The sequence below is a fragment of the Urocitellus parryii genome, chromosome 11 (assembly GCF_045843805.1).
Source record: "Urocitellus parryii isolate mUroPar1 chromosome 11, mUroPar1.hap1, whole genome shotgun sequence".
NCBI lineage: Eukaryota > Metazoa > Chordata > Mammalia > Rodentia > Sciuridae > Urocitellus > Urocitellus parryii.
Genome location: NC_135541.1, coordinates 51193213 through 52346645, shown reverse-complemented (window position 1 = coordinate 52346645; position 1153433 = coordinate 51193213). Strand labels below are relative to the sequence as shown.

The window sequence follows — 1153433 nt, the reverse complement described above, 5'->3', positions numbered from 1 at the left end:
CTGCAAAACTTAACTTAGCCCCTGTGGAAAGCTGTTGGCTATGAGCTCTAAAACTTTTATAGAACTTTTAGATTTCAGTTTAGATGAAGCAAAATGAAATTATATTGCTATAATATAAATTTGCCTGTAATAGCTCAAGTATTGGATTGATTGTGGCTATTTTTAAAAAGTACATACTGTGCATAGGGGGTAAATAATACTTAAATAGAAACATGACTATGTAAGGCATCATTTTTATCAGCCAACACAGTGTTATAAATTTCACACCACTGTAAAACTTAGTCTTTCTCTTAGCCCTGATTAGGCTATGTAAAATGCCCACCTTTATTTCAGATCATGAAAGTGACTACCTTTATATCCAGCTGATGCCAGAGAAGGTAACATTTCCCCGAAGGGGTAAAAAAAAGCTATTGGCTACACTGGTAGTATGGCTGGTCCAGCTGTACATTCATAATCATCTTCAGTAATTGTTAAATGGAAAGGAAATAAGAAATTACCTTTTTAAAAGAGAATGGACACACAAACAGGGCCTCTTTTCCTGGCTTGGAGAGCTAGTATTTCAGAGGTTAACATTTCTCAGCATTCCCTAAAACTAAAAGAACTACATTAGAAAATACAAAGGAAGTTACTATGAGAACAAGCCCAAGTTTTCTTGACAAATATTTATTTAATCTTTTATTTTTTAAAACATGCAATAAAAATTTTTTTAAACAGAGAGAGAGAGAATTTTTTAATATTTATTTTTCAGTTTTCAGCGGACACAACATCTTTGTTTGTATGTGGTGCTGAGGATCGAACCTGGGCCGCACGCGTGCCAGGCGAGCGTGCTACCGCTTGAGCCACATCCCCAGCCCCAATAAAAAAATTTTTTAGATGCATTTAAAGTTGGGAATATGGCTCAGTGGTGCGGCACTTGCCTACCATGTGCAAAGCCCTGAGTTCAATTCTCTGTACTTCCAAAAAAGGGCATTTAAATTAAATTCACTTTAGTTAATACATGAAAACATAACACTGTGCATATTAGCCTTGTATTATGTGGTGATCTAATGTTTCTATACATGTACACATTGTGTAATGCTTAAATCAGATTAAATCTATCTTCTCAAAAATTTATCACTTCTTTATGATTAAAACTTTTAAAGTCCTTTCTCCTCGTTCTTTAAAAATTCACAGTATATTGTTGTTATCTATAGTCACCTATTATGCAATAGCCTACCTGAACTTTGTGCCACTAACTCACTCTAGCTTTGCACCCGTTGACAACTTTTGCCCATGTCTTCCTGCCACCTTTTCTCCCCTGCCTCTCGTCACTGCCACTCTTTCAACCTCTATGAGATCAACATTTTTAGATTCCACATATGAATGAGAGCATGTGCTATTTGTCTTTCTGTGCCTCACTTATTTCATTTAACATATTATTTCCGTTCCATCTATGTTTTCACAAATGACAGGTTTTTATTCTTTTTATGGTAGAATAGTATTCCATTGTGTATCTGTACAACATCTCCTTTGTCCATTCATCCATAATGAACATTTCTGTTGTTTCCATTTCTTAGCTATTATAATTAGTGCTAAGTGAACATGGGAGTGTGAATGTCTCTTCAGCATACTGATATAATTTCCTTTGAATATATTCCCAAGAGTGCAATTATTGGATCATGTGGTGTCTATTTTTAATTTTTTGAGGAACCTCCATATTGTTTTACATAATGGCTATACTAATTTACATTCCCACCAACACTATGCAAGTGTTCCCTTTTTTCCACATCCTTACCAGCACTTGTTGTCTTTAATCTTTTTGATAATAGCCATTCCTACTGGAGTGAGGTGATATCTGACTATGGTTCCCTCATTTGCATTAATCTAATGATCCTTGTCTTTGAGAAATTTTTTTAGAGATCTCTTAGCCATTTGTATATCTTCCTGTGATCAAATCAGGTGTGTGTGTGTGTGTGTGTGTGTGTGTGTACATGCTATTGAGTTTTTGGAGTTCCAAATACATTCTGTATCTCAATCCCTTATCAGATACATACTTTCCAAATATTTTCTCCCATTCTATAGGTTGACTCTTCACCCTGTTGATGGCTTTCATTGCTGTGCAGAAGCTTTTAAATGTAATCTCATTTGTCAATTTTTGCCTTTGTTTCCTGTTTTTAGTCTTGTCCAAAAATATCTTTGACCATTTCACTGTACTGAAATGCTTTCCTACAGAAGTTTCTTTTCTTTTTTGGGGGGGCGGGGGACAGGGATTGAACTCAGGGGCACTCAACCACTGAGCCACATCCCAGCCCTATTTTGCATTTTATTTAGAGACAGAGTCTCACTGAGTTGCTTAGTGCCTTGCTTTGGCTGAGACTGGCTTTGAACACGCTTTCCTCCTGCCTCAGCCTCCCAAACCACTGGGATTATAGGTGTGGGCCACCGGCCCAGCTTCCTATAGACGTTTCTTAATTTCATATTTTTTAAATCGGTTGTCTTCATTTAAATAGCTAAGTTAAATGTTTTTCACTCATCATTCAGCAAATAATTATCGATCAACTAGTATAGGTTCTTAAAAAAAATTTTTTTTCACTATTTAATAAGACCTTAATCATGAAATGGATAAGCCACAGTCCCTACCTTCAAGGAGTGTACTGTCTTAGGAAAAGAAAAATGCATTACCAGGCAATGAGAAAATAATAGGATTCTATAGCAAGTTTCTTCTAAACATTTCGTGAAAGAAGCAGCATTTAGTTTGAGTGTTAAAGGTTAAAGTAGATAATACTAAGATAGGGAGGGAGAGAGGAGGGAAGGAGGGAGAGAAATTTATTGTGAAAAAGCTTAGAATTCAGAATGTTAAAGAGTATGACATCAACAGGAGTCCAGCGGAGCTCGTCGCCAGTACACCCAGCAACGAGGAGGCGCAGTGCTCGCTGCCCGGCGGGGGCTGCTTCAGCCCCAGGTCCAGCTTCCCAGAGCCGCGCTCCCCAGCCAGGCGGCCACTCCTGCGGCGCGGATCCCGGCGCCCGGGGAGGGGAAGCGAAGAGGCCTCGCCAAGGGGCAGCGGCGAGCCCCGGAGACCTCGACCACATCACAACACCCACATGGTCACCAGAGTGTGCGCGGCCTACGAGGTGCACGATGGCACGTGTGACCAGTGCGATCCCGACCAGGCTCCGCGGGCCGACGAAGTGTGCCGAGAATGCGGCTTCTACTACTGCACCCGCCACGCCGACGAGCACAAGTGGAGGTTCCCCAGTCACCACCTGGTCAAGAACATGCAGGGCCTCCAGGCCAGGACCTGGAGAGCCTGCGGGGAGAGGCCCGGGAAGGAAGAGATCACGGTCAAGGTGGAGCCCCCGCGGCAGGAGCTAGAAAGCGCCTTGGAGGGCAGTGAGTCGGAAGGAGGGAGCGAGACCGGTGAGGAGAGTGAGGAGGAGGACAGTGAGCCAGAAAGCGAGATGATGGAAGAAGACATCCAAGGAAGGTGTGTGTCGGAAAGAGAAACTAAGGCAGAAAGCAAATTCGACCCAAAAAGAGCACTGGAAGAAAAGAGAACATCCAAGAGGAAGTATGCAGACCAAGGGCTTGATTTGAGCCCCTACTCCCAGAAAGACAGGCCAATCATCTGTGTCCTTGGGACTCAGCAGGGTCACCAGCTTTACACCTTAGATGAAGCCTTTGAAGAACTAATAAGCAAAGACTCCACTAGAGTGAAGGCAGCCATTCTAGAGTTGGTGGAAAAGTTAAAGCTCAAGAGTTCAGATCCTAAAGTAACTCAGAAAGAGATAAAGGAGTTCATACAAAAAGAATTTAAGAAAATTCAGCAAGTGCTTGCTGAAGAGGAGCATAAAGCTGTTCATCTAGTGGATATCCAGGAAGAAATGGACAGAGATCATCTAACTGAGATACTGGCAGACCTTCAGTCCCGTATGGATAAGCAGAGGACTCAGATGCCCCAGGCCAAGGAACAACTGGGTACCTCTAACAAATCAGCTAAGCCAAGGGCAGGGTGTGCTTAGGAAGGACCCAGTGGTGCCAGTGAATAAGAGAGCACACAAAGGCTTGCCATCAGAGTGGAAAACAACCCCTTCCCTTGTGTATATGTAACGGCTTCTGACTTCTCTGAAGCCTGCCCAGCAACAAATGTACTCCCACAGGATATACCTCTAGATCCACAGCAGGCACATATGTCTCCAAGGAATGACCAGTTTTATGCTTACTATGTACTTCTCATTCTCTTGTTGCAATAAGTCAAAGAAAGAGCCTCTTTGATCAACCAGGAGCAACTAAGAAGGGCCCTTCAGGTATCCCCTCAATTGGCTGCTTTGAACTTACTCAGGAAAGCAAGCCCCTATAATGTTGTGTAAGTCAACAGTAATACTTCATTAGTGATCTGAAATAATCATGAAAGGAAGTTAGAGGTTTTTTGCCTACCTGCAAACAAAAACTCTACTTTGTTCACTCTGAAGCATGAAACAAACAAGACAAAGTAGGGCTTTACTGACTCATGTCCACAGTCTCCAATAGTCCAGTTCTACCTTTGTGAAAATGTGATGCCGTGAATTAGGATGGATGACCTGAAAATGAGATTGGAGAAAGAGTTAAAAGCTAAAAAAAAAAAAAAAAAAAAAAAAAAAGATACTTTTAGCATATGAGGTCATTCAGGACTTCAGATTCATAATTCAGTGCTGTGGAAATGAAAAAAAAAAAAAACAATGAAGAGGTGGTGCAAAGGAAATGATCTGGTGGAGTGCAGAAAAGACGATCAAAGAAATCTGAATAAAAGTTGAATTTTTTTTTAAAAATGACATCTTCAGGAAATGACAAGTAATTCATTATACTCACCTGGATAATAATTTTGTCAGCAGAGACTGTCAACTGCAAACTATCTTAAGAAACCAGAACAATATCCCGTTAAATCAAGCAGAGACTTACTCCATCCAGGGAGGCCACTTACTACCTCAACATCATCCTAGTTGCATCTTGCAGGAGAGAAGAGGATTTGAAAAACACTGTTTTTAAGACTGTCGGACCTACTTTAAGGCATGCCATGACTTTCAGTGGTGTGATCTGCTTGGTACTGAACCAAGTTTATAATATAATAAGACTAATGGACACAGTAAGGGCAGGATTTGGAAGAGTCTTTGAGGAGTAAACCATCATTTTATGAACCCAGCTGCAAGATCTATTGTTCTGAGAGGAGGTTATTTACTTAATGAGAACAAATAGATTTTAAAGACAAACTCAGGAGGTTCTGAAATAAACGATAGTTACTTGCAGCTTCATCTTTCTGGGAAGAATTTCTGTGAAAATAAAGTCAAGTTAACACCGAGGTTGAAAGTAAAATCACCTTAATGTGGACAGTAGACTGGGTACAGATGGCTTCACGTGTCAACAACAGATGATGTTTGAAATAAAATGTGAGGATGAATATTGACAGTCCTTATATATCATTTTGAAGTGTTTGACATGGGGGGAAAGAGGGGATCAAGTTCAGTCCTGTGCCAAAGTGCTTTGCAAAAAAAAAAAAATCATCTGATTCTACTAGCAATCCTAAAAAATGTAATTATTTTACCCATATTTCAGATAATACTGAGAATTAGGGAGGCTATATTTTAAAAGTAATCCTTGCTTAGTATCTCTTAAGGAATGGGTGGAGCCAGATTTCAAATCCAGTAATTAAATCCTTTGCCACCTTCTTCATTGATCTGCTTATGAACAACTTTGGTTCTTTAAAATCTATGACATGTCAGGCACTGTTTTAGGCAATGGAGATATCTTGATTAACATGATATATATAGTCTGTAGCTTCTTGGTGTTTATAATTTAGAGGGGAAAAGAGATGGTATGGAGAAAAAAAGATTATTTCAGGAGTCTAAAAACTTCCCTGGTATCATTAACTATAGATATCTAGATTAGATGGTATTTTAAATCAGCACTTTGGTATAAAGTTGGCAAAATCAGGAAAGTTGAGCATCCTAACAAGTGTATGCATCCTGAGCCTTCTGATAAATCAATGTGTGGCAGGAGGGTGGGAAACAGGCTCAGAGAGGAGGGGAGAAGAGTGTTTCCTCCGCTGTGTGGACATTTGGCAACATTTTTCAATTTCTGGCCTACATCACTCTCTGTGTGAGTTCTGCACACAGAGGAAGGGACTCAAGCAATTTTTCCAACATTCTCAGCTATTGTCCAAAAATATCTCTTAGACAATTTTTTTCTGGGAAGTAGTCATGCTGTCAATATCTGTTCAGTCATTTACCTAAGATCCCAAGAAACATGGCTTGCTGTGTATGGTTCATTTCATTGGTGACAAATTTCTCCACTTTGGAAGCTTTGGTGAATCTTTATCCCAAAGTAGCCCAGTTGTTCATCTATGGCTGAGTGATGGGGGGTTTGTGATAAGACAAAGCTTCTAACCCACCTTTCTTAGGGCAGAAGTTTGTCACCTAGTTCTCTCTGGGAGTGTGAATAATGATAACTGGCATTTTTACACTGCATGACAGTTTACAAAGGCACTTCTCATGCAGTTATATTGTTTTAATATAACACAGATAAGAAAATGATGTACAAAGAGAATAAGTGTCCTTCTCTAACGTCTCTGTGCCCAGCAATAAACTATGATGTATTCTAATTCTAACCCCTCTGTTCTTCCCACTATTCCAATGCTAACATTCCATTTCAATCCTCTGTCGCCTTTCACCCCTCCCCCACTCCCTTTTGCTTTGCATATTTTCAAGGTTGAAAGGGGAAAGAAAGAAAGAAAAAAAAAACCTGCCAGGTGCAGTGGTGCTTGCCCATAATCCTAGCAACTTGGAAGACTGAGGCAGGAGGATAGCAAGTTAAAGGCCAAATTCAGCAACCTAGTGAGACTGGGTCTCAAAATATAATAAGTAAATAAAAATGGTTGGTGATGTGGCTCAGTGGTAGAATTCTACTTGGTGGAATAGTGGGGGGGGAAAAGCCACACTTAACTAAGCTCTTATTTTTAGTAACTTCACTCTTCCATCACTATTATTTATAAATATATTATTAGTGTTCCCGTCACAAATTACAGACAACACCTTTAGTCCTGTGGGCCTCCATATGGCTGGTTGACTGGTGACTGCAGATCTCAGACTTGGCCTTGTTTTGTTTTGTTTTGTTTTGTTTTTTTTACTTTTTTATTATGCACTACCTTTATTTGTTAAAGTTATAATCAGGAGATAAGATTTTGCATTAAGAAGAAAATACCCACACATTCCTCTCTGAGAGTTCACTAAAACTTACTTTGAAATGTATCTCCCATTCCCCTCAAAAAAAGATCATTAGAGAAAAAATCTATTCCTCCTCAGTAAACTTTACTTTGATATCTAAAATATTAACTTTTTTTTTTTTTGCTGTGGCAGGGGTGGTACCAGAGATTGAACTCAGGGGCACTCAACCAGTGAGCCACATGCCCAGTCCTATTTTGTATTTTATTTAGAGACACAGTCTCACTGAGTTGCTTAGTGCTTTGCTTTTGCTGAGGCTGGCTTTGAACTTGCTTTCCTCCTGCCTTAGCCTCTGGGATTACAGGTGTGCGCTACTGTGACCAGCTAAAGTATTAAATATTTAACCAATTATTGGACGTGATGTAAACTTTCCACTGAACTAGAAATAGCAAAATAAACAATAAAACCCAAATGTAGTAAGGATAAAAAAATAAAAATAGAAGCAGCAATCTTTGTTGTGATCTTAAAGAAAAGCCTTGTGAGCTTATCATTACCATTCATCTTTTTGGTCCCAATATGTTATTGAAGAAAGCAAACATTTGACTTTTTCTATAATTACTTCAGCCTAATTAATTTTGCACACCACAAGCAAACTTGGTAATGCCTCAGTATTAAAGTTTTACACTGATGCTCAAGTGTATTCAGTTCATAAATAATAATGTATCTGTCTCCTTAAAGTATTTACAAAAAAATTTAAGCAATAATATTGATGCCTGAATGAGAAGTATGTGGGTCTTATCTATGTTTTTTTTTTTTAAGCTCTACTCTACCCAATATACTCAGGAAAGAAGAAACAACTAAATATGGGAAAAAAAGAGCCTCTTTGTGTACACACACACACACACACACACACACACACACACACACACACACACCTGGCCCTCCTCTAGTTTATTAGCACCATGTTTGCTTTCCTCATCTAGACAAGAGCTTCCTACCACCATGCAACCGGCATCCAATCAACAAGATGCAGTTAACATGGGGATGCTACACCATAAAAGTAAATTTACAAGCTCTCTTCTATCTTTCCTTTCTGATCATTTTTCAAGTTTTGTATGTGTGTATGTGTGGTAAAATACCATAACAGAATTTACCAACTTCTTTTGAAGATCTTTCTAATTATTATTGCTGTTCTCCCATTACAGTATAATAATCCTCAGTGATTTTTTAAAAAAAATTTCCACTTGCAGATAGACTTTTCAATTTGTTGCTTCGAATATTTCTTCTAGAAAATGCTAAACTTTTTTTGAACAATAGAAATATATTATCTCAGATTTCTGTAGATTAGAAGTCTGAAATCAAGGTGTTGGAAAAGTCTGGAATCACAGGTATGAAGGCTGTGAGGGAAAATCTCCATGCCCCTCTCCTAGCTCCTGATGGCTTGCTGACCATCTTTGGCATTTCTTGCTTTCTGTTGCATCACTGATGTCTGCCTTCATCTTCACATGACTTTATGATCATGTGAAGTTTACTTCTACTCCTCTTTATGATCAAAACTTTGTTTCTTTATTCCTTCATCTACTGAAGGGCACCTAGGTTGGTTCCACAGTTTATCTAGTGTGAATTGTGCTGCTATAAATATTGATGTGGCTGAGTCCCTATAGTATGCTATTTTTAAGTCCTTTGAATATAGACTGAGGAGAAGGATAGCTGGGTCAAATGGTGGTTCCTTTCCCAAATTTCCAAGGAATCGCCATATATCTTTTCCATATGGGATGCACCAATTTGCAGTCCCATCAGCAGTGTATGGGTGGACCTTTTTCCCCACATCCTCGCCACACTTACTGTTGTTTGTATTCATAATAGCTGCAATCTGACTGGAGTGAGATGGTATCTTAGTTTTGATTTGTATTTCTCTAATTGCTAACAATGATGAACATTTTTCCATGTATTTGTTGATTGATTGTATATAATCTTCTGAGAAAGGTCTGTTCATGTCCTTGGCCCATTTATTGATTGGGTTATTTGGACTTTTTGGTGTTTAGCTTTTTGAATTCTTTATATACCCTAGAGATTATTGCTCTATCTGATGTGTGAGGGGTAAAAATTTGCTCCCAAGATATAGGCTCTCTATTGACCTCACAGATTGTTTCTTTTGCTGAGAAGAAACTTTTTAGTTTGAATCCATCACATTTATTGATTCTTGATTTCAATGGAATATTACTCAGCAATAAGAGAATAAAATCATGGCATTTGGAGGTAGATGAATGAAGTTAAAGAAGATAATACTAAGTGAAGTTAGCCAATCCCCAAAAACCAAATGCTGAATGTTTTCTCTGATATAAGGAGGCTGATTCATAGTGGAGTAGGGAGGAGGAGCATGGGAGAAACAGATGAACTCTAGATACGGGTGGGAGGGGAAAGGAGGGGGAATGGGGTTAGAAATGATGGTGGAATGTGATGGACATCATTATCCAAAGTACATGTATGAAGACACAATATACTTTGTAATAGAGATATGAAAATTGTATGCTCTATATGTGTAATATGATTGAAATGCATTCCACTGTCATCTATAAATTTAAAAATTAATTTTAAAAACTTGATTTCCATCACATTTTGTCTTGTGTTTATGGTTGTTTGTCAAATTTCTTAAACTTCAATGAGAGTTTGTGTCTTGTATTCTCAAATAATATGTGGCAAAGGGAAATCCCCCTTTACCATGTTTGCATGTATGTATATATCCACATATATGTGTATGTATGTTTCCCATCTATCACAGACCAATATTTTTATACATTATCATAAAAATGAAATTTAAAAACAAAGATACAAAATAAGCATCCCAATGTTTAGTTATTAAATTCAACAAATATAAAAGTACTTTGTTCAGATGCTGTACGATATCTGACGTTTACTTTCATTTTCTTTATTTAACCCCTTGAATACCAGTAACCAACTGAATACCAGTAACCAACGCTTTCCTGACTACCCCTGGTCTGTGGTCCACATTTTGGTTGACATGGCCTAGAACTTGATCTTCATATTGTGGCTCAGGATCAGCAGTTTCTAACCTTGAGCAGGTTAGAATGTGAAATCTTAGGTGTCTCCTCAGATCTCCTGAATCAGAACTTGCTCACTGAATTTTGAGAGGCCCTATCCTGCATCATTTTGGATTCCTTGAATTACTGAGTTCTGACTCTTCCATAAAGTAAGAGTTCAACCAAAATCTATTAAAACTGTCTGAGATTGGAGACCCCTTAAAAGGGTACTATTATTATTTGAACTATGAAGTGCCTCCCCAAAGCCCCTGCATTAATGCAAGAATATTCAGAGGCCATTAGGTAACCTAATTAGTCCATCCTAGTTTAAATGGCCCAACTGTAGACAGGTGGGCCTGGCTGGAAAAGATGCATCACTGGGAACATGCCCTGACAGAGTTCGACTTCCCTGCAGCCCATTCACACTTCTCTCTCTGCTTTGCAGAAGCATGAGCTGAGGAGTCTCTTCTCCTATGCCCTTTTGCCATGATGTTCTGCCTTACCTTGGGCTAGAGCAATGGAGTTGGCTTGCTATGGACTGAACCTCTGAAACTGTGAGCCCAAATAAATTTTTTCTCCTCTAAATTTTTATTGTCCAGTGTTTTTTAAATTTTTTTTAGTTGTAGTTGGACACAATACCTTTATTTCACTTCTTTATTTTTATGTGGTGCTGAGGATTGAACCCAGGGTTTCGCACGTGTGAAGCGAGCACTCTACCACTGAGCCACAACCCCAGCACTATTGTCCACTATTTTGATCACAGTGACAAAAAGCCTGCTAACACCAAAATCAGTGCCAGGAGTGGGGTTGTTGTTATGATTAACCTGATCATGTAGTTCAGAAGTTTTAGGGACTGGCTTTTGGAAAAGTTTGAAAAAAAAAATGGATATGCAGGATGGAGAATCCCTACAATATTAAATGCATAGTTGAATGAGTGACTCTGGTAGGAGGTAAGAAGAACAGAATGCTTACAAGAATGTTGACAGTAAAGACAGTGCTCATAATGTTTCAGAAGAGAATAAGAAAATTGGTATCACATTCTGGCAAAGACCATGTCTACTTTTTCCCATGTGCTGAGATTTCGTGTGAATTTGAAGGCGATGGATTAATTAATCTGGTGGAGAAAATTTTAAGGCAACACAGCATTCAGATGGTGACATGGGTGTTGCTACACGTTTTTAGCCAGTCTTGTTGTGAGAATTGGAAGCAAAGGGCAGGCAGGAAAGATTGGGAAAGCTCAAGAGCTTTGAAGAGCCCCCCAAAGCTCAGAGTTTAGCCATAGAAAAAGCACACATAAAATTGGGTCTGAGGAGGTTGTGGTTTTTAAAGAGATTATCATTACTAAAAAGAAGCTAAGTACTTTGCACAGATATAATTGAAAATATACCTTTTGTATATCTCATGAATCATCAAGATCACACCCATTGACGACTCAAGGGTGTAGAAGTAAAACTCATTTAAGAGAACTTGGGGGCACCCTGCCCACATGCCTAGAAAGCTGTTTCCCCAAAATTTGTTTCACCATGCTTAGTCACCCAAGTACTCAGAGGCCACTGAAGTCATGGTCCAAAAGGACTCAGCTTACTGCTTGAGCTGACTCAGACCTTGGTGTTATGCATATGATGCTGGTTCTGCTGGAATACAAGATGCTGGAGTTATGGGATCACGGGGACTTCTACTGAGATTTCAAAGGAAGGCCTGAAAGGTCAGGGAAATTATAGCATGGTGAGAATCCCTATAGGCTGTCCCTGAGAAGGCAGTGTGTGAAGCTATGAAGGTGAAGCCAAAACCAGAATGGAGAACCTAGAAACAAAAATATGCCAGTAATATGGACTGTCTGCCAAAGAAAGCTACTGGCTACAGAAAGAACTAGCATGAGAGCCCATGTGTGCTGCAACAGGCAAGGCCAAAGATGTAGGACTGCCCAAGTCCTTTGAAGAGAATATCTCATTTCCAGGTGCCCCAGATGCTAGATGTAGGGCTGTAGTACTTGTTAGCCAAGCACTGTTCTTTTTCTTGTTATGATTTCATCTTTCTCTGCCTTATTTTTCCTTTTTGGAATAGGACTATTTGCTCTGTGCCATTGTATTTATGTAATTTTATTTTGATTTTTACAGGGCTCATAGTCAAGAGTTTGACTTGAGTCATACATGTATGATGTTGTGAGGAGAAAAAAAATGTGTCACATTAGATTGGATAGAGGGAAGTGATGGGAGGGGAGGAGAGGGGAAGGAGTGATAGGAAGGGCAGCAGAATAAAATAGACATTATTATTGCTGTATGTATATACGTGACTATATGACCAATGTGATTCTGCAACCTGTACAATCAGAAAAATGAGAAATTATACCCCATTTGATTCAAATGTACGAAATGTCAAGATCATTGTACTGTCATGTGTAACTAATAAAAAAATTAATTAATTAATTTTAAAAAAAAGAACTCAGACTTGGACTTTTGTCAAGGCTGGAACTATTCAAACTATGGGACTGTTGGAGATGAACTAAATGCATTTTGCATTGTGTGTTAGACACAAACTTTTAGGTACCAAGAGCAGAATGTTACGGTTTGAATATGAGTGTTCCCCCAAGTCTGTGTTAATGCATGAGTATTCAGAAGTAAAATGATTAGATGGATAGATTAGGTAGAAACTGTAGGCAGACAAGGTGTGTCTAGAGAAGGTAGGTTACTGGGGGCATGCCCTGAAAGGCTTCGTCTGCCATGTGGCCCCTTCCCCACATGGCAGCCATAAGCTGAGAAACTTTCTGCTTCCTGGCAGCCATAAGCTGAGAAACTTTCTTCCACCACACATTTTAGCCATGATGATCATCAGCCTCAATTCCAGCCCAGAGCAATGGAGCTGGCTGGCCATGAATTAAACCTCAGACACTGTGAAGAGATTACCACCACTAAAACTGTGAACCCACATAAACTTTCCCTTTTCTTATTTGTCTTTGTTGGGTATTTTGGTCACAGCACTGAAAAACTGACTAACACAGGAATGACTATGTGACTTTCTGTGCCTCTAGTAGGGGTTTTCGTTTTATTGGGTCCTATAAAGTGTTAATGATAATTAAACAGTATTCATAGATGTACACCACTGACAGAAACAGCAGTTTTTATATGAATAGATAATTTTGCATTTTCCCAAGTATATTATTAAAATGTATATTCTTAACATCTGTATATTGTTCTGTGAACAATATAAAGGAGGAATGTAAATCAAACAGTGGATAATTGGCTCTTTTTGTATCATTAAATGAAGCAGACTAATGTAGATAGATTTCAAAACTGCTGTATATTATAGTAAAAGGGGATAAGCTTTGAAGTCATAAATGCCTCCATTAAATTGTGGATCTGTGTCTATTATTTTCTTCTTTTCTTGAGTCAAAATTTCCTCCCTTGTAAAATAGAAGATTATTCTGATTCTGTAGGTTTGAACTAGGATTAAAATAATTTACATCAGGCATTAGTATGAGGCATCTTATAAAACATTAATTAATTAATAATTATTATATAATTATTATTATGTAATAACAGATTACATAATAATCTGTTCTTCTGTAAAGAAGGAAATATAAAGTTTTTATTCCTTTTTTAATGAAGCTGCTTAAAGAACAGAAAGGCCTACCATAAAATTAATGACTGTAAAGTAGGTAAAATTTAACTTGAGAGTGGAAAATATTTAACACAATAAATATATAATAGCCTTTTCTTAACTTTATACAAGTTCTGAGTTTAAAATATCTGCTGTTATGTGTCACAAGCCACTTTCCTCCCCATGGTAAAACAGTATTTGTGGTCTAACATGGGTCTGTCATTTGCTTATAACACCTATTGTAGTGCCTCGCTCATAGAAGATACTCTACAAATGTTTTTGGAAGGAACTTTGAATTCTTTGCTGCTGGGCCGGGGTCTAGTGGACCCTCTTCAGTTTCCTCAGGTGCCTCTGTAGAACACCGTGAGGGAAATCTACTTCCTATGAGTTGTTGACTTGGTCTTTCTACTCTAAGCCTCCAAAACTTTATGGAAGCTATCCTTTGGGATTTGCCTGTTAACTTCAAACTAAAGCAACACTTGAGATTTATAGATTTGTGATTTTAAGATAATAACTAAATGTTGGATTTGAAATGATTGAATCTTTAGTATGAAAAGTAGACACAAGTGAGCACAACTGTTTACATATATCACATTTACAAGGATGGAATACATAGCAGAGTTCTGAAAGTGACTCAGATCCTTCCTCATTAGAAACTAGTGAGCTGCTAGGCATGAGTCTCATGCAGTGATAATTCAGGCTCTATCACCAGACAGAGCTGTGTTTATCTTGCCCATAATCACACAGCATGAACACAGAAATTTTAATTAGCAAATCTGTAGAGTGAGAAATAATAAAGTTTCATTTCCTAGAATGGTTTAAGAATTAAATAAGATAGCATACACAGTGCTTCATGAACTTTATTTCATTTAATCCTCACAGGAACGTTAAGATGTAGATGCTATTCTTTTGTTTTTGTTTCACAGACAAGAAAACTGACATTTTTAAGAAGTCACTTTTCCGAATGTTATGCTGTTCTAAGTATCAAAGGTATTTGCTTTTGACAACTACCTCAATTGTCGTATCTTTGTATTTTCTTAACATTAAAGATAAGGTAGCAAGTTTCTCTTTCTTGTTTCCACAAATACTCTGCGTTGTGTTAAATACAAACTAGAGTTTCTTGTAAAGCTGAACCAAAAAAAAAAAAAAAAAATGGCAGTGGGCTCAGTAAAGGGGAAGAATGGAAGGGGGATTTTTACAATTCCCCAAGAGATGGGGACTGAAAACTCAACTTTTAACAAGGTTGTAGAGATGTCCTTTTATGTGCCCACACAACACACATATTTTCCACAGGTTCTCTCTAATATGTTTTGGAATAGGGTTGAACATTTGTGACAGATACATGTAAATACTGGTTTATAGACTAAGTGAAAAATTATAAATAATCTTAAGAAAGGAGAAAAATGATTACCCCATAAAATGCTCTCACTGAAGCATCCTAGATGAAGGGTTTGAAGCAGCACAGGCTCACTCTGTTTTTATAGCTGGGTCGACTGCTGGGGCTGGACACCCTGGAACTGGACTTTCTATCCCCTTACTACTACAATGGAGATCCAGAGTAGCTACAAATGGATCCCAGATCTTACTTGTTGTTGTTGTTGTTGTTTTAAGTTATACATGAAGGTAGAATGTATTTTGACATATTATACATACATGGAGTTTAACTTCCCATTCTTGTGGTTGTACAGGATGTGAAGTTACACTGGTCATGTATTCATATATGAATATAGGAAAGTTATGTCCCATTCATCCTACTGTCTTTCCCATTCCCACTCCTCCTCCCTTTCCCTCATTCCCTCTGTCCAATCTGGTGAACTTCCACTTTCCCACCCCTCCCTTCTATAGTGAGTCAGCATCTGCATATAAGAACATTTGGCATTGGTTTTTTTGGGATTGGCTTATTTCACTTAGCATGAGCCTCCAGTTCCATCCATTTACCAGCCAATGCCATATTTTCATTTTTATTTATGGCTGAGTAATATTCCATTGTGTGTATATATTACATCTGGAAATGTGATATATATATATATATATATATATATATATATATATATATATATATATATCTCCAGATCTTACTTTTAAAGAAGCAATTCTATTTAGAATTCTATTTGTCTTATTTATGTACCAGATGGAAATCAAAAACAAAAAACTCAGTGCTTTTAAAAAAAATACTTATTGTAAATTTCTGCAGTTTGTTAGAATAAACTAGGTACTTCACAGATAATAATCTATGTATCTGTTTACATTATGTGGATGTGTGTAACCATGAATCATCATTTCTGGACTGGTGATCTAAAATTTATAAACATTTTTATTTTTAGTCTCTGTGGTTATTTTTCACTTTTCCTTCAGATACATAGTGGGAATTGTTTTCAACTCAAATCATCTGATATTTTCTGAAGATACTCCTCTTTCACATCCCCCCACTATTACAGTTGTAAATGTGGCTGCTGCATAAATTTATGGTGAACAAGACTGGCTCATGTTTTAACCTTACAGGAAGAGCTATAACTCAGGAATGAATCATGGCTCTTACCCATGAGTCAATTTCTTCCTCAGCACAGTAAACCATCATTGATAAAATATTACTTTCCACTGGGATAGAGATAAGAAAATTATATCTGTCCATGCAAAGTTGGTAGATTTTACTTAGTTTATTTACATATTTTAATTAAGCATATATGACAGCAGAATGCATTTTGATTCATTGTACACAAATGGAGCACAACTTTTCATTTCTCTGGTTGTACACGATGTAGTCACGCCATTCATGCAGTCATACATGTACCTAGGGTAATGATTTCCATCTCATTCCACCATCTTTCCTGCCCCCATGCCTCCTCCCCTCCCTTCCCTCCTCTTTACCTCATCAAAGCTTCTCCTTTTGTCCCATGTTTCCCCCATTATGGATCAGTATCCACTTATAATAGAGAACATTCAGACTTTGTTTTTTGGGATTGGCTTACCTCACTTAGCATGATATTCTCCAACTGCATTCATTTACCTGCAAGTGTCATAATTTTATTCTCTTTTAATGCTGAGTAATACTACATTGTGTATGCATACCACAGTTTCTTTATCCATTCATCTATTTAAGGACACTTCTCAGAAGAAGATATACATTCGGTCAACAAATATATGAAAAAATGTTCAACATCTCTAGTAATTACAGAAATGCAAATCAAAACTACTCTAAGATTTCATCTCACACCAGTCAGAATGGCAGTTATTAAGAATACAGACAACAATAAATGTTGGTGAAAATGTGAGGGGAAAGGCACACTCATTCATTGATGGTGGAACTGAAAATTGGTGCAACCAGCCTGGAAAGCAGTATGGGAAATTCCTTAGAAAACTTGGAATGGAACCACCATTACACCCAGCTATCCCACTCCTCGGTCTATACCCGAAGGACTTAAAATCAACATTCTATAGTAACGCAGCCACATCAATATTTATAGCAGCTCAATTCACAACAGCTAAACTGTGGAAAAGTTGGTAGATTTATGTTCACCTGCATACATTGATATTTGATACTGTCATGTGCCTCTTTTTATTCAAAGTTATTTCTGCTATTTGAATTGAACTGAAATTATTTATGGAACAGAAGAAGCCAGTTGCAATAAGCTCGACCTCATTTTCCCATTTGTATTCTGAGGACAGGATGGTCCATGGCTAAGGAAGTAATATGTCAATGCTATGCATTTCTTTAATTATAACCCTATATTAGTCAACCTCTCATTGCTATAACCAAAATATCTGACAAGAACAACTTAGAAGAGAAAAAAATTACCCAGGCTCACAGATTCAGAGGTTCAGTCCATGATTGGCTGACACCACTGCTCTGGGCCCAAGGTGAGGCAGAACATCGTGTTAGAAGGAGGTAGTGGAGGAAAGCTCAACTCATGACAACCAGGAGGAAGAGAGAAGTGGGGGATGGGGGAGGGAAAGTGCATGTAGGATATAAACCCAAAGGCACAACCCCAGTGACCTACTTTGATGATGCTCTCAAATCATAATCCACCTGCCTAGAGCACTCACCCAGTGAGTCCACTCAAATGATTAATTTATCAAATGGATTAAGCCACTGGTTAGGCTACAGTTCTCATAATCTAATCATCTTGATTCATATTAACAAAGGAGATTTTGAGGAACACCTTGTATCCAAACCATAATATATCCCTCAGTTAAGAGTTGACAATAACCCATCACCCTTTGACTTCATTTTTAAAGGTAAGAGAACTAAGACACCATGGTTTTTTTTCTAAGATCAGGTTTAAAATTATGACTTCACACTTTCTAGTTCATGCATATACTCTCTCCAGGAAAAAAAATAATTAAGATATTTTATTTTTATTTGTTTGTAACTCAAATATTTTTCAAGGTTAAAACAGCAGTAACAAAAGTTCCAAGATGTCATAAGTAGAATTCACCCATGAGAAATCTTTTCATAAATATGCTATTTGATACAACACTAAGAGTACTCTGAATATCTACACTGCACATCAAATGCCAATTACAAATTAAAACTTCAGCACTTTCTCACTTTCAGTACTTCAACTTGCTTTGTCTTATCCACTGACACTGTCTACTCTTGATATCCTACACAGCTCTACTGTTTTCATTTTCTGTTTTCAGAATTAACTCTTAAGATCATCTTCCCAGGTTCAAGCTTTCTTCCCTCTTGAACATGATTTTGATTTTGATTCTACTTCTGGCAATGTTTTCCCTGACACCTTGGTTAAATAAATCTCCCACTTCAATAGGATCCTATTTTTTGTTTTTAGACCATCCCTGTGGGTAGTAGTCCTCTTCAATTTGACTTTGTCTCTGATACTGACATAACTTCTCAAAATCGAGAAGGGAAGACAGAAAATGGAGAAAGGAAGGAAAGAAGGGAAATAAGATATCAAATATAAATGTATTGAATAACTGTGACTAAACTTAATTTAAAAAAATAAAAGTTTAGTTTTAAAATGAAACTGTATCACGGTCACTTTCATCTGATTTCATTAATGGAATTTCAACTCTACCATCACCACTAGTATTTATTTCTAATCCACATTTTGTCAGGTACCATTTCCTAATGTGTTGAAATATGATATCAACTGGGAAATCTTCTCAACTCCTTTCTCTTCCCACAGGACCTGACAACTTTGGTTGTCATTCTGTGATGAGATGTTCTGTCCATGCTTCATTATCCCACAAGCAAAAAGTACTTCTTCCCAAAATTCACAACAGGTCACTGTTAAAGACCATGCTCTCAAATATACATGATACATGTTCTATCACTTCTTGTTAATAGATAAAGTTTTAGAAAAATCTAGACCTGGATTCAAATTTCAGGCCTGATATGATATGGGGGACATTTCTTCATCTATAAAAACAATAACAATAATACGGTTATAAGATTGAAATAAGAAAAACATGCATAAATGCACACATTAAAGTGCTTGGCATTTAGTGTGTGCTAAATATATACAACATACTCCTTCCCTCAGTAAGTAAATGACAGACCAAGTTCACTGTCATTATGCTACTGATGTATTCCACATCCATATTTTATTAAACCAGTGCATCATCCTTGTATAGGATCAGAACAATCATTCCATCATTGAGGTAGCTGGGCACTCTCAAATGTGATAGGATGCAGAAATGAAGTACATCCAAACGCCCTAAAGGGACACTTAAATGGAAATGCTAGCATCTCTCATCAGCAGATGCCTCACTTCCCTTACTCGTGTATTAAATTAGAGAAACATTTTTATCTGCTCTATGTCCAGGATAGAAAGTATAATAATCCCAACAGAATTTCTCCTGGATGTGTTTCCTGCACTTTCAGCTCATACTTCATGGGTTTAACTGATCTGAGATCAAAAGCTTAATGCAAAAAAATATGATTTTTTTTCAGGGCTAAGTAAGCCAAAGAAAGTTTTTTTTTTTGCTAAACACATGATTAATCTTACAATGCTGCCTCTCTGGAATAAGACTAAGGGTGAACAAGATAGTACAAAGGGAAGAAAACATAAGTAAACCTTCATATTTCTCTCTTTTCTTTTGAGCAACTGCCAACAAGTGAGTCAGTCTTAACAACACAGTCCGCATTTCCATCTGTAGTGATTTAACTTTTTATATCTGCCAAACTCTTATTCAATAGGATTTGTCAGGGGAAAAAAATTTATTTGTGTAAGATCCCTTATTTCTTTTCACTCAAGTCATGAAATATTAATAGAATGATGACAGCAAATGTTCCTGGAATAAGGTATTCATGTGTATTTGTAATAAACAATTTATTTCAAAGAGAGAGTCATTCACTTTCCTTAATCATCTTTAAAGTTTCATACCTGAATTTCCATAGTCCATGCTGTAGGCATCTGTATTCTGCTTGGAATGCCTCTGAAGCCTTGAGATAGATATAAATATATATATATATATTTAATCACCATGACTCTTTTACAAAATTTTCCATAGCTTGGAATGTTACAATTTTGTGTCACTCATATTATCTCCTGCCATCTCTCCTGTACAATATTTCCAGATTTAATCCTAAAACACAGCTTAACAAGCTTTACTCCATAACTATATGTTTTTTAAAAAACTTTCCAATATACAATATTTTTCCTCAACACTCCAGTACACAAACTTCAGCCTAACTGTTCTTCTTCTCATTATTACCTAGTAGTTAGTAGAAAGTGAAGCTCCTGATAGATGTAGTCCACATGGGTTCTGAAACTAGACAGAGGAAAAATGTCTCTGGTGGTTTATTTAAGGGGATACATCAAAGGCAGGGATAGGGTTTTGAGGGCAGAGTCTGGCTCCATGATGTCTTGAAGTCAGCAGGTTGACTGACATCTAGGCAGGTCACACCCATCTCAGGTGCTGTGTGGGCCACAGCCAAGTAGGAAAGAGATTCACACTGTCCCTGGGCAATGGACCAGAGGAAATGTCCACAGGTAATTCCCAGACACTAGATATCTCTGTCCACTAAGCTTCCATGCACGATGACCCACATGCAGCCCATGGACAGCTCCTGACTGTTCAGTAGAATGTCTTTCCTCAGATATGTTGATTTAGGATTTATACTACAAAAAAGTGAAGAGTGATGTCAGCAAAATGGCAGAGTAGGCAGCCTCAGGCTACTCAAACATCACAAAGCAAGCAGTAGTTGTCAGAACCAACTTTGTAGAACTCTAGAAAATAGTCCTGAATTTGCTGCAAAGAAGCAAATGTCCAATCAGGAAAAAAGCAACTTGAAACACTAGAATTCTGTAGTGTTTTTACTTGTCTTTGCCCCATCCCCTCTCTGGTGGCAGTCCTGACGTTGCGAAGGCCTGTGTTTCCTCATTCTGGAGGGAGCAGAAGAGACCTTGTTTGCAAATTATTGTATAGGTCTGTTCTAATTTACCTGGGGGACAGATCCAAGGCTCTAAGCTGTCTCAGCTGTTTTGACTCAGAACTCAGGCCAGAAAAGCAGCAGGCATTGCTTGAAAATCATGAAAGGCAGCCTAACAATGCAAAGATGTATGGGGCAAAAGATAACAGTGAAGAAATAAAATAGATCACCCAAGAGCCAGGAGAAAAATGGGGAGAAATTCTGTTAAGCTAAAATTACAGAAGAGCCTGTGTAAATAGAGGATTTAGAAAGTCATGCCCTTGTCCAAGATAATTACATGATGTATAAATGTATAGAAATATGACATTATACTCCATAAATATCACATTATACTCTATAAATTATACTCCATATATGTCAATCAAAAAGAAAAATATATGTAGCAAACTTGTTGCCAGAAAATTTGAATGCCAGACAAAAATACAGTGACATTTTTTAAACGTTCAAAGAAAAAACTGTCAACTCTATAAATAATGGAAATATCATTCAGAAGTGAGGAAGAAATGAAGGCTTTCTGCAACAGCAACAAAAAACTCTTCATTAAGAATAGATCTGAAGTATAAGAAAGCAAAAGGAAATTCTTCAAGGTAGAGGAATAGAATAACAGAAAGAAACCTAGAAGTATCAAAAAAAAATGAGTATTCCTGGAAATGGCTAAAAGAAACATAAAATGCATTTATAATTATTTTCTTTTTTAATCTCACTAAATATCACTGACTATTGTGTTAGTAAGTTTTCATTGCTGTGACTGACCAAAGTACCCAACAGAAATAGTTAGGGCCCAGGCAATGTAGAGTATCATGGCAGAACGGCATGATGGGAAAAACTGCTCAGTCCATGATAGCCAGGAAAGAGAGAAGGAGGAGCCAGGAGGGACAAGATAAAAATCCCAAAAGTGTGTTCACAGTGACCTACTTCCTCCAGCCACACACCAACTCCCTAGAGTTACTGGCCAGTAACAGTAGTTCTTTCAAATTTTAATCCATCAAGTGGATTAATCCATTGGCTAAATTATAGCTCTCCTAATCTAGTTATTTTACTTGCTACATTAACACGGGAGTTTTGGGGGATACCTCATATGCAAGTCATAATAATTGTGAAAGTAAAAATAATGCATTGTGTGTTTAGAGCATTAGTGAAAGTAAAATGTGTGACAACAATCACACAAATAATGGACCAGAGATATTGTCAGTATATCACCATAAGTTTTTACCCAACATAGTAAAGTGGAATAATACCACTCGAAGGTAGATGTTGATTAAATTAAACCCATGACAAACCCAAGAACAGCTATTAAAGTGAATTAAAATGAAAAGTAGAAGTAATAGGACAAAAATGGAGATAAAATGTAATTATAAAAATGCTCAATTAAAATGCAGTCCAAAACAAAAGGGAAAACTAGAACAACAAAGAGATTGAAAATTAACAGTCTAGTAGTTATTGATAAAACCATGACAATACTTAGAGACTGAATACCTGGTCTAAGCACAAAATAGCCACACTGTCTACAAAAACAACAACAACAAAAAAAAAAAAACCTCTCTTTCAAATATGAAATCATCAGTAGGCTACCAGTAAAATATGTTAAGTGAAGCAGCAGACACACACTAACCAAAAAGAAGTTAGGGTTATTAGATTATTATCTGTTACTGCACAATTCCGAAAAAGAATACTACTAGAGTGAAGAGGGGTACCACATAGTGACAAAGGTCCAAGTCACTAAGAAGACAATCCTAAATGTTCGTGCACCTAGAAGGAGAGCTTCCAAATTAGTGGTGTAAAAATAACTGAGTAAAAGGAGAAATAGACAAGTATGTGTTTACTATTGGCTACATCAGCACTCTTCTCTAAATACTGATAACACAGGAAGACGGAAAAATCAGCAAGGATATAAAACATCTGAACAACTCTAAAAAATCAGCCTGACCTAATTGCCATTTATAGAACTTAGCCACCCAAATGTAACAGAAAACATGTTCTTTCCAAGTCCACACTGGATATTCACCATCACAGATCATAGTTAGAAAATAAAACAAACCTCAACAAATTTTAAAAGAATTTAAATCATACAAAAATGCTCTCTGATCATAATTAAATTAAATTAAAAGTCAATATTCTTGTAATGTTATGAACGACCAATAAAAAAAAAAAATACATACACTCAAAAAAAAAAATAAATAAATAAAATAAATAAATTAAAAGTCAATAATAGAAAAATATCTGGAAAATTCACAAACACTTGGAAATTAAATTTCATTCTTCAAAAAATTGACATGCCAAGGAATAATTCATAAATGAGACCAGAAAATATTTTGAAGTGGATAATAACAAAAACTCAATAATGACAGTTTTTGGAATGTGGCTAAAATTATAATTGCAAATATTTTATAGCATTAACATCTTATATTAAAAATTAGAAAGTTCTCAACTAATTGATGTACACTTCCCTCCTAATAAGCCAGTAAAAGTGTAAAAAAAAATCTAAATTAAGCAGAAGGAAATATTAAAGAGCACAAATAGGGCTGAGGATGTAGCTCAATGCTATAGCACTTGCCTAGCATGTGTGATGCTCTGGGTTCAATTCCTAGTACCCAAAATAAATAAATAAATAGGAAATAAAAACAATAGAGAAAATGTAACTAAACTCTGGTTTTCAGAAAATGTGAATAAAATTAATATACATCTAATTTGTTTCACCAAGAAAAGTATAAAGCACAAATCTGACTTGTATCTGGTGGCTTATATGTTTATTTAACCTAGTTTAAGTGGTTTTCTGTTCCTTGCAACCAAATATCCTTAATCAGAAAAGGACTAATCATATAAAACCACCAACCCTGAAAGATGAAATCCCACAGGCACAATTTAATCTTGTGTTTATTTTAAATATATGAATAAATTTTTTAATGAATTTGTTACATTTTGAATTAGTCTTGCTTAAGGTGATGTTTCCAGAAATTTGATTCTATTAATAACATTGAAGACTACCTTTCATTTGCACTGAGGATTTTTACTGTTCTCATCCATAATTTCTGGATATAATTGAATAAAAAGCCATTAAATTTATTTGATAAACTCTTAAGATTTAATTATTTTTATACAAAATGTTTTTTTCTTAAATTTAGAAAATTATATTTTTAATTATTAAATAGTGCTACAGGGAGAATACTCAAGTGAAGCGAAGAGAAAATGAGTATGGTGTTCAGAAAAGTGTCAGGGAAAGCTAAAGAAATTCTACTGCTAATCAGGCATCAAGATATGACAGTTATTGGACCATTTCTTATTAAGATATATTAACAAGTTTTTAAATGGTTTCTTCAATCTGGAGGTTCCAATGCACTGAAGAAGATCATAATTTTTCATGTACATAAAATCAATGTGAAAGACAGAAGGGATTTGTACAAAGAACGTAGATAATTTTAGATGGTTTTCTTGGAGCCAAAAAAAAAAAAAGCATAGACAAAACGTTGTAAAAAGAGATAAGACTGAAAGGTAGGTTAGTATCATAAATACTGACCTAATATTTAATAATATTCTGAATCTTAATAATATTCTGAAATAAGTATAATTCACTTTCTTTGTGCCAGACACTATAATTATCTCAATAATCCTATAATGTAGAGATTATAACTTTCCTGAGTTAAGTCAGTTTTAGATAGCATAATTTGCCCAAGATACAGATGGAATAATAATCCAAGGATTTCTGATACTAAAGTGCATGTTTTTATCCATTCAAATATATTTCCATATCTCTGCAAATATGCTCACTTATGCAAAATAAGAAAACTGATGACTCATATCTATAGGTAGTGGCATCTTGATTAATTTCTTTGTTTAACAAAGCATTTAGACATTCTGGCAAAATAGAAATTAATGTTAGCACAGAAATTCCTCTTTTACTGATTTCTGCAGTATCTGGTCTTCCCTACTTTTCTTGGGCTTTACACTCTGGGAGGTTTTTCCTTATCTATTTGACCACAGCTGAGATGTGTATTAAAGATATGCTTTCTGCTGTGAGTTTGAGGCTGGGGCAAGGGGCTTGTTTTGGAAGTTCAGAAGTCACAGACTGTGTGTAAATAGGCTTAGCATCCCTTCTTATGAAGATTTTTCTCAAAACACTGTAGTCTTCCCATCTATTATCTCTATTCATGTGAATAAGTGAGTGACTGCAGCCAGCCAGAGATCTTATCTAGAAACCTAAAAGTCTACAGACCAGTGTGGTTCAAGGACTGGTGATAGTGTTTTACTGCTTCAAGTCAAGCACAGAAATTAAGAATAAATATTAAAAACTGTTGTAGCACTTTGAAATAGTAATTTTATCTGTTAAATTTAATAATTAAAGTGGGTTTATGTTATGTCTTTTGTTTTTTATGTCATTTTTCTAAAATTTGATTTTTTACTACATTTACAAAGTACCAGTCTGTAATGAAGAGGTGAGTTGGGGTCAAGTCATTTACCATAGAAGAACTCTCTAACCCTGAAAATTCTAGACGCTTACCCGAGGGCCTCTTAACCTCATTTTCCTCTATTGCTATGGTTACTATTCTGAGTAAATTAAAAATAATAGACTCAGAAGAAAATACAGCACTCTCTAATCCAGTTTTGTCTGAGGTTCACTTCCAATGACTAAGAGTGAACACTTAAATAAATTTTTAGAAAGACCCGCTTCCAGTTATTGCTTAAATTGCCTCATGCTTTAGCTTGAGGTCCAAAGTAAACTAAAATTGCCATTTCCTTAGGTCCCAAATTACAAGACTCAATCAATTTCAATTTCAGAACTCTGGTGAAGGTCTCAGCCAAACCATGTATAGTAGAAGTACAAAAAAAAAAAAAAAGTCACAAATTCATGGATTTTATCATCAAAATGCTAATTAAATGACTAGTTTAAACTTGCAGAACTAGTGGTCTAGGAGTTCTAGGGTCCAGCTTCATAATATACATCAATCCAAGCCCTAGGTATGGTTTAATACTATGCTTTAAAAAATATACACTATGATTTTGGTGGCTAGCAGTGATTTTTCTGACAGCAGCAGTGGTAAAATTAGGCTCTAATGATACTGGGATGTAGGGATCCACCTTTCACTTCTCTGTTTCCCAAAAGAGGCCTGATTGGTAATATTCCATTTTTCCTTGCCTTCTGTCTATATCACTGTTCGTCCAAGAAGACAAGAGCTTTGTTCTACCTGTTTGGAAACATTTGTGAAAGTCAGGGGCCAAGTGCCAAAAACCTTATCTCTGAATTTATGTTACATCACAGATAAGTCAGCATATATGACAAGCAAGGGGCATCTAATCCAGTAATGCAAGACATATTTAATATTGGGCAAAAAAAATCCATCATGCTCATTACATTGAAATACTAAAATAAAATAAAACATGATGCAAAATGCTGTAATGGTTTAAAGTCCTTCAATCAAGTTGATTCCTATACATGATAAAACTTTAGGTAATTAAGGAGTGCCTAAGAAAAGAAATTCCAAAAATATAATACAATTATCATGTTACTGTAAACTATATCAAGCCCACTCCTTTATAACAACAGCAAGATAAGGGTACCATTTATATCTGAATGGATTAAATTATACTAAATGAATTAAATTACATCTGAATTGAATTAAATCTAAGAAAAGATCTGTAACACATTATTGGAGAAGATGATCAAACTTTTCTGCAGTGTGATAAAAGTCAACATTTGGGCTGGGATTGTAGTGCAGTGGTAGAGCACTTGCCTTGTACGCAGGAGGCCCTGGGTTTAATCCTCAGCACCACATAAAAATAAATAAATAAAAATAAAGATATTGTGTCCATCTACAAGTAAAAAAAAAAAATTTTTTAAAAGTCAACATAAATATACAGTGGTATTGTATGTGCATAGGTAAGAAAGACTGATATGTTAAAAAGTTAAGTGTTTGAAAATCACAATAATATTTTTAGCAAAATTAGCACTTTACGGATTAGAGATATATAGCTCCATGATAAAGTGCTTGCATAGCATATGCAAAGTCCTGGTTTTGATCCTCAGTACCGTGGGGGGAAAATAAATAAATGAATAACAAGCTGCTAATGAAATGCACACAGAGAAAGACAACAGACAGGGAATTCCTGAACAAAAAGACAAAGAGCAGTGAGGAGGTAGAAGAAGATTTGTAAAATCCAGATCAAGAAATATAATTACTATGATAATTAGAGCAGAATCATTTTGGTATAGGGATAGAAATATACAAAAGAGATCCCAAAATAGAACCAAGTGGAAATTTGAGATGTATTATAATTCAGTAGAGGAAAAGATGCAGATAGGTGGAGAAGGTGTCATGAATGAAAAAAATAAAGTGAAAGCATTACCAAATGTCCCCCATGAAAATAAAAGCCAGGTGGAATAACTAACTATATGCAGGAAGACAAACCTTTAAAATCATCATAAGAAAATTAAGTGAGAGCTTCAAGAACATCACTGGGATGCTGCTTAGTTTGACTTTCCATATTTCCCTACAAAACAGGTAGAGTGACTGTAATAACAAAATATGCTACCAAAATCTACAAATTCAAACAAGATATTTCCATGAAGGAATTTGAGGAATTAAGGTCAAACTAACTGGAACAGTCAATCATAACCTTGGCAACAGTGAGAAAGGAAGCAGAAAACAGGTAAAAGAAGAGCTGCAGGACTCAGAAATTACATTGCTCAAGGACTTAAATCTGAGATGGCCATTCTGGAAAGCTCGGAGGTCTGTTTTTTTTTTTTTTAAATATTTATTTATTTAAGTTTTCGGCGGACACAACATCTTTGTCGGTATGTGGTGCTGAGGATCGAACCCGGGTCGCACACATGCCAGGCGAGCGCGCTATGGCTTGAGCCACATCCTCAGCCCTGGAGGTCTGTTCTGTTCAGTACCCAAACTCGGCTAGTTTCCTGGGCTACAATTTATGAGTGTAAAGGTACAGCAAGAGCCAGATGGTGCAAGTCAGTTTGTACCCTATGAAAACTGAAGGAAAACAATTAAGTTTCCTTCTGGGACAAAAACCAGTCACTAGACAAATCTGCTGGGAGTGGAATGTGAACTGAGCAGGACAGAAACAAGAGGACCTAATGATAGAAAAGATCCATTGAAAATGGGGAAGAAAACAGAGAAGGTAGGTCACAGCACTTGTAGCTGAGTGCTTCACAATAATAAGAGGGAAGCTTCCTGTGAAGCTAAGGAAGCTCTGCTGGCCTTACACTCCTAAGAGTGTGAAAAACCTATCTCCCTCAGCATGAACAGAAGACTGTGGTCAAGTCATATAAGAGTCTTTTTAAGACAAAATATTGTACAGAATCATATAATAAAATATATGAAGAATTTATAATGAAACAGCATGATGCATGCGTATGAATAGATAGGTAGAAAAATTTAAAATCCAAAATAGAACCAATTTCATATGAAAGTTTAGTATATGTTAAAGGCAACCTCTCAAATATGTGGAAAAGATGTGGACTTTTCAGTAAGTGATATTAGAGTAACTAGAGATCCTTGTGATCGTTATTGATACCCAAAGATAAATTCTAAGTACAATAGAGATTTAAATTTTAAAAGATAAAACCACACAAATATTGGAAGGAATTCCAAAAAGAGTATACACACTTACAAAAATGAGAAACTCCAAATAACTGTGTCATATTTAACTATAATATATATTTTACATATACTTGTAATAAAAACTTTAAAATTTGTTTTATAATCCATAATTATAGAATCCTTTTATATTCACTACTTGCTGACACTTTAACACTGGTCCTTTGAGGTAAGTAAAGATATGTATGATACCAATCCCTTAAAAAATATAAAAAGTGAAATTTAGAAATGTCAAGGAACCTGAACCTGTCCCAGGCCAAACATCTAGGAAGTAATGGAACTGAAAAAAAAAAAAAATTCGTTTTAATCCAGATATCACATTTCTTTCATTTAATTGTGCTGTCCTTCTTCTCTCTCTCCCTCCTGCCTTCCTTCCTTCTTTCTCTTTCTGCCTTTGGATTTTATATTTTTATCTCTTTGCTTTCCTTCCCCTCCTTATTATCTATTTTTCTCTAACTAGAGAAAAGTATACCAGGAAAGAAAGATGGATGGATGCACAGACACATGTATGCATGGATAAATGGATGGTCAGATAGATGGATAAGTAAGTATGTGAGTGGGTCAACAGAAGAATGCATGTATCACTAGCTAGATATATGGACAGAGAATAGAAAGATGAGGGTCTTAAAGATGAGGTGTGTAAGAAAGGTGTCAAGTAGAAAAAACAATGTACTTTTCTGTTTGCAACCTGGACCACAAAGTCTTAAGAAGAGACTGACTTCAATACTACTGAATCTGAGAATATCACTATTAGAGCAAGAAACCCCAGGTCACCTTCATACTTCAATAATCTGCTCAGAAAATCTGATGAGAGAAGAAAAGTACATTTTCCAAGTAGTAGTTGTGTTATACCATGACTGTTAGTTCTCTAGGAAAACAGAAAACAATAATACTTCTTGTGTTATTCTATTTCTGGGGCTATTTTTTATGTTCAAAGTGTCACAGTTAATAAAGCATACCTTTGATTCTCATAGATGGGACTCTGGAGATGATTTGATTGGATATGGCCTACAAATAATTGTTTCTGGCAGTTACATAATATTGGCCATTTGCTGCTAAGAGTTATTTGCCATTTGTTGGAGTTTCCCATAATAATTATTTTTTACTAATAAATTTTAAGAAATTATGTTATTCTTTGATCTTGACCTTTTTAGTTCATATATTTAATCTGATGCTGCTATTTCCAGGAACCTTTTGATAAATTCATCGGGGCTCCATAAACAAATTCAATAACCCCTAGGATTGGCAGGATTATTGTGCCTTACAGCCTTATAATCAAGCAGCAATTTACTGTGACCTACAGAGGTAGAAAAAGTCTTTCTTCCATTTTTCAAAACATCAAATGTTGTCTCTGTCAATTGCATTTGAAATGCTGATTGTTATTACATAGAAATTACCTTGCTGCAAAATCGCTGCATCACAGCTTTTGGCAATATCAAGTTCAGAACATGACCTCCAGCTGGAATTGTGAAACTCAACTCTGTCTCAGAGAAGTTGAGGTAGTTCCTTCATAAAATAACTCCCTGAGCTGAAGATAACCTCAGTAATTCATCAGACACACAATTCAATAAAACTTACGTTTATAAAAGTGTAGAAATTAATAGGTGTCAGATTCACGGAGGTCTACTTTGTACTCTCCTAATTTGATTAGGTATGTAAACAATGAAGACAAACTAAATATCCAGGTAATGTATCTGTGTTAGGCAGCTTTTCATTTCTGTGGCCAAAATACCTGACAGGAACAACTAAGAAGAAGTGAGATTTATTTTGGGTTCATGGTTTCAGCAGTCTCAGGTCATTAAGGCAGAACATCATGGCTGAGGGGCATGGTAAAGGAAGGCTTTTCCACTCACGTCAGTCAAGAAGCAGAGGGAGGAGAGAAAGGAGCCAGGGACAGATAGAGTTCAAGGTCACACCCTATTGACCTACTTCCTCCAGCCACAAACCCCCTGCCTAGTTGTTCATTCATATTATAATCCACCAAGTTGTTCATTCATATTATAATCCATCAAATGGATTAACCCACTGATGAGGTCACAACTCCCATAATCCAATCTTTTCACCACTGAACAATCCTGCATTGCCAAACACAGGAGCTCTTTGGCAGGACAGTTTTAGATCCAAACTGTAACAATCTATGAAAGGAGTAAAGCATCACCTTCTTTACTTTTTTCCTCATGAAGAAAAATGCAACCTGAAAATGCCAATGGGTGACATAAAACCATTTAGAAAAAACTTGACCCTTTCCAACTATAGGATGGGCAGACAAGCAAGGCAGAAAACTTTTAGACAGTGACCGTTCTACTCCAGCCAAATACCACAGAAAACCTAGGGCCCCATTCACACTCATACCAACCCCGAGAGTAAAGAGAGCCTAGAGATCCCTTCCCACTTAGCTACAAGCAAAAGTCTCAACACGCCTACAGAAATGGTACCAAAAAAGATCATGAAGGGATCCAAGAATCTTATCTGTTGCAGGAATTAGCATGACTCCTCCCTCAGTGTCAGGGACCACAGAAGGAGCCAGAACTCCCATCCTCACCTCACACTAATGAGGTATAACTGGGGGCCAGGTGGAGAGCCTTTGTGTGATAGTAATGATGTGGAACTCCCTGTTTCCCCATTCCCCTGCTGGAACAACGAAGAGAAAGCCAGGGAAAACTGAAGGTTTAAACACACTCTAGAGCCTCATAGCATAACACAAAACATTCTGTTTCTAATAAAATATCTCCTGTCATACTAAGAAACAGAAAGATCTCAAACTAAATGAGAAAAGACAATCATTGGATGCCAATTGCATCCAGTAAGAGTGAAGGTTTTAAAGTAGTATGATAAAGATTATTAGTGAGCAATTAAGAACCCACTCAAAACAAGTGGAAGCATAGAAATCTCATAAAATAAATGAGATGGGCAGAATCAATTGGAAATTGTAGGTCTGAGAAGCACAGCACAGTCATACATCATTTAACCACAGGGTTATGCTCTAAGAAATGCTTCATTAGGCAGTTGCATCATTGTATGACCATTATGGAGTATATTTAGACAAACTAAAATGGTTAGGTGATGTAATCAGTAGGTGATGTAATCTTATGGGACCACTGTTTTATATGAGGTCTGAAGTCAACAAAAGAATGATGATAGAGAAATCACACACAAAAAAGAAAAAAGTAAGCTAAATAACTCATGCCTAAATAATCCATATTCCAAATGGGAATTTTCAAAGAAAATGAAAATGCGATATGTTAAAATTTTTGAGACACAGCTAAAGACTTGCTAACAGAGTAATATGCATAATTTAATGTAAACATTAGAAAAGAGAGAAAGCCTCAAAAATAAATCTTCTTCCTCCTCAAGAAGCAAAGAACAAAGATTAAATGAACCTAAAACAAGTGGGAGGAAGGATATAACAAAATAAGAGCAAAAAAATCAAGTAAGCTGAAAGTGGAAAAATAATAGAGAAAATCAATGAAATAAAAATGGCCTTGGGCAAGATCAATTAAACTGGCAAACTTCTAACAAATCCCAGAAAAAGAAAAGAGAAAAGAGAAATTGTGAATATCAAGTTCAAGAAATATATAATTAAGACTTTGAATATTGGTGAGGGATAAGTAAGCCTGTGGGTCAATGTAACAGAAGAGAAAATCCAGACATAGACCTACAGAAATATGTACAATGGATTTCTGCAAAGGAGCAAAAGCAATTTAATACAACTGAGGAAAGACAGCCTTTCAACAGATGGTGTTTGAGCAATCATACACTGTATGTGTCAACATGTGTCTCACACATTATACAAGCAATCCAAATGGATTATTGACTTAAATGTAAGGCATAAAATTATAAAAAGCTTAGAAAAATAGGAGAATCTAAAGCTAGTTAGAGATTTCTTAGACTTGATACCAAAAGCATGACACATAAAAGGAAAACCAATAAATTATATTTCATCAGAATTAAAAATTATTCCACAAAAGACTCTGCTAGAATGAAAAGACAAGCTGTATATGAAGAGGAAATATTTGCAATCCACACATCTCACAAAGGACTAGTTTCTAGAAAAATATAAAGAACTCTGCAAACACAACAATAAAAAATCCAATTATAAAATGAGAACAAAAGATTGGTTGAGACAATTCACTGAAGAGAATACGCAGACAGCAAGAGAACCTATGAAAAGATTCTCAGCATCATTAACCATTAGGGAAATGCAAATTAAAACCACAAAGAAACATTTCTGTAAACCTATTAAAACAGCTAAAATAAAAAATTTGTGATGAAAATGTTTTGGTAAGGATTCAGGAAAAAATGAATTACTCATACTTTGCTAGTGGGAATGTAAAATGTACAGTTTGGCAGTTTCTTAAACTAAACATGCAATTACCTGTACAACTCAGGAATTGCACTCTTTAGCATTCATTCATCCCAGAGAAACTGAGTCTTATGTTCACACAAAAAATCTGTATACACATGTTTGTGGCAGCTTTATTTATAATAACCAAAATTTTTAAACAACCCAGCTGTCCTTCAGTTCAGTAAATGGTTAAATAAAATATACCATGGAATATTAGTGGGTAATAAAAAGGAATTAACTATTGATATATGCAATGACCTGGGTGAATCTCTAGAGAATTATGCTGAGTGGAAAAAGCCAATCCCAAAATGTTATAAAAATGCTTTATGATTTCATTTGTATAACATTATGCAAAGGAAAAAACCTATCAAGATGAAGAAGAGATCAGTGGGTGCTGGAGGCTAAGGAATAGCCATTCCTTGATGAAAGAATTAGATATATAGGTATGATCGTATAAGGACAATTGTGGGAACTTTGTGGTGAGAGAAATGTTGTGTCCTTGGCTACATCAATGCCAATGTCCAAATTGTAATATTATACTGTATTGGCATTATGAGTAAGTGGTGATGTGTACATGGGTCTCTCTGTTATTTCTTACAACTGCATGTGACCTAAATGACCACAATTTTTTTTTTTAAGAGAGAGAGAGAGAATTTTTTTTAATATTTATTTTTCAGTTTTCGGTGGACACAACATCTTTATTTTTTTTTATTTTTATGTGGTGCTAAGGATCGAACCCAGAGCCCCGTGCATGCCAGGCAAGTGTGTTACCACTTGAGCCACATCCCCAGCCCAACCATAAAAATTTTTTAAATCACCTACAAAAAAACTGTAGGCAACTTTTTTTTCTGTTCCCATATTTTAAAATATTCTTACTGCATAAATAGTTAAAAGTAATTATTCTTCTCCCAACATAAATTATCAATTTTTTTATTTGGAATCAACAATTTTTTCCCATCTCAATATTAAAAGGCTGAAATTAAGACCTAGGAAAATATAAATACCTTAATCAATTTAACATCACCTCTTTACAGAATTGACAGATGTTCATGAAGTGAACTCATTCTTTGCACCAAAGTATTATGTTGAACTATATAAAAACATCAATATTAAACCATTGTTAGTTATAAAAGGTAGGTTTGATCCAGTATATGATTTGTCATTGTGAAAAGTATTTTGAATACTGCTGTGTTTTCTAATAAGCATGCATTTAGTACATACTTCATACTTAATAAAATATAGAATGTTTAATTCTAAGGAATATACCCTATAATTTTCCCTCAATCTGTGGTTACTAGCACTCTCCCAAAGACGTGGTCTCCCTCAGACTTTCCATGTCCCTAGTCTAGATTGAAGCCACCTTTATCTCTTGTGCCCTTCCATGTTGAGAAGTTTGATCTCACTAGATGGGATTCTCAAAACACCATGAGAAAAAGCTGGAGGAGCAGGAATTGGCCAAGACTCATCCAGAGGCTTGGACCCCTGGTCTAATCCCCCAAATTTCTCTCTCAGAACCACCTTCAGTTAGTAGGGGGGAAAAATGGCTAAGTCTAAAAGTATAGGATAACCACAAGGGTTCCAAGAGCCTTCTAGACTGAAAATGATTCCTAGTCCTTTTCTTCAGATTGCGATTGAATCTAAAAGGCCAGGAATAGGTAGATGAAAGGATAGAGACTACAGTATTAGCCTGTCCTGCCAGGTCTCTTCCACACTGAGAGTCACCTAGGGCATTATGCAACCTAAAGCCTCTCTTGTCTAGGCAGACCCAATGACACCTCAGCACATCACTCCATGGCACACGGGAGTACCTCCCTGCACATTCCTCTCTAAGTCTTCCTTTCAGTACCCTTCTTGGCAGGCACCTCCTCATGGGCCATAACAAATACCATACAAGAGCTGAGCCTGGGCACCCTCCCTGCTCAATAAGCAATGATTTGGTCATAAGCATCTGCTTAATTTTTTCTAGCTTTTCCTACCTAACCTATAAAATAATGAAAATACTAATAAAACAAATGAAATAATACCATATTTTCCAAACCCTAGTATGTATATCACTCACAATACGTGAGATGACTTAGATGATTTATGATCCGTATATTGATCTTAAGTACTTTTGTCTTCTTTTCCTATTTATATAAATTTTTCTTTAAAAAAAACACTTGTACATTTTTCAAGATACCAACTGATTTAAATAAAAATGTTAAGTACATAATATTATAGAAGGCACATGGATGTGACAAAAGAACTTGTGGAGCAGTTGCCAAGTTGATGGACGAGAGTGTCCATTGACCAATGAACATATTTTTTTGAAAATGTGCTAAATAACACAATGGAAATACTTTCCATCCAAAAAAGAGTGAAAATTCGTTATTTGCAACAACATAGTAGAACTGAAGATCATCATGTTAAATGAAATTAGCCAAGCACACAGAAAAGTACCACATGAGCTAACTCAAATGTGGAATAGAAGAATTGATCTCACAGAAGTTGAAAGTGGCATCGTGGTCACCAGAGTCTGGGGAGAAAAGGTCCACCAATGAGTACTATGCTAAATCTACATAGAAGTAAGAAGCTTTAGTGTGCTGCTGCATAATAGGGTGACCACAGATAACATTCATATGCTGAATATATCTAAAAAAAAAAGCTAGAAGAAAGTATTTTAATGTCTTAATGTTTAAATATATGTATATATTATTTAATGTTTAAACTGACTTAAACATTAAATAATATATACATATATTGAATCATTACACAATACCCCAACAACATGTATAATTTATATGTTTTTATGTGTTAAATTTTTTTAGTTTGTGAAGGAATTTGATGTATTGGGAACACTGAGTGAATATGATGTTTTCCTCAATATAATAATAATTTTAAAAAACTGTTAGTAAGGGTTGGAGATGCAGCTCTGTGGCAGACCCTTCTCCTAGCATGGACAAGGTTCATTCTCCAGCACCACAGGAGGAAAACAGGGGAAAGTGCAGGTTGGGCTGGAAAAGTATCTCAGTGGACAGCACTTACCTAGTGTGCATGAGACCCTGGGTTTGGTCCTCAACCTGGAGAGAAAGAGAGAAATTAGGTATTCATAGGTGCTCTGGTCATTCCAGAACTAAAATAGGAAGGCTATTTCAGGTGCATGCCTGAATTTTCCATATGTCCACTCACATTGAAAAAAAAAATTAGCAGTTAATTGCTTCACTTCCCTTTCTTGTTTGCCAGCATATACAGTCCCAGAGCATGCAAATCACTGCTACCACATGCCCCCCTACACTTCACAAGTCACATAACAACACCACCTTCCTATGGCATTCAGTCCCCAAACTTTTCCAATACAAACCCTTCCCTTTGCTGTCATCTGAGCTGTAACCACCTCCTCTCATCGCATTTAATCACTCAGAGCGGTGTCAGCCTGGTTAGCACTCTGCTCACAAAAACTGGTCTCCCCTGCCTCTGCTATTCTGCACAAGCCCAAGTCCTCTTTCAAGATTCATTTCGAAATTCATTTGTGTCTGGAAATCCAGCAGAACACAATGCTTTCTGAGGCTTTACTTACTTTTTAAGTCCCCAGCACTGAGTGCATAGAAGACTTGATTTTGTCTAGGCTTGCACTGCAGGACAAAAAAAAAAAAATAAACAGAAAATCACAATGATGAATAATGAGTGCTGTGGTGAAGATATTATGCCTTTTAATGGAGGCAGTCGTATAGGAAGTTCTTCAGAATACAATCTTTGGAGCCAGACCGTCTGGTTTGAATTCCAGAACACAATTTGCCACTTGGAGAAGTCACTCAGCCTCTCTGAATCTCTGGGTCTCGTCTGCAAGCTGGAGATAATAATAGTTTCTACTTTATAAGGTTATTGCAAGGATTAAAGGAGCTAGGATAGACAAGGGCTTAGAACAATGCCTGAAATATTAGTTACTGTTATAGCAGGGAGTACAAATGGCAACATATAAGAAGTGGTCCTAACACTAAGTCTTAACAAGAGGAAGCCTGGAGAAGACGGAGTCTTAGTTGCAGGACAGGTAAGAGTCAGTCAAGTACATATGTGTTTGGGAGGAAAGACCAGTCATCAGGTAAATCAATCACAAAGTCGTACTGTAAAAGTGGGAATGGGATCATAAGTGCATGGCATATTATAGAAGTACATCCAGCATCTCTACTGCAAGAGTACTGGGGTAGAAAGTAGTAAAAACCAAGGCTGCACATTTCAGGCATGTCACAGAAGGCTTTGCATGCTGCACTAAAAGGCTTGGGGGAAAAAAGTATTTGAGTGTATTCAATGTGCTAGATGCTGTTTTATTTTGAGGATTAGACACTTGGTTACAAAGTGGGGGTGGGGGGTAGGGGGGGAAGGGGACGGAAATGCAATTGTCTCTGCTATGGTTTGGAAGCATCCCTAGAGGCCTGTGTGTTCAAGGATTGGCAGCCAGCCTGTTTGGATGTGGGACCTAGTGGAGGAACTTTTAGGAGGTGGGGCCTAGTGGAAAGAAGGAAGGAAGGGAGGGAGGGAGGAAGGGAGGGAGGCAGGGAGGGAGGGAAGATGATTGTAGGTATGCCCTTGAAGAAGATATTGCCACCCCCATCTCTTTCCTGTTTGTTCTTTATTTCCCAGCCACCAAGAGGTAAACAGGCCTCCTTTATCCCTGGCTCCCACCAAGATGCAAGAGGACCAAACAACCATGAACTGAAACTTCCCATACTGTGATCCAAGCCAAATCTTTTCTCTTTATAAGTTGATCATCTCAGGTATTTGTTATAGCAATGAATGCTGATTAGCACAGCTTTTACCATTGACTTGGCCATTTATATGTATATATGTCTGTCCTCCCAAACACACATGTACTTGACTACTGCCTTCCTATGACATGCTTCACCATAGCCTTCCTATGACATGCCTGAAATGTGCAGCCTTGGTTTTTATTGTATATATGATAAACATTTAATTGAAGGATGTAACAAGTGCTGTGAAGCACAATGCCTAAGTATTTTTTACAGAAAGATGAGTAACATACTAACAGATGAGTTAGTGTTCAACAAAAAATAGGCAAGGAATCAAAAGGTTATGTTCATAAACACACAATAATTAATTATATAGCACTATGTGCAGAGCCCTTTCAGAAATATTATATCAATAATCAGTTTTGATTATTCCTATTTTATGGATGAGGATCCCAAAATGGTAAACTAGTTTTTCTGATTCTAAATATAATTTTCTTGAGAATACAATATTCTTTATGCAGTAGATGTTCTTTATGAACTATTTTTAGCAGCAAGATTCTTGCCTGTACGTGAAGTTTTAGTCCATGATCGTGAAAGCAGTCTTGAAAATCAGGATTGGATCCCCTTTCCTCTGGTGTTGAAGATTGAACAACCAAGAAACACTGAAATAAGAGCAAAAAGTTTTATTCAGAGGATAGAACAGAGAAAGAGAGTCCTCCAAAGAGGAGAACGTCCAGAACCGGTGCCCTGGGGAGTGGGAGTATCTTTTCCCTTTATGTCAGGTTTCCTTTCTTCTCATGCCCCCTCCCCACATCCTGCCCACATGGTGACCAAAAGGGCAGGAAAAGTGCCAGCCAGGGGGTGATTGCTTGTATTGGAAAGTGTGATCCTTCCCCTCCCCAGGAGGTTGTTAGCAACCAGGTGATGGGGGGTTCTCTCTACCCATTTCCTTTTCTTCCATAATTAGCTGCCTATCCTTTGTCCCAGTCTCATGCTCTGCTCCTTCTGATTCAGGGAACCCTTACTGTTGTAAGGGGAAATGGTTGAGGACTACTCTCTCTGCTTCAGGCTGGGAGAGGGCAATATGGGGCAAGCAGTTTGGGTTTCCCTTTTGGGAACTGGGTCGGTCAAGGTGTCCATGGTAAAAGCCTGATTCAGAAGCAACAGGTTGTAAGGTCATTTGAAAGGCAGGTGCCCTATGAGAGAAACAAGAAGACATGAGTACTGGAATGAAATTAATACAAAACAAATGTTGCTGCATCTGGAACATGTCAATGACTATCATGATTATAATGATAGAAACCAGTAATTTTTTATCAGGAGGTTCAAGAGCTAAGACATTATTCCCACGACAAGGCTAGTGAGGACATGGCCTCTACCTAAGAATGTAAATCTTTGAGCATATTAGTTACATTGCCAGAGTCATCAAAAATGTAAACACAACATTTAATTTTCATAATGTCATAGATGCCCACACAAGTTGTAGTTAAGATATCTAATGTCATCTGATTTTGTAAATAACTTTCTATTGGCATAACCTCTGTGTTTGGTAGAGATTCCTCTATTTTTGTTACTTAGAGCTAGATAATCATCCTAGCAAACACAGATTCTAAGTCTGCCTATGTATGAGGTTAGAAAGACTTGTAGGCCTTAAATTGACTAAGCTTTTGATTATTTAATAGTTATCATGCACTCCTGTCTAAGAATCCCTCTTTTACAGCCTCCAGTCTTACTCTTGGTGAGGCTGACAGGAGGGTATATCTTAAGTTACATTAAAAGAATTATTGTCTTATTTTTGAATGCCCAGGTATGGCTGTGCTTTGATTATAACTTGTTTGGTGTTTAAGACCAAGCTTGTCAAATTGACCATGATCCTATCTACTGTTAAGAGTCATTTGAGTTCCCTCAGTGTTCACTCTTGGGAACTTGTGAGCAGCCTCTTAGATTCTCTAGTACCATTTGCCAACATAGGTCAGGGTCTTGTTGACCACCTGGCTTCCCTTGGAAGCACTGGGGATATTTCCCTCTGCAATGACCTTCCTCTTTGCAGCATGCACACTGGTTGGTTTCTGCTCTCCAGAGTCTTATTGATCACCCTTCTTGAGAGATCATGTGGTCCAGAGTTGCAAAGCCCTCAGTGAAGCCCCCTTGCTCCCTGGGTTTAAGCTGACTCAGAAAGCAAGAGCCAAATATTGGCTCTTTTTCTTCCTTGGCCCTTTTACTTCCTTAAATTTAGCCTCCAGGTTTGGGTTTTAAACATTCAGCAAGCCAGTTTCACCAGTCTTAAAGGAAAAGCACTAGGTTTTACCTTTAATGTCTGCAATTTTACAATTATTTACCCCTTCTATTTAATTGGGGTCAGTATTAATACTGGAAATCAGCCTTCCATCTTGTTTATCCTATAGGTGATGGCTTATTGTGTCAAATTAACTCAGGTTGTTATATTAAAAGTTGTAATTTTGCAAGGCACTAACAGACAATAGTCATAAAGTTTACAAAGAAAATAAAAAATCAAATTAACAAGAATATAAACATATTTAGTTCATAGATAGCTATGAACCAACAAACATAATTTTTATGATCCCAAATCTTTACTTCAAACTTAAGTTTGAAGAATACCAGCTTGGTAAAATGCTCTTCTAAACCTTATATTTTGAAGACTTCCATACTTGGAAGATATAAATATATCTAGTATACAAAGAAGCCAGTAACAACACCACAATTGCACTAATGATCTTATATTAGCCAAGTTTATCTTTTAAGAAAAATTTAGAATCTGGAATGTAGTGTAATGCTCTAAAATAATAGTTGTTGTTTAACCAGAGTTGTACAAATCCTAATTCCTTTAAGACTAGTTTCTGAAAAGAATAAAACTTAACAGAAGAAATTATCTTGACAGATAAGGGCAGGTTAATGTTTTAAGAAATCTTTGTTACTTCAAGTCCATAGAAATTAAACTTTGGTTTATATCAGTACATTAATATTTGACCTTAGGAAAAAGCCTTAACTAACTAACTGATTATACTAATTATATATAACCAATTTAGTTAGACACAAACTTTTTGAAATTTATCCTCCACAAACTTTCTATAACTTACTTAGACATGCTACAACTTTTTGCTTTACCACACAAAAGACTTTCTCATCCAGAAACATTTATTTTTCCTTCTACTTTTATTCTAAAATATTTTTCCATACCTAGAACTTTCTTATATCTCTTTCTTAACTGTTGATCCATTTTTAAATTCGCATTCTGAAAAATCCTTATGAAATTTCTGAATTTAGACAAATTACTCCACTTTAAGATGAAATACTTTGTTTTTATAACACTTTAATTGAAACTCTATTGAAACCTCTTACACTCTTTGTATATAAAATTACACCTGACAGAATCTTAACTCTTGGGGCTGGGGATGTGGCTCAAGCGGTAGCGCGCTCGCCTGGCATGCGTGCGGCCCGGGTTCGATCCTCAGCACCACATACCAACAAAGATGTTGTGTCCGCCGAGAACTAAAAAAAATAAATATTAAAAAAAAAAAAGAATCTTAACTCTTAATAATCTTGTTTTTAGTGAAAACACAGAAACAAAGCAATGAAAAGTAAATTTTCATTTACCCATTTATGCAAACAAACACAATGTTTATATATATTAGCTTTTGGAATTTAAAGCAAGAGTAATTGATCTTATATTTAGAAGTTGATGCTTTAACACATTAACCTTGCAAATTAATCAGATATCTTCTCTAACAAACATTTTTATGACTAATCCCACTGATATTTTATTAGTCGGGTTCTCTAGAGGAACAGAATCATCAGGAAGTATAATTATAAAAAGCTAACTTATTAGGTTGGCTTACAGGACCAGAAGCTGAATATATTGTCCATAATGGCTATCTGCATGCTTGATAGCTGAAAAAACAAACAAACAAACAAAAAACAGTAGCTGCATAGTCCAAGAGGCTGAAACCCCAGAACAAGAGGGATCAATGGTGCTACCCTAGTCTGAGACCTAAGCCTTCTGGAGAATCACCGTCAAAGTCTGCTTTGGAAGAATGAAGAAACAAGAGTCTGATATCCTCAGATGACCACAGCAGCAATCAAGAACCCATTTAAGAAGAATCAAGCTTGTTTCTGCTGCTGTTTCTTTGTTCTTCCAACTTTTATTTCATCCAAGCCATCATCCTATTGGTCACTGCTGCCCACTCATAGGGAGGGTCTCCATTTCAGTTGATAATCCCAAATGTCAATCATTCCTAGACACACCCTCATTGACACACCCATAATTCTCTTAATCCTTGGCATCTCTTAATCCAATCAAGTCGAAAGTTCAAATTAATTCTAGCAGATGTTAAATCTGATTTATTCATTTTTAACTGTAAAACCCAAGCTATCAGACAAATATAGTTAGCCATCTCTTCCCTAATGAAAGAACAATCTTAGGAACAATGGATACTACATTTTACGCATTTATAGAAACCAACACTCTGTTAATTGTCTGACCACCTAGGAAAACTTGTGAGTTAGTAATTTTAAGTACATCTTTAGTCTCATCTGTTTGCTTAATTTAATTGAACCTCTTTTTTAAAGTCACATGAACCAAAAGGTATTTGGATCTATTTCTCATTTAAATTTTAATCTATGAACACTCATTTATCTATGTCAATTTTGATGCCATGTACATGATATATGGACACAGGCACATATGTAGACACAACAATACAATCCACAGGTATGCACACATACATAAAATATACAGGAAACAAAAATCTTGTATCTTTTTGTAGGTAGAGCTCCACAGGTAGGAGGCAACAATACAGATGTTTATTAAAGCCTCTATTAGATTTAACTTGTTAGGAATTAAAATACAGCCTTTTAGACTTTTACATTATGACTTAGATGTATGGCAGCCCTGTTTGGTTGGAAATGTTAAGTCCAAAAGCCTTTGTGGAAACTGAAATCAAAGGTTCAGGGGCCACTTGTCCTCAACAGCTATCAGATGTATTCCCAACATCACCCTATCTAAGTCCTTCTCTTTTGTGAAAAGAGATTTTTCCAATGTATTTGAGAGATAACTCTTGAAGATTGCCCTCTGAACAAAGAGTATAAAAACTGCTACAGTTAGATAAAATAAGACTGATCAGAAAAATATATTAATTTAGGCACTTAAAAATATATTAATTTAGGCACATTCACCATAAAACCACATGTTCACATAGAGAATTTCAAAAAAACAGGAGTCCTAAAAAATATGGCATGACCATAATTACTCTAGTAAAGGAACATGCAGAATATCTTTATCAGATCAGCATGTACCCTTGGGTCAGATTAGAGTCAGTTCAGATAGTCTAAGAATGTGACAGTGCTGAAATATTGAGGTAAAGATTCTCAAAGTAAACAACACTTGTATATATGAGACCACTTCATTTTCTCTCCCTGAGCTGTAGTATTTAGGGAGGAACTTGTTAAGAAAGCAGGTGGTAGAGTGTGAGAACAGATAAGATAGCCAGCCAAGTAAGTCTCATAGCAGCTTGAATTTAAAGTGACACCTTTTCCCCCTCTTTGGTCCTCTGCAAGCCTCCTAAGTCTTAAGTCTGTGAGCCTCTGAAATTTACATTTCAAATGCCAGCCTTGGAGAGCTACAGAAGCTAAGATCCTGCAGAAGCTAAGGAAGGGAAGCTGCTGTTTTGAACTCCAGAGGCAAAACCTCATGCATAGAGCATTTTAATAATTTTATTTATTTATTTATTTATTTATTTATTTATTTTACATACATGACGATAGTGGAATGCATTACACTCATTATTACCCATTTACAGCACAATTTTTTGTAACTCTGTATATAAAGTATGTTCACGCCAAAATATGCCGTTTTTCTTTTGAAAAATCCATCTCTTCAGATGTGATTCTATAGTTTGTTTCCTTCAGAGGCCATTTTTTTATTCCCCCAGTTGGTAATCAGGCAGGTTTAAATCCAGCAAATTATAAGACATCATTTCCCATCAGTACTTTTGAGGAGGAGTCTCCCTCTGAACCATGTGAAAATGAAAAGTACAGAAGGACAGAAAGCACTGAGGAACTGTCTCTTTGGTAGGGGATGTTTCCCCAATATTGGCCTCTAGCGGCCAGCAGTTTCCATCCCTTCTTCCATGCATGACCTCTGGATGTAACTGCTGCCTTAACAGTCTGGTCATAACTTCTGCTTTTTCATGAATGGCCATGAAAAAGATGCAAGCCTCTGGATTATCCACCCTTACCACGTGATTTATGATCCCTGGGAGAACATGGGTCCCTTTTTTGTAATGAATCTTAATCTGCCTGTGTTTAGCCTCCCATTAGTTAATGAACTTTTAAGAGGGTAGAATTTGGCCTCCCTTAGAATAAGGATCATGGTTGAATCTAATTTACATTTTTGGCACAATTTTTTTTTTTAAACAAGATCTGAGAAGTCCTTAAACTGCACATAGGAACCTCAAACTATTCCCTTCCGTTTTACAGAACAGGCTGAGCTGTAGAATGGTATTAAAATTTATATTTCCCGCTGATGGCCATGATTCTCTATCAGAGAGTGTGTACTGAGACCATGCTTGGCAGCAGCAGAACACTAGGTATAAAGCCTAGGAAAAGAGTTTACACCCACTGTGGGCCAAAGGAATCTTCAGAGGACTGTGGGTATAAATCTCCCTTTTTGCAGTCAAAGAAGCTTGCAGAGCACACATGTGCACAGAAATAACAATGGGGAGAATCCCCACAGGCTCAAGAAGCCTTAATGTGCAAACAAAGGGAACACAGACATTTCCTTACAAACCACTCCATGTAAAATGTCCCTTTCTCAATGGCTAGAGTCTGACTGATATGGGGCAGGGTGCTCAGGAGGAGCGAATACAGGAAGTGTAGTTTGGCTCCACAGAGGTACACGTCCCTGGGGCTTTGGATCACTGCCTTTTCATCAGTCTCCACAGGATATACTCTAAGGGTGGTTGGCAGAGAAGTCTGGGCAGAAACCTTTGAGATGCACCAGGGAGTGGCCCTATCCACAATCTCACAGTTGTTCCAACTCATGTCCATGGGGAAGGTGGGAAGACTGGACAGAGTGAAGCCACTGAGATTCCATATGGAAGATAGGAATCAAGGCAAGCAGTGTCAGCAATGCCCTTCACAGCACTCACTTTTCCAACAATGTTTGAAACCCTCTGAGGTTCACTTACTGTCCTTTTGGTTCAGATCACTATAACTAAACTGATACTGTGCACCATCTCACCTTAAATCAATGCAGCTCCTAGCAGGCAAGAGAGAATCTAGTTCTCTATGCAGCAGAAATGACCATTACATAGTGGCTCTTAATTCTTGGCTCAGCCAAGAAAGTTAGCAGCAAAGATCAAAGTTGTTTTGGAAAAGCAAGAAAAGTACTGAAATCTAAGATACTGCCCAGTCATTAATCAAGACTAAATGAAAACATTGCCTCTGTATCTAAAACACAGACATTTTCTATATAAACCAAAGATTTTTTTCCTGTGTACAAAACTTTCATTTTAGTGATTACATCATGTTTAAAAACCAGTAGAGTATTAAGGAAAAGGAGTGGAAGATAATTCAGAAAAAAAAAAAGCTTTCTATCAAAAATAAATAAGAATCGATAAAAGTAGAGTTGAGGATCATTTTTTAATTTAATAAACAAGCTCCTGCCAAATATCCTAAAATACTTTTCATATTTTTATAATCTTTTGCATCAACTATTAGAAATATCTAATTCCCTGTTAATAGACAACCCTAACTATACTTGGTAAGAAAAATTAAACTAAACTTTTAGGACAATAAAGCAGAAAACGATACTGTTTTAAATGTAATTTTTGTTGTTGTTGATGTCACTGGGGATTGGACCCAAGGTCACTTTACCACTGAGCTATAGTCCCAGTCCTTTTTATTTTTTATTTTTAGACAGGTACACACTAAGTTGCTAAGGGTCTTACTAAGTTACTGAGACTGGTCTCGAACTTGTGATCCTCCTGCCTCAGTCTCCCAAGTTGCTGGGATTACAGATGAGCACCATCACGCCCAGCTTCAAATACAATTTTTACCACTTGATAAACTACATATTTATGGTTGGGCCTCCTACATAGCTCATATTCAGGTTAGTGTAGACTGATTCAATGCTTGACTTTGGATGGGTTTTAGCAAATCCTGATGAATTTTTTCTTGAACTCTGAAAAAATTTATTTGCTTTAAATAATAATTAAAACACAAACATCCATCATCTGACTGTGTCTGAGTGAGGGCCACAATGCTAAAGTCAGATGTGGGAACTGGACCCCTGTGTTGTACTAGCAGGTTTCACATTGCACTACTTCCTGCTTTCCAGTTGGGCTGCCAGTCCTTGACAGCTAAAAGGGCCCAACTTCATCACTACCTGGTTATCTGGCACCCATGAAGTTCTCTGTTGCACATTTTTTTTTTAAATGAACAAATAAAAGTTGATGAATCAGTTACCCCTGAGAATGTCAAATTACATACGATTCACATGATGCTGCAGGTTAGTCTGAGAGAAAAGATATGCAAAGTTAAGTAACTATCCAAGAGCTGATGGCTAGACTTTCCAAGGGAAAAGTGCCTCCATGGCAATCACCATGGGTTGAGGAACGGCAGGAGAAAATGCTGGTTCCGTTTAGCTTCAGAAATCAGATGAAATTGGGTTTGTCACCACGTGGCTCTAGCATTTTTCCAGCTGCGTAGTTGGTTGAGTTACTGTCAAAGGACAATGAGACCATCACACAGTATCTGAAATAGAAAGACAACACTGAATATATCTTTTTCTTCAACCAGCAATGGTTTGGGTCAGGCAGAGCTCCACCAGAGGGGTCGATGGAAAGCATGCAATTCAAGGACACTGGCACAGGAGCTGGTTTGTTTGCATTAACTGTAGAAGCCTGATTCCTGGCCCTCGAGACTGCCTGATGGGTTGAAATTAAAAGATGTGTTTATTGGAGTGAGTCCTGACTGGGCAGCTTTCAGAAATGAAGTGCCAGCCCTGATTAGCTGGTTTGTGGAAGTGTGTTCACTGATGCAGATGTTGTTCAAGTGACTGGTGATAAACACAACTCCACTGATGACATCTTGTTAGGGCTACAGAACAATTAGTCTTTCCTTACATTTGTAGAGAGTTATTTAATCTTTCTAAATTTGGGTGGTTTTTTTTAATCTATAAACCTCACAGGAATTTTAGAAGGATTTTTAAGAGAAAATATTCATAAAGAACTTGGACTATGCTTGCCATGTAGTATTTAATAAAAAGCTATGTGTATATATTTAAGACATAAAGTATTTCTCTCTAAGGTTGAATAGAGTTCCTATGAATGATGACCTGAATGCTTTTGTCAGAACATCATAAAATATGATCATCCACATCCTCTCTTTTATAAATTGAGTTTAAACAGCCTTGTATTATCTAGGATTCTGCTTTCTTTTGTTCTTTCTAAACTTACCTTGGATTCATGTAATAAATAAGATGAAAGTGTTAGAGTGCCCTGAGAGAAGATGGGAGGTGTGACGACTGGATTATTGTCTCCGATTCTCCCTCCCTCCTTATGGAATTGTACATCCAACTCCATTATTATGTGACCTGTAATATCTTCCACTAGGAAAACAAAGTGCTTTATAAACCAACCAATGGACTAATAGATTAATCCACTGAAGAGGTCAAGGCCCTCATGATGCAGTCACCGCCTTAAAGCCCACCTCTGAACCTTGCTGCACTGGGAATCATACGTTAGACACAGACTTTGGGGGACATTTCAGATCCAAACCATAACATAGGAAAATCCCCTTACAAAGCTTTTTATCTCACTGTAGATTTAATTTAATGCAGGATTAAATTCCATTCCTCATGTACATATATGGGAACAGAAGAGTGACTATTAAAGCATGAAGAATTTCTAATGTACTACTATAAAACATGGACAAATCAAAATTAGATAGGAGGTAATAAAAATTATGAAACTAAGACTTGTCTGTTAAGAGCAAGTATAATTTTCTGGCAGAAACAGTGAACACAATCTAATACAGTATTCTATTATAACAAGGTTTTCCTAGAAACAGATCCCAAGACTTCTAAATATAAATTATGTAACACTTTCAGAGGGCCTACCAGTTCTCTCAGAGAGAAAGAACTTTGATTAAAAGTGGCAAATCAGTGGCCTGCCTGTAATCCCAGCAACTCAGGAGGCTGAGGCAGGAGGATCTCGAATTCAAAGCTTGCCTCAGTAAAAGCAAGGTGCTAAGCAACTCAGTGAGACCCTGTCTCTAAATAAAATACAAAATATAACTGGGAATGTGGCTCAGTGGTCAAGTGCCCTCAATTTCAGTCCCCAGTACCCACCAAAAAAAAAAAAAAAATAGCAAATCTGACATTGTTTAAACTAAGTAAAAAAAAAAATCTATTATGGAATGTGATCTATCTTATGGAATCACAAGGTGCAAGTTAAAGCAGCTCTGAGTAATTTACATGGACTAATGGAGAGTGTCATCAGAGTCAAATAAAAAATATTTTTTGTCCTAAATACATCCTGTTCTAAAAGTCTCCAAATTCCAAGCTAGTGAGTTTCATTGCCTTGGATTTTGTGATGTCATATGCACTACCATGGCTGCAAATAAAGAATGAGAAATAAGTTATTCTGTAAGAAATTTTAAATTGACAAAAACGTGAGGACTGGCTACAAATAGCAAAAAACAACCAAACTTTTGTTTTGGTTATTCTATTAATTTGTATCATGAGTACTCAGTACTTGACCTATGGAAAATAATATTCATTTATTAAGTGAGTATTGATTTTATGAACATTGAGTGAATAATCTCAGGTTCATTAGCAGTCTGCTCAACTTGGGGGGGCGGGTAGGTAACAGTGATTGAATTCAGGGGCACTCAGCCACTGAGCCACATCCCAAACCCTATTTTGTGCTTTATTTAGAGACAGGGTCTCATTGAGCTTCTTAGCACCCCGCTTTTACTGAGGCTGGCTTTGAATTCTCAATCCTCCTGCCTCAGCCTGCTGTGCCGCTGGGGATTACAGGCATGAGCCACCACATCTGCCATGCTCTTTTTAATCTTCTGTTAAAAAAAAAAAAAGAAAGAAAAGAAAAGGTGGTGTCAGTATCTGTTCTCTCTTTCTCCCATTGGCTCAAAATAAATTGGGATAGTGTGATAGCATTTAGAAAATGTAATGCTTTACATAAATATAAGAGAGTTGATTTTCATGTGTGTGTCAACAGTGATTTGAATTTGTTGTGCATTTCTAATAGACCACCCATCCTGCTAGGTACCTTACATAAATACTTTCACTCCATTTGATCTCCAAACCCAGTAAGTTAGATGTTGTTATACACCTTCCCCTGTTTCCATTTTACAGATGAGAAATGAAGGCTGGGGTTGTATGATTTAAGGTATCATAGTAGGAACTTGAATCCAGAAGTCATTGTTGTTGTTCTTTTTAGATATACATGACAGTAGAGTATATTTTGACATATTTATAACACTTCATTCAATAGCCACTCTGAGTTTCCCAATTCAGAATGATCTTAAAGATTTCAGAATCATCACTGTCAGCATAAATTATTTTTGAAATGATAGTGTAAAATATTGGGAAAGTGGCCAATCATATCACTAGAAACTTGTAGCTGAGATTACAAATAATTTAATTATTATAGCATAAAATCAAATATTTACCTTTTAAAAAATGTTATCTTTGATTAAACTACTATTAAAAGTCTACCTAAAACTGCCAAATAGCTTTGGTTATCTAGCTCAAACCAATTTCGTAAGAATCCTATTAATCTTTTTTTCATGAAAAATTTTATAAGTTCAAATCCCAACAGCTTGACAAAAGCCAAAACAAAGGTATCTCTTTGAAACCAATATATAACCTTGAAAGTATAAATTATGTACTCCAGATCATACCTAAAATATTTTGAATCCGCTTCTCCAAAGATTAGAATGTAATAAAATCAAACTGTTTATATTTGAATATTCTGAACTTTTATAAGAAAGACTAATGGGTTTCCCTCAGTTCATCACTATTTAAATTAATTCATATGCATTTCATGTTTTATTTTCCTTCCCTCGCCCTGTGCATTGTTCATGATAGTAACAAATTTGAAAAAATATATAATTTCTTCTCACTTAGGCCTTTATTTTTTATAGTATTGTCAGCTTATCTACATAGTTAAAGGAAAATTAAATTCAGGAAGCTTAGGGCCCTGACTTCTTTCCCCATTCAGACTGTTGTTTCAAAAGGAAGATTTTGAAACCTGAATTATTTAGATGTACTCTACATTATCTGAATTATTGCATAATAATTTAAACCTTTATTTTGTCTTTGCTAAATGGCTTTGAGAGATAAATGAATATGGCTTTCAAAGTTATAGAATTACTTTGACCTAGTAATTATTTATCACCCAGAATGCTTCCAGCCAGCTACAGTTAACAGAAACATAAGTACAATCTTTTCAAATAATGAGAACCTTTGAAATTCTTTTAGCAACAAGCTTAAAGGCAGCCAGAAACTGATATCAGCTGATGAAGCAATACAGAAAATGTGGCATATAACACAATGGAATACTTTTCAGCCAAAAAAAAAAAATGAAGTTCTGTCATTTGCAAAAACATTGGTGGAACTGGATGTCATTTTGTCAAATGAAATAAGCAAGGCTCAGAAAGAAAAGTACCACATGATCTCACTCACATGTGAAATACAAAAGAGTTGATCTCACAAGAAGTTAAGAATGGAATAGTGGCTACCAGAGATGGGCCCTCTTTCCCTAGCAGGAGGAAGGGAAGGATGAGGAAAGATAGATCAATGAACACTAAGTTATAGTTAAATATGATTAACAAGTTCTGGTGTGCTCTTGCACAGAAGGATGACTATAGATAATGATAATAAACTTTATATTTCTAAAAGCTAAACAAAATAATTTTGAATATTTTTACCATACAGAAATGATAAATATTTGAGGAGACAAAAATTTTTATCACGATTTAAACATTATACAATATATGCATGTATCAATATACATCAATATACCTCATAAGTGGTATCGCATTAGTATGTGTAATTTTTATATTTTTATGTGTTGGTTAAAAAATAAATTTAAGCAAATTAAAAAAAATCTGAAGAAGCAAAAATCCATTATAAGTGACTGACTTAAGATAAAGGCTTTATCCACATTGGAAATATTCATGATAAATCTCCTGGACAAGGACAAAAGTCATTCTCACACTCTTTATACTTCTTTGCAGGTAATGACTTTCTTCACTATTGCTTTGAGCATTGTATTATTTAGATTTTTCTTGGAAAGTCAATTCAAATATTTTCCTTAGATTATGTTATGAATATTATGTGAAATTTAAGGACTTGAGGAAACAAGGGAATATTTTAGAAAGACTGATTAAGCTCAAAGAATCAGCTCTTACAAAAAATATATAAATAGAATAAAGGAAAATTATTATTGGATAGATGATTGATGGCATCTGCCATACATTTTTAGCTATTTTTTTATACCACATTAAATGTTCCACACTCTTTTTAGATAACACAGTTTCATTTTCAAACCTATCTGGAAAGGTGAGGGTTGGGGAGCTATTCCTACTTTACAAAGCAGGTAAGTGATTTGCCCAATGTCCTAAAACTAGTAATAAGATCTTGAATGTATGCCCTGTGTTTTGTTTTGTTTTTAAATAACCATGTTAAGCAGCTTACAAATAACAGGAAATTATATTGATTAAATTTCCCTTTTAAAACATTCAAGCATGTATGTGTTATTTTTTCAATGGCAGAAAAATAGGAATCTCTCTGACCTTTTTTTTCCCCTTCTGACATAAATTTTCTTTGGTAGGCATAGAACGTACTTTAAGCTACTGTGAATTTGTGTAGCAGCCTCACCCAAAGAAAAAAGTCTTTATTCTTTAATGTGGTTAAAATAGTTGAAAGCTATTTCAAAGCAAGATGAACTAAGTGTGTTACAGCTTACCAAATCCCATTTCATATAAAGAAATGACACTAAATTTTCCTGACACAGAATTATACAAAATGTCACTGTCCTTAAACTCACTTACTGCAATAAAAGTCAGAAAAGGGACATTGTAGATCACCAGCCCAACATCTGCCTCTCAGCTGGGAGAATGATGAGATTCTAGCACACTGTGAAATATCTATCTGCAGGAAAACATCATCTGTAATAGCACTGGTTCTTTCCAAATTGATTTGACTTGGGTTTGTTTGGGTTTTGTTTGTTTGTTTTGTTTTGCTTTGTTTTTTGTACTATGGACTGAATTCAGGGGCACTCTGCCCACTGAGCCACATCCCCAGCCTTATTTTGCATTTTATTTAGAGACAGAGTTTCACTGAGTTGCTTAGCACCTCACCATTGTGGAGTCTGGCTTTGAACTTGGAGCCTCTTATCTTAGCCTCCTGAGCCATTGAGATTACAGGCATGTGTCACCCCATCCAGCTTCCAAATTGATTTGAAATGCTCCATGTGAGAAGCTGCTCCAGAGCTCATTCACCTTCCTGGTTGTGCTCACAAAAGGGCCTTCTCTTACCCTTCCTCAAGCAAGGGAGAGGCACTGCCATGAGGGGACCATCCTCTTAAGACCAGACTGAACCTTTCTGTGGCTTCTGAAGCTTCCTCTTTATTTAGGGGATTTTATTTATTTATTATTGTTTCTTTTTAGTTATACACAACAGTAGAATCAATTTTGACATAATTATGAAAGCAAGAAATATATCTTGTTCTCATTCAGTCCCCAGGGGCTTTCCTTACCCTTCCCTCCCCCCACCTCTACTTCCTTCCTTCTTTTATACATAATAAGCTCTTAGTTTATATGTTCTTCTTAGCTTTATTTTTAGAATGCAGCAGGCCAATTTTGGAAAAAGCAAATTAATGTGAATGATTCTTTAAATAAGCATTACCCATGGCACCAAAATAGACATGTAGACCAATGGTACAGAATGGAAGACACAGTGACAAACCCACATAATTACAGTTATCTCATACCAGACAAAGGCACCAAAAACATGCATTGGAGAAAAGATAGCTTCTTCAACAAATGGTATTGGGAGAACTGGAAATCCATATGCAGCAAAATGATCTATCTCTCACCATGCACAAAACTCAACCCAAAGTGGATCAAGGACCTAGGAATTATTCCAGAGATCCCGTGCCTAATAGAGGAAAAAGTATGCCCAAATCTTTATCACTTTGGATTAGGCCTTCCTTAACAAGACTCCTAAAAGTCTCCTAAAAGCGCAAGAAATAAAGTCAAGAATTAATAAATGGGATGAACTCAAACTAAAATGCTTCTCAGCAAAAGAAACAATCAATGAGATGAAGAGAGAGCCTGCATTTTGGGAGCAAATTTTTGCCAAACACACAGCAGATAGAGCACTAATCTCCAGGTTATATAAAGAACTCAAAAAACTTAACACCAAAAAAATAACCCATTCAGTAAATGGGCTAAGGAGCTGAACAGACACTTCTCAGAAGAAGATATACATTTGATCAACAAATATATGAAAAATGTTCAACATCTCTAGAGAAATGCAAATCAAAACTACTCTAAGATTTCATCTCATGCCAGTCAGAATGGCAGTTATCAAGAATACAGACAACAATAAATGTAGGAGAGAATGTGGGGAAAAAGGTACACACATACATTGCTGGTGGGACTGAAAATTAGTGTAACCACTCTGGAAAGCAGTATGGAGATTCCTTAGAAAACTTGGAATGAAACCATCATTTGACCCAGCTATCCCACTCCTCGGTCTGTACCCAAAGGACTTAAAATCACTATAGCATAGTAATGCAGCCACATCAATGTTCATATCAGCTCAATTCACAATAGCTAAACTGTGGAAGCAACCTAGATGCCCTTCAATAGGTGAATGGATAAAGAAACTATGGTATATATACACAATGGAATATTACTCAGCATTAAAAGAGAATAAAATTATGGCATTTGCAGGTAAATGGATAGAGTTGGAGAATATCATACTAAGTGAAGTAAGCCAATCCCCCCAAACCAAAGGCTGAATGTTCTCTCTGATAAGTGGATGCTGATTCATAATGAGAGGAGGAATGGGAAAAATGGAGAAACTTTGTTGGGGCAAAAGGGAGGGCAGGGGAGAAGGGTGCATAGGGGCAGGAAAGATGGTAAAATGAGATGAAAATCATTACCAAAGGTACATGTATGACTGCACATATGGTGCAATACTACATCGAGTACAACCAGAGAAATGAAAAGTTGTGCTGAAATTGTGTACAATGAATCAAAATACATTCTGCTGTTATATATACTTAATTAAAATAAAGAAATTAATAAAAAAGTATGTTACTTCTACTGATTTGTTCTATAGAAAGCCATGCACATGTACACTAAGGCACATATTCAGGGAAGTTCATTACTATGTTGTTGAAGTCATAAAAATTGGGGAATAAAATAAATGACCATCAGTGAAGAATAGTTAAATAAATCATTATATGTACATAAAATAGAACATTAGGCAGTTGCTTTTAATATGTAAACAATGTATTTTAATGTATTTTAAAATATACATAAGCTATATATAATTTTTATGTACTGATATCATGAATTGTTTTATAGAAAGCAAGGTGTGAAACAATATTTACCTCCTATTCCATTTTTGCTTCAGAAAACACCTGTATCATGAGCATTAAAAAATCCCCAAAAATCTCCTATAACTATTAACAGCAATCTGTTAATAGTTATAGAATAGTGTTTTAAAATAAATTGTCTTACTTTTAATCTTATATAATTCTCTAGTTAGCTAAGCATTATTTTTCTAATTTTTAAGTAAGTAAAAATTCAAATTTTAGAATATTAAACACATTATCCCTTTGGTTTTCCAGTAGGGTAAGTTGATAAATGAGAGTGCATGAAAGCAGAATGTGTAGTGCTGAGCAAGCTGCCCAGGTTTGGATACCCACTCTGCTACTTACTAACTGCACATGCTTAGGCAAGATACTTCATTTCTTTGTGCATCGATTTTCTCATCTAAAAAAAAAAAATCATAGCATCAATTCATACCATTGTAAAAAATAAAATATGTAAAAAATTCTAAATTACTATAGTACTTGAACTAATTCCAAGGTCTTTGATGCACTTTGAGGTGAATTTTGTGCAGGGTGAGAGATAGGGGTTCAATCTCATTCTACTACTTATTGATTTCCAGTTTTCCAAGCACCATTTTTTGAAGAGGCTATCCTTTCTCCATTGTATGTTTATGATGCCTTTGTCTAGTATGAAATAACCGTATTAATGTCATTTTATCTCTGTGTCTTTTATTCAGTTCCATTGGTCTTCATGTACGTTTTGGTGCCAGTACCATATTGTCTTTGTTACTATAACTCTGTAGTATAATTTAAGACTTGGTATTGTGATGTCTCCTGCTTTACTTTTCTTGCTAAGAGTTGCTTTGGTTTTTCTTGGTCTTTTATTTTTCCAAATGAATTTCCTAACTGCTTTTCTAGTTCTGTGAAGAGCATCATTGGAATTTTGATGGGGATTGTGTTGAATCTGCATAACACTTTTAGTAGTATAACCATTTTGACAATATTAATTCTGTCCTTCTGAGAGTATGGAAGATCTGTCTTTCTATCTTTTAAGGCCTTCTTCAATTTCTTTCTTTGGTGTTCTATAGTTTTTACTATAGACGTCCTTCGCCTCTTTTGTAAAATTGATTACCAAGGGTTTTTTGGTCTTTGTTGTTATTGTTGTCTTGTGTGTGTGTGTGTGTGTGTGTGTGTGTGTGTGTGTGGCTATTGTGAATGGGATAGATTTCTTAATATCTCTTTCAGCAGATTCATCATTGGAGTATAGGAACTCAATTAATTTATGAGTGTTGATCTTGAATCCTGCTACTTTGCTGAATTCCTTATGAGTTCTAGAAGTCTTCTGGTGGAGTTTTTTGAGTCTCCTAAATACAGGATCATGTCAACAGTAAAATGAAATAATTTGAGCTCTTCTTTTCCTATCCCTTTAATTTTCCTCTCTTACCTAAGTGTTCTGGCTAGAGTTTCAAGGACTATATTAAATAGGAGTGGTGAGAGTGGGCATCCTTGTCTTGTTCCTGTTTTCAGAGAAAATGTTTTCAGTTTTTCTCCATTCAGTATAATGTTTGCCTTGGGTTTGTTATATACAGCCTTTACAATATTGAGGTAAGTTTCTTCTATCCCTCATTTTTCAAGTGTTTTAAACACAAATGGGTGCTGTATTTTGTCAAATGCTTTTTCTGCATCTTTTGAAATAATCACGCAATTCTTGCCCTCAAGTCTATTTATGTGGTGAATTACATTTATTGATTTTTGTATGTTGACCCAACTTCAACTGTTCCAGAACATCACTTTTCCTCCCATTCAAAATACATCTACCAGGCACTGTTTTGTCTCTACCCAGGCCTGAGAGGATGTGCCTTCTTTCTCCCACGCTAGAAACAGGAGTTTTTGAGTGACTGGCCCTTTTATCTCCTCTCCTTACCCTGAAGAATAGAGCAGAGTGAGACATTTTTGTAAAAATCCTTTCAGCAAAATCCTACCATTTTTGCTGCACCATCTAGAAAATATCTGGAATTTCCATATAATCCTAAGGGATATGATTTGAAATTCCACAGGGGGAGGGAGGGAAACCTTTGTATATAGCTGCATTCCTGGTAGAAGGATTCAAAGTTAAGAGGAAAAAAGAAGAAACTATGAATATAGGACTGGAAGATACTCTTTCTGTAATTATTTGGTTTCTCAAATGTATTAATAAAGTATATTCAATGACTTGGCCTAGGCATTTTGTAATTTGCAGTGCTTTTTTCTCTGTTTTGTCAAGAGACTATCATTTCAGATGCACTCTAGGGTTGCCCCTGCATATCCCAGAGTAATACTTGCATGTATGAATTTACCATTTCAATATTTTTACATGTTTTGTTTAAATAACCACATTCTTCTATTTTTGGTCTTTTATATTTTAGTTTATTTTAAACTTATTCTCTATTTTAGGAGTGTTAACACCTTTGATTTAAAGCATTTAAGTTTTAATTGGCTTATAATGAACTGCATGTCTTGTCTTTAGAATGGGAACAAGAGGCTCTTTGGAATCTCAGTGCAGCATAGACTGCTCCTGAGAGCTATGACACCTGTTTGGGGGCACAATCTGCAGACCTACTACTTTCATCAGATTGTACTCAAAGCAAGTTGATTTTATTACATGCTTTGTTATCTTATTTGAAAGATAAATATTCTTGTTCACTACAAACTTCCTAGACCAATATTTATTTAAAAATACAATCTTGGGTGCATTTCAGTGTTCTTTTCCAAAAATTCTGAGAAGAGTGGAGACAGATATGGAACCAATAATGTTTTAGCCCAGCAAACCACTTAGATTCTTCTTCAATCAAAAATCTGCTTCAAACTATACTGTCATCAGACAAACAATATTATAGTGAGACGTTGGCCAGTGCAGACCCATGCTATTTCCCTAAACCAGTATTTTATTTACAAATTATATATAATTTATATATTGAACATGAGCTCTGGAGTTAAACAGGCCCAAATATGAGTTTGTCTCTATCATTAACTGGATATGTGGACTTAGACTCACAGAAGGTTGACTGGGAGAGAACTATCAGAGCAGCTGTACCGAGAAGAGAGGTGAAGCCACGGATAGAGAGGCAAGGTGGGAAAGTAGCAGCCTCTGGAATCTCAGCTCTCACTGTATCAGAGTATCTCAGCTCTCACTGACTCTGCAGCCTGCTTGTTCAGTCTTTCTTGGATTCTTCTAAGACATCCTTGTGTCTTTCTGATAGCCTCTTTTTTTGCATAAATTAATGTGAGCACATTTCTTTTTCTTCTAACCAAGAGAGCACATATTCCTGAAAATCAACTCTTTGCTAGGCACCTTTTCAAAGGAAATAATGAAGGCTCATAAAAATTAACCAATATTCCCAAACTTGAATGCCTATCAAATCAAAGATTTGAAATCTGAATCCAGGTCTATTCAAGTTCAAAGCTAATGGCTTTTATTCTATTCTGAATGGAATGAAATATGCTAAGGGAACATTTCACAATTATGAAAAACGGACTCCTTTGATGAAAGTACACAGTGAAAACTTCATTCAGGGAAGAAGGACTCACATCTTAAAAGATGAATAGAACTGAGAAGCAAGTAGAATTTATCTGGAGTAGTGAGGGAATGTCATTCTGGGTATAGGTACAATATGACCAAGTCATTATGATGACGATGAAGCATCAGGCAAGCCCAGGGAAAAAAAATATGCCTGCCATAAGTGAGGAAAGCTTGATTTTGCAGGATGATATGGAATCAAGTTAAGTAGTTGTCTCTGGTAAAATCTAAAGTCTTAAATATTTTTAAGTCTTAGGACAAAGTGTCTGCAAGTGGCCTTACTTCTTCAATTTAAAAGTGGCATTCTAAATAAAGATAGTATCTTAGAAGGAAACAAAGCCTCCCCACAGTGGTTTCATGTCTCTTCACTCCTCCCTTGAGCCAAAACCTCCCAAAATAGAAATCCTTCCATCCTGACTACAGGAAAACCATGACATTTCCAAGTTTGAAACTACTGATAATATCACCATAAAATTAAATCCCTTCGTTCACCCTGTGGTCACAAGATAGATTCTGCTATAACAACCAAGGACAGGTAGAATAGTTTATCCATGTACCCAACGTGCATTTGTAAATTCATTTGTTATAAAAATGAATTAAAACATAATAAAAGAGGAATAACTCTAAAAGTCATTTTGAAGAAACTAGATACAAAGTAATCAAATCCCTTCAGGGTAAATACTTGGTACATTATTCTTTTAAAAATCCATTACTTGGGCTGAAGTTGTAGCACAGTGGTAGATTGCTTGCCTGGCACATGTGAGGCACTGGGTTTGATCCTCAGCACCACATAAAAATAAACAAATAAAATAAAGATATTGTGTCCACCTACAACTAAAAAAATTATATATATATTTCAATCCATTACTTTCCCAATTGCTTCTAATTTTCTCACCACTGGCTCATCATTAACCCATTGTATCCTACCTTATCTACACTCTTTGAATGTAACAATGTGTATTAGTAATGTGAAATACAGTGTGTATTTGCTACCACAGCAGACTACCACAGACAAAGTGGCTTAAGGAATAGCGATGTATTTTCTCACGGTTCTGGAGACTGGAAATCCAAGATCAAGGTATTGGCAGATTTAGCTTCTTTGGAAGCCTCCCTCCAGTCCTGGTGTTTCCTTTTGTGTGTCCAAATTTCTTCTTCTTATAAGGACACCAGTCAAACTGGATTAGGAGCTACCCTAAAGGCTTCCACTGCTCTTAGGTAGTAGTAGTCAACATAGACATTTAGGGGTTGGGATGGGGCAAAATTGAGCCCATAACACAATGATTTCTTAATCAATAAATCCAGAAGTCTTCCTCTGTCTTCACCATCCTTAAATTAGGTGTCCACACTTCATTAAAGTAAGAGCCACTAAAGGGTTTCGGTGAAGGTGTGCACTTCTCCCTGGGAATTTTCCTCTTTGGCTTGAGAGAATATCACATCATCTCTCAAGCTTGGGCCATTCCCATGCTGCTGCTTCTCCTTCTCCTTCTCCTTCTCCTTCTAATAAATAGAGCAATGCCCATGCCATCTTTGCTTGCATTCCCACTTGACCATTAATCCTTTGGGATGCCTTACAAAACCACCCTTCTCACCTTACATATGCCCTCTATTTCCCTTATTATAGCAATAATAAAATGAGAAAAATAATAGAAAGAGAAAGAGGGGCTAACATTTACTGAGGGGTTTCTATACCTGGCACTCCAACGTGCCTTGCAATATTACCTCTACAATAATTTAGAACAATAGGCATTTTTATTATCCCCATGTTGCATATAATAATATTGAGGCATATAGAGGTTAGGGCACTTTGTTAAATAGTAAACAGGGTACATTTCACACTCCACTTTAATTGTGATTGTAATTATACTTTCTTTCCTATTGAGCTAAAACCTATGAGAATGCAAGGAAAGATCTGTCTTATTTGTGGTAGTACAGATGCTCCTAGTGCCTAACTTGTTTTCTAATTGGTAGCTGCCTGAAAAGAATTTTTTCCCACTCAATAGATTTTAGTTGGATTGTAAATTGTTCTTCTCTCTGTTTGGCAGTTTTTGCTCAAATGCTTTATTGAGTTTTTTTCCCTCTTTGCACCCTGTAAATGTAGATGTTTCCCTTAATAGTTGTTATTTCCTTCTTTCTCTGTATATATTTTTTCTGTGTATACTTTTTCAAAAAGATTTCATCTACTGGCAGCATCAACTCTCATATCGACTCAGATGATGTCTTCCTAAACGTACACCTACAGTTCTGAGCCCTCCCCTAAAGGCAACTGTCTCTCCACTCACCTACATGCTAACTCTGGTGATGTGTCCTATTGCAATTAGTTTCAGGGTTCTAACTGAAAACATCACACTCTCCTAAGCAACTTCTCTCATTTACTTTCTTTTTTATCTTAGTGGTTACAATAGTTTCTCAGTCATCCAACTAGGTATCTGAAAATCAATCTTGATTCTTCCCCGTGGCCTCCTCCTCCAGCCAATCAGCCACTAAGTCATGTGGGTGTTTTTTTTGGCAACACTTCTCATCAATCCCATTTTACTTTACTGGCTTATCTACACTCTTTGAGTGTAACAATGTGTATTAGTAATGTGAAATACAGTGTGTATTCACAGTGGTTTTCTGCCTGGACTTCCATCCTCCAGTTCACCCTTGAAAAACACTGCCAGATTCATCTTCCTAGAATATCACTTTGATTGTAACACAACTTAACTCAGTGCCTTTAGTGATCCTCCATGCTCACAAAATAAATTGTGGATGATTCTTGGACCTGGTTTCCAAAGGCTTCCCCATCAAATTTCCCTTTCCTTCATTCTTGTTCACTTGAAACTTTTGCATTCCCTCTGCTTCAACCCTCTAAACCCATTCTTTGCTTTCTCTCTCTGCTTCTCTTGCAGCCTAGAAAAAACCTGTATCCCACATCTCTACCAGCAAAATTCCATCAAACCACCAAATCTCATATACTAGCTCCTCAGTGCTACCAGATGAATGTGCTTTCTCCCTGTTTTCAAAGTCTGAACCAGAGGACCTATGGGTCTCTGTCATGGCAGAAGATACTAAACATCGCTTTGTATTGCATTAGGTTTCTTCATCCCATATTTTCTAAGAGGTCTGTATTTCAACCATTACTACTTGTAAAAGTCACTTCTCTTTTCTTGTGAAGAGTTAGTTGAAGCTGGGCTTCAATCATTTCATCATTACCAGCCAGAAAAATACAAAATCTCATTATGCTGTCTATAAAGTCACTCTTATCAGAGTTATTGGTAATTGTGCAGAAATAGAACAAAAGTAAAACACCAGGGTGCCCCAGAAAAACTGATTCTTGGACTTTTCTGCAAAATGATCTACCTTCAGTTTGAGGGGTATTCTGCTTTGGATGTTTAATTCTGAATTCCATGAAGGAAGTTAAAATATAAACTCTATGTGAGAAAATATTGCCCTCTCCTTGTCCCATCATATACATAAAGTATAATAAATCTTACTGAAGAAGTACTGCAAACAGAGGATCCAGAATAATAATAGTTTAGTTGTTTATGATTCTTTTAATATGTATTAGTGTTAGAAAGATATTCATAAGCTTCTTTGGAAAGATGACAGTTCTTGTCTCTTATGGTATATCTATGAAAATTTAACATACATATATTTTTGGTATTTCCCACTTACAAGGCATTTTGCTCAGATTTATAGTTGAGAAAAGCAAAACTCTTCCCCTTAAGAAGCCTATACTAGGCAGGAGAGTAAGATAATTTTGATGAATATAATTTTAGATTATGTTTTAAACATAACTCACTTTAAAATATTATCAAGGGGGCTAAACAAATGCCAGTCACAAGATGGTCCCATTATATCTTTCCCAAAGTATGTTTGAGTGAAATGTCATTTGGTTTATGATATAAGAAGATTCACGAAACTCATAAATACAAAATAAATTTTATTTTATTTATTTTTTTAAAGAAAATTACACATCTTTTATTGTCAGATGATACTAGATAATATTAAAAAATCACCATTAATTTTGTTGGCAACATATAACAGTAGTATTATTACATACCTTATGGTTATTAAGACCTTACAATATTTGAAGGAACCAACTATAACACTTTACATGGAAATATCTATACCTTCATATTGTTCTTTTGTGGAAAAGCAAGCTTTATTTCAAATTAACCCAAGAAGAGAAGAGGGGTCGGGGGAACACATTTACAAACTGCATGGGAGCACACAGATACTGTATCATTTGGCAAAGGCTCAGTCAGTCTAAGCAATTCCTGCTGAACCTCCAACACCTACTCAGTTTCCTCTTCAGGCTGAAACTAAAGAGTAGTCTTGAAGATGCCCATGATGTCTTTGTTATCCAAACACACTCCCATTTCAGGAAACAGGACACCTGGAGTCTACTTTCTGGGGAATCTGATTAATTATTAAAATAAATATTTACATTGAGAATATAGTTAAACTAGTAGCTTTCTTCACATCTTCACATTTTAAAAAGAACCAGAGGTTTCATGTTTTAAGCAGTTGAGTTGGTAAAGATCCGGTCTCCATTTTATAGGAGATGGATTACATTCAATTACTCCTTACAACTGAAAGATCATTCCATTGCTTTTGAAGTACTGGATGGGCTGGCATCTGCGATGGTAGCTAAATAAATGAGATTTCTATGTAATACATGCTGGTTCTGGACACACTGGTTCGCTCCACCCTTGTTCCACGATACAGCAGATCAGCTGGTCATTCTCCTCCAGGAGCTGCTGGATAGTCTCTTGATTGACTTCTGTCTTGCCCCCTCATCCAGTCAGGTACAAAGGCCACCGACATCGCTGGGGGCCCAGGTCGGCACCCCACCTCGGAAAAAGATGCCCACCATGCAGCCAGACAGACACTATCTCTGCGCCGAAGGCACAAAATAAATTTTAAAATGGCATCTATAACATTGCATCTATTTCTGATAATGTTTAAAAGTCTTCCATATATAAGAAAACTTGTATTGTTTGTGTCAAATTAATAATGGATGACAAAGAGATGTGTTGTCTATTAGCTCACTGGATAGAGTTCAAGTCATTCTGTTTCTTCTTTGCATAAATTGTACATTTTAGGTCCCATTATCACTGGCCCGTAACAAACTGTAATTCCTTTAAAGCGTACAACCAACATTTCTGATCTCTGTATCTGTATCGTCTGCGTAAAAATACTTCATCTGTTTCTATCCCACATTGAACTAATTTCCTCTTCATTGTCCATGAAACTGCTTTACCAAGAACCATTCAAACTAGATGGAAGGAGAACAGAAGGAATATAGGATGCAGGACACAGAGGAATAATTCAATCAAAGGAGAAGAAATATACAGGAGAAAAAAAAAAAGAAGAAAAGAAAATACTCTAACCTGGTCCTAGCAGAAAACAGAAAAGTAGGTGGAGTTGTTGCTGACACCCCCAGCTATGCCCTTGATGCTGTACTCATTTCTCTCTCTTGTCCTGTCACTTAACCCATCTCTTCACTGGGTGCCCTCAGATTGGTACATCTTTGCTACCTACAGACCACTCATCAGGGAACACTTGTCTGAGTTATTAATTCAAAATAATACTAGCATTTCAAGGAGAAGAGACAATGCTAAAATAAGAACTAGTTTTCTAAGCAGAAGTTTCAGGCATGTATGAGCAGAGTATGTTGCTAAGAACTCATATCAATATTACTTATCAACAGACATTGGGATTCCTAATTTTCCTATTCCCCTAAAACATTAAAATCAATTAATACAATGTTAAAGATGAAATGTTGAAACCGAAATATAACAGGGGAGAAAAACCTCACTAAGCATCTGTGATTTAGAAAAGCTATACAAGACAGAAAATAAATTTCAAATCTGAAGAAAGATGAAAAGATTAAACTCTAGTATTATTAGTAGTTATCTCTGGATGGTGGGACTAAAGATTTTCTTTTCCTTTCTTTTGATGACTTCCTATATTTTTTCCAATCCTTTTACAATAAATAATTCTATGGGGGAAAAATGTAGGAATGTAAGGAGGCATCTGAAGTTTTAAATTTTCTGTTTCTTGAATTGGGTCTCCATTAATGTTCAATTTATGAAAATATAAATGATTGTTTTTCTGAATGTATTTTGCTTGACAGATTACTTTTTTAAAAAATGCCCATGTTTTCTTAAATTCATTTTTTTATGATTGAAATAAGATCAGATAATTTAAGTCTAGTGGCATTTCATCTCATGATATTGTATACTGTGGTTAGTTCTTGACAACCAAGTGCATCCAAAATGAAAAACAACGTTATTTGGTTCAGTGCTGGTATAATTAGAAGATGTGGGCCTTGCAGTGATTTATTTGTTCCCTGTCAGAACTAGCAGCTCCTATAACTGATAAGGAGCTGGATCCAATTTTTATTTCTTGGTACTATTATGACAAATCCATTCACAGGTCAAAATCACATTTTAAATGAAGCCTCTGTCATCTTTCTTCTTGGAACAGGAGAGTTAGTCATTGGTGCAATTAAAGGCAGGTCTTCACTAAAGATGGAAAGAAATATGATGTAGGAAAAAAAATGGTATGTGTACTATTAAAGGTTATCTACGGGGCTGGGGATGTGGCTCAAGCGGTAGCGTGCTCGCCTGGCATGCGTGCGGCCCTGGTTCGATCCTCAGCACCACATACCAACAAAGACATTGTGTCCGCCAAAAAACAAAAAATAAATATTAAAAAAATATTCTCTCTCTCTCTCTCTCTCTCTCTCTCTCTCTCTCTCTCTCTCTCTCTCTCTTTCTCTCCCCCCTCCCCACCCCATGCTGCTGGATTCAGAACAAAGAGGACTGGTCTGAGTTTAGACCACTCACTGGGTCACCTGGCACTTGCCCTTTCCCATCATGTGTACAATGTTCTCGCCAGACTCAGTGTGTTTCTTTAGCCAGACATCCCCTTGCTTTTCTGGAGTTTAGTTGACTTTTTGAATACTGTTGTTTATACTGTAGGCATTTTGGTAGTTGATAATTGTTAATGAAATGAGGTGATTGTTTGAATTGAAATTAAAAAGCTTTAAGCAAGAGAAGATGAGACCTATTTAGATGCAGAAATCCCTGTCTCTGATTTCATTAAAAATATTTTTATAAAAAGTAAATATATGTGTTGTGTATAAAAGAACATATTTGGTCATGAAGCATAAAATGTCTAATTTAAGCTGTGATGTGTAAAAGTAAATGAACACCTATTACTTCACCACTGAGAATAGAATCAGAACATGTGCAGTGACGCAGCCTCTTATCTATGAGCTTTACCCTCTTTCCCCAGAAGGAAACAGGATCTGAGATTTTTCATTTATCATTTTCTTTGCTTTATTTTTCAATACTTTAATGTTTGTGTATATATCTCTAAATAATATGTTATCTCATTTTGCTTGTTTTTTAGTTGAGAAAATTTGAGCATACTAGAAATAATGTAATACTGCTGCCATTTTTTTAACATCCTGTTTCTAAGATCTGTGTTATTGTGGACAGGTGTAATTTATGTACTTCACAGTTACATACTGAAGTGTTTTAGTGTTTTCTTTTTATTGTGTGTGTGTGTGTGTTTTCTTAACATGTATTTACTATCCCTTCAAAATTGATTACATTCGTATTTGTACACCCTTTTTTCTTCTAATATTTTTGTTATATAGGATTCTTCAATCTCTGTCTCTCTCCTACTTTCTCTTCTTCCCTCCCTCTGTTTCTTTCAGAGGAAAGCTATTAACATGTTGGGTAACCATATGTGGCCAGGAACTATATGAGGAATCAGGGCAGCCTCAAATGAACACCTCACAAGAAACCTGAGCCCCCAATCTGCATTCACAAGGAACTGAACAATGCAGATAATCTGAGTGAATTTGGAAATGGACCATTCCCAAATCAAGTCTCAGATGGGAATGCATCCTGGCCAACACCTTGACCTAAGACACCCTAAAGAGGAGAACCCTACAGAGGAGTGCCAGGGCTTCTGTCCTCAGAAATGTGTGGTTTTAGCTGCTAGAAAAAGTGTTCATATTACATGTTAATAAGTGACTCCTTCCTATGTCTCTTGACTGACTTTTTTCTCTGCTCTGTTTCATTCTGATGCATTTTTCTGGTTCAACTCTACTATGTAATTCACAAATTCTTTATCTGTATCTAATATGCTGGGTTAAATTATGAACTTATAATTTCAATGGTGTGTGTAAGAGAGAGTATATGTGTAATGTAAGCATTTCTTGAGATTTTACTTGGTATCTATGGTAATTATAATTTTTTGGTTGCATTATGTATTTTCATGCTTTTTTCTTTAAAACATAATCGTTTTAAGTATTTTTCTAATAATTTCCTTATCGGAAGTCTCTTTATTCCCTCTTCCCAAGGCCTGTTATTTTTTTCTTGGGGTTAACTGCACTTTCTTTTATGCTTATTTATTCTTTATTTTGAATTGCTCATTTTCTTTGGAATTCATTTGTGAAATTTTTTTTTTTTTTTGAGAGCTGGGATAAGAGTAGTTCCTTCTAAGCAAATTGGCATTTATTTATGCCAAGCTGCTGGAACACTACAAATTTATAATTTAGTTTTTGGCTTGAAGTTTTCTAGAAGTCAAATAGGGTATTTTGATTTTGTATTGCAAATTCACATAAGGCTAACTCATAGTTCCAATTTCTCAGCAGTTCTGTTTCCTTCTCAGTTCAAAACTATTTTGAGAACATTGATTATCTTTGCCACTACCTAGTTATTTCTATTTCATCATGTTATTTAGGGCAAAGACCTTTGGGGTCCCAGCTTGATATAAGTATGATTTCCATGTAGGCTCCTATGGTGGGTCATTTTATGTGTCAACTTGACTGGTTCATGAGATGCCCAGATATTTGGTTAGACATCATTCTACAATGTGTCTGTGAAGGTGTTTCTGGATGATATCAACATTTGGATCCATATACTGAGTAAAGCAGGTGGCCCACACCAATGTGAATGAGCTTCACCAAATCCTTTGAAGGCAAAAGATGGAGTAGGGAACATTCACTCTCTGTCTGACCATTTTCAGGTTGGAACAAAGATCTTCTCCTGCATTTAAACTGGTACTATCATCAACTCTCCTGGTTCTGTGGCCTTCCAACTCACTGTCTCTCCTCAGGGTCCAGCTGATAAATGGAAGACCATAAAATTCTTCATCCTCCAAAACCATGTGAGCCAATTCTCCATGACAAATTATGTGGATATAGATAGACAAAGACAATACAAGTAACAATAAATGTTGGTGAGGATGTGGCGGGAGAAAGGTGCCAATTGGTACAACCACTCTAAAAAGCAGTATGGAAATTCCTCAGAAAACTTGACATGGAATCACTATTTGAACCAATTAGCCCACTTCTCCTGATTTTAAGTCCTAAGGGACTGAATACTACAGTGATGCAGTCACATCAATGTTTATAGCAGCTGAATTCACAATAGCTAACTATGGAACCAACCTAGGTGCATTCAACCAACAGACGAATGTTGCCTTCATGCCCTCAGGGCCAAATATTCTATCTGATACGCAGATGCTAACACACAATGAGGTGGGGTGAAAATAGAAGTTCAGTGGTTAGGAAAAAAGCAATAAAGTGGGAGAGAGGAGTGGAATAGGAAAGACAGTAGATTGAATTGGATATAACTTTCCTGTGTTCAAATGTGAATACACTACCAGTGAAACTACAAATCATGTCCAACCTCAAGAATGGGAGATTAAATAGAATAAGTTATACTCCATGTATGTACAATATGTCAAAATGCACTCTGCTTTCATGTATATCTAAAAAGAACAAATAATATTTTTTAAAAAAGAAGCAACTGAAATGACATAATGGAGCAGATATTCCCAGCATTAACAAACAAATAAACAAGATAGACAAAGACATTGTATTAGTCAGCTTCGTGGTATTACAAACACCTGAGGCATCTATTTGATTAAAAAAAAAAAAGGTTCATTTAGTTTACAGTTTTGAAAGCTGAAAGGCTAAACAACCTAGTGCAAGCTCAACAGCTGCCTTTGACTACATCACCTCATGGTGCAGGTGGCAAGGATGTGAGGAAGTAAGTGATTACATCTCCAACCAGGAGCAGAGAGGGAAAGGGTGAGGCCAAACTCAGGCTTTTATACCAACCCTGCTACAGGACCTTCTTTCCAAGGGCAGACCCTCAGTTACCCAAGGACCTCCCACTAGGCCCACCTCACAAAGTTCCATAGCATCACCAATACCACCACCCTGGAAACCAGACCTTTACCATAGGGACCTTTAAACAACACAAATACCATAGCAGACATAAGATGTAATTAATTAATTAATATATATTATTATGTATAAATAATATTTCATATCTATCTTATTTTTATCCCTATCTACATATCCTGTAGGTCCCATTTCTCCAAAGAACACTGACTAGTGAAACACCCCACTGTGAGCTGTGCTAGTTTTTTTCTTGTTCCCAGTACCTTGTAAGGGCATGTAAAATAAGGTACAAGTTACCCCATATCGCAAATCTTCTTGAGGTACAAGTCAACTTTGGAGATCTGTTTATCTTCACACAGCCACTGGTTTGAGAATTAACTTATTTATCAATTCATCCATGATTTTTATAAGATATTTTATATACTTTTCCATGAGTTTTAGAGATGTTCAGTGAATATGTAGACCACTACAGATCCACAGAGAGAAATCAAGAAGCACTTTTCATGTCTGCACTCTGATAGGACTCTTTTAATGAGTATTTATGTAAACAATGCATTGAGCAATGAAGAAATCAATTCCCCAAGTGCAATTATCTCTTTAAGGCAGCAAACTATCTTATATGCTTAAGCTATTAGTCAGTTAAAGCTAAGAGCATAAAGGTTTTTGTTTGCTTGTTTGTTTTTGTCTGGGGGGATACTGGGGGTTGAACTCAGGGGCACTTGACCACTGAACCACATCCTCAGCCTTATTTTTTATTTTATTTAGAGATAGGATCTCACTGAGTTGCTTAGAGCCTCACTTTTGCTGAAGCTGGCTTTTAACTCATGATCTTCCTGTCTCAGCCTCTGGGATTACAGGATTACATTATGCCCAGTGAGCATAATGTTTTAAGCCCAACATCGGGAATGAGATTCTCTACAATGCCAAAGGAAAGCTATATCTGGATATCATTTTAAGAAAACAAAGATGTAATCAGGATAATTAATTATATGTTTTATAAACAAATAAATTATAAATATAATTCAATATGCTTTATAATCAAAAGAACTTTGTCAGATACATTTAAAAGATAATGCATAATAGATTATCCAAACTATATTTTCTTAGAGATTCATAAAATATGCTAATATATTAAAGTTACAAGGAGTTCTAAATAAAAAAACCTGGCTTTATGAAATTTATTTGAACATGAAATTCTTTCTTTTTTTCTATAAAAGATGGAACTAGTATTCTATATAACATATTTTTTGAACCTTACCTTAAGATGTTCCAGCATCTTAGATGCTAAATCCCAGAGGATTTTCATAACTGAATATATAATATCTCCCACATACAACTTTTCCTGTGACATTTTTAGCAACATATGAATGCTAGAGAAATAAAGATTAGAAATAAAGGTTTCTAGAAAGAATCAAAGTGGAAGGTTTCTATGCTTCCCCTTACCTCCTTGAAACACCACCTTCCCTTAGCTTCCTGGACACGCTGCCCAGGTTTCCTTCTCCATTCCTATCTGATCCCTCTGAGGCTCCTCTGCTGGTTCCTGCTCATCTACTCACTGTCCTGAAGATCAGTCCTTAGGTACCTTCTCTACTTACTCATGCACCTTGTGATTTCATTTAGTCTTATAACTTCAAATGACATCGTTATCCTAAAGACTCCCAAATTTATATCTCCAAACCAGACTTCTCTCCTGACCTCCAGTCTTATTTGTCCAGCTGTCCACTTGACATATCCACTTGAATATGTGGGACTGAATGTTTCCAAAACTGAATTCTTAAACCTGAAACCTACTCTTCCTACACTCTTCGTTAGTCAAAGTCCATTTTTCCTGATGATAAAACTACTAAGTCATTGTAGTCAATTCCTTTCTTTCTCTAACAGCGCAAACCCAATCCACTAACATAATCTATCAATTCTTCTCTTAAATACATTCATATTAAAATCACTCTTCTTGGGGGCTGGGGATGTGGCTCAAGCGGTAGCGCGCTCGCCTGGCATGCGTGCGGCCCGGGTTCGATCCTCAGCACCACATACCAACCAAGATGTTGTGTCTGTCGAGAACTAGAAAATAAAAAAAAAATAAAATAAAATAAAAAAATAAATAAAATCACTCTTCTTTTTCTCCAGTCATCAAACCATAATTCAGGCCACCATCAGTTCTTGCCTTGATTGCTGCAATAGCTCCACATGAATCTCTGAGCTTGTGTCCTTCGATGCCCATTATAACTCATTTTTGTTACAGAAACATATGTGGCTCTGTTCAAACAAATCCAGATCATGTCACTGTCCAAACCCATCCTTTGCTTCCCATCTCCCTATGATGACTTATGAGACACAGCATGATCATTCCCTCCCCCACATGCACCTATTGCTGACTTCATTTCCTCAACTCCTCACATTGTTCTTTCAACTCAGGCCACACAGACACCCTCCTGTTTTTCCAGCTCCCGGCTCAGGACTCTCCACTTGTGTCCCTTCCCAGACTGCTCTTCCCCTTAGGTATTCACCTACCTCACTCAGCTCCAGAAAGTCTTTGCACAATGTTGCCATCTCAGAAAGACCTGACTGCCCTGCCCAAAGCAAACCTCGGGTTCCTGCACTCATTATCATATATTATTATTACAAACATAATAATATGCTATTATTATATGCTACTTATGACTCAGAGTAAATTTGCTCAGCTTTTGCTTTTTTGCTTAAGCTGTCCTTCCACAGGGGCCTACCACATAGGGTAATTGTCTTTATAGCCCAAATCAACAATAAGTGAAATTGTATAGTTTAGTAATTACAAATCCAAGAATTGATAATTCAGCCAAATAGTATAAAGGTGATTATTGTCAAAAGACCAACAAAGAAGGACCAATATTAATATCTACTGCCTTCTTATTTTGTGTCAATCACTATAGTGACTATGCAAATTGTGTATGTGTGAGTGCACGTGTTTGTATGTGTGTGTGTGTGTGTGTGTGTGTGTCCTTACAATGTCCTTAGAATGAGATGGGCAATATTATCTCTGTTTCCACAGGTGAGATCATTTGACCAAGGTAGCATAGCTAGTAAAGTGCAAAAAAAAAAAAAAAAAAAAAAGATTATAGGCAAGTTTAAAGCTAAGACTTGTTACCTTTTCTTGGTGTGGTATTTTCCCATAAGATTTATGGAGACAATATCTTCAGTTAGTACAGATTAACTCTTCAATGACCTGAAACAGAACCTTAACTTTCATATCCATGAACTCAAAAGAATCCATAGCGGTTCATGAGATGATGAATTTGTATCCTCCCTATCCCACTCCTCACTGCCAGCTTCCCTGAAACCTACCAACAGTAATAACAATGAGCACTTTAGAAGAGGAGACTTCAGCTAAAGATTGCAGCCAGAGTAATCTTTTTTAAAAGGTACATCCTGTAGTTTCTTGGCTCAAAATTCTCCTATAATTTCTTGGGTGGAGACAGAACTCCTTACAACGTCATTTCTAGAGATCTCACGTGATCCAGTGGATTCCTTTCATTCACCCCCATTCCTCCTGCTTCCCTATCCAGACTGTTCCCACCATAGGCATTCCTACCTTTCTCTCACTCCTCTACCTGAAAGGCTCTTCTTCCAAATAGTCACCTGACTCATTCCATTACCCTCTTCAAATCTTTATTCAAATATCATCTTTGGGAAATCTGTTTACCCGTGCCAGCTCGGCCATGTTTACCATCCCCCAGTGTATCTGCAATCCAGCACCCACCACACTCTGACCGCTACCTCCACTCATGTCTTCCTTTACTTTAACATGCCTTATATTTTACCTATTTACATTGATTATTATCTGTCTCTCCCTCCTCACAGTAGAGATTCAGAAGGGCAGGAATTTTTTTGTGCTTTGTTAACTGCAATGTCTATGCCCGTACTTGTCTATATAGTATATGTTCTATAAATATTGGTTTATAAATCAACTTAGTAAAGTTGCATTTTCACAACTTCTAAGTAGCAAAATAACTAATTTGACTCCTATAAATCCAGTTGTGCAAATTCAGATAGCATATAATACATTTTCACTTAAGAAATAGAGCATTTCAAATAGAAAATGAATCTTGGCTCTTAAGTTATAAGAACCCAAAGGTTTTATAATTTCATAACAAAGATTTTGCACTATCACCCTTCCAGGAAAAGGTGCCTCAGACATAATGTTATTCATATTTAATTTTTTAGTACTTGCTTTCTGTACCCTTGAGATTTCAACCTCTGGGCCAAGACTTCCTGATAATTGGCTTATCACTCAGTATACAAGCAAGAATTTCTTAGATATTCCTAAACAAAATTCAATTTAACAAGACGAAAATAGTTATGTGAATATTAGAATCTTCAACTATTCTCAAGACAAAGAAATTAGGCCTAGAAAGCTCCAAAATGTCTGTGTGACTTATTTAGAAAGATTTGAAGTCAATTTTTTAAAAAATATTAATTCAACTTAATATGTTAATGTGTAGATGTGTATTGATGCATGTGTTTCTCTAAGACCCTTATACTATTCTCTCTCCTGTTTTTTTCTAAAAATAGATGTATACTTAATTTTAACTAAAGACATCTTTAAATTAAAAGGTCTTTAAAATGGGAGAATTGCTTTAATTTTGCACCCATTCTCCTAGCATTCTGCTGAACTCCCCAAGGAAAAGAGATGGACAGCATTCAGTCTGCAGGATTAAGAGAAGGTACACAACCCTGGGGCATCTCCTTCAGAAAGAAGGAAGAGAAATGGGCCTGTGCTCATTCTTTCAGTACCTGAGTCTACTGCACAAGAGCGAAAAGGTGGGAGGTTGGTCATAGTCCAAATGGCTCTATGAAATGAGAAGATGCACAATCTGGACACTTCTCCCTCATGAGGAAGAAAGAAGATTGGCATGTGCACATCTACAGAAAGTGTTTGACAGGCTCTCAGAACCTCTAGTCAGGCTGATGAGTGAAGGAAAAATGTTGAAATGAAGACAGAGAAGTAGATGCTTCTTCAGATGCAGAAAGATCTCAGCAAACATACAAGGAACATGAAGAGTCTTGGAAATATGACACCACCCAAGGAACAAAATTAATCTCTGGATTTACTTTCCAAAGAAAAGAAAAGAAATGTTATTTGTTCCTCATCTCATGTCTCTGGATTTAAACCTTTAAGAATACAGGAGAATCTCAAAGTCTTTCAACACTTATTTAAAACCAAACAGGACAGGAATGATTCTTGAACTAAGTGAAAGTATTCTAAGCCTAAAAAAGAAAAGAAAAGAAAAAAGAAAGTATACAAATCATCATTGTTGTTTACAAAGATGCCAACTCTGTGGGAGAAGAAAGTGAAGGAAAAACTACAGATGAAAGTTCAGTGATAAAAAACAAACACATTGGGTTGGGGATGTGGTTCAAGAGGTAGCATGCTTGCCTGGCATGTGCGGGGCACTGGATTCGATCCTCAGCACCACATAAAAAGTAAAATAAAGATGTTGTGTCCACTGAAAACTAAAATTAAAAAAAAATATATTTAAACATTCTCTCTCTCTCTCTCTCTCTCTCTCTCTCTCTCTCTCTCTCTCTCATTTAAAAAAAAAATAGGAAACCCTTTCTAATGAGGAACTTCCTCCTGTTTGCAATCACTTTTGGAAATCAGTCCCTGCCAGTCATGGGTTCATAACAAATTTCAGCTTTGGATAATAAAGCAATTTTCCTGTTTTTTCTATTTCCTTGTTTCTAGAAGAACACAATCTCTTTTTATTTATACAACTTGATGTAAGAGAGTTGATCCAAATTGTTGTATATTCTGGGTTGCATGCATGCAATTATGAGCCTTTTTATTTCTCAAGAGATGTGAAACAAAGGTCATGTTCTAATTTCCAAAGTACATAATATTTTTAAGGAATGCATGCATTCCTTAAAATTGAGCATAAATGAAAATACCACAGATTTTACATATTGAGGGTAAAATGATCTACATGAGATAAAACTTCAATAAACAAAGATAAATTACTTTCATTCGAAGGGGAATCAGTTTTCTAACTTAGACGTACAATGTTTACCTATTATCACAGGTTGTGTACAAGAATCCAACCCTACATTGATAATTTCAGTAGAAGCACTTTTTTCTTGCTGAACATTTTCCTAATCTTTCATTTAAGCAAATCTACTTTGACTACCTAAATAGTTCTTGTTTTCTTCTGAATTGCTGTGAATTATCTCATAATATCTTGCCTAGATTAGAAAGCAATATTCCACATCAAAAATTCTCAGAGACATGAAAATAATTATTCTCCAACTTTAAACATATATAGAAACATACTGAGATTTTTTTGTGCATATTGGATTACTGAATAGTAGCTCATTTACTGCCAATGAATACTCTTATGGTCTATTTTAACAGTTTCTCAAAACTCTCTGCATCATCTGAATTTGTTCATTTCTATTTATTGCCTTTTTAAGATGTATTGGTTTTCATTTTTATAAAAAGGATTTTTTTGTTATTTATAGTTCATAGTGTTTACAAAGCCTCAGCACTAATTTATTTCCCTAATCATATATGGTGTTAAGGACTGAGTAAAATTCATTACAATATGCACATCCATATGTATGAGTCTGATAGCCACAAACTATTAAGTAAGTAACTGGACATGAACCAACATAAGAATATACAATAAATTTAAATAGGTGTCAGAGAAATCTAATCCTTGTGAAAAAGCATTTCCATCAGGAACATAAATCTTAGAAGTTTATGAACCAATCAATAGATTTTTCCAGGCAGAAAAGCAGTTCGTTGGGCAATTAGACCTTTATTCTATTTAGAGAATATACCTCAATGTGGATAGACCATAAGTGCAAAAATGTTCTGAATATTTCCCTCCTCATTTTTGTTTCTAATGATTCATTTGCTTTAACTCTGTTTCCTGTATACATGGCAACTGTACTTTTGCACATGAAATTCCATGAAAAAAAAATGCATGAAGTCAAGCTTAAAACATTGGCATTTGTCTCATTTTACCCTAACAAATAAAATAATCTAATACTCATCATGGTGAACTGCTCAGATTTACGTGTTTATTTGGATATTTGAAGCTATATGGGAATTGTTATTAATAATTGAAATCAAGTGACAAGTGTAGCATTCTAATGTTCTTTTACATGAATTCTTTGGAGTGAACTAATTTCTAAAATATTCTGTTCCTTTGCAATGTTTGAAATCCTTGAGAAACACTTTAGACTTCAGTGTTTCAGGTAAAACAAATATCTACAAGATTATCAAAGTGATGTTTCTAATTCTTACACTTGGTCTTTAAACAGTAATTGCAACATAAGGACTACCACTGAACAAGTGTCCACACACACTAGCAGTTTTTTTATACACAAATGCTAGCTGATCTCAAAGGTAAGTATAACTTACAGCCTGTTTTTACAAGTAAAGAAATTGAGGCTTAGAAAATTCTTTTTTATTTATAAATAATGTTCTTTAGTCAAATCTCATCCTGAAGATGTGCCAAAGTAAATGCCTCTGATATTTACAAGTACGGTCAATATTCTATTTAGCAGCATCATCTTTTTCTTCCCATTTACCTCCAAATGTCATCTGGCATAATTACCAATCTATATGAATTTATTTTTTTATAGTATCAAGAATTTCACTAGGAAATTGAAGACACTTTTCCATTTTTATAATAACTATAATTACTGATGTAAAGATATTAGTGTTTTCAAAAAATTAAGACTCTTTATACCAGGCACAGTGGTACATGCATATAACCTCAGTTACTTAGGAAACTGAGGGAGAAGGATTGCAAGTTGGAGGCCAGCTTGGGAGTTAGCAAGTCCCTGCCTCAAAATAAAAAGTAAAAAGGACTGGGATATAATTCAATGGAGTGCCTTGGTTCAATTCCAGTACCACTGAAATATAAAAACAAATTAGTGAAAATTAAATATTTTCTACTTCAGAAATTAGTATTTGGAGTGCATATACTTTTTGACTTAACAAAATAGTTTTATCCCCCCTCAATATTTCCCTGTGTCTCATATAGTAATGTCTTTAGCTAATCCAGATAGTAATTTTTTATTTATGATGTGTTTTTGTGATGTAGAATGTATTCATAAGTAATCAATATTCATAACTAATTTTTGAGAAAAAATGAACAGTATGTTTTTTCATATTTTAGTTTTTCAGGCTATAACATGCTTCCTTATAGGCTGTATAGGGATTTTTTAAGGTGCTTTTTCTGAAAGTAACAGTCCCTTATATTGTGTTGGATGCTTCACCAGTCACATTTTTCCTGTGGGAAAGTGTTCGTTTTTAGATTTGTTAAACGCCCAACATGAGCTCTAGAAAATCCACCCTGATCCCTGACCTTTGAGAGTTTACAACAGAAAGCAATACCACTCACTTTTTATTCATTGTATATACATCACTGAAATACACAATTAGGACATCATTTATCTCAACACCACAAGTGTCTGAAACAGAGCTGAAAACCAAAAGCCAAAAAAAAATCAAAACTGAAATCTAAAAAAAGAAAGGCTTAGCAAGTGATATTTTTTTGAGAAGCCAAAGTAGATGCTATAAGACTATGGCTCATGCTCTAGGTCTGTGTTCTATAATCATAGATGCTAAGCACCTTAGAGTCAATTCATTTAACAATACAAATTGATAACTAGCTTCTTCTAGTTCCTTCACCATCTCACTTCCCTCTCCTCTGGTGTATATACTTAAAGAGTCTTTCCGTATTACATTCCTGTATATATTTTCATCTTCGATGTGTCTGCTAAGTTCAGTTCTCTTTCCCTTCCTTCTGCCCATGCAACTACCTCTTCAGTGCCTCTGGTCTTATCTCCTCTCCAACAACTCTCCTTTACCAAGGAAGTCCTGCTATGAAGCTATTGGATTCATAATCACTCTGTTGCTCAAAATCATGAATAGATTTCCAGTTACCCAAGAATTACATAAGAGCTCCTGAGCATGGCATATGAGGAAGCACCCATTCACTGTACCATGCTACCTAGAAACATAGTGAGGAAGAGGAACTCACAGTGCTCAGAACTACGCTTAGGATTTCTCCACAAGTATTGTCAAGAGGAGATGACCACTGGCTTTCCACAGACATCCAATGTAGCAAGTAGCCTTCAGAGATCCCTCAAGGTCTGGTCTTTTCAGAACTCTGAGAAGGTTAAAAAGTTAGCAAAATTAGAGAAAGTTGTTCTTCCTTGGCCTAAGAGACTCCTACTATCAAAGGTTGAATATCTTTTTTTTACATCTACCTAATTTATTGTTACCTATTGTACTTGAAAAACATGAAAACAGTGAGCTTGAACAAAAATAGCTATCAGGTATCTGGTTGCTAGCCCATTCCTCTCCCTCTTTATCCTTTTCCTGCTGCCATGATGTGGGCCGCTGTGCTCTGTTCATCCACCATGATGTTGTAAGTCACCTCAGGCCAACCCAACATAGCCACCCAATTATGGACAGAAACCCGTGATCATCTTTCCTCCCATATATTGAATTTCTCATGTATTCTAACACAGCAATGGAAGGCTGAGTAACACGGGGAGAGAACTGGAATGCCGGAAGCCTTTATAATATTTATTACTTGCAAAGGGTTTTTTACCTTTCTAAATCTTTTTTGTGTCTTTCAAAGGGACTGGGAAAATGCAAGCTTTCCCACATTCCTCACATTCACAGGCCATTCTACATTATGAATTCTTTCATGCATAGAAAGGAAAATGAAATCTTATACATTCAAGGAGGGGTTATTTTACCAGGTGAGTGAAATACTTTGAAGGCAACAGAAAACACTCAATTTTAAGCATATATAAATATATTTTTTTTCTCAAAGTTTGAATATTTTTATCATTTCAAAGTACAAGCATTTTTCTATTAAGTAAATTCATGAAAGGAAGACAGAATCAGAAAATTATATTCTAAATACTCTATTCTAAAACATGCTCCGTATTTGATGTTTTACTCATTTTGTCATATTTCTAAGGCAGATTCTTTATATTGACTGTAGACATTTCATAGACTGAAAAATAAGTGATAAAGGAAGATACATGGCAACTCTATCGTCCTGCAGGTCACACAAGGCGGCCTAGGGGTAAATTTATACTTTAAAGGTTGAGAAAGGGATTAGGAGTGGCTTGAATTTTATGGAAATTTTACTTCAGAGTAAAATGAAAGGTCCTCCTCATAAGGCAGGTCAGCAGGCTAAGGAGCTCAATAACTTCACATTGGTGTTTTCTCTGTAGATCTCTCCGTTCCTCACTCCAGCACCTCCTTTATAGTACAAAGATAGTTAACACACAAAAATGACTGTATCAGCCAGAAAAGACATCAAGCATATCAAATTGTGGGAGGTTCTTCCACTGGCAATAGAGGAAGCCTGGAGCCTTCCACACCAGGATGTTTCAGCTACAAGTTGGCAAAATAACGGGCCAGAAGTGGCTCAGCAGTAGGGGTTTATGATATTATACAGAAGTCCAGTGGTAAAAAGTTTCAGCGGTAGTTCAGCAGCTTCAAAGAAGCTATCAGAGACCTAAGCTGGTCTCTTTTTTTCTTCACTGTCTTTGGTCTGTCTGAACTATTTCCCTTCATGGTTGAAAGGTGAAGTTATGCTTTTAACTATAATCACATACTAATACATGATAATGGTCAACATATTCAAAGAGAATGATGGCTATTTTCCAATATTTGTTCCCTCTTTTTCTCTCTCTATGTCTCTCTTTTTCTTTCTTCCTCTCTTACCAATATAGTGTAAAGTCTAAAATAAAGGCCAAATAGTGTGTGCTGGCTTGATATCTGCTAAAACTGAGAAAGCATCCTAAGGCATAAAAGTTTCCTTCCAACTCTGCTATCACAGATAAGGTCCCCAAGTCAAATGACTTCCTTTATCAAGATGACCAGATATCATTGAAAAGCTGGTTTCTGTTCCCTGACCTGTAGAATTATTCAAACAAACCCATCCCATCCTCTCACAGAAGCCATACCCTCATACTACAAAGCCTGCCTCCCACAGCTCCTGACTGTTCATTCTGTTAAAAAACAGTTCCCATGTGCCCTTCTGTGGCATGTACTGTCCTCCACTTGGGCTGAAAGTATCCATGACTGATAAAGTGCTATCAATCACATCTGTCCAGTGGCAGGGGTCATGTAACCATCCTTCTATGCCTAGACAGGGACTGCCTCACTCCCTTGCCAACAAGATGAATTAAAGACAATTAAAACAATCAGGAAAGGAAAATCTTCCCCCAAATTTCCTCAGAAAACTTTCCTTTTATTCCCTATCTTATCCCCCAGAAATAAATCACACAGTCACCCTTGAACTAACTATAGACAAAGAGGACAGTAACACTCACAGTGGCTTAGACTAGTCGGGCATCCTCCTCTGCAAGGTCACAGTACTACTGATGTCAGCACAAAATGAGGCTCTGTTAGGAAAGGAGAGGTGAATGGCTCTGGGGAAGTGTCACACACACTTTGTTGAAGCCCTGTCACTCCATCTTTAGCATTCCTAGGATGGTCTGTGCAAACTAGAGCAGCACCGTCAAGCCTCCTTCTGAACGTACCGCTTGCCACTCTAGTTGATGTGATGAAAGGTCAAAAGGTTCATGGTTGACAGGAAGATGTAAAGGAAGGTAACTGATAGCAATATGTGTTCTCTGCTTGCATTTAATCTGGTCAACTTCTGCATGCAAAAGATATTAGCATCATCTGCATTCTGCTGACAGATCCTTAAAGCACCATATTAAGTAGGAGAACACACCTATTAAGTGGTGAATTGGGGAATTCAAATGCAGATGTGTCAAGTTCTCCTTTCACTATACAATTCAGCCTGGCTGAGGCATGAGTCTCAAAGTCATTGGAGGAGGCTGACACTGAGAGAAAAAGCTGCTGACAGTAGGAATCTTGCTTTAGGAGCATGAGACCTAACCAAATGAGACTCTAGGGGCCTTTGACTGAAGGAAAATAAGGCCCCACAAGAGTAAATTGAGTTTTCCAACAGATGAGTTCTGGGATCTACAGCCAGCTCTCAGTCATCAGGGAACTAATTAAACAGCCTGAGGATTGGAGTTCCCCTCTCCTTTCTCTCCCGCCTGAGACCTACATTTTGGTCATTCTCCTAAACAGAAGGGAAGCAAATAAAAATATTCTACGCAAATCAGCCTAGTTGATAAAAGAGATCTGAGAAAACTTCCATGACGAGGAAGGTTTACCTTAGAGGCTTTCAGGATGTCTGTGGTGGTCAGACATAGCTTTTGGAAAGCAGATATAATTCTAGCTCAACAATTCCAGGTCTTTGGTTCCATATTTGTTCCAAATCACTCCTTCTTAAAGCTCTCCTTCTTAAAGCTTGAATCTATTTCACAATAGAATTCGAAAGATAAAGAAGAAAGTAAGGAAAAAGTAAAAACATTTGTGTAGTGAGGCTAAATGATGTATTCAAAAAACAAAACAAAAAAGACAAAAATGAGCATAGTGGACTGAATCAATGCTCACATCTTCATCCCTGAAACCGTGATTGTTACCAGATGTTATGGTTTGGATGTGATGTGTCCCCCAAAAGCTCATGTGTGAGGCGATGCAAGAAGGTGTAGAGATGAAATGATTGGGTTAACCAATCAGTGAATTAATCCTTTGATAGAGATTAACTGAGTGGTAGCTGAAGACAGGTAGGGTGTGACTGGAGAAGGTGGGTCATTGGGGACGTGCCTTTGGAGTATATATATTTTGTATTTGGAAAGTGGAATCAATCTCTCTCTTCTTTTCTCTCTCTCTCTCTCTCTCTCTCTCTCTCTCTCTCTCTCTCTCTCTCTCCTTCTCTCCTTCCTTCTGCCATACTCTTTCACCCCCATGATCTGCCTCACCTCCAACCCAATGGAGCCAGCTATCAGTGGACTGAGATCTCTGAAATGCTGAGCCTCCAAATAAATTTTTCCTTCTTAATTGTTCTTGTCAGGTCATTTAATCACAGTGACAAAAAAAGCTGACTAATACACCATATCTAAATCAATGTGAACACATGATTAATTTAAGGATCCCTTGAGTTGGTAGAAAAATCCTGGATTATCCAAGCGAGCCCTAAAATGTAATCACAAGTGTCCCCAGAAGAGGAGAGCAGAGGGAGTCTCGACTACAAAAGAGGGAAAGGTAGGTGGACAACGGAAGCAGAGACTGGGGTAACATGCTTTAAAGGTGGAGACAAGAGTCACAAGCCCAGGAACAGCAGCTACTAAAAGCTAAAAAGGGCAATGAACTGAATTCTCCCTGCAGAGTCTCAAGAAATCCTGAAAATACCTTGACTTTTGATGAGTAAAACTTCTGGATTTCTGACCTCCAGAACTGTGAGAGACTAAATCTGTGTTGTTTTAAGCCACCAGATTTGTAATTTATTACAGCAGTCACAGGCAACTAATAGACAACTTTACTATGTCTGAATTTTTTTTTTTTTAATGCTGGGGATTGAACCCAGAGATGCTTTGCCATTGAGCTACATCCCTAGTCCTTTTTATTTTTTATTTTCAGACAGGATCTCACTAAATAGCTGAGGCTGGCCTTGTATTTGCAATCTTCTTGCTTCAGTTCTCCTGAGTAACTGGGAAGTGGCATGCACTACCACACCTGACTGACTATGTATAATTTTTAAAGAATAGTTTCTAAAAAGGCATAAACATAGATTTGAAGACAAATGAAACTGTTTTTAACTATCAGGTCCTCCAATAGCTGTGTGATCTTGAGTACTTTGCAAGTTTAGAAGGAAAATTATTAAATCTTTCTGAACCTGCTCACTCATCTATAAAAAGGGTAATGATAATTACTGTATTCATCACCGTTCTTCAGAGGAACAGAACCAACAGGATGTGTATAGATTTATTTTAAGAAACTGGCTCATGCAATTATAAAGTCTTGTCCTGTCTAAAATCTACAGGTTAGACTAAAAGGCTGGAGGCTCAGAAAAGAGCTAATGTTGTAGTTCAAGCTCAAAGGTAGCCTGTGTCAGAATCCTCCCTTCTTTCAGGGAGATCAGTCTTCTATTAAGGCCTTCAACTGATTGGATAAAGTTTACTCACATTACAAAGGTTAATCTGGTTTACTCAAAGTCCACAAATTTAAATGCTAATATCATTGAAAACATGCTTTCATAGAAACATCTAGAATAATGTTTGACCAAATATGAGGGTACAATAATCTAGCTAAATATGGAGGTACCATGGTTCCTGTGAAACAAAATTCACCTTCACATCTGCCTTATGGGATTATTTTGAGAGTAAATGAAAGACACATGAAAAAATAAAAATAAAACATAGGATACTATTAGCATTACTATTTATGAAGAGATAAATGATAATTCTACAAGGCACATGAGTTTGGGAATCAAACCATTCAGAATTCAAATTCTAATTTGATTGTGTACTGCATCTATGACTGTAGATCTTTAGTTCTCTGACCAATGGCTTCTCATTTAAACAATATGATTAATGAGACCCAATCCATTCAGTATGTGAGGGTTAAATTAAATTATAATTAAGTGAAACAACTATATTTTGCTAAGTGGAAATATGAATGCTCCTAACATCTTTCTCTTCCAAACTCCCCATTCCTGCTCTTTTTGGTGTTCACTATATGTTGTACTCCTCTGGCTTCCAATAATGCTACTGTCCATTGGAAAGGATCTGAGGGAGAAGATGGATAGGGAGATAGACAAGGTCTAAATATCTATTTAGTGTTTCCACTAAATACATAACCCTTTGGGAAAATCCCATTTTGACATAAGATTCCATTTAGTAAAGTGATTCCCATATCCTGGCCAAAGGCCCATACTAGCAATGATTTGCTGATCTGGTTTCAAGAAATTTATTAAGAAAAAATGTTGTAGACAAATGTATTCCCAGGACTGTGCATGGTGGAGTCAGCCAATTTGGCAATTACATTGTAATTTTCTTTCCCTATTTATACTTCCTACCATAACTAAATGTGTCCACCAAAATGTCAGTGGAGGATAAAGAACAGGAAAAGTGGAAAGAACACTGGCCCTAGCTCCATTCTAAGGTTGGTTTGGATCCAAGCTCAGACTCTCTTGAACTGTGTAACCCTGAGTGAGGTTCCAGGGCTTGATTTCCTTTTTTTGAAAAAATAAAAAATATTATAATAGTACAACTGTTCCAGATGGTTGCGTGGGCTAGAAAAATAACTATGAGATATCTGGTGCATAAAACATAGATGTTTTGATAATATACTGTTGTGATTGCAGGTAGTTTTGTCTAAAGTTTGGAAGGGATTCTAAGAGATATGTTTGAGTATAAGGGATATCAGAAAGTCTCAGTGAGTTATAAAGAACAAGAAGTTGAACTAAAGAATGGGTGGATGAGCTCAGGGGACAGGGCCAACAAATGAAAATGAAATAAGCAATCTCTCTCCTGATCACAAATGTTCATCTAACTTAAAATCAAAAATCAGCAAAGCATCCATGAGTCTCTCACAACTATGTTGCAACCCAAAAATCCTTGGTATCAAATGAGCTAAAGAAGATTTCAGTAATTCTTGCCTTTCCCTCATTGGTTAGAGAAAGAACTTCCTTCTGCATCCACATTATCTACTTGAAAGATGGAAGCAGATCTGGACTAGAATTAAAGACCAGTGACTTTAGTATAAACTTTTGCCAGTAGGTTACTATGGAGTAGAACAAACAATTTCCCAAGAAGAGAGTAAACAAAAGACAATTGGAATCACTTGCCCAAGGACATATGTACCAGAATGAGTTTGGACCAAAGTAATAATAGAAAAGCAAGAAAGAAGAGGTCATTTGGGGGCTTGTTTGGTTGCTCTTTCATCATCATTCATTCTATTTCTGTTCTCTGCATATTTCACTCCCAAGACTATCTGTGGTCCAGGAGGCCCACTGGGGAGCCAGTCATCCTTTTCACATACAAAAGAGAAGGAAGAAGGGAAAAGCAGAGTATGGTAGATGTACACATCTTATAGAGTTACAGCCTCCCAGAACTTCATTACATGGTCAACCAAATTTAGACAGAAAATGTGATATATCAACTAGGCATATTGCACCTCCAAATAATATTGAAGTACAATTATCAAGAAAAATTGGTGAAGAGACCTTTGATAGTAGCCCAAAGAAAGAAAGGAGAAATAGGTATAGCTTTTTATTTTTTATTTATTTTTTTTTTGTAATTTTGGTTTTTTTATTAATTTTTTATTGTTGGTCGTTCAAAACATTACATAGTTCTTAATACATCATATTTCACAGTTTGATTCAAGTGGGTTATGAACTCCCAATTTTACCCCGTATACAGATTGCTGTATCACATCAGTTACCCTTCCATTGATTGACATATTGCCTTTCTAGTGTCTGATGTATTCTGCTGTCTGTCTTATTCTCTACTATCCCCCCTCCCCTCCCCTCCCCTCCCCTTTTCTCTCTCTACCCCTTCTACTGTAAATCATTTCTTCCATTTGTATTATCTTGTCTTACCCCTCCTTTCCTCTTATATGTCATTTTGTATAACCCTGAGGATCGCCTTCCATTTCCATGCAATTTCCCTTCTCACTTCCTTTCCCTCCCACCTCTCACCCCTGTTATTGTAAATCTTCTTCTCAAGCTCTTCGTCCCAACCCTGTCCTTGTTTCCTCCCCTTATATCAAAGGAGTCATTTGGTATTTGATTTTAAAGATTGACTAGCTTCACTTAGCATAATCTGCTCTAATGCCATCCATTTCCCTCCAAATTCTATGACTTTGTCATTTTTTAATGCAGAGTAATACTCCATTGTGTATAGATGCCACATTTTTTTAATCCATTCATCTATTGAAGGGCATCTAGGCTGATTCCACAATCTTGCTATCGTGAATTGTGCTGCTATGAACATCGATGTAGCAGTGTCCCTGTAGCATGCTCTTGTTAGGTCTTTAGGGAATAGACCGAGAAGGGGAATAGCTGGGTCAAATGGTGGTTCCATTCCCAGCTTTCCAAGAAATCTCCATACTGCTTTCCAAATTGGCTGCACCAATTTGCAGTCCCACCAGCAATGAACAAGAGTGCCCTTTTCCCCGCATCCTCTCCAGCACTTATTGTTGTTTGACTTCCTAATGGCTGCCAATCTTACTGGAGTGAGATGGTATCTTAGGGTAGTTTTGATTTGCATTTCTCTGACTGCTAGCGATGGTGAGCATTTTTTCATGTACTTATTGATTGATTGTATGTCCTCCTCTGAGAAGTGTCTGTTCAGGTCCTTTGCCCATTTATTGATTGGGTTATTTGTTATCTTATTGTCTAATTTTTTGAGTTCTTTATATATTCTGGTTATTAGGGCTCTATCTGAAGTGTGTGGAGTAAAGATTTGTTCCCAGGATGTAGGCTCCCTGTTTATCTCTCTTATTGTTTCTTTTGCTGAGAAAAAACTTTTTAGTTTGAGTAAGTCCCATTTGTTGATTCTATTTGTTAACTCTAGCGCTATGGGTGTCCTATTGAGGAATTTGGAGCCCGATCCCACAGCGTGTAGATCATAACCAACTTTTTCTTCTATCAGATGCCGTGTCTCTGATTTAATATCAAGCTCCTTGATCCATTTTGAGTTAACTTTTGTGCATGGCGAGAGATAGGGATTCAGATTCATTTTGATGCAAATGGATTTCCAGTTTTCCCAGCACCATTTGTTGAAGATGCTATCCTTCCTCCATTGCATGCTTTTAGCCCCTTTATCAAATATAAGATAGTTGTAGTTGTGTGGATTGGTTACTGTGTCCTCTATACTGTACCATTGGTCCACCCGCCTGTTTTGGTACCAGTACCATGCTGTTTTTGTTACTATTGCTCTGTAGTATAGTTTGAAGTCTGGTATCGCTATACCGCCTGATTCACACTTCCTGCTTAGTATTGTTTTTGCTATTCTGGGTCTTTTATTATTCCATATGAATTTCATGATTCTTTTATCTATTTCTACAAGAAATGCTGTTGGGATTTTGATTGGCATTGCATTGAACTTATAGAGAACTTTTGGTAATATCGCCATTTTGATGATGTTAGTTCTGCCTATCCATGAGCAGGGTATATTTTTCCATCTTCTAAGGTCTTCTTCTATATCTTTCTTTAGGGTTTTGTAATTTTCATTGTATAAATCTTTCACCTCTTTTGTTAGGTTGATTCCCAAGTATTTTATTTTTTGGGGGGATATTGTGAATGGAGTAGTTGTCCTCATTTCCGTTTCAGAGGGTTTCTCGCTGATATACAGGAATGCCTTTGATTTATGCGTGTTGATCTTATATCCTGCCACTTTGCTGAATTCATTTATTAGCTCTAATAGCTTCTTTGTGGACCCTTTTGGGTCTGCTAGGTATAGAATCATATCATCTGCAAATAGTGATAATTTAAGTTCTTCTTTTCCTATTTTTATGCCTTTAATTTCTTTCGTCTGTCTAATTGCTCTGGCCAGTGTTTCGAGGACTATGTTGAACAGAAGTGGTGAGAGAGGGCATCCCTGTCTTGTACCAGATCTTAGAGGGAATGCCTTCAATTTTTCTCCATTCAGAATGATGCTGGCCTGTGGCTTATCATAGATTGCTTTTACAATGTTGAGGTATGATCCAGTTATCCCTAATTTTTCTAGAGTTTTGAACATAAAGGGATGCTGTACTTTGTCGAATGCTTTTTCTGCATCTATCGAGATGATCATATGGTTCTTATTTTTAAGTCTATTGATGTGGTGAATAACATTTATTGATTTCCGTATATTGAACCAGCCTTGCATCCCAGGGATGAATCCTACTTGATCATGGTGTATAATTTTTTTGATATGTATTTGAATCCGATTCGCCAGAATTTTATTGAGGATTTTTGCGTCAAGGTTCATTAGAGATATTGGTCTGTAGTTTTCTTTCTTTGAAGTGTCTTTGTCTGGTTTCGGAATCAGGGTGATGTTGGCCTCGTAGAATGAATTTGGAAGTTCTCCCTCTTTTTCTATTTCCTGAAATAGCTTGAAAAGTATTGGTGTTAGTTCCTCTTTAAAGGTTTTGTAAAACTCTGCTGTATACCCATCCGGTCCTGGGCTTTTCTTAGTTGGTAATCTTTTGATGGTTTCTTCTATTTCTTCTATTGTTATTGGTCTGTTTAGGTTGTCTATATCTTCCTGACTCAATCTGGGCAGATCATAAGACTTAAGGAATTTATCTATGCCTTCACTATCTTCTATTTTATTGGAGTATAAGGATTCAAAATAATTTCTGATTATCTTCTGTATTTCTGAAGTGTCTGTTGTGATATTGCCTTTTTCATCCCGTATGCTAGTAATTTGGGTTCTCTCTCTTCTTCTCTTCGTTAGCATGGCTAAGGGTCTGTCAATTTTATTTATTTTTTCAAAGAACCAACTTTTAGTTTTGTCAATTTTTTCAATTGTTTCTTTTGTTTCAATTTCATTAATTTCAGCTCTGATTTTAATTATTTCTTGCCTTCTACTTCTTTTGCTGTTGTTTTGCTCTTCTTTTTCTAGGATTTTGAGGTGAAGTATGAGATCATTTATTTGTTGGTTTTTTCTTTTTTTGAGGAATGAACTCCAAGCAATGAATTTTCCTCTTAGAACTGCTTTCAATGTGTCCCATAGATTCCGATGTGTTGTGTCTGTGTTTTCATTTAACTCTAGGAAGTTTTTAATTTCCTCCTTGATGTCTTCTAATACCCATTGATCATTCAGCAACCTATTGTTCATTCTCCAAGTGATGCTTGATTTTTCCTTTCTTATTTTATCATTGATTTTCAGTTTCATTCCATTATGATCAGATAAGATGCATGGTATTATCTCTACCCCTTTATATTGTCTAAGAGTTGCCCTGTGACATAATATATGGTCTATTTTTGAGAAGGTTCCATGTGCTGCTGAGAAAAAAGTGTAACTACTTGATGTTGGGTGGTATAGTATATATATGTCAATTAAGTCTAGGTTATTAATTGTGTTGTTGAGTTCTATAGTTTCCTTATTTAACTTTTGTTTGGTAGATCTGTCGAGTGGTGAGAGAGGTGAGTTGAAGTCTCCCATGATTATTGTATGGTGGTCTATTAGACTCTTGAACTTGAGAAGAGTTTGCTTGATGAACACAGCTGCACCATTATTTGGGGCATATATATTTATGATTGTTATGTCTTGTTGGTGTATGGTTCCCTTGAGCAGTATGAAGTGTCCTTCTTTATCCCTTTTGATTAACTTTGGCTTGAAATCTATTTTATTAGATATGAGTATGGACACTCCTGCTTGTTTCCTCAGTCCATATGAGTGGTATGATTTTTCCCAACCTTTCACCTTCAGTCTATGAATATCTTTTCCTATCAGATGCGTCTCCTGTAGGCAGCATATTGTTGGGTCTTGTTTTGTGATCCATTCTACTAGCCTGTGTCTCTCAATTGGTGAGTTTAAGCCATTAACATTTAGGGTTATTATTGAGATATGGTTTGTTCTTCTAGCCATATTTGTTTACTAATGTTACTAAACCTGATTTGTTATCCTCTTTGACTACTTTCCCCACTTTACTGTCCTACCTCCCATAGTTGGTTTTCAATGTTATTTTCCATTTCCTCTTCCTGTAATGTTTTGCCAAGGATTTTTTGAAGAGATGGTTTTCTAGCTGCGAATTCTTTTAACTTTTGTTTATCGTGGAAGGTTTTAATTTCATCTTCTATCCTGAAGCTTAATTTCGCCGGATACACGATTCTTGGTTGGAACCCATTTTCTTTCAGTGTTTGAAATATGTTATTCCAGGATCTTCTAGCTTTCAGAGTCTGTGTTGAGAGATCAGCTGTTATCCTGATTGGTTTACCCCTAAATGTAATCTGCTTTCTTTCTCTTGCAGCTTTTAAAATTCTCTCCTTATTCTGTATGTTGGACATCTTCATTATAATGTGTCTAGGTGTGGATCTCTTATGATTTTGCACATTCGGCGTCCTGTAGGCTTCTAGGATTTGGGATTCTGTCTCATTCTTCAAGTCTGGGAAGTTTTCTCATATTATTTCACTGAATAGATTGCTTAATCCTTTGGTTTGGAGCTCTGTGCCTTCCTGTATCCCAATGACTCTTAAGTTTGGTCTTTTGATATTATCCCATAGTTCTTGAATGTTCTGCTCATGGTTTCTTAGTAGACTTGCTGAGCTGTCTATGTTCTTTTCAAGTTGAAATACTCTGTCTTCATTGTCTGATGTTCTATCTTCTAAGTGATCTACTCTGCTGGTAGTATTCTCAATTGAGTTTTTGAGTTGGTTTATTTTTTCCTGCATTTCTAGGATTTCTATTTGTTTGTTTTTTATTACCTCTATCTCCCTGTGAAATTGATCTTTTACTTCCTGGATTTGTTTGTCAATGTGATCTTTCATTATCTGATTTTGCTGTCTCATGTCTTTCTGGAGACTCCAGATCATCTGAAGCATGTATATCCTGACCTCTCTATCTGACATTCCATCTGTTGCAGCTATTACCTCTTCTAAAGTTGAGTTGACCTGCATTGCCTGTGGTCCTTTCTTTCCTTGTCTTTTCATACTGCTGGCGTTTCTTTCTGCTTGGTGAAACTGTTGTGTTTTGAGATTTTCTCTCTATTTATTTATATTGCTCTTGTATAGTTGAGAAATCACCCTTGCAGGGCAGGTAGTGGCTGAGATCCTCCTCCAATTGGTGTGATCCGTCTACCATGCTGGCAGGCCCTAGGTCTGCTCTGCTGGTCGGTCAAAGGTCCGCCTACCCAGCAGGCACGAGGGGCACCTCTGTCACTCCGCAGGTTGCTGGGCCTAACCTCCCGATGGGTCGAAGGTTCGCCTAGCTTGCAGGCACTGGGGGAGGGGCCGGTTCCGCCCCTCAGCAGGCCGCTCGGCCCATCTGCCGGTGGTCACAGCCCCGCCTACCTTGCAGACACTGGGGGAGGGGACGGGCCTGCCCCTCAGCAAGCCACCGGCCCTGTCCTACTTATGGGTCTTGTCCGCGTTCCCTGCAGGCACGTGTAGCTGTTCTGTCACTCGGCAGGTTGCTGGACCTGACCAGCCCGTGGGTTGCAGGTTTGCCTAGCTTGCAGGCACTGGGGAGGAGAGATATTAGAAGAGGAGGGAAGAAGTCACTAAAGAGAGTGAGTGTAGGCAGGTAGAATTCAAGGATGGGGGAATAGGAAAATTGAAAAGAAGTGAGAAGACAAAAGAAAAAAAAAAGTGAAAAGAAAGAAAGAAGAAACGAAAAGAATAAAAAATTTAAAACAAAAAAAAAGAAAAAATTTTATAATGATAGAAAAAAATGGAAATTAAAGTTTAAAAAATAATAGTAATACTAATAAAATAAAAAGAATTTAAAAAAATTGAAACCATTAATAAGAAAGTTAAAGAACAACAACTACATCAACAACAAAAAGTGAAAATAAAATAAAAAAAATACTAATAATAATCATTAAAAAAGAAATAATAATAATAATAAATGCAGTCATATAGCTCGATTAACTTCTCTTCCAGTTGGTGGAGCTATGCCCACTGGGCCAGGCTTCTCTTCTTGATAGGTGGGAACCAATCACTGTGCCTCAGCTCTTCTTCCCAGACTGTGCGGGTCTCCAATTCTGAGTGCCTAGGGCCTTCTCTTGTGGTTCCTCAAGCCAGGCCCCGCTCACCTGTGACACTCACCACAATACTGACTACACGCCAGGTCTGCTGCTCCTGGGAGCCCTGTTTTCATGGGTGCCTGGACACACCCTTTCTGTTTGCCTCCCTCAGACCCTAAGTTTGTAGGGCTTGGGGCTGAGGGCCCCCAGCGAATTTGTTTGCCCTCAGGTAGCAGCAACTCCCCTGATAGCTGGTGCAAGGGACCTGTTGTCAGCACTGGTGATAGCGATAGCTGGGAGTCCTGCGCCGCTAGTCCTGCGTCACTCCTGATTCCCTGGGTCTGGCTGTGGTGCTCAGTTGGCTTTTACCTCTTTGAGTTCAGGTGGGCCAACTAGTTATTTCAGTGGGATCATTAGTGCTGAATCACATGAAGCAGGCGAACCGGAGCTAGAATGCAGCCAATTCGGGCTCGGTGTGTTCTGAGAAGGCTAGACCTTTCGCCTGGGGTCCACTTCAGCTCATCCGTGCCTAGTGGTCCTGAGCGAACAGTATTTTGACAGTTTACTTCTCCCTATGCCCGTGCAGCTGAAGGGGTTAGAGACTTGATCTCTCCGCGTCCGCCGCCATGTTGGATCATTTAGATTTTAAATTGTCACTCATCTTATCAGCTGTTCCATTTTACTCGGTTAAGAGTCTGTTCTAAGGTGCTCCGCGGAAAGCGGTGGCGGCAGTGGCGGCGGCGGTGGCGGCAAAGCTGTGGCCTTCGGGACCCCCGTGGAGGGGGTGCGGGCTGGGGGAGGGGAGGCAGCGCCTCGGGGCCCGCGCGGGCCGGGTACTGGGCACGCGAGAGAGCGGGTGGGGTGGGGGAAAGAGATTGAGATCTAGATTTAGGGAGTGAGCGTGGGAGGAGAGATGGCGGGGGAGAAGCGAAGCGGAGAGGCGGAGAGGGGAGTGAGAAGGGGCCCAGGGAGCCGGGCAGCTCTGGGGCTGCAGCCTTACTGCTCGCGCTGAAGTCGTGGCGGATTCACTCCATCTAGGCCCTTTTCTTGACACGGTGCTGAATCCTTGTCGACAGATCTCCTTTAATGATCTTTACTTCTTCTTTTAAGAAGCAGCAACATACGCTGCGGTGGCGGTGGGGCGGAGCACAGAGCGGCTCACTCACTCCCCGCCACCATCTTCCGGCACAGTAATCAGGTGTAGCTTTTTATACTACATGTTTTAGACTCCTGGAGGTTTTAAAATATGTCCAGGGCTGAGGATGTGGCTTAGTGGTAGAGTACTTACCTAGCACAAATGAGGCCCTGAGTTCCATCTCCCAGCACCACAATTTTTTTAGAAAATTAATAAGTAAAATATTTCTAAAAATCATTTGACTTTTATCTCTTCAAAAGATGGAGACTGATGCCCTCCCTCCCCTTAGGTGTGGGAAGTACTTCGTGGTTCTAATGAGTAGAATGGGACTGAGACTAGGTTATGAAAGACATTTAGTATTCGCTGACTCTCTCTGATTCTCTCTCTGCCCCTCTGTCTCTGTGTCTCTTTCCCCCTGTCTCTGTACATGTAATTTTCTGTCTGTGTCTCTATATGTATCTTTCTTGACTGCCTCTGCTGTTTCTGTCTCTCATCACTTGCTCAGAAGAAGAAGCCAGCAGCCATGCCACAAGACACTGAAACTACCTTTAAAGAGGCTCACATGGCAAGGAACTGAGATCCCCTTCCAAATAGCCATATGAGTGCACCATCTTGGAATCAGAACTTCCAGCCCCAGGCCAACCTTCAGATGACCATAGTTGCTGCCTAGATTCTGACAGCAATCTCATAAGAAACCTTGAGCCAAATCCATCAACTAAACTGCCCCCACATGCTGAATTTGTAGTTAACTATGTGAAACTATTCATATTTGCTATTCTAAGCCATGAAAATTTGAGCCTGGTACAATGAAAGTATAATCCCAGCAACTCAGTAGGCTGAGGAAGGAGGATCACAAGTTTGAGGCCACTCTCAAGCCCTCAGCCACTTAGTGAGATCCTGTATAAAATAAAAAAAAAATTAAAAATCTGGGGATATAGTTCAGTGGTAAATCAGCCTTGGGTTCAATCCCCAGTGCCTAAAACAAAAAAAAAGAAATAAAAAGTTTTTAAGCTATGAAGATTTGGGATATTATATATCCAGAAATAATGAATATCAATTACTTTAATCTACAGGACAAAAGAGATCCTATCATATTTAGCCATTTTTCCAGTCATCAAACATTTATTGAGCACTTACTAGGAACCAAGAATAGTTCTAGATATCATGGATGTATTCTAGTACATAATAAGCAAAGAATCTATTATATGGGGAGCCATGAGGAAAGATAAATGCATGTTGTACCAGTCAAAGTCCTAAGTGCACACAATGGAATCCACAATGGAATCCACTGGTTGTCTCTACAGGAGGGGATTTAAGGGCTATCAGAAAGCTCACAGAAAAAAAAATAAACTCCAGAACTACCTTATAAGCTGGCCCAATAAGAAGGTGCACCTGTTGCAGTTGCTACCACTGACCTTTGCCCCACCATGCTGCCTATGCCAGTCAGGAGGGCTGCCTTGCTCCTCTCAGCCTGAAAGCCCCTGCTCCTGCTCCTGATGACTCTTGCATTAAGACAACTGATGCAGTTGTTCAGTCTGTTTGTCCTTCAGCAGGCCTCTAAATCCCATCCTTCCATCTAATTGGAAGCATCTGTCCTCACTGTCAAGAGAGGTTGAAGACACTAGACATTTTTTTTAAAATCTTCATTAGAGAAAGTAGCATTTACATTGGATTCACAGTATGGAAAACTACTAAAATGGGGAGAGGATGGGCAAAGTATTTGGGAAAATTGTGAGTGACAGACATCCACTCACTATATTGAATCGGGGGCTGGAGAATAAGGTGGCGTTGGCCTGATAGTGTGGTCAGGAAAGATTTCCCTAAGGAGACATGGTTTAAACAGAGACCTTGAGGAATAAAGGAGCAAAGGTCTTGAGTAAACAGCACATTTGGCCTGAGAAAAATAAATTAGGCCAGTGTGCCTGGAGCAGAGTGATAGGGTGGCTAGAGGGAGAACATAAAGTGGGAGAGCTAATGGGGGCAGCTTGGGCCTTGATGACTAACAAAGGGAACATTTAAAACCAGTTTCCCAATCCTTCTATTTGTTTAATACAGATTAATAAATTCTAAATTGGGGGGCAGGGAAAATAAATTATTTCTGAAATTAGGCTTAGTACTGGTGGCTTATAGGGGTTTGTCCTTCTTCCACTCCATCCCCAGCCTAAAGTAAGCGTGCTTATGCATTGTCTATATTAATCTCTTCATCTGTTCCTACCTTTTCTTTGAGGATTACTCTCCTCCCTGGGCTTTTCTTTTTCCCCCTTCTTCTTCTGTATCACAGGCCTGTGCTTGAATTTAAAAACTGGCTAAATTGAGACAGAATACCAAGAGGTTTCCAGGGGAAGAATTTATCCTAAGGAAAAAAGGAGAGTATCAAACACACTAGTTAGATTCAGAGAAACGTGAGCAAGATCGGAGGGAAGGTTTAATTTAAACACCATTATGTCTGACACATAGATTCTCCTTAGATTGATCAATCCAGGACTCACTGACACCCTAAAGAAAACAAGTACAATAAAAAAATAGTGAAATGCTCAGCGATCTATACGGGAACAAGATGGAAGCTCACTGGGCCCAGCAACTTGTGTAGGTGACCAAGGACAGAATGACCCCGGGGGAGACTGAAGATGTGTGCTTTAGGAAGAGACATTGTCAGTAATCATGTCTAACACATCATGTTAGAGCCACCTCTTTTGACATTATTGCAACAGAAGACATCACAGAAACCTGGTGCAGGAAATGGAAAATCTAGCCAACAAAGAGTAGCAAAAAGGACCAGCTTGTTACTCTAAAATGAGATCTGTGGACAGTCAGTCCTACTTGCAAAAAGTTGTTTTTATTGAATGAGGAAGAGAGAAGGCAAAGAGGTGACGATGTTCTTCAGACACTCTACAGGTTATTTTAGAGTCATGTCTAAAGAATTGGGCTGGGGTTGTAGCTCAGTAGGTAGAGCACTTGCTTAGCAAGTGTGAGGCACTGGGTTTGGTCCTCAGCACTACATAAAAGTAAAATAAAGATATTGTGTCCCTCTATTGTAAAAAATATTTTTGAAAAAGAAGTTAGGAAAATTGTTTTGTACTCTTGTTAATATAATTTGGATCTCTTTGAGGGAAGAAGAGGTTTGTGTAACACCAAAGCCTGCGCGGTACAGACGTGTTACTAATATCCTGTAGACAATCTCAGACGCTCTGCTTCTTTCTCAAAACAAAATTACTGAGAGCCCAAATCTATTCACAACTATGTAGAAATGTGAAACCTCCATGAACAGTGGTTCTTGTTGACCACTACATAAAGGCACTACTCCCAGAAGATATTTCACACCCAGCCCAGGATTAATTTGGTTTTTTGAGACTTTTCTTGCAGCAGTTAACACTGACATTCTTTGTGAGTAAAAGTCATTTTTCCCATGTCTAAAGATTTGGCTTATATATGTGACAGAGAAAAACAAACCAAAGCCAAATAGCCTTTAAGCTACCTTATACTGAGAAACAGTCCTTCAGAGCTTGAAGTGTTTTCAAATTAAAGAATGTATTTGGCCCTGTTTTCCCTCTTCAATTCGAGGAAAGAGTTGGCAACCAAACATCCCCACAGTGGACAGCTTGTGGCAGTGGGTTTTTAATTCTATCCAGTAAGCTACTCTCAGAAAAACCCCTTTTGCATTCCTTGCCACATTTGCTGCTCAGAACACCAGGATTTCTCTGCACCACACACTGCCAGGCAGCACTGGAAGCTAAGCAACAAGGATCTAGCCCATCCTCAGGCTCACGGGGGAACAACTCTGCCAAGGGCCACTCCTTCCCACTCCTTCCCAAATCCTCCCTGTGTCTTCTGTGACTCCATAAGGGTCCTTGACTTCTTAAAACCTTAGGTCCCTGTGAGTATCCTTGGCATGGGGGACGGATATGCTCATAATTTAGTCCCCTAAGGCGTGGACCTTCAAGACTATGTCAGCCATTCAGAAATGTATCATTTGAACACCAAACAAACTGGCACTGTTTGGGATGTTGGCCTCCTTAGGCCCCTTGAACCAGAAACAGACCATCAAATAATGTCCTTTCTCTGTGTCACCTTCAGGCCTTGGGTTAAAGCCCACATTCCAGACCACTGTGCTCTTACTCATCTGTGCCTGTGTTTCCTGTTCTTCCCCTCTAAGCCTTTTTCCCATCCTTGATTCTCAGCAACTTCAACATTTACATGGATTATCTACCCAACTGAACCTTAAGATTCTGCTTATCCTTAACTCTAATCATATCTTGCTACACCTTCTCTCATCTTCTCTCATCTTCTGATTTTACTGTACCTGGCTTTCAAAGCAATTCTTTTTCTAAAGTATCCATTTTGAGTATATGTATCTGTATTCTGCTAAAATGTTCTTATTCTACCCTCCATGTGTATTCTCATCATTACTTTCCATCTTCTAATCTTTCTGTGCCACAATCTGAGTAGTTTCTTCTCTCTTCCTCTGTATCTAATTTGATTTAATTCATCTAATGAGTTCAAAATTGTACTTTTTAATTCTAGAAAGTGTTTTATATTTGTTTTTTATATATACCTAATAATTGTTGATGATCTATTATTGTTTTCTCAACTACATGACTGTATTTTTACTGTTCTAGTTCATTCTAGAACTTTAGTTCTCAGAGTCCTCTACTTGGAATCCGTCAATGGAAAGCCATTGCACAAAATTTTGAAGATAGAATCAAAAGCGAAAGCCGTGTTCTTTGAAGGCGAGTGCAACCAGATGTTAGTACATCTAAGACTGACAGAAATTTCCTACCTCAGTTTCCTACTCTTGAGAGCCAACTCTTTCACTGCTGTGCATGGGCAGTTAATAGAGGTTCCCCAGAAAATTATGTCTTATGTACTCTGTGTCTCAGACTGAGAACATTGACAGTTGCTTTAATAAATGACAGTGCCCTAGTATTTCCAAGGTATAAAGCCTCTACTTTCATGTTTTTCCAAAGAGTAGAAGACATGGAGTAACTTTTGTTTATCTTACTGAACTTTTTAAAAATCTTTTATTTGTTCTAATCAGTTATACCTGATAGTAGAATGCACTTGATACATCATACATAGATGGAGTATAATTTCTCATTCTTCTGGTTTTACATGATGTAAAATCCCATAGTTATATATGTACATAGGGTAATAATGTCTGATTCATTCCACTATCTTTCCTACCCCCATATACCCTCCTCTCCCTTCACTCCCCTCTACCTAAAGTAAATTTATTCTTTTCTAGCTCCCCCGCCCCTTATTGTAAATTAGCATCCACATATCAGATAAACATTTGGCCTTTGGTTTTTAGGGATTGTCTTATTTCACTTAGCATGATATTCTCCAGTTCCATAGATTTACCAGCAAATGCTACAATTTTATTCTTGTTTTTAAGGCTGAAAATCATATATATATAATATATATACTCCATCATAAATATATATAATATATCTATAATAAATATAAAATATATATCTATATATAAATATATTATATATAATATATCTATATATAAATATATCTATCTATCTGTATATATATATATATATATATATATATATATATCACATTTTCTTTATCCACTCATCTGTTGAACCAACCTAGGTTGGTTCCATAGTTTAGCTATTGTGAGTTGAGCTGCTATAAACATTGATATGACTGCATCACTATAGTATGCTAATTTTAATTCCTTCCGGTATATATTGAGGAGTGGGATAATTGGTTCAAATAGTAGTTCTATTTCAAGTTTTCTGAGGAATCTCCATACCACTTTTCAGAATGATTGCCCCAATTTGTATTCCCACGAGCAATGAATGAGTATACCTCCCCCTCCCCATCCTTGACAACATTTATTGTTGTTTGTATTCTTGAAAATTGCCGTTCTGACTGGGGTAAGATGAAATCTTAGAGTAGTTTTGATTTGCATTTCTCTAATTGCCAAAAATGTTGAACATTTTTCATATATTTGTAAATGGATTTTATTTATTCTTCTGTGAAGTTTCTGTTCAGTTCCTTAGCATACTCATTGATTGGGTTATTTCTTCTTTTTGGTGTTAAGTTTTTTGAGTTCTTTCTATATCCTGGAGATTAATGCCCTATCTGGTGTGCATGTGATAAAGAACTTCTCCCATTCTGTAGGCTTCTTCTTCACATTATTGATTGTTTCCTTTGCTGAGAAAACACTTTTTAGTTTGAATGTATTCCATTTATTGATTTTTTTATTTTACTGCTTATGCTTTAGGAGTTTTATTAAGGAAGTCAGATCCTAGGCAGACATGGTGAACATCTGGGCCTAAGTTTTCTTCTATTAGGCATAGGATCTCTGTTCTAGTGCCTAAGTCTTTGATCCACTTTGAGTTTCCTGCAGGGTGAAAGATAGGAATTTAATTTCATTTTGTTACATCTGACTTTCCAATTTTCCCAGCAACATTTGTTGAATAGGCCATACTTTCTCCAGTGAATGTTTTTGGTGCCTTTGTCTAGTATGAAATAGCTGTATTATGTGGGTTTGTCTTTGTGTCTTCTATTCTGTACCATTGGTCTTTATGTCTGTTACTATGGCTCTGTAGTATACTTGGGAACCGATCTAATAAAAGAAGTGAAATATCTCTACAATGAAAACTACAGAACACTAAAGAAAGAAATTGAAGAAAATCTTAGAAGATGGAAAGATGCCCCATGCTCCTGGATAGGCAGAATTAAAATTGTCAAAATGGCCATACTGCCAAAAGTATAATACAGATTTAATGCAATTCCTATCGAAATCCAAATGACATTCTTCACAGATCTAGAAAAAGCAATCATGAAATTAGAATAGCTAAAGTAATCCTTACCAAGAAGAGTGAAGCAGGAGGCATCACAATACCAGACCTTAAACTATACTGATTGAACTTTGATAAACTCAAGAAGTGACCATTGCCATTTTTATGGCCACATGTTAGCATGTTCAGACATTGATTTGGGAGCTTACACAAGTTCACTATATTTATTTATTAAGGATTCTATTTACTTCATCTCACCCTCCGCCAGCACACTCTAGGAGTCATGCTCTTGAAGTGTTTCTCTCCCCAACATCTATCATGATCCACAGAATAACAGGACTAAAAAGAAACATTTTATTTTAACATCATGAACAATAATTATCATGATAATAAGCTGTAACTGTAAATTGGCTCAAAGATATCTTCTTTGAGATGCTGAATGAGTAGATGACAAGAAATTGCCCACTCCCACAGGTGACACAAGTGTTGTTTTTCAAAACTTCCTCATACCCAGAGAATCCTCTTCCCAGTGTTGGTCCTGTCTTCTACTCAGTAGCAAAAGGAAAAGGTAAACCTCCATCCTTTGGAGTAGCTGGGGAATCTCCCCCGCTTCCATACACATACAAATGTACAAACATGTCCACAGTTCACAGCAGTCAGACCTTTACGTTACTCAGGTCTACCACCCCAGATTTCAATTTATTGCCTTTCTACAGCAGTAAAATTTAAAACATGAATCTTTTACAAAAAAAAAATACTATTATAGGGAGTTTTTGTATTTTTTCCAATGCTAAGGATCAAACCCAGAAATTCACATATGTTCAATCAGTAAGCTACACCCTCAGCTATTTTAGCATTTTGTTGTTGTCAGCTTTTTATCTTTATGCCCAAAATACCTTCCAAAAACAACTTGGAGAAGAAAAAAGTTGAATTTGGGGTGTATGATTTCAGAGGTTCAATCCATGGTTGGCTGACTCCATTGCTCTGGGCCTAAGGTGAATCTTAGCAAAATGACAGAAGGGGCATTTAGGAGAAGAACTGCTTACCTCAAGGCAACAGGGAAACAGAGAGAGATGAGGAGGAGCCAAGGGACACAATGCAATGCCCAAAGCCAAGCCCCAGTGACCCACTTCCTCCAGCCAGACCCTACCTGCCCATAATTACCACCCAGGATTCCACTGACATTGTTAATCCATCAAATGGATTAATCCACTGATTAGGTCACAGTTCTGAAAGTCTAAGCATTTCACCTCTTGCAGTAACACAAGAGTCTTTGGGGGACACTTCATATCCAAACCACAACACATTTTTTAAATGTTAAAAGATCATACTCAGACTATCCCTTTAACATAGCCTCTAATAATGTATAAACTTTCTTGATCAGTCTTGTCAGTTGCCCTAATTTCTCCCACTGTTTGGTGGGAGGGGACTACTCAGTCCTGTTTGCCTGAACTCAATGACATTAATTCCCTAACTCTGAGGAGCTTGCCAGCCCTAATGCAAGTCACATTGCCTGAATAGGTCTCTGTGTAGTGTAGTCATTCAACTGTCTCAATGGGTTACCCAACAAAATTGTTTGTTGAAAAAATAAATAAGTGAATATATAAAAATCAAGTAGGTCCACATCTACTTTTTAAAACGCCCTCATTTTATCTTTGTGCCAATAAGAAAATGCACAGAAAAAATAAATCCTCCTGCTTTCTACTGAATAACAGGTGTTTTATCTACATTATTTCATCCAATCTCATTTAACCAATGAGGCATATGAGGTTCAGATGGATCATTTACACAGCAAATAAATAACAGAATTGGGATTTGAACCCAGACCTATCTGATTTAAAAACCCCAACTTTTTCTTTGACATCTGCTTGATGCTGATTCTTTAAGATTCTAAGTATAATTTTATGACTTTTAATTCTAGAATTTTTTAAGGAAGGATTACATTTCAAATAAAACATGTCATTTGTGTCTTCCAAGTTATAAAGGTAGATATACCCTATTTGCCAGTTAAAACTCAGAACTTTGAATGACAACCTGGTCCACAGTAAACACAGTAAATATTTATTGAATTTTCTGAAAGAAAATGTTTTGCTTTAACATATACCTGAAACCAAAGACCATAAAATGAAATAATAAAACACATTATATTCTTCTTTTTCAAGATCATTAAGTCACCATTGCAAATTGTGACTTCATATGTATTATAGCTTATTACTCAGAGTCCTTAGGTAACCATAGTAACAGCATGGTAGACACTCCGTGCAATCATAAAGTACCCTGCTGAGAAGTAACAACAAACAATCCAGTTAAGAGCACTAACTGTCTCCCTTAACATGTCAAGTAACAAAAAATGAAGTTTATTGGAGTTCCTTTCATCTATGAGAAATATATTCAACCTAAGTTTCTATAGTCAGATGTATGGATAATGTAATATGGAATATTTATACAGTGGAATATCATTCGGCTTTTTAAAAGAAATCCTATTGTATGCAACAACAATGGTGAACTTTGAACATACTAGAAATCAGACAGAAAAAGACAAATACTGCTTGATTCCAATTACATGAGGTATCTAAAGTAGACAAGTACCAATTCCATCGTGTAGTTTAGAAAACACCACTAAATGAATAGAATTATACAAAGGCACACACAGATAGCGACATGTCCCCTGGATGTTCTACAATACCACTTCTGCACCCTCCTTTCAAAACACACTTTCTCAACAAAATCCACCTCTTTGCTCACTTCCCCCTCCTCTAAAAGGAAGACAGTTGTCTCTTTCTCTTTCCTGCTTCATGCTGCCTGGTACTTACTTTTATGACAACTCTGACTAGGTATGCACCTAGCCTGTCTGTTTACAAAAACCACACTATGAGCTCCTTGAAGGGCAGAGATAACCTGATAGTCTCTTAGATTCTCCAAAAGTTAATGCCAACATCATCATTAACTGGAGCAGTATCTTAATAAATGTTGGCTGAGTGTGGGAATAAATATCTCATTTTCCTAGAAAAAAATGAAAAATTTTAAGCATAAATAGCCAAATTGATGTTTAAGTTTATACTTGCCAGGAACCTGGCCCACACAGTTTTCCAACCATGGCAAAATATACTTAATTTTAGCAGATTCTTTATTATCTAAGATATTTATATTTTCAATATAAGGCAAAGAGACCTTGAAGTATTTTTGAAATTAAAGAGTCAAACATCATTACTTTACTGATGAGGAAATGAAGGCCCAAGATGGTCGAAGTACAAAATCACTCACATAACTGAATGGATGATTTAGGGCCATAACCCACAACTCCAAACTCTCAGTCTAGTCTCTCTTCCACATTATTATTTTTAAACAATATGTGTATTGCTAGCCAATTATCTCCACCTAAAAATAATTCGGCCCTGATAGTTACAAAACAAATATGCTCTGCCTAGGTTAAATCCCTCCAGTATTATATTTTTAAACGTTAGTCATGCAGAGCCACAAATATCTCCACTAACATTCTTCCTGTTAAACCAATAGCACACATCAAAAATCTAAACCCCAAATAGACTTATTTTCTAGCATCTGGTGATATAGGCATGAAGGCAGAGATGTTTATTTTCAAGTTTAGTTAGATGTCAAACATTTCTACTCTATAGAAAACTGGGTTTTTTCCCAAAGTGGTACCTAATAAGATTTAACACATATTTTATTGTTTACTGTTATTTCAGGCAAATATTGCATTCATTGATAGGATTGTCAAAATTTGGGCAAAATTGGGGTCATATTTTTACTAAAATTTTATTTGCTATTGATCTGAAATTTAAATTTGTTTTTCGAAAATTTTTAATATTTATTTTTTAGTTCTCAGCGGACACAACATCTTTGTATGTGGTGCTGAGGATCGAACCCTGGCCACACGCATGCCAGGCAAATACGCTACCACTTGAGCCACATCCCCAGCCCTGAAATTTAAATTTAATTAGACATCCTATATACTTTATTGCTTAATCTGGCAACACTATTGTTTCATAAATATTATTTTATAAGTACCAGGCCCTTATAATATGCATTGATCCAAATAAAACCAGCACCTTCCCTCATAGACTTGTTTTCTACATGGAGAGCTTTATTACTGTCGAATAATGAGTAAAATGAAGAAAATGAGGAAGTAAGATGTGTCATCAGGACAGATGTTTATCATAAAGTAGGAGACATCACACACATTGCTTCCATGGGACATGGAACACTACAGGAAAATAGCTGAGAAAGAGTGATCCATTCAGATGGAAAGAGTGTGTATAATCTTGGGAATCTAGATGTAGGCAAATAATTGAGAGGAAATGAGGCTGGAGGGGTAATAAGAAGACAGATAGTGAAGATATTTATAGGTCACAGTAAAGCTCTTAGCTTTTAGTCTAAACACTGTGGGGAACTATTGAGTGGTTAGCACCGGAGAACAAGACAATGGTTAGCATGGAAACCAGTCAATGCAGATGTTCAATCATGAGATGACAGTAGTTTGGACATGAGATGTGGTTAGCTTTGGGACATCATTTGCTAATTGATTGAGACTAGGGCATCAAAGAAAGAAATGAGTAAGAGATGATTCCAAGATTTTTGAGCAACATTAGAAATTAAATGCCATTTAGTAGGATGGGAAACATTATAGGAGGGAAGAGAGTGAGAAATCAAAAGTTCACTTTTAGAAATTTTAAATCTAAGATATCTGTGAGATATCCATAGTCCAGGGGAAATTCTGGACTGGAGAAATAATTTTCTATAATCAGCATATAGATGCTATAAAAATCTTGAGATGAGATAACTGAGTGAATGGTAGGCAGACAAAAGACTTATATGTAAGTCCTGAGTCCTCCAACCTATTAAAGTCTAGAAGAGGAAGATAATACAGCAAAGGAGCTGAGTGATAGTGGTCCATGAAGGATTTCTATAGGATAACACCAAGGCCAGGTGAAGCTAGGACTTCAAAAAGGAAAAAGAAACTCTATGATGTGCTCTTGAAATGAATGTGAACATTGGCTTTGGCAACATGGAGGTCTTTGGTAGACTCAATAAGAGTTGTTTCAGCAGAATAACTCCAAGCAAGATTGTGAGGCAAGGAAGTCAAGATAGCATCTATAAACAACCTCTTCAGGGAGCTTTCTATAAAAGGAGGAACTATGGAATCTTAGCTAGAGGGAGATGTGGCATCTTGAGATGCTTTTTAAATTTAAGATTAGAAATGTTGTGTTATATTTTGATGCTAATGGGGAAAAAAAGTGACCATGTAGGAATGACAGTAGATAATTATAGAAGTAAACATCATAATATGCAAGAGGGGATTGGGTCCAGTGCCCAAGGGGTCAGCTTGATCTCAAATAGGCACATCATCAGCTCCTGAAAAATAATAGAAAAAGAGAGAGAAGGATATGCATTGCAAAGCATGCTGGCTAGTGGATTTGGTATAGGTAGTGCTTGGATCACTTCTACTTTCTCCATGAAGTAAACTCTACCTGCTCTCAGTTCTGAATAAGTTAAGAATAAGGTTCATGAGGGAATAGATTATTGTCTACTGTGCTCACAAGTAAATCACTGTGCTTAGAACATTGCCTATACATGGGATATGCTCAAGAAATACTCACTGAAGAAGGAGCCACTGTATCTTTACCCTTTTCTTGTTACGAATAGTTTTCTCACCCACAAATATGCAATCTTCTCACCTCAGCACATTTTTCGGAGCACTTTTCCCAATTGATTTTTAAAAAATACGTGGCCATTTAAGACAGCGATTTGTGGTTTGCATTCATCTATTTTTAATTTGTCAAAACATTGTTTTGCAGTATCTAATGGAGAGTCTAAAAGCTTCATGAACTAAAAGACACATTTTGCCAAAATTAAATGAGCTCAAAAGAATGAAAAGTTTGGGTTGAGTTCAAAACTTCTGAGTTCCCAAGGAAAAAAAGGAACAAAACTTGGAGTTTTTATTTCTTGTATTTGGATATTAAACATATGACATTTAAGGGTCCAATCTGGATTAAAGGAATAAAAATTTGGAGACAAACCCAACTGTGACATGTATTGAAAGACTTTTAAACCAAAATCACACTAAATGGCCTGCCTAGCAACCACATTTTTAAAATTTCAGATGTTTTCCTAAGCAACAACAATAGAAACTTTTTTTTTCTAAATCCTAAGCTGTTTCTAATCATGTAACAGAAATGGATGGCTTTGTATGTTTAATGAGAAGAGAAAATCAGAAGATCCACTACTCTTCCAGCAATTAAGGATATTAATCTGATTATTTCTCATAAAATTGATTAATGGAGTAAAAATATTTAATTTTGCTAGCAAGAAGAGAAATGCAAATAAAAATAATAAATCATCATTTCACCTATTAAGAAGCTAAAAAACAGCTGCCATTCTGATGCATGCCTATAATCTTGCAGCTCAGGAGACTGAGGCAGGAAGATCACAACTTCAAAGACAGCCTTAGCAACTTAGTGAGGCACTGTATCTAAATAAGATATAAAAGGGGCTCAGGATGTGGCTCCGTGGTTAAGCACTCTTGGGTTCAATCCAAGTACAAAAACAAGAAACTGAAAAACATCTCCATTGCATGCCCATAGGTTTTCCATATTTTTTAATGATTTTCAGATTTCATTAGGAAAAATTCTTCAGCATGAGATAATTGAATGAAAAGCTTATGAAATGCTTAGTTAAAATATTATATGTGACAAGTATCAAAAACACAAATCATATAGCATTCTACTAGCATTAATTTCTTGGCAATTAATTCTTTTAACTTAATATAAAGTAAAATTCACCCTTCTTGGTGCATGTTCTCTGAGTACTGTAATGTGACCATTCACAGACAGGTCCATCACCCTCAAACTGTTCCTTCATTATTAACCCCTTTCCCACCCCAATTCCTGGGAACCACTGATCTGTTCTCTGTACTTATAATCTGCTTTTTCCATAAAGACATATTTTTGGGCATCTACACCATGAAACCTTTGGAGTCTAGCTTATTTCACTTAACATAAAGCATTTGAAATTTTTCTATATTGTTACAGGAATCAACTGGTTTGGGTTTTTTTTTTTCTTTTTCTTTTTGAGTAGTGTTTCATGATGAGCAGTTACCACAGTTTGATTTTCCATTGATCCATTGTTCAGTTGCTTGAACTTTTCAGTATGGGTTTTTGTGTAAACTTAAAACTTTTTTGGGGCACCAGAGACTGAACCCAGGAGGGCATAACCCCTGAGCCACATTCCCAACCCTTTTTTGATATTTTTTATTTAGAGACATGTTCTTGCTAAATTGCTTAGGGCCTCACTAAGTTGCTGAGGCTGGCTTTGAAATCAAAATCCTCTTGCCTCAGTCTCCCGAGCTGCTGGGATTATCGGTATACACCACTGCAGTCAGCCTTTTTTCTTTTTTTCCCCCCCTTTTGATTAATCAACACGTTGGTTAATAAATATTATGTCATAATTATTCTGTAGTGTTTAAGTACCTGGTGAAAATTTAAGTTCTCCCAGGAAATATTGTTACCCAAGTTTGAAGAACACAGGCTTTGGTAAAACCATATCCAGAATAATGAATTTAAAGCTTTTGGCACCTAGTTTAAAATTTGGAAAGTACGAGGTATAAAAAGATACCCCCCAAATTAAAATTAATTGTGAAGCCTTAAAATACTCAGACCAGTTACTGACAGGGGCAGGGTTGTTGTTTTAATGATTCTAACTTTCAAAAGTTACTTTGAATGCTTTTGCTCCTTATGGAGGAACATGTAGGGGTTCTCAGATTTAAACTTCCCTTAATAAGTTAAAAATTGAATGATCAATATTAATGGCCAATAATATTTTTAATTGTAAAAATAAAATAATAATCGTCTCTACCTGCAAGGAGTTTACAGATTTGCTGTGGGTAGGTTGTCTTGTGACTAGAGATAAATGACAATCCAGGAAAGAAAATTACCAAATCCAGACGGACTTCAGAGTTGATACCAGTGGGAAAGACTAGTGGGAGAAAAAGGGAAGGGCAAATGTTGCTGTGTCCTGAAGGAGGGGTGAGATATTTCATTTAAAATCATAGTCATCTATAGCCCATACACCTCGAAATGTAAAGCAGGTAGTTAGACAGGCTCTTGAAACTGATATTTTTTCCTGTTCTCATGCAGCTACATGAGTCACAATACCACCCAAGATAATTAGAAAACCCTTTTAGCACCCAAATGGCAGGAAATAGTTGTCTGTGTATCCAGGGCACATCACTAAGTATCATCTTCAAATTTGCAGGATAACACCCATATGATCAATTACACAACACTACTATTAAATTAAGAGAACATTAACAGAGAGGGAGGAAGGACTAATGAGTCATTCCCAAATAAAACTGTCTGATTCCATTTGTACAACAAACTAATCAGAGTCAGATGTGGTAGCTAAATCTCAATTCACATATATTTCTATAGCCAGAAAATGTGTCTTTCTGTAATACCAACATTTATGTGGTTTTAATAAGTTTTTCAAACTGTGCCCATCTAACATTTCAAATTAAAAAATTACCATAGTTCATTTAGAAAATACTTTTTCACAAAAAGCACATAAAAAAGTACATATTCCTCTTCATTTTCCATTGCGCCCCTCCTTTCCCAGCTTTCTCCCTTCCCACTACTTTTTAACCCAACGATCTCACCCTCTTTTCTCATAAGCACATTCTAAAAATGTGAACAAAGTCATCAAGGAAGCATATTTATTTTTAAGCTTAGAATATTTGATTCCCAGACATTTAGTCATCAAGAACACAAAGCTACTGGATATTAATTAATGTTTTAATGTGAAATAAATATATATGAAACATATGTGAAAAATACAAGTATAGTTAATATATAAATATATTCCTTCATTAACCAAATCAGCAAATATTAATTACATGTCTCACATGAGCTGGGCTCTGAGATATTCTGTGAAATTCACACCCCCTGCCCTCACTGTGCTCAGAGTCTAAGAGTGCAGGCTGTAATCCAGGGCAGTGTACAATGAAAGAGGGAAAGTAATGTAGGGCACAAGAAAGGATCATCTTTCCCAGACTGAGTTAGGAAAATCTCTAAAGAATGTAATCTTTGAGTTGAGTCTTGAAAAGGCAAGTAGAAAGAAATCAGAAAAAAAAAAAATAAAAATAAAAAATAAAAGGGGGCATCCCAATCAGAGGATACAGCAAGTGAGAGATGTTTTGTGGAACTGCAGGTGGTTGATGCAAGGCCAGGCACTGAAGTTATGCTTGGAGATCTGTAATGAACTAGAAATCGTCACATTTTTAGTTTACAAGATTCTCACTTTCCAAAATGACATCTCTTTTCCTTTCCTATAAGTTAAGCATTTTTAAATGAACATGAAGTTAATGTAGTTTCTTTGGAGGGTACATTTGTGCATGTATTCTCTCTGTAGGTCCTAGTCATACAGTAGAGTTCCATCCAGGTTGAGTGTCCTCCCCCAAGTGGCCTTCTGTGGCCTGACTCTGCTAACCCTCCTTGGCCTCCTTGTTGATAATTTGGCACCATGTAACTAATTCTGAGAAAACTGATATGGACAAAAGTGATCCATGCTGCTTTCAAACCTGGCCATGAAAATCTTCCTCACGGGGCTGGGGATGTGGCTCAAGCGGTAGCATGCTCGCCTGGCTTGCGTGCGGCCCAGGTTCGATCCTCAGCACCACATACAAACAAAGATGTTGTGTCCACCAACTAAAAAAATAAATAAATATTAAAAATTCTCTCTCTCTCTCTCCTCTCTCACTCTCTCTTTAAAAAAAAAAAAAAAAGAAAAGAAAATCTTCCTCACTCAAAACTGTACTCTTACTCTTCCCATCCAGCAGTGATCTAAGACATTGTACATGGCAACATCATGAGATGGAAGCAAATTGTGCTCCTGAACTTGTAGACTTGTAGCAAAGTTTCTCTACTCTGGACTATGACATGAGCACAATATAAACCTTTATTGTGTTCAGCCACTGAGGTCTTAGTTTTAGTTTTGTGTCAGTAGTTAATTCAGAGGATTCATTCCAGCCTCTCAACTGACACTTTTCATTATTTTATATATATGTATATATATATATATATATATATATATATATATATATATATATATATAGAGAGAGAGAGAGAGAGAGAATATATATATATACACACTGACACACTGGGAATCAAATATATATATATTTGATTCCCAGACATTTAGCCACCAAGAACACAAAGCTATTGGATATTCATTAATGTTTTAATGTGAAATAAATATATGTATAAAACATATATGAAAAATACATCTATAGTTAAGATATAAATATATTCCTTCACTAACCAAATCAGCAAATATTAATTACATGTCTCACATGAGCTGAGCTCTGAGATATATATATATATATATATATATATATATATATATATACACACACACACATACATACATACACACACATACATACACACACACATACATAGTAAGACAATACAAAGATGTAAAATATAATAATCTTTTCCATATCCTCCTTCCAAACCTACCTCCTAGAATTAGCTATATGAACAGTGGTGTAAAGTCTTACACACTACTCCATGCTCAAACCACAGAATACATTTTTTTATTTAATAAAACATGCATTATACTTTCATTGCTTTCTCTTGTCTCTTAACTATTAGTGATAGATATCCCTGAAGGATAAAACATGTAGGTCTAAGGTTATTTTTAGTAGTGATCTAATATTCTATAATATGAATTAAATGTATATTCAATTCTTCCTGTTTTGATAGATATTTGATTTTTCTCATTTCTTAGTAGGAAAGGAGTCATTATTAAAAACAACACTGCCATAAACATACTGCACATAATGCAAAGAAATTATATCCCCAAAAATTTAATAGCTGGTATGGCAAAGAGACTGAATAATAAGAACTGATACCCAAACAACCATCGTGTGCACCACACATGACTTTATTACAAGCTTTCCTTTTTCATTCTTTCTTTGACATTGGTGCCTGTATTTTGCTAGTATATATTTCCCCAAATATTATAGTCTAGGTTCCAGTTATCTGTTGCCACATAGTAAATCACCCACATTCTGCAGCACAGCAAGGATTCAGATTGAAGTTTCTGACTTTGGATCTCTTATGAAGCTGCAGTTTTAAAAGAGACTAATGCTGAGACAATGAAGAGGTCTAAAAGAGTGGAGGGATGCTCAGACTCCCTTCTCTCTTTTGTGGTCTCGGGGCTTCCCCACATGGTCTCTAGCATAGGCTAACCTTAACTTCCTTATAACACACTGCCCTCAGAACAGTTGTTCGTGAGCTTACTGCCTCTAAACAAAGCATTTTCATGAACCAGGCATGGCCTTCTATGGCTTAGCCATGGAAGTCTGGCAGCCTTATTTCCCACATGATGTTGTTTACAGGTGATGACTCACAAGCCTTCCTGCATTTAAAGGGAAAGGATTATACTCCTTTTATTGGTGGAGGAGTAGCACATATCTAGAAGAACATTTGTGACCAGAAATCTTATTTTTGTGATTTTGGAGAGATAAAACATGCCATAGCTAACTCTCTGGCCACAATTTATGCCTTACCCACCCCTCTCACATACATACAAGAAACAGAAACTTATCTTCTCAAAAAAACTCTCAAAAGTTTAGTCCCACTTATGGGGTCAGACTCAGGATCAAGGATTTGTGTTTGTGTGTGTCTGTGTGCTGCTGGGAATTGAACCCAGGGCCTTGTACATGCGAGGCAAGCATTCTACCAACTGTGCTATAGCCCCAGCCCCCATGACCAAGAATCTTACCATCTAATCCAGATCCAGGTTCAAGTAAAACTACTTGCTGTAGTTTTTCAGGTTCTGTTTGTTTAGGAGTCTTCCACTCTATCTGAAGACCTATGATTTAAGGAGAAAAGCTGTCTGCTCCCTCCCCCACATACCTAACATACACAAATGGGGCCATAATAAAATAACCATTGTAAATTACTCATACAAAAAAAAGTGGGGGGAGAGGATGAGAGGTCCACAGTAGCTGTTGGTATACACCAACTTTGAAAGCCCTCCAGACACATGTTGTCATTTTCCTGATCAGTATCTAGTGCTGCTTTCTGAAACAGGTTTTCTGGATCTCTGGGCTTCCCCCATGGGTCTTAGTTCTTCCCTACAAGTTGTGATGGTATTGTTGGTTAATTAATTGGTTGGTTCATTAGTTGATTTTTTTTTTATGTTTTATTTTGTTTTTGAGATGGGAATCTCACTATGTTGCCCAGACTGGTCTTGACCCCATGTGCTCAAGTGATCCTTCCATTTTATCTTTCAAGTAAAATAATATACCTTTACCACTGCACCCAACTTGGTTCCCCACTCCCCCCACCTTAATAAGTTGCCTTTATCTTCAGCTAAATGGATGGTTTTCTCAGCCTACAGAAGTTCCTATATATAGAAACTCAAGAATGACAAGGTGTTTTTCATTTTGTAATGCTTCTGTTCCTTCAGTCTAAGCTGATACAATTCCATTAAAGTTTTTGTGGTTTTATTGTGTATTGATTTATAATCTACTGGAATAATTTAAATTTATGTGTCAATTTGACTGAGCCATATAGAATGCCCAGCTAGCTGGTTAAATCTTATTTCTGGATGTGTCTGTGAAAGTGTTTCTGGAAAAGTTTAGCATTTGAACTGATAGACTAAGTATAGAAGATTGTTCTAACTGATGTGGTGGGTCTCATCCAGTTCACTGAAGGCCTAAATAGAACAAAAAACAGTGAAGGAAGGAAGGTTGAATTCACTCTCTTTTTGAGCTGAAATATTGGTATATGTGCATATATCACATTGGTTCTGTTTCGTCAGAGACCCCTGATCAATAAATATACTTCATTACACAAAAATCATATCCCCAACATTATTGAGATTATTCCTTGGGTTCTCTGTGAAATTCTATAAAGCGTCACCTTTAAGATTCTTATAAGCCTTGTTGTTTAATGGAGAGAATCTGTGAGGCAATTCCTTAGAACATTCATAGAAGGCATTTTTCTGTTTTAATCCCAGCCTTAGTTTTTACTTCCTCTTTCTTCTTTTCAATCACCACCCGAATCCTTAAAGAACCATATGAGAATTTTCCTTCTTCCCTAAGTCTTTATCAGCTGTTTTGGTAATAATGGCGCACATATGCCAAGTAACAGGGAGGACCTGACAAAAGTCTTTTTTAAATATTTTTTTATTTGTTCTCTACATGACAGTAGAATGCATTTTGACACAACATACATAAATGGAGTGTAACTTCTCATTTGTCTGGTTGTACATGATGCAGAGTTACAAAGGTCATGTAATTATATATGTAAACAGAGTAATAATATCCAATTCATTCTACTATCATTCCTACACCCATGCCACCTCCCCTCCCTTCACTTTTTTTCTGTCTAGTCCAAATTACCTCTATTCTTTCCCCTCCCCATTGTGAATTATGGAAAACATTTGACCTTTGGTTCTTTGAGATTGGTTTATTGCACTTAGCATAATATTCTCTAGTTCCTTTCATTTACTGGCAAATGCCTTAATTTCATTCTTCTTTAAGGCTGAGTTATATTTCATTGTGTATATATACCACAGTTTCTTTAGCCATTCATCTGTTGAACGTAAATATCTAGGTTGGTTCCATAGTTTAGCTATTGTGAATTGAGCTTCTATTAACAGCTATGTATAAATGATGTGGCTGCATCATTGTAGCATGCTGATTTTAAGTCTGTAGATGTCCTTTTAGTAGAAAGCTGATTTACTAGAACATTAAGTTGTTTTACCAGGAAGTTTTTTTTTTTTTCATCCAACACAATTGGAATGCCCTGATGTCAAATTACTGCATGTGTTAGACCTGCCATCCTATGCCTTTTACGTGTGGCCACATAAAGATATTTGCTGATTTTCTTGATAGCAGATGTATATTTCTTTTAAGTACTGAAAAATGAAACCAGGGGTGCTCTACCACTGACTACATTCCCTGTCCTTTTTATTTTGAGATGGAATCTCAACTAAGTTGTTGAGACAGGCCTCGATCTTGCGATCCTCCCACCTCAGCCTCCCAGGTCATTGGTAGAATTGCAGGCATGTGCCACCATACCAAATAGAATATTACATGTTACCACAAATATTTTTCAAAAATTCAAAATGTGCATATTGCAAGTTAAACAGCTTAGATATAAATACAACTTGCATTGCACTTTATACTGCTATGTTACACATCTATTCAGCAGTTTGTCTCCAAGGAAAGTATTGCTTCTACCCTAATGTTGACAATCTCTGAGTACCATTATTACTTTATCCTGGAGTAGCTTTGGTTTTACCTTCCCACAGCACGAAGGGACAGCAAAGAGCCTCCACTAATAATAATGACTTATAAACATTGAATTGCTATGAACTTGAAATTCCATTATTCAATGTTGCACTCCTACTCTGCCTTACTATCAGAAAAAAAAAATCATAGTACTTTAGTGCATATAATCTAACACCCTACAATAACTTCCAAGAATCACTTCTAATATATGCCTGATTAGCATCTTTATCACCTTTTCTTAGGACACACAAAATCCATGCAATATTTACCTCCATCCATCTACAATGATCTTAAGTAAGGCAATTTAATATCTGGCTGAAGGGTGGGTGCAGTTTGAAATGACCTGCCTGGCCTCTGGCTATAACAAAAACCCTTTAAGCTATCAAGTATTTGATGAACTGGAGAACTCTATCAGGCATTATGAAAATGATAGGGGCCATCAGTTGCATAGCAATGAAGCAAGGTTAGTGAGCAGGAGTCAGAGCTGAAGAATATTTATATGCAATGGCCGCCTTCACTAACTTGAACACAGTACAGATGGGAAATCAACCCTTCAAGGATTATTTGCCACTTCTAAGGAGAACAAATGACCATCTCCAATTAACAGTAAGAGGTCATTTCTAGAGGTCAGCCATCATTACAGCTCTATCAGTCTTAGAAACTGGAGAGCTACATACCAAGCTTGGCTCTTCCTGAGTCTTCAGTGTTTACAGTGTTTATTTGAATGTCTTCAGAAAGACATGGACACTATCAAGTAATTGAAAATGTGAACTCATTTACATCTCACAATGATACTTAAAGAAGAAATTTAATAAATGAAAAGGAAAGTAAGCTTCAGTTTGAGAACCTCTTTCCAAACTACAACTCATACATAAATATAAATGAGTGAATGGAATAGGGCAATGGTGCGTTGTCTCTAAATCCAAGCTATTGCCCACAGAGTGTCAGGAAGTCACCTGTGGAAACCTCAGGCAATAAAGAGTGAAAGTATGGGCTGAGGATGTGGCTCAAGCAGTAGCGCGCTTGCCTGGCATGCGTGCGGCCCCGGTTCGATCCTCAGCACCACATACCAACAAAGATGTTGTGTTCGCCAAAACTAAAACATAAATATTAAAAATCTCTCTCTCTCTCTCTCTTAAAAAAAAAGAGTGAAAATAGAATGCATCCTCCTCCCATTTGTGCGGAAGACACAATACACCTTTGAACACTGTTGAACACCTTTCCCTCTGAACACTGTTGGCTTTTGCACTTATCTAAGCACCTGTTGCTGCCACGTGATGGCCCAGGGGCTACTACAGCAGAGATCCTGTCCCCCCAATAAAAACACACTTGATCTGGCTCCCCAGGGCCTGCTTTCTCCTTTCCTGAGTTACAACAAAAAAGGATTTCTTAGGGTTTAAAATTATCTCAAGCTCAATTATTATAATCATCCCTTCTCTTGTGCATGAGAAATATAAAATTTCTCCTTCCATAGAATATCAACTGATGGGTTTTTCCTTTATAAATAATGTTGTGTGCCCTTCCATTTCTGCAGTTTTTATTAACAAATTTTGTTTTCTATAGCAGTTTTTGGTCCACAGCAAAATTCGAGCAGAAAATTAAAGTTCCCTTATGCTCCCCATTTCTGCATAATTTTAATTTAATTTGATTCATTAACAAAGCAAATGCATTTGAGATGTTTTTCCTGTACTAGAGATTCTAGACATCTCTCTCAAATATTTTCTTTACTTTGTTTGAAATTCATCCTATCTATAAAATTAGTCTGAATGACTTTAGGAGAATAAAGTATATAATTTTCCTTTAAAATCAGAAAAAGCAAGTAAATGTAATGGAACCTTCCAGATAAATCTTAGTTTATGGATTAACATTTTTTTCAATCTCAATATAAATATACTAAAATATCTATCCATATTAGTTTCTTATTTTGGGCTTACATATAAATCGGTAAAACGTGTATAGTGGTAGTGGTGGTGGTGGTAATGGTGATGATGTTTTTCACAATAAAAATTAATTCTATCAAAATTAAGATGAATGCAATTTAATTATAATATAACAGAATTTCATCTGCTAATACTATAAATCTAGCAAAAAAAAATCTCAAGTCTATCTGCCACTAGTTATATAACTAGTTATATAGAAAGCCCAATCCAAGAGACTGCCAAAGCATATTTTGATTTTGGCTTGAATTCCTATTTTCTGTCTATATTGATCAAATTAGCTATACCCACGCCAGATCACCACTTATCCTAATGGTAGTTACACATAGTCAGTGAATACAGAGACATAGCTTTGAAGCACCTAAGCATATTTTTTAGTGAAAATTGACCTGGCCAGCAGCACTGGAGATATGACCTGGAAGCCAATGGTTCCCATTATAATTCCAGAGAGTTCACTCTCATTATTGCTGATAATGACCTGGAAGCTAAACTGTGATCAAATCAGAAATCAGAAGAATCCCACAGTTCTAGGAGTCATTTCAAGAACACACAGAAAACCCTCAGAAAATATCTCTTCAGGGAGCTGTTGTAAGTTTGACCTCCAAAATTTTCTCTCTGGGAAAGAAATTGGATTAAATTTTTTAAAATTGTTTTTAGAACATGATTTAGTAAGTCTTTTCTGGAAATAAACAAAGACCAACTTAATGAGAACACAAGAAGGCTATGTATTCAGTTTACTGTTGTAAAAGACTAAACCACTGTCACTTGTGTTGTGGCAAAGACTTAAAGATAAGCAGAGGAATGGAAAAGCTGTATAGAAGAAGAAAGAAGAGCCAGGCGTGCCTTGATTAGAGACTGTTGTGGAGAGAAGCTGAAGGCAGGATAACTAGATGCAGGCATGACTGGCTAATGGCATGCATATTTGATGTTCTCTGCTTTGTCCTAAGTTAAAAGTGAGAATGAAAATTAGAGACATTTTTATTTATTAATACAGTCTTGGGGAACTTGGATCCCTTGTCACAGACATATTTTCTGCCTGGATCATACCAGCTTCCTAGAAGTTTGATTTATAGCAGACTGGCTTCCATGTTTTACTGGGGTGTTTATAGCACAGAGGAAGTTGGTTTCATGGGCACATTGCTACAAGCTCTGGGTCAGAGTTCCATTTTTTCATTCCAGCAAAGTAAAGCATGGGAATAAATAATACTAAAAATTTCACAAAAATTCCATGTCCCAAACAGTGCTTTCTCACCATCTTAATGTTTCTATTAGAGTAAGGAAAGTACATAAGAAGAAATCTACTCCCTTGGATGTCAATTGAAGTAAAGAAATTGTAATGACATTCATTAGTTTTGTTACTACTAAGCTACAATAAGAGAAATAGAGAAAAATACAGAAATGCAAAAAAAAATTGAAGTGCTTCTATCTCATAATAATCTGAAGACTGATAGATAATCCAAGATATATCAGTAGCAGCAGCAGTATCAATCTTTTTACCTAAGATGGGGACTTCTGCTTCCAAAGCCATTCATGATTCAGGTTCCTTCTCTCTTACTATTGTATGTCCTTATAGGGTTTTTCTTTCACTTGCATGGCCACAGTTGGTTCTTCACCATCCTGTCTGTGTTCCAGCCCATGTAAATGGGGAAAGAGAGATAAAAGAAAGTGCTTCCTTTAAGATTATTGTAGAGCAGTTCCATTCACACATGGTCACATGGCCATATATAGATAAAGAACCTGAGAAATACAGTATTTAGCAGTGCCAACTTGACAAGGAACCATCATAACCAAAAGGAAAAAGGAGGACATACAGGGACATACAGACAAGGAAAATTAACATTTGGTGCCTGCCACAGATATAATAATGGTTACATATTTCAAATGTCAAGAAAGTTATAAAATAGATTAATATGTTCCCCCAATTCCTTTGAATCATTGTTCAGTAAAACAAATAATGAGTTGCAGACCAATTCATGTTTATCTGCTTCATCATTTTGGATATTCCAAGAATTCTTAGGCATTCAATATAGAAAGCTTAGCACAGAGGGTCGAGAAATTTTCGAATATTAAGATCCTCTCATATTTTATCAGATAGTACAAAGAAGACAGAAAAAAAAAAAAAAACAAACCTCTTTTCTTGCCTTTTTTCCCTTCAAATCTATTTTAGGGCAAGCTAAGAAAAGAGAAACATGCCATGTCTTGACAAAGTTCTAAATTATGCTTTTATCAAATATTTTAACAATAGTCATCTTTATGTCTGGATTACAAAATACCCCAAAAAATTAACTTAGTGGAGGAAAGACTTATTTTTGCTTACAGTTTCCAAAGTTTCCATCCATATTCCTTTGGTTCCATTGTTTCTAGGTCTGTGGTGAGGCAGAGCATCACAGCAGGGAGGGTGTGGCTGAGCAAAACTGCTCACCTCTTGGCATCCAGAAAACAGGGAGGGATTGGGGAAACCCTTCAAGTCAGGCCCCCAATGACTAATTTCCACCATCTAGTCCCCACCTCCAACAGTTTCCATGACCTTCCAATAGTCCACTTGATTATAAATCAACCCATTGATAAGACCAGAGCCCTCATGATCCAATCACTTCCCCAAAGCCCCACCAATGTTCAGAGTTCTCTTATTATTTTATTTTACTGCACTGGGGACCAACTCTTCAATATATGAGCTTTTAGGGAAACTTCCATACCAAAATTATAATGATATCTAAAAATCAAATAGTAACAACAACCTAATAAATTTTTGACTGTTTTAGAAAAGGAAAATGAAAAAGGACAAAGCACTAATACCTATCTATGTCAAAGAATTTGAATTTATTAAATCTGATTCATGGCTTATTAGGCTTCCCCGTAAGCAACAGCCTTCTGGAATCATGGATATCCCAAGGTTAAGATGATTTCACCTGTACAGTTTACATTTGCCTTTATGTTAAGTGTAGACCCCTCCACATCTATTATCCGAGAATGATTTTCATCTTTTGGTTATGTGACATACAAAATATATCACTTCAGGATGTAAGAGAGCATGAGTGAGAGAGCCCAGTGCCAATGTGTGAAGTAAAGCCCTGATCCTTCAGTGCCTCAGGAAGGAACCTGTTATGGGGAGATGGCTACAAGAGGATCAGTGTTCTGAGTCTCGCATGTATGAGAGGCCTTAACTTTAGACTTCTGAAATTTTCACCAAACAGAACTGTGCATGTAGATATTTTATTCCTATATGTGTTTTAGATATGTTTATTTTTCAGATAAACTACAATTTTTATAACTTTGACTCTTCTTATTTTTTTTATTTTTTAACCTCTGGGAGCCATCCATGTTTATGGGTGGAGTATAGGTAGTATCCTATAAGCAGGAGGGAGCCCCCAAGCCAGGACAAAGGGTGAAGTTTGCAAAGGCAAGTTGATTTCCCTTCTTCCTTGTAAAATGCTATAAGACACAGTCAAAAAGTATAAGTAGCCACAGTATTGTGTTTGAAGAATGTTGAAGATGGAGAAATATTTGTAATTCTGTATTAGCTGGAAGTTTGTTTAAAATTTTTTAAAGGATTTTTGTGTTTATCTCAGAGACAAATTTAAAACATCACATTGTTTTAATCTTATGTAGTTATAACAAAAAAAAATTTATTCTTATCACCTTTAAAAGAATTTTAGAAAACTAAAAGTCCATAAATGTTGCCATCAATGAGAATATTTGAGCAAAGGCCAGAGTTTTAGTGTCTTTGAAAGAAGGATTGGTTGACCTGGAAGGTGTCAGAAGGGAAAATCCATCATTTATCACATTGGGTTAACAAATTCCAGGCACAAATGTGTTTTTTAATCACAAATGTGTTTTAATCATAGCTTTTTCTCTTCCTCTTCCATCTATTCTCTCAGAGACCTGACATTTAGACTTCTGAAATTTTCTCCAAACAGAACTGTGCATGTAACAGATATTTTATTCCCATATGTGTTTTAGACATGTTATTTTTCAAATAAAGTACAATTTTTATAACTTTGACTCTTCTTATTTTCTTTATTTTTCAACCTCTGGGAGCCATTCATGTTTATGGGTGGAATACAGGTAGAATCCCATAAGCAGGAGGGGAACAAAACCTCACTATGTTCTTTTTCTCAGGAATAGGGTACTTCCCATGTCAATTCAGGGCCATGGGATCCTAAGGTAGCCATTCTTACTAGAAAAGAGATGTGGTAGCAATATGATTAATGAATGTGAAGACAAAATTAAGACAAGCAAATAAACAAAATAATCAAGGAAATCTGAATAATGTAATATTGTTTTTAGTTCTTGTGTAGCTAACAAGACTTTTGAATATGGCACAAGAACAATCTCAGGACAATTATGTATCAGAAAAGGGAAAATTTTATGTTTAAGATGAAAAGTTCTGAAAACTAGATAGGAACATGACAAAAAGGATGGTATAAATGAAAACATTATTTTGTAAAGTGAAAAGAAAAAATTAAAATGGGAAAAAGCAAAGGAAGGAAGAAGAGGAGGGAGGGAGAAAATCAAAGGAGGAAGGAAGATGTATAAAGGAACAATACTTTCAAATAACACTAAGCATGTATTTGGATCAAAAGGTTTCCTATTTTCAGGGCGTCTCATGTAAAACCAGTGTTCCTATATTGATAGGTAGATTAAAAACTCTGACCTTGTTTTCTAGACAACAGTTTTGTTTATTCCCAAAGTGACAAGTAGATTTTATACGTGCACCAATGTTTCCTGGGTTGTTATGTTAAATAAAATAGCAATCTTGAATTCTAGTTTGGTACATAACAGTGAGGGGGTGAAGCTGATGGCAATGTGCATTCCATTATCTTTGAGTTCTTCTTGTGATGAGACACAAATGCAAGATGACTGATGGAGGTCAGAAATGCATTCTGTAGTCATGGTTGGTGACTCTGTGTGAAGATAAATGATCTTCATAGGCATTTGACCCTTTAGCCTCCCGCACTGGTATTGAACTAGTGGCTTTCTTCCATAATGAAGAAGTGATTGACGAGGCAGGTTTAGAGAAATGTTGAGTCAGCCACCCATTTCAGAACAAATTCTTCTTCCTTATGTACACTAGAGCAGTGGTTCCCAACTTGGGATGACACAGGGGAGACACATCTGGAAGAATTACCTGGAGAGTTGTATAGAATTATACATTATCACCATGACCTACAGTTGAGAAATGGCTTCCAGCTCCCTAACTCCAAGAGATCAAGGCTCTTCCATTTTAATGACTGCATTAAGGCAGAGTGCACTGCAGGAAAATGCAAAACACAAGATTCATAGCAACAATTCTCTCAGTTTCAAAAATATAAAAGCAAAGGATATGCATTAGCTATATTGGATATTACAGGAAAGAAAGCCCTATAATTTAGTCAAAGAATCTGTCCTAGTTCATTTGTACTGCTTTAGCAGAATGACTGATATTAGGTAATTTATAACGAACATTAATTTATTGACTTACAGTTCTGGAGAGGTCAGCATCAGTCTTCTTACTGTGTCATTTAGTGGCAGAAGGACAAAGACAAGGTGAGCAAGAAAGGAAAAAGAGGCTGAACTTATCTTTTTATAAGAAAAGCTCTGCAATGATACTGGCACTTATCTGTTCATGAGGGCAGAAACCTCATGGCCTAATCACCTCTTACGAGCCCTACCTCTTAGCTGTCACAACAGCAATTAAGTTTCAACATGAGTTTTGGAGGGACAAACATTTGAATAATAAATCTTTCAACCCAGCTGCCTATTAGAATCCCTAGGAAGTTTTTAAAATATACTCATGCTCAGGCCTCATACCAATCCAATTTAATAAAATTTCTGGGGATGAACTGAGGTCTCCGTAGTTTAAAAAAAAAAACCTCCCCTGTAATTCTGACATAGACAAGAGGGAGAACCTCTAAATTAGAGCAACTAGCATAAAGAAATCAGCATTTGATTGCATACCCACTGCATAATCTAGTCCCACTTCCATTATGAATTCAATATGTGAGCTTTTAGTAAGTTACCTAACATTTTGGATTCTTAGTATTCTTAAAATTAGTGTGAGAGAAGAAGACTACATCATTCAACAAACGTTTTCTTTTTCAATAAACATTAGGCACACACCTTAACCTGCCTTATCAGACCTCTTCTCTCACTCTGGGCCATGTCCCTCACTCTCAGCTTCTCTCTCTTCACTCCCTCCCTGCAGAACCTGTTTTAGCTCCCTTCAAGCTCAAGTTCCCCTTGCTTCCCAGCTTTCACTCACTCTGGCCTGTCATTAGGGAATGCTACTGCTCCCTCTCCCTCCTCACTCCTCCAGTTGGTCTTATCTGTCTAAACACATACACTTTTTTCTTAAAGTCATAAAAAGTTTGACCACACAAGCTGAATCAACATGCTTCCTTGTTTATATCCAGTCTAGTTATTTTCCAGAAACCACAAGGAAGCTACTTCTCCATATTGGCCCACATACACTTAGGCCAGTTTGTGACTCTGTCAAGGGAGGATGGAGTTACTATGACTGATTTATACTGATCATTTGCAGTGAAGTAGATATTAGGTAGTCAACCATGAGGCCTGCTAAAAGGATTATTTAGCATGTGTTAAATAAATGTTAGAATGAACTGAGCTTGGATCCAGAGACAATATAAAAAGAAAAAACATGTGTTACCTGCCTTGTAGGTGCTCACAGTTCTGTGGAGGTGTTAGAGACGTGAACAGGTTGCAAGACAAATGGTAAGTTCCATAAGGAAGGTGTGAAAAAAGTGCTCTGAACCCAGAAAGGAAGGGAAACTAAGGGTTCCAGAAAAAGGAAGGACAGTATTTCAGAGGAGCTAGCATCTGGACTTGTGTCTAAGGTGACTTCTACTCTATGATTCTATTCCATAAAACCTTTGGACAGTTCTAAAACATGTAAATGAGACAGGTTAAATATATCCTGAATATTCTACACACAATATGTAGTATCAATATAGCATTTTCCTTCATATAACACTATTCTTGTTACCTATCACCTCTAAATAATATTAATAGAGAAAAATCTTTTATACTGGTAGTGCTGAGTCAATCATTGAAACCCAATGGCTTCTGTTACTATTAGCCAAAAAAGAAGCATATTACAGTGGCTTTTCAATGAAAGGAAAGAAAAAAAATTCAAGATTATGACAGTGAGAAGAGTATATGGGCATTTAGAACAATCTGTAAATTGTGCATCCATCATGGAAAAATGGACAGTTGACTATTCCAGAAATAGTGGCCAAACTTGTTATGAATCAAAATTATATGAAAACTTTTAAAAATACATGTCAGTATTTTTGGTTCCCTAGGTAAGTCAAATATATGGGATAAAGTTTTGTGTTTTTTTAAGACAGTAGATAAACAGTGATGAGTTGATCTCATAGAAATGAGTAGATGGTGACTATCAGAGGATGGGGAGAGCAGGGTGGAGAAAGGTCTGTCAATGGGTAGTAAGTTACAGTTACATAGAAGCAGGGAAGTCTGGTGGCTATTGCACATTAGGGTGACTACGTATAACAAGTGTGTACTGTACATTTCAAAAAGCTAGAAGAGAGCATTTTGAATGTTTTCACCATAAAGAAATGATAATTTTGAAGAGATAGATATGTTTAACATAATTTAAACATTATGTACTGTTCACATGCATTGAAACATTGCAGGGAACCTCATTAATATGTATTTTTTGTTTCCATGTATCACTTAATAAATAATTTCTTTTAAAAATGGAAGATGAACGTTAATGGATCCCTGCACAATACAGTAATGTAATCATGCAATAAAGAATAATCAAGCCAGGTGTGGTGATGGCACTCCTGTAATCCCAGCAGCTCAGAAGACTGAGGCAGGAAGATCACGAGTTCAAAGCTTGCCTCAGCAAAAGTGAGGCACTAAGCAACTCAGTGAAACCCTGTCTCTAAATAAAATACAAAATAGGGCTGGGGATGTGGCTCAGTGGTCACATGCTCCTGAGTTCAATCCCCAGTACAACCCTCACCCCCAAAAAAAGAATAATCAGAACTAAACTTTCCAAGATTTGGGTTCCATCACCAGGTTTTGCTGTAATTAGAAAGTTGCTCAAACTTATTCTGTTGACTTCGTTTAATCTAAGCCACAGTTATCCTTTCTATCTGATTCACAGTCACTTTCAGAATGAGAATGAAAAGTAGACAGAGATGAGAAAGCACTTTAATTTTTTTTAAATATGAACTAAAATATTTACACATCTTGGAGGAAATGAGATAGAAAGCAGACTTTTCTACGCACCACTTTGCAAGAAATTCTGGCAGCCATAATTCCCTAGGCGGAGGAACCTGTCAAAAAAAAAAAAAGAGTATTTTTGAAGGATGAGCAGGAGGTCAATTTTGAAACAGAATTTGGTTTAAAAAAAAAGTTTTTGAGTTGTCCATATTATTTCCCATTCCCAACAACTATTGCTTTTGAAAGTCATTTTTTGGAAAGGTCAGGAAATGGAAATACATGCATCAGAAGAGACTGAAAAGAGGACCTTCTTTCCCATAAACTCTACAAATGAGTGCTAAAAGGTCCCAGTGAGAAAAGACCTTTCACCTCTTTCTGCCTTCTACATTGGGATAATAACTGTGGGAAGGAGTGAAAGTACAGATCCCATTTTTAAAAGACAATAGGGGCTATAGGGACAAGGAGAAGCATCTTGTTATACTTTCCCACAAACACTAGATACTTTTATTAGGAAAGCAAGCTCTATGATCATAATGTAGATGCAGCATTGATTCTCAGAACATTTGAGAAGTAGAAAGACATTCTCATTCCCCCACATCCTTTACTGTCTGTCTTTCTCCTTATGGACCCTCCATAGGCCCAGAGAGACATTGGGTTACCCCCAGCTTCTCCAGGCAACATACTGTCATGCCCCATCCAGCAGCACCCTGTGCCTTCCCAAGTTCCTCAATCCTCTTCCTCTTGCTCTCTTCTACAAGGCAAGACATGGAGAAATAAAACAAACAAACAAACAAAAATCATGATACTGGTCTCAGCTGGAAAATTACAATCTGTTTGTGATTCAGAGGCCTAGATATGAAGGGCCAGTGTGGGAAACTTATGAAGGATACATCAGGTAGCAAGTGGAAGTCTCCTGTTCCTGCTGATGGGCAGAAGTCCCCTACTTTTGGGACAGGAGTCCCCTGTGTTTCTCCTTTGCTAGTAAAGCAATAAACCTTCTTTTTCCTTCTTCTCAAAATTGTGTCCTCATTATTGGATCGGCATGGGGACAAGGACCAAGCTTTGGGCAATAGGGTCTCCGGGTCAAAGAGGAAAGACAAACAGTATGAACAGCAGGGAGGCCTCCTGGTAGAGTGTGGGAGGTATGGGGGCCCAGGGGAGCAGCTTACACTGTACGTGGACAAGGAATTGAAGGGACATTTCGGGGTCATGAAGGATGCTTCAGCTAAGTATTATGAAAGGTAAACATGTGCTGTCAACTGTTGGCTTCCTAAGGGTCCACAGAAACACATGTAGGTCGAGCAAAGCCAAACATTAGACTTCCTACCTTAAGGGATAACACCACTTTGACAAAGCCTTAACAGTGTCTAAGGAGTGAAAGAAGGAAAGGGAGAGAATTTGGAGAGCTGGGCTTAGTGGCTTTAAGGAGGGACTCCCAAGATCGGCTGTAGGTGAGAATGGGCTGAGTTTATGCCATCATATTAGTGGACTAGTTTTGAAGTCAGTCTCAGTGATAAACATAAGACAACTCAGGTATATAAGGTGAACTTTCAATATTCAAATGAGAATGCATACACAATAAATGTATGGAATGGAATAAGAGTGTGACTGAGTGTCTGCATACTAAGAATATAAATATTAAACCCAAATACAAGTATTTGATTTAGTTACATAATTTTTTAAATGTTATTTTAATAATATACCATGTAAATTAATATGGTTGCATTTAAAATATTACTTTTTTCACTTTCAAATTTAATGAACTCATTTTGTTCAAACTCTTTCCATGCCTCTTCACATCAGTTTTATTGATCACAGAGCCACTTTTCTGAAACAAGTGATTTCTGAAAATATCATCTGTATTGATCAAGATTCTCTGGAGAAACAGTACTAATGGATGATCAGTCAGTTTCCCAAAAATCTACCAAAAATACATGTAGATCAAACAAAGCTCAGCATATTAATTTTCCTGCCATAAGGGATGACACCATAGGAGTGTCTAAGAAGAGTGAAGCAGGGGAAGAGAAGAATTGGATGCCCTGGGCTCAGGTCTCGAAAGATAGATAGGTAGGTAGGTAAGTAAATAGATAGAAAATGTTATGTTTAATACACACATTTATGTTTAATACATATGTTAGTATATCTTGTAGTTTAGGTCTAAATTGTGGGCAAACTTACTAAGAACTTATGTCTGAATGTTTTTTTTTTCTTTTTAGTTTATTTTTGAAAAAAAAAGTTTTTGCTGGATATAAATGTTGAGTTGATAGTTTTATGTTTTTTCCCAACACTAAAGATATTTCTTTAATATTTCTCTGACTTGCATAATTTCTGATAAGAAATCTGTGGTGAGTCTTCTTTGTTCCCCATGTTAATTTTCTCTGACTGCTTTAAATTTTCTATTTATCACTTATTTTCAGCAATTTGATGGTTATTATATTTAGTATGGATTTCTTTAGTTTTTTTAATCATTTAGTTCCAATAGGCTTCTCAGACCAGCAGGCTATATTGTGAAATTTGAAATTAGTACCACTATTTCTCCAGACATTTTTTTTGTGTTATGACCCTGTCATTCCTATGATTCCAACAACGTGAGTGTTAGACTGTTAATATTTTCTCCTCTAGTCAGAACCAGATATCATTTGCAGAGCCCAGTGCAAAACAAAAACGAGAAACCCTTACTCAAAAACAGCAGAACACTGAGCTAAGTAAGGGCCCTGCTGAGGGTAAGCTCATATGGCAGACAAAATTGCACATGTGTCAAGATTGCCCAGTGCACAGGTCACTAAGGCTTTTTTTTTCCATATTATTTCAGTCTTTTTGTTTGTTCATTTCATCCTTCATCTTTGATAGTTTCCATTGTTATAATTTTAAGATCATTTATCATTTCTTCTGTAGTGTTTATGCAGCTGTCAAGTTCATCCAGAGAATTTTTCATTTGGGGTTTTATATTTTTAGTTCTATGAGTATCATTTTGTTCTTTTTTGCATCTTTCTCCTATAGTCATGTTCATGTATAACTATATACAAGCAGTTTCTAAACATATATGCATATACAAACTGTTTTTAAATCCTAATCTAATAATTTCATCATCTCTTTTTTATATGTTTTTATTGACTGATTTTTCTATTTATTGTAGGTCATGTTTTCTTGCTTGGTTGCAATATTCATGATCTTTTGATGAATGCTGAACATTGCAAATGTTATTGCTATGGTCTGAATGCTTGTTCCCCCCCCAAAAAAAATTCATAGCTTCCAAGGGGATGGTAGTAGGAGATGGATCTATTGGTAGGTGATTAGACCATAAAAGTGAAGTGCTCATGATTAAGATCAGTGCCCTTAGAGAAAAGACCACATAGAACTAGCTAGTCCTTTGTACCATGTGAGGGCACAGATAGAAGAAACTATTCTATGAACCAGGAACAAGCCCCTTACTAGACATCAGATCTACTGGTGCCTTGATCTTGGACTTCTCAGCCTTCAAAACTGTGAGAAACAAGCTTCTGTTATTATAAACCACCCAGTTTGCAATATTGTATTATAGCAGCCTAAACAGACTACAACTGTTATGTTGCTGAGCAACTAAGTCATATTTTCTTACTTTAATGGGGTGTTGGACTGGTTTTGGGAAGCAGTTAATTTACTGACAAGTCAAATTGAACATGTTGAAGCTTTGTTTTGAGCTACATTTATATCAGATCTAAAGTAGCCCTTTTTATAGTGTTGGAATAAATATACTTCCAAAGTGTGAACTTCTGGAGTTTCAACTGAAATGTTTGGGGTGTTCTGGTTAGCTAGAAAACCAATGTCTTTCAGAACTGTTCAATTTCCAGAATCTAGAGGTTGCTCATTCAGACCATAGCAATAACATTTTCAACATCCAGCACCACAAAAATATCATTAAAATGCAAAGAACAGGAAATTGTGACCTACAATAAAAACAAGACAAAAACCTGTAGTTTCTCTTTGTAGACCTTCATGAGCCACTCTATGAGAGGGCGACTTAGCATTCAGACAAATGTCAAGGGACCCCTGAGAAGATTTAGAGCTGTTCTCCACACAGAGGACCTTCCTCTAGGATTCTCCACAAATTTCAGTCACATCAGCATTTCCAAACTCTGATTTCTGTTTTCTCTGTCCAGTAAGATTATTGTTTTTAGGATCCACTTCTTTTTGCCACAATTTAGAAAGGCAGAAAACCTGGATAAATGTCAAGATCCCCTTCATATGTTTTCCCATTTTCAAGGATGCCTACCCTGCTCTGCAGGTTGCTCCATGCCTAAAAACAATTACTATGTATATTCTGTCCAGTTCTGTATTTGTTTATTATGGGAAGGTAAGTCCTATTCAATTGCTCCACCCTAGACCCTCTTTTCATATACCATCCTCCAGTAGGATCACTTCACAATCCTTTCTTCTTCATCTTTATAGCCCAACTCTAGTACTTTCTACTCTTTGAAATATATGTGTCCCTTCTCCCCAAGATCACTTTGCTCTCTCTCTGAATACCTATAGCATTTGTTTTCTTTTTTATTATTATTAATTTTTTATTTATATAAGACAGCAGAATGCATTACAAATCTTATTACACATAGAGAACACAATTTTTCATATCTCTGGTTGTATACAAAGTATATTCACACCAATTCGTGTTTTCATACATGTACTTTGGATAATACTGTCCATCACATTACTTAGAAATAAAAGAGAATAAAATCATGGAATTTGCAGGTAAAATGGGTGGAGTTAGAGAAGATAATGCTAAGTGAAGTTAGCCAATCCCAAAAAAACAAATGCCGAATGTTTTCTCTGATATAAGCATTTGTTTTCTCATTTGACATTTATTATGAGTATCATGGACAGAAATCCATGGAATGAGCATAATGGCTAATAATACTGAAATTTTTTTTTAGAATACCCTTCTTTCAAACTTTCCCTCAAAGTTACAGAATCCAGAATAACTTATTGTGTTAGTCAGCTTTTTACCTTGGTGGCAAAATACCTGGCAAAACAATTTAAAGGAAAAAAGATTTATTTGACTCACAGTTTCCCAGGTTTTGGCCCATGACAGGCCGGCCCATTGCTGTGGGCCTGTGGCAAGGCAGAGCATCATGGAGGACTCAGTGCATGGGACAGAGCTGCACACCTCACAGTAGTAGGGAAAGGTCGGGGGTGAGAATATAAGAGTCTGGGTCCAGGAACAAGGTATACTCTGCCAGGGCACATACTCAGTAACATACTATTATAGTCTGGATATGGGGTATCCCCTGTGTTAATGCAGGTATGTTCAGAGGTGAAATGATTGGATATGAGAGCTACAACCTGATCAATCTGTCCTAGTTTGAACAGACTAGCTGGGTGGTAACTGTAGGCCATTGGGGTGTGGCTGGAGGAGGTGGATCACTGGTGGCATGCCCTAAAAGGGTTCATCTTTCCTGCAGCCTCTTCCCATCCCTGTCTTTCTGTTTCCCAGCTGCCATGAGCTGAGTAGCCCTCTTCCACTGTGACTTTACGCCATGATGCTCTGCCTCATCTCAGGCCCAAAGCAATTGGAACCAGCCAAACATGGACTGAAACTTCTAATCCTGTGAACCCAAAATAAACTTTTTCTCCTCTAAATTTTTCTTGTCAGGTATGGTTTTTCACAGTGATTAAAAGCTAACTAAAACATCTACTTCTGCCAACTAGACCCCACCTTCTACAGCTTCCACCACCTCCCAGTAATACCAGCAAATCATGAATCAATCAATGGATTGATCCACTCATGAGATTAGAGTCTATAGCCCAATCACCTCCTGAAGGCCCCACCTCTGAACACTGTTGTATTGAGGAACAAGCCTTCAATACATTGAGCCATTTGGTGATATTCCAAATTCAACCCCTAACACTCATCCACATCTTTCAAAATAATAAATATCACTCTTGGAAAAGCCAAACACAGCCTATATACCTATAGAAATAGAAGTTTGAATCAGGTATTATATATAACTATTTTGACTTTTAAGAAATATATATATATATATATACACACACATATGTGTGTGTGTTTGTGTGTATGTGTATTTCCCTAGATTTCAATTATATGTACAATATATGCATATGTTTTTAAAGGCCTACTCAAATGTGTGATTCAGCAAATTTCAAATATATTGGCAAATGCAATTTTATAAGAACTGCCAAGCTAACCTGCCTTTGTGTAATAGTGATAATACAGATAGTCTCACCAACTTTATGGACTATTTAGCCTTCTTTGAAATTTGTCCTTGATTAACTTTTATACTGTTCTTTTTATGAAATGCATATGTTTTCTCTTAGAAAGCTCTACAAACCTGTCACTACTATTCAACAGTATAATAGAGTTGCTTCACAGCCCAGATGCCCATCATTAGATTATGGATTAACAAAATTGTGCAATAGAGCTCTACTCAGCCATAAAAAAGAATGAAATTATGGTATTTGCCGATAAATGGATGGAAATGGAGAATATCATGCTAAGTGAAATTAGTCAAACTACGAATGTTTTCTCTCATAGGCAGAAGCTAGAGTAAAATAAAGGAAAGGAGAAGGAAAGATCAGATTACATAAGGAACCAATCAGATGAAAATTAATAGATGAGTAAAAGGAAGTCTAGTAGAGGAAGAAATGGGGGTGGAAGGAAAAGGGAGAGGAGCATAAGGGGTATCATGAACCAAAATCAATTTCTATACATGTTTGAGTATGTCCGGATGAACTCAACTACTTTGTATAACCATAAAGTTCTAATTTAGGAAAGGAAAAAAAAAAGGTTCCTTCATAGTACTCAGTCAAAACAAACTGAAAAACCAACAGATGATAAGGATAAGAGTAGATGGAAACTATCACCCATAAAATTCAGTTTCAAGTTATTTGAGTCCATCAATGCTCTCTAGTTGTTCTCATTAACTGGCTTATTCCAAGAGTCAATATTTTGATTTTTGTCAAATTAATTCTTATTAATAAAATACTTTTTGTATATAGTATAATTTGTAAGATTTATATATTGGGAGCCCAAGTAATATCTTATTTTCATTAAATAGATTTCCTCTTCCAAAAATAATTTTTGAAAACTACTATTTAATATTAAACAGAAAGCTTCAATGTTCAGAGCAATCCCAGTTTGATTGTGGCTTAGAAAATTTGTTCTTCCCTAAGTCTCTTTGTCTTTCCTTTTCCTCCTTTTTGTGGTTTCCTTTTCTCCATTTCTACTTCTGATGATATGCAGGAAAAACTTCTTCATGAAGTTTTCATAACAAACATGTCTAGTAACAGTATAGAAATAATAAAACTTAATTAATGTGTCTCCTACTGCTAAATATTTGCTGTTTCCCTTATTCATTATAATTAACGCTTTCATAAAGATGTTCAAAACTGTAAATTGTTTCATATTTTGGACTATTTTGATAGACAAAAGTAGCGAAGTATTGGAGTACTGGAGTTATTACATATTTCTGAAGAGATGTTTAGCAAATTACTTCAGGAGATAGGGAGAGCCAAACTTCAAATTGAAAAATAAATGCTGCCTATGATCATCTGCTCAAATTTAGTTGCAAGGAAAACTCTCCACTTTCAAGTCATAGACAATAACCTATTCAAAATTTACCTTGCATTACTTGCTCCAAAAAGTCTGCCCTCACCCCCAACAGTGGCACTGGATATCCTTTCTATGAGCCTTCAAGACTCCCTTTGCTTTTTCCTCTGATAGCCTTCATGATGCTGTTTCATGATTTTCTTGTTCATGTCTACCTGGTTTCTCAATTGTTATGTTCCTGCTAAGAGATTTGTCTTGTCCACAGATACATCTCCCACAATGTAGAACAGTGTCTGGCACATAGCAAGAATGTTACCATTTATTCTTAATTAATTTGTCCTCATTTGTAAGACGGTGGCTACATATCCTGAAAATTAAGTTTTTGATTTTATTTTAATTTTTGTTCCATTACATTCAGTGATGTTTAGCATACTTTGTGGTACATAGAGAACATAAGTTTTGAATGCAATAATTAGCTGATGAGTTCTTCGGTTTAAAACAAGAACACAATATTCCAGAACAAATCTAATATAATCAGGTGTACTGTTTGGGGAGCTGGAGATTGGAAGATGATCCAGCAGTTAGGTTATGTCTGCTGCCTTAATATGTCAATTTTACCATCCATATCCCTTGAGAGGTGGGCAGTAATCACTGCCAAGCTCACAGATTCTCTGGCCTATGTGGTGTCTCTTCTTCAATGTTACCACCTGAAGCAAGGGCTACCAGCAAGTACAACAGCTTACTGGTCATAATTCAGTTTTCTGCATGGAGTCCTACAGTTTAAGCGATGAGAAGATTTTTCAGAACACGAATCCTGACTAGTACTGCCTAGAATGTCAAAGGTCATCAAAGTTACAGAAAACAGGATTCAGGAGCTATAGGAGGGAAACCTGAGGTTAACACCCTCAAGAAAGGGTCCCTTCAAAAGGTAGGTCTTCTACACTTTTCTTGCCTCATAGTTACATGTTTAAATCCTATCTAAAATGTATTTCAAATATCAAAAGTAAATTAGCAGAATGCAAATAAACTTGAATGTGGAGGGCAATGGATCCTGATTACCAAGTACTTGGCTTAGTATCAGGATCCTTATCACTTTGGCTCTAACAGAATTTCTCAGGTTTACAACTGTCCTCCAACTTCAGTAAGTATACAGAATTCAAATGTAAATAAAAAAAAAACATGTCCCTGTGCAAAGGGAGAACTCCTATGGGAAAGACCAGTTTGGTTTATAGGCTGTCACGCCCACAGTATCACCACCCTATACAACACTCCTCATCACCCTCTAAGGAAGGACCATTAAAATGTGACCACTGGGCTGAGGTTGTAGCTCAGCGGTAGAGTGCTTGCCTCGCATGTATGAGGCACTGGGTTCCATCCCCAGCACTATATGAAAAAAATTAAATAAACAAAGTAAAGGTATTGTGTCCATCTACAACTAAAAATATTTTTTTTAATTTAAAAAAAATTACCACTTATGGGTCAAAATTTCCAGAATCGGAGAAGAAATTGTATGTTTGGTACATGTGTTTGTGCTAAATGCTTCTCTTTCAGTTTTACTCTTTCATAACTCTGTTTTGACATCACCTTGTTTGAGTGATCTCTTAAGAGTTACTACACTTTGATTTTTAAAGTGGTGCTAAAAAACACAAAAACCTATAGATACGGTTGTTGCTAAGGAAATAAAAACTCTTAAGTCTTTTATCCTTCTTACCTTCAAATTTCCTCATAAATAAAATTATATTGTTAGATCAAATGATTGGTGTGTTTTCTTCCATTTCATTCCAACTCTACTTTGGGAGGGAATTTATTGATTTATGATCAAGGCAATGTGAAGCACCAAGCTTTATAACTCTGTTCTTCTTCTGATTTATTTTGCTTAATTATAATTTCTTATCAAAACATTTCTTTAGAAAAACATGAACCACTTATGGTAGTCTGAGATAAAGTTAGATGACTATCCATTGACAAGAAACAATAAATTAGCGGTGCCCCTGGTTACTATCAAAGAAATTACTGGGGGGCCCTAAATATTTCTTTATTCTGCTATGGGTGGGTGGGTTCTGTTGTTATTGTTGCCTAAGTAACTGTCATGAAAGTTCATCATTCAAGATTCTGGTTGGCTTTTCAGGCAGAGGCAGGAAAGAAGTTCCAGGCACCTTTACAAAAATAAGGCTCACCTACTCCCAGAGCATGGCAAGGTCCTTACCAAACGGCAATATAATTCCTTTCTCAGTATTGATTTTTCTGGTCTGATCCTGGAAATTTTAGTGTTCTGTGCTTTGAAGACGTACTTTTTCTAATAAATTTCTAATTAAACACCCCAGAAGTTTCTCAAAGTCTTCCCTGGTGAGAATATTGAAAAGTATGCTTCAAACAGGAGGTTCCATGGCCATTCTTCCTACTCCTTCCCACCGTCTCTCACTCACAGAAGTCTGAGAGCAGAAGAATCGCACTGAAGATGCATATTCTTATTCAAGATTGTGTAGTACACATAGGAATGCCACTTGGGGAACTGAGCATAACATTCCCATTAAAATACAGTTATTCTCAAGAGAATGTGTGAATTTTCGATCGAATTGAACTAGCTCCTCTCCCCTCACCCCACCCAGACAAAAGGAAGAAATCTAATTTCAAGTAGGAAAATGCTTATACGATCTCCTTTTGAAGGGTCTAAGATTTTAGGTGCCTTTTAATACTCCAGGAATAACTCCAATTGTCCAGGAATTTAGCAATTTTGCTTCTATAGTATAGTTTCTTCTTGGAACTTCACTAATCCCTCAGAAGAGAATAGATAAGTATCTGCACAAATCAATTTGCTTGACTCGCAGATGCATAAAGAGTAATATTTCTCTGCTCATCTCTGGTTTCTCATTGACATGAGGCACATATATACCAAATGGAGTGCAAATCAGTGGTGGTGCAAATGCAAAGCCCAAATCAAAGTCAGGAATGATGGGATAGGTCCATGTGCTAGAGGAGTATTCAATAGAAGTCACAAGGAAGAAAAGAAAGGTAAGCATCCTGCTTATCATTGGTTAGAAAACCTTGACCTCTGAAAGGGAAAAAGAAGCTCACTATGTAAATGAACATTTTTACTGTTACTTTTAAAAACATATGATTATCAAAGATACCTCAAGCCTTGTTCCATATCTCTCCCCCTTTGCCTCCTGTTTATTATCATGCTTTCTTCCTTGTTCTCTGTGACCTTCTGACATATAAAGCTCAGATCATTGATTCAATTATGACTTTTGGACTTATTTTATCAGATTAAGAGCCTTGTTCACTATTTGTTATTTTATTGTAACTGATTGTTTCTATCATTGTATGTGCATTTAAAAACATTTTGTCTCATCTTTTCTAAGTAGTTTATATAAATTTGTAACCAGGAATTGCCATAATAAAGGAAAAAAAATTAATGACCTGTTCATGTATCAAGTAGCAAATAGTAAATGCCTTCTTTCTTCCAAGTTAACTCCTCAGAGTCACATATGACTTCAAAGCATCTCCAAGTCTGGTCTTAGATGGCATTTAAAAAAGCCCCCTAGGGAAGACTAATGTTTCATATTAAAGTATATTTTTGTATCAACTCCTAAAATTCAGATGTATTCCAGGTAAAATTTCTTTCCTAAGAAGTCATAGCAATCCCAAATTCTTGGAATTTCTAAAGCAGATTAACTTTTTCCAAGCTCTTCTTGGAAGTTCTCTGTTATTGCCTTCTTTAACATGGCTTTTTTTTTTTTTTTTTTTTTGAGACAGGATCTCTTCAGGATACTGAAATGCCTCAGTATCCCCAATACCTTCAAAAGTAGCAGTGCCTTGCAGCTTAGGTAAATATGTATTAAATTGATAAATAAATGGAGGAGTATAAAAAGCCTTTAATATAATTTACGATATTAATAGATCTAATGAGAAAAATTATGCAACCACTTATGTAGATTTCAAAAAAATTTTTTAAATGTCAGCATATTTTTGAGTATTAAAAAAGAAACTAGCATATTTTAACATTTTTTAGATAGATTGAGAGAAACCAACAAGCACACACATATTTAGTTCAAATCAAGTCAGGATCACAGTTAAAGATGAAGCTTTAGGGCTGGGGATGTGGCTCAAGCGGTAGCGCGCTCGCCTGGCATGCGTGCGGCCCGGGTTCGATCCTCAGCACCACATACAAACAAAGATGTTGTATCCACTGAGAACTGAAAAATAAATATTAAAATTCTCTCTCTCTCTCTCTCTCTCTCTCTCTCTCTCTCTCTTAAAAAAAAACAAAAAAGATGAAGCTTTAATGATTTCATATTAAAGTAATGAATAAAATAAGAATATTCCCTACTGTATCTATAATTAAATATTGAACCTAGATTCAGAGTATAATTTTATTCCTGAAAACCTCAAAAAACTCAACTAAAATATATTAAAATTAATGAGAAAATTCACAAAGATGCTACAACAATAGCATAAAGATCAATATTTTATAATATGTAAGAGACTACTAATTCTAAATACAATAAAAGTAAATATTCAATTCACAATAATGATGAAAAAACTGAAATGAAAACACCACTATCATACATTTGTTCAAGCCCACAGAACATAAAACACCCAAAATGAACCCGAAAGTCTACTAGGGACTCTGGGTGATAAGGATGTGTCTGTGTAGATTCATGAAGTGTAACCACATACCACTCTTGGGGAAAAATTAATATGGGGGAGACAAAGCATGTGCAGAGACAAGGGATGAGGGGAAAGTTCTGTACCTTCCACACAATTATGCTGTGAATCTAAAACTGCTTTGAAAAAAGTAAAAGTTTGTTTGTTGTTGGTTTTTTTTTTAAAGGATCAAATGCTTAAGAATGTCTTTAATAGATATTTTGGAGGATTTGTACACTTAAAAAATTTAGACAGGCACAGTGGAACATGACTGAAATCCCAGTGGTTCAGGAGGCTGACGCAGGAGGATTGCAAGTTCAAAGGCAGCCTCGGCAACCCTGTCTCAAAATAAAAAATAAAAAGGGATGGGGATGTAGTTTAGACATTAAATGCCCCTGTGTTCAATCCCCCCAGTTCCAAAAAAAGAAAAAGAAAAATTTAAATTTTTGCTAAGCAAACTTTCTAATAATTATTTTATTTTTATTAACATGTATAAATTATACATTTTAATTGGGCTCAGTGTGTATTTCAACATATTTATGGAGTGTACTGATCCAATCTGTTGTTCCCTCTCATGGACATCCTCCTTTCCAACCTTTATTAATCATTATTCTACATTCAGGTCATTTCCTCTTTTTTTTTTTTTTTAGCTTCAATGTTTAATAAAGAACACATGCTTTTTGTCTTTCTATGTCCAGTTTATTCCATATAATATAATATCCTCCAGTTACATTGCAAATGACAGGATTTCATTCTTCTTTATGGCTGAATAGTAGCACATTGTGTGTATATATATTACACCACATTTTCTTTATTCATTCCCCTGTTGATGGGTACCTAGGCTGTTTTCATATCTTAGGTATTGTGAATAATGTCACAATAAACATTGGTGTGCAGAAATCTCTTCAGTATGCTGGTTTCATGTCCTTGGGATACTTACACAGAAGTGGAATAACTAGATATATGGAAAATCTATTTTTAGTGTTTTTTATTTATGTGGTTTTTTTTTTCTTTTGAGTTATGTCCATATTATTCTCAATAGTGGTTTTTTGACTTGCATTTTTAACTAAGTCTTCTTCAGTTTGTTTGATTGATTGGTTGGTTGGATTTGGTTTCAGGGATCCATTCCAGGGCCTCATGTATGCTAAGACCCTGTTTTTACCACTGAACTATACCCCTAGTACTAAGGAATATTTTAAAATATTTAATAAACAGGAATATATATCCCATTTTTGAACAACAAATCTCATCATAATATTCTATAATTTTAAGTCAACCTAAGAAATTATAAATATATATAAATACCCCTACCCATATGTGTATCTGTGCGTGTAATTTCATTAGGAAATTAAAATTAAAAATTTAAATTTTTAAATCATTAAAAATTTAAATCATTAAAAATTAAAGATTTTGATGTTGAGATTTTCTGTTCAAAAACAAGATATGTATGTATGTGCATTTTATGCATATATCTGTACATATATATACATACACACACATATATGTGTGACATATATATACATATATATGTATTTGTGATGTATGTGTATGTAGGGTATAGGTGGTTGTGTTGTGTTGGTAAAAGGGATTTGGGGGACTACAATATGTTTCAAAACATATATAAAAATGTTATAGCAAGTCAGAAATTTTCTGGAAAAAAAAAGAATGATTAGGATATATCTTTATTAGATATTAAAATTTACCATTCAGTTACTATTGCAATAAAACAAACCCCTCTCATACCAGAGGTGTAAGATACCCATTTCTCTATGTTTGTGAAATCTGTGGGTGAGGCATTCTGTCAGAGCACAGAGGGTAGCTTGTTTCTAGGAAATTCTTAACAGGGGGTGATTTGAAGGTAAAGCTAGAATACAGACAGCTTCCCTCACATGTCTCAGCTGGAGCATCATCCATCCATGAGGCCAGGCTGGGATGATCCTAGAAGGAGACACCAAAAAAAGGAAGGAAGGAAGGAAGGAAGGAAGGAAGGAAGGAAGGAAGGAAGGAAAGAAGGGAGAAGGGAGGGAGGGAGAGGAAGGAAAGTAGAGGGGTTACCTATAGAGGAGGAACAAGGAAGATGGTAGAGATGGAAAGAATAGGAGAAAAGAGAGTAGATGAGGATGTGAATCTAGGATAAGATTGCCTCACTATGTGTGTATACTAACTTTTAAAGTTTAAAAGTGGTTAGTTAAAAAAAATAAAGTGAAATATTAATTCTATTCATGATATACTATAGAAAGCAGAAGGGCGTTTCCTCAGAAAATTTAAAATGGAACCACCATTTGACCCAGTCATCTCATTCCTAGATTTATACACAAAAGACTTAAAATCGAAAAGATGGCCGCTGGGTACGGGGGTCGCTGAAGTGCTGAGCGTGGGGCTCTGAGCAGCGGCTTTAATCGAGATTTCACGCAGCTTGTTAGAGCACCTTTCACCATTAATCTGTAGCGGACCACCTTGCCAAGCAGCAGAAAAAACAAAGAAATTGAAAGAGAGACGTTTTTCTGCTCAGAGCCGCGGGCGCTTTGCGCCCATCTGCTGCCTCTTTCACTTCGCTCCCGGCAGAGAAGCTGAATGCGTAATCAGCAGCGGATTGTAAGTACCTGAGACAAGAAAGCTCAGTACACTCCCTCCTTTTTTTCCTTTTTTTTGTTTTTGAATATTTTCTATACAGGGAGAGTTAGTGGATGGGTATTGTGGGCTGGGCTGTGGTTTCGGGGCTGAAAATCAACTCCGCGGGAGCTGCCATTTGCTTTATGCATGCTGTCTTAATGGCTCTGACTACATAGTCCAGCTGCCGCACCTAGAGACTGGAACTGGGCTGCCTGCCGAGTCCTGTCCTCCGAAGGCGGGACCACGACCGAGCGCCGCCGAGAGAGACCACGGTCGCTTGTTCCCTGCTGCACCTTTGAGCAGAGCCTGTTCTGGGGTCGTTCGGCATTCCCCTGCGAGGGGACCCGTGCTCCGGAGGTGGGAACTGGAGAGCCGCGGCGGCAGCAGCTCGGACTCCGGGAGCCAGGAGCCGCGGCGGCAGCAGCTTGGACCCCGGGAACCAGGCACCTAGCCAAGGAGCGGCGGAGGTCACGGCGGCGCTGCTAAGGCCGCGGACAAGCGCGGCGCCCGAGCGCGGCCCAGAGGTGGAGGCGATGACAGCAGGGTTTCAGTTCTAGAAAACTGGACGGGAAACAGAAGCAGCAGTTTGTATAATCCCAAGATCTTGCTTTTGCCAGGAAACTGTAAGGGCAACATGAATGTCACTGAGGTGGTCTAACATGGCGGCAGACGCGGAGAGATCAAGTCTCTGACCTCTTCAATTGTGCGGATATAGGGAGCTGTAAATTATCTAAAGTCTGCTTGCTCAGGATCACTAGGCAAAGTTGAGCTGAAGTGGAGCTAGGGCCCACAGCCTGGGCCCCTCAGAAAACGCACACTGAGCACGAATCAGCTGCATTCAAGCTCTGGTTCGCCTCCTTCTAGTGACTCAGCACTAACGATCCCACTGAAATAACTAGTCGGCCCACCTGAACTCACAGAGGTAAAAGCCAACTGAGCACCATAGCCGGACCCAGGGAATCAGGAGAGACGTGGGACCTGCAGTGCAGATCTCCCGGCTATTACTTCCACCAGTGCTGACAACAGAGGTCCCTTGCACCAGCTACCAGGGGAGTTGCTACCTGAGGGCAAACAAGTTCGCTGGGGGCCCTCAGCCCCAAACCCTACAAACTTGGGGTCTGAGGGAGGCAAACAGAAAGGGTGTGCCCAGGCACCCATGAAAACAGGGCTCCCAGGAGCAGCAGACCTGGCGTGTAGTCAGTATTGTGGTGAGTGTCACAGGTGAGCGGGGCCTGGCTTGAGGAACCACAAGAGAAGGTCCTAGGCACTCAGGATTGGAGACCCGCACAGTCTGGGAAGAAGAGCTGAGGCACAGTGATTGGCTCCCACCTATCAAGAAGAGAAGCCTGGCCCAGTGGGCATAGCTCCACCAACTGGAAGAGAAGCTAATCGAGCTATATGACTGCATTTATTATTATTTTTTTTTTTTTTTAATGATTATTATTAGTATTTTTTTTTCACTTTTTGTTGTTGTTGTAGTTGTTGTTCTTTAACTTTCTTATTAATGGTTTCAATTTTTTTAAACTCTTTTTATTTTATTAGTATTACTATTATTTTTTAAACTTTAATTTCCATTTTTTATTATCATTATAAATTTTTTTTTTTTTTTTTTGGTTTTAAAGTTTTATTTTTTTCGTTTCTTCTTTCTTTCTTTTCACTTTTTTTTTTCTTTTGTCTTCTCACTTCTTCTCAATTTTCCTATTCCCCCTTCCTTGAATTCTACCTGCCTATACTCATTCTCTTTAGTGACTTCTTCCCTCCCCTTCTAATATCTCTCCTCCCCAGTGCCTACAAGCTAGGCAAACCTGCAACCCACGGGCGGGTCAGGTCCAGCAACCTGCCGAGTGACAGAATAGCTACACGTGCCTGCAGGGAACGCGGACAGGACCCACAAGTAGGACAGGGCCGGTGGCTCGCTGAGGGGCAGGCCCGTCCCCTCCCCCAGTGTCTGCAGGTAGGCGGGACTGTGACCACCGGCAGATGGGCCGAGCGGCCTGCTGAGGGGCGGAACCGGCCCCTCCCCCAGTGACTGCAAGCTAGGCGAACCTTCGACCCATCGGGAGGTTAGGCCCAGCAACCTGCGGAGTGACAGAGGTGCTCCTCGTGCCTGCTGGGTAGGCGGACCTTTGACCGACCAGCAGAGCAGAACTAGGGCCTGCCAGCGTGGTAGACGGATCACACCAATTGGAGGAGGATCCCAGCCACTACCTGCCCTGCAAGGGTGATTTTTCAACTATTCAAGAGCAATATAAATAAATAGAGAGAAAATTTCAAAACACAACAGTTTCACCAAGCAGAAAGAAACGCCAGCAGTATGAAAAGACAAGGAAAGAAAGGATCACAGGCAATGCAGGTCAACTCAACTTTAGAAGAGGTAGTAGGTGCAACAGATGGAATGTCAGATAGAGAGGTCAGGATATACATGCTTCAGATGATCTGGAGTCTCAAGGAAGACATGAGACAGCAAAATCAGATAATGAAAGATCACATTGACAAACAAATCCAGGAAGTAAAAGATCAATTTCACAGGGAGATAGAGGTAATAAAAAACAAACAAATAGAAATCCTAGAAATGCAGGAAAAAATAAACCAACTTAAAAACTCAATTGAGAATACTACCAGCAGAGTGGATCACTTAGAAGACAGAACATCAGACAATGAAGACAGAGTATTTCAACTTGAAAAGAACATAGATAGCTCAGCAAGTCTACTAAGAAACCATGAGCAGAACATCCAAGAGCTATGGGATAATATCAAAAGACCAAACTTAAGAGTCATTGGGATACAGGAAGGCACAGAGCTCCAAACCAAAGGATTAAGCAATCTATTCAGTGAAATAATACGAGAAAACTTCCCAGACTTGAAGAATGAGACAGAATCCCAAATCCTAGAAGCCTACAGGACGCCGAATGTGCAAAATCATAAGAGATCCACACCTAGACACATTATAATGAAGATGTCCAACATACAGAATAAGGAGAGAATTTTAAAAGCTACAAGGGAAAGGAAGCAGATTACATTTAGGGGTAAACCAATCAGGATAACAGCTGATCTCTCAACACAGACTCTAAAAGCTAGAAGATCCTGGAATAACATATTTCAAACGCTTAAAGAAAATGGATTCCAACCAAGAATCGTGTATCCGGCGAAATTAAGCTTCAGGTTAGAAGATGAAATTAAAACCTTCCACGACAAACAAAAGTTAAAGGAATTCGCAGCTAGAAAACCATCTCTTCAAAAAATACTAGGCAAAACATTACAGGAAGAAGAAATGGAAAATAACATTGATAACCAACAATGGGAGGTAGGACAGTAAAGGGGGGAAAGTAGTCAAAGAGGATAACAAATCAGGTTCAGTAACATCAATAAACAAATATGGACAGAAGAACAAACCATATCTCAATAATAACCCTAAATGTTAATGGCTTAAACTCACCAATTAAGAGACACAGGCTAGTAGAATGGATCACAAAACAAGACCCAACAATATGCTGTTTACAGGAGACGCACTTGATAGGAAAAGATGTACATAGACTGAAGGTGAAAGGTTGGGAAAAATCATATCACTCATATGGACCACGGAAACAAGCAGGAGTGTCCATACTCATATCTAATAAAATAGATTTCAAGCCAAAGCTAATCAAAAGGGATAAAGAAGGACACTTCATACTGCTCAAGGGAACCATACACCAACAAGACATAACAATCATAAATATATATGCCCCAAATAATGGTGCAGCCGTGTTCATCAAGCAAACTCTTCTCAAGTTCAAGAGTCTAATAGACCACCATACAATAATCATGGGAGACTTCAACACACCTCTCTCACCACTGGACAGATCTTCCAAACAAAAGTTAAATAAGGAAACTATAGAACTGAATAACACAATTAACAACCTAGACTTAATTGACATATATAGACTATACCACCCAACATCAAGTAGCTACACTTTTTTCTCAGCAGCACATGGAACCTTCTCAAAAATAGACCATATACTATGTCACAGGGCAACTCTTAGACAATACAAAGAGGTAGAGATAATACCATGCATCTTGTCTGATCATAATGGAATGAAACTGAAAATCAATGATAAAATAAGAAAGGAAAAATCAAGCATCACCTGGAGAATGAACAATAGGTTGCTGAGTGATCAATGGGTTTTAGAAGACATCAAGGAGGAAATTAAAAAATTCCTAGAGTTAAATGAAAACACAGACACAACATATCGGAATCTATGGGACACATTGAAAGCAGTTCTAAGAGGAAAATTCATTGCTTGGAGTTCATTCCTCAAAAAAAGAAAAAACCAACAAATAAATGATCTCATACTTCATCTCAAAATCCTAGAAAAAGAAGAGCAAAACGACAGCAAAAGAAGTAGAAGGCAAGAAATAATTAAAATCAGAGCTGAAATTAATGAAATTGAAACAAAAGAAACAATTGAAAAAATTGACAAAACTAAAAGCTGGTTCTTTGAAAAAATAAATAAAATTGACAGACCCTTAGCCATGCTAACGAAGAGAAAAAGAGAGAGAACCCAAATTACTAGCATACGGGATGAAAAAGGCAATATCACAACAGACACTTCAGAAATACAGAAGATAATCAGAAATTACTTTGAATCCTTATACTCCAATAAAATAGAAGATAGTGAAGGCATAGATAAATTCCTTGAGTCTTATGATCTGCCCAGATTGAGCCAGGAGGATATAGACAACCTAAACAGACCAATAACAATAGAGGAAATAGAAGAAACCATCAAAAGACTACCATCTAAGAAAAGCCCAGGACCGGATGGGTATACAGCAGAGTTTTACAAAACCTTTAAAGAGGAACTAACACCAATACTTTTCAAGCTATTTCAGGAAATAGAAAAAGAGGGAGAACTTCCAAATTCATTCTACGAGGCCAACATCACCCTGATTCCGAAACCAGACAAAGACACTTCAAAGAAAGAAAACTACAGACCAATATCTCTAATGAACCTTGATGCAAAAATCCTCAATAAAATTCTGGCGAATCGGATTCAAATACATATCAAAAAAATTATACACCATGACCAAGTAGGATTCATCCCTGGTATGCAAGGTTGGTTCAATATACGGAAATCAATAAATGTTATCCACCACATCAATAGACTTAAAAATAAGAACCATATGATCATCTCGATAGATGCAGAAAAAGCTTTCGACAAAGTACAGCATCCCTTTATGTTCAAAACTCTAGAAAAATTAGGGATAACTGGATCATACCTCAACATTGTAAAAGCAATCTATGATAAGCCACAGGCCAGCATCATTCTGAATGGAGAAAAATTGAAGGCATTCCCTCTAAGATCTGGTACAAGACAGGGATGCCCTCTCTCACCACTTCTGTTCAACATAGTCCTCGAAACACTGGCCAGAGCAATCAGGCAGACGAAAGAAATTAAAGGCATAAAAATAGGAAAAGAAGAACTTAAATTATCACTATTTGCAGATGATATGATTCTATACCTAGCAGACCCAAAAGGGTCTACAAAGAAGCTATTAGAGCTAATAAATGAATTCAGCAAAGTGGCAGGATATAAGATCAACACGCATAAATCAAAGGCATTCCTGTATATCAGCGACAAATCCTCTGAAACGGAAATGAGGACAACTACTCCATTCACAATATCCCCCAAAAAAATAAAATACTTGGGAACCAACCTAACAAAAGAGGTGAAAGATTTATACAATGAAAATTACAGAACCCTAAAGAAAGACATAGAAGAAGACCTTAGAAGATGGAAAAATATACCCTGCTCATGGATAGGCAGAACTAACATCATCAAAATGGCGATATTACCAAAAGTCCTATATAAGTTCAATGCAATGCCAATCAAAATCCCAACAGCATATCTTGTAGAAATCGATAAAAGAATCATGAAATTCATATGGAATAATAAAAGACCCAGAATAGCAAAAACAATACTAAGCAGGAAGTGTGAATCAGGCGGTATAGCGATACCAGACTTCAAACTATACTACAGAGCAATAGTAACAAAAACAGCATGGTACTGGTACCAAAACAGGCGGGTGGACCAATGGTACAGAATAGAGGACACAGTAACCAATCCACAAAACTACAACTATCTTATTTTTGATAAAGGGGCTAAAAGCATGCAATGGAGGAAGGATAGCATCTTCAACAAATGGTGCTGGGAAAACTGGAAATCCATTTGCACCAAAATGAATCTGAATCCCTATCTCTCGCCGCGCACAAAAGTTAACTCAAAATGGATCAAGGAGCTTGATATTAAATCAGAGACATGGCATCTGATAGAAGAAAAAGTTGGTTATGATCTACACGCTGTGGGATCGGGCTCCAAATTCCTCAATAGGACACCCATAGCGCTAGAGTTAACAAATAGAATCAACAAATGGGACTTACTCAAACTAAAAAGTTTTTTCTCAGCAAAAGAAACAATAAGAGAGATAAACAGGGAACCTACATCCTGGGAACAAATCTTTACTCCACACACTTCAGATAGAGCCCTAATAACCAGAATATACAAAGAACTCAAAAAATTAGACAATAAGATAACAAATAACCCAATCAATAAATGGGCCAAGGACCTGAACAGACACTTCTCAGAGGAGGACATACAATCAATCAACAAGTACATGAAAAAATGCTCACCATCGCTAGCAGTCAGAGAAATGCAAATCAAAACTACCCTAAGATACCATCTCACTCCAGTAAGACTGGCAGCCATTAGGAAGTCAAACAACAATAAGTGCTGGAGAGGATGCGGGGAAAAGGGCACTCTTGTTCATTGCTGGTGGGACTGCAAATTAGTGCAGCCAATTTGGAAAGCAGTATGGAGATTTCTCGGAAAGCTGGGAATGGAACCACCATTCGACCCAGCTATTCCCCTTCTTGGTCTATTCCCTAAAGCCCTAACAAGAGCATGCTACAGGGACACTGCAACATCGATGTTCATAGCAGCTCAATTCACGATAGCAAGACTGTGGAACCAGCCTAGATGCCCTTCAATAGATGAATGGATAAAAAAAATGTGGCATTTATATACTATGGAGTATTATTCTGCATTAAAAAATGATAAAATCATAGAATTTGGAGGGAAATGGATGGCATTAGAGCAGATTATGCTAAGTGAAGCTAGTCAATCTTTAAAAAACAAATACCAAATGACTCCTTTGATATAAGGGGAGTAAACAAGGACAGGGTAGGGACGAAGAGCTTGAGAAGAAGATTTACATTAAACAGGGATGAGAGGTGGGAGGGAAAGGGAGTGAGAAGGGAAATCGCATGGTAATGGAAGGCGATCCTCAGGGTTATACAAAAATGACATATAAGAGGAAAGGAGGGGTAAGACAAATTAATACAAATGGAAGAAATGATTTACAGTAGAAGGGGTAGAGAGAGAAAAGGGGAAGGGAGGGGAGGGGAGGGGAGGGGAGGGGAGGGGAGGGGAGGGGGGATAGTAGAGAATAGGACAGACAGCAGAATACATCAGACAAGAGAAAGGCAATATGTCAATCAATGGAAGGGTAACTGATGTGATACAGCAATCTGTATACGGGGTAAAATTGGGAGTTCATAACCCACTTGAATCAAACTGTGAAATATGATGTATTAAGAACTATGTAATGTTTTGAATGACCAACAATAAAAAAATAAATAAATAAATAAATAAATAATAAAAAAAAAAAAAGACTTAAAATCAGCATACTACAGTGATGTAGCCACATCAATGTTTATAGCTGCTCAATTCACAATAGCTGAACTATGGAACCAACCTAGATGCCCTTCAATAAATGAATGGATAAAGAAAATGTGGTGTGTGTGTATATATGTATACTCATCTATAAAGAAGAACAAAATTATGGCATTTGCCAGTAAATGGATGGAACTGGAGAATATCATGCTAAGTAAAATAAGCCAATACCAAAAAAACCAAAGGCTAATTTTTTTTTCTAATATGTGTATGCCAATTCACATTAAGGGAGTGGGCATTAGGGAAGAATAGAAATACTTTGGATTAAAAAAAGGGGAATGAAGGGAAGGGAAGGGAATGGGGAAAGGGAATAGGAAGATAGTAGAATAAATCAGACGTTACTATCCTGTGCCCATATATGTAATTCTACATCATGTACAACCAGAAGAATGAGAAGTTATACTTTATATATGTATAATATATCAAAATTCATACTACTATCATGTGTAACTAATTAGAACAAGTTAAAAAAGAGAGAGAAAGTCAGGACTTTCTGTCCAATACAGAATCCAAGTCAAGATTGCTTTATCAACTAAAACAAAGCCAGAGAATAAGCAAAAGCCAAACAAATAGACTGAAGATGGTAAAGTCAGGGATGTTAAAGACAGAGGTTAAGTCATCAAACCTTTGGTCTCTACATAGGTCTTAGCTCAAGAAGGACACTGTTAACTTTATTGCCTCTGCTTGTGCTGGACATCACTTCTTTGCTATTAGTACTCTTTTTTTTTTTAAGAAAGAGAGAGAGAATTTTTTAATATTTATTTTTTAGTTTTTGGTGGACCCAACATCTTTATTTTTTATTTTTTTGTGGTGCTGAGGATCGAACCCAGCACCCCGCGCATGCCATGCGAGCACGCTACCGCTTGAGCCACATCCCCAGCCCCTGCTATTAGTACTCTTGATAAAAACTACCATCTACTGTAAAATTTGCCCCACCAGGTGTGCCACCTGTGCCAGTCCTTCTGGCTTTACCCAGTTGGACTCTACCTACTCTGCTTCACATCGTCTCTAGATGAGCAGCCCATTGAACAGAAGAGACCTTGCCATACATCAAACTCTATTAGGTTAAAGGAACCCAACGTGGTATTTGACAAACTTGAGTACTATTGAATAATTTGTACATGTCCTATGAGATTCATTTTAGATTGGCTTATCTCACAATTATTAGTTTAGTATTTCGGCCAAACAATGACATCCCAGTTCCTCTTGTGGTCCCTGCCTGTCAAGTTAGTATTTGCCAATTCAGCAGGGGTTTTTGAAGTTCTCTTGATTATCCAGCCACTGAGCCGGGTATTACAGGAGATATAAAAATGAACTAAACACAATCCCTGACCTTAGAAAGCTCAAAGTCAAGTGATAAGATAAAAAAATAAAATAAAGAAAAAAGTTCCAAGCAACTATAGTACAAATATAACACAATTGTTGTAATAAGCAGTATGCCTATGGAATATCCATTGACATTTTGAAAAATCTTAGGCAACAGTAAGCAGTCTTTGCATTTATTGGAGAGGCATTTAAGAAGGAGTAGAAAATTATCTTCCATTTTCCTGGAAAATTTGAGGAGCAGTTGAAAATAAATGAAGCAAGTAAGCAAGTAAGATAAGCTCAGTTGCTGGCAACCTATGAGTAGCAATAGATATATAAGTAAAATAACCCAAGAGAATAGCTATGTGAGACTCAGGAATGTAGCCAGTAGAATCAAAAGGAAATCCAAGTAGAAAACACACCACCACAGGTTCAGCTATGAGGTCAAACATACAAGACAAGAATTTGGAAGCAGGATGAAAAGATTAACATTAAACAGAGACATGAGATGGGAGGGAAAGGGAGAGAAAAGGGAAATTGCATGGAAATGAAGGGAGACCCTCATTGCTATACAATATTACATATAAGAGGTTGTGAGGGGAATGGGAAAATTAACAAGGAGAGAAATGAATTACAATAGATGAGGTAGAGAGAGAAGATGGGAGGGGAGGGGAGGGGGGATAGTAGGGGATAGGAAAAGTAGCAGAATACAACAATTACTAATTGGGCATTATGTAAAATTGTGGATGTGTAACCGACGTGATTCTGCAATCTGCATTTGGGGTAAAATTGGGAGTTCATAACCCACTTCAATCTAATGTATGAAATATGATATGTCATGAGCTTTGTAATGTTGTGAACAACCAATAAAAAAATAAATAAAAAAAAATAAAAAGAATTTGGTGTCATGGATTTGTCTAGTTTTATACATAAATACCACAGTCTTGTCAATTATCACTTAAATTTGTGAACATCATTCTGTAAATGAGTTTTATTCTGTATGTCAAGTTTCCATTAGGCATCAAAGAAAATTATCACAACAGTGACAGCTTTCCACAAAATGATTTCCTAGAAATGGCAAATAAGCATGGATATATCAGTTATGCAAGCTGAAATATAAATTCTAAGGCAATGAGTTAGATTGCAAAGTATCATGGAAGTCCAATAATAATTCTATTGAAAGGATGGGTCAAGACCAATCTTAGCCTGAACATACATAATTACATCATCCAAGAGATAAATAAAAGTCATATTCACTGGGCTCTTCTTGGAATAAGAAGAGAGTGAGTCACCCAGGAATTTTCAAACTCAGAGCCCCGCTCATAGTTCCCTTCCTTCATTCTTCCACATTGTGGTCATCTAGTCCAAGAGCCCTATTTCCATATTTTTCACTACCATATCCTGAAGCCAACTACAGTGCTTGACCCATACTAGTCACCAAAAGTAACTGGAATACTATGACAAAACTTAATTTCCTTAAGGACAAATCTAGCTAATTTATGATTTGCTATTGCCAGAAATTATTCTGAGCACTTTATATTTACCATCACAAGTTATTCTCAGAACAACCCTGGAAAGTACTTACTATCATTTCCATTAGACAACTGAGGAAAAATGAGGCTTAGAAAAGTTAAGTAACTTGCCCAAATATATACAACGAATGAAACCAAATTTGAAACCCTGCTCACATAGACTGCTTCTCCACTTGGGTCTGTATGGGATGATCTACTGTCCCACAGCCAGCCTTTCCCACTCCAAGTGCTTACAGAAAGAGACATGGAAAGATAACAAAAAAAAAATTACTAGATAAATTCACACAAAAGAAAACTCATCCAATTTAAAAAAAAAAGGAACCTCGTGAAGATACATTAAACCATTTAGATATGCTAACTCATTCTAAGAAGGCTTCTGTGTTATTTGGCATCATTCCATTAGTGATTATCTTTTTGCTTCTTAATCTCTACAAGGAAATAAACATGATGTCTCTGGAGTACTAGTATGAGCATCATCTCTGAAATGTGGCCCTGAAGAGGGAGGTCAGTTAAGGGTAAACTGTCTTCCAAATAGCTATGTGCTAGTCATTCTTATTTTACTGTTCCTAAACTAAATTAAGGAAAGAAAAATAAATTCTTAAAAATCAATATCAAATAACTCCAATGTACTTTTCTGCATCATTAAAGGTCAAGGGCTAAACTTGCCTTTTGACTGATACACTCCGTTAGATGCTTTGAACCAGAAAGTCACAGAAAGGGATTTCTGTGCCTACTCCTAAAGAAAAAGATAATAAAGTCCAGGGAAGTCCATTCTCTAATATAGTATTGAAAAGCAACTTCCAGGGGTTAGATTTGTTCTCTCATTACACTGAAGTTTCATCGGCATATGGTCTTTGGGTACAACAAAGAGTGGTCCAGGTCAGGAAAAAAAAATGAAAATCTGGGAATCAGTGCTAGGCAAAACTTTCTCTCATTTGATTCAGTTTATAACAACAACTAATCTTTTGCAAAAGACACTTCTGAGGTCTTCATTTGGAGTCACAAGCTATTCACAAAAACAAGTCTTTTATGTAATACGCACTAATGTTGTTGAAACAGAGTCTTACAAAGGAAGTGCTACGTGTTCCATTTTATATTAATAAGGGTTAGTGCATGTCTCAAGTTTCTTATCATAAAATATGCACAAAAATGAACTTGAATAAAATCAAGACAAACATTGGCTACCTTCAGGTCCATAAACATCAATTTTATAGCACCTTATATTTACCGATGAACTTATATTAAATGGTGAAATATCCATGTTCTTGGCTTTCACTTGCTTTCTATAATGGAGTGCTAAAGCGCCATGTCATTCAGTTTTCTTCCTTCTTCCAAATTCATTTCTCAGTTTTTTGCAGGGCTGAAAAAAAAAATGTACCACATCTAATTACTAATGTGTTAGATTATTTAAAATTAAGTTTCCCAGAGTTCTCTTTCACATTCATTTTCCAGGAGGATAGTCCAGTTCCCTTGACTTAAAAGCCACCTCCTTATCAACTTAACCTTGAAATGGCCTCATTCTGCAGGCTGAAGGCCTATCTCACAGTCTGGGAGTTTAATGGTGACATAAATTACTAAGTCTCAAAAGTAACCAATTTCACAAGAGATAGCTGGCTGAATCCTGTAATAAGTTAAGCTCAGTGTTAAAGACCTGTTAGCAGCCAGTCAGTATGACTCAGCATGGCTCTTCACATCACAGGCCTCATCCACAAAGTGTTTTTCATTGTGATAATTGGCCTACACTGAGTAAACAGATTTAAGGACAGATGGATAAAAAGTGTAACAAAACTAATGATAATTTGTGAAGCTGCCCTACACATAAACATCTGAAATTTGCCCTTTTGTTATGCCCTAGGAAAGGCAAAAGATCCCAGGATACATAGACAAAGATGTTGAGTAATCTTCTTCAATATTTATAGTAAGGACTGATGACTATAGTAGGAACTAGCAAACAAATCCTAGTTCCTGTTCTTACATTAATCAGGCGACCTTGAGGGAAGTTACTGAAGCTTTCTCTGGCCTACATGTATTTGGTTACAGAATTGGTGCATTTCATTATATCTTCTACATCTCCTTACATATTTAAAACTTCAAACTTGTAGAATAATTTTTTAAGCATGTAATATAGAACTTACTCTTATTCACAGTGAATTTCAGCCCCTGTAATAGTGTTCAACACATAGTAAATTTTCCATTACTATTTCTTGAAGGAATAAAGGCATCAAATGTGTGTTTATTGTGAAGAACCTACCGTTAATATCTTGTGAACATTTTTATTCATGTTGTTAATATATTGTGATTAATATATTATGAAATTTTTTTTAAATTCCCAGAGTAGCATGAGCTAAAATCCATGGTATACTACTGTCATGTATAACTAAAAAGAACAAATTAAAAATTTAAACCTTTTTTTAAATTAAAAACTTAAAAAATAAAATCTATGATACAAAAAAGTTATTAATGAATAAGAACAATATTCTTAAGTTTTTTACTCCATTATATATCTACAGATTAACACAGGCAGCCTAATAGACCAAGATCAGTGAAAACTGGTAAAGGTAGAAAAAGAAACATACAAAAGATTTTAAGTGTTTGAATCTTTTGAACAAACATTGTCCAGATATCTGAATTATAAAATGATGAAATTAACAAATTTTGAGACTAGATATTCATGCATCTAAACTGCAAAGGAATTTTACTGAGGCCTTGGGAATGTTTGATTGTTTTTTTGTTTGTTTGTTTGTAGATTCAGTGTGTACTTGCCTCAATATTATATGTATTCCATCATAAGAATATGATGACTGGAGAAGAAATGCATTTTTCAAGCTCACAGAATGAGTTGTTGGTTAATCGAGTTGGTTTTTTTAGAGACATCTTTTATGCTTGCCTATGTAAATCCTAGAGAATGTATTTCAAATGTTAAGTTTGAGTAGAATGAATGCCAAGCATTTGTTGCTGACATAACTAGTCATGCATCTAGCTCTTCCTCGTTTGTAATCATAAAACATGGTCTGTGTAAGAGAGAAGGAGATAAAAATAATCTAAGAGGGAAAAACATATAGAATTTCAGTGTGGAAAGAACTCATGGAGATTAGAAAACAGTATTAGTAATAGCTATTGTTTGTTGAGTACCCACTATGTGCATAATCCTCATAATCATTAAAATCCTCATTGTCATCATCTTATTGACGTGAAAAAGCTGAGGCTCAGAGAGATAAAATAACTTGCTTATGGGCAGACAGGAAGTCAGAATTTAAACTAAGATCCTTTGATCCAGTAGTCCACTCCTTTGACTACATCCAACTTATGAAAAACTTTTTGCTATATTTAAAACCTTTATGCTGAGAAACACTCAATTTAAATTTGATCCACATCTTTGGTTGTCAAACTTGATCCTTTCAGTATGATATATTATGCATGCTGAAAGGAAACTGAGCACAGGCAGGACTGACCACTCAGACACAACAAGGACAAAGCCAAAAGCAGATTTATCCTCAGAAACCCGAAGGCTATCTCAGCACAGAGAGAAAAGCAGCACTTCCCTTTGAGTATTGCTTATTATAAGCCAGAATCTAGGCTGTGCATTAGGGGCAGGCTTAGCCCTTGCTATTGCAAGTGGAGAGCACTTTCAAGACCCCCAAAACCACACAGGGAAAAAGAGGGGGCAGGAGGGACAAGCACACTGTCACCAAGTTCTTAGGACTGGCACCTGCTGTAAAGACTAACAGGCTAGCATCTGCAAGCATTGTGGTCAGGGCACACATAGGTAGTGGTGTCAGCTTCTACATGAGTGGCTGTTGCAGAAAGGAGGGTGGGGCAGGAGTGCAGGGTGAGATGTCTGAACAGAATTAGGTCAGCTTGACTTAATCTTCAAATCAGCCCATAGTACTGCCAACACATACTATACTTATGAGACCTTAAATTAAAACACGCGTAGGTTTTCATTTATTTCAAAGCAAGTAAAACTTAAGAACAAATTTCACTTTCCATAGTTAAGCTGAACATGTGCCTTTCACTCCCTTTTCTGACTTTTTGCTAGCCTTACTTACAATATCAAACCCATCCTTCTCAGAAGTAGTGAGCTCTCTCTTTCAACACAGCCCCACAGTTTGTTGGCATATACCACATTTCAGAAATTAAAATCGATTGTGTCTTTTTAAGAACCCATAGGTTCATAATTCAATTTGTCTTCTTTAATTTTATATCCTTCCAACAGAATCAGGGTCCGTAGACTCCTGGTTTGTCCATGTCCAGGTCCCTTCAGGTCCTACTATATACTAAGCATGTTCCCAGCAAAGGAGAAAAAAAATGGTGAATAAAATATGCCACTGTGTTTATGTAATTTGTCTTCTTTTTCAGTGGTACAGGTGTTAGGGAAGAGCTGACAATTAATAGGATTAACCCAAATGAATAGGCCACGTGCTGATAAGAGGAATAGGGAATGGGTGGGGCTGGGACAGAGGCAGCTGTGACTTTAAATTGGATGGTCAGGGAAGGCCTCACTGAGGAGGCCAGCTTTCAACAAAGACTGGACAGAAAGAGGGAATCTTCATATATTGAAAGGGATGGACATACCAAACAGATGAACCAGCAAGAGCCCTGGAGAAGAACTCTGTCAGGCATTTATTAAAAACAACAAGAAAGATTATGCAAAAGGAAAGGAGTGACTTAAGCAAAGGACATGTGATATAAAATCAGAGAAGTCACAAAGGCTAGATGGTGCAGCACCTTGTGGTTAAAGGAGTTTGTCTTTGAGTGAGATGGGAAGCCAAGAAGGATTTAAACCAAGGAAAGAGATGTTCAGATGATCTGAATTCTGTCTTAACAGGATCACTCTGGCTGCTTGTTAAGAATAAATTGTAGGAGGTCAAAGGCAGAAACAAAAAGACCAGTTAAAAAATTATCAGATACACACACACACACACACACACACACACACACACACACACACACACCCCTACTTGAAAGAGTTTCTTTCATTTTTATCATTTAATAAACATTTGTTGAGAATCCACCAGGTGCAAAGGACTCTAAATGATATCATATAAATCCTCCAGCCCACTGTCCACTCCCCACCAAGAATTTGAAAGGGGACAACTATTACATGGGCATCTTGCCTTCAGCAGAGACCTGACAAAGCCTACAATGTATTTTTGTATCTTTAATGCTTAACAAAGTAAAGAGGCACAGCAAAAGAGACCAACTTTCTAGGTTGCCACTCAATCAGCTCACTGCATTAGATATTATTGAAAGAATGGCTACCTGTTTCCAAAAGAAAAAAGAAAAAATTGTAGTGTCCATGGATGACTGCAGTCCTTAATATTAGTACTTAATAGAGATAATATTAGTATTTCTTTGAAAGGACATCTCCTTGGAATTCAAGAAAGAACTATAGTAATTTTCTCCATTAGAAACTATAAAAAAAATTCTTCAAATTTTCTACCTCCTAAGACTCCAAGAAAAGGAGCTTTGTTTTTAAATATCATTGAGATGATCCAAAGGTCTAAAGCTTCACAGTAGTTCTGATACTGCCTGGAGTTGAGGCTATGTAACAAAAGTTTCTAATCAGAAAGAAAGCAGATCAGAGAAACATGAGTCGGAGTTACTGACTTCTTAGCTTTAGTAGATTCCCTGTATTGAAACCTCATCCTAGAAGGACATTGACTTGGAAACTGTGTATATATGCTTGCTCCTCCTGGGATTTTAGGAAAGGGAACAGTTCACCATTCCTATTATGGTCTCCTCTGGCTTTGAAGTAAGAGGTTGGGAAAAGGAAATAAGCCAAATTTGGGGAAGAACTATGACTGAAGGTCAAATACCATCAGTTTTACACCTTGATGTTTTGTTGATGCAGTTTCATTTACCATCTATCCTCAGCTGACTCACCCTATTCATCCTTCAAGACTCCTCCTGTGTGCACCTCTCCTTTAGGAGTCTTCTGAACACTAATGCCCCAGAATCTCTGCACCATTTTGTGCATGCCTGTCTTATCATTTACCCATAAATTGTTTTACCCATGAGAGTATAAGCCCCCTGATGAAAGAGATCCTGTCTCATTGTACCCTTAGAAACCAAAATAGTACTGTTAAAAAAAAATTATTCTTGACACTTGTTAAACCGTGGAAAGGTAGACTTTACTTGGGACCATCACAGTAAGTGTAGGGGCCACTGCAACAAGGTTTTGCAGTATATGAGAAAGATTGGGAAGATTGGGCTCAACTACAAAATCAACAAGGAAATTATAGTCAAGGAACAACTTGGGTGAGGGAGTCAGTTGATGGAAGATTACTACAGAGAAAACATTAGGAGCAATGGGGTAACTCGGGCTAAATTTATCTGTCAAAACTCTTTTGTAGATAGGCAATGGCAGTCAGACATCACCTAGAGGATGGTGGTGGATGAGGAAACCAATCATATATGCAGGTGTTCCCATATCAAAGATGGAAGATTCTGGCTAAACAGACAATTAAATTGGACAATGTAAAGACAAACATGGAAGCCCAAAAGTCAGGACCTACTTGAAAAGCCAGTGCTGTGGAGCCTGATGACAGTTTGATGAACAAGAGAATCTTTGTCAGTCCCCACTCTTGCTCAAAGAAAGAAGAGACATTCTTCTTTTCTCTGTGTTCGTTTTCTTGTTTGGTTGCCTGTTGCTTATTACATATCAACTGAAGCATGTTGAAACTTGTCAATAGAGAATATTTGCTGAACAACAGGCAGGCAAGCATTTAATGAGGGCAATGTTTATGAAAAGAAAAGATTAGTGGTTGGAAACCCAGTTTCTGGACCCAGAGGGCAGCAAGTTGGGATTTGTAGGCGCTGGCCTTGAGCATTGAAGTGGCAATCTGGCCGATTTCCTGGTTTGCAGTTTGAACGTATTGGTGATGCACTATTTCCATGAGTTTGCTAAGTAGCCTACACGGCACCTGACACAAAATCTGCCCATACATGATCTATCATAGTGATTTCTTTGAAGCTTATTATCAAATGGCCCAGCTTCAGAATGCAAAGTTTTGGGAAAGTATAACTCTTATTCTTAATGATGCCAGATTATAGGATGAGAGAAAAATTGGGAGCATAAAAAGTTTGGAGAGCTAACCCAGGTATTGGAAGAAACCAAAACTGAGAACCCACAAGAGTACACTATTGTTTTCCACTGAAACAAACTTTCTATCTACAATCTCACCAATCCTTTTGTAGTAAAAAATAATGAATGCAAGGTTATAGTTATCCTTAACCAAATAATCTGAGTTCATTACACTCAGCCTTTACCTAAGTGCAGTAATAATGTTAATTGGCCATATAAGCCTTTTTAAGGTTGCTTTGCTAAACCTTTAAAAGAAAAATCTCAGATTAGACTTTTAAGAGCCTTTAAAGGCCACAGAGCCAAGACAAGAACTCATCACTACACTTCACCCTTAGTACCTATAGATTTGGGTGAATTCTCTCCTCAAGGTCTACAAGATATCCTGAGGTTCCTGGACCTGCCAGGAAATGAGCTTCCTTATTTACTTGTAAAGCAGAGAAGTTTATAAGCCAAGTATCAAGCCATGCTTTGTAAACATTGGATCTACAAAGTCAACCCTAGCTTCTTAAATCAGATTCTATGTATATTCTCAAACATAGTCATGTGCCACATAACTACATTCATATACAATTCCAAAATACAGTGGACCACATATACAACTGAGGTCCCACATCATAAAGAAGTTGGAAAAGTTCTAACCCTTAGAGACATGTTGGCTGTTTTAACATCATCACACATCCAGGTGATGATGTTAAATGTAAATGAATCTACTGTCCTGCCAGTTGTATAAAAGTATAGCACATAGAGTTATCTATAGTACATAAGACTATAGTAAATGACTAAATTACTGGTTTATATATTTATCTCTCTCCCTTTCTCTCTCTTTTTTTTCCTTTATTTTATACTTACTCCTACTTATTTAAAAAAAAAAAAAAGTTAACTGACAAACAGCCCCAGGAAGTTCTCTCAGGAGCTATTCCAGAAGAAGACATTGTTGTCACAGAGATGACAACACCATGCCTATTATTGCACCTAAACACCTTGCAGTGGGACAAGACATGGAGATGTACAACACAGAAATTGTTGATCTTGATCTTGCATAGGTGTAGGCTAGTGAGTGGATTTGGTCTTGATTTTTAACAAAAAAAAAAAAGATTCTTAAAAAGTAAAACAAAAAAAAATAGTATAAAAATAGAAAAAAGAGCTTATAGCATATGAATAAAAAGAAAGAAAATATTTTTATTCAGCTGTACAGTATGTTTATGCTTTAAGCTGTGTTATTATAAAGGAGTCAAAAGTTTATAAAGTACAAAAGTATAGTAAGCTAAATTTAATTTATTATTGAAGGAATAAAAATTTTTAGTGCAGCCTCAGCATATGGTGTTTATAAAGTCTTAAAGTAGTGTACAGTCACATCCTAGGCCTTCACCTTTACTCAGCACTCACTCAGTAATTCACCCAGAATAACTACAGGTTCTTCAAGATCAGCAGGAAATGTGAGCTCAAAGGTCTGGACCCAGCTAGTAGAAATGGAATGCTGGTCTTCAGATACTGAAGATGAAAGCAAAAGCAAGAGAAAAAAGGTACATGATATACCATCATCTTCAAGCACTTCTTCAGATAGCTGAACATACAGCCCAAAGAAAGGTAGAAGGAATCAAGATCGAAGATCTTGGTCTAGAGGTCTTCAGCTTCATTTACTTTGTTATGATAGAAGACACAGGGATCAGTCAAGTAACAGCTCTTTTTGATGATTGTGGGTTCTGTTTTGGAACACTGCTGATTATTTTTCTCTTTTCTGAATTTCAAGAATCCTTTTCCCTTTTCTCTTAAGCTATCTGTAACTCAAAAAACTTGAATGTTTAAACTTTTACCAGAACCAAAAACTTTCGTGTTTTCTCCCGGATTCCTTCAGAATTCAGAAACTCTTACAGCAGAGTCTTATTTTCATGGCAATAGAGTTATTTGCATAAATTTGAGAAGAATCTCTTCTACTTTTCACGGGATATAATTAGAAACACTGGTCATATTACCAAGGCTTTGAATGGAATGTCATACACTCATGTTGCTTAATAGGAATACATTCTGAGAAAATGCATCCAGGCAACTCTGTCATTGGGCAAATATTAGAGTGTACTTACATAAACCCAGATGGTCCAGCCTACTGCACATGGAGGCTATATGGTAGAGTCTATTGCTCTGAGGCTACAAAACTGCATAGCATTTTATGGTACTGAACACTATTGGCAATTGTAACACAGTGGTACTTGTGTAACTAAAAATACCCTAAACAGAAAACTTATGATAAAATAAGTTTTAAAAAAGTAAGAAATGAGCCAGGCGTGGTGGTGCACACCTGTAATCCCAGTGTCTTGGGAGGCTTAGGCAGGAGGACTGGGAGTTCAAAGCCAGCCTCAGTAACAGCAAAGTGCTAGCAACTCAGTGAGACCCTGTCTCTAAATGAAATACAAAATAGGGCTGGAGATGTGGCTCAGTGGTCTAGTGCATCTGAGTTCAATCCCCAGTACCAGCCACCCCCTGCCCCTGAAAAAAAAAAGTAAGAAATGGTACACACTGACCTTCATTTACCATGAATGGAGCTTGCAGAATTAAGTGATTCTTTTGTTCAGCAGACAGCCAGATGAAGTAAAGAAGTGAAAAAGTCAGTGGAACCTGAGAAACTAGTGAAGTGAAACAGTGGTTTATCTTATTTAGGAAAACTCAGATATTTAATGAATATTTATTAATTAATTTAATTTAGCATAACTGTAAGATTTTACAAACTTTGTTTTCAGACAGGCATACTTTGGCATAAAGCAAAGCTAACCGTTATCTCAAGTTATTTCCCTCTTAGCTATTTTCACAGCATGTGCAAAAAGTTAACTATATGGTTTTTTTGTTTTACTGCTATGCTCAGCATGAAATAGTAGATAGCGAACATTTCATTTTTGCTTACACATTTGTTTTTAGATTGGATTTATACTCCTAGAAATCCAATAGATAAAATATTATTTTTTCCAACTAATGAATCCAAGTAGAATAAAATTGTATGCTCATACTTAATGTTGATAATGTAGAAGAAGGTGTTTTTTATTAAACTAATAATTAATAACATTATAATGTTATTTACCAAAGATTTATCCAAGTCACGTAAACTTTAAAAGCATCTGGATTGGGCTGGGGATGTGGCTCAAGCAGTAGCGCGCTCGCCTGGCATGCGTGCGGCCCGGGTTCGATCCTCAGCGCCACATACCAACAAAGATGTTGTGTCCGCCAAAAACTAAAAATAAATAAATAAATATTTTTTTAAAAAAAAATTCTCTCTCTCTCTCTCTCTCTCTCAAAAATAAATAAATAAATAAATAAAAGCATCTGGATTAGTTTCTACATTTCTGGGGATTGTAAGAATATTTAACTTATGCAAACTACATATAGCATTCATTATCTCTAAGCCAACTTGAATAAAACTCCTTCAAAGAATTTTATAAGTAATTTGGTGATATTGTATGAATAAAACTTGTACAACATACACACATAAGCCTGTAGACAGACCCGAGAGCAAAGCTCTCATAGCTTCTATCTGTCGTGACTCAGGCAACACCATAATATAAAACACTCATTTATCATTACTTCATATTTTATCTGAATTGTGCTTCAGACAAAAATAGAATAAGTTGAGGTTACCTATTTATTAAGTGCCAAGGCTTTTTAGCTGGGGAGAAGTTTTTAAGATTCTCCCATTTGCTTTAATCTTATTATGAAGGTTATGGACACACTTTAGGTGAGTTATTGAGGAGGCTTCAGGAAGCAATTTGGATGTCCCCAAAGCCCATCTGAGTGGATATAATATTCAGTCTATTTCCAAGTATATTTTTTTTCTTCTTTTCTTTTCAGCCTCATGTTGCTTTGGGGGATCCCTGAGTCCCTTAAGAGTTTGGAAGGAGTCAGGAACCTGAAGTTCAAGTGATAAAGAGTATGAAGCAAGAGGTCTGTGAAGGATGCACAGGCTGGTGAGGGAGGTGGCACATGAAGGCAGAAATGTCACGGGAGCTGAAGGAAAGATGATGGTGAAAAAGGAGGAAGGAGGGACAGAGGTGATGGGAAGAGAGAGTTCTTAGAGGAGCCAGTCAGGGAGACTTTAAGTTTCTTGAAGAAATTACTTAAGTTCCAAGTTGTTCTATATAAAATTATTCCAAGAAAAAGAAGGTGGACAGATTGAGTGGAGCATAAAATATGAAGGGGTTCAAAAAAGGTGTACCTGTCAACTGAGAAGTTCCCATGAAAGATACGGGATCGAATAGAACAGAGAGGCCTCACTATGAGCTAGGAGAGATTTCTCACCTCAGTAGATCAGAATGTAAATTCTCACTCAAAATAAGGAGCCAATAACAGTCCTTCAGTTAAGCACATTCTTCAGACAAAGAAACCCAGACCATTAACTCAGCTTCTGCTTGACCAAGACTCTAACCAGCTTCTCAGAAACAATGAAACCTAAGACTCTAACCCTGTACTGGACTAATAATGCATATTCCATAAGTACTGATTAAAATTGGTCAAACTGATATGGCACTGATGGTCCCCAGTGTACACATAAAGATGCTCTAGGACATCCTAATACAGATCCTACAAAGGCTTATACTATTTTTGTTTTGGGGTCTCTTTCCCATTACCCTTTTATTTGTCATCCTTCATAGAACTGTTCTGAGGATTATATGCAGTAATTAATGTAAAAGAGTGAGAACAGTTGCTAAAATATTTCATAATTGCTCTTACTGCAACATCAAACACTAAATTATTGAAATATCCAAAAGAAGATTCAAGGTACAATAGACATTACTAGTGTCTCTGTAATATCTAGTATTTTTCCCTGAATTTGTCAGGGAAACAGAACTACCAGGAGATAGATAGATAGATACATACATACATACATACATACATACATAGAAAGAATATGTAGATATAGGTGATATAATACAGACATAGGTGACACAGACATCCATACAAGTTTGAAATTTATTATAGGAAATGGCTAAGAGGACCATGGAAGTCAAGAAGTTCCACAATCGGAGAACCAGGAAAGCAAATGGTGTGATTTGGTCCAAGTCCAAAGGCCCACAGCAGAGAGAAATAATTCACCCTTCCTCCACCTTTTCGTTCCATTCATGCCTTCAAAGATGGAATGAAGACCACCCACATTGGTACATCATTACTCAGTCAACTAACTCAATTCCTAATATTTTCCAAAAACACCTCGACAACACACCCAGATAGGATGTTTCACCAGCTGTCTGATCATCCCTTAGCCTGGTCAAGTTGACACATAAAATTAACCACCACACTGTCCTTACTTATTGTTATAAGAAGAACATACCTCTCAGTCCCTTGCAGTTGACTATAGTTTTAATCAGTGGGATGTATAAGTTCCAGCCTGGGGTAGTGAAAATCCTATGCATGATTTTGTAGTCTGTATGACAAGATTTACATAGAGGGGTTTCAAGTAGCTTAAATCTCTGAGTTAACACATGGAGGAAAACTATTCACCAGAAATTTTTCCCAAAAGTAAAACAAAACCCCATGTTGCATTGAAATTGAGAATTGAAAGCTTGCTTATTATCACAGCACAGTTTGACCTATCCTAACTAATATACATGGTCAGAAGATAATTCATTTTCTTGGATAGCCACAGGAAGTACTTCTTTGAAGCTCTGGGAACAGGAATTCATAAATTTTGTTTTTATCTTTGTTTTACCTTTCAAGTCTTAGAAGGGGACTACATGCACTTTATTATATGTGAATAGTCATGGCTGTGGGACCTCAAGGAAATAACAGAATGCAAATTTCATGACACATGGGATAGAAGATTGACCCAGATTATCTCCAGGCTCTTCTCAACTCTGAAATTAATGAGTCTTCAAATTCCTTTTTCAAGGATATTTGTCATACAGAGTATTTGCAGACAGTGTTATGGTTTAGATGTGGTGGCCCCCCAAAGCTTACATGTGAGACAATGCAAGAAGGTTTAGAGGAGAAAGTTTAGTGGATGAATCCCTGATGAGATTAACTGAGTGGTAAATGGAGGCGGCGGGGGGGAGGGGGGGGGTGTGACTAGAGGAAGTGGTTCACTGGGGGCGTGATTATGGGGTATACATTTTGTATGTGGAGAAGTCTCTCTCTGGCTTTCTGATCACCACATGAGCTGCTTTCCTCTGTCACACTCTTCTACCATGTTATTTCTGCCTCACCTGGAGCCCTAAGTAATGGACAGGACTGTCTATGGATTGAGACCTCTAAAACCATGAGTCCCCAAATAAACTTTTCCTCCTATACATTTTTTTCTGGTTAGGTTTTTTAGTCACAGCAGCAAAATAGCTAACTAAAACAGACAGTAATCAATGTGAAGATAACTACTGACAATTCGTTTTTATTAAATCACCTGTGTAGTGTAGACATATCAGTACTCCATGAACAGTGTCTTATATCTATAAATCAAAAACCTTTCCTATTCTTATAAAAAGCCATTACCTATATAATGTCAGAAAACTTATTTACCCCCTTGACATTAAATATTTGAGACTATATGACTTTTTGAGTTAAAATCTTTTTTTTTTTTTTTTTTAGAATTTTTAATATTTATTTTTTAGTTCTCGGCGGACACAACATCTTTGTTGGTATGTGGTGCTGAGGATCGAACCCGGGTCGCACGCATGCCAGGCGAGCGCGCTACCGCTTGAGCCACATCCCCAGCCCCGAGTTAAAATCTTAAAATCAGAATAATTCATAAAATAATCCTCCTTGAAACCAATGACTTCCCTAGTCTGTAAATTGTGTCTTTCATGAAAATCTTGAGGGACAAAAATTATTGCCCTTCACTGATCTCTAAAACATTCCACATTTTCCTCTCATGTTGGCCAGTGAGATATTTCTTCTCAATGAGGTATTAACTCTAATGACATTTCTTAAAAGGCTCTTTTACAATCTTAATATCCATATAACACTAGGGTTTTTAGCTGCATCTAACAAATGTCCTTAAAGATGTTTGTCACTAGCTAGGCACTGTGGCACATGCCTATATTCCCAGTGACTCGGAAGGCTGTACCAGGAAGATTTTAAATTCGAGACCAGGCTCAGCAATTTAGGAAGGCCCTAAGCAAAGAGCCTGTCTTAAAATAAAAATAAGAAATAAAATGGATGTAGCTCAGTGGTAAAGCATCTCTGGGTTCAATCTGTAGTACCAAAAGAAAAAAAAATTGTTACTATAAAAAATGTTGCACATTCTTCTAAATTGAATAAAATCCAAACAATTTTTTCCAAATCAATAGCCACTTAATTAAGAAAATTATTAAAAAAAATAATTCAATTACTCACTCCCTCACCTATTTGAGATCTTTGTGCAAATTCACCATTCTCTGTGAGTTTCCCCCCACCAACAATATGATGTAAAAATTAAATGCCCCAGCACACACAACCTCTTTTCTGATTTACTTTCTCCGTGACATTTACCACACTCGAAGAACACACTACAAATTTTATTTATTTGTCATCTGTGTCATTTCCCTAGAATGCAAATTGTATCTGCAGAACCCAGAATAATGCCTATCACATAGTAGGTGCTTAATAAATATTTGCTGAAAGCCGATCCCAGAAAACTAAAGGCCAGATGTTCTCTCTGATATGCAGATGCTAACACACAATGGGGGAGGAGGGGCTGGAATAGAAGTTCATTGGATTAGACAAAGGACAGTAAAGGAGGAGTGGGGAGGGGAATAGGAAAGACAGAATGAATCAGACATAACTTTCCTATGGTCATATATGAATATATAACCAGTATAACTCCACATCATGTTCAACCACAAGAATGGGATTCTGATTATAATAAGTTACACTCAATGCATGTATGATATATCAAAATACACTCTACTGTCACATATATCTAAAAAGAACAAATAAAAAGTTTTAAAAATAATTAAATAAATATTTGTTGATTAGAGGAATAAGAAAAGAAATTAACTCTCTGCCAAGAGACCATTAAAGAAGACCAGAGAAATCAGTTCTCTGCTGGTTCAATGAGATAAGGCCAGAAAACGAGGTAGCACATGTCTCAGTATGCTCTGGCTGTTCCATGCAAATGTGACAAGAAACAACACAGATTCCAGTAACCATAGGCTAACACTATCAGAGAACTGCTTCCATTTTGTCTATAAATGAATTATTCTTGGAATAAGGAAAGAAAGATAGTAGACTAGCCAAAGCCTCATCTGACCTTGTATATATTAAACACCAAATCACCAGAATTGGACAAGACCCATGGATTCAAAGGAGTGGCCGTTCTTTCCAAAAATAACTAAATGTAACATTTTCCCTGTCTATATTGGGTGGAAATTCTTTGGATATCTAATAAGGTTAATGTGTTAGAATTATTAATCTCATAGTCCCCCAGAAAAAAACAATTAAAAAAAAGCTAACCAATCTTGATCAAGCTTAAAACAACCTGCTCTCCTTAGCAATCTGAAGTTTCAAACAATTCAAGATGATTTGTATAAAAAAAAAAAAGGTGATTCCTGTGATATTAGCTATTACCAAAAGTTAGATTAGAAAAGACTAAGTATCTCATGGCTTGGGTTATTGCTTTGAGAGAACTAGAAGAAGGAAATTCATTTACTTAGAATTGCAAGGTTAGAAGTAGGAACTGAGTTCAAACAACAAAAGTAAAACACCTAAAACCAAGTGCAAAGACTTACTATACAAACATTGCAGTTTCAACAAACAAAATTGGAATTAACAAAGCATGGTCACAATCTGTTGTTCATTAGTCATTCAATAAGTATCTTTTTATTTCCTCCTATGTGCTTTGTCCTGGTAAAATAGAAATGAACAAGTCTCCTGGTCACCGGTGTCATAAAAAATAATCCATTCAGATAACCTTAACTAGGGGTCAAGTTCAAATCAGGTAGACAAATTCCAATCCAAAATCATAAGTTAAAAAAAAAGGATTAGATAAATTTCAGTCAATCAAAAAGATAAATAAACAGGAAAGAGATTAAATTGATTAAGACAAAATGAGAATCACCAAACTTGACCCTAAATCAAGTGAACATAATTCATAGCAAAATAAATCAAATTAGTATAAAAGTACTAGAAAATAACAGGACTGAATAAAAAAAAAAGAGTCTTTCACAGCAAACACAATATCATCCCTTATGGACCCTTGAAAGTATGTGTCTCAATCTCTATTTTGTTTCTCTCTTTCTCTTCTCTTTTCTCTTCTCTTCTCTTCTTCTCCTTCTTCTTCTTCTTCTTCTTCTTCTTCTTCTTCTTCTTCTTCTTCTTCTTCTTCTCTCTCTCTCTCTCTCTCTCTCTCTCTCTCTCTCTCTATATATATATATATATATATATATATATATAAAATTAATTCAAAACTCTCCACCTTTTCTCTACTGACATTCCATCAAGACCTCTAAAAAATAAAATTATTTTGATGTATATTATCTATTGTTATGACCTGGACATAAATGACATAAAATGTTCCCTAAAGACTTATATGTTGAAGGCTTTGTTCTCAATGCAGAAATGTTCAGAGAGAGGGATTTGGGGAATGATTGGATCATGAGGGCTATGATCTCATCAGTGAATTAACTCATCCATAATTGAATAGACTACTGTGAGGTGGTGAAAACTGTAGGCAAGTAGGGCATGGTTGGAGGAAGAAAGTCAGTAGGTCACATCCTGTATCTTGTGCTGGTTCCTTTCTCCTCCTACCCTCTCTATCTCTCTCTCTTCTCTCCCTCCCTCCCCCTTCCCAGCTGCCATGAGATAAGTCATGTTCCTCTGCCACTCCCTTTCACTATAATGATCTGCCTAACCTCAGGCCCACAGCAGCGGAGCCAGCCAACCATGAAGTGAAACCTCTGAAACTATGAGCCAAAATAAACCTTTTCTCCTCCAAGTTGTTTGTTTCAGGCATTTTGATCACAGTGATAATAATAATAAATAACACATATATCAAATCATTTTTTAATTACTTTTAGTGCTAGAATTGTAGTTCAATGGTAGAGCACTTGCCTACCATGTATGGGGCCCTGATTTTGATCCCCAAGACTGGGGGGGAATTTTTATATGCCTCTCATTTTTATACAGACATATAGGAGTCATCATAAACACCCATACCTCCCACTCCTTCTTTTGTCCCTCTTTAATTTATCACTAAGTTAGATCATATTCAACATGTGTGACAGGTATGTCCACTTCTCGTCTTCTCCATGGTCACCATTCTATCCAAAGTGAGATCACTATATGTGTTTCTTAATAGCTTATAATTTGATTCTCATCAAAATAATTTTCTTTTATTGCTGGGTATTAAACCCAGGGCCTCACACCTGTTAGGCAAGGGTTCTACCCATTGAGCAACATCCCATCCTTAGACATTCTTTAAGTATTTGTCAAATATTTGTTGAGAAGATGGCAGAGGCCTACGGGGGAAGTGGAAAACAACATCACTTCTTTTCTTTTTTCAAATGCAATTCAATTCTAGCCCCGCCCAGCAAAGCAAAAGGACTCATTCTTCTCCTTCTTATATGACAACTATCAATTAACACTGCAACAAGTTCCTTATTGGTAGGTTGGTGAGAGCGATTCACTCTTACCTCCAGTAGATTATCAAACCATGTGAGCATTCTCCCCAAGGAGAGATTTAATTACAATATTCTCCATGTTGATGCATTCACATGTATGTTTTAACACAACTTAGTGATCAACACTTTGCAAAGTTTCTGGGATGGTGTATCCCTTCATCAGGTTCTTACTTTCTTCCTAGTGACCCTTAAATAAACAACTAACTCCTGACTGGTCTTGTATCCATTCTTGAACCACTTTCATCTATTTTTTACGCTGAGAGCAAAGTGAGTTTTACAAAGTGCCTATGCCATGCCCACATATGTCTGATGTTCTGGCACTAAATGCCATATTCCTCCCATTCTCAAAACTTTTGCACATGTTGATATTTTGTTCTGGAATATGTCCCCTGACATAAGCACACACATTCTTGGCCTGTGAGCTATCTTCCCTAATTTCTCAGACTGGGTGAAATCCTTATAGTTTATTTCTCCAACCACACAGTGCTTCTTTTTCAAAGCACTTATCAAAATTACTTATTAAATTGTAATCCTCTATATCTGCCTAGTGCCTATATAGTCTCCTGGAATATATATTCGACAGTAGAAGAACTGTATCTATCTTGTTCATTATCAATCTCTAATATCTACTATGTCTTCTGCAATATTCATATCCAAGTTCCTGAGACTTGGACATGATTTTTCAAGATATCTTCTCTGCCTAGGATACTTTTCCCTTACTCCCTGCTCCCTTCCACATGGAACACTCCTGTATATTTTTCAAGATAAAACTCAAATATTAACTTGTCATTGTAATCATTTTAGTCTACCACCATGGAAATAAATAACAGATTTTTGCTCTTGATTATTAACAACTTTATGTAGAGCTCTATCACAGCATATGGCAATTTCTATTGCAGCTATTTCTATGTGTCCTAATTCTCATGCTATAAAGTGAAATCCTCAAGGGCATACTCATTGTTGAAGTCACTCTTTCTGGTCCTCAAATATTTTGGCTTTCCTTTTTTGGAATATGTGGTGAAATTGTATTTCCCCATAAGCTAAAATGTAGATGTGATCATGTAACTTGCTTTAGGCAATAAAATATGGGTGAAATTAATCTGCATTGTTTCCATCAGGTGCTTTCAGAAGTGGTGTGCAATTTTCCATATGCTTTTTCTTCCACGGTGACTAATAACACTCCAGAGTGGCAGCTCCAGCCTAGATCCAAGAAAAAGGACTATATGGAGCAAAAGTTTCATGATAAACCACAGTGTTTATGTTAGGTGAGCAAGAAGTAAAGCTTGCTTTAAACCACTGAGATTTTGGAGATGGTTCGTATTAGTGGAATCTAGTCTATTCTGACAGATGCACTTTTTTTTTTTACATCATTTTATATCCAGTACTGGATCCAACACTTGGCACACAGTAACGGCTCAATGAATGTCTTTTTTTTTTTTTTTTTAGAATTTAAACATTTATTTTTTAGTTATCTGCGGACACAACATCTTTGTTTGTATGTGGTGCTGAGGATCGAACCCTGGCCGCACGCAGGTCAGGCGAGCGCGCTACCGCTTGAGCCACATCCCCAGCCCTCAATGAATGTTTGATGAGTGACTTGAAATTGATCATTTCTATTCAATGTAGACTAATCACATGTGTATCTGAAAAGAACAACTTAGAAGAGGAAAAGTTTATTTTAGCTCACAGTTTCAGAGGTTTAATTTATGGTGGGTCAACTCCATTGCTCTAGGCCCAAAGTGAGACAGAACATCTTGGCAGAAAGACATGAGGGACATGGTGGAAGAGCACTGCTCCATTCATGGGGAACACCTAATATCCAAACAATGACAAGGGTGCTTTATGATGTTTTTCTGTTCTCAACATTACCAGCACTGTTATTTCCTTGGGAAAATCCAAGTCTAAATAAGCAGACTAAATTATTTATCTAAATAAAACAAAGGCATTTAGCCCAATTTTTGTTGAGTAGTCAGTGGCCTCATTCATTGGTTGTCAAACTTTGGTGTGCATTAGAATCACCCTACAATTGATTTGAAAATACAGATGGCTGGATTCCTTCCTCAGACATCCTGATTCAGGACGCTTGAATTAAAAGTTGGCCATATATATTAAGAAAAGGGCCAGGTGACTCTTACACATACAATGGTTGAGATTTACACATCTTGTCTTTTGTTTAAAAATTTTCTGAACACAATGCAGACCCAAAGTTTTTTGCCATTTCTTCAAAGGCAGACAAAAACTATTCATAAAAAAAAAAAAAAGAACAAATGAAAGAGCAAGAGTGGAACAAACCTTGGCCAAAACCGCTGGGTAAAGCCTCTGGTTTATATAGCAACTGGATAATATTTGTTCATAATTCATTTCCCGGCTTTCCTTCAAGATCCCCTTGAGCTAAAATGTCAAGTATCGGAAAGGATGTGGAGTGATTGGAGCTCTCACACACTCTTAACAGTCATATAAGTGGTACAACCACATTGAAAAAATATTTGGTGGCACTTAAAAAGTTGAGCATATGCAAGTCCTATGACTCAACAATTACAATTCTGATTATACAGCAAAAATAAAATCAAGCTTTATTTACAAAAAGATGTTCATAGTAGCATTGTTCATGATAGCCAAACACTGGAAACAATTCAAATGCCAGAATGAGGGGTGGAGGTGTGGCTCAGCGGTAGAGCACTCGCCTAGCACTTGCAAGGCCCCTGGGTTCAATCCTCGGCACCACATAAAAATAAATAAGTAAAATAAAGGTATTTTGTCCAACTACCACTAAAAAATAAATATTTTTTTTTTAAAAAAAGAATGGGAGAATGAATAAACTGTGATATATTTACATAAAGGAAGAATAAGCAATCCACAATCACATACAACAATATGAATAAAAGTTACAAATATAGTATTGAGCAAGAGAATTCAAACTCAAAGAACATAATATAAGCTTACTTTCAGATAAAGCAGAAAAAATGAGAAACTAATTGATATTGATAAAATCTAATACAGACTTCTTGGATAATAACTAAGAAGAAACAAAAAAAGACTTTATACATACTAGAAGTCTATTCCTTGATCTAAATGCTAACTTATGAGTGTGTTTAATCTCTGAAAACTCACTGATTATTTATGCTTCACTTATGGTATGTGCAATTTGCTTGTTTCCATATTTTTATTGGTACATTATAATTACATTTTGGTAGGATTCATTGTTACATATTCATATAAGCACACAAACTACATAACTTGATCAATATCATTCACCAGTATTTCCCCTTCCCTTTTCCTCCTCCTTCCCCCTGATCCCTTACCTCTACTCTGCTGATTTCTCTTTAATTTTCACAGGATTTCCACACACACACCTTTCTTTTCCTTTTTCCTCTGTAACTTCTGCATATGAGAAAAGACATATTACCCTTGAATTTCTGAGTTTGATTTGTTTCACTTAATAATGTTCTCAAATTCCACTCATTTTTCTACAAATGACATAATTTCCTTCTTCTTCATGGTTGAATAAAATTCAGTTGGTTACATAAACCACATTTTCTTAATCCATGCATCTGTTGATGGACATGTAGGCTGGTTCCATAGTTTGGCTATTGTGTGAATTGTGCTGCTATAAACATGGATATGCCTATATTGCTATAGTGTGCTTACTTTAATTCTTTAGGATAACTACTGAGGAGTGGTTTAGCTAGGTCATACATGGTTTCATGCCTAGTCTTTTGAGGAACTTCCATGTTGAATTCCATAATGGTTGTAGTAATTTACAATTGATATATGCAATTTTCTGTCTGTAAATTATTTTCCAGTAAAAAATATTTTAAAATCTCATTAAGAAATTAACTGAATGAAAATTGAAAGACCTCTGAAGACAGAAAGGGTGGACAAAAGTCGGGGAGAAATTTTGTTTTAAGTAACATTGCATTAAAAAATTAATCTATTAAACCATGAGCATTTTGATCTCTCAAACAGAGCTCTCCTAACTAGGAAAGTAGGTACAAAAGCAGCTGGGTTTTTTCCCACCACTTCCCACCAACTCAGACACAGAGATTCTATTCAAACCAGAAAACTGGGACGTCAGACCTTGTTATCTATTTATCAGTTAGCCTTCTCCCTCCCTACCAACAATCCTTCCATATCTAATGGAGACTACTTTCCACATTGCCTTTCCTCCCAACAACATAGGGGCACTATAGAATGTGTAATCATTTTCATAAAATTGTACACAAAAGTGAATATCCAATGCTAGTTGCCACCATTGAGATTTCCTCAGCCCAAGGACACAGCTTTTCCTTTGCTTGATAAAACACACACAGAGTCAAAGCACAAGAAAGCCTGTTTGCTAATACTTAATGCTTTCCAGATTTCAATTAACAGAAACCCAGTCACCTCAAATAAGATTGGCTAAAAGGGTGACTGGGCTGGGGGAAGCTTGCTGGAAAGATTCAAAGTTATTTCATGTAATTGAAATCGATTTTAAACAACTTCTCAACAAAATGGATAGAGATTATGTCAGGCCTCAGAAATTGTTAGGTAAGCATTATCAGAAAGAGATAAAAACAAACTCTGGTTCTAGACAATTTGGGTTTTGCACCTGACTGCACATAAGCCCTGTGCCTTTCCTTATTTAACCATTCTATATTTCATTCTGTTTTCTTATATGAAAAATAGGAAGAAATATAGTGCCTACTAGGGATTTTAAAGATAAATATAATAATGCAATTAGCACACATGAAACAGGGCCTAGCACAATGTAAGAAATCTGTAAACAAATCTTAGCTGTTATTATTAATACTTGAAGCCAGAAATTGTGTTTTCCAGAATCTCCTGTTCTACAGGGTTCTGAGTCAGAATTGACCAAAAGAGGAACTTGCATGAGATTTGAGAGTTGAAAATGAAGCAGTGACTATTATATTTGAAAAGTCTTTTGAAAATCAGATGGGGAGACATGGAGGTGCTCAGTGGATACCAGTAAGTCTTTTCTGTCCTTTATTCCATGTCCAGCTCTTTTCCCCAACTAAACATGATGACCACTAGCAGCTGCAAGGCTAACTCCAGACACTTAATATCCAATTGAAACATGGGGGTAGCTACAAGGAGGAAGGAGCTTTTCCTAGACTTCTCCAAGAATTCCCTCTTGATAGTTCTTCTTCATCTGCAAAATAAAACTTGTGTATAATCGGCACTGCTTCTGAAAGATTGATTAGTAACTTGTTTTCTGACCCAGTAACTCCACATCCTGGAATTTTATTTCCCCAAACACTTCCCATAATTGTGTAAGGATCTTCTAAAATGTTTTATGCAATATTATATATATTAAATAACCTTGTACATTATAAGATTCCTATAACAAACCCTTTATACTATAACATTTATAGATGGTGACTTTACTTCTTTTATTGAACCCCAACCAATACTATTTTTTGTGTAGGCTGTGGTTCCAGGGAAATAGAACTTTGATGATAAGAAATTGTAGTTGATTTTTTAATTAAACTTTTTTATTTTTACATAAATACACATTTACAGGGTCTGGGGATGTGGTTCAAGCGGTAGCGCGCTCGCCTGGCATGCGTGCGGCCCGGGTTCGATCCTCAGCACCACATACCAACAAAGATGTTGTGTCCGCCAAAAACTAAAAAATAAATATTAAAAAATTCTCTCAAAAAAAATACACATTTACATGCAATTGTAAGAAATAATACAGAAGGGTGCCTCTACCTAGTTTCTTCAATCATAATAACTTGCACAACTAGAGTTCAGTATCATAACCAGCATATTGGCATCAATATAGTCTATATAATACATATCCCATCTACATTGCCATCACCACAGCATTTATTAAGTTACTGTCATCTAGCAATAAATTTTTTGTCAAAAATTAATTGGATATATTTCTGGGTTCCTTTTCTGTTGCATTGATATACATGTCTGTCCTTCTCCCAATATCACACATTCTCGATTACCTTACCTATATGGTCTTGAAATTTGATGAACCAATTCCTCTCTCTGTATTCTTTATCAAAATTCTTTTTAGCTATTCATTTGCCTTTCACATAAATCTTAAAATAACATTGTCTATATCTAAAAATTTTTGCTGGGATGTTGACAGGTATTGTGTTAAACATCTATATCAATTTGGGAAAAAAATGACATTCTTACTATGTTGAGTCTTCCAATCCATGAACATAATATGTGTCTCCATATTTTAGGTACACTTTTATTTCTTTCATTAGCATTGTATAACTTTTAGCATATAATTCCTGTACATGTCTGTTAGGTTTACTCATTATTATTTAATTTTTGGTATTATTATAGATGGTAATTTTGGTGTCCATGTGCTCAGTGTTAGTATATAGAAATATAATTGATTTCTATGTTTATCTTGCATCATGCTCTCTTGTTAAACTCATTTATTAGTTCTAGGAGAGTCCTTATTAGGTAGAGTCATAAAATATTGTCAACTACAATTATGTAGAAAGCAAAATGTGTGCACTAGTCACCATGCTGTGATGAGAATCAAGTAGTCCCACAAGAAGAAACAAAGGGGTTCAGCTAAGATAAATCACTTCATTGAGGTAAATCATTTCACCATGAAAGAGAATGAGAAAGACTTTCTGTGACTTCAGACCCTGGCTTTCAAGTTACTACTTAACAAAGTATCTTCTCAGAGGTCCTATACATCATGAAATAGTGATATCATCCCTGTTGTACCCTGTCCAAATTCTTAATCCAAGAAATCAATGTGTATAATAAAATGTCATTTTACTAAATTTAAGGTGGCATGTTATACACCACTAGTAGCTGGAACACATTACATCATCAGAAATTGCAGTGGGCTGAAAAGCTGAGACCAAGGAAGATATCTCAGGGGAGGTCTTCCAGGATAAGGGACAGCATGTGGACCAGGCATCTTTCATTGGTGCTATGATGTCACTTGCATGAAAGTTTCTGATGAAAGCAGGTGCCATCCCTGGGAAATAAAGAGAAAAGTTCTTATAAGAAGAAAACCATCTTGACATAAATGTAAACTTTAATCTGATATAAATTATTGTACTAATTAAATAATTAGCCAAAATTCTCTATTTTATACTAGGAGTGATTGAGTCACTTGCAAGTGACAAGATTGAAAAATTTCCCTCCATCTGCAGAAAAGGAGATTCCAGACACAAAGTTAAGTTCACATATAAGAAATTAAACTTCCATTTCTTTATTCTTGAGTTGTGACTGTAATTTTTAAGTCTCTCACACTTAAAATTATTTATGCATTATAATATCTCTATTCTTTACCAAGGAAAAGTCCTGTTCACTGCTAAATTGCTAGATCCTTGAACAGTTTGTCACATAACAGAAACTCAGTTAATGTTTGTTGAATCAATACATGAATGAGTGAATGAATAAAAATACCGGCTAACTGACAATCATCCTAATCATTTTGGTAAAATTCTCTCATCAATCAATAAGCAATTTTATCAAGTAGATTTTTTATTCACAATCAAGTGTACTTAATTTCTCCAAAATTAATTTCACTTCTGAACTTCCTAGCTACTGGGCTATAAGGAATACCATCCTAGTTATTGACAGGGCTCTGTTTCCCATCCAACATCACACACTACTATTCAGAAGACTTATTTTGTGAACTGAAAGCTGATTCAGGTTGTCAGGTCCCAGATCATCATAATAGCCTCTGCCTTCCTCATGATTCAAGCTCAGAGCCATCTCTTGAAGTCTATCAGCTTGCTACATTCATCACTCGCTGTGAGCATAGGAATCTTGGCTGAAGCTGGACCATTTCCCTACTTAAATGCTTTGCAATCATTTCCCTCTGGATGCTGCACAGGGGTCTAGGGCTCTTCTCCCACAAGCCCAGATAAACTCCTGGTCTGGAGGAAAATTCTTTGCTCCCTGATGCCTTCATACCCACTTGCTTCTACCCTCAAACCAATTCTTTTCAATAAATTAAAACCTTGGAACAAAAGCCAAAGGTTATTTATGTTCCCCTCTTCGCCTTCCCATGTACTTTGCTCTAAGACAACAAAGCAAGAAAATCTGGCATTCGCTTAAAAGGGAGAAAGGGAAAGGCTCAAAATTGAGAAATAAAAGGCCATAAATGAGTAACTGCAAAAATTATCCTGTCTCTGAATCAATAGAGTAAATTGATTGTTGTTATTACAATGAAACTCAATAAACTACTGGTCCTTTGGCAAGGATCCTAAAGGATCTCCTCAGAGGCATATGGAGTGATATAAGCAGATAAAATCACTCAGGCTGGTTCCTTAGAGGAGTTATAATAGGATGGGTACAGGCTGCTTTCCCAAGAGGCCTCCAGACTTATGACCACAGTATTGCTCAATTGAAGCCAAAGTATCCAGCTCTTTTGTAATAAAGACAAAAGCACTCTGAAGACTACATAAATCCTTGCACAGAATCCACGTGACATCTTCAGTCAATTAGGAGCATACTTTGCAAAACTATATGCAGCAAAGAAAATCCATCCTATATATGCTACTAAAAGGCTATACCACCAGCACTTCATGTGGTAGGGGCTAGGATAGCTTGTCTAAGTTCTTCCTTTATAGTATTGCTGAAGCAAATGGGACTTATGATTTATCAGGTACCATTGAACACCCAGCCTATGTCCTGCTAGGCTGGGAACAAAGCTATAAAGTATATCTATTAGTGAATTTCCCTAGAGATACCATTTATAGTAATAGACAAAAGAACCCCACAGTCTTTTAATTTAATTATTTTTAAAATACAGTCTTTATCACTCAGATGATAAGTAGTTTAAATGGAATGGCTATTAGTTTTATGATTAAAATTATAACCAGCATGCTTGAATTTGTTCCATCTTCAGCAATAAGACTACAGATATCAAAGACCATTCTTTTTTTAACAAGAATCAAAGAGGAATTAGAAAAATCTCCTTTTATGAAGAAGAATTTTCCCCAGATTTATTAGTCTGAATTTATCTGCATGAGATGAAGCATCCCCACAGAAAAAAAAAAAAAGTTCAGCTAATTTTCCATTTAAAATTGACTACATTTTTCCCCTCTGCTTTTCATTTATTTGGCTCATGTGTTTATTCTAGAAACAGTCCTCCAAATATGTGAAAACTGAAGTTAAACAAAGAAATCCACTTTAGTACAATGAAGATGTAATACAACCACCCTTCCTGTTATTTGGTCTCAATAATTAACATTAAAGTATTTCAAAACAGATAATATTCATCCTAATAAATATTCTTATACCTTATTTTTAATTAATGAGAATGGCCATTAGGCAATATCCATAGAATGTAGCAAGTATGAAAACAGTGCTGAGGGGTGAGCCCGGGCAGGGGCAAGTTCTGGACAGGAATGGCTTGTTAAATCAATATCACCTACTACTCCAGCTATATTTGTCACATAAATATCCACATACTAGTCATTGCATTATCAATATTGTGATTTACCATATCCCTAGACTAAAAAGTTCAAACTATACTTGAAGTGGAAATGGACAAACCAATAGATTTCAAACTCTTTCTTGGTGATCCAAGGGATTTTGCTATCAGGCAAACTTCTCTAAGAGCCAATGATCATTGGAGAAATCATACATGATCTTTTGCATTTCAGTATGTCTTGCAAGAAAGATATGGGCTGCTCCTTGTTATATGCCCCATAAGCTCTCTGGAACTTAGACACAACTGAGGGAAACATACAGAAAGGTAAATACTCACGAAATGACTGAAATGACTAAGATTTAATCTTCGCCAGGAGAAAAAAAAAATGGGGATATAAAATAAACTTTTTTATGAAAAGCAAGGCAAGCTTTCTTCTTTCTATTTGTGAACTGTTTGTGACCTAAAATAGGTTCTCACCAGAAGTACATTCCTAAATCAATATAATTTTAAGAATGTGTTTACTGTGATTTGTCATTTTTAAGAAGGAAAACCAAGTCTTCTTTTATATTCTTGGCTAGAGTCTCCTGAATAATCCACTCTTGTTATTTATGGGCTCACAGAACTACAGGAAGATTTGCAATCATGATGCAGTCCACCTGATATTATTTCCACAGCAAAGGGATTTTTTAACCACCTCTAGCTAAACAATTGGAAATCATATAAATAATGGAAACTTTCCACTCTACCCTACCCTCCTCTGACCATCATTACCTTGAAGACACAGGGGAATTGGAATTTCAACTCGATATGAATTTCTCCTATATAAGCAAGAAAATTAAAGAGATTTGACTTTAAAGAGTCCAAATTTCACGTGTAAAATTAAAACCTGTATCATATTATTCAGATCCTAGAGAACTTTTAGATAATGTGTATTTTCTGAATCTCTCTGCATTCTTTTCAAAATTTTACCTTAAGGGGTCAATTTTTGTCCCAAAGTATTTTCAAAGCAAGAATGTTAAATGAAATTGAAAGCTAGATAAGTCTGCAATCTTACATACAGCTTTTTCTTCCAGAAAAGTTTAAGCAGTTTTTATAATAATCAAAAGCAGAAATTCCAAAAGTTAGAGTAAAAAAAAAAAAAGATTCCATTAAAATCTACTAAAAAAAAGATTCTACTAAAATTAAGGCATGCTAAAAAGCTTGCTTATTTAGCTATCCAAAAGAACTCAAGGTGACCGTGGAGAAAGTTACATGATATCAAGGGCACCCAATAGAAATTAGTCATCAATTCCAGGCACAGGTTATGTTGGAAGACAAAGAAGAAAATTGCCCAACACAAATTTTTATCAACACCAGCTTTGTATACAAAACTCTGCTTCAATATTTATTACCTTAAGATTTATCCCGGATTGCACACACAGGTCTCAGGGCCCTCAACATTAATTGATACCTCCCCACTGATAAACCCAAAAGACCTCTACAGCTCTCACCACCAAACCAATAACACCTTTTTTATTCTCTAATCTGTCACCTCTCTCTGACCTTTCCAATGGACCTTGATGCTCTTTGAGGTTTGGAACTGTGACTAATAATATTTTCTTAGTCTCATAGAGGCCAGGCCCTTATTTATACTCAATCAATTGCTTGTTGAATTGATGCACTCTGATTATCCTTTTTTAAAATATATGTTTTAGGTGTAGATGGACACAACACAATGCCTTTTATTTTTTTATGTGGTGCTGACTGACAAGAAATTGTGTTACAGTATTCCAGTGAGAAGAATTTATCAGAAGAATGACTGCAGTTTTAAGTTCTTTACTATGGGCATCAACTTTATAAAGGAGCTCTCTCGAAACAATATTCACATAGACCAATTATAACATTTTGTTTGGGGCTTTTGAATTCTGATTGCCAACATTTTCTATTTGGAGAGGTAAAAGAAAACTGAGTTTAGTTTCTCTTAAAGCCTTTTATTTCAGAGATAGTGCTGCAAATAACAGAGTAAGCTGACAAGTAAAGTGGAAATGAAGCAGAAACAGGTATTTCCCTCAACTTCAACATGATTTTCAGAGTTTAAAACTGAGGTGGTTGGCAAAAGAGCATTACGCTGTGTATAAAACTTTCCAGAAACTTGTACAAGATATCTTCATAGTTGAAAACCCTTTAGATTTATCCTCCCCGACAGAGTACATAAATATAGCCTTGATATCTTTCTTCTTTATTAGCCTTCAAGATGTTTCTCCTTGAGTAAGTGCACATCCCTCCTGTCTAATCTAATCTCCCCAACTCTTTCCCAATTGTGCATTTCTTATGCTTAGCATCATAACATCTTGGTAACCAGTTTTACAAAGGAAAGAAATAAAAGATTTTTTTTAAGCCAGAATTTTATTTTCCTTGCTTTATAATTTGATTTGAACTAAAGTTCTACACAGAAAACTATGTAAAAAGGTCAAGTCAATATACCTTGCCTTATTCTTGACTCCAGCTTTTGGGAAAAACAATTGTGTGTTCTCTTAATTTTAAAAAAAATACCAATTATAAGTAAAAACAAATATTCTTGGGTTTTTTTTTTGGTTTTGGTGCCAGGGTTTGAACCTAAGGGCACTTACCTACGAAGCCACATCCACTGCCTTTCTTTATATTTTATTTTGAGACAGGATCTCATTAGGTTACTCAGGGCCTTGTCAAGTTGCAAAAGCTGAATTTGAACTTTCAACCCTCCTGCCTCAGTCTCCCAAACTGTTGGGAAAATATTATCGTTTGCTGAATATTATGTTAAGATTATTCTTGGGGCTGGAGTTGTGGCTCAGCAGTAGAATGCTTGCCTAGTATGTGCAAGGTTCTGGGTTTAATCCTCAGCACCACATAAATATAAAATAAAGATATTGTGTCCAATTACAACTAAAACAATATATTTTAAAGAAAAAGATTATTCTCAATTGGTGAAGCACTTCTAGTGAAAACATGTTGATGAAACAAAAAAATAATGCTAACCCCATATATTGGGGGAGTTGGGGGGGGGCAAAGGCCAGGTTTCATAACTAAATCCCTCTATACAGCATACTAGCTGCAAAACGTTAGGTTAATTACATATTTCTGATTCTGGATTTCCTCAGGTTAAAAATATCATTATGAGAACTAAACCAAATATGTAAAATTTCTACAAGAGAATTGTTTATGGGCTGAGGATGTGGCTCAAGCGGTAGCGCGCTCGCCTGGTATGCATGCGACCCGGGTTCGAGCCTCAGCACCACATACCAACAAAGATGTTGTGTCCGCCAAATACTAAAAAATAAATATTAAAAAATTCTCTCTCTCTTAAAAAAATTTTTTAAAAAAATTGTTTATAATGTTTATTATACTTTCCACTAGACATTGCTTATGGTCATATGGTTTACCCACATAAAGGATTATTTTTATAACATAATAAGAAATCTGTAGACCTAAAACCCAGAGCTATAGTCGTAAAGAAGTCATCCAGGACTCCAACTCCTACCAACCTTAGAAAGTGGCCGTCAACCTCAGGACCACAAGGGGGCTGCTCTACCTACAGATAACATTTTGATTCATGTTAGTAGAGTTTATTTTTCTCCACCCCTTTACTTTTAATCTATCTGTGCCTTTATATTTAATGTAGGTTTCTTGTATACAACTTATAGCTGGGCTGTCTTGTAGACAAAACGTCACACTATTTTCTATCATGCTCCTGAGTGGTTTTGTTTTTTATGTGGTTGTTGTTATTGTTGTTTTCTTTGTTTTATTCGTTTTTGTCTTCAACTCTTACTGTCTTGTCTGGTTTTAACTGAGCATTTTATGTGGTTCCATCTTTCCTCTTCTCTTAGCACACCGACTATGTGGTTTTTATTTTTAATATATATTAAGTTAATATATATAATTATATATATTAAGTTCACAATATACATTTATGACTAAAACAAATCCTTTTCCAAATAACATAAATAACTTTTAACATTATTTCTAATTCTTTCTTGCTGTTCTTTACATTGTTGTCATTCATCTTACTTATTCATAAGCTATAATCACTGAACACATTGTTATTGCCATTTTAAACAAAATGTTATCCATTAGATCAAATCAGAATAATATAAATAAAAATTTTATTTCACCTTCATTTATTTCTTCTCTAATGCCTCTTCTTTCTTTATTAGATCAAAGTTTCTGATCTATATAATTTTTCTCCTTTCTGAAAAAAAAATGTCTTTTAGCCTTTCTTACAAAACAGATCTACTGGCAGCAAATTTCCTCAGTTTGTCTGTCTTTTATTTCTTCATCATTTTTGAAGGATAGTTTCATTGTGTACAACATCCTAAGTTGGTGGGTTTGGGTTTTATTTCGTTCTTACAAAACTTTAAATATTTCGCTTAGCTGTTTTCTTGTTTGCACATTATCTGAAGAACAGTCCAAAGTAATCCTTATCCTTGTTCATCTAGAGATAAGACAGGAATTTTTCCCCTGATTTATTGCAAGACTTTTTCTGCATTTGACTTTTTGCAGTTTGAATTTTACATGCCTCAGTGCCTAGTTTTAGGGATTTATTCTGTTTTGTGTTCTCTGAGCTTCCTGGATCTAAGGTTAGATGTCTATCACTAATTTTGGAAAATTCCCAGTCATTATTGTTTCAAATATTTCTTCTGCATCTTTCTTCCCTCTTCTGATACAGACATGCCTCGTGCTTTTTGCACTTTGTCTTATTGCACTTTGCAGTCAATATGCTTTTTAAAAATTAAAAGTTTGGGGCAATCATGCATTGAACAAGTCTATCAGTGCCATTTTTCCACCAGCAGGTGCTCACTTATTGTATTTGTGTCACATATTGGCAATTATTACAATATTTCAACCATTTAATTATTTTTCTGTCTGTTACGGTGATCTGTGATCAGTGATTTTGTATTTATTTATTGTAATTATTTGTCATAATTTGAGGGACACCACCATTCCCATAGAGGATGCCAAACTGAATCAATAAATGTTGTGTGCATTCTGACTCCTCCATTGTCCTGCCATTACCTGATCTTTACCCCTTTCTTTGGTCTCTGTATTCCCTGAGAAACAACAATATTCAAATTAGGCAATGAATAACCCCTTAATGACCCCCAAAATGTGAAAAGGAGAATCACGTATCTCTCACTTTGAACCAAAAACTGGAAATGAAAGAGTTAGTGGGAAAAGCATGCTGAAAGCTGAGGTCGGCTGCAATCTAGGCCTCTTGCATCAAACACCAAGTTGTAAATGCAAAGGAAAAGTCCTTAAAGGAAATTATAAGTGCTATTCCAGGGGACATACAAATAATAAAAAAGCCTTATTGGTGTTATGGAGAAAGCTTCAAAGGTCTGGATGTGTCAGACCAGCCAAAGCATTCCTTTAAACCAAAACCTAATCCAGAGCAGGGCCCTCAATCAAACTCTAGGAAGTCTGAGAAAGGTGATAAAGTGCAGAAGGAAAGTAAAAAGCAAATGTCGGTTCATGAAGATTAAGGAAAGAAACCATCAACATAACATAAAAGTACAAGGTAAAGCAGCAAATGCTGACATAGAAAATGCAGCAAGTTATCCAGAAGATCTAGCTAAGATAATCGAACAAGGTGGCTACTCTAAATAATGGATTTTCACTTCAGATGAAATAGCCTTATATTAGAAGTCTCATCTAGGACTTTCATAGCTAGAGATTTCACATCAATCTGGGATGTTCTTCAAAGAACATGACTAATTCTCTTGAGAAACTAATGCAACTGGTGACTTTAAGTTGAAGCCAATGCTCTTTTAACATTTAAAAAATTCTAGGGCCTTAAAAATAATACTAAATCTACTCTGCCTGTGCTCTGTAAATGGAAGAACAAAGTCCGGATGACAGTATACCTGCTAACAACATAATTTACTAAATATTTCAATCCCACTCTTGATAGCTATTGCTCAGAAGAAAAAAATCCTTCAAAATATTACTGCTCATATACCTGGCCCCTCAAGTGCTCTGATCAATATTAATGTTGTTTTCATGCCTGCTAACAAAGCATCCATTCTTTAGCCCACGAATCAAGGAATAATCTTGACTTTCAAGCCTTACAAAATATATATGTATTATATGTCAAAATACATTCTGCTGTCAAAAAAATAAAAATAAATCATATAGTAACAAAAAATTAAAAAAAGAAAAGCAAAATGAAATTAGACCCCTATCTCTCACCCTGCATAAAACTCAACTCCAAGTGGATCAAGGACCTAGACATTAGACCACAGACCCTGTACCTACCAGAAGAAAAAGGAGACAAACTCTCCCTCATATCAGTTCAGAAACCAATTTCCTCAACAAGATTTGAAAGCATATGAAGTAAAATCAAGAATCATTAAATGGGATCAAATTAAAAAGCTTCTTCAGAGTAAAGGAAACAATCAATAACATGAAGAGGAAGCCTACAGAATGGAAGAAAATCTTTGCCATCTGTACCTCAGTGGAGCATTAATTTCCAAAAACTCAATACCAGAAAAACAAAAACAAATCAATAAATGGGCCAAGGAACTGAACAGACTTCACAGAAGAAGAAATATGAATGATCAACAAATATATTTTAAAAATGTTCAATATCACTAGCAGTTAGAGAAACGCAAATTTCATCTCATTCTAGTCAGAATGGCAATTATCAAGAATACAAGTAACAATAAACATTGGAGAGGATGTGGGGAAAGGGTACACTTATAAATTGCCAGTGGGACTACAAATTGATGCAACTACTATGGCAAGCAGTATGGAGATTCCTAGGAAAACTTTGAATGGAACCACCATTTGACCCACTCATCCCATTCTTGGTTTATACTCAAAGGATACTATAGTGACAAAGCCACATCAGTGCTCATAGCAGCTCAATTTATAATGGCTAAACTATGGAACCAACCTGGATGACCTTCAATAGATGAATGGATAAAGAAAATGTGGTACATATACACAGTGCAATATTACTCAGCTATAAAAAAAATGAAATTATAGCATTTGTTGGAAAATGGATGGAACTGGAGGCTAACATGCTAAGTGAAATAAGCCAACCCCCCCCCAAAAAAAAAAGGCCAAATGTTCTCTCTGATATGTGGATGCTGACTCACAATAGACAAGGATGGGTAGAGGAAGGAGTGGAGGTTCACCAGATTGGACAGGAGTAAGTGGGGGGAAGAGAAGGGGGTGGAAGTGGGAAAGACAGTGGAATGAATTGGATATAACTTTCCTATGTTCATACATGAGTACATGACCAGCATAACTTCACATCATGTACAACCACAAGAACAGGAAGTTATGTTCCATGTATGTATGATATGTGAGTTACATATTTTCCTTCTAGAAAGACTTACCATTCTATATGGCATTCATGATCCATGTGAGGAGGTCAAAATATCTAACACCATCAAAAATTTGGAAGAAGCTGATTCAGTCCCTCAAGGATGATTTTGGTAACTCCAGGACTTCATCAGAGGAAGTAACTACAGGTGTGGTGGCAATGGCAAGAAAACTACAATTGGAGTAGAGTCTGAAGATATGACTGAACTACTGCCATTTCATGATGAAGCCAAGGAGCTGCCCCTTATAGGTGAACAAAGAAAGTGGTTTCTTGATATGGAATCTACTCGCGGTTAAGATGTGTGGACATTGACAAAATGACAACAAAAGACACATTATGTTATATAAACTTAGGTGATAAAGCAGCAGGGGTTGAGAGGATTCACTCTAATTTTGACAGATGTTCTACTTCTTCCAAAATCCTATCAAATGGCACCACATGCTACAAAGAAATCTTTCATGAAAGGAAGAGTGAGTTGATGTGGCAAACTTCACTGTTGTCTTATTTTGATAAGTTGCCACAGTCATTCCAACTTTCAGAAACCACCACCATGATCCATCAGCAGCCATCAACATTGAGGCCAGACCCTCTACCAGCAAAAGTATTACAACTCACTAATGTCTCAGATGATTGTTAGTAATTCTTTTTTTTGGCAATGAAGTATTTTTGATTAAGATATGCATGTTGCTTTTTTAGACATAATGCTATTGCACACTTACTAGACTATAGGGTAATATAGCCTTATGCACTGAGAAACCAAAAACTTTGCATGACTTACTTTATTGTAATATTCATTTACTGTAAAGGTCTGGAACAGAACATGCCATGTCTCCAAAATATGCTTGTTGTTTGCATTATGGGTATTTTATACTTTATGTAATTGTTCCTCATGCTTGAATATTTTCTATCTTTCATTCATTTTTTTCTCTTTGCATTTCAGTTTTGGACATTAATCTTGACATTTCTTCAGAGTCACTAATTCTTTGGCCATGTCTCATCTATCCATGAGCCCATTGAAGATGTTCTTCCTTTTTATTACAATGGTTTTTCATTTTCAGCATTTTCTTTTGATTTTTTTCTTGAGTGTCTATTTCTCTGCTTGTATTACCCATCTGTTCTTGCATTTTGTCCAGCTTTTCCATTAGCATCCTTAACATATGAATCATGGTCATTTTAAATTCCTGCTCTGATAATTCTCAAACCACTGCAACATATAAGTCTGGTTCTGATGCTTGCTCTGTCTCTTCAAACCACATTTTTTAGTATGACTTGCATTTTTTGTTGAAAGATGGATATAATGTACTAGGTGAAAGGAACCAGCATAAATATACCTTTAGTGTTGTGTTTGTCTAGCTAAAGATTTCACTGTGTTGATTATTTGCTATAGCTATAGGTTCCAAAAGCTAAAAAAAATTTCTGGTATACTTGGTTTTTTTTTTCCTCCTTTGTCTTTGGGTTCCTCTAGAGATTTCTTAGATAAGGTCTGAGATGTGTGGTTCTTTCAGTCACTGTTATTGCATAGGAGTTCTCCTGATATGGTGATTAGGTTTGGGTGGAGGGGGAGCATTCTCCAGTCCTATGATTAGGTCTGCCTTTGAGTGACACTGTAGCCCTAGGCAACAACTTTCATGTGAACTTCTCAGTGCCCACTGTAGGTGAGAGGAGAATGCTAGAGGGAGCTAGAGTTGATTATTCCTCTTCTGTCATGGGGAAGGCCAGAAGGGGCTTGTTATGGATTGAATTGTGTTCCACCAAAATTCATATATTAAATTCCCCTGTATCTCAGAATTCTTTAGATATAGAATCTTGACAGAGGTAATAAAGTTAAAGCAAGGTTATGAGGAGGAACTTTGCTCTAATGTAATATAACTGGTATCCACAGTTATATTTGAACAAAGAGATACACACTTAGATGAGATGATGTAAATTACCAGAGGGAAGGTGGCCATGTTTTTGGCTTGATTTATCTCCTACAGCCCTCAGAGAAAACAATATCCAGCCTCTATGAGACAAGAGATTTATGTCATTTAAACCACACATTCTGTGGTTCTCTGTTATTCTGGCCAGCAAAGAAAGTCAAAATGTCAATAACACCAGAAAATAAGACAAGCTCTGAGCTAAACCCCTATCCACCTCTCTCAATTTCACATTAAAGTCTCACCCTGTTACATATGATTAGTGACGTCTATGTCACAGGCTTGTGTGGTAGATACAGGAATTTCCAGGAGTCAGCCTCCTCCATTAGGGATAAAACATAGTATATGAATGCCTCCAATATGTGAAAAAATAATGATGCCCATGAATAAATCAGAGCACTTTGCTTACCTAAACACCATGATATAGAAAATGTGCACAGTTAACTGTGGACAATGCAATAAATTTAGATGCTAATGATAACAGAAACTATATCTGCCTAGTTAACATAGAATAAAATCTAGCAAATGCACAGTAGCCACTATTTGTTAAATGAAGGAATCAGTTATGGAATGTGGGCTGCATTTTGAAAATTTCTCATTCCAATGGATATTAGTATGATTCTCATATTAAGAAAAAAAGATTCTTAAAATATGTTAAAATGTATATATATATATATATTAGGGATCAAACCCAGGGCTTTGTGACTAATTTTGCTAGGTGAACACCCCACCACTGAGTGATATCTCCACTATATATATAATGACTCTCATGAAGTACAGATGGAGAAAATAGTAACAGCTTCTTAAGACTATAGATTAAATGGTTTAAGTGAAAACGGACACATAATAACTAATATAGTCTAGTTAAATTACAGAATCTATCAAGTTAAATCATATTTATTCAAAAAAGTAAGAGCCAAAACCATCTTCACCCACACAACTTATCATCTACCTTCACATGACTTCACTATTCCACTGCTGACATTAATATAACTTTACTATTCCTGAAAATTCTTGCCCAGGAAGATAGACGTTCAAAATGACTTTTCTGTTCATTCCAAGAATTTCATGTAAGACCATCAACTCTTCAATAAAAATAAGTAAATATATCTTCAGACTCTTTGAACCCATCACTTCAAAAATCTACCAACATTAAACTATTATACCATAATCTAGCCCAATTCTAATCAAGCCCTCCTATTGAAAGAGTAGGCTTAACCTGGACTTCAAAATGCCCAAACATATCCTGACTTTGTGTTACTCCCTTTGAGATGCTAGGACATCATCAAGGCAGTGATTTATAAGAATAAATTCAGCTTTGTCCTATCACTGCTCTGGTAATAATCCTGATGGAACCAGCATTCAACAGGACTCATGACTAGAAAGGAAAAACAACACAAATCAAGGCAAGAAAATACAACAAGAAAACCCAGGCATACCTTGGAAGGTCAGAATAGGGGACAGGAGGCACATGGTGCATAATAGCTGATAATATAAGAATGAAGACCAAGATTCCTTGTTAAGGAAGTGGATCTACCGTCCTTAAGAACAGGGTAGCTATTACATTCCTTCTTGGGAGACTGAGAAACAAAGACAACTTTGCCTTCTTGAGCAGTTATTTATATGAATGTAGATCAATGACTGCCTACTCAAAATTATATGAAAAGCTCAACAGAAACACACCTTCTTGGGCCCTTTCTTAACCAAAATCTCTGGGAGGAGCTCTGGAAACTGGCACATTTGGTAAATTTTGTCCCCTAATGAGCCTCTTTCATGTATGTTAGAAAATCACCTAGCAAAGGCTTCAATCATTATATTAAAATTATCCTTTTTAAATTTATGAGCCTTGACTAATAAAAACCTGAGAACTTCTGGGTGGAATAGATATTGGGAAGATAATTCAGTAAATCACATGGCCAAAACTCTTCCTTAATCCAACCTCTCTTCTCATCTCCATGTTTATACCCTCCACCTAATTACCCACCACTGATTGTGTAAATTGACTGGTACCTTAGGAGAAACATTCATAATCCATAGCAACCTAACTTCTCCCTTGAAGCAATTATCACAACTTTTCTGCCTTCCATCATTCAATTATTTGTTTAAAGTCTATTTTCTCTGCAGGATAGTCATCTCTGTAGCTCCAGGAACAAATCTGTTCTATAAACAACTCCAGATCCTAATACAGTGCTGAGACCTGGTAGATTTTCAATAAAATTTTGTTCAATTTGTTAATAAAATAATGGGAAATGTCAAGTCAGATGGAATGATTTTAATTTTAGTGAAATCGATGGCGATATATTCTAACAGTAATTGGCCAACAAGTTATATTGTTACCTAGGATCACTCCTCATTTGTGAAAATAACATAAAACAATCAGCATAAAGGAGAAAGTTGGAGACAGAATCAGAGTAATGGAAAGAGTGAAAGGTTTGGAGGAGTCTTACAGGAAATTTTAAAACCTAAGGTAATACATTGACTATCTGTGTGACCTCAGGCAAGCTAACCCTCTATAAGATCACAGTTATCCTTAAATTGAAGATTATGTTAGCTGCTTCCCTTACTTGTCAGCTAGAAGGGTTGATAAAATCTGTCTGGAAACCTGTTTTTTAATAACCTGGGAGCTAAGAATGGGTTTTACAGAGCTAAATAGATTCGGAAGAAGAAAAAAAGGAGGTGAGAGGAAGAGGAAGATAACAAGGAGACCTGTATGAGGTCTATAGAGGCAAAATTTTACCATCTATCTCTTCACAGAAACAGGTTTTTTGATTCAAATATTGATTAAAATAAAAACTAGAGAATTGATTAAAGTAGTTGAGGTAGGATATTAAAGGTGCTAACTCAAAGCAAATTGGTTTTGATTGTCTTTATTAATAAGTATAGAGAAGGGTTGGGGAGATAGCTCAGTTGGTAGAGTGCTTGCCTTACATGCACAAGGCCCTGGGTTCAATCTCCAGCACTACCAAAAAAAAAAAAAAAAAAAAAAAACCAGTATAGAGAAAAAGTATTCACTACATCAGTCATCACATGACAAGGACCAGAAGATGTTCTCTCTCCAGCAACAAACTCTCACCATGAAAAATGTCTATACCTGGAGTTGTTATCACACTAAATTTGCAATAATCTGTTTTTATTCTTCAAGCTCTGGCTGTTTTCTGAACAGGCCAAAGAGGTGAACTAAGTATAGGTGTGTTGGAAATCACAATCCCTGCATTTTCCAAGTTCTTGAAGGCACTGATTTCAGAAATTAAGTAAATGTTGTCATGGAACACTTCAGTGAATATAAGTAGTAACCAAATCATCCCAGTCCACATAGAACTCCCATGGTTTCAACATTTAAGGAACCCCCTTAGTCAAGAACAAGCTAAAGCTCACCCTAATATAAGGATAATAAAGTGGTGAGTTGGCTGCTTCTAAATAAGCTGGAGAACTTAGAGAATAAGAAAACCAGGATCTCAGAATTTTTTATTTATTTATTTATTTTGAGATCAGGATTTTATATATCCCACCTAAATTCTGAATAAAGGAACTGAATCTTATATACATATAGAGATATGAAAAATTGTGGTATATATGTATATTAATAATTGTAGTGCAAAAAAAAGAGTACATGTTTAATGGCATAATTTGGTGTGAACATACTTTATATACAGGATTACAAAAACTTGTGCTGTAAATGGGTAATAATGAGTGTAATGCATTCCACTATTGTCATGTATGTAATAAATAAATAAAAAAGACATGAATCTGTCAATACCTACTCAAAAAGGAAACTTTGCCTTGTATGCTTAGGCAGTAAATATCAGGTGTCCACAGGTGACCAAATTAAGTAACCATTTTGCCACTGCATGCCACAGACAACAAGTGTCCTCCTTACAAATGGAAATGAAGTTATGGCTGCCCATCAATCTAATCATGTTCAATGGAAAAATCCTAGAAAATTCATAGCCATTTCAGAATATCCATCCAAGGTTATAACCATGACTAAAACCAATTTCTAAAATAGTTTTAAGAACAGAAACTATATAACTGCCATGAGTGATGTGGACCAAACTTATTAAGAGATTAGGCCTTTCACAATTCTAAGAGGAGATGGTACTGCAGGCTGTATTTGTTTTACAACTTGAAGAGTAAATTCATTCGTCCCAGATTAAACTGTCAATGCAATTGTTCAAGTATGTCCCCAAAAAGTTCACATGAAGGAAACTTAATTTTTCAAGGAAACGGGGTTGGAAATTGGAGCTTAAGGGGAAGTGTTTGGGTCCTTGGGGGCAGGGGCCTCATAAGTAGACTAAAACCTTTCTCACAAGACTGGGTTAGTTTCTTCAAGAGAGGGTTGTAATACAGCAAGGCTACCTCCCATATATTGCCTCTTTCACAGGCTCCAACTTGTTCTTTCTCTTTCTGCCATGAGTTGAAACAATATGAATCCTTCATCAGAAGTGGCCATCTAATCTTGGACTTCCCAGTCTCCAGAAGAGTAAGCCAAAATAAACCTCTTTTCTTTATAAATTACCCAGTCTTGGGCACTCTCTTATAGCAACAGAAATAAGACTAAGATTGTCATTTGCTGCCTTTCTCTCAGGATAGCATTTAAGTTCCTGAAGAAGGGTCAAGGAAAGGAGCACTGGTGAAAAGTATGAACTTGGGAGTGAAAGGCAGGCAGTTAGTTATTCCTCCTTTCAATCTTGGGCCTGATGCTCTGCTGCCATCTAGTGAAGATATGATCTCAGGAGACATTCTCCATCTCTCTCCCCCCACCAACTCATAAAATCTGTGCCATCATCAAAAACACGGGGAAAATTAGAAGCTCTTCCATGTCACTCCAGGGTCATAAGAGCTCCATTAGACCCTCTGCCCTTGTTATGGGGACTCCAGATACTGTGATAAGGCTTCTTTGTGTGGTTCTAGACAGGTGACGGATGATGTTCATACTTTTATGAAATTCTATCCCTACTCCTATAGAGAGCACCCAGGGGTCCTCCTCAGAGACCTTCATTTAATTAACTCTCTTCCCAAATCTCCTTTCTCCAGCCCTCAAGAAAATATACAGTTTGTTTTTGCCAGATTCATGTTTCACAACTTTGATAGAATATTCTAACTCTTCTGGTCAAATTGATAAGACTGCATTATGTTGCAAATGTCTATTAAAGGGCTATACTGGTCACAGAACTGATGTAGTTGCTAGTATGCTGCTGATAGAGACCTGGTATGATAAACTTTGACATCCCGAATGTCAATCAAGAAATGAACTACCTCAGAGCCAGGGCTGTTAATACAAAGTAAAGAGTGGAGCCAAGAAAAGAGAATGTTAATGATAAATACAAGACCTTCTAGTATAAAATTGAAAATTTATGCTTTCCACTCCAAACTTGCCAGCACTTGTTGAGAAATTTTTAAAAATTAACAAAACCTATCCCTTTTTGCTACAATCCATTGAATCTTTAACTGAAAAATTCAGCCTGCAACTATAAAAACAATTCCTTATCTTCCATAACTATAGGCAAGAAAATGCAGTTTCTTTTACCAAGGCCCCTAGGAATGACTAATAGATATCACTTCTCTCTGGACTGTTACCAGACCTTTATCACAAACATAGCTTCAGACATTTAAGAAGTGAGCAATATAAGCCAAAGTACATACAAATAACATTTAAATACATGTGAAGATGTGCCCTCAAGTTAACATGCAAGCTAGTGCATCCCCTCCCCTCCACCCCACTCACAGGAGAAATAAAAAGAAAAAAAAATGTAGAATGCAAAAATGTAAGGAAAAAAATAAGCTTACTCTCCTTGGCCCTTCTCAGATCTGAAGCTGTTTTCACATAAAGCAGACTTCAGTGGTTAGAAACTATACATATATATATATACATATATATATGTATGTATATATATATATATATAGCAAAATTTTCCAAGTGCCTTTAAACCACATCATTATATCACTTTATTGTCTTCTCTATTGTCCCGTATATGCCCCACCAACCCCCCCCCTTGACCCCTTGTGGCCTTTGTTAGGCCCTCTCTAATGCAGGACCTGGAAAGATCACTGAGATGCTTAGAACCCAAACATGTGAAAAGTGCTATAATACTTTATTATTATTTATTGTATCCTTTAAGTTATAAGCTAAGCAAATATTTAAAAGGAAAAATGAAAGTCACTTGAAAACTAGTTATTTATAAACATTGTCAGTAAGAACTTTCTAGAATAATTACTGAATCTCTTACCCAGTGGGCCTGGGGCCCTGACACATCCATTACAATGTGTTCAAATTCATTAGAAAATTTTGCTTCTTAATTGCTGCATGTATTCAGCAGGTCAGTCAGCTTCTTTCTAGAAATGTATGAAAGATAAGACAAAAATTACAATTGGGTTCAACTTCAACATTGTCCAACTTTTTCCTTTTTCTACTTTTCTCCTTCCTTCACTTTCTTTAAAATTATCATCACAATGGCTGGGGATAAAATATAATTCAGTGGTAGAGTCCTTGCCTCATAGGCATGAGGACCTGGGTTCAAGCACCAGTACTGAAAAATTTAAAAAAAAAATAATTAATATCACATCCATAGTTTCTCCAGTAAAGAAAGTAATGCACAATACATAAAACTGTTTTCTACAAATGCCCAGTAGAAAAAATCAAAATCTGATACCGAATTGGAAACTTCCCAACACAAAAATGTAATGGTAAATTTTTTATAAGATGGAAATGTTTTTCCCTGATTTGATCTTTACACGTTGTACACGAGTATCAAATTATCACACTGTACCCTACAAATATCTACAATTATTACATTGCAATGAAAAAAAGGACAAAAATCTAATGTTAATGTGAATTCTGAACCTTCATACAGTAACTCTTCATTCCCAAATGCTATCGGTAGATTAAAGTTATAAACAACAAAAATGAGCCACTCTTATACTTATTTAGTAATCATTCTCGTTACAGTTCACCTGTAACTTTTTTCCTTTCTTCCAATCAATACCACGCTCATCACAATCAACTATTTTAGGACCTTCCAAGCAAAAGTGGTCTGCCTTCTCAGACTCTGATTTCATCTTGTAGTAATTTTATCAGAACTTTATCGGTAAAGCAATCATTGAGCTCAACATAGAAATCCAAAACAAAGCCCTAGATTGTCCAGAATCTGAAAGTTCTACTTTAATATTTTGCAGGTTTATCAAGACAGGTTGTCATAACTCTAATCTAATCCCCTTACCCATTGAGAGGCTGGGGGCTCTCCTACAAAAGAGGAACCAGAACCTTGGACTTGAATTGGGATCTGACTCCCCTTTTCCTGCTCTGGCTTAACCAATTGATGTCCTACTTTCTCTTCCCTGTGCTATTCTGATTCAGCTTCTGAAAGGCTCAATTTATCAGATATTTCCTTCCCATGGGAAGGAAAGATTTGAATAATACCTCATTCTTTATTTCCTAAGAATTTCTTCACAGAACTGGCTTCCAAATAAGCACATTCACCTGAAGTTATTTCAATGGATCAAACCTTCTTTTTATTGCTTAGATAAAATGTTAACGTAGCTAAAGGAATCTAATAGATTATTTAAGTCATTTCTATAAAGATACCAAAGTTCAAGTTTACTGCATCTACAGATAGGTGAGCACTTTTGTGGTAATTTGGACTTTTATTGGTTTCTAAGTAACATGTGAGTCGGCCATCTGAATTCCTGTCATCAGGGTGTGCCTAGTCCTCAACTCCTAGACAGAGCGACAGCAGTGGCTTCTCTCATCACCCTTTGGCCTTGGTCTCCAATAATATCACCTCCTGTGCCAAAAAAAGAGACTTTAATCATCTCCCAACTTAGTTGGCTTCCACATCCTCTCTTTTATACCCAGGATAGGGACTTTCATTCATTAAAAAGTTATAAAGGTGGGCTGGGGTTGTGGCTCAGCGGCAGAGCGTTCACCTAGCACGGGCAGGACCCGGTTCCGATCCTCAGCACCACATAAAAAAGATAAAAAGGCATTGTGTTGAGTCTATCTACAAAAAAGAAAAAAATCCCTCTCTCCTCCCTCTCTCTCTCTCTCTCTCTCTCTCTCTCTCTCTCTCTCTCTCTCTCTCCTTAAGAAAAAAAAAGGTATAAAGGTGTATTAAGAATTGTATGAAAAAAATGCGAGCTCATGTATAATGGCACAATTTGGTGTGAATATACTTTGTATACAGAGTTACAAAAAAAAATTGTGCTGTGAATGGATAACTATGAATGTAATGCACTCCACTATTGTCATGTATGTGAGAAAAAAATTTTTAAAAAAGAAAGAAAAAAAGGCAATAATCTTCATGTGTATGTGTGTTTTCAGGGAAGAATGGAGTCTGGAGGCATGACATTTGGTAGCACACAGAGAACATCATGGGTAAATGGGACAGGTTTGTGGAAGAAGGGGGACATAGGTGTCTATGTGTCACAGGATCAACCTGCCACAAGACCTGAAGTCCCATGTCCATCTGTCCAGCAGTCTCTATGCTCTGACCCCTCCAGTCATTCCAGGCTGGTTTCCCGTGGCTGCCAATATTTCCCTTCACACTTGTTCAAACCTCAGCCCCTTCAGTGCCTCGGGGGTGTTCTTGTTTCTTTCTTCTCCGCAGAACCCTCCAGGGGAAGGTGGACAAAGTGACACTATGACAAGGAAGGAAAGACTTGTCTGGCTCCATTAAAACTCAGGAGGCAAGTTGGTGAGCGAAAACAGGTTTTACTCAAAGCTAGCTCTGAGAAAGATAGAAGATATCCTTTCCTTTTCTCAAATTTTCATCTTCCTTGGGCCTAAGGGACACAGAAAGCTTTTATCAGCGGAGAGGAGGCCCAGTAGGACAAAGGATAGGAAATACACAGGTGTCAATTAGTTAGGCTGTGCCAATCCAAAACATGTCACGGTCTGAGGTTCCCTGGCACCTGTAAGGGCTAGAGGGTGTCCCTCAGGTTAAATAATTTGGAGTTTTTAATTTCAAGAGGGGTTCTGTTTCAGTACTCTCCACCCGCCCCTCCAATCTACTGCTACATACAGTAAGTACTCAGTTAACACGAACGAATGAATGAAAAAAATTGATGGGCACTTTTTTTTTCCACATACTAGATTTAATTTAACTACTACATACTGGACTCACCATCTGACAAATAGATGTCTACCCTCTTCCACCATGACCATCACCCCACCCCACTTCCATTGTCATCACTGAACTGAAATCTCTTTGAGGACCAAAAAAAAAAAAAAAAAGTCATTTGTTTATGTTCCCTGAATACATACTATATTGCCTAGAACAAATTTGACATTTTTATCTGAATTCACAATATTTTCTCAGGCTGGCTTCTGCACTTGGTATATCACAAAATAGACACCACTTTCATCCTGTATAACCAGCTTTAAAATTCATTTTAGTCTTTTTGCTTTATCTCCCAAGATTTGTGGCAAAGGAATTTCATTGTGAATGAGTGACTCAACACTTTAGCAACTATTGTGAAGATTTCAAAGGGTTTTAAAATTGACTCAACAGTTAAATATTTCTCCATTGCTCCTTGGAGAGCCTCTCTTCCTTCTCTCTGTGACTATTTTATTTTATTTTATTTTTAAGAGAGAGTGGGGGGAGAGAGAGAGAGAGAGAGAGAGAGAGAGAGAATTTTTAATATTTATTTTTTAGTTTTCGGCAGACACAACATCTTTGTTTGTATGTGGTGCTGAGGATCGAACCCGGGCTGCACGCATGCCAGGAGAGTGCGCTACCGCTTGAGCCACATCCCCAGCCCCTCTGTGACTATTTTATTTTGGTTTTAAAGGATATGAAAACAAACCACGGAGACAAATCTTTGAGGCAGTTTAAGGGAATTAGAATTTATGAGAACTTTCCTTCCTAATCTGGGACTCTAGGGACTAGTATGGACCACTTTTTGCTCTTGGAATTTAATTCCTTCTATTTTTTTTTTTTTTTTGTAAGGACACAATAGAGATTTCAGCATCACGGTTCATTATTTCAGCTTTCATTATTCAGGTTGCACACATTGAAAAGATGACTATCACCATGAGGAATGCAAAATGAGGAGCCTGGGGATCCATGACATAAAGGTGGAATTAAAGAATCAAACCTGAAAGCCAGATAACATCCCTGTTGGATGTCCCCTCCTCCAAATTTTATTAATTTCTCACACGGTATTTGGGTACATTGTCAAATCATTCCATGTTGTAGGTAGGTTTCCACCACCTTCTCTCTACCAGCAGTATCAGTAAGACACCTGATTTTTTAAAAGTGCCCCCTAGAAATCAAATAGTTTTAATTGAATATCAAAAGCTCCAAATTTTCCAGGTGCAATGGCACACACTTGTAATCCTAGTGGCTTGGAAGGCTGAGACAGAAGGAGAGCAAGGTCAAAGTCAGCCTCAGCAACTTAATGAGACCGTAAGCACTCAGCGAGACCCTGTCTCTAAATAAAATATATTGAAAAAAAGATGAGTGGCTGGTGATATGGCTCAATGATTAAGCAACCGTGGGTTTAATCCCCGAAACAAAAAAAAAAAAAAAGAAGAAAAAAGAAAGAAAAAAAAACCTCCAAATTCTTCATCTATAACAGCATTTCAATACTCTATTCAATACTCTGTGCACAGCACAATATGGTAAATTTACATGTAGACACTGTTTTCTTTCAAGTAAAAAGAATGATAGTTTTGTGAAAACAATCAACTTGAGCTTGTCTGTCCTAAAGACCAAAAAAAAAAAAAAAACTGACTCTATAATTAAGCTTCTTCTTGTCATATAACTAAGTCCCACTTCATTCCCGATATCAGACATACAAACAATAGGGGTAAATCAAATTATCAAATTTTGATTCATTCTTGAAGATGGCGGCGGGGAGTGAGTGAGCCGCTCTGTGCTCCGCCCCACCGCCACCGCAGCGTATGTTGCTGCTTCTTAAAAGAAGAAGTAAAGATCATTAAAGGAGATCTGTCGACAAGGATTCAGCACCGTGTCAAGAAAAGGGCCTAGATGGAGTGAATCCGCCACGGCTTTAGCGCCAGCAGTAAGGCTGCAGCCCCCCAGCTGCCCGGCTCCCTGGGCCCCTTCTCACTCCCCTCTCCGCCTCGCTTCTCCCCCGCCATCTCTCCTCCCACGCTTACTCCCTAAATCTAGATCTCAATCTCTTTCCCCCACCCCACCCGCTCTCTCGCGTGCCCAGTACCCGGCCCGCGCGGGCCCCGAGGCGCTGCCTCCCCTCCCCCAGCCCGCACCCCCTCCACGGGGGTCCCGAAGGCCACAGCTTGGCCGCTGCCGCTGCCGCCGCCGCCACTGCAGCCACCGCCGCTGCCGACACCGCTTTCCGCGGAGCACCTTAGAACAGACTCTTAACCGCGAGAGTGAGCTGCCAAGTAAAATGGAACAGCTGAAAAGATGAGTGACAATTTAAAATCTAAATGATCCAACATGGCGGCGGACGCGGAGAGATCAAGTCTCTAACCCCTTCAGCTGCACGGGCATAGGGAGAAGTAAACTGTCAAAATACTGTTCGCTCAGGACCACTAGGCACGGTTGAGCTGAAGTGGACCCCGGGCGAACGGTCTAGCCTTCTCAGAACACACCGAGCCCGAATTGGCTGCATTCTAGCTCCGGTTCGCCTGCTTCATGTGACTCAGCACTAATGATTCCACTGAAATAACTAGTCGGCCCACCTGAACTCAAAGAGGTAAAAGCCAACTGAGCACCACAGCCAGACCCAGGGAATCAGGAGTGACGCAGGACTAGTGGCGCAGAACTCCCAGCTATCCCTATCACCAGTGCTGACAACAGGTCCCTTGCACCAGCTATCAGGGGAGTTGCTGCTACCTGAGGGCAAACAAATTCACTGGGGGCCCTCAGCCCCAAGCCCTACAAACTTAGGGTCTGAGGGAGGCAAACAGAAAGGGTGTGCCCAGGCACCCATGAAAACAGGGCTCCCAGGAGCAGCAGACCTGGCGTGTAGTCAGTATTGTGAGTGTCACAGGTGAGCGGGGCCTGGCTTGAGGAACCACAAGAGAAGGCCCTAGGCACTCAGAATTGGAGACCCGCACAGTCTGGGAAGAAGAGCTGAGGCACAGTGATTGGTTCCCACCTATCAAGAAGAGAAGCCTGGCCCAGTGGGCATAGCTCCACCAACTGGAAGAGAAGTTAATCGAGCTATATGACTGCATGTATTATTATTATTTTTTTTTAATGATTATTATTAGTATTTTTTAAATTTTTTTTTATTTTATTTTCACTTTTTGTTGTTGATGTAGTTGTTGTTCTTTAACGTTCTTATTAATGGTTTCAATTTTTTTTAATTCTTTTTATTTTATTAGTATTACTATTATTTTTTAAACTTTAATTTCCATTTTTTTACTATCATTATAAAATTTTTTCTTTTTTTTGGTTTTAAATTTTTATTTTTTTCGTTTCTTCTTTCTTTCTTTTCACTTTTTTTTTCTTTTGTCTTCTCACTTCTTTTCAATTTTCCTATTCCCCCTTCCTTGAATTCTACCTGCCTACACTCATTCTCTTTAGTGACTTCTTCCCTCCCCTTCTAATATCTCTCCTCCCCAGTGCCTGCAAGCTAGGCAAACCTGCAACCCACGAGCGGGTCAGGTCCAGCAACCTGCCGAGTGACAGAACAGCTACACGTGTCTTCAGGGAACTCGGACAGGACCCACAAGTAGGACAGGGCCGGTGGCTTGCTGAGGGGCGGAACCGACCCCTCCCCCAGTGCCTGCAAGCTAGGCGAACCTTCGACCCATCGGGAGGTTAGGCCCAGCAACCTGCGGAGTGACAGAGGTGCCCCTCGTGCCTGCTGGGTAGGCAGACCTTTGACCGACCAGCAGAGCAGACCTAGGGCCTGCCAGCGTGGTAGACGGATCACACCAATTGGAGGAGGATCACAGCCACTACCTGCCCTGCAAGGGTGATTTTTCAACTATACAAGAGCAATATAAATAGAGAGAAAATTTCAAAACACAACAGTTTCACCAAGCAGAAAGAAACGCCAGCAGTATGAAAAGACAAGGAAAGAAAGGATCACAGGCAATGCAGGTCAACTCAACTTTAGAAGAGGTAATAGGTGCAACAGATGGAATGTCAGATAGAGAGGTCAGGATATACATGCTTCAGATGATCTGGAGTCTCAAGGAAGACATGAGACAGCAAAATCAGATAATGAAAGATCACATTGACAAACAAATCCAGGAAGTAAAAGATCAATTTCACAGGGAGATAGAGGTAATAAAAAACAAACAAATAGAAATCCTAGAAATGCAGGAAAAAATAAACCAACTCAAAAACTCAATTGAGAATACTACCAGCAGAGTAGATCACTTAGAAGAGAGAACATCAGACAATGAAGACAAAGTATTTCAACTGGAAAAGAACATAGACAGCTCAGCAAATCTGCTAAGAAACCATGAGCAGAACATCCAAGAATTATGGGACAATATCAAAAGACCAAATTTAAGAGTCATTGGGATACAGGAAGGCACAGAGCTCCATTCCAAAGGAATAAGCAGCCTATTCAGTGAAATAATACGAGAAAACTTCCCAGACTTGAAGAATGAGACAGAATCCCAAATCCTAGAAGCCTACAGGACGCCGAATGTGCAAAATCATAAGAGATCCACACCTAGACACATTATAATGAAGATGTCCAACATACAGAATAAGGAGAAAATTTTAAAAGCTGCAAGAGAAAGAAAGCAGATTACATTTAGGGGTAAACCAATCAGGATAACAGCTGATCTCTCAACACAGACTCTGAAAGCTAGAAGATCCTGGAATAACATATTTCAAAGACTGAAAGAAAATGGGTTCCAACCAAGAATCGTGTATCCGGCGAAATTAAGCTTCAGGATAGAAGATGAAATTAAAACCTTCCACGATAAACAAAAGTTAAAAGAATTCGCAGCTAGAAAACCATCTCTTCAAAAAATCCTTGGCAAAACATTACAGGAAGAGGAAATGGAAAATAACATTGAAAACCAACTATGGGAGGTAGGACAGTAAAGGGGGGAAAGTAGTCAAAGAGGATAACAAATCAGGTTTAGTAACATTAGTAAACAAATATGGCTAGAAGAACAAACCATATCTCAATAATAACCCTAAATGTTAATGGCTTAAACTCACCAATTAAGAGACACAGGCTAGTAGAATGGATCACAAAACAAGACCCAACAATATGCTGCCTACAGGAGACGCATCTGATAGGAAAAGATATTCATAGACTGAAGGTGAAAGGTTGGGAAAAATCATACCACTCATATGGACTGAGGAAACAAGCAGGAGTGTCCATACTCATATCTAATAAAATAGATTTCAAGCCAAAGTTAATCAAAAGGGATAAAGAAGGACACTTCATACTGCTCAAGGGAACCATACACCAACAAGACATAACAATCATAAATATATATGCCCCAAATAATGGTGCAGCTGTGTTCATCAAGCAAACTCTTCTCAAGTTCAAGAGTCTAATAGACCACCATACAATAATCATGGGAGACTTCAACTCACCTCTCTCACCACTCGACAGATCTACCAAACAAAAGTTAAATAAGGAAACTATAGAACTCAACAACACAATTAACAACCTAGACTTAATTGACATATATAGACTATACCACCCAACATCAAGTAGTTACACTTTTTTTTCAGCAGCACATGGAACCTTCTCAAAAACAGACCATATATTATGTCACAGGGCAACTCTTAGACAATATAAAGGGGTAGAGATAATACCATGCATCTTATCTGATCATAATGGAATGAAACTGAAAATCAATGATAAAAGAAGGAAGGAAAAATCAAGCATCACTTGGAGAATGAACAATAGGTTGCTGAATGATCAATGGGTTTTAGAAGACATCAAGGAGGAAATTAAAAACTTCCTAGAGTTAAATGAAAACACAGACACAACACATCGGAATCTATGGGACACATTGAAAGCAGTTCTAAGAGGAAAATTCATTGCTTGGAGTTCATTCCTCAAAAAAAGAAAAAACCAACAAATAAATGATCTCATACTTCACCTCAAAAGCCTAGAAAAAGAAGAGCAAAACAACAGCAAAAGAAGTAGAAGGCAAGAAATAATTAAAATCAGAGCTGAAATTAATGAAATTGAAACAAAAGAAACAATTGAAAAAATTGACAAAACTAAAAGTTGGTTCTTTGAAAAAATAAATAAAATTGACAGACCCTTAGCCATGCTAAGGAAGAGAAGAAGAGAGAGAACCCAAATTACTAGCATACGGGATGAAAAAGGCAATATCACAACAGACACTTCAGAAATACAGAAGATAATCAGAAATTATTTTGAATCCTTATACTCCAATAAAATAGAAGATAGTGAAGGCATAGATAAATTCCTTAAGTCTTATGATCTGCCCAGATTGAGTCAGGAGGATATAGACAACCTAAACAGACCAATAACAATAGAAGAAATAGAAGAAACCATCAAAAGATTACCAACTAAGAAAAGCCCAGGACCGGATGGGTATACAGCAGAGTTTTACAAAACCTTTAAAGAGGAACTAACACCAATACTTTTCAAGCTATTTCAGGAAATAGAAAAAGAGGGAGAACTTCCAAATTCATTCTACGAGGCCAACATCACCCTGATTCCGAAACCAGACAAAGACACTTCAAAGAAAGAAAACTACAGACCAATATCTCTAATGAACCTTGACGCAAAAATCCTCATTAAAATTCTGGCGAATCGGATTCAAATACATATCAAAAAAATTATACACCATGATCAAGTAGGATTCATCCCTGGGATGCAAGGCTGGTTCAATATACGGAAATCAATAAATGTTATTCACCACATCAATAGACTTAAAAATAAGAACCATATGATCATCTCGATAGATGCAGAAAAAGCATTCGACAAAGTACAGCATCCCTTTATGTTCAAAACTCTAGAAAAATTAGGGATAACTGGATCATACCTCAACATTGTAAAAGCAATCTATGATAAGCCACAGGCCAGCATCATTCTGAATGGAGAAAAATTGAAGGCATTCCCTCTAAGATCTGGTACAAGACAGGGATGCCCTCTCTCACCACTTCTGTTCAACATAGTCCTCGAAACACTGGCCAGAGCAATTAGACAGACGAAAGAAATTAAAGGCATAAAAATAGGAAAAGAAGAACTTAAATTATCACTATTTGCAGATGATATGATTCTATACCTAGCAGACCCAAAAGGGTCCACAAAGAAGCTATTAGAGCTAATAAATGAATTCAGCAAAGTGGCAGGATATAAGATCAACACGCATAAATCAAAGGCATTCCTGTATATCAGCGACAAACCCTCTGAAACGGAAATGAGGACAACTACTCCATTCACAATATCCCCCAAAAAAATAAAATACTTGGGAATCAACCTAACAAAAGAGGTGAAAGATTTATACAATGAAAATTACAGATCCCTAAAGAAAGACATAGAAGAAGACCTTAGAAGATGGAAAAATATACCCTGCTCATGGATAGGCAGAACTAACATCATCAAAATGGCGATATTACCAAAAGTTCTCTATAAGTTCAATGCAATGCCAATCAAAATCCCAACAGCATTTCTTGTAGAAATAGATAAAAGAATCATGAAATTCATATGGAATAATAAAAGACCCAGAATAGCAAAAACAATACTAAGCAGGAAGTGTGAATCAGGCGGTATAGCGATACCAGACTTCAAACTATACTCCAGAGCAATAGTAACAAAAACAGCATGGTACTGGTACCAAAACAGGCGGGTGGACCAATGGTACAGAATAGAGGACACAGTAACCAATCCACAAAACTACAACTATCTTATATTTGATAAAGGGGCTAAAAGCATGCAATGGAGGAAGGATAGCATCTTCAACAAATGGTGCTGGGAAAACTGGAAATCCATTTGCATCAAAATGAATCTGAATCCCTATCTCTCGCCATGCACAAAAGTTAACTCAAAATGGATCAAGGAGCTTGATATTAAATCAGAGACACGGCATCTGATAGAAGAAAAAGTTGGCTCCAATCTACATATTGTGGGATCAGGCTCCAAATTCCTCAATAGGACACCCCTAGCGCAAGAGTTAACAACTAGAATCAACAAATGGGACTTACTCAAACTAAAAAGTTTTTTCTCAGCAAAAGAAACAATAAGAGAGATAAACAGGGAGCCTACATCCTGGAAACAAATCTTTACTCCACACACTTCAGATAGAGCCCTAATAACCAGAATATATAAAGAACTCAAAAAATTAGACAATAAGATAACAAATAACCCAATCAATAAATGGGCAAAGGACCTGAACAGACACTTCTCAGAGGAGGACATACAATCAATCAATAAGTACATGAAAAAATGCTCATCATCGCTAGCAGTCAGAGAAATGCAAATCAAAACTACCCTAAGATACCATCTCACTCCAGTAAGATTGGCAGCCATTAGGAAGTCAAACAACAATAAGTGCTGGAGAGGATGCGGGGAAAAGGGCACTCTTGTTCATTGCTGGTGGGACTGCAAATTGGTGCAGCCAATTTGGAAAGCAGTATGGAGATTTCTTGGAAAGCTGGGAATGGAACCACCATTTGACCCAGCTATTCCCCTTCTCGGTCTATTCCCTAAAGACCTAACAAGAGCATGCTACAGGGACACTGCTACATCGATGTTCATAGCAGCACAATTCACGATAGCAAGATTGTGGAATCAGCCTAGATGCCCTTCAATAGATAAATGGATAAAAAAAATGTGGCATCTATACACAATGGAGTATTACTCTGCATTAAAAAATGACAAAATCATAGAATTTGGAGGGAAATGGATGGCACTAGAGCAGATTATGCTAAGTGAAGCTAGTCAATCTTTAAAAAACAAATACCAAATGACTCCTTTGATATAAGGGGAGGAAACAAGGACAGGGTAGGGAGGAAGAGCTTGAGAAGAAGATTTACATTAACAGGGGTGAGAGGTGGGAGGGAAAGGAAGTGAGAAGGGAAATCGCATGGAAATGGAAGGCGATCCTCAGGGTTATACAAAATGACATATAAGAGGAAAGGAGGGGTAAGACAGGATAATACAAATGGAAGAAATGATTTACAGTAGAAGGGGTAGAGAGAGAAAAGGGGAGGGGAGGGGAGGGGAGGGGAGGGGAGGGGAGGGGGGATAGTAGAGAATAAGACAGACAGCAGAATACATCAGACACTGGAAAGGCAATATGTCAATCAATGGAAGGGTAACTGATGTGATACAGCAATCTTTATACGGGGTAAAATTGGGAGTTCATAACCCACTTGAATCAAACTGTGAAATATGATGTATTAAGCACTATGTAATGTTTTGAACGACCAACAATAAAAAAAAAATTATTATAATAAAAAAAAACAAATTATCAAATTTTGTTAGAAAAAGAAATAAAAATTAAAAATGAAATAAAACATTCTGATTCAATGATGGTAAAGTTCTACTGTCTTAATTTTACTTATCAAATTCATCTATATTTAAACCTACTTCTCAAATTAAAAGACATACTCCTTTTTTTAGAGAGAGAATTTTTTAATTTTTTTTTTTTATTTAGTTCCCGGCGGGCACAACATCTTTGTATGTGGTGCTGAGGATCGAACCCGGGCCGCACGCATGCCAGGCAAGCGCGCTACCACTTGAGCCACATCCCCAGCCCCAAGATGTACTCTTAACACAAACACAGAAGGAATCCCATGAAGAAAGATTCCAACAGAAGCAGGCAGACATTAGCCTTGTTACTTAACTAAAGAAAGAAGTAACTTCAAGGTTTTGAGCCAAGTAATTGGTTGAGGCACCCAATATCCAAGGCTAAGATCAACCACTTCTCTGTCCTCTGGAACTCAGGGTCCTTCTTCCTCCCCAGGACTCACAGGTCAGGAGCTCTCATTAACATCCTTTATAGGAGACCAGAAGGACTGAACTTCTGTTCTCCTTTACATAAGAAAAAATGCTTGAAGAAGCTTCTCTGATTTTTTGTTTGTTGTTTTTTGATTTCAAGTTTTATTTGTTCTGAATTTTCTAAGTCCTGGTGGAAAGATTAAGAATCTTAGAGATTCATCTGGAATATTCATCTGTAATACTTTATATCCCCTTCAACTTTTTACTCCTTGATTACTTCCATGTTGTATAATCATTTAAAATAATGATAATAATAATAGTGTTTATCATTCCATAAACTAACATTCAATAGAGACAATCTGCCACAGAAGATCATGAAATTAACTTCCCCTGTTTGTTTGTTTGTTTTTATTTTTACAGCAGTTCTATTTAGTCTAACCTTTTCTGATTTGCCTTTTTTTGAAAGTGGGTAAGGGAAGGGCATTCTCACAGAAGGATGACACTGAAAAAAATACTTTTGAAAAATTATATAACAGAAGAAAAATTATCTTAAAAGAAAGTTTTAATCAACTAATTTTATCCTCTTGTTCACTGGAAAAGAACCTCCATGCCCCATGAGTAAGTTTTTGTTTAACAAGCAGATAAACAAAAGAATTCACAATTTATAATGTACAAATGATGGCAAATTAAAATGCCATCATTTATATTCCCTGTGGCATTTTTTATCTAACAGTTGAGTCCTCTGCCTTTATGAAGTGTCCAAGCAAAATTAAGTCTAAATGGTCTTCTTATAAATTATGACATATGTCTAAGGATCCTCAGCAATGCTGGAATTGGTGGCATACTATGCATAATGAGAAAATTATTAAATCCTGTAACTGTTAGAATTAAGTCACACTTATTTGAAAATCACCCCCCAAAAATCTAAAACTTTTCCAGTTGAATAACTGATCATAAATTCTAATTTTCGGGGCTGGGGATGTGGCTCAAGCGGTAGGGCGATGGCCTGGCATGCGTGCGGCCCGGGTTCGATCCTCAGCACCACATACAAACAAAAGATGTTGTGTCTGCCGAAATCTAAAAAATAAATGTCTATCTTTCTCTTAAAAAAAAAAAATAAAAAAAAAATAAATTCTAATTTTCTCTATTATTCTACTAATTTTAAAAATTAACTAATACTATGTTGCTGAACATCAATGGAGGTACTTTGAAATGTGTAGGAAAATACATGATATACAGTAGACATTTCACAAATATTGTTTAAAGAAATGAATGATGAATAAGATACTTCTGGTTTTTCTTTATCATTTACCTCCATGTCAATCGTTACCATAATATAATGCCTGAAATTTTGAAATAATCTGATTTCAACCATTGACCCTACATTAATATAATCTGAATCTTTTACTTTAGCCACTGTGATTTGCTCAGACTTACTACATGCTTATTCAACACTGACCGTGCAGTAAGTACATCAGACAGCCCCTGAAACCAAAGACCTTATAATATAGAAGACACAGCAAGTACATTAATAAGACAAGGGAATGTATAATTGTTAACTGAAAGATGAATCGTTAAAGAAGGATAACATATTTGACTGGGAGCTCAACAAGTGTCATGAAAGAGGGGCACCATCTGAAATTAAATGTGAAAAAAAAAATGTCAAGACTTTGACAGATGACATTAGAGCGATAGGATATTCCAAAGCAAGGAAAGCACAATGTATACTTTCATTTCTATTCAAAGAATTATGAATAGAGCAATATGACTGGAGCAAAAGGGTCAATGTAAGTATGAAGTCGAAAAATAGCTTGAAATGTAGTGTTCAACTGGGGGCTGTGGAGTCAATACTCATTTTAGTAGGTAATGGAAAGGTATTGAAGGTTTATGCCAATCAGGGTCTAAGCAAACAGCACATTCAAATGGGATGAATAGACTGGTAAAAAGACTACTTACAAAGCATGGGCAGAGTGAAAGACACCAGCCAGGGGTGATGAGCCACGTCCTGCCTCAGCAACACTAGGTAGGGATACCACCTCAAGTCTTAAAGTAGGAGAGGGGAGGAGACACCACTGGAACCTTCAGAGGGAAGCTAGAGCTGCAGGAAAGTGGGACCTGACCTGAAGTAACGCCTTTTGTAGAGGAGCACAGCCAGCCCATAGGGAGAGAAGCAAGGGAAAGCGTATTCAATCCCTCTCTACTAACCCCTTCCAATGTCCCACTAGCGTCCTCTACTGGCTGTAGCCAACTGGAAGCCAAAAGGCCAGGAGTCAGAAGGTAAGAAAGTGAAGGATGAAATTCAATCAGAGTCTCCTCCCCAGGCACAGAACAGATCAGAGAAAGCCAGAGAGCAGACCTGAAAGGGAAACAGGAAAATATCCAGCACAGGGCTTTCGAGCAAACAGGAAACATGCCTTTACTTAGGAAAATTAACCCAACAGGAAAGGATAGGATCAAGAGAAGAGTAGATGAATTGAAAATGTAATAGAAATGACTAATAAAATCAGAAATGGGACCATGGCAGTGGGAAAAAAAAATGTACAAAACATTACAGAGATAAATTTGGGGAGTTCTAAGGATTACATGTAGGAGAAAAAGAGTTATATTCAAAATTCCAAAAATTTTGAATCTTGATTCCTGGAAGAATACGGCCATTATTCTGTCTAATTCTGGCTTCATGGACATCCTCCAAATTTCTAGGAAGGATTAAGGGAATGAGCATCTAACCAGGCTGTGTTTCAATCCCTAATGTGCCACTCAAAGGCATTCCTTTTAAGTAGGAAGCATTAAACAACTGCTATATTTCTTTCAATCACTTTTTTTTTTTGAGAGAGAGAATTTTTTTAATACTTATTTTTCAGCTTTCGGTGGACACAATTTCTTTATTTTATTTTTATGTGGTGCTGAGGATTGAACCCAGCGCCCCGCGCATGCCAGGAGAGCATTACCGCTTGAGCCACATCCCATCAATCACTTTTCCATCCAAAATTGTGAGATTATATGCAATTCATGAAATAGAGCACCTTGTTACTTTCATGAAAGCTGTTTCTATTGCCACTCTAATATTAGATTGAACCTGTAAAGGCCAGTCACAGAAGAGAAGGGAGGAGAGAGAGGGAGAGAGAGGGGAGAGAGAGGGGGGGAGAGGGGGAGAGGGGGAGAGGGGGAGAGAGAGAGAGGAGGCGGGGCGGGGGGGGGGGAGAGAGGAGAAGGGGGAGAGAGAGAGGAGGGGGAGAGAGAGAGGAGAGGGGGGAGAGAGACAGGAGAGGGGGGAGAGAGAGAGGAGAGGGGGGAGAGAGAGAGAGGGGAGAGGGGGGAGAGAGAGAGAGGAGAGGGGGGAGAGAGAGAGGAGAGGGGGGAGAGAGAGAGAGGGGAGAGGGGGGAGAGAGAGAGAGGAGAGGGGGGAGAGAGAGAGAGGAGGGGGAGAGAGAGAGGAGGGGGGAGAGAAAGAGAGAGGAGAGAGGGGAGAGAGAGAGGAGAGGGGGAGAGAGAGAGAGGAGAGAGGGGAGAGAGAGAGGAGAGAGAGGAGAGAGAGAGGAGGGGGAGAGAGAAGAGAGAGAGGAGAGGGGGGAGAGAGGAGAGGGGGGAGAGAGGAGAGGGGGAGAGAGGAGAGGGGGAGAGAGGAGAGGGAGGAGAGGGAGTAAGAGAGAGTAAGAGAACGAACACGAACAGGGTATTGATATTTATGGGCTTAACACAGGCTGAGGAGGAGCAAGGCGAGTGGACTGTTACTTCTTCATTGGCCGAGAGTTGAGTTCGTGCCACTTCAGGGATTGGAGGTGTGCCATTTGAAGTTCGAGCCATTCACAGGGATTGGATATGACAGTTCGCGCACCTTTCAGTGCGTCATGGATCTGAGCTCCTGGAAGAGAAGCACTCCGGGCACCGTCTATACCAACATTACCCTATTTTACTACTCAGAAGGTTTGTGAGCTTTAGCCAGTAACTTAATCTTCCTGACCCTCAGTTTCCTCAAAATGCCTGTAAAATACAGGCCATTGTGAAAATTAAGAAACATTGATACCGCCAGTTACCATGTTGAAGTTTGAACCATTAGAGAAGCACGCAGAGGCAAGCATATAAAGCAGGGTTTATTTAAAAAGGGGTAACATAGATTTCTCCCACGAGGGAGAAGGAGGCCATAGCTGGTATCCTGGTACCCCAAAAGTGAGGTGTTCTGCCCTTTATTTATTTATTTTTTATTGTTGTTCTGCCCTTTCTATATGTCCTAGGCTTCCTTTGTTCTCCTGCCTTTTCCCCCTTATGTCTTTCCTGCTTAAGTGACTAGGCCCAGGAATGCTTGGTGAGATGGCCAAAAGCTGGGAAACAGGTGGGCTGAAGGGGGAAGGGCAGGATGTTGCAGCCCTGGACACATTGATTAACAACTATATAGTTCCCTGTAGAGAGGGGCAATTCCTGGGACAGGTGACCTTAGCAACAGGTTGGAGCTGGAGCAAGTTCTTGATGAGGGTGGAGGAAGGGCTCTGAAGGAGTTAACATTTCAGTCCCTCAGGGTACAGTCTCCAACTTCCAGACTCACTCAAAATTGACCTCCTTGATCCCATCTGAGTCGATTTACCTATCTATACTGACTGCCTGTTTAATTCTGGCTTCAACATCATGTTTCACTAATGACTTGCATATAATAAGCATTCAATATATTTTAGCTATTATACAAAATTACATATAAGAGGTTGTGAGGGGAATGGGAAAATAAACAAGGAGAGAAATGAATTACAGTAGGTGGGGTAGAGAGAGAAGATGTAAGGGAAGGGGAGGGGGATAGTAGGGGATAGGAAAGGTAGCAGAATACAACAATTACTAATTGGGAATTATGTACAATTGTGGGTGTGTAACCGACATGATTCTGCAATCTGTATTTGGGGTAAAATTGGGAGTTCATAACCCACTTCAATCTAATGTATGTAATATGATATGTCAAGAGCTTTGTAATGTTGTGAACAACTAATAAAAAAAAGAAAAAATATATATATATTTTAGCTATAAATCTACTATGCATTATATTATATAAATACTATTTGTTTCTCAGGTCTCTTACATTCTTACATAGCTTTTTCAACAAAACCATCACCCATGTAAGATAGTCTTTAGCAATCTACACTTGATGATCCCTTCTTATTTAATGACATTATCTGTATTATTTACTTGAAAAATATAATTACATTCCATCTTATAACACACAGCCTAGCTTTTCCATGTGTTCGTCCTTTGGGGTCAAAATAGGAGAACCATAAGGTGCAATCCAATAGTGTCTGCTCTGGGATTACTTTTGCATTCCATAGTTCGCCCAGATGGCTGAGCCCCACCTAACTTGCTTAACCGAGGAGCAGATTTTCCTTCTGGTTCAGGGCCCAGTTTCCTTGCACATGAACCCAGACGTCCCAAACCTGGCATCCTGCCCTGAACCCAACCTTCTCCTTGCCTCAAATCTGTCACTATTTCCTGCCAGTCTTCATCCCCCAAAACCACTGGGGTTACTTCTGCTCTCACTATCCCAGTAAAGACTATGTTAAAAATGGAATAATCACCTCATATCAAAATATATTTCCTAGCAGTGCTTATTCAAACTGTCCCTGGTTTCTATATTCTCTTTGTCATACACTCCCCTCCAGATTATACATCCCTTGTTATAGATGGCCTGTGACCTCGCTGTCATGACCTTTGGCCACTATATATTTAACTGGCCCACCAGCCCAAGGGAGACCAGGCCTACAGCCTGACAAGAGACTGTGACAAAGGACTGAGATTATACAGAGAAAATAATGAAGTTTATACTTTATCATAATGAGAAGCCCTTGAGGACTATATAAAGGGAAGTGACATGGTAAGATTTACCTTTTAGAAGATCGGTCCTGAGTGAGCACTAAGACAGCTGGACAGTATCTTTCTATTATAAACACATAACAGCTGTGAAGGAAGGAAAACTCTTACAGCAGGAAGGTCTGAAGAGGCTGAGAGACAAGGGCCTGATGCAGGTGAAGAGAAATGGAAGGAAAATGTTACTGAGGTAGAATCAACAGAGTTTGATGTCTATTTTTTGTTGTGGAGCAGGAAAAAAAAAAAAAAAAACTAAACTATTTAGCCCAGGTCAGACATCACATACATCGCAGACCTCGTCTACAAGGAATTTTTATGGAAATCTCAAACCTAAGCTCTTAGTTAATTTTAGCCAAATTTTTTCCCTGGTGCACTTGTAAAGCAACACTGAAAACAAATGTACAAATGCCTGAAAACTAGAAAACCTATGTACTCATCATTCTAGAAGGTGATAGGCTGACTTGATCCTTCTCTGTGTTATTAATAATCATAGAATCACCTTGGATAGGTACCAACTAAACTTACCTAACTTAAACCAAACTTAGATTATCTAATTTAAGACGTCTAGCTATGGTTCTTAAGCAATAGTGCACATTGAAATCACCTGGAGAGTTTTTAAAATTACAAATTGCTATACCCCGAGTTTTTGATTCAGTTGTTAGAATGAAACCCAAGAAATAACTTGGAGAACTACTGCCTTAGAACAAGGTTTCCGAAACATTGGATGATTTAAAAAATCCCCCACAGTGCTCATTGAAAACATAGAGTCTCAGGCCCTTCCCCTAATCTACTGAATCAGGATCCTGATGCACTGTGCCAGGGAGATGCATAGGAATCTGCATTTCTTACATGCTTCCTGTGGTTTTCATTATCAAGCAAGATTGGTAAACACCACCTTAAAGCAATTCTATTGATTTTGGTACTGTTATTTTTCTTATTTTACAAAGGCACAAAGACTTAATGGTAATCTTTAGTTTTGATAAATGTTCTTATGCCTTACACTATTGGGCTTATACCATGTTTCATACTCCAATATGAAATATTTCTAATATATATGCTAAGAGCATCTTGGTAACAGAGTCTTATTTATCTTACTATCTCTAGAGCCTGGCAAGATGCATACTGATTGGATAGTTAGAACCAAACCCTATGAAATGATGAACTGCCTACATAAATTTTAAAAAGCAAAACATCTAACAATAAACAGACAAAAAAATATCAGTTCAAACAACTAAGGAATAAAATGGAGGAAAGCAGGACAAAACCATCATTTCAATAAATTGGCTAGATAATGAAGTTCAAATTCTCAACTCAGCTATTCTTAGGAAGTAGAGAAAAAATAGTTGCTAATTTTGATGCCAGGAAAAGTATTTTACTATGTATAATTGGTTAGATGTTTATAATAAAAGAGATATTATCCAGATGTGAAGAACTTTAAAAGTGACTTGCAACTCATTTTACCAGATATTCCAGGATTATCAGAAAATGAAATACCATACCTAAAATTGTTACCTCCAAAAATATTCTACAGTGAGATTGACTTTTCAAATATACAACATTTAAATTATTTGATTGTAGACTTATGCAAATAATAATGGCTAACATTTATTAAGTATTGTAAATCTATTCATACATTTAATCCTCACGACAAACATTATAGGGAGCTAGCATTATTTTCATTATTTACAGATAAGGAAATATAGGCCCTCAACAGTACTACTTGCCCACAGTTTGCATGGCTAGCAAGTAGAAGAGCCAGGCAATAAAAAACCAAGCATCTGTGTCTAGAGGTCTCATGCTTAGCCATAATGCTATGCCATTCCCTATATCATTAAAAAAAATTTACATTCTCATTTTAATGAATTTATGCCTGCAATTGGTATTACCTGCAATAATAGAGGCAGATACTAGATAAAATTAGGACAAGAAGGAAGAAATGATAATGATCTCCCAGAGGAAGAGATGCTTCATTTGGGCCAAATCTAAGCAGACCAAGGAACAGGTGGTCTTTACAGTTATAAGGGACATAACACTGACTGCCAACTGCTTCTCAAAGAACAATTCTAAAGGGAAAAGCAAATGTTGTATTTGAAAATGTTCTCATTCTGTGGCTCAGTAAGCTGCTTTCCTCGAGGACCTAGTCAATATGCCTTTTTCCAAGCAGTTCACTAAGTAGATACACATTTGGGATGTTGAGTTCCATTGACATCCTTTGAGTCGCAAAACTGAAATCTAAGTTGAAACCACTGCCTTTCAGAACTGGAATGAAAAATGTGAGTGGATTCAGCTGAATCTAAGAACGTCAATGCCTACACCTCTGTGCTTTCCTTGCCAGGAATACAGCAGTTCCCTCCTAAGAAACCAGCCTTCTCTTGCTCAAAGACACTGAAATGATTTCACCCCGAGGACATCAGTTCCTGAGGATCCCATGTCCCAACTGAGAACATAGATAGAATAACACTTTTTTAAAAGTAATCTTTTAGTTGTAGTTGGACATAATACCTTTATTTTTTTAAGTTTTTTTTTAAGAGAGAATGAGAGAGAGAGAGAGAGAGAGAGAGACAGAGAGAGAGAGAGAGACAGAGAGAGAGAGAGAAAGAGAGAGAATTTTTTAATATTTATTTTTTAGTTCTCGGCGGACACAACATCTTTGTTTATATGTGGTGCTGAGGATCGAACCCGGGCCACTCCAGATTTCCTGGAGTTTATCATTGTTTTTCTTTTCTTCATACAGTGTATTTTTTATAATACTTTTTTCACAGAATACCAGGACCAGGCAAGCGCGCTACCGCTTGAGCCACATCCCCAGCCCATAATACCTTTATTTTATTTATTTTTATGTGGTGCTGAGGATCGAACCCAGTGCCTTGCACATGCTAGGTGAGCACTCTACCATTAAGCCACAACCCCAGGCCCTAGAATAACATTTTAATAATAAATTTTATTAGCTTTATGATAGCAAGTAAACAGTGCCCCCATAATAAGTATTTGTTGAATTTTTAAAAGTTAGGCAAAGCCTTAGCGAGGCCATGTAGCATCAAATTCTAGACTATGGGGAGGCAGGCATATTATAGCAAGGTTATAATAGGCCTCAGTATTTTTTTTCCTGACCTTATTTTTCTTAAGTCCACTCTGATTAAAGAAAAGATAATTACACTAAATTCATAAATGTCGATCTCTTTTCTGAACAAAAGAACTCTCCACTTTCCATTAACAGAGATAAAAAGGAAGGCAGATTTTCTTAATACAAAAAGAATCCTAAAGTAAAATTTATCAATTCCACCTACAAATGCTTTTTTTCTAAAACAAATTGTTTTTGCCAAAGTAATATATAAATACGGTGTTAAAATAAAATGACATCAAAGGTTCATAAAGAAAAGCAATTGTCTTCTGTCTAATCTCTCCCCAACTGTCTGTCTCACTCTCTACAGGGAAACACTTGTTGATTTCCTTATGTATCTTTGTAGTTCTCATCAACCCTTGAAGTGATATTTCTAGGCTGCTATTTTTTATAGAGCTATTTTAAATTTTATTTATTTTCTAGTATAGTGCCTGGATATTTAGATATCTTTCACCATCTTTCACCTATTTTCCATTTTCCTCCCAACACTGTTCTAATAAAGTTTTGTTAAAATCTTTAATTTCTGTTTACATTTTCAGGAATTTGTGGAGCCAAAAACTTTACAATGATTATATTTCCTTTCCTGCCCAGATTTCCTGGAGTTTATCATTGTTTTTCTTTTCTTCATACAGTGTATTTTTTATAATACTTTTTTCACAGAATACTAGGACCAGATGCTCAGAGAAGCCTGTTTTTCCAGAGACCTCCCTCCTGGAGTCATCTGTCTTCCTGCTGTAAGCCAGGCTGTTTCTCAGACTTACTGTGTGAGAAGTGCCCTAAGGACTTTCTCAGACTGTCCTTCTGGGTCTGTTCGTCTATTCATCTACTTCTTCATTTCTCTGGTATAAATTCTCATGAATCTTCATTAAACACTAGAGTCATGAGGGAAAGACACACTTTTGCCACCTAAAAATATATTTGACCTACCCCTTTCCTTCTCGGGCAAACTGAGTGTAGAATAATTAGTGGAAAGTCATTTTCCCTTAAACTTCTGAAGACTCATCACCGCTGTATTCTAGTGCCTCCTAGAACAACTTCTTGCACATATTTTTCCTCTTGACACATATTTGTTATATGTATGAATGAATGAGTGAAATATTTTAAGACCTCTTTTTAATTCCCTTCTCTCTCCTGCAATATATCTTTACCTTTATTTTCTTTCCTCTTTTGAAGGACTCAGATCCCCAAGCATATAGTAATCCTTTCTTGCCTGTTCCTTTTTAAGAAAGAAACTCTTAAAGGCTGATTGAGTTTCTCAAGTATTGATTTCCCCAACTAGCATCTCCAGTGTCGTTTGGCAACTTTTTAGAAATGCAAACTTTCTGCCCTCATTTGCCCAGGTTTAATGCATCACAAACACTGAGTGTGAGATGGAAAAATCAGTTTTAATAAACCTCTCCAAAAGCTTGAAAACACATAGGTAGGGCAAAACCTGGCAGTTTTTACCTTTAGGTGGCCTTGACGGTAGTGAGTATATTACACAGGGAGATCTTTTTTACAGGACTGTTTAATTTCTCCAGGGAATAAATCTTGGGCCTCTTGCCCTGACTGTAGATAGCCAACTGCTAATGCTGTGATAATGGTGGACAGCTGGACACAAGGACCCAGGCCTCTAATACAACGAACAAAATGACCTTAGATCACCAGACACACCAGAATTTTGAACAAGAAGGAATTTTTCCAGTTATCAACAAGGCCTGGCTCTTTGGCCAGACTTCAATTTCTGGCATCTCCTTTCTTAGATATGAATCCTTCCCACAAGTTCTCATCATCTCAAGTCATTTGAGTGTGTCTCCGCCTGCATGAATCTGAAAAGTACAGTCTGAAATTACACTGTGTTGTGATGGTCACTATGTGAATACTTTGCAACTCAAAAAAATTAAGTGTGGCATAAAACCTTAGAAAACAACAAAATATTCCAGCTCTTCACTTTACCAAAGACACTTTGAATTTTCCCTTAAAGACCACTAGGTGGCACTTTCTGCTCTGTTTATAATCACTACTCATCTCTTTCCTTTGGGATAAACCATTAATAGAGTGAAGTGCCTTGGCTTCCTGTGGAACCTCCTCAAGACACTGCAAGACAGATGATTATATTTTCATGACTCATTCAATTTGTATGGCTTTATTAGTAAAGAGTTGAATAATAGCTTGTGATTATTCACCACTCTGTCATAAGTTGCATCTATTTTTACTTTGCCCAGTGGGAAGTCTGATACTAACTTCAAAATCCAACAAAAATCCAACACAATTATTTTATTCTAGTGTCTAATAAAAGTAGCCAACCCTATTGCTTTAATGATATTTTCCCCCTTGCAACAGACCTGATAAAATGAAGTAAAAAGTTAAGCTTGGTTCTTGAAAATCAATATTTCAAGTGTCCAACAGAAAGTAATAATAATGATTCTTTGAGTTTTAAGGAAATTTTATTACCACCAATTATTAAAATCGATATTTTATTGATCATCAGGGATTTTTTTTTCTTCTTTGCAGATATTTCCTACAGATTTGTCTTCAAAATTTTCCTGTGTGTCTAACTTTTACTCATCCTTGAAGAATCAGTTCACTTTTTATCACCTCAACAAAGCCTTACCAAAAGTCCCTCTATTCCTAACTGAATCAAGGACCTTTCCTCGTGCTCCACATACCTTTCTCATGGCACTTACCACACTACTTTACATTAATTGTACCCTTTTTAAAGAGAAGAGTTGTGGCACATAATTTCAATAGCACACAGTGAAATATATGGCATATAGAAATAGGTATACAGTATATACTGAATGAAAGAATTAGGGTTATTTTTATCACTTTAAGTAAGGAGAAAACAAGATATTAAAAAAATAATGCACTTTATTTATTCCAAATCCTGGACTGCATGGTTCTTGATTGCCCAACTAATGCAGACTCAAGAAACCACTATGGCCCATGAATGTGTGAGAAGACTATGCTTCTTCTCAAGCAATTTTGGAAAGATAATCCTGGGTAGCAGATTCAGGTTCCAGGAAAAAGAGTATACCACAAATTCTAGCGACAAAATATTTTCCCATTGCCTTGTATCTTCCATGTGGATCATGAGCATGGCAAGATGGAAAGAATACATGACTGTCTAATTAAAGTGATAGGAACATACTGGGACTCATTTTCTCTTTTCATATTTTTATAATTCCATATCGTTAGTGTAATTTATAAATTCCACTTAGATAAAAGTGCTGAGAAAGCAGGTTCTTCAAGATGTTTTCAATTATTTGACCTTAATATAAAATAAAACTTTAGTAAAGGTTAGAAGAAGAAAATACTGTATATTTAAGTGAGAATGGAAAGAGTAGTAAATTTGACATTAGGAAAAAAGGAGAAGCTACAATGTCAAAGGAGAATATTTTTTATATCACACTTTTAACTAATTTCCAGTCATTCATGAAAAGCTGTAGGGACCTACTTAGTCAGGTTTAACTAATGAAACTGATAGTGTGTTAATCTGGGATGGGTGTATAAACTACTATCACTTGGTGTGCCACCCAGAATTCATGTGTTGGAAATTTAATTCCCAAGTTCATTTGTTAATGGTGTTTGGAGATGGGGCCTTTGAGAGGAAAAAGGATTAGATGAGATCATGAGGGTGGGACCCCCACGCTTGTGTTAGTGATTTTATAAGAAAAGGAAGAGTCTAGAAAGCTAGCAAGCTTGCTCTGACTCACCATGAGATGCTATCAGCCGTGCTGTGATGCAGGAAGAAAGCCCTCACCAGATGCCAGTGCTATGCCCTTGGGCTTCCCAACCTTCAAAAATATGAACCACATAAAACTACCCAATCTGTGGTATTCAGTTACAGAACACAAAGCAATGTACACCAAGCCAGTTTGCCTGGTTTAGCTAGTTAATCACTAGTTACCGAAAATTATTTTATCATCATTTTTGTATGTACCAACAAGTCTGAATGGTCTTCTATCTTATGGATAAAGATGCACTTGATTCCCATAGCCTGATAGGGATGCTGGGGCAGTCTGACCTATCATGAGAATTTCTTCAAATCAAGTTATTAATAGAAAGGGTTTTCTACCTACAACCATAGGGTTTTGTTGTTGTTGTTGTTGTTGTTGTTGTTTTTAGAGAAAGAGAGAAAGAATTTTTTAATATTTATTTTTTTAGTTTTCGGTGGACACACATCTTTATTTTATTTTTATGTGGTGCTGAGGATTGAACCCAGCGCCCCGAGCATGCCAGGTGAGTGCACTACCGCTTGAGCCACATCCCCAGCCCCAACCATAGGTGTTTGTAGCCAAAAGGTAGTATGCAACTGATCCTGACTTGGAAAAACCATATCCATTCAGAGACATGGATGGAATTGCTAACTTCAGAAATTCAAACACCTCTTTATAGATGGAACAAGCTTGTCCTTGGTTTGATTTGTAAAAGACCTTAAAATAGTCTGAAAGTTTCTTTTGGACAGCACCGTTCTAGAGTTCGAATTTCTAGTGTGTGAGCTTAGTGTTTTCTCTTTTGTAAAATGAGGATAATAATAATACTTTATTCTCATAGGGGTGTGAGAATCAATTAAGACAGTAGAGACAATGGGCTTAGTACAGTGCTTATGAAATAGAAAATCATGACTAATCAAATACTACATAAATTCTCATAGACTCAGGCATCATGATTGGCATTTATGGGAGTCCAGCATTATTTCTATGTCACAATCATATTTCTCACATTGGCTATTGGGGCCAAAATAAAGGGCTTCCAGTGATAAATGGAGACATGAGCGGAACAATTAAAGCCAGAAAATGAAAACCCTGAAGAGTGATTCCCAGCACACAACCAAGGCTATTATTAGTACATCAATTTCAGGAGATAATCCTATCTTTTACTTGGATACGCTCCTCAGCTCCTCAGAAGCAGCCAACAGAGAAGGCACTACCTTCCGGAACACTGAGGAGTTGCCCAGATCTAATGCCAAGAAGGAACCAACCATGGGGGAACCGGAGAAGAGGTTATGGGAAAATCACAGCAAAGAGAAACTGCCCAAGGCAGGAATGAGTTTGGCATGTATATTGAATAAAAACAATTCCATCTCAGCTAGAGTGCAGTGAGTGAGAGGGGAAGGAGTTGGAGAAGTGCCCAAGCGACAACAAACCATTAAGGCCATGAAGCCAAAGTTGTGAGTTTGGATTTTATTCCTAAGTACCATGAGAAAACTTCAGAGAGTTTTGAGCAGATGAATGACGTTATCTGACATTTCTAAGACTCTACCAGCTGTTAGGAGGAGAAAGGACTAGTGTGACCAGTGTGACAGCTGCAGCAATGGAGAGATGTAAATAGATTAAGGACATGTTTTGAAGGTTTTTACTGAGGAACTGGATATGGGGATTGAAAAGAAAAAAGGAAGCCAAAGGACAGTTGAGTTCTTCATTCTGTCAGGTCAAACTTATGTTTATGTCCATTTATGTCCTTCCTCATCCATCATCGCCATGTTGGTCATTCCCTAGTCTATCTGTACTTAGAGCACATTTCTGCCAGAACTTGCACCTATGGTCTTCACTGTCTTTCGGACTGCATTTCATATAAGTAGCCCCTTTCTATAACCTTGCCTTCCATTTTCCCCAAGTTTGCCTTGTCTGCTGCTCTGGCCTTCACTTCTGCCCAGGACAACTAACCCCATGTTGTGTTATCTGGTTATATTCACCCTAAGTTCCACCTTCCACGGTCCTCTAGCTGGAGAATGGCTTGCTGTCTTTGCTTAAGTTTGTATTTCTTACCAATCCAGCATTTATATCTGAATTCAAGAAAGGATAAAGTGGATTAGCTTCACCCCAAGTAATCCCAAACAAGTTAGATTTCCATTGGAAAAGCAGTAGAGGTCCTTAACCATTTCATCCTTCAATGTTCATTCTTTTTTCTTAGAAGCAATGTAATCCAATTACTTTTGAAGTATATTACAAAAAAATACTAGTTAATATAGGATGTAACTGAGTAAGAGCAGACAAGCTTACTGGAATGATAAAATAACCAGAAACACTCAGATCTTGCACAAGCGACAGGTTATTTGATTGCTTCCTATTTTCTAAAATGTGATAAAAGGCTCTTTAAAAATATATGTTATCCAAAGTTTCTATCCTTAATACCTTATATTACTAATTTATATCTTAAGTGACATGTATTTTTATAATATGAAACAGTGTAAAACACTCATAGAGTTGCTACAGTTCTTCAAAAATTCAATAGCACTGAAAGGTCAGGCATACTAATTATCATTCCAAATGTATTAATCATCACTTGCTGGCAGATTCATATGGTAAAATACAGATGCTCTTCCTTTGGACTTCAACAAGTTATTCAATATTGGACTTGTGGATCCTAGCTATTTTTAGGAAAATGTATAGAGAAATGAGGAATTTTGAAGGAATAATTTTTGGCATGTCAAAGGATACATCATTAAAAAAAAAACTGACCAGATATCTAACTTTGAAGAGACTCTATCAATGTTTTGTCAGATGAAAAATTCTGAGGCTGTCTGAAGGGACAATAAAAGAAGATAAGACAGTTACCAGTCTTCTTGCTTAGCCAAAAAAAAAAAAAAAAAAAAAAAAAATCCCTGCTTTCAGTATATAAAAATGTGTGAAAATGACCCAGGAAAGTCCCTTGCGCTGGAACACAGCCCAGAGTTCTGCCGTTCTGTGCTGTCTTCCAGGCAGCCTGACAACGTGAGAGAAGAACCAGAACGGAGCTGGGGAAAGAAGAGAATGACGAATGTGAGTGATTGGGACTCTGCTTCTATTTATGTAAAGCGTCCCTTTATCAAGTTCTTCCCAACAGTTTGTCTGGTATGAACCCACAAAGAGTAAAACTGTATAAAATAAAACTCCTTATTTGGTTTCAATCATGTCTTGCTAAGAGGCTTAAACAGGCAGATTTAAATATCATTTCATTTCCCTGAATCCTGCTGCTTGGAGGGAACTAAGGCACTGTTCCCATGGGGGGGGGGTGGACTTTGGTCCCTGAGTGACAGGGAAAACTGTCTTTTGCTTACATGATGTCCCACAGTTGACCAGGCCCTAGAGTTGGGTAAGCGGTGCTATCTCAAAAGCAGAGTGGGAAGAACAGCTTCATGGAACTCCTACGTGGGTCAGAAAAGCTAATATCAAAACAGCCAAAATCTTGGAGTAAATATCCAAAGAGAGTTGGAATTATGGACTGCTGTCATCGATCAGGTCAAAAGAACTCTTCAACAACAAATATTCCTTTTGGAGGTCAGGGGGAAAAAAAGGAGAGAAGAAAAAAAAAAACTTATTTGGACTGGGCCACATGCAAAAAAAGCAGACATAGCCACAGCATGAAAACAGCTGACACAAAAAGCTAACTTTCTATCGGGGGGAACAGGATAAACTGCGGATTTGGGCTTCTTGTTCAAAATGTAAACCAATGGATATACATTCCTGAAACCTGGCTTTTAAATTTTCTTCAGAAAGTCATAGGCAACACTCTCTATTGACATTTAACACTCAAAGTAAAGACTAATACTTTGCTTTGGATAAAGTGTAAAAAATAGAACACTGAGCCCTTCAGAATCTTTAGCCAACCAAAGATGGCTAAATGTGCAAGAAAACCAAGATCTTACTTAAGAGGACACGTAGCCAATACTGTATGAAGAGATGGACAGTACAGGTGCTGTTTCTGCCTCTCCCTCTACTTAACCGGTTTATACCTAAGTGGATCTGGATGAACCAACGTCTTTTATTTCCCTTCTTAACTTTCTCCTCCTGTTTCCAACAGTTTAACCAAAACGTCTGTCCTTTTTGTTGTTTGAAATAACCTGAAGTAAACTTACCAAACTAAATCCAGGATTCTCTATCAACTCAGCTGACATTCTTTCTGGGTAATTTCTGTACTATTCCAGAGGTGGTTGAACTGAACACTACATGAGTCACAATGGGGGACATATTTTTGTGAACAATAAGTTCTGTTTGGGAGTGTTTATTTCAGATGTTGCCAAGCGTTTTACACAAACTTTCATACTTTATTTTCCACAAGTTTACATAGTAAATATGATAATCACCATTTACCAAAGACAAAAAAAAAAATCAAAAACACAAAGAAGAAAAGCCCCTTGGCTAAAGTCAAACAGCTCACAAGTGGCATGGCTGAGATTTATGCTAGGTTTGCCTCCTTGTGAAACATTACTTTAAACTGCAATACATTAATAAGTTTTCTGTAATAGTACCAAAGATAGTTTTCTTATTTATGAAGTTTTTATTTGGTAATTGTAAAAATATTTTATTTTGGAAATGTATGTATGAAGAATTTTTCATCCATTCCTAATTTCACAATAGCGGGAACCCTCCCGGTCATGGCCTCTCTGATTTGAAACTCAGCCAATGAAACAGAGGGAAAGATAAATCCATTTTCTTCCTCCAAACCATCTCACATTCCGAGGTCAGTGATCAAATGACATTAAAACCAACTTCAGTGCAACCAATATAATAAATTCAGATAATGTGTTTTGTTGGTATGAAAATCTGAGAATTAACTGTTAACCTCTGAAAACTGCCCCTCCTCTATTCAATTTATTTACCCTCTTGCAATCTTCAGAAGTGAGCCATTTATTCCTACTGTTACCTGTGTGAGGATTGGTTTAGAATAAGGTAAAGAACTCCTTGTGCTTGGGCAGTTTCCCATCTCAATGTAACCTAAGGATGTGATACTGTCTACATGAAATATATCAATAACTCCTATCACCTTCAAATGCTGCAAGTTTATACCAGCATCCCTACAGGAATTTGAAAATCAGTTATCCGCTTATGAAAGACCTTGTGCAGGCACTATTTCAATTTACTTCTCATAGATTTTAAGGAAATTGAAATGTCACCAGGAGCCTCTTTTTTTATCACTTTTATCATTGATAAAAGATGAGGCATAAAGTACACAGTATTGACTAAAACAGCCTAAATCATACAGAACAGTGCCTCACACATCCAGTAATATATTCTTTAGTAGATTATATAGATGCAGTGATTCAAGGTACCAACTGCAATTCTGTCAAAAGTATTTGACACTTCAAAAAATAGAATCTGGGCAGTACTGTGGTACCATAGAAACATAATTGGGCTTTGTCCTGATTTCTGGCTCAGAGCTCCTAAAACCCTAGAATTTCGTGAGTGGTAAGGATGATAGGAGCATCTTGTGTTCTAACAAGGCAACTCTTGGCAGGCCCTAAATAGCTTCAGGATGGGAGCTGGTTGACAGAAAGATAAAACCTTGATTAGAAGCTTGGAAAATTCATCCACTTCTCTCCTCATGCAGAGAGGGGAGAAAGACAGGAGATTGAGCTCATTGCCAAAAGTCATTGTTTCAATCAATTGTGCCTATGCAGACGGGCCTGATTTATGATGGTAGATGATTCTTTGATATTACAGTGTTCTAAAAGCACACCCCTACGATCATTCAGTTTTTCATCCTCAAAAACAATGTTCAACGAATTACATGAGACATTCAACACTTGATTATAAAATAGGTTTGATGTTAGATGATTTTGCCCAACTGTCGGCTAATGTAAGGATCCTGAGTGTGTTTAATGTGGGCTAGGCTGGAATATAATATTCAGTAGGTTAGGTATATTCAGTGTTAATTCATAATATTTTCAACTTACAATGAATTTGTTAGGATGCAAAACCATTAAGTTGAGGAGCATCTATGTAATAAGACCTCTAGAAAAACTAACAAGGGCCAGGCACAGTGACACTTGCCTGTAATTCCAGGAGCTCAGGCAGCTGAGACAGGAGGATGGAAAGTTCAAAGCCAGCCTCAACAACTTAGTAAGGCCGTAAGCAACTTACAAGACCCTGCCTTAAAATAAAAAAGGACTGGGGGGCTGGGGATGTGACTCAAGCGGTAGCGCGCTTGCCTGGCATGCGTGCGGCCCGGGTTCGATCCTCAGCACCACATACCAACAAAGATGTTGTGTCCGCCGAGAACTAAAAAATAAAAATAAAAAATAAAAAAAATAAAAGGACTGGGGATGTGGCTCAATGGTTAAGTTCCCCTGAGTTCAATCCCCAGTACCAAAAAATGGGGGTGGGAGGGGCAGATCAGAGAGCTTCCAGACTGATGAACACATCAAGGTTGCCCAGAGAGGGCACAGAATCTCCACATGTCCTCTCCATGCTTCAACCCCTCCTGCCTTATGCACCTCTTCCATTTGGCTATTCCTAAGCAGAATCCTTCATAATAAACCAATAATAGTTATATAAGATGTCTTTTGAATTTTGTGATCCATTCTAGAAGATTAGCAAACCTTAGGAGGGAATCATTGGAAGCTCCAACATCAGTCAAGAGTATGAGTAGCTCTGGACTTGTGTTTGGCCTCTTGTGTGGGGCCAATATGGTGGGACTGAGCCTTAAATTTGTGGGTTTTGATGCTAATTCCATGTAGATTGTGTCAAAATTGAATTGTTAGATACCCAACAGGTGTCCAGAGAGTTGGAGAATTGGTTGTTGTGAATAAACACACACACACACACACACACACACACACACACATTTGGTGTTAGAAGTTTTGTAAGAAAATTTTGAAAGGAATGAATTTATAATAATCTGGATTTTTTGTTTTGTTGAGAGAGAGAGAGAGAGAGAGAGAGAGAGAGAGAACTTCAATATCTATTTTTTAGCTTTCGGCGGACACAACATCCTTGTTTGTATGTGGTGCTGAGGATGGAACCTGGGCTGCACACATGCCAGGCGAGCGCGCTACCGCTTGAGCCACATCCCCAGCCCTGGATTTTTTTTTAATATTTATTTTTTAGTTGTAGTTGTACACAACACCTTTATTTATTTATTTATTTAGTTAGTTAGTTTTTTATGTGGTGCTGAGGGTTGAACCCAGGGCCCCGTACTTGCTAGGCAAGCACTTTATCACTGCGCCACAATCCCAACCCAATAATCTAGATCTTAAAACTAAAGTTAGAGTTGAAAATTTATGTTTACATAAAAAACAAAAAACAATGTATGAATGTTCAAAAACCTTTATCTGTAATAGAAAATGCTGGCAACCTAAATACCCTTCAAAGGGTGAATGGTTAAACAAACTGACACACCCATATAATGGAGTACTTCTCAACAATTAGAAAGAATGAACTACTGACTCATATACCAATCTAAAAAATCCTCAAGGGCATTATTCTGAATGGAAAAAATAAATTCTTTATGACTCCATTTACACAATATTCTAAACATAACAAAAGTATAATGATGAGAAACAGATCAGAGGTTGCTAAGGGGACAGGAATAGAGATGAGGAGAGTTAACACAAGGAAGCAGCATGGTGGAGTTCTTCTACAGTGATGGAATGTTTCTGTATCTTGTTTGTGGTACTGGTTACATGAATCTGTACATGGGAATAAATTGCACAGAGCTCACACACACAGGTGCACATATGCACACAGAAATAAATGAAGGTTAAAATTGGTTATTGCTAAATAAAGTTGTAATCTAATTAACAATAATATACTACAATGTCGATTTTCTGGTTTTAATACTGTGCTACCTGATAAGATGTTAACACGTATTATAGTCCTATGGGTAACAAAATACTATAAAATGGATAATTTATAAATAATAAAAATTTATTTTTCACAGCTCTGAAGCCTGGGAAGTCCAAAAGGCATCAATAAGTTTTATGTCTGGTAATGGCTGCTCTCTACTTCCAAGATGGCGTCATCTTACTGTCCTCACATGGCAGAAGACAGAAAGGCAAGAGAACTCTCCCTTCAACCTTGAGCCCTTTTACAAGGGCACCTAATCCCATTCATTAGGGGCTATGCCCTCATGATTCAATCACCTCCTAAAGGCCATTCTCCTTAATACTATTGCGTTGGGGATCAAGTTTCAATATTAGTCTTGGATCGGACTTGAGCATTCAAACCATAGCATTGTGAAAGCTGGGAGAAGAAAGGTTTGTAAAACTAAATTATTTTGCAACTTCCCATGAGTCTTTAATTATTTCAAAATACGAAGTTTTTTAAAATGGTTAAAATATTTATATCAACATATCTAGGGGCTGGGGATGTGGCTCAAGCAGTAGCGTGTTTGCCTGGCATGCGTGTGGCCCGGGTTCGATCCTCAGCACCACATACCAACAAAGATGTTGTGTCCGCCGAGAACTAAAAAATAAATATTAAAAAAAATTCTCTCTCTCTCTCTCTCCTCTCTCACTCTCTCTTTAAAAAAAATTTATATCAACATATCTAAGTTTTTGTCTTCAGTTTGATATGTTTGCTTTGAATTTTATATCTAAGAAAACAGGAAATTTTCCCACATTTTATGCAGATATGACTGTCTTGCCATAAACTCTCTGATTTTACTTCATTTTGCTAATACTTTACCTTTAAAAAATTGAGTATAAAGGCTCATGTGTCTGGGGGGGAAGGCAGTATTTATTGTATAATGTAGGCTGTGTTAGATGCACTGATTTGTTTGACCATCGTCACCTGTTTTCATAAGAAATGTTCTCTCATCCACATGGTTGCTATGGGAACAGCCATTCTGGGTGCTGCTTTATATTATCTGATGAAAGCTGATTGTTAGTGCCTCTTCCAACACCACAAGCGGGGGTATCACCTTCTAAGCTGCAAATTAGTCATGGTGAGAGTATTTACACCACAGAGCTCCACCAGTACAAGAGATTGGCATCCCTCTCCCCCTCCTACCCAATAGTCAATTGAACATTACTGGCCCACCATTGCATTTCCTAGTGTGTCACTGTCCCTTTAGCTCTGGTCATTTACACAAAGGTGGGTACCTGACTCCAGCTGAACCAATTCATCCTTTTCCTGTAATTTGAGGAACAGAAGTTGAGAATAAAAACTAATTTCTCTCCAGTGGCTGAAGCAGTAATAAGAAAATCTTAGGACATGTTGGGAAAAAGGGGAAATATTTATTGTTATTTAGATTAGAGAACCAAAAACAAAGGACCTAGAAAGAGAGAAAGGAAAATAAGATAGATATATGGAGGTGAGCAAAGATGAGAAATGACAAGATAATTTGGAATATTTAAGCTCCTCCTTTGACTTATTCCTGAAATGCACCTGCATTTCTATTCATGGATTCTATTACACATTTCATTTTCATTATAACAAATTCCTCTTTGTGCTAATTTAATTCATCTAAGATTTCTGAACTTTACAATCTAAGAGAGTCCTAATTAACATGTGGGCCCTGGAAATTTGCTAATTTAATCAGAAAACCTCTTAAAGTCTCTCATATAAATGCTAGAAAAGGTCCCTTTTTGCACTGGAGGCTGTGATGTATTTCAACTGGAAATTTGACTGCAGTGCTGTTTCTATAAACCAGATGTAGCTAATCCTACTTCCCTGAAACTTGGTCTCTTATTTTTTTACAAAATAAAAAAATAATTTTTCCTTACTCAACAAACTTTCTGTTTTTAAAGCATTTTCAAAATTTCCAACATTTAAATAACCTTTCTTCTGTACTTGAAGTTATAATCTCCCCTATCATAAATATACCACTGTTAGGGTCTGTAAACAAGTCAAGATGGAGCCTGGCATTTTGCCAGAGGAAGTGGTTTGTGAAGTAATGCCTGCGAGCCATTAAGTGTGGAGATTCCTTATTGGTTGACTGCTGTATCTAGTTTATGTTAATTAAGATAAGCTGTGTGGAATGTATACATACCCCTCCTGTTCCTACAATAAATGGCTCCCACTCCTGCTGTATCAATCTACACAAGTTCCTCGTCACCCCCCAGCTATTTTGCCCAGCCAGCCAGACTGCGGTATACCACTAAATGAGAGAATAATTTTTATTAGTCCATTTTCTCAGCTCAAAACTGCTTTTTTTATAAAGCCACAGTTACTTCATCCCAAGCCAAGACTGCAGAGTACAATTGAGCCAGCCCTGCCCTAGAGGAGAGCATCTGGCCAAAAGTGGGGTCCCCCTATGGAGGTGAGGTACTCAAGCTCCCCAACTCTGATATGGACCTCACAACCTTCCTGACTCCAGCCAAGAAGGAACTTACTCTCCCATGAACCCCTGAGACTTATTTACCATCCTTTATATCACATTAATTGGCTAACTTTCTTTTCTCTTTTATGATATAATGAAATCTTTTGAAGATGAGAAATAGCATTTTATTATCATTCCAAGTGTCTAGAATTAATACATATGATTTGGCCAATGAATACCCAGTAAATAAGTGATTATAAACGTGCCAGTACAGCCCAGCACAGTGGCACACGCCTGTAATCCCATCTGCTCTCGAGGCTGAGGCAGTAGGATCGTTAGTTCAAAGTCAGCCTCAGCAATTTAGGGAGGCCTTAAGTAACTTGGTGAGACCCTGTCTCTAAATAAAATATTAAAGAAAGGGCTGAGGATATGGCTCAGTGGTTAAGTGCCCCTGGGTTCAATCCCCAGTACCCCCCCCCCAAAAAAAGTGCCAGTACACACCAAAGGAGCATAAAGCCTTAGATATGTTGTTTTGTTTAATATTTAAGCCCCACTTTAAATACAACTGAAAAAAATCTCTGTATTAGAACAATATCTATCTGCCAAAACTTTGGGCTAAATAGACCTATTATGTCATGAAAATGACGTAGGCAATATCCATTCACAAGAGTAAAGAAGGCACAGGTTAATCCCAAACTGAAACCAAAACATCATCAGTTATTTGTTGAGACACAAAGTACTTTGCCTCTTGAATGTACCTAACCAGATAAGGGAAATAAACATGTTTCATCAAATAGTGATGCAGAATTAAAACAAATAAAAAGGAAGAATAATAAATTGCAAAGAGAGGAAAATTAATTCCATAACATATGTCAGAAAAACTCCAGCATTCAGCAATGTTCTGTAAACTTAAAAGATATTTAGAACTATTGTTCTAAATAGAGACATAACCTAATTCTGTCTGGAGGCTCTATTAATAGGCCCATTTTCCCTAAGCTCTTATACTATGATTCAAATCAACAAATATTACGAAGCAGGAGAAGGAACCAATCTGTGGTCTACATTCAAACCAGGTGTACTGATCTAGCTCCAAAGATTAGACAACTGAAGCTTTATAGTCAATTACCTCTAGTGTCCCTCCTTTAGTATCTCAATCAACTTGTCTAATATCATTAGGAGCCATGTTCCTGGCACACTGTTCCTGCTTATTTGAAATATAAATTATTATAAATACATCTGGACCCTTGATATTGATTTTTAGAATTCTGGGATTTAATACCAGAAGAGCATGGGGATTAGAGAATGACCACATGAAAATTATTTTGATAGAAACTAACTCCCCATACTATTCCTTGGTCAAAATGTACTTGTCAATTAACTGCAACCTACTGATAATTAGAATCTTACTTGATGGTTAGTGAACTCTATTTCTTACTGGCAAGATCACCCAGGGAATGGGCTCAGAATTTCCAGATAATTTTATTCACCTTCTATAGTTTAAACTCAAGAACTAGCTTAAATCCAGGTACACAGAGATAAATTACCTAGTTTATATATTAAAGTAGTTCATCAAGAATTAAAGTCCTGGGCTGAGGATCTGGCTCAGTGGTATAGTGCTTAGCATTTACAAAGACCTGGGTTCAATCCCCAGCACCACAAAAAATAAATATCATCATCATCATCATCATCATCATCATCATCATCATCATCATCCTTGAAGGTATATCATACATTTTATTTTATTTGAAAGCAAATTAATATATAAAACAAAGAATTTTATAAGTAGAAATGTTAAATTTCCTGCAGGAAATCAGATATTACACTCAATTCCTTGGCATGTCAGTGTGACACAGGAGTAACCTGTGGCCCCTGGACTCCTGTCCTGCCTATAAAACCTCTGCACTTTTCCTTCTTTTCTCCTGTAATCTCACACTGCCCACCCCTCTCTAGAGACTTCCTTTTCCCAGGTGTCTGGATTGTGACACTTGCTACTTCCCAGAACATGAAGTAAATCAAAAGATGAAGTAATCCGCCTTAAGGTAGTACTAAGACAACTATATTCTTTCCGATGGTATCCCTGTTTTTTTTTTTTTTTCATTCTAACACTGACGACAATTCAATCTCTTTGCCATGTCTTTCCTAGGATCTCTGTGTTTCCCAAGACTTACCATTCTCACAGTCACTAGTCTTTCCAGTTTCTAATGCCAAGAAAATCTCAATCCACCTTCTAAGATTCTTCCTTTCTTTCTGCTCCCACACTAACCCACAGGTGGAATTCAGCCACTTGTCCTTGATTTCTTCTTGAAAGCATTTCTAAGCCTGATACTGTGATGCACACCTATATTCCCAGTGACTCTAGAGGTAGGAGGATGGCAAGGTCAAGATTAGCCTCAGATACTTTAAAGGACCCTGTTACAAAATGAAAAAAAAAAATTTTTAAGAGAGAGAGAGAGAAGGGGGGAGAGAATTTTTTAATATCCATTTTTTTAGTTTTCAGCAGACACAACATCTTTGTTTGTATGTGGTGCTGAGGATCCAACCCGGGCCACACGCATGGCAGGCAAGCGTACTGCTGCTTTAGCCACATCCCCAGCCCAAAAATGAAAAATTTAAAAGGCTGGGAATATAGTCAGTGATAGAGTGACCCTGGGTTCGATCCCAGTACCAGGAAAAAAAAAAAAAAAGGCATTTCTTATATAGCAGATTTACTGGAGGTTCTTTATACCAATGCAACATTAATGATTTAAAATTGAATATTAGTCTTATTTATTTTTAAAAATATTCCCTCAGCTTGTAATTACCAACTTGGGCTATAACCTCCTGTTGGCTTTCTCTCTCTAGCACCCCTGCTCAGTGGTTGTAAGTCATCCTCTGTTTCAGGGCCTCCGAAGTTTTCCCCTAAGTCCCCCTCTTTCATGTCCCAATGCTCATTCATACATTATGCTCTTCTTACCAGTGGGCCACCATCTTTCCTCCACCTACCTCTGTAAGGCAAATGGATCAGAGTGGAGATGACTTCCCTGCTAATATAAAGTATGGTACCCGTCTGCTAGAGCCTACTTCAGTTCCAGGTAACAAGTCACAAAAGCACTCAATAAATGTTGATAAAAGAAAAAGGAACATAGAGGAAGGAAGGAAGAGAAGGAGAGAGAGAAGGAAAGGAAGAAGGAAGGATAGGAGAGGGGGAGAAAAGTATTGAGAAGGTGTAATATTAGTACTTACAGGTAACATTTGAGCTGGGAGAGTTTGGGGGAAAAGCAGCTATATATATATATTATCATAGCTGCATCCCCCCATATATATGTGTGTATATATATATACACACATATATATGATTTTTCCCAGTGAATATATACATGATTTTTTCCAGTGAATGAAAAATATATATATATATATGAAAACCTTCCCCAGGGCAGACCATAGAAACAAGAATTGCTCTTCCTTAATTAAAGTGGGGGATAGAACCTCTAATTTTCCCCTACCTTTCTGTCTTAGAATTGGCCATAAAGAAATTCTTCAGCTACCTGGTCTGATCATAAGACCCTCATTTCAGAAGGAATCCTGCCCTATACCCAGAAGAAAGAATGCTACACAGAGAAGCCAAGAAGAATCTGAACAGACAGGCTTTGCTGGATTTTCCCCGCTCAGTCTGGCTACTATCATTAGATCATGCTCTTCTTGTCCACTCACATTCCTACATGGTTGTCCATGCTTCAGTCAAGCAATGAAGTTATGCAATGAAGTCTCTATAAAGAGACTAAAAGGATAGAATTAGGAGAGCTTCTGGACAACGGAACCCCCAGAAGCTTACAGGAAGGTGAGCAAAAACTCATGAACATCCTCTTATGGTTTAGATATTAGGTGTCCGCCAAAAGCTCATGTGTGAGAAAATGCAAGAAAGTTTAGATGTGAAATGAATGGGTTATGAGAGCTGTAACCCAATCCTGTATTAATCCACTGATACGGATGCACTGGGCAGTAACTGTAGTCATGTGGAGAGTGGCTGGAAGAGATTGCTCACTGGTTTTTGGAGTTTTTATTTTGTCTTTGGTGAGCAAAGCTCTCTCTGCTTCCTGGTTGCCTTGCTTTTGTCAGATCTTTTGTCATAGTAGTGAAAAAGCTGATTAAATCATGTACCAAGAAGTTAGCATGCCCAGCTCCACAAGGTCAGAAGCTCTTACACCCAGGACACTTCCAGTCCTCTTAAACACCATTTTCTAGTTAATATTAAAATTTTCCTCCAGTCTTATTATTGTTCTCCAACTCTAAAATCTTTAATGAGTAAAACTTCTTCATTGCATAAACTGTAACACTTAGCCTGGCATTCAAGATCTTCACTCTGAGGCCTTCAACTGCCATTCCACAGTTGTTACTAATACTCTTATGTGCTCTACGTGTGGCCCTTACCTATTTGCCCTTAATTTCTGTCTGTCTCCTTTGGGCAGGGGGTGTACCAGAAATTGAACTCAAGGGCACTCAACCCAGCCCTATTTTATACTTTATTTAGAGACAGGCTCTCACTGAGTTGCTTAGCACCTCACTGTTGCTGAGGCTGGCTTTGAACTTGTGATCCCCCTGCCTCAGCCTCCCTAGCTGCTGGGATTACAGGCATGCACCACCATGACTGGTCTGTCTGTCTCCATTTTTGCTCACTCTTATTATTTCAGTCAAATTTTTCACGACTGTGACCAAAAGCCCTGACAAGAGAAATTTTAGAGGAGGAAAAGTTTATTTGATGCTCAGGGTTTCAGGGGTCTCAGTCATAGGTGGCCCATTCCATTGCTGTGAGCCCACTTCATGACAGAAGGGAGGAAAGCAGCTCAGGGCAAGGCAACAAGGACAAAATATAAACCCCAAAGGAATGCCCCAGTGACCCACCTCTTCCTGCCACACCTACCTGCATACAATTACCACCCATTAATCATTATCAGTGGATTGATTCACTGATTGTGTTACAACTGATAAAAATCAAATTGTTTCACCTCTGAAAAATCCTTGCATTGTCTCCCACAGGAGCTTTTGGAGGACACCTCATATCTAAATCATAACACTTACCTTTTTATCAGGTATATCACCATTCCCACAAACCCTCATCTGCCTGTCAAAGTGTTGCTCATATCCCTTTTGCATCACTGCTGAAAAAACTATTAGGGCTTTAGTGCTTTAGTTTAAAAAACTTAAACAACACAAATTTATTATCTGCTACGGTTTGGGTATGGTTTGTTCCCCCAAAAGTTCATGTTCTGGAGGCTTGGTGCCCAGTGTGGCAATACTGAAGAGGTGAAACCTTTACTGGAAGGTAATTAAGTCACAGTGGCACCACCCTCATGAATGGATTAATGCTGGCCTTGCAGGAGTGAATTCTCACTAGAGCAGGTTGTTATAAAGCAAGGTCACTTTACATGCTAACCCCTTCTGTATAAGGTCATTCACTTTTCTGCTTCTGTTCCATCTTTCAGACCAGGGGCCTAGCTAGGATGTCAGTACCATGCAATTTGGACCCTCCAACCATCAGAATCATGAGCCACAGAAACTTCTATACTTTATAAGTTACCAGGTTTAGGTATTTTCTTATGACAAAACTGATCAACACATCATCTTTTAGTACTATAGAAATCTAATATGGTCTCACTAGACTAAAATGAAGGTATTGCAATCACTGTGGACACTCTAGAGGAGAATCTGTTTCCTTGCCTCATTTGCTGTCTAGATGCCTCCTGCGTTCCTTGGCTTATGGACCACATTTTCTATATTCAAAGCCAGCAAATCTTATCTTTGTTACCTTTTGGTCTTCTGTTTGTTAGACCAGGACACAAGAAAAGACCACTGACTCCAATTAAAATCAAATTTAAGCAAGCTTATTATTTCCACCGGCCTGGCTGCCTCTCCCTCCAAAACAAGACAGCCCCAGGGCTTCTTTGTGGCCCAGTTTTATAGCCCAAAAAGTTACACAAAGGGGGGTTAAAGATAACAACACTCTGAGGAGCATAACACAAGTTTACATTTTTGCTGGCCCCGGCATCAGAATTTATTGAGATCTTAGAGACTCAGAGAGGGTCGATATCTGGCCAGGGAAGGCAGAATTTATGAGGCGTCACTAAGGTTTAGGAAAGGGTTGTTATCTGGTCAGGGAAAACCGGACATGGGTGAGTTCAGGGCACGGGCAGGCATTCCAAGTAGGTTCAGAATTTGCAGTAATTTATAGTAAAGCCGAAATTATCTTTTCATGGTTTTATGGCGAGATGCCCAATTTTAAGAAAAGATCAGGTTGGGTCTATCACTGTTGTCACCTCCCTCTCTGTGAAAGGGTAAAGTTTCTAAACTGGAAAGCTTGAATGTAAAAGATTAGGTATTATTAAGTTCCTCTGTTACACCCAGATTCCTGAGATAGTTAAGACAACACCCTACTGGCCATTTAGCCTAGGGCCCTGTGCAGTTCGTCACAGGGCCCAAACCAATCAGTTTGAATGTGTAACCCACTTACGAATGACCAATCAACCCACTCCCATCTGTTCCCACCAATGAATGTGCCAATCACGTTTCAGAGTTGTTGTTCAATTTCCCCGCGCCTCATGATGATTTGTTCTGATGTATGCAAAGCCTCCTGCCCTCCCCAAAAAGTGTACTTAAGCTCTGTTTGAACCTCTGCTCGGGGCTCTGGGCTGCTCTCCCTTCTTGAGTAAGCACGGAGCCCCAGCGCGCTGGAATGGATCCCCAATAAATCCCCTTTTGCCAATTGCATGGAGTAAGTCTCTTGTGTGGTCTCTCCCTCCGACGTTCCACCGGACCCCCCCCCTTACATCTGAACACCATGTCTCTCTATCTCAAGGTCCATAACCCTAATCACAACTTCAATTTTTTTATTTGTTTGTTTGTTTGTTTTTGTGGTGCTGGGGATTGAACCCATGGCCTTGTGCATGTGAGGCAAGCACTCTACCAACTGAGCTATATCCCCAGCCCCTCAAATTTGTTTTCCTTAGTCAGATTTTTCAGGCATTAGAATATGTATATATTTGGGAGGAGGTCAATATTAAGCCTAACACACTCTTTGTTCATTTGCAGTCCTGACATTCTAATATGGTTAATGGAATTGAAGTTGGCAAATTGGTTTTTGAGGGTAGTTGCAAAAATATCAAAATTGACTTTATATAATACATTTTCTTGTGCTTATTTTTTTTAAGAGAGAGAGAGAGAGAATTTTTAATATTTATCTTTCAGTTCTCAGCGGACACAACATCCCCGTTTGTATGTGGTGCTGAGGATCGAACCCGGGCCGCACGCATGCCAGGCGAGTGCACTACCGCTTGAGCCACATCCCCAGCCCCTACATTTTCTTTAATTATATTTAATTCTAAATCAGTGAAATCTTTGCCACAGAAATACTCACACATTTATTCATTAAACAGATTACCTAATGAAAGTATCTTATACTCCAGGTATGTTTATAATTGCTAGGAATAAAGAGAAAGCTCTGGATTTCAAAACACAAGTCACAAATCCAGAAGATAATGAATAACAACAAATATGTATTATGTTAAATGATGTTAGAAACTTTTTTCAGCTGATTAAACCAAACTCTTCAGAATCTTTCTTCACCCTCTCTTTTCCTCCAACCCTATCTAATTCATCAGAAAATCCTATTAGTTCTAGTCTGAAAACATGACAAAATCCAACTATTTCATGTGCATCAATATGCATTTACAAAAATGTTTCCCAAAGTAAATCAAGGCACTATTACCAGATAAAGAGAGAATGAATGAGAAGGAAAAGTCAAATAAATAAGCAAGGTTATATATGTGTATATGTATATGTATATATATATATATATTATATATATATGTATATATATATATATTATATATATAAAATAGTCTAATGCAGTCTAGCCAAATAATTTGCAGCTATGACAATATACTGGCATATTATGAAGGCTTCCCAGCTATCTAGCAATTTTTTTTATTATCATATACTTTTATACTCTACCCTTAAGATGCATTCTGCTATTATGATACCTGTAGGACAGATCAGAGAGCTGAGTGAGGGTTGGACATCAGTATGTAGCAATATACATATTGTTTTAAGTACAAGTCAGAGTGACAATGTAACATTAAGATGACACCAAAGAATATCTCATATTTTCTGGAACATATATGAAACTTGTTCCTTGAACATGTAAGTGAATCCAGTCAGGACCTTACCCACATATGGGCAAACTTACCAACAACAAAATACTAACTATTTTAGGGCTTCCAGGCACAGGCAATTTGGAATCTGTCATGATTACTGAATTCTGTTATTATAACACAAAACTTGGTATAGATAAAACATAAACAATCAAGTATGGTGTTAGTTTTTTGTTACTGTGACAAAATATCTGAGACAATCAACTTATAAAGACAAAAATTTTATTTTGGCTCACAGTTTTGGAGGTTTCACTCTATGATCAGTTGGACCATTGCTCTGGCCTATGGTAAGGCAGCACATCATAGCAGGAATGTGTGGAGAAGCAAAACTACTTACCTCATGGTCAGAAGCAAAAAGAGGGAGGGAGGAAGGGACCAGAGTCCCACAATCCCATTCAAGGGAATGGCTACAATGACCTAGGCATCTCCCAGTAGGCCCCACCTCTTAAAGGTTCCACTCCCTCCCAATAGCACCACCCTGGGGTCAAGCTTTTAAAACACAGGCCTTTGGTGAGGGATGTATAAGATCCAAAGTACAGTATACAGCTGTGTTCTGATAAAATCACATATGCTACATAAATTTATCAGTAAAAATCTTAGTATGGATTTCTAAAACATTAAAAACATGCTTTTAAAAATGTAACCATATTCACAAAGACTGTGGACCAGGGGTTATAGTGCTCTGATCCTTTGTGACAACCAATTTTATTCAAACATAATACTAAAAGAGATAGTCCAACATAGATTAAATACAATTTAAAACATATCAAAGTCACCCTAAATCATTGCTACGTTTAAAAGGGTGCTGCAAATACCATTCAGCCTCACCCAAGTCCCCATGTGGCCTCTGCTGACATGACCTTTTTCATGAGTACTTGCTGCTATTATTCAGAACAGTAAATGTCACAAGACAGGAGACAGCTCTACTTTTTAGAATCTGTATTCTTGACATTAGGGGGTCAGGTGGTAGCTCTTGGGTACACCAGATCTGATAAAAATCACTTGGATAGAAGCTGAATTTTCACCTCACTCAATAGCTCAGGCCTATTTACTATGATGTACTAATTTCATTCAAACCCTCATGTGGCTGCCAAATTTGGGTCTATAATTTTTTTTTCTTTAGTGATAAGATTGCTGAGTTGAATATATTCAGAAATTTTATCGACCTCCACAATTTTGGCCTAAGAACCAGTTCAATAAACACAGATGCACAAAGCTAAATTACACAATTTTAAACATTGAAGTAGTTGGATAAGGGTCAAAATTCCTGGAGGGATTTCATATTGATTTCCTTTTACCTAAAGCAGACTTCAAAGCAAACAGGCATTGAAAGTAAATATCTCGACTAGATGGTAATTACAATTTTCTGAGAGGTCCTTGCTAGGCACTCAGAGTCAATAGTTTGTGTTTTTCTAATAAGATAAAATGAAGGCCAAGGCTGCAAGGTGTATCCTACTTTCAAGAAGTTCCCTCTTTCATCACCTACTCTTAAGCATTTTCTATCTTCCTGTCAGAAATATCCATACCCCTTTCTGAAGTTCTTCTTCTTCTTATGGTCATTTGGGACCTGGATTTGCCCCAGATCTTTACTCATCACTTTACAGAATAAAGCACAAGATAAAACTATTTCCAATGAAGCATTGGTGATTTAAATATATTAGCTTCATTATCCTTTTCTGACCCAGCCAATTCCAATTTTAACCACACGCCTGCATATCCAGCCTGGACCTCTTCCTTCCAGGATTTCTGTGCATTTCTTGGGTTAATTCTCTCACGTCACTAATGCTCCTGAGTTCTTGCTCCAAGAGTCCTTCAATCTTACCTCCTATGACTGTGTTGTTTTATCATGTGAGCATCAAGCTTATTTCTTTGTTTTCTGCAAAAAGGAAAAAAAGGAAAAGAAAAATCAAAGAAGCCAATTTATGTGGCAGCCGTTTGTGCATGTTTGGAGGCAATGGATGAGGGTACATAATAGTAACACACGCAAACATTTCAATATTATTGTCACCAACTTTATAGAAGTATCCATAATATCACTTGCCGAAGTCTGTCTGGGCACAAAATAACCGAGCCCCACAAAGCCTTGTAGGTTCAAACAGCAACCTTTATTCCCGAACTCTCACCGGCCCTCTACATACACTTCCCGGGAACACACCACCTCCACCGGGCTCCTCGTGCCAATTCTCTCAGAACCCCTGGAGAACTCAATAAGAACTCCAAAGTAGTGGGCTCCCGAGCAGGATCCGCCCTAATCCTGGCAGGATCCACCCTATTCCCAGCAGGATCCACCCTAATTCTGGAGCCGCCCTAATCCCGGAGCAGGGTCACCTTTCAACCATTCCCTCTGGCAAAAATGCCAGGCATCATTCTGACTAAACTGTGGCTCTCAACAATCACTCAATGCTCCTCTGTCTCTCTAATGCCATTTCTCCCTCCCTTCCTCCTTCTGAATACTGGCATTCCAAAGTATGCCCCTGGTATTCCCTTTATATATCCAACGACTTGTCCATATATTCTGATAAACAGGAGTAAACTTGTCTGAATGTAAATTTTCTCCTCTCCTCCCCAGGGTAAGAGAGCTGTATAGAAACAATTTTCTCATTGATGTGGATTACATCACACCCCCTACATAGTAGAAGCAGCTAGGGTTAATATTTATTTTGAAGAAGTATTCTTTGATTCTGTAATGTTATGCATCCTTTCATAGTGAATTATGAACTGGGTCTAAAGTGCTAAAAATATTTCCCAAGAGACTATGAGGTTCTCAAACACAGGAAACAAGTTTGATATTGTTTTTACTGTTTATTATGGAAAAGAGCCCCTGGTACTCCACCCAACTTCAACAAGCATCAGCTTATGGCCAATTTGGCCATCTACTTCTCACCGCCTTCTTCCATCCACCTATATTTTCTTTTAAATCTTAACTCTCATACAAATTTATCTTCATATATTTAGGGTCTGTGGATATAGCTCAGTGGTAGAGTACTTGCCTAGCATGTGTAAAGTCCTGGATTAGATAGACCCCAGCACTACACACACACACACACACACACACACACACACACACACACAATGGATCTCTAAGGACTCACTTTTTAGAAACATCATAATAACACTATCATACACACAAAAAAATTAATTTCTTCATTTAGCCAGGTGCAATGTCACATGCTTGTAATTCCAGCAGCTTGGAAGGCTAAGGCAGGAGGATCTTAAGTTCAAAGCCAGCCTCAGAAACTTAGCAACACCCTAAGAAACTTAGCAAGACCCTGTCTCAAAATAAAAATTTAAAAAAGGGCTGAGGATGTGGCTCAGTGGTTAAATGCCTCTGGGTTCAATCCTTGGTATGGAAAAAAATAAATTCTTCATTAGATCATAATTTGTTTTTAAGTCTCTACTTTAACATAGATTCTGGCACATGGAGATGTCCAATCACTGTGTCTTAAACTTCTGAGCTTGAAGTTTTCTTTTTGAAGCTGGGTGTGGTGGCACACACCTATAACACCAGTGACTCAGGAGGCTGAGGCTGGAGAATCCAGAGTTCAAAGTGAAAGGGTAAAGTTTCTAAGCTGCAAAGCCTGAGTTAAAATGTAAAAGACCTGGCATTGTAAAGTTTCTAAACTACAAAGCCTGAATTAAAAAGTGAAAGACCAAGTATTGTTAAGTTCCTCCACTACACCCAGAACCGGAAATTCCTGAGATAGTTAAGACAACGCCCTACTGGCCATTTAGCCTAAGGCCCTGTGCAGTTTGTCAGTAAGCATACAGGGCCCGAACCAATGGGTTTGAATGTGTACCCCGCTTGGGAGTGACCAATCACCCCTGCCTGACCTGTTCCTGCCAATGAATGTGCTAATCATGTATGAGAGTTGTTTTTCAATTTTCCCGTGCCTCATGCTGATTTGTTCTGATGTATGCAAAGCCCCCGCCCTCCCCCAAAAGTGTACTTAAGCACTGCTTAGCCTCTGCTCTGGGCTCTGGGCTGCTCTCGCTTCTTGAGTGAGCCTAGAGCCTCAGCGCGCTGAATTGGATCCTCAATAAATCCCCTTCTGCAATTGCATGAGTCAGTCTCTTGGTGGTCTCTTCCTCTGACTTTTCCCGGACCCTTACAAAAGTCAGTCTCAGCAACAGTGAGGTGCTAAGCAACTCAGTGAGACCCTGTCTCTAAATAAAATACAAAATAGGGCTGGGGATGTGGCTCAGGTGTTGAGTGCTCCCGGGTTCAATCCCCAGTACCAAAAAAAAAAAAAAAAAAAAAAAAAAGGTTTTCTTTTTGAGAAAGTAACATTCAATCTTTCCTTTTCTCCCTACAAATTTTCCAAACTCTTCAAAATTCTGTTTAGTATTATTCCCTAAATCTCTCAAACATAATTAATCATTTCCTCTTGAGGACTTTTGTAATATATCATTCCCATCTGTGATGTGGATCTAAATATTGGTTACTATAATTATTCATTTAACTGTCTTCATCCTCAAATTAAGGCATTTCTATAATGCAGGAATTACTTGCAAATTACAGTAGCCTTACTCTCAGAGATCCTGGTGATAGTAAGGATTGTACAAATATTTGAGGAAAAAGAAAAAGGGAAGTGCTGAGAGCCATAGCCAAGTAGGAATGATGCATAGCATTTTTGGTTGAAAGATGACCCTGCTCAGGGTTTAGGGTGGATCCTGCTGGATTAGGGTGTCTCCAGGTTTAGGGTGGATCCTGCTGGGAATAGGGCGGATCCAGGATTAGGGCGTATCCTGCTGCCTCAGGCGCCTGCTCTTGAAGTTCCCGTTGAGTTTCAAGGGCTTCTAAGAGAATTGGTATGCAGAGCCCGGTGAAGGGAGTGTAATTTTCCCAGAACGTGCGTGTTGAGTGTCAGTGAGAGTTCGGGAATAAAGAGTTGCTGTTTGAATCTACAAGGCTTTGTGGTGGCTCGGTTATTTTGTGCCCAGCCAGTCTGCGGCAGGGAAGGACGACAGGAACAAGAGACAGAGGCTCGATTATGCTCTCTTAGCAGGAAGGCTGAGGGAGCATCCCATGATTTCCACATGGCCCCAGTCTACTCCTGCTAAGTTTATACAGATAAGGAATTTTGTTTGTTTTACTTTCTGTTTTATTTATAGCAACTGGAATAATGCCTTGTATACAGTAAGAATCTAATAAATATTTATTGAGTGAATAACTTTTTTTTTTTAAAAAGGCCTTAGCCCTACACAGGTAAAATGTTAACTATATCATTATTTTTAATATTTGCCTGTTTTCTTTCACAAGCTATTTCAATAAATTTAGCATTTATGTAAGCAGCCATTGTTTGTGTTCAAATCAAGAAGCATTCCTCTGAGAAGGATATACTAAGCCTGGCACAGTGGTATATGCCTATAATCCCAGTAACTCATGAGACAGAGGCAGGAGGATCACAAGTTCAAATCCAGTCTGGGAAACTTGGACATTATCTCAAAATTTAAAAAGAAAACAGGCTGGGGATGTAGGTCAGTTGTAGTTGTGGATCATCCTTGGTTCAATCCCCAGTACCTCAAAAAAGGAATGAAGGAAGGAAGGAAGGAACGAAGGAAGAAAGGAAGGAAAGAAGAGCATGTATTATTTTCTGCCTTTTGAAAAACCTTACCAGTAACTGACAAGGAACTTTGTTTCATGCAAAAACTTCCAATGTAATCAGTGCCCTTGGTTACCCAATCCAAAGGCACAGGGCGTATCTGGGTATACTAAAGTTGGTGCAAATGGTGAATCATTGAACAGAATTCTTGCTCCTTCCCTCAGGGTAACTAGATACATTATGCAGATCTGATTGAGGAAGCATGTGGCAGGTAGGTCCAGCTGTTTAATTCAATTTACTGAGATGTGAATTATATTCTCTGCCTTATCCTTGGCTCAAAAACTGAGTTTAATTTACTCTGCCCTAGAGATGATATGTGTGTATTTCTTGTCAATGAGCTTTGGGCAATGAAATGGAAGACTAATGAATCCTATTCATTCCTTTTTTTTTTTTTAAAGAGAGAGAGATAGAGAGAGAGTTTTTTAATATTTATTTTTTAGTTTTCGGCAGACACAACATCTTTGTTTGTATGTGGTGCTGAGGATCGAACCCGGGCCGCACGCATGCCAGGTGAGCGCGCTACCGCTTGAGCCACATCCCCAGCCCCTTCATTCCTTCTTCATCTGGCTTAAGAGTCAGTAGCTCAAATAGATACTCAGAGGGAAATTGCCAGATCTACCTTTTAAGACAAATATCTATAACTTCCATAATGAAATTCCAAATTTTCATCATGTTGAGGTATTTATCTCTGGGCTAAAAACCTCAACAGCACAACAGTGAGACCCTGTCTCAAAATTTATTTATTTATTTATTTATTTATTTATTTATTTATTTATTTATTTTTAAAGAGAGAGTGAGAGAGGAGAGAGAGAGAGAGAGAGAGAATTTTTAATATTTATTTTTTAGTTCTCGGTGGACACAACATCTTTGTTGGTATGTGGTGCTGAGGATCGAACCCGGGTCGCATGCATGCCAGGCGAGCGCAATACCGCTGAGCCACATCTCCAGCCCCTCAAAATTTAAAAAAAAATAAAATTTTAAAAAAGGGCTGGAGATGTGGCTTAGCGATTAAGCATATTGCATATTACAGTAGCCTTACTCTCAGAGATCCTGGTGATAGTAAGGATTGTACAAATCCCTGGTACTCCTCCCACCCCCACCAAAAAAAAAAAAAAAAAATTACCTCTTTCTACCTGAGCTTAATTGCACACCAGTAATTCTGGCTACTAGGGAGGAGGATAACAAGTTCAAGGCCAGCCTGGCCAACTTAATGAGCCCCTATCTCAAAATGAAAAGGACTAGGGATATAGCTCAGTGGAAGAGTCTCTGTTGGTTCAGTCCCCAATACTGGAAAAAATTATCTGAATCTATAAATCTATACTTCTTTTTACTGTCAAGTCTAAATATAGAAGAAGAATAGAAAACTTTTTTTTTTAAAGAGAGAGTGAGAGAGGAGAGAGAGAGAGAGAGAGAGAGAGAATTTTTAATATTTATTTTCTAGTTCTCGGCAGACACAACATCTTTGTTGGTATGTGGTGCTGAGGATCGAACCCGGGCCGCGCGCATGCCAGGCGAGCGCGCTACTATTTGAGCCACATCCCCAGCCCCGAGAATAGAAAACTTTTGCCAAGCCATTTTGTAGCCATTAGCAAATTGGGCAAGAAAAGGCAGAATGTTGGTAGAAAAGGAAATATAAATGACCCTGAAATATATATTTGTACTAAATGCAAATGAAGAGCATAATATACATATATTTTTTCACCTATCAGGCAAAGATCAAAAAACTTAATAATTCACTGTGTTGGCAAGCGTTGAGGAAAAAAATCTCTTTCATTTCTTGCTGGTGGGAGTACAAATTAACAACATCCAGAGAAGATAATTAAACACTATCTCTCAAACTTAAAAATATCCCATAAATTCTACCTCTAAAAATATATGCTACAAACATTTCTACACTTATGCAAAATGTTTGGAACAAGATATAAATTACAACACTCTAAACAAAGTTTAGCAATAACCTAAAAGTTCTCCAACTAGACAAACAATTATGATATACCATAAAATTAAATTCTATAAAGCACTTGACAATTTTGTATGTAATGAAATCTCTACTTTATACTAAGTGGAAAAAAGCAGTGCATAGAGATTGTTATATTACTGTTAGGCTACCAGTTCTGTTATATAACAAAACCTTAACAAGGTTAATATTAATTTGTTTTCCTCACATAGTAGCCCAGAAATAAGTAACCTAGAGTTATTACAGGGACTTCAAGTATGAAATACCCAGCCTCTGACTCTTTCTTTGCAACATCAACTAGGAAGGCTCACTCGTTTCAGTCAAAAGGACTGGAAAGGGAAGGCAAAGAGGGAGACAGCATCTGCCTTACTAGGGTAGGAACTAGAGGCTGCACATCACTGTCACTCATATTCATTGACCAGAACTTCATCCCTTGATCACATCGAGCTTTAAGGGAAGCTGGAAATATTGTCTATTATATAGGCAATCGTGTAGCTATCAAAAATCAGGATTCTAGCTAACACAGAAGAAATGAGGAAAAAGAAATTTAAGAGACCACCAGCCATCTTTGTTACCTAGGACTTTGAGTTATAATTTAGTTTTTTGTTTTGTTGGTGTCAGGGATTGAACCCAGAGGTGCTTAACCACTGAACCACATCCTTAGCCCTTTTTAAATTTTTTATTTAGAGACAAGGTCTTGCTAAGTTGCTTAGAGCCTTGCTAAGTTGCTGAGGCTGGCTTTGAACTTAAGATCCTCCTGCCTCATCCTCCCTATAATTCAGTTTTTAAAAATAAAGATCTCTCTCTCTCTCTCTCTCTCTCTCTCTCTCTCTCTCTCTCTTTCTCTCTCTCTCTCTCAGACACACACACACACACACACACACACACACACACACACACACACATTTAATGGGTACAATAACATCATCTCTGAAAGATACTCCAGAATTTGTTAATAATGGCTATGGCCTTGTTTGGGAGACTGTGTAGCTAGGAAGAATTACTTTCAGTAGCATTTTCATTGTTACCTGATGAATGTTCTACCATGTGCACATACTGCTTATTCAACAAGTAAATTTAATCTAAAAGAAATATGTCCAACCCAAAGAAAAATCATGTTTCAAAATATTACTGATAATTATACTCAAGATGCTTCAGCTAACAATTTTAAAAGTGAGGTACAAAAAGGTTTGTTTACAGATCTCTAAAAATGTGACAAATTAATAAAATCTGACAACAGAAAATGTAAAAATGGAGAGTTTCCAAGAGAGCCTAGGAAGACATGCAGTTCTAAACACATAAATTCCTACCCTGATATGAGATTTCCTCAAGATCAGCCTGTCAGAATTCAGGCAGCTTAGATGTACCAGTTTACTTTTTCTCTTGCTCCCACACATACTCTGAGCTCCAACTTTGCCAACCAAACTCTGAGTAATACACAGATTACAGAACATTAAGCCTCGCCTAGTGAGCTGCCTTTGCATGTTCCCCAGCTCTGCACGCATCACTGGGTTCACTGGGAAATCTCACCACTCAATTCTCACCTCAGTGAGTCTTTCTCCCTGTCATCCTTCCTCTACTCCCAGATGTGTTTAAGTCCTTCAAGTGTACTTCTGATGGACCCTAGAAGTCCTTCTGCTTGGACTTTCTTGTGTCACATGGTTACACATGTTCTGTGAAACAATATCTTCACAAATAACTAAAGACAATGGCCTGGGGGGAGTATGGAACAAGGCTGCCATAGAGCCAGTCCTGGAGGCCTTTCCACTTACAAGGCATATGGCCTTGGGCAACTTATCTAATCTTCAAAGAGTAGGCTTCCATATCTGTCAAGGGGATTGCCCAATACCCAGTTTTTATTATTATTATTATTTTGTGTGTATGTGTGTGGTGCTGGGGATTGAACCCAGGGCCTTGTGCATGCAAGGCAAGCACACTCCCAACTGAGCTATGTCCCCAGCCCTCCAGTTCACGGTTTTTAAGTGCTTAATTTAACACTTAAAATTGATGTACACTGGGAATAAATGCTGCTCAGATAAATGTGCTTTTTCTTAATATATTGTTTTTCGTTGTTCTTCCCCAGTCTCTCACCTTTCTCCCGCATCTTCCTCCTCAATTCTATGGCTATACCTTCTTAGTATACTATTTTCTATTGATATAATTTTAACACTATGAGAAATCATCTAATGTAAAATTTGAACTATAACATAGAGTTGTAAGATTAAAGTCTTCACCATGTACTTTCTAATTTAGTGTATAAACTTGACCTTTTTTCTTTTTTCTTAAGTGATCTGGCAACTCTATCCGTAAAACAAAGGCAACACATACATATAGTTTCACAACATTAGACCCAAAATGTATTATTTATCTTTAGTCTTTCTGTGCTTAATACAGGCACAGCATTTCTGAATATTTTATTACAGATTTATTAAATCAATGTAATGATAGCACTAAAGAATCCCTTCCTAACAAGGGATTTTTAAAATCTCAGACATCTGTGTAGGGGCAGGAGGGTCTATATTCAATTCAGAGTCCAAGCAGAATTCTACCAAAGCATATTAAAAACATACCTTCATTAACACAGTGCATCAGTGAGACATTTTCATATATTAATGCAAATAAGTAAGCAGCCATGTTAGAAGGAAGCATACCCCTTCTAAAAGAGTATTTAAGAAGGGTTTGATATTTAAGGATGGTCCTTTTGAATTACTGCAGAATTTAATATTGGTCTTGAGCCCTAAAAGAGGAAGGTGGTAGATAATATTCTGTGGGATATACAGAACTAAATAAAGATAGGAGCAAATTGGAAAATAATTCAGTGCTACAATAGGAATGGTGTTATGAGACTTAGGAAAATTGGGAGTTATTTCTGAAATCACTATGAATCTTTTCAAATGATTGGCATCTGTTACATGTAAGTATGTGAGCTAAATAATTCTTGTTACAAAATCTGGGCTTATTTACTCTCAACAACTAATTGTATTATCTTTATTAAGTCTTTAGTTGGAGACACCAAAGTCTTGAAAGCCACCTGCTACGTGGCTGCAATCTGGGTATTCAGCTTGTTTTGTAGAATTCTCATGTAATGAAGCCTATTTCCATCCTGAAAGGAAATATATAACACTAATTCATATTTTTTCATAGTGTATTATTTAGACAATTGGGATAAAAACAAAATTAAGAATGGTTGTTACTCTTTTGGCTTTATGATAAAGGAGGTTAAAAAAGAAGATAGTTCCATTGTTTGAAAATGCTTACCATAAACTTCTCACGGCAATTGTGTACACTTGTTTATTAAAGATGGAGAATTGCTACAGTAAAGAGACCATATTTTAACAGTTATTTAACATAGTTTATCAAATGAACTTCATCCAGAAAAGCTTTTTTTCCACATAATATTAAACAATACACCCAAAGACCTAATATTTTCCAAAACAGATTTTGAAAAAGAGTGCACTATTTTGTGATAGAGATGTGGAGGAAGGTACCCAGAATACAAACAGACATCAATAATCAGGAACTATTTTCTCCTAGCTCAATTTTTAAACCTATTGATAACACAGACTGATGACTTAAAAGCCAATATCAGGAATTTGAGTCTAATTAGAAATATCTTGGCTAAAATATCTTTTTGAAAAAGTCCATCGTCAAGAGTTTGGGCAGGTAGAAACATCACCTAAATCTATTATTAAACTAATTAGAGGAATTGGAAGAGAATAAATTATGAGACATTTAATGTGGTTTTAGAAAGCACAATCTCAGTACCAAAAAAAAATAAATTTTAAAAAGAAAATGAGTTCATGCATCAGTAGGAAGATTTCTGAGATTAGAAAAGGTATAAAAGTTAAGAAATCCTGTTTAATATTTCCATTTAGCAAATATAAATAAAAAGACTCAATGTTTCAATTTGCACCTGTTGTCTCTGCATAGTTACCAATAGCATTCATTTTAGTTTCAAAACTGTCTTGATTTGGGTAATGTTATATTGGGGGACACACACTATATATTGAGCACTAAGCAGGTACCAGAATACTAATCAATAACAGAAAATTAAAAAGAAAAGTATATTGTCTCATTATAGAGGCAAGAATAATATGTCTTTTTAATGTACAGATTACAGCAATGTTCTGTGATTCAAAGATGTTAGAATCCTTGTTTTTCCATGATTTAGTCCCCTTAGTAAATGCCATGTAATTTAAGTTGAGCTCCCAAAGTGACAGACACCTGCAGAAATGAGCTTAGAACTGCAACACCCCCTGTTCTCCTTTCCCTTCTTGTCTTCACTCTCCTCCTTCTTTTCTCATGTGTTCCTTAACCTTGGACTCTTTGGTTAGTGTTCATTTAAATGTACTTTTAAATGTTAATTGGAAACCAGAGAAAACCCAAAATAGGAGAAGATTGAGAAAGGGATAGTAGAAACATTTTGAGGGAATGACAGAAGAAAGAATGTCAATCTCAACATTTTAAAGATAAAATAATTTCATTTACCTAAGGAAAAATTCTAAAAGAGGGGGTATTTTTAGATTAAAAAAATAATTGTATAACAATAAATATTTGATTGTAAATTTTTTTTTAAAAAAAAGAATAATAGCTCTGAAACAATCTGAAAACAATAAAATGCTTTCTAGTTGAAGGTCAATATCTGGTATAACAAATAATTTGCAGAAGAAAGTAGAAAGGAGAGATGGCAGAATGGACCAGAGGAACTGGGAAAAGTAGACTGATAAAACTTTAAACTGGTGCCCAGAACCCAAACTTCAATCACCGTATCAGTGACTGGATCCCAGCGTGTTATAGACATGACTAATTCCAAGCCTGTGACATTCAGATTGCCTTTCCGGCAGCAAGGTAGTTAGGAATATGTTCCTTAATGGAGTTGTCATTTTTTAAACCAATTTCTTCAGATCAGAAGATCAGGTATTGTTTTCAAATAAGATATAGTCCAAATTTAAGCCAGGACTTTTTTCTGTCTCTTTAAGACTTTTATTTATGTCCCTGCATCCCCCTAGAACCTTTAACTTCCAAGGGTCAAATTTTGCATCCCCAAAACCCAAAATTGTAAGGCTCCTTCATTTGCTGATTCTTACCAAGTCGAGGAGAGCATCTACCCCCTGCTTTCTGCTCATTCTCCTCGTTTTTCAGCAATTACATGCTTCATGTCAGTATCCTAAATTCAATTTGCCCCTCAGTGCTCTCAGGGGATAGAACTGTGCTGGTTTTCTAAAAAGTTTTTCATTTTTGCAGATCTTATGTCTGAATGAAGACACAAAAGAGCAGTTAGGTGTAGGTAAAAGCAGATGTTTATAATTCCATGAACTCTGGCAGCCTAGGAAAGAGATGTGTGTTGAACATGTCACAGAATCTCACAATCTGTTTCCAAGGAGAATAGAGACCAATGATCAGAGGTGAACATCGCCTCTGTGGGCCCAGACATCTTGAAGAAAAGAATCCTTTCATATGGGTGCTTCATGATGCTGTATATTTCACTCCACAGCTTCAAAGCACTTCTCTATTAAAAGTAATTCTCTCCAAATTGCAGAATATCACACACAAACTTTTCACAGATCTTACAATCCCTTTCAGCCCTTGAATCGGCTGGGTATGGACCAGAGAGAAAAATCATTTCTAGTACCAGAAACAACTTCTTGATTCAGCGTATGAGGCAGGAAGAGGAATATCTTCAATTGAAGTCTTTCCGAAGAGCTACATCTTTGGTGTAAGCACATACGCATGGTGACCTAAGAGCTCACGTAAATATAACTTAAATTAAAAGGCAGCCCTCATTCTCAGATCACTAAAATAGGACTCTCATATAAGAAACTCATAGGAGCAAGTCAATCCTGATGTTTTATCACATAGCATAAATGAACTCATAAAATACTGATCTGTGCCAGGCAGGGTGGCACAAGCCTGTAATCCCAGTGGCTAGGGAGGCTGAGGCAGGAGGATTGTGAGTTCAAAGCCAGCCTCAGCAATGATGAGGCACTAAGCAACTCAGACCATGTCTCTAAATAAAATACAAAATAAGGCTGGGGATGTGGCTCAGTGATTGAGTGCCCCTGAGTTCAATCCCTGGTACCCCCCCGCCAAAAAAATACTGATCTATGCAAACTCAACTATGCTACAACCATACTATTGTGTAACAAACCACCACTTGGTTCTCATATCATTAATTTTTGGCTGTGAAACAAAATATAATCCACATTTTCTTTAAGGCAATAGTACATTTCTTCAGTGTGAAGTGTCTTAAAAGAACAAATGTTAAAATATAAATTTCAAGAATCCCTTTTGATTATAATGTGCCATCTGTTATGTGAGGATCTTGATTATAAAGTGCATCCTGTTAAAAGCAAATGGAAATAATATGAAGGCACATGTGACTTTCCTTGGAGTGGCAGCAGACATTCATGTCATAAACAGCAGATGATCTCTTCCCTCTGAGTCTAATCAACGAAAGAAGAATTTGTACTCTGAGGGAGGAAAGCTCATCTTCAACAACAGAAATATTAATAAACATCAGCATAGGTGCCCCAACACACTAACTCATAAATTCACAATTTTACATATTATAAATTTCTTCTGTTTTATTTACTGCATTTGACACAAAATTCACCCCTTTGGCTTTTTTTTTTTTTAATGTGGAGTCTCAGCATTAATCATAGCATTTTAGATGATGTTGGTGAATGAAGTCAAGTAAATCAAACAGCAAAATTTATGTATTTCTATAAAGCTTAGAAGAGCACAGGCTGAAAAACATCAGGCAAGAAACTGTCAAAGGAACTGGAAGGAAGAGAGGCCAACAATGACACCAACAAAGCACTGAAAAATATACTGTATGAGTTTTCCTGGGGGAGAAGAAATAAAAACTGAAAGCTGCTAGTTCCATCTGAAAGTAACCAGGGCATCATTTGAAAGGAGAAGTGACGAACTTAACCAATCATCTATGTTTTGTTAGCTTAAATGTTTATTTAAAGTAATGCAAAATGGATTCACAATTGATTGAAGTTTATAAAACAAGACATACTTAGTGGTCTTTTTTCATAGTAGTGGTTTTCTCCACTGATGAAGTGAAGGTAGGAAGACTTGTACTTGAGTCATTTTGATGATTCTTAATACAAATATTTTCACTAACCAAACTTAAATTACATATTAATCATATACTAGTCTCCTGTTAGTAAATTATCTTCTAAGTCTGTCTCTGTTGGAAAGGACTATAATTACTGCTCCTCAGTGTATCTGAAGAAACTCTACCTTGGCCAGAGACAGCACCTGAAAGATTCAAATGGAAGGTGTGCATGGTGCAGGGAACACCCAAGACAACATTCTTTGCTACTGTGATATATTAATTGCCAAAAGTCCCTAGTGATCAACCTCCTAACAACATCTGTATCCTTTGCATTGTGACTTTCTGCTCTGGGGAATAGAGCAGATATGCTGAAAGATTTACCAATAAGTAAATTAGTAAGATGGATACAATAAGACTTTTGGAAAACATAGAAATAGGAAAATACATTACTCCAGTTCCCTAGAGGAAACAGTTGTAGGTCATTACCCCAACTATGGTGAGGGGTGATCCATCTAAAACATAATCAGCTTGATTCAGCAATTTGGAGAAAAGACCAGACAGGTTGTGAACCCCTCCAGAAGAACCTGCAGATCTAGCACTGAACCAGCCACCCCTACCCTCTCCCAGCTATATCTAGATTTGTAGAATACTTCCAGAGAGAGGGAGATCTTCAAGTATGTAGAAACAGTGGGGGCTGTTTTACATCATGACCCACCCTTTTGCTCAAAGAATTTTTTTCCTATAGGCATGGGCTAATGTAAAACTTGTTTTCCAAGCATAGAAAACAAGTCAATGCCTCTCTGAATCTCCACTGTCTTACTTTTGTTCAAAATTAGTTCTCATAAAATAATAAAATGCTAAAACTGGGAAGTACCTTTATGGTTTAGATATTATGTGTGTCCTCCAAAACCTCATCTGTGAAACCATGCAAGAATTTTCAGACGTGAAATGACTACATTATAAAAACCCGAACTTAATCAGTGGATTAATTCAGGGATATAGATTAATTGAGTGGACCCATAAGCAGCTAGGGTGTGGCAAGAGGAAGTAGGACATTGGGAGCATGGCTTTGGGGTTTCTTTTGTGCCCCTAGTAGGCAGAGCTCCCTCTCTGCTTCCTGATTGTCATGACCTGAGCTGTCTTCCTCTGCCCTTTCATTATGATGTTCTGCCTCACTCTCCTAGAGCTATGGAGTTGGCCATCTGTGGACTGAGACCTCTGAAAACATGAGCCCCAAATAAATTTGTTTTCCTCTAAAATTGTTCTTGTCAGATTTTTCAGTCACATTGATGATAAAACTGACTAAAACAGGTCCAACAAGGCTGAATAGTGACCCCACCCAAATACATCCACAGCCTAATCCTCAGAACCTATGAATACATTATATTACATGGCAAAAGGCACTTTGCAGATGTAATTAAGGTGAAGGATCTTGAGACTGAAAGTAATTTTTTATTATCCAAGTGGGCTCAATCCAAGTGGGCATATGAATCCTTAAAACTGGAAAATGTTTCCCGTTGGGGTCTGAAAGACAAAGGAGGAAGAGAGATACAAATTTTGAGAAAAACTCAAGTCACTGGGCTTAAAGATGGATGAAGGAGGCAGGAGCCAAGGAACATGGAGGCTTCTGGAAGCTGAGAACAGCCCTCAGAATTTGTGAGCAAAACATCCCACTCTTGTGGTTTAGATTTAGAACACTGCTGTTGTTGGTAACAGACAGTCAGGATGTACCTGAGGGGCTGGGTCTTCTGGGCACCGAGGTGTTGTATATCAGGATGGTGAGTCCACGTATACACATGTATCAGCATCCTTTAAGCTGTACACTGAAGAACTTCACTATAAATATATTAAACCTCACTTTAAAAACTTAAAAAAAAAAAATACTCTTCTCAACTTTGGTTGTTTTACCTTTCACAAAGGCTATTTTTTTTTTTTTTTTTTTTTAGAGAGAGTGAGAGAGGAGAGAGAGAGAGAGAGAGAGAGAGTTTTTTTAATATTTATTTTTTAGTTCTCGGCGGACACAACATCTTTGTTGGTATGTGGTGCTGAGGATCGAACCCGGGCCGCACGCATGCCAGGTGAGCGCGATACCGCTTGAGCCACATCCCCAGCCCGGCTATTTGGGTTTTGAGAATCAAAAACACAAGAGAATACCTGGCAATAATTTTGTTTTTTGAAAAATATTCCAGGCTAGCAGGATGGCACATACCTGTAATCCCAGCAGCTCGGCAGGTTGAGGCAGAAGGATCCAGAGTTCAAAACCCAGCCTCAGAAACTTAGCAAGGCACTTAGCAACTCAACGAGACCGACTCTAAATAAACTATTTTTTTAAATAAAGGCTGGAGATACGGCTCAGTTGTTAAGCACCCCTGGATTCAATCCTCAGTATCACACACACACAAAAAAAATCCAAGTTAAAAAATACATCAAGATGAAAAAAAAAAAAAAATCTGAACAGCAATTCCCCTTTTGTAACAACACAATTTCAAATATTTTCATAATGTTATAATGATCATTACTGCTATTTGGAGTTAAGTAAACTTTCAAAGTAGTCTTACCTTTTTAAAATGCTTCATTATTGCTTGTGATACTACACATGTGGACTGGGCACTTTCTTTATTAATTTTTTTAATCCAAAATTCAAATTGGAAAAAAAAAAAAAAACAGAAACAAATAAACAAAAAAACCCTTATACCAGTTGGTTACAGCTAAGCTAAAAGGAGAACCACCTTCTTTCCCATCAGGGTAATTAATCAATAACCAGTCTGTTACCAACAACAGCAGTGTTCTAAATCTAAATCACAAGAGTGGGATGAATAGCATTATTTGCCATGATTTCAATATTCATCTACATAATTTAGAGAAAGGACTAGAAGGCACATGAACAAATGTTGACAATGGTTATTGCTAAGCCATAGGGACAGATAACACTACTGAGCACCAACTTTAAGAAGCAAATATTATTCGCACGCTCATTTTACCTGAGGCAGGATATTGAAGCTTAGTTTAAGCTACTGAAACCAAGGTCAAAGGCTGCTAAGCTCCTGAGCTGGGCTTTGAACTCCATCTGATTTCTACTTTTATATAATGGAAGCCTGTAAAAAGACCTTCTTTTCCCTCTAACTCCCTAAATTCTCTAGGGGAAAAAAAAATCACTTTTGCAATAAAGAAAAATAGTATTAAGGAAAGAAAAGAGGGAGGAAGGAAGGAAGGGAATTTCATTACAGATCAATAACTACAACATTATAGCCATCATTATTTTTTTAGGCTAGCTTGGCAATTGCTGGATATAAATGGACGAGGCCCGTAGCATGCTAATTGGGACCTCTGCCAGATCAGGGGACCTGCTTCCCTTTCCCAAAGATTTGCCCTCAGCTGACTAGAGCTACTCCACAGAAGTTACCCATCCCTCCCGTCTCGACTTCCCTGTCCCTTCCCATCTTCAGTTCGTAACTAATGATTGAATAATACGGAACTATAAAGGCAGCCCTCTTGTTTCCAAATCTGCAGGGCATTTATTTCAGAGAGTGCCTGGAGGAGGAGTAGGCCAAGGCTAATACTTTGCTTTACTCTTCTACTCAAAATAAAATAAAGCATTTGAATTAAATACATGATTTGCCCTGTGTAATGGTGTATGCCTGTGATCCCAGCTGAATCCTATGCCTGTAATCTGGAGGCTGAAGCAGGAAGATGCAAGATCGTGGCTAGCCTCAGCAATTTAGAGAGACCCTATTTCAAAAACATGTAAAAAAAATTATATATATATATATAAAGGGCAGGGATGTAGCTCAGTGGTACAATGCCCCTGGGTTCAATCATTTTAATTAACCAAGTGATATGGCCCAATCACAGAAGCACACTGAACCTTTTCTCTGAAGAAGATTAATTATACTTATCCCTTCTTATTCAGTGGTAGGCGTGAAAACAATTGAGCTAATAAATGCAAAAAAAAAAAAAATCAGGTCTGATTTATTTTTCTAATTGAAAAAGCTGAGACAAAAAGTAATATAAAAATAGTTAAGTCTCTAGTCCCCAGAGACACTACAAATGCTGTTAGAGGTCAAAAGACCAGGAATGTCCACAGAATCTGATAGTGCTCACTGGAACAAATATAAAATTTAGTGAGAAATAACTCGACATCGAATTTGATTTTATTTTGTTTATTTAAGAAGAAAAAAACACAACAAACTTTTCTTCAAATAATCCTCAATTTCTCAAAAGCAATTTATTTTTAATATCTTTCTTAGTAAGTCTGTGGTTGCATCATAAAGCAAATGAAACCAGGGTTCCCTTTTTGTGGAAATTTATTTTTTTTATTACTTGCCTGTGACTAATTCCTAGGAGAACTTTTCTTGTGTTAAATAATAATTTTTTGTTTGTACTTGATAACTTTCGGTTTAATCATATTAACCACCCTTTGCTATTTCTTTCCGTATTGTCATCCTGAGAGATTTATTATTTGTATTTTCTTCTGTGTTTTTCTTTCTTTCTTATTTTATTTTGGCACTAAGAATTGAACCTGGAAGTACTTTATCTCTGAGATATATCCCAGCCCTTTTTATTTTGTTTTTTATTTCGAGACAGTCCCCCTAAATTGCCTTGGCTGGCTTTGAACTTGTGATCCTTCTACCCCAGTCTCCCAAATTGCTGGAATTACAGGTATGCACCACCACACTGGCTCCTTTGTGTTTTTCTAAAATGTATTGTAAACTTTATTTTTTTCTCTGAAAATGTCTTCAGGTGCCCCTGAGTAATTAAGTGATGATATATTTTTTTTTAAATTTTTTTAAATATTTATTTTTTAGTTTTCGGTGGACACAACATCTTTGTTTGTATGTGGTGCTGAGGATTGAACCCGGGCCGCACGCATGCCAGGCGAGCGCGCTACCGCTTGAGCCACATCCCCAGCCCCATGATATAATTTTCACTTCAAAAAAATATTGGAGATTTCATCTGTGCAAAATAAATTTGTAGTTTTATGCTGTTTCCTGTCTACTGAGATGAATCAGGTCATTTAAGACTAGTCAAAAAACAATGTCCTGTGGGCTGGGGGTGTAGCTCAGTGGTAGAATGCTTGCCTGGCATGTGTGAAGCACTGGGTTCGATTCTCAGCACCACATATAACTAAGTAAAATAAAGGTCCATTGACAACTAAAAAAATATTTTTAAAAGGGATGTCCTAATTAAAAAAAAACTCAGATCTCATTGTTACTTTCTTATTTACCCCTAACATCTGCAAGTAGTCTTTAGCACAAAATTCTAAAATAATGGGTCATTTTATCCACCCTACCCATAACATAATTCACTGAAAAAAAAAATGTTGAGGGACACTGTCGAAGGACTCTGTGATATTTATTCAATTAAGTTTATACCACTGAATAAGAAGGGATAAGTATAATTTATCTTCTTCAGAGAAAAGGTTCTGTGTGCTTCTGTGATTGTGCCATATCACTTGGTTAATAAAAATGATTGAATCCAGGGCATTGTACATTGTAAATTGTTTCTTTTATCATGTAAATTGAAAGTAGCTGAAAGTCAGTTATGAATAAGCTCTCAGATACAAGAAAAATAAATAAGCTTGTTTTACTTTACATGATGCTGTGTGCCTACTTTTGATAGAACCCACAGGCTTGGTGTGGTATTAATCTCACTCTCTGACTCATGGAATCCAGATTTTCCAGCCCTCAGGATCCCATGAGACACACCCCACCCGATGTGGGTTCTATTACCCTAGAAAACCCCTAACACAGTAGTAGTTACTCGGTACTCCCTGGACCCCTGAGACACTGAATATGCAGACAATGGCCAAACCATATGTGTCAAATGGAACTGTGGCCCACCTGCCCAAGGAATCAAACACATTAACACATTATCTACAATAAACAATCCAGAAAGTCAGCCTGGGGTAAACAGGATTGCTATCTCTAGCTACAATCCAGTAGGCTAAGCAATAATTGAATTAACAGACCCAAATGTCCAGGACATTGATAGTTTCTCTAATGGTTGTCCCTACATCCAGTTTAAGATCAACCAGAGAAAGTAAAAAATGCACCCCTAGCTAATCACAGTGATGCTTGCTTCTAGTTAGCCCCCTCCAGCTTCCACTCCTAGCAGCACACACCTGAAGCACTGCCTCTTTTGCACTGCCAAGCTTTCCTCTTTTGCACCTTCACACTTCTGCCTGCCTTTGAGTTTCTACCAAAACACAAGTGACATGACAGACTTCCTGTTTATTACAAGCTCTGAAGAAAAATGCCTTCGGTTTTTCTCATTGGGAGGTCTTTGTTTATTTCCACAGCCCTCACTCCTAAAGTGGCAGGAATCAGGTGTGCCAGAAACCACAGTGAGATATGATCTGCCTCAAATTCCTGCTGCCTTTAAAGACAGAATTTTCCAAGCTGTATAAACACAGTAATTCAGAATGTCGACAATACGGGAGAATGTGTGTTCTTATGTATTCTCCTCCTACCCAGCATTATTACTATTCATCAGGTTCTATGATACCCTTTCTCCAACTGAAACAAATGGTGAGAGAAATGAAAGCCCTCAGCATAAAAACAATTTTTAAAAATTTAATCTAATTGTTTGACTTATGGCCTATTGACAATAACTTGTTGACTCTGCACTTAATTGTAAGATATTGTTTTAAAACATACGTTTCTTTGGTTCAATAAATTTACTATTTCATATTAAAATATAAAAAAGAATAACAGTGGCCTTTAAGCTGCCACTTTTATGTACAGAATTTAATTATTACAGAATAAATGATATTTATTCTATTAAGTTTATAAAAATTAATGTAAGAGAACCTTTAAGAGCAGTCATTAAGGATTAAAAGGACCCTGGAATACAGATTGATATCACACAACACAGGAATATCACAATGGGATTTGATAATTAGATTTATTTTTAAAAAAATAAAGAGTAATAAGTACAACCTTAAATCAATAGATTTCACAGTAGACTTTTCAAGTATTTAATTTTTGGCTATGGCAATTAAATGTAAACCTTTGCTTAGAATGCTCTTTACAACAATATGCAAAAAAAAAAAAATCTTGCTTGATTTAAGAACATTCATTTAATAATTTCTTCATAAAACATCAAAAGTGAATTACCATTATATTGTAAACATGATCAAAATAAATCTTAGGCTATGAAAAGAAGAACATGATCCCCAAAAGCCCCACAAATCTCACTTCCTCCAGAGGCATATGTATAGCAATATTAACAAAATATGAACAGAATTGACCTGTTAGTTACAATAAGATGTATAGAAAACTGCTTTTAACAAGGAAGATTCCCTAAAAGGTTACAGTGAAAGATCATCCAGTACCTTAAAATTTCATTTAAACGTTCTGCAAAGGCACATTAATGGTCTGTTCAATTACTCAAAGGATTTGATCTTCTCAGCAAGCAGCTTCTAAATGCAGTTCTGGAATGTTAGTCACAATTTCCACTTGAAGGGTGCTATATTAAACAGTGCACAAGAAAAATACATTATTAAACCTATAGCAAAGACTTCTCCGTGAGAAATCTCTTCTGAATACTATCACCCTTTAAATCGGCACTTTGAGTTTTCCCCCCATTTATCCACCCTGTGTATTATAGGAAGAGAAAATATTTAGAATTCTGTGAACCCACTCTTGGTAAAGACAGTGACCACTGCTCCAAGATTAAACAAACACACACACACACACACACACACACACACATACACAGTCTCTCTCTCTCTCTTTCTAGTAAAACTTACTGCTGCCTTCAAAGCTTGATCTAGATCTTCTAGCAGGTCTTTTTCATCCTCTAAGCCCACAGAGAGTCGAATCAGTGTGTCACTAATCCCAAGGATATCCCTGTCACTCTTAGGCACTGATGCATGGGTCATGATTGCCCTGGAAGAAGACATGAGAAAAATTTTTGATCACTATATTGTATCAGTGGAAGTACATTTCTGTCTTTTTTTTTTCTTTCTTTTAAAACAAGCAAGCAAGAATTTTATTTTAAAAGGAAGGTGGAAAAAAGACTCAGAACTCCTGGCATAGTGCACCCGGGAGAAGTGAGAGTACCCATGTTTCTGTCTTATATATTGCAATTACCTTCAATTTTTTTTTCTGCTCCAAACATCAAATTTTTTATAACCTCATAACTTTCCACAGGCAAAGAAAAGGAGGAGGAGGAGGAGGGGGAGGAGGAGGAGGAGGGGGAGGAAGAGGAGGAGGAAAAGAAGAAAAATTATCAAGTGAAAATCGAGATTTCTAAATCCTATTTATACCATTGGTAAGCCACAGGCAAAATAGACGCTGAAAGAAGTACTAGTTAAGCACACCCATGCAGGAGGGAGATGCTAGCCTACAGCATGCAGATTTGAACACTGCCTGAACGAGATTTTGGCCACTAGTCCCATCCCCATATGCAACCTGCTACTTTTAAGAGGCCACCTGGACCAAGAGCCTACAAGAATTAATTCCTCCAGATCAATCAATGGATCAATCTAGAACTGGCCCTTCTGAGGCAGATCAGGGAAAGGCAATCATTGAGCATCAGGAATTTCAACAGGCAACCCAGGACATAGAGGACCTGAAGAATATTTCAAACTAACTAGAAACTCATCATCATTATCAATATGGGTACAATAAAGCATCTATTATGTGTCAAGCACTGTAGGAAGAATTGAAAACCAAGAACAATGAGTTATTTTCTTTATCTGAGATAATAAAGCAAGAGATAAAGACTATGATAATTCACAAAACAAAATAACCTACCAAGAACACCAAAAAAGTATAGACAAAAGGACTGCTGGAGTTCAGGAGGGAGAAATCCTTGTGGATTAGGTACCATGGAGGAGAGGAGAGACTTAGAGTCTTATTTGGTCCCAGTACAAATATTGCCACTGATACTCTTCCCTTGCTTAAACACCACCAGCAAAATCTGTGTCTAAGTTGCTTTCTCCTATCTCAGTTCAGACCCATGCAAACAAACACTTGTGAGTAAATGAAGTTCACTCTAACAAGCTTTGTACACACAAGCGTCATCCTTAAAATGTTCTGCCCTGGCAGGTTCTTAATTCCTTAGAAGGAAATACAGGTATGGAAATAAGAACTTAGGTCTCAGAGACCAGTAAACATGGGTATGAATATTATCCTCTCCATACACTGGCTTGACCCTGTAAGAGTTACCTGTATTCACCACTTATTTCTTTATCTGAAATAATAATAGATAGCACCTACTGTGTGTTTACCATGAGGTGAGTATGCATGGTAAGTCATTTTTTGTTTAAAAAAAAATGGATAAAACCTGAATATAATACCTATCTTAAAGCTCTATCTCAGACAATAAGTGACAGAATATCTATAAGTACCTGGAATGTAGTAGATGCCTAATAAAAAGAACTCATAGTAATCATTAATGTTTATTGGGTACTTAATATGAACTAAGACAACTAGCTTAGGGATTTTTTTCCCCCTATGTTCTCATAGCAACCCTAGGAACTAGGAAATTGAGATTTAGAGAGGAAGCATAACTTTTCTAAGGCCCCACAGTTAATAGTGTTGCTAGGATTAAAAAAAAAAAAAAGTGTTGCTAGGCTGGGAGACCAACCCAGCACACTGTGGCTCCTCTTCCTGAATTCCTGATTGCAATGCTGCTCTAGTCTCAGCAGTGTGGGGAGGCACAGAATGGGTTGGTAGGACAAGCCCTGACCTAAATTCACTTGTCCACTGGCATGCAGTTGTGGCCTAAGCTGCAGTGTCTGTGGGCCAAGCAACTTTAAACCGAATCCCTAAATAAATCAGGAAACATCTATTTTTAAGAAGGGAGCCTTAAAGTAATACACATTTTATTACTGTGAAAAATACACTAATTTTATGTGTGGAGTGTGCCCTCTTGTGCATCCAGACTTTCTAGCAGGCATCTTCTTAAAGTTGGGTTAACTGAATTATTTCAAATCGTTATCTGAGCATTTTCATTTTTTAATTTTGAGATTTTTTTTTAACTATTCCTCCAACAGTGAACTACCACAAGAAGGCAGGAAATATGTCTAAATGTTGGTAATCCCTGACATTTCTCAATATATATAAGTACATAATGCTTCCAGGCACAGTTATCCCACAAATGTGTATAAATATTAAAACACAAAAACCAACCACGTGCATTGAGAACAGCTGAAAATTGCTAGGTAATTTGACTTACCCTTGTAATAATTACAACATAAGGTCACAGCAATATATAATAAAGGTAAAATATAGCTTAGAAATGCTTGGTGGGACAGGTAATCAATAAATAAGAATCAATGCTTTAATTATTAACCCCTTACTTAAGTACTTTAATTATTTCACAGATGAAAAAAAAAAAAAAAAAGAAGACTCTTAATGGTTAAGTACCTGGTGAAAACAAATCTTAAATCCAGATGCTGACTCCTTCTACCTCCCTTCACTATTTTTGATGCAAAGTCTCAAGAGTGAAGTCGTCAACATATTCCTATGTGACATTTGAGGAAATTAGCTAAACTTAGTGGGTCTTTGTTTCCTAAGCTGTTGCACTGCAATATCTTAATCTACTTCCTACTCTAATTTCCTCAGGTACTTTGATAAAATAGATGAATTTTTTTTTATTTGCTCGGATGGTGACAGACCTGGACTATCAGGTCAGAATTTATATATATCCTACAGACTACATGGAACCATTAAAGGTTTACCCTACAGAGAGAAGAAAAGAAACAGATTTGGCAGTATCTAGCAGGGCTCTTCTCTGACAAACAAGGGTGTGGAGGAGTTTCAACAGAAACACATTCTATCTCCCAAGGAGCCTTGATAACAGCTTTTCCAGGACAAAGTTCCCAAACTCCCTTCCAAGGCAGGTGGGGTTAAAACAGGTGGCCCTCCCTTAGAGATCAACAATCCTTGGATAAAATGACTGCTGGAATCTCCTTCAGGAAAAACAGTGAAGGAAGCAATATTTGGGAGGACATATATAGCTCACTGATAAGTTGCCTATCATGAGATTTTGTCAGGGTCTCCATCCTGACCAAGGTACAGTTCATTCTGATTGGTGAGTGCTATACAATTCTTACTATTAAATATCTTTAATTTTATTCCTGATTTTGTTAAACTCCATTTCCAGACAACCATGAAAGCTGATTTAAATTTTAAATACTGAGAGCTGATCTCAGTGGCACATGCCTATAATCCCAGACTGAGATGGGAAGATCACTTGAGTTCAGAAGTTTAAGATCAGCCTGGGCAACATAGGTAAACCAAGTGTCAAACACTAAAATTAAATTAATTACTGAGAAAAATAAAAAATATACTTACGGAAGCTCAACAAGACTTTCGTATCCTCCCAAGCTTTCAGCAAGAGCAAATAACTTTAAAAAAAACAAATATAAATTTAGATCTTTCAAAATAAAAATACTAAAATATAATAGTTAACGTTTTTAATGAAATGGACCTAGTATAAGGAGGATGGGGAATGGCAGTGATTATGAATAAAATACATATTGGGTAAGAAACTTAGAGAAATAAATGAAAATAAAGTCTATAACAATGACTTCACGGATTAGATATATTATGTTTAAATTCTAAGACATTAAAAGCTGACTAAAGTGAATTTCCTATATTATATTAATTTAACATGAGCTCTAAAACTTCAGAATGATTACATTTGGATCCAGCTCTGAGACTACCCTTTAAATAAAAATCTCTAAAAGCCTGCCAAGGTATACACACTTGTTAATATGTATCACTTATTAAATGAATATATTCATTTAACTCCCTGTTGGAGTAGGGGAAAAACTCATATTTATGTTTGTGCATGGTTTGTTCCCAAAGGTTTATATATATTGGAGGCTTGGTCCCTGGTGTGGTTTTTCCCCCAAAGTTTAACTCATTGGAAGCATGGTCCTCAGTGTGTCAGTGGGACCTTTAAGAGGTTGGGCCGGGGGAAGGTATTAGGTCACTGAGGGCACTGCTAACTCACACAGTTGTCTGAGTTGGTTCTTGTAAGAGCAAATTACTTTAAGAGCAAGCCTGGGGGCTGGGGCGAGGCTCGGTGGTGGTAGAGAGCTTGCCTAGCACGCACAAGGCCCTGAGTTCGATCCTCAGCACCACATAAAAAATAAATAAATAAAGATATTTTAAATTTTTTTTTTTTTTTTTTTAAAAAGGAGCAAGCCTGATCCCTGAATGGCTTTTTGCTTCCCACCTGGCAATGTGATCTCTCACTCCCACACACAATATTATCTGCCACTAAGCCCTTACCCGAGGCCAAATCCAATGGGCCATCTGATTTGTACTTTCAGCCTTCATGACTATTAACTAAATCAACCTCTTTTCTTCATATCCAGCTTCAAGTATTTTGTTTTAGCAACACAAAATGGACTAAGTGTCAAAGTTTCATAGAGTTTTACAATTTTTTTCCTTTTTTGGAGATGGAGTTTTTGGTACATTGCCCAGGCTAGTCTCAAACTTGTGAGCTCCAATGATTCTCCCACTTCAGCCTCCTGAACAACTGGTACCAAAGTGAGAATCAACAAACCTGGCTTCATTTTACAAATATTTTTACTTTCATAACTATTAAATTCAAATTATCTTCTAATTTTAGAGATGGACAGATTTGAGACATCTGCAGAGCTTTGATTAATCTGGCTACAATCTGCTCAATAACTGTGGCATTAAACCATCAAAGTCCATTATTCCATGAGGTCAAGGTAAGCACAGTGCATTCATGACTCCTGAGAGACTCCTGTCTTTGTGAAAGTTAGACAAAGTCCTTCTCTTCCCTCACCTTAGGCATCCTCTTACCTCCAGCCTGGGAGGTGCAGGCCATTTGCAAGGGGGACTTCATAACAGCCTTTGTGTAATTGTCACAGAGTATTTCATTTGAAGAAGGGTTCACCTTTAAATACATTTGTAAACCAATGCATGGGAATATTCTATCCCTCTAGAATTAATGACAGGGTGTGCAGAGTTAAGGAAATGAATATATCCAGATGCTATGGACTAGATTGTCTACATCATTTTCAACCCTATGTATTTTGTGATAAAGAGGCTTGTGGGTGTGACCTACAGCTTCAAAACCTAAGGTAAAAGATAAAGACCTACTGTAAGGGGATCTTACCTCCCCATTTAAAAACCTACTTTGAAACTTTACCTTTAGGTTCTTAAGGAAAATCTCAACATGTTGAAGAGTGCCCTTAATAAAAAAGGTGATCATCCCTGAGCAACCTGTGCATTGGCGCTTTGCCAACTCATGCTGTGGGTGGGAGGGCAAACCTGTAATCACAAGGTATGAGAAAAGTCTTATTTTAGAGTCAAACATAATTTCAAAGGGAAAAAATTTTTCACTGACAATTTAGTAATCTGCAAGTAAGCGTTAATGCCATATTCACATCTGACTACTATTCTGGCCCGCATCCACCTTTCCACTTTGCACTGACATACATCTTTCTGCCCTATCCATGCTCTAGTCACACCAGCCCTCTCTACACCAGCACTCCCTTTAATCTCTAGACCTTTGTATATCCTATCACTTTAAACTGGACTTCCCTATTTAATTAAATCCTTCTGTAATTTCTTGATTAATATCTGTCTTATCCACCAGATTAGCTCCATGAAGGCAAATCCATTTCTTTTTTAATAATTGGATCCCATTTCTTAGCACAAATTGTGGATCATGGTTGGTAATTTAAAATAATTTGTCAACTGAATCTAAAATACCTTGTCCAAGCCCTTTTAATAAATGCTACCCATTTTTCAGGGCAAAATTCTTCTCCCTCTCTGAATTCAAGATGTACACAGTCAACAGCTCTTTACAAAAGTACAGAGGGGACATTTAATCTCACATATATATTTCTACCTTGGATTATCTGTCCTTGGGGACAAAATCTGAATTGTCCTGTATACCCATGACTACATTGCTAGATGCCTCAAAAATATCTTACAAAAACTATTTATTTAACAATACCACAGTTTAAAATCTGGTAAAATAAATTCAAAGATGACATTGTGACAATTCTACATGAGCTTTTCTAGATTCTGAAAAGGGTGAAAGAATTCAGAAAAAGAAGTAAGAAAATCTCAGGGGAATTGTGGTGCATAAGCATCAAGACTGAATGGGACAAACCTCTATCAGATGAAAGCTAAGCTGAGCTAGTGCTAAAGACTATACTGTCAAGTTTATGAATAAATCAATGAAAAAAGTACAATATTGTGATCTTGGAATAGTTACACACAAGCCCTAAAAGCTAAAGACCATAGCAGAACCATCTAGTCTGTAAGACTAATTTCTTAACGCCCAAGCATCACTAGAGTATAGGTAACTCATGGCCAGACGTCAAGTCTGTCTATTCCCTATCAGACCCACCACAGAGCCTGACACAGCAGCACTCAATAATAAACAACACAAAAATATACACAGGTACTAACTTACAAACAATTATTACATAAACAGGATACTAGTTCTGGCATAAACATATCTGCTTAGGAACCAGATTCACATACCAGGGTAAATAACTTTTTCTATTAGGGGATTAGATTCTAGGAATTGGGCAACAGCCATTCCATTTTTGAAATGCTTCTCCATTCGGATTTGTAGAGTCTTCAGGCCTCGAATGCAGAGGTAACAGTCCATAGGAGATGGAACAGCTCCAATAGCTAAAATGAACACATCTTGGATTAGCATGAAAGTAGGGTAGGGCCCAGAAAATTCTCTTTTCCTACTTTTCATTATAGTGAATCTGAGAAGTTAGCTATGAAGTTCAATGTTTGTGTTTTTAGGCAGAAAACTACAATGTTAAATTCAGAATCATGACAATGAAACATAAAATATACTTAGGGAAAGGTGCTTTATAATGAGAGGGGAAATAAATGTCCTATAAATTAAGTAAAACCACAATAATATAAACTTTTGAAAATATAAAGAAAAATTCCTGTGATTTTAATGACATGACATACTGTACATTGTTTACCCTTACATTGCTTTGAAAGATTATTACAACATATAGAAAAAATAGTTCAATTGTAATTTTTACTGAACATTCTACCAATATCCTCTTTAAGCTTCATGTAAAACAGCCTATAATATCACATGCCTACAGATTACACACCTCATTCCTACATTTTACAAATAAATGGCCATTTATCAAGTAATATCTTGGCTTCTCTCTTCAGTGCCCCTTTTGCCTATTTCCTAAAAGGACATTTTTATTCTTAATTATGTCTGTATCTCTCAAACTAACATGGTTAAACCCTCATTCATACTTGAGATAACTAAACACTATTCAACAGGAATTGGGATTTAGACCTATCTATTGAAAAATGTGAGCGTATACATGAATACCATTTAAAATTAACCATCCATTCCATATATATAAAAGGCATAGAACATAAAAGCCAATATTTCAAATATTTTGTTTTGCTTTGTTTAAGAAAATAAAATCCATTAACTCTTGAAACTAAAATTTACTTGGGCTTTAACAAATTATGATTAAAATTAACATGGATATGAAAATAACAAAATTCATTTTCTGTATCATGTTATACATACTATACATAGTATGCTATAATTATAGTATTTTTATTATTTTTTTTTAAAGAGAGAGTGAGAGAGGAGAGAGAGAAAGAGAGAATTTTTAATATTTATTGTTTAGTTCTCGGCAGACACAACATCTTTGTTGGTATGTGGTGCTGAGGATCGAACCCGGGCCGCACGCATGCCAGGCGAGCGCGCTACCGCTTGAGCCACATCCCCAGCCCATTATAGTATTTTTATAAACCCATTTTTTTCTTCTTTCCTGTAACAATCAGAATTTTTCTTTCTAAATGTTTCATAATATTTCATGGAAATGCAAACATACATCAAATGTAGTCACTGATAGCTTACAAGGAAATCCAGGTTTTCTTTTTTTTTTTTGGTATCAAAAAAAAAAAAACAAACCCAGGGATGCTCAACCCCAAGCCATATCCCCAACCCTTTTTTATACTTTATTAGAGACAGGGTCTCACTGAGTTGCTTCCGGCCTTGTTAAGTTGCTGAGGCTGGGTTTGAACTCATGATCCTCCTGCCTCAGCCTCCCACGTCTCTGGGATTCCAGGCATGCACCACTGCACCCAGCTCAGGCTTTTTAACACTTACCATTTTGCAAGAAACGAAGTCTATCATGGATGTCTTCAGAATTAACAGACACTATGCCCATTACAACATCACTGTGGCCTAAAACAAAACCAAAACTTTTATATAAAAATTTATGTCTATTTTTTTTATAATTTCCAAAATATAATTTTCCCTCGAAAAAACTCTCAAGGTTTTGTCCTATAAAATAAAAACAAAGTATTCTTTTCAATCTTCAAACAGGATAAAAGCATAATCTTATATAGTAAATCTTAATCCTTTCCTCATGAATCACAAACATAATTTTGTCTGTATAAATCCTATATCCAAGCAACACTTTTTTTTTTTCTTTCTACAGAAGTCACAGATAAAGCCTACATAGAGTGGAAAAAAACAGAGACCAACAGCCCTATGCTATTTTCATCTGCTAATGAAAATAAACAAGCAAATGTGAACTGCTTATCTTACCATTCATGTATTTTGTTGCAGAATACACACAAATATCAGCTCCCAGAGCCAAAGGCCGCTGAAAGAAACAGAAGTTTGCGTTTTTAAATTTTTAAATGAGAAACCATTTGAATATATTGTCTATTTACAATTGTTAATCCCAGTCTCATTCTAATCAATACTAACTTTGCAAAAATATGTACACCTTAAAATTTCCAGGATCTATGCTATTATTTTGCCTTTGACTCATTCACACCAAATACACATAAAATGGAACCTGAAGGCACAAGTTTCCTGCTAATAGCAGATAGACCCAGGTCAGCCTGTTTCTTCATAGCAGTTGCTGACTGACCCTTAAATTTATCACTTATAGTAGAGACATTGACAAACACATAAAATATGTGTATGTCAAGTAAATATAAACTAATCTAGTTAGATTTTTATTATAACCTTATGAGATATGCTGAGATTACTGACACTTGCTTTGTCATGATCTTGACTCCTAATTATTCTTTTATTATAGCAGTTTTACCAAAGAGAAAGTCACTTTATAAAGAAATTTGTTTGAATTTTCTTCTGACTAATCCAGATGCAAATTAATCAGGTAATCTTAAAATGCATTTTTTTATCAGTAAAATTATTTTTGACTTACTAATAAATAATGCATTATCAACATCTTTCCATGTACATTTTCTTTAACATAAAAGAGTATGAATGTGTTTTGACCTCATTAGAGTTGTTTGATGTTTGGGAGGTATCATTATGGGTAGATGTGGGATGTTTTCATTTAAAGTGATTCAAAAAAAAGAATGCAAGGTATCATTCAAAGCATTCTGTACTTGAGTTTGCTCATCTGTAGAGCGAAGAGATCAGAGATGATGTTAAGTTGTCTTCCAGTTCTAACATTCTATGATCATTATGGCCAACAAAGAAGAAAAAAATAAAAACAAATGCCTAATATCAATGTCACAAGATAAATACTTTATATAACCCAGTGAAATATTCTACAAAATACTTTACCTAACTTAATAAAATCAGTATCTTTATGGTTTTCATTGAACTTATGAGGAAAAGGGACTAAGAAAAAAAGATTGATCATTCAGATAAGATAATAGAGCCAGGACTCACTCCAGAGGTGCTATTCTGAAACTTCATACTGATACGTTCATTTTGCTTTATTTGAAACTTACAGAGTATCCAAAAGACAAAAAGCAAAGAAGAAAGGAACATATTCAGTTTTTGTGAAGGTAAGACAGGAAGAGGACCTTTTCAAAAAGAGATTTGCTTTATGGAACCAGTGTATGTGGCTACTTCAGGATGGTGCAATTTCTGAAAAATTCTACAATGAATCCAAAGTGCAATGAAGCAAAGGCCAATCCTTAGCATGAAGAATGTGATGTGGCCTTCAGAAAGGTAGAAAAATTGGACTTATTTTGGTGATTAGTCATAGGAGAAAGAGGGCTAGGTCTCATGAGTAACTTGGGCAGGGTCAGGCTAAAAAATTCATGCAATTTCTTTGAGAATACACAGGACATGCTGTGACTTAGCTAAAATGATCCCAGGGTGTATTAACTTGTCTAATGTAGAAGGCACATGTGTTGGGATAAACTAATGCAAGACTGAAAATCACTTGTGACAGATGATGCCAAGAGATTTATTAGGAACCAAAGGTAGAAGACCCATGAATCTATCTGAATGCAATGCAGCCAAATATATGTTTCAGGAAAGAAAAATAAAACATGGTAGCGACTTCAAATAAAACAATGAATTGGGGCTGGAGTTGTGGCTCAGCAGAAGAGTGCTCTCCTAGCACGTGCAAAGTGCTGGGTTCAATCCTCAGAACCACATAAAAATACATAAATAAAATAAAGATATTGTGTCCAACTACAACTAAAAAAAATTATATATATATAAAATACAATGAAGAACAGGTTTATGCAAACTGCTTAGGCAGCTAGCCAGTCACATGAAGGTAGCAGTCCAAGTCAATTGTGGGGACCAAAAGAATCAGTAGGAAATGTCATTAACAGTGGAAACTTATAAACAGCTGTCTAAGTACCATAAGGTACAAGCTGAAAGAGAACAAGGAAAAAGTCACTCTTTACAAGGACAGAAAATAGGTACTCACAGGAAAGGGAGGGAGAACACACGGGGAGAAGGCAGGCAAGTTGTCAGCAGAGAGACCCCAAGATGATCCAGCAAAAATAACAAAATACAAAAGAAAGAACCTGGGCAGAAGGAGGACAGAAAAAAGGGAAAGGAATGGAGGATGTATGAAGGATTGTACGGAGAGAAAGATAAATGAAAAGGGATTAGCAGGAAAAAAAAGATAATTTAAAAGGAGCTGCTATGGTCTGAATGTTTGTGACCCCACAAAAGTATGATGTTGAAACCTAATCACCAATGTGATGGGGAAGTGGGCTTTGGAAGGTGATTCGTTCTAAAGCCACACCATTTATGAACAGAATTAGTGTCTTCATGAGGTAAGCCCCAGAGAGCCGCCTGGGTTCTTTTATCCTGTGGGGATACAGAAGAAAGTGGGCCCTCACCACACACTGAATGTGCTGGTGCCTTGCTCTTGGACTTCCTGGCCTCCAGAACTATGATAAATAAATTTCTGTTTATAGGTCATCCAGTACAGTATTTTGTTATAACAGCCCAAATAGACTAAGACAGGAACACTATAAAATGTAAAACAGATAGAAATTTCTAACACAAGTAAATTTTCTTTTTTGAGAATTTTAATATTTATTTTTTAGTTTTTGGCGGACACAACATCTTTGTTGGTATGTGGTGCTGAGGATCGAACCCGGGCCGCACACATGCCAGGCGAGCGTGCTACTGCTTGAGCCACATCCCCAGCCCCTAACACAAGTAAATTAAAGATACACAGGTCTGGGCATAGTCTATATGACGCTGAGGGAAGAAACACAAGAAAGAAGAGGGAGAAATGTGACATACCAAGAAGTCATTGAGTATAGCTTTTCTTTTTATATACACATCCTGAGTTGGGAACATAGCTCAGTGATAGAGCTATTGCCTACCATGTAGGAGGCCCTGGTTCATTCCCCAACATTGCAAAAAACAAAGAGTTTACCCATCCTAAGAGACTCAGAAAGCTCTAATTAAGATAATTCTTTAAAAACACAGGTATAATACAAAGTTTGAAATGATATTAACTAATGGTAGAAAAGATCCAAATTTAATTCTTTGCCTAATCAATAATTGCAATTAGATTTCATAAATTTAATAATGATTTTAACGTCAACTCTTCCTTCCTTTGCTAACTACAGATATCAGTGTGATCTACTCATCAGGCCCAAAACACTGATTTTCATTTACCTGGAAATATGCCGACATGAAAGTGTTATCCACAACCAAAATAATGTTTCCATGCTTATGGACAGTATGTGCGCAGGCTTCAATGTCAATCAGCTTCATGATAGGGTTTGTGGGAGTTTCAATCCAAACCATCTAAAATAATTTGGTAAATAACAATAGTTTGTAAAAATACACTACCCAAACATACATCTCATATAACAATTGAGGAGTCTATATTAGATAATGGAAACACATGGACAATGAAGTTGGAAGGCTCAAATCTGAATCAGCTTCTCCTACAATTCTTGAAAGGCCAGAGCTAAGTAAAACTTACCCTGTACCTTAATCTTATATAGAATTTGTGAAAAGATCAAATGAGATAATATATATCTAAGCAGAAAAAAGCACTAAAGTTAATTATGATAATCATTTTTCATAAGAAGTAGGATTATTCCAAAGACATAGTTGAGTGTCTAGAAATTTTGTTCTTAATGACAAATAACAGATTCAGTAAGAATACATTCTAGAGCCAAGCATAGTGGCCTGTAATCCCAACTACTTAGGAGACTGAGGCAGGAAGATCTCAAGTTCGAGACCAACCTGGCCAACATAGAAAGACCATATCTCAAAATAAAATTTTAAAAAGGCTGGGGATATAGCTCAGTGCTTGCCTAACATGCTCAAGGCCATGGGTTCAATTCCTACTACTGCAAAAGTAAGAAAAAAATATATATATCCTAGAATTTTCATTAACAAGAATTATGCCTACAATGCCAAAAATATCCCTAATACTTAAATAATGCCATACACACTAGAAACTATACAAAATAAGTGCCTAAGACTGGAGGAACAGCATGGGCTTTAGACTAAAGGACAAAAGTGACAAAACAACAGACAATCTGGTCACAGCTCACTTAAGAAGGAGGCAATACGTTTATCTGGGTATCCTAAAACCTACCATAATTCAGGCACATTATAGACATTTGATAGTTCAATGGGGTAGAGGTCTGGTTAAATAGATTTTCTACTCCGAAACTCCACTACAGAAAATGTAAGGTAAATTAACGCATATTCTATTAAAAAAAAATCTTCATTTATTTAAATATCTATAAAAATGGTTTCTGGGTAAGAATTTTTTATTCCTACAGATAATTAAAAAACAAAACTAAAAAATGAAAACTAAGTAAATAAATGTATAAAGTAGGTTTTATATGGACTTTAAAATTCTACTTCAAATGACAAGTCTGATATTTCAGAAGGGAAAACGTATTAATTCAAGTCAGTAAAAAACCTTTATATATATAGTTGTAAACGAAACTGAATAACTCATAATTTGCTTTCCTCTCTTAGACTCAACCAGCTATTTAAATAAGTGTCTTTTCTCTCCAACAAGATTAAAAAAAAAAACAAGTTCCTTTAAAAAAAAAAAAAGCCTTGATTACCAAAAGATAAACTCCTAAGCTAAATGATAAAGAAATTATTTGTATGAAAAAGATTTTCATTTTTTATCATCAACTGCCACATAATCTTGGGTCCAATTCTAACCTTTTAATCCTTAGTAAAATGCTGGAAAAGACTGACTTATAAATAAAGGACACTGGTCCTTCTTTTATTCACACAGAATATAAATGAGGTCCCAAGAAAGAATATCACATCTGCCATTCATTCAGGCACAAAACACCTTCCGGTAGCACACAAGCTTCCCAGGATGGAGGCTAAAGATTGCTTGTGACCCATTCTCTACTTCTATTATTTGCAGAAAGTATCCTTTAGAGCCCTGAAAAATCACTGTGCTTAAGGGTTTGTGGTTTGACAAGCTCCTTTTCTTATAATCCAATCTCTCTGAATACTTGTTACCAATACTAGCTTAAGAACTGCATGCGTTTGCATTTTTTTTTTTTTTTTTTTTTTTTTTGCAGTGCTGAAAATGGAACTCAGGGCCTCATACATGCTAGGCAACTATTCTATCACTGTGTTACTTCCCCAGCTCATACAAAGAAAAACTTTAGTAATTACCACATATCCAGGTACTATACCAAGCATTGCATTATCTCATTTAATTTTCACAACTACCTTGCTATAAAGCAGATACAGTTATCTTCATTTTACAAATGAAGAAAGAGATTTTGATAAATAATCTTCCTAAATAATATACCAATTATGATAGAGAATCAGAATTAGAATTCCACTCTCGAATTTGTGTATGAATTCCTAATCATTATGCTATAGTGCCTGGGAGATGCCAGTCTATGCTGATTTTGTCAATTTATATATATATATATTTTTTTTTTTTTGTAGTCCTGGGGAATGAACCCAGGGCCTTGTACATGTGAGGCAAGCACTCTACCAGTTGAGTTATATCCCCAGCCCCCTTCTAATAAAATTTTTAATTCACCATACAAATATACTAGTTTTACTTTCAAAGAAAAAATTTTGAAATAAAGGACCTAGTTTGAAAAAACTTTTAATTCAGATTTAAATTATTTTCTCTAATAAACTGAAATGATGAAAACAGGACATCACAGAGAAAGCAGACAAAACTGAAAACTATGGGCTGAGGTTGTAGCTCAGTGGTAGAGCACTTGCCTAGCATGTGTGAAGCACTGGGTTCCATTCTCAGTACCACATATAAATAAGCAAAATAAAGGTCTATTGACAATTTAAAAAAAAAAATTTAAAAACTGAAAACTAGCTAAATTACCTTGGTTTCTGGTGTAATTGCTGCCTCTAGCAATTTGGTTTTGGAACAATCAACAAAAGAAAGCTTTAATCCAAATTTAGGAGCCACCTGCCTGAAGTACCTGTTTGTACCTGAGGCAGGAGAGAATCAGAAAAATTGAAAGAGCATTATATAAAGGAATTTCATTTCTTACAGGTATAATCACTAGAAAAATTTAAAGATCCTTTAATCACCAACAAAAATGCAACTAAAAGATATGTTAGGTAAGCATTTTGGCTATCCAATACAGCACCGAATATTAAGTTTGGACTTTGGAGGTTCCGGAGTCAGATAAAATATACTTGATACCTATAACAAAGGGCATGAAGCAGAAAACGTTCCTCAAAATATCCAATCTCTACTCTTCAAACATTAAGTGATTTTACCCCTGAACCATCAATATATTTTGTACAATTTCTTCTTAGTACTCAAATCTAAAAGAAATGAACCAAGGTCAATAAAATGTTCAAAATACATTTTCAATCTGGTTACACTTTAGTAATAGGAAGCAACTAGTTACTATTCTTTATACTTTCCCAATGTTTTTGTTATGTGATTCTAAAAGCTTTAACAGATAAATTTTTTAAAAATTTAAGACAAACTACTAGCTTTTTGTAGTACAACAAGAAAAATCATTCAGCTTAGAATAATTTATTTTATAAACACTGTTCTGGGTTTGATTTTTTTACATATGCAAAATTTAAAGAAAATGTGCTATTATTAATAGTCAACCAAAAAAAAATCAATGATAAATTGCATTTTTGTGTTATGACCCTAGAAATCTGAAAGAGAATGTAAAAAATTATTAAAAATTTAAGGATTTTGTACCTGTTTGCCATGCACTCTACTTTATTACCTGTTTGTAATGCACTACAATAGTAACCAAAGAAATCTCTACAATATCAGTTCAACATACTATTATAAGGACCCAAATTAAAATACAAAGCACTATGCAAATTTCTGAAAGATAAAATGATTACTCAGGGCAAGTCCCTCACTTCAAAGTCTCTTACTTTAAAAACTTAAATTTTTTGTTCAGCTAGGAGGTAGAGATAATGATAATAATATTCCAGAAGACATCTTCAAATATTTAGAAGCATTTGGAATTGTTTGCACATTTATAAAATTCTTTGCTACTGTTTTTAACACAGAAATCAGTCTTGAGGGCTGAGTATATAGCTCAGTTGGTAGAGTGCTTGACTCTCATGTACAAGACCCTGCGTTCAATCGAAAGAAAGAAGGAAGGAAGGAAGGAAGGAAGGAAGGAAGGAAGGAAGGAAGGAAGGAAGGAAGAAAATCAGTCTTGCTTAAATGTAAGAACAAAACTGTCTTCTCCTCCTACCCAGCACCACTTGAATAGTCAACATGCAAGCCCTTGGGAATTGGCCCATTCTAAGCATGGGCTTCAAGGTGTCCAAATCTGTGAGACACCCCCACCCCACCCCCTGCAAAGGTGTAGTTTTAAAGACTTTAAAAAAAAAAAAAAAGAGGTCCCTATCTTTCAACAAATTTTTCAAAAGATTCCCTAAAGCCAAAAGAAAATAAAAGGGGAAGAGGGTGGGTAGAGTTGAACTCTTTGAAATGACCTGGGTTATAGTTCACTTTCATTGCAGGTAAAAAAAAATTAAATAATGCTAGAACATTCTCTCTAGAAACTTTATCTTCTGCACAGCAAAGGAAACAATTAGGAATATGAAGAGAGAACACACAGAATGAGAGAAAATCTCTGCTAGCTATTTTTCTGCAAGAGGATTAATATCTAGAATATATAAGAAATTAAAAAACCTTTACAACAAAAAAAATCAAATAACCTGATTAATAAATGTACAAATAATTTAAAAGACACTTCAAAAGAAGAAATACAAATGGCCAACAAATACATGAAAAAATCTTCAACATCATTAGCAATTAAGGAAATGCAAATCAAAACTACACTAAGATTTCATCTCACACCAGTCAGGATGGCAGTCATCAAGAATGTAAATAATAAAAAATGCTGGAGAGGATGTGAAGAAAAAGGAACACTTTCATGCTGTTGGTGGGACTATAAATTAGAATAACCACTATAGAAATCAGTATGGAAGTTCCTCAAGACATGCAACCACCATATGACCCAGTGATCCCACTCCTTGGTATTAACCCAAAAGAACTAAAATCAGCATATCAACATGATACAGCCACATCAATGTTTATAACAGTGCAACTCACAGTAGCCAAGTTATGGAGCCAGCTTGGTGCTCATCAACAAATGAATAGATAAAGAAAATATATATATATATACATACACAATGAGTTTTATTAAACCATCAATAAAAAATAAAATCATGGCATTTGCAGGAATATGGATGGAACTACAGGTCATCAAGTTAAGCGAAACAAGTCAAACTCAGAAGCCAAGGGTTATATGTTTTCTCTCATGTGCAAAAATGAAAGAGAAAAAGCGAAAAGGAAGGTGGAGGTGGACCTCCTAAAAATCAAAGGGAGATAGATCATCAGAGAAAAGGGATGAGGGGGTAGGAGGTGGGGAAGGAAGGGAGAAATGCTGGGGGAATGATACTGGCCAAATTCTATTGTTATATTGTGTATTATAACAATATAACAGCATTTTTACAACAATGTAAAAATGTAACAACAAATCATATCAATATGTATCACTATAATGCACCAATAAAAAAGTGGGGAAAAAAACTATTATATCTAAGACAGAATATGTCTGAATGTTGATGAAATCATACATCCTCATTCTAGCAGCTTCAGTATAACTTTTATTAGACAATCTCTCTTATATTATTATATCACATATTTTAACAAATTATATTGTTATATTAATAAATAATGTCATTATTAGCTGATACTATATGAGATGGATTACCTACCTCCATACACATCATCCATGCAAATAATTTGGTCTCCTGCTTTTAAAAGATGAGTAATAGTCATAGTGGCTGCTAAACCCGAAGCAAAGGCCAAACCTTAAATAAAAATCAAGTTTGTGTAAGCCGACAACGCAGACTACAGGTTAAAAAAAAATCTACAGTATTTACTTGCATTATTCTATGTCCCTTTTTCTTCTGATAGAAGGCCAGCCACCACTGTTGAATCACCAGAGGTCCCCTGATTAATGCCATAACAAATCCCCTTTCCTATTTCAAGAACAAAATATCTTTTAAATTACATATATATTGGGCTGGGGCTGTAGTTCAGGTGCAGAGTTCTTGTCTAGCATGGGTTCAACCCTCAGCACCATATAAAAATAAACAAATAAAATAAAGGCATTCTGTCTATCTACAACTGCAAAAAATAATAATAATAAAATTTAAATTACACACATCTATATACAAATGGATGAATTATATTCAACTTATACATAAATTATATATAGATATATTATAGGTAATATGGTAATAATATTATAGGAGTCACATTCAAATATTTAGAAGCACTTGGAATTTATATATTTATAATAATATATCAATTATATATATTGTGTATATATATATATAATATATATATATATATATATATATATGGCGAGATACTTTTGTCTTACATCAATTCTATATTAATTAAAACATTTCTAAGAAGCATTTGAAGAAAATAATTCTTTTTTTTTTTGTACCAGGGATTGAACTCAGGGGCACTCGACCACAGAGCCATATCCCCAACCCTATTTTGTATTTTATTTAGAGGCAAGGTCTCACTTTGTAGAACCTTGCTTTTGTAGAGACCCTTTGAACTTGCAATCCTCCTGCCCCAGCTTCCTGAGCCACTGGGATTACAGGGGTGTGCCACTGTGCCCAGCCTTGAAGGAAATAATTTCTTACAGAAATCTGAGATGGCCGAGTGCAGTGGATACATGAGTATAATCCCAGCAGCTCAGGAGGCTGAGGCAAGAGGATTGAGGCAGGAGGATCTCAAGTTCAAAGCTAACCTCAGCAAGTTGGCAAGACCCTGTCTCCAAATATAATATTTTAAAAAGTGCTGGGGATGTTGCTCAGTGGTTAAAAGCCTCTGGGTTCAATCCCTGGTGCCAAAAAGAAAAAAAGAAAAAGAAAAGAAGGCCTATAGTCAATTAAATAGTGTTTTAGATTTTTTTTTGGTGGGGGGAGTACGAGGGTTTGAACTCAGGGGTACTCAACCACTGAACCATATCCCCAGCCCTTTTTTGTTGCTTAGCACCTTAGTTTTGCTGAGACTGGTTTTGAACTCATGATCCTCCTGCCTCAGCCTCTCGAGCCACTGGGATTACATATATGCACCACCAAGCCCAGTTCATTCATTAATTTATGAATATGCAATTCAGAAAATATTTTAATAAAACTCACATAGCTGTGTATGATAAATTTAATGATGAGAGATACATAAGACACGTATTTTCTATTTGCTATTCTGTTCTTTTTAAATTATAATTTATATAAAAAATACAAAGATAATTTAACAGTAATCTACTCCCCTCATGGGGGAAAAAAAAATCTCAGGGAGGGAATTCCAAGTCTCTGAGAGCATATTATCAAAAGTTATTGACCATTGCAAATGAACCTTGGTGCTACTCTCAGACACAAGTTGTCAGATGAATGAACCAGAATATAAGAAAGTTTCTCTTTTCATAGGTAGAGTTATATTTAATTTTTATCTATGTATACTGACTCTTCAGATGAAGAATGTTGTTCACATGAATACTAACCAATAGCTGCTGGCATTTTGCCTCTTTACATATTTATTACTACCCAATGGTTACACATATGCATATTAGATCAACTGAGACACGCAGACAAAAAATTCAATGTCTCTGACAAGAGTTTTGAACATGCAAATCTTTGTTTCCTTCCAGTTCTACATTCTGTGTCTCTGTGATTTTTCTGACATATTTTTAAAGGATTCTAGACTGCTGTGAAATGCAAGTCACTTACTGTACTTGGCCCCATCCAGGGCTGCCACTGCTTTTTCCAAGCAATTCCTTGTGGGATTTCCAGAACGGCTGTATTCAAAACCCTGAAGAAAAGAAATAAGAATTCATTCAAAGAGCTTTAAGTTTATTATTGGGGTCTAACGGAGATAGCTCCACAACCATGGGTTCACCCTACCATTATGACTTTCTATTATTTAGTTATGATATGTCTTGACATTGGACAGAAGTATGACAGTGTCATGGCATGATGGGTATGAAGATCTAAAGATGATCAGACTAAGTTAGAATTAGGCATCTGCCACTCATTAGCTGGGTGTCTGTCAGTAAGTAAATAACATTTCCAAGATTCAGTCTAAAAGGGGGAAGGGGATGGGATACTTAGTGCATAAAATTGCTATGAGACTAAAATGAGATATGTGTCCACTGCATATTTCCTTGCACATGTTAACCATGGTAAGTGGAAATGGGGGGGGGGCAGTTTGTAATATTACTAATATTATTATGTTCGACTCACCTTATGCATTAATCTGAAGACATGAAGAAAAAGAATTCCATGAGTTAACAAAGTAAACCTAATTCTAAACTGTATTACATTACCTAAGAAATAAGCAATGAACCAGGCACAGTGGTACATGCCTATAATCCCAGCTACTAAGGAGGCTGAGGAAGGAGGATCACAATTTTGAGGCCAGCCTGAAGAACTTAGCAAGTCCCTGTCTCAAAATAAAATAAAAAGAGCTGGGGATGTAGCTCAGTGGTAGAGCATTTGCCTAGCATGTGAGGGGCCCTGGGTTTAATCCCTAGTATGACAATAAATAACAAGATAGATAGATAGATAGATAGATAGATAGATAAATCTGAAATAAGTTCTAGTTATCATTAAACAAGAAGGTATAAACAGATCCTATAAGTGCTCAGAGTTCAGATCTCGGCTCTACAAGAATAACTCCAAAAATAGGAGTTAGCAAAGCACCTCCACATAATACATTGTTAAAAATTTGCATAATACTCCTTTTACACATATGGCACCACAGAATTCATCTTCATCTAGTCATTTTATTTAATCCTCAGGACTTACTTTGAGGAAAGTGAAATCAAATATTATAAGAACTCAGGAGCATCAAAACCAGAATTCAAACCTAAAATTTGAACATAGAATTTAATTAAGAAACCTATGTTTTCTTCTTTTTTCACCCAGTTCAGATAACACATAACAAAAAACTATCACTCTTCACACCTTTGTTTCTGATTTTGGAGTTCTCGTATTAGCAATAATCATTTTTTAAAGTTTTACTGTGTTTTTTTTTTTTCTTGTGTTTTTTTCTTTTAGTTTGTTTGTATATGGTGCTGGGGATTGAACCCAGAGCCTTGTGCATGCAAGGCAAGCACTCTATCAACTGAGCTATATCCCCAGCCCCTGTTTTCTTGTTTTTGATAAACCAAACAGATATATATTTTGTAGGGCTCCAAGATGTCATCACATCTCTACCATTACCTGAAGCTGTACCTGTCAGACAGGAAAAAAAAAAAAAAGATCCCCACACTTTCATTAATTTTCAAATATTTACCTTTGTAAGGGGAAAGAGGCATATTCTAGGGGCAAACTGCCTCACCTATTCAATGGCTTTTCAAATGTAACTAAAGAATCAGATGCTTCTCATTCTGCTCTTCAAATTCCCTTTAGTGCTCTTACCTGTTTTAAAGATATGAAGCAATCTTATGGATTTAACCACCCCTCTTTGTTTTCTAAGAATATTTAATTATTAATATATCTGAATGATTAGCTTTTATACTAGGTTCCAAAGCTTGAGAAGTCACTCATTTGGTAAACCTATACAAGGAACAAACCACATCTTGGAAGAGAAGTTGTATACACATTTTGATCAATATATAATTATTTTTGGTATCCTAAACCATTCTAAGTGCCTTTAGAACTCTATCTCACAAAGCAACTCTGTAAGACCTTTTCTTGACTAATGTAATACATGAAAATGGTTTTCAAAGTATAATCCAGGCTTGGGACCTTCAAAGTGTATTAACTATTTTCTTCTGAACTTCAGCAACTTCTAAATACCACAAGACACATCTAGTATGTCACTAAAAGTAAACAAGCTATGCAATTAGGAAAGAGTGCTCTCTAACAGGTTTATAAGCCATTTATGTACGAGTTTGTGTTAGTTCCTTTCCTATAAAATGTATACAATGTCCATCCAGCCCTCTGACCTGGTTGTTGTGATTGAAAAAAAAATGTAAATGCAAATATGTGAACCAAAATACTACTACTGAGTAATTATTGTGTAGTACACAGCTTCACAAACATTAACAATTTATGTGTAGGTACTATTATTATCTCCATTTATACAGGATCAGTCTGAGTGAATAGGTTAAATAACTTCCTTGATCAAGGTTACCCAGCTCAGAAGAGGTGATGTCAGAATACAAACCTATGTCCTTTGACTATATGACTTGTGCTCTTAATCACTAAGCCATACTGTTTAAATGATGCAATTAAGTAAATTGTTACTAGTATTGTTAGAGAATAGCACGAGGTAGCCCAGCACCTAAGAGGGATTCCAGAGCAACTCAGAATCCCAGCTCTACCACTTATGAGCTTATGCTCATTGCTCATCATCCCTAAATCTCAGAAAAATGGGAATTATTTGGACTGGGGTTGTTATTAGGATTAGAAAATTCACTATATGTAATACACATAATATAAGTATAAATTTGGCACATAGTACATAATAACTATTAGCTGAAAACAGCTTCTAGGAGTATTCTTAATTCTACATGATTTCTTAGACCCCTTAATTTTTTTTTTTTTTTTTTGGCAGAACTGGGAATTGACCCCAGAGGTGCTCTGCCACTGAGCTACATCCCCAGCCCTTTATATTGTTTCTTTTGAGACAGAATCTTGCTAACTTGCTGGAGCTAGCCTCTAACTTGCCATCCTCCTGCCTCTATGCCTCGGGTCTGGCCAGATCCTTAAATTTTTAAAGCTGACTTCTTACGGTGTCTTTAAAATTTTTGCTGCTGAAGTTTACTCAAACCTCATATTCGAAATGAAAATTTGCCAAACTTACACGAATTTCTATTCAAATCTACATGGCAAGTTGGACAAACTGCTCCTTCCAGTCCTGCTTATCAAAAGAATTATGATCACTGGACCAACTAACACAAAGCTTACTGCAAGGATTGCAGAATAGAAACACTTTTAATTTATAATCCATCTCTTTTTTCTTTTCTTTTCTTTCTTTTTTCTTTTCTTTTTTTTTTTTTTTTTTTGCCGCCCAGCTCTACCTGTACCGCCCCCAGACAAGCCCAGCTCACCAAGTGCTGGCCGGGCGCCTTCTGCTTGAACGTAGTGGAGAGTGAAATGGGAGGCACCACATCCTGGAAATTCCATTGCTCCGGTTCCTGTCCGGCATGGATGGCCTGCGTGGCGAAATGCTGGAAGCTAGGTAGGAAACCGTGTGAGGAGGCATCTTTTTTCTGCATGCTGAACTGCAAAGGAGAAAGCGTGGGGGCAGTGAGAAATATTTGACTAGGAAACCGAACGTTGGGACGGGAGAGAAACAGAGGAAGTAAAAGCGACCGAGAGCTAAAGCACGCTGGCTGAGCCAAACCCGGGTGCACAATAGCCGAGCTCTGGCTGGACGGGAGACTTTATTAGTACGCGATCACCTAAGGGCGGAGCCAGCACCGACTAATGAGCGTAAGCCCCGACGCAATCCCTGCTCCTCATTGGCTGGAAGCAGAGGCGTTGCCTAGAGCGTCTCCTCCACCGCCCTCCGGCTGCAAAAAGTGAGGTGTGGCGAGTCTGTGGGACCACGCGGTGTTGGGTCCTGCAGGCTGCAGGTGACATTCTTAAATGCCGGCGCTGGGGAAGCTGCCATGCTGTCTCCTGTGAGCCACCCGCAGTTCGTGTGACCTCGGGCCGGAGTTTTGCCCAAGACACGAAGAAAGACTAACTTGGTGTTGAAACCTAGTAACCTGTAAACACGTCACACAAATAGCCTACTCTTGCTAAACCCTGTGCCCCTGACACCCCCACCCTTTGTCCTGAGGATAGTGTCGAAAGACCCAAGTGATAACGTGAAGATTAGTTAAGAAAACAATGACCCAGGTCGTCACATTTGCAACTTGGATTCTCATTCTTTGTAGACACGCTGTCCCTTAAGACCCCCTGCTTACCGTGACTAAAACAGGAGGGTCAAATATTTAGGTAGTAGGGAAATTACTGTAATGAGGGTGATTAAATGGAACTCTGACAGCCCTCTCAAATTTACTCAACCTTGAGCTTTTCAAACATCATTATCTTCTGTTGAAAGGCTCAGAGAAGCTCCCACTGATGAGAAAGATAATATAGCTTTCTGAGAAACGCACTGAAACCTCAAATCTTTACACAAAATGCTTTCCTTGTTACACAAGTAACAGCCACACCCTAATAGAAAAAAAAATGGAAGCAATCTGGTGTCAGAATTTACTGCTCACCTGCATCCAGAGCCAGACTCTCACCAAGATCAGTCCTTAAAAACATACAAAAATTTCCTTATTTCCCCAAACAATACAGTCTCGATCTACTTCTATTGCAACTTTTTTTCTGCGACTAGTGAATTTAGGAATATTTATGTTCCCGCAAATTATTAGCTGAAGAACTGAAACTTTATCAGACTAATTAAGAAAGAATAAAGAATAAACAACTATTAAAAATATACAGTTTGAAAGAAAGATGTGAAGAGCGGGAATGAGTCAACTTGCTTTTCAAATTAGCTTCAGGGACAATTACTCATTAATCATTAGAGGGGCAGAACTAAGGGTGTATGACTTCTGAGGACTACCTCAATTTTTAAGATTGGGGGAAAATTAAACGGACTCCAAAATACTAATGAATAGTGATACATATTTAATTAATATTTTTCTTTTAAAAATATAATGTTATCAACTGCAATGTATTTCAAAAGTTATATATAACTATTTTTGGATATATTTTATATGATATGATATGTTACAGGAGGATCTAAAACAATCCCAGTTTTACCTCCTTAAGTAAATGTGGACATTTTATTTAGTGTAACTGCAATAAACGGTTCCTTTTGTTGTTGTTGTATTTGTGTTTTGGTTTTTTGGTTTTGGGTTTGTTTTTAAATGGAGTCACACTCCAACCTCTTTTTATTTATTTATTTATTTTTTAGAGAGTACTTTTTCTCTATTGTAACTTTATTTAAAAAAATAAAATTGTAAAAATGTTTTGTAAAAAAGTTTAAGCAATTAAGCAATTTATTTAGGAAAAACTTTTCAAATGATAGCCCCTTTAAATACAGCAAATGTTATATAGTTTGGGCTGTGCACTGCTTTTTCATGTAAATTTAGCTTGAAAAACACATAACAATATTATCATAACACTGAAAAACTATTAATTCCTCTTGAGCATTAATTCCTCTCAAGGGCAGATATTTCACATTAAATGGAGGACTTCTCATTTTTAAAACATAATTTCTTTACCGTGTAATCCTTTTATTAAAAGAGCACATTATTACCTTTATAATAAAATCATCTTAAGCTCTATGAAAATAGCATCATACTTCTTGTGTATGTGCACAGAGACTTCTATTGCTCCCATTAAAATCAGGCTATGGATAAAGGTACTGAATGGCAACAACGGCAAAGTATGGGCCTGGGAGAGATGTTCATATAATATTATAGTCATCATCATTATTATTATTGGATTGTTTTGTTTTTTGGTACCAGGGATTGAACCCAGAGGTGCTTAGCCACTGAGCCACATCCTCAGCCCATTTTAATTTTTATTTTCAGACAAGGTTTTACTAAGTTGCTTAGGGCCTTGCTAAGTTGCTGAGGTTGGCCTCAAACTTGTAATCCCCCTGCCTCAGCCTCCTGAGCTTCTGGGATTCAGGTGTGCACACTGCACCCGGCTTATCATTAGTGTTGTCAAACATAAATATAGCCATTTGATCTGATTTGTTTTAGCTCAAAGGACAAATATTTTGCTCTTCCTTAGGCTTTTGCCAATGAAATTGATGAGAATGATGAAGAGAATTTTGGGAAGGAGGAAGAAGAAGATGACATTGCAATACAAGTTCTTCATTTGGGGATTTGTAGATTGCTACAGGGGCTGAGACATCCAAAGAGCTCTTATCACTTTCACCTTTAGTTGTCAGTGTAAACCATTTTTCTTTTTTTGGAGATTGCATCATGTTTCATTTGAATTAGACATTAATATGCTAAAAGGGCAAGGATGAAGCAACATGATTCATACCACATATTTAAGAAGCTACTTTAAACTAAAGGGTTCCCAGAATATTTATTTAGATGGATAAACACATTCCATACTACAGCTGATCTTAAGACATATCACAACACTATTTTTTTATCTTTTATTGATTTTATTTTTTTTAAATACACGACAGCAGTGGAATGCATTATAATTCGTATTACATATATAGAGCACAATTTTTCATATCTCTGTATATAAAGTATGTTCACACCAATTTATGCCTTTATACATGTACTTTGTTTTGTTTTGCATTACAATTCTTAATACACATATATACCACAATTTTTTATCTCTGTTTGTATATAAAGTATGTTGACACCCAATTCAAGTCTTCATACATGTACTTTGTATAAGGATGTCTATCACATTCCACTATCCTTGATAATCCCCTGCCCCCTCCCTTTCCCTCCCACCAGTGTAAACCGTTTTTTAAAATGACAACAAAAAGAAACTGAATATGATTTTGATAGAACATAATTGTAAATGGTATCCATTGAGAATAAAAGTTTAATAATTTAAAAAAAATTTTTTAGTTGTAGTTGGACACAATACCTTTATTTTATTTATTTATTTATTTTTATGTGGTGTTGAGGATTGAATCCAGTGCCTTGCTGTGCTAGGGGAGTGCTCTACCACTGAGCCACAACTCCAGCCCCAAGAATTATTTTAATCAAACTATTAAATTTCATTTTGAAAGACCAGAAAGCAAACTAGCACACTTGCTTTATTTTAATAATAGACGCAAAAAAGATAAGTGATGTTGAAAAATTGGTCCACTTTATGCTTAAATATAGCCCTTGCTTCTCTGCCACTACAATTTATTTTTTAAATGGACATGTTTCTTTCTTTTCCTCTATCCTTGCTCCTGCCTAATCTCAGGGGAAACAAGATTACCTTTCTTCCCCATTTAAGCACATTTATCTATACCTGAATACACATACCCACTGCCAGGGTCCAGCCCTAGCTGGGATCCAGGGGTCCTGGAGGAGGAGTGGCTTCAGCAAAAGAAGAAGAGATTAGAAGACAGGTTGCAAGTTAAGACCAGCTTCCAGAAAAATCTGCTGCCCTTAGAGGGGCCTTATTTTTAATACCATTTTTACAAGTATTTTTCCTCCGTAGTTAATGAATAGCCTCCAAGCCCAAAACTTCTTTGATTTACATAATTTTAAAGAGTTACAGTATTTTCTGACACATATTGATTACCTAAGATTTGACTACATTGTTTAAAATATTTTCCTGTAACCTTTGCCAATCATGATTAAGCTTTTACGTTTTTACCTGAATCACTAGGTGCTAGGCTACGTAACTCTAACTACATGTCTCCTAACCTATTTTTAACTTTTTAACTTTAAAGCACACCTATTATTATTTCATTAACCTTTAACTTTAAAGCATGCATATGATTATTGGTAAGATTTTTTTACTTCTAAACTAAAATCCCAGCAAAACACACTTAAAGTAGTGAAAGTCGATTACTTAAAAGCCTACTACTCTGAAGTGCCCCTAAAATATATCTATATTAATTTTACATTTGCCAAGGTCTTGGCTTGGCACTGAATCACGAGCCACCACACACTTGTAGATTCAAACAGCAATTCTTTATTCCCGAACTCACACCGGCCTCCACACAGGTTCAGGGGCAATCTAAAATCTCCAGCACAATTCACCTACTCCACGAGGCTTTTTTTCCAAATCCCATCTGAATCTCACGAGAACTCAATGGGAACAAGCAGCAGGAACAATAATCTTCAACCTCCAACTTCCCTAAAAACCCCCATTGTCTTAAACCGGGAACACCCTAAACTTGTCTTCAACCTGGAACGCCTTAAACTCAAGGAGCGGGAAACTTCCTCAAACCTGATACTGAAGCATACATGCAATGTCCAAGGCAAGTCCATTTAACATGGGGTACGCTGGCAAGGAAATATCAATGCGTCATTCCTACTTGGCAATGGCCCTCAGCATACATTATTTTGTTTTTAATTTCCAAGGTAATTTCCTTTTTTTCACATGACCTATTTAACTGCTTTCTTGAAGAGTTTCCTTTATCCTTGGTCAAAGCACACCAATTCTTATGTCTTTGTAATCTTTAACCAAAGAGCAGACTTTGCACCTCTACCCATTTGTCATTAACTATGCATTTCCCATTCTCATTATGTACTCCTGTGTAAGGCAAAGGAGGGTCTGTTAGTGGCCGGGAATGTATGTTGCACAGGTTGTGGCTTTAGAATGGGGAGGGGGAGCTTAGTGTAAATTGTTAAGCTTTTCTCAGGAACCTCGATTTGCGATCTTTTTCGCATGAATTTCTTGAGGAATTGCACTATTGTTTGTATCTTGAGCACTATTGTTTGTATCCATACCCTTTCGTGATGATTATTCTTCATCTTGGGGCATGTCTTAATTGTATTCTAGTCTCATTCTAGGAATTCTCTTGCAATCTCAGGCAATATGTACTTTTATTATTGATTGACATATGCCCTGTTATTCATATCATGAGTATCATAAACAAAACACTTTAACATTCCCCATGGTTTCAGTTTCCAGATGGTGTGGCCCCAGCTCTGTGACCCTGTCAGACAGTGGGTGCAAGAATGCCTTCACCAACCCACTATAGGAATGAAGTAATCCAGACTTTTGAAGATGGTTCCAGAAGATCTCAGAAATAATTGTCTCCCAAACTAACAAGTAAATTACAACTCCAACAGAGAACATGTGGAATATAGCTTTTGAATCACCCCTTTAAAAGCCCCCTGTTCCTGCTGAAGGGCAAAATTACAGCCTTTGGGACAGGAGTCTCCTGTGTTTCTCTTTTGCTAGCAAAGCAATAAACCTTCTTTTTCCTTTTTCTCAAAATCATGTTCTCATTATTGAGTTGGCATCAGGGACAAAGACAGAGCTTTCAGCAACAATGTTCATTATAACATATAGAGTAGAATACCTAGGATTCTACTAGGATTGAACACAGACTTTCAGACATTTGGGATAAAAAAGTAATCCCCAAGGCCAAGTACAGTGGTGCACACCTATAATCCCAATGGCTCAGGAGGCTGAGGCAGGAGGACCATGAATTCAAAGCCAGCGTCAGTAAAAGCGAGGCACTAAGCAACTCAGCGAGACCCTGTCTCTAAATAAAATACAAAATAGGGCTGGGGATGTGACTCAGTGGTTAAGCGCCTCTGATACCTGCCCCCCCCAAAAAAAAAGTAATCCCCAAATAATTGAAATGTATTCCACAATGATGTAAAAGAAGCCAAATATAACTTGAAAACAACAAAGTACTGACTTAGGAATTTTTTGTGTAACAGTTAAGCAGCTGAGTTTTGGAGTCAGAATGTTTGAGTTTGAAATTCATCTATAGCATCTGCTATCTGTAACCTTGGGAGGGTAATTTACCTGACCACTGTAAGTTTCAGTTTCCTCTCCTAGAAATTGTGCAAAGCAATCATACTTGTCAGTTCTCAAAAATAGTCTTCAGAAAGTTTATAGCAGGCCAGGTAAAGGGTATGGAGTCAATAGACTTAGTGGGAAGCACTTAGGGCAGAGGTCTACTTTTGATATTTTGCCTCAAGATGCTGATATTTTCAGTATCTGAACAGTACACTACACAGAAGCAATGAAATTTAATGGAGAAAATAGGCAACATTTTTGGACTACTCATAAACTGAGTTTTTTTATACTCATAAACTGGCACAGAGATAAGATATGAGATGATGTTTGATTTAACTAACCAGATGTGCAGAAAACTTGCTCATCTACTAATGAGTAAGTAATGCAGGCATTGAAAAGTTCTGGTCTGGCCAACACTCTTACATCATAAAGAAAATATTTTTGAGGTGTGATGTCCCATGCTTTGGAACTATCTGGCCTCCCTAGTGGCTAGTGACACATCTCCACATATTTCCAACTGTAGAGTCAACCCTAGTTGAGAAGCATGACAGAAGGAATGAAGGGAGCTGCCCTCAGAGACTCAGGAGGCTGAGACAAGAGGATCACAAGCTCAAAGCCATCCTCAACAACTTAGTGAGACCCTAAGCAACTTAGCAAGACCCTGTCTCAAAATAAAAAGTACTGGGGATGTGGCTCAGAGATTAACCAACCCTTGGTTCATTCCCCGGTTTAAAAAAAAAAAAAAGATTGCCAACATCATTAAACATAATTCTTAAGCATTTATTCATCCATAAATGATTCCTCCATTTCAATTTTTTTGCAAGCATAATGGTTTTCCTTGGCTCAAGTTCTTTAGTCTTCTCTAGTTCTTCATTGCCATGATTCTGCTACCAGAAATCACTTTGAATAAAGTACAAACTAATTGTGATTCATTCTGGTTTAAAACTCTTCAGGAATTTCCCTAAGGTGAAGTTCACAATTCTTTTGCCTAAAACCCAAAACCCTCCATGATCATGCCCTTCCCTACCCTTCTCCAGTCACATCATGCTCTGTTCATTGGCATGTGACTATACCAATACCCTTTCATACATATTGTCATCTTGGAATCCCTTTCTCCTTTCCTCTGGATGAGCCATTTATCTGGGTCTCTACATTTCAACTCAAGTCCTACTTTTCTGGCAAAATTGATCTAAAACCACTATCCCAATAGCTGGTTTCCCTCCCACAGATATGGGCTTCATCACTTTTACTGTGTTAAATTCCTTTTTTAAATGTCTTTTGCTAAGTTATGTGTTCCTGGCAGAAGGAAGCAAAATTTTATCTTAGTGTTATTAGCACCTCGCTTTTAATCTGACATATAGAAAATGCTCAATAATTATCTGCTAACTGACTGAACAAATGTTATGCAATCAAGATGGTATGAAGACTTAGTCTTTTTCCTCAAAAACTCTGAAAAATAAATAGAAACATCAGTATTGCCATATCATTAACTGAATTTCTGTCTTTAAATAAAACTAACATTTTTAAAATAAGAAAATCTTATTCTTCAATGAATTATAAATGAGACGATTATAGCAAATCTCTTAATATAGCTATAGATCCTTTGAAGCCGCTGGTTGTTATTTTTCTTAACCATAAATCTGACCACAGGAAGAAATGAATATGAAAATATAGGAATACTCTTTGAGAAGCAGGGGAAAATAGGAAAGTAGAAAAGTCAAGCTAAGAGAAAAGCAAAGCAGTAGATAACACAATACCAGACCTTAAACTATACTACAGAGCTATAGCAACAAAAACAGCATGGTATTGGCACAAAAACAGCATGGTATTGGCACCAAAACAGACATGAAGACCAATGGAACAGAATAGAAGACACAGACACAAACCCACATAAATACAGTTAACTCATACTAGACAAAGGCACATAAACATACTTTGGAGAAAAGATAGCCTCTTCAAAAAATAGTGCTGGGAAAACTGGAAATCCATATGTTATCTCTCACCCTCCTCAAACTCCAACTCAAAGTTGGATCAAGGACCTAGGCATTAGATCAGAGACCCCGCACCTACTAGAAGGAAATGTAGGCCCAACTTTCCATCATGTCAGCTTAGTGACTGACTTCCTCAACAAGACTTCTAAGGTGCAAGAAGTAAAATCAAGAATCAATGAATGGGATGGATTCAAACTAAAAAGCTTCTTCACAGCAAAATAAACAATAAGGAGCTTGAAGATATATCTTTCAGAAGGGAGAAAATCTTTACTACTTACACCTGATAGAGCATTAATGTCCAGAATATTTAAAGAGCTCAAAAAGACTTAATACACAACACACACACACACACACACACACACACACACACACACACAAAAGCACCAATAATCCAATCAATAAATGGGCAAAGAAAATGAACAGGCATTTCACAGCAGAAGAAATATGAATGGTCAACAAATATCTGAAAAAATATTCAACTTCTCTAGCAACTAGAAAAAGGCAAATTAAACTACACTGAAATTTCATCTCACTCCAGTCAGAATTGTAATTATCAAGAATACAAGTAATAAGTAATGTTGGTGGGGATATGGGAAAAAAGGTACATTCATACATTGCTGGTGGGACTGCAGATTGGTGTAACCACTCTAGAAAGCACTATGGAGATTCCTCAGAAAACTTGGAATGGAAATAGTGTTTGACCCAGCTATCCCACTCCTTGGTATATATCCAAAGGACTTGAAATCAGCACACTACAGTGACACAACCACATCAGTGTTCATAGAAGCTCAATTCACAGTAGCTAAGCTATGGTACTAACTTAGGTGCCCTTCAACAAATAAGTGGATCAAGAAAATGTTCATATATATATATATTTATATATATGTATATATGAAATATATTATGTATATATATATTTCATCATATATATATATATATATATGATGAAATATCACTCAGCCATGAAAAAGAATGACTTTATGACACCTGCCAGTAAATGGATGGATTTGGAGACTGTCATGCTTAAGTGAAATAAGACAACTCCTCAAACCAAAGGCCAAATGTTCTCTCTGATATGTGTATGCTAACACACCATAAGATGGGGTGGGAGTGTGAAATGGAAGAATAGAAGTGCATTGGATTAATTGGATTAGACAAAGCGAAAATGAAGGGAAGAGGAGGGGTTGGGAATAGGAAAGACAGTAGAATGAATTGAATATAACATATGAATACCTTATTTAATTATCAATAAAACTAATTTTTCAATTTTAAAGATCATTGGATCACTTTATATAATTATATCTGAACATTGTTCGGTTCTTAGTAGAATAATTTTTATTATAACCAGTCTGAGATCACATTCCCCCACTTATAATTACTTATTTAGTAAAAAAACTCTTTAACCTTTTTTTGACTAGATACATTCCTTGAGATATTTCATTCATAAGCAGAAATTCTATGTCCATTTCCTTGTCTTTTACCAAACATTCACTTATGAACAAAACCTTAATCAAATTTTGAGTCACTAGCATTAGGGTGGATAAAATTACTCAATCATTCATTGCAAGTGTATTTATTGAATACTAATTTTATTCCAGACACTGTTCTAGGTGTTGGGCACATCTATAGATACAAACCTATAAAAAAGACAAGACAGTTGGAGGCAGGGTGGCATATCTGTCCTCCTGGCTACTCAGGAAGCTGAGGCAGGAGGTTCTTTTGAGCCCAAGAATTCAAGGCCAGCATGAACAACATCTCAGGAAAAAAAAAAAAAAAGACAAACCTAGTTTCCAAACTCAAGGAGCTTATAGAAGAGTGGAAAATTAGAAAACTTTATCACACAGAGACCTTTTAAAAAGAATTCTTATTCATTGTCTGATTACCTAATTGATGTGCTTGGTGCCTTCATTTAAACCTGCAGAGAGAAAAGTATATCCACTGTTTCTCCCAGGTCATTACTGGAACAGCCAACAGGCCTCCCTTCACCCCCACCCGCCACAGTCAGTCCATCCTCAATTCATTGGACTGAGCAGTCATTTCAATATATGAGTCAAATCCTGAGAGGTGTGCAGTGGTGCACACCTATAATCCCAGTGACTCAGGAATCTGAGGCAGGAGGATCACAAGTTCCAAGCCAACAACAGCAACTTAGCAATACCCTGTCTCAAAATAAAACACTAAAAAGATTGGGGTTAACTTAGTGGTAAAATAACCCTAGGTTTAATTCCCAGTACCATTAAAAAAAAAAAAAAGGAAAGAAAGTCACAAATCCTTGGTTTCAGGATTAGTTAGTATTTTAATAGATATAGAAAAGAGACAGTATTTTATTTAAAAGGATTAGAGAAAAGTTCAGAACTAGAAAACCAAAGGACATATTCAGCTATAGCAGATAACAGAGAGCCTTGGGGTAACAACCTGGCTCTGAAACATAAAAATAATTTTTTCTTTTTTCTTTTTTTGTTCTCTATAGTTATACATGACAATAGAGTATAATTTGGCTTATTTATACAAATATGTTATACATCTTATTCTAATTAGGATCCCAGTCTTGTGGTTGTAGATGATGTAGAGATTCACCATGGCATATTCATATATGTACATAGGAAAGTTATGTCAGAATCATTCCACGGTCTTTTCTGTTCCTGTCCCCCTCCCTTGCCTTCATTCCCCTTTGTCTAATCAACTGAACTTCTAATGTCCCCCCACCCATCCTTATTGTGTGATAGTACCCACATATCAGAAAGAACATTTGACATTTGGGTTTTGGGAATTGGCTTATTTTGCTTTGCATAATAGTCTCTAGATCCATCCATTTTCTGGCAAATACCATAATCTCATTCTTTTTTCTGGCTGAGTAATATTGTTTATATACCACATTTTCTTGATCCATTCATTTGTTGAAGGGCACCTAGGTTAGTTCCATAGCTTAGCTACTGTGAATTGAGCTGCTATGAACATTGATGTGGTTGTGTCACTGTAGCTAAGTTGATTTCCAGTCCTTTGGATACATACCATGGAGTGGGATAGCTGGGTCAAACACTGTTTCCACTCCAAGTTTTCTGAGGAATCTCCATAGTGCTTTCCATAGTGTTGGCACCAATTTGCAGTCCCACCAGAAATGAATGAGTGTAGCTTTTCCCACCCATCCTCACCAAGATTCATTGTTACTTGTATTTTTGATTGTTGCCATTATGAAACATTAAAATAATTTTCTATCCCTGTGCTGGATAGACACTATTGATATGTGAGTTGTTTACATTTAAATTAATTATTATGGAGTAAAATTTAAAATCCAATTCCTCAGCTGCATTAGCTATATTTCACAGCTCAAGAGCCACATGTGGGCAACGGCTGCTGTTTCAGACAACCCAGAGAATTAGTATTTCCATCATCAAAGAACGTTCTCTTGAAAGCTTTGTTCTAGAGGAAGTAACTCTGCTCCTCAGGAGGAAATACACAAAGGAGACATCATTTTTTTTCTAACATGCTTCCACATACTTCCAAAAGGACTTGAAAAAAGTTTATGCTATTAAATCGGAAATACATTTTCAAAGAAGAGAACTGGATTTTCACTTCTAGTAGTGACAGAGTAAATGGTACCTTACTTTCTCTCCTACATAAACAAGTAGAAAACTAGACAGAACTATTTTCAGACAACAGACAAAGCAGAGCTATGATACTTTAGAGAAATAAGGGAGAAAGAGGGGGGGGAAAGTAAGCCTTTACTGTTATCCTGGCTCTCTGAAGGAGCTTTCCAGAGAAGAGTGCAAGAAGAGGAATTCTAAGCAAAGAAGTTGGTATCATTTAGCTGAGAAGACAGTGATCAGAAAGCTGAATCAGAATTGTAGCAACAAAGAAGTTATCCAGAGGAAGAGCTCTAGAAATCTGCGTTAGTCATTCCCTTATGAGCCAAAGGACTGAAAACTAAGATTTACATGCACATCTGAGACTCCATAGGCCAGAAAAAAGAACAACTGCTGGGTGGGCTATGTAGACCAATGGTACAAATTAGAAGACACAGAGACAAACTCATATAAATACGGTTATCTCATCCTAGACAAAGGTACCAAAAGCATACATTAGAGAAAAGATAGCCTATTCAACAAATGGTTCTGGGAAAACTGGAAATCCATATGTAGCAAAATGAAATTAAATCTCTATCTCTCACCCTGCACAAAAATCAACTCAAAGTGGAACAAATTTAGATACTGGAACAGAGACCCTGTGCCTAATAGAAGAAAAAGGAGGCCCAAATCTTCATCACATTGGCTTAGGACCTGACTTCCTTAACAAGACTCCTAAAATGCAAGAAGTAAAATCAAGCATCAATAAATGGGAAAAGCTTCTTCTCACAAAGGAAACAATCAATAACATGATAAGAGAGTTTACAGAATGGGAAAAAATCTTTACCACATGCACCTCAGATAGAGTACTAATCTTCAGACTATATAAAGCAAAAAACTTAACTCCACAAAAACAAATAATGCAATCAATAAATGGGCTAAGATTCTGAACAGACACTTTGCAGAAGAAGTACAATTGATAAACAAACATGAAAAAATGTTCATCATCTCAAGCAATTAGAGAAATTTAAATCAAAACTGCTCTAAGATTTTATATCACTCCAGTCAGAATGGCAATTATTAAGAATACAAGCAATAATAAGTGTTGGTGAGGATGTGGAGAAAAAGGTACACTCACACATTGCTTGTGGGACTGCAAATTGGTGCAACCACTCTGGAAAGCACTATGGAGAGTCCCAGAAAACTTGGAATGAAACCACAATTTGACCCAGCTATCCCACTGTTAGGTTTAACCCAAAGGACTTAAAATCAGCATACTACTAGAGACACAGCCACATCAATGTTTATAGCAGCTCAATTCACAATAGCTAAACTATGAAACCAACCTAGATGCCCTTCAACAGATGAATGAATAAAGAAAATGTGGTATATATACACAATGGAATATTACTCAGCCTTAAAGAAGAATGAAATTAAGGCACTTGCAGGTAAATGGATGAAACTAGAGAATATCATGCTAAGTGAAATAAGCCAATCCCAAAAAAAAACAAAAGCCAAATATTTTCTCGGATAAGTGAATGCTGATCCACAGTGGGGCAAGGGTTAGGGAAGAATGAAGGAATTTTGGTTTGTGTAGAGGGGAGTGAGTGGGGCTATGGGGATGCAAAAGATGGTAGAATGAAACAGATATTATTACCCTATATACATATATGATTGCACTACTGGAGTGACTCTGTACCATGTACAGCCAGAGGAATGAGAAGTTGTGCTTCATTTGTGCACAATATGTCAAAAATACATTCTATTGTCAATTAAAAAATAAAAATATAGAAATTTAAAAAGAGAAAGAAAAAAGAAGATATGTCTAAAGAATGGAATATTGTGATCAAGAAAATGAATGGATTAGAGGATTAGAGGTATAACAATTGACTTTTAAAATTTCTTGAAAGTATTGTTGTATGAGAAAAGTAACATAAAGGTACATGTATGCATAATAAAAGTAATATCCCATATTCATAAAAATAGACATAAAATCTTTGTATGTATATGTGTAGCTGATAAATAGAATCATAGCTTTCTGGAGAAAAATCAAGATAGTCATAATAAAATAAGAGGATCTTAATTTAGAGTCAAACTTAATAGGTCCAAATATGATCTACTAGGTCACTTTAGGTAAGTTACTTAACTTGTATCTTAATTTTATTATCTGCAAAATGGGGATGTGGACTTCATGGGATTGTTGGGATGAATGAAGGAGTTAATATCCATAAAGCAAATGGTGTCAACACATGAGTCTCAATATAGGTTATTTATTAATTTGTTGTTGTTATTAATATTATTATTACTATTATAATAGATTGGTAGGAAAGACAACTACTGCTGATATACATTAAGAGAAAGGGGAGTAGCTGGGGATATAACTCAGCTGATAGGGTGTTTGCTCCCCATGCCCAAGGTCCTGGGTTCAATCCCCAGCATCACAAAAAAAGAGAGAGGATAAAAAGGGGAGAAGTCAACCAAAAGTGAATTTTTTAAAAAGGCTGACCAGGCTGGGCATGGCATCACACACCTGTAATCCCAGGCTGAGATAGGAGGATCATAATGCTTAGGCCAGCATCACCAATTTAGCAAGGCCCTAAGCAACTTAGTGAGGCACTATCTCTAAATAAAGAAAGGGTTGGCCATGTGGCTCAGTGGTAAAGTGTTCAATTCCTAGTTCAAAAAAAAAAAATCTGACCAAATATTTTCACACAATTGCATATATACAATGTTATATTGTATATTTTAAAATATTTTTTATGAATGTTTTTCTTTTTTGATGTTTTCATTAGTGCATTATAGTTATACACACTAGTGGAGTTCATTTTGACATAATCATGCATGCATGAAACATAATTTGCTCCATTTCATTCCCCAAGACTTCCTCTTTCCTTTCCCAACTCCCTTCCCCTGTTCCCTTTACTCTACTGGTCTTCCTACTATTTATCCTTTTTTAAATTGTAAAAAATTTAAATTAGGGCTGGGGTTGTGGCTCAGTGGTAGAATGCTTCTAGCATGTGTGAGGCACTGGGTTCGATTCTCAGCACCGCATATAAATAAATAAAATAAAAGTTCCATTGACAACTAAAAAATTTTTTTAAAAATTTAAATTATTAATTGTAGATATATATAAGGGTGAAATTCACTGGTACATTTATACATGTACATAGCATAACTTGGCCAATTTCACTCCATAGTTCCTCCTTTTTTCCTGTCCCTCTTCCCTCCCCCTCTATTCCCTTCCTCTCCTCTGCTGATCTCCCTATTATTTTCATGGAATTCCCTCCAAATTTTTCCTTATTTTGCTCTAGCTTCTGCGTATGAGAGAAAACATTCAATCCTTGACTTTCTGAGTCTGGCTTATTTAACTTAGCATGATGTTCTCTATTTCTATCCATTTACCAGTAAATGCCATCATTTCAGTCTTCTTTGTGTCTGAGTAAAACTCCATTGTGTATATGGGCATCCATGCATCTGTTGATGGGCTCGTTACATAATTTGGCTACTGTAAATTGCACTGCTGCAAACACTGATGAGGCTGTGTCACCACAGTATGCTGATTTTAGTTCTTTTGAATAAATACTAAGGAATAGAATAGTTGTGAGTCTTATGGTGGTTTCATTCCTGTCTTTTGAACAATCCCCTAAGCATTCCAAAGTGATTGTACTAACTGATGCAATAATTTTCAAGGATGATGTCATCTTTAAGTCTATTTGTTAAGAATTTTGTCTCTCACAAGCCATGGCAGCACAAGCCTTTAATCCCAGTGACTTGGAAAGCTGAGGCAGGAGGATTGCAAGTTCCAGGTCAGCCTCAGGTTCTAAGCCTCAGTCTTAGAAGCACGCTTAGCAATCCTGTCTCAATCTGAAAAATATAAAATAAAAAAAAAAGACTGGGGAATGTAGCACAGTGGTAAAGTGCCCCTGGGTTCAATCCCCAGTATCAAAAAAAAAAAAGAAAGAAAGAAAGAAAGAAAGAGAAAAAGAAAGAAAAAAAAAATTTTTCTCTCAAGCTACAAAAATTAAAGCATACTGTTTTGAGTTTCATAAATAATTCCAAATATTCATTAATTTTAGTCTAAAGATAAAGTCACCAGTTAGAGGGAAATTTATTCAAAATCATCCATTTATTCAAACTGGCTGTTTCTGGTTCATTCACTTCAAGTGGAAGATACTATGTGTGAATGACAAAAAGTTAAACTTATTTTTTCTCAACACTTACTAGAGTGAAAATGCAATGCGCATTTCGCATTTTTTAGTGGAGGAATAACTTAGTTCATTGCAGAACTCATTCCTTTCAATGAATTAGTATAAACGAATGCTAATTTACTTGAAAACATTTTTTTTAATTTTTTTATTTGTACATGGACACAATATCTTTATTTTGCTTATTTATTTTTATGTGGTGCTGAGGATCGAACCCAGGGTTTCACACGTGTGAGGTGAGGGTTCTACCTCTGAGCCACAACCCCAGCCCTACTTGAAAAAATTAATGTAGATTTGGAAAAAATGGCCTGATGTTCTATACTAATAAATGTATATGATACTTTCAGGTGCTGATAGTAGCACTAACAATTTTTACAACCTAGCCATTTATGTAGTACTTTCTCTCTCTCCTTCTGCTCCTCCTCATATCCCTCCCTCCTCCTCTTTCTCTCCTTTGCAGTGCTGGGGATTGATCCCAGATCCTTGTATATGCTAGGTAAGCACTCTTTCATCCACTGAGCTACATCCCTAGTCCTTGTGTAATACTTTCAAATTTTGAACACTTTTTATGTATATTGCATTATATTATGCTTTCACTAAACCTCTAGTATTATCATTATCCCATTGTATAGACAGGGTAGCTGAGGTTCAGGGCAGCTAAATAGCTTGCTTGAATTTATGCGACCAATAAGTAAATAAGTGTGTTCAGACCCACAATACTTGATTTGCCTCCAAAATATATAGAAAAAAATAAAAAACCTGAAGGAAAACATTCTTACCTGAAGTATATATGTAGAAAGTAAACATTTTCCATCTTCTTTCTGTCTTCAATGAAGACATCAAAAGAAAGTAGATGAGAAGAAGCAAGAGAACAATAGCTGAAAATACATCTAAAAATTATTTCATATTTCTCTCTTCAAGATTCGTAGTCTAATTCCCATCTCTTTTAGTGTGGAATGGATCAGTCTCCCTTTTTTTTCTTTCTGTCTTTGTGTACTGGGATGTAGCTCAGTGGTGAAGCTATCACTGAGGTGGAGCTCTATCACCGAGATATATTCCCTGACCTTTATTTTGAGACAGAGTCTGGCTAAATTGCCCGGGCTAGCCTCAAACTTATGATTCTCCTGCCTCAGATTTCCAGATAGTTGAGATTACAGGCTTGCACCTCTGAACCCAGAAGATTTAGTGCTTTCTAATTAATAGGATGAGGGTGTGTGACTTTGGAGACTGGGCCACCAGAGATACGACCTATTTCATTATCAAAGAGGAAGCCCCCTTTTTTCCTTGTTCTCTTTCTTGATTCTGTCACTCCAGGAGAAGCCAGCTGCCACATTGTGAGGATACTCCTGAGTCCTTTGTAGAAGTCTATAAGGAACTGAAGCCTACAGCCAACAATTAGCACTAATTTCCCAGACATGGAATGAGCCACTCTGGTAAAAAATCCTTCAGCCCAGTCAAGCATTCAGATGGTTGCAGCCCCACCAACAACTTGACTGTTAGGATATGAAAACCCTGAACCACAATCACCAATTTGGGAGCTAAATTGCTCCCAAATTCCTGACCCACAGAAACTGTGAGATATGCATATTTATTATTTTACAACACCACAACAGACAACTAATGCAGGGACCTTAGCATAAAAAAGAGGAACATATAAATTAGGACACTAAAGAGGGTATAGAAAATCAGAGTGTCCAGGGTGGGAGCCCAAAGCTATGTGATGAGGGGCTAGTTGCTTAGTGTTGGTTCCTACTTGTTTGGGTTAGGAGTCAGCCAATTTCATTTTTCGATGAGGTAGCTAGCTATTCACCACATTCCTTTCTGGTTGCACATTGAGTCACTGATCATTGGCCTCTCTCTACAATAGAAACAGAGCTCCAGAACCTGCTCCATATTTGCCCTTCTCGTCACCTCCAGCACATTGGTGGCTGGTACAAGACCATGGATTTGTTTCCATCTGTTCTCTATCTAGCTATCCAAATCATTCTGAAACAACAGAGCCACACTTTCAAAAAGTAGCAGAACCTTGGACTGCTGAATTTATTAACTTCTTTCTTGAAGAAGCTGAAGGAATGGTGAGACTTTCAGGGGTTCTTCCCAGTTTTCTAGCTTCTTTTTTAGGAGGGAAATGGGTACAGTTTCTTTTGGGGTGTCACAAAAAATGTTCTGATTCATTGTGGTGGTTTACAATTCTGTGAATGTAAAAAAGGAGGTTGGATATACAGTGAAATTTGATGAATTATATAGTATGTGAATTATATCTTTATAAAGTAGCTATAAAAAAAACCAAGAATGGAACTAAATCTGGAGGACACAATTTTGACTTATCAGTGATGAGAAACTCTACCTTAACTCCAGTGACTTCATTGTTGACCTATGGAGGCAGAGGTTTTAAAAAATATTTTTTAATTACTACAAAATAAGGGACCACTTGATTTATTTCTAGCTATTAGAAACAAATGCTGACACCTGAATGATGTTTATGCACTACTTAAAGGAAAGAAAGAAGTTAATAAATTCAGTGTCTGCCACTTTGACAGTTTTCACTTGATTCTTATACAATCTTGTAAGATAGGTATAGTTCTTTCTATTTTAAAACCAAGAAAACTAGAATTCATGAAGTATAGGCATTTCCTCAGGGTCATAAAGCAAGGGATAGAGTCTATTCAAATGCATGTTGTCTAATTATATGATTAGCATCTCTTCTACAGTATCATAAAGGTACCATGAATTTTTCATAGCTTTCACTTTGACTATCTTTAATGAACAAATGGTATTTTTCTTTTCAATGTACATATTTTATCTTTCTTAGGAAATTTTAAACATCTTACTGGCAAAAAAAAAAAACTTTTGGGGGGCATTAACTTTTGTATTAGTTTTTATTCTAATTAGTCTAATGCCTTGGCCATAAAAAATGTTTGTCTATAATGATGAAAATGCTAAGGTTAGGATAATAATAACTTTGTGTTGATGATTAATTCAAGATATTTTGGTTGATACTATAACCTCATGCATAACATATGCCTGTGAAAACCCTCACTATTTGCAAATCACAGAATAACAAAATAGACTAAGGCATAGCTGAGTGATAGAGTGCTTGCCTAGCATGCAGAGGACCCTGGGTTCAATCCCCAGTTTACTGAAAAAAAGTGGGGGATGGTTCAGACCACTCAAACCCATGTGAATCTATGGTTAAAGTGCTATAAAAAATATTAATTGATACCTCTAGAGGAATTTTATAAAGTCCAGAAAGGTAGCTTAATATGTCTGAATACTGATTTAGAAGATAGTAAAAATGCAAAAAAGCAGAATGAAATGCTGGCATGCAGATGTGACAACAATGTAGATGGAAGAACTCTGAGCTATAGGGTTTCTGTAAATGTGGACAGAGAAGATATTGAGCTCTGCTAGCTGAGAGCACAGCAAGGCTGGGCATGCATATCTCTGGGAAGGAGCTTTGGAACCACGCCCATGCTCATTTTTACATTTCTCCAAACATAACTGAAAGAGTTCCTGCCTGTGTAGCAACCAAGCTAGGGATATGTTTTTGTCTTCCTTTCGTAGTTTATTTCTTTCACTGCATCCACTTGCCCTGTCTATGAAGAATTCCCTATAGACTAACCCAACTTTCAAATTATACTTATAGGACTCCTATGCCAATGTGTATTCACTAACTAGTGTTAGATAAACACATGCTATAGCAGAGCAAACTGTATCTTGTGGTGTGGAAACAATGATAAGCACATGCTCTGAACCCAGACTATCTGGTTCCAACTCTGGTTCTACTATTTATATCATTTTGACCTTTAAATGATTTTTTTAATTTTATGGAGCCAAACTCAACTGGAAATGCGGCTAATCATATTGTCTAACTCATAGAGTTGTTGTAAGGAAGAAATGTGTTAATATATGCAAAGTCCATGGTGAGACCTCAATAAATGCTACTAGAAAACAGGAATAACTCACAAGACCTATAAAAGACATAGGAATAAAAATGTTCATAACTAAGACCTGGATGAAGGCAGGCTGCAGAAACAAAAGGAAAATGAGATTTTGATCTAACATGAAAGTTCTACCTTAAAAAACCTAGTTGATGGGAATAAGTATTTTTTTTAAAATTGATTTTATTTTTTAAATACATGACAGCAGAATGTATTACAATTCTTATTACACATATAGAGCACAACTTTTCATATCTCTGTTTGTATATAAAGTATGTTCTCACCAATTCATCTCTTCATACATGTACTTTGGATAATGAGGTCCATCACATTCCTCCATCATTGCTAACCCCCTACCCCCTCTCTTCCCCTCCCACTCCTCTGCTCTATCTAGAGTTCATCTATTTCTCCCATGCTCCCCCTCCCTTCCACACTATGAGTCAGTCATCTTATATCAGAGAAAACATTTGACATTTGATTTTGGGGGGATTGGCCAACTTCACTTACATTATCTTCTCCAATGCCATCCATTTACCTGCAAATGTCATGATTTTATTCTCTTTTATTGCTGAGTAATATTCCATTGTGTATATATGCCACATTTTTTCATCCATTCATCTACTGAAGGGCATCTAGGTTGGCTCCATGGTTTAGCTATTGGGAATTGTGCTGCTATAAACATTGATGTGGCTGTGTCCCTATAGTATGCTGTTTTTAAAGCCTTTGGGTATAGACCCAGGAGAGGGATAGCTGGGTCAAATGGTGGTTTCATTCCTAGTTTTCCAAAGAATCTCCATACTGCTTTCCATATTGGCTGCACCAATTTGCGGTCCCACCAGCAGTGTATGAGTGTACCTTTTCCCCCACATCCTTGCAACACTTATTGTTGTTTGTCTACATAATAGCTGCCGTTCTGACTGGAGTGAGATGATATCTTAGAGTAGCTTTGATTTGCATTTTTCTAATTGCTAGAGATGATGAACATTTTTTCATATATTTGTTGATTGAGTATATATCCTCTTCTGAGAAGTGTCTGTTCAGGTCCTTGGCCCATTTATTGACTGGGTTTTTTTTTTTGTGTGTGTGTGTGTGTGTGTGTGCTTAGCTTTTTGAGTTCTTTATATACCCTAGAGATTAGGCCCTAATCTCCATCATGTGGGATTAGGCCCCAAGTTCCTTAATAAAACTCCTATAGCACAAGAATTAAAACCAAGAATATATAAATGGGATGGACTCAACCTAAAAAGTTTCTTCTCGCAAAAGAAACAATCAGTGAGGTGAATAGAGCGCCTACATCTTGGGAGCAAGTATTTTAGGAGGCAGATCCTGGCAACATCCAACATTCCCAAAGGTATCAGTGGGATAAAAGACGAATCATTGGCAGGCAATGAACAATGACAGGAGGTTTTACTCCTAGTTAAAACTTGTATGTGTAGTTAGCACAGAATCCACAGTTCAAGTCCAGTGGGCACAAAGTTGTCAAGAACTAAATAAGTAATACGCATTTTAAAAGGAACAAAAAGATTATCTTATTAAGGAAGGTTCCATATCTATTTTTTAGGGTTCTATGATGTATGCCAAGGATTGCTACTATCCAGTCTTTCTGTTTCATTTCTCTCAGTAGTTACTGTCATTTTGTTTTCTGCAATTATATACCACTGTGTTTAGGATAAGGTTAACAGCAATAAAGAATTATTATAAAGTACAATAAAGAATTACTGTTAAGTACTCAGAGGTCCCTCAGTATGCTTTTATTTTGGAGGAAAAGAAGATGGAAAATAGGGAGGGTTAGGAGGGTAGGAAGAGCTGATTCCTTAGAAAGATAATGCAAGATGGAGAAAGACCTCCCTGAAAGGATAATCCACGGAAGGGCATATCAACAGCTTAAAAAATATATTTACCCTCCAGTTTATATTTGGCACTATTTTAGGACTGGTGGTTTGCCATCCAATGATTACATTCTGGCAACAGTATGTAAGATATTACTTTTGTTTTAAACCCAAACCAAAACAATAACCATGTGATGGAAATTATCATAACTCTCATTTTATAGGTAAGGAAACTGAGTTGCAGAAATATCAAATAACTTGCTAGAAGCAAATTATTCTTGTCCTGAACATACTGTCGCCCATGTCCCTGTTCATAACCATAAAACCACCTTGTTCTTTGAGATGAGGCCATTGTGATATATTGGATCTGATCTGACATGGATTTTGGAAATCTTTTAAGTCATATCAGAATCTCATTTTTAATTAATTGATGAGGGCCATCTAAAGGTGTTCTAAATGTTTTTATCTATGAGAAGATGAAAGATTGATTTTTAGTAAAATCTTACATTTGGAACAGTGCATTATTTTACTATTTTAGAACACATAGATAAATCTTCTTTAAATTGGTTGTTTTATTTATGGCTGCTAGTGTTAACCAATTACTGGATCTACTTTGTGCTCAGTTATCATATATTACACATGGGGTTGATCAGCCCATTTTGGTGTGTGGGGGTGTACTGGGAATTGAATTCAGGGGCACTCAACCATATCCCAGTCCTGTTTTGTATTTTATTTAGAGTCAGGGTCTCATTGAGCTGCTTAGCACCTCGATGCTGCTGAGGCTGGCTTTGAACTTCCTGTCTCAGCCTCCTGAGCCGCTGGGATTACAGATGTGTGTGTCCAGCCAATCAGCCCATTTGATTCAGACTTAGTATCAACTTTTTCTGGGAGCATTTGGCTCATTTATAGTACTCTATATATACAACATATTGCTGTTTGGGTTAGCTTTTCATTGCTGTGACCAAGATACCTGACAAGAAAAACTTAAGAAAAAATTTATTTGGGGTTCACAGTTTCAGAGGTCTTAGTCCACAGATGGCCAACTCCATTGCTCTGAGCCCAAGGTGAGGCAGGACGTCATGGGGAAGAGCCCTGTGGTGGAAAGCTGCTCAAGTCATGACAGGGTCAGGAAGCAGAGTGAAAGGAAGAAGGGACCACAGGGAAGGTGAACCCTTCTAGTACACATCCCTAATAACACACCTCCTCCAGGCCCTTATCCCAACACCTGCCTAGAGTTACCAGTCAAGTCAATCCATTTAAACTAAGATGGACTGAGTAGGTTACAGCTTTCATAATCTAATCACTTTACCTCTGAATGTTCCTGCATTAACACAGGAGCTTTGGGGTAACACCTCATATCCGAATCATAACAATTGCTTATACATATAGAAAAAATATCATATCTGTATTTTATAGACATATATATTAATAGAATAAAGAGAATATACTTGTATATTAATGTCTTCAATGTATATTAAAATAATCAAATATGTTCTGTCATATTCATCCTTTTATATTCAAAGTAACGTTTTGCACATAGTATATTGAACTTCCTTTTTTGTTTCAGTGTTGTTACCGAATTTGTGGGTTTTATATATTAACAATAATAATGAAATTGAAACAACTTAGTGTGTTGGAAATCCCTTTAAGATGGTTCCTTTGTTCCTTAAACACTGTAATATACATTCTTAAAATGATCTGTCCTTTCTGATAATAACAAATAGATAAAAAGGTAAACATACATAGATATAAATTTTTTTCTCGTCTGAGACTTAGAATCAGTCACCATCTATGATTTTTTTTTCCTTAAAATAACATTAGGGAAAAAAATCTGGGCAGCTAGGGTCAACATGACTTTCAAGGGTTGGCAAAAGTGCTATACTGCCATTACTGCTTCGTCACTTTTAATACAAAAATGAAAAATAGTAGTTGTTTGTGAGGCTATAAATTCCTGTTGATTTTTTCCACTCAATACTTTATTGTGTTGTAGACTACGATTCCTGTAGCAGAATGTTTGAGCAACTGCCAAGGCTTTTAACTATGTCCTAACACTATGTAGGTCTCATTTGCCTTAATTACCTCATTTGTAAAATTGATACATTCAAAAGGTTATTTGGACCTTTGGATGGAATCATGCATGCCAAATACCTTTAAACATTTTAGTAGCTAGTAAGTGCACACCCAATGTAAGCTAGAGATATAAAATTTACAACTGTGTCTTCTTCCTTGGCAAAAACCTTTCTCCAGCCCACAGAGCGCTACTAGCTGCCATATTGTTATAACTCAGACTTGCCTCTTGATTTATGGTTGTTTAAAATGGAGCTGGGTATTTAGTTGGAGTCTAGATCAAATTTCTCTTTACAAACCTTAATTAGTATTTCTTTTTCTCTTGGAAAATAATTTGGATTAGCAAACTATGAGTATTGATTTTTTTTCACCCATATAAGTCACTTTAAGATTAGTGTGAACCTTTATCTGGCTTGGCTTTAGTGAGTTGTTCACAGCTGGTCCAATCAGCAATAACTCATAAAGTGGGAGCAGACAGAGAAGGAAAATTTGCCTTGTTTTGTGGCACTGAGACAAAAGGGCAGTTTCTTAAGGAGGAATGTCATTGTGTGCTAGGCAGTTGACCTGAAAGTGTCTAATACTAACTTATAAATGATCTCTAAGAGGAATTATTGATATTTTAGAGCAGCACAGTTCAGTGGCACTTTCTGTGAAGATGCACATATTCTTTATCTGTCCTCTTCAATACGGTAGCTACTAGCCACTTGTGACTTTCAATACTTGAAATGTTACTGTACAACTAAAGAGCTGACTAAATAAAATTAATCTTATATGATTTAAATTAATATAAATTTAAATAGCAAAATGTTGCTAGTCACTTCTATATTGGAAAGAACAATTTTAGAATGTTATTTAAATCAAATGAATATTATACTTACTTAAAATTTCACAATTTGGAATTAATCCTGTATAGAAATTTGGTCTTATTATTGATTATCTGAATGAATCCAAGCAAGTTACTTTATTGATCCAAGTCTCAATTTTGTTTTTATTTTGTTTGTTTATTTGTTTGCTTTCCAACAAAAAGTGGAAATAGTAATTCTCATTTTTAGGACAATGCTACTCAAAGTGTGGTCTGTATATCAGTACTTATGAGTACTTATTAGTGCTTATTTATTTCTGGTCAGAAATAAAAGATAAGCACTTAGAAGCTTTCATAGAAATTCAACAGAATAATGTTATTCAACCTATACAATTTTATATGACATACAAAATTTTCATTTTCCCAGCAATTTGCAACAGATTGAAAATAGAACAAAATTGGTCTTTTACCACAGATGGTTTGCGAAATTCTATCAGAGATTCATTATAGGTGAAGAGAATGGAATGATAGTTGTTATACAGCATGTAACTGATGTATGGCTGTTATTCTAAATGTCAATCTCGAAATTTTTCAATATCTAAAATAATAAAATCAGTTCCTCCTTTGAAGTGCTCCAAACATAGTGCCATTGATTGATTTTGTGACTGGCTAACCATGTTCATGCCTATAAATCTTTGTTTCTTTCAATAGCCACAAGGCATAATAAATTAGAATTACTATAAGTTAATGGCAAATAATTTCACTCTAATGATTGCTGTACATTTTTAAATGTCTTGTTAATAATGTAAGAAATATAATTTGTTATTCCAAGTGCTTAAGGAATAATGTATTCAAGTGATTAAAAAGACTATTGTAATTGTATTTGAAATATTTCCAAGCAAAAATCTCAATCCAAAATGGTCATTCAGAAAGCCTATGTTCTTGATAAAAATGCTTCCGTGAAGAATCTTAGAAAATAAGGAGTAAGGGGCTGGGGATGTGGCTCAAGCGGTAGTGTGCTCGCCTGGCATGCGTGCAGCCCGGGTTCAATCCTCACCACCACATACCAACAAAGATGTTGTGTCTGCCGAGAACTAAAAAAAATAAATATTAAAAATTCTCTCTCTCTCTCCTCTATCATTCTCTCTTAAAAAAAATAAAATAAGGAGTACTGAAGTAATGTCAGTTAGACATTTAAAAATATATAGGGGGCTGGGGATATAGCTCAGTTAGTAGAGTGCTTGCCTCACATGCAAAAGGCCCTAGGTTCAATCCCCAGCACCACAAAAAATTAAAATAAAGAGGATTTATAGGTACAGCAAAAACAACACATGATTGATAGTCATAGCATTAAATTCAAACTATATTCAAAATGAAAAAATCTTTGTACAATAAATAATGGACTATCAAAAAAACCATATACAGTATCTAGGGCTTCATAAAAATTTAGGAACACAAAAGAGTAGAAAGTGCCTACAGTATGAACCTTAAAAAATTGATGAGATTTAAAAATTGGAGACTGATTCAACAAAACAAAGCTGACTGCATGCTGTAATATGTTTTGTTTAAAATTAATCGACATGATCAAGTTTCTTCTCCTTTCCTATTCCTTCCCTTTCTTTACTTTCTGCTTCTGCTATCTATGGTTATTTAACAACTCTCTAAGAACTAAGAGTAATTGTCAGAAATTGTGTGTGTGTGTGTGTGTGTAGACATGTGTATTCAGAAAGAGTAGTTTTGAAATGAATAATAAATACTTGAATTCATAGGTTACATCGGTTAACATCATTCCCAATTCCTATTTCCTGACATAAAATATTAAATATTTTGCTCTTAATTTTATGTATTTCAGTTTTTAGGTACCACAGTAAGATGCCTTTCCAAAATATAACAAAAATGAACAGAGTTACTTGAAAAATAAAATTTGAAATGATCACATAGAGCAGAGATGTACAAACTCGTTTCAGGACATGTAATGGCTTGCTTGGGCAAACTTGGCAGCAATCATGCTCAATGCCTAATATATCTGAAGAACAAAGTGGAGAGCAGATAAATATGTTGTTCATCCAGGAATGCAAAGAAAAAGAAGTCGCAGAGGTCTGAATTAGCGCTAACCATCCCCACAGGATGTTGGTGAGGAGGGGTCTGGTGCTCCCCTAGTCTCGGAATCTCCATCTGCCTCACAGACAGAAATTTTGCTCCTGTGGAACAGGACATGTCAGACTCTCAAGGCACCATGTCATTAAACATTAGAATCAAATAACTGACTCTTCTTATTCTCATTGCATGCTCACTAAGCTGCCTTCTGCTAGCTTGGCTTTGTATTTAGTTGGTCTACAGGGATGTACTGATGAGTAATTCTAGTCCACTCAACCATTAATTTTAGGTTGGAATTCTGATATGTTAGTCTTTTATCCTTGCCTATCTCAAGTCTACCCTGAAAAATATAACCATTGTTAGTATGCTGACAAAATTAGATTTATTTACTTGTTACAAACTGAGGACCATGTGAGCTCATGGACCATGAAGAATCCATTGTAATAAATGCCATCACATAAGATTTTGACTGTCAACCAGTATTTGCCAGACAATAACTTTTTGTATTCCTTGTGCCACATTTCATAACAGTCAAGGGACCACATTAGGTTTAGATTTTAGCAATAGGAGGTCTTCAATATTTAAATAATCTCTTGATTATTTTTCTTTCCTTGATATTACCTCAAAATTACCCAGATGATATTATTTGGAAGCTGTAAATGTAAACTGTGAGAATTAGAATCAATTGAGAGCTGCAATTAGTAAATTTGAGAAGTGAAAGTGAACAGAGTGCAGTTAGAGCAAAGAAGCAAATCTCTGTTTCATTAACCTGTTTTCCCTGTGCCAATTGCTCTAGTCTCAACTCTTTCCAAGTTGCCACCTTCTTTTGTACAAAGGAGAATGAGGAAATGCTGAAAGGCAAGGACTCAAAGAACATCTTAAAATTAGTTATTCTTGAAGGAAGAGCATTGGTTAATTTAATAATGATTTTCAGAAAACTACTAAATAGGAGACAGTAAACCCATAATAAAGTAAAGTTGTATTGTTTTATTAAAGTAAAATGAATTGTTGGATTTTACATACAGGGTTAGGAGTGTTAGTAAATTATAATCATCAGTTAACAGCATATGGACTCCAAGGAAAATGAAGGGAAAAAGCTAAGAAGAATATATAGATATTAATGAAATTTTTATTAGATTTCACAAATGCAAGTAGTATCAATATATAATACCTATGTATTTATCATGTTTGAATATATGAGTATAAAAAGAAATTTTTAGAAATTTACCATATATCTTCAGAATGTTTATATAAGCTGATGAAGATTTATGATGTGCTAATTGGAAATAACAAAAGGAAGACATGGTTTAGATAATAGATGATGTTGAAAATAAACATGTAATATGAATGACAGATAAGAACTGTATTCCAAGTTATGATTTCTAACACACTATGAGATGGTAAGACTTTATAGTTTTATCTAAATACTGATTATAAAACAGGGTTCACATTAGAAGTAATTTGCAGCCTGCCTCAAGAATGTCAGATAAGCCAGCCCATCATTAGTTAATTAAACCCTACAGTATATATTTATTAAGGCTCATTAGTGCAAGACATTGGGCAGGGTCCAAGTTTATTAAAGTAAATAAGATACAGTCTCTAAGCTTGGGAGTTTATCTTGTAATGCAAGATACAAAGAATTAAGTTAAGATTACAATATGCAACTGAGTTTAAAATGATGGTGAAAGTGATGAATGTTCTGGAAGAACACAAAGGAATTTAATCTAGACATCAATAAGATTCCAGAGAGGTTTTCTAAAACTTCTCTCAATGACAAGAAGAAGAGGGCAGAACTGAGTTCAGGAGAGAGGAAGTAACATGGGCAAAGTCTTAAGAAGCTTTTTGAAGAAAAATGCTCACTCAGTATGACCAGACCATAATGTATAAACTCAAAATGGCAAGATTAGAGAGGTAAGCAGGGTCAGTGAAACCTTGAAGGTGTTTGTAATTCATGTTAGGTTCTTTGGGTTTTACTTAGAAAGCTATTTAATTTTTTTAAAAAATATTTATTATTAATATTTCGACATACAAAAAGTATAGTAATATCAAAAAAGTCTGTATAAGTAATACTGAGCTTAAGGAATAAACTGTAAGGACTCTTTGAAAAAAGGAAAAAACCCCAGACAAAAAAAAAATAAATCTATATACGATACAAACATGCATATGATTGAATTTTTTTATGTATCCCTAAATGATAGTATTTTTCTACTTCATGTTTTATTGAAACCAGTATCTTGAGTTTAGTATATTTATTTCTACATGTTTGGCTTAGTACTCTACATATGTAATTCTAAATGACAAAACAAATGGTTGAGAGGTGAGGAAGCTTATCAGATTAAATATAAGATACCAATTAAATTTGAAATTCAGATAGACAACAAAAAAAACCCTTTAGAATGAATGCTAAATTGTATAACTGAAATGTCCCCAATAACAAAATTTTAATTGCAAAATGGTCACTCAGAAAACATATGTGTTATGAAATGGTTCTTTGAAGAAGCTTAGAAAAATATGAAATGTTGAGGTCATGTAACTTGCAAACATAGCAAAAATCCATGCAATATTTGAGATGTGCTTATAATAAAAATGTTTATTGATTATCTGAAATTCAGTTTTAACTGGGTGTCCTGTAACTTTGTTTGACAAACTCTGACAAAGCCAGGAGTGAGTAGATACATGGTTCTGTGTATTTAGGCACAGCTAGGAATAAAAGCCAGAGACACTTTGCAAGCAGTTTCAAACAATAGTAGTCTGAACCCAAGAATGGCCAATGGGAAAAACAGAAAAATTATTTCATTTTAGAGCTGTATGGGAGGTAGAAATGTCAGGACTTGGTATCTGGTTGAATGTGGGGTTGAGGGAAAGGAAAGAATTTGGGACAGTGAAAGTGAAGTATAGTTTTGGTCAATGAAATTGCTAATGAAGATGAGTTTCACTTTGGACATGGTGAGTTGGATATTCTTAAGGAATATTTAACCTACTCAATAGCAGAATGTAATTAGATAGATTCTGGGCAATAAACTAATTTAATAAAACAGATCCAAAATGTAGGCTCTCTATTCACCTCACTGATTGTTTCTTTGGCTGAGAAGAAGTTTTTTAGTTTGAATCCATCCCATTTATTGATTCTTGCTTTTAATTCTTGAGCTATAGGAGTCTTCTTAAAGAAGTCGGGAGCTAATCGGACATGATGAAGATTTGGGCCTACTTTTTCTTCTATTAGGCTCAGTGTCTCTGATTTAATTCCAAGGTCCTTGATCCACTTTGAGTTGAGTTTTATGCGTGGTGAGAGATAGGGTTTTAATTTCATTTTGTTGCATATGATTTCCAGTTTTCCCAGCACCATTTCTTAAGAAGCTATCTTTTCTCCAGTGTATGTTTTCTAAGGTCTTCTTTAATTTCTTTCTTTAGCATTCTGTAGTTTTTGTTGTAGAGATCTTTCACCTCTTTTGTTGATTCCCAAGTATTTTTTTTTTTTTGAGGCTACTGTAAATGGGGTAGTTTTCCTCATTTCCCTTTCAGAGGATTTGTCACTGATATACAGAAATGCCTTTGATTTATGGATGGTGATTTTATATCCTGCTACTTTGCTGAATTCATTTACTAGCTCTAGAAGTTTTCTGGTGGAATTTTGTGGGTCTTCTAGGTATAGAATCACATCATCAGCAAATAGCGCTAACTTGAGTTCTTTTTTTCCTATCAGTATCCCTTTAATTTCTTTAATCTGTCTAATTGCTCTGCCAGTATTTCAAGAACTATGTTAAATAAAAGTGGTGAAAGAGGGTGTCCCTGTCTTGTTCCAATTTTAGAGGAAATGCTTTCAACTTTTCTCCATTTAGAATGATGTTGGCCTGGAGCTTAGCATAGATAGCTTTTACAATGTTGAGATAGATTCCTGTTATCCCTAGTTTAGATTCTTCTCAGCAAAAGAAATAATCAGTGAGGTGAATAGAGAGCTTACATTTAGGGAGCAAATATTTACCACACACACATCAGATAGATCACTAATCTCTAGGATATATAAAGAATTAAAAAATATTAACACCAAAAACCCCCAAATAACTCAATCAATAAATGGGCCAAGGAACTCAACAGACAATTCTCAGAAGATGATATCTAATCAATCAACAAATATATGAAAAAATGTTCAACATCTCTAGTAATTAGAGAAATGCAAATCAAAACTACTCTAAGATATCATCTCACTCAATTCAGAATGGCAGCTATTAAGAACACAAACAAGGGGCTGGGGATGTGGCTCAAGTGGTAGCGCGCTCGCCTGGCATGCGTGCGGGCCAGGTTCGATCCTCAGCATCACATACAAACAAAGATGTTGTGTCTGCTGAACTAAAAAAATAAATTTTTTTTTTTTTTAAAAAAGAACACAAACAACAGTAAGTGTTGGCAAGGTTGTGGGGGAAAAGGCACACTCATACATTGCTGGTGGGTCTGCAAATTGGTGCAGCCGATATAAAAGCAGTATGGAAAAATCCTTGGAAAACTGGGAATGTAACCATCATTTGACTCAACTATTCCACTCCTCTGTCTATATCCAAAGGACTTTAAAACAGCATACTACAGGGACACAACCACATTAATGTTTAAAGCAGCACAATTCACTATAGCTAAAATATGGAAGCAACCTAGATGCCCCTGGTAGATGAACACATAAAGAAAACGTGGGATATATACACAATGGAATATTATTCAGCATTAAAAGAGAATAAAATCATGGCATTTGCAGGTAAATGGATGGAGTTAGAGAATATAATACTAAATGAAGTTAATGAAGTTAACCAATCCCCAAAAACCAAATGCTGAATTTTTTTCTCTGATTTAAGAATGCTGATTCATAATGGGGTTGGGGAGGTGAGTGGGAGGATTTGATGGACTCTAGATAGGGCAAAGGGGAGAGAGGGAAAGGGAAGGGGAATGGGGGTAGGAAAGACACTGGAATGAGGTGGACATCATTACCCTAAGTATATGTATGAAGACATGAATGGTGTGACTCTACTTTGTGTACAACCAGATATGAAAAATTGTGCTCTATGTGTATTGTATGAATTGTAATGCATTCTGCTGTCATATATAACAAATTAAAATTAAAAATAAATTTTGAAAAACAGATCCAAAGAGCCAATAAGCACATGTCTTGACCCTTATTTATTTATACCTTCTAATTCTTTATATACCAAATTGTTTTTCCTTATCTGTTCATTTTCTGGAAAATAAAAAAATTTTATTCTTGTTTTAAATCTCTTGCTCCAAGCCTTTGTTAGTGATCTAAAAATAGTTTCACTTATAAATACTGCATTTTATCTTTTCCTTTTCATCTCATTGACCTGGAATCTTCTGGCATCTTTTCTTCCTATCCTCTCAAATCAGACTGTGTGTTTTATCTGTCTCAGAGGAATTGCTTCCTTCAGGAACTTCCAGAGCTATTGGCTTTGGTATCCTTGACAACTCCTGCTTCTCAGATTTTCTTTTTCTGATTCCTTAAGAGAAATAAGACTAAATCACTGATAACAGTGGACAGAAATAGTAAAAGGCAAGAGCCCAGCATTGCCTCTGAAAAAAAATATGTATACAGATTTAGAGGAAAGAAAAAAAATGAAATGTAGAGAGATGGAAGTAAAACCTATGAAGTGTTGCTTTATGTGGTTTGTCAACTTGTATGTCTGGGAATTGTTGTGAGGGTTTTCAGGAGATTTTTAAGAGGATTACCTCATTGGAATCTGTTTTGCCTATCTAACCACACAATTATCCTAGGCCTGGCTCATAGAGTGTACAAAATAATATTCTTGGTCTAGGATGATTGTCAAAGTACAAATGTAAACCTTAAGAGAAGGAGAAAAAAAAGTGTAGACTAAACTTGCACTTATAGTCATATTAAAGACAGACAGTATGTGCTACAAAGAAAATTGAGTCAAATTAGTAACCACCAAACTTAATTACAGTTCTGATGCATTTATGAAATAAAACCAGTGAGATTTTATTGTTTTGTGCAGTACTGCTATCACATCACAGAAAGGCAGGAAGCTGAAACTCCAAACCTAGGTTCTTGTGTTTTAACAAAAGAAGATTTAAAGTCACTCACAAAAAGTCATGCAAGAGAAGTTTATTAGAAGTGAAAATTAACTTAATGAAAAGTGAGGCTTAGGAAAAAAGCACTCTGAGGAAAGAGTGTGGGTCCTCTTTAGGCAAAGACTGAAAAAGAAGATAATGCTGCCCCTCCTCAACTTCATTACTGTTTAATGTTTAATAGCAGAACTGGAGTACCTCTGTACTCTTTGCCAATCAGGTGTTCAATTACTCCTTCATGTCAGGCAGAGGAGTTTTTCACCTTAGTTGACAGTTCTCCAGAACTGTCATGGTGGCCATCCTATTTAGGGGGCTTCATCTACAAGTCCATGTTAATGTGGGCACTGTGGTTAATAGCTGGCCAGAAGTTACCTTAGTGCACCTAAGCTACTAAAGGAATCTTCCTTCCCACATAAAGGAGACACCTTTAGCCATTATTCTTAGCTTCATGTCAACATCAATGGACCTTATCAAGGTTAGCCCATTGATTCTTTATTCTTTATGTATTTCCCAATTAGCTCCTTTTTCTTCTGTTTATTTTCTACAAATTAACTACCAAACTTTGCTTTCTTATTTACTATAGAAGAAATTTAGAGAAGAATCCTAAAGTAATTTAAAGAACACTTGTGAAAAGGATATGTCCCTGATGCTTCCAAGGGAAGCCACATATGGTTGTCAAGGCCTTGACTTGGTAGAGGAAAGCTTAAGGAGCTAGAAGGCTTCTCACAAGTTCCTAAGAATAATTCCTGACACATCTCAGCTGACACTTAACAGCAAATCAAAAAATCAATTTTTGATCAAATTGGTCTTAAACACCTGACAGGAAAATATAACCAAAACACAGCCACAAAGAGAGAGACTTTTAAAAAATGTAACTTAACATGTAAATTTGTTTTAGTCTCCCCAAAGTAAGTAAAACTGGAAGGTGATTAAAAAATTGTTCTTATGCATTAATGTCTAATAAGTATAACAAAAGACACTGTCAGAGTCACAGTTTGTTCTGAGTCAATTTGAGACCTAAGAATTTTCCTAAATCTGTTTTTCACTGGTTTGATTGTATAACTCTGATATTTATTCCTCTGATTAGTCTATAGATCAGAATTTGACACATGGAAGCACTAACGAATTATACCCCAAAACTCTCTGTGATGCTGAAAGAGGTATTTTTCCTTCTTCCTTTTTAAATTTTTTATTCTAATTTGTTCTATATGACAGCAGAATGCATTACAATTCATATTACCCATTAGAAAACTGATGCCTTTGGATGTTTTCACTATAGCTCAGGGTGGCAATTGTGCCATTTTCCAGACTAAATGTTGTGTTTACATTCATGACCAGTTCCCTAATTGAGAGGTCAGGGAACTCCCCAGACTTTCAGGACATTTAGAGAAGTTCCATTATTCCCAGAGTTCCAGCTGACCTTAGAGGGCAACAGTCAAAATATTGGCTGAGTTTTCCTCGGCCCTTTTACTTCCTTCATTTTGGTCTCCAAGTTTGGATTTTAAGCATCCGGCAGGCCAGTTCCACCATTCTTGAAATGGGAGTGACATGCTACTATCAGTACTAGAAGTCAGCTTGTTATTCTATCTTTCCTGTAGGAGATAACTAATTGTCGTAAATTAACTCAGGTTGTTCTGTTGAAAGTAGTACTTGTGTGAAATACTAACAGGCAACAGTTGTAAATTTTTACAAGGAAAAGACAAAATGAAGTCAACAAGAGTAATAACATATTCAGACTGTATAATAACTTTGAACCAAGAAACATAATCTCTAATAGCACTAAGGTATATGTGATATCTAATTAGCCCCTAAAAGACCCATTAATTTGTGAACTCAATTAATTGTAAAATTCTTTACAAGTTTTATTTTTTAAAAAAACTCTCTTACAGAATCTGAGCAAGACACCACCCTTGTACCCCACTGACCACTCCTCTCCAGAATTTTCACAGAAAAACGTAATGCAGTAAGCCTTAGAGGCACTGTTGAAGAAGATAAAGAGACCCGACTATCCACATCCATGGAGTAAGCTCATCCAAAAAACCCTGAAGGCTACGTGGGATTTGCCAATCTCCCAAATCAAGTTTATAGAAAATCAGTGAAGAGAGGGTTTGAATTCACACTTATGGTAGTAGGTGAATCTGGACTGGGAAAATCAACATGAATCAACTCATTATTCCTCACAGAGTATTCTCCAGAGTATCCAGATCCTTCCCATAGAATAAAAAAGACTGTGCAGGAGGAACAATCCAATCAAAGAAGGTGGTGTTCAGTTGCTGCTCACAATAGTTGATACCCCAGGATTTGGAGATGCAGTGTATAATCGTAATTGCTGGCAGCCTGTTATTGACTACATTGATAGTAAATTTGAGGATTACCTAATCGCAGAATCTCGAGTGAAAAGATGTCAGATGCCTGATAACAGAGTGCAGTGTTGTTTATACTTCGTTGCTCCTTCAGGACATGGACTTAAACCATTGGACATTGAGTTTATGAAGCGTTTGCATGAAAAAGTGAATATCATCCCACTTATTGCCAACGCAGACACACTCACACGGGAGGAATGCCAACAGTTTCAAAAACAGATAATGAAAGAAATTCAAGAACATAAAATTAAAATATATGAATTTCCAGAAACAGAAAATGAAGAAGAAAATAAGCTGGTTAAAAAGATAAAGGACCGTTTACCTCTTGCTGTGGTAGGTAGTAATACTATCATTGAAGTTAATGGCAAGGGTCAGGGTGTGGCTGACCTTAAAAATGGTGAACATTGTGATTTTATAATTCTAAGAAATACGTTGATAAGAACACACATGTAGGACTTGAAAGATGTTACTAATAACGTACAGTATGAGAACTACAGAAACAGAAAACTGGCAGCTGTGACTTATAATGGAGTTCATAACAATAAGAATAAACGGCAGCTTACAAAGAGCCCTCTGGCACAAATGGAAGAAGAAAGGAGAGTGCATGTAGCCAAGATGAAGAAGATGGAAATGAAGATGGAGCAGGTGTTTGAAATGAAGGTCAAAGAAAAAGTTAAAAAAATTGAAGGACTCTGAAGCTGAGCTGCAGCAATGCCATGAGCAAATGAAAAAGAATTTAGAAGCCCAGCATAAGGAATTAGAAGAAAAATGTCATCAGTTTGAGGAGGACAAAGCAACCTGGGAAGCTCAACAACGTATTTTAGGATAACAGAACTCTTCGAAGACCTTGGGGAAAAAAGAAGGAGGAGGAGGAGGAGGAGAAGGAGGAGGAGGAGGAGGAGGAGGAGGAGGAGGAGGAGGAGGAGGAGGAGGAGGAAATTCTCTATTGACCACCAGTTACCTATTAGTTGCCAACATGCCAGCTTGGACATCAGTGTTTGTTGGATCTGTTTAACCAATTTGCACCAGTTTTATCCATAATGATGGATTTAACAGCATGACAAAAATTTTTTGCTGTTGTTGTTCTTGATGGAGATTAAGATGCCTTGAATTGTCTAGGATGTTGTATACTTAAAAAGTAACAGCCTTAAATACCTTTCTACATTTAAAAATTTTTTATTAAAAAGATGTCTTCAATTTAATGCAAGAGAACATTTTACTGTTGTACAATCATATTCTGACAGTTTGATTGTTTACAGGATATTCCAGAATAAAAGGACTCTGGAAGGTTTTCATGGAGGATAAATTGACATAATATGATGCTAACTATGCTTCTCTATGATAATTATAATATAAAGATTCCATTCAGTGCAGCCTATACAATAATGTAATTTAGTCTAACACAGTTGACCCTATTTTTTGACACTTTCATTGTTTAAAAATACACATGGGAAAAAAAAAAACCTATATGCTTACAGTGCACCTAGAGCTTTTTCATAACACCCTCTTTTTTGTTTGTTCTGGATTCTTTAAATATGTATTATTTTCATTTAGTGCCCTCTTTAGCCAGAATCTCATTACTGCTTCATTTTTGTAATAACATTTAATTTAGTTATTTTCCATATATTTGCCTTGCTAAAAATAGAATATAGCGTCTTTCATATGGTAGGATCAACAAGGAAACTTTCCTTTAACTCCCTTTTAACATTTTATGGTAAGTAGAAGGGGGAAATGCATTTATAGATCATTTCTAGGCAAATTGTGAAGCTAATGACCAACCTGTTTCTACCTATATGCAGTCTCTTTATTTTATTAGAAATGGGCATCATGGCCTCTTAAAGAAAAAAAAGTCACCATTCTGCATCTAGCTGTATCCATATAATGCATTTCTGTACTTTTTGATGTATTGTAAAAAATTCACATAATAAACAATATTATCATGTAAAAAAAACAGCAACAAAAAAACTCTCTTACAATCTTAAATACCTTTTATAATTTACCAAAATCAAATGTAATTTTGTATTATGTCCCTAATTTATTTGGGGATCACAGTTTACTTTACAACAAAAATTTATCCTTTGAACTCAACTTTAAATGAGCTTAAGTCTATCTACTTTGAAATTATCTTAATATGGAATAAGGTGAGAGGGGAATGTCCTACTAATGTCAAGGAGATACTCAGGGAGGCAATGAGAAAACACACCACCGTGGATCCTGAATCCACAGCAGGCTTCCTATTTTTTTTAAAGAGAGAGAGAGAGAGAGAGAGAGAGAGAGAGAGAGAGAATTTTTTATTTAATATTTATTTTTTAGTTTTCAGCGGACACAACATCTTTGTTGGTATGTGGTGCTGAGGATCGAACCCGGGCCGCATGCATGCCAGGTGAGCGTGCTACCGCTTGAGCCACATCCCCAGCCCCAGGCTTCCTATTTTAAAGAAGAAATTTAACATTCAATCAGCACCCGATAGTCATTGGAAATTGCAAACATTGGCATATGGCCCTGATCAATCCTTAGATGATATCCTCTGGCTTTCAACTTCCATTTTTTATAATAGAGACCAAGAAGAAAAGAAGGAAAGAAAGAATAAAGACAGAAAAAAGACTAATGTGCTGGCTTTGGTCCTAAAAGGAGTAAGCTTCCTAGGTGAGAAAAGAGGAAATGAAATGTGCCTTGAGCCACAAAGGGACTTGTTTCCATTGTGGAAAAGAGGGAGACTTTTCAAACAGGAATGCCCACAAGTCAAATAGCCACCTCTGGGGCCCTGCCCTAAATGTCAAGGCAATCATTGGAGTAGTGACTGTCCTCAAGTGCATAGATCCTCGAGGCCAGATTCCTCCACATAGGCCTGATGGGGCCCAGGGTTGATTCTACTGGCTCACATAACTCCTGTCACCATGCATGAGTCCAGGATATGCTTCTCCATGGGGAGACAAGAGGTCAGTTTCTCTTAGTCACTGGCACCAGTTTTTCTGTACTTACCTCTTATCTTGGACCTCTTTCCTCTAATACTATAATGGTGCAAGGGGTATCTGGATGGCCTATTACCGGAAAGTTTACTCCCCCACTGAGTTGTGAGTGGGATGGGATGATGTTTTCTCATACATTTCTGATGACCCTAGAGTGCCCTACCCCTTTTATGGGGAGAAATTTACTTTCAAAACTTCAGGCTTCCATCACGAGGAAGTTGGGACCACCAGGACCCACTGTCGACCTCTATGAGAATGTGATATAAACCCTAAAGTATGAGCCACTGAAGGGAAAATTGGATGGGTGAAAAGTGCAGTCCCAATTTAAATAATCTTAAAGGATCCCTCTCTCTTTTCACATAAGAGATAATACCCCCTATGTCCAGAGGCAATAAGAGCTTATTAAAGATCATTTGGGGGGTGGGGTAGGGTTGTGACTCAGTGGTAGAGTGCTTGCTTAGCATGCATGAGGCCCTGGGTTCGATCCCCAGTACCACATTAAAAAAAAAAAAAAAAAAAAAAACCCAAACCAAAAGACAAACAAACAAAAACTAAAAACTAAAAAATAAATAAATAAATAAATAAATAAATATAACGGTATTGTGTCCATCTACAACTAAAAATATTTTTTTAAAAAATTCATTCAGAACCTCAAACGGCAGAAACTTTTAGTGTCCTGTAACAGCCCAGGCAATACACCCATTTTAGAAGTTCAAAAGCCAAATGGGGAATGGCACCTAGTCCAGAACCTTTAAATAATTAATGAAGTAGCTATTTACTTCCACCTTGTAGTTCCTAATACATATACTCTGTTATCTGCGATTCCAGCTGCTGCTGCTTGGTTTACCATGTTAGATTTAAAATATGTCTTTTTCTGTACACCTCTAGACTCCCAATCACAATATCTATTTGCCTTTGAGGAACCAGATAGTGGATTTCAATTAACTTGGAGAGTGTTGCCTCAAGGATTTAGAGATAGCCCTCACTTGTTCAGACAAATCTTAGCTAAGGACTTAGCAGAATTCGGAGATAAAACATCTGTAATTATTCTCCAATATATGACATTCTTTTATGTGCCACCACCCAGGAAGAATGTCAAAAGGCCACTACAGAACTCCTAAACTTCTTAAACTGGTTATAACATCTCAAAGAAGAAAGCTCAGTTATGCCAACAACAGTTTCAATATTTAGGATTAGAGCTGTCTCAAGGAACCCACAAGCTAGGACAGGAAAGACTATATCCTCTACCGCTGACAGTAAGGCAACTTAGAAGCTTCTTAGGGATAACTGGAAACTGCAGGCTTTGAATTCCTGGGTATGGGGAATTAGTTAAGCCTCTTTAGAGCCTCATTCAATAAACTCTACACCAAGAAACAACTGCCCTGATATGGGAACCAGAAAATATTAAAGCCTTTAAGGCATTAAAAGGGAACTTACTTCAAGCCCTTGCCCTCAGTTAGCCTATTGAACAAAAATTCAACCTGTTGTTCAATAGGTTAACCCTCAGTTAACCTATTGAATAAAAATTTAACCAGGAATAGCCCTGGGAGTGATCACACACAAGAGTGGACCCACTCTCAGTAAGGAGCTTGACAGTGTCTCTGGCCCCACTGTTTGCAGGAGGTTGAAGCAGTAGTCCCTGCTGGTCCCTGAGACAGTCAAAATCACCCTGGGAAGAGATCTCATTGTCTGCACCCGCAATGATCTCTAGGGGATTTTAAATACAAAAGGGGGACTATGACTCTCTGACAGTCACCTTCTAAAATACCAGACTTTACTTCTAGAAGGACCTGTAACTCAAGTAAGGACTTGCTCTAATTTAAACACAGCTACTTTTCCTCCTAGAAATGTTGGAGGGGAATCCTGAACGTGACTGCCCACAAGTCCTAGCTGTAAATTTCTTAGTTTGAGGAGAACTTCAGAGCCTTCCAGTGTCTAATCCAGACCTCACCATCTTCACAGAAGGGAGTTTCTTTATGGAACAAGGAGAACACAAGGCTGGATAAGCTGTGGTCACTTTACTTGATACCTTAGAGGGACAATCTTTGTCCTCTGGTGCAAGCACACAGCTTGTAGAATTGATAGCCCTAATGAGAGCACTGGAGCTAGGGAAACAATAGAGAATTAACATTTACACTGACTCTAAATTCTTACCGAATCCTGCATGCACATACAGAGATTTGGAAAGAGAGAGGATTTCAAACAACAGGGGTAATGTCCATAAATATCTATGAGCAAATCTTAAAAAAACTGTTAGAAGCTGTTCATTTCCCCAAAGAGGTAGCAGTAATCTACTGTTAGGGACAGCAAAAGGGAATAGATGACATAGCAGAAGGCAATAGAGGATCAGATTAACATGCCAAAGAGGCTTCTAAGTGGCCTTGGCAGCGAACAACAACTTAACCCTGTGAGTATGGACAGGCCCTCCCCCAGAGAAAAGACCTAAATACACCCAGAAGGAGACACACCAGGCCTTATCTAGAGGAGGTATTCTCTTACATTCTGGGTGGATTCAGATGAAGATAACAAACTCTACTTACCTGCTAACTCTTGCAATGGAAGATATTACACACCCCACACCAATCTTTCCATTTAGGAGAAAAAACACTCTAAAATTAACTCAAGAGATATTTGAGGGAAGAAACATTTCAAAGACAATCTGTTAGCACAAAAGGACAGAGCAGGGTACAAACTTCACAAGTCCTCAGAGCCTTTATTCAGCAATAGAATTACACCTCCATGGACCCGATTTTCCTAGTGGAAAATGAACCACTGGCCATAGCAGGAGTCTGTGCTTATATAGGTTACACTGAGAGGTGACTTAATTACAGAGTGTGTCAGTTTGGGCACTCAGGAATTTGGGATTTGGGGCTGAGGGTATAGCTCAGTTGGTAGAGTGCTTGCCTCACATGCACAAGGCCCTGGGTTGAATTTGAGAAAAAGGAATTTGAGATTTGTTTTTACTAGACCAGATGAAGAATCTGGAGTCAGCAATCAGTATCTGGGAAGGGTTTATTTGGAGGAAAGAATCAATGTTTTGGCCTCCTCCCGGACACTGTCATTCTTGATAGATATCTCCTCCCCACGGTTTGTTTCATCAATGGAGAAGAATGTATTGGGAATGGATCAATGTTATCAGTATATCCTTCCTCAATCCCTCTTCCCAGGCCACATTATTTTGGGGTTTGTCATTTTCCATATCTAACACAATCCACCAAATCGTCAAAGCTTGTAAGACATGTCAGAGAAATAACTTGCTTAACTCTGCCAAGAAGCCCCCAGGTTTACAAAAGACAGGACAGTTTCCTGGGGAGGACTGGCAATTTGATTTGATTCATATGCATAAGAGTGGTAGTTCTGATATTTATTGGTTATGGTAGAAACCTTTATTGAGTGGACTGAGACCTAGCCCTCCCAATCAGAAGTAGTCAAAGACTTATTACAGGAAATAATTCCCCTATTTGGAATGTCTCACATCCTCCAGAGTGACAATGGAGCAGTTTTCAAGGCAGCTGTCACTAGGGAATATCCAAAATCCTAGGCACAAAATACCACCACGGACTCCAGTCTTCAGGAAGGGTAGAAAAATCTTATGATATCGTAAAGAGGCATTGAGAAAACTCACTCAAGAAGTCCACTACCCATGGCCTAAGGTGCTTCCCCTGATCCTACTCAGAGTCAAGAACAACCCCAAAACACTAGGGCTTAGCCCATTTGAACCATTCCCAAAGAATTATATTCTTAAAGGTCAGGAAACTGCAGATCTAGTGGCTCATATTCACAAAGCTGGCCAAGTTTCAAGCTGAAATCTGTACATATCCCATATCTGAGCCAATCACTGCTCCACCTTTTTATGAGCCTGGGGACCTAGTTATGATCAAGAACATACCTTCAAATCCCCCAAATTTTTACCATATTTGTAAAGGACATTTTCCTGTAATCTTATCTACCCCCTCTGCAGTGAAAGTGCTGGGACAGGAAAACTGGATCCACTACTCTTAGGTTAAAACCTGCCATCCTGAATCAATTCCAAATAAATTTCTCCTCCCCAGGAATTGAGGAACAATACTCCTGCTCTCCAATAGAAAACCTGAAATATCTCTTCCACAGAGACAATGGTGATATATAAACATTTTTTCCTCTCTTTCTTTATTATTGTAGACAGATCCACTGAAATTGAGCCAACAGTATGCCACTAGGTTACAAAAAGATAACTGTTGCATATGTGTACTATTACCCCTTTCCAGCACTTCTGGGCTACCTTGGTGGGTATCCCCCTTACAGGGCAGTGACTGGATAAATTTACAATTCTTTTTTTTTTTAAAGAGAGAGTGAGAGAGGAGAGAGAGAGAGAGAGAATTTTTAATATTTATTTTTTAGTTCTTGGCGGACACAACATCTTTGTTTGTATGTGGTGCTGAGGATCGAACCCGGGCCGCACGCATGCCAGGCGAGCGCGCTACCGCTTGAGCCACATCCCCAGCCCCCAAATTTACAATTCTTAATGTTAGAACAAAAGGAGGATAAACGCTCTTTTCAGACTGCTATTCATTACGGTATTAAATTATGGCCTATAACTGAAACTTTATCACAACCAGATCATAGGAAAACTTTCACTTTAAAGCAGACCAACCTTCAGACCTCTACAACTGTTAAGCCACATATAGGCCCATTCACTTCTTGCTTTCCACTATCACCACCAACATGTCAAAGGTATAAGGATGGTTACTATCAGATTTAGGATGAATATTTGTTCCTTATACCCACCATTGGGCATCTAAACCTAAAAGCCCCAATCTATTAGGAACAACGTAACCATACCTATGACAAATGGCCTAATGTTACTCGAGAATTAGGATGGACCCAAGACTCACTATGCCAACAATTGTGATTTTATAGGCCAGTGATTGGTTAGGGACTAATTAGATCTCTACACCTGAAATTAGCTGGCCAATACCCAATGGGACTCAATGGATGTATGAAACTAACTTATGGCCCTGGCTTCCCCCAGGTTGGATAGGAAGATGTACTATCGAGTACACCTGGATGCAAGGCAGATGGACCCCAAGTAAAGAACAGCCAGCAAATCTCCCCAATCTCAGACATAGATGGGGACAAACTGTTTTTTGTTGGTATTATCATCTAGCTTGTTTTTTATTCCACAAATTGGTTTAGAAGATGTAATGTGGCACATGAAGACCCTAAACAATTGTACTCAAACTGCCTTCCGTGACATTGAGGAAACTATTTCTCCTTAACACAGAAGTAACACTCATGAAGAAAGGCATCTTACAAATCAGGATGCCTTTAGATGGCCTCACTGCAGCCCAAGGTGGCACTTGTGCCATTATTAGAACTGAATGCTATGTTTATATCCCTGTCTGTGACAATGTGACTAACATCCTTAAAGATTTGCATTCCAAGATAGAGGCCATGTCCTTGCCAACCTTGTCATGGGGACAAATTCTTAGTTTTTGGTTCTTTGGTTACCTCCTGTTGGAAAACATTGTTAAATCTGTGGTCATCATCATACTCATCGGTGTGTTCATATGCTTCAGCATTTATTGTTGTATTAATCTTATTTCAGTATCATAATTTCTTGTTTCTCTTATAGACTTCCCATCTCTCATATGATCCTCTAGCCTATCGCTTCTCAACCAGACTTTTACTGAAAACCCTTCTACCAACCTGATTTCTAAAAGGGAACTTCAAACTGCTTGCCCCACCACCTCTTTAAGTTTGAAGCAGCCAGAGCTGTTGTCCCATTTCCTTACAGTGGACAGGAGTCCCTAAAATTAGAAGGGGGTGGGGTTGATGAAGCAAGAATTAAAGACAGGCAGTTAGTGTAGATAGGTGATCAGATTGGATTGAGAAAATGAAGGCAGATTCTGGTCCAGGAAGTTGGAGACCACCACTGGGAGATTGGAATGGTCATGTCTCCCAGCCCTTTGATGACCAAGATTACCTGCCTATACTAACCTCCCAAAAGATTGTTAATGAAACAACTCCTGAGCAGACAGGAAGCTGACAATTAATGCCTCCTGGGCTGCAGCTTCCTTCCTGCCCAGCACTCCACCTTGGCCCTTCCAGCCCACCTGCTCACCTTGTAGTCACCTCAAGGGCATCTCCTAATCATGCATGCAGGATGTGGGGAAAGGAACAAGATAAGGGAGAAGGGTGCAGGAGAGCAAAGGAAATTTAGGTGTATAAAAGGGACAGGACTTCCTCATCCTATGGATGTGACTTTGGGTTCCCTTCTTTCTCCCAGGAGAAGTCTGTATTACTATTCTTTGAATAAAAAATTTCTTGCTTTCTAAGCTTGCCTTGGTGCTTCTCTGATATTATACTTCAATATTTGAGGAAACAGAACTCATCAAAGGTAATTGGAGGTATCAGTTCCTCCTCCTCCTCCTCTTTCTTTCCTTCTTCTCCTCCTCCTCCCCTTCTCCTCCCCCTTCCTCCTCCTCCCCCTTCCTCCTCCTCCTCCCCTCCTCTCCTCCCCCTTCCCCTCCCCCTCCTCCTCTTCTGCCCCCTCCCCTTCCCTCCTCCTCCTCCTTTTTTTGGGGGTAGCTTTATAAGCCTGTCCTTATCCTTATCCTGGTGGAAGGTTGCAGAGGCAACTTGATTGGTGCCCTTCTGTCACATGGAGAATAAAGACCCATGTCCTGCTTCAAGACTGATCCGGTGACTTATTTCTAACGGGCCACAACAGCAATACTTTTGTATACAGACTGTTCTTGCCTTTGTCTTCCTAGCATCCATCCCACTGAAAACACTGTAATGAAATAGTTCAGCGGTTAGGGTTTGGCCCCACCTCTTTCTCAGAGGTGAGTTCTGATTGGCCAAACCGAATCAGGGTCATCGCCTCTTCCTCAGGGATTTGTTTACGTATCCTAAACGTGAGCCAATCATCGTTCCGTAGGATGCCACAAGTGGACAAGATTGTCGCCACTGTAAAATTTTTGTGGTCGCGGACCTCAGGACCCTGCAGGAGGAAGGGTCCCTGTTACCGCTGGCTGCCATCTTGGGTCCTCGAGGGAAACTGGCCTGAGGAGGGCGCTCCAAACACAGAGTGCCTGAGTGATCAAGAAACTGATGTGGGATTTGGAGGTGGCAGACTGCTCTTGAAGACTGTCTCCGCACTTCTCTATTATGTGAATACATCCCTTTAAGCCAGTTTCAGTTGAATTTGCTTTTAATTATGAATGAAAAATTTATAATTGATCCTAAATATTATATCCACTCTTGAGCTTTGCATAAGAATCCAGGAAAGCAATTGTCAATTTAAGATTGGGATTATTTATTTAGTATCTCATCACTGAGTTTATAGATGTCTTGGTGTTGTAGATACTTTCGCATTTATGTTTTAATTGATTGGTTAATGCAACAACTATTTATTGTTAATAGCAAGCATTCAGTATCTGTAAGACACTGTGCATATTGCAGTGATAAATCCTTCAGTACCCAGAGACCTCAAAGGACTAGTTGAGGAGGCAGTCAAAGGTACCAAGGACGCATATAGAAGTTATAATGGGAAATCAAAAGTTAAAAAAAAAAAAGAAGGAAAAAGGAGGGAATACCTAATTTAGAATTTTGGATTATTGGATAGAAGAAAAGGAGGGAAGGGCAGAAAGACCTCTAAGAAGGGCTTCCAACTTTTGGTTTTGTGCCATGGACCTCTTTGGTGGTGTGGTGAACTCTAGCGATCTATTTACAGAATAGTATTTCTGAATGCATAATCTTGGGATTACCAAGGAAATTTAGTGTATTGAAATTGCTATCAAGTATTAAGCTTTTGATTCAATATATTCACATCTTTATTATTTCATTAAAAAAGAAGATCTAACAGGGTAATAACATAATTTTAGGAATTAATAAGTATAAGTGATATTTTGATATTCCAAGTATAATGGAGTATGAAGATTTAGGTGGTTTCTTTTGGTTACAAAGTCACAGATATTGCTAATGCTTATACTGTTGAGGTTTGTGGCCTATGTTCAAAATAAAAGGACATGCTAAATTTTATTTAGTAGTTTAGTTCAATGTAAATTCTTGGGCCTGACTTCTATGTTGGGTAAAAACACAAAACAAAAACCCTCGAGAGAAAAAGAGAAAATTTGAACTAATTTTTGACAGACTGAAGGAGTTATCTAGTTGTGTAAAATGGAACTGAATTCTGGACATATAGTATAACATGTAGAAGTATGGAGACGTGAGAGGTTAAGGAAGTTAGAAGATTACTTTGGTTGATTGAAGAGTGAATTTGAAAGTGTAGTAGGAGGTGAAACTAGAAAGTTTGACAAAACCTATGGAATATGGGTACAAGAAGGGTTGATTGCACATTATGGTGATTAAATGTGATACTGTCTTTACTGTGTTTGAAAATCTTTATAAATTCTCTATTTACTTAGTATAGATAGCTGAAGTTTCCTACATTGCTCTTTGTGATCTTACCCCAACTTTCCTTTCTATTCTCATTTACCACTGTTTTTGCTGTCATCTAATTTGCTCCAATGATTCTCAAATATCATGCTACATTTATACATTCCATTCTCTTTAACTATACTCATTAGCTGAGTGATCCCTTCTTGTACCTTATTTTCCTACTCTGTAATATAGGGTTAGTGGGTAACTCATAGCAAGGATTAGATCAAATAGGTTATTTGGGTTTTTTTTGCCTTGCCCAATTCATACATATTGTTTAAAACCCAATTCAGACATTGCTGCCTTCAGAAAGATTTCTTGATCATCTGATTTATATTGCTTCCAGATAGAATTAATAACTATTCCATATCCTATTGGGGATTTTTGGGGGAGGGATTTCTGGGGATTGAACTCAGGGGTACTTGACCACTGAGGCACATCCCCAGCCCTATTTTGTATTTTATTTAGAGACAGGGTCTCCCTGAGTTGCCTAGCACCTTGATTTTGCTGAGGCTGGATTTGAACTCATGATCTTCCTGTCTCAGTCTTCCAAACTGCTGGGTTTATAGGCATGGACCACTGTACCCAGTTTCTATTGGGATCTCATATAATCTCAATAATATATTTTTCATAATGTAATTTTATACTTCTATGTCACTTTTTCACTGTTATATAATGAGCCCTTAAATGTAAGAGCTGAACATTTTTTATGTCTAAAGTGTTTGGTTTTACTGGATGGATAGTTAGGAGTTTTCACATTCAGCCAGGGATGGCAGCCATTAATAAAGTACTTTTAAATTCTGAATCCAGTGGTAAGATGCTTCACAGATAAATGGTAGAATATTCTGTTTTTTGTTTATAATAGTAGGTTTTGATAACAAGAGGTAGCACTGTTTGTATGCAGATCCTTTAAGTGTTTGTATTTTCAAGTTTTTTTTTTTTCCTATATTGGTTCCTCTTAATTTTTCACTATACACTCTCTCCCTCAGGGAACTCAGCCACCCTGGGGCATCAACTACTGTATAATGATAACTCCTGTATTTGGTCTGAACTCAGTTCTCTATCTCCTAAGATTCATTGCTGAATTTCCAAGATGTCTACCATCTAATTTCCTTTGGATAAGCAATAAGAATTTTTGACTCAGTATGCCAAGATTGAAAAAAAATTTTTTTAACTCTTAAAACTTCTGCAGCCTCATTCTTATTATTTTGTTTCATGCACTCATCCTCTCTCACCTGAATTATTGAACACTATTTTTTTTGGGGGGGGGTTACTGGGATTAAACTCAGGGGCACTCAACCACTGAGCCATGTAACCTGCCCTGTTTTGTATTTTATTTAGAGACAGGGTCTCACTGAGTTGCTTAGGGCCTCACCAAATTGCTGAGGCTGTCTTTGAACTTGAGATCCTCCTGCCTCAGCCTTCCAAGTCACTGGGATTACTGGCATGAGCCACCACACTCAGCAACTGCACACTTCTTTTAAAAATTAATTTATTTTTCCTATTAATATAAAGGAATACTTTTCCTTTGTACAAAGGAATTCAATCCAGGGAATATGATTTAGCAGTCCCATCTCCAGGAGATAACCATTGTTTACTACATGTGATATATAATATATAATATTCTACCAAACTTCTGCATGCATATATATATATTTTTTAAAGTAATGAGTTTTTTTTTTTTTTTTGAGAGAGAGAGAGAGAGAGAGAGAGGGAGAATTTTAATATTTATTTTTTAGTTATCGGTGGACACAACATCTTTGTTTGTATGTGGTGCTTAGGATCGAACCCCGGGCCGCACACATGCCAGGCGAGCGTGCTACCGCTTGAGCCATATCCCCAGCCCCTGCATGCATATATTAACACTTATTATTACTACTGTTTGGTTCATGCATAGCTTGTTAGTTTCCTTGTCTTTAGTGTAGCCCCTTGCAATTTTTTTGGGGGGGTGCTGGGGATTGAACCCATGGCCTTGTGCATGTGAGGCAAGTGCTTTACCAACTGAGCTATATCCCCAGCTTGCAATCTGTTCTTTATATATACTTTTCTTAAGTATGAGTGACTTTTCTAAAAACAAATCTCCTCTTGCTCTTTCTCTGTTTAAAATTTCTAAAAGACTATCCATTTTTTTTAAAGGATAAAATCTAATTTTTTTTTTTTTTGTACCAGGAATTGAACCCAAGGGCATTTAAACACTAAGCCACTGAGCCCTTTTTATTTTTTAATTTTGAGACAGGATCTGGCAAGGTTGCTTACAGTCTTGCTAAATTGCTGAGGCTGGCTTGAACTTGTGATCCTCCTACCTCAGGGTCCTGGGCCTATTGGATTACAAGTATGAGAGCCACTATGCTCAGCTTAAAATCTAAACTTTCAAGGCAACATACAAAGGCCTACATGGTGTAGCCTTTCTTATCTCTTTAGTCCTAAAATTGTGCCACATTCTAGCATTGAGGTATTGAGCAAGTTTTTTTCCAAGAGAAGATGATCATGCTTATCACAAGGACATAACAGTATATAAATGTCAAGTGTGTTGCCTGGCTTAGAGTTAAAAATAAATATTGGCTATTGTGAAAGCACTAAATATTATTGTATGTATATTATCAGTCTCTTGCTCTCTAAGGAGACTCCTTTGAGGTCTGAATGGGTAATATTTGAACGAAAGTGGCTCCCCCACAACATACACACCAAAAAAAAAAAAAAAAAAGTGTGTGGGAGAGACAGAAAGAAAGGGAGAAAGACTGATTTGAAAATATTTGGAAGCAGAAACAGACTAAAGGTGAAAACCTGAGTTACAGGGAAGGATGAAGAGAGACCCACAAGTTTTTGCAACCCTCTCCCCTTCGGAATGAACTCATGTCCTCAGGCATACTAGCAAAGCACTGCTGTACTACTGAGCCACATTCAGCCCTGTTTGTTTTCCCAGAGAAGGAGAAGATAGGGGTAGGAATAAAGAAAGAAGAGATTTGAGCGACACAGCTGTCAAAATGTAAATAGGACTTTGGAAAGAGAAATGGGTAAAGATCTTTAGAATGTTTCTGTAAACCCCACCCTCCACCAGTTTGGGTGACTTTGTCAAAGATTTATGGTTGTTAGATTTACCTTTCTTTAGAATTTGACAATATTGAGATTGGACATGAACTAATCCTATGATATTCTACTTGCACAATTATTTGACATTTATGAGCATCCACTACAGTAACTCCGGTATTTGCCCCAAATTAATTCATCTAACAAATATTTGAGAGGCCTCTCCTTAAGGTCAGTCCTTAAGTTCATCTAAGATGACTTTTGTGACATCCCAATACTAAAATCTGCCCTCTCCTTTTTGGTGTAACCCAGTTCCCCACATCTGCTTCATTCGTTGCACTATTAAACATTATATTTAACTGTCTTTCCTCCTCTAAGTGCTTTTTGTAGTTTCGAGAGGCGTTTTATAAATCTATTAGCTCGGCGCATGGCATCATGTAGGTGCTTAGTACTTGTTTATTGAATGGATGTCCTGTGGCATCTCAGTGACATCACATCCTGTGTGCAATGGCGTCATTCTGCACTCTGAGGGAGGCTCAGAGGTCTGAGGGTTTAATCATTGTGTATAACGTGCAGCAAACACCTCCAATGCTGGCTAAGGTTTCAGACCGCCCACAAGAAGCGTGGCCAGTAGGACGGCTAAGTTTGTGTCTTCCAGCTCCAGACTCCAGCTGAGGGCGGAGGCACGCTGCGGGCGAGAGAGACTGGGTCTCCGGAGGTGCGAGAGAGAGAAAGAGAGAGAGCGGGGGCCGCACACTTATCGCGGTGTTTCCTCCCTTTCGTTCCCGGGGGAGTTCTCGCGAGACAAGCAAAGGGAAGATGGCGGTGCCCTGGTTTTTGGTGTGAGGCAGTGGCGGCGGCTGCGGTGGCTGCTGCAGCTGCGGCGGCGGGGACTGGAATCCTGGTGTCGTGGGCACCAGAGTTGTGGCTCCCTTTAGCGAGCTTGCGTGCGTCTCTTGGTGCCTAGGCGAGAGCCGGATTTTCTTCCAGGAGATGCGTTTGCCCCGGGCTCGAAGGTGCTCTGGGAGTTCATGCTGCGCTGGACGCTCCTGGCCGCCGCTCTAATCACCTCGTGCCGCCGCAGCGCCCGCTCCGTCGCCCGCGGTGAGCCTGCCGGATCTACTCCCTGCCCCTGGCGGCGGTGATGACCGGGGAGAAGATCCGTTCATTGCGGAGGGACCACAAGCCCAGCAAAGAAGAGGGGGACCTGCTGGAGCCCGGAGATGAGGAAGCGGCAGCTGCTCTCGGCGGCACCTTTACCGGAGGCAGGATTGGCACTGGCAGCAGCGGCAAGGGCGGCAAAGCCTGTCATAAGATCTTCAGTAACCATCACCACCGGCTGCAGTTGAAGGCAGCTCCGGCTTCCTCCAATCCCCCTGGTGCCCCGGTCCTGCCGCTGCACAATTCCGTGACTACCACTTCTCAGTCCCCGGCTCTCCTAGCCGGCACCAATCCTATTGCAGTCGTCGCGGATGGAAGCAACTGCCCCGCACACTATCCGGTGCACGAGTGCGTCTTCAAGGGGGATGTGAGGAGACTCTCCTCTCTCATCCGAACACACAATATCGGGCAGAAAGATAATCACGGTGAGAAGTGCTAGCCCCTCTCCACCTTTCCTTCCGCGTTGGGTGTGTACCCCCAGGTCTCTGGAATTCTAGGCTCCCTGCCAGCCGACCCTTCTTTCCCGTACCTATAGTGCAGGGGCCAAATACCTGTAAATCATGTCGGATTCATGATTTAGCATACTAGTGGTAGGGAGGTTGGTTCCTGTGGGTGCAAAAAGAATGTTTCCTTGCCCACTTTGGAGTTTACCCTGAGAAGTTGTTTTGTATATCTTTGAGACAGGCATAAACTGATCCTTAGGTTTCTCCTTATCTAACCTGGCCTCCTTTCTTTGTTTATGAAATTATGTATTTTTTTTTTTTTGCTTTCTGTCCTTCCCATCCCAACGTTTAATTTATTTATTTATTTATTTTTTTAGTTGTTGATGAACCTTTATTTTACTTGCTTATTTAGATGTGGTGCTGGGAATCGAACTCAATGCCTCACACGTATGAGGCAAGCACTCTACCCCTGAGCTACAACTCCAGCCCCCCTCCCCGCAAGGTTTAATTTTAGACATATAAATTGCCCACCTTTTTTCATACTCAGATTCAGATCCCAACTTGACTGCATCTGGTTGTGATTTTGTAATTTCAACTGTCATTGGGCAGTCTGGTGTTTTCTTTTTTAGTTTGCTCTCAAGAAACTTAGGACGATTTTTTCTGAACGTCACACATTAGAAATTTGTTGCCTTTTTTCCCCCTAGAACAATTAAAGTGATTTCTCAGTAGTTTTTTATTGTCAGTTTTATGTATATAATTGCTATTAGCAACGTCTCATTTGACTGTGACTGGGAATAATATTCATAGTAATTTCATCATAGCCTATATGAGAAAGTAATTGTGTGTGTGTGTGTGTGTGTGTGTGTGTATGTTTTTTTTTTTTCCGAGGGGAGGGAGTGGTTTCCGGGGATTGAACTCAGGGCCACTCGACCATTGAGCCACATCTCCAGCTCCATTTTGTGTTTTATTTAGAGACAGGGTCTCACTAAATTGCTTAGCACCTTGCTTTTACTGAGACTGGGTTTGAACTCGTGATCCTCCTGCCTCAGCCTCTGGAGCCTTTGGGATTACAGGCGGGTGCCACTGTGCCGGCAGGAATAGTATATTTGTTATTGAAGAACTGTCTTTCTACCTTTTGCCTTATTTTGTCAGATGAAATTTTTTGTTTCTCTAAAGAGTAACGTGATTGGATTGATATTTGAGCATCAATAAATTTGTTTATTTTCTTGGTACAGGATTTGAACCCAGGGCCTTGTGCATCAGCAAAAGCAAATTTGTTAATGAAAACTAATGTGAATGCTGATACTGTTTTAATTTTTAATAAATGTCATTTTAAATTGAGTGGTTAGTAAATATTGTTGATAGTTCTGCTTTTAACATGACAATTATTGTATACATTTTGTTAGAATACACTCAGCTCTGTGCTAAAAATGACACAAAATTACATTAATGAATTATCTGCCTGTGAAATAAGCTCCCTTAATTCCACTGGATTCTGGGCTCCTTACTTAAAATTAAGACAAAAATTCAAATTAAAAAAGGAAATAAGTTTCCTACTGATTTTACAGCTCTCTAACAACATTTGTTTTTGGAACTTGCATTGTAATTGTTGTAATTTCACTATCTATCATTTATGAGAAGTCAGATCTCCCCCAAAAGTACCTTAAAGCTACCCTAGTTTTTAATTTCTACATTTTATTTATTTCATCATGTTAGTACTATAATAAGCATAATGTTTGCTGGAAAGAATTATATTCTAACATTTTGGGAAAGAGTTGTACTTTTAATTTATTAGTCATTCATTAGGAAGTTTTTCAGATTTGGGCCACTGCCTTTAAAATTTTACTATCTTGAAATATCTCTTAAAGCAGATTAGAGGTTCCTATTGAGTTAACTCCATTTACAAGAAGACATGGATTATGAATATTAGAAGGTTCTGAATTTACCTAATTGCTAGGTATTTGGGCTTTCGTATTGTTTAATCCAACATTTAGGAGTACATTTGTTAAAGCTCAAATTCCATTCAAAGTAATTAGTATTCTGTGTATCCTTAAACTCTTGTTCTTACTCTACTGAAATTCACTTTTTAAATGAAACTACCTTTATTTTGATATTTCTGATGAATGTAACTAGTTGTTCACGTACTTGTGAAAAGTGTAATTGGGCCTCCTCGCCCATATATGTTTCTTTTAATTCCTGGGAAGAGTAGCTTCTATTTAATGTGCTGCTGCTGCTTTAGTCTTTTTAAATTTTTCTTGTAATTTCATAATTTCCCTGTTATATTATTGCATTATTACTTGTATTCTTGATATTTTACTAATCAGAATTCTTTATTTAGATTTTAAGGGTGTTTTTTCCTTTCAAATTATAAGAGAAAAATGTCTTTTAAATTACCCAATCAAGTTCCATATTATATTTGGATTGCTGTAATATGATAGGTACATTGCAGAAAGATATACTCAGGCAGGTGCATAGCAGAGCCATCCAATTATACCATGTATCATATAGTTTATATTCTCTGAAGATATTCATGATGATGATGATGATGATCACTATTACATATGCAATTTATTGTGTCAGCACCATGCTAAATGTTTACATACAATGTCACATTTAATCCTCACAACAGCCTTCTCCTCATTTTAAAGGTGAGAAAAATGAAGCCAGAGAGACAAGGAGACTTAATAAAGTCACATACTTAGTATGAATTGCAGTTTCAAATTAAGAATAATTATACTCCTAAGCCCATGATTAGTTTCTTTGTAAATATTTCTCTTGATTGAGATCTACTCTTTTACAAGGAAGTTAATTCTAATAATGTGTACGTTTTGTTTCATAGCAGAAAAAGTTCTTTAATATATGTTTTCCCACTTAGCACTTAAAATTAAACTTCACAGATAGGTTTTGCTCTCAGGGTTTTTCTGTAGAACTCAAATCTCTTGTTATTTCTTGTTCACAGAATGGTAAAAGTAAGTGGGCTACTTCATCTATCCACGTGATAGACCCATAGATACTTGACAGGAGCTATCATACATCCCTTCCTTCAGATAAACATTCCTAATTTGTGCATTCATTCCTCATGTGACTTAATCTATAAAGTCTTTAAAATGGTCCCTGAAGCACAGTATATAATATATGTGTGCTAAGTAAAAGAAAGTCTTACTCATTCTCCTTTAGTAAAACTCAAATTTATTAATTCTTCCCTTTCTAGATGGTGCCTGGAAGAAACCTTAGTGCTAGAGCTATAGTGGGCCCCTAACCAAAGGGAACAAGGAGACTATATTTATTGTTCCAAAGCAAGACACACTTATTTATGCAGTTTAAGAGTATGATTTTTATTTTTCTGGTACGGGGGCTTGAACTCAGGGGCATTCAATCACTGAGCCACATCCCCAGCCCTATTTTGTATCTTATTTAGAGACAGGGTCTCACTGAGCTGCTGCTTAGCACCTTGCCATTTTTGAAGCTGGTTTTGAACTCAGGATCCTCCTGCCTCAGCTTCCAGAGCTGCTAAGATTATAGGTGTGCGCCGCTGCGCCTGGCTAGAGTATGATAATTTTTTTAAATATATTTTTTTTAGTTGTTGATAGACCTTTATTTATTTTTATGTGGTGCTGAGAATCTAACCCAGTGCCTCACACTGCCAGGCAAGTGTGCTACCGCTGAGCCCCAGCCCCAGCCCTCAAGTATGATAATTTTTAATATTGCTTTTTCTCAAGTGAGCTATTCTTTTTTTGTTGTAATATTGCTTCTTGAATTTATTTTTTTTTTACCCTCAACGCAGGACTTTACATTTATTAAATTATGTGTTGTTAGTTTTAGTCAGTTCCTTTATTAGATAGAGAGCTTGTTGAATTCTATTTTTTAGCCATTTTCAGTTTTACTGACCTCTGATCAGATAAACTTTTTTTGTATGTTGTTTTTTCATCTGTGATAAAGTGTTGGTTGAATAGGAGTTGTATTTTCTGAACCATCAGTTATTTTCAGAAATACTATATTCGGGGCTCAAACATGTGTTTTGAAATATAAGTTAAATACCGTGACTGTAGACCATGTATATATTGTGTTTAGATATGCCAAAAGATTGTGACTTATGATTTATTTGATTTTTTTTGAGGGAGGAGTGGGGAAAAGATACTACATTAAAAATACATAAAATTTAAATGTTGTATCTTTATTATATCTTTAGTTATATGCCACATTTTTCTTTAGTATAAAATTAAAGATTATATCTAAGCCTTTTTTCACATTGAGTGTTAGGATTTTTCTGAGTCACTTTTGCCCTTGGTAGTTTGGCACAGTATTATAGGAACAGGCCGTTTATTTTTATTTTAAACAATAATGATTTTACTTATTTATTACCTTTAAATTGAGAATGATATGAAACATACAGAAGACTCCCTGTTTGTTGAACTTTTAATTTTGATTTTTTCCTCTGAGTTAAATATCCTTGAGAAGTTAAGCGGATTCTGTTGGATTCTAGTCAGAAGCTTGAGAATCATTCAGTTGCCAGTGATGAGAAAGTCCTGGGTATATGAATTGCTCAAATCAGCCTTTCTAAGAAGCAAACCATTTCTGATCTATTTTGAGAGATTTGGCAATTTCACCTGCCTTTAATTACATTATGTGGCATGTAACAAGCCATCTTCTCTAAATAGTTAATTTTCATTTTTACTTAGTTGTAATATCTTGAAGCTATTAAAAAAAACACGATGATTAGGAATTTCAAATTTCACTTGAATTTCTGTTCCTTACTCAGTGAAGTGACAGTGAAATAGTTAAAAACATCTTTGCCTGGCAGCAGGCAGATTTCTTTAGACAGGGATTTGAAAATTTTAATTTCTGAAAGATTAAAAATATGCATTTGAGAATTGAGGAAGAATCTGGTGACCGTGTAAATGTTTATTTTGATTTATTCTGTATACATTCCTTATCTTCCTTTTGATATTATATTTTCTGCATTGTTTTTGCCAATAAAATCTTCATGATGGGTGAAAAGAATAATGCATAGTCATAAAAGGTCTCTTGAGAAGTGGCATCTGTAAATAAACATGACAAATCCTGAACTAAGTTACTGGTAAACAGTTTTAGCCAGGATAGGATTAAAGTGATGGCATATATTTAAAAGAATATTAGTAGTTCTATATTTTTTCTCTTCGTGTTTTGTAGTCTTTCAAAACTTTATTTTTTTAAATACAGACCTTGTTTTTCTTTATAAAAATGTGATGTTTAAATCCCAAGAAAATCCATTCAATTGTATTACTTATCTTCACTGGGTTTGAGGGTGACTTGGTTGTAAAATTTGATTTAGTTGTTCTTCATAACTAGATGAACATGACCATTCTCCTTTATCTCATGTGTATCTCCAACAAAATAGGACTATCATTGTCTTAAGTGGTTCTGTTTCCTGATGGCATTACCAGTGACACTATAAACTTGACCCACCACTTAACAATATTGTGGTGTGAACACATCTGCAGAGCTATCTCCACAAAGGGAGAGATGATCCTCTTCTCCCCTTTCTTGTCCTAATAAGAGTTGTAACCTTCCAGTTTTGGCAAAAATATTCAGTGGAAATCGGCATTTATTGGCAATGTTAGGTCTTGGGCATACTCAATGACACAAGAGAATTTTGGGGAACTCATTGGAGAATTGAGTTCTAGGTAGTATGGCTGCCCCCAAGTCAATACCATCTTAAGTCACAGAACTCTACTTTAATTAAGAGTTTACTATTAGGATGCTTGGAGTCTAGAAAACAAATACAATTCCTAGAGAATTGGGTGGGGGCTTGGCAAACATTTATTTCCTTGAGGGAGAAATGAGAAACCCATTTTAGAACAAAATTGAAATATGTAAAATGGGGGCTAAAAAAAAAAGGAAAAAGTCTTTTTTTTCTAATTGTTTGAAGATTATAGATGGTATTAGTTATCAGGGTATGTAAGGGTTTACTCTGTGATTTAACTGAATTCTACCTGTTCTAGAGCCTGTTATTCTTGTTGAAATCCTAAAGATTATCTGCAAAACTAGAGTGCCATTTCCATTTGGAATCAGATCCCTGTTTCTCTACAAACTGGTTTTTACAACATTGTGCTATTTATTTATTAGTTAACCTCTGAAAAAAAGTAAGTATAATATCATCTCCCTCTAAGGGCATTATAATCTCCAGTGGAAGAATGGACTTGAAAATATTTTAAATCTGAAGGCTCATACGATAGTAATGAGAACTGATATTAGTGTCTTGCTTTTACCTTTGGTTATAATTACCCTACAGCACAAGGAACTTTTGTTTTTAAGGTTTAGATAGGCTTTCAATTGAAGTTTTAATCTGATGCTTGAATTCATACTGCCTGTCAGTCTGTTAAAGGGTTACCATTGTCTGACTCACTTATACGTCACCTTTAGTCTACTATTGGTGTAGCTCAGTTTAGTGCATTTGGTTTCTTGGCTGCAGATATCTGGCAAGCAGTTAAAGCAGGCTTTATTTTTCTTAGTACTGAATTATTCTATAAAGCTGTCTGTACTGTGTGTTTTTCTTTGATGCATATATATCCTTTGGTTGTTTTCATAATCAGGAGGAGACCTGTGTTGTCCTAGGGCAAAGTGTGTTTTGTAGAGTGAAAACATTTTCTGACACTGCCCTTTTTGTTTTGAATTGTTTTTCTTTCTTTTGTTGGTTCATTCATTCATTCGTTCATTCATTCATTCGTTCATTCATTCATTCAGCAGATATATAGTGGGCTCCTAGTATGTGATAAATAGTGTTTGTCAGCTGCTTCTATAGACCTTCATTCTAATGGGAGAGCTGGAGAATGAACAAACCAGTACACATATGGTATAACTGTTAATAAGAGGTATTACAGAGTAAAATTAGAGTGAGGAGAGCAGAGAATGCTGGCAATACAGGGAAAAGGGATGTAGTAATTATTTCATTGAGGTTACGTTTAGGGAAGATACCAATAAGAATTTTAAGCAGTTACCTAAAGAAAATTAGGAAACATTATCTGGCATAGCAGTTTCAAGTAGAAAATAGTGATTGTAAAGGTCAGTTTCAAGGAATAAGTCAGCCAGTGTGTCTGGAACAAAGTGAGCAAAAGGGGATGAATAGGAGTTAGGTTGCTGGGGATGTAAGCATGTAGACTTTTTGTAGACAATTATTAAGGATTTGCTTTTATTCTGGCAACACTGGATGCAGTTAGATGTTTTGAGCTACGGAGTAACAATCTCATTTTAAAAGGCTCAAAGGCTCACTATCTGCTTTATGAAGCAGAATGAGGGGGTGGGAAGAGCAAGGATCAGTAACAAACTATTGTAGTTAAGTGGGGGTAATTGTGGAAGTGATAAGAAATTAGAGCTGGTAGGAGTTAATGACAGATTGGATATAATATTATGTGTTAGTTTTAGTTTTAGTATGCCATTTTTAAGAATTAATACAGAAATTCTCTGTTATGTTTGTTTGGGTGAGATTTGAACAATTAATTAGAAATTAGTAGAAATTCTCTGTTATGTTTGTTTGGGTGAGATTTGTAAAACCTGAAGCTAGGTTGGTTACTTGTAATTTCCTGCTCTGTATTAGGGACTGTACAAAATCAAAACTTTTTATAATGATGCCAAGTTATTGCTTGTCTCTTTGTGTTGATATATTCACTGATGGTACAAAAGCAAAAGTATCATTGAGTACATCCTTTTTAGCATTCTTGGTAACATAATAGGGATTGTGAAGGATGTTTTCTGTATACTGAAGGACAAGTAAGGGAAAAATGCTTGTAAAACTGAGTTGTAAGCTGAATTAGCCATTTTTTCATGAAATGCCATTTTTTCTTGAAAAATGACTTTCAGACAAACTGATTATTGCAATTGAGATTTGGCAGATGTTATCTGGAAAATGAATGAAGTAAGCTTATGACTTTAAGGGAAAAAAATGAAATTTTCAAATGAAAATTAGAATTTGGAGAACTTATCTCTGTCACTGTAAGCTTGACAGGTTCCCAATATTTAAAAAGACTGTTTTTGTCAGATTGAAAGTAATATTAAATATAATTTTTAAAATACAATATAGCAAAATGTGTCAACATTTAGAACATCTGCATAACTTCATCAACCAATATTTCTCCAATGTAACTCAGTGCTTGATGTTACAAAATCATTTGTCATAAAAGATCCCCTCAAAGTGCAAGAGACCAGAGTATTTCAGTGTTAATATAGTACAGACAACTAATTGATATGATTTTAGATTTCATATTGCAACTACCTTAAGAAGTGACTACTTAATAAGTTTTGTATAGTGTGAAAGAATACCCTGAACTTTGAAAAGGCTATTAAAATACTGTTAGCTTTTTCAACTGTGAGTCTCTTATACTTCTAACCAAAATAGCATTGTTTTGTTCTGTTCTGTTCTGTTCTGTTTTTGATGGTGCTGGGGATCAAACTCAGGATCTTGCTCATGCTATGGAAAAAAGCATTTAATACTTGAATAAATGCAGAATTAGATTTTTTAAAAATCTAGTTAGTTTCCATTAAGTCAGACATTAAAGAAATATATTTATATTTTTAAAGAATTTAAAATAGTACTGTTTTTGTCAGACATTTGTTTTGAACAATACAGTTAATTTCATTTTTAAAATAACTTTTATTTTTATGGGGTGCTGAGGATTGAACCCAGTGCCTCTCATGTGCTAGGTGAGCGCTGTACCACTGAGCCACAACCCAGCCCCTGCAGTTAATTTTTTGAGGCCCTATTCCTGTTTAGAAATAGTTTTTTTCTTTTCCTTTGACATATAGCATTTGTCTATATTTGGAGGGTACATTATTGTAAAATTTGATATATGTGTACCATTATAATGATTAAATCAGGGAAAGAATGTCTATATTCTCAAAGATGGTCATTGTCACATACTGGGAACCCTCAAACTCTTCCCCTTTAGTTACTTTGAAATGTATAACTAATTAAATATTGTCAGTGTCACATATTGGGAAACCTCAAACTCTTCCTTTTAGTTACTTTGAAATGTGTAACTAATTTCATGGACTGAAATTGCATTATTGTGGCATATACCATCAAAACTACTTCTCTGGTACCCAGCTATGTTTTGGTATCCATTATCCATTCTCTAACCTTCCCTTTCCTCTTCTAGACTCTGGTGGCCTCTCTAATGGTCTCTGTTTCTACATAAACAACTTTTTTTAACTCCCACAAATGAATGAAAGCATGTAGCATTGTCTTCCTGTTGTCTTATTTCCTTTAACATAATGTCCTCTAGTTCGTCCATTTTATAGCAAATGACAGGATTTCATCCTTTTAAATGGCCAAATAATACTACACTGTGAATATATACCAGTTTTTAGAAATCCGTCTGTCAATGAACATCTTATTTGAATTCGTATCTTCAGTTATAAAGAACTCTGTAATAAGCATGGGTATGCAGATATCACTTGGATAAAAGATTTCATTGCCTTTGGATATGTACCAGGTAGTGATATTGCTGGGTTATAAGGTATTTCTGTTTTCGATTTTTTTGAGGAAACTTCATACTGTTTTCCATAATGGCTGTAGTTATGTACATTTCTAGCAACAGTGTATAAGAAATCCCCTTTCTGCATTTTGCCAGCATTTTTTTTGTCTTTTTGATAATAGCTATTCTAACTATGATGAGAAAACAATTTTATATTAATTCAAAAGGTTTTATTGTAGCATTTAAGTAAAAGTTTAAAATTTTAATTTCTATTGTGATAAATATAAATAGATATATTCATAGATAAGTTTTTGGGATCTTTAATAATTCTTAGGAATTATAAAGGAGTCCTGAGTCCAAAGCTTGAAAACTGTTAGTATATTAAAAAGTATATAGATTTTTAAAGTCATGACTTCTTCAGTTTTTAGATAGGCAATTTCGGGAAATAATGCATTAACTCTATTATTCTTACCTGTGAAATATGATTAATATTTTTCTCAGAGGGTTTTTGAATGAATTAAATGAGATGAAGATGTTTGAAGTATATAGCATAGGGCCTGGCACATTTAGTATATGCCCGTTAAATTCTAGTTATTCAATTGGTTATTTGCATATTTTAAAACTAAAGTGGTTTTAATGTTACTGAAATTCTTTTCACTTATTTGATAAAATAAAATTTATTTACCAAGTTTGAAATAAACCATTCTCTTCCAGATTTAAAAATTATGAAAAGTTAATAGTAAATATGTTTTTAGTATCTCTTTTATAACACATTAGCTAAAACAGCAGGCCAAAGATGTAGAAAACTGAAAATTAGCTTGAGCCTTAGGTTGAGGACAGAAAGCCAAGGAGGATAGCAGATAGAGGTTAATGACTTTAATTTTTCTTTTTCTTTTTTTGTAGTATTGTAGGTTGAACCTCGAAGTGCTCTACCACTGACCAACACCCCCCGCCCCCGACCACCACCACCTTTTTTAAAAATTTTGAGACAGGGTCTTGCTGAATTGCCTAGGCCAGCCTTGAACTTGAGATCCTCTTCATTAGTTTCCCAGGTCACTGGAGTCAACAGGCATGTGCCACCATGTCTGGCATTACTAAAACATATGAGCTATTTCCTGACATGTTTGATAATAAATTCAGTTTAGGTGATGAAAATGTTAATAATGATTATTATTTTATCATTTAAAATATTGACAGCATGGTATTCATTCACAACTTCAATTGGTACTGTTGCTTTTACCGCCCCCCCCCCCCGTATTTTTCTAGAGGGTTTAAGAAAACAAAGTAATAATCTAGGAGAATGAACATCTGAATTTCTTGGTGCTCTTTCTAGATTCTGGTAGGCTGTCCTTTAATTTAATTTTTTAAATTACAGATTATACTCACATGTTATAGACCTCTAAAAAGATGCAGTAGTTTCCCATATGGGCAAAGGAATGGTGCTTGGGGAAGGTATGTTCTAAGACTTCCAATGGATGCTTTTTTCTCTTCCATCCCTGTGTATGTCCATTCACTTTCTCTTCTTGGCTGGAGTAATTATTACAGTTCCTTCTATTCATTTACCATATAAAGCATGATATTTCATTTTTCCTCTGAATGTAGAGAAGTGAAGAAAGATAACTATTATTACCTCTTATACTTTTAGGGCAAAAAGAGATATTCAAAAGTTTATATTTGACTTTAAATATTTCTCTTCATTTACTGCCAAATTTATTATCTCCAGCCTAGACTTTTCCTTTGAGTTCCAGATTTTGTATTCATATCTATCTACTTGAGATATTTAAAATTAACTTGTCCAAAATGGAGTTATCCTGTCCTCTTCCCTTCTACACGGCCACCCAGTCTTCTAAATTATATCAGTAGCTATCCATTATTCAAGCCTCAGTCATTGGTATTCATTCTAATTTCTTGTCTTTATACACATCTAATTAGCACATAATTTTGAATCAGTATGCCTGTGCCTGTGTCTTAACTGCTACCACTTTGGGACCAACTAATTTTTATTATCTTTTTCCAGGAATGCATTAGACTTATGCCTTATGTCTCTCTCCAATCCATTCTCTGTGGTTACAGGAGTAATCTTTTTTTTTTTTTTTTTTAGTGGTGCTGGGGATTGAACCCAGGATCTTGTGCATGCAAGGCAAGCACTCTACCAACTGAATTAGCTATGTATCCCCAGCCCTACAGGAGTAATCGTAAAATGTAAAATTTTCATCATGCCACTTCCCTGCCCAAGGTTTCTTAATACTATATTCACTTAAAAAGTTAAGTTGATGTTTCTTGCTATAAAGAACCCTACATTATGAGGACCTTGCTTCTACAATTTGATTTTGTACAAATTTCTTCCTTTTTTCTGTGTTCTGACCATACTCTCTTTCTTTGATTTCTTTGAATGCAAGGTTATTTCTGGCCTGTCTGCAGTGCTTTTCTTCTCATTCTGTGATTTCTTAGCTGCTGTTGCTTTCCTTCCTGAGTTAGGGATCACACCTAGGATCTCACACATGCTAGGCAAGCATTCTACCACTGAACTACACACTCCCTCAGCCTTTTTATTTTATTTTGTGATAGGTTTTATGATAAATGTCTGCTGGGGATATAGCTCAGTTGGTAGAGTGCTTGCCTTGCGTGCACAAGGCCCTGGGTTCAACCCCAGCACCATCACTGAACACAAAATAAAACCCAAAAAACCAAAAGAAGCTTGTTGTCCAGGCAGGCCTCAAACTTGATATCCTCCCCCCTCATCCTCCTGAGTAGCTGGGATTGCAGCATGTGCCCCCATGCCTGGCTCTTAGCTTTTCTTCATCTTTTATTTAAAGCATCTCTTGAGATTTTATTTAAAGCATCTCTTGAGAAAGATTTTTTTCCCCGGACTAAAATATCAAAAAGCATGTCGGCCTTTAATGTTTAGCTTTAACCTTTTGTTAGTTTTCTTAATGCTTATTATACTCTATTTTGTCTCACAATTTTTCTCCTTTTTGAATATGAGTTTAATGGTTGAATTTCCAGTGTCTGACACTATGCTTAGTACCTATAATGCTCAGGCATTATTTATTGAGTGACAATGAATGGATGTTACTTCTGGGTAAGATGGAAGAGAAATAACAGGACCCTTTAAGAACCCCTGTCCTGATTCTGCATTATAAGATAATGACTGTAGAATCAGGTACTAGATTATGAGATAACTTTTTCTTAATAGCAATGTAATGTGGTTATATATACAAACTATACAAACAAACTGATGAGTGATAGGTGTTGTGTCATGGAAGCAAGACTAAGAAGTGAAATCCTCCTGATTAGAACAGGGTCTGGAAACATTTAACTAAAGGACAAAACAGTAAATATTTTTAGGTCATATGGTTTCCTGTGAGCAGCCATGAACAATTCATAAGTGATTAGAACGTGGATATGTTCCAATAAAGCTTTATGTATATTATTGCTGACCTTGAGAGGATGAGAAAGTTCCTAACATGGAAAATACATGACAGGAACAAATATTTGTCTGAATACAAGCTACTTCTTTTTGCTTTTATTTATTGGTATCCTTAGTACCCACTAAAGCTATCTCTGGTACCTTATTTTCAAATAGAGAAACTAACATCCAAAGAAAAAAGTGGCCAGAAAAGCTTACTTGAGTCCAAAGCTGCACTAACCTGGGTGATGACCATTAAGGCAAAATAAGAGGGCTAGTTAAAAGGCCTTTCCAGCTGGGTGCAGTGGCGCACGCTTGTAATCCCAGCGACTACGAAAGTTAGACAGGAGGATCACGAGTTCAAAGCCAGCCTCAGGAATGGCGAGGTGCTAAGCAGTGAGATCCTGTTTCTAAATAAAATACAAAATAGGGCTGGGGATGTGACTCAGTGACTGAGTACCTCTGAGATCAACCCCTAGTACCAAAAAAGTAAAAAGGGGGGGGATTTCTAAAGAATGGTTGCTTTTCAAATTGTCAGGACCCTAAATTTTTACTGCATGCAGTTCTAACAACCTCACTTACCCTCTACTTTCCTTATTTTTAATTTATTTTTAAGCAGCTTTATTGAGATATAATTCATATACCACAAAATTGACCCATTTAAAGTATTCAGTTGTTTTTAGTATATTCATATTTTTGTAACTGTAACCATAATCAATTTGGAAACATTTTCATCATCCCCTAAAGAAACTCTAACCTTTAGCTAGCAATCCCCAATTATACACATTTTTCAGCCCTATATAGCCACTAAACTGCTTTATAGATTTGCCTATTCTGGACATGTCATATAAATAGAATTCCATGATATACAGACTTTGTTAACTGGCATCTTTTACTTAAGCACGGTATTGTCAAGGTTTATCCATAGAGCATGTGTCATTACTTTTTCTTTTTATTGCTACATAATATTCCTTGGAATGAATATACTCCTTTTTATTTATATATCCATCAGTAAACGGACATTTTTTTCCTACCCTTTGGCTATTAAGAATAATGCTGCTATAAACACCTGTACCCAAGATTCTGTGCATACATATTTTTGTTCTCTTGGACATATACATACTGCTGGGTCACATGGTAAATCCATGTTTGACCTTTTGAGGAACTGCAAAACTGTCTTCCGAAGCGGCTGTCCTTTTTTACTTCCCCGTAGCAATGTATGAGATCCAATTTCTTCCCTTTACCAGCCTTTTTTTTTTTTTTTTGTAAAGAGAGAGTGAGAGAGGAGAGAGAGAGAGAGAGAGAGAGAGAGAGAGAGAGAGAGAGAGAGAGAGAGAATTTTTAATATTTATTTTTTTAGTTCTCGGCGGACACAACATCTTTGTTGGTATGTGGTGCTGAGGATCGAACCCGGGCCGCACGCATGCCAGGTGAGCGCGCTACCGCTGAGCCACATCCCCAGCCACCCTTTACCAGCCTTTTGATTGATTATAGCTGTCATAGTAAAAAGGTAGTGTCTTATGGTTTTTTAAAATTCTAAATATTAGGGGCTCCGGATGTGGCTCAAATGGTAGCGAGCTCACCTGGCCTGCGTGCAGCCCGGGTTCGATCCTCAGCACCACATACAAAGAAAGATGTTGTGTCCGCTGAAAACTAAAAAATAAATATTAAAATTCTCTCTCTCTCTCTTTAAAAAAAAATCTAAATATTAATGGGTTTCATTGTGATATTCCATTCATGCATACAGCATGCTTTAATCATATCCACTCTTCCTCCCACATTCTCCCTCTGATCCCCTCTCCCTTCCCTTATAGTCAGTCCTTCTACTTTAGGCTATTTATTTATTTACTTACTTATTTATTTTAGTTTCCACGGATGAGATAAAACATGCTATACTTGTCTTTTTGTGTCTGGTTGGTTTGCTTAACATGATGACCTCCAGTTTCATGTGTTTTCCTAAAAATGACATGCCTTCATTCTTTTTTGAGAGAGAGAGAATTTTTATTTATTTATTTATTTTTTAGTTCTCGGGGGACACAACATCTTTGTTGGTATGTGGTGCTGAGGATCCAACCCGGGCTGCACGCATGCCAGGCGAGCACGCTATCGCTTGAGCCACATCCCCAGCCCCAACATGCTTTCATTCTTTACGACTAAATAATATCCCATTATCCATATATGTCATTTTATTATCGATTCATCTCTCTCTTTTTTTTTAAGAGAGAGAGAGGGAGAGAAAATATATCTTTTTTGTAGATGGACACAACACAATGCCTTTTTATTTTTATGTGGTGCTGAGAATCGAACCTGGGTCTCAGGTGCCCTAGGCGAGCGCTCTACCGCTGAGCCATAATCCCAGCCTGTCGATTCATCTCTTGATAGGCATCTCAGCTGATTTCATAACTTGATTATTGTGATTATTATCACAGTAAAGACATGCAGGTATTTCTTTTATATGATGATTTCATTTTCCTTGGGTTAGGGTTAGGGTTAGGAGTAGTATAGCTGGATCATATAGTAGTTTTATTTCTAGTTTTTTAAGTAACCTCCAAACTGTTTAACATAGTGGTTGTATTAGTTTACATTTCAACCAGCAGTGTATAAGAGTTCCAGTTTTTCCATATTCTCACAGCATTTGTTATTTTTGCTTTTTGATAATGGCCTCAATGACTGGGTTGAGATGGAATCTCAATGTAGTTTTGTTCTGGATTTCCCTGATGGCTAAAGATATTGAGCATTTTTTCACATACTTATTGGCAACTTGTTACTACTACTTTTGAGAAGCATTCTAAGTGGTTTTGATGAGTATTTTCCTAATGGTTGATGGCTTGTATTTATTTTCATGTGTTTATTAGCTAATTTGTATTTGTTCTTCAGAGAAATAGCTATTCAGATAATTTCCCATATTTAATTCGGGCTTTTTCACCCTTGACTTCTAAGGGTTTTTTTTTTTTTTTTTTGTACTAGGGATTGACCCAGGGTCACTCAGACATTGAGCCATATCACCAGCCCTTTTTTGTATTTTACTTAGAGTTGCTGTGGACCTTGCTAAGTTGCTGAGGTTGGCTTGAACCTGTGATCCTCCTGCCTCATCCTTCCAAGCAGCGGTGATTACAGGCAAGCACCACCCCATCTGGCCTATAAGAGTTCTTTATATATCCTGAGTACCCTTATCAAATTGATGATTTCGGAATATTTTCTTCCAGTCTATTGATTGTCTTTCCACCTTCTTGATGGCCTTCTTTGCAGCATAAAACATTTTAAGTATGATGAAGTGTATTTTTCTTTTATTGTTGTGCTTTTGGTGTAGTAGCTGAGAAATCAGCCTCACAAAGATTTACTTCCTTCTTTTCTGAGCTTATATTTGGTTTTATAACTGTTTTCAATTAACTTTGTTTGTAATGTGATTGATTCATTAATACGTATATCTCCTTAATGCCAGTGTGTACTATATTGATTATTATGGTTTTGTACAGGTTTTGAAATGTAAAAGGCAAATCTTCCAACTTTGTTCTTTTTCAAGATCATTTTGGATATTCTGAGTTCCTTGAATTATCATACAAATTTAGGATCATTATGTCAATTTCTATAAATAAAGGTATTGGGGATTTTCACGGAGATTCCTTTAACTTTCTAGACCTCTTTGGATAGCGTTGTCATTAATGATATTTAATCTTATTCTGAACTTGGGATGTCTTTCCTTATGTTTAGGTATTATTTAATTTCTTTCAACAGTATATTATAGTTTTTAGAATATAAGTTTTGTATCATTCTCTTTTCTTTGATTTCTGTGCAGCAAGTTCTCATTGTCTCAGCTGTTTGTTTTGTAAAGAGTACTAAAGCCTCAGAGGAAAGTACTATTGATATCAAATTCAGAGTACAGAGGGTGTTTCTGCTGTTCATTTTCTTGAATCAATTGAGAGGAAACTGGGGGAAATCTACTTGTCTTTTTCCCTTACTAGACTAGGATGAATCTGCATTCCAGGATGGATGAACAGAAAATAAATAAATAAATGTCCACTTAGGAACCACTCAGAAAAAAATATTCATTAGGGCTGGAGTTGTGGCTCAGTGGTATAGTCCTTGCTTGGCACATGTGGGGCCCTGGGTTCGATCCTCAGCACCACATATAAATCAATAAAATCAAGGTATTGTGTCCAACTACAACTAAAAAAAATAAATATTAAACAAAAAAAAATCATTATAATAGAAAAGACATTATTTCTGAAGATAATACTGAGAATGCTGGCAGAAATAGGAGAAAGATTTAGAAAATAATTCCTTGCTCCCGTATAAAATACACTGATCCTGTGGGGTAGAGTATATGCAGCCCCATACCCAAATATCAGTATACCCTGATTGTAATGGCAAGAGAGTTTTTCCCTCTAGCTTAAGTGCCCTCCCAGTTTTTACCTGCAAAAGGAGGCGGGGGAGATGCAGAAAGTCATCTGAATCCAGGTGGGTGTTGTGCCATTCCCTGAAACAACTTTCTGGCCAATTACTGGACTATTTTGGTTTGATTCATATACCCTCTCTGGTTCATGTATTTGAGTATGCGATTTGACACTAATAGAGAGAAGTACTGAAATAAAATGTATGGGACCAGAAAATAATAAGTACAACACTATTGGGAAAAGGGAGGTAAAGTACTTTCACAGACTTACCTGAAGGGGATTGATAAAAAAAAATGAAAATTTTATTCTGGTAAAGAAAAGTATTAATTTCTGATAACATTTGAATTTGAGGCAAATATGACTTAAAAAGTTGCTAAGAGAGTAATTATAATTTGATTGAAGGCATAATCATTAATGCTTATAAATTATTATCTTTTAACAGTATTAAAGACCAGAAGCAAAAATATTACAAACAAAGCCAAAACAGATTTCTGTTTCTAGTAATGTTAGGCTAGATAATTAGTACCCGTCCTCTTTAGAAGCAAGTAGGAATTAAATATTGTACTTGAAGGTCATGGAGAGCTGACAAGGTAGAAACAGGGCCAACAGCTGGCAGAAGATGAGAACCCAAGAATCTGAGCCTAGCATTTTAGGTTATTTTGCTTTAGTGTCCTTTGCAAATCCAAAAGATGTGGTTAAGAGGCTGAACTGCACTTTTGACAGCCTTGCCAAGTTAAGAGGACACAAAAATGGAGGTTAGGGCTTACCAGATAAGGGATATCTCATAAAGATACTGTTCTTTGGCTTGAGAACTTAAAGAGCATATGGAACTTAAAGAACTGCACCTTAGGAATAAATGTGAACTGAAAATATGTAAGTTCTAGTGCAGACTAAATTTATAGCCTTGAGTCATTTCTGAGGCCCAGAAAAAAATGTCAGTTCCTGGACTAGGTGATCCTAAATTCCAGTACACTTAGACACATGTCAGAAGCAAATGAAATTCTCTGAAGGATTTGTTTCTTAGGCTTCAAGATTTTTAACAGAGTTAATTCAGTACCATATACAGCATATAATTAAAGATGACCAGCATTATGAAGAAACTGGACAATATGCAAGAGAATCAGGAAGAAACAATAAAAGAAACAGCCCCAGAAGGACTCCATTAATTGTAACTGTGAATAACAATGCCTAATATGTTGTTGAGAAATAATAGATTGAATAATTTAGTGGAGAATTGAAAACTATAGGGATTAAAACCACAGATTTGAAAAAGAACCAAAAAGAAATTATCAAATGAAAAAATGTAATAACTGAAAGTCTAAATTAATGGTCTTAGGGTTAGTTGAGACCTGCAGAAGATAGATTGGAAGTGGGGCAGAAGAAAATATCTACTGTATAATGAAAAAGGGAGAGAAAAGACATTTTAAAAAAGAAAAACAAGCAGTAGGGGGAAGAGAAGTTCTGTGCTAATTAAACCTCCAGGAGAGAAGAAAAAGAAAGGGACTCACTAATAATCTGAAAAGAAAATTGCTCAGAATTTTCCAAAATAAATGAAAGTCACAAATCCAGAAATTCAAAAAGTCCAATCTAAGTACAACGAATGAAGAAAGGAATCAAGAGTCTGGGGTTATAACTCAGTGGTAGAGCGTTTGCTTTGCATGTGTGAAGCACTGGATTTGATCCTCAGTACCACACAATAAATAAATTAAAAATAAATAAATAAAATAAAGTTTTTTTATTGTTGTTGTTTTTAAAGAAAGGAATTAGAGTGATTTGGCTGAAACTTGAAAAGTAATTTTTTTTTTTTTTTTTCTGGTGCTGGGGAATGAACCCAGGGCCTTGTGCATGCAAGGCAAGCACTCTAACTTAGCCATATCCCCAGCCCCCCACATTACTTTCAAAGGAGTGAAAGATCTCTGTCTGACTTTTCAACATCAAAAAGGAAACTATAAGACCACACAGAATGTTGAAAAAAATCTTATCAAGCAAGAATTGTAGACCCAGTACAAAAAAAGAGTGAAGTTGAATAGACATTTACTGAAACCTCAATTTGTCACTAAAAGAAACCCTGAAAGATCTACCTCAAGTAGAAGGAAAATGATTCCCATGTAGAAAGGAATGATGGCAACAAAAAGGGGAAAAAAAAAAAAGATACTAAATGAATTAAGGTAAAGCCAGAAATTTATAGAACTAGATAACAACAGTAGCAGTTAAGTCAAGGAATAAAGTTAGTGTTCTGTGGTCATTGCATAGACCTTAGAACATTAATTTTATTTCATCCATTCCAGCCATTACATAGATTTTAAATAGGGGTAAAATACCAGTGGACTTTGAAAGATCAGTGATATATATTGTAAAGCCTAGGGCAGTAGAAATACAATGTGAGCTATGTATGTAATTGTAAATTTTTCTAGTAGCCACATTGAAAATTAAAAGAAATGAAATTGATTTTAATATTTAACCAAATATATCCAAATGTCAGTGTAAAAATCAGTGTAACATTATTTGAGATACTTTGCATTCTTGTTTTTCATACTAAGTCTTTAAAATTCCATTTGTGTCACATCTCAGGTTGGAATAGCTGTATTTCAAATGCTTGGTAACCATATCTACCTACCTTGGGCAGTGCAATTGTAGGATCACTAATAGACAAATAGTAAAATAAAATGTGTACATTCCATCCAGCACATGCAAAAATAAAATGGAATAATAAAAATAATCATTCTGGAAGACAGGAAGAGAAAAAGGAATGTAGAACAAGTGAAATAAATAGCGAACACAAGCATGTAGGTAGATTTTAAAACCCCAATATACCAGTAAGTATAGTAATAAAGACAAATATCATCTTACTTGAAATAATACCCAATTACTTGCAGCTGAAGACATAGCTAAAACAACAATACAGAGAAGTTGAAAGAAAAAGGACTGAAAAGTCTATCCATTGCAATCTAAAAAAATTGATGTAACTGTATTAATATCTGAATAGGTTTTAAAGCAAAAAATATATCTGAGAAAATGGTGGATGCCTTATAATGAAAAATGGTTCAGTTAGTCAAGAAAATTCAAGGATTTTAAGTTTTCAGTAACATGGCCTGAAAATAAATCAAATGAAAATTGGTAGAGTTAGAAGTCGTAGAAACCCCCAATGAATAGTTGGGGAATTTTAATATTTCTCTTTATAAGAGAAAAAGATATTAACATACACAAAAGAATCAATGATATAAAATATAAGAGTAACACAATTAAATTGGATCTAGTAGATTTATATGAAACATTGTACCCGGTAACTACAATATACATGTATTTTTCAAGGATGAAGCATTTACAAAAGGGTCAGATTTGTTTATAAAGCAAATCTTAGCATATTTCAAAGGACTGAAATTATAGTGAGTCTGTTCTCTGATTACAAAGCCAAATAAGTCAGAAATTATTAATTAAAAAATAAAGATATTAGGAAAAAGGCTAAAAAACCAATGATCAAATCCATTCTGAGAAACTAGAAAAAGAAGCACACACACCCTGTAATCCCAGTAGCCTCGCAATTTAGCAAGACCCTTTCTTAAAAAATACAAGGATTGGGAATGTAGTTTGGTGGTAGAGCAACCCTGGGTTCAATCCTTAGTACTGCCGAAAAAAGAAAAAGAACAACTTAATTTTTCAATTTTAGTTCATTTAGCCCAAATGAAATAGAAGAAAGTAAGTAATAATAGAGCAGGAATAATTTAATTAGAAAAACAAAGTACAGCACAACCAAGCCAAAATATTGCACTTTGAAAACATGAATAAAATTAATAAACTTTAGACTAAGATAAAAAGAAGGCTCAAATAACTTCAGGAATGAAAAGAGGAACCTTATAAGTATAACTTTTAATGTCATTAAGGCATCATACTGTGTATAAAATATGCCAATAAATGAAAATTTTGATAAATGATCCTTTTTTTCTGATAAATGAACCAAATTAAATTAGAGGGCTGGAATATAGCTCAATGATAGAAGTGCATGCCTAGCATGTACAATGGCCTGAGTTCAACACTCACCACTGGGAGGAAAAGGAATTAGGAAACACCAAGTGTGCTGTAATTATTAAGGAATGATTTCATAATAAAAATGTTCTCTAAAAGGAAACTCTGGACTCAGGTAGTTTTCTCAGAGTCTTTCTAAACATTAATGAAAAAAAACCCCACCCAACCTTTTGCATAATTACATAATTATGGAAATATTTGAGTTTGCAACTCTTGCCTAAGTTAATATCTGTCACATTTTAATTATCTGGTTCTGTAACATGATGTTACTAAGATTAATTGCTGTAGTGTTTTTTTTCTCATTCCTTCATTCACAAATTCTGGACAATCTTTTGAATGTTAGATGCTGTATGTGAAACATTTGCTATACACAGATCAAGAAAATATATATCTGGTCATCCTGAGATTTACACCTAATGAAGGAGACAGATGTTTACACAAAAATTGTTCAGTTTAGTATGAAAAGTATTATAGTAAATAGAAGTAGAGGTGTTTGGGAAAACAGAAGGTTATCTAACTGCTTAGGACAGGCCAAGAAAGGCTCTTCTGAAGACAGGTGATATTTGAGTGAGCCTTGAGTGGAAGGTGTTAATATATCAGGCAGAGGGAGATGTTACATTTAGGAGAGTTTAACAGTATGTATAAAAGCCATGAGAACCTTGCTTATTGAGGAATATATGTGTAGTTTAGATGATAGTATGGAAAATAAGAGAAGAAAAGAAGGTAAGGACTTATCATTAAGAAGCTTGTATATCATGTTAAAGATAAATGGAGTATTTATAGTCTTATAAGTGGAAATATAACATGGTCAAATTTTTATTTTATAATTATTATTCCAGTTTTGCTTTAGAGAGATTGAAATGATGTAAGACTGGAGGCAGGGAAACTGGTTACAAGGTTGTTGTTATAGATAGGCAGATAAAATGATGAGAGCCTAAAGAGGCAATAGAAATAATGAATGATTCTATGTAAAGGCTTTGATTTTTTGGCATAGTTGGCAAGCTTTTGTTTCTAGCACTAAATCGACAGTGTTGTTTATTTTTTATGATTATTTTTTATTCTTGGTAGATAGTCACAGATGTAAATGCAAATTTAGGAGGTTCAATATTTTGAAAAGGAGGAAGAGGAACTTATTCAAGATCACTCACATGGGAAATTGATACTCATGTTGATTATTTTTCTTATTGTGCATTATGCTGAAGGCCCTGAAGGCAAATAATAGTTATTAAGCTGACCCACAGATGAACCCCGATCTATTATGAATGGATGACTATATTTAAAATTGTTCATAAGCATTTTCATTTTCATTGAATGGAACATGTTAGTAGTAGAAAAATTGTGCTTTACTGAGTTCCTGATACAAAAAAATTCCCATCAAAAGTTCCTAACCTTATAGTTTTCTTGGGGAGGAGATTTAAAAAATTATAGATAGGGAGTTTCTTTAGTTTCTTGAGGAGATACATATTTGGTATCAACATGGGAAGACAAGGAAATCAGTTTTGCTAACTTTGTTTTTAAAAGTATCTGCAATTTGGGCTGGGGATGTGGCTCAAGCTGTAGCGTGCTTGCCTGGCATGCGTGGTGCCCACATTCGATCCTCAGCACAACATACAAACAAAGATGTTGTGTCCGCCAAAAACTAAAAAATAAATATTAAAAATTCTTTTTCTCTCTCTGTCTCTCTCTTTAAAAAAAGTATCTGCAATGAGTCTTTTCTTTATTGAATATTCTATATTAAGCTAGTAATCAACAGTACTTTTATAAAGCCAGGAATACTTTTTTATTTGCCTTGTCCTTTTTACTCTTACTCAATGTTCTGAACATTTACTCTTACTCATGTAAATTTTGTTAACATTATGACATGTTATTTTGAGGAGGTACCCAAAGCTCACTAAAAGAGCCTAAAATTTGTGGGGACCAATTTTTTTAAAAAAATGCAGCTTACACAAATAATTAAGCAACTATTAAGACTCATTGCGTAAGTAAAATCATGAACAAAACTTCCTTTCTGGAAACATTTTTCAATGTATGATTATTAACAGTATGTGTTATGGTGGTTTTCATATCTCGGCTAGGAAGAATTCTGAGGTGTGAATACTTGGCTTGGGAGTCAAATCCTGAAGAAGCAGAAGTTATCTTTTGCCTAGTCACTAATGGACATTTGAACTTATATCTAAAAAACATGAAGTGAATTATATTCCTGAATCTAATTTTAATTTGTTTATTCCTAAGAATTAAGATTAAGAGATTACTGTAATTCATGTAATTTCCATGTTTTGTTTATATAAAAAAACTTAGAATTTAAATTTAGTAAATTCATTTGTGTTGTTTTCTAAATTTCACTTGAAATGGTATCTTGTTGACTCTGCCAACAGTTCCCATTTCATTCTACCTTTATGGAACTAAGGTGTGTGTGTTAATCATTTTGGTAAGTTTAATCAAGCTAAGATATTGGTGTCAATCAATCACATGCATGTTACCTAGAAAAAGTAATTGTCTATTTCATCCTGTGTATGGTCCCTTTAAATGTTTAGCTTATTTTATTGGGCAGAATTCTTGATGATATGACTTCTATAAAATTGCTAATATCTGAAAATTCATATACATAAATTTAATTCAATAATTTTATTTTCAGTTATTACTATTGGTTTGTTTTCTTTTATAAAATCGAGAGCTTTTTATGCTGTGTTGTTTGGCATATCATTTTAAAATTAAATCAGTCATTTTATAATACCAACTATAGGGTATAGCATAGCTTTTAAGGCTTTGTCTTTTGCTCATCTAATTTCATTGTTTACTGTTCTTCAAACTGTTTTTGCATTTGTTTGTGATTTGGAGATTATTATTTTGTTTTAGACTGTAATGCTAGTTAATGTTACTTTTGCTCACGTACACATTCTAATTCATTCTTTAAGGCTTATTTTAGTGTGGTCCATCCTTCTATATTTAGTGTTCTGCATAGGGAAAGTTAGGAGCTCCGTCCTACGTTCCTTTGTCATGCTATACCTCCATCTATTCTGGTAAATAATAGCTATTATTTATTACCATATTAGTTTCTTAGTAGCAGTGTTCTGAACAATTTGAGGACTGGGTTTGTGTCTGAAGATTTCTATCCCCAAGAATGAGTAGATATTTAAATTGTTTCCAAAGAATAAAGAAAGCATGATAAATTAGCAGCAAAAAGAATCTGACATCTATTTGGAAAGATTGAAAGATTTCAAAGGTACCCCTTTTGGCCGGGTAGAGCAGGGTGCTTAGAAACCATGGCATTCTCTGACTTTTAATGTGCCATTTAAGCAGTATTTCGCAGATGGTTTATTTTTGTTCTGAAGATGCTGAAATCACTTTAATTGAAATTTCTTATGTTGTTACACCTTCTAATTTATTTATTTATTTTTTAATTTTAGGAAACACTCCTTTACATCTTGCTGTGATGTTAGGAAATAAAGGTTAGTAAATATTTTTCTTTTTATGTTTAACTTTCTTCACTTGTGAAGGCAGTTTAAAATTTTCAGTTTTGTCACTTGAGTTTTTAAAAAATTAACTTGATTTTCTTGTATTTGAGCTTAGGATTTAACATATTAAGGTTAATATTTTTTTTCCACTTTTTATAGTCCTTTTTAAAAAGAGAAGTCTTGTACTAACCTTCATGTCACTTAAATCTTTCTTTCTGCTGGGGATGTGGCTCAGTGACAGAGTGCTTGCCTAGCATGTGCAAGACCCCAGGTTAAATCCTCAACTCTGAAAAAAAACAAATAAAACTTTCTTTCCCTGAGTTACTTTATCAAGCAGGTATTTATAATTTTAGAAGACTCCTATTTCCAAATATTAAGGTTTATTAAATATTATAAAACTTTTAATGTCTTGAAATACCTAATAAAAGTACTAAGTATTTATAATTAGTAAAAACTAATAGTAATTTATAATTAGTATAAGTATTAATTTATATAATATGAAATATTAAATGTAATAGTAAATATTTTGAAAATTCATATTTAAGATAATAAAAATTAATATATTATAAAAACATTAATATGAAACATTTTATATATCTAAACTCCAGAAGTTGATTCTTCTTTATGATAGATAATTGTAAAAACTTGAGACATGTTTGTTTTTTAGTTAAAAAAAATACTTTGTAGGCAGGTGATTTAAAAAATCTACTTCTGTATATTATTCCTATACGCAATGCCATTTCCATTACCTGGATTCCCAGTTATTTTGGAAAGTGAGGATTCTAAATAGCCGATTGGCAATTTTCTGAATGCTAGGTTTAAAAACTTTAAATATTTGATGAAAATATTATTAAAAATACACTCTTGCATCTGGGCATGGTGGCACATGGTAAAACCCCAGCAATTTGTGAGTCTGAGGCATGAGGATCTTTAGTTTCAGGCTCGCCTAGGCAGCTTAGCAAGACCCTATCTAAAATTTTTAAACAGGGACTGGGGTGTAGCTTAATGGTAGAGTGCTCCTGGGTTCAATCTCCAGTACTGGAGGAAATTTTTTTCTGTATTTTTAAACAGACTAATGAATTTCTTTTAACATTTTTCCTTTTAATTATTTAGTAGTATCGTTATGAATATCTCTTATTGTCATATGGTGTAATGTAACTGTATAAACATTTGACCAATGCCCACTGACCTAAGGATTGTTATTAGAACCTGTTTTTTTAAATTGAAAATTAAAGTTCTTTTGTTAGTTTGTGTGTGTGTTTGTGTGTGTGTGTGTGTGTGTGTTTGTGAGACACACACACACACACACACACACACACTGGGGATTGAACCCAGGGCCATCTTATGCATGGTTCTTGGCAAGTGCTTTACCACTAGCTATATCTTCAGTCTATTAGTTTGGTTTTTTTTTTTTTGTTGTTGTTGTTAGTTTGGTTTTTAAGTTCATCACATGTTTAAGTGAATCATAAGATCTGTAGGATTATTTAATTTTGATTTTAATTCTATATTAATTGGTGATTTAAATATTTAACTTCAATATGACTTTTCTTATATGAGTTACAGATTCAGTTATAACTTCTCAGTAAAGAGATAATAATAAGATGCTATATATTATAGAAACTTAAGAAATGGGGACCAGCCAGGTCTCAGCAAGATAAAGAACCAAGGTGTTTTGGGGATCAGCCATTCTCCTATCTGCTCATTTCCCTGTTTATCATCTGTCTCTTATGGTGTATCTGCTGTCTTTACATATCTTATATCTTTCTTTCCTTGGATCCTAAGTTTTTTTTTTTTTTTTTTTAAGAGAGAGAGAGAGAGAGAATTTTAATATTTATTTTTTTTTTAGTTTTCGGCGGACACAACATCTTTGTTTGTATGTGGTGCTGAGGATCGAACCCGGGCCGCAAGCATGCCAGGCAAGCGTGCTACCGTTTAAGCCATATCCCCAGCCCCTGGATCCTAAGTTTTAATGACTTTTTAGGTTCAGTATTTACCACCAACTTGTTAGGTTTCTTAGGTTTCCAAATTTTTGAGCAAAGAGTTTGCTGGTCCAGTTCATCTGAAGCCAAGCTATTAAGAAATGGATGCTGGCAAACTCATGAATTATCTGGCTTTGAGATAGATATTCTGTGAATTTAGTTTTGGGTAGGCTCACTTGGAGTGAGAGATGGGGTAGGAGAGGAAATCAGGATAGTGTGTTTAATAGGAAAATGGGCAAAGCAGGCCATGGTAGACATCTCTAATATACCTACCTTGCTGAAAACACATCAGATGTAGTTGACTAAATTTGATCAATTAAAAACTTATGGTAGGCTGGGGTTGTAGCTCTATAGTAGAGAACTTGCCTCACACTGGGTTTGATCCTCAGCACCACATTTAAGAAAAAAAAAAAGGTTAAATTCTAAAAAAAAGAAAAGAAAACTTATACTTTTTTTTTTGAAAGAACATTGGATCAAAACTTTAGAAAATAACTAAAGTATATTTGTTATTTATAATATGCCAGATACTTTTTTCTAGTACTTTGTACATATTAACAACCCTTACACAACCATATCCCATGTTGCCTTATTTTCCAGGGGACAAATATTAGCCCTAAGAAATTAAGCAACTTGTATAGAATAAAGTAGCAGAATTTTGACTTCAGCTTGGAATGTTGAACCTTTATTTATGGTATACTGCATTGCCCTCGTTTCACTCAGAACCGCTGAAAAAGTGTATAGTTGGGCTGGGGATGTGGCTCAAGCGGTAATGCACTTGCCTAGCATGTGCCGGGCGCTGGGTTCAATCCTCAGCACCACATAAAAATAAAATAAAGATGTTGTGTCCACCGTTCTGAAAAATAAACATTAAAAAATTCTCTCTCTCTTTAAAAAAAGTATATAGTCTATGTCAATATTAGAATTTAGCTTTGGGAAGGCTCGCATGCAGCTTGCCAGTTCAGATGCTATTTTAGAATGTGAAATGAAACTTATCTACCATCCCTGGTATAGTTTTTCTACTTTTAGATGTATGTACTGTTATGCTCTATCATAGGTGTGTATGTATGTTAACCTTCTCTAAAATACATTTCATTAAACGTTAGTTTTTTGGGATATTACTAGGCAATTAGAGGAAAAGAGTTTCCAGGTCAGCTTGATTTGAAAAATATCAGGCTAATAAAAGTTTAGCATTTTTTGCTGGATATGGGGGTGCATGCCTATAAATCCAGTGGGTTGGGAGGCTCAGGCAGGAGGATCAAGACTCTTATTAAAAAAAAATGATAATAAAAAGGGTTGGAGATGTGGCTCAGTGGTTAAGTGCCTCTGGGTTCAATCCCTAGTACCAAAAAAAAAAAAAAAACCAAAAAGAAAGAGTTAAAAGTTAAGTTTTCTTTCTGGTAGAACTTGTTATAATTTTGATATGCTAATAGGCCAATAGTCATTGTGAAGTTCCAAGTTGGAGCAAGTATTAGTTATACTAGTCATTGTTTCCTAGTTATTTCATGTTTGTTCTTTTTCAGCATCTGGAGAAGACTAATGTTCTAAGGGATGTATTTTAGGAAGCACTTGGTTAGATGATTCAGGTTGTACAAATAATGTTGGTATTTATTCTTTCTGAGTCTTTTTCATGTAGGATAGGCACCACAAATAATATACAGATCCATTTACATTTTTTCAGTTGTGTGCCCCTTTGTGCTTTTTTTTTTAGTTGTTGATAGACTTTTATTTTATTTATTTATTTATATGCGGTACTGATAACCGAACCTAGTACCTCACACATGCCAGGAAAGTGTGCTATCACTGAGCCCCAACCCCTGCCTGCCCCCCCAGCCACCCCTCCTTCCCTTTGTGTCTTTATCTTTATTGCCTTTTTATGTTTTGGATATTGGGTTCTACAAGAATGAGGTTGGAATGTGTAATAGAGGATAAAACATCTACTTTCTTAGTTCTTTTATATTATACCACTTTTATTTTATTATACACTCTTATTTTTTAACACTCTTATTCTTTTATCTTCTCCTTTTGAGATATCACTTTTTGTTTATATACTTATTTGTAAATATAGCCCCCCAACCATTCAGATAATTATTTGTTGATTGAGGAAAGGAGAGATAGATACATTAGGGTTTTTACATTTTTATTTACTCCCCTTCTCTCGTTCACTTTGATATAATGAATAACCTTATTTTTTCACCATGGAAGTCTGATTTTTTAAAATTTCTGGGTCTTTAAAGTTGGCTGTGTTGTCTGGGAGGTTTCTAAATTATGAATTTGAGTGGAAATAAAGAACATATTTAATTAAGGAAGATTTCAGGAATCTTTAGGAGATAAAAATTGAAAACTAGTCTTTAATTCTTATCCTTTTGGTTAGAATCAAATTTCTAGGTCCATTGACTAAAGTTGGCTATATTGCCTGGGAGGTTTTTGAGCTATGGATTTGGGCGGAAATGAAAAAAATCACACATTAAATTTTTTTTTTTTTTTTTTAGTTGTAGATGGACACAGTATCTTTATTGTTTATTTATTTTCATGTGGTGCTGAGGATTGAACCCAGTGCCTCACATGTTCGAGGCAAGCTCTCCCTGAGCCACAACCCTAGCCCCAACATCATATTTTATTAGGGAAGATTTCAGAAATCTTTAGGAGATGAAATCAAAAACAAATCTTAAATTCTCATCCATCGGGTTAGAAACATCAGAAAATGTTTCTTTAAACCCATTGCTTCAACTTTTAATTCATTCTCAGACTTTTGTATAGTTTTAATTTTTTTAAATGTCTAGAATTAGAATAGCTTCTCACTTTCATGAGGATCTCTCTAGATCTTCTGTTATGTTTCCAACTATTCTATTCCATCTATCTATTCTTTGTATATTTTACCATCCTTATAGCTCTTGCTTGTTTCTGTGTGATTTCTATCATTAGTAATTTCAGTTTGTCTATATTCCTCAAATCCTGGATTCTTTCTGGCAGTATGCATTTCTTAAGCCCAGTTAGTTGCTAACTACCTGTTTTATCCAATTTTTTAAAAAAAAATGTGTAAGAATATTTTATAGGTAATTGGCATATCTATGGTTATCTGATTTCATTAGTTGCTCCTCAATTGGTTTATGGCTGGTGAGTGGAGGGCACTGCTTCTACAGGTTCTGTGGCATATTAGAAAACATAGTTGACATGTCTAGCATAATATATAAATCTTACACTAATCCTATACCTTAGTTTATACAACTGGGATGTTGCTTTAATTATTGTTGTGTATCCTGCTTTTTAATATTTTAAAATTAAAAATATTTTGCTAATAATTGTTTGGTTATTAACACACATATTGAAATAATTGAAATAATACAGTACAAAATTATAAGAGCATCTTCTTTTTCCAAGGTAATTAATATTTATGGCCTGAGGGTATCCTTCACACCCTACACTCCTTATTTATAACAAAGGGGTTTAGTTTGCATTCACTGAGAAAGAATCACTACATTAGAAACTTATTGTAATTTTTTTTTTACTCAGTTCTGTTATGAGCTGTCCCTACAAATCCATGGATATCTTCCATGTTTGCAGTCCCTTGTCTTTTTTTGATATTTTTAGATATATATGACAGTAGATTGTATTTTGATATATCATACATACATGAACCTTATCTTTTTCTGTAATACATATACACATGACTAAATAAAACCCAGTAGTAGGTCTGTTGTGGGGGGACCCTTTTATTTTTATTTTTTAAAATTCTTTTTAGTTTGACTCTTCATCATTCTTTTTCCTCACTAACCTACCCTTCTCCCAATTAAAATGATAACCCATGTTAAAACTTGTTATATATTCTTTCACTTTTTTTTGTTGTTGTTGGCCATGCTTACTGTTGTATGTGGTTAATGCATATGTGTTTGAATACACAAGGTGTGTAATTTTTGTTTATTTTAGTAAAATGGGATTATAAAATGCCCTTGTATTTAGTAGGTAAGTTGTATCATTTAGTAATACATTGTAAAAATCCTTTAATTCTGTTGGGATAGTTTTAATTCATTTCTTTTTGATTTTTTAAAAACCATTTTTTATGTCATTTTTCTCTTTCAACATTTTATTATGAAAAATCTTAAATGCAAAAAATTGAAAGATTATCACAATGAATAGTGAAACACTCTTTAATTGTCTCAATAATCATCAATATTATATCATATTTGATGAATCTTTCTTTGGGTTTCATATATTATTTATCTGTTTGAAAATTAAGTGTGGATATCATCTCATTTTATCCCTACATATGTTAGCATATGGAATAAGGACATTCTCTTTCATAATCATGTTATTACTATTACATGGAAGAAAATTAATAATATTGTTATAATATCGCATAGCCAATATGTATTCAAATTTCTCCAGTTGTTACCAGAATGACTTTTATAGATGTTTTATATTGAAATAAGACCCACTGAGGCTCACTCATTGCTATCATTCATTGTTTTTCTCCCTTTTGTGACTAACATTTTGAAAAGTCTTATACAGTAGACTTGTAGAGTGTTCTTAATCTTGAATTTGTCTGATTATCTTGTAGTGTTATTTAACTTGTGTCTGCCTTTTCTATAAATTGAAAATTAACTTTTGGGGGCATGTGTAGATTAAATGTTTCTGCAAAGAATACTTCACAGGTATGTAATCCACTTTATATTGTGTCACATTAGGACACACATAGTGTTAGATTATTCCACTATTAATGCTACTAAATTTGCCCACTTGTTTCATAGGGATCTCTAGATACATCCACTAGAAAAGAGCATTTTTCTTATTGTAATTATTAAATAGTCTTGGGGTGATACTTTAATACCATGTGAATATCTTATTTTGCAGCACATAATTTCTTACTTAGTTGCTTTAGAATTCATTGAGATTCTTTCCTAAATTAGTTATTATACTGGGTGCTCTAATATATTAATTTTCCACTTTTACCATTTATTAAGCTGGCATTACATTATTGTGTAAAGAAAAATTCATCACCTTTTAATTTTTTTTGTCAGTTTATTTTTCTTTCAATGTACTCTAAATAGTTAGTAGTTAGTATTGTTTTTGGTTCTCAGTTTCTCAAATCTGACCAGTAACTCACCATTCAAGCAATCTCCTCTGTTCTTTTGATATGACTTGATTCTTTAAAAATTACTGCATATTACTCTAGTATTATAACTGCAACATAGGTTTATTATTATCCCACAATGGAAATTTTTGTTTTCAGTATATTTACTACTACAAATATTAAAATAAACAAATAAACATTCTTATATGTATATTTTACTTAAAAAACACCTCTGAAAGTTCTGTATTTATTTTTATTTTATTCTAATGAAGTTTCTTGTTAGTATAGGTGTTATTTCTATTACTAGGAATAGTGCTAATGGAGTGCCATTCTTCTGAAATTCACCTTTTGCCCTCCTATACCACACTATCATAATGTTTTTATTTCCTTTGAAGCATTTTTTATCTTATATTCTTTTTCTTTTTCTTTTTAAATTTACTTATTTTCTGACATAGGATATAAGCTTTCTGATAGCAAAACCTTGTTTCCCTTCTTCATTGTTTATATCTAGAACCTTGTAATTAAAGATCGCCATATAGTAGGCACTTGATTGAATGAATGAGTATGGCTATACTACCTAAATTTACTATGAGTCTCAGTTTTAAATGTTTTTTTTTTTTTGCCTGTTAATACACTTTAATTTTTAATTTTTTTCCAGCTTTTGTAAAGATCTATGCTTAGACTTCTTTTGATTACTTAGAGAACTTTCCACATTTGTCCTTATGATCATGTAACATTTTGCCCTTTTTTGGGTGTTTTTTTCCAAACTAAAATATTTATAAAACTTGAAAAATAAGGCTTTATGGAAATGTTACTGATTACATTTTTTCAAGAGAACTTTTCCCCCCCTTGAAATAACGAGCTTTGCATTTGACATTATAGATGTACAAATCCTCTCTTTGGTCTTATACAGTAGTAGATACTTGGTTGTACTTTTGTACTTTATTCTTGAGGTTTGTAGTTTATATTTTAGAGGATGGAAACATTCTCAAAATATCCTGGGAAAAAATTATTAGGAAACATAATACTTGCTTTGTAGAGCAATCCAATTTATTTTTAGGTAGTAGAATGGTGCTTTTGAATCTGGAGATTTGAAATTATCTGGTTTAGATACATAGGATTTTTAAAAATTATTTAATTTTATAAAGTATACTATTTTACAGATTTATTCGTATTAATTTGACTTATTAAACTTCCACATGGTTTTTTATTTATCTTTAAAATTTATCTTTAAAATTACATGATGTTTGATTATTACCATTCTTTTATTGCAGAATGTGCCCATTTACTTTTGGCTCACAATGCTCCAGTAAAGGTGAAAAATGCTCAGGGATGGAGCCCTCTGGCAGAAGCCATCAGCTATGGAGATAGACAGATGAGTAAGCAATATGAATTACTGTTGTTGATAAATATTCCAAAAATACAAAGTGACGAATTTGAGATATTTTTCATTTAGTGTTATTTTTCCATACTACAAACCTTGAAGTTAAATCTGTAACATTATATGTGAATTATTCATGACTTAGGAACTTGAACATTGAAAACTATACAAAAAGAATTGAGGAACCATATTTAAAAGTATATTGTTTATAGATGGGCCTGGTGGCACCCACCTGTAATACCAGGAGTTTGGGAGACTGAGACTGGAGGGTCACAAGTTCGAGGCCAACCTGGGCAACTTAGTGAGACCCTGTCTCAAAAACAAAATAAAAACATCTGGGCATATATTTCAGTGTTAGAGTGCCTGTTGGTTCAATCCCCAGTGTTGTTATTCTGAATAAAAGAATCCTTGAAAGTCACAAAAACCTCACAGTGGGTAAGAAACCCAGGAACCCATAGAGTTTCTCTTCACTCTAAACTGGTTAGAAAAATCAGTATGTAAAATAAGCCAGTTGTGTTTTCTAGCCTGGCAAAAATTACTTTAATTTTTTTTTCCCCGTTTCAACTTTAGTTACAGCTCTTTTAAGAAAGCTTAAGCAGCAATCCAGGGAAAGTGTTGAAGAAAAACGACCTCGATTATTAAAAGCCCTGAAAGAGGTAAGCTGTATTTCTTTGCGGATTTTGCACCTAAAGAGTAATTGAGAGTGTGATTTTTAAGCATTTTTAATAAATTCTAAATTTTTACTACTGGTTAAGGATTAATAAAGGGTAAGAAGCATGTTCAAATTAAGCAGTAATTGGAATAACAAAATATTGTGATTATAAGTGTAAACTAAGAAGCACCTACTTTCTTTGAATTAAGAAAATAAAGATTTATTACTTTTTAGTAAATTAGATAAGTAAGCAAAAAGGAGATGCATCATAATTAATGGCAATAATTTTCCTTTGTGCTTTGGATTAGAAGATTCTATAATAGCTGAATATGATGCTGCTAAAAGGAGCAGTTTGTGTTTTATTTATGTAACAATAAAGTTTTGTCCATCCTGTCTCAGAGTGGTTAGAGTTGATTGTGCTGGCACAGAATAGAGAAATTTGTTTTCTGTTTTTGTTCTCTTCCTCTGTATTTTTTTTAATATCTTTGTTTTATTTATTTATTTTATGTAGTGTTGAGGATCAAACTCAGTGCCTCACGCATAGGAGGCAAGTGTTCAACCTCTTAAGTTACAACCCCAGCCCTTCTTCCTTTGTGTTTTTTTAACTTGTTTTAATTAGTTACACATGACCATACAATGATCTTGACATAGCATACATTTGAATCATATGGGGTATAATTTCTCATTTTTCTGAGTGTACAGGTTGCAGAATCATATTGGTCATACAGTCTCATATAGCAATAGTAATGTCTATTTTATTCTGCTGTCCTTTGCTTTCCCCCTTCCCCTCCCCTCCCCTTCCATCACTTCTCTCTACCCAATCTAATGTGACACACTTCTTTTTTTTTGTCCTCCTCACATCATCATACATGTATTCTGTATAACGATGAGAGTCTCCTTCCATCTTTAGTGCAATTCCCCTTCTCCCTCCCTTTCCTTCCCACGTCTCTTCCCTATTTGGTGGTAATCTTCTCATGCTCTTCCTCCCTACTCCATTTTGAGTCACCCCCCCCCCCCCATAGCAGAGAAGACATTCGGCATTTGTTTTTTAGGGATTGGCTAACTTCACTTAGCAAAATCTGCTCTAATGCCATCCATTGCCCTGCAGATGCCATGATCTTGTTATTTTTTAGTGCTGAGTAATATTCCATTGTGTATAAATGCCACATTTTTTTTTTTTTATCCATGCATCCATTGAAGGGCATATAGGTTGGTTCCACAGTCTACCTATTGTGAATTGTGCTGCTATAAACATTGATGTGGCTGTGTTCCTGTAGTATGCTGTTTTTAGGTCTTTTGGGTATAGTCCAAGAAGTTCCTTTGTATTTTTGATGTCTGACAGAACTGTGGGTGAAAGATAATGTGTGCTATTATGCTTTAAGTAATAATTATGTTTTGATAATGATGTGATAATGGCTTGTCTTCTCTTAGGTGATGCTAATTTTTTTTCTTTTTTTTGAGATCTGAAGAGTTATAGAAAGAGTCAGGAAAAATGTATTTAGGTTGCAATACTATCTAATATTAGATAAACTTCTTTCATTGTTTGAAATACGGAGGTCTAACTTGCCAGTGTTGCTATATTTGCACTACTTTACTTATATTCATACTGTTTAAATTTTTAGAGAATATTTGATTTTAATAGTTTCCTTAATAATTATAGTCTCTTTGCCGTCTAGCTTTTAGTTTGAAAAACAAAAGTTTTCTCCACAGGTCTCATATGATTAACATTTTCATATTTACTAAATCTATCACTTCATATAAAAATCTTTTCAGTTGTAATGGACATTATTTTAGACCATCATGACACAGTACACATAATCATTTTGATAGTTACTTTTAAAGTTAGTTATTTTGAGTCCCAGCAACCCGCCGGCGTGGTAGTCACATCACCCCAATTGGAGTAGGGGCAGAGCAGAGCCTCCTCCCGCACCCGGAACAGGCCCAGCGACCCGCTGGCGTGGTAGACACGTCACCCCAATTGGAGTAAGGGCAGAGCAGAGCTGCCGCCCGCGCCTGCAAGGTAGGCAGACCTGCCGGCAGAACAGGCCCAGCGGCCCTTCAGCGTGGTAGACAGATCACCCCAATTGGAGGAGGAGCATAGCCGCCGCCCGCCCCTGCAAGGGAGACTTTTCAACTATACAAGAGCAATATAAATATATAGGGGGAAAATTCAATAACACAACAGTTTCACCAAGCAGAAAGAAACTCGAGCAGTATGAAAAGACAAAGAAAGGACCACAAGCAATGTAGGTCAACTCAACTTTAGAAGAGGTAATAGCTGCAGCAGATGGAATGTCAAATAAAGAATTCAGGATATACATGCTTCAGATGATCTGGAGTCTCAAGGAAGACATTAGACAGCAAAATCAGACAATGAAAGATCACTTCGACAATAAATTACATAAACAAATCCAAGAAGCAAAAGATCAACTATACAGGGAGATAGAGGTTATAAAAAACAAACAAATAGAAATCCTAGAAATGCAAGAAGCAATAAACCAACTTAAAAACTCAATTGAGAATACTACCAGCAGAGTAGAACACTTAGAAGATAGAACATCAGACAATGAAGACAAAGTATTTCAACTTGAAAAGAACATAGACAGCAAGACTGTTAAGGAACCATGAGCAGAACATCCAAGAAATATGGGATAACATAAAGAGACCAAACTTAACAGTCATTGGGATACAGGAAGGTATAGAGGTCCAAACCAAAGGAATGAGCAATCTATTCAATGAAGTAATACGAGAAAACTTCCCAGACTTGAAGAAGGAGACAGAATCCCAAATCCTAGAAGCCTACAGGACGCCGAATGTGCAAAATCATAAGAGATCCACACCTAGACACATTATAATGAAAATGCCCAATATACAGAATAAGGAGAGAATTTTAAAAGCTACAAGAGAAAGGAAGCAGATTACATTTAGGGGTAAACCAATCAGGATAACAGCTGATCTTTCAACACAGACTCTGAAAGCTAGAAGATCCTGGAATAACATATTTCAAACACTGAAAAAAAATGGGTTCCAACCAAGAATTGTGTATCCAGCAAAATTAAGCTTCAGTATGGAAGATGAAATTAAAACCTTTCACGATAAACAAAAGTTAAAAGAATTTGCAGCTAGAAAACCATCTCTTCAAAACATCCTCGGCAAAATATTACAGGAAGAGGAAATGGAAAATATCAATGAAAACCAACAGCGGGAGGTAGTACAGTAAAGGGGGGGAAATAATCAAAGAGTAAAACAAACCATGTTAGTAACATAAATAAACAAATATGGCTGGAAGAACAGCCCATATCTCAATAATAACCCTAAATGTTAATGGCTTAAACTCGCCAATTAAGAGACACAGGCTAGTAGAATGGATCACAAAACAAGACCCAACAATATGCTGCCTTCAGGAGACGCATTTGATAGGAAAAGACATACATAGACTGAAGGTGAAAGGTTGGGAAAAATCATATCACTCATATGGACTGCGGAAACAAGCAGGAGTGTCCATACTCATATCAAATAAAATAGATTTTAAGCCAAAGTTAATCAAAAGGGATAAAGAGGGACACTACATACTGCTCAAGGGAACCATACACCAGCAAGACATAACAATCATAAATATATATGCCCCAAACAATGGTGTAGGTATGTTCATCAAACAAACACTTCTCTAGTTCAAGAGTCTAATAGACCACCATACAGTAATTAAGGGAGACTTCAACACACCTCTCTCACCACTGGACAGATCTTCCAAACAAAAGTTGAATAAGGAAACTATAGAACTCAATAACACAATTAATAACCCAGACTTAATTGACATATATAGAATATACCACCCAACATCAAGCAGTTACACTTTTTTCTCAGTATCACATGGATCCTTCTCAAAAATAGATCATATATTATGTCACAGGGCAACTCTTAGACAATATAAAGGAGTAGAGATAATACCATGCATCTTATCTGATCATAATGGAATGAAACTGAAAATCGACGATAAAAGAAGTAAGGAAAAATCATGCATCACTTGGAGAGTGAAGAATAGGTTACTGAATGATCAATGGGTTATAGAAGACATCAAGGAAGAAATTAAAAAATTCTTAGAGGTAAATGAAAACACAGACACAATATATCAGAATCTATGGGACACATTGAAAGCAGTTCTAAGAGGAAAATTCATTGCTTGGAGTTCATTCCTTAAAAAAAAAGAAAAAAACCAACAAATAAATGATCTCATACTTCATCTCAAAATCCTAGAAAAAGAAGAGCAAAACAACAGCAAAAGAAGTAGAAGGCAAGAAATAATTAAAATCAGAGCTGAAATTAATGAAATTGAAACAAAAGAAACAATTGAAAAAATTGACAAAACTAAAAGTTGGTTCTTTGAAAAAATAAATAATATCGACAGACCCTTAGCCATGCTAACGAAGAGAAGAAGAGAGAGAACTCAAATTACTAGCATACGGGATGAAAAAGGCAACATCACAACAGACACTTCAGAAATACAGAAGATAATCAGAAATTATTTTGAATCCTTATACACCAATAAAATAGAAGATAGTAAAGGCATCGAGAAATTTCTTAAGTCATATGATCTGCCCAGATTGAGTCAGGAGGATATAGACAACCTAAACAGACCAATATCAATTGAGGAAATAGAAGAAACCGTCAAAAGACTACCAACTAAGAAAAGCCCAGGACCGGATGGGTATACAGCAGAGTTTTACAAAACCTTTAAAGAGGAACTAATACCAATACTTTTCAAGCTATTTCAGGAAATAGAAAAAGAGGGAGAACTTCCAAATTCATTCTAGGAGGCCAACATCACCCTGATTCCTAAACCAGACAAAGACACTTCAAAGAAAGAAAACTACAGACCAATATCTCTAATGAACCTAGATGCAAAAATCCTCAATAAAATTCTGGCGAATCGGATACAAAAACATATAAAAAAAAAAAATTGTGCACCATGATCAAGTAGGATTCATCCCTGGGATGCAAGGCTGGTTCAATATACGGAAATCAATAAATGTTATTCACCACATCAATAGACTTAAAAATAAGAACCATATGATCATCTCGATAGATGCAGAAAAAACATTCGACAAAGTACAGCATCCCTTTATGTTCAAAACTAGAAAAACTAGGGATAACAGGAACATACCTTAATATTGTAAAAGCAGTCTATGCTAAGCCTCAGGCTAGCATCATTCTGAATGGAGAAAAATTAAAGGCATTCCCTCTAAAATCTGGAACAAGACAGAGATGCCCTCTCTCACCACTTCTGTTCAACATAGTTCTCGAAACACTGGCCAGAGCAATTAGACAGATGAAAGAAATTAAAGGCATAAAAATAGGAAAAGAAGAACTCAGATTATCACTGTTTGCAGATGACATGATTCTATACCTAGCAGATCCAAAAGGGTCTATAAAGAAACTATTAGAGCTAATAAATGAATTCAGCAAAGTGGCAGGATATAAAATCAACACGCATAAATCAAAGGCATTCCTGTATATCAGCCACAAATCCTCTGAAATGGAAATGAGGACAACCACCCCATTCACAATATCCTCAAAAAAAAAAAAAAAAACTTGGGAACCTAACAAAAGAGGTGAAAGACTTATACAATGAAAACTACAGAACCCTAAAGAGAGATAGAGATTGGCATAGTAGCCTACCAAGGTCATGGTTGTTATCACCCTTATGAACTATAGAGGAGAGACTGTGTCTCGACAGAGCTAAGATTCAGCTAGGTAAAAAGGACAATCTCAACCTTAACTATCCCATGTCACATCTTGGACTAGGAAAGAAATAATTCATCCAAGATTATATAGTCAGGGTTCCAGAGTAGAGATTTGAATTCAGGACCCTCAGACTCCAAGGAAAGTACAAGGGCTGCCAAAAATGTGTAGAAACAAAGGCATGGTATAGAAAGACAGTGCAGTGTAGTGATTCCATGAGGGCTGGGGTCAGACAGGCCCACACTTAAATTCTAACTGCCAGTTTCTAGTGGTATGAACTTGGAGTCAGTTCACTGATACATAGCTCAATCATCAGACAAGATCACATGAAGTGTTTTTCACTATGCTTGGTGCATGGAAAGTGCATGATAAATGATATATATCATCATCATTGCATAAGAAACAGCTTAAAGCTATTTCCCACATCCAATCTGGTGCTGTCCCCAGAAATCAAGTGGTAACATTGACATCACAAAATCCGCATGAAATAGGGAGGATAGGACAAGCACTATAGTGACCAAGAGAATTAAAAGAAAAGCCTAGAGAAGAGGTGGTGAGGAGGGGCTGGCACACACAACTACCCACTGGAGGGATAAAGCAGTGGTGCAGGCTGGGAGGCCCAGGCCACTTAGCCTAGGCCAGCTGACCATATTGCAGCCAGAGAGAGACGATCAACTGTGGTCCAGGAGAGAAGCCAAAGGTCAAAACTGGAGGCCTTTGTAGGAGCTTAAGTGGGAAAACAGGACAAGGAGACAGATGACAGGAAGATGAGGAATGGGCCAGGGAGTATGTCAGAGGCAGGTCGGGGTGATCGGTAAACTATTCAACCCAGAGGCTGCGCCCCACATGGGTGTGTCAGGGCTCCATTTCCATGTGTGCAAGCTGTGTGGTGTGGGAAAGGACTGACAGCTCAAAGCAGCAGCACAGGACGGGGCAGGGAACCACTGCCAAAACAGTGCTGATGGGAGCAGAGTCAAAGCATGTCAAAGGCAACAATTCCCAGCCACATCATCGGGAACAGTGGTGGAAGCCAGAGAGCAAGGACACTGGGGACCAGCACCAGCTGCTGAGATGGGAAAACTGGACATTCAAGGACAGATCATGTGAAGCACTCCAGGATCCAGTCAGGGAAGGAGAGAAAAGGAGGGATCAGGAGAAGCTGAGCTCTTCACTTCTAAGCTGCTTCCTATGGATTGCTGTCTCTAGGCTTCTGGGACCAGGAAAAGGATTCATTCACGTAGCCATTTAACAAATCCTTATTGAGTTATTACTAGATGCTGGACATTGTTCTAAGCATTGGGAAATATCACAATTTAAAAAAAAACCTGATTTGGTCCTTTTCCTCCAATACCGTATTTTTAAAAAACAAAAGCACAGACAAAAAAAAATATAAGCAAACAGATGAAATAATTTTAGATGGGGGAAAGTGCTATAAAGCAATTATAAGGTAATGTAAGAGAAAGTGATGGGAATGAATGCTTGAAGCCTGCTCAAATTTTCTCCAAGCCTGAAAATTGATCTGAAAATTACTTGTCAATTTTTACCTTCATTCCTTCAACATGCATTGAGTATCTATCATGTTCCAGACACTGTGCTAGGCACAGGATATGTGACATAATATAGACACTGACAACTGACTACAAACCAAGGATAAGCCAGTGAGTGAATCCAAATTTTAGACTCAAGAACAGAATCTAATATTTAATGTTGATTCCTTTTAAATTATACAAAGGATTATTTATAATGGCTAAGATGTAGAAGCAACCCAGTCTTCATTGCTACACAAATGGATAAAGAAAATATGACATAGATATATAACAAAATATTTTTCTGCTATACAATGTACAGTTTAAAATGTGCACTTAAAAATTTAGGAAGGGAGTAGAACTTGTTCATGTTAAGGGTTTTTATTCCCTGAAGATGGATATGTTTGTTACTTTTATTTTGATAATGGTATAATGGGTTTTAGCATATCTCCAAACTCAGAAAACTATACACATTAAGTATGAACAGTTCTTTGTTTATCAATTATCTTTCAATAAAGCTGTTTCTAGAAAATTAAAAAAAAATAAAGTTAGTTATTTTAACGATAATGCCTATTGTTATTTTGGTTGTGCTGATAAGTGTAATATGTAATCATACAAATTTAAATGTGATAATATATTCTTATGAAATGTATAGTAGTATATATTTTCCTTTGTAATTGAGTAATGGGTGCTATTATGTTTTAAGTAATAATCATGTTTTGATTTTTTTGTTCTTAAACTTTTTAAATTGATTTTTTAAATTATTTTCTATTCTAATAGATTTATAATGGTCATAGATTAAAGCAAAATATTAAGCAGGTATAAGAACTGTTAATATGAATAATTAACAAACGCACATATTTCATTTTGCAGCTAGGTGACTTTTATCTAGAACTTCACTGGGATTTTCAGAGCTGGGGTAAGAGTATGCTGTTTTATTGTACAATATTTATTTGTGCAGAGATACAAGTGAAAAAAATTATTAGAAATGTTATCACAACAATTTTGATACTTGTTCTAATGGAAATTATTTTTCATGACATTGAAAATAATAATTAAAAGCTCTGTGGCAATAATTAAACCAATGCGATCAGCAGCTTTCATAATTGTTTTTAAGGTTGAAATTTTACTTAAAAAATTTTTTTAAATAAAAGATAGGGTTAAAAATTTGAGTAATTTAATGTAAAGAATTTTAATTTAATACAAGGAATTTAAAAAAATGTAGTCCATGAAGATTTGGATTTAATAAGCTTATTATATTTTTAAAAGCATCTGAATTAACTTTTATATTGTAAAATCATTTGAATGCTCAGTGATACTTATCTCCCAAATAATCATAGAAATAAACCGTATAGTGACAAATATATGAGGCATATTCCATTTTATATAATTTTGTATGTTATATAATGTCTGTGTATATGTATATTTATTTTTATTATTATTTTTACAATACTGGGGATTCAATCCAGTGACACTTTATTACAGAGCTACACTTCAGCCCATTTATTACTTTTTATTTGAGATAGAATCTTGTTAAGTTGCCAAGGTTAGCCTCAAACTTGGGATCCTCCTGCCAAGAGTATCTGGGTTTATAGTGTATGCTACTGTGTCCTGTTCATGAAAAAGTAAATACAGCCATAAATTTGAAGATCTCCAAGTTAGACTGAATTTTCTCATCTGTAGAGATTCAAGTCTTGCCAGTGATCCTAAACTGGGTTGTCTCTTGAATATGTTGGCTCCTTGACTGATTATCTTCATGATGTTAGTTGTTTGAATTCTAAAATTGTCAGTTGCTGAACAAAATTGTTAAAAATTTAAATATAAATACATGTAATCACCCCTGCTTTATATTTTTATTTAGTTATTAAAATACATTATAAATTTTGCATAGTCAAATTTATGACATAACCACTGAGGTACTTGTAAAAAGTATATCATCTTTGAGAACTTGATTTTGACATATGAAAGTCAGCACATCTGTTTCATTGCTGAAAAGGATTTTAAGTTGGGTGTGGTGGCTCAGCTCCTCAGGTGACTAAGACAGGAGGATTGCAAGTTTGTAACCAGCCTCAATAATTTAGTGAGGCCTTAAGCAACCAGCAAGACCTGGGGGTGTATATCAGTGGTAGGGCACCCTGTGTTCAATTCTCAGTACCAACAAAAAAAGAAGACAACACTAAATAAAAAGGATTTTAGTTGTTGAACGTCAAAACTGTATCTGATAATTAAGATATCATATGTAATTCTAAAAACTTAACCCTTTGGTATCTATTTAGCTTTACATTAAAAAAAAAAACGGGGTAATCTGTTATTAGATTTGATGTTTAAGCCTTTTTTAGACTTTGAGAATGTTTCTTCCCTTTATCAAAACCTAGTGTGTGTGTGTGTGTGTGTGTATGTATGGGTGTATGTATGTATAAGGGAAACCAGAAATAGGGAGAGCTAAGAAGTATTGAGATCTGGGTAAATTTAATTTTGAGATAGTAGAGCATACTTACTTTTTCTCTTGTTATTTACATTCACTTTTTGGAGAAACTAGTCCAGGATTTAATCTCAAGTTTGAAGACAAATGAACTATTCCAGCCTGAGGTTTGAACTGGAGTCAGTACTGTTTTCTAAGTATTTAGCTTGGCATGATATCATATGTGTTTCCTGAGCTTCAATTTCTTCTTTTTTTAAACATGTAGATAATAGTAACTACCTATTGCTTATAAACACATACAAGTATACACAAACTTATATGTGCATATACATGTGTTATTGGTTGAATTTCAAGAATTTTGTGCTTCACATTTTCTTTCATCATTTTGACATAGCAGTTTTTGATAGCCTGTGATGCAGATTTAAGTAGGATAATAGCTTTTATTTCCCCCCAAATAGCCAGTAAATAATAAAAAAAAGTCAGAATAGCTTGTGATAAAATATGAGTTATAGAAAACAACATTGTAGTATAGAAAGCTATAGGTAAATACTATGAATTCCACTTTATAGTGGAATTTTGTACAGTGAATAAATAACCAAGGCACATGTTTGGGATTCAGACTTATATTCAGCTATCTTGCTTCCATGATGTGTCTATACACATCACTTTTCTGCTATATTTACAAGTTATATTTAAAAGATCATTTAGGACCCAGATCCCTTTATTTTAACTATTTGGATGGTTTAGTTACCATAGTGTATTGTTTACTCATCTATAATACCATGCAGTTTGTATTTAAGAGTTACCTTATATGGACTCTGCTACTCTTGTATGTTTGTGGGAGAGGTAAGGACACAGTAAATAATACAGAAATTACAATTAAGTAGTAGCCACTTGATGCTTTGTGTATTACATTCATTATTAATCGGAAAATGCCATTTTAAAGGAAGTGATTATAATTTGGTGAATTGGTGAAATGTTTATATTAGTCTTCTTTTAATTGTAAAGTTTATAAATGTCTCAGAATTTACTTTTTTCCTTTTGTTTTTTTAAATATAGTGCCTTTACTTTCCCGAATTCTGCCTTCTGACGCATGTAAAATATACAAACAAGGTATTAATATCAGGTAAGGTGATATGATTATTTTTTCCTTGAGTAAAAGAAAATTGAGATTTGGAGGAAACTTTTCCTCCTGTAATCCTAGCTTACATGTGCTTAATAACTTAAAAATAAATAAGATGCTATAATATGTTTAATTAATTTTATTCATTTGAGACCTATTACAGACAAAAATCTTGACTTTAATCAAGATAGTTGCTTTAGCAACTAGTTTTATTCAACAACAAACTATCCAGCAGATAAACATGAAGACCATGATATATTTTATATATATATATATATATGTATATATATATATTATTTACATATATATATTTTTTATATATATGTATAAATAATAAAATTTTGTTTATCTACATCTCCACAGATCTCCAGATTATTAATTTGGGTATTTTAGGGATCTATACCTAGACTAAATACTTTGAAGGAATCATTTCATATAAACTTCTTTCTAGATGAGAAAGCTCAGAGATGTCAAATTTTTGTTTTGTTGATCCGTATACTTTTCTTTTTAAAGAGAGAGAGAGAGACTTTTTTAATATTTTTTAGTTTTCGGTGAACACAACATCTTTATTTTATTTTTTATGTGGTGCTGAGGATCGAACCCAGCGCCCTGCGCACGCTAAGCGAGCACGCTACCACTTGAGTCACATCCCCAGCTCAATCCATATATTTTTCAGGCTGTGGAGATGTGGTCTGGGAAAGAGATTGATAGTCTGAATCTGGTAGTAGGTTAAGAGATTTGTAGTAGGTTAAAGGTTGATTAAATTTGAAGGATGAAGTAAGGTTTAGTATCAGATGATTAAGCATAAAATGGGTGTAGATCAAAAGGGTCATTCTAAATCTAGGAATATAGTCCATATATTTTGCTCTACCCATCTTAAATACTCCGCTGAGATAGTAACATTTTAAAGGGATCAAAGAATGTTTGGTCTCTTTTCCTTTTCTGTTTTTCCCTGTGGAAGTAACTTTTTGAGGAGCTGTAACAAAGGAAATGGTAGAAAACAAAGGGAAATATTTCAGCAGTATGGAAACACTTTTTTTCTTGATGAGTTAATGAAGTATGTATTCAGAAAAGTAAAATGTAGATAAAATGGAATATGTATTTAAATGGTTTTTAAAACTAAAATATTTTAAATTTAACTTGCTTATAGGTTTAGATTGAAATATATTAGAATCTTAGTTTGAGTTTAGAAGACATAAAACTTGTGTAATTATTAATGAAGTTTTATTTGTCAGTTTCTCACCTACCTGTATCTTTCACAGGCTTGATACAACTCTCATAGATTTTACTGACATGAAGTGCCAACGAGGGGATTTAAGCTTCATTTTCAATGGGGATGCGGCACCCTCTGAATCTTTTGTTGTATTAGACAATGAACAGAAAGTTTATCAGCGAATACACCATGAGGTGAGCTGTTGTCTTATCAATATTTTTCTAAATGGTTAAAAAAATGTATTTAGCCAAGTGTCCATTGTAATTGCTTTAAAAGTATAAGATATAATTGAGTTGATTTATTCTCAAAAGTTCCATTTCCTTACAACTAGCCTTTTTTTTCGTCCCCATGATCTGGTCTACATTTTGACCAATCCATTAAGTCTCTTTGCTCAGAATTCACTGATTATCTCCTCAATCAATGAATTTCTATTTCTTTTAGTTCTTATTTGTAGTTTTCATTTGTTGAACCTCTGCTGTTTTTTTTTTTCCTTCTTTTTTTTTTTTTTGTGGTATAGGGGTATAGGGTATTGATCTCAGGGGTCCTTGATACTGAGCCACATCCCCCAACCCCATTTTGTATTTTATAGAGACAGGGACTCACTGAGTTGCTTAGTGCCTCACTTTTGCAGAGCTTGGCTTGAACTCTCCATCCTCCTGCCTCAGCCTCTCAAGCTACTGGGATTATAGGCATGTGCTCCCATGCCTGGCTTTTTGCTGTTTTACTATTTATCACTTTGATTTCTTCTAATGTTTCTGATTTTCTTTATCTCCTTAGTATGGACCCCTCTCTTGCTGTTTCTGCATTCTTTTACTCTCTTTGGCTAACCTTTTCTTTCTCTATTCCCCCTCAGCATTATCATACCCTCTGGTGTATCATCTTTTTATGTTGGTATTGCTTCACAACCAACGTTTACAAACGATATGCATCATCTTTATTTTTTGTTCCCTTTTCCTTCTGTGTTCTAAAAAAGCTTTTCCAGGATCTAGGTCATTGATTTTAAGTCAACATTGTTTTTTTGAGGGGTGGCTGGGAGGGCATCACTGGTGTTTTTATTTTGTCTTATTTTTTCATCTGTGGCTCATTCTTCAGTATCTCATAGTTTAGACCTTCATATTGCTGTATCTACTTACAAGACCTTAATTACTTTGGGGTATGTATACTACTGAAATAAATAGGTTCCTAACTGACATTATACAATCAAGATTTAGAATGAAAGGAGAAGAAAAAAGGGTATTTCTTATAGGAGAAATAGAATGAGTAAAGTCAGAGAAACAGAAAGATTGTTTTCAGGGAAGGTTTCTCCTATGAAATGAGAAAGGCCTTAAAAAGACAGATAATTTAGGGTCTGCTGCAATTGGCAAGAGAATGTCACAGATTCTTAAGGTATTTTAATCAAAAAGTAATTCATGTGCATTGTTCTTGGGTATTTTACTTTTCATCTTCCTCAAATATTTATCAAGGACCTAATAAAAGACTAGACATTGCTAGGTGCTATGAATAGTATTATCATTAATAGTGTATATCAATTACTACCATATATAAAGTGCTAATTGACAGTGTTCAAGGATTACAAGTGTTTAACAGTTTTCCTCATAAACTTCTTACATAACCTGCCAAATAAGTTAGTATCTCCATTTTACAGGTAAGAAAATTAAGGCTTATGGCATTTAAATGAGAGCTCAAAAAATTAACACAACTAACATGCAAGATGAATTGGAAAAGGGAAAAAATTGAAGGCAGGGAAATTATTTGTGAATATTTTAGAGTTATTCATTGGAGAGGTGATGAGATACTAGTATAGTATAGTGAATAGTTAAATTTTTTTTTTTTAATATTTATTTTTTAGTTGTTGGTGGACACAACATCTTTGTTTGTATGTGGTGCTGAGGATCGAACCCAGGCCGCACGCATGCCAGGCGAGTGCACTACCACTTGAGCCACATCCCCAGCCCAATGAATAGTTAAATTATGACATCTATTTTTAATATGGCCATTGTAGAAATTTCTAATAACTTAAGTGTAATAAATTAATAAGAGGAAACATGGCTGAGTGTAGTGAAGCTGGCTTGAAGAATGGATGATAGCAGAATCATTGATAGGACTGGAACATTTGGAAAAGGAAATAGGCTTGGGATTTTAAAGAATGTGCATCTTGAGCCTGTTGCTAAAACCATTGTACTTGTTAGAACTCTCTCTTTATTAAATTTCTTGGAAGTATTTGCTTTTGGTTTTTGGAATTTTTGTCTTCTTTGGATTTGACCTTGGTTACTTGTTGCTATTTTCCAATTTTTCCTGATTTTTTCTTTACCCACTTATTTTTCTCTGCTTATCTTTTAGATATTGATGTATAGACTTTATTTTCTTGTCATTATTCCCTAAACAATATGGCAAAACAAATATTTACATTGCATTTGTTTCAGGTATTAACACATAAAGATGGGAGGATATGCATAGATTATATGCAAATATGCTGTTTTTATACAAACTGGGTCCTGTATTGAATTCCTTGTGGCTGCTGAGGGAGTACTGTACTCCCAAAGACTTTGGAGCCTGAGTCAGGAAGATCTTAAGTTTGAGACCAGCCTTAGTAACTTAGTGAGAGCCTGTCTCAAAATAAAAAAAATAAATAGGTCACAGTAATAAAAAAGCTGTCTAAAACATACTGCTGTGTTATCATATATGGATTTAATTCTGAAAAGATAAGTTAAAGGCTGGGGCGTAGCTCAGTGGCAGAGCAACCCTGGGTTTAATTTCTAATATTGTGGCCCAAAAAGAGAGAAGTAGAAAAAAGAATTTTTTTTTTCTTTTCCTTTCTCTTAGAACTTTTTAAAAGACTCAGATAACAGTGATAACTTTTCAAATTAACAATATTTGACAAAAGCTAGGTTCATCTATATTTCAAGGAAATCTTTTATATGTGCATTTTATTTTATCTCATGTCTTTTAATTCTTAAGGTAATCTTTTAAAATTGTCCTACAGATCTAGATAGTTCTGAAATGGGTAATATTGTACTGTTTCTATTTCATATCTCTAACAATGTAAGAATATGTATTTCATGAGAATTTCTTTTAAAAATTCATAATTCTTCTTAGATAAGAGATATATGAAATTTGAACATCTAATTGTTTTTAGAATAACAGGAACTTTATATTTTTTAGAAGCTATCCTTATCATCTGTAACCTTTAGATAAACTTAGATTCTTATATTTAATTTTTACCAATACCCTAGGAATCAGAGATGGAAACAGAAGAAGAGGTTGACATTTTAATGAGCAGTGATATTTACTCTGCAACTTTATCAACCAAATCAATTTCTTTCACTCGTGCCCAAACTGGATGGCTTTTTCGGGAAGATAAAACAGTATGTGCAAATCTAGATTTTTAAACTTTAAAAGTTGGTATTTGATGTTGCCAAAATTGTGATCACAATGCAGAAAGAAGTAGCTTACTGAATTGTCTTCAAGTATTTTATTCTCTCTTCTTTGAATTCAGACAGGTAATTAAAATGTTGGGTTTTTGGAGTTGGAATGTATTCTTGGAGAAGCCAAGAGAGAAAGTTTAACTCATTTGAATTCTATGTTAAGGAGAATTCTTGTTGATAACTGCTTAGTTTTTACAAGATTCCATTTTATTTCAAATTCTTATTCCATAGAGAGGCCACAGTAGGGATACACTAGAATTCATTTTTCTGAATCTGTTTTGCTCTGCACTTTTAGACTTCTAAATCATTTATTCAATATTTGTTTTTCAATATTCTTTCTAAACTCAAAGTAAATTATGTTTCTACAGCATTGCCACTAAATTAAATCTTAGTGGAAGTTTTTACATCAGTGAATTGTAAATTTCTTTCCATAATTTTCATTGCATATGTCAGCAAGAGGTTATATAAAACGTTCAAAAATATATTATGAAATATATTTATACATTTTTATTCAAGGATAATAACTACAACAGGAGAAGACCAAGATTGTTTTCTAAAAATTATATATTTTTTATTATAGTAGAAATGAATATGTTTACATTGGAGAAACATAAAAATAACCTGTATTAGTTAGGATTTTTTGAGAAGCAAAATTAGCAGTAGATAGAAAGGGTAGAAGGCAGGAATAGAGAGGAGGAACAGAAAGAGAGGGAGAAGGAAGAGAGAAAGAGAAAAAATTGATTTATTTTAAGGAATTGGATCATTTGATTGTGGAAGCTGGCAGCCAGTCTGAAATGTGTATATAGCAGCAGTCCAGCTGGCTAGAAATTAAGGTAAGAGTTGATGTTGTAGTTGAGTCAAAAATTTAAAAGTTTCTAAGTTTCAATTTTATAGCAGAATTGCATTTTCTTCTGGAAACCTCTGTCTTTGCCCTTAAGACCTTCAGTTATTTAGTGTTAATTACACCTATAAAATACTTTCATAATATTTTGACTGGCTGACACCTGGGCACCTTACCCTAGCCAAATTATCATAAAATTAACCACCATACAACTTGGCATATAGTTGAAAATTCTCCCTTGACTACTCCCCATAATCCCTAAACCTCTTACTGAAGGTTATCTGTATATACCCTAACCTTTTTTTGTTTTCACACATTAATATGTACCCATGGTAGTATGTAGCTTTTTATTTAGATGTTAGGTTTCATATAAAGTGTCATTAATATTTATTTAGTTTTACAACTGGATTTTTTCACTCTTTAGAATGTGAGAAAAGCCTTATTTTTACAGGTAGTACTACTTCATTCTTTTTAGCAACTGCATAGTATTTATAATATGGATATAATGTGACTTGTTTATCCAGTTGTATTTTTGGACATGTATTTCCATCCAGTTTTCTGCTGTTATGAATGATGTGTCACTATTCTTTTACATGAACTTTGCATTGTCAGTTATAGGCAACAGATATGAAATGGCTACATTAAAATTTTTATTGATATAATTTACATTTAATAAATAAATACTTTTATATGGTTTCAAAAACAGGTAATTAGGGCTGGGGTTGTGGCTCAGTGGTAGAGCGCTTGCCTAGCATGCTTGAGGCACTGTGTTTGATTCCCAGTACCACATAAAAATAAACAAATAAAATAAAGGTATTGTGTATATCTACAACTAAAAATATATTAAAAAAAAACACTAGGTAATTACTACCCAATCACAGATATAATTCTAACTGAGCTTTAGGCTCATCAATTTCCTTTCTATTTGGCAACAAATGGCAATATAGGATTCCAGGCTGTGAGATCCTACATTGCAATCCATTTGTTGGTTTGAAGTCTTATTTATACTCTGTTCTTCTGGACAGAATTAGATGGATCACTTCAAGAGAAGATAAAAATTGAAACTGCTATTCATCTAGTATTACTGCTAAGCAGCTCAAAGCTCTTGAACAGCGTCTAGGTGATCTTCTTTAATCTTTGACAGGTAAGGAGGGAGTCAGTAATCCTTATGGTTCCCATTTTGTAGGTAGAAACTGGTGAAAAGTGCTTTGCTTTATAATGGCTGGTAAGGAGCCATTGAAGCAAGGTAGACCTGGAAACAACACTTAAGCACATAGCTTTGGAAATCAGAAAACAGCAGCAAGGTGAAGATTATTTGATTTGCATGTAGGTAGAAATGGGAAGCTTGTTTTTAATAAGTTATTTATTTTTTTTCTTCTTCCCAAAATAAGCTATTTCAAACTCTAACTATCTCTGGTTTGAAAAAAGGTTAATATTAAAGGTTAATAAAAAAGGTGAAGTTAATATTAAAAGGATTAGGAAGGCTTCATTGAAATAACCCTTCCTTACTTGTCTTTAATGTCACTTGAGTTTTCCTATCCCCAGTTATAATTTAAACAATTATATTTGTAAACAAAGCTATTCTGTTATTTTTTGAAAGCACCCAGCTGCTATAACATGATGATTCTATTAGACAATAGAAAATTTGAATAGATCATTAATTCTAATTGTACTAGATTCCTATGTGAATTAAACTATTTATTTTAATTCTACTTTTTTTTTCTATCTATAAAATGGGAACAGTATTATCCCTGACCCCTCCTTGTTACTTATGATACTTAATTATTGGCTTGATAGTTTTTCAGATAGCTTTGTGCTACTTGGGAGTAGATTATAAAGAAATATTATGTGATATTTTTGTTTAGATTTAACTCATTTGCAGATTAAGTACCACATATCTTTGTACATTTAAAATTTTCCTTTATAAAATAGAAATCCATAATTTAAAACATTTTTAATTTAATAGTATAATTTATACTAAAGGAATATTCATTTTCACCTACATATTGCACATATGTGGAAAAATATGTATAATATGTGAAACTTTGAATATAAGACAAATTTATTTTAAGTTTTATTATTTTGGAATATTTGATTTTGTTTTAGGAAAGAGTAGGAAACTTTTTGGCAGACTTTTATCTGGTGAATGGACTTGTTTTAGAATCAAGGAAAAGAAGAGAACATCTCAGTGAAGAGGATATCCTTCGAAATAAGGCCATCATGGAGAGTTTGAGCAAAGGTGGAAACATAATGGAACAGAATTTTGAGGTATAATTTTTACTACTTCTAATTTATAGTTTTCTAAGGAGAGAGGGGATAGACTTCATTCCTTGCATTTACATAAATATACTCACAGGTTTTGTTCATTATGTATTACCTTTTATTTTTTTGTGAGTTTTCATTTTTTTATGTTATTAGCATGAAAAAGAAAAGGAAAGAAGGTGACCTTTGGTGTTTTCCTGAGTCTGTACTTGGTCCTTGATTCTTCTTTAATAAGAAGATAAAATCATTTTGTAAGCATTAAACTCAGTGTTAAATTTTATTCCATTTTCCCTTACATATAGTCTTCTGATTCACCCAAATCTGCCATTCACTTTATGAAGTCATCAGTAGCCTATACTATCTCACAAATTTTATTCAGCATCTGTTTATTGAAAGCATGTATATACAGTCATGTGACAGTAAAGAAAGGGGAGGGGAAATTAGGAAATAAAAAGATACATGAAATATAGTAACTGATCATCTTACAGCCTAATAAGAAGAATTGGATGGATTCTGAAATTTTTTTATTTTGAAAATATTAGATTTACAAGTAATTATAGAATATTACAAAAGAATTCTTAGATACACTTAAGATTCCCCAAGTATTAATATTTAATTACATTTAAATAATACTGTTCTTAAAACTGCAGGATAGGGACTCCTTTACTAATATTATGATATTTATTTAGTGGGCCATTCTGACTTTTTTTAAAAATCAGTGACTAAGAAGTGATAGAAAAAAGTCATACCTCATCATACATGATAAGACATTATTACTTTATGAAACAATAGTTTCAAGGTTGTATGTGTTGTGTTAACATTTCTATGCATGAATGTTAGGTTGTAGTGTAAATGGAGTCACACTCATAAGAGGATTAAAAGATATTACAAGAAGACTTGAATTCCTTGAATATTTAGTTCTTCTCCTATGGTATTGTTCCAGATGGACAAATTTTCCAGAATAGTATGCCAAGTTCCAACAAATACTGTATGTATATGCCAGGAAAATATTTTAATGTTTAGAAGGTTTATATAGTGAGTGAGTCAACCATAGTTTGAGTTCTATATAAAGTGTTTAAGTTAAAGTTGTGATGATGCCAGTTTAGTGTGAATCTTTCTCCTTCCTGCCAGATCCTGCTTTTGCTCCTCATTTTTCTTCTTGCCTTGAATTAGAGCCTCTTTTCATTCATTTATTGATCTCTTGATTAGTAGGCAATGCATATATGCTCAGGAGATAGAAATAAAGATAAATAGAGGGAATAGTCTTTGACAAAGCTACCACCCTCTCCCATTGTTGACCAGACATAAAAGACCATGACTGTTCAAATTTGTGTTGTGGTTTAAATTTCATGAGGAGTTCTTCTAATAAATAAATTTGTTGTAATTATTGCTACTTTTGTTTAATATTGGCAACAAACCATTTTGGGATGATTATATGGAACAAGATTATTATGGAAGCGCAATTAATAGGTCATTTCCCAGTTGTTTCTGATGGTCTCATTTATGCTTATTTATTTATTTGTGTAGCAGTGCTGTGGATTGAATCACTGGGCACATGTTAGGAAAGTGCGCTACGCCTAAGCCTAAATGCTTTACCTTTACCCCTACATGCCCAGCTCTTATTATGATTTATATCAACTAAATTTCAAACTGCTAATCAGAAATTAAACAGTTCCATAGCACCATGAACTTTTTGGGTTCTTTTTTTTTTTTGGTGTGTGCTTGTGTAGTACAGGGATTAAACACAGAATTGTTCTACTTCATAGCTACATCCCCAGCCCTTTTTAAATTTTATTTTGAGACACAGTCTCACTGAGTTGCAGGTGCTAACCTGGAAATTTCTGTCTCAGCCTTCCAAAGTCACTGAGATTAAAGGCCTGTGCTACTAGTGCCCAGCTGTAGTTCTTTATGCGTATTTAAATTCAGTCTGTCAATTTCTACAAAAGATGAAACATTTGGTGAGCTTTTGACTAGGTTAGTGTTGAATCTATAGATAAACCAATTGCTACACAAAAGTTTGTTTGGATTTTTTTAATTTTTAAAAAATTAAACATTGTACTTTTTTTTGTTGTTGTTATTGTTTTTGGTGGTCCTAGTGCTAACCTAGGGCCTTATGCATCATGCCAGGCAAGTCTGTGCCATTACATGCCCAGTCCCAAGCTTTTGCTTTGTGTTTGGTTTTTGTTTAGATTACATTATTTTTTGTTTTTATTGGTGTGTTATAATTATTCATGAAAGTGGAAATCTTTACATATTTATACATATACATAATAGAGCAATAAAATTTGGTCAGTTTTGTGGCCTAGTAACCAAGCTTTGTATTTTAAGATAATTGTACATATAGGTATAAGAAGTAATATAGAGATTTGTGTATGCTCCACCCAGTTTCCTCTAATGGTAACATCTAGCAAAATAGTAGTATAAGATTTCAACCAGGATGTTGGAATTCATAGTCAAGACATAGAATATTTCTATTACTACAGGATCCCTCACATTCCTCTTTTTATAGTCATACCTCCTGCTCATTTTTCCTCTCACTGTCCCTTACTCCTGTCAACCACTAATCTGTTCCTCTTTTTTTAAAAGTTGTTAATTTAAGGATGTTCTGTAAATGGAATCATATCCTAATAGGTAACCTTTTGAAATTGCCTTTGCCTTCCACTTAATATAATTCCCTGGTAATTTATCCAAGTTGTATCAATAGTTTGTTGTTTTCATTGCTGAGTAGCATGGTACTTGTTCTACTTCAGAGCTACATCCCCAGCCCTTCTTAAATTTTATTTTGAGACATGGTTTCACTGAGTTGCAGGTGCTAACCTGGAATTTTCTGTCTCAGCCTTCCAAAGTCACTGAGATTATAGGCCTGTGCTACCAGTGCCCAGCTGTAGTTCTTTATGCGTATTTAAATTCAATCTGTCAATTTCTACAAAAGATGAAACATTTGGTGAGCTTTTGACTAGGATGGTACTCAGCAATGAGTACCACAGTTTATTTAACCATTCAGCTGTTGAAGATCTGGGCTGTTTTTAATTTTTTGGCTATTATGAATTAAGCTGCTATAAATATTCACATGTAGTTTTTTTTCATTTTTCATTTGTTGTTTTTTTTAGTTATACATGACAGTAGAATGTATTTTGACATAACTATACATATGTGAAGTGTAATTTCCCATTCTTGTGGTTGTCCATGATATAAATACATGATATACATGATATAAATAAACTTGTTGTGTGTTTATATATGAACATAGGAAAGTTATGTCCAATTCATTCTATTGTCTTTCATATTTCCATCCCTCCTCCCTTCCCTTCATTCCCTTTGTCTAATCCAGTGAATTTCCATTCTTCCCTTCTCCCACCCTTTATTGTATGTTAGCATCCACTTACCAGAACAGTCAGCCTTTGGTTCTTCGGGATTAACTTTTTTTCACTTAGCATGATTGTCTTCAGATTTATCCTTTATGGCAAATACCATAATTTCATTCTTCTTTTTGACAGAGTAATAGTCCAAGGTGTATATACCATATTTTCTTTATCCATTCATCTGTTGAAGGGCACTTAATTGGTTCCATAGCTACTGTGAATTGAGCTGCCGTAAATATTGATGTGGCTGCATTACTGTAGTATGCTGATTTTACATGTAGGTTTTTGTGTGAATATAATTCTCTATTTCTTTGGGGTAAATGCCTAAGAGTGAAGTTGCTGTGTCATATGGTAATTTAGTTTTATAAGAAAACTGCCAAAATGTTTTCTGGCTTCTGTTTTCATCAGCAGTTTATGAATCATCCAGTTTTTCCAGATCCTTGCTTGCTTTGTGTATGTGTGTGTGTGTGTGTGTGTGTGTGTATATATATATTTTTTTTTTTTTGGTATCACCCATTCTGACAGTGTACAGTGCTACCTCATTGTGATTCTAATTGTATTTTCCTAATGCCTAGGGATATTGAATATTCTTCTTTTGATGTGCTTATTTTCCACTGTATATGTTTTTCAGTGACAAGTGTTCCTTTCTTTTGCCCATTTTCTAATTGGATTATTTGTTTTCCAGTTTTTTGTTTTTTTTTTTTTTGTATTGGTTATTGAACCTAGCACACTTTACCACAGAAGTACATTCCCAAAGATGCAAGATCTTTCTCAGTTGCTGAGGCTAGGCATTATCTTCCTGTCTCAGCCTCCTGAGTTGCTGAGATTTTATAGGCATGTGCCACTGTGCCCTGAAGGGAAATTGATGTTTAAAGAAATTAAACTTGTGTTCTACCACTGAGCCACAGAAACATTTTAGACGATTGAATCGTTGGGTGAATGGTATTATTACTTTGATACTAGTATTCATTAGAAAAAAATTAGTAATATTTCTATTAGAGCTTGAATCACCAGGGTACTGACTTGGTCCTGGAAGAAACCTCTTTAAGTATTATATTGAAGAAATTAAGGAGATTGGTGATTTTAAATAATACAGTGTGTGTGTGTGTGTTTGTTTTATTCCAGTGCTGGGATAGAATCTAGGGCCTCTGGTATGCTAACAGGTGCTCTCTAACCCTAGCACCCAGTTTACTATATGTTTTAATTTTATATTTTAAACATTTAACATTTTTCTTTTTTTACCCAGCCTCCTCCCCTTCTCTTTATTTCTCTTTTATATTTTGGCAGCCTGTTCGAAGACAGTCCCTTACCCCTCCTCCTCAGAACACTATTACATGGGAAGAATATATATCTGCTGAAAATGGAAAGTAGGTGGATTTTTATGTTTTCTTTGGTTTTTAGAAAGAATAATTTGTAAAAACAGAATGTGTGACTAGGTATAAAAATTTATTTTAGAGAGATAATTAATATATTGTTTGAAGCAGTGTTTTTTAACTTAGAAAATCATGAGGAAGAATATACTGAATCATGTATACTCTAGATTGTAGAGCCTTCTTTCTACATTCCTCCTGCCAATTTATGCATCCCCCACTGCCCACCCACCCCCCAAAAAACTGTAGTATTTGTTTTAAGGAAATATATATAACTGTACAATGTTGTTTCTTATTTGAAATTTTCCTTTGTATGATGAACTTTTGTGTTTAGTCATTGCCCTGATTCTTTAGCATGGTGTATAATTCATTATTTGTGTCCTGTTTGCCTTTCCAAACTTATCTTCTGTTATTACCTTTTTGCTTCAACTTATACTAGACCTTTACTTCTGGGTGTTGTAGTGCATGCCTGCAATCCCAGCAATTCATAGATTGAGGCAAGAGGATTGCAAGGTCAAGACCCACCTGAGCAACTTAGTAAGACCCTGTCTCGAAATGAAAACTGAAAGTGGGGCGTGATGATGCACTGCTTTAATCCCAATGGCTAGGGAAGCTGAGGCATGAGGATGGAAGGTTCGAAGCCAGCCTCAGCAATTTAGCGAGACTGTGAGCAACCTAGTGAGATCTTGTCTCAAAATTAAAAATAAATAAAAAGGACTGAGCATGTATTTCAGTGGTTAAGCACCCTGGATTTAATCCCTTAAAATATATATATATGTATGTATGTATGTGTGTGATATTTCCCCTAAAATAAATAAATAAAAATGAAAATAAAAAGGACTGAGTATGTAGCACTGTGGTAGATAGAGCACCCCTGGATTAACTCCCCAGTACTGCAAAAAAAAAAAAAAAATCTTTTATATTACTAGTACTTAGTATAGTAGTTAACCTAACTTGTATTCAGTATGTATTTATGTATTGAAAGAGTGATGAATGGATAAAGAAAGTGTCACCTACCTCCATGCTTAGAAGCCATCATCATTTTGACATTCTTATTAAAAAGCTTCCTATCTTCTCCATAATGTTTCTGTCTGAATAGTCTATAGTGTTTAACATATTTTATGAGAAGCCATTAGTTTGAACTAGCCTCTCACAGTAGGCTCCAGAAGATCACACAAACTCAAGAGTATATGCCACCTAATCAAACTGAACTTTGAAAAAATAACTGAGGAAATTCCAGGCAACCTGAGTTAATGTAAAATAGGAAAGTCCCCACTGTTTAAACCCTGTAAGGAAAATAGCTTTGAAACTATCAATCTACCTTTTGTCTTGCTTTCTTTTGCACATTTGTGTCTATAAAACCAAACTCTGCTCAGCTTGTTACCAAACTGCACAAGATTCCACCAGTGGAGGAAGATGTTAGGCGAAATACTTTCTGTTCCATGAATATTTGGTCCAGTTGGTGGGAAAATAATTTTATTCAAAGCCAGTTTTGAAGGGAGATGGAAGAAACTTGTTTCAAAAGTTCCAATTTTGAAATTCCTAAAAATTAGCAGAATTGAGAGGAGGCAACTATAGTTTAGTGAGACAAAAGGTGTGAAATACACCTACATAGATTGTTAGTCTCTGTTCCACAGGAAGGGGTGCATTAGGACAAAAGGCAGTAGTTTCTGAATCTGCGGCTAAAAGGAGTTTCACAGATTTTGCCTCTTTGGAGTTCCTGGAGCCTCCTTATCACATCAAAAAGAGTCCAGATATACTGGGGCCAGCAGCCAGCATCTATATCTTCTTGGGATTGGAGTGGGTGGGGAGTGGTCTTCCAAATTCTATTTTGGGCTCATCGGAGTGCTCATGCTTGCATGTGGGGTCCAAGGAGGCAAATTAGATCTTTAAAGTTGGTATACTTTTGTCTTTTGACAGTGTTTACTATAGAATTCTTTATTCTTCTTAAGACTTCTTATTCATAAAGGCTGAGACTGTAGTAGACAGTAAACTGAATTGAGTAAGGGATTTTAAAGTTATGCAATAATACTTTTAAAAATTTTTTTTCTAGCTGTTGTCTTCCATAAAATAGTGATTATTAAAATTCAGTTATATTCAATTTGCAATTGAGGTCTAGTTATTTTTTCTGAACTTTTAGTCTTTGCTGTTTTCTTTTTGTTACCCTTATCCCATTTCTTATACATCTTATTCTCTTTTAGCATTATATTATTTCTGTAGACAGTAAGAAAAATTGAATTAATAGTGAATGTCATTTGGAATAAGTTTCCTAATATTTTCTTTTTCTCTCCCTGTAACCTCCCATTTTAGAGCTCCGCATCTGGGTAGAGAGCTGGTGTGCAAAGAGAGTAAGAAAACCTTTAAAGCCACCATAGCCATGAGCCAGGAATTTCCCTTAGGGATTGAGTCGTAAGTTTGTTATTAATTATACATGTTTATAAAGAGAGCTATTAAACCCTAAAGGCTGTAATAATATTTGCATTTGATTGTTGAGTTTGAGGTCTTTGAAATGTAAAAGCAAATAGCCATTGCTTTGATATGTATAAACCTTTAGAAATTTTTTGGTGACAAAGTATTAATATTTTTATTATTTTCTCCAGATAAATTATTGAATAGTTTAAAAAAGTTATTAAAGTAATACATGAATAAGTTTAAAAGGATGGAAGTTTATAGACCAAAAAATGGTAATTCTTTTACTGTATTTATAGTTAATAACTAATATATTTTTGTTCAGACTTGTGTTTTGCGTTTTTTTATTAAAATGGGAAATTGTCCACTATTTTGTTCTATGAGTTCCTTTATCTCTTTTAAAGTGAGTGCATTGGGTTCTTAAATCACATTTTTGTCGTCTTATTCTTTTTCCTTCTTTCTTGGTATTTTCATAGTATTGTTTTACTGCCATTTATTTTTATCATTCTCCTATGTGTAGACATTTTGTTTGTCACTATTATAAATATTTCATTTTGTTTGAATATATCCTTTAGTTTGTCACTATTATAAATATTTCATTTTGTTTGAATATATCCTTAAATCTGTACTCACCAGATGCTTCTTAAAAAAAAATCTAATTTGGAGAAATGGGATGTGAGTAGCTACTGGTCCATTTAAAAAAAAAAAATATTTTAAAGTTGTTGATAGACCTTTATTTATTTATATGTGGTGCTGAGAATCGAACCCAGTGCCTCACACATACCAGGAAAGTGTGCTACCACTGAGCCATAACCCCAAGCCCTACAGCCCACTCTTGACGGAATTGTTACTTTAAGCTTTAGTAAGTGGAATGGCTATTTTTCTTCCTCGTTTCTTGTCCTTCCAGTCTGATCCAACACATCAAAAAGCAAAAAACCTGGCTTAATACATGAAAAATTTTTTTCTTGGAGAACTTAGTAGGACCCATATTTTTCAACAGTCTGTACATAGAGCATACTTCCTGATTTTTGTCCTATATGTAAACTTTAGAAAAATGTGAGAAGGAATTAACCACATGTACAAGTTGGCCATAATACATTATATCTAGGACCCAGTGACTCCATGATGTATCAGTTTTATAGTCTATGAACTATTGAAGAAGAAAATGTAGCTAATTTTCTGATGACATCAATTTTAGGAATTATCCAAATTTCAGAAATGTTTTGTGAAGAAATTGGGTTTCTTACTGAGATAAGATGTGTCAGTTGTAACCACTATTCCTGAAAAAAAGTAAAATAAGGAATACTACTTTCAAAAGCCATACAACAAATCATTCCGAAATTAAACACAGGTAAAGGGACCAAAGAAAATTTTCTGTAAATACTATGGAAAAACATATAAAAGACATGAAATCAACATACTAGACCACTCTAAGATGAGGTGAAAGAATAGAATGAAATGAAAAGGAGATTGTAAAGCTAAAGAGAAATTGATTGAGCATGAAACGACACTATTACAAATAAACACATTAGAAACAACAATAAGAGAGTAGAGGTGACTGAAATTTTGAGAGGTTACAATGAATCTAAGAACACATGAAAGGAGTTAAAGAAAACAGTAGATATGGAGGACATAGATGATTCAACATAAGAATCATTGGTGTTCCCTTTAAATAGAAAATCTTCAAAAGGTAGCTGAAATAATATTCAAAATATTATAGAGGAATATTTCTCTGTAACAAAGAACTGAATCTGTAAGATAAACATTAAGTTATAAGAAAAGTGAATCATCAATAAAATTATCCGATTAAACTATTGAACTTCAATTGTTAATAAAGTAATTGAAAGGCATCAAGACAGAAAATGGGTAAAGTCAGCCTGGTCTTACATCTCCCCACCCCCAAATTTTTGACATTTATAAAAAAAAGCATATTGTAATCTGATAGTATTTCTAGCTGTCACTTATATACAATGCAACTGAAGATATTCTCAGACACAAAAAAAATTTAAGGAGTATAGCAGCTATAGGCCTTTGTTGAAAGAAAAATACTACAACTTGAAAATGAAATCCCAAGATGGGCAGAGTGGCACATGCCTATAATCCCAGTGACTTGGGAGTCTGAGGCAGGAGGATCACAAGTTCGAGGCCAGTGAGACCCTGTCTCAAAATAAAATGAAAAAAAGCGGGCTGGGGAGATGATTCAGTTGGTAGAGTGCTTGCCTCACACGCACAAGGCCCTGGATTCAATCTCCAGCAACAACAACAACAACAACAACAAAAAAAAAAAAAAAAAAAAAAAAAAGGAAGAAAGAAAGGATTGGGCATGTACTCAAAAGTAGAATGAGTTTTATCCCCAGTACTGCCCTGCCCCACCCCCCAAAATACCAGAAAGAAATCCATTTAACCAGAAAATGAAAGGAGAAATTGTAATATAGTGAGTAGTGAGATACAGAATTCTAAGAGGTGTGAAATTGTAAGTCAGAGGAAAAAGATAGATAATCTGAAACATATGAGTGAAATTTCCCTTTAAAGACAAAAACACTATTTATCAAATAGGCAAGAATTGAAGGAATATTAAGCACACAAGAGCCATTCACACATAATTGATAGACACTTATTAAAGAAATCAGTAATTCTGTAGACTTCAACAAGGAAACAATAAGTCTGTAATCCATTTAAATAAGGACCTAATATCAAACAACTATGAAAACTATGGCTGGAGAAACAAAAGTCATAAAATTTGCACAGTAAAAAGAAAATTAAAAATCCAGGATGCAGAAAGTGTGTGATTTCCTCATTCCTAAGATCTGAAAGTCAGTATTACTTAGTTTGAAGCATGTAGTTAAATGCAACAAAAGAGCAACAGAAATAATATTTTGAACAATGAAATATTTTTTCTTCTTCCATTTTTCAGATTATTGAATGTTTTAGAAGTAATAGCTCCCTTCAAGCACTTTAACAAGCTTAGAGAATTTGTTCAGATGAAGCTTCCTCCAGGCTTTCCTGTAAAATTAGGTAAGAAAAAAATTTGGATGTAATTTTAGTGTCTATTTGAAATATGCAGTTGTTTATTTAAATTTAATAAGAAGTATGTTTTAAAAGAAAGCACATTTATTAGTTGCTTACATTTTTATAAAGTTTTTCTTTACTTAGGTACATTGATCTATTAATCATGCATATAAAGTGCCTTATGGGAGTTCTAATTCTATGTGATTCAAATGAAATATAAGGGATGTTTCATACAAGAAGTGAATAACTAATGATATAGAGTAATAATGTGAAATAGAGAGATTGAAGTTTAGTCCAAATTTTCATCATATTTCTTAAGGTTTTGCTTATTAACAAATGTTTTTGGAGAGAGCAATCATTCAAAAAAGAAGGAATCACACATTTTATTTTTCAATCCTAATGTTTAACCTTAATTGTATCTTAAGCAATGATCTTTAGAAAAAGGAAACATTTTTTTTAAACATTTTTTATTTTTCTAACTTAGAAAATGGAACAAAGACCATTTTAAATCATTTTAGGAATTTAAGCCTAGAAGTAACATTAAGCTTCAGGTAGAGCCTTTAATGCCATCCAGTCATCTAGCCAGCCACCCAATATTTAATGAATCTTTGCTATGTGACAGATACTCTCTTCAGGGATAGGAGAAAGCAAAAGTTCTTGTCCTTGCATATCTTGTAGTGGGAGAGAAAAATTAGATAGTAAATGGGGTCTTTATTTAATTTCTCAGATGTATTTGATCTTGTTTCATTCCATGTTTTTTTTTTTAAATTTTTGATTGTAGATAGACACAATACCTTTATCTTATTTAATTTTTTATGTGATGCTGAGGATTGAGCCCAGTGCCTCACATATGCGCTAGGCACTCTACCACTGAGCCACAACCCCATTCATTCCATGTTTTTAAAAATCCCATAATAATTACTCAGAATGCTTTACTCTCAGAGATAATGTTTTCATTGCTAAAAATTAAATCTATCCATTTCAACTTTCCAGACTTAAGCCATATTTTTGGATTAAAATTAAATTTAAAATGATTTTCACAATGCTATGCCAGTTGTCCTTTGCATTAAAAAAGCACTGGCAACCCAGTATCTGATTTGGAGGAATCAGTGATAAGATTTTGAAAGCTAAAGCTAAAGGCTGTATTTTCTAGTTTTAAATAAGGGATGGCTGAGCATTTCTACAGAAGCTTGAAACTCCGTTTCTCTTTTCCATGGCCAGAAAGGATTCGTCTCTATTACAGTGACAAACTAGGACAAAGGACAGGGGTTAAATAAAAGGAAATTCCAAGAAGCTATTCCTGCATTCACATTTAATTATAAGTTCCAAACCTAAATCAAACTTGATAATGCAATGTAGATTTTTATGCAAAATAATGACTTTGATTGTATGAGAAGGAAAAAACTTTGCAATACTTTTTTGCAGGCATTCTCTGACATAGATCCACAGTCTTAACAAGGTATATATATAATCTTTTGCTGCTATACTTTAAAAAAGTTATAGGGATTTATTTATTTTGTTTGTTTGACCTTCTCTTGAACCAGCCTTGTTTAACCCCATTCCTTGTTTAACCCCATTTCTGGCTCTATTTTTAGGATAAAAACTACAATTGTGAGAAAATTTTAACAAGTCGCAATTGTTGTTTTCAAAATTAGTCAAAACTTTATATATTGGTTATGAGTGATCTTTTCTTATATTTGCTGTTTTTCTTGTTTTGCTTTAGGGCTAAATTTGAATTTTTTTTTTTAATCAAATCTTCATTTTCCCCCTCTTACTTTTTATAATTCCAAACAGAAGACTTTTATTTCCTGTTTTAGAAAAAAAGACTATAAGAAGAGACCTCTCCTTACTGTTCTCAGTCCCCCTGTCTTTTCCTCCATCTTTCCTATCTATCTCAGTGGAAATGATGTTCTTCTTCATAGTTTAAATAATCTTTTCATTTGTGCTACGTATCTGTTCTTCCAGTTTTTTTAGTGTGCTGTTGTTCATATTTCTGTTTTACCTCACAGCCCGCTTTCTACCATCTTTTTCCTATTAGTTTTTTACTACTTTTTTCCTTCAATTCTTTCAACCTTACAAAGTTCAACCACCCAACTTAAAAAAAGTATTTTGTAACTTTACTTTACTCAGCTCTTGCTTTAATTCTTACTTTCCATAGCTAAGCTGTTTGGATGTCTACTTTTATCTCTGTATTATTACTTCCTATTTACAATTAAATTCTAAATGGAAGAAGGTAAAGGGACATAAATGAGGAAAGGATTCTCTACTTCACTTGATAGGGGTAAAATGATGACACTAGGAAACTATGATAAATTAAATGTGTGTAATACATATCGAGAGCAATCACTAAAGATGGTTTATGAAGAGAGAAACTGAAAAACACTAGAGATAATTGTCAAGTACCTTAAGGAAGGCAAGAAAAAGAAACAAACAAACCAGAATAAACAGAAAACAAAATGACAAACTTAAGTCTGAACATATTAATATACTATTAAAAATAAGTGGTCTAAGAGGAGAATTTAAAAGATAGTAATTGCTAAAGTAGGATGTGATGGGGCTGAGGTTGTGGCTCAGTGGTAGAGCGCTCTCCTCGCATGTGCAAGGCCCTGGGTTCGATCCTCAGCACCACATACAAATAAATAAAATAAGTGTTTAAAAAAAATCAATGAAACTATTAAAAAAAAAAAAAAAAGAATGCACATTAAAGTAGGACGTGACCTAGGCCCAGCGGCACAGGAGGCCAAGACGGGAAGATTGCAAGTTCAAAGCCAGCCTCAGCAGTGAGTAGGCGCCTAGCAACTCAGTGGGACCTTGTCTATAAATAAAATACAAAATAGGGCTGGGGATGTGGCTCAGTGATTTGAGTGCCCATGAGTTCAATCCCTAGTACCACCCCCAAAAAAACATGACCCAGGGACTTGGGGGTATAGTTAAGTGATAGAGTGCTTGCCTAACATGCATAAATCTCTGGATTTGATTTGCACCACCAGAAAAAATAAGGGAATAAAAGAACCCAAGAATCCAGAGCAATGGACAGTGGCATTGTGCTTATAATCCCAGTTTCTTAGGAAGCTGAAGGAGAAGGATCACTTGAGCCCAGGAGTTTAAGGCCCACCCGGGCAATGAAGTGAGACTCTGTCTCTAAAAACAAAACAAAAATTAAGACCTATAGACTATCTTCAAGAGACTTAAAATGTAATGTTAAAGGAAGCTTAAAAGTGAAAGGATGGGAAAAGATATATCATGCAAACACTATTCAAAGGAAATCAGAGCTGGTTATATTAAAATTAAATAGAGTAGATTTCAAAGCAAAGGAAATTACCAGACACAGAGAAGGACATTATATAGTGATAAAAGGATCATCCCAGGAGGAAGACATTTATGGAACATTCCAGTTAACATCACCAGAATTCATATTAGTTTCAAGTGCTCATGGAGCATATACTAGGGTAGGCTATGTGATGCATAAAGGAAACCTGAGTAAAAAATATGAAAGAAGAGTCATACATAGTCCATTCTGAACATAATGGAATTGACCTTGAAACTAATAACAGAAAAAAGGAGAATTTCCAAACAGTTGGAAACTCAAAAATGGTCTTTTAAGTAATCTATATGTTAAAGGAAAAGTTTCAGGGGAAATATAACAGTGCATTGAGCTTGAATGAAAATGAAATTAAATGTAGTAAAATTGTGGAACATAGATAAAGCAGTGCTGAGGGGGAAATGTTAGAGCACTAAATCCACATATTAAGAAAGAGGAGGCTCAAGCAAAGAAAATTTAAAACAAGCAAAAAAAAAAAAAAAAAAAAAAAGAAGAAGAAAGAGGAGGCGGGTACAGTGGCATGCACTTGCAATCCCAGCAGTTTGAGAGGCTGAGTTAGGAGGATCTTATGTTCAAAGCCCGCATCAGCAACATAGGGATACCCTAAAGAACTTAGTGAGACCCTGTCTCAAAACAAAAAATAAAAAGGGCTGGGAATGTAGCTCAGTGGTAGAGCGTCCCTGGGTTCAATCCCAGTACCCAAAAGCAGGGGTGGGGGGAAAGGAAGACTGAAAATTATTTGTCTATTTCAATAACTTAAAAGAAAAGAGCAAAATAAATCCAAAGCAAGCAGAGGAAGGAAATAATAAAGAGTAGAAATCAGAGAAAACAGAAAAGTTAGTGAAGCAAAGTGTTCATTCTTTGAAAACAAATAATTGATAGACTTATAGAAAGACTGATAAGAAAAACCAAATTCCTGGGCTGGGGATGTGGCTCAAGCGGTAGCGCGCTCACCTAGCATGCTTGCGGCCTGGGGTTCGATCCTCAGCACCACATACAAACAAAGATGTTGTGTCTGCCGATAACTGAAAAATAAATATTAAAATTTGCTCTCTCTCTCTCTTTTTTAAAAAAAAGAAAAACCAAATTCCTCACAAAAGGAATGAAATGGTATAGCACTACAGACCTTGAAGAAATAAAAAGCAAATAATTGTATTAGGGAAAGAAAGTAAATAAAAGGCATTTACAGTAGAAAATAAGAAATAAAACTTTCCCTAATAACAAATTACATGATTCTATAGGTAGAACAACTTATAAAGATTCTATAAAAAACCCAGCAGCCGTAAGTTTATTGGGGTTATAGGATACAGGTTAAACATAAAATGTCAGTCATATTTCTACATATTAACAAACATACGGACCTCAAAAGTATAAGTTAAATACCAATTATAATCACTTAAAAACAGGAAATAATATAAGCAAGATTATTTCTAAAGTTTACATGGAAAGTCAAAGCTTTGAACTAGAATACCTGTATTAATTTTACTAAGACTGCCATAACAAACCACCACAAACTGCCTTCAACAAAAATAATTTTGGTGTTGTACAGTTTTCTGGATGCTAAAAATCTAAGATCATGGTGTCAGCAAGGTTGGTTCCTTCTGAAGGCTATGATGAAGTTTCTATTCCATACCTCCTCTTCCCTGTCTTATGATGGTTTTCCCTGTCCTTTGGAAGCATTCTAATTTCTGCCTTCATGTTCACTTAGTGTTCTCTGCATGTTTTCTAATTTCCCTTTTTTGTAAGGATTAGAAGCCATCCTAATGATAAGACAGTTAACCTCTGCAAAGATCCTTATCTCCAAACAATATCACATTGTGAGTTACTGAGAGCTGTGACTCAGTATCTTTTCTGAGAGGATAGTTCAAAACCATTAACTATACCTAAAACTTTTGAAAAAGAAATCACATTGTTTTGGTCATTTATTATATAACTATGGTGATCAATACATATGAAATCAGCTGAGGGATATACATATAGATCCACATAGCAGAATAGGGAATCCTTATAAAATGTAGCCAACTGATTTTGAAAAGCAGTTCAAAGGAGGAAACCTAGTCTTTCCTACAAATAACTACAAATAATGCTGGAGTAACTGGATATCCAACTGCCGCCCCCCCCCTCGCCCCCCAAAAAAGAACCTGTGACTAAGTCTTTTGTTTTAGGCAAAAGTTGAAATGGATAATTGGACCTAAAATAATTGTAACTATAAAAAACGTAAAACTTCTAGGAAATAAACAACACATTATTAGGAATCTGTATTTAGGCAAAGAGTTATTAATTTTTTTAAAAGCATGATTCATAAAAGGAATAATCAATGAATCAGACTTTACCAAAAGTTAATTTTTTCCCTAGAAAAGTGTAGGAGTAAGAAAACAGGTTACAGAGTGGGAGAAAATATTTTTAAAACATTAATATCTAGAATATGTCAAGAACTCTGAAAACTCATCAGTAACAAAACAAGCCAATTAGAAAAGGGCAAAAGACATGAAGAGAAGAAACAGTTTACCAAAGAAGATACATAGAGGATAAGCACATGAAAAATGTTGGTTATCATTAGTTTTGGGGATATGCATTTTAAAACTGGGGTGATATATCACTTACAGCTAAGAGAATGGCTAAAATAAAGATACTATGACAACACCAGACATTTGTGAGTCAGGGTGTGGAGAAACAGGGTCACTCTTACATTACTGATGATAATGTAAAAATGGTGTGTATAGCCACTCTGAAAAATATTTTGTCTGTTTCTTAAAAACTCTCTTGCAACTACTGTATACAATCAAGCAGTTTTACTCTTATACATTTATCAGAAAAGTGATTATGTTCACAAAAACTTGTACATAAATGTTTATTTCATGTCAGCTATATCTGTAATAGCCAAAAATTAAAATTATAAATGTCTATGGCTCATTATACCAAGGAATACTATTCAGAAAGAAAAAGAATGTACTGTTAATACATGAAACAACTCAATAGGTCTTATACTGTATAATTCCATTGATTTAAAAAGTGTTTGAAGTGAAAAATCTTATAGAAATGAGGAATTTAAACTGTGCAGTGACCCACACCTGTAATCCCAGCTTCTTGGGAGGCTGAGGCAGGAAGGATCACGAGTTCAAAGCCAGCCTCAGCAATGGCGAGGCGCTAAGCAACTCAATGAGACCCTGTCTCTAAGTAAAATATTAAAAAGGACTGGGGATGTGCCTCAGTTGTTGAGCGCCCCTGTGTTCAATCCTAGGTACCAAAAAAGAAGAAAATTAAGTTTAGTGGTTGTCGGGGATTAAGGAAAGCATGGAGCATGAGGAAAATGAATGTGGCTATAAAAAGGAAACATAAAAACATCTAACTTGAGACCAACATGTGGTGATGGAAATATTAAACATCTTTTACTGTATTGTCTGTCGGTGTCCAGTTTTTCATAATGTATTTTTGTTAGATGCTACCTTTGGATAAAGGGTATTTGGGGTCTTTCTGTATTATTAGTTACAGTTGCATGTAAACCTGTAATGATCTTAAAAAGAAGGTCACTTCCTTACTTCATTGCAGATTTATCTCTTCTACTCTATGTTTATTATTGATATTCACATTGTTAAATTTAGTTTTTATCTAAATCTGTTTGACATTTTTGGAATTAGTGTCTCAGTAAATGACTGAGAGAGATTCAAATTTCCTCTTCTTGGGTAGAGTACTATCTTGGATTTCTTCCTCTCTGGCTGTCTCTCCTTTTACTCCTGTCACTTTACATTATATTCTCACCATATCTGCTAAAACATACTGTACACAACTAGTCTGGTCATAATCTCCATTTGCTTTTTATTTCATCCAGAGTAAAAGCAAAGGCTTTAACTTGGTCTGGCAAACCCCATCTAATTTGACTACTTATTTCTCCCCTACCCTCATTCACTTGGCTGCAACTACACCAGCCACCTCTGCTGTTCCCAGAACCACACACTTTTCTTTTAGGGCTTTTTAAAAACTTATTGTTCCTTCTGTTTGGAATTTTCATCCTCTTGGCAACTGCATGGTTTGTTCTGATCTGTTTTTTGCTGAAAGATCCTTTCACTGAGGTTTTCCTTTCACTTTATACAACCATTCTTACACTGGGACACTCTTCTCCCACCAGGCTTAATATTTTCTCTAGATAATTATCACACTTAATTTTTACCTATTTGATTATTCCAACCAGAGTATAATTTCCATAATGCATGGCTTTTGTTTCTTGTTTACTGATATATATCCAATGCCTGGAACCAGGGAGGGCAGGGGGAGAAGGGGGTTCAGCAATACTTTGTTTGAAAGATGATAAATACTTGGCTTCTGTCACATACTTAAGTCTTTTGTTAAAGAGAAAGAAAGCAGCTGGAGACAATATGTAAATGAATTTGTCTATTGTGTCCCAGTATTTGTGAACATTGAATTTGACTTTCATGTAATTTTCAGTTCAAGGAATATTCCCCCCCCCATAATTTAACAATGTGAATCCTATTAAGCTCACAAGCCTTACAAAAATAACCCAGGCATTGAGCTTCAGTTTGCTGTACATGAACAGCATCTGTACATGGTAGGCACAGGTAATTTTTTCCCCAGAAATAACTGGAAATTCATAGTTCTTCTCATACTGATTTTTATTTGTCCAAGTTTTTTTTTTTAACATGAGAATATTTCTGCAAAGAAAAAAATACTAGGTTTATATCAGTATAAGTTAATTTATTATATGTCTTTTGCCAGGTGTTGTGGTGTACACCTGTAATCTGAGTGAGTTGAGAGTGAGGCAGGAGAATACAAATTTGAGGCCAACCTGGGTAGCTTAGTGAGACCTGTCTCAAAATAAAAAATAAAAAAAGGGTTGAAGATGTAGCTCATTGGTACCAATCCAGAGGAAAACTTTTTTTTTTTTTTTTTAACTCATGTGTCTTTAACCAGATGTTTGAATTAGCATGTATAGACTTATTTCAGAATTTTAAGGGAGTTTCAGGTATTACAGATGAAATCTCTTGAGGTTCATAGTAAAATGATTTGTCAGAATCAAAACCCATTTTTTAATGATTTTTACTGTTTCTAGTAATTAGGAATAAAACTAAGAAGTCAGTGTATTTGTCCATATTTTAAAAATTTTAAATTATTATTTTTGCTACCAGGGATTGAATTCATTGGTGCTCTACCATTGAGCTATAACTCCAACCCTTTGTAAATTTTGGGATAGATAGGGTCTCCCTAAGTAAGCTTGTGTTTGCCCATTATTAATGTTAGATTTCACTGTTAATTTCAGCCAGAAATATATTGTATTTAGAAGTCAGGCTGTGTGGTATGTTATTACTCCAACTTTGATGAAACATTTTGCTCACATATTTAAGTGATAGAATGTTTGTTCTCAGTGTGTTAAAACAAAAAATGAATAATGTATTTCACTTAGGTTAGTAAGAATGAAAATAAATAAGCTCAAGAAGTGAACATAACAAATGTGCTAAATCTGAAGAAAAGATGTCAGGATGCACAAAGTAGAAAGGTATTTCTCTACCTCCAGAAAAGATTTGTGGAGTCTGGCATTATGTTCTTAAGATTGGGAAGAAATGGGATCTTAAAATTCTCAAATCTCAGTGTTGTTCTCTTCATCATCATTATCCCAACCATTCCCCAAAACACACATGCTCAGAATTAGACATATATTTAGGTTTGTCCAATTTATAAAGTATAGACTTGTCATCATTGATTATTCTGTCCACAGATATACCTGTGTTTCCCACTATCACAGCCACTGTGACTTTTCAAGAGTTTCGATATGATGAATTTGATGGCTCCATCTTTACTATACCTGATGACTACAAGGAAGATCCAAGCCGCTTTCCTGACCTTTAACTGACATGAAAATATGCCATCTAACCAAGGAAAAACAAGGAGATACCCCAGAGGTCAATCCAAATAGAAGGGACAAATGAAGGGACAAAGAAAAGGGAATTACACATTGAATTGACACATCAGTAATGATAAAGAAATGGGCCTCTAATATGAATTTTAGCAATTTTCCTGATGTGCCATTTTCAGTCTTTTTAAAAATATACTTATTATAAGTGTAATAGTTTGACACCTTAACCCTAAGACCTTCGTATGTAAAGCAGCTATGAGTGCTGTGATTTGTTTTTAAAACTTTTTACACTTGTTGAAATATATATGCATATAAATATATCTATATATCTATATCTAAAACACTCCTGGACCATTAACATAAATTAAATGTCTTAAGAGATGTTGACGCCCTTTAAAACCTGTCATCTTATATTCAAGGTGACATTTATAAATATTCCTTTAAGCTTTGTTTTCATAAAATGTAAACTATGTAACATTATGTATAGTTCAGTAAATTGAATGTTTGTTCAGTATAATGAACTAGAAGGAATGCAGTTTTCTGTAGATGAATGAACCAAATGGTAACCATTAAACAAAACAATTGCATTTATATGTTGCAATACATTTCAGAGGGAGCGTTCACTCTGCAGGGAATATGGTACCTCCTTTAGCACCTTAGTGCAATTCATTGTGGTGCTATTTGTTTTTACCTGAATTCTTTCTTCAATGGAAAATGTTTGTTACTAATCTTCTTTTCATAGAACTTCTATTTTTTTTCCCCCAAAACTTAAGTTTAAGAGTCCTTGTTATGTTCATGATAAGGTACGGTTAGCATGCTTATAGATAGTCCTCTTCTAAATCTCAGCACTTTAAACAAATTCCAAATTTTTAAACTTGCTTCCTAATAAGTACATATAAGTCTGATGATTTTGTTTGTTTTTAGTGGAATGTGGATCATTGGTGTCAATTTTAAAAGACGACCCACATATTTTGGACAGCCCTAAAGTAAGGTAAAAACATTTTATATGCTAACAGAATATATTTGTTACAAGCTAAAGTCCAGAAGCATATGGAAGATTGACAATACCTTTTGTTTATTTTTTTTGATCACAGGAAAATATTTGATTTTAATTGTCTCCAAAATGTTAAAATCATGCATTACTCATTTTTTGACTTAAAATTTCTTGTATTTATTCCAAGATGGTTTGAAGGTCCAAAAATGAAAATAAATTAGGGAGACTAATGTATAACAGTCATAAAGTATCATGTATTAAAGAGCTTAGCTAATTTTTAAAAAATTTTGTCCTGATGAATTTGTCAAGAATGCATCTGTCAAGTTTTTTAGTGTCCAGTAGTTAAAACTTCTTCCAGAATTTTAGGTAATTTGAAATGAGTTTAGAGACCTTTATTGAAGAGATGATTTATTTGAAAACTCAAAGTTATCAACCATAAGAAAATTTTTTATGATAAACATCTTTAAAACTGCATCTTCCATACATACCAATTGACCTTTTAATAAATACATTTTATAATGCAGAAAAATATTCATAGTTAAAAATTCAAAGACCTAATCACTATCGTATGTGGGTCTGTTGAATTTTGAGGAAAGAATTGGTAACCGGAGAGCTAGCTTTGCTGAACAGAAGTTGATCACTTACATTTAGGGAATGGCTGTACACCAAGTGATTGAAATATCCCGTCTTTGGTTATTATGGGGTTTAAGACTCTAAATGGCAGTGGCTACTGTTGCTCTTAGGCTCCCTCACTTTGTAGGAATCTGGTATACTTTCAGGAATATACTGCAGATTTTTTTGCATAAGTGCAGACTAATTGGAGAGGAGAAAAGACATGGTAAATGACATGGTAAATTGCAGATTGGGATTTATCAATTTCCTAACAGCTGTCACAGTTATGCTGGGGTACACTGGAGGTGGGAAGACTACTGAAAACTTTTGCACTTGGATTTTGTATTTAATACTTTTTCTTTAAGAAATAGTAGAAACAAATTGTCCATTCCAAAATGTCTTCTGATCGTGAAGAACAAACAAATGTCAATATCTATTATGATGGTGGAAAAAAGAATAATGCAAATAAACTTTTCACAATATTAGATTTTCAAAATGTGCTCCTTAATGCAGTTAATGAATGAAGCTGTATGCTATTTTAAAATAGATCACAGCACCATATATTTTGATAATTTCACACAAAAATCAAGATTTTATAATGTGGGTTTATAAAATTGTCTTCTGCTTGTGATTTTAGAAACTTATAAACTGAGTTGGGGGTTGGGGGCATAAAACAGTCAAATAAACATTTAGACATGGCTGATACTGCTGCCACTAAGTGGTATTTAGAATTTCTGTCCTCAAGAAATTGTTCTAATGAGACAATTTGCCCTTTGTAGAATTCTCAAAATTCATAAAAGGGAAACAAAAAGCTGATTTCCCTGATTGTTGTGGGTTTTAAGTACATAATGATGCTTTGGAAATTGACATGTCTCTCGGCTGATAGAAGCTGAAAAACCAGTTTCCTTCTGCTCAGATTGGTATTAAGCTTCATTTACACTTATTAGTGGGTTTTCACACTGTTATGCACATACAGCTCATTATTCACATCTTGGCAGAAGGTGAATAATGATTTAGCAAGCTTCTCTCCAGTTTTCATTAAGTATCAGATCAGATGAATATCCTGAATATACTGTTTCATTTTTGAGGCCATGAAAGGACTGGAATAAATATTGTCTGTAAACAATTAAGGGATGCTTCCTTTTCCTCATTTATGTTTTTTTTTTTTTTTTTGGCAAGCAATGTGCTTGTAAAAACTTGGGAGTAAGAATTTTCAGGTAAATTCAAAGGCTTGCTTGTATGCTAGCCTTTAAAATAGCCTATGCTTAGGGTGAAATATCTCAGATTAATAGTGGATACAGTATGCCTTCGCTGTTTTCTAAAATTAACAAAATACATCCTTACCAAAGTTGCTATACTTTCATACATATTGTGGTTGATCTGCTCCTCCTGGATTCTACTTCAGCTCTTCAGAATTTTGAACCAGTTGTATGTGCTTATGACCTCTATGGAGAAGAATTCTAGCCTTCTGCAGGACAACCTTGCCACCAAGAACAAAAGTAACAAGACTTAACCAGTTTCAGTCCATCCTTGTAGGTTTTAGTTTGTGCTTGGGGTTAGCTCCAACTTATTCTTACAGTCACAAATCTTCACTTTCCAGCTGCCTGTGGACTTTAAATTGCAGCATCAGGTGTAAAGACAAAAGCCTTACTGAGACTGCTTAATCGTCTCACACAATCAAGGTCCATCCCTGTTAAAACACAAAATAACAAAAAACTAGGAGTTTTGCTTCTTTGACTACAGTTTAAAATAATTGAACATTTAAATTCGAATCGAGTATAGTTTAGAATAACTTAACAGTAAACATTTGAAACATTCCGTGATCCTAGACCTTCAATTTCTTATGTACCAATCACTTCAGCTAGTTTTTTTTTTTAATAGGAAGGATTAGGTACTGGGGACTGAACCCAGGGGCACTTTACCATTGACTACATCCTCTGTCCTCTGAGACAGGATCTTGCTGTTGCTGAGACTGGCCTCAAACTGCATTCTCTTGCCTCAGCCTCCTTAGTTGCTAGGATTACAGGTATATACTCCAGCTTCTAGCTAGCTTTTATAAGAAGCATCATACCAATTTTAGTGATAGTGCACTACAAAAATGAGCTTCAGATTTTGAAAATGATGTCAGTATTTTTTAAATAAAGACTTTATTAAATAGTCATTGAAAAATATTCTGTCAGTGGCAGGGGATGTAGTTAGTGATATAGTACTTGCCTAACATGCCGGAGGTCTTGGGTATGATCCTCAGTACTGCAAAACACAAACCAAAAGAAGTCCTTTACAAATTTTCAGTTCTTAAAGGGTCTGATGACATTTCTTTTTATCTGTAAATGCTAAATATCTAATACTATACAATGAGAATATTAATAATATTCCCACAGGGCCTAAATTACTTTGCTAATAATGTCTAAATCCACTTATCAGATACAAAATTAATCAGTATGAAGAAAACATTTAGGAAAATATTACTTTTGCTATGCTAACACTCTTCTTAGTAATGAATGAATGAATTCTGGATGTTTATAAAACAAAGTTCCAGTAGCAATAGCAATTCCATTACACCCACATTCAACTATAACACAAAATATGGACTTGATTTAGAACCAAGGATGAGATGCTTAAGTTTTTGAGACCAAAGACAGAAACCTCAATTCCAGTTTAAAAAACCAGAGCATCAATCTTCAAACAGTATGGATCTTTATCTGTTACCCAATTCAGTACTAGATTTACTGATAATACTGTGCGAACCTGAGTTGTAAGACGCAGCTCCAAGGTTAAAAATTAGTTTTTACTGTTACAGTACTGGCTTTTTCCTTTACTGTTTACATTTGTTATCTTTAATGGTTAACATCATAATGGAAATATAGAAGGGCAACACAGCTTGCTCAATACATATGTATATGCCCTATGTCAGTGTTTTTGCTTTAACATTACCACCTAAATAACATTTTTAGTACTGGGGAATGAACTACCCTGAGCTACATCCTGAGACCCCTTTATTTTTCATAGACTTAAGATAGGGTCTAATTTGCCCAGGCTGGCCTTGAAACTGTGGTCCTCCTGAGATTATACTGTGCCTGGCCTAAATTACTACAGTTTTTCAAAAACCATAAACAGCATCTACTGTTGATTGATATTGATTATCGATACAATTCCCCCCCAACCAACTAATGTGCACAGGTCAACATAAAGCAAACCCTTGACAAGTCTCCTCCTACAGACACTACTCTAATTACCTACAGAATTTAAGCAAATAAATAAGAACAAACATTTTTTTTTTTCTAACAAAACCACTTTTATTTTTAGATCATTTTACTACCAAATACAGAACAAAACTTGGTGTGGAGGCAGTGTTCACTTTATTTCAACTGGTTACCTCATCTGTTAAAAACGATGTGTCCCAGTATAACACTACCTTTGTGCAGAATGTTTACTGAAAAATATCCTAAATATAACTTCCTTCACTGCAGCATCTTAAGTCAGTGGCACTATTTTAAAATCCCCATTTTTAAATCCCTTTAGAAAAGAATATATTTGCATCCAGAGAGTACAATTGGGGGAGACAGATTTTGAATATTTTTTACCCCATAAAACTGCCAGTATGGTTTTTTGACTTATAAAAAATGGTCACATCACATGGGTCAACCTTTACTAGACATTTTTTCTAAATTTAAAATGTCATTTGCACTTAAAAAAAAAATCAGTGATTATTTGGACCATTTCTAGTATTTCTTATACTTGCCATAAACAAGTTTCTGATAAAATCTTAAAAAGTTACTACAAACTATAAAAATGCTGCTTTTCTATATGGCATTTCAACTTTTAGAACAGTGTTTTTAAAAAAATCAAATTTTACTGAAAACTTGGATAAAACTACAACTCCAAGTCTCAACTTTCTTTAATCCTAGCCAAACACTCCTAATTTCATAAACGAATAAATATACTATTTAGTACTGTACAGCATACATATCATTGACAGTTTCTATATTATTTCAGAAAAGGCAAACATTATTTCACTGAAAATATAAATTTACTAGATTATAAGTGGATCATTTGTTTATCCTAAAGTTCATGGTGTAATCCAACCCCATTCCCATATCCAAAATATGAGAAAGTTATATCAAGACTGTTTTAGATAGAAATTCAATTATTTGACAATTCTGATGGCAAATACCAGCATAAGGTGATGGATTTCATTGTTACTGTATTTAAATGTGGATAGAAAGAGAAATTGGTAAAATGAATGAGGTAAATGTCTTACATTCAATAATGTAAATAAATACAAATACAGTTTTACAGGAACATGAACATAAGTTTAAGGGTTTTATTATCAAAGTCTTGTAAAACAATTTCAGAAACTGTACATCAACATGGCACAGACTGTAGCCTACTTTTGTTTTTACTGCACAAAAGTGAAGCCTGAAACTCCTGTAACTAAGAAAACAGTTGCCTAACTACTTTGCATATAACATGGAATCACTGTGTGCATTAAGATTACTACTATAGTAATAGTAACACAAAATTTCTTGGTTTTGTACAACTTGAGATCAAATAAAAGTACATTATCAAGTAGATCTATCTTATTTTAAAAGCATCGAAGGTCAATTTAAAATGCACTACCCTTTTTTCCATAAGTGAGCTTAAAACAAAAAAAAAATTGAAAATCAGGACAAGATACAACTTTCTTTTACAGATGGACTCAGGATAGGCGGATAACTTTCACTGATGTAGATATGGAATAAATTACGTTAGGAAAAAAAATTCCCAAACACCCATGAAAAAGTACACAACTCTACTTCAAAATGTTGCTATTTACTCACCGCCAAAGACAGTTTTATTTGAAATGTTGTTTCTGTAATTAAAGCCTAATTAGCCATCAAAAAAAGGTTAGTGCATATATAACCTTTCAAAAGTTAAACAAAAGCCACAAAAATTGAGCCACAAGGCTTATAGGATTATCTATTTCAAATGCTCATTTCCAGATGTAACTCTAAGAATGTTAATTTGTCATGTCAACAAACAAGACCATAAGTAGATCCATCATGTTGGAGGATTTTAATGACATTTAGGATATTCTTGCCACAATAACATGCAATCAGTGCATTCCCTACATGGCTCTATTACGGCAATGAATCAAATTCTAGAAATACTATAAGTGAACTTACGTAATAAAGGAGATCATACAACATAAACAATCCATGCCTGCTGTAGATGCATGCAGCTTTTCACTTTTGTTATGAAGCAGCACCAGAATAGTAAAACTGCTTGGTTACTCAATCAGATTTCACCACGACAAGAGCTGGTTACCCATGTACCATTTTCTAAAAGCTTTTTGATGTAAATAACTAATATCAATATCAGGAGCTTTATAACCATTTATAACTCAGCTGTATACATCTAGGATTGAGATGAACAAATACAGCATTAATAAATCACACAAAGGAATGACACTGATGCATGTATACAGTTGGACTCCCACAGAGGCAGTACTCAGTCACTCATATCCATGTCTTCTTCATGATGATCGTCCCCATTCACTTTGGATTCTCTTAGTGAATCACCGGTTCCCTTTTCTACAGAACATTCTTTTGTTTTAGGGGAACCTGTTTCTGTTGGTTTCTTCTCCTCTTTTTTCTCTTTCTCGCTGTCATACCCCTGCTCCTCTTCATCGTAATCCCGTGTAACCTGCTTTGCCAAGGAGAATAATAAAAGTAAGTTTCTTCAAAGAAAAAGAATTTCTTCAAAGCACAAACACCACTCCAAATTCCAAACTAAATCAGTTTGTATACATACTTTTACATCTTTATCACTCTCTGATTTTCTTTCCCGGTCCTTCTCCTTATCTTTACTCTTTTTCTTTTTGCTTGTTGATCGCTCCCGTTCATCTCTGCTTCTTTCTTTGTCTTTATCTTTCTTCTTCTCCTTTTTATGTCTAGAATGACAGTTAAAATGTGCTCAAAAAAGATCCTTTAAAGGAAGTTTCACCCTTGAATATGAGCAATGTTTTAATTCCACAAGATAAAAAGAGGACAGCAAAGATCCAATTTCAAAACTGGACAATAAAGGCATCAATGTGTACACAGATACCACAGGCAAGAAGACGGGGAGATCTGATTAGAGGTCTAAAATGATCAATTCTAAGAAGTGTTTAAGTCTCAAGAATATAAAGAGAATGTAAGATACCTTCTCAAACACTTTCAATACCCCAAAAGGAAAAAAATACATAGGTTATAAAAAACAAAGACAATTTAAAAATCTTTAGAACTTCTGAAAATCATAAAGGCTAGATCAAGACAATTAACATTTTTACCTCCTAGGGGATGGTGAGCGAGATAATTTTCTTTTAGGAGACCTAGGCTTTTTAGGAGATCTTGTTCCACTCCTGCTTCTTCTTCGTCGTCTCTCTCTAGAAACACAAACGTGCAAACTAGACTTTAAAATACAGTGCGATCTAATTAGCTCCACTGGGAACTTCTATAACATGATTCTAATAATGTAAGACCTGTTTCACAAAACTGTTTTGAACAGAAGCACTCTTAGGCTTAAGAAAGAACTGATTAACAAAAGTTCTAATGCAAGCAAGAAAAATTCAACCTATTATGGAGGAAATTTAGTTTTAGATTCATATCTTTGGTGGCTAGAACAGATTTAGGATAATTCAATAATGTTTTGGGAAGGCAGTCATTAATACACAAAAATTAAGCTTCTAAATCATTAGATGAAATCCAGAAAAGTAGAGTTGCCAAGTATTAGTTATATAGACTCCCTACATCCCAGCAAAATCTGCCCCACCAACTCTGCTTTAAACAATTATTTTTAGGACGGTTTTCACCTACTTTTTATTGTGGCTTTAAAAAAAAGCTCCTGAATTCTTAAGTTATTGGACATGAAAGATGACCATGTGCAAAGCAATCAACATTTATTCATCGAATATTTACTAAGTTTGTCAAGAATATGAATGTTATACTTCTTGCTACTGTTCTGTGTAGCTAGCTGATACTACAAAATCTTTACGTGGAAGAAATGTTTTGTATTTCTGTGCCCCTCAATATATTGAGGTATCGCTGCAAAGTAAGTATTTAATAAAAACAAAAAATATTTTAACTTAGAATGGTCTACTCAAGAGATAAGGTATATATAACCAATAGGTAAAAGTCTTTTTTTTTTTTTAATTAATTTTCTATTATTTTTGGTGCTGAGGACTGAATCCAGGGCCTTGTGTATACTAAGTACAAGTTCTGCCTCTGAGCTACAGCTCCAGTCCCTCTTTGGTTTTTAAGGCAAGAAAACATATGCTATACTTCTCATCTCCTATGGCTTTTTGCCACCTGTCCCTCAGACTTGATGATATTGTATTCCTTTTGGTACTTAAACCTTGTTTCCTTTTCTTTCTTCTGTAAGCATACTTTGCAAGAACATTCTCATTCAGATCCGCAGAAATCCTATTCCCTTTACCAAGTTTTGATCTCTAATATCTGCCTAGTTTAGACTTTTCATATAAATAGAACCACTCACATGACTTCCATGACTGGCTTCTGGCCTGTTTTCAATGTTCATTCATATTATTTTTATTTAATGCCAAATAATCTACTGTATTAGAACATCTGTTTATCCACTTGTTTGTTAGTGGACATCTGCACTGACTTTCTGGCTATCATGAATAATGCTATAAATTTTTTTTTACAAGCATTTACATGAGTGCATTTTTTTTTTTTCAATCTGTAGTAGTAAAACTGCAGGGTTAAAAACCTCTGTTCTAACTTTTTAAGAAAGTGCCAGCCTGTTTTCCCCAGAGCTATTGCCAATTTTTTCTAATTCCTCACTAACATTGATTTATCTTTTTGATCACAATAATCCTTGTGGGTGTGAAGTGGTATTTCATTGTGACTGACTTCCTTTCCTTGGTGGCTAAAATGTTGAAGATTATTCATGTACTTATGAACTATATTTGCATACTTTGGAGAAGCGCCTACATAGATCCTTTGACTAGTTTTTACTTGGGTTATCTGCCTTTCTATTGCTAAGCTCTAAGAATTTTTTATATGTTCTAGATATAAATTCCTTATCAGGTCTATACATTAAAAATATCTTCTTGCACTCCATGAGCAGACTTTAACTTCCTTGAGAGTTAAAAATTTGCGATTCTGGTGTTTTTCCTTTGTAATTTTTCTTCTGTTGTGCTTGTTCCCTTGGTGTCTTTACGTAGAAAACCACTGCCAATCAAGGTCATTGAAATTTACTTCTGTTTTAAGTTTTACAGTTTTGGCTCTGGCTCTTTTAAGTCTTTTATCCACTTTTGAGTTTTAAAAAATATGACATAAGGTATCAAACACTGAAGTAAAGCATAAATAATATCTGAAAGAAACAATATTAAGTATGGCCAGTCCTTATTAAGATCACAAAAATCCAAGTTAAGCATGAAATACATTTTATGTGGGGAAAAGTTTGTGACACTTTTAATTTTCATTATGACAATTTAAAAAACAGAGTTTTAAAATCTAAAAATGATACAAATCAGAACTTCCACTGTCTTCCCTTAATTTATCAATGCCACAATATAAAAAGGTAATATTCTTGAGTACTAATATGTGGATACAGCAAATGTAACTCTTAATAAAACTAATTTAATATAACAATTTGATACGCTTTAGGGATTAAAATTTCACATTAAAATAGAAACACTGGGGCTGGGGTTGTAGCTCAGTGGTGAAGTGCTTGCTTGGTATGTGTGAGGCACTGGGTTCGATCCTCAGTGCTATATAAAAATGAATTAAACAAAAGTATTGTGTTCATCTAGAACTTAAAAAAAAAAAAAGACAGGCACTGACATGGCTAAATTCCACATTATTTTTAAATACACTCGATGCTACAAGACGATAAACTTCAGATTGCTCTTCACAAATTGCCTTTAAAAACATTGAATTTTGGTAAAATCTTCCTTTTGTCACACTGGAGTATTAATGTTCTGAAGCATATTTTACATTCACAGTCTTCTGATAACCTTAAAGTAAAAATATGCAAAGAATTCAGGATGCCATCTTACCTGCTTGCACTTCTCGAACGTCTGGCTGTGCTGTAACTTTTTGGTGGTGTTTTAGAACGTTTCTTTTCTTTGTCTTCCTTTTTTTTATCTCTAATAAATAAACATAATGTAAGAATGTATAATTAAGACTTCAATATATAGAGTATTACAAATGAAAACAAAAGTACAATCAAATCTAACCACATTCTTAAAAACATCCTATCCTCAACTATTAGGGATCAAAGTATCCCCCCTTTGCTGTTGTATGGTAATCTTTTCACTATATATTCTCTATTTCATCCCATTCCTTCTCTGGTTATCTTGCTCTAGCATTGATCTTCTTTTCATCCAACTGGCTATCACCTAATTCTTAAGTGACAATTATCAATTTCCTAAAATGTTTCAGGGTATGCTTTCCACAAATTGATCATGTACCTCTATTGGAGATATTTCAAACTACAGTCATGTTTTGCATGGTTAGTACCTTTTGTGTATGGGGGAGGTGGTCAACTAGGTATTGAACCCAAGGGGGGCTTTACCACAGAGCTATAACCCCAGCCCTATCCCTTCTTAAGACAGGCTCTCATTAAGTTGGTCAATAAATTACTAAAGCTGGCTTCAATCTGATACCGCGGTCCTAACAAAGTCAAGTTAAATGTTTCATAATGTAATATTCTAGTCACTTCTCCATCTTTTTCCAATGTACATGGCAACCATCACAGTCTTTCTCCAATTATTACTCTCCTAATACACAGAAAATTCTTGAGGAAAGAATGCCCAATTCTGTGTAAGATAATTGTTCCAATATGCAGTCTTGTTTGACTAGATTAACATATAATCCATTTAGTGACATAATCCCATTATGAGTTGAATACCCAGTATTCCTATCTCCTCTATTCCCACTGTCAAGTTATATGCTTACCAAAGATAAATAACCAAGGGAAAAAACAATGAAAATCTATATACTTTTCAAATGATAAAGCTCTCATGCCACTATAGAATGAAAGCTTAGTTCTTGAAAGTATATGTAAATGGAAATGAACACTAAGATGGTGTTTCTTTTCCTTATGAATCTTTAGTTTAACTCTGTACTGGTCTCAAATCATGGGATAAGAGACTTTTTGTAGTACAGTTCAATGTCTGGCACATATTGATCCATAATACATGTTTTCTAAGTCACTGAATAATGAGACATATAAAGAGAAATGAAGCATAACTGTCTATCTTAATCTTTGGCATACCACAAGGAATGGCAGGCAACACTAAATCTTTTGCAGTAGTGGAAAGAAGAAAATGAAGTAAAAGGGACAGCTAAGAATTTTTACTACTAAGAAATTTTACCTAGGGGAAAAAAAAAGAGAAAAGAAAAAAGAAATTTTAGAGGCATTCACACCTATGGGCTGAAGCTTTAGTTTATGGGAGACAAGAAAATAAATGTTAGCCTCCTCAAGTCTCCAGTATATTCTTCCCCTGTGTAGCTCTATCTACATGCATTTTTACCCAATGTTAATAATCAGTAATACCTGGTTTTTGATGTGCTTCTTGACCTTCTACCTCTTTCTCTGGAATGAGATCTTCTCCGTCTTGGACTTTTGGATCGTCGTCTACTCCTTGACTTAGAATGTGATCGCCTCCTTGACCTGCTTCTTGATCGCCTAATAATGTAATAGAAGCAATACATGTATATTGTAAAAAGACTAGTGAATACTTAACTGTGAATACTTCAATCAGCCTCAGACATATGGACTGTGAATTAAGTGGGGATAATCTTCCCTTACCAGTTGCTGTCATTATTCAACCTATAAACATCTTGGATACCTTTTAACACTTGAATTCCCCATCTTTCAATGTTCTGCTCAACATTTCAGACCAGTCTTCCTATTCCCACTGTATGTACAACTCAAAGGTTAAAAGCACTACTAGAGAATGAGGAAAAACAAGTTCTCTGACATTATTTTAAACAAGTACATGACATTTTAATTTTCCCCCCAACATTCCAGATAAAAAAATATTTATCTAGTATCAAATACTTATATTAGGCTTTCTATATGATTTAGAAATAGGCTTCATAATAACTGTATAAAGTATGTACCATTATAATCCCTTTTTATAAATGAAGACTACTTAGTGGGTTGCAGTCATTTCTGAAATATATTTCAATTCTTTAATTCACAATTTAAGAAACTCTAAGCAATCTAGGCCTTACATATTCAACTCACTAACTATATCTTTTGCTCTTTTTTCCCCCCTCAACATATCACGATCTCTACATGATCTTCTCTTTGCTATCATTTAACCAATGTTTCTGTATGCCCCTTGGCTTTTCTTCCAGCACATTCTCTTTAAGCTTATTTAATCTTCAGATGTTGTCACCAATTCTTTACTACTATCTTAATACCTCTATTTTAAGATTAAAAAGAAGTTGTAGTCCTTTGTTTAGTCTTGATCATTTAACATTTAGCAATCAAGCTTTCTGTGAAACATTTTAGAAATACAAAAGGTCAGTATTCAAAGTCTTTGCCACACCTCTTAAGAGTACTATCTAACCTCCTTGATAACTGGTTCTTCAGGAGTCAAAGAAATAAAATAGCAGCTACCTCAGAGAATAGTTGATTTTCCCTTACTGATGTATTAATATAGCTTTGATTTTAATTAAGTCCCTGAACAAACTGCCTTAAAACCCATTAGGCGGAGCTGGGATTGTGATTCAGTGGTAGAGCGCTTGCCTAGCACATGCAGGGCACTAGGTTCGATCTTCAGCACCAGATAAAAGTAAAATAAAGGTATTTTGTCCAACAACTAAAACAAAATATTAAGAAAAAAAACATTAGTACCACCTTATTAAACTCACAACTTTTATTTGTAACACTTATTTGCAGCCATCCTTGAATCTCTTATAATAATACCTCCATATCCATATCCCAAGAAATTTTTAAATGTTTATCTACTTTTCTGTAACCTCCAGAAGAACAGGGGAAATATGTCACATTTATTCACTAGCATACCCCTAGTCAATTACTACAGTAACTGACTTAAGGTATTAAGAACAATTGTGAGGGAAATAATTAGCTTATGAAACATCAGAATTACCATTTTATTCTAAAAAGATTTAAAAATTCTGGAAAACAAAAAAATGTTGTTAGAATTAAGTACATCTCATCTTAACATTCTAGCTTTAAGAAAATGTATAAAACAGAAAGCAATACTGAATACTATAAGAGCATTTTTACAACTTTCTAAACACACAGATTTAATAAATTTTGAAAAATCTAAGAAACAAAGGTACTGCAACAATCTGTCAAATCACTAGAGCTTAAAACAATTACTTTTCAAGGTCAACATATTGCAAGAGATACTTTTACTGTACTTATTTAAGTATCAGGAAACTTAGAGATAAGTATACCAAATGTGTAAACAAAGAGGCTTGCTGAAAGTCACGATAATTAAAATGCTTAAGATATATTAGGCATGGTGGCACACACCTAGAGTCCAGGCATCAGGAGGATCACTTGATCCCCGGAGTCTGAAGCCAGCCTGGGCACAAGTAACACTCTGTCTCAAGAAACAAAATGAAACAAAACAAAAACAAAAAAGCCTAAGATTCTGTACTCACAATAATTATGTTATATTATATGCAGCTGAATTCAGAGAAATGTTTCAATACTATTTTTCAGTAGCAAAAGTATACCATTATTAAAATTTGAGAGTCATAGTATTTAGTACATAGGAATAAAGCTGCTAGAGTTCTTAACTGAGAAAGAATGAGAAAGGAGAAGGAAAAGATATAGACTCTCAATTTTAAGAATATGATTTAGAAAACAAATTATGGTAATCCCAGTAAAAGATATATTGTATTAGAGATCAGACTATGAGAGAGCACTGTCTTGGAAGATTAAGATAGTTGAGTAGTACTAACACTTCACATAAACAGTAGAATTTAAGCCATATCTTTCAGAAAGAAGTTCCTCAAAGGGAAGTGAAGATATAAGAAACAGTATTATTAGAGAAGAAGGAACATGATGAGCCAACACATGAAGGCATAAGGAAAACATTGGTAAGGCAAGTAGTTTCATAACTGTTCTGAAGTGGAAAATGACAATGTGTGGAAAGATATGTCACACTGACTAGGAAATAAACTGAAAGCTATTCTGTGGTCTTCTTTATCATTAACGCAGTGGAAGTTTCTCATTACCATCTCTAAGAATGAGATGGGAGAAGTTGGGTGACAGGGAATAAAAGACATCACACAGAACACTTCTAAAATAATCCATGAAGATACTAAATATAGACATGGTATGAACTAGGTTTCAGAAGAAAAAGCCACAAGGATATAAGAACCAAGTGGTACTAAATCTGAAAACTAGCTGAAATAATTGACAATTGGAATATCACAATTTTATTATTTTTGATTTATTTTGAATATCACAATTTTAAGTACTACCCTGCCAGGGCTTAGACTAGAATATAATTAAGGTAACTTGAACAGGGAGTTTAGGTAAAATAAAGAATGGCTGAAATGGTTGGTGGTAAGTCATCAAATGCAATGTTTCAGAAAGTATAATTTATGAAACCCTTTTTTGGGGTCCACATGGTCAAAATTATTTTCAAAATAGTAGTAATTTTTTTCATTGTCTTGATATTTGCACTAATGATGCAATAGCATAAGGAAAGGTACTGTCATTTTCTTGTCACAAATCAAAGTAATGGCAAATGTACTGTACCAATCATTGGTACTTCTGTATAAACTTGTAAAAGAAAGATAATGCTGCTTCTAATAAGGATGATTTGATGAAACAGTGAAAATTATTAATTTTATTACATCTAGTTCTTTGAATACTGCTAAAGCAGTAGTAGTATTAATTCTTGAGTAATATTTAAAGTATGCATAATCACTACTGATGCTGACTAAAGTACAATGGTGTATCAAGAAGGACTTGTATGACTGAGTTGAATTAGCTGCCTTTGCCTTCTTGTAAAGATTAAGCTCGCGGAAAAGTTCTATTCAAAGTCTGAGAGATAACTATTAAAAGAATTTTATAAAAAGTTCATTATTATGGTTTCAGTTCCATATGGCAATTACCTTTATAGAAACTATCACCTGTCAAATTTTGGCACTTATTAATAAATTGTCTTCTTTTAAGCTAAACATTACAGATTTGCAAAGCAGTAAAAACAAAACCACTGTCCCCAGTTGTTTATAAGTGTAAAGGATTCTGAAAACTGGACTGTAGAGACCTAATATACTTATAGAGGGAAGTCATATGGAAAAAAGAACAAATTTAGTATTACTCTAGATAAGTGAACAAATTTAGTATTACTCTAGATAAGTGAGAATGATACTATCAACTGGTTTATCCAGTAATTCATAAAATATAAAAAATAGCAAGTTATCACTTGCAAATATTCATACATTAGATATACGCAGGTTACTCAAGTCACCTTCCAATTTAAAAGTTTCAGAAAAAAGTTGTAACTAGAGTTCAATTCGAAAGTTTCAAGTCCAGTGATCTTTAAACAGTACCAAGTCATTTTGATGTTCAAGTCCCAAGGCTTTCTGACCACCCACAGATTTTTGAGTTTAACAGTATGAGCCATAGATTTAATTCATATCTTTCCTCACTTTATGTGTGTGAGAACTCATTCATATACTGTTAATAGCAATGGTTACCAAAATATACTTTAACCAGGAACTAGTCCGCAAACATCAAATTCAGAAACACAGAAACTACCTCTGTAAAAGATATAACTGACTTCAAAAAGCAATCTAACCTGTGTCTAGAAGATGAGGGAGTCCGCCTCCTCCTAGAACGTGATCTTGATCTTGAATGCCTTCTTTTTTCTTCTTTCTTATCTGGATTTTTTTTAAATTTAAAAAAAAAAAAAAGGAACCAATATTTAGAAATAATCTAACAGAAAAATTACTCCCATTCAAGAGTTATTCAAAGAATTTTCTTATTACTTTAATTTTATTTTACTTACTTATTACTTTAATTTTCAGCTTTTATGTATATACTTATGTCACAAGTGATCATCTCATAATCCACTGCTGAAGCTTGCAGAGTGACACAAATAATTTAGGCTTTTGATGGATCTTTTTTATTAGATTTCTGATTCTCAGCTAACAGTTCCCTTTACTATCTTACTTGCCACAATTAGAAGGCTGTGAAGGTATTTTCTACAAATCAATAAAAAGGGTTATCTTTCACATTCATAGGCGATTTCTGATTTGTTCTTTAGAAGGTTTGAGTCCTTTTTTCCTTTTTGAGATTTCTTCATAAGTACAGCTATAATCAGTCAGATTAATGTTTGCTTTAATTTTCATGTGTTTTTCTTTTCTGGGGGGCAAAACTGAGTATGGAACCCAGGAGCACTCTACCAGTAAGCCACACCCCCACTCCTCTTATTCTTTAAACTCTGAAACAGGGTCTTGCTAAGCTGGCCTTGAAATTGTGATCCTTCTGAGTCACCAGATTAAAGATGTGTGCCATTTTGCCTAGCTTACTTTGAAGAGCAAAATAAAAGCACTGAAGTTTTCATATGTAGATTATCATTAAAGTGACAATAAGTTCCTCTTTCACATTTAGGACCCTCAATTAACAGGATCCAATCAATAAATTCCCAAAAATCTTAGAAAAAAATAATTTATAAACCATTTTATTCATGAGTTTTCAACTAAAAGCAGTTTAGAGGACAAGTGCCCAAGAGTTCTGAGTTACACAAAACCATCTGTATATCCAAAGCTTCTACTGCTTTCCTTGTGGCCTTGGCTACTTACTGAAAATTTAATTGATTAAAAGATAATCTAGGAGCCTGGGCTGTGGCTCAATGGCAGAGCATTTGCCTAGCATGTGTGAGGCACTGTGTTCGATTCTCAGTACTACATATAAATAAATAAAATAGAGGTCCATTTAAAACTAAAAAAAAAAAAAAAAAAAAAAAAAGAATCTATAAAGAATAAGACAAATGATTTTTCTTCAAACAAAAGATAGAAGCATTTCATAGGCTCTTCTGATTAGGCTATACCAACCTAGACAAATAAAAATGATTAATAACAACCAAAATATCATACCAGGTATTACTTAATCCTAGGCACTGCTGACATTTTGGAATGGTTCAGTGTTGTAGTATGTGGGACTCCTGTTTACTGTAGTAGGTCTAGCGACATTTCAATCTCTACTTACTAAATGCAGTTGGTACCAGTGTGACAACCAGAAATTTCTCCAAATATTTCCAAATATGCCTGGGTGGCACTCCATTACATGATCTTTTATTTATCAGAATTTGCAAAAATCAAAAAAACAAAAACAAAAAAAACTAGAGTATTATTCAACACATTTTTACATGCAGGCCATCATCATTTGTCAAGAATATTAGTTTAATTTCCAAAAAAATTGCATAAAAATATTTTACCTGGTTCTATAGCAGCAGAAATCAAGGACTGTGCTTCACGTACTCTTTTCATAGCTTCCTCTATTTCTTTACTAGAGGTATCTGATTTCAGATTTGGTGAAACCAGACCAGCAGCTACATGATTCAACCTAAAACACCAAGAAGAACCGAGCATAGAAATATTTTAAAATTCAACCCTACACTTATAAAATAAGTAGTATACTTTAGTTTCATGTAACATAATTTCAGTAAACTATTCCTTGAAAAAAAGGGTGGGGGGATTCCATAACCTTAACAAATGATATATAGCAGCATGGTTTTGAATATTTATAATAGACATCTCTATTTTAATGATTCACACAGATCTGGAATTCTGGAATAGTAAAATACCTTTTTATTCTTGCTGAACATTAACTTTCCATAAATAATTTTGAATATGAAAATGCTGAAAACCAAAAACTTTTTAAAAGAATTCTACAATATCTTTGTTGGGCTTTAACTTTGAAGTTTACAAATGGGGAGAAACTGAGGCAATGGACAATGGCCCATCAAAGTTACACATGACATTCTGACTGGAGCCAAGTGCAGTGGTGCATGCCTATAATCCCAGTGGCTTAGGAGGGTAAGACACTTCACAAATTCAAAGCCAGCCTCTGTAACTCAGTGAGAGCCTGTCTCAAAATAAAATATAACAAGGGCTGGTTATGTGGCTCAGTTATTGAGAACCCCTGGGTTCAATTTCCAGTTACACACACACACACAAAAAAAAAAAAAAAAATCAAGGGAAGGCTAAAGATCTAAAGATGGTCCTTAGTGGTTCATACATGTTAAAAAAAATTATAGACACCAATTTAGTACAGTAGATTTGAGGAAATGGTGGGAAATGTCATAAAAAATAGATACAGAAAGAACTTCAATGTATTGGTGACATTTTAAGTTGGATGGTGGGTACATGTTTGAATTGGGAGGGGGCAGTGGTATGGGGGATTGAGCCCAGGGGCACTTAACCACTGAGCCACATCCTCAGCCCTTTTACATAGTTTATTTACAGTAAGGGTCTCACTGAGTTACTTAGGGCCTTGCTGTGTTGCTGAGGTTGGCTTTGAACTCATGTTCCTCCTGCCTCAGCCTCCTAAGCCGCTGAGATACATGAGTTTGCCACTACATCTGGCCCTGTTTGAATTTTAACTATCAGAAAAAAGGTCACTCACTGAAAGACTCTGTCTTCCCTTCCACCATATTCTTCCACTTACTGGTAATGAAGAAACCAAATTAAGAAGAAACAATTTCATTTATATAGCTTGAACGGCATTTATCAAAATCCCCAAAGAATGTGTGAGCTATTGATTATGCAACTTGCATGACTTTGCTTTGGGATAGTTTTCCCTTCAGCTTTGCTTCTTTAAGTCCTACTATCCGTAGGGATAGCCTTTGCTCTTCATACTAAGTTTTCCCTTTATAGTAAGTTCCTTTCCCTAGTTGAATGCACATGCTTTATTATAATAAAATATCAATGCCCTTCCTCCCGACTACAGCATAAGTGCCACGAAGGGACTCACGTACTTTAAGTAGGGGGAGGTGGAAGGATTACTGGGGATTAAACTTAGCAGCACTTTACCACTGAGCTACAGCCCTGATCCTTTTTGATGCAGGGTCTGGTTTAAGTTGCTGAGGCTGGCCTCAAACGTGCCTTCTGCCTTATCTTCCTGAGTGGCTGGGATTACAGATGTGCACCACTGTGTTTGACTCTAGGATACTTTATTATGTTATTATCCTGGTATAAGCCATTTACATTTATTATGAAAGATCCACATTACACTAAAATAAAACCCTTAATATGTGAGTTTACTTGTAGATTTCCCTCATTTCTAGAAAACAATATGTAACATATGCCTTAAGAACATGTACTTCTATCAAAAATAATGATACACTAGACATTCACACACACTATCATCAATGGAAACAAACAAAACCCTTACTTGGGATCAACAGTGCTCATAAGCTTCAGCAACTGATCTGCGGCAAGAGACTGCAAAAAACAAAAAATTAGTAAAGAATACATGCAACAAATAATGATGCTATTTATTTTCTCAGTACACTGAAATGCACTGGGGCAATTTTGTCAAACCTATAAAAAGTAACATGCTCTATGCATGATGCTAACTAACAGAATAAAACACAAGCTACACATTAATTTTTTTACAATCCACATTAAAAAAATAAAGACAGGTGGCAGTGTATTTTTTAGTGGCTACTGTACTGAATAGAACGGCTTTAACAAGTTATATGAAGAGTGAAAGCTAACAATTTAGATTTTACAGAATTACTTCTTGATTGTTTTAAGAGGGAAATGAACATTTTAAATACACACGTAAAAAACTCCAACTTCTTAGTATTAAAAGATTGCTACAAAACAAGGATTTTTTTTAAAAAAAGCTAAATTTCAATGAAAAAATAAAACATATCAAACCGAAATAAAACCCAAAAATTTGCAAGAGGAAAATAACTTATGAAAGTATGTCCCAATCAGCTAGGCGTGGTGGTGCACACCTGTAATCCCAGAGGCTTGGGAGGCTGAGAGGAGGATCATGAGTTCAAATATAAAATAGAGCTGGGGTTGTGGCTCAATGGTTCAGTGTCCCTGAGTTCAAATCCTGGTACCAAAAAAAAGCATGTCCCAGTTACTGACTGCATGACATACTGATTTTTGTGTTAACTACCTACACATCTATTTTCTACTTTAAACCCCTGCTTGTGAAATGCAAATGAACAGTTAATAAAACAAACTTTTAGGAAAGGAGGCCAAAAAATAGAGTAAGAAGTTGTACCTGAGAGTTCAAGTTTGCTCCAGGAAGCCCAAGTGCAGCAAGGGCAGGATCAAGAGTAGGAGCTCCCAAAGCAGCCAATGGAACGGCGCCAATCTGTAAATATTCAAGTTTTGTTCATTAAGGCTTTTTTTGTTCCTTATACCAATGGTTAGCACTTACTTTAAGTGCTGTGTCTTGTGCTACTTGAGACATCACTCATTTCTCCTTGAATGACTGACTGCCCTATTAAGAATGCTGGAAGGATACTGAGGAAGTAATTCTTGTGTCTCTTGATTATTCGTACAGTGTCATGTGGGATACTCAGTGGCCTTTACCTCCCATATAGTTTAGTGCCGTCTCCTTGAATAGCTTCCTGGTTTGTTCTAGGGGAATCCAGGAAAATCACTACCCTTTCAGACATCTAAATCTGTACAGGAGTCTAAGTCCTGTGGTCTAAATATGCTTCTTCCTTGTATTCTTTCTGCCTCAGCAGTGTTTCTCAAACTATGATTCCTGTATTCATTAGATTTCCCCTAATGCTTCCCTAATAGTTATTATTATTTTATATTAAATTTTCCCTGTTCAAATTACTATGTGGTTCTATTTCCTGCCTAATTCCGATTAGCCCGTAATTTAAACAGACAAAAATCTTGTAAAATTCTGAAACTTTAGAAGTAGTCTTTCTCCACCAGAACTGTGCTTAAAGTTCATCTAGTTTCATATACTATCTGGTCAATACAAACCATCCAACTCTGTAATTTAAGTATTTACTAAGTACAGGTGAAATGCTTTGTTAATACTAATAATTATTACATAAAATTTTATACACCAAAAGACACAGAAATTACCCATTTATCGTCCCACAGGCAAGACAAACAAACAAAACTACAAAACCAAAGCCAAGAAGCTAAGTACTAATCAAATTTATATCTAAAATCCAGGAGATACCGATCTTTTCCATGATTCCATATTCTACAGTTAACAGAACCAATTATTTATACAGGAAAGATGACATGATAGGATATTTTTATAAATTTCTAGTTGAGGCACATCATTCACTATTATTTTTAAAAGCCCTATATAATCTCTTGGAGTAGTTAAAATATAGACATTTCAATGCCTTTCTGGCTGGGGATGCAGCTCAGTGGTAGAGCATTTCCCCATCATTCATGAAGTTCTGAATTCAATTTCCAGCACTACAAAAAGTAAAATAAATTCAGAGTGCCTGTTAGTTCTTAATATGCTTATTAAAGCATTACCAGTTAGAATCATTATTCTAATCAACTTTACTTTCCTCAAAGCAAACATCCCAATCTAGATTTCAATTTCATTTTCAAGCCACCTTCTTAATCCCAACCCCACAATAACAGCAAAAAAAAAAAAAAAAAAAAAAAAAAAAATCAAAGGGCAATTGAAAGCTTCATTTAAGCAGTTTGAACTTCAGCTTTATTTTCCTTCCTGGATCAAATGAACAAATTTGTAATGGCATGTTCTCAAGTGTTAATACTGAGGAAGATCACCCCATCCCTGCCACAATTACTAATAGGTTGTTTTGAGATATGTATAAAAGATATTTTATAATTTTTAGGATGTTCTTAAATACAAACTTTTGGAGAATGTCTCTGTAGTATTTGATTATACTACAGTCCTTTAAATGATATTGCTCTATGTGCTAGAATATTGAGAGCACTTAAAAAGTAAAATATATTTTATCCACAGTTCTGTGTTTCTTTCCATCTTTTCAGAATTCAAGAGATCAAGTACCTGGGTAAGTGGGTTAGGTGTAGGCAGGAGTCCACCACCAGGCAGAAGACCTGCCACTGCATTTGCTGGTGCCAACAGAGACAAAGCCTTAGTCTCATCAGGAATAACTCCTGCAGAGAAATATCCTTGCATGAGAACACATTTTTTTGTAAAACAGAAAACACACAAAAACACCCAGAAAATGTCTCCCTGATACACCACCTGAGTTTGTTGAAAGTACTTATTGTTCGCTAAAATATAAAGCTTGATCTCTATATGATTATTTATCATTAATTTTATGTCAGAATGAAACTTCAATGTGTGAAAATTTGTTTCCTTTTGTCTACAAATGGTTAAGTTTCTAGAGTAAAAAAAAAATAGCACAATACACACTACTTTTTTGTTAACACTGCCAAGATTTCATCACCTGTACTCGATTTTTAAGTCATGAACCAAACGTAAGCAAGCACAGTCGGTTCTCCAGGGGTGTGCTCTCAACTTTCAAAAGCTGTTTTATGAACAACGACTCGTGTCGGCTGCTTCACTATAAAGCACACAGAAAAATCAAGATACACAAGACAAAAAAAGTTTGATTTAGGGGTTAATAATATGGTACAGTTACTATGATTTTTTTTTACACCTACCATACAAATTTTGTAAAAATTAAGAGAAGAAAAGTATGTAAAGGAAATATTCTGTTGGAATCAAGCGTAGGGCTTTTGCTGACTCATGAAAATGAATATGAATGTTTCTGAATACACACGGAATGTGTGTGTGTGTGGGGGTGGGGGGGTGGTACTGAGTGAGAGAGAATAGGTAAAACAACATGGCACATTCCTTACCTGTACAGTAAAATGCTTTATGTTCCAACATGTGCCATGCTAACCATACCAAAAAAATGCTACTGTCAGTTCAAAAGCTAACTGAGCCAAACTTCTTATGCCCCAAATGACATGTGTGTCTGTTTTTAAAGCCTAATCTGTGTATTCAGATGAAATCTAAGGGTCCTAAGACAAATATTTATGTAGACAATTTAAATTCTATCCAACAGCAAAAGCCCTATACAGATGGATTAATCTGTTAATGTGCCCAAGCCCCCAAAATGAGAGTTCAATAATACAATTAAACTACATATTTGCAAATACCAGTAGTATTTCTGTAATACATATTAAGAAACTGCATCTCATCATAAAACATACAATATGTACAGGGCACTTAAGAGAAACTGGATAAGCTGCAGAAGAAAACTGTTGGGTGGTATTTTCAGCAGGGCCTGGTATATAGTTCAGGCTGAACCAGGGAAAAGAACTGTAAAACACAACAACAAAAAAGAAAAACCACTGTTAAATAAAGGTAATGGTTCCTTCCACCTATACTGAGAAGTGCCGATAATATAAACAAATGTATACTACACAGCACTGTTATCTTGCTTGTGTCAGAGCTGTCATCAATTTAGATACCAAGAGTTATGGAGGGGAAGGGGGGGAGAAGATCATTTAGATATAGGGCATTTATGCATTAATATTAACAAACCTACAAAGATTAAGGGATAATTTTGCATGCAAAATTATGTCTCAAGAGGATATATTAAGTATCAACATCTTAGTCAAATTAGTGCATTTGCAACATTTCTGGCCAACTAAAATCCTCTTGAATTTATTGTGAGACACCTGATAGAAGATCTGCATCCATTAAAAAAAAAAAAAGTCATGCATCTGATCCTCTGATTAAGAAAAAAAAAAACTATTTAAAAATAAAACTACAATTTAAAAATAGCAATGAGGCCCCTCACCAGTTAATTTTCATGCGTCAAGAGTATTTTTTTTACTGCTGCTTTGATAGAACCATGAAATACTGCATGAATGTGTAGAAATGAAAGAAAAAGAAACAGACAAAAGAAACAAACATTAACCAAAGGAACCTAAATAACCCCCATATCCATTACTTTAAAGAGTTCCTTCCAAACTGGCTATATGTTTTATCAATTAAGACTGTTCCTTACCGTAGACTTTTTGTCTATTGTTCTAAAACAACTGACCAAGAGCCAACACCAAAGTGTAAGAGCTAAAACCAGAGTGAATGGTGACAAAGGAATTGAATACATCAAATTACTTAGTGGAGATAACATGAATACAGCATATCATACCATAATTAAATATAGCAAAAATAGATTTCAGAACTAAATACTTCTGTAATTCTCTTATGTATTCCCCAACCTCACTTTCAAAACCAGATCTAAAAAATTACTGGGACCTAAAAATATTTATGAAAGTCAGTTATATGATATACTGTATTATGTTCCAGGGTTGGTAACTGTAACACTTTGCCAATAAGCATTCTTTAAATTTAATGGCTAACTCAAACATTTTGCATATTACTCACATGGTTTGACCCTTGTTTCAAGACCTATATATATTCTACTCATCCTGAATTGTAAACTCTGTAACAATTTTCTGTTGGTGATTTAGTCTTATCCTATAATAGGCACAAGTGACATAAAAGAAATGCTTAACCAAAACATACTAACTCAAAAATTATCTATTTTTAAGAACCTTAAAATTGAGCCCATACAATTTAATATTATGGAGATAAATGTACTTATTAAATAGCATGCCTTAACCCATCTCTGAATATAACTTAATTTCTTTAGAAAACCAGAGGCAATTTCTCCAAATTTAGACATTTCACAACTTTTACAAGGTATGGTGTAAATGTTCACATTTGTATTCAAAGATCCAATAGCATCTAAAATCAACAATAACAAGATTCTGCTTCCACTGACCAGTTTATTAAACAAAGGGGAAAGCAAGTAAATCCTGGTCAGTAAATTATTAACTTAAAATCCATTAATTTTATCATGTGATTTCTTTGATCAAAATTTATAGTTACCAAAAAGCAAATCAAGTAGCAGTACACTGGGAACAAACTAATTATAAAATATGCCTTAGAAATTTTTACAAAATGGTATTAAAATAGTGTTGTCTTGTCACAGTGGCTTTTTTAGATCCAAAAAACCTGCTCATATTTTTCTGTCAAATTAACAGCCTAAAATGTAAAAAGAGAGAAAATGTAGTTAACAAATGATTACACCAGGAAAACACTTGGGGGACTTGAGTGCTTGCTGGCCTTTAGTTAATGTCTAGAATCCCCTGTAGCTGCAGAGGACCCACTGTTTTTCAGTCATCTGGAAGGGTTTTGCATTTGCCTTCTCCACTACAAAAATCACACACACAAATAACAGAGAGAAGAATTTATTATTTAGAGATATTCTAGAAAATATAACAAGAATGAACAAGAAAATCTGGCATAAAAACAAAATACCCAGTGCCCATCTGGCACCTAAGCTATAGGAAATCTTGAACTTTCACAAAAACCAGTATCATTGCAACCCTTGGTATACTGGAATTCAACGTGGGGTTTTTTTTTTTGGTTTGTTTTTGCACAAGTTATCAGTTCAAGGAAATAAGACTAACCTAGTCACTTATTTAAAACAAAAACAACATGCACTTTGAGGATTTTTTCTTTTTCTTAAGTGTTCATGGAGTTAGCCATTTACCTTTGGGACTTTTTCATAAAATCTAACATTAACCAAGTAGATGTATCTCAGAGAGTTACAATTAGGAGTGATTTCAATGAATGTGAAAGCAAAAGATAAGATTCTTTTAAAAATATCCGATTTCTAATAATTAGAATTAAAAAAAAAACTGCAAGTAAGAATTATGTACTGCAGTATAACAAGGGTTTCAAAATGTTAATTGCTTAGATTGTAACATGCTACTAGTGCTCATTCTACAACTATACTGAGGTAGATGGTCATCTTAGGATGCCCACACAGGTAGTTAAAACAAAGCACAAACCTTCTGCATATGGTACGACTATCAAAGCTCTGTCAACGAATACAGTATTTGTCAGATGCTGTGCCACAACTGCTGAGTCTGGATCATGGAACTTAACAAAGCAGACACGAGATGAGACTGGCAAAGGTGAATCACTAAAAAATAATAAAAAAAAAACAAACAAAAAGATTATCAGCATAGACACAAAGGTTGTTTGCAAACCAATGCCTATACCCCAAGTAGAATAATCAGAAAAAAACATGTAATTGCACATACATTTCTTTTAACCAATCCAAAAGAAAATTAATGTATTGTACACTAATGTAGAAAGTTGCACTGTAGATAAATACTTATTAATCCCTATTTAAATCTACAATGTATCAAGTTAGAGTTTTCTTAATCTCAAAGTGAGATCACAAAAATATCAACATGCTTTTCCTAATATCAATGTTGTGGTGCTGAGGACTGAACCAAGGACTAGGCAAATGCTCTACAATGGTCCACATACCAGCTCTCAAACCAACTATTTGTTTAGTTTTGGTTTAGAAACCTTTCTTTCTGCTAATTTCTCCACTTCAAAAATAAAAGACTATCATTAAGAGGTATATCTGAGTTTTCTTGACCTGCATAATGAACTGGTTCCATAAATTGATGTTTTTAACCGATAGCTATGACTCCTAGGCACTTTCAACAACTGGGTCTTTTTTAGGTTGGAGCACTTTCAAAGAAAAATTTTAAGCACACAAGGGGTGCTTAAAGTTTTAGGCACCTGTTCACCCCTGTATTACTTCACCAGGTGAAAAGCTTCTTTCATTAGCAAGCTGCTTCCTCAGATAAAAGAAAAAAAAGTGGCTAATGCAAGAGTAGGCTTAAAAAAAAAAAAAGGGTTCCAATTTCCGTCATAACATTCCCTGTGAAAGGAAAAGATTAAAAAAAGGCAGGGTTTTCAATCCTACATCAAGTTATTTGAAAACCAATGCCCAAAGGCAGTAACAATCAAATTGTCCTTGGTAACACATTAAAAGCATCTGTGGGGGGGAAAAAAATCCAGGTTCTCAATTCTCCTTTAATTAAATGAAGATTTCTAGAGGAAAAAGCACTGAACTCTTACTTGATGTCTGAAATAAGGTTTTTCTTACCCAGCAGTCATTTCATTAAACCTCAACAAAAAAATCCAAACAACTTGGTGAGGTGGCTGGCACACACCTGTAATCCCATGGACTCAGGAGGATCATGAGTTTGAGGCCAGCGTGGGCAACTTAATGAGACTCTGTCCCAAAGTAAAAAAAAAAAAAAAAAAAAGGGCTGGATATATAAGCAGTAGACAGCAGTAGAGTGCTCGTCTAGCATATGTGCACATGCACACAGCAAGCACTCTCTACCAATTCTTTACCACTATTGTTATCTGATTAAAAGAAAAAACAAATACAATGATAAAAAAATAACACTGTTAAAGAACATGTAATGAATAGTTTCTTCAGAACTGCCTATTTGTTCAGTTTATTTCCATTTACTGGGCAATCTTTTGTACTCTGGAATTTTGTGCAAGTCTAGATGACACAGGGACAAATGAGAAGACTGTTATGATGTTTTTGTCTTCCACCTTAAAAGCTGATAGTATTGATTTCGGGTGCTCAGGATCCAGCCCAGGGCTTCATGAGTACCAGGAAAGGTACTCTCCCATTGAGCTACATTCCCAGCCCTCAAGTTATTCTAAAGTGTCCTCTGAGGGCCGTTTCATAATCTTCTAGGATGCATACATAAAATTCAAAATCCTGATATTCATCTAAAGCTCACTGAATTAGTGAATTCCTTTTATAAGAGTCCTGATTCTTAACAAATCCCAAGTACATATTCACAGCCACTTAAGTTGGAAAACCTCTGGTTTAGGCCACCAATCCCAGGCTTTAAACTCTTACCTTAACACTGTGCCAACCATTTCTGATTGTAGAATTTTGAGCTTATAGAGCAAAGTATCTCCAAAGCCCCCCCAAAGAAGCATATGTAAGAAAGATGACATTCACCTAAAACTTAATTCTACTGACCTATAATATATAAAGAAATGCACAGCAAATTGTTGCATCAAAACAAACATTTGTTCAAATTCAAATTCTTTTAAAATATATTCAGTGCTACAGTGGATGTTACTGTATAACTGACATGCTTCACTAGGATCATTAACTAATAAGCCCTCCAGTTGTATTCTCCACTGTGAAATACCACTAAAACTAAACATTTAGTATCTACTTAAATAATACCACAACTCACAAATTGCTTCACTAAACCAACAAACCCCTGATACAATGGTAGGGGAAAAGTCACATAATAAAAGAGTTCAAATGCTAGTTCTGACACTGATAGCTTAGCTTGGGCAGACAAAACAACCTATGAGAATTTCAGTTCACTATTTGAAAATAAGGTCAAATACACCTTCTGGGTTTGTAATGAATAAGGTAAGAAAAATTCTGAAAGCATCTTACAGTAGACAAACAATGTTGAATTTCCAATATGTTTCAATAACTAGTCAACATGAAAGTTTAAGAAAACAAATGTAGGAGACAATGATAGATGCTTTCAAATAGTTGCAGGGCTGTTTTCCTGTCCTGTGAAGATAGACAACATTTTTCTATGTAAAATCACAGGCCAGTAGTTTTTGGCTTTAAGGAATTGAAATAACAGACAAATCCAATAGCAAAACCAAGCTGGACACCTTCTCCAGTAATCTATCAAATACATGATATAATCCCAGAAAAATTTCCCCAAAATAGACATTTAAAACTGAAGCATTTCACTAAGTGTATATGGTACATATATGTACTTAAAAAATGCTTTGCAGATAATGTTGATGAACTCAAGAATCTCATTCTAATGACAGGGAGAAGGCTGAACTTACCTGTCAATTGGTGACAGGGGCAACAGAAAAAAACCCAAGCAGCACTAAGTAGTACAGAGAAGATACAGAGCAGCCATATTTTTAGATACAGTGGTCAAGGAAAGCTTCTCTGATTAAAGTGACTATTGAGAAACAAATGGAACCGCTTATGTCAAGAACATTCTGGGAGAAAAGAATTCTTGGCAGATATGAACGCCTTCTTGGGGAAAATTAAAAACATACAAATGGGGAAAATTAAAAACATACAAATATATCCAAATGACACACACAAACAAACACACAAAAACAGGTGAAGACGTATTCACATTAGAGCCATTCAATCTTTTTCCGTGTTAAGAAAATATTTATGGAGTGATGAGCCAATCTATACCACTGGGAGCCCAAAGCACATTAATCCTGGCAAACTACTGATAACTTCAGTCAATTTATAGAAATCATAAAGTATTACCAACTTTTCAGATCAGACTAGCTATTGAGAAAAAGTAATAAAGGAACAAATAAAACTCAACATTAAATAGATAAAAATTAACCATCAATAGGATTGCTCAAATCTAGAGGCCCACTAAGTTATATAACAGTCACTATATTTTCAGAAGAAAATGACTGTATGTGGGAACATAAAGTAGAGAGCCAAAGAGCATTATTGTATTAACATTTATCTTCTAATACAGGGAAAGGAATCCTCCAAATGGACAGCACCCCAGGTCACACGACTGGATGAACAATTGCCCAGCAGCTATCGGGGTTATGATGGACATAACCATTCACCTGATTACAAAGGAAAAAGGCAGATTCTTGTCCATCATGGCTTCCTCTAAGATACTGCCCACTCATTAAGTAAAAATGAACCAGTAAAATGCCCAAAACTTCTTTTACTTTTTATAAATGCACCATAAGGGAGTATCCTCAGAGAACAAAAAAGCACTTTAAAGTTAGCAATTATATGAAATTCTTAGTAACTTGTGGAAGTGGAAGGAATTATGTAGCAAACTGAGCATCTCAAATTATTTTATTACCCCAGTAATAAAATATTCAAACATATCACTTATTTCTTGTCATTTTACTATTACAAACAACTTAATGATACATTATGAAAAAGCTGAGTATCAGCAAAACATCCCTTTCTATAGCTCACGTTATGAATTTGTCTATTACAAAAGAAGTTTCTGTTCAAAATAACATGTGTGTCCAAAACTCCACAGCACATCTAAGGCAATAACTGAATCCTTTCTCCACATGTATATTTTACTTAAAAATCAAGAACACACCAATTTGAACAGTCTTTGGAAAACAGAAAGTCACGAAATGTGATAATACTTAAATACTTCATTATGATTTGATTTTATTATTCTACTGAGCAGAAGTGTATAAAAATCAATGATTTATTACACCAACCACAAGAGATTTCTTAAGGATCTCAATTTCGGGTTCAGAATTTAAGTGACATCATAAAACTCCCAATAACATTTTTCACTTTCATCTAATAAGCATTTACAAAGAGCACACAATTGTTTTTCAAGTGTTTGCTACAATACTTTTTCTTCATAACTTTTAAAAAGGACAAAAAAGTCATTACACTCTAAATCAAAATGCCGACATTCTATAAAATTCCTTCTCAAGACAAATGAGAAACATCTAAAATCTGTACATTAAAAAAAGAAAAACACTAGGACTCTTCATAATCCATTGTGTGTGTGTATATGTGTAGATACATATATAAATCAAGTATTCAGGCTCACTGAATTAATCATCTGTCCTGTCATATTCCCTGGGTCAGAATCACTTAAAGGCAATACTTAGCAATAAATAGCGGCCTACAAATTTTAACACTAAATTAACGCTAGCCTAAATAGTTTTGTTACTTTTCTTCCAAAGACCGCAGAGAAAAAAAAAAACACACCTTGCCTTTTTTAAAAAATGAATTTAACCTATACGCGAAATGACAAAAGACAGATTGTCTTGCTTTATCCCAAAGCAAACGACCACGTTGGCACAATTTAAGAGAAAAGAAAAAAAAAATCCTAAAATTAAGAGCCACTGTCTCCTAATCACTAAAAGTCTTCTCTGCTATCTACATTTTTTTGTAGGCCTAAAACACATCTTTTCGTCTATAAATGCAACCACCGCCACCAACTAACGTAGCCCGGCAGGGAAAACAGCCACAGGGCCTACGGAAATGGTGTTGCTTAGGCCCAGGATGGGGCGGCGTTAGCAAAAACGGTGATGGTGGACGATACTCACTCCGGCGGGAAGAGGCGCAGTTCGTCGATCTTGCCTAGGAAACCGAAGAGAGTCCGCATCTGCTCAGAGCTAGCGCTCGGGGAGACATTAGTCACCTGGATTACCTCGGTGCCACCGCCTCCGCCGCCACCTCCGCCACCCGGCCCGCCGCTGGGGCCGGGGCCCGCAGTGCTGGGGACGACGGTAGTGTTGCTCATGGCGCTGCTCGAGTTCTCGCTCCTGCTTTAACACATCAAACACACAACAAACAGTGAGAGGGAAAGGGAAGAGGAACCGGTTCACGAGAAAGGAAAGAGGGGTATCCGATGCTACAGCCACTGCTGTTGCTGCCGCCGCCGCCGCCGTTTCTCCTCCCCGCTGCACGCCGGGAGGAGGGGAAGAGAGCGCGCGAGTTCGAGACCACGAGAAAACAAACGACCGCCCCCACCTCGCCTCCAACCACCACCCTCGCGGACCCCAGCTCCCCACAATGCTGTGCGGCGCACGGGTGCGTCACCGTCAGCTCCTCCCCGCGCAGGCGCAGCAGGCCCTGCCCGCCGCTGGAGAAACGCAAGAGGGAGCGTGGTCTGACGGAGAGCATATTCCCCCTTTAGCTCCTTGTTTTTCAGAAGGTTTTTTTCCCCCTTCTTCTTCGAAAGCATTCACTTACTTCCAAAAAACTGCGTTTTAGCAACTATTGTTATTCAACAGCGCCCACGATATTTCTTTTTTTTTATAGGCTATATCTACAAATTTTTTGAGTTACTAATATTTCCATCCTAGCTACCAAGTTTTTCCTCTCACCACTTTCAAATTTCCTGGAATATTTACTACAAATTTCTGTAATATTAAACTTATGATCAACTGAATAATAATTTTAAAGATCCTCGTAGGACTTAATAAACAACTACTTTGAATCACTGGTATCTATATCCATAGCCATTTGAATTCTGGGGAACAGTATTCCAGATAAGAGGAAATAAATTACAAGTTTGAAGCTTTCAAATATCATTGCTCCGTCGACCACTGCTTTCCACTTTATATTTCAAAGGGAGAATTACAAAAAGATCTTGTCATAGTGAAATAAGTATGCACAAGGCAGGATCACTTAACTCATCTTTGGGAATAGATTAGGGAAAACTTCTAGTTACATTTGAATGTCAAATGTTATAATTTTTATTAACAGTTAATGCTATTTCTAATCAAAATGTCCCCCACCCAAAGTCATACTATGGAAAAGTACGTGTTTTCTGATAGGCTTTTGAAATATGACTTAAAAGTTCTCCACAATACTGCTTGAAGGTAGGGAACCACCACTACACTACTACATTGATAAGAAAATTTAAACTGATTGATAGAATGCCAAAAAGATACCTAAGAATACCAGAGAATAATGAATGCTTAGGCAAATCTTCAAAATAATACCAATCCTCTTATGGTACCAATACTATAAAGAACAGCTTTAGTTCTTTCCAGTCTCAAGCTTGTGAAAGATCTTGTGCATTTAGATCTAAGTTCTTCATGTAATACATCTATATACAATCACTCTACTTGATGGATACCATTTTCCCAGTTACATAATGCAGGTCACTTGTTTTTTTGTTACCAACTTTTGTTTACACTAATGGAAAAGATGGTGATATTGTGCCTATCTACACAATTCTGCAAATCTTGCACAAGCAAAAAGGCCTTTTTAATCAAAATTAGTTGTCTTCCCCTTAACAAATACTTTTTGAGAACAGGGAAGGCAAATATTAACTTTAGTGTTCCTGATCTCCCTGTTCATCATCCTCCTTATCAAAGTGACAGGTCTTGATACGTTGCCTAGGCTGGCACCAAACCCCTGGGCTCAATTGATCCTTCTGCTTCAGCCTTCCAAGTAATTGGAACTACAGGTGTGCACCTTGGTGCCTAAAGACCAACAACATTATACTGGACCAAAGACAACATGTGATAAAAAACTTACTGAATACAATCATGTGCTAAAAACTTTACGAGTGCTTCAAATAATGTGCTCAGTCTTGTCAGGCAGGTAGCTCATTACTAAGGTATATATAGGATGTGCATGCAGAAAAGGCTGGGTGAATGAAGACAATAATAATAACTGTGAGCTTTAAGGGGAAATTTAGTTGAGGTAAAAAAAAATCTCAAAGTGAGGGATATAAATTTGTTTTCCCCTATAACTATTCAGATCAATAAGGAAAACCCTGGAAATAAATTACTACTTCTATAAATTTGTGAATCTGAAAAACTCATCTGTAGATCTACTTTATTACTTTATTTTCTATCCCTAACTTATAAATTACACAATTATATTTCTGTTCTAATTCTATAAATTTAGGTAATTCTATAAACATTACCTGTTTTAAAATAAAAATTGTAAATTCCATGTTTCTTTTTCTTCTTTCTCCAACTAAATGGAGAAGCTAATAAGTTAGTACTAAGAGACTAACAGGTGGGCAGATGGACATGGACAAATACACACACACCAGAACACAAAAGCCTACCTAAGTTTATTTCCAAATACATCTTTTACATTGTTCATACTGTCTTCCAATAGCAGTGATTCTGTCTATATGTTTAAAAAATGATAGAACACCTTGAAATTATAAGCAAAAATCTGTATGTGGTAATTTGTCACAGCCTTGTTTTCATGATTAACAGTCGTCTAACCATTAAGATACTGCTTCCAGGGGCTGGGGTTGAGGCTCAGTGGTGGAGGGCTTGCCTACTATATGTGAGGCTCTGGGTTCCATTCTCAGAATTGCATAAAAAAATAAATAAATAAGATAAATGTATCGAGTCCATCTACAACTGAAAAAATTTTTTTTTCTTTTAAAAAGACACCATTTCCAACATTCTTATGCACAGTATTCTCAGCTATAATTAGAGCTTGGGGGAAAAAAATCACAGTTGATTTATCTGTACAGATTAGTTTTCCTTTTTGGATTGAATAGAGTCAACAGAAACATTTAGCTGGGGAACACTGATTACTCAGTACAATTTTTAAGTTATATAAGATTCTTTTGGAATTTCAATTGAGCAAAGGCCATTTGAGGGAATGTTTCACAATAAAAAAAAATCCACTGGGGGGCATTCAATAGAATTATATGTATTGTTAAATAGTTTCTAGCTTTTTCATATTAGCTTTTCTTAATCAAGGAATTAGATATTTGCATCATTTGACCTTTAACTTCTTTTTTCTATGCTGTAAAATTAACGTTCTCTTCATGAAAGAAAATTAATTTTAAACACTTACAAAACTGAAAAAAAATGAAAGTGTACTCAACTTAGTAATAAGACTGAATGCTTTTAAAATGGCCTTTAATCCTTATAACACTTACAAGGTGCCAGAGTGATTACTAACACAGGCCCTAGGGTCAAACTAATGGGTTTCCACTACCAATTAAAATAACTGTGACTTCTGGCTCATTACTTTGTACTTCCATTTCCTTATCTGAGTTATGGGAATAAGCAACTGGCTTAATATATAAAACAAGTAACAAAGGGGCAGGCAGGTATTAAAAAAACCAACCAACCAACCAGGTATCTCACTTCAAAGCCTATTATTTCCACTATTCTGTGTTGTTTCCTACTACTGCTTATCATAATAACTCTAGAAAAAAATTAAACTTGTGAAATGGGACGGAATAAAGATTAGTTTTGAGTTCTCAATTATCTGACTAAAACCTCTTATTTTGAAAAATGAATGGCTGTCTTCAAATGGGCTCCATTTTATACCATCATTCTTTTTTTAAGCTAGTACCTTGGGCTATTCTAACTTCATAATTCACATGAAAAATATGAATAGGAAGAACCAATTTACAAAGCGTAGTTTCTTACTTTAGATTTCATATTTTAACAAAACATGTTAAAAATTGTAATGTGTCAAATATTAAAAATGTAAACTATATGAAGGTTAAAAAAAAGCAGTCCTCTATTTTACCCACCCAATTCCCATTCCACTCCCTATCCATGTTCTGAACTATCATAATAAGTACTACTACTAATTAACCACATGATCTCCCTTACCTTTATATAAAAAATAGAGACCAATGATACATATAGCTTTAAGTTTAGCTTTACGATTATAAATGCTATAGGGATGAAGCAGAATGCCCAGCACAGAGGCATGCAACATAAACTTACAGGAAAGTCAATTTCAAACTCTACAATTTCTTCAATTTTTCAGTGGATAAATACAACAGTAATACGGAACAGCAACACTTATTAAACAGCATTACTATCAAAATTAAATTGATATGAAAATACTATATAAGGTGCTAAGTGATAGCAAAGATGTGAATTGCAATAATGCACTCTCTCCCTTAAGTGGCTGTTGCAACACAAACATGACAACAATATAAATAGGTTTCACATTTTCATAATCATTTTGACTCCAAAGCAGCACATTACCAATTGCATGCATAGGCAGATGATGGCTAAACAAAATCTTCCCTTTCTTAATAAATTGCAAACGTTTCTATAGAAAATTCTTTTAGGAAGGCTTCACTTAACTTTTCCACATTTTTTGAGTAACAGTAATATTCATACTTCCAAACAATACAAACACCTGCACATTTCCTTGAATAATATTAAATGTACTGTGGCATGGATCAGAACAAACATGCAAATGACCAAAGTACAAATTAAAAACTACCAACAAAGCAAAATATTACTAAGTACCTGAAATAATCTGAACTAAAAAATAAATGATAAAGCATAAGTAATTTTTAAAGGCAATTAGGCTTTTCACCCAGTAGCCATCCCATTCCCTTGAAACTATGAACTGCTGTTAATTTCAAGCCACAGTTAGCTCATGTTGAAGTCTAAACCACTTGGAGACATTTGTTAAGCAATTATTTTGAGAGACAGAAGAGATGGTGGAGAGGTAACATTTCTAGGCAATGAGTTTAAAAAGAAAAGCAAAAAGGTCAGCACCTTAAGACAGGAATATAGACATAACCATACTAATGATAAATATGCTTTGTGTTAAGCAAAAAATAAGTATTTCTAGAATGATAAAGAGCAAGGCTGGGCTCATATATCTGCATAGTAGACATTAAGTATGTATTAGCTTTTTCATCACTGTGACCAAAATACCCGGCAAGAACAACTTAGAGGAAGGAAAGTTTCTTTTGACTCAAAGTTCCATAGGGTTAGTCTGTGGTTGGCCAAGTCCATTTCTCTGGGCCCCAAAAGAGGCAGAACAGCATGGCTGAAGGGCGTGGTGAAGAAACACAGGTTCACAAATTGCACATTCTAATATTTCACTTGTGAATATGCTTGTGTTAATATAGGAGCTTTAGGGGAACAGTTCATATCCAAACCATAACAAGATAAGAATAAGGATGAAGCCTCAAAGACCATATTATTAAGTCTTATTAGAAGTATAGGGGAGCTTTGCTCATGTGGAACAATATTTGCCACTTATAAATTTTTACTCTCTTTTAAAAGTACATAAGTGGCAAACTAAATTGAACTGAATAACTAAACTTTAAAACAGTAGATTTCAGACTAGCGATATAACTAAGTCGTATTAGAGTGCTTGTTTAGCAAGTGTGAGGCCCTATGTTTGATCCTTAGCACCTCAGGAAAAAAAATAAAATAGATTTTGTATATGCTAATACAAAAATAGAACAGTACTGTGAGGATGATCTATAAGGTTGTGGTGTCCAAATTTTACCTCTGAATTACTTTACTAATTCAAAGCTCCCTCATTTGTAATACCCATCATAATATTAAAACCAATTGGGTTTTAATATTATGATGGGTATTACATCATAATATTAACCATCATTACATTAACCAAAGTTGTGCAACATATTAATCTTAAAAAAAAAGAGTAGGAATACTGTAATAGCTATCAAAGGTTAAAAATAATAATTACAAGGAATAATAAGAACCATTTTCAGATGACTTTTACAATAACTAGTAAACAAATCTCAACACCATAGCACTTATCTTAACTGGCATTTGCAAGAATGGTTTATCCACCATCGTTTTCATTTTTCTTCAGTAGAAAGAAAATAAACAACAATAACAAAAACTAAAAGTATTTAGGATACATCTATTTTACTAGTGTCTCCAAAACACTAACATGTTATAAAAGGCTTTTTATTTTCCTAAAGCAGTAAACTAGAATTCTTTTATATCAAAAGTAGAGAGGATCTAAGATCAAATATTAGAATCAAATATTAAATCTCTTAGAGCAGGAAACTTGCTTCATGATTCAAAAGCATGAAGAAAAGCAGTGGGAAAATACAAAGAATACATAATTGTATAATCATAAAGAAAATGCACTTTCTCCACTAAGAAAAATAATTATCTCACTCACTTCTTAATAATAATAGAATTCAATTCAAAGTCGCATTTGAAAAACTACTAATAAAAATGAAAAATATGTAATGCCTTCAAAGAAATTTTTTTTTACTATTTTCCAAAGTTGGAACTTAAACACCTAAAGGAAAAACAAATATGAAATTACAAATTGGTATTTGTAACATGAACTAAAATGTTGTCTCAATAACTTTTACATAAGATAACAAGTTCTCATAGCTAATATTTTGAAAGATAAATGTAATACTGCTTCAAACAGGCAAAATCTGTTATTTTACATGAAAAGAAACTTCAGAGAAATGTTTGCAAAGCAGACTTGCTTTGCTCTTGATTATAGTTTTTAAACGAATGTGCTTAGAAAACCTAAACAATTTAACCTCATTTTCCCTTAGTAGAAATTTTAGATTTGTTTCAGTAAATCCATCTTATCAATTGTACCTTTCAACTTTGAAAAAATAAATCTAATACATAGCGATGTTTTACATCAATTTGAGATAGACATATAATTTTCCCCAATACAACCACATCTGAAAATACCTTATTAAATTTTAATGTAAGATAGCTGCTATATCTTAATTTGATAAAGTCTTATTTTTCATTACAAAACAGAATAGAGTTCTTTGGGTCATATGATTGTTGTGCTTAACATTTTTGTTTTTTAGTTTCTGTTTTCAGTTAGCAAAGAAGCTTAAAAAGTAAAACTTTCAGTACTTAAATAAAATGAACATAATAAATTGTAGCTAGATAATTCTGCTACTAAAGTAGGTGTACAACAGTAGCCAGCCTGACTCAGGAGATAACCTTTTCATATTATTTTAATAATGTACCATTTTTTAAAAAGCTAACAATTTCACTTTCATACCTGTGTTGAAAACGGTTAGAACTTTTGTTTTTAATGCACTTTTAAGTAATACAACTAATATAAAGACCTAATTCCCACTAATATAACCATATAATATTGTAACTACTTTCATAAAGAAGTTTAATCCAGGGGCTGGGGTTGTGGCTCAGTGGTGGAGTGCTTGCCTAGCATGTGCGAGGCGCTGGGTTCAATCCTTAGCACCACATAAAAATAAATAAAAGAAAGACTTTAAGAAAAAAGAAGGAGAAATTTAATCCAAGTGGATTAGCTTTCAGTATCCATCAATTTGAGATAGACATATAATTTTCCCAATTGCATGAGGTAATAATTTTTACTTCCTCAATCTCCATTTTTATTACAGCTATATGCTAGTAAAATTTTTATGTATGTCAGTTACATCTGTTGATGTTTACAAGTATATGGCCACTTGAGTTTTTCAGAATTATTTTGTCATTAAATAGGATATGCCTCTTTTATTCAAAATGAAACAATGTTTCAACATGATGTCATTAAACATCAATAATGATTAGAATTCAGTAGATTCCAGTAGAATCACAATGAATCAAACAAGTACACCTAGCTATATTTAAGAGCAAAACTAAGCAAGAATCTGTTGTAGGTAGAGGAATAGTTACTACAAAATTTTGCAGCAATTTATTATCTTAAGGTAGAGTGTTACCTCCTAGAAAACAGAAAAAGTTTGTTCTCAAATTTGTTTTAAAGCAATTGAAGTTGGTTAGGGATGTAGCTCAGTGGTAGAGCACTTGCCTAGCACGCACAAGGCCCTGGGTTCAATCCCTAGCACTGCAACAACAACAACAAAATACAACTGAAGTATTCCTTAAAATGATTCCATAATAAAAGCAAATTGGAAATTATGAAAAGCCACTAGGCAACTCATGGTTGGAGAAAGATCCAGGTTTAACTGCCTGGCCACGCTCCTTATAGAAATTTATGATCTTAGGCAATATTCCTAACTTCATTTAGCCTCTATTTCTTTATCTGTAAAACTGGTCACTATATTGAATAGGAAGAAAAAAATAAATAGGGTGTTACAAACCAAATCTTACATGCAACAAGGACATGAACCTGGATTCAGGTAAAACTGCATAATGCATATTTTGTCAAGAGACGTCATTTTACTGTTCAATTAACACTTCAGATCCACAGTAGATTCCCTGGAGGTTAGAAGAATATCTGCTTTTAAGACAAAATCACTCTGGAGAAGAAAAAGTCTAGCACCCAGAAGAGTACTATACAGGGTGAGTTCTTAATAAACACTTGTTGAATGACTTAATGAACTGTACCTTTCAGACATAAACTGTAACTTTCCAGGAAACACGGACTTACTGGACAAACTTTCCATATTTTATTCTGAAACCAAGTCCCTTCCCTCAACCAAGGGATTTAAACTATTGCTTTCATCAAATTATTTCCAAAAGCTTATAAGTTAGAAATTGTTATTCCTAAAGTAATGAAAAGAATGACTTTCAAAAGCTGTCGAGTAAAACTGCTTTAGTTACACGGTATGAAATGAAACTGACTGAACTTGACATTGCTGGGAACAAAATCCTTCCTACTGAGAAAGGAAGCTAAAGGGCTGAGATATCCCCGCCCTCGTCCCCAACACACACACACACCAGTCCCACATACAGGCTCTAAAGATGATGGCGAGCAGGAAAGAAGATTGCCCACTCAGGTCTAACACTAAATCTGCTTGTTTACTTGATGCCTCTTGTCCCCTTTTGCCTCCTCTTCCGGCCAATTAATTCTACATCTAGGTATCAGCTGCATTTGTTTCTATAAATTATAACTGCTTTTATGGGATGAAGGGAGAGAAGGAATATTGCTGCTTCTCCCAGGTTTGATCAAACTGCCTAACGTTCATTCTTCCCTTTTCCATCTTTTGTCTATTTCTTATGTGGGGGACACATCCGGCCAGCCAGAGGGATCCTGGGCTCGCTGGCCAGCAACAGTAAGCAGGTGGGATTTGAACTTGCACTTCCGGGGCTTCAAAGTCAGGGCTGTTTGTGATTCACTAAAGCTTGTACCACACTTGTCTCCTTTACCGTCCACTTGTCTCCTACAATTGTCTGGTAGGCAGGACATTTTTTACATTTTAAACTTTTTTTACTCTCTTTTTCTAGGTTGCCAATCCTTTGATTTCACATTCCCTCCAACGTTGGGCTGTTTCAACACAACAACGGGAGTGATGCACTAACTCCAGGAGTCAAGAGTACAGGCTCCAAGACCAGGAAATCTCTTTTACTCCTTACGGAGGTCTGGTGCCACTACCCCCAGCGACAGACAGGCTGGGGTCCAGAGAGGCTGCAGACCGCGCCCAGGTCTCAAGTTTTAGTTAAGGCCCACGTTCAGACTAGAAGAGGGGAGAAGAGAGGGTTATCCTTTCCCAACCCCCTCGCCACGGTGGAAGCATACAGAAGGCTGGAGTCGCAGTAACCGGAGCAAACAATAAACCCGAAAGCCCCTCTTAAGCCCGTTGAACGCACTTACTAGAGCGAAGTAATTCCAGGACGCTAGGCCGGCACCGGCAACTGAAGGGGCTGCTCTGTCCTCCAGCCCCGGGAGCTGGCGGTGACGACATCTGCGCCGCGCCGCACGGAGAGAAAGGCCCAGCGCGAAGCCACGAACTCCGCGCACAGAGCGCGCGTTTACGGAAGGGGCGGGGTGGTCTGGCGGCGCCACATTTAAGCGTCATGGGTGGGGCTGCCGCTTGCAGACCCAGGATTTGAACATGTCGCGCCTGCAACGGGTAGCCGGGCGGGATCCGCGAGCGGGTTTCAGAGCTGAGGGGAGAGACTGCACTACTTCTGTGCCCCAGGGGCTGTTAAAGGCGGCGAGGAGGAGCGGACAGTTAAACTTGTCGGGTAGGAACCTCAGTGAAGGTAAGACTCAAAGGTGCTACCAGTGCCGTGCGGGCAGAAAGCCCTAGCTCAAGGCAATCTCCTTTCCTCGAGCTTGGCTTTGCCTCTTAGCCAGGATCCCTGTGCGGTAATCCAGGCACTCTTAACATTTGGACTGACATGGCCTCCCAGTTTCCTTACTTCTCTGGCTCCAGCATCTGTTGGAGGTACCCTTCGGGACTATGGACAAAATTTAAAGCGGACGCTTTCAGGGACTCCCGCATAAGAAGGAATAGGCAACATAATGGTAGAGTAAACTACCTATCAGATATTGGGAAAATATTTTCTTTGACTCTTACTTTCTTTTTCTCAATTTGTTCTCTAAGGAAAATTACCGACGCTAAAATTCTGTATTTTATCTACTCCTTTGTGAGCCTTGAGTGAATGCGAGACCTCTTCTTTATGAACTTGGGTAGAGTCCTAATGACCAGGAATGATGAGCAGGTTTTCTAAATTGAGGATTGGAATAAACGCTACACAAAGTCCATGAATTTGAGGCCACTCTGAAAAACCTGATAAAGACAAAGAAACAGTAATCTGGGTATAACAATGAAAGGCCAGATGCTTTTGGAGTGGCCTGTGCGTGGGGGTAAGGGAGCAATGAGGGAGAAGTGGAGAAATAAAGCATTCTTCCTGTAAGATTTTCCTCTACTTACATTCAGCTTTTTACACTGCAATTAAAACCTTCCATTTTCCTTCTAATGAATATTAACTTATTGTACCGTGAATAATGTAAACCAGGCAAACAAATACTTTACTGAATAAATGAAAGGGTATATGGCATAAAATCCTTGCTTTATTTATAAGAATTTTTATAGATGGGGCATAAACACTTTGAAACTACAGATAAGCTTTTTTCTCCCCACCCAACCCAGTCACTCTCCCTCTCCCTCCCTTGCCTCCTTTTCCCATATATATTTGCTTTTTCCAAAGTCGAACATTTTCTTTTTTGACTCTCTTGCTTCCTTTAGGGTTTTTGCTCAGAGCTCAATTCCAAGAGGCCCTTCCAAACCACCATAATTACCACTGGTAACACACTGTTGTCTCACCTGTTTAATTTTTTAAATAGAATCAGTATAAGGACTTACATAATTTAATTATTGCCTACCTTGCCCATTAGTTAGACTGTTACTTCCTCAAGGTCAGGTAGCTTTCTTTTGTTCATTGTTGTATCCCTAGCTCCCAAAATAGTGTTTGCTGTATTGTAGGATCTATTTGTGGCCACGATAAGTAAATGAGTGAATATTCACCAGTGCTAAGTGATGTTTTGGAATGTGTTTATTGACTAGATCCATGTGATTTAGTGTGTCGAACTTTTAGGTAGAAAATTTGGACTCTTAGGTTCATGCCGATATGGATCAGGACTGTTTAAGTTGTACTGAACCTGACACAGTAACTGTTGTGTTCAGTGAGTGAATATATAATATTTCATAGGATGAAGAAGGTATAAATAGGAAAGGCTTGTGGTATTTGTAGCTTATATATGAAAAAGGGATTTCTGTTACCATAATATAGAAGATCTTTCCCTAACTGGCTTTAGACTTCAGTTTCATGTCTTATCACTCTAAACTTTGATATTCAAATCACTATCATTCTGTACTATTTGTATTCCTTTTGGGGATAACCCTCATTATCTCCATTTCTTAGCTCATATAACATGGAGATGTTCCTTAGTTTTTCACTTATAATGAAATAATAAGACTTACTGAGGTTTATATAAGTAACATAGGTAAAATGCCTACTACATAAAATAAAATTGAGCATTTCTGTTATGGTATGGCCTGATATCCTGGGCTTCTCACTTTAAACCTCACTCTCTTCGTGTCATTACAAGAGTTACCTTCCCAACACAGATTTTACCATATCTCACAAAACATTTTAATAACATTTCATAGCTCACAAGATGCAATATAATGTTCTCAGCATAACATTCAAAAGATTTTCATAATCTTGTCCCCAACCGTCTACTTTGTGGTTTCCCATCTCTTTTCAGCATCTTATTCTTTTTTTTTTTTTTTTTATATTTACTTTTCAGTTTTCGGTGGACACAACATCTTTATTTTATTTTATGTGGTGCTGAGGATCGAACCCAGCGCCCCGCGCATGCCAGACAAGTGCGTTACCGCTTGAGCCACATCCCCAGCCCCAGCATCTTATTCTTTAACAACAATAATAACAAAGTGTTGCCTTTTCCCCAGTTACACTTGTACATTCTTTGATAACTATTTTAGGTTTATAGAAAATTGAGCATATTGTACATTGTGTTCTCATTTACCTCCTCCCCCTCACCACTTACATTTTTCTCTTTTAATAACATCTTGCATTACATCAGGTACATTTTTAATAATTGATGAGCCAATAATAACAACACTATTATTAACTGAAGTTTATAATTTACATTAGGATTCACTGTTAGTGTTGTATCATTTTATGGGTTTTGACAAGTTCATATCATGTATTTACCATTATACTGTCATGCAGAATAGTTTCACTGCCACAAAAATCCCTTGTGCTGTACACATTTATTCCTTACCTACCTTCCCCCAATAAATAATAATGAAGCTTATGTGAAAAGGCTTATGAGAAAAGGAATTATGTGAAGGTATCATTAATTTTTATTTTATTTATTTAGTACCTAGCACAATATCTGGAAGAAACATAAATAGTTGATAAATAACATACTATTTAAATGCATATTTATATACCTTCACATATCATACATAACACTTTCACATGTTATATTTCACATGAAATATCTTGTATATATGTGGAAAGCAATCTGAAAGAAGACATGTTTCAAAATATCTTTTGAATATAATTCATAATTCAAAGTAATAATATTTGGAGGCACAAATAAAGATAACGAGAAGGCTTTTTTTTTTTTTTTTTTGTACTGCCAGCGAGAATTTAGGGGTGCTTAACCACTAAGGCATACCATCAACCCCTTCTCCTTTTTTTTTTTTAGTTATTGATAGACCTTTATTTTATTTATGTGGTGCTGAGAATTGAACCCAGTACTGCACACATGCCAGGCAAGTACGCTACTGCTGAGCCCCAGCCCTAGCCCCTGTATTTTTTATTTTGAGACATCTAGATAAATTGCTGAGGCTGGCTTCAAACTTGCAATCCTCCTGCCTCAGCCTTTGCAGCTGCTGGGATTACAGGTGTGTGCCACCAGGCCCAGCATGAGAAGACTTTTAAAAATATTTATTAAAAGTATAGCAGTGTAGCAGTGTACAGACTGGATCAAGGGAAAAGTTTATTGGAAAAAAAAATCACCATCTACAATTGTTTTGGTTATGTCAAAAAACATTACTGAAACTTCTTTCCAGAACACTCTAAGAACCATAACCAACAGGCTACTGGCTACTTTTATATTACTCATGGAACCATCAATTAGGTAGCAGAAACAAGTGACATAAAAAGACAAATATGCTCCACATGAAGAAAAGTAACAACCCAATTTAAAAATGGGCCAAAGTTCTGAAAAGACCCCTAACCAAAGAAGATATATATATGACAGATGTGCTTATAAATATATATTCGACTTTATTCATCACTAGGAAACAGCATATAACATAACACATCTAGTAACATGACTAAAATCCAAAAACCTGATAATACCAAATGCTGGTATGGAGCAAAAGGAGCTTTCATTCATTTGCTTGTGGAAAGATAAATGGTAGTGTCACTTTGGAAGACAGTTCGACAATTTCTTATAAGGCTAAACATAGTCTTATATGATCCAGTGATCATGCTTCTAAGTTTTTACGTAAATTGAGTTGAACACTTACATCCCCTCAAAAATCTGAACATGAATACTTATAGCTGATTTATTCTTAATTGCTCCAAATTGAAGCAACCGAAATATCTTCAAGAAGGTGAATGTATAAACAAAATGGTACATCCATATGATGGAATATTATTTGACAATAAAAAGAAATGAGCTATCAAGTTATCAGAGGATCTCGAGAAGCCTATTTCTTAGGGGGAGATATAAGAGGAGAAAAGGCAATCTAAAAAGGTTAGATACAGATATGACTTAAATTATGAGACATTCTACAAAGGGTGAACTACAGAAACAGTAAAAATATCCGTGGTGACAGCTGTTTTTATGAACAGCAGCAGAATATATCATCTCTTTGTTTCAATGTAAATAGTGCAGCTCTTTTTTTCACTGAGCTAGATAAAATGAGGACCGAGTGATAAAGAAAATATGGATTGTTGCTTTCTGGTTGCATAATCATGGCAGAACAATAGTGTAGAAATGTTTTTAAGTGTTTCATCTAACACTAAGGAAAATGAAAATGTGCCACAGTTTGAGAAAAAAGAATGTGCAAATTCTAATGGAAACTACTTGAGCTTTCTCTGCGGAATCACCATGGCGGCTGGGACCCTGTACACATACCCTGAAAACTGGAGGGCCTTCAAGGCCCTCATCGCTGCTCAGTACAGTGGGGCTCAGGTCCGCGTGCTCTCCGCACCACCCCATTTCCATTTTGGCCAAACCAACCGTACCCCTGAATTTCTCCGCAAATTTCCTGCTGGCAAGGTTCCAGCATTTGAGGGTGATGATGGATTCTGTGTGTTTGAGAGCAATGCCATCGCCTACTATGTGAGCAATGAGGAGCTGCGGGAAAGTACTCCAGAGGCAGCAGCCCAGGTGGTGCAGTGGGTGAGCTTTGCTGATAGTGACATAGTGCCCCCAGCCAGTACCTGGGTGTTCCCTACCTTGGGCATCATGCACCACAACAAACAGGCCACTGAAAATGCAAAGGAGGAGGTGAGGCGAATTCTGGGACTGCAGGATGCTCACTTGAAGACAAGGACTTTTCTTGTGGGTGAACGAGTGACACTGGCTGACATCACAGTTGTCTGCACCCTGTTGTGGCTCTATAAACAGGTCTTGGAACCTTCTTTTCGCCAGGCCTTTCCCAATACCAATCGCTGGTTCCTTACCTGCATTAACCAACCCCAGTTCCGGGCTATCTTGGGTGAGGTGAAACTGTGTGAGAAGATGGCTCAGTTTGATGCTAAGAAGTTTGCAGAGAGCCAGCCTAAAAAGGATACCCCACGGAAAGAAAAGGGTTCGCGGGAAGAGAAGCAGAAGCCCCAGGCAGAGCGGAAAGAAGAAAAAAAGGCAGCTGCTTCAGCTCCAGAGGAGGAGATGGATGAATGTGAGCAGGCACTGGCTGCTGAGCCCAAGGCCAAGGACCCCTTTGCTCACCTGCCTAAGAGTACCTTTGTGTTGGATGAATTTAAACGCAAATACTCCAATGAGGACACGCTCTCTGTGGCCCTGCCATATTTTTGGGAGCACTTTGATAAGGATGGTTGGTCCTTGTGGTACGCTGAATACCGCTTTCCTGAAGAGCTCACCCAGACCTTCATGAGTTGCAACCTCATCACTGGAATGTTTCAGCGATTGGACAAGCTGAGAAAGAACGCCTTTGCCAGTGTCATCCTCTTTGGAACCAACAATAGCAGCTCCATTTCTGGAGTCTGGGTCTTCCGAGGCCAGGAGCTTGCCTTTCCGCTGAGTCCAGATTGGCAGGTGGACTACGAGTCATACACATGGTGGAAACTAGATCCTGGCAGCGAGGAGACCCAGACCCTGGTTCGAGAGTACTTTTCCTGGGAAGGGGCCTTCCAGCATGTGGGCAAAGCCTTCAATCAGGGCAAGATCTTCAAGTGAACATCTCTTGCCATCACCTAGCTGCCTGCACCTGCCTTTCAGGGAGATGGGGGTCATTAAAGGAAACTGAACATTGAAAAAAAAAAGAAACTACTTGAACTGAAAGGAAAATTGGTAGGCAGATAATTTATTAAACAAAGCAATTTACTTTGGAAACCATATTATTTGAAAGGGAAATATTGTTGTAAGGCTTTTCTTCCTTACCTTGAAGAGAACACAGGATTAGTTCTCACTTGTACAATTAAGTAACTAGGTCTAGTGATCCTAAGCTTCAAAAACCATACTGTTTTAGGGTAATAATGATTTATTTTATTAAGTATACAGTTAGAACAGATAAAAAGTATAAAATAAACCATTTCTTTAGGCTTTCAGTAACCATCTTAAATTTTTATAAACCATGCTCTGCATTACTATTTAGACTGAATCTGAGTTTTAGCTACTGCTTGCTTAGTGTAACTCATTGGGATATTCTAAATAACTAATAAAAACTGACCATTTTCATTTCAGGGAAAAAAAAAATGCTTCCAGGTGAGTATGTTGTCAACAAAAAAAAGCAAATCTTATACATTTCTTAATGAAAACAAGAAAAAATACCTCAGAAGTTGAAAGAGAACATTTAATTTTTTTACTGAAATCCAAGGGAGTTTGGATTATGAGACAAGGAACTAGATAGTTAATTTATGTGTGATGACAGGTAATGCCTTACCAGTAAACTACACCCCCAACCCAGTTACAAGGTTTAAATGTATTGGTTTGTTAGAAGATTGCCTGATATTTTCGTTAGCTATTATTTATTACTATAAGTACTACTAGACCTTTCTGAGACTCAGTATACACTTCTGTTACAAAAGTTTTGATATTATAAATACAATTAATAATTTGTAAATACAAATGCTGATTTCCAAGCCTTTTCTGTAACTTTGTTAGCATGATAGTAGAGTATATTTTATATATTTATCAAAAAGTGTTATACAGAGTATACCTAGTGTGTAAGTGAATAAAATTAAAAGTGAGATCTAATGTATAAAGTACATACTAGTCTGTTTTTGAATGAAATCAGCTTTTGCTGTAGCTGTAATTTATTGCTATTTGACTTATTGGGAAATTTTTGTTTCTGAAATTGTTTTTTAGTAGATAAATTGATTGGTTATTACCAAAATTTAATATCTAATATTTTTTTTTTTTATGGTGGTGGTGGAAATAGTGCCTCAGTGTGTTTGGAGAATAAACATGGATATCCCTGAAGAAGCTAATCAGAATCTTTCCTTCAGTTCTGCTGAACGATGGTGGGAACAGACAGATTTGACCAAACTAATCATATCAAACAATAAACTTCAGTCACTGACAGATGACCTTAGACTCTTACCTGCACTGACTGTTCTTGATGTAAGTTGAATATAATTATGTGTTGTTGGTTGAAGAGACTCCAAAGCTAAAGTTAGGCTTTGATAAGCAGAAAACTCTTCATGTTAAGTTGATACAGTCAAAGGGAAAATAATATTATTATGTCATGCATTGCATAATGATTAAGGGTGTAAAACATCAGTTTTTAATTCTGACTTTCCAACTTAACAGCCAGTGACTTTGGGAAGGTTTCCTATTTGTGCTTTAGTTTCCATATGTATCAATGAGAAAAGATACTACTATTTTTAATTATTAGAATTCTCTGTGTTAACATGTACAATCAGTATTTAATTGTTGCTTCTACTCATCTTTTTTCTTATTGCTATATTTTATCATCACTATTACTCTAGACATTAAAACAAGTGTAGTACGTAAGGGTTTTTTGGGGTTTTTTTTTGTAATTCACTTTCAATCTCACTGACTTAAACTATTAAACTCAAATTTTTGTGATTTTTATTCAGGTATTCAGTTTTTAGTCTCTAGTCACTATGTCGTGGTAAATTGGAGCATTAATAGTTATTTCAGAGTATATAAACTTCTGGTTTACATAGCAACATCAAAAATCCTCTAATTCATGTGTGAAAAAGATTGAATGAAAATAGTGAAATTTCTAGAGAAGTTTTTTTTTTTGTGTGTGTGTGTGTTTATTTGTGAAATGATTGAATTGGCCTACTCCAAGATACTTTCCTCCCTTAAAAACAGTATGTTTCTGTGAGAACATGAGAGAAGTTCTTCTCTCTCTTATGAAATTTTTGTATATGTTGACGTAAATAATATCTTCACCTGTACATGACATTAAAACTCCACTCGATGAGGTGAAGCTTTTTTGTTTTATTTTGGTAATATTTAAAATCAATAACTTATTACTTCATGATTTCTAAGCAGTAGTTGGGTCAGTTTTAAACCCCTTTTCCTCTTCTACACTCAGAACAAATTACAAATAGGTGTCATGTCACTGAATTAGAAGAACAGGGATTATCAGTGAATAATTTTGTATAATACCAAGATCATGTGTTGTTAATTATAAGAATAAGAATACTGATTTCCTTTTAATAATTTTAGATACATGATAATCAGCTAACATCACTTCCTTCTGCTCTAAGAGAACTTGAAAATCTTCAGAAGCTTAATGTCAGGTAAAATTTAAGCTATTTATTTCTAATGTTGCAATTATAATGGTATAGATTTAGTATTCTTTAAAATTATTTTCTAACATTAGAAAATATCATGAGGCTGGAGCATAGCTCTGAGGTAGAACCTGTGCGTAACATCCATGAGGCCCTGGGTTCAGTACTCAGCACCAAAAAAACAAAAAAAAAACTTGGTGTTATCTTAGAAAGTAGTTGAATAAGAATTTTAATTTCTTTTTTTAATATTTATTTTTTAGTTATAGGTGGACACAATGCCTTTATTTTATTTTGTGGTGCTGAGGATCGAACCAAGTGCCTCACGCATGCTAGTCAAGCGCTCTGCCTCTGAGCCACAGACCCAGCCCTTAACTTTTAATTCTTAATTAGTTGTCCTTTTTAAAAAAATGGGTTTTGCTACATTCCCCAGGTGGTCCCTGAACAGCTATGCTCAAGCAATTCTCCTGACTTAGCCCCATGTAGCTAGGACTATAGACTGGCCCCTCTACTCTCAGCAGAGCATTTGTCTTTGTGTTTGGTTTTAGAATTCCCTACATGTTTTCTGGTTTTATGAATTTAAGGCCAGTTGATTTAAAATAAATGTTTTTGACTGCTTACCGAGCATGGACAAAGCCCTGGATTCAGTCCCCATTACCAAAAAAAGAAAGTGTTTGTTTTATGTTTATGAGATAATATAGAAAGATTCAGGTCATATCAAGTTTTAAATTACTATCATGACCCATATGAAGCTTACTCAGTTTCCCCAAGTTAGGGCAGTGAATCAAATTAGAAATATTAAAGGTTATGAGAAATTTAAGAAATAAGACAAAACGTGAAAATAAGTGAAAGAGCAGAATTCAATTGGGACCAACTTTGATGGAGACTGGGTCTAACTCCCCAAAATGAAGTCATTTAAATGAATGGGAACACCAGTGGGATTCCGAGTAAAGAACTGAGGAAACAGAAAGAAGATAGTAGAAACAATTCCTTTGGATGTTAGCAGGTTAGGCCCACCTCCTGTACCTCAGGGGCAGCTGCTTTTGAACCTAGGGCTATTAGCTAAGGCAGGGTATCAGCATAATCTGGAATTATCTAGGGGAATTTCACTTAGGAGTTCCAAGGAAAGCAACCTCCCTGCCTTGTTATGGCTCAAACAAGCCCATAATTCATACACGGCCTCCAACAAATTACCTCTATATTCTAGAAAGTATCTAGACAATAAAGAAGAGTTATTAATCAATTCCTTTATTAATGCTGAAGAATTTTGTGTTTTTTTTTTTTTTTGTGTGTGTGTGTGTGTGGTGCCTGAGATCAAACTCACACATGCTAGGCAAGTTCTCTACTACTAAGCTAAATCCCCAGCCCTCAGGGTTTTTAATATTAGCAGTTTTTAAACTTTTCCAAGGACCCCTTGTGTTCCATGCATGTTTCTGGTACTGTCATTGGCAGATAGGATGCTAGGTGGCTGAGGCTCTAAATGCTTCCTCCCAATTAACACCCAGATTTATAAGAAAGAATATCTTTGCCCTGTCTATGTTATATAGACACAGATTAAGAGAAAGAAGTTAGGGGAGATTTCATTTAGGAAAAGAAACTGGTTATAAAACAGATATGGTTATAGATCTATTTAACACAGTATAGTCAGTTCTGTTTTCTAGTGGTAAGTTAACTGGTTTGAGAGAAACAGTCCCTAAAATAACAGTCCTCATTTGGTGAAAAACTTGAAATTACCATAAATCAGAAAAACTATCTACACCTGATGGGCTGAGGATCAGTGGTAACGCACTTGCCTGGCATGTGTGAGGCACTGGGTTCGATTCTCAGCACCACATATAAACAAATAAAGGTCTATCAGCAACTAAAAAAAAAACAAAAAAAACAAAACACTATCTACACTTGAAAAGGTGCTAATTGTTTAGATATGCATCAGAGGATCTTCCTCTTATAAGTCAAAAGTATAGACAGAGCCTGCAAGGACAAGAGTGAGGAGCATTAAGCATGGAGGGGGGTTCAGCTTTAGATTCTAAAATGTTAAGTATATGAATTTCAAGATGGAGGAAATATATAGCTAGAATTATATCTTTTCCCATCTCAATCTTTATCAAATATACCCAGACTTCAGCTACATAACCTAGAATAATAACCAACTTTTAATAGTCTTACTCGTTCTTATTTTAGAAAACAAGAACGAATGGCTTGTTTTGGCTTTTTTGTTGTAGCTAGTTTTTTTTTTTTTTAATGTAATTTAGGGTTATTATACAGCCCCTCATATTTCTATTTCCCCCTGTTAGTGCATGAAGTAACTGTGTCATGATAGTAGAGTAGAATTCATAAGTGAATAATGAAGTTGTGATAAATTTGGGAATCTCTTCATTTCTCTCTTAATAACCAGGGAGCATATCATCCTCAGTGATGTGGGACTTCTCCTAAATCAGTAAACTGAGTATCTCTAGAGAAGGGTACAACTGAAAAGTTCAGACTGGAATTGACATGTCAGGCCCTCAAACAGAACTAGATATTTTTGTCTTGAATGCTATGTTTACAACCTTACCTCCATATAAAATATAACTCTTCTGTAGGGTGTGGGTAAATGTACACAAGTCAGATACAGTATAAAAAGTTATAATAAGTACAAAAAGTAAGAGTACAATAACCCAGTGCCTCACACAGGCTAGGCAATTAAGAGTATAATAAGTCCTTTCATGATACATGTAAAATTAAGTTGACTATAAGCAAGAAATTAGAAGTTCACTGATTATATGTTTATTTAGAAACTTTATTTCTTTAAGATTCTAATTTGGTTACTTTAGATTACTGTTATTTTAACGAGTATATATTTTTGGAAAGTGAATTTTGATAAGTACTTAAAATTAATAACCATATCTTATTTTTCTAACAGGTTCACATAGTTGATTAGCAAGAATGTCTTTGATAAATATCTATTGCGTTGTTTACTAAATTATTCATTTATTTTATCAATCAATAGCCATAACAAACTGAAAATGCTCCCTGAAGAAATTACAAATCTAAAAAACCTGAAAGGCCTGTACCTCCAGCATAATGAACTAACTTACATACCAGAGGGATTTGAACAACTTTCCAATTTAGAAGATTTAGTAAGTTGTGATTTTCTAATTTTGTACTATTGTGGCTGGTGGGATTTTTTCATCAGACTGAGAAATGTGATATGATTGAAATTGTGGGACCTGGATGGCTGATTTTATGATTAGATTATCAGAAATTGTGTATTTCAATTAAATTGCTAAATCAATAATTGTAAACTTCTTTTTCCTATGATATTAAATCAACTTCAAGTTATAACTCAGGACTAGAGTTTGGAAAAAAGCAAAGAAGGTGACTATTCAGAGACTTTTATAGCTTAGAAGGAAGTTGTCTTGAGCATATATCAATTTTCTTCTATCCCTATACTGCTTTTTTTTGTTGTTGCTTTAATGTATTTTTATTGTAGATGGACACAATACCTTTATTTATTTACTTTTATATGGTGCTGAGGATCGAAACCAGTGCATCACACGTACTAGGCTAGTGCTCTACCACTAAGCCACAACCTCAAATCCCCCCATACTGTTTTTGTTCTTTACATTACCTGTGGCCCAGCCCTGTGAGTATCTAGATAATCCCTTCAAACATGCCTTTTCTTCTCTATTTTCCAAAATGGCCATATTTCCTACTAAAACTTTTATTTTATGTTTTACATATCCTTAATAGAGATAATGATAAAGCAAAAGAAATAGTATTTTAATCATATTATTAATAATAAAAACAATAAGATCTTTGCTTCGTGTTTTACATATGGCAAGCTAAATAGTTCTATCCCTTAATATATTAAGAAACTGTGAAAGTGCATCCCTTTTTCTGCAGTTTACCACCAAAGGAATAAGACTCTACTGTAAAGTATTCCATCTTAAAGAATTTAGTCACATCAAATGAGAGGTTCTCATATGTATTATATATTCTAAATAGTTATTTCATATTGCATTTTGGTTCTTTTCCCTTTTACAAGTTTTCAACAGTTCATTTGTGTCATGTTAACCTTAAACTTTCTCACTAAAGTAAAAATTAATCCTTTTACTTTTATTTATTGTGTAAGTACCACCTCCTTGATAATCTCCTCAATTGCTCTAGTGTTTGAAAAAAAAAATATACATGTCCAAGCTATTCTTTCAACGTTTTGTTGTTGTTCAGTCTGGTCAGATTGGAAATTAGGTTATAGAATAAAAAGGCATATGTAGATAAAATGAATGAAAGAAGGGAGCTATCAGATTTTCTTATAAATTTTTTAAAATTTTATAAATATTAAAAGTAGTTGATATTTAAAAAGCATACATTAGGGGCTGGGGATGTGGCTCAAGCGGTAGCGCGCTCGCCTGGCATGCGTGCGACCCGGGTTCGATCCTCAGCACCACATACCAACAAAGATGTTGTGTCCGCTGAGAACTAAAAAATAAATAAAATTCTCTCTCTCTCTCTCCTCTCTCAAAAAAAAAAAAAAAAAAAAAAGCATACATTAGAGTTAAAAGCTGGCAAGAAACTTTATAATAAATGAAGTTTCCCAGTTCTACTTTATGGGTTCTCAGTCATTTGCATAATGAAATTTTCCTTTGATAATTGTGTTCTTAAGGATTTAGTGTCAAATAAATCATAAATATGGAAAACAACATATTAAAACAGGTTAAAATGAGAAATACCTGTGACCATTTAAATTACTAATTTAACATTATAAAAACTGCTTAGCCCAATGGCACTAAATAAATATTTGTTGAAGTAATACTGGCATAAATATGGATTAGTGTATGTATAGTATACTTATGTTTTATACCTTTACCAACTACAATAATTTAATATTTTATTTTATCAGTAATACGTTGTAGAATTTAGAAGGAACGGAATAACTTGGCATAAATATGGATTAGTTTATATATGGCCATACTTATGTTTTATATCTTGCTACAGTAATTAAATACTTAATTTTATTAGTAATTTCATTTAGAATTTAGAAGGGATTTTTATTAGAATGATTGGGGTTTTTTAAAATGCTTTGAGAATCGTTGGGCTTGGTGGCACACACCTGTAATCCCATTGGCTAGGGAGGCTGAGGCAGGAGGATTGTGAGTTCAAAGCCAGCATCAGCAGTATCGAGGTGCTAAGCAACTCGTGAGACCTTGTCTCTAAATAAAATACAAAATAGGGCTGGGGATGTGGCTCAGTGGTCAAGTACGCCTGATTTCAATCCCTGGTACTCCCCCCCAAAAATGTTTTGAGAATTTCTGAATTAATTTGTTAGCAATTATTTTAAAAATTTTTCATTTTAGAAAAGTGTTAGATTTATTATAGTTGTAAATATATGCCCTTTACCCAGGTTGTCCTAATGTTAACATTTGTATACTTATGAAACATTTGTAAAAACTCAGAAATTCATATTGGCATAATTCTAACTATAGATTTTAATTCATTGTTTCCCTAGTTTTTTTTTTTTTAACTACTCTTATCTTTTTGTTCCAGGTTCTAATCCTAATCCCATTCTATTTAATTTCTGAAACTTTCAATAATATATAATATTTATTTATTAGCAAGCAATTCCTTGATTTTTATTTGAGAATTAGAGTTGTAGATTATATGGTTATATGTTGTAGATTATTATAGTGTTATATTAGTAAATTTTTGTAAAAATGAGCTGATTCAGCTTTTTACTGTTTTCTATCTCAATTTATTCAGTTACAGAATACAGTTGTTTAATATTTGACTTATTGAAAATCTTCATAGCTATTTTAAGTCATTTTTTTCTTTTCATTCTTACAATTGACCCTACTTAACATTTTGCTGATAGAAAATGGAACATTTTACACTTAATTCAAGTGTTACAAGAACTACCTGATTTATAACGTTGTTTTTTAAAGGATTTTTTAAAAAAATAGTTCTCTCATTTAAAGAAAAAAGAGGAACTTCAAAATTTAAAGAAACATTGAAGTATAGAGATAAATTAAGCTAGCGCGAACGCATCAAAAGTACAAGACTTCTAATCTTGGCCAATGTAAACTTCCGAAGTCAGCAGATCCAAGAGAATATATTTTTTTGTCAGAAATTGAAATGACCACTTTTTCCACTTTGTTTTTCTTTCTTTCAGGAACTTTTCTATCTTGCAAAGATGTCTTTCATTTGTTATTATGGGTTACCAATAATGTACCTAATTCATTCAATAGAAGGACAAAATACATTTATGCATTGCAAACATAACATGATATACTGTGCCTTAGTTTTAATACTAACCTTTATGTAAAATATTTTTAAAGTAAGAATTTATTCTAGGGAAAAGTGCTAGGGATAGATATTCACCAAATTACATTGTTTTATTTTGTGCACGTGTAAATATATAACAACAAATTCCATAATTATGTACAACTATAATACACTATTAAAATTTGTGGAAAGAAGAAAGAAAAAAGAATTCATTCTAATTTCTATCTGCTATCTTGATGAATACATTGTGGGTCTATAGATATTTGAAAACATTGAAGTGAATGATAATCTGGGAAATTGTGTTAAAGTTACAAAATCAGTCACCTCTAAAGTAGACTTTTTTCTTGCATTTCCCCCAATTTCTGAAACTCCATTTAGGGCTATTTATGTACTCTCCTGTTTTCTCACTTATTCATTCATTCTTTCTTTTAAAGGATCTTTCAAGCAATCGTCTTTCAACTGTTCCTGTTAGTTTTTCTTCTCTGTCTAGTCTGATACGACTCAATCTTTCCAGTAACCAACTGAAGAGTTTGCCAGCGGAAATAAGCAAAATGAAAAGTAAATCATTTTTAAAATGTTTAAAAAACTACATAAGTTTGAAGTTGATGTAACTTGCCTTTGGAAAAATAATTTGTAACATAATTATAGAGAAGTAAATAATAATTTTATGATAGTAAATGCAAGCAATACTTAGTCACATTTTCTCCAGACCATTATTATCTGACAAATTTCTAAAGAATTAACATCAAAAGATATTTAGGCATATTAAAAAGTAATTGAGAAATTGATTAAGGTTTTCAGCTATGCTATCTCTTCATTTGTTCAGCTGTGCTATCTCTTCATATAGTTTTAACTATAGTTATAGTCTTTATGCAGTTTATAGTTATAACTATATATAACTACATAAATAATATATAGTTATAACTAGATATAAATATATAGTTAGCTAATATAGCTATATAGTTATATAAATATATACCCTGTATAGTTATAGGACATTTAATTGTTATTTAACTATAAATAAATGGATTCTAAGAATAATTTCTTCATTTGTATGGTGTCATGAAATTTTACAATGCTTTTGTTCAAATTATTTTGACATCACATAATTTAATTTACAGTTCTGTAAGTTAAATCAGGTAATTTTTTTTTTTTTTTTACAGTTTAAAGATTGATAAACCTTGATGAAGAAATTATGTTGTAAATTTTAAAAGTTGGTCTGAAATCCTCTTGCTTTATCCCCACTGCTTGTATTCTTTCAGTTAGTGCTCCTAGATGCAAACATTTCTAAAAATTATTCTTTAAAAATTTGAGTGGATCAGACAGCAACATTCTTTTCTCACTATTCTAGTTAAATAATATATAAATTTTATTAGTTGAAAGTAGTACTGTTTCATTTGCTTTGAAACCAGTTAGCATCTTCTTATACTTGAAAATATGCAATCTAAGGCAACATATCGATATAGCCTTGAATTATTTAAAAATCAACAGGCTCAAACTGCAGGAAAATAAGTTGTGAATGCGTACTACAGTCTGTTGGAGAGGTAGGAGAATAGATGTTGGCCCTAGTAAGTGGAAGAATCTAATATGGAGTAAGCCTATTGAATCTTTTTTTTTTTTTTAATTTTTTTAGTTATAGATGAACACAATATCTTTTATTTATTTTTTTATGTGGTGCTGAGGATTTAATCCAGTGCCTCATGCATGCTAGCAAACGCTCTACCACTGAGCTACAACTCCAGCCCATGCCTATTGAATCTTAAGAAAAGAAAACCTTTACTTCTTTTCCAATTTTGTTTTTCTGATTGTCTTTAAGAAAGAAGGATCCAGGAGCTGAAAGAGAGATCCTGCAAGTAAAGATATTCTTTTGATGGACTGTAGTTGTGACTCAGTGGTAGAGTGCTCCCCTAGCATGTGTATGGCACTGGGTTCGATCTTCAGCAGATAAAAATAAATAAGTAAAACAAAGTAATTGTGTCTATGTACAACTAAAGAAAAATATTTTTTTTAAAAGATATTCTTTTGAGCTGTAGTAAATATTCTTGTCAGGAATGTTAGCAGAGGTGTTAGGAGAAGCATATAATTAAAAAAAAAAATAGAAAAGAAGATGGGAGTGGGAAGGAGTAGCAAGCAGTAGGGATGAATGGAAGAATGGAAGGGAGTACATAAAAATCCGAGTCTTTTTAGCAGAAAATCTACTTACCTAAAATCCCAGTAACTCTAAGACACTATTAGCCAGAGTTACTTGATGTCCATTCATTCAGTCAATGTGCATATATGTTAAATGTCTTTAATTATGGCCTTTTCTTTTTAAGGGTATATAATATATGCAATAATAATTGTATATGATTTATATACTTTAAATCAATAGAGTACTAGTGAACTTTGTTTTTTAACTGCACTGCAAAGATAACAAGCATTATTATTAAATACTAACTTTAACATCATTAGGTCTTGATTTTAATTAAATGTAAAGAGAAACTTAGTTTACATTTATTTAGTTCAGGAATATTTGAGTATTCTTGATAATAATCAAGATACATTAGCCTATGTTCATAAGTACTTGCAGAGATTTATTACCCATTCTTTGAAATTCTATATTATCATACACCAATTTTTTTTCTTTTTAAACATTTTATTTTCACTGAATATATATTGCAGGATTAAAGCATTTGGATTGTAATTCAAATCTCTTGGAAACTATACCTCCTGAATTGGCTGGCATGGAATCGCTAGAATTGCTTTATTTGCGGAGAAATAAATTGCGTTTTCTACCAGAATTTCCTTCATGTAGACTATTGAAGGTACTATTTAGTATATTACCAAGTAACTGTATATTTTCTAAAAGTTGCTTATGAAAATGAATTTTTTTTAAAGGACCTAATCTTTTGGTCATGTGTGTTATAAGTAATGGTGTGTGTGTGTGTGTGTGTGTGTGTGTGTGTGTGTGTGTATTTTTTAGAATTTTAATGTGACTACTAACTTTAATGATACTGTTAGTAACAGATTTTTAAAACAAAATAATTTTTAAAAATAGGTATTTGGTCCTTTCACCTGATTAGTAGTTCATAACTGGAGAAATACTATATAATGAGGGTAACATGGTATGTTGGAACTATCCTATGGGAGACCTGAAATACTAGTACGAAATATTTACTTAATGCTATAAGTTGGCTTCTCTCACATTTATGCGATCTGTTTAAAATTACTTTATTTTGGCTTTAAGAATATAACATTGAGGGCTGGGGTTGTGGCTCAGTGGTAGAGTGCTTGCCTAGTATGTGCAAGACCCTGGTCAATCCTCAGCACCACATAAAAATAAATAAATAAATAAAAAATAAAGGTATTGTGTCCAACCACAACTAAAAATTAAATATTAAAAAAAAAAGTATAGCATTAGAGGGCTGGGGATACATATAGCTCAGTTGGTAGAGTGCTTGCCTGGCATGCACAAGGCCCTGGTTTCAATTCCCAGCACCATAAAAAAAAAAGAATAATGGGTTGGGCTGGGGTTGTGGCTCAGTGGTAGAGCACTTGCCTTGCATGCATGAAGCAAGGGTTTGATCCTCAGCACCACATAAAAATAAATATAAAAATATATTGTGTCCATCTACAATTAAAAAATATTATTAAAAAAAAAGAATATAGCATTATAGCCAGGCGCAGTGGCACATGCCTGTAATCCGGCAACTCAGCAGGAAGATGGCAAGTTCAAAGCCAGGCTTAGCGAAAGTGAGACTCTTGAGCAACTCAGTGAGGACCCTGTCTCTAAATAGAACGCAAACTAGGACTGGGGATGCGGCTCAGTGGTTGAGTGCTCCTGAGTTCAATCCCCAGTACCAGAAAAAGAAAAAGAAAGAATATAGCATTATAATTATGTTTAAAATTTGTCATGCTTTACTTTTCTTTATATCTACTTTTAGTGTTAAAAGAGTTTCTAAATAGAAAGATAACAGTGATCTAAAAAAATGGTAATGGAAAAGTTTTCATTTAATTAAATTAGCTAATTTTCCAACTGATAATTATAAATTCTGTTAATGGGATACCAATGTGTATAATTATCATTAATGGTAACATTACATGAACTCACTAAAATATAAATTTTTTGATTGGTACTGATTTGTTTTGAAACTAATTTTTCATCATTGTACTTTTTAGACTTATGCTTTTATTAATATTATAAATGTAGCTAGTAAATCATTTCTCTACTTTGGTTTTATAAACTTGATGTTTCTGCAAGATTCATCTTTAATTATTTTTCTATTGCCAGAACCTTTTTGAAGGTATTCTTCTTTGCCTTTTTTCTTTATATGTAAAATAGCTTAAATGTAATTAAAAATGTACTTTAGTAATAAGAAAGTTGTATTTTTTCTAATGTATATTTCCATGATTTCAAGTTAAGAGTACCCACAACTTTATTTTCATTATCTAATATAAAATTGAATAAGAAACGTGTATGGCTGATCTTTGTTTTTTTAGGAATTGCATGTAGGTGAAAACCAAATTGAAATGTTAGGAGCAGAACATCTTAAGCATCTGAATTCCATCCTCGTGCTAGACCTGAGGGATAACAAGTTAAAATCTGTTCCAGATGAAATTACACTACTCCAGTCTTTGGAAAGGCTTGATTTAAGCAACAATGACATTAGTAGGTAAGTTAATAGATCAAATTAATAGAAGTTATATTTGTGTTTAGTCATAATTTGTTAATTAAATATTTGTAAAACAATACATGAGATCCTTTTGTAAATCTTGAATTCACTAAATATTTATTGAGCAGATATTATCTACAAAGAAAGATTAACTAGATTTCGTCCTTGGCAGCTGGCTTGATGTATTTATAGAAGTAGAAACAAGTTACTGTAATTCACTAGAACTAAAATCTAAGGAAACTGGATTTTTGGTCCACATTATTTTGTTGTACATAATGGTGGGACTTGTTATGTATTCATACAAGCACACAATATAACAATATTATTTGGCCAACACAGCTCCCAGCAGGCTGGATTTTTATGTGTTTTTTCACGGTACTATGTCCAACTCTTAGATCAGTGCCTTTGGCATATAGAAGGTGCTTTATAAATGTTTCTTGGATCTGTTAAATGAATGTAAAGCCATTAGAGGAATATAAAGCACTTTGGGGGGTTAAAGGATTTACAGTTCACTAAGAGGAATCAGGGCACACTTCATAGCAGTAACTTTTTCAGATGTTCTTCAAGACTGGGATTAGGGTAAAGTAAGTTAATTGCCTAGCACACAAAATGTAAGAACATACTCGCTTTCAGAATTACACCTCATCTTAGTTATACCGGGTCTTTATACAATAGAAGTTTCAGGTTCATGTGTAAGGTAGTGAGGATGATACATTTGGCAGGAGGAAACAGCACAAACAAAACTTTGGGAATTCTAAATAAGGTGCACATAGGGAGCTTGTAAAAATTTTGAGTTTGAAAACTAAGTTGAGCCACATGGAAGAGACCCTTGAAGAAACAGTTTTCATTTTAAGTGCTATAGAAAGACTATGTACAAGGCTAATTTGAGTATAATATTAAAACAATAACTGCCGCAGTCTGGCTGGGCACAAAATCACGAGCCACTCACACCTTGTAGATTCAAACAGCAACTCTTTATTCTCGAACTGTCACCAGCACTCTACACACAGGTTCTGGGCAAAATCCACGCTCTCCACCGTGCTCTGAATCCCAAATACTCTCTGAATCCTACGAGAACTCAAGGGGAACTCGAACTCAAGGGGAACTCAAGGAGCGGGTGCCTGGAGGCAGCAGGATATGCCCTATTCCCAGCAGGATACACCTTAAACCTGGAACCGCCCCCTAAACCCAAGGAGCGCCCTAAACCCAGGTCTGCCCTGGTCCTTGAGCAAGGTCACCTTACATGCAATGTCACTGCAAATGACCTGGGTCATGCCATGCGTCATTCCTACTTGGCAATGGCTCTCAGCAAATAACAATATTACATTGAATAGGAGTGGTTTTATAGGTAGGAAATCTAAAAGCTGTTAGTTTAGTAGTTATCACTAAGGAACACATTTTAGTCAATGGCTTGTATTGACAGTTGTATAGATTTATATAATGAAGAACTAAATTTTGAAAGCAATGGGAATGAAAAGAAAAAGGCATATGTGTGGTAAATTAGAATAAATTGTATTTAGCAGCTGACTGATTATGTTGGACATGGAGAGAAGCAGAGTAGTGAGCAAAGAATCATAAAATGTTATAAAACATCATATTTAGAAATGGAATTATTTTATATATACAGACTCAGATCATATATCAACTGGATGTCTGAGGTTTTAAGTTTGAATGCCAGAAATATGGAGTACTATTCACAAAAGAAGAAAAAATTAGGCAAGGCAGATTTTCTTTTATGTGTATATTTTAATAAATATGTTTAAAAGTAACATTTGTTTCCACAATGTACTTACGGCATATTTAGACCATTGATTTGAATACTTGGACAATGATCACCTTTTCATACATATATGATAGAATTAAGCAGTGACCTGAATATCTATAAAAGTGTTTATCTTTCCAGTCATGAATAAAATAATCTATTGCTTCTTACAAATATTAACATGTAAAATTTTCTCCTTGGTGGTTTTAATTAGTCTACTGCATAAGAGCAATAGGAAGCAGGGGCTGGAGATGTGGCTCAGCGGTAGCGCGCTCGCCTGGCATGCGTGCGGCCCGGGTTCGATCCTCAGCACCACATACAAACAAAGATGTTGTGTCTGCCGATAACTAAAAAATAAAATATTAAAATTCTCTCTCTCTCTCTCTCTCTCTCTCAAAAAAAAAAAAAAAGCAGTAGGAAGCAGATGTTTAACAAAACATAAATGGTTGGTACAAATATTTTTAATGTCAGAAAATGTATTTCAATTTTTCTGATATCAGAAAATATATTCACATATATTTTCCTCTTTCTCTAGAGCTTTGGAGATAAAGGGCCTACAACATAATCATATTTTAGTATATTTTTAGGAGTTTTTTTCCTTCCCTCAAAGCATATAGTTCTGAGATACTAATAATTCTTGTCATTTTCCACCCCTTCAAATTTTCTTCTAACTAAAATACTGGTTCCTAACACTATTACTAGAATAGTTTCTATAAAATAAAAATAATCATTCATCTACTTGAGAAGCTTTGATAGTTTTCCATTGCCATAGCACTGTTTTCTCAAATACGGCTGAGTATTAGAATCATTTAAAAGGCATTAAGTAAGGGGAAAAATAATACAGATTTTGAGGTACCAATGAATTAGAATCTCTTACAATGACACCCTACGGTTTGTTTTGTTTTATTTTGTTTAAAAAATAATTCCTGGGAAGATTTTGGTACATCTTGTCTTCAAACCAGTAATTGAAAGAGAAAGTCCAAAATTTCTGGTAAAACAATCAGGGGTGTCTGAAGCTGAAACTACTTTTGGTTGCTTCTTTCTTTCGCTGTTCTAGGTATCCTGCTTTCTGACTACATCAAACGATACATACGCCACCCCTTCCTTTTGTTTCTTTATCCTAAAATGCCCTTTTCCTGCCTTAATGCCTAAGGGAATCCCATTTATTTTAAGCCCAAATCCAGGTGTTGTTACTCCCTTCTACTCCTTTATCCTTGTTTCTATTTTCATAGCAACTTTACGTATTTAGTGTTTTTCTTATTATATATATTTTTATATAATGTTATTTTTTGATGTGTGACTTACATATAATAAAAGCATATAATTTGATGACTTTTGGCAAATGTGTACAGTTGTGTAACCATTGTCACAGTCATGTTAGAAAACTTCTGTCTTCCCAAGAATTTTCCGCCTTTTGCCATCAATTCTGTTTCCATACTGCTAACTAGTAACTACTATGTACTCTCTTTGCCTTTTGTAGAAAATCATATAAATGGCTTTATGCAGTATACAGTTTTTGTGTTTGGCTTCTTTCATGTAGCATAAAGTTTTTGTGATTCACTCATGTAGTTGTGTTCATATAGTTCATTCATTTTTGCTGAATATTCTTTTATGTAGATATATCACAATTTAGTCATCTCTACTAGTTAGTTGATGAACATTTGGGTGTTCTTCAATTTTTTTGCTATTGTGAACATTCGTGTGTAAGATTTTGTGTGGACATTATTATTTTTATTTGGGGGGCTTGGTAAATGTAGGGAGTAGAATTGCTTACTTGTATGGTGGGTATATCTTCAATTTTAAAAGACACCATTTTTAAAGTAGTTGTATTATGTGTATTCTCACCAGCAATATAACATATGTATTATTTGTTATATTTTGTGCACTTTTATATGTGTTTTTTTCCTTTGTTCAATTGAGAACTTCAGAGCAAGAACTTTGTCACTATGCCTGCCAATTCGTAGTATTTTGTAGAAACAATAAATTTTATTGAGAGTGTATATGTGTATAAATGGGTTATCTTTTTTATGTGCCAAAGATAAAAACGACTGTCCTTATCGAATGAAAACCTAATTGGGTATGTATTTTGTTCTTTTTATTTGTCATTTTTTTTTTCATTTAGAAATAATTTTATTTGCTTCATTGAAGTACAAAATTAACACATTATTAATGAGACTGAATTGCTGATTCATTAAAATTTATATTTTTAACATTTTCTTTTTAGCACTAGATATAAATTAGCAAATATTTTATATCTAACATTCTTTTTTAGCAATTTTATCATGACAACTTTGAAGATATGTCTGGTTTTTCTTTTATGTTTAGCATTTATCTGAGGGAAAACATTTTAGGCCTATGTAGACATTTTTTGAGACTATTATTATATTGTTTGTCATATGCTGTTAATTTATAGTTAACTATTTGGTTGGTCTAGATTTATATTTAACATTTTCTCTGAAATCAATTTAATCTTTTGTAGTCTGCCCTGTTCATTGGGAAACCTACATTTGAAATTCCTGGCACTAGAAGGAAATCCTTTGAGAACCATTCGGAGAGAAATTATAAATGTAACTATTTAAAATTCAGCTCTTTATCTTTCAATTGAATTGTAAATGTATATATATTGATCTGTAAAACTGCAAGGTATTCTTGGTGAATGCATGTTTTTTTTCTCTGCCCTTTCAGAAAGGAACTCAAGAAGTTCTAAAATATCTACGGAGTAAGATCAAAGGTACTTTTTCTATTTTCTTCTATATTTTAAAGAATTATATGAAAGGTGGTAAAGTATTGGTACATAAATTTCAATGTACTCAATATGAGTATTTAGAAGGAATAGTTCCTGGATGTTGTGGCTCTGTTCTGTATCCACATAGCCATAATAATGCTAAGATTATAAAAACTGAAACTCGTAACAGTAATGTTCAATCTTTAATCTCTTTAACTTAAAATCTATCAATTATAATATATCATAACAAATCTTCAGTAAGTACCTAGTGATTTAACTTTGAAAAATGAGTATGACTTTACTTTTAGGATATAACACATAGGTTCCACTAACTTATAAATACTTTAATAGGTAGTTGAGTACCTACTATCCATGCAATTTTGCTAAATTCTGACCAAAATGAAGAAAAAATATTATTAGATATGGTGTCATATGAACATGCATCAAAAATTAAAATAGTACTGTAAATTTATTTTTAGTAATCTATTAAATTTTTAGTATTTCACTAAAAATGTGATATATCCCAGTTTTTATTTCATATCTGTCATCATAGCAAAAAGAACAAAATTAGGGGTTGGGCACAGTGGCACATGTCTGTAATCCCAGTGGCTTGGGAGGCTGAGGCAGGAGGATCAAGAGTTCTAAGCCAGCCTCAGCAATTTATCGAGGCGCTAAGCAACTCAGTCAGACCCTGTCTCTTAAAAAAATACAAAATAGGGCTGCGGATATGACTCAATGATCGAGTGTCCCTAAATTCAATCCCTGGTACCCACCCACTCCCCAAAAAAGAACATAATTAGTTGTACTAGTGTATTGCTGTGTAACAACAGTTGCTCCAAAACTTAGTGGCCAAGTGGAATAGCTATTAATTTAGTTTACAGCTGTTTTTTATGCATAGTCTTGCATGGTTCTGTGTTCTCAGTTAACCTATGTTAAATGAGTAAGTTCATTCTTCAGCATTTTTTTTTTTTTTTTTTTTTTTGTACCAGGGATTGAACTCAGGGGTGCTTAGCTACTGAGCCACATCCCCAGCCCTTTTTTAATTGATTTATTTTGAGACAGGGTCTTACTAAATTGCTTAGGGCCTTGGTAAATTGTTGCGGCTGGCTTTTAAACTTCCAATCCTCCTGCCTCAGCCTCTGAGCTACTTGGATTACAGGCTTGTGCCACCACACCTGGCAATGATTTCTATTTTGTACCTTCATTGTCAGATAAAGTATTAAAATAATTTTCTAAAAATCTTATTGCCTATCAATGAAACCATTTCCTTTCTTCTCTAGATAGGCTTTTTCCTCCAGAAAATATGGATTATTCTGACATATGATCAGTTAGAGGTCATGTCAAAATAATCAAATTTTTATGGATACAAAAAGGCTGGGTGAATCTAATGTAGATTACATTTGTGTACCAACCTTTCTGTTCAGTAACCTTTATCCAAAGGTAAGTAAGGAAATCCATGCATGCAATTTTATTTTCTCTAGAAACATCACAAAAGAAATTGGTGATGGAAAATTTTGTTAATGTATTTATCTGAAAGGTAGGAAGAACTGGGAAAAAAGAAAATGGCAACAAAAATTTTGAAGTTGGAAATAAATTCTCTCTCTTTTTTTTTTTTTGTGCTGGGATTGAATCTGTAACCAAAAGCTTATCCTGTTCCCCCAGTGCTAATTAATGCCAATTTAATATAGAGGACATGGTTTTGAAAAAAAGGAAAGGAAATTTTATTGCTTTGCTAGCAAAGGAGAAACAATGGGGACTCCTGTCCCTGAGGCTGTGATTCTGTCTGTTAGGGAAAACAAGGCTTTTAAAGAAGCTATTCAAATCCTATGATTCCATTTGTGCCCTGTAGGTATGTTGAAATTCACTTCTTAGATCCTCTGGCAGATATCTCCTTCCTGTGGTGGGTGTGTTGGGGAAGAAAAGATAACACTATCTTCCTAATCTTGTTAGAGAAGGGGAGAAGAGGGGAGAGAAGAACTTGTCCCTTTAATAATAGGGCTGGGGATATAATGTGCTTACCTGGCATGCTTAAGGCCCTGGGTTCAATCCTCAGCCTTACCAAAAAAAAAAAAAAAAGCATCAGAGCAACACTGCATATTGCTTAAGAGAATTGTACATCAACATGACATAACAATCATAAATATCTATTCCCCAAACAATGGAACATCTACATACTTTAGACAAACCCTCCTCAACTTCAAGAATCAAATAGACCCCAACACAATAATACTGGGTGACTTTACTTTAACACACCTCTCTCACTGCTGAATGGATCCTCCAGACAAAAACTAAACAGAGAATTGGGGATATAGCTCAGTTGGTAGAGTGCTTGCCTCATGAACACAAGGCCCTGGGTTCAATCCCCAGCACCACAAAAAAACAAACAAAACAAAACAAAACAAAAAAACCAAAAAACCTAAATGAAGAAACGTTAGAATGAAATACTACAATCAATAATTTAGACTTAACAGACATATAGAATGTTTCATCTATCAATGACTGAATACACTTTCTTATCAGCAACACACTTTCTCTAACACAGACTATATTATATAAGCTCTCACATGTTGGCATATAATTGTAATATTACCTTAATATATTTGTAGCATCTTTAGGGTTATTTTGATAGCTTCCTTTCCATTTCCATTTGTGTTCTTGCTTTTTTTTTTATTAGACTTCTTTGATTTTATTAAATTTTAGCTGTATTATCTCTTCTCTATTATATATATTTCTTTTCCTACTCTTTTTCCTTACTACTACTTTATTTGAAAATAATTTGATTGTTATTCTAGCTTCTTTTAAAAAAATTTTTTTTTTCAGTTGTAGTTGGACACAATACCTTTATTTTATTTATTTTTATGTGGTGCTCAGGGTCAAACCCAGGGCCTCGCATGTGCTAGGGGAGCACTCTACTGCTGAGCCACAACCCTAGCCCTATTCTAGCCTCTTTATGATACAAGTACTTTAAGTTATAAATGTTTATCTGAGTACTGTTTCATCCCAGAGATCCTGATATTTTAAGCTTTTTTTCTATAATTTTTTTATTATTGATATATGACAGTGGAATGCATTACAATTCTCATTACACATATAGAGCACAATTTTTCATATCTGTGGTTGTATACAAAGTATATTCACACCAATTCATGTCTTCATATGTGTACTTTGGATAATAATGATCATCATGTTCCACCATCATTTCTAACCCCATGCCCCCTCCATTCACCTCTAATCCCTCTGCCCTATCTAGAGTTCACCTTTTCCTCCCATGCTCCTTCTTCTTATCCCACTATGAATCAGCTTCATATCAAAGAAAACATTTGGCATTTAGTTATTTGGGATTGGCTAACTTTATTATTATCTTCTCTAACTCCATCCATTCACCTGCAAATGCCATGATTTTTTTCTCTTTTATTGCTGAGCAATATTCTATTGTGTATATGTGCCACTTTTTTTTTTAATCCTTTTATCTACTGAAGGGCATCTAGGTTCCACAGTTTAGCTATTGTGAATTGTGCTGCTATAAACATTGATGTGACAGTGTCCCTATAGTATGCTGTTTTTAAGTCCTTTGGGTATACACCAAGGAGTGGGATAGCTAGGTCAAATGGTGGTTCCATTCCCAATTTTTAAAGAAATCTCCATACTGCTTTCCATATTGGCTGCACCAGTTTGCAGTCCCACCAGCAGTATATGAGTGTACCTTTTTCCCCACATCTTTGCCAAAGCTTATTGTTGTTTGTCTTTATAATATCTGCCATTATGACTGGAGTGAGGTGAAATCTTAAGAGTGGTTTTGATTTGTATTTCTCTGATTGCTAGCAGTGAAGAACATTTTTTCATATATTTGTTGATTAATTATATATCATTATTTGAGGAGTATCTGTTCATGTCCTTGGCCCATTTATTGATTGGGTTTTTTTTTTTTTTTTTGGTGTTTAACTTTTTGAGTTCTTTATATACCATAGAGGTTAGTGCTCTTTCTGATGTTGAGGAGTAAAAGTTTTCTCTCAAGATGTAGACTCTCTATTCACCTCACAGATTGTTTCTTTTGCTAAGAAGAAACTTTTTAGTTTGAATCTATCCCATTTATTGATTCTTGGTTTTAATTCTTATGCCAAAGGAGTCTTATTAAGGACGTTGGGGCCTAATCCCACATGATGGAGATTAGGGCCTACTTTTTCTTCTATTAGATGCAAGGTCTCTGGTTTTATTCCTAAGTCCTTGATCCATTTTGAGTTGAGTTTTGTGCATAGTGAGAAATAGGGGGTTTAATTTCATTTTGTTGCATATGGATTTCCAGTTTTCCCAGCACCATTGATTGAAGAGGCTATCTTTTCTCCAATGTATGTTTTTGGCACCTTTGTCTAATATAAGATAGTTGTAATTTTGTGGGTTAGTCTCTGTGTCCTCTATTCTGTACCATTAGTCTACCAGTCTGTTTTGGTGCCAATACCATGCTGTTTTTGTTACTATTGCTCTGTAGTATATAGTTTAAGCTCTGTTACAGTGATGCCTACCTGCTCCACTCTTCTTCCTAAGGATTTGTATTTCTTAAGCTATTCTAGATCTCTTATTTTTCCAGGTGAATTTCATGATTGCTTTTTCTATTTCTATGAGGAATGTCATTGAGATTTTGATTAGAATTGCATTGAATCTGTATCGTACTTTTGGAACTATGGTCATTTTTTTTTAATATTTATTTTTTAGTTGTAGTTGAACACAATACCTTTATCTTTGTTTATTTTTATGTGGTTCTGAGGTTTGAACCCAGGGCCTCACACATGCTAGGTGAGTGCTCTACTGCTGAGTCACAACCCCAGCCCATTATGGTCATTTTGCTAATATTAATTCTGCCTATCCAAGAGCAAGGTAAATCTTTCCATCTTCTAAGATCTCCTTTTATTTCTTTCTTTAGGGTTCTGTAATTTCATTATATAGATCTTTCACCTCTTTCATTTGATTCCCAATTTTTTTTTTTTGAGGCTATTGTTAATGGGGTAGTTTTCCTTATTTCCATGAGAATTTGTCACTGATCTACAGAAATGCCTTTGATTTGTGGGTGTTGATTTTATATCCTCCTACTTTGCTGAGTTCATTTACTATTTCTAAAAATTTCCTGGTGGAACTTTTAGGGTCTTCTAGGTATAGAATTATATCATCAGCAAATAGTGCCAATTTTAGTTCTTCTTTTCCTATGTCCTTGCCAGAATTTTATTGAGAATTTTTGCATCTATATTCATAATTTCTTTTATCTGTCTAATTGCTCTGGTCAGAGTTTCAAGAACTATGTTAAATAGAAATGGTGAAAGAGGGCATTCCTGTCTTGTACCAATTCTTAGAGGGAATGCCTTCAATTTTTCTCCATTTAGAATGATGTTGGCCTGGGGCTTAGCATAGGTAGCCTTTATGATGTTGAGATATGTTCCTCTTATCCCTGATTTTTCTAGTGTTTTGAACATAAAGGGGTGCTGTATTTTGTCAAATGCTATTGAGATGATCACATGATTCTTATCTGTAAGTTTATTGATGTGATGAATTATGTTTATTGATTTCTGTATGTTGAACCAACCTTGCATCCCTGGGATGAATCCCACTTGATTGTGATGCATGGTCTTTTTGATATGTTTTTGTATTCGATTTGCCAGAATTTTATTGAGAATTTTTGCATCTATATTCATTAGAGAAATTGGTCTGAAGTTTTCCTTTTTTTGATGCGTCTTTGCCTGGTTTTGGAATCAGGGTAATATTGAGCTCAAAGAATGAGTTTGGAAGTGCTGCCTCTTTTTCTATTTCCTGAAATAATTTGAAGAGTATTGGTATTAGTTCTTTAAATGTGTTGTAGAACTCGGCTATGTATCCATCTGTTCCTGGGCTTTTCTTGGTTGGTAGACTTTTGATGGCGTCTTCTGTTTCGTCACTTGAAATTGATCTGTTTAAATTGTGTATCTCCTGATTCAATTTGAGCAAATTATGACTCTAGAAATTTGACGATGACTTCGATATTTTCTATTTTATTGGAGTACAAGTTTTCAAAATAATTTCTGATTATCTTCTGTAGTGTCTGTCGTGACATTTCCTTTTCATCATTTATGTTAGTAATTTGAGTTTTCTCGCCTTCTCTTTGTTAGCATGGCTAAGGGTCTGTCAATTTCATTTATTTTTCCAAAGAACCAACTTTTTTTTCTGTCAATTTTTTTCAATTTTTTTGTTGTTGTTTCAATTTCATTGATTTCTGCTCTGATTTTAATTATTTCCTGTCTTCTGCTTTTGGTGTTGATTTGTTCGTCTTTTTCTGGGGCTTTGAGATGTACTGTTGAGTCATTTATTGTTAACCTTTTATTCTTTGAAGGAATGAACTCCATGCAATGAACTTTCCTCTTAGAACTGCTTTCGTAGTGTCCCAGAGATTTTGATATGTTGTATCTGTGTTCTCATTCACCTCTAAAAACTTTTTAATCTCCTCCTTGATGTCTTTTGTAACCCATTGTTCATGCAGTAGCATATTATTTAGTCTCCAGGTGTTGGAGTGGATTTTATTTCTTATTTTATCATTGATTTCTAATTTCATTCCATTATGATTTGAAAGAATACAGGGTAGTATCTCTACTTTTTTATGTCTACTAAGAGTTGCTTTGTGGTATAGTATAAGGTCTGTTTTAGAGAAGGATCCTTGTGCTACTGAGAAGAAAGTGTATTCTCTTGTTGAAGGATGAAAAATTCTATATATGTCAGTTAAGTCTAAGTTATTGATTGTATTATTGAGTTCTATAGTTTCTTTGTTCAGCTTTTGTATGGAAGATCTATTTAGTGATGAGAGAGGGGTGTTAAAGACACCAAAAATTATTGTGTTGTGGTCTGTTTGACTCTTGAATTTGAGAAGAATTTGTTTGATGAACATAGATGCTCCATTGTTTGGGGCATATGTATTTATAATTGTTAAGTCTTGTAGGTGTATAGTTCCCTTGAGCAGTATGTAGTGTCCTTTATCCTTTTTGATTGACTTTATAGTCTGCTTTATTTGATATGAGGATAGAAATCCCTGGCTTGTTTCCACAGTCCATGTGAGTGGTATGATTTTTCCCCAACCTTTCACCTTCAGTCTGTGGATTTTTTTTCTATGAGATGAATCTCTTGGAGGAAGTATGTTGTTCAGTTCTTTTTTCTTTCTTTTTTAATCCAATCTGCTAGTCTATGCCTGTTGATTGGTAAGTTTAGGCCATTAACATTCGGGGTTATTATTGAGAGATAATTTGTATTCCCAGCCATTTTTGTTTGTTTTTGGTATTTAATGTGACTACTTGGTTTCTCCTCTGATTAGATTTTCCTTTAGTATAATACCTCTGCTGATTTTCATCATTGTTTTTCATTTCCTCTTTTTGGAATATTTTGCTGAGGATGTTCTGTAGTACAGGTTTTCTAGTTGTAAATTCTTTTAACTTTTGTTTATCATGGAAGGTTTTTATTTCATCATAAATCTAAAACTTAGTTTTGCTGGATATAAGATTCTTGGTTGGCATCCATTTTCTTTCAGAGCTTGGTATATGTTGTTCCATCATCTCCTAGCTTTGAGGGTCTGGGTTGAAAAATCTGCTGAGATACGAATTAGTCTTCCCCTATATGTGATCTGATTCCTCTCTCTCTTGCAACTTTTAAGATTCTATCCTTATTCTGTATGCTAGGCATTTTCATTATAATGTGCCTTGGTGTAGATCTGTTGTAATTTTTTACATTTGGTGTCCTGTAAGCCTCGTGTATTTGGTTTTCCAATTTATTCTTCATGCTTGGGAAATTTTCTGATACTGTCTCATTGAAGAGATTGTACATTCCTTTCGTTTGAAACTCTGTGCCTTCCTCTATTCCAGTAACTCTTAGATTTGGTCTTTTGATGCTGTTCCATAACTCTCGAATGTTGTGTTCATGGTTTCTTACTATCTTTACTGTGTGATCAACTTTATTTTCTGGACTGTATACTTTGTCTTCATTATCTGACATTCTTTCTTCCAAGTGATCTAGTCTGTTGGTTATGCTTTCTAATGAGTTTTTTATTTGATTTATTGTATCCTTCATTTCAAGGATTTCTGACTTTTTTTTTCAGAGTCTGTAACTTTCTATTGAAGTAATCTTTTGCTACCTATATTTGCTCTCTTATCTCTTTGTTGGCGTGATCAATTTTTGCCTGTATTTGCTCATTTAGGTCATTCTTTAATTCACAGATCTTTGTAATTATGAACCTTATGAACTCCTCCTCTGACGTTTCATCAACTTTGTTGTCCATGGGTTCTTGCCGGGTTTCTGTTCTCAAACCAAAAGGCTCAGGGGTCACTCTCGGTAAACTGGGCTAACTGGGATGCACAAAATAACCACACAAGAGACACAAATACCTTTTTCTTTGGGGTCGCTGCGATGGCTCCTCTGACCTTAAGGGTCCACAGGAAGAGAGAGCCCTCTGACCTTAAGGGTCCACAGGAAGAGAGAAAGAGAGAGCATGCTGACCCCTTTTATTGAAGAGAAGCTATTCAAATGAGTCAAGGGGTCAGGTTTCAGGGGATTGAGTCTATCTTTATGATATCCACTGTCAGCAGGTTGACTGACATCTAGGAAGGGGACATACACAAGGCACTTCCATGGAACATTCTATCCTAAACAGGACAAGGGATTATATTACAAAGGAACAGGTGAGCATAGCTTTACCCATGGGGCAAGACACGTCTGGGCACGAAGACACAGTCACTCAAACCCTAGAAGAGCGGGGCAGTCTAGCAGCATGGGTGCCTGATGCCACATCGCCTGGCAGGGGAGTTAACTCAGTCAAGTGCGAGGTTGGTCTCCCACAGGTTCTGTTGTTACAGTATCCTGGTTTGTTTGGGGTACTTTCCTCCCTTGTTTTTTCATGTTGTTTATGTGTCTTCCTTTCTTGCAGCGTAGATCTGAGATATTACAGTTTCTTCCCTGTATTCTTGTAGTATCTGTGCAGATTGTCTGTACCTCACCTTGATATTGGGCTTTCAGACCCTGCCAGTGTCCCTCAGTGTATGCTACTATATCTAAGGTTGGTGGGCGGCAATAGCAGAGGTAATTCAAGATAATAGTTAAGGTGCCCCAAGGTGGAAGCAATGCCTTTCAGAGATGGAGCTGCAAGAGTGAGCCTCATACTCCCATTGGGATGTCTGCTCTGAGATACAGCTGCTTCTAGGCCCTGTCGTCAAAAAGTTAAGGGCTACTGTGTGGGGAAGGCTATGGCAATGACTGCAGTGTCCCAAGATAGAAGTGGGTTAGGCTTAGGCTCCCAACTAGCGGGGTATGCAAACTCATATCTACCAAATACCTGGGTCCTGTGCAAGTTGGTGTGGACAGATCTGGGCGGGGCCTGACTCTTGGGGAAGTGTGCTGGTCGGAGGAGGCTCACAGCCTGGGTCCTTTGCCAGCTGGTGTGGGCAGTCTGGGCTGGGCCGTGGCTCCCGCAGTAGTCCACTGGTCGGAAGGCTGTGGTCCTGTGCCAGAGTTAGTCTCTAGTGGGGGTCTGCCCTGCGTTGGAGCAGTGGACCCGGGCCTACTATGAGCCTGGGTCCAACGTGGGCTAGTGTGGGCCATCTGGGCTTGGTCTTCTATTTTAAGCTTTTATTATCATTTAGTTCAAAGCACTTTTTATTTACTTTTCTTGTGCTTTCTTCCTTCACGTCGGAGATATATATGAGTGCATCATTTAGTTTTGAACTAGTTGACGTGGGGGTGGGGTTTTATATATCTTAAGGTGATTGAGTTCTTTTTTAAAAATATTTTTTAGTTTTAGGTGGACACAATATCTTTATTTCATTTTTATGTGGTCCTGAGAATCGCACCCAGTGCCTCATGTATGCTAGGTGAGCGCGCTTCCACATCCCCAGCCACATCCCCAGCCCAAGGTGATTGAGTTCTAATGTAATAAATCATGCAGAAAACAATCTGCAAGATTTCAAATTTTTTAAAAAGTAAAGAAAAAAATAAACCTCAGAACAAAGAGGGCTATATTCAAGAGGTAAAATGGACCCTCTTACAAACTCTGGGCCTTGTGTATGCTAGGCAAGCACTCTACTGGTGAGCCACATCCTCTCACATCCCCAGCCTGGATATAAGTCATCTTACTTGGTTCAAGCTACAATAATAAAGTTTCTTAGACTGGGTAATTTTACAAATAATAAAAATATATTATTTACTGTTTGAATGCAGTAAAAAAGATAAAGGTGCCAGCAAATTCAGTGTCAAAATGTTGAAGACCAGTTCTTCATAGATCATGCATTCCATGTACCTTAATATGAAGTATCTTGTTAAGTCTAAGCTTTTTGTAGATGCCCTTTATCATGTTGAGGAAGTTCCCTTCTAGTTCTCATTTTTTGAGTGTTTTCTTCATGAAATACAGGGTTTTGTCAAATGTTTTATTGCATCTATTGAGATGATCATGAGAGTTTTTTGGAATTCTGTTATTATTAATTAATTTTGGAATGGCAAATGAATTTTGCATTCATAGAATAAATCCCACTTGGTTGTGGTGCATAATCCTGTAAGGGTCCAGCAAAGCATCGGAGGAAGAGACCACACAAGAGACTGGCTCCATGCAATTGGCAAAAGGGGATTTATTAATTCAGCATGCTGAGGTTCCAGGCTCACTCAGGAAGATAGAGCAGCCCAGAGCAGAGGTCAAGCAGAGCTTAAGTACACATTTTGGGGGGGGGGGGCTTTGCATACATCAGAACAAATCATCATGAGGCGCGGGAAAATTGAACAACAACTCTGAGACAGGATTAGTACATTTATTGGCGGGAACAGTCTGGGCAGGGGTGATTGGTCACTCCTAAGCAGGGTACACATTTAAACTGATTGGTTTTGGGACCTGGATGCTTACATGCCGAGCTATTAAACAACCAGGGGACCAGGAGAAATATTTACTGGGCAGTTCAGGAATTGTCCTAACAGCTACAGGGATTACAGGTTCCGGGGGTAGCAGAGGAATTTTAACAATACCTGGTCTTTTACTTTTTAGCCCAGGCCTTGCAATTTAGAAGCTTTACAATGCCCAGTCTTTTACACTTTAACTCAGGCTTTTGCCGCTTAGAATCAGCTTAGAAATCTTACCTTTATAATCCTTTTTATATGCTGCTGGAATTAGTGTTCTAAAATATTGTTAAGGATTTTTATGTCCATGTGCATGAAGAGTTTTTAATCTTTTCTTGAGAAATTTTTGTCTGGTTTAGGTATCAGGGTAATGTTGTCCTTATAAAATAGGACATATTCCCTCTTCTTTTGTTATTAGAAAAGTGTTGGTATTGATTCTTTAAATATTTGTTTGTGTATTTGGTAGAATTTAGTAGTGAAACCACTAAGCCTAGAATTTTCTTTGTAGGTAGTTTTTTTGAGTACTAATTCAATCTCTGCTTGTTATATACAGATTATTTCTTATTGAGGCAGTTCTAATTTTTCCAGAAGTTTATCCATTTTATCTAGGTCACCTGATTTGTTGCTTACATTTATTCATAATTTATCCTTTTTGTAAAGCAACAGTGTCAATATTGTTAAATTTTTCAAAAGAACCAGATATCAATTTCATTGATTTCTCTTATTATTTTTTTGTTCTTTGTTTCTTTAATGTCTACTCTAATTATTTAGTATGCTCTCCTTTTCCCAGTTTCTTCAACTAGGAAGTTAGGTTATTAATTTGAAATTTTTCTTCATTCTTAATCTAGGCATTTACAGCTATAAATTTCCCTCTAAGTTGAAGCTCTTAAGTTTTAATATATTGTGTTATTTCTATTTGTCAGCTTTTCTGAATTCTCTTTTAATGTCTTTCTGACTCATTTGTTTATTGATAGTTTTTTTGTTTAATTTTTGTTATAATGTGTTTTGTTAAAGTCTATTTTGTGTAATACTTGTATACAGATACTCAAGAATTTATTTATTTATTTATTTATTTATTTATTTATTTTAAAATAAGAGTCACTTTTCTTTTTTTTTTTAAAGAGGAGAGAGAGAGAGAGAGAGAGAGAGAGAGAGAGAGAGAGAGAGAGAGAGAATTTTTAATATTTATTTTCTAGTTTTCAGCGGACACAACATCTTTGTTGGTATGTGGTGCTGAGGATCGAACCTGGGCCACACGCATGCCAGGCGAGTGCGCTACTGCTTGAGCCACATCCCCAGCCCACTCAAGAATTTATGATGGGTTTACTTCTTGATAAAGCCATTGTATACTAAAAATAGTATAAGTTGAAAATGAATTTCATACATCTACCAAACATCATAGTTTAGCAATACAGTACGGCATAGCCATTCCATTTTCCTATAGTTACCTTATTACTTGGTTCTCTGTTGTGAGCTAATTCACCCACAGTCTAGGTTATAGCTTTAGTAGGTGCATACATCTTTTTTCCTTCTTAAAAACAAACAAACAAACAAAAAACCTTCCATTGTTTGTTTGTTTTGTGGTACTGGGGATTGAATCCAGGGGTTTTCTACCATTGAGCTATATCCCCAGCCTGGTCTTGAACTTTGATCATCCTGCCCCAGCCTCCCAAGTGTTTGGGACAGGCTTGTGCCAGTGCATCTGCATACTCTATTGTTTTTGAGAGCCCTCATGCTTGTTCCAGAAGTCTGTACCCTGGGGAAGAGATTAGGAGCTATCTGCCTTATGGCCCTTTCTCCCCCAGGCAAATTCCCTCGAACTGGGTAGTGGGACCAGTGCAATATTTCTGTGAAAGATATCTCTAGGAGCTGAGCACTCAGTAGAGTGAGTAGCTGTAACCAGATGTCATCTCCGTTTGCCTATGGTTGATTTGCTTCTCTCTGCTTTGAACTATCAGCTCCCATGCCAGAGGAAGGACAATTGGTGCCCCATTATTTTTAATGTACCAAACCTAAGTTAGAGCCTTCATATCAATGAGTAGGAGTTGAGTGGAAGAAGGGAGCCCTCACTTTTTGGACCCTTCTCAACTTGATTTTAACCTTGGCTGCAGGGGGGGTGCAGGGCAGGATAGGAAATCTTAATGTTGTTTACAGATAGAAACCTCTCTGGCTAGAAGCTAGGGTTAAAGGGAGTCTTTTGTTCTTAGCTACTGCCATCTGGCACTTTGTTTCTGCCTCTATAGACTGAGAGAGGGGAGGTGGAAAACATTCTTGGTGAATTACAGTAGATGGGATAGAAAGAGAAGATGGGGCGGGGGAGAGGGATAGTAGAGGATAGGAAAGGTAGCAGAATACAACAGTTACTATTATGGCATTATGTAAAAAGGTGAATGTGTAACCATGTGATTCTGCAATCTGTATTTGGGGTAAAAATGGGAGTTCATAACTCACTTGAAACTAATGTTTGAAATATGATATGTCAAGAGCTTTGTAAGGTTTTGAACAACCAATAAAAAAAAAAAGAAAACATTCTTGGTTCAAATATCACACAAATTCATCTCATTGAATCTTAATAGACTTTATTGAACAGAGGTTTTTTGTTTTTGTTTTTTTGATGTTTACTCTTAGGATCATTTCCAGAGGCTTTATGTGGTTATTTTTGTTGCTATTTTATATTTACACCAGTTTTTCTGAGGAGCAGGTTAGCAGAACTCCTTATGTTGTCTTGACGTAAGTTGATCCCTGGGAAATGCATTTTCTATCTGGATTCTATACAGAACAACAAAAATTGGAGGAAACTAGCAATCTTCCACAGTCAGCAATAATTTAAAGCCTATTGGTCAAGTGTCAGTATGTGTTAGTCTGTTTTAAGTTGCTATGACAAATAACTGAGAAAAATGACTTAGAGAAGGAAAGATTTATTTTGGCTTATGGTTTCAGAGTTTTCTGTCCACATGTTAGGGCTTGAGTATGAGGTGTTCCCCAAAAGCTCCTACAATATTCAGAAATGATTGGATTGTGAGAGATATAATCTAATTAGTCTATCCTAGATAGAATGGGCTAACTAGGTGGTAACTGAGCAACTGGGGTGTGGCTGGGGGAGGGGTTACTGGGGCAAGCCCTAGAAGGCTTCATCTTCCCTATGATCCTTTCTGCTTTTCTCTTTCTGCCTCCTGAGCTCCTCCACTGTGCCTTTGGCCATGATATTCTTCTTTACCTCAGGCCCAGCAATGGAGCCTGCCTACAATGGACTGAATCCTCTGAAACCATGAGTGAAAATGAACTTTTTCTATTCTAGGTGGTGGTTGTGTGTGTGTGTTGCTTGGGATTGAACCCAGGGCTCTGGTACATGCAAGGCAAACACTCTACCAACTGAGCTATATCCCCAATCCCTCTAAGTTGTTCTTATCAGGTATTTTGGAAAACTAATAACACACTGTGATTGGCTGGCTCCAAGGCAGAAACATGGCAGAAGTGCTACTGTTGTTGAAATTTGAACATTAGAGAAGCACGCTGAGGCAAGCATATAAAACAGGGTTTATTTAAAAAGGGGTAACATAGACTTCTTCCTGGAGGGAGAAGGGGCCATAGCTGGTATTCCAGTATCCCCAAAAGCAAAGTATTCTGCCCTTTTTATACGTCCTAGGCTTTTTTTGTTTTCCTACTCTCTTTCCCCGTATCTTTCTCCTTCCCACCTACCTGACTAGGTCTAGGAAATGCTCAGTGGGATGGCCTTGAGGTGGGAAACAGGTGGGTTGAAGGGGGAAGGACACAATGGAGCTGCCAAGGACACATTAATTAACAACCTTATAGCTCCCTGTAGGGAGGGGCAATTCCTGGGACAGGTGACCATAGCAACAGGTTGGAGCAGGGGGAGCTTCTTGATAATAGTGGAGGAAGGGCTCTGAAGGAATTAACACTTCAATCCCTCATTTGACAGTCTCCAACTTCCCAGATCTCTCTCAAAAGTGGCCTCCTTGATCTGCCCTGACTTGATTTATCTATCTATGCTGACTGCCTGTCTAATTCTGGCTTCAGAAGAATGTGGCAGAGGAAAACTGCTAGGTTTATGGCAGCTAGGAAGATGGAGAGAATGGGTCAGGGAAAAGATACAGTCCCCAGGGGTATGGTCCCAGTGACCCATTTCCTCTAATCATACCTCACCTGCCTACAGTTTCTCTCTGGAGTACATTCAGATTATCAGTTTATTAAATGGATTAATCCACTGATGTGTTCAGATTCCTCATGATCCAATCACTACCCTGAAGCCGCCCGAAGCCCTACCTCTGGATATTATTGCATTGGATACTGAATCTTTAACGTGAGGTTTTAGGGGGTTATTCCAGGTCCAAAACATAGCCCAGTAGAATCTTTTACAGGACTTTATGTTCACTTCAGTTTTTCATGGTCTTTTCATCTTTTAGTCCTTTGTGTTATTTTGTTTGTTCCTTTTACTTTCTCCTCTAATTTTTTTTTAATTGGTATAGGGAAAATTTTATTTTTAAAAAGGCAATACATGAAAGTAAAACCAACCAAATTTCATATCACGGAAAGTATAACATTATTTCCTTAAAACATTCAGAAGTAGGAAAAAAAACTAGTATAGTAGAAAAAAAATGTACAAATATTCAAAGCCTGAAAGTTATTTACTTTATAACCTTTCAGGTTTTTGCTCTTATTGCCTCTGACTGGCCATTTTATTGACATTTTACCACTCTTCTTTTTTCCCTAGTTGTCCAATCACATCTTAATAACTCCTGGGAATCCATTTGTAGTTTCCAGGGCTCCATTCTAATCTCTTTGATTTTTCTTTGTGTTTTTATAGGAATACATACTTAAAACATGGCATTATTATTTTGGACTTCAGGATAGTTAACTTGAGTTTTTGAAAAGATATGTTCAGTAGGATTTTTTAATTATAATATATGAAGAACAGATGTTTATGTATGAATTAAAGAGAATGTCAAACAGTGAGAGTTGAAATGTTTATTTTAAATTAGACTTTAACTTTGTATATATACAAGTGCCAAGATTGATTTCTTATCAAAACATAACTTTATTTTTTAAAAGCAATAATCATTTTCTTAGTAAAAAGATATTTAGTGTGGATCTGAAATATTTCCCATCAACTATATGTTAAAGGCAATCACCAGCCTCTGGTGCTATTGGAAGGTGGTGAAAACTTCAAGAGGTAGACATTGGCTGGAAGAAATTATGCCTTTTGAGGAATGCATCGGAAGGGGATATTGGGATCTCAATCCCCCTCTTCTCTCTTTACTTCCTCGCCTTCATGAGATGACTAGGCTTTCTCTGACACAGACTCTTGCAGTAATGTCCTATATCACCACAGACCCAAAGAGGGTCAAGCAATTGTGGACTGAAATCTTGAGTCAAAATAAACCTTTCCTCCTTACAAGTTATTGGTCTCAGGTATTTAGTTGCAGTGACAGGAAACTTACGTCTCTCTAGAGGCACATATGAATCACCTATGGAAATTATAAAAAATATAGAGCCCAGGCCAGATGTTAGCCCAATTGATTCAGAATTTGGGGATAATAGGTTCCAAACCTTTTAAATAACAAAGTAAAATTAGATTTAATTGCATCTAAATTTCCTGGAGTTCTTTGAGAAAAAGGCTGAACCTCTTCATTTTTACCCCCACACCCCCATCTCTTAGCTTAGCTTTTCTCCTTTGATCCTTAATTATTCTCAGTTTTAGAAGTAGAAATTGAATTGGTGAAAATTGAAGACAGTATTAGTAATTCCATTTGAGGGATTTGGGGGTTGAATGAGGTAGAAACTTTGGGCTGAAATGAGGGGACTTGATAGTGGAAATTCTTTACTTTGAGGATACAGAACAATCCAGAACTATGAAGTTATTGTTAAACCATGACTCAAAAGACCACCAACTCCAATTTTAAATCAAATTAAAGCAAGCTTGTAATTCTGGCCAGGACTGTCTCTCCCAAAAACCCTGGGCTAGAGAACAGTACCCCAGCGCTCTAGGAGCAGTTTTATAGCACAAAAAGTTGCAAAGGGGGTTGTCTTGAGAATTTACAGATAACAGGATTTTGACAAGCATAATACAAAGGTAGATGGTAGGTTAATGTTCTACATGGCTTAACATTTCAAGGTAGGGAATAAATTTAGATCTCAACATCAGAATTTATGAAGCGCCACTGAGGTTTTAGAGAGGGTTGTTATCTGGTCAAGGGGAGCCAGAATTTTTGAGGCACCACTAAGGTTTTAGAGAGGGTTGTCATTTGGTCAGGGAAAACCAGGCATAGGTGAGTTCAAGGCATGGGCAGGAATTCCAAACAAGTTTAGAAATCACAGTAATTTATAGTAAAACAGAAATTGACTTTTCATGACTTTGTGACGAGATGGTTCCCAATCTTAAGGTGGAATTAGGCTGGGTTCATCAGTTATGTTCCATTTAAAGTAATCTTAGAATTTTGTAAGTTACTAAAAGGTACTTGTCTGTGAAGCTTCAAGTATAGTAGCATTCTACAGATTCCTCAGACTTCACTATATGAAAGAGAAATTTTATTCTCTGAAAATATATTTGGTTTTGTTGGTAATTAATTTATATTCTCCTCAGTGTCTAGCAGAAGCCCAGTAATTCATGTAGGATTTACATATACTTTTTGCAATGACTATTTTTATCCTTCTCAGCAAAGAGTTAATTTCAAGTCCTTGTTTCCCTACAAATATAACTCTAAAATTGGAATTATACTCTTAAGAATTAATCTTTTGCTGGGCTGCGGATGTGGCCCAAGCGGTAGCGTGCTCGCCTGGCATGCGTGCGGCCCAGGTTCGATCCTCAGCACCACATACAAACAAAGATGTTATGTCCACCAAAAACTAAAAATAAATAAATAATAAATACTAAAATTTTCTCTCTTTCTCCCCCCTTTAAAAAAAAAAATCTTGCTAAATCCAAAGGACTTAAGCCATTCTTCACAGAAGGCCATCTTTATTATTATGTGTAGATTTTAACTGATGTTTTGTTAATTTAACCCACAGATCTCTATCTATAAAATGAATATAATACCTTCTTGAATGATTGGTTTTTAAGGATCAGAATTTCATGAGGTGGCATGTGTGAAATTTTTACTTTGAGGTGGCTTTTTTAAAAAACAGAATTTCAGATAAATCTGACCTCTGTTTACCTGTTAATTGTTCTCCAGGTAAAAATCAATAGCCTGGGTAAATATCAAATGAGCTATAAAATTTTGTTTTCATTGTTTATAAAATATCTTCCTAGGGACTGAGTTTGAGGTTTGCAAAAATTTAGCAATCTCATTTTCAGATCTTGTACTAGTTAGTTAAATGCTCATAGGATATATTTTTAAACAAAGAACCTTATGAAGTCATTTTCAGCTAGAGTTCTTAAGTGAGTGTAGTTTCTAAAGTTTGTCCAGTTTATGTGAGAGATGTGTTCTATTTGTGGCTGTGATACTGTCTGTCCATTGTGAGATTCTACCAAGTTGCTAAAGGTCCCAAACGGGTGCTGCTTTGGTTAACTTAATCCCCAATACTACAGTATTAAAAGTTGTGGACCTTCGGAGGTGATTGAGCCATCATGGCCCTACCCTCATGGGATTGGCACTGTTATAAAGGAGTTTAAGGTTGAAGGGGGAGCATTCTCTCATCCCTCTGCCTTGTGAAGAGATGAGACAAAGCCTTCACCAGACACTAAATGCCAGCATCTTAATCTTGGACTTCTCAGCCTTCAGAACTATCAGAAATAAATCCTTACTGTTTATAAATTACCCAGTGTATAATATTTTATTATAGTACTATAAGTGGACTAAGACAGATGGTTACTCCAATTATGTCATCCTAAAACACAAGCTTAATTACATTATTTGATTATAAAAACTGCCTTTGCTCAAGCTCCATCTTCTGATTCTGTGTTCTAAGTTTAATTTCTTACTATGTTACCTGGATCATCTTTCTATGCTACAGGTGGTAGACAGAATGTTAACCTCTCAATCTTATCTATTCTAATCCCTGCAACCTAGGAATGTGTTATCATACATGGAAGAGAGCAGTTAAGATTCCTAATTGGTTAACTTTAAAATAAGAATATTTTCATGAATGAAAGGGGTTGACCCAAGTATAGTCATAAGGATTCTTAAAAATTGGTGTGGAATTCAAAGGACAAGTTCAGCTATAGGATACAAGAAGAATACATTGTTCTTGGTTTTAAAGAGAGAGGAAGAAAGGAATATGTGTGGCTTCTAGAAGTTGGAAAGGAATAGAAACAAATTCTTCCTGAGGAAAAGTAATGCAGACCTACCAAAACCTTGATTTTAGCTCATTGAAACCCATTATGTTTCTGAACTAGAAAACTACAAGATCATAAGTTTGTGTGTTTTAAACCACTACATTGGGCTGAGAATGTTGATAAGTAATAAATCCTTGCCTAGAATGCGTGAGTCCCTGGGTTTGATAACTAATACAGCAAAACCAAACAAAAACCAGTAAGTTTGTAGCAATTTATTAATAAAGCCATAGAAAACATTCCATAACTTTGATAAAAATTATAATTTGGCATCATTTTCAATTTCTTTGCAATTTTATAGTACTAAAGTGTGAGCAATTACCATCCAGCTATTAGGCTTAGGGTGGTAGACTATATACAGCAGATCTGGCCATGGTCTACCATGCAATGTCTTTATTTTTACATTGCCAACCCCTAATACAATGACTGCCAAAGCAGAGAGCATAGTAACAGTTTGTGGGGTAAATAAATATATGTTCTAATTAGAGTTCAAATCAGGATTGTTGTTAGGTATGCATTATTGATTTATGTTCATCTTTTGTGTGGTAAAAGTGAGTTGTTAAGTGAATGTAGTTTTTAAAGTTGACTAAAGAAATAGGTTAAGATGGGTTTTCAAACTTAAGTGTCCATTGGAATCACCTGGTGAGTCTGGTAAAACACAGATTTCTAACCCTCAGGCTTACATTTTTTAATTCAGTACCTTTGGGTGGAGCCTGAAAATTTGCAGGCTGATATTGCTATTCTGGTGCTCACTCTTTTGACATTTCATTCCTCAGCCCCTCTTGGATGCACTCTGGGCAAGCTAGTTGCACATGTTCCCTGAGAATTCGGCTTGTTTTTCTTTTCTGTAGCCATCCAATCTGTCCATGGAGGTTATAGTCTATAGGCTTGCGTAGTACAATTACTAGTTTCCCTGAGGTTTGTTCCTCCTTCCCAACCCCTAGCTTTCCTGCCTCAGAAAATAAACATTCATTTAGTTCTTTTCATTTGAATAGAGAATAATAAAGCTAAACTTTAAAACAATCTAAAATTGAAATGGAGACATTAAAAAGGTTAACAAATTCTTTAAATCCTATTATTGAAAAGAATCTGAGATTTTGATTCCCTACTGAGATGACTATCCTCCTGGAGGGTTTACCTGGCACTCTTAGATTATATAAGACTTCCTATGAATCACTCCACAACACACTACTTCCACAAAAATAACCCTTCAGCATACTTCTGTCATTGTATTCACCCATGCCATTTTGTGATTTTTCTATATATTTTGTCCACTACACAGTTTATCTTCTGTCTTAATGCTTTCCATAGTAGTATCTACCAATTAAGATGTGCTAGATAATGCTACAGAAGGAAGAAATAAATAAGCAAGTGAAGTACAACCCTTTGCTTCTATTTCCCAGAGATGGTGGGATCTGTCAGGTTTTCTTATCCCTTTCAAAGCTACTGGCAAGGCTGAAGAATGTTTGCTTTTAAGGGGTAAATTGAAGCTCTGAAGATGTCTTGATTGGGTGTCACTCATTCAGCTAAGTCACCCACCATGCCCTCCTAATTCACCAAATAAATAAATTTAAGAATTTCTTAAAATAATTTCTCTCTTTTTTTCTGTATGTGATTATCTGCTTATTTGGCTGTGTTCCTATCAGTCAGTTGAACAATTGTTTTGTTTTTTTTTTTTTTTCCCTCCCTGGAAAACTTGTAGGATCTTTTCTTTGTTGCCATTGTTCTGAAATTTTATGACCATATACTTAAATGTGATTGTATTTTTATTCATTCTATTTGGCATTTAGTGGGCTTTTTAAATTTGAAGTTTTTAAAATTATTATTTAGGGTTTTTAAAATTAAAGGCAGTAAATGGACTGGGCTTGTGGCTCAGTGGTAGAGTGCTTGCCTAGCATGTGTGAGGTACTGGGTTCAATTCTCAGTACCACATGTAAAAACAAATAAATGAAATAAAGGTCCATCAACAACTAAAAAAAAATTTTTTAAAGGTAGTAAATGTACATGTGAAAAAAATTAACCAATACATGAGCATATATAAAGAAAGTAAATTTACCTTTTCACCAATCTCCTTTCCATATACAATAGCCATTCTGTTTAGTTCTTTATGATGGTGATTATTAAAAGCACCTCTTTAGAAATCAAGAATATCATAATATATAATCATGGTAATGTACATACATATTTTAAAAATAGGCACTGGGGTTCTGGCTCTGGTAAAACACTTGCCTAAAGTGCTTGCTTTACCAGAGCCAGAACCGCAGTCCCTATTTTTAAAATATGTATGTACTTGCCTAGTATACATGAGGCTTGGGTTCAATCCCCAGCACCACATAAAAATAAATAAATAAAAGTATCATGTCCATAGACAACTAAAAAAATATTTAAAAAAAATAATGCTGAGTTTTGCCACTACTTTATCATTGCCTCTCTGCTTATGTAATTTTGGAAAAGTATTATATAGTAATATAACCAAACTTCTGGGAAATTTCTAAATACGAAAGTACTCACTTGATACTTATATTTACGTTCATGTCTTTTATTTCTGTTTGATATTCTGCCATTTGTTCATGTTGTATTTGCGTGATAAATTATATTTTTTCAAAGCGGGTATTTGTTTATTACTACTAGTACTAGTATTGTTATTTTGGTACTAGGGATTGAACCCAGGGGATTGACTTTAATTCTTTCAGATAAATATCAATACCCAGGTCCTTCTACTGAGCCACATTCCCGGTCTTTTTTATTTTATTTTGAGACAGTCTCACTAAGTTGATTAGGACTGAAGCTAAGTTTCTAAGGCTAGCTTTGAACTTGTAATCTTTTTGCCTCAGCCTCCCAAAGTCATTGGTATAACAGGTATGCACTACTATACCTGGATTTTTTTTAATTCACAGAAAGTGTACATGTATTTTAATTGTTTTTTATTAATGAATAACTGATAAACTCAGTGTGAGAGAAACACACTTAGTAATATTCAACAAATGTTTATTGAATGCCTACTGGGCTAAAGCAATATCAGTGAGATTAAACTTCTCAAGTTTTCCTTTGGATTGTCTTATGCTTAACATTAATGAATTCTGGGACTATTTCATTTTTTTCACATTGTTAAAAATAAGTACTTTAATTCACTTCATTCTAGATTGTTCTTTTGCAAAACAAAAGAATCCCAAACAATCAAAAAACCCACAAAGTCATTTCTTTTAAATGATATTGGGTTTTTTTTTTTTTTTTTTTAAACACCATATGATGACAGTGTTAAAACAGTCTCTGGAATTTAGTGAAGTGGTTGATGATGTGTGAATATGTGATCAGACATATATGTGAGGAAAATATGTATTGCAAATAAAGTATTATATCTTAAGATTTTAACTGATAAAATATCCAAGAGTTTGACTACAGAATTTGTTGGATTTTAAGTGATTAAGAATAATTAGCTTTATTGTATTCTAAACTGAAGCTAGGTATATTCTTATGTATTTTATGTACTTTTATGTATTTTAACTAGTATGTTCTTGATGGAGATTTGAGTTAATGGGACTAAATGTGACTAAATGCACTCTAATAATATCTAGAAGTCATGCATACTATTTTTATATATTATTAAGATTTTTGAAAATGACTGTAATATAAATATTGGTTTTATATGCCTTTTCTTTTGCCAGATGATGGGCCTAGTCAAGACTCTGTTACTGAGACTGCCATGACACTGCCAAGTGAATCCAGAGTTAATATGCATGCTATCGTCGCATTAAAATTATTAGACTATAGGTATGTAATTCATTTCTTCCCTTTTTCTAATTTTTTTAAATTCATGCATTAGAACTGTATATAACAGAGGGATTCCTTGTTGCATATTCATACATGCACATAATATATCAGAATTATTTGGCCAGTGTCGCTCCCTAACACTTCTCCCTTCCTCCCTCCCTCCCCACCTCCTTTCCTTTACTGATCTCCCTTTGATTTTCATGAAATTCCCACCCTCTCTTTCTTTTCCTTTGTCCTCTCTAGCTTCTGCATACAAGAGAAAACATGACCCTTGACCAGCTGAGTTTGGCTTATTTCACTTAACATAATGTTCTCTAGTTCCATGCATTTTCCTACAAATGACATAACTTTATTTTTCTTTATGGCTGAAAAAAATTCCATTGTGTAAATAAACCACATTTTCTTAATCCATTCATTCATTGATGGACACCTAGGCTTTTTCCATAATTTGGCTATTATGAATTGTGCTGTTATAAACATGGGCATTCATGTGTCACTATAGTACTTTAATTCTTTAAGATAAATATCAAGGAGTGGTATAGCTGAATCTTATGATGCTTCCATGCCTAGTCTTTTAAGGAGCTTCCATACTGATTTCCATAGTAGTTGCAATAATTTACAATGCCACCAACAGTGTAGAAATGTCCCTTTTTCTTCACATTCTGTCTAGTATTTATGTGTATTCTTTTTAAAAAATATTTTTTAGTTGTATATGGACACAATATCTTTGTTTATTTTTATGTGGTGCCTCACAGTGCCTCCCAGTGCCTCCCAGTGCAAGGCAAGTTCTCTACCACTGAGCTGCAGCCCCAGCCCCTATTATTTGTATTCTTGATGACTACCATTCTGGCTGTTGTGAGATGAAATCTCACTGTAGTTTTGATTTGCATTTCCCTAATTGCTAATGACGTTAGACATTTTTTCCATCTCTCTGTTGGCCATTTGTATGCATATTTAATTAGTTTGCCTATTTATTAATTGGGTTATTTGATTTTGGTATTAAGTTTTTTGAGTTCTCTATATATTCTAGATATTAATTTTTTGTCAGAAGAGTTGCTAACAGGTGCGGTGGTGCACACCTGTAATCCCAGTGGCTGGGGAGGCTGAAGCAGGAGGATTGTAAGTTCAAAGCCAGCCTCAACAAATTTGAGGTACTAAGCAGCTCAGTAAGACCCTGTCTCTAAATACAAAGTAGGGGAGGGGATGTGGCTCAGTGGTCAAGTGCACCTGAGTTCAATCCCTACTACCGAAACAACAACAACAGAAGTAGTAGCAAAGATTTTCTCCTATTCTGTAAGTTCCTTCTTCATATTCCTAATATTTTTCTTTGTTGTTCAGAAGCTTTTTAATTTGGTGCCATCATATTTATTAACTCTTGGCATTATTTCCTGAGCTTCAGAGGTCCTGTTAAGAAAGTCGTTACTTGTGCCTATGTGCTGTAGTGTTGACCCTACATTTTCTTCTAGGAGTTGCATAGTTTCTGGTTTAATTCCTAGCTCTTTGATTCATTTTGAGTTTATCTTTGTGCAGGATGAGAAATAAGGGTATAGTTTCATTCTTCTACGTGTGAAAAACCAGTTTTCCCAGCACCATTTGTTAAAAAGACTGTCTTTTCTCCAATATATGTTTTTGGCACCTTTGTCAAGGATCAGATGTTTGCAGACATGTGGGTTTGTCTCTGTATATTCTATTCTGTATCATTGGTCTATGTGTCTTGTTTTTATGCCAGTTCCATGCAGTTTTTATTATTATGACCCTCTAATATAATTTGAAGTCAGATATTGTGATGCTTATAGCATTGCTTTTTTGGCTTAAAATTGCTTTGGTTGGTGTTATATTCTTCCAAATGAATTTTAGGACTTTTTTCTAGTTTCGTAAAGAAAGTCATTGATATTTCGATGGGGATTGCATTGAATCTATTTACTTCTTTTGGTAATATGTACATTTTAAGAACATTAATTCTGCCAGTCATGAACATGGGAGGTCTTTCCATCTTCTGGGGTCTTCAATTTCTTTCTTCAGTGTTCTATAGTTTCCATTGTGGAGCTCTTTTGCCTTCTTGGTTAGATTTATTTCTAGATGTTTTCTTTCTTTATTTATTATTTTGATGCTATTGTGAGTGAATTGTTTTTCTGATTTCTTTCTCGGCAGATTCACTGTTGGTATTATAGGAAAGCTATTGATTTTGGTATGTTTACTTTGTAATATGCTACTTTACCAAATTTGTTTATTAGCTCTAGCAGTCATTTGGTGGAGTTTTTGGTGTAATTCGTTTTTAAAAGACATTACAAAACACATAGAAAGCTTTCAAGACAGAATCTTCAGAAAAGGAACAATTGGTTAATAAAAATTAATCAGAGTACCCAGAATAATAGCAACTGCAAAAAGAGTGATGAAATAAATGCACATTGAAAGTATAATGAACTTAACTGCCCATCCTTTAAGTGATTTGTGTTTATTATACTTAAGCTGTATTAATAATATTTTAATATTGAATATAAAATAATGAAGATATAATTATAAAAATAATATTAAATGTAAAATGATATAAAAGAGACTTATTATTGGTAATAAAGTTCTTTGAATCAGTAATCAATATTAGAGAGTATTGATCCAGAGGGTATTGGAGGGTAAATCTGTGTTAGTTAAATAAGAGATACTTATCATTTAGTTAATGAAGAACCTGAAAAACAGGCAAAGCTTGAGAGGTTAATTTAACCAAATATTAGTTAATAACATGACATAGTTACAAGATGCTCCTATAGCAGATATATTAAAACTGAAGCCATTACAATGTTAGTATATAAATTGAGATTAAAAACCTAAAAATTTAATGGAAGTATATTAATCTGGGGAAAGATGATACCTTATAAAAATAAGAGATACAGTCAAGAGTTTCTGGTGATTGGTTCAGGTATGGGTACTGCAAGGAAAACAAAAGAATACAGACTCAAGTCAGATAGGTCACTAGATTTATTCAAGAATTAACACAACTGGGCTGGGCACAGTGGCTCATGCAGGTAATCCCAGTGGCTCAAGGGGCTGAGGCAGGAGGATTGCCAAGTTCAAAGCCAGCTTCAGTGAAAGTGAGGCTCCAATCAACTCAGACCCTGTCTCTAAATAAAAAATACAAAATAGGGCTGGGGATGTGACTCAGTGGTTGAGTGCCTCTTACTTAATCCCCAGTACAATTAAAAAAAAAAAAAAAGAATCAATACAACCATCATCAGCGTCTGGCCACTTATCCTTAATGTGTCAATAAAAGCATGTTCTCAGTATTCAGGATACAGTCTCCATTTCCCATTGTTTTTCATTCACTTGTTCTCATGTCTTGTTTGCCACTCTTTGATGTATGTAGAAATTAACTGCTCTAAGCCAAGTTTCTTTTGTCACACTTACTTAGGCAGTATTCCTCTATATCTACATTTGTATTCCTTTTATATAGCATTGTACCTTAGCATATCTTCCACATAATGTAATCTGTTCAGTACATGTTCTTGAAATCTATTAAGTACCAAATTCTATGCTGTGTACTTTATGATTTATAAGGTAGTATTTAGGATAAGTAGGGTAACCTTTTCTACTTTTTAAGGGCATAGATACTACAAAAGCATGAAAAAACAGGTATGTCTTAGGTTGCTTGGATTATAACTTTTTATTGTAACTTGTTTTTCTCAATACTTTAATTTGAATCAAGTATTCTTTTTAAAATATAAAATAATGGGGGGCTGGAGTTGTGGCTCAATGGTAGAGCACTTGCCTGGCATGTGTGAGGCCCCGGGTTTGATCCTCAGCACCGCAAAAGAGTAAATAAATAAATAAATATATAAAGTGAAAGATCCACTGACAACTAAAAAATATCCAAGCAAGTATAAATTCATTCAACTAAATTCTAAAAATAGTGTGACTCTTTCAACTTTGATTGGCATAAATCATTTATCTATGATTCGAGCATTTATAATTAAAAAGATGAAAATGCTATATCTGTTCAACAGAAAATGGAGCACTAAAGCAGAAATAGGAGGCATAATAACTGGAATTTTGTTCCATTTTTTCCTATCTGTAATATGATGGCTTTCTTACTCAGTTCCATGTAATACATTCTCTTGTCCTTATAGTCCTTATAGTCAGTCATTCATTTGTCATTCCATTTAAGTTTCCTTGAAGTGAATGACATTGTGTTAAGCATTAATAGTGGTTAAAAAAATAATAATAACTAGCTCTTCAGATTCTGATTTTAAAGTACTAAGCTTCAGGGAAGGTAAATTGCAAACTTATTAATGGTAGAACCGGGAATAGTTTGTCTCAGTCCAGTATTCTGCCTACCTAGTCACATACCAGGAGAGAGAAATTTGTCTAGGTGATTGACCTGAAACTAATTTAGTATAATGTTGAACTTTTAAAAGTGATATTTTGTAGTACCCAAAGAAAGTTGGCAGATAACCCCCTCTTACAAGTTTTTTAAGAAAAGGGGCAACAACTAACTTTTAAAATTATGGATTTCTTAGTCAGAGGTAAACATGTCCATTTGCTATATGATTTCTAGTTTTCCTAGACTCTGAAAGTATTTCTCTGTTTTTGTTCATATTTTAGTATGCAAGTGTGCAGAAAGTGTGGCACAATGTGTTGTAACACAGTTCACTGTCTCAATTCTACACAGTGAGCTGGTAAATTTTTGTGCCATTCTTTACAAAACTTCATAATCACTACCTTGGAAATTTTTTTGCCAGGGGCGGGGGGTACCAGAGATTGAACTCAGGGGATCTCGACCACTGAGTCATATCCCCAGCCTTATTTTTTGTATTTTATTTAGAGACAGGGTCTCACTGAGTTGCTTTAATGCCACTGTTGCTGAGGCTGGCTTTGAACTTGCAGTCCTCCTGCCTAAGCCTCCTGAGCCACTAGGGTTATAGGTGTGTGCCACCACACCCAGCTTACCTTGGAAATTTTTATAAAATATTTGAAAACCTTTAAAAATGAAGAATAACAATTATATATTTCTGACTTGCTAAGAATATTTCATTTTTATACCATTTTTCATTTAGTGATAAGCAAGCACCTTTCATTCCTGATGAAGTGTTTGATGCAGTAAAAAACAATATCATCACTTCTGTTAACTTCAGTAAGAATCAACTATGTGAAATTCCAAAAAGGTAAGAACTATTCATGATGCAGTTTCTATTAAGTCATGACTCATTAATATTAGAGGAAAATAGCAAAATGTTTATGATACTTTTATTTGTTCTGGGAGGTAAAGAGGATTTTTAAAACTTTGTTTCTCTTTCCTTTACATTGTAAACTTGGAAAGTAGGTATGAAAGTTATTAAAATATTAAATTAATTTTCCTATATAATGAAATATTAAAGGAAAATTGTTAAGAGACTACAGAATGCCAGGTTTGTGTGGATTTATAAAAATTTCATTTTGGACCTTAATGAATTGCCAAGCCACTGAAATTTCCTAGTGATTAAAAAAAGCAAAATTGAACCCTGTTAATAATTTCTTCTCTGAAAGAGTTCCTCACTTACAATTATTAGAACTCAGTTGCCTTATGGTTTGTACTATTTAGCCTTATAGTTTGTACTATTTAGTACATCTTGGGTTATGAAAGGAAATTAGTATATTGTTGAATTTTTTAAAATGTTTGTTACCTAGCAGGAAACAATATACCCAGAAAAAATTGACAAATAATCTAGTGATAATAATATAACTGTGAGACTGAATATAGTAATAAGGAACTTGAGCAACAGAGTCATTGTTTATTCTGTATCCTAGATCTTCTAAGTGTGGTTTTGATCAAGTCACATAGCTGTTCTTAGTTTTCTCACCTATGAAGTGGGAAGAATAATAATATCTGTTTATAAGAATTAAATTAAAGAAAAAAATCCAGATATCATGTTTAACCTGGCCTAGTAAGCACTTACATATTAAAAGGGAAAAAAAATGATGAGGACAATATATTGAGAAAATAGAATGGCTTTTGTCTGACTGTCCCCAAATTTTTTCATGTTTAAAATTTTTAAAAAGGTAGTCAAAGCATAAAATTCATTCTGTTTACAATACATAGTTCAAGAAATATAGATCCTCAAGGATGACAACTTTAAGAACATTTATTGCAAAGGGAGATTTGGCCCATCTTCTGGTTTTTCCTTGTTTAAAGGCCGGAGAGGATATTTGATAGGATAGTTGAACATTTAGATTTGTTTGCAGATAAGATAAGTTTGTTTTGGGGGGACTAGGATCAAACAAGTAAATTGGGAATAAAGATAAATTTATGACATTAACTTATTACTTTCTCATTTTATTCCACAAATCTGGTTATTGTGTTCCCACAGCTACTGTGCCACTTTTTTAGCAACTTAGAAAGTCAAAGAAGAAAGATAATAAAAACATACTTTGTTTTAGAGAATTTCTAAACCAATTCCTCTCTTTCTTACATTTTTAATTTATAATTCATACATTTTACCATATGTTCTGACTATAAAAACAATTTATATTCATAAGCTTTTTGGACCAAATGAAGGGACATATCAGTTATAGTCCTATTACTGATATGTTCTGTTGACTTAAAGATACTTTATTTCATGCAGTTCCCATCTGTAATTATACATACATATTTGTTTACCTATGTTGTAAACAACCCTTTAAAAATCTAATTTACCTAAATAGCATACGGTTAATTATAGCAATAAATCATTTTTTCTTTAGGCCAAATTTCCAGAAAAAATTTCAAGTCAAAGAATTTGACTTATAATGTATATATCTAATAACTTTTTTGAAAATGTTTTGTCAGTTATACCTCAGAACACTTATATTCCATCATCTGCACAGCATTTCATATTTATTCTTCTTCTTTGCTAATGTGATAGACTAAAACTGATTTGTAACAGTTTAACTTTTGTTTCTTAGCAATCATGGTGTAATTAAAACTATTAAGCTTGCTTATACTTACTTAGAAATGCTTAATATTTCCTCTTTAAGTCTTTAACCTAAGCTGCTTAGTGGTGTCACTTGCCAAACCTACAAATTCATTTCATTTTCTTATAATCGTCATTAAATTAATGACAATTTAAATAATGGATACTATAAAAAAGTTAATATCATGATATTTTTAAAATATTTTGAGGTAGACTGAGAAAATAGCCCAGTAGTAGAGAAGTCACTCAGCATGTATGAGACCTTGAATTTAACTCCAAGTACCTCAAAAAATAAAATATATATGTTCAACAATTTATTTCATGGATTCAGGTCATTAGTAGAATAAGTATAAAAATTTCCTAGACCTGCTTTTTCCCATTTGTACCACACTTGTTTTAAATACTGAAGTGAGTATATTTTAAAATTAAACTTCAACATAGACTTAGGATCAAATAGAAATTCTTAGACAAAGGATAGTAATAGCTATCTAATTTTTTAAATTTTTATTAGCTACATAACTTAAACTAATTTTTTGTGAAAAAATAAAATATAGAAAGTCATAATTAGAAATAATATAGGATTTTTTTCTGTTATGTTCTGCTTTGTTTTGAAGTCCTAAGAGTGAATTCAATGCTAACATTTTTTAACAACTATTTTTGTTTCAGGATTATAGAACTGAAGGAAATGGTTTCTGATGTCAATCTCAGTTTTAATAAGCTTTCCTTTATATCCTTGGAGTTATGTATGCTTCAGAAATTGACGTTTTTAGATCTAAGGTATTTATTGCTATTGTTGTTTGACTTTTTCAAAATTATAACTTGTCTCTAAGTTTTGCCTAACTTGCCTTTTATGTCATGTTTTCATAGGTAAGTATGGAAACTGGTCTTTATTAGCAATACTTTAATGGAAATCTAAAATTAAGTATTAAAGAAACATTTTAATCAGTTAGCATTCGTAAGCACTTTATAAGTTGTGATAAGACAAAATTATTTAAAATGTTAAAAATAATAGCACATTCTTTAGATTCCTACCTAAGCAAAATTACAAATAACACAAAATATTTGTAATATGGAAAATATTTCCTTTGTATTGTTTATTTCCTGCAAGTAGATAGCATAAAATTGGCACAACCCTTGCTGGCACAGCAGTTTGCAAAGCTTCTCTTTAAGGAAACTACTTGGTTTCACAATAGTTTGTTAAATACACAAGACCATAAATAAAGTTTAAAAAAAAAAGAAAAAGAAAATACTTGACAACAAAAAGAAACTGCTTTAGGCTTTATGGAAGTAATAGGACATTTAAGTGTGTCCAACTTGAAGTGATGGAGATCAAAAGTATGACAGTTCTTTAAGGATACCATTAGATGTCTCAATAGTTAGTTATTTGCTTAGAATCTAATATTTTTTTTTTTTGGTAAACTATATCTTTTTGCTTGAACTTTTCCATGTCTTTATATTATTTCTAGATGTGCTATCATTTATTTAAAGACTAACTGTTCCTACTTTGCTCAGTTTTCAAATAACAACAAGTTATATATCTTTTTTAGGCTTTGTTCTTGTACAGATGTATTTTTACTTATGTAATTCAAGTAAATGTACTAACATTCTGTTCCAATTAGATGTGGAACTGCTTCTATATGGGGATTGCAATTATAATAGGAAAACTATAAAAATCATATTTTAGTTCAGTAATAATGCAGCTGAGGAAATGAATCCATCTCTCCATTGCTGCTATCTGTCTATTTTTGGCTCAATCTTCTGTTTGTATAAATGGGCCTGTCTGTATCTGTACCTGGAATTTCTAATTAAGTGACCAAATTTGACTTTCATGTCTGATAGCAATAACTATAACATTGTCTAGGAAAAGGATAGTAATCAGCAATGGGTTATTCAACACAACTTAATATAGATGATAGTTGGAGAAAAATATAAAGAAAAAAAGGACATAGGTTGTAAGATTCTTATTACACATTTGGCTTGACTTTTTATTAGTTTCTTTTAGTTATATATAATATTAGGGGTTCATTTTAACATAATTATACATTTATGGAATATAAAGTCTTGACTATTAAACCTAAAGAAGTAGGTTAGAGAAAATTACTTGGTTTTAATAGGCACCTAGTTGGGAAATATTCTCTAACAAATGTTTTCTATTAGTAGTTATTCTGTCTCTGCCTTCTTGTTAATCTTCTAGCATTGTTCTCAGATCCTTCCAATAATGAATAAGATTCTGTTTATTGCCATGTTTCATTATAACACCTAAAAATCAAAATATTCACTGTACAAATTGAAATTTTATACTTAGAATAGAAATGAACTTAATACCTTGAGTAGAAAGATCCAGGTTTCCAAACCTATAAAATCTCTTTAACATGCTTTATTTTTTTCTTGTAATGTTTCAGTTCTTCTTGGAGTAAAATGTCATGTCTGTTTACAAGATATACATATTAACACTGAGAGAATATTTGTTTTGTGCGGAATTATAAACATGACTAGACCATGACAAGTATTGCTGAACTCAATTTGATAGAGTTAAGAGATTAGGTTACAATGTTTATCTTGTTGAGTATTATTAAAAAGTTGTTTTCATTATCATTAGGTTGCATATTGGTGTTATTTAGATTGGATACACTAACCAAATGCTTGAACCAGTTGACTCAGAATTCTCAGAATTCAGCATTAATGAGATCAGATTAGGACTGACAAACTGATATGTGTACTCTTTTCTGCTCAAAATTTTAATTATAAATTAAACTCATAAAAATTTTTATTTTAATCTATTTTGATTTCTAATTTAGGAACAATTTTTTAAGTTCTTTGCCTGAAGAAATGAAATTGTTGATTAGACTACAAACGATCAATCTTTCCTTTAATAGGTAAGAGAACAGATAATTCTAACAGCCATTCTATGGAAAATATATTGATCTTTCTTACTAGAGAAAACAATTTAAAAATGAAATAACAAAAAGAACCCATATTTTTACTTTATTTCAATATCCAGGTTTTATTTCATTTTGTTTATTTAGAATTGAGAGCAGTGTTGCTTTCTTAGAATTCTCACAATTGATGTCTAGCAGATTTTTTGTTCCATTTTACAATTTGTAGAAACCTGTAGCTTAGTAGAAAGACAAATATACAAATAAATAATTGTAATAAATAATTTATGGTGAATAATCATAATTGCTATAATGGAAACATAGTGCATAGGAAAAGGTCCACTGAGATTAACTGAAGGTAGAGGAGGTAGCATTGAAACCAAGGCTTAAATAGACATTTGCCAGGCACTTGGGGAGAAGATCCTAGTTAGAGCAAATAGCATGTGGTAGGCCCAAACATATATAAACATGGTATGTTTGAGAAACTTCAAAAAATTCAATATGCCTTGCTCTATAAATTGAGGAGCTAGTGGTATAGCGCAGACAGACAAGGTTGGGCATTTGAACAATAACTAGTCCCGTAAGAGCTTTTTAAGCTAAGTGAAACAGATTTTTTTTCTACAAATACTATCATGATTCTGCAGATAATTCGAAATAACTAATATTTATTAGGAACAGTTTATCTGCTGGTGCTGTGCTAAATACATGAATTAACCCTCTGTACAAAAATCCTGTTGTAGATTCTGTTAGTATTTGTATTTAAAAAGCAAAGATTCAAAGTTAAATAACTTACTTAAGGTGTACAAAAAAGTAAGTTATAAAGCTGGGATTTGAGTCTGGGTGGTTTTGCTCCAAAAGTGGGGCTGTTAGCACCTGTGGCATATTGTTTAATATGATAAAAATTGATTCTAACTGAAATTTAATAAAACTACTAAAAGCTAATATTTATTGTAACCCAGATAATCTAAGGTTTTCAAATATATTTATTTCCTCCTTAGAACAAACTTATATATTTTAGTACTATTAATTTTTCTTATGTATAGATGAAGAAGCTAATGCATAGTAATGTTAAAAGATATACTTATTTTAATTTTTATTCTTTCACTATTTGTGTTTTGTCACATATAGTGTATACCATTATTGTCATTATTTAAAAATATATGCACAGCTCAGATCTCACCTAATTTTTATTTCTAGATTGAACTATCAGGTATCTGTTGAGCTGTCTCTTGAGCTCTCAGTTGAATTGTAGTCTTGGTTATTGACTCTTAGTGACAGTGGGACTTCAGAGTTTTCTTGAGTTTCCCCATCACTATCACTTCTTTTGTATCCAAACAAGGAAGGAAGGAAGGAAGGACAGTATGGTAAAATGAAAAAGCCACAGATAAAAAGTTCTCTATCAGCCCTTCCTTTTCTTAGCTAGTTCAGGTTACAGTTTACCTCATACTGAAACTGGGACTGCCTGTATCCCTAAAGGGGACCTCCATGATTTTGTTAATTGTGAGTAATTACTCTGAGAACTATTAGCCTTTCTGTTTTTGTGGCATTCTCAGGATTGGCATGGATAAGGATGTCAGTATCTATGCTAATTTGTCATCTTTTTTAAGAATCTGTAATGTACTCATTGTGGAACTTTCAGTCAAAGCAAAATATAAATCTCAAATTTTTCATAATAAGTTAATATGAACTAAGGACGAATACCTGCATGAATATATTAAATAGAAAATCTGAGGAAGATTTCCTTTTCCCCTGAATGAACAGAAAAACATAGAAGAATTTATTCTGAAGTTTTGTTTGATTTTATACAATCAATATAGTCTGTCCAATTAATATGTATTTCAAGGTTTCCAGAGTTAGTCCATTTTCTTTATTTTATGGAAAGTTTTAATTTAGGACACAACCAAATATATTGTAAAATACACTAATGGAAATATTATTTCCTGGTATAAAACTTAAGATCATCTATTTTAAGGATTTTGGCCTCTGATTCTAGTATATTTAGGTGTTCTGTTCATGTTTATTGATAGATTCAAAATGCTACCTGAAGTTCTCTATCATATCTCAACGCTTGAAACAATTCTGATTAGTAACAATCAGGTTGGATCTTTGGATGCTCTGAAAATGAAGATGATGGAAAATCTTAGCACATTGGACCTTCAGAATAATGACCTCCTACAAATTCCACCAGAGCTTGGTAATTGTGTGAACTTAAGGTACACTATTCTATTGAATTTTTCCATTTATTCAATTTATTTGTTGAAGTGATTTGTTGTTGTTCAGATAATGTTTTAGGAAGTGAAGTAACAAACAATATCCTGTTAAAAATAATAATTAACAAGACTCAGAATCCCAATTCTGTTTTTGAAATTTATCAAATATTTTTCTTGTTTTTATATATATGTTTTCTTATATATATATAAACATGCTATTTGTATCTAGTAGTATTTTTATCATCTATTTCTTTGGGAGTTTTTTTTGGGGGGAGGGTACCAGAAATTAAACCTGGGGTGACTAACCTCTGCCACATCCCTTTGTATATTTTATTTTGAGACAGGGTCTGGCTAATTTGCTTAGAGCCTTGCTAAGTTGCAGAGGCTAACTTTGAACTCAGGATCCTCCAGCCTCAAAATTCTGAGATGCTGGGATTACAGGCATGCACCACCATGCCAGTTCTCATCTATTTCTTTTGAATACTATCCATATTCTCCAAGCAGAATTACTCTCTATTCTGATGTATCTTTCTTTAGAAAAGAGATGTTCCCGAACTTAGAACATATCGCTGGTTACGTGTATATAAAAGGAATTTGAGATGTTAATAAAAAGCCAATTAATTAAGCAGAATGTTAGAAATATTTTAATTAGTAAAAACTGCATGGTAATTGGTATATTTCACTTCACTGGGGCAGTACTGGCATCTGCTCTGGTACCTCATAGTAGTAAGTTATAGGAGATGAGTATAGTTGATTCTCATTATTTGCTGTAGTCGTGTTCTATAAAGTTACTATGAACTGAATTAGTGAATATTGGACTATTGTTTCTAAGGGAAATACAGTGTAAGACTTTTGCAAAAGTCTGGTCATAATATTTTCATACATCCATCAGTACATAACCTTGGTTTGTGTGTGTTTCAGTGTATAAAGACATGTCATTATTGATTCATTAGCTTTGAATTCATTATAAATTATGCCTGACTATAGCTTACTCCACAATTGTGTTTTCTCCGAAGGCACATTTGTGCTTAAAGAAAATCAGATAGCACTTCAGCACTATACTTGGGAGCCATTTTTAACAGTGGAATCACCAACAAAAAGTACAAAAATTTGAAAAATGTGGCACCAAATGGACCACATAAATGACATTTGTTTACAGTATAAGAGCTGAAACAAGAAGGCAGAACTTCACCTTGTATGACTTCAATGGGGTCATACCAGTCTGGTGACTCAAATTTTCTCCTGCTCCATGAATAATCTTGGAAGTGTCAGACATATTGATTTGGGGGTTAAAAACAAATTTTAATGAGTAGGCAGATTTGCAAATATGAAATCTGTGAGTAATGAGGTTCAACTATAATCAACTCCTTTTTCTATAAATTCAAATATATCTTTTAAAAAACATAAATATTTTGAGATATAATTTAGATAAACTGTCTTGACTTTTATTTAACATGAATTCTAAAGATATTACAAATTACGTCTCTTCTAATTGAGGATATTTTATCAATTATGTAAAGAAACGGAAGAACAAGCCCTTAAATCTATATTGAGCCTTATTTCCACACATAAATGTATGCCTGCTCAAGGGTGGGAGAGGTCAGATATATGTTAATGTTTTACAGGGCGAGGAGGACATAATACATTGATTACATTATAGTCCTTGGCAAGGGTACTTGACAGTTTGCTCATTCTAATACTTGTCTAAATCTAATTCAGTCTCAAGTCTCTCTTGCCTCTGTAAATTTGTGTTTCCTTATCTGTTAAATGAATGTTCATATCCTAAAAATATTGATCTTATATACAAGGAATGTATATTATCTTTTACATAATAGTTGTTCAACTTGTATTGTTTAGGTTATTATTTTAGTTGTAATTCCAACTATTTAAATGTTCAGTTTTGAAAAGGGACAAATATGAAAAATACACATTTTATTTATAGAATTGCAAATAAAAATTTATTTCCATTAAAACATCTCAATAATAGAAAATGTTGAAATTCTCAATCTCTCTCTTTTTTTAGAACTTTACTACTAGATGGAAATCCATTCCGTGTTCCTCGAGCCGCTATATTAATGAAAGGAACAGCTGCTATATTGGAGTATTTGAGGGACCGGATTCCTACTTAAATGATCCCAGTCATCATGTTAAATCTTAGAAGAATATTACATTTTGTTTTAGTATCATCCTAAAGGTGATTGCTATAACTGATCTTCCAGTTTCTCAGTTACCACCTAGCCATTGGTATAATTGGCCTGGGCTATTATCACTGCCAATAAATATTTTCCATTGATAACTATTCAACATTTTTTCTAAAGTGTTGTGTACATTTATAACGATATTAACCACATACACTTATGGAGTGTTCATACATTTTGTCTGAATGTTTTCCACAGGATTTATCCTACATTTATCCCACATTCATTCCCTTAAAATTTGTAAGCACTTTCTTTGAAAGTGAATTTTTATGTAAGATGATTTAATATTTTTATAATAACAAAGCATTTTTGTAGAATTGGGTTTCTTTTTTCTCATTTCTTTTTGTAATCCATACAATATAACCAGTTGACTTGAATATGAGTATTTAATTTCTACTTTTTTATTAGATGTAAAACCAAAATGAAATTTATTTAATACTTTTTTGTGAGTTAAAAAAAAAAAAAGACTTCATTACCTGTGATAGGACTTTTGTGATATGGTTGGTCTCAGTATAAATTTTAAATTAACATTTACTGTCTTATTTTGGCTTTAAACTAGTTGGGATGTTTCTTTTCTAATGATTGAATAAGTCTTTTCCTCCTATTTTATGAAATCATTTTATCAGATTTGCTAATTTCTCAAAAATAACACTCAAGATATGATTATTGGACAAAATAATGAAAGTGTATTATAACTGCTTTCACAATTTTGACTTTAAAATTTGGCATTTTTAAAAAAGTGATGCCTTAGTATTGTTTTCATATGATAATCTAGCTTTTAGATTTAGGAGAATTAAAGATTGGATCTGTATATTTTCCCCCTGGGGAGTGTAAGCATTTAATCACCTTTTGTCCATTAAGGGGGTAAAAAAATGAAGACCTTATTAATTCTATTGGTAGCAGCAACAGAAAACAACATATACCATATAGAAATCTTAAAGCTAATGTGATATAGTAGCACATGCCTGTAATCTCAGCTATGCAGGAGTCTGAGACAAGAGGATCACCAGTTCAAGGCCAGCCTCAGCAACATAGTGAGACCCTGTCTCCAAAATGTAATAAAGGGCTCTGAGGATGTAGCTCAGTGCTTGTCTAGCATGTGTGAGGTCCTGGGATCAAGCCACAGTACCAGACATACACAAAAAGAAAGACGGGCAGGAAGGAAGAAAAAAGGAATGAATCTTAAAATGAACTTTGTTTTAAACACTTATTCAGCAGGTATTTGAATACTTAATATACTTGGGTATGTTTTAATCTGACTTGTGCATCTTTTTATTTTCAGCAGTTTAATTTTAAAATTTACTTTGTCTTGATAAGATTAAATTTACAGTCATACAGTCATTTTCTAAAAGGGAATTTGATATAGATAAACTCAATTTAATAAAAATTAAATATAAACAATTTTGTTTACACCAAAATTATCAGAATTAAGTTGATCAGTCATTGTGACACCATATAATTCTATTAAGTATCCAATTCAATAGCATGTTTATCTATAGATATGTAGATAGGTAACTTTTAGATGATTGAGGCATGCTTACATAATGAAAAATCATTGCTAATAAAGATAAATACATGTTCATAATAAAAATTACATTTTTCAAATATTGATTACAGTGTTTGTTTTTGTTTCTTTTAAAACATGCCCTTTTCATGTCACAACTCTGTTGCTAAGAAGTCTGCTTTGATAGTAAACAAAAGACACTTTACAATAAGGTGACATTTTATTATTTATACAATAAAGAGACTTTTATGTTATTCAAAACACTTTTTTTAAATACTGAAAAAGTTGAGTACACCAAAGCCGAAAAATGGCTCTGCTATACACTGCACAGCATTATTTTAGTCCCTGTATTTTATATCTGTACAGAAAGCATCTTCAAAATGCATTCTAATCACATTGTACACCTTTACCAATTAGTGTCAATACATAAAATAAAACTGGAGACTACAGCTTGCATTTGCAAATTAACCTACAAAGTCATTTCACTGATTCAGTAAATTTAAAATATAGATTCATAAGACTTCTTTGCACAGAAAATGAAGCGGTTTTCAAGGTTGTTATGGTCTCATACTGCAAAAAAAAACCATTAAGTACATTCACAATCTATGTTAATAAAGTAGTAAATATGTTCTCATTCAGTTTTATTTACATCAATGTTGTCCAACTAAAAAGTACTGTTAATCATGATACAATAGTCCTTTTAACACATACAAAAATGACAATTTTTATATATAATTTTAAGCTCAAAATCACAATTATCTCAAAATATTAATTACAATACAGCCATTTCAATTAAACATGTCATGATTTGATTTTTTTTTATAAAATGTTAAAACTTTCTTTATTAAAGTAAGCAATTTGTTTGGAGTTGACTAGCATATACCCAAGTAGAAAATCTTAAATGTTAAGAGGTGTTTCCTGCCCCCTCCCACCCGAATTTGTATACAGCCACCTAGGCTAGCAAAGAGACAGAAAAGGCCCCAATTTATAAAGATTAAGCCTCTTTTGCTATACTGCTGTGGCCTGTTGGTTCTTCCATAAAAGCTTTACAAGGGGAGTATCAGTAAATGATGCAGTGAAATGCATGCATTAATATACAGTATGTCTATGTAAAATGTCAGCGTTTACTAATGCACATTAAAATGTTCACAAAGACTGCAAAAGAAGTCATAAGTAAAGAAGCACTTTATCTACTAATTGCATATTGTAAACTTGAAAACTACTTGTTAACATAATGGAATTTCTTTGAAATCAGATCCCAATTCAAGTTCTTTCTCTGACTAAAGGAACTCTGGTTACTTGGCCTTAAGATGTCACTGTTGTGCTGCACATATGGTAGTGAAGTCAGATATTATAAAAGAATATGACTCTAGAGACTGTCTTCATTTTACTAAAATAATGACTCAAAGTTGCATCACTGCCTAGGAATTTTTCTTAAACTTACAAGAGAGTGAAATATTTCACTAGCTGATTAATATGACCTCAAATGAAAAATTTGTGTTTGTATTTGGCACATATGAAAATATTAATTTATATAAGTGAAATTAGAACTTTATAGAATAATAAAAGCATTATGCCCCAAAATAACAGAGGTCAAAAGTAATTAATTATAGTTCAAAAAATAAAGAAAATTTTATACTTAACCTCAAAACAATATATAGAGTACCTTTTTTACTTATTAACAAATCATTTGAAAACTTACCACTGTTATCCTTTAGAATCACTTCTGTTAATTTAATATTTCTTCTCTGAATAGAATGAGACCATGGTTCATATTATGATTTACATATATCCAGTTCGGTGAGGGGTGCCCTTGGGTGGTGGTAAAATGGAAAAAATAACACTATATATGCAATAATCTACAGTAATCTTGCAGTAAACTTTTACAAGGTCATTTGTGATAGTCTTTGAGCAGAATTCTGTAGATTTACCTCTGATTTTCCATATTAAACTTGGGAAAAAATTCCTCCTCCTCATGTAGACAATGTTACCATCCCTAAGCTTCCTTTAGTCCCTTCTATACAATGTGTACAAAGAGAAACTTGATTGGTTCCTCAATCAAAATATATGTGGTTGATCTCTCAATTATCTTTCTCTTCATTCCAAACAAAATAATAAGGCTTTGCATTTTACAGGAGGAAAACTGTTAAAGAGAAATGCCTAATCATCATCGAGCAGAAGTATTAAAGATTTATTGCATTCCATTGACACTAGGTGTCATCAAAGCTAAAACTAAATTCTTAAGAGCAAAACAACATAAAACATTGTTTCTGACCTGAATCAGATGCCTTTCCCACATTCAAGACCAGTAAGAGTCCTCTTGGGTAGAAAGACCAGTATTGAAAATAACTTATTTCAATAGTACATTCTGAAAATAAATTAACTTTTCTAGCAAGTATGGGAACTGCTTTATATTCTTTCTGCCTGAGAGTTTCATCTTGGATTTCCTGACTAAATGAGAGATTCTTCAGTAGAGAGCAGGACAGTGCAAGAGGGATAGAGAGATACAGGAAATACAATGTGATTTTTTTTGTCCATTTGTCAAATGCTTTCCTTAATCCAGCTCTCTTAAAGGTCAACTGACCTGCATACTTAGGCATTATTTAACCTCATTACTTCAGCTGTGCAAAACAAATGAGCAAAGAAAAACCCTCCTATGTATACGTGTCTATACATAGACACAAAACCTGAGTCACAACAAGTTTTTATTATAAGAAAACTTTTCTTAATGTAGGAAAATAACCTATAAAGAGCCAAAAATAGCTTTGTACAATATATGCAGCTAACTTTAAAACTCACTGTGCTTAAGTATCGCATTTTATAAGACTCGGCAAAAGGGGATCATTTACATTGCTAATTTCCATAACTATAACTGAGATAACTACATTTTTTTATTTCTAACATATATTTTCATTCCCCTGAATTCATCAACTTTAGGGGAAAAAAAATCTATACACACATTTAAATAAATCTTATTCAATTTCTGACAAACTTCCTGTTTTTTTCTAAATGTTGAGGACATAGGAGTTTGGGGTTACTAGTGCCAAGCAATGATGGAATTCTAAAGTTTAAAACATAATCTATTAAGAGAAACATTACTAGCAAAAATATTTTATAGATGGAGTTGAGCCAAAGTCTGAATGAAGTTATTCTTCTTTTCAGGCTCCCATTCTCTTCTCTATCTCCATCCTCCATTTCCTTAAGTTTCTTACCTTTTTCATACTTGAACACTGAATTATCCCAACTGAAGCTCCCTTGCTCACATGAAGCCACCAGTTACAGTGTCCTCTTTCCTTACCTACATCTTTGTTATTTCTCTCTCCAGTAGCTCAAGACTCTGGAATAATTTCTTGATCTCCCATCTGGTGCCATTTAACTAATCCTAGGAGAAAATACTTAAATGTCCCCACTGTCCTGTCATTTGATACTGATTCAAGGCTCAGTTCAGGATATAACTTATTCCCTGGGCTATATGTCAGATGCATATTGAGGATATTCTTATAGAAAAATGAGTGAAACTTGCTTTTCCATGTTGACCCCAGTGGTTTGTCATTAATTATGCATTAATCACTGACACTTTCGGAGAAGAAAGCCATCTGAATAAAAAGGTTAAATCCTCGCAGCTGTGGTTCAATGGGAGATCTGAATACTTGTATCAGTAGTTGAAGGAATTCTGGGCAATGCTTGTGTATGCTATCCTTTCTTCTGTGCCAGTGAGCCTGGTTTAGGGATAGGATGGGAAATGCACACAGGAGGGGAGGAGATTTTTGGCATTAGCAAGGGAACTGTAGTCTCCTGCCTGATTACCTACAGTTGCCTGAGAAGGATTTTGCATTGTGCAGAAGGCTAAAAGCAGAGTCACACTTTCTTTGCCAACAGACTTGTTGCCATGGGAACCAATGCAGGAAAATGAATATATGATGGGACATGAAGGATTAAATGTGGAAAAAATTGATAGGGAGTTGGTTTCTACAATTGAGCATTTGGGATTTAAAGAAACAGGGTGTTCCTCATGTATCCAGTTCAACAAAAATGGACAAAATGACTTGGCTGGTTGCTGTTCCTAGGAGGCAGATGTACGGAATGCCGGGAGAAAGGAATATTCATGTTGCCTATAAAGGGAACTTTGTAAAATCCAGTTCCATCCCTGATAAGGTTAAGCTCTTAAGCCCAAATGTTAAATTAAGTGTATGATCATATGTGTCCTTTGGGAAGACTTGATAAACAAAAGCAGCCTTCTGTAACAACTCTAAACCTAGCACATACTAGCTGACAAGATTATTGCACACCTAATATTTTATTGCTGAAGCATAATTCCAAGTACTCAGAAACAAAGAACAACAACAAAAATATATAATTTACAAATATATATATAGCTCCCCTCCCCAACAAGGCAACTGTTATAAGTAACCAAGAACTTAATTTCTTTTTAAGGAATGATTATTTCACTTGATAGGAGTCCTCCCTTTGTTCCCTCTTTGTCATTCTGGACCTCATAGTAAACTGATCAAACCAGACTGTCCAGGAAAATCTTTACAGGGATTTAGAGTTTTAGCCTTATCCGAAAACTACTTGCATGTTGTATTTGCTGAGGCTCCAAGGAGACTGCACCCTTCCTGTCCACCAAACTTCCAAAAGGCTATCTGCTAAAATTCTTTATTTAATGCCTTATTCCTATTGCTTTAGACATAGCCTACACTGAAATGTAGTTTTTCTGAGGAGACGAGGAAAGGTCACACTGTCGATGACTTGGCCCTTCCTGGAAAGCTAGTATTAGTGACACCCTTTACCTGAAGTCTTCCTCTTCCCTCAAACATGAAGGAAAAATAAAAAAAAAAACTAGAAACATAACACTCACCTGGACAATGGATAGGGCTACATTGCTTAGGGCCTTACTACGGTGCTCAGGAGTCCAGGAAGCAGGAGACAAACCAGTATTGGGTAATTATCTTTAGGGTACATCTAATGGCAAATGGTTTGAGTAAAGTAGGCTTTTCTGCAAGAAATACACTGGGCACAGATTTCACTAGAAATGTTTTCTTACTAATGACTTCCTGATCTATTTGTTAGAGTTCCTTACTGAAGCCTTTAATAATCTCAACAGTGACTTCTTGAAATGTCAAAAGCCCATTAGTTTCTTTCCTTCCAAGAGTACTTAACAGAATTCTGAAATCCAATAAAGTGTCTGAATTTTCTAACACTTATAGTTTGGAGGCAAACTTGATAATATGTGTAGGACTCTAAACAGATGGTATAGTATAGTGGTCTTGCTTATGCTAAGCAAATTTCTTATATCAATATTCCAATAATTTTCAGGATTGGAGACTTCCAAACTTGTGTTTTCTTTTCTTTTTTTTGCAGGTAGAAATAACCTGATGCAAGACTCTAATCTTGATTGCTACATGAAGCCTTGTTTTTTTATAAAGGACAGGTAAACAGATTTCTTCCTGAGATAGGATAGTGAAACACAAGGGGGTCTTCATAAGTGGCTATTCTGTTGAATTTGTGATAGGATAGAGAGATTTCTGCTTTTCATATCTATATGGTCTCTTTGTTTTTGTAGTACAGGGGATTGAACCCGAGGTGTTCTACCACTGAGCTGACCCCCAATCCTTTTGTTACTTCAAGACAGGGTCTCGCTAGATTGCTTAGGGCCTTATTACGTTGCTCAGGCTGGCCTTAAACTTGTGATCCTCCTGCCTTAGCCTCCCTAGTTGCTGGATGCAACACTGCCCAGCTCCCTATGGTCTAAAATCAGCCAGCTGATACCTGGAGGAAGCCTAGCCGGTCAGGACTGAATTAAAGACTGAGCAGTTTTTGTTGTGGCTGTCCACTGATCCTCTCACTAACAGATAATACCTTGGACAAACTTGAGCTTCTCCAGGGAGAGTATTTAATAATTTTAGCACATCTATTCATTCTACAAACCCTATAAGTTACTAAGAATTAAAATTCTGCTGCTTCAATTTTTAAAACAATTTGAATTATGCTTTTTCTCTGAGGTCATTGAAGTGATTCTCTGCTATATCACATACACAGAGTTACCGAGAAGATCTGGTGTAGTGGGCCATGTGGCCATTTCAGCCATTCACCTAAGTGGCATGCATCAGACGTGATCTGTGTCTACCTTGTTCCAGGTGCTCTGTACTTTATTCACTAGAAAATTTTATCTTAGGTGTTGTTCAAGTTTCTATAGTTCCCATTCTGTACTTTAATACAAAGTCTCCACCTCATGTGTTTGCTAACAGTAAGAAGTGTCATTTTTTTTAATATTTAGGTACATAATAAGTGTTTACGATATGCAAGTCTATAAAAAGTCCATACAATTTTAATTTGGTGTTTAACACACAAATGATTCTTTTAAAGCAAAGATATCAAGAGACACCAAAGGTTAACTTCTATACTTCTATTCTTTCCTTTTCTCAAATTAATCCCTGCCATCTGAACATTAGACTTTGTTATCAAACCTTGAGTTACATGCTGGGTCTTCAGCGTCCTTACTCCAGGGAAGAGGAGCTGCCCGTGATTCCTCTGACTTTGACCCCTACAGGGCATCCCACTGGAAGGACAAAGTCAAAGGCAAGTGGAAAGCTAAAGCTTTGCTGGTCTATGACTACTCCTCCCCTGTAGGATTTATTCCAGATGAGACTGCAGTTCTTTATGTCTCCACTGTCATCTGAGACTTGTCCTGTTTGAGGGAAAAAACTGTGTGTGTGTGTGTGTGTGTGTGTACACATAGACAGAGCCTGTCTTCCTAAGGGAACAGAAAAATGTTTCTTATCCACAGTAAAGCCAAACAGAAACATTTGCCATTTTATTAGACTGTGAGAGAAAATGACAATACATTGTTCTGTGCTCCCTATTTTGTTCTTATATTTATTAGACTTTTCATATGTCTGGCTTACTACTAGACTGTGTATCTTGAAGAAGAGATAATGGTTTGTTGGTATTTATGGTTCATTGTTCTCATAGTTGACTTTGAACATAATCCTTTTCTAATTAACATTTGTTGATTAAACTGGACAGCAAGAAAAATATATGCTTTTAAAATCACTGATTTTTTTTAAGGAGAATAAATACTAAAGACAAATCTAAGATGGTCCAGAGTCTGCCTTAGCTGAGAACCATTTAAACACCTCTCTAGGACCTGTGGGTGCTCAGTGGCAGAGCACTTGCGTGCTAAGCATGCCCAAGGCCCTGGGTTCAATCCCCAGAAATGCCACCTCCCTAAGCTACATCTGTTCACACCAGCAGGTCTGGGGGATTTTCAAAACACAAATAATATAAGATGTAGGTGAGCATGCTGGGAATATTCATGGAAAGTAAAAAAGGGAAAAAAGAAATAGTCCCTTACCTTTGAGTAGTTTATTATGATCTAGAGCCCTAGGTTACATAGATAGCAACTATGATTTTTAGGAAATATGCAGAAATTAGAAAAGGGGAGAGATATGATATTGAGAGAGAGAGAGAGAGGTGTGTGTTTGTGTGTGTGTGTGTACAAAGAGAAGCAGGGGGAGGAGAGAGAGATTTTCTCAAGTTTGAACTCCTCTGGGAAATGACCACATAGATCTGCAATGTCATTAGCTGTGTCTGTGGGTTTATAAACAATATACCAGAGTGCTGGCCTCCTAGAGAAATATGCCTTGATCATAAGAAGACCTTGAAATCCTATCAAGTCCAAAAATATTGCCAAGGCAAATGATCCCAAAAGTTTGGCTGAAGAATTATGTTCCAAATTTGCTATCAGAGATAGCTGGTTTGAAATAAACAAAAGAACAGCCAGTAAAGAAATGTGTTACAAGTTAGAAACAGTTTACATAATGATAACACAGGAGAAATCCAGTTTGGAGAATGAGACTTGCCCACAACCTAACATCTTTCTTTTAGGGAATTCTGGCTTATTGAACACCAATAAAGTTAAGTCTTGCTTATGGCGATCATTCACTTATCCCTAAGGGAAGTGACACAACTGGACAGTCAGCACCTTGGGACAGGAAAGGTTTTAAAGGGTTTAATGCATTTGATAGCTTCACCACAGCTGCTGAAGGCCCTACCTAACCCAACCTCAGCGATGTTCCTGTTTGTTCTGCCTAAAAGCAAAGCTTCCGACCTCTTCACATCATGGAACAGAGAGAAAATGACAATGTTTGTGCAGCATTATGGGGCACAGATGTGTAGGAAAGTGAAAGCAATAAGTCATAAGCTCTCAGGCTCCAAGGGGATCGTTATCAGCACAAGAGGGAACTATGCTAGCCATTGGGTAGGAAGCACTGCTCCCAGGCACAAAAAATTAACCATATATGACCAAGGAGAAAAAATACTGTAGGTAATATCTGATACCAAAAATATATAGGTAGTATAATACCAGCAGAAAAAGCACAAAGAACTATTGGAGTACCTAGAAACTTACAAGGAGTTTTCTCATCATTCTCAGTAAAATTCTTCCTAATTTTCATTCTCATATTTAGTTCTCTGACTAAATCTATCAAAAGCTTATGGAAGCCTGACAACGAAATAGAAAATAAGACAAATAAAAAATGCCAAATGCTGTGTTCAAAAGAACAGACCCGTGACAGACACCTGCTATAATTGCTCTAAGATCTGCAGCAATATTGTGTATAAGTTAAATTTGTTCAGGAGATTCTGAAAAGAGAGGAAGCATATCCCAAGGTGGCTGGTTCAAGGTAACAAAGTTATAAACACCACTCACCTGAGAAAGTTGAGTCCAATTTGCTAAGAAAGAGCCTAGTAGCTGAGCTGGTGATCATGTGGCTAGAAGAAACAATTTCCTTTGGAGGAAAATGCCCAGGTATTGAATTTTACATAAAACTTCAGGGAGGAACATCTTGTATTCCTTCTGCTTTTGTTTTCGGTTGGAAGAAAAAAAAATATTAAGTGGTTGGCAGAAAAATACTATATATGCACAAATAAGTAGGGTTTTGATGGGATTAGCAGAGGAGAAGCCCAGCCACGGGTGCTAGTGAACTGGAAGAGTGAAGATATAATTAGCTTAGAAGAAGTAAACAGAAGCATTTAGCTTCTTTAACAATGATCCAGCCATCAGAGGCCCTGAAATTCCAAATACCTAAGAACCAAAATAGCCTGAGGATATGTGTCACCCAGGCTGCCAAGGCTCTGTGCCTTTGACATCCAGTCAGTGTAGCCAAAAGAAGAGAGGCTTGGGGATACTGTAAGCTATCCCTGGAATCTGGTTTTCGCCTTGAGATACTTTTTGAAATACATTGCTTATTCAGTTCATAATTTTAAAATCTGATTATAATATTATTCTCATTCCTTGTGCAGATAGATACAATGAAAAATTATCAGTTTATAGCAGATGCCTCGTTACCACCAGATGCCTGCTGAAAATAAAGCTAAACAGATACACACATATTCAGATGGATTAGTTTTAGAATTATATAAAGGTTATTCTAGGCAAGCTTAGTTCTTGATGTTTAGTTTTTGTAGGGCTCATTTAAATTTTAAGCAATTTATAGCAAATATATTCCCACATATTTGGACTTAGCATACCTGTAGGAAGTGTGGATTAAATAATGGGCAATCAACACAAAGACTTGGAGAAGCAAAAGCAAGTTCGAGACCTATTAAATTGATGAATGTGATAATTAAATTGAACTATTAAGAAACATGAAACCTTAAAACACACACTCATCTAAAGCTTAGAGAGAGAACAGAGCTGATGTCCTGGGTGTTTGATGCCACTATAGCGATTTAGTCAAATATCACTGAAACCACTTAAAATAAACTCAAAGCTCTTTTATTTTTCTCATGTTTACAGTATAGTTCCAAATTAATTCTCTCAAAAGAGTATGAAAAGGGGTGTTTGCATTAGTCCAACCGTCTACAAGGGAGTTGAAATGCCAAGGCGCAGGTAATAAAATCAACATATAATGCCGCCATCTAGTGGTGGATCTTTTTCACTGCAGAGATAAGTTCCTTAAAAAGTATGTGGGTGTAGTTTATGAAGATTTGAACTCAGTAATTTAAACTGAGGGTTTTATTGGATTGAAACACATGATTTGTTGCTTTATCAGTTTTATCAGAGAGACTTTGTAGCCCCTGGAGGAATTTATAGCATTAACTCTTTCCTGAAGGGAGGGAGACAAAGGAGTCAGATCCTCTCAAGATCCTTTTCAGTCAGTCTTAGGACAAGACAATAATATATTTCATTTCTCCACAAAATTTTACATATATCAATATTGTCTGATATTAGACTTTGTTTTCATTTTTTTTGGTGCTGGGGATTGAACCCAGGGCCTTGTGCATGTGAGGCAGGCACTCTACCAACTGAGCTATATCCCCAGCTCAACTCTGACAACTTTTAATGAAATAAGTTGTAGTGATTTTACTTGTTCTGAGAAGATGCATGACTAGAAAAGTTACCAATACATTGCAAAAACAGCTCCTAGAAATGCATACAATTAAACTAAATATATTTATAATAGATGGATTATTTTTGTGTGTTGAATTGACACCTGGAAGAGCTGAAGCATCACTCTTTCAGCCAGAAGAAAGGAGAGGGTGAGAGAGAGGAAGGGAATCCAGGGATGTATGAAGTAGGGCTACCAATGTCAAGAGACCAAAGGAGATGCTGGAATCTGATTTCTTTCATTCTGTTTCTTTTATTCTTCTTTACCAATCTTCTATCTCTCTTTTCCTTTGCTCATTCTTGTTCCTGTAATAATTTAATTTCCCCTACCCAGTCCTCATCTGCTCTTACTCTTAGTTACTATTCAAAAATTCTTTTACTTAAAATACTAAAGTACTCTTACTCTTCTCCACTACTCTTTCCCCTTTACTATCCTAAGATAGCATCATTCTTTCAATTAATATTTCATTTTTCCATTTCATTTTTCATATCATTTTTGTTCAAGCAGACTTGGCATTCCTTTCTCATGCAAATATACTGACGCTGGCCTATCAGACCAAACAGTAAGACCTTGGATAGTCTGAGGCAGCAGACTGTCAAAGAAGACAATGATGGAAGTTTCCTCTAAGAGAGACTCATGACCTCTAGATCTTTCTAAATCCAAAAATTTCATGAAAAGAAGATAATTAGCCAAAACAGAGAGCTAGCAAGTTCTCCTTATAAAAAGGCACTTGAAAAGCAGAGGCAGGATGACAGTAATTAGTATTAGTTCTATAAGCAAAATAATAGACAACAAAGATTTGATGTATGGGAATACTCAGTTCTGGAATCAATTTACTATGAAGCACAAAGAGAAAAACATGGGACATATTTTTGAAAGAAGCTAAGACAGCAATGTTTTGTTTGCAAGGAAATCAGGTTTTCATGAGCAATAAAGTGACCATGGTTAGGAGTTAGGAACTCACCAACTTGGGGCTCATCGTACTAAGACACAATTTTTCTTTTAAGGGGCTGAATTCCACTTTTTGTCCTGTGAAGGAAAAAATCTAACAAAGCCACTGTTCATGACAACTTAAACATGTTCTCATTCTCCTTTGTGATCAACAGGCCAAATTATGATCCTTATAAAAATTGGGGGGAGATGGTTTAATCAATATGATCTTGTTTTTTTGGGGGGTGTGTGTGTGTAAGGTCTATCTGAATAGTCAATCATACCAATTTGAGGGGAAGGTGGAATGGTGCTGGGGATTCAACCCAGGGCCTCAGGCATGCTAAGTAATGCTCTACCACTAGGATGGATCCACCCAGTCTGCAACCCCCAGGTCTAATCACAGCAATTCTGTAGTTTTTGCAGTCGCCTGAGAAATTTACCTGGAACTTATCACATTTTCACTATACGGGTACAGGAGGTGGGATCCATCCATGAAATGATGCTAAAATGCAGGGTGTAGACACTGTCATGCTCAGCTGTGGCCAAAGGCCTATGCAGAGACAATTTTTTACTCTTCTTTACTCTGTAACAGGCAGCATGAGGAAGCAGTTAAATTTCAGAGCTAAAAGGGAATAGGGATTCCTTCTTCCAAACTACCCTACCCCTATTTTTCTTTCAAAACTCCATATACTCTTCTCCCCACCTCCAACTTGTGAAAATAGCTTAGTCAAAGTAATATACCAAGTGGCAATGTACAAAGAATGGTTAAAAAGGGTGCAAAACCAGACTTAACTATGTACTGTCCCCTCCTTAGTTTAATAGTCTTCAGGGCCTTGGGGACTCTTGGTAAAATGAGGGAACTGGGTTTGATTATCTCTAAAATGCCAAAATCATGGCCTTCTGAGTTCAGCCTCATGCATTCATTCCTCTAAGATATTTCTGACAACTATATGCATGAATTTTTCCCAGAAGAGAAATGAAACAAATTCAAAGAACAGATATGATATGCTCCAATTTAGTGAACACAAGCCACTTCTTAAATGTTTTAGACAGGGTTAGGTGCTTAGAACACATAAGAGGGAAATTAAAAATAATTTCTTATATATCACAAAAGACCTAAGAGTTTTTAGAAGAAATGCCAAGGAGAGAAGGAAGATCAAATTAAAAGAGTTTTTTTTTTTTTTTTTTCAAAACTAGGAATGGTGAATGAACTGAGAAGATACAAGGTTCATGATTTAAGGTGATGAAAATTGAACATCAATTTCCTTTTTAATTCAATATTTATTAAATGCATTTATGGGTGAGGCCTGTCATCCATTTAAACAGTGCACAAATATATATTGAGCATCTACTGTGTTTCTGACACGAAGACAAGCATTAGGATGTAGGGTTAGCAGAAGCAAAGGTGTCCTCCTAAAGTTCTCTCCAGAAGGCCTCTGTTAAACATTGTCTGATCCTCTCTCAAGGAGGTTACAGTTGATAGGAGAGAAAAAACAAATACCAAAATAGCTGTCATTTCAGGCAGAATGTGAAGATACTACAAAATAAACAAAGTATCATAATGCATAATTCTTTCCAGTAAGACTAGGGAAGACTTAATGTTTGGAGTGCTGTTGAAGCTGGATCTGAAGTCTGCATATGACTTTGATAAATTAGAAAGGGAACGAGGACAGGAAGGCTTTCCTGTAGAGAAACTTGTGGGGACAGAAGCTGCAAAAGCACAGGGAAGGGGAAGGATCTCTGTGTCTAAAACACTAAGTACACATAGCATGAGGGGAAAATAACTCAGATTCTAGGATCAAACTTTTCTTGGAAGAATAGGTGTCTATGATACATGGATAGGTGTGATCCAACCTCATACAAATAGTATTTTCATGGGATTGGGTGGAAATCTTGCAATGAGAATTTTCTTTTCTATATCAGGCAGCATGAGGCAGCAGTTACATTTCAGAGCTAAAAGGGGTTGGGGATTCCTTCTTCCAAACTACTCTATCTTTATTTTTCTTTCACAACTACAAGTGAACTCCTAAATTCAAAGGCAGCCAGCTGAATGAAGGTTCAACCCACTGCATTCTTGAGCTGCTCATGCTAACATTAGACCACTGTGTTGAGAGTCTGCCTACAGGAAGCAGTGGTCACAAGAGGCATTGCACATATAAGAATGTTTTCAGTCAACACCTCAGTCTGTCCAAGCATTGACTCACATCTCCTCCCATCATGTAAAGGGCACACAGACCCAATTGGCGCTGGGCCAGGTAGAGGAGCACCATTCCTCATTATGTTCCCTTTCCTCTTTAGGGCTTACAAACTGACAAAATTATGGCCTCTCTTCAAGATGCTAAAGGGATTCTGGTTTCTATTTACCTTGTCCAACAAGGTATTCACACTATGCAGTTTCCCTAAGTCCTGCAAACATTCACGGTGGCTTCCCAGAGGCAGTAGGACACAGTAGGGAGCCCTACTGGCAGCTACACATGGAGCAACTGCGTTCAGATTTGACTAGATACAGGTGCCAATTCCTTTGCCAACAGATGAGTTAAGGGCAAAGGACAAAGGATCTCACTGCATTGTCACGTACTGTCTGGAATTTTGTGAGGTCCCTGGGATGAGGAGACTACATGATCTTCCTTGTGGTGCCTGATAGGTAGTTGACGCTCAACAGATACTTATAATATTTATAATCATTGCATTTAATGTTTTTGTTATCTGCGTCTATGAAGTCTCCAAATGTTTCAAATTTATGAAAGACACACCTCAAGCTTCTGAGATTCAGTTACACTAAAATATTTTCCCATGGAGAAAATACACAAGTTTTGCTGATGAAAATAAAAGTCCCTGTACCAGATACTTAACTCTAGGTGTAGAGATGCCTGGCTATCTGTTAGGCTAACTCATCTTTTAACTTTAAGGAAGGAAAAAAAAATCATCACAAGCAACACTCTTGTACAACACTAATGAAAAATACTTTTAAAGCTAGGGAAATTTTGGAAGAGTCACTTAAGTTTTCTTCTTAGCACCAATCCCAACACCCATCAAAAATTAGATTAACCTTAAAGAATAAAAACAGCAGCCTTCTTCTTCTTCTTCTTCTTTTCTTTTTTTTTTTTTTTAAGGAGAAAAGGAAATTGTGCCTGCTTTAAAAAATCTCACTTTTGAATTAAAAAAATAAATTCACTTTTGAAAACTTGACTCATGACTTTTCTTTGGGTCAGTCCTGGTTCTAATGCTATACTAATAGGAATCAAGGGATTTTAATACTTTCTACATAAATGCTGTTCAGGTTTACAACCTTCTAGACTTTTGGTTGCTGCTGTGAACAAAATTAGGCCAAAAAAGGGAACATTTTGCAGACAGCTTGGGGAGAAATCAATACAGCTGTAGACACCTTTAACCCCTGTGCATGCCTGCTATCCAGGCCAATTTCTTACCTTGCTTGTCACTATGTTGTTACACAGACCGCAAGCTGGAGTCCTGCACAGAATGTAACCCAGGAAACCTGGCCAACTGAAGAAACACCTCTCAAGTTGGAACAAGTAAGTGATTTTCCTTCTCTCAGTTATTTCTCCTTATTTTGGCTTCTACCAGGGCAGTTTAAGATAATCACACTGTTAAAAGCCGGGGGAATTCAACAGTCCTCTGTTTTCACTGCAGGATGTTTAATAAAAACTTGGAGTGAACCTCTGCCCCTCATTGTATCAGAACTTTCTGAATTTTCTGAGTAGAATTTCTTGTACTCTCAACCCTTACAGGAAACTTTCCAAACCATTCTCTGCAGATGGAGTGAAAGGTGAGGAGAGGGGCCTGGGGCAGTGACAAGCTGCCAGCTAAATGAATGTTGTTCACTTACTGTTTCTGAGTAGTTCATTTCTGGCCTCTTGCTCCCTGAGTGCCTGCTTGAAGGCAGAGGTCCACAGGACAGACCTTTTGGGGCTCTCAACATAGAATAAGTTTATGAATTTTATTTTAGAAAGCTCAGAGAAAGTCTCTTAATCTGGCAAACTCCAACATTTAAAAAAAGATAAATGAAAAACTAAATAATAAAAATGGGAACAGTTCTATTAAGGCAGTGCCCACCCTCACCCTTGCCTGTAAGCTTTGCAATGTGGTTGTCAGTGACTCAGTAAGTGCCCCACCTTTGGGCCTTGGTTACTGTCACTTCTCCAGGTTCCATGATCACCTAAGACAATTCCTTCCAAACTGGGAGCTGAAGCTGTCAGCTGATGCTCAAGGGTCTCTGAACAGCTGGAGCTCTACAGGGGCCACTTATGCTTGCTTCAGCAAGAGAACAGCACACCACTTCCTTTGAGCAGCATGAGGTTGGAGGGATGGATCTACAGTGGCAACAGCAGCAATGAAGAGAGGTCAGTTTTGCATCTAGAAACAGAAATGCCCCTAGATGTTTCAGGATATAACTGGAAAACTCGATTGCACCTGCCTTAGTTTTGTACAGTGGGGTGTCTTGGAAAATACCCACTCTGAGTAGTTCAGGTCAAAATGGAGTTAAAAAGGATGCATGGGAGAGCTGGGTCTCCTATAATATTAACCCACATGATTTCCATAGTATACATCCATTTTTCTACAGCCACATTCTACTTTTTTTTTTCTTTGTGGTACTAGGGATTGAACCCAGGGGCATTCTACCACTGAGCTACATCTCCAGACCTTTTTATTTTTTTATTTTGAGACAGGGTTTTGCTAAGTTCCTTAGGCTGAACTTGAATTTGCAATTCTCCTGCTTCAGCCTCTTGAGTCACTGAGATTAGAGGCCTATGCCACCATGCCTGGTTCCACATTCTATTTTCTTTCTATAATGTATTTTTGGGTTATAGTCTTGTTGAATGATGGGGAAAACTTCTAAGCCAAAGCGAGATGCTTTTATTCATCGGAAGCACTTGTGTTACTAATGGAAAAAAGTTTATGTATGTGATCTTGAGTCTGGAACTTTCTCCCCAGTTCCCAGTTGATCAGGTAGCTACAATCATAAGAGAGGGCACATCACTAACTCAAGTTTTTGAACATTTTATTAAGCTCAGAAAGTCAGCATTTCTGTGAGAGACACTCTACTGGGAACTCAGCCCTGCTTTTCCTATGCTAGATAAAGACCCACCCTTTTAACTTATTGGATTTCATTATCTGCACAACTTTTTTACTTTTTGCTCATCTAGCATTTCAATTAACCTGCTATTTGGTCAAATGTGTTGTCTGACTGAACTGACAACTTTTTATACCAATGTGGATTTTTATCTGGTAATATTGTATCCTTGTCTCTTGATAAGAGTATATTTATCAGAATAGGTATTCTTGATTTGTGTGCCAACCAGGAGCAGAAATTGATCAAGGATATCATTAAAAGTCACTGGAAAGACAAATTGGTAAGTACACTGCATTTTTCAAAGATTTAAATCGTGGTAGAAATATTAAATAAATTTTATGATTAAAAGTAAAGTTTTTCTGTTTTTTTTTATCCAATCATTATGGCAAATTCAGATATTTTTAATGTAATGTTTGAATACATAAACCTAAATTCAACATTTTCTTGCCTCTGAATCTTTTCTTACTTTACCTCACATAGTAAAAGGTATTTTAGTCCTATCTTAAAATAAACAATTATAGTAGTAATATGTGTACAATCACCTTTAAGATTAAAAACAGATTAATATTAGCTTGTCACCCCCTCTTCAAAGCTGTTTTCCATCTTGATGGTGGTAATCCAAGGTAAAGTGCAGAAACAATACAGATAGTTTGAACTCTATATATTACATTTCCAAGTCACTGGGATACATATTTTCCATGGGCTTCAAATAGCAACAAATTAGCACAATGCAAATACTTGTGTGTCATACTGACTTTGGGTATTCTTTGTCAAAATACACTAACCATTTTGAAATTATTGTGTGTTTAGGCAACTTGTGTTATCTAGAGGGCTGGAATTATCCTAAGAAAGCTTTTATGACAATGTACTATTTTTAAAATCATCTACCAATGCCTTTTGTCTTGCAAACTCTGTGACAATTCTGCTAATAACTTTCACCATTTGTTCTTTCCACCTCTAATCTTTTTCAGTTCCCTCCATTACATCTTACTGATCTGTCACATAGAAACAGCTTCCTCAGCAGAGAAACATCAGTAAAAAAAAAAATCAAGAAGGGCCATTATGAATTCCACTCCTTTTTGTTGTTGATTTTTCTTCTTTTAAAGGCACACCCTTGAATTTTATTGTTGTTAACCCAAATTAGATTCTAAGTTTCAGGCAGCAAGCCAGTTATTAAAAAGAAGTTGATACTTAAAAATCAATGACTTATTGGTTTTGGTTCCCTATCAATTGATTAATTGGATGTTTTTTTCCTTATGTGATTATTCAGTCAACTAAAAAAAAAAAATCCCCTTTTCATTATTACCTGCCTGTTCTCTGCATGCAGCATGGTAGTACAACTGACAATGAGGTGTTCTGGCATCAGATTTCTTTTCCAGTTGGTCAGGGGGTCCCTTTTCTCTTTTCCTCATTTCTGAACTGTGGAACAGGAAGTATTAAAGCATTGGCCTAAGATAATGTTGTCACATCAGGAGTGGCACAGGTGTTTACTAGGATCTTGATCCTCTCAGCTGAGCGTCTCAGAAGCATCTCCTGATGCCTTGGGATTGATGTTGAAACCTAATGTAAGAAAAAGACTTGGGGAAGTCCCACACTGGGCTCTCCTCCTGCCTCTCCCACTAAAGATTAAACAGCACTGTTGGAACAATTTGAGATGTTTCCTTGACACAAAACTACACTCCTGAGTTTGTTTTCCTGTAAGTGATCCTGGGGTGGCCAGAAGGGGATCTTGATCTTGACGAATGATGATTATCCTACAGTATTTGGATACAGTGGTTGTGGCATGAGTTTTAACAAATAGAATCAGGCTCTGAAAGAATTTTCTCATTGAAAACTCAATATTTTAAAATGCATTTAAAGTTACTTCTGGGAAATACACCAAATAAGCCAATCATTGAATCAGCTAATTGTCAAACCCTATAAAATTTTGGAATCATGTCACCTGACATAAAGCAACATCAAAATTAGTGCACCATCTATAAAATTAACTATAATTTGCCATCAAGTGACAAGTTCTACGCCAAAAAAATACCACTGCACTTCTAATAAGTGACACTCATTTTAATAGACCCTACAAAAATACAATATTTTCAGTGTCCCCATAAAACAGTTAACTTACAAATATTATTCTCAGAGCTCTCATGACATCAATATGTAATTCTATTGTAAAATCCCAATAGAATACTTGAATCGATAGCATGTGAAGTAAATTCATTATATATCTATAAAGAGCTATGTAGAAATATGAGAGAGAACACATATAACCAATTCTTGGAAATTATTCTAAATTTTCAAATTCATATTTTAATCAAATTAATAATTAACAAAAATAAATATTATAAAGGATTATAAGATGACTTTTGATCTTATAGAGGAAAACAGTTCCAATGTAAAAGTAAATAATTCTATATTAACTATGCTTATATCACTCTCTAGAGAGAGCATATTCATAATTTAATATACCTTGATACATTCTTTGAGGAAAAAAGTATTTTATCTATTTCTGTCCACAAAACAGCATTAAAATTAATACAGGTAGACTACAGCTCTGAGAAATTATATTTGAAGTTTCATATTTAATGCCAAAGTTTTAAAATCACCCAACATTAACTTTCTAACAAGTCTTTCTTAATGATAAATTTTATCAATTCCCCAAACTCATTTTAAATGATTTAAAAGTAGCAAATTAAAATAAAGCAGCACACAAATAAATTCCACATTTACAAGTAAAGAAATCACAGGGGCTACAGTTTATAATCAACATAAACTGGAAAGAAAGAAATCAATACCTTTCCTGCCACCCATCATTCACTGCTTAAATTTTTGGTGAAAAAGACTTATCTACAATGACCTTTAGTCTGTTTTTTAACTTTGCATGTATTGTCGTTAGCTAAAGGCATTGAACAAATTAGTTTTTCCTATTTTTATTCAGGTCCCAGTGATAAATGGAGAATTTATGAAATATTTCACTCTGTGTTATGAGAATTTAGTAAATGAATATGGAACCAAATATAAACACTTTATACCATATGTACAGTTACTTTCATAAGGCATTATCATGAATTTTTATTGAAAAAGATTCAATATAGTAAAGTCTTATTTTAAGATATATTTCTTTCTCAATCCGAGATGTTTAGTTTATGAAAATATTGTTTTTCTCTATATTCTTTTTGTATATATGCCAACATATACCTTGTGCTAGAAATATTTTATGGGAATTATAATTCTTTATGTTCGTATTTTCTATATAAAGGCATATACAACTTTGAGGCAGTGTTTCTGATGGAGAGCAGAATTCATAAAGAGCTGTGTGTGCTTCCGTGCTCTGAAATTATATGAAATCCACTTTGAGAAGAAACTTATTTGATTAAAAAAAACAAAAAGAAAAACAAAACTGCACCAATGCACAGCCAGAGGCTGACAGTTAGAACTAATACATAACCACATGAACATCATATTTGTAGAGTTAACATTTTTAAGGATGATCAGTGCTAACATATAGTATTATACATTTGGCACTAATGTTTGCCATTGGTCCAGCAATTGGCAAAATTTGTTTCTATGTATAAATTTCTTTTTGAACATTAGGTCTGGCTAGACATATCTTCACTATTTATAGAAAATATTTAGACAGTAAGCTCACGTTGAATAACTAGGTCTACTGTGTTCTGGAAACTCTTCAGTAGTAATACAGCCTTTTCATGTTCCATATGTACAAAACTGTGTCCATTTGCCTGCAAATGCAAAATAAAACAAGACAATCAATGCAAAATACTTGCTTATCATTGTATCATTGTTTCTAATCATATGATCCAAGGGAGCACTGAGCAACAAAAAGATACCAGTTTTAAGATTCACAGTGAAATAGCATCTATGGAAGTAACTTTATCCAATTTATCCAGACTTAATCCAATTTATTAATTCCACTAGTGTTTATCCAATCTCTAGTATGTGTTTGCCACTGTGTTGATCATAAAGATACGTTGCTGTCCAGTGTAGTGGTGCACATCTGTAATCCCAGTGGTTCGGGAGGCTGAGACAGTAGGATCACGAGTTCAAATCCAGCCTCAGCAAAACTGAGGTGCTAAGCAACTCAGTGAAACCCTGTCTCTAAATAAAATACAAAAAAAATGGGCATGGGATGTGGCTCAGTGGTTAAATGCCCCTGAGTTCAATCCCTGGGAAGGAAGGAAGGAAGGAAGGAAGGAAGGAAGGAAGGAAGGAAGGAAGATATATTAATGAAAAACAGGTTTGTGGTACAGTAGTTCAGTCTGTGTGTTGTTCTAGAATTGTTTACAGAGTAGCCTAGTTGAGATGGATTGGGAGTATCCACATGGCCATTGCCTATTGGTTGACTTTTTCAATCTTCAGTGGACTGACACTTATTTTAGGCATACGGTGCCTTTGTTATTTTACTTACTCTTTGTATGCTTTTTAAAAACATGATTAATATTACAAATAACCAATCACTTAAATGTTTCACTGCCTTTAGTTTTGTTTTTTTGAGAGAGAGAGAGAGAAAGAGAGAGAGAGATAATTTTTTAATATTTATTTTTTAGTTTTCGGTGGACATAACATCTTTACTTTTTAAAATTTTTATGTGGTGCTGAGGATCGAACCCAGAGCCCCGTGAATGCCAGGCGAACACACTACCGCTTGAGTCACATCCCCAGCCCCTGCCTTTAGTTTTTAAAATTTCAAATAGCATTACATCTCCAGCAAACTGTATAGTCTTCATAATTTAGAGGAAAATCATCTGATACATAATACTTTTTCAGTAGTTTTTAAAATTGACTAGACAATGATGTGATAAAGAAGGTTCTAAAATTTGCATGTTTTAAACTACATTATGTCTAAACAATAAGGAAAATACTAGGAAACAAAATGTAAACCCTTGGAAATCCATATAGCATAAATTTGTTTTGCATTAGCAAAACCCTAGGCATTGTTTAATAATTTAATGAAAATGTTAATGAAGTGGGCATTAGCTGTTTCCAGTGGCACGAGACAGTAACTGAGTAGAATTTGGGGTATGTTACACAGTTCAAATTTCTTGATTTAAATTATATAAAAATCAGAATGAAGTTTCATTTCATATTATTTGTGGTTAGATGGTAACAGCGAATATAAAACAGAGCTAATGGTACATTCTTCTTTCTACTCTTATCCTGTTTCTGACATCAGAAAAATAGCAAACTTGCATGAAATATATACACATATATATTAAACTAATTTTTATTAAAGCATTATAGTTATATATAATATAGTTTGTTCATTTTGAAAAAAATCAGACTAAAGTATAGCTGTAATGGGTACACTAACTTAGTGTCTTTAATTTTCCCCAAATGTATACTTAATTGTGAAATTAAAATTTAACTTTACTAATGAAGTTCTTGTATGTTAAAACTTAATAATACACTTGTGAAGGCTCTGATTCCTCTACCTGCAGCCCCAAACCGAGAACAGCAATGAATTAAAAGCCCACTGAGAGTTTTCAGAGAATTGCCTGAAATTTAAATATTTCAGAGTTTCAGAGATGAGGAATTTGCTAGGATTTGGAAGCCATGGTATTTGCCTCAGTCTTAGACCTGATATAATATCAATGCTAAAAATAGACAATAGTATTAGCATTAAGGGCATGAGTGATGCAAAACTTAGCCAATTAATCATAGTTATTAATTGTGAACTATTCTTTTTTTAGTATGGGGGAGTGAACCCAGGGGCACTCGACCACTGAGTCATATCCCAGCTCTATTTTTTTTTTTTTTAATTTAGAGACAGGGTCTCACTGAGTTGCTTAGCACCTCACCATTGCTGAGGCTGGCCTTGAACTCGTGATTCTCCTGTCTCAACCTCCCAAGCCCCTGGGATTACAGGTGTGTGCTACCATGCCCATCTAATTTTGAACTATTCCTTTATTGAAAGATCTTCAAAGAAATTTGGTCCACTTTGAGTATGATTATTTTTTCAACAAAAAGTGTCTGTTGTGTGCTGACTGTCCAAGGTATTACAGTAGACTCTGGGCAGAAACTCAGGAACAGATGAACACGGAGGTTCCTAGGTAAAGGGTGGCTGTTCAGCAGGGGAAGCAAGCCATAGGCACAACTGAAAATAATATACAAGATGCCTTTTTAAATGAAAGGCCTACCCTAGACACTAAGCCGCTTGTCTGAAGCCACATAGCTCAGGGAGTGGGTTAGGACTTCATACTTTTATGCTCTAATTTTTATTCCTTCTTATTATTTCTCCCAATCATTCACCAAACTAATCAGAGCATGGTCATTTCATGTGATCTGAACTGACAATTCACTTGCCATGATAAAATGTTCAACATTTCCTCCTTCAGCATTGTGGCTCCATCTTCTCCTGGAATTCTGTGCTTTATTGTGGTTGCAAACCTACTATCCTCATTCTGATTCTTATCAGGTGTAATTTCACTTATTTCAAAAAGACTGATAGAGATAACCTTTAGTCCTGAATTGAAAGCTACAGAAAATGCTGAATCTCTCCTTCTTGTAGTTTCATCTCTGGCTTAATTGGGTTGTGGTGGCCATATGGGAGCTTTCTTTTCTGAACGTCAAGAACCAAGTCTGAATGTCTGCTGGGGCAATGCCAAAAAACTTGTGAGAGAACAGATGAGAAAGAAGAAAACTTCTAATAAGAAAAATCTACAATTTTGCTCCTGATTAGACAAGGGTATAAGAAACAATTAAGAATCAAACTGTGATGCTAGTAACTGAAAATAGAAACCTTGGAGAAACGAGGATAAGAGGACAAGTGGAGTTTTCTGGCAATAGAGACAAGGGAACTACTGATCATCCATTTGGAAACAGGAGAGTGGAGTCCAGGAAGCAGGTCAGAGTGGTCCCAGTAACACCAGAGGTGAGGTTTTACAGCAGGCTGATCCCACATGGAACACTGTGATTTACCAGAAAAATCCAACTGCAGGAACAGGATGGAGTTCAAGTTTTGGAAATGTAGAGCAGAAATAGAAGACAGTGTTTGCTGCTAATTTTGGGGATATCTATGTAAATCTGCTTGAAGTGAGGTAGAAAAGGGGACAGGGCCTGTTACTTCCTATCAGAGGGTGGCAGAAGCTGGCTTTAGCCTGAGAACCAAATTAAAGAGCAGAGAAAACCCTCATGATATCCACACACTGAGCCCAGAGGCCAGGAAACCCTGAGTTCCTAAGAGACCCAAGCATGAGGAGACCTGGGAAGGGTCATCCTGAAGAGGGACCAAGTAGTATGCTCATAGAGGAATAGAAAATCCAAGAGAACCAAACATTTTCTAGTGCCACCAGTTAGCACAATTTTTCACAGCACAGACAAATAAGCAGAGAAAAGCTGAATTAATTCTGGGCTCAACTCCGGATCTGGTTCTGATAAACCAAACTTCACGATGTTGAGAACCACAATCCAGGCTGACTCGGGGACAACAGATCCCTTCATAACTTAGCTCTGAGAACAGCTTGAAAACACCAGCTTTTGGCTTTTGCACTTACTACATACAAACTAGAGTCAGAGCCCCAAAAACACATAAATAGTGTCGACCACCCAGAAGGCAAGAAGCACGTTGGTGAATTAGATCCCCAGTCAAACGAACACTAGGGTGCTCTCTGTAATTCCAGTCCCCAGACATGTTTTGATTTAAAATTAGAGGGTTGGTGAACCTCAAGAGGCCTGTTTAAAAGAATACAACCAGGGACTGTCTGGGAATGGCTCCAAAATACCAGAAAGACTCTGAGTTAGTTTAGAAAGTTTACAAAAGATCAAACGAGTTAATATATGTCAAGTGCTTAGGATGGGGCCTGGCACATGATAAAGCAATCAAGAAAAGCTAATACTATTAATGTTACTTCACTACCACTACATAGAGTTTAAAAAAATAAGACTTTTATTAAGCCATAAGAACAGAAGTTAAAAATATCAGAACTACTATATTTTTCTTTTTTTTTTTTTTGCTTAGATAAAACCCTAATTTTTTGATAGATGCAAATGTTAGGATCAGAGTGATCACAGGAAACATCCAAGATAACAGCAGGTGGATAGGTGGGAATTTATGACACAGTTGTCAACTCTCTGGATCTTGGTACAATTTGTTTCTTTGGATGTTGCAAGATTGCAATTCTTATTGTAGGTTTGTTAAATAAATTCACTGTTTTTTAATGCTTTTTTTTTTAGTTGTTGATGGACCTTTATTTTATTCATTTATTTACACATGGTGCTGAGGATCAAACCCACTGCACATGCTAGGCAAACACTCTACCACTAAGCCAATACCAACCCCAGCCCAATAAATTCACTTTTTAGTAGTAATTTAATTATTTCTTGATAAGCGGCATTGTGTTATGCCTGTTACCAGGGACAGCAATGACAGAAGAGCCTGGAAAAAGGGTTTGAGTGGAAGAGATGACAGAACCTTAGCTCTAAAGAATCTTCTTCTTTCATCTGTAGGACAAAAAAGCAAAAAGAACTTATATTTGTTACTATGAAAATGGCTATCTGGTTTATGTCTTGAATAGTTCAGATAGGAATCAAAGGATCATGTTACTGTATTTGTAGGGCTTTTCCAAATAAAATTAAGAAAAAAAATATTTTTTTCATTACTGTGGATAGAACCCAGGATGACCTACCATTGAGGTACATCCCAGTTTTAAAAATTATTTTATTTTGACCCTACGTCTCACTAAGTTGCTCAGGTTGATTTTGAATTTGAAATCCTCTTGCTTTAGCCTCCTGAGTAGCTGGAATTATAGATATGTGCCATGGAACTGGCATGAATCTCAATCTTTTAACTAGAGGAATTTTTTTGTGGCTGGTATGTGTATATGAATAGAAGAGGCTGAGGAAATAAAGGCTAGTACTATACAATATCAATTGCAGAGTATAAATTCAATGATGCTTTGAAAAATAAATGCATATGATATATTTATACATATAGCATTTTGAATATATGCACAATATAAATGCAAAAGATAATATGAAGAATAAATTCTAGCTTAATGAAAATTTAAAATGTTTCCTCATTTGGATACATATATGCTTTATATAAGCACACTATCAGATTCAAATAAAATGTGTGCAATCTTGAGGAAATTGCATTCTTGTGAAAAATGAGAAACAAATGACTGGCTTATTAAGTTTCAATGAAGTTAATGAGAAAACAATCTAGGAAATGAAAAGATATTCTGAAAATGTTATGTTTCAAGAATGTGTAATTAATCGGTTTTCTAGCCTTAGATGATTTGAAAGTATGAAGGAACATTTTATTGTAATCTTTACTTTGCTTCCAAAAGATATCCCTCCTATTTCACATCTATTTGACATCTTTTGTGCCACAAAATATTTTTACTTTCCCTTTTTCATGATTTAGATGTAAAAAATCTGAGGGTTAATGGAAAACATTATTTGCAATTCCAGCTTTGCAATTATAGCTTGTCAATTTACTGTAAAACACACTTAGTTTCTGGATTTCTTCCTCTTGTTCCTTTCTGGATTTATCTCCAATTTCCTTCTGGTAAATGTTTTGTTAAATGGATAAATTATGGATGGTTATACTGCAGAAACTTTCCAGATGAGGCTGTAATTCTCACAGGAATTCTGTTGTATTCTTAGCCAAAGATCTAAATTTAAAAACTAGGCTTGGAAAAGCCTCGCCCCTTTCTGATGGGATTATCCAACAGCAAGGACAAGACAAATCATTTTAGACTACAAAAGGAAAATCAGATTAGAGACCCGGGCATGGGATTTTTGATTGATTTAAACTCATCCTCAAGGGACAGACATTTAAAGAACCAGTACACATATATTTTGTATATTACATATATACTTTGAATGCCTGCAGTTCTTGGGATGAGGGAAAACTAAAAAATAAAGCAATTGAACTATAGCTATAAGGGTAAGACTTCATGCTATTCAATCTTGACAGCCAGCTATTATGAGACACAGTAGGAATCTTAGATATTTATAACTGTGCTTCTCATGACAACCTGGAGTTAATTCCCATTTTAGAATTTTCAGGTGATAGAATGAATACTCTCATTAAATACTGGAATATATTTAAGATAGAACATACTGCATAATCAATACACGTTGACTCTATGCCAAGTCATTTATAAAACTTTCTATCAAAAATCTGAAATATAGACCTTTACTTCTCAGATAGTTCTCATAAAAAATTTACATTACTCTTTGTAAATGTGAGAAAATTTGAAGTCTTGATTTTTTTTTTTGGTAGAAAAACAAATTTTTACAAAACATAACAAAGTGGACACATGTACTACAGCTTGAATATCTGAATTCAGGCTCAAAAGAGACATGGCAAGATAGAATAGACTTGGTATACACCAAACTGGTCTGCCTGAGACCCCTTGAGCGCCAATCCTAGTCCCTGGTGCAGTCCATTTCTGCTCTGACAAGATGAAAGAAACTATCATAAACCAAGAAAAACTCGCCAAACTGCAGGCACAAGTGCATATTGGTGGGAAAGAAACTTCTCACAGAAAGAATGTGATGGGTCATTCTTTAGTTTTCCTTAAAGAAGTTAGGGGTAAACAATATCTCTGGTGTTGAAGAGGTGAATATGTTTACAAACCAAGGAACAGTGATCCACTTTAACAACCTTAAAGTCAAGGTATCTCTGGCAGCAAACACTTTCACTATTACAGGACATGCTGAGACAAAGCAACAGACAGAAATGCTACCCAGCATCTTAAACCAGCTTGGTGCAGACAGTCTGACTAGTTTAAGGAGATTGGCTGAAGCTCTGCCCAAGAATCTGTGGATGGAAAAGCACCACTTATTACCAAAGAAGATGATGATGATGAAAAAAATTTCATTTTTTTTTGAAATTTTTTTTTAGGGACTTGGGAACTTTTTTGGGGGATGGGGATATACCAGGGATTGCATTCAGGAGCATTCAGCCATTGGGCCACATCCCAAGCCATATTTTGTATTTCAGTTAGAGGACAGGGTCTCACTGAATTGCTTAGCACCTCACTTGTGCTGAGGCTGGCTTTGAATTCTCGATCCTCCTGCCTCACCCTCCCCAGTCGCTGGGATTAGGCGTGTGCCACGGTGCCTGGCAAAGTTCCAAATCTTATGGAGAATTGTGATGAGCCTTCTAAGAATGAGGCAAACTGAACTGATCAACTTCTGAAGACAATAAACTTGAAGAAGTTACTGCTATTTTATATTATGACTGCTTTTTAAAATTGTTTTGTTTATGCATCTGATAAAAATCTAGATCTCTACTGTTTTTAAGACCAAGCCCCTTGGACACTGAAGCTCTTTTCAATTTTTGCTTGTACACAATTTATTTTTTGAAGCTAATTAAGCTGAAGAAGATTGGGAATAAAGTTTGAAACGAAGGTTAATAAAGTTCAGGAAAAAAAAAGTAGAGTAGACTTAACTGAAGGCTCTGGGAATTATTTGTGTAGAAACTTGGGTGAAGAACTGCTAATAAATAGTGTTTCTGAAGAAACTTACTTATCTGCTCTGATCTGAGAATGCCTGTTTTCTTGTCAAAGAAGTCACATGTGTCTCTGGCAAATTAATTTCCTACTTTGATTTACAAGGCAATTTCCAAGAAGCTACACTCTATTCCTTTTACCATGAAAAGAATAACCTGAAAATCAACCCTCACTTTCAGGGTGCTCTTTGGAGTCAGGCTGGTTTCTGTTTTGCTGGATAGCTTGCTCTTAAAAGGCAACTAGGAACCTGTGATATAGCTCAGTGTTATAGCATCTGCCTAGCATATGTGAGACTCTGGGTTTAACCCCCAGCAGTGCAAAGAAGTGAAATAAAATAGAACAGGACCAATTGGGCTGGGTTCATTTTATTAAATGTTTAATATTTGACTCTTTTTTTTTTTTTAATTGTTGGTCGTTCAAAACATTACATAGTTCCTCATACATCAATATTTGACTCTTTCTTGTCTTCCTCCATTTTCTGCTCTACATAATTTGGGTGCATCAGCTTCCTAGATTAGACCGTGTAAAAGCAGCAATATAGTTACCTTCTCTGTTGTGTTGTTTATACCACTTGGCACAATATTTTTTACAGAGTGGGCATTTGATGGATATTTTCCAAATAAGCAAATAAACAAATCAATCAGTAAAATTTGCTCTAGAGAATCAGTATGGTATAATGGAATGAGCTCAATAAGTTATTTAACATCTGTCAACAACAGACACCTTGCAAGGTTGTTTGAGTTAGATGACAGAGTAAGGATTCTTAATTATCATTATATTTCACATTAGCCAGCTATGGAGGTTAGAACAGCCTAATGGGCTTGACTTGTCTTTATTTGTTTTCAAATTTTACTTTTAAAATACTATTTTTTTATTTTCAAAAAGTATTTTCTCAATTTTTGAAATAGATATCTGTGGTACAACTTTAAATATTATGAACAAAACTAAACAGATAATAATAATACATAGTGAAACTCTGGTATGTATATACAGAGTTTATCACACATTTTTTTAAAAACCTGTTTTTTTTTTTTTTCTTTTTTGAGTACAGGGGATTGAACTCAGGGGCACTTGACCACTAAGCCACATCCCCAGCCCTATTTTGTATTTTATTTAGAGATAGGATCTCACTGAATTGCTTATCACCTTGCTTTTTCTGAGGCTGGCTTTGAACTCATGATCTCCTGATTTAGTCTCTGGAGCCACTGGGATTATTGGCATGTGCCCCCTATTTTTAGTTGTCTTATAACCAACCTGTATTTTTCAATTTTAATTTTAATTTTTTAGGGGTATTGGGGATTGAACTCAGGGGCACTTGGCCACTGTGTCACATCCCCAGCCCTATTTTGTATTTTATTTAGAGACAGGATCTCATAAGTTGCTTAGCATCTTGAGTCTGTTGAGGCTGTCTTTGAACTTGTGCCTCAGCCTCCCCAGCCACTGGGATTATAGGTATGTACCACGGCACCTGGCTCCAAACTGTAATTTTTTAAAAGAAATCTTATTCTCCCAAGTATTATATCATCATATACAATAATTTTTCTGAACACTACTAGTTACATGACTATTATCCCTTTTCCCTAAGAACACCAGAATTTTGATTTTCAACCACCAAATAAACTATAGAAATGCCTAACTTATTTAGTATTGTTGGAAAACCTTTAGGGGGATTCTTAAATACTCTCAGTTTATTTCTTTAAGGGCACAACACTTCATTTTAACCATAAAAAATATTTCTCACTATTCTTGCAGGGTTTTTTTTTGGAGTAATTTTTTAAAATTCAGAAAAATGGATATACTCTCACCCTTTCTTGGAGAGTCATGGTGATAACTATGAACACTGACACTATGGGAGAAAGCCACGGGCTGAGTCACAATAACTAGGGGTCCTCAGAAGCAATTTGATGTCCAGTTTACATGTTTGTTTTTCACAGATGGGGCTATTGAATAAATGAACTTTGCCTAAAAGAATGCTGTCAGTGCCTGATCACACCTTCTACTTATTAACAGACACAGAGCCATAGACCTTTCATTCAGACAAGGAAAGTTTGTTTGATTCAGTGGCTATATTCAGATGTAACTGTGTGCAACAGACCTGGCCATCCACAGACATTTCATTTAGACTTCAGTCTGAACTTACTTCTCATATTCTGAGGCTGGAAGCTGTATCTTGCCATCTCCTCTACCCCCATCACCTCCCTCACTCCAACTCCTCCCTGTTTGAATTCTCCAACTCCATGGGAAACATTCTTAAATTCCAAGGCTTCCTTTCTTCACGACTCTAACCTGTGACCGTGGGGTCTTTCTGCCTGGTATTCTCTCTTCTGTGCTCCATACTCTTTCTGGAGTGAGTCTTTTACCCTCTCCTGTGTGCCCAGGGCCAGTCTGGCCTTCAGGCTTCCTCCAGCTTATTCCTTCGTCCTTTGTTAAGTCCAGAGGCAGAAACTTGTTTTCCTCTGTTCCCTCCATACCAGGGAGCTCTGTGATTTGTGTTCCGTCTCCCACTCACCAACTGGCTCAATGGTGAGGTGAGTTGAGCAGGCCAACCATCTTGGCTTTTATTTTGGTTTTGAGTGGCCACCCTTTGCATCCCAAGAAATACCTTCCTATATTAATCATTTCATTTTCTTAATACTTCACGTTTATTAGTCATATCACAAAATCAAATACTTCACTGGTTTTCTAATAGATCTGCATACATATGTCTTGTGCCCCTAGTGAGGAGCTCCTTTGAGGGTACATGACTTCCCTCTTATCTTTTATAAGTCCTCTAATGGGATTCCTTTATAAAACACTTATCAGGATATACAGTGGGATTCTCTGAGATTATGGAAGAGAGCAGTGATACAATCAGCCTCTTGGGCATCAAGCTCCAAGATTTTGAACAAGATATGGCACTCTGAGTTGAAAAAAAATCACTAACAAATAATTTTAAAAACCAGTAAAAAGCACAATAATTATAATTCTAAAAGTCAAAAGTCTAAGTATTTGTTCATAAGTTTATTTGTTGATTTATTTATTGTTTTTTTAAACTTTTTTTTTTTTGTACCAGAAATTGAACCCAGAGGGACTTAACCACTGTGCCACATCCCCAGCACTTTTTATTTATTTATGTATTTTTACTTTGAGACATGGTCTTGCCAAGTTGCTTAGGACCTTGCTAAATTTCAGAAGCTGGCTTTGAACTTGTGATCCTCCTGCCTCAGCCTCCTGAGCTGCTGGCATTACAGGCATGTGCCACCATGCCCAGATGAATTGTCTTTAAGAATTGTAAGGCCTAGGTGTTTAAGACAGGGCAGGTGGGGGTGGGGGAGGGATACCTGGTTTGTCTGAATTGTTAACACATTGATTATTTCATTTTTGGTATGTTAGAAATATAGTCACAGATCAGGCAGATATTTTGCTTACTGATTCCCAAACCCTTAAAATGATAATGTAGAAGAGACTATAAAATTATTTTCAATTGGGAGCATATTTTTATGTCTCATATTGGAAGAAATCTGTTTTTGTAATTGGTAAAATATAGATGTCATTAACTAATTCTCTATAAATTATTTCATTTCTCTTCTCCTACCAAAGTTAGGCATGTGTTGGGGCAGAGAGCTGGTCATTAAAAGGGATAGGGGGCAACTACCTTTAATAATAGAACATGACATACTTACAAGTGATCTTTAGGTCTATCACTATGAATCACATTATTGACAATCAAGTATAATATATTAATAATTTCCACAGAGTAATTACAATTAATAAATTTCCTATATTGAGGTGTATTTTAAGATATAAGTTTAATTTTAATGAAATAGACTGAAATTTTTAACTGGAAAAAAACATTAGAAGAGACTATGATGTTAAAGTAACAAAATGGCCATTTCAATAATGTTTGCATATTGGCAAATTCACATGGTTCAATAGAATAACATCCTTTTGTGATCCATGTGCTTTTCTTTTTCCTTTCTTTCTCTCAGTCGTACAACTCAGCTTTTCAGAAGGGGAGGTTGTGAAGGGTCAGTTCTCCTATCTCTGCATTCTTCCCACATGCCACACTGTCTTAAAGCCAAGTAGCACTGTAAATCACTTGAATAAGCTCATTAATTATAGGGTGTCTTTGCTGGGAAAATGAATCGTAAAATGACAGGAAAATCATGTGAATATGTTTTAATTAACATCATCACTTAATGAACACATCAAATAATTCAAATAACATGCTAATAATACCATAGCAGAGTAAGAGGGGTGAGTAAAAAGAGTGAAAAAATATTATTTAATAAATTTGGGGTTTGGGATTTGGGAAAGGTACCTCTTTTATTATCTTATGTCTCTTTTGTTCTTTGCTATTGGGTTATACCAGACACAGTAACTGTCATCCCTTTGGGCTCTCCATCTTTGTTTTGCTTCCTTTCATCTTGCTTTTCCAGGGTTTTCATTGTCACTCAGCTTTGTAAATAAATTGGCTCTAGTGACAACACATAATACTAATCTTGTAAGTAACAGATAACTCTTTTAACTCATAACCCATTTTCTCCCATTATTCTTTTTTTAAAATATTTTTTTAGTTGTTGATAGACCTTTATTTTTATGCGGTGCTGAGAATCGAATCCAGTGCTTCACACAAGCCAGGCAAGTGCACTACCACTGAGCCCCAGCCTCAGCCTTCCCCATCATTCTTCAAACTAAGAGCCAATAGTATTATGGAGTCAAAAATTTAGCTTGTCCTCTGGGCTTCGATACAGGCAACAATTCCAGTTCAGAATTAGTTGTTCTTATTTCTTTCGTAGAGCATAATTGGCTATTTTTGGTATTAAAATAGTATGAATGAAACTGTAAATACAGTAAGATCTATGTGGATTTTTTCTCCTTTTCTTGAAAACAGACTTTGATTTTATTCTACCAGATACAAATGAATTTTATAGCAAGATTCAAATGTTACATCATCGATTGTCATTTTGGAGAAAGGAGGCATCCAGATGCAGCTGTTTCACGGTGTTCTTGGCTTTTAACTAATCGAGCTGATCATTCCTTTCTGCTTCTTGCTTTAGAAATCCATTCCTTGGTGTACTTTGCTGTTTCTCTGTGCCTCTGAGGGATTAGAAATACTGAACCCTCTTGTCCCCATGTAGAAGCAAGCCTTCTAGAATTTTACAGCCAGAGAAGAGTACTCTAATACTCTCCAAGTAGACATTTATTTTCCCACTTGCAGAATATAATTTTGTTATGATGCTTATGTTTATATTTCTTTTCTGAACCTAAGTATAAGAGAAAAATCTTTTGCTGTGTTTGTCATGGATGAAGAAAACTCCATAACCTGTCTTAGGTTGTATGTAGGATGCTTTTCAGTCCAACATCCTCATTCTGACAGGTCAGAGATCTGAGTTGCTTTGAAATTCAGTAGAGAAAACCCCTTGCCATTTCCTTTGCTAATGAGCATTTACGAAGTGTTAGGGAGTCATGTTGTTAGGTCACTCTTGGCTGCCTTTCACAACAATTTATAAAATTATCAAACGAGTGAGTTTCTGAACTGAGAGGGACCTCAGATATATTACAAACTATAGTTTATTTTTCACATAACAAATCTGAGGCCCATAGATAGAATGTAAAATAATTAGGATTGCAAGACTAGTTAGGCTATCAAAACCAGAGATCTTTATGTTAAAGTGGTGAAAAAAAGCTTTAGATTATTTTATATCTTTTTTTGTTTCAATATTTTTCATATATATATATATATATATATATATATATATATATATAGTTGTAGATGGACACAATATCTTTACTTTTATTTGTTTTTATGTGGTGCTGGGAATCCAACCCAGGGCCTCCCATGTACAAGGCAAGTGCTCTACCACTGAGCTACAGCCCTAGCCCTTTGTTTCAATTATCAAAAGATAAACTGCCATCTTCTGTCTGCCTGGATTGAACCCAGCCAGGCTGATCAGTGCTTCATAGCAATATTGCCTCAGCTTGGGACAGCCCTTTGTCTTTTCAAAGAACTATCAGTTTTGAAAGTTTGAGTAGCTGGTCATGATCTTATTAGTTCATCGGTCAATATGAAATGGAATTATATGGTAATATATGAAGAATTTATATGTGTGTATGAAAAAATATTCAACATCACTAGCAATTAGAGAAATGCAAATTAAGACTACACTGAGATTCCATCTCACTCCAGTCAGAATGGCAATTATCAAGAATACAAGTAACAATAAATGTTAGAGAGGATATGGATGAAAAGTACACTCATACATTGCTGGTGAGACTGCAAATTGGTGCAACTACTCTGGAAAGCACCTCAGAAAACTTGGAATGGAACCACGATTTGACCAGTTATCCTACTCTTCTGTATATACCCCAAAGTGTTCAAATCAGCATACTACAGTGACACAACATCAACGTTTAGATCAGCTCAATTCACAATAGCAAAGCAATGGAATCAAACTAGGTGCCCTTCAACAGATGAATGGATAAAGAAAATGTGGCATGTATACACAGTGGGATATTACTCAGCCATCAAGAAGAATGACTTTACGATATTTGCTGGTAAATGGATGGAACTGGAGACTATCACGCTAAGTGAAATAAGCAGTCCCAAAAAACCAAAGACTGATGTTGTCTCTGATATGTGGATACTAACACACAATAAGTCAGGGTTGTGTGTAGGGAGAATAGAAGTTTATTGGATTAGACAAAGAGGAATGAAGGGAAGGGAGGAGGGATGGGAATATGAAAAACAGCAGAATGAATCCAATGTAACTTTCCTATGTTCATACATGACCAGTGAAACTTCATATCATGTACAACCAAAAGAATGGGATCCAAATGAGAATAAATTATACTTAATGTATGTATAATATATCAAAACACATTTTACTGTCATGTATATCTGGAAAGAACAAATAAAAAATAAATGAAAAAATATTTTTGAGGATAAAATTTTAAAGAAATCTTGTTATACATGTACTGGGCTACATATGATTTCTACTTTTTTAGGATTTTCTTAAATAGGAGAAAGAAAATCTCTTTAGAGTTGTTTTGAGGGGGGGGGGTCTTACATTCTTTTGTGTTTTGAACTGATGAAAATTCCTTTCCTACATGGCCTGTCTTCTCAGTTTATCTAAACCTTCAATATATTATGCTGAATCATTTCAATTTTTAAAAAATTGCTAAACAGCAATTTCAGGTAGTTGCATTTGTTTATATAGTGGGAAATTTTGGGACTCAAAACACGAATCGTAAATACACTGACAATACTTAACAGTCTTTCCCTTTAACGTAGGAAATGATGAAGCTACCTCTTACATGGCAAATGAATTCAGAGAGGAGGACAATGAAAGCAAAATGGACAGTGTTATGTTGAGCATTTATTAACTGATTACTGGAGTGACCCTTAACTGAAATGCAGCGATTTAAGTTAAACAAAGTCTTTCCATTGGACAGTATATTTTAAAAAGTCGCCTTATCTCTAGCTAATCTCATGTTCACCTGTGCAGGGGAATAGACAAACACAATCATGTGTTCCACAGTATTCAACGAGTAATAAGCATCCTGTTGAGAAATTAAATATGGACCTGCCTTTCTCCCTTATCTAAAGTCACATGGATACCCTAAATGGGCACTCAATCACTCTCACTTATACTTAATAACTATGCATAGGTTCATATGTGTGTACCTGCATGCACACACATATAAAATCTTCTTATATTATCATGTAATTCCATTCAACTCAATTAAAATAGGCAAAACACTACTATGTGCCATGTAATATGTTAGATGCTAGGGACATAGGATTCTATCAGATCAAATTGTTTTTGACTTGTTTCTCAACTTCAAAATAATAAAGGAAAATTTAAAAAATGTGAGGATTTATTTTCAATCATTTAATTCAAGTCATTTAACTTAATAACATGGTTACATGTTTGTTTCAGTGTCAGCATTTGCATGCATTGCTTTTATCTGTCTTACCTGAAGAATCTTATCACCAGGCTGTAAAAGGTTGGAGGCTGGCCCATCAGGCTGAACCCTAGTAACAAAGATACCCTATAAGTCAGAAGTAACACAGGTTAGGATTCCATTACCAACTAGGCCCATTTAAACACATTTTCATATAGAAAACAGATAAAACAGATTTAAAAAACAGTTTATACATGCAAGCTTTAAAGATTATTGTATTACTTTAAGTAACTCTCCAAGCCAATTTTAAGAAAAGCGACATGTCAACTTACAAAAACAAAACCAGAAAAAACTCATCTTGTTTTCAAAGTACAATTATAATATATAAATTTATCTCATGATGTATTCATAAAAATTCTTTCTTAAATCATTTGAAATGTTATTGAACAATTTTTAAATAAATTCTGAATTTGTGTTAAGTCATTCTATATTAAAAATGTTACCCACTTGATAGGTTTTAAATTCAACATTTACTTTAAAGGCCCTACTAGAACTGTAGATACATATTCGTTTATTTTAATGAGTTAATTACTGTCTATTTTACTGAGAATTTTCACATAGAATATACACAAGAATTAAGCATAAAAAATCCAACATACATTCTAAATAAATTTTTTGTCTACATAGTTATAAGATCCTCAAATTGATCAGTTTATAAAAAGTCAAGTTAATTTTATTTATCATGGACATAAAGCAAACACTTATGAGCTTTGATTGCTAATGATATGGAGATATATAGAATATAATTTCTGTACTTCAGTGAGCTCACATTCTAGTGGAAGAGAAGACAAGAAAACTAACAATTCCTAAATAGTGTGATAAGTGTTAGGATGGAGGTATAAGAGATGTTGTACCCAGCTTGTACCTGGTGTGTAGGGGCTTCCCAGAAAAGGAGATGGATATCTGACAGCTAGATCATAAAGGAGAAGTAGAAGGCAGACACACAGATGAAGATGGGAAGGATATGGCAGATAGAGGCCATAGCACACACAGAAGTGAGTAAATATAAGGAGTGATGCCTGGATTGGTGGTGGAAGAGTGGGGTGGGTGGGGTTAGAAATGTGGCAGAAAATCAGGCCCAACGGTAGGTCAGGACCAGATCAAAATGACCTTACATAGTCATTTTTATCAGTTACAGGAGTTACCAAAGGGTTAAAAGCATGATGATGACAAGATTTTAACTGACAAAGAATAAACTGATGAATACATAAAGTGGTTTATCCATACACGGGGATATTGTTTGGTGATAAAATGGAATGAAGTACTAATCCATGCAAAAAAATTATGCTAAATCAAATGGCAAGAATAGGCTAATGAAAGACAGTAGAATGAACTGGGCATTCCTACGTTCATATATGAATACATCACCAGAAACTCCACAACATGTACAACCACAGAATATAAATAATCCTAATTAGAGTAAGTTACGCTTCATGTATGTATAGTGTATCAAAATGCACTCTACTGTCATATATAGCTTAAAATGAAGAAGAACAACAACAAAAAGAATAGGTAAATGCATAGAAACAGAAAGTTGATTAGTGTTTGCCAGGGGCTGGGGAGTGGTTGGTGGGGAGCAACTGTTAATACATACAGTTTTCTTTTTTCCTTCCTTTGCAATATTGGGGATCCTACCCAGGTCCTACCCATGCAGGCTAGGCAAATATTCTTCAACTAAGCTAAATCCCAACCCAGAGTTTCTTTTTGAAGGTCATAAAAATAATCTGAAATTAGTGATGAAGGTTGTACAACTCTTCAAATATACAAAACTACTTCACCACATACTTTAAAAGGGTGAATTTTATGGTATGTGAATCAGATCTCAATCCAACTATTATTAATTTTTAAAAATTCCTAAGAATTATTAACAAAAACAGAAGATAAAATTTCGACATCTTTGCCTTTTATTTAGAAAATCATGTCATTTGCTGGTTTATAAATTTAATGACCTCACTGAAACACAAAACTCTGTGTGTATGCATGTGTGTTTGCATGTTATGTGTGCATTCACGTGTGTGTGTAAATGATTTAACAAACCCAAATTAAACCACTATTATTCATGTTTTAATATAGTATTTCAGATCTTTAAAAACTAATTAGCTTAAAGTCTTTGAATGATTTTTTGCTTTCTAACTTAAAATTTTCCTTCTTCTTTAAGGAGGAAATTACAGGCACCCAAATCACTAAAAAACTTCATAAGTTTTAATCAATTAATTTTCTAGAACTTATCTTAAGAAAATAACTGAAAAAATATGCAACATACCTGTACTAATATGTTCACTATAGTATCATTGTAATAATAAAAATTATAAACTATAGCTAAATGTCTAAAAACAGGGAATTGATTAAAGCAATTATGGTAAATCTGTAAAACAGAATGAAGTCCACATGGCTGATAGAGAAATAGGTGAATGCTTGGTGAACAGGTGGCTTATAAAAGGCTGTGTGGTATGACACCATTTTTGCTGAAATCTGTTAATATGAAATCTGTTAATATTTGTGTAGGAAAATATCTGGAAAGATAATTCCTAAGCATTAACAGTGATTATACTGGTAATAGGACATCGATTTTATTTTTTCAATATGTGTTTTCTTATGTTTTTACAATGATTATGTATTACTTATAGTGTGTTAAGGACACCATAAAAACAGATGAAATTTTAGGTTAATGGTGGCATTATTAAGAGTGATCTTTGGCCAATTTAGTTGTAAAATGGTCAATTTAGAAGAAAAGAGAAAACCAGTTGTTTGAAAAAAGATCGCTAATAAAGAACAATGATTAAGCCACCACTGCATGGCACTGGTTGTGACAACAAATAAAACCCTACTGGGTCTTTTGCCACATTGGGCACACAGCTGCCACACTCCATTAATCCAGGAGACTGTAGATATAATCAGTTCCCCAGAGATTCCATTTTTTTACTGTTGGGGTCTCTGTACCATTAGCAGAATGATACTATTGCCAAAAATGAGACACCACATCTCTTGATACTGGGGGAGATGCTGTTTTGACCTTATTTGGTCCTTGCAGTCAAAGTCTGTGCTACTTGATTAATTCTGATGGCTTTTCTTCAGCTCAGTGCACAGGAACAGTTTAATAAGGTTTGTATGAATCCTGACCATAGGAGCTGAATTATGGCCATCACATTTGCAATGCTGAGAGCAACTAGCGACACTCTACAAGCTGAATGCGTAGAGGTTACGAATGTGGTGTCTGCAGCAGGTTTAATTTCACCCATCACATGGTTTTGTGATATTCAACCGCTGTTCTGATGACTGGCCTTGAAGTTTACTTTTATGATAGCCTGAGTCTTCCAAAAGCCTGTACTTTTTTCTAAAGCTTTATTATTTCTTTTCGATCAATAAATTTCATCAACTAGGAAACTGCTTCTGCCCATTGGTATAGCTTTTTCTATATATATATATATCCTTTCTGCCAGCATATTGCCGTGTTAGAGGAAACAGCACTGAGTGCTACATTTGATAATGGTCTGTGGCATTCCTTATTGTGGAGGTGGAATGTTTCCCAAAAGACTGCATCCAAAGGCCAGTGCACTAATGTTTCATTGTATTCAGGTATATAAATGAAAGAGACCAATTAATCTGAGCCCATTTTGCAGTCTCTGGTATGATGAATATTGATGAGAAATATGAAAACTTTGACATTGCTTTGAAAAAGCTCATTGTGGTAATGTGTCACCCTTTCAACAACTCATTTCATTCTGAGACTTCAAAGAAAACTTTGGCATCAGTGACAGAATTTTGTGGGGACTCATCAGACTCTGTATTCTGAAAATTAGAACAATAACTTTCTACTGTTTGGTGAAAATCAGTCTCCTAATTTTCTAAATAATAGGAAGCATCTTATATGCATCAAAGATCCAAAGAGTTGCATCTTATCAACTTTCTGTTAGCAACATCTAGGATATGTTCAGCTTCTTGTAAACTTTGGAAGAGTGGTAAATGTAGGTCAAACTATCAAGTAATATATTCAAAACTACTGAAATAATCTATTATCTAAAATTATAGTAAAATCATCTTGCCCAAGGCAGAGAAAAACCTCAGTAAAAGTAAAACCTCAGTAAGTATATTTTTTCAATGAGGCAAAAATATTAGTTTTCTATTGCTGCTGGAACAAATTATCACGAACTTAGTGGCTTAAAACATCAAAAATTTATCATCTTAGAGTTCTGTTGGCTAGACTTCCAAAACAGTTCTCAATGGGTCTCAACAAAAATATTGGCAAGGCTGCATTCTTTTTTGAAATCTCCTGGGAAAAAAATCCATTTCCCAGCCTTCCCTATCTTCTGGGAATGTTCACATTCCTTGGCTCATAGTCCCCTTCTTCTATTTTCTAAGGCAGAAATTGTGTATCTCTCTGACCATTTTTCCGTTGTCATATCTCTTTCCATCTGCATTTGGAAAAAAGTCTCCTTTTAAGGACCCATGTGATTATACTGGAGGCATCTGGATAATCCAGGATAGTCTCCTCATGTCACCCTTCCTATGTAATGTAACATACTCACAGGCTCATTTTTTTTCTGTCTACTATATTGTGCAAGCAATTAGTAGTTAAGCTCCAGAGTTAACTGAGTTTAACATTTACAAATAGATGAACTTGAGCAAGTTAAAGTTTGTATACATAACTTTTCATTAGTAAAACGGATAAAATAATGGTACATAATAGTTGCATTAAGTGAGTGAATACATGCAGTCTACTTAGAACAGTAGATGGTATCCAGTATAGGGTTCAAATGTTACTATAATTATTAAAAGTATGAAAGCTGAACTATAATCCCAGTTCTTTTATGCAACTGTCTTCAACTATACCAGAAAATTACACTTCTGGAATTTATTGAAAGACCAACTCTTGTCATTTGTCATATTTATCTAGAATTCCCAGTAGGTAAGGGGATTAACATCTCTTATTTTGGAAGGAGACAGGAAGAGGGCTGGAAAGCCCCTCCCTCCTCATTTGTAGTATTTCTTGTGGTGGCTCACAGTGATAATGGTTCCAATTATCATTTACTCAGTAGTGTCTATGGGTCCTATCTGCAGAGTTTTCTAGTAGTTCTTAATAACTGTTAACTCCAACAGAGAAGCATCAGCTCCTTATAGTAGTGGGTACTAGTATGTACCCTAGTTCGTAGTTTATGGCTAATATCTGAGTGTTTTTCTCTCCTCTCATTAATAACTTTCAGGTTTCTTAATGGCTTCAGCCCAGTAGCTTCCCTAAGTACCACCTCTGGAGATTATCTCATGACAGAGCTACATCATAGATACTTTAAAGTCCTTTCAAAAGAAGGGACATCTTTGCTTTTCTCAGACATCAACATCTGGATGTGTGTGAGACACAGACCTTGATGCTCCATATGGGCATGACCTGTTGCCATCTCATATTCTGCCCCACTTAAAAACCAGTCTTTACCTATGTCATAGATGAGTCTTCCAAAAGTACTCCTCATGGCTGTATAGAAAGTTTTGCTTTTCACAAGTACTTTTGAGAAAGGATAAATTTAGGAGATTTCTCACAGTGTTCAGATCTGACCTTATCTGACTAGTTACCTACCTTCTACACCTCCAGACATAAACCAAGGATTCAGAAAGTTAGACTACAAGACCAGTACTTAACATTCTAACTTTAGAGGAGAAAAGAGCTTTTTGCTTTTTGTGTTTTTTTTTTTTTTAATGATGAAGGTGAGTGACTATGACAGTCTCAGCTCTTATAAGTGTAGACTCCAAAATAGAACTTGTCTTAAGGGAACTGCAACTTCAATTTGTGAAATATGATTTTCTTTAAAATTCTAGAAAAAAAATCTTAGCTCTAGCTGATGCTAAGAAATTGGCTTCTAGGAAGGCCATACCTCAAGTAAAAATTATACACTATTACAATTATAATTCAGAACACATTAAATATACTAGAATATAGAATTTCATGATGTCTTGTAATTATGGAAAGTTCAATGAGAGTTTCTAGAGGAAAAACTAACTCAAGAAAATAGCAAACAGAGCCATAGATTTAACAGCTTTTAAGGGGCTACTGTTTTTCTCCCATAGTAGCAAATATTAATGTTGCCTTAAGTGGGCAACATTAATATGTAGCTCTATTGTGTCTTGAAGAAGCAACATTAAACATACATAATAGACTGTGTTTACTTAGTCTCTACAATTATTCGAAGATGACAAGGTATTATCAATATTATAAAAGACAAGGTATTATCAATAGTGTTTTTCTTTATGAATCAGAAGTATGATAATGAGATATTTTAAGGTTAATTGCTATGTGTACATTTTAGGCTTTGAACAATTTGCTACCTTAGCAACTGAGAAATTTCTATGCAACAAGAGATGAGATTTATCCCATGGTCATTGGGGGAAAGTCAGGAAAGGAAGAAAAGAGAAAGAAAGAGAGTCACTAACAGCTGAACATGGTGCTTCAAGGTATGACTGAGCTTTAACTCACAAAACAATGAAATGGAAAACCCATGAGAAGGACAAAAAGGAGAATTGCTTTAGAAACCTAGGAAATTAGAGTTAGATGTAAATTAAAATTCTATAACTGATTAAAGTCATCTAGAGGTTTTGCAAAAATCTTGTGCAGATGTTTAAAAGAATTTCAAAATCAATTTCACTACTTTTTAATAGAGTAAACAATAAAATAGAAACCACTTGCTTGTACTTGTTAAAAATTATTAATGCATTGGAGCAATCAGGAGACTAGTGAAACCCAGAGAAATTGACTATGAGATTACAAATATTTTAGTGGCAATATTATAAAATATAATATCCTAGCAGAAGAAACATATATTGTTTGATTTTTTAGATCATTCTAAAAGTTTGTTTAGTATTTTATATGTACATAAAATATAGTTCTTTTGACTTATTTAAAGTATCTAAAACATAAGCAACTCATTGCCTTTTCTATGAGATTCCTTTTAGAAATGATAGATTGATCATTATAATTTTTTTAATAGTTTGATACTGGTCATTATGGATAGTTCTTTTCTTGAAACTGGAATGTAAGAACTAAAATTGTGTTTGGTTTTGGTTATGTTATAATTATATTTTACATTTCATTAATTGCTCCAGTATTCTCATGATTCTCTAGCAATTAAACATCTCTGGATGTCTACCTATTATGATTCAAAGGACATTTTCATCCTGTTTATTTCTTGATGAAAATTTTGAGCTTAAAAATAATTTTCTTTTACTTGTCATATTTTCTTTTAAAAGTCAATGATCATATTCTCCCACTTATTATCATTCCAGATTTCTGAATTTATAAAGAAAAAGAAAGACTTTTTTTCATTTATTTTATAAGTCTTTTAAAGCTTGTTTTTAAATATGAGACCCCAACTGGTGGTAGATATTTGGATTGCTGAGCTTCATACAGTTTACCCATTCTTCCAGATCCCCTAATGGCTTTCCTTCTCAGCATTGCAAAAAGCATAAAATAGTAGAAACTATTAAAAACAGGAGGAGGTTACTCTAGGTGGTTCTGTATTCTCCGTAGCTATTCCTAAAATAGTATTGGTATTCAGGTTTCTGATTATCATCCCTGCAGGCTCCCTCAAAGTCCTTTCAATTGTGTAATTTTTTGACACTGTCTTTGTATTTCAAAATCATGAATTGCAAATTGATGAATTCAGTCAAACTTTTTTTTTTGTCACGTAAGCTCAAATAAGGTTTTTGAAGTGAGAGAGTGTCTTGTTGTAAGCTATATTCAATCAAACTATGATTCTTAAAGGTTTAATAATGTTTTTCTTAATAACTAACACTTTGTTGTATAGTCAGACTGTGCTAGAGGTATTTCTTAGATGTGGCAGTGAAATCAGAAGGCCAAAACGTCTGGAGCAAATGACCAGAAGACAGTAGAGCCATGAATTCCTGACATGTTGATTGAAAGTGGCTATACATTGGCAGTATGGAGTAGAGTGAAAAAGTAAGTTCATTTTCCACTTTTAGTCTTTATATTTCTATATTATTTGAAATGTTATAGTACAATATTTTCAATTGTTACTTGTATAAATTTTTGAAATGTATAGGTTAAATAAAAAAGCTTATTGTAGTTTATGCATCTGGGACTGAGAATATATTTATGGAAGATAGTTGTGTTGTGCAGCATAAAAGATCTGAGGCTGCCTAGGATGATGAACGAAAGGGAAGCAGCTCACACCAGAAGGAAGGACCAGCAGAAGGATCTTAAGTACAATTAGTTCTTGATTCACTCTTTGTTCTTTGACTACTTTTTATGGTTCAGAGGTGGACACCTTCAGGGAACTGAATCTACCCCAACTGGTGTGTGCAATTCATACAAAACCAAACATATCAGTCTTTCTTATAGTAAAGGAACAAGTAAAATTTCCCAAGTCTAGGTATTCCTCTAAATTAGTCATTCTAAGTCAAGGTGGAAACATTCTTGAAGTAGGGAACAGAGGGAACATATGATTTCCCTCTATACATAAACACACTTCAGTAAACAAAGAGGCAAATAAACAAAAAGTAGGATGTGAATTTTCTTTAATCACTTTGATGTTTAAGTTCAATACTAAAAAAGGTTGCTTACTTCCTACTAATGAATGTCCCTGGGTGTTAAAATATAATCCCTTATTATGGGAATATTGTTTGTGCAGGATAATGAGGTTTAATCAACAAGGTTTCAAATACAGGAAACAGTTTGTCGTCTATTATGCTTAAGAAAATAGAACTAGTTCACAAATGGTGTGACTCTACTTTGTGCACAACCAGAGACATGAAAAATTGTGCTCTGTATGTGCACTATAAATTGAAATGCATTCTGCTGTAATGTATAACATATTAGAATAAATAGATAAATTTTTAAAAAGACTATGTATAACTATATTAATTACATTGTAAATATAATAGGCAGCTAAATATATGCACATATATAATTTGATACCTTATATAGTAATCCTAAACCATTATAACTGCTTAATTTAATTTTGAATTTATCTTATTATATACATAAATATAAAATTTATATATGTATATGAAATTTAAAAATAACTCACTCTAAATTGTGACCTATTAATCTAACTTTCTAGCTTAGTTCTGGGACTTTAGGCTAACTCATTGTCAGCCTTTCCTGGATATCTATTCTCATCTGTTTGTGGCTTTCCCCGGCTCATCCAAAGAATCTTTAGGGACAGTGTAATTTTGAATTTATAGGATATAAGAATAAATTCATTGAGTTCTCACAATTTCTTCACACACCCAAAGAGGAAAAATGGCACAATAAAAGTGATGCGTAGTTACCTGGGTTTCTTTTTTTATTTGTCATAGATTCCCTTTCCTTAATATCTGTCTCTTGTTGTCTGACTCTGTCTATTTTTACATCTTAAGACATTCACTCCAAATTTCCTTGATCCTTCTGATCAATACCTAGTTTTACAAATCACTTTCTTTAGCTACAAAGAAATACAGATTTGACTCAATCATAATTACTTACTCTTAAATGAACTAGTGCTTTATTTGTAGAATGCAGTTTTTTTCCTAAGAAAAACATTGAATTAGAATAATCATAGGGTTTTAAAGCATATTTAAATCAGTCTCACTGCAAAAAATCTGACATAGCCAATTTCAGAATCTGTACTCAAGTTTCAGCTGCTGGAAATTCTTCTGATGCCATGGTTGAAAGCACTGCACTTTGGAACAGTAATTCGTATGGATGGGAGTACATCAGAATCTCTGGTACTAAAGCACTTTTAGTTTGAAACATGAAAGAAACCCATTTTCATAATGCAGTAATGGACACTCTTGGTGATCTGCCAGATTTCCTGTATCAGACTTGTGTCCACAAGCTGCAGGTGCTGCTCAGGATTGGACATTTTCCTTGAAATCCTCTCAGCCTGCAGCCTCCTTTCCTGGGAAATGCTTGGCAAGTTACCACCTCCTCTTTGGGGAGGCCTACAGCCAAGGACTGGCTGATACTAGAGTATTAAAGATGATTTCTCCTCTTAGGGTGAGACAACCCTGTGGGTGCCATTGATGTGGAATCAGGCTTCTGTTAATATATGTATTTGCTTAGTCTCTAACCCTGCTCTTATAGCTTTCATCTGAAAATAAATCTTCAATTAAAAAAAAGAACTTGCACAAAATCTCCATCTCAGGCTCATCATCTAGGAAAAGTGACTTAAGATAAATACAAACTATCACGATTACAGTTCCATAATATCTTCTTGTTTATTTATTTTGCTTGTTAGTGATTATTTGGAAGCTGGGATCAGGAGATGAAATGCCCTCCACTTCCAGCCTAGAACAATTATAGGGGTAGATTTTCAGAAAATTTTATGATATTATATATATTATATATATATATATATATATATATATATATATATATAATTTGCTTTGCTTATATATATACATATATATGTGTCTAAATGTTTTTTTGAAAAAAACATTTTTAAATGATGATACTATAGACAGAGACCTGACATATACTGCTTTTTATTTATTTATTTCTAGCAATTTTGGCTTTATAATATTTCCAGGAATTCTAGTTGGTTATAACCTATTCAAACAAAAAAGTAGACAAAAGTCCTCGGAATACCACTTTTAAACGTGCAGTAACTTTGTAAAAGGAATGTGAAAGATTTGACACACCCTTCTCAATAACCTAATTGACTCTCAGTAATTAATTTCCATTGGTGGACCTGTCAATTCTTTTCAGTAATTACATATTATTTTTGCACTAATGTTAAAAGCTTTCATATTTTGATTGGAAATGCTTGACATTTTCCAAAGAATAGAAACAAATTTAAAAATAAAATCTCTAAATCCTTTCCTGTTCCATTTTTCCCTTGGCTTATCAGGTTTCAGGCTAAATAGCTAATGTGAAACAGCAGACAGAATATAAATAATACATAACTCTAGCAACTACTATAGCTAGCTGTGTGATTTGGGCTTTAATTTTATTGAAAAAAAAGAGAGATTTTACTCGTTGTTAGGCTATATCACACAGTGATGAAATTCTCAATTTTTATGATTTTCTAAGTGTATTGTTGAATTTAAAGGCACAATCAAAGTTCTTATTTAAACGGGTACTTTTTAATTACCTTATTTTTTTACATGTATGCTTTGGTGATATTTTCCTAAAGAACTATGTCTATATAGAAAGATATTTGATTATTAGCTTTTTAAAGCTGAAATCCATGTCTTCTTTATATTATAATATCTAGTCACTGACATTTTCCAATTGGCTAAAGCATTTTACTATGCCTTTATTTTAAAAATTTTTTTTGGTATCTGGGATTGAACCCAGGGGAGATTGACCACTGAGTCACATCCAAAGCCATTTTTATTTTGATTATGAGATAGGGTTTGGCTAAGTTGCTTAGGACCTTGCTAAGTTGCTGAGGCTGGCTTTGAGCTTGTGATCTTCCTGCCTCAGCCTCCTGAGCTTCTGGGATTATAGGTGTGTACCATTGCAGCTGGTCTACCGTGCTTTTCAAAAATTCTATAATTGTTATGGCTGAGGGAATTCTATTAATAGAAGATTATAGACTACCTTTATACTAGTAGAAAATCATAAAGACTACATTTATAAATAGATTTAGGATCTTTCTTCCAATATTTTTATTTAAAAAGCCTTGCTATCTCACTTATAATGTCCTTAAATAACCAAGTGGCTCTCTAAACCTCAAACTGCAGTATGACTAAGAGGCAGCTGAAGTAATCTGTTGTACCAGAACATAATTTATACTTAAAATTGACTCTTAATAAGTCCAGGTTTATTTAAATCATCAGATCTATTTCAACTGCTTCTCAAACTTAGTCCAAAATATAGTCTATCAACAATATGCTCTTATTCCTGAATGTAATTTTCACATAATTCATAGGTTCTACAAATTACATTGCATTGCATAATCACTCAAAGCAGAAATAAGGATGGAAAATTTATAAATTATATTACTTATAACACAAATTTAGAAATATAGAAAACAAATCATATTTGCCTACCAGTTGTATAAAATTAAACTATAAAAAGCACATTTCCTTCATATCTATTTGGTAAATAAAATCACAGGCAATGAAGAGTTCTAGACAAATGTGTTTGCTATCCTTGTTTTTTAATATCTGTGAAGAAAACCTGACAGATAGACATATAGCATGTACCTTTTTCCTAAGTTAAGGGCTTTTGTAGCCCTTTGTTTATGAATCACTCAATGCCACGAGGCTGAGCAAAACTGGAAAGCTATTCTTGTACATTTCCGAACTTGCCAATGCCATATATATCTCTGAGTATTGAGATCTCTGAGTAAAGGTTTCAAATAAATGCTTTTATTCTGCATGTCAGATTATCCTTCTCTTATTAATATTAATCATATAAAAAATTCTATTTGATGCAATACTCATATCCACACCAAAGGAAAGTTCATTTTTTTCCCCCAAGGGTGGAGTTAAAGAAGTTAAAATCTTGATGCAGATGCTTGGAGATCTGGAGGTAATAATTTAAAATTGATGTAATTAAGTTATAAGAATTATAAAATTCTAGACCATTTATTTGGAATCTATTGGTCATTACATTTTATATTTTCATGCTTCCAGTATTCTTCCTATGGATTAAAATTTTGCCTGTGCCAAATTAAAGCATTTTAAGAACATTAATTTTTTCTCCTATCACTTCTATGACTACATTCAGATTGCCCAAGCTGGTAGAAACATGGGTGAGTTCTCTGGCACCTCCTGAGCTTAGGTATTTATGATAGGCTGAGGAGAAGAAGTAACTCTTTTGCTCCAAAGCTCTGGCATGTTTCTGTCCTGTTTTCCAGTCCTTTGAGGGCAGGCCAGACCCATAATACAATGTTCACTGTGATCCTATGTCTAGATAATTATTTATGGGGCTATTTAGTGAAATACTGTTATAGTACATAAAGAAAAGGGGCTGTGAATCTTCTTTAATGACTTTAAAATTCAGGTACTTACTCCTTCTTTGGTCAAATGGAGCAAGGAAGGATATTAGTCCCTGAACAATGAGTCTTGATACATCATTACAAGTCCTTCCATTCATAGAGGCCTGGATTACTTTATGAAATACTACCAAAAGCATGGTACCAGTCAACTATTAATCTAGTTTCTTCTTTCTAATAACATCCTGTGGAAATTATACTGGTAAATCCCTTGAATTTTATAGCCATGAATTATTATGTTATGAATGTTTAAATATAAAGAATATTGCAGCTTTCTCTACTGGCAGAATCACCACTGCAAGGATACCTTAGTCTACAAGTTATATAATTGCTTAGCAATCCACCCTGTACAGTATGCTCCTAATTATCTAGGTTCAATAGAGAATACATGCTGACTTCTAAGGACTTGTTGAAGCAAATATGTAGACTATGACTAATTAGAGGGCTCTGTAATACTTTCAATATTAGAATATCATATTAGTTTCAACTCTACAGGGTATAAATTTGTCATGTGGCTCCTCTGCTAAGTGGCATTTGCAGATAGAGGCATGTTTTATAGTGCTTATTAAGAGAAAAGGATTTGGAGTCAGATCAATTTGGTTTCAAATCTTGTCTGCCGCAGAGCAGCTAAATGACCTTGGACAAGTTAATTAACCCCTCTGGGAACTCAGTAAAATAGAGAATACTACTACTACTCAACTAACAGAAGTTGTTATGAAGATTACATAAGTTTATGCATATAAGGAGCCTAATACAGTGCCCAGCACATTATAAGTAATAAAAGGTTATTATTTTTATTGCTTTGTTATCAGATTTGTTGAATCAAACTCTTTCATCTCTCAGTCACATCTTGCCACCCTAATAGCAATGTTTCTGTACTGTAATAAACCAGACTTTGGCTTCCACCCATGACATGGAGAGAGGAAGGGATGCATCACCCATGGCCATTTCCATTGCTCTACTGCTTTCTCTTCCTAGTATGTGAAAGCAGTTTACAATGGTAGATGGACTCCAAAATAATGAACTCTATGATGAGTAAAGTGTTTTTTTTTCCAACTACTAAATATTGTTCTGACTGTATCAATGGCAGGGCTAATTGTACTCTATTCTTTGAACCCAGGAAGACCATATTTGGCTAGGACTGCCTTTGGTCTTAGAAGGGAGTTAAGTTTGCTACCAGATGCTGTTCTCTATTCTTGAAGTCTGGTAAAAAATAGTGTGGCATATGTGGTTTAATCCTGAATCCTTCCTAAAGCCTCAGTTAATTTTTTGGCTATCTCAAGTGGATTTTTTGGTTCGTTCGTTTGTTTTTGTTTTGCATTAATCTTATAGTAACCCAGAATTTAGATCAGAACTTCTTCTAGAATGAACAAAAGAGCTCACTGTTTTTGTTTTTTTGGTACTAGGGATTGAACCTAGGGGTGCTTAACCGCATCCCCAGCCCTTTTTATGTTTTATTTGAGACAGGGTTTTGCTAAGTTGCTGAGGGTGGCTTTGAACTTGAAATCTGCCTCAGCCTCCTAAGCCACTTGGATTATAGGCATGCACCACTTAGCCCAGACAAAGCTCACTTTTGACCTAGTCTCCTTTCAGCCTTGTGGGATGACCATTCAAGTTTCCCCTGTGTGGATGTGATCAGTCTGGATGCTGTTTCACACTGATCCTTGGTATGTGGATGAAACAGTGGTTCCCATCAGCAATAACAAAGAGAACAAAATAAATTTTTTATTGATAACTTTATTATAGAAAGCCCTCAGTGCCTCTAAGATATTCAGATGTTCTTCGATATTTAAAATTTTGAGAGGTAAAGCATTTAAACACTCATGAACAGTAAATAAATAATACTTCTGAGCTTCGGAGGATTACTAATCTACTATTTGTTTATTGGAAGAGCATGTGCCATATTGCAGCTTAAACTTTTGTGTAACTAGGCTCCTTATAGAGCTTCTACTCAGACTCAGGTAGTAGCTACTGAAGTTAGACATCTGTATAATTTGTTTCTTCTCACCTCGTGCTGTAAATTGGACAACTAATGAAAAAAAAATCTGTTTTCAATATTGGAGAGAGGAATGTTTTAGCTCATTTATTTATTTTTTACTGGTTGGTATTTTGGGGGTAGATATAGGCTCTGGATTTAACTCTAAATTTTATGTAACCACAATAAGAATGGGGCACTGGAACTAAAGAAATGCAACTGGATTTTCCAAGAGATTAATCCATTTCCTTATGAATAAACTAAATTCTTGCATACATCTTCAGAGCCAATGTCTTTAGCGCCTCTGGACTTTGTTAACCAGCTATCTACCATATGTTTGGCCAATGAATTGAGCAGTAATGAGATTTGTGTAGTTTTGGAAATTCTAGACTCTCAATTTTGCAACAATAGAGATTCACTTTTCAGATTGTAAAGTGTTTTAGAGTGTAATCAGCCAGCCAAATAAAAGTGATTTTGAGTGGAAATCTTTCAATGGAAACATTATACAATTCAAGCTCTCTGTTATATTTAAACAGAAGAGCAAATTATAAGATCACAGACAAAGTTCAGTCTCACTAGAATCATACAAGTTACCAATGACAGCTAGGCCCAGTGACAAGTGCCTGTAATCTCAGGGAATAGGGAGACTGAGGAAGAAGGACTACAAATTCCAGGCCAGCCTGAGAAACTTAGCAAAAAAAAGGACTCAAAATAAAAAAGAAAATAAGACATAAAAAAGAAAAAGGACTGGCTATGCAGTTCAATGGTTGAGCACCCCTGTGTTCAATCTCCAGTACAAAAAAAAAAAAAGTTAGAAATGAGAAATCAAATGAACAGTTATAAAGTGTTTGTATTCTTCACAGTGGAAGAATTATAGGCAATGATTTGAACATCTCAGATCTAGTCCCCCTCTGTTGAAAACAGAAGAATTGCAACAGTAGTCTGACATTTTATTATTAAGTAATATGTTCATTCTTAACTTTAAAGTATTATTCTGTATTTCTAAAAATACAGTGAAAAGAGTTATTGCTGGTGAGAAAGAAGAGGAAAGTATGTCCTTTAATTTTAACTATCTTAAGAATTATCAGTTTGTTAACTTTTCATTGAAAGAATTTATGGAAGGGATGTAAAACCAGAGACGAAAAGAAAAATTAAGATGAATAAGACATAATGATTTGGGGTTTTTAAGCATATCATCATATGTTTCTGACAATTTCAAACTTATGCTTTTTGTCTTAAGATTTACTAATAACTTACTACAATTAAATTGTACAACTAAACCATTGAATATTTTAATTATACTAAACCAATGGTTATCCTCCACATAGTTCAAAGTGGACATATATGTGTAGTAGATGCAGTAGATGTTCTCCTAATTACATAGGGCTGCCTCATACACATCCTTAAATGTGAATTGTTGCTCCAATTGATGACCAAAGGCATGTCCATCTCCAAAGGTCACTGGAAAATTTTTTTCTAGTCCCTTCCTCCTAATACATATAATAGTGGAATCAAATCCTCCTTTTGGTCTAAGTTCTTCTGTCCTTCCTCTCCGGGCAGGGAAGGAAGAAAGGCAGGAAGAGTATAAGAAATAAGATGTCTGGGAAAATATGGATTAAAGGTCCTGTTTCAGGCTTCAGATATCTCTGGAATGGAGGCATCTAAGAGGTTTTCTTTGTTTTTGTTTTCGTTTTTAGAATCAGGTTTCATGATCAGAAATTGATCTGTGAATTGCTTTTATAGTAATGGTGAGTTGAAAGAGGCTGGACCAGGTAACTCACAGGTAAGTTAAGAGCCTGTAGAAATATGTTCAAATGTAATTTCTAGCTTTCTTTATCATCTTAAAGTTTTATGATGTCACTTAATGTGGTTAAATTTGATGGGGTCAAAAGTCACATCATCTTAATTATCATCAAATTATAATCACTAATCGATTCAGAGCCAAGAGTACTAAACACAGATGGCAGGTTATATAGCTCAGGGTAAACACTTTTAATTTAGGAGTCAGAAAGTCTACACTGGGATTACACAGGCCACAGTGGGTGTGGGGAGCATGTTGGATGTCTAGGCAATGGTTGAGGTTAGAGCTGGGTGGGAGTGTGCCTTTCTCCCATGGGTGACAAGCAGGGTTAAGCGTGAGTGGAGTATCCGGCGCTTCTGAGAATGCTAATTCTAGTTTTCTCATTTAAAAGGTTATTTTCCGTGTTTTTCAGTTCTACAATTTTACTAATGAAATTCTTTACAAGCCTGAAGAGCTGAAGAGATGTCAGTCAGCTTGGCCTGGCACTGAATCATTATGTAATCATCCTGTTACTGTGAGAAAGCATTTTCCTAAATAATAAAGTGATTTACAAGCTAACATTTGGAAATAAATTTTTAGGAATTACCTACATAGCTTTTATTTCCATAAATAATACAATTTGAAGGAAAAGCCAACAAACACCAAAATCCCTTTCCTTTCAAATAGAAAGCTTAAATATGTATTTTTTCTTATCCTTTTTATTTGTCAAGTATTAGAATGGATTCTTTTTTCCCATGTACTGAAAAACTTTCTGACTTTGCAGCTAGCTTATTAAAGCACAGTAAAAACACTTAAAATCTTTTTCTAACCTTCATTATCACAGTAGAGGACAGTATTCTTAAATTAAAATTGTCAATAAGAAATTTAATCTTCTTAATATGAACTTCTTTCCTTTATACATGGAAAGCAATTTTCCTTCCCATCTATATAGCAGTTTCATTTATCATAGAATCAGAAGAACATATTTTGTACAATAATCTTATAAACTTATAATTATGTAATTTTTCTAAACTTAATAAGTATATACTTGTATTTTTTTAGAAAAATTAATTCTTACCTTGTCAGAAGGTTTGAATGGATTTCCTTGTCCACTAATTCCACCACTGATACTAAATCCAAGGCCAGGATTCTTTTCTATTCTCACACAAAACTATGTAAAAAAAGGTTAAAAAAGAGTAATCAAATAGTTATCAAAGCTAAACGTTTTCAAATAACTTCATTCAAGTAGAAAAGATTCATATTGAACTAAGTTCTTAGGATCATCTATATTGACCTGTGTAAACTGACAAAATTTGTTGGGTGTTTATATAACAGTTATGATGAAAATAACTTAAAATTACCTAGGTAAGTAGACATCTTTATGCACTTATTTATTACCATCTGTATAAATGAATTTTGATTAGTAGGTTTTAAAAATCAAAAGTCTTATAAACATTTAAGAGATCATGCATTATTTTAGCAACCTATCATAAATGCACATGTATTTAGTTAATTAGAATGAATGGAGGGATAATTGGAAGAAAGCTCTCAAATGCAGAGTGAGTATAAGGTACTCCTGCTTTCTAGTAAGGTAGTATAGTTCTTCTCCTTAATAGATTATTATATTATTCAGGAATATTAGGGTTTTAGAGAAACAGGCCATAGCTGGAGTGAAGGTGAAATGGGAGGAATGAGGTGCTCAGTAAATAGTTTCAGACTCGGCAGCAGCTTCTGGAGTAGAAGTTAAGTACCTTGGAAGAAAGTAGACATTGTGAAGAAGTCAAAGAAAGAGGTCAAGAATATGGAGATATTGGGCTGGGTTGTTGCTGAAGTGGTACAGTGCTTGCCTAGCATGCATGGGGCACTGGGTTCAATCCTTAGCACCACATAAAAAATAAAATAAAGATGTTGTGTCCACCTAAAACTAAAAAATAAATATCTTTTTGAGAAAGAATATGGAGATATTGATTATGACAGGGAATGTTAAAATAGGTGTTCAGGACTCTGAGGGCAAGTATTCTAACATTCTGTGTTATGTTATTCACCTGCCCCCACACCCCAAATCATCTGTACAAGCCTGTTAAACACTGGAGCCTTGTGTTTTATAGTACCAAGGGGAATAATGGCATTAGGAGTAGAATTGCCTTGGAGTAAGGCTACAGTAAAAATGTTATCAATCATTAAAGTCAATACAGACCAGATCAAGAATTCAGTAGAAAGGCAATCTGCGCCAGGGATAACCTAGAGAATTCCTGGTGATCCTGAACTGGGAACATATGTGAACTATGGTAAAAATGCTAGCTCTGCATATAAAGTGGGACAGAATGACCCCAGATGATTGAAAGCCTTGGGACCAAGAGGCTTGGTTACATAAAGAAAAAAAAAAACTTTTATACATTTTAAGTACAGAATAAGTACTGGAATAAGGTGAATCAAGTGTTACAGAGGTTTGCAGGCAAAAGATTAATAATTAAGAAAAAAATAAAAAGAAACACATTAGCATATATTTTGTATTTATATAAACATATACTGGAAACATTCTTAAAGATGATTGGAAATATTTGCTTTCTTAAGAAGCTTAATGTTTTCTCCTGACATTTTTGCTTAGCCTAGTAATTAGTTTAATGCAAATGCCCAAAACATTCTGTGTTTTTATTTTCAAGGTATCTTTTAATCCCTACCTCTTAGGCAGTTCAAGGTAAACATAAATCCTGTTCCTGACTTAATTAGCACATATCGTGAGTCACTGGAAACTAGATTCATTTGGCTTGTCTCCTTAATGTGACCATCTGTAATTCATTGACATAGTTCATAATAGTAAATATAATGTTTATTACATAGTTCACTTGCAACGCAAAAGCAAAAAGTCATTTATAATAATGTGATTTTTTTATGGTAGAGTCATAGTCATTAGTAAAATTTCTAAAGTATGGGTAAAAGCGATTACTAAAAGTAATCTTTCACATCTTTTTTTTTTTTACAGCACTGATGATTGAATCTAAAAGTGCTGTACTACTGAGCTACATCCTGAGTAGATTTTTTTTTTTTAATTTTGAAACATCGTCTCCTTAAGTTGCCCAGGCTGTCCTTGAACTTGCAATGATGCTGCCTCAGCCTCTCAATGGCTCATCTTTTCTGTGTAAAGATACAGTTAATTACAACTTTTCTTTCAATTGCACTAGATTTGTTAAAACTAGTAATAATAGAATAGTAGCAACTACAATTTATAATAGGTTATGTTTATATGTCTCACAGTCTATGCTTATGAACATATAATAGCTTGATTTAGCTGACATATTTTAGCTTCATTCAATATATTAGTTTACCTTTCTTCTTATTGTTTGTTAATTGGAAAATGAGAAGAAAGCAACCAATATGCTTAAAACATTTTTCTTTTGTGTCTGCCCATCTATGTATTTCTAATTAAATTATTTAAAATTGGGGTTATATCTTTCTCATGTGAAAATCTCATGTTGCACAACACGGGAAGGTATATGTACTCCTTGCTTTCCCCAGGCCACTCTAAAACCCGAAAAGAAACAAATGCAACAGATTTCATTTACACAGAAATGGCTGAGAGTTTTTTCCAGTCATTTTTTTCAAGGTAGTGACTATATCTATTTTATATTATTGTAAATCTTGAAGGCACTAAAAATCTAAGGAAAACAAATTTCATATGTGCCAAGTATTTGAAGAACTGTCTCAATATATTTTTTAATAATAGAAATAATAAAGATGACACTGTGGTTTTATAAATATGACAAACATAAATTCTTATCTGAAGCTAGACTACTCTTGGGCATGCTAAGGTATGGCTAATAGGTTGTGCTGTGACTACTGGGTCTCATAAAGCATGTCAGGAAGAGTATTCATCTCACATATAAGGAGTTCCACCTGTCTGCCAAGGCCCAGAGAGGCCATAAAATGTTGAGAGAGAGAATACCTCCCAGCCAAGAAGCAGTCTGAAATCAAAGAGGATTTGCAAAGAGGACAGGAACATTCTAGCAAAAGGTCAAGTCTAGGAGTCTAATAAATAGCTTATTTAGTGACAATCAATATTTCAATTTTCTGCTGACAATAGAGAATGAAATTTTTGGTTAAGCAATCAAGGGTGCATTTTCTTCCTTTAGCATCTCTTTCTATTACTTCCTTTCACTTGAAACTTCTGGTCTGTGTTAATCTTACTTTAATTAAAATACTGGGTCTTATTTTATGGAGACCTTCATGATAAAATGGATTATTGTGTCATAGTAAGGCCTGGTGAGGTCATAATCTATGTAGAAGCCAGTGCTCTGACTTGGTCCCACGATGATCTAAAACCTCACAGCAAGAATAAAGGAAATGTGTGTGTGTGTGTGTGTGTGTGTGTGTGTGTGTGTGCGCGCGCGCGCGCAAATGCACAAACACATGCATGTGTTTTGGGAGGTATAATTCAGGATTAGGGAAATATTACAGAAAAATATCTGGTGATACTATGATAAATTGATTTCCTAGTGGCCATTCTCTTTCTCAGCTGTATGTATTATAAACTTTTACTGTATACTTGTTTTTGCTAACTAAGATCCATTCATTGGTCTACCTTAAACTGTTTGAAGAACCATTCACTCCCATATTCTCAGCCTGTATGCTTTGGATGAGTCACGTTATCTAGACCTAAAACAAAGTAAAAAATGTGATTGTTTACAGGATGGGCAAGTAACCCAATCACAAAGGAGGAATGAGAAGCCTATTAAGATTTCCAGGAAAGAAATCTTGCTATTTCTTGCTAGTTTTGAAACTTGCTAGTTTTTGTAAGAGATTTGAAACTCTTACAGCTATCTTTCAAGCATGAGGAGAAAGTCTTTTTGACACAGGAACCAACCCATGGAAACAGAAGTCCAGACTTCCAGTGAGCCTGTATTATCTTCTCTGAGACCTGCCTATCCTTGCAGTTTCAGTTTACATGAGTCAAAACATTCTCTTTTGGCATAAGCCTTATTGAGTTGAGTCCTTGCAATCAAATGTCTCAGGTGGTTAAAAAAATATATAGGAGAGCCTTGCTTAGTTGCAAATATCAAAGAAGACTTTCTTTCCTATTACTTTTTTTTTTTAAAAGAAACAATACACTTGTTTTAAAATCCTCTTGGGAAGTAAAACAACTCGAACCTAAATATTTTACACTGTGTGAAATTCTAGTCATCATGAAAATGTAAATCAAAATCACAATGAGATACTATTTCATAGGATGCCTATAATAAAAGTCTCAAGTATTGGTAGGCATGTAGAGAAACTGGAACAGTCATTTATTGCTACTGGCAATGTATGTTGTAGCTACTTTAGAAATTTAGCTGTTCCTCAGAATGATAAATATAATTTCCATATGACCTGGAAATTTCACTCATATTTATCTATCCAAGAAACATGAGAACATACAAATCTGTACATGAATGATCATAGCAGCATTATTCATAAAAAGTGAAAAATAGAAACAACCCAAATGTCCATCAACTGATAAATATATAAGCAAAATGTGGTATATCTATACAATGGAATATTATTTGGCCATGGTAAGCAATGAAGGATTGATACAAGCTACAATGAGTACATCATGTGCAGTGAGAGAAACAAACAAGTCACACACACACACACACACACACACACACACAAACACACATATTGCATGATCTCATTTATATTAATTGTCCAGAATAGGACAATTCTATTCAGAGACAAAGTAGATGAGTGGATGGCTAGGCTAGAGGGAAGGAATATTGAAAGTGCTAGTGAGTGCAAGGATCCTTTTTAGAACGCTGATAACATTATAAAATTAGTTTGCAATGATGGTTGCCCAACTGCAGAAATAAGACAAAAATTAAATTACTGGTATATATTGAACAGGTGAACTTTAGGGTATGTAAATTCTATCAATAAAGCTATTAAAAAATAAGATCGGTAGGACAGAGAACAGCTAAGGAAAGACCCAAGGAAGGGGTAGGCAGAGGTCAGATCTGTAGGGACAGTGTAATATAAGGATTTGGAATTTATTCAGAAATTTGGGAATCCAGTGGAGGGTTTTAAGCAGAAGAGTGATATGATATGGTTCATATTTTGAAAAAATAACTGACAGTGGAGAATAAATAAAAGAGTAGTAAACTGGAAGAAAAGAAAGCAATTAGGAGGTTTTGGCAGTAGTTAGAGGTTAGGTTATGGCCAACTAAGGTGGTGGTACAGGTGATGAGAAGGGTGGATTCAGGATATATTTGGATGGAATTGCTTTGAAATGGACGTGGGCCATAAGAAAGGGGAATCAAGGATTTTTGGTCATACCAAAATGGTCAATAGAAGAATCATTAATGGTATGGAGAACTCTGGAAAGAAGTGGGTCTGGTAGGAACAAGGGCAGGGACAGGTATTTGATAGTTCACATCATGTTAAGTGATATAAAAAGAAAAACTTGGAAAGATTTCTTTTATTAAATTATAGGTTTTTTTTCAAAACTACAGTGAGTTGTCATCTCATCCTGGTTAAAATGACTGTTATTAAAAAAATAATAACAAATGTTAGGATGTGGAGGGAAAAGAACTGTCCTATAATGTAGGGTGGGTATGTCTTTTAGTATAATATATGGAGAACAGTATGGAGGTTCCTTAAAAAACTAAAATACATCTACCACGTAATACAGCTGTCCCATTTTGGGGTATAAATTCAAAGGAAATGAAATGAGCACATCGAAGAGAAACCTGCACTCCCATGTTTATTGCAGAACTACTCACAATAGTTAAGGAATCAACCTAGGTGCCCATCAGCAGATAAATGGGTAAAGAGAAGTGGTTTGTATACACATGGAATATTATTCAGTCCTAAAGAAAAATGAAATCCTGTGATTTGCAGCAAAATGGATGGAAATGGAGGACACTGTGTTAAGTAAAATAAGCCAGCCACAGAAAAACAAGTACTGCATGCACTAATATGTGGAAGTAAAAAAAAAAAAAAGCTGATTTGAATGTAGAAATTGATTACTAGGAGTTGAGAAGCTGGAGTGGGGTGAGAAAACAAAGAGAGGCTCTGCTTGATCAGCACTCTATGCATGCCTTGAAACATTACATGGAACTCCATTAATATTCACAATTAACACACACTAATAAAATACAGATTTTAAATGAAATATATTAACTTAATTAAGATAGTTAGAAAATATGTATTAAATGATTTTAATATGTTATTTCCTCAAATGACTTCAAATGAATCTCCATATCTCATATTGCCCATTGTAAAGTATTGCTATTTTTAAAGATTTCCCATAGATTTTTATTCTCCAGTTATCACAGTAATACCACACACACACAAAAGAAAACAAAAAAAATTGCACCTCTGGATTCATAATTCAGTTTGACACAAATAATTTGCACCTCAATACCATATATTCTATAAATGGATTTTCTAAGTTGTACACAGTTGCATGTACACAATTACAGGTCACACAGAGCAGGAGGCAATGTGTGAGGCAATTCGCCTTATAAAAATAAACAAAATAGGGGCTGGGGCTGGGGCTCAGCGGTAGAGTGCTTGCCTAGCATGTGCAGGGCACTGGGTTCAATCCTCAGCACCACATATCAATAAAACAAAGGTATAAAAAAATAAAAATAAACAAAATTAAGGCATGCTGTCCAAAAATTAAAAAAAAATAACTAAATCAGAGAACTGGGTTGAGGTTATAATATTTATGGGATAATAGATATGAATTTTTTTTAACTTTCTAGGATGCCTTTGGTAAAGCATGGTTCCAAAGGATGCCTTTGGTAAAGCATAGATTCTAAAAATTAAATTTTTAGAATCTCTGGAGAATTAAAAACCTCACATCATTAGCTGATGATAAACATCTATCTGGTTATTATATGTGAAATCCAGCTCTTGACTTAGCTCAAGGAAGGAGAGGAAGAGAATTATCTTGGAAAAAAAAGTCTGTGATTCTGAGAACGATAATACATGTTTCAGTATTAAGAAATAGAGGCAATGTTTAAAGAAAGTGGGATCCAAATGATAAGTAGCCCTTAATATAAAGAAAAAACTGCAAATGAAGGTAATCTTGACTGATAGGTTTAGAAAAGATGGTGGGGTGAAATGTAAAGTTTGAGTGAGGAATAAACCTTTTAAAACCATATTAAGGGGTTAGTACAGTTAATGGGAGCTTTGCCTAATTATGTGAAAAATGAAATAAGAGAAATTAATTTTATGAGAGTCTTAAAGTCTTATTGTCTTTCTTTCTAAGCTTAATATAATTCAATAGATAAGACTATGTTTTCTGGTGCTAAGGAAGAAAAATAGATTCTACTATGGAAAAGCATATCCCAATTTTAGATAGGTCAGAAGAGCCGCAAAGTTTTTGCTCCATGGCATTGATCAGTAGTTTTTGGAGCATTTCAGCAGTATTTCTCTTCTAGATATTCTTTATAATGTTCTTATAGCAAAGCTTTATCTCCATGCTGTTCAACAACCTGAACTTCTAGAAAGTGTTTACCTACCTACCTTGTTTACCTACAAACGAGGAGGATTAATAACTAACAAATAACTAATAATAGCTAACATTTTACACTATTACCCCAGAGGCCTTGGTCTACACACCTCACCCACTAAGGTTCTCTATAATATTCCAAAGCTGTAGAGCTAAACTGGAGTTGGGTGTGAGACAAGATAAAACAATTTTGACCCACCCTTTTTCCTATGTGATGTTGAAAGGGCATTTTACTAACCATAAATTCCTATGTGTTACAGTACTTAACCACCGAGAATCAATAAAATGCCTACAAAGAGTATTCCATCCCATTCAAGATGATGACGTTATGTATCCTGAACCACATTAATAAGGGCAAGCAAACCATGGACTTTTCATATTTCCCTGAAAATTCAACAATAATTTAAAAAGAAAAGGAAAAAAACAATTCTTCTCACCTGCTCTGGATAGCCATCCATACTCCTTTGCCCTTTAGTTTGAATTAAGCACCGTCCAGGCTGAGGTCCCCGAGTGGCCTGTGAAGAGGGGATCTGAATAGGCAATGGTGACTGAAATTGCTGGATGGTCACTTTGTTTATATTTCCTTCATATGGCTGCTGCTCCCGGCTGCGATGCTGCAGGCTTTGGGACCCCATCAAAGTCTGGATGTGGCTGCCTGCCTGTGGAGAAGATAATCTGTCAGGCAAAGCCTCCTGGTGCTGAAAGGATGTGATTAAAGTAGGAAACACGTTCAGAATACCTCTCGGGTAAAGTGGAATCATTTGGGCTTTCAGCCACAGCTGGAAAGGATAATGAAGAAACAGCAAGGGTCTGTCTACTGTGGTTTGTGAAAATGTTAATATTGGAGCAAGGTCGAGTTAAATGTATTTGTAGTCATCTGGTGGTTTGCCAAAGATCATTTTAACCCCTTTTGTAAGGGAACAAAATTCAGTCTGAAAAATCTCAAGTAGTAAAAGAAGTCACTAAACATAAAGCAGAGCTCTAAGTTGGCTATTTGACTTAAAAAATAACAGAAATGTCTAATACATGACATCAGGAGGAAAATGATACAAATTCCATTTGTATCAAATGATTGATCATACAAATGATTCCATTTGTATCATTATGTTTACAAATTTCATCCTTTTCCTGTTTTCTGATTCTGATGCAAAAGAATTGAATTGTTAAGTTTTTATGACACAGGTGCATAACGAGCTTGTTCAGGTAAGTATAACCAATGGCATTAATTTTTTACATTGTTAAATGAAGAGTTTAGTTTTTGGAATCTCTATGCTACATTAAAATTAATCATGTGCTAAATTCCTGTGTTTGTAGACTGTGGAGGCACAAGATCTGGAACAGTCTTCAAAATGAACTCTATACATTTCTTTTACTATTTTTAAGTTCTTAACGATTAACATAAAAAAGTGAAGACATTACAGTGAGAATGGAAAATTGTTTAAAGAAGGAAGTTCAAGAAGTCATTTCAAAAGAATATTCAAAATCATTATTTGGCAGTACATAGAGCAAAATGAACACATAATTGGTTATACTTTAGATGTACAACAGCTGTCTTGGTATTATGATTTCTACATGCAGAGACATTAAGATATTTCAGTCATGAGAAACTGGAGGAAAAGTTGCAAAAAAGAATTTTAGTCTATTCGAGAACAATGTGAAAACAATTTTCAGTCCAACGTGGTCTGACACACTTATGCAAAAGCACAATAACCACATAAATACAATTCAGATAACCTCATAAAAGACAAATGTCTATTTCTCAATTCTCAGAAACTTTCATGAAAGGACATGTTGCAGACTTTTCAGGGCAAACAATTTTCTGGTCAAGTTTTTCCTTATTACAATGTTCTCTTGTTCGGTAGGACAGGTACCCATGTCAAACCCAGTATCAGATTTTGATCTGCTTTGTTCTGAATGAACTCACAGTTATATAGTTAAAAAAATAATCTGCAGTTAGAGGAGTTGGGAGTGGAGGCTGTTCACTGAGGCTGACTGGGTACTGAGCAGTCTGTGATTGACACCTACTTCTCACCCTCACTGGTATAATTCATGGGTCTCAGTCAGTACTTGAATCACTGGATGGAAGGAGGACTAGAAATGTGACTGAAAGTGATCACATTGATAAGCAAAGATTTTTGCACCATGACAAACTTAGAAGGAAACAAGAACATAGCTTTGGTTCCTTGACAAATAATCTAAACAAGAAAATCAATAATGACTACTTAACTACTACTTTTCTGATTAATCTGGTAATGATCTATTCAAGGATGAAAATCTAATTTTTTATATTATAGAACTGCAATACACACTATTATTCTGTTTGTTTTTCTTCTGATGTGAACTCAGGACTATGCAAATTTTGAATGAAGGGAAAATATCATATTTAGTGTTTTTAATGACTGGCACAGTAACTGCATTTAATAAATAATAGCTTCCATCCAAACACTTGGTACCAAACAGTGTGCTAAAATATCTTAAATATATTACCTCTTGTAATATTCACAACAGCATTACAAAGGAATTATTATTATTCATTTATACTGAGAAGGAAACCAAGGTTAGGAGAGGTTAAAAAACTTATCCAAGTAATTGTACAACTAGTAAACTGGAAGGACCAGCATGTGAAGGCTGTATGACTATGAGGGTTATACTCTTAAACACTGTATCATACTGCAACCCTTTCCCTCCAAGTTGGCACCCCCACCTCATAGTTGAACTGTGAACTGAAAAGGAACCATGAAAGGAAACAAGTTCTAGTTGTGGAGGGAGAATATATACAACTTTTTCAGCAGCTCTTGAATTTGCCAAAGGAGGTGAATTAGGTCTATTAGCTCTTTTGGATGCCGTGCATGTGATTTCAAGCTGTACAGTTCAGCAGATAGGATTGTGCTTTTGTATTTAGTGATCTTTCTGGTCCCGTGAAGTAACAAAGCAAATGTTCTCAGATGGCTTGGCAAAATAAAAAGTATGGAAGGAACATACTGTTAAGTGATTTTTTTTTTTTTTTTTGCAACAGAATTTCTTTCACTCTTCTGGGCTATAGGCTGTAAAAATGGGGATGAGGAATTATTGCTCTACCAAGCAAAGAATTAGTACTAAAATTTGTATAGTCGAACAAACATAAAGGACATAAATATCTAGGGGGATCAATTAGGGAACAGAGAGGTTGCAAAGAAGAGGATTTTTTTTTTTTTGCACAAAGACTTAAGAAAGGTAAAAAGGACATTTACAATGAAGTACAAGGGACTAATGAAAACAGAAAATGTCAGAGGCTGGATTTGTTCAAGCAGAGGGTGAATACTGACTCACCCCAAAGAGGAATTGGAACACAAGGGTTTCTGTAAAGACTGTGCTATACATTTTGAATTATAACAGGGAAAAGAGAAGATTTGGCATTTGTTTGGGATTTTCCAGGGTGGGTTGGACAAGATAACATGTATTTGAGGAGAACAGTGATACAGTAAGGTATTTTCAAGTTGTCCTCAAAACAAACTATCAAAGTTTACAGGGAAAAACTCCAATATCCATTAGACCCAAGGAAAGATTTATTTCAAAACTGAAGAAATGTTGATTTGATACCAAGTGGTATCAAATTCAATCAACTTCATGTGAAATTCATCTGACATAAGTTAATCAGGCTTATTATGGAAAATAAGTGTTTGGGAGGTTTTTTATGATATGAAAGCATTGGCTCTGTCACCATAAAAATGCCTTGGTTCACACTGTTCTTTTGGAAGAGTGTTAGACTAAGAAGTGTAGCATATTACCCAATTTGGTCATTTGTTTTACTACCCATCTTGGCTCCTGAACCACGAGAGCTTGCTTCCGAAAATTAAACAGCCTCCAAGGGTGACAATATATGTCACTGAGAATGTTCAAAAGAACATGATTCAGTTTCCAAAATTAACTCCAAAAGAGTCCCAGGAATATTTAGAAGCAAGGTCAACAAACTAGAATCATCTCCAAAAGATAACTAAGTAACTAATTTCAAGGAATCAGACTCATTTAAACAAGTCAGTATAAGTCATTTTGTAAAGCAAAAACAAAAACCAACCAAACCAACCAACCAACCAACAAAAACCCAGTCATCACTCTTTATTCATACCAAGTATTCTACAGTATACCTTCCCTTTTATTTTTAAAATGCAGGCTAAGTTTTAAAGCAAGTCAGTAGGACTTCTGCTTCCATGTGGATAGAATAGATGCATTTCCTCCCTGTTTGCTGTGTTATATCTAACAAAGATACTTAAACATTATATATAGACACACATAAAAAGACTGGAAAATGGAAGAAGGAAGCCAGCAAGGGACCTAGGGACCAAGTACAATATGATGGTGTCTCCTTGGGTTATATATACAGAAGAAGTGGGTAACCAATCAACCAACCAAACAAGCACAAACCTGCTCTCTCTAGCCAAAGGATCAGGAAAGATGTAGCCTAACAGATGCTTTAGATACTACCTCCTATATTGTTGCTCCACACCATAGAAAAAAACTACAGCCCAACTTCAACAATGTCAGCAAAGGCCAAGTGGGTAGCCTCAAATTCTACCCTCATTAGAGTGCAACAAAGCAAACCAAAATCCCCACCAAAGTGGTATTAGGGAAATCCGAACAAGGTGCCACAGCATTCATCCCCAGTGACTAGTAAAAGCCTCTCCTCCAGTGGTGTCAGTGGAGACCACAAGAGGTACTTGGACTTCCATGCTCAACCCGAAGCAATAAGGCAGCTTGTGAATTCTCAATGAGTAGTGTGAGAAAAGGCCTAATAACAAGTCAGGACATTCAACATTACCCAGTGATAATGTATCAGTGGAAATTATGTGGGCAATTGAAACCCATCCCCACTTATCAATACTGAGGAGCTTTTGCCTCAGGTGTCAATGAAGGCTGAGTGGGAAAACCAGACTTCCATCTCCACTCAATAACAAGTCAGCACCCTACCCTTCCTCAGCTGAAACAGTATCAGAGAAAACCAGCTAAAACAGGAGGCTTAAATAACATAATGTGAAAATGTCCAGGTTTCAGTTGAAAATGACTGAACACCACCAAGAGTCAGGAAGATCTCAAACCAAATGAAAAAAAAAAAAAAGATAATCAGTCATTGCCAACATGGAGAGGACAAAGATGTTGCAAGTATCTGATTTTAAGGAAGTCATCAAGAAAAGGTTTCAATGTCTAAATACACTTACATATAAACAAATGGAAAAGTAGAATTCATCAGGAAAAAAATGTAAGTCTCAGCAAAGAAATAGAAGACTTAAAATAGAAACAAATGGAAATTTCAAGAAGCAGCAACTCCCATAGGGTAAACCCAAAGAATCCAAGCGTAGATGAATCATAATTAAAATTCTAAAAAACTAAATACAAGTAAAAATATACTTAAAGCAACCAGGGAAAAATGACAACATAGCTAGAGAGGAAAAACCTTATGAACAATAGTGGATAATCTCATCAAAAACATGGATGACAGAAGAAAGTGGCATAATGATTTTCAAGTGTTAGAAGGAAAAATCTGTTAGCCCCAGATCCTGTAACTGTGGTAATATTCTTCAACAGTGGAAGAGAAATCAAGACTTTCACTAATGAAGGACAACAAGGACAATTTATTGCTACCAGAACTCTCCTAATATAATGTCCAAATGAGAGGAAATAGTAAGAGGAGAAATTTAGTGACATTAGGGAGGAAGAACATGGTAAGCAAATATATGGGCAGACACATTGAGCTTTCCTTCCCTTCTTGAATGTTCAACATTATGCTTCATGATTGAAGTAAAAAATATGGCACTAATTCTGGCATTACCTGATATAGCTCTGTATGTATATAGAAGAAATATTTAAGATAATTCTATTATATGGTGAACAGGATGAAAAGACATAGAAGAAAGCTGGATTTCTGTATTTCACTTGAACTGGTGAATGACACTAGTAGATTTTTGAAAGTTTTATATATGTATATTTCACCAGAAGCAATCACTGCAAAAGCTATATAAAGAGATATACTAAGGATACTATAGATAAATAAAAATGGAATTTAAAAAATGTTCAAATAACTCACAGGTAGTAGGAAAAAGAAACAGAAAACCAAAACAAGCAGAACCAGAAACAAAAAATTAAATTGAGACTTCAACCTGAAGGAATCAATTCTTCCTTTAAATTTAAAGGGTCAGATATACAAACTAAAAGATAGATGTGGGCATACTGGATTAAACATTGCATCCATTTGTGGACTTCAAGGAGTCAGTTCACATATAATGAGATAAGCAGAAAGTAAAAAGGATCCAAGAGATTATGTTATGCAAATATTAATAAATGGAAAAAAGAAGTTACTATAGTGGTACCATATAAAGTAAATTTCAGAACAAAAATATATCACCAGAGTCAGAGAAGAATTTTATGTCACGAATAAAGGGTCAGTTCATCAAGAAGGCATAGTAATTCTAAATTGTATCCACGAAACAATAAAGCTATAAATACATGGAGCAAAATTTACTGAATGGAAAGATGAATCCAAATTAGAGTTGAAAATTCAATACCCTTCTCTGAACAAGTGATTGAAAGCTAAACTAAAATTCATCAAGAATATAATAACATAGAAGAATTCAACAATATCATTAGCCAACCATATCCAATTATTACTTATAGAACATATTTTCCTCAAGTTTCCATACATGTTTATAAAGTTAGACCATATCCTGAATCACAACAAATTTAATATAATTCAGAAATCATACAAAATGTGTTCCCCAAGCACAATGATATAAAGCTATAAATCAGTAACAGAAAGATAAAAGAAAACTCTCCAAACTCTTGGAAACTAAACAACACACTTGTAAATAATCACTAAATAATACACTGAATGCTATACAAATAAAAGTACAACATACAAAAAAAAAAAAAAGACCAAGTACCAAAATAAAAAATGGAGCAGGGAACGTTACTGTAGCCAACGAAGACATTATAATAAGATACAACTACAAACAACTGTACGCACATACACTTGACAATTCATATGAAATGAGCTACTTCCTTGAAAAACACAAACTACTACAACTCACCCAATATAAAATAAGTAATCCTAAAATTACCAAGAAATGAAATTTGTAATTTAAAAATTCCCAGAAAAGAAGTCTCTGAGACTAGATCATTTCACTGGAGAATTCTATCAAACATTTAACTAAAAATACCATTCTACACACTCTCTTCAAGAAAACAGAAGAGGAGAGAATCTATTCCAATTTTATTTTTATGAAAGTAGTATAACCCAGAAGAACAAAAGAGGGAGAAGGAGGAGGTGAAGGAAAAGCAGAAGGAAGGGAGGGAAGAAAAGAAAATCAGAGACCAGTATTACTCATAAATATAGATTCAAGAAAATGTTAACAAAATATTGGTAAACAGAATTCAGCAATATATAAAAAGAATTATACATCATGACCAAGTAATGTTTATTCAAGTGATAGAGAGCTTGAAGATTAATCAATGTAATGCACTATACTAATGGGCTATAAAAGAAAAATCACATTAATGGAAACAGAAAAAAAATGTTGGAAAGATTCAACATTCATTTATAGTTAAAAACACTCAGAGAAAGAGGAACTAAATGTTAATGTATCAATTCTTCCTTTAAATTTAAAGGGTCAGATATACAAAGCAAAAGATAGATGTTGGCAGACTGGATTAGAAACTACTCCTGAATCGAGGGGAGCTTCCTGTATTTAACAAATACATCTACAAAAACTTGCAGCTAACATACTTAATGGTGAAAAACTAAGCACTTTAGAACTAAGATCAGGAAAAAGGTATAAATGTCTACTCTCACCATTCTTACTCAATGCACAAGTTCTTATTTAATGCTAGAAGTTTGTCTGAAATAAGGCAAAAGAAAAAAAGGCAATACAGTTTGAAAAAGAAGAAATAAACCATCCTTATTTGTAGATGACATGCTTTTCTACAGAAAAAAAATTTAAAAGAATTAACAAAAAATCTAGAATTTTACAAGTGAGATTAGCAAGGTTGCAGGACACAGATAAACATTCAAAAGTCAATGGATTAATGCATGCTAGCAATGAATAAATGGAGACTGAAATTTAAAATGTAATACCATGTACAATCACTCAAAAATGTAAAGTACTTAGGAATAAATATTAGGCAAAACTTGTATAGGACTTACAGGCTGCAAATATACAATGCTGATGAAGACAATCAAGAAGCTTTTAATAAATGGAGAGTGTACCATATTTACAGATTCAAAGACTTGAAAAGTTTTTCTCCAAATTGATATACTGGTTTAGTGAATTCCTATGAAACACATTTTATTCTGACATTTAGAAAGACATGAAAGGAGGATGATCAAACAATTTTGAAAAAGAAGTGTAAAGTGGGAAGAATCAATGTGATTTCAAGTTTATTGTAGTTCCAATAATAATCAAGACTGTGGTATTTGCATAAGAAGCATCACATAAACCAATGGAATCAAATAGAAAATCCACAAATAGACCCAAACAATGTGTCCAAATGATTATAAAGTTGCAAAAGCAATTCAAACAGAGGAAGGGAGGAAAGACTATTTACAACAAAGGATACTGGTCCAGTTGGACATCCATAGTCAAAATAAATGAGCCCATGTCTCTCTCATACCACATATAAAAATTAACTCAAATAAAACACAGACTTAAATGTTAAGAAATTGAAAAGACAAGCCACCGAAGTGCTGGAAATATTTGCAAACAACACATATGACAAAGGATAGTATTTAGAATATATAACAAACTCTTAAACCCAACAATAAAAAGGTAAACAATATACTTAGAACACAGGCAGAACATATAAAGAGCTATTTCATTAAAGAGAATATGTAGACAGAGGCAAATTAGCATATTAAAAGGTGCTCAACATCATTAGCTATAATGGAAATTTAATTTAAAATAGTGGTGAGATGTTACTACACATTTATTAGAAAGACTGAAGCAAAACAGTGATAACACTAAATGCTGGAGATGTTGGGGAGAAACTGGATCACTTACACATTTGCTAGTGGAAATGTTGAATGGTGGAGTCACTCTATAAAAGTGTTTAATAATTCCCCCAAAACTACCATACAAGTACCATATGATCCACTAACTGTGCTCCAGGGCATCCCCCGCCCCCCAGGAACTTAAGAAGTTCTAGGAATTTAAATTCACATAAAAACTTTCAATATAACCTAAAAGTTATGTATTATGCGATTTCATTTAAATAGCATTCTTGAAATAGCAAAATTATAGAAATGAAGGTAGTTATAGAAATGCCAGGAGTTAGTTTTAAAGGAATAATACAAGCAGTATAGATAGCCACAATATTTGGAGTTGGATGAACCTGTGATTCATTCCTTGCTCAGTTATTTTTTAGTTATGCAATCCTAAGCAAAGTTATTAAGCTTATCACATGAAAACTGTAGATAATAATAATAAGGGCCTAATAGAATATTGTGAGGATTACAGATATTATGATATATTGAGCCTATTAAGTATTGCTTGGCATGTAGCAAATAATAATGCAATGAGAATAAAAAATTATCTGCTGAGTAAAGGTATGATTTTTCTTTGAGCATAGAAACAAACAACTAGCAGAAAAAAATAGTAAGTTTTAAACCTAATATAATCAATCACTTACAATTTGCTTTAGAAACTGCTCCTGAGAATCAGCCAATCAGCAAATCTCACGCAAGTACCCATGTTTCTGCAGTTAAAGATTTGTCAACAAACTTCTGCACGTTCTAACTTCTGAAAATCCACCAATCCCTGAATTTACTTACTCTTCACTAGGATTATGGCTGATATTCTAGGTTGCTGTGATTCATCTTCATGGTTTTCCCTATAAGTTTTCATGATAACTCTCTAGATGAAGAAACTATTCTGCATCCAGGATAACTAATTCAAAAGATGCTAAATCATGACCTTGGTCTCACTAACAACCTGTTCAAAGGACAAAGCTAAATGTAAATTAGAGAGGAGGGGCAGCTAACCAAAAGGTGCTAAGTTACAGTGAGGTAGGAGTAAACATTTCAGTGTACTAGTGCACAATTGCATGACTATAGATAATAATAATGAATTGCACATTTCAAAAGCTAGAAGAAAGGATTTTAAAGAAGTGAAATATGTTTGAGGAGACAGATACATTCAACCAGAGTTAAACATTACACAACGTATGCATATATTGAAACATCACATGGTACTCTATTGATATGTATAATTTTTTGTTTTCATTAATCAGTTAAAATATATTTAATTTAAATTAAAAAAGAAAGTTAGCTTTTTCCCAATTAACACAAATTTTATCCAAAATATAAATATTGTAAATAGTTACCATTAATTTAACATGTATATGATAGGCACTGTGTTAAGTATTTTACATCATGGTCTTAGTTAATTTGCAGAACTACTTTATGAGGTATGCAAGGATTATCGTCCTTTCCTCCTAAATGGGAAAAAGATTAATATGTTTGCTAGTTAAATAAAAGTTAAAGTTGACATTTTCTCCTGAACTTTGCTTAAAAGGCAAAAAAAGGGCAAGATCTTGGTAAGAAAAAGGTGAGATAATTTTTTATTGCAAATTAGTGCATACTTTAGTTTTTACATATTAGTCTAATTATCATGTTTCTGGATTTATCTTAATTCTCAGTGAAGTTTTATCAATTCTACAAGTGATATTTTGGGTGACAGGACTCAAAATTTCTCAGGTAATTAAAAAAAAAATTTTTTTAGTTGTTGACAGAGCTTTATTTATTTATATGTAGTGCTGAGAACTGAACCCAGTGCCTCACACATGCCAGGCAAGTGCACTACTGCTGAGTCACAGCACCAGCCCCTCCAGTAATTTTTGAAGAGAGTTTCAAACAGGAGGAGTGACAGGAATCATAGATGATATAACGAAGAATTTTGATGTGCAAATTTATTCAGAGTGCAAACTAACAAATTGAACTAAATTCAATAAGATGGAAAGATCTCTGGGTGTTGTTTACCATTCTTCGTGCAGCTGATTCTATTCATTCTGAGAGTCATAAAGGTAGTTAAAGAACTTGTAAAGATTAAAAAAATTCACATTTGGGAAATTGATGTATTTCAGAATCTCTAAATGTTCTGATTTGTGTAAGGACAAGAAAAGCAAGAGGAAGAAGACTCAAAAATTCTTTCTAGAAGCTGGGGATGTGGCTCAAGTGGTAGCGCGCTCGCCTGGCATGCGTGCGACCCAGGGTTCGATCCTCAGCACCACATACAAAGATGTTGTGTCCGCTGAAAACTAAAAAATAAATATTAAAAAAATTCTCTCTCTGTCTCTGTCTCTCTCTCTCTTAAAAAAAAATCTTTCTAAATATATGACTGGTACTAGGTTTTTTTCCTCTCTTCTGAACTTGGAAGAGAAAAAACAATAACAAGTTGTGCCTACATGGGTCATTGAAGATTATTTAATATCACAATAAAGCTATGCTATCATGTACAATAGTTCGATTTTTTAAAAATTTATGTTGGGTGGAGCGAGTGGATACAATATACTATTACTACAATATAGTGTTTAAGAGCAGGCTGTTAACTTAGACATGCTGGGTTCTGATTCTGTGTTCCTTAATTCTATGCCCCTTGAGATTGTGAAGATGACATGAGAATTTCTATGTTAAGCACCTTAGTGAACCATCTACAATGTACTGTAGAGTTTTATAAATTATTATTATGACAACTGTAGTATTAAGGAGATTTCTTTTTCTTCTTTTTAAATTTGTGTTTAGCTAGGCCAGTTTGATGCCAAAATCTATGTCCTTCCATTTAGGTGTTACAAGGCAAAATTGAATGAATACACTGAAGGGAGCTCTGCAGCTCTGCACTGCACTCTTTTGGTGCATTTGAAATATTTGCTGATCTTGACCTTTTAGAGATAAAATGTGGGGCAACAGGGCTTTTCATGTCAGGATGTGTGCCTTAGGATGGCAGCTGACTGCAGTGACAGCAGTCTTCTCTAACTTATTGAATCTCATCTATGTTTAAATCCCAACCTACAAAACAGTTATGGAAGTAGAAGATATTAACTGAAATGAAGAAACAATGAAGCGTCCATGACTGCAGGAAGATGGCAATTAGATCTAAGCCTACACATTTCAACCTGCAGTGCTTTGTGAGGACAGTGGGAAACACTCCCAAAATACAGTAAGAGGAAGAGGAAGATTTTAACAGTAAAGAAATATTTGCCAGTAATTGCTTTCACTCTTAAGATTTCTAAGAACCATAGAAACCTTATAAATCTCCATTTAGTGGAGCAAATCAGAAAAAGACTTAAGTGGTAAGAACTGCAATCTTAGCGACTTGAGGATATTTGCTTGGCAACAATCCTTGATCATCCACTAGTCGTCATATTATCTAGGTCTTCAAATTACATATTCAACCATGGATATTTTTATGGCTTTGGATTAAATTTGTTTTTTTTCTTTTAAATTTCTTTCAAAACAAAGACAATATAAATGTTATTGAGTTATCTTAATTTTCTGAAGAAGAATAGTCATTTATTTTAAGGAACACCTATGTCAAATACTGATGGACTAAGTAACTACCACTCTTTCTATTGCTTTAATCTGTGACAAGTTTATTTTCTACCTCAGGCTTAATAGCTATTTGATAGACATTTTTTTGGCTTTCACTTTTATTAAAGGAATAATTTAGAGTCAGTCTGGATGAGAACAATCCCTGATTTTGTGACAGTGATGTCCTTCAACACTAGAGACAGCTGCATTGTTTCTCTGGTATTAGGAGATAAAGGGATGCACTTTGTGAGTTAAAGAATAAAGCTGCATCAAGTAAGAAAAATCAAATACAGCAGTGACTGTGAAACTAAGCAATGTTTTACTTAGCTGTCACTTTTGTTTTAAGAGAATTTTCCATTCACATTTCCACAACCTCCTATCCATATTACTTTTGAGAATAAATCTAATTACATAACAGAAAGTCTTCATATAGCTATGAATTAGATAATACTAAAATGAATTGATTAGAAATACATCATCTTAACTTTTCAGATTAACAAAATATATATTTGAAATGGATCATTAGAGAAAATTATTTCATTGATTTCTTCAAACCCTTCTTCCTGATTCAGCTATTAATAAGTTATGGAGCTGCTCACAAGGGTCTTATATTCAGAGAATTTCTGACTTTCTCCAGGCCATGTTCTCTCTTTTTTTTTTTCTTCCCATTTCTGGGAAAGCCATATAATATTGCTTTGGCAAATAATTCTTGTTTAACAAGCAAGTCTCTCTATATAAGCCCCCTCTATCTTTTATTAATTATTTGCAGTTATGGAGAAAAGTGAATTTAATTGGATATATTCATTTTTCTTCCTCTAATACAGAAAAATGCATGACTGTGCTGATTTTCTGAAAAGATAACATGATTATCCAATCAATTAAGTTATAGTTTAAAAGAGTCTATTTAGTTTATCTGATTAAGAGTTCTCTTGCTGATAATGTAAAATGAGTGTAACTTGATTTGAGACTTTGGATGTTTTTGTAATTGTTCTTTGGGTTGTTCTGCATATTAAAATTTGTAAAACCTCAACAAGGTCTTTTATAGTGTTCCAGAGGAGTAATTAATAATACTACCATAAAAATCATGCTGAAGCAAGTTTGGTAGGTATAGAGACACAGATTTATTAGGTGGGGAAATTAGTGGGTCTCTTAATATGTCACTAATTTATCGATAATAAAAGTATCAGAAGTCTTTGAGAGGGGTTGTGATTGTGGCTCAGTGGTAGAGCACTAGCCTAGCACATTCGAGGCACTGAGTTGGATCCTCAACACCACATAAAAATTAAAAAAAACAAAAAAGAAATCCCAAAGAACTTCCTCTTTGAGATTCCTCTAGCAATGTTTTAATTGTTTCATGTACCTAACAATAACTGATCTCTAATCACAAAAGTCACATAAGATAATGTGCACTTACCAATCGCTGCTACTCTTAACTCTCCTAGTCTGAAGGGTTTGTTGAGAGTGGATCTGAAAGTCTGCCAGGCAACTGGTATTACAGGAAATATCCTTTAAAAGGTTCTTTTCAATAAGAGGATGAAATGGAGTACTTACTAGTAGCACAGTCAGTTCTAGGTTATTTCTAGAGACCAAAACTCCAAAGAAAGTAGTAGAGAAGAACATTCAGAGTCTCATTAGGGATGAAAAAGTTCCTTTGTATTTGGGTACATTTGACACATTTGACACATTCTCAGTGTTCCACTTTTCTTCTATGTCCCCGTACAAAAGCAGGTTTTGGTCAAGAGGAAAAACTGCAAATATTTGTATAAGAATATTTCTTCAGTGGCTCAATGATTGGGCTGAATATTCTTAATTTAAAAAAATCTGCAATTGTATGATTTCATCAACTTTCCCTTTCACTGACTCATTTCTTGTTTTGCAGAGCTCACTGACAACAAAAACATCTGATCACTGTATCTTGTTGAAGCCACCTTTCCTCAACAGTCCTACAATGGAATGTTATAATCATGGGTATCAGTGCAGTCTTTATAGTGCTCAGGACCAAATCCTAGGTGACACCTTGCAAGTAGAATGAGGGGAAGAGTATGGGGTAAGCAAGGATAATCTCAACCTACCAACTCAAAGATCTCTTTTCCTAAAGCTTAGAAAAATGCTTAAGAGTTTAAAATGACTCTAAGTAAGGAATTCCAATTTGGTTTAAGGTTTAAGGAATTCGGATCTGTTTTGCTGTACTGCGTAGTAACCAAGAAATAAAATTTATTATGATCAGTGAAATATTTGCTGGAGAAAAATGAGATTTGAGAAAGAAAACGAGAAAGCCAGGATTGAGGCTGGCATTATTCATAGTGACAGAGAAGATCCTTTTCATTTGTTTGTGGACTGATGGAGAAGAATAAAGATTTACTCCTGGGAAGTTCTTCACTGTTAACAATGTATTTTTGGGGGGAGGGGAAAAATACTAAACATAAGCAAACACCTACCCTATCTGACATATTTGCTTCTATAAAAGGAATGCTTAGTTATAGCATTGACAGTCAGATTTTAGAATCATTTTTCAATTTCAATTTTGCTCTATCTATGAACAGATATTTTTTATTTTGATGTTGATGGAGATAAGAAACATTTCCATTTCTGGGGCTGGGGATGTGGCTCAAGTGGTAGCTCACTCGCCTAGCATGCGTGAGGCACTGGGTTCGATTCTAGCACCACATTAAAAAAAATGAAATAAAGATATTGTGTCCACCTAAAAAAATAATAAAATACTTTAAAAAAGAAACGTTTCCATTTCTTTTGTCTTTTATATACAAGGTTGACCTGGTTGATTTTCATATTGGCCTCTTCCACATCTTTACTTGCTTTCTGAGAGCCTTAAGATCTACTTTATATTACTCCTACTGTCTCCAATAATTGAGTTCTCATCTGTTTCTTATCTATACCAGATTTTCCTCTATTTCTCTATGAATAAGCTAAGCTCCTCCTCACTCCTTAGCATAAGTGATCTCCAGAGCTCTGTGCTGAGTCTCAGTTAAATTGTAAAAACCAAGAATTATTGTTACTTTTATTCCAGTTCCACATATACAATTAACTGATAACAGTATTTATTTTTGGTGGAAACAAGTTTTAAGAAAGTTATTCTTTAATAACACTAATTTAATGATTACATATTATGAAATAATAAAATGTTGCTATTTAAATTCCTAAATGTATAGGTTAATGTGATTTTTCTTATATTGTACTTTTAAATATCTACTTATTTAAAAATGATGTCAGTTCTTTTCTGATCCTCTGAAAAGTTCTACAGCAGACTGACTTCTATTACATAAAAAAATCAATGAAAAATCAATCTCAGTAGAAATTTGATCCAGTTGCTTTATTTATTTTTATTTTTTGTGGTACTGAGGCTTCAACCCAGGGTGTCCTACCACTGAACTATACCCTCAGCTCCTTTTTATTTTTATTTTGAGACAGGGTTTCACTAAGTTGCCCAGGCTGGCCTCAAACTTGTGATCCTCCTGCCTCACCCTCCCAAGTTGCTGAAATTACAGGTGTGTGCCACTGTGCCTAGCTGATCCAATTGTTTTAAAACACAAATGATAGTTTGGCCAGATGTACAATAGCAAAGCAGTTTATGATTTTCAAAAGATATTTTAGATCTTACTCTTCTACATTTATATAGAAACATTTAAATATATTATATATAAAACTCTGACAAATGCCAAAATTAAAATAGAGAATGAATATTATTAATGAAATTTAATGAAAAATCTTTTCAAAATACTTTATATAGCTTCAAAAAAGGAACAACAATAATAGCTTGGGGGTTGGGTGGTGGAAGGGAAGTATATTAAAAACATGAAAACACACACACATACACACACACACACACACACACACACACACACCCCATATCATTTCTTCTAGTTGCTCCTGATAAATTCTTTAAATTCCTGGGCATGTCTCAAAGATGACAACCCTAGTCATTCCAAAGCCATTAATGGGCTGAACTGACATTGTGGTTAAGAAAATCACAGCAACTTCATCATGAGGGTTAATTTTGTGAGTTCAGACTAAATTAGCAAAATTTTTATACCTTTCTCTTCATCTGTGTGCATTCTGATACCCTTGGTATTCATTTGTACTTCTCCAACTGTCAAGCTGTTATGCACTTAACCTAGAACACTTGGGAAAGGACAATCAAGGAGAGAAGACTCACCAACACTAAAAGAGACCTTTGAGTGTCTTGTCTTACATATTGAAGAATTTTTAGATTCCACATCACTAGGCTTCAAAGTGTCATGGCTACCTGTTTCAGAAGGGAAGTATTTGAAGTTTCATTTGTTTAAATATGTCATTTTAACCTTTTTACTGCTGAGTTTTCCTGCCTCAACATTTTATTATATCCTTACGGGTAGTATCCTTCAACTTTAAATCTTTGCAGGGGTATTCAACCTGTGTAAGACTCCTAATACTTTAAAGAATGTGTCATTTAAAATTAGGGCAAAAAGTTTCGTCATGCCTATGGAGAATTCAATCAAATTCGAGTATAATATTTGATTTTAAAATAACATATATTTTGTATTGATCTTTTCCTCTGTGGCCATCATATTATTTTCTGTTAATATATGAGAGTAATATGTAGTCATAGAGTTTTTGTGACTTAATTTATAAAATATATAAAACAGTAATGCTTATCTCATAGGGTTGTTGAGAGGATTAGATTAGGAAATAAATTAAAGTGTTTAGCACAATGCTTGATACAAAGATTTAATATACAGTACCTAATATAACCATAGCGACTGCAGCATAATCCAACACACTGGAGGAAGGACAGAAGTGACAGTTAGGATTCTAAAATTCAAGTGCTTCTCCTGAAACTGCGGTTACTTGCAGCCATTGCAAAAGTTTTTCATAGCTTTTCTTAAAGTGCTCCTGTAGTAGTACTTCCTGGAATTTGGTGGGTTGAGGGGAGTGTTACATAAGGCTGACATATTCTTCTTTTTAAGTTGATGGACATCAGAAGTTGAGATTTTTGGCAACTGACATACAAGAGGGAATTTACAAATGGTCACTTGCTATTATACCATTAAAAACACAAGACATGACTTAAATAAAACCTTTTGTACATTGCTCAGCTACTCTCAGGTACACAAGACAGTGAGAGTAAATACAGGAGTGAAATTCTTGCTGAGAGATGAGCGTTTTTGCCTAGTTATTTTATGTGTCTGAATCTTGGGATCTACATTGTGGAGGGTGCCCTCATTTTTTCCTTTCGAGTGTTTGGAGTACTGCTAGGAATGGCCATGAGTGTTATCAACATTAGTTACTAAGGAGTTATGATAGCCACAACAGAGAGCTATAGTTCAATCAAGGTCTTTTTATAAAACTGATTTTCTATCAAATTTCTGATGACTTACACACAAAGATGAGATTTTTGTTTTAAGTCTTCTGCAGAGGCTTTGAGAAATAGACTGGAATGCCTAAGAATTTTCATCACTCATTCTCCTTTGATTCCCTATTTACATATAGTTCAATTTCTAGCTTTTTATTCTCAAGTGAATAGTCTGGTCCAATGACTACTCACTTCTTGACAATTGCAAAAGTAATATTTAACTTTTAAAAACATTTACTATATATATTAATTATATTACAGTAAAATATAAACCAAATGAATACTAATGCAACATTACACTTATTTGAGAAAATTTGACAACCTAGGCCAATGTTACCATCTTCATTTCTTTAGGTTAAGACTCATGACTATTAACATATTTAACTAATACATAACACAAAAGTAAAATTGAATATTTAAAGAATTTTAAATAAGGTAAGGTAATTGGTAGACCTATCTATTGAAGAATTCTAAGACCTCCTATTTTTGGCAGAATTGTAATAATATGGGATAATCAGAAGCATTTATCATGAAAGCAGGAAGATACAAATAACTTTGTGCCTTAAAGATGTGATAAAAATATTAAAGACATATTACATTATTTAACATTTGACAAGAAGTATAAAGTATAGTACAGTTTCCAGATAAACAATTATTTCATCCATTAATAAGGTTGATGAGCTCACAGATGTTTAATCAATCACAGGATTACAAAGGGTTTTTAAAGCAAATACTGAGGCAAACAAATGATTATGATGATTTGCAATGATGATATGATTAAACATTAGTATGGACTTTGAAAGCAGACTTCATATAAAATGGATGGATGGATGGATAATGCAAATACCTGTTAGTTCCATTCAGAGTGACAAATGAACAATACTTTTCCTTATACAGCAAAATGATAGCTATCCTCTGCAAAGATGTAAGTGAATATGACTCCTTCCTTTGTTCAGGCAACAGAATGTTGACTCTGATGAATACCCCCTCAATATCTGACCATGTACCTTTTCCCTTCTTGCCTCATAAAAAAGCTGATTTCCTTCCTTTCCTGTCTGATTTTTCCAACTTCCCCTCAAGACTAGCCTCTTATTGTCAGTCTTTAAATACATTCATATGTCTGCCATCATAAATATTCATTCTGAGTTCCTTTTTAGTCCTTCTAAATCCCACTGCAACACACTCCTTCCTTTCAAATGGAAACTCCTTTCTTGAGTTTTCTACATTTCTAAATTCAAGGAGCCTTTAGGCATATTTGTCTTGCTTGGTGTTTCTTGGCACTATTGACTACCCTCTCCTTAAAACATGTTTCCCCCATTAGGCTTCCAAGGCTCCACTTTTCCTTATTCTTCCTTGTGTACTTTTTTAGTGGTCATTGGAGCTGAGAACCCCATCTATTCTACTCCAACTGATTAATCAAAGCCAAACACAGAATTCCATTCCTCTTGCTTGTATGGGAAGGCCTTGAGTATTTTGGATCAGTGAGAAGTGTGAAGAGGAGAGATTTGAAGAAGAATGGTTTTGTTTATAAGAGACAGTAACTGAAAGCTTGTTTCTCTCTGGAAGGATTTGAAAGAAGCAGCTTCTATGACCAACTGTCATTGGAAATCACCTTACCATGAAGAGAAGAACCAGTTTTAGAATAAAGTAAAGAGTGTAAATGGCCGAGTGGAAACCGGGGAAAACACCCTAAGTCTTTAATAATACAGAATGAAAGATTTAATTTGAGGCTTATCTTGGATCTTCACTACTTTGTATGTAACTAATATTTCCTTCAAGTTCAAGGCCATTTTCCTTGAATTTCTATAACTTGTAGTAGAAATCATTATACTGAAAAAATTGTTGATTCTTCCTTCTCTCTATTATTCATCTCTTAAGTACTTGTGTCCTGTGAAGTTATACATCATCCTTCTGTCTCACTCATGGCTGAATTATGACATATTTTGGTGATTCTTAAATGTGAATCTTCAGCTAAGATTGTTGAACTTTAGATAAATATAGTCACATATCCACTTTGCATTCCCAGTTGAATGCCCTAAAGATAGTTCAGATCAACATATTTCAATCTAAGTTTCCCTCCCTTGCTCATACTTCCACCTATACTCTTTCTGTATCTCCCACCTTGGTGAATGGAACATCATCACTAACTTGACCAAATTAGAAACCTGAATATCAGCTTCAGAGATTTTATCTATCTCTGTTCCCTGTGTCCAGTCAGTCACCAGATGCTTTTGGCACCACCCTTTAAGACTGTACTGGATCGATTCATTTTCTCCATTAACCCATTGTTTCCGTCTATTCTCCTCTGGATTTCTAGAGAAACTTCTTAGTTGATTCTATTCCTTCCTGTTTTCTTCCTCTCCACGTCAGTCTCTGAAAAGCTATCAAAATGTTCTTTAAGTGAAAATTTGATCATGTTCTTTTCCTGTTAAGAACACTTTGATATTCCCCTTGCCATTATCTATAGGAGAAAGCCCAGTATAATCTGGCTTTTGCTTTTTCCAGACTTATTTGACATCAGTCTTCTGTTCTCACTTTCCTTTTGTGCCCTCCCTAAGCAGGAGCCCTTTCCTGTATCCTATCTTCACAGCACTTATCACATCCTACTGTATTTACCTGCAGTGCTGCTTATTATCCAGAAGGCAAATGAATAACATGCATAGTGCCTGCTAATCAATGGCATTACCAACTACTTTGGATAAAGTAGATTGATACTTAATATATCTTTAAAAGTTATTGAAATAGTCCTCAAGAAAAAAAAATCGCCTATGTTACAAATAAATATATACAATTATGTAATGCGTATGTAAGTTATGAAATACATTTATAAAATGAACACTCCTAAGCTTAAAAATTAGAATGTAAGAACCACTATTGGACTGAAGAAGCAGAAGAGTACCAACAACAGTATCAGCATCTTCCCTGAACTTATCCCATACCTTCCTTTAGAGTTAAGCATAATTCTAAATATTATATTTACCACATCCTTATAAAAATAATTTGATGACTCATGCACTTGTGACTAAACAGTGCTTTTTAGTTTTATTTGTTTCTGAGACTTATAAATATGATATTCTTGGTATCTGACATCTTCCAAAACATTTTTTTCCATTAGAATTAGCTTGTAAAGTCTATATACATTATTGTAATAATAGTTTACTAATTTTTATTGCTGTGAAATATTTCTTTGTGTGAATAACACAATTTATTTGCATAGTTTACTGCTGATACACATTTGAGTTTGCCCTTGAATGACATGTATGAGAGTTTTTTCTAGTTCAATACATTTTGAGAATTGCTTAAATGCAGGGTATGTGCATGTTCAGCTTCACAACGTAATTTGTTACCAAAGTGATTGTACTTTATATTTCCACAAGAAATGTAAGAGTTTTCTTTACTCATATGTTTGCAAACAACAAGTGTTTTTCAGATTTCTTAGTTATTGCAAGCCTAGTTAATATGAAATGGCATCTCTTGTGTATTTCCTGGATTGATAAGAGGGATCAGTTTTGTTTCAATGTTTATTGGTTTTCCTTGTATTTTACCAACTAAAATGTGTTATATGTCTTTTTATTGCTCAATCAGAGTTTTAAAAAATACATTATGGAATGCAAATCCCTTGTCTCTCACATACATTGAAAATACCTCCCACTGGGTTATGGCTTTCTCCCCACTCCTGTTATGATGACCTATTATGTGGTATTATAAGTACCTACTTAACACTTGATGTACTTCATTAGATTAAGTTTCTTGAGGTAAGAAACTATATCCTATTCATTTTTGTTTCTCTAGCATCCAGCAAGTGCTCAGCATATATTAGTGGTCCTATTCTTGCTCAACAAATGTTTGTTGAGTGAATTGTTATGACTTTAGAAATGAATCGATTTTTTTTCTGATCAAATTTCATTCTATGCAAATTGGCTACAACACTCTGCTGAAGCTAAGAGACAGAAGTCTACGTTACACATCTTTCTGTACTTGCACTAAAAGAGTCAGCCTACTCTTAGGAGTGGTAGTATCTGCCGAGTAGTGACAGGATTTTTATAAACATTCATTACCAACTCTGAACACTTGGCAGTGTTCATTATTTTATTTCAATGCACTTATGGTTAACCAGACTCCCTGTAGTAGAATAATATTTAGCCTAAAGTTATCACAAAGTTAGAAATGATGTTAAGACACAAGATATGGATTACAGATTACAATGGATGTGCAAGGTTCATGATTTGTGTCATCAATTTGAAATTGGTTACCTTTTTAGTAATGGTGTCCGGAGGTACATCCCGCCTCCCAAGTGGATAAGGATTCCATTGGCCACTAGGAGATACATCCTCTTGTCCATTGTCTAAAATGTTGCTTTGCTGGGACGGGGTCTATTGCGAAAATGGTATGGCATTCTTTAGTGATGTAATAGAAGTTTACCATAGTTTTCTGAAAAGAGTCCCTAATAATTATGGTAAAATTAATTTTGTTTGATTGTAGAAAAACATATATCCTAACTGGAAATATTATTATATACTATTTACTGAGTAAGAATTCTAAACCAACAGCTTTTTGGAAATACAAGTAAAATAACAATCTTAGAGCTATTTACTGAATTTTAAAGAAAAGTTTAGATTATTTACAGTACCTAAATAAAAAATAATCAGAATAAAATTAATCCATTGTTAAAAACCACAACCTTTAAAGCTTGCTGAATTTGTCTCTTTAATATGATCTTACCATTTAGAATATAAATAGAAACCATATAATCCATAGTATGGAACTTTCAATATTCCAAACCATAACCTAAAATAAATTTTATAAGGCTGTAATAATTTTTGGGAGAATATGCCTTTTACTAATACAAAATAGTATTAACACTGGCATAGCACAAGATTTATGGTACTAGGCCATTATTAGCAGGTAGATTGAGGGAAAGGCTAAAACAACATCAAAAATATTATGTTATTAGAATCGCAGTATAAATAAATCCTGATTGTTTATGATACCAAATTTATTTATTTAGATTAATCATGTTATAATTTAAGCTTCATAACATTTTTACTTTTTAAACTGATTTCTGGCTTATTACTTTTAACAAATAATAATATACCTATCTTTATTGTACTAATACTAGAAATTTTGAGAGAACTCAATATTCTAGTCTGAGTAATAGCAAGTCATCACATACCACGAGAAAGATAGCGTCTATTGGAAAGATACATGGTGACATATACAAAGTTTGTATGTGTGTGTGTATAATATTTTTTGGGGGAGGGACAAGGTATTTTCCTCCCCTAACCTTTAGGATACAAAAGAACTGTTTGGTTGCCTAGGGAATACTTATGAGACAGACATGGCATGCCATTCTTTGTACATGTGCTGAAGGATCCCTACTAATAAAGCCTGGTTGAAGAATGTATGTATGGACCAGGGCTATGGTGCACACCTATAATCCCAGTCACTTGGAAAGCTGAGGCAGGAGGGTTGCAAGTTCAAGGACAACCTCAGCAACTTTGTGATGAACCTGAGCAACTTAGTAAAGACCCTGTCTCAAAATAAAAAATAAAAAGGGCTGGAGATATAACTCAGTGGTAAAGTGTCCCTGCGTTGAATTCCTAGTCCAAAAAAAAAACAAAAACAAAAACAAATTGTATGTACAGTGTATTTTGTGTGAGGACTTGTCCTCCAACACCCTGAAGGGAGACTGGGTCATTTTCTTTATAATATGCCACCATGGACTGCTTGCCAGGCTTCATCTTTTTATACAGAATGGTCTTCATTTGTCCTCCTTTAGAACACAATTATGTAACTAACCTATCTATATTCTGACCACATGCACTTTTTAGAAAGCATTGCTTGGAAATATTTTAAATGGGATTTTATTGTGAGACGCAATTGAATATAATGAAAAGTAAAGAGACAACTCAATTTTCTTCTTTTGCTTTGGCCATGTAAACTCTTTTTTTCACAAGCTAATTAGAAAGTGTGAAGAAAGAAAAATGTTTCTGAATTTAAGGTCTTGAGTTGTTAGTTAGGGATAAATTTATTTGTGTTTGAAAAATCAAATGTACATAACACATTCAAAGAATACATTACCTGAAAATAACCAGACAGTTATCCAGTGCTTGCCTGTCTTTTTCAAGCATGAGTTTTCTAATATTTATCTTCTCTAGGTAAATTTGTTTACGTATGCCCAAACACATATTTTCTGAATATTAAATATGGAAAATCAAAATACTAAATTATGCAAACATAGTTATGCAGGTTAAGCAGTACTGACTAGTATTTTATTTATTATTCTTTAGGTTCCATGTCTTTTCTGGGTTGCGTTCTTTGCTAGTGACAGGGCATAATAAGCATGTTCCTCTGGACCAGATCTTTGCAGTACAGGTTTTTGAGAAAAGGCCAGAATTCAATACAGGTTTCCTTTTTTGCTCTCTGTATCATTTCCATCTTCATCTGTTTCCTCTACTACATTTGATTCACTGGCCCAGGCATGACACTTAGTCACCGTCAGAGAGCAATTGAGAATCACAACATTCTTTCTGGCATTGAATAAAATGACTAAATCCATTTTATCAAAATCCTAACATCATCATGGTCTAGGCTTCTCACTAGAGGAAAAATTAGTCTCTCTTTTTAAAAAGGACAATTAACAATCACACCAATTCTCCTATATTACAGGGGACAGAAGGAACATAAACATGCAGACACATAAAATGATCCTTTGACTAGATAGTAAAATTAAAAGAATCTCCTGAAAGCAATTTCCATGATTAATTTCAAGAATTATCTGCCATTTTTGTTTTCTTAAATGAGATATCCTAGTTGTGATTTAAGTATACAGAAATACAAAGATCATAAAAACAATTTATTGATGTTGGGTGGTGGCGGTAGGGACTGAAAAGTGAATTATATAGCACATTCACATTCTTTTCTAAAGGAATACCTATTGTATATAAATTTAGTTACTGAACTGTTAAAATTATATAAAAATGAAAAGGAACAACTGAAATGTAGAAAAAAAACAGATGCTATCACTGTTGAAATTTATTATTCCAAAGAAAATAATCAGACTGAGGTTTAGCTATTCATTTCTTATATGACATTCTTGATATTTTCTTTAAATACTTTAAAGAGTGAAGATGACTCTTATTTCTCTCATCATATATAACCAACTAGAGATAAAAGACATGGAAACTCATCACAATGCAAAATTTCCTAAGTTTCTAAGTTCTGTATGTTTTTAATATTTCAAAATAGAGAAGGGGCTGCGGTTGTGGCTCAGTGCTTGCCTAGCATGTGTGAGGCACTGGGTTCGATCCTCAGCACCACTTTATAAAAAAATGAGTAAAATAAAGGGATATTATGTCCATCTCCAACTAAAAGAAATTAAAAAAATAGCCATAAATAATAGGCTAGTATGATTTAGTGAAAAAGAAAAAATTTTGTTTGTAGTAAGAAGTACAATAATGTTCTATGGAAGTCTTGCTGGACAGATATTAGCCCCAAGTTTAGTGCGGACATTTCTAGATTTAACTTTTATGACTTTGATTATTATAAATGACCACAAGTATCTGTTGAAAGAAGTGATTTCTAATTTTGCTGAAAAACAAATATGCATGAATATATGTTTATATGTACATATCTAAGTATATTTAAAGCACGTATATGTCAGACAAATGCATGTCTATCTGTGGGTATAGGTGTGTAAGGATATATATGAATAGCATTTACATCTGTGATTAGGTCAGCTTAGCTGATCCAGCACCTTTGCTCTTATCTGCTAGTAGATGGGTGCACAATATTCATGTGAAATTATACTTATTGGCATTTTGCTAAAAATTTTATGAGAGTTATGTTAGAATTTGGCACTTTGCAAAGGACATATCCAGAGGATATGTCCCAAGGATCTATTTTGTTTAGGAATTGGCACTGGCACACAGTTCACAAAGGCATTATCACAGATTAAAAAAAAAATGTGTTAAAAACAATTTGCTCCAAAGTACTTCAAATGAAATTATATATGTATGTGTGTGTGTGTATACACACACATATATTTTTTCTTCAGCATGCCTTTGGACAAAATAGGTCTTACAAAGGCAAATATATGCTGAACTAGTTTCTAAATGATTATGATTTTATAGGGTTTAATCTGAAGGTGGTAATGCAATGCCCAAGTGATTTTTAAACCAGCACTTCATTATAATGGCAATGAAGCATCTGTATAAGTACTAACATTATTTTGTTAATTTTAGCTGCTGTCTATGCGGATTTATATGGATTTACAGGCTGAAGGCTTTTTTCATAATTAGAAAGGTAAGAGAATCTTTCTTGAGGGATAGGTAGGCAATAATAAATGCAACACAATCAATCGAGAATATAGGGCTGACTTGCCCCAGGTGCAGCATAAATCTTGCTTTGCTTTCAGCAGTGGGAAAAAAATGGCATTAGGTAAGTAACCCTTGGCATTAGGGTGAATAAATGCATACCAAATGTTGGTACTATCTGATCCTAAGTCATTTGCATAGATCCAGTAAGAAAGGACATTAGAATTTAAAAATAGTTTAGGTGCAAACATTGCTCTATAGATTTCTCTAACGCAAAAGCTGGCAAGAGAAGTAACAATTAATTTATCAATTAATAAAACAGATGGGGCCATTTTCTCCCAGGCAAAATTCAATAAAAGAAATATTTAATACATACATTTCCATGACTTCAGCCTTCCCTTCCCTGAAATTATAATTCATTTATATTATTAGTGCCTCATTCTATAAGTCAAGAAGTAGTAGATTCTATGGTCTGTTCTGATAATAGGAATTAAAAATAAGATAAAATTATCTATTTCTTTGATGGAGAAGAGATCATACTGTTTACATTGGCGGCCAGATACCTAGCAAACAGGGAATTAGGAAAGGCCAATGATTTCTTCCCCAGCTGATTGTCTCTGGGGCTACAGTAGCCTACATGATTAACGTGTGATTTTCTTGAGTCCATAATCTTTAGCCTTTCGATGCTACCAAGAATATTTCTTGGTGACACTGAATGCTCAGGAAATGCAAGTGTGTCTGAAAAGCATTGGTAACTACTAGCATTCATTAGGTGCAGTCAACTAAGACAGCATATACTTGTGGCACATGGGTAATGACTAGGGTCACTAGTTAAAATATTCTACTTGTATATTCTTTTTACATTCTATAATATTTACTTCTCTAGATTTTATTGAAGATGATGTGAGATAATAATGCATACAAAGGAGGTTTATCAACTATTATGACTCATGTTCTATGAAAATGTCAGGTTTTCCAAACATTTGAGAAAGAATCATCGTATTGTAGAAAGAGCTTGAATCTGGGTACCAGTCAGGACCAGATTTAAATTCTGTCTATTATGATGCTAGGTACAAAGACTTCAACAGTGGAACAATAAAAATGCAGCTGAGATATTTTGTGATAAGATCCTCAGTTTCCTCATGTATGGAGATATTTGTGTCCTGTGAGGGTTTTTATTGAGTCATGAGAAAAAAATAACATATTTAAAATACCTCATGCCACTTGATAAGTAGTAGATGCCCAGTAATTCCTAGTCTTTAGTTTTCTCCCAATGGAAATATTTATTTATTCTAGCATGAATCTAGATAATAAAAATGGTAGATTGAACTGACATTTTTTTTTACAATGTTGTCTTTGTCTCTGATGACATAAAATTTCAAGACAGTAACTGAGCTCAATTACAATAGAACACATCCAAAGAAGCACATGGAAACATTAATCACATCATAGAAAGTTGCCTTAAGTGCTTTTTGGAAAGGCAGTAAGTAAATGATAAATGAAGAAAGAAATGAATGAATGAATGAATGAATGAATAAATAAAAATACTGATTATTTTATAATTTAAAGTAGCTGATTTATTTGTCAAATGTTCATAAGTACTATTAAATATTCTTGAGAATGGTCATATATATCAACAACTGAAAATATTAAAGGAAATTAATTCAGTAAATGGATTTTGCTGTATTTGTTGACATTCTAAAAATATTTTAAATGATTCCATGAAAATGTTACAGAAGATGTAATTTACTGCTTATAGTATAGGAGGCCTATACCATAAAAATATACAACACTTGAGGCCTATGAAAAATGTACAATACTTGACCTGGCAAGTAATAAGTATGAAAATTTTAGAAAGAGTCAAAATACATAGCAAAATCTGGGAGTGTCTTTCCTTTCCATCTCATAAATATTTACTATGTAAGTGCTTCATCAAGTGTCAGAATTATTTGATCTTCATTCGGAAATAGTTCTATCCTTAATTAGTTTAGCACAATTTAAGGACAGTTTCTGTGCAGTAGAAGAAATTTAGACAGGTGCTCTTTCCTACTGGTTGCAAGAGACAGCCCTGTGTGTTCCCTTAGCAGGGCACCACCCATATTAGTGTACATTGCACCTCCATTTCCTATACTAACTTTTAATAGGGGCAAATGTGAACTTAGATTAGTTAGGAAACTTCATTCATTCATTTAGAGTAATTTGCTACAATATCTAACTGAAGTCAGCCAGGGTTATCATTCAGAAATTTTATGAATAATAGAGACTGGCCCAGAATTTCCCAACCAAGGAATGAACAGTTTTGTCAATTTTATTTACTGGACATATTTATAAATAGATATTGCACTACACATTAGTGCAATTCTTATGGCTAATGAGCATATAGGGGCTGAAAAGCAATTTTAAATGCCCAAGACACTAATTTTTATTATATTAAGTAGCAAGACAAAATTTTGTTATAATAAGTTTTTATGCATTTATAAATCAAAGGAAAATTATTCTTGTCAGCCTCCTCTCCTGCCAAGAAGGATTCAGGGAAATGGTGCATCCATCATGGGACCAGTTAGCAATGGCCAGCACAGCCAGGGATGGATAATCTGAGAGAATGTATTTTTAAGAAACGTTGACACTAAAGGTTTGCCAAAACAAACCAAACAAATTTCAAATGAAAGCTCTGCAAAGAAGAAATAACTGGGCAGAGGTGAACAGACAGATACTTAGATGGGAATTCATGGGAGGAAACAGAGTCTTGGAGCAATTCGAGATACTCATAAACACCCAGGCCTCATAAGGTTCCTACATTGGTGATGGGGTGAGAAGATGCCTAAGTGCTTAAAGCTTATAGGCCTTACACTGATAATTTTTGAATCATAAAATCTTTTTGGAGTAATGAAGTACTTTTCCTTCTTTCCTTTTTCATCCCCTACCATCTCTTCCTCTTCTTTCTCATTAACTTTTTTTTTTTGTGTGTTCAGGAAATAAGGTATTAAATAGTAATTTATTCTAAAGTGTTTCAATATTTGAATTGTTCTGAATTGCAATTGAATGTGGTTTACATAGAGAATTCCTGTAGGTTATCTCTATACCCAAGTGAGGATGATTTTAAGAAGTCCCTAAATGCCATTCTGTATTATTTCTGTTATAGAATATTTTAGAGCTATAGTGATAATGAACCCATTCTCTAGGGTACCCCAAGCCATATCATAAAATTAATACAGCAACACAGATGTAACTAGTTCATATCTGGAAATTAAATAGGGTTCCAAATTAGGCAAAATTAGGGAGCTTCCATTTAACATAATTTCAGATGGTTCAGATAATAGCTTTTTTCATAGTGAGATCTCTTTAATAAGCTCAATGGATTTTGAAATTTCATTATTTTAGTTTAAAGATTTGCTTTCTATTTAATCCCCAGTCCCTGTAGGAAAGTTGGCCATGTAAGTTGTGATATCTATTCCTTAGTGCAGAAAAGTTTGAAGGCCTTTTTAAAATTGGTTTGGTTAGGAAAGATGATGGGTGCTGTGGATATCTGAGAGGACACGAAGAACAGGGTTCATTAAAGTGGGAACTCAACTAAAGATGGCCATGTTGATGGTGTGCTGGAGCCAACTTGTGCTGGTTTGTGAGAGCCAGCCATATACCCCATTTTGGGGTTCAGTGACATTAAGGTGGTACTTTGAAACTGGTCATACTAGGAGTATTTATATTGTGGACATTAGCAAACACCACAAATCAGAACATTGCTCCCTCAAGAGAAAGTTATCAGCACACCACTGGATGTGCTACAGGAGACTGAGGACTGGAAAAATGATATTCAAAAGTTCTCAGTGTAGTTAGGGTGTTTTTCTCCAAAAGATGTTGAGTGAAGAAAAAGCTATGGATGTAAGTGTCCTTTTGATTTTGTTACTCCATTCACAGTGGGAACCAAACCATCAAGAGTTAGGGAATTTTATTAAAGACTAATTTGACATTAAAACATGAATTTGAGAACATATGACCCTCATTTTTTCTGAGAAGAAAATTTGTTCCAAATTTTCATTAATTTTATTAGGAAAGAAATATGTTTGGAATCTGCTATCACTCCGTTATCCCTATTTTGTACTTATTTTTTTCCCCACAAAAACTTACTAGGTTAATTACTATATTAATATATAGCTATAATGATGTATTTTATGAAAATGACTCAGTTGCATTGAAATGTAAGAGACCAAACATTAATCAATTTAAATAGGTAAAATGGACATTCTCAATTTTGCAGAAATGTTTCTTTGGCAATGAAAATGTTTTCTCTTAATAGCACATTCCCTTTCAAATGTGCTTGCCTTTCCATTTAAAAAGGGGTGAACTTGCTACTTTTCCATTAACCTAGGAAGGGCACTGATTGCTAACTTAGCCCCAAACTTGCTTTTCTTCTTTTACTTCTGTGTTGTATCTCCCAAAATATGGGCTGAAAAAGTGTTTAGAAGCACCAAGCACTTAATTTCCATTCTAATTTAGGGGTATACAACTTTTCCAAAGAAATCACCTGAAATCCAATAATAATTTCCAGTTCTGTTCTCAGAATGCATCACCAAGAGAAGGTAAGGATATATTTAAAAAATTAAAAATAAGCATATAAATACAAAAAAAAGAAAAACAAAGAAGAATAGAAAAAAATGAGGAATAAGGAAAAAATGAGCCTTAAAGCAACACAAAAAGCCATGTACCTGCTCAATCCAAAAAGCAAAGCTCAATCCCAAAAGCAGGAACCCAATAATCAGTCTAGCTACAAATATACATTTAGCAGTTGAGAATTTAGGCTCTACATTATTTACCCTTGTGCTTTTTGGACTCACAAGAGTCTAATGAACAGGGTTGTATGTACAGCCTAAATACATTAAGTGAACAAACAATATTAATTGGCTTTGGTATGCTGACACATGTAGGGCAGTCCATACTTACTTTCTGAAGAGGTAGTTCTTGATGATCAAATTTAGACTTAGTCTGCAAGTTTAAAGTCATGCTTCTGCCTGCATGCATTGCTGAAATACCTCCATAGGGCAGCATGCCAAGGTTAACTGTGTTGTGTTTGTAAGCAGCATTCTGAGTAGAGGAAATAATCATGTGACAGGATGTGAACACATGCTCAACAAACTGATTATTACATGAACATGTTTAAATTTATAACATTTAACTTTAAGCGGGCAAACAGTAACTTTCTTTTAAAAACATGCACTTGATCAGACAAAAAGCATACAGTCAACAGTGTTAGTTATGCACATAATGAGTACCATCCAAAACTACAGAAAGGACAAAAAGCAAAGAAGATACATTCTGCCTTGCACTTGCTGCTAACTCAAAGGCATAAAATCTGTCTCTTAGATACCATGATAGTAGTGACTTTGGATAAATATTGTCCATCCTGTGGTAGTGCATTAATTTTGAAAATTCAAACAGATAGTAACCGCATTTTATTGGCTACAAATCTCATGGTCTCTTTCACATTGTGAGATCATCACATATGAAAGACAAATATTATCTCCTAAATCTGCCTTAAACTAAAGCATTGCAATGTTAAAGCCAAGATCTTTCTTCATTATTGTTCAAGTCTATAGACAAAATATAGCAACTCAGAAAAAACATCTGGTCCAAAAAATCATTAATTCTGACTATTGACTTGATTGAATCCACTTATTAATTCATTTATACCAATCAAATAAGTTGGATGTAGAACCATATATTGTATTTTTCTAAATAATTACCTTTTAAACAAGATAATTGCATAATTATATTGAAGTAATTATAATGTGTGAACTATTAATGTTACTCGTCAAATGAATCTAAATACTTATTTACATCTTAGCTACTCTTCAACAGATGCATCTAAAATTATTTTAAATAATTAATAATTTTTTTCTATAGCACTTCCTCGAAAAATTAAAACATTTTAGATGCCTTGTTATCAAATCTATAGCCTAAAACAGAAATCTAATAATTGACAGCATTTGGTTTCTTTAATTCTCTTATTTTGGAAAAAAATTATCCATAGAAGTTAACTGAGTACAATTTTTCTAAAATGAAAATTATTGAGCATTACGAGCAGGTAGCTATTCTATTCTGAGAGCATTATTTGCAAAGTAATGATTATTAGCATCAACATTTCATTGAGCTATACTGAAAGATTCTTATACTCATGATGAGGTACTTGTCTACACATCATACTTGTTATGAATTCATGATTATTTCATACAGAGATTTTTCACAGTCACCACACTCAAAGTGAAAAAGACACTAAACATTTTGATCTGGCACTTGGATGATTCCTTAGGGTTTAGATCACTCAGTCTAGTGGTCTGTCAGCTCCTATAGAAGAGTAGGACATATGAGTTCATGCTTTAAATTTTCTGTCACAGTGGAAATCTGCAGTAGAAGTGCGAGCCTTGTGGTTAAAGTGAAGGGGAACGTAAGCATCTTTTATCCAGGGTAGCACTTGGAGCTGCCTCTCTAAGGTCAGCACTGAGATCTTTTGCCAATATTATTTGGACTATTAACTTTATTCCATACCCAGCCTCTAGGCAGTTGTCATGTATGTGGACTCACAAATATCTTATAGTTTCTAGTGTATCTATTTAGTTTCAGGGATTCAAATGTTTCAACTAAGTTTCACTGGGAAAGAAGCATATCATGTCTGGTGCAGTCAGACTCTGGGCAGAATATTAAGCAGCACAGCTGTGTCAAAACCAGTTTTCTGCAGTAAGTCCGTGCTTTGGTGCCTGAGTTCATCTTGTTGAGTAGCTAGGGAGTTTTAAGTAATTCATAACCTGAACTGCTCAGAAGCTCAATTGAAAGGGGGAAAGAAACGCTACTTGGAGAAAACAAAAGGAAGAGCTTCTAGGATCTGAAGACTTAAAGCAATATCCTAAGGAAATTAACTTCTTGGAATTAAATGAGAAACTATTGAATATATGTTGAAGTTGCTCTGGAAAAGATAGGTCCAAGGAATTACAAACAAACAGAGGGTATGTGGAGACTAATTAAAAAGGGAGGTGTCATTGTGATAAGAGAAAATAGAGAAAATACACATGGATACACTTTTAGTTACCTGATTCAATCCCCCTCCTCATTCCTATACACCCAGGGTCTCCCCATGTTCTTGCTCCATCTAGAGGAGCCATCTAGTTTTTGGTTATTGAATCAAAGGAGAGAAACCATGTATCTGGGATAACAGTAAAAAAAACCCTGACAGTACCAAATGCTTAGGAATTTATCTTTTTGTTTTCATGCTTTCTTTCCACTCACTCTTCTGCTGCCTCAAATTACCAGTCATTGTACATATGCTGCACAAATCTTCTAATAACCTTTCTTGACTAGTTCATCTTACCCTGTTACGTATGGTCGTGTCTACACGAGGCCAGAGTTCCCAAACTGTACTGTATTATTTGGCCCCAAATATTTTCGCCCTCCAAGTTATCTGTCTACATGGAGGGCATAACTTGAGGTAAGGCATGGTGACAACCGACCAGGTGTCTCCCACTGACAGCCAGTCATGCGGCCTTGATGAGGCTCCCTTCAATGGGACTGAGCAACCTATTTGAAACAGACATTCTGATGAAATATTTTGCAAGGTAGAACCAATTTCCACACTGAGAAACTAATACCCATGCCCACATTTATTAGTTTACTCTTCCCCTAAAAAATTGTTTTCTTGTCATGTAGACACGACCTACAATAGTGTAATTATTTAAAAGGAATAAACCTGAAAACATAAAATTTATTACTAAAAAATACATAATAAATGCAGTGACCTGTGTTTTTTGCAGGACACAAAATAAAATAATAAAACTACTAAGTGAAACATTCCAATAGCATCTTGTTACCCAGATCCCCAGTTTACATAGAGCATTTGAACTTAGAAAATGAGAACAAAAGGCCCCAATTTCACACACACACACAAAAATCTTCAATGTTCTAGTGTCACTGCAGAGCACACAAAGCCTTCTACACCAAAGCCAAGAGGTCTACTGAATGATGACAGTAGGTTGATAATAGTTTTAGAAAGTGAAGTACCAGATTTCTCTTAGATTTGAACAGGCAACAACAACAAAAAAGCAATTAAAGGCTTTATAACTTTTTTTTTAAACTCTCCCAATCACTGGGCTGTGCATTCCATACTATTCTGACTCAATTTTTAACTAAATTAGCATTGATTTTCTTTCTTTTTTTGCAATATAATACTAATTTGTATGTCTATAGTCTTTATATAAAGACATCATCTGTTTTTGTTGTCAGTAGTAAAATTGGAATTTATATATTTTCTTCTGTATAAAAACCAATATTCTAAATGGCAGAATTTTTATTAAATAAAATAGTGTGTAGGAGGGCATTTAATCTCTGCTTATTTTCTTTTTTCTTTTTCTTGCTGGGAAGATTATTGCTCATTAGAAGTAATAAGTTTAGTAGTCCCATAGCAGTAACTATGTGCAAATTTTATAAACAGATTATGCCCGAGTTTAACATAAGTGAGTCCGTGAAGAAAAGGGTGAAATACTCACTTTTTATAGATTCAATAAAAACCATACTCTTTAGGTCACCAGAGAGCAGTTTTGTGTCCTAGGAGAGGCATTTTTGCCTTGCCTTAATGGCTAGAAAACAATTGGAAACACCATCCCATATGATAGAGTCAAATTCTTTCTTACTAACAATAGTTAGGCTAGATTTGATAAATAATTCACTTGCAGGTTATGGACTCTCAGAAAGCATTAAGCAATACCCATGAAAAACTATTAGGATCATTTCCCCCCACAATAGAAAGACAAATAAGTGCTGATCATCTCTCCATTCATGTATTTCATGCTTCACTACATGTGCTTAGAAATGCCAAAAAAGAAAAAAAAAAAAGTAAAACTAAAGGCAGGGGGGATATTCTTACAGAGAAATGCCAAACATACCCTGTCTAACCTTCTAGCTTCTATATGTCTAAGCAGCTGTTGTCTCCAGTCTGCAGGCATTTTACCACAGCTCTCCTCTCCCTTCACAGGGGTGGGCCTCGTCTTTATATCACTGTTATCTGATGGCTTGTCACCATAGTTACCCAAGTTATAGTCAGACGGTATTTTTTCCAAAAGAGCTGCCATAGTTGGCCTAGCTGAAACTGGCCTGGTTTGGGAGGCCCCGTAACTCTCTGTACTGTAGCTTCTCGCAGACAATGGCCTCCTCTGGGTTAGGTTTTTAACTGGAAAACTTCCCGCCTGAGCTTTCACTTCTTGATAGGAAGGATGTTCGTCTTCATACCTGCCATTCCTCTTCAGGAACTGGGACTCAGTCACTGTCACGCTGCTTTGGCGATCTAGCCCTCCCCTGTATGGAGGTCTGCCATACCTATCACTTGGTGGCAGCTCGTGAGGTTCACTGACCCTTCTAAACATGGCCATTTCTGTGGAGCTGGCCAGGGAGTCAGCTCTCCTCAAGAAGCCTGCCCTGGCTCCTTGGCTTGCAAACTGGGCATTCACCACCGCATCCTCATTAACGGACGGCTGAGAAAACGAGAACATTTGCTCCATGGGTGGGTATCCTCGGTAAGCTCTAGGACTAACCAAATCCTTGGCCATGTTTTTGGTGGACGGTGGCACATACTCCGAATTGTGCTGGAAAGGGGGCGGTATCCTCTTGTCCGCTTTGACTTCCACTGCTCCTTGAGGATTGAAGCTTTGGTCGAACTGGTAGACTTTTTTTGTCATAGAAGCTTTTTGCTGTTGTGGCCCTTTACTGCTTCCATAGGTGAGCATCTCGTCATCCAGCATTGGGACCGACTGGCTTCGAGACATACTGGACATGCCATGCTCTGGTCCCAACAGTTTATCGGGTCGTTCGTGGCTTCCTAAGTGATCACTTCCAGAAGCGTAGTTTTCTAATGGTATGTTATAAACCTTGTATGTGCCAATGTCAATCTCATCGATACTCTGTGACTTTTTGAATTTATTGGACTTTATATCTTTCATTAGTGGGGAAAGCCTCTCTGTGCTCTTGCTAATTGAAATAACACCTTTAGAAGAATCTGGGCGGCAGTGGATTTGAGAAAAGACATTACCAAGACTCCTGTTGGGGTTGGAATCATGATATTCCCATGGTACTCCTGGAGAAAAAGGACTGGGTATTTCAGTAGATTCTTTCAGATGGTCTTTCCTTTCAGGCAAAGGGCTGGTAGTGGGGGTTGTCTCTAATTTGGAAGGAAAAGCGGTCCTGTCTTCAAACGGACTAGGGGTTCTGGTCCAATTCTGCCAAGGATTGGTAGGAGGCACTTCTGTTTCTGGCGTGTGTCTGTGTGTAGACTGCTCAAGTTCCAGGGGAACACCAACAATCCTATCCTGCCTGATTAAAGGCCTGCGTCCGTGAGAAGATGTGCTTCTAGACTTGGAACTCAAGAGAGGATTATTGTTGGCATTCTCAGCTGCGGTTTCCTCGGAAACAAACCCTGTGTTGTCGTAATGGGATCCATCAGTCCAGTTGTCAGTGAAAGCATCGCTCATTGGCAGGCGGTCGGGTCTCTGTGGTAGGTTCCCTGGGGGAACAGCCTCTCGCTGGCTGAGCAATGGCTTTGCATCCAGAGGCTGTGGGAAAGATTGCGCAATCCTGTAAACACAAAGGGAAGAAGAAATATGAAAATGAGGAAGAGTTGGTTTCTGTTAAGATGAACAAGCACTGAAAGTGGGCCACCATGTCTGTTGAGCTGATCATTCATCCCTACCTGATTTAGGATTAAGATAGTATTATTTCATGTCCTCTGTGTCTCCGAAATCCACTCCTTTACCCTCTTCTTTCACTTCTTTCTAGTAATAATCACCTTCCACTACATTTTAAAATTTACTTACCTTTGAAATTTATTGTATAGCATCTCATGTCCTCTGCTAGAATGTAAACTCATGAGGGCAGAGATCTTTTTCTCTTCAGGCTAAGAAAAGGGTTTGGCACATAGTAGGCGTTAAACATGTATTTGTTGAAAGAATGAATGGATGACATGATTGTCTTCAGTGATGGCCCTCAAACCTGATTGATAAATATAATCATCTGATCCCTAGTATTTATTCCTGGAAATTCTGATTCAGTCCATTTCCAATATATTGGTTGAGAACACTTTTCTTAACAATTATTGATATAAGTGATGGATTCAAAATGTCTTCAAATAAGGCCAGGTCTTGAAGATGCTAATACTATTGTTGAAGTATCAAGCACATTCAGGTATCTCTTTTTAGAATGTGAAGTATGACTTTGTGTCACTGGCAAATTTATAACAGTGAGTGTCTCTAGTATATCTTTAGTATATGTTCCTCTTTCTGACTTTATTTAAAACCATTTGCACACCAATAATATCGAATTATATATAAAATCAATATTTTACTGGGGATTGAACTCAGGGGCACTTGACCACTTGAACACTGAGCCACATCCCCTGCCCTATTTTGTATTTTATTTAGTGTCTCACTAAGTTGCTTAGCACCTTGCTGTTGCTGGGCTCGGCTAAATAATGCATATTTTATTAATAAAGGAAAAGATTTTGTGGGCTTCTCTTAACTGGAAAAAATGTGCATTTAGAAAGCATGTTCTAAAACTACTTTGATTAATATAAGCTCCCATAAAAACTTAGAGTTAAGATTTTTTAATCACGGTCATTGATGAAGAGAAATAATCATTGATGAATTACTAAAGAAGGCATTGCCAAGAGGGAGCACATTAGCAGTAAAACAGGAGTAAAGGTTTTGACTACCTAGATCATATGACAACTTTTGTTACTTTTAGTATAAAACTGTAGCCATAAATTATAAAACTGAGCAATTAGAAGGCAAATACTCCTTCACTGAGTCATTTTATTATGCAGTGTGGCTTTTGTTTCTTTCATCTGTAAAATGGGAGTAATAAAGAGTGGGAGTCATTTTGCAGAGCTTAAGTACTTTTACAGGCATCCTAACTTCAGGTGATGATAAATGATGATGGTGATGGTAATGATGATGTCAACGAAGGAAACTGATGAAATATTTACTCTGTGCCAGGCACATAGTGCTTCACATGCATCTTATGTTAGCTAATAACATCATTTTGGATGGCAAATTGTCCACATGCTTCATAAACATGTGTTGGCCAAACAGAATTTTTGACTATTAAGTTTTCTAGTTCTACCATGTCATCATGTTAATTTCCTACCATCACCCCCTTAATCAGCAGTCTCACCCTGTAAGATGGATTCATTTGCTCTTGGAAGTCCCAGGTGAACTACATTTGCTTACCTGCCCCATTCTGTCTTCTATACCACTCATGTGTTGAATACAATTCCAAAATTATGAAGATTCCATTAAAAAAAAAGTTGCTGGAAATAAGCGATTGGGAACAGAAAAGTGGGAATTCTCAACACACCTGTTACCCCACAAAGAATTATGAACTGCATCTTTAGCTGTTGTCTGCAAGGACCCCACTTTAACCCGGGTGTTAGAGGATCCTGAGGAAGCCTGGGAAGGCGAGTAGTCTGAGTAAGTGCCTGAGGAAACACTGTTATTCAGACAGTGAGTTTTGTCAACTTCAGACTCATCAGTTGATTCTGAAATTTAAAGGGAAACATGTTATAATGCTACGAACATTGATAAACACAAACACAGAAAAGTAAGTAGGAAAAACAAATTCTATACTGATTAATGTTAGAATATATATTTATAAAATAATTTTAATAGACTATGGCATATCATAATGTACAACTGGTGATTCATCATGCACATGCATTTGTCGCATATTTTCCACATCAGCTTCATGATGTTACCTTTTTTGTCCTTCCCTAGCAGAACAAGTTTGGGTGGGTACAGAGGGGTCTCAGCTAATGAAGGGTGAAGCTCCCCAATCCTCATTTCATTAGCTGGATGAACAAAAGAATCCTGAGAGATATAATAATACAGGACAAGGAAAGTAAACATTGAAACAATGGTTAACCAAGATGGCAATAGCTTTATTTGGCTCAGATAAAAAAAAAAATGTGACTCTAGAATTTAATTGACTATGGGGCATTGGGAAAAAATGAACCATTATGTATCTCTGAGTTGAGCACTCTTTTATTCATCAGGCATAAGTTTGACTGCTGTTTTTAAGGCTGGCACTGTGCAAAGAACTGTAGAGTTTCCAAAGAAAGACAAAATGTGGCCCTCTGAGAGTTTGCAATCTACCTGGGGAGATGAGATACAACTCATTTTAACACTGTACTGAATTTTAAGGTCTACACGAGTAGTAAGATCCATACATATATATGATATATACACATGTAAGACATATAACAGATGAATGCTCTAAGAGTTCTAAGGGAAAGGGATATCATTGACCAACAGGATTTTTTTTTTTTGGTCATCCCTTGCCATATGAATGTGCCCTAGGGTCCTATATAACCTACTTTTTCTGCCACTCTCCCTCTTAATTGCTGCTGTTTCTTGGGTGAGTATCTCCTCCACTGCTCTTGTCCTGCTATGCCTTCTTTCTAAGTTTTCTAGTTTTCTGGTGACCAATGTGGTCTGCTAACTCTTCATTCTATATCCATTAATTGAGTGTAATGCAGTTCAATGGACAAGAACATAATTTTGTAACGACAAATGAACACGTAAAAAAACTTACAAATTTTAAACTTCAGTAATTCAGACTTTAAAAAATATTTTTTAGTTGTAGATGGAAAGATGGACATAATACCTTTATTTAATTTATTTGTTTTTATGTGGTGCTGTGGATTGAACTGAGTGCTTCACATATGTGAGGCAAGCGCTCTACCATGGAGCCACAACCCCAGCCAGTAATTCAAATTTTTACTCCCACTTAACCAGGTAGTGGAAGCATTAGGCAAGGCAGAATGCCAAATGCTTACTTTCTTCTAGATGTGAAAATACCATAAATAAGTACTGATAAAAATCTATGCATGGCAGCTATCTTTATGTATCCTTTGCTTAAAATTAATGTTAATTCAAGTTCAAAATTTTTTGGTTGTTTCATATTTTTAATATCTTATTATTTTGGAACATTGACAACCTTAGAAACATTTTATTTAATCATAGAAAGAATATATTTGAAGACAAAAATATTAGAAATTAAAAAATCTTTCCCATAAATAATTGGTTGTTTTAATGAACAGCCAGAGACTCTTATTATGACTTTCATCTATTGCCAAGGACTCCACAGAGACAGGCTTAGGTCTTTGGGTTTTGCAGCAATACAAATCCATTTCTTTAACTAATGCTTAAGTTCTGTCATTTAAATTTTGTTTGTTTGTTTGTATGGGAATATTTGCCTGTAATAAAACAGGGTATATCTAACGTGTTAATTTTTAAAAAGGAATATTGCAATAGAAGACAGAAAGACCATTTAGTTACCCTTTCATTGTCTTGCGGCAGATTCTGAGAACAAACTCAGGCCTACACATACAATAGACAAAGACCCAGCATTGGAGCATGATTCCTCTGGCTTCCAGGCCAGAGATCTTCCCCTACAGTGTGTTACCTCCCCGTGCGGGAACATTAAGGACTTAAAAAGAAGAGTCAGATTAGAAGAGAGATAGGAAATAGAGTGGGGTTGATGAAAATACTGGGGCTTAAGAGAGAAACCTATATTTTTATGGATTTTGAAAATAATCTCATAAAATCAGCATAAAATATTTTTTTTTCTTTTATACCCTGCTTTTATTAGACTAATCAAACCACAGAGGGAAGTACTCTATTACAGGGATTTTACTGACATGTAAACAAAACAACTAACATTTCCTAGAGTCAGTCCAGTCTTTTTGATAAAGTTTGAAGGTGTCACAATAAAGAATAAACACCTTTATATACCTACAGAGCAGTTTATAAGAAGAAGGTATAAGCCTGAGAAACAGCACCATGAAAGGCATAAAATATGTTGATTTGTCAAAAAATTTCAGGTACAAGGTGTCATATTTCCATCTTATTCCTATTTTACCATTTATTAATCAGGTTATCTAGGGCAAGTTAGTGTACTTCTCTGGACCTTATTCAATTCATCAGTAATATGAAGGTACTAGATATTAGGAACTGGTGCTAATTTCTATCTAGAAATAACAAGTTTATGAATGTAAAGGTAACTTATTTGAGTGAAATAATGACTTAAAAAGTAAATATTTTTATGATACCTAATACAAGCATAGGAATTTTGTTTCAATCAAAAATATGTAAATAAATAAAATAAAGACACAAAAAGCATACCAAATAGTTGTACAAGCACAGAACATTAGCATAACTAAGGGTTTAACTTTCTCATTCTTATGTCCTATACATTCAATACTCAACTCATCTTGTTTGTATAGATAAACTTTCAAACTTGTATCCCCAAATCATGACCAGAATTCTGCATAAAGTAGGTATGGTCTGACTCAGGTATACTTTTCTGACCCTGCTCAAGAATTTCTGTTGTGAAGCAAGATGAATCTTAGTGGCCAGGAAAATAGTATGATTATCAACTAGGGGTGAACTTGCATCTCTTCTTTAGAGTTTTCTGACTCTCCATGTGAGAGGATGACACTGCTGAAGCAAGATTGATAAATGTTGCTAATCCAGGAAAATGTTCTTATTTGTATGAACAAAGTGGGTGTGGTGGTGGTGGTGGTGATGATGATGATGATGATGACAGTGATGTTCCTTTAGTGATGGAGCATAGATTATATATCTGCAATTGTGCTTTTATATTTGTATTATAATTATATAAGTATAAAATTTATCTCTCAATTTCTTTAAAAGACAACCTTGTTTTTAATTATGTGTTATTTAAAAATATTTTTCATTATCTTTGTTTTACAGAAAAGCAAATGGAGGCACAGAAAGGTAGAGTTATAATTCCAAGTTGCAACATTAAGAAGTGATAGAGCTAGGATTTGAACTGGATCTGTCCAACTTCATGGTGTTCTATAGGATATTGTGTTCACCATATTGTCTATCCTAAGAAAAGCTCATTTATCAAATGGGTTTTAGAGACCAAAGTTAACTGTCCAATAAAGGGAATGAGTCTTTGCATTTGCCTCTTGAAATTCTTTTATAGAGGCTAGGGAAATCAAGTGCTTTTTGGAGAAGCTGAATGATGTTTGGGGGCTACTTGGAAGTTATTGGTAAGCAGTCAGATTTATCAGGAGTTTCATTATAAGGACATTGAACCATATTTCCTTCTGGTGAGGAGATAGAAATGGAGAGGAATGAAAAGGTAAAATTTCATTTTTTATTGCACTGCCTATCCACTGTTCAAATTTTGTCTATTACTGTCATAGAGAAAATGGTTGAAGGCAGATATCAAAGGGAAAAAAGTTCCTTTCTGAGCTTTTGAGAGTCCAGGTATAGTATTAATAAAGGCAATTCAAGAAAAATTTCAAGGGTAGTTGACTATTTTCTACTTTTGGGAGAAAGATAAGGTTGCTCTATAGAAGAAAATTGGACTGAGTATCCTAACAAAGGGAAAATTTCAGAACATATTTGATTATGGTAGACTTGGTGAACAGGTGTCAGGTAGGGACCTGCAGAGGATTAACAGCATATGGGGCAAAGATTGGCACATAATTCTTTTGAGGAATGGGAATTATCATTTACTGTAGCCTTTCTCTGTGTCAAGAACTATGCTTGGAGTTGTGCATAAATGCATAGTATCATCTGATTTCATCTCTGCAAAATATGTAAAAGGGTGATTTTATTATCTGTATTTTTTAAAGATGAAGAAACCAAGGCTCAGGAAGGTTTTAATGATTTGACTTGTCAAGGTCATATAATCAGTAGCAAGGTCAATCCAGGATTTCAATTCATGTCTGCTAGACTTAAAAGTCCCTACTCTTTGGTTCCCAAACTGTGTTCTGAGGCATCCTAGGGTGCCACTGATAATTAACTGGGATATCGTGGATTATATTAGATGTCTGAGGGAAACAAAGCAATATTTGACATCCGTCACACAGTGCAAACTGCCAGCTCAAGCAGCTCTCAGTTTCAACATGAGATTGCACAATCTATTTGATGACAATCCTTGTGAAGATGGATTTTGGATGGGTTCGGTGATCAAAATGTATGTGCTGCTTGCAAATCATTGTGAAACAGAAATTAGTCATGGTGTCCAATATATTTCCCATGTTTGAGAAAGTAGGTAATGTCTAATGGGTGCATGCATTTCAATAATATTTTGGTTTTGCCTACCTAAGAGTGAGATAAAAATATCTTTTTACTCAGTTTATGTACATTATTTTTCAATTTTCCACTACTAAGGAAGGCATAAGTATCAATTAAGTTGTATAACTACTTAAGTGGAACCATTATGTGTTTATTTATTTATTTTTGGCTGAGGATTGAACCCAGTGCCTCCCACATGCTAGGCAAGCACTCCACCACTAAGCCACAACCCCAGCCACTATGTGTGTGTGTGTGTGTGTTTTTTTTTTTTTTTTTTTTGGTTTAGGGTCTCTGTAACAAGATTACTGAAATGCTATGGACATTCATATACCAACAGTGTACTTAACACACAGGTGATAAAGCATGAATAGGTAAGGCAGCCAACAATCAACAAATAATTAATTCAGGAAAAACATCAGAAACTGTTTTTGACATTAGTAACTAATTCAAAGTGGTTGGACAGACAGACATGTTAACAAATTTGTGATAGTATATGACTATACCAATCATTAATTTATTGTGTTCCTATACTGTACTAGGCACTACTGTGCTAGATACTGGAAATTTAGATACTCCTCAACTAATGCTGGGTTTGTATCCCAATAAGTTGAAAATATCATTAAGTCACAGTGCATTTAAAACTGACCTGCCAAACATCATAGCTTAACAACACAGTACCCTGTAGAGTGTAAGTTTTTACACTTACAATCTTGTGGCTGACTGAAAGCTGTGTCTTGCTGCTGCTTCTCAGTGTTACAAGAGAATATCATAGCACACAATGCTAGCACAGGTAAAAATGAAAAGTAAAAATTCAAAGTGTGGTTTCTGCTGAATGCATATTGCTTTTGCACCATCATACAGTTGAAAGATCCTAAGTTGAACCATCACAAGTCAAGGATCTTCTGTATAGTGGATGCACAAGACAGACATGGTCCCTGTCCTCATGAAATTCAGTCTGAATTCAATAAGCAAAATAATCATAAACATTTCATTCTGTTTAATGCAAATAAATAGGGTAATGTGATAGAGAAAAATCAGAGAGTCTAACTGACCAGGGTTATCAGGGAAGGCTTCCTGTTCAGGGGAACTTTAAGCTGAAACTTGAAAGTAGAGGAGGGCTAGCCATATAAAGAGCTGGAGAGAATCTAAATGCAATCTCCAGAGGCATTTTGTAAAGAATAAATGGGAGGACAGGGAACCTATATGTCTACCTGCTCTCCTTATTCTTTAGGCTCTCCTGGCTAGCATAGCACATGTTAAAACTCTTGGCATACAATTCCCCTTTTCTCTCTCTTTCCCTCCCATCTCTGGAAAGAGACCCTGATTGTTATAAAAAACTACATAAAAGAGGTTGTGAGGGGAATTGGAAGGAAAAACAAGGAGAGAAATGAATTACAGTAGATGGGATAGAAAGAGAAGGTGGGGCGGGGGAGGGGGATAGTAGAGGATAGGAAAGGTAGCAGAATACAACAGTTACTAGTATGGCATTATGTAAAAAGGTGAATGTGTAACCGATGTGATTCTGCAATCTGTATTTGGGGTAAAAATGGGAGTTCATAACTCACTTGAAACTAATGTTTGAAATATGATATGTCAAGAGCTTTGTAAGGTTTTGAATAACCAATAAAAAAAAAAATAAAAAAACTCTTGGCATAGAGTTGCCAAATAAAAAAGAGGAATAAATATTGATTTATTTGTCCCTCTACTCAACTGCATTTGTTATCAATATACCTTGCCTATTTCTTTCTGTGTTTGCTTCTGGTTCTGCCTACCTCTACTCTTGATTCTTCATTCTTTTGAAAGACCACTGGCAAGGCAACAAGGAGGTGGGAACAAGGTAATCCAAGAAACTGATGGTTTTGTAAATAGGTTATAAATTACCAGACTGCAGAACAGAGGTGAGGACTTAAAGGGATCTATTCAGGTGAAATGTACAGGCTTTGGCAAATTATTTGGGACAAGGAGTGGAGAGAAAGAAGGAAAAAGAAATCAGGACACTTCTCAAATTTCTAAGTTCAAAGAATTCATAGATAATGGTGCCAGCTGAGATAAAGATTGAGAATACAGGAATGGAAGTGAGTTTGGAAAGGAAACATTTAATTTTGGAATTGTTCACCTGTGGAACAATTTTAAGATTTATTATCTATACTACTCTGTAGGATTATTATTAAGTTCATGACCAAAGCCATCTCTTCTCTGTATCACGTTAATCCCAAATCAAGCAATTTTAGGAGCTTCTTATTGTTGTTGTAAATTTACTCAGTTTACAGGTTTCATGACTACATAGTTACCTTGATATTAGGCTGTGACTACATACGATTTAAATACACAACATACATGTGCATATTTAATGTGCACTTGCTAAATATTGACTTCTTCACATTATATATTGTAATATCTTAGAGGTGAAAGAAAAGTTTCTTGCTTTGCTATAACGTAATATTTTGGAAAAAAGAAAATACAATGATACTTATAAGAAAAAAGCAATGCAAACAAATACTCAAGACATTTTCTTCTTTAGATTTCCAGCTATATTCCCCTCTTCCAAGGAAGACTGTTACCTCTGCTGTCAGATGTGCATATTATAGTTATTTTTGCTCAATATCTTCCCTTTACCTCTCTTTTTCATGGTAAAACCCAATCTTTAGTATGCATTCAGCCCTAACTTAGAGCATTATATTCTCCACCATACAACCAATCATGTGATCATACTTTATATAATATGTTCTCTTATCATTTATGTGTGTTAAGTTTATCTAGCTGGACTTAATTGTTTGGGAACTATGGGCACATTTTACATTTCTTTTTTCTCTCTCAGTGATTAGCACAGTGCTACATATGCAGTTGGTGTTTAATAAATGCAATAAATTGATGCTTTGAAATGCAGATTTGTAAAAGAGTTTCATCAATCTAGATTTTTGAGAATATGAATTTCCAGACTTATCATTCTAATTATGTGTCTAATGAAGATAAAAAGATGAAAAACTAAATTAGCTGAAGAGTTGATGAGATAGTAGAGGTGATATAAATGTAGTTGAATTCTTTTCAGACCACAAAAATCAATAAGGATGAATTTCCAACTCATTCGAAAATATAGGAATTAAGCTTCACATGGCCAGATTCCATAAGCCTAGGTTTCACTTATCTCCCCTTTTTGTTGTTAATAGCAATGTTTTCTGAAAAGGTTGTAACCCAAACTAAAAATATTTTAAAACATTTGCTCTAAAATGTATTAGGAATTTTATTAAGATTTACTGAATGAAAAATCTTCAGTTAGTTTTTCCTAATGACTATATAAGATTGGGGTAGCCAAAATAACATCAATGATATAATGCATTCCTTGGCTAGGCCATACTGGGTGGCAAACTGTTCATTCTGTGTATTGGAACTTTTGGAGTTGTAGTAATGATATTAGGGCATGAGGGCATCATTTATCTGTGATTTATTAATTACAACCCTCATAATTTAAAAGAATAAACATTGTATTTTTGGGAAAAAATGCACTTATTGCACTTATCAAGGAAGATCTATCTATTCAGTTTAAAAAAGAAACCAAATTACTTAGAATTCAAAAAATTCCAAACCACACTGGCAATTACCAATAACCTTCAAATACCTCCACTGTAATCTCCTTTGGGGCTACCGGCCACTTGTGTTCAAATTTTTCTTTCACAGTTTGCTCCGTGTTAGCAGTTGGATTTGAATTCTCAACACGTACTCCATGGCTTGGCTTACCCACCAGATTTTGAACAGATTTTACCATATTCTTTAAATCCTCTGGGTAAGGAGTTGGATATCGTTTTAGGTTTATTTCAACCTAGAAGTTTATAAAAAGAAATTTAACAAAAATAATTTCAGCAAGCATGCTCACAAAGCTACTCCATTTTATGTGCAGTAGTACAACCAAATGCAATACAGTGAGTGTTGAGCTGCTTGAGAAAATGCTCCAGCATAGAACATATAGCGTTCTTCTCACATTCAATCTCATGGGACTTCCCCACTCCTTCCTACCCTTCTAGATGATAAACAGTTTTTGGATTATATCCTATATTTAGACCTACCTACATGACTGGGATAGCAGTTAAGTGATTGGTAATCTCTGAAAAAATTTAATCAAGTTATTACCAGCTACTATCATACTTTAGAGACTTTTCTCCATCTTAATTATCTATAAATAATAATAATTATATTAAGTGACATCTTTGGAGTATCAATGCAGGCAATGGAAAGAGACCCCAAAAGATTTACAAGCAGAGTTGTGTGTCCAAAAATGGGGAGCTGACAATATCTTCTGCCCAAATATGCATTTGGTCAAATATATAATTAGCATGTTACATCAAAAGGTAGGATAGTAATTCTTGTTAATCCTTAAGGAAAACATGCTTTGGCTTTCAAATTTAGTTTTTAACAACAACAAAAAAGTAACATGCTTCTTACAATGAAGAGAAATTAAAAACTTAAGACTATTTTCTAAATTATTTTAAGTAAGTATGTAAATTCTGACTTACGTTTATCTGTATATTTATTTCCATTTTAATACATTTTGGGTATCAACCTGACTTCCAGGAACACAAATTAATGACTATTCTTAATGATAAATTATTTCATAGAGATATCCTACAATAAGAGTACTTATTATAAGGTATTTAAAAATAGAATAAATGGAAGTTTTCTATTTTTCATTGAGAGGGAGTGGAGAAGAAACACCAGGGAGATTTACTTGGCCTGGCTTGTTCAACAATCATGCCTTTAGAATCTGAGTAGAATCAACTTTGCAAAATGAAATGGTTTATGTGATCGTGGTGAATTATGTGTCTGTGGAAAGTGCCTGTGTGAGGGTTGGGGTGGGAGGAGAGGAGGTGGAAGAGAAGCTGAAGGCAGAGGACAGAGTGGGACATAGAAGGAAAAGGAGAAGGAGGGAGAGCCCCCTCACCCAAGTCACTCATGGAATGTAGGAGCTATGATGGTGGCACAGATCTGAGGATTATGAATAGGAATTCAAACACTTTTGCTCATCTGCAGTTTTAGCGAATCCACCAACTGTGTTATTCTTCATAGTATTTTGTCTTCCTTGTGGCTCATTTTCCTAATCAAATGCTGGGATTGGAATTCATTAGATGATTGCTGACATGCCTTTCAATGTTAAAAATATGAAATTACTTGTCCAATACATATTAGGAAAGCAGATGAAAAATCAGTTAATTTTGCTGGAGTGTTTAAGTGTAGTTTAATCTTGTACACTCCCAAATAAATAAGAATGAAATTAATAATATATAGAAATACAGTCATAATAACCCAAGACAAAGTTAAACTTTAGAGAAAAAAACTATAAGTTGTTAGAATATAATATTAATACACCTGGGGTAATTAATTTGTAATGCATTCTTAAAAAAACACAAAAACAATGATATTCATGCTAGACAAAGTGCATTGGGATGCATGCATTCATGGATCTGCTGTTTGGATTAGTATAAGGAATGTGAATTATGAATTAAATCTAATTTTTAAATTATATTGTTGAACTTGTTTAAAAGTACTAGACATCAAAGGGCTAAAAGTCAAAAAACTACATTTTCTAAAAGAAAAGTAAATTGTAGAATGGTATGACTATCATGCCAATTAAGAATATTTTTTTTTATTTTTAATAACCAGTGGTATATGAATGAAAAATATTCTAAAGTAGGGCATTAAATTAAAATTCTATGCAACTTAAAAAATTCTCAACACTAAAATTACACATAAATTGAATAAAAGGTAAAAGAAATGTGGGATGTTCTTCCTTAATTGAATTAAATACTTCATTGAATAATGTAATTTAGTTTTTATACATGCTATGTCCCACATGACACAATTAGATGACTATGTACTAAGGGCCATGCTGATAATAATTTTTGGTTAATTTATAAGCAAGTTAATGTGATAGTTTGGTCAGATCACCTGAATATGGATGAGCATTTTATTTCCATGAAAATACTTGAATATAAAAACAGATTTACCATGAAGTTAATGAAGCTTAAGCTCTGGGGCCAATCACTTTTAGATGTCTCTTCTGAAACTTTGCAAGTGGGACTATTTATGTATTTGCATGGTCATTTTAAATACTTTTTTTTTTCCTTAAAGAAGCCTGTTCTCAAGTTATGGATGAAGTCTCATAAAACTTGGTTTTGTTTTTCCTAGAAAATAAATTTCTTGCCTGTTTACTAGCAGAACTTACTGGACCTGGAGACAGAAGGTAACTTAAGCCACACATTTAATACCAATTAGCTATCAGCTGCTAATCATTTTGTTTCTCAAATCATGTGAATTGGGGATGATAATAGCTTTTCCACATATTTGGGTTAACTTAGAGCTAAAATGAGATAAATATGGCAATTCCTTGGAAGTGTATAAGTTTTGCAGAGATTAAACATTATTTCTAATAACAGATACTACTAAGTATTTTAAAAATATGATTCCTTTAGTAATCTAGATTCTATACTACATATATAACCATAATAAATGTAAATGTCTCAATCTTTTTTTATATTGCATGTAGCAACAGTTACCATTTATTCAGCATCTGTCATGTGCCTGTCACTAGGCTAAATGTTTTATAGGGATATTTAATTTCTAATTAATTATTGATATAATACAAAATAGTATTTATAGTTAATTCTATAGGTATAATTCTGAATTATTTATATCTTAAATAATAAATTCTTATTTATCAGTTATAGAATGAATCATTAATAATTTTATCTCATTTAAATTTTGAAATTTATTAGTGCAGCTGTTCCCACTATATAGGAAGAAAGCTGGGGCTTGGACAATATAAGTAACCTGTCAAAGGTTATAGTCAGACTCAGGTTTTTCTAATGCACTCTTTATGCTGACCAGAGATATTCATGAGAATAGGTGCAGCATATAATTGTATAACCTTGTATAAGAAATACTATAAGTCTAAACAGTGAATTTTACTGAATTAAATAACAAGATAATTTCTTTTTTTTAAATGGAGGCTAAGTAACTACTTTCTAATTTCTCTTAAAAATGAATCTATATTTTATAATTCTATTCCATTTTCAAGCTCTACAAACTTATTTATGCTTTGTTATGGACTGCTTTGCTTTTTCACTTTCCAACTGCAAGCGGTACTTCAGAAATGAATAAACATGGCCATATTAGTAGTTCAATAATTCTCAAATATAAAAGCAATTTCTGGGCTGAGTGTGGTGACGCACACCTGTAATCCCAGAGGCTTGGGAGGTAGAGGCAGGAGGATTGTGAGTTCAAAGCCAGTCTCAGCAATTTAGCAAGTCGCTAAGCAACTCAGTGAGACACTGTCTTTAAATAAAATACAAAATAGGGCTGGGGATGTGGCTCAGTGGTCAAGTGCCTCTGAGTTCAATTCCTGGTACTCCTCCCCCACCAAAAAAGCAGTTTCTGTATATTTCTAAATATATAGGCTAGAAATATTTCCTTATTCTAACAAAGCATGAAAAAGAAATAATTTCATTTCTTATACAGATAGGTGGGAAAATCTATTAATTGTATCTTATAAAATATTAAATTTATCACTCACTATAAAGTATTTGCTCATGTAAAATATACATTTTATTAAATGCAATATTTTTACTAAAATACTATTTTATTTTCATTTTGGAAAATAGAAATGTTTCACAACATTCTGTGCTTCTCAAATCTAAATAAAGTGCAGTAAATGCAAATAGCAGCTGCAAGATGTTGGAGACCTCAAAAATTTAGCAATGAAGAAATAATTAATAACTTGGACACTGAATTTATAAAGAACTGTTTCTCATATATTATATTATACTTAGATAATATAATATATTTCATATAATGATCAAATTATAATTTGATTTGAGATTGTAAATTCCAGTAAGAGAAACAATAGTGCTTTGATCACTAATATAAATATCATCTTACTCTAGGAATTAATCAGAATATTTTACAAAGAAAGGAAACATACCGTTTTAGTCAGGAAAATGCATTCTTAGCTTGTCTTATATTGTAGAAAGAATATAAGACACAGAATAAGAATCTAGTCCATTACATGTGGATGGGAAATACAGTGTTCTTTCATATCTCATTAAGACATGTTTTCTGCCCATTAATCTCTTATATACCCATCCCACTAATATATGCCACATCCCATCACCCAGTCTTCTCTTACAGGAATTCATATCATCTGAGTCTTCAAAATTATAAGAAATTGATGCTTTTCAACAAATGTCTATCTTTGTGCTTAAAGTACACTCTCAGCAAATCTCAGTTTACACTCCTGCTATTTTAGGAATCAAGTTTTGGCTATTTAACTTTCCCTAGAATTGACATTATAAAAATGCGCATATGTAGGGAGGACAATTTATATTGCATTGATAGTGTCATCAACATTCTGCCCAACTATTGGTATTCCCACACTTTAAAGAGTCTTTAAATAAAAAATGTAAATAAAAATGAAGCACCCAACTCAAAACCATGCCAGATACCCCACCAATAGGCACCTCATGTTGGTGTTCCCTCCCCTCTGACTCAGTCCTCTTCCCACCCCAATGCCAATGTCAATAAGCAAACACTTAAATAGGGATCAAACATTGGCAATTTGAAAGTCCTATGTGATCAACATTTCTTTTCCCCAAATCATGCAGAACATACCCCATAAACCACTGTTCCAAGGTTGCCTCTACATGGGGGAATTCTCCTATCCCAAAAACCTAGGCCTACCTGTCTGCCACTTAGAGAGGGAAGAGTGGTAGATTGTGCTGCAACTGGCAATGGAGTACACATGCTCCTTTCCTGCTGGAGGCCACTTATACAACCCCATGCCAGCTGTGGGTCATTCTGGGGGACGGGCATATCTTGGATCTGCTGATCACACCTGGCCCATGGTGTGCAGCAATCGCCAGACAGTCTGGCAGGTTGGAGAGTAATCCCACGCTGGCCCCTTTCCCAGGGGGCTTGGCAGGAGAGATCCTGTGGGAGAAGGAATCTCCATTTTCTGGGAGAAAGAGGAGCACTGTAGCAATACTTTTACTTTATCATTTTCTACTTTTGATTTTTTTAAATTTAACTCTGGGTAATGCATTTAAAATGACTATCATTAAAATGAGTTTTAAATTCATGAAATAAAACAGTACCAGGATCATATGAAGCTACATGGTCACCGTTTCTTCACACAATAAAGCATTCATACTACACTATACACACTCTAAGTAGGGCATTATACTCTAGTCCATTTTTAAGTTGATGGTATAGGTCAATGGTTCCTTTTCACATTTCAAGAAAATTAAAGGTAAAATGGTGCTAAATTTAGTATACATGTAATGAACCAGAAAAGTGTAATTAATTTAGTGTCAGATTTAAATATATCTATTCATCATATTTCCATGATGATTTATTTAGAAGTTTGTTTGTGCTCTAATTTGTCCAATAGCCGGTGGCATTGGAGATATTCAAATTAGTCAAAGTCAAGTAGTTAGAGATTTTGGGAAAACATTGTTTTACCAAAATATGAATCAATCATATGTAAATAAACATAAGGACAAACCATTCTAAAGTATAATGAACCTACTCTGATTATAAACAAATCTAATCAGGTAACACACAAACAGGGCTTCTAAATAATTGCTTGCATTTACTATATTTTATGTTTTCATTGACACATATACCAGAGTATATTAAATGCACTTTTTTTTTCTTGAATCCTCTGGATATAGAGTTTTAAGAAGAAGCATGTAGTTTTTGACAATTCAATGAAATACAAACATGAATAAGGGGTCCAATATAGAATGCATCATCCATTAGTTCCAGATTTAACATGAAATCCTTAAAAGAGGAACTGAATGTTCCAGAGTTTGGTTGGTTTCTTTCTTTTTATGTTAGCATATTTTTTCTAGGAATTTACAAGTTAAAAAAAATGTTTCATTGGTTGTTAGATGGTACTAACCAACCACCCAGAAAGAAACATTTTTTAAAACACAAATCTTTAACAAAAAATATCATTTTGGATTGGAAATCCATCTTGGTTTCTCCATAATACTATAGGTATGCCTTGTTGGTAAACACTTAGTTACTTTTGTAATTCTTATAAGGTTCTATAAATAATAGCTAAATAAATAATGCTTAGAAAATATGGGAAGGAGGGGACAGAAAACACATCACACAATCTGGATTTATTAATAGGATGCATATACAATTACTTAGGTAATTAGACACTAAGAATGAGAGCTGTTAGTATTCATGATGGAAAAAGTGCACAAATAATATTTAAAAATTAATGAGAGATTCAAGATGTTGCCATGAGAATAACATGAAAATCAGGTGTTAATAAAATATAAATAAATTCTGATGACATTTAAAGTCTTATTTATTTATTTTACTTTGTAAAAGTAAATAAACATAAGGACAAACCATTCTAAAGTAAATCTTTGTAAAGAAAAGATATTCATTTAGCTTATCATTTTGGAGATCCCAAAGCATAACACCAATATCTTCACAGCTCTGGTTAAAATTCTAAATAATGGAAAAACACAGATTTTAAAATTCAACCACATTACGTGATTTAGATTAGTCCCAATATGGATTTTTTTAAAAATATGCTTTGAAGTAGGAAAAAATTTTTGAAGTTATTTTCCATAGAAACATCACTTGCCATTAGATACTCATCTCCTTTAAAATGTTAAATTTAATTAATTTAACATTTAATTTAAAATGTTAAATTAAAATGTTAATTTAAAACTTTAATAAAATTGACAAATTTTTCTCAAACATATCTGGGACAGAAACTTTAGGAGATTTAATGTCCCTGTAGCATGCTAATCAGTTAGTCCTTTCATAAATGTGAATTTTATGCTCATACAGTCTGCACAATGCCTTGCTCAGTGATGAAAAGAAAATCATTGCAGTGTGTCAGAAGAAATAAGAGTGCTTAGTGGAAGTCCATCACTTGGACTTCTTTTTTAAAAAAACTTTCAGCTTGAATCTCTCCTGCCTTACTGTTCTGTAAGATGGCTTGGGTGGCGTATCAAACTTCCTCAGTCAGAACTGGGACATCAGTCTTCTTCTGAAGCACATTAGTGCTTCCAAACTATCAGGCTGCTCTAATGAAAGGTACCACCGTGGGACTTGAAGATGCATCTGACCTTCCAGCAGAGGTCACTCAATTTATCCTACAGTCTATCTGAATAATCACAATGGAAAAACTGAAAGATGGAGAAGAGAGAAACAAAAGCTAAAAGGTTCACCTTAACTTTCCCAGCGTTTTCATCGTCTTCTTTCTTTTCCTCAAATTCAAAGGCAACGGTCATGCGTTGTTGTCTCTGCTCTTCCCACAGTGTAGGGTTAAAGCTGTCACTGTCTGACTGGAAATCTACAGTTAGATTCCAAAGTATTATTGCTTTTTTCAAAACACAGTGCTATTAATAGAGTTTAATTACTATGCAAAAAAAAAAAAAAACGGGTGACAACTACAAATGAATGCAAAAATAATTACAGGAAAGAAGAAAGCTAGAGAGAGAAGGAATTTGAGGAAGGGAAAAGACGGGAGGAAAGAAAGAGAAAAAAGGAGTAAAATTTCCTTGATATTTGTCACATGGTCTTTTAACATCTAACTCAAGTATAGATTGATTACTTAAGTATACATTAATTACTCAAGGACATTGGGAAGTTGTCTAATGTAGGGAATGGGCTCTCCAGAGGACAACAGTAATAAGACAGAGACCTGGATAAAACAGTCTACACAATCTCTTTTATCCTCACAGGAGTATAACAGTAGTACTAATACATTCTTATTTTCTTAATGATGAAACTACAGTTGAGTTTTAAGATGCTTGCTTTAAGTCATGCAGCTACTCTGTGATGAACTCAGGATTTTATTCCATATAGAAGTGATTTACACAGCTCCTATCCACAACCACTAAACGCTCCTCAGGATGTTATTTTTCAATGAAAGATTCAACATAAGAACGATTTTGCAATACAGTGCCCATGATTGCAACTTTGTTCTTTGGTGTGTTTGGGAAGGGGCAATGTTTTTGAGGTAGAGAACAAGTAGAAAATTTAGTCTTTAACACTAAGGTTTCAGTTAGTTTAAAATGTCTCAAATTTACAGGAAACATGGTTTATAAATCTTTAATTCACATCAGAATATTGGCTAATAGTAATATTTCTTCACAAGAAAATTCAATTAAATTACTCAGCTTAGGCTACATTCTTTACCAAAGGATAGCTTTTATCTTGTATTTTTTTGTTGTAAGAGATTCTAAAGATTCATTTATTACACTGCTGTCTGACAAACCAAAAGGTCACTTGATTGAATTTCAAGAAAACTTTACAATTAGCAACTTTCTTTCCTCAAAAGAAACAAAAATAATAGAACCCCAAATAATAAACCAAGGAGGCAAATGATTCACTTAGATTTGAAAGTCAAAACACTAAAGCCTTTTGTGATAATTTTCTCTCAAAATAAGAAATACATGAGCAAACGGTTTATTTTACATGTTGTTCTCATTCAGGTGGATTGAGTGGATTGAATCCATGGCTAAAGTAAAATGGGTTTACTCCTACAAGAATCACTGTTACTCTATGACTATAGAAAATGTTCATACCAGCATGTGCTAGATTTCAAATAGTAAAAATTTAGGAATTTTTATGAAAAATGTGAAATTTAATTATTGAGAAAGATTTAAGTTTTTTTAAAATGGTATTTCATAATTACTGACTTTTTTGGGGGAAAACTAAACTGGAAAAAGAAAACAATGATCATTATTTTTCAGTTTTCTCTCCATGGTTAACTAATAACATGACATTTTGGGTGCTTAAGATCACTGAAGTAAATGTTTAAACTGTGTTCATGCAGTAAGTGAACACTGGAAATGAATTAGCCCTTTGAACTTTCCTTAGGTTCTGATAGCTCTCAGCTCATTGCAATTGTTGGATACAACTTTGGTTAACTAGCCCTGTGTCTTGTTGCCAAGAGAAGTGGTGTCTACATGCCAACATTATTTTCATGTAAGATATAAAGAGGAAGAGTTTAGTATTTGGAATCTTAAAATACTATAGTGTAGAGACTCATGCTTAAACTTCCAAATGATATATTTGCCTTTTATAATTATCTTTATTAGCTTGCTCATATGCCAATCCTCCTGGCCAGGGATCAGAATGAAAATAGTCTTTTTAATCCATCATTATAAATGCAGAACACATTTCTATGGACAATTTTTACCTTCATCACCACGAGGTTGCTGGGGAAACATATAGTTAGTCAATACTCTTTGCTTTGTTTCTGGATGGGCTTCCGTTTGTAAAGGGATAAGAGCTTTGGACTGGAAGCAGAAAACACATAAATTAGATGAAAAACGTTGAAAATCTGAATAATATTTATTTTATATAAGATAATGGTCAATAGTCTGGCCTCACTAAGATGAATGAAAATTGAAAGAAAAGTGAGTGAAAAATGGAAATAAAGTATACCATAAATAAGACTATTGCCGAGAAATGTTTTCAAATTCTAACATTTTTGTAATGAAGTTTTCTTCTTCATTAGTATACATTTTTATAAAACTTACCAAAACCTATTCAGCTAAGAAATGTCAGTTTTAATGCTGATGAGACCAAAATGTGTTAAACTGTTTCAACTTTAGTAAGTTTTTAGTGTAGTCCTACATGCCTATTCATTTTCATAGACAGTTGCCCTGGAAAGAAATGGAATTTGCTATAAAGTTCATCCTATGCAAGATCATCTATGCATTTAGTTAGATTAAAACATAAACATTCATTTATTAAGCATTAAGAAATACTTTTGCAACCCAAAAGAAAAGGTCCACACATAAATAAGCAACTATACATGTGTCTGATGTATCAAGATATATTTATGGTCACAGTTTGTTTTCTACCATTAATTTTATTTTAAAAATAACTATTTATGAATGGCTTTCAGATCTCACATATTATGTATCAGAAATATATTGAAAATGTTCATATTATTAATATATTGAAAATCTGCTTATCCTGTGATAATTATTAATAGGAGTGAAACATAAAGGGGATCTGATATACCAGCTTTTCTCATGAAACAGTCGGCAATACATTAAATCAGTGTTCAAAATAAAAGTTAAATGATGCAGTCACTGTTTTGTTCCTTCTCGCACAACAATAATAAATCATGATATTAAGTGATGTTTATTTGCAATATGAGACTGCAAAATAGACTGTTTCATTAGCATAGTTCATATTGACTCCAGAGAGGATTTATTTATGTTATATTGACGATATAAAAAAATCTATAGTTTATTGATAAGACCTGAATTTGAAAGACAATCTAATTTTTTACTCAATCGATGAAAACAAGTGCTGTAGTGACTGTAGAAATGCAAACATTATTCTTACATTTACATTTTACATTTTGTAGAAGATATTTTTAATTTTTCATGTAATAGCTAGGATTATGAACAATCCATTTGTCAGTAGATATTCTTTTATGCTCAGGAAAAAATTTATAAATTAAATACAAGATGGCTTGCTTTCATTTAATCATTTGTATTTGGGCATGACTGTTTCAAAATTGTAGAAACACAAAGAAAAAGAGGGATAAACTATGTCAATATTATTTCTTTAGTTGGCAAATCAGTTGTCTCCAATTGCTTCTTGGTATTTTCCAATTAATAAAATTATTCATAATACTCAATTACTGATTCAATTATAATCTATTTTCATGAACATAAAAATTAATAATAAAACATTTTCACAGAAAATACTGACAATAGTTGCTGAAAGATACTAGCAAGTTTCTTGAATAAAGTTTTAAAATTAAATTGATTATAATTAAAAGCGTAAGAAGAAAAGGGAACATAGAGGATAAGAAATCCCTCTTGTGGGGATTGTGGTAATGGTTTCTTATTCTTTATGCTCAGAGATATAATTAAAATACATTCTCTAAGGACATATGTGTACCACCAGGAGTTAAGAAGCTATAAAAATGATCTTTTTATGTTTAGATCTCTGACAATGAAGTAGATATTAAACATAAGTATTTAAAACATAGAGATGGTAGTATAGTACTATTTTGTCTATGGCAATGTTTGTACTGCTACCTTTAGAAAAATCTTTTCAGGGGATAAAGAATATTTTGTATTAACTGTCAAAGATATCAGTGGGAAAGAGTAATTCAAAGTTTCAATTGTAATTCATGTTCACAAATAAAATAAATCAGGTAATAAAAGTTTTTACCTGATTGTCAGAAAGCCACAAAGCTGCAAGCTCTTTAAGTTTGGTAAATGAGAATGGTAAATTCTTCAATCTGTAAAAATAAGAAAATTCTAATAACATAGGTGAAGATGGATGAGTCATATCTAAGAAGAATTTTTTCACATACTATATTATGACAGTAGAATGAATTAGACATCATTTTCCTATGTGTAACTCCATATCATGTTCAAACACAGGAATGGGATCCTAGTTAGAATAAGTTATACTCCATGTATGTGTAATACACTCCACTGTCAAAACACACTCCGCTGACATGTATGTCTAAAAATAATGAACAAACAAATAAATAAAATATTATAATGTGGTTGATTCCATTTTTTCCTTCAATCCTTTCACCATTCCACTGAGCAGTCTCAATAATCCTCTAAAAATGAATGTACTTTTAACCCCGCAAAAGCTTCCCATTGTATCAAGATAAAATAAAAAAATTGTTGACATGCACTGTCAGACTTAAACAATCTGGGATCCATCATCCAGCAGTTGTTCCAGCTGCTCATTTCCTGATAGTTCCATCAGCACACTGGCCCTCTATCAGCCTATTATAAGGTTCAACCAAAAAATAATAAGATTTGACCAATTTTTCATCTACCATACAATTCTACCATACTTCATGTGATTAAATCCCACAAGTCTTCTAGTTCTCAGTTTAAATGTCATTTTTTCAAAGAGTTTTTTCCTTGACTCTTCATTTAAACTCTTTTTCTTAATCCAGTTTCCCAGCACTAGGAATTTTCCTTCATAGAACACACTGAAGTATTTAATTAAATTTGATTTTTGTAATTATTTATTTATTGTTTACGGTTTTCCCCACAAAACCATAGATTCTGTGAGGGCCAGTGGACCTGTCCATCTTACTACTAAATAAGTTTACAGCTCCCAAAGTTATGCTGACCTCCAGGGAACGTGTCCTTTTGTTCTTCTACTCCTGGTGTATTGTATAGAAGATATTCAAAAAAGGAATCTGAAGTGGAGCAAATTATAATCCATGCTTATATGATTATGTCAAAATGAACCTCAATATTGTCTATAACTATAATGCACTCGTAAAAACAAAGAAGGGATCTTTAAAAAATCACATTTTTTGAGACTCGTAAAGTTTGGCCTCAGCCTTGATATTAAATCAAAATTATATATTTAACTTTGTGTGAAGTTCGGCTTCAGCTTTGGTATTCAGTCAATGCTACATATTTAACTTTGGCTTCAGTCTTTGGAAGGCTAAATGCCTACTTCAATATACTACCTTAAATCCTTGAAATTGTGCATGTACATGGTCAACACAATGTGATTACAAAGATTATTGTCATTGCTAGTCAGCAAAGTGAGTGGTACTAAGTAGCATGCCAATGAGATTTACTGTGTTATCACTTTGGACCATAGAGGAACATGTTAGAAAATGCTTAACTTGGAAAGAAAATTTCCTTAAGTCTTTAACATTGAAATTCTATCAACAAATTGATAAACATATTTCAGTAAGGGAAGAGGAAAATTTACAGTAATTAAAGAGTTAATTGTATTGTAAAAGCAATTAAGTACTTTCAAATAATTTAATAAATTTGAGGAGATAGTAGATATTAAATTGTATCACATTTTTTTCTCATAGAATTACAACTTTAACTTTCAACCAAATTACCCATGAAAGCTGTTTCTAATTTGTAGTTATTTAAGTTCACTCACAGCAGAAATTGTGAAGTAACTCTTATAGAGAATGTTTTTTTTCACATAATATGAGGATAAATTTAAAGTGGATGTCAATTCTCCTGCATCCAAATTACATGAGGGGAAAACATGTCCAACACGTACATCCTGTACAACAATATACATGATAAATCATCCTGAATCCAGTGATAAATGTAGAATATGAAAAAAAACTGTTAGTGATGAACAAGGGAACCTCATTTTTCCTTGCTATTTCAGAGGCTTCTGTAGAAGGTGAGCCTCTAATTTTGTATAATAAATATGCAGTACTTTGACCAAGGAGCAAGTTTGTAGTTGACAGGGTGGAAGAATCATTGTTCCTAATTAAAATGTCAAACTTTAAAAAATCTGTTATATTGTAAATACAGAACTGCAGTCATCATTACTTTTGGATAACATTTCTTACTTAAGCTTCTCTCCAAGCAGTTCATTCTCTGATGGTGATGTTGAACTTTGGCCTCAGCTTTGACTGAATATTGATTTTTCCTGATTCATTAATTGACTCATTAATTGAAAGTATTAATTTGGCTCCATTTTATGTTCCAGTTTTTGTACTAGGGGACACATTAATCAACTATTTTTGGCTTGATGAAGTATTTTAATTCCTGATGTTGTAAGCTCCTCAGTCTATTCCTGTTTTGCCCTAGTAACTAGCAGTATGTCTGGTTCATACTAGGCACTTGAGTCTGCTATATCCATTAATAATCCTTCTGGTTGTGGGGCATTTGTGATATTTGGTAAGCAGATTTGTTATATAATCATACAGACTATTAATGAAAAAAATTGAGCAGAGCAAAAATTTAGGAGAGACTTCTAAAACTCAGCACAATAACCCTCTCTCCCGATTGACAATAATGCTTCTGGTGGGGACTATAATTGAATCTAATAGGAATCTACCTTCCTATGATATTTTCATGACCGTATTTCCTAATCTAATTCATTAGAATGCAATTAGAGGTTTCAATAAGTGTCTTGCAGAAATTCAGACACAACATTTAAAGCATTCTCTTCATTTCCAGTCTGGTAACTCAGAGAGGAAACAGCATTGTAAGGACATTACTTCCTTTTGATGCACAAAGCTTTGGTGCCTCTTCTTACCTTGATTTATAAATAAAATTCCAAACCTTTTAAAGTAAAATGTTTTATTCTCTTAGTTGGGAATATTATTTAGTTATTAAGAGAATAAATTTTGAAAATTCACATTACTTTTTTCTTAAGCAAAGTAAAAAGAAAAAAATAACTTTAATGCTTATCCTGAAACTTTCTTAAATTTTCCTCATGATTTCACAAAGGCTCACCTTGGACAGTTTCACTCTCTTAGTTCCTTGTACCATCATTGTCTGATTGAATTTACTGAGAATATAGAGTATTTATCCTATTCCTAATCACTTTATCAATTTAATAGTTATTTCTGGTTAATATCTACCTTTATCCTTTCCTATTGGAATGTAATTGTTTTCACAGAGAAGGTGGGAACAAAGAGGAACCGTAGCTTCAGTTTTTCTTTTTACCCATCCATCAACATAATATTTTTGTCACAAGAAGAGACTTATCCTTTTTTTTTTTTTTGTTCATTCTGTTTTGAACATGACTGAGTAGTCATTTGGATTTCCTAACTATAATGTACAAACCGTATGCCTTTGGAGTATGAGTTTACAAGCAATGTTTTTACCAGCACTTTGGTGGAGGTGAAATATACACATTGCCCAATGTATTGGATATATATATATATATATATATATATATATATATATATATATATTAATGTTAGAGTCTGTAAACAAGTAAAGATGGCGCCTGGCATTTTGCAGAGGGAGTGGTTTGTGAAGTAACGCCAGCGAGCCATTAAGTGCGGAGATTCCTTATTGGTTGACTGCTGTATCTAGTTTATGTTAATTAAGATAAGCTGTGTGGAATGTATATATACCCCTCCTGTCCTACAATAAATGGCTCCCACTCCTGCTGTATCAATCTACACAAGTTGTTATTTTGCCCAGCCAGCTGAGCTGCGGTATGTGTGTGTGTGTATATATATATATATATGAAAACAAATATATGCATGTATTTTATTTTATTTTTTGGAACCAGGGATGATTGAACTCAGGGGCACTTGTACACTGAGCAATATCCCCAGCCCTATTTTGTATTTTATTTAGAGACAGAGTCTCACTGAGTTGCTTAACCTCTGGCTTTTGCTGAGTCTGACTTTGAACTCATGATCCTCCTGCCTCACTCTCTCAAGCTGCTGGGATTACAGGCCTGCACTACTGCAGCCAGCTATATGCATATATTTAAAAAATGGATTTGCAGTTATTTATTACAATTATTTTTCCATGTTTTTTTGTATTACTATGCTTTCTGCTTTTGGTTACATTTGGTGTATAGGTTTTATGTAATTTTAACATATAATATGTGATTCTGATATAATCATATAACAAAACTTAGAAATAGTTGTTTTAAAAATAATTTAGTCCTGCTATTGTCTACACAAAGCACACATATTTGCATTCCATATACCTCACAAGATACAGAAAATGCTTTCCAAGTTATAGACAAAAACCTATAATTTGCTTTTAGTAAATAACTAGTATGTGATGGTGAAATACCTGTTATCACTCAAATTTAAAACTCTCAGTTTCTGCATCTGTCCAATTTCTTCAGGAAGAAATTCCAGCTTATTGGAGCGTAGAGACATAACTGTGACATTCTTACAGCTTCCAATCTATTGGTAACAAAAGAAAATAGGTGAAGAGTAACAATGTAGAGCTGTTGTTATATTAATTTTTCTAATTTACTAAACCAATTAACTCATTGATTTCTCTCACTTTAAACTTTCTCTTAATATGTGTACTATCCTTTTTATAATCTTTTAAAAATATTTATATACATATTTAGATATTAAGGCAATATATACCTCATTATTTTAAATATTAACAAGGAAGCATTTTATTAAAAATCTTACTATTAAAATATCTGTCAACACTATTTGTTTTTATGAATCAGATTGTTTTTCTAAGTAAGTAATAATCTCTATGTTTTTAATAGCAGAGCATACATATTCAAAAAATGAAATATTATTGACAGTTCTTTGGAAAACCTAATTTTATTTCACATTACAATGTTATCACTTTTATTCATAACTTTTGGCTTTAAAATAATGATATAGTGATTATTTTCCATCATATGGAACTATTTAGTATAAAATGTTAAATTGAAAATATGCTTCACATTCTTTTTTGACATTAGTAAATGAAAGTCTGTTTAGAGGTTAATAATTAACAGAATCTCTTTGTGAATCTGGAAGTTAACATGATATTAGTATGTAATTGGAAACCTTACAAATATTTATAGCAATGAAAACCCTTTTACTTTAGAAATGGAAATGTCATTATCCAAAAATGTTACTTCTATTGTTCTTAAAAGCAAAATACATAAATTGTTTAAAATTGTATTCCTTGCATTAACTTATATTTTATTATACTTATTTTAATATTTATTATAATTATCATATAATGTTTATTATAATTATCTTATTCTTTGTAAGCAATATTTAAGTCAAATGCATTTTTCTGGTTTAAATGTAAGAATATTTGTCATTTAAAACAGAATGATTATATAGATAATTCCTATATACATTTGCTCAACTCATGAACCTACTCTGCTATTTCATCTGTAAATATTTCATTTAAAAACATATTCATTAAAAATTAATTGATGAAAAACCCACTTCTCTGGGTAATTCTGGAAGAAAATTTTCATCAACTGCTAATGTTCGGAGACTGTGAAGGTAGCCAATAGTAGATGGTAGAGACTCCAGTTCATTACAGCTACAGTCGAATTCTTCTAGTAAAGATAAACTGAAAAGTTGAACACAGTAGTTAGTCATTCTGGCAAAATTTTTTTTTGCAAAACCACATATCCAATCACCAAACAAAAGTAGTTCATCAAGGATTACAAAATATTACATCAATTCATTAATTTTAATCAGTTCAGTTGAATGGTTCTATATCATTAAATGAGTGTTTTGATTTGGTAAAATAAATAAGGTTAATTTTTTCCATTTCTGAATTTGTCATTCAGCTGAGCCATTGGAAATGATGGAAGAATTTTTATTTTTGTGTTTGTCTATAACTTAGGTGTCATTTTTAGCCAGAAGTTCAGAATGTGTATCTTGGAATGGGTCCCTGAAACAGCACTCAGTAGGTAGAAGGGTGTGGTGGGAGGTCCAATGAAGAGAGGATGAATGGGGAAAAGCAGTAAAAACAAAAACACTAATGTGATTGTATTTTATCAAGCATTTTAGAGATAGAAAGACCTACTAATCTCTCTCTCTCTCTTTTTTTTTTGGGGGGGGACCCTCTATTTTAAAGCTCATTTTATAAATAAGAAAATTGAGGCTTAAATAGGCTAAGAAACTTTCTAAAAGCCATACAAATTAGCAAATCCGGGACTGAAATCAGATAACATGGCTTTGCTACATTACCCTGCCTGTAGACATGCTTTGTTTGCTTTACCTAGAATTATTAAAAAGTAGTAAATATACACTATTGATCCAGATTTTTGGTGCTCCTTGCAAATTTGGTAATACTGGGCCTATATTCTTCCCTGAGAAGCAAAGGATATAGAGTTATAACTACTGTCTTCAAATGGGCACAGTTCTTTGGTGGGTCTCCTGTTTGTCACAATCCCTACCACTCTATACTTAAATGCTGTATCCTAGAGCCACAGAAAGGAATCATAGGAGTGAAATAAAATCTTAGAATAGTTTTGATTAGGATGTGGGGGAAAAGGCACACTCATACATTGCTGGTGGGACTGCAAACTGGTGTAACCAATCTGGAAAGCAATGTGCAGATTCCTTGGAAAATTTGGAACAAAACCACCATCTGACCCAGCTATCCAACTCCTTGGTCTATACCCAAAGGACTTATAAGTAGCATACTACAGTGATGCAGCCACAACAATGTTTACAGCAGCACAATTCACAGTAGGCAAATTGTGGAAGCAACCTAGATGCCTTTCAATAGATGAATGGATTCACAAGACTGTGTATGTTAGGCAAAGAAAGAAACTGTGGCATATATATACACAATGGAATATTACTCAGCAATAAAAGAGAATAAAATTATGGTATTTGCTGATAAATGGATGGAATTAGAGAATATCATGCTAAGCAAAGTAAGTCAATCCCAAAAAACTAAAGGCCGAATGTTCTCTCTGATAAGTAGATGCTAATCCATACTGGGGTGGGGGGCATGGGATGAGTGGAGAAACTTTTGATTGGTCAAAGGGAAGGGAGAGGAGGAGAGGGGGCATGAGAATAGGAAAGATGAGATGGACATCATTACCCTAGGTACATATATGATTGCATGAATGATGTGACCCTACTTTGTGTACAACCAGAGAAGTGAAAAATTGTGCTCTGTTTGTGTACAATGAATCAAAGAGCATTCTGCTGTCACGAATAACTGATTAGAATAAATAAATAAATGGAATCATAGGAGTGATGTTATTACAAGAAAACAAAAAAAAACTTCACTGTATTTTAGCAACATGTGGGAAACAAAGAGATCTTGGAAGAGAAAAATCACTAGCTATATTTAAATTGCCATTGGTGTTGTTAATATTATTACATTGGTATTAGCATTCATACTTTTGCCATTATTGTAGCAGGGAGGAATTCCCAGGGGGAGGAACCTGGCATCGTAAAGGGAAAAATGAAGTCAGTTTGAGTAAGGTTATAGAATCAGCTTTCTTTTTTACATATTGGAAATAGCTAACTTGAATACAGTTTGCTCTCATCATTTATTTAAGAAATGAACATGAAAATCAAGCATAGGAGTTGAAGCCAGTCCAGTGGATTTAGGCCCTAGCCCTGTCAATTACTGGATGTATGATATTGGGTGTCAACAAATAAAAGAAAGACCACTATAGCTCAGAAAACAAAGCTGCTTTTATTTACCTGCCAGGTAAAGGTACACATAGGGAAGAAAATCCAGTAAGTGGTGCTCTGAGGAGGAAAGTCAGTAAAAAAAGTAGGGGTTTGTGAGAGTCTGATTGGGTGACATCATGATTATGTTCACCAAGGATGGAAAACTTGCATTATGAAAAGTATGAAATGGACTCACAGGACTGTTTATGTTAGGCAAATAGAGACCTACTGTCTGTGGGTCAAGAAAACATCCAATACATTTAGGTTCAGTCTGACTCTGTCCAGGGTCACTCAAAGTTCATGATCATTTGAAGTTCAACTGGTTAGAACCAGTTATGGCAAAAGGTGGCATTCAACTTTTAATAGCTCAAGTGAAATTTTTTCCTTATACATAGATAAGTGATATAACTTTTAAGTCTCAGTTTCTCTTCATATTTGCAATGTGGATACTAATAATTCCTGCCTCATGTAGTTGCTTTGAATAGTTCATGAAATATTATCAGTAAAGCACATAGCATAGTAGTAGTAAAAAAAAAAAGTATTTTTTTCTTTTATTATTAGTGAACCCAATCAAACTTGTTTTTAAATCCACTGAGACACCCCACCCCCATAGGGGGTGGTCATGTTCCTGAGGTGCCAGGTGGGCATGCTGTTTGACTCTGTGTGTATGTGTATTTGTGGGGGCAGGAATCAACATATGTGGAAAACTCAGTAAGAGAATATCTATTTATTAAAAACCCTAACATCATGTCTTATACATCTAATGCACTTAATAATTTTTGTAAAATTGCATAGAAGGGATTTCTATGAATAGCTTGGACTCCTGTATTCAGCAAGTGGTGATGAAAGTGACGGGGCATTTTTATAATAAAAATTTCAATTGTACATTCAAAGGGTGAATTCAAACAAGATATTTTAAAAATAAAAAAATGAGGATTCTTGTTTTTTTCTTTCTTTTATACAAACATATTTTGAAATTGGTCTTCAGCCACAGTAAGGCAGTCCTCAATTTTGCTCAGTGACAGTATGCAGGAGTTTCAGTTGTCATAGTTCATTAAAAAAACACTTGTTCCCCAATGACATGGTTTAAATTTCAGTTACTTGGTATTTTAACTGTAGTGACTCTATAAAGTATCAAGCTTTCTTCGGTCCACAAATCACAATGTAAATGTGAATAATAGATGAACATCATGATCAACGAACAGTTACATCACTGTCTTCAAAGTTGTGATGGGTCATGCACATCTGTTACTATGTTCACAGACAGCAAGTCATGTATCTGTTATTAGGCTCACATATCAACAGCAAAATGTGTTGTCTGTCTTCCAGCAGTAGACAGATAGTATAGGCAAAATAATTTAACTGTTAAAACACTGTTACTGTTAGATACAGCTCTTGGTTGCCCTAATTCTCTTGGAGATTTATGTGAAAATATGAAAATTTTCTACTTATCACAAAGGACAACTTCACTAATCCAGCCAATGGACCATGCAGTTATTTAAACTTTTAAAGCCCATTATCTTACACAGACTTTGGTATAGGCTATTCATGCCACAACTGGCGATGATACAGTTTCATTGCCTGAGTTCTGGATGAAACATGATATGAAACACAAAAGGGAAAATATTTGAGCCTCGTGGTAGGAAGTAACAGCAAGTAATATGTGTGTGGCATGGCAGAAATTTTGAGCACACTGTGCAAATAAACTTAGCAGGATTTCAACAGAGTATAAATGGTGTTAGAGAAGCCACAGGTGACTGTGGGGCTGTTGACACTGCTCCTGTTAGGGAATCCCAGATAAGCTGCCAGGGGAACTTAGAGAAGGCACGCTTACCCACATGAGTGAGGAAAGTGGTTGTAAGAAGAAGAGGTTTCAGAGTAAGTGACCTAGCAGTACATATCATGCAGAAGGGACTCTCACAGACATTTCACAACACTGGAAGCACAAAGCATAAAAATCTGGAAGCTGCCGGGTGAGGTGACAGAGGCCTATAATCCCAGCGACTCGAGAGGCGGACGCAGGAGGATCATAAGTTCAAAGCCAGTCTCAGCAATTTAGCAAAGCCCTAAGCAACTCAGTGAAACTGTGTCTCTAAATACAAAAAAAAAAAAGCTGACAATATGGCTCAGTAGTTAAGTGTCCCTGAGTTCAATCCCCAGTACCAAAAACAAACAAACAAACAAACAAACAAACAAACAAACAAAAAACTTATCCAAACTTGAAAAGGACTATAACAATCCACTGATGTTCACCTTGTATCATAACTTATATTATGGAAATAAGGCAGGTGATGCTCAAGCTAAATTTGGTGTTTTACAGAACAAAACAAATATTACATCTCAGTGTTCCTAGTATTTAAAAATACAGTATACTGAACAAATATTAGTTTTATTATTTTTCAAATCCCCTATATTTATAATGGATAGTATGAGCGTTTAAGGGTATGATAAAAGGTTTAAAGACTTTTTGTGAAAATGATCATAATTTTTCACATTGGTTAAAACCATTTTGCACAGCAGATTACACAATAATTTTTATGATCACCTCAATTTATTGTGATTTATTTATTTATAAGGAATATGTATTTGATATTCAATATGTTCTTGGTACAGACCTCTTAAAATCCTTGGAATCTTCAAAGTAATAAGTACTTTTCTGTATACTAATGAGATGACTTGAGATTAGGGGCTCTTACAGAGCTTCAGGATGGGAGCTGCTTGCCAAGGAAACCAACCATGTCATTAGAAGTTTGAAGTGTCAGTCCCACACCCTGACAACTGGGAAGAGGAGAGAGGCTGAGGTTGAGCTGATCACGAAAGGTCAGTGATGTATAATCACCACACTCATATATAAAGCTTCTATAAGGACCCCAAAAGATGGAGGTTCAGAGAACTTGTGAGTTGCTGATTGCATGAGGTAAGGGGTTCCAGGAAGGTGGTGCTCTCGAAGAGCACACAGAAGTTCCATGTTCTTTTCCCATGTACCTTTGCATGTGTTTTCTTATCTCTACTCTTTGCATTATCCTTTATCATACACTGGTTAACTTGTTTCCCTGATTTCTGTGAGCCATTAAACCTAAAGATTGGACCTGAAGAGGGAGTCATAGGAACCCCCAATTTATAGATGATCAATCAGAAATCCCCCAGATCTGGACTTGTGACTGATGTCTAAGTGGGAGGCAGTCTTGAAGAACCTAAACTTTACCCTGTGGGTTCTGATTCTAACTTCAAACATGTGAAGAGAATTGAGTTAAACTGTAGACATTCAGTTGTTGTCCACAGGAAATTGGGAAATTACTTGATGTAAGGAAAACCCCATATAGTTCAGTGACCAGAAGTGTTGTGTGTTGACAGTACTGTAGGAAAAAATTTTTATTCCAACATAGTTTCATACTAGTATACAAAGAAAGGACTTTCTGTATTAAAAAGACAACACATTTATCATACAATGAGCTTTAGAGCCTAAAACATTGGGTTACAAAGAAGAACTAGTATGTGCAAAATACACATTTATCAATGATCTCTCAAATACCAAAGATTCATACTCATGACCTATGATTTCAGCTGACTTCATTGATAGCTATCTTCCTAAAAATAATTAAAGGTGTTTTAATACAGGATCTTGTATGAAAACAGCTAACACATTTATGCAGATTAATCCTGTCATTTATAATAATGAAGTAAAAAAGAAACCAAAGATTATTTTAGAAGCTTTATATCTTGACTAGTACACATTGAAAGTAAAAAATAAGTCCAAAGGAAGTATAAAGCACTTTAAAGTGGTGTTTCCTAACAGACCATTATCCTCAATGAACATAGATGCAAAAATACTTAAAAATATTAACAAACTGTATTCAAGAACACATTAATAAGATTATACATCATAATAAAGTTAGTTTTAGTGTTAGAGATGATTCAATATATGCAAATCAACAAGTGTAATTCATCATATAACTAGAATTAAAAGCAAAAATCATATTATCATAGAGAAAAAACTTTAAAAAATCCAGCACCCATTAATGAAAAAAAGGAAATTATCTCAACATCATAAAGGCTACATATTGACAAATATAAAGCCAACACCATAGTGAATGGGGAAAAACTGGAAGCATCCCCTGTAAAATTAGGAACAAGACAAGGATGTCCACTCTCATCACTATGGTTCAATATAATACTTGAAATTTTAACCAGAAAAATCAGGCGAGAAAAGGAAATAAAACAGATACAAATAATAAAGGAAGAAGTCAAATCATCATTGTTTGTAGATATTATTCTATACTTAGAAGATCCAAAAAAATCACCCAGAAGTTTTCTATGACTAATATGCAAATTCAGCAAATGTTAACATAGAAAAATCAATAACTTTTCTATGCACTGATCTGCTAAAGAAGAAAATCAGGAAAACAGTTCCATTTACAATAGCCTCAACAATAATAACAACAAAAACCAATGAATCAATCTATCCAAGGAGAGGAAAGACCTCTTACAATGAAAATTATAGAAAACTGAAGAAAGATTAATATTTTGCCTCTACCTACAGGAACATGGGAGGTCTTTCCAATCTTCTAGCATCATCTTCAGTTTTCTTCTTCAGTGTTCTACAGATTCAATGCAGTCCCCATCAAGATTTCAAGGACATTCGTCCCTGAACTAGAAAAACAGTCCCCAAATTCGTAGGGAACCAGAATACCCAAAACAATTTTAGCAAACAGAGCAATTCTAGAGACATCACAATACCTGATTTTAAATCATAGAGTAACAAAAACATCTTGGGACTGGTGTAAAAACAGACAATGACAACCAGAAGAGTGAAATAGAATGTAAGGCAAAGAGAGATACAGATCAAGATAGATACAGTCATCACACACTGGCACCACATACACTGGAGGCTAGGATAAGAGTTTAGATTCTAAAACGTATTATTGGGAAGATTCTAGTGAAGTTAATTAACTACTTTATACTTCAGTTTTATCACTGGATAAAGAGAGTAAAAACAGCACTTAACCTTGTGTTAAAAGACCTAAAAATATATGAAGGGATTAATATGTGTAAATCACTTAGGATGAGCACAGAGTGAATGCTAGCTAACTTTTGCCATTATTCTTACTTTCAGGGGTCATAAATCAATTTCATTTAGTTTAGACTCAGAACTAAGAGCTAGAGTCCATCCTAATTTTTCTTATTAACATTAGATGAGAAAAATCAAAGTGATAGAGTGCCGGGGATCCCAGCAGCCAGCAGCAGGACCCTGGAGATCCAGGCCGACTGACTCGTGCGGCCTGCCCCGAGGCTACAGAAGGCGTGGCGCCGCAGAGAAGTGATTAATTAGCAAGCAGGGAGATTAGAGACTGCCATTAGGTGGAATCCCGCCAGCCAAGCCCACACTGATCCTTGGGCCGAGCAAGGGATCTCAGAAGGGGAAGGAAGCGGTACAGTCCCATCCCCCACAGCGGACACTCCACCGAGGCAGTCAGCGGCCACCATCTGGTAAAGCTGAAGGATACACAGCCACTCTCCGTCAGAGTTCAACATCAAAACAGGTTGGTGTCATTCAGCTCACCCCCCAGACAGCGGGAATTCGCATAAAATCTCTCCTAGGCTTGCTGGGAGAGGGAGTATCAAGCTGAGCCTCCATAAAGACTAGGGGGAAACTAGAGACACCTGACCTCCAACCCCTCCTCCCAGTAGCAGCCAAAACGAAACCTAGCTAACCAGCGCTGGGGGAGGGGCAAGCAGAAAAAATCAAAGTGATCCTCCTTCCTGTGGAGCACAGATAACTCAAGGAGAATAGGAAGATGGCGGCGAAGGGAGTGCATCACCCCAGGGCGCCGCGTCACTAAGTGGGAGAAAGACGATGCAAAACGGCTGAAGGATATCTTTGGGAAGTTCCAGTGAAATTGAGGTGCTCCAGAATCTAGTGGACAGATTTCCATCGTGAGAAGTTTGGCTCTGAGAGCTCCATTTCCCCGCACGGAGGGTCGCATAGCCTGACAGGCGATCGCCCGGAGGCTGGAGTCTGTGGCGCGTGCCAGGGAGCGGCAGGGTGCCAGAGCGGGGGAACAGCGATACGGATCCGGGGGGGCTCCCGCCAGTGGTACATCGGAGCCCTTAGTGCTGAGTTCCGGCTTTGAAACAGAGGAGAGAAGCGGCCTAGTTTGGTTCCAGACACCGGTCGGACCACAGTGGAGGACAGCAGCCGCCATTTGGGAGAGATGATGTAATCATCCCCTTGTTCTACTAATCTCAGCCCATCCAACTACGGAACAGGTGATATCAGGCTGGTATTTGCCTGCGTCTAGCAGACAGATTTCTTGCTCAGGCTCGGGGCGGGGGTTCTTGTGGAGAATACTCCTAGAGGCGCGTGCTGGGCAAGGCATGCGCCGGGCACTGAGCAGCTGGATTCTGGTTCCCGGGGCTAACCTGGCCCAGGTCTGAGGAAACTGCGGAGACTGCCGGCGGAGGCCAGCTCCAAGTGGAGCGTGCGCTGAGCTTGGGGCGACTGGGTTCTGACTCCCGGAAAAGTTTTGGCCTGGGGCTGGGGAACCCGTGGGGGTCGCTCCCTGGAGCCAGCTCCCAGCGGAGAGTGTATCGGGATCGGAGAGGCGGGGTTCCGGCTACCTAAGCTGCTTTGGCCCAAGGCTAGGGAACCGGCGGTGACTGCTTCTCAATCAGGGTCCGGTGGGGTGCTGTAGGGGCAGAGTGGAGCTTTCACCTGCGCCCAGAGCAGGCCAAGTGACCCGCCGGCGTGGTACCATGACACCCCAAACGCAGCTGGGGCTGAAGAGAGCAGCTGCCCACGCCTAGAATAGGACCAGTGATTCCGCGGCTCAGTAGCCAAGTAACCTCATTTGGAGTAGAGGCTGTGCAGAGCTGACATCCGAGCAAGCAGGGCAGGCAGACCTGCCGCCAACTGGCAAGACAGGCCAGGTAGCTTGCCAGCGTGGTGGACACGTAACACCGAGGCAGTCGCGTCACACTGGTTGGAGTGGGGGTGGAGCAGGGTCACCGCCCGGGTCCGGAGGGGGCTCAGCGACCCGTTGGAGAGGTAGTCAGGTACCCCCATTGGGAGTGGGGGCTGTGCAGAACTGCGACCCACCGGCCTAGAGGTCTGCCAGCGCGGTAGACTCGTCACACCAATTGGAGTGGGGGCCCAGCAGAGCCGCCACCCACATCCAGATCAGGACCAACGACCCCAGGGCGTGGTAGTTACGTTACCACAATTGGAGTGGGGGCAGAGCAAAGCCACCACCCATGCCCGCAGCGGGGGCAGACCTGCGACCGATCAGCGGGGTAGACAGACCACCATAATTAGAGGAGGAGCACAGCCAATACCCGCCCTGCAAGGGAGACTTCCCAACTATACAAGAGCAACATAAATAAATAGGGGGTAAATTTCAAAAACACAACAGTTGCACCAAGCAGAAAGAAACTCGAGCAGTATGAAAAGACAAGGAAAGAAAGGACCACAAGCAATGCAGGTCAACTCAACTTTAGAAGAGGTAATAGCTGCAACAGATGGAATGTCAGATAAAGAGATCAGGATTTATATGCTTCAGATGATCTGGAGTCTCAAGGAAGACATGAGACAGCAAAATCAGACAATGAAAGATCACATTGACAAACAAATCCAGGAAGTAAAAGATCAATTTCACAGGGAGATAGAGGTAATAAAAAACAAACAAATAGAAATTCTAGAAATGCAGGAAACAATAAACCAACTTAAAAACTCAATTGAGAATACTACCAGCAGAGTAGATCACTTAGAAGAGAGAACATCAGACAATGAAGACAAAGTATTTCAACTGGAAAAGAACATAGACAGCTCAGCAAGTCTGCTAAGAAACCATGAGCAGAACATCCAAGAATTATGGGATAATATCAAAAGACCAAATTTAAGAGTCATTGGGATACAGGAAGGCACAGAGCTCCAAACCAAAGGATTAAGCAATCTATTCAGTGAAATAATACGAGAAAACTTCCCAGACTTGAAGAATGAGACAGATTCCCAAATCCTAGAAGCCTACAGGACGCCGAATGTGCAAAATCATAAGAGATCCACACCTAGACACATTATAATGAAAATGTCCAACAAACAGAATAAGGAGAGAATTTTAAAAGCTGCAAGAGAAAGAAAGCAGATTACATTTAGGGGTAAACCAATCAGGATAACAGCTGATCTCTCAACACAGACTCTGAAAGCTAGAAGATCCTGGAATAACATATTTCAAACGCTGAAAGAAAATGGGTTCCAACCAAGAATCGTGTATCCGGCGAAATTAAGCTTCAGATTAGAAGATGAAATTAAAACCTTCCACGATAAACAAAAGTTAAAAGAATTCGCAGCTAGAAAACCATCTCTTCAAAAAATCCTTGGCAAAACATTACAGGAAGAGGAAATGGGAAATAACATTGAAAACCAACAATGGGAGATAGGACAGTAAAGGGGGGAAAGTAGTCAAAGAGGATAACAAATCAGGGTTAGTAACATCAATAAACAAATATGGATAGAAGAACATACCATATCTCAATAATAACCCTAAATGTTAATGGCTTAAACTCACCAATTAAGAGACACAGGCTAGTAGAATGGATCACAAAACAAGACCCAACAATATGCTGTCTACAGGAGACACATCTGATAGGAAAAGATATTCATAGACTGAAGGTGAAAGGCTGGGAAAAATCATACCACTCATATGGACTGCGGAAACAAGCAGGAGTGTCCATACTCATATCTAATAAAATAGATTTCAAGCCAAAGTTAATCAAAAGGGACAAAGAAGGACACTTCATACTGCTCAAGGGAACCATACACCAACAAGACATAACAATCATAAATATATATGCCCCAAATAATGGTGCAGCTTTGTTCATCAAGCAAACTCTTCTCAAGTTCAAGAGTCTAATAGACCACCATACAATAATCATGGGAGACTTCAACACACCTCTCTCACCACTGGACAGATCTTCCAAACAAAAGTTAAATAAGGAAACTATAGAACTCAATAACACAATTAACAACCTAGACTTAATTGACATATATAGACTATACCACCCAACATCAAGTAGTTACACTTTTTTCTCAGCAGCACATGGAACCTTCTCAAAAATAGACCATATATTATGTCACAGGGCAACTCTTAGACAATATAAAGGGGTAGAGATAATACCATGCATCTTATCTGATCATAATGGAATGAAACTGAAAATCAATGATAAAGGAAGGAAGGAAAAATCAAGCATCACTTGGAGAATGAACAATAGGTTGCTGAGTGATCAATGGGTTTTAGAAGGCATTAAGGAGGAAATTAAAAACTTCCTGGAGTTAAATGAAAACACAGACACAACATATCGGAATCTATGGGACACATTGAAAGCAGTTCTAAGAGGAAAATTCATTGCTTGGAGTTCATTCCTCAAAAAAAGAAAAAACCAACAAATAAATGATCTCATACTTCATCTCAAAATCCTAGAAAAAGAGCAAAACAACAGCAAAAAAAGTAGAAGGCAAGAAATAATTAAAATCAGAGCTGAAATTAATGAAATTGAAACAAAAGAAACAATTGAAAAAATTGACAAAACTAAAAGCTGGTTCTTTGAAAAAATAAATAAAATTGACAGACCCTTAGCCATGCTAACGAAGAGAAGAAGAGAGAGAACCCAAATTACTAGCATACGGGATGAAAAAGGCAATATCACAACAGACACTTCAGAAATACAGAAGATAATCAGAAATTATTTTGAATCCTTATACTCCAATAAAATAGAAGATAGTGAAGGCATAGATAAATTCCTTAAGTCTTATGATCTGCCCAGATTGAGTCAGGAGGATATTGACAACCTAAACAGACCAATAACAATAGAGGAAATAGAAGGAACCATCAAAAGACTACCAACTAAGAAAAGCCCAGGACCGGATGGGTATACAGCAGAGTTTTACAAAACCTTTAAAGAGGAACTAACACCAATACTTTTCAAGCTATTTCAGGAAATAGAAAAAGAGGGAGAACTTCCAAATTCATTCTACGAGGCCAACATCACCCTGATTCCGAAACCAGACAAAGACACTTCAAAGAAAGAAAACTACAGACCAATATCTCTAATGAACCTTGACGCAAAAATCCTCAATAAAATTCTGGCGAATCGGATTCAAATACATATCAAAAAAATTATACACCATGATCAAGTAGGATTCATCCCTGGGATGCAAGGCTGGTTCAATATACGGAAATCAATAAATGTTATTCACCACATCAATAGACTTAAAAATAAAAACCATATGATCATCTCAATAGATGCAGAAAAAGCATTCGACAAAGTACAGCATCCCTTTATGTTCAAAACTCTAGAAAAATTAGGGATAACAGGATCATACCTCAACATTGTAAAAGCAATCTATGATAAGCCACAGGCCAGCATCATTCTGAATGGAGAAAAATTGAAGGCATTCCCTCTAAGATCTGGTACAAGACAGGGATGCCCTCTCTCACCACTTCTGTTCAACATAGTCCTCGAAACACTGGCCAGAGCAATTAGACAGACGAAAGAAATTAAAGGCATAAAAATAGGAAAAGAAGAACTTAAATTATCACTATTTGCAGAAGATATGATTCTATACCTAGCAGACCCAAAAGGGTCTACAAAGAAGCTATTAGAGCTAATAAAGGAATTCAGCAAAGTGGCCGGATATAAGATCAACATGCATAAATCAAAGGCATTCCTGTATATCAGCGACAAACCCTCTGAAACGGAAATGAGGAAAACTACTCCGTTCACAATATCCCCCCCAAAAATAAAGTACTTGGGAATCAACCTAACAAAAGAGGTGAAAGATTTATACAATGAAAATTACAGAACACTAAAGAAAGATATAGAAGAAGACCTTAGAAGATGGAAAAATATACCCTGCTCATGGATAGGCAGAACCAACATCATCAAAATGGCGATATTACCAAAAGTTCTCTATAAGTTCAATGCAATGCCAATCAAAATCCCAACAGCATTTCTTGTAGAAATAGATAAAAGAATCATGAAATTCATATGGAATAATAAAAGACCCAGAATAGCAAAAACAATGCTAAGCAGGAAGTGTGAATCAGGCGGTATAGCGATTCCAGACTTCAAACTATACTACAGAGCAATAGTTACAAAAACAGCATGGTACTGGTACCAAAACAGGCGGGTGGACCAATGGTACAGAATAGAGGACATAGTAACCAATCCACAAAACTACAACTATCTTATATTTGATAAAGGGGCTAAAAGCATGCAATGGAGGAAGGATAGCATCTTCAACAAATGGTGCTGGGAAAACTGGAAATCCATTTGCATCAAAAAGAAGCTGAATCCCTATCTCTTGCCATGCACAAAAGTTAACTCAAAATGGATCAAGGAGCTTGATATTAAATCAGAGACACGGCATCTGATAGAAAAAAAAGTTGGTTATGATCTACATACTGTGGGATCGGGCCCCAAATTCCTCAATAGGACACCCATAGCGCAAGAGTTAACAACTAGAATCAACAAATGGGACTTACTCAAACTAAAAAGTTTTTTCTCAGCAAAAGAAACAATAAGAGAGATAAACAGGGAGCCTACATCCTGGGAACAAATCTTTACTCCACACACTTCAGATAGAGCCCTAATAACCAGAATATACAAAGAACTCAAAAAATTAGACAATAAGATTACAAATAACCCAATCAATAAATGGGCCAAGGACCTGAACAGACACTTCTCAGAGGAGGACATGCAATCAATCAATAAGTACATGAAAAAATGCTCACCATCTCTAGCAGTCAGAGAAATGCAAATCAAAACTACCCTAAGATACCATCTCACTCCAGTAAGATTGGCAGCCATTAGGAAGTCAAACAACAATAAGTGCTGGAGAGGATGCGGGGAAAAGGGCACTCTTGTTCATTGCTGGTGGGACTGCAAATTGGTGCAGCCAATTTGGAAAGCAGTATGGAGATTTCTTGGAAAGCTGGGAATGGAACCACCATTTGACCCAGCTATTCCCCTTCTCGGTCTATTCCCTAAAGACCTAATAAGAGCATGCTACAGGGACACTGCTACATCGATGTTCATAGCAGCACAATTCACGATAGCAAGATTGTGGAATCAGCCTAGATGCCCTTCAATAGATGAATGGATAAAAAAATGTGGCATTTATACACAATGGAGTATTACTCTGCATTAAAAAATGACAAAATCATAGAATTTGGAGGGAAATGGATGGCATTAGAGCAGATTATGCTAAGTGAAGCTAGTCAATCTTTAAAAAACAAATACCAAATGACCCCTTTGATATAAGGGGAGTAAACAAGGACAGGGTAGGGACGAAGAGCTTGAGAAGAAGATGTACATTAAACAGGGATGAGAGGAGGGGAGAGGAGGGGAGGGGAGGGGAGGGGAGGGGAGGGGAGGGGAGGGGAGGGGAGGGGGGATAGTAGAGAATAGGACAGACAGCAGAATACATCAGACACTAGAAAGGCAATTTGTCAATCAATGGAAGGGTAACTGATGTGATTCAGCAATCTGTATATGGGGTATAATTGGGAGTTCATAACCCACTTGAATCAAATTGTGAAATATGATGTATTAAGAACTATGTAATGTTTTGAACGACCAACAATTAAAAAAAAACATTAGATGAGGTGCTTGGGCTGCTTATAAACAATGAGAGGAAATTAATGAATTTTAATCAGACTAATTCTTTTCCATACTGTCCATTTAGCAAAACTCACTCAGTTTTAGTACAAACTCCCAGCCTAAGTTGAATTCTGTAAAATCAGAATATGTAAAAAATATAATAATGTAGACATTCAACCTCTGAAATGTTGGCTGATTTTGAGCAGTTACTCTCATAAAAAAGTATATATAAACAATATACTTTTCATTAGACCCAATTTCCTCATTCAACCAGAAAACTCTGCTTTCATTTGAACTTTTTAGAAAGTTAACTGGATTGACTGAAAAGAAAATTTGCAAAAGTTTATTTTAGATTATAGGAGCAAAGTGTCAATGAAATCAGAATACTATTTAAAACAGATTTTTAGTGGATAAAACTTTACCTATGAGTAGAAAATAGCTTCACTCATTGCCAGATGATTTTTAAAAAAATTCTTTGTTTCAAGTTAGTACATTAAAAAGTTTCTTAATCAACCCAAACTGTAGAAACATTAATATATGTTTCTTATAAGTAGCCATAATTGTAGTTTGGACATCACTCATAAATAGCCATAACTCTAAAATGTTGGGGCAAGGAGTGAGGGAGTGGTCAGTGGAGAACATTTTCTTTTGTCATTACTGGTTTTGTACTTCAGCTGAAATCTTACAATTATCAATGAAATTCTATTTGTTCATTTTGGCGAGGGAGGGGCCTTTTCTCAGTGACTTTGTAAGTGAGGATACTTCTATTCAGTTTGGGAAATACATTAAAATTTATTGCTTATGTTTTAAATTTCTCTCACTAAGTCCTCTGACTTCACAAAGTCAAGCATACCACATAACTACAGTTTGGTAATAATGGAGGGTACATAGGACAGTGTTTCCATAATAGTATAATGAAACCAAAAAGTTCCTCTTGCCTAACGACATTGTAATGTGGTAGCTCAATGCATAACTCCAGTGTTTATGGGATGCTGGTGTAAACAAAGCTACCAGGCTGCCAGTAGTGTAAAAGTATAGCACATAGCCAGGTTCAGTGGTGCACACCTGTAATACCAGAGGCTCATGAGGCTGAGACAGAAGGATCGAAAGTTCCAGCCAGCCTCAGCAACTTAGTGAGGCCCTGAATAAGTTGGTGAGACCCTGCCTTAAAATAAAAAATAAAAATAAAAAGAACTGGGGATGTACTTCAGTGGTAATGCACCACTGGGTTCAATCTCTAGTATCCGCCGCCGCCCCCCCTCATCCCCAAAACACACAAGAAAGTATAGCAATACAATTATGCAAAGTATATACTATTTGGTAATGATAATAAACTATGTTACTGATTTATGTATTTACTATATTATGATTTTTCTCATTGTTTTAGAGTACTTCTCTTTATATAAAATAAGTTTACTATAAAATAGTGTGGCATATTATGCCAGCAGCAGCCTCATACATCTTCTGTTTGTATAAGTACATGCTATAAAGTTTGCACAATGACAAAATTGCCTAATGATGCATTTCTCAGAAAGTATCTCCAACAAAAAATGATGCATGACTGTTTCATGCTTCTAACAGTTTATTCTTGAGGATTCTGCCAAAAAGCAGGAAGCAATTTCAAATACCTCATTTCCTGAGAGTAGATATTATAGGTTTAAAATATGTATGTTATGGACTGAATGTTTCCTTCCAAAATTCATATATTAAAGTTTGATCCCCAATTTTATGGTATTTGCAAATGGAACCCTTTGAGAAGTAATTGGTATTAAAGTCATGAGAGTAGAGGCCTCATGATGGGAAGAGACACCAGAGAGCTTGTTCTTCTTTTTCCCCATGTACAAAAAGGTCATGTGAGCATATAGGAGCATAGCAGCTAATACAAGTCCAGAGGGGCTCAGACGGCCACTCACTTTGCTGGTACCTTGGGCTCCCCTACACTGAGAAACAAATTTCTGTTGTTCAAGTTATCCAATCTACTGTATTTTGTTATAATATCCCAGACTAGGACACTATCATTATCACATTTGCAAATAAGTACAGAATGTTTTTCTTTTAAAGAACTAGACATTTCACTCATACTTTATTAACAACCTCCCATGATGAATGTGAGCTACGATGAATATATAAATATATGTTTGGTTATTACTATCAATAACAATTGTTAACATTTATTGAAGGCTCTCTAGCACTAAGTCTCACGGTAACCTCTGATAAACATTATTATTTCCATTTTATAAATAAGGAAACTGTGGCTCTTTGATGTGGGGGTGACTTGCCAACAGTGAATTCTCTAATGGGTAGAGAAGCCAGGACTGAAACCTGAGTCAAGTTTCAGGGCTTATAAACATTCCTCTGTGCCAAGAAGCCCAGGAGCCATGCAGGAGATGAGAACTGTTCAAGGAATGCTACCAGCTGTAATTGGCATGACATGCAAAATAATCAGAAAGTTAGATGATAATACAAACGTAAACCAGAGACTGAAACAACGACTGGAAAAGAAAATCCCAAGTTAGCAATGTTGCTCTAACTTGGATACAGAATATCCCAAGATTATTTGTCTATGAAACTTTTTTTAATGTAATGGCTATTAATGATCTAAATCCCTTCACACCTGAGAGCCCAAACTGAAGATAGAACTTTTTTCTGTTTGCATAGGTCCTTAAATGTCCTGATTCCTAGTCTAGCAGCCTCTGTGGCCAAACTCTGTGAAAGAATGACTTTATAAAAATACCCATTTTGAGTTCTGAGTTTTTATTGCTTTTATCCAAGATTATACAACTAAGAAAGAACAGACGTTGTGTATGTTTCTTTGAGTGTGACAAACCCTTTTTGTCTGGAGCACCCCCAGAGCCCATAAATTTACCAAACATGGGGAGTCATTTACAGAAGGTGTGACTTGGCTATCACTTACACTTGAGAGACACAACATTGAAATCTGGTAACTTCCATCAGCCTCAGTGTCTGTATCTGTTGATACCAATTGTGTTAACGGGGGTCTTGAATTAAAAACAGTACCTGTAAATCACCAAACATGGCATCTGGAGCACTGTGAGCATAAAACGTTGTTTATTATTATTCTTATTTGACATTCAATTCTCAGTGCTGTTGAAATTTCTAGGCATATACTAAGGTTCAACAACAAAAATAACTGGTTTTTATAAATCATTTGGCACAAAAGTCATGGGATCAATTTCAACCGTGAAAAATGTTGAAACATGAAATCTGGCAGCTTATAGTTGTACTATTAAAAATGATCAAATGTAAGTCTAAAATATTGAACTACTCCATGTACAGAAGATGAATATTTTTGGTCACTGCAGCTGGTCATATTGTTTCTAGGGTTTCAGTGCCCAGAGTTGTAGGTGAAATGTTTCACCTACAACTAGATTACTTGACCATTTACAGAACATTTATGTAAATAATCAAATTTCATCTCTAACCTTTGAATTAAACCTCTGATCTAGCAATTCTGAATTTCCTAAGGTGAACAAAGTCACTGTATTACCACTTTTAAATAAAGTACAGATTGTTTATTAAGGCACATCATAAAACTTTAGAAAAATAGTGTATTTTTTCCCATACATGCAAATCTAAAACATTTGTGTGCAGACGACTACTCAAGTGAGAACATAAGTTAGACAGTGACCATTACCACTTTACTGTCCAAACTGTGTTGTGTATAGAATGAAAATGCTCAAACTTTCGGTTTTATGACCCTTTCACACTCTTAAAAATAATCATAGATAACCCCAAGGAATTTTTGTTTTTATAGGTTGTATCTATTGAGTTTCTTATATTCTAAATTAAAATAGTTATGTATTAATTTCTTCTTAAATAATAAATCCATTACATGTTAATGTAAGTAACAGAATGCAAAGTGACTGTATTTTCACAAACAAAAAATTTAGTGAGAAGAGTGACATTATTTTATTCCCCTTATACCTACCATTGCTTTGATTTAATACTGTTTTTTTTATTAATCCATTCTTCTGCAAATTCCACCATATAATGGTACTAAAAATCTCTTTAAAAATGAACTTTTATGATGGGATTGTTTATTCCTCTAAATTATTAATCAATGTTTGAATTAAATAGTACCAGTTATCTTTGATAAATCTTTTCCTAACTTTGTTATTTATTTATTGGTATTGGGACTTGAACCAAAGGGCACTTCACCACTGAGCTACATTCCTGTTCCCTTTTATTTTGAACAGGTCTCACTAAGTTGCCAAGGCTGGCCTTGAACTTGCAATCTTCCTACCTCAGCCTCCTAAGCAGCTAGAATTACAGGCTTGTGTCACTGTAACTGACTCACATGTATACTTTAAAAAAAATTATCAATCTTTAGGAAAATAAAACTAAATATGGGAATAACAGTATCCATATTTATTTGCATAATTTTCCCATTTCCATCTGAACAAGGCATTTAGTGAAAGGTAGAAGCATAAGAGTTCTAAATAAAAACGTTGTCCATTAAAGTCATCCTTACTGCTTGATATTCTTAGAGTGTTACAGAACAACACTGATTAACGCAGAAGAATATAGAAATTGAAACCCAAAGTGAACTGGGGTCTAATGTTCATATTTTTAGAAACCTACAAAATTTGGGATCTGGGATACATAAGCTATCTTAATTGCATTTGTCAGGCAGAATAATATGATCTTTAAAATAAGCAGTTATAAATTGGGAAAAGTGCCCAAAGTAAACAAGACAGGCACAGGGACAGAGAAAATGTGGTAGTGGACATTACGGGAAACTGAACCTGAAGCATCAACATCACTGAGACATCTTCGACATATACACAAATTCAAGCTCTCTGGTCTCAGACCTACTGGACTAGAATCTGCCTTTCAAAGAAGACAGCCAATGTACACTGAAGTTTAGAGTAGAAGTTGTGAAGCAGTCAGCTTTATGAAGAATAGGGAAAAAATATTCAGATAGAGGTAATGACAAAAAGAAAGCCATGAGGCAGGAAGGAGTCTGGCTTCTTGAAGGTGCAGAAGGGCCAGCGTGGCTGAACCCTAGTGAATGGGAGGGATGGGATTAGTGAATGGTAGATGTCATGCTACTACTATTACCGGGTCTATGCAAATGGTGCTTATATATTTTATAATAAAAATTCTTAATTTCAAAACATTATTATTTTTGGTTATAGTCTAGTTATGTTTCTCCAGTAATCATCATTAAAGACCTAAGCAACAGAACCTATATGTTTGTGTTCTGTGAAGGCAAATAGTATAGGAACTGAAGTATTACCATATTCTGAAACTACCATAGGGGTAAAGAATAAGAACACTTCAATGGGTGGTGGCAGATGGTGGTGACTTTCTGGGTTCCTGGGTCCTCCAGTGAGGAAAGCATACTGTATCAGCAAGTTCTAGAACTGGTTTTGGGCTGCATCTTAGAAGGCCTGGGCCCATAGGCTTGGATTTCTTGATCCTCTAGTTACATCCCCACTTTAGGTGCTTTCCAGAAACTATTTCTTTAAGATGTACACCATAGGTATCCTCTCCTTTTCTACTGGAAATTAGATTTCCACATCTCTCATTATGTTAGTTTCCCTATTGTCAATCCTGTTGCGGGTGATGCCTGAAACTGGCAGTCAGAAGGGCAGGGATTTTACTCAATCACTAGTACCCATGGACTTCAAGTGGATCCTTATGTCTATGCAACCAGTGTTTCAGTGGCTTTCATGAAAGTTCCATTAAGAGGCTGTCTAATATTGATTAGGTCTAGCAAAGCACTATGCCTCCCTCAACCCCTATGAAACTCCATTAAGTTCTTTTGGTCTTTCAATGTTGGCCAGATTCCAGCTCTTTTAAATATTGCTTCTTTTATCCAACATAAGTATGTTTTTTGTTTTTTTGCTTTGTGACATTTGAGAGTTTAATTAGAACGAGTTGCTTTCAATATGAAGGCTCACTGTTCTGCCTTCTCAGCACAGATAGATGCTCTAATTTCCAGCCACTCACTCTGATTTTCTGAATTGCCTTGTGTTCAAGTAATTGAAAGCTGCTGACAGCCAAGTGAGGTCTCTAAATCTGTTCCTTTTGAACTTAGTGGTATTAAAGCTTATATCAAATGACTAGTTGAAAAATTCAGCTTTCTCCAAGTTTCTAAGTCAACTACCAAGAGGACTGCAAGGGTCAAGACAAGATATTAGAGGTGACATAAAACTGGCTTAAAGTGTGTGCACAGCCAGGCTATGGCAACCTATGTGGCTGCAGGAAGGAGACAGAGCTGTAGATTGCCTGTTCCCAAAACTAGTCTGGCATGAGGTGTAGCCAGTGAAGGGCAGAGGCAGGAATTCATACTCATGTGTGATAGGAGCTCAAAACACATATCTATAATGTCAGTCATGGGCTAAGACCTGTGGGACTCCAGAAAAAGCTGTTTGTCTCTGGGAGGTTGTAAAGAGGGCCAGAGTCTGGCTGAACATCTCTTGACAAAAGCTAGTTCTTAGGAAGACCAAGTCAAGGTTCCACTTCCTACCAAAAAAACAACTTTTCTTTGCTGATTTTTAGGTTATAAACCTCTTCATTGTGGTACTTGGTCTATGTAAGAAATGTGAACACAAATGGCAAAACATCCATCATGACCTTAGCAGGAATAGATGAGGTTGAATTCAGTTTCCACTGAGCATTGACGATCAATGATGAAAGGGTAGTATCTAAGAGAGTGTAATCAGGAAGAATTTTTGAAAAACATCAGTCTTATAAGGATAATTACCTTTGAGTACCTCCCCTCCCCCATAAATAATGTTTTCTTTGCACTAGAAAAAATGAAAGAAAACTATAGACAGAATCATATTGTATGGTGTGGTATTACAATATCAGAAATGGTTGAGACTTTTTCTACTTACCAAAGTCTGAACATTTGAATTTGAATTTTGCTAAACTATTCTACTTTTTAAAAGTGAAGTTTTTCAGATCCATGGTTTCCAGTGCCCTTGCTAGGAACAGGGGAGGGGAGCGGTGAGGGACACTCTTGCTATCTTTGATTGTGGTAGGGATAGATCTAAGATTTTATAACTATGTCAAAACTTGTCAAATTAGAGAATTGAATATTTATAGTTGGCCGTCTATCAATCATATACAAAAAAGCTGTTTTTAAAAAGTGAGGCTTTTTCTTGCCTAGTATATTCAAATTTGTTGAATAAAGAATTTATATAATTCTTCACAATGAGATATGGGACAAGATCCTGATAACATTGCCTTAGTAATCTCAGGATAAAAGCTTCTTATCCTGAGATTCCTCATTTCACAGAGAAAAGCATTTCAGTGAAGCATTGAGAATACATATTTCTTAAAGAATTGTGAACCAAATGTTAACAGCAATAGAAAGTTAGAAATGAATTTCTATAAAATAAATGGACCACATTTTATCCTTAAAAGACAATGTTGGATTTTCATCTTGAAGTTTTAAAAATTGCTAGCTAAGCAGATGCTTCTCTTTTTGCTTATAAAAACACTATATGCTTTGATACATATCAAATATTAAAAACAGTATAATGGCAACATATACATACCGTAGCACCTTAGAAAAATTGATCTAATTTTGCAAGAAATACCCAAGTGAGTTTACAACTGCTAGTCATTTGAAAATATCAAAAAAATTCTAGCTGGAAAATACCATTAAGAGTATAATTGAAGGTCTGGTTAATTGTTTTGCTGTGAAAGATTTATGGCTGAACATTTCTCATGATATTACATAGACGAATGCCAATGCAATGTTCAAATATAAAATTAAATTAAGATATATATATATATATATATATATATTAAATAAAATTAATCCAGAAGAAATTGAAATAGGAATAAGATTATTGGTATCTATAGTAGAAAATGTTTGTAGCAGAAAAGTCAACATATCCTTTCATTTCTGGCTTTAGACAGGCTGACTGGTATGAAACATTGGCACTTACTTTCCGATTGTATTGGGCAGCATTGTAAGTTGATTGTCATCTACTTTTAGAGTAGTCAGTTTTTTCAACAGTCCTAAAACAGAGAATAAGGTTTATTAATACATCAGCGTATTTATGACAGGAAATGTCACATAAAAGAAATCAAAGGAATCACTTGTGATAAATGATTGGCATGCTAACTGGCTGCACTCTGCTTCTATAAAACCATAAACTGATACAGTATTTGTGTGTTGTATACTTTTGAATGTCTTTTGAAAAATTCACTTATAGGAGTTCAAGAACATTGATGCAGTAAACAAAACCGAAAGCTCTATATACATTGTATTGATACAGATACCACTACTACATTTCCCCATCCTATTCTTCATCAAATGGATAAGTTGAAATGTTTCAAGCCAGCTATTATTTAATATTTAATTTACTAATAAATACTAATAACTAACATCCATGTTGTGATGCAGATTGAACACACGTCTGAATAAAGCCTAATAACCCATGAATGCATACTAAGGCACTGCAATGCAGTGCTCACAATGAAGGACTTGGAAAATGATACCATATGACTTCATATTCTGCTTGATATCATAAATCCTGGACTTGGAGCATCTTTAAACTCAAATCTCATTATTTTAATATGCCAATAGAACCAGCCAGGAACTGAAGTTACAACTATTTATCTTTCACTCTCTGATTTAAGGTCTCCAGACTTGCTGAGTTTAATAATGTCTTAGTCTACATATAATCATCCACAAAACAAGAATAAACATAGATAATAATGCCACATTTATAATCCTGTTTTGTTAAATTAAGTTACATAATAATAATAAAACAACTAGAAATCTATTTAATATCATTTTAATTTTTGGTTTAATATTTAAAATATTATATCCTAATTTATAATTTTACACACATCTGAATTTCAGCAACAATTTTAAATATACTTTTATAAGTGCTTTTTAAAATTAGTTCTAATCAGTTATACATGACAGCAGAAAGCTCTTTGATTCATTGTACATAAATGCAGCAGAATTTTTCACTTCTCTGAAAAAAATCACACCATTTGTATAATCATACATGTATCGAGGGTAATGATGTCCATGTCTCCACCATCTTTCCTACCTTCATGCCTCCTCCCCCTCCTTCCTCTTTGCCCCATCAAAAGTTCCTCTATTCATTCCATGCCCTTCCCCTGCATTATGGATTAGCATCCACTTATCAGAGAAAACATTCGGCCCTGGGTTTTGGGATTGGCTTATTTTGCTTAGCATGATATTCTCCAACTCTGTTTTTTTTTTTTAAGAGAGAGAGAAAGAGAGAGAGAGAGAGAGAGAGAGAGAGAGAGAGAGAATTTTTTAAATATTTATTTATTTTTTTAGTTTTCGGCAGACACAACATCTTTGTTTATATGTGGTGCTGAGGATTGAACCCAGGTTGCATGCATGCCAGGTGAGCACGCTACCACTTGAGCCACATTCCCAGCCCCAAGTTTTGTTTTAAATTGGAGCTACACCTATATACAATAGATTACTGTGTCCGGAAGACACTTTGTTCTGAACTACATTAAGTTCCATGGTCAAATATATTTTGAGAAATGCTAAATTAAACAAAATCATATGGCTTTGTTTAAGGAGGAAAAGAGCTCTTGATATGCTCATTCAACAACATGACTTTCCAAAGTTATTGTAGAGTGTGTGTGTGTGTGTGTGTGTGGTTAGAATATGGTTTTTTTTTTTTTTTTTTTGGTGTTGCTGGGGATTGAACCCAGAGCCTTTGTACATGCAAGGCAAGTACTCTACCAACTGAGCTATTTCTCCAGCCCACACATAGAATATCTTGAAGAACTATAGTTTGTGAACATGCTTTTAGGTCATATCTATCCCCTCTCAAGTTTTTTGAGGATTCTTTAAAGGCAAGAGTAAGTCATCTACCTGAAATAAAGCTGTGTTTCACTTTAAATTTCAGTATACTAAATTACATTTTCTTCAGAAGCAGAGACTTTCTCTCCCTGGAGGGAGAGAAATGTTACCACTATCAGTCTACTGTGAGAAAATATCTACAGAATTTGGAGCTTAATAACGTCAACTCGAAAGCAGCTGCACCTGGGAAAGAGGACAATTCATATGGTGGTAATTTATCTCTGAAGTTTGAACACCCACTGCTGTATTCATTTATGTTCAAAAGGTGATTGAATCATTCAGCTTCTCCTAGTGCATATGATAAAATACCAACTTTGTAAATAGAAGAGAACACCTGAGCTCTTTTATCAGTTGTGGAAAGTAAACATGGGACTATGAATTACAGTTAAATTTTTATGAGTTGGTAACCCTGATCAGATAGATTATTGCTCCTGCCTATGAGTGATGCTAGAGGAGGGCCACAGTCTTGACATCAGTAGATTGGGTCATCAGAGGCTAAGGGATGGGTTATATAAGGCCAAACAAATGCCACATAATTAGGTCACTAAGCTCTTTAAGAAGATCCCGCAGTCCGCCCCAGCAAACTTCCAGCTGATTGGCTCCTCTGCGGTGATGCTCATTGGGCTGTTTCCCTGCCCTTTCAGACCAGGGAGCTGCTCATTGGGGGACTCTTTTGGCTCTGTCCACGCAACCCAGCCAATCAGGCTCAAGAGCTGTAGAGAGGCTAGCAAAAAAAGCCGGTGGTGGCAGTTGGGCTCTGAGGGAATTCCTGAAGAGCTCATGTGTTGCCGAGTGTGTTCTAAAAATAAAGTTCGTTTCTGCTTGAAAAAAAAAAAAAAAAAAAAGAAGATCCCGCGGTCAACTGATCTAGAGTCATGGTGACAAACTTTGAGGCAGGTCAGGGACTAAGGCCAAATGTTGGTGCGACCGATTTTTCTGAAGATTGGAGTAAGGGCTCTGACCAGAAGCTTCTGTAGATTTACAATTTGAAGCAAGTTGGGCCTCCCTGCTTAGTTCCACCTCTCTAGATTTATAGGAACCTCTCTCATTTGCGATGTGGCTTTAACACTCCTGGGCCATCCACAGGGACACACTGTTGGACTGATTCTAGAACTTCCCTGGGAATCTGATCATGGGCACCAGTCTCACTCATTGCTCATGTATTTTTCTGCCAGATTATTCCTGTATTTCATTTTCTTTTTTTTTTCTTGATTTTAAAATTTGTTTTAATTAATTATACATGACAGTAGAATGCATTTATGCATTTTGATATATCATACATAGGTGCCATATAACTTGTCAGTGTATTGTATTTCACTTTCATATTATATCTTCTTGTACTTTCTTCTACTCCATGCGAATTAAAGTTATTTTATCCTATTCCTCTCTCTACTTGAAACCTCCCTCAATTATCCCTTTATCTTATATTCCAGTTATGAACTTCTGGATGAAAAGGTGGACTATCACTGCAATTTTAGCTACTCTTATATATAAATATATAAATAGTATTGATGTATTCAACCTTTACATGATTTGTTATTAAAACAGTTTATATTCACTTGGCATTTATACACGTTATAGAAAGTTGAAAGCAAATATCTATGCACTCTTAAAATCTAAGATGATAATAATTATTATGATATTATAGTAGCTGAAATTGATAGACTACTTACTATGACAAGGACTGTTCTGACCAAACTTACATATATTAATTAATTCTTTCCTCAAAATAATATCATTATTCAAGTTGTACCACTACTCTCACTTAATAGATTATGAAACTGACACACAGAGAAATTATGTAACTTGTCTAAGGTCGCACAGCTAGTGAGGAAGAAATACTAGAATTTGAACCAGGTAATCCGACTTACAAAGCCTTAATTGCTAAGTGACTAAGATAAATTATTTTGAAAAGTGAAAAATTATGTTCTCCTTTATTCAGTTTCTCTGTTATCCAAAGAAGCTGATTATTGAAACTCTCTACCTAGAAGAGGAAAAAAGTACTCTTCATTTTCCCTGGATCCAGTACAAGAAAGGGGATTAAGCATACTGGGCTTGTTGTCTGTCATTCTATTCAAACATCCCACAGCTGCAGAAGGACACAGGCCTGCTAGAAGGAAAGATTTTATTTTCTGTGTTATTTCTTTATATTATGAAAATTCTTATCTTTTATTCTTTTAAATGTTGGTAGTTCAATAGATGATTTCTACCCAAATAAGCAAGACAAGATGCAATTTGCATCTATGAATTATTCTAGAGCCACAGAACAGAACGCTCAGTGTCCCGTCCAGATATTTCTCTTGGCTAAGAAGAGAATTCTCTGAGGAAAATCAGCCTTTCTACATCTATAATCAGGTACTGTGGCAATGCTGCAGATGTTCAAGTACAACTTCCCCTGCAGTTTCAATAGGGTCCAAAGACAGTTTGAGGGACAAGTTTCTGTAATGGAATCACAAGACCCATTCAGATATGAACTGAAGGCGTCGACTGTCATACCACGTGCCTGCCTTCATCTGCTTTATTCCAGCCCAGTGTCTAGCCAAGTATTCTTCATTACTCATACAAGCTGCTTTTCTCAGCTCAGAAAGCCGGATTCCTAGTCTGCTTTCTTAAAGGGAGCAAATAATCATATCGTGTTAATAATGTTTCATTTTCTACCACTGTCTTAAAATCAAATTTTGTGTGTTTTGTTTTAGATGGTTCTCATAATCAGAATATAGTTGAACTGAAATACATATTGTATGAAATATTGATTTTTAAAACAAGCTTAATTCATTATATTTGTTGGGGTTTAAGACAAAAAGTCTGATTTCAATTTTATGTTTTCCATGATTTTTTAAAAAGTTATTCTTCTTTCTTTTTCTGTGTGAATATTTCTTTTCTCCCTTTGTCCCTCCTCTGCTGGTTAAGAAGTTATAGATTCCATTTCTATTTAAGTGGATACATTGAGATTAACCCATCTATTTCCTTGGGTCACCACTGCAGTTTTTTTAAGAGGGGGGTGGATTTTTAATATTTATTTTTTAGTTTTCGGCAGACACAACATCTTTGTTTGTATGTGGTGCTGAGGATCGAACAGGCCGCACGCATGCCAGGCGAGCGCGCTACCGCTTGAGCCACATCCCCAGCCCTGCATTTTTTTTTAATCTCAGGCTTGGGCAGGCATCTGTTCTTCTTTAGCATGGATCAGTTCTTTTCTTTACTAATTATTTAAGAAGGACATACCATATATCTGCACAATTCTCAGCACTTAAGAGGCAGTAAAGAGCAAAAATAAGTTCCTATGTATTTGAAGTGGGGCAGAATAGTGTAGCAGGGGTTTAAAGTGATACTCCATGTCATTCAGTCATCTTGACCAAAGGTTGCTCTTCTCAACCATTATACCTCCTAACTGTAACAACAAAAACCAGTATTTCTGAGACATATCTGATCACAAGTTTCATCCAGGATCTTTAATAAAAATATAGATCAGATGGCCCATGACAGACTTTCTGAACCAGAATTTCAAAGCTGGAGAGACTGGAATTGGAAATGGGGAAGGGTTTAATAAACCCCTCAGTTAACTTTTTAATGATCAGACAAGTTGGAGAAACACTGTTTTAAAATATGTGATATGTAAATCAAAAAGTCAGCAAATATAGAAAGAATAAAAGGAAAATCTAGACTAGGATTGTGCTATAACAAATGTTTCCATCAGCCTAAAGGAAAGGTGCGAATGAAATTAGTAATAAGATGCTGAAGAAAAATGTGGGGAAATGCCTTCAAGTCCCTACTTAAGCTGGGACTACTTTTAGAAACATTATTAAATTCCAGCACATATGACACATCTATTCCAAAGAAGTTAGATCCAGAATTAAGTAATTTGATGGTTACCTCCCTCATTCTCATAAATAACAATTGCAAGATATTTATACAAAAGGTTTACTCATTATTCAAATTAGTCTTTCATAACTCTACCCACACAAAAATTTATAAACAAAAAAGGATTGAGTGTTTCTATATTCTTATGGACAAACCATCTGCCCCTAATAACCTTAACAACATATTAAAGACACTGTACCCTTTTTAGAACAAGAGAACATTTTATATCTATATATTTTTGCTATTCCTATATTACAACAGTGTTCCAAGGGCATAAAAGTATAACATAGCCACACCCTGTATATAGAAGCTACTGTAAAACTATGGTGATATAAGGGTAATTACCCATAATTATCAAATTACTCTAAATTTAAAATATTTACTTCTTATAATAACATTTTACAGCTTAGGAGATTTTCCAAGTTTTGAAGCATGCCAATTCTGTAGGTTCATTTTTAAATAGGAAAGACTCCTTGAATTGGACAACTAGAGTTCACATTCTGAGATATTTGTAAAATGCTATTTTGTACTCCTGTATGGTGAATTTGTTAATTTATTAATATCAGGCTAACAGTATATTGCCTACATCAGTAAACAAACTGTACTGTCAAAAAAGGAAAGTGTACATTTGACATAAATATTCATGAGAAAATATTATATTCTCACCTATTGAGTCAGGTAACTGTTGCAACATATTCGATGATAATAAGAGGTCCTCAAGGGCTTCACATCCAGAAATATCCATGTCAACGGTTTCTATTCTGTTTTTTGACATATCCAGGTATACCAACATCTTTAACTTCCCTATAGACTTGATGACATTGCATAAACTCAGGGTTAGTTGAGAAACTTTCACAAAACATTTTAAAATTGTCAAAACCATACTCTGGCAAACTAATTTTAAAATCAACCACAACAATAATAGGTGTTGGCAAAGATACAGAAATATTGTAATCAACCCCCATACATTTTTAATAGGAATGGAAAATGTTGTATCCACTTGGAAAAAAACAGTTTGACAGTTTCTCAAAATGTTAAACATTGAATTTTCATATGACCCACAAAATCTACATATATACCTGAGAACAAAATCATGTATGTACATACAAAACCTTACAAAAATGCTCACAGATGCATTATGCACAATGGCCTAAAGGAGTGACAATCAAATTGTACATGAAATATGAATGGATAAACAAAATGTGGTTTATCCATAAAATGGAATTTTTTTGGCACTAACAATAAGTGAAGTATTGATACATGCTAAAGAGTGGTTGAACCTCAAAAGGTACCTATCACAGAGAACACATAGTATAACGATTCCATTTATATTAAATAATTAGAACAAACAAGAGACAGAAAGTGGAGTAGGGTTGTTAGGGATTGGGTGGAGGTAGTATGGGAATGACTTTTGATGGAATCAGTTTCTTTCAGGAGTGATGAAAATATTCTAAAATTCAATGTGCTGATGTTTGATTATCATGTGAGCATGCTAAAAACAACTAAATTGTGTATGATATGGAATTATATCTCAATGAAACAGTTAAAACACATAATATGCATCAATGCAATTGTTAAAACAGCAATAATCTCAAACTTATTTCTGAACAATATAACTAATGTTGCCACTGAAATGGTGTTGATATAATGATCCTTAAAATTTTAAATGCATGAGGGATATTTAAAATTGTGATTTTTGACTTTATTCTACTAATCAGATTCAATATTTTGTTGATTTGGCAGTTGCTTTTGAGGATCTACTATGAACCTATGCTTTACACCGGAGAAAATCATGAGTCAGACAGTTAGGTATGGGGACAAACTTGTCAGGATGAAGACAAATTCTCCATCCTTGAGGAGTTCATAGTAGTGAAAGAAACATTTGAATAAATTAATAAATATAATACCCTGTGATAGATACAATACAAAGCATGTAGAGAATGCTACAAAAGAACAGGGGAAGGGTTGCAAATTGTCTGGCAGACACTGCTTGTCAAGAAAGAAGAATCCTAGGAGAGAGAACAGCATGTACATGCACAGAGAAGTGTGAGAAAGCATTGCCTGATTGAGAAAGAGTGAGAAATTCAAAGTGATTGGAATTTGTGATAAAGTTGGGCTTATAGAGGGAGCCAGCTGGTAAAAGACATGGCATGTCATGTGGGGATGAGAACTCTGTCTTACAGGCAGGAAAGCTATTCAAAAACTTGTGAGATGAGGAACTACATCATTGGATTAATGCTTGAAAAAAATAACTTCAGGAAACCTTCACAAAGGCACATATGTGACTGTAGTCAGGAGCCATTGGAAGTACTATGCTGTCGGCCTACAGCATCCACAAGCAGCCATGAGTCAAAATATTCAGAAAAATTGCATCTGTACTACAGATGTACTGGGTTTTTCCTTGTCATTAGTCTTTAAACAATACAGTATAACAACTATTCACCTAGCATTTGCATTGCATCAGGCATTAAAAATAATTTAGATGGTTTAAACTATATAAAAGGAATAGGTAATATGAAAATATTATACTATTTTATGTAAGGGATTTGAACATTTGTGGATTTAGGTATCCCAGGGTAAGGGCTATCCTGGAACCAATCTCCAGCAGATATGGAAAGACTACTGTATAGAAGCAGCTTAGTTGTTCAGTAGTTTAGTACTTAAGGAAATAGGAATGAGGATAAAGAAGGATGGGCTCAAGTAAAATTTAGAAGTGGAATGACTGGGTTGCTAACTGATTGCTGGGGATGGAAGAAATCACTCATACCATGGACAATGAACAAAGCATAATCACTTAGCTCACACGTGGACTGTAGGAGTGAGAGCAGGATGAAAGTCTTTATTTTTCTTTACTTTAGGGTATATTTTGCAAATAAGTGTCCTACACATTTCAGAAGCATAATAGTTCATCTATGTGATCTACCCACATACACTTTACTATATCACCTCTACTTATTTGACAGAGTATAAACAAACATATGTACACACAAGCACACGTTTGACACTGTACTAAATATTTTACATATATATATATATTATATACATTTTTATTGTCTTACTAATTCATATTCTTGTGAGTCAAATTGTGTATTGCAGACCAGCAGCACTGACCTCACTTGGGATCTTGTCAAAAAAGTACAATCTTGTGCCCACTCCATACCTACTGAATCACAATCAGCCTACTTTTATCACTTTATCAGCTTACAAACTGCAAAGACCACTCCATTACACCAGCAGTTCCTGACTACCATGTCCCTAATTAACCCAATACATATCTCCAGTCCCCTTCCTCATCTCCCTAAGTGGTCATGGAAAGAGAGTATTTAGAGAGTCAGACCAAAGGGTTGAGTTTTTTCCATGACTAAGAAATATGTCACTTGGAAAAAAACTGTCACAAATGATTTTGCACCCCAAGAAATCATTATGTTCCTTTAACGCACTCTTGCCTTTTATTGAGCAATAAAAGGATGTTGTATGTGTATGTGTGTTTTTCCTTTTTTGTCCCTTTATCATAAGAACATTTCTTTCATCCTTGAAGTTTCTTTCATTGCTATCTCATTATCTCAAGCACAAGTCAATATTTTTTTTTTTTTCAGTGTACTTTCTGAACATTCTTTTTGGAAGAAAAGGAATGCTTTGGTGTTTACTTCTGAGTCTTTCTCAACCTGCACTTTCAAAGACCTTACAAAGGCATTTAAAGCCTGGTGAAAAGGGCTTTGAGAATAATGTCTCAGAGTCCTTGAGGGTGTTGATCGTATGTCTTTGGGTGTCGAAGGGTTTGTAGGCGAGCACTGGACAGAAAAGCGAAAGAGTGGAAACCACAGGTTGAAGAAGATACTGGAGTTTGAAAATAAATATAGATTCAATACATTGTTTAGTCATATTTTGGTTAATTAACCTTAAAATGATGGTCATAAAATAGTGCCACATAGAAGAAAAAAATTTGAGTATTATCTAGTTGCCTCTTTGATTTATGAAAAACTGAGTAGAAAAATCATAACTGTGGATGCCTGAGACCAGAGTTATGATCAAAACCTACATATACTGTTTTGTCCATAAATACATAGCTTTGATAAAATTTAGTTTATCAATTATAAACAGTAAGAGATTAAAAATGAATAATCAAACAATAAATAAATAAATAAATAAATAAAAAATAAACAGTAAGATAAATAACAATGTGATAAATAAATAAATAGACAAATAAATAAGTCCATACTTCCAAATATGTATTAACTCAAGGCATTATGAATTAAGCAAAAAGTGAATGTACTTTTTCATGTCCATGATACTAAATATTTATAATTAATCATTCTGTTATGTAAATATAAGTTGCAGGCTGCATTCTGCCTTTCAAAGTCAAGTGCTTCCAGGTAATACAGAAACAGTCTTTTTCAAGTACCAACATTTGGAAAGCGATGGCTATTTATGGTAGGGAGGTATGGGATACTCCCGTAGAAGGTAAAGCAAAAGGTCAAATTCAAGCATAATAAATAAAGCAAGGAATCTACTTAAAGCTAGCAGACCATATGAAAAACTGAAAAAAGACACGTTAGGTAGTATTCTATGTTTTATAGATCTCATCATTGCCTTTCCATTTAAATAATACATTAGGGAATTTGGGGTGCGAGTTGATTTGCACAGCTGGGTTTTGGAAACATATTCATCATGATAAGTACGATGAGTTTAATTCTCATTTGTAACTTCTATTGGTTCCATATAGAGCAGAAGCCTCTTGAGCTGGGTTGAGTCACAGGTCCATCATTTACTGGTCGAATGATCTTGAGCTAGTTACTTGCCCTTCCTGTATTTCAGTTTCCTTATTTATAAAATGAAGATGGTAAGAATCTACATTACCAGGTTGTTAGGAGGATTCAATGAGTCCATATTTGTAAAATATCATGAAAATGCCTAGCTCATGGCACATGCTATGTGTTTTTAAATAAACATGTTGGAGAAGTGGGTGTGAACTTCCAACTAGACATGCATTGTTTCCTCAACCTCTGCACAGGAAATTAGTAGCGTCTTACCCATATTTCTCCAGGATTTGCACATACATAGCAGTCCCTTCTTATTTTGGGGGGATAAATTCCAAGACATTCTGTGATTGAAACCTATATATACTGTTTTGTCCATGAATATATGGTAAAATTTATGTAAAATACTATGGTAAAATTTAGTTTATCAATTGGGAACAGTAAGAGATTAAACAATGAATAAATAAATAATAAGTATATAACAAATGAATAAACAAACAATAATGATAATGATGATGAATAAATAATTAATAATAAACAGTAAAGTAAGTGATGACAACTAATGATAAAATAAAACAATTAAAACAATATATTATAATAAAAGTTAGTTAAAACTTATGTATTGCTTATTTCTGGTTTTATTTTTTTGAACTGCAGTTGACTGTGGGTAACTAAAATTATGGAAAGATAAAACTGTGGATTTTCTGTTTTCTGGCCATGTTGACAGACGTATATCTTTTTGCTAGGGGAAGAAAACATTTTCTCTACTCTTTCCAAATGTTTTTCTTTCTGTGGTCTCATGCTTATTTAAACAGAGAATAAGCTTCTTGTTCTTGTTGTATGTAAAATTAATTAAAAAATTTTTGTCAATATACATATAAAAAAGGAGCAAAATTGGCTTTTGGAACACACATCTATTTTGTGTTGACTGAAGAATTATTACACACCCAGCTGCTCTGGTTCTCAGTCCAGTGCTAGGCGTTCAGGGTTGGTCAACCACAGGGGACTTGTGCTTGCTCTGCTCGTGTGTGCATGTGTGCATATACTTATTCAAGTGCACGTGCTGTGGGTGGTGAGGGGAAGTGTTCTTTGGGAAGCTATTCTTTCACTAAATTGAGAAAGCAAGAAAAGTCACACTCCACGAGTTGAGAGGTAAGCCTAATACTTAGGAAGTCCCATGGGACTGCCCTTTAATCAAGGGGAAAAAAAAATGACTGTTCAACTTTTGTTTTTAATGCCATATGATTGTTGCCATTTTCAAAAGTTTAAGTGGGATCTCTTGGACGTTGCCTGAATTAAGAAGGAGATTTTCATCTGTGAAAAGCTCTAACAATACGAACAGAAACCATTCTCTAATTACCTGTAAGAATAGGCTAATTTTGTAAAATAAAATGTGGTATTATATATAGTATTCCTCTTTTCAAAAATAATGATGAATGCTCAGCTTTTAAAAAATAGTGACTATGAAAAGAGATGAAAAATACCCAAGAAAAAAATTTTAATACATTTTGCATACCTGTAACACTCACAGAGACATTTGAAACACTGGAGGACAAATCAGTGAAAACACTTGGTGACTGAATACTTCTAGCAAGTGTTATTTTATTTTGAAATGCAAATACTGAGACTTAAGATTTAGGATTGGTCACTATCAAATGCAACAAATGTGTAACATAAATGTTAAACAACATGGCATAATAAAACTTACATACCCCAGGTAGTACTTGTAATGCATTATTATCCATCCACAACTCTCTTAAATTTTGTATTTGATCCAGAACTTCAGGCTGGGAGAGAGGCAGAGAGAAAGGAAGAAAACAAAATGAGTCTTTTCTTATCATATATATTAAATACTGTTCCTTGGATCTTGAGTTTTTAGTTAGGAATCTGTGTTAATCCTCTCAGAATCTCTAAGTTTAATAGATCTCTAACAAAACTGACAGTTCTTAAGGTAAGAATAACACTAATGAAAATTAAGATCTATTATTCCGACACATTAGTCTATTTCCATAATATCTTCCCATTATTGTTTGTGTCATTAATTATACTCTAATCACTTGATAAGTTTCTTTTTAAAATTTATTTTAATTAGGTATATATGACAGCAGAATGCATTTTGATTCATTGCACATAATTGCAGCACAACTTTGCATTTCTATGGTTGTACATGATGTAGTGTTGCACCATATGAGCTGTCATACAAGTACCTAGGGTAATAATGTCCATCTCATTCCACCATCTTTCTGTCCCCATGCCCCTCCCCATCCCCCTCCACTTTGCCCCATCAAAGTTCCTCCATTTTTCCCATGTCCCCCCCATTATGGATCAGCAGCCACTTATCAGAGAGAACATTCAGTCTTTAATTTTTTGGGATTGGCTTACTTCACTTAGCATGATATTCTCCAACTCCATCCATTTACCTGTAGATAACATAATTTTATTTTCTTTTAATGCTGAGTAATATTCCATTGTGTATATATCCCACAGTTTCTTTATCCATTCATATATTGAAGCGCATCTAGGTTGTTTCCACAGTTTAGGTTTTGTGAATTGAGCTCCTATAAACACTGATGTGCATGGAAATGGAAGGCGATCCTCAGGGTTATACAAAATGTCATATAAGAGGAATGGAGGGGTAAGACAAGATAATACAAATGGAAGAAATGATTTACAGTAAAAGGGGTAGAGAGAGAAAAGGGGAGGGGGGAGGGGAGGGAAGGGGAGGGGAGGGGGATAGTAGAGAATAGGACAGACAGCAGAATACATCAGACACTAGAAAGGCAATATGTCAATCAATGGAAGGGTAACTGATGTGATACAGCAATTTGTATACGGGGTAAAAGGGGGAGTTCATAATCCACTTGAATCAAACCGTGTAATATGATGTATTAAGAACTATGTAATGTTATGAACGACCAATAAAAAAAAAAAAAAAAAAAAGAAACAGCATGAAATATAAAAGTATAAGACTAGATGATGTCATTACCCTAAGTACATGTATGAAGACACGTATGGTATGAATATACTTTATATATAACCATAGATATGAAAAACTGTGCTCTATATGTGTAACATGAATTGTAATGCATTCTGCTGTCATATCCTAAATTAGAATAAAAATAAATAAATTTAAAAAAAAAAAAAAAAAAGAAATACATTGGGGCTGGGGATGTGGCTCAGGAGGTAGCCCGCTCGCCTGGCATGCGTGCGACCCGGGTTCGATCCTCAGCACCACATACCAACAAAGATGTTGTGTCTGCCGAGAACTAGAAAATAAATATTAAATAAAAAAAAAAAAAACACTGATGTGGCTGCATGGCTGTGGTATGCTGATTTTAAGTCCTTTGGGTATAGACCAAGGAGTGGGATAGCTGGGTCAGATGGTAGTTCCATTCCAAGTTTCCTAAGGAATGTCCATACTGCTATCCAGATTAGCCGCACCAATTTTCAGTCCCACCAGCAATGTATGAGTGTGCCTTTCCCCCCACATCTTCACCAACACAATATTGTTGTCTGTATTCTTGATGACTGCCATTCTGACTCCATCGAGATCTCTTTGTCTAAATGAAGCATATTTAGACAAATGATTCTAGAGAACTAAAACTCAAGGCAGCAGGTGAAAGAACACCTTAGACAAGTACAGAGAAGGAATGAGAATATGATCAAGCTGTAACACACAGTGCATAGACACACATTCCCTAGTGAGAAGCTCTCTCTAAATTCTGCCTCCTGGGCAGCAGACTATATAGAAGGATAGCAGCTGCTATTGCTGCCAGCATCACTTCTCTTCTGGGGGTGGCCTTTACTGAACTTTTCCCCAGAAATCATCACCTTTTCCACTCTTAGACTATACACCTCCTTTGAAGTAGATTCTTTTTTACTACTAGATGGGATGACGAAGGCCTGAACTAGTTAGTGCACTGTATTTCCCTGACCATAAGGACTGATTCAGAGATGGAATTTGACCCATTCAAAACTACAGAAAGCAATGAACCTTTGGGACTTCTCAAGGAAAGACTCTCTTCCCGGCTAGATTTGAACTGGAAAGGTGCAGCTCTAGCTATGAGGTAATGGGAGAACCTACCTAAGGATGGAGTCTTTTCAAAGAAACTAGAGCTAAAAGATGGATCCTTGGTGACACCCTATTATCTTTGAACTAAGTCAAACTTGAAGCTAGGTTTTCTGTTTCTTTTATCTGAAATAATTATTGCTTATTGAAAGGATATAATATAAATATGGTTCAATACAATTTGGAACCTAAGTAGGATGTCAGTGCATTTTATGGAATATTCATGGAAAAGCATAGAATTTTATCAGTTGGAAGTTGTAGTTCAGTGAAGGTTACACACACACCCTTGACTACTAGAAGGGCTTCAGATCCATTTTGGAGGTAGTCTCTGATCCCTTTAGTTTGGGATTACAATGGAATATGGTAGATTCCTGGGAAAAGTTTCCTTCATAATAGGGATAAAAGTATAAATTTAGAGACATGGCATTCTACTGTAGAATCAGATTTATGTCAGTAAGTTTAGTGAACATTTTTTTTGTGTAAGAAAATATTCCTACTTTCACTTATAAGGAGCAGCCAATGAACTACCCCACCTATATGTTAGGCTGGGCAAGGATGGAACACATAAATCACTTTAGGAGCTCTTAACATGCAAAGGCTTTGAGGCAGAGGGCTGGCTAGCAACAGATAGGCCACTTAGAAAACATGAGTTATGTGTCTCAGTTTTTCCTAAGCCTAGGCATTATACAGATTTAAGATGAAGAGAAAGTTCTTACTGGGTAAGGTTCAACATTCTTACCTGTATACAATAAGACAGAGGTTAATGCAAAAATTTGTAATAATAAGCATTATTTGGGGTAGACAAGATAATGCTGAATAAATCCTTAATAAATACATCATGAAATCTCAGTGACTTAATACAACAGGCTTACTTTCTACTTCTACTACATGTCCAGCATGGGTTTATTCCTCACATACTTGTGATACCACCAACCACCATCTCAAGACTTCCAAAAGAGCCAAAGCAGGGAGAGAGAGAGAGAGTGAAGAAAACTTATCACTGTTTTTAAAGATATTGGGCTGGGTTTGCCATAGATCATGTATGCTTATATCCCATTGTCTAGAAATACTTTCATGGCCCCAGTCTAAGGGCAAGGAAGGTTAAAGAGTATAGGAAGAGTTTATGGAATGTTTGGAGAACACTACTATCTCTGCCACACAATGATACTATACAAAAAAAGGAATGATATGTGTAGCACTTTTATAATCGATCCATCCCTTAACTAAGTACTTATTAAACATCTTCTAAGTGCTAGGCATTACACTAGAGTCATATGTATAGAGTAGCCTCTGACTTTAAGAAACCCACATTCTAGTTATGAAGCAAACACTCAAAGAGTAAATATATCATATTATGGGAACATAAAGGAAGGGAATCTATCTGCTTCAGGAATTCTCTGAGGGAGAATTCACAGAGCTGAGATGAGGAGTTGGCCAGTAAAGAAGGGAGAAAAGAAAGTACATTTTAGTCAGAAGCACAGTGGTGAGAAATAACATGATGTGTGAATAGAAGGATAGGCAGTTTGATTTATGTAACTTTGAGTCAGAGTGAGTAGTATGAAGTGAGGCAGCAAAGGAAAACAAGGATTTACAAAGATCTCATTTTTTTTTAAAGAAGATAGGAGTTTATTGCATGGGGGAAGGAGAATCACTAGAAAAATTTTAATAGGAAGTGATTTTGATAGAGTGGTATTTTTATTTATAGATATCTAATATAAATAAAACTCTAAATTGATACAAAAAAGAAAAAAATTTAGGCATGAAAACAGATTAAGATTGGTAATGAAAGAGATAAAAAAGGAGTGACCTATTGGAGAAGCCAAGAGGAATAAGGAATTGAACAAAAGTATCATACGTGGGATAGGAAAGTATGGTTAAAAAAAAAAAAGATTGCTGTTTTGGAAACAGCAGGCAGGCCATTGGTAGTCTTGGTAATAGCCATTTCAAGTGCTAACTATGTTACAGAGTGTTTAAGATAAATAAGATGAAAATAAATGGGAATAATACAGGTAGAATAGTCTATTTTTTTACTAGCTGTGTGATTTTTTTTTTAAAAATTTGTGGTTCTTTTTAGTTATACATGGCAGTAGGATCCATTTTGATATAATTATATAAGTATGGAGGTACATCTTATTCTAATTAGGACCCCAGTTTTTTGGATGTGCACAATGGTGAGATTCACTGTGGTGTATTCATATATGAGCATAAGAAAGTTAGTCTGATTCATTCTACTATCTTTCCTTTTTCTACTTCCCCTTCCTTCCCCTTTGTTTAATCCAATGAATATCTATTGCTATCCTCCCCTCTGTTTGTTGTGTGTTAGCATCCACTTACTAGAGAGAATATTTGACCTTTGGTTTTTGGGGATTGGCTTATTTCATTTAGCATGATAGTCTCCAGATCTATCCATTTACCAACAAATATCACAGTCATTCTTTATGTCAGAGTAATGCTCCATTGTCTATGTATATACCACACTTTCTTTATCTATTTCTTTATCTAAGGGCACCTATGTTGGCTCCATAGTTTAGCTATTGTGAATTGTGCTGTATAAACACTGATGTGGCTGCATCACTGTAATGTGCTGATTTCCTTGGATATATTCCAAAAAGTGGGTAACTGGGTCAAATGGTGATTCCATTCCTGAATTTTTGAGAAATCTCCATATTGTTTTCCACAGTGGTTGTACCAATTTGTAGTCCCAATAGCAATGTATGAATATTTCCTTTTCTTCACATCCTTATCAATATTTACGTTACTTGTATTCTTGTTAATTGCCATTCTGACTGGAGTGAAATGGAGTCTTAGTGTAGTTTTAATTTGCATTTCTCTAATTGCAAAATATGTCGAACTTTTTTTCCATTTATTTGTTAACCATTTGTATTTCTTTTTTGAAAAGTGTCTGTTTACTTCCTTTGCCCATTAATTCATTAGGTTATTTGTTTTATTGGTGTTAAGTTGTTTGACTTCTTTGTATATCCTGAAAAATAATGCCCTATCTGAGGTGCAGGTGGCAAAAATTTTCACCCATTCTGTAGGATCTCTCTTCATGCTCTTGAGTATTTCCTTTGCTGTGAAGAAGCTTTTTAGTTAGATGCCAGCCCATTTATTGATTTTTTTTTTATTTTTCTTCTTTTTAAAGTTTGGATGAGAAAAGAAAAGTTGAGGGTCTACAAAGAACCTGAGAGGTCAAGGGTAAAGAAGCCTGGTAGAAAGAAAGGAGAGAGATAGAGATAGAGATAGATAGGGAGAGAGGGCACCTATGAATGACAGATAAAAGAGAATGAAAGTAATGAAGTAAATTCCAAGAGGGGAAAAGGTTTGATAGTTCAAGAAGGGGACTACTTTAAATAGAAGCAATAGCACAGAACACAGAAGTGGGATGGCTGTAGGTTGGCATGTGTGGCGGAGGGAGGGTTAGAAGTTGAGGGAAAGCATATCTGAAGTTCTTAAATTTTAGTGCTGCAGTAGGGATCAAGGTAACCCATTGATCAAGAGGGGAGAAAAGGTTTGTGTAATAGAATAGTGGGGGAAAAAGGTATATATTGGAATGGTTTGAGGGGAAACAAGGGCAATTAAAAGAATTCTATCAATGATCGTTATTAGGACTTTCTTCCTGAGGCATAAGGAGACTTAGAGTTTAGAGAAAATAAACAAAAGACTTCAGATTTCCTTTAGGTAGGTCAGAGAGGGATGAAAAAGAAAATTGACAAGATAAGAAATTAGAATAAATGGTCAGAATTTAGGGGTTTAGGATTTCTATGGTAATTCTAGGAAATGGCAACATCCAAGTTGTAGCCCTGAGGAGTATGGGCTAGGTCCCAAGTATGAAGTCTTGGTATGAGGGCAGGAGAGGTGCTGTAGGAACATAAGGTCTTGCACGGCCTCCAAGGATTTGAACAACCCCTTATACACTGCATAACTTACTCTTTAGCATGCGTGGGGCAAAGTAGACAAAGCTGCCCAATCATACTTCTGAAAATTTTAACACTGGCTTCTACTGGAGATCCAAGGTATCTATGACTAGCTGGAAAGGAATAATTGATGTTAACCTACATTTCTCCTTTATTTCAAAATATCTCATTCCATAAGGGAGCAATAGCTCTACTTTTTACATGAAGAATCTGATAATCATTTCCTGAGGAAAATGAGAACGACTTGATGATGGTTGCATAACCGCAGCTGGGATTGTTACTCAGGTCTTCTGGTTCTACAGATGACATCACACTGGAGCTTAAAACTGAAACTCCAAATTAATGAAGGGAGCCAGTGATCACAAATGCCCAATAAAGAGAGTAAGGCATAGGTTGGATTTCTAAATAAAAGATATTTGTAGTACCAGATATTATAATAAAATGTACTACAGAGGAAATTACAGAAACTTCCTAATAATAAAAGAGACAAAACATAGTTAGCAGATCAATAGACAGTCTTGCTAAAAAGAAAACAAATACTACAACATGAGTAGGATATAATTTCATGATCAATAGACAATTTTAAAGTGGATCTTGGAACTCAACTAAATGGCTTAGGTCTAACATAACACATAAATTACCCTTTTTCTTGCTACTTAATTTCATCACAAAGTCAATCATTTCCATTAAAAAAGAGTGATTTAACCCAAGAGTGACTTGGTATATTCAATGCTGGATAAGGTGAGATCAGATAAAGATTATCATAAACTGTTTGGGGAGTTATAAATTGCTGTAGTTTTCTTGGAGAATGTTTTCAAATGTGAATCTCATGCCTTGAAAACGTTCATATCTGCTTCTAAGCAACTACCAACTTTTTTCTACCAAAAAGTTCTGAAATATTGAAAAATCTTAATATAGAAAAAATGTTCACTGAAGAATAATAATTAAAAAGTTGGCCACAATCTAAACTATAGTATAAGAGAAAAGTGATTTTACTATGATCAGTCACAATGAATTAATAAAACGGTTTCATTAATATTAACACAAATATAAAATATTTTTCATGATTGTACCAAATTTCAATAAGTATTGTTACAGATATGCAATTTTAGGCTTTTCTGCTAATTTGACTACATGTATTACTTTTATTCCACTAATTTGGATAATATAGTTTGATCACAAGTGTTTATATCCTATAACATCGTTTCTCCTAATGAGGTTAAAAGAAATTCTAATTATGAAAAACATAACATCTGCTATTAATGTAAGTTTTTCAAAGTAAAATCAGTGAAATAAGAAGGGAACTCTTGGTATCTTAAAATTGTATGAGATTATGTGGTAGATACTGTAATAACAAAAATTTATTATTTCAGAGACTATGCAAAGGAAATAGAATTTTGGAAGAAAGAAACCTGATTTGAAATTCAGATAAATTAATTTGAAAGCATTTTCTCAAATCAACATATGTGAAATAGCCAATGCAAATTTAACAAATATATTTTTTAGTGAAGTGACTTAATTATGATATTTCATTAAGATGGCCCAGTTATTTCATTTTTTTCTAAGTATTGATATCATTGATACCTAAAGGAATTATTTTAAATTTCTTTTTTGCTTTTTTCCAACTTTGTTGAATAACATTTAGGGCTTGCAATTCACTGAGGAAGCATGAACTAGGTTTAAGAAATTTTCTTCCCTTCTTATTTAAGTCTCTTATTTAATAATACCCTGGGTTTATTACTAGCCCTTTAGCTCTCACAACTGGGAAATCTTTTATTCATGAATTTCAGAGTCCATGGTTGATATTTTTTTCTAATACACAAAATAGGATGACTAAAAATTTCAGTTCTTGATGAAAAGCCTACTTATCATTCTCTCAATTGTAATGTATTACAAGCGTTGAGATTGTTTAACTTCTTTAGTTAATTTCTTTGGAGATGAAAAGGTTAGTTCCTCAGGGTCTGGGCCTATTTCCAGCTCACATTAGTTTTATGTTTCTCAGTTTTATTCAGAAGTTGATCTTACTAAATGTTCATAAAAATTTAAAATTTTATTTTATTTTTTAAAATTTGTCCCTTTTAGGCAATATTTTGGAAAAAGATGCTTTATATTTTAGTCATTGTTGAACAGATAAATAGATATTCATAGTAACAATTAATAATGAAATTCACTGCTGAGAAAATGTAATTGACTTATAATTAAAACACTTTCAGTCACAAGCTCTTATGAATATTTTAATATAAATTTGGGCATAATATATTCCCCTTAAATACTCAGATGAGTATATTGATGAAATAGAAGGAAAAAAATCTATGATTTGATGATATGATGTGGAAAAGGAGAGACAATATATACAATGACAAAATTAATACACAAAATTATCCAAAAAGACTGGTTAGCTCTTAAAAAATGAAGTTTAATAAAGGCTAATGTAAGACCTGCCATATATCCCCAAATGAACCATAGAAGAATAGAATCCAAAAGAGAAGTATGTAAGTCAGGCATGGCAACATATCCCTGTAATCCAAGTGACTTGAGAGGCTGAGATAAGAGGATGGCAAGTTCAAGGCCAGCCTCAGCAACTTTGTAAGAACTAATCGTAAAATAAAAAATATAAAGGGCTGGGGATATAGTTCAGTGGTATAGTGGCCCTGGGTTCAATCCACAGTACTCCCAAATAAATGAATAAATAAATAAATAAATAAATAAAGTACATGTGAACAAAATTGGGAATTTAAGTAAAAAGTAAGGTCAGTATTAATTAATCCATTTGTTTATAAGTTAATATCACCTCCTCTATACAAGGAAGACCCTATAATGGTCTCTGGGAATAGCATTCAGACTGAGCAATAGCTATCCTAAACTTTTTTTTTTCCCTCTCAGTGTCCTGTTCTGTAGGTGGCCATCAGCCCATCTATGGAATATAGTGTCTTGTTCCCAGGTGTACAGGTGTCCTCCACAAAGCAGATCTACTCAGATGACGTGGACATCATGCCACTGGAGAAATGCTAAAGTGACTCAGAAAGTCTAGATTGGAGGATGGAAGAGTAGATGCCAAAGACACTTGTCTCTGGACATCTTACGGTTGTAAGAAAGAGGCATTGGTTTTGTCCTGTCTTCATCCCAAGTTCAGAACTGGAAATAATCATGGAAGTCACAGGAAGGTAAATACAAATAAGCACCCCTATAAACAAGGACGTTTTCTCCATTAGATAGGTTCCAAATGAAATAATCTAATTTCCTATGGTAAAATAATAGCAATGACAAGAGCTAACTTCTATTGAGCACTTACCACAGTAAGGCACTTTTCTATCTAGTTTTATGTTGATTATTGTCATGGATTCTTTGTAACTAGCTAGTGAGGGAGGTGACATCATTGGACTGGCAGTGGGCATAATGTTTAAGAACATGGTTTCAGAGACTAGGTTCAGATCCAGGCTTTGTTACTTACTTGTGGTAAAATCTTGGCTCAGGTTCATCCTCTGTCATAGGTGGATGACAGTAGTATTACCTACGTGGTGGGATGATGACAATTAACCCTGTTAAAATATTTAAAGTTCTTACAACAGTGCGTGGTTCCAAGTATTATTGCTTGAACTAGTCCATTTCTGTTTTAAAAAATACCTGAGGCTAGGTACTTTGTAAAGTAAATAGGTTTATTTGGCCCATGATTCTGGTGGCTGGAGGGTTCAAGCAGCATGGTGCTGGCATCCTGGCAGAGTCTCTCTGGCTGTGTCACAGTATGGCAGAGAAGCAGAAAGGAAACCAGCTGCAGAAAAAAAGGGTATTGAAGGAAGGATCCAGGGCCTCTTCCCTTATAACAATGCATTCTTGCAAGACCTACTTTGGTCCTGAGAATTCCCTCATTCTCTTCCGAAGGTGATATCCCTAATGACATCATTGTCTCCCACGGGGCCCCACCTCTCACAGGTTCCACCCATCTCTCAACAATGCCACACTGGGGACCAAGCTTCCAACCTATGAACCTTTGGGGGACACACTCAAATCATATCTAAACCACAACACTGCTCAGTGCTCCATGAGTGTTTGCTTTATCCCCATGTCACAGAGGAGATTTAGGCTGGAAAAAATGTGCCCATAGTCATACAGCTAAATACATGAGAAAAGCCAGAGCCTGGTATCAAAGTTTTGTCAGACATGATGAGTAAAGCACAAAGAATAGGGATATCCTGGGAGAAAAATGGTCAGTGATCCACATGTAGTATGATTTTTTTAGGCAAGGGGCCATAGAACGACAGGCCTTCATAGCAAGTGATCAGATTCTAAAGACTGAATTTAATTCCTTAAGCAATTTTGTTCAAGTAGTGTTTCTATTGAGTGCTTATCAGGCACTAGACTGGAGGAACAGTTGTAAACAAAATAGATAAATCCTCTGGGAGTGACATCTGGCCATCCACGTTTTCTGGGCTGGGTCCTATAAAATGTTGATAATGGGAAAAAGGCAGTAATTCTGGTTTTGTGATCGCCACTTGAATGAACGTACTGCCCTTGACTTAGATTTCAAACTTTGGGTGAACTTGTCTGAATCTAAATTTTAAGAATGATAACTGGGTAACAAATGCATTCCCATCTCATAATTCTAACTGGTCTTATTTTCTTCTTTAAATTTTTTTTTTTTTTAGTTGTAGATGGACACGATAACTTTATTTTGTTTATTTATTTATTTATGTGGTGCTGAGGATTGAACCCAGTGTCTTACACATGGTAAGTGTGCGCTCTACCACTGAGCCACAACCCCAGCCCTGGTCTTATTAAAAAAAAAAGGGGGGGTGAGGATTGCAGCCATTTCCTTTCTCCATCCTCTATCTACACTGCAGCCCAAGGACCAGTAAGATCACTCTTGCTTGAAAAATTGTCTTTAGATTACCCAGAGAATGTAACATCCAAATTCCCTTTACTTATATAAAATGACTCTCTTGTGACCCTTGCTTACTTTATGGCCTCTTTCTTCACTATACTCATTAGCCCAAGGAAAACTCAACCCTTTGCAGTTTTTCAAGGTTTCACGTGCTACATCTTGCAATCCAGTTTCCCCGATGTCATTCACTAAGCCCATTCACCTAAGCCCTGATCCAGTTAGGTACCTTCCTTCTGTTTTGGTGTCCCCAATTTAATGTGCAGTTTGGACATTCAATTTAATGTCCAAACTGCACATTAAATTGAACTTCTGGAAGTGGAAAACTGGATCTCATACACCTCTGTGTCTCCAATTCCTTCCACAGTAACTCATGCTTGCTAATGCTCCAAAACTTCCATCTAAATTGAAAAAAATAAACAATCTATGTTCATAATCAGTCTTTTCAGCAACTCACTCAAAAGATAACACTTGAACTTTGTAGTCAAAATGATCAGTATCACTTTTGAAACCTCATTTTCAAATATGCCCCTATATGATATCAATATTTATTGTAGCTCAATTCACAATAGGTAAACTATGGATCCAACCTAGATGCCTTTCAAAAGATGAATAGATAAAGAAGATATGGTACATATATACAATGGAATATTATTCAGCCTTAAAGAAGAATAAAAATATGGAATTTGCAGGTAAATGAACGGAGCTGGAAAATATCATGCTAAGCGAAATAAGCCAAACCCAAAAAACCAAAGGCCAAATGTTTTCTCTGATAAGAGGATATTAATCCATAATGGGGTGGGGGGAAAATAAAGGAACTTTGGATTGTGCAGAGGGGAGTGAGGGGAGTGGAGGGGGTGCAGGGATGAGAAGGATGGTGGAATAAGAAAACTTTATTACCCTATATATGTGTATGATTTCACTACCTGTGTGACTCTGTACCATATTCAGCCAGAGGAGGGAGAAGTTGTGCTCCATTTGTGTACAATGTGTCAAAATTCATTTTATTGTCATGTATAACTAATTAGAACAAATTAAAAAATAAAAAAATATGCCCCCGACTGATCACCACCTCCTATAGTTTTGATTGATTTATTCCAGTATCCTAGAACTCTTATAAGAATTATAAGAGATGACACATCACCGATATGCTGAATCTATCATGTCTTTATTCACCTATCTTTGCTTGCTTCCTAAACTGAGATTCATTATAAAGAGTTTAGCATTATGAATAGTTTCTTACATGCGGCACACACACACACACACACACACACACACAATTTAACAGACTCTTTTATCACTGTCAGTTAGCTGAACTTAACATTGGTTGAAGGCAACTTGCTGTCTTTTCTGCAAGTGCCCCAAGATTTGTTGAAGAAAATTGCAAGTTGGCTGACTGGTCTCACTTCAAATTCATGACAAATGCCTTAAGTGAGAACTAAATACTGCATGCAACTTTATTTTTTTCCTCAAGAAATTGCCTTTTTACTCTCTAGAGATTACTTCATAGTTCTTCAGCCTTGTCAAGAGTATCCTCCTTTTACTCCGGCTCATAACCTACCCTGTCATTCGCTGAAATAGACAGTCAAAAGTGGATTTACTCCAAAGGTAATGAAGCTTGAGCTCCAGACTCCCCACATACATGGTTAGAAAAAATTGTAAAGGAATCTATTTTAAAGATTGTTGTCCTTTGCTCCATAGACTTTCTCTTAATCATACTTCCTCAGGTATAATATGGCACATTGGGATGTGGCTTAGTTCAAGTTAAGTTGGGGACATTGTGATATGTCCCCAACTTATATATAACATCACACACACACACACACACACACACATATTTGTATCAGGGATTGAACCCGGGGCACTTGATCTCTGATCCAAATTCCCAGTCCATTTTTAATTTTTTTAAAAATTTGAGACAGGGTCTCTCTACATTGCTCAGGGCTTTGCTATTTTGCTGAGGCTGGCTTTAAACTTGCAATCCTCCTGCCTCAGCCATGGAACTACTGCTGTGTTACAGGTATGCTCCCCAGTGCCAGTTAGTATAATCTATTTATGAGTTTTCCAAACACTATTGTGCTTATCTTTCACAATCTCTGGCCCTCCTCAATTTTATGTTCCTTTCCTTTCCATTTGAACTCTAGATTTCTTGTTTAGAGGGTCTCAAGACTTGGAGTTACTTCCTTTCCACACACTTTCAATCTCTGTCACCACTGTTCATCTCCAGCAGCATACAAATTGCCTCAGCTTGTCACAACATAAAAGGAAGTAATATTTTTGTAGACTATACAGCCCTTTACAACTATTTCCCCATTTATTAAATGTTCTTCTTCACAGAAACACTGCAGAAATAATTTGCCTCTGTTTGCTCATCTCCCATTCACTTTTCAACTGGCTCTGATGCGGCACTGACAACTGCTCTTGTTAAATCTTTATGACCTCCATATTGTAGCTGGGATTCCTAAAATATAGCTAAATAATTCATATTTAGTACTTAGTTATTGAAGTCAGACAATAAAGAGTCAAGAGTAAAAAAGTTGGAAAAAACAATTTTAAATGTGTAAATGCAAAATGGACACTAAAACCCAATTGATTAAAAAATGTTATGATTGAAAGTATCTTCAAGATAGAAAATTTGTAGTTGTCAATGGAACTTTTTATTCTAGAGTCTTAAATGATATATTGCTTGTTCATTTATGTAAACTATAATTAAGGCAAATGATACAGTTTCCATGGGTTACCTATTTCCTCTCTCTTAACATTTGCAATGTTAAAAATATAAACATAAACTTTTATATGCACCACATTTTGTTACTCATTCCCATGAGTTAACCTCTGCAAACATCTGAAGCTGTTTTGTTTCTTCTTGATCAGATAAATATCTTTTCCAATTTAGAGATTTCACGGAGAGAAAAACAAATCAAAGTTATTATTTTTATTGGCAAACCAATAACCTTGAATCTCTTTTAGCTGTTAGTTGTACACTCACTATTGTGAGCTTCTGGAGAAAAACCTGCTTCTCTGAATCCCTGGCATTTAGCAGTGTGCCTGCCGCAAAAAATATTGGCAATGATCCTTGAAGGTCATAAAGATGTACTGCAAAACTGGCATACCTTCTGATTCATACAAGACTGCTGCTGGTCTGAGTGAGTTCAACTGTATTCAAAATTTGGATTATTTTAAAGTCAGTAATCAATATGTGATATATAAGGTAATTTATTCTGTATTAAACTGCATAATGTCCAATTACCTAAACAGAAAAATAACAGAGAAATTATGTTGTCAATCTGCTAATTAGTAAGCATTTCATCCATTGACAAACCAGACTGTCCAGTATGCATACATTATCTTTTCTGCCTGAAAGTCAGTAACTGAGAAGGCAAAAAAATCTACTGTCAGTATCTTAAACCTATTGAATGAAAGTATGAACCTATGTTAAAATTGTTAATTTTTCCAGGTAAAAGCCATTTGGCTATGTGTTTCATGGCAGAAATAACCATCAGAGGCAGGCAAGAACAAAGTCATGATAAAAACCTATTCATATTTGGGTTCCAAAGGAATCCTGTCTTCAATTTTTGGTAGATTGGAAATGTTAAAACTGAGTCAAGACTAGCTCTCTATTTAGCCTAGTGGATACACAGTGAATGCTTCATATATTTGTTAAATGAAAAATAAAGAGATTAGTGTCATCACTTGTGCTTTATTTTCCCCATTAGAGAAAGAGAAATATTTCTCCTTCCCCTCCTTAACCTCCCTGCCTAGCAATGCAAGGTAGATCAATAAGATGGTGCACATTATATATAATGGGCTGCAAATTGTATTTTGAGGAATGTAAATATTTTTAAATGCAGTTTTATGGGTGAAGTGGAACTTGAGTTATTAAGTTTTCGTATTTGTCATATTCTGTTATTCCTGAGTATATTACAGTGAGTTTTATTACTTTTGAAAACATCTTCTATTTTCACTGGGTATTGTAATTGTTTCTGTCATTGTATGCAATTATTGTCAAAGAGCAGATTAGAATACAACTAGTGTGAGTATTGCTGAATATTTATTGTTTTGCTTTCCATATCATTCATAAACAAAATAAGCTGGTAAGAGAAAATTTATAGCATTCTGTACCATCTATCCCTAAACCTGATTATTCAAATAATAATAATAAACTAAACCTAAGAACTTATGATACTTCTCATTATTAGTATTTAAATTTATAATGTTTATTGGAAATATTCTAATTAGCCACTTCTGAAAATTTAACAAATATTTGGCAAGCACCAACCTCATTCCCAGCACTGTCTTGTGGGTAATATATGCACATGGGAGCAGAAAAACTAAAGATCATTATAATATGATATCAGACAACGTGTATATATAGGTTAGTAGTTAGTGTGTATATATACACATGCCAAAGGAAAAAGTAAAAGAATTAAGGACAATAATATTAGTCTACCTGACCCAGTACTCTGTGAAAGCCAATTGTTTCTTTGGTTATGTTTTAAACATGCTATTGTTTCCACATTTCATAATTGCTCTTCAAAAGCCTCAGCTTTCTTTTTCACTGTATGAATTTTATCATGTGATCTACACCAATTATATATATATATATATTAGTTTTCCATAATAATTGATTGAACTGTTTGCCAGGGTATATTAATTTGTCAATATAGTTCTACATCAGCACACCCAAATTATTCGTATGATACTGTGTTGATTCTTTTATTAACCTCCATTTGAGGGCTAATTGATGCTGTGTAAGTTAGTAAAATTATAATATTTATTGGCACAGGGATCAAGGTTAGATAATTTGAAATTACATGCTCAATTGTTTTGCTTGTCACTGAAAAAAATCTGACATTTTATCAGGCAAATTTTTCTCATATTACAGATGAGCAATGAGTTTTAAAGTTGTAACTGAAACCAAAATGTCAATTGCAAACATACCAGTTATATCAAACCAATTTCTTTTTCATCAATTTCAAATGAGATATTCCTTAACTAAACAATATCGACTAATATTTTAGCCCTGGAACTCTCTAAAACTGATTTCCCAGATGCTCACCCTGCCTACAGAGTTCTCCATTAAAATTTGCAGCCACTGTGTACTCCTGATGCTCCTCCTGCCTCCTCTCCTGCCTGCTGAACTCTTCCTCCTTCTCTCTGCCTGGTTAATGTCTCTTCATCCTTTAGATTGCAACATCACTTCTTCAGGAGAATCTTGGATGCTATGCCAGACTCCACCAGAAGCTTTTTAACACCTGTAATGACTGAAATTCTACATTTCTGAGTGCACTGGTTAATTTTTTGTCTCCCTCACAAGATGGTGAGTCAGTGAAGGAAGAGTTATTTCTGCTACCACTTTACTTTTGCATCCTGAGAACCTGAAATAGTGATCAACAAATATATTTGTTCAACGAATACCTATTGAGCGCTCATTATGTATGAAGCACTATGCTCAGTGTGGGCAACACAAGAGAGCAAGCATGGTCATGTAACCATTTTCATTCCAAGGGCTATGAAATGACAGAATGAATGATAACTTGTTGATGTTAATTTTCATATCAACCCCTTTTCCATGTAAGAATGTTTCTTTAGTTTGTATCATGTATGTGGAGATTTGCCATAAACATTTTGCCAATAACTATTTATCTGGCTGGTGAATGAGTAAGTGTATGCATGAATTAATTAGAGATACATAAGCTGATGCTGGCTTTGTCATGAGACCAAAAGAATATACTTTATTATGAATATAACTTATTATTTTTGAAAGAATTTAATCTTTTATTTATGTGTAAACAGAAAGCTTTTAAAAATTAACTTTAAAAAATTATTATTGTACTTATTTCATATTCAAGTTCACATGAGCAAGCCAATAAGAGTTTTGGCTAAAAATGTGAATTCTTACCAACATGATATGAAAAAAAAATTGTCCAGACTTCAATTTGTAGCATATGCTTTGGTCTATTTTTTTCTTTTTCATATGGAGTTCTGAACAGATGCTCGGGCAGGTTAATTCTGTACTAAATCTTGTCTTTCTACATGTGCCATGGAGGTGGATGCTAGCCAAGGTAGTACCACGAATCCCTTGTTGATCATTAGTCATATCAAAACCACTTATTTTTCCTCTTATTAAATTAAAATGAAAATTAGAGTTCTGCTAGCAAACATTTATTTTATACAATGGGGAGGCAGCCTCATCTCTCATTCCTCTGCCACAGAACTTTTGGCTCTTATTAAACTAATCAAACCATCAACCCTGAGATGCTTGTATTTCATCAACTCTTTTTCTTTGATAATGTCACTCTCTGACTATAATGCCCCACTTCCATCCAACTCCAGTTCATTTTTCAAGGTCCAGAAAATTCTGTGCCTTGGGAAAAGCTTTCCTTATTACCTTGGTCATAAATCATGCCATTAACATGCACCAATTCTACAGTGTTTGAGAAACTACTATATTCATATGACTAGGCCATAAATATACACAAAGGAGGAAACATGAAGATTATGTTGTCATATGCCTTCCCGTATGGTGCTTATAGTTTAAGAGAACAAATAAAGCATTTTTTTGATAAATATTTATTAACTGGCTAGCATTTTCAATTTACCATGGATAAAAATCACCTGGGGAGTTTGGCTAAATGCAGGTTCCCAGGCTCCATACAGAACCGACTGAATCAGGATTTCAAAAATAGTAGTCCAGAAAATAAATACAAGTATGGATGGTAATCTGAGGATATCTCTTTAACAGACATTGCTTGGTCATAGGATTACTTAATGCACAGATTTCCTGACCTCAAGGAGCTCACATCTTAGTTGATACAATACAAATTAAATATGTTATAATTATTTCATGTTAAAAAATGGAATAGGTTGGTGAAATGGTTTCAGGGATGGAGCTAGAAGGAAAGAGTCAATACTACTAGATGAACTAAAATCACAAGTTAGCCTCACTGGGTTCCTATGGCTTAGGATCCCTGTAGATAAAATATTCACCTTATCAGTAGTGGAAGGAGAGGGAAGGGCGTGTGTTGTGATCATGCCCCTACTAGGACAACTATGACATAAAGCAAAAAAGTAATGCATATGCTAAGATCTCTAAATAGAGGAGTTTAGAGTATGGGAAGAGATTGTTTCTAGTTAATAAAATCAAGAATTTTTGAGAAAGTGCTGCATTTGTGCTGGGTCTTGAGGAAAGGGAAAGATGTACAAATTATGGTACAAAGTTGAGGGTGAGTGAAAACAGGAGCTTACTGGAAGGAAGAATTAGTATAAGAGGGGGTTATAGAAGCAAGAAGATACTCTGCACATGTGGAGGACAGCAGGCAATTAAATTCTGCTCAGTGGAGAGAATGAGAAAGATGATTTTCCTTATGGTCATGGGTTCAGGGAAACATTTAGGTAAGTAAATGGGGCAGATGGGTACTACACTTCAACATAGAAATTATTCCTTAAACAACTCATTTGACACTTCATACTACATTTTATGGCTTGTCTCTTTAACATACATTTCTTGAAGGCAGGGGCATACTTCATACTTCTTTATAAGTCATTTATATTGCAGAAAAATTCTGGCAAATGGAAAGATTTCAAAAATTTTCTGTTGAATGATCCAGACTGTTTTTGTTCACAAAAAGAGGCCTCGGGTAACATGCAGGAGGACTATGCACCACTGGGGTTTTCTCTGCTCTGTTGACATCATTTAAGCATATGAGAAAATTGTCACTATTGACAATCAGAGGCCATGCTGTGAAGATGCTGGAGGTGTCTGAACATGAGTAATGCTATTCTAGTCCCTTGGGAACCTTACTGCAAATGCATGCTTCTTTTTTGTTGTCTCTACATTAACTGTAAATATTTTCTTAAATTTGGGTTTCTATCTTATTAACATAATATAAAAATGTGCACCTGGAATGGAAAAAATTGCAACCACCCTGCAAAATCAACTGAACATTTAAGATACGATGACTGATTGCTGCAATCTTCTGTGAGCTATAAATCTTAGGAAGAAGTTTTTTATTTTTTAGAGTTGAAGAAGTGGTTATACAAATTCAACAATGTGGCTATTGAAGAGGGCTTCTAGAGTTTACATGAAGAAAAATCATGATCCCTAATCCACTCTTATTATAAATTCATAGGTTTAATACATGTAATAAATATATCCAGAGAAGAAAGAAATATTTCCTGAAAACCTACCATATGTTTAGCAATGTTCTGAGTTCTGGGATATACTGTAGAATAAGGGGAACAGATTCCCTGATCCTGTGGAACTTACATAATAACAGTATTTTGGTTCAATTATTCAGTGTGTGTATGTATATATATATACATATATATATATATATGTATATATATATATATATATATATTATGTGTATGTGTGTGCTCTCACTACACATAAAAATTATATATAAAATCATTTTGTTATTGCTATATATAAATATATAATCTTATTTCAATTATAACAATACCAAATAATCTGAATTAGAAACAAAAAAACAACATATCCAATTCTCTCCCTTTTATCTAATTCCCCCTATTTATACTTTTCTACTTCCTTTTCTCCATTTCTACCTTAGTTCTAGCTGTATTTTCCTTAATTAGTATAAAAAATTTTCAATTATCACTCTTTTTAGTTTATCTCCTATTACAGTTTCAGACACTTAATAAGTTATCAATAAAGATATTGAATTAAAAAAACAAAAGTTATCAAGTGACTCATTTATCCTTCATATCAGAGCAAAATCTAAAATGTATGATTCAATAGATTATTTGTGCCTTTTGAGTCTGTCAGTCATACATGGGGTGGATACTAAATCCTTAGCATGGTGTTCAAAGGCTCTGGTACCCTAACTTAATTTTCTTTTTCTAATTTTGCCTGCCTTTATTCTATGAAATGATCTGTTCTGTAGCCTATTTAGTCACCTCAGGTTCTCCACGCCTATTCTTTCATTTTTTGTAAGCTGCATGAGCTGATCTCTCTCTCCTATTTATTTTTCTTTAGGCTGAACCTGTTTCCCCTCAAATACCATACTTCAGTACTCCTATTCTATTATCTACCTGCCTACCTACCTGTCTGTTAATTGTGGCAATCTCATTTGCATTAATTACTCTTATTAGAAATTTCTAAAAGCCAAATTGGTGTTTAATTAATCTTTGTATCTTCAATTCTGCATAAACATAGGGTGAATGTACAGTGAATGAATAAACAGCAAATTAACTCAGTTGTCAAAGGAGTTTATTTTCCATCTCTCCCAAAATTCTACTGAAATGACAAAACAAAACCAGAACAAAATTAATGAAAGGGAAAATTGTTGCTTCTAGTGAACAGGAAAGGATAAAATCAAAAGAAGTCATAAACTTTGAGAATTTTGCAGAAGAAACAAAGTACATTTAATTAGATTTTTAAAAAAAGTTCAGTGTTAGTCACCTGTGACTTAGAGCAAACCAAGAGGGGTCCCTCTGGGAAATCAGAATTGCTTGGTTTCTCTAATGAGCTCCAAAAGTTTGTGAAGATTAGTACTATTTTTGGGAGGAAAAATTCACAGTATCTACTAAAATAAAATACATATATGTCATATCCAATAATCAACTAAGTCTGCTCTGAGTCTATTAGTTGCAAACATTTGCACGTATATGTTAAAAATAGGTTGATCACTGCATTATTAAAATGCCAAAATATTGGGAACAACATAGATGTCCACCAATAGGTTATAGACCAAATAAATAAGGGAATGGCTACAGTAGAAAACCATACATATATTTTTTAAAGTATAAAAAATCTACATTGTTTATATATATCCTTATGTGCAAAATAATGCAATGCATGTGCACATTTGTAATGCATAGAAAAATAAGTGACATGATAGACATTAAACCGTGCTTACCTCTGGGGACTGGATCTGGGAGACTAGTAGGGGAAATTTTCTCTGTTTTCTCTTATAACATTTTTTCCACATTTTTTTATTGGAGCATTATACATAATGGTGGGATTAAATATTATGTATTTGTACATGCACATGATCTGTTTCCTGTTTATTTTTCTGTGTTGCAACTACCTTGTAACTAAAGAGCAATATAATCAATTTGAAAATTTAAACAAAGAGAATTTCCACACTTGGAACAGCAGAGACTGGGAGCAAATAGAGCATAGTTTGTCCAGAAAGAGCAACTGAAGGATTACTAGACATTCAGGGCTAAGTACATAGAGATCTCTCACTAAATGAGACTGCTCATTAAAGATATGCTCTCACTAGCTTTTAACATGAATGGTAGGGTCAGATAGGGAAGAAGGTGGTGTTCCAGCTAACTTCAGGTCAGCACAATCAATACAGACATACTTGACTTCATCAGGAATTCTTCATCCACAACTTGTTTTGGCCAGTATAACTTTAGGCCCATTGGATCAAGGGAATGGTGGGTTGAGGAGATCTGTGTAGACTATGAAACTCAACCAGAGGGATTCATAATACAGTGGGGCACATCAGTAACAGCATTGATTATCCTGCTGAGGGCCATTGCCAAGTAGGAATGATGCATTGAAATTTCCTTGCCAGCGTACCCCATGTTGCTTAGAGGACATTCGATGGGACATTGCATGTATGCTTTAGTAAGGTGACCTTGCTCAAAGAGCAGGGCGGATCCGGGTTTAGAGCTGATCAGGTTTGAGGAAGTTTCCCCGCTCCTTGGGTTTAAGGCGTTCCCGGTTTTAGACAAGTCTAGGGCGTTCCCCGTTTAAGACAATATGGGTTTTAGGGAAGTTGGAGGTTGAAGATTATTGCTGCTGGGATTAGGGTGTTCCTGCTGCTTGTTCCCGTTGAGTTCTCGTGAGATTCAAATGGGATTTGGAAAAAAGCCTCGTGGAGTAGGTGAATTGGGAGGGCAGAACGGGATTTCCCCAGAACGTGTTTGTAGAGGCCGGTGTGAGTTCGGGAATAAAGAATTGCTGTTTGAATCTACAAGTGTGTGGTGGCTCGTGATCTTGTGCCCAGCCAAGACATTGGCATTATCCAATCATGGATAGACAACTGTGAATTACAGATCTGTTATTTAAAGAAGGGCCCTGTATTGTCACCCACTTTTCTGAAGACTTCAAGTGACATGTGCTTTTTTATATAGACACCTCCTCATTAACCATAGCCAATAGAACATATACACCCTATGTATATGTTCAGGGAAGGGGAAAATCCACTAAAGGAAATAGAACTGCTTGAGTGGCTCAGCTGGGGGAGTTAACCCTACTAGATCGGCTTTACAAGACATGCTGAGGGGAGTGCTTTAAGTTGAAACAAAAAAGACACTAAAAAATATCTCAAAGGCACTTACACTTACATGAGGAATCTTAAAAAGTCCAACACAGACACAGAGATTAGAATGGTAATTATTAGGGACTGCAGGTGGCAAGGCATAGGAATGGGAAGATGCTGGTTCATGAGTACAACATTTCAATTAGATGGGAGGAATAAGTTCTGGTGATTTCTTGTGTAGCCTGGTAACAAAGTTGATAATAATGCATTGTATTTTTGAAAACTGCTAAGAGTATAATTTTAAATGTTCTCACCAAAACAAAGAATAAGCATGTGAAGTTATGAGTATGTAAATTAGTTTGATTTAATCACTCTACCATTTATACTATATGAAAATAACACATTGTAGCCTGTAGATATATACCATTATTATTTGTTATTAAAATGAATAAATAAAAATGCTTCAAACAAAAACATACTATTACCGACATAATTGGATGTAACAAATATTAATGTGTTATTATATCTTTTTCAGAACTTTAGATACATTTAAAATTCTTCTGTGAAGGTGAATGATTCATCTTTCATTTTTTTCAACTTTTGTGTTAAACTTTATTTAGCTATTAATATTATTCAAAACCTTTTTCTTATTTAAAAAATTAGGTAAAGGACTTGAACAATTTTCCAAAGAAAACATAGAAGTGGCCAACAAATATATGAAAAGATGCTTAATATCATTAATAATCAGGGAAATTCAAATCAAAATCACAATGAGCTGTATTCTCTCAACTCTTAGAACAGCCATTATCAAACAAAACAAGTTTTGATGAGGATGAGGAGAAATCAGAACTACTGTGCATTGTTGGTGAGTGTAAAATAGTACAGCTTCTATAGAAAACAGTATTAAAATTTTACAGAAACTAAAAATAAAACTATCACATGATTCATACATTGTACTTTGGGTATTTTTTCAAAATAATTGAAATTAGGATCTCAAAAATATATTTGTCCTTTCATGTTGGCTGTAGCATTATTCACAATAGCTAAGACATGGAAGCAACCTAAATGTGAATTGTTGGATGAAAGGATAAACATCCTACGTGTTCATTGACAGACGAATGGATCAACAAATGAGTGGTTTATACCTATAGTGAATATTAATTGTCCTTAAGAAGGAAGGAAATATTATTATATGCAAAAAAACATGAGTGATCCCCAGGGACATTTTAGTAAGTGAAGAAAATCATTCATGGAAAAGTAAATACTGCACGTTTCCACTTATAAGATGTATCTAAAGTAGTGAAATCTATAGTAGGAGAAAATGGAGTGTTGATCCCAGGGTCTGGGGGAAAGGAAAGTGGGGAGTCGCTGTTCAATGAATATTGTTTCCAATCATGCAAGATGAAAAATTCTAGAGATCTACTGAAAAATGTTGTGCTTCTTCTTAACAATTCTGTAATGTACATATAGAAAAAGGGTAGATCTCATGCTATGTGTGTGTTTTTCTTTTATCATGATAACAAACATAAACATGGAACAAAGTTAATCTGTTACAGTTTATTAGAACTAGAAATTTTATCTTTTGATTGCATGGGTGTCAATTCTTGAAGTCATCCTTAACTACTCTCCTTTTCATTTCTGATACCCCATCTGCCCACAAATCCTGTTGCTTCTACCTAGAAGCAGGTTTACCTTGAAATTCCTGATGCATAAGATTTAAGGCTCCTTATTTACATGAACAGCTTTGCAAATTCTGGGAGGTAGCCTGGCAAAGCATTCAAATGGCCATATGTTTTTGTAAAATTTACAAAAGTATGTGCAATCACGCATTTCTTAACAAAAGAGGTATGTTTTGAGGCAAGTCACTGGTGATCGTGTGAATATCATAGCATGTACTTACACTAACATAAAAGGGATGCTGAGTACACACCTAGGTTATATGATATGATTCATTGCTCCTAAGATATGAGTCTATGCAGTGTGTTATTATATTGAACACAGTAGGCAGTTGTGACACAACAGTAAGTATATCTGTATCCAAACACAGAAAAGGTACAGTAAAAATACTAGGTAGTGGAAATTTTTTAGCTCTATTATAATCTTATGGGAACACTAACATATATATTGTCTGTTGTTGACCAGCATGTTACTTGGCACACTCCTGTAAGATTTTAAGATTTAAAAAATTAAAATATAATTCACATACCATAAACTTCATCCTTACATAACGTAACTCTGTTTTTAGCTGTTTACATAGTTATCAATCATTACCAGTATCTAATTCCACTATACTTTCATTTTCCACAAAATCCATACTCCTTTTCCCTATCCTCTTCTCCCTTCATCCTGCAGCAAGCACCAATTTTTGTCCTGTCACTGTGGATTTGTCCACCTCTGGATTTTTGGATAAATGGCCTTCTGTATCATATAATACATGGCCTTCTGTTTCTGGCTTCTTTCAGTTAGGATAATGCTTTCAGGGTTTGTGCATGTTGCAGCTCATGCCAGTCCTTCATTTTTGTTGCTAAACACTATCCCATTTTACTGATGTCACATCACATTATGTTCATCCATTTATCCATCTGTGGACATTTGGATTGTTTCCACTGTTTGCCTGTTTTCAATAACGTTGTTATATACAGTTGTGGGAAAGGTTTTGTATGGACTTAGGGTTTCAATTCTCTCAGGCATTTTTGAAGACTGAATAATGGCTTACCAAAGATGCCCATATTTTAATCCCCAGAACATATGAATATATTATCTTACACAGAAAATAAGTATGACAGGTTGCAATTATTTTAAGGATATTGAGCTGGAGAAATTATCTTGTATTATATGAAGGGGCCCAATTTAATCACAAGGGTGCTTATTAGAGACAGGAGGGTCAGCGAAGGTAGGAAAGATGTGATGACAGAGGCAGAGAAAAAGTGATGCAAGGAGGGACCACGAGCTAAGGAACACAGGTTGCCCCAGAAGCTGGGCAAAGAGAGGATTATGGGTTTTCCCCCACATCCTGTGGAAGGAGTAAAGCCCTAATGACACCTTGATTTTAGGACTTCTAGAACTCTAAGATAGTAATTCTGTATTGCTTTTAATTCACTAAATTCATGGTAATTTGTTACAATTCAGTAATTGGAAAGTAACAGGAATGTGTTTAGGCCTGAAATGCTGCATAAAAGTAAGAAGTTTAATTATAATTTCCGTCCTGACTCCCTCTTGTTGCAATTTCTCTAACGTCGCATGTGATAAAATGGCCACAGGCACTTTGGGGAACTGGATAAAAGGAAGTTGCATGGAAAGACCTTTAAAACAGATTTGGTGGAATATATTTATGTGGTTTGTAAATAATTTCTGCACATATTTAACTTGGTTCTAGTTATTTGACTTAGAAGTGGTTTCTGGAAAGACTCCTATTGCTACAGTAGTGAGCCTAGCTGACCGTTGCATGAAGGTGTGGGGACAGAGGACATGTTCAAGTCTGGTTCCTGACACCAGATGTATATAGATGGAGGAGACACAAGGCATGAAACATATGGAGGTTACCCCAAATCTGACAGCAATCCTAAATTTTTACAAGGTGTATCAGTGAAAAATCATACAGCTGAATTTCCAAACTATGAATAATGAAGATGATGTTGGAGGACAGACTGGATTGTTTTTATCTCTACAGAAAATTATATTACAAAATATTTGTCATGTGCAAAGGTTGTCAAAGAATATGAAACCAAAATGTAGGAGAAAGCATTATACGTGTACTATCATGTTAAGTGCCTGGATTTTGTGATGGTTGTGTCACTTGTCATCTTTTGAAATTATATTTTGTTTTTGTTCTTTTTTTTGAGTTTCTTTTTTCATTCTGAATGAACACTCACTTTTATTCCTAATTATGTATTCCCAAATAATAATTCTGATTACTTTCTGAAAGAGGGTATACTTTATATTTATAAAGTTCAGATCTCACTGGATCTTCTGGCTATATCTTTAAAATTTACCAAGAAATCAACTCCTTATCCTCTCTGTGATTCCTACCCTAACCCAAGACACTACTGTTTTTGCCTAGATTATTGCAATAACTTCCTACTGGCTTCCCTGACTCCAACTTGACACCCTTCTTCCATGAAACCTTTTTCTATTTACTTTCAACCCAGCAGTCGAAATGATCCCGGTAATATAATGTAATTATTGAATGTGACATGGCCTCACCTATGTGTCATAATATGACATATGTAATGAAAGTTAGATCAAGGATCTATTATTTAAAACCTTCCAAAGAGCTTCCAATTTTACTCAAAATGCCTAAATCCTTAAAATATCTTACAGAGTCTCCCTGTCCACAAATTAACTCATTTACTGTCCTCTCCCTTAGTCTACTGTGCCTTCCAGTCTTCCTGCTGCTCCCTCTCTGGAGATGTGCTTGTTTTTCCTTCTGCAGAGAATAATCTTCTACCTGCACATCTACATGTCACTTCCTCATCTCCTCTAGATTTTTACTAAAATGTCACTTTTGAAGGAGGCTTCCCTGCCCATCCTAACTAATTAAACCCACTCCCCATTACCTTTTATTTTGCTATTTCTCTTTAGCAGTTTTGCTTTCTTTTAGTTTTAGTTTATTGTGAAATCTGAAATCAAGTAGCTTTGCTATTAATTTAATTTTATATAACACATCCATACTACATTTTAGCATATAAATGAGGGAGATTTAAGTTTGAATCTGATTTACTTTAAATACAATTTTGTTATTAGTTTTTTTTTTTTTTTTTAGTAATTCACAGCTGTTATTCACAGTAGAAGAATGTTCTTTTGGGTTTATTCCACGATTGCATAATACTTCTGTTTTCTTTGTAAGATTTGATTATAAATTTGAACTCTTATTTGTTCCATTAGGAAATATGTTTTTTCCTTTAATTTCTCTAGTAGAAACTGTAGATGGGCACACTAGAGACCTCGAATATATAGAGATAATATATCATTCTCAGAAAAATTCATTTGTAGAAACATAAATGGAGCTAATTAATTTCATTCATAGTGACCAGTCATGGTATTGAAATAAGGTGTGATATTGCAATGAGGGAAAAATGACTTCTTTGGAAAACAGATGTAAAGATGACTTATTTTATTGGTAGGAAAGGGAAAGTTGGAAAACAAGAAAATGCAGTTTTTTCCTTGTGTGACAGCAGGGACTTGTTAAATTCCTAGGTCAACAGGCGCTGCTTTGGAGCAAGTGGTGACCTCCATTTGGTCCTCCTCTGAAAGAAATATCTCTGCAATTATTTTCAGTCAGAAAATGTGTTTTAATTGAATGATTCATCAAGGATTCTTTTCAAATTCCAGAGTTATGGGGATATAAATTTATGTATGTATGTGCGATGATTGTATTGGTCACAATTCCAATTTTTGCATTTCAAAGATTCATCAAGAAACCAATTTGGAAGTATATCTCAAAGTGAAATGAGATTGATTCCTCAAAAGACAACTTATTGTGGAATGATTGCTTTTCAGATAAAGTATTTTCCTTTACTCTATTACCATTTAGTTTGAATTAAAAATTTCTACTTATAATGGCATGATTCTGATGATTAAAACTGACTGAACTGTTCCCTTTTAAAATAAAATGATTCATTCATTTTATTTTCTCAAAAACATTTACCAAGAGCCTATCAGGAGCTGGGATTTTACTAGGTGCATGGGAAATTTTTATGGAGAAAATAATGCCAAAATTGAGTCAGGAAAATAAACATTTATCTATTATTTTTAGGATACAATACTCATTTTCTGGTTATTAAACTGTTGCCTTTCAGATGTAAGTTCACTCTTCAACACTGTATGTTGTAATTCTGGGGAGAAACACATTTCTTTTTTAACAGGTGTCTCCATGTTGGGCTCTGACAATAGGACATATTAGAGAGAGACTGGAGACTGGAGAGAGGAAGGACTTTCTCTTTCTATTCACTTTCTGATCCTCTTAGCATCTCACAGGCTACACGTCTTCACTCTGTAGTGACACTGAACATCAGCAACAGCAGTTGTTTCCAGTCCATAGTTTTCTACACAGCTAGAATTAGCCTCCTCATGCCCTCTCTGGGATATGAGCACAGCTGGTGGATGCTCCTCGTGACAGCCCCAGTTTCATGTTCTCATAATTCTTTAATCACCTTCTTCCTTCATTCCCACCCTAGAGGCATTAGCTGCTTCACAGAGCTATTACCTCTGTGATATTTTGTTATCTCTCTTTTTTTTTTGCCCTTTCCGTTCTCTAGTACACCATTAATCATTCTTTAAAATAAACTTTCTTTGGGAAGCAATTCATATAGTTTTTATCCTTTGACAGACCCCTGACTAATCCAGAAATCGATGCATCTGCAATAAATTTAGAAATAAGTTTCAGTTCTCAAGTTTCTCTTGATATATGAATAACTGGTATGGTTTGAACATGAGTATCCCTTCCAAGCTCACATTAATGCAGGAGTAGTAAGAAGTAAAATGATTAGATTATGAGAGTTGTAACCTAATCAACCCATCTGGGTTCAAATGGAATATCTGGAGAGTAACTGCAGGGGTGTGGAGTGTGGCTGAAGGAAGTAGGTCATTGGGGGCATGCCCTGGAAGAGTGAATCTCTCCTGTGGTTTTTCCTCCTTCCTCTCTTTCTGCTTTCTGACCCTTCCATGAGCAGAGTGGAGCAGTTTTCCTTCCCTGGGTCCTCTCCTCATGTTATGTTGTCTCATTTGGGCCCAGAGCAATGGAGTCAGCTGTCTATGGATTGAGACCTCTGACACTATGAGTTCCAAATAAACTTTTCCTCTTTTAAGTTGTTCTTGCTGTGCATTTTGATCATGGTGATGGAAACGTTCACTGAAGTAAAAATTTCTGAAACTGTCTGAGACATATATACAATCTGTGGCCTTAGTTGTTTTACAAATTGAGGAAAATAAAGGAGTTAGTAAATTAGGTTGTTTCAAATATTTTCCTTGAAAATAGAGTAACCAGTTATATAATGGCAAATTCTATTTTATGTGTTTTTTTAAATAAACTTTAATTGAAGAATAATTGAAAAAAATTGGGGAGCATGTTTTCTAAAACTATTACTAATTACTAATAAAGGAAACTACTGGATATGCAAATAATGCTTGCCTCATCCATATTTGCATCTTAGTTAGTTAAGATGAGCACACCTGGGGCAAACTAGGTAGGTGAGATAATTCACTGCTATGCTTTTAATAAAGTTAGGTTCATTTAATGCTAATCAATTTCAATTACAAGTTAAAACTCTAGCATAAGTAGTCAAGTATGTTAAATTTCTATGAAAACACATTTCTTTTCCTTATGGAGCCTGAACGGATTATCTATACAACCACTGTCATTTCTTTTCAGTTAGATCATTTGGAGTATCTCCATTTCAAGATTGTTACACAAAATTACATATAAGAGGAAGTGAGGGGAAAGGGAAAAAAAACAAGGGAGAGAAATGAATTACAGTAGATGGGGTAGAGAGAGAAGATGGGAGGGGAGGGGAGGGGGGATAGTAGAGGATAGGAAAGGCAACAGAATACAACAGACACTAGTATGGCAGTATGTAAAAACGTGGATGTGTAACCGATGTGATTCTGCAATCTGTATACGGGGTAAAAATGGGAGTTCATAACCCACTTGAATCAAATGTATGATTCAAAACTATGTAATGTTTTGAACAACTAATAATAAAAATTAAAAAAAGAATTACTGTTTAATTTATTTCTTTGAAATTTTCACTTGTCTTTATAAAACCAAGTGAGAAAAAACATTTTGGAAACCAAATCCTGGGCTGATGTTGTGGCTCAGTGGTAGAGCGCTCGCCTAGTACAGGCGAGACCCTGGGTTCGATCCCCAACACCACATAAAAATAAATAAATAAAGATATTGTGTCCAACTACAACTAAAGAATAAATATTAATAAAAGAAACCAAATCCTAGCTGAATATTGAGACTAAAAATTCTTCCTATTGTAATCTGTAGCCTTATTAAATATTTAAATGGTGATTGATTCTAGAATATTTTAAAGCTTTTTTTATAAAGAAGTTATATAAAATACAAATCTTCTAAAATATCCATGGATGACTGAATGTATAAAATGTTTTTAAAGACTGCCTGTCACACTGTCTTGAAAGTGAGTTAAAATTATGCTATTCATTTCCTGATGAATTATCTGCATTTATAAATCTAGTCGATCTCTGCATTGTGTTTAAAAAATTGAATGCTGTTTTACTTTTTTATTTTATTTTTATTTTTTTATTGGATGTTCAAAACATTACAAAGCTCTTGACATATCATATTTCATACATTAGATTCAAGTGGGTTATGAACTGCTGTTTTCCTTTTTACACATAGAATATTTTTCGCTTTCTTGACATATTTTTGCTGCTATCACTTAGGCACTTTGTTTTTAAAAATCATGCTTTGTTCTTTAATCTGAACTTCAGTGACCTATAATTTAGATGTATTAGTAAGTGGCATAATAAATAGTTCAGAAATGTTGAAATTACTCTCACAATGATCTTACCTGTGTGTTCTCAAATTCTGGATAATGACTACTGGATAATTTTATGCAGAGAGGCAGAAAGATTCTCTTTAAGGAAATGAAATAAATATTTAAAAATCACTCATTAGCTGATCATGCTTTCATGAAAAATGTATAAAATAATGAACAAAGGTAGCTAGTGTTTCTTAAATACTTATGACACCATACTCATAGTTAATTTGAATTCCAGCAGTGGTGAGAACAAACATAAAAGGCAATTATTTGAACAGATAAAATCTGATAATTTTCCAAAATTGGTGACTAAGAAGAAGCTAGAGATTAAATGTGCAAGAATAATGTACACGAATTTCATTCATGGGCACAAATCTTTAAAAAAATCTCAAGCAGGGTTGAACTGAACAATTTATGAGAGGGTTTTACTAAGTATCTTCTCCAAAATTCATGTTAAAATTTAATTTTCATTGTGGTGGTATTAAAGTGTGGTCTTGAGGAAGTGATTCAGCCACAAGGACTCTGCTCTTCTGGGTAGATTAATAACCTTATAAAAAAGGCTGGGGAGGGAGTTTGCCTCCCTTGCCCCTCTGCCTTCCATCAGTCAAGACACAGAAACAAAGAAGGAGGGAGCTGAGCCGCTCAGATGCCACATCTACACCTTGGGCTTCCAGACCCCAGAGTTGAAGAAACAGATTTTCACGGTTTATAAATTATCAAGTCTCAGAAAATTTATTACCAGCTCAGATGAAAGTTTAGATAGAAGGTCATGATTGTGGTCCTATAAAGATAATTTTGTATTTATTTTAGAAATGGAAAAGTAGTTTAACATCAGAAATCCTTTCTATGAAATCCATGCCATTAACTGATTACAATAGAAAAATTGTTCTTAAAAAAATAAGTAAAAATAAGAGAAAGTGTTATCTTAATAAAATACAGAGAAAGGGTTTAAAAATTGAGGAGCAAGAAAGCAAATGGTGATTTTTCATAGACCATTGGATTAGCTACATAGAAATTCCTAAGAATCTGCAGGCAAATTATTCATATTATTAAGCGAGTTTTGCCAAAGGCTAGATTCATGTCAAAAACCAAAAATCAAATGGATTGCTGTGTACTTGCAACAAATAGTTGGAAGCTAGTTTTTGAAAAAGTACATTTATAACTACAACAAAAGGTAAGCCATAAACTAAAAATATACAAGACATCTTTTTGAAGAAAGTCATAAAACTTAGCAAAAAGATATAACAATGGACCAATAAATTGATATATATCATGTTGATGCATGAAAAGATTCAGCACCATAAAATTTCAGTTTTCTATTGTCAATCCAATAAAAATTTGCATTACAGTCGGTGCACTTATAGTCAAATGCTAACATTTTATCTTTCTTTTTGAGAGACTTAAGACTAATTCTAAAACTCATATGAAGGTTCATTTAGAAATGCCACTTCTAAAACTTGTATTATCAGATAACAAAATAGATTTTTTTTTGTACTAATTTATGGTTTTGGTACTCAAACAGTAAACTGACTAATGAAGACCAAAAGAAGTCATATTTTATTAGGAGGTGACAGCCATATTTATGTGGAAAGAAAGAACTATTTAATAAATGTCACTTGGAAAACAGAATTTGTTTAGCAAAAATAGGAGGCAGAATGTAAAATTTAAACCCACATGGAAAAATACTTGCTGTAAAAAATGAAATCTTCAAAATTTTTATTACAAAAAAGCACACAAAAATATTTCTGACTTTGGGGAAAAATCATCTCTTAAGCAAGACACAAAATATGATAGACACACACAAATTGTACACTTCATTGTGTTATAATCAATGACTTCAGTTCATGAAAATAGAGGATGTAGAAATCAAAAAGACCCTCCAGAGGCTGAGAGGAGATATCTATAGTACTTTTAACCAATAAAGGATTAGTATCTATAATATGGGTGGAATACATGCTCTTTTATGAGAGTATAAAGTCTCTATCAGCCAAAAAAAAAAAAAAAAAAAAAAGAAAGAAAGATAACCAATAGAAAAGTGGGCAAAGGGGCTGGGGCTGGGGCTCAGTGGTAGAGCGCTTGCCTCGCATGTGTGAGGCCCTGGGTTCGATTCTCAGCACCACAAACAAACAAATAAATTAATAAAGGTCCATCAATAACTAATAAAAATATTTAAAAAAGAAAAATGGGCAAAAATACATATACAGGCATTTGATGGAAGAGGCTACACAAACTTCCAATAACAGACAGAAAAATCATGTCTCATTAGAAATTGGGGATATGCAAATGAAGCCCAGAAGGAGATGCCATTTTGCAGCCGTTATATTGACAAAAATAAAGAGCCCAATAATATCAAGTGTATGATGTATGATAATTCTTCCATGTTCCTGGTAAATGAGTGCAACTATTTTGAAAAAAAACACAAAAGCATTATTTTTAAAGATGAATACATTGATAACTAATAATGAAGAAATGCCACTTCTAAACCTGTGCTTTAGATTAATTCTCATGACAGTACACATAACAACACTGTAATAACAAGTGGACAAAGGGACTTTCCAGGAAGACAGGAGGGGTAAATAGTTGTGGTATAGTCACATTTATAGAAACAGGAAAAAGAAAAGTACAATAGTATAACACTTAGGAATACAAACAAAGGGGTAAATGTAGCAAGAGAATGTTACACAAAATTCAGGACTATAGTTACCACTGGAGATACAGCAAGAGAATATTTTTAGAAATTTGAAATTGTAATTACCTCTTGGGATAAAAACAGAATGATAGGCCTGGGGAAAAGCATAGAGTTGGCTGCACAGGATGGGCAATGTTCTGATTCATATGAATAGGGTGGTGGCTTCACAGGGTTCATTTTATTATGCTCTGTAACTTAAACATTTGTTATGCATATTATTTTGTATGCATAAAATGTGATATAATAAAATATCAAGATTCTGATTTTTTTCTCTTAAACTCAGATTTTTAATTCACTATTTTGTAGCTATTGTTTGACAGTCTTCCTAATTTAGCTACAAAGAAAGCTTGTGAATTATAGTGCCTGTAGGGAATCTATCTGAGTTCAATAACAATGCACACTATGATTGCAATTTGGTACTCAGAAATATCTATGTAGACACAGATAACCAGTATAAGTTATGCCATATTTATAGTGAAATTTCAAATCATATTCGTCTGACCTTCTTCCTGCTTGAATAGCACAGGATCAGGAGATCAGGACTTTCCTAGGATCCTTCTCAATCAATTCTGTTTCAGGAGTCGCTTTGTAAGGGGTAGAGGAGTGGAGACAAGGAACATTCCCAAATAAGGGGAGATGCTTCTCTAGTGATCACTGTAATCCCTCTCTCCCTTTCTTGTGGCCCATTGCCCACTCCACTGTTGCCCACTTGACTGCTCGAATGACTCTAAAACATGTGCAGGTCACATCCCAATCTGCTATTAGTCTCCTCTTCTGTCTTTCTGGCTTGCAGAGAAGCTTACTTTGCTTCTTACGACTGACTCTTGATGAAGATTCCCTTAGCAGAGTTGTTGATGGCTCAAAATGACATTTTTTTTTTTTTACATATTAACCCTTGCCTTTACAGTGCAGGGAGGGAGGGGAGAGGCAGGTCAGGAGGCTGGGAGTTGGGAGCTGGGGGCTGAAGCTGTATAGAAGGATGGTCAGAGTGGCCTTGCTTCATCTCTGGGTAACACTGATCCCTTTGTCTCCCATGCTCTGCTTTCAATTTGTTCCAATTTCTTGTATGTTTTTCACTCATAGCGATTTGCTTGTAAAGTCTCCATTATTTCCTCTACCAGTTCAGGATCAATAGTGGACTTTTAATTCATTGCATACATCTATTGGAAACTATACCTACCATAAGGCTTTTGGCCCCTGACAGCCAATAAAGAGTCTCACATTTGACCTGACCCCAAATAATACTCATTTGACTTCATGATAAGAAATAGGGGCAGGGAGAAAATATATCAAAAAAATATTTATAATGGTTATATATGGGTATGGGATCATGGCTGACTTTTACTATTGTTTTTACAATTTTAACTTTCTAAATTTTCTTAAATGGACATTTATTAATTTCATATTGAGTAAAACAATCCAATAAAGAGTTAATCAAAAAATAACTCTAAGTAGCTGTTATGTTCCTAGAACTTTATCTACTATCTTGTGGTAATCACTGTTGTTAGAAACATAAGATAATTCCCGTTATTATAAGTTTTTGTTATAACAAAGGTATCCATAAGTAGATATTTTTACTTTAAACCTTACTTAGAATATTTATATTCTTTCTCAATTAACTTCCATTCTCAATGGCTCTCAAAGTTTTTAAGTTGTAGTCGTCTTTTCTCCACATTGTCTCTTTTCCAGGTCATATTCAATGAATCACCTGTTGATAGTCTCTTGAGTTGTTCACATCTAACTTTAGAATGGAATCTGAGCCCTTCTTTGCATGACACTGTTTCTTGCCAGAAAAAAATCTCTTATTTTCTCATTACAAGTTGTTATCATCAGAGAAACAATGGCCAGTTCCACACATATGATTATTAAGAGAGTGAGTTATATTAGAAATGTGAAGTTCCACTCAAAAAGCTTAACACCAAAAAAAAAAAAAACACAAAAAACAAAAACACATCAAATAACCCAATCAACCAATGGGCAAAGGAACTGAACAGGCATTTCACAAAAGAAGAAATATGATGGGTCAACAAATATGTGAAAAAATGTTCAATATCACTAGCAATTAGAGTCAGAATGGCAATTATCAATAATAATTATTAATAATTATTAATGGCAATTATTACTTAATAATAAATGTTGGCGAGGATGTGGGGAAAGAGGTTCACTCATACACTGCTAGTGAGACTGTAAATTGGTGCAACCACTGTGGAAAGCAGTATGGAGATGCCTCAGAAAACTTGGAATGGAACCACCATTTGATCCAGTTATCCTACTCCTCGGCTTATACCCGAAGGACTTAAAATCAGCATAACACAGTGATGCAGCCACATCAATGTTTATAGCAGCTCTATTCACAGTAGCCAAGATTTGGAATCAATGTAGGTAGCCTCCAACAGATGAATGGATAAAGCAAATGTGGTATATATACACAATGGTATATTATTCAGCCATAAAGAAGGATGAAATTATGGCATTTGCCAGTAAATGGATGGAACTAGAGACTATCATACTAAGTGAAATAAGTCAGTCCTCCCCAAATCAAGGGTCAAATGTTCTCTCTGATATGCAGATGCTAACCCATAACAAGGGAGGGTAAGAAGGGGAAGTATAGAAGTTCATTGGATTAGGGAGATGGAAAGGAAGGGAGGGGCAATGTGTATAGGAAAGACAGTAGAATGAATTGGATATAACTTTCCTATGCGTATATATGAATACACAACCAGTGTAACTCCATATCATGTTCAACGATAAGATCAAAATTTTAATGGGTTGTACCCCATGTATGTAGAATACTCAAAATACATCCCATTATCATATATGTCTAAAAACAACAAATAAGAATAGTTAAAATACACTTTAGATAATTTTAATTTTTGAGATTTGAAAATATTTAAGAGGAAGAATTACAAAGAACTATTTGTGCTTTCTTCTAATTTGTACTTGAGATATTGAACTCCACACATATTTTAAAGAAAATGAAGCTTGAAAGGAGTAAGCAATCTTGCTGGCGGTGAGGTTTTAAGACAAATTTTAGTGCAATTGGAAATACCATGTCCTTGGTGACTCCCATTTCTCATGTCATGCTACCAAGCAACCTCTAAGGGAAAAAATGTTTCAGGTTTGAACTTCAGGGATGATCAAGTCTCAATTTAATCTCTGTTCCGCCCTATAATAGCTATATATGTCAGTGACCATCTTGAGCTCATTTCCATAAAGTTAAAAATGGCAACATGTCAAATCAGGATTAAATGGGGTAATATATGTAAAACACTTAAACTGGTGCCTGCCACCCAGTTGTTGTTCAAAACTAATGTTTCTGTTTCAACCCCAATAATTTTTTTGGTGTAACCTAATATATAGTTACTTGTGGCTTACTATACAATCACTTTAACTCTCAGATTTTATTTTATATATTTAGCAAATGCAAATGTGCACTCAGTGTTTTAATACCTGGGGTTACAAAGACAGTGAAAAAGAAATAATCTCCTGGAGTGTATTTATCAAGTTTAGAAAATACATTTGCTTACCAGCTCACTGAATTCATTATTGCCTAAGTCAAGTCTTTCCAACTGGGCCAGTTTGTGCATTGACCTATAACAGATAGAGAAAAATACTGTTGTGAGGCAGCATATGACACATTATTCTGAAAAACATTCCAGCCATTCTTTTGTCAGATTTACCTAGTTTTATAGTACATAAAAATGCAGTATTCTTCAACCAGATATAAGTTGCAAATATACAGAATGTATGCAAAATTCCAGCTGAAAACTTTGAGCAGTTTATCACGATCTACAGCATTAGTTCCCAAATGCCACTGTATGATTTAAGCGCAGGGATGACACTTAATAAAAGCCTGGGAAGTTTGTTAAATATCTATGCCAGCAGGAAGTATATGGTGGGGACCCAATGTCTATGCTTTTTTAAGAATCACCAAAATGTGAAGAACTAATGGATGAACTCAATCTTAGCAAAGCATTATAAAACAAACTCTACAATGTGACACAATTTTATCATCAGTCTTGTCACTTTCAATCCTTTTAAGTGAGTTTCCATTGCAGACAAATTGTATGTGTTGGCTCCTAAAAATACTGACTTCATGCTGCAACAGCTCTGAATAATTATAAAACGTTGGGCAAGAGTTTGTGTCAAAGGTTGGGATCCTTGGGATACTCCTCCATATTCATTCATCATTTCTCAAACCATTCTCAAGTAAAAATACAACACAACAAAAGAGGGCATTTTCCTGAAAGGTTTTATCTCCCCAAGCACCCAGAAAGCTGTCATAAGTCCTACCTATACAGAAACACATGAAGCATCATAGAATCAAATACTCGAAATTTTAATTTCTTAGTCTTTAAAGTGGATGAACATTAAGTGAAATACTACTGCAATCCAATCAGTGTCAGGCACTCAGAAGTGCTAAATATGTGTGAATTGTTTCTTCACTTGGCAACTCTTATTTGGAGATTATGTCCAACTAGGGTATAGCAGTGAACAAATGGGTAAAAATTCCTGCCCCAAGGACTTTATATCTGGTAGGAGAAGAATGTCAGTAAACAAAATAATTAAGTAAACTATAATATTACATTAGGTGGTTTTAAGTACTTTAAAAAAACAAGTGGAAGAGATGAATAGGGAGAATTCATATGGGATTTTATTTTTAATAGGGTGATCAGGTAAGGCTTTATCAAGATGATGAAATTTGAGTCAAGGCTTAAAGGAAATGAAGAAGCATGCCACTAGGAAAATTCTAAAGCAGAGACATGCTGCTTTCTAGAAGGTATCCTAGAGACCAGTTTGACTGAACAAGAGTAGGCAAGGGAGAATAAGGAGATGATGTACTGGGGAGTTGGATTATGCAGTTTTTTAAAAACTTGAAATATTTGCTTTTATTTTTGTACTGTAGACATTTATAATAGAGAAAATTAATCACATTTTAAATGTGAAAACATTTTGAAAAATCATTAGCATGTAACACTTCTATTTAGATCATGCAGTTTTGAAGTTCATTCCTGAGATTTGGCTTTGATTCTGAGTAAGATGGAGGGTCACTCAAAGGTTTGGATGAAAGAAGTGATTTGTTTTAAAAGGATATTAGTAATTGCAGGCTTGTAAATAGACTGAGGAGAACCAAGGTAGAAACAGAATCAAATAAGAGGTTAATGTAGTAAGCCAACTGAAAGGTGATGGTGAGTTGAGCCAGGGTGGTCGCAGTGGAAATGCTGAGAAGTGGTTGGATTCTGGATATAGGTAAGATTGGAGCCATGTTGCTGATGGATTGACCATGTGAAGTGACATAAAGAAGGGTCAAGGTGATTAAAAGCATGTCATGGTTGAACAATTGTAAGAATGGAGATGCAATTGACTGATGGAGATCAAGTGAACTCAGGTTGTGACTACTTGAGGTTGGAGGTTCAGTTTTGAAAATTTAAATTAGAAATTTCTGTTGTGCAATCAGTTAGAGATGTCAAATAAGTCTGCAGTTCAGGGAGGAGTCCAGAAGAAATAGATAAATTGATCTTGGTAGCACATGGATGGCAACATAAAGTCTTGAAAATATGAGATCACCAGAAGATGGTGGCGGGGAATGAGTGAGCCGCTCTGTGCTCCGCGCCACCGCCGCCGCAGCGTATGTTGCTGCTTCTTAAAAGAAGAAGTAAAGATCATTAAAGGAGATCTGTCGACAAGGATTCAGCACCGTGTCAAGAAAAGGGCCTAGATGGAGTGAATCCGCCACGACTTCAGCGCGAGCAGTAAGGCTGCAGCCCCCGAGCTGCCGGGCTCCCTGGGCCCCTTCTCACTCCCCTCTCCGCCTCTCCGCTTCGCTTCTCCCCCGCCATCTCTCCTCCCATGCTCACTCCCTAAATCTAGATCTCAATCTCTTTCCCCCACCCCACCCGCTCTCTCGCGTGCCCAGTACCCGGCCCGTGCGGGCCCCGAGGCGCTGCCTCCCCTCCCCCAGCCCGCACCCCCTCCACGGGGGTCCCGAAGGCCACAGCTTTGCCGCCACCGCCGCCGCCGCTGCAGCCACCGCTGCTGCCGCCACCGCTTTCCGCGGAGCACCTTAGAACAGACTCTTAACCGAGTAAAAAGGAACAGCTGATAAGATGAGTGACAATTTAAAATCTAAATGATCCAACATGGCGGCGGACGCGGAGAGATCAAGTCTCTAACCCCTTCAGCTGCACGGGCATAGGGAGAAGTAAACTGTCAAAATACTGTTCGCTCAGGACCACTAGGCACGGTTGAGCTGAAGTGGACCCCGGGCGAACGGTCTAGCCTTCTCAGAACACACCGAGCCCGAATTGGCTGCATTCTAGCTCAGGTTCGCCTGCTTCATGGACTCAACACTAATGATCCCGCTGAAATAACTAGTCGGCCCGCCTGAACTCAAAGAGGTAAAAGCCAACTGAGCACCACAGCCAGACCCAGGGAATCAGGAGTGACGCAGGACTAGCGGCGCAGGACTCCCAGCTATTGCTATCACCAGTGCTGACAACAGGTCCCTTGCACCAGCTATCAGGGGAGTTGCTGCTACCTGAGGGCAAACAAATTCGCTGGGGGCCCTCAGCCCCAAGCCCTACAAACTTAGGGTCTGAGGGAGGCAAACAGAAAGGGTGTGCCCAGGCACCCATGAAAACAGGGCTCCCAGGAGCAGCAGACCTGGCGTGTAGTCAGTATTGTGGTGAGTGTCACAGGTGAGCGGGGCCTGGCTTGAGGAACCACAAGAGAAGGCCCTAGGCACTCAGGATTAGAGACCCACACAGTCTGGGAAGAAGAGCTGAGGCACAGTGATTGGTTCCCACCTATCAAGAAGAAAAGCCTGGCCCAGTGGGCATAGCTCCACCAACTGGATGAGAAGTTAATCGAGCTATATGACTGCATTTATTATTATTATTATTATTATTATTATTTTTTTTTTTAACGATTATTATTAGTTTTTTTTTTTTATTTTATTTTCACTTTTTGTTGTTGATGTAGTTGTTGTTCTTTAACGTTCCTATTAATGGTTTCAAATTTTTTTAAATTCTTTTTATTTTATTAGTATTACTATTATTTTTTAAACTTTAATTTCCATTTTTTTACTATCATTATAAAATTTTTTCTTTTTTTTCTTTTTTTTTTTGGTTTTAAATTTTTATTTTTTTTCGTTTCTTCTTTCTTTCTTTTCATTTTTTTTTCTTTTGTCTTCTCACTTCTTTCAATTTTCCTATTCCACCTTCCTTGAATTCTACCTGCCTACAATCATTCTCTTTAGTGACTTCTTCCCTCCCCTTCTAATATCTCTCCTCCCCAGTATCACACTAATTGGAGGAGGATCACAGCCACTACCTGCCCTGAAAGGGTGATTTTTCAACTATACAAGAGCAATATAATTAAATAGAGGGGGAAAATATCAAAGACACAACAATTTCACCAAGCAGAAAGAAACGCCAGCAGTATGAAACGACAAGGAAAGAAAGGACCACAGGCAATGCAGGTCAACTCAACTTTAGAAGAGGTAATAGCTGCAACAGATGGAATGTCAGATAGAGAGCTCAGGACATACATGCTTCAGATGATCTGGAGTCTCAAGGAAGACATGAGACAGCAAAATCAGACAATGAAAGATCATATTGACAAACAAATCCAGGAAGTAAAAGATCAATTTCACAGGGAGATAGAGGTAATAAAAAACAAACAAATAGAAATACTAGAGATGCAGGAAACAATAAACCAACTTAAAAACTCAATTGAGAATACTACCAGCAGAGTTGATCACTTAGAAGATAGAACATCAGACAATGAAGACAGAATATTTCAACTTGAAAAGAACATAGATAGCTCAGCAAGTCTACTAAGAAACCATGAGCAGAACATTCAAGAGCTATGGGATAATATCAAAAGACCAAACTTAAGATTCATTGGGATACAGGAAGGCACAGAGCTCCAAACCAAAGGATTCAGCAATCTATTCAGTGAAATAATACAAGAAAACTTCCCAGACTTGAAGAATGAGACAGAATCCCAAATCCTAGAAGCCTACAGGACGCCGAATGTGCAAAATCATAAGAGATCCACACCTAGACACATTATAATGAAGATGTCCAACATACAGAATAAGGAGAGAATTTTAAAAGCTACAAGGGAAAGGAAGCAGATTACATTTAGGGGTAAACCAATCAGGATAACAGCTGATCTCTCAACACAGACTCTAAAAGCTAGAAGATCCTGGAATAACATATTTCAAACGCTTAAAGAAAATGGATTCCAACCAAGAATCGTGTATCCGGCGAAATTAAGCTTCAGATTAGAAGATGAAATTAAAACCTTCCACGATAAACAAAAGTTAAAAGAATTCGCAGCTAGAAAACCATCTCTTCAAAAAATCCTTGGCAAAACATTACAGGAAGAGGAAATGGAAAATAACATTGATAACCAACAATGGGAGGTTGGACAGTAAAGGGGGGAAAGTAGTCAAAGAGGATAACAAATCAGGTTTAGTAACATCAATAAACAAATATGGATAGAAGAACAAACCATATCTCAATAATAACCCTAAATGTTAATGGCTTAAACTCACCAATTAAGAGACACAGGCTAGTAGAATGGATCACAAAACAAGACCCAACAATATGCTGTCTACAGGAGACGCATTTGATAGGAAAAGATGTACATAGACTGAAGGTGAAAGGTTGGGAAAAATCATATCACTCATATGGACCACGGAAACAAGCAGGAGTGTCCATACTCATATCTAATAAAATAGATTTCAAGCCAAAGCTAATCAAAAGGGATAAAGAAGGACACTTCATACTGCTCAAGGGAACCATACACCAACAAGACATAACAATCATAAATATATATGCCCCAAATAATGGTGCAGCCGTGTTCATCAAGCAAACTCTTCTCAAGTTCAAGAGTCTAATAGACCACCATACAATAATCATGGGAGACTTCAACACACCTCTCTCACCACTGGACAGATCTTCCAAACAAAAGTTAAATAAGGAAACTATAGAACTCAATAACACAATTAACAACCTAGACTTAATTGACATATATAGACTATACCACCCAACATCAAGTTGCTACACTTTTTTCTCAGCAGCACATGGAACCTTCTCAAAAATAGACCATATACTATGTCACAGGGCAACTCTTAGACAATACAAAGAGGTAGAGATAATACCATGCATCTTGTCTGATCATAATGGAATGAAACTGAAAATCAATGATAAAAGAAGAAAGGAAAAATCAAGCATCACCTGGAGAATGAACAATAGGTTGCTGAGTGATCAATGGGTTTTAGAAGACATCAAGGAGGAAATTAAAAAATTCCTAGAGTTAAATGAAAACACAGACACAACATATCGGAATCTATGGGACACATTGAAAGCAGTTCTAAGAGGAAAATTCATTGCTTGGAGTTCATTCCTCAAAAAAAGAAAAAACCAACAAATAAATGATCTCATACTTCATCTCAAAATCCTAGAAAAAGAAGAGCAAAACAACAGCAAAAGAAGTAGAAGGCAAGAAATAATTAAAATCAGAGCTGAAATTAATGAAATTGAAACAAAAGAAACAATTGAAAAAATTGACAAAACTAAAAGCTGGTTCTTTGAAAAAATAAATAAAATTGACAGACCCTTAGCCATGCTAACGAAGAGAAGAAGAGAGAGAACCCAAATTACTAGCATACGGGATGAAAAAGGCAATATCACAACAGACACTTCAGAAATACAGAAGATAATAAGAAAGTACTTTGAATCCTTATACTCCAATAAAATAGAAGATAGTGAAGGCATAGATAAATTCCTTGAGTCTTATGATCTGCCCAGATTGAGCCAGGAGGATATAGACAACCTAAACAGACCAATAACAATAGAGGAAATAGAAGAAACCATCAAAAGACTACCAACTAAGAAAAGCCCAGGACCGGATGGGTATACAGCAGAGTTTTACAAAACCTTTAAAGAGGAACTAACACCAATACTTTTCAAGCTATTTCAGGAAATAGAAAAAGAGGGAGAACTTCCAAATTCATTCTACGAGGCCAACATCACCCTGATTCCGAAACCAGACAAAGACACTTCAAAGAAAGAAAACTACAGACCAATATCTCTAATGAACCTTGAAGCAAAAATCCTCAATAAAATTCTGGCGAATCGGATTCAAATACATATCAAAAAAATTATACACCATGATCAAGTAGGATTCATCCCTGGTATGCAAGGTTGGTTCAATATACGGAAATCAATAAATGTTATCCACCACATCAATAGACTTAAAAACAAGAACCATATGATCATCTCAATAGATGCAGAAAAAGCTTTCGACAAAGTACAGCATCCCTTTATGTTCAAAACTCTAGAAAAATTAGGGATAACTGGATCATACCTCAACATTGTAAAAGCAATCTATGATAAGCCACAGGCCAGCATCATTCTGAATGGAGAAAAATTGAAGGCATTCCCTCTAAGATCTGGTACAAGACAGGGATGCCCTCTCTCACCACTTCTGTTCAACATAGTCCTCGAAACACTGGCCAGAGCAATTAGGCAGACGAAAGAAATTAAAGGCATAAAAATAGGAAAAGAAGAACTTAAATTATCACTATTTGCAGATGATATGATTCTATACCTAGCAGACCCAAAAGGGTCTACAAAGAAGCTATTAGAGCTAATAAATGAATTCAGCAAAGTGGCAGGATATAAGATCAACACGCATAAATCAAAGGCATTCCTGTATATGAGCGACAAATCCTCTGAAACGGAAATGAGGACAACTACTCCATTCACAATATCCCCCCAAAAAATAAAATACTTGGGAATCAACCTAACAAAAGAGGTGAAAGATTTATACAATGAAAATTACAGAACCCTAAAGAAAGACATAGAAGAAGACCTTAGAAGATGGAAAAATATACCCTGCTCATGGATAGGCAGAACTAACATCATCAAAATGGCGATTTTACCAAAAGTCCTATATAAGTTCAATGCAATGCCAATCAAAATCCCAACAGCATATCTTATAGAAATCGATAAAAGAATCATGAAATTCATATGGAATAATAAAAGACCCAGAATAGCAAAAACAATACTAAGCAGGAAGTGTGAATCAGGCGGTATAGCGATACCAGACTTCAAACTATACTACAGAGCAATAGTAACAAAAACAGCATGGTACTGGTACCAAAACAGGCGGGTGGACCAATGGTACAGAATAGAGGACACAGTAACCAATCCACAAAACTACAACTATCTTATTTTTGATAAAGGGGCTAAAAGCATGCAATGGAGGAAGGATAGCATCTTCAACAAATGGTGCTGGGAAAACTGGAAATCCATTTGCACCAAAATGAATCTGAATCCCTATCTCTCGCCGTGCACAAAAGTTAACTCAAAATGGATCAAGGAGCTTGATATTAAATCAGAGACATGGCATCTGATAGAAGAAAAAGTTGGTTATGATCTACACGCTGTGGGATCGGGCTCCAAATTCCTCAATAGGACACCCATAGCGCTAGAGTTAACAAATAGAATCAACAAATGGGACTTACTCAAACTAAAAAGTTTTTTCTCAGCAAAAGAAACAATAAGAGAGATAAACAGGGAGCCTACATCCTGGGAACAAATCTTTACTCCACACACTTCAGATAGAGCCCTAATAACCAGAATATACAAAGAACTCAAAAAATTAGACAATAAGATAACAAATAACCCAATCAATAAATGGGCCAAGGACCTGAACAGACACTTCTCAGAGGAGGACATACAATCAATCAACACGTACATGAAAAAATGCTCACCATCGTTAGCAGTCAGAGAAATGCAAATCAAAACTACCCTAAGATACCATCTCACTCCAGTAAGACTGGCAGCCATTAGGAAGTCAAACAACAATAAGTGCTGGAGAGGATGCGGGGAAAAGGGCACTCTTGTTCATTGCTGGTGGGACTGCAAATTGGTGCAGCCAATTTGGAAAGCAGTATGGAGATTTCTCGGAAAGCTGGGAATGGAACCACCATTCGACCCAGCTATTCCCCTTCTTGGTCTATTCCCTAAAGCCCTAACAAGAGCATGCTACAGGGACACTGCTACATCGATGTTCATAGCAGCTCAATTCACGATAGCAAGACTGTGGAACCAGCCTAGATGCCCTTCAATAGATGAATGGATAAAAAAAATGTGGCATTTTTATACTATGGAGTATTATTCTGCATTAAAAAATGACAAAATCATAGAATTTGGAGGGAAATGGATGGCATTAGAGCAGATTATGCTAAGTGAAGCTAGTCAATCTTTAAAAAACAAATACCAAATGACTCCTTTGATATAAGGGGAGTAAACAAGGACAGGGTAGGGACGAAGAGCTTGAGAAGAAGATTTACATTACACAGGGATGAGAGGTGGGAGGGAAAGGGAGTGAGAAGGGAAATTGCATGGAAATGGAAGGCGATCCTCAGGGATATACAAAATGTCATACAAGAGGAAAGGAGGGGTAAGACAAGATAATACAAATGGAAGAAATGATTTACAGTAGAAGGGGTAGAGAGAGAAAAGGGGAGGGGAGGGGAGGGGAGGGGAGGGGGGATAGTAGAGAATAGGACAGACATCAGAATACATCAGACACTAGAAAGGCAATATGTCAATCAATGGAAGGGAAACTGATGTGATACAGCAATTTGTATACGGGGTAAAAGGGGGAGTTCATAATCCACGTGAATCAAACCGTGTAATATGATGTATTAAGAACTATGTAATGTTATGAACGACCAATAAAAAAAAAACATGAGATCACCAAGGTAATGAGTGTAGATGGGAAGATGACAGGTTTAAGAGGACACGAGGATTTGTCAACAAAGAAGATTGAGAAGAAACTGGGGTCATAGAATAAGTATTAGAAGAGTGTGAAGTCTTTGAAGCCAAATAATGAAAACACTTGGAAGTGGATGAAGTAACAAAAAATGACAAGTTGCTGATGGATGAGAGAACTGACCACCTGACTGAACATGGAGATTAGTATAGATTTTGAGATCAGTTTTCCAAGTGTAAATCTTTTACTAATTTTTTTTCTATTTCACATGCCTTTACCTATTCATCTCTCAATATTACATATTTGATAGTATAAATATGATGATTTTTAAATTACTTTCCAAGTCTAAGGCATTGTTCCTATTATGAAGAGGCTAATAAGGCTCTTAGGTTGCTAGAGAACACTAGGAGAGGTACATTTTCTGCCTTATGGGAGAAGGAAATAGTAGGCTTTAATGAGGCTTCATTTTGGAGTAGTTGATCAAGTTCCACGAGAGTCAGGAGACATGGTCATTTCAGGGTAAAATATCATTGAGGGGACTTGAAAGAGATGATGGCCCATCCAAAAAACTATGGGCTGGTAAATATAGTAAGAAATAAACATCAGCAATAACTAATCAGAAAGTAGTAAGAAATAAAAAAAGAGATGTCAGCAAAGGCCAGATCATGAGGTCATTTTATATGTCAAGCCAAAGAGTTTGAGTTTTACTTTGAAGGAAATAAAAGCCTTTAATATTCAGGTAGGGAAGAGGTATCCTATTTGTGTTTCAGAAAGCTCACTTTGGCATCTTGGAATGATGTGGGAAATGTCAGAGGATGTATGAGCAATGAGGCCATATAAGTTCATATGGGAGAAAACTGAAACAGGAAATAGGCAATGGAAAAATGGTTAACATGCTAACAGATATGAGAGATACTTTGGAGAAAGACATGACTTGAGTCATTATGATGACTAAATGTAGGACATTAAAAAGAGGAAGAGCCAGGTGCAGTGGCACATGCCTGTAATTCCAGAGACTTGGGTTGCTGAGGAAGGAGGATTGCAAGTTCAAAGTCAGCCTCAGCAACTCAGCGAGACCCTGTCTTTAAATAAATAAAATTTAAAAAAGGGTTGGGGATATAGTTCAGTGGTTGAGCACCCTTGCATTCAATCTCTGGTACAAAAAAAAAAAAAGAGGAAGATATTAAAGATAGTTTCTAGATTGAGTAGCAGTATGGGAATATTGGAATGGAATACATTTAATGTGGAGACTGGTTGGATGCAATGAATTATATTTTAAATATTATATTTAATATAATATGAAACACTTATTATGGAACAGTGAAGGGGGAAGGGTAAAAGTCCTGAATGAAAATAAAGTTTTGAGAAATAAAAAGGTGACCCTTCTTATCTGTGGTCTTTTTTTTATCTCACAGTTTTCTTTCTTTTCCATGATTTACTTGGAATTCACCACACATTTTCTTGAAATGTTGGTTTTTCATAAATACATGCCTCTTTTCTCCATCCAGACCTTAAAATATGTTTCGGGATGCCTAGAAGGGCTTGGTGGGACCACCAGCAATACAAAGAAGGTTGTGAAATCTTGCCCTACTTTCTAAGTTAAACATCTGCTTCACCTCTCACCAAATCAACACCAATGAACAGGTGCTTCTGATTAATGGGATTATGTGACACCTGGGTCTCATGAAGAGATCCTTAGATTTTTTTTTCTCATTCTGGGAATATTGTGGAGTGGCAGATTCTCTCAAACTTTTCTCTGGAAATATATGCGCAACAAACAAAAACAATGGGCACCAAAATCTTGGGAGCCACGGTGTTCCAGGGGTCACATTGGCATGTGAGTGACAAATTGTCACAGGAGCAGTAAAGTCACTTTGTTTGACTTACCCAAGTATTCTTAGGCAACAAGTATTCTAGTGAGAACACCAATGATCTAAAGACAAGCCCTTCCACAATTTTCTGAATTTAATCTTGTTGTCCAAGGAGAACATAATATCAAGCTGAGAATAGATTTTTGTTACCAGCCTTTGTGATTGAAGACCAAGACAAAATTAATTTTATTAAGAAAGGAATGGTTCCTCAGTTTATACCCAAAGGACTTAAAATTAGCATACTACAGTGACACAGCCACATCAATGTTTAGAGCAGCTCAATTTACAATAGCTAAACTATGGAACCAATCTAGATGCCCTACAACAGATGAATGGATAAAGAAAATGTGGTATATATACACAATAGAATATTACTCAGCCTTAAATAAAAATGAAATTATGGCATTTGAAGGTAAATGGATGGAACTAGAGAACATCATGCTAAGTGAAATAAGTCAATCCCAAAAAACCAAAGGCTGAATGTTTTCTCTGATAAGTAGATGCTGATCCATAGTGGGGGTGGGGGATAGGGAAGAATGAAGGAACTTTGGATTGTGTAGAGGGGATTGAGGAAAGGGGTGGGGAAATGGGGTTGGGAAGGATGGTAGAATGAAGTAGACATTATTACCCTATACACATGTATGATTACACTACTGGAGTAACTCTGTACCATGTACAGCCAGAGGGATGAGAAATTGTGCACCATTTGTGTACAAGGTGTCAAAAGGCACTCTACTGTCATGTACAACTAATTAGAACAAATAAAAAAAGAGTGGTATCTTGTACCTGAGTGTCTTGAAGCAAATTTTATTAGTTATAGGATTTGTTTTTTTCCTAGTATAAATATTATTGATGTCTTAAATTATCTCTTGTATGATAGAAATTTCCAGACCCCAACTATAATTTGTCAATATTTATTTTCCAAAACAGGACCAGACCCAAATATGTCACTTCTGTTTTTATAAATAAAGCTTTATTGGAACTTAGCCATCTCTATTTGTTAACATAGAATCTATGGCTGCTTTTGTACTATAATAACAGAATTGGTTGAGACAGACTGTGTGAACCAAAAGCCTGAAACATTTCCTATCTCCGAGGGCCAGGTGTCACTCAAATTGAAAATTCCTCTCTAAATGTGGTCTGATGAAGACAGTGTATTAAAGAAACAATTATTTATTAGGCTTCTATTGGTATAGTTTAAATTTGATTCCTTCTACAGGGAGAAGAGGTAGCCTCTATGCTACCTGTAAGCCTTTTTATTTTCTTATCCTTGTGTTGGACTATTGTCTTTGAAAAATTTGGTTCAAAACATCATCCATGGAAACTATATTTTAAATCTATGACACAGATTCTTACCATCTTTACAATTTGCTTGTTCTGGGGCCCCAGGGCAGAAGGAGAGTGTCGTGGCAGATTTCCCATGAAGTTTTCTCAATTGTTTCTTGAAGCTTAAATTATTATATTAAAATATCTTTTATTCTATTTTATATTTATTTCATTTTGCTTGTATAATCCTCATTTCCATCAAGTTTTAATTACTATTACAAGTTTCATTCTATCATTATATTCTATACTCTTGTTTTTTTTTTTTTTTTCTTCTGGTGCTGAGAATTAAACCCAAGACCTCGACCATGCTACGCAAGCATCCTGTTACCAAGCTAAATCTCCAATACCATAGTCTCCCATTTCTGAAGTTGTCTTTCCAAAACCATTACTTATACCTTTAAGATTATTAGATTCTTATTTGTTTTTAAAAGTATTCCATTCAATAATATTTCTATATTTTGCATTTTTAAAACTGTTTTCACTTACCCACAAGATTTTTAGATCTTAGATAGTCCATAGCCTGTTGGTTCTCTTGTTCATGTGCTAGTTACTAACTATAATCATCCTGTCAGATTGTCCCTGAATTTTCCTTTTAGATGGACTTAGGCAATAAGTGTATAATTTTATAAGAATACAAACAAGTGAGACTGTCAGGGAGAATAAAATAGAACCCATGGTATTTTATGTTAGTACTGTTCTTTGTTAGTATTCATTCATTTACCTAGTTTGTGTTTCTTTATGGCAGGCAGTGTGTGGGCACTGGAGTAACAGAGATTTCTGAGATGCAGAGTTTTTCAATATTGGCATTATTGACATTTTGAGCTAGCTAATTCTTTGCTATAGGGGGTGCCACATATGCTGTAGGATGTTCAGCACATCATACACAACCTCTACTGTAAAGGGCTTATTTTCTAAATGGGCATTACCTTAAAATGAACAATTACTTCATGGGGTGATAAGTGTTAGGATAAGAGTATGTATATATTGCCATAGGAACTCAGAAGAGGAAACAATTCACAATTCAGTTATTAGGAAAAATTTCAAGAAGAGGTAACATTTTTGCTGGGTTTTGGAGAATCATATATTTGTGCATTTGCAAAGAAATAATGAAAATACAAAAAGAGTATATGTGCAGTTGAGATATAATATTTTTTTCTGATATTGCAATTTAAGGTAATAATATATGTAATATAGATATCTTCAAAGGAAGGGAAAGATTTTGGTTCAAAGAGAAAAAAAAAAAACTAAAAATTCCCATTTGTGTTTGTAATGTCCAACATTCAAGGCTGGAAAGGAAACTTCTGAAATGTAGTGTTTCTCAACCTTGGCATGACTGACACTTAGGTAAGGGTCTGTTATAGAGGACCATCTTTTGCATTGTACGGTGTACGGCAGCATGTAGGTCCTCTACTCTCCAGATATTAGTGGCACCCCACAGCTGTAACAACAAATGCCTCCAGACACTGTGTAATGTCCGCTCCCATTATGCATTTGTGGAGAGCGAGCATCTTATCTCCATTTTTCTACCTCGGTACTCTCCTAAGGCATTGAGTTCCCACAAGGCATGTCCGTAAGACGGTCAAGCCAGCCTACTTCATTCATAGATCGCACTCAGCTCTACTCCTTTTTTCATTTAAAGTAAGCACATGCAGATCTGGAACCTTTCTCTCTGTCCTCATGGGAAGCCCACTTGGCCTGATTTCACTTCACAAATGCTTGACTTTGAAGACATGAGTGCCATTATAGGTCAGGGAGCAAATATTAGAACTTGGTCACAAGTTCAAGGCATATTCTCCATTACTACTGTTGACAATTTGATTTTTATCTGTCTGTATTAATTATCTTGTTGATTATTTAGATTCATTTATATGGTCATTTAATTATCTTAAGGGAGAAGTCCTTTTTTTTCTTCCATTTTAATTGGTGTATTATATTAATATATAATGGTGGGATTTTTTTGGTTACATATTTGTTCATGCACATGATATAATAGAATCATCCCCCAGTATTTCCTCTTTCTCTCCATTCCTACTTCTCCCTGGGCCCTTTTCTCTATTTTACTGATATCCCTTCAATTTCTATGAGCTGATGATCTTTCTTTTCCTTTTCCCTCTCTAGCTTCCATGTATGAGGAAAAGCATAGGAACCTTGACTCTCTAAGTCCGGCTTATTTTACTTAACATAAGGCCCTCAAGTTCCACCCGTTTTCCCAAATTTTCTTTGGACATTCATTCATTCATGGACATGTCGGCTCGTCCCATAATATGATTGTTGTGAATTGTGATGCTATAAACATGGGTATGGTATGCATGTGTGATTAAAGTATGCTAATTTTAGTTGTTTAGCACAAATACCAAGAAGTGATAAACCAGGATTATATTCTGGTTCCAATTCTAGTCTTCTGAGAAGCCTTAAGAAGTTCCAGTGACACATATTGTGTTAAATGATATTTACCAACCATGTGATAGTACTGAATGATGTATAATGAATATATGTAATTATATGACTATATGTAATAATATATAATATTTAACAATATCTAGTTGTACATGTAATGATTTTGGAAATGTGTAAAATTACTGATTGTTGCTTTAATAATTACTGCTTCTCTGGCCTGTGATGTTATTCCTGTAAATCCATAGCCAGTTCCTTTCCTTATCTCAGCTCATGTGTTTCCTCCTCAGATTAATCATTCCCCCACCATTCTAAATGATGCATCCTTCCTTCATTCACTTTTTATATATTACCTGGTTTTATTTTCTCTTAACACTTACCACTGGAAATTGTTTTTTATTTTTTATTTACTTGTTCACTAATTGTTTTCCTCCATCTGCTAGATTTAAACTCCACAAGAGCAAGTAACTTGCCAATTTTTTTTTCATAGCACAAATGCCTCCTAAATCAAGTCTGCTAAATGAAGGTATTCAAACAGGTACAAATCAGTGATGCTTTACGAGTGAGAAGTTTAAATTCCAGAAATATTTACAAAGATGAACTACTCAATTTCTATTGAGCATCTAAAATTAATTAGCATTTGTTAAAGAGATGTCCTGATAGCCTGTTTTAACAAGTACTGTAATGAACATGCATCAGTGAACTTATGGTAGAATATGAATGATAGACAATGGCAGATAAAACTGAAGTTCATCAGTCCCTGGATACCTAAAATTTGTATTTATTTCCAATAATACGTTTGAAAAATTTCAGCTCAACAGGTATATTGAGTGAAATCATTAAGCAAAATTTTTTCACTTCTCTGGAAATCTGAAACACAGCAACACAATTGTATGTGAAAAGTAGCTAAGACCAAGCATTCTGGATTCAGACTATCCAGAATCTGATATTCCTGAATCCAATCAAGAATGTGGGTCCAAAATCCTAATTCCACAATTTACCACCTATTTGACTTTGATTAAGCTAAATAATATCTTTGCCCTGGTTTCCCCAGCTGTAATGAGTATGATAATAAGAATCCCTATGTCATAGAGTTATTCCAATGAGGAAAATTTGAGGTAAGTGAGCACATGGTAAGTGCTCTATAAAAGTTAGCTGTTAAAATATTTCGGGAAATCTGTCAGAGATCTAATTCAGAAATTGTCTAGGTTACTGTTTCCTAAAGTTTTCCCAAGGATTCATACGTGTTGCATGAGTTTTAAAAAATCTTAGATGGCCAGTACATTTCAGCAAAGCTTGTTGTAAAAATAAAGTTAGATATCTTATTGGCAGGACTTTTCAGATAAAATCTACAACTAAATCTTTTCAAATAAATAAAATAAATAAATCTTTTCAAATAAAATCTACAAATGTTTATTGTGATACTCTAACAGAGCTTAGGCTATTTGGTGTTTTTGTGATGAAAGAACATTTTGTTTTCTTTCCTGCAGGACATTTCTTAGAGTAGGAACATGCTTTGTTAGAAGTTTTTGTAGGTATTTGGGTCACATGATGAAACTGCATTCTTGTCCATCTCAGTCCAGGAGATTAGAGACCTATATGCTCCCTGAAAACACAGGCCCATGTATATGTAAGTATGCTATTTTGGATATTCAACTTTGATTAGGTTATCCTGGTTTGTCTGCTCAACATTCTGACTTGTTCAGCTCTGCACCTGAGCTCCCAATGTTCACTTCAGGTTCTTACATTCATGATTGGTTTGGGCTTTGGTTCCCTGAAAGGCCATGTGGTTTTGTCATTTGGTTTATGCACTTAGACCTTAGTAAAGGGAAATAATCACTTCTTACTGGAGAATTGGTGACTTATTCAATGTCATATAAAAAATCAGTGACAGGGCTAACCCAGGATTTTCATCTCTTTTCCATCAATGAGCAGGCATCTGAATCTGGCCTGCTTTGTTTATGTTGGCTGTTATTTAAACAAATATTTTAATGAAAAGTATGTGTTCTATGATACACTACTGTCTATGTTAGAGGTTAGGAAATATTTTCTGTAAAAGGCCAGGTAGGAAATGGTTCAGACTCCACAGTCCATTGAGGCTGCTCAATTGTGCCATACTAGTGCAAAAGATGATATGTTAACAAATGACATGACTGTATTCCAATAAAGCTTAATTTATAAAAATGGGCATCAAGATTTGGATGAGAAGCTATAGTATCCCAACCCCTAATCTACACCAGTTTTTGAAATCCTATATCTGGATGATGTATAGGTGTAGGCTATAAGGCCCGCCACTAAGAATATTGAAGTTTTCAAACCCGTGATCAAATATATGACAAATAAATTAAGGACTAAGAATATTTATTATTATTGTTTGAAGTCTTCCATTTATTAGAGTACATGTTACTAGCATCCAGAGATACTTGCTTTCAATGCAGACATTCTGGTTGTATTTATTAAAATTAAGTACTTATCATGTTATTTCTTTATAGCATTTATCCAATTGCAAACATTCTGGGTGATGGAAAATAATGCAGTATATCTTGATGCATCTGTCACTTTCATAAAATTGTACAATCTATGATTTTCTTTTTATCAGATTCAGAGGTTTTATCTATTCAAATGTACAATTTCCTCTGAAGCCATATACAGTCGTCAGGACTATTAAATTCCCAGTGCAGTAACTTGGGTTTGCTGACTTGCAGGATTCTGTAAATTTTTGGCATGGGCTTATGCATTTCTGCTTTTAACTTGTCTTTCAAATATGCTCAGACACTTTCTCCAATTAAGGGATGTTCATGGCACAAGGACAGGAAACCTAGGGAAAGAATTTTTTTTTTTTTTTTTTTTTTTTTTTTTACTTTGCTTAGTCTGTACCATGTGTAGTGGACATCTGTATTTTGTAATTTAGGCCTGTCAATTTTACAGTATAATTTTCTCCCCTTGTTAATAATTTGTCTCTTTAAATAAACCCCATATTTTAAGTATTATTTTTAACAGCATAGGTGCTAATGAGTAGAAAGCCCAGGAATCGACATACTTCAAAGATGCAAATATTGGCATACCTTATTATGAAGACATGTAATTTAGTATAACAAACCATGAATAAAAATAAATTTAGTTTTTTAAAAATATTTTTTAGTTGTAGATGGACACAATACCTTTATCTTATTTATTTATCTTTATGTGGTGCTGAGGATTGAACCCTGGGCCTCAAATGTTCTAGGTAAGTACTCTACCACTGAACTACAACCCCAGCCCCTAAATTTAGTTTTTGATAGTGAATAAAATGTAATTTTCTTAATCAAATGTTTTATGTAAATTTTTTTCTCCTGATTATTACTACATCTTGAAGAAATGTCACAATTATGATTTTTATGTATTCATTATTATTTTAATTCAACTTTCCCCTGAGAAAAACAAAAAAATGTCATATGAGCTTCTGGTATCCTCCCAGAAGATATGTGACAAATTAAAACACTAACTATTTTATTGAAGAATATTGTGAAGAACTAATTTTTCAGACAAGTTTGTTAATCCTTATCTCTTAAGATATTCCTCTGTGGAGTATTTAAATTATTTGAACAAATATTTGAAATACAAAATTTGCATCAAGTTGTCACGTATTTTGAACATTTCCTTAGCTTTTTTTTTTCATTTAAATATTCATTATTTTGAAAGTTTAGGCTAATTTTGTGATGTCTTATTGGAAAAGTTTTCTTTTTTTTATTAGTTGTTCACAACATTACAAAGCTCTTGACATATCATATTTCATACATTAGATTCAAGTGGGTTATGAACTCCCAATTTTACCCCAAATGCAGATTGCAGAATCACGTCGGTTACACATCCACCATTTTACATAATGCCCTATTAGTAACTGTTGTATTCTGCTATCTTTCCTATCCCCTACTATCCCCCCTCCCCTTCCCTCACATCTTCTCTCTCTACCCTATCTACTGTAATTTATTACTCTCATTGTTTATTTTCCCATTCCCCTCACAACCTCTTATATGTAGTTTTGTATAGCAATGAGGGTCTCCCTTCATTTCCATGCAATTTCACTTTTCTCTCCCTTTCCTTCCCATCTCATGTCTCTGTTTAATGTTAATCTTTTCTTCCTGCTCTTCCTCCCTGCTCTGTTCATAGTTGCTCTCATTATATCAAAGAAGACATTTGGTATTTGTTTTTTAGGGATTGGCTAGCTTCACTAAGCATAATCTGCTCTAGTGCCATCCATTTCCCTGCAAATTCCATGATTTTGTCATTTTTTAGTGCTGCGTAATACTCCATGGTGTATAAATGCCACATTTTTTTTTTTTATCCATTCATCTATTGAAGGGCATCTGGGTTGGTTCCACAGTCTAGCTATTGTGAATTGTGCTGCTATGAACATCGATGTGGCAGCATCCCTGTAGTATGCTCTTTTAAGGTCTTCAGGGAATAGTCCGAGAAGGGCAGTAGCTGGGTCAAATGGTGGTTCCATTCCCAGCTTTCCCAGGAATCTCCATACTGCTTTCCAAATTGGCCGCACCAATTTGCAGTCCCACCAGCAATGTACAAATGTACCCTTTTCTCCACATCCTCGCCAGCACTTGTTGTTTGACTTCATAGTGGCTGCCAATCTTACTGGAGTGAGATGGTATCTTAGGGTGGTTTTGATTTGCATTTCTCTGACTGCTAGAGATGGTGAGCATTTTTTCATGTACTTGTTGATTGATTGTATATCCTCCTCTGAGAAGTGTCTGTTCAGGTCCTTGGCCCATTTGTTGATTGGGTTATTTGTTATCTTATTGTCTAATTTTTTGAGTTCTTTGTATACTCTGGATATTAGGGCTCTATCTGAAGTGTGAGGAGTAAAAATTTGTTCCCATGATGTAGGCTCCCTATTTATCTCTCTTATTGTTTCTCTTGCTGAGAAAAAACTTTTTAGTTTAAGTAAGTCCCATTTGTTGATTCTTGTTATTAACTCTTGTGCTATGGGTGTCCTATTAAGGAATTTGGAGCCCGACCCCACAATATGTAGATTGGAGCCAACTTTTTCTTCTATCAGATGCAGAGTCTCTGATTTGATATTAAGCTCCTTGATCCATTTTGAGTTAACTTTTGTGCATGGTGAGAGAAAGGGATTCAGTTTCATTTTGTTGCATGTGGATTTCCAGTTTTCCCAACACCATTTGTTGAAGATGCTATCCTTCCTCCATTGCATGCTTTTAGCCCCTTTATCAAATATAAGATAGTTGTAACTTTGTGGATTAGTCTCTGTGTCCTCTGTTCTATACCATTGGTCCACCCACCTGTTTTGGTACCAGTACCATGCTGTTTTTGTCACTATTGCTCTGTAATATAGTTTGAAATCTGGCATTGCTGTACCTCCTGATTCACACTTCCTGCTTAGAATTGCTTTTGCTATTCTGGGTCTTTTATTTTTCCATATGAATTTCATGATTTCTTTATCTATTTCTACAAGAAATGTCGTTGGGATTTTGATTGGCATTGCATTAAACCTATAGAGAACTTTTGGTAATATCGCCATTCTAATAATGTTAGTTCTGCCTATCCATGAACAGGGTATATTTTTTCATCTTCTAAGATCTTCTTCTACTTCTCTCTTTAGGGTTCTGTAGTTTTCATTGTATAAATCTTTCACCTCTTTTGTTAGGTTGATTCCCAAGTATTTTATTTTTTTGTAGGATATTGTGAATGGAGTGTTTTTCCTCATTTCTGTTTCAGAAGTTTTGTTGCTGATATACAGAAATGCCTTTGATTTATGCGTGTTGATTTTATATCCTGCCACTTTGCTGAATTCATTTATTAGTTCTAGTAGTTTCTTTGTAGACCCTTTTGGGTCTTCTAGGTATAGAATCATGTCGGCCGCAAATAGTGATAAGTTTTCTTTCCTTTAATTTCATATATCAAGTTTAATGCACAATATGAGGAAAAAAAGAGATTCTGTAAAAAGAAACTCACAAGTGACCTCTCAAGAATACTTCCAATTTATTTGGTAAGGTATACTTGTTGAATAAAATAGAAAGATTAAATTGTCAAATTGTAGTTTAAAAACAGCAACGCTTTATATGACAAATTCTGCACTACTTCTTTTAATAAAGCATCTAATTAAATTGCCAATACTGTCTCTAAAGTCTTCTTGGGTTTATAAACAGAACCAATTATTCATTTATCCCATGCTTGAATTTTACCACTGACCAAAAATTATTAATTCATGAAAATACACTAAAGATGTAATGATATCTGAAAGGACTGTAGAGCTCTTTGTGGGGGAAAAGATGGCATGTAATCAGGAAATTTGGCAATTATCTCTGTGGAGGTCTACACTGCAGGAAATAGAGTGCCTAACTTGCTCTCTGTAGCAGTCCAATCAAAAGGTTATGAGAAACATAATCAACTATGAATATGCTCATTGTGACTAGAACATACGGCAATCTACATTATAGGCCCATGAAAAGATTTTGAATGCTACTGAAAAAAATACTTAAGCAGAATTTGTGTCTCTTTTAGGACTTGATAGATAACAGGGAAAGGGATAACAAGAACAACAAGAAATTCCTTTCCGAAGGGACTCCTTTACTACACACATGTGTATGTGCATGCATGCACACCCACACAAATGGATTATTGTTTCCTGACTGTACATCATAGAGAAATGTAAAACTTGTTATATTGAATATTCTGAATATTAATATTAGTGTACTCTTATATAGATCTGACCTTACACTGTTGATACCATAATTATAATGAATAATACAGACAAAATCAGAGAATTTGAACTTGAGAGGATAAAGGCCTTTGGAAATAATGTGCCAAGGGAGGCATGGTGGTCTTTCCCCCTTCCCTGCCAACAGAACCTATTTGCCTCAGACTGGAAATGCCAGATCTTCACTGGCCAGATAGCCTTTGTAACTGGGAAATGCACACGTGACTCAGTTCTGGGCACTGTGACAAGAAGAGGAATCTTCTGGGGGAGAGTCTGAGAAAGATCTTCTCTCCCTGATTTCAGAAACATAAAAATATTCCCCCCGCCCTTCCCCTTATCTTCTTTTTTTTTTTTTTTGGTGTATGGATGAGAACATGATGTCTGGAGTTGTGGCAGACACTGCAACCACAAGGTAACAAGTCCAAGGATGACAGCTAATGTTCTGGGGATAGTGGTACAGAAATAGAAAAAGTCCAAGGTTTTCAGCTTAAATTTCAACTTAAATCATTAAATGATTAAGCTACTGAACTGACTTTGGTATTGTTTTCCTTGAAACTTTGTTGTGGTAAAAAAAATATCCCTATTATTATAACCTGCTAATACCTACTATGGCTCAGAATTACGTTATTTATAGTCAAAAACATGTCTCCTTCCCCACCCTTTTTAAATGTGCTGGGTGTATCTATGATTCTGTTCAGATGACTGCAGAACCTTGAAATGCTGTTGCTGCTGCTGATGCAGAACATACTGCTATTAATGGTCTTTTTATAAAAATAAATAAATAAATGTGTGTGTGTGTATAAAATTTTGAATTTTTGGAAACTTTAGCTGTGCTGTCAACTTTGGAAAAGTATCCCAGTTTACCGTGTTGAGTTGGCATTGTACAGATATTAATAGCCATATTGGTCTAGAAACATTAAACTTAATTTTTTTCCATTTGTACAGGGGTAACACACTGTATTAAATATGTAAGGTCTTATCTACGTGGGTTTGATTACAGAAACTAATAAAGTATTCTCTCAATAATAAAAAAAAAACATGTCTCCTGATACATTTGCAATTAGTACCTGTAAGAGTGTCACATTGTTGGAGACAGAGCTAAAACACAACAGTTCACTGAACAGAGGTCCTTGCAGGTGATATAACACACATTAAAAACAAGCAAAACCCTCCTTTATATTTTGAATTTTAGTACATATTAAACAATAAATAATTTAAACATTTTTATTGTTGATTAGAAAAAAATTGATAATATAAAAATTAAATACATAGGGAGAGTTTAACTAAATTAACAAATAAATAAATAACTTACTACTGAAGTACAAAAATGTTTTGGAGATCATGGAAAACAGTATATGAAATAATTTGAAAATAACTAGAAAATATATAGCAATGAATTTATATTTTTCATGTTGAAGTTAAAGTTAGGTTAAAAAAATAAAAAGCTTTTCTACAAATCATTTAGAATTCAGAGTGATGTTTGCTTTTCCTTCCCACATTTGTCTTTCCTAGTTTCTTATTTTGATAATCTCACTTTCATAAAGTATTCTGTGAGTTTTTGTGTTCTTTTCCTAACATTGTATCTTTCTGCTTTTCAAAAGTCATGTTTATACACATGGCTGGTTTCTTTTGCTTTTTATTACTTCATAGTTTCAGAAATAATGATGTTAATAATTTTTGATCCATACTGTTTTCTATTTGTTATATCTTCTTCTTTTTTTTTTTTTTTAAATATTTATTCTTTCTTAGTTCTCGGCGGACACAACATCTTTGTTGGCATGTGGTGCTGAGGATCGAACCCGGGCCGCACGCATGCCAGGCGAGCGCTCTACCGCTTGAGCCACATCCCCAGCCCTCTATTTGTTATATCTTCAAAGAAAATTATTTCAATTATTTTTCTCTAAGTTGTTTTTCCTTAAAATGAAATTTGTATCAGATGCAATTAGTATTTTCGGCTCAACACCATTAGTCTTATGTCAAGGAAGATATCCCTTAGAGTCTTCCTTTGCCCTTTGAGTGTTAAAACGTTTATTACTGGTATGCTTGTTAATAGTATCTATTGATACATTGGAATTAGATTTTATCTAGTAATTGTAATGATGTGTGCTTTAAGCAGCATAAGATCATTTATAATGGCAATTTATACAAACTTACACAAATTTTAGACAATTACACAAATTTTAGACAATTATACACATTTTAGACAAATTATATAAATTTTACTTAGAAAGATTTTCAAACTGCCTTAATCAGGACTAATTTTTTCCTATGAATATAATGTAGCAAAGATTATCACACTAAAATGATTATAACAATCAAAACTTAGAATGTTGTGAAATAGAGTGTAATAGGATAGCCATTAGAAATAATGGTCTGTACAATAAAAATAACAATGGGTTAGAAAGCCACTTGAAATGAGACCATTGTGAAATGTGCTTATAATGAAAACTCATTTTAGCCATACAACTGGAAAAGACAATGAAGTCAATTGCATAATTTCTTATAGGTAATTATATTTATGAAAAGTAAATCTTGCTTTAAGATAGTCATAAGATCAGCCATGGCTTTTTAAGAAAAATTATATTCCTGCAAAACAGAATTTAATTGAGGAAAAATTAACTTTTTCAATATGACAAAACGCTTGGCCAATTGCCCAAGGTCTGACTCCTGAAATCATTATCACCATGGACAAAACAAGTAGATCATCTGGACTGTTTTATTTTTCATTACACCGATATTTCACTTCATAAATTCTCATAAATTAAGCCTTTTAAATTCATTGGCCAAATAACTAGTTTTTCATTTATCTAACAAACATCATTTGAGCACACATTAGATGCTAGGAACTAGGCTAAGGAATGGGACTAAGATATGGTCATGGTCTGCTGGCACCTCACAATCTAGCAGAATCTTTATAAAAGTTTCCCATTAATAAAAACAATGATTACTATGAGGATTTATTTTGAGTGGGATGGCAACTCAAGGATTAACAAAAGGGCACAGCCTTTGCCTTGATGGAGCCTGAATTCTATTAGGGAATTTAGAAATTAAATAGTTATGCAATTAATATATTAATTTGTTGGATTGGGATTTATCCAACCCACTAGAAGCCAGAGATCTATGAGAACTTGTAATTCAGGGTCTGACCTAGAAAAGACTTTGTAGAAGATATTAGAATTAGGGTTTAAGACATAAAGAGTTTATCAGATGCAGAAAGAAGAAAGGAAATTGCAAGCAAAGAAAACGATGTTAACATTAGCATCTCACCTCGATGTTAAAATATCTGGTACATTCTAGAAGTAGCAGAATATTTTTTCAGTAAAATTCTATGCAACATGGAGAGTATTAGAGGAATTTTGTTTTCTTAACAATAATGCCATGAAAGAGATAAAGCATTCTTTCTCAAGAGCAATTCACTCTTGGAGAAAGATGGTTTTGAAAATTATTCCCCTGTCACGCTACAATAAGTCATGTTTCCAGGGTCAAACCAAACTGAACCTCCACACTGTGAGCAGAGTCTTGCTCTGGGGGATGGAGACCATCTATGGGGCCAAATTAGAAGACAAAGCCCAATTCCCTTCTCAGCAAAGAAGAGCTGAGTATCAAAATGCAGCAATGGTAGAAAAAAAAACTTTCCTCTTCTCTGTCTCTATTTTGATGAACATTGACAAAATTCTCCTAACATCTCAAATAATAGAAAACCTAGAAGCAATTCTAAACATTTGTTTGCTCTACCATACTCCCAATAAGTCAGTTACGAACTGCTATTTATCCTACCTTCCTTGTATCTCTTGAATGTGTGCTCACTTTAAATTCCATCTGTTTAACCCTTCTTACCTCCTGGACTGTGATAACCCAGGCATTTTTAGTAGTCTCATCACTCATCTTCCTGCCTCTGCTTTCAGCTCTTTGCAATCTGTATATCATTTTTATCAGGTAATCCTCCAAATCATTTGATCATGTCATTTCTGGGCTCAGATATCAAGTTTTTTCAGGAAAAGGTCCAAGTTTCTCAACACTGCCTCCAAAGTACCTTATAATTTGAGGACAACTTACTTTTCTGGTTTTATTGCCTATAAAACCCCTATACATAGTAAGATCTACAGCCTTATTGAGCCACTTACACAATCCTAAATGAGCTTCTCTCCTATGGGGGCCATTCTCTGGTAAATTTAGTTTTGGAGGTCCAGAAATTAAATACAGCTCTATTAAATACATTTCAGAGATCTTCTTAGATTGAAAAATAAAAATGGAGAATAATTGCATTTTTATGAGGATTTGTTGAAGAAAATATTGATTATGAGTTGGTTTCTTGGAAGAATATTATATATTATCAAAAAAGTCAATTTTTATATCTCAAAACCAAAAGAAGCTGGGTACAGTGGCACACGCCTGTAATCCCAGCAGCTCGGGAGGCTGAGACAGACAAGTTCAATGTCAGCCTCAGCAATGGTGAGTCACTAAGCAACTCAATGAGACCCTGTCTCTAAATAAAATATAAAATAGGGCTGGGATGTGGCTCAGTGGTCAAGACCCCAAGTTCAATTCCTGGAGCACCCCCCTCCCTCCAGAAAATAAAGAAAATAAAACCAAGGCTCTTGGTTTGTATGCAACCAATGAAGGTTCTCATGTGAAGTTGACCAATAGATAATGACATTTACAAACAAAAATAGCATGGTCTTGGCATCAAAACAGATATGAAGACAATAGAATAGAAGACACAGAAACAAAATCACATAGATATAGTTATCTGATATTTGACAGGAAAAAGGATAGTCTTTTTAACAGGTTCTGCCTGTAAAACTGGTTATCCATATATAGAGGAATGAAACTATATCCCCATATCTCACCCTGCACAAAAGTTAACTCAAAGTGGATCCAACACCTAGAAATTAGACAGAAACTTTGCAACTTCTAGAAAAAATAACATAGGCTCAATACTCCATCATATGTACTCAGACACCAACTTCCTTAACAAGAAAAGTGCAAGAAATAAAATCAAGAATCAAAAATGGGGATGGTATGAAATTAAAAAGCTTCTGCACAGCAAAGGAAGTAATTGTGAAGAGAGAGCTTACATATAGGGAGAATATCTTTGCCAGCTGCTCCTTTTGAAAGGGGAATAATATCCAGAATATATATATGAACTCAAAAGACTTAACAACAAAAATCCAAGTAACCCAATTAATAAAGGGACCAAAGAGAAAAAAAAAGAAAAAAAGAAATATTAAAAAACCTAAATGGTTCTTTACAAATGACCAACAAATATATAAAAAAAGAAAGTTCAGCTGGGCGCGGGTGTCACATGCCTGTAATCCCAGTGGCTCAGGAAGCTAAGACAGGAGAATCAGGAGTTCAAAGCCAGCCTTAGCAAAAAGTAAGACGCTAAGCAATTCAGTGAGACTCTGTCTCTAAGTACAAAAAGGGCTGGCGATATAGGTCAGTGGTCGAGTGCCACTGAGTTCAATCCCTGACACTCACCACTACCCAAAAAAGTTCAGCTATCTCTCATTCCAGTTAGAATGACATATCATCAAGAATACAAATAATGAAAAATACTGGCCAGGACATGGGGGGAAAAGTACACTTGTACATTATGCGTGGGACTGCAAGTTAGTACAAACACTTTGGAAGTCAGTATGGTGATTCCCCAAAAAGCTAGAAATGGAACCACCTTATAACCTGGCTATACCACTCCTTGGTTTTTATCCCAAAGAACTAAAAGAAGAATAATATAATGATACAGGCACATCAATGTTTATAGCAGTGCAATTCACAATGACCAAGTTATGGAACCTGCACAGGTACCTATCAACAGATAAACAGATTCAGACAATGAGGTACATATATACAATGGCATTTATTTCAACCATGATAAATGAAACTATGGTATATGCTGATAAACAAATGGAACTGGGGAACATAATGCTACATAAAATAAGCCAGACTCAGAAAATCCAGGGTTAAATATTTTCTATCATATATCGAAGCTAGACCAAAATGAGGGGAAAAAATGAGGGGGGTGTGATTCCGTGAAAATAGAAGGGAGATCTGTGGAATACAGGAAGGGGACAGTAGGGAGAAAAGAGGAAAGGGAAAAGGAAGAAATAGTGAGATCAAATTGATTAAATTATGCTAGGTACATATATGAGTATACCACACAGACTTCATATATATATATATATAAAATTTTAAAAAGTACAAATAAATAAAAGGAAAAGCAGTAGAGAAATGGGAACAGGGAAAGAGAAGAGGAGATGGAGAGAGGAAATAATGGGGATGTAAGTACAGAAAATTATATTCCATGTGTGATTATGTCAGGATGACCCCCAATATTATACATAACTATAATTCATTAATAAAAACATCAAAAATAAAATAAAAAATAAAGATATAGCTTAGGAAGGATATATACTCATAAAGATTTATTTATTTTTTTTGACACTGGGGGATTGAACTCAGGGGCACCTGATCACTGAAGCCACATCCCCAGTCCTATATTTTTTTTGTATTTTATTTGCTGTCAGGGTCTCACTGAGTTGCTCAGCACCTCACTTTTTGCTGAGGCTGGCTTTGAACTCATGATCCTCCTGTCTCAGCCTCCTGAACTGCTGGGATTACAGGCATGTGTCATTGTACCCAGCAAGATTTACTTTTTAATATATATAAAATCTAAGTGATATGGCAAAATCAATACACATATATATGCATATGTGGACAAAAAGAATATATTCAACAAGCAAAACATGCTTATGTCTATGTGTGCATATTTATATGTATTTATCCATGTCATAAACATAATAATATGTAATCAGCTATTATATTTAAATTCAAAATAGAATTTGTATTAGCAAAGAAAAATAAAAGTTTAGTTTCACCTGAAAAAAAAATCTATGTAATGCAGATGTAGTTCAGTGGTAAAGCACTTCCCTATTATGGATGAGGCCCTGGGTTTAATCCCCAGAACCAACAACAAAAAAAAAAAAAAAGAAAGAAAAAAGAAAAGAAATATATATATATATGTGTGTGTGTGTATGTATATATATATATATATATATATATATATATATATATATCTTGCCCTAGAACATTAATGCAGAAAAATGAAGTAGTAGGTGAAGTCTGTCACTATTTCCTAATTTAAAAGCTGTTAAAATAGACATAAACTCTGAGTTTTAATACAGGACTCTAAACTAAAGGGAAGCATGATTATGATAATTTTTAAGGCCACATGATATGTTCTGCATCAACCCAAACCATCAGTTCTTCTTTGTCCATCCCAGTCATGTGAGTGACAGGTTCATATCAATAATGTTTCTTATTAAAGCAGGGGTCTGTATCTGATAGCTCATAGGCTGAATCTGGCCCACTGTCCTTTTTCACTCAGCCTTCAAGTTAGGAATGGTTTTGACATTTTTAAATAGTGAGGAAAATATCAAAAGAAGAGTACCATTTTATGATATATGAAAATGATATCAGATTTAAGTTAAGTGTTCATAAATAACATTTTATTGGAACATAACTGTCTGAGTCTGTTCTTCTATAACAGACTACCAGGGATTGGGTAGCATAAACAAAAAAGAAATTTATATCCCACATTTCTGGAAGCAGGAATTTTAAGAACAAAGTTCCAGCATCTGGTGAGGATCTTTTTGCTGGTGAAGGCAGAAGAGCCCCATGAGGACCCAGTGACTTTTGAGGCTTGGTAGGAGGCACAGCTTTCCTCCCAAGAAAGGTAAAAGCAGCCCTGATAGCTGACAGCTGGGTGCTACTACCTAGACTATGGTGTTTCCCTGCTGGTCACAAGCAATTCCATGAAACAGAACTCTGGTTGAGGATTCTTTGTGACCACAATGAAAACAAAAACAAAACCAAAGAAATAAACAAAAAAAATAAGACAACTGCATAAAATATACCTGAACAGACATAAAAACAGAGTTTTTGCCTCTGAGAGATACTGCTTCATCTCTAATGATAGCTTCAGTTCCTTTCTATTCCTTTTATCATATAGATAAAAATACAGATATATCCAATAGAAAAAAATGCAATAATTTCAGAGAACCCCAATCGTAAATAGATAATTCCTTTTCTGAACTCTTTCCCCCAAATCATTTATGAAAATATTTCCTAACCCCCTCTTATTGAGATGTTCCATAGTTCTCCATGGCACACAATCCCTCTGGCAATAGTGATTAATATACCTGATGTGAGTGAATAGGTGTATCTAGTGGCCTTTCCCTGGTGAAACTTCTACCTTTTAAAAAGCAGATACTTGACTTTCAAGCCTCTCTGGAGTCTTTGAATTGGTATACCAGCAGAAAGATGCTCCTTACTCTTTAAGGATGCCCTGCCCAGCAGCTACTGTCCATGTGGAATTGATCATGGCTCAAGCAACAGCAGCAGCAGTGGAGACAGCAAGAGACTGCTGGTGTCTGGTCCAAGAACAGATCTTTTTTTCACTGATGACCAGTGCTGGCAGGGTTCCAGCGCTAACTGAGGCGTTGGTGTTTGGTGGAGGCAACAACGGTATTCCATAACACTATGCTTTTTAAGCTGCTTTTGCTTGGTTTCTGTTACTGGTTGTCTTGCAGTCAATTCTTTTATTCATCAGTGTCCTCTCATTAGTCTTTCTCAACTTAAATCATACAGGATTGGACACTGGGTGATTATCTTTAACTCACTGATACTGGAATAATGTTTGACATAAACATCCTATGCAACTTCATGTATTGGATGACTCTGCAGCCACAGATGGTCTTTCAAGTTTCAGGTCTAAATTTCTTATTATTTATAAAATAGCTCTCCTTAAATCCGCCACATGTACTTCCAATTTATCATGTTGAAAACAAAATTAGTCATCTTCCATGACCTTCTCTATTTCCTTCCTCTGCTGCTGATATTGCTTAAAACAGAAACCTGTGAGTTATTCCTTTCTCCATGATGAAGCCCTATGAATTCTTCTCTCCCTGAAACTCATATCTTAGCTCCATAGCCATCTTCACAGCTCTACTTCAGAACTTCAGTTATTGCTCCCACGTATGACTGCCATGGTTTTGCTAATGGGTTACCTTATATTCCATTGTGCCCTTTATATCTACTCTCCACGAAGCAGCCATAGAGGTTTCTAAAAGGAAAGTTATAAAATGCCAGTAATATAAGAATGCTCTTTAGGCTCCCCTTTGTCAAGGGAAATTTCCTCCAGAATTAAAATCCATATCATACCCAACCTTCAAGGAATGTTCAGAAATGCTCTTGAGTTAAAATGATCAGGGCATGTTCAGTTGTGCTACATGGAATGTGCATTGGTATTCATGCTTCTGCCTAATAGACTTCTTTTTGGTCTCTATTGTTTATTTGTTTCTTTTTGGTACTGAAGGTTGAACCTAGTGTTGTTTTACCACTGAGCTACATCCTCAGTACTTTTTATATTTTTATTTTGAGACAGGGGCTCACTCAGTTGCTGAGGACCTCGCTAATTTGCTGAGGCTGACCAAAATTGTGATCCTCCCACCTAGCCTCCCAAGTAACTGGTATTATAGATATGAGCCACTAGGCCTGGCTCTTTTTGGTCTCTATTTTATGCAGAAAGCGATTCTGCTAAAAGGGATTTAAAGATTTTAAGTCCTTTGCCATCATTGTGGCATCACATGCCATAGTGTATGTGTTGATTCTGTGAAGCATTCATTCATTCGTTTAACAAATATTTATTAAAAATTGACCATATACTAGGTCTTATTATAAGAAATAGGAAGACAGACAAAAGTAAAATAAATAGTTTCTGCCACCATTCTAGTGGGGAAGGATGTATAAGAAGGAGAAAACCCCGTAAATTCAATATATAAAATGGTGGTAGCTGCTAGAAAATAAAGGATGAGAATGATAGAGACTATGGAGAGGGCTGCTATTTTATATAAAATGTTCAAAGAAAGCCACTCTGAAAAGCTAACAATTTATCACAGTTCCAAAGGAAGGGAGGAAACAGGAAAACAAATATAACATGTAAAAACACAGAAGGCTACTGGATAAAAGCATGCGTTCTGGAGTCAGACTGTCTGGGATCACACTTGAGTTCTGTCACTTACTAGCCACACGATCTTGGGCAAGATACTCAACATCTCTGTACTTAAACTTCCCTATTTGTAAAAAGAATGAGGGCATTTTGGGGCTGTGCATCTTAAATAGAGCACATAGGAAATACTCAATAATATGCTATTATTATTTTGAAAAGTGAATGCTAAAACAAAGCTAAAAAATTATAGGAAGAAAAAAAATTCAAATATCACACAACCTAATCAACAATTTATAGACAACAGAAGAACAAAAGGCTTTAATTGAAATAAAATTATGAAAGATCCTGGGGGTTACCTTGGATCACATGTGTAAACAAACATCAAGAAGGTTTTATATCAATCAAACAGGAATCCATTGAATATGTACTATGTACCAAGCATTGTCACAGAGTGGGCATAGAGTAGATAATATATTTTTTTTTCAGAATGTTTATATTGTCATGGTAATAAGAACTACATATGGTAAAACAGGCAATTGCTGTAAAGAGTAGAAAGGTAACAATATCAAAAGAGTAAGGCTACTAGGGAAAGAGGGAACTGAAAGGTAGTAGGGCCATGAAACAGGAAGCCACATGCCAGGCAGACCACGTACAGGAAACCATCTAGATGAATCCCAACCTGTTCATTAGCCACCCTTTTAATTTTTAATCAGTGTATAAGATACCGATAAGAGAATATAAATCAGAAAAATAATGCTTATTGAATTTTCATATATTATCAATCTATGGTTATCTATGTACTCAACATCAAGATCCAGAAACAAAATATTGTCAGAGTCCCAAAGCAACCCCCTCTGTCACTGTCTAGTCACTACACTACATCCCAGAGGATAGTTGTTGTCATAAATTCTGGTAGCATAGGATAATTTTTCCTCATGTTAGACTCTACACAAATGAAAACACACATGTTGCTTATGCCTGATATCTTTCCCTCAACATTCATACAAAGAACTAGAAGTACAATTTTTATAGCAGTCTATTTATAAAAGCTTAACCCTGGAAGAATGTAACCCAAATATCCATCAAAAGGTGAAAGAGTACACAACCCTGTTATATTTATACAATGGAATAATATTCAATAAAAAAAATCAGTTAACATTATAGCACGGATAAATCTCAAAATAATTTTGCTTAATGAATGAAGGCAGACATAAAAGAAGATGATTATACTTATGATTATACTTACATTAAATTCTAGCAAATTCAAACTGACCTATAGTCACAGAAAATAGAATGGTATGTGTCTGGAGAGGTAATGTGGTGACCAATGTTAGTAGGACACTTTGGGGATGATGGATTAGTTCATTATTTTGATTGTGGTGCTTTCACTGTGTGTACATGTTTCAAAACTTAATAAATTATATACTTTTTCAGATTCATTTAGGATTAACTAGTGTATCCAAAACTGTATAAAATACTGTATATAATTTGCTGAGATTGCTCATATGTATACACTTATGTAATAAACATATCCACCATCCCATTCTCAATGGCCTCAAAAAATACTTGGGAATCAATCTAAACAAAGAGGCAAAAGACCTCTACAATGAAAACTACAGAACACTAGAGAAAAAAATTGAAGAAAATTTTAGAAGATAGAAATATCTCCCATGTTTTTGGATAGGCAAAATTAATTGTCAAAATGGCCATACTACCAAAAGCACTCTACAAATTTAATGCAATTACCATTAAAATTCCAACAATGTTCTTTATAGAAATAAAAAAAAGTAGTCATGAAATTCATTGGGAAAAACAAGAGGCCCAGAATAGCCAAGGCAATCCTTAGTAAGAAATGTGAAGCAGGAGGCATCACAATACCAGACCTTAGATTATACTAGACAGAAATAGTAACAAAAATGGCATGATATTGGTACCAAAACATACATGAAGATCAGTGGAACAGAATAGAAGACACAGATACAAACCCACATAAATACAATTATCTCATAGTAGACAAAAGCACCATAAACATACATTGGAGAAAAGATAGCCTCTTCAGCAAAGAGTGCTGGTAAAACTGGGAATTCATATGTAGCAGAATGAAATTGATCCCCTATCTCTCACCCTGCACAAAACTCAAGGCAAAGTGGATCAATGACCTAGGCATTAGACCAGAGACCCTGTGCCTACTAGAAGAAAAGTGTAGGCCTAACTTTCCATCATGGTGGCTAAGGAACCAACTTCCTCAATAAGACTACTGAAGCGTAAGAAGTAAAATCAGGAATCAATAAGTGGAATGGTATCAAACTAAAAAGCTTCTACACAGCAAAGGAAACAAGAAGGTGAAGAGAGAGCCCACATAATGGGAGAAAATCTTTACCACCTATACCTCAGAGCATTAATCTCCAGGATATACAAAGAACTCAAAAAACCAAAAACAAACAAACAAACAAACAAACAAAAAAACAAATAACCCAATCAATAAGTGGGTAAAGGAAATGAACAGGCACTTCACAGAAGAAGAAATACAAATGGTCAATAAATATATTTAAAAAAAGTTCAACAGCTCTAGCAATTATGAAAAAACAAATTAAAACCACACCAAGATTTCACCTCTAGTCAGAATGGCAATTATCAAGAATACAAGTAACAATAATGTTGGCGAGGATGTGGGGGAAAAGATTCAATCACACATTGCTGGTGGGACTGCAAATTGGTGCAACCACTGTGGAAAGCAGTATGGAGACTCCTCAGGCAACTTGGAGTATAACTACCATTTGACCCAGTTATCCTAATCCTTGGTATATACCCCAAGGATTTGAAATCAGCATACTACAGTGACGCAGCCACATCAATGTTTTTGGCACTCAATTCACAATAGCTAATCTATGGAACCTAGATGCCTTTAGAAGATAAATGGATTAAGAAAATGTGGTACATATATACAATGGAATATTTCTTAGCCATACAAAAGAATGAAATTGTAGCATTTGCTAGTAAATGGATGGAACTGGTGACTATAATGCTAAGTGAAATAAGCTAATCCCCCCAAACGAAAGGCAGAACGTTCTGATATGTGGATGCTCACATACAATAAACATTGGTGGGAGGGAAGAATAGAAGTTTATTGGACCAGACAAAGGAGAATGAAGGGAAGGGAGCGGGAATAGGAACAGGGAAAATGGTAGAATGAATTGGAAACAAATTTCCTATGTTCATATATGAATACACCAGCAGTGAAACTCCACATCATGTACATCCACAAGACTGAGATCCTAATTAGAATAACTTGTACTCCATGTATGTATGATATGTCAAAATATACTCTGCTTTCCTGTATATTTTAAAAGAACAAATTTAAAAAAACATGCTAAAAGAAAACATCTATCACCTCCAAAATTTTCTTGTGTCCCTTTGGTGGTATTTTTGTGTATTTATTTATTGTAAGAATACTCAACATGACAGCTATCCTATTAACTTAAATATGCTATGTTTTATTATAAATTATATAAATTATGGGACTGGGGCTGTAGCTCAACGCAATGTTTGCCTAGCATGCGTGAGGCACTAGATTCAATCCTTAACACTATATAAAAAATAAACAAATAAAATAAAGGCATGCTATTCATATACAACTACAAAAAATAATTATATATATATATATATATATATATATATAAAATTATGGTGTATGGCAGACCTTGGAACTTAATTACTTTACATAACTAACTTTATACTCTTTATACTCTGCATCTTGCCCTGGTAACCAGAGTTCTGTTGTTTACTTCCATACCTCTGCCTATTCCAGGAACCATGGCGTATTTGTCCTGTGGCTGATTTATTAAATTTACATGCAAACCTCTAACTATATCATCATGTATCCTCAAAACTTTAATTTAGCTGGAATGGGCTTTCTTTAGCTGTACTACTGCAATCAAGAATAAAGCTTCAGAGTGAGGCTGTTTGGGTTCAAAACTTAACAGCTTTCTGACCTTGGCCAAGTTATTTCTTGTTTTAGTTTCTTCGTTTATAAAACAGGGATAATAATATAAATATCTACTTCAAATAGTATAAATGTTTACTGTGAGGACTATATGAGTTAATGTATATAAAGAATTCAGAACTCAATAACAGCAACTCTATTACCTTTAGAAGTAAGACTGAACAGGGAATAACTTTTGCAAAATCAACTTAATGAAGCTTATTTCTATTTATTTTTAATTTTTTTAAAAAATTATGTTACTCAAGCTGGACTTAAACTTCCTTTCTCAAGTGATCCTCCAGAGAAGCTGGGATTACAGGTGTGCACCCACCACTGCACAAGGTTTTATTTCTGCTTATTGACCTATTCTACTGGCATATAAAATCATACTTGAATAGGTTCTATTATACTTCCCAAACTTCATTTCTTGACATTCACTAGCCAGTACATCCCACACAAACGATCCTCTTGGTATTTTGCATAATTCATCAGTTTCTCATTCATCTCTCTGCTTTTGCACATGACTTCCCTTGGCCTAGACTCTCTCTTCTATGAAAGCAAGAGCTCATTGAAAGGACTGAAAAGAATGTTTGTACTTCAAGAATGAGAATTTTGTATTAAAAAGTAAATTTAAAAATCTCTTAGAATACCAAATGCCTTGATATTAGAAGCTATGTAGCTTATCTACTTATCTCAACGAATACTGAAAGTACTTTAATAATTACTGTATAGAAGTATCCTAATCTGCTTAACAATATTTATGCAAAATTACTAAGTAAAATAATTTATATTTAAAAATTTTACTAGTTGGTATGAAATCCTTCTGCAAAGCATCTACTTATATTGAGAATTACAATTTGAAACATGTCCTCAAGAAAAAAATATAGGATTAATATACATCAATAATAGCATAAGCTTATGTAAAAATAAATGCACTGCCCATGCACTAAGGATATGATTTATATTTTAATGAATAATATTAAAGTTCTTATTTGCTTAATAGGAAATATGTTTATAGCTTCCTTATCAGGTTAATATGAAGATCAAAAAACTCCAAAACACTGTTGAAAGCATTCTTTGCTGGGCTTCAAAGTGTTTAATGCATATTAGCTGAATGAAGTATTGTTATTTTTTCAAGTTCAAATCTTAAAAAATACAAGGAAATTACCTTGATTTTAAGAGGTTGGAAAATAAAACTGGAAAGACAGTGAATCGTAAATCAAGGCAGAATTATATTATTGCAAATAATTGATGCTCATAATTATGAAACTCTCTGACCTTCTCAATTTTCATTATGAGGATTGACTGGTTAATATGTGATTCCAAAACCCAATACGTACCATGGTGTATTTTATAAATATTTAGTAGGGCACTATAGTTATACATAATGGGGTTAATTTTTGATATATCTATAAATGCACATAACATAGTTTGCTCTACTTCAATCTCCAGTACTTTAAGTATTAAAAACACCTTAAGAGAATAAGCAAATCTTGTCATGAGTGATAAATATCTATAATCTTTAAGGATTATTAATACAGTCTTATTTCTAATCAAGTGACTTCAAGGTAAATCAAATGACTGATATCATCAGAAGTAATCAGAAATTTCTTAAACGGAACTTAGGCAAAACTATAATTGATAGAAAAAGCAATTGAGTTGATATATTATGTAGTATTGGAGAGAAAAGTGGGTTGAGCACAGTTTCTGCTACTTTCTACCAGAGCGATCTTGGGTAAATCATTAAATTTCTCTGAGACTCAGTTTTTCTCAAATGTGACAATATGTACTTTACACAGTAGCTACAAGGTTTTATGAAATAATGCATGTGGGTACAGAGCCTGGCATCCACCAAATAAACATTAGTTCCCTTCATTGTTAAAGAATAAGAGACTATTTAAAGTCCAAGTAAATTTTGTTTCAGTCATGATTTAGTGAGAGGTCAAAGCCAAGTTAGAGTTGCAATGCATACAACTTTGTACACCTTCAGGCCTACCACAGTACAAGAGGGATTTGAAGAGCTTAAATGCATGGTTTGCTTTATTTGTGAGATGTTGCACCAACATTTAAATTCTGTCATTTGAGTTTTTAACTCTTGCCTTGAACACCCTGTCCTTGCCTTGAACACCCTGTCCTTGTAATTCATGTCCTCTTTTACTTTACTTTTACATTAAAAAAAATTTCAACTTTATTGAGGTATATTTGACAAGAAAAAGTTGTATATACTCAATATGTACAACTTGGTGTTTTGATACATGCACACATTGTGCAAAGGTTACCATAATGAAGCTAATTAACTTATCCATCACCTCATACAGATACGTTCTTTTATTCCTATGGTGATAATAATTCAGGTTGACTTTCTTAGAATATTTTAGAATACCATACATTATTAATATAGTCACCATCCTGTGCTTTAGGTTTTTAGAAAATATCCATCTTATAAACATGAGTTTGTACACTCTGACCTACATTATTCCTTATGCACCATCCCCTGCCCCCTGCTAATGCCACCTTACTCTCTGTTTCTATATAATTGACCTTCTTTGAGATCATGCAGCATTTTTCTTTTTGTGTCTGACTTAATTCACTTAACAAAATATAATCCATGCATTTCAAGCTGTCGCAAATGACAGGACTCCTTCTTTAAGTTCAAATATTATTCCATTATATGTAAGTGAGATATATGCATGTATATGTGCATATATGTGTATGCATGTGTGTGTATGTACATATATCTCATAATTTCTTTATTTATCAGTTGACTACAAGTTTGCTTTTATATTTTGGTTACTGTATATATTCAGAAAAGGAACTACTGGATTAATAGTAGTTTCATTATTTATTTATTTTTTAAAATTGTTTTTTAGTTGTAGAGGAACATGATACCTTTATTTATTTATTTTTACATGGTGCTAAGGATCGAACCCAATGCCTCTCACATGCAAGGCAAGTACTTTACCATTGAGCTACAACCCTAGCCCCAGTAGTTTTATTATTAATGTTTTGAGAAATCTCCATATTATTTTCCCTAATGGCTTTATCCATTCACATTGCCACAAATTTATATTTTCTAAATACCATCCTCAATACTTTTTATCTGTTTTTGTTCTGATAATTGTGTCCTAACAGGTATGAGATGCTATCTCATTGTGGTTTCCATCTGTATTCGCTTAATGATTAGTGATATTGAAAACTTTCATATACCTATTGACTATTATATGTATTCCTTGGAAAAACGCCTATAAGGTCTTTTGCTTATCTTTCACATTGGGTTGATTCGCTATTGAGTTTTTTAATTTCTTTATGTGTTTTGCATATTGACCCTTCTCAGTCTTAACAGATGGCAAATATTTTCTCACAATATAAAAATTGTCTTTTCATTTTGTTAACGTTTTCTTTGCTATATGGAATCTTTTCACTCCATCTGTTTATTTTTGCCTAAGTTTTTGGTGTCATAGTAATTCAAATGGACACACACACACATGCAAGCATATATATATATATATATATATATATATACACATACATATATATATGTGTGTGTGTGTGTGTGTGTGTGTGTGTGTGTGTTGTGTATTGTATGATGATGCTAGCAGTTTCAAACTCAGAAATCTTTTACAGGTTGAATATTCCTATTCCAAAAACCCCAAATTCCAAATCCAAATTGCTCTAAAATCCAAAATTTTTTGAACACTTATATCATATAAAAGTGAAAATTTCCACATCTGACCTCATGTGCAGGTCTTGGTCAAAACTCAGGGCCAATAAAAATACTGATTAAAATTATCTTCAGCTCCATCCCCAAGATATCTCATTATGTATTTAAAAATACTCCAAAATCCACAAAACTTCAAAATCTTAAATTCTTCTCCTAAACTTTTCAAATAAAGGCTACTTAAACTGTAGTTCCAAAATTGAAATTAGCACACAAAGTGTTGGTCTCATTGGCAGTTTTTGTTTTGTTTGTAGCTGGGGTCTTTATGTGTTACACAGGCCGGTCTGGAACTGCTGGGCTCAAGCTACTCCTGCCTTAGCCTTCCAGAGTGCTGGGACTACAGATGCATGCCACCATGCCATGATCCCTGTGAGTTTTGAGGAAAATGAGTCTTGTGACAGTTTTGCAATTTTATGAATAGGTACAGAGAATACCTTTAGACATTTCAGTTGTGTTGTTTTTTTATTACATGTAATAGTACTAAAATACTCAGCAGGAATAGTATTTCCTCTGATTATTACATCTGCTCTATCCATTTAACAAATGTAACTTTTGGACCAGGCACTTTTCTAGCCACTGTAGGATGATGAATAAGACAATTCTGCCTTCCAAGAACTCAAGGAAGCAGACCCTTGACATAGTGACCTTTTAGTAATATTACATCCAAAGTCCAATATTCATATGTAGTAGAATGACTAGGGTAGGGGAACCAGAGAAGCCTTGATAGATTGACATATGGATTGGACCTTAGTCAAACTAATAAAGGGAAGCAGATTTATGGTCAATTACAAACAGATATTAATGCAAGATGCTTTGATTTGCCTTCACAATTTGTTATTAGTTACATTCGAACATGGCTATGTCTATTGTCCAGGAAATCCTTTTCAAATCAAATCATAAAAGTGCAGAATGAGCACTGATTTAAGGAATAACCTGGAAGAAGTTTGATTTTACCAACCTTTGCCCTATAAATGCCAAGATGAACTACACTCTGATGAAACCCCTTGGATTTCACTGCCAAGAATGTTTCTGCAACTCTATGTACTTTACTTCATCCCTGTTGTCACAAAATTCACCCTTGTTTGGCGAGATTAAAATAACTATTTTTCAGGCAGCTGTTCCTATGTTATTGTTGTAAAGGATATTTGAAGAACCATAGACCCTAATGGGCAATTTTCCTCTAAGATTGTTTTCCACATTTAGGTGTTCTTGGTTTATAGCACTTATTGATATTTTCCCCCATACCTTATAGCACACCAATATTCCTAGGGAAAGCTTACTCTCCTATCCCAAGAACTCTCCTCATACCTGTCATTACCCCATCTTCTATCCTCCATTACCTCTTTCCTCAGTGCTGGTTAGAGTTCACAGTACGTGCCCCTGATATGCATGTTCTCTCATTTCCAATTTCCTCAGGAAGCCCACAGGGCTGGTTCTTCTACTCCAACTCAACTCTCTTCGCTGCCATCTTTCCTAACTTGGTCCCTCCATACCTTGTATCCTCTGCTTCTCTGGAAGGCTCACATGACATCCTTATCACATATTTTCTTTTCTCCATGTTCATGGTGTCTTTTGGGAGTGAAACACTTCTGTTTTGTTCATCTAATAACAATCTGGCAGAAACCTCTACAACATTATTAAGAAGCCAGATACCAAAAAGTACATGCAATTCCATTTATATGAAATGTGCAGAAAAGACAAGTTTAAAGAGACAGAAAGCAGATTAGGGGTTGCCTGGGGCTGGGGTAGTAGAGATGATAGGCATGGAAATTGACTCTGAATGAGCAGGAGGAATTTGGAAGGAGGCTAATGAAAATGTCCCAAATTGGATTGTGGTGATAACTGCACAATTCTATAAATTTACCAAAAAATATTGAATTGTACAATTAAAATGGGTATGTTTTGGGTTATATGTTTTACATTTCAATAAATCGTTTTTTTAACAAAAGAAATTAAGATTGGCTTTGTTCTTTGCTTTCTTAGCACAGAGAGTTCTTATGAATTCTTAGCAATTTTTATTCCGTCACTCACAGATCTGACTTGTTCTTCTCTGAAAACTCTTTCATTAAAAATGCACTACTGTCCACAAAATGAAGTTCAACCATGCATATGAATCCCTCTTGATCTCTCCTCTCTGTCATGGCTAATCCCTCCTCATGCCTACTATTTTACCCTCAAGACACGTACCCTCTATGACAACACTTGTTCTCCTGTCCATTTTTAAATTCCAGTTTATTGTTTGAAAGACCCTTTAGACTTCACCTCTTTCGTAGTTCTCACCTGGACTTTATGGTCTTATCTGAGAAGTAAGTACTTCTCTGTGCTATTTCTGTGCATCTGTGATATTTCTGTAGTCCTGTGCACCAGGCTGTCCAGCCTATGCTGATGCAATTGTCTGTATTCCTCACCAGACTCTGAGCTACCTAAACAGCAGGGGCTCCTTGCATTTGGTGTCTCCAGGATTAATCACCCTGCTTAACACAGAGTCAGGTCTAAGAAGAGTTTATTTAACTTGTTTGAATATGTTTGCATTCTCTCCAAAATTTGCCTGAGCAGAAGAATTTGAATTTCAGATGTTGTGTCCACACACAGTTGTGTTAAATGCAGCTGAAATAAAAACAAATGGCTTATATGGAGGGGGATTACTGGTTTGACAGAAGAGTTTTATCTCAAGGAGAACTTGAGAAACTATGTAGTTTCCAAACCCTCAAGCTCTTCCAACCCCTTCTCTTTCAAACCTTTTATTTTTACTATACCTAACTGAACATCCAGAGGCCATCACTTTTAGTATTATTTCATTTTTATACCAAAAAACTATCAGTCTTTATCCAACTTGTATTGATTGCTAGTGGCAGAAACAAGTGATATAAAATAAAATAAAATAGACTACACTGAATATGGCTTCTTTTATTATTATTTTTTACTAAAATTTGTAGATTAATCATAATTTTAGAGGCAATGTTTAGATCTGATAGTTTTGCTGCGGCAGAGTTGACTTGATTTAAAATAAGTGTGAAGTGGCAGACACCTTAATTGGGAAAGTTTGATATGCAAGTTTGATGGGAGAAAATATGTAAGAAATTCTTTTTTAAAACTTTTAAAATAACTTTATTTGTTTATTATATATCTATATCTATCTATCTATCTATCTATCTATATTTATTTTTATGTGGTGCTAAGGGTTGAACTCAGTGCCTCATATGTGCTAGGCAAGTGCTCTACCACTGAGCCACAATCCCAGCCTCATAAGTAAGAAATTCTTAACAAACTTCTAGGAACCATAGCTATTGAGAAACAAGGGAATCTGTCTTCTATTCTATTCTTTGAGGCACTTCTAAGAGACATAAAAATGGACTTCTGTTCACAATATGTCAATAAGGTGTTGAAGGGCAATTCCGTGTTGTTCACATCATGTCCCAAGTGTCCAGGAGCTGGTCTGATTTTATGAGAGGGGAAAGGGCTTTTTGTACTTGGTATCCTAGAGAACAGATAATCACATATTTTATTGCCTTCCTCTTAAGGGTATATTTTTGTTGTTATTTTTCCTTATTAAGTACATTTAGCCAAATTCTGGTTTAATATGGCTATCCTAATACTCATGAATTAATAGAATATATTTCTAAAAACTAGTTCAGTAAAAATTACTAGTTCAATAACAATAAATGCATATAAATATCTTTCATCCTCTTACCATTTTACCTAGTTGATTAAAAACTAATCTAGAAGTTAAAAATGTAATGTTACAAAATAAACACATTTAACAATTTGTTGTTAGCACATGAAACTTCTCTATGAATGAAAGATTAGATTAATGTAAACAAATGAATTTAAAATCATTTATGCTTGTTGGAACATTAACAGTGACATATGGTATGAACAGTAGGCAAATATGAATCAAGTATTATGTTCGGTGATATTTATTTTAACAATTTCTTTGCATAATCACTTTTGTGGATGCAATTTTAAACCATTTCAGCTTTGACAACAGTTATTAGCATTACTTGTTAATTTATTTTCATTAAGAAAAGTTTCCTTTATCCTACACATACATGCTTTCAAACTTTTGATTATCATACATTCTCATAAGACCAGAAGGCAACATGGCTTACTGCACTGAGGTTATGCCAGCAAAATAATTATCCAACAGTCTATACATTACTGCAAACTTTAATTGCAACTTTACAAGATTTTTTAAGCTTTAACAATGAAAAGTTCAGTTTTTTACTTGGAACATCTTAGAGGCTGAACAGCAATATTTCTTTCATCTTTAAAGCTATTTTCAGGTCAAATGTTTCAATACTATCCAAACTAAATTTTTGAAAGTTAGGTATTGGTGGTATTTGAAGGACACTGAGATTTCTTAAGAACACATTGTTTAAATATTGTTTTATTTTTTTAACTGCACTATGATAATAAACTAACTGCACTATGATAATAAAATTTATTTTAAAGGAATATCAGAGACTTATATTTTGTGTTCTTAGAATAGCAATATATCTTTCAGAATACTGTTTGAGAGATACGCAATATGTGTAAAGATGATAGAAGTCAGCATGTGCTAAACATGGCTAAAACAGTGTTATACAAACACAATTAAGTAGATTCATACATTTTTACACAGATCTTCACAAGTAATTCTGGAAAAATCAGCATTTACATAATTTTAACAAAAATATCAACATGGACTTTCATATGCATACGTGTTTCATATGAAGTGCTATTTGCATTCTAGGAAATTACCTCATATTTTATATGTTTCACATAATTAAAATATATATAAGGCGGAATAGAAATAATCAGCACAATACACTTTGGTTCCATAGCATAGGTTTTGTATAAAATGTCATACTTTATTTTTTCCTAGAAAGTGAAAGAAATAACTGTAAAATATTTTTTGAAATATTTTAAAAATACAGGACAAGCTATTACTCTCAATGGAATTCTGTTCATGCTGGTTTTATAAGAAGATCCCTCAAATTGTATTGAATCAAGAAATATCTCCAATAAAATTATCATAATTAAAAAAATATTTTGCTTAGTTCCAGAATAGAACAGGGTGAAAGAGGGTTATGCTGCACTGCATTAGGCAAGACGATGATGCTTCAAGGCATTGAACTGTTTAACGTTTGTAAGAAATATTATCCTGCTTCTTAGTCATATGTTTAAAATGTTCAAAGTAAATGCACCCATTATGTTGGTTGTTATTCATTTTGCAAAAGCATCTTTTCAGACTCATTTTGCATGCAATTGAAATGAACTGTGCAAATAAAGCCAATGTGGTTAATTAACTAAAAATATTTTTACAGTGGTAAAATAACCATTTCACATTAAATTATATAAAGGATTATATAAAAATAAATCAATCACCAGCATTTCATATTTTGACTTGGGGCCATCTGGGAATAATCTTTCATTTTGCAGAATAAGTTCACAATAGAACTTCCTCATGGAGAAAAACTGGACAAATATATTCAGTATCAAAAGAATTTCATGGACTAGAGAAATTATCTTTTGTTATTGAATAATGATGGCTTATTTTAATCTAAGTTTAAAAATATTTATACAAAATTATATGCAACAGCAATTTTGCATAACAAATAGTAAAATAAATTTGATAAAACATGGGTCTTAATGTTTTCCTGAGCCTAATAAAAGTTCATGTTCATTGAAAGTTATGGCAACTGAACACATGTGGGAAAAAAAAAATCAGATCTCTCTATCCTAGTCAGGAATGTCATTGTTAAATTTTAACAAAGACCAAACATTTTGTATACACCAGGCAGTTAAACGGCAGCCCCACCAGCAGGTGGCGCACCAAAAATGTTTGGTTTCACCGTGTAGTTTGGGAGAACTACCTCTACAAAGTCTATTCGTGCTGATGCTCCTGATGCTGCCATTTCTGGTGCCCGAAAAGCTGCTGCCTCCACATCCTCTGTTGTAGGTGTCACTGTATAGTCTCAGGCGATTGGGCAAGGGGCACACTCTGGATCTTCAGATGCTAAGATGAGAAAAATCAATTTCAATGCCCAAAAGATGGAACTCCTAACGCAGAAGGTGACTAAAAATAATTACCAATTGGTTTACAGTATAGGGAGGTAGAAAGTTTACTTGGCTTTAATGCAATTCCACACAAATAGGTTTTAAACAAGATTTTTGTAAAATGGTACAGTTCTAGGATTAGGAAAAATATGAGATAAAATAGAAATGGAAAATCAAACTCAGAGTAGAATCGGGCCAGATGACAATAAAATATGCGTACTTCCATAAAGGAGCAAGCAAAACTTTCATTGATGTTCATCAAGTTTATCAGCCATTCTCCTGAAAATAACTTGCTTAATCTTCCAAAAATATTTCTACTCATTTAAATGAACTTCATTTTACAATTACAAGCATTATTGATGCATAATGTTTAATGTAGAATTGGAATAGACCTGACTCACTGATATTTTACCATGGGTTTCAATGGTAAACTTTTGCTCTCTGGAAGTGACAAAATGTATGAATTTCCCCTATAGTTTTCTTGGAAAATTCCATGATATTCCTATCAAGAGTTTAATCTCTAACAGTGTTAAAAAAACTCTTATGTAAGAAAACATCACTGAAAGATACCAGTGAGGAAAATATATGTAAGTGAACATAATATAGAAGGATACATTTTACCACCTGAAATGAATTTTGACTGGAAAAATGTTTTGGGTTGTAAAAAGAAACATGCTTCCCATTTATTTCCCATTGAACATTTAAGCAGCAACTTTTGCTGGGCTTCTTCATGCTTTAATAAAAATGTGTGTAATCTGATTTTTCTTTTTATTTTTAGGTGGATACAATATCTTTATTTTATTTTTATGTGGTGCTGAGGATTGAACCCCATGCCTCACATGTGCAAGATGAGCACTCTACCACTTGAGCCACAACACCAGCCACTATAATTTGATCTTTAAAAATTTTTAGGCCCACTGTGGTGCTATATACCTGTGATCCTAGTGGCTCAGGAGGCTGAGGTAGGAGGATTGTAAATTCAAAGTCAGCCTCAGAAACTTAGTAAGGCACAAAGCCACTTTGTAAGACCTTGTCTCAAAAAATAAAAATAAAAAGGGTTGGGAATGTGGCTCAGTGGTTAAGTACCCCTGGGTTCAATTCCTGGTATCAAAAAAAAAAAAAAGGTTTGAGTACAAATAATAAGTGTATATATTAAATATTTTACTAACATTTACCATCCCTGGAAATACTCACGATACTTCAGATTAATATACCATGGCTATTTAGAACCCAATCAGTTTGGAAACCATCTTTTTCATTTAAAAAGCCTCACATTTTATACAGTCACTTTTACTGCTTGTGCTTCTGAATCCATTATATTTGATGTACTGTATTGTGACAAACGATCACAAATTATGACAGATTCTTATTGAACATCATTTTTCAGCAGGAGTCACTCTGAATCAATTAATCATACTATTCCTCTAATCTCTAATTTTCTCTCCATTTTACTCCCAGAAAAGCCACCAATCATATGTTTCAATGAATGACATACATATTTTGTTCACAATTTTTGATGTACATTTTATTCAAATTAAGTGCCACAGTTTTACTGATGAATGATAATTTAAAAAGTGAATATGCTCAAATACCAAAACACAAAGCAAATTATGGTTACTCAGATAAATGCAATTATGGCTATATATAATAATAAATGATGATTGAATACCTTGGTTGCTTTAGAAATTTCTCTTTGTTCTGTTTAAGATGATTTTCGATTAAAAAGTGAAAATATAATATTGCATTACAGTACTTTTGCATACAGCTGAGATTCGTGTATATTAATCTTAAATCATTTTCACATTAAAAGGCAAGAAGTATAGTCTTCCAAACCACATGGTAAATAATTACATTATAAGAACTGGGTCAGTGCTCTAGAAGTTGAACAACTCTACATATACAATAAATACACTGGGATTGCATATAGACTGAACAAAATTACCTATCTGATTGTTTAATTGAGGCAATACATAAACAGAATCTTTGTGAAGATACTTTGTATCCTAGACTTTGATCAAAGTTTGATTTATTTATTTATTTTTGGACATAATATTAAATAAACACTTAAAAGTCTTTTAAATGACATAACTATTTCACATGATTATTTTAACTCTCCCAATGTATTCTTATTATGTTAACATTCTTATTTTGATGATTTATGAAAAATAATAATATGTACAAAATATTACTAAGGATATTAACTTTTTATATTTTAAATAACCTGACTACATTTTATAAGTGAGACAGACTAAAACTACATAGCTCAAGCCCAAGCTCAAATTGCACATAATTATGTATTTTGTGCATTTTCCTTGGATAATTTTGAAATATGCAATTAGATAGCTGCCAAGCTCAAAACAATAACATTTTAGTGTTTTGTCTCACATCTCTCTGCCTTATCATTTGCCCTTCTCATAGGTCATATAGATTATTCAAGAACAAAATTATCTGACAGAACAGTAATATAGCAGTCAATATTCTCATCCCACTATTGAACCAGCAAAAATTCAACACCAGCTGAAAGCTTTAAAGTATTACAGAATAATTTGACTTTGAAGATAGGGCACAAGTAAAAATCATTTTCTTTAAACATCAAGGTGATCATTAGGTAAATCTTCATAGGCAAGCAACATTTTGTTCTTTAAATATATTGTATAAAAATAAATTTCCAATTTATGCAGCATTTGAAGTATGAGATTATTGACACTCAATGAATTAACAATATCCTTTTATTAAAAATGCAGTCAAACACCAGAGTAGTCTTAGCTAACCAGTAAGAAAACTTAAATATTTTAGATATAAAAAGCTGAACTAAGCAAATACAATTGTGTGCAAGCTAACAAACATTGGAAATGCCTTTTTCTCTAAAATATTATAACATTTAGAAATATTTTGTTGATGTACTATGAAATTTCAAAGGAGTCTAATAAATAAATGGGAGTATGTTTATTGATGACCTCCAATTCTCTTCAAAACAGGGAGTGAGTACAAATAAGAGGTGTAAATAGATGGGAGTCATAGAACCTGGTGAATTCAAGAAATTATTCCAAGGTAACCTGCCATTTAGATATTTATTTATAGTATTATATAAATTACTACAGTAATTTATAAGAAATTATTATATAATGAAAAGAGGGTAATCTAAGTATAGGGAATTTCATGTATAAATTTAATAAAACTTTCAAGTAAATGTGGGGATGGCAAAATGTTCCTTCCTGAAGGACTTTAATTTGGGAAGGATTGTTGGGTAATGCAATAACTCACTAAGTGTACACATTTATTTCTATACCTCATTCTTTTTTTCCAACCTAAAATAAGTGTTTCTTCCTTTATTCAAGGTAATTCCTACTTGTGCACCTGATCCCAGGCTCTATCAACCTCTTCTAGGAAGGACCTCGCTTCTTCCTTCAGCCTCATCTTCTCTATCTGCGACTAAGGGGAATCTACACCTCTGCTACCTTCTCTTCCACTTCTTATATACATACCTAATAGTGAGCACAAGTTAACATTTATATATTGTTCACTGAACTAAACAATTTTTAGCATTTACTATGTACAGGCAATGTACAAAACAATGGGGGAAATGAAAGGGAACTAGATGAGCTGGTCTCTGTCTTCCTTTCTCTTCTTCTGAAAAGGGCACTCTTACTTCCTCACTAACCATTTACTGATCAGCCCACTACTTTCTGATGTCCAATCCCCTTCTCATATCTCAGTTTCTTTGGTGACACAGAAAGAATTCTAGGACTGATTTCCACGTCTGATGTTCTCCGTCTGACCTTGAGCCAGGTATTTGACTATCTTGAACGATAGTCTTCCTTATGGACAAAATGAAACAATGATACTTTCCTCAGTCTATGTTACTGATGCTCACAATGAAATAAATACATGACACACTTCACACATCGCCAAGCGCATAAAAGCTCAAGGATGAGTATTAATGTCTAAAAATTTCTTCAAATTCCAAATCCAACTTACAATTCTCAGTCATTATCTTTGTGATCTCTTGGCTCTCTTTTATTATTGATCTTTCCCTACATCTTTTACTCTCTTTAGTTTCTGGGACAAGTTACTCTCTTGCTTTGCTTCATACAATATTGACTCCTTCAGAGGTTCCTTCTTTGCCCAGCCTCCAAATGGTGTTTTCTTCCATGTCTTTTACTCTCATCACTCAGTACACGAGCATCTACCGTATAGTTTCAAAAGGCATACAACTAATAAGGCTGAACCTAAACTTCCATGACTATCATCTCTCTTCGAAGTTTAGATTCCTGTATCTAACTGCATTCTAGGTAATTTTAATTGGATTTACTCAAATTGAATTCATCATTTTGCCTCCAAACCAGTTCCTTATTTCAAGTTATTATTTTTTAAATATTGATTTATGGTCTCACCACCCACTGTGTCATCCAAACTAGAAATCTGGATACTTAGACACCTCACTTTCCTTTTTAACATCTAAGTAGCCTTATGCTTATGCCAATTTCATTTGCTAAATGTGTCAGTAATAGGTTCCTTTGTTTCCATTTCTGGTAACATTGTTTTATACAATAATCCGATTTTTACCTGTATTATTATTATAATTATCTGTTAATCTGTCTCTTATTCCTCAAATTCATACTCTATAGGATTATCAAAGGAAATGTAACCGCATAATTCCCTATTGTTAACTGAGTTGTGTCCCTTCAAAATTGATACACTGAAGCCTTAATCTCCAGGAGCTCAAAATGTGACTATATTTGAATATTTCATTTTCAAAGAAGTCATTATCTTGAAATAAGGTCACCAGGGCAGACCTTAATGCAATATGTTTTGTATACTTATCAAAAGGGGAAATTAGAATATAGATGCACAAAGGGAAGGTCATGTAAAGACATAGGGAAAAGACAGCCACTTACAAACCCAGAAGAGGGCTTCAGAAGAAACCCGCTCTGCTGGTACCTTGATCTTGAATTTTTAGACTTCAGCATTATAAGAAAATAAAATTCTATTGTTTAAGGAAGCCAGTCTATGGCACTTCATTATAGCAACCCCAACAAAAGAAAACATTGCCTGTGTGTTTATTTTTATTGATTCTTTTTAATTACGTATAACATTAGGATATATTTTGACATAATCACAAGAGCATGGAATATCATTTGCTTTAAATTCAGTCCCCAAGCTTACTCCCTTCCCCTACTCCCCTCTAACTACTCTACTGATATTTCTGCAAATTTATAGTTTTCTTTTGAAATTAGTGTCTTGTGGATGTACTTGATGTTGGGATTCACTGTGCTATATCCATATATGTGCATTTGAAACTTCCACTATTCTTCCCCTTTTCTGTCCCCCCTCTTCAATCCTTTTTATCTATGCTACTGACATTTCCTCTATTTTGATGAATTTCCCTCTCCCTTTTTCCCCTTTTCTCTCTTTCTCCAACCCCTCTTATTTTGGATTATCTTCTTCATGACAGAGGAAACATTAAACTTTTGGTTTTTTGGGACTGGCTCATTTCAGTTAGCATGATAGTCTCCAGTTCCATCCATTTACCAGAAAATACCACAAATCATTCTTCTTTATGACTGAGTAATACTTCATTGTATATATACACCACATTTTTTCACTTTCTTTATCCATTCATTTGTTAGAGAATACCTATTGTGTATTTATTCACTAGCTTCCCAGAATATGAGGGACAATCTTAATACAACAGACTTCTACAGTGCAACCATGACTTCCTTGCCAGCTACCTCTCTGACCATTCTCTGCCTCATGCTATATATGACAACAATTCTTAACTAGTCACAGTTCCTTGCAGACATTAGGTTCCTTACCTGTGTGCCTCTAATACCACTGTCCTCACCTGACTGCTTTCTACCTAGTTCTTTCCATTCAATTAAAATCATTTCGTTTCCAAGAAACCATCCTTACTAAACTGATTTCTTTTTGAGTAATGCACATAGAAAGCCTGTAAAGTAAAGACAAATAAAAAGAGGGGGAAATCACCATAAATTTTAAACTCTAAAAATGTGTTTAACAGTTTAATAATTTTCTTTCCAGATTTTGAGGCCTATTTTGTTTACACAATTGAAATTTTATTGTACAAACAATTTTGCATTCTGTTTATTTGATTTGATTTGATTCTTTGAGTATTTTTCTATTACTAAAAATCATTTTAATGGACTCATAATAAATTGTACCATGTTGGGCTAACTTCAATAAATCTAATTATTCTTTTAGAACTAGAAATTCTGAATTTGTCATCTATTGCCCTGGGCTTAATAATGCACCTAATTCTAGACCTCTCTCTGGTCTCTGGACCTGTATATCTCTTAGACCTTTTCATTGAGGTATTTCACTCAGACTTAACTAGTTGGCATCTAACCACATTATTTCTCCTAAGCATCTTCCCGTCCTTCCCACTTTTCTCACACCTTTCTCTGTATCTCTTTATAGCATAGTAATTCACTCAAGCACCAAGTGCCAAGTCTTGCAACCCAGCAATCGATGAGTCATCCTTGATTTTCCCTTTTCTGCAGTCTTTTCCGGTTCCAATTCAGTCATTCACTGAAGTATTTGACTCTATCTCCTAAGTATATCTTGTGTCTTCTTCATTCAACTGCCATTGGTTTAAAGTGACTCTCACGATTTCATGGCGATTGAAATGGTTATAAATCCATTACTCTGTCTTTAGACTTCTAGATTCCATCTTCATCAGATGTGCTTCATAATTATTCCTTCATCTGATTTTTTTTCATTCTGTAGCTTAATGTTTTTGGATCCTTCAAAGCCAAATTCCTTTGGCATGGCTCTGTGCTAGGTATTTCATGTGTACTATGTCATTTGGTCTTTCTTGTTACCCTCTGAGGGAATCAGTTTGATTTTCTGATTTTATATCCGTTCTTCTCAGAAAACTATATTGTGATTGTGACTTATGTGTCTATGTTTCTGATTCCATCCCCAGAGTGAAAACTGAGAAGAACAAGCTATAAAAGCTAAAAATGATAAAGTGCCTAAACATCTATGTTGGTAGAAGTTTCACTGTATGTTCAAGGAAGAAAGAATAATAAAAGAGAGAGGAGACTAAAGTGTAAGGAACTTGCAATAAAAACCTAACCAGAACTAAAAGAAATATTTTGTTGTAAAGTTCTCTGTACTCAAGTCTTTGGTATTTGGTTATTTATATCAGTGTTCCAAGGAGTCTGAAAAATGTAACATACTGTTCCTATTATGAACTTTATATATATATATATATATATATATATATATATATATATATATAAACTTTTTGAAGTTTAGTTGATTAAGAAATGTTGGGAAAACAAAAAGTACAATGCTAAATATATTACTCTAAGAATACCTCATGAAATCACAAGCCATAATCAATAGCGGTACACATTCATTATTTCAAACAGGGGAACTTAATGGAAACTTGACGGTAAGCAATAATTACCAAAGGAACACTAATATAGAATTGATGCTCCATGCTAACAAATTAATTTTGAAACTAATTGAAAAGAAACTTTGTTTTGAACAACACCATTATGAGCCCTAGTTACTGGTATGATTTTATAGAATTTTCTGATGTTTTCATTTTCTGGGACATGTGATTACACATGCATTCTCTTAGGGCATGATTATAGTAAGAAGCTCTACAAATAGAAAGAGATACAAACCCTTGGAATCATAAAGTCCATGTCTTAGTCTAGGTGCCATCAGACCCTAAACTCTGAAAATTTTGTATGTTCATTCTGGCAAAATAGAAGGATATAGTTTTCTATATTTAAACCTGCTGTTGTAGGTCGCCCATTTTGGGGTTGTCACTTACTCTCCAGTTTTATGTTCCACTTGCAGACCTTATAGCTTTCTCATCTCTGGCATAGCAGCCTTGTCTCCTTGTAAAACTACAGCTCCCACAAAGAACCCATTAGACTTGGAACACAGAAAGCAGGGAGATGATTCCACTTTTTCTCTTCTCCTGCCATCTATTCTCTTCTTCTTTTCAGACCTAGTGACTAAAAATTAAACAAACACAACCACTCTTTGTCATTGGCTAACTTTTCCTCTTGGACCTTTCATTACAACATTTTAGAATTAAAAATAACAATGCACCTAACGCTAAAACATCTTGTTTAATGTATCTTCGGTTTCATTCTTTTGGCATCTGACAATGTGCCATCTTGCTAAATGCAAATCGATCCACTATTGAAAATTAGATGGGGTACCTTCTGACACAGCTCTTGGATTTCAAACTTTCCTTCTACCACAGAATGCTCTTTTCCATTTGGTGGTAACATCTAGAAGTTCTATAGTCACCCATTACTACTGGTGAATCTGAAGTCATCCTGGTCACAGGCTGACTGCCCACTTACTCCTGAGGCAACTGGTATTTTGTTCAGTTGCTCTGTCCTGCTTTGTCATCTCTATATAAGGAATTTTCTTCAATGGTTCACTTACTTCAGTGTTCTTAAGGGCCTCAGTTCTTGGACTGTAGGGATCTGATGTCTATTGATATTGACCCCTAAAAGTTGCCTTTGGCTCCTCATTTCTATTGAATAGCCTCAGTTATTTGTCCTTGTCCCAACAATTGTGTCTTGTATTGCCTAGTGTCTGAAACTAGTAGATATTTAATGAATACTTGCTGAACATTGAATACACGGACGCAAATGGTCAGCTGAAGCTGCCATCGGGATCATAGCTGGTTGGGAAGTACCGGCAATGGTGCTCAGTTACCTCTTTCAGAGGGAAGGGCTTTCCTGTAGTTGGTGGAGGGTGGGGTGGAAGTCGTTTCCTTTTATTAGGAGGTGCTCAGGTGAAGTAACTACAGTCATCTTATTTTCATACTTTTGTAATATACTCAATCTGTTCCTGATGGTTAGTGGCAGGAAAAAACTTTCTGATTGGAAAGGGATGTTGAGATTTTTCGAGAGCCAACTTATTTTTCCTCCCTTACACTCCTCTTCCTTAGAAATAACTGTCAACTTTGCTAGGATGGCAATGGTTGCCATATATTCCTAGTTACCATAGTAAGACCTAGCCTGTACAATTGTTTAATTTATTAGTATAGATATTCAAGTTTCTTTAATCTTCGATGTGATATTGCCTCTATCTACCATTCATTTCTTGCATCCAGTGACAAAAAGATCATAATCACACTTTTTCTTCTTCAGTTTCAAAGTTGCTCACTCAAGTCCAGAGGATGTGAATACATCCTCTGTGTTAAGCAGCATTTTATCAGTGGTAGGAATATTTCAAATTGTTTTGTTATCTGATGATGTAATTGCTATGTTGCTTAACTTTTGATACTTCATACACAGGACTATGGATATTTCTTGTTCTTTTCTTAACATCAGCAAACAATATATTTAGTGATCCGACTTTCTTAGCATTGACTACTGCAGTGTTTGGAAGATTCCAAATGTGCTTCACTAGCTTTATCATGACCTGGCCAATAGGCTTTTTTTCTTTAATTTTTTTTTTTGTTGTTGTAGATGGACACAATACCTTTATTTTATTTATTTATTTTTATGCGGTGCTAAGAATTGAACCCAGGACCTCACACATGCTAGGAAAACACTCTACCACTGAGCTACAACCACAGCCCCATCAGTATGCTTTTTATACACATTTTCAGTAGTATATGTTTGAAACTGTATTGATGAATATCATTGTAAACTTTTATTTTAATTTTGTCAAGAAAATTCAGCCATTTATTTATCTATCCAACTCTATTCCATTTTTTTCTCCATAAACTTGCTTACCACTCTAGTCAATGCAGATGGAAATGTGAAAGATATTTCTCCATGAAGGAACTCATAGGTCTGCAAGGGAAACGAGCATGTGACTAATTATAGCACAATGAGATAGCTTTTTTGTTGTTGTTGTTAAGAGTATGGAGAGGGATGGCAGATCCCGTCTGGGCTCACAGGAGCCTTCTGCAGGAGCTTATCTCCTCTGAGTCAATAAGGGGGGGGGGTAAGCAAATAAGTTAATCAAGGATCAGGGAAATATGTAACAGGCAGAAGGAAGTATACATACACAAGCCCAGGCCTGTGAGTATAATTTAAGAGGACTGGAGCATAGAGGGTAAGAAGAGCAAGGAGAGACAGATGAGAGGCAGGTCATGAATAGCCATTATGTTAAGGGGTGTAGAGATTTTTTTCTTGAGTGTTATTGAAATGACTAAGGACTATATGGTAGAAAGTGACATAGGATTTATATTTCACCTTTAGAAAAACAAAATGAGGGTGGCAAGTGTGGAGACAGAGAAATCGGTGATTTTAATAGCTGAGGCATGAGATAGTGACAATCTGAACTGAAGCAATTATAATGGAGATAAAAGAAAAAAACAGATGTGAGAGAGATTACTCATAGTTGTAATTTGACATTTATTTATGTAATTATTAGATGAATGGCTGTCTCTCTGATTAAATATCAGCTTAATGAAGACAAAGAGAGGATTTTTTTTTTCACATCATTACAACTCATGGCACCGAGGTGGCTAATAAGCATTTGTTGAGTGAATGGTATAACAATGAATTTAAAAGGTACATTCATATTAATGTATGCTATGCACTGGGCTGTGTATTAGGCAGTGAGGGTATAGTGATGAACAAGCTGGGCAAGATTCCTTTTCTCAAAGAGACATTTAGAAAGGGGAGAGACAAGAACAAATGAGAGAATTTGTGGTAGTAATCAGTGCTACACAGGCATTAAAATAGGGTCTTTGGAATGTTTCTGGGGTAGGAGTTGCTACTTAGATTGGAGGGCCATCAGAGACCTTTTGTGGTGAATTTGATTTGAGATTTGGATGATAAAAAAAAAAAAAAAAAAAAAAAAAGGAGCCAGCGTCCGGGGGCAGAGAGTTCCAGACAGAAGGAAATGAATAAGCAAATTAGACAGATTTGACAGAACTTGTTGACTGATTGGATGTGGGAGGAAGAAATAGGCCTAAGATGATTCACAGGATCTAGAAAATGCTGTTTCTATTAGCTGAGCTTGGGAAAACTGGAAAAAGTACAGAGAATGACGTAAACGATGAGTTCAATGCTGGAACTGTTGACTTTAAGGTACCTGTGGTGCATTGAAATACAGAGAAAATACTTCGCCTCTGGATGGACTCTTTCTAAGAACAGACAAGGTCTGGTCCACAACTCTAAAGGATTGTTACAACACTATTCTCCAGGTGAAATTTTGCAACTGCTAATATCTTCAGTTGACATTTTCTGGGTCTTCTAAACATCTGCTGCTACTCAGGGCAGGTAGACTCAATTCTTATGATTCAGATTTTCTGCGAATTTGGACATTTCTATTGTTTATCAGTCATTAAAGGTGACATGACAAATTAGTTAACTATCAGTAGGCTGTAGCACTTCTAATTATTTCCAGGCAGAAATCAGAAAATCTGAATTCTACTATACCCCTCAAAATGTAATGATCTCAAAAAATACTGATCAATTTCTAATTTTCTTTTATAAAAATTTCACTTTTTGGGGGGGCGGTACCTGGGATTGAACTCAGGGAAATTTAACCATTGAGCAACATTACCAGCTCTTTCTTTTTTTTTTTTTTTTTTTGTATTTTATTTAGAGACAAGGTCTCTCTGAGCTGCTTATGGCTTCACTAAATTGCTGAGGCTGGCTTTGAGCTTACAGTCCTCCTGCTTCAGCCTCCTGAGTGGCTGGGATTACAGGTGTGTGCCACCATACCTGGCTAATAATTTCACTTCTAGTGAAATAAGTTTGATTCTTTTGGAGTCTCACCCAGTGCTTTTCTCCAGATAAATAAGAACATACTATTATTTTTCCATGTCCAACCTAGACTTGAATGTCTGGTGAAGAGATATATGGTTTGTCACAAATTTTTTCCAGTACTGCTTTGGTTCCCTATGTCATAGATGAGAAGGATGACAATCACACTTCTTTACCAAGTATACTTTTGTGGTTAATTCTGAAAGGCATCATGCTGAATAATGAATATCCATAGTAGAAAGTGTCCTTTGTGTACAGACATACTGAAGATTGCCCTGACATGGACATGCACACCTATTTCACAGTGAAATATTATTTCACCAGAGAAGGTTCCACTACAAGGAATTTGTCCTGATAAAACTGCCATGCTTTTCAGAAAAATTTCAAAAGGTACCAGAAAGGTAGACTGTAGCAAACAATTTGTCAAGGTTAGGTATGACATATGCACTTGTCTCTGGCTACAAGAGCACCCATGATTTTTCGTTCCACCACCCAAATAAAGCCAAGGGCCTCTGGCCTAGAATTTAGCCTCTCCATTAGCTCTTCTGTCATAACTGTACTTGCTAGAAGTTTCTATTGACAGCTGCATCCAGCCTGTTTTAGTTCTATGGCACTAGTTTAACATTTCATTCCCTAGCGGATATCTTTGTTCTTAATGTTCTCTTTGGATATACTCTAGTCAGCTTTTATCAGAACTGTTTGTTATGTTCCTCCTTTTTCATGTGATTTCCACAAATTGAACCTGTTGAATTGCTTGTCATGTCCAGCAGAATTCAAAATGTAGATTGGACCTGTTACATTTTAGGAGTCAAAGTCCATTAAAAAGTTTCTGCAGTTCTCCAGTTACTACAGACAGATGCTAACCGACACTCTCAATTTTCTAAATTGACATGTTGATACAAGGTCATAGTAACTTGTGCCCAGTGAACATTAAGAATGCCATTTACTGAATTTATCTAAAGGCATCATCTATGAATATTATCCAGAAAAATGTCAACACTATTTGAAGATGGGTATTCAACAGTGGATTATAATGCAAAAATTCATAAATTGTTGACAGCAATTGAAGTAATTAAAAGGAAGTTCTTTTTAACTTTTCTATTTAAAAATGCTCTGTGTAATGTCCAGGCATGGTGGCTCATGCCTGTAATCCAAGCGGCTTAGGAGGCTGAGGCAAGATGATCCTGAGTTCAAGGCCAGCCTCAGCAATTTATTGCAATTTATTGCAATTTATTGCAATAAGCAACTCAGTGAGACTCTGTCTCTAATAAAATACAAAATAGGGCTAGGGATGTGGCTCATTGGTGGAGTACCCCTGAGTCCAATCCTCGGTAGCCCCCCTGCCCTGCAAAAAAAAGCTCTGTGTATATATAACATTAACATATAGCTTTTATAAATTTATAAATGTGACTTGTCATATATGCCTTTATAGTATTGTTATAATTTTTAAAAATTTTAGGGACTTTTGTGTGTCTCTTCCTCCTTCCCCTCTAATCACTAACATGTTTCTCTCCCTGACCTCAGCCCCATGTGACTCTAATACATACCGAGTAAATATCCTACCATATTTTTGGATGGCTTTATAATCACATACAAATACACACAAATACAGGAAGTTGGGGAATTATTTGTTTTACAAAAATAAATTACAATACACACCCTTTTTGAGTCTGTTTTTTCTCCTTTGAAAATGACTTGTAGAAATGATTATATTTATAGTTTTCTTGTATCTCTGTACCATTATTTATACAGCCTTCATTCTATTAATGTATTTTTCTAAGACTTTCCCCACCAGTCACTCCAAACAATACTACAGTAAACCTTGTTATAAGTTAAGTTATACACTTGATAATTGCTTTTGTATATGGCATACGCCCATCTCATTCCATTTTATTTAAATGGATCACCAATTGTACAAATTCATTTGTTAAATAATTCACCTTTTATCACTGATTTAAAATGTTAATATCATTTTAAATTTTTCTGAATGCTAAGATCCACATTTGAATTTTAATTTTGTTTCATGCAGTTTTTATTTTATGGCAATATTTATTTAATAAGAACACAGACTTATATGTTCTGATAATTGACAAGGCAAGTTTTCTGTCATTAATAGTTTCAGTTATAAATTCTTGTCTGTATTGAACATTCATTTTTTTTTCTGCCATATTATAATTAAGATTATTTTACCCAATGAAAAGCCTTTGGGATCCTAAGGGGAGTTGAGTTAAATGAATAAGTTAAATGAAATTCCTTAATGAGTAAAAAGGAAAAAGAAAACACTTTTAGAACACTAAATTTTATATAAGATGATGTCTTTTCATTTTTTCCAGACTTTATTTTATATCCTTCATCAAGAATTAATAGTTGTTAATAAGCACTGTGTCCTCCTTCTTAAATATATTTCTAAATATTACTGTTTGTCACTCTAGTGGAATAAAATATTTATATTAGGTTCTTTTATCAGTGATTATTTTTCTAGAATGGAAAAAACTATTGATATTCATCTATTTATTTTATTTTCAACCGTCTTACAAATTAATCCTTATTCATATTAGTTGTGTACCAGGGCTCAGATTTGCTAAGAGGTCATAGTATGATTATATGGTTAACAAAGAATATAAATATTATTGTCAGTTAATAATACTCAGATTATAAGTCAGACAGATCTGTCTTTAAATCCCTAATCTAGCTTTAAGAATTGTGTAATATTGGGGCTGGGGATGTAGCTCAGGGGTACAGTGCTTGCCTAGTTGTGTGAAGGCTTGGGTTCAATGCTCAGCACTGCAAGTAAAAAGAGATACTGGGCAAGTTTCCCAACCTGCTGAAGTCCTATTTCCATCCTTATAAAATGGGAACTGATAATGGTACCTACTATATAGTGATACCATGTGAATTAAAGTTTGATTTAAAAAACACAAAGTACTTTATTTCAATGTCTGGCAAGTAGAAAACTATAAAATGATGACATAAAGAGACTCTATAGCCAATGTGGAATAAAAATAACCCACACAACAATATGAAAGCTGACTTTTGCCAAATAAAATCCAACAACAAATAATGTACTTCACCTAGTGTATTTTCTAAAGTTTAAAAAACAATTAAAAAAGGAGAAAAAAGAAAAACCTTAAATCTCTATATGCATAAAGAAAGAAAAATAAAAGAGAAGTAGAATGGTCAGTTAAATTTTGTTGCTTGTGGAAACTACTGGAAAATACAGAATTGAGCTCACTGGTTGGCTGTACTAGAAATGAATATAATCAGTATAAATTAGTTCAATTTAACTTATTAATAAAGGAAGATTAATATAATTTCTCAAAATATTTACAGATATTACTGAAATATAAATTGAGTAGGTTCTCCAGAAAAGTATTTTGTTGGTTTTAAAATGGGTCTAAATGAACTATTTTTATTTGTCAGTTTAAAGAAACTTTGTTCTACTATTTTGAATTCCTAAATCCATTCTCAATTTTGTTAGCTCTTTCAGGTCCTTTTTTTTTTTTATGGGGGTGTTCTGGGAATTAACCTCAGGGGCACTTGGCCACTGAGCCACATCCCCTTCCCTATTTTTTATTAGAGACAGGGTTTCACTGAATTGCTTAGAGCCTCACTTTTGCTGAGGCTGGCTTTGAACTCACCATCCTCCTGTCTCAGCCTCCTGAGCCTCTGGGATTATAGACGTGTGCCACCACGCCTGGCATCACTTTGTTATCTCTTAACAAAAGCATTGCATTTAGAGAAAGGTTGACTTTTAAATTTTTATCATTTAGCTAAGAAAACTTCACCCAAAGTGATTAATTTACACTTGTCCAAAGAAAGAAACTTAAGAAACATTAGAGCCTATTAACCCTAATTGCCACAAGAACAAAATAAAAGAGAATAAAAATTCTTGGCTCAACTTGTAATAAAGGCCTTTACTAATTGACAAGGGAAGACAAAATATTCAAATTAGCTGTTTATCAATAGCATATTGGAGTTAAGGATCATAACTGAATATAATTACAGTTTTGACATTGCATGTATGATAATCTACTGTATAGGTAGGTGATGCACTATTGAATAAACATCAGAAATCACACAGTGCACATGCTAATTGTCACAAACTAACAAGTCTTTACATGTGTTTTCATTTTAGCTGCTGGAAATATTCAAAACTTTCCATTCAAATACTTTTTTTTAGTACATAGGCTGTACATAAAGCAGTGGATTTGGTTTTGGATCACCAAGCAAATATTTTGGATGTTGGGCGAGCAATGGAGCTTACTTCTGTTTTTAAAGAATGGAACTCATTTTTTTTTTCAATAGTTACCTGGGACTGAGTAAACATTATACATTATTTGATTGTTGTCAATTTCTCTTTTCAAATCTGTCAATATTTGTTTTGTATACTTACACATATAGTGTGTGTGTATATATATATACGTACACACACACACACACACACATATATATATATATATGATAGTTATATCTACCTTTAAATTGACTCATGCTATCATGTAATGAACTTTGCTGTTTCTAGAGATATGTTAGGCATTGAGTAGGCTACTAAGATAATTAGGACTTAACAAACAATTCCTTGAGAACTAGAGTCAGATAACTTATAAATTCAAAATGATACTTATGCTGTGGACATTTAGTGCAAATGTCTATGATTTGTGGTTGTGGGCAAGAAGGGTGATTCTACCATCAGAGCTCTGGCCTCTGAGGCAGTTGTTACGTGGATTCTACTGTGTAATTGCCATTTGAAGTAAGGCATGCAAAGCAGGACATAATTGGTAAACTTTGAACCCTGAGGCCCTACCAAAACTTCCAACTCAAAGGATGAGGGAGAAAAGAGAGAAGAGAACATCAACAGAGACATCTAGCATGGTTATAGTGGTAAACCTGGGTGGCACTTCTCTCTGAACTTGTTTGTGTTGAATGAGAACTACTATAGTATTTAACTTCCTCTGAAAAGTTTCTCTTGTCATCTTTTCTTCCCCTTTTGGGACAAACATAACAATCCCATCTATTACGCATCAACCATGCACAAGGCACTATTGGATGTAATATATAAATATTACATTAAATGAAGTTTAGCAAGACTAATGACTTGCTCTGAGGCATGAGTGTAATAAGAGATGAAGGAGACTTAAAATCATGTTCACTCCAATGAAAACCCATACCCCCTCCACTGAGCCACGATGTTTCTGCTATAGGCAAGGAACTGCATGTTGAGCTGAAGAAAAAGAATCTAGATTTTATTTTGTTAATGGTACAATTTGTGATTTTCTAAACTGCTAGTATATTTTGGAAATTTTTATTAGATCTTAGTAGACTACTTTTTTTTTTATTTTGCTATTAAGCTGTTGGAGCAGTGCATCTAACAGCTGTTTTTTTCCCCAAAGCAACACTTATTTTTTATTATACAGCTTTCAAGTAATAACTTCATTTTTGTATGAAATTATAAAGATATCTAGATTCCTATTGCATCAAGTCACTTCTAGAAAATTGGTTTAAAAATAGTTTGTGGTACACCAAAAAATTCATATTCCTGTTTCATCATCCTGTTCAGTAATCCCAGAGGGAAAAATCAGTGTGCATTTCTGTTTGAAGCTAGAAAAGGAAAAATGTAACAGAAAACAATAGGAGAAAATTTAGGGAGGTTAGTTATCCTTGTTTCAATCATATATAAGCATCTCAACTTAAAAACAGACCAAATTTAAGGCAGAACTACGCTGATTTGATATTTAGTATTTGTTTTTTTTGGGTAAGAATGGGAATAATAAACATAATCTGCATTTTTTTTTGAACTGGGGATTGAACTCAGGGGCATTCAACCACTGAGCCACACCTTGAGCCCTATTTTGTATTTTATTTAGAGACAGTGTCTCACTGAGTTGCTTAGTGACTCGCTTTGCTGAGGCTGGCTTTGAACTCACCATCCTCCTGTCTCAGCCTCCTGAGCTGCTAGAATTTTAAGAGTGTGCCACTGCACTGGGCCAGAATCTGAATTTAATGGGATTTTATATCACCTATCCAAAATCTTATAAATGGAATGTCTACTAGATTTTAGGAGGTAAATTTTGCATCTTGAATGTTACTCATCATGTTTGATTAAAAATGAAAAATACTATAACATTACTGAATTTTTACCACATCTAGGAAGAATTTTGGGTTTCTCATTGCTATTATACAAGTAAATAGCTATGCACTACTATAAACAATTAAGTTCATATTTTCCATTCATGTTTTCCCAGAGTTTGCATGATTTCAGTTCCACCTTTATCTTAGATTCTTCTTTTTCACCATGTTTCTTCAAGATCAGTGGAATAAAAGGAAGGGGGTTAAGAGTGAGAGATTAGGCCCAGGATAAGGGAAGAAGAGTGGAATGAATCTGACCTAATTTTCCTCATGGACACATATTAATGTATCTCAGTGAATCTCACCATTATGTATAAGCACAAGACACCAGTTACAAAACATATAAGCAAACAGTGCCCCCAAATCACTAGAACAGAGGGAAGGGAATGGGGGATATGACTAAAAAGTACCAATCAAAAATCAGTAAAAACTATGTTTCTTCTATGACAGCCCCCAAACATTTTTAATATATATATATATTTAGTTGTCAATGGACCTTTATTTTATTTATTTATATGCAGTGCTGAGAATTGAACCTAGTGCCTCACACATCCTAGGCAAGCACTCTATCACTGAGCCACTACCCCAGCCCCCCGCCCCCAACTTTTTTTAAATGCAATTTTTTTTCTGGCAGAAATTATATCCAAAAAGTAAAGAAACTAAAGGTGTTTAATTTCTTACTAGTAAAGCAGTGAAATTTCATTAAATTATGGCTTATTTTACAATTTTATATTATAAATCAAATAATGGCTTCTTGTATTAAACAACAGTGGAGTAAAGTGTTTATCATTATTAATTGTTTGTTCCTTTCTACCACATCTGTCTTTTCAGGAGGATAGTTGCATTTGGGTATTAGGGATAACTTGAAGATTCTGTAAACATTTCCAAGAACTATGCATTTAAACTGCTTTAGAAACTTTGGTAAAAGATGTCAATAGCAAGTTGCAGTTGCATTATGGATATTCTGATACAGAGTGCTCTAAATGGTTTGCTTCCCAAGCAATAACATTTGGCAATTTAGAAGAGGCCATATTGCTTCACAATGCAGTGTGCCTTCTTTATCATTTCCTTCTTTAGAACACATTTTCATTTTACATAATGTTATGGAAATTCATTCTATCTAAAATAAACTATAATAGATTTTTTTATAAGGAAACATAATCTAAGAACATATCCAGGGTTGATATTCATTTTTTAAATTAAAATTGATTATATATTCAATTAACTAATTTTAATAAGCAAAGCCCATGTAGAAGGCTAGTTTAAGCCACACGATTGCATTGCCAACATCTTTTATAAACAAAAGAAACCAGTAACAATTTGAATATGTAGTATAGTCTCTCCAAGGCTAGTGGATGGCTGAAGGTCTGCAAGTGAAATGGGAAGATAGATAAGCCACATACACTAAGCTTGAGTTGTTAATTTGTCAATAATCAATAGCCAGCCATAGTGGACAGATTATTTAGTGAAACATATCACAGAACTTAACTTCTTATGATATCCAGCAAGTATTTACCAGGCGTCCATCAAGTGTGTGGCATTGTTCTAGGCACAGAAGTATTTCTTTCACAGTACACTGCCTAACTTCATTTAGCAAGTGTTCTTAGAGCACCCTCCTTGGGCCTCACTTTGCTACCAATATGAAGATAAATGAATAAGAGTTTTTCCCTTTAAAAGTTTACTGTCTTCTTGGGGATACACGCATAGACCACAAATTCATAGGGCGATAAATGCTTTCATAGAAAAATGTGCAAGACGTTATGGAACAAAGAGTAAATAATAATTAACTGTGCCTGAAGTGTCAGGAAAGCACTTCATATTATATAGAGAGTGACATTTGAATTGCACTTTAAAGATTCAGGGTAGATCAAAAGAGAGAGAAGGGCAAACAAAGCATTTCTTTTTGATGCTTCCATATCCTCAGGTTCCTCTGTCTCCCATCTTCGTTTTTGTAGTCCTGAATCCCAATCACTGTCCTGCAAACAACCTGTTTGATTAACCCTTGCTCCCATCTCTGGCTCATCTGGCAAAACACAGCAGCTTGCTTCTACATTTGTAAAATATCTGACTTTCTTGAAGACTGCCAAACTCTCCTGACTGGATTTCCTTCAGTAACCTTCAATCTCAAGTGGACAGTCAACACTGCCTGATGGTTTTGTGATACCATCCTAGTAGCTTCACATTCCCCACTTAGAAGAGAGCTTGCTTCATACTTTCTCTCACAGTCTTTAAATTTCTAATATTTCTATTCACTGGCAGGCAATGACTCTTTTTCAGGCTTTGTAGAAAAATCTGAGCAATTAGTTAAGAATATCCTTATCTTTCCACTCCCAGGATGCCAATATTTCTGTTTGAGGATCCCTGGCCTCTTCCTCCACTTGCGCTCTATGTTCCACTCCCTCACCTCATCAAGCATTTATTCTTGTAATTATTTTCCTTCTTTCCTGAATAATTAATTCCTCTTTCTATAGGGTCATACTTATTAGCATGCCAAGTATGCTTTACTATAATCTATCTTTGAAAATTATTTCTACAACACTGTCTCTGTCTAGTTGCTGACACCTTTTCACCATTGCACTCTGCAGCTAAACTTGAGGAAATTGTCTGTGCTTGTCTCCTTTTGCTAATCCATATTCTCTCCCCAGCCAGAGAAATGAGTCTACATATAATGCACTACTGAAATAGCTGTTATCAAGCACTGATCGATGATCTATATCTTGTTAGTATCAAAACTCACTTTTCTTTGCTCATCTTACTTGACTTTTCAGTAAATTTGGTACAATTGACTCCTTTATCTTGCATTTTTTTCTAGACCTGTGTGGCACTACTTCCATTTGTCTTTTTTTTTTTTTGTTAAGTCTCTGATTGCTCACTCTCAAGATCTTTTATAGAATCATCTTCTATACTTAAACTGTAAGTATTAAAGTGGTCTAGGCTTAATTCTGGGTCCTCATCTTTTTTCTATTTGTACTCTCTCTCTCGGTAAATTCAGTGTGTGTATCATAATTTTAAATATCATCTATACTGTGATGAGTTTTACATTCATTTTCCCATCCTCCTGAGCAGATAATTTATGTGTTCAACTGCCTACACTTGATTGTTTAATAGGCATCTCAAACTTTCCATTGCCAATCTCATCTCAAATTTCTGATTCCCCTCCATCTGCTCCTCTTCAAATTTTCTCTACATTAGGAAATTGTGTCATCATCCATCTAATTAGTCAAACTCAATATTTGGGAATGCTCCCAGATTCCTATTATTCTTTTTTCTTCCATCAGAATGATGTCCATTGGCAAGGCTCCAACTCCAAAATGGCTTGCTCTCAAATCTTCTCTCTTACCATCTCCACAACTCCAACACTAGACAAAGTGACATCGTTTTAATCTTCAGTTGCAATCATCTCCTAATTGGTGTCCCTCTTTCAATTTTGCTCACCTAAAAGTCCCTTCTCCTGAGAGCAGCTATCCTGATTTTTTGTCCTGTTTAGATCAAATCATAGTTCTTCCCTGCTGAAGGCCTCAGTGGCTTCCCATTGCAGTCAGAATGTAATCCCCATTTCCAGATGTGGCTCACCAGGTACTTTATAATTGCTCCTCTTGCCTCTTCTACCTCATCTTATATTCTTTCATCCTATGCTCATCTTATTCCAACTACTTTAGTTTTTCTGAAGATACATCAAGCTCGTGTCATCTAAAGCATCATAAGTGCTTGACTCTAGAAATTCTTTTTGGTTGTGGTTTTTGTTCTTTCTCTAGAACTTCATCATTATCATTTTTTAAGTCTAGATTCAAGCTCTATCTCTTCACAAATGTCTTCCCTGACCAGCCTAGTCAAATCAGAAACAAAAACATCCACCAATCTCTATCTCAGCCCTCAAAACCCCAAACTCTGTATATTATCCTGCTCATTTTATAGCAGTTACTTAAATCACTTGCTTATCTATCTATGTTATATTGTATGTATCCTTCCTTTGTATTTGGAAGTCATTGAAGAATAGAGAGTATACCTACATGGTCCACTGCTATATTCTCTAGCACCTAGAATAGTGTCTAACACACATGATCAATTAAGCCTATTTTTAATTGAACTGTTCATTTTATGAAGAAAGATATTTTTAGTGTGTGTAAAGAGGTACAAAAATAAAAAGACATTTTCAGAAAATTCAGTGGAAAACGGCAGGAGGGAAGGCAGAGAGTCAAATTATAAGGGTCTTGAATGCCGGGTTTACTGTTTTAGATGTTATTGTATGAGCAATGGGAAATTAGAGATTTTTCATTTTATGTTCTCTCTTAAATAGACCCTTTAGGTATCAGACATTTTATAAAATGATTTTGTATATTTTAAAATCTTTATCCATTTAAATGAATGTAATAATGTAAGAGATGTCCTTTTATGATTATCTGTAATATGAGAAATGCTATTTGGTTTTCTTTGGAAATTGCATGAAACATTTAAGCAAAATGAAATTTTTGCTTTTAGAGATATGTTTAATTTAGAAATGTTTCATTATAGCTGGAGGAGTCAATAAATAGCCTCAATAACATTTTAATGTAAGTAAAACACAAAATAATTCATTTATCTAAAATCCCCATGAACATTTCCTCAATGGAGAGTGCAATTATTAATTTTTAACCAACCCACATAGCATAATATATTCTATGTCATCTTTTCAGATTGAACGTCAGCTAATGCTTGATAACTGTCATAGCCTTTAAATCTGATTAATTTTATTTCTAATTTTGCTCATAAAATTATAGAGCATTTATTTTATAACTAGAAAAGATCACTATTATGTAGTAAATATGAAGAGAAGTCCTATTAAATTTATGAATAAAGTTTAAATTTAAAGAGAAAGTAATAGAATTACAATGTAGTTAGGTGAAGGTTCTGGGTCCTTTTGAGTATAAATGATGTAAAACTAAACATAGTGGAGAAGTGATTTGACAGGTAAGAAATCATAGTGTTGAAAAGCCATAAAAGAATAAGTTAAAAATCTCATGTTAACAAAAGGAAATATAAAATATGCATACAAAGAAATTAAAATCATGAAATTAATATCTTAGGTGAATTTTTATTTTAAATATTGCTCAGGCATTGGATCTTAAATGTCACAGAAACTGTGAAGAACTATAGCAATTTAGAAATATTCCCCTTGCATCTGTTCAGCAGAAAATCAAGCTTTTTAAAGATGTGTTTTGCATACTGAAGGACCTGAAATAACCCTGACTTGAGTAGAGAGGAAAACGGAGAAAAGAAGTGGAAAATCTATGTAGAGTTGGATACATTTCACCTCTTTCAGCATTTCTTATTGAACCAAATACCAATGATAGGTAGTTGTTTGTTGTATATTCATGAAGAGTGCTTTTTAAAAATAAAAATCACAGCTTGGGTGGTAGGGAAATCTCAAAAAATGCTATAATAACATATGTTTGCTAAATTCAGTTTTTTTTCCTGCTTCTAATTACAGAAGGGCCCAAGTGAAAATCAATACACTGATACCTAGGGAGTGTCCACTGTTGCTGAGCCTGTAACTCAGATGGGAGACTCAAAATCTGTAACTCGGAAGGGAAGATACATCATGCAGCAATTGCTTACTTGGCAGTTGGATGATGGAATTAGAGCCTTAGATAATATATTCAAGACAAAAAAAATCACAGAATTAAGCTTATTAGATTTCTGAATAAGAGTATAATCAGATAAAAATTTCAGTGGAAACTTTGCCCTGAACAAATTCTAGCATAATTTCCAAGCTACCACCCAAAATATAGAACTTGTGGTTAATTTCATGACAAAAGTGATGGGAAAATCATAGGATGATTTAGGGTTTTTCCCACAATAAAGGGAAGTTCCCGAGAAAGATGCTGAGAGATACAAAGCTGCATTGTGTACTGGATGTGGCAGAGACCCTGTGGGATGGTGAAAATATTGAAAGATAATAAAGCAAGAATTGTTGACTTCGAACCAAAGATGGGTCTTCATGTGTCAGTTTTTTGAATACCTTGAGCAGTCATTGTGAATTTTTAAATCGACCTGTTTCATGGTATGTTTTAGTAAGGGAGCTCTGACAGCAAAAAGGAGGATGGATTCTAATGAGAGGCCAGAGGGAGGAAGAATTGTCCAAGGCAAAGACAAGTATTAATAGGAAACTCAAGTAGGGTGATACCAGTGAGAAGGAAAGAGCACTCAGATTTGACTTAAGGGTCAGAGACTAGCTGGTAGTAGGAAAGAAAAAATGGATCGATATCTCTTATTTCTGTGGTAAGCTGAATGATGCCGTCATTGGGAAGTTTGGCTTTGTTTTGTAGTGGGGTGGTGGGCAGAGGACAGGGACAAGGAGGATTTAGGTTTTGACATATGGTGCATGTTCCAATTGAGACTTGGCTATTGGAATGTGGAAATGGAATTGGGGTTGAAAGCTCAGGCTGGATGTAAGTGTTGGCAATTCATCAGCACAGAGGCAGCACCTGAGACTTCAGGAGCAGATCTGTGAACTAGGTACTTTGTATATTTTTCTGGCCTGAGACAAAGAGACAAAAGTCAGTATTCGTATGATGTTCAAAATGAGCCTTTAGTAAAGATGGTGAGTTTATACAGAGGTTATAAAGGGGCAATCATTCACCTTAGGTTGTTTGAATGTGAAAATAGGTAATGAATAAGTTTGTAAAAGTACATAAGACACAAATATTGATTATGGGCCCTTCCTGATGCTGCTTGAATGTTGCTGTTCAGTTTTACAATGTCTGTACTATCTAGGTTCAACTTACCCAAAGGAATTACCAATTGTAAAATGAAAACACAAATCTTTAAGATTTAATTATTAAATATAAACCTTTTATATACTTTATTGAGGATTAGAGACAATTATCTGTGTGATTCTCATTAAATACTACTAGAAAAATAAGAAAACAGTGTCATATACTATTAAGATTTTTATTAGGAAAAAAATCCTAAAAAATTACCACCCTGCTTATGATAAAGATACTTTTAAGAGGTAAAATAAAAATATACAATTCATGCCAGTTTTTGAACACACACAAATTTTAAAAGTGCCAGTACATAGCTATTTTGTTTAAAATTTTTCCTGGCTCTAAATGATAACAAGATATTTTCATCAACTATTACCCAAAATATATTTTGCAACTTCAAACAGTTAATGACACACAGTACACTTAAAATAAGATCACGGAGGTTCAGAGAAGGTAAATAGCTCAAAAAAATCAGTCACAAGGGCCTGAGTACAAATCCAGGTTTGGCAGAAAATCATACACCGGCTCAAGGACATTATGGCTCTTCTCTGATGAGAAAGGACCAAGAGTACAGGCTAATTGTTCTTTGAGAGCCGAAGCCTTGAGATCTCATGAAACAGAAGCCGTAGCTTTCAACCTCACTATTACAACAGGCAGCAGTTTTCATCTTTTGGTAAATGTAATCATCCGGGATCAAAGAAGCTATTGATTAAAGACTCTGAAAAGAGCGATTTGTTATCACAGTGTTATTTGGCTTTTGTGCCCTCCGCCCCTCCGCCCCTCACTGGACTTGTATCTGGGCTAACCATAATGTTCTCAATTTTATGATGAAAGTAGAAGGTTAAAAAGAAGTATAATCAGCTCACAGGACAGACAGCTCATAATCTTTCCTTTTGTGACTCTATGGAAAGTATAATTTGATAGTTTAGAAGAGATTCTAATAATTACATCATTATAAAGCATTATACTTTTAAATGCAGATGTCATAATATTGCTCATTTCCTTGAAGTGAAAATAAAGCATCAAGTTAGAAGGTATGGTGAAAATAACTAATTCAATGTACAATTCTATAAACCCAGAGAGTACTAATATGGTCACCCTTGATTAGTTAGGTTGTTGTATTGTCAGTTTGATAAACACATCCCAGAATGGGATAGTGCTATTAGTTCAGCAAAATACCATGACTTGTAACTTGATACACATTGGTAAAAGCACAAGGTAATATTATTATAAAAACACATATTATGCATTACAGTTACAATACAGAATTACAAAATCAGAGGGAATAGCAACATTGAAAAGTCATTCAGTAAGCTATGCTTGACAATGAAATTTTTGTTACAATAGCAGTAAGGAATCTATTGATATATTTCATTGAAATAACTAAAAATAGTACTATAATGCCAAATAAGATAAATTCATTCCTAGGACACTGAGGTGAGAGCAGAAAATGAGTCATATCTATCCAGTTCATAATCCATATTAATTTATGAACTTTACTTAATTATATTGATAATAATAACTAATAATAAAATAGATAAAAAATTTTGTTAGAAATTATAAAATTACACAAAAGTTCAAAATATTATAAAAGTTATTCTTTGAAGAATGACTTTGAGAATAAATCATTAAGCTGGTACCACATCATTTTCCAATATCGCAATGTGTGTTTCCTAAAAATAAACACATTCTCCTATGCATCCAAAATACAACCATTCAAATCAGGAAGTTAACAGTAAGACATTGCCTCCGTCTAATCCTCAGACCCACCAAAGTTCTGTCAGCTGGCCAAGGATTCCTAGGTGTTCACAAGCTGGAAAGTTTCTGAATCTATTTTCAGGGGGAATGTCACTTAATAAAAGAAATGATGCCCAAGAAATGAAATCATATAAATAATAAACACATCATTTAGTAGATATCTACATTGTTTAGTAGTTTCAAATTATCATTTATGATTGTACTTGGGAAAATGTCCCTTAAATTATTCCATAGTGATTTTTTACTAAGGAAACACCAGAACTTCATTGATAATAAAATTTAGTCCTATTAACAACTCAAAAGACAATTTCTTCAAATTTTCTTTAAATTATTTATTACTAAGGAAAGTTCAAGATTTCATTAGACAATAATAAAATATAATCCTATTAACAACCCAAAGGAAAATTTGCTCAACAAAATCTTCTCTTCTTGAGTGACTATATTAGTAACAGAATGTTAAAATGATCCCTTTTATAAAAAAGGCAAATATTTTACTTCTACGTGAAAATATAAATATGAAAGTTAACAATGGACCATGAAAATATTGGAAAGAGAATGGCATTTCAAAATTAACATTTTTTCAGAGTCTATAGCTTTATTTTAGATTCTCATAATGGTCCTTGACCCCAAAGAGGTTGCCACTGCCTCTGACTTCTCTCTCCACTTTGTATTGTCTTTTCTATAACCACAAATGTTTCTTATCCATCAAAGTCATTGGATTTTTTTTTTCCATTTTAGATATGTTCATCGGGCTTTACTCCATTTACTGATATGGGCCAAGTAACCTTTCTGGAGCATATTTTAAACATTCCTCTTAGTGTTTTATAATGGCAGACTGAAATATGCTTCACTCCTTGGTACATTACAGGTGGGAAAATATGAACATTAATATTAACCTAATCTTTGTATCTCTCTCTTCATATTACTTCATATTTTCACAACTCTAACATGTGCATTTACATAATACATGTTAGTGCGAGTTGAAACAAAGTTAGTTATAGCCTTAATAAATAGTTATAGCCCTATTTGAACTTCAAGATAATAGAAAAATTCTTCTCACAAATGTGGAATGGTTTTATTTAAAGATAACTCTACCACCATTACTAACCATTTATATGCTTTTTTGTTAATTTTGTGGAAATTTATTGTTAAAAATCATTAGTTTTTCACTCTTGTCTTGACTTAATGTGTCTCATTCTAATAAATAAGCAAGTAAATATGTTACAATGCTTTTGGATTTCCTTTAACATTATAAATATTGTTTTATTAATTTCAAGTTATTTTCTTCCCTTATCATGAATTAAATATTGTCTAAATTGGAAGAGAGAGAGAGAGAGGAAGAAGAAGAAGGAAGAGGAGGAGGAGGAGGAGGACAAGGGGGAGGAGGAGGACAAGGGGAAGGAGTAGGAGGAGAAAGTGGAGGAGGAGGAAAAGGAGGAGGAGGAGGATTAGGTGATTTAAAATTCAAATGTCAGCTATGGACCATTGAGACCCTCCAATCACTTGTCCTTATCTGATTTCATTATATTCACCAAAGATTTATTTGATATATTCCTTTTCCCATACACTTTTCCAAGGGGTAAAATAATCAAGTGACACAAACTATCCAGGTCACACGAACATTTTCATTGTGAATCAATTCATCAGCATTTTGCTCAGTTTACTGAGTGCCTACAATGTTCCCAGCACTGCAGAATCAGCAGTGACAACACAGAAAATAAGTCTCTTTTTAATGGAGCTGATATTTTTCTGAGGAGGTAATCTCCAAATAAACAAAGAGTCAGCATAATTCAGAGAATAATAAATATTGTGAAGAAAATCAAAAGGAATAGTGAAATGGTATAAAGACTGAGGACACAATTTTATATGACATGATTGGGGAAGGCCTCTGAGGAGGCAACCTTTAAAGAAAAACATGAATCCTAAGGAAGACCTACCATGAAGAGAACTCTAGATAGAGAAGCAACCATTGTAAAGGCTTTATAATGGGAACAAATTCATTTTTTGTTTGTTTGTTTTTTTCAGGAGCAACAACAGCACAACTGAAGATTTCTGGTAAAGAGGAAATACTGTGCTAAGATGAAAATTCATCATGAACTTGACTTGTGAGCCCTCTTTGTGTATCTGATACATCTGGTGTACTGCCCAAATTGAATTTCTAGACTAGAGACATAAGCACCAGACATGGTAGGAACTTCTACAATGGCCCCAACCAACCCCTTCTCCAGGAATTCACATTCATGCAATTCTGCACACTATGCCAGATCTAATCTCTGGACAAACAACATATGGCAGAAGTCACGGTGTGTCACTTCTGAGATCAGACTGTAAAAGGACCAAAGCCCTGTCTTGGATTCTTTTTCTGTTGTCATCTGCTCTGGGAGAAACAAGATCCCAAACTGAGAATAGCCCTATAGAAAAGTCCATGGGCAAAGCCCAGAACTAAAGCCTCTACCCTATGATAACTGAAAAACACATGTGCCAAACAATGCTTGAGTGAGATTTGAAGCAAATTAGATGGCAGAATCACAGCTGGACTGTAAGATTGTGAGACAGTATTACCTACATCCAGCCTCTCCCAGATTCCTTGACCCTGAGATATTCTTACACAAAGACCAATGAAGGATATTTTAAAAAATATTAAAAATATCTGACAACTTATGCCTGGTTTATTTTATATTTGAAATCAAGGCCTTTTCTTGAGAGCAGTGTAGACTCTCCTCCATTCTCAGTATTTTATCCTTCAACTAAATGTATATATTTAGTTGAAAAGAACAAATGTTCCTTCATTTTGGTTTAGCTTCCAATCAGCCATGTTTCTACTTTAAATTTCCTCCTTTTAGGTTGTTTATCTCAGGCATCTGTCACAATAATGCAAAACTAACATATCTTCCAACTTGGGTAAAGTGTCTTGAGTTAGACCCAGGCATGATGCTCTGCCTTAGAAAATTGTATTACTCAAAAGTGCCAGGTATTGAGATACAGAGCAGTTTCCTCCTCTCTCTGCCTTCTTCTTATGGAGGAATGCACAGATGCATCCTCTACATATATATTTAAATGAATTCCATATCATTTTCAAAAGTTATCATAATTAAGTGACTATTTTGCAAGAACTAAATTTTCATAAATCATACCATGCTTTTAACTTGAAGATGCGTTATTGAAATATTGATTTTTAGAAACAATGAAATTCAGTATAGTTTGCTTAGGGGAAAAAATAAGATTAAGTTTTGGTTCAGCAGAGGAATGTGTCTAAGTCCCGTTGAAAAGAAAATCAATCACTATTCTTAAGATTTTTCTGTAATTCTAAAAGAAGGTAATAATAGCAATATAGTACCTATTTTAATCATAACATATGTCATATTTATTTATCATAAATAATTTTTGATTTTCAAAAATAATTATGACAACACAAAATTCTATTGTTAGACATGAATAAAGGAAAGCAAGGTGAAACAATGCATTTTATTAAATTAAACACTGTGTTAGATACTGGATACTAGTTCTCACTTTAATATCCTGTATAGTTACATAAAACAAATTTTAAATACACTAGTAAAAAGGAAAAAATTTCAAGAATATATAACTTTTTCATTTTTGCTAAAACACTTTAGATTTCTTAAGAATTTTTCAACTTTTTTTCTAAAAATTTCTGGCATAGTCTTGATTTAAAAACTGAAAAATATCACAACTCATAAATTAACTTGCAGAAGTAAGCATTCTTTTAAATTAAACCCTGTGAAACTGTCATTTTTCAGATATAAAAATGACAGTTTCATAGGTTTTAGTGCAATAATTTTTTGGCTAGTGTTTTTTTTTTTGCCATGAGAACCTTAAATGGACTCTTCCCATCTTACTTGTAATGATACCATTTTATAGGACACTATACATTCTAATTTAATACAAATCTCATATAGTAGTACTATACAGGAAGAATAAAAATATTCATACTTTCTCCTTCTTACCAAGGAAAGGAAGAAAAAAGCAGACAAGGAAGAATTTATAGAATAATGGTAAAACAACCTAAATAAAATCAAGTAGCTATTTTCCCTTGTAGCCCAAAATCACAATTCAAAATTTAGAAAATACACAATAACTTACTTTGGTAGAGTTTTCAAGTGATTTTCTCTTAGCTCCAAGATTCGCAATTTGACAAGCCTATGGAAAAAAATACATTTTTACTCTTTTAGAATAAAAAGTTGCTATAATGGAACATCAATTATTATTATTATTATGCAAATAGCTATGTTGAAATATTTTTTACTATGGTTCCAGATTTTGAAGAGATATGCAAATTGATGATGAATAAGATCACATCAACATTGGTCAATGTCAAATCACTTTTCTAAAAGTAAAGATATTTCAAAGATATCTTTGAATCCCAGTGTTCTAAATTTCTAATGTTTTATAAAAACATACTGAGTGTTATATTTAATCTCATGCATTGAAGAGAGATTTGAATACATACTAAATACTAGGTGCTGTATTCACTGGAATATAGCAATTCATTTCCCCAAGAGACCATAAATGGACTTGAAAAGAAAATGACATAGATCAGAAATAATAAGCAAAAACAAAACAATCAAACAAACCAACAACTTGGATTTTGCAGTAAAACAGATCTGAGCAAAGTTACAGTGTTTCATATTCTACCTCTGTGACACTGCAAATTAATTAACGCCTTCTGAGTTCAGTTTCTTCATCTCCAAGTGTGTGATAATAGTATCAAATTCATGGGGTTTATTTATTTATTTATTTATTTATTTATTTTAAAGAGAGAGAGAGAGAATTTTTAAATATTTATTTATTTATTTAGTTTTTGGTGGACACAACTTCTTTGTTTGTATGTGGTGCTGAGGATCGAACCCGGGCCGCACACACGCCAGGAGAGCGCACTACCGCTTGAGCCACATCCCCAGCCCAAATTCATGGGGTTTAAAACATTAAATGATATAATACATGCGAAGCATAATTCCTAGAAGAGGTTTTAAAAATATTAATAATTGCTTATTTCATTAATTACACAATGGAAAGATGAGAAAATGCTATAGCATACCATATTTTACTGATGCTAAGGTACACGTTTTAACATTTCCAGAGGGGCATTCATTTCAAAATCTGTGTTGTCAACCCCTAAGACAATGCTGGGGTTGGAGAAATCATGTGAAGAGGCTGAGAGGTGTTCATAGCTCCTGTTGCTGGGGTGATGGTTGTGATTAGGAATGCATCTTGCTTGTTAAGGTCTGCAGTCTGGAACACACTATTACTATTCATGTCCATATTGAGCTTAAAGGGTACTCGATGGGGTTACTTTGAAACAGGTATTAATTGAATTCTCTCAATTCTTTCTACTCTAGGAATATTTCATTATTTGAACTATTTCACAGATATCAACCTGTATTTATTATGCTTTTAGGTAGTCCTCTAGGTCTCTTTTCCTTTCCCTGTTTGTCTTGCCTCCTATTAAGTTTCTAATTTAATTTTAATTGCACAAATCAATCTCAAAATGGAATACAGTAATGCAGTTTGTCAGATAATGGGTATATCACCAATAAAAATGTTTCTTACACATTTATGTACTTCAAATCTTTTAGACAATTACACTAGTATGATGATATTATGGGACTGATTTTGGCTTTTAGGAGTGCAGAATATTAGGTTTTAAAAGGGAACTTAAGCTTCCTTTTGTTAAACTACTCAGATAATTTTATTTATTTTTAATTTTTTAAGATGTTGATGGAATTTTATTTTATTCATTTATTTATTTATTTGTGGTGCTGAGGCTTGAACCCAGTGCCTTACATATGCTAGACAAGTGCTCTACCACTGAGCCACAACTCCAGCCCCATACTGAGATGATTTTTAAAAACTTTAGATTATAATAATGAAATAGTATATTCTGACACACAATTTATCCAAAACTTAAATCCTAATTCTAGTTTGGGTATGAGTATTGTATTTTCTTTTCTCCTATATCTTGTCCTCACTTTAGGACAAAAGAGAACTGACAAATATTCGAGAGAAAAATTGTCTTAGGGTGATAATTAAATATTTTATGATTTGGGAATTCAAAAGCATATTGTAGTGTTGTGATCAGTACCAGAAGGGCAATTCTAGTTTATATGGATAGATGGTGATGTTCCAATTCACACTTAGAAGCCAGGCAAACACTTTTTAAAAAAATCTGTGAGTTTTAAACCCTGCCCAAGTACATGGTGCTTGCAGCTGTTGTAATATTGTGATTCACAAAAGTGAAGGAGTCTGGGAATCGCTCCTGTGCTCTCTGTATGTGAACGGAGGCTACTGCAGGTTGAGTGACTTCATCATTACACTGAGATCTTAAGGTCAACAACCTGCTTCTGTCAACATATAGGTATTCAATTATGCTTGACCTATTGTTTGAACAATTTCAAAGGTAATTATTTGGAAAAATTCAGTTGACAGTGAAATTAAAATGTTTTGACTCTTAAGATATATCTTTTACATAAAAATTCATTGCAGAGCACCTGGAAAATATTTTTAAAAATATGTAAATGAAAATTGAAGTTACCCAAAATTTCACTTCAGAGTAACCAGCCCCTTATTTCATGCATACTCACAGTGGAAAATTAGTTTATGTATTTTTGTTATAATACACTCCTAGATTTATTGTAGGGACTTTTGAAAAATGTTTTCCTAAAGTGAGATTACTAATTGTTACATAGTATTATCATTGGGATAAACCATAATATATCTAGCCAATCTCAGACAGATGTGTGATCCCCTGTTTTCATTTTGTCAGTAATGATAAATATACTTGTCTGTAAATCCTAGTGTGATATTTGATGGTGGTATAAGAGACTTCTAGAAATGAATTACAAAAGCAGTTGTTGTAAATATTTTCAAGGCTTTTAAAGCCTGCTGCCCCACATGAAGTATAACAGTCTCCCAGTTCCATGAGCAAAGCGTGAGGTTATTTCTCTCCTCATACTCAAGAAAGTTTTTGCAATATACTAGGACACAAAGACCCTTTATGTTCATTTTAATTTGTATTATATTTATTAATTGTGAAAATAAGCATTTTTCATATGTTCAATTGTCATTTGTATGTTTATTATAAATGGCTTGTGCCTGGCAATTATCCATTTTCCCTCAAGAACTTTCTCTTCATATTCATTTGTAAGAATTATTTATATATTAAGGAATAAATAATTTTAAAAATATATAATGAAAATACTTTCATACTTCATTATTTTCCTTAAATTTTGGCTTTCTGGTTTATTTTATTTTAAAAGTAATTGGTCAAATCTATCTATCCCACTTATGATATTTTCCTTTACTTCTGTACCTATAAAGGTATTTCATAACTCAAGAGTGATAAATATTCATCTGCATTGTTTTTCCAGATAATTTTTGACTTTATTTTTAACTCCCTAATTTATCTAGAATTTATTTGATTATTAATGCTATGTGAAGACCTAATTTTATTTTTTCAGAAAGTTTCATTAATTAAGTCTTATTTATTGTATAATAATGAGCTCTATCTTTAATCACAACTGTCACTTTTGAAACCTCATCTGCTGGAGCTCACAAAGCACTTACTGAATATGAAATAAAATTGCATAATTCATATTTCTTAGCCTTACCTTCCAAAATTGGCTGGAAGAAACTCAAGAAAGGCGTCATTCAGGTAGAGCTGGGTCAGGTTTAGAAGCTGAGTGAAGCCATCAGGGAGTCTAAAAGGGAGTTAAAGTTTTAGTCACTGGATCAGTGTTGCTATAGAAACAGAGCAAAAATATATATCTCTGAAAAGAAAAAATAGATATGTAATACATTTTCTAACTCTCCTTTGGTATCACAGTAATGGAAGAATTTATTGAGCATGTTGTTACAGCTTGAAAATTTTGTCTGTTATTAAAATAAATGGCATTCACCCACTTCCGTGCTGCTCTCCTATACTGAGATTTATGTCACTGCTAAAGTTAGTGACAGCATCTCCTACAGCTGGCCTAACTTCATGCATGCCAGTCAAGACATATATATATATATATATATATTTTTATGGAACTCTCAAATTGTATGTCATGTTTTCTTTTCAATTTTAAGATTAGCATTACTTTCTCAATAGAACATTCATGTATATAGTTAGGCAAGAATATGGAATATATTTGATGATTTCATTTAATCATCAAAATTTGTCTATAATTTGTTACCAAGATGAAGAAAGTTACCCTGTCTGAAAAAAGAAGGAATAAGCTCACAGCTTTACTAACAATTTCTTTAATGTAGGCCCAACGTGCTTACATATTATGATTCAGTTTAATCTAATTCGTGTTTGTGAAAAATGAGAAAGAACATTGAAAGGCAATTAAACAAGAACCACAGAGGGTATAAGAGGCATTCGAAATTAATAAAATATTTTTTGGGGGGAAATTTTAGAAACGAAATGAGGTAATTATTTAAAACATTATATCTTCTTCACTAGAAAAGATTAGACTCTCCAGAATTTGTTTTTTTTTTTGGAACAATATTGAATAGTTTCCTGTAAGTAAATTTCTATTTAAGCAATTTTAATACATATCTGCAGTTTAGTCCAGATTATGTTCTTTCATAAAATACATCTAAATAGCATTCAAATTTGCCTTGTGCTCAAATTATTACCTATCTCCTTCCTTAGATTTTCTGCCAAAATTGTTTAAAGAGCTGCTGGTGTTCATTGCTTTTTACTACTCCTCAAATCATTGTTTCTTGGCATGTACCCCAACTCTATTACTAAACCTGTCCCTCATCAAAGGCTCCAATGACCTCTTAAGTCCCAATTCCATTAGCTTCATTTTGTTCTGTACCCCACACAGCCTAGCAATAGTTGCCATCGTTGACTGCTCTTGCCTTATTTGCTTCCTAGCACAACAGTTTTCCTGATTCTCCTACTCCTGGGACATTGTATCTGAGTTTCATTTCATGATTTCCCTTCTTCGGCTCAATCTTTGTTATGAAACATTTTCTATACATAACTGAACATATGCATGTATATATTAGAATGAAAAATAGAGATACTCTGGGTTTCAACACTGCAGCACAAAAGGAGCAGGCAATGACTTCCTCAATAAGACCCTTAAAGCTCAGGAAATAATACAAAGAATGAATAAATGGGATGGCATCAAATTAAAAAGCTTCTGCAAGAAAAGGTGACAATTAGGAATGTGAAGAGAGAACCTACAGAATGGGAGAAAATCTTTGCTAGCTACTCTTCTGACAGAGGATTAATATCCCAATACAAAAAAAAAAAAACTCAAAAAACAACACACCAAAATCAAATAACCAAATTAATGAGTAGGCAAATGAATTAAACAGGCACTTCTTAAAGAAGAACTAAAAATGGCCAACAAATACATGAAAAAAATGTTCAACATTATTATCAATTAGGGAAATGCAAATCGAAACTACCCTGAGATTTCTTCTCACTCAAGTCAGAATGTCAGTCATCAAGAATACAAATAACCATAAATGCTGGAGAGGATATGGAGAAAAAGAAAACTTTTACACTGTAGATGGGACTGTAAATTAGTACAACCACTATGGAAATTAATATAGAAGCTCCTCAAAAGGGTTAAGCATGGCAGTAACATATGACCCAGCTATACCACTCCCTGGCATTTATTCTGAAGAATTAAAGAATTAAAGATATCAGTGATATATGCACACCCATTGTTTATAGCAGCATATTTCACAACAGCCAAACTATGGAACTAGCTACGATGTCCATCAGTGGATAAATGGTTAACAAAATGTGATATATATACAGAATGGAATTTCATTCAGCCATTAAAAAAACATTATGTAATTTGCAAGAAAATTAATGAAACTAGAGATCATCATGTTAAATGAAATATGTCAAATTCAGAAGGTCAAGAGTTGTATGTTTTCTCTCACATGTGAAAGCTAGAGAGGAAAAGGAATAGAAAGGCGAATCTCATGAAAATCAAAGAGAGATCAGTAGAGAAAAGAAATCCAGGGTGAGAGGTGCAGAGGGAGGCGGACAGCTCTAGGGGTGATATGGTCCAAATTATATTGCTATATTTTGTGTATGTATTAATATATAACAACAAATCACATCTGTATGTGCAGTTATAATGCACCAATAAAAGAAGTGTGTGTGTGGGGGATACCCTCTGAGTACTACTCCTTGATTACATCTTCTGATTTGCTCCACAAATTCCCAAATGATGTTAATTATTTTGCTTTTTAAGAACTTTACTATACAACTATTTTATTATGTAAAAAAGAAACATTGTGTGGTTTTGCATGTTTTTTCCTTCACATTACATAAATCAAGTCATACTGTGTACATTTCTAGAGACATTTAAAATCAGCATTAGATTTTTTTCAAATTCATCCATTTTAATGTAAATGGCCATCATAGCATACTATGCCATTATATTTATATGCCACAATTTATGTACTATTCTCTCCTTCTAATGAACATTACACTTGTTCCTAATTTTGCTTTGTGATTACAAACACTAACTTCTGTGAATACTGTTGAACATATATTCTAGTGTACCTTTAGAAGAGGTTTACCCACATTACATTCCTAAGAGTGACATCACTGGGTCACAGAAAATATTTAATCTCATTATAGATAGCCAGATTTTATTCAAAGCAGTTTCATCTATTTATAACACAACCATTATTGAACAAGAACTTCTCCTCCTCATGTCCTTCTTAACCCTTTCCTTTGTCAATTTTGTAAATGTAAAACAATAATAATAACTATTTCCCTGATTAATTCACCACATCTTGTCTCACTATTTTACGAGGAATTTATGTTTTCTGTGAAAAACATGTTTATTTGTTTTGTCCATTTTTTTCTACTGGTGCCCCACCCACTCTCCCAGGCTTTTCACTGTAGCGCACACTGACTACTAGCCCCTTGTCCCCTGCTGGTCTTCAGCTGTTGGAATCTGCTCTGCTCATTCACAATCCCAGAGAATCAAAACCCCTCAGAAGCAGATAGCAGCTACTGATTACAGCAATAATAACTGGGCTCCCCCACTCACTGTGTTTGACAACTCCATGGGAGATTTGCACTGTTCCAAGAGATCAAAACTCAGGGACCTACACTAGTAAACAGACTAATGACACCCTCAACAGGCAATTCCAAAGGTTACCTCCTGAATATACTGCCTCCTGTTTATACAGCCTGCATTCATTTCTATACATCTGCTTCAGGGAATACATATTAAACACAACGAATATTCTTATCCTCTCTTTTAACAATTACTAATACATTTTCAGGACACCAATGTTATATTGGTTATTTTTTTGCTGCAAACGTCTTATTCTGTTTTGTATATTGAAGTTGTCTTATTTGAATATGGCTTCATAGAGAATGTTTCCATAAATTTGCTCTTCGAGAGAGAAAGGATTCATGAAAGCATAAGAGAAAGAAACAGGAGGCAGAGGAAAAGTGTGTGTGTGTGTAGGGGTGTTATACTGTAGAGGTAAGAAGATATTTGAGATGGGTGACAGAAAGATGAGTTCTAAATTGAATACTTTGTTCATGAGAGTATTGGGGATGGGGGTTAAGTTTTGAGATCATGGATAGGGGATAGGATTTACAGGACCTTGAATTCTCAACTCAAAGTTTTGAATTTGATCCTATGGCACGAAAAAAAAAATCTGTGGTAAATAATTATTTTTCTCTGTGTTTTCCTTTGTTGCAATAATATCAGAGCTCTAATAGAATGATAGTTTTTATGATAATGGCACAGATCTTTTTTTTTTTTTTTTTTTTTGGTACTGGGGATTGAACCCATGGGTGCTTAACCACTAAACCACATCCCCAGCCTTTTTTATTTTTTAATTTTGAGACAGGGTCTCATTAAATTGCTTAGAGCTCTGCCAACTAGTTGAGGCTAGTCTTAATCCTTCTGCCTCAGTCTCCTGAGTCGCTGAGACCGCTAACACAGATTTTAATTGACATTTACTATCCTATTATCTTATTTCCTAGGGTCATTCATAGAAAGGACTTATTTATGACTTTTCAAAAACAGTTCAATGAAATATATGTAAAAGTAGAAAGTGAAAAATATTAATCTGAAAATTGACTTTAAAAATGGCACTACTAATTAGTAAAAAAGATTTAAAAATACTAATTTTATAGTTATAGAGACAGAACCACCTGGCTTTTCTCAGTCCACTATTCTTTCTCTATATGCACAAAATGGTATTGTATCATTTATTTGATCAAAATCTATTTCTTTAATGCTGTTACTCTGACAATGTTTAATGCCTCAAAAAAATCTGGATTTTTATACAAAACATTCTTTTAGAGCTTAAAAATTGACCACAAGTTTTTCAGGTTAAAACTGCAAAATTAGACTACCAAAAATAAATTACATGAAACACCAGAATACAAAATAAAATAATTTTTTCAGCCTGGTTATAGTAAATATGTGCTGATATTCTATATTGAGCTCTCCTTCTTTAAAAATGTAAACTTAAGGATATACGTACACACATATTGCCTTATTTAGTAGCTCTGTATTTTTAAAATCTAATTCATTTTGATGGTTACTCTGTGCTGAGATTCAAAATTAAGGCTTTTTTACTTATAGGAGAACTCTGTTTACAGATGTAGTACAGGGCTTATACCAATGATGCTTTATGCTAGTATTGGGAATTTTCCATTTCTAGGAAGGATGAATTATAAATTATTTAAAGATAAAGAATGTTCTAAACATCTAATGTTGTATTGGGAAAATAATTGGCAATAAAAATAGATTAGATATTATTGATAAATAGAGTTAATAAGTTTGCTTAAGCAGATATTCAACTTTCTTTATTAACTTTATGCTACAATTTTGTAGTGTCTAATTGGGACAGGGGCCCCACTTAACAGTATCATCTTTTTCAGAGGAATGTCTGGGGAATTATGAGGAAGAAGGTATTTCCTAGCAAGCTAGGTACACTTGATAAAGATAGCAGTTATGTTTCCCTTTATCCCCTTTAACCTCTTCCAGACTATAAAGGAAATACAATATTTTATAATAAGGAAGGAGCTCTCAATAATGAAATAATTTTACTACCCCAAAATGATTTGATGGTTTTCAACATTTGACTGATTTGTTAAAAATTCCAAAGAATGTATTTCATAAATTGATAATTTTCTCTATTAAGTAAACACTTTCTTGTTATGAATTCCCTAAACTTAAAATAATATATTCAATCTATAAAAAAGAAAGGAGAAATAGATACCCATACAGTTTAGCAGTTAAGCAAATGGGCACTAATGCTCCAAGACCTGGTTTGAATTACAGATCTTTCAATTATTATATATGTGGCTTTTGCATATTACCTAACTTTGTAAAGCTTAGTTTCTTTATTTGTGAAATGATAATATCCATTCTTCAGATTTGCTCCAATAATTAAATGGTTACCTGTCCCACAGTAAGAATCAGGAAACAAGAGAATTATACTACTTTTCCTTAGCATTGTTTTTATTCTAATCTTTTCATATTAACTAGAGTACTCTTTTAATGCCCCCCCCCCTTTTTTTCCTTTTTCAGTGGTACTGGAGATGAAATCCAGAGCCTTTTTCATGTTAGGCAAGTGCTCTACCTGTGCGCTACATGCGCAGTTGTTTCAATTTTGAGTCAGGCTCTCATTAAGTTGTCCAGCCTGGCCTCCAACTTGCCATCCTCCTGCCTCAGCCTCCAGAGTAGAGTAGCTGGGATTACAGGTGATCATCACCTGACCCAGCTATTTTAAAAACGTTTATAAGTGCTTATTTTCATTACTGAGATAAGCACATTAATATTGGCTGGAGACACCCTTGTTTCAACATTTATATCTTCCTGTTGCATTTTCTTTAGAAGTTAAATGAAAACATTTCAGGTGTCTGACGTCTAATACAATAGTTAAGCCACATGAAATTGATTTTTTTAATATATTGGGATTAAGAAACCAATGTTAAAGTTTCTACTCTAAATAGAAAGTCATTTTACTCTAAATATTTTCATTCCAGGCTTAAAATTATAAAATGAATAGAACATTCAGAAAATCAAATATTACTCATATCCACCACCTTCTCATGACCATGATTACCATTTCATGTATTTCAAATTTCTTAGTGTTTTAACATTACTGCAAACGTATATCATTATTTTTATTTATAATTCAACTTTTAATTTCACTGTCTAAACAGTGACTACATAATTCATAACTCAAACTAGGATGCTGTTGAAGGCTAAGAAGAAGTTAGTATTATAGTTGTTCAAGAAGAGTGAAGGGAGTTGATGTGGGTGGGTAGTGAAAAATGCTCTCCTACATATAACCTTCATATTCACCCAGCAGATGTACCAAATTTATAATAATTTCCTCCTTGTTGAACATCATGAATATTTCAAAATTTCTAAGTACACCTTTAAATTTATACCAAATAAAAATGTTCAGATATGGTAGAATATATTGAGGAGAAACTAGGAATTTAAATACTAGCTTCATGCATTCCTTTCAGCAAAAAGTTAGTAATAATATTTATCTATATAATGTAGCTATTGAAAAAATTAAAAGAAATTATTGTGTATAAGAACCTTAGATACTGTAGGTTCTCATTAATAACAGCCTTTGCTTTTCTTATTTAATAGTTACTTTAAGTTTTAATTGTGATGATATTCTCCAGTGACTTAAGAGGTTTACATCTAAAATTAAAACTGAAATAATTACACTCAGACCTATAGATTTTATATTCCAGAATTTCCATGAGTTGCTACTTCATAAATATTTTAGGGCAAAGGAAATAACAGAAAAACAATACATAAATTTCAATAGAACCAAATATACTTTTTAAAATAGATCAGTACAATTGATAAATCTCTAGTCAGTGTGATCAAACAAAACTTGAAAGAAGACATACTACCAGGAATGAAAGGGAATCACTAGATAATTCACAGATATCAAAGGCCCAATAAAAAAAATGTTATGAAAAATAATGACAATGAAGAACTCTAGATAGGGCAGAGAGGTTGGAGGGGAAGGTAGGGGGCATGGGGTTAGAAATGATAGTGGAACGTGATGATCATTATTATCCAAAGTACAGGTATGAAGAGACAAATTGGTGTGAATATACTTTGTATATAATCAGAGATATGAAAAATTGTGCTCTATATGTGTAATAAGAATTGTAATGCATTCCACTATCATATATAAATAAAAAATAAATAAAATAAAATTCTTCTTCAGGGAGAAAAATAATATGACAATTTTTTTTAAAACTTACATGAAGTATGCAATTTCTCTCAAAACACAAAGTAGTAAAGGTCACTTAAAAAGAAACAGGTAGTTTGAAGTACCATACAGTTATTATGAAAATTCAATTTGCAATAAAAAACATTCTTATAATGAAAACTGCAGGCCTGAATGGCTGCACTGACAAAATCTGCCAATATTTAATAAGGAAAAATACCAAATTCTATACAATTTCTTATGGAAAATAGAACAGAACATTTTCCAATTCATTTTATGAAGTTTTACCCTGATAGGCAAAACCAGGCAAAGAAATTACAAGAAAAGGAACTTCAGAAGAATATGCCTCATGAATATAGACGGAAAAACCATCAATAAATATTACAGCAATTGATACAGAAAAATGAATAATACTTCTTGACCAAGTGGAGTGTATCCCTGCAATATAAAGTCAGGTTGATGTAAAAAAAAATCAATGCCAATCATCTTATGATCAGACAAGTGGAGAAAAACCATATGCTTATGTCAATAGATGTCAAAAAGGTGACTGAAAATATTCAGCAACCATTGATGATAAAAAAACTGTCAGCAAAACAGACATAAAAGGTGTGATGAATACTTTCTCTGGTGGCCCCCTTGATCCTCACCTCCTGATGTTCATGCTTTAAGCATCCCCATTTGATTGTTGGTAGGACCTATGATTTGCTACTAATCAACAGAATGTGGCAAATTGTACACTACCATGACTATGTTATATTAGAAGACTCAATCTTACCAGAATACTCACTCTTACTCAATTGTTGTCCTTAAAGAAGCAAACTTCCTGCTGTGAGCTGCCTGTGGAAAGGATTATGTGGCAGGGAACTATATACAGCCTTCAGGTCCCAAGAGTAGCCTCTAGCTGACAACTAGGGTAAAGCTAGGCTGTACAGCTTTATAACAATGAGGAAATGAACTTGTCAACAAAGTAAGTTGGATTCTGACTTGTATTGTTCTCCAGCAAGTCTCTTGTTGAGAATACAGCTCAACTCATACCTTGATTACAGTCTGGTGAAACCATGAAGCAGGGAACCCATGCCTAGATTCCTGAACCACTCCGAACCACTGAAATTGAGAGATAATGAATATGTGTTGTTTTAAGCTGCTAAATTTGTGGTGATTTCTTACATAGCATTAGGAAATGAACACCGATTTTGCTACTTGGAATGGGGTTCTGCTGTAACTAATTCCTAATAATGTGGAGTGGCTTTAAAACCAAGTAGTGGTCACAGACTGGTAAATGCCAAAAGGTAATAAATAACATATAATAGCGAAAGTCTACCTCACTAAGACTGAAAGCAAGTCAGTGATTTCTGTTCTCACTTCTTGTATTCAATGTGTAAAGGAGGACCTAGCCAAGATAATAAGGCAAGAAAAATGAATGGCATACAGATGAAAAATAATAAAATAAAACTATTTTATTCACAGATGACATTACTGCTTACATAGAAAATCTCCCTCAAATCTGCAGAAACAATCCACTAGGACTAAAGTTGAAGGATATGAGGTGGATATATATAAATCAATTATTTATACATAATAGTAATAAACAATTGGAGTTATAAATAAAATAATCTACAATAGCACAAATGACATGAAATGTTCAGGAAAATAAATAAAAGGTGCAATATTTATATATTGAAACCCATAAAGCCTTGATAAAAGAATTACCCTCCCCCTCCAAAAGTATGTAGTTATACTATGCTCAGAGATAATGCTAAATATTTTAAAGACACCAATGTGAGTCAAATTAAGCTATAGGTTCAAGGCAATGACTATAAAAATGCCAGCAGGATTTTATATCTCTGAAGAAATTGGCAAGCTCATTATAAAATTTACATAGAGTGATGGTCATAAAATAGTCCAAACAATTTTGATGAAGAAGAATAAAGGTAAAAGAAGGATTCTTATTCCCTGATTTTGGGATTTACTATAAAGATAAGACAGCATGGAAGTAGGGTAAGAACAAGTATATAGATTAATGTAACATAGTAGAAAATCCAGCTATGGGCAAAACATGTATCAATTGATTTTCAATAAAAGTACTTAGGATAATTCTATAATGCAAAGATAATGTTTCCAACAAATGGTATTGAACAACTAGGTGTCTATGTGCAAAGAAGTGAACCACAGTGCTTAAACCTCACATATCTGCAAAAGTCAACTTTAAATGAACACAGACTTAAATGTAAAATCTAAAACCTAAGCTATAAAAAGTTCCAGAAGAAAGTGCAGGCAAAATTGTTATAACTATGAATTTAGCAAAGAGCTCTTAGGAAAACAGAGCACAGATCATAAAATATTATTAAATAGGATTTCATCAAAATCAAAACTTCTCTTTAAAGGACACTATTCAGAACACAAAGAGATAAGATATAGAATTGGAGCAAATATTCACTAACAGATATCTTATCTGCTAAAGGCCTTGTATTTAAAATATGTTATCAATTTTTTAATTCAGTAATAAAAATGTGTCAACAAAAATTTGGAATCATTAAAAAAGAAGCAATATATTTTTAAAATAAGTACAAGGCAAGATACTAATTATGCCTTAAAATGTAAATTAAAACCATAATGAGATAACACATTAACTAGTTTGGCTAAAATTAAAAAAATAAAAACTTATAGCACCAAATGGGGACACAGACAAACAATAACTGAAACTCTAATACATTGCTGTTGGGAATGCTCAATTTAATAGCTCTTTGGGAAAGCAATTTTGAAGTTTCTCATAAGGTTAAACATACAGGTACTCTATTACCCAGATATTTATGTAATACAAAAGAAAACACACTCATACATACACCTGTACTTAATTTATATAAGCAGTATTCATAGTAGTCCAAAAGTGGAAACAACCTAGATGGCTGTCAACAGATAGATACACAAATCATGTTCTATCCATACAATGAAATACTACCTACCAATAAAGAGGAATTAAGTATTGATTATTGAAACACCATAGCCAAATCTCCTAATCATATATTAAGTAAAAGAAATAAGACACCAAAGTATCTGATATATATCATTTATATGACATATATCATTTATATGACATTTTGGAAAGGTAAAACTATGGGGATATTAATCAGATTACAGGGTATGATTGGGTTTAGGGAACTTTTTGGGATGTTGAAAATCATCTGTATCTAGTTCTGGTGATGGCTACGTGACTATGTACATTTATTAAAATTCATTGACTCATACACCAAAAGTGGATGAACCTACTTATGCATCTTATATCTTTAAAAACCTGACTTTGAGAATTAATATACTGCTTAAGTTTACTTTTCTCTTGAGTTATATTTTATGAATTCCCAAACTGCTTAATGTTTACAGCGTTAAACTTCTTTTTAAAAATGAAACAGGTTGTGTCTTTCATCTTTTAAAAGTTGAATATGTGAATGTAATTCAGAAACATTCCATAAAACTACTGTCTTTAAACTTTGTAAAGATATAATTTAGGATCTGGGGCTGTGGCTCAGTGGCAGAGCACTTGCCTAGCATGTGCGAGCCACTGGGTTCAATTCTCAGCACCACATATAAATAAATAAATAAAATAAAGGTCCATCAACATCTTTAAAAAAAAAAGTATTTTTTTTAAAAAAAGATATAATTTATCACCTGGCTTCTACCACCAAAGAACTACGATGGTTCCTAAATTATAGAAACTATCAGAACTAAAGAATTAGGGAAAAAAATCAAAACAAAACAAAACAATCTGTCATCTCTGCTGGATCATGTGACTCAGGTTAAGGTGTTTGTAGTAACATCTATTTTTGTGGACATGTTGGAAAAAATCATATTTGCTCAAAGAATTTTGGGTTTTGTTTTGGGTTTTCTCTCTCCATATTCTATTTTTGAGGTAGAAACACTATAACGTTCAAACACATTTTATTGTTTGATGTTCCACACTTTCTACAAAGGGACTCAAATTATGTCATAAACCACTTGCATAAAGACCTCCTTCTAAACTTCTGCCTCATCCCTGGTCTCATGTGCAGCCTTACGCCATGGTCCATAGGAAATGACAGGTCCCTCTCCTCAACTACACTGGTATGAAATTTCTCTTCAGCTTCTTTCTCTTTGATTAACTTCTTTGTCTTCTTATAGACAATACCCGGTTCATTAAATGCCTTCCCAGTGAGCTTTTTCCCAGCCTCCCCAGCTTAATGAAGACAAAGAGCTGAGAGATTTTGCTCAAATCCCAAAGTCTGTTTGGTATAATTAACACCTTCTTTCTTGGAAAGTTTATTACCTGCATCTCAATACCACAGATTTGTTTTAACCTATCCCAAACAGTACTACAACTGTGAATAGCCTTCTAGGTTCTATTTCCACGTCATGCTTTTCCATTCAGTCTCATGACTTACCCAAGCCATTCCCATCACAATTTCTTTACTGGATCCCATAGACCTCTATCACTACATCACACCCTCGAGTCATGGTCATCTCAAAACCTTATTTTTCCATAGAATTCCTTAGTAGATCTTAAGTCACAAAACCCTTCTTCTCTGATCCTAACATCCTTATCACTTGTACCTTCTATTCTGCTATCTTCATAGGTTGATCTCTTTGCCATTTCTGTAATCCCTCATATACAAATACTTCCAATTTATAGCCATATTTAATTTTTTGATCTGTACAGATTTCTTAATCTATTTATCAATATTTTAAAGTCTTGAACTCTCTTGAATTTCCATAAGATCCTTAATACTAATTTCCTACTCTGAAAAGAACTAATAAGTGTTTATTAGTTTTGACGGTCATCCATGGAATGTAGTTTGAGAGCTCTGGAAAAATGATGACACAGTTTGCTTCAAAACAATGATATCCTGTGCCAGTTGGCACCATTCCTATTCAGCAATGTTTTAAATCATCTTTTGTAGAACTATTCTGACTTGGTTATGTGTTTCCCATCATTTTATTAAAGGCTATATCAAAGCTACATTTACGATTCAATTATTCACTTATTATTATAAATTTCATTATTTTAGTATATTATCATCCAAGAGGAACATAAATGCAAATGAAATTAAATAATTTATACTCACTTAGAAATGGGATTGACACTGGCTTCAATAATTGTTAAACACTTACAGCACTTTATATTTTCTGGGAATTCTTGTACACCTGAAAGGTGAAAACAAACAAACAAACCCAAAAGTACATGAGAATGTTCCAGCAAAATATAGTCCAAATGTTAACTAATTAAAACTATAAGTCAACATAGAGTCTAAATGCCATTTTGGATAAACATTTAGTAGGAATGATATCCTGATAATGTCACGTGGCATGCACATGTAAACATATATTTTTGTAACAAAGGTTGAATCTCAAATAATACTTTGTTATAGCAATAGTTGGTAAAAGTGAGGATGATTATATTTGACAAGAGATAGATCTTGGCTCTTTATTAACCTAAAGAAATAAAATAAAAATACTTTAAATTATTTAGCTAGTACAATGCCCCAATAGGGAAAGAGAAAAATCAATAAATATAAAGAAAATTGAAGATAAAATCTTTCTTTCCAGGAATCATTTTATAAATTGGGAAGAATGGCCACATACATGTGAAGAGTAGTTAAAGACACATCACAAAAATAATACACATTCCCAAACTAATATGGGGCTCTAATAAATTGCATAAAATTGTGTGTGTGTTTGTGTGTGTGTGTGTGTGTGTGTGTGTGTGTGTGTGTGTTTGTTGCATAGAGCATTGCTCTGGCTCTGCCTCAAAGTGTGAAAAGACAGCTGTTTTTCCTTGGGTCTTCCCTGTAATATTTGAGGTAGCTACCCTTGGAGAAATGCTCATTTGCTGTCACAGTGTGCCACTAGATATATGATAGAAAAACATAGTTTCTCCTACAAAACTAAAAATCAGTAAGTCACAAATCTATTCCATAGTGTGAGAATCGAAGGACTAAAAGATGCAGGGACATTTCCGTCCATTGATACAAATGAATCAAATGTAGTAGTTCCTGCAAAAATTAGGAGGAAAAACAACTCTATGAAATTGTTCCTATATGCCTGCATCACTACTTTCTCTCAGTTTTTGGAATTATCTTTAAGGACATAAAAGTTTCCATAAAGAATTGGCCTTGCTCGGTACTTCGTGTTTTGCAGAAGGATAAGGAATATCATGTGGCAGTATATAGTAGAACATTTTGATAATGGATACACAAGAAAGAAAAGATTCCACCTGTCTAGGTTTTGTGAATCTAGATCACCATGTCCACATAACCTTGAGGCCCAGCGAAGCAGCAGGAGGATAGCCAAATCTAAGACAAGTAATTTATTCATTGTAAAGAAAAGGTTCAAAGAAGGAGATGGGATGTTCTCAACCCGTTTCTTGTTATGTGAAATTTCATAAGAAATTATGCTGGCCTTAAATTATTGCTGAAATATATTGGCTTCCAATTAAGAACTCAAGAAGATTTGGGAACTCCAGTGTGTATGATTTAATAAGAAAATTTGATTCTCTTTTTTTTTTCAGAATGCTGCAACCCTTAAAGCTTCCTTTATGAAGTGGACATTAAAATGACAACCAAGTATTATTATGGCCCTTTGGGAGCTCTAGATCATGGGTTGGCAAACTTTTTCGGTTCAGAGTTCAGAGAGAAGGATTTGGGGCTTTGTGGTCTCTGTTATAAACTCTGAGCTCTTCTGCTGTAGTGCAGAAATAGACACAGAAAATATGTAAACAAATGTTCTAATAATTATTATAGATACTTGAATTTCATATAAAAATGACATCCAAGTCAGGAAGGAAAGATTTTTCCCTTAGCATTCATGTTTGCTTTGCATATCTGTGATCAACAGGGGAGCAGGATTCCTTTCTCTCTTTAGCTGGTTCTGTTAAGTCTCCAAGATGGGCTCATTTCATGCTGTTGTTCTTCATGCCATACCTACACAGTCCTGCCTTAGAATGGTATTTCCTTAGATTATGTGTAAACCAAGACATAGAAACAGAAGTATCTCTTTATCTTCTAATGAAAACAGAATTTCTGATTGTGGCGGAAGTGATATTACATTATTTGTATACAAACTTTTATGACATTATTTACAGTTTAAATGTAAGATCATTCTGAGCAGAATCTGCGGGTTTAAAATGTAATCCCTGTTTTATCACTAGGTAACCATAGGCAAGTCATTTAACATCTCAATGTTTTAGTTTCCTACTTTGAAAACTGGTGGTTGGATAAACAATTTCATCATAGAAATGCAGTGAGGTCTGAAAGAGATGATAAGTGTCATAGTAATGTTATAATTATTAGAATTAAAAAAGAAGTAAAGGTGTCAGTAAAAGAATCAATAGTTATATCAAAATAGGATAACATGAATTATGAATTTATGAAATTTATCTACCTTAAAGAGCACAGGAAAGAGGTAGGAATTAGTGTGCTAAAAGACTGAAGAATTAAAGTATGGTGCATATGTGTGTGTGTGTGTGTGTGTGTGTGTGTGTATGTATATATATATACATATACACATATGCATTCTTTTAAAGCAGACTGTTTTTGGCAATTTTTAAAAATTTGTTCTAATTGATTTTACATGATAGTACAATGTATTTTGACACATCATACATAGATGGAGTATAACTTCTCATTCTTCTGGTTGTACGTGATCTAGAGCTATATCTGGAATCATATATGCACAAAGTCTGGAATCATATATTCACAAAGGGTAATAATATCCATTTCATTCTACTATCACTCCTACCCACAAACCCCTCCTCTCCCTTCACTCCCCTCTGTATAGTCCAAAGTACCTCTATTCTCCTCTATCCACCTTATTTGTGAATTATCATTTACATATCACAGAAAACATTTGGCCTTTGGTTCTTTGGGATTGGCTTATGTAGCTTAGCATGATATGCTCCTGTTCCATTCATTTACTGGAAAATGCCATAATTTCATTCTTCTTTAAGGCTGAGAATATTCCATGGATTTCTTTATCCATTCATCTGTTAAAGGGCACCCAGGTTGGTTCCATAGGTTAGCGGTTTGTGAATTGAGCTGCTATCAACACAGTGGCTGTGTTACTGTAGTATGCTGATTTTAAGTCTGTAAGGTGTAAACCTAGGAGTGGGATAATGGGTCAAACCATGGTTGGTTCCATTCCAAGTTTTCTGAGGAATCTCCATACTGCTTTCTATAATGGTTGCACAAATTTCCAGCAATATATGAGTGTACCTTCCCCTCCCCCAAGTCTCACAAATATTTATTGTTGCTTGTATTAATGATAATTGCAATTCTGACTAAAAGGAGACAGAATCTCAGTGTAGTTTTGATTTGCATTTCTTAAATTGCTAGAGATGTTGAACATTTTTTTCATATATTTGTTGATTGATTGGATTTCTTCTTCTGTGAAGTGTCTGTTCAGTTCCTTATCCCATTTATTGATTGGGTTATTTTATTTTATTTTATTTTTTTATTTAAATGTAATCCAAGTTTCACCACTACTGCTCAGGTAACCATAGACAAGTCATTTAAAATCTCAATGTCTTAGTTTCTTTTGAGTTTTTTATATGTCCTGGAGAGTAATGGTCTATCTGAGGTGCATGTGGTAAAGATTTTCTCCCATCTGTAGGCTGTCTTTTTACCTTACTGTTTGTTTCTTTTGCTGTGAAGCAGCTTTTCTGTTTAATTCCATCTCACTTATTGATTCTTGAGTTTACTTCTTATGCTTTAGAAGTCTTATTAAGAAAGTTCCTAAGCTAACATGGTAGAGATTCAGGCCTACTTTTTCTTCTATTAGGTGCAGGATTCTAGTGTCTAAGTCTTTGACCTACTTTGAGTTGATTTTTGTGCAGGGTGAGAGAGAATGGTTTAATTTCATTTCCCTACATATGGATTTCCAATTTTCTCAGAACCTTTTGTTGAAGAGGCTATCTTTTCTCCAATGTATGTTTTTGAGGCCTTTGTCTAGTATGAGATAACTGTATTTATGTGGGTTTGTCTCTGTGTCTTCTATTCTCTACCATTGGTCTCTGTATTGTTTTGGTACCAATACCATGCCATTTTTGTTACTATGGCTCTGCTATATAATTTAAGGTCTGGTATTGTGATGCCTCCTGCTTCACTTTAAAAGCACTCTTTTAGTGTACAAATGTGTGTTTTATGCATCAAAAGTGCATGTGTATACAATTGAGTTTTACCCAGGCATAAAGAAAAATAAAATTGTTTCATTTTCAGGATAATGAATGGAAATTGCAAATATTATGTTAAGCAAAATAAGTCAAATTTAGTAGGTCAAGGGTTGTATGTTTTCTCTTATATTTGAGAGCTAGAAGGGAAAATGGAAAAGTGTGGGGGATTTCATGAAAATAGAAGATAGAAGATCGAGAAGAACAACAGGAGAAAGGGACCAGAGTGAGGGAGGAGGGGAAGTAAAAGGAAAATACTAAGGAGGGATACTGACCAAATTATATTGTTAATATTGTGTGTATGTATGAGTATGTAACAATACATCCCACCATTATGTATAATGTACCAATAAAAATGTGGAAAAAATTATGTGTATGTGCATGTGCATGTGTGTGTATGTATTAAAATATATCATTATAAAACACGTGCCATCTTTGTGCCATACCTGTAAAGCTACTGGATTTGCAGTATGTATCCAAAGAAAATGAAACCATGACCTTGAAGAGGCACCTGGACTCTTGGCTATTCCAGCACTCTTCTATTCATTGCAGCATTATTCACAAAACCTCAAGGTATGGAAATAACATAGGTGCTCATTGGTTGAATGGATAAATAAATTGTGATATTGATATATACATAAGCAAGAAAACATTATTTGATCTTAAAAAAAAAGAAATCTTGCCATTTGCAACAAGGTGGAGGACATTATTCTAAGTGAAATAACTTGGACACAGAAAGACAATCATTACACCATATCTTATATAGGGGAAATCTTGAAAAGTTGAACTCATAGGAACAGAAAGTAGAATGGTGGTTATCAGGCTCTGGGTGAGGGGGATGAAAAAGATATTGGTCAAAGGATAAAAGCTTTCAGTTATAAGTAAGTTCAAGACATCTAATGTGTACTGTGCTGACTACAGTTATTCAGACTGTATTGTAAACTCAAAAAAAAGCAGAGTTTAACATTTTTTAAAAAGTAACTAATAGGGCAAAAGGGTGGGAAGGGAAGGGAGTAGGCATGGGGTAAAAAAGATGGTGGAATGAGATGGATATCATTACTCTAAGTACATGTATGAAGACATGCATAGTGTGAATATACTTTATATACAACCAGAGATATGAAAAATTGTGCTCTATATGTGTAATATGAATTGTAATACATTCTGTTGTCACATATAACAAATTAGAATAAAAAGAAAATATTAATTAATTTTAAAAAGTAACTAATAAGAGCGAGTTGTAAGCTCTGATTAAACAAAGTCAAATGCCAACTTTAAAAGAAGGACATTGCCAAAAATGTTTTAAACTCTTTTTGGGAGTCATATCAGGCTTCCTACTAAATTATAAAGATAATAAATTCCTGTAAAATCATGCATCACATAAACCAAATTTAGCGGGGGTACCAGGGATTGAACTCAGTGGCACTTGACCACTGAGCCTCATCCCCAGGCCTATTTTGTATTTTATTTAGAGACAAGGACTCACTGAATTGCTTAGTGCCTCACTTTTGCTGAGGCTGGCTTTGAACTCACGATCCTCCTGTGTTAGCTTCTGGAGCTGCTGAGATTACAGGCATGTGCCACCACATTCTTGGCATAAAATAAATGTTAAAGAATATATATTCACTGGTTGGAAAGATATCAGATTGTGTCCACTATGGTCTGGATACTTCTGCTCCCCCAAAATTCATGTGTTGAAATTGTGACCCATGGTGCTAGAGGTGGGGTTTTTGAGTCTCAGAGGTTGAGCTCTGATGAACGGGATTAGTGTCTCAGAGAAAAGGCTCCAGAGAGCTCTGACCCTTCTACCATGTAAGGACACAGTGAGAAGGACGAGGAACTTTCTGCCTTCTTTTTAAGGGCACTGGTGATTCACACCACATGTTGCCCACAAGAATGAACTCCCAGAAGACAGATTCTGCCAGAGCCTTGATCTTGTTTACATGTCACATGGTTTGTAATATTTTGTTATAGAATCTCCAGAGTACATTAAAAATAAGCACACACATGCACAATTTTTTCTGTACTTTCAGAATAAGTTCATGTAAATGAATAGCTACCATTGAAAAATCTTCTGGGTGCCAACCCTGGCTATTTTGGAGACTCTGAGGGAGTGCTACAAGTTGGGAGCCCTGCCAAATGAATGACAATCCCCGAGAACATGGTAAAACTTCAAGAAGTGGCGTTGCTCTTCCTAAACATGTGGGTTAGAGGGTATATAAAGCACACACACACACACACACACACACACCACACACTAAACCACTCAGATATACTAGATAGAAAAGACAACAAATCTTCAAACTTAATAAAGCTGAAAGTAAGGTGTCTGGTGAAAAGTAATAAATTTCTAGATTTAAAAATACAGTATCTTTACCTCTTGTCAAATGTTAGATGTCCACATTCTCAATATTTTTTTTGTATACACCGCTTTTAAAGAAGTTTCATAAAAACAAAAAAAAGTAAAAAAAAAAAAAAGAAAAAAAAAGTAAAAAAAAAAAAAAAGAAGTTTCATAGAGTTATTTGACACCAAAATGATGCTGTAAAGCAAGAAACATGGTAACTAGGAACCCAGTGTCCCACTGACAAGTAAGATAAAGGGAATCCCCAGAATGACAGTGAAATAGCTTAAGGCAACTGACTGTAGCAGGCCTGGAGAGCAAGCAGTCCAGATGGGGTCAGGCCAGAAAACTCCTGGAGACTTCCCCAATAATATGTAAGTGTAGAGCTACCAATGCATTTAGATATATTGGCAGGAAATATACCCAGTGTGGGGAGAGTCCTACATTGAACTTATGAAACAGAGATAAAAAGCTAAGCAATAAACAAGATAATTATTAGATTCAGATAAAATGATGCGGCAAGAGAGAAAGAGTATGCTATGAGCTTTATCTGTGGAGCAGATGGAGTTTATGCCTGGAAGTATTTTTGCTGAGGTTTTCATAACTGTCTGAATTTGCTTATGGAAGTGGAAACACATTTGGAAAAACAGGTTTCCAGGGGCAGTTGACCATTTGTACTACATGGTGCCTGAAGTTCAAGAAATATCTTAGAGCATGTCTTTACCTTATCGTTTAGCCCAAACATGGAAAAGTATTATAGCTAGTAGTTAAAAATACAGGTTAGAAAGGGATGACTGAATCCCGGGCTTGTCACTCATTATCCATACTTTCTTGAGCAGACACTACAGTATCTGAGTATAATTCACTTACTTCTCATTTAATTCAAAGGGTTGCTCTGAGGATCTGTTGATATGAATGTAAAGCATTTAGTATCCTATCTGGTAAATGCTCAATAAATAATAGGTAAGATTATTTATTTATACTTTCCTATGCCACTGGACAAAATCATCTAATTCTTCTAATAACTGTGTAAAGAAGACATATTAGGAAATAACATTTTAATTCTACAACAGTTGAACCAAATGTTCAGAACAATTAATTATTTAAATTTCTATTTAAATTCTATAATTATCTAAATGTCAAATTGGTGTTTATAGATGAAAATGGGCTTTGGTAGAATTTAACCCATTTTACCACCATATCTTTAATTCCTTTTACTCCATTACGCTACTCCTATTAAAATTGTTAGACTTGACATTAGAGTTGATGGTGGTTTTTATCTAAGTTGCAGAAGAGAAGAGAGTAAAAAGGGAATGGAATATGGATATAGTTTTTTAATGAATATTATTTTAGTTATACAGCAACACAATGCCTTTATTTATTTTTATGTGGTGCTAAGGATCGTACCCAGTGCCTCACACATGCTAGGCAAGTGCTCTGTGCTGAGCCACGGACTGCTGCCTGGAATCTGGATATAGTTTGAGTACAAGACCAATAGGTTTTTCTGATGAAATGAACATGAGATTTAAGAAAAACAGGAATCAAGGATGACTCCAATTTTTTTTTTTGTCCTGAGCAACTTACATGATGGAGTTTTGCCTTTAACTTAAATGGGAAAAATGATATGTGGACTAGATTTTGGAGAGAAGAGAGAATTCAGTTTTTCTGTGAGACTTCTAATAAGATAATTTAGGTAGATATTTGGATATAAACTTAGCATTTAAGAGAGAGGTGTAGGCTATAAATTAAGACTTTGGAGATTCCTAGTATTTAAATCATGAGACAAATTATCAGCAGCATGATGTGAGTGTACAAGGTGAAGAGAGGAAAACCAAGCATTGAACCATGAGGCGTTGCACAATGAGGATGGGAACAAGAGGAGGGATAAACAAAAAAGACTGGACAAGAGCAATCCATGAGATGCAAGGTAAAATAAGAGAATATTGAGTAATAGAATTCAAATTAAAAAAATGATTGAAGTGGGGAAAACTAATCAACAATTTCAAATGATGCTGACAAGTCACATGAGAGGATACTCCATAGTTACCACTGGACTTAGTAATCAGGTCATTGTGACTTTGGATGGTTTTTGATGGATTAATTAGGCTTTAAAAATGGAGTAATTCTAAGTTTGAGAGGATGGGAGGGGAAGAATTGCAAATAGAGTATACAGAAAACACTACTGCCTTTGCTGCAAGGGCATGGGAGACTGTCAGGGCAAGAGCAGCCAAGAGTGTTTTTGTTTGTTTGTTTGCTGTTTTTGCTTTCTTAGGGTGAAAGAAATAGCAGCATACATGTATGCTGATCAGAAAAATCAAGTAGAGAAAAAAATATACATAATGTAAAACAAGGTTGGGGAGAATCACTGGAGTTATATACTTAGGCAGGCATAAAACATTGTTATTTGGAGAGACTGGCTTTAAAGGGAAACAGGAATAATTCACCTGCACCAACAGGCAGAAATCAGGAAGATGGGTACAGATGCTGGTAGTTGAGTAGATATGATAGTGAGAGGCTATGGAAATAGCCGTAAAGATGAGAGAGGATGGATGTATGGAAGTCTGAGACAGAGAAGTCATGAGGGAGAAGGAATGAAAAATGATTATTGGGTGTCATTAAGGCTGCACCTCAGATTTGTGACCATGAATTCAGTGGAATACCAATTACTGCAGTTGACTCTTCAGCTCCACTTGGCAACAAGTAGAGAGTCGATGTCACTTAGAGCAATGTCTGTTGACATGAAAAGAGCAGCAAAGATGTCAAGGGGGTCCACAAGGAATTAATCTGATGATTAACAACCAAATTTGAACCATGTAAATAGGGCAGAGAAAATAACAAGACTGGGGGTGGTAATACATGAGAAAAGAGTGGAATTAAATGGATTGATGTTTTGATGGAGTCAAAGATAGTTGTAGCCAAGGAAGGACAGTAGGATAGGGTCAGAGACTGGGACTTATTAGTTGACAATGTCATGATGTTTCCAAGACTACCTAAGTAAAACCTAGGAACTCAATGGAAACTCAGCAAGTACTTGTTAAATTGCATCTAATTATGTTATATTTCACATTAATTGCTTGAAATAGAGAATTCATAAACATAGGAAGAAACATGATTTTAGTATAGAGGCTATAGATTGTAATTATATTTGAAGAAGAAAAGGGTAACTATCCTTTTCTGCCCAAACATAATATAGCAGATTTCTTTATAAAGATCAAATTATGAGTGATTTAGTATTCCTTCAAATGCATATAAAATTGTGTCTTATAAAGTTTTGTACAAATCAAAATGTATGAAAATAGTTATAGAGAGTGCATATTGAATGCTTATGTGATCTGAACTTCACAAATATCATCAGTTCAACTGATTTACTCTGAGATATACAGACATATGTTGATATGACACAAAAATTCTCAGGAAACTGAGGTAGGAGGATCCTAGATTTGAAGCCAGCCTCAGGAACTTAGTAACACAAAAATTCTCAGGAAACTGAGGTAGGAGGATCCTAGATTTGAAGCCTGCCTCAGGAACTTAGTAAGGCTGTAAGTAACCTGCAAGACTCTTTGTCAAAATAAAGAATAAAATTGAATGGGAATGTGGGTTAGTGGTTGAGGGCCCCTGGGTTCAATCCCTGGTACAAACAAAACAAAACAAAACAAAATCCCCCTAATGTTATATATCTTATATAAAATAAAGTAAGGAAAACATTTATAGGATTGGAAATTTTTCATTTGACATTTTAATTGTGATATCAGCTTTTGTAATGGTGTTCTTCAATTTGAGAAGGCAGGCAGGTTATTTGTATATCTAAGGAATTGGATTAGATTTAGAAGCAGAAAAAAATGAAGTTTATTGGGAAAATGTTGTAAGTAGTGTATTTCACTCTTACTAGAATTTTGTAGGGTGGCTTATTATCCTCATTTAAATAATAAATAAACTGAGGCTCAGAGGCTAGAAAAGATTTGAAATCAGAACAAATTTGTTTGAAATACTTTCATATTTTTGCCTATGCTAAGCTATGTCCATCAAATCTAAGATTTAAAATAAATCACTGTGGACTATAATTTTTAGCTACTCAAAGCTGGCAATGCAGCACTAAAGCAGAACAATCTATATTACATTTGTCCCATACTTACTCTTAGGTCAAATTAAAATAACCCCAATTTTCTGGAACTCAGAGTTTAATGCATTTCAGGACTGACCATGTAGCATCTTTAAAGAGACCTTATAAGCTACATTTGTTCTCTAATTTTCTTGGTCAAATTTAATATAGCATCAACTTCCTGGAACTTTGAGTGTTATGTTCAGGAAATAAACATATTTATTTCTGAATCTGCTGTATTGACAAGAAGCACTTGAAGTTTTAGTCATAGTTTTTGTGTTCTTTATATACAATTCAACCATTAGTTATTAGAAGGAGCAAATAAAGAGTCTACTCAAAATAAGGTGTCAACATGAAGAATTAAAACAGATGGTCTCATAGAGGAGGTGATAGGAAAAACAACAAAGTTGATACCAGAACTCTTCACATCTACCATTCCTTTTTTGTGCAGAGGCAAGCTCTTGCACATACAAAAAGAACAACAAAAAAGGTCAATATCATGAACTATGATGAACCCAAATAAATATGGAAATGTTAACTTGTATTGATTACATTCATTTAAAGAAGATAATGCTATATAAAATATTTTGCTATAATTTCTGTTCAGAATGATTAAACAAAATTAAAAATTTGAATATAAAAGGATAAATGTGATTTTATTTTTAAATTACTTTGTTTATAAACTCCTCTTTACCAAAGATACTTGGCAAATGATGCAATAGTAAGTTAGCTAAGAAGTACTCACAGGAAGGAGATTCAGAGGGGCAATTTACTATATAGTAGGAATGAAAAATCATATAATTATTACGTACATGAATTTGGGAGAGACACTATGTCATTCAGCTCTGAAAAAGAAAAAAAATAGAGAAAACAAGAAAAGTGGTTTGATTTACTTCTGTCCACTCAAGGGAAGGGAGCCAGGAACTCAGTAGCAATCTCAGCAAGAAAAAAGATTTCCTGATAGACTCTGCTTATTTTAGTGGCATTATATATCAAAAAATCAACTGCTGGCAAATCATCAATAATTTTTTAAAGACAGCCACATAACTGACTCTGCCTTAGGAACATATCTGAGGAAAAATTTGAGAAGTGTTTATGATCTTGACCAAAAGTGAGCTCACACAGGAGTGAATTTGACTTAGTCTAAATGAGTTAATTAAAGTGACATTTTATTCCCTCTTTCTCCTTCTCTGTCTGCTTCAACAACAAAAATTTTGAGTCACTATTATGTGAAATGGACTATTTAATATTGCTTCACATTTGACCAATGAATTCTTTCCTACATTACCAATTGACTACTTTATTGAGCATTCACTACACCTGCATTCTGATAGAGGCTACTGAGAATGTAGAAGGTAAGGTTCAGTTCTTCTTTGTAAAGTGTTTAAGATGGGAAGAAGCAAGGAATGGTGAAGGGAAGACCCAATGTCTCATTACCAATTCAATTTTATTCTCTTATAATGGTTTTAGACTGTACTGGGACACAGAAAACACAGAAATCACTTAGTTCAGAAAAGGGTCTGCTGTGACCCCGGGAAATTGATCAGTCTAGGTGACAAAGAGCCTGAGGTAGACTTCAGAGGTGGGAGAGGACAGGACAGTTCCTTTCTTCCTTTATTTAATCACAGGATTGGACTGCAACTTGTCTCCCATGGAGTAAGTGCTGGCCACACATGTAAAACATGATTCGTTGGTTTCATTTCCTGATGAAGGTATTAGATGAGTTAAAAGGTCCTGGCATCAGGCTGATAAGGTAGCAGGAGAGAGACCTGGTTTTTGTTGTCATGAAGTTCTTTAATTGAAACAGAGAGTCAATCCCCAGTTTATTTTAATACTATCATCATGGGCAGAAGTAGATTCTGTTGAAAGGGAAAGTATTCTTAAAGTGAAGGAAATGGTAGTGATTTCCAGATAAATAACACACTGACAGTGTGTTGAAAGTGAGGCATTTAGTTGGGCAAAATAATAAGCTTTACTTTAAGTAAATGGTCTAATGTTTTGTCAAACACCAAAGAGCACATCCATGGCACATGAGAACAAATGCATGGTAAACATTTCCCCAGCAACCCATACGAGGCATCCTAAAATAGACTCCCCTAACAATATAAACATATACAATAGCAGAATCTCTATTCTTCTCTTAATATACTCAGATGTTTAAAGATGTTTATCATTTAACTTGTGGCACATTTCTGATTTATCAAATGTATTTGAAAGAGAAAAAGCCCCTCTCTTCCTTGCAAATAGAGGATATGATTTATCTTCAGTTTTTGTAAGCATTTGGGGAAAGGGATAGAATAATTAGCAAGGCAATAAAACATAATAATGCCTTCAACTCTAATTGCTTTTCATTAAAACTAACAATAGTGATTTTGCCCACTGTGATGCTGTTCAAATCCATTCATGTATTGAAATAAGTTTTAGAAGATGAGAGAAGAATCAAGTAATTGCTGCAGAATTAGGAAGAGCTTTCAAATTAATTCATTTTCATTAAAGTGCTTAAGTTATAGTGTCATAGTCTCTATGAAGCTATGATAAATCAACAATCAAACTTGAAATGGAATCACTGCCTAATTAAGCCTTATCATTCATTATCTTGCTTTACCATATAAAATAATTTATTCCATTATGACCATGTATCAGCTCTACAAACAGGCATAGACTTTTTATTCAGAGATCACAATATCATGAAATGTATTCATCTTTGATGCACATACGATTTCAATTTTTCTATTGCATAACAAATAAAAAATTCATTGGAATGGAAAGTCATGCTATTACCCTTGCATTACTGCATATTATAAGGGAACAAAAAGAATTAAGAAGGGAAGAGTGATTTATATGCAGCATGGATATTTATTTATCTCTAGTTAGATAAACATAGAACCAAATATCAGTAAAATTGACTGAACGTCTTTAGGGAAGTTCAGGTTAGTATACTTATTTTTAAGAGAAAAGAATAGGATCATTATTGAGCACAAAAAGTTGAATCTCACTTTTTCATTCATTTTCTTTCCACTAATTTAGTATTTTAAATATTCCAAGAAGGTAAATGTTCCAAGTATTGGGTTATTTTTTTAAAACTTAAAATTTAAAATTTAACTGTAAATTTACCACTTCTATTTTGTGTAGAGGCAAGCCCTTGCACATAAAAAAGAAAAAAAAGGTTAATATCACAACTTATAATGAACCCAAATAAATATGGAAAAGTTAAATTGTATTGATTCTATTCATTTAAAAAAGATACTGCTATATGACATATTTTGCTATAATTTGTGTCCAGAATGATGTAAAAAAATTAAAAATTTTAAATTAAGATAAAGATGGTAAATATTTCTGGGGTAACATAAACATAATCTTCAATATACCTATACATTGTATAATGTTTATATTAGGTTCAACACACCAATCTCAAACATTTATTATTTCTTCATGATAAAAACATTTAAAATCTTTTTTTCTAACTTTTGAAATATACACCAGTTTGTCATCGATGGTCATTCTACTGTGCACACTAGATCTTGTGCCTATCTAACTGTAATTAGTATCCACTGATCACCTTCTCCTCATCCTTTCAAATTACAAGTACATAAAAATTATGAGCATATGGTATTTATCTTGAGAAACTTAAAATGGAAAATAAGATATAATATTAGTAGGTCTCTATCCTATCTATACCCAATGATAGAAAACATGTATTTTTATTATAAGTAAAAAAATTTTAAAAACCAACAATTTACTTTGTCATAATGTGAAAGGTGAAGAAAAATACTAAATCAATATTTCCTGGACCATATAGTTGGTAGTATATTTCAAGAAAAATATGATTATTGTTAAAAAAAGCCCCAAATGTGTTACAAAACTAAAATCAATTGAACAAGTAGTAAGATAGTAGATGAAGGGCAATAGCAAAAATAACTGCTGTTGGAAGTAAAAAATGATAAACTTGGAAAATAAAAGACTAATGAGCCCAAAGAGTATTATTTGAAAGATTTAAAAACTAGAAAAAATTCTGGCAAAGTTAATAGAATAAAATATGAAACAAACAATGTTAGTGTAATGGTTTAGATATGAGGTGTCCCCCCAAAGCTCATGTGTGAGAAAATGCAAGAAATTTACAGCTGGAATAATTGGGTTATGAAACTAATCAGTACATTCCTCTACTGATATGAATTAACTGGGTGATAACTGTAGGTAAATCGGGTGTGATTGGAGGGGTAGGTCACTGAGGACATGCCATTGAAGTATATATTTTGCTTCTGATGAGGGAAGCTCTCTCTACTCCCTGATCACATGTTCTGAGCTGTCTCTGACACATGTCACATGTCTCTGCCACACCTTTCCACCATGATGTTCTGCCTCACCTTGGACCTATAGCAATGGAGTTTCAGAACATTTATTGATTGAAACCCCAAAGAATTTTTTTTTTTCTCCTCTACAGTGTTCTTGTCAGGTCTTTTGGTCACAGTGATGAAGAAGCTGACTAAAACAGGAAGGCAAAGAAAGAGAACAGTCACAGATATGGTGTAGATTTATAAAAAGTATAAGAGAAAATCTGGGTGATAAAATGGATTATCTCCTAGTTAAGTTATAATTTATGAAAAAGTGACACAAGAAGATATAAAGAAATAACAACTTATGGTGAAATACAATTTTTACATATAGATGACATGATTTACATATAAAAAATTTAAAAATCTGCTAGTTCTATATTAAAACTATATTCAGCAGCTAGTTGAATGTAAGATAAAGATGTCAAAATTAGTAGTTTCTACAGAGTATCAACCAAAATTAGAAAAAAAGTATTTTTTTAAAAAGGGATACAACTTATAAAAGTAATGACCTAAAATATTTGGAAATAAATATTAACAAAATGCATGTAATATCTTCTTGAAAAAAATCACAATACTCCATTGAAACAAAAATAAGACCTATATAAAGAGAAATAGCATGTTCATGGATTATAATATTCACATCAGAAAGCTATAAGCTCATTCCAATTAATCTTTAAATCTAAGACAATTTTATAAAATTCCCACTAGATTGCATAGCTTGAAAAGTTGAAACTAAAATTCCTATGGGAGAATTCAGACCCAAGAATAACAAAAACACATTTGAAAATTTAAAAAAAGAGTAAAAATAGAACTTGTAAGTTCAGATATTATAACTTAATATTAAATTACAGTGATTGGAACAATGTGGCAATAGCACGGGAATAGGCTAATATGTTGATGGAACAGAAGAGATTTTTGGGAAAGATTTTTTATACCTAAATTAGGTATAAAAATGAAACAAACTCTAAATCAGTAAGCAAACAAGGGACTCTGTAAATGTTGCTGGCACAAGTAATCATCTATTAATACAAAAAGTGAAGAGAAAAAAATAATTTTTAATTATAAATAACACAAAATTAAGTGCAAATGAATTAAATGTCTAAATGTAAAGAAACAATCCATTAGTTTGAGAAGAAACTATAGAAAAGTATCTTGTGATATTAAAGCAAGGAAGAATTACTTCAATGTGTTATAAAATATAGACTATAAAGGTTCGAATGATAAATTTTATTACATTAAATTTGGAATTATTTTATGACAAATGACATCTCAAAAAATTGGGAGATGATATTTGTAGCACATATAACCAACAAGGAACTTGTGTTAACAGTATATAAATCTTTCAAATCACCAAGAACCTAAAAGACAAACAATCCAAAATAAAAATATGAAACAAAAAAGATAACCTGTAGAGATCACTAGACTGGCCAATTTAAAAAAAAAAAAAAAGCTTAAAATGCCAACTTAGTAACTAGGGAAATCTAAATTATCAAATTACCATGTAGGTCCATCTTATGGGGTGGGAACTGTGGTACTTTTGTGGGTGCAAGTAGATCAGATCACATCAATTACCAAAAATGAATTTCAGAAACACGATATGGAATGAAAAATTTGTAGATAATCTACACAATATGTTAGTACTTCACTCAAACTTTAAGTACATTAATTCTGAGAGAAAGAAAGTGGGAAGGGATGAGGATAAGCATTTACATGTCTCTGTAATTTTTTTCTATTTTAGAAAGGGGTATGATATCTATAATAAATGTTTACATTTTTAATCTCCATGTTAGGCACATGTGGGCCACAGTCACATTAACATTGGTGTCTCTCTTAGTTTCTTCATGCTTAAAATATTTGAGTGTTTAAAAATTATAACCATATAAATATTTTAATATACCTAAGTATCAAGTGTTTTTAATAAAATATATGTGAGAATGAATATACAAAGTAAAGAGGCTGGACCCTTGGCTTAATTTAGGAGTTCAGAGACCTCATAGGAATAATGACCCTTGAATTGAATATTGAATAGACTAAGATTGAAACAGAGTAAAAGAGGTGTGAAAGGTGAATTAGGCAGAGGAAATAATACAAATATAGTAAAAGAAGCACTGAAACAGTGAAATATTTGAAGAAGCTTTTCTGTGTCCAGACAATGAATTTCAAAAGAACAGCTCATCCTTGGTGGGATGGACATTTGGAATGAAAGCCCTGGGAGTGTGGGGATTCTCAATTATGTGTTAGGGAGTCTACATTCTGCCCCAGATCTTCTGAAGTATCTAAATTGGAAAGTAATGTCTTAGCAACTTACAAAGAGTACTAAAACTTTGTTGTAGAGGATGAGTTTGAAGATGGTGGTGGCAATGCTGGAGATAAGGCAATCAATTAGGAGTCAATTTAATTAGTCTTGGAAACCCAATGGTAACTAAATTAAGACTGTAGCAATAGGGATAGTAAGAGGAGAGCGGACTTGCCATGTGCTATATATTTAGGTGGCCAATTTGGCAGGAGTTGGTGACAGAATGGATATAGAAGTTGGAGAGGAGAATGGATTTTTGCATTGAGTGCCTGTGTGGGCCACAGTCACATTAAAAGTGAACTGGAAAATGTAGGAAAAGAGAATTCGAGTGGGTGGTAAGTTTGGTTTAAAATACACTATGTTCAGTGTGTTTGTGGAATATATATAGCTATGCCCAGCATGTACTAGGCCATATAGTCCAAAGCTTAATGGATCAAGCCAAAGCTAGACATGAAGTAGTCATTAAGCCAAAGAACAAGGATATTTAACATATTACAACATGGCAGGTAGAGCAGATTTTAGTGGTGACTCATTACTTACTGTAGTTTTATTTCTGTCTTTTCTACAACTGAGTATAGATTCCCAGTGTTTTAGATGTGACCCTATGTTATGTGGGGGTCTCTAATGTAATATAACATAAAAACCATAATTTTTAAAAAGAATGCTTCCATACAATGCTACTTACCGGCCAAACAGTTATTGTGCACCTATCTTGTATATTGTGATACTGCTCTGAATAGAGAAATGAATAAGAGAGTCTCTGATTTTAAGTTTTTATATTTTTTATTTCTTATTTTAGTTATACATGACAGTACAATGTATTTTGACACATCATACATACATGCAGTATATCTTCCCATTTTTGTGGTTGTGCATGATATGGAGTTATACTGGTTGTGTATTCATAAGATGCATAGAAACTAAATTAAGAAGTGAAATAAGTTTAAAACAAAAGCACACAGAAAGTAAAAAGATATCACAGGGGGAAAGAACAATGTATTGCTTTATGTATGGGGTCAGGAAAGTTTCTCGGAATAATTGACATCTAAAGTTTTTTTTAAAGGCAGAGAGGTCTCTGAATGATGGGATATAACACTGGGGAGGAAGGAGTATTCTGGGCAGAGGAAACAGTACAGATCCTGTGTCACAGGAGTGAACTGAGGTCTTTGGGAATGACCATTTGGCATTGCCTGAGGCTGAAATGGAAAGGAGAGGGCAAGTTGGAGATATGCTTACAGAGGTAGATAGAAGCTATTCAGAAAAATTCTACAGATAGCTTTCTGCACACAATTGCCCACTTATATAAAGATTTTAATACAAACTAGTATTTTTGAGAGAAAAATAGTGAATCAGGATGACAGGCAGAAGAATTGGATGTGAAAAGTAAAGATTGGAAGCCAAGTGGAAAACCAAGATCAGATTTAACCTCAGCCTCTGAGTGAATTAATTTATTAAGGGGTCACTCATCTAATTCAAGCACATTTCAGACAAATTTGTACTTGGTTTGATAATACATGTGTGAGCTTCCATCTCAAACATCCTACGTCCTGTCATTAAATACCAGTACTGCTGATTTCTCTTGCCTCGGCCTCTTTCCCACCAGGGTTTTTGCAACCTTGTCAATGGTGATGCTGATGCTGCCTTTATTTCCTGCTCTGTTCTTCCTTCACTTGACAGACTTCCAAAGGAGATATAATGCTCCTTAAGTTACTGTTTGGGTCTCCCACAGAATTCAACAACAGCTTTTTTAGTTATGATTTTCTGAAAGGGCTGATATGAAAAGTTTTGTGCCATATGTGTAATTTCTAGCAATGGTGGATAAATCATCATACTCATCAAGCCTTCAGTATGGTATCAGTGCTGCAGAATGGTTCACCATCTCTGGCCTGAGTTTTTGATTCCCAGCACAGAGTTAACTATAAGCAAAGCTAAAAGCCACTAAATGATAGTTTCAAGGACTTCTAAGGATGCTCATAGACTACTTTGTAGGTAGTCTATGTTCAATTCGCTTGCTGGAAATTAAAAAAAAATTTTTTGCTATAAAAGGGCCATCAAGAAATATTATATGCTCTCAAAAAATGCCACATTTCCGGAGATCCAAGATGGAGGAATAGAGGCTGCTCCACGGCATAAAACCAAGAGAGTAGACAGGCAGCTTCTCCTCAAGATGAGTGAACAAAACAAAAAGGGAGGGGACTTTACTGGAGCTTAAAACTGGACGTTCTAAGCAGCCTGGGGACACAGGAGGTTGGATATAATAAAATAAGGAAAAAAAAATCACCAGTGGCACAGCCACTGCCACAGCTGGGCCTGAATCTCCAGCCAGAGAGGTCCCTCCCTGAGCATAATGGAGGGAAAAGGGAAGTAAAGAAACCTGCACTTTGGGGAGATGTGTCTGGGTCCAGAGCATTTAGAGTCCAAGGACATTACCCAACAAACCTGAGACAGGCTACACAACATCTGTGTGCAGGGAAGAAGCCACCATCTCTCCAGGTGGTGTTCCGAGGACCAAGGAAGGAAACATTTAGCAGCTGAAGCGCAGGGGTCTGCAGCTGAGAAAGCCGATTCCTGACAGACCTGAGTATGGCTCGAAATATAGGCCCAGGAAACACACTCTGTACCACACAGAGTGTGCTTAAGTGACCAGAAGAAAAATCCATCGGGGAGAGAGGTTTACATAGGGGACAACTGGTTGAGGAAACTCACTTAGCTTGACTTCTCCCCCTCTCATTTGACTGCTTGAAGGACCTTCCGGGAGAGACACATCTGCTTGGGAACTCAGAAGGGAAGGGGTGGGAGAGATTGTTTGGAGACTGAAGCAGAGACCAGGAAATGTGAATTCTGCAGGTAACACAGAGGACTAAGAATTGGCTCCCCTACCATACAAGTGGAACCCAGGGGAGATCCCTGGGGTAAAGCCTTCCAGTGTGGACCAATGATTACTGGTCCCTGGAGATGCACTGATTTAAAATCTCCAGACCAACTGGCATTCAGAGAAGAGCCTGGAGCTCACCTAAGCCTAAGTCCTTAATCAGGTTACCTCTCTCACTCCAGCAAGTCAGGGAGTGGAACATCACACTCCAGAAGACTCTACCTACAACTGCTGAGAAGAGAAGCTGAATCTTTTGAACTCCAACAGAAAGAATTCTTTAACTTTTCATCAAGATTTTTTTTCTTTTCTTTTCTTTTTTAAATTCTTTTTCTCTGTTGAATTGTGATTTTGATGGCACATGGACATTTATACAGTTTCATATTTTTCTTTCTCATCTACCATTTTTGAAGCCAGTTATTTTATGTGGATTAGTTGTTTTTTTTGTGAACTAGGATGTTTGATTGGTATAATTTAGTTTTGCCTTGTATTTTATTTTTAATTTTTTAAAAATTTTTACTTTGTGTATATTTTTCTCCTACCTGTTTCCCTTGATTCTCTCTTTTTTTTTTTTTTGGGAATTTATTTATTTATTTATTTATTTATTTATTTATTTTATTGGTCGTTCATAACATTACATAGTTCTTAATACATCATATTACACGGTTTGATTCAAGTGGATTATGAACTCCCGCTTTTACCCCGTATACAAATTGCTGTATCACATCAGTTACCCTTCCATTGATTGACATATTGCCTTTCTAGTGTCTGATGTATTCTGCTGTCTGTCCTATTCTCTACTATCCCCCCTCCCCTCCCCTCCCCTCCCCTCCCCTCCCCTTTTCTCTCTCTACCCCTTTTACTGTAAATCATTTCTTCCATTTGTATTATCTTGTCTTACCCCTCCTTTCCTCTTATATGACATTTTGTATAACCCTGAGGATCGCCTTCCATTTCCATGCATTTTCCCTTCTCACTCCCTTTCCCTCCCACCTCTCATCCCTGTTTAATGTAAATCTTCTTCTCAAGCTCTTCGTCCCTACCCTGTCCTTGTTAACTCCCCTTATATCAAAGGAGTCAAGTTGGTTATGATCTACACGCTGTGGGATCGGGCTCCAAATTCCTCAATAGGACACCCATAGCGCTAGAGTTAACAAATAGAATCAACAAATGGGACTTACTCAAACTAAAAAGTTTTTTCTCAGCGAAAGAAACAATAAGAGAGATAAACAGGGAGCCTACATCCTGGGAACAAATCTTTACTCCACACACTTCAGATAGAGCCCTAATAACCAGAATATACAAAGAACTCAAAAAATTAGACAATAAGATAACAAATAACCCAATCAATAAATGGGCCAAGGACCTGAACAGACACTTCTCAGAGGAGGACATACAATCAATCAACAAGTACATGAAAAAATGCTCACCATCGCTAGCAGTCAGAGAAATGCAAATCAAAACTACCCTAAGATACCATCTCACTCCAGTAAGACTGGCAGCCATTAGGAAGTCAAACAACAATAAGTGCTGGAGAGGATGCGGGGAAAAGGGCACTCTTGTTCATTGCTGGTGGGACTGCAAATTGGTGCAGCCAATTTGGAAAGCAGTATGGAGATTTCTCGGAAAGCTGGGAATGGAACCACCATTTGACCCAGCTATTCCCCTTCTCGGTCTATTCCCTAAAGCCCTAACAAGAGCATGCTACAGGGACACTGCTACATCGATGTTCATAGCAGCTCAATTCACGATAGCAAGACTGTGGAACCAGCCTAGATGCCCTTCAATAGATGAATGGATAAAAAAAATGTGGCATTTATATACAATGGAGTATTATTCTGCATTAAAAAATGACAAAATCATAGAATTTGGAGGGAAATGGATGGCATTAGAGCAGATTATGCTAAGTGAAGCTAGTCAATCTTTAAAAAACAAATACCAAATGATTCTCTCTTTTCTTCTGCTAATAGTCAACCTCTACGGTTCTTTCTTTCACTCTTCCTTTAATATTTTACTTCTGTCTTCTCTCCTATATCACTTTTGTTCTCACCCTGTCCACCATTTGAAATTGTAAGCCATTTGACAAACTTGCTGTTTTTATTAGAGTAACTGATTCTACCATTTCTGTTTATTGTGAAAATTAACATTGTAAGTGTCACAGCAGAAACTATTTGGTTTAATGTTATAAATCGTTTGCATTGATTGTTGTTATTATTCGTCTCCCACTAAACAGTGAGGTACTGGAAACCTTCAGGAACACTATGAGTCCAAGGGTATAGAAACTCTACTGCTTCAGATCCATATTGTTACATGGGTAGACATACAAACAACATTAAAAATCAAGGGAACAAATAACCTCAAGCAAATCAAGATATTCCAATAATAGAATCCAGCACATCACAGTGGAAGAAATGACAGAGAAGGAGTTTAGAATATATATAGTTAAACTGATCTACAAAGTAAAGGATGATGGGGCTGGGGTTGTAGCTCAGTGGTAGAGTGCTTGCCTCGCAGGTGGAAGGCACTATTAGATCCTCAGCTCAGCACCACACAAAAATAAAACAAAGGTATTGTGTCCTTCTACAACTAAAAAAAAAAAAAAGGATAATGTAAGAGAGCAAATGTAAATAGCAAAAGATGAATTCAATAAAGAGATAAAGATTCTAAAAAAAATCAAACAGAAATCCTCGAAATGAAGAAGACAATAAACCAAATTAAAAATTCAATGAAAAGCATCACCAACAAACTAGACCACTTGGAAGACAGAACCTCAGGCAACGAAGACAAAATATATAATCTTGAAAATAGAGTTGGCCACAGAGAGAAGATGTTAAGAAACCATGAACAGAACTTCCAGGAATTATGAGATAACATGAAAAGATCAAATTTAAGATTTATCAGGATAGATGAAGGTGTGGAGATACGAACCAAAGGAATGCATAATCTTTTCAATGAAATAGTATCAGAAAATTTCCCTAATCTAAAAAATGAAATGGAAAATCAAATACAAGAGGCTTACAGGACCCCAAGTGCACAAAATTACAACAGACTCATATCAAATCACACTATAATGAAAATGCCTAGCATACCAAATAAATATTGAATTTTAAAGGATTCAAGAGAAAAATATCAGATTACATATAGGGGGAAACCAATATGGATCTTTGCTGATTTCTCAAACTAGACCCTCAAAGCTAAGAGGTTCTGGTATTACATCTACCAAGCTTTTAAAGAAAATGGATACCAACCAAGAATTCTATATCCAGCAGAATTAAGCATCAGATTTGAAGATGAAATAAAAACCTTATATGCTAGGCAAATTATTTTAAAAAGTTAAAATAATTTGCAACTAGAAAGCCTGTATTACAGAATATTCTGAACAAAATATTACATGCAGATGAAATGGAAAAAAAAGTAGAAACCAGCAAAGGGAGGAACTACACTAAAGGAATAGTCAATCAAAGGAGAAAATAATACAAATTAAAAACTCGAAATAAACCAAAATGACTGGGAATACAAATCATATCTCAATAATATCCTTGAATGTCAATGGTCTAAACTCATCAATCAAAAGACACAGACTGTCAGGTTGGATTAAAAAAACAATACCCAGCAATATGCTGTCTCCAAGAGACTCACCTCATAGGCAAAGACATCCACTGACTGAAGACAAAAGGATGGGAAAAAGCATATGACTCACTTGGATCTTGTAAACAAGAAGGCGATTCTATCCTCATAACGGATAAAGTGGCCTTCAAGCCTAAGTTAATCAGAAGGGTCAACGAAGGATATTTCATACTGCTTAAGGGAATTATATATCAGCAAGATGTAACAATCATAAATATTTATGCTCCCCCAAATGAGGCACCTATATACATCAGACAAACTCTTCTCAATTTCAAGACTCAAATAGACCACAACACAATAATACTGGGTGACTTTAACCACCTCTCTCACTACTGTATAGATCCTCTAAACAGAAACTAAACAAAGAAACTATAGAACTAAATAATACAATGAATAATTTAGACTTAACAGACATATATAAAATATTTCATCCATCAATGAATGAATACACTTTCTTCTAAACAGCACATGGATCCTTCTCTAAAATAGACCATATATTATGCCACAAAGCAACTCTTAGCAAATACAAAAAATTATAGATAATACGCTGCACTCTATCAGATCATAAAGGAATGTAATTAGAAATCAATGATAGAATAAAAAGTAGAAGCTACTCTAACACCTGGAGACTAAATAATACACTATTGAATGATGAATGGATAGTACAAGAAATCAGGGATAAAATAAAAACATACTTAGAGGTAAATGAGAGTAGGGATACAATATATCAAGATCTCTGGGACACTATGAAGGCAGTGCTAAGAGGAAAGTTCACTGCATTGAGCTCATTAATTAAAAAAGAATAGAAAGTCAACAAATAATGACCTAAAATTATATCTCAAAGTCCTGGAAAAAGACAAACGAAAGTCCTAGAAAAAAATCAACAACCAAAAGCAGTAGAAGAGAGGTAATAATTAAAATCAGAGCTAAAATCAACGAAATTGAAACAAAGAAATTTAAAAAAATAACCAAACAAAAAGTTGGTTTTTTGAAAAAATAAATTAAATTGATAAACCCTTAGCCATGTTAACAAAGAAAAGGAGATAAAACTCAAATTACTAAAATTTGTGATAAAAACAGAAATATCAAGATAGATACTACTGAAATAAGAATATAATCAGAAATTATTTAGAAAATTTATACTCCAATAAAACAGAAAATATTGAAGACACTGACAAATTTCTAGAGACATATGAACTATCCAAACGGAATCAGGAGGACATAATCAATTTAAACAGATCAATCTCAAACAATGAAATAGAGGATACCATCAAAAACCTACCAACAAAGAAAAGCCCAGGACCAGATGAATTGTCAGCCAAGTTCTACAAGAACTTCAAAGAAGAATTAACAATAGTACTTCTCAAATTTTACCATGAAATGGAAAGGAGGGAACCCTTCCAAACTCCTTCTATGAAGCTAGTATCACCCTGATACCAAAACCAAACAAAGAAACATCAAGGAAATACAACTTCAGACCAATATCCCTGATGAATACAGATGTAAAAATTCTGGATAAAATTATGGAAAATCACATGCAGAAACATATGAAAAAGATTATGTACCATGATCAAGTGGGGTTCTTCCCAGGATGCAAGGTGGGTTGAATTTACAGAAATCAATAAACAAAATGCATCACATCAGTAGGTTTTAAGACAAGAATCATATGATCATCTTAATAGGTACAGAGAAAGCATTTGACAAAACACAGTACCCCTTTATGTTCAGAAACTAGTAAAACTAGGGATAGTAGGAACATCCCTCAACATTATAAAGGCTATCTATGCGAAACCCAAGGGCAACATCATTCTAAATGGAGGAAAATTGAAATCATTTCCTCTAAAACCTGGAACAACACAAGGCTGCCTTCTTTCACCAATTTTATTCAATAATGTCCTTGAAACTCTAGCCAGTGTAATTAGACAGAAGAAAGAAATTAAAGAGATACAAATAGGAAAAGAAGAACTCAAACTATCACTATTGGCAGAGGACATGATTCTATATTTAGAAGATCAAAAAAATTCCATTAGAAAACTTCTAGAACTAATAAATGAATTCAGCAAAGTAGCAGACTATAAAATTAACATCCATAAATCAAATGTGTTCCTATACATCAATGATGATTCTACTGAAAGAGAAAAACTACCCTGTTCACAATAGCCTCAAAAAAAATTGGGGGAATCAAATTTAACAAAAACCCTCTACAATAAAAACTACAGAACACTAAAGAAAGAAATTAAAGAAGACTTTTAAAGATGGAAAGATCTCCAATGCTCCTGGATAGGCAGGATTAACATTCTCAAAATGGTCATACTATCAAAAGCATTATATAGATTTAATGCGATTCCTATTAAAATTCCAATGACCTTCTTCATATAAATAGAAGCAATCATGAAATTCATTTGGAAAAATAAGAGACCCAGAATATTCAAACCAATTTTTAGCAAGAAAATTGAAGTGGGAGGCATCACAATACCAGAACTTAAACTATAGTAAACAGCAATAATAACAAAAAATGGCATGGTATTGGTACCAAAACAGATATGTAGACCAGTGGTTCAGAATTGAAGACACAGAGACAAACCCACATAAATAAGTTTTCTCATACTGGACAAAGATCCCCAAAACATCCATTGGAGAAAACATAGCCTCTTTAACAAATGGTGCTAGGAAAACTGAAAATTCATATGTAGCAAAATGAAATTAAACCCCTCTCTCTCACACTACCTAAAAATCAACTTAAAGTAAATCAAGGAATTAGACACTAGAACAGAGAACCTACTCCTAATAGAAGAAAAAGGAGGCCCAAATTTCCACCATGTCTAGCTTAGGAATTGACTTCCTTAATAAGACTTTTTTTTTTTTAAGAGAGAGAGAGAGAGAGAGAGAGAGAGAGAGAGAGAGAGAGAAATTTTTTAATATTTATTTTTTAGTTACTGGCAGACACAACATCTTTGTTTGTATGTGGTGCTGAGGATCGAACCCGCACGCATGCCAGGTGAGCGCATTACCGCTCAAGCCACATCCCCAGCCCCTCCTTAATAAGACTTCTAAAGTGCAAGATGCAAAATCAAGAATCAATAAATTGGGGTTGGGGATATAGCTCAGTTGGTAGAGTGCTTGCCTCAAATGCATAAACCTCTGGGTTCAATCCCCAGCACTATTTTTTAAAAAAAAGAATCAATGGGATAGAATCAAACTAAACAGCTTTTTCACAGCAAAAGAAACAATCAATAATGAGAAGAGAGAGCCTACAGAATGAAGAATATCTTTACCACATACATCTCAGAGGATTAATCTCTAGGATATATAAAGGACTGAAAAAATTAATACCAAAAAACAAATAACACAATCAAGAAATTGGCCAAGTAACTGAACAAACACCTCACAGAAGAAAAATATAATCAAAATCAACAATTATAAAAAAAATGTTCAACATCTCTAGCAATTAGAGAAATGCAAATCAAACTGCACTGAGATTTTATCTTACTGCAGTAAGAATGGCAACCATAAATATGAGCAAAAATAAATGTTGGTAAGGCTTTGGGGGAAAAGGTACACTCATACATTGCTCTTGGGACTGCAAATTGGTGCAACCACTATGTAAAGCAGTACGGAGATTTCCTCAGAAAACTTGGAATTGAACCTCATTTTATTCAGTCATCCCACTCCTTGATTTATACCCAAAGGTCTGGAAATCAGCATAGTGACACAGCTACATCAAAATTTATAGCAGCTCAATTCACAATAGTCAGGCTTTGGAACCAACCTAGGTGCCCTTCATGAGTGGATTAAGAAAATGTGGTATATAAACACAATGGAATATTACTTGGCCTTAAAGAAGAATGAAATTATGTCATTTGCTAGTAAATGGATAGAAATGGAGAATATTGTGCTGAGTGAAATAAGCCAATTCCAAAGAACCAAAGGCCAAATGTTTTCTCTGATATGTGGATGCTAATTAACACTAAGGTAAGAAGGACAAACATAGGTACTTTGGTTATACAGAGGGGAGGGAAAGAAGGGGAGGAAGTATGGGGGTAGGAATGATAGTAGAATGTATTGGAAATCATCACTCTATGTGCACATGATGATTACATGTGTAACTACATCATGTAAAACCCCCAAATAAGAAGTTATATCCCATTTATGTATGATATGTCAAAATGCATTCTACTGTCATGTATAACTAATGAAAACAAATTAAAAAATTAAAAATAAAAAATGCCAATTTCTCAAGAGTATTATGTTTATCTTTGGTGACATATTTTTCTCATTCTTTTTAAAAATCAGATAACTTTTTATTTGCTTGAATATTCTGGCTAATTCTGCGTTAAGATCGAGGGATGTGGTATTTGCCCATATGATATTTTTTAGAAATCATAATACGGAAGTGGACTTTATGTATGAATATATATAAATATATAGGTAGTAGCAATTGTCATGAAAGTGCAGAAATACCAGTCCATACACATATGTGAACTATTCTTAAATCTAAGTAAAGTAAATCTATTCTTAAAAGAAGAGACAAATATATCTATTCTTAAAAGAATAATAGTAGGGGCTAGGGTTATAGCTCAGCAGCAGAGTGCTTGCCTCTTACATGTGAGGCACTATGTTTGATCCCAACACCACACACACACACACACACACACACACACACACGCACAAAGAATAATAGTAGATGTGAGGTCATCTTTCAATCGGTGAAAGTCTAATTGCTGTTCTCTCTCTATACATGCATATAGTCCTATGATTATCTTCCTGAAAAAAAATCTCTAAATGGTGAGTTCAGTTGGTGTAGAAAGATATTTGTATCCTTTGTTTATACTCTTATTACCACTTTCAAACAAAATGATATTTTCTATTTAGATGCAATCCTGTTGCAGGGAAATCTATAGGCTATATCTTATACTTGAATTCTTTTCTAGCAGTTTTAATTAATCTTTCATTCCCTAAGAATGTATAATTGCAATTTGTGAGATGTAATTAAGTACTTCATTGGATAGCATTATATGATATCACTGATTACTTAACGTGTGTCAATCTGATCTCTCCCCCCTCACAAATGACAGTGAAAACTTCTTGATGATTCTCAACCATTCCTTCATTAATTCTTTCAATACCAATTTACTGAGCTCCTAAATGTGTTACATACTCTTTTAGGCACTGGGAATATAGTGGAATACATAGCAAGAATAACAAAAAATTGGATGATCACTGAATTTTAATTCTGCTAAGGTGAGTCCACATGATATGCAAGTATTTTAAATACATGAGGCATCAGTTTCTCAGGTGGGAAAAATAAATATAACCAATGAAGGGGGATGGGTGTGCTTTTAGTGGATAATAACAGCTGCATCTTACTTTAAACAGGATGGTCAGGGAAGGCTTGACCATGGAGAGTACATTTAAGCAAAAGTCTGACAATGTTAGAGGAATGTGCAATGCAGATATCTTTGGAGGAGTGCTCCTGGCAGAATAAAGAGGGACAAGGCCACTGCGATACTATCATGGAGCTCTGTACAGCATCAGATTCCTCAGGGATATCATATTTCATGTGACTAGGAAATTTTTTTTTTCTGGTGGTCTTTTTAACAAAACAGATTCTAATTTACCTAGACTATCAAGTCAGTTTTTAGTAACTAATGTTGATGCTGTCTGAGCTTGGTTATAGTGATATGGAACCATCCTTAACCACATGGAATATATTACATCCTTTTCATATTCATGTCCTTACATTAAATATATCTTTACACACACCTGCTTATTTAATAATCTATAATCACTTGTTCAATGTCTAAGTCTCTTACTAGAACATAAGCTTCCTGAGGGCAGCGACCTGTTTTGTTCATGCCTAGCCCTTGGCACCAAGCATACTGACTGAAATACCCTCAGCACTACTTGTTCAAGAGCACACAAGCACAAAGTTTCACTGGCAAAGTTAACGTTGAACAGGTCATATTTCATATCTTCATAATGCCTAGATATAACCCCTGTGACTGATCATTGCTTTATTCTCATAAAAAGGAGAGCTGAAGTCATTTGGAGATAAATGATGAATTAATAAAGTTGCAGAAGGCTTTCTGAAGATCAAACTTCCCTTCCATGAATACAGTAAATATCATTAACATGAATATCAACATGAGCATCATTATCATCAAAAACACCAGGTACACAAGTTTGGTCAAATATACAACAAATACTATTAAGCCCTGGTTATTTACTGGGAACATCTCTGTTTGTGCTACATGTTGTACAACAAAAGAGAAAAGTCCCTCCCACTACATGAAGAAGTTTACAGTAGGGGTCAGAAAGTGATAGACAATTAGCATAGTAAATGAGCCAATTATACAATATTGTGAGGAGATTAAAGATAGGGGCCCAGTAAGAGAAACTGTGAGTATGATTTCATGTAGGGTAGAAAGCAGGCTTTTTTAAGTAGGTAATATTTGAAAACTGTTGGAAATATTCTGAGAATGAAGGGAAGAAGTAGTAAAGTGGCAGAAGAATATTCTCAATGAGACATCACATGTCTGAATTCAGAGGGAAAAGGTCTGAGTAACTCAGACTCATTGGTAAAACAAGAGAGAGGCTCTCTGTCTTTGCATTATAATTTAAAATTTAATTTTTCAAAAAAATTAACTTATAGTTTTAAGAAAACCAAAGAAAAAGTTATTTTATATTATTTACAACAAAAATCACATTTTCAATAAAAATCAAGATATTTGGAGATGAGAATCTTACCATTTTTACTGATGTCGAGTTCTTTAAGATTAACTAAACTAGCAATTGAGGTTGGCAGACTTGAAAGGTCATTATCAGGAATACTTAGTTTTCGTAGAGCTTGACAGTTGAACAATTGCTGAAATAGAAAATAATCATTTATTAGATCACAATTTGGTCAAGTCCATCATACATAAACTTAGTAGCAAAATTCAAGGCATGATTTTTATCAATGCAGTAGAAAGAAAGCCAGCTATAAAAACTTCACTTTCTCTTGTTCTTGTTTTCACAGTGGTTTCATGTTCTGTGTCCGTGTTCATGCCTCGTTATTTTCTGCTATCCAGATGCAAAACCCCAAGTATTCTATTCTTTCCCCTTCTGTTTGCCATTTACATTCAATTTGCTGCTGAATCCTACTTATTTCTTTTCTTTGGAAATAACTTCTGGCATCTATTTCTATTCCTGCAGCTACGAGGATTACCTCAATTCTCTTTTTGTGCAATCATGTTACATTTCATAAAGCATTACTTCCATTTCATCAGGTTGAACAGTTCTTTATATGTCTTTGGTATCCCCCTACACTGCTTCATAAATACCTAATAAATGAAACATTTAACTTCTGATATTCAGTGAAAAAAACCCCACTGGTGGTTAGTTCATATTTTGTATCAGACCGAAGTAGTAGGTGGGGAAGAGCCAGGTGCTAAAGAAATGGTTTTCAAATTCAGCTATAATCACTAGTGGATGGAAGTGCTTGTTTAAAATGTGGATTCTCAGGCTCTACTCAAATAGGTACTAATACAGCAGGTCTGGGAAGGAGGTAGAAAAATGTCGGCAATTTTATCAAGTACACTGGTGATCTGAATATTTTAATGTAGGTACTTATGGTACTATATTTTTGAAAATAATAAATTCAGTTTTTTAGCTTTGTCCAACTCATCTTGATGACTACACGATATAAACAGCTGGGACAGAATTTTTATTCATTTCTGGAAGAATTATCTTAAGGAGATCTTTTTTGTTCGACACTTTTGTTTTGCTGCATTTCCATAGATGACGTCTTTGGTATCCATGACTATGCAATTGGCCCACAGCATATTTAACTACCACTTTCTCCTACATGTAATTCATTATTTATGGGGAAAAATAATGTAGCACATAGTTGCTATTTTTTTAACTCATTAGTTTTTTCAAAAGTAGATTGTACTTGTTACAAAAGATGAAATATGAAGTTTCATTTTTGGCTCTTTACAGAGATTATCTGCAATATTTCATGTAAAGTTAGAATTAATTTTCAATATCTTGTAAAGAAAGAAATGTTGTTGATTCTTTTTATAAAACCTCAAAAAGAAAATTTTAATGGGTACTTTGACGGACAGTTTCCACTAAGTACTAATTTTCCTTCTAAAGAAATAGGAAAAGAGACATCTACATACATAGTAAAAGTTAATTCAAATTTAGTTACAGTCTTTACTATTTTGTTAGAATTGTTACATCTTCACCTACCTGTAATATGGTTAGTTATATATTCATGCACTTAAAAAATTAATTACCTCATCACTGATTTAGTGAGATGTAATAACCATTCTTTAGTCTGAGTATGCTAACCATTTTAAGCAATGTTTAGTCTTTTCTTTAGTTTAATGCTTTCCAAAACATAGCTTGTTTTTAAAATTGTTCCATTATCACAACTGAATTCTCAAATGCTCTTAAAGATTAGCAGAAGTCCCAGGGATCTTCAATTTTAAATGGCGAGTCACATCAGGAACAAACGACGTGGAAATTCCTGAACATGTTATAACAGAAAGAATCTAAGACCTATTTGGTATAGAAGTTAAAGAGGATCACATCTGGTATCTCATCAGTATGTTTTCAGTCTTTGCTTATCTGTTTATTATCTGGGCAATCCTGTGCAAATTACATAACATTTCTGAAACCACCATTTTCCTTGCCTATACAATGGGAATAATAAATTACTTAACATGAAAAGTTATTGAGAAGATTAAATGAATTAATATATTTTAATAAATTCTAAGTCCTGCATTTCCCCATCCTAATATCTCTGATATTTGGAATTCTTTTTATGATTAAAAGTAAGTTATTTTTAAGGAGTACCTTTTTCTTTATATTACCATAAAAATGATGCAACCTATAATCAATAGACTTAGATATGATGAAATGTAAAATGTAATACCGTGGTTGGCCCATAGTAAAACTTGATAATTGTTAGAAATTAATGACATTTATATCCACAGATACAGTGGGACACCTTTATAGTAATCTACTTCTACTTCTTACTTGATAAGGAAGTTTTTGAGGCAGGAGGGTCATGCCTGATTCATCTTGGTATACACCTACTTCCCTTCTGTATACCAAGGTGACTAGCCCAGTTTCTTATACAAAGTATGTGCTGAATAAATGTTTTTGAGAGTATGCACAGATAACTGAAGGGAAAATGAGAAAAGTGCTAAATTCTAGCTGACACAAACAGTTTCCTTGAATGGGAAGCTTCAGAGAGGTAAACAATCTCAGCAGAGTCCACGTTTCATAAGGCTTCTTAATATGAGTGAAATTCTTAATATGAGTCATGGTGTCAACAAACTGGTAAAGAAATTAAGATGGTAATTTAATGGCTTTTTCAATATTCAAGCTTTGAGTGCAAATGAAGAATGATTCTGAAATAGCTGCCATTCTTCAGTATAGTAGAATATAACAAATATAATTAATAGCTAATTGAGCAACTAATGATAATGGTTTTCCTTTGCTAGTGATATCTCACATTTCAAAAACAATAAAAGTATTTTGAGTCTTAAAACATTTAAATGTTAACGTGCTCTTTCTCTTTGACTAAAGGAAACAATTTAATCAAAGAAATTGGTTTGAGAAGCTATCAGTTTAAATTGCTGATTCTGAGTTAGACATTTAGACCTGAGGCACAAACAGATTTGTGTGTGTGTGTGTGTGTGTGTGTGTGTGTGTGTTTATGTGTGTGATAACCAAGACAAAAGAGAAAATCCCCAAAGTTGAAAATAAAAATATTGGGGGCTGAAAATGTATATTCTAAAAGGTATTATTTCATTCATTCATTCACTCATTTATTTATTTATTCATTTATTGATTCATAAAAAACCATTTAGAAATTAGGCAAAGTGCAAGGAACAAAAGTAATTAAGACCAAGCAGCTGAGCCCAGGTTCTTTCTGCTTTCATATTCAGACATAAATCTAAATACACTGTGAAAAACTACATTGGAGTAGTGGAATCACACAGGTAGGATATCAGCACAATTTGTGTTAATGATGGTACTTGAGCTAACTTTCAGAAGTATTCCCCAAAAAGCAATAAAAAACAGAGATCTCCCAAGTCAATGTTAACTTAGCCAGGTGAAGGATAAAGAGGAGACAATTTTACACTTGGTGTATCTGAAGACAATCCCAATTCAAAGAATATGTAACACAAACTTGTTTCAGATATTTACTAAATAGCATGAGGAGACTTAGATCTTGGAGTGAATGTGCTGAGCCTACAACATCTACATGCATTTAAAATATATTTACTGAATATCTGTTATATATTAGTATGCCTCCACATGCCATATAGAAACAAACATAAATCTCCTCTGAAGGTATGAATTTTCAATTTAAGCCTTTATTTCCCAAAGTTCCAATAAACATAAGATCATTAAAAAATTGTTAAATGTATAATGAAATAATTGCATTGAGTGAGATGTTACAGGAAACAAAGAATCAGGCCTATAAACAAAACAGATATTAAAATTATAGAGCATAAAATGAAAAATTCAGTGTTCTATAGAACAATAGGTAATTATAGTCAATTAGTGACATATTTCAAAATAAGTAGAAAAGAAGAATTCAAAGCTTCCCAACACATAAAAATGATAAATGTTAAAGGAGATGAAAATGCTAATTACCCTGATTTTATCATTATATATTCTAATTGAATAATCTTATAATACCCCATACACATTACAAATATTATGTGTCAATTAAAAAAATAGATTTAGAAAAAATTTTTAAAACTCACAGCTTATTTCTCAACACCAATTAAAGCAGAAATTCATTAGATGCTATCTCTAAATTACCGAGAGTAAAGAATCTTATATTTACAGGTATCTTTTTTTTTAATAAAAAGAGCAAAAATCAACATTTCAGAAAGACAAACTGAGTTTACCACCATGAAACTTGTACTAAAGCTGCCAAATGATGCCTTTTAGTGAGAAGGAAATGATCCCAGATGAAAGGTCTGACAGAATAAATGTCAATAAAATTTAAAAACATGAAAAAAGGAAAATGTGTGGTTAAATCTAAACAAATACTGGCTATATAAGACAACAATAAAATAGCTAATTATTGGATTAAAAAGTTCAATGTAGAACTAAAATTCTGAAAAACAAATATACATTTTTCAGGAGAAAGATAATTAGATTAAAAACATTTCTCTGATTTTTCCCATTTTGGGGGAGGAGGGTATTTATTCACTCAAATATGTGAATCAAGTTAAAGAAGTGTGTTAAAGCCTGCACAATGGTGCATGCCTGTAATCCCAAAGGCTCTAAAAGCTGAGCAGGAGGATTGAGAGTTCAAAGCCAGGCTCAGCAAAAGCGAGGCATTAAGCAACTCAGTGAGACCCTGTCTTTAAATAAAATGCAAAACAGAGCTGGGGATGTGGCTCAGTGGCCAAGTGCTCCTGAGTTCAATCCCTAGTACCAAAACAAACAAACAAACAAACAAACAAACAAAATCCCCAAAACAAAGAGTTATGTTAAAATTTATAGAATGACAACTCAAAAAAATAGAAATAAAGTTATGATTTCCTTGTTGGAAAAGGCAAGATAAATGGAATGAGATAAGGAGAAAAAAAGATTTTTAATAAATATAATAGAAAAATGTAAGACTCAGAATGAAATGGATAAAAATGAAAAATAATAGTGAGATAAATTAATACAAATATATCAATAATTGCCATCAGTAAGTATGGGTTAATCTCTCCAGTTAATTAATAGGATTTCAGCAAAGTGGATTAAAACTAAAAATAATCAAGCTATATGCTATTTTCAGTGGCACATCAAAACTTAATGAGATTATTCTAATAGACTCATATAGAACAGTGACTCAGCTGCTATAGAATACTTTTTTAAAAGTGGAAAATTTGCAGTTGACTGTGTACTAGATGTAAAGAAGTCTCAATAAACTTCACAGGCTTAATATCAAAAAGAACATATATTGGGGGTTGAGGCTGTGGCTCAGTGGAAGAGGGCTTGCCTAGCATGTGTGAGGCCCTGATTTCGATTCTCAGTACCACATATAAACAAATAAATAAATACAGGTCCATAAAAAAGGAATAAAGCTATTTTAAAAAAGAACACATATTGGTCAAAAATGCAACTGAATCATATATTTTTTATGCAGAAGTAAACTTTTAAGCATTTAATATATTGACAAATATTTAAAAACTAAAATTTAACAATTCATACACCAAAGAAGAAATGACAAAGAAAATTACAGAATACAAATAAATAGTGAATATTAATATTAAAATTGACAGAATATAGGAAGAATAACTGATGACAAATCTGTAGCCTTCAATACTTATATTAGAAAAGATAAGAAGCTGAAAATGAATGAAGTAAGCATTCAGCTGACGAAGGCAGAAAATGGACAACAGAATAAGGCTAAAGAATTAGAAAGGAGGAGGTCATAAAAGAGCCCATCTTAACAGTTTGTGAAGAGGAGGGGCAGGGGGACTGAAACAGCTGCAGAAAAACTGAAGCAAGCCAAGGACATTCTTGGTCCAAGGACAGGAATGAAATCCTTTTGGGTCATTGTTTATATCTTATGATTGTTTTGGCCTTTTTTACGTTTTTCTAGTGAAATGTGCATACATAAGAGTGTATATAACAAGAATATTCTCTTAAAATCCTGTTAATAAAACAAAGACTCCTATTTATCCATTCATATGATTCTCCTATTAATACCTCTCTGTCTCCTTTTTGTCATCCCATGGAGAGGCAATCCAATTTTGAGTATTTTGAATTTTTATTTTACATATCCCCTCACTTTTCTCCATACTTTTATCAGAGGTCTAGTAATCCCCAAAATATAGACTTCCCAGATTTGTTTAGATTTATCTTTGTATGGATGGAATGATGATATATGCTCTCTTCTACAACTTTTCTTTTTTATTCAATTGTATGTGATTTATTATACAATTTATTCAATTGTATTATTCCACATTGATGTAAATAACATTCATTCACTTTTTACTACTTTATTTATCTTATGACACTTTTTACTACTTTATTCATCTTATAACACAACTTCTTTATACTCTGTAGTGTTCATAGGTATTTTGGGGGTTGTTTCCAGTTTTTTCTCTGACCTGCTGCCTGGAATAGTTTTACATACAGTTGCTAGTGCACACATCCAAAAGCTTCCCTGAGTAGTTAGATACATGTTCAAATTCATCAAGTAATGAAAATTGTTTTCTCAAGTGGCCATAATTGTTTAAATTTTCACCCATAAGGATGAGAATTCTATCTCTCGATAGCATTTTTAAAATTTGGTATTCAAATATTATTTCATATTTTTTCTAATCTCTCTGTGGTATGTAAAATGTAACACATTTTGCCCAATTACTAATAAAGTTGATCACCCTTCCTTGTTTCATTAATTTGAGAGTTCATCACATAGTCTGGATACTAATTCTTTGACAGTTCTTTCAATACATGGCTAGTTTTTCAATTTTTTACGGTATCTTTTGATGGTGACTTTTATGATAGTCAAATTTATCTTTCAGTTTTAATTTGCCCAGATATCCAACTTCTTTTCTTCTAAAAGCTTCATTGCTTTAATTTGACCCATCTGGAATTCATTTTTGTGAATGATTGAAAGTAATCCATTCTTTTCCCCCCTTATAGATGACCAGTTGTTTCAGCATCCTTTTAAAACAATCCATCATTTTCCCACTGATTTGCAAAGCAAGTTTGTTGTATGTCTGATTTCCACATAAATATGGGTCAGTTTCTGGATCTTCTATTTCTAGCTCACTGGTCTGTTCGTCTATTCTCTCCTATTCTAGCTGGGTCACCAGATTGCTGTGACTGTGGCCTGTGTTTGTGCTGGAGAAGAATAGGGAAGAAATATGAGAAAATGTTCAAGAAGGAAGAGTTCAACCAGCTTCTGAGGAGGGGTAGTTCCCTGAACAGAAAGCAGGAAGGGGAGGAGGGGAAGTTGCTGGAGGAGGAAAAGCACAGAGACCTTTCAATTAGAAATGATGGGAGGGGAAGGGAGGGGGGATAGTAGGGGATAGGAAAGGTAGCAGAATACAACAGTTACTAATAGGGCATTATGTAAAATTGTGGATGTGTAACCGACGTGATTCTGCAATCTGCATTTGGGGTAAAATTGGGAGTTCATAACCCACTTCAATCTAATGTATGAAATATGATATGTCAAGAGCTTTGTAATGTTGTGAACAACCAATAAAAAAAATAAAATTATAAAAAAAAACAAAGCACAGAGAACTGCAGCATTTGGGGATAAAATAGGACAAATAATGCATTTTTAGGCTGGCATTCATAAGATACAGCGTACTTTGGTCAAAACATATTGGAGTCAAAAAAGAAAATCCTGGGTTCCATCCCTAACTCTAACTGTGTAGTCTCCCTCAAGCTGCATTGCATGGGCAACACAGTCTCTTGAAGTGTTTGGAAGATAGTGTTCTGGCATTATTAAAAAAAAAAAAAAGAAAAAAAGAAATGACAAAAACATGCAAGTAGCTATATTCTAAACCTGTGATGACAATGAAAAGATGTTATTCAGAACGTGAAAAGTCATAATCGACTGGGTTTATCCTGAAGGAAATATTTGGTGGTCAATTAAAATAATTTTTCTGGTAAATCTTAAAACTACTCTCTCCAGAAAAAATGTGTAGACACACACACACACACACACACACACACACACACATGTTTACACACACAAAACACATATACATATTTGCATGTAATTTTAGGGAGCTTGTAAATCACCTCAATGAAACCCAGACTTGGGGATCTGTGGACTAGGTTAACAATTCTTGAGATCAGAGGTCACGACATAAACTTCTAGAAATGAAAATGTAATTAGGTCCATTCTCTGCTCATAATTATTCAACAGCTCTCTGTTCTCTTCAGAAAAAAAAATTCCTTAGTTTGGCTTCAGGGCCCTTTACCTTTCCAATTTCTTCATTGCATTTCCTCTTGCAACTGACCCTTCCTCAAACATCCTCCCTACCTCCCGCCATCCTGCAAGACCACATCTGTCAGGTTTCCACACCTGCTCTGCTCTGCTGTGCCTTTGCCAGTGTCAGGTCTCCAGCTCTGGCTCTTTTCCTCCCCATCCTATCCCACACCCTGTCTACCTCTTCTCCAAGCTTAGACATTCAGCACCTTGTACCTTCTTGGTAAATAGGTGCTCTTCCATGGATGTTGCTGTGCAAGGGAATGCCATAATAGCAAGGTAGCAACAATTTCTTGAGTGTCTATTACATAGGGCTGGTCACTAAACTACACTGTACAATATTCCATCTCTAATTCTTACAACATTTCGAAGAAAGCATTATTAGTCCTATTTTGAAAACTCAGCATTTATAAGGTGATAGAACGAGCAAGGGCCAGAGCCAACATTCAAATTCAAATCTGTCTGGGTACAAAGCCACTTCCATATTTTCACATTTCTTCAGTATCAGATCTGTTTTTTGGTAAAGAAAAGAGATAAATGATAACAGTTGGGGGGAGACAGTGGCCAAGGCAGGGAGAAGCAGCAAGCCATCATAGCATCTTAGGAGGGTTAGGGAAGAAGATTCCAAGTCAGTGACTACTGACAGCTAGGACTTAAAAAGAGAGTAAATGTGAGTATATGTTAGAGCACTTTGCTAAACCCACAAGGCTATAGAAATGCAAACTACTATAATTTGGTTTATCATTTTATTATTATCTTTACACTCAGGCTTGGGAAATTAAGGACACTATAAATGTCATGAATATGAGTGGCTCTATGGTAAAGTGCAGTTCCGGGGGTGATGGTGAATAAACTGTTTATTTTTCAATTTCAAGTACAAACATAGAATTTATTTGTAAATTTTTATCATCATTATCATCATCATTATCATACAAAATGGGAATGAAATCCAGGGCCTCCAGCATGCGAGGCAAGCTCTCGACCCCCGAGCACCATCCTCAGCCCTGTCTGAATTTTCAAAAGATGAAATCTTTTCCTGAAATGGTTCACATAAAATCATAAATATTCAATAATTGTTGATGCCATATGTTGGCTCATGTGGATTTTACCAGGGAAAAGAACTAATTGTCTAATGAGTTGGCATCACTGAATGGCTGGTTTTCTGAGCAGTTCTCTTTTAAAATGTTCAGGCGATAGCATTTCCAAGTTCATTGAAAGCTATCTCAAAGAAAAAGATTTTTTTGTGCACATTACAATAAAATGTTTTAAAATTCTTTAGTTAACAAATCTTAATAGCTCTCTTTAAAAAAGAGCCAACTCCTAGAAATATTGAAGTAAAAAATGGTTTTATACATGTACTTATTGAAATTGTGAACTTCTAATTTCATTATTTTCTTCCTTCTTTTTTCTTTCTTTTTTAAAAGCATTTCTCATTGTCTTAGAAGGAAAAGAATATATCTGATTTACTGGAATAACAGCTATTGGTTTGAAAATGTAGCGTATAATATATTGTCTTCCTTTCCTCTCTCCTTCTCTCTTAGCCTATCTCCTTCCTCCTTCTTTCTTTTCTTTCTTACTCTCTTCTTTCCTTCCCATTTCCCTTTCTCTTAAACTGCTTCTGCTCAGTACCTCTTGAACATATATCCTCAGGGGAAGGCACAATGACAGGACTTAAAGATGAAATTTTAAAAATTCCATTTCTGGAGTGTATAGTCAACTAGTGGTTATAAATGCAGGAAAAAAATAACAGTTTTATACACTGTAAATAGAATACATACTATAACAGAGAAAGTAATTTAAAAAGTACATTTTATACCAAAAGGAACATCCCTAGACTTTGCCCTTAATCTAGAAAATTCCAATGTATGGATTTGTGTGCCTTCCCAAGCTATTTTACACCAGTCTTTCACATTAACATCCATCCCTTAAATACTCAAATGCAAGGAAGGAACTTGTTCATATTTTTGTTTTTGAGAAACAATTGGCACCTGTGACCAAAATAGGCAGGTGGGAGATTAGGGGAGAAAAAGAGATGAAAAATAATAAATGTGTTAGGTAAGACATTAACAGTAGGTGTGACGAGGGAGATACAGTTAGGAAAAATTAAGACTGGGTGACAGTAGCATATGGACAGTCAGCAAGTTAGGATTTTGTGGTCATACAAGACCTTAGAGTCTTAGTAAGAGTGGTGGTGTAAGGCTGGTGTGGACGAGTGCTGGTAGCATCAAATAAGGCTCAGCTATAGGAAAAGGGAAAAATTATGGTTCTTCTTTGTGCCTTTTAGCAATACTAAATGTGATGCAGAGAAGAATTCTTTGATTTCTTATAGAAAGATGGCAAGTATGATAAATACATGGGCATTTTATCATAGAACACAATAAATATCCCTGTTATTGTTTTAGAAATATAGATCTTTTCAGCAACAATTTGTACAAAGATGTAGTTGAATCATTTTTTCCCTTTTGGAAAAACAAGTTTTTTGTTTTTTTTTTTTAAGAATTTCTCATTGTCTTAGAAGAAAAGCACTATATCTGGTTTATTGGAATAAAGACATTAGTTTGAAAATGTACCATATAATACATTGTCATTCGTTTACTATTCAGAAATCATTTGCATTTAAAAATTTAAAATAAAAATATTGTTTATTTTCCATATATTTTATTATTTGATAGTAGCAAGATAATAATTACATTCAGAAAGAAACAGCAAAAAGGAAAAGCTAAATGAAAAGGCACACCTTTAGTTGTTCTAAATTTTGATCCACCTTCATTGTTTCTAGGCAATTTGGGTGGATTTCTGATATATCTATTAAATTTAAGAGATATATGTACATGTGCATGTACACGTATGACTTAGGGATTTTTCTTTTGGTTACTTTTTTACTAACTACTAATTGGCAAAATTTGTGGTTATTTGACATTTAATAAAACATTGGCTTTAAAATCTATCAGTGTGCTTGGTGTGTGAACAACTGGGCTGAATGGCATTTACTCTCGACTTTCATTTTAGTGCAAGCTGACTTTGCTTTTAAAAAGATCTTTCTGGGACCTAATCAGTTGTTAGTAACTAAAGGTCCAACTTTGCTGACTAGCCCTGTGAATGTTCATGAAGCAGGGAGAAGATGCTGGTGTTGTAACCAGTCTCTTCGAAATAAGGGATAGATGTAAGCTTTGGAATCACACAAATTTAGATTTGAAATTTGACTCCATCCTTAACTATGTTATCGATAAAATTCCATTTTTTTCCCCTAAAGGTCAATTTCTCACTTAAAAACCCAATTAGTTTGTGTTCTAGTTTTCTATCTGGCAATGCGCTTCTGCTAGACAGACTTCCCTGCAAAGCAGGGTTAGTTGTACCTCACTGTGTTTTCATATATTCTAGTGTATATATGTCTATAATCCACTTTGACAAAAATCATATTCTAATATTTAAGCAACAAATATGTAGTGATAACATAACTTTGGACTAAAGTCTGTGTAAGTTCCTGATGAAACAAAGTATAAATAGACCCACTCCCATATTCTACTAGGGGAGGAAGACACATGGTATAGATGTTTTTCTTCTTCATCTTTGTTTCCCTGGAATAGAAGAAGCACCCAATAAATATGTATTAAGTGAAAAATTGCCATAGGTTTGGTAAGTACAATGGCAGAATTGTACACATAGTCATATAGAGGCACAAGGAGAATTAAATAACTGTGCTGATGAGTGAAGTATGAAGGCTAAGGGAGGAAGGGACAGTTGAGATGAATTACAAAATGGCATACAGCAGAGGGACCAGCAGGAGCCCGGAGGCAAGAAGAAGTTCTATGTTTCAGCAACATTTCAGGCTTAGACAGTTGCCTGGTCGTATTTACCCTGGCATTGTATCATTGTTGGCTATGTGAAGAATAAAACAAGGAGAAAGTCTGCTTTAAAAACTGTCAATGAGACTGGTCCATTGATCTTCCAAGAGATAATGAGGAAAACTGATGAAATCTCAAGGGAGAGTGGAGAGGTGAGACTAAGAAGTTGCTGTGACAAGTGAACAAGCAGGAAGAGTAAAAGATGAGGGTCCTGGTCATAGGATTGAAGAGATAGTTACCAGCTGAGTCCAGGAAAATAGGATTGAAGATGGGAGTCAAAGGGGACATTACACTGGTTGACTGAAAATTCAAGTATATTCAAAGCATGGAGAAGTTTGAAGATGAGAGAGAGAGAGAGAGAGAGAGAGAGTGGAGCTGGCATGTGAGATTTGAGTCTTCGGTGTACTGCTGAGGGCATGAGAATGGCTGAATGGGTTGACCCAGAGAAAACCTGGAAGATCAGGAGCTTTCCACCGTCTTCCCATGAAACTTTAGTGCCTGACCTAATGGATTATCCAGTTCTTGTCTTCCTTGACCTTCCTATTCCATTGACAATGCTATCACTCCCTTCTAAGAACTCCTCTCTCTCCATTTCTATGAATAATTTTTTCTAAATAGAGTTCTGACTTCTGTCTATCATGGTTCTCCAGGCCTGGACCCTGTTGGCCTCGGCCCTGCCCCACATCTCAGAGACAGAATTTCTCTGTAGGCAGTGCTTCACTGGTGATGACAGAAGCAGCCATTATTAATGTTGATGAGTTTAATTGCAACAACAAAAAAAAAAGAAGCTTTGTTCCTGTTAGAGACCACTGAAACACAAAAAAGACTCCATTGAAAGCAGGGGAATGAAATTCTACGTAACTAAATGGAAGGAGACCCTCATTGTTATACAAAATTACATATAAGAGCTTGTGAGGGGAAAGGAAAAAAAAGGGAGAGAAATTACAGCAGATGGGATAGAGAGAGAAGATGGGAGGGGAGGGGAGGGGGGATAGTAGAGGATAGGAAAGGCAGCAGAATACAACAGTTACTAATATGGCATCATGTAAAAATGTGGATGTGTTACCGATGTGATTCTGCAATCTGTATACGGGGTAAAAATGGGAGTTCATAATCCACTTGAATCTAAAGTATGAAATATGATATGCCAAGAGCTATGTGATGTTTTGGACAACCAATAAAAAATAAAATAAAATTAAAAAATTAAAAATTAAAAAAAAACAAAAACCTGTATTGCCATCTCAAAAAAAGGGAGAAAAAAATCTTTAGTTCAACTATTTAAAAATTTGAGGAAAACAGAAAACTTCATGCTCAGAGCCACAAATATCATGCACATATCCCCAAATGAAAACTCAAATACAAAGCCACTTTGTTACCAGAAACACAAGAAGCAGTACAATCATTCTAAAGAGAGAATAAAGGTGTTTCCTCTAATATCTGACTGGTCAAGACTTGACTCAGTGCTGTTTTTTGAGTTTCATTATGGAGACAAGAAATTGCCTCTTTGCATAGAAAGGATAAGTATCTCTAGGAATTTATTAAAATTTAATTTTCACATAAATTTTGGAAGAATAAGTACATGCAAAAGACTTTCTCTCATTAGGTAGCACTGTTAATGTAGAAATAAAGATAACTAACTTTCTGGAATTTGGGACTCTCACTTCTCAATTTATAGAGAAAAGGACAATTTTTCGGTGTTCTTTGTGATGTTGCAGCTCATGATAATCACTGCCATTGGTTAAAGGTTTACATTTTGCCCCATCCTCACAAACATCATGTTATTTAATTTCAAACAGTAAGAACTGCCACAAGGTCGTCAGTAGACAAAAAGTATAGGCGGGTGAAACAACACTGCAAGGTAGAAGCTGTCTTCTCCATTTTACCCAGGGCAGAGCCTGATGCTGGAACCTTTTCCAAGCTGGAATTTAAGTTCGAGACTGCCTGAATCCAAGGCCTCAGCACTTTCCAGACACCAAACATTTAGCTTCCAGCAGCTCTCTGTCTCTATAATTAAAGGCTTTTTTGGAAATTTGGAGCTGACCTTTGAAATTAAATAATACTTGTAATAAAATTTCTTGTAAGCAAGAAATGTCAGTTTATATATTCATATCTTTTGCTTTTTTTCTTTCCATAATTTCTTCACACCTGAGGAACTACTACCTCTGAAGTCTAGTCCAAGCTCTCATAAAAGTTTCTACCACAGTACTTCTAAATATAGAATAGATTGAACATTTTTTGAATCTTCACAATTCAGATAAATTTTGCATTTGGTCCCACAACATATTCATGTTTCTTTTTGAGAAATTTTGAAGTTAATGGACATTTTAAAAACATACAGCACATACTTCTCCTAGTAGATCCTGACTTATGGCCTCTTACAGCTCTACTAAATTTTGGAAGCAAATGTTCACATGATGAATTTTACCTAGGACAATTGATGAGTTCTATGCAAGGTCAGGCTCATAAGCATTGTGAAATGATGTTATGTTTCAGTAAAAAAGCAGAGAATGGCCTGACTCTTTGATCAGGATTGGGACCTACTTAAGGCAGCAATTTGGAATTACTTCTAGAATGAAATCAGCCTTTAGGGAATTGATACAGAATCATTTCACTAGAGTCTAACAAGCTGACAAGTCACATACAAAGAACTGAGTCCCAAAATGAACAACATTAGAACATGTAATTATCAGAAAACTAGTCTAAGAAACAGTAAAAAAATCAAGTAGCAGAAATTGACACACCTTGATGAAGATACATTTTGACTTTTTATGTCATTTATGTTTTTCTTGAGCATTGAACATTTACTTTGATCAGTGTCTCATGGGTCATTTTCCAAGGAAGTGTCATAATATGGTCAGATTTGTTCGGATCTACCAAAGGGTTAATCTTAGGTATTTTTCTTTTCTAGTCCAATTCTCTTTTTTATTTTCATTTATATATTATTTTTTATTTATTTTTATAAAGCATTAAGTCAATATTTTATCTTCACATTTGTCTCATATAATCCCTCTTCCAGCAATAATTTTTTTCAACTATTTTAGTTGTCACTTCTTATAATTTCTTCTTTATTTCCAAAGAATGTATGTGAAGTTATAGTTCTTAAGTCTATCTTAGACATTGTTTATTTATTTCATATCATGAAAGCTGAAAAATTGGATCACCATCCAACCATCATCACTCTTTCTCCTCATCTTCCCCATATACTTACAATTTTTTTGGTTAAACTGCAGTCAATCACTAATAATGTATAATGTGGATCTTGTTTTCATTCATGAAAGTTTTTTTTGTGTGTGTGTGTGGGTGTGATGCTGGGGTCGAACCCAAGGCCTCACACATGCCAGGCAAGCACTCTGCCATTGAGCTACTTTCATTTTTAATGTAGTTTTCTATATATTTACTTTAAGTTTCCCCAAGTGCTCAAATAGCTCTGTCAAATGCCTGTCAATTCTATTTCCAAATCTAAAGCATATCAAATAAATTGCTAAGTATACAGTTTATTCTAGAGAAACTCACTCCTGTGTCCTGTATAGCCAACTCCTTTCTGGGGAGATTGCTCCCTCAATGTGATGCACACCTGGATTTATGTCTTCCTCCTTTTAACTTACTTTCACATCCTCTTGAAGAAACTTGGGAATCATCTGGGCCCTATTTTGTTCCTTAGCCTGACATCAAGACAGCAAACAGATAACAAAATTCAATAAATTTTGTGTCCCAAACACCTCTCCAATCTGTGTCCTTGTTTCATCTTCAAGGTCATTTCTCTGGGCCAGGTTGTCATTAGCTCTCACAGATTCCCTCAAGCCCAGTGTACCTGTTCTCTCTGCCTTTGGGTTTCCCTGTTCACAATCTATTCTTAGTGCAACTAGAACTATCTTTTAAAAATACATACTTGATATTACTGTTACCCAGATAAAGCTTTAAATGGACTTCTACAGATTTGGGGATAAAATTTAAACTCCCTTTTAGCAAAGATTGGGGATAAAGTTCAAACTCCCTAGTTTAGCAAAATCCTCATAACTCCTCCAGCCTCATTTCTCCCATTCTCTTGCTTGCATTATATATTTAAGTAATAATGAAGATTTTTCAGTTCCTTAAATATGGTTCACTCATACCCTAGAAATTCTGCTCCTTCCTCTTGTGGTGAATTCTTAATCCTTGTTAAGTTTTAGTTTCAATGACATTCCTCAAGAAGGATGCTCCATTGAGTGTTTCCAAAACACCATTGTTTCTCCATCCATCATAACAGACAACATACTTGATTGCAACCATCTGTTTCTTCATGCTAAAGAGTACTTCCATCTGTTCAATTGCTATTTTCCCCATTGACTAGCAAACTACCCTGCACATAGAAGATGCTCAATTTTTAATGAAAAATTAACATGTATCCATATTAGATTGTAAAATTCAATTTTCTACAGGATCTAAGGAGGCAATTTCAACATGGGAGCTGGCCTAGGTCAGATAAGTGGCAAAATGGATTTGCTCCATCTAAAAGCCCAGCATTGCTGTTATAGCTAATGTTGTTTACAATTGGAAATATGTTTCTCACTAGATCTTTAAGTTTTTATAAGGGAAATCATGAAACCTGCAAAAGATAAAACTTTATAAATTGGCTACTAACTCATTTCAAAAGATTTTGCATGGTCAAACTGTTAATAAATGAGTGAGAGAAAAGACAATGAAGAGCTATTAAAACCACAAGGAGCCTTATCTGATAGACATGCACTGGCTGATGTGGGCGTCTGTGTCAAAATCTTCCCTGGCCTTAAAATTTTATCTCTTGTAACCAAGTCTCCAGAACCCTCCCTTTTCACTGAAAACCATGTCACAACCCCCACCATCCTGACAGCCCAAACATCAAGACCCTCACAAAGGAAACTTGGCAGAGGCTATTCAAAGGATAATAAATTAAGGGGACAAGAAACTGAGGCAAACGCAGAGGGGACTCAATTTCTTTAAAATCTCCAATTCTGTGAGCAGCGCACCATCGTTTCTCAGAGGTGGCTCATGCAGTTCCTTTACTGTTAGTCAAAGTCAAGAGTTAGCCCTGGGTGGTGCTCTCTGGAAACTTCCCTGGGACTCCCAAGAAAACAGGAGGGAGGAAGGACATGCTGTCTTTCTCTCTGAGAGGACCCACTCTCTCCCTTGAGAGTATCCCCCTTTCCCCTTTCCTAACCCTTTTAACAAAGTCATGCCTGTTTCCCTGAGTTACATATCTGAAACCTTTCAGGCCTGATCACAAGAACTGGAAGAGCAGGATCTCTGCACTGCCTGTTTCACGGAAGGTGCATGACCTGTAACAAAACAAGGACTGGCTACATGTTTCTGATCTCTGAATGGATTAGATTCGTATTGCTATTCTCGACACAGTGATGTTCAGACCCAGATTTCTCACTATGGTTTGCAAACTTCGTGAAAATGTTGGATTGATTATCTCATATTTTGCATCTAAAATAGAATTTGTTATATTTCTTTACACAACAGCCCCTTTCAATATTTAATAGTATAATTCTCCCAGTTCTCAAGAATGAAAATCTTATCCTTGATTCTGTTTTCATGTTCTTCCACAAGTCTAGTCAAATGTTACTTTCCAGAAGACAAAGTAAAAACTTGGCTAATATGACATGATGAAGATTTGGGTCTACTTTTTCTTCTATTAGACACAGGGTCTATGGTTTAATTCCTAGGTACTTGATCCACTTCTAGTTGAGTTTTGTGCATGGTGAGACAGGGGTGTAATTTCATTTTGTTGCATATAGATTTCCAGTTTCCATAACACCATTTGCTGAAGAGGCTACCTTTTCCCCAATGTACATTTTGGCACCTTTGTCTAACATAAGATAACTGTAATTATGTGGGTTAGCCTCTGTGTCCTCTATTCTATGTGTACCATTGGTCTACCAGTCGATTTTGGTGCTAATACCATGCTATTTTTGTTACTACTGCTCTGTGGTATAGTTTAAGGTCTGGTATAGTGATGCCACCTGCTTTACTCTTCTTGCTAAGGATTGCTTTAGCTATTCCGGGCCTTTTATTTTTCCAGATGAATTTCATGACTGCATTTTCTACTTCTAAGAATGCAAAAGGCTAAACATCAAACAAACAAACAAACAAACAAACAAAAACCCCAATAACCTAATTAATAAATGGGGCAAGGAACTGAACAGACATTTCTCAGAAGAGAATATACAATCAATCAACAAATATGTAAAACAAATATGTGAAACAATTATTGATCTCTAGCACTTAGAGAAATGCAAGTCAAAACTACTCTAAGATTTCATGTCACTCCAGTCAGAATGGCAGCTATTAAGAATACAAACAACAAAAAGTTTTGGCAAAGATGTGGGGGAAAAAATCACACTCACATTGCTGGTGGGACTGCAAATTGGTGCAGCCATTTCGGAAAGCAGTATGGAGAGTCCTTGGAAAACTGGGAACAGAATCATCATTTGACCCAGCTATCCTACTCCTTGGTTTATACCCAAAGGACTTTAAAACAGCATACTATTGGAACAGAGCCACATCAATATTTATAGCCGCACAATTCACAATAGCTAAACTGTGGAACCAACCTAGATGCCCTTCCATAGAGGAATGTATAAAGAAAATGTGGCATAGATACACAATGGAATATTAAATAAAAGAGAATAAGATCATGGCATTTTCAGGAAAATGGATGGAGTTGGAGAATATAATGCTAAGTGAAGTTAGCCAATCCCAAAAAACCAAATGCCAAATGTTTTCTCTGATATAATGAGGCTGATTCATAGTGGGGTTGGAAGGGAGAGCATGGGAGGATTAGATAAACTCTAATAGAGCAGAGGGGTTGGAGGGGAAAGAAAGGGATAGGGGCGTAGAAAAGACAGTAGAATGAGATGGACATCATTACCCTAAGTACATGTAGGAAGACACAAATGGTGTGAATATACTTTTTATACAACCAGAGATATGAAAAAGTGTACTCTATATGTGTAATATGAATTGTAATGCATTCTGCTGTCATATATAACAAGGTAGAATAAAAAAATAAATTAAAAAAATTTCATATTATTGTTTTGCCTAAGTTCTTCAATGCCACTTAGAAGAACATTTTAAGACTTTCTGTAGCTCAGCTTAACTTATATGATGGCCCACCACCTCTCCCATCGACCTCTCCTGCTGTCAAATACCACCCACTCCTTACTCTATACATGCTTGCTTCCTTTCATTTCTTTGTGTGAGCCACACTCATTCCTATATAGACAGTTCCCTCTGCCTAGAATGGTCTTTCTTAGTTCTTGCATGGGTTACCCCATCCTGTAATTTAGGACACAGCATAAAGTCTCTCCTTAGAGACACATTTATTGTTCTTTCAGCCTAAAGAAGCCTCCCAGCAATTCCTCTACTTTATTTTCATCAAATAGCATTTGATATTACCTAAAAATTTCCTTTGAAACTATTTATTTGCATTCTTCTTTCGAAGTTAAGTAGATTCTATAAGAATAGGAACGTGCTGCTCTTGCTCAATAATGTGTCGCTGGCACCTAGAGTGCTGTTTACATATAACCAGAATTCAAGAAATGTTTGCTGAATGAATGAACAAATCAACTGATATATTGTATCCAATGTCTGGGGAATTTTCTATCATTAAAAAAAGGCAATAAAAATCAGCTAGTAGATTGTGTTAATCAGATTTCAATGAGATTTTTATATTCAGAAATCTGAATTTAAAAAACCCAACACTTTCCACATAAAACAATGTTTTTGCTAATCTGTCCTTCGTATCATTCTTCCATAGGACTCAAGAGAGTCCGTCTACAATATATATTTATTGAAAATAATTCCTGTTCATTTAAAAGCCAAAATAATTACCTTAAAAGAACATACTGGAAAATGATGCTCCAGGCAAGGAATTAAAAACAAAGTCAATTTTTGATTATTAATGTATCACTTACACAGATATCTGAAACAGTTTTATTCTGGATGTGGTTGCACATAATCAGATGAATTCTACACTTTGAGCACTGGAAGACATAATAATGTCCCCTAGATTTGAAAGAATTGAAAAAGGTCATTTTTCACTTTTATTTAAACCCAGGATCTAAGGAGAGGCCTCCAGAGATCATATGTGGAGCTAAATTGGAGCTAAATGCCAAAGTTGTGAACCATTCCATGTTAATGGAAGCCAGACACTTAAAAGAATAATTGTTAACATGAAATTATACAATGAGGCAACTTTATTGATCAAGTGGCAGCTTTTTATGCTCTATATTTGTAAATTTAGGTCATATTTAATAGAGCAATCTATTTTGTATTTCTCAATCATGACAATTGTTTAATCAGCAACTATAGGGATATGAATAGCTTTTTTCACTTCAAAAAGATTTCCTTTCAGTGGTAGGAAAAAATAAAATGATCAATGATCATTCAAGTTTTGATGAACTAAAATCATAACTATGAATTAGCATCTCAAAATTAGTCACCCCGGAACTTTCTTCCATGAATCCTTCGATCTCATTAGATTTCTCATAAAATAAACCAGTGTCTTTAATTTCAAATAAACTCATTTGAAGATATAATAAAAAGATGGACTTAGACAAATAACTTAATCAGCAAATATTACTAAATGAAAAGAAGAACCAAAACAAACAAACAAAAAAAGAGAATATATGTGATATGTAGAATATTGGTGGACTCCTCTTCTTTTGTTTGTTTCTTTGTTTGCTTCTCTAACAACTATTCCCCTAATCCCATGAGAACCTTGATCTTCCTCTTAGGGCCTCTCTCACTGAGTATTATTTGTGGCTACAGATGAAATTTGAATCTGAACAAATGTCACAGGTAAGTGGGGGGCTATGGAGGTTGCCATCCTCACAACAGCCACAGTGTAGGGTTCAAATTGTCACTGTGCTACAAATTCTGAGCAGCAGTCTAGGACTTTTAAAGCGTTCCCCATTGTATATCATTTAGTATATCATTTAGCTCTCACCACAATCCAAGGAGAGGCAGGAACAAATTTGTTAACATCTTCTGCTGATGATAGAGCTAAGGCTTCAAGGAGCAGACCTGTCCAGAGCCACATGACTAATCAGTGGCAGACTGTTTTGTTAAGCTGAGGTCCTTTCTTATAGAATTCTTTACGTCGTACTATAGTACTTCTGTCACCAGTAATTATTGTCACTGTGGTTCTTGTCACAGCATTTCCTTCTATTGTTCATTTTTTTTCCTCTTGGATTTTTAAAAGAAGCTAAAACCAAGGAATCATAGAACATTCAATGTGGAAGAATTTTAGGGGACTATTTCCCCCTCCACTCCCATACATTTCATGACACTCCTCCTTTGATTGCCTCTAGTGTCAGAGAGCACATTTCTGTATTGGAGAAAATATCATGTGGCACATTTTCCTAGAATGTTCTTTCTTTTTATATGAATAAGGTACATGGAATCTGAGAGGAAGAAGAAAATGGGAAGAGTGTATGATATAAAGTCCTGGACTATGAAAGAGCCACAAAAACTATCCTTTCTTTTCCCATCGCTCAGGATAGGCAGCAAATTTTTTTAGAAAAATTGTTTTCAATGAAAGTTCTCTTTTCTGTGATTTATGTGAATGTAGATACAGTCCAACTTTTCCTTTACTTCCTCACTTCTAATCCCTGTCAAAGATCTGACTCTTGGTAAAATAACAGAACATGAGAGGAAGCTTCTTATGCTAATGTTTTATATTAATGCAAAGTGTTTTGGCAGTGTCTTAATACAGGTTAGCACAGTCGAATTATACTAGGCATCTCCTAAGGACACCCAAGTCTGAAACTTTGTTGGAAGCAAATCCATGGTGGTGGTGGGTGTTGTTATTTTTGTGTAAAATAAAAGGGAAAATATTCTCAGGTGGTGTCTGAGCAGAGATATGAAGGAACTAGCTGTGGGGTAAGCAAGCCCCGAAGTAGAAAAACCACTGGCAGTCTCTAAGAAGAAACCTTGGTTGACCTGAGCATAAGGCTCAGCCTGAACAACTCTAACCCAGCTGTTACAACTACTTGTTGGTCATTACCTGGGAGCTGCATTTCACCCATTGCCTACTGCCATAATTCAGATTCACTCTTGTTCATTTATTTTCTGAAGAGTTAGTGATTTCTGTCATTTCCTGGGTCAGTGACTACAATCGTGCCATGACAAAATTTTCACCAGTTTAAAACATCCCTTTAGGATAAATCCCTGACTTCTGAGTGTTGGATGATCAGTGCTTCAGCTACACAGACGCACACAGTGACCAACAGGGAGCTACAAGCCTCATGCAACTCTTTGCCAGCAACCCTCCCTGGACCTGGCTTCCCAGAGTCTCTTTTCTTCTTAATAGAAGCAACTGTAGATATGAAGGCTTATTTTTTTCTTGCATCTCACTTTACTGACAATATTCTATATTGAATGTTAATTCAATATTGCTAATGGTGTTAAAATTTTACTTTCATTTTTTTCCTATATACTTATGAAATTGAATTTCAACAATTCCTAGCAAAATGCTGCAGTAAATTGGATTCTGGAACTCAACTTTGTGTATTATAGCTACGTAGTCCTAAAGTGATGGGCAGTATTATGAAAAAAGTTGCACATGTGTGTTAGGAAAGAATTAAAATTTTGTAATCTTTATGCATTTCAAAAAGTATATATTTTATTTTAAAAAGTGGATATATGTTATGTCCACATAAATGATTATTATTTGGCAATCAAAAGTAATAAAGTCCTGATATAATATAGAACTTTGAAAAGATAATCAGTGAAGAAGCACTCACAAAAAACCCCAGACTTTATGATTCTGTTTATATAAAATGCCTAGAAATATGCAAATTCCTGGGGGAAGAAGTTGGCAAAGGCTAAGAGAAGCAGGAGCATGAAGTGACTGCTAAGAGGTAATTGGGGTTTTTGAGGGGATGATAAAAATATTCTAGAATTAGACAGTGAAGACGATTGTGTAGTTCAATGAATATAACAGAATCACTGAACTTTTTAAAGATGTATTTGATGGTATGTAAATTATATCTCATTAAAACTCCTGTTTAAAAAAACAGTAAGTTTACTGCCTCTTTTCTTGTGAAAGGATATAATTTATTTTGTGCTTGTGAGTGTTTTCCATACCGGACAGTTGAAGTATTGTTTTTAAACTAAAATAATGAAAATCACACGAGAGCTGAAAAATATTTGCTTAGTAAAAGAAGGAAAGTGACACCTTCCACATTTTTCTGGATTTTGAAATTCAGACACTTGGGATTAACTGATTTCGGTAACGCTGGGCAAAGCATTTTAAAGATACTATCAATGTGCCTGGAGAGAAAATTAGCAGTTTTTAAGAGATACAGAGCTTAATATTCAAATTAATATTTGTTTGATTCTCCTGCTAATTATTTTAAAATATCTGTGTGACTTCCCTATGTCTCACTAGTTATGTGCGCATTCTGAAGGTTTTCATAGCACTCTGACAAAAGTGAAACCTTACCCCCTCTGATATAGAAAACAGTTGATCTGAAGCTTAAATGTGCAATGGTCAAGACCTTAAATCTCAAATATCTGGGAAGGTAGGAAGTATGCAGAATTAATTTTGAAAGCACAACATAGTAATTTGCTATCTGCTTTTCTTATGTTCATTGAGCAAACAGGTTTTTATAAGCCTTAGAAACATAGATCCAAATCAATTTAGATGCTACATTCCTCTTACCTATGTATTCTTTGGCTTCATCAGCATAATAACATTTCCAAAATTTACCTCTATGTACAGAGTTGCTATGACTTCAAGGGAACTACAAGTAATTCTTAGGCAAGGGCCAGTGGTATGTTTGTACTATCCCTTTGCTTTTAATGTTTAATATTTGTTTCTTTGAAAATTGCTCTTCCTTTCTCTTGATTGTGTTTTGTTCTCTGGTTTTCACTGTCAAGTCTAGGAGAATGAACCTTAAACATCTGTGTCTAACTCTGACCTTTCTTCTGAATTATACTACATCTTGTTCATTGAGATTTGGGTACATTGTTTCAGTTTTTATTCAATAAATCAGTATCTAAAAACAGGCAGAACTAGAAATATGTCCAGAGGAAAAAAATCAAGATGATTAAGAGTCTATAAAGCATGGTCTTGAAAAAATGGTCCAAGAAACTTGAAAATTTGTCTTGGAAACAAGAAACCCATGGCAAAGTCAGGAATTCCTTTGATGCCCTTGAAGAATCAAGGCACTGCTTCTGGACACATATTTCCTTGTCCAGGGAAGGCATGCCTTAAATAATCTTTGCATCTACGTGAGCTACTAGCTAAGTGTTGGATGGATGGATAAATGGATGGAGAGAAGAAAACATCACAGATATACTGCAGAACTTTCTAAACACAACAACTTCCCAATGATACAATTGTCTACCCTTAAATTAATGATTTCTTCCATTCAAATAAATATTTTTGAAGAGGTTCCATGACTTGCAAAACAAATAATAAGTCAACATTTTTGCACGGGGTGGAAAATTCGACTAGTTTTTAACTATGGGATCCTAAAGAGCAGTGGTCCCTGTCAACACAAAGCAAGATTGTTAAGTTATCCACCAAAATTTTGATTTGTTGTTACTATGACATAACCTCTTCTCTCCTAACTAATACAAAGACTTTTGGTGAGAATTTTTTGATGGGACTTTGATATGCCAAGGGGAGTCATTTAACTTTTACAGTCTTGACTTACCTATTAGTAATAATTGAGGGCTGAATTAGATAATCTTTGAGGTTGCATTTACTCAATCATGATGCAATATTGTGATACTGTGAGTCAGGGAAATCCTGTGAGGAAGCTTTAGTGTTATCACAGATGTGCTACATAGTTGTTTTGAGTTACAAAACAAAGACACAACCATCACCTATGGAATTGTTTCCCTAGAAGCGGTCTTTAGAGTTTTTGTAGAAAGATGAGTCATACCACATGTTTTGTTGGATAGTCAATACCTAGAACTATCCTGAGATGTTACAAAATATAACTTTTGCTTGACTGAGGGTAATTATCATGGAGATCTTATTTTTCCTGTGATAGGAGAATAATAAATACCAGTTATTGAAAAACTTTCTATTTCCTGGTATTCCACATGTATTATCTCATCCCTGGAGAGAGATTCCAGTCCTTCCTTCCCTCCCTCTTTTCTTCCTTTTTATTTTCCACTCATCCTGCCTTATTTTTTCACCTATTTACATATCTATTATTCACCAATCTTTATTCCCTTCTTTTTGGCTGTCTTTTACCTATATTTTTCTTTCTTTTCATCCCATCCCTTCCCTCCTTTCCTCCTTCCTTCCTTCATTTCTTTCATCCTTCTTTCATCTGTCATTCCACAATTTTGCTAAGGAAGAAACTGAGGCTTTTAGAAAATAAAAACCTTCCCAACGAATGGCAATGATAAGATCCAATCCCAGGTTTATCTAGGTTCAAAACTCTAAATCTCTAAGATATTTCTGGGATCAATTGTATATGTTCTAATGGAGAAAACTTAGGAAGTATGGTGCTTCGAATTTAGGTCCATTTTCTTTTAGATATGGTGAAATTGACTTAATTTACCAAGTTCTCTCCCCACATAATATAATTTTGTGTATATATATATATATATATATATATATATTCCAATATTATTCATATTCTCTTTTAAAAAGTTTGTCAATTTCAAAAAATTTCTCCATATTTCTTTTCTCATATTTGTTGCCCACACCACTTCCAATGTAATACACATGAGTTGCAGTCTATTGCACTGTCTATAATTTTAAGCTCCTGATTCAAAATAACAAGCAAAGCAATATTAAATTAAAAAGTGTGTAGGTGTCTGCCTCTGAGGGAAAGGCATGCAATTTTGCATTTTTACTTTTTATTAGACAAAATTAAGCAACAGATAGAACTATTCCTAATCAAAATACTTCCTGTTCTTTCAAAGCTATTTTTGTATCTATTCTGACATACTCTTGATATATCTTTGCTAATGCCTTTAACCTTGAGTTTTTGTTCTCTCTCTCTGTTGTATAACAGCTTATATTACAGATACACGACTAGATAGAATATTTTCTCTATAAAGTATCAGAAAGTAAAGGATAAAAACATTTATAAAAGGCAACCTTTACTATACTATATTATCACAACTTTATTACTCAACAAACATGAAATCACAATGGTAAAAAGATCAGAGGAATAAACAGAATGCAATAAAAGAAGATGGCACACAGAAATACAAAGTCAATCCAAATTTGAGAACTTAAATTCTCAAAGAGCTCAACACTCTTCCAAGAGTCTTTAGTGCTCTCTGCATAGCCACCGAGTAAGAGTACCTTTTCCTCCTAAAACCATCATTCTACTGGTTTGTTGGTGTTGTACAGCTGTGTCACTCTCCCCAGCAGTCCTCCCTATTGTGTTGCTGCCTGGAGTCACACTCCTCCACAGAGGTAGGCATCCTTATCCAATCCAATGTGGGCAATGCCAACTTTTCTTGACATCCCAGTGCATTCTGTCATCAAATGGCAAAGGAACTGACCAGCAGTAAACTTGTAATACCACTGGGGCCAATGAAATCCAAGGGCAAGTTAGTTGAGGAATTTTGGGGGAGATACTTCCTTGTCCTTCTCAGAGAATTTCAGAACCAGATATTTCTCTTTCTGGGCCCTGAAAGAGGGAACTCAAGAACTGGTGCAACTATTCTGACAAGAGAGAAGCCAGCTTCCAAGGAAAGGTAATCTCATAGGTGGGTGAACAGAAACAAATCAATTCTGGATCCTGTACTAAGATGGACCTTCTACTTATGTGAGCTAATCAAACCTATTTATTTCCAAAGTCAGTTTGGATTGGGTTTTCTATTACTTGGAACATTTAAAGAGGTTTACCTGATGCATCATTTCTTTTGTTTTTGTTCTTTAATTTCCTATATTTCTAATAATGCATAAATATATCCATGTATAATTATGATTATACCTCAATATATCAGATGCTGTGGAAGAATCTAATTTATAGGACTTTTTATGAAAGCAACAAAGATGAATTTAGGATCTAACAGAAACCTTAAGAGATTATGTGAGAAATATAAAAAGCACACCAATTATAGGAGAATTAATAATTTCTCCTTAATTCTAATATTTTGGGAAATATATATATAGAACTATTCTTGTAGCTACATTATTTTTATTTATTGCTATTTCATTGTTTTAACCAACCAAACAGACAAAATATCTTAAGATTTATCTTCCAAGCCTACTTACTCCTAGTGACCTACATGATGTGCAAGACTCTCCAATGGCATTATTTTATTAATGCATTAAGAAAAACAATGCTGTGTGCCTCTGAAGACCTTTGGCTGTTTGAGTCCTCCCTCTTCTCTCTCCAAATGCTCATCACTCATCAACATACACCCATCATCTTAATTTTTGTATCTGTGGTTTTGGTCAAGTTCTTCCCTTACCTCTCCAAGAATGGAACTCTTCCCTACATAAGCTCTACCTCAGTATTTAGCTTTTTCACTTTGATTATACATTACTGAGCACGTGAATTTAATGCTTCAGTTCTTCTCCGTAATTAGGTTGTTTAATCCTCAAGAGCAGGGATTGAAATTTAGAATCGCCACTCCCCAATGCTTCAAGTATATGTAATAGAGTAGATATTAAGCAAATAATTGCCTGATTAATTAACCATGCTTTATTATTTACCTTACAAAACCTGTTTCATGGATCTAGTCAAAGATTTTAAGATAAATCAAGATTGCCCTAGGGTTGCCAGATTTAGCAAATAAAAATACAGGATACCTCCTTAAATCTGAATTTCATATAAATAAATTATTTTTTGTATAAATTTATCCCATGCAATATATGAGACATAAGTAAGGTATAAAATTACCTATTTTTAATCCAAAATTCAAATATAACTGGATAATCTCTGCTGTATTGGGCAATCCTAGATTGGCCTGACCTAAAAAAAGATATGTGTTCTTATTTTTCTAAATTAGAACAAAATACTACATGTGTGATTTGTTAAACCTTATATGATTTTGCTAATCAAGTCCTACAGTACTCTATAAAGAAAGTTCTCTGCATTGTTCTACCATTCAGTGAAAATACACTGATTGTGTATCCATTGTGTGAAGGTCACCATGTGTGAGTGTGCACAGGGAGATGAGGTTTAGTGAGTTGATTTTCCCCACCCCGAGGACTCCCTATTCTACTGGAAGAGACAGCCCATTTCAGACCAGCCTCTACTTGACATGCAATCCTGGTGTATTAATCTGTGTGACTGACAGCTCTTTTAGGCTTGACACAGCCCTCCTGAGAAAAGATCCAAGATGACACTATAAACTTAGGTTTTCAAAAATGAGAGATATTATTTTTGAAGTACACATTAAATAATACCTAATTTTAAAGCATTATGTAAACAACATAATTCATAATCATAACTGAAAACAATTACTCATCATTTGTCTTGATCAGCACATTGAATTTTCAGGTTTTTTTTTAAACTTTATTTTATTAGTTCACTTTTTTTTTTTTTTTTTAATGTGGTGCTGAGGATTGAATCCAGTGCCTCATTTGTGCTAGGCAAACGCTCTACCACTAAGCCCCAGCCCCAGCCCCAAATTCTCAGATTTTGATAATGAAATTTGGGTTTCTCAGGTGAAAAAAAAATCTGATTATTAAATTACTTCATGTGTTTTTTTTTTTAAAGCATAAGCAATAGAAATGTAACATGGCATTTTTTGTCCTGTCTGCTGCATAAGTCCTTCACAGGTAAATGCCATGTTGGCTACTTAATCTAAGTGATTTATTTAGGCAGTTGTTAGGATCCACCCATTTTACCTCTCTGCTGTGGCTTTGCTTGCTCTTAGTTAATTTCTTATTCTTCATTATGGAGAGAACAGGGTAATGGGAGGCCTGGTTTTCTTTACATAGCACTGTGTCATAATGGAGGTGTGTATGTAGGCAAAGTTTGATAGTCAAAATTTTTAGCAACTATTTTTACCAGCTATATGCTACATAAATTCAGTGTTATTTTTAAAAATCAAATATTTAAAATCCAGAAACAAAAACACATTTTTTCATGACAGTGCTCTGTGTGTGTGTGTGTATGGGAAGTGGTGGGGAAGAGAGAGAAAGAGAAAGCTTTCTCAGACTTAAAAATATAGCTCAAGGTTTTAAAACAACATTGCTTTAATGTAAACATACCAATTTTCAGTTCTAGAATAGAATATATAGTTTCTTTTCTTTTCTAAACAAGCCATTGATCTCAACCCTTTGATCTGTATTTTAAAGAGCACTTTGAAATAAGAAGGTGTGACCCATAAAATGATGACTTTTGTGTAGTTCAGTTTATTATTAATTCATCACCTGAAATTACACAGAGTGGTATTAAAATGTAACAAGAATACGGCGGGAAATTAAATCAGTCCCCAACATTTGTTAATTACCCAGACAGAACGCTATAGTTAACACTGTCATTATGCTAAGTCCTTCAAAATTATGAAATTCTCATTTACAGTCTATGCTTTATGTTCTCAAAAATTACCTTGGGTAGCTCTTCAATTTGATTGGCATCTAGATAAAGCTCCTCTAATGTCCGCTCAAAGTTAAAGACCTCCTTTGGCACCTGCTGAAGGCTGCAGTGGGAGTAATCTAAAACTGAGATGATTTCTTCTTCACCTCGGAAACATCGGCACGGCACCAGACGGCCGATGATTTTCCGTTTGGTGGTCATCTCCAGGCACTGCACTAGAAAGAAACAGAAAAAATAAACAAACTGCTTAATCAACTGCTTTTCAAGGGCTTTCTTAGAGCTTATTTAGGACTCTTTTTGGCACGTATTTTGTAATTATATCATACTTTACATTTTATATAGGACATGCATATGCAATTTACTACAAAAAAAAATGTGGAGAAAAGAAACCTCTGAAATTGGAAAAGACACTTCTCTCATTTCTACAAAAACATTCAAGTTTCACCCAGTGTCTTCTTTTTTGATCCACAGATTTATTCCATCTGTGAACAGGTTTTTACTGAATAAACTAGACATTGGAACTACGTGATGAGTTGAACAGTTTGTTTTTGTGCAGCGTGTGATCAATTAGACTACAGATTAGACATGGAACTCCTTATTTACTTCAGAATGTTAGCCTGTCTTTAGGAATCCTGTGATTTGGGTGGGAGAAAAGACCTGCAATCGTGGTACACATTCATGTGACATCTTGGGCACGTCCTTTTCCTATTCCTCTAGGTTACCATGGCCAAATGCCATGAATTTGGCACAGACTTGTGTCATGGATCCTTCAATATTTACTCTATTGCTTTTCAGGTCATTTTCTTCTAGACTTTAAGCTCTTAAGGGCTGGGACTGTTTGATTCATCTTTGTGTTTGGCACAGTGCCTGACATATAGTTGACATTCACTAACGACTGTAGAATAAACAAATGAATGTGCTGGTGAATAAATTAATGTATCTGGGACTCTTGGGATCACATCAGCTACTGATAATTTTCTTGAGACTTCTCATTCTAACTCAAAGATCGTGATCTCTGTGGTTGTGTCCCCAGGAAGAATAGGTACATAGCTCCTGACTGTGCGTGTCATTTCTCCATGGAGTAGATGGTGTCTTTAAGGAGATCTTGTCTTACTTATTTTTCAATTCACAGTACACAGCACTTGGCCAACTATAGAATCAGCATTGAATGAACATTAATCTGAAATTTGCATTCAATTTGTAATTTATTTTTAATTAGAATACAAATTTATTTTTAATTAGAAAATAAATTTAACGCTGAACTATAAATTAGTGACATTTTGTAAATATGAAATAAAAACTATATAGCATTTTGCTTTTGAAATTGCTTAGCTAAAGTCAAATTTTGAGGCAACCAGGTAGAGTATACTTAAAAGTTATAGAAGATTCAGTTCAAAGTCATCCTTATTCCTCTTTAACTTCTGACATTAATGAAAAGATAATCTGGGAACAGGTTTATGGGTGAGCACTTACAGATGGCTGTTTACACATGGTGATTATAGAAAGTTTACTAAAAACATATAAAAGATGAATTTTTCATTAATTTGCCTGAAACTCCTACACTTCCCAGATTTTATACTTTTAATATTTTATATTTTTATTGTTAATTTTATATGTACTTTACATTTTTATTTTTTAAATTAGTTTGTAATAATTATATATAATACTGAGGTTCATTCTGACATAATCATATAAACACAGAATATAATTTGCTGTTTTACTCCCCAGTATTTCCTCTTTCCCTCCTTTTCTCCCTCTCCCCTTCCCTTTCCTCTACTCTACTGATCTTTCTTTTATTTATTTATATATTTTTTTAAAAATTAGTTCATTATGGATATACCTGAAGGTGAAATTTACTGTGGTATATTCATATATGTGCATAGAAAACTTTGGTCAGATTGATTCTCTAACCCTCCTCCCTCTTTCTCAATTCCCTTTCTCTGCTCCACTGATTTCTCCTAAAGCTTAAGAATCAATAAGTGGGACAGCATCAAATGTAAAAGTTTCTGAAGAGAGAGACTACAGACTGGAAGATCTTTGCCAACCACTGCTCAGATAGGGGACTAGTTATCCAGAATATATCAAAATACAAAGCACCAAAAACCAAATAACCCAATTAATAAATGGACAAAACAACTAAGCAAACAGTTTTCAAAAGAAGACATACAAATGACCAAATAAATATATTAAAAAATGTTCCATATCTCTAGCTATCAGGGAAATCCAAATCAAAACTATATTGAGCTTTCATCTCACACCAGTAAAAACTGCAAATATCAGGAATACAAATACTAAACGTTGGCAAGGACATGGGAGAAAAAGGTCTACTCATACAGTGTTGATGGCACTGTAAAGTTGTACCACCACTCTGGAAAGCATTATGGAGATTCCTCAAAAAACTAGGATTGAAACCACCATTCTACCCAGCTGTCCCACTTCTTGGTATATATTCAAAAGATCTAAAATCAACACATGATAGGGGTACGGCCACATTGATGGTTATAGCGGGGAAATTCACAATTGCCAAGTTATAGGACCAGCCCAAGTACCTGTGAACAGATGAAAGAATTATGAAAATGTGATATATACACACAATGGAGTTCTACTTATCCACAAAGAAGAATACAATCATGGCATTTGTTGATACATAGCTTATAACTGTATAATACTTTGCAGTTTATATAGGACATGTTAAATGAAATAAGCCAGACCCAAGAAGTCAAGGGTCAAATGTTTTCTTTCATACAATGGAAGTTAGACCAAAATAAGGAAAAAGAAAAAAGAAAAGCAGTGGGCATTTGGGGGGAGGGGAATCCCATGAAAATATAGTTTATATTTTTAAGAGTCTAAATCACAAGATTTTTGTAATTATTATTTTACCTGGCCTTGTTTGATGCCTTCATGTCCCTACTTGGAGTCTAGCACATAGAATACATCCTAATGGTGCCTTAATAATTATATGACATCTGTTGGATACCTAGTAGATGTATTTTGGAGTTTTTATATTGTAAAGGTAAGTGATGATAGCTTAGACTATTTTAGTTATGAGAACGAGGAGAAGTGATTTGGGGGAAGGTAATTAAGAAATCAAATCCACAGACTTGTGGTGGAATAGAAGGGTGGTAGAGGCAGGGAGAAGTGGAGCAGAGGAATCTATTTTAGAAGATTCCCAGGTTTTTAATTTTTTTTAAATTTGAGTGAGTGCTAGCCATTCTCTCTGTCCCCAGCAGTGATGCCCTAGAACAGACCCAGGGAGCACACCTTGTCTACCTATGTGACTTAAAGCTGACCGACAAATCAACCATTCATGCTTTTTGTTGTTCAAAGCCTCATTCCATCTTTTGTGCTGCACCATTGGCTTTTTTTTCTTTAGTGCATTTTAATTATACAGAATAACGGGTTTCATTTTGGCATAATTGTACATGCAAACAACAAACTTTTCTCGAGAAAAGTTTATTTGTTGCTGTCATTGCATATTTTTTAAAACATAAACCAAGTGGGATAAAGAGTACCCAGACCTGCCCCTGAACCATTGGGTCAATGTCCAGGGTCCACCAAACTTTTTGAAACTTAATTCACTTAGCCTACTTGTACTTTTGTCCCAGAATGTAAGCTCTTATAGTCATCTTCTCTCCCCACAATGTGCTGAACTATTGCCCCTATCCCAACTCTTCTGTCTCTTTCCTCTGAACTCAGAGTTTCCTTTACTTCATCATCTACATCTTCATTGAGCCTCCACCCTCTCAAGGAATACTTCCCCTCCCTCTCCTCGTTGACTCAACTATAACTTGGTTTTCCCTAAGGTCAACATTCAATCTTACAGCCTTTAAAAGTAGAGCATGATGATTTTATCACACCACATACTAATCCACTGCTGAGTTAGAAGGATGGATTACTCTCCACCCTGCCCTCTAAAAACTATTGGTCTTCTCTCATCCTGTAAAACCCGTTCCTTTGACAGCTTCTTTATAGTAACATCTGTCTACTCTTTCATATACCATTTATTTATCAATTTCTTGAACACTCCTTTTCATTCATTGATGACTTTGTCATCTCATGCACAAAATATGTCTCCATTAAAATTCCATTCATTCCCAATTTATGTTCTCTACCCACACGAAATAACTTTCAATGTTTTAGGGCTCCCACCCCCTATAAATTTCTAAATAACTTGTCTGTGCTAATTCTTGATTTTTAAATTACAGGTTTCTCATATCACAAAGTAGGGAGATTCTACCTTTCTTCAAGTAAATTCTGACATACTTCTTTCTACCCAAGCAAAATACATGTATAACAATTATGTTTTAAATTAATAGTACCTACTTGGTAATATACCAGTGTAATTAGACCACATTATATTTCTTGTGTATCTTTTTCATTCCTTAGAGTTTAAAAAGTGCTTTATTGTTTTCTTGCTTGGTTCTTCTATGTACATTTTTTTAATTCAGTTTCCTGACTCTCTCCCTGTGATACAGCCAAACACATGTAATAACCACCCCCAACTCCTACCAATCCTTTGGGAATCCCAAGTCTCCCTACTCCTGTCTGGAGTGGTTGCTTTTCCAGACTATATATACAGCTGTCACCCAAACATTCTCTTCATTATCATTCCTTGAATCTTGCACTTATTCCCTGTGTTATGCCTTCTATTTTCTGGATTTGTATCTTTTTCTTCTCAGATTTATTCCTTCAGTTTGGCAGAATACAACATCCATTTACTTGCTGAGAAAGGATTTATAGTAGGCACATTTTTGAGGCCTTGCTCCATTGAAAATAGCTTTATTTTATCAGAGAATGATTGAAAGTTTAGCTGGATATAGACTTTTAGGTCAGAAATACTTCTTCACTAATTTGAAGGCAATTTTTATTATGTTTTCTAGCTTCTAAGAAAACTCAGTTCCATTTGATTCAAAATCCTGTTTCACATCCAATTTCCCTTCTACCAGGAATTTTTGGAATTTTATTCCATCCTCAGTGTTGAGAATTTCTGACAAGGAGGTTTGGCGTGGTTTTCTTGTTTTTGTTTTTTAAATCTATTGTCCTCATTACTTAAAAGGCTCTTTCACACCGAAAGCACTTACTGCAATTGTGTTATTATTTAATTAATAATTATTTAATTCATATTTATTCTGTTATTATTTAATTCATAATTTCTTACTGCTTATCAAAAATTCTCTTCTATAATTGCTATTAGTTAAATGAGAGAACTATTAGACTCGGCCTAAAATTTGTTTTTCTCATAATTTCCATGTCTTTGTCTTTTTATTGTACTTTCTGGGAAATTTTCTCAATTTTATCTTCTAAATTCACATATACTAATTTACCTTTTATCCAAAAGCATATTTTACTTGGCAAGAGTCATATGTTGTTTCTTTTTTTATTATTTTTTAGTTATATATGACAGAGGAATGCATTACAATTCTTATTATACATGTAGAGCACAATTTTTCATATCTTTGGTTGTACACAAAGTATATTCACATCAGTTTGTGTCTTCATACAAGTACTTTGAATAATAGTGTCCACCACATTCCACCATCATTTCTAACACCGTTCCCCCTATTTTCTTGAATGTTCCTTTTTTTCATAGTTGTCTATTTGTGTTTTAGGGGCCATATCTTCTTCATTTCTTCCAGAAGACACTAACTATGGACTTTTTTTTTCTTCTTTTTTTTTTTTCCCTTTCCCTCCTTCTCTCTGAATTGTTCTGAGTTCCAGTTTCTGGTTGTTTCTTTGGGTCTTATCTCTCATCACAGAGGTCTTCCACAAGTATCTGATGATTCCCCCTGCTCTCCTCCAGTATTAAACTGTGATGCTCTATAAAGTTAATTGGAAGCTTTATATGCATGACGGGTTACACTACAAGATGATAAGTCTGCAAGCCAAATAATATTCTGGAGAAGAACAGTTTGGTTTTTCTGTCTAGAGCCATGTTACTTTATACAGAGTTTTTTTTAGTGAATTTCCAATTTTCAACACAAAGTCTCTTCAGTTTCTTGCCTGCTATCTGGTGTCTCCAGTATTCTAAGGAGGTGGGTGAGGCAAATCAATCCCTCTCCCTTTGTGAATACTTCATAATGTGGTTAATCATGTACTTTGCATTGTGGATGTACATAAAATACATCTTTCCCCATCTTCCAAAAATAGGTTGAAGTCTCCTGCTGGTGCTTTCTATTTCTATCTTTGAGAGTGTATATATGTGCATTTTTAAATTCCTTTTAGTTTAGTGGGGTCTTGATTGTAAGAATAGTTAAATCAGGAAAGTAGGAAAGCAACTTCCACGTTTAAAGGCAAGTTTCCTTTTAATCTCTCTAATTTTTTTACCCCCATCTTGGTTGACCTATTAGTAAGTGTTCTGTTCTGGGCAGAGACCTACAACTTTCTTTTGGAAACTCCTCTATCCCTTGGTCTCCTGCAACATCATACCCTTCTAGAGTCAATATTCCCACTTTGGATCCTCCGTTCCAATCTTTAGGAGGTGTCACTTTCTCAAGTCAGAGATTTATAGTGTTGGCTTCCCTTCTGCCCATTGCCCTTCTAATTGTACCTTCTTTACTTTTACAATCGTGTTCACCTTTCCCAACTCTCCCTTCATTTAATATAACATAAGTCAAGTGGTAAGTGGACGGCTATAAAATTTTGTCTGTAACTCAAGATTTATTTCCCTCATCATTTCAGCTTTATGCTTTAAGAACATTGCAAACATAACATGCTCAAATTTGAAGTGATGCTCTTACGGGGTGGCTAGCACACCATTAGTGTCAAGAGCTTGGATTCTGCAGCAAACTCCTTGGCCGAGGGAACCTGGGCACATCATTTTACTTGTATCGGCTTCTTCATTGGCAAAATAATAGATTAGATACAAAGAATTCAGAATTATAACTTAAGGTTTAAGCATTGACTAAGTGTTAGCAATTACTGTTCTACCCAAACTTCCTCCTGCTGTGCTTCCGACCTCAGCAAATGGCTGTATATTCACCTAGCTTCTCAAGACAGAAAATGGGGCATTATATTTGACTTTTCCAGTTTCCTCACTTCTGGCATTTAACAATCACAAAGTCCTGATTATTAACCAACTTGAACATTTCATGAATCAATTCTGTTTTTCCTCATCTCAAATGCCCATGAACCTAGTTCAAACTGAACATATTTTGCGAATATATCTGTGACTACCTTTCTATTGTCCTCTTTCTATAGTGCAGAGATCTTTCAAAAACACAAAATAGTTGTGTAACCCTCTTGCTCCAAACACTTCAATAACTCCTCTCTGATCTCAAGGCAAAGTCCAAATTATTTATTATGGCCTACCAAGGGTGTGATGGCCCTATTGTCTGACTCCTGCCTTCCACACTCTTACCCAGCACCTTGCCCTGCCCCTGGTCAGGTACCACTCTTCTCCCTTTTTATTTGTTTATTTGAATTTTTAAATTATTGGTTCTTTTTAGTTATACAGGACAGTAGAGTCCATTTTGATAAAATTATAAATGCATGGACTATATCTTATTCTAATTAGGGCCCCAGTCTTGTGGATGTACATGATAGTGGGATTCACTCTTGTACACAGGAAAGTTATGTCAGATTCTTTCCACTGTCTTTCCTATCCACCCTCCCTTCCCTTCATTCCCTTTTTATCTAATCCTCTGAACTTCTATTTTCATATTCTTTGCATCTCTGTCTTCTTTTGCATTCCCAAATTATATAATCTATCTTCTAACAGGCTCTTGAGAATTATGCCTACCTCTGCAGAGGACATAAGGGTACATTTCCATTTGCTTTTTTATTTTAATTTATATTAAGTAGGAAGAACAGCTTCTCCCTACCTTCTACGCTACATGTTATACAACTATATATGTGGTTCATTTGATTTTAATTGTTTACTTAAAACCAATATTATTCACTATGTAAATATTTCATATATATATATGTATATATATTTCATATATAGCTTATTCAGCATGTTCATTTTTGGTGACTTGTCTAGTATTTCAAGACACTTGAAAATATTAGTTATATAAGTAAATGGATATGAGAACTCAAGAACATTCTAATTACTTTTATTCATACAGTCCTTGCAAAATTCCAAACAAACTTATAATCTATTATCTTAGTTTTTATTTCATGAGAAATAATCAGTTCATATATTATTTTTCACATTTTAGTGATAACCAAGAATTAGTGACTTTGTGATGTGCATAAGGCTCTACAGAATAATTAGTAGAATCAGGCTTGAATCTCGAATCTTCTTACCCCCCAAATCACTGTGTGTTTTCACTAGCAGACTCTACATCATCCTGAGAGCAGTGTGTATAGCTCAGCATTTGAGCACTTAAAAAGATGTGAATTTATCAGCAGTCCTATCTCACCCAGAAGTGCACTCACAAGCACACATTTGACAGGTGACTTATACAAAGAATAAAGGTGCAAAGTAGAATGAGGAGGTAGCAGGAAGGGAAATAAATTGTTCTTTTATTCAGCAATCAGTTTTAAAGAATTTTGGGGGGTATACAGAGGTAACAATACAGTGAGGTAGAATGGAGAAAATGATTTAGGAACTGACTCTAGTACAATGCAGAGGAAAGCACAGATATGTTTATATATGACACACAGGAACACAGGTTTGTTTTCTCCATTGCCCGGTGTACATCATAGACAGTTTCATACAGTGTTCAGACTTTGTCTCAGGAGTAATCTGATTTCCAGTGTTACTGTGTGTCTGCACACAGCTAAAAGAAGATTCTTAGATTCTCAGTGTTTAAAGAGATTGAAAACAGTGAGCTGGGTGCAGTTGCACAGGCCTCTGATCCCAGTGACTTTGGAGGCTAAGGCAGGAGGATTGCAAGTTCAAGGGAAGTCTCAGCAATTTAGAAAGGCCCTTACCAATTTAGTGAAACAGTGTCTCAAAATAAATGAATAAATAGATAGATAAATAAATAAATAAATAAATAAATAAATAAATAAAAGGGCTAGGGTGGGCTGGAGCTGGGGCTCAGTGGTAGAGCACTTGCCTGGCATGTGTGAGGCACTGGGTTCGATCCTCAGCACCACACACACACACAAAAATAAATAAATAAAATAAAGGTATTGTGCCCATCTACAACTAAAAATATTTTTTAAAAAAGGTTAGGGTTAAGACTCAGTGGTTATGCACCCCTGGGTTCAATCCCTGGATATAAATAAATAAACAAATAAATAAGAAAAAATGAGGAAAATTGGTATTCATTTCTTTTTGTTGAGGCCATTCTAGTATATTCCCTGAAATCAAAGGTAACAGCATCTTTTTCTGAATTTTCATGACACTGTATGGATTCCCTTTTATCTTGAATCATATTGTTTTTCAATCCCAATTGAATTCCTAAAGGGGATTTTCTTTGTTCACAACCACAGTCTATAATAAACAGTTCCCTTTCAATACTCCTTCATGGAGTCAAATGCATTTGAATAGCAGGGCTTGCCAGGGGGGCCTAATCTAAGTGAAGTAGCAGGAAGACTCCTCTTGCTATATTCTTCAAATCCTTCCCTGTTGATAATTTAAACCAAAGAGAATTTCAGTCACTTGAGAATTTGAGTCGGGAGCTGACTCAAAACAATAAAAATGTATGTATCAAAACACCTGACTTTCAATACATTTTCATTCTCTAAAATTTGAAACCCAAGTCTGTCTGTTATCTTTGCCTAATATTCCATACCTGGAAAGATAAAGGGGCAAGGGAAAGTTCAGTCTTTCCAAGATTCCTTGTGACAAATATTTTAGCTGTCCTCATTAGCTGGTGCAGCCTTGCATTTTTCAAAAGACAAATGTTTCTAATTTATTCATTGAGAAACCTTTTGCCTCACTAAGTGTGCCACAGGGATATGGAAATCTGCCAAGCTCTCTCTACATGTCCTACTTTAAGACACCTCATTAAAAACATTACCTAACTTCAAGTATATCTCTGAAAGCCCCTTATCAAGACATCACACATGATGGGTTCTGGACCCTGAGTGGAACATTGGAGGCTTGCTTGTTTTTTGAGTTTTGTTTTGTTTGTCTGACTATTGAAATGATGCCATCTCAAAACTAGTCAGGTTTCATGGGTTTGTTTTCATCTTATCATCATTATACCTGAGAGCCTATACTCGCTGGATGTGATCTGATTTGCCTATCAATAAAAGCAAACCAGCTTGTCTTCCTCAGAATCCAGGGACTGTTATGGGGCAAACCTCCTTGTGGTCTGCAATGCTGATATTATCATATCAGCAATCAAAACAAGAAATCAAGAAGGAAAGCTGAGTGCTTGGTATCCAGAGGGAGCCTACTGAATATTTATTTTTAAGTGCTGCTTTAAAGGAGTTTCTTGATGTTAAGAACATCAATCCTGGACTCTCTTACATAGTCTTCTCAGGAATTTTCATCTATTTGCTCTCAAAGAGTCTTTTTCCATAAATAATTTCTAATATAAACCATTATTTTTTAAAATATTTATTTTTTAGTTGTAGATGGACACAATACCTTTATTTATTTATTTATGTATGTATGTATGTATGTATATATGTGATGCTGAAGATCGAACCCAGGGCCTCACACACACTAGGCGAGCTCTCTACCGCTGAGCCACAACCCCAACCCCTAAACTGTTATTTCTAATTTCATTTTTATGTTGCCAAATTTAAATATTTCCAACTTATCTAAAGCGGAAGCTGGAAATATTTACTTAGTTTCTACTCTGTACCAGGCACAATCTTTCCTTCTTATTTCGGTTAATTGTGCTTTAATTCTCTTAATTTTCTATCTAGGAGTTATCTATTCATCAATTACTTATTAAATGTTTACTATGTGCTAGATTCTGGCATATATGCTGGAAACACCAAAGAGAAAAAGAGCTTACCAATGAGCAAAAGAGTGCCTCACTTTTGTGAATTTATAGCAGGGTAAGGAAAATAAATACTGAATATAATATTATGTAAATTATGATGATTTTTATAAAATATTAGTATTTTACCATTTTATATATTGACACATACATTTACAATACTTAACTAAAGTAAAATTCAAATATTTAAAGATTAATATGTTTGGTTTTATATATTAATTAACATATTGATTAACCTCCTAAAATACAGGTCTATTCTTCAGGTCTAAAAGATTTCTATTGCTTCTATTGTTTATAAATTACATAGTCTATGGCATTTTGTTATAGCTGTACAAATGGACAAAGGCAGAGGTCTTTTTGTTTAAAAAAATACTATGCTTATCTTTCAGCATATCCGAAACATATTTTTAAAAATTAAAAATATTTGGGCTAGGGGGATGTAGCTTAGTGCTAAAGCATATGCCTGGCATACATGAGGCCCTGGGTTCCACCCCCAGCACCACTACCACCAACCAAAAGAAAAAAATATTTTAAATCAAAAAAATTTGAAGTTTATCACTGTATTTAGGAAGTAGTATTCCAAACCACACATTTTAGGGAAGCCTAGTTTACAAGATTCTTTAACATTCAAGTTCCCTTCAACTTAACTTTTCATTTTTCTTACCCAGTACTTCCACAGATGTACTTTTCCAATTCTATGCTCTAGTTTCCAGCACTCCCAACATTGAATAGCCTTTAGCCATTTTGCTCATCTCTACCAGTCCTACTGGGGTATAGTAAAAACCATTATGTCTTTTTAAACCATGCTGCATGATTTTATTTGCTGGGTACTATAATTTGCTGATATGTTCTGAAACAACACAGTAGCTGATGTTACAGAAATCTGTAAATAAGAACTTCCTACATGATAAACAGAATATTCTGGTTTATTCTTTAATTTATTTGGTCATTGCCTTCTACTCTTAGAATGGGCTTTCAAACAAAATCCACAGATTGAGTTTGTAGCATTTATTGTAATTTAAATTCTTTAAAAAAAATCTTCTCTAATTGTTCCAGACTATAAATAAATAATATTGCTTTCCTTGTCCTTTTCTGCTTCACTATTGTTACTGTCATCTTAAAAGTAACTATTCTAAAGAACTTTAACCTAATGGATCTGAAAACAATCCCTTGAGAGGATATTTTTATGAAGTTGTGGTATATAAAAGTTTACTAAAAATCTCTTATTGCACCATATAGGTAAATAATACTATAAGTCATGAGTTCCATATCCAAAATGATTGGAACAAAAAATGTTTTGAATTTGGGATTGGGGGGGTATTTCCATATGTATCATGAGATATCTTGGGGATGGGACTAAAGTCTAAATATGAAATTCTTTTATTTTATATACACCTTATACACAAAGCCTGTAGCTAATTTCATACCTTATTTCTAGTACACAGTTACAATCTTTGCTTTTTACTGCAACCCATCATGTGAGGTCAGGTGTGAAGTTCTCCACTTGTCACATCATAACTGTATTCAAAACGTTTTGAATTTCAGAGCATTTCAGATTTCAGATTTTTGGATTAGGGATGCTTATTCTGAATTTGAGTACTTTTGTCATCTCTCCACAAAGTCATGGAATTACTATCTTGGAGTTATTTGTCTACTTATTTGTTTAAATATGCAAATAGGGCTGTAAGGACAGTACAATGCAAATTTCAATATGAGATTAAAACTAGCCAATGTTCAAAGAAAAGTTCTAATTCAATAATAAGTTGCTTGTTTACGATTCTTGGAAGATTTGGCTTCCAGGCAAGTTGTAAACCTCAGCCAAAAGCAATATGAAGAAACAAATTTCTAGGCACTAAGGATAGATTCAAAGATCTAATTTTCTAAGGTGATAATCCAAAGTAATATTTCTGGAATAATATTCAAACACTTTTCTAGAGACACAGAATAAAAAAATGAAGCAGAATGGTCAGATAGAGGCTGTGTAATTGATAAAATTTTTGAGAGAAACCTCAGTCTAATCACTTGTTTGATTCTTGAATAAATTTCTCAGAGGATGCTCTTATGCCTTAATATCTCTTGAGTAATTTTTATACTGTAGTACAAATGTTGACTTATGTTCTTAATATGCGTGCATTATCAAGAAAAGACCAATAATTCAGTAGGATCTATTGAGAAGTCAGAAATGTGTACAGTTATATTTAAATACATTTTAATTAAATACCTTAATGAAAATTTGGGTATATGGAAGGTTAATAGTAATTTTTATGAAAGATTTGAGAAGGAGCTTTATTAGGCATGAGTAAGACAGCATTTTCCACATGATGAGCCATCTCATCTCAGCAATTCCTTGTCTTTAGTGCTGTGACACAATGTCAATATGGTGCCCTTCACTAGACAAGATGAAAGGCCTAATTTTTTCAATCTGATGTAAACAACTTTAAAAAAGCATTTTAAATACCATCTTGTGCTGCTATACGCTCATTCTTCAATCATAACTACAGGAAACTTCTGATATTGTCTGTGTTTATTAATATTTTAATTAATGCTGATGACAGTTGCACTTGTGCCTTCAGGATACAGCAAATGTGCCAATTTGAGATTCAACAAAATAAACAGGGTTTGTAGTGATAATCTTTTAATCAACTAAGTTGCTTTGGGTATAAATCCAGGCAGTTACTTTATAATTGGAAAGATTTTAAGAGTCATGAAACATACAAGTCTGCTTGAAGTCACCCTCAGGCTGAAAGAAGAGCTAAAGTAAGAATTAATTTAAGAAGCTTTCTGTAAAAGAAGTTAAGGCATGTGAGAATACACGTACAGATTTAACAATTGTTAAAGGCTAGGTTCACAAAAGCTTAAATGCCAGAATCCCAGGTGCATTTTAAAACTAAATGATTCTGTTAGAATTCAGAGTTCTTTTTTCGTTGTTAACGCTATGATATGGGATCAAAAATATAATTTCAAACAGTAATTTACAATATTATGCATATTTAAATACATATCCCAGTTCATTTTGTAAGTAACAAATGCCACTATTGGAGTTTGTTCATTTTTTTACTGAAATGAATTTGTCACTGAATTAAATTATTTGGAAGACAATAAAAACAACACTATTTAAGATAATTAGGAGAATAAAATTGGGGACATAAGTTTTGCAAAAAGCATTGGAAAAGACTCAAAAAAAAAAAAAAAAGGTAGGTGAGCTCTTAGAATGAAAAGAGCATGCTCAAGTAACAGGATCCTGCTGGTAGAAGAAAACGTGCTTCACGAAAATCACCCTGTCATCAGAGGAAGCATTTCTAGAATTCAAATCTGAATCTGTATAAAATTCTTTGCTAGCCTTGTGCTGCCTTCTCTATCCATCCAGCACTTCTGAGAAGGAATATAGTAGGCCTCTGCTGAGCCTTCAGTCTCTCCTGGACCACGCACACTCAAGCACTCCACTTCTCTTGCCTTTGCATTTTTATATTTCCTGTTTCTTCTCCTGAACTCTCTCGACTGCTCATTTCTCCTGGATTTCTCTTCCTTATTAAGGATTAGCCTTATACAAAAATGTCCTCCTGCCTATCCATGTCATGGATGGGAGAGTGCTTCCAAATTCATGTGTTGAAGTTCCAACCTCTGTTACAGGGTTTTTGTAGATGTAATTAGTTAAGATGGAGATCATGCTGACGTAGGGTAAGATACTACTCCAATAACACTAGTATCCTTATAAAAAGAACGCCAGGTGTAAAAACAAACAAACAAACAAACAAACAAACAAACAAACGCATACCCAGAGAGGATGGTATGGGGAGACACAGGGAGAAGGCAGCTGTCTACAAGCTACCTAGGTCTGAAGCAGATCCTTCCCTCACAGCCCTCAAAAGAACCAAGAGATAACACTTAGATTTTAGACCCCAGACCTCCAGAACTGAGATAAAGAATTTCTGTTGCTTAAGGCACCCAGATTGTGATATTTTATTAAGGCATCCCTAGAAAACCAACAGAACCCTCTTCTTCAGCTTCCAATGGAAGATGAGGAGGCTTGTCTCTGACATCATAGAACCTAGAGCCCAGCTGTGGAACCAGCTTATTGTAGATATTTCCTTGTCAATTTCTTAAGGTAACATGAGTGCCTCCTTAGACTATGGACACTGTCATTTATTTGTGCTCCTCACAAGACAGATTGCATGGCAGCCATATGAGATGTTCTCAGTGACGTTACTATGTGTACTGATTAATGAATAAATAAATACATGAACAACAGAAATGTTGTTTGGCCTTAAATTCACCAAGCTATTGAAGATGGTTTAGAAACATTTCAAATGTAAATAAAACATGCCCAGCAAGAATGTAAACTAGATACTTTGAATAACATGTATGACAAAGAAGAAAACTGATAGACTGTCCACTCATTCTTGGAAATACACATTCAGGAAAAGAAATAAATCCCAGTATCCTTAAGCAGCCACAAAGTGGCTATAATAAACTACCTGAATGTAAAAAAAAAAATTTAATTAAAATGTTAAATAAAAATTTCACAATTGTCTTGAAATTTGATATAATAAACCTGATCATATGGAAATGAATGGGAATATCTGGTTTAGAAGAAGGAAAAAGAGAGTTAGTATGGACATCCTAAACTGACAGTAGAAATAAACAGAATGAAGAATTTTTGAGAAAGGATAAAAATAGAAATTATATTACCTTAGAAACTGCACTATTAACCACCAGATCATGTGAACTGTAACTGGTAAGATTTACAAATGAACATTATCACTCTCACAGAGACAAGAAATAGAAGTAATGAGAAAAGAACTATTAAGATGTTTTGGACACATAATTCTGCTTAATCATAATTTTTCTATTTAAAAATCCATTTGCTATTTTGTTCAGAATAGAGAAGTAATATATACTTACTATTAAGAATTTGGAAAATACAGAAAAGTATCAATAAGAAATAAAATTCATTATACTCCTAAACATCCATAAATAAAGCACTATATAGAATATTTCCTGTCTTTTACTTGAGGTTGCAGTCTAAACACCACACACACACACACACACACACACACACACACACACACACACACACCACATGTATTATTGAGATGAAATACATTGTTCTGTGTCATGCTTTTTCATTTAGCATTATCCTATGAACATTCTCTCATATCATTAAACATTCCTTGAAACATATTTCTGCTTTGACATGTCTTTGACCAATCATTCCTATCCTGGGAGTTTATCTAATTTATAATTTCCTCCAAACTTTAATTAATTCCTTGATAAACAATCTCAAATACAAAATCTTTGTGGATTTATGAAGTAAAAGGGATTTGAACATTTTACTCTTGATAAATATTGCAGAATTACCCAATTATTTTTACCAACTGATAGTCCCCAAGGTGTTATATATGAAAACCCATTTCTCCATAACATTGTCAGCAGGTATTATCATTTTTAATCTTTGTCAGTTTGATGAAGCAAAGTGCAATTAAACTGTTTTAAATCTTTATTAGTTCCTTCTTCAATTTATACTTATAAAATCGGTTTATTGAATGGTTTAAGCTCAGTGGATTACAAATAAGAAGCACTTTAATTTTTACCAGTCACTACCATGAAACATATTTCTGGGAATTCCCTTATCCCATCCTAGATGAGCTCTGCCAGTCTCATAGTGTTCTCATTTCTCAGTTATAACAATATCATGTTGGTAATTAAGCTTATTTCTGGGTATTATTTCAGGATAGTATATGAAAAATCAGACAATGTTTTTGCAAGTTCACTATTGGCCATGGTTTTGTAGTTAATGGATTTATTATAAGAGAACCATGAAATAATTAAGTAACTGTTACATCTTTGTATGAGGAGGATATACATTTGTTATGTAATTTCTCATTTGGTTGTATGTTTTCAGGGACGTGTATTTATAATAGCATGAATAAATGGGGAGAAAAAGATCTGTAAGATTTTGTTCTCCCTTGTCTCTAATGTACTCTTTTCAAGTGAAAATGTCTTTTGGTAGCATTTTCCTTGAGTGACCTTGAAATTTTGCACTAAGCCTTATCTCAAGAATATTTATGTTTCTTATTGACACAGGATGTCACAGACAAATCATTCTTTTAGCAATATAAATTCAACGTTTTACTTTCGAGCATGAACCTGGTTAAAACTCAAACCACCTCTAGCAATTACAGTGAGATTAACATATGAATGCTGTCAGAACAAATCTTCTTTCTATTTCTCATTTTCAAGATATATGGAAAACAAATGAGGTACAAAAATGAACATCAGTGGAGACAAAATGCACCTGGTTTCTCATTAGGGGCAACAACTATCTTCCTAGACTGGCTCTGAACCGAGAGCCAATTCTAATCTGAAGGAGAAAAGCAAAATAATTTTATCATTCTCCTGAACCATCTGCTTAGTGTTTAAGAATAGTAGGAATCATTACATCAGTTTATATGCATTATACATGCATGTGTTTGTGTGCAAGCGTGTGTGTAATGTGTGTGTTCAAGTTAAGAGCATGTAATATCGAAGCAGGCAGGGGAAGGGAAGGATATTTTGAGATAAGTAAATACACTATTTAATTTAATCTCTATACCTTCTTACATTAAGCATTTCGGGTTTTTAAAGGTGGCTCCTCCTCCTTTTAACAATGCTGAAATGTTGCCTCTTGCTTGGTTTCTTAAATAACTAATTGTTTTCCTCATAGCCTACCCCACAAATGCTGTCAACTTCTTCCCACTAACATACAGCCACAATGTCTTCATATCCTTCCACACTTTTGCAAATGTCCTTCTCTGCCAGGAATGATCTTCACTTGTTTCTGAAATTGGAGACATCTTAATCATCCATCTTCAAGACAGCTCACATGTCACTCCCTCTGCAAATCTTTTCCAACTTCCTCAGGATGTAAGTTATTCTCTTCTTTCACTCTCAGAGCACTTTCTAGCATTCATGGTGGTAAATTGTCAAAGTTCTGAGGATTAATTGGAGCCAATCTGTTCATGCCTTACCAAAACAGAAAGTTCCAGAATTCCTTACTTTGACAGTACCCTTCTCCAGCAAGTCAATGATTCTATTATTTTTGAAATGTTTCATCAGAAAGAGAAGTCCAAATATTTCATGCACTACTAGGCATTACATATGGGTGACATCTAAATGATGAATCATCTTTTCCAGAAAATGTCTTCCATGGTAACATTTATGTTCTAAACAACATCTTGGCAAGTTATAAAAAGTATGACCAGTCACTAATTTTCTTTAGCAATAAAATGCCTTCTTATACTACTATCTATGGCTCTCAAATGCTTTCCTGTTTCAGAAAAATGAACAGAAACATTTAAAACATTCTTTGTCATTTGTACAGTATAATTATCAAAATACTTATCAAGAGTATTTATTGAGTTAGGAAGTCTTAAAAGAATGAAAATCTATGCTATATCTATGTGAAATAACAGTCATTCTGTTTTTCTTGCATTAATCTGACAATGGTTGACCATGCTAGTACAGAATTTGTTAAACATTATTAAATAAATTAATTTCCACAAATTATTCAAAATTGGTTGCTGAGATATCTCACAATATTTATACACATGCACACACATATATAAATATCTTCTGATGACCATGAAGACATTTAACAAACTCAAAATGAATTATATAAGATTATATAAAATAATTTTGGTTCATACAAAAAATTCTGCCTCTAAAACTAAAACTAAACTGGTTTGGAAATCTTCACTGAAAATATTCTATGTTAGCTATATATAACTTTATAAAGCAATATGGTTATAAGCATACTATATTAAGACATTAGGAAACCTTCATTCTAATCCTAATTTTGATGCAAATCAATGCCTTCATTATTTGATGGTTAGTTTTTTTATAGCAAATTTTTATTTTACTGTAATTGTTAAGATCTTTACCAAAAGTAATACTTAGGATTCAAACTGTTTCATATACATAGCTCTGCTTCATTCAATTTAAAATTTGTAAGGATTTTAGGCAGTTTTCTGATTTTTATGTTGTATAATTTGCATAAACATGTATAGCTTTTAAATTTCTTGCTGTTTGAAAATTATGTTCAAAACTCCATTTGCTTTATTATTAGTAGTACTGCTTTCTGAATAATTTATATTGGCTTAAACTAGATGAAAGTTCATCATGAAATTTCCTGAGGAGTCTAAGTGGAGGGGCGGGGGGATAAGATCCGATTTGCATTTGTACCTTCCTGCTTTGTGGAGAACAGTTTGAAGAAGTTTGGGAAATCAATGAGGATGCTCCTAAAGAAGTTTGAACAGAAAGGAGGTAGAGAAAGGTGATCTTGATAAAAACTCAAGTAAAAAAATGTCTAAATTAGGGTTACAGTGTGTGAGACGTGGGTAGGGTTGATAAATCTCTGTTAGCTTGCCCCCATACTGATCCCTTGCAGGTATAGGAGATTTAAGAATAGGAGCTGGTGATTTCTTCCATCTCACCCTCATGCATGTTGGGGCTCTGCATGTCCATGGCCATTCATTGTCAAATGTCTGCTTCTCACCACTGGTTCCCATCTACACTGCATTTGGTGGTCCCTACCTTCATGGAAGTCTCCAGCCTCTCTTTGTTCATGATTCTTTTTAAATTTTCTTTTGATTTCCTATACGTTTCCTACCCTTACTCCTTCAGGCCTTAGGTTATACATTAACTCCTCTGTGAGGCTTTCCTCATTCTTGTGGATTTGATTTAGAGTAACCAGATTCTGAAACCAACCAAACAATACAAAAATTCACACAAAACCCCAGAATGCCCAGCAAATTTTAAATTTCAGATAGATGATGAGTAGTCAAAATAGGTCCACATGCAAGAGTGGGAATAAATCTCTATTAAATAATTATCTGTTGATTATTTGAAATCCAAACATCCCTGGGAATTTGGTATTTTATCTGGAAAGACTAGATTGAGAGCCTTTGCTACGTGTTTCTCCATAGCTCAGTGAACTTAGCACTTTCTAAGGTAGTATTGTTTAAGTGACTTCCTTCCTCATTAACCTGTAGAAGGACATCTAGGTCTGCCGTTCGTCACTGAAGCTTCTCCAGTGCCTACTGCAATGTCTGGCAAATAGTAGATATTTAATATATATTTCTTGTGTAAATTTATTAATGAATACAACTAGTATGCCCTGATTTGGGTATTGGCCACTGTTTTGGACTGAGTCACGCCCTCCCAATATGATCATGTTTGAATACAGGGGCTTTATAGAGGTGATTCAGAGTAATGAGGCCACAAGTGTGGGGCCCCAATTAGAGAGGATTGGTGTCCTTATAAGAAGGAGAAAGGACACCAGGTGTGTACACATACAGAAAAGAACACGGTGAGAAAGAAGTTGTCTACAAGTTATAGAAAGAACCCTAAGGAGAAACCAAGGTACTTTGATATTGAATTATTAGCCTCCAGAACTATTAGAACATAAATTTCTGTTGATTAAGCCACCCAGTCTATGGTCTTTTGTAATAACAGCTCTTTTAGTCTGTTTTCTGTTACTATAACAGAATACCTGAGATTGGATAATTCATAAAGAAAAGAAGCTTATTTTAGCACATGATTCTAGAAATCCAAGAGCCTACCCTGGCATCTGTTTGGTTTCTGGTGAAAACCTCATGCTGCTCCACTATGTGGAGGAAAAGCCAAACAGCAAGCAACCATGTGTGAAAGAGAGGTCAAATGGTAAAAGAGGAAGTAAGAGGGTGAGCTGAAAAAGATGAATTCTCTTGAAAACCATCTACTGTCTCAGTAACTAATCTAGTACTGCTATGGTCAATGTTCCCTCCCAAGAGAGAAAGGCATTAATTCTTCTTAAGGATCTAATTCATCTCTTAATGACCCCACCATCACTCAGCACTGTCAAAAACCATACTCAAGCCATAGCAGGATTCTTAGCCGACTGATGTAACGATCCTTGATCTGTGTAGGCACCATAGATGGATTAGCCAAACCGAAGATCTTCTCACCTCTCATCTCCTGTTTATTTTCCTCATTTGGTTGCTCTTTGAATCAGGTCTCCTTCTGATGCTGCTTAACTCTGTAAACACTGGGTAGTTATAAAACCACATTCTGACTCACGTATGTTAAGGGTCTTTCTTTTTCTATAAACTTGTCATGTAAACTCAGTTTGCCTAATGATAACTCTTTGTTTAATAGCAGAAATCAGCAGCCAGTGTCTTCTCTAGGGGTTGACATCTTGAAAATTCAGATTTATAGTTACTGTTAGACATGATTTAAACTTGTTTTTGGCAAAATATAATTTTGTGCCTTCAGTAGCTAGCTTTTCATTAAATGAGATGTAAATGACATAGCACAATTAACCAGTAAGTCGCCTACTTAAGCAGTGGATAGCCCATTTCTTCTTTGATAATATAAATATAAATACTATTTGGAACAATCGAAAAAAGTGAACATAAAGTCAAAATAAATTAACTTTCTAAAAATGTGTTCCCCAATTCCACTATGATTTTGTACTCTTTGTTGATGTATCCATTCTGAAACTGTATGGTTTAAATCGTCCCGTGGCTGCTAAACTGGCTTGGTAGTAGAAAAATGGCCATTCTAATCCTTGGTGGTGGAAAGCATTTCCTCTATATTCCTGGGTTTACAGTAGACCTGCTGAAAGCCCCATGGCTGTCCCCTTCTATGACTAATACTGACTTATTTATTTTGTTTACTCTTATCTTAGTCTGTCTTCTGCCAGCCCTCAACAAGACCAGCAAAAGCTATATTGCAATATTCCCTAGCCCTAGTGTCTATCTCTCTATCTTTCCAAGTCAGAAAAGAATACAGAGGGAAGAACAACTTGATTTTCTTTCTGTATGGCCTTTATACATAAGCCCAACCTCATCTTAACTGCGTTCTTTCCCATCAGCATCATTTCACCTCTGGTTACCATGGTGACCAGCTACTGCTATCATGCTTTTAGTCAAGTCTCCCAAACCCTTTTTATTGTTCAATATAGGAATTTTGTATTGTACCCAGTAACCTAAAAACTGCTATTTTGGGCATAATTACAGTCTGATTTTCCTCTCTAAGGGATTTCTCACCTGGCCATCTTTTTTCTAGGTTCTCTTTGTTTCCAAGCTATTAAGGTCCTTCGAGAACTTCTTCCTGCCTATCTACATTTTTCTGAGTCTCCAGGGTCCACTTATGTCTTTGTCTTCTCAAGCTGCCAAGACTCAAATTTGTAATTCCTGATAGTTTATTACCTAAAGCAGTTTAGCTCCTTCTGTATCTTATTTCTCTCACGTAAATTACCCCCCAGGGAACTTGCCTTTACAACTAACAAACCCATCAGCGTTTTTTTGTTTTGTTTTGCTTTTTCTTTTTGAATAAAAGTAGCTTCCCCATCTCTGTCTCGGAGCAGTAATATTTAATCATCCCAAGCAACATTTTGTGTAATAAAAGGACACATATATACAATTTTGAAAATGAGTTCCTGGTTTCAATTTTATAAAACAATCAATTCACTTAAAAACAATATAAGAAAAAACTTACAGAAAAAAATTAAATGGCTTTTTATCATTATCAGAGATCCTATAAAATACTCAAATGCAGATTAGTACCAGGTCTAGAACAGGTAAAGCCGAAAAAAATGAGAGGCAAACTCATAGTTTAAGAAACTAGATTAGTAGTGGATTATGCTTATAATCTCATAAATTTTAGGAGCTAAGGCAGGAGGATTACAAGTTCAAGGCCAGGCCAGCCTTAGAAACTTAATGAAACCTTATCTCAAAAACAGTGGTGGGGAGTGCTCCCTACACCTAATAGAAGAAAATATAGGCCCAAATCTTCATCATGTCAGATTAGACTCTGAATTCCTTAACAAAATTCCTAAAGCACAGAAATAAAATCAAGAATCAATAAATGGTATGGATTCAAACTAAAAGCTTCTTCTCAGCAAAGAAATCAGTGAGGTCAAGAGAGAGAATACAGAAGGGGAGTAATTTTTGCCACACCCACATCACATAGAGCACTAATCTCCAGGATATATAAAGAACTCCAAAACACACACACACACACACACACACACACACACACACTCACACACACACACACACACACAAAAAAAATCAAACAACCCAATCAATAAATGGGCTAAGGAACTAAACAGTCACTTCTCAGAAGAAGATATACAAGTGATCAACAAACATATGAAAAAATGTTCAACATCTCTAGTAAGTAGAGAAATGCAAATCAAAACTATTCTAAGATTTCATTTCACTCCAGTCAGAATGGCAGTTATCAAGAATACAAGCAACAATAAGTGTTGGTGAGGATGTGGGGGAAGGCACACGCATGCATTGCTGGTGGGACTACAGATTGGTGCAACCAATCTGGGAAGAATTATGGAGATTCCTTAAAAAACTTGGAACAGAACCACCATTTGACCCAGATATCCCACTCCTTGGTCTATACCCAAAGGACTTAAAAATAGCACAGTATAGTGATGCAGCCACATCAATGTTTATAGCAGCACAATTCACAATAGCCAAACTGTGGAACCAACCTAGATGCCCTTCAGTACATGAATGGATAAAGACACTGTGGTATATATACACAATGGAATATTACTCAGCATTAAAAGAGAATAAAATTATGGCATGTTCAGGTAAATGGATGGAGTTGGAGAATAGCATGCTAAGCAAATAAGACAATTTCAAAAAAACCAAAGGCCAAATGTTTTCTCTGATAAGTAGATGCTAATCCATAATCAGTGGATAGGACATAGGATCAGTGGAGGAACTTCAGATTGGGCAAAGGGCAGAGAGCGGAGCTGAGGGGACATGGGATAGGAAAGATGGTGGAATGAGACAGACATCATTACCCTAGGTACATGCATGATTGTACGAATGGTGTGATCCTACTTAATATATAACCAGAGAAGTGGAAAATTGTGCTCCATTTATGTACAATGAATTGAAGAGAATTCTGCTGTCATGTATAACTGATTAGAATAAATTTAAAAAGGGTGGGGGGAGTGCCGCTGGGGTATTTAACCCCCATTACAAAAAAAAAAAAAAGAAAAAGAAAGAAAATCAGGGATCATTTACTAGCACTATCATCCTGGTTAGCTGCTAATAAAATAGTAATCTTCCCTTCTAAACAGCACTTAATCATGAATCATTCTTTATTCAAATTCATAACATTTTCTTTTTTTCTGTGGTCTCATTGAGATATGGATGGCCCTCCTTAAGCAGTTTGGTTCTCATCTGGTTTCTGAAATAGTTCCCAGTAATCCCAAACATGATATGTCACCCTCTGAAATGAAATAAGGCAGTTTTTTTCCAAAGAGACATTCTGTTGGGCGTGTAAAAAACTAAAGCTAACAATCAAATCCCCTACTGTGAGGTTGTGAAGTAAATATAGAACAAAGTCCCCCTTCCCCTTCTATCTTCTTTTAAAAAAGCAAAAGAGTAAAATTCTAGGCTTAGTATTTATTAAAACATTTTCAACTTCTTAAGTCTTTAACCCAAAATTTCCATATAAATCTATAATGAGTTCAGAATTTGGGGGCTAATTAAGGAAAAGCCATGACCACAAGGTGGCAGTGTTGCCTGACATGGTGTATGAGGTGGCACTTGGACAGGTTTGCAACAGTTCTGGGAACCTTCAAGGGAGAGAGGCATGGGACTATATCACTCACCCAGGAAGGGACTAGGGAAAGGAAATCTGGGTGAGGGCAATTGGAGAGGAGGCTTATATGTCCAAGTGATGTTTCTCAGCCCCCTCAGCAAGGTGTGTGTATGTGTGTGTGCGGTGTTGGGGTCTCTAGGATTAAAAAGTTCCCAAGAGTAACAGCCCCTTGGGTTTTTGTTTGTTTATTTGTTTGTTTGTTGCCTTATGGCTTATGACTGGCTATCAGATGTTGGGTAAAGTTTTGTGGAGCATGTGAAGTAAGAGGGATGCACGAGGCTAAAATATATGTATAAGTGTTAAATTTAAAGCAATTCGATGTGTAAGAATTTGAGTCTGGCACTTACAAGCTTCAAGCTAGAAGACCCAGTGTGCTGTGAAAAACAACGTAGGGGCCAATATACAGAGGTCACCTTTAACTTCCCTACCGAACAAAAAATGCATATTTTCTTAGGAACCTTTATATATATATCTTTATTGCCTTAAATTCAAAGACTGATGCTATCAAAGGCAAAGTAAAGATAACAATGACAGCGATAACAATTACAAAGGCTGTATTAATAAGATGAGGGCCTACTGTGAACTTTACAAGCAAAAGAGCAATACCTTTGTACCTTAAATAGAGATGAGAAAACTAGGTACCAAGGTTATAAATGAATCCAGATCCAGATGTCAGTTTCGCTATAAAATTTGTCTTTATGCACTGCACACATTCCTTTCTTATCGCAAGAATAGAAATTTGTATTAAAATAATCCAAAATTTCTGGAGCTCTCCAGATAAAAATTTCCACATCTCACATGTTTTGTTACTTTGAGAGGGAATTCACAGTGATAAAGTATTTGTGAAAATCAGCTTTTCAAAAAATAAGAAATAAATAAAATGCATTTGGTGGACCATTGGGGAAACTTAAATAATGGACTACCTATTGAATGATATGGAAGTAATGTAAATTTTCTTTCTTAGGGCTAATTTGGTGGTATGGTTACAGACAAACAGTACTGTTCTTATTTTAGGGGGTATAGAGTGAAATACTTTAAATATTTCAGGATTTACTGCCTACGGTTTAGTGAGAGAAAGCTAACGTGGTAACTGTTCACAACAGAAGAATCTTAGGGAAGAGATACGTGACCACTCCCTTCTCTATTTTTAAAATTTCTTATAGATATGGAAATTTCTGAAAATTTAGAAAAAAAAATTTATTGCTGTCACGATGTTTCTTTATATGTTGCCATTAGATAAATGTGACGGTTTATCCACAGAACTTTAAAAAATTATAATTTTTTCCACAGTATAATTCATATTGGAATAAAACTTTCAAGTATATCAAATTACTACTAGGAATAAGATGCAAAGAAAGAGGAAGAGTTCAAAACTGTTATTTATAAATATTACTTGAACATTTATTTCTACCTTAAAGATTTATCCAGACTTAAATGTGTATAAAAAAGTCATTCGGGATTGGCATTAAAAATATGTTGTAGATGAACAATTGTAAGATGTTCAGAATGTCAGCAAAGGTAGCCTGTTAGATGTGCCTAACACTTTTGTTATCAAGATATAAGCAAAAGGAACCAAAACTAACAAAATTTCTACTAGAATGTCTAAAGGAGAACCCAGGAGTAAGCAAGGGAGCTGTGGAAACACTGTGTAACACAGACTTTCAAGGTGAGAAAGGGAAGGAGTACTCTGCCTGCACCACCCATATCCCCAGTTGGGACCAGCTCAGAACCAGTACTTCTTACCATGGACACCTGTAGTCTTTGCTACTAGAGAATCCTGCAGTCCTCACAGGCCCTGAACCTAAGTTAGAAAGTAGCCTAGAGTTCACGTGATTGCATTATTCTAGAAAAAGAATCCACATTGTGTCCCTCCCCAAGGATTCAAGCTGCTACTACACTGTGACATCTTGAAGTTGGAGCTACAATTAAAGTGGATCCTTCTCCAAGGGTCAATAGCCACTGTATCTCTCTGTCCCTAAGAAGTACCACCATGATTGTGTCATACTTCACACATGATAGTGTACCATTCCCTGACTGAGCCACTACAGTTTCCTATGCTCTTGGAACAAACTGCCTTGGATGCACTTCCTCTTCCCCATCCTGGTAAGGCTGCTGCTGTGCCCTCCTCCCAGCTACTTGGAGTCTAAAGATCAATGGAATGGCCATGACGCTGGTGTCCAAGACCAAGTGGATAACTGTCCCCAAGGAGCAAGAAGTATTGCCCAGTAGGAAATCCAAACCTGAGGTGAAACAAACACACCCTCTTGGCATCAACCAGTCCAGTAACACAATTCCAGGGAAAAATCTTTGGTGCCTAGGTTCTGCCGTGATCCAGATGCTCAAGCACACATAGTGCCTGGCACACTGGGGAAACAGCCTTTCCCTCCCTGTATCTAGATCAGCTCTCCATGGAGCCAGAGCGGTTGCAAGGTATTATCTCTCTGTTAGTGAAGCCAATGTTGCACTACTTCCTGCACCCTAGAGCTCAAGCCACAGCTGTACTCCCATTTGCTGGGTCCTGGTTGTCAGTGCTTCCAGTCTCATAGATCCTGTTGATTGTTGATTCCTATTGCTATAGGGTTCAGAGCTACTACTACATTGTTTCTCCTCTCCTGGTACCCAAATTACCACTGTGTATTCTTGGCTCTGAAACTGAAATTGTAGTTTTGTCCTGATTTTCAGAGCCTGAGGCTCTGAAACATCTCTTCACCCCTAGAACCATGTCAGTGCTGCATCCTGAGTCCCAGGTTCAAAATTACATGTACTCCCTCAGCCAAAGCTATAAGGACATATTTCAGAGTCACAGTTCTCAGCTCACTTTTACCCATAACTAAGAGGATAAACCCACACTCACACCATAGGACCCAGGGCAATTCAAAGACACTCTAAACACCTGTACCCTACTGCTATGGTTTAGATATTAGGTGTCCCCTCAAAACTCATGTGTGAGACAATGCAAGAAAAGTTGGAGGTGGGTTGGGGATATAGCTCAGTTGGTAGAGTGCTTGCTTTGTATGCACAAGCAATATAAAACAATCCCCAGCAGAAGGAAGGAAGGAAGGAAAGAGAGAAAGAGAGAGAAAGAAAGAGAGAAAGAAAGAAAGAAAAAATTGAAGATGAAATGATTAAGTTCTGAGAATCTTAATTTAATCAGTGCATTAATTCCCTGATAGGGATTAACTGGGTGGTAACTATAGGCAGATGGGTTGTGGCTGGAGGAGATGGATCACTGGGACATGCCTTTGGGGTATATATTTTTTTTCTTGGTGAGTGGAGCTCTTTCTCTGCTTCCTGGTATTATTTCCTGAGCTGTTTTCCTTTGCCACACTCTTCTACCATGATGTTCTGCTACATCTTGAGCCTAGAGCAAAGGAGTAGGCCTTCTGTGAACCACCAAATAAACTTCTCCTCCTCCAAAATTGTTCTTATCAGGTCTTTTGGTTAGGTCAGTGAAAAGACTGACTTAAACAACTAGAATACAATACTTTTGTAGCTGCCTATAATCTGGGTCAGATCTAACACCATTATAGATCCTCTCAGCTAAATCTCATCACTGTAGGAAAAATGAGAACTGGTGGAGTCTTTTCATTAAAACTCTAACAATCTACCTTGCCACCTGCACCTCCAAAAATTACTATAGCCTAAGCCATTAAGGAAATATAGGCATTACTGATAAGAATTCAAGCCAAGGAAGTTGCATGGAGACCACATTTTCATACCCACTTGTCCCCAAGCCAATGTACCCTATCCAAGTGATGCCCTCAGACTCATCTGAAGATTAAAATATTTCCTATAAAAACTACTGTATAAACTTGAAAAAGGCAACTCAATTGTTGTACCAGATATGCAAATATCAACACAGGAACAGAAAAAAAGTATGACCACATACAAGGAATACAGTAAATTCTCTATTAATTACCCAAATAATACCGATTCAAAATAATGATCTTAAGAAAATTCAGCAAGAACCAAGAATGGTGACACATGTCTCTGTATTTCCAGTGACTTGCTAGGCTGAGGCAGGAGTATCACAAGTTTGATGCCTGCTTTGGCAACTTAGTGAGAGCCTGTCTCAAAAAACCAAAATAAATAAATAAACAAAAATTTAAAAAAGAAATGAAGAAAATATAGTTTGGCAGTAGAGTGCCCCTGGATTCAATCCATGGTACCACTACCACCACCACCACCACACCACCAACAAAACAAAACACCACTCTTAACCAGAAGAAAGGATGTCTGAACTTGAAAACTTTGAGATAACATAATGGAGGAGGGGGTAGAAAAAGAGAATGAAAATAAGTGAAGAAAGTCTATAGGATGTGAAACATCAAAAAGTGAACTTTTTCACATTATGGAAGTTTCAGAGGGAGAAGAGATAAAGAAAAGCTATAGAAAGCTTATTTAACAAAAATCATTGCTGAAATGTCCCAAGTTCTGGGAGAGAGAGGGATATCCAGATCTGGGAAGATCAAATTTTATCAAATTGATTCAACCAAAGAGGTCTTCTCTGAGGTACATTATAATCAAACTGTAAAATGTCAAAGAAAGAATTCTAGAAGTATCAAAAGAAAACTGTCAAGTCACATATGAGGGAATCTCCACTAGACTATTAGCAAATTTCTCAATATAGGAAAAAAATGGGACAACATGTTCAAAATTCTGAAAGAAAAAAACCCTTCAAGTTAAGAATACTATATCCAGCAATCCTTCAGAAATTTAGAAGAACTGGTCTTTTATAGACAAGTAAAACTGAGGAGATCTATAACCACTAGATAAGCTTTAGAGGAAATTCTTAGGGGGTACTTCAATAGAGAATGAAAGAATTATTATTACTATAATGACAACATGAAAATATAAAAATCCAAAATTCACTCATAGAGGTAAATTCACAGTTGAATTTTAAATATTCCATTATTGTAAAGGTGGTATGCAAATCTTTCAAATTTCTAGTACAAAGATTTAAAATAAAATGTTCAAAAATAAGTATAGCTACAAATTTTTAAGGAAAATATAATAAAAAAGATGTGTAGTGTGGTAACAAAAGTGCAAATTTCAGAGAGGAGGTTAAGTGCTATAAGCACATTTTAAAAATTATTTTTAAATTTATATATGACAGCAGAATGCATTACAATTCTTATTACACATACAGAGCACAAAATTTCATATCTCTGACTGTATACAAAGTATATTCACACCAATTTGTGACTTCATACTTGTACTTTGGATAATAATGTCCGCCACATTTCACCATCATTTCTAATCCCATGCTCCCCTCCCTTCCCCTCCCTCCCCTCAGCCCTATCTAGAGTTCGTCTATTCCTCCTATGCTCCACCTCCATACCCCACTATGAATCAGCCTCCTTATATCAGGGAAAACAATTGGAATTTGGTTTTTAGGGATTGGCTAACTTCACTTATCATTATCTTCTCTAACTCTATCCATTTATCTGCAAATGCCATGATTTTATTCTCTTTTATTGCTGAGTAATATTCCATTGTGAATATATGCCATTTTTTATCCATTTATATATTAAAGGGCATCTAGGCTAACAAAGAGAAAAAGAGAGAAAACTCCAATTACTAACATACGGGATGAAAAAGGAAATATCACAACAGACACTACAAAAATATAGAAGATAATTAGAAATTATTTTGAAAACTTGTATTTCAATAAAATAGAAAATATCAAAGGCATCAACAAATTTCTAGAGTCACATAATTTGCCCAAATTGAATCAGGATGATATACACAATTTAAACAGATCAACTTCAAGCGACAAAATAGAAGACTCCATCAGAAGTCTACCAACAATAAAAGCTCAGGACTGGATGGTTACTCAGCCGAGTTCTACAAGACCTTTAAAGAAGAACTAATACCAATAATCTTCAATTTATTTCAGGAAATAGAAAAAGAGGCAGCACTTCCAAACTCATTCTCTAAGGCCAATATCAGCCTGATTCCAAAACCAGGCAAAGACACATCAAAAAAAAAAAATAAAATAAAAAAGAAAAGAAAAAAGAAAACTCAGACCAATATCTCTAATGAACATAGATGTAAACATTCTCAATAAAATTCTGACAAATCAAATGTAAAAACATATCAAAAAGATCATGCACCACGATCAAGTGGGATTCATCCCAGAGATGCAAGTTTGGTTCAACGTACGAAAATCAATTCATCACATGGATAGACTTAAAGATAAGAACCATATGATCATCTCAATAGACTCAGAAAAAGTGCTATAAGTACTTTTATGAGACCAAAGTTAAGTTGTTATAGTCTAAAATAACTATAATAATTAAAATAACTATGATAACTCTAATAATTCTTATTTTCCACAGTTACCACAAAGTTAAAAATTTTATAGTAGATACACAAATGAGAAAAATAAAGAAATTACAGCTTAGTACTATAGAAAACCCACCAAGCCACAGAGGTAAACAATAAAATTGGAAGAAAGGAAAAATTGAACAACCCATCAATGAGAAAACAATTAACAAAGGGTAGGAGTAAGTTCCTTGTCATCAATAATAACCCCAATATGAATGGATTAGACTTTACAGTAAAAAGAAATTGAATTGATAATAACAAAATCTGACTATATGTTGAGTATAAGAACTTCACTGTAGCTTTATGGATGCACATGGGCTGAAAGTAAAGGAATGGAAGAAGTTGTTCCATGCAAAGAATCCAAAGGGTGGCTGGGGTGGCTATGCTCATATCAGATGGAATAGACATCAAGTTAGAAACTGTTGCATGAGACAAAGATAGTCATTATTCAATGATGAAGAGGTCACCCCATCAAGAAGATATAACTGTTATATACATATATCCAACATGATAGTTCCTAAATGCATAAAGCAAACATTAGTTGACATGGGGCTGGGGATGTGGCTCAAGCGGTATGGCGCTCGCCTGGGTTCGATCCTCAGCACCACATACAAAGATGTTATGTCTGCCAATAACTAAAAAAATAAATAAATATTTAAAAATTCTCTCTTTCTCTCCTCTCTCTCTCTCAAAAAAAACTTTAGTTGAAATGAAGAAAGCATAGATAGCATCCAGTAATACCAGCAGACTTCACTACCTACCCTACTTGCAACAATTGACAATACAATAAGACAGAATATCAGTAATTAAATACTGCACTTGAACAGCATTTTAGACCAAACGAACCTAACAGACATACAGAACTTTATATCCAATATCAGAGAGTATATACATTTATTAGTGCATGTCAAACATTCTCCATGGGTCATGGAACAAGTCTCAACAAATTCAAGAATAATAAAATCATATCTAGCACTGTTTCTTACTACTGAAGTATAAAACCAAAAATATAAAAAAGGAGGAATGTTGGAAAATTCACACATATGTAGAAATCAAACAATGTTCCTGAACAACCAAAGGATGAAAGAAGAAATCAAAAGCTAAATTTAAAAAGATCTTGAAATAAATGACAACGTAAATGCAATAAATCAAAACTTACTAAACATAGGGAAAAAGTTCTAAGATGAAAATTTATAGCAATAAATGCCAATCTTAAATAAAGAATAATGATCCCAAACAAAGAGCCAAGGAGTTAGAAAAAGAACAGACTAAAATCAAAGTTAGCAGGACTAAGGAAATAACAAAGATCAGAACAGAAATAAATCAAATAGAAAACAGAAAAACCTTAGGAAAAAAATCAAAAAACCAAGAGTTGATTCCATGGAAAAATAAACAAAATTGACCCCAGCTAGACTCATATAAAATCAAAGATAAAGTGACTAAATTACAACAGATACCTCAGAAATAGAAATGATCATGAAGGGCTATTATGAACTGTTACATGCCAACTAATTGGATAACCTAAGGGAAGTGGATACATTGTTAGAAAAAATTACCTATTAAGATTGAATTGGGAAGAAAAAGAAAGCTTGAATAGATCCTAGCAAAGAGAACTTCATCAGAAAACTTCACAGATGAATTCAACCAAATACTCAAAGAAGAATTATTATCAGTACTTCTTAAACTCTTCTAAAAAAACAAAGCTGGAAGGAATACTTCTAAAGTATATCACCTTGATATCTAAGCTAAAGATTATAGAAAAGGAAACTTCAGGCTAGAGTCTCTGAAGAACACTGATGCAAAAAAATCCTCTATAAAATATTAGTACACCAAATTCAATAACCCATGAAACTGATCCTACACAATGATCAAGTGAAAATTATCTTTGATGTGCAAGACTGTTTTAACATATTGTTTTAACATAGGCAAATCAATCAATGTGATCCATCCTATTAATAGAATGAAAAATGAAAATCATACAAACACCCACCTCAATTAATTAAAAAAAAGAATTTGACCAAATTCAGTATCATTTCCTTATAAAAACTCTTCACAATTTAGGTGTAGAAGAAAAGTTCCTCAACCTAGTAAAAGTAACACCAACAAATGCCATAATCAAAGTCTTTCCAGTAAAGATCTGGTACAAGGATGCTACTTCTAGTATCATCATATTGGAAGTACCAGATAGAGTCATCAGACAAGAAAAAGAAATATGATGTTTGCAAATCATAAAGGAATAACTAAAACTAACTGAATTTGCAAATGATATGATTCTATATGTAGAAACCCCAATGATTCCACAAAAGAACTCTTAGAAATAATTAAAAAATTCAATTACATCATAGGATATAAAAGCAACATACAAAAATCAGTAGTAGCATTTCTATACACAATTAATGACTTAGCTAAAAAAGAAACCAAGGAAACAATCTTACAATATCATCAAAAGAAAGGATACACCTATGAATAAACTCAAAGAGGTAGAAGATTTGTACACTGAATAAAATAAACCACTGATGAATGAAACTGAAGATATATACAAGGTATTCTATGTTAATAGACAGGAAGAATATTGTTAAGATGTCCATACTATCCAAAGCAACATACAGATTTAAAACAATCTCTATCAAATGCCAGTGACATTCTTTACAGAAATAAAAAATAATAAAATTTATATAAAATAAGCAAAAAAACAAAAACCAAATAAGGAACCGAATAAAAACCAAATTCTCAAAACAATACTGAAAATTACAACAAAATTATAAACATCACAATTACTAATTTAAAATCATATCACAAAGTGCTAAAACAATGTGGTTCTTGAATGAAAACAGACACAGAGACCAATGGAAGAAGATTATTCTAAGTGAAGTTAACAATCCCCCAAAAAACAAATGCTGAATGTTTTCTCTGATATAAGGCGGGTGACTCAGAGTGGGGTAGGGAGGGAGAGCATGGGAGGAAGATTATTTCTAGATAGGGAAGTGGGGTGGGAGGGAAAGGGGAATAGGAAGGATGGGGGAATGTGATGGTTATCATTATACAAAATATATGTATGAAGATTTGAAATTGGTGTCAACATACCTTACATACAAACAGAGATATGAAAAATTGATGTATATATGTGTATTAAGAATTGTAATACAAAAAAGAGTACATGTATAATGGCATAATTTGGTGTGAACATACTTTATATACAGAGTTATGAAAACTTGTGCTGTAAATGGGTAATAATGAGTGTAATGCATTCCACTATTGTCATGTATGTAAAAAATAAATTTAAAAAAAGAAGATTCTAGAAGCAAATTCAATCATGTATGGTCAAAGAGTCTTCAACAAGGATACCAAGTAGACCCTACAGGGATTGGATAGTCTCTTCAATAAATAAAATCTGGAAAACTGGGTTTCCACATGCAAAACAATGAAATTGGACCCTTTTTTTATACCATGAACAAAGATCAATTCAAAATGGGTAAAATAGCTAAAGACACAAAATCATGAACTGCCTAGAAGAGAATGTAGGGGAAAGCCTACCTCACACTGGCAGTGGTAATGATTTTTTGGATATCACACCAAAAACTCTAGTTATAAAACCAAAAATAAATAAATAATCCTATATCACAAGGAAAACTTTCACACAGATAAGGAAATAATCAACAGAATGAAAAGGCAGCCTATGATGTGGAACAAATTAATTGCAAACTGAATATGTGATAATGAGCTATCTAAAAATTTATAAAAACTTTTACAACTAAAGAACAGAAAAACAGATAATATCACTAAAAATGGGCAAAGGACCTGAATGAGCATTTCTTGAAAGAAGATTAAAAATGGCCAACAGGTAGATGAAAAGGTGCTTGACATCAGTAATCATCTGGGAAATGCCAATCAAAACCACTGTTAGATATCATCTCAAATGTCTATTGGATGGCTACCTTCAAAACCCCAAAGTATGACAAATGTTGGCAAGGGAATGGAGAAAAGGGGAGCCCTAATACACTGTTGGTTAGAATGTGGATTGGCACAATCATAATGGAAAACAGTACAAAGGTAGTGAAAGAAATTGAAAATATGATATGTCCTAATAATCCCTCTTCTGGGTCTATGTCCAAAGAAATTGAAATCTGTATGTTGAAGAGAAGTCTACACCCCTCACCGTAGCACTATGTTAGTCACTATATGGAAACATCACAAGTGTCCATTGACAGATTTAAATAAATTGTGACATATGTATGTAGATATGCATTGCATAGTATATCTATGGGTATATAAAGATGTATTTTTACATAGATTTTATATATATATGTATATATATATATATATATATATATATATAAATTCATTATAAAGCAAACTTTAGAAAAGATATTTATATTAGCTATATTAATCCTACTCTGGTTCATTTGGCTTTCATATTTACAGAGATTATCTGTAAGTAAGATCTATATGTTATTGTGTTTTCAATTCATGCATATTGTGTTCATTCATATATACCAATTCATACATATTGTTTTAATCCATATATATTGAGTTTTCACACAGATATTTTCTAGCCCTATAAAAGAATGAGATTCTGCCCTTTGCCACAACATGGGTGGACCTGGAAGGCATATGATAACTAAAATAAACCAGACAAAGAAGGAAGAGTATCACATAATCTCATTTATATATGGAATGTAAGAACTCAAATACATGGACATAGTAAAGAAAACTGGTTAAAACCAGGGGTGAAAGGGTGGGGAATGGAAGGAGGTAGGTCAAAGGACACTGGGAAGCAGATACGTAGAATAAACAAATTTAAAAATCTAACCTATGAGTATTATAGTTAATAACAATACATTGTTTTTAGGAATTTTGTTAAATGAAGATATTACAGCTTTTTTCCCACAGGGAAGAATAATGGGTAGCTATGTGAGATGATGAATATGTTAATTTGTTTTACTTAGTAACAATTCCATTATTTATATATATATATATATATATATATATATATACATACATACATACACATACACACACACATATATATGTATATATATATACACATATATATATCATAACATTTTATATAATATATATTATAGCATTATATTATGTACCTTAAATATACAGAATAAAGATGTTTAAAATTAAAATTTAAAAAGTAAATTATAAAGTAAAGCTTTAAAAATATTCACATTGGTTATATTGATTATATTAATTCTACTCTGGTTCATTTGGCTCTCATTCATCAGAGATAATATTTAAGTCAAACTCACATTACTATTTTTAAATTCAAAACTGATTATATTTAATGAGAGAAATTTATCATTATTAAAATCTAAAAAGCTGAATAAATTGTATATTTAGAATCATCTCTTCTCATTTGTGTACATGTGCATAAATTAGATAGAGGTACCTAAAATTTTAATAGGAGTTTTTCTTAATGGCTTATAGATACATTAACATTTTCTTTGACCATGGACACGCACTGTATGATGGCATTTCAGTCATTGGAGGTGCCAATTTACAGCAAATTTTCTGATTCTTCAGGAATAACATAAAAAATAAATTGGGAGTCACTTGTACCTAACAAAGATGAATCAGGTACTCAATTAATGCAAACAAGGAAACATGAGCTGAAAATAAGAAATAATCAAGTCATGTTATTATTCTTGTTTTCTGGATAACTTAAATAAAATTACTTCGCTGACTTAATTTTACACTCTCTGTCCCTGAGTGAATAATGTGCCATTTCATAGAATCTGAAGAAAGTTATGTTCACAGAGAAGTGGAACAAGGACCAATTATAAGCTTAATTGCATGTCTAACAGGGAACATCAAGTATCATCAGGAATCCTGCCAGAATTCTATTAAAGTGTTTTGGATTAAGAGTCAGAAGACCTGAATTCTAGCCCCCATCTTCCTTTAAGTAACCACATGACCCAAGTCAAATCACTTTTTTAAAAAAACATCCCCATAATAGAACACATCAGTACACACTTTTATGATTATCTAATACTATACCATCTTAAATAGATAAGAAAACACAGGTTCCACATGTCATTCATTAAATTATCTTTTCTATAAAACAAACCTGGATTTCTTCATACCCTGGAATCTCCTAGGAGTTAATTATCCCTTTCACATTTGACTGGTACAGAGCTCTGAATCCATTCCTCAGCCACTAATTTCCACTTTTTCAGGAATGTGTGGGATGTCGATTAACCATAAAAAATGTTTTATATCTAATCTCTTAAAGTGGTTTATTCTGTAGAAGTATATTTTAGCAAACATACATCTCAAAGGAGCATGCTGATTGCAATTCAGTCTTCACTCACATCTAAATTTTAGTTCAAGAAAACTAACATGTTTTTGTTTATAAAAAGGAGATGGGCCAACTTTCATTCATTTTTCAGAAGTTATAGTTAAAATATTATAAATATATATTGTAAAATATTGTAAATATATATAAATATTGTAAATATATATTAAATATTATTGGGCACTGAAATTTCTTTATCTTTTATTCAGGAAGTAATTCCATTAATATATTCACTTAAATCTAATTTTTTTCTAGATTATGGTCTCTGTTTATCGATATGAAACTGTTCATTTCATTCCTTCACAACAAAATATTCACATATAGATCTTAAAATTGTTGCTGTTCCTAAATTTGGGTAAGATATCTACATTCTTTATTTCTATTCTTTCAGAAGTACTTTTTCCTAAATTGTCAAACCTTTCAGGATTTCTCAGTGAGTCATATTTTAGACATACTTATATGCATCTATCTTCCTTAGGATAATTAGATATCTACATTTGTTGGCCTAACTTTTTAAAAATGTAAAAAAAATTAAAAATCTGTTTATTTACTATAGTGTTAAATGTTGGGTTTCTTTAAAAAAAAGTACTTAACTATTTTGTTTGTTTGCTTGTTTGGTTTTTTTTTTTTTTGGTTGTTATGCTCTAGACCTTTCAAAAGAAAGTCAGTATTTTAAAAATTATCTGATTGTTATTATCATTAAATTGAAATCAGTTTTGCAACTCATAAAACAATTTTAATTGAAAGATTAATTTTCTAGTTTATTATATTTTCTAGGCATTAAATGGTTCAAACAATCATTCCACAGTTGGGATAAAAGAAATCAAGCAATTAATTTGTCTAGTGTTTCTAATAGTTAGCAATAAATATGCTATTATTCTCCTTTAACCTCAGAAAACTTAAGGTTAGTAGAGAGGACATTTTCATGTTATACTTAGAAATACCAAATTACCTTTTACCACTAAAAAGCAAGATCGTTTAGTAGTGTTGTTCCTAGTCCCTAAGTGCTTATGAACTGCTCAAAACATCTGATGTTATTCTCCTGTCTTCAAAATGCATCAATAGAGAATTCTTGGATAGATTTGCTAACATTCACAGATGGAGACCACTTTGAATAAGTTTAACATTGAACATTTTGTGCCAGATAATGTTTTTCCAATTTGTTATTTGATAGCAAAGTGAACACCTTTCAAAAGTACAATTCAAGCAAAAAGCTGCCAGCTGCCTTTGAAAGGAGTGTCTAAATATGTCTTTTTTTTTCTTTACCAAGGGCTAAGAGCAGCTTATTTTCTGTTAGCGTCCTTTAAATGAGCTTTATTTTTCTGTGTGGATTTGACATTTTGATAAAACAATAGTGAGTTTATACAATTGCCATTATCCAGTGTATAAACACTCCCTTAAGCAATTTGTTCCTTTTCCTTTGAGCAATGCTGCAAAATTTTAAGTCAAGGTTCACTTTTTTCACTGCCAAATTGTTAATAATATTAATGGACTTGTAGGTCCCTTGACTTTAAAAAAGTTTTTTTTTTTTTTCCTGTTGGGAAAAGTTGACATGCTCCTTTAAAATGAAAGGAAATGTGATTAATTTTCACATTTCCTTGGTTAATGATCATGGAAGGAGCTGGAATATGTACTCCAGTATTCTGTTCCCAATTCTTACTCTCTATCGTGGCAGATATTTTGATGTAGCAATAACTACCCAATCTGTCTTGTTCACAAGGAATTCCAGCACAGTAGGTGAAGCCAATGAACTGCAGGACGGCTTTATTCTTTCTTCCCTTGTTGCATATTTTATGGCCTTTAATGTAACTTCATTCCTTGTTAAATGCATTCTCCAGGCAATCTGACAGATGGGAATGACTTTTTTTCTTTTCTTTTTCTTTTTTTTTGGTGTTTATATGGTATTTTCAAAGCAAGAACACAAGAACAAATCTGCCTTTTTCAAACGATTTCTACTTAGATTTCAATAAAGCTGTTACATGCTTTTGGATTTTTTTTGGGGGGGGCTAGGGTTTGTTTTTGATTAAATGTGAATTATAGAATTTCATGGTTTTGAAAGAGCCTATCACTAATATATCTTTAATATTAAACTATTGTATTGATAATTTTAAAAGAGAAATAAAGCCATGGTCCTATATGTTATGAAAAAGGTAATAAAACTGCCAGTTAATATACATCCCAGGTGACTGACAGAGATAGGTGGTATTGTATTAAGAAACTATAGGGAACATAAAAATGCAGGGTGACAGAAATGGTTGACAAGATGATGTAAGTGGAACCTCTCCTGGGAACTATTTTTTTTTAAGCATCCCACTCTCACAGCTGCCATAAATTAATAATTGCCAAAATGATCAATAGCTTTTATGTAACCTTTTTCTATATTCTTGAATGTGAGATCATGGTTAAGATTTCATATTTATAATTACAGCCTGTTCACTTAATAACATCTTCTAAGGAATTATAAAACCCTGCATAAAATATGTAAAAAAAAAAAGATTCTTCAATGCTTTCAGAGCCTTGAAGTGATGCAGCAAATCTTGGCTTGTAATTTCTAGGTTCTTAAATTTCAAGTTTTCACAGGAAGGCTTCCTTCTGAAAACGCTTGTTAACAGAGCTGGCCTGAGGAACCCACCTCGACTTTACACAGTTCCTTAGGTACATATAAACTAAGAGGGACAATTCAGGGAGAGCAATGAAAGAAAAGACAGCTACTAAAGGGAAGGATAAATAAGTAATGAAGTATCTAAAAAGAAAATGTCAGTCAAGCAGTTGGGCTGGCAAGATGGTAGTGGGGAAGAGATGGGAAGAGTGGATGAGTGGCTGCAATGCTAAATAAAACTCCCTTCCAGCAAAGTATATAAAATAGTAGCCTGGCTTTCACATTTATTTTTCCCATGCTCTAAGGATACTGTGTGGTACTCACCAGCCTGGCTGGATCCCCTTGCAGAATGGAATGATTCATTTTCCCTGAAGCTGTTGGCAGGCTACCCACTAATGGCTCCCTGCTGCACCCCTCTCTGGGTACTGCCCTCTAAGGAAGGACTTACCTGACTCAGGATATACCCTACAGTGGCTGACATGCTGATGAAGAGGCCCAGCTGCCCTTCCTCTTCTTGGCACATTCTCAAAGGCTTCCCCAGCTCCAGTGTTATGCCCAAGCTCTACTGAGTCTTCTCTGCTGCCTACTCAGTTTTTCTCTCTACCCAGTGCTGCTCAATGATCCTCCTACATACAAATCTTCACTTCAGAGACTGTTTCCAAAGAACCCAGCACAAAAACCACTTGCTTCCTTAACCTACAAGGTAATGACATTCTTCCATGTTTTCCCCAAATATGATAATTACTAGATTCCATAAATGATTAGTACCCGTTCCGTTCCGTTTTTTGTTTCTGTGGACTCAGTTTTGCTTTGTCCTCTAACTACTTCTCTAAACTCTATTTTTTAATTTTAACCTGAGTTTTACTCTCAATTCTCTTCTTACCTTGTTTTTGTACTTCTTCTTGGGTAATTTCACTTATACCCTTGGCTTTAGTTCCCATTTTCATAATAAAATTCATGAATCCACATCTTCATCATAGATCTCTGTAGTACATTCAGGAATCCAATGGAGCTGCACCCTGGATACACTGCTAGTGATTCTTCCTACTTGCCACTGTGGTCCCCACCAACATACCCCTAACACTATAGCCAGATGTGCCATGTTCAAGGGCATCAGTGCTGCTATTGTCATTTCATTGTTGGCGTACTAAGTTTTTTATTCCTATCTCATAAACTTATGACTCTGTAGGATTTTATTACAGTGATAAAATTTGATGATGTTCTCTCCATTCAATTTCTCTCAAGCAAACTTTTTCCCCCTGGCAATACAGTAGAAACAAAGTGGTTTTTCCAGTCTTATAGAAATAGATGGTAACACTGATTTCCCCTCTGGAAACTGTGGTCACCATGGAAAAGCTCCCGACTAACCTCTCTGCAACTTAGTTTCTTGTCTTTCTTACAGAGATATCATGAGAGTGTAGTAAGAAAACATGCATATAAATAAATGGACTTGGACAACATAGGAGTAATTAAGTAAATGTCAATTCTTCTGTCCTCAGCCCTTCCTTCCCTCTCTAGTTTTGTGGTTCCTGCTATAGTTAAACAAAATGCAGTTTCTGAATTTCAGCTAAGAAAAGTGTCCTCTGGATCATAAGGTAGGGTCAGGTTCTTTGTCCAGCACAGATAACTAAGAAGTACAATCATAAAGATATAGTAGCATGAAGAACTTGTTTGCTTGGCATAGGAGCATCTCAGGGAGCATGAGTCAGATTGCTGGCTCCTGAAGACTTCCCCACAGCAAAGTAGGTCTGGCCAGGATCCTATAGTGTACAGCTGCTGGTGGTCACACTCTTTGCTCACGGAGGCCTTGAGAGTCAGCCTCCCTGCTTTCCTCTTCTGCACTGGCTGCTTGGTATCTCACTTCTGATTTCTAAACCTTTATTTCCTCTCTCACTCACAGCATTCATAACATTTAAGCACCTAAGTTGTACACTGACATTTGGGTACCTCCAAAGAATCTGAAGAATCTTGACAGTCTTGTCATCAGTTTAATTCTTTGGACTTTAAATTTATGCCCATATAATGATACCTCCAGTCTTATCAGAACTGGTATTCAATTTTAAATCATTGCTCATGAATTATATTATTTTAAATTTTCTCTGTCAAACACAAGTACTTATGTTTTTAATACAGTATAAGTTTATCACATTTTTAAGAAAACTAAACACATAATCTAAAGAAATACATGGATAATGATTTGTAGTAACAGTTCAAGAGAATTTATTTTAAAGCAGCAAGTTGCCATAATACAGATATGATTTTTTTCCACAAAAATTTAGTAATCACAAAACTCTATAATTCTTGTGGATTTCTCTGCCACCTTAAGTATAAGTGCCTGTGGCTTATCATCCTAAAAGAAGACCAGCCACCTGAATGATTTTTCTATTTCCCATTTTTCCCTATTTCAAACTATTTCTTACATGGTTTTTAGAATTTTTCTTTCAAAATTACAGCCCTAAACTGTCATTCCCTTATACAACACATAAGTTTTCATAACGATTTGGATTTCATCTCTTTTATTTTCTGTTACCTCCCCAGAACTCAGAAAGGTGTCTAGCATATGGTAAATGCTCAATGAACATGGGTTGAAAAATAGAAATACTAGAATTAAAAAGCATAAATTAGCCTTTTGTATAATTTTATAATTCTTATATTTTCCTTTACAAACTATGCATGAGAACATTTTTCAAAAAAATAGTTCAGAATAGGTTTATAATTTATGTTCTCAATATACTTTCTTTTAAAATATATTTGACCATTTTAATTTATGTTTCTTGATTCTCAAACATTGATGATCCCTAACTTACAGTGGTTTGACTCACCATTTTTCAACTTTGTAACGGTGTAAAAGTCATATACAATTAGTGGAAACCATTCTTTAAATTTTGAATTTGTATCATTCCCTGGACTTGAGATATGCAGTATGATACAGTTTGTGATGCTGGACAGCAGGAGCCAACTGTACTTTTCAGTTAGTCATTAAGACCATAGGATAAACCACCAATTCTCCAACCATGTGCTCTGTTGCTAAGCTATGATGTTTGGTAGATCAGGTGTACTAAATGCTTTTCAACATATATTTTCAAGTTACTTTGGGTTTATTGGTTTATATGATAAGTTGAGGAGCATTTATAGTTTTATAAATATTGTTTATTGTGTCCTAGTTGGTACAATATATGTTTCTGCTTATTTCAAAGACTGCTATGACTTTCAAATTTCATATTGCTCAAAATACCTCATCTATTAAGACTTTGGTTTTGTCATTTTTGTTTGATGCATTATTGCCACAAATTAGACAATTTTATGAAATAAATAAAATTACAGGGTAAGCATCCATAGTCTGAAAAAAAACCTGAAATTCAAAATTTTTTAGTATGGACATGGCGCCAAAGTGGAAAATTCCAAATGACCTCATGGGTTATGTTGCAGTCAAAACACAAGGTGCACTAAAATTATTGTTTTAAATTAACTTCAAGGTATATGTATAAGACATAAATGAATCATAAATGAATATGATTAATCTCATATTCATTTATATTATTATGAATATTGTCATATTCATATTATATATTCTGTATATAAATGTATGTCCCACACACAAGAAATCTCACTTGGTATAAGCAAGTATTTCGAAATATGAAAAAAAACCCCAACATTTGAAAGAAACATATTTGGCTCCAAAAATTTCACATGTGTGGTATTCATTTTAGATGTGGGGTACTCATTTCAGATGTGTGATATTCAATCTGTGTTTTCCTCATCTTTACAGATGAGGAAACAGAATCAATGAAAGGTTGAGTAACATGTTTAATTTGAAACAGTCATAAGTGGCATTGTATTTTAAACTAGATAATCTAACTTCAGAACAGGCATTTCAAATCACTAGGTCCTATGGCTTCCATGTCACATATCTTTCTACTTTTAATGTCTATCTGCAAAGGACAAATTTCCCTCCAAATTTACATGTCAAAATCCTAATCTCAAGGTGAGGTTTCAGGAGGTGGTATCTTGGGGAGGCGATTAAGTTATGAGGGCAGAGCCCTCACTAATGGAATTTGTGCCCTTATTAAAGGGACCTCAGAGATGCCCTCACCTCTACACCATGTGAAATTGCAGTGAGAAAATATCCACTACCAGGAAGGGGGTCCTCAGTAGATGATAACTCTGCTGGTTTATCATGCTCTTAGACCTCTCAACCTCCAGAACTACAAGAAATACACCTCTATTGCTTAGTCACCTCTATTACTTAAAGCCATTATGTTTTAGAAGCCTGAATAACCTAAGGTATTTTCTAATGCTGTAGCTTATAAAGAATAAGGTTCTCTAAAAATAATATGAGTTCAAAGATAATGCTAAGTGAAGTCAGCCAATCCCAAAAAAACAAATGCTGAATGTTTTCTCTTTAAGGAGGTTGACTCATAGTTGGGTAGGGAGGGAGAGCATGGGAGGAATAGATGAATTCTAGATAGGGAAGAGGGGTGGGAGGGAAAGGGAGGGGGTAGGGGATTAGCAAGGATGCTGGAATGTGATGGACATCATTATACAAAGTACATGTATGAAGACTTGAATTGGGTGTCAACATACTTTATATACAAACAGAGATACAAAAATTGTGGTATATATGTGTATTAAGAATTGTAATGAAAAAAAGAGAACAAAGTACATGTATAAAGGCAAAAAACCCAATAAAAATAATGAATTTAATAATAATAAAAACTGAAGGTTTAATTTCTGAATATTCCTCCCAATAATTTGTGGAAACTTTTCAGTAATACATGGATGAAAGTAACAAATAACTCAGAGGATCTCCAACAACTAATTAGTTTCAGAAAGATAAAAATCAACTGCATTCCTCTGTTATTTTTGGCATTTACAGTTACTTTCATATTTAATCTGCTAAATAGCAAATGAAGTTATACTGTGTTTATTGACATCTCCCATGTAAGAAATAACATTTTCAGAATAATTGTATATAAAAGTATGAAGTCATCTTTGCATTCCATATTAAAGATAAAATGTTCCTTAATTTAAAAAGCTACTTTTCTACAATCATAGGTGAATTAAGATGAAAATAATTAAGTAATTTAGGATGATAGAACCTGTTTTCATTATAATTCATAAAACAACCCAAGTATATTCAGGTAATTAAATATGTATTTAAATTACACATGGGAGGATTAGAGCAAAAATGAAAGAGTTAATTCTGCTATGAAAACAAAAGATTTATTTTGCCTCATATAAACTGGCAAAAACTAACATAAACAGTATCAAATTTTAGTTGAAGAAAACATTTGTAATCCTTTTGAAAGAAATAAGCTGGTCTATATCATATCCAAAGAGTAGTTACAAAGTAATAAGAAAAGTCAACACAACAGGCAAAAGATACAAATGCAAAACATGCAAAAGAACATATCATATATATGTGTGTGTGTGTGTGTATATATATGTGTGTGTGTATGTATAACACACACACGCGCGCACGCTTATTTGAATGAAAGAAACAACGCTGCATTTCTCTCATAGTTGGGAAAATGTAACTTGAAGTAGTCATGTGCTACTATTTTATATCCAGCCAGTGAGAAAAATGAGAAAACTACTTCAGGGTTTCAGTGTGGGGAAAGGATAGTAATACACAATACTGTGGAAAAATGAAACAACACTTTTAAGTGCAACATGCATGCATTAAGTTTAGAAAGTCACTTTTACCACATTATGGATAATGGTAAAAACATAAAAAGCTCTACACAGGGCAATTTTGTAAAATTTACCCAAATTACAAAATGGTTTACCATTGTACATGGCAATTCCATTTCTCCTGTGGTACACATGCATAGATGCAAAACAATCTCGTATATGGTCATTTAGAGCACTACCATTTGTGTTAGCCAAAGGCTGGAAGCAATATAAATCCACACAATATATTACCAAGGAGCTGCAGAATTTTATAAAATAAGTAGTACTTTATGAATAGTTATGAAAGAAGGTTCAATGTATTCTATTAAGTAGAAAAGTTAGGGGTTAAACAATGTTTAAATATGCTATGATTTCTATGGAAAAGGAGAAAAGTATATGTATGTGTATATATTATTACACATGTGAAAATTATTTCTAGAAAGCTTTATCATGGGAACTCATAACACATCTCCCTCAAGAGGGAGACTGTTGAGGATAGGGCTGGAACACTCTCTTGTCAGTTGATATCATTTAGAAGATTTAGATTTTTAAACTACACAAGCTACTATACATTAACATTAAAAATGATCTTTTAGCAACAATGCAAATATACTTCATGTCACTGAACTAAACCCTTAAAAATGTTTAAAATGGTGTATTTTATTTTGTGTATATTTTAGCACAATAAAACATTTTTTTAAATGCACCTGTCTCCATCTGGGTTTATATCCTTTTGTAAACAACAGAAAATAAAGATATATATTCAAGTTAGCTCATATAACATTATTTTAGATGGCAAAATATAGTAACAGTAAATTGTCCTTAAGTAGTGTATTCTTTAATAAAGGTTATCCAGATATAGAGTCTAATGCAGCCATTAAAAAGATTACATTAAGAATGACTAAATAGGGGCTGGGGCTGCAGCTAGTGGTAGAGTGCCTGCCTTGCATGTGTGAGGCACTGGGTTCAATCCTCAGCACCACATAAAAATAAACAAAGATATTATGTCCATCTACAACTAGAAAAAAAATTTAAAAATGACTAATTAGACTATGGCACATTCATTCAATGGCATATTATTTAGTTCTAAAAATGAAATGAGTAATAAATACATGGCATGAAATTATTACTAAATGAAAGAAGCCAATCCAAAGTGGCTATGTACTGTGAAGTATCAACTACATGACATTTTGGAAAAGGCAAAACTATGAAGACAGGGAGAGATAATTGATTACTTATGCAGCATCAGTGAAACCATTCTGCGTATAACTGCAGTAGTGGGCATATCATCACATACTATCAAGACCCATGGAATATACAACAGCAAGAGCAAATTCCAATGTAAACTATGGACTGTGGGTGATAATCATGTGTCAAGGGAGGTTCATCATGTGTCAGGGGGGTTCATAATTGCCACAAATGTAATACTGTTGTGTGGGTTGTTCATAGTTAGGAAGCTAACATGTGACATCAGGTAGTCATTCTCTATTTTATGCCCAGTTTTTGCCATGAATGTAAATTCTTAGATAAAAACAAAACAAGTAAAGAAAGAACACATCAGCTTGTACTAGCTGAAAGAAAAAGGTTTCCCTGAGTTCTTGATCAGTTTTTATACTGGTATTTTTTCTATATTTTTAATGAGTGGTTTTTTTAGGTTTATAGTTAGATGATTTTTTAGAAACTTATATAATTGGATATTGACTACCTCATTCAAGATACAGAATATTATGATTATCTTAAAAAGACTCCTTATACTTTTTTGTGGTCAATCATTTTCCTCTAAGACAGCCCGTGTTAACTTCTAATCTGATTTCAGTAACTAAGGTTTTTTTGGGGGAGCAGGTACCAGGGATTAAACTCAGAGGCACTCAACCAATGAGCCACATTCCCAGCCCTATTTTGCATATTTTTATTTTAAAGACAGGGTCTCACTAAGTTACTTAGCACCTTGCTGTTGCTGAGATTGGCTTTGAATTTGTAATCTTCTTGCCTCAGGCTCCTGAGCTGCTGGGATTATAGCATGTACCACCATGCCCAGCTAGTACCTGTGTTTTTATATTTTACAGAATATAATGTAAATACAGTATATGGCTTTTTTTTGAGAGAGAGAGAGAGAGAGAGAGAGAGAGAGAGATTTTTTTAATATTTATTTTTTAGTTTTCGGTGGACACAACATCTTTATTTTTTATTTTTTATGTGGTGCTGAGGATCGAACCCAGAGTCCCACACATTCCAGGCGAGTGCATTACCACTTGAGCGACACCCCCAGCCCAGTATATGGATTTTTGAATCTGGATTATTTTACTTGATGTAATGCTTTCAAGATTTGTCTATTTATTCTTTTTTTATATATGTGCCAGAAGTTAGTTGTTTTTATTACTGAACAGTGTTCTAAGTATGGATGTACTTAGTTTGTTTATCCGTTCACTTGTTAATATATATTGGTTATTTCCAGGTTTTGGTGATTAGGAATAAAGCTACTCTAAAATTTGTGTCCAGGTCTTTGTGGTAGACCTATGCTCTCATGTGCTTTGGGTAAATTATCTAGGAATGGGATTGCAGAGCTGTATAGTTAAGTATGTGTTTAACTTCACAACTTATTGCCCAAATATTTTCCAATGTTGATTTTTATGATTTATTAAGTAGAAAAATAAAGACGATAATTTAAATTTAAATAAATTTACACATATAAATTAGAGTGACCATTGGCAGGGAAGGAGTAGGAGAATGGATTAAAGAAACAAAAGCAAAAATAGCCTCAATAAAAACAGCACGTGTAATAAGACACATGTATTCTTGTATACATACTCAGAAATTTTGCCATTATGTAATTACAAAAACAATGCATGAAAAAGTAGTTTCTGTAGCACTCATGCTTCTTCACAGGGCCACTGAATAACTGGATAAATTTAAACATTGTTCTACTTTAATGCATCAGAGAATCAAGGAAGTTACAGGGCTAGTTGGGTCAAGTTTCTGGAGTGGGGAGAGCTAAAGAGGTGAGCTAGAAAGACATCTCCCTTTTCAGGAGACATTTGCTAATTCTACATAAGAAAATAGAATCCGAGGGAATTTAGTTCAGTCTTCTGGAAGGCCACAATGAGAAAAAAGATAAATAAGAAGAGCTTTAGGTAGTCTCATGAGCCTGGGGAGAAAACTGGAGAACCAAGAAACCTCCACCCATAGCTGGTCTCACTTTGAGCCTTTGGCTGTACTCTGCTGCTTCATGACACAGAAAACTAGAATTTTTGCTAACATATCTGAAAAGCAGTGCAGAATGCTCTGCCTTATAAACAGAGAGTCACAGGGGATTCTCTTTGAATTTTCACTGAAAGTCCTTGAATGCTACAGTTCAGCAGCAGGAAACAGCCAGAGGCTAGTTTGGGTACCCAAGTTCTACAAAATCTCAGTGCTTGAAAGGTTTATCGAATACCTTTGCTACTTCATTTGCCTAGACATTATCACCTGGGGGAAATAAAATTTTATACAATGTGTGTCATTCAATAATAGTGTATTGTATTTACTGGGATGGCTACTACAAAAAAACAATAATAACAACAAAAATATAATCCCAAACCAGAGATTTACAAGTGTTGGTGAGAACACTGGAAAAACTGGAAGTCCTGTGTACCATTGGTGGCAATGTAAAATGGTGCAAATGCAGTCATCTGACATATAAATGCACCTGTAAAACAATTTCCATAATCAAGATAATAAACATAGTTACAAAAGAAAGAAAATAAACAGTATGGAGGTTACCAAAAACTAAAAATAGGATTATTGAATGTCAGCATTTCCACTTCTGAGTATATTCCTCCCCCCAAAAAAGTGACATTCTGGGGGCTGGAGTGTGGCTCAGTGGTAGGATGCTTGCTAGCCTGAGCAAAGCTTTGTGTTTGATCCTTAGCACAGAAAACAAAGTGCTGAAATTCTATAAAAAGTAAAAATGAAGTTTACAAAAGAAGATAAAACATTTTCGGAGAGAAAACACAAAATTTACATTTGGCACATGGGCACCAAAAGAAATACTAAAGACATTTTCTTTAGACAAAAAAAAAATATTCTCACAGATGAATGGATAAAGAACATGTGGTATATATACACAACAGAATATTACTCAGTCCTGAAGAAAAATGAAATTATGGCATTTGCTAGTAAATGGATGGAACTGGAGACTATCATGCTAAGTGAAATAAGCCAATTTCAAAACACAAGGGCTGAATGAATGTTTTCTCCAATATGCAGATGCTAACACACAATAAGGGGTGGGTGAGGGAAGAATAAAAGTTTATTGGATTAGGCAAAGGGAACTGAAGGGAAGGGAGGGGGATGGGAATAGTAAAGGCAGCAGAATGAACTGGACATAACTTTCCTATGCTCATATATGAATTCATGACTCATGTAACTCCACATTATGCACAATCACAAGAATAGGAAGTTATATTCCATATTTGCATATTATGTCAAAATATTTTTTACTGCCATGTATAACTAAAAAGAACAAATAAAAAATTTTTAGAAAAGAAAATAGTCTCAGAAATAAATACAATTAACAGATATGCAGGAAGAAACAAAGGATAATGGAAAAGGTAAATATGCAGGTAAATTTAAACGAATATAGACTATAAAAATAATCACAGAAATGTATTGAGCAAGGCTTAAGATATCTCTAGAAAAAATATGTCACAATAATAATAGCCATCGAAAGATCTAAAGTTTCACAAGGTTCTAGCAATATCGGAGAATTGCTAAAAGTAACTGTTTAGGTCAGATTCTAATAAGTCAAGGATGAATGTTAAAATTTCTAAGGCACTCCAAGAACAGTAAAAGAGTATGTATCTAGTAAGTTAATAGAGGGAAAAAAGAAAACAAATTAAAACTAATTAATCCAAATCCATCAGGAAGCATAAAAGATACAAAAAGGAATACAGGCAGATGGGTTAAAGAAAAAATAATCAGCCATAAACCCAACTATATCAGCAATTAACTATAAATGAAAATGGACTATATATTTCAAGTAAAGAACAATATTATCAGGCTAAATTATTTTAAACTCTACTATGTGATATTTTTAAGAGACTAATTATAAGAAGAAAAAAGTTAAAGGAGGATGCAAAAAACAAAAATTATGAAAATATCAATGGAAAGAAAGCAGGTAATATTTGTCCTAAAACCAGAGAGGAGATTTTAATGCAAAAAAGCATTATTATAGATACAAAGGGACATTTCATAATGACAGTCCCTAAGTGATGTAAATATTAATTGTGGTTATCATTTGGGTGGCTTTTCAATTCATTTTTATGTTATTTATCATATATCTCTGTACTGTTTGATATTTTTACAGTGAGCACAGTCTATGTAACCCAGAATAAAATAATGAATCTATTTTTATTGTGGACAAAAAAAGAAAAAAAGCAATGCAAATATTTAAGAGTAATCCCTTGGTAAAAGTCTAAAATGATTTGGTGTCAATTATGCCCTGATTAGAAACCATGAAAATTAAGTCTACAGTGCTAGGGAAAGATAAAAATAGGGCTAATGAGAATCACATGCAATGTCTAACATAAAAGTGTTTAATAATCTCATTTTCCTCTTAGAGATATTTATTTAAGGATTCAAAAACAGTCAAATAATTCTGTACTTCCAGCAAAGACAATGTAATAGTGCTTAAAAAGTGTAGGAATAATCCAAGTGGAATAATATACTGACTCATTCTTTCACCTAATCATTTCTTACAAGTATCCCTATTATGTGCCAAGCAATGCTTGAAATTATTGTTTGTGAGGCACTAGTATATCTGTCAATCTAACATGGGAAATCACTTATGAGATTAATAAATAGAATAACAGGTCATGTATATTTGCAAAGAATAGCCAACAATTAGATTTCCTTAATTCAAATATCAGACTGAATTAGCTGTCCAAATTATGGAAAATCTTATAGTATTTAAAATAAGGATATTATGAGGATAAGTAAATATGATTAAAAATAAAACTATCCACAGATAAATCTGAAAAATACAACTCTATCATTAGAATTGATGTAGAAAGGAGATAACAAATGAAGGCACTATATTGAAAAGGACTTATACAATCATCTAGCCTTCAAAGTTGGGTGACTCCATTGGGGTCCCAGTTACCAACTGCAATGTTCAAAAAATATTTTCTTTCTCAGAAAATATTTTCCTTCCCAACCCCTGCTGAAATTTTCAGCACTAACACTGTTGACCTCTAGAATCTTACTGCTTCTTTGATGTCTTGTAACAACTAAAGAAAGACTGGAAGCCAATTTTCCTATTATTCTGGACTACTGCTCAGTTTCTATGGTTGATTCCTCTTCCTTCAAATAGACCTTTGATGATTGAATATTGATGAACCTCAGAATTCTACCTGAGGTAATAGTTGCCATTCACTTTGTTTAGGTGATTTCCTTGATTAAATCCTGGTAGCTTCAACTATCATTTGTATCCAGACACATCAGCCCTATGTCTCCCACTACTAGAGCTCCAGTTTTGTTTTTTCTGTACCATCCCATAATCATCCTTCTTTTGCTAGGCTAAAGGCATGTGCATTTAACCTTCCTAAGTTATCATTTTAACATCCTCTACTGGAAGCTAAGTGCTCTTATTTTAAGGTCTCAGATCTAAAATATTGGAATCACTATTTACCCATCCAAATTAAGTCCCAAAGGAATCTGGTAAAGAAGATATTTCTTTCAAATCAAGGTCTTCTCTATCTCTACTGCCACCATTTTAATTTGAACTTCTAAAATTTCCCACCTGAATTACAGCAACTATGAAAATCCTAGTCTTTCACTACCATATTCCCTCCCAACAGTCTAATCTCATACTGCTAGGAGATATATTTTTCCTTTTTTACAATTCTGCTGGAAAGTTCCTAAATTCCCTCTAAATAACGGACATCTTAATTTCCTCCTGGGTAAAACTGATGTCAATGATAACCAAGGTATCTCTAAACATGTTTTCACAATTTTCTCTCCTTCAATATAAAAATAGCCCAACTAAACTGTCTGAAAAGTCTTTGAATTTTGGATGTACTTTCTTTCCACTCCCTCAGAGTGTAACCAGGTATTGCCTTACTATAATCCAAGGTTAAAGTCTACATTTATAAGCCAAATGCACTAAGACTAATATTTTACATTATAAAAGTATTTTTCATATCTAATGAGTTAGTTATTTCATAGTATTGTGTATATAAAATGTGTGCCTCCAGTTGTATAAATATTTGATACAGTTTATATATGAGGTATTTATCAACCTTGACTTATCATTCATAAAGCCTTCAAAGAACATTAAAAAGAAAGTTAGTTCTGTTGGCTGATATAATTGTTTAGAAAGCAGTACTGTTAAGCAACTGAAACACAATTTTACATATTTTCCGATTGCTATAGCAGAAATATCTATGACCAAAAGATTTTAAATATAAAAATATTTATGAACAATTTCCAAATTATTTTTGTTGTGAATACTGATATGAACTCATACACTTTTGTTTGCAAATATAATCATGATTACTACCGGGAAGAGACTTGTTAAATTAAGAACTAACTGCATTAAGTTTTATTCTGAAGAAAGTGCAAATATATTTATTTGTATGTTTGAATATAGGTATGTGAATATAATTTTAGCATGCAAAATCAGTTTCTAATTGCAAACTTAGTTTCTTGGGTGAAATATTTGAAATGTTTTATGTAAATACTTTCTAAAGTCCTTTTATCTTGAGCATTTTCTCATTTGATTACAATCTTCCTGATACAGTTGAGGAGAAAGAATCAACTCAGATCCCTTTAATATGGAGCAATGAGATTTTCAAAGATTCTTCTTGCCATTCAAACAATCTTATCCACCCTTCCCACATTCTTAAGTCCATTTTTAATCCATTCATTGGAATCTTGCATGGTTTTATTATTAAACTCCAATTTTATTTTTTGAAAATGTCAGGGTGTGTTGATAAATGGAAATCTCCTTTGTGAATGGATTTCATTTAATATCACCTCAAAATATTGAAACATAATCTTCAAAAGCTAATGTAGTTTCACTCTGTTTCTTCAAAGCATAATTATAAAATAATTTTTATTATGGTTTGTGAGAAGAATTAACACATTTACATGGTGGTTAAATATGTCATAAGATGGGTAGATTCATTTACTCTTTTTATGAAACAAAAAGTGTTGAACCAGGGCTCTAAAAATAAAACCTGAGAGAGGATACAATATTTAAACTCATATTTCTGACCAAAAAATCATTTCAATATTACTGACAGAAAATGAGTTTCCTAAAATCCAGAATTACCAGCATTTTTCCTAATTATTTTTGTGATGTGATATAAATTAACACAAATACTCCTAAGTATAAATTTTAAATTATAAGACTGGTCATTATAGAGTAAAATCCCCAGAATACTACTAAATTCTATATATACTTAACATAATAAAATAACATAGTATCTACTTGCTAGTTATTCCTGTCTCTGCAGACTTCTAGGTTGTGACCACTTTGACTTGCATTTTTTTCATGTAGCGGGCTCCTTTAAAAAAAAAAAAAGAAAATTTAAAAAATTTTAATAAACTGCACTTATAAATTATTAGCAAATGCATCTAAATGAACATAATAAGCAGAATGGAATGTGAAAAACTTAATGATGTGTTTTTCTAGTTTAGCAGGTTATACAACCTATCAGAGTAATTCCACAAACACTACCACTTTAAACATTTGAGCTGTGGGTGTATAACTCCAGTGTGTAAGAAGAGAATGATACTGTTGTCTAACTTTCTTTCTTAAAGCAACACTTGAATACCCACAAGGAAAATGCTTAGGCTGGTGATATGCCTTCTTGCCAATTTCCTTCCCCCAAACTAAATATTAAATGTGAAATAAACTTTCATAATTTTGAAAATTATAACATAATTTCTTTGAAATCATTTCATAGTTTAGATTCTTACAAGTCAGCGTTACCTTCTCCTCTAATGATCCCACTTGAATCGTTTTGTATTCTCACTATAGTACCTTGCATGCCGATTTGGTAATTCCCAAAGATTATTAAAGCAAACTGCTCCGACACTGTCAGTTATTGCTTAAGCACGTGGTCATAGTTCAATGTATTTGATGTATTCTAATTCAAATAACTGAATAGACATTTCTCAAAAAAGACATACAAGTGACCAACAAGCATATGAAAATAGTGCTAATCTCACTAATCAGCAGGGAACTGCAAATCATAACCACAACAAGATATGTCACCTCAGCTAGTATGGATATCATTAAAAGCAAAAAAAAAAAAATGCTGGCAAGGATTCAGAAGAAGACAAACTCTTACTCTATCAGTGGGAATGTAAACTAGCAGAGCCTTTGTGGGAAACAGTATAGGGAGTCCTCAAAAACTAAAAATAGAACAAATGTACGATCCAGTGATTACAGAGTATCTGTCCCAAAGAGATGAAATCCTTATACCAAAAAGATACTTGCCCTCCCATGTTTATTGCAGCACCACTCAGAGTGTGAGCTAAAATAATGAATCGACCTAGATGCCCATCAGTGGGTGAATGATAAGGAAAATGTGGTATATATGCACAATGGAATATTAATCAGCCATAAAGAATGAAGTCCTGTCACTTGCAGCAACATGGATGGAACTGAAGGACGTTATGTTAAGAAAAATAAGCCAGACCCAGAAAGATAAACACCACACATTCTTACCAATTTGTGGAAACTAAGAAGTTAATCTCATAAAAGAATGGAATGGGATAGAGGCCACTACAGACTAGGAAGGGCAAGGGGGTGGGTGAATGAAGGGAAGTTCAATAAAGGGCACCAAAACACAGGAGGAATTGGTTCTGTTTTCCATAGCACAGTAGGGTAACTATTAAATAATCTCTGATATAGTTAAAAATGACTTGCATATGACATCCCCAGAACATAAAAACAATGCTTGGAGATGAAAATGCTTATTACCCTAATTTTATTATTATACATGGTATTGAGTTGCCATAATGTGTCCTAAGAAGACATATAACAATTATGTCTCAATAAAAATATGTTAAACAAACAAATAAAACCCTGAACCCAAAATACCCATAGGCATTGGTGATAATCACATTTTATAAAAGTGATTTCCATGAGATTAATGTAAATAGACACATTTTTATATTTTTTTATTTTTTAGTTGTATTTGGACACAATACCTTTATTTATTTATTTACCTACCTAACTATCTATTTATTTATTTTTTATGTGGTGCTGAGGATAGAACTCTGGGCCTCACACGTGTTAGGTGAGTGCTCTACCACTGAGCCACAACCCCAGCCCCTAGACACATTAAATTTTATATTGAAATTGTGCTCTACATATTTACTACCCCATGGTTGATATGGGAAATAAAGAAAAAAATACACCTTAAAATATGCATTTAAATACTCAATGTAAAGTCTTTATATCTCTATAAATCCAAAACACTATATGATTATTAAATGTGTAAGTTGGAAGTGTGGGGAACCTACAGAAGAGCATAGAGGTTCCTAGTTCATGTACAGAGTCAGGCTGGGCCTAGGGCGCTTCAGGAGTTACCAAGGAAGATTTATTATGCTCATTATTTAGTGCAATGTTTCAATCAGAAAAAATTTAAAACTGGGTTAGGTGTTCAGTTCATTGGTAGAGTAATTGCCTAGCACGTACAAGTTCCTGGGTTCAAACCTCAGCACTTCAAATATAAGAAATAAAAAAACATTATAAAGGGGAGTAAAAAGATGAAATATTCAAGATCTGCTTTAATAAAGCCATTCGCATCCAGCAGAACTGTGATAATAAAAAGCCTTTCTTGAAAGGAGAATCCCAAAGGACATTTTAGAAAATAAAAACTATAGTGGCAACATATAAATTGCAGTTAAAATGTAGAAGGTTATGTTATTTAATTGATGCAATTATTTATTTATTTGAAATGCACAGTCTTAGAATAAATAAAGCTTGGCAAATGCTGTGCTTGGTCTGAGGTAATTTTCTTATTACAAATACATTATTAAAGGGAGAGAGAACGTATCAGTTAAAAAATGAATTTAAGTAACTAACAACCACAAAAATAGAGAGAAATTAAGGTTTTAATGGGACTTAAAGTCCTTTTAGTCTTGATGCTGTTTACACAAGAAAGAAAAAAAATCTAGATTCCTTATCATGTCACTCAAATTACAAACTAATTCTCTGGCTCCATCTTTACTCTGGGCAGTTTTTCTATACACTATGGGCCAGCAGGCTAACACCCTGGTTGTGTTCTTCTCCACTCCACCCACTTAATCTTTGTGGCTCACACCACTCCATCCACTGGAACTGCCCTTCAACTGACATCCGCAAGTCTTGCCTTACCAGTCCTTCAAAGTCCAGATAAAAATTTCCTTTTCCAGGAAGCCTTTCTCGATTCTTCTCAAATGCGTGTAAGCTCTCTTTTTTCAATTTCCATTACGCTTTCTCTCTCATAACACTTTATCACAGATAATAGTTACTTGTGTTTCTTCACATCAAACAACTAAACTGTAGCTTACAGATTGCTTTTTTCCATGATTTATCTTTGTATGTCTATAAAATTCAGCATAATCTATTGCAGACTGTTTTTTTTTTTTGCATTAATTCACTTGTGTATTAAGATAGAGAAAATTCTATTGTTAAGAGAATTCCTTTTAGAGGGAGAGGTTTTACTGGGACAGTTCCTCAGTGTGTCTGTTCTGTTGGTGTAGCAGCAGAGATTCAACACAGCTGAGTGTGTCCAGAGGGCCAGAAGGAAAATCTTCTGATGGGGACAGGGCAGGTCAGTGTTACAGTTTGGATCTGAAATGTCCTCCAAAGGCTAAGTGTGTTAAAGGCTTGGTGTCCAGCCCAGGGCACTATTGGGAGGTAGTGGAACCGTTAGGCAGGGGGGGCCTGCAGGAAAGAAGTTGGGTTATTGGGGGGTGTGCACCTGAAGGGGATATTGGAGTCCCACCTTCTCTCTCTCTCTCTCTCTCTCTCTCTCTCTCTCTCCCTCTCCCTCTCCCTCTCCCTCTCCCTCTCCCTCTCCCTCTCCCTCTCCCTCTCCCTCTCCCTCTTTGCTTTCAGGAGCTATGAGGGTGAGTAGCTTCCCACCACACATATGAGCTCATCATGACCTTCTCTGCCTTGCCATAGGCCCAAGGACAACAGAGAAAGCAACTGTGGACTGAAACTTCTGAAATTATGAGCCAAAATAAACCTCTCCTCCCCAACAATTGATTATCTGAGGTATTTGGTCACAGTGACAGAATCTAATAAAGTCAAGAAACAAGGTGAACTGGTGGAAGGCTGTGGCCCTTCCATGTAACACATCACTTTGCATATTCTTCTTTTTGTAAATTCTAAAAAGAAATATTTGGTTTGAGGATGTTTGTTGCCTGAGCTTAGCATTGGAGCTGATAATAGGAGCCAGGAAAAGTTCCAGAAATTAGCAACATTACAAGCAAACTCTAACAACAATATCTGAGACACAATAAGCAGTCAGCTATTATTATTACTTGTGCTGGTGATCCTTCTTTGGGGTAAGAGGCTGAAATAATGTTTAACCATTCTGTGTATTCCCCAGAATTCAAAAGCCTTTTGATCAGTTTCATGTCAGATCCCATGCAGAGTCGAACTGTGTACAATTTAAATAACAAAGAGTTAGCCATAATGATCAGGAACATAGCTGAAATTAATGAAACGGTCACTCTACAGTTTGATTACATACCATTTAACAGAGCTTAGTTCTACAAATTCAAAAATAGCAATCAGCTATTTTAATTTCCTTTTTTGTAAAATGGCAGTTAATAGTAGAATTTAAGTCTTTTGTAGTTGTTTTTTTCTTAAATAATGAACATTAAGTGCTTTTTTTTTTTGCATTACAGGGGATTCTAGGTCCTTAAGCAAGCTAGAAAAGCACTGTACCACTGAATACATACAAAGCGCTTTTTGTTTTTCATTTAGAGAAAGGATCTTGCTCTATTGCATAGGCTAGCCTCCAATTGGCATCCTCTTGTCTCAGGCCCTTAAGAGCTATGATTACAGGCACTTACCACCACACCAGCTACATGAAATAAGTTCTCACAAGCTAAACTTCCTCTTTAGGAGAAAGATTATTTGTTATTACTTTGTTTTATTATAACAAGTACCACTAAATCTACACATTATTCCAGTACCCAAGAAAGTGATATGGTTAAAATAAATTCTCACATTCTTGTTTCTTATAGTCTTGTTGCCATTTTGTTGAAAATAAATATTGCCCCTGTACATTCAGGCAGAATCACCATTTAATATATTGAAATGAACACACGTCTGAGTTTAGAACAGTAGATGCTGATATTATATTATGTTAAGGATGAGTAGGTTTGCTTTGTGTCCTGCAGATCACTGGGATTGGGCTCGGCAATGGCTAATGTGATTAACGTTAAAGTTAAAAAAAACAACAGAAAACACTTTTGGTTAGGACAGAGGCCAGCACAGCATCCTGAATGGTTCCCTTCCTCTAAATCAAATAAAATGCCTGAAAATTTAAACATTAAAGTGGGGTGTTTTTCATTTGGTTGATTCTTTAGTGGTTTTTTTTAAAGTGCTCTCTCTGTCCAGGTTGGTCCAGTGCCTTGGCTAAGTGCCTGGGCCTCCAGGTGGAAGTCTGTTTTAAAAGACTTAGGGAGAGAGCTTATTTAGGGAAGTATTGTTTGAAAGCCTTTAAAAGGTTCCTTGCTTTAGGCTATAACTCCCATTTTGTGTCATTTCTGCTTTCCAGTTTTTTACTCAACATTCTACAAATAAAACCTGGCCTCAGCCATATGTAAATGACGACAGGAAAGAAACCCACCCCCTGCACACTGCAGGGGGGGGGGGGATGCTAAATCTCAGCAGCACACTTTCCTTATCATCGCCCTCTGCCCTCTGCACTTTCTGTATCTTTCTGTGACCCAAGCTGCACTTGCCCCCTGTTTGACCTACTTCCCGGACAAGCTACTCGGAAGTCGAGAAAGTAACATGTTAAAAGACCATTGGGTATAAGCTCCTACTTAAAACATGGTTTCCCAGGGGCAAGGGACCTTGTTCAGTTATGCTTCTAATCACCGTATGTGGCTCTGTAGACTGCAATATTTAACACATGTCACTACGGCACTCAAGGTATGATTGCACAGTAAATAGGACAGATTTGGGTGTCAAGCATTATGATTCTAGCTACACATTTCAATTATATTTAAATACAATTATTTAATGCAAATGTTTAAACATTCATTAAAATTAACCTTTCAAGTGGAGAGGGTAACGGTGGCTATACTTAATAACATAGAAGTTTGGGATTTAGGTTTTCCAATACTGCATAAATGAAAAATTCAGGGGACTGAAAATGTCAAGAATGCTTTGAAACAGATACTGACTTGGCTAAGAACTTGAACTTGGTCTCATGGTTAAAGGTTCTCTTAGTGCTTCTGTGACATGATTACTAATAGTCACTGACTATTGAAGCCAGTGATATCCTAGGAGCTAATGAAGTACAGGCATGGCATATCAAATAAATTTGATAAGAATTATCAAAAGCAAGAATTATGATAGAGAAAATATTTAGATTGAATTAGAGGCTTGGAAAAAAATTAAATAGCCATAGTCAGTTTGTTAATTTAGGAAGAATATATTACATCCATCCTCAACAATTGAAAATCTACTATATTTTGCAGTATCTTTAGAAATTCATTAGCACTTGTCATATCTTGCTGGTGTTCAACTTATAATACTGAGAGTTGGAGGGCTTTTCCGAGCAGGAGTGCATGCACTCAACACTGGACTCATGAAATCTGGGTGCAACAGAGGTCCTTGAAGCAGAACATCTTTAAAGACAGACATGAAATTTTTCCAGAAACTAGAGGGGAAACAGAATTCCCAACATTAGACTAAGGCCTTCTGGTTTCCAGTCCATGTGGGCTCTGGGAACCAATATAAACATGCCCCACAGAAGGGTTTATCATTGAGGGGCAGGCAGTGATCCAGAACAGATTTAAATTAATCTGATAAGACATGATGCAGGTATGCACTTTGTATTGTGGGATCTAAAAAGAAGGGCATCTAGCACAATCTGGAGGTTCGGGGAAACTTCTCATTCAGTGACATCAGTGCCATGGGTGCCCCAATCATTTTACACTTGTTATTAAATTTTAGTTAAATTTCAGTCATTAAGCTAAGATTCCATAAGTTTCTTCCATGGAGATAGTTTTGTCTTAAACTCAGTTAAAAATGAGAAAATACCTGGCAAAAGCTGTCGACAAAATCTCTGTCAGGCTTTCATCTTTGCCTTCATATACACTCTCCTTTCTAAGTCCCTGAAACTATACAGGAAAGGGAAAGGAGTAGACCAGTACAGAGCTGCTTGGCCAGAGTGCTGAGGGCAAGAGCAGGAAGCTCTAACGCTGCAGGGAAGACTGGGCCAGATGGGGCTACCCCTTGGCTTTTCTCCGTTTCAGGTCTCTTGTTTTGACTTTTTCTAGTTTGTCCCTATCACTATCTTAAGAAATGAAACTTAGAAGTCTTGCTTCATAAATCCATGCATAGTTGCATGAATCACCAGTTTTTTCCTCATTATTATTATGAACTATAACACATATGCAATAACAGTATTTCTTATACATTTTTGAAATAGAAATGAACAATCTAAGAGGCCCCTAGACAGTATATCTTTTCTATAAAATGATTTCCTATCATACAGATTACTCCTCTATTCTTCATAATGATTCTGTTATATCAGCATCATGACTCTTCTCATAGATGAGAAAACTGGCTGTGGAGTCAGATGTCATTCATTCATTCATTCAACAAATGAAGAATTTCCATTTGTCGGGCACTATGGTGATTGCAACAAAGACCTTATAATCTTGGCAGTCTTGTATATATATATGACTGAATTTCTCTGCACCCCCATCTCCCATTGCAGCTATACTAGGGCCAAGTGATTGAATGTTTAGCCAATGGTGGGTGAATGTAATAAAGACCATTTTTTTAAGGCTGAACCTGGAAAACTCATCTCAGATCTTTTTGTCTTCTCTTTCTTTGGTAGACTGAAAAGACCTAGATGACATAACTTCAGTGGAGGAAGTTCTTTTAATCTGAATTGAACTGTGACATGAGGGAGAAATAAGGTTTTCTGGCCTAAATTTAGGGTTTAATGTGTTACCGTAGCATAGTCTATTCCTTCTGGTTTAACAACATTGTCATGAGCCAAACAGATTCTAAACAAATGATTATAGGAAGCAAAATTGCTTTTAGGGAAAGAAACTGAGTTTTCTGCACTGGAATTACAGAGGAAGCAGATTGTAAGATAGGATTATTTTTTAGAAATATTCATTTCTGCCCTCCCACCGTATTTCCATGCAAGGAATATAGTACAATTTTGGGCTTAATGTTGTTACTACTTTGGCAAATAGAATAGGTGGAAGTAATGGTAGGCCATTTTGAGTCTCAAAAGGCCTATGTGTGTATTACACCTCTACCATATAAAGAGGTATAAAATGAATATGTTGAGGTTTAGCCCATTAGTTCAAGAAGGCAAAGAGACCTATGGAGCTAGCAAGTCTTATCAGTAGAGGCTCCTTAGATGAGTTGGCTTCCAAGTGACATCCAGATGTGAACAAGCTTAAATGAGTCTAGCAGAGTCCCCAGTCTAGTACCCTGTCTAGATCAGCAGGCTCTCAACCAAACCACAACATTTGTTCTAAACAAATATGCATTATTGCATACCACTGGAATTTGTTTTATTGTTACGTAGCATTATTGAAGCAAAAGTTGATGCATCTTTTCAGAGACAGTAGTCAGGGAAAGTCTCATTGTGAAGGTGACATTTCAGCAGATACCTAGCCATCTGATAAGAATTCTTTTGTGGGGAGGGAACAACATTCAAAACATCTCACTCCAGTTAGGATGGCAATTATCAAGAATATAAGCAATAATAAGTGTTGGCAAGGATGGGGGGGGGTACACTGATACATTGCTGGTGGGACTGCAAATTGGTGCAGCCACTCTGGAAAGTAGTATGGAGATTCCTCAGAAAACTTTGAATGGAACCACCATTTGACCCAGCTATCCTACTCCTCATTTTATACCCAAAGAACTTAAATCATCATCCTACAGTGATGCAGCTACATCAATGTTTATAGCAGCTCAATTCACACTAGTTAAAATATGAAACCAACCTAGGTCTCCTTCAACAGATGAATGGATAAAGAAAATATAGTACATATATACAATGAAATATTACACAGCCTTAAAGAAGTATGAAATTATGGCATTTTCAGGTAAATGGATGGAACTACCACATATCATGCTAAGTGAAATAAGCCAATCCCCAAAACTCAAGGGCCAAATGTTTTCTCTGATAAGTACATGCTGATCCATAGTCGGGGTGGGTGGGTAGGAAGAATGAAGAAACTTTGGATTGTGCCGAGGGGAGTGAGGAGAGGGATGGGATGGTAGGGATGGGAAGGACAGTAGAAAGAGACAGACATTATTACCCTATATACATGTATGATTATATTACTGGTGTGACTCAGCACTATGTAGAGCCAGAGGAATGAGAAGTTATGCTCCATTTGTGTACAATGTTTCAAAATGCATTCTTTGTCATGTATAACTAATTAGAACAAATAAAAAAGAAATAAAAAATGGTATAGCATATTTTGAGGAATTAAATGATAGTCAACATGCCTAAACCTAATGATTAGGAAGGAGGCTGGCCCAAGAAGAGATCAGAGAGAAAGACCTTGTAGGCTCTGCTAGACGATCAATTTTTAAAATTTCCAAGAGCCAAGAGAGACTAGATTTTCTGTTAAATGCTAGCTTAGAGGTGGGTAATGAGTTCTAAGAGAGGACAGGAATACTTGACCTAAAACTGCACTTACATCAAAAAGCGCATTTTTATTTAATGTTATGCATTATGTGTATAAATAGTGGCTCTGAGGGTGCTGGTGAAGATCAGGGGCCGTTCCACATTGCCAGCTGGTACCTACTGCTTGCTACATGGCGTGACAGATAAGAGGACAATTCCTAAATTCAGGGAACATTTTGCTGATATCTCTGCCTACTTTACTGATCTAATCATGTGTAAAATTTCTCTTAACCAGGGATATCTTTTTATTGCATCAGTTCCCTCTTATACCACTTCCTAGAACTGTATGGTCCAGAAGAGTCTAAAATGTGTAGTGAGGGATGCGAAGAGAGTCACAAACTGACCATTTTATAACTGAATTCCACCAGCATCTTACTTTGATCTGTCTGGATCTTTATTGAATGTCATCAGTTGTACAGCAATAGTTCTTTTTTTCCCCTAGGTCTCTATGACTAATATATCTACCCCCGAAGACCCTAACATAGTCTAGGTAGGACTTTCTAAAACATTTCTATCATACATATTTGACTAGCAAGGTGCGGTTGCCGTGGGAGGTGGACAAGTGTGAGGAAAAGAACGACTAGCATTTTCTGAGTGTGTATTTTTACTCTTGACATTATCCTATGTAATTAGGCTGGTATATTTCTCAGATTGGTTTTCCCCAGAAGCAGACTCCGAGACCAGGTTTAGAAATTATATAATTTCTGTGAAAGGGACTCAAAAAAAAAACACCAATAGAAAAGTAAAGAAATAGAGAAGGAAAAGAAGCCAGCAATCGGAATATAATGAAACAAAAACATCCCTCTGGGGAACTCAGGGGACTCTAGGAAACAGTGTGGACTATGCCTCAGAGTGACCCACCAGAGGGGCAAGGAAGGTGTGCTGTTTATTCTCCTGTTCCTCTCTGGACAATGACTGAAGGCTGTCCCTGGGGGCATTGACTCTTCTGTCCTTCCATGCTGCGCTGAATGCAGGCTGAAACAGTGTCTAGGATTCCATAGGTGGATGCCATGGTCATTGAAATCCTAAAGGCCAAGGAACACGGGAGAATCCTCAACTATAAATTCTTTCTCTCATTTATTCCTTGTTAATTGTCACTATTTTAGACAGTGAATTCCCTGACCACTCAGTTTAAGTTACACACCATCACTCTCTATTGCTTATTCCTTTCCTTCTGAGCCCTTACCACAATGGTTCCTGATTAATTTGCTTCTTTTCTTGCATAATTTCTGAATATGTCCTTAGACCGTGAGAATAATGAGATCCAGAACTGAGTTTGTTTTGTTCAGTAATAACTAATACACAGCAGGAACCTGATACTTGTGGAACCAATGAATGAATGAGATTCCCATGAAGTGGGCAGTGTGATCGTCATCAACGGATGAGAATCCTAAGGCCACACTTGGTGGTGGCAGGATTCCAATCCAGGATGGTCTGACAAAAAAATCCTATACTCTTTCCTACAATACGACACCATGCTGTTTTCCTATTTCCTGCCTCAGAAAATTCAATTATTTCCTATTTCCTACATCATTAAATCTAAAGTCCTCTGCCTGACTTTCAAATCCTTCTATAATCTGGCTAGTGAGATTAGTCTTGCATCTTTAAGAAAAATTAGTGAACAAGTACATTAAGGGACAAATGAAATGTTGCTTAGAGCCATATGTGGAAAATGACTTGCAGGTTGCTTATGGTTAGCAATTAGTTTTATGTGAGAAAGCAGCATGATTTGGTTCCTAAAAAGCCCAAGGTAAAAGCCTGCATGAATGTAAATATAATTTCTGGAGCAGAGGGATGGATGTGAATGACAGTGAGTTTCTGAGGCCAGAATAATGGAACACTGGGAGTAACTGAGGACACAACAGCATCATTCTCTATCTATACATACGACACATTGGTCATGAGGGGAAATTTCCGAATGAAATGAGAAAGAAAGTACTGAATTGTAATTTTTAGTTGAATTGTGCAGCAGAATCTTTATTTTAGTTGGTTAACAATAATAGTGTAGTGTTTAAGAGATTTTGACATTTACTACATTTATACATACATACAATTGATTAGATTTGGGGAGTTTTTTCTTGCTACATCAGGATTTAATGTACTAAATTAAGAAAATAAAAACTATATTTTAAAAGAAAATGAAGATATTTTTAAAATGTAACAAAAACTATAAATAATAAAGTTTGAAGTGATTAAACTTAACAGATTTACAAATTGAATAATTTTCTATGTTCAATTTTAAGAAAAAATATTTTAAAAATTAGAATGATGTTACACATTTGACTTAACTTTTTAAATTTTTTACTTACAATGATTAACACATATCAATTGCAAAAATTAATAAGGTATTTCCATACATGCATTTCTCATGTACTGAGGGAAAAGTACGTGATCAAAAATTTTAATTTTCATAAAATGAAAATCAATTGAAAATTCACAACAGTCATAAGGTCTTTTCTATGCACAAGAGCTATTCTGAAACATTAAAATCTCATGGCAAAAGTTTCAGTAAATAGCTGGGCATGGTGGTGTATACCTGTTATCCCAGCATCTCAGGTGGCTGAGGCAGGAGGATTGTTAAGTTCAAAGTCATCCTCAACAACTGAGGAAGACCCTAAGCAACTTTGCAAGATCCTGTATCAAAATGAAAAATAAAAAGGACTGGAAATGTTTCTCAGTGTTTCAGCACCCCTTGGTTCAATCCCTAGTACCCACTCTCAAAAGAAGTTACAGTAAATAGTAGTATAATTCCCATTTTGTAAATGAGAAAAATGGGGGCTCAAATGGTATAATTTAGTAATTTGATTTAGTAATTCTATAAATCACAAAATGGTTTCAAAGGCTTACCAAAACATATCCTCTCTCAATTAAAAGTAAATAGTTTTTTATTTATGAAAGTTTTTTAAATAATCAAGTATAAATAAAGTCTTAACTACTATAGATATTCCTATATTGGAAGAAAAGCATTCACTGATTGATTTTAAAAGAATAAAAACTTGTTTTTCACCCCAACTGGATGGATTTGTCCTCAAGGTCAATAGATATTTAGTCTATATAGAATGCTAATAAAAAAATGTGCACATAGTAAGTGCTCAGTAACAGCTTACTGAGATAATGAAAAGAATATAAATGTATGTAAAAATAGGTAATTTATTTTATTATCATTGTAGAATATAATTTCCTTTTCTTTATTTATATTTTATAACATAATTTCCTTTTCTTTATCTCTTCAAAGAAGATTTTGAGGGAACATAATAAAAGGTAGTTATAAACTAGGTTTAAATAAAAATATAATCATAAAAAGTAAAGGACTTTATTATAAAATTAATATGCTTCTTATGAATTAACATACATGAGCATATCTTTTTGATTCCTCGAAGAGAAACAATGAGGAAAAAATACAGATTACATGTTTCCTATGTATTATAAGGAAACATCAATTCTAGTACAATATTCTCAAAGGTATTTAACCTGGTAATTTCTGTTCCTTGTAACCTAGACTACCTATAAACAAGGACATTGACTAATCCTTCTGGTTTTCCTTGAGTTTTGAAAAGATGTAAAAAAAAACTTACATAAAATAAAAATTAAGTTTAATTTATAATTATCTACCCATAATTTTACTTTGAGTCTTTTACTAATAGGTATCTTATGTTAAAGAAAGAACAAAGGTCAAAATGAAGTTAATAAATAAATGTGTATATCATATATACGCTATACGTACACACATGCAAACATATAATTGCAGAATTTTGTGTATTTGAAGCAACGTTATATAATCTGTTGAAGAATTCTTATAGATCAGAAATCTGTGTTTCAGAATAGATATGAAGACAAGTACCTAGCTGTAAATCATAAAGGGCTCTAGAGTTACGCTGTTCTTGAACAAACTAAACAATAATAGTATGGGGTTAAAATATTTTTTTTAGAAAAAAGCTTTCCTCAATTCCTATAATCCTATAATTTGGAATAAAGATACAGGAAATAAAATTTTGGTAGGAGAAGAAATAATATCTAGAAAGTCTAACATATTATCTAATATGCCAAGATTTTTAAATTTCAATATAAAAATACAGTACCTATTGTATGAAAGAAAGTAAAACAGGATTTGTCTTTGTCTTGAAGCATTAAACAATTAAATAAAAGTATAAGTGTTTAAACAGTTATAATTTTTTTTAAAGTTTCAGGAGAAATTTATTTTGGTAAGGTTTTTCAAGATAAAATAAAAAAGGGCAAGGTAAAAGTGAAATGTGTTTTGATGTAAAAAATCAATATGAAACTGTTACTGCTTTTTCTTGAATGTTTTAGGATCTTATAAGAACTAAAAGACACTGAGTAATTAATTAACCAATGAACTCTAGGCAGATAGGTCAGGGAATCTGGGAACAAGCCACTTCATGAACTTTGCTTAATGATGGCATAGATGATAAGTAACACTAAAAATATAAATTATGCCTAAGTAATAAACATTGCATTGATACTAAGAGAGGAAAACACATCTGGATAATGACTAGTCATAAAACCACTCACCCTGTCCTGACTGCTATTGATTTCTTTTAAACACACAGTGATCGTGGCTATTAAATATATATAATACTATGCCTAGGATGCTGTCTGCATTTCACATATCATATGTCATCTCAGTGACAAAGTCCCAAGCATTATTGTATATTCAATCAAAAATCACTTTTCTGTCCTTTATATTTTTCTTTTAGGCTTACATCTTTGGCATATTCATTCTTTACTGTATTCTTCGTCACATTGTGGTTCCTAAATGTTAGTAAATAGTCTCTGTGTTAAGAATTAAAGAGTCAACTTTAATGTTTCTTTCTCCTTCCCAATTAATTTTATACAGGCTTAGTTAAAAATGTGGCCAAGAGAAGAAAAAGAGAGAGAGGGAGGGAGGGAGGGAGGGAGGGAGGGAGGGAGGGAGGGAGAGAGAGAGAAAGCCTTAGAAAAAGCTTTAAAATAATTTTATGGCCAATGATGCAGGAATGATGGTTCCACCATGGATTATCCCTGGAAATACTCTCTAGCCAAAGTATTATTAATAACAAGGTGCCAGAAAAATGTTGCTGATCACAAAACCTGTCATGTTTACTGTCATCTGCAGTGCTTGGCTCCAAAAGAGAGCAGTGAGAACTGATGCACTTTCTGATGAGTTCTTTCTTGCTTGACAGTAAACTGATAGGCATGTGACACATCAAATATAACAGGTGAAAATATGTTCCTGATTAAACATGGAGCGTCATGACCCTTGAGCAGATAGGTAACATTATTTACTCTTTGGGCATAAAGCCAAATGGCTCAAAACATCACATACACTTTTGCTTCTTAAATTTAAAGGGAAGTATATGGCTCTGTTCTTGACTCCAAGACGTTTATGCTCACAACAGAACAAAACAGAATGCCTAGTTTTTGAAAATATGTAAATGAATTTATAAATATAATTTAGAAGTATTTATAAATATAATTTAGAAATTATTAATGCAAAGACTCTCTGAGCTTTAAACTGTATGGATATAAAAATCAGTTCAAACAGGTAAAACATTACAATGGAATCTTTGTTTTGGCCTGTACAATACTGGATATACCATTTTGAAGTCCCTAAGTACAAGTATTTTCTGTGTAGTAATTTGAAACTAAATCAACTCTTTCTACCACCATGCTCTGATTAAATAGTTAAGTTAATTTAATAAAAGCCAGAGAATCTGCTAAATAGGCCAGAATGCATTTCTTGTTTTCAAGACTTTTAATTCATAGAACACTTACATATTCTAGATTTAAAAAACAGCTTCATATGGATTAGAATTTTAATTGTTAATGGTCCATCAGTAAATGCCAAGGGACATGAATTCATAAATATATAATTAGCTTTAAAATGCTATCAATTTAATAGCTTTCCTTTCCATTTACTATGGGAGCTAGAACAAAAAAATGGAAGTATGCATTTTTTTAAAGAGAGATGTCTTCTGTTTGTTAATTAATCAATTAAATAAATGAACAAGTATTTACCAAGCATTTCCATGTGCCAGGCTCTGGGCTTAGTATTAGTGAGATAACCATTTGGTTAGCAATATTTCTGCTCTGGGAAGGGGTGAGGTTACATTTACTCCCTTTGATAGACCTGAAATATTTGAAATGCATTGATTTACTAACTAATACATTAATCTTCAAATGCACTTCTTAGTTCCACGTATGCAGAATCTGATTTGACAATTTAGAGAAGTTTCTTGAAGCTTGGTATGTACCATACTTTTCATCCACTGTTTTAAACCACAAGTACAGTTTTATCTAGAACTAGTAAAAAACATTTTGAGCCTACTGCAAATCACTGTGGTTTTGCAGCTAGGGATGCAGCAAATTCAAGTCAAGGATGCCAGAGATTAACAACAGAAAGCATGCCACAAAAGGACACAACAGTCATGGTCCCCAAGCTACAACTCCTAGGGAGTTGTCTGACATGCATCTTGATACACTGATACACAGGGCAACATGACTCCACTCTTAGGCTGATCAAATTGTCTCTTTGCTGAGACATAAAACTCAAAATGGAGAGACACTGATTTCAAATCTTTAAAACTGAGTTAGAGTAATGGTGTTATGTGAGAAGAAATAACCATGAATTTCAACTGAGTTCCCTGGAATTTCTCAGGTTCCTGCCCCTCTTTTCCTCTTTTGTTTCTTTCTACCCTTGACTTAAGTGTGGTAGCTAGACATGTTGGTAAGCCCCTATGTTCTAATTTTAACGTCCTTGCTTTGCCATGTTGTGAAGTAGTGAAGCCAACCTTGTGGATGTGTTTTATGGCCTTGCTGGATTGCTCTTGCTTCCAGTCTGGTGCTGTGGGGAATGGGCATGAATATGTGGGTTCTGCTAGGTCATAAGATCTGGATGAACTCACAACATAGGAGGATATCCAAGTACAAGTTTCAGAAAAGGCAACAAGATACCATAGATGCGATTTTCCAAAGTGAGATCAATATATAAAGAATTTACAAAGGAATAATACTGCAAACATAGATTTCCTGTATGCCAGGAATTGTTTTGAATGATTTACATGTATTCACTCATTTGATCCTTATGATTCTATCCAATGAGGAGACTGAGGCAGAGGGAGGTTAAGCAACTTGCCTGAGTCTCACAGCTAGTAAGTAGTAAAGCTGTCATGCAGTTGCAGACAACTTGGCTCTAAGATCTATGTTCTGAACTACTCCAGATTGTCTTATGATGTAGTTGAATTCAGATCCTGCACCCGTTGGATCTTCTAAGATGAGAAATTTCAAAGGGAGCCGAGTAGTATGGAGGGATTTCTTTGTAGAAGCTTTACCATAGCATGAGTACCCTTTCCACCCAGACATGATCAATGATGCCTCTCTCTTATCTCTTCATCCTTGGGGAAGGAGGCTTCATGGGATCCCTCATAGACCTTGAAATCTATTACCTGCTGTTGAAATCACAGAAAACTAGTGCTTTTCAATGCTTAGAGAGCTAATGCAGTATGTTCAGCAAGTTAGAGGAGGCTACCTGCACGCATCTGAATCTGTCTGCATGCCTGGTTTTTTTTAAGTGTGAACGTTCTTGTCTATCAGAAGTAGCCCACACAAAAGAGAAGATTCTTGGGAGGTAAACTTTGGTCCTTTTCAGTGAAGCCAGTTGGAGGGCAAGTGAACCTCATGTTCAGGAACCTGGAGGCAAATGCTGAATTCCTAGATACTGCCAAAGAAGGTACAAGGGCATCCAGAAAAGAGATGTATCTGCAGAGGTCAAGAGAAAATTTCTGCTAGTGAAGGGACTGTTCTAAGAAAAACCACGACAGAAACTAACAAAAATTGCCTTGAATCATCTCTCAGAGGGCAAAATCCAGCCAAGTTAAGCACTTCTCTGACTCCTCTAGGTTTCTTTAGCTCCTTCTTCAATAGGCGGGGCTCTGCAACATTAGCTGGGAAGACAGAGGGAAGGTGCAAGGAGTGGGAGTGTAAAGATGCTGACCACACCTAGTGCAGTCTGACCAGGAAACGGTTGCAGGTGGGATATGGAGTGAAAGATAGAAAGTCTTTGAAAAAGACTTTGAAAAAAAGAACTGAATCATTGGTGAATAATTTGAAATGAGATAGTCTAATTATAAAATCAAGACTATGTTTTGTGAATTAAAGCAATCACCGTGATGTCTATTACTGGTGGACCCATAACATCAGAGCAGGGGAAAATTATCCCCCTTTTAAATCCACAGAGGGAGATGAAAATATAGGTGTATCTCTATTGTGCCATGAAATATGGTTATTCATCATCTCAATTAAGGGCTGTTTACAATAAAAGTCAAATATAATGAGTCTAGTTGTAGAGATAAAAAAGGGTAGTAGAAATTTTGTTCAGTTTTCTGGATGCTTATAGGAAGCAGAAATAATAAAATCAGAGTTGCATGGGATTATCCAGTTATAGGAGGCTTGTTCATTTAGTGAATCATAGCTTTGGATGAGTCTTTTCTTGCTGGAGTTTGATTTGGAAGACATCCTGGATCAAGTATTTTGGAAAGATGTCATTTTTTCAGGTACTGGAAGATTGATATTGGCATAAAAATGTACCCAGGGTTAAAGAGTAAATTATGCTAGAATAGGATAATCTTCATGGAGTTATGGTGTATCAAGTGTATGTGAGTTTTATATCTGGGTTGGCCTTTCATTGTAGAACAGGTATCCCAAGTTTTACTTGCAGTCACTTCATGGAAGTCAGTCCACAGGAACTTCTGCCACAGCCTAGAGGTAGTTATAATTGCCATGAGAATGTTGTTGGAGAACATATCTTTCCTACTCACTTCTAAGTTTTCATGAGGAGGCATTTACTTTTGCTCCAATTCTCTCTTTTCCACAGATATGGGAGGAGTTATTTGAATGGCAGGTTCTGAAGAAGTGAGCATAGATTAAGCTCCGTCCCTTCCCTTGAGAAACCTACCTGGTAACATTTGATTTTGTTCACCAAGGTCTCAATTTTATAGGAGTAGACCCCACTGACTAAGGCTAGATGTTCTAATTCTTTGGAAGATCATTGTAGCCATGTACTTAAGCCATATTTTCCACTGGTTTTTATTAATTTTTTTTAAAAAATAATAAACACAAGTAGCAAAAAGTAGATTTTGGTGACTCAATGGATACCTGAAAAGTTTTTGATGGGACCAGGACACGTGGGTTTTTAACTTTAGAAAGTAGGTCATGCAGGATTCTGACTTTGGAGTTTCTTGTATTTCATAACAGTTTCATAACAGTATTTCAATCAGCAAATGATTATTTTTGTGCAGAAAGGACAGTTTTATTCTCAGTATACTACCCATGCTGGCCTTAGCAGATGCTGGTCAGTGTTGAGTTCTGGACTGTATAATCATGCAGCATTCTTCATGGCCTAAGATTTAGAGAATTTTCTCTGTGGATTTTCCCACAGAAAAATGGTGAACTTGATTAATAAACATATGAAAAGTAATGCTGAGCCCTTACTGTGAAAAGAATCTGCCATCTACTAGACTGAATTGAAAAGGAAAATAACTTATGAAAATAATTGCATACCTAAGGGTTAGGAAGAGGAACACTAAAGCCTGTATTGGGAGCACTTGACTTTTAAGAACGGAGCTACTGCAGGATATCCAGAAGGAACTGGAGTGGTGTGAAATGAGGCATGCTTTGATTTTATTCTTGGAACAGAAGCAGTGCAAAATTAAAAAAAGAAAAGAAAAGCAAATTTATCTGCTTACTTTGGAGGGAAAGAGATTTCCTTGGGAGAAACATCAAGATATCATGGCATAGATTAGATAGCTATGAAATAGAGAATGGTATCTTGAAACATAGGAAAAACAGACACAAAAATAAATGGATAGATGAAGATCAGACCCGTTTTAAAAAGGAACATGGAAAAGAAGAAAATGCAGAGATGAAAGAAACCTAACTGAGGTTGAGACACAGAATTTCAGAGTAATCCAGAGTGTTGGGAATGAACCCAAAGGGTTAGTATCAGGGAACCTAATGAGAGTATGGCCTTTTAAAAATACAAAGTCCAGCACCTGCAGATCTAGGGCTTGAAAAACAAGGACAACAGACTATGTGCCCAGAAAATTTGGACATAATAAAAGGAAGAAGAAATACCAACAAAAATATTGAAAGCATTCTTAGGTGAATTTCAAAGTAATAAATTTATTCTTTTAGGTACAGGTATTACCTTGCTCTAAGGGAACATTCTAGAAATTTGTGGAATTAGAGAAGATCCAGCAAGACAAGACATAGTAGGGGAGGCATCTAATAAGAGAAGGCAGGAAGAACAATAAGAGCTCAAATCCAGGTTTGGGCTTAATGCTGACTGCCTGGGAAACTTCCTTCTGAATGGTATTATACAATCCATGAAGGGTGATGGTTTTGATTTGTTCTAATAGGGGAAGCTTTCAGAAGACTAGGAATATTGATTTTTGTATCTCTCATTTTGGACCTCCTCAGAAAAAATTTAGGGAAATGATGCTAAAAAATGTTTAGTGGACAACTAAAAACAAAATACTAGTAAGTAATACCAGTTTAACATTGTTAAAGAAAGAAGGAGATCAACTGTTGGGAACAATTTAAATTATATTCAGTTCCTAATTCATGAAATAGGGTGGTCAGATTTAGGAAATAAAAATAAAAGTCACCTGTGATGATTAATTTTATGTGGCATGTGGGCTGGGTCACAGTGCCCAGATATTTTGTCAACCTTTATTCTAGATATTTCTGAGAGGTGCTTTTAGATTAGATTAACTTCTATATTTGTGAACTTTGAATAAAACAGATTGTCCTCCATGAATGTGGGTGGGCTTAGTCAGCAGAAGGAATTAACAGAAAAAGACTGAGCTCTCCCTAGAAAGAAGGAATTCTGCTAGCAGACACCCTTTGGACTTGAACTACAACACGGGCTCCTTCCTAGATCTTCAGTCTGACAGTCTAGCCTGCACACAAGCCAAGTCCCTCAAATAAATCTCTCTTTATATATACACAGATCATATTGGTTCTTTTTCTCTTGAGAACCCTAATAGGGACACCCAGGACAATTTGATTTTTTCAGATAAGCAATGAGTAATTTTTTTTAGCATAAATGTACACTAAATATTTCATGGGATATATTATATTAAAATTATTTGTGGCCTATCTAAATTGTAATTTTAACCAAGCGTCTTGTATTTTAAATGGCAACCCTACCCTAAAAGCAGCAGAACAATAAAGAGAGATGAAGTGCTATATGCTTATTTCATTTCTGTGCAAAAGATGTAGCAGGAAGAAATTCCACTTTACTGAGGAAAGAGGTCTCTTGAAAGAGCAGACACTCATTCTCATAAGGCCCCTACATGTTTCTGAAGTAAGGACAGCTGTTTTAGGTCAGGGACATGCTGAGGTCAGTTCTCCAGATGAAACAGACAAGGATGACAGACATTGCAGAGGCCTATCCAGTTCCACAGCCATGCCCTTGGCAACACAGCAGGGTCTCAGGGCCAGATACCTGCTTACCAGAATTTCTGGGCAAACTCACACTCACATTTTAAAGATGTGAAAATACAATATGGGAAAGAATGGTACTTCAAACAACCTCGGACAACCTGGGTGCGCAGTATGTCAAGTTTCTTAATTTTGTGAAAAAACAAAAAGTGTTTTAATACTTCTGTGAAAGAGGAAACGGAATTTTTGGTGACTATTCTTCCAAACATCATGAATGCATTATGCCAGAATTAACCTTTGGATGGATGGCAGAGTTCTCCCAGTTGAATTTAAATGCATATGTCGTGGATTCTAGATGATCAGTAGACTGATGCAGTTAGCTCCTTTACCCCCTTGTCCATATGTCTTCTTCTGTACCAAGCCTGTCCTCTTCTCCCTGCTTTGTTACACTAACTTTTAAATTCTTAAACTTTGTTACAAATTTTCTATAGCATGAACTATTTTCTCACGGATCATAATGGAATATGGAATGTATCATAACTTAATTATTTTGTTTAATGTCTGCTTTTCCCCAACTAGAACACAGTTACATTACAAGGAAATTTCTACAATTCTAGCACTTAAAATTTTTGCTCATTCCACTGGGGTGGTGGTGCAGTCCTGTAAACACAGTAGCTTGGGAGGCTAAGGCAGGAGGATCACAAGCTCAAATTTCACAAGGGCTGTAATTGTGGCTCAGCGGTAGAGTGCTTGCTTAGTGCGTGCGAAGCCTTGGGTTCAATCCTCAGCACCACATAAAAATAAATAAATAAAATAAAGGTATTGTGTCCAACTACAACTAAAAAATAAATAAATAAGTAGATAGATAAAATAAATTGTTTCACACAATAATGGAGGTTAAAAAGTTCCAAGACCTGCTCTCTGAGAACTGGAGACTCTGGAAAGGTAGTGGTGTAGTTTGAGGGCAGGAGAGTCAGGATTGCAATCCACATTTACAGGTCTGAGAATCAAGAGCACCAAGGGCAGGAGAAGACTGACAACCCAGTTCAAGCTATCTGCAGAGAGTCAATTCAGCTTTCCTCTGAAAGCTTCTGAATTGAACATTTTTGTTCTATTCAAGCCCTCAAGGATTGGATGGTGCCCACCCATATTGGGGTGGGCCATCTGCTTTGCTTTTCTACCAATTCAAATGCTAATATCTTCTGGAAACATCCTCATAGACACATAGAGAAATTATGTTTAATTAGCTATCTGAACATCCTGTGGCCCAGTCAAGTTGATGCATAAAATTAACCATCACACCATATCATAAGCACCCAGAACAGGGAGAGGCACATAGGACCTAATTTGAGACAATAGAACATGAAATGAAGTGTCAAGACTTTGATTCAGAGTGGTCTTAAAGTCAAGTATATACCCCTGTTCCTTTCTGTCCCAAATGATCCCAGAAGGACCCACCAAAAAGTAGGAATTGATATTTGGGAAGGGTCTACACTAATAAGTGCCCCGCTAGTTGCCTAAGGGCTCAATGGCTTAAGACACAAAACTTATAGAGAACATTGGAAATAGAATATTTTTTATGCATTCACCTATTTCTTTTGTGCAGGGGTTTATTTCCCTGACACTTGGATAGATTTTAGAAGTTAAGTGTCCCTAGGCCCATGTATCAAAGACTTATTCTCCAAAGTGATACCCTTGGGAGGTAGTGGGGATTTTAAGAGATGAGGCCCACTGGGAGGCTCTAAGTCACTGGTGACATGTTTTCAAAGAGAATTGTGGGGCTTCATTCTCTTCCTCTTCCTATTTTTCACTTCTTATCCATGAAGTGAACAGTATTGATTTGCCATATGCTTCTATCATGATGTGCTTTTCTCTCCACAGGCCCAAAGAAATGGAGTCAATTGGTCATGGACTGAAACTTCTAAAACTGTTAGCCCAAACAACTCTTTATAATTTGATTTATCTCATGCATTTGTTCTAATAATAGAAAGTTGACTGATACATTTCTGATATGGGCCTTTTTATCTCATTTCTATCTCTTCCTAGGAAGTGTAGTGATTTTCTTGATGGATAACTTTTGAATGAATATTAGGCCTGTATATCCCAGTCTTTTTCTCCATCCTCCTTGGGGATTCAGCTGCTTCAGAAAAGACACACTACATAATTTTGTTCCTCAATGTTGTTGGTTTTGCAAAGGGAATTCCTCACAAGAGACCTATGGGTTTACTGCACTGCTATATTTGGTAGATAAAAATAACTATTTTTGGAGTATATTATGAAGAAATTTTTTGTTGCTAAACATCTCAACTATGTCCTCCAATCTAATCTTTATAAATAATAAAACAATGGTTGCCCCCTAACTGCCCAACATTCAGCCAATATCTCAATTGGTTCCAGAATTATTCTGAAATATGGAAATTATCTTTTGGGTAACTTTAATTTCCAAGTATCCTTTCAACTATAATTAAAGTTTCATGAATTAAGTCTTATCTTTTAGAATTCCTTTTCTTTTTCTTTTTTTTGGGGGGGGGTGGTAAACATTTATAAGAATAATGATCATATAGCAAATATTATGCTTATTGCTAATGATACATGAATAAAATGTGTTTGCCTCCTCTTGGGCATTTACAATCTGATGGAGGGGGAAACAGACATGCAAATAACAGGATGAAATACACTCCAGAAAGTACTACATTAACCACCTGTCCTGTCCAAAGTGATTCAGGAACAGACAGGAGGGAGATTCTATCCTCTACTAAGGAGAAGAAGGAACATCAGGGATGCTTTCATAAAGCAGACATAAAGAAGAACAAGGCAAGACTAAAATGAGAAGGAGGATGTGAAAAGGTCTGAAATTTTATTTGAAAAAGTCTTTCATTGAATAGCAAAATCAGCCTTTGGCAAAAATGTAGAGTCAATGAAATTTGCTTTTCAAATCTCTCACAAGTCTATCAGTTTTTTTGGCTTTTCCCTACTCTTTCCAGGCATCCAACGATCTCTTGCTCTTTGATATCTTCCAGCTGTTGAGGCCACTGATCTGAAAAGATGTTCATGTTGAAGAATTTTATGACTTGACTGGAGTTACTCCCCAGAGGTATTTGCATTTTAAAAGTCCTGTGAGAGCTCCACCTACTACAAAAATGAATGACTAGGAGGGCCAGAAGTGACAGGAGAATAAATGCTGATTGCACCTCATGTCACATCTTAAGAGGAGTTTGCTGCAAAAATAACTAAGGACATTGGACCAAAGCTAAGATCTTAAGATATACTTTGGATCAGACTTTATAAGTTAGTTACATCACTGATACCAATGGCACTTGAATGGCAGAACCATGAGTTGAGTTCTCTGTACCTTTGTTAGTTAAGCAGAGAAAACTTTTAAAAAGTTCTTTAGCACTCGATAATTAGAAACGATTTTAACTCAAGAATGTCAACCAAGTTGCTGGGACTTTCAAGTTCCTATCAGAGTATTTGAGATGATCATATTGCCTTATGTCTGTCATGAGCCTATCATGCTTAAGTGTGTTTGCAGTGCTTAGAATTAATCTAGAATTATTTGCTGTGAATTGATTATGTCTATTTCAGTGCCCAGAATTAAGGAATTGTCATTTTCTTGATTAAGAAACTATAGAGTGAAATTGTATTGAGTAATTTGAGTGAATAAAGCATTGAAAAGGGAAAAAATATATACTTTTGGTCAATTATTTGCTTGAATTTTTATTATTACCTTAAATGGTAGAACCATTGAAACATATTTAAAAGACTTCAACTTGATGCAAGGTTTCAATTAGCTTGCTTTCCATTTTCTTAAGGTTCCAGAATATTCACACTCTGAATCTAATTTGATCTAATCTTCCTTGAATCTTATTTTTATTTTAGGATATACTAAGTAGACAATTAAATGTATTAATTGTGAGTGTGCAGATAAAAATTCTAATGAATACAACTTCTATTTTTAATTGGTTGTTATAAAACTGTAAAATCTAAAATATTAATAGGAACCATAATATTTAATAAGATTTTGTGAGAAAATAAGAAATAATTGACTGCTTGTTTCTAATGAGTTTCTTTTAACTTTGCTGTAGAACTTAAGAAAATGCCATCTTAAAGAAGAACTTAAGCTGTGAATAATATATAGGCTTATCTGGAAAGGATACATTTGACAAAAGAGATAAGCAAAATTGGCTAGAAATCTTCAGTTTCACGTCTCTGAGATCACAGCACATAAATACAAATTTATAATCTTTGGTCTAAATGTGTGTTACATGCATTTCTTTGTATGTATGGTATTTTATGTTTTAAAAAATGATAATTTAGCAGAAGACAAACCCTGGAGAGGTAACAATGAGGACACCAAATAATATAGGCAAATAGCACAGAACAGTAGGAATAAAGTAGCTCTTTCCTCTTCCCTTATCCCCATGCAAAACCCTAAGATGTTTTGGGATAATTGAGTATGCAGAGATGAATACATAGTACAAGCAATAGCATGTGATATAGTGTTGGTTAAACTTACCTATTCCATTATTCTTGCTAAGCCAAATGGCAAATATGTAATTTGAAATTATCTTTAATATAAGATCAGCTTTTGAAGGCAGTCCAGTACTACTGGGTAAGCTAATGAGTACACAGCATTTTACTGGTGAAAGCATTAGTACTGGAATGTGCATGTAACCATTTAAACCAATAAAATAATGGGGAAGGGAATATTTTCCAGACACTTCCTGGGAGATTTTTTAGCATAAAGAGAAGCCCAGGAGGAGACAGAATTTCTTCCTTTACACATTGTGGTGTTCATGTTTGAGGTACAGCAGAGTACCATGTTATCAGCCTGAGGATAAAGCTCACACACAGAGAATAGTGAACTCCTAAGCCTACCTTATTTCTGAACTTCCAGTTATGTGACCCATCAGATTTTCTAGGCAGGTATATGGTCTTTTTCCACCCACCACTGCCTAGTCCTTGGACCATAGTAGCACAAGGTCATCAACATCATAGGTGTCATTGGGACATAGACTAAAAATAAGGTCCTGGTAATGCAGGAATCCAGGTATCCAGCAGAGACCCGAGATGAAGTCAACCAGAAGAAGGGTAGCTCCAGGATCCATTTGACTAATGGACCTCCTGCTTACATTGCATTAACATTTCCTCCTGATTTTACTCTGGTTTCCATAAAGCATCTGAGGATTGATTGATTTTCAATCACTGATTCATGGATACTTATTTAATGTGTAATTCTTAATAAGGATTGTGTATCAAAGTTCTCATCTGTTCGAAGGACAAACTAAAATGAAAAACAGAGTCAAAAGAAGGGATTATTAAAAAGCAAGAATGAGGGCTGGAGTTGTGGCTCAGGGGTAGAGCCCTTGCCTAGCACACGTGCAGCACTGGGTTCCATCCTCAGCACTACAGAAAAATAAATAGAATAAAAAGTTATTTTTTAAAAAAAGCAAGAATGGTCTCAGCCACAATGGCAGTAGGCAACTAGAATTAGAGGGAAGCGCACACAGACAATTTTATTATCACATTAAGATATTGAAAGTTTATAAAACCATCCTCCAGCCATCAAGAACAGTTTAAATGATGTTCAGTGGCTTCTTATCTGAAGGTGGTAACATGACTGATCATAATGATCTTTAACAAACTGATTAGTATTAGTATATTTTGACATTTAAAAAGGCAACATTCAGTTATCTAAAAAAATAATTGCTATCTCTTAACAATGTTAAATAGATTACATTAAGGAAAAGTATAATACCTGGCATGAGGCTGGAATTATGCTATTAGGAACTTAAATTTTATAAGAAATAAAAACTTCAATAAATTTTTGTTAAGAAGCGTAATGGACAGACTTTGAGTATTTTTAGTTTCTGTAATACTGAATTAAGTTAATTCTGAGGAAAAATTGTATTTTCACAAATAGTTTTTCCATATGAGCATAGGTTTAGACTTTTTCTAATCCATCCACAACTACAATTATGTCACTAAGAATGTCTATTGAAAACTAAATTGAACTCAGTAAAAATTAATTAAGTGAAAAAAACATGGAGCAAAATCAATGAAAGAAAATCTACTCAAGTAAAAATTCACAAAATTGAGGGCATATACTCTTTGTATAGTTACATTCTCATGATGAGCTATTTCCTTTGTCATTCTGAAATTATAATGTTTATTCTTTATAATCTGTTTTGCTTTAAACTTACTTTTTCCTGATATTCATATAGTCACTCTAGCTTTCATTAAAATAATGTTAGCACAGTATATATTTCCCTGTCCTTTGATGTTTAACCTTTCTGTGTCTTTGCATCAAAAGGGCATCTTTTATAAACAGAACTTTATAAACAGAATCTTATTTGTTAACCCAATCTGACTAGCCTTTAACTGATATTTAACCATTTACACTTAATGTAATTGTTGAAATGTTAGTACTTAAGTCTGATATTTTATTATTTATTTTCTATTTGTTCCATCAAGTTTTCATTCTTTTGTGTCTTTTTTTTCTTGTCTCCATTTAGGTCACTAGAATTTCTATAGTGCAATTTTGATTTATTTATATTTTTTTAAATTTTTTATTACTTTTTAAATTTGTTTTAATTAGTTATACATGACAGTAGAATGCATTTATGCACTTTGACATATCATACATAGATGGGATATAATTGTTCATTTTTCGGAGTATACATGTTGTAGAATAATGTTTTGGAGTAGATTATCTTGACTAGTCTACTTATTGATTGTTCTATTTTTCATATGTGACTTATCACAGTAGCCTGGTATCAGTATTGTATCACTTCAGATAAGGTAGAGAAACCTTACTTATTTTTAGATCCATTACCCTTCCTACTTGTTCATCATAATTGTCTTAACTATTTCCTCCACTTAGAGCATGTACTACATCTGATAGTATTACTATTTTTTGCTCCAACCATGAAAAATTAGGTAGAGTCTGTTACACTTATTTCTTTTTAAAAATTAATTAATTAATTATAATTATATATGACAGAAGAATGCATTTTGATTCATTGTACACAATTTCAGCACAACTTTTCATTTCTCTGGTTGTACACAATATAGCATTGCACCATATGTGCAGTCTTACATGGACTTAGGTAATGATGTCCCTTTCATTCTACCATCTTCTACTTTTATCTATTCTATTGCTCTTCTTTCCTTCTTCTGAGTCTGACTTTATCTTTCTTTCATTGTGGAAGGATGAGTTAGTTGGATATAGGAATAAGAGCTGATGTTTCTTGTAATACTTTAAAGGTATTTAAATTTTTTTATCCTCTGTTTCAGATTTTTAAAAAATCCACTGTTATTTAAATTAACGTTCTCAGAAGTTTAATTATGTCTTTGTGGGAATATTTTTGGTGGGGTTGCCATCTTTGGAGATCACCTGCCTTATTGAATATCTATATTTATGTCTTTTGCTAATTTGAGAAGATTTGTAAACATTTTTTTGAATTTTTTTTCAGTCTCCGATTCTTCCTCTTCTCTTGTAGTTCTGATGAAATAAATAATAATATTTTGTTATTTTTCCACAAATTCTTGAGGATCTGTTCATTTTTATTTAGTCTATATTTGCTTTGTTTTTCAGATAAAATGAGTTCTGTTAATCTATTTTTATATTTGCTTATTTTATCCTGTCATTTTTACTCTACAATTGAGTCCATTGAACAAGATATTTATTTTATAATTGTTTTTTTCAATTATATAATTTTCATTTGGTTATTTCTTTTTTAAAAATTTATTCTAATAAGCTACACATGACAGTTATACATGACAGCATTTTGACACATCATACATAAATGGAGTATAAATTTTTATTCTTCTGGTTGTACATGATATAGAATTACACCATTCATGTAGTCATGTATTACAGTGGTACTGGGCCACTGTAATAGGGTAATAATATCCCATTCATTCTACTATCTTTCCTATCCCCCTACCTACTTTCCTCTCTTCACTCCCCTCTGCCAAATTCAAAGTATATCTATTCTTCTCTAGCTTCCTTAGCACCCTGTGCCATTGTGAATTAACATTCACATATCAGAGAAAACATTCTGCTTTTGGTTTTTTGGGATTGGCCTATTTCACTTAGCATAATATTCTCCAGCTCCAACCATTTACTGGCAAATGCCATTATTTCATTATTCTTTAAGGCTGAGTAATATTCCATTGTGTATAGATACCACATTTTCTACATCCATTCATCTGTTGAAGGACATCTAGGTTGGTTCCATAGTTTAGCCATTGTGAGATGAACTGCTATAAACATTGATGTGGCTGCATCACTGTAGCATGCTGATTTTAAATCCTTTGGGTATAAACTGAGGAGTGGGATAGCCGGATCAAATGGTGGCTCCATTCCAAGTTTCCCGAAGAATCTCCATACTGTTTTTTGTAGTGGTTGCACAGTTTACAATCCCACTGGCAATCTATGAGTGCACCTTTTCCCCCACATCCTTGCCAACATTTTATCATTGCTTGTATTTTTTATAATATGTAACAAAAGAGATAAAAGATTTCTACCATGAAAACTACAGAACACTAAATAAAGAGAACCTTTAAAGATGGAAAGCCCTCCCATGCTATTAGATGCAGTATTAATATTGTTAAAATGGCCATACTGCCAAAAACATTGTATAGATTCAATGCAATTCCTATGAAAAATTCCAATGACACTCTTCATGGAACTAGAAAAAGCAATCATGAAATTCATTTGGAAAAATAAGAGAACCAGAATAGCCGAAGCAATCCTTAGCCAGAAGAGTGAAGCAGGAGGCATCACAATACCAGAACTTAAAGTATATTACAGAGCCATAATAACAAAAACAATATGTATTGGCATCAAAACAAACACGTAGACAAATGGTACAGAATAGAAGAAACAGAGAAAAACCCACATAAATACAGTTATCTTACACTACACAAAGGCCCCAAAAACATACGTTGAGAAAAGATAGCCTTTTCAACAAATGGTGATGGGAAAACTGGAAATCCATATGTAGGAAAATGAAATTAAACCACTATCTCTCATCCTGCAGTAAACTCAACTCAAAGTGGATCAAAGACTTAGGCACTAGAACAGAGACCCTGTACCCAAAAGAAGAAAAAGTAGGCCCAAATTTTCACCATGTCTACTTAGGAATTAACTTTCTTAACAAGACTCTTACAGTATAAAAAATAAAATCAAGAATCGATAAATAAGATGGAATCAAACTAAAAAGCTTCTTCACAACAAAGGAGACAACTAATAATGTGAAGAGAGAGTCCACAGAATAGGAGAAAATCTTTACCACCTGCTCCTCAGATAGAGCATTAATCTCCAGGTTATATAAAGAACTCAAAAATTGCAACAAAACCCCCAAATAACCCAATTAATAAATGGGCTAAGAAGCTGAATAGGTGCTTTGTTAAGGTCTGTAAATAAGTCAAAAATAACACCTGGTATTTTGCCAGAGAAATGTTAGAGTTCGTAAACAAGTCTGGATGGTGCCTGGCAAAATGTCAGAGGGAGTGGTTTGAGAAGTAACAAAAGTGAGCCATTAAGTGTGGAGATTCCTTATTGGTTGATTGATGTATCTAGTTTATGCTAATTAAGATAAGCTGTGCAAAATGTATAAATAGCTCTGTTGCCCTACAATAAACGGCTCCCATTCCTGCTGTATCAACGTGCACAAGTTATTCGTCACCCCCCCCCCCCGTTATTTTGCTGCAGCTGGACTGCGGCAGTGCTTCACAATAGAAGAAATATGAATGGTCAAAAAATATATGAATAAATATTTAACATCTCTAGCAGTTAGAGAAATGCAAATCAAACTACTGAAGATTTCATTTAGTTCTTTTTACAGTATCTTTTTTTGAGATTTTTTTCACTTGATTTAAGAGATTATATAATTGTCTGTTGAAGTATTTTTATGATGATTGCTTCAATTTCCTTGTCAGATAGTTCCAACATTCAATTCATCTCCACACTGGGGTCAGGTGATTGTCTTTTCTCAGATTATAGTTTTGCTTGTGATTATATCCTACTGAAATCTTCTATTGAAATCTTAGCAGGCATTTACCCTGTTGTGATTTAGCTTATTGGTCCTAGACTATATTGGGGGCTTTTAGTTCCAATGACAGTTTTGCGATCCCTTACACTTAATCCCCTGCCAATCTTCTTTCTTCTAGCCCTGTGGCGAGTTCTGCTCAAATCTTACTGGTGTCATTAGCCAAGGCTGAAAGTGTTTTCCTGGGCTCCTAGATGTTACTGAGAAATCTTCAGGGAAGGCACAGAAGCCACAGGACCTGGATCTTCCTATGTGATTGGGTGGTAGATCAGTAGATGCAAGGCTTCCCTGCTGCCACTAGTAGCATTGGCTAGGTCTGCCTTCCAGGGACAACAAGGCTGACATGTCCTTGGAACTTGCTGCTTGCTGCTACAGGTGAATCCAACTGTCTGCCAACCAGGATTATAGAAAAGAGGCTGGGTCTCTCCATTAGGGATCTGTTCTTCCCCTGATCTATGCCTTTGGGCTGAGACAGCAGACTTCTCTTACTTTACACAAATTCTCCTCTTTATGCCTATTCACAAATGCCAGGTTGCAGGTCTCTCTGGTACCCAGTCCAGGGAAATACATATAAATATATATTTTAAAGAAAAAAGAAAACCATTGTACTCTTTTCTTCAAATCCAGAAGTCTTGGCCAGTCTGCCTTCCTCTTTCAAGCTTTCAAAGTCCTTTTTACCATGGTCTGTTGAATAATTTCCAGGGTATTTAGTTCCATTTAGAGTAGAGCAGCAGGGAAAGGTGAGTATTTGCCATCTGTTCCAGAATCTGCACTTTGATTGACCTTCCATCTCTCCCTTCCTCCTGTCTTCTTTCCTTTTCTCTTTCCTTCTTCCTTTTGCTAGCAGATTCTTGTGGAATATTTTCATCTTTGAAATTGATTAAAATTAATTTCTTAACTAATTAATTACTTCATTAAGGTGAATATGACAGTGCTTTTATTTCCTGAAGAACTGGCAGTGTGACTTTAAAATGTTTGGGTGTACCTAGGTATGGATCTCATTGAGCTGATTTAGTATGGTACATAATCAGACATTTTTAGATGTAGGCAGATGTTTTAATAACTTAGAAAGTACATTTAAGGAAGTCTTTAGTAATATTTTTTTTGAGTTGTTTTAATTTCTTTCTTAGGAAAACCTAAAATTCTTAGATTGGATTTCCACCTCTATTTTTCCATACATGTCATTCCCTTCATTATTGTTGTTCATCTTTCCTCTGTATTCATGAAATAGTTCCAATATTTCCTTTTCAAATTCCTGATATTATCACAATGTTAATTCTTATTTTTGGACTCCCATGAAAATTTTAATTCTGCTTTTCATGTTTCATTAAACATGAAAGTATAATTAAAATATAATTTCTTTCCTCATTGATATTCCTTTTATTTTTTCCTTTTCCTTTAAAAAAGTTGCTGTTTTCCCCATATTGCTTATTTTGAAGTTACTTCACAGAACACTTATCTTCCTGTGATCATTGAAATTTTTCAATTCTCTAGAGAATTTGAATATTTCACACTTATTTTTTCCAAAGGCATCCTCTTCTTTTCCAGGATAATTTTCTGTTGTTGTTCTCTAAGTCTACACCAGTTGAAAAAATTCTCTTCTATCACTGATTATGTTCAAGGACTAAAATAATCTGGCCAGTGGGATTGGAGAAGAAGGAGAAGGAATAAAGTGTGAGATGAATTTGAACCAGGGCCAGTAGTTGCAGGACTCTGCAAGGCCTTATGAATTGCAGAAAAGCTTTTGTCTTTTTGAGTGACAAATGGAAAGCCATGGGGGCCATTTTAAGATGAAAATCTACCATAACTGTATTCAGGAATGTTTCTTATGAGAGTAGTTGGTAGAACCTTAGAATCTTTGCAGAGTTCATTTGTAAACAGATTCAAAGTATACTGAGGAGGTAAAACTGAGAGGCCTTGAAATTAGAGTGAAGAGGAAAAATGAGAAGATGAGGATGAAAGATGATTCCTAGATTTATATACTTTAAACCTAGGTGATTAGGACCTAAACCTAGCACCTGACATTTATACAAAAAATACTGGAAGAACTTAGGTTTTTAAGGATGATATCATGGATTTTTTTTTTTAGGATTTGTTCAATTAGAGGCACTCTGGAATGTCCAAGAGGATGTGTTAAGTACACATCTGACTGAATAGAGAGGTCTAGGGTGGAGAGATCAATCTGTGAGTCCTCTAATTACAGGAAGAACTGACATGTGTTATGAGGTTGTCGTGGAGGCAGTATATTTGAAAAGAAGAATACTTCAACTTGCCTTTAGAAATTCTAATATGTAATAATTAAAAAGAATAAGTTGAGTATGGAAAAGAGTCACCAGAGAGATCAGAGGAAAACTAGGAGAGCACTGTGTTATGGTAGCCAAGGCCTTAGAGGAGCTCTGTCAGGTTGCTATGACAAAACACTATGAACCAGGTAGCTTACATACGATGAAAATTTATTTCTCACGTTCTAAAAGCTGGAAAGTCCAAGATCAAGGTGGTGTCTGATTTGGTGTCTTGGTAAAGGCCAATTCATGGCTCATAGGTGGTGACTGGTAGGTGTTTATGCAAATGGTGGAAGGTACGAGGAAGCTCTCTGGGGCTGCTTTTGTAAGGATGCCAACTTTACTCATGAAAGGGCTGCCCTAATGATCTACTTATATCTCCAAGTCCCACTCCTAATAAATAACATCACTTTGGTAATTAGGCCTCAACATATGTATTTTGGAGGGGTAGAAACATTCACATCATGTCAGTTTTAAGGAGGAATGTATCAAAAGTATAATTCCTGCTTGAAGAATTCAGAAAATGGTAAGCAGAATGCCAAGATGGCCTCATGATCATCATTCCACCCTGTTTTAGCCATGTAGAATCCCTGCTCCTTGTATGTAGACAGGAACTGGGACTTTTTATTAGCCAACAGAAATGGCGATATGGTAAAGGCAATGGTGTAACTGTGGTCCCAAATCAGTTGATTTTTAATTCATCAGAATTGAGGTTATCTTGAGTGGTTCTGGATGAATCAGGTAAAAGCACTTAAAATAAGGTCAAGAATTTCTTCCCAAGAACAGAGAGAGAAAGAGAGAAAGAGAGAGAGAGAGAGAGAGAGAGAGAGAGAAGAAAGGAGGAAGGGAGGGGGGAGTGGAAGGGAGGGAAAGCAGCCATATTTAGAATGTCCATCAACAAGGAACTATGGAAGGTCTCTAGAACTTACAGCAACCTTACAGCATAAGGAGGGGAGAGTTAGTCATCCAACTACCAAGAAACATACTCTGCTAACAGCTTGAGTGCAATTAGAAATGGATTCTTTCCCAACTGAGCTTCTGATGAGACTCCAACCTGGTAAGATCCTGAAGCAGAGATCTGTGCCTAGACTCCTAACCCAAAGAAACTGTGAGATAATAAATGTTGTTGTTGTTTTTTTTTTAATCCACTAAAGCTTAATGTATTTTGTTACATATTAATAGAAAACCATTACAGCAACATAAAGAGATTATTGGTGATCTGAATGAAAGCTATTTCAGTAGAGTGACAGAGTAGGAGCCAGATTGGACCTGTTTGATGGAATGAGTGGGAACTAAGTAAATGGAGCGTGTATAGACAGCTCTTTTGGGAGATTTGCCTGGGAATAGAACAATAATGTATGACTTTAGCTGAATAAGGTTGAGGGAATTTTTTTATTTTGTTTTTAATAGGAAATAGCTCAAGCATGCTTAAAATTCAGGTTTGTTATTTTTTTTCACAAGAATTGATTTATTTTTACTGAAAGTTTACTTGGCTATGCCAGATACACCATAACTGGATGAAATTAACATTAAATAAACATCTAAGAGCTATATTTGATGTTGATATAGCTAATCTTAGGAAATAAAATGTTTATTTTAAGATTAAAAATATTGTGAATGAGTACAAAATAAAAAGAAAACAGTATGAACTATGCTCTTTAGAAAAACCTTCCTGCATGAAACCTCTCTAAATTAGAAAGGGCTCCCTTCAATCTAGGAAATCCTGTAAAGTGATCACAGTTCCACAAACTCTTTAGATTCTTAGCAAAAGGAAGTCACTGCCATTTGACTTTCTATGATTTTCCAAGGCAGTGGTTTTTCTTGGGAGTTAAACTAAAAGCCTTGTGCAAAATCCTACATTGAATCTGTAGAATCACAGAGAAATAACTCCATCATGTGTTAGATAAATTACCTCCAAATATTGATTACAATCTAACACAGCTGCAAGAAAGCTGGATTTATGGCATTTGTTTACAACCTGTACCTTGTCATACTTTTTAAAAAATAAATAGGGTGACAATTTTTTGTGGATTTATATTTCTCTATCAAAATCATGCCCTATAATCCTTAATGGAAAGATTAGTTTGATGAAAGATAATAATAACAAGCAAAGAGAGACAGAGAAGGAAAAAAAATAAAACTTGTTATGTCTCAGGTTCTGTATCCAGTACTTAACACAACTATCTCAAAACAAGCCTATAAGGTAGAATTTATTAATTCTCAAAACAATTCTATAAGGTAGTCTCCATCATTATGCTTATTTTTTTTAGATAAGTGAACTGATTTAAAAGTCTTAGATTTAAAAACATAATATTCAGGGTCCAGAAGATGGTTATATTAAGTGTCACACTAGTGAATAAATACTTTTGTGTGTCTGCAAAGGTAATAGTCTCAACTACCATGATTTGCTACTTCTATTACAAAAAAGATGGTGGCTTTTTCCTTCAGGAATTAATATGTTCTATGAAAGAACAAGAAATACTACTCATAATACTAACAACACTATCAAGGGATGATGATATCTCTGAAGAGAATAAAATTGTACAGATTTTTCATTTCCATTGAAAATTTACAACACAGGCAACAGACTACTTACCTTTTAATTACATAGTAGGTAACTTCATGTATGTTCCTTACATTAGAATCACTTTACTTAGGCTTGTAGTTTTTAAATTTGAGTTTGCATCATGATGTGCCATAGGACTTCTTCCACAGATTACTAAGCCCTGCTCTTAAGAGTTTTTCATTCAGTAGGTATGGGTTGCAACCCTAGAATATGCATTTCTATTGAATATGCATATTGAGTCCCCAGATGATGCAACTGCTGCTATTCTGGATACCACAATTCAAAAACTATTTTTAAAACCAGGGTTCAACAATCTTCTATAAAGAACCAGATAATCATTTTTGGTTGTGGACCAAATGGTCTGGGTTACAAGTACTCAAATTTTTCTTTGTAGTGTGAAAATATTCTATATATGCCTAAGTAAGTAGATGATGGCAGTGTTTCAATAAAATTTTATTTACAGAAATAGATATCATGTTGGATTTCATGAAAACCCACAGTTGGCCAACTATTTGTCTCCATAACTTACTATAAGATCCCTGAAACATCACTATGTTCATTTTAAATAACAACACTATGAGAATCAACACAATGAGAATTTTTGAGATATCCACAAAAATTCCTTCTAAGTTTTTTAAATGAAATTTGTAGAACTATAACAGGGACTAAGAAGACACTCCAAAGTTTTCCTATGATTTATGGCATTTGCTTATTGAATACCTCCAATAAAAAGAAGTAATACTTTGGTGCAAGAATTTTCATGTTACAAATGCCACGAACTCTATCCTCACTTTCAAATTTTAATTTTAATTGGACATCATGTATAGTGTAAAAGATATAAATCTGCAAATTAAAAGAAGATCAATGCTACATTGAATGACATAGATGTCACCTCAATAAGGTTATTTATTGACTTTCTAATAAACCAAAACAAACAAAAAAATACATACTTGAGAAGTGTATGCTCAACTTTAATATATTCAGTCTTTGCCCAGAGTAGTGTACTTTAAACTAATTTAAAATCCCAATGTAATCTTAAAAGTCTATTATACTGTATACTTCAGTGAACCTACTAAATCATCATTATCCTTAAGAAATGCAAGTTCCTGTATTAAGGCAAAGTGCAGATAATTTTTTGTCATAAAAAGAATGTGGTTAAGTTCCATGAAAATAATTATACACAGATATCATGAGGAAAGTCAGTGTTGCAAATCTTTTACAAACTTAAAATGTGAATATTATGTTTAAAATCTCTAACAATCTACTATACAGACTATAAATATTTAAGTAAAATCTTTACAATTACATATTCTAATATTTAATAAATTAAGGATGAACTAAAATGACTTTATAGTGTCTTTTAAAGCTTTTTTTTCTTAAATTTGATTAAATCAAATGTTTCCATTTGACAGAGGGATTTGTGTTTACCCTTGGGTATTTATTCTTTAGTAATACAATGGTTTTCAGTTTTAAAAAACTGTGGTCAAATGGACACTGGAAAATGTTTATTTTAAGCACATTCTAAAAGTTTCCTTATTTCTAAGTTTCTAAAAACCATTCATATGCATGATATGTGTGTCTAAGAAAGATTTGGTAGATTGTGCAGCCTTTTCTACTTTCATCCGAATAGGGAATCCAAAGATCAGTAGAGCATCTTAAAGTACAGAGACATATTCAAGAAAAAACAAAAAAAAAAGATCTCAATGCTTGTGTTCAGGTAGGACGTGGCCATTTGTTTTTAAAAAGCAACTCCATTCAACAAATATTTATTGAATACCTCTCCTACTTGTCTAAACATTTAAAGATAAACCTTTAATTTCACTGTTCTACTCACCAAGATCTATCTAGAACACAGTTAATCCTATTAAACATACTTACACTCCTCTTCAGGCCTCTTCCGAAGTGCTGCACGAACCTCTTTACAAGGACTTCTCTGATATTGTGGGGGATTTCTTCCCCTTATTAGATTCTCCATCCTGCAAGAGAAAATTCAAGGTGTATTTTAATAGCAAAATCTAGATAAATCCTGGCAATTTAAATGGTATAAACAGTCACAAATCCAAGTACTTACAGAAACTTGATAACACCACTAAGAGTATCTGACAAATAATATGATGGTAGGAAATGAGAGGAACTAATGGAGAGTGCATGAGTTTTCCAGGTATTTCAATTAAAAAAAAATTAAAAACACCATGTGGACAAAACTCATGCATGTTCTCCAATTAGAGACTGTTATGGACAGAATGTTTGTGGATTTATTGAAGCCCCAACTCCCATGGTATTTGGAGGTGGGCCTTTTGGAAAGTAATCAGATTAGAGGAGGTCATGAGGGTAGCTGCTCATGATGGGATTAGGTTCACATAAGATAAGAGAGAAAAACTAGGGCATAAGCTGTTTCTACCACAGGAAGACATGGCAAGAAGGATGCCATCATCTACCAGCCTAAATGAGGACTTTCATAAGAAAATACGTCTACACACTCTTTAATTATGACATCCCCAGCCTCAAAACTGCACGTAAAAACATGTCTATTATTTATGCCACATGATCTATGAAAATTTCTTATAGCAGCCCAACCCAACCTAAGATAACCTATTAACAAACAAGTAAATAGTTGAAGTAAACATATTTATACGTAAGGTTATCTTTTAGAAAGAGAATATATTTCACTGACTTTTCAAATACCAATTTTCAAGAGAAGAATTGTTGCTTTCTTTCCATGATAATAAATGAAACTGAAGAGATTTCTAATTATAATAATTGACTTCTTAAAGATGAAAAATGGATAAACTATACTTCTCAGTTCTTAGCATGGTGCTGAGGATCAAAAAGGACAAATTTATCGAATGCAACTGTGGTGAGCATCTTTAAGAGCACACACTTTGTGGTTAGCATTTTCTGTTTTCAATAAAGTTTATAGTTTTGCACCTTTAATGTGCACTCCATTAATTTCTAAAACATAAAATACCTATATACTCAGGATTTTAACATTCATAAAAAATTTCAAGGTATTTATTTACATTTTGAAAATATAATTATGGCTTCTTAATATCTATATAATTATTCTAAATCAGGATATCATGTGTTTTGATAACTATCCTGTTTCATAGAATGTATGCCATTGCAAAAAGTATGGTTATTATGCATATTATGATAGAGGGTCTCCTAGGGGTACTTGTACAGAAGACTTTGCTTCTGATGTTCAGAGTGGAAATTAGGAAAAGATGATATTATAAAAGTGATATTTAAAATAGTATGAAATATGAAATAGCCTTTTGTATTAGAATCGTAACATAACACTATATTTTGGGGAAGCTATAATTGGCACTTAAAAACACTCTTCCAAATAAAAAAAAATGAAATCAATCCACTGTGCTGCTGTGTTTGTGCATGCTAATATGCCTATGATTGTGTAAAGTATAAGAAACTGTAATATATAATACCTTGAATATTAGTTTCCCTTGAAGCTCATTTCAAGTGAGAAAAAGAGTTATTTCCCTTGAGATTAGGATAATACAAAAACAGGAAACCAAGTGAGAATTTGAAGACACAAATCCTTCTGTATGTATATACATATGTACACATGTATGTATATATGTGTGTATGTAAGTATGAATATATCTACTTATCTCCTCTGCAGTTTCATCATGAAGATTAGTTATGCCAACTAAATTATCTCAAATTTTCTAGTTTCTGACTCTTGAATTAATTCAGTGAACAATTTTTGATTATTATTATATGTTTCAGCAAATGCATGAATTTCCATGATGATCTAATAACAATTTAAGCGAACTCGTAATTATTCACTAGTATTTCCAACCTCAAGATTGTAAAATACATCATATATAACCTGCACATGCAAATGTCTACATAAAATTGTGGTGTAATTTTAAACATGAATTTATTTGCCATGATTATACTCTGGTAAGGAGAGACAACTTACCCACTTGGAAATATATGTAAGCTGTTCTCTTGATAGGGCTATTATTTTTTATTTTATATCTCTGACTATCGAATATGTGAAAACAAAACTGATTTTATTTCCATGTAGCTATGGCTGAGATTAGAAAGTATTCCCAAAGACTGGGAGATTTTCACCTACATGGTTCCTGTTAACATCCAAAATCCCCAACTCAGCTTCCCAGGGATCAGTGCCCAGAGGAGGCCTGCTGGGAACACCCACAAGTGGATATCCTGGAGATTATGCCAGGTTAGCAATGCAGCATGGAGGAAATGTGAAGAGTTTAGCTCTGGAATCCCCAGGCTCAACTTCCATTCTGCCTCTTAAAGGATGATTTTAAGAAAACTTACATACTTTGTGCTTTCATTTTCTCATCAGTAAATTGAGGATAACTTTAGCAGCCTTGTAGGTGTGAGGAGTAGATGTATTTGCACAAGTAAAATGCCTTGCATTGTGGCAGTCATAATACAAGAGTTTATGTAGCTGTGATTAGTCAGATTCAACAAAAGTAATTATGAAATCATGTAGTAACATTTTACATGTCCAGTGTGTTAAAAAAAAACTAACAAATGTTCTAGGTATTGTACAGAAACATGAAACATCCATGTATATGAATTGCCAGTTTTCAGAGATGAAAAAATTAAAAAGTGTGTTTCATTTTTATCTGAAAGACTTAAGGGATTACTGATAAAAATATTTAGATGGACAAAAAGTGGGCTTTTATTCCTATAGATTAACTGAAGTGCTACATATCCTATCATTCTCAAAATTTTTAGAATATATTTCAAAATTTATAGTGACATCTCACCTTCATAAGAAAAATGAAAATATTTATAATATGTTAACATTTATAATTTATTTTATTTAATACTTTGAACGGTATTCTTAAAGATAGAGAAAATAGAGCTCAGAAATGCTCAGTGACACTCATTGCCACACACAGGATGTGAGAAACTCAACTAAGACTTAACCTATCTTTTCTGATTTTTATTTTCTAACTGCTTTTTATTCCATTATTTCCATGAATCCATGGGTATATATTATAGTTTCATTAGGAGACTGAATTCTTGAGATTCTACTTTGTAATGTATATTTCATTATATAAAATTCTTAAGCACATTAATATTTAATACATATTATATATAAGTGCTTTTCATATAAGATGTAGTATATAAAATTAATACTATACCCGTACTTGCTTATATGTTAATCCACTGATTACAGATTGAGTTTTAATTGTTCTGTTATTACCACTGATTTGTTCATGTCTATCAATGACATTTTGAGCTTTCAAGAACTGTCAAAAAGATAAGTGGGGTGAAGAAATTCCCTTTTATGTATATTACATACTAGTAGATGAAAAAATTATAAAACATTAAAAATCCTTTTGTTCTTTAGAATGCTAAATGCTGTTCCCACTGGACAGGGAATGAATCCATTTAAAAGTTTGACAAAGCTGGCATGGTGTTGGACATCTGTAATCTCAGCAACTCAGGAGGATTGCAAATTCAAGGCCAGCCTCACAATTTAGTGAGACCCTCAGGAATAGCAATATACTGTCTCAAAAAATAAAAAGACCTAGGTTATAGCTTAATGGTAAAGGACTCCTAGATTCAATACCCAGTGACCAACACACACACACACACACACACTTTTTTCTGCAAACTGCTATATAACTATGTGACTTCCATTTTCTTGAGATTGCCCTCCTGGCTGCCTGAACTCTTCGACCAGTATCATATGTGATCTATGGTTAGCATTAAATGGTCAACCAAGATGACCATGAATGAAATCTTGGAGCACAGCCAGGACAATGCAAAGGAGCTGTTCTGCTGCTCTCTAGCTTGGCAAGCCACCAGTGGGGGTGTGTTAACAGTTCCAGCAAGGAGAGATTAAGTGTGATGACCACAGGCAAGACAAATGCTCTGACAATTTATTGAGGAGCTCTGAAAAGTACAGCCTACATGTTCACAACTGAGACTGAATAACAGCATGAAATAACATTCAGAGGTTATGAACAAGGTGTCCATAACCCTCTAGATAGTGTCACCCCAATTTAGTTTAAGTCTCACAATCACCCGAGAAGCTTTAAGCAAATCCCAATGTCCCATTCCCAGCACTAAAGATTTTAATTCGGTCAGCTAAAGCCAAGACCTGATTGATGTATTTTTTTTTACATTAATCAGGTCCTCCTAAAGTATCTGGTTTTATACTTGTCCAGACACTGGCATTTAGGATCCCTTGAAAATAGAAAATACACACTTAGATATGTAGAGGAGGCAAGTTCAACAGATTCACTGAGATGATAGAGTTCTCCACTGATACAGAGGTGGAGTAAGAGCCTGGAGAGGGTCTGAAGTTACAACAGGCACATAAAAAATGAAAGGAGGAATGAAAAAGATACAATCAAGGCCTTGACAGGTTGCCTGGTGGTCAACCAGAGAAACCTGGAGACTGTTCATTTACAAGGCTGATAATATCAATAGTGAAATGATTAACAGATTCTGACAGATCAGAAAGCAAGTTAGGATTGATCTGGAATGGTGGATTGGGATGGATTTGTGGCTGGTGACTAAAGATCTGTTTGAAAGGGATTTATACTAGATGAAGAGGAAAATAGGGAATGACTAATTCAATGGAGGATGAGGGAGTGGGGTTAGGAGAATAAAACTATTAGGAAGAAGTTTTAAAAAACACCTTTCATTCCATGTTAGGTTCTTTATGTAATACATTTTCTTTTTTTTTTCAACTATTTATTTTTTAGTTGTAGTTGGACACAATGCCTTTTATTTTATTTATTTATTTTTATGTGGTGCCAAGGATTGAATCCAGGGCCTCGCATGTGTGAGGCAAGCACCCTACCGCTGAGCCACAACCCCAGCCCATGATTTTCTATGTCATCATAATTTTATCTCTAATTGATCCAAGTCTCAGAGATGGTAGGTGATTTGCTTGGGATCATATAGGGAGTGTGTACAAGTCAGGATTTAAATCCAATCTATCTGACTCTAGAGTTATTAACTATTATGTAGGACAGGCAACAGAGTTTTCTGTGATGATGAAATGTTTAGTATCTGTGCTGTTCAATACCCGTGCTAGCCATATGCAGCTACTGGGCATGTGAAATGTGGTTAGAATGACTAAGAAACTGAACCTCAGAGTTTTTACAGTCTTACTGAATCTCAATTTATTTCAATTTTCAACAAGCGCTGTGACTACAGCATTAGAGAGCACAGCATGTGTAGAAGCCCCTACCAAGCACATAACTGGTGAAAAAAAGTGTATATATATATATATATATATACACACACACACACATAAATATACATATATGTGTGTATATATATATATATATATATATATATATATAAAACATTTGCTTATGTAGATCTTAAAACTCAACAGAAATAAAAGCTCGAATAAAATTTTAAAAGGCATTAAAAATGAACCTAAGCATCCATATTAAAAAAAAGGAAGCATAAGATTGCTTAATGATTGTTTGAACAATAACAGTGATCTGTTATGTCTTGCCCAGACAAGGAGAAAAATTAAAGGGCAGCATGCTGTGAACATCCATTCTCACAAAGCACTGAAATCAAGTCACATTCCCTGAGTTCCAGAATCCCTCATTTGGCTTTGAACTCAAGAAAAAGGAGGAAAGAGTTGAAGAAGCAGTGGAAAATGCTTTATTGTATCAGTGAGCTGCTGGGATTCTTTAAGGAAAGTTGAGCCTGAAACACAGTGGGCCAAACCTCAGACCAGGGCTGTGCTGAAAGCATGCATATTAAGCATACAAACAGTCACTGAGAAAAGTCTCAAGTGTTCATAAGGATCCAATTTGAACTGCAAATGACAGAGCAAAAATAATCAATACCCAATTATCTCAGCCAAATATGTTGAGTTGATCCTTAATAAGGACAAACTGAAGTTAAACAGCAAGATTATTGAGAAAAGAAACCACAATTGCACCACACTAACCCGCTTAGAAAGCGTGAAATGCCCTACAGAACAGGGAGATAGGTGAAGTGCTGTCAGAGTTGGAAACAAATCAGGATGTCCGAGGTGTAAGGTAACAATCATTTACCAATGGAACAGCATTTACCAATGGGTCAGCAGTAGTTTAGAGAGGAGAAACTTGTTTTTACATTGCCATGTCACAAATTTTGGGAAAGAGCAAGCACAATGTTACATTTGTCCATTTTATTATTTTCAGAGAAACAATTCAAAATAGATGGGTATCACATGAACTTCTTAAAAATATTGCTTCTACCATTTGTAAATGACAAATCAAAACAGGAATGTGAAAGCTATATAGTTTCCTTTTTAGACATTGTAGTAAACAATGGTTTCAGGAAAAACTTATGAAATTAATGTGCATAGCAATGTGGAAAAAGTAAAGCTCCTCACTAACTCAGAAAGAACACTATTCACAAGATCTGGCCTTAAACTGACTTTCTTTACTCCTATTTTTTTAAAGAAAGATTTTGGGATGATTTTACTTATTGCAAAGTAATAGCACTCTAGAAATCTGCTACCTTTATGAAGGAATCATATTAGCAGACCTGGTAAGAAAAAGGAGGAGTATACTTCCCTTAGTGAAGATACTTAAGAAACAACTGGGTTACTTGCAATATTCCATAATATGTTCACTACCTACATCACAAAACAACAACAACAAAAACAAACCAATTAGTTCACTAAACTCAGATATTTAGAAAATAAATTTCTTAAAACTATATAAATTAACTGAATAGATTCATAGAAATATTTGTCTATAAAAATGAATGACCTTTGCAAAGAATGGCAAAAATATAATGAAGCAAAATAAGATATAACTCATTACATCCAAAACACTCAAGTATTTATTTTACTTCCAAGAACAAGAATGGAGCTGACAATGAGGAAAAACAATTAAAAAATAGTCAGAACTTCTTGGACACAGTGGTGCATATCTGTAATCCCAGAGGCTCAGGAGGCTGAGGCAGGAAAATCAAAAGTTCAGAGCCAGCCTCAGAAAAAGCAGGGCATTAAGCAACTTAGTGAGACTCTGTCTCTAAATAAAATACAAAATAAGGCTGGGGATGTGGCTCTGTGGTCATATGTCCCTGGATTCAATGCCTCGTACCCAAAAATTAAAAAAATAGGAGAAGACCCAGTGCTGAGTCAACTTAGTTACGCAAAATAAAACTGATATTAAAATATAGAAAATTACATGTTTTCATAAAATTATAAAGTATTTTATGTTAAGAAGATTAACGCTACTCTATAATAATATTTCTAAAGACTGTATACAAACTATTCACCATTTTGAAAATTTAATGACATGTTAAAGCCATTTATTTAAAAAATTGGTATTGGAATAAGGTAAGATATAGAAACACAATGTGATCACCTTCCATGTAGAAATTAATATAATCTGGTCATCATTCTTTTCATTGTTTGATACTTATGAAATGAGAAAACTGTGGCCCTCAGATCATGAATCCTAGCTCCCTTTGAAAAGCCTTCTACAATTTCATCCCACTTTCCCAACTTCCTGTAAGTCTCTATCCTATTACAGGGACCTACACACATCTTACACTAGACTGGGGTATTATTGCCCAAGTAGTATTATTGTATAGAACCTAACATAGTTCCTTGAACACTGAAGAAGATTACTTGCTTATTTTAAATGATGGAGCAAATTAATGAATTAATGGTGTTAGAAATACATGTATGCCCTATGAATGCTAATGTGTCTACAGTTATAAAACATCTTTAGATATATTATTTATTCTCATAAAGATCCTATGCTGGGGCTGGGGCTCAGTGGTAGAATGCTTGCCTAGCATACATGAGGCACTAGGTTTGATCCTCAGCACCATATAAGAAAAATGAATAAACAAATGAAATAAAGGCATTCTTTCCATCTACAACTACAAAAAATAAAAAAGTAAAGACCCTGTGCACTTCTTCTCTTGGGAAGAAGTTAAAGTCCATAGCAAAGCCAGACTTGAGCTCAGATTTTCTGATCCTTGCTGACCATCCCACTTAAGCACAGCTGTTCTAATTATGTCCATATAAATTCCAACTTCACCTGGGTCTTATGTCTCTGAGAAGGAACTACTATCATATAGAGTCTCTATTTAACACAGAGAAAAAAAAATGTATGTGAAAGGAATGTAATGATTTTGTAAGAAAAGCATGAGTTCCTTTCTCAAAGGGAAATAGGCAAAGTTGGTGAAGAAAAAAATGTCAACCTTTTCAAAATATGCATAAATATCTAAATTTATATTATAAGGTAGAATATGATGGCTTCATAGTCCATAATTCTGAGATGCAAACAAATGCTTCCCTGGAATTCTGCCTTCATCCTCCTCTCCTTTTACATCCCCTACATGAAGTATCTCTGAGCTGTCTTTTGGCCCACAAGGCAGTGGTTCTCAGTCGCTGACTACACTAAGAGCTTTTTGAGCGCTGGCACAAGGTTCTCATAAATTCTCTAGAATGGTTACATAGGATACTGACCGCTCAGAGCAATATATAGCATTTTTTTTAAAAAATAAATGAACTGTTAGAATTAGTCAAGTGAAAACTCTCTGATGGCTGTGACTCATTGGTGAGAAAAAAAAGAAGACACCATGAACACAATCATAGTTTCTATGATTTTTTTAAAGCACAACTCTTAGTATTTTATACTAAGATGAGAAGGTGAAACTTTTAGTAGAGAAAGAAGAATCAAAATGACTCAGGTACGTAGAAGATCAGTTTCTGGGAAAAATTCAATCAAGTTCCTATTTGAAATGGGATGAGTATCCTAACAGCCTGGACTGCTCAGAAGGATATTAAATAATTGTACACTAGTTCCAGGAACATTAAAAACATCTTTTTGCTTTTCCTAAAAATTTGTCAGGCCACTAGGAAATAACACTTCACCAGATGCACACCAATTTAAAAATCTGCACCTGGCATTTCATTCCAGTTCCTTCCCCTAACATGGCCACAGGAGATTGCTTTCCTTTCCGTTTGATTAATTTCTTTTGGCTTAATTGGAGGGTATGTAAATACATTATCCATTAAAGGAATGCTACAGCACATGGACAGCCTGTCTGATACAGTTCTCCTCCCTATGTCTATTTTCAATTCAGCAGTCAGAGGGTTCTTTCACACTGTGAGTCATATTGTGTCACTATACTGCTCCTAGCACTCTGAGGACTTCCCATGTTACGCAGAGAGAAGACCAAAGCCCTTAAGGTGGTTAAAGTGGTCTATGGAGCCCTGAGTGTGTGCCTGCAACCTCCCCCCATATCCTTCTTTCACCTGTCATATGTGTTCACACACTGTGCATGTTCTATTGGTTGAACTTGAACAAACACAAGTACTCCTGATGCAGACTTTTTCTCTGGTAGTGACCTCTTTCTGGAATTCCTACACCAGGTTGGGGTCTTCATTCAGGGTTTCTCTTTTAATCACACCTCTCCTGACAACTACAATTGATCCGACACTAACAGCAGCTCTCCCAATCCCACTCCATCTTGTTCTTCCTTGACAAGCTCTATTTTTCTTACCCCAGTCATTATTAACTTACTTTTTTCTTTTTGTGGTGCTGGGGATCGAACCCAGGGCCTTGTGCATGTGAGGCAAGCACCCCACCAACTGAGCTACATCCCCACATCAGTTTCATCTTCGTTTTTGCAGAATTACTTGTTTATTAACTGTAAAATTCCACATGTGCTTTAAAAACAATGTATATTAGTCCAAGTATTGCTGATTTTGCTTCCATTAAGTAGAGAAAGAAATTCGAATACTTTCACCAATACAATGGTGAATTTGTCCATTTTTCCTATGGTTCTGACATGCTTTGTTTTATATAATTTGATACTTTATTGTTTAACATATATAAGTTCTAATGTCTTAATAAATAAAAGTTTTCTTACTGTTTGCTTTAAATTATGTCTATGATACAATTTCAGTATCTCTAGAATTGCCTACAATACAATTTTCCATACTTTGGCATGGTTACTATGTTTCTCCTATTTGAGCTACGTCTCTTGGAAAGAAAGTATTGATGGATATTTTAAATCCAGCATTTAAATAAAACACTCAGATTTAAGCAGAATGTAATTTCCTTTGTCAGGTTTATTAATAATAGTTTGGATTTATGTCTACTATCTTATTTTATGCTTTCTACTTTCATAGATTTTTCTCTTTTACCTTTCTTTCCTTCTTCGGAAGTATGATTTTTTTTTCCTTTTTCATTCTAATTTTTATGGTTTGTACTTCATAAATAATGATTTCTGTGTCTTGATATATCCATATATTTAATATTTGCTTAATGTCTTTTTATTGTATCTTCTATTTTTGATCACTTACCTTAATTTTGAACATCATCCTTTAATTTTTTTCTTTAAATTTAAAGGCAATTTAAATTTCAGGCAATTTTTAAACCATCTCAATTGTTGTTCATCTAAAAATGTCCACATGTCACATCTCTTATTGAAAGTTGCCTTTGGTAGATGGAGAATTAAATGTGAATGGTTGTACCCCATAGCTAGTTGAATGTGCTATTTCCAACACTGATGGCTCCTTTGCTACAGCTGCAGAGATAACTCTCTCAGTGTACTGTGAACTCTCCTTTTCTAGGTTCCCTTGAACATGCAGGGTCAAAGTTCCCTAGCCCTGCTCTTGTAATTCCAGATGTGACATCATGCCTGGTTGGCTTCTTTAATTCTGCCTATCCCCTTTTGGCAAATCAACCTTATTAGTTTCATAGAATCCTGTCATTTTCTCTCATATTTCCATCCATATTTCTTGAAACATATGCATTTTAGAAAATTCCAGTATCTGAAAAATTTGTGATATGATTCTTCAGATTCTCTTTTCTGCTGACTCTGATATACAGCAATAGGTTTCTTATGATTTCTGGCTTCTTTGTGTATTTTGTGGTTTTAATATAAGATCTTCTTGGATGTTTACTTTTAAGGATTCTTTGAGGCCCTCATTGGGTTGTATTTTGCTCCAAAGAATGTCTAATCTTCATTTCCTGACTGAGGGATGACTTGCAGTCACTAAAATATGAGTTACCAGTCCCAAGGATTTATCAGATACCCTTAGGATAAATTTTATCTTCAATTCTTATCCACCTTCTAGGGGGTTTAAGTTGTGGCTACTTTTTCATTTTCTAGCCAGTGCAGTAACACATTTAAAGAAATTTAATTTATATTTTATCCATTTTTAAGTTGTTTTCATGAGACAGTAGGGTATTTAGGATATTTAGAGCATTTAGTGTTTCATGCTGACAATAATGAAAACCACATATTTTTAAACAAATTCATGATAATATATTTTGGAAGAAAGCAACAGGAGCTAATAGAAATTATTTAAGATACTGCCATTATTTTAAAAATATCATAAACTAGCCTTAGAAATGCTGAACACATAAGTTGCCTGGAATGGCATAGAGAGGAAGCAGAGAAGACAGGATTCACATTTTACTGATTCTAAAATATCTACACTATAAGACCTCTATTAGCCCTGAATTTTTTGTATTATATTAGAATAATATTGCTAAGCATTTATATTAGTACTTGAGGGTCAAGTAAAAGCCATTAAGTGCCCATACCATTAGTATAATAGTGATGAGTTGAAAAATAGCGGTCATGAGGCAACATTGGGAAGAATCAATAAAGAAGCATATAGATTTTAAAGTAAGAGATTTCTGTAATTCTCTAATATTAATAAATCAAAATAATTTATTTCACTTGGCAGAAATGTTCTATGAGGAAGCAAGGAGATAAATAAGCCTGTGACTCTGGTGAAGGCCCTGAAACAAAGTAACAGTCTGAAAGATAACATGGCAAACCTGATTATTTCAGCATGACTATTTAAAAGACAAACTTTTTAAATAGGAAGAAAATCTGTCTACATGAGCCCTCCAGTCTCCTTCTGTTAATTTTCATCACGTCCTTTATCATGTCAACATTCTCTGCAGACTTAGGTAAGATAATAACATTTCTGGTGAATTAATTCAATGTTGTCCCTTACAATATTTTATACATACAAGATACATCAGAAGGAAAACATAGCACACATTTTACTTGTGGTAGTCAGAACCACAGCACTTAGATAAAGGCCTTTGGGGGGTCTTCACAGTACTTTTCAAATTGAACAACATAGATAACCCTCTAATAGTCTTTATATGATTACTTATGTCATTCTGAAAGAATCCTCTGCATAAGAAATATCTAGAAGCACTGGTAATTCTTTACATAAAATCATCTATTCATAAGACAGTTCTATTAAGCTTCCAGTAAATTGTTGTCTCATATAATTAAAATATTCTGGATTAGTCATTATACTTTAAATATTATTATGCTTTCAGTCTTTCAGATTAATCATAGAGTAATCATATCTCAAGAATATTTATCACCATTAGTAATAAAGAAATGCTCGTGAGGAAATTAGGTCAGTGTGAATTTAGGTCAGTAACCAGAAGCACACATGGGTGTGTGTTCACACGTGTGCACGCGGGCGCACACACACACACACATGCTGAAGGATCAAATTTGAGGTTTATAACTGACTGTGGGTTTCTACACATAATGAATCATTGTGATTTTCATTGTGATTTTGCTTCTAGTTGAATATTGAAATCTTGTCTTTTCCTTTCTTTTTCCTTCTCTTCTTTTCCTTCCCTCTTTCATCTACTTTTTTTAAATAATTAAGACATAGAAAAGGATCATGTAGTAATTTTTGGTGCTTGTCAGTATAACTGATTAACTCTACTATCATTAAAATCATAGGCATTTATCAACATTGATCAACCTTTAGGATCTGAAGTTTCTGTGCAACAGAAAAACCCTTTTGAGAGTCTACTTTTTAATGTTTAGAGAAATGTTTATGTTATAAATTTTGTTAAATGACTTGAAGAGCCTTGTTGGAATATTAAAGCCATGAGTAGATGATCTGACAATTTTTAAAAAGAATTTTTTTCTACTTATCTATATTTATTAAATGAACTAAATGTCATTCTTTCAAATATTCACAACAATCTATTCTGAGATTTTAATTACAAAAGTATTGACATGTTTAGAAGAAAGGAGCTATTCTATATATGGATTTCAAATTAGTATTCTCATTATTTATGGTTTCTCTTTCCCTTTTCTGTTTTATAGATCAGTGACTCCCAAAGTTTGATTACAAAATTTTCACTTGGGAAATGAGAAAATAAGCAACTTACCATGTGTTTCATTAAGGCATCATTTTTGCTATTAAGACGTTCCTTCTCATAAAATGGTTTTCATAATAGATAGTAAATTTATTATTACTGCTTTAATAAAGGTATATCTTAGTTTAAAAGCCATATCATTGGTCTGTGAAATCCCAATTTTTGAGGACCATGAAATTAACATAATCTTGGGGAAAAACTACTTGTAAAAACTGGAATTATTGCCCAATGTGGACAAGATAAATTGGAGTTTGCTTAGGGAAATTATGTAAAAAATAATAAAACAACAAGGGGTAGTGCTTAGCACTATTTCTGGCACATTAATCCTTCTGAAAATAGCAGCTGAGTGGATACTGAATGAACAAAAGCCCAGTTGTACATATAAGTGCATATAATTGAACATTTGTGACTCAATCAGATATTTCACAAAATGAATTGAGGAATATTTGCCTGGTGGCGCTATAATAATGAACACTGCAATATGCACCAAAGAAAACTGATAACCGAATTTCTAAAACAATATATATCATGAATGCTTCCAACAAGAGTCTATCTGAAAATATAGAAGAAAAACAGAAAACATTATTTTCCCTTTAAAATCCTGCTCAATTCCAATAGAAAAGTCAGAAGACAAAAATGATCATGAATAAAACAACCCTTGTTTCTTGTGTATACTTTCTTTTATCATATTTTTAGCAATATTATTTTACTTAGAAGACTCTAAATATAATCAACCAGAACTTACTTTGCTAGCACTGAATGGAAAATGTATGATTTATTAGCCTTTGGCCTAGAATCACATCTGCTACTACACTGTCATCATTATGTAAATAGGCATTTGTAAAGTATAAAGTTACATAAACAGACAAATAAATAAGAAATTACATATCAGTTTAGTGGCCTAATCTAAAATATCTCTCATCACTAAACAAAGACTTTTTAAATCTTGTACTTAAATAAGTTGCTTTCTACGTTTGTTAAAATAATAAGCAGGTTCTTGATCAGAAAACCATTACCTATTACTAAACATGACAGTTCCTCTTACTACTTATTTGGTTCATTTTAACTAAAGTCTCATATCTAGTAATCAGGAGCTTTAAAGAAAAGTGATCCAATCTAGATTGGGCTATAAGGTAAATTGTGCCCTCCCTACATTCCAATATGGGAGCTTTGACCCGTAGCACTTCAGAATGTGACTTTGGAATGAAATATTTTGAGGTAGGACTTTTAAATACACAATAAAAACAAGGCTGATATACAGAGATATGAAAAATCATGGTATATATGTGTAATAAGAATTGTAATGCATTCCACTGTCATTTTTAAAAATAAATAATAAAAAACAAGGCTGTTATGGTGTGCTGTGATCCAATCTGATTAGTATATTTATAAAGAGAAAATCTGGTCACAGAAAAGGGGGCATGTATACACAGAGAAAAGACCACATGAGGCCACAAAGAGAAGCTACATGCAAGCCAAGGAGGGAGGCTTCAGGAGAAACCAAACAAACAGAACCTTGATCTTGGACTTCCAGCAACCAGAACTGGGAGAAAATAAATTTCTTTGTTTAAGCTATCCAATTCATGGTACTTTTTTAAATGACAGCTGTAGCAAAAAAATAAAACAGATTGTGTCTCAATTAGGCTTTTTGTGCTAAAGGTTAATTATTTTGTTAAATGAGGTTTTGTGGTCTGATTACTGACAAGAGGAAGTACTGTTTTCTGGGCTTACGTCTGTCACTTTGGATTGAGGTGTGAGACAGGCCGACTCGGGTGTGGGTTTATGTCAAGATTTTTTTAAAATATAATCCTGTTTTAAAATAATATCTTAACTCTCAGTTTCTTTATTACATTGGACATTTTTAGATTGATCTTAAAAGATTTTGACAGACATGATTTTTAAAAAAATTATTGCATTAGCTGATGACAATTTTTTCAAGTATCACATGTAATGATTCAATTAGAAGGTAAATCAAATAGCTACAGTTGTGGTGGGATAAAGGTAACTCTTTAGGTCATAATATAAATGCCCTTTCTACTGAGAGTAACAAAGTCTTAAAAAATTGAGAAACACTAATGTCAAATGGTACTGTGAGCTTAGGCGTGTCAATTGCAAAATACTAAATGTATTAATGTTGCTTATATTCTATTAATTTATTGAGAAACTAATTCTGAATCACCACTGACTATGCAAGGAAGCCAATAAGAATACAAAACCAAAATCTCTAAATCTCAGAATATCAAACTTTGTTATGAGAATTATGAATTTATACATGCAAAATGCTTACAAGAATAGTTAATGATCAGTAAGCTCTAATTAAATGTGAGCTAATTTTACTATAGTATAATATCAAGGTTTATAATGAGGATACTTAAAAATAAAAAAATTAAATTATAATTCATTTATTTTATTTAAAAAGCAAGGAAAATGTATAAAAATGTTTTGAAAATGTCCATCAAAAACTATTCAATAAAATGGAGCATAAGTCCCAAAAAACCAGCCTTAGTGAATCAGCTATTATCCAAAATTTATTCAAAATGTATGATTACATGAATTAAATATTTCATTAACTTCTCACAATAACCCTGTGAAGGTTAATGAGGTCAGTATTTTACAAAAGAAGACGTACCTTCCTTCTAGTCACTCACACCAAGAAAGTGACAGAGACTAAATTTGAATTCAGGCCACCTGGCTCCAGAATCCACACTGTTAATCAATTGAATTGGAAAATACTTATTTAATAACTACAATTTATTTACTTATATAATACCTATATATTTTTAGTCCTAAAAACATTATGAGGTAACATTTTTCTCCTTGAGAAAAATCTCATTTTCTAATCATGTTTGAAAAGGAAATATTGTGATGTAAACTTGGTTAACCCAGAGACTTTGGTGTGTGTGTGTGTGTGTGTGTGTGTGTGTGTGTGTGTGTGTGTGTGTAGTGCTGGGAATTGAACCCAGGGTCTTGTGCATGTGAGGCAAACACTCTACCAAGTGAGCTACATCTCCAGCCCAAGACTTCTCTTTATAACAACATGGGGAAGCATCTTTCACTTAGAATGCAGTGTGAATGCTGGCCTCAGGAATCGGAGATCCTGGTTACTATGAATTATCTTTGATATTCACCAGACCACTACCAACTCCTTGGGAGTAGAAACTGAGCCACAATCACCAGTGTAGCCTCAAAGTCAATCAAAGTCACTTAAATGATAATCTGATTTAAAAATAGTCAATAAACCTAAGTAGACAGGTCTTAGCATACAAATGGCCAAAAAGAAATATGAAAAATCATTCAACATAACTAACTTCAGGAAAATGTAAATCAAAACTATAATGAGATACTTCACCCTAGTAAGAATAGCTATTATCAAAAAGACTAAAGATAACAAGTACTGCAAGGATGTGGCAAAAAGGGAACACTTATATTCTGTTGGTGGGAATATAAATCAGTACAGTAGAGCCATTATTTAAAAAAAACTATGAAGATTCCCCTCAAAATTAAAAATAGGTACTACAAGATCCAGCAATTCCACTACTAGGAACATAAACAAAGCCAATGAATCAATACATCAAAGAGAAATCTGCACCCCAACTTTCACTGCAGTATTATTCACAATAGCTAAGAAATGGAAACAACCTAAGTGCCTGTCCATCAATTAACATATGGATAAAACAAATCCGATACATTAACACAACAGAACACTATTTGGCTGTAAAAATGGATGCAATCCTATTATTTGTGGCAACAAATGAATTAATCCAGGCCAAGAAAGACAAGTACTGCATGATCTCATTCATATGTGGAATCTAAGAAAGTTGATTTCATAGAAGTTGAGAGCAGAATGGTGGTTGCCAGAGGCTGGGCAGAGGAGTGGAGAGGGAAGATGGGGGAAGGTTGATCAATGGTACTATGTTACAGCTAGACAGTAGTGAGACACTCTGGTGTGCTATTGCACAGTAGGGTTACTGTAGCAAACCATGCACTACAAATTTCAAAAGAAGAAAAAAATTTGAATGCTTTCATCATAGAGAAATGACAAACATTTGAGGAGACAGATATGTTTAACCTGATTTAAGCATTATACAATATATAAATTTATCCAAATAGCATATTACCCCATTAATATGTTCAGTTCTTAAGTTTTTATATATTGTTTAAAATAAATTTAATTTAAATAATAAAAAAATTAGTGAAGGTCAAATAAACAATTGCTGACATAAACTTTGATAACATGAAACTTGATGGTTAAACTTCTAAGTGTAAGTTTGTATGTATTTCAGAAATAAAGTTACTTGGAAATATAAATGCTAGTCAAGAAGAAACAGTTATCACCCACATATGCAAACTGAACAAACTGTGTTGATTCAAACAGCCTTCATCTGCCTTTGTTCTGTAAACTCATATAGCAAATGTCATATAACAATTTCTATTTGCAGGATAACTCATCAGACCTTGTTCCCCCTCTTGAAACATCAAAATTTTGTTCATATTATTACCTAGCTTATTATTATTACATAAGCCAGTAAGTCAACTTGAGTGTTAATATAACATCTTGTAAATTTAAGAAATCAATTTTTCAACAATTCTTGGGGTAATGTCTATAGATTATTTTTCAAAACTTGATAAGAATAGTAAAAAAGACATTTTCACTTTTATTATTATTGTACTGAGTGCTTCAAATTCTTGATTTTCTTTCTACTTTAAAAAAAAAATACACTCACTGGCCCATTTGCCTCCTCTTTCTATATGTATCTAACCTAAATGAAATAATCACTTATTATTACTTTTACAAGTAGGAAGCTCCATGGTAGTATATTGGTTTACATGCTCTCTTACTAACAGGTATTCTCATTCACATGTAAGACATCTATAGGTATAATCAAGAATTTAGGCTGTTCAAAGGGCTCCTGATCTGAAAATCAATGTAAATTGTAAGCATTAATTTCAATAATTAAATTAAAGCACATGTGGGGTTTCAAGTCTTTAACATTAAATCAGGATATTCTTATTTATAATATTGGTCCATACACTAATGATTTAATGATTTTACTTACAGAAAGCATTAACAGTAGGTACAAATATATTTCAAATAATTTGCACTCTGTGGGTTACAATCGCAAGTTATCTTTAGTTTATAAAATGAAGAATGAAAATATCCTTCCTTTGTCAATTACCGGTAATATACAAATAAGTGCCAAAACATTTTTATTCAAGCACAAAAATGATTTTTAATTTATATATGACAGCAGAATGTATTACAATTCTTATTACACATATAGAACACAATTTTTCATATCTCTGGTTGCATACAAAGTATATTCACACCAATTCATGTCTTCATACCTGTACTTTGGATAGTAATGATTCTCACATACCTCCATCATTAATAATCCCATGCCCCTCCAACCCCTCTACCCTATCTAGAGTTCATCTATTCCTCCCATGCTTCCTCTCCCTATCCACTATGAATCAGCCTCCTTATACCAGGGAAAATATTGGCATTCATTTTTGGGGGGATTGGCTAACTTCACTTGGTATTATCTTCTCTAACTCCATTTACCTGTATATGCCATGATTTTATTCTCTTTTATTGCTGAGTAATATTCCATTGTGTATATAGGCCACATTTTTTTTTAATTCATTCATCTATTTAAGGGCATCTAGGTTGGTTCCAGATAGCTATTTGCGAATTGTGCTGCTATAAACATTGATGTGGCTCTGTCCCTGTAGTATGCTGTTTTTAAGTCCTTTGGATATAGATCGAAGAGAGGGATAGCTGGGTCAAATGGTGGTTCCATTCCCAATTTTCCAAGAAATCTCCATACTGCTTTCCATATTGGCTGCACCAATTTTCAGTCCCACCAGCAGTGTATGACTGTACCTTTTTTTTTATATCCTCACCAACATTTATTGTTGTTTGTATGCATAATAGCTGCCATTCTGACTGGAGTGAGATGAAATCTTAGAGTAGTTTTGATTTGCATTTCTCTAATTGCTAGAGATGATAAACAATTTTTCATATATTTGTTGACTGTATATCATTTTCTGAGAAGTGTCTGTTCAGGTCCTTGGCCCATTTATTGATTGGGTTATTTGTTTTTTTGGTGTTTAGCTTCTTGAGTTCTTTATATATCCTAGATATTAGTACTCTATCTGATGTGTGAGGGGTAAAGATTTGCTCCCAAGATGTAGGCTTCCTATTCACCACACAGATTGTTTCTTTTGATAGAAGAAACTTTTTACTTTGAGTCCATCCCATTTATTGATTCTTAATTTTAATTCTTGTGCCACAGGAGTCTTATTAAGGAAGTTGGCGCCTAATCCCACATGACGGAGATTAGGGCCTACTTTTTCTTCTATTAGATGCAGGGTCTCTGGTTTTATTCCTAAGTCCTTGATCCATTTTGAGTTGATTTTTATGCATGGTGAGAGAGAGGGGTTTAATCTCATTTTGTTGTATATGGATTTCCAGTTTTCCCAGCACCATTTGTTGAAGACACTATCTTTTCTCCAATTCATGTTCTTGGCATCTTTGTCAAATACAAGATAACTGTAGTTTTCTATGTTAGTCTCTGTGTCCTCTATTCTGTACCATTGGTCTACCAGACTGTTCTGGTGTCAATACCATGCTGTTTTTATTACTATTGCATTGCAATATAGTTTAAGGTCTGGTATAGGGATGCCACCTGCTTTACTCCTCCTGATAAGGATTGCTTTAGCTATTCTGGGTCTCTTATTTTTCCAGATGAATTTCATGATTGATTTTTCTATTTCTATGAGGAATGTCATTGGAATTTTGCTCAGAATTGCATTAAATCTGTATGGTCAAGCACCAAAATTATTTTGAAGACAATGCTAGCTGCCTTATGTCCATTTTCCTCTTCTTTACTAAAAGTTTCAACTTTGTTCTAGGGAATATGTGATTAAATGGCAAACACCTATCTCACATCTTTTTGTGAATCTAGGAGTAGCAATGTGACCCAGTCCAGGCTAAAAGGCTATAAGCTGAAAATCACCAGGGTTTTCTGCAAAAGCCATTGGACAGTCTCTATTGGCTTCTCTGTATCTCCTCATTTTGCATATTCCTTTTGTGTGTATATTTAACGTGGATATGGTGATAAAGTTGGTAAACTCAACAGACCAGCAATACTGCAACAAAAGCCAAATGGCTGGGCAGAACATTGTGAGAAGTTGGAGCCTGCAGTGGAGTCTGAGTTGCCTCAGCACTCTGTTACTAGATGTAGTGGAGATAAGAACAGAAAACTAAAACAGACTAATTTTTGAGACAGTTTGGGGTGATTTATTGTATTTTCTCTTTGTCCATGAATATAATCCCTTACCTATACAAATATCTTGATAGTAACTATATCCAAGCATACATGTAAGATCCATGAATTTCTTTATTTAACTCCATTAAATATTTGTAAAGTAGTAATTTATCAGAGAAATCTGAACCAATTCACAGCTTTCTTGAAGTGCCTGACTTGCTCTAGGGATTAATTTGCTTACTGGCTAGATGACACCAATTAGCTATGAGATATAGAATACTGTACCATCTTAGAAGTAAACCTCCATTATGATGAATGGCAACAGGGTTCCTAAATCATAGCCAGTCTATTTTAAATATTGGCTAACACAACTGGTTTGAGTGATTTTGATATTTCATCATTAAAATGCATTTTTAAAAATTAATTTTATTTCTGAGAAGTATAGCCAATTTGTTATTAAAACAATTTATCATTCATTAATGGTGAATATATGTCAGGCAAGTTGCCACATTCACTATTAACTGGTCTTAACTTTTCCTTCACTTTTTTTGTAGAAGGATAATATGTTTGACTTTCCTTATAGGCCAGGAGGAGTTATCATCTTTGTAAAAATGAACCTGTAATCACAAAAGACATAAACTGAGCAAAGGTTCAGAAATAATTTTTTTAAATTGAAAAAGTACATTGTCTATATTGAGAAAGGTAACTTCTTCACCTTATCATTATCACATAAGGTAATTGATATAGAGATACCTCTAAAGACTGTTTGGCACATGATCAGTGTGATAAGACTGCCAACTTCAATGACAGCTATCATAAGTTGTTACAATGCCAATTTTGGAAGATGAAAAAGAAGATGCAATTAAAAAAACAGTGAATTAAACCAATGACATGAATTTGAAATATTCACATTTTTATTATTGTTTCTGAAGTTGTTTTTTATATTTTGATCTTTTGATCATTTCTAACACAAATATAAGGATCTTAGTAAAATATCTATAATTTTTCCACAATGCTTTTTTATCGTGTAAAAAACACAACCATGAGAATTTTTAAAAAAAGTATGTCCAATACATACCATTGGGACTTTTATAGAGATTGCACAGAATTTGCAGAAATTTTAGTATAGATCTTAACAATATTGTCTTCCAGTCTATAAACATAGGAGTATTTCTATTTATTTGTGTTTTCTTTGAATTCTTTTAAATGTTTTTCAGTTTTCATTGTACATATCTTTGCTTAAGATTACACCTAAGTATTTTATTCTATTGTAAATGGATTATTTTCTTAATTTACTTTTGATTGTTCATCGTATAGAGTTGCAACTGACTCATATGTTGATTTTGTATCTTGCAACTTTGCTGAATTCACTTATTAATTCTAACAGTTTTCCTTGCTTGTGTGGAAATTCTGAGGGTTTTCTACATAAAAGATCCCAAAATAGCCAAAACAATCTCATGAAAAAACTGGACACCTCCTACTTTACAAAACACAAGCTGTAGTAATAGAACATTATAGTACTGGCATAAAGCAGATATATAGACCAATGTAATAAAATATAGAACCCATAAATACAGCCTTGTACATTCATTCAAGTGATCTTTAAAGACTGGAGGTGTAGCGCAGTGGTAAAGTGCTTGGCTAGCATGCATGAGATCCTAGGTTGGATCCCAGCAATGCAACAAACAAACAACAACAATAACAATAAAATTAATGATCTTTGACAAGGGTGCCAATACTAAAAAATGGAGAAAGGAGAGTAAACCCATTCAAAAACACAACCTATTCAACAAATGGTATATGAAATGGATATAAATGGATATAAAAGATCATATCATCTTGGAACATAGAAAATTTTGCTTCTTTCTTATTTGGATGCTTTTTATTTCTTCTTCTTGCATAATTGCTCTAGTTAGTTCCTCAACTCCTAGGTTGAGGAAGTAGGGAGAGTGGGCATCCTTACCTTGTCTCTGATTTTAATGGAAAAGCTTTCAGTAAGTCACCATTGATATGATGTTACCTGTGGGCTTGCCATACAGAGCCTTTATTATGTTGAATTAATTTCTTTCTATTCCTAGGTTTCTCAGCGTTTTTATGATAAAGATGTGTTATTTTTTTCAAATGATTTTTCTCCATCTATCAAGATTCTGCTCATGTGATATATCTTCTTCATTGATTTTCTTATGTTCAAACATTCTTCATTCCCAGGATATATCCCACTTAGTCTTGGTGTGTGACTCTTTTAGTGTACTGTTGAGTTAAGTTTGCTAATATTTAAACAGGAAATTTTCCACCTCTATTTTTCAGAGAATTTGCCTATACTTTTGTTTTCTTCTGTCTTTTCTTTTCTGGTATCAGAATAATGTTGTTTTCATAATTGATTTGAAGAGTGTTCCCTAATGCTTTCCTTTTATATTTCTGAATTTATGTACTGAAACCTTTTGTCTTTTTTCTTAATCTAGCAAGTTTTGTTATTTTTATTGATCTTTGTACATCCCTTAGTTTAGTTGATTTTTTTCTAATTTCTATTCTCTATTTTATTTATTTCTAATTTTAATTATTTCCTTCTGCTAACTTTGGATTTAGACTGACCATATTTTTCTAGTTCTTTGGAATGTGAGACTAGTTTGTTGACTATAGATCTTTCTTTTTCATTGTAGGTATCTATCACTATACACTTTCCTTTTTCTGCTACTTTCACAGTATTCCATAGTCTTAGTCTGTTGTGTTTCCATTTTTATTTCTCTTGGGCTATCTTCTAACCCTGCTTTTGATATATTTTTTGACTTAGTGGTTGCTCAAGAATGTGTTCATTTCCACATGTCAGTGAGCTTTTCAGTTTTTATTCTACCCTTAATTGCATTTCAATCCCTTGTGATTGGAAAATAAATAGATATAGTTTAAATCTTGTCAAATTTCTTAAGACTTGTCTTGTGACTAAACATACAATCTATCCTAAAGAATGACCTCTCTACACTTGAGAAGAATATGTATTCTGCTATTGGGTGTAATGATCTCTACATATTTGTTAGGACCATTGGATCTATACCATTGTTCAACTTCTTTGTTTTTCTTTATATATTTTCTTTATAGATTGTTGAGAGTTGGACATTGAGATCTCCTTCATTTATTGTATTACTGTATGTTTCTCTCGAGAGCTTTGTTAAGGATTGGTTTGCATAATTACGTCCTCTGATATTAGTTGCATATTTACTTATAACTGTTATATCTTCTTGGGAAAGTATCTGTCTTATATTTGTCTCTTTTGAAAAATTTAAAGTAAAATCTATTTTGTCTAAACTATGAATGGCCATCCATACTCTTATTTGGTTATCACTTTTATGAAATATCTTTTTCCATCCGTTCACTTTCAGCTTATGTGTGTCCTACAATTTGAAGTGATTCTCTTATACATGTCATGGGGTGCTATCTTTTGAAGAAAATAAATTCAGATACTAGGTGTTTTGGTTTAAATTCATTTACATTTAAAGTAATTATTGATAGGAAAGGAATTAATATTGTCATTTATTAAATTGTCTGATGTTTGTCTTATGTTAGTCCCTTTATTCCTTCCTTTTCTGTCTTCTTTGTGGTTTATTTCTTTATATTTTTATTTATATTTATTTTGTAAGAATATGCTTTGATTCCTTCTCATTTTCTTTTGTGTACTTCAATAGGTATTGTTTTATGGTCATCATGGGGCTGACATACAATATTTTATAATTATACCTATCCATTTAAAATTCATAGCAATTTAACTTTAATGGCATAGTAATACATTTTACACTTATCCCTCCTCCACACTTTGCTTTTGATGTCACAATTTACAGATTGCTATATTTTGTGTTCATTACCATATCTTTAGGTATACTTATTAGTTCTTGTATGTTATTTATGATGCTGTTCAGTAGCTTTTCAATTTGAAAGAATCTTATTAACATTTCTTAGAAGGCAAGTGTAGTTATGATGAACTCCCTCAACTTATTTTCATTTGGGAATGTTTTCCTTTTCTACTTGATTTTTAAAGCATTTGTTGTTTTTCTTGGTTACATTATGCTTGGTTAGCAGCTTTTTTTTTCCCCCTTTGCAGCACTTTGGATATAACATTCCATCATCTTATGGTCCAAAAAGTTTTTGCTAAGAAATCTACTGATCATTTTGTGGAGGCCTCCTGGTACATGACAAGTGTCTATTCTCTTATTTCTTTCAAAAGTCTGTCTTCAACTTTGGCAAGTGTATCATAATGCATCTCAATGCTGATATCCCTTTGAATTCATCCTATATGGAGCTTATTATCTGAGTTAATAAACCTGATTTCCATTTTCCTCCCAGATTTGGGATTTTAGGTCATTATTTTTTTAAACTGACTTTTTGTTCCTTTCTCTCTTTCTTCTAGAACATGATGCATATATTGTCCAGTTGCTGGTGTTCCATAAATCCTCTAGTCTTCATTAAATTTTCACCTACTTTTTGTCTCACTGATAGTATATTTTGAAATGGCCTGTCTTTAGAATTCTCTGATTTTCTTCTTTAGTTTAATAAAGTTTATTACTGATCCTCCTTGCTGAATTTCTCAGTTATTTTATTCTTCAGTTCAAATCTCTGTTATTTTTATATCTCCTATCTCTTGGCTTATATATGTTCTTGTACATACAAAATTTTCTTGGATGCACAGGACATTTTTATAATGTTTCTTTCAGGGTCTTTGCAGGTAATTCATATACCTCCATTTATCAAAGATCAGTATCTGGAGATTCATTTTGTTCTTCTCTTTGGGCTGTTAATAAATTTCTTCATGTACTTTACAACTTTGTGTTGGGATCTATGCATTTGAAAAACTAGTCACCTCTATCATTCTTTACAGACTGCTTCCTAATAAGCTAACCCTCATAAATACGCTAGAGATTCTAAGGGATTCTGAGATGATTTTTTTTTTTTTTTTTTTAGGGGGAATGCATTTTCTCTAGACCTGGGTGTGTGCTTTCTCAATGTGAAAAGCTTGCCAATTTTTTTCAGGAACTCATAATTTCTTCAGGTGGTGACCCTGCAGAACAAAAAATTCTCTGGTTCTACAACAGTAAACTTCTCTTTTTTCCTTTGATTCAAAGATCAGTGGTCAGTAGGCATACAAAGTAGACTGACTCCTAATCAGTGCCTTATATCAGGAAAGCCAAATACCAGTTCCTTAAGTAGTCCTCCAAAGAACTGGAACATAGGATCTCCTCTCCACTTCTCTCCCTCCCTCCCTCTTGAGGAAAAGGCTTCAAGTTGTACACCTTCTTCTGTTCACATCAACACATTCTGGCTATAGCAAGCCACACACCCCACCTCCTTGTTCTCAGTTCCTTGAGTCCCAGGCACCCACAGTATGCCAGCTCTACCACTTTGAATGAAGCAAGACAAAAAGCAGTCCCTTGGGCAGTCTTCCAAAGAACTGCAAATTTGGATGAGAGTTTTACTTTTCTCTTTCTGTTGACAAAGAAGTGATGCACAAGAGTGCGTATCTTCTGGTGCTGAGATATGTTGGCTTGAGAGATGAGTTCATGCAAGTGAAGTGAAATGGCTCTTCTTTCCTGTTTAAATGCCTATATTTTCTGCTTTGTGCTCATCTGGGATGCCCTAACTTTTTAATTGAATTCTGGAATTCTCATAATGGTATTTTGTTCCATACATTATTACTAAATTTGTGTTTCTGTGGACTGGGGCTTCCTATTTTGCCATCTTCCTAACATCAATTCCCCCAGCAGTGCTTTTGACTTTAAAATAAATTATTCAGCTAATTTATCTCCAAATGCTTTTTATTAACTTTGGTAGATAAAGCAAGGCAAATAAAATATATCTTTGAATTGGAAGATGAAATTGGATTTTCAAAGTTCCATTATGTCCAAAAAGGATGTATAATTTTGGTCTCAACTCTTAGGTTATGGTAGCCTTTCTTTCAAATGTAATGAGATCCCTCCCCCCCTGCCACCAGCTATCATAAGTTGAATTGAAAATTAGGTTAAACTTGCCTCAAAAGCCAACTTTTTAAAATATTCTGTTTCTTTATATAGGTATGTGCATATGAAAGTATGTGAATAAAATGAATACAATATTTAAAAGTTACCATTATTTTTATCTCTAAGTTTATGCCAAAAGTTAGTTATATTCAGATGGTTCCTCTAGTTTGTCACCTAATTAGAAAGAGTTGACATTCATCACTTATTTTCATGAATCCAGGCATGCCAAGCTGTCTCAGGGGATGATTTAGCTGGAGGCCTCAGTCCATAATTTTGGAATTGACATCTATGCTTGTCACTACTGCTGTAACTTTATATATGAGGATTGCATTCCTATCAGAGTAGCTATAATCAAGTGAAAAATGTGCTGGGATATACCCATTAAATTAGGTAAGCTATCAACAGTGCCAAACTAATGATGCTGCAGTGTGCTCCCAAATTCTACCAGAATATCTGAAAACTTGAAGCCCTCAGAGTGCATTTAAAAAGAAAGAATTAAAATTTTCTGATTATAAAAAATCTTAATGGAACATGTATCAAAAAATTAAACCTTTCACAGAAGACCTACAAATATTTTCTAGATGTATGAAACAATGTATCACTCTCTTAACAAAGGTGAAATGCTTATTTTTACATGAGAAATCTTTTTAAGAATGCTCCAAAGCATTTTAAAATATAAATTTGCTCTTTTTATGGGAAAGAAATAAAATTAATAGTAAGTTGTAGTGAATGAATTTACTTAAAGAAAAAAAGATCACAAAATAAAAATAATGTTGTTATGCTATGTCCTTGAGTTTCATTAGCAGACAGGGTGGAGAAATATTAAATTAATATTTATTTTAGAAAATGTGTATCTTGAAATCCTTCATTTCATACTTGTATGTCATTACTCATATCTGTTAAATCTCCTTGAGGAGTGAGATTGATCCTCATGTGACCGTCATTAAGTCCAAGGATTATCCTGTGAAGAATTTTCTGTTGAAATTTATCTTATTATTTAAGCCATGCTTTCTAGCCTTAGTCAAGCTCTCAGCAAAGTCTAAGGCTGCCTGCATAAGGCAGAGACAGTTTGTTATCTGCATAAGAATGCTTGACTTAGGAATCCCTTCTTCAAACCACATCCCTTTGCAGGTAGCTACATCTGCATGAAGGAAGGGGTCTTTTTCAATCAGCACAATAATGGTTTATGGACCAGTAGTGTCCTTGTTAATAGCTGTCCTGAAGGGCTATTAAAGCTTTCTAAATTCCTCCTACTCTCCCTTACAAATGCCTTCCAATCCCTTTATATAGAGCTAGCATCATTTTTTTCCTAAAAAATAATAAAAGATGCATCTGACTATATATGTACAGTAACTCTTTAAGAACCTTTATAGCCTCTCATATTCTAGTTACTTAAGCATATTTTATGTGTCATACACAGATCTTTAAAATCTGAGGCCTATCAACCATTCCAACACTCAACTCCCTTTCTTCCATGATTCTGAAATCCTGCTTAGAATCTTGGTTCAGCAAAGATGCATCTTTTTCCTAACTTCCAAGAGAAAACCTTATAATTTTTCTTTCAAAATTAAAGAAAAACTACCACTAGCGATTTTGGAGGATTTGTTGCATACTAGGTACCATTTTAGGCATTTTATGAGATACAGCAGTTACTATTATTATTTCCATTGTACACATGAATAAACTGAGTCACAGAGAGGTAAAGTAGCTCGGACAATATAACATAACTAGTAATGAAACAGAATAAGAGGAATTTTTTTTTGTGTGTGTGTGTGTGTGTTTAAATACTGTCTTTTTACACAAAGGTTGTTTTTCTTTCATGGTCAAAGACACCCGGAGCTGGAAAGAGTGAACATTATCATGTCTTTCTGCCTAGTGGACAGCTGCTGCACTCCTGCCACACCAGGGGCACCTCCAGGCAGCCTGCCTGGGCCTTTGAACAAGATGAAGGCAGGGTCAGGATTGGTATTGGAGACATGCCATTTCCATAGGGGGCCCAGCCCTATGTTGGAAAACATATCTAACCCATACATTTTTTTAAATTGAATCATTACATTTCCTTGAAATAAATCTGAAACAAGGATGGTGTTGTAAACTTTTTAAAAAAATTCATATTAAAGGAATTGTCATTTGTATTTATAGAAACCTATTCAGAGAAGCATTGAATTTTATGTGTGCATATCTGAATTACATCTAGCTGACTAGCTAGGTCAGGAGAATTTGGAAAAGAAGCAAATAGAAGTTGAGTATATAGTTAATGAAATAAAACGTAAGTAGAAAGTTTCAATAAAAATGGCTTAAGAGAAAAGAACATGAAAGTTTGTCTTGAAAAATCACACCACCTAGAATACATATAATAGGATTGTGAGAAGGAGATAATAGGTTTGAAGTAGCATTTGAAGAATTGACAGAGATTATTCCAGAAGTAAATAAAAATGTAAGCTTCTAATAAAAAAAATCTCGTAGATTCCAGGAAAAATAAATAAAATAAAATCTGCACATAAATAAATTGTCGTAAAAATATAAAACATTCAAAAGAAAAGTTACTTAAAGCTACCAGAAAGTCTTCAGAGAACCCAAAATCAAAATGGTAGTAGATTTCTCATCTGGCATGATCGTCAGAATTGAAAATATCTTCAGTGTTGAAAAAAGTAAGTGAAAACTTAAAATTTTACATCTACATGACTCAAGACCAAGAGAAAAATATAAAAGATTTTAATTAAGAAGTTTTGAGCTTCTGCTTCACAGAATCTTGAAAGAAAGTATTGTAAGAAAAAAATTAAGCCTGGAAGGGAAAATAAGATGCAAAAATGATAATAAAGAAATTGATTAAACATGATGATAAGTATTAAATATAAAACTAATAAAGACTAAATGGGTAGACTGTAAAGGCAGTAATAGAACTAAAATGCTGAAATAGACATTATTATTACTGTGTGTATATATGTGACTGCATGACTAATATGATTCTGCAACCTATACACTCAGAAAAATGAGAAATTATATCCCATTTGATTCAAATGTATGATATATCAAGGTCATTGTACTGTCATGTGTAACTAATTAAAACAAATAAAAAATTTAAAAAAATTAAAACAAAATGCTGAAATAACAGTCTATTGTCTTTCCATCTCAACCCCATTCCAACCTAGAGCTTTCTACTTCTATTCTTACAGCCATAACTTTTCATCCAATATTTGAGAGTTTTCATATAAGTCATTTTTAGAGTTCTTCTTCTTCACTGACTATTCAAGATAACAATTTCTCTCTTACTTTCTAAAGTATCCCCTTCACCCTTACCTAGTGCTGGATTTCAGACAAAGTGTGTGGTTGACTCCTGGCCCAATTGCTGTTCACCTGGGTACAGACTCATTTCCACAAAATACTTCTGCTACAGTGACGTAGAATTTTTCTCTTAATTCTAAGACTCTGTCCCTCTAATACCTGGAATAGGTAGAAGACTGAAAAATTTGTAAGGTAAGATTTTCTGATATTTTTAACAGGTGTCTTTTGACCTATGTTTATAATGCCCTACTGGGAGGTACATATATTTTAAAATTCTGTTATCTACTATGACCCTTCTTTCTTCTTCCTCAGATTTTTAGATTGGTATAAAGAGGCTCTGAAATGTGGACTTTAATTCTGGCTTCCTCTAAAAGTAACACCCACAGTTCTCAATTTCAATGACGGGAGCAACTTAAGAATAGAGATTCTTAGCTGGGTGGGGTGGTGCATACCTGTCATCACACTACTTAGGAGGCTGAGGCAGGAGAATTGTAAATTTGAGGCCAGGATGGGCAACTTAGCAAGACTCTTCTCAAAAATAAAATTAGAGATTACTAAGTCCTGTTCAGACTTACCAAGAAAGACTCTGACAGTGTCAAATCATTTAAAAGTGCACCCACAAATGTATTAGTGCAGCCATGATTAATGAGCACTATAGTAGAGGTTCAACATCACTGTTGGGAAATTAACACAGAATTTTCAGAGCTGGAGACTAGATAAAGGGGGAGCCAGGACTGCACCAAAATTATAGATGCATTGAATAGGAAGGCCCAAAGGTCAATATTTCCTTCTTTAGCTATAGCAGTTTTTCTCTTTGTAACAGATGACATCAACAGCCAATGAGAATACCTGTTTACAGAATATGTTCATTTGTTTTCTGTCTCATTTTTCCATCTTTTTTCTCTCTTCATAGCTAATTTGTGGTATGCTCAAAAAAAAAAAAATCAAACTGGAACTCAACATTTAACTTTGCCTAGCACCCTTTTTATATTAGTGCTATTATAAGTGTGATGTATCCAACACATACATTGTAATGTTTTGAAATCAACGGGTTTGCTTATTTATACTTATTTTATTGCTTTGCTCCTAAAAAATGGAAGAAAAATGTAAAGTGATGGCTTACAAGTGGAAATCTATGCAAAAATATTCATGAGATCTTCATATCTTTTCTCAAACACCTTTTAGCAGATGAAAAAAATAAAGTAAAATAAATATATGATGCTCTAGCACTTTAATAGCCATTCTACATTATTGTTATAGTTACCAAAGTGAAATTTAAAACATATGATATGTATTATCCATATTTTATGCTTAAAAAAGCCTAATTATATACATGCTGTCCAATTGGTCACTGTGTACATCTTTTTAATCATCTATATAGCTAATATGACTTTGAACATTTTAGAAGGTCAGTGATGAGGCATTTCTAACAAACTATTATAAAATGTCCACTCTGAGAGCTAAAATTTAATATTAACATAGCTTCTGACCTTGAGGATTTTGGAACTTGGGACAAGAAAAAAATTCCATTAAATTTTATTCGAAACGTTCACTGGAAAAAAATCAATTTGATATTAAGATTTATCATAGTTCTAAAACAAAATCAGGAACTCTTATAGTATCGTTTCTATAAAATTATCTTTGTTTTTCTTGTAGTACTCTGAATGTGTAGTAATACCTTCTAGTGGTTTCTCTTTTTTGTAAGACATGTATTCACTAACCATTAAATTGTTCATTACAAAAGAGTTTTCTAAAAGGGGCAGTATAGTGAAGGGTCTAAGATTATGTGCTCTGGAATCAGACTGCCTGCTGTTAGCAGTTCAAACACTGATTAGCTCAGTGATTCTGGACAACTATTTATATTATCTGTGTCCCATTTGCCTGATATGTAAAATGTGAACAATGATAAAAATGTAAAGAAAATTTTCAGAAAGTTGAAAAAATAGAGAAATGAATAATTAGTGTTATCAATTTAGGTCAAATGTCTTCACAAACTGAAATTCCTAAAAGAACACAAAAAATGGAAGAACCATGGAAACACAAGGCAATTTTCCAGAACTGAAGACTGAGCCTCTATGTTGTGAAGTTTCACCTTTTACTAGGTTCGCCTTTTACATCTAATTTTATATTAAATGCAACTTTTAAAAAATTCACTCTGGAAATTTTTGTTGCTATTATACAGAAATGCAATTAATTTGTGTATATTAAACTTTTAGGAATTACAGAAGTAGATATTCTGGTCTTATTCCGTATATTAGGAGAATGCATTCAATTACTTATTAAGTATAATGTTATCTGTGGATGTTTGCAGATTCCTTTGTTGAAGGAAGTACTTTTGTATTCTGGATTTGTTAAGGATATTTATTTAAAGTTTATTAAATTTTGTCAAATGCTTTTTCTGCCTCTATTATAATGATCATATGATTTTTCTCCTTTATTCTGCTGATATGGTGAATTAAACTGGCTGATTTTTCAATATTGATCCTCAGATAAACTTCACTTATCCATAATATATTTTCCTTTATAAATCATATTGCTATCTTCAATTTGCTAATATTTTTTTAAGTTTTTTTTTTTCTGTCTGTTCCCTAGAAAGACACTGGTCTCTAATTTTCTTTTCTTATAGTATAATGTTTTGGTATCAGGATTAGTTGGTACTTTGTCCTCGGTATTTTTTAAAGAGTCTGATTAACATTGATATTATTTCTTGTTTTAATATTTAATAGACTTCTGTAGTTAACTTGTTTGGTTAAAGAACACAAGGTCCATTTTTCTCTATTTACAAGAGACATAGTTTTCATCTAAAACTACACGAAAATTGAAACCAAAAGGATAGAACATTATCCATAATGCAAACTGCATGTATGCACAACTACACATGAAATATATTTCAAGGTGGCCTATATGAAACAATGAAACAATAAGATATTTTATTCTAAGCATTGCTTTAGATGCATCCCACAGATTTTTGACATATCTTCATTTTTATTCAGTTTGGAATATTCTATAATTTTTGCATGAGATTTCTTCAAAATGTGTTGTTTAATTTAAAACACTAAGGGGTATTCTGGGTTATTTTTTAAATTTCTGATTTGATTTTGATATAATCAGAGAAGACACTCCATAGTCTAGCGGAGGGGTTACTTTATCTCCCTCTCAAATCAAATAAAAAAGTAAAGGGATACCACATAATAATTACACAATCTTAGGATTTCTATCAATTGCTTATACCAATCTGACATTAATTTCTCATCTTGAGTAATAATAGCAAAGAATTTGAGAGTGATGGTAAAACAGAGAGAAGGATTGGTGTAGTTTAGCTGTATCCACCATGTGACTTAGAAAGGAATAAGATTTTCCTATGACTAATCAATCATAGGAGACATTACTCAACACTGGGGAAATAGGACCTGCAATGCAAATGGATGTGGGCTATTCCTTTAGGGAAATAACTGAGGGAGGCTAGAGAAGAATGGGCTAAAAAGGAATTTCTGTTATTGAAGAATAAAGGAGTGAAAGACCCTTCCTTTAGGTTCCTCTGTAGTAATTACACCTATGCCCCCAAAGAAAGCCAGCAAATGAACACCCTCCCCCTACAGGGTACTGCAAGAAGATAAGATGTAGTAACTTTCAACCCAGTACTTTGATTGGAGCCAGATCACTAAGAGGCCCTTGCTCATTTTTATCTGTCTTCCATGACCTAATTCATAGGAGGAGAAGTCATTTAAGAATAGGAGGAGGAACAAAACGTGGATCATTCCCCTTACCTATTGAGTTGGCCTGGCTGGTCCTAGCAGAAGGGAAAGAGGGATATTGACTGAAGTTTTAAACTAGACTGAAATTTTAAATATTAAAAAGTGACCAGAAAGTTGTGGAAGCTGCCCAAAATATTGTTAAGGGTCAGAAAAGAGAGAGTGTGATTCTTCAATTAATGGAAAAAATAAAATTAGTGTATGAATTCCATTGAGATATGACAAGTAGAATAATTCATTTTAAAGTAAGATTAGGATTAAAACCATGAAAAGGTGTAAGAAGCTGATATAGAAATACGTAGACAATTTCAGTTCTCACTCTCATATAGTAGAAAATAGTGAAAATAGTGTATATGTTTATAAACACAGAATTATGTAATCTATTGAGGAAAAGAAAAATAGCTGAATTATCATTGTTTTATGAGGCATTTCACAGGGATTTATAATCCTATTCTATGTAATTTTTAGCAAACCTGTTTTAATTATTTAACGGATAAGCAAGTTAAAGTACAAAAGCTGAAATAATAAAATAATTAGTGCTCAAGTTGGAAATGGCAAAAAGGCATTGAATCCTCCCATGACAAATTTAACCTGTGCCATTTGTTATTATATGTTATTTCTAAACATAACTGAGAAAGTTATGCTCAAATTATGTTAATATACATTACCAATTCTCTTAGTTATTTGGCTTGTTGATATTTTTAATACATATAATGAACCAAAGTACACATTGTATTCCTTATAAATCAGATTTACTTTTTCTCATATAGGAATTATAATAAAATATATAGCCTTTTTTATCTAGAGGTCTAATTTAATATGGTATCATTCTCAAATCCTTAACTGAATTGGAATCTCACCATTTAAGAATTATTCAAGAATTAACACCCAAAGGAAGTTTTAAAAACTTCCAAGGGCTCATTCTTAAGTGGAGTAAGAGATAAATGGTTAACCCAAGAGGTTGGTACAGCGTAACTATTCATGGCAGACTGCTAAACCACCAAGCATGAAAAATAGCCAGTGCATTTTTATTACACCCATTAACAAAAGTAATCCAATGTGACCTACCTCAAATGGCACCATATCATCATCCAGTACACCAGTTCTTGGATCTAGGCTGAGACTTGCCATTTAAAATATGAATTTTTCAAAATAAGAAAATGTTTTAAGTAATACTTTCACACTATGCTGAACTTACAGGACATATTTTTTCTTCTAAAAAGCATGTAATTTATGTGATAGTAATTCTTGCTAATAGAAGGAAGAAATGGCACAGATAATTTCAAAATCATTAGATTCAAATTAAGGCTACAATAAATCCTTTTTTACCAATTTGTTTTCTAAGGTATTTGTACAACACTAATGCTAACAATGGAAAGCAATATAAGTGTTTATCTCTGTGATTAACAATGCTAGGGGCACTCATACCAAAATCAATGTTATTTCTCTAGGAAATAGTTGGTTTTAGAAGATGAGACTGTGAATTATATAAAATTTAAACATTTCACTCAAACTTAATAGCAAATGAAAAAAACTTATGTAGCAAAAGTTTGCTTACTTATAAAAAACTAGTTCAAGACACTTGCTTTCACTGACCAATAAATTTTAACAAATCCCATTCTTAGGATGGTGCTTCTTGGAACACAGAACTTCTGTGTCCTGCTTTTGAAAATTAAAGAATATTCAGAGAATACCAGACATTTGAATATACCTTCAACATGTAAATCAGAGTGACAAGAGGGTGGAGAGAAGGCAGGCTTTTGTAATACAGTATCATTGGTGACATTGTAAAAGATACTGAATAACTTCTAGATTTCAATAAATACTTTTTTTGGGGTGGGGGAGACACTTGCCTTGCTGTGTTCAACAATTATAAAGTTATAATAGTGTATACTATGAACCAACCCAACTATTTTTTTATCTTACAAAACCCACCTTAAAATCACTGAGCCCAGACTCCAAAACTCTAAAAATATTCCCTCACCGTCCTTATTCTACACTACTAAGACTCTGACTAGATGGTTTTCTCTGTTACTTCACTAAATACACTTAGCTTTCTTTGACTAATAAGTTTTCAGCTGTTCCTTTGGGAAGTTGACAGTAGACACTTTCTGTAAGTCTGAGATCTATTCAAGATATCCTCACACCTGAGATGACAAGTGGCCCTCCTTGTATTTTCTTAGGGCTTCCATTCAGGGTTCTAATTTCAATAATGAGATAGGTTCTTCACTGGGCTTGAGCTCTGATTTATCTTCAATAAGCTTCTAAATGGTTTCTTTTGGTCTAGGAATCCTTTGATCATATGATCAGATTTAAAAACAGTTATCTTCAGTGAAAAACTAGTAGTAAAAATATTGATTTATTTATTCATCCTTTTCAATATCCACGTTACTCTACAAAAGAAGGTCAATTGATAAAATGGGCACAGGTTTTAAAAAGTCCCTTCTAAATCCTTTCTAGAATCCAATATCTGGTGAAGTCAGAGGTGTTTTTCAGACTTGCAATTTTCATAATAACTTTAATTTGGCTCACCTTTATAAAATGTACAAAAACTTAAAAAAATAAAAACTTACAAAAACTTCCCTTATTCTTACTCTGTTTTCTTGAGAATTATTTTAGTTGTTTTTATATGCCAGGATTTTAGGAGTTTATTGGTCCGACTGGTGTTGGTACTGGCTCGTCTGTGACCAACCTATGGAGAGGTACATATGTGCAAGCACTCTTATTACTGATTGTGATAGTTAATTCTATGTGTTCACTTGAATAGGCTGCGTGATGCCCAGATAGCTGGTGAGGCAGTATTTATGAGTATGTCTGTGGATGTGTTTTCTAAAGAGAAGCACTTGAATCAATAGACTAAGTAAAGAAGCTCCATCCTCCCCCATGCTGGTGGGCATCATCTAATCCATTGAGGACCTGAATAGAAAGAACAAAAGACACAAAGAGAAGAATTCTCTCTCTTTCTTTCTTCTTCAAGTGAACATTCATCTTCTCCTGTCTTTGGACACCAAAGCCTCAGGCTTTTAAACTCTGGGACTTATCCAAGTGGCTCCTTCTTTGGTTCTCAGGTTGTTGACCTTGAAATAAGAATAACATCAGCTCTCACAGTACTCAGGTTTTCAAACTCAGATTGGATGGATTACAACCATCAACACTCCTGATTCTAAAGTTTACAAATGGCATTGAATAGGACTTGTTCGCCTCCATAACAGTATCAGCCAATTCCCACAACAGATCTTCTTTTACAACTCTCTCTATATATATACTTGATTCTGAATGTCTCCAGCATACTAATACAATGACCACTTTCATTTCTCATGGAGTATTCAGTCTTGGACCTCCACATGAAAATGTTTTGTACAAGTTGTAAGCTATGTACATATCCTTCAAACTAGATAATTTCATCAGTGAAAATCTGAAGTTATTGTGACTACTCTGAGGAAATTGGACATTAACAAAAGTGCTTGTTTGGGAAGAAAAAAAAATAAGAGATGAAAAGAATAAAAAGAGAAAACATCTTCATGAATAGATATTCTGTCTTGTCTCCCTAATAAAAAATTTAGCAGATGTCTTTATTTGTTTTTGAAGATAACATTCTTTTTTAAAACATGTTTTTTAGTTATAGTCGGACACAATACCTTTACTTTATTTATTTATGTTTTTGTGGTGCTAAGGATCAAATACAGAACCTTGCGTGTACCAGGCCAGGGCTCCATACTGAGCCAACCCCAGCCCTGAAGGTAAAATCCTTTTATATTTCCCTTTCCCCACATTCCTGTCCTGATCTTTTGCTTTTCCAGGAAAACTTTCAGAAGTAAATTAATCATAACTTTTTGGTATTTAAATATAATAATTGATTTATAGTAAAAACAATTTCAAATAAGATTCTGTATATTTTGGATGAGTAAGATGATTTAATTTAAGATGTAAAGCAACTCTACATTTAGTATTTGATTCATTTCCTATGTAAAAATAGTGTAAGCATAATATTTTATTAAAATAAAATTTTGGTTTAATATTTGATATTTAAACTTTGCAAAATTCTTTTGCTCATAACAGGCACTATAAATTAGGATTGCTTCCATTTGGAGGCTTTAAAATTACAAAAACCACAAAAGTATATTCAGCTACATGAAGAATTATATTAGGAACCATTTAAAATTATTTAGTGTCATGAAATCTTTTAATGTTATTATGCTACCAACTATGGCATTAAAGAGAATGATATTGGCATCTGCTCAGCATCTCCTGAGGGTCTTCTTGCTGCATCAAAATAGGCCAGGGGGTATTCCCTGGTGAGATGTAACCAGCATGCTAACTTGGGTCTCTTTTCCTCTTTTCCTTTAATTATAAAGCCATTAATTCCATTAATTGGGGGCCCTACTCTCTTGAACTCATTGATCCTATTACCTCCCAAAGGTTTTACCTTCAAATGCTATCAACATATGAACTTGGGAATTAAGTTTCCAATACATAAACGTTTATGGAGCATATGTGAATTATTAACAACATATATATTTGCGTCTGTTTCAACATGCACATATAAAAGTATTTTAAGGTTAATTAAAAATTAATGAAAGGATAATAAAGATGTCCTTGAAGATATACTATATACAAAAATAGGTTTCAGATAGATAACCTGTCTAGGTTTTTAGTTTTTATGGATAATGAATTAGAAGAAATATATGGATATCTTTAACAACTTTTGACAGTATTATCCCAATGTTAGTGGATTCATTCCTAGTGAAAGAAAGTTTACCAAAACTCATTATAGGGGAGATATAATGGAATAAAGTTCAAGCTTTCTATCCAGGTAAAAGAATCTTCTGTTTGCACCAAAAATATTTTTGACTCTGTAAACTTTTTCAAATCCTGAATCATTTACAAAATGAGCCTCTTATTTTTGAAAAAGAATAATTTCTAGTAATGAGTATTTATTGCTATGTACTCACAAAATATTGCCTACAACTACTTTTTAGATATTATGGCTTATGCTAGTATTTTACTTCACTAATAATCTTCATTAGCTTTTTCTTTTCCAAATTTAATTCTCAACAGGGAATGATAAAACTATTAGTATCCCATTTAAACCTAAATTATCTTTGCTCCTTCATTTAGAAATGAAAGGATAGTAGAACCTGGTTTGTGATTCATTCCCCCAAATTTTAATTAACTAAAAATTATAGCTACCTTCTTTATTTGGTACTGGGGATTAAATTCAGGGACACTTAAACAATGAGCTACACTACCACCCCTTTTTGTATTTTATTTGGAGACAGGGTCTCCCTGAATTGTTTAGGGCCTCATTAAGTTGCTGAGGCTGGCTTTGAGTTCATGATCCTCCTGCCTCACCCTCCTGAGCCACTGGGATTACAGGTGTGTACAACACACCCAACATGTACGTCTTTCAAGAAATTTAGAATTCTTTAAAAAAAGAGAGAACAACCAAAAGATACTTAGTTCTCCTAAGTTAATTAGTTATAAATTAAAACATCAGTGTTTAAGATAATACACTTTTTACAAATATGCTTGCGTTCTATGTACAAAGAACAGTATCCAATAACTCTATAAGTGATTTTTGTTTCTGGAAGTAGATTATAAACTGATTATAACTCTTATTGGGATCAAATAAAAGTTGAAATGATCCTATATGATGATCACAATACATCAAATAGGAGTTCAAATCAGGATCAATTATTCTCAAACCATAAATCTCCATATTTAGTTTTAGGATTAGAAATGTTCAAATGAATGAAATTAAGAACTAAAATGAATGTAATTTCTTGATACTTTGTTAAAAACTAATGGGAGCCACATTACTTTCTTGTACTTAAATTTAGCAATGTGGAGATAGTACACACTTTCCCATCATTATGCTAATATCGAGAACATGCAAAATAAACTTTGGCCATCATTCTATTAAATATTTGCTTCTGAAACAGAAACACAATTCTATAAACCAATAAAAAATTATGTTTGGAGATTAACAGATTTCATCTCAAGCCTTAACTCCATTGTGATTACCAATCCCAAATATTTTTTTTCCTTGCAAAATCTGCCTAAACAAAAAAATCTCAGATTATGTTCTTAAACTCTAAAAACTCCTTTGACTTTCCTATTCTCAAATGCTACTGAGATTCTCTCCAGGGGATATTTTGTTTTCTTTCTTTGTTTTTCATGATACTGATTGGACCCAGGGTTGCTTTACCACTGAAATACATCTGTACCCCCTTTTATTTTGAGACAGGGTCCTGCTAAGTTGCTGAGGCTGTCCTTGAACTTGTTATCTTCCTGTTTCTGCTTCCCAAGCAGCTGGGATTACTGGCATGTACCCCTGCAGCTGACAAGGTGGTATTTTCTTTTTCTTCACTTAAGAAATTGAGCCTTGCTTCATCCATGAGTCTTTTGGCTTATCATTAAAAACATTCCTTCTTTGTCATTTATAATAAAAATTTTAAAATTAAAAAAAATATATATTTAGGAAAATATGAAATTTATTTTATGTACCCAACTATAAAACACATGAGAAAAAAGACATATGGCAGAATATTTGTTAGTTATAAGAACATAGATTACAAGGAAAATAAGTCATTAAAGATAATTTACAGAATAGATATCTATGAATGGTCATATAAAGAGAAGAAATAGAAAACTAACATGTATTTAATAACATGAGTCTGAGAGGTACTTTATGGTATACTATACTGAGAGATATTTGATATTTTAAAAATCGTCTTTTTTAATTTTCACAAAGACTTAGAAAATCTTCCAAAATTAATAGGATAAAACATGTTGCTTAAGGCTCCATATTTATTTAATAACAGAACTGTGATAAGAAATCAAATCCCTTATCAGTCATATATTGCTACTTTTCTGCCAGACTCCATAATATTCAGTTCTTTAATTAGAAATAGTCCCAATACCATGGAAAATATTTTTGTTTTAAATTTGAAAATGTAAATAAAATGGCATTTTTTAATGGAAAACATAAAACAACTGAATCTGACCCCAGGAATAATTAGATAACTTGAAATAATTTAGAACCAATAAAGACATAGATTTAGTTGTTTAAAATCTACTTCTAGTAAAAAAAAATCAATCAAAAACACACCACTAAAAGCCCCTCAATAAGCTTAGAGTTTTCAGACCATCCATGTGATATGAAAAATTCTAGAGAAGGATGAGAGAGGGAGAGAAATTGGGAAGAAAGGAGGTGAGAGAGGAGGGGGAAGTGGAAAATGAGAGGGGAGGGGAGGGAAGGGAAGGGAGAATGTTTCCTCAGTTAATGGAAATCTCTGTAACCTTTACATCAAAGAGCAAGACAAGGACAATATGAAAGAAGAAAATGAGAGTCTAATTTCATTCACAGACAAAGCTGCAAATCATGAATAAAACATTAGCAAATTAAATCCAGCCAAATATAAATATTTATATCTTTTATAAGCAGTATAAGTTTATTCCAGGAATGCATGGTTGGTTTAACTTTAGACTATTATTGTAATTGCCTTGATGAATATATAAAAAGCGAAAAACCATATAACCACTTCAATATGTGCAGAAATATTTTCAATAAATTTCAACTCTGAGGTTTTCATTTGTTAACAAACTAGGAATACCAAAATTTATTTAACCTAGGAAAAGTATCTATTTACCCAATGTCTTCAACAAAGTCATGCTTAATGTTGAACATTAAAAGCATTCCTTTTATAGCCCAAAACAAAATAAATCTATCTGCTATCAATATTTGTATATAACTTTCCACTGGAACTCCAAACACTACAATAAGAAAGCAAATGATAAAAGATTGCAAAAGGTCCTTAGATAACCACAGTCTTTCTTCCTTCTACATTTATATATATATACATACATACATATAATATATGTTGTTGTTGTTGTTGTAGTTGGACACAATACCTTTATTCCATTCATTTATTGTTACATGGTGCTGAGAATCAAACCCAGGGCCCTGTGTATGCTAGGTGAGTGCTCTACCACTGAGCCACAATCCCAGCCCAACTTCCTTCTACTTTCTAACTATAAAATTTATCTGATTAATATTGACATATTGTTTTTAAAATAAATATGGGTAACATATCATATGTACCTTAATGCAATTTACATTTAATTACATTAGTTTCTTCAGTACTAGATGCATATGCATTTTATATGTACATACTCTCAACCTTGGTTGTCTTCTTTTGTATATATAAAAATAAACACAATGCCTTTTTTATTCATTTTTATGTGGTGCTGAAAATCAAACCCTGTTTCTCACATGTGTTAGGCAAGTACTCTACCACTGAGCTACAACTCCACCCATCAACCTTTGGTTATTTTCTATGAACAAACATTACTTCATTGTTCTAATTATTATTTTTCAAAAATCTAGACTTGAGATATGAAAAAAGATTATATTAAAATATGACCAAAAAATAAATTCTAGTGTAAAAATTCCAATTAGTTTTCATTAAATAAGTATATTGAATGGAAAAGTAATGAAAAATTAAGTCAAAATACCTTTTTATCAAAACTACAAATTTGCCTTGCCTGTTTACCAATAACATTTATGCTGTTACAACTCTGATTTCTGCTTTTTAAATTTTATCTCTTATTTATCAATTTTAGATTCTTAGAATGACCATTTTACCCTTTGATTCAAGATAGCAGAACAATTAATGCCATAATAGATAGTGCTAAGATTATCTCAATATCATTCTTTTCCATTTAGTCTTTTAGTATTAAAGATTAATCTCATCCACCAAGCTTAAAGCAAACCCTAAAGTAATAATTGAATGCCAGGCATTGTGCTTTCCATTCCTATTTTCCTCTTGTTAGATTTTTCTCTTATACTTGTTACAACCTGGAGCTGAGTTTGCCTATACGGTTAGAAACACTGGCCTCCTGTACTCATCTTTAAACTTAAATATCACAACTTGCCATGTTCTCAGAGGCTTAGATGCCAGTGGCTACACTGCGCCATTTCCAAATATCCTAAGAAGGGAAGTCACAAGAATTTGGGTGTGCAGCTGAAAGCTGACAGAGAAAGGGTAATTAGGATTTTACAGATATAAAGGAACAAGCATCTAATAAAATTGTTAATGAGAATAATCCTCCTCTTAACTACTCATTCAGAAAAAAAAGGTACAAATTTCCCTAGAAATACAAATTAGGTATGTATAGCAAGGTTCTTCCAGAATTAAGAGGTATTTTCAGGATTCAGAACATAGATGGAAACTATAACAGAACAACTGATCTACATGGAAGCACAGATTTTTTAAATATATGCATATGTTTATATTTTATACATATACATACATTTGCAATGATATATATTTATATACATAGATATATTTGCAATATATATATATATATATATATATATATATATATATATATATATAATGTCTTTAAATTACTAGCTCAAAGATCTTGCAGACCACGCAATGTGTATGTAATTTGCTAGTTAAAGTTTTATAAATCTACATAAAACTAGATGACACTATAACTTGGTTAAAGGAGATTCTGCAGTCAGGCTACTTATATACTTTGTGGCTCTCCCATTTTTTTACCCTGTGACTTTAGAAAATCACTTATAGTCTTTACATATGTTGATTTCTTTATCTGTAAAATGAGTATAGGAATACTATTTACCTCATTGGACTATTATAAGAATTTAACCTTAATAGATTTAACAGTATTTAGAATGATACATGGCTCACAGTCATTGCCTCCCAAATGTTAATTATTATTTAATTTTCACTTTTATATCACTAATGTAAATGACTTAAATCCTAACACAGACTGGGTCACAAAATAAAGTCCAACTATGAGTTATTTATAAGGGAATCACTCAAAACAATGACAAAAAAGATTAAAAGTAAAGTCGAGACAAAATATACCAGCAAATATGAACAAAAAAGAAGTCAAACATTAAAATATTGTGGACTTAGCATATTTTAAAGCACATAGATTTAAAATGGAGAGACTCGGTAGTCTAATTTTGATCAAAGGTATAGTCAGTCCATAACAAGTAAATTGTATGCAACAAATATCAGGGTTTTAATATATGATATATATAATAGAGATGTTAGTAATGTGATTAAATTAAAACAAAGATAATAATAATGGGAGATTAGATTTATTTTTAAAATTTTCTAGAAAGCAAAAATTAAATAAGAAATAAGATCTGAATACTATATTATTATATATTTAATAATTATCAAACTTGTTTTATTATGGAAATTTTATAAAGTAATCATGAAAGATTAAAAAACATCAATAAGATACTGTCCCATAAAAAACTCCAACAAATTTTCAAAAGCACAAATTGTAAATGCTTCATATTTGTGATTTTATTGAATTAGGATTAAAATTATATAAAAGTTTTTAAAAAGAAAGGAGAAAAACACTTTGAATTATTTGAAAATTATAGAGATTCCCTATTTAACTCTTAGGGCATCTAGAAAATTAAAATAGCAATTAGGAATTGTTTAGCAAAATTATACCTTTTGGGGTTATGTATTTATTCATTAACCCCCATGTACAGAGTGACTGTTCTAGTCACTGAGATTCTGATGCTGAACAAGACAAATAGTCATTGCTTGTGTAAAATCTATGGTCTGTTTGGGATAGGCAGAGAGGCACTTACTCACTCAATAAGCTAGTAATATTAAACAAGCAAAGGGGGGTGGGAAACACCCTGAGGAAAGAATGAAATATGAAGATAAGTAAAACAGTAGCATAAAATACTGAAATATAAGGAAAAAAATATTGTAAAAATATCTTCTTGAAAAGCAAGAAGGCAGGATTTATATATTTATATATATTTCTATCATTAAGGTAGGATTTATATAACTATAACAAAACAATCAATAGTGTGAAAATTTAAAAAATGAGTGATATAAAAATTTCAAATGGTATAAAAGAATACTTGACACTCAGTTAATTATAAATCCAACAATTTATAGATTATAAAATTCATTGCAGATATTGTGGTACTGTGAGCAAAAATGTGTTCCAGTATGGCGTAACTCCAAGTCTAGCATGAGAGCCACAAAAAAGTATCCAGGGAGGCACTTTATAGATGCCAGAGCGATGGACAGGAGCAATGGTGTCATGGACACACCTAACAGTGGCCACTTGCCTTGGGAGAAAATATATGGGGTTCTCACCAGAGAGAACCATGCACAAAGTCTCTAAGGTTAGAGGAAACACACTTTTTTAGATAATCTAAAAGTTCAACTGGCTGGTACAGGGAGAAGAAGAATATTAAGAAAGAAAAAGAGTCTCTACTAGAAACAGGTCAATCAAAAAGTCTTGTAAGACATGATAAGGGTTTTGGATTTTAACCTTGGGTCAATGGAGGAGCCTTTGGAGTCATTTGAGTAAGAGACAGACATGATCAGATTGAAGATTAAGATGAACACTCTGGCTACTGAATCGCAAATAGACTGTGAACACACTGAGCAGGCTGATTACAAGCCTGAGTTTCTCTATCAAGCAGAGAGCTAGAGCGTAATAAGATCCAAAGATAGAGATGAGGCTTCAGGGGAAGGTAGCAACAGAGGTCTGAACTACTCACTATTTTCTATTTTAAGAGGCTCTGCATTGAGGGCTTCTTGACACCCAGCCCAGCTTTGATAACAAAATGGCATCTTTCCCCATCTTTCCTGCAGAACTGTTTTAGGTTTGGGGGGAGAAGTATGACTAGCAGGTCAGGAAGGCCGCATCCTGAGGCCCTGGCCATGGTGATATCTAATAGCACCCTGATCCCCAAAGCATCACAATAACATCAAACCCAGAGGTGACATCCTATAGCAAAGCTCTAAGGAACATTATCAATGAAGAAATTTATATTGAAGGTGTATAAATATTTTACAGGTAATTAGAAAGCAAGGAGCAAAAGAATAGCATATGGCATCAGGTCAAACAGCAGAAACAAATCAACTAACATAAACTAATCAACTAATAAAAGAAGGAACAGATAATATTTGAGAAGTTATTTGATATTGGTAATCACTAACGAATACTGAAGCCATGCAGTGCAGTATTTAGCTTTTAGATTAATCAAAATCAGTTGTTATGAAGAACATAAGAATAGACTGGGCACAGTGATGCATGCCTATAATCCCAACAGCCTGGTGGCTGAGACAGGAGGATCATGAGTTCAAAGCCAGTCTTAGCAAAAATGAGGTGCTAAGTAACTCCATTGAGAGAGATCCTGTCTATAAATAAAACACAAAATAGAGCTGGGGATGTGGCTCAGTCATCGAATGTCCCTGAGTTCAATCTCCGGTAAGGTAGCAAATATAGTCATGTATCATTTAACAAGAAGTGTGAAGCTGGGGCTTTTGTCATTGTATGAACTTCATAAACACTCAAATCCCACAACCCACCAATAGCAATCCTTTAGGTTAACCCTACATAAATATGTGCTAATCATTGATGTTTGGAATGGCAAAATACTGAAAACAGACCAACAGTAGTAATGGTGATGATTCTTTAAAGGTTTTCAGTGGACAGATGGAGAGAAATAGATGGTAGATGTAAGGCACAGAAGCCAAAGTAGTGGAGGAAAGGTGCTTGCTTTTAATGGGAGCAATTTGTGGAAGTGAGAATGAGGAAGGAAGGAATAAATAAAGGGAGAGATGTTAGAGATGGAGCAAGTATGGATAATGGTGGGTGGAGGCAGAAGTCAGGATAGTGCCAAGCATGTGAGTTACCTTCATAAGTAGTGGGATATAGGAGGGAAGGAGGAGGACATGTACACATGCCAGAATGAGTACAAGAAATTGATAAACCTCATATCTGATAATGTCTATATTCTCCACAATTTAAGAAGAAAACTATCTTGCCTGCTTAGAGTTGGAGGCATTGGAGTCAAGCACGGTATTGGGGAATTGAAAAAAAAGGTAAGAAATTGTTACTGAATAAAATAGGAATAAGAGATTAATAGTAAAATGTAGGACTCTTAACTAATGGTATCAATCTATAGGCTCTTTAATTTCATGTACAGTTGAAATGGGGAGGGAGAGGGGGAGAGGGGGAGAGAGAGAGAAAGAGAGAGAGAGAGAAAACACACATGTCAGTGTTTGAGAAGAGTAAGATGAAGGAACTGAGGATATATTGGAGATACAGTGATCAGAGAGATATACTAAGAGGTTATAACTAAATCAAAATGCAGATGCCACAAAGAATGTAGAGGGAAAACATATAGACTCACCACGTGACTAGAGTCTCCATGTGTTTAAAGAATGAGTAACAGGGTGAGTGAGCTGAGAGATGTGGAAGTAGCAAAGGAAGATGCTCAAGTGTAAGGTACAAAAGGTCATCATGTCATTTGATAACAAGATCCAAGGTATGAATTATATGCTTTTTGACTACTGAATACTATAAACATGTCAACAATAATTTACAGTTATTTATTTATTTACACTTTCAAGCAGGATCTCTATTCAACTAAAAAATTGTTGGCTATTGCAATATTTTGAGAAGAATGAATAGATTTTTTTTAAGCAATTTCATTTTTTAGACTAGTTTCAGGTTTAGAACAAAATGGAATGGAAAATACATGGAATTACCTTTTATCCCTATCTCTACCTACTTACAGCTTCCTCAACCATTCACATCCCCTGTCAGAACTGTACATTTATTAAAAATGATGAACATACATTGACACATCATTATCACTCAAAATTCCATAGTTTACTTTAGGGTTTATCTTTGTGTTGTTTTATAATATATGAGTTTTGATAAATATCTAGCAACATGGATCTGCCATTATAGCATCATGAAGAGTAATTTCACTGCTTTAAACGTTCTTTTCCTATCTACCTCCCTCCAACCCCTCACACCTACTTATCTTTTCATTGTTTCTGAAGTTTCACCTTTTCCAAAATGTCAGTTGGAATTACTGACTTCTTTACACTGATGTCTTTCATTTAGTAATCCTCATTTAAGTTTTCTTCATGTGTTTTTATGACTTGGTATCTCATTTACTTTCATTGTGAAATAATGTTCCTTTGACTGAATGTTCTATGCTTTATTTATGCATTCACCTACTGAAGGACATTCCAAGTTTTAGCATTTATAAATAAAGCTGCTGTAAACACTGATGCAGGTTTTTCTGCAGGCATAAGTTTTCAACACATTAAGTACTAAGGATTGTACTTGCTGGATCATGCTATAGGTGCATGGTTAGTTTTGTAACACCTGCCACACAGTCTTTCATAGTATCACTTGTAGTCGCACCAACAATGAATGAAGTATTCCTGTTGCTCCATATCCTTGTCCCCACTGGTGTTGTCAATGTTTTCAATTTTTGCCATTCTAGTAAGTGTGTAGTGGCATCTCATTGTTGTTGTAATTTGCAACTCACTATTGACATATGCTGTTAAACATCTTTTCAAATGTTTATTTACCATATGTATATCTTATTTGATGAGGTATCTGTGGATTTTTTGCCCATTTTTAAATTAGATCATTTATTTTCTTATTGTTGAGCTTGAAAAGTTCTTTGCATATTTTTGATACCAGTACTTTATCAGATTAGGTCTTTTTCAAATATTTTCTCCAAACTGTTGTGATATGTCTTCTCATTCTCTTAACAGTGGGTTTCTCTCAAACAATAAAAATATTTTAATTTTAATGAAGATTAGATTATCATTTATCTCTTTTATGGCTCATGCCGTAGATGTTGTTTAAAGTCATTATCAAATCCAAGGTCTTCTATACAAGTAGAGGTAGGTAAAATACAATCTACAGAAAAAAGATTGTGGATAAGCTTAACATCATAAATATAGTACTGAATGAAAAAAGGAAGATATAGAAAAGTATGTCCTCTGCCATGATGTTAAAAAACAGGTAAAACCCAAAAATGGTATTAAAATTCAAATTGGTAATGTCTTTAGGGAGAAGAAAGACAGAGAAGGGGAAGTGACATCACAAGTGGAGAACAGAGTGTGTACAAAGTGCTTAGTTTTGACCAACATGTGAATTATATGGATATTGTCTTTTGTGATCATTCATTCAGCTCTATAATTTTTGCATGTTGTATAACAGTATATTTACTAAAACTAAATATCTATTGTTAAACAGAAAAAATAAAATTTATGACTAATGAGGGATTTTTTCTTTTTATTACATGAGATTTAAAAATTAATAAAAGACTAAAACTTCAATGAAAAAAATAGGAAAAGAATCAAAATACCTACTTTAGAAAAGAAAGATCAAAATATATGTGAAAAACATTTCATCCTCACTAGAGTTAGAAAATTAGCCTATAGGACATTTTATGTTAAGATTTTTTGAATGCTTAATGAGTAAGTATTGGAATGCAGGTTATTTTAAATTATCAATGATAGCAAAAAATGAAAGCAACTTGTATATCTACCATAGAAAAATAGATTTTAAAATCATGTTTTATTTAAAATGGAATTCCCTTTCATAGCTAAAAAAAAAAAAAAAGTCAGAAACCCCATGTATGAACACAGACAAAAAAGTAAAACCTTGGACAGGAACAGCAAGTGGTAGAAGGATATGTATGATAAATATTATACACATATACTATACACATCTCATTTGAAATAATAAAAATGATTATATATTAGTCATAGTAAAATTAAAATCACACATAGGGATAAGAAACACCAGATTCATGGAATAGTTACCTTGAAAAGTATTCCATTTTGAATAAAATATTATTTTAAAATTTAGTTTTTCTATGGCAAATATACAAGTGTTTTTAAATTTTGGCTATTATTAATTTAAACAACTTGCTTTCTAATATTTAATTAACAAGAGCTGAAAAAGTCATACAGGCTAATTTTGTTACTCCAGGGTAGATGAAAATTTTATATATACACACACACACACACACACACATTATATATATATATATAATGTGTGTGTGTGTGTGTGTGTGTTTCCATAAGGTAACTGTAGATTCTTTGCTTCTATAGAGAAAAAGAAGAAAATGAGACTGGAGAGAGAAACTCAAGAAGTTTCATTTTATTTTTAACTTTTTAAAAAACATACAGTCAAAAGACATACTTTTACCAGTAGTTTTTGTGTATGCTTTAAATGATGATGCAAAATTTTAAATTTTTTAAGTCTTGATTCTTAAGGGACAGTAGAAGTTTAAATTTAAACACGATTTTCCCATTCTTGGGGAAAAAGCACTTCTAAGGATTTTTAGTTACACAAATATAAAGCCCTAGCTCTTGGGACATACTTCAATATTGCCAAGTAGTTGGTGTAAACTGAGAAATTAAATGTCCTATCTAGCCATATAAACCTGTAACTTCTTATATCAAATTGACACACTCAGAATCCAGACAGAAATGTTAGTTTGTTTCTCAGCTCTGATTATTATATGACAATTATCACTCCATCTCAAAATCATTGTGGACAGCAGAAAATATGCCTTTTGTCATGTGGCATCATTTAAAATCTATGATCCCAATGGCATTCATTTAAGTTGAGTGAATTTTGTTTTAATTTAACTGTGCTCCTGGGGGACTTCAACAAACATGTCTTTGTGGTTGGGCTAGGGTTTCCTTGAAGGAATGTCTATGACCACTGTCAATTGTATAGAAAACTAACATATCCTCAAATAGAATCAAAAGTTGAGGTAAAGGTTAAAACTCTTCCTCCCTTCCCAAAGGTCCAAGTAGCAGCAGACCTGGAAACTGATTTGCAGACACCCCAGGAACTCTTAGCAGTAGACAGTTGGCTCCTGCCAAGAGGAGGCTGAGCAGGAATCAGGAGCTACTCAGAGATCAGGACTGGCCTGACATCTCTGTGAGAAGCTACCTAGGACAGATCTGCACATTTCTTATCCTTGGATATATTTAGCTTCTTAAGTTTTCACTTGCTAAATTCAATAGGAGTACAGTCTCTGATGTGCTATAGAGAATTATTGTGAAGATCTCTCCTGAACTTGGAAAAGCATATTATTAAAGCAGTTTTCTTTCCCCTGAGACCTTGAACCTTTTAAAATTTCATTAATTTTCTTTTGGCCACTTGCACTTCGAGGTGAGTTTCCATACAGCTCTCTAGAATCTCTTTATTCTCAGCATTACCTCAGGTCATAGGTTTCAACAAGAACCAGTACTTCCGAGGAGTTTTAGAAACTGATGTATAAAGTCCAATAATAATTCTGAGTCATCCTACAATCCATATCAGAAATTCCAGGACTGAAATATTAAATTATCTTCAGGTTCTCAGAAAAGGGTGAATATTTGTCTTTTCACAAACTTTCTGACTAGACCAACATGTAGGAAATTGTACAGAATTAATTGACAATCCACCTGTAGAGATGGTCATCTGGAGAATAATTATAATGAAACTGTGAACCATGCATGGACGAGAAAGTTTCTGTCCCCAAACTAATGCCAAAAGAATAATGACTTAGAAAGCCAATTGCTTTCTAAATGGTGTTCAATATTATAGAATGTTCTACTTATTATAGGATAAGTAGTAAATGGAGAAGGAAGATATAATATTGACCTGTGGTCATACATAACAAACAACTGTTATAGTCATTATTGGGACAGAAGATGAGTAGGCAGTATTTTTTTTTTTGTTAAAAGGATGTTGCTAGTCTAATTTCAGGGTAGGACAAGTACACAAATGGAAATGAGATAAAATAAAATATACTGGAGGTTCTAAGAAAGATACAAAATTAGAAAACCTGAGGTATAGAGAAGGAAAAGATCATATATAATAATGTGGAAAACCATCACGCATAGGTCCTGATCCAGAGGGACACTGAAGAACCAAAAGCATTTAGGAGGGCATGACTGTGGTAAGGAGGAGGTTACTGAAGGAAAAAAAAAAAAGAATAGACAAGCAAAGGAGTGTGATTCAAGATAGAAGAAGAGGGGTGCAGTCCAGTGATTGTCAGGAGAAGCACCTGGCAGAAAGGAAAGAAATGCAAAGGCATAAAAAGTGGCCTTGAAGCGAATTCCAACTCAGAAATGTTACTTAATTTCATGGACACTAGAGTGGCATTGAAGGACTGCACTACAGGAGTGTTTCCATCAGTAAGCAACATGCAAGAAGAGTTGGACTGAAGCAAATGGAAGGAGAGATGAAAGCAGGCAGATTAACCAGCATCTCAATTTCAACAGAGGACAGTAATAAGATCTTCAACACACAGAATGGCAGCAATTAAATGAAGGGTGGTAGTAAATATCCCCCTCTCAGAGACTGAATTTGAAATAACAGTTGCTGCTAGACTAACTGGAAACCTTGCTACCTATCTTTACAAATAAAGATGCTAGAACCTAACAAAGCAATTTACAAGCTATCACTTTGAGAGTAGAAAAATAAACACCTTATTCTAGGAAAGAGACTGCTTGTGATTATTAAACAACTAAGATATTTCAACCAGGAAATTTTCTAGCAAGAAAAAAAATCCCCTATATGTGTGAGTCAAGAACATAACATGAATTCAATTCTAAAGATTTGTTAAATTCCAAAAGTTTCCAAACTTGAGTTAGAGCCAAGAATCTATGAATACTAATAGAATCTAATAGAAAATCAATGTTTATAGCAGCACAATTCACAATAGTTAAACTGTGGGACCAACCTAGATGACCTTCAATAGATGAATGGATTAAAAATGTGGCATATATATACACAATGGAATATTACCCAGGAATAAAAGAGAATAAAATCATGGCATTTGCAGGTAAATGGATGGTGTTGGAAAAGATAATGCTAAGTGAAGTTAGACAATCCCCCCAAAAATAAATGCTGAATGTTTTCCCTGATATAAGGAGGCTGACTCATAGTGGGATAAGGAGGGGGACCATGGGAGGAATAGACAAACTCTAGATAGGGCAGAGGGATGGGAAGGAAAGGGAGGGGGCATGGGGTTAGAAATGATAGTGGAATGTGATGAGAATTATTATCTAAAGAACATGTATGAAGACACGAATTGGTGTGAATATACTTTGTATGCAACCAGAGATATGAAAAATTGTGCTCTATACATGTAATAAGAATTGTAATGCATTCCGCTGTCACATATAAATTTAAAAAATAATTTTAAAAAGATCAGATTTTGATCTTGAGTATAATTTATCTTTAAAGAAATATAACAAAAATATGAAGAACAGAAACATTGGAATCAGATAAATTTAGATTTGAATTCTTGTTCCAGAGGATGTTGGGTAAATTACCTCACTGCCTTTTTAGCCAGGTTTCCTCTTCTATAAACGGGAATAAGAACACTACCTCATATTTGTATTACTTAAAATAATACAGGTAAAGCATCATTTCAAGGCCAATTCATAGTTAAGGATTCAACAAATGATAATTTCAGAGAAGAAGGACACCTATTTACAAGATTGGCTAACATAAATAAATGAACAGGAGAAGATGAGAAGATGAGAGCAATTTCCTATAAGGGAGGGATACTATCTATAACTTTCCAATTACAGTCACAGAAGACTTATGGCTAAGATTCAGTTATGTCTCAAAGACTATCAGCATTCCATACTATTCTCGTCTTCTTTCTGAGTGAAACTCTGCTACTGGAGTATAAAGTGTGGCTGATATGTGCTACTTCAGGGATAAACTACTATCACCTGCACTTTAATTCTTATTCTTGCCCATTAACAATTGAAAGAGGAGGCCTCTAGAGCAGCAGTTAAACTTTTGGGTCTTAACATCCCTTTATACTCTTAAAAATGATTTATCATCCAAGGGGTTCAAAGAGCTTTTTTTAAAAATGTGATTATATCTAATGATATGTACAGTACTAAAGTATAAAACTGAGAAAATTTATAACATTAATTCATTTAAAAATAACAATAAAGTCATTCTGTGTTAACTTAAGTGATACATTTTAATCAAATTAGTTATGATTTCAAAAAAGTGAAAACACTATTCTACATTTTTGCAAATTTCTTTGATGTTGGCTTAATATAAATTATGCAGTTTCTTGCTTCTGTCCTGCATATGGAAACCCAGCCTCACACAGATAAATAGAAAAGAGAATGAGTATCTTAAGGTCATTTTGTCTATTTTTTTTTCATATTACACAAAAGCTGATTGTTTCTCCTTGAAGTTTCCTTGCAATATCCAATCTGAAACCATATCAATAAGTTGTTCATATTCTGATATATTAAAATCTATGCCTTCATCTTACATTTTGAGTGGACTATTTATCAGTACTTATTTGTAATGTGATATAGTGGTCATTTGGAAAGTATTCGTTTACCAAGTTTTACATATTTTCCAAATATTGATCTATTTCATTATACAATATCAACAACAATCTCGTCAGAAAACTCTTTCAAGCTCATAGTGGCAAATAAGCTTTTCCAAAATTTTAATTGTTCCCTGAAACCTCAAATTTTATGATTTGCCACAGATACGGTAAGTTGTTCTTGCTATAATTGGCTCTCACTCAGTTAGCTGTCAGGAACATTTATGCCAAATGCTTAAGTCTGTTCTTTTGAGCAAAAATAGTGTTCTAGAGGGGAGAGAATAAGAGGAAGAGTTCAGCTTGAAAATAAACAGCACAAAGTCTTGTCCATGAGTTGACTATTTTGTACTTTGGTGTGCAGCAGAAGTACTTTATCCCTAACTCCCATTTTTCTTTTCTTGCAGAACACGAAAGAGGTTTGAAATCTTTAATAATTAATTAAAATTTATCTATTAAAATTAACAATTATTAGCCCTTCACAAAGGATATACTTAAGAGAAACTGTGGTGTTCTGAATGCTATTTTGCTTCAATACCACTGCTTTGATTTCTGCTAAAGACAACAGTAGTTTTACTATTTTTAAACCATTAGTAAAACCATTAGTAAAAATACCTACATACAGAAGAAGACACATGATGTTCAAATGTAATTATGAAAATACTTTTGACCTTGAAAGCCACCTCCTCCCCAAAAGTCCATGGACCATAGTTTGAAAACAGCTAATCTAGAAGTAGATTCACAGATGGATGGCATATGGGTCTTTGAAGAATCAGAGCAGAAGTTGCACACAAACCAACTCCTCCAACTTAGCACAGATCTACAATGGATTGTGACATGAGCAAAAGTAAACTTTTACTGTTAAGCCACTCACTGTTGAGGCTATTTATTATTGCATTAAACCTCTCTGAACACATGAATTCATACTCTGAAGTTTAAAACTACTGCAACACAGTAAAAACATTGGGCACTAAAACTAAAATATGGGGCACTAAGTTACTACTAATGAGTGTGGCAAATAAATGATAGGAAGACAGAGCTGAGAGGCTGGAACGCTCTACTCTGCATTTTCAACTATTTGGCATTATCACCAGCGATTACATAGAAGGTAGCCTATAACTCTAGGGGAACTGATGAAAAAGAAGCAACATGCCCATGTATGTCAAATTCTATTGTTGTTTTCGACAAATATTATAAGAAAGAAAGAAGTTCAAACAGAAATTGGCAGGTTTACTGGCAGAAATAGTAGGGAAGAGTCTATAAACTTGAAACCTTGAAGAAACATTAAAGACAACTACTTCTAGGCTCCAAATAACAATAAGTCCCCCCAAAATATCTCTGAGAGGCAAAGGTCTACTAACACTTAACCCTTATAGAAAAGATCTGATTAAGGATACAGATAGCCTCTCCAACCACGTCTGATGGCCTCCATACTGCAACCATTAAGTAGAGAAGAACTAGCATTTAGAAGAAAGAACTTTGAGTAAACTGACACAGAACTGACTGAAACCAAACAATCCAATATTTTACTAAGTTTTCAAGAAAATTGTATGGCCGAAGAAACTAGGAGGCTAAACGTGTTTGGTACTCAAGCAACCCTCTGGTCCCAATAACTGCATATACTAGACACAGGCTGTGAATACAGAGCAGCCTCCAAGGAAGGGACACGCACACGGCTCATGTCAGATGTGGCCATGGAAGGTAATGGGAAAGGAAGAGCTCAGAGATATGTGTGGAGTTTAGTTAGGGAATACTCTCCCAACCACCACCACCAACACAGTAGGGATCTTCATAGTGTACCTAGTCAGGTTTCATAATTGTTCATGCAATATCTTGCATTCTTTATCTGAAAGAGAGTCCCATTAGGGTCTTCTGGATTATGTTCCACCACTGAATATTATTATCATGTATGACGTTCTGGATTACATTTCCTTTTAGTTCTCAGCTGCTATTGCAGGAAGAACCACGTCCGGGACCCATGAAGGGGACTGGTTATTACTCAAGTCTGGGATTACCTTTCTGGAGAAGGAGTATGGGGGAAGAAGAGTGAAACAGATGCATGATGTTACACTGGGCTGTAACAGATGCTGCTCATGCTTGCATTAACTGATGACCATATGATGCTAAGGCCTGCAGACAAAATTATTTCTTCCACTAGACTTAAGCTCTCACAAGGTCTCAGAATAGTTCTGATTATTTTTATGCTAAGTATGTAACAACCTTCAGTTCACAAATATTTTTGCAACATGCTCCATATTCTTGTTATTAATGTTATTCTTGTAAATAACATTCCTAAGGTGATTTTGAACTGGTTTTTAAATTGGAGATTCCATAACTATTAAATGAGAAACTGTCATGTGTCAGGCATTGTAGTAGGTGAGAGTGATACCATGGCAAGCAAATCAGACTTGGTCCCTCCTCTCCTATAACTGATTGGAGTGCTTCTGCTGACTCATTTGCATTTGACTTGATTTGGGCTGAATTCCCTACTTGTAGTGATTTTCATCAACCTCAAAATAACAAACTTTACCTGCTACCATTTATATTTCACCATAACTAGCACCTTCATTTGGTCATCATAGATGAGAGTAAAATGTATATTAAAAAGAGAGATTTTAACAAATAAGCTAACCACTAATTTCTAGTCATGTTACTGAGTAGAAATTGAATTTTTTTAGTCATGTTTCTTGGAAAAAATAGATTTAAGATGAAAAACACGATACAACACAGAACTTAAGTTATTCTTGAAAGACAATGAGGGCTGCAGGTATAGCTCAGTAGTAGAGCATATGCATGGTTGAGGGCCTGGGGTTGATCCCCAGAATTGAAAAAAAAAAAGGGGGGGGGAAAGAAGACAATAAATAACCTTGACTTCCAACATTTAAATATTGTTTAGACATTTAATATTAGGGACAATTTCCTCAGGAACACATGTTTCTCTTACTTTCCAACAATATATTCTAAACATGGAAGTTTGGGTGTGCAGAAATAGTTCATCATGGAATGAGTCTTAAGTTGCTCTCATCGCCACTTCTCTGGCCTGTCCTTGCCATGTTGGCTGTATCCTTTTTCGTTTGAAATATAGGCCATCTCATTTCTCTGAAGTCCTGACAAAGCTGACATTTTTGACTACGTTATCTTTAAGGTAGAAGCCAAAGTGAGCTTGGTCACTCATTAGCAATGAAGTATACTTTAAGGGAAAATTACTTTCAGTTGGACTTTCTGGGTTATGGATTATTATTTTCCTTGATCATTGAGTTTAACAATGTACCAAGTCATCAAGCCTTTGAAAAGACTTTTTCCATTAAGCTTTCTATATTATAATAAAGGTCACTTTAAATAAAAGATTGCTGAGCTGATTGAGGGAGCCAATTCACTTAAGACTTATATTCCACTTTATGGAGTATTTTTGTTTTATTGTATGTTTGATCATGAGAATACCATTAGGTGTTTATAAGCAGTTTAATACTACCTCAGATTTTTATTTTAATCAAGAATAATATGCCTGTTGATTATTTTTTAATGTAAATACAAAATTTAGGCATATTTGTTTATAATAACCGAAGGATATGGATTTTACTAATGAAAATTTTTCCATGTATCTAAAATTGATGTTAAATTTTATTTGTTGCACTATAAATCCAACTCAGAAGTTTCTTTTAAATAAATGCAATATGTATTGTAAGCTTATTAAAGGCAGGCATTAATAATTATACATTTTTTTGTAATATCCGTCAATGTGAACACATTACTGTCTTTGTAGAACTTGAAAATATTTATTGAATCCTGTGATAATCATATTTAAAATTTGCCTTGTCTTTTTTCATTACAGTCAATTAAGAGTTTCATTAATAGGAATCTGGGTAACACATAATTGGTGATTAAGTCTCATCCTCTGACCAGCCCCTGGGGAGGTAAGATTCTTGTCTGTTCTGTAGTGGGGGGAGTTTAGTAAGGCATGTTAAGATGTTAGGAAGTGATTGCTTCCTGATCATTGGGGATTTTCTCAAATCAGTGTGTGGTTAGTTATGAACAGAATAAAGGTATTCTTTAAAAAGTATTTTGCAATTATACTAGTTGTGTTTAAGTAGTGATTTTCATCAACCTCAAAATAAAAAGAAACTGAATTTTTATACAATTGAATATTGGACCCTCCCTCCCTCAATTTTCTTACTTCATTAATGATTATATGTGTATATATTTATAGATAAAATTGCATGAATATGTATATACTCTTTCATCTTGTTTCCATAATGTGTTTTGATTAAAATAATACTACTTGCAGAGGTTTAATTTTTAGAAGATTTCTATTTCTCATGTTATTAGAATTCTGAAAGTAGGAAGATATTGGCATTGAGATGGTAGCTCCATAATGTCAATATTTTCTGTTATTATGCTTACGATGGCTACTGAAGCATTCCCTTGACATGAAAAGAGAAGGAACCAATCAGCAGTCTACATTTATTTTACTAGGAAAGTGAAAAACACCCAAGAACTCCCCAGCAGTCTTCCTCTGAAGTGTCACAGACTAGAACTGTTGTCACAAGGCTGACCTCAGCCGCAAGGGAAGCAGGGAAAATTAGAAATGAATTTACAGCCCTCCAGAGGCAAGTAGCAAGGGAGAAGAGGTTTGCTACAAAGTGTGCACAAGGGGGTTGATGGTTATAAAATTTAACAATGATTTTAAGGCAGGAAGAGTGATCATATGGATGTTTAATTGAGCATATTTATATTTACTGTGATTATTATATGAAGCATATTTGGCTCAAAGTTGGGAAAAAGAGAGGAAAATTATCCCAGGCTCTTATAAATGCAATACAACATTCAATATGCCTCAGCTAGTTCCACCAGGCCCAGAGGGATGGGTTGTAGAGATATGTACATGTCAGAATGGGAGACTTTAGATAACCCATATCTAGCCTCCAAATTCATGGCAAATTGCTTCTAGTCAGTCAAGTAATTAGAGTTTCCTGGTGTTATTAGCAATTCCACACATTGCTGCATTGGTAGATTAGTTGAATTTTACAAATAAGATCACACAAGTTGTTAAATTTCTGTCTCCCTCAAGGAGACAGAAGAGCCAAGATAAGTAATCAGTGCCAAGAAAGGGAACATGAATGAAGACAATAAAAGCCGCCTAAGGGTGATTTTTAAATTGCTCCTGTTCCTTCCTGCATAAAAGAACACAATCCAAATTGGTGTTTGGTCAGTGATATCAACATGCCACAGAGGCCAGGACAAATGAGGGTTTTATCTGCCTATAGTGCTAATAGGTAAAAATGAACACATTCCCCAGCTGACTTGCATTCCATTTTGGTGGCTTAGAAAAGAGAGATACATGGTTTTCACATATTTCAGGGTTGTATTCCATTGTATTTAACATTGATTGAAATAAATTGACAATGGCATAGGATTTAGAAATTGTCATAAGGAGTGGTTTATTATTATGCTTCCTGGTGCTTGTCTTTACAAAAAAGTTTGAGAAGAGGATCTGTGTCTGTCAGCTTCATTTTTATATTGGTGTCTTATGCTACCTCATGCATATACTTATCATGCACAAAGGTGATTAATAAGTGCACATGTTGAAATTTTCCAATACATATGATGTATTTATATGATGTATTTATGTATATCTTTTAATTAGTACAAAATAAAAAGTGAACATATTTGTAAAACTTGAGTAGATGAATGTTTTCAAATTTTGGAGATTTTATGAATGACAATCACTGTGTTCTCACAATTATGTGTTAGATGAATATTCTCATGTTTCTTTTTTAATTAGTTCTTCCTATTTTCCAGGTCTTTAATAAAAAGTGCCTTTCATTATTCCTCCTTCTTGTAAATATATTTTTTCTGCTATCTATGCTGCAAGTGTAACAAAATGACATTAAGATATATTTTCAGAATAATATTGGTTGGTAATAATAGTTTCATTCAATCTAACAGAAGTTGTCACAGTTCTTCCATTTAACAAATCCACGAACATGTTGTTTTTCCCAACATTTAGAAATACATGGTCACTTAAGCATCAACTATTTCTAATAAAATATTCTCACTGCATGCCAGACAGTAAGAGCTGAGAAAACAGCAGTGAATAAAGCATACTCTCCTGTACTTTATCAATTGGAGATACAACAAAGAGAATAAAAAATGACGTACTGTGGTAAATTACCAGAAGGATACAATGGGTCTTCACCAATTGCATTTGAGAGATACCTCATGCAGACAAGAAGGAGATACATGAGGTGAACTCTGGAGATAGAGTACTATGGTGAAAATGCGTCCCCCTAAAATTCATTCATTGAAATCCTAAGGACCAATATGATGGTAGATGTGGGACCTTGGGGAAGCAATTAGGTCATGAGTGTGAAATCCTTGTGTAAGGAATTGGTGTCTTTATAAGATGAGCCCTGAGAGAGTTTTCTTTCTTTCTCACCTCTGATAAATGAGGATAAAAAGAGAAGATGGCCATCTGCAAATCAGGAAATAGATCCTCAACAGACATCAAATCGGCTGGTACCTTGATCAGAGTTCCCAGCCTCTCTGAACTGCTTGCAGTTCAGAGAAATGCTTGCAGGTTAAGCCACCCAGTCTATGGTATATCTGCTATGCAGCCTGAGCTGGCTAAGACCCTGAGTGAAAGTTCATTAAGTGAAGATTGAGCATGCTCACTGAATTAGCAAATGGAAAGGTGAAAAGGTAAAAAAGAATATGCCCTGTTGAATAACTAAAAATTGTTTAATGTAGCTAGAGTTATCACGTGAGGAGTGAAAAGACAAGCCTTGGTTTTAGTACTTATCTGCTATGTGACCTTGGGCAAGTTACTTGATTTATTAAGTTATTTAAGCATCTGAACCTTAGTCTCCTCATTTGCATTGCACAGATAATAATATCTTCAATATAAAGTTGCAAAAGACACTATGTGTTTATGTTTAACTTACAAAATTAAGTTAAAATATGAGAAATGTTTTAGGAAAATTATACATTATATGGCATACAATACAAACTAACTTAAAGAAGCTGCCTTAAACCAACACTCAAATATTCCTGACAGTTTTCTTCACCATTATGGTTATTGCTTTAAATAGAAAGGAAGTTTCTACATCCGTTACAAGAGTAGCAGAATAAACCCCATCTTTCTGTTAAGCATATTTTATACTGGTTTTTATGTTCAAGCCAGGCTGTGCCCACATTCTAATAATTAAACCATATAGCAGAATGTCCAAGCATCTAATTCCTAAACTTCACAAAAACTTAATCTACCAAGATTCAAATACTTTACAGGTTATTGATTCCAGCAAAATGAAACATAGAATTATATGAAATACAACTGTTTATATTGATTGGAAGAAGAGTGATATTTTTTTAAATTTGATGAGCACCTTTAAAACTTAAATTCTGAAAAAATGGTAATATATTATTTGATTGCAGAAAATTCTAGTTTTGTATTTTATTTAATTCTGTTCCCTAAAATAAAGTTATTTATTTTTAATTAATATAAGTTAATGACGTTAGAGCAACATAGGAATTATTTGAAGACATCAAATGGGGTTGATAGAGAAAAATGAAGGAAACATCACAAAAGAAAAGACAGTCTATTCTCATTACTCACAGATCAAAAATTTATGAAGTTTCCTACTTAAAATTTTTTGCATCCCTAAGCAAAATCTATAGCACTTGCATGGCCATTGTGGACACATGCGTGCACTTTCAGCTGAGGCTGGCTAAGGTGATGTTTTCTAGTTTCATTTCTCACACTGTAAACGAATGTCCTTTCTGTGGTCTCCAGTGCCATATTTTCACTTGTGCTTTTGTTGGTGATTTTGCTGTGTAAAGTGGCCCCCATGGGTAGTGCTGAAGCACTGTCTAGTGTTCCTGAGTCCAAGAAGACCGCAAGTTGCCAATGGGGAAATATGTTAGGTGAGCTTGGTTCAGGCGAGTCACAGGGCTGCTGGCCATGCGTTCGGTGTTAACGAACCAACAAAATATATTGACTAAAGTGCCTTTAAACAGAAAAAATACATAAAACAAGATTACGTATTGATCAGTTAATGAGAATTTTGTGACCAGAGGCTTATAAGAACCTAACCTTCTATTTCCCTTTAGAGCAATGATTTAGTATTCTCAAATTCAGTGTTTGAGGGAGCAACTTTACAGAACGAAACTATAAGAATAGACTGTTCTGACACATTTTATCTCATATAATTAAAAACTATCATAAATCCCAAATCAGGTAAATGAGGCAAAAGGCAAAAGAAAACCCAGGAAAAATATCTCACAAAACTAAAGAAAAACATACTTTTCTACACCAAAATACTTGAAGAAATAAAATTTTATCTGTCAAGTATCTCAGGCTCAAATGTCAACAGTCCTTGATTTTAAAAAAATTATTAAATTAATTTAAAATATTTAAAAATTATATTTGGTTATTAAGTCAATTATAGAAAAAAGATTGTGTCCCTATTAAAAACACTTAGGAAGAATTTAATTTTATGATGAAAAGAATTTAATTTTATGATGAAAAGATAAAGAACAAGCATAAACAAAATATTTATTATGGTAAATATATATAAATATTTGTTAAATTTATTTCCAAACAAAAGATAAGATAGCATGCTATCTTTATTCTCAAAACATGTTAATACCTTTTTTAGTTCAATGTTTTTATTAATATTTTTGAAACTTTTGAGCAATAATTTAACCAGACTGGGAGAGAAAGGGAGAGTAGAGGGAGGTAAAGGCTAAAGGACACGTGCCTGAATCCAATGACCAATCTTATCATCACTGAAAGTGGGACAAACTAAAATTATACACCTCCTAATATAGCACACAGCACCATTGATAACATACTCTTGCTGCACAAAGCTGAATGTGAATCTCATTGTGCCTTTAGATCTACCCATCAGTTTATAGAACGAAAAGAGGGTAAAGGAATCAGTTAAACAATACTACAAAGGAATAAAGCCAGACCCTGGAAAATTTGGGGGAAAAATGATCCTAGTTCTTCAACAAAGACATCACAGGAAAGGAAAAAGAAATTATCACACAGTTCAGGTCTTATCTGAAAAACTAATGGGTGAAATGATAAATTATTGAAATTTTACAAACAGTATTATAGTAAACAAGGAATATTAGCATAAATTAAAAAAAGAGTAGTAGAAGAGTGATTATTGCTGAAGCTGGCTGATGGGAATATTTTAGGTCCATTTTAACATTTTTTTCTGCTTGTATGCATGAAAAATAATTCTGCAATGCAGTTCATAAATTGCCAGTTGTATTTGTCATCTCATTTCTAGGCACTATTTTATGTAAATAGTAAACAAGAATGTCCAATATTTATTGGCTCACTGTATAATGTGTAATAACCACCTTAATTTCCAAAAAGATATGTGTATCACCCATTAGAAATTATAGAAATTATAATTATAAAAATTATTATTTAAATCAATTAAAAGAAGCCAGGAATAATGGCACATGTCTATAATCCTAACAACTTGAAAGACACAGGCAGGAGCATTACAAATTGGAGGCCAGCCTTAGCAACCTAGTGAGATGTTATCTCACAATAAAACATAAAAAGGACTACAGCTGTAGCTCAGTGTTAAAGTGCCCTTGTTGTACTGGTCCCCATTGCAGGGGTGGGGGGCAGAAATAGGGAGAAAGAGAGAGGGGGAAAGGAAGGAGATAAATCAAGGCCATGTAGTTAAGTAGTCAGATTCAAACATCTGTTATTTATAAGCTGAGTTCTGTTGTACAGCTTATTTAATCCATTGAAGTATCTATCAATTTCTTCATCTATAAAATGTTAATTATAATAGTATACACAAATATTAAGATTTTTTAGATTTCAGTGTTATCAGTGTTTATTTCTGGGTAGCAGGATCACTGTTAATTTTCCCCTTCTTTACAGTTTCAGCCTTTTCACTTTCTCCCTCTATGTAAATATGTAAAAAATTAAAACAGATTAATAAATTTATCCATTCTTTGGATTTTATGTAACAAAACCTTTAACCAGTAGAGATTGGAAGAGCATAAAAATTAACATACTGAGTCATTTCCTACTGTTGTTGTATCTAATTAATCACCTTTATGAACACATAAAAGTGAGTTAATTTAAATAATCAGAAGATAAAATATCATACTATCTGGTTGAATGTACATGTTACTAAAAGCTTTGTAATAAACAAGGCAAGTTTAGATCAGGTGAAATTGTGAAGTCAATGTTCCTCCTCAATGCTTCTTCCTCTTTGCTTTTACGGACTAATTATTTCCAATCAAAACTACAAGTCTAGTGCTTTTGGTCTGCACTTGCTCAACCTTTAAATTTCTCACTTTGTGGACATTTTTCTTATGGAAAAACACCAATTTTATAAAATCACATTACATTAGATTACATGAACTTGATTACCTTTTGCTACATAAAGTTAAACATATAGGACAACTAAGAGGAGATAGTTGTTCTTACTTTAAAACCACTTAGGTAGAATATTTGGTAAGACAGATGATCTCTGAGGGTACAGCTCTTTGGTGTCTTACTCACTTCTTTATCTCCAACACCCAGTAGAATGTTCATCTTATTTTAAGCACTTAACAAATATTTACTGAATTTATTGCAAAAATGATGTTAGGAATTGAGGATGCCAAGATGCCTGGCTTGTGATATTAAGTAATTTTAGGCTATTATGGGACCATGATGAGCTGAGCTGAGCTGGGTTGTGCCTGCACCAGCTGGCAGCATGATCATATACTATGACTGCCTCCCAACCAGCCAATAGGCTAGTGTGGTGGAAAATGGAGTTGCAAAAGTCAGAGGTGATTTCATAGTCTTAGGGGCTCAAGGCCATGCCTATAGCCTGTGGAGGCTTGCAATATTAAAAGGGCTAAAGTAAAAGTGGTGTCAAAAGCAGAAGATGGCCAAGAAATGGTGTCTTCAAAATCCTTTCGATAAGTCTTGAAAACTTAAAGAAATGAATAAAAGGGAAAAGGAGCTAAACAGTTGGTAAAAATTGGTAAATAATAAGTCCTTTGAAGTTTTGTGATACCAAATAATCACCAACACTTGTATACTTTTGAGAAATTTTCTGAACAACAACATAATGTCAGTTTTAGATCTGCAAAATGAAAAATTGCAAGGGGGAAAAGCCCAAGATAAATCCTTCAATAAAGCTCAACCCTGAAAACCTAAGTGTAGGTGCATGGCAAGCATGAACGATGAGGAAACCAAACTCACTTTAATTGAAAAGAAGGTTCTTTAAAATGTGTGTTTCTTGAAATCTCCTATTTTCAAACAATACAAGAAAATCATAAAATAGTACTAATCAAATACTATGCTTCTATTGGATGTTGTTGAAATTCATCCTAATCTATCTCCTCCCCTAAGAAAAAATATTACTACCCTCAAGTCAGTTGTTTGCTGACATTTCATTTCAAAGAGAGGAAACTTCAAAACCAGGAAATATGTCCCTGTGAAATGAAATCCAACCCTAAAGACTTATTTGTGAAGAGTGAATATATGTTCCTCTTCAGGAAGCTAGCTCTCCAGGAGAAAGAATCATTCCAAATAGAACGAATGCTTGTTATTCCTTAGTAACACTCTTGTTAGGTATTGTTGAAATTCGTCCTCTATCTGTTCCACTTCCTCATATTATAGCTTCAAGAGAGAACCTTAAGACAGTACGCAGTGGGTCAAAGTGCCATGAACTCTATAGATCATGGACATTTCATTATACTTATACACATAAAATATGATGCTTTATCTAAAGCCTTTAGTAAATTTAGGAGATCTGAATATAAATAGCTAGACTTGAGCACTATAATGTAATTTCTTACACTGTTTAAAAACTTTTGTTTCAGTAAAAATGTATATTATACCAACTTATTGAAATTCAATACTAATTTTAATCAGCTTCTGTTATTATTTTTAATTGGGAGAAGGAAAGTGAATGATCTTTTGAAGATTGATGGAGATTTTAAAAATTTATCATATTTACATAAAGTAAATGCTTAAAATTTAGAGAAGGATATATCTTAAGTTTCATGTGAATCTCTTAAAACACTGTTGCGTTTATGAGATAAAATGTGTATGAGATCATCATCAAAGAACTGATTATTTTTAGGCTCAGGGTCTAGTTAAATTAGCTCCGAACTAGCTGTGCAAGTGCATTGTTCAAGGTGATGCTTCAGGAAACCACAAATTTTAGTACCATGGACTTTCAGGTAGCTCCTTAATCAGGAGAAAAGATCTTAGATTTTAAATATATGAATGCTAAGGACATTAGTTATTGTTAGTTTAATTAGTTACATATGTCAGTACTTGCTTTGTAAATAATTTTTCATCAATCAATGAGAGAATTGGTTCAGATAAGAAACTGAGATCTCTCTCTCTCTCTCTCTCTCTCTGTGTAGTATTTTATTGGTGCTTTAGAATTATACACAATAGTGGAATTTGTTGTTCCATATTCATACATACACTTAATATAATTTGATCCATCTCATTCCCCAGTACCTTCCCTTTCCCTCTCCTCTTTCCCTTTCTGATCTGATTGTCATTTTAATTAATTCATTATAACTCTCTCTATATGTATGTGTGCGTGCGTGTGTGTGTGTGTGTGTGTGTGTATATATATATATATATATATATATATATATATAAATTCACTGTGGTATATTCACATATAGACATAGTATAATTTAGTAGATTTCATTCCCCAGTACTTCCCCATGCTCTCCCTTTACCCCTCCTTCTTGACCTCTTTAATTTTTTTAAAGAAATTATATTTTATACACTGTAAAAGCAATAAAATTCTTAACAAGATAACATAACTTTATGTTTGACTTAAAGGGTTTTTTTATTTTGGAATGATATATATTTTTAAATCTTATTGCTTTATTCTTTTTTATTGATTTTTTAAAAAATGATAGCAGAATGCATTTCAATTCTTATAACACATATACAACACAATTTTTTATATCTCTGGTTGTATACAAAGTATGTTTTAGAAAATATTCCCTAACTCTTGGCCTTTAGAATCACTCCCTATATGTGGCACATTTGTTTTTCAGCCATAATTCTCATTAAAACCCTACATTTTCATCAAAATAGATTTCATTCTAAATAATTAAAAACAGCTTGATGTGTGTGTGCATGTGTGTTTTACACCATATTTTTACCTCATCTTGATCTACTGAAATACTTTTCTTTTTTCTTTTTTTCATTTGTACCTTGCATAGTAATGGCAAAAGACAGAGTACAATCAAATTAGCATGAGTGACATAGGTCCTCAGGGGTGTATCATATGGAGAATATCATTCAGTGTTTTGTTTTTAATTTTTAAAATTTGTTTTAATTAGTTATACATGATAGTATGCACTTTGATATATCATACATAGATGAGATATAATTTTCCATTTTTCTGAGTGTACATGTTGTAGAATCACATTGGTCATGCAGTCACATATGTACATAAAGTAATAATGTCTGTTTCATTCTACTATCCTTCCTATCCCCATGTTCCCTCCCCTTCCTTCCCTTCAATTCCCTCTACCTAATCTGAGGTAGCTCTATTCTTCTCTAGTGTTCCACTCCCTTATTGTGAATTAGCATCCGCATATTAGAGAAAACATTTGGCCTTAGTTTTTTTGGGATTGGCTTAGTTCACTTAGCATGATTTGAAATACTTTCATCTTTTAAGATCCAAATCAATTCTTCCTTTTCTAGGAAATATGCTCCTAGAAAATTAGATGGAGACAACTACTAGTACCAGACCTAGTAGTTGTCTCCATCTAATCAAAACTACAGTTATATAGTACTTATCACAGCAATTGTGATTATTACTATTATATGCCCTGTAATAAACTTAACTACTTCCAAAGAACAAATAACATCTATTAATTTTGGCATCCTCTATGGCATGTAGTCAAATGCTTTGCACAAAGCAACTTCTAACAGCTTTGTTGGATACATTGTACATTTTCCACAGAATTTTACAGTTCAATTGGGGAAATCAACCTCACTAAACTGAGAAGGCACCTGCCTACCTAGCCAACCTGTCAATCACTCTCATGTTCAATGGGGTCTCATGCATGAAAAACAGATTGTTATCACACATTTGCTGAATGGCTTGTTTTAATATGTTTTAATATATCATGAAGTTTTTTTTGTATTTTGTCTAATATCATTAGCAGTAAATAGAAAAACTCTACTTTTAAGTTTATATTCTTATCTTACAAGTGCTAACGTGGCAGAAAGTTCCTTCAAGTCACCCTGACACATACTATGAGATATGAACTAATACAAGCCAACCCAGGGGACTGATAAAATATGTTGGTATATTTAGAACTACTTATAAATAATGAAAGCAAAACCCATTAAATAATAGACAGTGATGCCAAAACATTGTACTCCTTCTTCAAAACAAAACCTATCACTCATGTTATTCTCTTGGGGTCCTGCTCTCTGCTAGAGCTAATCCAATAAAACAAATCATTAAATCAAGTTAAGGCATTAATGACTTAATGTTTTTCTAGTTCCACATTTTGAATCTTAACAGAGGACTTCTATAACTCATCTGTCTCTCACCAATGGAGAGTATTAGTTGAGGATATTATAAACTGTAAATTATTTTAAAGGACCTTCACAGAACATCATATTATTCTTATTGACACTTATTTAAAATGAGAAATTATTTTGTTTTGAAGACCAAATGTAAAATGGTGGTATTTACCTCTGTGGGATAGAATGACCAGAACAAATAAAATCAAAATAAAATTAAATGAGTAGACTACAAAAGTTTGAGTTTGAGGGTTCAGATTTTGAATTTAAAAAAAAAATATGTCCATGTATGTTAAGTCCCAGAAACAGCAACATGAAAGTTATGACTTGCCTTTTTAAAAAGTCCCCAATACACAATTCACTATATAGTTTATTTCCCCAGGTATAAAGTGGGGTGAGGATGGGCTGGAAGAAACCTTTTAAAATATTCAACAGCTTCAAAAGGCAAAAAAGTAATTTATAAAACTGACATTTGAATGTTTTACATTGCTCATGGATTTAAAATATGACTCACTTTGAAAATTTTCTAACCAAACGTTTGGGGATGAAGAATTTCATTAATTTTTAGTAACACAAAGGTATTAAAAACTGAAGTACAGAACAGCACAAACAAGGCTGCTACAGGGAATGGGTTGTGACACCTGCCTGTCATCTGCACACCGGTGTTCCAATAAACACATGGTAAATTCAAATGAAAAGAAGGTAGGACATTTGAAGAGTTATTAAAGAACTATTAGCAAAACAAGAATTTATTTTTTTTAGCTATAGAATTCCAAACATTCAGCTCTAGCATCTAAAAAGCAAGAAATAAAACAGAAATTTCTAATTTTATTTTTAAAAGTTAATATTTCCATTAGTCTTCAAAATTAAGATGTACTCAAGCAGAAGTTATGTGGAAAACAACTAGCAGAAGACTATTTTTAGTAATGAAACATAATTAATTTGAATTATAGTAAATGCACAAATCACCTTTTTATGCAATAAAAACACTATAAAGTATGATTACTATTAATGTGCCCAATTTTGCAAAAAAAAAATTTATTGATGCAGTCTCTGAATTCTGTGACTTGAGCTATAGATCTGTACTGTATTGAACAGTGACCAAGGATGCCTGACTCCTCACCTAATAGCTCTGCATATGATCTTATTAGGAAATAGGGATTTTGATCTTGAGATGAGATCATGCTGGAGTTAGAAAGGGTCCTGAATCTAATCATGGGTTTCTACATAAGAGAACTGAAAAAGAGAGAAGAGACAGAGACTTAGAGGGGGAACGCCATGTGAAGACAGAGTTACAGACTAGAATGATGCATGAATAAGGTAAAGATTGTGAAGGACTGCCGGAGCCACCAAAAGCTAAGAGAGAGGCATGGAGCAAATGAACTATCATGTTCGAGAGCCACCAACATGAATCAACCTGCTAACACCTTGACTCCAAATGTCTAATCTCCAGACACTCAGAGAATAAATTTCTGTCATTTGAGGAAACTCAACTTGTGGGAACTAGTTATGACAGCCCTGGGAAACTAATAAAATATCACAGAATAAATGTTTAAAATTAATAACGGATATCAATGACTTAGAAATCAATTTTAGGTAAAAACTAAGAAAGTCTGAATGAAGAATATATGCAATACCAGTTTCTTAATTAAGACAATGGTATGAGACCAATGCAAGATAATAAAGTAGATGTGGGGATGGGAATTCCCTATATTATCTTTGTGATTTTTCCATGAACCTAAGTACATTTTAAAATAAAAAAATTTAATAAGAAATAAAGAATAATGTTTTTTTCCTGATCTAAGATGAAGTCGAAAGCCAGGGTGGCTCTAGGTTTAATCTAATTAGTTTATCTCAAAATGTTATATCAAACTTGGGAGTTTCCATCTTCCCATTCTATCAAAGGGAGCATTTGATTGTTTTCTTTGCACTGAATTTTGCTTTTTACAGACCTCCTTATCATGTCTCAAAACTGGGTCTAAACCAATCATTGACAAAGAGATTGGAAAGGTCAGACTTGGGTTAGGCCAATCACAACTTACACGGGAGCTGAAAACAGGTTCGTCCTTCTTCCACACTTTTCCGGGAGGGCAGAGAAAAGAACTGCAAATTGAGAAATGTCCATGAAAGCTGCTAGTCTGTTTCTTTGTGAGTGCACAAGAATTTTTGCAACATGCAATGAAATGAGTAAAATGAAAAGAATATGTAATCTAAGAGAAATGGGAATAAGCCCCAACTAAACTCTAATTGTGTGTTCCTAGGCCTGTTATCTACCTCTCCTTTGATGCTTCACTGTAAAACTAAGATAAGTCTATTTCATCCCTATATGGTATACAATGGTTGGATGTAGGAAATGAGCACCCTATGCTATTTTTCTTTATTCTTTTTTGTTTTAGAGACTAGAGTTTCAGGCACATTGAGCTAATTATTATGCTTCATTTGCCTTGCTAGGTCAGGTAAGAACATTAATTCCATAGTGACCTGAAATAGCCTGAACCATGTGGACATAAAACTGAGTAACCACCTCCATTGGGAACAGAGTTAATAATGTTCAACAGAAACACTTGGAACATGAAATCTGTAGAATGTTAGATCCTAGTCTTTGCTAATGGTATCCTTGATTTAACTAATTGCATCCAATATCTCTTGGTACATTTTGGAATGGAAACACTGTCGAATGTGTATGGTAAATGTGTCAGCTGGCTGCATTAGGAGATTATATATATATATATATATATATATATACATATATATTTTTTTTTCAAACATTAAAATGAGAATGTGGGATTTTTTGGGGGGAAGGGATAAGATTAATGCTTAAATCAATAGATTTTGAGTAAAGCAGATTATCATCCATTATGTGGGTGGTTCTCAACCAATCAGTTGAATGCCTTAAAAGAAAAAGTTTGACTTCTTTCTAGCAAGGAGAAATTTAGCCAGCAGGATGCTTTAAGATTCAACCTGTAACTCTTCCCTGAGTCTCCAGCCTGCTATTCTAACACATCAGATTTTAAATTTGCCAAAGCTACAAAATCATGTAAAACTGCAAATCATTAATATCTCTTTCCTACACACACACACACACACACACACACACACACAGATATATGTACTCTCTTCTCAGAGGAAAAGTATATATATAGAGAGAATCTCTCTCTTTCTCTCTCTCTCTCCTCTCTCTCTCTCTCTCCTCTCTCTCTCTCTCTCTCTCTCAATATATATATATATATATATATATATATATATATATATATATATATATATATTCTGTTATATAATATTGGTTCTGTTTTACTGAGAATCCTGCCATACACACTTCATGGTATACTTAAAAGGTACATACAATAAAGGCAAAATACTTAATTTCAGCTCAAGCTCTGCCATTTCCTAATTCTTGGTACATTTCCTCATTGACTCTTAACTCATTGGTTTGCTCCTCTGGGCTTCTATTTTCTACATTTAATATATAGGAGGAATCACATCTCCTCACAGGGTAGCTATCCATATAGGTGGAAGGTATTTTCTAATTATGAAGTATATTATTGGTAATTTTTTCTACCACATTAAATATCATTATACACAGAGTCTGCTGGAGAAAGATCAATTTTTTTGATGGAGATAAGACTTCTCCCTGGAGAAGTACAGCCTGTCCTCAAAGATGTAAACCTGTCTTTTGAAAAATTCTTAGGAAAAATGTTCTAATGTGAGGATATAACATCTCATAACTGCTGAATATGATCATGACTTTGCCCTCATGCCCTCACCGTATGCTAACTTGCAACTCATAAGGTCTTTGCAAAGATTAGCAGCCCATAAATATGCCATCACGTTTCAGTTTGTTTATACCAGATCAACACATATTCTTTGTTATTTTACCTTAGACTATATTCCTAAAAATTTAGTCTCAGGATCACAGGGAAATGAAGCTTAGTAACCTATCATTCTACAGGAGAGAGAAAAAAAGTTCACGATTCATTGAAAAGCTATAATTCACGTAACCGACTAAACACACCTTTCATGCATGCAAACAAGTCACCATAGTTTCACGTTTATTCAGATGAGCCATTAACAGAATTTTGTTTCAGTGTGGCAAGCCAGCCATGGGCTGTGTGAGCTGTGAGCATTTTGAGCCCACAATGTGGACTGGACAGATGATGCTGCTCTGTCATGGGCTGGGCACCTTTGTGTCCCTTTTGCTTGTTTTTCCTTTGATCAGCACATGAGATGGGCTTGACCTTCCAAGATGTCAGTCAATCTGCTCTGTGGACAGCAAGACATCAGGAAGCTAGACTCAAGCCCCCTGAAACTTCACCTCTTGCCTTATTTGAATGGCTTCTCCCCAATAAAACCCAGGTTGTAGGCAAGCTCCTTCTCTTTCTTACCTGCCTTGGCCCCCTTGTGGGAGCTGTGACTGAGGAGTAGTCACTGAACCCAAAGAAAAGGTACTTTCCGTGTTTGTATCTTTATTTAGTCTGCCAAAATTCACTTGGAGTGACCCTGACCAGTTTAGTCATGTGTCATGACATTTCAGGAATCAATTAGTCTCTTATAAAATTTCCATTTGGAGTGGGGAACAGTCTATTTTAGAAATTGTCTACTGATTATGTATTAATTTGGAGAAGGGATAGGTCGAACCCTTCTTGCTTTATTTTCTTTCTCCCTGTTTTCTATGACCACGATTTAAATGAGATTATTGGGTCACAAACGCATTTGCAAAGATGAGAAATATCAAGAAAGTGCTGCTATTGCATGGCATGAGGTTAGTTTTTTGAATTACTATCCTGGTAGTCTATTTTGGAATTAAGGAAAAAGGGCATTATAAGAAAAAAGTAAATCAGTCTAGGTTGTTTTTGATATGTCTACTTCGCACCTTCTCTTGCACTCATTCTGAAACCTAGCCACTTTAAGACTTCAAATCAATAAATATTTTCAGTCAACAGCAATTTATTGAACATTTATTATGACTCAAACATTTTCCCAGATGCTGGACACACTGTGCTTGATGCTTGAATTCAAATTAAATCTAGAAGATATATTACTCAAATTATAGTTAGTGAGACCACTCTCATTTAATGGAAAAATTTTTATTTATGGAATCTGGTGGCAGGGAAGAAAGGTTAGAAGAGGTGGGAAAGATAGTAAATAACAGTAGATTTATTTTTTTTACTTTGTTTGGGGCAATATATTATGTTATTTACACATATTGCCTCTAATTCAGGCAACGTTTTTTTCTGGGAGATATTCCTTTTCTATGGATAAAAAACCTGAGACTCGACAAGATTAAATGATCCATCCAAGCTTCCCTAATAAGTGATAGGGTAAGATTAATACCTGGACCTGCCCAACTTCTGTCTTCTACTCTTTTCTCTGCAGTGCATCTCAATCAATATAGACATAGAAGCTATTTTTAAAATTGGAAAATAAATCCAGAAGGAACTATCTTAAAAGCACAAACAGTCTTTTATTTTTATCATTCACCTAAACACTATTGTAATAAAAGATATTAGAAAATGGAAATTTAGAAGAGAGATATTTATTGGCTTTCAGTTTTATAAGACAGTCAATGGAAATTTAAATTAATTTCTGAAGCTAATCATTCTCTGTCTGCCTCACCAACATACCAAGTTACCGACATCAGAATACTGCAACAAGCTACGTGCAGACTGTGCAACCCTTACACCAGCAAAAGAGGAAAGAAGGAATACTGCTCACATTATCACTGCACACTCACTCCATAATGAAGCAAAATACATCTGCAGGTAGACTGGTGGAAATTCATTTGAAATCATCTGCCATTCACTCCTATTCTCAAAATAGAGATTTGAGCAAATTATGGTATGTACATGTACGAATATGGTATAATGAATCCCACTATTATATATAATTATAATACACCAATAAAAATTTTAAAGAGTTAAGTTTTATTTCCAAATGAGTACATAAATGGTCCAGTCTTTAGCTATACCTAGTGACAAATTTACCACATTTCCAAATGAATGATTTCCTGTTCACTTAAGATGAAAGAAAAACATTTGCTCCAATTAAAGCTGAAAATGTATAACTATCTTTTAGTTATAAAACACTTGCTCTTTCTAAGACACTTCAATGGATACTATTGGTTCCATCAGCTGGGTTTGTTCCCCTGCAAAATTTAATGCATCTTGTTATGTACCAGTTTGTGCTTCAATTATCATTTATGAAGAGTTAAGTATTTGACTTTAAGAATTCAGGCTCAGGACATTACATGGGACAGCTGTTGCCTGGTGGTTAACAATAAGGACTCTGGAGCCAGATTTCCAGGGTTTTTATTCTGGCTTCATCACTTACTATGCTGTGTGGCCTTGAACATGCCACCTAACCTTTCTGCCTTTTTAACTTCTAATCCATAAATGATACTAACACTAGTGTTGCTGTGAAGAGCAATGGAGGCAAACTTAATAAAGTCGTTAGAATAATGCTTGGAACAAATTAAGTGCTCTTACTATTGAGGGATTCCCTGAGAACAGAAAATGGAAAAAGTCTTGTGCTTTAAAGTACCCAGATAGTCCTTCTCCTATAGATGTAGATTCTTAAGTATCATTGTCCATTTGTGTGTGATTAAGGATAATTATATAAAGGGTTCACGTAAAAGGTAATTAGATTTTCACATCAAATCACACAGTCTACTCTATGTGAGACAATTTAATAGCTTAAAAGTAGGCAATTACTTAATGCATATTTTATTTAATATAGATTTTTAAAAATATGTCCTTTAGTATAAAAGCTGAGGAAGTGAAACAAAATATAGTGGAGACTTATATGCTTTAATTGCAGTTAAATATTTTCAAAAGAGGCAAATAATGGGATATCTATTCAGATTCCATATTACACAATAATATTATCAAAGTGCCATTAGCCAGAGTTGATTGTTGAAATGAGTGATGTGATACATCTTTGCACCTTATCTAATGTGCTATGAAATAAGCTACAGGTTGAACTTTCTACATGGTGGGTAGTGTTCCATCACACGGTCAGAGAGGAAAGTCAAGGTAGGGAATATAACATTGGAAAGTCAGTGGTGTCAGCAGACTGATTACTAATGAAAAATATATGAGTCACCAGGCAGCTGTTGGCTCAGTAATGGTTCAGATGTTCAAGGCTTAAAATCCCAGCCCTATTAGTTAGTAGCCATAGACCTTGGCCAATTACTTAACCTTGTGTCTTACTTTGTTCATTTGAAAAGTGGACAGGATGATCATGTCTATCTTATAAGGGCAGCTGTGAGGTTTAATTGAATCAATCTTTCTGAAATATTTAAAGTAGCTCTGGGACATTCAAAACAAGTGACTATGATCATTTTTAACACTCTTTAGATCGATATTATCACCTTCTGTGTATGCTGGTAATAAAAAGGACTGATGAAATACCCCATCCCATTCTTTAAGGTAGGTAGGTAGTTAATGCCTCGTCCACAAGGAGCAAAATTCAGCCAGGCAAATGAGTATTCAAGTCACTAAGAAGAGAAGTGGCATATACATGGATTAAATGCAGCATTTGACCAGATCCAGGTTTTAGAAAGATACTTGTTGTCATGAAAATTGTTACCTGGAGAGTAAAATATGGGTGGCAGAAAGATCAGGTAAGATGCTATTGGATTATTTCAGGTCAAATATGATGAGGATCTGGACTAGGGCACTAATGATATGATGAGAAAAGCAGGGGTGAGCCCCAGGGTGGGTATGGATAGAGTTGAGACGGGACTTAGCAATGGCGGATATAGGTAGGGAAGGAAGAAGGGACTCAATATGCAGCCCCAAGAAACACAATATAAAAGTAATTCCAAAGATGTTTCAGAATAGTTAGGAGTTTTAATAGTCTTATTAGCATCAGAGCAGAGCCTTCCAGGGAGGGGCACTTTGAAGAAAGTATGAGACACTCGTGATTGTTTACATCCTGGGAGCATGTGCCAAATAAAACTATAAACACCCACAATTATTATAATCCTTTTGGAAAATAAATTGATAATATATATAAAAAGCCATATAACTTCTTCTTTATTTTACTTACAATAAATTATTTCAAGGAAGCTATTCAACCAGGAGATAAAGAACTATGCACATAATTATGTAGCTTAGATATTATTATTACTATTATCATCATCATCATGATATTAAGGAAATGTTTCTATAATCTGAATGGTTACAGAGTATAGGAATTTCACAGAACATAATACGGATAAAAGAACTATACATTTTTATAGCTCCTACTAATTAAGTTTACTATACTGGATGCTTCATAGTTTATTTCATTTAGTCATCACAATCCTCAACATTAAGCATTGTTATCCTTAATTTGGAAGGAAAAAATTAAGCTGCAAAAGCTTAAGAAAATTTGCTAAGACCACCAAGCTATTAAGTGGCAAAGAAACTGGATATATTGCCTAGGAATAGGTTGTATTAAGGGACTTAGGGTGAGTTCATGGCTATAAGAGATTTCCAATTTCTATTTCCACAGATGAGAAATAACAGAACATGGATTCAAACTCAAAGGTTAGGTTCCTGTGACTACAAAGCCTATGATCTGAATGCTGGGATTACCAAGTAATGTTTAAATCAGAAAGCATGAATGTCATTCTAGTTCCTGACTTCAACCTTGAATGTGTACACCTAAAAGATAAATAAAAGGAGGAGGCAAAAGAAGTGAAAATGCTGTTTTATAAGCTTTAAAATATTTCTTAGATTTTGTCACAATTTGGTTGTATGAAGAAAGGGCATTTTAAAAAGTGAATATCATGGTTCAGAAGAAAAATATATTAGAGTATATTTCACATGCGCAAGCCTCTTGTGGACATCTCATACTATTAGTGCATTTTAAAAGAAGAATAAAAAAATTTTATTAAATATCTAGTATTTGCTTAAGATAAATCTGAAATATTCTATTAACCAGGTGTGAATCAATTCCAAAAGTAAAATAATATAAAACATGTGTTAGCTTTCCAAATATCATATATTAAAACCACTAAGATTCTATTATGTTTCATAAATTTACTTCATTTTAATTTTCTTAAAATAGAATATGATTCTTTATATATCCATAAACTAAATACTAAGAATAATCAAATTTCTAAATAATGCAAATCACCAAATAATCCAAATTACCAAATGCTCATTTTTATGCTTCATTACTCACCCTGTCTTTTATGATACACACTATAAAACAACAAATTTGTTTTTTTAAATTGATTTTTTGAAAAACCTATGCATGGAGATAAATAACAAATTAATTAATTTTATATATATGTATATATATATATATATATAAAATCAGCTATGTTTGTACTCTTAAAGTTACTGAGAAATAAACTTGCATTTTATGTTTTTAAAAAATGTTTGTGTAAAAAAGAAAAAGCTGGAATCACTGTGAGGCATTAAAAGGTAGCATTTAAATCACAGAACCTCCAGGCTTAGTTTTTAGCACTGCCTCTTAAGACCTTGGAAAAATCACTCATCTTCCCCAATTATTTGTGATTGGGGAATACAAAATTTCCTTTCTCCTTCCCATGTTGTGAAGCTCAGTGCATGTCAGACATTTATCCAAGTACACTTGATACATGAAAATATTAGCTGCTTTTATTAAATCTAAAAGTAAGATACTTTGCAATTTTATTTCTAAGATAAATTCTTAAATTTCCTCATGGCCTCTTAAAATGCTATACTTTAGCCAAAGTCTTGGTAAGGAAAAAACTGCCGTAAATTTAGTCTTGTACTTAAAGCAGTGTTTGCTCTAGATCTAGACAGGAAATTTACAATGGTCTTTGGCTAGCTTGGTACTTATAACGTAATGACTTGAAACTCACAAGTTATGAAAATGCTCAAGTGTTTCCAAAACGTCAGCTTTTTTTGAACAAAAAAAGAAACAAAAATTATTTGCTCTCTTCTTTACATTCTTTTGTTTGAGATAAAATAATCTATTTGAATTATAATACAATCTCTCTGAATTTTTCATTTTTGCTCCCTTTCAGGCGATATTCTTATGTTCGTTGAACAAGCAGATTTTATGTAATGATTTAATTTCATTTAAAACTTTCACTAGATTGAAACATCTGCTCCTTTTTACAGACTGAAGAGATCTGGGGGGCCTGTGCTGACATTGTGGTGTGAAGTGGGGGTGGGGAGAGATGAGCCATACTGTAGTGAAGTTAACCTAGACACCCTGTAGTTCAGCTTTTCTCCCTCTGCAGATGACACTAAATGATAAAATGAAGAGAGGAGTTAAGTCCACCCCTAGCACAAGACACAGTACTTTCCCACAGGGGGCATGATTAGGTCAATGAAGTTTTGAATAAGTGTTTACAAGACAAGAAGAAAATAAAAGAGGAAATAAAAGCAAAAAGGAGATTAGAGAGAAGGGGGGAAAGTTTATGTACCACTGAGGTGAGATGGTAGAACAGCCTAAAAGAGATATTGCATAGACCGATGTGATAAACTTGCTAATGCTTTTATAATAAGAGAGAAAAATGTCCAGTCCTTGCTTCATCTGATTCAAGCTGGATGAAGAAATGGGGAGGTAACTACTCACCTGATCATCAATCCTGAATCCAATTTGATTTCTGGTGAATTTCCAAGTAATATAGAAAAATAAAAATATTTATCTTGGTGATATGGGTTATGAAAAAACCATGAAATCACAGGGAGTTGTCAAAATTCTAAAGATCAGATTTATAAATGCTCTTAGAGTAAATCCATCATGGAAGCTATTGTTTTCATTACACTTTTCCATAGGGAGATTATTTAAGGATCATATGGCCTCGCTTCAAAGTATGTATGATTTATGTTTGCTGGGCAGAGAGATTTTTCCTCTTGACATCTATGAAGAAACTACTCTTGTGCCAAATAGCTTCTTATCCTCTACACTTTTTATGAGGTGCCAATATAAGATTTTCTCATAACCTTACATGTTGATGTGAACTAATAGAACTACAATGTATATAAAGTAGACGCTCTACTATAGTAATTGCACATCTCATCTTCAGCACTGATTATCACTGGTTTTGTTTATGCCTGTTCATTTTGAGGAAATCCCCGGAAAGTTTGGAGGGATAAAGCCAATGAACCATCGCTGACTGGGCACATCATCTTCTTCTGGTATGTTACCCAGAATCAACAATCATTATATCCTACTACTTTGATAAAATTTTAAATTTTAATTTTTTTTAATTTATCATTTACTGAAAATTAAACTTCAATTTATGTATGGCTTAAGTTCCTTATACCTAAGCAAAATAGTTTAGTTCCTAACCTCCATTTCCTCAATGCAGTGATAGCGACAATAACATTAGTTATAGCTCTCTATGATATGTTGTAGCATCTTCTATTTTTAAAATGTTGTCATATTTATTCTCTTTTAAGCCTTCTATCTCAGTAAGATTAATATAACTTAGCCTATATTTCTATAAAGATCTTATCCTATATGTATTTTTTTATGTCCAGAGCTTATTTTTGGTTTTAAGCCTGGACTAATGAAGAGGCCAATACTGCTCACAATCTAATAGTTTAACCACTCAATATCAACATGCAAGTAGTTCATGAATGGCATTGTCAGGATTAGTTGGACACACCAAGTTAGCATTGACAATACCTCCTAGTTATCATAGACAACTATCTCTTAAAGGCCACAAAGACATGAAAAGCTATCTTCAATGTGACATTACAGTCTATTATATATTACCTTACCTCTTGTCATGAAGGTGATTTCTTAAAAAGCTTTTCAATTCCCATGGTTGCTGATAATTTTTTAATACAGTAGAGCTTCTTTAGCCCGGAGCTATGCAAAGGTTACAAAAGTCTATCACAGCTGGCCAATAAATAGGAATATTTATTGTTAATATTATTTGGTTTTGCTACTTCTGGTTGCTAAATAACTCTCTTAAGTGCTTGGAGGAATATACCATAATAACATAAGAGAAAGAGTAGGAATCTATTGAGCACTCTACCACATACTATGAATTTGTTGGTTTTTCTATTTATGTAAGCACTTTTGAACATTCACAATCACTCCATGAGTTAGATATTATTAGCTTCAGTCTATAAATGAGGAAACTTGAACACAAAACTTGTCTCGAATTTGTAATATAGTTAGGGACACAGAACACATTGAACAATTCAAATTTATTATCTATGGTTTGGGGAATATAATTAGTAGATTATTTAAAGAAACTGTGGAATGCGTAACTTGCAAATGTTCATATTAGTTACATTGAGACTAGTTAATTACATTTTCTTCCTATTCTCCCTGTATCTCTTACAACTGTGGAGACAGTACCCTTCACTGCAAAGAGAGAAGAGGCACATAGCTGAAAACAGAGAAGTCCTTGCTCAGCCTTGAATTTCAAAATAGAGTGTTTAACATCTTTATCTGACACAATAGTTGGAAAACCAAACACTTGTGGAGAAAGAGGTTTTTCTTGGAATTTTAAAGGCTGGACATTAGGTATGGAAACTAATAGAAATGGACATAGGTTTTGGCATATGGCTGCAGAATTCGAAAGAGATACAACGAAGGAAAAGGAATCTGAAAACTATTTAAGAATTAGCAATCATAAAAGGTTAAGAAAAACATATGCAAATAGGAAAAAAAGTAGGAGAATTTAAGTTTGAATGAATAAGTAATGTAAAAATCATCAAAGTGGACAGATTTAAAATGTAGACTTTTTTTTTTTTATCAGTAAAACACTCTATGATCTTATACCATATATCTCCACTAATTAAAAATACTGCCAGGGGACAACAGACACCTAGATATACAAATATGTATAGTATATTTCTTCAGGTAACTATGTCAAAGAAAATGATGCCTTCTACAAAAGTCACCATTTAAAGAGTCTAAACATGCTAGGAATTATTAGAGTCACTTGGATTCTATTTGATTCCTCAGACTTGAGAAAACAGAAAACCAAGGCTTACCAGTAATTGAAATTTCTTAGGAACTTAGATTTTGTTGTTTAGTAATTGACAAAAGACTGCATTTTGGATAAATAAAGAACAAGTGTTATGCCTTAAACAACATCCAAAATGTCAAGAATAAAGTTAGGTAAAAATGCCCTTTTTATATCAATAGTTCAATTAAAAAGCACCTATATAGTATCAATGGAACTAATCATTTTTTTTTCACTTACAAGAAAAACAAATAACTTTTATCAAGGGTTACTGGAATTATTTTAAATAAACAGTTTGCATTATCTCATTGAACCTCCTTCCTGAACGCCTAATCAGAACAGAATTACTTTGTATATTTTACAGATCCCAAACCCAAGGCTTACAGAGACCAACTTGTCCACAGTCCACAGCTGGGGAGAGGCAGACAGAGCAAGCGCCTGCTCCAGTCCCAGCCAACGCTGAGGGCCTTGCTCCTGACCACAAATCCCGCACTGTCTCCCTTCACATTTGGTTTTGTAATCAATAGGACATATATTTCACTGTGGTCTTAGGGAATTTACTGATAACTTTTAGGGGTAGCAGAAACTCAAAAAGCAGTTTGAGTTGGTCAACTAGTAGTATTAGGCTCTTTACCTGTTGTTCTGTATATATTTATTATCCCATTTAGACTTCAAAAGAATCCTAGAGAGCAGGTGTGACAGTGCACACCTGTCATCCCAGGGAATTCTGGGAGGCTGAGGCAGGAGGATTGCAAGGTTAAGGCTAACTAACCTCAGTGAGGCCCTAAGCAATTTAACAAGACCCTGTCTCAAACAATGGGGGAGGGATTAGGGATGTAGAATAGTAGATGTAACCCAGAGCCCCCGGGTTAACTCCTCAGTACCAAAACAAACAAACAAAGCAATCAGTAGTTATTATTGCAGTCTCTCCTCTTGTAGAGAGAGGAAGTCAAAGAGTAGAGGAGAGTGGGGGAAGCTTTGGATTCAAAACTTCCAGCTCCCAGATAGAATAGAAATCTGAGAGACTTCACACTCAGGTTCCTGGCCACTATCACATACCATCTCTTTGGGGGAATATCTATGGTCTCTTTGGAGAACTCAACTCAGTTTTAATGGAGTGCAACATTTGCTTAAGGAAGCAGCAGAGAAGAGTTTGAGAAGTCACAAGTGGAGTTTGAAGGCTTGTGAACATCATATATGAAATTTATATTGTTTTTTAATAAATGAAGAAAACTATTTGGTATTTCTGAAAAGAAAAAATTAATTCTGAAAATTAGGACTTCACTAACATTAATTTGACAGATGGATGAGGGAACTAAAATCAGAAAGACCAAGTATAGTAATATTTAAGTTATTACATATACAGAAGGGAGAAAGAAAAAACCTTTTAAATATGTCAAAATTTTTAACTGACAGGAATTTAAATTAATTCTATTACAGAATTTTGATTTATCCTATGATGTAACTGGAAATAGAAGAGCTGGCTGAGTGTCAGACCAGTTCTTAGTACCTCCATTATTTAACAACAGTAGATTTAAGTCTACCATAAACCTCCATTATTTACAGATTTGAGGGAGAATCTATAGTGCTTCCATTTTGAGAATGATTTCTGTAAGCAAAGATACTTAGTAGTTCATATTCATCTGTGGTACAAAGGAACCAAAGGCATTATCTTGTAAAATGTTTAAGATAAACAATGGAACATTTGCTAATTAAAATTCTTAGAAGGATATATTTCTTCATAATAGTTTATGTAGTTCCTTCTGATCTCTCTGGTGGCTGGCTGTGTCATTCTGACAAGGTCACTGGCCCTCATTTAACTGGCTGCAAGTGTTTTATCACATATTGTACTTCCAAGAAATGTTTACTGCGATACTCCACAACTTATTCTTGACATGCCGGCTCTTTCAAAGCTTCTATTTTTGAGTTTATGGTACAAATGCCTATCAGCATTATAGATTACGTTCATATGTGATGGAAACTATTTTCATAATAGTGACTCAGTTTATAAATATATTACACTATGTGCTGGCTATCTACTATATATCATCTTTTGAAGTGTTTTAAACTTCATCTAACCTGATCCACATTCATGGTAAAGATACACTTAATAAAAAGATTACAATATTTTATGACATGGAATTTTCCTGATATAATAAAATTTTCTTATCATGCTCTGGCTTTTCCACAAAAGAGAAAGGTACATTTTTTCGTTGATATATTGACTTGCATCATTTTTCTCCTTGACTTAGATCAAAGACATTCAAGGATAGCATATTTTAATTCTTTTCCTAAAAATCATATTTTTTGAAAAATTTTGTAAGGATTGGATTATGAAACAAATGTACACTATACCTAGATGAATTTTTAAAATGATAGTACACTCCCAATAAATACACCTTTTTTCTATTATTCCATTTCTATATAAATTCATTTCAAGCAGTTTTTAAATATTTGAGATAAGCATTTTAAATAATCAGAAAGATTCAGCTGTGGATCAGTATAGCAGTGCACAGTCCAATTCACACATATGGAAATCTTCGTGTGTCATTTTGCTGTATGTGCAGAGCCAAAAGAGAAAATGATAGCAGAGGTTCCTCCCAGAATTTATCACTGAGTTCAAATGGATAAAATAGGAATTTAACAGGTACAGAAAGCAGTTAACCAGAATAAACTGTGTAAAGATCCTGAGGTTGTACAAAATAAGGCCTTTTCAAGAAAACCAGTGTTTTGGGACAAGTAGGAGGCAAAGCTAGAATGTTATAGCTGGCTGGAGGGCCTTGCAGGGAAAAATGATGGATTTTGATCTTTATCTCCAAAGAAACAGCAAAGTAGTAAATTGTTTTGGATGGGAAGGGAAATGTGATTCAAACAGCATGTCCAAAGTATCACTAAGATATTAGATTGCTTTTATTTATTAAATTATTTAATCATCACAGCATGTATGTGGGATGGCCATTATTAAGTTCACTTCAAATATGAGTGAATTATGATATGGAAAGTTAAAATAACTTTCTTATGGTCACCCCAGCTAGAAAGAAATGGAAAAACATTAAACTTATTTATTTATGTTTTTATTATCTTTGTTTTAATACATTACAGTTAATACGATAGTGGGGTTCATTTTTGATATAAACATACATGCATGGAATATAATTTGCCCCACTTCAGTCCACAGTACTTCCTCTTTCCGTCCCATATTCCCTCCATCAGTTTTCCTTCTTCTATTCTATAGTCTTTGTTCTAAAAACCCATATCTTTGATCTGACTACAATTCAATTCTGCATTTAATTAAACCATAGAACCAGTAAAGTATAATTTTGACAGATATTTGAAAATTCAAAAACCAGTATAGCCGATGTCAAGAGGGTAATACAGATAAGACAACAAAAAATAATAATTTCATGTCATATAAAAACAGAAGACCCTCAAAATACCTTCACATATTTTAGTCTTATGGGATAAAAGAGCAATGGAGTTTTGTTTTCTTCATCTTTTATTTTGTTAATAAAGATATTCATTAAAAGACAGTTGGCAGTTACAAACACTTTCTGTATTGGAGAGGTCTTGCATGTACATTGATACTTCATGTGATAAAATGACCCTTTCTGAGAGTGTCTATGTGAATAATATCACTTTTTATTTAAAAAAAGAGAGAGCTAATGCAAAGTAACTCTGTTTGTACACACAAGACAGTTTGAATTACTTTGCTCAACCATGAGTTTGTTGGCGATCCATAGTTAAAATAACAATAATGCCTTTATTTTATATAATTTCCCCAAAAACAACTGTTTTTATTTTTCTGTTAAAGTAATAAATTGTGAAATAATTATACTTTGCCATTATAATTCTTGATTATAAAACACAGTCATTTTAAACACAGCAGTTTTACTTATCTTTGTTTTATATGTTAGTCCTTTGTAGTTTCTCACTTGATTACACAATCATAATATTTGAAAACCATTATTCCAGAGGTTATTGTGTCATCCTTCAAAGTAGGAGTCCTATTGGTTTCAAAAGAACACCAAGGAAGTAGAAATATGAATGGTCTAATCTATGTACTTCTAAAGAATTTAATTAATATACCGATGACTTTAAAGATTCCATGTAATAATAAAGCAAACAATTTTTTTATTTCTGAATGTATAGTTCACAAAATAAATAACAATTATAACCCCAAAGTTTTAGATGCACTAGAATTAAACAAAAATAAGGCTTTGAACATTTAAAGGAATTTCAAGCTTTTTTGAATTGATAGGTATCTCAAAAATTCCAAGGTACATCCACTTCTTAAAATCTAAATCACTCTAAAAGTCCTCCAGATTTTGATAATAAAATTTTATTTTATACTTAAATGTCAATATTCAAAAAGATATGAATTTCTGTTCCCCAAGTTAAAAATGAATTGCTATTAAGCTAATTTCAAGACAAATGTCTTATTTTCCAGATGCTCCACAACCTAGAGAAATAGTAGGACATAGCAAAAGTCATTTTATTTGAGAAATGTGTAAAATGCATTTCAACTCAATTGTGGAAGAAAAAAAAAACCCTACATATTCACAAGTAGAACTGCATTAAACAAATCTGTGTACTGGCCAGGATTAAAAAAAAAAAAAAAGCCAAGGAAGAGGCCTAGGGAACTCTACAACTACACATAGTTCACTACTGCTATGTCCTTTGGTGCTAGTCTAGTCAGAGGTGGTTATGTTAGGACATAAAAACTATCTATCAACATATAAACGCTGAAACCGCTACCCGAGAAATAGATGAAGATCTGAAATGAGTCACAGTTCCTGATGACATCACTGAGCCTTTATACAAGCATGGGGTGTTTAACCATTAAGCCACACTTGATGATGTGACTTGCTTTGGCCAATATACTTTGAATGGATACAAAATATACTGTGAGCAGAAGGTCTTGTGCATATCTTAGGAAAACAAGTATAAAAGGATCAGGAGCAAACTGTTCTTTCCAAACTATAAAGTATAATAGAAAAAGATGGAAGCTGGGTGTGGTGACCCAGGCCTGTAATCCCAGCAGGAAGCTGAGGGGAGAGGATCTTTAAGTTCAAAGCCAGCCTCAGCAACTAGGGGAGGCCCTAAGCAATTTTGTGAAACTGTCTCAAAACAAAAAGGGCTGGGGATGTAGCTTAGTGGCAAGGTGCCCTGGGTGTAATCCCTAGTACCAAAAAGAAAAGGCTGAGTGGGGGTGGGTGGCAGAGAAAGGAAGGAAGGAAGGAAGGAAGGAAGGAAGGAAGGAAGGAAGGAAGGAAGGAAGGAAGGAAAGGAGGGAGGGAGGGAGGAAATTATCATTCAGAGGGAATGGGTATGCATTCATGCTTTCCTTTCATGCCAAAAAATAATTTTAAAAAAACCAAGATAGCAATATAAAGTGTGTCACTCTATTGAAAATCCAATTATAAGTTATTTGAAAACATTTTTCATAAGAAGAAGCTTTAGTTATTTCCCCCACAAAAGTATTCACTGTATTTCCAGTAATTTTATATAGGTGTAAGTATGTATTTTTATTAATTAATACCTGATTCTTCTCCAGTTTTCTTCATGTTAGTATCAACGTTCTGAATATACTGGAATAAATTAGTTCCTTCTCCACGATTCTTCAGTCTACATACTGTACCTATATGTATACTGTTTCTCATGCCAGAAATCTTGGAATAATCCTTGACATTGCACTTTTTCTCACTAACCCTCTCCAGTTCACTAATAAGAAGTCTAATAGATCCTACAAAGCATATCTCAGTTCCATCTATCTGTTTCCATTTCCACAACCAAAATCCTAGCTCAATTATTTATTATAAAAATTTTCCTAAAGTGTACAGAATAAGAGAATATTTGTCACCCTGGTTTCTCTGATTTGTAACAAGTCAGAGAAGCCATTACTGAATTGTACAAGAACAATTGTAGCACAATTAGACTTCTGGTATATCAAATATACTTGTGCACAAAATTACAAACTGAGAACCTCAAAATTTTCTCAAAGAAACTGATCTTTATATATTTTAAATAATTACTGTGTTAATTCCTATAACTCTAATCAATCAGAAAATATAATACACTTACATTAAGGACTAAATTAGAGGCATTCTCATAGAGCATTTCTGTACTCGTGACACCATATACTATACATCAGGATTCTACCTTCACTACGATTTCACTTTGTATCTCAAATTAAGAGGAAAGAAAGGCTACATTATTCTCCAGTAAGAAGTAACTCCCATATCTTAACAGGGTAACACTCATTTCTGGTTCAAACTATGTGCTGAATGCATAGGCACAGGGAAAACTTGATTCAGTGTAGCTATACAGGACCAGGTGGATGGAGGCTCCATGGTGATAGGCTTCTACAATTGCTACCTCAGGAAAAGGGAGAACAGTGCCCGGAGGCATACATACAGAAGAGATACATCTCATTTTTTGTTCTATTGCATTAGCCAAAGTGAGTCACGTGGCAATTCTTAGTTAACTTCAACAAGGGGCTAGGAAGCAAAATTCTATAATATTCTCAAAAATGGGAGAGAAGAAGAAATTGAGGGGAAATGCACTAAAGGGTGCAAGATTCACACAGGAACATTTAGAAGTACAAGTGAAACCATTGATTTAGTCAATCACTAATTCACACAACACGTAATTTTTTTCTGCAGTAGGATGTAAGCTAATTTTAAAAGGATGAAAACTCAAGTGAGTCCCTATGTACATGTTAGCTTAGGGGACAGCCATTAAAACAAGCAGTTATTTAAATAACAATTATAGGAAAAAAAATGGGCCATATATTGAATCATCCTGGAAAAAAAATTAAAGTGATCTTTATGTGATCACACAAATCACACAATTTAAAGGTGTGATCATTTTTAAGAAGAGATAAAGAATGCTGTCAGGCAATTCGTAAGTTTCATTAAATTATTACATATTCAAATTTTATTTTATTTGTTTATTACTTTTTTTGTACTAGACATTGAACCCAAGCCTCTTAACCAATGAGCCACACCCCTAACCCTTTCATCTATTTATTGAGATAGGGTCTTGCTAAATTGCTGAAGCTGACCTTGAACTTGGGATCCTCCTGCCTTAGCCTCCAGAGTTTCTGGGATTGTAAGTGTGCGACTCCATGTCCCACACAATATGTGTTTTATTCAATGAATCACTCTAAAAAGACTTTATGAGGTAACAGTAATCATTATTCAACTTACAGATAAATTTCTCACTTCACTTTCACCCAGGAGGGGAGTATGCAAAACTCTTTAAGTCATATACTAGGGCTTTTTGTTGCCTTCTTTTTTGATGTAAATTATAACAGCCATTATATGACTTTTTATAATGCTGGCTCATGGAACTATAATTCTTAACTCCCATTAAAATGTTCTATTTTTATACTGAAAATATATAATTTTATAAATATTAAACAATTATATTAAAACCATTAAGTAATATTTAGAATTAGAAAGCATTCATTTTCCCAGAACCCAAATATATGTTCCTTTTTTCTGTATTTTTAAATCTATTTTCACATATTATTATTCAAAGAAGTTTTTCTAGGAAAAGGGGGAACAGGATAAATAACATATTGCTTTCTACAAGTTATGAACAATTTTACACATGCAAAGAAGAGATGTACTCTTGAGGTTTGGGGCTATCTATTTTCATGGGGCTATCCTCATGAAAATGAAAACTCAAGTTGAAATTTAATCCTCACTGAGAGGTGGTAGAGAGATGGTACCAGGTGGGACCTCTACGAGATGATTAGAGGGCTGGGAATGTAACTCAGTAGTAAAGTACTTGCCAAATATGTGTGAGGCCCTGGGTTATAGATTATGAGAACAGAGCCTATTCATGGATTAAGAGATTCACAGGTAATTTAAGAGTAGGACTGGTATAAAATCCAGTTTGGCTCTATTTCTTGAATGCATCAGTCTCCTCATGTTCATTACTTGCAGCTCCTCAGGGCTCCACAGGGGCCCTACTAGCAAGAAGGCCCTCTTCCAGACTTGGCCTCTAGACCTGGGACCTCCAAACCTTCAGGAACAGGAGGTGAATAAATCTTTACTCTATAAATTATCTCATCTCTGGAATTCTTTTATAGCAACAGGAAACAGATGAAGAGACTGACATTATTAGGTCAGCAGTCACTAGTTCCCCATATCTTTGGGGCTAAATTTACACTAATCGATAAACAATAGAGAAGATATATGCCTTGCTGATGGCTACAGATGACAAAGGTCTTTGATCCATGCCAGAGAATATGTTTAAGGTGAGAAGCAAAAAGTTCTTGGAGCTAAGGAATTGAATAAAAAGTGCAACCTTTGAAGACTTTTTATATAAAACTTGCTCTAACCTTTTTACTCACCAGCACATTGTACTTTAAGGTAAATGTATTCTCAGTTTCTATTTTCTTCCTATATACTATGTTTTCATAAATAACTGATATATTTTCACAAATGATCATGTACCCTATGTAAATATGGAATGTGATTTTATTAATTCCTATAGTAACTTTTAATAAAGCTTATAAGTTTTATGGATTTATATGAAAAATAAAATCTATCAGTTCTAGTAGTTTCTTCCTGTATCGAAATAGAAAAGTTTATCTCCTGTGCACCAACCCCCTTGGCTTACAACCCAATTTGGAATCTACTATGTTTGAGTTCCCGTGGAATGCTTTTTGTCTGCAGGAAACAAACAGATATGTCAGGGCCAGAAAAACTACCAAGCAAACAAACATAAAATTCCCCTTTTCCTGATGTTATATATCTAAATAACATCCCACTGCATGAATTAAGATATTCTGAAAGATGAAACAGGTATCATTTTGGGGGTGATTCAAAATCTGAGCTGGTAGAAGTTGATGTCTTACTGGTTAACACATGGTCTTGGGACATTCAGATTTTTGTCATGTAAAATGGTGTGTGGGATTATATCACAGATGCAGAAGTGTGTTCCGTTCCGTCACACCCACGAGTCTTAGAACAGAACATTGAAAGGCAGCGTGAGTAAGAACCACTCTACAAATGAAAAGCGTGGATAATGTGCTGATATGTGATGCACTAATTTAGTCATCATGGCGTTTCTTCAATTTTAAACATTATTTGTACTAAGATGTTTTAATTTGTCTTAAAAGGGTTATTAAATGGGACTCTACAGGTATAGTTCGTTTAATTAACACCTTTGTAAATATGTCTGTATTTCACTGTTTATAATGAAAATGCATCTATTTTAAGAGACTGAATTTCATAATTTCAAAAATTCTTTGTAACTGTTGCTAATGTTTTGTCAGTGGGTTGAAAAACTTCTTTCCCTAAGTTTCAGAGTAACCAAAGCTTCTAGAAAATGTGAAGTGATAATTTTAGCATTATAGAAAACAAAAAGTAAGAAACGTTTATATCAAATTTGACTTCTCAGAGAAGAGCTAAGCTATAGCACAAATTAAACAGATATCTGGAAGAAGAAGTTTTTGTTTAAAAGGGCCCTTTGAAATGAAACTTTTGAATTCCAGTAACATGTTTTTTGTTTTTTTTTTTTTGTTGTTTTTTTTTTTTTTTGTCTGGAAAAGCAAAGCTTAGGGGAACCAAAGCTATCGAAAACATAAAAAAAAGAAAACAAACATAAAACACCTTTTACAGAGAGTGAAAAATATTCACAGAAATGGGTCTGTTATTTTAAAGAGACTATATCATATTTTACCTTCCTGATCAAAATATTTTCCTAATCCATATTTAATGAAATATTTCATAGAAAGGACTAACATCATTTTAAATCATTGCTGGTCTAGATTTAACTCATTGATTGGCCTTTAATGAAATTAGTGGATTTAGAAGATAATTCATTTATTTAAAATGAATCAAACATTTTTCCATCATCTAATATTCATTTAGCTGGAATTATCATAGAAATTAATAATTTAAGAGAACATTTTAATTCTCATTAAGAAAAGGTTTAGTATCCAAATTTAGAATACTTCAATATCAGTGAAAATGAATTCCATATTTCTTAAATAAAGGCATCTTTTTGATAATGGAATACTTAATGGATGTTAAATTTATAACACTGCAGTCTGCCTAAAGAGTTAAATCAAAGTAGAACAATAAGGCAATTGTCCAAAATACTAAAGACAAACAAAAACACAGGGAAAAATTTAGGCTGAAATTAAGTAAATAAGAAATGTGTTTTAGATGGTGTCATTATACTGGCTGGCTACATTAACTGTATCTATTGGATTAAGGATCATTTCCCTCCTCCTCTTTGCTCAGAGAGAAAGGGCTCCAATATTTCCAAGGGTGTGATTTTACTGGCATAGTTTGGGAGCTAAGAGATATGGTTCCATTGCTGATTTCTCCCACCAGTAGCTCTGCATTTTCAATTGGTAAATCAAACTTAGCTTTTTCAGAAAATGAGACACTTTCAAGTCCTTTCTAGCTCCCAAGTTGTGAACACGTAAAACCATGATATTACAGCTTTGTGTGTATGTGTTGTAAAATAGAAACAATTACAGCTATATGTGTATATGCACATTATACCTGTTCGACAATATGGTATTACCCTAAGGACCCTGCTAATATTTAAGAATCACTCAAAGTTTAACTAGGTATTTGATTTAATTACAATAGCTTTTACAATTGTGATTAAGAAATTAATCACGCTAGAAATAAAGAAGAAAACTTTCATGTCCTAATTTACATTAACTCAGAATACCACTAGACAATAAATATACAATGATATGAGGGTTCTTGTTAACATGTAATCCATTCTTCATGATTTTTAGGAGACCACTGGTGGTGATAACTATAATGGTGAATGCAGAACATATAAGCCATGACTACTCAAAAAGTCTAATTATTTTGCACTTTTTAATTATTTGTTACACCACCTATATCATATTAATTCTTTAAATTCAGCTGACATATACGTGTACATTGCTCACCTTTTTAGTACAAATGTCTTTATAACACTTAAGCATTATTTTAGTAAGGTTCATTTCTTGATTTTCCTTCCGTGATCTAACTTAGTAATGCAGCCACACTTCTATAAAATACTTCACCACTACATAAAAGTATCTCTCTCTCTTCCAATATAATAGCATAAAATCCTATATTTTTCTCAGTGAATAATAATAATCTAATAACTGTCTTCCAACTGTTTATGCCATATTTCTTCTGTTAGGTTGGACTTACTGTTTTTCACAGTACTAGGTTCTTCTTACTATGAAAATCTCATAAAGAAGTGAGAGTACTTATACTATCAGTATGTTTTCTATGATAAGTTATAGTTTCTTGCTTGTTCTCATACTACTTTACTTCTTGAGCACCACAAAATCTAATTTTCTCCATCTGAATGAACACACACACACACACACACACACACACACACATGCCTTCTACGTTTCCCTTATTTTACAATATTATTATGATACTACCTTGGAAACAGTGTAACCCTCCTAGTTTTAAATATGCTTTTGACCTTACTGAACTTGATGTAGAGAAACACCCTAGTACAACTGAAGAAATGCTAGCTTTAAGAAATCAGTAAATTAATTCTTTAAGCAATGTAAACATCTACTTTATTATTAAAATACTTAAACAGATCATGTCATGTCTAACATAAATTTTAATACTTCATGTCTGATAACTATCTATATTGCATATGTATTAAAGTGAACTATAATTTTTATAGAGACTTTAAATAGCTTAACAAAGCAGGGAGCAATGCATGAAAATGTGGATAGAAAATCCTTTGGGCTTTTAAAATTATTAAGTTTTCCATGTGTCTTTGAGTGACAAACATTATTTTTCTATTATGATTAATAATTTAAATAGCACATCTGACACTTCTCTAGAGACTTATTTTTCAACTATATCACAGTTTCAGAGGGTAGATGACAGCTATTGACTCAAAATGTGCTTTATTAAAAACTTTCTTAATGTACTTTTATGACAAATTCTAATAGGCTAGTAAATGTTTCTGTCATGAAATAATTATGCCAGGAAAACAAGTAAAAATATCTCTTATATTAAAAAGTAATACAGTGACCATTGCCAAATCTGTAGATCATTTTGAAAAGCTAGATAAAAATCTTATTTGTTCTTTATACATCAGTAAAATGTACTATTTTATAACAAATTTCGGTTATTTTATAAACTTCAATCTATGCCCCTGAAGGAGAGAAATTGGTATGGGGGGTAAAGATTGAAGAGCCAAATCCAGGTTTAAGTCTTAGGCCATCACTTTCCAACTATGCTATCATTAAGCCTATATTTTCTAATAAAAAAATTGAAATGTTATGAATAATATCTCTTACAGGATTATTTTGAAGGAAAGCACTTGATGCATAGAACATGTTCAGTAACTAGTAGCTGTTACTATGAGTACAGTTCAGGCACTATTTATTTTAAGAGAAGAATGATGTGAAGTGACGTTTAGGAATTCCTGTGAATATTTACTTACTTTCAAGAGAGAAAATGGATATATTTGATTATAAATGGCATTTTTAAAAATATATACTATGCCATCACTACATACAACTGCACACATACACACACATACACAATAGTACTGTAGAAAAACTAATTTATATTTAAAAGTTTATGCTGTACTCTTCTAAAGTACCCAACCCACTCTGTCTTTATTATTTGATATGTACTACAATTATCTAGCAATTATTACAATCTCTATTGTGCAGATTTAAAAGGTTGATTGTGTTACTTTTGGAAGTAACTAAGATTTTCTTACCCTTCTTTAATTGTTTCAGAGTAATTCCCTACAGTCATTTCTTTAAAAAAAATATATATGTGTCTGTGTGTATATTCCCAATGATTCATAACTATTTACAGAAAATGGTTAAAACTTTATGAAGGAGAAAGATCATTGATTTGTGGTCACCATCTTCCATATATTATTGATTTGTAGTATCATTTTTAATTTTGAGGTTTTATAAAGAATTCACAATTCAATATTTTAAGATGTGTGCAAATATTGCCAAGCCAAAGATGTGATATATTGTGTGATTCCAACTATGCAACATTTTGGAAAAGGAAAACCTATGGAGACAGTAAAAAGTTGTTGTTTACCAGAGTTTTAGGCAGGAAAGGATGAATGGATATTTTTAGGGCAGTAAAACTATTACATATGATATTAAAATGGAGGATATATGTTTTCATGCATTTGTCAAAATCCACAGAATTTACAACACAGTGTGAACCGTAGTGGAAACAATGCACTTTGGTTGATAATCTGTCAATGTGGGGTCATTGATTATGGATATTTATTGTAATAAACATTTATATAAAAGTCCATTTAGGAATCCCATCCATGAATCTCCTTCTACTTGTGTGCTTCCTCAAAATAGAATATAATCATTACACTATAGGTTGATATTGCTATTTTAATATTAAAATACCACTTTTTAATATTGGTACTTTAGAATCTCCTATTGAAGACTAATGTGTCCCCTACATTGAAGATATTGAAAGTAAAAACCTCAGTGTTCTCACTAGACTCATTTCCAACAGATCTTTCCAGAGATAGGAATTACTTAATGGTCAAAAGGCTTGTCACAAACTAAATGTCTATTCTGTGTCACAAGTTTAAAATTAATAGTTCCCCAAAGTTATGTTGCAAATTTATATGACTCATCCAAAGAGAATATGGATGATACTCTACAAAGCTGTCATCATTACTGAAGAGAAGAAAATACTCTATGTAATGATTTTATTGATGGCTTGCTTATTATGATTGCTGTGTTCAATTAACACCATATAGCTTCAAAAGGAATAATTTTCCAAAAAATTATGAAATAATTTATGTGAAGAAGAAAATACAAAAGAATCCAGAAATAATCCAGATGGTGATTTATGAATAGTTGGTTACTCTTTGACTTGTTAATACGGGCATGGAATAAAGTTACAATTCATAGAATGTGTGATTCATTGTTATGTTGAGGCCACAATCATTCAGAAAATAAAATTGTAGTATCAAAAGTTATAATTTTGATACATCAATTAAAATCTAACATTTAAAAAATGGACATATTCTTAAAAATAGACATTTTAAGTTATAATTAATAAGAGTGGGTTTTCACCTAGAATTTTATCCTGTATTACTTATTAGAAAATAAGAGAAATGTAAGAAATACCCTGGGAATTAACACTATGTAGAGTCTAAGGAATAAAATTTCATAATACTAATTAATAATCTTCACAATATTTAAAAATTCAAAGCAAAGAGAAATACAGATGCACAAAGATATTTAAAGTGTATGTTCTGTTCTTTATAAGTGAATTAGAAAATTAAAGGCTTAAAAAATAAAGTGGAATGAGATTTTAATTAAGAAAAATTTAAATTCCAGTCCAAAGCTGTGATAAAATTCTGAATAAAACATGGCTACTGTAACTGGACCAGGTTTGTTTCTTCATGAAGTTGTTTCTAATTCTGAAGCTGCATATGTGCAGGCACCAGTGATGTAGAATGCAAGCGTTGCCATGGTAAGTACACATCTTTTCTTGGACAGTCAAATTTAAAAAAAAAATGTATAAAGAACTTTCACTTCATTATGTTATGGAAATTGACTATGCTTTTTCAGCCATGACATATTAGCATGATGCAATGCAGCACAGGACAGAAATATCCCACGTTTTAAAAAAACTTTAGCCCGTTAAGATGGCTTATAATACATGGAGTCAAAATAAGAAATTTCTAAGTCACATAACCCTTGTTAAATGCTGGGTGGGGGAACAAGTTCTACCTCCATTAAATTAATAAATTTTCAGTTTTCAGGACATCCCACAAGCCAGAGACACCTCGGGAACCCGAACGCTGATGTTGCTAAACACACCCCCATTGCATGTGTGCTTCAATTCTTTCACTTTTAAGGAAAAAATAAAATCTTTTCAGCATCTCTACTTTCTCATTCTTTCCTGGTTTGATCAGTGGTTTCCAAGCAGCATGGACATGATTGCTCCACAGTCTTTAGCAAAAAAAAAAAAAAAAAAAAAAAATCTCCCAGTGGTTCCCTTAGAGTCCGGGAAGTCAGCTTAAGGATGCCTGAATTGAGGCGTGACACTTGGACTGGGGAGGTGGCAGAATCTGTTGCGAATGGCAGCAGGTTCTGAGGCGCTGTAGAACCCACGTGTGCAGGGGCTGGAGAACTTTTCCACAGCGTCTCCCACAGGGAATGCCTCATTTTGAAAGAGGGGGCCGGCTGGGACCAGGGGTGGGGATGAAGGGTGGGCAGAAATGAAATTTCAGAGGATCCAAGCCCTTCACGGGCAACCATCCACCTGAACTCCTTTCCGCTCTATTCTCTCCTAAGGTCAACTTATTATTGTTGTTGCTGTTATTATTATTTTTTCTTTTATATGAGGACTTCAGCAACCGAGATGCTGAGCATTTCATAGGCTCAGCCTGGAACAAAGAAAAGCGAGTTCCTAATACTGTATCTCTCGGGTTGGAGGGATCACGTGTCCTGCTTTCGGTGGAATGCACTCTGCTCGCCCACGCTATAAAATCTCTTTTGTGCTTAGAAATATTGCCCAGGTTAAAATATGCTCAAGTACAAATTGCTTGTCTTCCATCAGGAAAGCCATATTTCAACATTTACAGGTAACACATCTTTACCTGCTGACCCAATTACCACTGCAGGTAAATTCGATGCAAGTGTATTGGGAAAGTAATGGAAAAGAGCAGGTGGCGGACCCCCGTGTCTCACTGATTCCCACCCACCCCCTCCCGCTTTTTCTAATTCCTTTTGAAGGAGAACTTCGAAAGGAACGTGGGAGTCGCAGATGGTTCCTATCTGTAGCTGATTCCCAGGAGTTGTGAAAGTGACCCCTTCCCTTCTCTGCCTCGTGCTGAGCCCTCTCGCCCAACCCGCTTGCTTTGTGACTTGATGGGGAGGAGATAGCGAGGGAAAAAGAGGAAGAGGACTGAGGAGGTTCTTTTATTCCGCCCTGATGGTAGAGAAGTAGTGTAATGAAGCTATTTTGCAGCCATCTCCGTTATTATGAAGTCACACTATTTTTAAAGGCAATATGTACAATCTCATGCCCACCCACCTCCTGGTTCTTGACTCTAAAAACAGACTAGAGACCTCCGGTAGCCAGTCTCACGGTCCGGTGAGCCAGGGTGCCATGATTACCCTAATACTAATGGGCTTCCCTCCCTCTTTCCACATAGGATCAGAAACGCGTCCTGCATCCTTAATGACTGGGAGAGGAGGATGCGAAGGGGCCCAGTAATGAATTAGGAATAGTGCGGGATCACCAGCTTCTCGGTGGAACACAAAGGAGATGTGCGGGTAGGAGTTGTCTGGAATAGGGAGAGGGAGGCATCATTTTCCCTGACTCCCAAGGAAAGCTTTTACCCCATTGCTCCCCCACTTCTTTCAGTCCTCCAGTCTTTCATGCTCCTTCATCTCCTTTATCCCCCCCCAAGCCCCACCCCTGCAATCCTCAATGACATAAAGATCTCCTAAAAGCATTTTTCAAACAATTAGCTATCAAGTCAGTAATGCAACACCCTCCAAGATAAAGGAACGAGTGCGACCTGCCACAAGTGTGTGTGTGTGTGTGTGTGTGTGTGTGTGTGTGTGTGTGTGTGTTTCAAACACGCGCTTGATCCCTCACACACCTCCGGGAAAGGCTGACTGGAGATACCCAAGATAATAAAGAGGAGCAAAGCCTAACCTCAGCTGGACCAACGGTCCCAGCACTCGAGCCCAACACTCGCTCTTTACCTTCCCTTTTCGCAGTATGTAACCCTTTAGGGTCTCTCGCCAGCCCAAGCCACACAGTGTTCCCGTGCACTCGCCCAGCTAGCATCCCATTTCCAAATGCCAGGCACCTACCACAGCACTGCCGCCTCCGCGGAGCCACCTCAGGAGCAGCTCCCAGCGAGCGCCCAAGACTCCCGCCCTCACGTGCCCACCCCCGGCCGGTCACTGGGGTCCCACACCGCGCGTGGTCAGGGTCGGTGAGGCCACAAGCAGCGATCCGCCACCCCCACCCCCGGCACACACACACACATACCCGCAGCCCCCTTGGCTACCATGCGAGAGTGCTCTACTCACATCGCCGGCGGGAGAAACTGCCCATGAGGTTCTGGAGAGCGTGAGCCGTGCAGCTGCTAAGGGTTATTCCTTAAAGTGTTCGAGGGTCCGCAGTAGAGTAGGAGCGAGAGTCCTCGGAGGAGGAGGAGAGAAGGAGGAGGAGGAGGAAGAGGAGGAGAAAGAGGGGATTCCAGGCAGGTGCCACGTTAGACCATGATGCTGATGTCCTTCAGGTGGACCGCTGGTGAGGTTCCCGCGGGGAGCCGCTGAGGGGAAGCCCAGAGCGCCGGCGGGGGAGGCACGAGCGCGTCCACTCCCTGGCCTCCGCCTGCCCTGCGCGCCGCGCTAGCGACCGCAGCAGCAGCGGCAGTGGTGGCGGAGGCGCAGCTCCCTCCCCGCCCCCAGAAAGCTCCACAGACAATAAATCCTGGGCGGAGAAGAGAAGAGCAAGAAAGGGACCCAACTCTGTAACACCCGCTGCCCGCCGCGGCGCCTCCGCTGGGCGAGGATCCCCGGGGGCTGGGGCGCAGCGGGCTACTCAGAGGTGCAGTGTGCTTCGGCGGACGCAGGCGGCGGCGGTGGCCGGAGTGGGAGGCTGCAGGTCCCGCCGACGAGAAACCCCTGTGCAAGGGCTGGGAGTCCGTGGCTTCAAGCCTGGGGTTCGCCGGGAGTGGGGTCCTCCTCGGTGCAGTGGCTCGGCGCACAGGTGCCAGGATTGGCAGGCGAGGAGGCGCTGCTCTTGGCTCTTGCCAGTGTCTCCCTGCTCTCCCCGCCCCCTCTCTTTTTTTTCCCACCCCCTTTTCCGACGACACCAGCTGCAGCTGCTTCAAAGTGTGAAAAATGTCAAGGAGATTTTCCAATGATAGGAGACGGTGCCCATGTTCACAGTCCTCGGCAGCTTTTCTAGATCCTCTCTTGCCCCTCTGACCTCTACTAGTACTCCCCCCCAAATTGTGAGGAGGAAAAAAAAAAATCTCAGTCCCGTAAATTAAATTGAAATGCTCTCCTCCCGGTTCCGCCGCCACAGGCTGCTTTTCGAAAACGGGACAGCAGGCCGAGCTCTCTGGGTTCCTCCAATCGCCCGCGGCGCGCGAGGCAGGTGGCACGAGGCACCGCGCTGGGCAGCGCAGCCGCAGGCTTCTCGCGCTTGCGGAACGGCCCCGGGCGCTCTGGCAGCACGGTTGTCCTGCAGCGCCTGCGACTGGGTGGCAGAAGCGGCTCCCTGCCTGTGCGCCTGCCTGCGCGCCCCTGCACCCGCACCAGCTCAGTGACGCTGCGCTCGTGGCTCCGCAGGCTGCTGCTCCTGCTATCTCAGCAAAGAGGCGGCCAGGAGCGCCTCTTCGGGGTTTCCTCCCCCGCCCGCCTTGCCTGCTGCAGGTTGTTGGCTGCCAAGGAGAAAAGTCTTTGCTTGCGGGTCCAGTCGCTTCATATCAGTCATAGCAGAGACCCTTGTGCCAGCTCTCATGTCCCCTTCTCATTCTGGGGCTGGGTGGCTGCTCTGGGAGTGCGCAAAAACAGAAGGGTTTCCCAACTTTCCCTTCATCTAGTCACCGCCCCTCCTCCTGCCCTGACACACAGGAATGAACACACACACACATACACACACACACACCCTCACATAAAGGCACACACACTTTGTTCTCACTCACTTCCCTTTAAACTCTCATAAGCAGCAATATGTTAAAAAAATATAGAAGCTAGTGCTATATGTAGACTTGTATTCTCTAGACACATCTGATGTAATCTTTTAACATAGATTTATTGTCCTGGAATCATTCTTTTGTGGGAGATAGCCTCTAGGTTTGTTTGCTTGTTTGTTTCTTCATTATAGAAGAGGAAGACTCTTCCCTTCCCTCCCCTAATCGCTAATACAGTCAGACTGTGTGTGGCATTTAAATGCCATGTTGAGATGTATGTAAGCTTACAGTTTACCAAAAAGAAAAAGCACTTGCTTGTATTAGATTTGGAATACTAAAATCTTCAAGGTTAAATATCATTTTTTCCTTACTGCTGGGGATTGTCTAGGAAAAGCCTTGGGAGGCTGAAACCTAATCTGCAGAGAACCAAGGGGAAGGATTATTGTCCACTTTATCTTGACTGGAAAGGTGGGCTGACTTTTAAAGAAGGCTTCCCAGTGTTTGGTATAATTTGCATGTAGAAAGGAAAAGTAGTAAGAATATGGTTTGTAAAGCCTGATCATTTTTTTTAAAGTGCTACAAAACACCATGAAACAGCTTCTGAAAATGGCAAATAAATGGGGAAAAACATGTCAAAAGAACAACTGTTTTTAAATTAACCTTTGTTGAGCTCTAATTTTTCACACAGTTTTGTCCTTGTGAACATCTTGCCACATCTCAATGTCTCAGCCAAATGGGATGATATGAAAAAATTTAGATATCGATCGAAAAATCTACTGAAAAATAATTTGATACAAGAATCCTATGAAAGCAATCCTTCATAGGCTTCCAATTCTCTTGAATGCAATATACACAATACTGTCATCCATGATATTTCATTCCTAAACATCTTTCTGTAGATCCACACTTAAAAGAAGGCATAAAGGCTCATCTCAGAAAGGTACTCAGCTGCCCTGTTCCTGAACTCAGAATTTCCTTATTTTAATTCCAGGATTCTCTCATACCAAAATATTTCACAGAAGTTCTTTTATATAAAATCACAGCCAATTATGGGTAACTGCAGGTCCTTGCAAAGAGGCCACCTACCTATTGATGAAGTGACACTCTGTGTGTTGAGTAAAATTGTTTCCCTGAGTGAAAACAAGTTTTTTTCCTTTCCAATGAAGACAAAGGTGGTATTTGGGGGACCCCAAATTGAAAGTTGATGGTGCTGCTATAATATATTTAAGCCACACATCCTCCTTTCTTGCTTATTTAGTGATTTCAAGATTGTGCCATAAAAATCCAAATGGACAAAAGATTTTTTAACATGAAACATGAATTTTGTATTAAACAATAAAAGAAGACATCCTCTTTAGAATAGGCTTTGAATGCCATGGCCCAATTGTTTTCCCTAAGATTCATGGATCTTGAAGAAAATTTGCCACCTTCTCTATTTAAACAATGAAGCATATTGAAGAGATTTCATGGAATTATGAAACTATTGAAATGCAAATGTAGATACTGTCTTTAAACTCCAAGTTGCCCATCATCAATGCAGATGACTGCATTGGAGAAAGATGAAATCTAAATGTCCTCTGATGTTGTTCACAGAAAAGTCCAACAGCCACAACTTTAAAGATAAAATCAAGGTAGTTTTAAGAGACTAGCTGATCAGATGGCATCCATAAATGTTTAGATATTAAGGCTATCAAAGTTTATAAGTTGTTAATCAAGTTCTTGACCCATGCTATTAAAATCTTTGAAATGATAATCTGTTTACAGGATAAACAAGACTAAGCTTATTTGAAAATAAAATACATGGTAATTTATTAAACAAAAGGTACCAAATATTTTCCCAATATTTTTATTTGGATGCATGAAATGTCCTTTGTCTTAAAAGATGTACTCTTTGGCAAATGTTTAATTAAAATAGAACTATATACAGAGAGGATAATACTCAGCTTTAAGAATTAATATCTTAATGAGATTGGCTCCAGAAGATATTAGTAATGGGGATAATAGTAAACTGATCAATTTTGAGGCATGGAGATACATTTCTGAAGAACTCAGAGCTGATAGAGTCTAGTATGATAAGATCAATAACAGTGGGGTACCATAAAGGCAAGCAGAGTGCTGTTCTGTTGTTAGCATTTGAAAAGCAAGGAAGAAGTTTTGAATAGGAAATGGTAGTAGGTCATTAAGATTTATTAGATGGCCTTTACTGTGAAAACTGATCTCTCTGATTAACCATCTGTCCTAGCTTAAGAGAGTGCTTCTTTATTATAGATTTTAATTCCTTTAGGTTTTTGTTTTTTATTTAAAAAAATTAATTTGAATAATTAAGGTATATAAAAAACACAATGTTCACTGATGTACCCACCATCTACCTTAAGAAGGAGAACATTATGCATTATGGATATGATTGAAGCCTCCAGTCTAGGTCCACTATCTCTCCTCTGCCTTACAACCTCATTCCTGAGTATTTTATTGTACATTCATAAATCTTGTGCATTTTTGCCACTAACAATATTTTTGTACTGTTTTGCATACTGGACCCTTACATAAATAATATAATATGTATCCTTTTATAACTTGTTTTTAATTTTTAAAAAATCAGCATTATGTGTTTAAGAATGATTCATCTTGATATGACTTTCTTGTTCACTAATTTTTTTCCTCTGCCATATAGGTGATTGTGGGAATTTATGATATTTATATTCTGTGATAATTTTTGCTATTATAAGTAATGTTGTTATGAACATGTTTGTTTATATATCTATGTATTTATAAAAGAGTTTTTTGAGTTTATATACCACCAACGAGTGGATTTCTGGGTTGTAAAGTATAATATATACAATATTAAATTGTTCTTCAAGAATTTGCATTCATAGTAGCATCTCTGAGAATTTTTTGTTTGTTTGTTTTTTGCTTGATCTCATGGAAGTTGAGAGTAGAATGGTGATTACCAGAGGCTGGAAAGTGGATGGTGAAAGGTTATTGTTATAGTTAGATACACAGAAGGAGTTCTGATGTGCTCTTGAACAGTAAGGTGGCTATAGATAATGATAAGATAATATGCTGTGTGTTCCAAAAAACTAGAAGCAAAGATTTTGAAGTTTTTCATTGTAAAGAAGGTGATACATTTTTGAGGAGATTATGTATTTACCTTGATTTGAAAATTATATGATGAATACATGTATTGAAGCATCATATGTACTTTCATAACCATATGTTTGTATATACTAGTTAAGAATAAATTTAAATTTTGAAAAGTGTTTTTTTTATCCATCTGCTGGCAATGCTTGGTTTTATCAGACATTTTCATGTTATCCAGCCTATGGGATATAAAATAGTGCTTTATCATAGTTTAGATTCATATTTTACTGCTTACTTGTGAGATTGAACACATTTTAGTGGGGTTTGCCATCTACATTTCCAATATGAATTGTTTATTTGTATATTTCATTCATTTTCAATTGCTTTTTCTTGATCTGTGTCTGTTTATGTGTGTTTATATAATATGATTTTGTATGAAGAGTCCCCCCAAAATCTTGTGTGTTAGAAACATGATATTCTATGCAGGAATGTTCAAAGGTGAAATGGTTGCATTAAGAAAGCTGGATCCTAATCAGTAGATTAATTCATTTGCTGGATTAATAGTTTGAATGGGCTACTAGTGGTAACTATAGGCAGGTGGCACATGGCTAGAGGAAGTAGATCACTGGAGGCATGCACTTGAGTATTATATTTGTCTCTGGCTTTTTATCAGTGCTCTTTTCTCCCTTCCTCTCCCCTTCCCTCCCTCCCTCCATCTCCTTCTCCAATGCCTTTTGCCAAGAATCTTTCCTCTGCCACGATGTTCTGCCTCACTACAGGCCCAGAGCAACAGAGTTGGCTAACAATGGATTGAGCCTTGGAAATGGTGAACCAAAGATAAACTTTTCCTCCTTTAAGTTATTCTGGTCAGGTGTTCTGGTCACAGTGACAACAAAGTTGACCAACACTCTATGTGTGTGCATGTGTTCATTGATTCTGGATTCTAATTGTTTTGTCAGTTACATCTCATCTTTTGCTTTTTTTCCCTCAATATGTGCATATTTTTATGAAAAGAAGCTTTAATTTAATATTGTCAAATTTATTAATTCCTTCCATTATGTGCTATCTACTTTCAGGAAAGCTTTATTACATGAAGGTTTTGAATATCTTTTTGTGTTTTGTTCTGAAAACTTTATAATAGTATATTTTGTTCCTTCCAGACTTTGATTCTTTGTATGGTGTGAGGTACGGCTTAATTCCCCCATCCCCAAGGGCTGCTACTGTACTACAGAATAGTCTATAATATATTAGTTTGTTGGTCTATTTTTGAGCTGTTAATTTGTTTTCATTTGTTCCTCTGTGCTGTCCAAACTGAAAACTGTCTGAAATACTATAACTTTATAATCAATATTGATATATAGGGAGCACAAGGGCTCTCATCTTGTTCTTCAAAATGTCTTTGGCTTTTCTCCATCCTTTCTTTTCGTATTATTAATTCTTAAGTGTGGTACAGATTGCTTGCTTAATATTTCTCACCCCACAGATCTCTTTAAAACAGATCGTGAACTCCCAAGTCTGTGTGCTATGTAGTGCTATATCAAATTGGCACTTTGCTCTCACAAGAACTTCAGACGACATTTATCATGTTAGTCCTCTAACAAAAATCTGATCTTAGATAAAATCTGAGCAAAAAGGGCAGCCAAGAAGAATAAAACATTTTTAAGGAAAACAATGTAGATAAGTTCATCAACATATTACAGTGTAAATATTTTCTGAGAATATTGTTGCCATCTCTAGATATTTTCATAACCATATAACATTTTTAAATACATTTCTTCATTCTAAAATTAACATTTTGAAACTAACCTAAAGTTTTTCAAATTCTAAAATTGCATTATCCACTGGGCACAGTGGCATGCCTGTAATCCCAGCAGCTTGGGAGGCTGAGGCAGGAGGATCACTAGTTCAAAGCCAGCCTCAGCAAAAGTGAGGCGCTAAGCAATTCAGTGAGACCCTTTCTCTAAATCAAATACAAAATAGTGGAGGGGACGTGGCTTAGTGGTTCAATCCCCAGTACCCACCCCCTCCCACAATTGCATTATCTTATGTTCTTAAATGTTAATACAGCTCATTATTATTAACTTGAAGAATTAGGAATTACTGAAATAATTAATTATTGAAATATTGAAATATAGTTGATTTTTTTCTAGAAATCTTTTTTAAATGATAGCTATAAATTACTGGAAACATCCAGTGGTCTACAAATACATGAATCACAGTGCACACCTAACCAGAGTTCAGACTACATGTACACACAATTCAGAGCACATACAGCATTCACCTTCCCTTAGATGACACAAACCCTTAATCCAAGAATCTGTGTATTATGGATACTAAATCATTTCTGTGATAAACCAATAAACTATGGATGCACCAATTATTTTTCCTTAGAAGTTAGGTCAAGAAAATACTCATGAATGGAGTGTCATCTATCACACAAAATGACAAAAACATTAAAATATTTTATTTCTGATATTTCTTGGAAGATCTTTCTAAAATTGAATATTGGTAACATCATAAATAGTAGAAAAATAACAAATACATTATTATAAATATTATTTTATAAATGATCTTAAACCTAAACATCTTTACAATTGGGATCAATTTATAAAATTGTCTTTAGGTCTACAAGAGAGTTACTGTAGAAATTTGTCAATCTGTTAATGTGGTTAGATCTCTACTTTTATGATCATTAAGTTATTTTTTTTCCTTTGTGCTTGCCATACCTCCAAATGCATAACTGAAAACATTGGCAACAATTAAATTCTAATATTTCTACTTTTTGAAATCACTGCTAGAGTGGTGCCTTTTTTGTGGTGTTACAACAGCCCACTTATAATTATTTTATCTCATAACTCAACTCCCGGGACTTCAGTTACAATGGCAAGAATATGCTCTGTTCCAGAAAGAGACTTCCTAGGAGAATAATGCCTTTCCATTTAGTGATTGGGAAATAGATATAGAAAGACCCTATTTTGCTTATTATGTAAGTCTCAATGATGGAGGTAAATATGAGTAAATTAAATCATAATTTGATTTTGACAAAATATACTAAGGTGTGATAACTCTAACAATACTATTTTACAATTTTTTTCTTTTTTCCCCCACTCTACACATATCTTGTCAATCTATCTGCCAGAGAGAAAATAGTCCAGCAATGATGGCAAATATAATAATTAAAAAACTTTATGATCCATTAAACAATATATTTTTAATAAAAACAGGATGGAATAAGATAATTTAAGTATCTTATATAGTCAGGACTCAACATTGTTTGGTTAGGTCTCAGTATTATGCCTAATTAAGAGGCAAATAAATGCCTGTTGGTATACATATTCCAGCAGAATATTTCTGTATATTTTTGATGGAAGTATTTAGCGTACAATCTACTCAAGGTTCAAGATGGAGACTTGATACTATTGATTATTAACAATAAAGTTATACTACTTATCATTATACACTTTTTTGAAAACCATTTAGTTTTATCTTCAAGAAAAGCAGTGTATGGTAGTATGAAACTAGAAAACTACTTGGATTCAGGACAATATTTTACTTGTTACATTTTCTTGTCAATAGTTTGCAACTGATATAATAGACAACCATAAAAACCATAAATTCCAGTCAGGTATGGTGGCACTCACCTGGAATCCCAGCAGCTCAGGAGGCCGAGACAGGAGGATCAGGAGTTCAAAGCCAGCCTCAGCAAAGGTGAGGAACTAAGCAACTCAATAAGACCCTATCTCTAAATAAAATGAAATAGTGTTGGGGATATGGCTCCATGGTCAACTGCCCCAAGTTCAATTCCTGGTTACTGCCCCCCACCATACACACCCAAAAAACATGCAAAGTCCAAAATGTTAGGTTAGATGAATATATCTTTCTTAATCTTATTTGTGACTAATAGTTAGGTGGGGTATGATTCACCATGGATAGTTGACAGTGCTTTGAAGATATTTTCCCCAGAGTTTTGTTGTACATTGTTGAAGTTGCAATATCTATACTCAGTATAATTGCCATTTCTTTGTAGCCAGTCATTCCACCATTCTGGTGACTGATGAGCCATTTTCTTTCCCCTTCTTTGAATAATATGTGTTCAGATATGGTATTTCTTTTCATTTTATTTCCTAATATTGTATTTTTTAATTTTATTTATTTTCATGACACTAGGAATTTAAAATTGATTTGAAAAGTATTCATCCTATTATATATTGTCTTCAATACCCCTCATTCTCTATATTGTCTCTTTATTTTATCTTCTATATCTGCTACCATCTCTTCCATATTTTTCTCTTTGTCTATTTCTGTATCTATGCAAATTTGTGGTCTTTATCATCCAGTTTACTAATTCTCTCTTAACTATGATATATTTATCACATCATTGTGTATTTAATACCACTAATAACATTTATAATTTCACGAAGTTCTATTTAGTTATATATTAAAATGTTCTGATAGTTTCTGCAAGCATCATGTTTCTTGTTCATATTTTTAATTCACTACTTCATATTCTATGCTGTAACAATTTCGATATCTGATATTCTTGTCTAATTTGAGGGGCTATTTTCTTTTTTTCTGAATTTTGTTCATGATGGTGTACTCTTTTTTTTTTTTTTTGTATTGTGAGTTTATTCTCTATTGACCTTTACCTGTGGGAATTATGTGAAACCTTGATTGTTTCTCTCCAGAAATAATTTATATTTGTTTCTTTCAGGAGCTCCAGGGAGCTACTTACTTAAATCATTTAAGTTTCTAGCTGTTTATTTCCCAGATCACATAAATAAACTCCAAATGCTGAAAAGGGCATGCCTATGATTATTAATCCTTATAGAAAAGACTTTCTTCCCCACCCAGACCCAAAGTTGATGCAGACAATGCGACTTATAACCCCTATTTTTCAGTAGGTAGGTGTTTTCGAAATAACCATGTTGTGGAAATGACACCCTTCAGGGGTGTCACCTTTAAGTAGAGGTTTTATTTAACTCCTACCTTTCTTAGGCTAAAGGTCTAGTGAACTATTCAGCTGACTGTTAGTAGATACATTCCAGATGACTGAAACTAGAAATTCCTTTATGAGAATTTTAAATGCTTTGAGTTGTTTAATGTTCTTTATCTTATGTTTCCCGATTTCTCTTAATTTTGGCCTCCAAAGAGTCCTTCCCTCAACAATTTTCTGTCCATGAAACAATAAAAACAGAGGTAGTTTGCTATTTATTTTTGTTTTTATTCTAATTTGTTATATATGACAGCAGACTGCATTATAGTTATATTACATATATAGAGCACAATTTTTCATATTTCTGATTGTATATGAAGTATATTCACATCATTCGTGTCTTCATATATGTACTTAGGGTATTGATGTCCATCTCATTCAACCGTCTTTCCTACCCCCATGCTACCTCCCTTTTCCTCCCACTCCTTTGCCCTATCTAGAGTTTATCTGAGCCTCCCATGCTCCCCCTGCCAACCCCACTATGAATCAGCCTCCTTATATCAGAGAAAACATTTGGCATTTTGTTTTTTGGGATTGGCTAACTTCACTCAGCATTATATTCTACAACTCCATATATTTATCTGCAAATGCCATGATTTTATTCCCTTTTACTGCTGATTAATATTCCTTTGTGTATATATGCCATATTTTTTTATCCATTCATCTACTGAAGGGCATCTAGGTTGGTTCCACAGTTTGGCTATTGTGAATTGTACTGTAATGAACATTGATGTGGTTGTGTCCCTGTAGTATGCTGTTTTTAAGTTCTTTGGGTATACACCAAGGAGTGGGATAGCTGGGTCAAAAGGTAGTTCCATTCCCAATTTCTAAGGAATCTCCATTGCTTTCCATATTGACTGCACTATTTTTCAGTCCCACCAGAATTAATAAATAAGATGGATTCAAACTAAAAAGCTTCTTCTCAGCAAAAGAAACAATCAGTGAGGTGAATAGATAGCCTCCATCTTAGGAACAAATCTTTACCACTTGCACATCAGATAGAGCACTAGGTATATAGTATCAGATAGATACTCTAGGATATATAAAGAACTCAAAAAGCTAAACACCCAAAATCAAGTAACCCAATCAATAAATGGGCCAAGGAACTAAAGAGACACTTCTCAAAAGAGGATGTACAATCAATCAACAAATATATGAAAAAATGTTCAACATCTCTAGCAATTAGAAAAATGCAAATCAAAACTACTCTAAGATTTCATCTCACTCCAGTCCGAGTGGCAGCTATTAAGCACACAAACAACAATAAGTGTTGGTGAGAATGTGGGGGAAAAGACACACTCATAGTTTGCTATTTTTTAACTTTATTATTTTTTTTAATACACAACAACAGTGAAATGCTTCACAATTCTTATTACACATATAGAGCACATTTTTTATATCTCTGTATATAAAATATGTTCATGCCAATTAATACCATTATACATGTACTTTTTTTGCATTGCAATTCTTAATACACATATATACCACAATTTTTCATATCTCTGTTTGTATATAAGATATGTTGACACCCAATTCAAGTCTTCATACGTGTACTTTGTATAATGATGACCATCACATTCCACCATCCTTGCTAATCCCCTTCCCTCTCCCTTTCCCTCCCACCCCTCTTACCTATCTAGAATTAATCTAATGCTAAGTGAAGTTAGCCAATACCCCCCCCCAAAAAAAACCAAATGCCAAATATTTTCTCTGATATAAGGGGGGGGGTGACTCATAGTGGGGTAGGGAGGAAGAGCATGGGAAGAGTAGTTTGCTATTTTTAACCAGCATTTCTAGTTGTTTTATCCTAGAAGTATTTTTATGATATTAAGCCTGCAATATTTTGAAAGTGGACTAACTTATCTGTTTACATTGTAATTTTTTAGATGATTTCTTTTTTTGATGTTCAAATATTCATGTTACCCTTAATAAAATTTTATATATTTCCTTTCTGTTGAGCATGAAACTATAAGAGGTGGCAGTAGAAATGAGCTTTGTCACCATGATGTAGCTACAAAGTTAAGTATGTAACTTTACTAATAGCTTCTAAGTGAAACAAAGACATATTTTAATTATTATTCATTACAGCCCTAATATATTTTCACCAACAGTGAAAGCAAAAATCTTCTAAAAATACCAGTTATCACCATCAGTTAAATGATTAACACAATTGGTGTTGTTTTTTCTTATGAGGTACACTAATCAATACTATTAATGATATTATTTAAATAAAATCTTCTTTCAGACTGTGTTAGCAGTATGCACAAACAATTTGAATCATGAAAGGTGTTTCCAAGATTCATCTAGCAATTAAGAGTTTAAATTTGAGAAACAAAAGGTAGAAAAGCAAGATAATTTAGTTCTTTTTAGACTGATGATGGTATAAAAGGAAATTTGAGATGCTTATTGTTAAAACCCAAAGCAGTGCAAAATTTTATAAGGTAAAAATATGAAAGCTCTATGTAATTCCTTCTCTTTAAATAACCATAGTTATTAATACAGTGTACTCTTGTGAATTTTTCTCAGCATATAGTAATAAACAGATATGTTGTTAATTTTATCTTCTCAAAATGTATTCTTATTATATATACTTCCTTATAACTTTCATATCCTTTTCTTTTAATACTAATATAGTGACATCCCATTTTTTAATAGGTTTCAGAGAATCCCACTGGATGAATGTACCATAATTTAGGTAATCTGTTTCTTACTAGCAGCTAGTAAGTGGATTCTAAAATTTTCATTATTTCAACAAATTTGCATATTCTTGTCCATGAATATGTACATGTAAATGTCTTATGTAAAACATTTATAACATGTTTTAGAAATATTATTTGTGGGGTTGGGATATTGCTCAGTGGTAGAGCACTTGCTGAGCATTTGTGGGGACCCTTGTCTAATCACCAGCATAACAAAAATATGAAAACAAAGACAAAGAAGTGAAGAAGCAGAAACAAAGAAATATTAAGATTTTTTGCATATATATGAATACTATATTTTTACAAAAACTTGTTAGATGGTGATTTCCCTTCCCAAAATATTGAACTAATTCAAATTCTCACCAATTATGTATCAGAATTCTTGTCCCAATAGAAGAGCTAAACACATTTATTTATTTAATCTCCATGTCTATCATAATGAAAGTTTGAAATGCAGAGGATTCTTCTTATCTATAAATGAAAAAATTATATTGTTCCAACATGTTTTCTGTGGCAAAAAAAAACAACTGAAAGTGAGGTATCAATATAGATATCAAAATCTTCCCCATAGAAAATCAGTTTTTTGTTAAATCCCATGAGGCTTTAGGAGTATAAGGAAAAGGTGTTGAAGTTTTCTCAATTCATTACATATCTCCACTATCACAACACCCAGCTTTCTCCTCATTTCTCCCAAGAAAAGGTCACAGATCTGAGAATCTCCGATTTAAACCACATCAATGAACTAACCTTCACCCAGTTGAGTTAAAGGAATGTTTCAGTGTTCAAACAAAAATTTGGCATTACATAGATATAGCCAAAGGGTTTTTGATAACCTTATTCTTCCCATCAGACACTGACAGTTCACATTGTGTAATCTTTAACTCAATAACACTTCTTCCTTAGTTTCATTGCTTGAAAATGCCATAGACCAGTATCTCTGAACTTGAATTAGTGTATTTGCTCCTGCATACGAAAAGAAAATTAAATACAGTTCACTGTCTGTCATTCTGTGTTAAGCTTGATATTTGATTTCAAATAAAAAAATGAAAATGTTTGTTTCTCTACAGTAGTTTCTCTGTGTACAACAAGGCATTGTAAAATAAATAAGAATCTAGTAGTCTTGATAGTGAATAGGTAATATGAAAATCATTATGAATATAATTTGTTTTCTGTATTAAGCCAGTAGAAGTTATTTTATTTTCATTATATAAAATAGATTCTAAGTGGATCAGGATGCAGATATTATTTTCTAAAGTGTAGCAGGGTATTTTTATAATATTAAGTACATATATAAAAAGATTAGGAAGATTTTACCATTGGTATTTAACCTTTTATGTATTATATATACAAATATTTCTAGGTATATTCTGTTTCTCTAAAGTACACACCTAGTTAATTTAAGATTTCCATGATTATGTTAACATTAAATCTAAGGAGATTATTTCACTTCCCTGGGAATGAATCAAAACTTTATAAAAGTAGCAGAGTTATAACATTAAAAAGCTCCTTAATTTTAGATTGTTTTGCCTGCTGTATACATACAATATATGTTCATATGTCTTTGTATTCATTATCTATGCTAAAATTATTAAAGTAAAAATTACTTTTTATTTATATTTCACCGTTGTTTTCTCCTATGCTTACTAATATCTCCATTTTTTTGAAATTATAGGTTGTTGGCTGATGTCTATAAAATGATTACAAAACTTAAACTTTTTAAAGTTCTCTTTTCAAATTCTACTTCTAAGAATATATGGCTAATTGTATAAAATTAAGTTCAACCGATTTAGTGAACACTTACTTTGTACAAAATACTTCAGTGTACTGAAGAATATAGATTAGAATATTATGACACCCTCTCTGACAGTGACTGGCTTGGCATTTGAGAATATGAGAACAGCATGGACGTAAAACATATCCTGCCACATGATGCTGTTAATATTCAGTAATTTCAGTGGTTTAAATAAATGGTGCCTTTCTCCCACTCTGATGCTGGGAAATTCTTTGCCTCCAGAAGGAAGACTTCATTTTGAATTTGCTTTTTTTCCAGGAAGATGTCTATTATTTCTACCTCCAATCCCTCCTCCCTATGATGTTATCACCAAAGCTCAAAGATTTTTTTTTCTCTCAAACTTGAATAACTTCTCTCTCAAGCAAAGTAAATCAAAGTGCAACATAGATGACTTTTCAAGAAGGGCAGAGCATGGGTGTGTTCCCTTGCTATTTCCATTTTCCCATCCTTGTCCTACTTTTCTTATAACATAACATGCATATGTTTGCTTATTTTTAATTTATCTTTCATAAACCTCATCCATTATTGTTCATTATTTTTTTCAGTTTATTTAGAGACAGGGTTTCACTGAGTTGCTTAGGGCCTTGCTTACTTGCTGAAGCTGACTTTGAACTTGCAATCCTCCTGCCTCAGCCTTTGGAGGCACTGGGATTATAAGCTTGAGTTACCATGCCTGGCTTTCCCATCAATTCTTATTTCTCAAGTCCCATTACCTTTCACAATGCAGATTGTTTTAGTTAGCTTTTGCATCACTATGCCCAACACACCTGACAAGAACAGGTCAGAGGAAGAAATCTTTATTAGAGGCTTATGGTTTCAGAGGTCTCAGTCCATAGAGGGCCAACTCCATTGCTCTGGGCTGAAGCTGAGGCTTATCAAGGGGGTAGGGGAATGATACAGAAGAGGAAATCTCCTCAGCTCCTGGTAGGGTCAGGAAGCAGAGAGAGGTAGTGAGAAATGTGGGAAGGGTCACAGGAAGAGCAACCCTTCCACAGCAAGCACCCAGCGACCCACCTCCATCAGTCATGCTCCACCACTCAGTCAGACCATTCCAACTAGGATGAACTGGTTAGTATATAGCTATCATGATCTAATCATTTCACCTCTGACTATTTCTGAATTAAAAGAAGTTTCTGGGAGAAAACTCACAACCAAAACATAACACAGATGAGATTAAACCAAGCCTCTGGCTTCCAAGAACTTGAAGTTTAGTGAGTTCACATAGATTTTTTTGAAAAAATTCCATCAACTAACATAAAATACAATCCTTTTTTGAAGTGTCAGAGAAAAGGTAATCTTCATTTTACTAATTTGCTTTCACAGATGAGCTATTCTAACATAATCCACCAATTAGCACATGCTACAGTATTTATCAAGGGTAAAGAATTAGGAATAACATAGATGAGCATAGTGTAATACCTCAAACTATGTTCAAATCAGTAAGGCAAATGAAATAGATATACCTTGAAAAGTACTTTTAACTCTTTTTTATTATTTTCTAGAATGAGATCATTATGGTACCTGAATTATTTATTGTTATTTTTTTCCAGAGCACTGGAATGGACAAGGGTATGAGAAGTGAGAGTAGAAGGTGATACTGACACATTATTCTGCATAATAGCGTATGCAATGGTAGTTCTTGATAATTACTTGAAAAAAAATTAATCAAAGTAAAAGGTTCAGGCTAGGATACTGGTAAAACTTAATGCAAAATTATAGGAAAGATCCCATAGAAGGAGATAGTCTGTGGTTAGAAAATCACATAAGTTATGAGAGTCAAATTTTAAAATGTGATTCTTCCCTGTGACTCAAATTTCTGCAAAAGATATTAAATTGAGAAAATGCTGATTGTGTTTAGACTTTGTATTGCAAGCAAAGAAAGCTCAGAATAATGCATACCAGCTTCTGAGTTATAAAAATCAGCCTGTGAGAGTAATCAATTTACATTTGGGATATACATATGAGAAATTGGTATTTATGGCAGAATATGACTAGTCCTGAATGAATAGATGGGCAGAAAGTATTTGGTATGTTCAGGAGTGGTCAGGAAATTTTTCATAAAGAAGGGGCTATTTCTAAATCCTTTCCAACTTATGTTGAGATTCATCCTCTGTCAAATAAGCCAAGCAGCGGTTTCCTATGCACCTCATAAGGCTGAAGATATCTTCAAACTGCTAAGAATATGCACACATGAACCTGTAGAGAATACTCACATCAGAACATGTCTATATGTTACAAAGAAAACAAAGTATATAGCCTACCCCTACACTTAAACTGATCAGTGGAGACTAGATTATGATTGTTGTACTGGGGACAAAATGCCAGTTAGAGAAATCATTAATATACTCTTAAAACTGACATGGATTCATGTCTTTGAAGATTTTGGCAGTTTCTCTACTGGAGTGGACAGAGGAGCAAACTGTGTCTGTTGGAATTTTCAGAAAAGATATGTTGTTAACTTATAACATGATATCCTAGACTACACTCTTAAAATTAGTTCATTCCTAAAATTGAGCAAATGTTTATGAAGGGGTATACAAGCAGCTGGAAATAATAGCTACTTAGAATAATTAAGTATTATCCTTAAAACTCAGTGCCTCATCTTCAAGTGGTCCCATGTCCTGCTTATACTCTCCATTACCCTAACTATGGTCACTTACATGCTCATTTTCAATATCACATCAAATAACACCTAGTTCCTTGAATGTAATCAGAATTTATGGTCTTCAGGCATTATGAGGAAATGGGTATGCCCAGCCACACTTGTCATATTTTGCTATCTGAAATTAATTAATGCCTATAAAACTATAGGTGATAAACTAAAGCAGCAACCAGTTGGGAACACAATGTCTGTGAGATAAAGAATATGGTATTGAAGGTAGGCAGATCTAGGTTTTTTAAAAATTTTAAGTGCTTTAGTGTCTTCATCTCTAAAATATAAATGATGCTTACATCTCTGGATTTATGAATATTAAATAAAGTATTACTTATAAAAATTTTTCATATGGACTTGCCATATAAATAGTAGTTTTTCTTTTAAACCATAACCTCATATTTAAATGTTAGTCTAGAAGCAAGAAGAATCACTTTCACATAGGAAGCATTTCAACTGGAAATCGTGCCTGTGTTCCCCACTAGAGCGTGAGCATTATGTGGACAGAGAAAATGTCTATCATATTAACCAGGGCATTCCCACAATGCATGGCACATGGTAATAGTTGAATTTTTTGTTGTTGTTGTTGACTTACAGAAGGAGCATGTATCATCTGGGGAAGTTCTATAGAACACTGATGTGCCCAAACAAAATGTGAAGAAGTATGCATCTACCCTGATTAACAGGTGTTCAGATTATGGCTAAGCAAAACTCATAAAACTACCAAATTCTGCTTTGGCTGATGTAAAGGTAGAGCCAGGTTGGTGACCATTTTTCAATAAAGCAAGCACCAATAAAGATGAATTCCATGAAAAGGGCAGCAAATTATCCAGTGTACTGTTGTAAGATACAAATAATGAGTAATAGTTAATCCTTATCAAGAGTCAATGCAATGAATGACAGGAAAAGGAGCATAAAGACCATTAAGAAAATATCATTAAAGTTACTTTGATGGTTCAAATAGGGAAATATTTACTTACTATTAACTACAAACACTAATTGCTACTATCTGATTGATATGTTTGATAAATAAGTTCTCAAGTGTATATGATGTACACAGCTGCTCTCCCATGGTCTCTCGACCTCATTCTCTACTTTCGACCCTGCAATCACTTGCTCCTTATTCTTCCTCCAACAGTTCAAACACAATTTCTTTTCAGGGAATTTTGTATTTTCTTTTTCCGCTGACTGATTTGGTGATTTGCCAGGTTTCCACAGATCTCATCTTCTTACTTACAAATTGCTAATGAAAGATAACTTTTTCAATGAGAGGTATTGCAGTCACCAAATATAAATTTTAACCACATACAGGAACTTCATATCATACTCATCTGTTTAATATACTCTCCTAAGCACTTAACTGGGAACATAGTTCACATATCTCATGTTTCTTTTGCTTTTTGTGTGTGTGGTGGTGGTAGTTTTATTCTTACTTTATTTCTTATTTATTCATTTATTTATTTTTTGCTGCTGGGGGTTGAGCACAGGGACATTTACCACTGAAATACATCTCTAGATTTTTTTTTTTAATTTTTAACTTGAGACAGGGTCTTTTCAAGTTGCTTCAGTCCTCTACAAATTGCTGAGGCAAGCCTTGAACTTGTGATTTTCCTGCCTCAGCCTCCCGAGTTGCTGGGATTACAGGTGTGCCCCACCTGTACAGGCAGGTTTTTCCTATTTTTAAGTAATCTCATAAGAGATTTCTCTTCTTGCTTAACTAATGTATGTCCACTTCCTGGATGAAAGATGGCAAATGGTAGAAGATTCATAAACATTTGTTGAATTAAAGGATGAACGAATTAATTGTTGTTTAAATATTTACAGTTCAGAAAGTGTGCTGATATTCACTTGTTCTTTTTCCTTCTGAACAATTCTGCAGTGGAGTTAGGATTGCTTTTAGCTAGAGAAATAACTGAAGACTTCTTAGGAGAGATGGCACTTGAAGCATGGGTAGGATAATTGGAGAACATAAAAAAATAGTACATTCCAAGTTAAAAATATCTCTTAAGAGTACTTATGGGTCCCATTACTTGAGCAGAAAGAAGTATTACCTATGTAACTATAATGGTTATTTTTATGGTTGACATGTACTTTTCATGTATATGTGATTTTGATGGTTCAGTTTCTAGTCCATGAGCACTTGACTTCATGAATGGCCCTAATCACCCTTTGTATGACTCTTTCTTCTTTCAAACATTTCCCTCCAGCTTTCTTATTCCTGTCTGACATCCTCACAGGAAAGTATTATGTAGCTCTGACTTAAAGCAATTTCATTATATTTAAATTTGTTTAAAATATTCAAAGAAAACTCCTTCAGAAGTGGCACAATCGAATCATTAGCCATGCTAGGTACCCTCGTTGCCAGTTTTTAAAATTAGAATTTTATTTTTCAATGTAATCAAATAAATTTCACTATCCTATGAGGTTCTCAGGATCACAAGCTTTATCCTCTCTCCATCTACTGGCATGTGGCATGTGCTCATTCAATCTTTGCTTAATAGGTATCTGTTACTTTAGTATAAATCAACAACTGATTAGTGGAGAATGAAATTTAAGCTTAATAGAGTTATGAATTAACTCACTTATGTCTTCAATATAAACTGACTGGGCTCTGATAATCTTTAAGAGACTGTTCTTTGTACAGGGAGATGATGATGAACTGAGATGTCATGCCTCACTGCAGGTTCCAGGCAAGTAGGAAAAACAGATAAGACATCAAGCCATGATTTATTCATTCTTGTGATATGAAGTGTTCTATAAAGGAGATACCAACATGAGACAGTGAATAAAAAAAAGGATGTGCCTGATTATAAAACTATCATTACAAGTTAAAAAAACCTCAAACTTTTAGAAATGTATCTTCTACTAAATGTGGCAAAGATGCCCATTTTTAGAACCAAGAGAAATTCACAAAGTAAATCAAATAAATAGGAGAATTAAGATAAAAGTTCCTCTTTTCTCTAAAGGGGACATGTTTTAATAGCTTGGAAACCAGAGGAATAACTAATTAGAACAAAATTTTTTTTAATTATAGAAAAAAAAAACCCAGAGTAATAGTAATGTGAAATGGGAGAGAGATGGAATTCATATTCCACAAGTGCCAACAAACCAAATATACAAGTAAATTAATTTATAAGAGCAAGATAAGACAAGGAGCTAAAAAAAATTAGTTAGAAAGATAGGATGACCAAAGTTGGGTGATTCTAATTGGTAACTAGAAGTGAAAATTAAAATGATTGGAGGATGACTTCTTCAAGTGAATTTATTGTGTCTTTTTAAAATTTTACTCCTTAGTAACTCAATGTTTTTTTTTTTTCAGAAAATATACTTAACTCACACAGGTGGGATGAAGCCAGTGCTGGTCCAGTCAGGTATTAAAATATAAAAGTCTATCCACTATCTGTCAATATGTTATGTGTTTATAGCTATATTACTTTTCATTAAAACTGCCTTTCATTTTGAAATTATGAATATTTTATGCTAAAACATTAATTTTTCTTGTGTGTGTGTCTGTGTGTGTGTGTGTATGTTGCTGGGGATTGAACACAGGGCCCTGTGCATTTGAGGCATGCACTCTACCAACTGAGCTATATCCCTAGCCCCTAACATTTTCATCTTTTAAGACCTATATGCTATTTATTAAATCAGCAAGTGTTGAATATACTGGATTAGGTAACCTTTTTCTGTACTACATGGGTGGCTGATGTGTAGACACTGACATCTATACCAGTCCTTCCTGTCTGTTTGGCTGTGACAACATAATTGTCTTCTGTGAATGAAAACAATGCTGACAGTCTATGGTGGTAAATGTTGGATTGCATTTTAGAGGGAAGAGATTAAATATATAGGAATCAGATTAAATATATAGGAGATGGTAAGGGCAGATGTTGGCTTCCATATTCAGGCATTACCTAATTCTTATTGACAAAACCTCAATTTTATTCAGCTATTGAGTATCAGTACAATAAAGAAAGGATGGTTAGCCTATCTGAATGATACCACAACACTTGGCCAATGCTTGGTTTGTTTTTGTCATAGGATGAGAATAGCTTGCTGTGATTTTTCTGGTACAATATATTGCTTTCTGATACAAAGGGAAGAGAAATACATGAGGGACACAATCGTATAAATGGAGGGGGTAAACTGGAACTGTGACAGTACTACTCAGACCATGGAAAGGAGCCAAGATAATCACTGACCATCTAAACAGTCCTGGGACCACCTACCTCTATTCGCTTACTTACCATAGGGGGAAAAGAAAACCTATTTAAGTCACCTTTAGTTATGCATTCTCTTATCTCATGTCAGAAGCATTCCACTGATTCCTGAAGAGTTTTTGTGAGTCTAGTTCAAAAGAAATGAACTGTTTGTTATGTTTATATTTTCACCTGTTGATATTTTAATCTGATCAGACAGTGAATATGATATAAAATCATCAACAGTATTTATTTTGAATAAAAGAATAACATCCAATGGCTTGGATAGCCATTAATGTAATACTTGGTGAAGGATAATATTACTCTCAAATATGGTTCTGAATTGGTGTTGGAAAGATAAAGATGCATTTGTTAAAGCACTAGCAACTGTAGTTAAACAGCTTGTCTGTTAGTGCAGCACCATAAATTCTTATTGCCATGAAATATATAAGCCAAAGTTTTAAAAGTCCTTACCTGAGGCTTGAATCAATCAGCCAATGGTGTGGGAAGGGCATTCTAGACAAATGGAATAACATTAACATCAGTTTCCCTGCAAATTATTCCCTATAGCAGGAAAGCAATAGATAAGGGTCAAAAATCTGTAAAATTATACTTAGTGGGAAATTTGATGATTAAAAATAGCTGTCTTGTGGTACTTAGAATATTTTTGCCTATACAGGTCAGAAAATATGACCCAAATTAGTTTAACACTAAGAAAAGTCATTGGCTCAAATAATATTAACTCCAGATGGATAGATGTTTCATTAGCCCAATATGTCTATAGTATTGTCAAAGACCCAGGTCCTTTCTATATTCCTACTCATGTAGATTACACATTCCTATAACTCCTATACCTCTAGTGCTCAGTTTGTAATAGCAAGTATATTTTCTCTTGTTCATATATAGACATATGATGTGACAGAAAGACATTTTGATTCTATTTTAAATGTTAGGAACGATTTTCTAGGAGTTTCAACCAAACTTTTCTCTAGTTCTTATTGGTCAGAAATGGTGACTTGTTGAAATAGACCGAATGTTTTTGATTCCCTTGCTCATATGTTAAAATTTTAGTCCTCAAAGTGATGATATTAGGAGGTGGTGCCCTTGGAAGACAATTAGGTCATGAGGGTAAGCTCTTCATTACTGAGATTGGTCACTCTAAAAGGAACCCCAGGGAGCTCTCTCACCTTCTTTCTACCATGTAGAGGTACAATCTCAGACTTCCAGCCTTCTGAACTGTGAGAAATACATTTTGGTTTATAAGTCATCCAATCTATTACACTTGCTTATAGCAGCCTGAATTAAGACACTTGTATATTCTTAGGCCAATTCTAAAGAAGGAACTGGATTCTTAGAACAATAAAGACTGTCATAGACACAAGAGACCTTTTTCCTAAACCACATGAGCTGCATGGAAAAGGCTATTACAACTAAATAGAAGTGAGGTTCTGATAGGAAGAAAGAAGTAGATGAATGAAGATACTAAAGAAAAAAGCCAACTGCATTTCTTATTCACCAAGAGTTTTACTGTATTGATATAAGATAGTAAGATTTTTTATTCATTATAATACTTGATTATCATTTTATATCAATAGTGGATATTTTGGTGGACACTGTTGGTGACAGGATATTGCTCTGATATTGCTCGGTTACACTTCTCCTACAAAACAATGCTTTATGTATTACTCATGTCACCTTGTCCACACAGCTTTGTCCCATATCTTCTTCAGTCTAGAGTCCAGGTTGAAGGAGTAGCTCTATGTGGGAGTTTGGAGTGTTCCTTTGTAGGAGAGGGAAAAGGACATGTCCAAGCTTCATGATGTCAATGAAAACTACTGTCAGAATTGGCACTTATCACTTTTACTTACATTTCACTGGGTTAAGCAAATAATGATGTCACCGATGCAGGGAAGTTAGATCCTCTTGTAGGCAACTAAAAATTGGGAACATTAATTTACTCTGACATTCCTAAAATGCATTCAGGTTCTGCCTCCTCCTTTGTTCCCCATGTGTCTAAGAGATGGAGCTGGGATTTGGATGTTGGTCTTTATAATTCCATGCCCCTCTCTAACTGTTGGTCTAATTGATCATCAGGAATACAGAATAAATTACTCGAAGTGTATTTGTAAATAAACATTTAAATTGATTCACAAGCTCAGGAAACAAAAGTATTCTTTAAAATAATTCTATGTTCATTATTTGTGACTTGAGGTAAATATCATGAAAGCAGTTACTAGCAAACATTTTGGTCTCAGGGCTATTTTACAATCTTAAAAATTGCTGAGGATTATAAAGGGCTTTTATAAAGTAGTTCTATATTAACCATGCCAGGAATTAAAGCTCAACAATTTTTAAAAATGTACATTAGTTCATTTTCAAATAACATTAATTAGCCCATTAACATGTTAAAATAAATAGAATATTTTTATTAAAATATTTATTTAAAATTTAAAAATTCAGTAAGAAGATAAGCATTTTTTATATTTCTGTAAATTTCTTGATGTAATGGAAAATTGCTAGTTTATTATATCTGCCATATTGGTGCTATATGCTCTATGATTAAAATAGATGAAGTATATATATATATATATATATATATATATATCAAAAGGAGGAATATCTTCAGATAATTTTCTATATTATTGATACTACACGAAATCTTGACACATAGTAGATTTATAAAAGACATATGCAATATAGAATCAAACCACACAGTGAATTTTTCAGATTTACTTACAACCAAATCTACTGCTCTCTTGTGTATTTTTTTTAAAGATAGAGAGATGGAGAGAGAGAATTTTTAATATTTATTTTTTAGTTATCGGCGGACACAACATCTTTGTTGGTATGTGGTGCTGAGGATCGAACCCAGGCCGCACGCTTGCCAGGCGAGCACGCTACTGCTTGAGCCACATGCCCAGCCCCTCTCTTGTGTATTTTTAAAGGGTCTTCTATCCATCATGAGTCTGTACCATCCTGCATGTTTATCTAAATACATTGGTTTATTTATTTATTCACATCCTCCAAATGTTGGCATATTTTATTATGTAATGAAAATCATATTCATTAATATTGCCACTGCTATCATCAGAGAGGTCTTTAAGTATTAGGAAGCTGTCAAGCTAATAATAGCGGACGTAAGTTTTCCAAAATTCTAGTCTTTCACTGGAAAGCTCAGATTTTATCATTGGCAACAATACTGTCAGTTATTGTCTTTGAGGTGTTGGGTTCACTTTATTCATTTTTGGAGAAATGTGTGCCAGATATCCAAGTATGAATGATCATTGCATATCTGTCAGACTTTCACATTAAAATGATGTTTTGTGGGAAAAAAAGTGGTTATTTTAGATTGCAACTTAAACAAGAACACATGTGCTTTTCTTGATACAAACACTTTTTTGTTGCTGCTGCTATGCAGTAGAAATGTTTTGGAATCATTCCCAATGATGTCACACAGGGTGATTAAAAAAAAGGTTGAGATTTTTAAAGATAAACTTCAGTTCTTAAAATCAGGAATATAGTTAAGTGAAATTGAAATTCTGTTGTTATTTTTGAATGAGAATATGTGGTGAATTATAACAGTACAGTGTGGTGCTAATTCCTTGATTCTTGTTTTTGCATGATCAATGAAAATTTCAAAGTAGTAAATAAAGCAAATAATGGCTTGGTGTTATGATGAAAATGGCTTTTGTCTTGTGTGTGTGTGTTTTTTTTTTTTTATAAAGGACTCTCAGAGATCTGCAGACCAGTCTGAGAATTATTCCTCTATAGAAACATGGTAAAGACAGCCAATTTTGATTTATACAATAAGTGTAGGGCTTTTTTTTAAACTTTGTATCCTTGTTCTCTTCTTGGCTCTGTATTAGGTACAAGGACTAAAAAGTTGTATAATTACTCTAGAATCATTCCAGGCTGGGGAATAGACTTTTGAACCACTAACTGCCTTCCAGGGTCATAAGTGCTCTGATTGAATAGCACAGGGAATATTTGGAGCGTGAATGGCACCTAGTTTTGTCTGCAGGTTTAAGCAACAACATCCAGAATTGAAAAAAGGTTAGCCTAATGAATAAACATGGGATGGGACAGTGTCCTGGGTCAAGAAAGAACACTGAAATAAGACACAGAGACATGAGCCGTAGGTAACTCAAGGTCTCAAAAGGTGATGTTAAGCACAGGAAAATGTGGGTAATTTTGGATCACTCAGGGTTTTGAGTGCTCAGCTAAGTGATAAAGAATTTAAAATACTAGAGCTGGGGATATAGCTCAATTGGTAGAGTGCTTGCCTCACATGCATAAGGCCCTGGGTTCAATCTCCAGCACAACAACAACAACAACAACAACAACAACAAAAGAGATGCTGAGGTTAGACCACCCAGACCAAGGAGTGAACTAGGTGGTATGGTGGAATTAAGTAGGGTGATTTAGGAGTATTTAGATAGGATTTATGGTGGGGAAGAGAATGTGAGAAAAGGAAGGGTTGTAGAGTTTAGCCTAGATGTTGTTGAACGTGTCTATGAGACATCAGGTGAATTGGTGCTGCTAGAATTTAAATGTATGCACCAGAACCTTGAAGGTGATATTACAGGTGGGATGGATTTATATCATGAGTGTATAAATGACAATAAAGATCGTGCGACTGGAGGACAGTACTCAAAGACCAGAGAGAAAAAAAGCACTAGAACAAGAACAGATCCTGTGGGAAATGGGATTTGACAGGGGAAAATAACCTATGAAAGACATTAAGTAGGAAAAGACAGAGAGAGAGGTGGGAAACTGTTTGGGGACAATGTTAACATTTAAATCAGTCCACTTTGCATGAGTAGATTACCCTCCATTTTTGTAGGTGGACCTCATCCAATCAGTTGAAATCCGGCATAAAACTTGAAGACCTGCCTCCTTAAGCAAAAGGAGTTCAGCAGAAGAAACTGCATTCAGAATTTTTTTTCATATTGTTGCCACCCCTTGGTGTCAAGTTTCCTGGTTCACACTGTAAATCTAGACTAGATAGAATTCCATTTCTTTATCTGTGAATATATACCTATTGATCTCCTTTTGACTGTGTTTTCTGGAGAAACCTTACTAATTCAGAAGCTATGAAAACAAACTACCAAGAAAAAAAAATTGTAGAGCAGAGCATAAACAAATAGGCTTCACTGATAAGAAGTGGAGCAGGACTGGGGATGTAGCTCAGTGGTTAAGTGCCCTTGGGCGCAATCCTTGGTACAAAAAAAAAAAAAATGTGGAGACTGAGGCAGGAAGATCACAAGTTCAAAGCCAGACTCAGCAAAAGTGAGGCATTAAGCAACACAGTGAGACCCTGTCTCTAAATAAAAAAATATAAAACAGGGCAGAGAATGTGGCTCAGTGGTCAACTGCTCCTGAGTTCAATGCCTGGTACCAAAAAAAAAAAAAAAAAAAAAATACAAAAATGAAAAAAAAATGCACTCTTACACAATTAATGTAATAATGTAGGTGAGAATCTGAAAGAGCTCTGCCATATATATTTTCTTCTTAAACTTATTCACAGGAACAATTTAACAAGAAGAGTATTTTAAGAGACTTTCAAAAAAATTAGGGAGAAACACTGGAGACTTTCGAAAAGGAATAAATACATAAGAAGCTAGACAAAAGTTCAAAAAGAAGAATACTTGAGATGCACCCCTAAATGGTCAATGGAAAATTTCCTGGAGGTGTTAGGAAGTTTTTGTTTTAGGAGATTACAGAGGTCTGAGAAATAAATGGGAGGTAAGAAAACAGAAGCCGTAAGCACCATTACTTATTTCTAAGGATCAGCTCTTTGAGAGATGAGTGAAATAATTCAGTGCCTGGGTAATTTATAAAGAAGACAGATTCATTTCTTATAACTCTGGAGACTGGGAAGTCTAAGGTAGAGGATTCCACATTAGACAAGAGCTTTCATGCTGTGTCATCCTATGTCAAAGGTTAAGCAAAGGAAGGGGGGTTGAGGGGGAAGGAAAGGGAGAGAGAGAAAAAAAAATGCTTGAAGGGAGCCAAGAGTTGGGGCAGGTTGCTGAAAATACCCTCCCATCCTTTTGTCAGAAAACCATCCATGGGATAACAGCATCAGTCCCTTCATGAGGGCATGAATGACCCAATCACCTCTGCAAGTCCATACCTCTCAACACTATTGTATCGGGGATTATAGTTCTAATGCATAAACTTTGAGGGACACATTCAAACAATAGCAGTGGTGAGACATGAACAAGTTCACACTGAGGGAAATGGGTTACATACAGAAACTGTTGAAGACATAGGAGAAAGGAGAATGGAGCCAGGTCCCAAAGGCCATGAAGGTGAGTCAGATAAGGGTTACAAAAGAAGGTCTACCCTAGGATGATCACCACCTCTGCTACTGAGGCAGGTGGGAAGGAAATATGCATGTGCCTAATTGTCTAAATGTTTCTGGTGGAGAGAAGAGAGGAGGGATTAATTGCATATTAGCTTAAATTTTTGTTAATAGAGTAGTAACTAGTTGTTATGATTTAGATATGTGGTGTTCCCCAAAAGCTCATGTGTGAGAAAATGCAAGCAGGATTAGAGGTAAAATGATTGGGTTGTGGGAGCTTTAACCTAATCAGTGCAATAATGCCCTGATGGAGATTAACTGAGTGGTGACTATAGGCAGGTAGGGTGCAGCTAGAGGAGGTGGATCATTGGGGGTCGGCTTTAGGTATATATTTTGTCTGTGGTGAGGCTTTTCTCTCTGCTTTTTGGTGGCCATGTCCAGACCTGCTTTCCACCACCACACTCTTCTGCCATATTGTTCTGCTTCAACTTGGACTCTGAGGATTGGAGTCGACCATCCATGGACTGAGACCTCTTAAACTGTAAGCCCCAAATAAACTTTTCCTTCTTAAAACTGTTCCTCTTAGGTCTTTTGGTAACAGTAGCTCACAAGCTGACTAAAACAGTAGGACAGAGGGTTTGAAAAAAAAATGTGTGAAACGTTTTATAGAGGAAGTAACCAAAGGACTAGTTAAGTATACAAGGTGATCAAGTGCTGATATTGGAAACATGAATTGGAATTCCACCCAAATAACTGTATCAATCACCTGAGAGGCATATTTGAGGAAAGGCCAAATGTAGATAGGGAGCAAGCAATGTATGTGTTTGGGGAAGGTGTATTCTAGAAAATATTATTTTTTTATTGTAATACTATTATTAGAGCATGTATCAGACCTCAGTTTACAGATACATGTTGATTCCAAATATTAATAATTCTGTCTTACTCTCCACAACCCTCATGTTTTATTTTTAAATAAACTTTCTTATTTCATTGGTGTTTCTAAAGATCCAGCTTTTGCTTCTATTGATAACTTTATTTTATGTTCTATTTTAATCCTTCTTTCCCCGCGTTGGGATTTTAATAGGAATTAATCTGTATGTTTTTGGTAGTACGGCTAGTTTGACAATATTAATTCTGCCTATCCAAGAGCATGGGAAGTCTTTCCATCTTCTAAGGTCTTCTTCAATTTCTTTCTTTAGTGTTCTGTAGTTTTCATTGTAGAGGTCTTTCACCTCTATTTTTTAAAATATTTATTTTTAGTTGTATTTGAATACAATATCCCTATTTTATTTATTCTTATGTGGTGCTGAGGATTGAACCCAGGCCCTTGCACATGCTAGGTGAGTACTCTACTGCTGGGCCACAACCTTAGGCCTCATTTACCTCTTTTGTTAGATTGAATTCAAAGTATTTTATTTTGTTTGAGGCTATTGTAAATGGGGTAGTTTTCCTAATTTCTCTTTCAGTGGATTTATCATGGATGTATACATTTGATTTATGGGTGTTGATTTTATATCCAGCTACTTTGCTGAATTCATTTATTAGTTCTAAAAGTTTTCTGATGGATTTTTTGAATCTTCTAAATATAGAATCATGTCATTGGCAAATAGGGATAGTTTGAGTTCTTCTTCTCCTACTCATATCCCTTTAATTTCTTTCTTCTTGGCTAAAGTTCCAAGGACCATATTGAACAACAGTGGTGAAAGAGGGCATTCTTGTCTTGTTCCAGTTCTTGGAGGGAATGCTTTAATTTTTCTCCATTTAGAATGATATTGGCCTTGAGTTTAGCATATATAACTTTTACAATGTTGAGGTATGTTCCTACTATGTCTAGTTTTTCCAGTGTTTTCAACTTGAAGGGGTGCTACATTTTGTCAAATGCTTTTTCTGCACCTATTTAGATGATTATATGATTCTTGTTTTTAAGTCTATTTTTGCTTATATCTTCATTACCTTTCTCTCATTATTTCTATTTCCTTTGTTCTTTTTCTATCTTTATGAATTAACCTCTTAGCTCATTCATATTTAATTTTTTTTAAAAAGTTAATGCCATTGATTTCTCAAAGATATCTTAGAAGTTTTGATTCTTAGTGTTTTTCTGGCATACCCTCAACATTGTACAATTTGCATTGTGCTTTGAGATATTTCAATCACATATTTTAGAAGTATTTTTTGTTTGTTTTAAATCACATAGTAATTGGGGAGTGTTTTGTTATTGACTTATGAACTTAATGGCCAGAGGTCATGAAATTTACAATTTTATTCAACTTTATTAAAATTTTCTTTGTAATTTAGTAAGTGATCAAATTTTGAGCATGTTCTGTATGTGCTTGAAAAGATGGATTGTCTAGTTGATGAGTTCAATATTTTATTTAATGATTATGTAGTATAAATCTATTTCCTCACTAATTTTTGTTTGCTCAATCCATCAATTATGGAGATATATCTTACAATTTACTATATTAATTAATCATAAGCTTTTGTAATTTTTATCAACTTATACTTGGTGTATTTGAGGGTGTCATTCAATGTGTATGCATTTAGAATTATAGTATCTTCATCAGGAATGCTATCATTCTTTAGACATCTTTGTCCCAAATAATATTTTGCCATTAAGTTAGTTTGATCTGATATTAACAAACCCACAGCATCTTTCTATTTGTGTTTTACTGGTATATAATTTTTTCTCCTTTTATTTCCAACCTTTGTCTATCTTTCCATGTTTAGTGTACATCTGAAAAAGTAGTAGATGTCCATTTTAAATAGCATAAAACTGGATTTTAATATTTTTATGGAGTCTGAGGCTCTTTTTGATTGGGGAGGGACTATACCAAGGATTGAACCCAGGTGCGCTTAGCCACTGAGCCTTATGAGACCAGCCCTTTTTATATTTTATTTTGAGACAGAGTCTCCTAAAGTTGTGCAGTACCTTGCTAACCTGATGAGGATGGCTTTGAATTTGCCATTCTCCTGCCTCAGCCTCCCAAGCTGCTGGGATTACAGGTGTGCTACACTGCACTTGTCTGAGATTCTCTTTTGATGAGTAACTTGGTTACAATTATATTTATTGAAATTACTGATATGTTTTGTCTTACATTGAACACTTACTTTGGTTTCCTTTTTTTTTATTTGTTCTTTTTAGATATACATGACTTTTGTTTTCTTTTTACCATTCTTGTACTTCTTTTTCTCTCTCCTTTCTTACTTTTTATTGAATTACTCAAGTTGTGTTCATAACCATTTTATTTTCCTCTCTTCTCTCTGGTGTTTATGTATTGCATATTTATGCTTTTGGTGAATACCTGATTTAATGAAGTTGATTCTTAATCCATATTTCTGGCCTCGTCCAAAAACTACAAAGATCTTAACACATTTAAATTCCTCTCTCTATCTTTCATACTGATGTCCAATATTTTAGTTCCAACTTGATTTTATACCCTCAAATTAGTCATCATCATTATTATTGTTTTATACAATCAATTCTTATTTATATTCGCCAATACTAATTACTAGGCATATTATTATTTCTTACGTCACAGTTCTTTTCTTCTGAATTTAAATGTATCCATAGCATAGACTTCAGTGGCTATTTCAAAAAGGATCTTTGTATGGAAAACTCTTTTGGGTTTTGTCTAAATGTGTTTGTTTACTCTTATCCATGATTTATTTGGATTTAGAATTTTTGATTGACAAGTGTTCTGCAGCATTTTAAGAAAGATATTCCAGTATTTTTCTGACTGTTGATACTGTTGCTGTTCATTTAAAGATTATTCTCTATTGGAGACCTGTCTTCTCTTTTAAATTGAATTCTGTTGTATATTTTCTTGTGAAAATTAAAGAATGTAATGCACAGGTAGAACAGTAGGAGATATAGTATGCACAAAATAAATCTTAGTTACTGTAGTTAGTGACAAACAGGAATGTTTTGTCTTTGGCAGGTTTTTCTTATCTCAGGTTCTTGAGTTGCAAATTCTTTTGTTTATATTTTCTGCCAACTTCCCTCATGATGAATTGTTTCCTTACTTGGTAGTGATTTATTAGTTGTTTTTTTTTTTCTCTCCCACCACCCCAGAAAGTTTTTTGTTTGTTTGTTTGTTTTTCTTCCCTGTGAGTATTCCATGATTCCTAGATTGTAAAACTTTACATAATGCAAGGTTTTGATTTTGGGGCCCCAAGAATTTTACTGATTGGGGACCAACTTTTCTACCTCAAAGCTTGATCCCATGGAAGATCTTATTCCTGCTTTAAAATGAGAAGAATGAAAGCTCCTGTCTTACCTGGTTTTGTATGGCTTGGAGGTCTACAGTGTCACTACTTCTATGGACTCAGGCACTGGGGAAGACATAGTCCCTATGGGTTACAGTTTGTGATTTCAAAAATTAATAGGAAGCAGGAAATGACGCCTTGGATCTAAGTGAGCTGAGAATCTGAAATACAGATACTCCCTAATTCCATCAACATCAACTGACATCCTTACTGCAGTGGCATTTAGTTACTTCTTTTCTGTCACCTGAGGTTGGGGTTTTTCATCTCTTTGAGGCGATCTATTTTTAAATTGCTATACATCTTCAAATGTTTTTATACGTTTAAGCAGGAAACTTTTCTCTGATAATACAGTCTGCCATGATGTAGGGAATCTTTTTTTTAAACATATAATAAATGATCAATTAACAACACTTTTGGTTTCATTGATGGACAGTTTAAAGAGGTACAGATCTAGCTTTTAAAAGAGAAATCTATATTCATTTACAATATTCATTTACTAAGAAGATCATACATTTTTAACTTACTGGTGACTTCATAACAACACCATTTGATAAACATTATCCTCTTTTTATAGAAAAAGAAAACCAAAGTTGAGATTAAATGAAATACCCACCATCCACAGATACTAGCAGGATGATTATTCAAGATATTAATTCCAAATACAGGATTCTTTCCTTCAAAACACTGCATCTAAACTAAAGTGAGACTAACTAGATAACTTGAGTGTTATTCTGAGTATTGAAAGTTTGACTTAGTACCCTCAATGAATATTATAAAATATCAAAGCCACTGTCAAAGAAAAGCAAGAGTTTCAGTCAGGGTCTTGCGCTGTCTTTTTTACCTGTTCTGAGACCTAAAATGTGACCAGAAACTTTGGGTTAAATTGAACACATGATAACCAACAAGCAACTGCATTCACAAGAGCTACACAGGAGAACAAGAAAAGCAACTTGTGGTGCCTTTGTGCTCTGTGTCAAGAAGCCAAACTTACTTTTTGCTTTAAATTGACTTAACTAAAAGCAGGGGACCATAATTGGGATGCAAACCATATATTTGTTTTATATTATTTATTTTTAGAATATAAATGAAGCTACTTTATTTATATTTTTAGCCAATTTATATTTTTAGCCAATACTCTAAACTGTGCCTGTGGAAATTTAGCCTATAGTTATTTGGCAGACATAGGGAAGACTATTTGTTGTGATAACATATTAACACATTATCTGAAATAGTGTGTGTATGTGTGCGTGTGTGTCTGTGCACATATGCACATATACTATCTATGTATAGATGCACCTATGTGTGTATATAATGCATTGTATGTATATATAGGATGTGTATTTATGCGTATATATACGTAAACCATATATAATAGATGTGTATGTACATGTAAATGAGAATATATATATATAATGTTTTAAAAATATTTTATAGTAGATGAACACAATATCTTTATTCTATTTTTAATATGGTGCTGAGGATCAAACCCAGAGCCTCACATGTACTAAGCAAGTGCTCTACAACTGAGCTAGAACCCCAGTCCTATATTAAATGTTTTAATGTACAAATTCAGATGCCTTTATATTTTTAAATATAACCATGTTTTAACTAAATGCATAATTAAACTGTAGGAATACCTTTTCAGATATTTTATCAGTTTTCTCTTTATGAATGTAAACACTAAATTCAAAGCCAAGAATAAAATGCTACTTTTTCAAACATGCTAAGATTCTTCCCAACATATTGAAATATAAGTGGTAATGAAATTTAATACAAGAAAATATTTATTTTATTTATTGTTAAACCAGGAAGTTTAGAAGATTGATTACCAGTGGGATTTAATCATTCTGTACTTGACTATATTAAGTTGTATCTACTTATACAACAAATTTGATTTATTTAAAAGTTTTAAAAATTTTTGTAATGTGGCTGCATTATGTGGGAAAATTGATCAAGTCAACAATACAAAGCTCACAATAAGGCTGGGCATGGTGGCAAACTCCTGTAATACCAGCAGTCAGAGAACTCTGTCTCTAGATAAAATACAAAAAGGGCTGCGGATGTGGCTCAGTGATTAAGCCTTCCTGGAGTTAATCCCCAGAACAAAAACAAAACATTAAACAATAACAACAACAACAAAACAAAACTGGCATTAAAATATTTTGGAAAGGAGATCTGGCATTCTGGCTTAGGTAATTTTTTTTTTTTAACACTGATTTGGAATCAGAGACACCACAATATTGACTTCTTTGAATAACAACTCTTCTGGAATAAACAAGTTGAATAAATAAATAGTAAAATAGAAAGTTTCCCACTGGCATAGCAGTTAGAATTATGGGCTCTTTCTAAGACTATTTAGCTTCAATTTTGGGGTAATTTCTTAACCTTTTTGTACCTCAGGTCCAGCTATCAGATGGGGATCATAATATGATGGTGAGAATAAAATGAATTGCATACCTAAACATCTCAAAAGCAGGCCTGATACATAGTTAGAGAGCAAACGAGTCATCTAATGTGATTCTTGTGGCTGGTGGTTATTATTATTTCTTACCACTGTAGTCTCTTAGGCAACAGAGTCTTCAAGATGGCTTAAAACACCTGATAAATTGGAGTAGAAAAAATGTATATTGAATTATTTAGGTTTCTAAGAGGTACAAGATAATTAAGGTAGAACTTAGTCAAACCAAATGATGCTGTTCACAGATGGATATTAAGATCTTGGTCTTGTTCAGGCTCAGAAAATGATGCCCCCAAATATGGTGCTTTGGAACACTGAGTATGTTTAACCAAAGGAGACTGGGAGGCCTCAGAAGCAAAATGTCTTTCCCCTGCCTGCCTGTCTCTAGCCCCTTCTCCCTTGAAGACAGTCATAGAAAGTAAAACTACTCTCCTCCAAAGCAAGCCATTCAACCTGGAAAGATCACTGTCTGTCTTCTCTCTTCTCTGTTCAAAACCTTCATTGAAGAGGGGTCATACTCCATACCCCAGAGGATGAAATGCCGTACAAAGAGAAGAATCTGAACAAACCATGAACTCCTCACTCTAATCTTGCAATAGATCACACCCTCTGTCCAGTCGCATTCTTATACAGATCACTATTCTTCATCGGCCCTATGCATAAAAATAGAGTTTCCCTAGGTATTTGGTTGTTTATTTCTGAAAACTCACATGTCACATAAAACTTTGATTGGAACTTTTATTATGCTTGTCTCTTGCTGACCTATTTTGTTTGTAAAAGTGTTATCCTTGACCCCATGATCAGTGACAAATGGTATCATATCTTACATCTCTTATAGGCAAAAATTGAAAGTGTGTATTGTGATTCTGAATGGTATAGGTTCTTATCGTTTTCTAGGTTTGTCAATCATGGTTGTCAACATCTTAAAGCAAAGATACTATCAGTACTTCAGGTCACTCAAACTTGAATGTTTAGTAAGCCTAAAGATTACTACTACAAAAAAAGCATAATTTGGAAAGAAGATTTACCAAATCAGCATTCTCTGATGTATTGCCTAGTCATCTAAGTATGAATAGTAAAATTGTTATCAAATTATTAGATCACTTAAGACTTTTGTCTTCTTTTTTCATTCTTCCAATGAAAGAATGTGAGTCTGTGTCCAGCAAACCAAAAATACATTTATAATTGGAGTTTTGGAAATTCTTTGGAGAGAGACTCACAGATCTCATTGATGAACCTAGGTAAATAGACCTTGCTTATTCACTGTGGTATTTATAGTTTTTTTTTTCTATTTTAAAGGATTTTAACAGATTATATTGTGATGGTTTCCTCTTACTTGATTATATTTACTAAGGAAGCCATGGGTCTATATATTGAAAACAGTTCTTAGGCTATATTCTCATATTTTCAGTAGATATTATGTTTGACTTGCTAGTGGTATTTATTTTACTTCTTCCCACATTTTGTACTCACCATGCTAGTTCAGTGATTTGAGCTGTTCCCATCAGCAACATTTGTGTTGGGGAAATTAGGGAAACCCTGTTTCCTGTTGCAAAGCCCTCTTTGCCTCTCGGATGTTATCATAAATAGTTGCTTTTCTACTATAAAAAATAAGTTTGATGAAGCAGATACTGCATGAATAATTAGAATTGAGGAAGTCAAAGTAAAATGAGCTGCATTCTTTTGAAGACATCCAGTCTTAAAATAATAATAACAATCTCCCAGCAAGTCCTCTGCCTCTGTCTTTGAAAGACTTTCAGAATCTGACCAATGTGCACATATATTACTGTGTCCTAGTCCAAGTCACCATCATCTCATGCCTGGCTTCTTGCAAAGCAAAAATATAAGAATATAAAAATATAAGATCTGTATAAGATGGGAACATCTTTGTTCCCATCCAGTCTATTGTCAGCACAGCAGCAGACTAACTTGTCGAAGAGTAAGATCTTTCCACTAAAAGCTTTCTGATCACCTAATAGCTCCCCATGCCCATAGTAAAATCCAAAGCTCTTACTATAGCCTACGAGTTTCTGTGTTCTGAACACCATTTCTTCTTTTTACCATTTATCTTCACCTTCTGTCTCCCTTACTCTTCTTAGGCCTCCTTTCTCCTCTTTAGCATTTCACACAAACTCACATCCTGGTTCTTCTCACTATGTACTGCCTCTTCTTGGAATGCTCTTCCCCCAGATATTCTCATGAATCATTCCCTCATTGTGTCCCTGTCTTTATTCAAATGTTACAGTGAGGTCTATCAAGACCAAACTATTATTATAAGCAACTACTCCCATCCTCAAACACACACATACAAGTTATACTGATTCCTTCATAGCATGACCCTTTTTCGTCATGTAATTCATACTTATTTAACTTATTGTGTTTACTTTTTTTTGTCTTCTCTTAATTGAATGTTCCATGAATGTTTATATTTGCCTTGCTGCTATATCTTGAAAGCAGAGTACATTTCTTTGCACATAGCACTCCATAAAACTTGTTGAGTGACTCATAAATCCATGAATGAACTCATGTTGGAGATATGATCTCTTTTTAATTTTTTTTTCAATACTTGGAACTGAACCCAGGGCCTTGTACTTGCCAGATGAGGGTTCTACCACTGAGCTACTCCTTGCCTCTTTTAATTTTATTTTGGGACCGGGTCTTGCTAAATTGCCCAACCTGGCCTCAAACTTTCCATCTGTCTAATCTTCCCAAGCAGCTGAGATTACAAGTGTGTACCACCACAACTGGCTTGAATTTTTATTTACATAAACTAATATATTCCTTTTATTATTTAAACCAGTTTAAGTTAAACTATCATTTCTTTATAGCTGCATGCATTGTAGCTGAGACAGTAATTAAATATTTAGTGGACAGATGGGCTTGGTGAAGCCGACTTTCAGACAAGGATTTATGTCATTTTGGACAAGGATTATTAGGAAAAACTGGTATGGATTGAATTGTGCTCACCCTTATCACCCCCAATTTTGAAATAACCCAGTACCTTATTTGGAAATAAGGTTATTGCAGATGTAATTAATGAAAATGAAGCCATATTGGATTAGAATCTTAAATTTTTTACTTACATGAGCTAATGCATCCCTTTTATTATCTGATTCTGATCCAAAATGTCTGGTATCTTTATGAATAAAGGAGAAATTTGGATACATATATGAGCACAGGAAACATGCCATGAGAATACAAAGGCCAAGAGCAAAGTGATATTAATGAGAGTCAAGGAACATCAAAGACGGCTACCAAAGTACAAGAAACTAGCAGAAATTATGGAAGAGAGTCTCTCCCACACAGCAAACAGAAATAAGCAACCTTGTAGACATCTTGGACTTCTGGCCTCCAGAACTGTAAGACATTTCTGTTGTTTAAGCCAACCAGTTTGTAGTTCTTTGTTATGGCAATCCTAAGAAACTAATAGAGACTGCTAGGGGATTTAGGAAGTGGGACCAGTAAAGGAAGAAAACTAAGTAAGAGGACAAAGTACCACAAAAAGAAACTTTGGTTCAACTCACTGGAAAACTCTAAGTGTAGGAATCATGGTTGACCTTTCTAGCAGGGACAGGAGAGCAGGAGTTTGACCTCCTGTTCACCACAGCAAGGGGCTGAACCGTAGAACTAGGACTTGTGGATGGAGGAGGCATTGTTGGCCTTCTTTGACTGTGGCATTTCCAGCAGTCAGAGGCCAACCTGTGAGCAAAGACCTATGGGTACACCAGAAGCAGTACATAGAAAACAGGCGCCAGGTGCAAAGGAGCATAGGCAGAGCACCGAGCATCTGCCTCATAGGTTAAGAGGCAGTTAAGTGAGAAGCTGGAAGAAAGTGGGCGGTCGGTCGACCTGACATACTGTCCCTCACTTTTCTCTGTAGGGAGATGCTGATGCTTATATTTATTTACATTATTTGAAGTAATAAACTAGGAAAAGACAGAAACTATAAATGGAAGATTGTGTTGAATATCTACAAATGACTTTCTGATGTTAAAATTAATCTTTTTTATTCAAGCAACACAGAAGAAAAAAAAGAGAACAAATGAGAAAGTAAATTATATGAAGGCTGTATGTACCCAATTTAGACATTGTTAAGTGTGGAGCAAGGAAAATGTGAGAAGGATAAGCGAAGGTATATTGGTAGGAGGGCATTCCTAGCAGTAAAATTAGAACTGCTTGCTGACATTTTCCACCAAGACATTGCTAAAACAGTATTTTGCAATGGTTCTGGGATGCAAGGAGCTAGACTGTACAATGGTGACCCAGGAGGCTCATCCTGGGTGGTCTAATCAATGAGCTGGCTGGACTAGGCCACCCTCTTTCTCCTTGTTAGAGGATCTGCATACCTAACCTTTACTTGCTAATCCATTCTTTATCCTTGCTAATAAAATAATATTCTGAGACATTTAAAAAAAAGATGACTGATTATTTTTATATGAGAATCTGTTGTATTTCTTTTAAAAGTTAGGTCAAGATTATACTATGATTTTTATTTGTAACTTTTCTGTAAAGACCTTTTATTTTCTGCAGGTTTTAATTTTTGATACATTTGATCTCTGATACATTAGCTATTTAATTCAGGATTCTGAACTTAATATTGATACAAAGGAAGGAAGGATTTATAGTCATAAATTCATGCATTGTTTTATTTCTTTGTATGGTAGAGCATCTTGTATTTAATAAATTCAAGAGCATTCAGTAAATATCTGTTAAATGATTAAATATTGAGTTATTGATGTTGGTTTTAGTGGTTCTGTAATCTAGGGCTAATAGTCATAGAGAAGTTGCACAGCACCATGGGAAATAATTCACCTTTATATTTAACAGCATTGATACAAACAACCATTGTGCAAGGAACACTCAGAGGTTGCCTGCCGGGGGCCAGCCCCGGCGGGGTCCAGGGAGTCCCGAAGGAGGAGTGACATCGGCGAAATGATGAGACAGGAGTCGTTCCCTTTGAGCAATCTTCAGAGAGAGAGCTAAAGCTGCTTTCTCTGGGTCCCCTTTTTATTACAATTTTTCTCATCATTATAGATTCACAATACGTCATTGATTATATAACTTAAAACTTTGCCAAGACATGACATTTCCTTAACCATGATTGAGAGCACACCGATCTACATTCTTCCAGGATATGACCCCCAGCCATACAATCATCAAAGTACAGAATCATCAATAAAACATGTCACCAATTTACATCCTTCAGATTTTCCCAAGATTTACTATTTTTCCCAAGATATGTTATTTCCTTATTAACTAATGTCAAACTACGTATCCAGACTCTAAGTTTCTTAATTAATCATTAACCTAAAGCACACCTGCACTTTATTTTTAATCTAAAATTCCCATCTAAAAAAGTCCCTTTAAATCTTATATTTAAAATGTCCTAAAGTTTATGAATCATCCTTAAAGCATATCAGAAACCTATATAACTAAAGACTTAATAATTTCTAAACTTAGGAATCTAAATAAAATAATATTTTTAACATTATTCTAAAACTGTGTCTTATAAAGCTATTTTAATTAATTCCTAAATTTATTCTCATAAAACTGGTTGAGCTGCTTTCTCAGAGAGTTTCTTTTGTTTCTCAGTCAAGGTACACTAGTTCTCAAATAGTTTGTTTCTCAGTCAAGGTGCACTAGTTCTCATAGAGTTTGTTTCTCAGTCAAGGTGCACTAGTTCTCATAGAGTTTGTTTTTCAGAGAATGATTGTTGTCTGTTATTAGGTTTGTCCACAATGTACTAAGATAGAAGAATAGCCTTTTATTTTGTCCTTGATATGCTGAGGGGTGGGTAGCAGAACAGCTTCCAAGGCATGAACTACCTGTTCTGTTCTAGCCATCTGAAATTTAATTTGTTTGGCATTTAACATACTCATGCCTCCTGTGAGAAACATAAGCATGAAAATGCAAAGTCCCAATTACATAAAAAAGGGTCTCATGGTTTCGGTTACCCACCAACCAGCATGGCTTTGCCAGCATTCATCCTCACTGTGACCCTGTCAAGACAGTGGGAGAGCGGCTTTGCCAACACTTTTTCTCACTGTGACCCTGTCAAGACAGTGAGTGGGGGATCGCCTTCACCAGTTGCCTCCATGATAGATCTGGCTGTGTGTTTATTTTAAAAATGGCTTGGGTGTTTTTTGTTGACAAAAATCTGTTTCAAAAGCCCCAGCCTTCGAATCACCTGGTCTTTCTGATGATCAGCCTCATCCTGAAGTTATCTAGGGACTACACATCAATTATGAAACTCTAAGGATCACCCACATCCGGCAATAAGACAGGAATCTGCAGAGAAGGAAGAGAATCTTGTTGTTTGTTATATAAGATCTCCATAGAGTGCAGGAAGGATGCCTCTCTCTCATCTCAACATTGGAGATGAGTCTTGACAGGCTCACTCTGGTAACTTGCACATATCTTAGATTTTCAAGGGACATGTCTGGGAGAATTAAGGGTGAAAGGAAGCTGCATTTCCATTTGGCGGTCAGCAAAGTGGGATTTTCCCATGACTTCTGTGGATCCATAAGGTGTCAACATGGCCAGAAGCCAAGTTCAAATACTATGTTTGAAAGACTGAAAGTGTTACCATTGGACTCTGAAACTACGGATATCATTCTAAGAGGACAGGCAGCCAGTATAGAGCCATTACTGCCCAAAGTACACCGAATCCAATGAGGGAGTCTTGAAATGAGATTTCTGAAAACCCTACAAAAGCGCCCTCATCCATAAGAGACAAAGAAACAATAACAACAACAACAACAGCACCACCATCAACAACAACACTGAAGTTAATATCTGACGGACCAGCAGAGGCCTCAGTTTGTTTCCTACTCACCCATTATTGATCCTGCCAATATAATAAAATAGTTACCCTAATATTGAAAGATAACTGTTCAGCACCTGCTTTTCATGTTTCAGTCATGTTTCTTTGAGGCGGCTGAGGCAAGCTACTTTCTAATTTTTTTCATCGGCTTCTGTTATTCATATCCATACTTCTTAATAGTATGTATATTTTGCTCAATATTGATTGATTAATTCTGAAAGAATGTATTAAACTTTTTTTGTTATAATAGTTAAGAGTTTTAATGAGCTAACAACTACTTTCTCATATTCCCCATTTTATTGTATCATAATTTTGGGAAAATCAGTAGTACTTACATTAGCAGGATTATGCAAGTAGTATACTCTGAATATTTCCTTTCTTAAAGAACTCTTAATTTTACATAGAACTAATAATTATCTTAATTTATTTGTTCAATGTGACATGTACTGGTTGCTAGTTTTTCTAAACATTCAAACAAGCCTTCCCAATACCTTGTCCTTATATTTTCAAGTATTTCCAAACAGTAGATGACCTGTCATTTCTATGTTTATATTTATCAATCCCCTTCCTCATTATCTCTTCATGCAACTTACTCCCCTCCAATTTGAATGACTTGAAGAATATGGTAAACAGCTGTCATCAAGGACTTCTTTCATCTCATTTTGGAAATCCACTTTGCTTTTCATTGTTGTCTAGAGAGATTCTCTTTCTCTCTCTCCTTTCCCTCCTTCCCTCCCTTCCTCCCTCCCTCCCTTCCTTCCTTCCTTCCTTCCTTCCTTCCTTCCTTCTTTCTTTCCTTCTTTTTTTTTTTATGCTGAAGCACATTTATTCTTCACCAAAGAAAGTTGATGGTACATAACATGTATCAGTGTTTACCTGATGCAAGTGTAACCCACCCAGTGGATTGAGAGCATTTTAAGTTGGAATGCCTTCTCTCTTACTATTTGTAAGACATTGATGATTGTTAGTGAGCCCTGGAATTATTCTTGAAAGGTTTAATTTCTTGTATTTCTTTTTTTCTTCCTCTTAGACTATTTGATCTTCTTGGTATCCACAATGTTCTGAATTTTATAATGCTGCCTTAGTATATATCATTTTTATTTGGTGTGCTCAATCTTTGGTGAGTTTTATCAATATGGAGACATACATCTTGGAAAATTGGGTAAAATATTTTTTAAAAAAATATTTGTTTATTTTAATTAGGTGTATATGACAGCAGAATGCATTTTGATTCATTATACACAGTTGCAGCACAACTTTACATTTTTACGGCTATACACAATTTTGTGTCACACCATATGTGCAGTCATACATTTACCTAGGGTAATGATATCCATTTCATTCCACCATTTTTTTCTGCCCCCATGCACCCTCCCTTCCTTCCCACCCCTTTTCCCAAAGTTCCTCCATTTTCCCCATGCCTCTCCCCTCCCTATTATGGATCAGCATCCACTTATCAGAGAGAACATTCGGCCTTTGTTTTTTGGGGGATTGGCTTACTTCACTTAGCATGATATTTTCCAACTCTGTCCATTTACCTGCAAATGCCAAAATTTTATTCTCTTAATGCTGTGTAATACTCCATTATGTATATGTACCACAGTTTCTTTATCCATCATCTATTGAAGGGCATCTAAGTTGCTTCCACAGTTTGGATATTATGAACTGAGCTGCTATGAACATTGATGTGGCTGCATTACTATAGTATGCTGATTTTAAGTCCTTTGGGTATAGACTGAGCAGTGGAATAGCTAGGTCAAATGGTAGTTTCATTCCAAATTTTCTAAGGAATCTCCATACTGCTTTGCAGAATTGTTGCACCAATTTGCAGTCCCACTAGCAATATATGAATGTGCCTTTTCCCCCCATATCCTCACCAACATATATTGTTGTCTGTATTCTTGATAGCTGCCATTTTGACTGACATGAGATGAAATCTTAGTTTTCATTTGCTTTTCTCGAAATACTAGAGATGTTGAACATTTTTTTCAAATATTTGTTGATTGAGTGTGTATCTTCTTCTGAGAAGAGTCTGCTCAGCTCCTTAGCCCTCTTATTGATTGGGTTGTTTGGTTTTTTTTTTTTTTTTTTTTTACTGTTATTTGAGTTCTTTATATATCCTGGAGATTAGTGCTCTATCTGACGTGCATATAGCAAAAATTTGCTCCTGAAATGTAGGCTCTCTGTTTACTTCATTGATTGCTTCTTTTGTTGAGAAGAAGCTTTTTAATTTGAGTCCATCCCATTTATTAATTCTTGATTTTATTTCTTGCACTTTAGGAGTCTTGTTAAGGAAGTTAGGGCCTAATCTGACTTGATGAAGATCTGGACCTACCTTTTCCTCTGTTAGGCAAAGGTCTGTTGTCTAATTCCTAGGTCCTTGAGTTTTGTGCATGGTGAGAGAGAGAGGTTTATTTTCATTTTGCTGCATATGGATTTCCAATTCTCCCAGAACCATTTGTTGAAGAGGGAATCTTTTCTCCACTGTTTTTGGCGCTTTTAAAAGTATGAGATAGCTATATTTATGTGGGTTTGTCTCTGTGTCTTCTATTCTGTACCATCTATCTACATGTCTATTTTGGTGCCAATACCATGCTATCTTTTGTTACTATAGCATTGTAGTATAGTTTAAAAGTTTCCTGGTATTGTGGTCTGGTATTGTGAAGCCTCCTGCTTCACTCTTCTTGCTAAGGATTGCTTTGGCTATTCCAATTGAATTTCATGATTGCTTTTTCTATTTCTATAAAGAATGACATTGGGATTTTAATTGGAATCACACTGAATCTGTACAGCATTTTGGTAGTATGACTATTTTGATAACATTAATTTTGCCTATCCAAGAGCATGGGAGATCTTCCCATCTTCTAAGGTTTTCTTCAATTTTTTTCTTATTAAGGAACTCAATGTTTTCTAGAGTTAATATTCAGTATTTGATAACACATTTCTTCTTTTTCCCTAATTTCCCCAGGAAACTTCTATTAGTCAAATATATGACCTTCTACATTGACTATTTAATTTTCTACCTTTTACTTTCTATGTAAAATCTTTGTCTTTTTAATCTTTTCCTAGATGGTGTATTTTCCACTTATTTTTTGAAATATTTTAATTTTGTTTGTTACATTTTTATTTTAAGCACTCATTCTTCTCAGATCTATTTTTATAAGATTATCTTTTATCATTGCAATGCTTTATCTCTCTGATTACTTTAATTATAGTTTTAAATTATTTTTTCAGAATAAGTTGGCTAGGGAACTCTCTAAATTGGGAGTGTTTCTACTGTGATAATTTTTATGATGTTCAACTTTAATTTTAAAACTTTTGTTTCTAAAAAATAATAAAACTTATCCAATTATTCATGTGCTGACTTCACTCATTCTATTATTTTTTGAACTATTAGACTATTTGTTATTACATAGAAAATGTAACAGAAAATTCCAATTCTTTACATCATTTAATAATCTGGAAATTATTTTAGATTTGCATTTGTAGTATTTTAGATAACAAATTTTGGATTTTGATCACTAACATACTATTATAATAAATCCAGATAAACATTTAAGGTCATTCATAATCTACAATTTGAGATAATTGATAATAAAAGATAATGCATTCTTACAAAACAGTATATATGGAGAATTATTAAAATCAACTTTCCTTTTATAGGAAATAACAATTGTTGAAAAAACCACGGTTTTTGTGTTGCTGCTGTGGACACACATTCAGTCTGTACTTTTACAAAATATATGCCTTCTCCCTTTGGAGCAGAGAGCAGCATATATTTGCCATTTGCTGCAGTCTGCTGAAGGTCTGCAGTAGTTTGTGCCAAATGCATTGCAGATGCTGCAGCAGCAATAATGTATTCATGATGTGTACCACTGCATGTTGACAGCAGTGGTTTCTAGATGTGTTGAGTCAAATTCTGGCCTTCCCTGGGAACATAAATATAGATTGCTTCATATACTATGCATATCCATCAAATTTGAAATAGAAATGACCCTTATAAATGGTAATATAAAAATCCAGGAAGGTGATGGGGAATATAGTAATAAAAATTTCATTCAATATAATTTGAAATTTGACAGGTAACCTATGAAGTGTTTGTTGTTTGGATGTAGAATACCTACTTAATTCAAAGAATTTATGCTATCATCTATTAGTCCAGTAATCCAACAAGTCAGATAGTGCCCCATACAATATCTAAAGCTAGATATAATGACAAGTGGGCTCACCACTAGCCCAAGGTTAATGTGGTTCTTTAAAGGCTAATGGAATTGAAGTTTATGTATCTCTGGAGCGTTTATGGGTTAAGGTTGACATATTTGGTTTATTGGAATTACAAATATTTTCTTTTTAGGAGGTGTGGTTATAGACTGCCAATCTTCCTGAATATTTCTCTCCCTTCTTCCAAAATGATAAAGATATTAGCTAGGTGGAGAACAATTTTAGTAAACATTATTCTTCCAAATCTCCACCAGCAGCAAAGCTGGTCACATGACTACATTTTGAACAAATAGAATGTAAACACAAATGACAAGAGTAATTTTTAAGTCCTGCCCCATTGGGAAGGGTGCCTACCACTTCCCCTTTGCCTTTTCTGGTAGCTTTGATGCTATCTTATTTCACTCATGGAAGAGCAACTGATGGAATCATGATGATGTCATGCTTCAAGGTCATTGAACACATACTTTTTACATAAATAAGAAACAAATTCCTTGAAGTTAGCCAATCCCTAAAAACCAAATGCCGAATGTCTTCTCTGATATAAGGGAGGTGACCAAAATGGGGTAGGGAGGAAGAGCATGAGAAGAAGATTACCCCTAGATAGGGAAGAGAGGTGGAAGGGAAAGGGAGGGAGAAGGGGAATTGCACGGAAGATGGGGAAGATGGAAGGAGACCCTCATTGTTATACAGATTACATGTATGACGAAGTGAGGAAAAAGAAAAAAAAGTGTGTCACATTAGATTGGGTAGAGAGAAATGATGGGAGAGGAGTGGAGAGGAAGCGGGGAAAGGAAGGACAGCAGAATAAAATAGACTTTATTATTGCTGTATGTATATATGTGACTGCATGACCAATGTGATTCTGCAACCTATACACTCAGAAAAATGAGAAATTATACCCCAACTGATTCAAATGTATGATATGTCAAGATCATTGTACTGTCATGTGTAACTAATTAAAAAAGAAGAAACAAATTCCTTTCTTTAAGGTCAGCTCATTTACCAAGACTTTCACAAAATCTTGCTTGATCAAACTTCTCAGAATTAGTCTCTCCCATTCATATATTTACATGGCATATAATTAAGACATTTATTATTTTTTTATCTTACTTTTTTTGGGGATTTATTTTATATGTGTACACATTTCTCACCCTCCTTTCCACCATGAAACAGATGTGATATGGTACTCAAGTGTTAGGAGCCACAGCAAAAATATTGATACAGGCACCTTTGGGTTTAGTGACTGCCAGCCAGCAATTCACATTCATATGGTAATTGGACTCCTGCTGTTTATCTGGGCCCGTTTCGGGACTCAGGTTACTCATGTCACTCTTGTAATGGGAGAGTTCCCATTGGTTGGGAAAGGATGGTAGGAGGGTGTTCCGGGGGAAGTGGAGCCCCCCCCCCCTCAGGTAGAACACACACGTGTGGTGGACCCACTTGTTAGGGGACGCACACGGCCTCTCACAAAATAAAACTTTGTCTCAGTTTGACTGGCTTGTGTTTTTGTGCCCAACCGGATTGCAAGATTGCAATCCGGCTTGCACTGACAGCCCAGCAGGGAAGCGCTCAGCAGGGGTGCGGCAGGCAGTGCTCGGAGATAGCAGCGGGGAGCGGGGCTCAGCCAGCTCGCTCGGCCCGGGGCCCGGGAAGCCTGCGGCACTCAAGTCTTTCACTCTGAAAAAAATGATATTCTTATGTCAGGACATTTGTACTTGATATTCCCACTACCTGGAATGCTACCCAGATATGTTATAATATATAAAATTATATGAGGTGATATGACATATTTCATTCAAGTTTATGTTTAAATCTCATCTCTCCCTTCAATCTGTTCTTACCTTATTAATTTTAACTCTTTACTTGCTTTATTTAATCAGCAAGGACACTAGACCAAAAATTTTAAGGAATTGCTGAGATCCTATCAAAACACATGGTTAGAAGTGGAGGGGAGGAAAATATTAGGGTGATCTGGTGGTAAGCTGCATTTGGAGCAAGTGGGGTGGTATTCTTTTAATTCCTTATTGTTCCTTAGAAGAATAGTTAAGTAGTTGGGGTATATACCCACAGGTTTATAGGAGGAAAAGCTCACATTGAAAACATGGAAAACAGCTCTTGGGGGCATGCCTGGAAGACAGAAGAAGGAACCATTTTGCAGTCTTGGTGCAGGAGCCAGTAGCTGGGGGAGATGATTACTGGCAGACCTGAGTCTGGCCCAAAAACCATAGCCAGGCAAACACACTCTGCATGACAGAGAATGCCTAACTGACCATAAGAAAATAAAGTGTGTAGAGAGGTTTACACAGGAGAATGCTGATCATGAAAACCCACCTGGCTTCTCCCTAACCCTCCAATCTGATTTCTTGCAGGACCATCTGGGAGAGAGAAACACATGACCAGGAATTTGAAAATGGTCCACAGGAAAAGTAATGGGCTAAGAACAGGCTCTCACAACCACACAAGTGGAACTCGAAGGAGATTCCTGGGGTGCAGTCTTCCAATGTGGACTGGCCTTGGAGGTGTGCTGCCTTAAAATCTACAGACCAGTTGTCACCCAGCAAAGAGACAGGAACATACCTAAGCCTGCATAGACCCCACTTCCAGGAGTTCTGCCTGTCAGCCTAACCCTCTTACTCTAGCAACCCCAAGCATCCTGAGAGTAGAGCTAATATCAAACTCCAGACAACCCCATCTAACTGCTGAGAAGGGAAGCTGAGAAACTTTTAAACTTTAGCAGAAACAATTGTTCAATATTTCATCAAGATCCTTTTATTTTATTTTTTATATTCTATCTCACATTCCTACCATTTTTGAAATCAAGTACATTTCATGCATCGGTTTATTGAGGCCTTGGATCTCCAAATAGTGTATTACAGTTTTATTGTGTATTCTTTTTACTTTTTTCTTTTCTTATATTTATTATTGTTTTCTTTTAAATTTTTAATTTATATATATATATTTATATTTATTTTCCCTCACCTGTTTCTATGGATTATCTTTTTCTTCTTTTTCTTGCTAACAACCAACCCATATTAATTCCTCTCTCACTCTTTCTATAATTTTTTACTGCTATATTCTCTCCTCCTTCCTCATAACCATCACACCCTACACCACTTCTGTTCTTGCTTTGTCCACCATTTGAAATTTTAAACACTTTGGAAACTTACTGTCTATATTGTAGATAATAATTGAACACAGCGTTTTTGTTTATTGAGACAAAACTGTATACATCTTAATAGAAGCTATTTGATTTAAGGTTGTATATTATTTGCATTGGGTGCTGTTATTATTTGTATCTCCCTAAAAGATACTAGAAAACTTCAGGGACACTATAAGTCTACAGGGTAAAGCTGTACAACCTCAGATCCATAATGCTAGATGGGTAGAAACACAAGCAACATAAAAAAAAGGTGAAAAAACCACCCAAACAAATAAAAATGCTCCAATAATAGAATCCATTGACACTATAGTAGAAGAAATGTCAGAGAAGGAGGTTAGAATGTACATAGGTAAACTAATCTGTGACATAAAGGACAATGTAAAGAGTAAAATCAGAGATAAAATTCAGGAGATGACAGATCACTTCAACAAAGATATAGAGATTTTGAGAAGAAATCAAGTGGAAATGCTCAAAATGAAGGAAGCAATAAACCAAGTTAAAAATTCAAATGAAAGCATCACCAACAGACTAGACCACTTGGAAAACAGAACCTCAAGCAATGAAGACAAAAATGTACAATATTGAAGTTACATCTCAATGCCCTAGAAAAACAAGAACAAATGAACACCAAAAACAGTAGAAGACAGGACATAATTAAAATCAGAGCTGAAATCAATAAAATTGAAACAAAAGAAATTATTTTAAAAAATCGACAAAACAGAGAGTTGGTTATTTGAAAAAATAAATCAAATCGATAAACCCTTAGCCACACTAATGAAGATAAAGATAAAACTCACATTACTAATATTCGTGATGAGAAAGGAAATATCATAAGGGACACTACTGAAATATAGAAGATAATCTGAAACTATTTTTTAAAAATTAACACTACAATAAAATAGAAAATCTTAAAGACATCAACAAATGTATAGAACCATGATCTACCCAAATTGAATCAGGAGGATGTCCACAATTTAAACAGAGCAATTTTGAGCAATGAAATAGAAGATGTCATCAAAAGCCAACCAATTAAGAAAAGACCAGGACCAGACTGCTTCCCAGCCAAGTTCTATAAGACATTCAAAGAAGAATTAACACCAACATTCCTCAAATTATTCCATGAAATAATAGAGGAGAGAACCTTTTCAAATTCATTCTATGAAGCTAGTATCACCCTGATACCAAAACCAAACAAAGATACATCAAGGAAAAGAAACTTCAGACCAATATTCCCTAATGAATGTAGATGCAAAAATTCTCAATAAATTACTGGAAAATCATATACAAAATCATGATAAAGGGCTGTGGCTGTGGCTTAGTGGTGGAGTACTTGCCTAGCACAGATGAGGCCCTGGGTTCAATCATCAGCACCACATAAAAATAAATAAATAGAATCATGATAAAGGGCTGTGGCTCAGTGGTGGAGTACTTGCCTAGCACAGGTGAGGCTCATCAGTACCATATAAAAATAAATAAATAGAATCAAAGTATTGTGAAAAAAATTTAAAAAGATAATGCACCACAATCAAGTGGGGTTACTTCATCTCAAGGACGCAAGTTTAGTTCAACATATGGAAATCAATAAATGTAATTCATCACATTAATGAAGATAAGAATCACCTGATTATCTCAATAGACGCAGTAAAAGTGTTTGACAGGGCTGGGGATGTGGCTCAAGCGGTAGCGAGCTCACCTAGCATGCGCGGTGCGCTGGGTTTGATCCTCAGAACCACATAAAAATAAAAGAAAAGATGTTGTGTCTACCAAAAACTAAAAAATAAATATTAAAAATTCTCTCTCTCAAAAAAAAGATTAAAAATTTTTAAAAAAGTGTTTGACAAAATGCAGCAACCCTTCATGTTCAGAACACTAGAAAGAACTAGGGATAGTATACCTCAACATTGTAAAAGCTTTATTTGCTAAACCCAAGGCCAACATCATTCTAAATGGAGAAAAATTGAAAGCATTCCCTCTATGAAATGAAACAAGACAAGGTTACTCTCTTTCACCACTAGCTAGAGCAATTAGAAGAAAGAAATTAAAGGAATACAAATAGAAAAAGAATAACTCAAACTATCCCTATTTGCTGATAATATGATTCTAAAAAATTCCACCAGAAGACTTTTAGAACTAATAAATGAATTCAGCAAAGTAGCAGGATATAAAATAAACACCCATAAATCAAGTTGTTCCTATGCACCAGTGATGAATCCAGTATAAGAGAAATTAGGAAAACTACGCCATTCACAATGTACTCAAAAAATATATTTGGGAATCAATCTAATAAAAGAGGCGAAAGACCTCTACAATGAAAACTACAGAACACTAAAGAAAGAAATTGAAGAAGACTTTGTAAGATGGAAAGATCCCCATGCTCTTGGATAGACAGAATTAATATTGTCAAAATGGCATACTACAAAAAGTGTTATTTGCAATAGGAATTGAATTATTTTTCTTTTTGCTGTTAAGTGTCTTGAGTTCTTCATATATCCTAAAGATTAATGCTCTGAGTTGGAAGTTTAATGCAATTCCTATTAAAATTCCAGTCACATTCTTTATAGAACTAGGAAAAGCAATCAGAAAACTTATTTGGAAAAATAAGAGACCTAGAATAGCCAAAGCAATCCTCAGCAAGAAGAGTGAAGCAAGAGGTATCACAATACCAGCCCTTAAATTATCCTACAGAGATATAACAAAACAGCATGGTATTGGCACCAAAATAGACATATAGACCTATGGTACCAAATAGAAGAATCAGAGAAAACCCCACATAAATGCAGTAGTGTCAGACTAGACAAAGGCCCCCCAAAACATACATTGGAGAAAAGATAGCCCTTTCAGCAAACGGTGCTGGGAAAACTGGAAATCCATATGTAACAAAGTGAAATCAAACCTCTATCTCTTACCCTTCATAAAACTCAGCTCAAAATAGATCAATGACTTAGGCACTAGAACAGAGATCCTGCACAAAATAGAAGAAAATGTAGGGCTAGATCTGGCTTAACAAGGCTCCTAAAGTGTAAGAAGTAAAATCAAGAAGCAAGAAATGGAATAGAATCAAGCTAAAAACCTTTTTCCATCAAAGGAAATAATCAAGATCATGAAGATGAAGATACACTTTATGACCTCCAACTCGGAGCATTAATCTTTAGGATATATGAAGAACTCAAAACACTTAACAGTAAAACAAAAACAAAAACAAAAAAAAACCCAGTCAATAAATGGGCTAAGAAATGGAACGGATACATCACAGAAGAAGAAATACAATCAATTAACAAATATATAAAGAAATGTTCAAAATCTCAAGCAATTAGAGAAATGTAAATCAAAACTATATTGAAATTACATCTCACTCCAGTCAGAATGGCAATTATCAAGGATACAAGTAACAATAAATATTAGTGAGAATGTGGGGGAAAATGACACTCATACATTGCTGGTGAAACATGCAAATTGGTATAATCACTCTGGAAAACAGTATGGAGATTCCTCAGAAAACTTTGAATGGAACCATCATTTGACCCAGTTGTCCCACTCCCTAGTTTATACCCAAAGGACTTAAAATCAGCATCCTACAGTGATGCATCCACATCAATGTTTATAGCAGCTCAATTTATAATAGCTAAACTATGGAACCAACCTAGATGCCCTTCAACAGATGAATGGATAAAGAGATTGTGGCATATAGACACAATGGAATATTACTCAGCCTTAAAGAAGAATGAAATTGTGGCACTTGCTGGTAAATGGATGGAGCTGGAGAATATTATGCTAAGCAAATAAGCCAATCCCAAAGAACCAAAGGCCAAATATTTTCTCTGCTATATGGATGCTAATTCACAATAAGGAAGAGGTCCAGGGAAGAATAGAGGTATTTTGGATTAGACAGAGGGGAGTGAAGGGAGGGTGGGGGATATGAGAATAGAAAGGATAGTAAAATGAATTAGACATTATTACCCTATGTGCATATATTATTACACACCTGTGTAACTCATGTACAACCAGAAGAATGAGAAGTTATACTTCATTTACGTGTGATGTGTCAAAATGCCTTCTACTGTCATGTATAACTAACTTGAACACATTAAAAAAAGAGAGAAATCTGGGAAACCAGATGGTGCCCACATTACCAAAGAATTGTATCAAATAACGGTTGGTACCCAAATTCCAAAGACAAGCTACTACCTTACCTCTCAGTAGTCCCTTACAAGTACTCAGGGAAGGCAGACAAAGAGAATCCCAATAAAATATGAGAAGAGAATGAAGTATCTACTTAGAAAAAAACCAGTGCCATGAAAGAGAAACACCAAATTTAATATCAATATTTTAAAAAGAAAAATAAATAATATTTAAGAAGATCTAGCAGAGTAGTTCTGAGAATGCTCTGTGTAATTTAAAAGCTAAAGTGTTAGAAATCAAGATGTTCACTATCTGAACAAATATCAGTAGGTAAGTTATCCAAAGAATGGGATCAAGTAATGAGCTGTTAGAAGAATGAGAATTAGAAGCCAGAAGATTGAGCCAAGAAACTTCTCCCAAAATCATTTGAGGTGAGATGTTTGGAGATTGTAAATAGCACTTTCTTTGCTTTCCAATATCTTCTCTTGTTCTATAGCCTTTCACCCATCAAGCCATTCATCAGATCAGTGAGGAGGCAGATACTTCTCATAAGAAAGAAGCAATTAATGAGTTACAAGTTTCAGAACAGACATTGTAGCTTCCAATGTTGGGATGATGTTTTAGCTATTTATAAGCTCATTATTTTGATGCATCTCTCATTTGACTGACTGACTTTAAACACATTTTTAAAGAAGATGATACATGGTGATCTTATAGACCTGATGCATGCAAGAATGTCTCTATTGCCAACACTTGCAAATGATAATCTGGGTTGGCACAGGTTCTTTATTTGCACTATTGTCACTCCATTTTGGACACACTTCCATTATTTGCATCTAAAGTTACTGAAAAGAAACCTGAAGTCAGGTTAGTTATTGTCCCTTAATAAGAGACCCAGCTCTTCTAGCTAAATGATTATTAGATAAGAAAATGTTGAAACATAATTTTTAAATATATTTTTAAGAAAAATTAAAATACCAAAATTAAAATGTTAATTATAAATATGTCACTCATGACAATAGAATTTGCAATTGTCAATGTTTTTTTTTTTTCTGACTGATTCTGCGAGTTCTTTGGAGATACACGTTTTATTTATGTCATGTTTTATTTAAGGAAAGCTTTATTTATATTTTTAATTATTCCCATTATCTCAGTTATAAAATTACTGAAGTTCTTAAATTATCCGATCTAGTTTTCATTGATTTTTGTCTATTGTTATCACATTTCCAATTTCACTGCTTTCTGTTCTTTATTACTTCATTTCTTCTGTTAAGTTTGAGTTTGTTTCCCTCTTCTTTTTACTGAAGGTAAGAACTTAAATTATTGATTTGTCAACACTCAGACTAACACTGCTTGACTGCAGATGAGGGAGGTGGATGCAGCTCCTCCATTGCCCTAGCTGAAGCTTTCTATTGCCAGAGGGGCACAGACCTGCTCTGCCTCCTTGAGTCCAGGTAGGAGTGTGAGAACAAGTCCCTGCTGACCCCTGCTGATAAAAGGGAGGAGGGAAATGGGGGCTGTTCACATCACTTTGTTGCTCTGCACTGTGCCCCACCAACCTACTAGACCAGCTGACCAGCTCTGCCTCACTCCACCTGGCTGAGTCTGATGACTGGATGGTAGTAGAGGTTCAGCTGACCCTTGGACTCTGCTGAAACTGTCCTGGTTGGAAAACTGCAGCACTGGGTGATTCAGCTTCACTTTGTAAAAAGACCACCTCGTGCTGCAGGACTGATAACATCACCTTTCATGGTGGGTTCTGGAAGTCCCAGTCAAATCACATGGATTAGAGAAGGTGCGATTTTACTAGTTGGTGGCTGGCTGGTTTAGGGCAAGAACTGCCTAAAGTTTCTCTGTTTTTAGGCTACCCCTTTCCAGGTCCTTTGGCTAGACTTTTTTGCATCCCTTTTTGTTGGTGCCTATTGTTTCCAGATTAGAGGGATCTGAAGCATCTTGTCCTGGATATGTGAGAGGCAATAAGGAAATGGGAGGAACTCATCACCAAGTCTGAAGTTCTGAGTTCTCCAGGTTGTCTGACTTCTGTCCTCCTTTAAAAAGTTTCCTGTTTATTTATTGTGTTAGTCCAAGCATTTTTGATTGAAAGGAGGAGGACCTGGGATAAATGAGGCTACTACCCCTTGATGGGACCTGAAATGTCAGCATTTTAAGCCTCTTTCCCTTTGAACATCCCTAAGGTAAGATGATGTTGCTCAGCTACTTACCTCAGTGAAGAACACCTACTCATCCTTCAAGTCTCCTTGCAGATTTGGATGTGTTCTCCTCTATGCACTGACAAAGCCCTATGCACACCTTGCTGTGTTTCCTGTCATATTGTATTGTTCATGTTCTCTATCTAGCCTCAGAGAACTCTTATAAGGAGTTTTGCCTTATGCTTTGCCTAAAGGCTGGCACATATTTTGTGTCCTATGTCTGCTGAATACTCCAGTTACTCCTTGCAATTAATAGGGCTTTTACAACTTTACAAACATGCTTTATACTTACTGTTTCACTTGATATCCCAATCATTACCTCCATCCTGAGCTTATTCTGGAAATTAGATTGTTTTATTCTGATATTTTTAAGAGAGGGAAGTGAAGACAAGAATTTTAATGCCTTGTTAAAATAGAACTTGCAATAATGTCCTGGTACCCGGATTAGCGGCTATTTACTTTTGTATTCACATTTACTTTGTAAACTAGGAAGGTAAACAGTTGTATCACAGCATTAAACTTTCTACATGAAGAAAAAAATAGAATTATATCATTGAAAAAACCTGCATTATTAGAATGCTTCCTTAACACTATAGTTGCAGACTTCTATATGGAAAGTGGGAACAATGGTAAAAAACAAACAAAAAACTGTAATCATAATTGAAATCTTACATCTGAATTTTGATTAACAGCTGGATGAACTAGAATATCTGAACAGTTAGCATCCTAGAATATGAAAAATCAGGGTAAGACTCACTTGTTTTGATTTTAAAAATGCTAAAATTGAATTGCAGACTCGAGGTGGTGTTTACAATGTCCCTGGCTCATGCAAATTAACTACATGTTTGACCTCAATCTGGATGTCTGACACAGTCTAAATGGAATGAATTCTGCTTGATTATGATATCAAAGCAATGAACTAACTTTTTAAAAATCCTTTTTTGTACAACATTTAGCTAAAACAAATATAACCCGTTATATAATACATGAAACTTTTGGTCTGCAAAAGTTTCTGTTTCAGAAATAGCCTTACATTAAAGCAAAACAAATCTTTGAATAAAGATAAAAACATCAGACAGATTCAAAATACTAGTTTTAGCATTTTCAATTAATTTCTTAAAAAATAACTACATTTTCTTCTGGGTTAAGTCTACAAATAATAATAATGATATCTGGAAATGATGCTGGAGAGAAGCTATGATGAAGCACATGGTTGGTGACCGATACAAATTTTTAAGTGATTGAATAATTTTTGGATAAAATTCCTCAAAACCTTTAGTTACCTGTTTTAGGCTTGCTAAAGGTCAAGTGACCTTGATGATCTCCTGTCTTGAAACTTAGTTTGTTCCCAGTTGTTTCTACATTTCTATTAAGAGCTTGTCTACCTGTCAAAGCCCATTTCTGAGCCTCATTTTATTTCTTTCATTTTTTTTGAGAGAGAGAGAGAGAAAGAGAGAGAGAGAGAGAGAGAGAGAGAGAGAGAGAGAGAGAGAGAGAGAGAGAATCTTTTAATATTTTATTTTTTACTTTTCGGCGGTCGCAACATCTCTCTTTGTATGTGGTTCTGAAGATCGAACCCAGGCCGCAGGCATGCCAGGAAAGCACGCTACCGCTTGAGCCACATCCCCAGCCCATCATTTCTTTCATTTTTATTTCCTTAACTCTCAGTCATTCCTTTAGCATGATGCTTGCAGACTATTTAACATATCTTTTCTTGATCACCACATCTTCACTTAATTCACCCAGAACATTGCAATTATCTCCTATTTCCCCTCCATTTATCCTGCACCCTTACCAAAGCAACTTCGATAGCATTGCTTCTAAAAGTGGGTACAAGCACTAGTTACACTACAACCAAATAGAGCTGTTTTTAGCCTGGCTTCCCAAAATGATATGTGTAGAAGTGGAACATGTTTGTTGTAAATTTATCCTGTCAGTTAAAAAGCAAGTTCCCAGACTTTAGTCCCTAAATTTAAGTTCACATGCACACACACATGTTATATACATAAACATATACAGGATTGCATGTGTATGTGTGTGTGTGTGTGTGTGTGTGTGTGTGTGTATGTGGACTGCAATTTACCTCCAAAGGACATAGTGGATAATATAATGTAGTTCCGTGTCTCAAATATTCACCCTTAAACTTGGTATGTGTATGTTCTTTGTGATATCTGAATCTGAATTTTTCTTTAAACTCTTCCTTTGGTCCAACACTTACAGCTTATAAATTCCTACACAGTGTCTAAGACAATAATGTGTTTTTCTCTCAAACAGAAACAAAAGAGTGTAGTTTAGTAAAAATGTTAGCTCTGGAGTCTGACAGAAAGCAATTGAGTTTTCAGACTGAATGTAGAGCTTCTGCACTGTCCACAGTGTACACATTTAGCTTTTTACTCTGACCCATTTTGATTTTTTGTTCCTCCTGTCCCTTCCCTTATAAAGAAAGGATAGAGAAGGGGGCATATGGATTTTCAGAACAAAAGCTACTTAATAATAAAAACAATGGTCTATCTAACAATATCATGAGAAAAGCAACAGGAGTCAAAATGTATGAGAGAACAATTATTATCTTTCTGTTTCAACTCACCCAAGACACAGAATAACCAACCAGCCCCCCGTGTAGACATGGGCTGCTGTTCTCATAGTCATTTAGAAAAACAACAGTATTTTGCTTAAGTGTTGGTGGAAAGAAATATACAAAGAACAATATGATACAAAAGTGATAGGAATATAAAACACAGTGGGATTTATACCAGGTTTGAATTTTAAATATTCCATTCTTTACATGTTTAGAAGTTATGCAAAATCTTTGAGCTTGGTTTTGTCACCCATACAATTAATTAGGCTTAGAACAACTATGACTTCAGAAGGAATTGGTAATAACTATACAACTAGCTAATATTTATTTACAGTTTACTACCTATCAGTATAACCTGAGTACTTTCTTTATACACAGTTCTCCAGTTTATCATTTAGCAACTTTGCTGGATAGGTTTTGTAGTTATCAAAATGAAGAAACCTGTGCTTACCTAAAGTATGCTTATTTAAGAAAAAGTTGGCAAGCAGCCAGTTAAAATTAGGATTATCTGGTTCTGGAACATGAGTTTCAACCAACACATAATACTGAACTGATTAAATGAAAATATGTATACAAATGAAACTCACACATATCATGTGCTGATTGCCATTTTCTTTCTTTAACCCTTTATTTATATTTATTTATTATTTTTTAAATATATTTTTTTTAGTTGTTGATGGACCTTTATTTATTTTTTATTTATTTGTATGTGGTGCTGAGAATTGAACCCAGTGCCTCACACATGCTAGGCAAGCACTCTTCCACTGAGCTACAACCCTAGCCCCAACCCTTTCTTTATAAGATTATGAATTAAACAATGAAATCATAATGATATTGTTTCTCAATATATCATCAAGTCTATTCAAATTTTTTAAGAAATTTAAGTATTAAAAATGGAACACAGGAGGCAGAGGAATAATCACAGAAAACCTTTTGGGAAAAGGAAAACATGAAATAACCAAAGGAGAATCATACATTGATGAACAGGAGAGATGACTTAAAAAATTAAGAGAATGGAATTGATTTTGTTTCATTTTTATTACCTTGCTACTTATGAACAGTTTTAATTGAATTGGGTCTAAATATGTAAGTATGTTGCAGTTGATCAAGTGATAGATTAATCTCTACCTATGACCAGATATATATAATACAGAGTATAGATTCTGTATTAAAGTTCTTCAGATACCTACACCATGCCCTGTGCCACAATTAAATAGAATCAGCAAATCACTAGGATAAATACTGTATATACTTATAAAGATGCTTCTAGACTTATGTTGAGGTTGTGTCCTGATAAACTCTCTTATGATAAACCCATAAGTTGAAAATCAAAAGAGCATTTAATACATCCAACCACTTAGCATTATAGCTGGGAACCATGGCAATGCTCTGAGCATCTCACTCACTTGCCCTGAAGACTGGGAGCTGTGGCTCACTGCCACTATTCAGCATTGCCCAAGAGCTTCATGCCACATATGGCTTACCTGATTTATGAGTCCATTTTCTGTTGTATTTTGCAAGAAGAATACTTGAGACAGGAAAATTGATAAAGGAAAGAGGGTTATTGTGTCTTACAGTTCCAGAGGCTGGGAGTCCAAGAGCATGGTATCAGCATCTGCTCAGCTTCTGATGAGGCCCTTGTGCAGTCTCCATTCATGACAGCAGTCGGTTGGAAGAGAAGAAGTAGTCATGAGAGGCGAACCCAAGGCATGGCCTCACTTTGTGCCACCTGCTCTGGCAGGTATGACCACATTCTCATTAGAAAGGCAATAATTCCTCTTAATAATGGAATACCCTCTTAAAGATCCCACCACCTCTCAATGCTGTTACAATGGGGACCATATTGCAATATGTGATTTAGAAGGGTCAAACTATATTCAAACCATAGCACTCAAGGGAAGCTCAATATTCAAAGTACACTTTCTATTGAATACACATCACTTCCACACCATCAGAAAGTAAAAAATAAATAAATAAGCAAGCTGAAATATAAGTTGGAGACCACCTGTACAGTGTTCCTGAAACGTTGACAGGTTATGTGAGTAATCATTACAGAATCTGATTTCACTGCGTATTTATGAATAAAAATCTAATGTGTTTGCACTTCAATGTCTAAAAAGTCTATAAAGAATACATAAAAGAATTTGTAAAAATAGTTGTTAATAGAGCTATGGTTTAGAAATAACATGGACCCTTATTGTGAACAGACCCATTATGGATATGAAACTCTTCTCCAGGATTCATTTTCTTCTTATTTCTCTTCGTGATAGACACCCTTCCCCCCATCCCCACACATACACATATCCCAATATTAAAGCTGAGATCAGTACTGGCATGCTGCACTAACCATGTGACGAAGTTCAGGCCAATGGGAAGAAAGTTGAAGTAACGTATAACACATGTCAATTTCCGATCAGACTGCCCCTGATTTTTGCCCTTTCTTAACTCCCAACAATAAAGGAATGGAGACATGAAGTTCAGCCTGCTTCACCACAAGTGCAACCATGCCACAACAAACTGCAGGGTAGAAAAAAAATAAGTCCTTGAATGATCCTTGTGAAGCAGGGTCACCTACCTACCCTGATCTATTAAGCAAAAAATAAATAAAATTCATTTTTTGAAGGGTCTGTCTTCTCAATTAACTGGAATTTTAGGTTTCTTTGTCTGTGTCTTAAATAATAGATGGATATCTTAGTCTGTGTCTTATCTAATAGATGGATTTTATATATTCTCCCTCAATGAATCTTTAAGACAATCATATGTCATGGGCCTTATCTTCATGTGATTTATGGTTCAAGATGCTGGACTATGTTTTGATCATTGTTCGGCTCACATACAGTAAAGATTTGAGTACATAATGCATGTCTTTTTAAGAATCGTGTGCTTTTTTCACCTAAATTTATTTCTCCCTTCCATTCTCATGTAATTTGCTCTTCAATATTCTGTCCTTGGCTCTCAGGAGTCTAGTTCCTCTTTAACTTACCTGGTTTGGTTGTGCTAACTCAGCAGCTCTCCTCTGTCATTTCTGGATTCAGCATCTCTTAAACAGCAGCATGTGCTAGTTTGTAATACATTCATTTTCACTACACATAATTTTTAAAAAATTGCATGAAAAAGTTCCATAGGAAATAAAGCTGATTGCATCAAAAAAGACCAATTTAATGAGTTAAATATCATCCATTTTTAGTTGATTGGAATCTGGTATACTGTACACATTGAAGACTTTTGTTCCTGGCTAAGTCTTCCTCTCCTTCACACATCCTTAGTAACTAACATATCAATGATCTCTACAGAAACTTGAGTCTGAGTGCTTTCTCTCTCCACCTCCAATTTACATTTCTTCCATACCACCTCAGCCATCTGCTCTTTGGATGCACATTGGATGTTGTCATCAGAAATTGAGTTTTCTCTTAGATCTAGGTTTTAAACATCCCAATGTCTAAATATTGCTTTTAAAACTTCTAAGATACTTGCTCTAAACCAAAGTTTCTTTAATTCTTCTATTTCATTAAGACATAAAAGAAGGACTCTACCATCTCTCACTATGCTATCAGTTTTCTGTTATTATAACAAAACCCTGAAATAATAAACTTATAAGAAGGGAAGTTTTCTTTTGGCTCATACTTTGGGAGGTTTCTGTCTAGGACCAAATGGCCACATTGTTTTGGTCCTGTGGTGCCATGCTATATCATGGTGGGAGTATGTGACAGAGGGGACCTGCTCACCTCATGGCTAGGAACAAAAGAAAGCAAGAGACTCACAGTCTACAATCCCCTCCAAAGTTATGCCTTCAATAACTGCCAGACTTCTCGCCGGGCCCCACCTCTTAAAGCTTTGCATTTCCTTCCAATTGCACCAAACTAAGAACTAAGCCTTTAACACAGCAGCCTTTGGGAAACATTCTACATATAAACCACACTATTCTGCCCCTGGTTTCCAAGTGGTGCTTATGTCCTTTTTATAATGCAAAAAGTATTCAGTCCATCCCCAAGATTCTGCAAAGTTGTTAACCATTCTAACATTGCTCAAAAGTCCAAGTCCAAGGTTTCCTCTGAGACTCACAGCAAACTCATCTGTAAGCCCTAAAACAAAGTTACAAGTGATATACTTCTGGGACATATTGGTGGTTAGGCACAGGAAAACATTCCCATTCCAAAAGGGAGGAACAGGAAAATAGCAAGGAAGGATTGGATCAAAGCAATATAGTAACTTAGTAGATCAAACATTAAATTCTGTCTCTGTGTCCAGAACCCAGGGCACACTGGCAGGATGAGGATTTCCAAGGGCTTAGGTAGCGCTTCTCATGGAGGCAGCTTCTCTTGGTAATTGTCCTATTTCTGGCCTCTGTTTTCTGCAGGGTATCCATCCCAGTCCCAGTTTCATTCTCACAGCTCCACACATTGCCTTATCAGGGTCTGCAAGCAGGGACTCCAGCCTCACAACATACTGCTTTGCCTCCCAGACTTTCCTTTGAAACTTAGGGGGAAGCCTCCATGATTGCCTAACTCTAAGATTTTGCATGCCTGCAAGACCAGCATTATGTGGACGACACCAAGATCTGAGATTGGCATGAGCCATATCGAGTGTACCTGGGCCACAGTTATATAGTTGCCTCTGAGTACCTCGCTGTGGCTCTTCTCTCAAAAGAACAGTCTTCTCTGGAAAGTCCTTGAAACAAATTTTCACTTTTACATCTTCCAACCAGCAATGAGCGGCCTCTTGCTGATCCCTGAGATTGACCCCAGGCATCTTTCCCATTGTCCCAAGGCAGAATGCTGACTTATTTTTAATGGCACTAATCTCCTTAGCAACTGTACCCTCCTTGGCTCCTCTTTAAACCTGATCATTTTCTCAAAAAGCTGTGAAATTTTCAAATCTTTCCACTGTTTTTCTCTTCTTATTCTAACCATAAATTTGGCTAAAAGCCATCAGTAAAACACATGCCACTGTCTGAATATTGTGTAGCCTTGAAAATTCCTATAGTAAGTGAATTAATCTATTGCCTTTAAACTCAGCCTCCCATAGTGTCAGGGAATGGATACAATATAGCCAGATCTGTTTTCATGGTGTAAAAAGAGTACCCTTTAGTCCAATTACAAATACAGTCATGACTTTCATTTGAATTCTCATGAGCATAACCATTGCTCTCTGCATTTCTACCAGCGTTCTTGTTCTGAGATCTGATCACAATTTTCCCCTAGGTTACACTAACAGAACTTAGGCTTTCTCTAACATACTTCAAATTTTTCAAAATTATTTATGCAAACCAGTTCCAATGGCTCCTCCATATCATTTCAGGTATAGTCACAGCAATGACCCCATTTTTCTCTATTAGTCAACAATGTGCTGTTGTAACAAAATATCCAAGATAAAAAAAAAATTAAAAAGAGGAAAAGTTTATTTTGGCTCATGATTTTGGAGATTTCAGTGCATGACTGAGTAGATCTATGCTTTGGGTTTTGTGGTGAGGCAGCAAATCATGGCAGGGAGTGCGTGGTGGAGAAAAGTTGCTCATCTCTTGGCAGAGAGGAAGCCAAGAAAAAAAGCAAGGGGCTGGAAGCTCATTATCCCTTTCAAGGCGCACCCCCAATGACCTATGACCACCCTATTGGCCTTATGTCTTAAAAGTTTCTACAACTTCCCAATAGTAACAACTTGGGGACTAATGCATTTAATAAGGGCATTTGGGGGTCAGGTGCAGAATACTACAGTTTGGATGTGTAATGTTCTCCTTAAATTATAATTGAATTATAATTACACCTTAACAATGTCCCTAGATCACTTGCTCTTTCTTCTTCTTTTTTTTTTTTTTAAATCACCTGATGTATATCCAAACACAGAGAAAACAAATTATTTTCTTCTCTGTTATCTGCACCTGAGGCAATGAATACTGCCGGAGAAAATCACAGAGCACTTGCTTCACTTTAAATTCATAATTACAAACTTCAGACAGATTTCTGGTTCTGCCCATTAGTTCTGCTGTGTTCTTCTGTGAAATTATTTCTCATTCTATGAAATAATTATTTAATGCCTTGTCCTTCCTATGCCCATCTACTCCTGCTTCCTTTGGTTATGGGAGATAAGGCAACCCTCTTTTTTTTCTTCATTTTTTAGGTTCTATACTTCTCATCTTTATAAGAATATGATCCTTTTAAGACAACAATTCTGTTGTCACATCTTAACTTAAAAAAAAATCTCTGCTAAGGCCTGCCAAGAAGAGGCTCTGTCTGTGTGGAACCTCCTTCTCTGCATCTTTGTTTTCTCCTCTTCTACTGCCTATTATTCCTATCAGTATAAAAATATGCTAGAATATTTTCCAATTCACAATATTCTTCCAAGGACCTTACATATATGACTCAGTTTCTACATGTTAATTTACTCCCCCTTCCACATTTTTAAAGGGTCATATGTTATCTCTAATCTTCATACCCTGTTTATTCTGCTAACCTTCCAATCAGTCTTCAATTCCCACTATCCATTGAAAATTATGTTCTCTAATTGTCAAAAAATATTCATGTGATTACTAAATTTTCAGGGGAACATTTTCTATGCTTATTGGACTTTGAAGCATCTTCCAACAATCCTTTTTGAATAACCTTTTTCTCAATTTTTATAATCCTATTCTTTACTGGTTTTCTTCCAAAAGTTTTAGGCCCTCTTTCTATGTTTCTGAGTGAAGCTCAGTCACGAGACCTTGTTTTTACATTTGCTTTCTAAGCAAACTTATCAATTCCTATGAAATGATGATTTTAAAATAATCTCTATGTTATCCACTCCTATATTTATATCTGCAGAATGGATCTTCTTTTTTGTGACTTCTTTTAAAGAAAAGAATAATTGAGTTACACAGTTACATGTTTCATAAGCACCTCACACTTAACATATTCTAAAAAAAAAAAGTATGAAGTTTTATCACAAAAGGATTTTTTTCCTACAGTCTCACCCATCCCAGTTAATGACACTAAAATCATATCAGTTACTCAATTCAGAAACCTGGTAGTCCTCTCTGATATTTCCATCTCTTGTAGATCCCACATCAATCCCTTATTGCACTGGTTCTATAATGTATTTCACTATGTATACTTCACACTATCATAATTGTTTCTACCCTAGAGAAGTAAGGATCACCTCCAAACTTGTTGAAATCATCTTCTAATTTGCCTCCTTAGTTTTATTTTGCTCACACACTTATCTGATTATAATATTTTCTCATTCAAAATTGTCTCCTCCAGTTGTTCTTAAAAAAGAACTCCAATTTCTTTATCTTGTCATATTCTGCCTGTATAATGTATTGCTTGCCTATCTGACCAAGTTCATATTGTATCACACTCTCTCTTGCTTCATCTCTACACATTTTCTTTCTCATAGTTCTTTGTATACATTAAGCTCTTTTCTATGCTAGGCTCTGCACTTCTCTTTCCTGGTAACTTCAGTCATCTTACTGGGTCTCCTTGAAATATGACTGTTTTTCATATTCCAGGTTTAAGTTTAAATGTAATTTCTAAAAAGGTTTTTTTTTTCTGTTTATTGATTGCTGTTAGCAAATTTAGCAGGATTTTTTTCTTGTTAATCTCTATTAGCCTTCACGGTGTACAAGTTACCTTCATGGTATATATATATATAGTATTAAATATAAGGAAATATTATAGACTTCATTCTAATTTCAAAGTAATTTACCAGGAGAAGAACTAATAAATAGAAAACTTTATGGACAATTTCTCTGATAAAACTTCAACATATTTATTGAAGGTGAAAATTAATGCCAGTTTCCTTTTTCTGATTATTCAGGTCAGAGTAAAGTTTCAGCTTGTGCTTAGCTGTGAAATAGCAACAAAATCCAGTCTGTGCTATGGTTTGCATACTGCTATTAGATACTGTACTGTGCTGTTTATCTATTCATTACAATTTCTCACTTCAGATTGAATGCTGTTAAGAACCCTGGGGGACAGAGTTAAAGCCAATATGGATTAAAGTCCTTAGAAAACTATTCATGACACAGAGTACATAATCGAGTGTGTATTCTGCACAAAGCAGCATTAAAAATTCAATTTGATTGATAATATGTGTTACCGAAGGTTGTATTGGAATGGTGCTGCTCTGGTAATAGTAATTAAATGTCTGCCTTGCTTTTATAAAAGCTTTATAATTTGGTTGAAAAGAACTGTCTAAAGGTGAAACTGGACTCAGCCAGACTGCAATTTTATTTTACTACCTTTCAAAAAATAAAGTTATCTCTTTGTGAATGAGTGTAAACAACATGGACATTAATACTTCAAGTGCTGTGTTTAACTAAAGGAGTGTTGCCCAAACCACTTTGTAACACAGTAGATCTTTGTAAAACAGTGCAAAAATAGTTCAGAATTATGAGCAAGCCATATTTTATAATTTATGTAGAAATTTTGTGCAGCATTTATCCACTTTCCTCTGATATTTTTGTCTCATAAGGTTCTCATCTCATTGACAAAAATTCTATGAATTCATTCTTTATTTTCTATGTTATATATGGCCTCCTTTTTCAACACAAAATAATAACAGTATTATGCCATCACAGCCTTAAATATTTTCAGGTTGCACTCAAGATTAGAATTTTACAAAACCATTTGAGAAAGCGGCTTCCATGATTTGATTTTTCTCTTTTTGGAAGAGCACAGCTAAATGGCCAATCTTAAGTAACATAATATGCCCTTAAGCTGCAATAGAACAGCAGCTGTTACTCCTCTGATTGGTGAATATACATATATATATATATATATATATATATATATATATATACAAAATTTTAAAATGTGTGTGGGATATGTTCATACCAAAAACAAACAAGTCATTTCAAAGTTTAACAATGACCTTCCTACTATTAGGTATTTTGTGTGGGACAAATAGCTGTTTTCATTGATAAATTAAGGTGAGTGTGATATTGTATCATTTCTGGTCTTAAAAACTGGCCCAGTCACTGTTTGATTTCCCGCCATTTGGCTTCCTTGCTTCTTTTCTCTTGAGACTCAATCATCAAGCTGTGAGGAAGCCCAAGCAGCCTTATGGGGAAGGATCTATAACAGTCGATACCAATAGGCTTGCTGTGGTAGTTAGCCAGCCCACAATAATTTCTGACTTCTGGTATTAAAGGACAAACTGAATAGGAATCAACAGTATGATCAATAGGATATTGCAGAAGTAATAGTGTGTGACTTCTTAGGCTAAGCATTTAAAACCATGGCAGCTTGCTTTGTTTCCTCTTAGAATACTCTGAGGAAAGTCAACTGCCTTGTCACAATATAACATTCCTATGAAAGATGCACGTGATGAGGAACTGAGGTCTTCTTCCAAAGCCACTACCAGCTCACCATAAATGTGAATGAACTGTCTTGGAAGCAGATTCTCCCATCTTAGTCCAACTTTCAGGTACCTGCAAGCCCTAATCAATGTTTTGGTTACAATACCAAGACAGAACCCAAGCAGAATCATCCAGTTAATTTTCTCTTAACTACTTGACCCATAGAAACCATGTGAAAAACAAGCACCGTCTTATAAATGAATAAATTTGAATTAAGTTGTTAAACAGTAATAGACAATGAATATACCAGCCACTTGAAGAAAGCACCTTATGAGATATCCCACTGTCACTGATGAGACATCCCACTGTCACTGTGTAGAACAAAGGCAAGATAATATCTCCTTGCTGAGTCCTGTCCAGATAGTAGACTTGTGAATAAAATAAATGATTGCTGTTTATTTAAACCACAAAGTTTGGGAGCAATTTGGTATATAAGAGTTGGTAATGGAGATACATGAGACACATCAAGTAATATATGTTCCGACTTGCAGAGAATTTGCATGCAAAGGCAAAAATAAAAAAATAAATAAAGCTACCAAAGTGTGATAATGTGATAAATTGTGTGATGGAACATGGAGAACGATCACCCAGGTTAGACATGAGTAGAAGTTCTGAGAAGACTTCCCAGACTGAAAACCATTGGAGACTTTTAAGAGTAAAAACTTTGATTCTGACATTTGGAAACATGGCATATTAATATGAATAAGTATTATTTACTTTTTACTCTGTATTGTACTTGGAAATTCAACTGTATAGCTTTCTGCAAGCATTCACTAATAGCTGTTTACACAAATAGAATTCTGTAATATTGGTCATTATTATTGCATACAAAAAATGAAGCCAATATTTGACAGGAATAAAGACATAATATCTCTGATTAAATTGAGACTCATATTCTGTCTCAAATTAATCACCACCATAGCTGTGGAGAAGATATTAGATCCTACTGTCATTACAATAATGATATTTTATGTTGATTACAGATCTGGATTCAGAACATTCATTTTTGGAATATTTCTTAAACTCCTAAAATTTCCAAAGATGCTTGTATTTCTACTGCCTCCACTGGGCTATTCCAATCTCCCTGGTTGACAGTGATAAATGCAAGGAAAACAGTGTAAGCAGCAAGTTTCTACCACAATTTGATCCCAAAGCAGCTTACTTATGTCACCAAGAGAAAAAGCTCTACCCTTTTCTCAGATAGAGAGCTCTTAAAGAAAGTGATGCCAATAACTAGAACTGGTGAGCCCATGTGGATATCAATTTATTATACAATACTTTTAGCAAAGTCATAGAAAAAAAAAACTTGTCATTCATGGAAGATTTTAAGTACTTCTCATGCAACTAAAGTTTTTTTCACTCATGACTTTGGTGTTTGTTGATGGCAAACACCTGGATCTACTCCAGATATGGTGTTAGACCATGTGAAGCTGGTTCTATCTCCTATTTTCTTTATTTGCATGTACTGTTGTTCTCCCTAATGGCATTACCATAGAGAAGGAGGCCTTCTTTCAGGACAATCGGGAGGGGGACATGTGAAGTTCAACTTTAACTTCTGTTCTAACTATATTGAGTGAAATATCTGCTGTGTTGTTTATTCACTTAATTTTTGTGGTTTTGAGAGCTTATAACTCTGTGAAGTTTCCTCCTTATTTGTTTATCTTTCTTTTTTAAAAAAATTTTTTAGACCTTTATTTATTTATTTATTTTTATGTGGTATTGAGGATCAAACCCAGGGCCTCAAACGTACTAGGTGAGCATTCAACTGCTGAGTCACAACCCCAGCTCCTGTTTGTCTTTCTTATTCAACACCTTGGTTGAATATGCAGTTGCTCCCTAATTTCTAAACTACTCCAACTTATTATGCATAATTAGCTTTAATGCTTTTCCTTCCTCCTATTAACAGAATCTCTTTATTAAGCTGTTGGTGAGGATAGCTCTTTGGCTGCTCTAACAAAGTAATGGCTTAAATAACATAAATTTTGTGCAATAATACTAGTATAAAGACTCCAGATATTAAATAGAAGGTCCATAATATACGATGGCCATTGTCATGGTCTCACTACTATATCACAGAAGGAAATGATGGCAACAATGCCTGCATTTCAGCCAATGGGAAAAAGAGGAAGGGACAATAGAGTGAATGCAAAGACCCTGCCAAAATTGCATGTATTATTTTCTTTTACAGGTACAACTAAATCACATGACCTTACCAAGTTGCAAAGGAGACTCAGAGGAACACACCTTGGCTGGAACACATGGCTTGTAAAAATCTTGGAAGCTTTATTAGTATTCAGAAAGGAAGGAAAACATTAAAAAGGCCGTGGAAATCACCTAAATCTGTCATGACAAAGTTTAAAATATTTCAATATTCTAATTATGACTATTGGGGAGGTTTTGTATATAGTAGGTGGTGAATAAATATTGTTGAAAAGTTATGTAGAATATATGTTTAAGAATAGGATAACAACAACAACAACAACAAAATAATTGTTCTTCCTTCTAAGATAGAGAATTCTGAAGTCCTCTTAAGACACTTCAGCTATCAAGGAACAAAAATCCACTTGGGAATCTTATGAATCTTCTCCACTTGGAGAAGACAGAAGGAGAAATGGAAATTTCAGATGGAAAATGAGATTACTTTGAGTCTGGCAGGCACTCTTTTCTTGGTCCTCTGGGACTCTACTAAATTGACTACATTTATTTCTAACACCAACCCCCAGTAACCTTAGACTTGATTGATTTATACAGATGTATATATTCAGATAATGGTCAACAACTTCAACTTTTATCATGACTTCCCAGATGTAACACATTTCATAAAAATTTTTCAGGATTCAAATTCCTTGCGTTGGAAAATTATACTGATCCAACTTCTCTTTTCCAATAATTCCAATGTCACTGGCCAACCCACATGGGTTTTCTCTGAGTCAGATATTTACTTAGGACTTAGTTATCATTGCCAGATGTCATTTTGTTTGTTTGTTTGCCTCACTAAGGAAAAAAAAGAAAGAAAAATGGGAAGATCTAAAGGCCAGGCTTGTGAAAGGGCAATTGCTCTATCAACATGAGGTGGGGAGAGGGCAGGTTAAAAGAAATGCCAGTAGTTTTCTTTAGAAGTCATTTGTCAACAACATTATCATGATCACCATTATCATCATCTATTATGATCATCCTTATCACATCTGTCATTAACTTTAAACTTTGTAGAGGGTATGTCAAGAGATAGACATTTAAATACATCAAAGCAAATAGTAGAATGAATGAGCTTAAGACCACTGAAAGCTGAATAACTACTTAAAGTGCCTGCAGAAGGAAAAGTAACACCACAGGGAGTAGGGATGGCATTATTAAGGCTAAAATGTGGTGAAGAAGAAAACAAAAATGACAGACATAAAAGAAAAGGATATATAGTAAAATAAAGGAATGAATTAGAAATATATAAGGGAAATTTCTACTTGTGTTGATAACTGGATACAGATGTGTAGAAAGGTACATTTCAAAAAACATTCAAAAATTAGCTTGAGTACTAACTACACTGCTGTCAGAGGCAAAGTCCAGATTAAAAGAATTATAAAATTGTGCAGCGAAGGAATCTGCATAATGAGTGATATCGAATTTCTAATATATTTGGTTCATATTATCTCCAGAAGCAAGGAGAAGTGCCTACTATTCCTAAACAACCTCTGTTCACATAATGCATGCATATTTATTGAATGGCTAGTGTGTGCTGAGTATATACTGGCCTTATATGTGTGTGAAGTAAATGTCATAAGTGCTTTGAACGTAAAGTTGACGAGAGGAGGAGAAGCACTCTTCTGGGAAACTTGGCCTCTCATATTTCCTTCTTAGGATTGTTAAGCAGAGACATATTTCTGTCATCAATTTTGATCTAATGTACTGACCACTGGGAAAATGCTAGTGACGTCTATGTCTGAAGTATTAATAGGAGACATGAAAGTTTTCTTGTTCATTACATAATTATAAGCAGTCAATGAAATGCTTCATAGGTAGGATTTTTTTTTTCTATGACAATCATGTGATGATTTGGGGGGAAAAGAGTAAAAACTTTTAAAATAAATATCTTATTGATACTTCAGTGGTAAATTTTGTGTGTCAACGTAGCTGGTCACATTATTTGTGAGAGTGTTTTTGGATAAAATCAATGTTTAAATCAGTGGACATTTTGTTGTTGTTTTTCAGCCTGAAAGTCTTTGGACTTAAATGCATCATCTGCTCTTTATGGATCCCTGTCCTTCACATCCACCCTGGACTTGTCAGCCTCTAGAATCACATGAGATAGTCCTTAAAATAAATTGCTGTTAAAATTTACATAAAGCCTATTGATTATGCTTCTCGGGAGAACCCTAATATAGGTTTAAATGCACTTTCTACTAATACATCTTCATTTTATTCATATAACATGTAGATTGAATAAATGAGCTGTTTAAGTTTAAAACACACATTTCAAGGGTCTTCATTTCTGAGGCATTATTTGTAGTTTATCTAAAGAAGTTTTGTCTGACATGATCTCCTAAAACTGGCATTTTATCTTCCCACCGAATATCATTACATAAGCACATGTGTGGTAAAAAATGATGACGGGCCTTTCTCCTAGGAGAAAATACTGAACTGTTTTCACATACCTTTCTTAAAGGTACAATCTTGGTAAATTCCTTTGAAATGAAATCAGTATGGGGCAGAGACAGATCGACTTGCTAGATCTAGTGCTTGAATCTGAGTTTGATCTTTATGTGATGCTATGAGAAGTAAAAAGATAATGACAAATTCAGAGTCTTAAACCTTCTCTGAAGGGATCTACATGTTTTGAATTTTTCATTGCTTTTAGCCTTACTGTTGCTGTCAATTTCTTTTTTGAAGAAAAGTTTTCCCCTCATATTCATCATTGGTTAGTTTTTAGATATATTTATTTGTGTTATTCTGGCACACCTGGACATACCATTTCTGGAATGTAGGGTCAACAGAAATGGTTTTAAAAAGTATCATCTGTGAGTTCAGCTGCATGGAGAAGAAATGAGATTTATACCCCTGTCAGTCTCTCTGGTAAATATTCTTTTTGTCCACCACTTGGTTCATTGTTACTGTTCTTACTCTTTTCCATCCTTGTGAGCTAGAAGAGTCGTTGCTATTCCTTGAGCTTCTAATGGTGACTTGAAGTGCTTATTGTCTCCTATTAACATGATTCTTCTCAAGATTTCACCTTTGGTACTTCTCCTTGTACTTATGCTCTTGGAAAGATGACCTTGAAACTTGAGTATTGTCTTATCACCATATCTTCTCCTAGAGTCTCTGGATTTAAGCCCCCAGTTTCTCCCAGCATCCACCATTTTAATAAAACCTGGAGTAAATCCTGTGAAGCGAAAACAAAGTACATTTGTGTGATACCATTCAGTTTCCCACCCCATTGCCTCAAACCAGCAGACTCTCAAGGTGTGTTCAGATGTACTTAATCTCTTTTAACTTTGGATGTGGCCCTCAATTTCCCATTTTGTTGGAGAATTTTGATCTTTTTCTTGACTGCACACCTTTACTTTTGGAATCCTTTTTCCAAACAGGAATGTCCCTTTGGGTGCTGAAATTCCTACAGAGATGAATAATTTTTTTGAAGCAGCTTTATTTTCTTCTGCCATCAATCAGCTGCAGGTAGTGGTTACATAAGTTGACACCATCCAGGTTTCACAGGGCTTCTCAAACTCTCACAATACTCGCCAAGAAAAGTTCTGTCAGTCCTCCTGGCCTGTGCTTCCTTCAAGTCACATTGGTAGTACGATTTAGTAAGAATTTGCTATATAGCAACCTTTACCACACTGCATGTTAGTATCTCTTTTCTTCTGCTCTGATGTGGTGGGTTGTCATAAGAAATGTTAGAGGTGTTTCTTATGTTTCTTCAACATTTCTGAGGAACACACAGGATGAATAACAACATACTCACAGCTCTGTTGGAATTGAAAGATTGCTTTCTCCTCATCATTCTAGTTATATGTGCATACCCCAGACTAGGTTCTAGGTATATGTGGTGTAGAAAAGTAGAAGTTGAGGATCCTCACAAAGGCAAAAAGAACCATTGTAGAATATAGTAGATCTAGGATATATATCATTATACACACATAATCAGCACAAGATGTGCCTTTGCTTCTGCGGATAATATTAAGACATGTAGACTTCTGGGAGATTTTCTGTAATTAGACAGATAGTAAAGCAATTGCTTTTTTAACAACAAGGATAAACTAGAAACTAAAGAATATTTTTCAATATTGTTATTTATGGCAAAATTTATAGATCATTCAGTAAGTGTGTGATCTACCAGTATAATGAGAAAAATTTGGACTGCTAATAAGTGGTTTACAGAAATACATTCATTTGAGTTCATTCTCTTTGTTATGGAAGTTAAATTATACTAGATATCTTAGTCAACATTTATCATTAAGTTAAATAAGCAAATAATAGAATAAGAGTTGATTTTGAATAATTATTTAATGATTTTTTTCAGGTAAATATGTAGATCTAAACAAATTCAGTATCACTAGATCAATGTGTTCCAAATTTTTACAAAATCATGAGTATTGTTTACTACATTTTATTTTTCACACCTAAATAATAATTTTGGTAATTTGACAAAATATTCCAAAACTTGTGCATATTAAAAATTAATAAGCTTAATTTTAGATCACTTTTAGCTTCACAGATAAATACAGCAGAAGTTTCTATCCTCTCACAGAAACCACCTTCAAAATATTGACAACTCCCAACCCAGTGAGTGGTACATTAGTTGCAATCAATGAACCTATATTGAAGTCATTTCTCTCTTAGTTTTTACATTCTATGAGTTTGACAAAAATAGTGGCATGTATTTACCATACATAAAGTAGTTTCACTGTCTTAAAATTTTTCGCTCTATTCTTCTTTTTCTGTTAACCCCTGACAACCACTGATCTTCCTTAATGTCTACATAGTTTTTACTTTCTAGAATGTCATATGGTTGGAAGATACAGTACATAGCCTTTTATATTGACTTAAACTTAACATGTATTTAAGTTTCTTCTATGCTTTTTTATAGCTCATTTCTTTCAGGTGGTAAATAATATTCCACCACCATATGGACCACAGTTTATCTTTTGATCTACCGAAGGACATCTTGGTTGCTTCCAAATTTTGACAATTATGAATAAAGCTGCTATGAATATCCATGTGCAGGTTTTTGTGTGAACATTCGTTTTCAGTTCACTTGGGTAAATATTAATGAGCATGATTGTTGGATCATATGGTAAAAGTACGCTGAGATTTTAAAGAAAACTCATACTGTTTTCCAAAGTGGTTGTACCATGTAGCATTTCCATCACTAATAAATGAGAGTTCTTGTTGCTCCTTGCCATATCTTTTGTAAGCCTTTGGTGGTGTCAACGTTTTAGATTTGGGCCATTCTATTAGGTATGAAGAGGTGTCTTCTGTTGTTTTTGTGTACAATTATAAAAATGATATATGATGCTGAACATTATTTTAGATAATTACTTTCCATATGTATATCTTCTTTGGTGGAATCTGTGTCCAGATTTTTTCTTTATTTTTGCATATGGAAAATATGTTGTTCTGGTATTATTTATTGAGAAGACCATCTTTGTTCCATTGAATTGCCTTTGTCAAAAATCACTTCACCATATTTAAGTGGGTCTATTTCTTGGTTCCACATTCTCTTCCATTTATTGTCTCTATACCAATAACACACAGTCTTGAGGACTGTAAGAGCTTTAGAATAGGTCTTAAAATTGTGTTGTGCTAACTTCAACAAGTTCTCTGACTTATTCTCTTTCAATATCTACTTGGTTATTTTTGGTATTTTGCCTGTCTATATAAAACTTTAGAATCAGTTTCTAAATATCCACAAAATGACTTGCTGGGATTTTGATAAGGATTTCTATTCTTGCTTTCTTTTGATTATTGTTAACATGGTATATATTTCTCCACCCATTTATCTTTAAATCATATGTGTTTTAATGTATAGACTGCCACTTTTATAGGCAACATTTAGTTAGTTCTTGTCTAAATCTAGTTTGAAAATTTCTGTCTTTTATTGGTATATTTAGACCTTTGTTCTTCAACGTGATTATTGATCTTGACATATTTGGATTGATACAAGCCATATTTGTTATTGTTTTCTACTTGTGCTTACTCTTTGTTCCTGTTTTTGTCAGGAACAAAAAAGACATTGTTTCTGTCTTTGGGTTTTATATGCATAAGCATACACACATATACACATATAAACATAAACATATATACATAAGCATATATTATATGTTATCAAATATGTTGCTGAAATTATTATTTCAAATACTGTTATCTGTTATATCAACAAGAACAGAAAATATATTTTATTTTACTTTCACATATTATTTCTCTGATGTCCTTTCATTTTAATGTAGGTCAAAATTTCTAACCTATATAATTTCCTTTCTCTTTGAAGAACTTTTTACATTTTTGGAAAGCAGGTCTTCTGGTTTCTGGCAAAAAAAATATTTTTATTTATTTATTTTTATCTGAGAACACCTTTATTTCTCATTCACTTCAGAAGAATAATTTTTCATAGTATGAAAGTCTAAGTTGCTATTTTATTCTCTTAAATGCTTTATATATTTCATGCCGTTCTTTTCATCCTTGCATAGTTTCTTGGGAAAGGTCACATGTAATTCTTATCCTTCCACTCTAAGGTTAGGGATTTACCCCAATCTGACATCTTTATTTATTTTATCTTTGTTTCTCTGAAGTTTAAAAATCATATGTAGGGCTTTTGGTGTGGTTATTGTTCCTTTGTTTTTGCATTGATTCTGCTTGATTTTCTCTGAGCTTCCTGGATCTGTGGTTTGGTGTCTGATATTAATTTTGTAGAAAACTTCAGGTTTTTCTTAATACTTCAAATGGTACTTGTTGGCATTTTCATATTGCATAAGTCACACCTTTGTTTGTTGTCTCACAGTTCTTAAATACTGTATTCTTCTTCTTCTAGGCTTTTTTCTTCCAGTTTCACAAGTTTCTGTTGTCATATCCTTAAGCTCAGAGATTCTTTTCTCAGCTGTAGCTAGTTTGCTAATGAGCATATCAAATGGTTTCTTCAGTTCTGTTGTAATTTTCTTTTGCTGCCTACCACTTTTTAAAATTCTTCCCTATAATTTTCAGCTCTCCCCTTATATTGTCCAACAGCTCTTGCATTTTATCTTCTTTTCTATTAACTTACTTAGTATATTATGCTTTTTTAAAATTCCTGGACTGATAATTCTAACATTCCTACTATATATATCTGACTCTAGTTCTAATGCTTATTCCATCTTGTCACTTTTTAGTATGCCTTGTAATTTTATGTTCCAAGATGGAGATGATGTACAGGGTGAAATAAAGTATGGTAAATAGGCCTTTAGAGATAGGGAAAGGAGATGCATTGTATAATCCTATAATTAGGTCTCAGTCTTTTCTTGAGTTGGTGCCCCTGAACTATAAACTTTATAAGTGCTTCTGAGTTCTTTCCCCCTCTTCATTAGCATAGTATGGCTGGAGGCCTGCAATTAGATATTGCTTCTCCTTACCTGGAAGTCTGGTAAGTGGAAGTATTTTCTGTTCCTTTGTCTTTGGTACCAGGAATTGAACTCAGGGTGCTTAATCATTGAACCACATCTCTAGCCCTTCTTTATTTTGAGACAGGGTCTTGCTAAATTGTTTAGGGCTTTGCTAGGTTGATGAGCAATCCTTGCCATCCTCTTGCCTCAGCCTCCACAGCTGCTGGGATTATAGGCATGCACCATCATGGCTGGCTTCCTTTTTATCATGTAGGTTAGGCTCAGTTCAAACCCCAACAGGTTAGGTTTTAGTAAAATAGCTTCTTCTGAAACGTCATTTTGTTAAAAAGAACAGATTGCTCTGGCATATTTCAAATGATTACTTTTCTCCTCCACCTACCAGAAGCATAAGGGTATTCTTCTTTCCCTGGTGGTCACTGTAAAGATCTGATAGCTATCCTATTAAAACTCATAAAAGTGTGGAGGCTCCTTTATGAATGGGTGTCTCTGGAATTTAGAACTCTCAGACTTCTCCACTCTGAGTCTTTAACCATCCCTCCATTAAAATTCAAGTTTTCCTACACCATCAATATTGCCTGCAAAAGTTTCTGTTTGTGAGTTTCTGCTCCAGTAAATTGTGATTCTCCTTATCCTCCCATTTCTGCAATTTGGGAGCAACAATTTGCCCTGTGACCTTACTTTCCTGAAAGATATAAGGGGGATTATTGATTTTTTTTATTTGTTCGACTTTTTACTTGCTGTTAGGATAGAGTGATGACTTCTAAACTTCTTAAATGCCAGACCTGAAGCCACTATTCTGTGATTTTTTTTCATAAGTAGGGAAATATTTTTCTCAAAACTAAAAAAAAAATTCTATTTTTTTAAAAAATAAGGTCATTTCAGAACTATGAGACCATTAAGACAATATTTTAAACTTCACTGAATCTTGTTCAAGTTCCAAAATTATGTTTGTTGATGTAGGAAAAGGCCTCAGCATATGGCAATGGGGTTGTATAAAGAACAGACGCCAATTAAAGATTGATTCCTGATGAGCTTAAGTCAAAGCAGCTCAGACTGCTTTGCCTATATTTAACAGACATTTGTATGGACTGATGAGTTTTTTGATATTTAAGGCACCTTTCAGACAGTCTCTGGTCAATAAAAACCACTTTTCAGATCTGGAAAAAATGTCAATTAGGAAAATCATAAAATGGGTTTTCTGTTACTTACAAGATCCTTGTAATAAGATTAGTTTTTGGTAAAATGCTTCAGTAGGTTTTCAGTAAATAATTATGAATTTAAGAAGTTGGAAGAAATATGAACACAATCTAAAGTGTACATCAAGATTATATATGAAGCTTGTAAACCTATAGATGTCTGGTACCTATCTTTTAGGATTTCTGAAATACACACACACACACACACACACACACACATATCTGAAGTAAAGGTTAGATACATAGTATTTAAGAAATCTGTTCAAATTATACTGAAGCGAGACCAACTTGATGGGATAAAATACAACACCACTTATTTGAGAAGGTCCTCATGAACTATTCCATGCCCTATTTTGATGTGGACTATTTGAAGATAGAAACAGAAATGAGGAGTCTGGTTCACAGTGTGACACCATGGCAAGAGAAGGGACTACGAAGTCACTTTGATCTGGATGTGGACCTTGACTTGGCTATTTAATTGAGATACAGTTCCCTCCATTGTAAAACACAAATAAAACTACCCAGACAGTTGTTATAAATGTAATGAAAATGATCAATAACTCAAAGAGTTGATGTTGGGTAAATAATCATCTCATATAATAGCCCACCTGTGCCCATAGCAAATAGCAATATAGCATGTGACTAAACATAATCACCACATACACATGCTAAATCAATCAGTCCTATCAGTAGCAACAGACAGAGTTAAACGAAAAGTTGTTTGGATTATTGCAATTAAATATCTGTTTAATAAGTTATTATTAATAGGATGTTCCTAAGAAAAATATTCTGCTGTATTTTTAGAATTCTCTATTGGCAGCATTTACCATTTTATTGCATACACACACAGATGTGTGTGTGTGATCTTGTGGTGAAACAATCTTTTGCAGAGAATATTTTTCCTTTTATCTAAGTGGGGTCTGCCCTGATACACTCAGCATTTTCTTTTATCCATGCTCTTTTATTTTTTTTTGAACTTTATTCTACCTTAAGCCAGGTTGCAATGCTTGCTAAATTTTCCCTGTGAGAAAATGATTTTGAGCTTGTCAATCCATCAGGCATGATGACTAGGAAATATTTGAAAGAAGATACAAAAATGTACTCACTAGGAAGCTGAAAATATAAAGCAGTGTTTCCTATTTGTCACTATAAAAGAGCATGACAAATTCATTGTTATCCTGACTTCACAGTTGTCAGCTATTCTACATACAGTGGTCACATAGGTGCTATGGTTGTCACTAGCAGTAGAATTCGATGTATCTTTACAAAAACACCAAATATCACTGTACTACCCAAAAGGGAAATACCTATTACTTCTAGTGAGACAAGGAATATCAAAAGGTTCATGGTGTCTTCACTATATGGTTGAACAACTTTGACAATGAGACTCTACGTGTGTTTTTTTTTTTTTTTTTTGATGTACTGGGGACAGGTAGATTTGTTTCTTTTGATTTTCATCCATCCTACTAGCCAGTTTTTCTATAAGTATGCATAGCTGATTGTAAAATAGATCATATTAGAGAACACTTATCAATTGTCAAGTTGTAGGACAGGAAAAATAAATTATACAAGAGACTGCCATGTCATGTGTCAAGCACTGTGCAGAGTGCCAGGCATATACACCTGTATACAATAAGATCCTCCTTTCAAGAAGGGTAAAATAAAGGCTCTAACACAAGTGTAGTTTGAGCTAGAATGGAACTAGAGGTGCACAGGCCTTAGCAGAGGCTTGTTTGATGAGGTTATGAATACCAGAGCACATAATCTAGGTGGTTGGTGGGATGGGGCATCGACAGAGCAGCTTGCATAAAGCCACTCAATCAAGAGTGAGTGTAGGGCTTTGGGGGCCTGGTAGTTCAATGTGGTTGGGGTTTTCAGTTGTGGCAGTGGTGTCCACCAAAAACTCAGGTGTGAGCAGTGCAAGAACTTTCAGAGAAAATGATTAGATTATGAGAGGTGTAACCTACTCATTATATTAATCTTCTGATGTGAATTAGCTAGACAGTATCTGAAGCAGGTACGATGTAATTGAAGGAAATCAGTCACTGGGGTGTGTGTGTGTCTTTGTGGTTTATATTTTGCCTTTGGTGAGCAGAGCTGTCTTTCTCTGCTCCCTGGTTACTGTGTCCTGTGCTGTTTTCCTCTGCCTGCCCTTCCACCATGATGCTCTGCCTCACCTCAGGCCTGGAGCTATACCGTTGGCTGACATGGACTGAACCCAAAATAAATTTCTCCTCCTCTAAGTTGTTCTTGTCAGGTAGTTTGGTTATAGGGATGAAAAACACACTAGAACAGGAAGTTAGGACAAAAGACAATGCAGAGAAGGTGGCAAGGATCAGGTCAGAAAGGCTCTCCCATTTATACAGATGATCTTCCATCTTACCCTGATAATGAGATGGCGCCAGTATACAGGTAATGAATATATTTGCCAAGAAGTTTTGTAGAAGCACAGAAAATAAGATGGGAATGATACTAGAATTATTTTTTGGTTAGGCACTGTAGTACTGTTACTTGGCTTTTATTCCCCTAGAGTGATTCCTAAGAATGTTGCAGAGGGAGAATGTTAAATTACACAGAAGTAAATCATCACTGTTACCAAGGATAAATTTTATTACTCTTTGAAGCATTATGGAAAATAATATTCCTACAAGACTGCTCCCCAAGAAAAATGGAGGGACAGTATGGCTCAGGAGAAGGGAGGGAAAATTAGCCAAATATTAACAATAGTCCCTAAGGGAAAAAAACAAACTTTCATTCTTTCCTGGGGTTCACCCCCAGCATTTCCACCAAAAGCAAACATTTACTCCTTCCCAACCACAATGGGTCCTGAAGGAAGGAGGCAAATACTGAAATGTTGGGCTCTGGAATTTTACCATTCTCATTGCAGATGAGTCCTGGAAGGAGAAAAGCAAATAGTGAAGCTCTAGGTAACAATGGGTCCCAGAGGAAGGAAGCTAAGCAGTGAGCATCAAGTTGTGAGCTTTTCCCAGTGACAAGGACTTTCAAACTTTTTACAGCTGCCTTCCTGAGTTCAAATTTTAACCTGTACAGCAAGGTCCCTGACTGTTCCAAACTGCACATCCACAGTCTCCAATGATTAATTTGCCCTCATTGTAAAATATAAAACCTGAACTCCTTCTGTAACCCAGGGGCCATTCCTATACCCAGAAGATGAGCTCTCCCATGCCTGATAGATTAACTTTGCTGCAGAATAAAGGAAATCTGCTGATCCGAGGTTTGCTTCCCATCTCCTGCATCTGTTATTTGTGGGCCAAGGGCTTGAAAGCAAGTAAGATTCATGTGTGTCTCTAGGGACAGTTTTCATTAAATAAAGAGTAAGCTACTATGGTACTCTTGGGAGAGAAAACCATGCTTTACCTGCAGACTCCTGGTGGAATAGCATTTCTAAAGTTAGAAAATGGGATAAACTTTCAACTTTTTGATCTAGAAATGCAGTTCTTCCAAGAGCCTCCTGTTCTTTGTGTGTAAATCCCTGAATGATGATCTCCTCTTTATTTTAGAAAAGTCCGCCAGGATCAGAAGCTCGCCTATCTGCTTGTGTTCAGGTGAAATCAAGAAATAAACTAGCACATTAAATTGCAGAAAAGTTGATATCAATGTGCTCAAAGTTTTGGGTTTCAAATGTACCTGAAAATAGTAAAATTTGGCATGAAGTCATTTAGAAACTACTAATGTACTTCCAACCTTTTTATTCCACTACTGTTGTACCACGGAGATGCACTACAGAAAAGGAGAATGTACTTATTCCAAATGGTTTCAAAAGATAGATCTAGGGTATATGTGGGAGAAAGTTACAGGTATTTTATTTTAAAATAATAAAAATATTTCTAAGATTTAGAACTTGTCAATTTTATGATTTTTGTGTGTGTGTGTTTGGAGCTGTTTCCAATAGATGTATATTTCTTTGACCATTGGCTCCAGTCTGTGATGAAGCTTTCTTAAGAAAAATGTTTGAATGATTTTTGTTTCATTGAGGCAAAGTGTATGTACCCTGTAATTCACACTTAGTTCTAGAAATATTATTCAATAAAGACATAAAAGTGAAAAATATAAAACATAAAAACAAAAATGACTTTTCTACAAAGTTAAATATATTCAGTGAAAACTTGTCCTTGAGATTATATCTTTCCTATTTTTCCGGGGGGGAGGGGATGTTCAGAGGGGCTAGTAAAATAACCTATTGGGAAATATTTCTAAAACTTAGGTCTTCTTTGTTGCTATTTTTATTGTTTTTACCTTGACAAAAGGAGGAGTTGTTAAGCAACATTAGCTTCCCTGAATATTTCCTGAAATGAATGTCTTTCATCACTCATGAAATCCCAACATGTACATCACTCTTTATGAGAGATGATGGAAAGGGGATTTATTCATTGGAGGAATGAAAATGAAACATATTTACTTTTTTTTTGCAAACTGAAATAAAATCAAACAAATAAAATTTTATTCTAAGAGTTAAAGGAAGATTTTATTTTATTTTTTGTATTTCTTGAGGTCAACCAACAAATGAATGTTTTCTGTTTATTTTTTATAGGAGGGAATAGATCTAAAGTACATATTTATTTTAATTTTTATTTACCAAACATAGTTTTTTCTTTTTGGAAATTTAAGCCTACTAATTCCTCAAAAGATATTAGAATCCTTAATGTTAAGTAGCTTATGGCTTTATACTAAAAAAAATAAGCAAATTAAAATAGTACATTTGTAATTATTGTTTGAGTAAACCATACTTATAAATTTAATATAGCAAATATAATGGTTTTATAAGAAAAAATCAAGAGGCATATAATACATTTAATGTTTCTAAGTAATTTTAAATTTATGAAGAATTTGAAAGGATATTGTATATTTTATTGTGAAAAATTTCTTTTCTTGAAAATATTATTAGTAATAATAAACTGCTTTGCTATGGTTTCAAGTAGTCCAGAAATTGTATACTATCTACATCATTGCAAATTGATTACCACCTCTGGAAAAACAGCTCCGATCCACACTACTGATGACAAGTTATCTACATTATCTTTGCTTACAGAAAGATAGGAGTTTATAGAGTGATGGTTGAGCAAAACTGACTGTTTTCCAATCAAAATCGCTGTCTGACATGCTTTATCTGGCAGCCTTGAGTAATGTTCTCATTTTTCATAACTGTGTCATTACGTGCCTGCTCAAGTCCAGGGATACAGCTGTTTCCTCCTTGCCAGTTTACTACCAAAACACACACACACACACACACACACACACACACACACACACACAAAACAAAACAAAACAAACAAACCTACCAGTAAAAATCTATATAACAAATGCACAACTGATAAATTCATTGTTTCTCATTATGGCAGAATACATCAGAAAAAGGCATTCAGGAGAAAAAGATATTGGACATGTTGTAAGCAATTCAAACAGATAAGCCACATTTTATACCATGAGCAATTAAAGCTTCTGAAATGATATTGAAAGATTTTGTCTATAGTCATTGGCAAATGAAAGCAGAAATAGTAGTCAATTTAATAAACATTTACTAAGTATATTATACATCTTGGGTATTATGCAGAATTCTGAAAATATGAGAAAAATATACCATGATCAACAGAGGAAATGGATGCATATATTGCTATAATATGTAAATTTCTCCAATATCTCTATTGATATGAAGTCTTTGAAATTATTCTTTGCTCCCCCAATATAATACCATTTTTAACTTTGTTAGTGAGCAAAAAGAATTCAGATTGAAATAAGATAAATTATTTATAATGATTAAATCATCCAAAATTAAATATTTTAAAATTCTTCAGAGCTAGAGAGCTTGTAATAAAATGCAGCAATTATACATTGTAGGTGGTATCATAGATTGGTACAATTCTTTTGAAAGGTTATCAAGAAATGCCTTTAGTGAGCAATACATTGTTCATATCCTTCAAAACATTAAAGATCTCTTGTTCCCAGAAATTCATCTGGAAAAAAGAATTATGCAGGAAACAAGTTACATAAATTAAGACACCTGCAGCAAAAAAAAAATTAAAAATAAGACCATTGTAAATGCACTTAAACAAAACAAAACAAAAGGATCCAAGGATCTTAAGGTAGTTATAGCACTCTAGTTCAATGAAATATAATGTAATCATAAAATTTGTTAAAACAACGATTTAGCAAATATCTAGGGATATATATATATATATATATACATACTTCTGGTTATGGTAGAGTTTTATGTAGCAGACTAATGATTTTGTATAAAATTAATTTTAAAATTCAGAAAAAAATCTTCACAAAATCTTGATGAAAATACTAGAGAATTTTTAAACCAGGGTTAGAGGGGTCTGATCAAGAGAGAAGGGAAACTCATCAAGCTGTGCCCAACTTTCCGCATGCTGTTTTGCCTCTTACAGCATCTATGCCCATTTTCAGAGTAGGGTCAAGAGGCTGAGAGGCCAAGAAACTGACCAGAGAAGATGCTGGCAGAAAAGCTAAGAATATTATGGCAATCTCTTCAGTCTGGGAAAATAAAATTTGAGTTTGCAGTTGCTAAAACAGCCTGGGTTTGAATGATTAAGATCTCAGTGAGAAGAAAGGTGCAAATAAGTCACCTTGACAAGAGACACATGTTTAACCACCCAAACACATGCCATTTCTGCTGCCAGGGGCAAGCTAAGTAGAAAGTGACTATAAAGCAGAGAAGAATTTTTGGCATTCTTCTTGTACTAAAGAAAGAAATGGGATTTAGAAGCTATCAAGAAGGAGGTCTCTAAAATACAATCCAGTTAGTTGGTTGCAAACCCTGGAGAGCTATATGATAAGGAAATGGGCAAAAAGTGATTGAACCAGACTACTACCTACATTTAAGTCCACCAAGTCCAGGATTAGATTGGGGTGATCTGCTTTCCACTGCCCACAAGAGTATAGGATAAAGCATCTCTAGAGGTAGACATATTATCATGTACCTATAAAAATACAATTTTTACATACTAAGAATCAGGATCAAGAGGAAGAATAGGCAGTAAGTAAGTAACTTCCAAAACATTAAAAAAAAAAAAAGTAAAAACTGAAAACCAGGAGAACTGAAAATCATTCTCAAGAGAAAAGACAAATGGAGGTTATCCCCAAAGCCACGGATGTTGGAGAGAGCTTTCAAGGATTTTATAGTAACTAAAAACCCACGTTCGATAATGAGAAGGAAATACTCCAGACTTCTCATTAGATACTATGTTATGAGGAAGATGAGAGGTAACATTTTCAAAATGTCAAAAGAATTATTTGAATAGAAATGTTAGAAAAGAAATCTTTAAAATTAATAATCTAAATGTTCACCTTAAGACAGTAGGGAAAAATTAAATCAAAGTGAATAAGCAGAAAGGAAATAATAAAAATAAGGACACCAATCAATTAAAAAAAGAGAGAAAATTAACAGAACTAGAATTAGCAACATTTTTCAGAGATAAAAGAGATGATACAGATTATCAGCATCGAGAATGAAAGAGATTATTTTAAAGATTTCATGCCTGGTAAAAGCATAATAAAGGAATTTTATGACCAAGTATGTCAAAAAATTTGTTAACTTTGGTAAAGTATTTGAAAAAAATGTTTAAACATATGAGGATTTGAAAAATAAAACTAACCCAAATTGACACAACAAAAATCTGGTTAGCCTTATATCTATTAAAGATACTTAGCCTTTTTCTGAAAACTTATATAGGCATTTCAGATCCACCTGTTCTCACTGGAAAATTCTTTAAAATATTCAGGGAAGAAATAAGCCCTTTCATATATTCAAGAAAGAAATATTACCAGTTAAACTTATTCAGAAAAGAAGATAGGGAAATTATTAACTCATGCTATGAAACCAGCACAACCCTAATATTCTCATCAAAAATGTACCAAAAAAAGAAAAGAGAAAATGTCAGCTTCCAAACCCTCATTACTGTAGTTAAAAACATAACCAGGTTATTTCAAATCAAATATAACAATATGTCAAAAGGATGCTATATCATGACTAATGTCTATCCCAGGAAGCAAGATTCATTTAATATTTGAAATCAACCCTTGTACTTACCAATTTAACACTTCAATAAAAGGGAAAAAATATAAGTCCAATGAGTGGGAAGAACATTGAATCAAATTCAATACTAATTGATGTTAAAAAACAATCAAATCCAATGAACCTCCAATCTCTTGGCAAACTAGAAAGAAAATTCCTTAATTCAATAAAGAGTTCTGTGGAAAAAACAACATGAAAAGCATAACATTTGATGATGATACAGATTAAATATTTTCTAAAATTGGGGGCAAAGTGAAGATTCTCATTGCCAAGACTTGCATTCAAAATTATACTTGATAGTTAAATAATAAGCATAGATTTAGAAAATAAGTAAAGCTGTGTTTTTGCAGATAACATGATTACTAAAGTAGATAATTCTATGAATTCTGCAAAATAAATGCAGAAATAAATACTGACTTTAATGTTACAAGAAATAAAGTTTGTAGAGAAAATCAGTTTTATTTGTATATGTAAATAGCTAAAATCAGAAAATGAAATTTAAAAACCAATTATTTTAATCACAGCAAAACAACAAAATTGTAAATTTAACAAAAGATATGCAAGACATTTACACTGAAAAAACTTTTGAAAATATTTTAAGAAAATCTAAATAAACCAGTCATTGTTTATAAATTTAAAACATTATAGACATGCAAATGACTTAGAAAATCCAAGGTGGATTGAAAAAATACAAACTTAGAGCACTTACATTACCTGAATTCAAGACTTACTAAAAAACTATTAAAATCAAGATAATATATTTCTGGTGTAGGTTTGATCTGTAGTTCAATGAAACAGAATGAATTCCTTAAGAATAAATCTTAACTTTCAGTAAATGTGTCAAATTCAATAGATAAAGTACTTTTGACAAATAGTGCTGGACTAACTGGACATCTATGTAGAAAAAACTAACACTTAAATCATGCTTTATACCATAATCCAATCACTAATTAATTGAAAAATATCATTCTTAAATATAAAAGCATTTGATGAAAGACAAGATCCTTTCATGATAAAAATCTCTCAAAAACCAACTATGAAAGGAATGTTCCTCAACACAATAAAGGCCATATATGCCAGTCCCACAGCTAATATTATACTGACAGAGAAAAACTGAAAGCTTTTATTCTAAGTTCTGGAACAAGATAAGGATATCTATTTCTATTTAACATTGGTACTGAAAATTCTAGCCAGAATAGCTAGACAAGGGAAAGGGCATCCAAATTGGGAAAGAAGTTAAGCTGTCTACATTTGTAGATGACATGATGTTATATATAGAAAACTATATATAATGTATATGTATATATATATATATATATAGTATATATATAGTATATATAGCTACATATATAGTATATATAGCTACATGTATAAAGTGTGTGTGTGTGTGTGTGTCTTCCTAGCAGTTTCTTTACCCAATTAACTTCCTTAGCTCAAATTCCTTTGGCTTGTCACAGTTTTACAATTTATTAACCTCTCTGATTCAGTATATAAATCTTCCACTGTAACTACATTTTTGGGTTTTTATTTCCTTTTGAACTCTGCAGTGTAAGGTCAAACATATTTTGTATTAATTTTTGTATTTTTTTCTTATTGATCTCTCTTATATCAACTTGATTTTCAGGTCCTGCTAAGAACCCAAAGATAGTAGAGGTGAAATATGTATGAAACTCAGACAGTCCCCCATGGTCATGAACTGGAAGTTTCAGTATTATAAAAATATAATTTTTCTCCAAATTATTCTATAGTTTTACAGCAATCTCAATAAAAATTACAGTACAATTTTATGTCTTTATGAAAAGACAAGTGATTATAAAGTATATATGAGAATACAAAGAGCAAGCAATAGCTAAGACAATTTTAGCTATCAAAACTTGAGACCTTATACTGATCATAATCAAGGCTTAATATAAAAGCTCCCATAGTACTGTATTGGCACAAGGCTAGATTAACTGACCAATAGAATATCTTCCAAAAACTGATTGACATTCTTTGTCACATGGCACTAGTGAAGTGAAGAAAAAACAATTTTTAAATAAATGGTGCTCATTTCATTCTTCTACATAGGAATACCAAGTTTTTTCAGCACCATTTTTGCGGAGAATGTCATTGGTATTTTGATGAGGATTGCATTAATTCTGTAGGTAGTTTTTGGTAATTGTGCTTATCCAAAAACAAGGGAGGTCTGTCCATCTTCTAATGTTCTCTAGATTACTATCTATATCCCTACACACAAATCAACTCAAGTGGGTCAAAGAGCTAGGAATTAGAGTAGAAACTTTGCAAATTCTAGAGAAAATATAGATGCAACTCCAATATATAGTTGCAGATAGACTTTCTTAATAAAACTCCCAAATCTCAACAAATAAAATCAAGAATCTGTAAGTCAGATGGCATCAAATTAAAAAGCTTCTGAACAGCAAAGGAAACAATGAAAAGAGTGCCTACAGATATTCTTCTGACAGAGGATTAATATATAAATTCCTCAAAGCACTTATCATCAAAATAAAAAAAATCACCAAATACCACAATCAATAAATAAGCAAATAAACTAAACAGTTCTGAAAAGAAGAAATTCAAATGGCCAAGAAATATATGAAAAAATTCTCAGTATTCTTAGCAATCAGTGAAGTGCAAATCAGAACTATCCTGAGATTTTCTTGCTTCATAGTTAGAAATGGCAAGCATTAAAAGTACAAATACCCCAGGAGGTTAGCAAGGATGGTGGAATGTGATGGACGACATTATCCAAAGTACATGTATGAAGACATGAATTGGTGTCAACATACTTTATATACAACCAGAGATATGAAAAATTGTGCTATATACATGTAATAAGAATTGTAATGTATTCCACTGTCATTTATTTTAAAAACTTTTTTAAAAGTACAAATAATAATTCAGGACCAGGGTTATGGCTCAGTGGTAGAGCAGTTGCCTAGCATGCGTGAGGCACTGGGTTCAATCCCTGGCATCACATAAAAATAAAAACAAATAAAACAAAGAGTACAATAATAATAAATACATGTGAGGACATTGGGAGAAAGGAACATTTAGGCATTGTTGGTGGGACTACAAATTAGCATAACCACTTTGAAAAGCAATCTGTAGATTTATCAAAGGATTAGGAATGGAACCACCACATGACTCAGCTCTCCTACCTCTTGGTATCTATCCAAAAGCGCTGAAATCAGCATACTACAGTTACACCTGCTTTCCAATGTTCATAGCATCACAGTACATAATAACCAAATTATAGAACCAGCTTAGGTATCTGTCAACAGATGAATGAATAAAGAAAAGTACAGTAAATATACACAATGAAGTTTTATTCAGCCATAAAGAAGAATAAAATTATGTCCTTTTCAGGAAAATGGATGGAATTTGGGATCCTTATGTTCAGCGAAATAAGTGAGACTCAGAAAATCAAAGAATGTATGTTTTATCTCATGTGTAGGAGCTAGAAAGAAAATGTGGAAAAACGTTGGGGGATCTCATGAGAACAGAAGGGATATGAGCAGTAGAGAAAGAGGACCAGGGGGAGGGAAGGGAAGAGAGAAAGACAAGGTACTGGAATGAATCACCAAATTATAAGATTTGTAACAACAATTCTCACTATAATATATAATTATAATTCCCCAATTAAAAAACAATGAAAAAATAATCATACCCTTTATTTTCCCTATCTGATATGCCCTATGACCACCTAGATATGTAAATTGCACCAATGGTACTGCTTTCTGACATGCATGATCATGTTCCATTCATATGGCTCACCTTTGCCCAATTTTAATAATTAAATAAAACACTTCCAAATATTCTTGACTGTCTCTCCTCCTCCAGCCATTTACTGATTTTTCTCTTGCAATATTTTAGTGCTAAGGCCTTCTAAAGAATATATTTATGCTTGTTTTCCTTAGATTCTACACTATTTACTTTGGCTTTAGGAAATATAACCCAAAATTTAGTAGTGTACAATACCTAGAATAGTTCATTTACTCTCTGAGGAAGACTCAATAGGAAATCTCTGCTTTAAATATATTAACTGGAACTGCTTGTCAAACTGTGGCTCTGAATTCTTCAATTTAAATTTAGATTTTTTAATCTAGCCAAAGTAATAATCATAGTTATATTTACATTGTATATCATGTAGACTGTATTTAACATCTCATCTAAGCTTTATAACATTTTTTCATATTAAGGGCTAATAAATATCTATAGATATTCATTATATAATTATAATATATATTTCATAATTAATCATTATAACTACTAAAATTTTACAGGAAAAATTGAGATTAAGAAAAATAAAGTCACTAGCTCACAGTCACACAATCAGTTATTGGCATAGGTGAATGGGATTCAAGTCATCCTATTACAAGAGTCCAGGATTCTAACTCCATGTTTTTATCACAATGAACTATTTGAAGTTCTCTGAATGTGCAATGAATTTTAATCCAGGTATATCTAGGTTATAAGATGGAACTGAATCATGTTTCTTTTTAGTCTCCCTACCTTGTAGACAAAGTATATTTGTCACACAATATTTTATCATATTTTAGGCAAGTCTACAATGAATAAATTCTACAATAAATGAGATGTGAACTCAAAATCTTTTCGTTTTTTTAACACTTAATACTATAAACCTTGAATAAAAACAAATGAATTTTTCCTGATGATTCGTTTATGTTTTTCCAATCTTTGTGATGAAATAAATGATACCTTATGTAGTGTGAAGATGTTCCTGTAACCTAAGGCATGAAAGTTTTCAAAATGACCATTATTAAAGTCAAAAAATTATTTATTTTGCTCCTGGGGGTAGACAGGCCTACAGCAAGCTTCTTGCAGATAAAAAACAATGTGTTCTTCTTTGAACAGAAGTGACTTCAAAATATGCATATAATTACAAGACACATATTTATGCCATTTGGAGAACACTCCTGGTCATTTTGGCAGGGAAGTTAGACTGAAACAAATGCAATAAAGAATCACTGTGAATTTTTTTCTGACCATTCCTGAAAATGCAATAGTATTAAACATCCATGTTCAGTTCAGAGTTGTACATGTACCTGCATGGGAAAAATTATATAAATGTTCATTTTCTATTTGTCCTACTTAATACATACAAAAGTAACTTTCCTATGATTTGCTCTTGATAAAGATAAAGCAATCCATAATTAGTCTTTACTCAGTGAAAATGAACAGTAAGAAGAAAATTCCTACTAAAGCTTGATCTGAATTATGTTCTGCTTTTCTAGCTCAGCAATGAAGCACCTTTTTACATTTGATGATCTCTTATTAATATAACTCTGCATTTACAATGCTTTCTGTAGCCTCGGTGATAGAAGTATGAGTGTTTCATGTTCATATTTTTTAGCCCAGTTTTAAGAGATAAATTAATCATTTTCATTGTGAACACAGACAGCTAGCCTCACTGAACTTCAATTTGCTTCTCTGTAACAGATAGAAATAATAGCAACCTCAGAGTTTTGGGTGGGTATCAAAGACTACTGCTCTTGGTAACTGACAAATTGTGATATTCACTACCTGCAGGCTATGGTTATTCTGACCCCAAATCCAATCTTTAGAAGGAATCTTGCTTAATAGCTATTTTCTATGTTGAGAGAACCAAAATATTTGTAATATTTTTAAAGACTATGAAACTCTGAATTTTCTTAGTAATAATAAGATATTTCCTATTATTTTCTCATCTATAAAATGGGGATTAATAACATATTCTAAGTTATAGTACATATGTTTGTGGAGATTTACTGAACAAATTACAAACAGATTTCTAAAAAGAGCACAGGGCATATGATAATCACTCAATAAATATACTGTTATTATTAACATTGCATAATCAAGGTCCACAGGCAAGCATTTGGCAACAACAGGGACTAATAGAGAAAATAATCTGTTGTTCTCATTACATGAGGTTAGTTGTTTTTCTCCAGTGAACAATCTCCAAGATATTGGATAGGAGGAACATGGACTGAAGATTTGGCCAGCATAAGAAATAGTTCCTCTCCTTCTTTTACTGTCCACTCCATAAACATGTTTTCTAAAAACTTCCAGACATGGTATTTAATGGGTGTCAGCCCAGTGATATTAAATTTGTAAGAAAAATGGAATTTCCAAATTAGAAGAAGAAATTAAAGACTAATGAAGACAAAGAATTGCAAAGAAAATTTATTTATAAACTTAAGTACTCTTTTGAATGTGCTACACAGTGTTCTAAGTGATTCAACAATACTAATTCAGTAATCATAATAAGTGATTGTGGTAGCCTTTATTACTATTTCTACTTTACATATGGAAAAACTGAGGCATATAAGTGTTAAGCAAATTTTTGAGGTTGCACTGCTAATATATTTAAAATTGATTTGTACACAAGTAGTCTGGATCTCGAACTTTTGCTATTAACCACTACCAGGTTTCCTTAAGGAATATTTGAATCTGGAAACTTTCTCCAATATAGTTTTGGGGTTTTTTTTGTATTTTGGTCAATATCCTACTTGACCCCCAAGACTCATGGTATGGGCTCTATCTCTGTGTGAGGACACTTATTTTATTTTCTTATTATTTGGCCAGGCAAGTGTTCTTCATAGGAAGCACCCAGGTTTGAAAATACAAATCCTGGTCTTGCTTTGCTTGCTGTATGACTTCTACCTATTCCACTGTCTTTCATCATGCATTGTTTTTTGTGCAATTCACAGGGAGATTCTATGGTTAAACAAGTTTGAAAAAAGCTGAGTAAGCCAAACCAACTTACTAGAATTTTTAATTGAGAGGACTACTCAAATATTTTAATACACTGTATATACTGGGATTCTCCACCCAGGGATACAACAAACATTATTTCACAAAATTATTTTGATTAGAACTCTTTCTTTATGGAAAATCTCACATAACCAATGCTTTGAAAAGAAAAAGATTTTCAAAATGCTCTGCATTTTACTCTGGGGCAAATTTTCATTTTTATGGAGAGAAGAATATTTTTACTATATTACTTGGATGAAAAACAGCTATAAAAATAAAGAAAATAGTTTGCATTTGTATCAACTTTGATTCATAGCTATATTTTGAACTATAATCTGACAAAATACCTAGAAAATTTCTTATTAGGAAGCTGAAAGATGAGTTAGAAAACCAGACTGAAATCCATGTTCAAATCAACACAGTGTGTGTTTTTGCAAGTTTGTGGTTCATCTCTTATTGGCAGGAAATCTTTATTACTAATCATTGTATCCCTTGTGCCTAGCAGAGTTCCTTGCACAGATAAGTAGGGATGGAAAGAAATAAGCATGACAAGCTTTTCCAGAGAAACACCAAGGAGGATTGTTCCCTGGGAATGACATCAATATGCTTTTTCTGGAAACAATGAGAAGCTTTTGTAATACAAAATACACAGTTTTTGGACCAAAAGAAAGTGTGACTGTTAACCAAATACAGAAAAAAATGTAGTTGCTTTCAGAATTGGTAAGGAAAAAATGATTTTTGAAGATCTGAATACAAGTATTTAAAATATCATGTTTTGGGTTTGTCATTTTTCTTGTGTTTCTTAAAACTGCAAAATAATTCCTACTCAAAGAGGACGTTTTAAAAATTCAAGCAATTCTCCAGTTGTAATGTGACTATTTTTGTAACTGAAATATCTTTTTTAAATTCAGAAACTCCAGTCATGGTGTACTGAATTTTGATAAGCAATATCAAAGATTTGTTTAACAAGTTGTGTTGTCTGCTGTGTAATCATCCACTCTCATCAAAGTTCGATATTTCATTGGTCCTTGAGATAGCAGTCAACATCTTGACACCCAGTCATGTTAATTCAGACCATCAAAGAAATAACCCCTGATTTTTTGGAAAATGTGCTTAGCCATTTTGTGAGTCACAAAAAGAGGTAGAACTTTGATTTTATTTATATAAGTTATCTCATAGATTAACAATATTGCCTTTATATCATGGAGACCCCAAGATATCCTAGTCCATTATGACCAATGATATACAGATCAATATTCAATATTTGAAAACTAAAACTTTTGGAGCAGTTTTACCTCTGTAGGTTATCTGAGAAATATATATGACTGTTAACTTGTGTGACTATAGGAGACAGTGGTGTCAAAAGTGTGCAGCAGCTGTCCTAAGGTGAATAAATCTAGGCAGATAGTATTGCTCGTGAAAATACCCAGGGAAGGGATAAATGTTGTCTATAAATGGGAAGAAAATGCTTTCTTCCAAGCTCCAATTTGAAGTCTGGAGTCTGCCTCTGTTGCCTGCTAACATGCAGGCCCAGGCACTTAGTTCTATTTTAATTCCTTTTCTTCAACATACTGACTTGTTCTGTTATATTTAGATATGACATAAATATAACTCCTCCATGATGGTGGAACACAGGATTCATTGGAAATATTACTTTTTTGCTATGTATCCTTTTCTTTTCTCTCTCTCTCTTTCTGTCTTTGCCCACTGTCATGTTCACAATTGTTCAAAGATTTTTTTTTCTCCACAAATAGTTTATCACTATGTAATTCTTTGGCATCATACTGTTGATGATGATGATACCTACTCACACATTAAATATCTGTGACCAATTACTGGCTTAACAAAGTGTATAAAAATTTCAAATACTTGGTTGCTTTTTATTCATTTTAATGCCAATTGTAAGACTTTAAAAATAATTACCTGATATATATATATATATATATATATATATATATATATATATATATCATGAAATCCCCAGGATTAAAGCAAATCTCTTCCAAATGAAACTTACTCTCTTAATGAAGATGATATTTACTTGAGATTTCTTTCATATAGCCTTTCAAAAAATATATACATTACTTTTAATTTTTTAAAAATTTTTCTTAGTTGTTGATAGAACTTTTATTTATTTATTTATTTTTATATATGGTGCTGAGAAAAGAACCCAGTACCTCACACATGCCAGGCAAGTGCACTACCACTGAGCCACAGCTCCAGCCCCTATCCATTACTTTTATATAGACAGATTTTAGAAAATATCAAAATAAAGTGAAAAATTCAGTTTTAACAATATGTAGTGGTTTATAATATTAACTTCAATTATACACAGTAATTCTAGGATTATACACTATAATATATATAATATATATCTATATATATGCTATATATATCCATATATATATATATACCATATATGTATATATGTGATTTTTATATATGAACACAGAGTAAACTATATATATATAATATATACTATATATTATATATATGTACATAGAGTAACTTTAGATATTGAATTTAGACTTTATTTTGAAGGTTAGGGAAAAATTTTAAAATAAAATTAAAAATAAGGTACTACACATTTTATAGAATTTTTGATGTTCAATCTGGGATTAGTAGACATTTCAGGGAATAGAACCAAATGGTCAAGATAGTTTAACAGAAGTAGACTTTCATACGGTCCAGAAACTGGAGTTATGGGACAGACATTATAATGTTATTACTATATTCATAGAGAAAAACATGAGAGAGAGGAAAACATGGAGAAAGAGAACTGGCTTATATTGAAAAGTTCATAAAAATAGGATATGTGAGAAATATAATAATGGGAATAAAATCTTGCCAAATTTATTATAACAGCAAATTTATTCTGCAGAAGCGGCTAAAACTAACTTGGAAGGCAGGTCAATAAAACATTTGCAAATCCACATCCATGGAGGGAAAAATGCATGAAGATACACAAAAGAGTGAAAGGGGATTTAATATACATGTAATTGAAGTCAGAGAAGGAGGACAAAAAGGAAGTGGGGCAAGACTAATATTACCAAAATAAGTGATTGAGATCAGTTTCTTAGAACTGATATAGTTATATCAAGTCAGTGGAATTCAAAGATTCCTTTGAACTCTAAGAGAAAGTGTGAAGAACAGTTCTGGGCACAGAATAGTAAAATCTACTTAAAAACATACACAACAAAAATTGAAAACCTTAGCAGCAAACAGAGGAGAGACACATTACCTTCAAAGAAACATCAATGAGACTGACAGCTGACTCATCAAAGGAAGTGATAAACCAAGAACGACAAATTGCATTGCTAAATTGCTGAAAACAAGTAACTGCCAACATCAGAGTCTACACAGATCAAGTTATTCTTTAGTAAATAACATAAAACAGTCATTTTTAAATGTAAAATAGACAAAGATTGAGATTATTTATTGTCAGCAGACACACACTTCAATAAATTTCAAAAAGTGCTCTTCTTAGAGTAAGGAAACAATCTCAGATGGCATCCCAGAAATGTTGAAAGGGAAAAAGTGTCTCATGGGAAACAACTACTCGAATTTTGAGTATGTTACTTAGACTTTAGTCAGGAGTTAGAAATCAGACAAGTTAAATAAGAAAAATTTAACTTTGGGCTGGGGATGTGGCTCAAGCAGTAGCGCACTTGCCTGGCATGTGTGAGGCCTGGATTTGATCTTCAGCACCACATACAAACAAAGATGTTGTGTCTGCCAATAACTAAAAATAAATAAATAAATAAAATAGAAATAATAAAACTCTCTCTCTCTCTCTCTTTAAAAAAAAAAGAAAAAATTTAACTTAGAAATATTTGCTAATTTAAAGGTAACTAAATACTAAAAGGAGTGTGTTAGTCAGCTTTTTGTGTCATGACCAAAATACCTGACCAGAACATCTTAGAGGAGGAAAAGTTCATTTTGGGTCATGGTTTCAGAGATTCAGTCCATGGTCAGTCAAGACCTTTGCTCTGGGGCCAAGGTGAGACAGAGCATCATGATGGAAGGGCATGGCACAGGAGTGCTACTCACCTCATAGTGGCAGGGAAGCAGAGAGAGAAAGGAGAAGGGGCTATAGGGAGGATTAACCCTTCTGGGGTACTCCTACAGCCATGCCCTTTCTGCCTACAGTTACTACTTAGTCCATTCAAACTGGATGGACTGATGAGGTTATAACACTCATAATTCAATCATTTCACCTCTGAACATTCTTATATTAACACAGGAGCTTTTGGGGAATACCTCATATCCAAGCTATACCAAATGGGGGTGGGCATAAAAAGATATGAGGTTTATAAGCAGCCCATGCACACAAAGGAAAAACAACATAAAACAGCTGATAGTTCTAGGCTGAGGGAGAATGGGGTAGCTTTTCTCCCCAAAGGTAAGATTTAGTCTTCTTTAAGGAGGACACAAAGGCATAAAGAAAGATGTCAGAGGGAGCAAGCCAGAACTGGTCATCTTGTCTTTTCTGGAAGGTGTGTGCAGACTAGACATGATATATGGAAAGAGACCTTTTAAAGTGGAGAAAATTGCCCATGAGTGTGACCAGGGCCACTGTGCAAGTAACCTACTGGGACTTTTCTCACTAGAAGTCATTGGGTGGAGAGAAAAGAACTCTGCCTGGGGTTCCAAAAAGAACAACTGGAGCTCTTAGAAATGGCCTCTGACTGAGGAAAGCAAGGTCTAAAGAGGTGGTTGAAACTGTACTGTGAGGTTAGCAAGGCACCCATACAAATGAAAACATGCTGACCCAGGATAAAAGAGCTCCCTGCTGTTTTTTGTCTTCCTTTTTTTTTTTTTTTTTGAAAAGTCTCAGATCCTGCAGATCCTGGAGATGGCAAGAAGAAAAGTCCAGAGGATGCAGCTTGAGCATGACCAAGCAGACAATAATAACTTGAGGCTCTAATAACTTGATAATTGTCTCACTGATAATATGCCTTGTGTAGTTTAACAATACATGCCATTGCAAATGCATATTAAAACATCGTAAAAGCTAGAAGTGAAGTAAAAGAGTTATGGGTCACTATTTTATCTACAAGAGGAAAAAGGTATTAAGGTAGAATGTACTAAGTCAAGGATATTTATTGTTATCCCTAAGGAAACCATTAGAAGGATAATAAAAGACTGTGTGGTTAAAAACGTTAATATGGAAGTAAATAATGAAACAACCTCAATCCAACAAATCTGAGGAAAGAGTGAGAAGAGAAAAAGAAGAGATGAAACAAAACAACAACAATATATATGTATACACATAGGTGTATATATATTACATCAAAACCCAAATAACTTGATGCCTAGTTAAATAAATATTTTAATACTGGAATGAAAAATATAGACTGATTTAAATGGAGAAAGATAAATGATATAAATTTCCACCAAGAGAAAGCCAAGCAGGACAGACTAATAGCAGATAGTTTGGACTTGAAGGCAAGAAACTATTACTAGAAACAAAGAGGAATTTCACAATAATTATATTGTTAATCTAATAAAAACATAGTACTAAATTATTTGTATACAGTTAAAATGTGAAACCAAAATATCCATACCCCAAACTGGAATAATTATAAGATAAATAGAAAAGCCCATACATAATTATATCCAGAGGTTTTATTGTATCTCTGTCACTGAGGAAAAAAAACAGACTAAAATAATTTAGTAAGGGACAGAAGATTTACACACTATGAATAACAAAATATTCTAATTTAAATGTTTAAAGAACATGAACAAATATAGACAACATATTATATTCAAATATGCATGGAACATTTACCAAAAATGATAAATCAATATGCTACATAGCAAGTCTCAAGATAATTCAGAGAATTTCCTGACTACGGAAAACTTAAAATAGTGCTTAATAATAATAAAGATAGCTAGAAAATCCCCAAATGCTTTAAAGTTAATCTATACACTTGTAAATAACCCTTGGGTTACTTATAAATGAAAATTAAAATATATTTTGAATAAATTATATTAAAATGCTACTTATCAGACCATATGGGGTGGTTAAAGAGAAATGTTTATATATAAATTCATAAATTTGGGAGTAAGCATGCTAAAAATTAATGATTATATGCATTCATCTCAAAGAACTACAAAAAGAACAAAATCATCTCAAAATATGGAAAAACTGGGAGGAATAGATGAACTCTAGATAGGGCAGAGGGGTTGGAGGGGAAGAGGGGGCATGGGGTTATAAATGATGGTGGAATATGATGATCATTATTATCCAAAGTACAGGTAATGAAGACATTGCTATAAATATACTTTGTATACAACCAGAGATATGAAAATTTGTGCTTTATGTGTGTAATAAGAATTGTATGGCATTCCACTGTCATATATAAATTTAAAAAATGAAAAAAAAGGAAAACAATATGGAAAAATAAATAATGATAGTATAAGCAAAATTCAGTATAATAAAACAGACATAAAAGAAAGGGGATAAAAAAGTTGATTCTTTGTAAAAGCAAATAAAACATTTGCTCTTTTGCAAGATTGACCAAGGGGGGGGGGCAGTAATAAAATGAACAAAAAACAATTTCAGGAATAAAAAGGGAGAAATAATCACATGTTCTACAGATATAAAAATTGTAAAAAGAGAATATTATGAAAACTTTATTCCAAAAAAATTGCAACTTATATAAAATGGAAATTCCTTGCAAAACAATTTAACAAAATTAAAATGAGAAATTTCAATGGCCTTACACTCATTGAAAATATTTAATCCGTAACAGGCCTTCCCAAAATCCTGACCCAGATTACCCCATCAGTGAATGAAACCAATTCTTTCTTTTCTGATGTAACTAGTATCTTACCCAAGGTTTTGCAGAGAATACAACAAAGATTATACTTCCCAAGATGTTCTAAAAAAATAAGTTACAGATTAGTTGCAAAATTTAAAAATATATATCAACAAACATAATCTAACAGTACACAAAAAGAGTGACACATTATAACCAAGACAATTTACTTCCAAGAATGCATGTTTGATTTATCATTAGACAAGCAATGAAAGTAATTTACCATATAAGGTAAATTAAGGAGAAAAACCAAATGATCACATCAATACATATGGCAAAACACCTGATAAAATTCAAAAGCCATTCATGACAAAACCATTAACAAACTAAAAACACATAATGGTAATCTATAAAACTTCTATAACAAAAAAATATATCTAATGGTGAATTCTGAAGTTTCTTTCTATAGGAACAAGATAAGGATGTGTACTCTTGAAGCTAGATTTTAAGATAAGCAGTTAGTGTAGGTTAATCGGGTCTAATATCAAGTCCAATAAAGAAAATGGAGACTTTATAGAAAATGGAGTCCATAAAGGCAATGGAGTTTGATTTGAGACTGAGACTGGGAAAAAACCAGAACAACAACTGGGGAAATTAAAATGTTAATGTCCCCAAGTCCTAAAAAACTGTTAATGAAGTAGCTCCCAGCAAAACAGGGAGGTGCTAATCAAACCACCCTAGGCCCTCTTTGCCCTGATCACTCCACCCGCCCCACCTGTTTCCCACCTTGTAGCCTTCCCACCTGCATCCCCATCACATGCAGGATAGAGGGAAATAAAGTACAGGAATGTGGGAGGACAAAATAGACCTTAGATATAAAAGAGGGAAGATCTCCCCTTTCCACGAATTCTGCTTGTTGGGTTTCTTTCTTCTTCTGGGTATCTTTCTTCTTCCAGGGAAGTCTTTTCTGCTATCCTTTAATAAAGCCTTTCAGTTTCCACTCTACACTTACCTCCGTGTGCCTCTCTGGTGTTATACTTCAGCCTTTGGAGAAGCAATGTCTTCTCACTATAAACAGTGTTTACACTCTTGCCACTTTTTTCAATAGCAACCTGGAAAGCAAGCCATTCCAATAAAGTAAGAAACAAATAAAAAATAAAGCCTGGAAAGAAGTAAAATTCTCATTATACAGAGTAGTCATATTATGGATATAGAAAATTCAAATTGAATTACATATAAATGATTAAAATGGGTGAATGAATTTAACAAGGTCACTGAGTACAAAATCAACACAAAATTGTATTTCTAATCACTATTAATAAACTAGAAAATGGAACTGAACAAGTATCTTTAAAAATTGTTTTTTTTTAAATGTAAGATATCTAAAAGTAAGTCTAATATAAGACCCTCTACACATAAAACTACAAAATATTGAGAAAGCTCAAAGATCTAAATAAAAGAAGGAATATTAAGCATTCATGGACTGGCAAACTCAATGTTGTAAAGGTATAACTTCTTCAAAAATTAATCTACAGAGTCAATACAGTTCCAACTGAAATTCTAAAAGGACTTTTGTTTAGAGGTGGGAGCAGGGGGTAAGCTAGTATTAGAAACTGACCCAATTTTAAATGTTTATGGAAATCTAAAAAACCTAGAATACGGAAGGCAATATTTTAAAAAGAGCAAAATTGGTTGAGGATTTATACTTTCAGATAAAAATTTACTATATGGTTACCATGATCACAATTGTGTTGATACTGGAGAGAGCAAGGAGGCTGACAAAACAAAGTTCAGAAAAAAAACCACAAAAGTGAAAGTGTGATGCAGTGGGGAAAGGGTGACTTTATTTTCATGGACTTTTTGTTTATTGTGGTAAGATATGCATAACAGATGTGTTCAAGTGTGCAGTTCAGTGGTGGCAAATAGGTTCACAGTGCTGAGCAGCAGTCATCACCATCTATCTGCATAACTCTATTTTCCTCACATTTTTAAATGGATGTATTATAGTTGTATATAATGGTGGGAATTATTGTAACATATTCATACATACACACAACATAACGATATAATTCAGTCAGTTTCCCTCCCTAGCACTTCCACCTTTCTGTCCTCCTCCCTCCCCCTAGTCCCTTTCATCTATTCTGCTGATTTTCCTTTAATTTTCATAAGATTCCCCTACATCTTTCTTTTCCTCCCCTCCCTAGCTTCCAATTATGTTTTAGTGGACCACACTGGATGAGTGCTGGATGATTTGGTTTAATTATAGAAACAGTAGGAGACCTAATCTTTAATTTGCATCATAGATGCATTTTAAAATCTAAATGTGAAATTTAAAATAATAAACCTAAGAGATATCATAAGAAAATATTTTTTGTGGACTTGAGAAGTTTAAAGACTTTAAAAATAGGAAAGTTAAAAACATTTGACAATGGAATAAAAACCTTCCACAATAAACAAAAGCTAAAAGAATTTAGAACAAGAAAGCCTGCATTACAGAATATTCTTGGCAAAATATTCCATGAGGAAGAAATGAAACAACAATGCAAATCTGTAAAATGAAGAACTACGATAAAGGAAAAGCCAACCAAAGGAGAAACCAAGTCAAGCTAAATACCAAAAATACACAAAATGACTAGTAACACAAATCATGTCTCAATAATAACCCTAAATATTAATGGCCTAAACTCACCAATCAAAAGACATAGTCTGATAGATTGGATTTAAAAAATGACCCAACAGTATGTTGCCTTCAAGAGACTCATAGGAAAAGACACTCACAGACTGAAGGTGAAAGGTTGGGAAAAATCATAGCACTCACATGGACTGTAGAAGCAAGTAGGGGTTTCTATCCTCATATCAAATAAAGTAGAGTTCAAGACGAAGTTTATCAAAATGATAAAGAAGGATATTTCATACTGCTTAAGGGAAACATTCATCAACAAGACATAACAATATTAATTTTATATGCCCCAAACAATGGAGCATCTACATTCATCAAACAAACTCTTCTCAAGTTCAAGAGTCAAGTTGACCACAACACAATAATTCTGGGTGACATTAACACACCTCTTTCACCACTGGATAAATCTTCTAAACAAAAGCTAAAGAAACTAGAAATTCAATAATACAATCAATAACTTAGACTTAATTGACATATATAGTGTATATACAAGCAAATACACTTTCTTCTCAGCAGCACATAGCTTCTTCTCTAAAACAGATCATATATTATGCCACAAAGCAAATCTTAGTAAATACAAAAAAGTACAGATAAAACCTGAATTCTGTCAGACCACAATGGAATGAAATTAGAAATCAATGATAAAATTAAAAATAAAATATAATTCAATATCTAAATAATATGCAATTGAATGAACAATGGATTGTAAAAGATATCAAGGAGAAGATTAAAAAATTCTTAGAGGTAAATGAGAACACTGACACAACAGATTGTAATCTCTGGGACACTACAAAGGAGGTTCTAAGAGGAAAGTTCATTGCATGGAGTTCATTCCTTCAAAGAAGAAAAAGTCAACAAATAAATGAGCTAACATTACATCTCAAAGCCCTAGAAAAAGAAGAACAAATCAACACTAAAAACAGAAGACAGGAAATAATTAAAATCTGAGCTGAAATCAATGAAATTGAAACAAAAGAAACAATTGAAAAATTTGCCAAACAAAAAGTTGGTTCTTTGAAAAAATAAATGAAATTGATAAGCCATTAGCCATGCATGCTAATGAAGAGAAAGAAATAGAAAACTCAAATTACTAATATACACAATGAAAAAGAAAATATTATGATGGACACTACAGAAATACAGAAGATAATTAGACATTATTTTGAAAACTTGTACTCCAATAAAATAGAAAATACCGAAGGCATTGACAAATTTCTAGAGGTATATGAATATGCCAAAACTATGTCAGGATAATCTATGCAATTTAAGCAGATCAATTTCAAGCAAGGAAATAGAGGATGCCATCAGAAGCCTACCAACCAAGAAAAGCCCAGGACCTGATGGATGTATAGCTGAGTTCTACAAGACCTTCAAAGAAGAAATAACACCAATACTTCTCAAACTATATCATGAAATAGAAAAAGAACACTTCCAAACACATTCTATGAGGCCAATATCACCCTGATTCCAAAACCAAAGACACATCAAAGAAAGAAAACTTCAGACCAATATCTCTAATGAATATAGATTCAAACAATGTCAATACAATTTTGGCAAATCAAATACAAAACATATCAAAAAGATAGTGCACCATGATCAAGTAGGGTTTATCCCAGGGATGCAAGAATAGTTCAACATATAGAAATCAATAAATGTAATTCATCACATCAATAGACTTGAAGACAAAAATCATATTATCATCTCAATTGATGCAGAGAAATCATTTGGTAAAATATAGCATCCCTTCATGTTTAAAACACTAGAAAAACTAGGGATGTCAGGAATATACCTCAACATTGTAAAGGCTATCTCTGCTAAGCGCCACGCCAACATCATTCTAAATGAAGACAAATTGAAAGCATTCCCTCTATAAACTGGAACAAGATGGGGATGCCCTCCTTCACCATTTTATTTAACATAGTTTTTGAAAATCTAGCCAGAGAAATCAGACGGCCAAAATAAATTAAAGGGATACAGATAGGAAAAGAAGAACTCAAATTATCATAGTTTGCAGACAATATGATTCTATACTTAGAAGACCCTAAACATTCGGACAGAAATGTCCTAGAACTAATAAATGAATTCAGCAAAGTAGCTGGGTATAAAATCAACACCAATAAATCAAAGGCATTTCTGTACATCAGTGACAAATCCTTTGAAAGAGAAACTAAGAAAACCAACCCATTTACAATAGCTTCAAAAACAACAACAACAACAACACTTGGGAATAAACTTAACAACAGAGGTGAAAGACCTCTACAATGAAAACTACAGCACACTAAAGAAAAAAATTTAAAAAGACCTTAGAAGACAGAAAGATCTATCTTGTTCTTGGATAGGCAGAATTAATATTGTCAAAATAACCATACTACCAAAAGCACTATACAGATTCAATGCAATTCCAATCAAAATCCCAATGATATTCCTCATAGAAATTGAAAAAGCAATCATGGAATTCATCTGGAAAAATAAGAGACCCAGAATAGCTAAATCAATCCTCAGCAAGAAAATTGAAGCTGGTGGCATTACTATTCCAGACCTTAAACTATACTACAGAGCAATAGTAACAAAAGCAGCATGGTATTGGTACCAAAATAGACCTGTAGACCAATGGTACAGAATAGAGGACACAAAGACTAATCCACATAACTAAAGTTATCTTCTTTTAGACAAAGGTGCCAAAAACATACATTGGAGAAAAGATAGCCTCTTCAACAAATTGTGCTGGGAAAACTGGAAATCCACATGTAACAAAATGAAATTAAACTTCTACCTCTCACGATGCACAAAACTCAACTCAAAATGTATCAAAGACCTAGGAATTAAACCAGAGACCTTACACCAAATGGTAGAAAAAGTAGGCCCAAATCTTCATCATGCTAGATTAGGTCCCAACTTCCTTAATAAGACTCCTATAGTATAAGAATTAAGACCAATAATCAATAAATGGGATGGACTCAAACTAATAAGCTTCCTCTCAGCAAAATAAATAATCAGTGAGGTGAATAGATACCCTGCACAAGCCCATCAGATACAGCACTAATCTCTAGGATATATAAAGCACTCAAAAATCTTAACACCAAAAAAAAATAATAACCCAATCAATACATGGGCCAAGGAATTGAACAGACACTTCTCAGAAGATGATGTACACCCAATCAACAAACATATGAAAAAATGTTCAACATCCCTAGTAATTAGAGAAATGCAAAGCAAAACTACTCGAAGATTTCATTTCACTTCAGTTAGAATGGCAGCTATCAAGAATACAAACAACAATAATTGTTGGCAAGGATGTGGGGAAAAAGGCACACTCATACATTGCCAGTGGGACTGCAAATTGGTGCAGACAATCTGAAAAATGGCATGGAGATTCCTTGAAAAACTGGGAATGGAACCATCATTTGACCCAGCTGTCACACTCCTTGGTTTATACCCAAAGGACTTAAAAACAGCATATACAACAGGGACATCATTGTTTATAGTAGCACAATTCACAGTAGCTAAATTGTGGAACCAATCCAGATGCCCTTCAGTAGATGAATGGCTAGAGAAACTTTGGTATATATATATACAATGGAACATTTCTCAGAGTTAACAGAGAGTAATATCATGGCATTTGCAGGTAAATGGATGGAGTTGGGGAATATAATGCTAAGTGAAGTAAGCCAATCCTAAAAAAACAAAGGCTGGATGTCTTCTTTGATATGAGGATGCTGACTCATAATGGCATGGGGGTTAGCATGGGAGGAATGGAGGAACTTTAGACAGGGCATAGGGGAGGGAAGAGAGTGGATAGGACAAAGGGGTAGGAATGATTGTGGAATAAGTTACACATCAATATCCTAAGTGCATGTATGAAGATACGAATGGTGTTGAAATACTTTGTGTAAAATCAGTGACTTGAAAAAGTGGGCTCTATATGAGTAATATGAAACAAATTGCATTCTGCCATGGTGTATAACAAATTAGAATTATTAGATAATTTAATAAAAAAATTCATCATAAAGGAAAATGAGAGAAAATCAGACTTCATAAAAATGAAAAAAATTGTGTTCATCAAAAACTTCATTAATAGGGTGAAAAATTCTAACCACAGAATGGACAACAGCATGTGAAATACAGATATTTTACAAAAGACTCAAATTCAAAGTATATGCAAAATTTGCAGTAAGCCATAGAAAAAGAGACAGGGTACAACAGAACTATTGGGGAAAGATTGGAATGAAAGGATGATATCATATTGACTGTAAACATACTGAAAGTGCTCAAACTCATTACTCATCAGGAAAATACAAATTATACCCTCACCAAGGTGCCATTTAACACTCACTTAGAATGACTTAAAAATTGACCATGCTAACTATTGGTATAGATCTGGAAAAACTGCAATTCTCAGACATTGTCAGAAGTGTAAATTGGAACAACCATATTAGACAAATGTTTTTCAGTATCAACTAAAGCTGAAAATATGCTTTTTATGGTACTACATTTCTAAACGAGGCATAAACCTTAAGAAAATGAGAACAAAATATATATGCAAAAATGTTCATAGCAATATTCATTCATAATAGCCCAAAGTAGAAATAAATATTATCATTTAATAGTAGAATGAATTTCAACAATAAAATAAAAATATTTTTGTATTGCTGCAATCCATAAATAAAACTGAGCAAATTGCTATTTTGAGCAGCAATGTGAAGAAAGCACAATATAATAGTAAGAACAGGAAGCCAGACATGTGAAAGTACACATAACCTTATTTTCTATGCATCTAACATAGATAACTCATAGAAATTCAGTTAATAAATCAATGACCAAAACAAAAAGCATTGTTTCATTTAGGTAGTTCATGAACGGATGAGGCATGAACAAAGTTATTAGGATGCCAATATCTTGATCTGGTAATATTCACTTTGTAAAATTTTATTGAGCTGTACACCAAAGATTTTAAGTTTTCATATCACACTTAACTGAAAATATCAAAACAACAATAATGTCTGTGTTTATTGATCACATATTCTAAGTCAAGGACAGAGTACTTTTTAAGTTATTGTTTCATTTAATTTTAAAATCAGTCTTAAGAGAATATTGTGGTTTTATGCTGATAAGAAACTGACAGAAGAAAATTGAACAACTTGTTTGTCAGTGGTAGGACTGGAATTAAAACCCAGCTTTACTGATAATAGAGGGCATGTACTAATTCCCTTCTCAAATATTGTGCTTTATTACACCCATTGAAGGCAAAGACTATGTGAAAGATCTGTTTTGGTAGAGAAGATGCAAATGAGAAGCATAATAAAACATTTTGGCTAGAATGATCAAGTACCAGTTAGGAGATAATTGATGAGATAAAGTTATGAAAGCAGAGAACATTGGCAGAATTATTGCTAACTACTGACTGAAGAACTGTAGTCTGAGAGTGTGCCATTGGTTACATAAGATGTCATCTGGCCACACTTACCACTCAAAAGGTTTTACTGAGTTATGATAGCAGGTTAATCCAAGCAGCAGGAAAAATGGCAAGAAAGAGTGTGTGAATGTCAATAGAACAGGCACAGGAGCACCGAGGTGGAATGTGGTGGGTTCTTACATCACCTCAGGGCATGCACTTACTTTCCATGTGGTCCATAGCACACCCAGAGCTTCAAGTGGTTTTATAAGTGAATGGTAGGAAGGGTGGGAAATGAAGAATACACGTTACAAACATTA

At 35.0% G+C, this 1153433-nt stretch overlaps 5 protein-coding genes, 2 long non-coding RNA genes and 5 pseudogenes across 17 annotated transcripts; 6 read left to right on the top strand and 6 right to left on the bottom strand.

Moving 5' to 3' along the window:
• Positions 1 to 3083: 3083 nt before the first annotated feature.
• LOC113196930 (tripartite motif-containing protein 44 pseudogene) lies at positions 3084 to 4001 on the top strand (annotated as a pseudogene).
• Positions 4002 to 62488: 58487 nt separating this feature from the next.
• Positions 62489 to 62860, bottom strand: LOC113196911 (SS18-like protein 2 pseudogene; annotated as a pseudogene).
• A 193546-nt stretch (positions 62861 to 256406) lies between these two features.
• On the bottom strand, positions 256407 to 280501 carry Cth (cystathionine gamma-lyase). Its single transcript, XM_026409798.2, has 12 exons — positions 280216 to 280501; positions 276887 to 276968; positions 274853 to 274948; positions 271959 to 272068; positions 269279 to 269410; positions 265958 to 266015; positions 265514 to 265591; positions 263881 to 264033; positions 262532 to 262653; positions 260695 to 260747; positions 257139 to 257277; positions 256407 to 256855 (listed from the first exon to the last, which is right to left on the bottom strand). The coding sequence occupies exons 1-12, from the start codon at positions 280381 to 280383 to the stop codon at positions 256829 to 256831; spliced, it is 1218 nt and encodes a 405-aa protein (XP_026265583.1). The 5' UTR covers positions 280384 to 280501; the 3' UTR covers positions 256407 to 256828.
• A 34683-nt stretch (positions 280502 to 315184) lies between these two features.
• On the top strand, positions 315185 to 316524 carry LOC113197268 (septin-7 pseudogene; annotated as a pseudogene).
• A 14121-nt stretch (positions 316525 to 330645) lies between these two features.
• Ankrd13c (ankyrin repeat domain 13C) lies at positions 330646 to 405968 on the top strand. 4 transcript variants are annotated; one of them, XM_026409381.2, is made up of 14 exons: positions 330646 to 331515; positions 356216 to 356257; positions 364585 to 364689; positions 365262 to 365347; positions 373482 to 373527; positions 376090 to 376156; positions 377416 to 377560; positions 380600 to 380731; positions 383739 to 383900; positions 388544 to 388623; positions 390937 to 391035; positions 393950 to 394050; positions 395470 to 395503; positions 403095 to 403179. In XM_026409381.2, exons 1-13 carry the CDS (start codon positions 331074 to 331076, stop codon positions 395478 to 395480), a joined length of 1518 nt encoding a protein of 505 aa, XP_026265166.2. In that variant the 5' UTR covers positions 330646 to 331073; the 3' UTR covers positions 395481 to 395503; positions 403095 to 403179. The 4 variants fall into 4 exon arrangements, with proteins under 4 accessions (XP_026265166.2, XP_026265157.2, XP_077647258.1 ...); XM_026409372.2 differs by lacking the exon at positions 395470 to 395503 and having other exon boundaries at positions 403095 to 405968; XM_077791133.1 differs by lacking the exons at positions 330646 to 331515; positions 395470 to 395503 and adding an exon at positions 347448 to 347508 and having other exon boundaries at positions 403095 to 405968.
• On the bottom strand, positions 404000 to 407532 carry LOC144249085 (uncharacterized). The gene is made up of 2 exons (XR_013342146.1): positions 407053 to 407532; positions 404000 to 406528 (listed from the first exon to the last, which is right to left on the bottom strand). It is a non-coding gene; the product is annotated as an uncharacterized LOC144249085 (long non-coding RNA).
• A 1419-nt stretch (positions 407533 to 408951) lies between these two features.
• On the bottom strand, positions 408952 to 444551 carry Srsf11 (serine and arginine rich splicing factor 11). 6 transcript variants are annotated; one of them, XM_026410031.2, is made up of 13 exons: positions 444464 to 444551; positions 434770 to 434988; positions 429657 to 429790; positions 425821 to 425930; positions 424078 to 424170; positions 423229 to 423278; positions 421271 to 421398; positions 419630 to 419711; positions 415384 to 415515; positions 413882 to 413971; positions 411149 to 411265; positions 410632 to 410770; positions 408952 to 410526 (listed from the first exon to the last, which is right to left on the bottom strand). In XM_026410031.2, the coding sequence occupies exons 2-13, from the start codon at positions 434964 to 434966 to the stop codon at positions 410329 to 410331; spliced, it is 1470 nt and encodes a 489-aa protein (XP_026265816.1). In that variant the 5' UTR covers positions 434967 to 434988; positions 444464 to 444551; the 3' UTR covers positions 408952 to 410328. The 6 variants fall into 6 exon arrangements, with proteins under 6 accessions (XP_026265816.1, XP_026265826.1, XP_026265835.1 ...); XM_026410041.2 differs by having other exon boundaries at positions 408952 to 410523; XM_026410050.2 differs by having other exon boundaries at positions 411149 to 411244.
• Positions 444552 to 444684: 133 nt separating this feature from the next.
• Lrrc40 (leucine rich repeat containing 40) lies at positions 444685 to 505566 on the top strand. Of its 2 annotated transcripts, none has more exons than XM_026410231.2 (15): positions 444685 to 444855; positions 451773 to 451954; positions 453035 to 453108; positions 456086 to 456215; positions 459792 to 459915; positions 462019 to 462161; positions 463837 to 464009; positions 468251 to 468338; positions 468457 to 468502; positions 491324 to 491429; positions 496475 to 496582; positions 499013 to 499123; positions 501145 to 501222; positions 503250 to 503435; positions 505456 to 505566. In XM_026410231.2, exons 1-15 carry the CDS (start codon positions 444705 to 444707, stop codon positions 505559 to 505561), a joined length of 1806 nt encoding a protein of 601 aa, XP_026266016.2. In that variant the 5' UTR covers positions 444685 to 444704; the 3' UTR covers positions 505562 to 505566. The 2 variants fall into 2 exon arrangements, with proteins under 2 accessions (XP_026266016.2, XP_026266023.2); XM_026410238.2 differs by lacking the exon at positions 444685 to 444855 and adding an exon at positions 444995 to 445040.
• Positions 449242 to 450573, top strand: LOC144249082 (elongation factor 1-gamma pseudogene; annotated as a pseudogene).
• A 2049-nt stretch (positions 505567 to 507615) lies between the features above and the next one.
• Positions 507616 to 516114, bottom strand: LOC113197730 (uncharacterized). Its single transcript, XR_003302741.2, has 3 exons — positions 515845 to 516114; positions 508837 to 508946; positions 507616 to 507704 (listed from the first exon to the last, which is right to left on the bottom strand). It is a non-coding gene; the product is annotated as an uncharacterized LOC113197730 (long non-coding RNA).
• An 11059-nt stretch (positions 516115 to 527173) lies between these two features.
• Positions 527174 to 947936, bottom strand: Lrrc7 (leucine rich repeat containing 7). 2 transcript variants are annotated; one of them, XM_077791099.1, is made up of 26 exons: positions 947840 to 947936; positions 856317 to 856519; positions 826738 to 826855; positions 796327 to 796405; positions 783631 to 783720; positions 780107 to 780163; positions 704319 to 704382; positions 667212 to 667286; positions 661409 to 661553; positions 654966 to 655038; positions 632179 to 632308; positions 631058 to 631173; positions 626718 to 626787; positions 624715 to 624814; positions 622736 to 622860; positions 620217 to 620465; positions 615109 to 615309; positions 607133 to 607244; positions 606736 to 606916; positions 603279 to 604959; positions 599293 to 599433; positions 590293 to 590412; positions 568583 to 568804; positions 560733 to 560825; positions 542980 to 543054; positions 527174 to 527281 (listed from the first exon to the last, which is right to left on the bottom strand). In XM_077791099.1, the coding sequence occupies exons 1-26, from the start codon at positions 947934 to 947936 to the stop codon at positions 527174 to 527176; spliced, it is 4725 nt and encodes a 1574-aa protein (XP_077647225.1). The 2 variants fall into 2 exon arrangements, with proteins under 2 accessions (XP_077647225.1, XP_077647226.1); XM_077791100.1 differs by lacking the exon at positions 599293 to 599433.
• Positions 534132 to 534691, top strand: LOC113197372 (transcription factor BTF3-like; annotated as a pseudogene).
• Positions 947937 to 1153433: the final 205497 nt, after the last annotated feature.

What these genes read in the sequence shown, in the direction of transcription:
- Cth (XM_026409798.2), bottom strand. Translation starts at nt 280,383, where the DNA reads ATGCAGAAAAAAGATGCCTCCTCACACGGTTTCCTACCTAGCTTCCAG. An exon ending in CCTGGATGGGGCCAAGTACA is followed by an intron (nt 274,949 to 276,886) that starts GTAAGTGACTTG and finishes TTTTTATTTAAG; the next exon opens with GTTTGGCCTTTGCTTCGGGT. An exon ending in TTTTCCTTAAGAACCTAAAG is followed by an intron (nt 260,748 to 262,531) that starts GTAAAGTTTCAA and finishes TTTTTTTTAAAG; the next exon opens with TTATTTGCTCTTGCTGAAAG.
- Ankrd13c (XM_026409372.2), top strand. Translation starts at nt 331,074, where the DNA reads ATGACCGGGGAGAAGATCCGTTCATTGCGGAGGGACCACAAGCCCAGC. An exon ending in ATATCTGCTGAAAATGGAAA is followed by an intron (nt 388,624 to 390,936) that starts GTAGGTGGATTT and finishes CTCCCATTTTAG; the next exon opens with AGCTCCGCATCTGGGTAGAG. An exon ending in TTTCCCTTAGGGATTGAGTC is followed by an intron (nt 391,036 to 393,949) that starts GTAAGTTTGTTA and finishes TCCATTTTTCAG; the next exon opens with ATTATTGAATGTTTTAGAAG.
- Lrrc7 (XM_077791099.1), bottom strand. Translation starts at nt 947,936, where the DNA reads ATGGAGAATCTAATAAGGGGAAGAAATCCCCCACAATATCAGAGAAGT. An exon ending in GCTAGGGAAGGACAAAAAAG is followed by an intron (nt 606,917 to 607,132) that starts GTAACATCATGA and finishes TTTAAATTTCAG; the next exon opens with AATCAACTGATGAGTCTGAA. An exon ending in CATTCAAACCTTCTGACAAG is followed by an intron (nt 543,055 to 560,732) that starts GTAAGAATTAAT and finishes TCTGACTTATAG; the next exon opens with GGTATCTTTGTTACTAGGGT.
- Srsf11 (XM_026410031.2), bottom strand. Translation starts at nt 434,966, where the DNA reads ATGAGCAACACTACCGTCGTCCCCAGCACTGCGGGCCCCGGCCCCAGC. An exon ending in AGTCGTACCATATGCAGAAG is followed by an intron (nt 425,931 to 429,656) that starts GTTTGTGCTTTG and finishes ATTTCTCTGCAG; the next exon opens with GAGTTATTCCTGATGAGACT. An exon ending in CACCTAACCCACTTACCCAG is followed by an intron (nt 424,171 to 425,820) that starts GTACTTGATCTC and finishes GAATATTTACAG; the next exon opens with ATTGGCGCCGTTCCATTGGC.
- Lrrc40 (XM_026410231.2), top strand. Translation starts at nt 444,705, where the DNA reads ATGTCGCGCCTGCAACGGGTAGCCGGGCGGGATCCGCGAGCGGGTTTC. An exon ending in TTTCCAATTTAGAAGATTTA is followed by an intron (nt 456,216 to 459,791) that starts GTAAGTTGTGAT and finishes TTTCTTTTAAAG; the next exon opens with GATCTTTCAAGCAATCGTCT. An exon ending in TTAAAATTATTAGACTATAG is followed by an intron (nt 491,430 to 496,474) that starts GTATGTAATTCA and finishes TTTTTCATTTAG; the next exon opens with TGATAAGCAAGCACCTTTCA.